The sequence below is a fragment of the Myodes glareolus genome, chromosome 9 (assembly GCF_982192425.1).
Source record: "Myodes glareolus chromosome 9, mMyoGla1.1, whole genome shotgun sequence".
NCBI lineage: Eukaryota > Metazoa > Chordata > Mammalia > Rodentia > Cricetidae > Myodes > Myodes glareolus.
In genome coordinates this window covers 87,996,842-89,073,577 of record NC_142034.1, presented here as the reverse complement: position 1 = coordinate 89,073,577, position 1,076,736 = coordinate 87,996,842, and the positions used below count along the sequence as shown (strand labels likewise).

General features: G+C 46.6%; 6 protein-coding genes, 5 long non-coding RNA genes, 1 other non-coding gene and 2 pseudogenes across 17 annotated transcripts in view; 4 read left to right on the top strand and 10 right to left on the bottom strand.

The window, feature by feature from the left end:
- The first annotated feature begins 103,476 nt into the window (after nt 1-103,476).
- Nucleotides 103,477-701,310, top strand: Slit3 (slit guidance ligand 3). The gene is made up of 36 exons (XM_087910713.1): nt 103,477-104,081; nt 153,737-153,808; nt 159,623-159,694; nt 212,805-212,876; nt 495,830-495,901; nt 533,753-533,824; nt 554,024-554,095; nt 559,711-559,874; nt 568,199-568,340; nt 578,737-578,808; nt 583,657-583,728; nt 587,722-587,793; nt 599,692-599,835; nt 601,052-601,215; nt 610,956-611,106; nt 612,445-612,519; nt 619,767-619,910; nt 620,939-621,082; nt 622,911-623,074; nt 623,934-624,066; nt 640,644-640,712; nt 642,758-642,829; nt 643,407-643,478; nt 653,470-653,541; nt 655,406-655,569; nt 657,150-657,274; nt 662,882-662,979; nt 668,355-668,494; nt 672,468-672,561; nt 678,326-678,463; nt 680,547-680,787; nt 682,998-683,128; nt 692,292-692,446; nt 694,191-694,476; nt 696,961-697,169; nt 700,837-701,310. The coding sequence occupies exons 1-36, from the start codon at nt 103,885-103,887 to the stop codon at nt 701,070-701,072; spliced, it is 4,572 nt and encodes a 1,523-aa protein (XP_087766839.1). The 5' UTR covers nt 103,477-103,884; the 3' UTR covers nt 701,073-701,310.
- On the bottom strand, nt 346,115-368,750 carry LOC125401672 (uncharacterized). The gene is made up of 3 exons (XR_007232425.3): nt 368,619-368,750; nt 348,808-348,969; nt 346,115-346,427 (listed from the first exon to the last, which is right to left on the bottom strand). It is a non-coding gene; the product is annotated as an uncharacterized LOC125401672 (long non-coding RNA).
- LOC125401673 (uncharacterized) lies at nt 368,793-371,631 on the top strand. Its single transcript, XR_007232426.3, has 3 exons — nt 368,793-369,058; nt 370,157-370,850; nt 371,096-371,631. It is a non-coding gene; the product is annotated as an uncharacterized LOC125401673 (long non-coding RNA).
- LOC125401674 (uncharacterized) lies at nt 417,320-444,017 on the bottom strand. 2 transcript variants are annotated; one of them, XR_015003542.2, is made up of 2 exons: nt 443,950-444,017; nt 417,320-418,767 (listed from the first exon to the last, which is right to left on the bottom strand). It is a non-coding gene; the product is annotated as an uncharacterized LOC125401674 (long non-coding RNA). The 2 variants fall into 2 exon arrangements; XR_015003543.2 differs by lacking the exon at nt 443,950-444,017 and adding an exon at nt 418,897-419,193.
- Nucleotides 543,740-550,963, bottom strand: LOC146892878 (uncharacterized). The gene is made up of 4 exons (XR_015003545.2): nt 550,873-550,963; nt 549,638-549,955; nt 544,520-546,778; nt 543,740-544,293 (listed from the first exon to the last, which is right to left on the bottom strand). It is a non-coding gene; the product is annotated as an uncharacterized LOC146892878 (long non-coding RNA).
- On the bottom strand, nt 552,653-561,958 carry LOC148121014 (uncharacterized). Its single transcript, XR_015738895.1, has 3 exons — nt 561,876-561,958; nt 552,966-553,431; nt 552,653-552,723 (listed from the first exon to the last, which is right to left on the bottom strand). It is a non-coding gene; the product is annotated as an uncharacterized LOC148121014 (long non-coding RNA).
- On the bottom strand, nt 628,780-628,861 carry Trnas-uga (transfer RNA serine (anticodon UGA)). Its single transcript has one exon. It is a non-coding gene; the product is annotated as a tRNA-Ser (tRNA).
- A 21,310-nt stretch (nt 701,311-722,620) lies between the features above and the next one.
- LOC125401566 (NADH dehydrogenase [ubiquinone] iron-sulfur protein 6, mitochondrial pseudogene) lies at nt 722,621-723,064 on the bottom strand (annotated as a pseudogene).
- Nucleotides 723,065-781,347: 58,283 nt separating this feature from the next.
- Pank3 (pantothenate kinase 3) lies at nt 781,348-802,319 on the top strand. The gene is made up of 7 exons (XM_048436008.3): nt 781,348-781,506; nt 786,909-787,261; nt 788,663-788,916; nt 790,961-791,137; nt 792,630-792,753; nt 794,325-794,450; nt 796,316-802,319. Exons 1-7 carry the CDS (start codon nt 781,479-781,481, stop codon nt 796,364-796,366), a joined length of 1,113 nt encoding a protein of 370 aa, XP_048291965.1. The 5' UTR covers nt 781,348-781,478; the 3' UTR covers nt 796,367-802,319.
- Nucleotides 802,320-810,082: 7,763 nt separating this feature from the next.
- On the bottom strand, nt 810,083-811,411 carry Fbll1 (fibrillarin like rRNA 2'-O-methyltransferase 1). Its single transcript, XM_048435835.3, has one exon. The coding sequence runs from the start codon at nt 811,152-811,154 to the stop codon at nt 810,198-810,200; it is 957 nt and encodes a 318-aa protein (XP_048291792.2). The 5' UTR covers nt 811,155-811,411; the 3' UTR covers nt 810,083-810,197.
- Nucleotides 811,412-834,754: 23,343 nt separating this feature from the next.
- Rars1 (arginyl-tRNA synthetase 1) lies at nt 834,755-861,757 on the bottom strand. Its single transcript, XM_048436007.3, has 15 exons — nt 861,618-861,757; nt 860,284-860,418; nt 855,451-855,642; nt 853,568-853,676; nt 852,797-852,897; nt 852,325-852,446; nt 850,727-850,847; nt 848,190-848,319; nt 845,515-845,619; nt 841,842-842,020; nt 840,677-840,786; nt 839,497-839,602; nt 835,726-835,898; nt 835,238-835,485; nt 834,755-834,937 (listed from the first exon to the last, which is right to left on the bottom strand). The coding sequence occupies exons 1-15, from the start codon at nt 861,660-861,662 to the stop codon at nt 834,828-834,830; spliced, it is 1,986 nt and encodes a 661-aa protein (XP_048291964.3). The 5' UTR covers nt 861,663-861,757; the 3' UTR covers nt 834,755-834,827.
- A 16,147-nt stretch (nt 861,758-877,904) lies between these two features.
- Nucleotides 877,905-1,031,577, bottom strand: Wwc1 (WW and C2 domain containing 1). 2 transcript variants are annotated; one of them, XM_048436005.3, is made up of 23 exons: nt 1,031,071-1,031,577; nt 956,546-956,655; nt 949,694-949,897; nt 938,239-938,315; nt 937,006-937,085; nt 929,762-929,891; nt 927,498-927,644; nt 926,268-926,341; nt 921,483-921,725; nt 914,789-914,878; nt 913,245-913,780; nt 908,955-909,063; nt 908,443-908,523; nt 907,127-907,213; nt 905,812-906,004; nt 900,059-900,199; nt 898,312-898,481; nt 891,119-891,251; nt 889,722-889,886; nt 882,095-882,187; nt 880,994-881,227; nt 879,851-879,972; nt 877,905-878,726 (listed from the first exon to the last, which is right to left on the bottom strand). In XM_048436005.3, the coding sequence occupies exons 1-23, from the start codon at nt 1,031,187-1,031,189 to the stop codon at nt 878,660-878,662; spliced, it is 3,405 nt and encodes a 1,134-aa protein (XP_048291962.1). In that variant the 5' UTR covers nt 1,031,190-1,031,577; the 3' UTR covers nt 877,905-878,659. The 2 variants fall into 2 exon arrangements, with proteins under 2 accessions (XP_048291962.1, XP_048291963.1); XM_048436006.3 differs by having other exon boundaries at nt 898,312-898,403; nt 1,031,071-1,031,574.
- A 14,875-nt stretch (nt 1,031,578-1,046,452) lies between these two features.
- Nucleotides 1,046,453-1,047,356, top strand: LOC125401516 (actin, cytoplasmic type 5-like; annotated as a pseudogene).
- A 10,653-nt stretch (nt 1,047,357-1,058,009) lies between these two features.
- Nucleotides 1,058,010-1,076,736, bottom strand: part of Tenm2 (teneurin transmembrane protein 2) — a 1,241,175-nt gene continuing 1,222,448 nt past the window's right edge. For all 4 annotated transcript variants that reach the window (XM_085694277.2, XM_085694278.2, XM_085694281.2 and 1 more), the window contains 3 exons: nt 1,074,750-1,076,364; nt 1,061,732-1,061,862; nt 1,058,010-1,060,158 (listed from right to left, as the gene is read on the bottom strand). In XM_085694277.2, the coding sequence (XP_085550403.1) occupies nt 1,059,397-1,060,158; nt 1,061,732-1,061,862; nt 1,074,750-1,076,364 (2,508 nt within the window). In that variant the 3' untranslated portion in view covers nt 1,058,010-1,059,396. The remainder of the gene's footprint in view (nt 1,060,159-1,061,731; nt 1,061,863-1,074,749; nt 1,076,365-1,076,736) is intronic.

Below are 1,076,736 nucleotides of genomic sequence, written 5' to 3'. Positions count from 1 at the left end.
GTGCATGAGAAGCACTACTGCTCTCTAGCCCGGCCATGCTTCCGACTTGCTAAGGGGTCAGGCCTGCTACTGCCGTACAGCTAGAGGACTTCCATTAACCATGGAAGAATTTTGACTCTGGTAAAACTAGATCGTTGTCTTCAGAGCAGAGGAGAACTTGAAGACTAGCCCGGAGGAAGCACAGTTGGGGTGAGTAAAGGTATTTGCATACAGACTTTAAGCACAAGGTTAAGAAAAACAGCGGCTCAGAAAAGAAGACGACTGGGCTCCAGAGCATGAGGGTGGGCTTCTCAAAGAAGGATTGAACTTCTTTATAGTAAAATGATCTGGGGTATTTTTCTGTTTTGTATTTTAAAAGTAAATGTACGTCTGGGCAGGAGTACAGGTGCCTGCAGAGGTCAAAAGTGTCAGATCCCTACAGGCAGTTGTGAGATGCCCAACATGGACCTATATTCCAATCCTCCAGTCCTCAGTACATGCTCTGAACCACTGAGCCATGCTCCAGCCCCCTAAAGTTACTTTACTACAGACTTTAAGCGTGAGAGTTAAGAGAAGTGTGTGGGTGAGAGTATGCTCAGGAAGAAAGAAGCTGCGTGCAAGAGTGTGGGTACGGGCTTCTCGAAGACAGTCGTACTTAGCAACTTATTGAGAGCGTACTGTCTCTACAGTAGTCACATACAGGATTTGGATGTATCTTGAAGCTATCATCTTCAAAGCATTGCTAAGAAACCTAAATGAAGTCACAGAACGGCTCCCGAGAGGCCTCTTCGGGATGCCAATTGATAAGATAAAGATTAGGCTACAAGGATGCAGAAAAGTGGAGGATCTTTATGTAAACAAAGCTAACAGTCCTGTTTGACAGTCCCAGGAAATGTCTGGGAACAGGAAGGAGGCCGTACTCACAGCCACTATGAGGCTTGAAACTGGTTCCTCGCTGCTTTATCATAAGGCATCTAGATATGAAAGGAATGCCATCTCCACGTTGACAACCTTCAGAGCAAACGTTCACTGCAACAGAACTCTGATTCTCAGCTGTCCAGAGCCATTAACCAGACTCGGGAGTGAGGCACCCCGACTTTTCCCTGTCTTCCTAATCTACTTTACAGCATCCACCTTCAACTCTTAGCCATATCAACGGGTGATAGAAATTTTCGCTTTGATTGTAGTTTGTCTTTCCCTGACCCCTGGTTCATGAGGAGTTTTCTGTGTGCTTGGGGGTGTTTATGAGTTTCCTTTTACAGAGGACCTGTTAACGTCTTTTCTCTATTTGTCTTTTCTACTTCGTTTGTGTTTCCTACGTTGCTCAGCTGGAATGCACGTCTTGCTTTAGCTGTCCTGTGGCAAGCCTTGCCATTCGCTTCACGGTGCCGTTTAAGGAAATGAAGCTGCTCCTTGTAACGTGGTCTAGTGCATCAACCTAGTGCCTTTTATGTCATCATTACAAACTTTTATTTTACACCAATGTCATAATCCCCTGTAATAGATCTGAAAGCGATATTGCTTGCTTTTACCACTTAGACACATCGTCTTTCCAGAACTGATTTGTTGTTGTTACTGTTTACAGTACTAAAATCGGAAGTAAACAGTTCCACAGTGCACACACCGAACTTTCTCTGTGACGCTCTTTACCAACACTGCTGGTGTAAACCAACATCCCGACAGTGTGTGGATGTCCTTACACTTCAGAGTCCTCTGTCTACTGTCACGTTTCAATAAATCTTGGTGCCTCGCTGAGCAAGTCTATCCACCTCGTTTTCTTTCTTTATACTCTCTTTTTTGAATTTCTGGTTTTCAATGAACCCGGAATTTCCACAGAAGGTATTTGGAGAATTTTTTTAAAGGTAAAATTGATCTGTCTTTGTGTTGTATGTCCATTTCCTCCTAGTTGAAATATTCCCTCAAGACGGGGGTGGAGGAGTGCTCATGAGACTCAAACTTAACAAGATTCAGAAAGCCCCTCCCCAAGGTTATGGAAGCAGCAAAGACCTACTAGGAGGGAAGAGTCTGGCCTGCTGAGCTGCTGAGGGAGATTCTGAGACCTAAGAGATACCTGCCCGTCACAGAGAGAGAGCACTCAGAGTTGAGCTTTAGTGAGACATCATCTGCGCTTTGGAGGAGGGCATTCCAGCCACCCCAGTCCTGAGAGTCACTCCTTACCCATACTCCTGTAATCAACCCAATAAAAACTCCCTGGTTACCGAGTTGGGTTTGTTAGAATCCTTACTTTGGTCTGTTGTGAGTAGACCTGGGGGTGTCCCTTCTCCCCAGGAAAAGTCTCATACAATACACTGCAGTAAGGAAATCCCTAATTCATTAGCAAGCCATATCCATGTCTTTAGAAATTAAAAAATACTCTGAATAGATCTTGACAACTTTCTGAAGGTGGAGGGTTGGTTTGCACAAATTTCATTAGATTCTGCGTTAGCAACTTGATAAATAAGATCTATCCCGAGTGACATCTTTTCCTAAAAGTCGTTTTTCAAGCTGTCGCCTTGATTTGGACAAGTAATTGATTTCTACATTCGACCTCATTAGTTTTCCTTTGGTTCCCACTGCTCTCAGGTCGTTCACACACTGGCCATCATTCCTCCTTGTTTCTTCTTGCTCTCATTTTCTTCCTCTCGGAAGAGCATCCTTTCCCACTGCTTTTCACACAGGTCCACTGCAGCAGGGTCTGTGTTTCTGTGGGTGTGAAAATGCCTGTATTTCATCCTCCTGCTCCCTCAGTCTGTCTGTTTGAATGAGGGGTCCGCTGAAGTCTGCACATGGCAATGATAAATTGTTAGTTAGTCGTGTTTTTAATTCTCCTGACCTATAGCTTTGCAATTGTATCTTCTTCTATTGTTAGAATTACTTTCACATCTGCCGTCGGTTGTCCTCTGGAGCAGGACAGAAACTTAGTCCTTTGGATGGCATCTCTAGTGTGTTAGCAAACACCACTCCCTCTTCAAGTTGCACATGTTGGTAGTGGAGTCATTGGATGCAGATTCAGTTCTTGGTAGATAATTCAGACACGGTAAACGGGACGAAGTTCTTCCATCAGAAGACACGTTCTGGCAGTTTCTAGTCTCCCCTCTGACAGCAGTTATGATCGGCTCTCTTATTTTGATATCAGTTACTCTCGACTCATAATTAGTTGTGTGAAATCTTTAATCTAGCACATCATTGTCCATGGTTTGACTTCTACATCCTTGAAAGACAATTTCCCAAATAAACCGCGCACACTCTCCTCCCTGGGAAATTTTTGTTACATCATAGTCTCTTTGAATAAAGCATAGCTGTTAAAATTTATATAACGATATGCTAATTTCATTGTCAGTGACTTGTTAACTTTGTCTGGGTGGCCAAAGAAGACTTTCAATTTCAAAAGACTTCTATTGTTACTCTGAAATACGTTGTTATTAGCTGTTCAATTTGATTTTCTTGAGCACTTTGTTTTTTCAAAATATGTTTTCATGTCTTGGGTTGTTTTCAGTTTACATACAGCTGTGTGTGTGCATTTTCATATTTGTGTAATAATTACTCTTTTATTTTACATTTATTTTGCTAAATTTTCTTTGTACAGGGAATCTTACTATACACCTACAGTCCTTTGCTTATCTCCTATATCTTTTATTTTTCTCTCAAACAATTTTGATTTGATATAATTTGAATATTTGATATTTGAATATTATCTGATATTTGAAAGTATCGATTTGATGTTTTCCCCTTTCACCATCCATCTACTTTGGATACTTTGATGTTCCTTTGGGTCTTTTATTTCGAAACAGATTTGTTTTCCTTTTCTTTTTCATTCTCAAATTTTAACAGTTCATTTCCTAATTTTTCCATTTCTGATGTATGTCATTCTTAAATAAATCTCTTTTTTCCTGTTTTGTTTTGTTTTCTATATTAAGACAGAATCAGTATGTGCTTATGTGTTTTTCTGGTGCAGTTTTAGTGGCTAAAGGTATATTTTATTTACATTGTTTTTACTTTTATAAATCATTACTCTATATGGATAAGGACCTCTCCTGTCTGCCTTCTTTTTTATGCTGTGAGAGAATGTATGTACCACACAGAACACATTAGGATGGTTCTTCTGCCTTTGTTTTTTAAAAACTCCTTTTGTCATTTTGTGAAAAGTTTTTTTTTTTTTTAATGGTCCTGTGCTTTCTAAGACCTCTTGGCTTTTACCTCGTCTTCTTTTTTACATGACTTTTCTTTTTATATCTCAGAGCTCTGTCCTATATTTGATTCGAATATATGTCCTAGCAACTTCTGTCCAGTGGATATTTTGCCCCAGACAGCAATGAGCTGGGTAACTTTGAGGATCTGGAGGGCCCAAGCTCATTTAGTAAGTCACACCACATCCCGATGCCTTGCCCTAGCCTAGCCTTCTTGTGAGAAATCTCCATCTTCTGAAACTCTGAAGCCTCAAACTTTCCAGAGAACATCTACTAAGGACTTTTGCTCCCTTTTCAGGACAGCACATACACCATAGCTTCCCTCCGCTTTTCCCAGCATGCACTTGCAAACCTGTCCAGGCCTTGCGACCATTTATCCGAAACACCTGTGGCTTGAATCAAGGGGCAACCTCTTCTATTTTCCTATTAGACACCGTTCTTGGTTTCTTGGTCACCAACCTTGTTCTGCGTGTGTTTCCTGAGTGGTTTAGAGAGACGTATAGTCATCTTCTACACCACTACAGTTGTCCCCAAGATTTCTCTCACCCCTACTCCTGTAGAATATTTCTGCTACATAGAAATTCCTTTGATGATATTTGCTTTATTAAAGCAAATAAAAAGCTGTTATTCTTCCAGTGTTATTGATCTGTCACCTGTATTGCACTCTTGTGAGCATGCGTGTGTGCATGTGGTGTGTGTGTGTGTGTGTGTGTGTGTGTGTGTGTGTACACCTGTGCCTCCATGTATGGAAGCCAAAGGTGGGTATCAGGTATCTTCCTCTATTGCTCTCCGTCTTATTTTTTGAAACCGTCTCCCATTGATCTCAGACTTTACCCATATGGCCACTTACAGACGTAGATCACACATGGTCCCCATGATTACGCAGCAAGCATTTTCCACTGAGCCATCTCCTCAGGTCTTATTGATTCTCTTCTGAGGATTGTAAGTGTCTTTTCCTTTGGATAGTTTTAAAAAAACCCAATTTTGTTATAATCATTCAGTATTTGTTTCAGACTTACATCCTTAGGATTTGTTGGTATACATCAAGTTTGTAGATAATATTTTCATCAGTTTGAAACACTACTTAACCAAAATGCCTCCTTCTAATTATCTGGCTTTTATTTGAAATCTTTCTGAATTTTCAGCTACAGGCATTTTATTTTATTTACAACGCTACTGCTGTATCCTCTGGGTTCCCGATTGTCCCTAATTATGTGCCTCTTTACTCCACGCTAGTTGAAAGCAGTTTCTCCCAAGCTTTCTTCCAGTTTTCTCATTCTGTCTTCACATTAATTATGTGCCGTATTTAACACATCATTGAAACCAACTATGGGGTCCTTTTTGAAAATTCTGTCTTGTCTCCTGTTTGCCCATCTGAAACCCATTTATAATTCTTAGTTCCTCACTAAGAACATTAAGTTCGACTTTTATGCTCAGAAAGATAGAGGGCTGATGGCTTTTGCTATCTATGCCTGATTATCACACCAAGTAGTTTTAATCCCTACCATTTGTTGGTGTTTTTTTTTTAAATATTCTCTCATGTCTTCTCTGTAGTCCTAATACTCCTCTTGGAAGTTATCCTTGTGTGTTGGGCATCATATGTTGGAATGAATCCTAAAATATAAGTCAATGGCTAGTGTGCTGCTGTTCTAGTTATTCTAAGGGACTTTCATTCGCTTTCTCCAGGTTCCTGGGGTACTAGGAGTTTGGGAGAATCTGAATCAGATGCTAGAGGTTGCGATTTTTCTGGGCCACAGAGATGAGATCAAACAAAGCTGTGCTGCTCTTGCCTCACCGTCACATGCAAGCAACGACCAGGACCTCCTTCTGCTGGCTTCTGAAGGTTGGTGTCGCGTGTTTTCTTAGGATCCCAAGTTTGGCAAGACCTAGACATAAATTTTCTCTCCCTAAACCTATAGGATGCTGTGATATGTGCTGCTGAGCATCTTAGCCATTGCTGCTCCATTGCTAAATCCCTCTGGATAGAAAGAAAGAAATAGGAAGGCTTATTCTGCTTGAGCCTATGTTTCCTAGATATTTGCTAGTAACTCCACGTTAGCTTTGTTGTTCTTTCTTGCAGTTGTGTGTTGCATAATCCTTTTAGAATTGTGAAAATGTTTCTAGCAGGAAAAATCACCCAATCTACCAGAATGCAATTATCTGTTTCTTCACTGGTAAAGGTAAGGTCTAAAAATTTTGATCTTGTGGAGATTTGGTGTTTTCTTTTTTAAAAAAAATTTTGTTGTTTGGGTTTTTAAGACAAAGTCTCAGACTGTAGCACAGGCTAGGCCAAAATGTACTTCATCACCCATATGATTCTCAAACTTTCAGCAATCCTCCTGCCTCAACCTCCTGAGTTTTGGTATTATAGGTTATGCCTCTATGTCCAGCTGATTTTGTGTTGTGTTGTGTGATAACTATTAACCCTCCCAGAAGGATAAAACATATCTACCTACTGATATTCTCAGCACCTCGCTGAGAATTTACAGGCATATAAATGAAAATAAACATTTTTCCAGTTAGGCTTTCCTGTAACTAAAACAATCAGAAAAGGTTGGGGGAATAGTGAAGAGTAGTAAGAATCCTTCTTAAATGCTTTAACCAATGGTCTATTAACCACGGGAATATCCATTCCTAGTTTTAACTATTGCTTATCTTCTATTGTATTTATCAGACTGTGGCTAGTATATTTCATTTTCTTCATATTTCTAGAAGATAAACATTCTTGTACTTTGTGGCCTCTAGCTACTCTACACTCTTCCTGTCACACACTCTCCCTGCAGCAGAGGAAATAAAACACATCAGATCTCCCCAAATTTCTAATGAACCAAAGCTCACCAAGCTCACGGAAGCTTTACTCTTCCTCTGTCTGTTTGTAGAGACATTCCTAACGGCAGGACTGACCACCACGTTTACTAACGCTTGAGATGAGATCACATCACCTTAAAGGTTTAGATACCTGTCTTCTCAGATCCTGTGATTTCATGTGCTAAACAAATAAAAGACAGGACACGGAGCTCGCTACACTGCACAACCTGCCCCATTCTGCGCAAAGCTAACGCCTTTTGAAGACATCACATTCCATACTGAATGCCGTCAGCAGTGGCAGCGATAACAGTATGGCTACCCACACTGAAATACCAACAACATTACCTGCTTTAATTCTGCGGTCAACATAAAAAATATTCTATACTTTTGATGTTATTTTTGTAGCAGTGAAGAAATGAAAGCCAAGAGAGTTAATCATCCAAATTCATACGTTTAGTCAGCACCTACTAACCTTTGTAACTTTGAATTTCCCACTTGCAATATGGTAAATAGCAATTAGTTTTAATGAGATAATTGGATTCCTTAATTATGTAATATACCAGCCATGTCATAGCCAACCAATATTGTTGGTCACCTACACAGACACAGACATATTATAGGATTATGGAATCCTCTAGACTGTGTCTTCCTTGTTTGGGATATTTTGATCATGTAGCATCTAGTGTCCACCATAGGTGAAGTATTGGCATTACCAAAATGTATAAACCGAATCTTCACTTTAAATAAGAACTTTAGAATTCTGTGATCCAACCTAGTTTAGCAAAACATATTTTTTTTCCAGAAGATTCCAAAGAGGGAGAGAGAGAAATGTGTCATGTTCATAACAATCAATCCCATTAAAGAAACTTGATCTTAGAAAATCCTTCCTGCAAGCCAGTGCCACGCCATTTTGTAAAAGCCTCCATTTTGGTTGAATTGTGACAATTCCGGGAACTCCATAACTTAGATTCTAGAACTGATCTGTTTTCTATGTTCTTACTCTCCCCACCCTCATGGCTGATTCACAGACAGTGTGACAGCAAACATGTATTGAAGGATGCCAGTCCTGTGACAGAGAATCTCCTTCTGCCTCACGAGCCTCTGAGAAGTTTAGAGACTCTCTTCCCTTCCCTTCCCTTCCCTTCCCTTCCCTTCCCTTCCCTTCCCTTCCCTTCCCTTCCCTTCCCTTCCCTTCCCTTCCCTTCCCTTCCCTTCCCCTCCCTTCCCCTCCCTTCCGTTCCCTTCCGTTCCCTTCCCTTCCCTTCCCTTCCCTTCCCTTCCCTTCCCTTCCCTTCCCTTCCCTTCCCTTCCCTTCCCTTCCCTTCCCTTCTCTTCTCTTCTCTTCCCTTCTTTTCTCTCTCCCTCCCTCCCTCTCTCCCTCCCTCCTTCCCTCCCTCCCTCCCACCTCAGAGCATCCACCAAGCTGTTGACTATCTCTGGAACTGATGACACTTCCAATAAGAAGAACAGTTCTGTGTCCCTCAGAAGCCCCAAACTTGAAATGACCGGTATACTGAGAGTATTAGCTCTGATTCTGCCCTCTGGAAGTGCATGGAATAAACTTCTTGTTTTATTTAATTGTTTTCCCCAAATCTTCCTCCGGATACTGCACTACAGATCATAGATCCACCTGGTCCCTTCCTTCCAGGCCAGATATGTGTGGCAATGTTCAGTGTGCCCCACAGGTCAACTGAGGACACTCCGTCCCTTTGAGATTTAAATAAAGCTGGCTAGAACCTCTGATGCCACATCCTGTGGGAATTTGACAGCTCAACCCTGGGTTTCGGCGAATTCTTAGGGCTTTGCTTTTAAGGTGAGGTTTGGATGGATCACTAACTTTGTAGAACTCTGTCTCACTCACGCTTTTCCGTCTTCTCAGCTCTCCATCTGGTCGTCTTCACACAGAACTCACTTCCTCGAATCCTCTATACCACACATGGGTACCATTTGGATGTGTGGCAGAGTTGACCCACAGCAGCAACTGACAATTTCCACTGCCAAACAGACAACTGGGAAGTAAAATATTTAGCGCTGTGGTTTTTTAAAATTCCACATCCATCTATTCTTCCACTAGGAACTTTTTAGTGGTCATCTTTCTCCTTGGACTATTAAATTTTGCATGCTGTCCCAGCTGTTTTTTCCTGTCTGTTTCTTGAGACAATGTCTTGCTTTGTAATTTGAGTTGGTATGAAGCTGACTAACATACAGTCCTGATTGCCTCAAATTCTCAACCCTTTGCCTACCCTCTCCCCACCTACCCCCTCACCCCCACCCCCACCCCCATCTCCAGTACTGGGATTACAGCTGTAATTCCTCTCTCTCTTTCTCTTATACTCACAACACATACATTCCGACCCCTCATTTTCACGGAGCTCTCTCTTTTGACACTGGGTCCTAGCTTTTGTGCCAAATCTCTTTATCAAAATATTTTCTTAAGCAACAAAATTACCTGCTTAATAAGCCCTCTGCCACATACTTACCACATGATTTCAACTCTTCTCACTCATTAAACATTTTGATGCTGTTGCTAATGCCTCTTTTGGCATTCATTTCCCAGAAGGAACACAGTGAGGTCTTCAGGAGAAACAAACATTTTGCTAATATAAAGAAAAATCTACCTTTATGATTCCAAAATGGTGCTTGGATAGGACCCTTTGTGGAATATTAATGACTAGTATGGATCATTGTACCTCTTATTTCTTTTCCCTGAAGATGTTTCAGGCAGTCAGGCTTTTAATTTACAAATGTAAATTAAGTAACACCAATAGACTATATAGTTGTGAAGCCAAAGAATATTTCATACGAGAGATAGGATGGAGACACCTTGGATACCTAACTCTCATTCGGAATGATCAGCATGTTTTCTTCATCTTCTGGGACAATCTAGCAAAGATGAATGCATATATTTTAATCTGAACTTGGTTTTTTACAGTTGTCAAATGTAACTTGGACTTTTAAAAGCGTCAGAGAGTAATTAGAGAGCGTTAGAATGATGATTACTACTTGAGAAAACCCCATTTTGAGCTCATGATGGTTGTAGACAACTTTGGAGTAACCCAGAATGTTAAATTAAGCTTATATGGTGTTCATAACTGTCTACTGGAAAGATAAAGCCACCTGAGACACATTTTAGGTATGGTAGTATCTATTTCCTCAGTACTCATTTTGTTCTTTTTTTTTTTTTTTTTTGGTTTTTCGAGACAGGGTTTCTCTGTAGCTTTGGTGCCTGTCCTGGAACTAGCTCTTGTAGACCAGGCTAGCCTCGAACTCACAAAGATCCGCCCGCCTCTGCCTCCCGAGTGCTGGGATTAAAGGCGTGCGCCACCACCGCCCGGCCTCAGTACTCATTTTAAACCAGATATTATGTTAATGCATTCTATGCATTAGGTCATTTCCTCCTTTCTAAATAGAGCTCGAAGCTACAGAAAACATTATTCTCCTTATCTTATAGGTGAGGAAACTGGGGTGTGAAGCGAGGAAGCAATAGGCTCAAGGTGCCTTGACTATGACTTAGAGCAGCAGGAGACTGAACCGATGCTGGCCTGGAAGCTTCAGTGTCCTTCCACCCTGCCCACCCAGAGAAGGAACGGAAATAGATCATACGGAACATTCCTCCCCATGGCGGCAGCATTCTTCCTCATAAATGCCATATTTATTTTTATTTTTGCAGGGTGCCTCAACAGCTCCCCCTTGAGTCTCTAATATGCTTTCATTGGCAAAAGCCAAACCAGGTAGGTGGTCAATATTTTGAAGGAAGCCAGTAAAGGGAATGCTTTTTTCCTGCTCTCTCCCTTGTGGGAGCCAGGGCTGTACAAGGAGTAAGGAGAGAGTTTGCTGAATCTTAAAGAGGAGAGAGGCCATGGTTCACAGGGACACGAAGAGGTTACCAGGGAGACCTCAGAGATCACAGCTATCAGAGAAAAACCCAGACTCCATCTTGGTCTCTGAGGGGAAAAAAAAAGTCAGTCCTTTTCAAAGAGCATAATTTTGCATCTTGATTAAAGTGTCTCGGGAAATGAACCTCATTAAATAAAACCAATGGGTTGAAAGTATGTAATTAAGCTAATCCATTTTGCTTTTCTTAATGCCTTAAATACCTGTTTGTGTGGAAGCCTGAACATCATGAAACTTCCTCAGGTAAAAGACAGTGTGAGCCATGGGCGACTGAGAGTCCTAGCATTTCTTCAGGGGCTCAGTTTTCCTTGAGTGCTCTACTTCCGCAACACCACCAAAACAAACATATCCACAGATATTCAGCAATACGGCTTCATATTTCATATTTCACACACTTCATTAATGACGTTGTCTTAGTTCGGGTTTCTATTGCTGTGATAAAACACTATGACCACAAAGCGAGTTGGGGAGGAAAGGGCTTATTTTGTGTCTTAGGGCTTTTATGGGTGGGAAGAGACACCACGATCACGGCAACTCTTCATGAAAGAAAGCATTTAATTGAGGTAACAGGTTACAGTTCCAGAGGTTCTGTCCATTATCATCATGGTAGAGAACATGGTGGCTGGGAGGGTGGCTGCATGCAGGCAAACATGGTGCTGGAGAGTTCTACATCTTGGTCCAAATCAGGAAGTGAACTGTCTCACTGGTCTTGAGCATATATGAGCTCTCAAAGCCCACACCTCCACTGTAATACTCCAACAAGGTCACACCTCCTCATAGTGTTACTCCCTTTGGGGGTCATTTCTTTCAAACCACCACATTTTGCTTATACTGTCACATCACAGCCCATCATTCAATGAAATCATCGAGGGAACTCAAAGCAGGAACTGAAACACAGGTCCTGGAACAGCACTGTCTACTGGCTTGATTCCACAAGGCTTGCTCAGTCTGCTTTCTTTTACGCCCCACGACCACCCACCCAGGTGTGGCACCCTCTGCAATGGGCTATGCCCTCCCACATCAATCACTAATTAAGAAAATGTGCCACATATTTGCCCGTAGGCCAGTCTGATGAGGCATCTCCCCAATTGATTTCCAAATGTCTTCCCAAATCACTAGCTTGTGTCAAGTTGACATAAACCTACCCAGCACTGATTGATCCATTTATTTGCATTCAATATTTAGTGTAGGAGGAAGGCTGTTTGTTTGTTTCCCGGCCGCCTGGCAGCTCAGACCCAAAATAACTGCACAGAAACTGTATTAATTAAATCACTGCTTGGCCCATTAGCTCTAGCTTCTTATTGGCTAACACTTATATCTTAATTTAACCCATTTCTATTCATCCGTGTATCGCCACGTGACTGTGGTTTACTGGCTAAAGTTCTGGCGTCTCTAGCGTGGGACTACATGGCTTCTCTCTGACTCTTCCTTCCTTCTCCCAGCATTCAGTTTAGTCTTCCCCGTCTATCTCTATTCCCTGCTCAGGCCCAAGACAGTTTCTTTATTCATTAATGGTATTCACAGCATACGGAGGGGAATCCCACATCAATTTAGTAGACATCTATCACGTGTCAAGCTGTAGAAGTGTCTGCCCTTGGGGAGTTCACAATGTGTAGGAATCAGAGTGGATGTTCTTCAGTAATGTGATCTTTAATTCCTTTGCTTTTCTGCTAGTATGCTAGTTTTCCTTCATAGTCTTGTGTAGGCGACCCTTGCTATCCTTACAGATTCACACCACGTCTATAAAGATTGATTGGCAACTATGTGTTACCTATCTACACTTATTTTTTGGAACACCATATCCGTATGTTCATCTTTGTGTTTTCTGAACATAAATTAGTCACACAAATCTACAAGTCTATATATCCAAATCTTAGCCCTCAACTGTTCTCCCAAATCTGAATAAATCTTAATAAGAAATTACTAAGAAATCTAGATCATAAGCTTGGGAGTTGTGTAAAGCTTCACATTCTTTCTCATGAACCCACAAGTTCTCCTCCACAGTCACAATATCTCTTTGTAACTATTAAACACCTATTTGTCTTTGGTTCACCTCCATTTCTTGGCACACTAATTAGCAAGAGTGTACTATGTCAACAATATAGATGTCAACAATTTAGATGAACACACTTGTGTCTTTTCACCAGGTCAGAATTTATTAGCAAATTATAAATGTATTAACAAATTATAAATTCATGTAGCACAGTAGTTTCGTTGTCAGTAGTTTGCCAGATAGTCCCACTTCGTTGTTAGTCCTGGACAAAGCAAACATGGATTCTTTTATCCTAATCTCAATTACTGATATTAACTCTCAGTCCATACATTACACATCACACGGTAAATAGATCTCTGTCTGTCTGTCTGTCTATGTTATAGAATGGCTACAGCAAATGGCTAACAGGAACAGAGTTTCAAGGAGTTTCTAAGATGAATGGCTTTTCCAGGTAAGCTGGAACACTGGTAGAAATGTCAGGGTCTGTGGGGATGAGATAATGAACCAGGAGGAGGTCTGTTAAGAGCCACGAATTTGAGCAGAGCTGCACAGTTAAGTTCAGCTGCAGAAGTGAAAGAGGAGGACCAGGTCTAGACAGACAAATGGGCAGAAGTGAATAGAGGGATCGGCAGCTCAAGTAGTTTGCATCAACAACAGGGACCTAGCTGAACTGAAGCTCCTGGGATAGCTGGGAGCCCTCAGCCTGTTGGTCCTTTGATGTGTAAATTAGGCGGCCAGATGATGGTTCAGCAGGGCCACAGTCTTCATGGTGCTAGGGGTCTCCTTTTTATGGGGTCTAGGTGAGAGTGTTACATACTTTCCTTGGTCTGTTGTGTCTAATAAGTTTTTGACTCTAGTTTTACTAATAATGATTTTAATACAACAATGTGATTCTACAGCCCCAATTCACTCTAATAAATGCACAGGGTGGGACCTTATCACTTACAGGAACAAATCATTTACTAGTCTGGGCTACGTGGTCTTGTGAAAACATGCTATTCATATATCCACACAAGGCTGACAGCAGTGGTGGGGGTGGGAAGGATCTGAAGGTTTAGTTGCTCATCGATGGGAAGTCATAGAGATTCCTGAAGGGTTCCTCACACAAGCAGAGCATAGAAGTTCCATGCTATACCCTGCTCTTTGCCTTCCTTCTTCCACGGTTCAACAGTATCCTTATGAATATTTTTTCTAATAAACCAGAATACATAGGTAAACATTGCCCTGAATTCAGTAAGTGACTCTAACAAATTCATCCAACCTGAGAAAAGGTGTGTGAGCACCCCTATCTTGTGCCTATCGGATGCACAAGATGACATCAGGATTGGTTTAAATGGAAGAATGTCCTTCATCACATTTTTTCCTTGTTTACTGGTAAGCAGAAATCTCCAGAGCATCCCATTGCTGAGTATAAAAGAGAATCTGAGTTTAGTCTCTCCTGCAAGGCCTATTATAAACATCTGTCATCTTTTACCAGTACAAAGCTTTTACACAGTCTCTTGCTCTCATTCTTATTGACCTCCGAGCCTGCTCTTCACACATCTCTCACGGTGATCAGCCAGGAAAGAGAAATTAGACTGGGTCTCTTGCTTGTACGAATTAACCAAGTCCACAGCAATTCAAGTGATGTAATCAAATTTGTCTCAGATTCTGATATCCAACTTCATAGGCATCTCAATCCTCACAGGATGGTTGCTGATGTGGGATTCCCCTCTGTATTCTGTGAATATGTTTTACTACCACTGGTTAATAAAAGAAGCTGCTTTGGCCTATAGCAGGGCAGAAGATAGCCAGGCTGGAAGAGATACATATAGAGAGAGAGTCGGTGGCGTCAAGGAGAAGCCATGTAGCCACCACAGGAGACAGACGCTGGATGCCACACGGAACGTTACCAGTGGGCCACAACCACGTGGCAAAACACAGATGAATAGAAATGGCTTAATTTAAGATGTAAGAACTGGCCAATAAAAAGCGTGAACTAATAGGCTAAGCGGTATTGTAATAATACAGTTTCTGTGTGATTATTTCAGATCTGGGCAGCTGGGAAACAAACAAGCAGTCTCTGCTACAGGTTGCCTTGATATTATGCAGCAGTGGGGAGAATATGTACAAGTCCCTATGATATTAGCTATGATGTACCCGCTCTGTACTGCATAGTTATAATTATAGACTTTCTTATCTCAGACCACACCTTCCTTCAAAGGAAGCATTAATGAGACAGGAGACAAGCAGATCCTACAATAGGCAGATAGAAAGGGACAATGGAGTCCCACAGGGGAGTGGTAGCAAGCAATCATCTAGCGGGACGGCATGAGCTGAAATTTCACCAGTTAACTAGCTTGAACACTACAGCTACCTCCTTTCACAACACGTCCACCTTCCTGCTTAAAATGGGTGTTCCAGACCTTGGTTTCTAAATGGCCCACTAGGACTAAAGCCAGACTTCATTATTCAATGGAGGGTCTTCAAGTTTTTAGCCTCACTACTATATAAAGTCTGGTCTGTTCTCCTTTCTCAAAGCACATATAACCTCTAAACAAGGCCCTCTGCTGGCAACCCCTTTAGGTCCCTCCCCCACTAGCGAGGGGGTGTCTCTTTCACCCTTTTTCCTTAATAAAAATCTACCCTGCTTTGCTTACCCTGTGGTCCATGTGCCTCATTCCTCGTGGTCACGAGACAAGAGCTTGAGAAAGAGGAAGAATCTGCAACATTAATGGACCCACTCTGTAGTGTGGAGACAGAGGTGTGAGCTCCTACTGGGAATGACTGAACCTAGCTGGAAGGTATCAGTAACTCTTTGAAGGAGAATTTCAACCCAGGACTCCAAAGCCTTGACTTTTCTCCTATTACTGTCATATGGCCGTGCCTCTTCTCCTAGCAAGTCTTTTTCAGTAGCCATAAAGTTATGGGAATAGTAAATTCTGGCTATACAGAAGAATTTGTATACGCATAATTGACTATTTTGACCTAGGCATCATAAAAGAGTCCTGCAGATGTAGGTAATTTTTATAAATGGTGGTAAGGCACTACCCCCTGGGAATCTGATTACAGAATTACACATGGTGCAGCCTGAGTTCCAGGTGTTGGTTTGGTCTCTCTCTCTCTCTCTCTCTCTCTCTCTCTCTCTCTCTCTCTCTCTCTCTCTCTCTCTCTCTCTCTGTGTGTGTGTGTGTGTGTGTGTGTGTGTGTGTGTGTGTGTGTTTTAATGTTTACTGTGCAATTCTAACTTGTAGCCAGACTTGGAAGATGCCCTGTTCCAAATCAAGATGACCTTTTATGAACTTTTCTTTCTGAAATCTACTAGCCAGGTAAGCAGGTGGCTCCAGAACTGACCGTTATTTGGACAGCACTCTAGGACAAGTGTCTTGAGAGGTGACTGTCGTCCTCAGTGGCTTCTGGAGGCTAATTTCTTATGCAGGGTTATGTGAACAAGAATTTCGAGCCCGCTCAAAGGATTTGTTTCTGGCTGCGCATCCCTGTGCAAATGTCGTCTACATCGTTCCTGGCGATCCTTCAGCAGTTTACTGTATGGTCAGAGACGTCCTGAAGGTGGAGCCCTCATTCATAACTGGGGTTGTGTGACAACTGAGTTTGAGGGAAGAATGAGAAATGAAGAGCAAGAACTGGTTAGGAGAAGGGATAGCGCACACTCATCTGCCTAGTCTACTGAGGCACCTACCCTTTGTATAGAGTTCAGATGGTCCTTCAGCACTTGAGCTGTGAACTGAAACATACTGCTTTTAATTTTTAAATTACTATCAAAAACAACTGAGCTATGTAAAATATTACTGTGGAGGGTCTGCGGGGGTGTGGATGAGTGTGTGGGTGAGGTGTGAAATGGCACGTGCTTGTGAGCACACAGGTGAAGGCACCCGCACTTGTAAAGGCAGAAGCATAATCTCCTCTGTCAATCACCACCTTGTTGCTGTGAGACAGGGTTTCTCACTAAACCAGAAGCTTGTCATTTTGGCTAGGCTAGCTGGCCAGTGGGATCTTGGACTCCTCCTGCCAATGTTGGGGTTATGGTCATCCACAGCCATGCCTGGCCTTTTAAATGTGGATGTTGGGGATTCAAATTCAGGTCTTCATGCTTGCAAACACTCTTAGTCCTGGAGCTATCATCCAGCCGCTCTGAGTCTTACCTTGTGGTGTAAAGATTACCTGGACAATGGGCACTATCCTCTCCTTTGTTGTGTCACCCCGGTCACTTTTATTAGGATTGAATGATCAGTTCCTTCCTTATGGTGGAAGAACTGAATGGTTAGGCATCTGGGTGCTGGACGCTGATTTTATGGCTCTTGGGAATCTACTCCTTAAGAACAGAAGAACTCTGCATAAGTAAACTTGCTTCAGTCTCTCCACCTGTAAAATGGCCATTCTAATCCTACAGGGTTGTTAGGTAAAGTAATTAATGGGTACGGGAGTCTCAGTCATTCCTGGGATTTAACAAAGACTATGAATAATATTTGCTTTAAATTTTCATAGCGTATATAGAAACTCATCACCAAATGGATCATCTGCCTTCTTAGCAAGCTTCCAAGTCAAATCCAGAAAGAAGTTCAGCCTTTGAATCTTGCAGTATCTGCCATGCACATAGTCTATAATGTCGTGGATAGTGAAGGCATGTGCTCTGGGCGCTCAGTGTCGTCTTGGTTCCTCCAACAGGCCTGGGAAACCAGGTATCAGTCCCTGAGGTTCTTCTGTGGCACCTGCGGTGTGTGTGTCTACACATATTCCTTCCTAATTATAACCTGCGGATACTCTACACCAAGTCCTGGATACTCCCTCATGTCTCTGCCCCAACATGTTCTTAACCACTACAATTCCTTTATTTCCCCTGCATTCTGTTCATCACACCCAAACAAGACTGTGCTGAATCATTTGCTCCTGGCCCCTAGAATTTGTCGTTTAGACAACTCAATTACTGCCAACAAGGCTTAAAGGTAAGAGGCTAGATCTTGAGAAGAGAGGATACTGTTACCATGGTTTCACTATGGGGGGGTGTCTCTAAATGACAAGGAACCTTTCATCCAACTTCAAGCCTTGATGGTGTCTGCTCTATTTGGTGTTGAGCTAAAGGCTTGTCTCTCTCGCTTATTTTTCTGGTTTATTGTGTGATATATCATCTTTCCAGCTTTCGTTGAAGGTAAATCTATTCTACCACAAAATCCTAAGAATTTAGAGTTGTTGGGCACCTACTGTGTGTCACTGTGTTATTATATTAATACCGTATATCCCAGGACTCGTCAAAAATACACAGATGTTATCCTTCTAATTTAAATTAAATTTGAATCTTATTTTTCAATATTTCTTTTACTTTTAAGATTATAATTAGATCATTTTTCCTTCCCTTTCCTCCTTCCACACCCTCCTATATACCCCCTTGCTCTTTCAAGTTCACCTCTTTGTTCATTAATTGTTGTTACATGCATGTATACATATGTGTTTTCATATATATTCCTAATGATAACCTACTCAGTCTAAATAATGTTGTTCACATGCATGTTTTGGGCTGACAATTTGGTATTGTATATCCACTTGGTGTCCTCTTGCATTGGGAAGACTATTTCTCCTGCTTGCCGTGTTCTTTAGTTGCCTGTAGTTCTTTATGAAAGGCTGAGGTTTTGCTTATCAACTTAAGCAGATCTATTGTTGCTGTCTTTGTTCGGCTTATTGATTCATTTTTGCAATGCTGAAATTACACCCCAGACAAGTGTTCTATCACTGATCTACATTCCAAATTCAGGATCAGAAGAGATTCCTTACTCCATGTAATGTCATTTTTTTCCCCAAGATACTTTAAATGAATCATGTGCCCCCAGGGAGTGGAGAGATGGCTCAGTAGTTAAGAGCCCTAGGCTGCTCTTCCAAAGGACTGGGATTTGATTCTCAGCACCCACATGGCAGTTCACAGCTGCCTATAACTCCAGTCCCAGGAGATCTATTGCCCAGGAGGTCTTCAGGCTGATGCACAGACATACATAAATAAATCTATTTTTAAATTTAAAGGAAAAAGACACATTTATTTTATGCTAGAGAGATGGTTCAGTGGTTAAGAATACTGACTACTCTTCTAAAGGACCAAAGTTCAATTCTGGGCCCATATGGCTGCTCAAAACTATCTGCGACTCCTCTGGCCTCTTCTGGGCACTAGGCATGCACATGGTACACAGATGAAGAAAAATACCACAACAGAAATAAATAATTTTTTAAGACTCACAAATTAAATTATTTTAAACTATAATTGAAAACTGCATTAACCACATTTTACATTTTTTAAATGAAGCATTATTTTCCCCTTTTAAATAAAGATATAAAACTCAGAGAATTTAAAAGGCATACCTCATATGACATAGCAGGTACAAACCTGAGGTCAAAATCCATTTAAATATTCTCCATTATGCTGTGGTTTTCTTAGTATAATATGGGAGAGTGGTATGCATGTGGTGATTATCCAATATTTCATGAATGAGTGAATGTAAAGCTAAAGGTGATCTTTAATCCTTTGTCTGGGTACTATTCAGAGAACACACTGTGTCTTCCTGATATATTGCTACAATATGTTCTCCAACCCGTGAGAAGCATGCTTTCACTAGCAACTCACAAAGCACTCCTAGAGAAAATTTGGTTTGGGCATTTTTACTTTCATGAAGAGGAAGATAAAGGTGAAGAAGAAGAGGAAGGGGAAGGGGAAGAAGAAGAAGAAGAAGAAGAAGAAGAAGAAGAAGAAGAAGAAGAAGAAGAAGAAGAAGAAGAAGAAGAAGAAGAAGAAGAAGGCCTTGAAGAACCCAAGTCTTACAGAGCTTCCTAAGTGAGGAATCTGAAAGTCTGTATCTGCTGTCTCTGACTCCTAAGGTGAGGGTCACACTTGCGGAATCCTCCTGCCTCCTCACAAAGTTGACAATGACTGCCAAGAGTTTATGCTTTTACTCACCCCTCCCAGATGACATTTGCCTTTTAATAAGGTCCTTCCACACTTTTTAGCTCAGTGCTTCTCAGAGTCCAGTCCCTGGGCCTCTGGGACCCAGAGAACCTTTCAGGAGGTCTACGGAGTCAAAACTATTTTCATAATAATTCTCAGATGTTATTTGCCATTTTCACTAAGTTAACGTTTGGACTGACGGTGCAGTGGTGGCTCTAACTGCCAATGCTTCTAAATAAATCAAGACATTAGTCCTCAACTGTCACTGCCTGCTTTGACACCACACTCAAGCAGGGGGAAAGCTTATTTCCTTAATATTTATGAGGAGGCAGTAGTAGTGTGAATTTTATTAAATCTGGACCCTTGAGGACACATACATTTAAAACATTTTATGTGACAAAATGGGATACACACATAAAATGTAGCATCTTGCATTCCTAAGCAAAAGCACTTGTGCAGCCGTTTGAGCTGTGAGTTGAACTAGTCACTTTTTAGTGGAACAATATTTTTTTTCTTGAAGAAATGACTGACAGGCACACCAGTTGTTAAGTCTTGGCAGGCACTTTCTTTGAAAAAAAAAATGAACAAAGCAAGCCTGTCACTTCAAGGAAAACAACTGACAGGGCTTGATGTCAATGATAAAATTTGAGTGTTGAAGCAAAAATTAGAATTTTGAAAAATTTGTATCTGCTACTTAGGAGCTTGGCAATTCCCCAATACTTCAAAATTCTTTTGATCAGATTGGTGGTGATATTAGTGGATATGATTTCCTTCATATTGTACAATGGGATATGTCAACATCTAGGAGATCTGCATAACTCAGAAAAAAAGTCAATATTTTCCAAATGATCAAGTATGATGTTAGAAAATTGTGGCTGGGTAAAAAGACTCACTGAAAGTTCGTGTCAGATCTAAGGATTTCAATAAGGAAGCGTGTGAGAAGTTCACAGATATGTGTGGAGCTCTGTAGTACAACTAACATGCTTTGACATAATATAATAATTAATCATAATAATAAAATAACAGTCTTGTGGTTATCTAAAAAGGCTATAAAATGCCTCTCCTTTACCCACAGTTTCACCCAATCGACATACCACAGCAGACTGAGAGCAGGGGCGGTTACAACCTACCTTCCTCCTGGATATTTTTTTCCTTTGTCTCATTTTGTTTTCATGGACATATATATATATATATATATATATATATATATATATATATATATATATTACATTAGAGATGGGGAAGAAAGAAGAGTGAATAATATAAAGAAATAGGAGCCTTGTAGACAGTAGCCAGTAGACAACTCTTCAACTGGTTGCTGTCTATAAGGCTCTGAGTGACCACCATATCTATCTGGAAGGCGCATTGCTGAAGCCAAACTTGGTCACCCCAGGCCATGCTTGTACCCAGAAATTTTCCAATGAGGAGATTGTCATGGCAACTGTCACAGCACTTCGTTGCACAGTGCCCCCTGCTGTCCCTGGAGTCACTTTCCTGTCTGGAGGAGAGAGGGAGGAAGAGGCATCCATCAACCTCAATGCTATCAACAAGTGCCCGCTGCTGAAGCCATCAGCCTTGACTTTCTCTTATGGCTGAGCCCTGCAGGCCTCTGCTCTGAAGGCCTGGGAAGAAGGAGAACCTGAAGGCTGCCCAGGAAGAATACATCAACTGAGCCCTGGAAAACAGCCTCACTTCTCAAGGAAAGTACGCCCCAAGTGGTCAGTCTGGAGCCGCAGCCAGTGAATCTCTCTTCATCTCTAACCATGCCTACTAAGCAGAGGTGATCTAAGGATGCCCCATCAATACTCCGGGCCCCTGCCTAGCCAGTTGTTTTTGAAGAGGGAGCCTTCAGGGTCTTTACCATTAGTCTTGCTGCCCTCGTGGTTTGTGTGGTGTTGTCTGTGAATGTTAATTCTGCCACCCCTTCCAGCCCACTGACAATAAACAACTCTCTAGGTGGGGGGATGGGAGAAATAGGAGAATAAGAGCCACAGAAGGCAGGGTGGAGAATGGCATTTGAGGCTTAACATAGTGTCTGTAAAAGACTGGAGGTGTCTCCTCTGCTTCAGAGGAAGCAGCCCTCACCTTCTCAGTAGGGTTCTACACTCACATGTCCAAAATGGGGAGAGGCCGTCACCCTACTGTCACCTGGGCCACCTTCTTTCTTTGCTTAGCAAAGGGTGCTACAAGGCTCTGCTGGCAGAGATTTGCCTATGTGGGTTAAAGTCAATATTCCTAGTGGTCCTGTTATGCCTGAGTCGTCTTCAGCCAAACATCAAAAGGATATTTTTTTGTTTTTAAGTGTAGACCAATGTCAGTGTTCTCACTAAGTATTTTTTGTTTGGTAAACTATCTTTCCAGAAAAAAAAATCTGTTCAGACATAGTGGCGGATAATTTTTTTTAAAAAAATTAATAATTTACATTTTCTTGAGTTTAATCTCAGAGGTGATAACTACTGAGGAGAACTCACACATCTACCAAGGTGCTTTAGAGACTTAATTATTCTTACCCGCGTGAAGGGAATTTCAGAACAAAATTAGAGGAGTCACTGCTCTACCAGAAGGAAGAGACTGGTGTTGCCCCCCACCAGACAGTGGGGGCCGGGAAAGAACGTTTTTATGCTCCCTCCCAAAACCCAAATGGGCACTCTGAGCACACCTGACCCCAGAACCCCCATCAGACTCGGGTCCTGTAATCTCCCTGTACCTCCGCTTTCACCACACCATCAATCCCCAACTCAGACAAGACCACAGCGAATCAGGCATCTGATTCCAGTTCTTTCATGGATCATGACCCTCAAGACTACGGGACTGGGCAAAGGCAGAGGTCTTTATACAACTCTGCAAGAAGGGCAGGTCTAGCAACCAATGCGAGACCCAGGCCAATAGTACTTCTTGGCAGGGACTGAGAATACGTGTCTGTTAATCACCTTGCCAGGGACTTGGGATAGCCCTTTGGGCAGGAAGGGAGAGGCCTGGGAGGCAGAGAAGAGACAACATCATCGTCCAAATCAAGACTGAGGTCAGCTGTCCAGCCTTTTCTTGTGGCTGTAGTTCCTGTGGCTACTGCCCACGGCTTCCCCTACTTCATCTCACTGTCCCTTGAAGGTGCTTCCTGCCCTGTCCTTCCTATGCCAGCAGTCAGCCCAGTGCTGTGGGTTGAACTCTAATTACTAGCTGTGCTGGGCAACCCGCCCCTTCTAATTCAGCTTTGACACAAATAGCTGGAAAGCTTGATTGCAGAGTCAGAATTCCCTCCGCAGTGCACCAAGTTGGTTCCCTTCTAGAAAGTGATCTCTTGCTCATTCAAGTCAATGGCTGTTACCAATCATCTAGCAGATGCTGAACAGTTCCTGTGAACGATGATTTCCAGAAATTTCATTTCCAGAACCACAGAGCCTTGGAAGTTCCAAGCATCTCAACCTACAGCTTCTTCCATGAGGGTCCCAGCCACTACTTGGGCCACTATAATAATTCCCAGCTAATTGTCTCCCAAGGCATCTCTAAAACCTTTTTGTTATTAGAAAAAAAAATGGTTCCTTTTCTCTGAAAGAGGTGGCATAGCACAACGGTCAAGCCACGCAGTCCTGGGTTTTAATCTGTTACACATATTTTGAACAGGCTGTTTTCTTTCTTTGTCTTAGTTCCTTGCCTAAACTCATCACAGACCATTGCTCTGTGACGAGATTGTGTGCCTCTGACATGTATTATTGTCTGTGTCCTGGCACAGATTTAATGCTGATGAAGTATGGTACCACACATAGCCTCCTATGGCCTTGGGGAAATCTGGTGGCTTGGAGCTGTTTTGTAAATAAAATGATGCCTACATAACAAGTTGTGAGGATGCACCTCTGCCCAGAAACTTACTACTTTGAACTGGATGTGCTATTTGAATTTTTCTGAGCATCAAGTTTCTTCTGTCTCTGGATGAGAGTGAACAATGGTTCTGGCTTAAGGGACTATTGTAAGGAAGTGTGTAAGATACATAAAAGCTGGGCCCTGTGTCACATTTGACACATTGTAGACTTTATTGACTGTTTTCCTTTGGAAATGTCTTACCTATTTTTTAGATCTCTACAAAGTCAAATCTTCCTTCCAGGTAGATCCTTAATTATAAGGCTCTCTAGTAATCCCCCCTCTAGTGTAGACTTATTCCACACAACAAAGGCGGTTCTCAGATACAGTTTCAAAGACCACTTGCCATGTTGAGAAGGCTCCCCAGATGACCTCCAGCTTTTCAATGTTCCCTTCAAAATGTGACAAGTCAGATTGAAATGTGCAAATTGACCATGTGCAAATTACTCAGCCCAAAGAACTTCGAGACCATCACCTTCATCGCGTGTGACACTGAGCTCCTTTGAATTGCAACAAAAGACCAAGCAATAAGCAGGCCATATTGTCATTCATCTTGTCTTAGAACCACCTTCAGTCCCAAGTCACCTACACACTTACTGCTGGTAAACTGGTCTCCATGGTGCCACACTCAAGAAATGGAATGTTTTTAGTCCTATACATAAGACTTTCTCTATGATTTCTTTTTCTTTTCAGCATACTAGAGTATAACTGGCAATTAAGAGTTGAATATGCTTAAAATATACAACATAATGTACTGAGATGCACACACGGAGATGATCGTCACCTCAGAGCTCATGAATATATCCATCTCCTGCATCTTCACCCATGTTCCCTTAGCCAAGGATGAGTATGTAACCCAGGGCTCTTACCATAGTCACTGTGTGTATTTTATTCTTCTTAGTTAAACCCTGACAAAAATATATCCATTATTTTTGATCCATTTTCTTGTCTAGTTCCTTAAAAATAAACCTGCATTTTGATATTCATCATGTCTCTTACCTATTACTGTTGCTAGTCACAGAGCTCAGCTTAGTTATTAGATGCCTGACAAGGACAGAGAAAACCAGAGCTCCGTGGATGAAATGGAGGCCCGGCTATCACAACCCAAGTGAACAAAAATTCTGGTTCTCACAAACCCATTGTATGATGTACGGGGGAGAATACTTAAATTTCTCATCTATTTGCTAAATACAAAAAGAAGACAACATGTATACATCCCTTGTCACTTATTGAATGAAATTATCTTCTATTTGTGCATATGATTTAAAGGTAAACAAATGGAGAAGACACTCAAAGAAGGATCTTGGTACCAAGCATAAAAGACCTTTATCTCTCCAGGATGCTGTTATTTCTTTGCTGGACTGATGTGTTTGAAAGGGTCTGTGCATTATGACATTTCTGATGGACGTGAATTGTTATTGTTCCATTGGCTGGTTGGAAATAAGGCTGAGAAAGAAATCATGGTCATCTGCTGTGCTTTGTTCTCCGCGAATCCCCAGCACTCTTGGAAAGCTGCACGTTTCCTTTCCTTTAATATGCTTACCGGTCAACTTTCAGTCATTAGTTGCTTTACTTTATGTACAATGCGAAGTTTATAAATTCTGTATTTATGTCTTCTTAAGAAAAACAGAATATTTATTCTTCCCCAGTGTTGTGGTTGGATAGTGAAATGTCCGCCATAGGCTCCTGTGTTTGAACTCTTGGTCCCTAGATGGGGTGTTAGTTGGGAAGGTTATGGAAGCTTACGAGGTGGGCTCTCACTGAAGTCTCTAGGGGTAGGTCTTGTATTGTTGTATCCCACCCCACCATCTTTTGGCTCTTTGCCTCCTGACTACAGGATGATGTGGCCAGCTGCTTCTCCATCACAATGGGGTATAACTCCCTTAACTCTAAGCCGAAATAAGCACTTCTGTTAATTGCTTCTTGGCAGATATTTGGTCACAAAAACAAGAAAAGTAACTAATACATTCTAATATGTGGCACCTTTCCCATCAAGAAATATGGGTTAGTTGGTTTTTTCTTGCACACAAGATTATTGGCACAAATCTGAGAGAAGGAAAACAGAAAGTAGCGAATTACATAAAATGTAGCCTTGAAAAAAATGAAGGATAGACACTGAGAAGTGTGCTTGGTGGCTAGAAATTGATTGGCATGGGTTCCAGCATTGACAGATTTCTTAGAGCAAGGATTGGAACTCTAAAAGCTAAGAGATCCGCATCTGTTTGTGACTTCTCCATAATCACACAAGGAATCCTCTTCATACTGTGTGCTGGCCAAGGGACCAGCCTTTACCCTCCCACATTCTCCCATGCTCCCGTTTGTCTCTAGCAGGGTCCAGCAGCGGAGATGACCCTAGGGGCCATGTGGTTTACTCTTTTCTGGCTGTGGTCAGTACACTGAGACACACTGAGCCGAGAGAAACAACCAGGGAAGTCTGTGGGGAATTACATAATGATGGAGAAATAGAGGGGCTGCCGCTGCCCAGAGTCTCTGCAAACTGTGGCAGCAATCCACCTGGGCACTTTCGCCCAAAGTCCTGACTGTGGGATTTCAATTTATGTACATTCTGAACACAGATTGAGCTCATATTTCACACCAGGCACTAAGCTAAGTTCTGGAGTCATGCAATCAAGTTACATGCATTCCCTAGGAAATATTTGAGGAGAGATAGTGTTTGGGTTGAATTTTCAAGAGGTACCAGATATTGGTTGGGAGAAAAAGACCGATGAGAAGGAGAAAAGCAATCCAGACAGTGAGAATAGCTGAGGAAAAGAGGGCTCAAGAGCAGGAAATAGCCTGTCAAATTTCATAAACTGTAAATACCTCCGGAGGATCATATAATAAACTGTCTGTGGGACAGGGCGGGACATGGCTAGAGAGGTTAAGTTAGCAGCCAGATAGCCAGGCACGAAATTAATGGTTACTTGAACTCATTGTAAAAACCATAGTGATTTCTACAAAGACTCATCATCAATGAGAAATCAACCCAACTGTGTTTTCGAAAGAACTCTCCGGAGTTGTGAGAATAAATCTGCAAAGGAGCCTTCCAAAAACCCAAAGAGACCAATAGGAAGGTTGTGGCTGGGGTAAAGGTTGGCAGGGGCGGAGCCTGGCAGGGGCGGAGCCTGACTAAAGCAGGGGTCGGTTGTGGAAGCCGAACAAAAGGGACAGAACCCACTGATGTGAAAGAAAGCCACAGTAGGAAATGATACGAGAGTGACTCGGGTGGCAGAGGGATGAGATGGTAAGAACGAGGTTTCGGTGGAGGGAAGAGTCTAGGGCCATTCTCACATTTTGTCAGTTCCTTCACCACAGACAAGGAACCGAGAGGAGGAGCCAAGCTTACGGAGTGAGATGATGAGCTCAGCCTCTGACATGTTGAGAATTGGTTCTTCAGGGTTTTTAAGTGGATTCTTGCTGTTGGCAGTTTTATACGAGGACCCGAGGCTCATTTTAAAGGTGTGGGTGGATGGCTGGGTGCAGGCTCATCGCAGTGTGCAAAAAAAAAAAAAAAAAAAAAATAGGTTTGAAGTCGTAAATTACATGAAGAAGTAGATATCATAACTGATGTTCTGTCACGTTTTCCTCACTAACCTATATACTTCTCAAAGGATATTCATCTGGCCCATGGGTAGACAAGCGTGTATGGGTATGGCCTGCCATGCTGTCTGGTCTAACGTCCATAGTTAAGTGGTTCAAATGGAACCAATCAGGTAACAGCCACGAAATTTAATTCTGAAATCTTTGTACATTATTTCTAATACTTTTTACCAGGGGGATGTAAAGTCAGGGGGTGTGAGGTAGCTGTGTTTGGCTACGAAATGACTAGACAAGGTGAGAGGAATGAGCAAGTGGGGGAGGGGAGGGAGCCTAGACTTCCACGCAGCCCTTGAGATTCTGATAGCCGTCGTGCCATGAAAGTTTTGAGATAATTAGGGAAATGTATTTACTGATTGCTCAGATTGATCCGCGGGTTCAATGCAATCACCATTAAAATGCTAGATTGCGTCTTTTCAGAAGTTGACAAGCTGGTTCTAAAATTCTTGCAGGAGCATAAAGAAACCGGAGTCACCAGAACTATAGTAAGAAAGAAAATTGTTGGAGGGCTTAGACTCTCTGATATTAAAACCTAATATAATTTTACAGTCATGATATTCAAAATTAATTTCAAAAGGCCAGAGCCCTGGCACAGAGGTCTATAGTAGAAAAGAAGAGAATTGAGACTCCAAAAAGAAAACTCACGTTGATGAGCCAATCGATTTTCAGCATTTTCAGCAGGGTGTTTTGGAATTTAGCTTCCAAAGAAGAATATCATGTGACTCACAGGACCGGGCTCTTTGTAATAAACAATCTAAAAAAAGCAGAACCAGCCTCAAGCAGGGCAAGAAAGGGAAATACATGGGTGCTGGGCTGAAGATGGCCAGATGGCCCAAGTTAATTTGGGGCTTTAAGGTAGGCCATGCTAGAAAAAAAGCTACAATCTCACCCACACGTAAAAGAGGCCATGATAATAAGAACATGCTGAGAGAAATGAAAAACAGAGGAGAAACCCACAACAACTGTGCAACAAGGATGACAAAGACCAGTGTTCCTGTCACGTTCGCTAGAGGCTGGACGCATTTCTAAATGTTTTGAGTGTATTAATTTGCTCAGTACTCACCGAAGTGTAGTAAGCACCGGCATTAAACAAGGGGGGTTGGGGGGATTGAAGACAAAGTTTCCCACAGCCAGGGAGTTGGCAGTGTTGAGGAAGCGGGTTCTGGGCTTCAACTGCACATCAGAATCACCCCCAGGAACCTGTAAAACACACCGTGTTCAGCCAGCCGCTCACCCCAATTAAATCAGACTCAGTGATGATGTTTTAAACCTTCCCAGGTGCTTCCAAGGTGCAGTCAAGGCTGCGAAGCATTGTATTAAGGCGCAGAAAAAAAATTTCCCTCAATGAACAGCAGGAGAAGCCTGGGCTCGCTTGGCATTATTGCATCCGCTGGGCACCGAGACAATGTATTTCAGAAGCTGGCCTTGAGAACTTCAAAACAAAAATTCTTAGGCCTCAAGCCAAGCCTTGGATCCTTCAGAAACCCTTAGGTAGAGGCTTGTTGTTCATGGGGAGATGGTTTCCGCTTTATTTTTTATTTATTTTTGTTTTTTATTTTTTTTTTTAAATCAGGGTTTCGTTGTGTAGCTGAGGCTAGCATGGAGCTGTCGATTCTCCCGCCCCTGCCTCCCAGTTGCTAGGTTAGATTACAGGTGTATACCACACCAAGCCCAGCTTGCCATCTACCTAACGGTTTAGCAGACTGATTCAAATCCTGGGTTACTAGGCTCTCTCTGGGTATAAAGCCTTGCTCTGTATTTTCCTATTTAACCTTGGGAAAGTTTCTTTATCTATGTGAGCTCAGTCTTCGTTGTATCATTATATCCTTCTTACCTATGTACCAGGCTTATCATGCAGGATGGAAAAGGGAAAGGCATCAACACACACACACACACACACACACACACACACACACACACACACAGCATTTTCTCATTTAATGCAGTAACCATTACCATAATAGTCACTTGCCTTGACCTTTCAGTCAACAGTGGGCTGCACAGCAGACAGCGGCCCTAGGAGATTGCATCACCTAACACTGGTGGTTATCTCGGTGTATGTGTGCTCCCTCTGTGGTTGTCACAGAATGATGACACAGCCTAAGGACACTTTCCTCAGAATATGTCCCCTTCACTTAGCAACGTATGACTATCTGCTAGGCTGTCTCACTGGATATTGGCCCAAAATTTAAATTCCAGGCTTGCTCCCAAGTTGGGACACTCTCAAAGGCATATATACATGACGTGGAAAGTTTTGGAAACAGAAGAGAGGGGGCTAGCAGAGAAATGGGGCAGTGAAGAGACTGTGTAACAAGAATGAAATCCCAGGTCCAGTATGTCATAGCTGGGAGGAACCACACTACGTTCTAGAAGAACCCTCCATCTGTGTAGCGCTGAGACACAAAGGGCAGCTTAGGGTAGAGACTTGTCGTGGGAAGCAACCATTTGTGAAACAGTGAGAGGTTTCTAAATGGATGTGATTAGGGCTGGGTGTCTCCAGAGAGCTTCAGCCTACAAACGGGCTGGCCACTGGTGATTAGACTGGGGATTCTTAAGCTTTTCCCAGCCGTAACCCCTTTCATGCTCTAACACGGTCCAATCCAAAGATACACTCCCCTGGTACTCACATGCTGAGAGATGACGGTGGAGACATACTGAAGTCTGTTTTCTGTACTTGAAGCATGATTTTTCTTTAAGAGCAGACCTCAGGTATGTAAAGTATATAAAATGGATATACATCAAACATTTGTTGATGATGAATCATAATATAGTATATTTTAAAAGAATTATTTGATATTTATGTGTGTATGAAATGTTACCACTCATTAAGGACTAGAATTAATTTGTATATGAATGAGATGAATGTCTTTATTTTCACATAAGGAATTAAGCCTTGGATGAATATTTCATATCACAGGATAGGATTTAGCCTACGTAGAGCATCTTGAATGTTTTGTTTCCTAGAATTAATTGACATTTTGACTTTTTTGATTATCAATGCTGAAAATGCTTCTTCATATAATTTAAATTTTGTTAGAAATCCTGTCCTAATCTCGGGAAAAATTCATTCAGTGATGTTTTTCTTAAAATAAAGCTCAAATTAGCAACTCAATTAAAAAAATCTATGTGTATGTGTGCATACATGAGGGCACATATTCATGTATGCAAGCATACACATGCACACATGCCATTGCATGTGGAGGCCAGGGGACAAGCTACAGGATTAAGTAAGTTCCAGGAATTGACCTCAGGTTTGGTGGCAAACACCTTTCCTCCCCGAGCTATTTTGTTGGCCCTTAATAACTTTAAGAATCAAACATTCTAAACCTACCCAATCCAAAGACCCACTAATTTGTTGCTCGGATACTGAGGATGATGATAGGAAACTATTTCAAGCCTGGATTCTATAATTAAAACATTATGTTTCTATAAGAGCAGAAAACTTTATGTGAAGCAGAAACACTAATTCACAGCGTAGAATCGTCTGGAATCGGAATGGAGCCATTTGCAAAAATTTGATTGGTGTTGTCAGGTGTGCGGATGTGCAGTGAAAGGCGTTCTGGATGCGTGCTTAGAGCCAAGGCTGCAGTGAAGTGGCTCTTAACTCCTGAGCCATCTCCAACCTCAGTCAGGGCCGGTCCAAAGAGAGGAAGGATGCCAAGTAGCATTGAGACCCAGTTAATGGTGTTTGGAGGGCAGAAGAAGGCACCTGGAGAGCTGGAAAGGGATACCAGATTCTCCGGCACAGAGCAGCAAGCAGCAACTGTCCGGTGCAGACAGCAGATGTGGGGCACGGTTGGATCGAGGATCCTGCCCTTTTAACAATTTCTCATGTTTCCGACTCCTGGTCGTGATGATCTGTTATTCTCTCAGAAGCAGGGGAGGATTAGAAGGAAGCAGTTGTCCAGGTAGCAGCGTATGCTGGTGGAAGGCACAGCATCATAGCACGATGGGACGCAGAAACAAAAATGCTACACACTGGGCACAGAAATTCACGGTCTCCCATTTCTGATGTCTAGAAGCCCATATTGAGGCATCAGCAGGGTTGAATCCCTCAGAGGCCTGTGAAAACAAGATGTTCCAAGCTTCTCTGGAAGCTTCTTGGGGCCTTAGGCTATCCAAAGTTTACAGAAAATATTTCCTCCTCTTATGTCTGTCTCTATGTCCAAAATCCCCCTTTTCCAACAGCACACTGTAGTGGGGCCCACCCAAAGCATGTCATTTTAGCTTCATTGAAAAGATTTTGTTTTAATTATTCATAGTATGTTGATCAGGTTGTTCTGGCTCAAATGATCCTTCTGCCTCAGTTTCCCAAGTAGCTGGGACTACAGGTGCACACCACCTTTTTCAGATAACGCTCCCCTCCTTTTTTTTTTTTTTTTTTTAAAAAATCTGTTCCCATGTGCACATACATGTGTGTGTTCATGTGTGGGCGTGCCAGCGGATGTGTCTTCCACCTTGTTTGGGTCTGTTCTTCCGTTGTTTACCAGACTATACCAGGATGGCTGGGCCGGAGCTCCAGGGATCTGGACATCTCTACTTCTCATCTCGCCATAGCTTGGGGATGACACATGTGTGCTACCCCATCTGGCCTTATCTGGTTTCTACGGGTTCAAATCCAGGTTCACATGCTGTGCAGCGCTAGCATTTTACCTGCTCAGTCATCTCTCTGGGCCTAAAGACTTCTTCCTAAATCAGGTCTGATTCACAGTTTCCTGGGTGCTTTCTTCTTGTTTTCTCGTTGTTGCGCCTGAACGCCTGACAACTTAAAACAGAAAGGGTTTACTCTGGCTTACAGTGTGAGCTGACAGAGCTCCTTGGAGTGGAGAAGGCATGGGAAGTGACTGGTCATGTTGTCTCTGGAGTCAGGAAGCTGAGGGTGAATAGAAACTAGGGCCTGGCTATCAACCCTCCATGCCCCCCCCCCACCCAGTAATATACTTACTCCAGCAAGAGTCCATGTCTTAAAGGTCCCACTCCTTCCAAAATAGTACAACCATTGGGAATCAAATGTCCAAACACATGAACCCATGGGGGACATTTCACATTCAAAGCATAACACAGCCCTTGCCTCATTCTCTCTTAGCGTTGAACCCACACAAACTGTCACTCACTTGTAGATTTTCTTCGGACCTCATTTTGTTCAAATTCAGGGCTGTGTGACTTCAAAGCACATTCTCTACTGCCTTCCACCTGGAGAATAACAGTGGAACCCCATATCACTCTACCAGGAGGTCATTCTGAGGAACCTCTCCAGGGCCTCAAAGACATCTTGCTAGACCCATTGGTAGGAGCTGTTACAGAAAGAAGATACAAGGCCAAGAAGAACTTCAGTGATCACATCACCACTTACCCAAGGGATGGGACCAGGGACCCCAAATTAACTTATTCCTGTCTCCAGGTACATAGTAGAACCAATAGATGAGCTGGATCTCATGGAGTCTACTGCTTTTCTCACTGTGTTTATGAAAAGCACTGCACCAGATGCTGTAAGAATATCAAAGGAGCCGGGCGGTGGTGGCGCACGCCTTTAATCCCAGGACTCGGGAGGCAGAGGCAGGCGAATCTCTGTGAGTTCGAGGCCAGCCTGGTCTACAAGAGCTAGGACAGGCTCCAAAGACAGAGAAACCCTGTCTCAAAAAACCAAAAAAAAAAAAAGAATATCAAAGGAGGGGGCTAGAGAGATGGCTCAGTGATTAAGAGCACCGCTTGCTCTTCCAAAGGTCCTGAGTTCAATTCCCAGCAACCACATGGTGGCTCACAACCATCTGTAATGAGATCTGGTGCCTTCTTCTGGCCTGCAGGCAGAGTACTTGAGAATACTGTATACATAATAAATAAATAAATCTTTAAAAAAGAATATCAAAGGAATATAATATCCCATCAGGTTAGTAAGCACATCCTTTCACACTGTTGAATCTCTGGATTAGGGATACTACTTAGCATTCGTGGCAGGTCCAGTTGGCAGCATTTTCCCTTTTGTAGCGGAATTTAACAATAGGCATACATTTTACCCTAAGAGTCTTAAACCCAATAAAATTGAGTTTAAGAATCAGCCCAAGGAATCACCCATCTAGTTTGGAAGAGGAGACATTTGTCATTTGGTGTCACGATAAACATCACATGATAGACGCTAACGATGAAGCTCAAACTAATCACTTTGACACCACAGACGAAAAAAAGAGTGGGTAGGAATTGGACCTGTCTTGGAACTCTCAGTCGTATTCTGAATACTTCCAGAGGCGTCGCCTTGCTTTTCAGGTTAAAGCAAAATTCCCTCCAAGATCAGACTTCCTCTTTCTTCTCGGTCTCCACCCTCGTGTTGCACCACACTCCTGGCTCTCCCCACAGGAGTCCCCTCTCAATCCCTCAGCACCATAGGCTTCTCCCGCCACAGCCATTCTGCCATCCTGTTCCCCCAACAGGAGTGCCCTTCAACCTAATGTCACTTGCTCGGAGAAAGAGTTAAGAATTCTCTGACGAGGTCAGATCCATCCCTTAAGTTGTTTCAAAGCACTGTGATTTTTTTTTTCTTTGTAGCCTTTGCTCTCAGGATCCGGTTCTAGATTTGTTCCATCATTTGGTTACTGTCCATTTTCTCCGTTAGACCAGAAGCTCCTTGAGAATAGATCCCTGCCTGGTTTCGTCCTCATTGTACCACAGCTAGCACAGAGCCCCATACATAGATGACAATTAATCCTTGCTGAATGAATAAATGATGGATGTGTTTAGAGAAGAATTCATGGTGGCTGTACGATTTGATACACATCTTGAAAAATAGTAAGCCGTCAGTCGGCATAGCTACTGAATCACACAAACATGACGTCAAGGGTCCTGCCTTTTGAGGATCTATTGGAATAATTCATAAAGCGCATTGAAGTGTTTGAGCTACATGTATCTCCTATCTCTTAATAGTGCATGTGTTCCTCCTTAATAGGAATCTCAGGTTTGGAATCACCATTGATAGTGTTTTTGTGTATTCAAAGGGCCTTGCTGCACAAGAAGGTCCACATATGCCCATTGACTGCATTTGACCAGCAGTGATTCTAAGCAACTCTACTGAGATGATTGAGTTTGCTTTGTGTCTGAACTCACATCTAACTAGGAACCACAAAGGTCACCTTTGTGTCTTTCAGCAAACTTATGGATGGCAGGGAATCATTCAAATGGGTAATCTAAGTAACCCAGTTTCCCTTCCTATCTACTTTCCCCACACAATCTCTCTATTTCTACATGGTATTTAGGGATGTCAAGAGTCCATGGTTTCAATATGGAAAGGTCTCCAAAACAAGTGTCAGAAAGGGTGTTTTCATCAATGCCACTGACCAGTGCATTGCCACTGTGTTCCCCGGGGTTGCTTTCAAGACTCTCCTGGGCTACCTCACAGGGCCATCCTTTTTATAGCCATCCTTATATAGAAAACCTTGACACAACGTGTTCAAGAATCAATTTCCTTCATTCTGCCTAAACTTTAGCAACTCTTTTCAATCCATGAATATCGGCATTTTTCCCCACACAGAAGCACTCTAATCTCTTCTCACCTTTGATCATCACATCTAGTCAATTTAATAACACCATTTCTGTGTTCGGTGTGAGCCCCTATTCTCCTGTCGCTCCTTCCCGCTTTGTGTTCCTATGGCTTTGCTCTTGTTATCCTAACTGAACTTTTCATTTGCAGTCAGTGTAGATGCAGGCACAGCTGTAAGGCGCAGTAGAGAGATCCTGTGTGTATCCTACTTGGTTTTCTCCTGTGGCACTATCTTGTAAAAAAGGAAAATAGGGTACAACTTCACAAGCCGAATATTGAGCCTTGCATAGCCCACCAATCTTACTTCAATTTCCCAGTTCAACTCATCGGACATCTGTGCCATTTAGTGTGAGTGTGTGCTTAGTTTTGTGTAATTTACTTGCGTCCATTGGTCTGTGTACGCAACACAGTCAAGACGCACAATTCTGTCCCTGCAAAGGCTCCTTGTGACGTCTTTTTAGCAGCCACACCCATCTCCCGCTCACCCCACACCTCTCTTTTTTTTTTTCCCATGCACCAATCTAACATTTCGTGACTTTACTGCCGATTTGCTCTTCTGCAAGACGAATTCTGTTCTTCACCACCTCTGAATTGAAAGTATACTCGTTTTAATTAATTAATTAACAAGTTAATTAATTTTTTCAGCCTGATCACATGACTGACAGAAAAGGTCAATGAAATGATTCCTAATGATATTCAGCTGTACTCATAACTAGCCCAGCCGTCAGAGAAGGGGTTTCATCCTGCAACCTAAGGAAACAGGTGCAGAGATCAATCGCCAAACATTAGGCGGACCTCGACAAATCCTGTGGAAAATGGAAAAGAAGGATTGTGGGAATCAGAGAGGCCAAGGACACCACAAGAAAACGCACAGAATTAACTAACCTGAACTCAGATTTGGGGCTCACAGAGACTGAACCACCAACCAGAGAGCCTGCATGGAACTGACCTAGGCTCTCTGCACATATGTTACAGTTATGGAAAGCGAGCATGCTGCTGTACTTTGGTTACTCCAGCCTCAGATGCCACTTGTCAAACATCATGGCTCGTGGAACTCTGGGCAGGTAGAACTAGTCAATTGGACAGGGTTTACGAAACAAACCAATGGCCATTGTAATCTTTTACTGACCTTCATTTTGCACATGGATAGACTAAGGGCAGCTGTCAGAGACCCTGCAGTGGAGACAGACCAGGGACAACTGTTAGAGAACCTGCAGTGGAGACAGACCGAGGACAGCTGTTAGAGAACCTGCAGTGGAGGCAGACCAGGGACAGCTGTTAGAGAACCTGCAGTGGAGACAGACCGAGGACAGCTGTTAGAGAACCTGCAGTGGAGACAGACCGAGGACAGCTGTTAGAGAACCTGCAGTGCAGACACACTGGGGACAGCTGTTAGAGAACCTGCAGTGGAGACAGACCGAGGACAGCTGTTAGAGAACCTGCAGTGGAGGCAGACCAGGGACAGCTGTTCGAGAACCTGCAGTGGAGACAGACCAGGGACAGCTGTTAGAGAACCTGCAGTGCAGACACACTGGGGACAGCTGTTAGAGAACCTGCAGTGGAGACAGACCGGGGACAGCTATTAGAGAACCTGCAGTGGAGACAGACCAGGGACAGCTGTTAGAGAACCTGCAGTGCAGACACACTGGGGACAGCTGTTAGAGAACCTGCAGTGGAGACAGACCGAGGACAGCTGTTAGAGAACCTGCAGTGCAGACACACTGGGGACAGCTGTGAGAGAACCTGCAGTGGAGACAGACCGGGGACAGCTGTTAGAGAACCTGCAGTGGAGACAGACCGGGGACAGCTGTTAGAGAACCTGCAGTGGAGACACACTGGGGACAGCTGTTAGAGAACCTGCAGTAGAGACACACTGGGGACAGCTGTTAGAGAACCTGCAGTGGAGACAGACCGGGGACAGCTGTTAGAGAACCTGCAGTGGAGACAGACCGAGGACAGCGTTAGAACATCTACTGCGTACCAACTATGTAAGTAAATTGTTAAACTCAAGAATGTCCTACAAAGGTGACAAGAGAAAACACCCCGCACCCCGGTAGTTTTGTGGCTGCAGGAATGTGTTGTGTCTGGGCTGGATTTGTGAGCTTCTAGAAGGCAGAGAGCTCTCAAGAGGGATCTGCTACTACAGCAGGGTTTATAAAAAACAGCTCTTTTCTTGAAGAATTCCCTGCATCAATAAGGGAGAATAAAGACAAAGGACCTCCACCTCCAAGGTTTTATTCATATGATTGAAGAGTTCCCTCCACTGCCTTTCTGTTTTTTTAACAGTCAAACCATGCTTTAACCATGACTAGAATTTAATCAGGCTACATAGGATTGAAAATACAAGTAGCCCTGGAGAGAACTTATATTCCTTAACACAGAGGGGGCTGTTGTATACTTGGACCTCACCTGAAAAGGGGCAGTGACATCAGCTGTTAGAGCCATAGGCACTTGGTCCAGCTGCACTAGTTCGGAGCATTATTAAATGTGCCAGCTATGTGACCCAAGTTACTCGACCTGTCTGCGCATCAATTCTTGTATCTATATAACAGGAATTTTAACATCAGCATCTTCTTTTCAATAGTGTTGTGAGGATATAAGCACAGCATTTGAAACACTCAAGCATGTTATGACATTTATATTGGCACCGGTCTTTTTGCACTATGTTTCAGGCATACACAATTCACAGAGCGATTTTATGAAGCAGATAGTAGGTTTCTCAGGGAGTAAACAAAGACTCGGAGAGTTATATAACAACAATAAATTGGCTAATTTAGAATAGAGATGAGAAGGCTGATCCTTCCAGCCTGGGGAAGCTGTGGAAGGTCTGTTGGAAGAGCAACCTGATGCATGCAGGAGGAAGGGAGGGGCATCCGTAACATAACAGATAAGGAAAAGAGCAAAGCATTCCAGGAAGTGTTCAGAGCTCCAGGTTCCAAAGAACACCATTTAAAGATAGGTTTATTAGATGTAAAGATATGCATTAGATATTAGATGTAAAGCAAAGGATATCCAGGCTACAATCCACAGCCCTGGAGAAACTAGGTAATAAGAAGAACACTAAGAGGGATGCATGGACTGCCCTGGGAAGAGGAAGTCGATGAGATCTCCTGGGTAAACTGGGGGTAGAGGGTAGATGGGATGGGGGATGGGAACATGAGGGATTGGGAAGGGATGGAGGGGGAGAGCAACAAAAAAATCTTGATAGAGGGGGCATTATAGGCTAGGGACAAACCTGGTGTCAGGAAAACTCCCAGGAATCCACAAAGATGACCCCAGCTAAGACTCCTAGCAATAGTGGAGAGGGTGCCTGAACTGGCCTTCTCCTGCAATCAGATTGATGAATATCCTAATTGTCATCATAGAACCTTCAACCTATAACTGAGGGAAGCAAGTGCAGACATCCACAGCCAAGCATTGGGCCGAGCTTGAGAGTCCAATCAAAGAGAGGCAGGAGGAATTATATGAGCAAGGGGGCAGGGTCAAGAGCATGACAGGAAAACCCACAGAGACAGCTGATCCAAGCTCCTGGAAGCTCACAAACTCTAGGCCAACAGCTAGGGAGCCTGAATGGGACCGACCTAGACCCTCTACATACGGGTGACAGTTGTGTAGCTTGGTCTGTTTGTGGGGCCCCTAGCAGTGCGACCAGTATCTGTCCCTGGTGCATGAGCTGGCTTTTTGGAACCCATTCCCTAAGGTAGGATGCCTCGCTCAGCCTTGAAGCAGGGGAGAGGAGCTTGGTCCTGCCTCAGCTTGATATGCGATGCTTTGTTGACTCCCATGGGAGTCCTTACCCTTTCTGAGGAGTGGATTAGCATGGGAGTGAAAATGAGAAGAGAGGGGGGAAGGGAAACTGTGGTTGGTATGTAAAATAAATTTTAAAAATGCAATAAAATATTTTTTAAAAAAATTAGGTTTGGAGCAGCAACATCATTCCACTCATTCTGCCTGGGTTGAGCAATGCGTTCTAGTGTCTGACCATGACGGGAAACAAGGAAAGCAGCAACTGTCTTCCCGGCCTCAACTCATCTTTTATGCATTCTGCCAAGAAGGGAAGAAAAGTGGATGGTGGTTGATGCTTTCTTAAGTTTCTCTTTCTTTCTTTCTTTCTTTCTTTCTTTCTTTCTTTCTTTCTTTCTTTCTTTCTTTTTTTCTTTCTTTCTTTCTTTTTCTCTTTCTTTTCTTTTGGTTTTTTTTTAGACAGGGTTTCTCTGTAGTTTTGGAGTCTGTCACGGAACTAACACTTATAGACAAGGCTGGCCTCGAACTCACAGAGATCCACCTGCTGAGATTAAAGGTTTGCGCCACCACTGCCTGTTTTTTTTTTTTTAATGCCTTCTTATCACATGATATTGTAAAGAATCCTTGGGCATCGAGGAGATGAAATTTGCCAGGGATCAGATCTTAAGGTCCAGCCTTCCGTTCCTGAAATCTCTCATCAGACTGTATATCCTTTAGCATAGCTCCTGCATTAGGATTGCAGACTCAGATGCCAGCAGGGGTCAAAGTTCAATCAACCAAAACAACCCAGGTAAGGGATACCAGTATGTAAAACAGTTGGGCCACATTGGAACCTGGGGTATACAGCTTGTATTAGGAACTCCTGTTCTTAACTTGTAACAGACTACTGGCAGATCTTCCCAGTCTTTAACAGGATCCAGAAATGGAGAATTTGATGCAAAAGTTCCTTGCATTTAAATATTGCATCCGATGTTATAAATAAAATGAGGTGTGCCAAATAAAAATGTTGGAATGTCACTTTTCAGCTCTTGCTACCAGCTGGCAAGAAATGGCAGGCGGTGGATGCAGTCGTTTCTGGCTCCTTGGGAAAGCTCAGAGTCCCCGCTTCTACCCTGGGTCGGAGAGTCACCCATTCCATTCCTCACTCCCACTGGCTCCCCCGACAACAAACTGGGCCATTTGAACCCGGAGTCTTCCTGCCAAGGTATTGTTGCTGAGTTTTCGAGTTTCAAGTCCCTTGTTATGAATGAGTCATCTCCAACTCCATTAGCGGAGAGCTCCTCTGGGTTCGGTCACCAGAGGCAGAGTGGGGATGACTCAGACAGAGGAGCATGCAAAGACTAATGGGTCCAGCATGTGGGGGCCTTTGAGATGTTGAAGCTGGTGTTCACAGTGTCCAGGGAGAGCACAGAGGAGAGCTGGATGTTGTAATGTGCTCCCAGCGAAATTCGCTGCTCGCTCTTTTGCACTCCGAAGAATTTGAAATATTTGCCTCTGACCTCAAACACAAAGTGGTCTCGCACCTCAAGGAGATGGTTTATGATGAATCCCTTATGACTGCTCCAGCCTTCTTCCCTCTTCAAGCCCGACTGGAACGTCTGGGTTTAGGTATTTGCCAAACTGTTTGCAGTTCCTCCGTTCTCTCTTGCTCTCATGCCTTTGTGCGTGCCATTTTGTTCGGCTGGGATATCTTCGTATGCCTCTGGACAATTCCTAGTTTTGCTTTAAAACGCAAAACAGACTTCACTACTTCAAGGGAGGTATTTCTGACGCCCCTCTCCCTGCTCCTTGGAGTTAAATGTGTGCCCTTCATTTGTGCATGTATAACCTGAAGTGGCCTTTTTATATTGTGTGACCCTGACTTGCTTATCTGCCTGTCTGCCTTTTTGAGGAGAGCCTCTGGAGGCAGGAAGCTTGTAATCTTCTTCCTTATATTCCACAGGCATTATACACAGCATGCAGTCAATAAAAGTTTATATGACTATGTGGGATTGAATCTCTGAGGGGACTGTCATGTGACCAGTCTTACTCTTGTAACTGACCTAAGGATCTTACCTCAGCCTTTGCCATCTGGGCCTCGCTGCATTCCCTGCAATCACAGGCAGAGTGGCTGTGGCAGAGAAAGTAAGGGTGGACAGATAATCCCAAAGTCAATATCTCTGTCCAAGTCCCGTTATTCACTCAAATTCAGTAAATACCTACTGAAAAATACTCTGCACTCTTCGAATCCTTATATTTGGGAGACATGAACAATAGACACACAGGGTTCAAGGTCAACAATGAGGTGCAGGGAACATTTATTGGATATTTATAGTGTACCAAACACAAAACTGATATGAATAGGTGCTGTCATCTCTATCCAACAGAGAAATTGAGACTCAGACAAACTTTCCTAAGGCCTCCTTAGTTGCAGAATTATAAGGTTAAGACTTGAGTGAGTCTAATGGAAGGTCATTATCCAGTGTTATCAGGTAAGTGCTGGAGGATTTGATGAGAAACAGGACACCAGATCTGGGTGGTAAGCAAACTGAATATAATTGAGTAAGCTGCCAGAACAGGCATGGGATTTGGGGATCCAGAGAAGAGCCAGAAATGAACCAGAATCACAATATTGAGTTGACATCAAATTACTGCAGGCTTTTGTATGAATTTCTTTTTTATGGTAAGAGCCACACTGAGTCTGGCTACCTTGAAGCTTACCAATAAGAAGACAGAGCTATTGCCTGGTTTATAGAAACCTTCAGTGGGTATGGGCAAGGTGAGTTCCTTCTCACACCTTCCATGATCTCTTTTGAAAAGGTATTTCTCAACTCATGAGAGCTTTTGAATAGTTTGTCTCTCTGGGTCCAAGCCAACATTGAGTGAGCCGGGTTTCTGGGTAGGAGGCTCTGGCATCAGTACAACCGGAAGTTATCCATAGCTGATGAGCAGCGAGGATGGAAACTTTAGTCTTAAGACAAAGGAGCTTTGTTTGTTTTCCTTTTATCTGAGAGCAGAGTTGTGAAGCCACATGCTTTGAAGGGGCAGGGAAGGTGTGTGAAGGTTTCTGGGGCTAAGAATTGGAAAACTGAGTTTTTCTCTTTTGAAGGGAAATACAGATGGGAATCACCATGTAACCTCACCAAAGGTGAGACATTCAGAGGTAGCTTTTCACCCCGTATTTTAATGAGGAAACTTCTCGTGATTAACTTTTATGTTGTCAAAATAAAGACTTACTGTAAAGATAGAGGGTGTTCACATTAAACATTCTCTCTCAAAGCTCTTTTCACTGTGGTATCTCATATTTGGCTGATATACTTGTGGTTGAGGTCAACCATGTTTTGATTCTCAGTCCTGTGACTCTGAGGACAAAGTGGCTGTTGGTTTTGAGCACGGTTGCTTGCTGAGTCATAGGGCAGCTAGAGTTGAGTTTCAGGCCTCAGCAGGCTGCCTTCATCAACTCGTGTGCCAATTAAGATGGTCTCCTAAATATTGTGGGGTTCTGAGGGGACCCCCACTTGGTGTGCCCAGCTTACCCCAGCCTCAAAGTGGCTATTGAATGTTTATTGGTAGCTGTATTTCTCAAACTCCCTTGCATCCAGGAGTCTGCATTTGTATTACAATCCACCAGTTAGATGTAAGGTGAGGGGTGTGTTTAACCTCTGACCTGGTGTTGATGGAAAAACTCTGACCATGATGCTCTCTCAAGCCCAGCTCTATGGGTTGTCTATCTTTCCTCCATTGGACACATCTTCTCTTAGGAGACAGCTTATTTATATAAGGGACATCTAGTTCATGTCTTGTCTTCTGAAATGCAATGTACCTTTGCTATATCCCACTGAATTAGAAATGAAGTGGGCAAGCTGACGGGGACTTCCAGGACAAATGGATCCCACCTAATATTATTTCCCGACGTATCTATGTCTTGGGAGTTATTGCAGCCCTTTTGATCTCTAGCCCCATCTGTCGTGGTTGGAATGGGAATGACCCCCATAGACTCTTGTATTTGAATGCTTTGCCCCCAGTTGCTAGAACCGTTTGGGAACCATTAGGAGGTGTAGGCTTGTTGGAGGAGGTGTGTCACAGGGGTGGGCTTTGAGGTTTCAAAAGCCCACTCTTTCTCAGTTAGTGCCCCCCCTTCTTTCAGCATCATCCTTGTGGGTCAGATATAAGCTTTCAGCTCCTCATCCAGCACCATGCCTGCCTGCCTGGCTTTCCTCCTGATGGTCATAGACTCTAACCCTCTGGAGGTGGGAGTCCCAAATTAAGTTCTTTCTCTTCAAGTTGCCTTGGTCATGGCATCTCTTCATAGCAATAGGATAGTAACTAAGCCACCATATCTCTTATTGGAAGGGTAGTTAGTGGAGATGGAGAAAGCAAGGGCAGGAATCTGTTTCTACCAGCATTTCCCAAACACAAGGCCTGCACACTTCAAGATGTGGCTAGATGTCGTATTTTATTAATTAAATTTATTCATTTATTTTGCAATACTTCTGAAGCTCCTCCTCCCTCTTCTCCTCACGTTCTCTCCCCCTAACTCCTTTCTGCCCCCCCATTCTCCTACTCCTTGATTTCTGTTCAGAAAGTGGCAGGCCTCCCATGGGTATCAACAAAGTATGGTATATCAGTGAGCTCCTCCCATTGTATTAAGGCTGGGCAAGGAAACCCAGGAGGAGGAAAAGGTTCCCAAAAGCGAATCAAAGCATTAGGGGCAGCCCTTGCTCCTGCTGCTAGGAATTGCTCAAGTAGGCCAAATGACACGATTGTCACGCATGGGCAGTGTTCCTAGGTCAGTCCCATGTAGACGTTCTGGCTGCCACTTTCTTTCAAAAGAAGCACTGTTCTCCAATTAATTTGAGGTAGGTTCAGAAAAAAAAAAGTTAAGTATGTTTTGCTGTTGTTGTTGAAAGAATATTTTATTAAATATTATCCATACAAGAGGGTGGGGCTAGGCAGGAACTAGAGTGCCACCGACAGCTAGATGTGCTCATTTACTACAATGTACCCCAAGGACTCCTATATACATGCGGATACCCAGTTCCCCATATTTGGAATTGGGTAAAAACCTCATCAATGCTCATTGTTACCAAAAAAGAAATCTGGGTCCAGAGAGATAAAATAACTCGCCTCACGTCGAACAAGTTATCAGCACCCTTGAATAATAAAGAGCTCTGAGGTTCTTCTGAACGCAGACTAGTGATTTTTAGAGATTTAGGACGGGCATCTGGGTGATGGGTTGAGTCTGACCCGTGCACACATATGTGTGAGAACATAACACTGTAGTACATTAATACATACAACTAATATATCTTAGTCAAAAGTAAAAATACACATCTTCTAAGGGGTTGGTAAAATATTATGAAGCAGGAAGGCAGGTAAGAAATCTGCAAGGGGAAACAGACAGAAGGTGAGAGAAACTAGAAACTCCAAGGAAGGCTGTGTGTTACGTCTCTGTCAGTGACTGGAGGTGGGGGAACAGAAATGCTTCAGAGGGGAAATTTTGTTCCCCTCTGAAGAGATGGGAGTCCCTCAATGCCTTTTCCACGTGTGCCTGGAACACCATGGTGGTTTGACCTCTGTCAGTTGCATGTTGTGTTTATAATGAACCAGACTCCAGCACTTTCTAAACAGTTAGGAGAGACTCTGTCTTCTGGGCTTTGCCCCATTAAATATCTATTCTTCTCCCTAGATGTATTGTACAGATGCCCTGGCCTTCTGACTCAAATCTTCAGGGTGGGAACATGGTGTCCTTCCTTCTTTGGTCCCTGCCAGTGTTGGCACCTTGGGAAGTTGCTTGGGTTTGTCAAGGAGTTGGGAGGACTTTTCGTCTGGGCGGTCATTCTCCCTACATGGAGCACTCAGAAAAGGGAAAGGAAAATACTGTCTTCAGCATTTACACCTTCGGCGGTCACATTTCTCTCAGCAGATCTCACTCCTGGTAGTCATTTTTCATCGTGTAGGTGTGGGGAAAGTGTGAGGAAGGAAGGGAGGGAAGAGGGGAAGAACAGAAATAGAAAGGAAGGAAAGAGAGAGAGACGTTGATCTGGTACAGATCAACCGTGTTACATGCACAAATGCAGAAAGCCCACAGTCATTCTGAAACGATACTTCAGGCTGAACATAGCAAGCCTGTTAAAGCTGCCTGGGCATTCTGGGTCTATAACAGTGCAGATCCGGCCTTGCTGTTGTGCACAGGGCACCTGAGATTTCGGGTTATAGACTAGACTTCCCGCCACGGTCAGCAAGGCTGAAAGGATGTACCATTCCCCAGCCTCACGGTGCTTCCTTCTAGGATAGTCTTGAGATTATATTCAAATTCTTCCGGAACTGGGAAACGTGACACGTTATGAAGCATCGCATCCGTGACTCTTTGAATGCAAATCCCCTTCAAACTGCTACCCCAAAGGTGGTTTAAGGACCACCTAAAGAATAAAGGAATACTATACTTCCTAGAGTCCTTTCTATGTGACTGGTCCTCAGGTAAAAATTCCCCATGTCATGTCCTGTCCAAGCTGACATCCTCATAGCTCTAGGTTCAGCAAGAAGTGAGAGTCTAACCTCTCATGCTCAAAAATATCCTAGGATGAGTCTCACTGGATACTCTTCAACCACATCCTTATTCCCATGCCAACCTCTATGGCCAGGATCTACTCAGACATCTGGCTGCCAAGGCCTGGGTCACTTCATTTCTGGATCTAGAGACAAGAAAATGTTAGTAGCAATAGATGCTTGTCGCACATATAAAGCTACTCTCACACTCAGCTCATTGATTTTTTTTCTTTCATCCTCTCTGCAGAGATAAATAAGGATGCACTTTGTAGAAACCTGATAGAATCCCAGTAAATGTCTACTTAGCTTTCATGCCAGAGCTCAGGATCCATCGTGCACTGATGGGTCCCTCATTGCTGTCTTCTCAGCAGTTAGTTCCTTCTCCTTGACGTCCCTCCTGTTGCCAAGAAATTGGCACACAACATTCCGTCTATGTTGACATCTCCTCATCCTTCTCTCTCAATTTCTGTTAACTCCAGAGGACAGAAATAATTTCTTATTTACTTTTGGTCTCTCTAGGTATGAATAGCAGGCACAAAACCCTCAAAAGGAATTTTGAGGAAGAAATATAGGAACGATGAACTATTTATTTTATTTAAAAAAATCAATGCATTTGCTCCTAGTTCATGGGGGGGAGGGAGACTTGGCAAACTGTCAAGGGCAATAAACCCACAAAGAAGTAGAACATAGTGAGAAGAATAAATCCATTGCTACAGAAAGGGTAGGAATTAGAGAGGAATATGTGCTCAGTCCTGGAAGGGAAACACCGAAGCATCTCTGAGGTCATACTTCTTTCATATTCACTGCTATCTCCTATGACTCCCACCCTCATACTCTCAGTTCTTGTGCCCTTGAACAGCATTAAATAAGTGTTCCTATTGTTTTATCATCCTGGATAATTATCCACAACACATAAGAGGCTGAAAAATCTTTCTGAAAAGAATTTGTTACGTTTTCTTAACTACTAGCAGTATCAGTAGAGTGAGTGGACGTGACTTATTCTACTCTCAGGATTTTCCCAGATAACGCCCCATCCTGAAAGCTAAAATGTAATACTTTCCTGGAGACAGTCACCTATGTCTGAATGTCTCTATCCCTATAGTCTGAATGAAAGTGGGGATTGTATTTGCTTTGAGGTAAAATGCAATAAATGATGCTTGTTCTCCTGACTAATGTGGAGTAGCCACGCTGGTGGAGTAGCTGAGCTAGTGGACAGATAACACTGCTGACCTAGGACCCAGGAGTCACAAGACTAAACATCGTTGCTTCCATTGTTTGTGTTTGTGTTGAGTTTGATTCTAGGCAAAATGGAATCAAAGTCGCTCTCTGTCTCATCCTCCCTGCCGATCACTCTCCTCCTCTCCCTCCTCTCATGTGCATCCCTAGGTTGTACCTGCGCTGAGAATTCATGGTAGCTATGAAAATGCACCAGTGACATCCCGCGGCAGCAGGGAGACCTTAATGGATCGAGAGCAGCAGCTTGCCTGGAGTCCACAGCATCCTACTGCTGCTTTCCTATGGCTGCTCTCACTAATCACGGAGCCCAAGAGGGAAGCTAAGGCAGGCCACCCCTGCAAGAAACTGAACAAGTGGGCTCTAGAACCTCTCCATCAGCCTAAGTGAGACCATGCTGAAACCTGGATCTCTGCCTGGTTTCCTCCTCCTCTCTCCTCCGCAGGTCAGTCCTTCATTGCAGCTGACTTTCTTGTAGCCTCTTCTCATCCTTCCCCTGTTCTCACAGATTGTGTGTGTGTGTGTGTTTTTTAACACATCTAGAAACTGTCTGACCTCATTTTAATCTCTGTTTCTTGGAGGACCAAGAATGTCTTGGAGTTTCTATTACTGTGATAAAACACCATGACCAAAAGCGACTTGAAAGGGTTTATTTTAGCTTTTAACTTTTAGGTAATACTCCATCACTGAGGGAAGTCAGGGCAGGAATTCAAGGCAGAAATCTGGAGGCAAAAACAGAAGCAGAGGCCATGGAAGAGTACTACTCACTGCCTTGCTCCTCCTAGATTCCCCACTTATACATATAAGACCTACTGCTTAGGGGTGACATCATCCACAATGGGGGGGCTGCCTACCCTCCTATATCAATCATTAATCAAGAAAATACCTCTTTGAGGTCAGCGTGGTTTACAAGAATTAGTTTCAGGACAGACTCCAAAGCTGCAGCAAAAACCCTGAATTGAAAAACCAAAAATAAAAAAGGAAATATATCTCACAGACTTGCCTAGAGGCCATGCTGGTGGGGGAATTTGTCACTGAGGTTCTCACTTCTCAGATTACACTAGCACGTGTAAGACTGACGAACAAACAAACAACAACCAAGACCAAACAAAATATGAACCAGGACAAGGAGCAATGCCATTTAAACCCCACATGGGAAGCATACAGGTGAGAGACTTCTCTAACCCCAGCGATAGGTAGGGATTTTCCTCTTTGGGATGAGGGAAAGAGTTATAACCAGTGAATGGAGAAAAGACGCCTTGGAGCAGGAGGGTTCGGACTTTCCAAGGTCATGACAAAGATCCAAGATTCTCACAGAACCATTTGACATCCCATCTTTCTCAGTCCTTCAAGATCAGGTGCATGCTCTGCTGGACTTGTTTCCTGAGCTATATTTCAAACTGTTCCATGTTTTGTTTTGCTTCATTTCCAAATGGAGTTACTTTGAAGATTCTTTTTGGTCTGATTTTACATGGGAATAATGAGAAGAGAAAACCCCAGAAAGACTCTCAGTACCGTTTCACTGAGTTCTGCCCTCCATCTCACAAGCAGCTTGACCAGGCAGCCACGTACCTGGTGGGAGTCCTTGCACACTATAATTCTTTCCGTGTCTGCTCAACATTTAAGTAGAAATGGAAAAATCATAAAATTATATGTTTTATGCTCAAAATAAAGATTTATTTCCCATGAACATATTAGATGTGACTTTTTTGAACAGGAAAATTTCTTGAGAGGCATATCAAAATATTTTAATGCAGACACTCCACTAAATCACTTCCAATAAAGAGCAGACAGCAATGTGAATTTTTCAGTTGCAGGGTAGCTTGTAACCGGGAACCCTCGATGGGCCAGTCTGGGAGTTAGTGGTCAGGCCATATATACACCAGGTTAACTGCATATATTTAACACAAAAATTCCAGCAGACGTAGGCTGGCAGCAGGATGGAGAGTCTTACTGAAGCCAAGCCTATTTAGGCTCACTGGTTTTGCCAGCATGTACAGAGCTAAATTGGCTCCCTACTCTAATTTTATCCCGTGACATTTTAGTTTCCTCTCCATCTTGGTAGTCTATATAACCCTCAGTGGCTTGTCTATTAATCTGATCTGTGTCGTCATTAGCCTGTGGTGTGGAATGAGCATAGTCCATTCACGTGATGTCCTTCAGTCAGTTTGGACGCCAGCTGGTTGGAGGAAAAGCTAGAGATGAAAGTGCCCAGAGGAGACAAACGAGGGGGAGTAGCGTTGATCGATGCACCAGAGAAACTGAGGGAACCTATAGACAGAAACCACCTGCTGGGCTGGAAGAGCCAGGAAGGCCAGTGAAAGGAACACCTACCTTCCCAGGTTGGGTGTCTGACTTACCCAGGGAGAACTTCACCAGAGGAGGAATCCATCAAGTGAAAGAGGCTGTCTGGACGACCATGGGTAGAAGACAGATGTGTTCAATTAGGGACCACTTCCAGGGAAGCAGATCCTTATAAGCAATTGCCTCCAAGTAGGGATGTAGTTAGTGGTGGCACACGCCTTTAATCCTATCACTAGGGAGGCAGAGGCAGATGGACCTCTGTTCCAGGACAGCTAAGGGCACACAGAAAAACCCTATCTTGAAAGGAAGGAAAAAAGGAAGAAATAAAGGAAGGTAGAAAGGAAGGAAGGAAGGAAGGAAGGAAGGAAGGAAGGAAGGAAGGAAGGAAGGAAGAGACGTATTATGCAATATGGTTGTGTTCCATTGTATATCTATTACTTCCACAGGTCACCTGTCTGTCTTCCTTTATATCTAACTCTCTATTAATGCATACGAAACAATACACAAATTGAGCAACTTAAAACTTTTAATATGTCACATGATTCTTAGGTTGGCTTTTCTGAGTGTCCATCCTCTCTTGGATTTCCTATGTGTGGTTGTAGTCAGTGCTCTTGGCTGCAACCATCTTATACTTGACGATCTTAGATGTGTTATAGTTATTGTTGGCTGCTGCTATGGGGCTCAGCTGAGGATGTCTCCTGAAACCTATATATGTGTCCTCTTCATATGCAAAACATGACAGCCAGCTTCAGAGACAGGAGAGCCCTCTGTAGCCCAGCCTCAGAAATCCCAGGTTTGGGGCTGGAAATGAACTTCAGCGGAAGAACAGTTGCCCAGTCTTGCAAGGCTTAATTTGATTCCTACTTCTGCCAAAACCAAACCAACCCCAACTTCCCCAAACAAACAAACCAACCAATTAAGTGAAAACAAAGCCTATAGAGAAATCCCATCTTTTGGATGATTAAGGCAAAATCTCTGAAGTCAGCCCGACCTCAAAGGGAGGAAAGCCTGATTCCTCCCACTAACACAAGGAGTTACATATAGGTCTATGGGGAAGGCAGCGGGGGCGGGTGTTGGTGGATGACATTTTTGACTCCTCACCACTTCCCACATTTGGGTGACACCCTTTGTACCTCTAACTGCTTCCCAGACAAAAACAGCCTAGTACAGAGCTATATCAAGTTGGTGATGGGCATAAAAGGTAACATTCAAGAGTCTGAACACTTAGACACAGGAAGACCTACCTGACTTGGAGTGTGGACTTCCCCACTGAACTGCCCTGGATCTCAGAAAAGTTGCTTCATCTGTCTGAGTATTAGCTTGAGTATTTATAAAAGAGCAGTGGCGCGCGTGTGTGTGTGTGTGTGTGTGTGTGTGTGTGTGTGTGTTGCAATTTTAATGTTGCCAGTCACTTGGTAACAGAAATGGAAAAGAACTGTTCTTTGCTTCTCCAGCATCCTTTGTTTAACCTAGCCGGCCATTGAGAGGCATTCAAGGTGTAGATTGCCACAAGGGAGCTAATGTTTAATGAAAAGGTCCTATGGACCACAGTCAGAAAAAGGAGTCAGGCTCTAGCACTAGGCGTTGCCAGCATAGCTTTTAGGGGACTTAGAGAAGGAAGAACTCTGTCCTGGAGAAGAAAAACGAAGGGTGTAATCCAGACCGGGGATACCGACATAGCACTGAGTATGATTCAGAAAGCCCTCTGCCTCCGGCTCAAGCACCTTTTCTTTCCTGAGGTTTAGTTATTCAACAACAAGGGGTGAGTATGATTTCAAGGCTGCCAGCTTCTTTGTAGTCTTGCTCAAATAACATCATCTTAGAAACCCCTGAATCAGCCCAAGTCTTTAACTGCCACAGCTCTCTGGCTTAGGCTACGGTTCGTGATGGTTCTCTCCATTCTGCGGAAGACTTTGCAAGGCCCCTGCTCTTAAGCCTTGGTTCTCTACAGAGCATCAGAACCAAGGTCTGTTTTGTAACACAAACGTGGTCAATGGCTCCCGGGCATGATAGTGTTTTCTGCTGGTGTTTCTTCACTTACCACGTCTACCCACTCTCGCTGCTTGGGAAGAAGAGTTACTGAGCTTAACGGAATCCTCTGGCTTTCTGACTTCTCTTTGGGTTCAGCCAATCAAAAGACTCAGCGGGAAACAGGAGGCTGTGGGTGGTGAGAACATGAGCTATTTGTTCTTTGTTGAATGAGCATTGTGGTTGTCACTGGTTGTGATTTCCCAAGACCGTGGCTACTTTACCACCCCCCCAACTCCAACTCTCCCTTTGCTCTCTGGCTTCTCCAGGTTAAGGGGTGATAGTGGCTTAGCAGGGTTCTTTATGTGGGTGCCTCCACATCCTTCCCTAGTCCCTTTAGTCTCATTCTCATATCAATGAAAATAATTTCTTTATCCAAAGCATGAAGAATAGTGGGAGGAAGGGACAGAGAGGTGGCTCAACAGCTCAGAGCACATACCATTCTTGCAAAGAACCCAAGTTCAGTTCCCAGTACCCACATCAGGAAGCTTACAGCTTCTTGTAACTCCAACTCTGGAGGAATACAACATCTCTGGCCTCCATAGGCATCTGCACTTGTGTGTGTGTTTGTGTGAGTGTGTGTAATTATACACATAACTAAAATTTAAATTAAATAGAGGGTAGGTGTGGTGGTTTGAAAGAAAATGGTCCCCAAAGGGAGCGTCACTATTAGGAGGTGTGGCTTTCATGGAGTAAGTATGGCCTTGTTTGAGGAAGCGTGTTGCTGTGGTGGACTATACCTCTGAAAACGTTAGCCACTCCAAATAAATGTTTCTCGTTTATAAGAGTTGCAGTGGTCATGGTGTCTCTTCACAGCAGTAGAAACCTTAACTAAGACAATAGGGGACCCGGATGATGGCTCGGCAATTGAGAGCACTTACTGTGCTGGAGTTTGGTTCCTAGCCTGGCCCATGTCAGGCAGCTTACAATGCCTGTAACTCCAGCTCCTGGAATCTAGCCCTTCTTCTGGCCTTTATGGGTAACTACATTCATATATGCCTATCCACTCATAGACACACATAATTAAAACTAAAACATGTATTTTCATTTTAAAAATATTTTAGTGTAAGGAACCCAGAAGTTTCCTTCTAAGGTCCCAACCGCTGCAGCCTTTAGGGGTTTCTTAGAGGTTTCATGGTGGAAACCAGGTTCCTCTTTTCCGGCCACCAGAGCTGTTAGATGACAACCAGCTCAATACCCTCTCCAGCCTCATTCTGCCTGTGAGTATCCAGCACCTCACCAGGCACCCTGGCCTCCCTTCTCTTCTCCCAGTACAGGGAGCTCCTTTCCACCTCCCAGTCTTTGCATTTGCCTTCCTGTATTCTGGAAGATCTCCTCCTAAGTCCCAGCCTTCCCCTGCTGAGCAAACCCACTGTGTCTTTATCTAAAGGCTGCTTGGGGAAGTCTTTTTGATTCACGAGATTAGATATTTCATTAGTTCCTTAGCTAGCTCTTCACATCCCAGCCCATAACCAAAGTAGTTATAGATGATCCCTGGGTTTATCAAAAGGTGACCATCAGGAAGTCAAAGAAACACGCAATGAACTATCCTACCCAACACCGTAACCTACCTAATCCATCTTCAATGTGCTCAGAACACTGTAACCTGCTTGATCCATCTTCCAAGTGCTTGGAACATTTACATTAGCAAGAAAGTCATGCAATTAATCGTCCATTTTATGTTAAAGCTTTGAACTCCTCGTGTGAATGTGGTGGCAAAAGCAGAACAAAAAAAAAATAGAATTGCTCTGTGACATTATCCCAAGAAAAGACCAAAATTCATAACCTAAAGACAGTTTTTTCTCAACGTGCATCATTTTTACACCGTTGTAAAGTCGGAAAGCTGTGAGTAAACCCACTTAAGTCAGGGGCATGTGCATCTAATTACCCTGTCTCCTACTAGACTCCAGAAACAAGGGAGCAGACACAAGTCGATTTTGTCTCATTTTTTATATCCTCAGTATATTCGTGGCATCCTAGTACACTGTAGGCCATTGCTAGAGAATTTTTGAGTAATAAATATATTCCAAAATCCCCAATAAACAGAGCTCCAAAACATATGTTTTCAATAAATATATCTTCAACAAATCTATGAAGACATATATACAATCCTCAACAAAATGTAAGACTATATTTTCAATAAATATGATTTATAAGCCCATGCTTTATTTCTGAGGTCAAAGAACAGGTCAGTGTTTCTAAGACCATGTTTTAAAAACAGAGGCTGTGATGAGGGCTTGACTCATCAGATTTTATACAACTTAATTCGTCCCCTGCACCTTCAGTTCCTTTTGGATATTTTTAGAATTTCTGTATTCAAACAAAACTCTGGGAGGAAAATTTATACTCCCACCACCACCACGTGTGTGGTGTGCAGTGAAGCAGAAAAGCAATCAGACATACCCTCGACGGAGGAGAAAACGGCAGAATGAGCGTCCCTGGGCAAAGCATCCTGAGGGAGCCAGCCCATCAACTGCTTGCCTTGGAAACGACTGTTTTATATTTGTGGTAGGCCAGCAACAACAAAGAGTCTACAGCCTCTAATCTAGTGCAAAGGACTTAGGAAAATATTCTTAATAGATAATTCAGCTGAGTGTCTCAGGGCCTTAGAAAGCCCAGTAGGGGAGCCTCAGAATTGGTTTCCTTTGATCTGACAAATCCACCCAGATCAGCGGGATCTCATACCATTTCTCTGCACAAATTTCATAGTCTCACACTCAGGGAGACCCTACCAAAGAGTCCCCAAACTGTGAGGACAAAAGCTCCACCAAATATTTAGCCATCAGCATCTCCACTGACTTCTTGGGAAATAACCCCTAAGCCTTTGGTTGCTCCAAGCTTTGGGAAATGAAGGACGAGCTCCAAAAGTATCACTTCCTACTTTCCTGCCTGCCTAATTTGATGGGTGTAACATGGCAAAAGAAAAATATCGTTTTCCACGTTCCATTCTGGAAAAGCCATACCCGTCTGTGGGGACACGGAACTGGCATGGTGGCTACAGTCAGGGGTGGTATCAGCCTGACAGGGTCTGTGAGGGCTTAGATTTTCTAAGGGGTTAGATGGAAGAAAGGGAAGTGGATTCAAGGGAAAACAACGTTCTCTGCAGAACTGTCACATAAGAGAGAAGACCCCAGTAATCTAGCCCAACAGAGGTCAAGAGGAAAGAGGTACAATAGAACACCATGCTCTTTCTAGACCGACAGTGCCCTTCCGGCCTCTCTCTGTGAGCCTGGGCATTCCTGCTGCCTAGAAATGCCCACTGGAAGCCAGGACTCAGTCTCACATGGGTTAGTCTTCTGGACACGTTGGTCACTCCCGAACGACACGTTCTTCAAGGCCTGCCTGTGTTTCAGGCCCTTTGTCTCTCTTGGACCTGATGAAGACAATCCTTCTGCAAGAAAACACAGACCATTTGAGTTGTCAGTGGATGTTGACTGGAAGGAACTCCTGCTTTTGAGCACAAGTCATACCTAGTACGACTGCTTCACTACCCCTGCTCCTGCGTTCACTGTCCTGTCCCATGTCACCCTCTTTCTCCTTTAGTTAAGAACTTAAGAACTCAGGATCAAGGAATTAAAGGTAGAAGGTATTCTTTGAAGAAGACTTTTTATTTTTGTTCTTTTGTGTATGTGTGATTTGTTGCTGATGCTGCTGTTGCTGTTGCTTATTGTGGGATATCGATCTGTACACTGTGAGAAGATATATTGTTGTGATTGGTGTCTTAAAAAGCTGAACAGCCAATAACTAGGCAGGAGAGATAGGCAGGATTTCCGGGGAGAGAAAGGAAGAGGAGGAGTCACCAGGAGACACAGAGAGGAAACAAGGAGGGGGCAAAATGGAAGAGAAGTAACTCCACATAATAGAATGTAGATTAATATAAAGTTTTAAGAGCTAGTTAGGAATAAGCCTAAGTTATAGGCTAATAATTAATTAACAATTAATTATTCATAATTAATAAGACATCTCTGTACCATTATTTGGGAGCTGGCTGGTAGGGCAGAAAAGATTCTTTAGAGTCACTGTTGTTGCTGCTATTGCTATGTGGGAGAAAGTCTTGCTATGTAGCCCTGGCAGGCCTGGAACTTGTTTTTGTAGACCAGACTGGACTCTAAGACTCACAGAGATCTGTCTGCCTCTGCCTCCCAAATGCTGGAATCAAATTGTGCACCACTGTGATGTCTGTTCTTGGTTGTCATTGACTATATCTGGAATGAACTATAATCCAGAAATGGATGGCACACTTGTGATCCAGAGCTTGAGGCTGGAAGGCACATCTTTAATCTGAGCCAGACCTTCTGCTGGAAGTCTGTCTAAGGACAAAGGAAGAAGGAATGGGGTGTATTTGTTCTTTGCCTGCTTACCCTCACTTTGTCAGAACATCTGTTTCTTCACTGGCAATGAAACCTACTTCTTTGGGATTCCAACATACACAGGAGACCAACTAAGACACCCAGCCCATGGGACTGAGCAGCTACTAGATTCTTGGACTTTCCATTCACAACTAGCCTTTATTAGACTACATGCAGTCTGTAAGTCATTCCATTAATGAGAGAGAGAGACAGAGATTTATTCCATAAGTTTGTGACTCTAGAAAATCCTCACTAATACAACCACCATGCCCGACCCACTTAGGAAGGTATTTGACTGTTCAGAAATTTGCTGGTCTTAAAGATAAAATGTGAATAACAGTAATGGTTACTTCACAGAATATGAAGCATCACTGTCAGCTGTGAGGTGTATCACTGATGTTCACACAGCAAATGGTCAGCACACTCTCTGTTAGCTGGAACTGGGGCAGAGGTCATGGAGGCATGGAGGGGTGCTGCTTACTGGCTTGTTCCTTGTGGCTTGCTCAACCTGCTTTCTTATACACCCCAGGACCATCAGCCCAGGGTTGGCACCAGACAATGGGTCAGACTCTCCTTCGTCAGTCACCAATTAAGAAAATCCCACACAGGCATGACTAAAGGCCAATAATAAAGGAATTTTCTTAATTGAGATTCCCTCTTGCCAAATCATTTTAGCTTGTGTCAAGTTGCAAAACAACAACAACAACAACAACAACAAACAAGCCAGCACAAAGGGAGGGCTTAGAACTGTGCCCGCAGGCCCAGTGGAGAATTCTTCATTACAGAGCTCTGGCACCCAAGTCTGAGAATCACAGCTAAGAGGAGCGTTCCTAGTGATAGAAATCGGGACTCAAAGTGACGACACGTTTATATCAGAGGAAGGTGGGAGGGCAAAATAGTAAGCGGCAAAGCTTTTTCTCTAGTTTCATCTACAGAGAGAATGAAGTGGTGAGGGAAGAAGATCTTTGCCTAAGGTTGCAAGAGCATTTGTCTGAGCATCTCCAATGCCTCTTAAGGTAACAACCAGGAGGCAGCAAGAAGTCTCATGGTGTGGGCATGAAGATTAAAAAGGTCTGTGTTTATTGAAGGGTTAATTAAAGGAAGGCAGGTGTGTGGGAGGTAACAGTGAGTAAGGAATTCTTATGAAGATGACTGTGGATGTTCTCGGAGACAGTGCTAAGGAATTGGATTCCACCCTGCAGGTGGTGAATAACCACTGAGGCCCAGGATATTGATTTTATATTAAATAAAAGAGTTGGTGAAGACACTAGGGGTTCAGTGTGCTGATCTGAGAGGAGAACAAAAACAACAGTAAACCATAGCAACATCATACATACGGTGTCCTAGTACCACTATCTCCCTCCTCCTCCCTCCCCCAGTCTCTGTGATATTCCTTCAAAACGAAACTTTCACACTGGGCCAGAAACTGAGTCTCATGCTTTCATTGCTGGTGAGTTTTCTGTGTCAAATAAAAAGCTGCCCCTTCAGTGGTCCTGAATCCAGGCACCGTCTACAGAACGTAAACGCTTAGAAGAAATCTTTCTCCAGGCTGCTAATGAGCGGCTGCCCCTGTTGTGAATTCCCCATTTCTGAGGCATCCAGCAGATTTTTTTTTCCTCTCACATTGATGATATGTGGGGGGGGGGAGACAGTCTCCAAAAATCTAGGGTGGCCAGTGCCTGCTTGGATCCTGTTGGCAGTCAGGAGTTCCAGAGATAAAAGTTAGGGAGCTGCAAATGCAGGGTCTTCATGGATTCCAGAAGAGCGCGGAAAGACCACTTGACCCCATGCAACACACGACACCCTGTAGCGGAGCAGAGAAACAATAAAGAACAAAGCCACCGGAAAACATACTCCAGATATCTGGACCACGGAAGGATTTTACCAGAACTCTACAAAATGGCGGGGGGTGGGATTAACACTTACAATTCACAGCGTTGACAAAGACTACATCAAGTATCCAACTTCCTCATAAATCCGGGAAAGAAAGATCAAGTCTCAGGGGCAGACAAGGTAATTCACAGAAGAAACTCAAAAAGCCAACAACCGTGAAAAAAACTTATCCTCACTCAACCTATGACTGGAAGCGAAATAAGAGAACAGGAGTGGGCGATATTGTACTTGCTTGCAATCCCAGCATTTGGGAAGTCTGAGATAGGAAGGTGGCTACAAGAAGGTCACAGTCAGCGTGGCCTATGTGGTGTGATGGAGGTTGTCAACTCAGCAGAACTGGGATTCACCTAGAGGTGAGCCTTTAGGTGTGCCCTTGAGAGTGTTAATTGAAGTGAGAAGATCTGCCTGCTAAGGAGCCGTTATTCCCTGGCAGGAATCCTGGCCTATAGCAGCTAAGCAAGAGAGCTGAGCGGTAGCAGCCTGCATTCATCCACATCTGTTTCGTGATTGGGGGTGTGATACCAACTGCTTCAAGACTTCACTGCCTGTTGCCTTTTCTCCCCTGCCGTGGGAGACTGTGTCCTCGAACCGTGGGCAGAAATCAGCCCTTTCTCCCTGGAGTTCCTTTGGTCAGTGTATTTTATCTCAGCCACAGGAAGCGAAGCTAGAACATGGGGACAACCCATCTCAAAATGAAAAAAAAGTCACAATGGAAAGATGTTGCGTCTTCGTACATCAGAACATTTTGAAGGTCAAGAAAAGTTGAGTATTGACATAAGTTCTTACGAGACAATGTAACGGTCTCTATCAACACCATAGTGCTCTCAAACAGCACAGCTCCCTAGGACAGCATGTTTCCAAGGCTTAATAGAAAGTAAAGATGCCCACACTGTGCGGTTGCACAGTTCAACAATGAAAACACAGCCTGGGCACATGTTCACAGGTGTGTGCAAGGAGTCAGCACGTAGCTGAAGTGCAACAGTGAAAGCTACAAACAAAACTTATGTTCATCATTAGAAGAGTTAGAAAAGGACTATCTATTTTATTTACTGTTATTATCATGATTATGATTATTATTAATAGGTTTTTGAGACAGGGTTTCTTTGGTAGCCTTGACAATCTTAGAACTAGTTCCGTAGATCAGGCTGGCCTTAAATTCTCTGGGATCCACCAGCCTCTTCCTCCTGAGTGCTGGGATTAAAAATGCTTGCCACCACAAGCCTGTCAAAAGGACTCTTAAAAATGGGGAAATACAAAGTACTTAAAGTGAATGAGTAGACTCTACTTATTAGCGTTTACACTATGTTTACGTAGAAAAAGTTATAAAAAACAGTATTCTGCCACTGATAAAAATCTTGAGCTACAGAGCAACGCCACATGATGTTTTTAGGCAGATCCATAAATAGTAAACATATAAATGTATAGATAGGCAGCCGATGAGTCATCTTCTTCCTGATCTAACTTCTGGGGAGGAAGGTTGGGAAATGAGACTAGTAAGAACAGAAAAGAGACATTAACCGAATGCCCTGTAGCTCAGAGCAGTCTGAAAATTCCAGCGAGAAATTAAATCCCCAGCTTGTGCTTGGGGGAGTTCGAGAACAAATTTATAGCACTTGCATGGCATAGAAATCTCCAACTGCGAAAGTGGTGTTTAAAGAGAAAACAGCTCCCGAGGCTGATGAATCTACCGAGGCACTCTGCAGACCAACAGTCACGGGGTGGAGGGTGTGCACTAACATTCACATGGCCATCCTACTGATGACCAGCTCTCCGCCAAAATGTACAGAATGCGTAAGAAAGTCGGCCACCGTGAGCAGGAGGTCGGCAGAGATGACTCACTGGGGAACTAAGGAAGACCTGGTATTCTGGATCATTTCTAAAGAAAATCTTTAAATAATCAAGGAGTTCCTATTTGAAATGCTGGGACCTTCACACTATTAGCTCAATGACCCTTCTGTGTTGCTAATGATCAATGATTGTTGTGTGCTTGCCCTCACCTTTTCTGAATGGAAGCATTCATTGATAGGGTCTTGTTTCTACCTACCGGTGTGGTGAGCAGAGGGGCAGGCCTCTGTGTTTGCAGGAAGAAGCAGAGAGCTTTTGTTTTTTTGTGGAACTCAAGGCAGGGAGGCGCCACGACAGGATCTGATGGAGTTGGAACCGGAGTCAACGTTGAATGGATGTCCAGGTTGTGTCCCTTGGGGGAGAGAGAGAGCTTGAATGTGGTCTATAAATGGGAAGGAGGGGACAAAAGGACTTTTGATTACCAGTGTCCTTGCATTCCCTCACTCTTCTGGCCAGTGAGATTAGCCAGGACCATGTGATTATTTCTGGACAGTGGACAGGGCAGGGCGTGATCCCCATCACTACTGGACTGAAGCTTAGAAGAAAAGTTTAAGGATCGGCTTTCCCTTTTTATCCCTCAGGGACATTGGCAGCTACATCTCGGGGTGATAGTTCAGCCACTAGATGGAAACAGCTGGATTGCAGAATCTCTGCCTGGAAAACAACTGCAGACTTTGCATGAGAGAAAAATGAACTTTAACACGCTAAGCCAAAATGAATATTGTGTGTGACTTTTTGCATAGAGAGAGAGGGAGAGGGAAAGAGAGAAAGAGAGAGACATACAGAGACAGAGAGGCACAGAGACAGATGGAGACAGACAGACAATAATAACGCTCCTTAAAAATAAGTCCACACTGAAGAATTAAAACCATGTGCTGTGAGAAGAACAACACACTCAGAAATAGTAGCTTAGGATCCTGAAATCATGGAAGTAGATACTGACCCTACGTTTAAAAGAATATTTAAGTGCCAGATGCACAGTGTAGCTTTTGAGAATTACAAAGAAAACTATCATTAAAAAAAATTAATAGGTCCTTGACAAGATAGCATTTCACGCAGAAACGCTAGTGGAACACACGTGTACTTGTCTTTTGTGAAAGTCTGAAATGCAAATGAAGTAACACGTATTTCCAAAAGTATTAATTTCTTATGCACTATACTCGTGGGAGGAAATTGAATTTTGATTCATATTTAACATTGTTTAAAAATTGTATGATAGAAATATAAAAATTAAAATTGTAGAGGAAAACACAGAAGACCACCTTGAGGATATAAAGCAGGAGGAAATACTTGCACTACATATATTTAGACAAAAATTAACATTCTCCATACCTAATGAACCCAAACCAGGTAACAAGAAAAATGCAGAGATAGATACAGAGATAGAGATGCTCTCTCTCTCTCTCTCTCTCTCTCTCTCTCTCTCACACACACACACACACACACACACACACACACGCACGCACACACACACGCACACACACACACATATGTACGTGCACACACATTGAGGGAGAGGACACAGAAGATCTAAATACCCACTTCTTAAAAGAAACTTTCTCAAGATAATAAGTTGGTATCATTCCTTAGAAAAATATAAATTAAAATGTCATTTCAGTACTAGAAAGATACCACTGCAATTAAAAAAAAAATAAGGTAAAATAAGCCTTAGCAGAAATGTCAAGACACTGGACTGTACTGTGCTGGTGCATGGGTTGGAATTAGAAGAACCACTTGAGAAAACTGTTACACAGGGAAATCAAGCTGAGCATGAAGTTACTCTCAAAAGACGTCTTAATATCAGAATTGTTGACCGTGCTAGGTGATGTGGGGGAAAGGATTAGGTTGTAGGTGGAACTGGGGCTGATAACCTTTGATGAAATTAAATTTGAGAGATTGTCCTGCTGCATGATCTGTGTGGGTCCAACAGGATGACAAGTGTCCTCAGAAGTGGGAAGATGGATCAGAACCGAAAGAGTGAGAAGAATTTGGACCAATGTTGCTAGAGCGTGGGGGCACAAACCAAGGGAAGCAGCACTGGGGCAGGAAAGACAAGGACAAAGACTCTCCAAGAACCTCCAGACAGCACAGCCCTGCTTACACCTTAGCCTTAGCGCAAGGAAACTCACGCAGGAACTCCAGTCTATACAACTGGGATACATTAAATTTGTGTTGGTTTAAACTACTCTCTGTGTGGCAATTTGACACAGCGGCAATAGAGAATTAATATATCCCTTGACTCAGCATTTATACTCTCAGATATATGTCCAACTGGAAATCAGAGACACATGCTCCAAAAGACAGGAACAGAATGCACATACAGTGCCTTGTACGGGAAAGCCCTGATTTCCATACATGTACAATAAGTAATTTGTATCCTTTTAGCATAAAGAAACACTAAGCCAGCCAGTCAGCCATACTGAGGAATTTACATACAACAGTATTGTGTCTCTTATAAAGAGAAGGTTGGAAAAAAGAATTTCAGTTTAAATTTTTATTTATGAACTGGGGATGTTGCTCACTGGCTCACTGGTAGGGCTCTTGCTTAGCACTGATCCCCAGTACTGAAACAAAAAACAAATAATAGAAAGCAGGGAGAAAAGAAAGAAAGGAAGAAAGAAAGAAAGAAAGAAAGAAAGAAAGAAAGAAAGAAAGAGAAAGAAGGGAGGGAGGGGAAGGGAGAAAGAAAGAGAAGATAGAGATAGATGATAGCTAGATGGTGGATGGATGGATAGATAGATAGATAGATAGATAGATAGATAGATAGATAGATAGGCAGATAGATAGATGCAGACAGATGGTACATAAATGATTGATAGATAAAGATAGAGATGGATGATAGGTAGACAGGTAGATGATAAATAGATGAATAATTGATAGATGATAGATAGATAGATAGATAGATAGATAGATAGATAGATAGATAGATAGATAGATAGATAGTGTCTGGGCCCAGTTCTTGCCCGGGTCATAAATTATTTCTCTAGACCAGACCCCAACATAAACTCTCTCTCTCTTGTCCAGCGTGGAGGAGACAGAAATAAAGACACAACTCACATGGCTTAATTGGGAGGGAGATTCTCAGTGATCCCTCATGAAGTCCTGAGTTCACATCCTGAAGAATTCCTCTCATTTATTCTCCAAACAGCTTTTATACCAACACATAAACTGAGCGGGAAAATACACCAGACCTGTCTCCTAGGTAACCAGGCGAATGGCGTTTTGTCACATCTGCATCTACCTGTCTGCTGTGTATGCTAGCTGTAACATAGGCTTGAATCGGCATCTCTAAAAGGCATACTCCAAATTACAAAGAAAGGAGCAACAACATCCTGACCTTTTGCTGGGGCAGTGAGAGCCTGTCTGCAGGGCTACATGACCACCTCAGGTGGGGCCCATGACTTCAGAGCCTGGCTGCCAGACCACATAGAAATATGGGCCAGATAGATATATATATATATATAGATAGATAGATAGATAGATAGATAGATAGATAGATAGATAGACAGACAGACAGACAGATAGACAGCTGAGATTGATTTTACTTATATTATACTCAAAGACCAGTAAAATTCACCTTTATTTTAGAACCAGGAGACCTGCTTGGTAGGATTTGCTGACTGACACATGCCAGTTGGAGTCCCCAATCTTTCCACGCCTTGACTCAGGAGTCACTTGCACTACAGCTGTCAATTATGTTCTGTACATATTTGTGTACATGCTACATTTGAATGTAAGTGTTGACTTAAAAAGGCAATGCGCTGATTTGAAAGGAGACTAGACATAGCATGGCACAGATCGAGAAAGGAATCTGATGAGATTCTAAAGAGCAAGGCTAAGAGATAAAATGATTGAAGATTTTAAAGAGAGAAGGATCATCACCATTTATACCAGGTGCTCTCATAAGAGACAGTTGGGAACTTGTGAGATGAAATATTGAGCATGTTGTAGTTAACTTCTCATGAGGTTAAGATCGTGAGTTTCAGGTCAACGTGAGCAGCCTAACAGGGCCCCCACCTCTACAAGCGAAGAAGCCCCTCTAACTGAAGGTCCTCCTGAAGTCCATTAATTGGTGGTTTGTTTACCAGTGATGGCAAAGGAAAATGCTGTACCTTGAGGTCATGAGGTCTAGAGGGCTACCCCTGGATTATTGTATGTGTGCCCCCAAAAGGGATCATGAGACTCTGGCCTGTCCTCTGCCTCCTGGCCTTCTGACTCATGTGTAAGCCTGTCTCACCACGTTCTTCCTGTGTTGTGACAGCATTGCCAGTTGCCCAAAGCAACAGCCTGCCTGGTCATGACTGGAACCCCAGAACTCTGAGCCCAAGAAACCTTCATTTTCAGAAGTGTGGCTGACACCATGGTAGAAATCTGGCCAACAGAAATAAAAGGATCTCATTGAAATTGTTCTTGACCTAATCTTAAAAAAAAATAAAACACTACTTATATTTGGAGAACAGAATAAGCAAAAATGTAAATAAATACCTGCCATGATTGATACAGTTGTAGTGGAACCATTATTAACAACCAAAGGTGGCTGAAGACATTGGAACAATAATGACACAGCCTCAACCTTGGCAGATTTTGTGTGGTTTTATAGAAACTGACAATAGAACATCATGTAGCCTCCTCCACAGTCAAGCTACATTATAGTTCCATGACATAGAAAACATCTCCCCAACCACACTGTGGTTGGCCCTTTCTCCCACTCCGGTCCATGGCAACCACCGATCTGTTTTCTGTCCCTGCAATTGTCGTTTCCCAGAACACCATGTAATTGAAATCGCACAGATTTTGGCCTTTTCAGATGGGTTCATTTCATTTAATAGAATGTGTTTGAGATGAGATTGCTACAGCACAGATCTGCTGCTCATTCTTATTGCTCACTAGTATTCTTCCAAGTTGATACAACACAGTGAGCTTAGATGTCCACCAAGTGAAAGGTATTTGGCGTGTTTCCAGTACTCGGTGTCTACGCGTGAAGTTGCTGCCAACAATTGCCATGGGGCTTTGTGGAAACATATTCTCAGTTCTGTTGGGTAAAGAATGGAACTGCTGGGTTTTCTGCTGAATACACTCTTGCATTATTCAATGATGGAGACACATTCTGCAGTATGATTGGCTGAGACATCATTGTTTAGCATGCACTGCTGACCCAAACATTGTTGCGCCAAGCACGGCTGTGTGAGTTTTATAAGGAACCTGTGATTGTGCCAACTGTGGCTGTCTCACTTCCTTTCTGTCAGTCAGGTGAGAGCACGGGCTGCCCCACCCCTCACCAGTTCATTCCTTTCCATGCTGCTTGCTGTGGGCAGACTCTTTTGGCGCCTGTGATCAGGTAGTTGCTGACTGTAGTTTGGTTGTTCACTTTTGGTTTTCAATTGTTTCAACTGCACTTTGAAGAACAGAAACTTGAAATTCAGATGAAGCCTAATGTATCACTTCTTTTTTTTTTTGCTACTACAATGTTTATTTATTTATTTATAATTTTATTTTACATTCAGGAGGCCTTACCCTTTGGAAAGACTGGATGGGGGTGGGCTGGGGGCGTGGAGACCCGTGGTTGGAATGTATCACCTCTTTTTGACAGGGTCTCACCATGTAGCCTTGCCTAGCCTGGAACTCACAGAGATCCTCCTGCCTCTGCCTCCTGAACCCTGGGATTAAAGTTGTGTACCACCACTTCCAGACCCTGGGCATCACTTTTTAAAAGTAGGACATTGTTAGGGTCATCACTAAGACTTCTTGACCCAATCCCAATCAAAGGCTCAGGGCTCTTTTGGTGCATTTTCTTTCAGCAGTTTTGACCTCAGTCTACTTTTTCCATGGTTGTAGTACTAAGTTGGAAGGACATTCGTCTTTTGACTTTTTTCTTTCATATAGATATACAAGCGTTTCAACACAGCTTATTGAAGGGACTGTCTTTTTCTACTTAATTACTTTCATGCCTTTGTGAAAATCGAGGGTGTGTGTCTGATTTTAGACTTTTTAATTATATGCTGTGCTGGTTTAATGACTGCAGCTTTCTAGTAACCTAGAAATCCAGTGATACACCTCCCAAACTTTGCTGTTGTCCTCGCTTAAATTTAGACTCCTTAAGTTCTTCTGCCTTTTCACACAGAATACAAACTGTTAATCTTTACCAGCGTGCTGATTATTGCAGTATATTTATGTGTTTTGGGTTTGTTTTTGGTTTTGTTTTGTTTTTGATGTAGTCTCATTGTGTAGCTCTCTCTGACCTGGAACTCACTATATATACCAGGATGGCCTCAGACTCAGAGAGATCCACCAGCCTCTGTCTCCTGAGTGCTTGTATCAAAGGCGTGAGCCATCATACACAGAATATTTACGTTCAAGTTTAGGGATGAATTAAACCTTTGGAACACTTCCTTGCCACTTCATAAATTTGCCTTATCTCTATCTTTCAAATATTGCCCCATTTCTATCTTTCAAAGATTGTTTTTGGTATTTTCTCTCATTCTAATCATTATAAAATATCTTCTGGTTTGCACCTTCTTCCATGGACAACCTCTCTTACTTACTGGCCTCTTGTGAGTGGACATTGCATCTTGAGCGCCTTCCTACACACACGGTGTAGTTTGAAAGACCCTCCTACAGAATTTTGGTATCTCAACTCTGAGATGAAAATAAAAAGAGACATTTTCAGAGCACATTTGCAAAGTGAAAGGGAGTTTTTTTAAAAATATGCTTCAATTAATGGTTTCCTCTGAGCATGTAAGTAACTCGCCGTGGCCAGACTTGGTGAGAAAGGCTTGGCTTGACATCAGGTGGACTCACTGCTGCCATCACTACGTGAATATATGCAATGAGCTCGTTGGTTACTTAATGACACTGACTGAATTCTACCTGTATGTCAGGTTCTGTTTGGGGTAATGTGACATTTCAGCAGTCAAAAAAAAGTAAGTAAGTAAATAAATAAATAAAAATAAAAAAATAAAAAGGATCCTTCTGCCTGGAAGCTTCGATTATAGCACCACAGGTCATCAATAAATCATAAACTTGAAAAGTCAATGTCATGTGTGGTGAAAAATGCATAAGTACCCGACAAAAGGCAAAAAATAAACCAGAGGAGGAAGGGATTGGGAGAAGACATGCGTGGCAGTGGAGAGATACTATGTGAAGCGACCGTTCCAGTCATCGCTTAATGATTATTGAAACACCATTGAAGAGTCAAATATGTGCAAGTACTTCAAGGAGGAAAATGAACCAAATAAGCGTCTAGGGGAAATTTCATCCAGATTGGAAAAAAAGATCAAGCAAGGCCCTGACCATAGAGGTTTCTAGGATGTAGAGCAAACAAGCAACAAGCCATATGGGGTTGGAGTTGGGATAAAAAGGAAGGAGGCCACAGATAAGAGATGTGCTGTCCTATTATGCAGGGGTTACTAACGGCACAGGGCTGTAGACTGGCTCTTTTATAACCACAGTGGGACTGTATTTGGAGGACCAACACTATAAGGAAGCAATCACGGTAAATTAAAAAAAAGGTCCCGAGATAGTATCCTTAGGAAAACAGTCAAAAGAGCCTCCCTCTCTTTTTCCCCATCCCTCCACTTCCAAAGATATCACACAAGCATAGGGCAAGATGGCAGCCAACCTATGTAACCCAGGAATAGAGGTCTCACCAGAAAAATTGCTTTGCTGGCTTCCTGGTCTCAGAGTTTTAGCCTCTGCATTTTCAAGACAGTAACTGGATATTTAGTTACCTAGCATACAGTGCACACAGGCGCGAATTCTAAGCAAAGAAAGGAGCAATTTGATCCACTATAGACAAAGAAGGAGGAGAAGCAAAGCTATGGGAAACTGTTGCGGTTGGGGGTTGCTAGGAGAATGTGGAGGTGTGTGGTAAGGCCAGGATCTGAGCACACCTGGCAGGACTCCTGCTGTGTTAGAAGTAGAGGTGAGGAATGGAGAGATGGATCCCAGTTTTGTAGCTGGGAGAAGGGAAGGAGTTGCCACCAGCTGGCAAGAAGAAGGCGGCAAACAAATTTTTAAATTTTAGCTTCAAATTTGCTGCATCTGAAATCTTCAATTAGGTATCCCAGCGGTAATGTTAAGTGGATAGCTGAAGACACAAATCTGGTTTCTGGAACAGACGGAGATATTAATTTGAGAGAAATCAGTATGTAGATGGTGTCCAAAGTCCCTGAGACCAGACATGCTCCCTGGGGAAATTGGTGAAGGCACAGGAGAGCAGAAGTACAAGAACTAAGCCCTGGAGCATAGTGAACAGGACGTTAGGAAGCTGGCCAAGAAGGCATGCCCAAGCTGAGCATTCAGCAAGAAAAAACGCCCATCAGGGTACGCGGAATGAAGTGGGTTGAGAGTTGCAAGGATAGAAACAGAGAGGAATTTAGTGCCAGGTGGGGGGCAGGAAAAGTACAGTATCTCTCTGCCTGTCATTCATGGCTTAGGTAGGCCCACCTTCCTAGGGGTGGTCCCTTGGCCAAATGACTGACCAGGCTTGCCTGGCATGGTAGGTCCAGGGATTCTAGAGGGGCACAGGGCTAATTCCAACGTGAGAAGACAATCTGTGGATGGAGATCCTAGCGAAGGGCTAGACATGGGATGGAGTGGGTAGAAGGAGATCCTTCCCTATTGTCACAGATATCTTTTCAATTCTAGCTGTATTAGAGACAAAAATTCATAAGCTACATTTAGTCAACATCAAAATTTCCAAACACCAACGTTCCAAACTCATTGCTTGCAGCTTTTTCCTGATATCCTCTCTCTCTCTCTCTCTCTCTCTCTCTCTCTCTCTCTCTCTCTCTCTCTCTCTCTCTCTGTGTGTGTGTGTGTGTGTGTGTGTGTTCTCATCCAGGTTCTAAGTCCTCTGAGCATGTGAATCCCATCATGATATCATCCTCAGATGCCATCTAAGAAAATGTGAAGTTAATTTGATTTACTGATTTTTTTAAGTCATAAGAAATTATAATGATCCATCTCATCCTAGTCAGAATGGCTGTCAACCAGAAAACACGTGGACAGCCAATACTGGCGAGGACGCAGGGAGAGGTAACAGTAAAGGCCGCTCAGTGGGACAGTAAACCGCTCAGCCGCTATGGCAATTAGCCGGGCGTTTTCTTTAAAAACTAGAACTTTCACGCGATCCGTAAAACTGCTTGGCGTATACTTGAGGGATTCTAAGTTAAGGTACCTCCAGGAGATCCCTACGTGTCCGTGTTTGACACATGATGAGATTTTTATTCAGTGGTTAAGAAAATTGAAATCAAGACCTGTCCAGGAGAAAGGACAGAACGGGAGATCACCCTATGACGTGAAATAAACCAGATTCGGAAAGACAACGCTGCATGGTTTCGCTCAAATGTGGAATCTGTATTTAAATTTATAAATACGAGCATGCCTGAAAGGAAGAAAGGAATCGTCGGAGAAGGAAAAGTCTAAGGGGGGGTGGGGGGGTTGGGGGACAAACGAGCGAAATGTGACACGAAAGCGGAAGGAACCAGTGGGGGTGGGAAGACAAGGGATAGCAGTGTGGGGCTGGGGCGGTGAGATGGGAACAAAAGTGGTGGGGTTTTTTTTCTCTTTTTTTCTTCTTGGTTTCTTGAAACAGGGTTTTCTCTATGTAACAGCCCTAGTTACTCTGGAACTAGCTCAGGTAGACCAGGCTGGCCTCGAACTCCTAGAGATTCTCCCGGCAGGACAAAGTGATGTTAAGGTAGGAAAGCTTCTGAGCCGGGCCATGGCAACACAGGCCTTTAATCCCAGCACTCGGGTAGCAGAGGCAGGTGGATCACTGAGTTTGATAGCAGCTGGCCTTGAACTGACAAAAACCTACCTGCCGCCTCTGCTTCCTGAGTGCTGGGATTAAAGGCGTGCACCACCGCCGCCCAACATGTCTTAATAAATCTTAATATCCAGCTTGATTTATTTTAGAATTATGTGGTTGTCAACTTCGTAATGCTGAGACCCTTTAATACAGTTCCTCATGTTGTGATGACTTTCAACCATAAAATTATTTTTGTTGCTACTTCATAACTGGAATTTTGCCACTATTATGAATTGTAATATAAATATCTGGTACACAACCCCTATGAGAGGGTTGCTCAACCTCTAAATGGGTTGTGGCCCACAGGTTGAGAACCACTGCTCTAGTGTACTATTGTGGAGACTGTTGAGGCCCCTTGTCCCATTTCCCTCTCCTTCCCCCATAAGCCATCACTACCCAGAATTTCAGTTTTACATTTCTATTTCCTAGTGGTTTTCTTCATATGTCGGTGTCAATAGAGAAATAAGGTGTTCAACCTATTTTAGGATTTTTATGAATTCCATAATACTATACATATTTGAACTTAATTTTCCCTAAATGGTGTCTTAAGGGTGTTTTTATACTGACAGACTGTGCCCTCTTATTTAAATAGGTACATAGCTTTCAACTGCAGGCATTGTATCAGCTCACCTGTCATTCCGATGAACATTCCGATTTCTCCCATCGTTTGCTTTAGTAAGCAGCTTTTGTTGGTGGCCTTTGAAAATTATTTATTTTTTGAGATTATAATTACATAATTTCCCCCTTCTCTTTCCTCCTTCCAGACCACTCCCCATATACCATTCCCTTCTCTCGTTCAAATTTATGACCTCTATTTTTCATTATTTATTGTTACATACATGTATGTATAATACACACACACATATATATATATATATATTCCTAAATACATACATATAGCCAGCTTATCTGTATGATGCTACCTATATTTGTGTTTTCAGGGCTGACTATTTGGTATTGGATAAGCAATGGTGTGCTCTCCCCTGAGGGAAAGAGCTGCTTGTCTTTGTGTAGATCTGAGGCCTCCCAGCCTTTCCCATATCCACTTTGGCATGCTATGGCGGGCGTTTTTCAGCTCACGTTTGGGCAGCCATGATGGGGAGACTTTATGGGTTGCAGCTCCTGACATGACTAGAAGACACACTTTCATAGGAAACTCACTGATCCCCTGGCTCTAACAACCTTTCCACCCTGCTCTTCCACAATGACCCCTGAATCTTAGGTGTAGAAATACATCTGTTGGGACTAGACTCCACAACTCTGCATTTTCATTGGTTGTGGTTTTCTGTAGTGCCCTCTGATTGTCTCAAAGAGAAGTTTTACTGAAAAGGGGTGAGGAGTATGCTTATCTGTGGGCATAAGAACAAAGGCCGAGAATGTTGGTTGGGACTATGCCAGTTTAATAATGGTAGTTGTATGCTCTCCGCAAAGACCCACGGCTTCATTAGCCCTGGGTAGTTGCCTAGGTATCTCATACAATGCTTACTGCCCCTCCTGTTGAGCGGGTCTTAAGTCCAATTAGAGAGAAGCTGGCTGCTCTCAAGGCATGTGTGCCCCAATTGCACCTTTAGGGTTATTGTGCTTTGCCGGTCCTTTTTGTGGTCCATAGTTATTAAAGCTAAGTAGGACTGTTGGTTGTTTTTCTACATTAGAAGCTTGCATAGTACCTTTTGATACCATGAAATCTAGTCCTCAGGGAGGAGGCTGTAGTGGTTTGAAAGAAAATTACCTCCAAAGGGAGTAACACTATTTGGAGGCATGGCCTCGTTGGAGGAAGTCTGTCACTGTGACTATTACACCTCAAAGTGTGTTGCTTTGAGGTCTCTTTTGCTCAAGTTTCCCTCAGTGTGACTGTTAGATGACTTCCTGTTGCCTGCCTATCAAGACGGAAGGACTCTCAGATCCTGCGGCACGTCTGCTTGCACGCTGCCATGATGATGGTGGACTGAACCTCTAAAACTGTGAGTGAACCACCACATTAAATGTTTCCCTTTAGAAGAGTTGCTGTGGTCATGGTGTCTCTTCACAGCAATAGAAATCCTAACTAAGACAGGGGCTTTCAGGTCAGTTACAGCTCAGGTCGTCTAGACCCTGCATCTGAAGTTTATGGTGTCTTCAAAAATAGGGACTTACCTTCCACTTCTGGGAGGCAACAGCAACAGTCTGGGTAATGTTTTGGGAGTCTCTGGGACAACTCTGGACAACAGCTTGAACAACTTGATAGAGGAGTTTAGGACTTTGCTGTATGATCTTTGACTCTTGGAGGTGGCATTGCCAGTCCAGATGAGAAAAGTTCATTTAAGCCATATATATTTACATAGAGACTTGCAGATGTGTATTACAGGGTTTTTTGTTGTTGGTTTTTTGGTGAGAGGTTTTTTTTTTGGTAGAGAGTTAATTGATTCCTTATGACCTTTCAGATAATCCTCACTGTTATTCCATTCCCCTCACCCTCTCCGTCCTCCTCCCCATTTAGAGTTCCCTATTCTTCCCCATTTCCCAGGATCAGATAAGTTGTTTCCTGCTCTTCCCCACTTCTATTGCTTGCCCTGTTGATGTCCTTTTACACACTACTTTGGTGCATGTGTGAGCATTTGTCTATATGAAGTTCTTTTGGAAACATAGTTAGATGTGAAGTTACTTCGTCTAGAATGGTATTTGGGAATCTGCGTGATAGAAAGGCTCCTCCTGGCATGATTCTATTCTGCAGCCAAGGCTCAGAAGTACTGCTCTAGACTGTATATTTCCGTACATTGAATTCTTGCCTGCCACATCACTGTCTATCTTTCTATTGTTGTGATAAAGACCATGGCCAAAAGCAACGTGGAGAAGAAAGGTTTTATTTGGCTTACAGGTTACTGTCCATTATCAGGAGAAACCAAGGCAGGAACCTGGGAGGTAAGAGGTAAAGCCGAGGCCATAGAAGGATGTTGCTTACTGGCTTGCTTCTCTCGACTTGCTCAGTTGACCACCTGACGGCAGTGGCGAGTACCTTCACATTAATCATCAGTTTAAAAAGAACAAAACAACCCTGAAAGTTCTTGCCTAGAGGCTAATCTGATAGGGAGCATTTTTTTCCGTTGTTGCTCCCTCAGTCGACTCTAGCTTGTGCCAAGTTGACAGAAAATGTAAAAGTAAATGCGCACAATGCTGAAGAAGTCGCCCTTGGTGCTCTAGGGTTGACAGATGTGACAACAACTGCACAGTGGCCTCTGGGGTGAGACCCACAAGGACCAGTCACTGGGTGACACTCTCCAAAACGTTCCTGTCATCTTTAGCGTTGGCCTCACCTGCGGATGGGGAGCGCGAAAGCATAAGACAAACAAGCTCAGCACAGCTAGAAATGACCATGGTTTAGCCATCAATGGTGATCAGCTGCTGGAGATGCCTCAGTGGAATGAAGAAATGACTCCGAAGCCATCTAAGAGCTTGGTGGCTGAGGCCATGGCTAATGATGTCTAGTATAGCTTAGAGAATGATAAGGGTCACATAGCTGCCAAATCCTTGGGGTGCCACCTAAGTCTATCTGTCACCAGTCAGCAGGGAAGAGCAGTTGTCTGGGGACTTGACGTGGTGGGAAAGAAAACTGTCATCTCTGTCCCTTTCTAAAACCTTGTCCTGTGTTAGTTTGCTGGACCAACATGTCCTGGCTCATCAGTAGGGTGAGCTCTTGGTTCTTCTCAGTCAGAAAAGAAGGTGAGTTCGAGCTCAGACCTCTCTTTCCCTGGATTCATGGTGTGAGCAAAGCCTCTGAGACCATGGAGCTTGGATCCCTCGTGATAAGAACGCAGATGATATTTGTGCCTTGTGCTGGTATGAGGAGCAGGTGGAGCCGCTGTCTTAAGCCCAGCTACCAAAGCAGGGGGATGGTTGTTGCTGTGTTATCATTATTACAATTAGAAAGTGAAGTAGTTATCATTGTGGTTCAGTCCGTGTTAGGTATGGTTTAGACAATCCCTCCAGGAGTAGATTTAGAAAATCTATCTCAAACTGAAATAAGTAGAGATTTGGGCAGTATGCTGGCTAGTTCTCTGCTGACACAAGGTGAAGCCATCCGAGAGGTGGGAAATTCGAGAAAATGCCTCCATAAGATGGGGCTATAGTAGCCAGATGGTTGTGGCATATGCCTTTAATCCCCGCACTAGGGAGGCACAGGCAGGAGAATCTCTGTGAGTTCGAAGCCATCTTTAGAGTGAGTTCCAGGATAACCAGGGCTACACAGAGAAACCCTATCTTCAGACAGCAGTAACAAAATAAACACACAAAAAGATGGGGCTATAGGCAAGCCTGCGGGGTATTTTCTTAACAAGTGATTGATATGGGAGAGCCCAGACCATTGTGTTTTGGACCAACCCTGGGTTGGTGGTCCTGAGTTCTATAAGAAAGCAGGCTGAGCAAGCCAGTAAGAAACACTCTTCTGCGGCCTCTGCAATGGCTCCTGCCTCTGGGTGAGTTCCTCTGCCTTGGCTTCCATTCCATGCATTGTGACTCAGGGCATGTCAGTCAGCTAAACCCTTGCCTCCACAACTTGCTTTTGGTCAGTGGTGTTTCATTCCAGCAATAGTAACCCTGACTAGGCCAGGCAGAGATGATGGGGCACCCAGGTCATTTGGGGCAATGATATTTCTGAGGATCTTGGGCACTAAGTGTCAGCCCATGGGAGTTTACTGTTGGATTAGTGTCGTGAGCTCTACTGAGTGGGCCTTCTGGCCTTACTTAGAGGTCTCTAGTAACGACACTCAGGATAGCAGTTCTCTGCTTTGTCCGAACTGCATTTATTGTATAGGCACTTCAAGATCTTACAACCGTTCTGGCACAGCTAAGTATCATCATCACAAGCAAGGATAGAATATCACACGAGCAATATCACACAAGCACATATATATTTCTAAATCCTAGGCAGGCATTACTATATTCTATCTAATAAGGCACTGGGGTGTACAACCTGATGATGGTTCGTGGCTCTCGACGTAGACCTCTGGATCAGCAAGTCTTGATCCGCAGGCAAGAGCTGGTTCTCTGGCTCTTGGAGGATCTCTGGTCCAATGTCTCGTTGATTGATTGATTGATTGATTGATTGATTGATTCTCGATGCTGTAGAGTTTTCCTGGCGCCTCTCCGACAGAGTCTCTAGCAGATCATCTTGAGAATGCCTTCTTGTCTTTTTGCCTCAGTTTATATACTATTCCTCAGCCTTACCTCCTCTTCCTTGCGTCACACTCCAGATTAACACTCCTGTCTGCCTATACGTCACTCTTATCATCACAGCACACATTTTCTGCTAGTGCCGTTTCTCCTGGACTTGCCCCAGACTTGTCTTTACAGACTCATCTAGGTTTTGTCCTTACAGACTCCTAACAATTAGGAATAGTGTATAAACACGGGCAAGGGTGTAACATGACTTAATATTTAATAGAGAAATCTGTCGAGTTGATCTCAAACATACACCTACTTGGTTTTGTGCTATAAGAGACTGTAACATGAGGGTCAGCTTGTTGGGGTATCTGTTCCGCCCGGTACCCCACAACCGGCAAATCCCAAAGAAAATCACACACAAGACTCCATAAGATTATAAACTGATTGACCCATTAGGTCAGGCTACTTATTAGTTCTTATGACTTATCTTAACCCATTATTCTAATCTATGTTAGCCATACGGCTCCGTACCTTTCTCAGTTGGGCAAGTTACATGCTGCCTCTTTGGTGGTCTGCGCAGGAGTGACAGAGGGAGCTTCTGCTTCTAGAATACTCCCAGTCTCTTTACTCCACCCCTACTTCCTGTCTGGCTTTCCTGCCTATACTACCTGCCTGGCCGGTCAGCGTTTTATTAAAATATGATTGACAGAATACAGACAATTCTCCCACACCACAAGGGAGTGAGCCCTCACCAGAGGCAAGAAAATGGAAGAAAGAAATAACTAGATAGACTCAGTTACTAGGAGTGTAATTGTGTCAGCTATGAGCACGCATTTACAATTCACAGCGCTGGGTGTCAGAACCTTGATGCCACCTAGGCCGTGAGAAATAAACAGGGATATTTTTGGGACTTCTTCTTTCAGCCCAATCAACAAACATTCCGTTGCCAATGAAGAAAAGAGGGCAGGGCCGAATTCCAAAGCAAATTGTGCTCACTGTGGTCTGGAGTCTGGCATCGGCTTGGATTCTGAAAAGATGGCTGGGTCTTTTTTGCTTCTTTTCTTAAATATCATACTTTTTTTCAGAGCTGTGCAACTTCCCAGATGTAGAAGCGTAATAATAGATGCTTGTCCTCGGCGCCCTGTATCTTTATTTATCAACAACACATACTGGTGAGAGCAAGTCAAAGCAAGGACTTCGGACTCTTGCCAAGATAACGTTACTGTGGAAAGCATGCGTCACAGTAGCTACGACTTTATAAACAAGGGAACTGGGTTTCGGGAAGGTGTCTTTGTCTTGTTTGAAGAAGGGTGGTTTTTTGTTTTGTTTTGCTTTGCCTAAGTATTTCTAAATAGTTTCAGGTAGGGAATTTGCCTTTTAAAGGACTCTAGTGTGGTGAGTTTTGACAAATGTTCGCAGTCGTGAAACTGAAATCTTAATTGAGATAAGATATAGAAGGCTTTCAACACCGAGGAAAGTTCCCCTGAGGTTTTCCTAGGCCCGTGTGGTCCTCTCAGGCCCAGTCCTCAGCTCTCTGCGATCTGGTTTCTGACTATTCATTGTCTTTTAGAAAGTCATATACTCTTGTCAGGGAGTGTGTAGTTCTGTGGTTTTTATCCACTCAGGTAGTGCTTCTGAGAGCCGTCGATTTTCGTAGCCCATGTGGAAGCTTTGATGTGATCTTTCAGTTCTGTTTCCTATTAAATTGGCTGTCCATTTTCCAATCGGTAAACACTGGAATTGTTCCCTTGCATTCACTTACCATAAATAAAACTTTCCAAACTCGGCTATGGTGCTGAGTTCTCCCTCGGCTTGGTTATAATACCAGACCAGGGGGTTGTCAGTCATAGAACACGGCTTCGTGAGGACCTACTGCAGGTTCAAGTCTGCTTCCCCTGGGATCTACACAAGTTTCCAGTCACTCTGTGTCCCCACTAGCCACTTTTCATCTTAGCCATCCTATGGAACCAGGGGTGGTATCCTCTGGGAATCTAATTTGCATTTTCCTAACGACAGTTGCATTTAGTTTCTACTCATTGGTTTGTTTGCCACCTACATCTGTTCCTTGGCCAAAAAAAAAATCTATTCAAATTTTGCTCACTTTAAAAATTGAGCTGTTTACCTCATCTTTCAGGTGTTTTATTTCGATTAAATCCAATTTTTCTCTCTTTCCCTTGTTACAGTCTGTGCTTTCTTTATCAGAGATAACGAATCTCAAGCGTAAAGATATTTTTCTCTTGTATTTTCTTCTATGATTTTCATCCATTTAGCCCTTACGCTTATTCACAGATCACTTCCGGTGATTGTTTACATAGTGCAGAAAAGGCAACGGGTTATCTCTAGCCAATTGTCCTGGCACATTCTGCTGAAAAGCTGACACACGAGCCATTGGATTACATTAGCACGTTAGCTGAAAATCAATACATGTGCATGTGGAAACATGGTTTTATTCTGTCTGCATAGCTGATTGTTTAAAGTTCCACAAATAATTGAGATCACGCAATATTTTCCTTTCCGTGTCTGGTTTATTCCACTTAACAGAATGTCTTCCAGATGCAGTCCTGCTGTGGAAAAAGGCAGGGTCTCCTTTTTAAAGCCCAAATAATATTCCACTGTATATCGTGGCCAGTTTCCCTCTCTATTCTCCCATGGGTGGATGCTTAAGTTTTTTTCGGTACCTTGGTTGTTGGGCAAGATGCTGCAGCGAGAGTGGGCCTGTGTGGGTGATGTGTTCTCCTTTGTGTATACACCTAATGGAGGCATGAGAGTCATATGGTAGCTGTATTTCCAATTTCCTCAGGAAACTCCTGGCTGTCCTCTAGTATGACTGTAACAATGGGCATTGCCACCAAAAGCTTACAAGGATTCTTTTTTCTCTATACCCATCAATTTGGGGAGTTATCGTTTGATATTTTCTTATTATTTTGGCAGTGGGGGGACTGAACCAAGGTCTTATGCATCCTAGGCAGGTGAATCTACTAAGTCGCAGGGTCAGTTTCCTTGACTGTTTTGATAGCTGCTGTCTTACTGAGTCTGAGGCAATATGTTGTAACGGTTTTGAGCTGCCTTTCTGGATGACTGAAAAATGTCCAGTGCTCTTTGGTCAGATGTGTCTTCTCTAGGAAAAATGTCTTACCTACTCTTTCATCAATTTTTTTTTGTTTAAGATTTATTTTTATTATTTTTAACTAGGTATTTATGTGTCTCTCCATGTAGGGATATCTGTTCATGAATGCAGTGCTCATAGGGGCCAGAAGAGGGCATCAGATCCCCTTTGGATATGGAGTTACAGGTTGTCATCAGCTACTTAGCCTGGGTCCTGAGTTCACACTTGAGTTCTCTGCAAGAGCAGTGTGTTCTCTTAACCACTGAGCCATCGCTCCAGTTCCTTTCCCTATTCCTTAGCTTGGTCGTTTTCCTACCACTGGGTTGTATGATTCATTACATACTTTGAACATTAATTTCCTACTAGATAGACAGTTTGGAAATATTACCCCCAGTCTTTTAGCTGTTGTTTCATCAATACTGTTTCCTTAGTCTATGTGAGCCTTCTCTTAGCAAATACTAAATGATTGTGATGGCTCTGGCCTTATAGGAAGTTTCAAACTGGGTAATGCAGCTCCTGCAGCTTCATTCTTCTTGTGCAAAACTGTAACAATTTTAGATCATAGCATGTAAATCTTGAGGCCTGCTGATGTGACCTCTCCAGGTTAATTTTTATTTTTACTTTATACTCATGAGTATTTGTCTGCATGTATGTATGTACCCATAGAAGCCAGAAGAGGGTGTCTGGTCCCCTAGAACTGGAGTTACAGATAGCCAGCATATGGGATCTGAGACTCAAACCTTGGGCCTCTCAAGAGCAGCCAATGCTCTTAATCACTGAGATGTCTCTCCAGTCCCTGTTTTTATTATTCAAAATGACCTATTGTACCTATTTTAGGCCCTTCATTTGTTTATATAAATTACAGAATTATCTTGTCAGTTTCTTTTTGAAATCATTTCTGATTTTTATTGGGATTGTATTGAGTGTATTGAGGAAAACTGACATCATAACCAATTGAGTCTTCCAATTCATAAGCACATGCATAGCTCTCTCTTTTCATAAGGTCTTCTTGGCCACTTTCATTAACATTTGATCAGTTAGTTTTGTCCCTGAGTCACATTTTTATGTAACTGGGAAGGATTCTGTCTTGTTATTTCAATTCTAGCTATTTACTGCCAGTTTTTAAGAACTTCGATTTCCTGTGATAATCTTCAATCCTAAATCTTAACTAACTCTCTTACTCAGTTGTTTAGGATTTCCAGTTGGTAGTCACACTGTCTACAGTCAGAAGTTCATATTTCTTCAAGTTTGTATGTCTTCATGTTTTTCTCACACCATTACACAGAATAGGCCCTCCAGAGTGGTGCTGAAATGGGTGGTAAGTTCAGCTCTTCCCAAGTTTAAGAAGAAAGTGTTGATTCTCTCATTATGTCTACCAGATGTGGAGGGCTGTTTGTAGACATCCTTCACCAAAGCTGAGAATGTTACTCTTTCCCCAAGATTTCTGGAATACATGTGAAATTTTGTTAAATGCTTTCTCTATAGTCATTCAGATGATACTTCTGTATTATAATTAACATATTAAAAGACATCGATTAATTTTCCACTGTTTAACCAACTTTCTATACCTTAGATGAACTGCTCTTGGCTGTGTTTAAGTGACTTTAAAATACAACTCAATCCATTCTGACAATTTAAAAACAGTTTTAATGATAGATGTTGATATACAATTTTTCTGTGGTTTTTGACTGATTTAGCAATGGGGTAAATGAATTGGAAAGAGTTCTATCTCTTTCTGTTGTGCAGAAAACTTTGTACGAATTGGTTCTTTTGCCACTGAAAGCATCTGGGTGTAAAATCTCTTTGTGTTAAGACTGCTAAACTATGAATTCAGTTCTTTAGTGGCTGTGAGACTAATTCAGTTATTTATCTCTTCATGAGGAAGTTTTTGTAGTTTATGACTTCAAAAGGCATTTTTTTCTGCTTTATTTAGTCATCAAATGTTGGCATAAAGTTTTTCATATTTCTTTATTACTCTTTGGATGTTAAGAATATTTCCTGTGTTATTCCAAATATTGATAATTCTCTCCCTTTTGTAACTATTATGGCTAGAGTTTTACAAACTCTATCTTTTCAGAGAAGCAATTTTATTTCATTGTTTTTTTCAGCTGCAGAAAAGTAACAACTTCTGCTCTTTATTCTTATTTCCCTCTGTTGTTTTAGGCCTGGCCTGCTCTTCCTTTCCTGGGCTTCAAGGTGGAAGCTTAGGCTGTACTGATTCTAAACCTTTCTTCTGTTCTACAGTAAGCACGGAGTACCCTAAAGTTCTTTCTATATCCTCATTTTGCTACATTAATTATATACTGTATTCTAGTTTTATTTAACTAAAGTATTTTCTAATTTCTTTTGTGAGTTTTCTTCGAATATAGTTTATGAGATTCAGTTAATTTTCAAAAAGTTTGATGTTTTCTATAATCTCTGTATTGGTGGAAGTTTCTGTCCTGCCAGCAGCTCCCAAATAAACACACTAAAATTTATATTCATTGTAAATGCTCAGCTGATACCTCAGGCTTGTTACTGCCTAACTTGTACATTTAAATCAACTCACATTTCTTATCCTAGCTTTGTTGTATGACTCATGGCTTGTTACCTCATTTTCTACAAGTCCTGTTTCCTTGGTGACTGGCTGGCATCTCCTCTGATTCTGCCCTTCTTCCTATCATTCTCAGTTTGGTTCTTTCACCTAGCTATCCTGCTGAGCTATTGGCCAGTCAATTTCTTTACTAAATCAATCAAAATATACATATTTACAGTGTAGAGAAGAATTACTCCACAATACTTTACCCCTTCCTTGTCTAATTAAAAAGAAAAATTTTAACTTTAACATAATAAAACTATATATATATATATATATATATATATATAACACAAAAACAGTTACCACATAAGAATTACAGTTAAAATATCTAGTCCATTTGTATTTCACAAAATTAAAGAAAATATTCTATTATCTATCTTATCTTGGTGAGTCTAAAGTTTCACATGTAATTTATCTTTTCATCATAATTAAATAAAATTATAACTATCTTGTTTTCCATTCCATTAAAGACCCCCAGAAGGATATAATACTACCTAATGACAGTGACATCTTGCTGTCTGTAGAATCATCCAACATTCTTCTGTAACATTGGAGCATCCATCTTTGGCCCACAGGCCTAATATATCTGACAGACATTTCTGAGAAGCAGGGAATTTTGAAGGACTGTCCTATCTTGTTTTGACAAAGCTCAGCAGTCACCTTTCTTGCATCCTGCTGGCACAGTGAAGACAGTAACTGACAGCAATTAAGACAAGGGAAGTTTCTTAGTCGACATGGGCAACATTTGCCACAAAGAAAGCAAACTTTATACAGACTTTCCTAGATTCCCCTCATCTTCTCTGAAGTAGACTGCTGCTGCCAGAGCAGGCTGGTCTCATTGTCATAAAAAAACTTAGGTTATTAAACATATTAAATGTCATATTAATATATTAAAAGTCTGTGAAGTGTTTGAAGACCATCTTCCTATCTAAATATATCTGTGTATGGCCTTGAAAACCTACCTAACATGACTGTAAGTTTGACTGTTATAGATGACTACTAATCTGTATTTTTAAATTATACATTACATTTTAAATGAGCTGCACAAACACAATACCTTAAACAAGAGTAGAAACATACATACAATATACCAAAATTAACTTAAATTTGTGTCAATATGCCAAAATACATAACAATGTGAAATATGTAAGACCAGTACTTGCTTTTATGTTTTAAAAGTAGATTCAATAAACTACCCTTTCATCTCATCATTTCTATATACCTCTTTTTCATTACAGAAAGAGATCCCTGAATCTAATCTCCTTTGTTTAGTTTCTTTCCCTGATCATTACCAATAACAACATGTAACCAACTCTCCCTTAAATGATAATAAATATCCATAACCCATCTTATGGCAATGTGGGTATAGTTCTCCAGACTGCTTCTTGGTGTTTGAGGGTGCTGGCATCTTTAAGAGACTGAGAAAATTTAAAACAATACTTAAGTCTTGACTGGAGTAGTCTGTGAGGCTGGATCATCTCAGCCAGTAGCCTTGAAGCTGTTCTTAATGCAGAACTCTGAAGAAACTGTAAGAGAGGCATTCTGAGATGTTGGATTACCTAGGTCACCTGTTTTGCTCTGAAACACACAAATGTTTAAAGGTAACATACATATCTATATTAGTTCAAGTACAAATAGCACTGTACACAAGTAAACCAAAGATGATTTTTGGTTATGTGTTTGAGCAGGTAAAATATATACCACATGTCCAATAGTTCTTTTAGGTTTATGTCTTTATGTTTGTAGTCAGGATTTCAGGAGGTCTTTCTTGATCAAACCCATTTTTTTAAATATGCAATGAATCCACAGTCTTTCATTTTTGCTGTGAAAACAAAAGCATAATCTCTTCTCCAAAGCAATATATCTTTTGACTTAAATTTTAAAGTCAAGACATTTTCAAAATACATAGGTTGGTTTAATCTAGCAGCATTTATAATCCAGTGTGTCTTAGTGTCAAAAAATTCAAAGACAACGCATTAACACGTCGTGTGATATTTTGATTATGTTCAGACAAATGAAGTTTGCTTAGAGTCAGAGTGCAAAGCTAGCCACTAGCTAACCAAAATTAACTATAGAGATTTGAATGACTGTAGACAGAGAGGAGACAAGAAGAAATAAGTCAGGCCTGAGAGAGGATCTTGGTCCTTTTGGATGGAGGAACAGAAGAGGTAAGAAGTGACTGGTTGCTGCTCCCTATTTCTCTGACTCCAAGCAAGCTCCATCATATAACAATAACATGCAGGATCAGACTCTCTTTGTATGTTTCATCTTTATGTGACTTTTTAAAATATTACTTTACTCCCTCTTTAAGGACTATAGCATATTATCTTTAAACTAATTTTTATATACCTTTTTTCTTTTCTTCCAAACCTATGTAAATTTTCAAACACACTGTGACCAATTTAGAGGGGTTTTCTCCCCATTGAATCTGTCTTTACTGCATATGTGTTACCTTTTCTGTCTGCTTGAGCAAAAACCCTAAACATGCCATACAGCATGCTGGCAGAGCTACCAAACCCACAGGCAGTATCTGGGAGAAGCCCTTCTGCACTGTGGCCCATGCCACTTAGCTCATGGTATTTGGCAGCTGGCTCCATCTCGCAGGCACCTGTTGGGGAACATATCTTTGCCTTGCGCCTGGCGTGAGACTGTGAGATTAGTAATGTAGTGGTATTTCATTTGTATGTTAATAAATAAAGCTTGCCTGATGATCAGAGAGTAAGACAGTTGTACTGGCCGGTTTTACAGGCCAGGCAGCGGGGAGACACACCTTTAATCCCAGTAGCCACATTAGTTTGCCATAGAAACTGGACAGTAGTGGCACACGCCTTTCATCCCAGAACTAGAGAGGAATATAATAAAGCAGGAGGAGACAGCTCTCACACAGTTTCATTATGAGGATTCCTGGAGGCAGGAACACCATTTCGGACTGAGGTAGAGGTAACAGACAGTGACTGGCTGTGTTGTTTTTCTGCCCTTCAGGTTGAACCAATATCTGTCTCTGGGTTCTTATTAGTCATGCTAAATTTGGCGCACAGTGTTTGGGATATGAATTCACAAAAAAAAAAAAGCTGTTTGCCAGAGGCTTTTAGGCCTAGGCACAGACCAGAGCTAGACCCAAACCTAGCCACCTGGGTTTGGGAGAAAAACTAGTGCACCTCCTCCCCCCCAGTTTAGTTCCATAATCTTAAGCCCCATCTCCCTGCAGCTTCCCGTGGCACATGGTTTGCTGTCACCCATGTGGCACCCACACAGCTTCCTGAGCCCCGCATCCTGTGGTTTGCCATCAACCCCACATGCAGCTCTCACATGTAGCTACCATGGCTTTCTGTGGCTCCTACAGCCCCCACACACCCATTGCATGGCTTCCCTTCGCTTTTGTTAAAATGTTTCTTTAACAAAAATCTGTTCAGCTTGCTTTTGAGTTCTGCTTGATAATCCACATTATCAATGTCACTATTGTTAGCAATATTGGAACAAGTAAGACCAGAGCTCCAGCATCTCTGGACTGCTCTAGTGGTATAATTGTGTCACCGTCTGGCCCACATTATTATTATACCTTAAAATTCTCATCAGAACCAGGATTTTAATGGAGATAAGTCATCTGATAATTACAGAATATATTACCATCTAGGAATTTAAAAACCTTTTCATTTCTACTATGGAGGGAATTCTAGAGGAGGCATTTGACCTACCTGGGATGTATACATTCTTAGCCATAGCTGTTATTAGTTTGATACTTCATATGCTATTATTTTTTGTTGTTGCTTTTTTGTTTTTGTGTTTTCAAGACAGGGTTTCTCTGTGTATCTCTGGTTGTCCTGTAACTCACTCTATAGACCAGGCTGGCCTTGAACTCACAGAGATCCACTTGTTTCTGCCTCCCTGTGTGCTAGGATTAAAGCTGTGTACCACCACCACCTGGCTCATATTATATTCTTAAAGAAATGGTTTGATAACAGAGTCAAGAATGAGAAACTTTTAGGATTGATACAGATTTTACAGACTAGTAATGAGAAGTTAGATGAAAGAATTCATACCGTTGAAAATGATAACCATAATTTGACAGACAAAATTCACACCATGTAAATGGGTTATGAAACTTGCAGAATGATAATGAGAGATTATCTGAAGGATTCATACTGTTGAAATTGACAATCAAAATCTGTTAGAAAGTTATGAGACGCTAACAGATAGAACATCCCTCCTGGAAGGCAATCTACATGCCATCCAAATAATCTCTAAGGATGAGAAGATATCATTAATGAAAAATTTTAAGTACTTGGAGTCATATGTACTTGAAGAGAACCAGAAAGTAAATTAATAGGTTTGATGAAATCTTTGAAAATATTCACAAGTCAAGAAATTCAAACCTTACAAAAGGCAGTGATACAAAGATTTGAAACCATTAAAGAACTTTTCAGAACTGATAAGCAAGGAGATGAGGTACAGACAAATGAAAATATTGAAGACTTATATCACCAGTACCTCTCAGAGTCAGAGATGACTTACCAAGAGCTTTAGCTACTTATCCTGTTACTATTTCTGAGAAGCCAGAAAATAATAAATAGCCAAAAGAATATACAGAATGTAAATGGGAGCTTATAAGTATGACAGCGCTAAAAGATATTAAGCAAGCAGTAGTGTCTCATGGCATGCATTCACCTTATGTGAGGCAGTTGGTAAGTCATGGGCTTCAAGAAATAAGATTACTCCACATGATTGGCTTCAATTAGTGTCAGCTGTTTTAGACTATGGTCCACGGATACAGTGAAAGTCTGTTGGATATGGGTAGGCCTGTAGGCTGAAGATAGATGCCCCAATATTACAGAGGAATTGGGTAACTGTCCAGGCAGCCTGCTGTTTCTGTCATTTCTCAGATTTGTTGGAGGTTGCTTGCTTTCACTTCCTGCTTACTCAGTTAATATTATTTCCTTCTTGGGTTTCTGAGAGAATTGAAGACTATAGTTATAGTTTTCCTTATTTACCTGAAAGCAGAAAGGAAGTTATGATAGAAAGTAAGTTAGGTGGGGGGCTGGAGAGATGACTCAGAGGTTAAGAGCACTGTCTGCTCTTCCAAAGGTCCTGAGTTCAATTCCCAACAACCACATAGTTGCTCACAACCATCTGTAATGGGGTCTGGTGCCCTCTTCTGGCCTGCAGGCATATACACAGAAAGAATATTGTATACATAATAAATAAATAAATAAACATTTTTTAAAAAAGAAAGTAAATTAGGTACAAGATTTTAGACTCACTAAGATAGGGTAGATATGGAGTATTTTCTCTGAATTTGTCAAATGCAAATGGACTAGACATTGTTGATGTATTTATTGCATGTTTATATTGTATGTAGTCATTGTACTTATTGTATATAGTTTTCTTATATTAATTATAGCCTTCTTTTTCCCATTTTTTGTGTGTTTAGAATTTTTTTAAAGCTTTTTTTAGGTATTATGTGGATTTGCGCTGTGAGTGCCATTTGTAGGCAGAGTTGTCCTGTCCTGTAGTCACTCTCAAATAATCAGAGACTTAATATAAATTACAAATGCTCAGCTGATAGTTCAGGATTGTTACTACCTAACTCTTACATTTAAATTAACCCATATTTCTTATCTATGTTCTGCCACATGGCTCAGGGCTTGTTATCTAATTTTTTTTTTTTTTACATGTCTGGCATCTCCTTTGACTCCTCCCTTCTTCTTCCTACCGTTCTCAGTTTGGCTCTCCTTCCTAACTCTATTCTGTTCAGTCATTGGCCAGTCAGTTTCTTTATTAAACCAATCAAAGTAATACATGTTCACAGTATACAGAAATATTATTCCACAGCATCTCTATGATTTTGATTTCTAGTTTAATTCTGTTTTGGACAAAGAATATTTTATATTATTCAATCCTTTTAAAATTGTTGAACCTTGATCCATGGCTTATATTGTATTGCTCTGTGACTGTCCCAGATTGATTAACATAATATTGTAATTTCTGCTGCTATTGGATGTCAGTTGGGCTTCTGTGGCTGTTTATGTTTATCAAGTTTCTCATACAGGTTCTTTCAGATTCTTGTCTGCTTGGTCTGGTAATTAGTGCGGTAGGCAAGAGGCTGATACCCCCTTTTACGGATGTTTCTCCTTATTTCAGTCTTCACATGTCTTAAAGTTCTGTTGGGCGCATACACATTGGGGGTTGCTAAGTCCTCATGATGAAAGAGACCAACTTTTTATGTTTATGAAATGTTTCCTCCGCATCTGAGATTTCACTGGTCTTAAAATCAGCTTTGCATTCTTGTAGCTATAGCTCTGAGACTAGAGTTTGCATGGCATATCCTGCGACTTGAAATATGTATGTGGACTTTTTTATGGCTATCCACATGAGTCTTGCTTTTTGATATTGTCTGACAAACCACTGGTTTTAGAAAGATTTGTTTAGAACATTTATATTTAATGTAATTAATCACTGTATAAGTTTGAACCTGTGGTCTTGAAGTTTGTTTTCTATTTATCCTATCTGCTCTCTTCTTCATCTTATTATTTCAGTATATTACATTTTATTATTTTATTATTCCTATCAGTATAATAAATAGATAAAGCTATATAATTTTAAAATTATTATTTGATTTTAAAAAGTTTTTGAGCCAGGTGGTAGGTGGCACACACCTTTAATCCCAGCACTAGGGAGGCAGGCAGATCTCCGAGAGTTTGACGCCAGCCTGGTCTACAAGAGCTAGTTCCAGGAGAGCCAGGGTGACACAGAGGAATCCTAACTCAAAAAAACAAAAAAGAAAAAGAAAGTTTCTGAGACAGGATTTCATATAGGCTATATTGTCTTCAAATTTTCTAAATTAAAGGAAGATAACCTTGAATTTCTGACACCCCCTCTCCAACACCCACTTCTTACCTGGTATGGTCATAGGCATGTATTACTACAGCCAGTATGTGCTATTGGGCAATGAGCCCCGGGCTTGATGCATGCTAGGCAAGCATTCTATAACCTGAGCTACATCACCAGCCCTTTGTTTTATATTCTGAAGATTCAGCGAAGTTCTATAGCCTATGTCTTTGACTTATCGTTTTCCTTCAAATATTATATATTTGCCATTAAAATAACCTTAATGCAGTGTGCTTGGCCACCTCCCTTCAGATATTCTTCCTATTATTATCACACATTTTATTTAAACCTCCATCAAGAGTCCCGAAATACATTATTGGTTTTCTTTAAGCAATTACCTGTTGAAAGCATCATTATGGTAAATTTTTTTCTTATAATGAACCTAACCCTTTGAAGTCCAGTTTGGCAGGTTTTAGTAAATAGACATACATTTGGCAAGCTGGCATCTATCTGATGACTATTATGCTGATACTGCTATGAATACCCAAACATGAGACTTCAGGCTGACAACCGTTTTCCTGAGTTTTGTTTGTGTTTAATCCTGAGTGCTGGGATTAAAGGCATGTGCCACCACTGCCCAGCTCAAAACCTTTTAAAATGAAGTGAAGATATAAAACTAAAAACTGCTAGTAATTATAAAATAATAAAATGCAAAATATTCAAATAATAATAAATGACTAGAATACATGTGGCTTCACAAACTCTATGGGAAACTGCCAAATTGTTCTAAGTTATTGTTTTTATTGGCAATAAATGGAGGTTCCCCTGTCTCTACTTCTTTACCAAAGTTTGGTTATTTCAGTCTTTGATGTTGGTCATTCTCGTGATCCTGTAGCGGAATCTCATTCTGATGCAAATTTGTATCTCTCTAATCTAGTGAATAATTCTTTTGAGTATCTTTCTATGTCTTCAGATATTATTTCTATTTCTTCATGTATTTTAATGAAGTATTTCCCCAGTTCTCCATTTGATTTTGGACTTTTAATTATTGAAATGTTAACGAAAATGTTTCCTTTTTTTTTTAAAACGAGACAGAAATTTCTGCCCATTTACCTGCTGTTAATACTTAAAGAGTAGTTTCATTGTATACATTGTATCCGATACCTCTAAAAGTCCTGTTTGAGTCTGGTTTTCATCGTCATATACAAACAAACACACGGTGTGGCAGGTACATTGCTGTATGAGTGTAGTCTAACTACTCAGGAGGCTGAAGCAGGGGGATTCATTCATTCGGTACAGGAGTCTGTGATCAGCCTGGGCAATATAGTGAAACCTCAGCTCCCAAACAAGATCACATGGCATGACTTTTTAAATGGACCCTGTAGTACATTTGGCCGAGAAGTGTAATTGCTTCCTACGCATGCATTGTTGAGCAGCAGATTCTAGAACCTTTCCATCTTGCATGTTTGAAACACTGTCTATCAGACAGAAAGCTCCGCTCTTCCCTTGCCTTGGCGGTCACGCTGTTACGCTCTGCTTTGCTGAGTTTGACTAGTTTAGAGCCCCTTATAAATGGCGCCATGTGGTGTAAGTCCTTCTGCGTCTGTTCTATCACACTTAGCATCATGTCTCCAGGGTCCTTTCATGTTATAACGTATCACCAGGGTACATTTGGTTCTTTTTTTTTTTTTTTGAATCTCCTTTCTTCTTGCCTCTAAAGTATTTTTATAGTAAGTGCTTAGCATCCTTGTCTAGAGAGTATATCATCTTTGCCATCTCTGGGTCTGTTTCTATTTTATTTTTCCTTTCTATAAATCATATTTTCGTGTTTTTAGTCTTCTTTTAAGGTTCTTTTAGAGTCTAAGGTGTTATTAGTTCCACTGAAGGTTAATCTTTCTCTGAGGTTTCTATCTTGTGCCTTAGGTTTTACGAGGTCTCCTCACTGTGGCTGACCCACGTGTATTGACTCTGGGCAGGCCTCAGTCTTCTGGTGTTTGGGGTTTCCTTTCCCATCATTACATACTTTGCGCCCACAAACACTCAGTCCTGGCTCCAGGGAAACCGCTTGCAGGTCTCTGGAACTCTCCTGTCCAGGCCTCACTTCTCAGGTAGGGAAGTTTACAACCTTAGACACACTGGCCACTCAGCTCTCTGTCTGCTCAATTTAGGGAGAATTCTGACCTCTTCCCATCCTGCAACTTGGAAATAATCTCTTGCCAGTAAGATGGCAGAATCATGGCTCACTTCATTTGTTTGTCATGGCAAGGAGCATAGTGACAAGCTTCCAACTTTTCAATATTTGAAAACCACTTTCTTAGCAGAGTTTTTTTTCTTGCTCATGATGGAGTAAATCTAATTCCCACAGCTCCATCACAGCCAAACACAGAACTCTCCAGAAGTGTTGGCTGAGAAGTGTAATGCAATCCAATATATATTTTAACATGACAAGACTTCTGGGTTGAACATTGACTGTGGCAGGTAAGGGATGATGGGGCAAGGAGCTAGGAGTCAATTGCTATAATCCAGGACAAAACCACTTGTGGTAACAGTGATAGACAGGAAAGGAAATAGTTGGATTCTAGACTTGGAGAAAAAAAATAAACAGGATTTGCTGATTGTTTGGATGCTGAGCAAGAACAGAAAGGGGAGTTGTATGATGCTGTGAGAGTTTCGGCCCAGGTGATCCGAAGGATGGGAGGTCATTGGAAAGAACTGTTTTCAGCAGAGTGTTGTGCAATAGTGGAAGAAGGTGTCCAAGAACAAATATTAAGAGACTCTTAGACACAGTGAGGACAGATAATTCTCTCAAGGAGTTCAGTAAATCCTCCTAATCTGCATGATTTCTCTACCCTGTGCTCTCTGGTGCCAACCTCTCTGGTGCCATCTTATTGTTTTCTACTCTCTCTTCTCTCACGCTGTCTCCTTCTCACGCTATGCTCTAGCCCCTGCTGACTCCACTACGCTCTCCCACCTCCCTAGCCCTGGCCATGCTCAGTCTGCTTCTTTTCTCTCTGCTTGACATCTTTTTTCTTTCTCTTTACCTACAATAAAAACCTTGCCCCTATTGGAGTGGTCATGTTGGCAGTTTCTTTAACTCGCCCCTTGCACACAAAATTCATTTCTTAAGGAATTCACAGTCCAGGTAAAGTCAGGTAGAAAGACCATCTTATAAATACATAGTAGAGGCTTCCAGAGTTACTGGTCAATGAGAGAATGTAACATGAGGGCCAGCTTGTTGGGGTTTCTATCCCGCCCGGTTCCCCTCAGCCGGCAAGTTCCAAAGAAAATCAATCACACAGAGATCTCTATAAGTTATAAAGCTGATTGGCCCATTAGGTCAGGCTACTTATTAGTTCTTATGACTTATCTTAACCCATTATTCTGATCTATATTAGCCATATGGCTTGGTACCTTTTTCAGCTGGGCAAGTTACATGCTGCCTCTTCAGTGGTCTGTGCAGGAGTGGCTGAGGAACCTTCCTGCTTCCCAGAATTCTCCTGTTCTCATTGCATCACCTCTACTTCCTGTCTGGTTTTCCTGCCTATACTTCCTGCCTGGCCAATCAGCGTTTTATTAAAATACATGATTGATAGAATACAGATAATTCTCCTGCATCATTTCCCTCTTTTTTTTTTTAAACAAATGAAAATACCCATAGTCCATTTGTTGGGAATGTGGGCGTAGTATTTCAGGCTACTTCCTGCTGGTTGGGGGTGCTGATAATCTTATGGGGACCTAAAGAAAATTTAGAATTATAATCAAGTCCTGACTGGAGTATCCTGTGAGTCTTGATCATCTCGGGCAGCAGTCTTGAATCTGTTCTGGTTGAAGAACTCAGACATCTGGGCCATCTGTTCCTGTCAGAGATTTCTCAGGTGGCCTTCCTTGATCATACTGGATTTTTCTTAACTCAGGATGAATCCACAACCTCTCATTTTCTGTGGAAACAAAAGCAAAATCTCTTCTCCAAAGTAACAAACCTTTTGACTTCAGTTTTGAAGCCAAGGTATTTTCAAAATACCTATCTTGGGTTAGTTCAGCAGTATTTATAAACAAAAGTCTTTTAGCAGCTATTGCTCCTTCCTCAGCATTCAAACAATTCAAAGAGAGCATAATAACACACAGTATCAAGATTCTCTGTGTATTTTCCATCTTTATGTGGCTTTATTTCAACCTCTATTTCTTTTATTTTTACTTTTAACTTTTGGCTTTTGAGACAGGTTCTCTGTATATATCTTTGTCCTGGAATAACTCTGTAGACCAGGCTGTCCTTGAACTCACAGAGATCCTTCTGTCTCTGCCTCCCCAGTGCTGGGCTTAAAGGTGTATGCTACCACACCTTGAACTCACAGAGATCTGTCTCTGCCTCCCAGGCATTGGGATTAAAGGTGCAAACTACCACACCTTGAAGTCATAGAGGTCAATCTACCTCTACCCCTTGAAGTCACAGAGGTCAATATGCCTCTGCCTCCAGGGCATTGGGATTAAAGGTGTGTACCACCACACCCTATATCTCTCTTTCTTTCTTTTTTATTTTTAATGACTTTAACCTTTTAGCCTGCATATATTTTTAACACACTGTAAGCCATTTAGAGGTTTTCTTTGTCTTTGAATCTCTCTTTACTGCATATCTCTCTTTTTCTGACCACATGAGTCTTTAATAGGTAGGACTAAAGCCGTGACTTTGACAGTTAGATCCAGCCCATTTCTTAGCTTTTCAGCCTCACGGCTGAGATACCAGCCAGAGCTGTGTTCACTGCCACAACTCTATGGCGTTTCAAGGTCCTTGCCAACAAGCAAACTGCAACATTCTGCTCACCGACCACACTCAGTCGGACTGCCTGCCTCAAAGAGTCAGAGTTTGCCCTGGCAGGACAGCCCAGAAAGCCGGCATTTTAAAACAGCGCAGCTTTTTTCCTGCTACGGCTGAAAACCGAAAAGCATGTGTTCAGCTTTTGATCAACACCGTTTAAATATTTCGTGGCAGGACCTCTTTTTAATGAGCTGCAGGGTTTTGCAGCTAAAGCTGAATCAGGAAGCCTCTCTTAGCTGAGAGCCTTGCTTGCCTCTAGCAAGCAAAGTAGACCTGAGAAATTGCTGCTACCAAGAAAATATGCTTTACCCTATTCTTTCCCAAGCTTTCTCAGGCTTTCTGTGGATTCAGTTATCCACATCTGGGCGCCATATGTAATATGACGGGCCGGCATGTTGGGGTATCTGTCCCACCGGTACCTGACAACCGGCAAGCCCAAAGAAAAATAACACACTGGACTCCATAAGGTTATAAACTGATTGGCCCATTTGGTCAGGCTTCTTGTTAACTCTTGTAACATATATTACCCCATTATCGTTATCTATGTTAGACACACGGGCTCAGTACCTTTCTCAGTGTGACAGCTTACATGTTGCCTCTTCGGTGGTCTGCGCAGGAGTGACTGAGGAACCTTCCTGCTTCTCAGAATTCTCCTGTTCTCATTGCATCACCTCTACTTCCTGTCTGGTTTTCCCGCCTATACTTCCTGCCTGGCCAATCAGCATTTTATTAAAATACATGATTGACAGAATACAGATAATTATCCTGCATCAAGAGAAGGCTTTAGTACAGGGCAGGGGTTGGGGTGAAAGTGGGGTGAGGAATAACAGAGCTAGAAAATGCTTCACTTGTGTGGTGGTTTGAATAAGAATGGCCCTCATAGGCTCATATATTTGAATGCTTAGTCACCAGGGAGTATACTATTTGAGGATTAGGAATTGAGGCCTTGTTAGAGTGGGTGTGGCCTTGTTGGCAGAAGTGTGTCACAAGAGGCAGGCTTTGAGGTTTCAAAAGCCCACGCCAGACTCAGTTCTCTCTCCCTGTTGCTTGTAGATCAGAATGTAGCTCTCAGGTGCTTTTCCAAAACCGTGTCTACCTGTGTGCTTCCAAACTCTCTGCCATGATGATAATGAACCGAGCCTCAGAAACTGTAAACAAACCCCCAAGTAAATGCTTTCTTTTATAAGAGTTGCCTTGGTCACGGGGTCTCTTCATAGCAATAGAACACTAAGACAACCTGGGTCCCAGCAATGCTGAGGCTTTATGGCTAAGAACCAGGGCAGTTACCCCAGAAGGAAGAGGCTGAGAAAGGTATGTTGCAGGGTGTAGAGAGAAGAGGGTAGAGTAAATTCTCAGAAGGCAAACACCTCAGTGTTTTTAGGGACCTTGACTGGGTCTCTCTGGCTCCATGGAAGGTGAGTGAGGATTGCTGAAGAAGCAAAGCTGAGATAGAGAGGGACAGTAACCACAAAGGTCCTCCCGTGCCGTGTACATTCTTCAGGCTTTCTCCTACAAAGAAAGGCTCTGAACTACACGCCAGCAGGGCATCTAGTTAAAGTCACAGGAGAGTGATGAAGGAGGTTTGAAGAAGGTGAGATGTGGTCAAGCACTGGGTAAGTAGGAGCCACAGAGCCGGAATTGAAAGGTCATTATTGTTAGGTCCAAAGTCCACCCCCACACCTTCCACCACTGCCACACACAAATAGTGTTGCTGGTGACCTTGTCCTAAACAAAAGGACTTTGGCTGGGTAAACCGCACTTTCTGTTTACTAAAAAGGTTGTTCTTCTAAGGCAGGTTCCCCCTTTCCCATTAGTCACCCCTAATCCTCCAAGAACCTCCATTAACCTTACCCTGAAGGTCAACCACCTCTGGCAAGGGCACCTGGTTTTTGGGTGGTGGAAAGCTGGCAGCAGCTCAGATCCCCACCCTGTGGACTGTCAGATAAAACGTGAGCGCTTTTCAGCCATTTTGTTCCCCTCTCCGGGAGATGGCCTTGGTAGTTGGAGCCCCAATAAATCTTTGTTTCTACTCAGGGAGTGGTCTAGTTCAGCAGTTTCTCTGTGCCATCCCTCAAAGAGGAACAAACAAAAGCACCAAGAGTTTAAAATGGCATTTAGGTGACTTTGCCTGGCCCACTCAGCTGATTATGATGCCATTAAGTCCACTTGGACATTTGTACAGTAAAATGCCCTACAGAAATGTGTATGTCTTCAACGGGGTCATGTCTCCAAGGCTTGAGTTAGAGATGTTTTCGTCACCAATCCTGGCGTTTTCCATGAACTGTATTTCATATTTCCCATCACGAAAACAAACAAACAGAACGTGTCGAAGCAGAGCTGGGGAGTGTTAATCCCACTGGATGAGAATAAGACCACGACCACAATTTTGGGCCAAGTTTGAAGCAAGCTTTAAATCAATACTGGCCAGGATGATGGATGCTGGCCAGGTCCATTCTGGAATCCCTAGAAAAAGGTGATGCGCCACATCTTGCAGAGGCTTATAAGGCAAATCCATAAGACTGTTTATTTTCCATCAGGTCCAATTGGGGACAGGCAGATATCCAGATGTACTTCCTGCCTGCGTACCTCCAGCCTACATCCAATCAGAAGCAAGCATACATCCTGATGGACTTTCTGCTTATGGACCTCCCATCTACACGTGATCAAGCACACCCCCACGCAGTCGGGCCAAACAGACTTATTTACAGGGGTGAAACACGTGGTTTGCTATCTCACATAAATAGTCTCCATCATTTCAGGAAGTATCTGTCCTTGGGCAAGGAGCTTACAGGTTAGATGTATTTTTATTTTATGGATCTCTTAGGCATAGTAATTAAAACTTAAAACGTAACTTTGACTCTTGCAAGAGATGGCTCTACAGTTAAGAGCCCTTGCTGCTCTTTCAGAGGCTCTGAGTTCAATTCCCAGCACTCTCGTTGGGAGGCTCAGGATCACCTCATTGGGCGGCTCCAACCACCTCTTTGGCCTCTGAGAGCGTATACACACGTGGCACATATTCATACAGAGATACACAAATACATGTAAATAAAAATATGTCTTTAAAACCTATTTAAGTTATAGAAAACATGATGCTGCCTTTCCTGGACAGCCATAATAGAAATTCCCTAACCGGCTTGTCTTTGGTCAGACTCTGGCAAACAAGGATCTCTGAAATGACAGTAGACTCAAAGTCAGAGGTATAAAAAAATGTATCCTTATTTTCACACACACAAAGTAGACCGCCACTCATAAAAGAGCTTCACATAGCACTAGAGCTAATGCAAAAGTCAAGGGGGAATAACTCCCTGCCCAGGTTTCCATCCCTTTCTAGACCTGGCTACCAAGCCTGTCTTTGTGTTCCTCCATCTAACCAGGGGGAATTTCAGGCTTTAGCACTGTCATTTTTCTCTCCTAAAAGACTGACCTGTTCTACATCACACCTCATTATCTCACAGTTGGGTTCCTCTTGTTCTTTGAGCATCCTTTCCTGATCATTGTTGAAACTCTGCTAGCCTCCATTTTTATCCCATCATCCTGCTATGATTTGAGTCTAGAGAATCTTCCAAAGGCCCAAGTGGTCAAATCTTGGTCTCTGGGTTGATGCTATTTGTTAGATGGTGAAACCATTGAGAGATGGGGCTGAATGGAAAGTTTTACGTTGGGCCGTTGAAGGCATGACCTTGATCGTGAACTCCAAGCTCCTTCTGCCTCTGTCTCTGCTTCCTGGACACTAGGAGTTTAGCAGTTTTGGTCTCTGCTTCCTACCATGATGTGTGGACTCAGGCCCAGGTGATGGGCCAATGAATGAGTCATGAAGTAGAATTTCCAAAACCTTCAGTCAAAGTTAACCTCTTCTTTTTATTAGAAATGGAATGCACACACCTTCTAGATAGTTTATAGTTTGTGATTATATTTAAGTCTCTTGTTTAATTCTTTTGTATCTGTTGCCCAAACAAGACTATGAAAATAGAAACCATGCTTTCTTTGTCTGCAGCATACCATCACCAGTACCTAGACAGCATTCAGTATTCAGGGAATAAATATTGAAGAGCAGAATAAGAAATAAGTCAAGAGGGAGAGTCGTGGAGACGGCTCAGTCAGTAAAGTGTCTGCCAAGCAAGCCTAAGGACCTGAGTTTGAATCCTCAGAACCCACGAGAATGGCTGAGCATGGTGCCTGTAACCTCAGCCTCAAATAAGAGATTGGCAGAGAAAGGGGGATCCCTGGAGACCACTGGGCAGCTACCCCAGCTGAACGGAAGTGCTGCAGGTTTGGTGAGAGATCCTGTCTCAAAAACTAAAGGTGAAGAGCAGAAGACATCTGATATTGACCTGGGACCTCCACACACTTGCACATGTTTGTGCATGCTCGCAGGCATAGCACCTGCACACACTGCACACACTCTCCCATACAACCCACAAACATACAAAATCTGTAAAGGGAAGACAGTCAGGGCTTTTTACTTACGATGACCTGGGTCCTGTACCCGCACAACTTCTCACGACCGTTTGTAACTCCAATCCCACGGAATCCAATGCTTTTTTTCTGGCCTTTGCAGCCATCGGGCACACATGTGATACACACATATGCATGTCAAAAACCACTCTTACACATAAAAGTTTTAAGAAATCAAGAAAAAAGAAATGAGGTTTTAAAAAAAAAATTGGGTACCTTATAAGTAATGGTAACCTTTCCCCTTAAATTTAGTTCCATGCGATTTGGGGACCATAACTGTCAAAATTGCATTCTTGTATTGACCCAGATTAGTTAGTGTTGATGGAGGTAATACTGAACTTCCAAACCTTATTTTTTTTAATTTTATTTAATTTTTTTTCAAATTTATTTATTTATTTGTTTATAAAAATTTCCACTTCCTCCCCTTCTCCCCATACCCTCCCATTCCCCCCACTCCCTCTCCTACCCCCCCGACTCCCTCTCCTCCTCCCTCTCCAGTCCTAAGAGCAGTCAGGGTTTTCTGCCCTGTGGGAAGTTCAAGTTCCTCCCCTCTCCCTCCAGGTCTAGAAAGGTGAGCATCCAAACAGACTAGGATCCCAAAAAGTCAGTACATGCAGACAAAACAAGACCCAGTGCCATTGTCAATGGCTTCTCAGTCAGCCCCCATGTCAGCCACATTCAGAGACTCCGGTTTGATCACATGCTCATTCAGTCCCAGTCCAGCTGGCCTTGGTGAGCTCTCATTCGATCAGTCCTCTTGTATCAGAGAGTGAACGCACCCCTCGCGGTCCTGATTTCCTTTTTCATGGTCTCCCTCCTTCTGCTCCTCATTTGGACCTTGGGGGCTCAGTCCAGTGCTCCAATGTGGGTCTCCGTCTCAGAGGGGTTCCCAGGCCCAAGGAGAGGTCCCCAGATTGTTCCCTGGGCAGGAGAGAAGAGGGTGCCTGAACTAGCCTTGGCCCATAACCATACTGATGAATATTTTGCATATCACCATAGAAACTTCATCTGGTGATGGATGGAGATAGAGACAGAGACACATATTGGAACACTGGACTTAACTCCCTAGGTCCAAATGAGAAGCAGAAGGAGGGAGAACGTGAGCAAGAAAGGCAGGACCAAAGGGAACCTTCATCTGACAAATCTTATTAGAATATAAAAGTTTTTTTTTTTAAAGGAAGAAGAAGATTTAAGGATTTTTTGTTTTGTTTTTCTACTAGTGTCATTGCCTTTTACACATGATTCTAGCTCCTTTGTTCATATATCTCCATCATATTTGCAGGATACCCCAGGACCCTCCCCTGAATTCTTTCTATATACCCAAGCCAACAGGCTAAGGGACAGGGCTTGGGTTTTCACATAAGAGATTTCAGAGATAACTTTTAAGTAGTAGTTCTCATTTATGCCCATATTCCATTGGTCAGAATAAGGCATGCACCCTCTATCTAACTTCAGAACAGGTTGAGAAATGTAGCTTTCCTGTGTGCCCGGAAGAAGAAATTAGGTCTGTGAGCGACAAGTGAGCCTCAGCCACAACAGAGGATTTTACTGACCCTTGTGAGGATTAGACCATTGATGCATGCAGAATATTCAGAGCCGTGCCCAGCACTCTCAGAGACGTCCATGTTTCCAACTGGATTGCAGGAAGCTATCCTCTGAGTCTGCTGTAAGTTCCACTGGCTGAACAAGGCTGCTGTCCCAAGGCTTCTGTCAAGCCCAACAGCTGGCTAGAGCTGCAGCGAGCTCCCATTGTCCAAGATCAGCAAGGTACACAGATGCCACCACCAATCCGAGCGGCACACCCTCCGCTTTGTTTACTATGGTTCCCTGGGTGGGACAAGTCCTGTGCACAGGTGTTTTGGTTAATTAGGTGATTGATACTCTTCAGTCTGGTGCACCATTCCCCCTGTGACAGACCTTCCTTTGTTTAGATTTGAGATAAATCATCATCCGGTCTCTAAGAGGCTTGGGGTGTCACTCATTTCTGCAGCTCTCGGATCTACACCATGGCCTTGAGGACCAAGAGTCTGACGCTACACTAGCTGGGTTGCTTCTCGATGCTCAACTTTAGGGAAATAGGATCAGTCTGGGGGAAAGACACTTTGGGGACGTCTCTTGTTTCTTCTGGGGGATTTCAGTCTAAATCACCTCTCAAGTGCAAGGTCATGGTCTTTGTACAGAGTCTCCCGTTACTAAGGTGAGACAGCAAGGGCACAGTCAAAGACACATCAGAGAGCAGAGTTCTTTTCCTGACTTTCAAGCCAATATAAAAGACCCCACACTCTCTTGTTTTCCATCTTCCCCAAATTCTTTTTCTTTTGCCCTCCACTACTCTACGCCTGCAGCCTTACCTTTCTTCCTTCAATGAGAGCCGTTCTCTATATGCCCCTCAAAGCCAGACCATATGTTCTCAGTCCTTTCAATCCAGCTTGAAGTGGTTCCCTCTCAGAATTTGTGGAGCACTTATCTAAACTACACCCACATCGGCGACATTTATTACATCCCACGTTTTTTTTTTTTAATTTTTGTGTATCTTACTTTTTCCTTCTCAACTGGAGTTTGGACAGCTGGGTCTGTGTCTTCTTGAAAAATCTGAGTTCTCAATAAATACTTGCTTTCAAGTATGAAATGAATTCAAGTGACTGCTACTCAGACTGGGCAAATGGGTAAACTAATTTTTTGTTATATCACCTTGAACTATGCAGAAACAAGGCCACTGGCTTCTGCTTTTTCACGTGTCCCAGCTTGACAACCACAGGGGACTGGATTGTTCTCTCCAGTTCAAGTTGGAAAAATCCTGAGCAAGGAATAAGATGAGAACATGACAGTCCCCAAAATGCTGGAGGTAGATCATATGAGAAGAAGAAAATTCCGAGTCATAGCCACACTATGGAGTGGAATGTTATCTGATGCAGGTAAGCCGGGGTTTTTAATCAGTCCCCTTTTTTTCTTCTCTAGGAGAATTTATTTTTAAATAGTATACTCATTCACCAAAAATCTAGTCAATGTAGATCTTGTCTTTGGATTGTGTCAATAGAGTCGCTATAAACCTTCAGTACTCTTTCTTTTTCTGGAGAGACAAACATCTTTGACATAATAATAACAATATTTATAACATTCATGATGATGATGATGGTGATGATGGTGATGATGATGATGATAGTGATGATGATGATGATGATAATGAAAGTGCCCTTCCAGGTTCAACTGATAGAGCCTTTCTCTCAATCCTATATATTCTATAAAGGATCTAAAACTTATATACATGAATTATTCTCTCTTCTAGTAAGATTTAACACGGACCAACATCTCAACACAAGTTGGGGACTTTATCTTCTCCCCGACTCCTTGTTCCCTGACACCATAAAGATCTGTGGGTAGCTCTGTGAGGGACTGTCAGCTTCAGGGTCCCTCGTGGTAAATGGATAAATCGACATGAAGCAGCAGAAGAGAGTCAGTTTAGAGACTGTAGGGAAAGAGGAGGCAGGAATCAGGAATCAGCCACAGATGGGAAGCATTCGAGGTTTAGTAATGATAGCAAACCATTTCTAACGCCTACCTCCTATAGGAGATAGAAGATGAAACTGGTTACCAAGGAGACAGGTAGATAGAGGAGAGCGATGCTGGACACAAGTTTCCCTCATTAGTAGAAGACAGGCAAGGCCAGACTCTAGCTCTTTTAGCAGAAGGCCTAAGCTCTCTCCTCCAGCTCTCGGAGCAAGTTCTGCACGTGGCCAGACCTGAGGAAGTGCAGGTGATAGATAGATCAGCTTCCTAGCAATATAACTACCTCTGACAGGGGACAGAGGACGGATCTGAGGAATCCATCAGACCATCACCAGCACAGATGATTAGCCACGCTGAAGAGAAGTAAATATATCAGGGTGGAAGGAGAGGAGAATGGATACGTTCTGCCAGAGAACCGAAAGAATGGAGCCCCCACTTCCCCTAAAAGAGTAAGTCATGTTGGTCACCATAAGTAAACCCGTCACAGGATGCCAAATAAACTAGCTGATTGGGACAATTGTTGACACAATTGGTCACTTAGCAGTCATCAAAGGTTTGCTTAGACCTGTAGGCAATGAACATTCAAAAGTTGATTCAGCATATCTCTCGGTATGCTTGGCATTTAAAAAAACGATGTTGGAAGCAATGGATTAGGCAGGGTCACCGTCCTCAAGAATCTGTTAGTCCAAGCAGGACGGTGGTGGTACATGCTTTTAATTCCAGCATTCGAGAGGTAGAGCCAGGTGGATCTCTGAGTTTGAACCCTGCCTGGTCTACAAAGGGAGTTCCAGGACAGCCAGGACTACACAGAGAAACCCTGTCTCAAAAAAAAAACAAAAACAACAACAACAACAACAACAAAAAACCAAACCCAAAAGAATCTAAAATCTAGCAGTCTGGATCATCTAGGCTTCCTGGGGGGATTGATAGACAAGGTGAACCTGGGCCAGAGATAAAAAAAAAAACAGAGCAGAAAATGATGTCTTGGGGAACTACTGAGTGGGAATGATAGAGAGAGAGAGAGAGAGAGAGAGAGAGAGAGAGAGAGAGAGAGAGAGAGAGAGAAGGAGGAAGATGGGCGGGTAGAGCAGATCCCAGTTTCCCAGCTCATAACTGCATCTTAGAAAGACTCTTGGATCTTCAGGACAAAATACGGATTCACAGAGCCAAAGCAATTAAGCAATGAAGTAACATTTGTAGGAGCCAAAAAGAGCAACAGCCACACCTGAATCTAGGGTCCACATTCCTACAGGAGGACCAGAGATGAGCAGGGGCCCAATGCGAGACCGGACAGGAGTGACTGTGTGCTGTGGGACCGAGGAGGTGCTTCCCAGGCATGCTGCCTTTTCACACCTCTGCCACCTCTGCAGCTAACAACCTCACCATGCCTGTTTTCCATCGACAAAGGAGCTCCTTCCTCCCTGCCAGCCAAGTGGACTTGACAGGGAAGTGGTACCAGCTGCTTTTTGTCTTCTCTAGGGAGAAGAGCGATCACATGACCAGTCCAAACTAGTCCACACCTTGAATCGTACTAGGAATTTGGAAGTCTTATGACATCTCACTTTGGTTCTAGGCTTCTTTGAAGTCCTTTTCAGTTCTTTCCTTAAGAGTCCTTGTGCTACCAAGGCTTTCCTTATCCAAGCATAATGTCTTTTATGATCTTGATGTTCTACTGTTGTTTTATATTGTTCGCAACCAGAACACCTCATCTGACTATGGTGGCCTGGTAGGGAAACAAAATAGGTGAAGAAGAGGCCTGAAACGAATTTTCTTGGAGGATGGACGGGTGTCTGGAAAAGAAAGGGGAAATTTAAAAAAAAAAAAAAAAAAGCTGGCTCAAAAGGCTTTTGTAGAACTCTGAAAATCATACCACAGAGTGAAAGTTATCTTTGGCATATATATGGGCATAGAAAGTTTTACCCAGCAGCCTGACCTCCTAATGATTTACCCAGACTTCTCCAACGGGGCTGGCTAATTCTTCCAGGAGGAGATTGACATATTGTGAAGATGCCCCAGAGGTAGGCAGAGGAGGGAACAGAGTCCTGGGTCCTAGTCCAAAGCCTTTCACTGATTCGCTGGGTGACTTTGCACAGATGCCCACGTCTCCGAGATTCACTTTCCTTCTGAGTATAAGACAAGACTTGCATTACATTTGAGATTCTGAGCTTATATTCCAAGGGAGTTTTATGTCAACACCAAAGGAGGTTAACTGGAAAACTAGTCAGCGAACCTACAGAAAATCTCCAAGAAGGGGTAGAGTGAGCGCTACTTTTATCTTTGCTGTGGAAATCTTTTCCCCTAAGAAGAAACATGCGGCGCAGCTATTGCCAGAAGACGGAGAGGTGTAGAACTGACCAATTAGGTGATTTAAGGCCTCTGCACACCGTGGTATTCTGTTTGTCTGTGTCTTTTCCACTTGCTCCTTCCTTAAAGATGACTGACTGACTCTGAAGGACCCATGTGGTCTATTTTAAGGGGCTTCTCCCAGGAAGTAGCACATTTGAATGCCTATGAAGTCATTTAAAGATCTAGTAGGCTCTCAAACCCTCCAGCAGCTTAAATAGAAACACACAGGCTTCCCACTGTGCTAAGAGCACCCACCCAGACCCAGCCTGCAGGGCTGCAAACCATGCGTTAGCACACACGCATTTCAGAAAACAAAGACAACTCTACCCTTCGCTGCTCCAGACAGTCTGAGATGCTTTTGTGCCCTTGGGTCCTTGCCTGGTCCTCTCATCTGCCACAGTCCTGGTACTAAATTGGTTCAAGGTTTGTAGGAAAGCTTCAGAGGAAGGAGGCAAAGGCATGTTTGGAGTTCTTAAATGCTGAAGTCACCCGGAGACGCAGAGTCTAGCTCCCTTCTGACCACCAGAGGGCGATGGCAGCGGCATCTGGGCCGAGACTTATTACCAAAAATAATAGCAACAAACGGCACCTCCTGTTCTTATGAACGACGCTGGAGTTGGGGTATGAGTGTATGAGTGTGTGTGAGAGTGAGAAGCGGGGGGAGGTATGCAACTGAGTGCCTGGAGCAAAGACTCCAAAAATCTGCGAAGTATAATACAATAAAATTTGCACCTCTGCTATATATTTATACTATGGAGTCAAGCAGCTGAAAGTTTCCTTTAAGGAAAACGAAGACAACAGAATAGCATTCATATGAAAGAAAAGAGAATTCCCAGAAACACAGTTGTTAGTAGGAAGCTAGAACTTCCATGTTCTCCTGTGTATGTGAGTGCACCTTGTGTGTGTGTGAGTGTGTGTGTGTGTGTGTGTGAAAGTATATGTGACTGTATATAGTTAAGAGTATAGGCTATGTGTGTGCACGCGCATGCATGCGTGTGTATGTGTGCGTGTGCATGTGTGTGAATGTAAGCAAGGCTCTTTCAGACCTTTCCAGTATGAAGGACCTCAAAGAAGTCTGGGCAATACTTCCTTCTCTTCCTGCCTCTTCCCTTCAAACAAACAAACAAAATCATTCCTACAAGCATTTATGGAGCTTCTAACACAGTCCTTCCCCACCAGCATCTGGAAAAGCTCAGACCAGCCAATTTAGAGCAGGCACTGGCAGAACGAAGGCAAGGCTGGGGGGGGGGGGGGGGATAGAAGGAGTGATGGGTGCCTTGCAGGCTAAGGCAAAAATCATTTTCTTTTCTTTGATGCGCAGAGGTCAGACAGGACGATGGCACCTTTATTTGAGGAGACAAAGGCTCACAGGTGACACGATTGCCCCAGAGTCATCCAAACAGGAAGTAGGTGATCGAGACTCTGAAGTGGTGTTGTCAATACAGGGGTACAAGTTCCTGCCTTTATGAGAATCAGCCACATTTAGCAGGCATTGTTTGGCAAAGCTGAACTGGATTTCTCCTGGTAGAATATACCAGCAGTGACCTTCGACACACACACACACACACACACACACACACACACACACACACAGAGAGAGAGAGAGAGAGAGAGAGAGAGAGAGAGAGAGAGAGAGAGAGCAAGCGCCGAGTGGCTGTGGAGTGTATTCCTACCGCTAAGCCCTATAGGAAGTACTTGTTGATCTTGTTGATCTTAGTGACTACTAGACAGGGTAGGGACAAAGTTTCCGTGGATAAATGTGCCAGGGCACAGCATACCTAGAAGCTGTGGGACTTCGGGTAAGTACTCCACTTAATTCAACCTTTTTTTTTTTTTAAACCTAAAAAAACCAGGCCTCTTTTCTGATGCTCCCGTGTTGGGACTGAGAAGACAGCTCAGTGCGGAATTTAAAAAAAAATAAAAATAAACAAACCACAAGCTTTATCAGTCCTTTACTCCCAAGAATGAGTGAATTTCCATGTTTCGTTCCTAGGGTCCGAATGACCAAGTTCCTTTCCTTCCCAGCTGGGTCCCTCTACCTCCCCTGTCGCCTCCTCCCTCCAGGCTCTTGGTTGCTCCAGCAAAGTTCCCAACTTAGTCGACGTGACACGCAGCGCAGCCAATGGGAGGCGGAGCTGGTGTTTTGGGAGGGAGGGGCGGGAGGGCCGGGCCCCGCGTCTCCGGTGTCTGCTCTGCTCAGTGAATGGAGAGAGCGCGAGCGCCGGACAGCTCTCGCGGCCACCCCGTGCCCTGGTCGCCACTGTGCTCCGGAGCCCAGCCTTGAGCCGGACTTCCCGGGGCACCGTGTTCCTCGGCACTCAGCCCAGGACCCAGTCTGAGCTCGCACCTCTGCCGGCGAACCAGAGGGACCCGGGGGCGCTCGGTACCTGGGCACCGTGAGTGATGCGCAGCGGGGCAGCGCCAGCCCCACGGATGGAGCTGCTGCCGCCGCCGCCCGGCGCGCCCCGCTCCGCCCGCACCCCGTGCGCCTGAACGCCGCGCCCGCCCCTCCTCCGCGCCAACTCCGCCGCCCGCCCCCCAGGCCGCCCGCGCGCCTTCTCGGGCTCCTCGTGTCCCGCCGCGCCAGGCAGCCTCCTCTGGGCGCGGGCGCTTGCACACCATGGCCCCGGGGCGGACCTGGGCTGGCGCCGCCGTGCGCGCCCGCCTGGCGCTGGCCTTGGCGCTGGTGAGCGTCCTGAGCGGACCCCCCGCTGCCGCCTGCCCCACCAAGTGTACCTGCTCCGCCGCTAGCGTGGACTGCCACGGGCTGGGCCTGCGAGCCGTTCCCCGGGGCATCCCCCGCAACGCAGAGCGCCTGTAAGTACCCACCCCGCCCGCGCAGGCCACCCACCCCGCTCCTACGGAGTCGCCCTCGGGGCGCCAGGTCCTTTCCTCCTCTCCCGCGCGCTAGGGACGACCTCAGTTTTCCCCTCCGCCATCAGACACTCTAGCTAAGTTGGGGGTGGCGTGGCTTTGGGCAGGTGTGGAGAGAAGAGTCTGAGTTCCCTGGCGTTGGGGACCGGGGAGTGCCTCTCTGGGTTAGGGCTCTAGGAGCTCATTTACTGACAGCTCCGGAGAAGAAAGCTGGTAGAAGGCAAGGGGTGGGGGAGCGTGGTGGTCTCAAGGTTTGAGGTTGTGTGCAAGAGGTCCAGGCTCCTTGCTTCTTAAAGAGAGGGCGAGGGAGCAAGCTAGACGACGATGAGGAGTCGCGATTGCAGAGATCCAAGAGAACTACACTCCCCCCCCCCCAAAAAAAAGCCTTGACCCGCTTGGAGATCAGAATGAGCCAGCTGCTGTGTGGCTGTCCTTGCAAGGAAAGTTGAGAGTGTACATGAAGGTCTTAACTTCTGTAGAACCGGACGAATTCTGAGTGGGTGCTCTCAACACCCTCCCTGCCTGGAGCGCAGCTTTGGAGATGCCAAGTTGCAGCCCGGGTGAATTTTTTATGGCTGGGTTATAAATGCCTCCCCAAACGGGCCGGAGAATGGAAATGCTGACAGCCCTTTAAATGAGACCTAGCGCTATAATCTTACAAACCGCACTCAGCCTCGGATCCTGGGGTTGGCAGCTAGCGGAGAGGCTCTTGGAGAGTGGGGTGGATTGACCCTCGTTTTAACCCCAATTGTGCAACCAAATATTTACTTTTCTTATGTCAGCGTTTTGGGAAGATTTATCATTTTGATCCTCAAGACCAAATTCAAAGTTTGGACTTCGGGGGTGGGCTCCGTTTAGTCCACAGTTGGGGGCGGGGTGAGGGAGCAGGGAGCCCTGGTTGAAGGGAGCTGGAGCCTAGGAGTGGGTGCATTAGTCAGAATTCCAGCCATTGCACGGTCCAGTTGCTCTCTTCCCAGCCTGTTTTGGGGATAGACACACCGGTCTCCCTCAGTCTTTCCTCCTTCAGGTAAAGAGAAGCGTGGAAGGAGCTGAATTCCCTGGCCACCCACCCCTTCTCACCTCACCTCCTGTCTTCTCTTCCCCTTCCTCTTCGTGGCTGTCTAGGCAGAGACTTCTTAGAAACGCCTTCCTTATGTTTTCTTTTGTTGTTTTCAAAGTGCAGTGATTGTTCTGTTGCTTGAGTTGTAGAATCCTGGAGGGCTGGGCCTGCTTCTTCTTTAACATCAGGAAATTAGGATCAGAAATGCAAACTAACCTGCTCAAGAAAACAGGGTCAGTAAGTGAGAGTAAAGGCCCGAATCCGGGCTCCGCACCTTCACTCAGGTTTTGTATTAGACCATAGTAGTGAAAAGTCTCATTTCAATGGTATTTTTAGGTATGTATTAACTAAGGTTCCCCTTCTCACGTGAGTGGTACAGATGAGTTAGTGAGACGGAAGCTGTTCAAATGTTTCGTGGACGCTTCCCCCTGTGACATTTTGTGTATACCTAGTACCGCTTTGAAGCTCCCCAGCGGTCCGGTTCCCTACATAAGCAAAGCTCCTTACTCTGCCTTGTTCCATCTTGCCATGTATTCTCGGTCATGTAAGCTGTTAAGTGTTTGAATCGCAGCCTGCCAGGCTTCTAAGCCCAAGTCTTTCACCACTCGGCAGACTCTTTGGAACCAGTCAGTTTGGGCCAGATCTCTAGACAGACAGTGCTGGGAAGGAGAAGGTCTAGCTGGGCTGCGTCTCAGGGCCGGACCCAGTTGCCTCTGCTTTTGGTATAGAGTGCCATCATTCATTTTTCTCTAAGCATCAGCTCTCTTTCTTGAGGGTCACGAAACTATTTCCCAGAGTCAGGATCATGTTGTCGGTTTGGGAAGGTCGGGGCAGCGGGCCTCTCTCTTCTGGCTAGTCAGAAGTTTTCAAGAACTATTTTGTGGGCCACCAGTCACTTCCCCCAGAGACCCTGGTGACTTAGAATGTCTCATCTGCCCTACAGCCGGAGGCAGTCGATAAAGACCTTGATGAAGGGCATTCCCACGGGTGTTCTTACTGTAGTCATGGTCACCGCCAGGCATGGGCAGAGGAGGTGCCACTCTGACGTGTCTGTGGTTATCTGGCGCAGCTTTGGTCACTGGTGAGGTTTTGGCTTTAAGTGCGTGGATATGACAGAGCTGCTTCTGGTGACCTCGTATCTCCTCTCTAAGATGGGAGGTAGCCTTTTAGAGCGAGCAGGGCTGGGCCACTTCAGGTTCAAGGGCAGCTCAGCAGCAGCCCCTCACCACCCATCCTGACTCTCAGGGACTCAGATGGAACATCATAGTACCATGCAGCCACACCATGTTAAGGATTTCAAATTTATCACACACACATTCTGTCTGTCTGTCTGTCTGTCTCTCAATAAACATTGCTTGAAGCTTCTATAGCATTCCTGTCCCTGTCCACAAAATCATTGGATACACAGAAGAAAACCAAAACTTCAGCTTAAAGGATGTGGGCAAGAGTTGGAAGTGGGAACCTTTCTTGAAAGACCCCTTTAAGTCCCCTAGGGGGTACTTCTGTCATGAGACACTGATTTTTATCGGCAGAGCCATTCTCCCATGTGGTGAAATTGTGTTTTAAAACAAAGAAGCAGTACTTTCCTCCATAAAGCCTCTTGTGAAGGAGAGAGAGAGAGAGAGAGAGAGAGAGAGAGAGAGAGAGAGAGAGAGAGAGGAGAGTTTTCCCTAGTCATATGACATTAAGGACAGTCCGAGTGAGAAGGATGTAGTAGTTGCCATTTGGACTTGACTTCGGGCTAGGAATGGGGTCTGAATTGTTCATCATTAAGTCTCTATCAGGATTGGGGGATTGTCTGTGTTCCAAGTTCTCCCTCATAATGTCAGCGCATCACACAGAAAAGGAAACCCTCTGTCTTTTATAAACTACTGACAGTTTTCCCCCTCCTGGAGGAGGAGGTAACACCCACAAGTAAGCTAAATAAACGGAGGGGAGAATTCGGTGTCAATTATTATCCAAGCAGCAAAGACAGAGGCCCTGGGAGGAGAGGAAGTCAATGGCGGTGCTTGAGACAAAACATTTACCAGGGAGTGCAGGGTAAACAGATGTTGCGTTTGCCCTTCTGAGTACAAAAGGAACCCACAGATGTAATTCTTCTCCAACCACAGCCTCAGCCTGCATGAAAATGAACCCTCATGTGGGGCCCCTTCTCCCGGTCCTGCCCTGAGGCAGGCCTAGGCCCACCTCTCACCCACAGCTAGGTGGTGGCAGTGGGAGCAAGAGTGGACATCTTTGCTTTTTCCACTTGGCTCCAGAACATGCTGGAAACTGCTGTATTTAAATAAACATTTCCTGTTTGCGAAGGAGAGCGGGCGAGAGTCTGAAACGTGAGAATGTGGTAACTTAATTTTCTCCATCTCTCCAGATGACAGCAAGCTTTGCCGGTGGTTGGGTCCAATAAAAACCGACACCGTGTCGTAGGCTTTCCCCCACTTGACCACAGAGGTCCAGAGGTCAAGTGGGAGACTTTCCAAGATGTTCAACAGCCAAACCCTGCCTTCTGGTACTCCCAACCCTCAGGGCCAGCTCAGAGGACCAGGGACAGTCTGTCAAGTTATGTGGCCTCTTTGGACCAACCATGGTGATGTGGCCTTTCAGAGAGGCACAGAGCTCTCCTGGATAGCCTATAGAACAGGGAGGGCACCTTCCTCCAGGGTGCCGGACAACTCTGTGGATTGCTGTACCTCTTAACAGTAGGATTCTGGTGTAGTCTTTGTGGTTTCCTTATGTAATACACAGTTCACCTGTGAGCTGCCACACTCCTCCTCTGTACCTAGGCTGATGCCTGGCACTTAAGAAGTTTCTAACAACTATATGTTGAATAAAAAGCTCATGAGCCTCCAAAACACAAGGGTAAGATGAGCTATTACAGATTTGCATTTTGATGGGAGCCCAAGGGCTACCTCCTAGTAATCTATTACATGAGATACTGCTATCTAAAATTTGAATTTCATGAACTAGAATTATTGCGTTGGTAGAGTGGTCCCCCCCCCCCAAAGACTCTTACTGCATGATCCACTCTGAAGTCTGGTTGCCAGGCGTTGCTTAGCAACATCGCAACACTCCTACTGTGCACATGCCAGTGGAATGAGCCAGGGATCCTGACTACTTCTGCCACAGGACTTTCTAATCAGGAACTCATCAGTGGCATCCTGAGCTCTCTGTGGTTTTTGATTGCTGCTCTTCTGGCATTAATTGATGTGTATTTGTAGGGTCATTATTAAGTTTTGTTTCTGCGAGTTGTCTGGGTTTTCTATTCTGCCCCCATTTTCATTGTTATTTTGCTTCTCTGTCTATTGTCTGAATTCACACCCTCCATCCACACCACACTCAGGAAAGTGAAAAGGGTGGGTGGGAACAGTGGAATCTTTTGCCTAAATTGGTGGACAGGAAGGCAAGGATTTAGACCCTCCACACAGCGTTTTGGGCGTGGGCTCTGGCAGCTTTGGACTGGAAGCTTAGGTTTGGAGTCCTATTCTGTTTCATGCATGCTTACTATTGCACTTCTGCTGCTGCTGTGCTGCTCTGGACTGCAGTCTCTTTAATCCCTTTTGTACCTCATTCCCACACCTGCAACGCAGGGATTATAGTCACGTGGGGATGTGAACACAGACCGAGGCATCCACATACGGAGCTCTGCATGGTGTCTGCCATATTGCTCACTCTTCATTGTGGCTGTGATTATTTACCCAACTGCAGCTTATCCGGCTGTAAAGCATGCATAATACCCATTCCCTTTTGGAAGGATTAAGATGATTGTGTCTAGGAAGTGCTATGCAATACCTGGCACATAGGAGGCCTCCACAGTCTTATAACAGTAAGGCTATGGCTGTGACCATTTGCTCATCTCAGCCTCTGTCCAGCTGGATGGCTTAAGATGCTCGCTCTAAATTTTGTTCCAACACTAAGCCCCGTGGAGGCAGGCTCATCACCTGCACATGGGCTGTGGGCTATGCCTAATACACTCTTGCTTGGTTTCCTCTCTACTTCTGTCTCTCCATCCTAACCCAGCAGCTGAACCCAGGTTGGCCTCCGTTCCATGCAGGAGGGATTACGGTTGAAACAGTTTTTTTTTTTTTTATCTTTTTCATTGATATACTGCTTTGTGTTCTCTTTAAATAGAGAATGTATTTTACTTCTTTATTTAGAGGAGGGGTAGGCTAGAGCCTCATGAGGAATCTGTGGTCCAGACTTGGTGTTTAGTGTCCTTCCGTCTTTCTCTAAACACCCCTTTTACCGGCTCCTGGTGTCTGCCTCCCATACTGCTTTTACAGGAAACAGCTGTATTTACTAGCACGTGGCGTTCTCACTGTGTAAGATGGTTTTAACCATGCTTTTTTTTTCCCCTAAAGAAATGCTGAGAAAAAGAAAAAGTAAGAAAGAATCTCACATCGATGATGCAAGGGAAGGGTGCATCGGTGCCCTGTGGGTTCCCTGGGCCGATTTCTAAGGCTCTCTCCTCCATTCACTGTGGAATTCAGCCTTGCTCAGGGAGAGGCTTGTGGCAGGGTGTTTCTGCTCTGTGTCCTACAGACCAGGACTGTCTTTTGTAACTGTTGCTGCTGGCTGCCAGGCTGCCGTACGTCTCCCCCATCGTGTGGCACTTTCTGTGTTTGATATGGTGATCCCCACGAGGAATTGGTCAAGGGGTGTGATTGAGAATCCTCAACAGTGAGCAGATGGGAGGTGGGAAAAGCTTATGGGTAAAGATGTGAACTCCAGAGCCAGACAAAACTAGGTCTTGGCTTTCCCACTGAAGACATATACCTTCTGGGTTGTAATGGGATTGTTGTTCCTTTCTGTTGAGATAGGTTCTCAGTGTGTAGCCCTGGTTGGTCTGGAACTGATTATGTAGACCAGACTGGCCTCCAGCTCACAGAGATCGTCCTATCTCTGCCTCCTGCATGCTGGAATTCAACTCATGTACCACCAGGCCCTGCTTTAGAACCCTCTTTCTTTATAAGGTGCTGGGAGTACTGGATTAACTCACATACACATCCTGGAGTATGGCAACTCACAGACACATCCTGGGATATGGACCACCCATCATAACATTCCTGTCATTATTTCTGTAATTCTTGCGGACTCTACTCCTTCCTGAGAATGCTCGCTAGACGCCTGCTCTGGGAAAGTCATGATTGGCAGGGTTGCCTGGGGTTCCCTGTTCAAGTTCCCACCATGTCCTCCATCAGCATTGCCCAGGGGAAAACCAACCCCCATCTCTGGCTCCCTACATCCTGTGATGAGGAACTCAGTTTTTCTTAAACTAGTCCCAGCAGGACCTTTGCCTTCACGTGGGGTCGAGCGTAGCCCACACAGACTGTCAGACTGTCCTTACACAGATGCAGGGGACATCCTTTGTCTGAGCGGCAGGTCTTCATACTTCGATTGCCATTGTGTCTCTCCCCAGTTACTTGGGCTTCTGTTTCTTTCCATAAACCTTTGTGATTACTCCAAGGGTTTTGTATGTGTTGCTGCTTTGGCATAGGCCCTGCTCCCACCCCCAGCTCTTGACCTCTGGGGATTCTCTTTGACTGTATAAGTTGAGCCGCCCTCTTTCAAAATGCTTGGGATCAGAAGTGGTTCTGATTTTTTGACTTTTTTTTCAGGTTTTAAGATATTTGCATATATATTGAGAGAGGAGACAGAGGAAGAGACAGAGATGGGGAGGGAGGGAGAGAGGGAGAGAGAGAAGACTGTCTTAGAGATGGTACTCAGATAAAACCACAAAGTACATTTGTGTCTTATGTACACATTGTACATGGACCTTGAAGGCCACTTGAAACAGTGTGTTTGCTCCTAAAGTCTATGGTTGGGATTTTTTAGTTATGGGATTGGATCGTGCCTGTACTTAGAAAGTTTTGGATTTTGAAGCATTCTGTATTTTGAATTTTCAGTTTGTGGAAGACTTTTGGCATTCTGATTGTTATCTTAATTAACTTCCGTCAGTGGTTCTTTTGTTTGCTTTCTGACAGTGTTCCCAGCTGGCCTTGAACTCATTATCTTTCTGCCACCATCGTCAGACTTGCAGGATTCCAAGCAGGAGCCACCATGCGCCATTCTGCCAATGCATTTGAGTTTGTGGGAGTGTGTGTGTATGTCTACGTGCACATAGGTGCATGTGGAGGCCAGGGGTGGACAGCAGTTCCTTCCAGAGGATGCTTTTCTTTTTTGATGAAGCAGGATCTCTTACTGAACCGGAAGCTCACTTATGGAGCTATATTAGCTGGCCATCAAACCCCAAGGTTTCTCTTGTGTCCTCCTTCCCTGCAGGCTGGGGTTACAGGCACACACTGCCACAATGGACTTTTTATGTGAGTGCTGGGGATCTGAACTCAGATCCTTACATTTGCAGAGAGCCCAGCCATACCCCCAGTCTTCAGTGCAGTTAAGCCCTGGATGGCTTATTCCGACTGGGCTTATGTCTGCCTCCTTCATAGCTCCCCAGCCTTCCCTGATGCTTTCTTACTATTAGCTATCTAGATTTGAGTATTCGGCCCCCAACCCTTGCTTTTCACCACGTAGCTCAAGGTAGACTCAAAATCCTCTTGCCTCCGCTTCCTGAATGCTGGGACCATAGGCAGGCACTTTCGTGTTGAACTTTTCAGTTAGTTTTTAGATATCTAAGAGCAACACTGTGCATTATCCTAATTAAATTCTGGCAAATGATTTCATTTCATTAGGTTTTTCAGGAACATTTTCTATTTTGAGCTACTCCTTTGCAGATCAGCCGCTTGGGTTACCCTCTCCTCGCCTACTCCTTTTGGAAATTTCAGTGAGCATGCCCATGGGTCTGACTTGTCTTTAGAGTCAGCGGACGCATTAGTTTCTGCAAGCCTCTTAACGGATTTATTCTATGTGCTTGTAAGTTCAGGTGCCCTTGGAGTCCAGAAGAGGGCACCTGAGCCTCTAGAGCTAGATTTGGGAGTGATTATGAGCCACTTTATGTGAATGTTGGGAATCAAACCCAAGTTCTCTACAAGGGCAGTGTGTGTGCTCTTAACCTCTGAGCCCACTCTCCAACCCTTTGGAAAGTGTCTGGGTTGTAGGATCACAGACATGGCCTGTTCTTTCTGTCTAAGGTGGATAAAAACACTGAAGTCTCCATGGTGTGATAGCCTGCACTTTTAATTCCAGCACTTGGTAGTTAGAGGCAGGAGAACTGTGAGTTCAAGGCCAGCTTCAGAAATCTAGCAAGTTCAAAACCAGTCAAAACAAAGTACGTTCCAGACCAGTTTGGCCTTCACAAGACCCTGCCTCAAAACAAAAACAAAAACCAAACAAACAAAAACACAACAACAAAAAACCCCACCCCCATTAAAACTGAGGTCTTAATATCCTAAAATAATTTCTAACTAATGCTTTCTTGATTTGCTGAGTTTCCTCTAAATTTGTGAAGTAGACTTATTATCACTGTGACCCAGTACCTGAGGAGTTTGTCTTTTTGAAGTAAGATTAACTTGGCTCCTGGTCTCAGAGGACTCAGGACTTCATGCAGGAAAGGCATGGTGGAGCCTCTCACATCATGGTGGACAGCAAGCAGAGAGGTGATACAGGACGGGCCAGAGCAAGATACAGCTCCAGTGATTTTCTTTCAGCTGGGTACCACCTATTAAAGCTTCTAGAATCTGTCAGAATAGTGCTGTGTGACAGCTGGGAACCAGCTTTTCAGAAGGTATGACTTTTAGCAAAGTCATCTGTAAGAGCCGTAGTTCTCCTGGTTTCTCAAGGGACTGTCTGCCATGACTTTATCTGTATCCTCTTCTTTTTAGACTGGTACCAGAACCCCTACCAGCATGGGGCGTGAAGGGTGTGTGCGTATACGCACGCACACGTGCATGCCCACGCCTATGCTGACTTCTCCTGGTAAATATTTTGGCCTGAGGACTCAGTCCCTTTTACCAATAGGAAAACTCAGTTTGCTTCAGCTTTTTAAACACAACGATTTCATTGTTCAGCCTTGCCTGCCCTTTGACATGGGCATGTTCACCTGTGTAGCTCTTGAAATAAATGGGATGGAGGAGAGATCAAGGAGAACTCAGTAAGTAACAATAAACACCCTCAGAACTAGTTGCCATTGAGCCCTGGCCTCACACTTTTACTTGCATGAACTAACTTACCATTCTAATAGTTACCCCAGGGATGTAGAGGTACTCCCCCACCTCACAGATGAGAAAACTATGTTTGGGAGCAATATCCCCGGTTACAAACAAGAGAGGTGGGGTGGTCAGGGACTGCAGGGTAACCAGTGGCCCTGCTGTTTCTTCCCCGACCCTGAATGGTCCCTGTATTTCTTTACTCACTTTTGAAAAAATAACTCGGAGGAAGGCAATGAGGAGGTAGCAGAGGAGGAGAAGGAAGGAGAGGAGGAGGTGGCAGTGGTGGCAGCAACAGTATCAGTCTTGACTCACTGAACACGTTTTGATGCATGATATGTATGACTTGGATGTCTTGTGGGAAAGAGCCATCATGTGTAGTTTCAGGAAGAATGTGACATTTGAATCACAGCTTGAAAGATAAATAGGGTTTCCTTGCGTAGAAAGGGAGAGTGGTACAGACTCTCAGGGGTTCACAGTTGATGGCCTGAGCCCACTTGAGAATGTGTGGGTTCTTCCTGGGGATTTTTTTCTATGTTTCGGGGATCTTAGCCTCGAAGCTATTAAGCAAATCTTAGGAGGGATATCAATATAGTATTTGTCAATACAACTAGAAAATCCCCAGAAAGTGAGGAAGGCAGTTTAAGACTTTAAAATAAAAGTTTGGATTCCAATTTTCCGTCACTGTAGCACGCAGATGAGGTCAGTGATATATAAAGAAAAGACATGAATTTAGCTCATGGGTCTAGAAACTCAAAGTTAAAGCAGCACACTTCTGGCTACGGTGAGGGCCCAGTAGGCTGGGTCACACTGTGGTGAGAGACAGTGTGACAAGGGATGTGTGTAAAAGGGAGTGACCACGTGGCAAAGTCAGAAAGCAAACCGCGGAGAGGCCACGATTGCTTTCTTATGAAAGTCCATTTTCATGGGAACTAGCCAGGTCCCTGAGAGCTACATTAATCTCCTTCAAAGACAGTACCCTGAGATTTGACTGGCACATACTGTGACCCACCACCTTGAAGTCCATCCCATCCCATCCCAGTATTGCCACGCTCTGAAGTGAACTTCTGACCCAGGAACCTTTGGAGAATGCACTCAAATCTATCTGCATGACAGCAGGGGCGTAAAACTCCAAGAAGAGTCTGAAGAACCTTGTTGACTTGTGTTTTCATGCCCAATTATTTATTCAGATTTTAGCAGAGTTTGTGTTTCTTCCTAGTTACACGCGCCACTTTGGCATTTATTTATTTTAGTGTGTGTGTGTGTGTGTGTGTGTGTGAGAGAGAGAGAGAGAGAGAGAGAGAGAGAGAGAGAGAGAGAGAGAAGATAACTTGGGTGTGTCAGCTCTCTCCTTCCAGTGTGTGGATTCCAAGAATTGAACATGGGTTTCTGGACCAGGCAGCCAGGGTCTTTCCCCACTGATCTGTCCTGCTAGCCTGCTACTTACCTTCTTCCGGCTGTGTTCCCTGGGCTGCCTGTTGATAGCAGATCCCGCCAGAACAGCATGGACATGAGACACCTCCTGGCTGGAGTAGAAAGTGACTTCATCTGTGTAAGCCTCGTCCCTGTTTATGCAGGCTCGGGCTCCTCGTCTCTCATCTGAAACATCATCCCAGGTTACTGACTCTTGGTTCTTCCCACACTTTGGCAGCAGTGTGTCTTATGGGTCCTGAAAGTCTGCCAACATGTTTAGCCACCCACCCTGTCTCCCATTAAACATTTTCAGCCGCTGAGCTCCCGTCGGCTACCAGATGTATCTACTCTGTGCTCCCTTGACCTCTAGAATGAGTGTATGCCCTTACTGTGTCTACAGGGCGTGGAGGCCAGGCCAGATGTGCTGTCTATGTCTTGACCACGGAGTCTTCCCTGACCTGTTCCTGGTCCTGCCTTAACCTTTCCAGCTTGGCTTCTTGACCCTGATCGCCCCCCACACCGCTCCCTACTGCTGCCTCTGGAGATCCAGGTCCTGAGATTAGGTTTTGGGAGGATCTTTGTGATTTTAGCCTTTGCTAGAGACCGAAGGTTTTCGGTGAACTCATGGCTTTGTTCTGGAAAGAACCTCACACTTCATCTGCATGACCATCTGCAGGTCTGGATCATGCCGCAGCCGTGGGTAAGGGTGCTGCAGAGCTGAGCTCTGTAAGGGATGAATTATTAGGATATTTTCCTGAGCTCCCTCACTCTAAGCAGGGAATGGAGCAGAATAATCTGTCATTGAGAATCATGTCAATGATGGTTTGTGTGGAGAGCTGTTCTCGGAAGAGTTATTGGAGAGGTTTCTAGACTATCTAATACTCTGGTTTTGTGTGTGTGTGTGTGTGTGTGTGTGTGTGTGTGTGTGTGTGTTCGTTCCTCTTCTGCCCACTTCTGCGATATGGGTAGAAACCATTTCACATAGGTGTTTTTCTGAGTGATGCTAATGAGAAACTAGCAGGGAATACCCTTTAGATGTAACACTAAGTAAGTAGAAAGATCTAGATGGGATCGCAGTTTGCTTCAGTATCTACCTGCAGATGCACCTTTCTGCATCTCTATTACCTAATCTGTCACTTAAGGAATGGTAGGGAGAGGGCTTATCTGATGGAGCCAACCCAAGGTCTGTATGAGACCAGATTGCTGCAGAAGTCTCTTACATTCAATCCTGTGCTTTGAACCAGGGCATCCTGTATCTGGAGGGTGATGGGGTCTACTTTAGAATCTTTGCTCATTAGGTGAGGAAATTCAGAAAACTTAAAAACTTTCCTTGGAGTCCCCAGTGTCTTCCAGTTCAGCTCCAGATTCTTTCCCACTTAACCAAAGACATCTTCTACAAATGCAAATAGTCTCTCTCCCACAGCAACTCCCCTGAATGAGTGCGGAGAACTCTCAGCCTTAACCTGTGATATCTAAGTGGTGGTGTTCAGGATGATGGGATCAGACTAGGGGATGCATCAGGCAGGTTCTTCTCACCCCCATTACCAGACGCCTGACATTGGTGCACAGTTCCAGAGCGTTCAGTTTATCCTGGTATTTCTGATCTTGGGCTGAGGAAGAACACGGTAGTAAGAACATGTCAGGGAGGAGGCTCTTCGTCTGGTGATGGACAGGAAGAGAGGAAGGCACCAGGGATGACATTCCAAACTGTGGGGACTGGACCTTAGTGAACCTACTTCCTTCCTCCCAGCTGAGACTCATCTCCTGAAGTTTCCAGACCCTACCAGAATAGCAATGCTAGCTGTGGCCAAAGCCCTAAGCTATAAATTTTTTGTGGGACACACATGAAGGGTAAAGCCAGATGAACGGTAGTCTATATGATTGCTACCAAAATGCCTAAGGTAACTGAACCATTCTCTCAGGGCACTTCAGGATAGTAGGAAAATAAAGCTCCATGCTAGTTCAGGTGGGGGAACTGGGATGGGAGAGGTACAGGATTGTTGAAGGATGTTGCCGTAAGTCATCCAGAATCATCGGTGAACAAAGCAAGTCCCACTTGTCTCCGTTAGTATACATGAGATGTAGAAAACCACTCGCATTATTAAAAAAAAAGTACTAGTGGAATTAAAAAGAAGGGTTATGGGGAAAATATTAAATCTGAGGACAATCCTACCCAATAAAGTACTGAAGATCGTCTCTGTGGTTAGCTGGCAAACAGTGCAGATGCTGTAATTTAAAAAACACAGCAAAGAGAAGTTACGCCCTGCAACAAGGCCCACGTAGGAGGTTTATTGGAAGAGGAGAGAAAAGGGCCAGAGAAGGGGGCAGAGATGGGTCCTTGGAGACAAGAGTGGCAGAAGAGAAAGAGATGGGGAGGGACGGGGTAGAAGAGACGGGAGGCGGGCAAAGCCCACCTTTAAAAAGGGACCATGCCAAGTGTGCACAGAGGGTGCTCTTAGCGGCTGCAACTGAGGATGGATCCTGTCAGGACCTCAAGGGCAGGCCAGTGCAGATGCCTGAATATTAACAGCAGGTTCTGCATTTTATTAGCACTAACTGCATAGAACACTGACCTTATTTGAGAGGTATTTCCATAAACACTGACACACAGTGCAGTCCCATTTGAGGCCATGAGCAGATACAGCCACCTTCCCCACATGGAACTAAACCACTGGACACTGTTTCAAGGTGACAGTCCCCCCCCCCCGCCCCTTTATGTGATTTTCCCTAAGCAATGGGACTTTTTCCTGGGGAGGGCAGGAGAGTGGGCTTTGGACTGAAATGGGTTCTTTGGGCAGGTTGGTTAGGAGCTAGATAGACTATGGGAAAGGCAGGACTTAAGGGGAACAGGAGCTGAGAACCTACATGTAAACAGTTTCTCTATGGAGTCCTTCCTTGTGCACTAGGCTTGTGTCTGAGGGCAGGTCTCATGAGTGCTTACCAGTCCTTTTAGGATAAAAGAATGACCAGGTATGGCTGCACTGGCCTGAGTCCCAACACTTGGGAGACTGGGGCGGGGCAGTCTTGAGTTCCAGACTTGTCTGGGCCCCATAGTGAGGCCCTGTCTCAAAATAAAGTAAATAAATAATAATAATAAATCCCAGTTTTTATTTTCACGAAGCGGGATGGATGAATCCTGGTTTGTAGTCACTGTGAGCAATGTCCACTCCTTTCCTCCTGCTTGAAGCTGGCACTTTTTGCCCGTCTGATACCAGCTTATGAGCTCCAAATTTCTGACAGAGAACTGGGTTCTATTCCTTCAGTAACCCTTTTCTTCCCTCAATAAGGAGATTTTTCAAGCCTTGGGAGACTCTTAGGATCATCTGGTCTACCCTCTCCCTGTCAAACTCAATCCACCTTGAAGGATAAATGTCTCTGGGAGGTAACAGAAGGACACCCGCGCTGTTCCTGGAATCTGCCAGCACAAGGCATTTCCCTGTTTCCGTGTCAATCTTTGGGCCTTAGACAAGATCACCCAGAACCACAAGACACCTCTTGCAGTCTGGGAAACTGAGGAGACAGTGAAAGAACCACGTTTATTCCAGAGAATAGGAACTGGTCCAGAAACAGTGGAAGAAGCCCCTGTGAAAGTGTGGGCTTGTTATACAGTGTGGCTATCAGCATCAAAGCTCTGGCTGGCTCAGGTTCTAGAAGGGGAAGATCCTAGATGAGGAAAAGGTCAAGGAAGAAAATTGTGGGAGTAAGGCCAGGAGCAGGAATCCAAACTGGGAAGGGCGGTTGCTCCATGGACGCGCTTACTCATTCCAGTCCCTCCAAGTCCAGCTCATTGCTTCCACCACAAGACAGTGACCAATCTGCAATGGTTAGGTTGAAGCATGCATTTTTATCTGTCCTGAATATTTCCCCAAGCTTCTCCCTGCCCTGTGCCCTTCCGGTACATTCTAGGCATGCTGCAAAGAGCTAAGTCTCTTCGGGGTTCTTTCCCAACTGGAGCTGTATGCTGATTGGAGTCACATTTAGACAGGAAGCCCTCTTCCTGTCTGTAAAACAAGAAACATCTTCCAAGAAGACTGTGCTACAGTTTTCTTTGTGTGTTGCTAAAGAACCAAGAGGCCCCATTGCAAACTAGCATTTCACAAGTAGAGCAGGGCTGGTAGCGCCTCCTGCCAAATGTGGCTGTGCGTAGTGGTGTGTAGGGGAAGCAGCTTTGTCAAGAGGAGGGAGGGCTGAGGGAGGTGCATCTGCAGAATTTTTAGCAACAGCAGAATGGTGGAGTAGAAGGAATGCTTGCCTGGGAATTTGGAGACCTATCCGTGCCTCTGACACACAGTGTGACCTTGGATAAGTCCCTTCACCTCTCCGGGCCTCAGTTTCCTCTTCACAAGTGATGAGAGAGGTAGGCTGGACGAACTCCAGAGATTCTTCCAGCCCTATGCGTCTTTGCATCTGAGAGCTGGGAGTTGGGATTTAGTTCTGTGCCAATAGCCAATGAACCCCTGGGACTTTCTAGAGGCAAGAGAGAGGCCAGGGCAGCTGCTTCAGGGAGTGGCTGGTCCTTGATTAAGGCTCAAATAATTAGCTCAGCTCCACAGTAAGCCTTCTGAAATTAAGAAAGAAAAAGATGTCTAGTTTCAAAAATAGCAGTTGATGTTGCTTTAAACTGATTGGCTAGGGGTTTTGTAGGTTTTTATACAAAGACATCATTTTTCCTCCTCTGTGGCACAGCGGCTCCAAGTCCCGATGCTGGAGTTCGTGTTACCCTCACGAACTCACGAATGCTCTCACTAGCTATGCGTTCTTGAGCCTCCTCTTTACCAGTGATCCACTCCACTGTGTTGTTCGAGGTCCAGATGCGATAGCCCATATCCATCTTAGCGGACAGGGCTGACCTTGAATAGCCAGTTAAGAAACCGGCCTCCTGGAGATTGAGCACATGAACAATGACCATTTTCTTGTGCTCTGCGAGCCTCCGTGGAGATGGTTCATCTGCGATCTGTGCTTCCAGCTCGAGGTTCTGGAATGGCTGGGGGACGCTTGGAAGGTGATATTCAATTGCCCTGAGCCTCAGTTTCCTCGTCTTTAAAGGGACAAGAGGAGTAGAATGGTGCTGAGCGTTGAAAACTCGGGTCTGCACCTCAACTGGGATGACTGAGGCTGGACTTGGCTCCAGCTAAGTACCAGAGTGGTCTGAGTGTCCAGCACAGCATGGCATGACGTCTTAAGGGCAAGCTCATTTCTTACCTAGTGGAATCCCAAGAAGGGACTACAACTTAGACACTCGCCTTGAGGATATCATTCCAGATTCAGGCTTCCACGGATCCTAGAATTCAGGGATTTCTGTTATTGTTATTTGGCCACAGGAACTAGTCTAGATTCATGGGCCGGGCCAGGAGATTCCTTTTTTCCAAGAAAGAAATTATAGCATGTATGTTTAAAAACCTTTACATCCATATATTAATATTCATTACTGGTGCTGTTTGTTCCGGGGAACCCAATCTCTTAACTAGATTATAAGTTTCTTGAGGGCAGGGGCTGTGCATTTCTCTGTAGAATGCTTGTGAAAATAGACCAAAGCTAATACCTGCTTTCAAAAAATCAAATTAACTTGCACGGGCATCAAGTATGGTAGAAAAGACCCCAGGCTTTGGAGGCACTGTAATCTGAATTCAAAATGCGCCCTTTGACAAATTACCTGTCTTTCTCATCAACACAAATAAACAATGAATGGATACAGCCATGCCTGTTGGAAGACTTAGGGCTAACATATGGGAAATGCATAGCTGGTGTTCTAATATTTGGTTCCTGAATCTGTGGCATTATGGCATGTGCATAAGTGTTCAAGTTCATGTGAACCTAGATCCAAGTCTCATCACTTCTGTGTGGCTAGAGACAGACCCTTTCATCTCTTCGGGTGATTCTCATCGGTAACGTCGATCTCCTAGGAGTCCAGATCATCCTTGATATATACTGAGGGCTTAATGCATATAGCCTATAAATTGAATAACCGGGGCAACTCGTTTGTGTATTGATTTGTCCACAGAATGCATGCAACAGGCAACCAGTGCATTAGTCCATTAGTCCCAATAGTCTCATTGGTCAAGTCCCTGGATGCTGGAGACTGTGGATGCCTGGACCAGGGATGATGTCCTCACAGGATGGAAAACTAGCCCTTTAGAGAGGAGCGCAGGGTCCTGGTTAAGCCTTCCAAGACAGTAGTCTATTGTAACACATCTGTGACTGAATTTTAGTGGTTCTAGGTGCCACTTGTCTCCATAGGATGCCTGGTCCCTGCCAGTTGTACCACCTTTTTCTCAGATAGCCATGTGTCTACTTCCCAAACATTCCTGTGCCTTACGACTATGTCACTGCAAGGAAACATGGAACACGTGACTTGTCGTGTCTTTTTTTTTTTTCCACCCTGCATTGTGTTTGGCAAAGTATACTAATCCGCCTGCTAATGGACCAAGTTAGGACACTGGGTTTCATTTTGCTGGATAGCTCCTGGTACCTGTGTTCATTTCACTTTAAAGACAGAGACTCTCTACATATTTCTGGCTGCCTTGGAACTCTCTGTGTAGAATGGGCTGACCTTGAATTCGCAGAGATCCCCCTGTCTCTCCTTCCAGGGTGGAGCACTGCGGTGAAAAGCGTAGGCCACTGTGCCAGGCAGGGCCACGAACTTCTCTTTAGGAAAGATTGCCTGTGAACTTCCTACGTCTTTTAGTTGATCTCTCAGGAGCTCTGATCTTGCCTTTTTTCCCCCTTTCTTTCAGTCTAGATAATCTGATTCTTTTCTAAACATGAAAATGAACATGACTTTAGAAAAAAAAATGCACAAAGCAACATTTTCCAAATGATTTTGAGGTCATTCGGTGCAGCCTTGCGTGTGTACTGTTTCTGCAGAGTCAACATCTTTCCCTCCTGGCTTAGGTGACAAGGACAACTGGATTTTGTTTTTCTCTGTCTCTTCCTGCTTTTATAAGTCATTGCATCTCCCCGGAGCAGTCGATGTGTGCTGGGTTTTGGCTATCCAGGCTCCGTCCATTCAGTTTCCCTGGTGGCAGCCTCCCCAGTATCAGTTGAAACATCATCCTCTACACCCGCTGGGTACCACGGCTCTGTGATGTGATGTCTTCTTCTCTCCTCTTCTAAGAATTAGCTCTTGACCCGTGTCATGGTTGATTGACAGCTTCTTTCCAGGAACTGGAATCTTGACCAGTGGGACAGAAAGCCTGAACACAATGACTGTCCATTTCATCTTTGAACTTGCAGAAGGACAGGGCGTGCCTGCCTTCTTGTCTCCAGACCTGTTCTTAAGATTCCCATGAAGTCCACAAGTCTCCGATAGCCTTCAAGAGAATTCCCCTTTCCTCAGGCTCTCAGAACTGTGACCAGATAACCCTATATCAGGGAGGGGGCCATGGTTAACTTATTCCTGTGTGAGTGACATAATTCCCTGTGGGCTTTGGACAGGGCCAGACCTCCCTTCTAGCCACAGGCGTGTGGTTCACCAGCTGGTTGCCCTTAGACAAGTTCATTTTTCTCTGAGGATGTCACATCATATTAAATAGCAGCAACGAGTCTTGAAGCCTGACTCCTAGGCTTGCCAGTACTTTGGAATCACCTAGTGATATTTAAAATGACCAAATGCCTGGACTCCATCCTCCCGAGACCCCAATTTAATGATTTTGGGGTGCATTCTAGATGTTGGGGTTTTGTAACGTGCACAGGTATTTCTGGTGAGTGGCAGTGTTTGAGAAAATTGAGGTAGAGAAATTCTTCAAATTGTAGGGAAGAACAAATGGATAAGTTAAATGCTACGTGTAAGATACGGATTGACAAGAGTCACCCTGCTTTCCTTAGTAAGGTCAACACAACTCATTGCTTTTGCTTCTGACACCGTTTCTTTGTTTGGGGGTAGCCATAGCGATGCATGGCAGCCAATCTGCATTGTAACCTCGCTTATTTATCCCATTGGAGGTGAAGGGCAATCGTGAATGTAGCCAGAATCAGAGAACATACAAAAATGTGATTACTTTCACATCCGTGGAGGGGAAAACTAGGGCGAGTTCAACAATGCTTTGTGAGAACATTCTATGGAGTAACTGCTTTAATGGATAGACAAAATTGATTTATAATTACCATGGCAACCGTAAAAATGGAATGATGTCTTTCTGAGGGATGTAGACTGGGACTGAGGCGAATTCTGTTTCACTTTGGCCCTGCAGCTTGCTGGGTGACCTTGGCCCCTTCAAGCAGGTCATCTCTGGAGTCCTTGGTTTCCAATCTGTGAAGTCTTCAGTTGAGTCTTCAAGGAAGTGCACTGATATGGCGGTAGTTCAGACAGTGAGGAGAGGATGCTGTAGGAGACAGAGTGAAAGAAGGACATTGAGCCTAATACAGGGGTGAATCACAGATGCCGTTTGCCCACCAGCTAGCTTCCTCATAGTCCACGAAACCTGTCTTCTGTCTTCATAAAGCCCTGTAAGTAAACAGAGCGTCACATGGAAAGCTCCCATCCAGCCCAGTACTCCTTCCCCGCAGTCCTGTTGACATGTTGAGTTTGCTTTTGTTGCTATCATTGGGTGGGGCTGCTCTGCTTATTATAAATTATTTACCAATGTCCAAGACTTTTACCTATTAGCTCCCAATAGAACTCTTTGTGACAAGAAGAAAGCATCTCCAGACGTTGTCAGGTGTTCCCTCCAGTTAAAAAGCCCTGCCTAGCTCCACTGCCACGAAGTCGGCTTGCTTTAGTCAAGCAGCTCCAGTGTTTGTGGATGCACAGTAGTTAATATCTGCGCTGTCCCCAGAGGCTCTTCCAGCTGTTCCCGACCCAGACAGCTGTTAGGAATCCCCGTGTCCAGTGTCACCCATGGGGGTTCTGTGCTCACACAGCTCATGGTAATAATAAGAGTGCCGGCTGCCATTTATTGAGTGTTTACTATGTGCTGTGCACATGGATGAGTGTTTTCTATATTCCATTGTCTCCATTAATTAACAACATCGACAGAGTTTGCAGATTGGTGGCTGGTGGGGCAGATCCAGGTCTTTGGTATGATGCATTTGATTCACAGAATGTGTGTATGTGTGTGTGTGTGTGTGTGTATGTATGCATGCATGCATGCATGCATGCATGTATGTGTGTGTATGGAGACTGGAGGCCTACTTTAGGTGTCATTCCTCAGGGGATGAGATAAGGTCTCACTGAAACCTGGGACGTACCCACGAGATTAGGCTGACTGCCCAGTGAGCTCCAAGTATCCTGTCCCCACTTCCTCAGCTCCAGGATTACAAGTGTATGCCTCTGTGGCCAGCGTTTTTGGTGTCAGTCGTGGCTGGGAATCCCACTCAGCACCAAATCCTCATGTGGCAAGCACTGTCCTGAGTGAGCCGTTTCCCTAGCCCCTCACACACGATTGTTCTAATGTTAATTTCTTATGAGCATTTGCAGAATGGGTATAATAATATATAAATCTATTTCTAGTGTCTTTTAAAAAGTTTGACAAGTCTGACAACAGACAGTCTGGTTCTTGCAGCCACCGACTAGCTTTTAGATGAGGCACAGGTCCATTTGACCCCATCCCTACCACTCCCTAGGGCAACACACAGTTCTGGTGTGTGTCAGCTGCCATTTAACACCCTGTTGATCATTTTGTAAAAATCTAACTTGATCTATTAGTCTCATGGGTTAGCTCCTTTGAGCTGCTATATTCCGCCTTACACATCACTGTGTGCTGTTCTCGCTTTAAAAATGGGGAAATTGGGCTCAGTAAAAGCAACCCTCTTGCCCAAAGTCAAATAGCGAAACTTCAATCGGCAAAGCAATTGCAAAGCAAAGATCCTTGCTGTCCCTCCTTAATAACCATGCCTGGCAGCGAGTGCTTGGAGGATGCTCGGCAAGCATGTTCCTACATCTGAGAAACCTTGGCCGCATCGTCTGCAATGCGATCTTAGAATCTTAGAGTTTCTTTGGAGAACCAACTCCCACTGTCCCTTTTGCTCACCAGGAACCACATGTGGCCGGACTATGAAGAGTGTCTTTTGACTATAGTTCCCCAGGCTGTGTTTTTCTGTGTCTGTACCACTTTTGGACTGTGTCCAAGGGCTGCTCACACACTCCTTCGTAGCCGAGGGGCCAGCTGGTGTGTGTGTGTGTGTGTGTGTGTGTGTGTGTGTGTGTGTGTTTCTGCCTGAGACGAGGCTGCTTGCCTGTGGGGAGGATGTGATTGCTTTAGGAAATTAAGTGGGAGTGATTAATTAGGAAATGTACTGAGGACTCTGGCAAGAAATAGAAGCTGGAAAAAAAATGGAACCCCTAAATACAGACTACTTCTGGCCACATGGTTAAGGAGGCTGTGCTCTGAGGGAGTGAAAACATTTCATCATGCCGCTCCTGAAGCTGTTGCTGCAACATCACCTTGCATGGGGATGCTGGAAGGGACCCCAAGACCAGATGGTCCAGCCTCTCTGTGCTCTGAATGGACTCGAAGGCACGGGAAACCCTGAGGAGGCTGAGCAGGAAGGAGGAGGTAGATTATAGGAAACAGTAGGACTTGGGACTCAGAAGAACTGGGTCTCGATCCTGGAGACTTTCCTGCTCATGTGCACCAGACCAGTCTCTGTCAGACTTCTTCCTGCCCAGTGAAGTGGTTCTCAAAGAGTAGATGAGCAAACGCCTACGTAATGACCGCTGCTGAGTAGTATGAGTGCTAGGCAGTGTTCTAGAACTTCCTTTGTGTTCTCTAAATCCCTGTGACCATCCCCTGAGGTTGGTAGGAGTACTAGCTCATTTTAGAGAAGAGAAACAAAGGCTTTTGGATACACTATTTATGTAATGCTCCAACTCTGCCAAGTGGCCAAAGCCACGCTTCACATGCAGGTTGACTCAGGAGTCCCATGTTCTCAACCTCTAAGTGTCCTGCCTCTGAAACATAGTACATAGCTTACAGATAACATTAATAATCAGTGTGAAAAAGGACACATATACTTTATATATAATTGGTTCAATATAAAGAAACTGATGTTAGGATTTGTGAGACTGAACTCTGAGGAGTTGGCCTTTTTGTTCCTAAGAAAGGTTAGCCGGGTAGTGGTGGTACTCTCCTTTAAAATCCCAGCACTCGGGGGCAGAGGAAGGCAGATTCAAGAGGCTGAGTTCAAGACCAGCCTGACCTACAGAGTGAGTTCCAGTACAGTCAGAGCTGTTACACAGAGAAACCTGTCTCAAACAAAACAAAACAAAAAAGAGTGGATGTCGTAATTTCATAGACGTTATTGTCTTACAAGTCGTTTGCTCGTCTGTGATCCAAACCTCCAAACCCCGAGCTGTCCCCAAATCTTATTGAGAGCCAATATGATGCCTCAAGTGGAAGATCCCATAATAGCCCTAATGGTATGAGTTGTAGTCAAAATGCGGGTGCATAGAACAATGTGTTTTAAGGGTCAGCGTTTCTATCACAGTGACAAAACACCATGACAGAAGCAACTTGAGAAAAGGGTTTAATTGGCTTACACTTCCACATCACTGTTCATCACTGAAGGAAGTCAGGACAGGAATGCAAACAGACCAGGGACCTGGAGGTAGGAGCCGGTGCAGAGGCCCTGGAGGGGTGCTGCTTACTGGCTTCTTCTTCCTGGCTTACTCAACCTGCCTTCTTATAGAACCCAGGGCCTTCAGCCCAGGGATGGCCCTACCCACAATGGGCTGGACCCTCCCTTATAGGTCACTAGTTAAGAAAATGTCTTACTGACTTGCCTACAACCCCATCTTATGCAGGCATTTTCTTAACTGAGGTTCCCTCCTCTCACATGACTTCAACTTGTGTCAAGTGGACACGAGACTGCCCAGCACACTACGTATGAAATGATACATAGGTTGTGTGTATGAAGTGCACATGAAGCAGGAACGACCATCATGCTTAAAACCTGTAGTTAATATATGTAACATGGAACCATTCTAAGATGTGGGGGGTGAGGGCTCCCCTGTGATACCTAAAACACAGAAGTCACAGCAAGTTCGAGACTGTTTCTTCTTCCATAACACTGTCTCATCCCTTTATTGTTATCCCATGACCAAAAGACAGAACATGTATGTTGGGGGTGGGGAGAGAATGCATGGGACTCGAACCAGGATGTTGATATCGGGCCCCAGCCGCCCCACCTCCACCTGTGAGTCCTGCCATGTGAAACTCCACCTTCCCTTCCCCAGCATGGCTTTGCATTTGGGGGTCTCAGTGTCCAATAAAACCTTTCAGTTACATACAGGTGAAACATGGTCCTGGGAGCTCTTTATTATTCTACGAGACTTTGGCAATTTTAATATGCTGTAGTCTAGTACAAAGCTTCCAGTCGGGCTCAGTTGAATGCTGTTGCCTTTGCCCCCGTACATAAGAATTACGGTGCCGCCAGCATGGAATGCTTTTTGCCCCTGGCCTCTTACTTAGCTCACTCCTGTGGCTTTCTCTCGGGGGTACTAGCAGGGCAGCCCCTTGTTCCTCTCACTGAATTTTTGGCTTGTTTGCTTACCGTCATTTTGGAAACTCTTCAACCCCAGTGCCATTGTGGATTGTAGTGCATTGGAAGCTCTCTCTTGGCTGCTTGGGGTAGGGGTTCTAGGGCTTTGCAGGAGACCACGAGGGTTCCTGGCACTATTATCCTTCAATCCTCTGGTCAGAATAAGGTAGGAGATGCTAGTGGTCCAAAAAGAAGAAGAAACAGACCCATTCCCTCATGGGAGACCCTAGATGTGCCACTGGATGCATATTCTCCATCCCTTCTGCCGGCCTGGAAGACTAGTAGGAAGTCTAAGCAATGAGTCTGCTCATCCTGGAGGAGTCGTTGCTCCTTCCCAGAGTGCTGGTGTTGTGAGCAATTAGCCAAAGGCAGGCTTCGGTTTGGGCCTGTGCGTCAACATTGGAGTTCGTAGTAGCGGTGAGAGATAACTTTTATGGAGAGCTTATGTTGTGCCAGGCACCATGCTAAGTGCTTTTAATGTTCCATTTTACTGCACACGGGACTTGGCTTGGATCCGACCTGAGGCGCAGGGGGATAAATGGGACACATACCTGGCATACAGCTGTGATTGAGGGCAGCCCATTCAGCCCACTGCTTTGGTTTTGTAACCGTGCCTCTGTAGCTTATGGTCTTCTTAATTCTCCTGATGCTTAAGCAGCAGGTTTCATCGACTCCTGGGTATAACAACGATGCCGATAAACTGCCAGTGGTCCCTGCATGGAAACCTTGATACCTGCCACTTAGTGGCTGCTTGCATCTTGCTAGCGGAGCTGGGTTTGCTGGTGCAGGTTTCAGATCCTATCAATAAAGGAGTGGGGAGAAGCTGAGTAGGAATCAGACTTAAGAAAGGAATGTAATTATTTAAGCAGGAGAGCCCATTCATACATTCATTTGTTCATTCGTCAGACAAAAGTCTATGCAGTGTGCCTGTGTGCACCTGTGATGCGGTGGAACCATGATCAAGCAGTATGGCCTCGCCACTTTGCTCGCAGAGAATCACTTCCCCATAGCTACTATCGTGGCTGTAATAACAGCGAGGCAAAGCAAAGCGAAACAAAGAGCACACTCGAGAAAACTTAGGGAGGACGTGGAGAGCTGATACTAATCTCCATTGCTGGTAGGAATGCCCAATGATAGCTCCTCAAAAGCTTAAACATGGAATTACCACGCGACTCATCAGTGCCGTTCGAAGTCGCTACCCCAAAGATTTAAAAGCGGAGTCTCAAAAATAGATGAGTGTGGACCAGCGTTCACCGCAGCGTTCTTCGCAGTAGCTCAAGGAAGAAACAACCCAAGTGTCTATCGACAGATGAATGGTGAGCAGAATGTGTTTATGCACAATGGGAGCTAATTCGCCCTCCACAGCCAGTGGAGTTCTGATACGCACTGCAGTGTGAATGGACCTTGAAAGCATCACACACACAAAAGAACAAAGCCCACGTAATGATATGAAACACCCATAGCAGGCGAGTTTGTAGGTAGCAGGAGCATTAGAAGTTGTCAGGGGATGGTGGGTAAAGGTGATGGTGGTAAAGGCTGATGGCTCCGAGGGTAAAGGTGCTTGCTGCCAACACCGATGACCTGAGTTCTGTCCCTGCCCTGACTTTGGTCCTTGGAACTCGCAGGGTGGAGGGGGAGAAGCGACTCCCATAAGTTGTCCTGACCTCTATACATGGGCAGTGGGGCGCGCATACCACGAACCCACACACACGAAATAAAAAATAGGTTTCAGGAGCTGGGAGGGGTTGGAGAGTAGGTGCCTCGTGGGGTGGCGAAAATGTTCTGGGCATAGAGATGGGTGAGAGCCGCACAGTGTCGAGAACATCCTTAATGTCTCTAGACAGTGCACTTAAATGTTTAATTGTATTAAAAATTTAAAAATTAAACTAAAAATGTTTAACATAATAAAATGCCTATCACTTCTTGATTGTCTAAGATTAAATCAAATTTGCAGGCACAATAAATATAACCATCATCATTATAATGGCAAAAATCGTGTTCTATACACTTTACCACATTAAAAATCAAATCTCATCACAGAGTGGTATATGGTGGAAAGCCTACTTAGTGCAGAAGGAACAGAAACCTCTTTCTTGCTCAGCACAGCACCCAGGCCTTCTGCCGAGCACAGGGCTTGGCCTACAGTACAGACATATTTCTTTTTCTGCAGAGCCAAACTGGGAACACAATAATTCTATTTGTAGTCGAAAATGGCAGTGAGGCTGTTGAGTGTAAATTTTACTACCATGGCAACCGTGGAACACAAAGATGATAAAAATGAAAATGCAGGAATATTTTTGGCAGGTGGGGTCAGCTGGAGGTAATGTGGTTCCTTGCAGGTAACTGCAGGATTTGAAGGAGAGCGAATTGTTAATAATTGTTTTTAAAAACTCTGAATTCCAACGAGGCTGTCTCTTCTGTGTTCCGGATGAGGGCATCCAGACTGCTCTTTGGACCAACTGAACCAAAACAGAAAGGATGAAGTTCAAGTCGGTAATGAACTCTAGGAATCTTCGTTAGAAGTTTTCACGGGAAGACAGGAGGCCAACCACTCTTGTCTGCATCGAATCCCAACCTAGTTCAGCGCCTGGGAAAATGTACCATTGGCCTTAGGATCTCCCAGCGTGCTCCCAGAAACTGCAGCTGCCATCTGGGGATGTGGCTGGGGAGAGAGGAAAGAAGACCAGAATTTGTCCTTTAAGGAAAGGTATTTTGGGAGGCAATCCAGGGAATGCACCTTTCTGCGTTGTTTCCCAGGCCAGAACGCCTCCCTTCCGAAGAAGAAATGGCTGTGGAAAGCCGCCGTAGCTGCCATGTCTTCCACCTAGCTCCCTCTGTGTTTAGGCTTAGCTCACAACTTTGAACTGAACAGAAAAAGCTTTGCTCCACCCCCACTCCTGTAACCCACAAACTGGGAGCCGTTTTGGAACTCAGAGCCTGATTTTTCCACATGGTCCCTTCCTGTCCTTAGTCTGCCTGTGATGTCTCTATCTAGACTCGGTTCTGAGCTGCATCCTTTTCAGTGTTTTCTTTGACACAGTGACTGGCTGAGTGTACCACGTTTGGAAGACTTTTGGCAGCCTCTGAGGGAACGTGGGGTGATCTTTATGGCAGTTGAGTTACTATGATATTCACTATGAGGGTTGAAGAGGTATCTCCTTGGACACATGATAAATGTATAACTCAAGGCATAAACACCAGTGTTATTGCGGTCTATGAGATGGATTTGGTGATACCTCAATTCCTGGGGTCATGATATGTCATGTATCACATGTGGGTGATATAATCACCTATACTCCACGAGTTCACGGTACTTGGTAGCTACTGTGATTATGGGACCAAGTAGTCATTTTGTGGTTTGACATTTGAGTGAACCGATGCTGCTTAGAGTGTAGCAGTGTAAGATGGTCCTCGGCCACATGGGCACACAACACCCAGGGACAGCATCTCTAGGTCACTCCCTGCCTTCATACCTCTCAGCTACCTGGTTTATACATACTGTGTTCTCACCTCACAGCAACTCTGTGATGTTAGCATCATTATTTTTCCCGGCTTCCAGAAGAAAACCGAAGCTTAATTTCCTTAAACGATTTATCTAAGATCACCCAGCTATGAAGTACTAGAACCTACAGCCCAGATGCTTACCCAGTATTTTGGGTACTGATGTGTGGGGTGTGTGTATGCTTCATTGAAGTTTATTTAAAAGCTGGACCAGAAAAATGGCTGCCTCAAGTCCAGAGGCTTATGTTGTGATCATTCATTCCAAGAAGCCCTTGTCCAATCATGGGCATGTCTCCCTGTGCCGCAGGATGCTGCTTTTCCAGGCTTGCCACATCTAGTCCTCATCAGTCATGCAGTAATTAGCTCATTCTTTCCTTCCTTCATCCTGTCAACACTCACTTGTAGAACAGCATCGCCGCACTGCGACTGCTAGGTTTGAGGTCATCTAATGGGGTGCCCCGGGCGCTGTGCTGGTGAGGTTCACACGTTATCTAATGCACTCTGCATGGGAGGCCTCATGACTTCCTAGTGCGTATCACTTCTTCACGGTGGATAAGATGAGTGAAGAAGACATTAAACAGGGGGCTGGAGAGATGGCTCAGCAGTTAAGCGTGCGTGCTGCTTTTGTAGAGGATTGGAGCTCAAACCCAGCACCCATGGCAGCTGGGCAGCGCACAGCTACCTGTGACTCCAGCTCCTAGTGGGGGATCTGATACCCCTGGCCTCTGTGGGCACCTGCACTCCCATGTGACTGTACAGACAAGCACAAAGCAATTTTAAGACATTAAAGTTAATTGTGTCAGAGCCAAGATTCAGATTCTTCCAAGCTTTATAATTTCATCTCTTCAGCACCCAGAGTTTGAGTCATCTAGGTAGAGTCCCCAACTGCAGTGGACACCAGAATACCTTGGAGGGCTTAAAATGCAACCTGATGGTCTCCTACCTTCCCAGACATCCCACTTCAACAGGCTGGGTGGGGCCTGCCTGGTGGTGCGCCTTCATGGCTGGTTCTCTGAGGAATGCCGCTGTGGTTGGTCTGCGGAGCACACTTTGGGGTGGGGGGGGGCGGTCACGGCTCCTGCCTGAGGATCCCAAATTTATTACTCCCCTAGAATTACAGAATACCTTGTATACAGCAGTCACCCAACATATATTTGTTTAGTTTGAATTGTTCAGGTGTAGATCCTTTTCTCCTTTCTCTATTATGTTATTTATCTATTATGTTATTTTGACCTCTCTGTGTGAACAATTCTTAAGCTTTGCCCTTTCGGGTTTCAGAACGTTCCACGGGGTCAGACCCCTTTATGGATGGTGCAGGGTCTTGTATATATGGTATGCTTGATAAATACTAGCTTGCTTGGTTGGTTTAGAGATGAATCTCACTAAGACCTGAGCTGAAAATGGTATGACACCTAAGACATTAGGTCTTGAGATGGTCCCCAGATTCTTACAGGAACGCCTGTGCCATAGTTGATGTTCGGGTGTGTTTGTTGAATTCCTGGCATTGTGGTAGCTTTGTGGTCAACAGCCTGGGTATTTACCTGCTACCCCTAGCCTGATTCCAGTTTGGGAAGTCAGCCTCCGAACTAAAGTTGGTAGATGGAATTTTCCAGCAAGTACTGTCAACCCTGTCCATACATTGAAATCACATGGGGACTTTAACATGATGTGATTGGTACCCCCATTTGCACCCACCCCCAGACTCTGCTTTGGTGACTCTGGAGTGTGGCTGAAGCAGTAAGACCTCTAATGCCCCCTTGGGTGATTTCGTGTGCAGCCAAGGTTGGGGACCTCCCTGAGTAGTTGGCTTGCTGATTTGTCTTTGGATGTTTACAGAAGGCTGTGCATGTTGTGTGTATATGTAATGCATATATGAGTATACATTAGAGAAATGGGACACCGTGTCTTCCTCTTGAGTGGTCCATCTCTCATACTCTAAAATGAGGACGCAAGGACTGCAAGTCCAGGCTCAGAAACTTGGCAAAGTCACATGGCCACCTGAGCGACAAGGATGCCAGCCACCATCTCCCGTGGCTGTCTTTGGGCTGCCACATTTCATGATGAGGGGGCTCTGTTTTTTTCCAGGCTGGAGTGGGAATAGGGATGAATGCAGGTGGTATGGCCGTTGCAAGGCCCCTTTGTTCTCTCTCGGTTCAGAAAGGGTCATTCTGCCAGGGGCCGAGGTGTGGGGTTTAGCATTTGCCTTAGTGTCGAGCTTATTCTTGGGTTTCTTGGTGGAAACACACCCGGCTATGTGAGCCCACAAGATGGCTGAGAGTAATGAGAAAGGTCATGCTGGGGCCTCCATTCCAGCAGGTCTCTTGACTCAGCACAATCCTGGTGTAATTAAGCATGGCAAGAAGAAAAAGGGGCACGGGCTGGTGCTTACCCATATGCACTCGGCCCAGGCCCCAGGGGGCCTGGGTATTCAGAAGTGCCAGCTGCTCTCGATTTATGGGAGCCAGGGTTTGGCTCGCCAAGGCCACATCCTTGTCTGGGACTCTGCTTCAGAAACCAGTAGGATTGACTCTCCTAGTGGTATGACTGAGTGAGCAGCTCTCGTTCTTCCTGGACCCTAGTCTCTTCTGTGCCATTTCAAGCTGAGAGTGAGACCCGTGATTACAGCAATACTTTCAAATCGCCACCGTTGTTTGAGCATAGCACCTGGCAAGGAGCTATGCTGGATACCAGAGTGGGAGATAACTCTTAAACTTGGCTTCTTTTGGTAGACGGGAAAGCACTGTACAGTCTGAAATTCAGTTTCCCACCTGGGCCAGGCAGGTGATATCAGTGAGTAACTTGGGTGCCTGCGAAGTCATAGGAAGCCCTTTGTGAGCAGCGAGTTTGGTTTCACGTGTCCAGTCAGGCGCTGTGGCACACGCCTGAGGGTTTCATGTGCTGTAGCCCCCATGGTGGTGGTACAAGGTTGGTGAGATTTAAGAGGTAAGGCCTAGGGCATGGTAATTAGGTCATAAGGACACCGTCCTCGCGAAGATTAAGGTCATTCTCGTCCGATTCCAGCTAGGGTTGTTCTGAAGGAGACCACTGACCTTGCGCTCTCCGGCTGTCTGACTGCCCATTTGATCTCTCCTGCATGGTGCTCCCTCCGTGGTGCCTTCTGCATAAAGCCCTCCACCAGAGAGAGCTGGACAGATGGGGTTCCCCTCCTCTCAACCTCAGACGTAAATACAAAGTGTTTTGCTTTAACAATAGAAAGTGGACCACCAGGGTATTTTCAAAAGCTCTTTTTACCAATTAAATTATAACAGCAATCCACGTGGTGGGACATGACGAGGAACAGCCAGTATGAAACCCACTTTTGGCCTCTGTGGGCAGTGCGTTCTCAGCTGGGAATTAACCCAGGGTATTGGTCAGGGTAGAGGTGTCATCAGGATGCGAATGGGGTCGGGAAGAGACTGCAGGGACTCTGTCCTCTAAGTATGCCCTCTCCAGAAGCGGAGAATTGAGGGTCCTAGAGAAGGGACAGAATGGGGTCTCGAGGACCCTTGGTACAACACCTAGAGCTGAGTTGGCCTCTGTCCTGCACCAGCCTGGTTCTGCTGGTCTCCTTCCCATCCTGCACTGTAACCGCCCTGCCTGTCGCTCGTCGGTACCCACTTCTCCCCACAGGGAGGGGGATCTGCAGACTTTGTCAGTGGCCCCAGCCAGTTGTACATTACGATGTCTGTAATGAGACGGTCTATGAGATGGGTTCTAGGATCAGAGACCGGAGTCAGCCCAAGGGTTCTTCCTCTAAGAAGCAAAAGAGGAAGCAGCAGACTTAGGCTTAGGCAGTGACATTGGTAAGTCCTTTCCTCTGAGGTTTGAAGCCCTACATAAAACTTCTAGGGCTCTCTCGGTTCTGATGTGCTGCTATTTTTAGCTCCCATCTCCAGAATATAGGGCTCTCCCACTGTTTTATTTGTCCATCTCCGTACCCCTGGCTTATGTTTTCCGTGGAGAAAACGCTGCGGTGGAAGTTGCCTTCTTGCTTAAACAATTTGATCCCATGCGGTGCCCCATGCACCGGCACCGGGCCCCAAGCCACGTCAGAGTCAACAAACCACAGCCTGAAATTGCAGCCCTCCAAGGCAGAGGAGTCTTTAATTTGACCTTAAAATAGCCCACAGCCTGAGAATCTTGTGGAAACCAAGAGCAAGGTGTAGGATTGGGTGCTGGGGGCCTATCTCAGGAGCCAAGGCCACGAGCTGTGGGCAAGACATGGGGAGGGATTGGGTGCCTCAGTTGGAGGTCCCTCAGCTCATCTGAGGTTGCCTCTTGAGTCTCTTTTATAATATGAGGGGAACAAGTGTGGTGGTAAATTACACAGGGCCTGTCCCCTCCATTTGGAAAGCCTCCACTTTCTTCAAGTCTCTGTCCATTGTAATATTAGCTATCATCAGTACCACCATGATTATGATCTCTTGGATTACCTTCCAATTACATGCTCCCTCTTGGGTACCACTGGCCGTGTTTACTGTTGGACAGCGCCCCCTGGAGTTGTGAAGGCAGCAGCACCAGAGCGAAGAGATAGCGAGCGCATCGGAGCAGGGGCTGTTCTAGCCAGTTGGTGTGTATAAACGTAATTCTCAATCCAACAAAAGGAGCAAGGATGGTACCCATGTTAGAGGTACGACAGGAAGTGGAGACACAAAACTTTGCAAAAATGCCCCCCAAATTTTCCAGTACTTCTGTCCATCCAGGACTGAGGGAGTTTTAGCTTGATGGTGGCACCCACAAAGCCAGCCACTCTCTTTTCCCCCAGAGCCATTGTGGTGAGGTTTATCCTTGTCACCCATGCTGTCTGCCATTTTCTTGATTTTTTTGACCTTGCTGGAGTATAGAGGCTTCTCGATCAAGGGTCAGCAAACATCTTCCACTAAAGCTGCAAGTAATTATTTAGTTTCTGGGGATCATATAGCCTTGGTGGGATGACAAGGCTCAGTTCTGTGCACGTAGAGCAAACCCAGCCATAAGTACTATGTAAGTTGGTGATTGTGGGCCGTGTTCCAAGAAAATCGTATTTATGGCTATCAAAATTTGAATTTCATGTAATTTTATGTGTCAAGAAATAGTATACTTTTAACTTTTCTTCCTAACCAGTTAAAAAACGTAAAATCTATTCTTAGCTCCCAGGCCATAGAACAAGCAGTGGACTTGATTTGGCTTGTGGCCTGCAGCTTGCTGTCCCCTATCACAGGGACTGGGTTTGGAGTTTATTGTCATTTCTGCTTCCACGCTGAATGAATTACTGGAGGTAGGCTTTATCAGCTACTTGGAATGACTTGGGGATACTGCTGATTTTAGGGGATGAGTAAATGTTTCCCTTCTAAAAGCAGAGGATGGAAAGCCAGTTCTGGCGCAAAGACTGGAGAAAGGGCAGGTGGGAGCCTCTTTGCTTAGCCCTCATGGGTGTGTGTAGGAGGGTAAGGAGAGAAGTTTTTTTCTCCACGTGAATTGTAGAGATTCATTCTTCACAAATAGACCTATGAATAGAACGTGATTCATAATGGGAAACAGATTTCTTCCCCCTCAAGATAAATGGAATGTCCCCACCTCCCAAACCGAGAAGAGAATTGTTTCCTCTTTACAAAGGAAACAAATTGGATTCCCCAAGGAATAATCAGGGAGGTTTTTCAAATTGTCATAATAAGCAAGATATGGTTTCATGGCTGATGAAAGGAGACTTGCCTTCCCTGAGTCTGGACACGAAGGATGGGTTGGACAATCAGACAGGCCCTTCTCCCTCCCTGTCTTGTTCCTGTCCCTTGACATTTTATCAGTGCCAGATGGCAAGGAGTGACTCCCGCCTCAGCAGAGTTGGTGGGCCTGCCCCAGACCTAGTGTCTCACTGTGGAGACATTCTCTTCCTTTCCAGCTCTTCGGTCTACTGAAAGGGGTCGCCTTTCCTCAGCCAAGCTTCTTGACATCTTCAGTTCATTGTGATCTTGAGAAGAAGGCCCTGCAGATGGGAGACTAGCCTGGGCAAAGGCATGGTGTCTGGAATGAGCCTGGTGGCTACAGAGGACCCGCCTGTCAGATGAGCCATTTGGGTTGTGTTTCTAGACAGTTGCGGTATTGGACTGAGGCCCTTTACCTTGCAGAAGGTGGAGAGCCAAGGAGGACTGAGGGATGGGGCCTTTGAACTTGTAGAAGTGCCAGCATGTCTCAGTGTGGTTCTACACAAATGGCAAGGGTTAGTCTACAAACAGGTGGTTAGGGAGGGGAACGAACTGCCATCACCCGATTACCTTCCTAGTCCTGCCCTGGTTGCTGGAGACCTGGGAGAGACTCCAGGCAGCCCTTGACCTCATTGCTCGCAGGCTAATAAACGGATGTCTTTAGTTTCTTGAGAACTTAGAAGCAGAGAACAGGAGACGAGACATCTAGCTCTGCCCATTAGAACCATTGCTCTGTGGGCAGTGCTTCTGAATGTGTCTGAACTGGGGCACGCTACTTAACCTCTGTGGACCTTACTTGCCTACAAAATGGCAGAATAATGATAAGATTATTATGGGGTTGCTAGGAGGACTTGAACAGAAATGAACAGAACTTGATATATTATGAAAACGGTACACAGAAAAAATGGCATTAGCCATCATTTTTGCACTTTTTCAGCAGTATTGGTTCCTAATTTATTCAAGCCTTTTAAAATTTATCAAATCCTTTTTTCCTCCCACGTGATCTCATTTGGTTTTCTAACAAGACCTCTGAGGATCAGCAAGGGCTACTAGGCCATTCTGTAGACAACAAGGATGGTTTTCCAAAAGCACATGATTAGCATGTTATAAGATGGGCTCTATGCCTCTAAGCTACGCACCTATCTACTTATTCCTGACTCCATGCCACCATGCCATCGTACAGGGGTTCAGAGCAGCGTCTGGCTTGTGGATGCCTCGGTAAGTGGCAAGCATTCTCTTTTCTCAAGGAGCTTTGGGTGTCATCAAAAAGCGGGAGCTTTGTTCTACAAAGTCGAGAGACCTGTGTGCCAATGGAAGGCACCCATCCTGTCTCCAGATAGAGAAGAGTGACTGGAAATGGGCCAGCCAGGAGACTCACATGATGCCATCCGACGACACCCTGTGCTGAACCTGCAGAGACCTGCCTCTGGTTTCCTGCGTGTCACTTGGCAGATTCCCTCCATGTGTGAAAGGAGAAGAGAAGCCAGCCTTCTGGTGGATAGTGTTAGCTCCAAGTTGCATCACTTCACCCCGCCCCCTTCGCAACAGACCTTAACATTATTCTGTGATTACTTAGCATCATCCTTCCCAAATGTGCATCAAATTAAAGAGTTATTAGGGCATGGCAGGACATGTTTATGGGGGAAGAATTTCCTTTAAAGTCACAGCTCAGCCTAAACTCACTTTATTAGTGTTTATACAAAGCATGCAGCCAGTTCCAGTGCAACCCATGTTTATATTCTTGCAGCAATCACTGAATTCCTTGGGCTGATCCATCTTCTTTTCTTAAAGTGACCAGTGCACCCATGCTATAAGTTAGTTCATCACACGTGTGCTGTGTTCCTGGTTAGCCTTGGAGGTTTGCCCCATTCAGAAGTACAAACATAGCATGTCTCACAAAGAGCTGCAGACTTGGAAATGGCCAGAGAACCCAAGCGGACTGGATGGTGGTGTGCCCTTGTAATTCCAGCAATAGGGAGGCTGAGGCAGGAGGATCACCACAAGTTTGAGACCAGCCTGAACTACATGGTGCATTTAGAGACCTTATGGGTGACATAAAAGAACCCTGTCTCAAAAATCGAACAGTCACAACAAAAGAACAAAGACATAATGAGCAACTATGCTCCTTGTGACACCTTTGACACTGGTGCTACCAAGAGTATTTGTGGCTCTAGCTAGGAGACTGATTTTAGTGACTTGCCTTAGGCAGTCCCAATATTTACTCATCTAACTCATAAATATTAGTGGCATCCCTGTTGACTTACAAAAATATTCAACTCAGAGAATGAACACACTACGTTTCAAGACATCTTCAAGTATAACTCAATTAAAATGCTTGTTGTCAGGACTAGGAGAGATGGCTTAGCAGCTAAGAGCAGTTGCTGCTCTTCCAAGGGGACCTAAGTTCAGTTCTCAGCACCCATGTTGGGTGACTCATAACCACCTATAACCCTAGGCCCAAGGCATCTGGCACCCTCTTCTGAACCCCTGGACACCTGCAGACATGTGGCATTCACTTTCTTCCATATACACATAAATAAAAACAATAAAAATAAATCTTTAAAACATTAAAGATTTAAACATTAAAGATTTAAAGATTAAAAAGTAGTTAATTAAAGAGCTCAAGTTCAAGGGACTCCACCACTTTTGATGTTTGTCTGTTGGTTGTTTATGACTTTTAGGTGCCAGATGTTGTGCTGAACCCTGAGAACTGAGATATAACCAAAGTATGGTCCTTATCCCAAGAAGGTGGAGTTTATCCGTCTAGCGAAAGTGATGGGATATTACTAAAGTTTCCTGAGTAGACACTTCCATTTGTGTGTCACGCCTCAGGACGTCATGCTTCAGCTACTTTGTTGTTAGGCATCTGGTACTCCGACCACCTGGGTGTAAATGGCGGCTATGTTACTTGCCAGCTTGTGACCCTAGACAAGTGCTTTAATCTCCCTGCACCGCCATTCATAGAATGGGAACACCTCATTGACTTCATATGCTGGAAAGTCAGTACACATTGTCTCTTCCATAATAAGCACCCATTTAGTAGAAATTTACCTAGGTCCCCATGTAACTGCCTGCAGCATTCGTATCTCTGTTGGCTGGGGTTATATAACCTTTCAAGAATAAAATCTTGTTGAAGAAAAGAGCGCCATCCAAGGGGAGAAACTTTTCCAAATTCATGTCAAGAGTTAGAGAGGAAGAAGGATCATGGATACCTAAGTTTCAGCCTGCCTTTGCTTGGTTGGTGTCCTTCCAGGTGTCAGTCAACATAGAGTAAGCTGTGCTGCAGGAGCAAAATCATTCCAAAGGTATCGGTAGCAGAATGGGAAACTATACTGCTGCTGCTATTGCCAGAGCGTAGTTCACTTGGTCTAGGCATGTACGGGGGTGTGGCTCATATTCCAACAGTCACTCAGGGTCTCGGGCTCCTTCCATCTTGGGGAACCACCATTTTTGCGCATTGTCTCTGTTAAAGGGGAAGACAGGGTAATGCCGTTCATGGTGTTTTATGACCTTGCCTGTAAGTGGCATACATTGCTTCCATTCCGATTCCTTTAATCAGTCAGGTGGTCCCACTTAGATGCAAAGGGCGTGGGAAGTTTCTTCTTGGGAATTGCTGATGGGGGGGGATGAAGCAGTTAGGGGAACTTATAGCAGTGTCTGCCGTAGCATGCTCCCTTTAGGGTTTTGTATTTTGCTGATTTCCCAAAGTCAGGCTCCTCACTTCTGGGGTTTGGAGTTGCTGCTTCCCATCATTTGAAGAATCATTTTGTCCCAAGCTCCCACAAGCAGTGTGGTGATAGGTTCTGAGAAAAGACCTGCTGGGGAGACTTTCGGAGGGCCGGAGACTTCTTGTCATGACAGCGGGACATACCAAGTGAACACTTTGGGCTGGGGGTCATCAGCGCCCCCAAGATGAATGCTCAGAAAAGAGTAAGTTGCCTTAGTCATGTTCAGGCGGCTTCGGGAAAGATTGCTTTTCTGAGATGGAAACATCCGGAATGCCCTGGATTTGTGACAGAGAAGGAGAACTCTTTCTATAGGCTGTGCCTGGGATGGGCCAGGGAGGGCGACATCAGGGCTGCAGGTGAGATGAGGTGTCTCCTCAGTGTTAATGAGGTGCCAAGGACGGTCTTATCATCACCTTCTGCCTTTTACGTGTGCTCAGGGTGTGCCCGGAGAGGTCCCACAAGTTGTTCTCTGACTTGTGCATGCTCTCCTCCACCCGCTCCCCCCCACCTCATACACACACATACACACACACACACACACACACACACACACATACACACACACACACACATACACACACACACACATACACACACACACACACACACACATACACACACACACATACACACACACACACATACACACACACACACACACACATACACACACACACATACACACACACACACATACACACACACACACACACACATACACACACACACATACACACACACACACACACATACACACACACACATACACACACACACACATACACACACACACACACACACACACACACACACACACACACATCAAATTAAACAACAAAAGTTTCTGCATGGGTAGTCTAAGTAATTTGCCCGAAGCCGCCTTACCATTTGGTGAGATCGCCCTTCCAAGGCCTTTCTGTGGGAGGTCAGGCTCGAATGCCCGTAAAAACCGAGCGTCTAACCCAGGTGAGGAAAGTTCATGAGGTGGACCGATGCGCTGTGGGCTTCTGACAGTTCGGCCCAGCTTGAGTCACCATCAGATTTGCCTGAAAGCCATGTCCGCGGGGCATTTCCTTCACTGCTGATTGATGGAGGAGGGTTCAGTTCACCTTGGGTATCGTCATTCCTAGGCAAATGGGCCTGGGCTGGAGAGGGAAGGGGCTGAACAAGCTCGTCAGGAGTTTTCCTCGGTGGTTCCTGCCCTCACCTGCCTCAACACTGGCAGACTGGACTCCTGTCTGGAAGAAGAAGCCAAAGAACAACCCCTCCAGTGGATTTTGTCACGGTGTCTCGGTGTCTTGTCACAGCACCGGTAAACAAATAGGACAACTGGTGCATGTCAGGCTGCCGCTCTTCTCAGTGTGTCTCTTCTGCTAGCTTGTGGTGGCTACAAAAGTCCAGCTATCTGGTCATCTGATTTTGGAAGGGCGGTAGAGGCAAGACAGACGAGGCAATTCTAGAATTGTCCAAAATGTTGAAAATTGACAGTTAATTTATGCATGTGAAAATCACAAGGAGACTTAGGTCTGTAGGTCAGGATTCCCTCGGGGGCTAGAGCCTGCAACTTCCACTTCTGTCCCTCAGCCCAGTGATGGCTGAATCCCCATGTTTTTCTGCGCCCTATAGAATGAAACTAAAAAAGGCAGGGGATGCTCCTGCTGCAAAGAAGGAGAGCCGAGAGCTCTTGCCTGCCCCACCGCCTTGCAGAGCCTCCCCGTAACCCCAGCCAGACGCCCAGGTTACCCCTTCTGTTTGGCTGGTTCTTCCCCCTGCAGGGAGCTGTGTGCACAGGGTTGGCTGCAGGCGTTTGCAGGTGTAAAATTAGATATTCTAGGGCGCTGCCAAATCAGAGATGTAGCCCAGGGAGGCTCAGTTCCCCAACAACTGTGGTAGTGTGAAGCCAGGTTTTTTTTTTAAAAAAAATCAAATTCAGCCATTTCTTCTTTCCTGTATGTGTGTGTATGTTTTTAAACTTGGGTTTGGTTATGTAAGGGTTGAGAATGAAGTGCAGAATTCAGAGAACACTTGAACAATGCCTCCTGGTGGGTGTCAGGGGAGCAGAGTGTGTGGGGAGCTCTATGAGGCCTCCACGGGGAAGCACAGCTGCCTGGGCCCTGGTAAGATGGGATTCGGGTGGTTCGGGAACACAGGCTGGCTCTTCTCCACCATCAGGCCAGGAAAGCAGATAGCATCAAGTCCTTGGGCTGACAGACGAAACAAAGACACGGGTGCAGGACAATCTGACTAGCCCCCCCCCCCCCCCCCCCGAGAACGGCAATTGCGCTCGTCACATGTCTAGGGCAGATGGCCCAATGTGCACCTTGAAAGGCTTCGGTCTACCTTTTACTTTAGCTAGGGCTAGGTAGGGTTTTAGGTCAGGTGAATTTCTTTTGTTGATAAGTTTTTGGATGGGCATGGGAAATTGTCTCTATTAGAGGTGCCTGTGACCATGTCTGTAGGATACAATATAGGCACAGGGAATAAAAATGGGGCCCAAGTTATCTTCCTCAGGGCCATCTTAAGATGACTAATTTACTCTTTTCTGAGCATTAATCTTGAGGACAGTGATCCACCATCCCACATGTGTAATTCATAATCATCACAGAAAACACCAAAATACCAAGACGCAAACTATGAAATTTTTTTTTAAATCATCACCAGCAAAATATCCTGCCTCATGCCCGTGAGGTGACAAGTCCAGTATACATTTCCCTCACTGTCCCCAAGGGGCCTTACTTCATCTGAGGTGTCCAAGACGAAGTGTGGGGAGTATCCCCTTTGGTCCTTTGGGAGTGTAGTCAGGAGCACAGGAAGCAGGCAGCAGCCGTGAGGGAGGAGAAAAGAATGAAATGTGAGGAAAGACCCAAATGAGCTGCACAGAGGCTGGGCCATCCAGTTCAGAGGGATTGGGAGTATCAGTTTTATTGGGCTTTTGTGGCAGACACCTGGGTGCCTAAAAATCTTTCAGTTTGTGGAAAACAGAAATTGGAAATGGGGGTGCTGGCAGGCCATACTTGAGTGAGTGAGTCTCTCTCTCTCTCTCTCTCTCTCTCTGTGTGTGTGTCTGTCTGTCTGTCTGTCTGTCTGTCTGTCTGTCTCTGCCTCCTCCTGGCTTCGGACAGGACTTGACTATCCTTGGTGCTCCGTGTCCGGTGGCTGCTCGGCTCTCCTTCATGCGACATCATTCCTGTGTCTCTGCTCCTTCGTCTTCTAAGGACACTAATCACACTGGCTTAGAGCCCATCCTGATGAACTCTCTTGAACCTGATTGCATCTACGAAGAGTTTCAAATAGGACCGCATTCACATTAGTGGGGGTCAGGGCTTCAACATAGACTTGTGGGTATATAATTCCACCCATAACACAGCTGTGGTGTTGGGGTGGTGAGCAGACACAACAGCTTTCGAGACTGGGAACTAACAGAAACGTGTATAGGAGCAGAGTGCCTCGCATGGTGGCGGGGTCTAGTGGGTTCCCAGAAAATGTCTGCAGGTCAGAGAAAGGAAGAGTCCAGTGAGGTAAGCTGTGGACACACTAGCACACATCTGTGGGAAGTTAATTGTGTTGTATGGGGCAGCGTCCCTCTGAGGGAAGATGGCTTGTGGCTGCTATCTCAGTCTCTTTCCTGCTGACCACTTTTGTGGTCCTGATAGTGCAAGGCCTAAGTCAGCCTATGGGATGCCGTCTTCCCTTTTGTTCTGTCCGGCTCTTTCTGCTCCTAGCATCCCTCTGGTCTGTTTGTTTATATTCTTCTACCTGGAACCTTCTCCCTTCAGCACCTCCTCCCCTCAGCTGACTCCCTTTCCTCTGGTCTCAGACATAATATCTCTATTCAAGAGAGGTTCCCACACCTGCCCCAGACAAGGCAGAGCCCCAACTTCCTTGCACCCCCACCTTTTTATTCTCCATGCCATCTCTAGAGCTATTGTCTGGTTACCTACCTATCATAATCCCTGGTCCTGTTGTTTGTTTACGTTGTGTGTGTGTGTGGTCTCCGATGGCATTTGCCTCCTCTTGCTGCCAAGCAATCTTACCACAAAGGTGGCCGCTTCAAACTGTACCAGTAGGTACCTCAGAGACGGCTGGGCCTCTGCCTCCGCATGTGACAGGGCTTTAGTCACGATGCTGCTCGAGGCTGTGGACTCTTTCCATTTCCGTGGGCTCATGGGTGGAGGATGGCATCCTTTGAGGTCTGTTAGACTGAAGGCTTCAGGTTGTTTTCGCTGTTGTCAGTTCCCCTACCCCACTGCGTGATGTTGAGGCCGACCTGAGTTCTTGCCGTGCGAACATGGCCACGTGCTTCATCACAGCTGAAAAGAGGCCCTGAGCAAGATGAGCCCAAAGCGGCATAAAATACATCAAAAGAGCATCCTTTCCGCCTTCCCTGTGCTAGCTGTTTGGATGCAAGTTCAAGGTTGTGCCCACCTGAAGGAAAAGGGAAGGGGGCGTCCTTAGCCACAAGCTTCGGATCTGTCTTCCACACTCACCACGAATTCAAGCTTCTTTAAAGGGAATTTGTTGTTTAGTCTTCTTCCCTTAACCACAATGGCGTGCCGAGCCCAGAGCGGTGATTAGTAAAGACTGGTTGTAGGGATGGATGGAGGGAGGAAGCGAGGCAGCAGTAGAGGGAGATGGGAGTTGGGCGGGAAGAATGGAGAAAGGAAGGAAGAAGTTGGGGGCGGGCATATGCTCTCTTTTGCCTCCTGTTTGAAGAGTAAAAAAATGTCTGCTTGCTTTTACCCTGAGGCAGTGCCTCTGGGCTGCTATATTTGTTATTTCTTCTTTCCAAATCCTTTTATTCTCCCTCACGTATTCCCATACCAACCTGACTGTGCCCAGCTCATTTTTGAGGTCTCAGTTAAAATGCCACCCTTCCCTGGAATCCACCCTCTACCTACAGGGCCACCACCCTCCAACCATACTCCATCATAGGGTTTGTTTATGCCTCTGGCATAGGAGAGAGCAGGGGTCTATGAGCTATGGTCCCAGGGATAATTTTGTCTCTTTTTTTCTTTTTCTTCCTTCACCCCTGCTCCCCCAGACAGAGTTTCTCTGTGTAACGGTTCTGGCTGTCCGGGAACTTGGTTTTTAGACTAGGCTGGGCTTGAACTCACTGAGATCTGCCTGCCTCTGCCTTCCAAGTGCTGAAATTAAAGGTGTGCGCCACTACCGCCTGACTCAACTTAGCCTCTTTGACCACGTTTTCCTAATAGTTTTATTTGCATACAGGTATAGTTTGCCCTCTACTCATTCCTTTAAGTCTGTGGCGATTTTCACACTGCAGAATAGAGGTTGGAGAGATGGCTCAGCAGTTAAAAACACTGGCTGCTACAGCAGAGGTCAGCGTTTGATTCTCAGCACCCAGATGGCATCTCACAAGCATCTGTAACTCCAATCCAAGGGCGTCCGACAACCTCTCCTGGCCTTAACCATCACCAGGCAAACATGTGGTGCATAGACATGTATGCAGTCAAAGTACCTTTATGAATAAAAAAGACACACACACACACACACACAGAGAGAGAGAGAGAGAGAGAGAGAGAGAGAGAGAGAGAGAGAGAGAGAAAGAGAACATGAAAGGGAAAGAAAGAAACATGACAGGCAAGAAAAAAACAACAGGCCTTTGTTGTCTGGTCCTTCTAAGATGAATGTATGAATTTGTGGCATAGATATTACCACACTTTCTGGCAACCGCTTCTTTAATTGTTCCCCGTGAACCGCTCTCTTTAAGGCCAAAGGCCACACCACTATTATTTCCTAGCACATGTTATAGCCCAGCAGTTGGAGGGGAAGACCTGTTTGTTGAATAAATACATGAGCAAGTGAGTGTGTGAATGATATATCAGGAAGAAACAGAAACCAGACGGAAAACTCAGCGGAGAGTTAGCCCTGGCGGATGCAGTTACTGTGAACAATTTCAGGGTATAGGTGTAGCTCAGGGAACCACAGAGGCCCTGTGGAACCCGGGACATAAAACAGTGGAGGAGTTCCCATCTCTAAGGCGGAAGGGGGGAGAGGAAGCTAAGTGCTTGTGAGGCCGGCATGGGCATAGTCCCTAGAAGGAGCTGTGACCCTTGGCAGGAAAGTGTGCTGAACTGGCTGAGCTCCCTGGGAAGTCCCCAGGAGAATGGCTTCCTTGCCTTCCCCCTGCTGCTGCTTCCCACCTCCACGCACATTACTGGAAGATGGGAGAGCTCCCAAGGCAGCCCAGTGTGAGCAATTGGGTCTTCTCCCTGGATGCAAGGGTGGAGTAGGTGACTGACACCCAGGCCAAGGCCCTTTGCCCCCTTTTACCTTGATTGCAAATGGGGTCTGTGATGCACCTTGATCCTGGCCCCTTTTATTCAGTTTCTGGACAGGAGTCCCAAAGCCATGCTATCAGATCCTGTGGTGTATTGCTCCAACGTGCGAAGACATTAAGAGCTTCCTGACTGGCTGTAGTCCTTCCTTCCTTTGTAATTCCTACCCCTGTCCCTGCTGTCATCTGGTCTTTCCCATCCTGTCCTCCCTTGCCCTCTATTCCAAGGTTTTCTGTGAGTTTCCGCTCAAGCGTTGTTGCTCTCGACACCTCTCTTTATCTGCCCATTCGCCACGGAATGTAGAACCATCTCCTGACATTGCATTTTGCATATTTTCCGAGTATCTTATGATTTAGTTGATCTCTGCTCTTTCTCTGCCCCACTCACTGTGGAATGTAGACTCCCATCTCCCAACATTTCTCTTGGCATATTTTCCAAGTGTCTTAGGACTTAGTTTATTTCAGCTCCAAGGTGCTGAGAACAAGGATCAAGCTACGTTCTGAATTTTTAAAAGCCAGCTTGGTTATAGATCCCAGATTATCTCCATCCTAGATCTGAAAGCTGACAGGACGATCCAGCCTCCTCGCTTCACAGTACCCTATAGACTTCATCCCAATATGAGTTAACTTTCACTCTTGGCCTGTGTAGCCCGGGCAATGTCTTTGCTGTGTGCAGTTCCTAGATTGAGACTCTGTCTTCCGTTCTGCAGTGCAGAAGGTGGCTCTTTGTAGAGTTGTGCAAGGGGCAGGCAGATATAATAGTCCAGTCTCTGTGTGTGGTATATTCTCTGTATGGAGTTGCTTCTGACTATGATGATGTGAGTTATATCTCATTGTACCAAAGATCAGACATAGTGTACCTCCCCTGCCCTCTGGACAGTCTAGCTTAACCAGTCTACTTTCACCAACACAAAGTCGGCAAGATCTTCTAACCCAGGATCAGCCTTACAACAATCTGTTGAGCATCTCATCTGATATATTAAAATTGGTGATCTCGTTGCCCAAGTACAGTCATCTAGTGGGGAAATTGTAATCTGAACCCCAGTGAGGTGGGGGCCATTTGGGTGCTTCTCCATCCCAGACAAACGTCTCTCAACTGCATCCCAGCCCACACCACCATCCTCTCCCTCCAGTCTCCCATCTGTTCCATGGCTTCTTCCAAGACCACTTGTCACATGCTTTCTGCTTGAGCCTCCAGGTAGCCCCGTGGAGCTGACATTTGGGGTCCTAGCATCAGTTGTCATATCTGGGTCTGAGTGAAGTTGTGTCTTTGCTAACGCCACCCAGCTGGGTAGTGAGGGAGCTGGGATTCAAACCCATAGCCTCTGGCTTTTCCACGGATGTCTCTTTTTCTCCCTGCTGTGCTGTTTCACTGGGGGTAGATCTTTATACTTCTCCTTCCCAGATGCGCTATGACTCAGAAAGATCTGTAGGAATGCTGCGGAGTGAAGGAGAAAAGGGGTCCGTGTGTGCATGTGCCAAGACAGAGACAAGAGCCTGGCCCAGACCGTGTTATTTTTGTTTCTTTTTTTGTTCCAGCGTTGCTCTGAATTCTTCTTCCTCCCCACTCCACCCAAGGTGTCAAACAGATGTGAAAATACCACAGAACTCAAACCTCAACCGTGGTTTATGATTCATTTGTTGGGATGGGGAAACCGGTGCAGGAGATTGCTATGGTGACGGCTGTTTACAGAGGCAGCATGGGAGATAACCAGTCATGGGCAAAGATTGGAGAGCATCCTTGGGCTTGCAGAGAGGCTCAGTGTTGCTACTGTCCAGCCTCGGTGGGAGAGAGGACAGAAAGTGTACGATTTTGGCTGGAACTGGGGGCATTCAAGCCTATAGGTGCATTCCTTTGTTTCCATCAGAGTAAAGAGATGAGAAACTGTGTTCTCTTATTCTATTTGTTTTTGTGCTTTCTGTCCCTTCCCACCCATCCAGTAGATGACTTTACACAATGTGAAAATACTTAGACTCGTGATAGATGGGTATCAGGATCCGATGGCTGTAGTATGAGGGGCCGGCTTGTTGGGGTATCTGTCCTGCCCAGTACCCCACAACCGGCAAGCCCAAAGAAAATCACACACAAGACTCCATAAGATTATAAACTGACTGGCCCATTAGGTCAGGCTACTTATTAGCTCTTATAACTTATGTTACCCCATTATCCTTATCTACATTAGCCACATGGCTCCATACCTTTCTCAGCTGGGCAAGTTACATGCTGCCTCTTCAGTGGTCTGCACAGGAGTGGCGGAGGGAATTTCCTCCTCCCTAGCCTTATCCTATTCTCATTGTTCCGCCTCTACTTCCTGTCTGGTTGTCCCGCCTATACCTCCTGCCTGGCCAATCAGCGTTTTATTAAAATACATGATTGACAGAATACAGACAATTCTCCCACACCAAATGGCTAAAGATGGCCTGGCCTATAGGGTCATTTTTATAAGGGTTGGGGAGCTGGATCACTGGGTAAAGGGCTTGCTGTGCAAACGTGAGGCCCTGAATCGTGATCCCCTTGCACTCACGCAAAAATTCAGGCATCATGGTGTTTGCCTGCAATTCCAGGACCCAGATGAGGAGGCAGAGGATACTAGGTGCTCACATCTAACATGGTTAGACAGTCTAACCAATTGGTGAGCTCCAGACTCTGCCACAACAACAAAATAAGGTAGAGAACAAAGGAAGACACTTGACATTGACTTCTGCCCTCACAGGAGCATCTGTGGGCATGTCTCCTTGTGCGCACACGCACGCACGCACACACCTGGCCTCTGCATTCAGACAGTCTGGGTTCTAGTGCTATTTTACTTACTGGCATGTGACCTCATGTCCAAGGTTCCTCTGGGTGACTCTGAAGAGCAGAGGAGGAGACCAAGTCTCCTTGTGTGGAAAGTGAGATAATAAACAATGGCTTATAGATTCGAGAGGTACACAGAGCGTCAGCAAAGGACTCGGCGCCTAGGGTAGGCTCGGCAGAGAGATGCTCTTAGGGAGGTTCACCTACAGACATTCATCTGTTGATGGAAATAATAATACCTATTGTTCAGACGTGTTATGAAGACAAGATGTAAACCAAAAAGGATAGAAAGTGAAGACATTGAACCTGACAGGACAGACTTCTGTGACAAACAGCTCCTGGGTTTGGGTGGCTTTGAAACTATTTCTGGAATGTGTCTGAATCTGATATGTACAGATCAGGAGGCAAGGAAGGCATCTCAGTCCCAGGCAGTCACTCAGGGACATGAGCTCTGACCATGTGCCACCTTGGGAGTCCTCCATTATTTTCGGAATCCAGCCCAAAATACAGGTCAAGGAAGAGTGTGAAGCTTTGGGCAGGGATTTTCACAGCTCTTCCCTGAAAGCAGCATGTATTATTTTGACCCATTGACCCATTGTGCAGTGCTGTGAACTTGGTCACATGGTCACAGTCAAGGATATCTTGGAAATGCAGTCTGTTGTGTTCACAAAGATGCTTTGATGGACAGCTGACTAGCCTGCAAGTGTTCAGTGAATGGAGTCGAGTCAGGCCATAGTGATTCCCGTGCTTCCGTTAACTCCACCTGAATGGGTGGACATCCTCACTTAAGCAGTGTTTATTGGGCCAAGGATGAGCGCGCGACCACTTCTTACCTCATCTCCAGAAGACATAAACGCCTTCATTCCTTGAGCCATCCTTGACTCTAATGACAGGACTGAGGGTCTCAAAGCAGCAACCATGGAGAACCACCTTTCCCATGGAGAGCCATGGGGATCCATTTTACTCATCGTGGTGAATTAAATATTCAGTAGTTGTCTTTTTCTCCCTCTTTGTTCCACATCCTCACTGTTATGAGACAGATCACCCCAAAGTCAATGACTTAAGACACAGGAATGGGGTACCTGGTTTGTTTCGGTGAACTAAAATTTCTCCGCGTTATGTAGGTAGGTAGGGGAGTGTATTTCAACTAGTTAGAGTAATCCCAAAGACTAAAACCAAGAATTTAGTGATGGGTAAGCCCTATGAGTATAGCATCATCATTTAACCTTCAAAAAAAAAATAAGCTCTTGAGGTCGTGTGTGTCATTTTGATTCTTAGTCACGGGCCACTCAGGAGGTGGCTGGGCAAGGGGTTCAGCTCCGGGACTCTATGTGAGGACCCTCACAGTATATCCCACACCACCATGTCCTCAGCGCCTCTGTGGCACACTGCCTCCAATCTCATAATGAATATTAATTGAAAATATCAGTGCAGCAGCTGGCAGCAGGAGCTGCCGCAGTGCCACACTGTGTCCTGGTAATTAAATCCTCAACTGCTTTGTCATTTTCCCAGTTATCAAGGTCCCCACACTTCCATCCGGACTCTGGCGGTGGGGGGGGGAGCAGAGAAGAGTGCTCACCATGCTACCATGCTAGAGTTGTTACTGGATCCCAGCTATCTCTCCACTGCTGGGCTATCCTGGCATCCGTGTGTGCCTTGGGTCCTTTCCTCACTAACACCCTGCATAGGTAGCGGAAGTGAAGTGGGGTGGTCCTCAATCACAAACTAAGAAACAGTTTGGATGGCTGGTCTAGGAGGGGGAAGCCGAGGAAAGAGAAGTGGAGTCTAGGTGAGGTTACCCAAGGCCGTTCTTGAGGTTTAATCTCACTGTAATTTCTCATATCAGCAAATCAGTGAAGTTATCTCTCCTCAGACTCAATTGCTTCTCACACAAAGTGCAGAAATTGGAAACCTCTCTCCTCGTCTGATGCAACAGTTCTCAACCTGTGGGTCACAACCCCTTGGGGGTCATGTATCAGATATCCTGCATAGCAGAGATTTATAATATGATGTATAACAATAGCAAACTTACAGTTAGGAAATAGAATCATTTTATGGTTGAGGGGGTCACCACAACATGAGGTCCTGTATTAAAGAGCTGAAAACCATTGCTCTAATGCAAGCCTATAACTCACAGGTCTTCCTGGAGACCTGTTGTTGGACAGGTGACTCTCGGTAATCCAGGGAGACTCTCCTGATGTTTTGGCTGTGACAGCAGACACATAATAACACTGCTCCCATAATATTAACCACTGTGTGACATCATAGCTGATAAATCTGTGTGTGTGTGTGTGTGTGTGTGTGTGTGTGTGTGTGCTCTAATGTTTATGCCATGGAAGCAGGCTGCTGCAACTGGAGGCTTCTCATCTGCCCACCAGTTCCTGAATAATCACTTTGAGGCTTAATATTAATTACAAACTGTTTGGCATATTAGCTCAGGCTTATTTTTAACTAGCTCTTGCAACTTAAATTATCCCATTTCTATTATCCTATATTTTACCACAAAGCTCATGGCTTGTTACCTCACATCTTGCTTCCCCGCCGGCTGCTGGCATCTCCCCGACTCTGCCTTCTTTCTCTCTGTGTCTTTGTTTGGATTTCCCACCTGACCATATTTTGCCTGACTGTTGACCAAATCATCTTCTTTATTAATCAATGCTAATAAAACATATTTACAGAGGGACACCCCACATGAGGCAACACACATTTTTTCAAAGCAGATTCTGTACATGGAGTGACTTATGACAGTATATAAACTCAATTTACAAACACCCTTGAAGAAACTCCACAGGCTCAAACCCTGAAAACTTTTCTTCTCATCAGGAGGGCACAATATGAATGGATTCATTCTTCAGCTTCCAGTGTTAAAAACTGTAATATTTTTATGTCTCCTTCTTGTAGCAGTAGTAAGTTCTTTGGACTCTTTTGCGGGGCCCACCACCTTGATCCCAAATGAATCACACACGGAGTCTTACTCTTATTTAGAAATGTCAGGCCTTAGCTTGGCTTGTTTCTTACCCACTTTTCTTAATTTATATTATTCCCTCTGCCTTTTGCCTCTGGGCTTCTTCTTTTCTCTTATTTTTATAAATCTCCCTTTTACTCCAGTGATTCTGTGTAGCTGGATGGCTGGCCCCTGATGTCCTCCTCCTTCTCGGGCTATTCCTCCGAACCCCTGCTCCCAGATTTCTCCTTCTGTATATCCTCGCTGCCTGCCAGCCCTGCCTGTCCTTTCTCCTGCCTCACTGTTGGCCGTTAGATCTTTATTAGACCATCAGGTGTTCTAGACAGGCAAACTATCCCAGCTTCACAGAGTTAAACAAATGCAACACAGACAAAAGTAAATTAAAAATTAAAATATTCCCAATGCCCCCTCCCTTTTTCATCTAGGGCCCATAGGTGATTTTAGGAAACACAGAATGTTTATCCAGTTGTTCACAGGTTTGGTTTTAACTTCAGCTCCCTTTTAGCCTTGGCTTCCTACCACCCACGATGCCTCCTTCATCTTTACCCCAGTAACTGTCATGCCGAGCTTTCAGCTCCCCCATGACAAATGCGCCTAAGCTTCCAAGTTGAGGCGGAACTCATCCAGGCAGCTGCCTTTGCCTACTCTGTAGAATTAGCTTTTACTACCTGCTACGCACAGGCTCCACGGTGTTGGCACCTGTTAGAAACTAAACTCGGGAAGTTTACCAACTAGTTAGAAACTAGACAAGTTTTGTTTGGCTTACTAGACAAGGTTGTGTTGTCTATTTATACCTACCTAGTAGTGGTACCAAAGCCAGTGACCATTCTTTTCGATTCCAAGGAATAGAAGTAAAATGGCTGTTTTCATCATCTTGGTCTGGAACACTGTCCTTTAGTGGAGGCAGGATGGCTTCTGGGAACGCTGAGCTGATTTAAACCAAAATGAAAATAAAATGGAATAGATTGACTCACAGAATGCTAAAATATGGAAGTATCTGGCTTCAAGCATAAGCAGATCCAAACCTCTAACAAAACAGCATGAAGAGCGTCTCTCTGTCATCTGGGTCTGTTACAGTGTTACACTGCCCTTTAGTGATACAAGATGGCTGCTGGGAACTTTGACCTGCTTTGTTACCCCAGTGGATAGAAAGTTGTTCTTTGAATCATGCATGCATTCCTGAGGCAATGGAAGGGATTGAAGGTACTTAAAAGCCTGGCCTGGGTCAACTGCTCCTCCCTGGAACCCCTGGAATTTTGAGGAGGCCTCAGTTCTACTTGCATAAATTAATCTGAAAATTGGGGGGGGCTGGAGACACTGAGGGATACGTTTGTTACTTGAAGAAAGGACTACAGAAGACAGGCAGTTAAGTGTAACTGGGTTACTACGTACATAATGAATGGCTTATTCCATACAATTTCCTTAAGGTTAGTTGGGCATGCTCAAGGGATATCATTAATCATCAGAACTGCCTACCCCCTGACAGGCAGCGTCCCCCCCAGTCTAAGCCAGTCTGCACTGAATAGACTGTAAGTGTAACCTGCAAATATCTGACCTGAGTTTTTTTGTTCCCTTGCAGTGACCTGGACAGAAATAACATCACCAGAATCACCAAGATGGACTTCGCTGGACTGAAGAATCTCCGAGTCTTGTAAGTAGCAGATGGTGTGCCGACGGGTTTTCATTTTCAGCTCTTCAGCCTGTGAAAATGGTGCGCTGCCCTGACATCCCATTCCCAAGCTCCGGGCCCCAGGAATCCGTGCTTCTGCTGCAGAAAGCCCTTCAGTGCTGTACCAAGTGTTCACAGATACCAAATTGTATGGCTGGACGCTGCTGGCTGGGCGAGATCGATAGGAAAACCGGGTTCTAGTGACAGGAAAAACAGAAGGCAATAAATGAATGAAGTCAACATGCCCTGCTTCCTGGATGACAGCAATGTCATGCTGACTAACCATGCCTTCCCTTCCAGAGAGATTATAATTTCTTCCCCAGCTTGTGCATTAGAAGAGCAATTGGGACAGATGTTATTTATCTTCCTGCTTAATGGAGAGGAGGGGAGGAGAGACGGAGAGGGCCAGGCAAGGGCAGAATCCTTGCTAGCCATTCACAGTTGTGCAGACAGGTTGCAGAATTTGAGGTAGGCGTTGATGGAATAGGGAGACAAGGAATAGCGGGTTTCCTTTCTGAATATTGTAGCGTTTTACCTATCCCTAGGTTTGGGTTTCGTAAGGAGATGCCTATCTACTATTCACCGAAAAGCTCAATGCTCAGAAATACGACAGCGGAGCAGTTGGGTTCTCTTTCTTTTCTTCCTTCCTAATTGCTGATTTTTACCCATCATGCGGCCCATGCCCAAGAGTACAGTCTGGGAAGTTTGATCCCCGCTTTGATGTTGTTTGTGTCATGGAATCTTGGCTGGTGCATCTTTATTGGCAGTTGCGGCTCACTCATTGCTACCAGATTCCTCCTCTCTTAACACACATGTTTTTTTTAAAGATTTATTTCATTTTGTATATATGAATGCTTTGCTTGCATGCATGCATGCATGTCCACCATATGTGTGCCTGGTGCCCTCAAAGGTCAGAAGAGGGCATCAGATCCTCTGGAACTTGAGTTACTGTTGGTTGTGAGCGGCCCTGTCGGTGCTGGGAATTGAACCCGTGTCTTCTACAAGAGCAACAAGTACTCTGAACTACTGATCCATCTCTCCAGCCTCTCAGCCCCCTGTTTCCACTCACAGCTGTTCAGAACAGAATGGTTTTGTTCTTGGGACAAGAAGTGCCAGATTCTGGTTTGATTTGGGATTCATTGCTCATGCAACTTTGGGGAAATCCTGTACCCCCTTGGATTTCAGTTTTTCCTTCAGCAGCATAGTGAGTGAATGCTTCAAAATCCTCTCAATTCTAGTTATACACAGAGTGCTTCAGGGCTTTGACATTTTCCCAAGCAGCGTTTGATTACTGCCTGTCACTTGTGAAGCAGAACTTCGGTCATGTCGATCTCTTGTTTGAGAAGCGTTAGTAGTATTGCTTAGGCTGATGGTGACCAGCATTTTCTTGGTTACTTACCGTGGACATGGTGCCTAGTCATAGAACAGAGCATAGGAGGTTGGTGTTATTATGGCCCCCTCTTTGCAGGAGAGGGAACAGCGGAAATCTCAGCTCCACGTAGTGAGCGACAGAGCAGTTGGAACTAGAATGCATGCAGTACTTCTGTGCTCCCACAGGAGGAGGATGGGGTGGAGGAAGGAGAGGGAAGGAAGTATGACTCCAGTGCATGGGGTCTTGAGGAGGGAGAGGGCAAGGGCATGCATCTCTGGTGTGCAGAGTGTGGCCTAAGTGGTATTCAGGGCCAGTGCACAGGAATGCGGGAACTGCTGCAGGGCCTCCAGCTACCAGATGCTCCCCCATGGACCTCTTCTCTCGCCATCTTCAGAGTGAAGACCGACCATGAGCTAAGCCTGTCCTGTGCTCTGAGCACCTGTGTGTAGGTCAAGCAAGTAACTGCTCTCATAAGGTCTACGCCCATCAGAAGGGGAGTTGGCATAGGTACAGGGGGATCCCTTGGTTCAGTTTTAGGGTATTTTGTATTAAAAGGCAAGGCAGGAGACTGATGCTTCTAGGTCCTTTGCTGGCTTAAAAGGCAAAACTGTGTTTAGGCATTTTTTTCTTTGTGTCTTTTTGCCCCATTTCTTCCACTTGTGCCTGTAAAGAGATGTTTTTTTCATACAAGTCAAAATTCACCTAATGCTTCATTTTTTTAACCAAGTCAAAAATAACCCTTTGATTTTCTTACTGCTGCAACAGAGAGACTAATAAAAATTCTAATTTCCATATCTGCTCTCTGCAAATAGAAAGTTTAAAATAATCACAAAAGATGACATTAATGTCTTCCGCAGAGTCTACAACCCTCCTTTGACTGCAGTTTATCTTTTGAGTTAATTGGTGCATTCTTCTATTTTGATAAGCAATACCAAAATGCCTTTTACTCCTTTTTTTTATCGACTGTTAATAGATCTGTTTCATTATCTCCCTTATCAGCTCATAGACAGTTCCTTTCAAGTGGCCCTTTAATTCAGTGAAAGAAATCTGCTAGGTGGAATAGCGGAGAAGCCTTCTAACACCGATCAAATATCCAAACATTTTAATCGTATTTCCCCTCCATCCATTCTTCTCAGCTGAGTAACCTGGAGAACTCTTTTTTTTTTTAAATTTTCTTTTGAAAAGCTTTCATCACATGCTGGCATATTCTCCATGTCTGTTTCTTATTTACAGTTTATGGTGAAGCAATAAAAGCCTCGATCATCGTGAATAATTCGAGCTTGCCCCCCATTTCCATGCAGAACGTCTTCTGTCTGCTAATATGGTGCAGGTGAATGGGTAGACAGAAGAGAGGCTGGTGAACTTCCGCCCCATCCCCGGGTGATTTTCCCTAAGTGGAGCAGAGATGTAGGAGTTGCCTGCAACCGTCATCTCTCCCACAGGTTGAGAGCAGGGAAAAGTCTCTTCTGTTGGTATCAATTATATCCCTTTTCTGAGTAATCCATTTAAGGGCTTGCTGTGTTCGCAATGTGGGAGCCAGCTTTATCCCGAATGGGGTTAATAAAAAGAGTTTAAACTCCGCCCCGGCCGTCATCACAGGAGGGCCATTTCCGATTCTAATCTAGTGGAGAGAAAAGGAAAAAGCCAAAAAGTGCCAAAGAACTGAAATGAACACAGTCTGTGTCCCCCTAACTCAGAACAGACACCAGCCTTGGACAGCTCTTGTGGGAACCAAAAACCTAGCCTGACCGTGATCCCACGTCCTCCTGCGTCTGGCTGGTAAACCAGGACCTGGATCAAGAGCTTTCTTACACGCCCTTCGCTTGCAGTGTTGCTTGCTGTCTCTGTGCAGATTTCGTGGCTCACGTAGCCACTGACAGATGCTATTATTTGTCGAGTGGTATTTCCTGGGCCTTTCAGTGCCCAGCACGAGGCTGTACTTGGGTGGGTTTAGGAAGTCGGTCTGAAAAGGACCCTGGATACCTTTCCAATGGGAACCAAAGGATGCTGCAGGGGGCAGGTGAGGAGAGTTAACGTTGACAGAGGTGTGGGTGGGATGAGATGGTACAGTTCCTCAGGCTAGCAAGAACAGAGCCACAGCTACCACGAGGCATTGGGGAGCAATGGAAGCAACTTGATCTTCAAGCCCAACAAAAGCAGCTGTGTCTTAAGTAGAGGGACGCAGTCACCCTGGAGTGGTTTGATCGAAGGGCAAATTCCCTGACCCCCGCCTGTCCTTCCACTGTTCCCAACTCCTTCTAGTAAAACCCAGTGCCTGAAGCCCACAGTAAGTGGAGGCCAAGACGTTCTTTGGAAAAGCCGTTGCAAGCCAACTTCCCAGGGCCTGAGCGAGGTAGAGCAGGGAGAGAAGGCTCGCACGCAGATATCACCCATCTCTGTTTCTGTTAGCGTAAGGAATACGAAGCTGACAGATGCGTTCTAGGAGGGCAGAGCGAAGCCTCTCCATATGGCCAGAGGTTGACACTCAGCTACTCTAGAGCTAGTCCCTGTTCTAATTGGAGAAGAATGACAGTGAGTGCTGGTTGATTGATTGATTATAAAAGTCTGGCCGATCAACCCCCTCGTCACTAGCATTGAACCGACACCCTGTATAGTAAATGTGCTAATAAAAGTCTGTTAGCTTCCCAGGGCCTCCTTGCCATAAGGCAGGATGGAGATGAGGAGGGAAGGAGAGGGGAGGGGAGGAACATTTATTAAAAATTACAGATTATTACTTCAAACACTGGGCTTCATGATCTATTTAATCCATTTTTATTCTTCTAAGTGCTTCTGTGGTGTCCTATTTTCTGTATTTTACAAATGAGGAAACCAAGTGTTAAGGGTGATGGCTAGTGTGTTCATTACAACACCACCATCTAGTAAGAAGGAAGGCAGCGATCCTAAACTATACTGGGGACTCGGAAGTCCTCTCCTCAGCTGTGTGGTTCCCCACGGGCAAGTCTCTTAGCTGCCCTGTTCTTACCTATTAAGGGAATGGCCTGGAAGGAAGTGGCCTGTCAAGGACAGAAGTTACATAAATGGGAAGGCTTGAGAGGTTGAGGATTCCGACGAACAGGCAGACCCTCCTGGCCCATTAATATTTGCACACACCAATGTGTTGCGTATTTGAACCTAACGACCTACCCTTGCATGCCCTGATAGAAATCTCACCTTGTCCTTTATGGAGAAGCCAGTGTGTGTTGGCCCCAAGAGTTGTGGTTTTCATTCAGTAGGCTGACAGGTAGGCCATGGTGCTGGGTTGGGAGTGGGCCACCGTGCTGGTCTTGGGGGGTATGAGGAAGTAAGATTCTCTTCTTTAATCTTTGAAAAGAAAGGATTTCCTCTAGTGAAGCACAAAGGTTGAACCTTAAGCCTAAACCATGCTGGAGGTTAGGCTATCCCAAGGGGTGGGGTCATCGTAGAAGGTCTGTTCTGGAATGAAGATAGACCCTTCCCAGGTCAAGCTTTCTAGCCCAAAAGGTGGGGTCATCATAGAAGGTCTGTTCTGGAATGAAGATAGACCCTCCCCAGGCCATGCTTCTGCCATTCCAGAGGAAACTGGGGCTCTGCCTTCAATCGCAGCTGCATGTCCCCCCAAATCTCACGCAGCCGCCGAATGCAGTCCCTGTCATTTCTTGGCCCATTTCCCACCCAGAACCCATGCATCATCCTTGTGTCCCCTGCCTGTTCAACTAAACCTAATTTAAACTCTTTTTTCCCAACTTGGTAAACTGCGGAAACAAATGTTTCTTTGTATGGTCAACTTTGAGGGCGAACCCTGTGCGTGGATCAAACTCACTTAGGCAGAGTGACTGGGACTTTTAATCACCTGCTGGGAGAACATAGAGGTGCGGCACAGCCTGTCCCCAGGCATAGGGACGGCTTCTGTGAGGTCGCTATCTTGAGGAGGTTGGGATGAACCTGGCCCTGCTTAAGGGACTCTCTGGGTCCTGGCTAGCTGTCTTCAGCACAGAGCTGTTTCTCTGTGACTCTGTCCTTTCTGTGAAGTTGAGCAGGGAAGGAAGGCCCTTTTCAATGAAATATTTTTGAATCCCTGGAGGAGGGAGCTCCAAGGGAAGGGGTGTTGAATGTACGTGGTTTCTCCAAAGAGCAGCTTTACCTCTTCCATTTCTGTGCAACGTTCTGCAGTTCTCTGGTGGGGGGTGGGGGGGACACATTTGCTGGGAACGTTCTTAAAATAGAGACATGGAAGCCAATCTGTCAGGTAGACGTGTGCAGGCGGCGAAACTCTGGTTACCGTGACACCACACTGGGATGCAGTGATTTTGTCCCAACAGAGTGATTACGATTGGGAGGACCCGGGGTCCTAGGAGGGGCTACGTGATACAGCTGCACAGCCCAAGGCCTCTGATGAGGCCCCTGACGACTTCAGTCCCTGACCCTGGGTGCCTTTCTGATTCCAGGCATCTGGAAGACAATCAGGTGAGCGTCATCGAGAGAGGCGCCTTCCAGGATCTGAAGCAGCTGGAGCGATTGTAAGTAAAAACACAGCCTTGGATCCTTAAAAAAAAAAAACAAAAAAACAAAAAAACAAAAAAAACTGCGTTTATTTTGTTTTGTTTTTGTAAATTGGTCTTGTGACCTTGGTTAAAAACAAGTCTTTCGTGTTCCATGGAATGTTTTCTACTCTATTTAAGGTTGCTTTAAAGCATGTTACAGAGGCACCGAGATCCATATCAATTGTTCTAGAAAGAACACAGTGGCCTACATTGCATAGGGGGCTAGAATTCTTCTTCCTGGGCTAGAGGTAGCCTTTGGTTTTCTCACATGGGGCTGCTTGCAGCCAGACCTCACCTCCTCCTTTCCCATAGGAGTGCGCTAATGTCATGGAAAGCCATCAGCAGGTCCTCTACTGCTTAGACTTATCCCCCTGGGTCTTCTCCTGGCATTCTTGTGGGAGAGGAAGGATGGACGAGTGGGCGCAGCCTTCCGCGTGCCTGCCTTTCTGAGCGCCAGCCTGTCTCAGGAAACCCACACGTTTCCACGAGAGAACACATTGCCACTGGTTTAAAATAGGCCGCTGTTCTGACTTGATCAGAGGGTGGGCAGCAAAAGAAGTGGGGCTGGGAGTTGGATGGAGCCTCCATTTATTTTGCCCGTGAACGCTTTTGCAGAGAACTCTGGGGTCGTTGTGATGAGGAAGGTTGCTCAGATGGTTAAGTGGGCAGCTTCACCTTTCCTCAGTTAATCATAGCTGACAGCTCAGAACATCTGGAGATTTGCTTTCTGCCCTCTGAGTGGGGATTGTCCCTAAGAGCACTTAGTCATGCCGGTGGGCGGCTCTCATCGATGCCTCCCCCTGCAGCCCCATTGCCCTGACATTTCAGCTTCGTTCTGTACTGGGGGGCTGGGACTGCAACAGTTCACGGCTCTGCCAGCTTACCTGGCAGGGGGGGGGGGGACAAAAACACGGCTCTGCTTGTCCGACCTGTTGCCAAAGCTCGCTTGCTTGGAGACGAGTCTCTTCTTTTTAGAGCCTTGCTTGACTGAAATGGATTGCCTGACCCAACTTTCTTTCTTGTGTAATGTGCCTTCCTTTCTCCCAGTCATTATATCCAGGGCCACATGGCAGCAGGGAAGGTCCTTGTCTCGTGGGGATTAATATATCCCAGAAAAACGCTTTTCTCTCCACTGCTGTGTGGACCCTCTCATCCGTTGTTTTCTTCTGGATCAAACTCCAGCATGGATTTGGCTGTCACTAGTTTGAAAATATGACATTTATTTCTAGTAAGAGAAAAAAAAGGTATTTAAAAGCTTACGTTATCTTTGTTTATGTTTTGATTTTCAAGTTTCCTAAAATTTAAGTTCTTTTTTCGGACCAAAGAAAACGTAAAAGTGTTTGTTAAACCTTGTTCCTCTTTGTAAAATAACCAACATTTACATAGAAAAATAAACATATGGTCCGGTGTGGAAAAGCCTCCTCTTGCTTAGTTTTGTGATTAGAAGGGTAAATAAATTCTTAATTTGTTAATTTCATGGTTGTTGGGAGGGAATTAACGAGGGCTTTGGAGACACCAGGGACTCTGTGTGTGTTTCACATGCGATCCGTTCTTTTATTCTACCCCCTTGCCAAATTACAAGCAACGATGAGGTGTCGTTGCCCTCATTTTACAGACGAAGAACCAAAAGCCCAGTGAGAGTAAGCCAAGGAATTGTCAGGGCTGGGGAGGAATCCAAGTCACATCTGTCTGACATCAAAGCCCGCGTCCTTTCATATCCCTGTGTTGCAGACACTAGATGAAGTGTGAGCTTTAACCGTGGCCCTGCAAATAGCCTCTCACGTACCCATTCAACTCCAGGGAGGCTCAGGGAAATATTCTGGCAAAGGTCTCTTTGCTTCAGAGTGGTGAGCAAGGCCAAAATACCATGCGTGCCTGGGGACCGGAAGGGATTACAATTGCTGAGCAAACCGGGCTCTTTGTCTGTTTTGGTATATGAGGTGGGTAATGCTAGCTGCAATGCTACATAAACCCTCAAATCTCAGTGACTTAACACAGTGGAAATTTGCTTCTAATTTCTACAAACTCAGTATGGGCATTCCTGTTAGGGCCTCTCTCTCTCCAAAGTACAGACTCAGGGACAGGAACCTTTCATGCCTTGATTCTGCCATCTTAATATCTTGGTTTGCAGTGTACAAATGGATCAAGTCAGAGAGTGGGGAAAATGGCATGGAGCACTGGGCACTGAACGTCTCCGTGTGAGCACGGGAAGAAGTCTACCATATCCATTCTTACGTCCTGTGAACTAACCATACAGCTGTAGTTAAACTGCAGGAAATACTGTCAGAAGTGACCCAGTTCTATGACAGGAGGCAGGAGCAAGGTTGGTGGGAAGGTAGCCTGCCTAACTTCTGTTGCAAGGAAGCTGGAGAGGTACTTGGGCAGGAAGATGGAAAGTCTCTGCTATTTGATAGGCATCAGGGTCAGCAAGAAGGTAGGGTTGTGTGTGTGAGAGGTGGGGAGAGAAGGAGAGTGTGTGTGAGATAGATAGATAAATAGGGTGTGTGTGTGTGTGTGTGTGTGAGAGAGAGAGAGAGAGAGGAATCCTTACTCGTGTAAATCTGCTTTCTATTCAGCAGTCTGCTTTGAGTCACACTGTGCGACATGAACTAAGAAAATGCCACATATTTACTATTAGCCTCTGGAGAAGTAGATGGTGGCTGTGCGCTGTGCCATCTGTAGCACGCGCCAGGGTCTCCTTACCCATGTCTCTGTGTTGCATAATAGAATATTTTTATTGGTTCCATTCTAAAACACAGCCTAAAAAGTAAATGGATTGGGATAATTTCCATTCTGAGTGTTTTATTCTTGGCTTATTCTCTTGGGGATTCACTGGGAAAGAGAAGCGGGGGGGGGGGGGGTTGTTAAATTTCAAGTCTTAACTTGGAAGTCTTTTTCTCCATGAAAGGACCCCCAGACTATGTTAGGTACCCTTCTCTGGTAGGTCATTTCCTATTGCAATTACAGATCACCGAGGCTGGGTGCTTTATAAAGAAAAGTTGATTTAATTAATAATTTGGGGGGCTAACAACATAAAGTTGGGTGACCCCACCCATAGGGCCTCTGGTGAGGGCTTCATTAGCTGTGCTGTATCATGGTGGATGCATCATGGTGGGAGCTTACCTGAGAAGGAGAGATTGATTATTTAGGGAGGTAAGAAGCCAGGGAGTAGGAGGGCACAGGCTTGCTCTTATTTTTTCTTTCTTTCTTTCTTTCTTTCTTTCTTTCTTTCTTTCTTTCTTTCTTTCTTTCTTTCTTTCTTTCTTTTTTTGTTTTAAAAAAGCTTTTGCTTAGAAGCCGGGCGGTACAAGCTTTTAATCTCAGCAGTCAGGAGGCAGAAGCAGGTGGATCTCTGTGAGTTCGAGGCCAGCCTGGTCTACAGAGTGAGTTCTAGGACAGCCAGGGCTGTTACATGGAGAAATCCTATCTCAATAAACCAACCAAGCAACCAACCAAGCAAACAAACAAAACCCATGTTGATCTCAGGAGAAAAACAAACTTACTTTCCATGCCGGTATCAGTGTCTTACAGAAGTCATCCGTGTCCTCTCCACCCCCCCGCCCATCATGGCACTATCACCCCCCACTTGGCCCTGCCTCCTAAAGGTTCCATGGTTGTGTCTTGTTTTACTCTTTCGTCTTATAAGGGGCCCGCCACTCAGCTCCCAAGTAAATCACTGAAAGAGGCTTGTTCTTAGTTATGAATGCCTGGCCTTGTTTCTTGCCAGCTTTTCTTAAATTATCCTGACTACCTTTTGCCTCTGAGCTTTCCTCTTTCTCTATTTCTGTATACCTTTCTTTCGACTTGTCTTTTCGTGGCTAACTGTGTACCCTGGTGACCCTGCCTATCCCTGCTCCTGCCTTGCTATTGGCCGCTCGACTCTTTGTTGGACCATCAGGTGTTTTAGACAGGCAACGAATCACAGCTTCACGGAATTGAACAAATGCCGCATAAATAAAAGTCACACACCTTAAGATAATACCCCCCCCCACGGCCTGTTAATCCCGCCACGTTTCTGATGAGGCTGCCCGCATTATCTCCCTCACACGCCTTCCTGTGGTAGTGACGCATCGTGTTATTATACTTTCCTATTGTAGTGTCGGACACCATGCCTTCACTTCCTCTTTCCATGTTGTTTCTCTCCCAAGCAGTGATTCTGGTGTGGGTAGAATTATGGCTCATTTAGCTCCTCCTAGTTTTAGAGCCCTGAACAAGAAATAAGTGTAGATACTGAAGGGGTGTTTACTAAGAATACTTGATGTTTTATTTTATACCGGTAGATCTGAGCAGAAACTGAAATTCCTCCTCCCCCAAGAGGATTCTTGGTGATGTCTGGAGGCATTTTTGAGTTCTACAATTGGGGGTAAAGGCCAGTAGTCAGTCTGACAGATCTTGAAGTTCTTAGGACATCCCCCAAGAAGGAATTCTCCAGCCCCAGATCTCACTGGTGCCAATGTGGAGGAGTCCTCATGATGGGAGAGGTGGCCTGCCAGACACTTCACAGCGTGACCTTGGTGTGATGAAATATAAATCTCAGACCACTGCTGTGAACGATCGCTCCTAGTATTTTTATGCCAAATCTGCCTTAGCTAGATCCCACTTCTCCTTTCCAGAACATTCCAAGAGGATGGAGCTTAGTGAAACCGGGGGAAACAAATAGACAAGCCCTTCCCTGAAGTAACCTCTCTAGTCTCATCAAAGAGTCTGTGTCATGAAAGATGAGGCCATGCCGTTGATTTGTCTAATTTAAGCAGCCCAGGATAGCAAGAACAACACCACAGTTGGGAGAATTAAGATCATCGGAGCTCCTTTAATTATCTACAAAGTGATGATGCTGTTAATGTTTATTGCCTTATTAAACTCGAGGATGGTTGCTAGAATCAGCGGGACAGCCTCTTAAAAGCATAGCATAGAATGCAATATCCAAAGGGAGGGGGAGGTGTGTGACAAACCCTATCGCTAATTCAAATGAAGGATAAAAGGAAAGAAAAATTACTGGGGAACAAATGGGGCAGGTAGACTGTAGACAACAGTCAGGTACTGTGTGTAAATGCAGGTGCAAGATCAGTTATATGTAGATGGCTAAGCCAGCAGCTAAAACACTCTGAGTGGTAAACTTAAGAATATACAATACTTCATATGCTTTTTTAAACATTTATTATTTTTAATTGTGTGTGTGTGTGTGTGTGTGTGAGTGCAAGTGTTAGGGTGTCCCCTGAAGCTAGAGTTATAGGCTGTTGAGAGCCATCTGATGTAGATGCTGGGAATTGACCTCTGGTCTCCTGGAAAAGCAGCACTAATTCTTAATCACTGAGCTGTCTCCCCTGCACCCCAATACTTACATAATTTTCTAAAAATAAATTAAACATAAAGATGGGGAAAGGTTGGAAAATAGGAATTTAGGAAGTAGTATTTAGAAAACACCAAAAGAGTGTACTGAATAAAAGAGTCTTCTTGTAATACAGAAACATTATTGGGTCTAAAGCAGGATATTTCATACTGATAAATACAGTTAATAAATACAGTGAGTTTATGTATGTGGCTAAAACCATAGCCTGAAAAAATGCAAGGCAAATATTGATAGCACTAAAAGAATTAACAGGTTCATTATTATATTTACTTCTCATTAACTAAGAAACAAAACAGGCACAATTATTAACAAACAAATATTTTAATAACAAATTTTGCAACCCTGCTCTAATTGATGTGTAGACAACACTGCAGGAACAACTCTAAAATAGTCTCTGCAAGCACATAGGAAACTATTACCTACTTGATTAGAATGCAGGGCTCAGCTGGAGATGTAAATCATTGGTACAGTGCTTCCCTAGCATATGCAAGGCCCTGCGTTCAGTCCTGTGTGAGGGGGAGAAGGGAGAGAGGGAGGGAAGGAAGGACCGGGATAAGATAAAGGGGGGAAAGAAGAAGGGATGAGGGAGAGGGCAAGAATGGGGAGGCAGGCTCAGCAAGTACCAGAGGACTGAAATCATGTGGACCGCGGTCTCTGACAACAGAAAATATTAAAAATAAGTAAGGGATCTGTAAGCAGACTGTTTCAAAATGATTGTAACGGAGTCATATATTTAAATAACTTCTGACCCAGAAAGCATGTTCCAATGGGATTAGGACATGCATTTCTTGAATGCTAATAAAGACGTGATATGGTATTGGATATAAATTGCAGCCAGAATTCCAAGGTTATTATTATTATTATTATTATTATTATTATTATTATTATTATTGCTTTGCTCTGTCAGGTCCTCCCTGTCACATGGACTGACACCTCTGAAACCATAAGCCAAGTAACTAACTCCATAGATTGTCATAGGATATATAGTCACAGCTACACAAAGAGTCAGGGACACAGTGGTGAATCTGAGAAAATTGCTCCAAACTATATTTCCATTTGCCCCTTCATAACAACTGCAGAGGAATTGTGATGAGGGATAAAGACATGGTATACTCTGGTTCCTTTAAACTCTTCAAGCTCCTGAAAACAAGGCTTTCAACCCCACTTCAGGAAAGGCTTGTTATCAATATCATAGTTTCCAAAATGTTAGATAAGCAGAGAAGGAAGGAGAGCTTAGAAAGTTCCAGAAGCTACCAGAGGAACCAGAACTCGAAAACCCCAAGATTGTATTTTTCGTTGTTTTGTTTTGTTTTATAATGAAATAGGGCTTAACTTGAGAGATTTAAAAGTGTGAGATATCTTTTCCTTGCCCTTCTTTCTATAATTTCAAGGAAATTTATATTACTTAAGAAATGAACAAACAAGCCAGATGTATGGCTCCACACCTTTAATCCCAGCACCTGGGAGACAAAGAGTCAGAACTCTGTAAGTTCAAGGCTAGTCTGCTCTGCATAATGAATTCCAGGCCAGCAAAGGCTGCATCGTAGAGGGGAGGGGATGGGAAAGGAAGAGAGAAGATTAATACTGAAGATTGTGCAAAGTTGTTTTAATTAGAAAAATAAAAAGAATATGGGGCATAATCACCTCCCTAGAAACAATGAAGACAAAAATAACCTATAGCGAACATAACATTTACAATTGAACAGCTGTCAAAACTAGCTATACGAATGAAGATCCTAAAAAATGATTAAATAATATAATCAGAATTTTGTAACTCAGAAACGGCATGACTGGAGAACCGCAAGATTTTAAAGGAGGGGTAAAGAACCCTAAAAGGAATTTAGAAAATGAAAGACGCATTTCAAAATGAATATTGCCAATAGTGTCTGAAGAAGAACAGCTGTCAGGTGACACTGCCCAGCCCCATGTCTTACTACAAAGCTACAGTAATCAAGACAAGATGAGATGGGGAAACAGTGTAACACAAGTCAATGGAGTATCCCAGACACACACACACATGAGTAGGATCAATTGATTCTTTTTTAAATAAATGACATTTCAAAGTTCAGTAGAGAGAGAAGTCTTTTTAACAAACAGTGCTGGGAAAATAAAAATATCCATATGCAAAGGAATAAAACACTGCAACCCTTTGCGTCTTACACCGAAGGATTTGGTGTTTTTTTTCTGTTGTATTTTCTTGTTTTGGTCTGGTCTGCTCTTTTATGCCTCCGCTCCTCTCTTTCAGAATGGAAATGGTTGTTGTCACTGTGTGTACTGGTATTGTGTACGTGTTTTTATTTTATTCTTTTATTTTATATGGGCTAACAACTATATTGCTTGAGTCTGAGGAAAGATTCTGAACTTTGAAGTAGTTTTGCTACTATTACAGACTGCAGAAACATTTGAAGTTGGACCGAAGTTGCATTGGGAAATGGCTATGAGCCTTGGGGTTAGAGTTTGGGTGGGGATTGTTCCCCATATGCTCCTGTGTTTGAACACTTGGTTCCCAGTGGTGTCACTGTTTTGGGAAGCTGTGAAACCTTTACAAGAAGTGGTTGAATGGCAAAGGTGTAGGTCTTAGCGGTTATAGCCTACTCTACCCTAAGCCTATCTCCTGCTGGGTTTGACCTGCTGCAACTTGAACAAGCATATCCTTTATGGCACAATATATGTCATGCTCCAGTCCATGCTCCATGAATCCAGGTTTTGACCTGCTGCGACTTGAACAAGCAGCTTCATGCTCTTGCCGCCACAGCCGAAGCCACTTCCCTTTCTCTTCCTTCTTCACCACTACTGACCGTACCCTCAAACTGTGAGTGGAAACAACTCCTTTGGCCCCTAAAAATCTAGTAAGGAAAGAAACAGTTGTCCCCCTCTACCCCCCAAAAAAGACATGGACAAAAGAGTCAAGCAAGTCTTTCTCAAAGACAATGTTTAATGTATTCCCACTTTGGAAGATGGTTTAGTGTTCCTTACAAAGATGAACGCTGTCTTATTATAACAGAGTTGAGTTCCTGGAGACTCAGGAAAGAAGTGGAGGCTTGTGAATATGATGAGGACGAGGGCTGGCTGTGTGGAGGGTTGCCCTGCGACTCTGACGCGGTGACTCTGGAGCAATGTGCCTTTGTCAGAGCCCATAAACTGTAGAGAACCAGGAATGAGGTTTAATGGATGCCAATTTAAAAATATCACTGTGGAAAGTGACTGCAGGCTTGATGAATGGATGTATCAATCACGCTGAGAGTGATAGACTAAGATTCTGATGTAGGTAGCTCTGACATGAATGAAATCCACAAGATGGAAGCCAAAAGGTGCCCCACAAAAGGGCTGTACTTTAGTTGATAAATTTGTTTCCCATGGGGCATGGATGAATAATTTACAAACCACTAGGCATGTGTGCTGTGATTGAATGATGCATGTCAGATGGTGGGACACACATCTCATTGTGGAAATTGATGGTTTGAGACAAACTCTGGAGAATATTAGAATGAACCTTTGGTAATGGAATAGAGCTGGGGACATAGGTCTGAACTCATGATTAACGTAATGTATGGGCTTTCAGCTAATGTAACTGAATTTAGACAGAAGTAGCCATTAAAATGTGTACATACAGGAGTTCATATATAAGATTTTTATCAATAAGGAAATATAATAGCAACAGCAAAACAGGATCAATGAGTAGCCCTAGCTCTTGGATCTTGGTGTGTGATGCTATTCTTAAAAGGGTTAATGTGCCCTGGGGGAAATGGTTTATTCTAGGACTGGAGCATGAATATTGTGCCGTAAGGGATATGCTTGAGACAAAAAAGTAAAGAGGACAACAATGGATTGAATTGATTATTTTGAAATACCTAGTAGAAAGGAATTTAAGTATTCCCAACACAAATGTCTGAGGTAATGAATGTGAAACCACTTATTTGCTCTGTGTTATATTTATGTGCCAGTGAGCATCAAACTATACTGAAAAATGCATAACTTCTATGTATAAATTAATATATATTCTAGATAGATAGATTATGTATATACACACATATACACACACATATAAACACACACACACACACACACACACACACACACACAGAAGGATCTCTTAAGTACCAAATCTTGGATTACTAGAACAGCAGAATAAATGAATTAATATTAAACACTAACCTAATTCTAAAAGAAACTCCTGAATTGCTCAAATATAGGTAAGTTGAAGAATGGTTCAGATATAGATAAGTAGAAGAGAAACCTATACCAAGTTCTACATTGCATTGCAGATTCTCTACCCTGTATGAGGTTGACCAGATCTCTGCATTCCCCAGCTGTGGGGTGCAGTGACTTTCATTAAATGAACAACACATGGAGGGGTATACAGTAACTTAACAGCGTGGAAATCTGAGACACCCTGTCTCATTCCAGTGATCAAGATCGACTTCAGCAGCGACAAGTTTATATCTTTGATATGGAGTGAAAAAATAATACTGTATTTGTGATCTCCTTAAAAATGTATTATCTTAATTTAAAAATGGAGAAATCCATCAAAATTTAACTGAAAGACTTTACAAACACTCAAGTAGACATTGCTATGTTTGGATAAGTGTTCCAAAAGAGCCTGTATTAAGCTTTGCCTCCCCTGACTTCCCTACTGGGAGATGGTGATAAGAGGCCTTTGGAACCTCCGGGGTGTGCCTGGGGAGGAGTTTTTGGACCCCAGTTGCTCTCATTTTCTCCTCACTCCCTGACTCAGGAGGCGAGTGGCCTGCTCTTCTGCAGTGTCCCACCCTTGTCAGAAACCTAACGTGGTGGGACCACGCCATCCTGGAATGTGAACTCCACACTGTGATGCAGTGTAGCCCTTTCTGTTCCTCATTATTTATCTCAGGCATTTTGCTATAGTGATAGCAATCCAGTAGAGCCCTCTTCAAAACTGTTACAGTTATCAAAAAGACGGGAAGAGAATTTGTCACAGCCAAAGGTGGCTCAGAGACAAGAGAACTAAATGAGTGTGGTATCCCAGACAGGAACCTGAAGCAATCATAATAAAAGGGCACAAGTAAAAACTATGAACATGTGAGAAAAAAAACTGTGACATTAGTTAATAGTGTATTAATAGTGTTTAATGATGATAAATGTACTACTCTAATTTCTCCTGTTAACATTATTAATATATTATTTTTACTAGGAGAAATTAGATATGTATTGCATGGGACTCTTGGTACAATTTCCCAACATAAATACAAATCCACACCTATTTTCATAACTAAAATTTATTTTTTAAAAACCATCCCTACTAAACTATACTTTTATTGTATAAGTGTGAGCAAAAGGTATTAGGTATGAATGTGGGGACTGCAGTCAGGGTCTCTTGCCTACTAAGTGAACACTACCACGGAACTGCGTTCCAAACCCAAAACAAATGCCTTTTAAAATTGAAACATGCATCTAGATGGAATCCAAGAAAAGATAATTGTAATGGATGGTGCTTCAGAAGATATGGGAAGATGGAAAGTGCTTTTAAATCCACAGGCCATCATTGTAGGTAGAACTTAAAAGGCAAGGACAACCAATAGAGCTAGACGTTGGGCAGAGTTCTGCTAACAGTTACAGTATGAATCTGAGGGAGAGAACTAGAATAATGATCCAAAACTAATAGTGTAGCGAGCTACTGTTACTCAAAAGAAGATTTCTGTAAATAACAAATGGCTTGAAAGTCCGTCCTAAAAGGACCCTGAATGCCTTAGAAGTAAAACCCAAACACAGTCCAATAAAATTAATGCATTTAAAGGAGGGCTTCTTTACACATTCAGCCACTTAGAGACTTATAGTGGAAAGAAAGCCAGATTTCCAGCACCTTTTCTGATGCCAAAATATTTTTGCCAGAATATTATTTAACAATTTTATTTAAAGAAATGAACTGTGAACCATGGCCTGACTGCCCAGCTGTATTGACGTTCAAGTCCAGTGACTGCAGGCTAGCATGAAAATTCCAGACCCTGGGTACGAGTCTCCCATGCAGTCTCAGAGAGGACAAGGTTCATTCATCCAGAGCCCAAGGAAGACAGAGAGACCAAGCCTGCGTACACAGTGGAGTGAGGACTGAGGAAGGCAGCTGTGTTGCATGGATGACTTAGATGCTGTCTTTGTGGTTCTGGGTGTTCACTCCCTTTCCCTGAGTTGTGTTATCTCCAAATGCCCGAGGTTATCAACTTAAAGAAAAGAAGAGTTTAATTTGACTCACTGTTTGGGAAATTCCAGTCCCGGGTTGACTGATTTTGTTCATGGGTCCATAGCAAGGCCACATACCATATAGCAGGAGCGTGTGGCAGACCAGAGCTTCTCAGCACATGGGTAGGAAACATAAAGTAAAGCAGGTGGGGATATGGGGGGTAGGTCTATGGGGGGGATAGTTCTATAGGAGGGGGGATAGGTATATGGGGGTAGGTCTATGGGAGGGGTTATAGGTCTATAGGAGAGGGGTTAGGTCTATGGGAGAGGGGTAGGCCTCACAATTATTTTCTAGAGCAATTCTGAATGACCTCAACACCTAGCACTAGACCCTATTGCAAAGGTTCTGCCCCCTTCAGTAATGACACCCTGGAGATCCAGAATTAACATACAGGACTTGGTCAGACAACCAATGTCCATACTGTAGTACTGGCTAACCTGACAGCATTCTAGAAACCTAACGTGTTTAGAGTCACTAAATGGAAGCAATCGGGCCTCTCATCATACACATGAGGCTGATGACATGAACAACACATCAACTTTTACTGTTTCAGAACTAACACTATAATTCATCATATTTACAGAATAAATGAGAGACGTCATTTCATTTTCTTAGATAAAGAAAACCTTTTAATTTAGTTCAGAATTGATCTGTGACTTAAAAGCATTTGATGCATAAGGACAAAGCAGAACTTTGAAAAGGACAAAGCTCGTGGCTAAGGAGGAGACATTGTAAGCCTGCTTTCTAGGTGAAGCAAACAGCTACCATAATGATCTCTATTCTTGGTCCCAGCTATCAAAAAGGAAGAAAATCAAATAGGTGATAAAAAGGAAGACAGGGGGAAAGGAGTGAAGAGAAAACGTGGAGGAGACGGCATAACCAAAGAAAATAAGTGAATGTCATGCCCAAATAACATGACCGAGTACACGGAACATACAAAATAATCTGCAAGACAATTTTCAGAATCTCAGTCGGTTCAGAAGCTCACAGGACACAAAGTTAATGTCTTAGAAAAAATCAGCATAGTGCTCTGTGTTTCACCAACAGAGAATTAGAGGCTTTAATGAAATTTTTACAATAGCATTAGAAATATTAACTCTCTAAGAACAGGTCTAAGGGAAGATGTGCAGCAACTTCGCACTCACTGACCAATTAAAGGTGGCTGCACTGTCACAGGTCTGGGGGAAAAACAGATGTGGCAGTTCTCGCCATACAGCTAGCTAGGTGGATCAGCATGGCCTGCCTCCAAATACCAGAGGTGACTGTGCGAATTCTTGAGATCATCCTAAAGTTCGTCTTGAAGATGAGCTGCTCTTGAAGACTCAGGTGTAGAACGACACTGGATTTGGAAAAGATGGTGACTATATGAAGCGGTTAGGGGGTGGTTTGCATAATATGTTGTGCTAGGGGAAATGGATTTCCATATGGAAAACTGTCTTGACAACCTGTCTCATGCCAGTCCCCAAATCAGTTGTGAGTGGACTGTAGATTTAGAGGCTAGGATACGCACACCTCTGGAATACAACAAGATGTCTTCATCACCTTGGAGCAGTGGATATTTTCTAACTAAAGCATAGAGGGCCCCAAGCTACAAGAATGAAGTAAATAATTGACTTACATTAAAGCAAGTAACATTTGTTCATCTGGACACATTATTTATAAAGCCAGAAAAAACACGTCACAGTATAAGTGAAGGTATTGGTTATTGACAGAGAAATTATATTGACAATGTGTAAGAATGCCTACAAATCAATAAGAAGACAATCAACCTAGTAAAGAAAGGGGCTAAACTTTGAAAATCCATCTGGAGGTTTCTCGGGAAGCTAGAAATAACACTACCGTATGACTCAGCTGTGGCACTCCTGGGCATGTACCCAAAAGACTGTATCCTCTGTCGCAGGGATACCTGCTCATCCATATTCATGACTGCTCTGTTCACAAGAGCTAGGATAAGGAGACAGGCTAGATACCCAACAACCCATGACTGGGGAATGAAGATGTGGCCCATAAATACAATGGGATATTACTCAGATGTAAAGAAAAATGAAAACAGCCAAAAAATGGATGGAATTGGAATAACTAAGTGAGGTAAACCAGGCCCCAAAGAACAAGTGTTGCATTTTCTCTTTCACGTAAGGATCCTAACTTCAGTATTGTAGTATAGTGGCGTATCTGTGCAAGGCAGGAAGTAAGGAAGGGAATAGAGTCAGGGGAGAGGCTACTTAAAGGAAAGGGGAGCATATAATATAGGTTTTTTTTTTAAAAAGGTAAGTTGGGGAATACTGTGGATTGAATGATTAGTCAGGGAGGGATGTGGGGTGTGGGAAGTTGAAGGTGCAGGGTGAGAGGAGGATTGACTCTGATAAAGGGAGAATTATGAAACCACTTGGAGAGCAAGATATACCCACTGTGAAACAGCAGCTAGACTCTTGGGGAGGGTGAGTAGCTCCCTTCTGAGTAGATTTAAGACCCACTCTACATGGGGGTGTGGAGTGAACCAATGAGAGGGAAAAGAGAGAGAGAGAGAGAGAGAGAGAGAGAGAGAGAGAGAGAGAGAGAACACACGATGCAGTGACTAAGATTTTTGAATTGGCGGTTCACACAAACATGTCCAAATGGTCAACCATGATGCATAAAGTTGCTTCGTCTTTAGGGGGTTGTGGAATAAACCACAGTGTGTGACACACTCCTGGGACGGTTGCAGTATTAGTTGTTGATGAGTGAAATGATCACACTTGTTATATCCAACTGTGGATTGATACAGTTACTCTGGAACACTGCCACTGCCAAGTGAATCTGAATGTATACATAGTCCAAGATCCTGCGGTTCCTGGGTGTGTACCCCACCATGTGGCATATACAAATATGAACATATTACCATTGTCTATGATAGCCCCAACCTGGAAACCAACCAAGTGCCCCCCAGCTGTAGAGTAAACAGAACCTCTGGTACGATTTGATTTCTTTAGTGGAATCAACTAAGAAAATAGGAAAATGACACCCAGAACAACTACCGCTACCGTTCATGACCCGATGCATCTTAGAAACGTAGTGACTGACAAAGTTAGGCATGGAAGCTATGTAGAAAGTGATTTCATTTATGTCAATTTAGAAACAGGTAAAAACTGGCCAATGGTTTGAAGTCAGACAGTGGAGAGCGGTAAGTCGAAGTGGGCATGAGGGTTTGGTTGTGTGTGTCTTCACTCAGTTAAAGTGGAGAGTTTGTGGGCCTTTAGTGGATGAAAATGCCTCAGGCAGAACAGTTTTGATTGGTGGATTATTCTTCAACATAATTTCAAAGGAAATAAGAGCTAGAATAATCAAGCTGAATGGATGGTTCACAGTGGAAGGACTGTCCAAAATAAACCTAGAGAGAGACACAAACCATGGAGTGTTAACGGTGTTAGGAAATTACCATTGTTTTAAAGTGTGAAAACGGGACTCTAGGTCCTTAGGAGAGCCTCCTTAACTTTTTAAAAGGAATACTGTACTCCTTAGGGACCGCTGTCCCAGTGTCTCTAGTTTGCATTAAAATCTTTCAATAAAAGTAGAAATAAATGATGAAATGGAAATCATTATTGAAAATCTAAGTGATGGATGTGTAAATACTGATAATAGTTTAAAGCATTGTATCTTCAAATCTTTCTTTTAATTATCACATCCTTTGTACAGAGAGAAAAAACTCTGGAGATCAGAAAGTTAAAATAACTTGCCATGTGGGATTTGAATCCATGACTATTCTGGATCCATGTGCTGGGAAAAGAAAGCACAGCCTTCAGGAGCTGGAAGGAGATTGAGATACTGTATTATCCAATTTCCTCCTTTTACAGAAAAGGAAGCAGGCTGGAGAGGAATTTGACTTGCATGAAATTTTAATGCAGCGTGCAGGGTTTGAAAATTTGAGTTGCCTTGGATTTTGATGTTTTTCCAAGAGCCGAGAAACCGTGGTGTCTTTAACCCTAACCAGAGTTCACAGTCACTCTTTAATTAGTTGTGATACAAATAGATTATGTATATTTAAATGCATGTGGGTGACAAATATATTCTGTCATTGAATGGTTGCGGTTCTCTTCCTCCCCGTGGTGAGGAGCCTGCTTGCCCCGCCCATGCCAGTTTGTGTGATACTTCTCCATTGACCACTCAGAAGGCAGACACCCAGCAGCCCATGAATGTGGCCTCTCCCTCATTAGTGCCATGATCAGAACCTGTCCATTGTCCTTAAGTCAGAATCATTCACAGGCTTTTCTTTGTAAAATTTATCACCTGTGGTGTCCACACTTAAATTACCCCAAGGTTATATTCCCTTTGGGTGCAGTTTGTAAGGCACACACCGCTGTTGGTGGATGCCTTTCAGTTGTGTTATTTTATTAGTCTTTATTTTGAAAAAAAAATTCTAGTTTTGGGATTTATTTTCTTTTCAGCCCTCAAGAATTTTAAATCAGAAGGGAAGCCATAAAACTGGGAAAATATGAACATAAATATTAAATGTAAGTGTGGTGATTGTAGTTAGGAGAATCGCCTCCGTTTGGGGGATGATTGTCATTTCCGGGCATCAAGTGTTTTGATGTCTAAAAACCATTTCGCATGATTCAGTAAAGAAAACAAACGCAACAAAGGGAAAACACTTGCTAATTCTAATGTACGCAGTAAGATAGTTAGCGTCTGGGGGGCAAGGATGATGGGGCATCAGGAAGGCCCAGGAGGAGGACAGGCCCCTGCTAAAACTGCCCTGTGGGAATCCTTCCTACATATATCCCTTGAGGGAATTAGGATGGTAAAGAAGAGGTTGTTGGAAGCCTTCAGCCTGTGAAGCCTCCAGATATCATCCAGTAGCTGTCTGTCTCCCTCCAGAACGAGTTAGAATATACGGGCCAGGTTGTGGGGGGATTTTAAGCATCTGGGGAGGAAGAAAGTCCGGCGGGACAGTGGAAGCCCAGGTCCTGGAGTCCCCAGCCCATGCTCCCTGGCTGATTGACTTCAGGCAAATTAACGGACCTTTCTGAACCTTAGTGTCTTGTCTATAAAACACCCATCTCTCTCTATCATGTAGTTGAGAGAACTAGATGGCATCCATGGAAAAGCATTTAGGAGGTGTCTGGCTCATAGTAAATGCTTAAAAGCATTTTGCTGCAGCCTCTGAGGCAGGACTCAAAAAAAAAAAAGACTGATTATATGTTTCTGAGAAATTGTAAGACAGAGATCTTCATCTAAGGGCATTTTCAAAGCTTTTCCCAGAAATTTCCTCTCTTAAGACAAAACCCACAGCCGCTCATCGGCCGCTAGAAAGGGGGCAACGCGGTCGTCCTGGGTATTAAGGCAATTCACTTGCATTAACCAAGCGGCCGCTGCCCATTAAGTACTCTGTTAGCACTTGAGAAGACCCTGGAACCTTTCTTAAAGGATCCTACAGTCCACTAGGAAGGCGACTATATAGTCACATACCTGTCACCCTGGCAGAGAGTGTAGAGTAGGTGAAACTGTCCATGGTGAGGGTACGTTGGGGACAGAGACGGTGGAGGGGGTACAGGATTAGACACAGACAGACAGGAAGGCTGCAGCAGCGTTTGAATTGTGTCTTCAGAGTTAGGAACACGCGGTTGCCACCATCATATCAAAGATAATGCCTGTGAGGACTTTCAGTAAGGAAAGGGCAAACACACCAACAGCTCTTCTCTAGAAGTTTCTGGAGGCCGCAAGACGTGCTGATTTGGTTGGGGACTTAGTGGGTACTGTCTTGACGTTTCAAAACGAACACAGACTCTAGAGTTTTGGAGGCATCCTCCTCTCAAACTAAATAAAGCTACTTACTGCACTTAGCCTCTGTGAACTATCAGGGGAGTGTGTCAGTGGCCCGGAGACATACCTAGGGAGTCATCATTGACTAGAATGGCCTTGTTGTTGTTGTCTGGTTTTTCTAAAGATTTACGTTTCTCATTTCATATTTATGAATGCTTTGTCTGTATGTGTGTGTGCTGTGCCCATAGAGGCCAGAGGACCGCATCAGATCCACAGGAGCTAGAATGACATGACTGTGAGACACCCTGTGGGTGCTAGGAACCAAACCCAGCTCATCTGCAAGAGCAGCCGGTGCTCTTAACTGGCGGACCATCTCGACAGGCCCTAGAATGGGCTTTTAAGTCGTTCTGGTTCTGAAGCTTCCACGGAAGAGAGGCATGAAAAATAGCCACCTGGACTGATGGTTGTGTCTCCATAAACAAGGCCAGCTGTGGAAAAACGCCTCCAACCGCTGGAACCAGGTCCTGTTAAGTGCTTACTGTCTCTACACACAGCACTTGAGGGTGTGAGATCACGGAAAGGGCACGGTCCTGTCTGTCATCTCAAGGTCATTTGTGGGCTCGGGTTCTTTGTAATTAATGACTGTAGGGGCCTCGACATCCTCACTCTCTTACGGTCTCTCGCTTCATTTCCTCCCTCCTTTTAATGTTTGCTGAGTGCAAATTGGTAAATACTCCATTAACCCATTTTTAGGGGCCCTTAGAAGATTATTCGTGGGCAGTACCCAGAGTGATTGGCACATATCCCTCCAGGAATTTGCCTCCATTCCCTTCATCCTCACAGGCCAAGAGTGATGAATAAGGAGAAAGAAAGAAATGTATTTGGCTAAGAGGACCAGATGACTGCATTTTTTGTTCATTTACTTTTTTTTTCCCGTCTCCAAGGCCAGTACCTCATGCCAGATACATACCAACTTGGCATTGTTGCCTTGTTCTTTCATCAAAAGTTGCTGAAACACATAATTCTCATCTGGAAAAACAAAGTCTATTTTTTTCTCTGATAGGAGTGAAGGTGTTTTCAGAAAGCGCCCATCTGTTCAGCAACTGCAAGAGGGGATTAGATGGTATTCACTGTCATTTTTGTCTTTCTCACTGTCCCCTTGTGTAAGGTCACATGGCCTGATAAGGCTGTGTAAGACTGGCCTCCATCTCCCTTCCCCTCAATGTCTTCAATATGAAGATAAGTTTAATCTCATTGGTTGCGTGCCTTTATATATCCTGTTTTTTTCCCTAGGGGTAAAAAGTATCTGAAGGATTAGTCTTCATGTTTTACAGTAGAATGGTTGTTAAGAGTGGGTACATATCTGCTAAGATTTGAATTTCAAATGTTATCCTTTGTACCGTGTGCGTGTGCGTGCGTGTGTGTGTGTGTGTGTGTGTGTGGTGTGCATTCTCTAAAATGTGAATGTTTGGAATAAAAATGGTAATTGACCTTTAGCAAGGGAACTGAGAGAATCGCTTCTGTATATTATATGGCTGTGAGCTGGATTTTAAATGTTTGATTAAGTTATTAGAGTGTTTTGCTTTGGCATAATGTACTGCAATTCACGACTGCTGGCCAAAACAGTTAGTCAGTGGAGAAGAATAAATTGTTTTGAGAGGTGCTGCTTCAAAACCTGGGTTTTATTCTCTTGGAAAGATGGGGCTTTAAATAAATCACATAATACAAATGAGAATTTCCATAATTAAGATTCTAACTAGGGGGCTTGCTGAAAGCTTTCAGAAGAAGAAAATGAAGAAAGACACTCCAGGCCGCTTTAATATTCTTTCCCTTCTTTAATTTATATGTTGAGTGTTCTACTTTGTTTTGGGGTGCTTAGAAATCAAATAGCATGAGACAAGGACACAGGAAGTATATATTGTCAGAGGCTAGTCTCTGAGATGTGAAGGCTCTGGGAGACAGATATGCTAAACAGATGGCTTCAGACAAGCCCAGGACAGCTCTTGCTTCAGGGATCTTTGTCTGTCTGTCTGTCTGTCTGTCTCTGTCTCTCTCTCCTGCCTCTTTCACTCCCTCCCTCCCCCTTTCTTCCTTTCTGTGCTTGTGTCTGCCCTCCCCCATCTCCCTCCTCTGTCACCTTCCCCATTCCCTTTTCCCCTGTCTCTCTTCTCCCCTGCCTCCTTCTCTCCATCCTTCCTCTCCATTTCCTCCTTTCTCTCTGGGGTTTCATTCTTGCCAGGCACTCACTCTGCCCCTGACCCACTCCCCACCCCCCATACTCACAGTTCCTGCCTGGTTGTCCTCACTCTTTGTCACCTTGAATAACTTTGGTATTTTCCGTGTGTATGCCCTGGCCTGGTGTCTTCAGGAAATCTTTGTTAAATGACAAGGTCCCTCTTTGGGAGAAATGTTTCTGGCCTCCATCTTCCTCCCTAGGATTCTTCTAGCAGTTTCCTCAAAGTCCAACAACATCTTCCCAGTACTGCCAGGCTCATCTCCCGGGAGCTCCTAAATAAATAAAATATAATTAAATTTGTGTGATTAGCCCTGGTACTGCTCTATTTATTTGATAGATGTACACGCTGGAGAACTTTATACAGCAGTGTAGAAATGTACCATTTATAATGGGTTAAGTAGGGCAGCTGTGGTCACTGTTAGAAAGAACATGCCGTCAGGCCCTCCCCTGGGAACCTGGGCACTTCCTCAGATGCGATTCTAGAGGATCAAACAAGACAAAATTGGGACTGATGTCCTTGGCAGAAGATCACAGAGGGCTACCCACTAATACAGTAGCATGCTAGTTTTCGTTGGAGATTATCGCAGTGAATAGAAATAGGCTGAGTCCTCGGGTAACCTCCGCTGAATTTCAGGTCGCCTACTGGCCAAGTGGGCAGCCCAGGCCAGCATCCTCATCCTTTCGTCTTCACCGATGCAGTCCCAGTATCCAGAAGAGCCCAGGACCCACGTCTTGTAATACTCAACACGTAAATTACACTATCATTCTGATGATCAGACTTAAGTGGTGTAATTTAGTGGAGGAAGTCTCTGCCAAAAATGTAAGCGTGTACACATTAAGAAGGAGCGAGCGGTTCAGCTGTCCCCTAGCTCACGAATACTCAGATCCATGCATCTTACGTGTGTCAGTGACCACCGAGATATGGCTCTCCTCATCTCTTGGCCCAGAAGCACTCATTTGTTGCCTGTGCCCTCCAAACCTCCCATTTATCCATGGTTTTATACATTTACTAATGTCTGGGACAACTGTTTCCAAGTGAGTTCCCTCTTCTAGCAAGACTTCCCGCATCAGGATTGAAGCAGTCAAAGGAAGTAGGAATTCAGGAGAAACCACTGCTGGTCTATTGCCAACCCAGGCTTAGCATACAAGGACTTCAGCATCCATTGGGGCTTGGTTCCAGGATCTCTTGGATGCTAAGATCTACCTATGCTCAGGGTCCTGAGATATGTGTATGTTAGAGAACTTTATACAGCAGTGTAGAAGCAGACCATTTGTAATGGGTTAAGGAGGGCTGTTGTCACTGCTAGAAAGAACATGCCATCAGGCCCTGCCCTGGGAACCTGAGCTAAACTGGTGTAGTATTCAACTGGGCTGATGCACATCTTCTGATATGTTAGATCTTTTCTAGATTACTTACAATGCCAAAATGGCAGAAATGCCGCGGAAGAAGACTCTGTATTATACAGTTCAGTATACTCAGCTTCCTTATAGAAGTGTCTGTATAGCTTTCAGCAAAATCACACCTTTCACTGGAAATTTTGCTCTAACTTTCCTTGAGTGTTCCTGAAGTGGAACTCGTGGATACGGAAGACTGACTGCATCTTGTTCGGCATCCGCTGGCTGCAGCATGTAAAATGCCCTTCCTCCAGCATCTCCTGTGAGCTGTTCGAGGAAATCTAAGTCTAGATTATAGCCAAAAGATAAAGTAAATCTGATTCAAGACTTTAACTATCCTGAGACCTACCACTGCCTGCCCTGTGACAGGGTGAGAAGTGGGAGCGTAGATAACATGGCTTCCACCTGGTCCTCAGAATGGACGAGTCACATTGATAATGAGATACCTCGTCCATTTCTCCATTTCCCTTCAGAAAAGAGCAGGCCTCCCAAGGATATAAACCAAACATGGCATATCATGTTGCAATAAGATGGGGCGCATCTTCTCATATTAAGACTGGATAAGGGGGCTGGAGAGGTGGCTCAGAGGTTAAGAGCATTGCCTGCTCTTCCAAAGGTCCTGAGTTCAATTCCCAGCAACCACATGGTGGCTCACAACCATCTGTAATGGGGTCTGGTGCCCTCTTCTGGCCTGCAGGCATACACACAGACAGAATATTGTATACAAAGTAAATAAATAAATATTAAAAAAAAAAGACTGGATAAGGCAACCCAGTAGGAGGAAAAGAGTCCAAAAAGCATAAAAAAGTCAGAGACAGCCCCTACTTCCACTGTTAGGAGTTCCACAAAAAGACTGGGTTACACAATATATGCACATATACGCAGAAGACCTAGGTCAGTTCCGTGCAGGCTCCCTGGTCGTCGGTTCAGTCTCTGTGAGCCCCTGTGAGCCCAGGTTAGTTGATTCTCTGGATTTTCTTGTGGCGTCCTTGACCCCTCTGGCTCCTACAATTCTTCCTCCCCCTCTTCTGCAGGATCCCCCAAGCTCCTCCTAATGTTTGACTGTGGGTAGCTGTATCTGTTTCCATCAGTTGTTAGGTGGAGCCTCTCTGATGACGCTAGTGCTAGGCCTCTGTCTATGAGTATAGCAGAATAACATTAGAAATCATTCCATTTACTTTTTTTCCTCCCCTGGTGTGTTTGATTTTATTTCTCAAGGCAAGCATCGTTACCATCATTGTACAGAAGAGGAAACAACAAGGAAAGAGGAATTATGTGCCTCCAGCTCCACAGAGCAGAGAGCACCCTGAGAGTCTGGGCTCTCCTCCTTCAGGGCCTCCTAGGTCTACAGGGTGCCCCAGATCTACAGGGTGCCTGTGCTTAAGAAAAGGAAAGTGCTTTAAACCCACTGTGTTCTATCTTGAAAGTAGGGAAGAGTTAAACCCACTGTGTTCTATCTTGAAAGTAGGGAAGAGTTCAGCTTCCTGTCTTGCCAAACCTGTCCTGCCGCTCAAAGGCAGGAGACCCTCCCCTGCAGATGCCTGCTCCTTCCCCTTTGCTCACCACTGAGCTCTCTCTGGTTTGCACAGACCTGCACTCCCAAGGCTCCCGGGTGGGAGTGATGTGTGGGAAGACAGTGGGAATTTGGAGTACCCCGGGCTGGAGGAAACTGGTTTCAGAACCATGGGTGGGGGCCTCCTGCTCCCTCTGGCCTCTCGTGTGGCTCCTTGTGTCCATCCTCTGACCTCATCTCTCATCATCTCATGCTTGGGCGGTAGCAGACCTCTCTTCCATGACTGCTTCCACTCTGGCTTATGGACCGTGTTCTCCATACTGGAGTCATTAGAGTCAACATCTCAAACCCAGACTGTTTGAATTCCGTCCTCAGTTTCCCTAGGCTGGCAGAGTAGCTGAGTCAAGCTTCCCTTTCTTGCTATGTGCTCAGGACTTGGAGGGCTCTGGCTCTTGCCACCTTCCCCAGCATTACTGTTCCCTCTCTCTGACTTTCTGTCTGCCAGAAGCTCTCGTCTACTGTCCTCCCTTGGTAGGTAGCATCGTCTGTCTTTCAGTACCTAGCAGCTGACTTACCTCAGGGAGCCCTTCCCTGGCCAAATGCTTGCTTGTGTTCCTCTCACACATCCTTCTGGGATGGCCGGCCTTGGTGCGGTTCAGTTGCCCCTGCTCCCCATTAGTGAAATTGGATTGGAACTTCCTCATGACAGTGTTGACATCCCTGTACCTGTCTAGAAGCTGCATGCATTAATGCTGCAGGATGTGAGCAGTGTCCTGCCTTGGAGTCCCAGTGAGGGCATTAACCAGTTCGGCTAGACATCCAGGCCCTGTTGTTGCCCAACACTATTGTTCTCATATTTCCATATTAGAAAAGATTTGCTTTCTTATTCTTTAGCATGCCTCTTCCCACCTACCTCTGAATGAGAATGGCCAGGCCTACCAGGTTCTTCCTTATGAAGCCATTCTATCACAGTGAGAAACCCTCTGCTAAAGCATCTCTTTAGGATAGCCTTGATGGCTTTCAGGCTGTGGTTTAAAACATAGGCATGTGAATTTTTAGCTGGAGGAGATGCCCAACAACATATCATCTAAAACATCCATTTAAGCAGAATTTCTTATTGAGGTATTAGTTATCCCAAATATAATAAATGGATTGTAAGTGTTATTTTGTATTTCAGTATATACATTTTATTTTTAAAAAAATGAGTAAACCAGCCGGGCGGTGGTGGCGCACACCTTTAATCCCGGTACTCGGGAGGCAGAGGCAGACAGATCTCTGTGAGTTCGAGGCCAGCCTGGTCTACAAGAGCTAGTTCCAGGATAGGCTCCAAAGTTATAGAGAAACCCTTTCTCAAAACAACAACAACAACAGCAAAAAAAGATTAAACCATTTTAGCTCTGAGGAATAAATACAGCATGGCAAATACAGTGTGTGCTTATTTTATATAATAAACTGGGCAATCTCTGTTTTTCTACATTATTTTATTGGTTCTTTGAGAAGTTAATACAATATATCTTGATCATTTTCACTCCACCCAGATTCAGCCCCACCTTCTCACCCCTCCCAACTTCTCTCTCTCTCTGTCTCTCTCTGTCTCTCTCTTTCTCTCTCTTTTAGTGACTCCCTGAGTCCAGTTTATGGCACCCATGTACTCCTGGGTGTAGAGCCGCCAACTGGAGTGTGGTCGGCCACAGTCTTAAAGAAAACTGACTCCCTCTCTCTCTCCCAGAAGCAATTGACTATCAGTAGCTCTTCAATCAAAGGAGGAAGATTTGAGCTCCTCATCCCTGGGCAGTGTCTTATCACAGGAATTTTCTACCATCTGAATTTCGATAGTGGCTTTTTATGATGCATTTGCTTGCATGTCCATATTTTACCCTTACTGTAATTGCATGGAGTATGTCTTCATATCCTCCCATTTTGCTCATAAGAAAACCAAGATCCAAAATCTCCTTGAAGTGGGCAGTAGACTCTAGATTTGAAAGCAACTCTCTTTCCCTTCAAGTGACTGACCATGCCATCATCCTCCCCCAGTGTCTTCTTGTGAGGACACTCTAGGTGAGGTATGGTTACAAAGTCAAAAGCCCACCTGTTCTTTCTACTTTGTAGATGGGCTCTGAAGGCAGAGCCAAAGATGAAGGCCCCACTTCATCCCTCCCCGTCTTCTGCGGTCTCCTCCTTCCCCCCTGTGATGCCGCCACAGATGATCCGGAAGAAAGATTCGCAGGCTTCCCTGCAGAAACAGATCTCTGAGCCAGCCCTTGGGAACAAAGCAAAATCTTTGCAGGATTTGTTTTTCTTGGTTGATTTATTTGACAAGGACCCATTTTGTACATCATTTTTAGAGTCTCCAAACACTTTTCATCCGCAAAGGTCTCTCTTCAAAGCCCAAGGAGAAATAGAAGAGAGCCTATGTATGTGATCTGCAATGCTTTCTGGTCCCTGAGCTCTGCCCTTCTCTTTATCTTCTGACCCTGATGTCACACGGGCTGAGGATCAAGGTCTGAAGCTGTGCTAAATACCATCAGGTAGGAGTCGATTTGCACTGATCCCGAAAGGCACAACCCTGCCACGTTTATTTGACTTGGTAGGACACCTACCTGCTAAACCCATCTAACAAGAGTCCATGAATTATTCACTCTCTGACAAGACTTTTTTGGTAAGATGAGGTGCTGCAACCAGCCAACAAAAGGAAGTGTTCTGCTCTGGCTGACTGCCCAGTCAGTTACTGTATAGTTCTTCTGAAGACACCCTATTCCAAGGCATCCTTTCTGCAGATTTTGGGCAACAAGTCAGTCCTGGAAGCATCCTTCCTTGTGGCACATAGCTTTTCAGATGCAATCAAAACGGGCACCAAGCTCCCTGGGAACTCTCTCTGTTTTCACATGTGTTTCGGCTATGGGAAAGGCACATGCATAAAACATTCAGGCTGAATATACAATTGCTTTTAATAACCCATGCAGCTAAATTTATTAGATCACACTGCCCCTTTGAACTGGGCTCTGGAATTTTCCATGTAGCTCAGTATCTCCGGTGAGAGTTAGACCTTCTCTTTTGGGGTTGTTTGTCTCATCTGTGCATGAATTCCCAGGCTTTGGCTGTTGTGTTAAGAAGTGCTTGTGATCAGGTTGGCTGGAGGCTCTCCATCACCATTCTTGGTGCTTCTGTCGGGGTGATGGGGGCTGCGATGCTAACCCTTGTACCAGTCCTCTGACTGTAGGGCTCCAGATTGCTTCCGGAGATATTAAAGCAGAATCCCTTCATCATTTTTTGACTATTCTGCTCTCTTGTTTTTCTAAAAGTTAAGTTGTGGCTCAACTTTGTCCATTTCCTCGCACCCTGGTGCTTCACTCAAGAAGCTCAGGGCAGAAACATTTTACGTGGTAGCTTCCAAGTCTCTAGGCCTAGAGATAAGGGAAGTGGTTTGCATAGATCCCACCCCGCCTGCCCATTCATCGCAATTCTGACAAATAATTGTCACCAGAGATCAGATCAGTAATCAGCAAATTGATTCTGAGCATCTGCTGAGCACAGCTTTCTTGTTGGCAACCGTGGAAGAGAAAAAGTCACAGCGTTCTGTCAACCTCTGTGATAGTGTTTTTCTTCCAAGTGCTTTGAGGTGTAGCACGCTACACAAGCACACGGTATTTTCATTCGTATGGATGGCTGTTGTGGGTGCGTTTGACCTGTGTGGTAAATAAAGACCTCTTTTAAGGGCATGGTCTGATAGAGACATTTACTTAGAATGAGGGTGCCCTCGGTGTTTAAGTGAAAACTCCAAACTACAAGTTAATTTGTTTATGTGTATGTTTTATTTATTTGTCTATTAAATAATTTAGATGATAATGAGGAATGACAGCCAAATGGTATCTGCACGATTAAAAAAACTCCCTGACACCGCCATCCTAAGTGTCCTTAAAAACATACATCCTCTGGGAAGCAGTTTGTTATTCAGGGAGGTAAGCCAAGAGCCTTTGAGTATTTGACAATACCTGGTCATTAGCTTGCATGGCTCACCACACAGCCAAGCCATAATGGACTTTTAATGAAATTGCTCTCACACACATCCTTGTGTTCTGCTCGTAGTCCACACGGTAGTAACACTGAGACATAACCCACGCCCCTACAACCTTGCCTCTCTGGGTGAGCAGATGATACAGAGAAAGAAGTAGCCTCCCATTCAACTGTACACATCCCATTCTTGATTATCCTTGAGAGGGGGACACCAGAGATGTGACAAAATGCAGATGTGTCACTGGGAGCTGGTAGGTGGAGGTCAAAGAAGCAGCAGAGCTATGGCATCTGGGGGCATGGGGACTGCTGATTTAATATGCCGCAGCCCGAGAGGGGAGTTCGTGGCCACCAGCGCCTGCAACCGAAACGGCGATCAGATTCCCCCATGCGCCCCTCTGTGGAGCGTTAAGCCCATTCAGATGTGTAATACTGTTGAGTGCAGTGAATAGCCAAACATGGTCTTGGCATCTCTGTGGTGACTAATTTGTGGGCTCCCTGATTTTTCTCCGAGTTAAGTGGCCTTTCTGCTCCAGTTCTGGCAACACTACACAGTGCTATATTGTGTCCACGATTCCGCCTGGCTTATTGACGCTCGCATAATGACAGCCTGTTGAATGGCAAGAAATAGTGGATAAACAAAACAGCCCGAGCAGAGGGGAAGCACTCATTTTTCTGAGCCATATTTACCCCGAGTCATCATATTTTTTTCCGAGGGTGTGGACCAGGCTTCTGAACCTGGTGCGAGTGTTTCACTTTTGCCCTTAAGATCTTACAGGAGCTTAGGTTTGATTACACAAGGAAGCCAGCAGCCAGCACATGGGGACCTGGGTGCAAAGGGGGAAAGTACTGACTGAAATCCAGCCCCTTGCAGTGCCTCAGGCAAGGGCACTAGCTTTGGGATTACAATGATCTTTTCTAAGGATAAACCTAATAGGGTGTGTACTGGGGGCAAAGTGTGCTCTCCCTAGAAGCCAGATCAGTGTCTAATGCAAGACTGAGGGGTGGCCACAGGGGGTGACAAAGGGTCAGACAGCAGAAGTGAGCAGATGGGTGTAGTAGAATGGAGGAAGGGACACTATGTTTGTCCGAAAGGGCGCTGTCACCTGTTATTTGATATCTGCGCCATGCTTTGGGGAATCAAATTGATTTGATAGGCCAGTTTGGAGTAGGGATGTAGCAAGTCATATTTCTCTCCCCGAGCACACGTGGCTTTTATTGTCTCTGTTGACTACTGTGAAAGTTGAAAAGGGAGGGTGTTGTCTGCTGGTGGTGCAAGGCTGGCAAGGATTAGAAGTCAGTAAAAGGCACAAAACTACCACTCACTTCTCTGGGTCCTGGTTCTCCTTCCAACATTACACACACTAGCTACTTTATTTTTATGTGCTTTGCGAAGCCATTTTCTTACATAACGCGGAGAAAGGAGAAAAAGAGGAGGAGAGAGGCAGGAAGAAAGAGAGGGAGCAAAGAAAGGGAAGGGGGAGTGAGCAAGTGAGCAAAGAAAGGACGGAGAAGAGACGATGCGGAGGTCGTGCGACATTCAGGGGCAGCTTCATCTGTAGGTGTAGAGCATAATCAATATTTTGTCAAAAAGTCCCATAGCTCTATAAACAAATCCCCAGTGCTTGTCTAGGATCCAGGATACTGTAAACCATTTGAGAATATTCTTTGAGTGTGGTTTTTTTCTTTCTCTCAATCTCCAATTTAAGACTCTTCTTGCCTTTGTTTAGGACCCCTCATTTAGTTTGTAATGAAGAAGACTTGTTTGCACTGGGCTGATTTTTAGTATCATCACTCCTTCCCCACTTCCCCCCATGGGACTATTGCCCACACAAGGCACTGGAGTATCCAGAACAGTGGCCAGGGACTGAGTGTCCAGGTCGGGAGAGGTGCAGCGTGGATGAGGACACGGATGACGCAGGCTGGGTGAAGCACCCTGGGTGAGGTCCTGGCAGGGCATTTGCTTGGGTCCACCTGGTGAGTGAGTGAGTAGACTTGGATTGAAGATGCTTCTTGGAGCAGTTGCTCACGGCATCCAGGACCGAACCTGAAGCACTTGGAACAGTAGACTGCGGGAAGACAGCTAGGGACAGGTCAGGATCTCAGAAGACCCTCCGGGTGTAAGAGGTGGAGGCACACAGTGAGCGCTATGCTCCCACAGCGTTCTGTTGTTGGCCAATACCTGTCTGGAGTTACCGTTGTAAACTGCCATCCTATGAGTGGGCCCAGGAATCCTAGGATGGAAGCTCATCCCCACCCAACCTTCTCTGTGCAGCACAGGTGACCCTCACACAGAAGCCAGCCAGCCAACAGGAGATCCTTGATCATCACAACATAGACATGGGGAGAAGCTCTGTGTGTGCCACTAATACGTGATGCGACTTGTGGTCAGATGTCCTCGGCTCTCCCAGCCTTGGTTTTTCTCAGCTATTCATGAGACTGATGGGGTCTGGACCTTGTGTGGAGGCTGGGAGGATTATAGTGGTTAAAAGTTATAAAGCAGGGAGCTCCCCAAGAATGACTTGCCGCCCCTGCTTCTGGGTCTCTGCAGTGTGACAGGCCAGTGCTACCCCCTCTGCTGGAGGTTCCAAGCTCTGGGGTGGTCTGCCCTGATTTTCCTGGTTTGGAGCCTCTGCCTGGCTGGGCCATAGAGTCACTCTTTTAACCACCCCCCCCCCCAACGAGGGATTGAGCCCCAAGGCTGCAGCCCTCAGTGTTTGCTGATCTTATCAGAAGAGTTATTGGAGCCTGTTTCACTATTGATGTTGGCTCTGGGCCTGATCTTACTGTCCTGAACTACAAGTTCAAGAGGGTGGACTAGATTGAGTTCCAGTGCTCTAAGGGCTGGAGCATCCAAAGCCCTCAGAGTTCAATCCTTGTACCTGGTAATTGATCTTGCATTGGTGGAAGCTTCCTCCCATCTTAATTTTACCAATCTCATCGCTTCACGAATAGCTTGTTACCCAGAGTAGCCAAGTGGGCTGTTATTCTGCCTCTGGCCTTGAGCGCCACACAATCAATAATCATCGCTAGCGTTAACCCAACACTTAACAGCTGCACGGCTGTGTTAACCCCTTCCATCTGCACGGGGAAACCTCGCAACTGCCCAGCACACTAGCTCCTTTGCCTCCCATTTGCCCAGATGAGGAGTAGAGACCTAGAGCAGTTCAGTCATTGCCCCGAGGTCAGAGATCCAGCAAGTGTGCAGCCGGAGCTAAACAGTCTGTCTGCAGCACTCGAGAGCCTGACTGTTCACATGAGTCACCTGGAGATGTGGTTGACAGACGGAGGACAGATTCGGTGCTTCTGATATATAGCTTCTGATCCATTCTGATGTTTGTGTATTTGTGCGTGTGTATGCATGGAGAATGGAGGACAACTCCATGGGCTCCCCCGCCACGCAGACACGCACACATATACACTGAAACACACATACATACACCTTTCCTTCCTTCCTTCCTTCCTTCCTTCCTTCCTTCCTTCCTTCCTTCCTTCCTTCCTCCCTCCCTCCCTCCCTCCTTCCCTCCCTCCTCCCTCCTTCCCTCCCTCCTCCCTCCCTCCCTCCCTCCCTCCCTCCCTCCCTCCTCCCTCCCTCCCTCCCTCCCTTCTTTCCTTCCTTCCACTTTACCTCACAAGATGTCTTACTGACTTGGAGCTTGCCGTGTAGAGCTCACCATACAAGCTAGATTAGGCTAGTCCCTCAAGCCAGTGAATCCTGTGGATCCGCTTGCTCCGCCTCTCAGCCCTGGAGCTACAAACACATGCCACCGTGCCAGCCCCACCCCATTTTACACGTATTCTGGGGGTGGATTTCAGATCCTTATGCTTGCAAGACAAGGACTTGACTGATAGCGCTGTCTCTCCAGTCCACCGTTGCCCTTCCCACAAGCTCCTGGATGCTGCTGATGCTGCTGGTCTCCAGTTCATGTCACTGTATACCAGGATACTGACCAGCTCCGGCTGGCTTGGTTAGTTAGCTGTCTACCCGTTTGGCTGGGTCTAAGGTGTGACCTCCCGCCATGCACAACCACATACATGGCACACATGCCACATGGGCTTCTTGGTAGGTGGAGAGTTGAACCGTGGGTAGCTCTGAGGTAGCAGGCACTCTATTCTGTGGTTGGTCTGGCATTGGAAGTTTTTGCAGCACAGCCCCCTCAGTTTTTGACTGGAAAGAATTCTCTTCAGTCTTCAGCCTTCTCAGTCTTCATGGTCCCAGCTGGCCTTCTAGGCTGAGAATTCAATGAAAGTCACTTGACCTTGATTTGTGTCAGCTAAACAAGTCTCTGTACCTAAACATCAGTCTCTGCACCTCCCATCCTCGATTACAGTAGTTTACCTTTCCCCACCTTCCAAACCTTCCCAAGGAACCTTTCTTCCTTTCTTAGCTTCCTTACAATGTCAAATCCTAACAATTCAGACTTATAGAGTATCTCTGTCCTCTGGGCCTCCCAAAACCTAGAGAAAGAGGCTGGCCAAGTTTAACAGCTTCTTAGTAACCTCCATTAGTCCTTCTCTGGTAGCTGTTATGAGAGTTATCTACTTCCTTAGTCCCTCACTACTGTTCAGCAAAGGACTGTTGTTGACGTTGGTCAGCCATTGCACACAGAGCTCCAAGACACTGGTTCAGAGTGCACTTTGGCTCCCTTCTCAGCCCTGCTCACTTCTGGCCCCCCACAATGCTGCCCCTCTTCTTTTCTTTCATCTTCTCTGCAGCTCAAGGCATTCCCCCAAAGCAAATACTGATCCAGTGCCTACTTTTTGTAGCTGCAACCCAAGCTGAGGACGGGACCGTGTTCTGTTTGCATTCAGAGCTCCCTGTTCGTGACCACAGCAGTTACCACTGCTCAGCCTCGTGGCTCTGTGGTGGCGTACTCAGCTCCCTTGACCCCACACAACTCACAGAAACCTGTGTTTTTATTTATAGATGAGGATCACCGTAGGAGTCACACCGCAGGGATGTTGTGTGTGGGAGGAGGTGTCTAGTCACGTCAACCAACAGCAGGTGCACCATAATCTCACCTGACGTTGCAGGCGGGTTAAATCCAGCTGCCTGAGTGTGGCATTCTGTACATTTACACAGCACTCAGGATGAAGCATTGTTTATCCTCAGACATGACAGTTGTGATGGTTGGTTCTGATTGTCAACTTGACACAATCTAGAGGCACCTGGGAAGTCATTCTCAATGAGGCAGTGTTTAGATTAGGCCTAAGGGCAAGTGTAGGGAGGTGGTTATTGTCTTGATTTTACTAGCTGATGTTGGAAGATGCAATCCCCTTGGGTGGCACCATTCTCTAGCATTGTCCCCTAGACTGTGTAAGAATAGGAAGGCAGCTGAACAGGAAGCACACATGTATCCTCTCTTTGCTCTTGAATCTCAGTTTGGCTTCGGGTTCCTGCCTTAACTTCCACCCACGATAGACGATAGCCTGGGTTTGAAAGCCAACTAGACACTTTGTCCATTAAAGCTGTCTTTGCCAGGGTATTCTGTGAGAGCGGTGACTGTGCAGCTAGGACCGCATTCTCTGCTGCAGCCATGGCGCCCCTCAGCCGCCATTTTGTTTTTGACACCATTGTCCTCTGCTGCCAAACTCCTAAGTCTTCAAAGCCCAACGTAAACATTGCATCTTCCCCTCAGCTTTTACAAGTCTCGCGTATTAAGATAGTTCTGTTCTAGGAGTTCATGTATAAAGATAGTTCTGTTCTAGGAGCTCGTGTATAAAGATAGTTCTGTTCTCGGAGACTCTTGCGTAGCACCGACTGATGTTGCCTTGCTCACCTTAGTCAGTCTTCCTCCGTCGCTGAGCCATTAGGTCCCCAGTTTTCTTGTTTGTCTGTCTTGTTTTCCCAGTGTGCAACACTTTCCAACAGAACCTTCCACAGTTGGGGTTGGCGGTGTCCAGTAGAATTGCCGCTTGCCGTGCAGAGCTATTGAGGACTTAAGATGTGGCCAGTATAGCCAAGGGCTGGATTAGAGATTTTATTTCATTTCAGTTAAGTAGCCACACGTGGTCAGTGGATAGTGTGTTGGACAGCTCAGAGAGCTGTTGATCAAAGAGTCCCGAGGAATGGATGGAAAATAACAATTGTAACAAGCACCATGTGGGAGTGCATTGTTGCCAAAAAGGCATCCTGGGTTTGATTTGATGTGGGAAGGCCGGTCAGGGAGAGCATTCCTGAGGGAGTGATGGCGGAGGAGGGGTCTGACGTAAAAGCGTGAGGGTGTAAGTAAGCACATAGCCCATGCAAATGGCCTGTGGTCAAAAGGAGCGTGGCTTGCGAGCAGACCTCCAAGACAGTCCAGGGGCAAACATGGCTCCCCCGCCCCGCCTGTAGTCACTGAAACGTCAAAAGTGTTTCCCATTCCGCTGTACATTTGGCAGGTTTGGAGTGAAGTTTGGGGTTTGGCTGAGACACTTCCTTTACAAAATGCTTTTCCGAAGAACCAGGAAACTGGAATATTGGTTCCTTCCATCTCCAGGAAGGAATCTTGGAATTTTTGTTTTAAGCATCCTTTCTTGCCATGTGACTTGACTGGTGTGATCTTCCCTGTTTTAGGACTGTGGGTGCTGTTCTGGGTATATTCTGAAAGAGCTGTGCCCTCAGGCAGATGCTGGCCCCTCCCTTCAGACCATGTTCTGTGCACAAGGTCCAACCATTCAGCCAACTTGTATAGTGCCCTCAGCAAGCAGAGGCAGTGTGGGATGTGGTCATTCAGTAGAGAAAAAAGCTGTACTGCCCCTGGCTTTGGGGAACTTGCACAGAGTTCTCAGGCTGGACTTCTAGTTCTTCTCCACCTCAGCTCTGGTGTTGAAGGTCTGGTGTCTTGTTCTCCTGGACCCCTGCAAAATTCAAACATGAGTTTTCCAAGTCACCCGATACTGATGTCCCAACTTCTCTGCCTCAGAGTTGAGCCCAGAGTTGCCAAGTTGAACCTGGAGTTGCCAAATACTCTTGTTATGAGCCATCCGTAGCTTCGTGTATTCTCTCAAGGAACTTCTTCCCCCTACTCATAAGTGGGGAGCATGTGCATTCTTCAGAGAGCCAAGGTCCTTTAATAAAAAGAAATACATATCTTCTTGTTTACAACGAGCTTGCCCCATACCAGTTCCCCTTACACCCTGGGCTCACAAAAGAACTCAAGCAAGGTTTAGTTCCCCCAAATCTGGCAGAATGGTAAGAACCCCAATTAAAACAAAACAAAACAAATAAACAAAAAACTACTCAAGTTCTCATCCAAACAAGCTGTCACTAAAGAATGAAAGCCAGATGTTATTTTTAGTGGGGAATAACTCTGCGGCCATACTGTAGATTGAACCTGGGGTCTCCTCAGATGGCTTCCACGTGCTACGGTAGCTGGACTCCCAGGTAATGGTGGTGCACATTTCTGTTTCCTTAGATGGTTAAGGAACAGTTAATGTCCAAGCCACACCCCTTGTCACAGCTGTCCTCCTGACAGTAAATCAGATGTAGACCATTGCAGTGAGCTGCAGTAGGCTGTGAGTTCAGGGTGGGAGGCACAAACCATTGTCGGAAAAGGGAAAGGAGAGATCCCGAGTGAGCTGCCTCCAGCTCCTCAGTGAGGGATCTGCTTTTGTTGGGAGCCCTCCCATCCTCCCAGTAGCTTACTTCAGATAACCATCTACGAATTAAAGATGAAATCCGGCCTTGGAGTGAAGAGTGGCCCTTTGGGGGTTAGCATTACAGCCTGCTCTACCCCAAGGCTGATTCAATGGCAAGCTTTTGGGCCAAAGGAAGTGTTTTCTCTAATTGGCTAAATCTCCATAGGAAGGCCACTGAGCCTGCTACTGCTTCAGTCAGGGCGGTTCTCGGCTCTCGGATTTTTCTCACACTTTTCAAGTTTTGGATACAATCCATTGTTCACTGGCCTTTGAAACATAGCATGCTGGTATCAGAACTTCCTTAGAGAGCAGAGAAAAATGAGAGAAGAGACAGGTGATGGAACTTAAAGGGTCAGTAGGGACCAAAGCAGAGATGAACCCAGTGGGCAGAGGCAGCAGTGTCGTCCTGGAGATGGGGTGGATCTCAAGAGTGAGTCGGGCAGGTTTGCACAGGTGTTCTGCCCCAGGCTGGGGACCTGGCTTACAGGAAAAGTTGGACAAGACTAACCATGAAGATCCTAGGGGAACAGCCCAGCCAGGACCTCATTCCAAGCACTTGAAATGCCTCTAGCTTAAGGTCTAAACACACCTATGAGGAAGGAAGGTGAGGTTCCCTCCGGTGGAAACTGAGGACAATAATAGTAGATCCTTTCCCCCTCATTTATTTAATCAATGGCTCTCAATCTATGGGTCGTGACCCCGGGAGGGGTGGACTGACCCTTCCTCAGGGGTCACCCTAGACCATCAGAAAACGCAGATATTTTTACTGTGAATTGTAACTATAACAACATTGCAGATATGATGTATCAATGAAAATGATTTCTGGGTGGCGGTCAGCACAACATGAGGAGTTGTATTAAAGGGTTACAGCATTAAGAAGGTTGTGAACCACTGGTACACACACACGTATGTACACACATGTTCCACACTTGAGAGAGAACATGCAATGTGGAGATTTTTCTTTCTCTGATTGTGTGACTGATTAATTTTATACATTCCATGTCAGTCCATTTTAAAGATGAAATAGGTTCATGATTATAACACTAAAAGACTAGTGCTCAGCACATATGATTATTATGTTTATTATTTAGACATGGAGAAACAAGAAAAGACAGTTCCCTGTCCGTGAATATGAACTTAGAGATCTTAAACAAGAGGAGCTTGGCGTTTGCACCATTCATCAATTCACACTCATTGCCTTCTTTATTCAAACACCATTGGTGGACAAGGCACTCTTCCATGCCCAAAGATGATGCAGAGCTGGAAATGGCAAACTGCAGCCTGGGAAACAAACCCAGCCGTGTTGTCTGTTGTTTCAATAAAGTTTTATTCAAACTCAGGCGTGCTTATTCATATACGGCTGCTTTCACGCTTCATGGTCAAAGCTGAGTAGTTGTGACTGACAAGCATAGAGCCTGCAAAGCCGGAAGCGATTCCTGTCTGGCTCTTTATGGAAAATGTTTGCTGGCAACAGCAATAAGCTTTAGGGTGGGGGAAGAGTACTGCGAGCCAAGAGAAATGTCTGGTGCCCATTTTACACAAGGTGCCCTTTCAGCCAAGCCCTAACTAGTGTACAGGAGTGGATGAAGAAGAGGAGAGGAGAATGTTCCAGACAGAGAGAACAATATTTGTAAACTCAAAGAAGTGTTAAGACAGGAAGTTCAAGAGCAGAGGACAGATGGCGTAGAACTTAGTGAATTCTAGGTTTTAAGGGAGCGACTGAAGGAGTTTCAGGAGGAAATGAGCATAATTAGATGTAAATTATAGGGGGCTATCAATATAGAATTGAAAGTATGACTTTAAGAGTTGAGAGAGAGGCTGAGAAGTGGATTGGAGGCGAGGAGACCAGTGGAGTCCATTTCCGCAATACAGAAGCAGCGGGGAACAGGTGTGACAGTCGAATTAGGAGAAAGGGATGGTTTGGGGACGTGGCAAGAGGCTATGCTCCAAGCACCTGTCAGTGGGGCTCATGGGAATGTCACATAGAACGGAGTGGAGCCTTCTGCTGATGTGGAAGAACTGATGATAGAGGAGGTGATCATGCCCATCCTGATGTAGGGTGGAGTAATCACAAGGATAAGTCTGGTTGGATGTTTTCCCAGCTGCATGTTCCCCCATTCCACTACTTTAATACCGTTGAGCTTCCTTATTAAATGTTGGGTGCTACATAGGCTCTTAAGCCCATCCACTTACCCCACCCCATCCTGACTTCACAGAAATTGGCTCCCTTTTCCCCATTGGATTCCATTGCTCTTCTCGGGCTCCTGTGATCTCACAAGTCTCTCCTCAGCTTCCCAGTCTAGCTAGGCTGTTCTTACTTTCTCCTTGGGGATTCCTGGATTCTCTTCTTCATAACTCTAACCACTTTCAGGCTCTGGACGAAACTTTTCTAATCACTGCCTCCAAGAGTACCTACCTAGGACCAGTCATTGGGCACCCACTGTCTCCTGCATAACTGGGGAGAATCTACATTCTCTATCTCCTCCCCTTGATGGATGCTCCATGTGTTGACAGATGCCACTTCCTTTGGTAAATGTTTGTGGGGTTTTTTCCTCTTTAACTGATGATGAGACAGACTTGATGACTTTACTCAGTTAACCCCGAGTGGTACAGGGCAGACTGTGTGTCCCTGACTTAGTTCCCGATACTGGCTTGACAAAGTCTTCTGGAACCTTCTTCTTCACCTTTTGCTTGCCTTTTTGTTATCTTACTGTTATGCCTACTGTCCTATGATAGGAATCTAATGCACCACAGGTTCATTTAATTATCAGATCTGTGTTATGCTATGCTCTGGTCACTATTCTTGGTGCTGAAGATGATAGAATAGAGCATATCTTACCCACATGAACCTTACAGTCTACTGGAACATGAGAAATAGTACATGTCATAACTGGGTAGCCAGTGAAGCAGGGGAATGGGTCAAAGATGGCAGGGATGAATCTGTAGTTACAATGAGTGGAAAAGGAAGGTTCCTGGAAGAAAAGGAAGTTTGAGCAGATTTCTGAACGAGGTGATGATGTCATCTATTGTAATATCAGAGGGAAGTTGTTGACCTGGAAGAGAAAGCAGGAAAGTTACCCAAAGGAGGTGCAGAGAGTCACAGCATGTGAGAAGATGCAAGAGTGGTGAGATAAATTAGGGAGGGTTCTGGAATGGGAGATGGATAGATCATATAGGCATGGATGCCTGGTAGAAATTTTGATCCTTACTCCAAGTGAACTGAGAGTCACTCGGGATTTTGAGCAAAGTAATAATATGTTTAACATTCTTTTGGGGACAGTTGCTGTAGCAACTCATGGGAAATGGGATGTAGGAGATAAGAATAGAAGAGAAATCCATAAGACAGCTATTGACCCCGCCTCCCATTTCTCTTCTATACTAGAATTGATCCAGTCTTCCTTCTCACCAGGCATCCTCCAAGCTTCAGTGGCTCATGAAATGCGTGTTCTTTTTCCTTGTATTTGGGTCATGGGTTGGTTGGGTATGGCTGGTCCCAGTTGGCCTCACAAGGTTCAAGTTGTAGATTAGGTCTAGAAAGGAGAATGTTCTGATGTCCACGAGAAGAGATCATGTCAAGTTATACAAACGAATTTGAAATCTCTCTCACATCAGTCTTCTATTGACCAAGTCAAGTTCTATGACAGATCTCGGCATCACCGAGGCAAGGATATGTGTATGCGAAAGACACATAGAAAAAAAAAAACCCTTGAGTGCACAATTTCACGTCATTGTTTTGTGTCTGTGTTCTCATTTCAGGTTCTACCACATCCTGTCTTATCTCGTATTTCTCTTCGTCCATCCTTGGCTCAGGTCCTCTTGACTCACATCCTAACTCACATCTCTCACACTGACGTCCGTCTGTCTGCCCTTTATAAACTTGAACTTTTTTGGTTGCCCCACTTCCCAGCACATCCCAACAGGTTTCTTTTTACCATGCGACTTGTTCATCTCACATATGTCTGGGAAGCTTCAGTGCCCAGCCAATTTTGTAAATGTCACTGTTTTCTGTGCCTTCTTCATTGACAGTGCCGATGTGTGTGACACGCGACTGTTGCTAAACTTGACTTTAAGTCAGCTTCATTTTTCATCCTTTGATAAAGATATGCATTTTCAAACACATAAGCACAAATAAGTGTGTGTGCCTTCCTTGCTTTCTGAAATCTTCAGGGTTATGACCACTGCATTTTGGGACCCTGGCTTCTCACCTTCTTCCCACCATTTAGTCTTCCTCTTGTATTAGTCAGGGTTCTCTAAAGAAATAGAACAGATCGAATTAGTAGTAAACATCCATAAACGCACTCACGGAGAGAGTTCATTCACACACAGACACACACAGAGAGAATTTATTGGAGTGACTTTCAGGCTGTGGCCTGGCTAGTCTATCTATGGCTGTCTCTCAAAGGAAAGGCTAAGAATCCAGTAGTTTTTCGTTCCATGTGGCTGGATGTCTCAGCTGGCCTTTAGTCTACACTGGAATCCTGAGTAATAGGTTCTAATGCCAGCAAAGGAATGTCTACGGCAGCAGGCTAGATGAACTTGGCATTAAGAGTGAGGGCAAGCAGAGAGAAAGCAAGAACTCCTTCTTCTATATCCTTTTATGTGCGCTACCACTGGAAAGGATGGCCTAGATTTAGGGTGGGTCTTCCAATTGCAGATGATCCAATGAAGAACACTCACAGGCATGTCTAGCTCCTTGGCTTTTAGTTAATACCAGATGGAGTCATGCTAGCAAGCAATGCTAGGCATCACACATCTGGTCTCTTCAGATCATGGTAGGCCTCTCTCTATGTGTATATGGTCATCAGAAATCATTTCAGTGTGGCTTTATCCCCATCGTCCTCTGAGCCGGGAAGACTCTACCATTGGTTCCTTTTCCTGTCCTTTAACAATAGCCTCCTTTCTGAGTCCCTTCACTTCCAGTTAGCCTTGCCTTGTTTCTTGGCTTTTACAGTACAAACCATTGCCTGATTTTACAGTTTGCCTTGTAATCTGTATTTGTTGATCTTTTCATTCTGGGTCTCAGGTACTCCAAGATCCTCCTCATCCAGCCCATAAGTGTCCTTTGACTTTCTTTCCCTCTGTAAATAAAAGTGTCTTCTTTACAGGTAATTACATCTTAATGTTTTTGGTAACATACTTCTCCTATATTTCTCCATTTTCTATTCCTTATTTTATCTCTTCTTTCCTTTCCAGATGTTACTCAAATATTGCCTCCTCCATGAAGTCATCAGGAATTCCCAGTCTTTTTGGACAACATGAAGTTGTCATCTATATTATTGGGTCTCATCGATACCTATCTTGGCATGCATGGGGCCTGTGGCCCATAGATGGGACATTTCTCCTCTCAGTTTTCTGGATTCCCTTCTTAACCAAACTGCAAGTCCCTTTAGAAAGCGATATTGCTGGATTTGGTGTCTCAGAGCATGACACTGAATAGGTACTCAGTAAACACTGTTTCTTATTTGGTATACAATTGAGTGATTTGAGCTTTACTGTTTCAACAGGGGTATAGGTTCTCTGAGGGTAGATCTTGTCATCTCTCTCTTTTACTTCCCTCATGTTTGTTAGATGAAACACAGGCACTTGATACATTTCCAGCAAAATGTGTTACATAGCTTCTTAGCCCTTCGGAGAGGACTGTAATAGAATCCCACGATCTGAGTGACTTATAAACCACAGAAGGTTCTTTCTCATTATTCTGCAGGCTAGGCAGCAGGTTAGTGTACTGGAGAGGACATGCTCTCTGTTCATGAATGGTGACATCTAGTTGCATCCTCAAATGGTAGGAAAAAAGGTGGGTGCTTGTGGTCTGGATCTTTTTGTTTTGTTTGTTTTTTGTTTTGTTTTGCTTTTTCGAGACAGGGTTTCTCTGTGTAGCTTTGAAGTCTTTTTTGGCACTAGCTCTGTAGACCAGGCTGTCTCTGCCTCCCCAGTGCTGGCATTATAGGCATGTGTCACCGCTGCCAGACTGGTCAGTTTTAATAAGGACACAAATTCCAATCATGAGTGCTTTACCCTCATGAAGAACAACCGCTCAGAGAACCCTCCATCTAATACCCTCACCTTGGGAAGATAGGGTTTCAATGTGTGAATTTGGAGGGACACAGACATTCACATTATACCAAGTAGCAAACCCAGGGGGTGGCTATGGAGAACAATGCCAAGTGCTGCCAATTAGACAGGCTAGTCCTTTTAAACCCTTACGGGTCTTGAACACCACAAAACACATCATGATTTTGAAGACTGAAGGCAAATAACATTATTTTTAGAACCCTTTCCCTCTATCCATAACTGAAAAGACGTATTTATGTGAGACAGCTAGCTATGCCCATTACACACCAGCCTTCCCTCTCGGGGGTGGTGCTGAGTTATCTTCTGGCACCTCAATAGTTTATGGTGGTGGTGGTGGTGGTGGTGGTGGTGGCGGCGGCGGTGGCATGGTATATAAAACAGAGCAGGAGAGACAGTGGTCCAGAGGCCAACACACCTGGAATCTATTTATGAGGATCACTGGTACAGGCCGCAGTTTGGGTCATTCATTTCTTTCTCACTAAGTGAACATCTGGGATTCAGTTTGGGACGCCAACAAGTTTGGATGGGAACTTGAAGCTGTGGTTGGGATGTGGACTGCTCAGGAGAGGGGTGGTGGTGAGGAGGGTGAGCCAGGCTCTTCAGCTGTTCAAATGGAACGGCCAGCGGGTTGAGAAACCCTTCACACACTGGGAAAACAGGACAAAGGGAGGGGTGTAGTGTCAGGAAGACTCAGTTGCATCAACGCAACCATGCAATCGGGAAAATGCCCCTTTCCCCTTCTCAGCCGGCTCCCTTCCCATCCTGTGCTTCTAATAATATCCAGGTATTTCCCTTTTCTAGGAATAAAATAATAAGAGAAATTCTTGGACTTGACCCAGGGAGGAAACGCTGCGAGAGAGTAAAGCTCTAATTAGTTATAGATGAGATTTGGTCCCAGATAATTACTCCGCATTCTTGGGCTCGTGCCTTAGAGGCCTTAAGATCTTTATTTTTCCCCGTTGCTAGGTTTGTAGATATCTCTCTAAACGCCTGGCTAAACACAGGGCCTTACTCCATAATTAACAGATCTGCGAGGGCGAGAGTGTTTGGAGGTAAAAACGAAAGAGAAGTTTGTCATTCACAAGCGAGGAGTGTTGGAATCTTGGCTGTCAGGGCTTTCCCCGGCACACTGCCCCACTCCCACCCCCGTTTCTAACTTTGAACTTATTCAGAACAAAAGGAAGAGGCCAGTGGGTTCAATCGGAATCATTTGAAGCAGTACAGTTCGGGAAATTTTCTGCTGAGTTGCACCTGCCCTCCCTGACATCAGCCAGCTATAGTATTTCTCTTTCAATTTACATCTGTCAGTTTCCTACCTGTGTGGGTTGAAGGGGTTTGAGGCCCCGAGAAAGGGCCTAGAAGAACCCAGAGAGGATGTGGAGCCTGTGGCAGCCCGTGCACATGTCTTCATGTGTAGAACCAGCTTTCTTGTGTTCTTTGAAGGATTTTTCAGTACAAAAACATTCCTCGAACTGCCCAAAGTGTTTCCCTCTTAATTTCTAGTAGAAATGACTTGACATTAACCACAGGCTGGCCGTGGCTCCCTTAGGTCTCAGTGTAGTAAACCTTCTGCAGAGCAGTGCTAAGGTCCAACGTTTGTCTCCCTCTGCTGCCCCCAACACGATGCTTCTGTATTTATGGTCAGGCAGCACATGTACACGCATGCACACGTGAGCACACACACACACACACACACACACACACACACACACACACACACACGAGGCCTCTGTGGGTTGTCTGACACTTCCCTCTTGCATCTCTCACTGTTTGCTGTTTAGAAACCTCTCCCTAGCGATGTCTTACCTGGTGCAGAGACCTAAACCCACCCCCCAACCCAATTCCTGTTCAAGCGCTGACCTCAGCCATACAGTTCAAAAGATATAACCTTATCTCCAAACTCTCAATGTGCTTTTGCCAGCATGACATTGAGTGTTTCACCTGTCTTTTGAGTGTGACCCTCTGGTGACTTGGTTGTGGCTAGGATGGCCGGCCAGTGAGCCCTAGGGATCTACCTGTCTTTCCCTCACTAGCACTGATATTACAGACATGTGCCAGCCTTGCTTGGCTTTTATGAGGGTTCTGGGACTCCAGACACATGTCCTCCTGTTTGCACACCAAGGACTTTACTGACTGAGTCATCTCCCCAGCCCTGACATCAACATCATTACTCCCACCAGCCAGCTAACTGACTGACCAGCCAGCAAGCATGCATCGAGCACCTGCTAGTTGCTAGAACTCATTCCCTGTCCAAAATAAACAATCCCTGCTCTCGTAGCATTTAACATTTGATAGCAGGGGTCATGATTCCTGTTCTTTAATAGACAAAGGCATGGGGAGGTTAAATTGTAAGCTTGGCTTAGAATCCAAGTGCCGCCTTTTTCAGATCTGTTTGTTTGTTGCTTTTTATTCAAGACAGACTTTCCCTGCATAGCCCTGGCTGCTCTGGAACTTGCTCTGTAGACCAGGTTGACCTCAGCTCCAGAGATCTGACTGCCTCTGCCTCCTGAGTGCTGGGATCAAAGGGGCACAGCACCACTTTGGGCTCCCTCATCCCCATCCTAGACTGAGGATGGTAAGAGCAGTCTTAGGAGGCATGCAATTGATGATTCTGTTGATGGAGGAGAGGCCAAGGGTGGAGCTGAGCTATCTGCTACAGCTCTTCCAAGCCTGGCCTCATGCTCACGGTGCCCTGCGAGGGCCCGCATGATTCACAGGCTCTGATCTTGTCCCTGTGCTGCCTCTCCCTCTTCCGTCACCCAGCCCTGGTTTCATGGCTGTCACTACTGTCATTTGAACTACCTTCCAATCCCTGTCCCTCTGTCTTCCTCTATCATCCTCACTTGGAAAAACCTGAACCCCGGCTGAATCCAATCTGCTGCTGTTTGTACTCTTTCAGAAATGGGACTTTCATGCGACTGAGCTAAAACATCTACGTGGACAGATGGCAGCGATTCCATCGCTGGCCACAGTGGCCATTTGCTGCTGCCCGCCCGTCTCCCGCCCCTTCCTAGACAGCTGTTTCTCACTTTCTCTTCTCAGTCATCAAACACCTCCTTCCCCTCCTCCATCTCTGCTCGGAATCTGGTTAGGAGAAAACAGAAGTGGCTGCAAGAGACTTCCAGAGGCTCCTGAGCCTCTGCTTGTTATTGTATCTCTCTCTCTCTCTCTCTCTCTCTCTCTCTCTCTCTCTCTCTCTCTTTCTCTCCTGCTAGTGTGCCATGTGACCCATCTGTCACAGTCCAGGGCCTTCCCTTTTGCACTGAGTTGTCCTCATTACCTACATAGAAGTCTCCCTTTCTCCCCACGCAGCAAGGGGTGGTGCTGTGTGTCTGTAATCTCGGCACTCAGAAATGAGGCGCAAGTGTCATGAGTGCGAAGCTAGCACAGCTCCGAGAAAGTCCCCGCCACTTCTGTATCAGTGACTCTCCAACTTCCTAATCCTGTGACTCTGTATTAGTTCCTCATATTGTGGTAACCCCAACCATAAAATTATTCCATTGCTACTTTATCACTGTAATTTTACTTTGGTTATGAATCATAATGCAGATATCTGATATGCATGCTATGCGATATGTGACCCCCTCCAAGGGTGTCATGACCCACAGGTTGAGAACCCCTGCTCTGTTAGCATCAGCTCACCATTTCTTTGGGTGTAAATGTGTCACAGTTTCCTCCATCCGAAAAGAGAGTAAAACAGTCAAACCTCTTTCTTGGTTCTCTGTCACCTCCTATCAACCGTTTTTTGTTTCCCCGCCACAGAAAATGTCTTAATGTTATTTTGTTTCTTTATTTTCCCCTCCCACTCCTTTCTTGAGCCTTTCCAGCTCAGAGCGCACGGCCATCTCTGGGCCAAGCCTTGATCTCAAGCCTCCAGTGAGCTCCGTTACTGTAAGACCAGTGCTCTCCTCCATTCTCTCTAGACCTCCCCTTTCTGTCCTTCCTTCCTTGGAACTCTGTCTTCAGTTGGCCCTACTGCCCTGCGTGTTTCTCCCCACAACACACAGGGGTCTGTTTCCTTATCATCCAGTCCCTGAGGGATGGTGGAGCCCAGATTTCTGCCATCTTACCATCCTCGACCATGGAGACCAAATCCAGATTCATGACCTTAAATGCCACTCTATCTCTGAATCTTAGCTCCCAAACCCAGATCTGCATATGTGGTTATCTATGCAGCATTTATGCTAGGGCAGGCACAGGCAGATGTAACTGAGCACATTGAAATCTGCTCCCTGCCTCCACCCTTCTCTCCTCGCCATCTTCCCCAGTTGGGCAATGGGAGTTCCAAAGTATCTGATGTCCTGCCGTCATCTCTCTTCTGATGACCTCTGCTCCATCAGTGTGTCTTGTCTCCTCCCCCATTTGATAATTTCTCGAGCTTGGCCACTTACTGTCTCCACAGCTGCCATCCTAGGATCAGGGAGAAGAGCATTCCAAAGAGCGGAGCGGCCTGCTCAGTACCGCGAGGCGGGGCAAGCTGCACCTCGGTAGTTTCTCAGAAGGGATTCAGAGGAGAGACCTGAGCCCAGGGAAGCCACTTAGTGCATTGGCCCCTTGTGAGATGTGGGCCTCAGAAGTCACTGGGAAGATCTGAGGGCCATGTACCACGTGACCTGACTGCCTAGAATTTAGCTCCTTGTGTATGTGTGTGTGTGGGGGGGGTGTCTGTGTGTGTGTCTTCATAAGAATATATATGTGCTCTCTCTACCTGTGTTTTTCTGGAGTCTGAACCCTCTGGGGCTTCCAGAGAGTCCAGTGATCTCTTCTATCCCTTTTTAAATGTGTGTGTGTGTGTCTGTGTGTCTGTGTGCGCATGCACGCATGTGCCTTGCATGTACATGTGAAAACCAGAGATCGATGTCAACTGCCTCCCTCTATCTTTCATTACCTTATGTTTGGAAAAGGTGAAGTGATGCCATTTTGTTGTTTTTGAGGCAGGATCTCACAATAGCCCGCAGCCTACTCCTCAGCTAGACTGGCTGACTAGTGCCCCTGGGATCTGCCATTCTCTGCAGCCCCAGTGTGGGGTCACAGACATCTACCACAATGCTTGCCTTGTTACATGGATGCTGCAGATCTGAATTCAGGTCTTTGTGCTTATAAAACATTTTCCCTACTGAGCCGTCTCCTCAGACCCACGGTGCTCTTGGCTTTGGTCATTGATATAGCCTCCTGCTGAATGTAGCCTCGGTTTCATCTGCATTGTTTTATCTGCATTTGTCTGAAAGGCAGCATGCTGCAGCCACGGGTTTCTGGGTGCCCATCTCATTCTCTGAAAGCCTATGGGTCTCTACTGCAGCCGCATAGACAGAAACCAGGCCTTTGTCATCTCCTGGCCCTCTTTTCTTCCAGAAATGAGTCTTCTGCGTGCATAGGCAGCTGTACCTTGCTGCTGGTTCCCTTTGGGGATCATTGAAGCAGCCTCCTATTACCCAAGCAACAAAATCTTGAACGCAGAATGGCAGAGGGTTCAAGCCACAGACTTGAGTGTCAGAGAGTCCTCTGCTTAAGCCTCATTTATGAATTGCGGGATTTTGGTTGCATGAATTTACCCAGTGAGTCAGTGCTAAAGAGTTGCTTAAAAGACTAAGTGAACCATCTGTATAAAGTGTCTGGCATAGTAAACACCCTATATTAACATTTCTTTTAAAGGAAGGAACTAATGAATGAGTTAACAAAGAAAGAAGACAAAGTAATGATGGTTATTATGATTAAGTCCTGGTATTCATAGTTTCCTGGAGGTTCCCAGCTTCCTTTGCAATGAAGTTTGGGTCATGTGATTAGTCACGGCCAATAGGCTAGCAACAGAAGGTTTATGCGTCACTACAGGGTCAGAGGATTATGAGTTGGTGTCCTCTCTCCTCCTTTAGGTCCTTCCTCCCTCTCTTGACCCAGGAGTGTTGATAACCATATTTTCACTGTGACATCACAGAAGAGGAAAGGCGCGCTTGCAAGTGCAAAAAAAGTGTACAATGTTAGTGTGGTAAGATAGTGGGGTACATTTGTTACTGACTTGCTGACCAATACATTCATCTATGATGGAAAAATCAGTTTGTATTTCTGAGCTCTTGATGATAATGATAACAAGAGTAGCTGTAACTGCTACCCTTTATTGAGCCCTAGAGAGACTGCAAAGCTGTTTGCAGCTAGCCCTCTCAGGTATCATGTTAGGGACATGGTTTGCTATTACACAATAACTGTATTCTTTTTTAAATTGTGTTTTTAAAATAATCTCTTTTAAGTTCTCATAAACAACTTCAATGATGAAAAGAGTGCTTGGGGGCAAGAAATTTAGTCTACAACAGAGTTAATTCTCTTCAGAAATCTGAAAAACAAGGTTTTCTTTTCTTTTTAATTGCTCTTAGGTTACTTGAGAATTGCAAACTAAAAATAACTTAATCTTAAAAATTGGCAGAAGCCAACCCAAATGTCAATGATCACATGCTGAACACGGTGGATGCCAGTGGTTAGTTAACTTCCTTCTAAACCAGGGCAGTCAATTTTGAATTGGTTCATAATTGCTATTACTAGGAAGAGCCCTCGTCCATCACTAAAGCTGTCTACTGCCACTACCATTAAAAAGAGAGCCCAGCAGTCTCTCAACTCAAGTGACCCTGTGAGTAGAGGCTGTTGACCAACAGATTCTCAGCTCCCCCCACCACAGGGTTGGTCCAGAATGTGAGTGGCAGAAACCCTAACCAATCAAAAGTCAGGCTACATCAGGGCAGTTTGCATCAGGAAACTCCATGGAGCAGGATAATAGACTGAATTTGCTGTGTGTGACAGGTGTCAAATCATCTGTGCTACAGCAAGCAGCTGGTGGAAGCCGCCCCTAATCTAGACTCCCCAAAGTTTCATCTTTGCTCCAACTTAGAATGACGCCTATGAGCTTGGGGTGGGGGTGGGGGCGCTGGTACCAGTGTGAGGCTGAGGTCTGAGGCTTCTCCGGTGGGTTTTTGTCTTTGCCCTGAAGGTTTCTGTTATCCTTACGGCTTTCCAGCCTGGGTCCTGCTCATCTCTCTGTCTTGGAGAACAAAGTAGCGTTGGTGCTTTCTGAAAGTGTCATTGGACAGAGAATAAGCACAGCCTGCTGTGACTAAAGCAAGCAGTCCTGGTGACCTTTTGGGGTCAGCACACACACAGACAGGCTTGCTCCCTCCAGGGTCTAGCCCAAGGCACCTGGACATTCCACTACCCCCTTCGTAAAGAATGGGGCCTGCTGGCACGTGGGTGGTCCTAGAGGTCACCTACCCTGTTCTTTCCCCAGGGAGGTGAATTGGTGAGCCTAACCCCTTCTCACCTTGTACAGCTGAGTCTGGAAGCTGAGGCTCTGGAAGCATTTTCTCCTCTCAACATGCTCCCCCATACCTAGCTGAGGGAGGCATCCACTTCCTCAGACTCCCCCAAGTGGCCACTCCTGACAGTTGGTTTATGCATCAAATTGAACAAGCCCTTATTAAGGGTCCCTTGTGAGCCTGCTGCTTTTTGTCCTTAGGACACAAAGAATATGTTAAACATATTTCCCACCCTGTGAAGATGAGACTTATATATTAGGCATTGAACCAAGACAGTGTATAATGAAGGGCTAAGTTGCCACCATTAGCTACAGGTTTAGCATCAGGCATCTGCTTTCAGATCCCATATCAGCAGGTTGGCTGTTTGGCTACGGGCAAGGGCCTGATCCTTCTTAAACCATTGTATTCCCCGCTTCACCAAGAGTTGTGGCCTCCAGGCATTTCTATGGGAATTCAGAGAGAGAATGTGTGCTTCCGATGGAGGTTGGCTCGTGGTTTTAGTGTTAGCACCAGGTTTAAGCGGATGAAGAGCCATTGTATGAGAGCCATCAACAGCACAGAGGTTCTGAACTGCAGCACATCCCCCTCTGTACTCTGCCCCTCCCTCCCTTTTCTCCTCCCGACATTAGCAGTTGGTGAGTTCGAATGGTCAGCTACCCAAGTTTGATCTCAGGAGGCCCCTTTTACTCCCTCCATTGCTGCCAGTCCTTCAACCTGTTCACATCATTCCTTCACAAACCCCTATTGATTACACCTGCCATCTGGCTCCGCATCAGTTCTTGATTATTGCTAATTAAGCCCGTGCTTCACTCCAGAACCCTCCTCATTGCCTCCCCTTAACTGCAGTGTCACCTCCTTCTAACCAGATGACCACTTCCTTGCTCAGCTCTTCAGTGACTAATTATCTTACACGAGTCACCCCCAACTTCCTCACAAAAATCAGTACAACGTCCCACAGACTCCTGGCATCTAAAGGAACGCACATCCACACCTAGAATTCTTTGTTCATGGCTCCTGAAGAGTTCCATTCATCCTTCCAGTTAGAACTCAAACTCGATTTGTTTAGATCCCTTCCTTTAACCGGGACTGGACTAGATGCCCCTTCTCCATGCTCCTTTAACACCTATGCTACAAGATCATAGAGTAATTTTGTTTCATATCTGTCTCCCCTAACAGCATATGGTCATCTTGGAGACGGGACTGCATCTTACTCGTCTTTTCATGATCTTATTCAAAAAGAACTGGAAGCTGGGCAGTAGTGGTGCCTGCCTTTAATCCTAGCACTTGGGAGGCAGTGCTCTGAGTTTGAGGCCAGTCGGGTCTACAGAGGGAGTTCCTGGACAGCCAGGACTACTGAGGGAAACCCTATCTCAGAAATATGAAACCAAAACTAAACAAAACAAAACCCCATGCAGAAAAAGATATAAAAGAAGAACTGGAGAGATGAGGGAGCATAGGAAACGAAGGGTAGATGATGATGATGATGATGGTGATGGTGATGATGATGGTGATGATGATGATGGTGGTGGTGGTGATGATGGTGATGATGATGATGATGATGGTGATGATGATGGTGGTGATGATGATGATGGTGATGATGATGATGGTGGTAATGATGATAGTGGTGATGATAATAAAGATGATGGTGATGATGATAATGATGTTGATGAAAGAGTAGTTGGATAGATGGATAGTTAAATGGACAGATAGATGGATGGGTATGTGGCTTACTGAAATGGATCAGTTCAACAGGGGTCAAAACTTCTGATCATATGTTACATGCCCAGCTAAATGCAGCAAGTTCTTCAACAACCACACAAAACCAAGACTGTGTTTCTTAAAGATTCACAGTTGATGTCAAAACTGTGACTGCAACTCAGCAACCGTGGGCTTTTGGCTTTGATCCATAGGGAAGTTTAGAGGTGCTTCTGATCATAGAAGAAAAGGGGACTTATGCATGTGCCCTATGCTAGCTTGACCTGGCAGCCTCCTGCTGCCCTCCTGTATCCTTGTTGGTCGTGTCGGGTCCATTGAGCTCCATGTTCAGACCATAATTCATTTTAACTCTAAATGTGACTAGAGATTGCCACCTCCAGTGCCAGAGTCACATCGAAGCAAGTGGCATCAAAGCGTCAAGGCCAACAGCCACCATCTGCAACTCTCTGGAGAACAGCTTGTTTCTCTCCCTTCGATACTCAAGAAGTCTGATAAGTGGCCTCCTTGCTTGAAGTTTCCCTTTCATTAGAACCAAGCTATCATTCCTACAGAGAGCTTTTAGAGGAAGACCTTTGGTCCATTGTTTTACCAAGGAAAACTGAATAAGTCATAGAGTGACCTGGAGGTATAATATTATGCTCCTGTTATGGAGAACTGGCGTGTGACCCAATCAAGTAGCAGTGGAAAGGCCTTGGGACTACTGGGATTGGAGCCCAGCCTGGCCGCCAGGAATCCTCATTCAGGGGTTGAGAAGCAGCCGGGAGAGCACAATTGGCTAAATTTGGTTGTGTTTTTATTTTTGCCCAGCCGTAAATACCGGCAGAGAAATGAAAACTATTCCTTCCCATTTGGGAGCCTCGGAGCCAAACTGGCTTTATTTTTAGCTATAGCTCTGGGCTCTGTCTAGGGCTTTTAGCACACTGTACACCCTGCTCACCGCTGTAAGAGGCAGTGGACTGGAGTTTAGGGGTTTTGCCTAGACCTGAGTGCTGGGTGTCGATGGAATTCTTACCTGACTTCATGTGGCTGTCACAACAAGGGTGGTTCCAGACAGACCCAAAGAAAGACCCAGTTCTTGCCTGAAGGGTCACCAAGAGATTCCTTTTCAGGCAGGGCTGTGTACTCTGAGCAGATCAGTGTCTGGTGAGGGTGGAGGAAGTGGCCATGCCATCCTGGATGAAAAAAATAAAAGCAGAATGAAAAGAGAAGCAAGGGAAAGGGCCAGGACACTCTTGTTCTGTAGAGGCTTTGAGCGCTGTGGTTCAGGACCTGAAGCCAGCTGACTGTCCAGATCCTGCTACGGCACCCCTGAGAGATGCTGTGGCCTCCGCCCGGCCTGCATCACTGGCTTTGAATCCATTATGTAAGAGACGGGGACAATAACAACCTAGGCCTTAAGCTCCGCGGTGAGATTCTGCCAGGGCAGCCTGAAGCACAGCGCTTGGTATGCAGGGCAGCAGGTGGGATCAGCCATTCTCGATTGTGCCATCATGTGACATCCAGCCCTTCCACGTATAGTAGGCTAGCTCTCTCTCTGGAAGCCAGGGGAGTAGAGTTGTTTTGCAGCTGGAAAACCAAGGGTCAAAGGATTCGGTAACTTGTCCTCATATCTACAATGAGAATATAATCTATCAAACCTGAACCCAGCACTGGTCAGCCCCAGTCCTAACACCAGGCCTTCTACGGGACCCGTGACGTCTGTACCTTATGAAAGGACTTATCACTAACCACATAGGAACTACTTACTCTAAGCAGGGGGTTGGTTTTCTCGGCCTTGGGCTCCCCAGTTTCATGGCAGGAGTGTGCGAAGAAGATACCAGAAGTGATTTTTTTTTTTTAAAGCAGAAACCAAACTCATGGAGACAGGCTGTAGAATGGTGTCTATCAGAGCCTGTTAAAAGGGAAAACTGGGGAGTTGTTTAATGGATAGACTCAGCTGTGTGTGGCGGACGCGTCCCGGAGATTAGTCGTACAACCAGAAGGATCCAGCCCACACTGCTGTGCCTCATGCCTCTGAACTGTGTGCTTAGAAACGTAGAAGACAGCTAATCTCATGTTGTGTGATTTTAGCATCATTTTTGAACAGTTAGAAATAAAGATCACAGGTATTGGAGTAAGACCACTGTAGAGGTAGGCCGTGGGTGAGAGCGTTTCTTGTCCACCTTCCCAACCTTTTTGTTCCATCTTCACACTGAGCAGAAGCCTCCTCAGCAGTATCCCTGGTCCCACCCACGTGGCACCAACTTTGTCAGCGCCCATTTGCGTGCTTTTTGAAAGACACTTATTAGGCAACACTGTAAATGCTTTTCTTCTTCGTGCTTGGTTCTTTCTGACCCCCTTCCAGTCCCTGGTTCCCCTGCAGCATTTGTCTATAGGATGGGAGAAGGGAGTAGTAGGCAAGTCTCCCTTACAGAGTCATGTTGTCTTGGAGTATGTGTAGGGGAAGGATCGGGCTTAGACTTCACTGCTGAGAAGTCGGGTGCAGATCCTGGCTTTCTCCTCCGTTTGCCTAGCTCTACCATGGGGGTAAGTTGTCCCCTGCAACTGCCTTCCGCCTCTGTGAGTAGATGTAATGCAGACCAGCATGGAAATTGCTAGGGGCCGAGTCCCCTCTGGCTTGATTGCCTCAAGAAAGCAGCCCTCATCAATATCACAACAGAGGCTTAGTAACCTTTGGGAACCTCTGCAGTGGTGTTCAGGAGACACCGGACTGCTTTCTGTGTTCATCAGTTTTGAGCCACTGTGACCACAATTCCTGACTTAGATAAGGAAGGAAAGGTTTTTTTCTCTCTCTTTCTTTCAGTGAGTTTCAATTCGTCATGGCAGGAAAGGCATGAAGGAGAAGCTCACTCAGTGGTAGGAGGGAGGAATGTGTGGCTGGTGGACCAGAGAGCAGGGAGAATATTGGAACCTCCAGAGGCTCTTTCCTAAATGACCTATTTCTGCCAGCCAGACCCCAACCCTCTAAAGGTTCTACATAATCTCCAACTAACCCTGACACCTGGAGAGCCAAGCACGAGCCTGTCAGGTTCAGATCATAAAAGCTATGTTGGCCGTTGCCCAGTATAGACATCTCTACATGACTGAGTTTAACTGCAAGCCATACTTTTTGCCCAGAGTTTGGGCCCCTATTTGGGGCCAGTTTCTCGATTAGCTGCAGTGATGAAAACCCACCATGCTGTCACATCCCATAAATATATCTTAATTGCTTTTAGCTTTGAAGAAAATAAACTTTTAGGTTGAAATAAATGCCTTCTAGTAAATGTATAACATTCGTATTTTTACACTTGGACAGATATAATACGTAAAAATGTCTTATGGATAAAGCAGCCTGGAAAAGGCCAAAGGGTCAAAGACCCTTGAATGTCACGGTGCAGCCCTGCTGTGCCCCCCATGGCAGAGATTGGTTTTGGGTCCATCAACCCATACTGATCCGACTTGCCCTCTTTTCTGTTCCTATGGCAACTGCCATCTGCTCCATCCCCACTATTATTTAAGACTTGGTACATTTTCTCTGCTATTTAATTCATGCTACGAAAAGCTCAAAAGTGTTGCCTGGAGTCCACAGGAAAGAAGGTTGTCACCAATGAGTGATGTCTGTCCTAGACTCGCGACTGGGGAGGGGAGGCACAGCCAGTGTGCTCGGTTTGCACCCATGGCTGGCATGGATTTCTATCTCCAGCCTGAATACAAACTCTGTTATAATGGCATGTATGCCTTATGTGTGTCGAGCATACCATGCTGAAAGATCTAGAAAGTCTCTTCTTGGGGATGGCTCGATTGATGAAAGCAATGTCTGTGTGTGTGTGTGTGTGTGTGTGTGTGTGTGTGTTTGTGTGTGTGTGTGTGTGTGTGTGTGGTGTGTGCTCTGTACTCTGTGCTCAACACCCCTTTGACATCTTTTCATTCATCTTTTCCTCCCCAGACGCCTGAACAAGAACAAGCTCCAGGTCCTTCCAGAATTGCTCTTCCAGAGCACACCAAAGCTCACCAGACTGTGAGTAGCGTTCATGTGTATCCTCTACCTTGCGTCTCACCTGGCTTCGGTCTCATGGACACTGTGGTTGTTGCGGTGTATGTCACCTGTGCCGTGTGGAGCTTCAGAGCGGAGTCTGCCTTCTAGCTCCTTTTGTCAGAGCCGGGTGGCTTTATTGACCAGTGGAGGCTAGCAGTGTGTGATGGTGGATTTTCTTTTCCCTGGCACGGAGGGAGGAAGGTCTTCCATTGGGTCTGAACTTACTGCATAGAATTTCCCTGAGAGGGGTTCATCAGAAGCTGCCTGTGTGTGTTCTTAGTATCAATCTGGACTAAACTCACTGCCTTCCTGACTGCAACAGTCCCTGCCCATGGCTTACTTCTTGCCATTGACAGTCCAGGAACTCTGGGTCTTCAGGTTTATGGTTTGATGGAAAAATAAAGAAGATTTGATTTTCATATTATTTTCCAGAATCATTTGGGTGCATATATTCATTGTGACAGCCTAGAAGCTTGGGAGCTTGAGGTGCAGACTGTGGTAGAGACCGTGACTCATGACTTATGGTGTTCTTTGCAAGTGCTAGTTATTGACAGCGAACTTGAAATCCTGCTGGCTTGGATGACAGGTGAACTATGCCGCCCAAGGGTGCTCTGAATGGAACAGCACAGTGTCTGACAGGCAGAGTCACAGCCCGACTGAGAAGACACTAACATGACTGGGGCGGCTCCCATGTTATAGCCACCAGTCTCCTTCCCCATGGCTGGGTTTAATGCCTACTTATGCAATCAAACCGTGCCTGTAGACTGGAATAAGCTGGAAAATAGGAAACACATGTCACTGTGTGCACTTAAGCCCTGAATTAGAAATACATACTTATGTGTGTGCGTGCGTATAAACATATGCACACACACTCCCCCTATGCATATAAATACATTTGCAAAGAGCCAGAGGAATGGGCCTGGGCTGGCATTGAGAAGAACAGGGTCCTGTTGGATTTCTTCAGGACAGATCTGTACTTGTCAGCGGCCTCTTCTTTGAGTGCACCCCCTGTCTTTGGTTCTCTTGTTCACCTAGTTACTTTGCTAAAAGTAAGAAAGCAAATGACCTCCCTTTCCCTACCTCCTATCTATATCTGCCTGGATGGGCACACAGCCCAAGGAAACACATAGCCTGGCCGCCTAACCAAACTCAACAAGCAGTGGATCCACCACAAACCATCCTGATTTTTAACAAACTGTTCCCTGTACCGTCCTCACTCAGTATCCTTGGAACATTGATCCGCAGACTGACAGGTAACTAAATTCTTAGCTGCTTGTGTCTTTATGTAAAATTAGGAGATATTTGTATCTGAATATCTATGCGCACCTTCCCCTATACCTTAAGTCATTTCTTAGACTTGTCATTCTTAACCAAATGGAAATACTATGTAAATAGTGGATGTTGTAACCGGAGGTTTCTCCCTGCTCCCTTGCCAGTCCCTGAATAACCACTCTGAGGCTTAATATTAATTATAAACTGTTTGGCATATTATCTCAGGTTTATTATTGACTAGCTCTTATAACTTAAATTAGCCCCCTTCTGTTATTCTGTATTTTACTACAACACTCATGGCTTGTTACTTCACATCCTGCTTCTTTGGCAGCTGCTGAAGTCTCCCTGACTCTGCCTTCTTTTTCTCTGTATCTTTGCTTGGATTTCCCTCCTATCTCTATTCTTCCTGACTGTGGACCAAATCATCTTCTTTATTAGCCAATGGTAATAAAACATATTCACAGCATACAGAAGGGCATGCCACATCAGGATGTATTATATGTGTTAGGAATTCTGACCAAGAAGCTTTGTGCATGCTCAGTGAAGGTAGTTTTCTCTCTAGAATTTCTCATCTAGAGGAGGAACTAGCAGAGACTCACTCCGTGTGCCCTGAGTAGCCATGTGTCCCCCCAACGACTTCATTGCTGTTTATCACCTCACTCTTGCCAAATAATGCAGGCATATGCTGTTCTCCTGGGAACTCAGCATGGGTGTCTGGGTGGAAGAAGGCTCTGGCAGCTGCAGCTGCTGAGGACTCTGACAGAGTGGGATCGGGATCGGAGAACTCTATTGGTTTAAGTTCAGCTAGGTAGTTTTCCTATTCACAGATGTCTCCCTAAAGCCACCAGGTAATGCCCATTTTGTGCCAAGAGTCCTGAGCCAGGCAGAGAAGTTTCAGGTGTTACTAACCAGTGTCTGGGATGCTGACTGTAAGACCTGGAGCTGGAACTCACTGGCTTTGTCCTAATGGCCCTTTCCTAAGAGAGAGTTTGGAGAGCCCCTTTCCTGTGCCTGTTTTCATTAGTAAACAGAACTGCCTCTCCTCCCTTCTCCCAGCCGCTCAGGGGAACCGCGAACACCCAGTGGGATAATGGTGTAACCGTGTGCTTTCTAGGGTTGAGCGGACTGGGAAAGGTGAAGGACCAACTTACCTAGAGCTGCCTCTCCAGTTGTTGTCTTTACAACCTCAGCTTCGGGAGCAGGGGAGGATTAAAGTTGCAGTGGGCATTGAGATAGGTTATACCAAGCATTTGCCTCCCAACAGAGAGTTGCAGCTGTGAAGGCAGGCACAATGTTCCACTCAGTTTTTGATCATCCTCCTGGGAGTCCTTGGTCAGGCACAAAGACCGGCACAGGCACTGAGACAGTGATGGGTAGGTGGGTAGGTAGACGCATGAGTGATATGGGTCCAAGGATACAAGAAGGTCTCTCTGAGAGGTTTGACTCTTTCATTTATCATTCTTTCTCTCTCTCTCTCTCTCTCTCTCTCTCTCTCTCTCTCTCTCTCTCTCTCTCTCAGTGTACCTTCTTTGGTTGCCTGTTACAGCCTATCCTTTTTGCTCTGAGGACTGAGCAGAAGATGGGAAGGATATTTAGCTCGCTCTTTGCCGACTCCTGACACATTCTGACTGACTGCCAAAGGCCGAGAGCTAAATATATATAAATATATATTTAAATCGAAGCAACTATATTAACCCAGGTTGGAGTGCTAATCAGCCATCGCTTTTTCTCTTTGGGCTTGATCTTTGATTTTTTTCTTAATGGCCCCATTATGTCTCTGTCTTATTTTGTCAGCCACTCCAGGGCCTTTTTGGAAGTAAGCAGGGTACAAATGAGAAAATCAATAAATGTGCAATCATGGGTGTGTATACATATGCCGTCAGCCCTGTTAGAAAAGAGCTCTGCCTCCCAGGAGACCCCGCACGTCAGTTCCCTGGGGAGGCAGGCTTGGCATGGACCGTGCAGCTAACCCATCTGTAGCAGGATGTACAAGATAGCAACACTTCTGGACTTCGCTCTTGGTATTGTCTTCATGGCCAGTGTTTATCCTGAGGATATTTTTATACATTCTTTGAGAATTTCATACATGCCTCCACTATGTTTGACCATACTCAGCAACTGTTCCTCTTAGCTCCTCCCAGATCCACCCAACTCTCCAACCTCAAGTCTTTGATTTTTTTTTTTAGTAGGTTGAACTTTCTTGTCCCTATGACTAAATACCTGACAAGATGCAACTTAAAGGAAAAGGTTTCTTTTGACTTACAATTTAAAGGGACACGCTCCATCATGATGCGGGAAGGAACAAGGGGCTGCTGGTCCCGTGGCATCCATAGTTCCAAAGTAGGCAGCAGACAGGAAAGCAGGCTGTGCTGTCAAAACCTCAGTTCCTGCCCCACCCCAGGGACTCTCTTCCTCCAGAGAAGCCCCACCTCCTAAAGGTTCCAGGGTCTTCTGAAACAGCATCACCAGTTGAGACTAAGTGTTTAAACCTCCATGCCTATGGAGGACATTTCACGTTCAAACCATAACATGTATCTTCTGGAAAGGCCGTGGTGGTATAGGAAGACAGATTTGAAGTGCAGATGACAAAGAGAAGCAATAGCTATCTATGGCCTGTGCTCTATTAACGATACTTCTAACTAATGAGGTCCGGAAGTGAGAACAGAGTCATCTGAACCCAGAGGAAATCTATCAGTCCGTGTAACTGGGAAGTCCAGTGGTAGTAAAGACCGGGTAGTAAAGACTAGCTGGAGGCAGGGCCTAGGCTGTACCATGAGGACTTCATGTTGCGTCCCTTGGAACACTGGGCGCTATGTCAAAGCAGAAAACCCACAGTTACGCCGACTTTGCAGCCCCAGGGAGCCCTGTGAAGAGTCTGGTGGGAAAGGACTGAGGGGAGTTTGGCTCTGCAGCTCGCTCTCAGGAATTGTCTAAGCTGATGATCAGTGCTCATGGGACGGTGTCCTCTGATCAAACCAAGTGTGGTCGCACGTCCAACCCATTTGTTTGGACAACAGGCTCCCCACAGAAGGTGGTGGTGTGAGGAGACGGCAGTGAGGAATGCCAGTCTTTAACAATAGGTGTCAACAAGTTTATTGCGCATCTGCCCCACACAGTGCTTTCAGTGAGTGCTTCAGATTCTTGCAGTGATGCTTTAGGACACGCTGGGTGCCAGGTGCTGTTCTGCGCACTTGGCATCTGTGAAATCATTCGGTTGTCCTGACAACTCTGCAGGGTAGGTGTGGGGATTCATACCGTGGTTAGTGCTGTTCCGTGAGAGTGAAGCAGAGGCTCAGAGGGGTTGATGAGCTTGCCCGACAAGGTTCGGGCGGAATCCAGAGCTAACTCTGGATAGCTCCAATCCAGAGGCTGCTGTTCTCCATCTCCGTGAGTGTGTGTTCCTAAGCCCACTGCTCTCCCCCATTTCATGGGAAAGTAAAGCACAGCGAGGTCAGATTACTGCTTCATAAATCCCGTAGATCTAAGGGGCAGCCCCTCCTGAGAGCTTGGCCTCGGTGCTCAGCTTCAGTCTTCACACCAGTATTGCCCACAAACCAACGTCAAATCTGCTTCTAAACCCCAGAAAGTGGAAAGTATGCTAGGTTTCCATCCCTGTGGCGACAGATTGGCATCACTAACTTAGAGAAGAAGGTCTCTTGAAGCTCAGCTTTGGAGGTTCTAATCCGGGACAGAGCGGCCTCATTGTTTTTGACCTGTGAGGGGTCAGGGAGCCCTGTGTGGAGCACGTGGAGGAGCACAACTGTGCTTACCGTGAGGAGTCAAAGAACGAGGAAGAGCAGCGGAATGGGGTCCGTGCCGGATAGTTTTACGTCAACTTGACTCAAGCTGGAGCGACTTAAAACGAGGGACTCTCCATGAGAAAAATGCCTCCAAAGATCCCGCTGAATGCCATTTTCTTCATTAGTGATTGATCGGGAGGGCCCAGCCCACTCTGGGTGGTGCCAGTCCTGGGCTGGTGGTCCTGGGTCCTGTTAGAAATCAGGCTGAACAAGTCACGGGGAGCAAGCCAGGAAGCAACACCCCTGCATGGTCTCTGCATCAGCTCCTGCCTCCAGCCTCCTGCCCTGCTTGAGTTTCTGTCCTGATTTCCTTCGTTGATAAACAGTGATAGGGCAGCATAAGCTGACTAAACCCTTTCCTCTTGAACTTGCTTTTGTTCATGGTGTTTCATTATAGCAATAATAACGCTGACCAGGCCAGAGTCTCAGGGCACATACGTGATTCCGCCAAGTCCTTATCATACATTTTCCACCATCCCACATTACCCTGCCATCTGTGGAGTGGAAGGTATTCTCCGTTGTGTCTCAGGGCTACGACGGACCTGTCACAAGTCCTAGTGTTTCTCCCAGGCCTTTGCTGGTCACTGTCCCCTTTCTGCTCTCAGATGTAGTGCCCTCTGATCGGGGTGCACCCTCTCGAAGTTTGTGTCCCCCAGGTCTGCTCTCAAGTATAATGGGCATGTCCCAGGTATCCCCCACTGCTGCCGTGTGCACAATGCCAGCAAGGTCTGAGCTCTTTGCATCCTAACAGAAGGGTAACTGTGCTTCTGCTTTTTCTGGGGTTCCCAGCAAGCTGAGGCTAGGAGGTGGTGAGGGAAAAGAGCTAAAGGTGGTCCGTATGCACTTAGAGAGCAATTGCTTCCCCCTGTCAGTCTTAGGTCATCGTCAGAAAGGCAGATAGTAATTAACCTATGTCTCTGGGAGTGTTGTGAGGATAAATGGATACCAGAAGTATTGAATCCAGCACATAGTAATTGCTCAGTAAAGACTGCAGTCAGCTCTCGTCAGCGAGTGAATGTTCAGTGTGCATGCTGTGCTTTGGGTTCTGTGGTGTGAGCTCCGCAGCATCTAGTAAACAGTCCAGACTCCAGCATAGGCGAGGGCTGGATAAGCAATACGCTTGGCTTGGGAAGACCCAACTCCTATTGGCTGTGCTGCTCACAAATTGTGCGTCCCTAGCCATGCTACTTTGCCTCCCTGCTCATATTTCTGTTATGCAGAGGGCCGGATGGCCCGTGGCTTGTTTTATTACCTGGAAGCTATTGATTTCTCACCCCCACCTGCACTTTCAGCCTTTGCTTTTAGCTACACACAGGCAAGGCGGGGTAGACTTTGGGGCTATGAAGTGCTGAAGAGGTAATATTGCCCTAAATTCTTTCGGAGGAGTGGAAAGCAGGGCGAAAACGGTGCTTAAAAGAGCTGAATTTTCCCAGATGGCACAGCATTGGACAAGCTGAGGGGTTGGCCTTGCCCCTGGAGGTTGAGCAGGGCTGTTAGAGCACGGCTGGGTCACCTGGCCTGGAGGACTAGGTAAGGGGTAGCCACATTAGCCACTGTGCTGGCGTGACAGGGAATCTGATTATTCTCCTCTTCCTTCAGTGAGGTGTTTGACAGCTTTGAAAACATGACACCAGGGTTAAGCCCATTGTCACTCACTTGGAGCAATGGAATTGCAAGAGGCTTGGAAAGTTAATCCCCAGGCAGCCGAAGACAGTCCGAAAGTGGCCAGTGAACCACTCTCTGAGTCCCCGGGCTTCTGCTGTGGTTAAGTGACATGGCTGTCTGCGAGAAAGGCCAGGAGGCATCCATTTCCAGGATCTTCCTGTGCTGAAGCGCCTCTGGGGTGTTCCTCTGCTGGGGCTCTGTTTGTGTTCTGTTTCATCGTCTGTCTTGTTTAGATCGCTCTAGATCCCCACACTAACCAGGAGGCTGCCTTCCGCAATGTGTTCTGTCTCTTCCAGGCAGCTCAGCTACCAGAGGAAAGAAGAGGGCCCTAGGGCCTTCCAGACCTAGCTTTGAATCCCACCTTCTGATGACTTTTAATGAGTGACTTCCTACATCTCAGATGTCAGCTTCACACCGGGGTTCGCCATGCTCAGTCTTCTGGGCCTGCATAGCAAGTGCAGCAGACCAAGTGGCTTAAGCTGCAGAAACCATGTTGTTCTGGAGTCTGAAACTCAAGGTGGTAGGCAGGCTCTGTCTTTGGTCGCAGAAGGTCATCCTCATGCTCCTCTATGTATGCATGTCCTCGTCTTTACGAGGACATCGGTCTTCTTGTCCTTATCAGGCAGGACATGAGTCACACTGAATGCAAGCTCTACCCAAATGGCTTCATTTTCAGTAAAAATCTAGAGTCTATACACAGCTGCACTCTGAGGTCCTGGGCCTTGGAGCATCGTTCAGCACGTGAACTTGGGAGGTGGAGGGCACAGGTCAACCCGCTGTGGTATTAAGGGAGTTTTTGCAAAGACAGTAGGTCAGAGGTTCTTTCTAGATTTCACCTTGAAGAGATAGACACACCAGTGACACATTTTAGAGGTAAACAAACAGCTTCTTGTGTCATGATGCCAATAGCTTTCAAATCCAGCATGCAAACCCAAGCTTCATTCATTTCCAAACTGTCCTTTGGAGAGGTTAGTAAGGGAGACGCCAGATGCCTGAGTCATTCAGAGGCTCTACCTGAGCCCTGCCTTGCTGTCTGCCTGGAGCCTTGCACCTCAGCAGTACCCCCTGCAGCTCACGGAGCCCTCTGCAACCACCCTGCTCTTCCGATTTCTCATTTGGCTTTCAAACATAACTGCATGCAGTATGTGCCTCTGTAAAACTCCGCAGCGACGTGAAACAGCGCTGTAAAAGCAAAAACCCACTGGAGAAAACAAAAGCCACGCTAGCCAGCTTTCCAGCGGGCTTGCTGTCTGATGTGGTAAAATGACAGTATGATGGTGGGAAGCCAACCCGTGGGGATGATGAGGCTGCAGGCATCGGCGCCTGCCTGGAGCCAGGAGCGCAGAGACCTGGGTGGTCCTCGCTGCTGCGTTTCCTCTCTGGGATGCAGGGTCGTGCCTAGATAGGGTCTTTGATATGTCCTATGGGCTTTTGAGGTGAGAGTTGCAGGGCATAAGGTCATGTTCTCTGAGATCATGGCCAAGCAGAACTCAAGGAACATGGACACGAAAGTCCACCAAGCCACCCATTGTAGGAAGTAGGGTCATCTGTTTGGTTTGTGAAATGCCTGGACACATGCTTGCAGACATGTTTCCCTTCAGTCTATGTGTGGATAGGTCGTGATGAACAGTGGGTATCACATCACTCTTGGTGTTTCTGTTTTGTAAGCATTGACCCCACTTCCACCCCTATCTCTGTCTGGTTCTCAGTCTGTGTCTTACTTTAATCCAGAACCAGAAGAGTAGACATGGAAAACGTAAAGTTCCCTTTCTCCCATCAGGAATTTGCATAGCAGAGCATAGAAACCTTTGGACGTCATCATAGAGTTGGTTAGAAGGCTAATATTTGAATTGTCCTGTAAACTCCTATAACACATGATACTAGAACCAGGAGTAAACACTGTTTAGACCAGTAGTTTTAGCCTTTCTTTTAGTACAATTCCTCACATTGTGGTAATCCCAACATAGTTTCGTTGCTACTTCCTAACTGTAATTTTGCTACTGTTATGAATTATAAATATCTATGTTTTCTATTGGTCTTAAGCGATCCCTTAAAGGGGTAGTTTGAGTCCCCTCTTCCTTCCCAAAGGGATTTCACAGTCTTCAAGTTGAGAACCGCTGGTCTAGTCTCTGCTTCTTGAACTTACCTGGGCATCTAAATTCCTGGGGGTCTTGTTCAAAGTTGGTCTCTAGCACCATAGATCTGAAATGGCACCTGTGAATCTGCATTCAAACAGCGTGCCAGGTGATAGCCGCTGGCCCAGAGCCATGTATTCTGCTTGTCAAGAGTAGGCTCTAGTTCTTAGCAGTCAGGAAAGACAACCCTCAGTGCTGACTCCTGCACTGTGCACCCAGGGTATCTAGCTTGTTAGATCTGGAATGGAGCTGGGTATTTGACTTTGTAAATAGGCATGCGAAGCGATATGTCACCTTTGAGAGTGCCTTTGGAGACACCCATCCAAGATAATCCCTGTTATTTTATGGAATTTGGAGGAAAAAGGGAACCAACCAGCTGTTGAGTACCTACTCTTTGCCATGCACCAAATGCATGTTCCAGTCCCTCAAAAGAATCCTGCAATGGACCCTATTGTTATGCCCATTACACAGAAGTGAAACAGGCCTTAAGCATTTAATCATAAGGAGTAAACCCGGCGTATACTTTATTTCTCCACCCTATCATGTAGCTCCCATGTTGAGACATGCTTTAAAGGGCATGTGAAAGACAGAGAAAAAAAGTACATATTGGTGAAATTTTTACGATTCCGTGCTTGGAGTATGCACACTTACTTATGTAAACATATACGAACACATGCTTGTTAGCAGAGATTTCAGATATGAAGACTTGAAATATTAAAAGAGAAAAATCTGGAGACTTAATGCTAGCAAGTAGGCCTTTGTAGATTCCCTGAGATTTATCAGAGGTAGGAATTGGGTTTTGCATGTTTAGTCCCTTCAGCCCTTTGGGCGAACAGAAGAGATCTCTAACATGATCAGGCGAGAGAACATTCTGGCAACTTGGAAATTGTTTTGAATTTTTTTTTTCTAAGAGGCAAAGAAAAGTGAGCTGTGAGCGTACAGTGCTTTGGAACTGCAGAATATGCTTGTAATTTTTACAATTCTGCACAGACTGCTCTGCCACATCTGGTTGATATTACCGGCGGGGATATATGGGGGAATAAACCATGGGTTGGAATGTGAAACATCCCACAAAATGAGTTTCTTATAGGTCGCTGCATGAAACGTTTTGAGTCTCCCTTGCTTTGGAAGGGTGGCTTAAGTGATTTCGTGGATTTGGTATTTTCTTTGGTTGGAAGGTAAGGGGTTCTGTTGGTTTGCCGGGTGGGGGTTCCAAGATGGTTTTCTGAGAGTGTAGGTGTCACTCTTGAGTCGTGCCATGGGTTCCAGTGAGAGAAATCATCCCACAGGGAAGCCAGAGAAACCGTGGTTAGACAGCACTGGCCAGGGGTGGTCCCATTGAGAGCGAACCGTTGGGGGCAACCGAATCACCGCAGGGAAAGGAGGGTTGTGCAGAAGGGGCTACCTGTGTGAGGGCTTCAGAAAAGATCCTGAATCCTGGATGGTGATGCTGAACAGCTGGTGGCAGGAGCGGCTGGCTCCCTGGTTCACACAGGCGAGAGCCTTTGTGATCCAATACATTCTCTTTGCTGTATATGTAAACAAGTGAGATGGTGTTACCCCCATTGGAAGAAAAAAATAGATACCAAGCCATACTCAGGACTGTCAGGTCCTCGTGACATCCAGTCCCCAGGAACAAGACTGTGTGACCAGGGACACCTCGAATCTTCTGGATACCCGCTGGATGTGTGCGTTGCTCCACTGTGTTGGGGTGTTGAGTTTAGAGCCCAGAATTGTCCAATCCGCCCAGAGGGTGTGACTATGGGCTTCTTGCCACCTGGCTCCTTCCCTGGCTTCCTTGGCTGAGACCCACCTTCGGAGTTGGAACCCTGACAGCTGAGCTCCGACTGCACAATACCACGGCTGCTCTCAGCACCCTGCGGCATGTGGCAGAGTTGGCCAACTTAGGCAGGGATTTGTGGCCATCCCAAGAATGCGCAGATAAAGAGTGTAGTATTTGTTACAAATGAGAGCCCAAAGCCAACTTTCACGCACGTCATGGCATCCTTGCGCGCCGTAAGAGGTGGACACTGTCTTAGAAACTGAACATTTGGGTGCGACTGTAGTGTACATCGAAAAATACCCTTTGCAGGTGGGTAGACCCCAAGCACCCTTCCTTGTATTATCTGAATCATACAGATATATATCCATATCGAATAATATCGAAATAGTGTTCTCAAACTACGTTCTGTAACAACAGAAACATTTCCAAAGAACTGAATCATCTCTCATTTTCAACCAATGTTTAGGGGTCTCCTTCAGGAACAAATAGAGTTCTAATTCGATGATCCAGATTCTAGAATAATTTTAAACTATAAACACACGTGTACGCATGCACGCGTGCGCACACACACACACACACACACACACACCTGTAACTTTCCTTTCTCCTGACTTTCCTAGGGACTTAAAGTACTAAATTTGAACATTAAATCCATTTGTAAGGTTTACAGTTCATTTACAAGTCTTGGAGATTGAGGCCCAGAATGAAAGTGTTGACATAATATTAACAACAGCAAAACTGTGATAACACAGCAGTGTCCAAACCAAACAGAAATGGAGACATTTAAGTAAATTTCACATTCCTTGCCTGGATTTGGTGTGCAGGGCCGGTGATTTTGATTCATGGTTTAGAATAATATTTTAATGTTTAATTCGCGGTGTGGTGTTCTTCTCATCAACGCTCTGTAAGTCTTCCTTACCTTGTGCATGCCGAGGAAGTCTGCTTCGAAGCATGGCTTCCCTTGATTGACACGGCCTGTTATGGAGCCAAGGACCCTCTCCCTGGATGTCAGTCAAGGTGGGAAATCCTGCCAGGGAACCAATGGTTTGGCTTCTGGTGTATCTAGAGCTCTCGGCTTGAAGTTTTACTTGACAAGTCAGCTTTTGATTGAAATAGACATAAATTCCTACCAACATTCCCCTGAGCATGGAAACACCTCAATTCCAGAAGATTATGTAGCCACTATGAGAAAAAACTGATGTCTAGGAAGTGACCTAGGACTGGTCCCCCTCATCTCAGTTAGGTGCTATAGAAACAACACACTGTGGACCAAAGTGTTCAAGGAAATCTAACTTCAGTGAGTGTTTAAAGCTGAAGAGGACCTGTGTTATCCATATGGAAATACTGGACTATAACTTCTGTTTTTTTTTAATTACACAGTTATCATGCTGTTAAACTCTATGCTGCCTGCTCTTTTCAGAAATGCATGGGCAGGTCCAGAGAAATGGCTCAATAGTTAGAAGCACTAGGGGCTCTTCCAGAGGACCTGGATTCAGTTCCCAGCACCTACAGGCAGCTCATAGCCATCTATAAATCCAGTTCTGGGGGATTTAACAGCATCTTCTGGCTTCTGAAGCTTTCTGCTTGCACATAGTACACATTTGTACATGCAGGTAAAACATTCATATACATTAAATGAAAGAAAATAAATCTTTAAAAATTCATGTGTGTCTAACATGTATACATATAGCACCATACTTATACATATAATATGCCATACCATTCATATACATATACATGTCACACCTCACCACATACATATTCATATCCCACCACACACATAATCATACTACATCACATGCATAGCAAACATCACTACATGCCATACCACACATACCCCTCATTTGAGCATGCTCACATACACATTGCGCCATACTCATACATTATAGCACACCACACACATACATGCATCGTGCCGTGCCCATTCATGAAGCATAACACATACGCAGGAAATACCACATACCTATATACATGCTAGAGAACATAGTATGTATATCAGACCACACTGTTTCCATATAAATGTCATCTCATACCATACACAGGCATGTATTATTCCTTACCAGATACAGACAGAAAAAAGGAAAAGAAAAACCCTGTCTCTGCTGGAGAGCTGCCGATGGATAAATGACATTCCTTTCTAGACTCTGAACCAAAGCATAGGTGTTATTTCAGTTTAGTGAAGGGTCCTGGTAAGGCGGCTCCAATTACTGAGCAATGCTGTGCTGAGATCTTGGGGTTGGGAAGGCAGCAGCCAGCTGGTTGAGGGGCACCCTTTGTCTCATCGGCTTATAATTGGTACTTGTGGTGCATAGATGTTGCCGTGGTAGGTCTGTGTCAGAGACGGTGAAATGTTACTGTGGTTGTTTCTAGTCTCTGAAGAGTGCCTCCCTCTTTCCTGCGGGAGACGTGCATGGGTCACACCTCTGTCTAAGACCTTCAGGGACTTCCACACGATTTTAGACCTCAGGACAAAGCACTGTCAGGCACCAGATGCTAAGGGCTCATGCACTGAACCAAATTGTCTTAGGAAATGGTCATTATGGCTTTCGTTGCTAATGGTGCTCTCTGCAGACCCTCTTCCCTTTGCAAGGCACTTCCTTTATTGAAATGAGAATGAAGGATGGGAGATCATTAGGTCTAATGAGACCGGAAAGCAGCAGACGGAGATGGGGCTTCCCCGGGAGCACATGACTCTGCTCTCCCTGTGGACTGGCACTGGTGTGAAGGGGTAGGGTCAGAGGGACTGTCAGCACTGCAACACCACCTAGGAGCAGCCTTGCCCTTTCTCCAGGAGGTGCTTACGAAGGCATCTTCAGTAGCTATCCTGTTTCTTCTCATGCTTCTCTGCCATCTTCTCCGTCCAACAGCGACCATCATTGTTTTAAGACAAATCAGACTTCTTCATGCACACACATTAAACCTTCAAGCGACTGACTGGGCCTGCCAGCTCCAATACCCTACCTTCTAGCTGGTTCCGGCCAACTCCAATACCCTATTATACAGACCCTGCCCCTCTTTGTGGTGGCACCTCAGACCACTCCCCACCTACTGTGCTCCCATGGGCCTTCCTCCTGTTGTTACAGTGGCTCTGATCTCCTCTTGGCAGCCTGTTCCTTCTTGGAACATACAGATTCCAGATGTCAGCACGGCTCAGTCCTTGAAATTCAGGTCCTCGCTCCAACTTTCCTTCCTCAAAAATCCCTTCTGGCCCCCTGTGTGTGGTAGGTGGTGATCTCCTTCCTTACTGGGCACTGTTTGTAAGTGGACCCTGTTTTGGTTTCTTTAGAGCCCTTCCTGCTACCTGGATTCGTTGGCTCATTTGTTTGATGATGTGTTTGCTCTCTGCTCTGTCACCTGTAATAGCATGTAAGCATCTTGGGAGCAGGGATGCTGTCCGTCAGTAACTGCATCTTCCACCCTGGCATCTAGCACTCACTCGGTGGGTGTCGGATGAAAATACTAGGAAACGAGATAATGAGAAAAGGAACTCCGTCTCTTGGAATTTGACTTTTTCTTCTCATTGTGTGGTCAAAGGGACTTTCTGTTGAAAGTCAGAGCTCTTTCTTCCTTGCTCTGAACAGCCCCAAATGACTCATTAAGAGCGTACGTGTATGTGCATGCCTACTGCATGCACACACATACACAGAGCCATGTCTTGCATGCTGGAAAGCACACACATCGTGGGGAGGCTAAAGGAACGGCAGGCAGGATTTCACAATTGGCAGTGGATCGTCCCTGCAGAGAGAAATAGCTTATGGTAGGATCCCACTCTAGGAGATGTGAGCCAGTGCCCAACGCTGTGAGCTAAGGAGAGGAATACTGGTTTTGATGATTATTTCAAAGGTCTGGGAATAATATTCTCTGATAAAATGAAATGAAAAGATAAACTGTTGGCTTCATCTCTAGGCCTCATTGATTTTTGACTTCTAATGGGCAGTGAAAGGCATTGTCTAGTTATTGGAAGCCTCCACTTAGTGAAGGTTTTAAAAAAAAGACCAAGGCAGGGGGTGGGGGGTGGGGTTCAAACTAAAACCAAACCCAATTTTGAAGGGAGAGAGAGAGAGAAGGCTAGATCACACTAATTTACTGAACACTAGCCTAAAGCTCCAAATTGCTTTTCTCTTGATCTGGGATCTAAACCAGAGGTTGTTTGAAAGACATCTGGTGAATGAGTCCAAAGCTGAAATGAACCATGTCTTCTAAAATGATTGAACCAGAACCACTCTGGGACATCAAAATATTAATGTTTTCCAAACCAGCCCTCTCTGAGACTCGGCAGCGGTGCCGTATAAACGGAAACTCTAACCTATTATTTGCCGCCCTTCTCCCCATCTGCCCTACCCGTCTGCTCTTTCTCCTTCCAGGAGACCCACCGCCGTTCATCATCTCCCATACTGCACTGCAGGATGTGGGCTCTTGGGACTCCCTTCGTGTTCCCATGTCAGTGATAGGGGCTGTTGTTGGGGATGACCTGATGTCATCTTTAAGTTCATGTCGTGAGGAAGAGGGAAATGGCTAAAAGAACTAGGGACAGGGGCAAAGGAAGAGACTTTGGAGGGAAGCCAAGGGAAGAGAGAGAGAGAGAGAGAGAGAGAGAGATGGAGTGAGGGAGGAAGGTCATAATGGGGATGCTAAAGAAAGAGCCACAACACCCAGGCAACACAGAGGAAAACAGATTTCATCTTTTGGTGGATGCTCCCAAGGCAAATGGAAGAATCTCTGATCACCCCGGGGGCTCAATTCTGTATTAAGTTTTACACGGGCCCTCGTCTCCTCCACCGCTCCACACAGCCACCCTCGTCGAATGCCAGAACCGAACGCACCCTTCTCTCACTTTAGACCAGTGTTCTCATTTTACTGTTGGAGAAACAGTAACTGAAACAGCAGTAGGGGACCCCAGATCTCCAGCTTTCAGGGTTCTGCTCCTGAGGTGCAGGCTCAGCACCAACACACTTGCTTACCTTAGCCATGGCATCTCAGTAAGTAATGGGGAACCCGTAGGAGAAGAATGTTAGCCTAGATGTGTGGCCTAGAAGACTTACCTGACCTGAGTTGGCTAGAGTAGTGGCTATCTTTCAAGGAAAGGAAGACAGATATAGGCACCAAATCTGCCAGTCCCTGGATCTTATACTTCTTGGTCACCATACCCATAAGAAATACGTTTGTGATCTTTTTTTTTTAAAGTTCGTTTGTGATCTTTATGAATCAATTACCTGTGAATATAAATGGGTTCATCATTCTTACCCATAACAGGCTTCTCGGGGGAGGGGGGAAAGGGGGTTCTATGGGAGCCTGTTGGTCATGTCATGAACTTGAGGCAGGGCACAGAGAGGATAAAGCTCACTGGAGAGCCGAATCAAGAAGGGCATCTGCAAGTTAGGGGATGAGAAGGAAGGTCTAGAGACTGACTCCCCTGGGCTGCTGACTTTATATTGGGAGAATGTTGGGGGCCGTCCAAAGACATGGTCAGACCACCCGTGATGGGAAGGATAGCAGTTCTCTTAGGGTAGAGAGGGAGAGGAGACCCCTTCCCAGAACTCATAGCTTCCAGGCCTGAACACCTGGGAAAAGGCAGCCCCAGGGATCTCTAGGGTGTTACCTCGCAAATTGAGTTAGCACCAGAAGCATATCCTTCTTGCCCTGCCTCCTTGTTTCTCCTTTTCCAGAACGGTGTTCATCTAAGAAAAAGTTCCCAGCCTGTGACGATCGAGGTGCTGACCAGGCTTTCCTGGTGGACAAGCTCACTGGTGTGCCCGCTCACCTGCCATATATAACCCACTTACTTACCTGCAGCTAATTAGCTGGCCTCAGTGTGGAGTCCCAAATTGCTGTGTTAATGATGGCAGCCCTCCCTCCCCCAGCTGTGCTGATTTCCCCTCTCAGCGTGGGGGGACTTCAATAAGATCTCTTTCCAATGATATAATTTGATTCCTCCATGGGAAACTGCTTTGGTCCTAGCTCACTTAGCACTAAATCTCTCCATAGATACTCTCATTACTTAATCTTTTCAGGCCCCAGACCAGCCCAGGCCTCTTATTTATTTATCTGGGGCCCTGTTTACTTCCCCGTTGTAAATTACTTCTGGCTCCTGGCGGTCTGATTGCCTCAGTGATAGACTAATAGCGGGGGGAACTTCTGCACATGCCTTGTGTGATGAGGCAAATAATACACTTAGCTTCTGGGAGGGAAAGACACCCTCTATTTACTTCAGTGGGGGGATAGTACTCAGAGGAAAGGGTCAAATCATTTACCTCATAGCTGCCAGTGGAAGTCCGTGTAATTACTGACAGAATTATGTGAAGCAAATTGTCAGGCCTATAAATCAGATTCCCTGGTTCTCCAAGGCAGAGGGGAATTCTGTTGGTTTGAAGGGGCTCTACCTCTCACATGGGGTAGGCTCTTAAGAGAGTGTCAGTAGACAGAAGAGCCATGCCCTTCAGTGACTCTGAACCCTTGCTGAAAGCAGGCAGATACAGTCCGCAGGCCTATCTAGCCCCTATCACCTGAGATTGAAAATGAAGTCTTATTGGAGCATGGCCATGTTTGTGGTGGCCTGTCTGTGAGACGTGATGCAGTTCTGACAGAAACTGTTTAGCCACCAAAGCTGCAAATGGTTCCATTCCAGCCCTTTATGGGAGAGTTGCTGGACCTTACTCTACCAGTAAGCCCTTTGTAGGTCTTTGATATCAAGATGGAGGGATTAATCTGATGGAGGGATTAATCACTCTTCTGGTCTTTGCTTTACCAGAAGATTCAATCCCTTGGCAAAGACTTTGGAAAGGTGCTAGACTGGTTGTCCCTCCATCTTAATTCTTTAGTATCTCTTTATCGTGGTGTCTCTCAACCACCTGCCTGGTGGCTTCGTGGGCACCGTGAACCCATTTTACAGAAGAGAAAGTGGAAGCCCTGAAAGGTGAAGCATTTTGCTCCACCTTACTCGTTGAGAACTGGGATTCACCCCGTACTTGTCTAGCTTTGAATTCTTATTCTGGTGGAATCTTCTGTTTCCCTGGGAAAACGAGAGCTGGCTTCGGTAGTGGGGGAAAGTTGATCTGTGCTTGGCCTCTCTCAGCAGGAGAGCTGCTGAAAGGGGGTTTGTGAGCAGCCAAGTCAGAGGAGGCACGAGCGAGAGGAGATGTGAAGGGTTCTCATTTTATCCAATGCACACTCACTCTGGGGTGGGGAGTGGCGCCGGCCCAAGAGTATGCTATCATGTTGGGCAACACAGCAAGAACTCAGTCACGCAACAAGGCAAGACCAGAGAAGGCCTGGATGGTAGCGAGCTTATTCACGGCCTCCACAGCCTGTGTGGTGTGGTCTGTTGGTGCAAGAACGTGGTTCACCTCACTTCCTTACGAGTTCTTTGTGTCTGGACCGGAAGGCGGACCCTGGCTCCTTCACCCTTAGAGACACCTCTCTAGGCTTAGGTGAGGGGGGATGAAAAGGACTCTCTGAACTTCTGACAAGGGTATGGGCAATCTGGTAGGCCCACAAGCCTGTGGGAGTCACCTCCATGCCTATGGCGATAGTAAGTGCGTCAGGGGGAGGACAGGAATCAAATGCACCACAAGAGGAAATGGTAAAAATCATAGCAAAAACAACAAACAAAAACAAAGTGCAGCATCGCTAAGCACCAGGTGTTATTCTCAGCACCGTGGTCCGCAGGCTCCCCAGTGCCTACCGCCAGCTGCAAGGTGGTTATTTCTGCTTTGCTTCGTGGCACAGGGAGTGAGGTCCTGGAATGATAATTTGCTCAATGATCATTTGATGGAGCTGGGAAGCCAGTATGGCTGACTCCTCAGCCCTTTGCATGCTAGGGGCAGGAGGTGAGGGGAGGCACAGATGAGTGGCCAAACTACCATCTCTCAGCTCAGCTACCGGCGCCCAGGATTTGGCTTTTTTATTTATTTATTTATTTTGAGTCTCCATGGCCATTGTGTAAATGCAAATGGCATCAGAGAAGGGGAGACTTAATGGCGATGGCATAGTTAAGCTTCCCTGTTGTCTGGCTCACAGGAAGTCCCCAGCAAGCTCTGCTTAGTCCTCGCCTTTCTTGCCAGCAATGCTAAGTCACAAGCCCAGGCTTTTGCATCAGTCCTAGAACTGTTCTTTGTCCTTTGCTGAGCTGTGCTGAAACTGGGATGCTCCAGCCCAGCCTCGGCTGCTCTCCTGGAGCCACAGTTGTGGGCTGTGCAGAAGGCAGAGACTACCCAAGCCAAAGTGGGGAGAGAAGATTTGCTGCTGTCACATTCGTTTCCATGGGAATTGAATTCTACCAGGTCAAACTTCCCTCTGCGGACCCTTTACTTTGAGAGCCCTAGGCAAATCGGGGCTCCCGCTGCCTCTGGACACCAAGCGGTGGCACACCCTTGCCCTCTCCCCTCCCCTAGAAACACTCACACACTTTGTTCATGCCACTCCATGCTGTTACTGCTGACCACTCTCCCTGTCCGTGGTGTCCAGCCTTCTCTCCTAGACCTAGCCAGTCTGAGCAACAGTGCTGTGTGGTTTTGACAGAGCGAGCCTTGTCGGTGGTAGGGTTACGGCAGACCTGAAATGCAGTAATCCTTACAAAGCACTTGGCCTCGTGCCCTACACTCAGCAAATGTTAGCTGTACTTACACGGCTCTCAGGGCTCTAAACATCCCATTCAGAGAAGGCTTTGTGGCCACCTCACTCAACAGAGCCTCTCGCGTCCATCTGTCCATGGGATTCTTCGGTGCGGTCGTCAGAACCTCTCTGGTCATACCTTCTCAGTATTTCTGGCATTATTTCAGCGTGCTGCAATTCATCTTTGGTGTTCTTAAACATGATGTTTCCTGTGTTTCTGCGTTCTCCTTCCAAAAGCACGGTGCATAACCATGCTGTCTACTGGATAGGTTTTTCAGTGTAGCCAGTGAATTTACCAGCCTGTTTCAAGGAACCATCAGACTGGGTAAAATAAAGGGTTTATAGGAAATTGCTCACTTGTGTTTTTCTTCTGCTTTGTTATTGCACATGTATTTATTTGTTTTTCTTTTCAAGAGTATGTGTGTGTGGTGCATTGCATGTATGTTTATATGTTTGTATCTGTGTGGATGCATATGTGTACAGGTAGTCTCTGCATATGTGTGCATACATGTGTGCATGCATGGGTACGTGTGCATGCGTGCAAGCCTGTGGCTGATATCAAGCATCTTCCATCCATCTTCTACTTTTTTTGTTTTTTGGAAGCAGTGTGTCTCAGTCAAGGCCAGAGCCTACTGATACAGCCAGTCTCGCTAGCAAGATTGTTCTGGGAATCCTCTATCCATTGTTTCTAAGGCTGGAATTTCAGGTAGGCCTCTATGCTCACTTAAGTTCCGAAGATTTGAACTCCCATTCTCTTGCTTGCAGAGCAAGATTTTGAACCACTCAGCTGGTCCAAGCCCTTTCTTTTAAAGAGCTGATATGGGAACGGTCCCAAGGTGGAATCCTGCTTACAGAGGTATCGCATTTGACCTTCACAGTTTTTAAAGAAATGAGTTGACTATATTTAAAACTAGAGTTAATGGACAAGTTCAAGTTTCTAGTCCTACGCAGTGCCCCAGGGGTGACGTCACAGAGCGACATCCAGGCACTCTCTTACAGCAGTCCCCTAGCGTTCCTGCTGCCCACGAGACTCCTTGTTCACCTTGTAGCACTTAAGGCTACACTTTGCCAACACTCCCTTCTTCCTCCTCTAGTGATATCCACACACCAGGTCACAGCGCAGGGCCCTGGCTTCCCAGGATGAGAAGCAGGAGCCACGTGGGTTCTGATCCCCTGAGCTGGCTCTGAAAACCAAGAGTCTGATGGGCTTGGTCAGCGTCTGCTGTCCTTTCACCCTTGAATAGTAGGCAGGCATAATGGCCTCCCTCCTCCAGAACAATATACGTGCCGGAAGCAAGCGGAGCTCTGATGGAGTCTCCAAGCCATTGGATTAGAGGTGGAGGAAGCATGAATCATTCCCACCTGGGAGTCTGTGTGATCCTCTGACCTACACAGAACTTACTCCATCCATTCCTTCTCAGCCATACCCATCGTTAGGGTACAGGCAGGGAGACATAGAGAAGACTTCACTCCAGAATCCCCTGTGCACCCCAGAAAACCTCGTGCCTGGAGGAATGTACCCTGAGCACCCTACTCATATCATAAGGCCACCCTTACATGGAGACTGAATTTGCCTCATGGTCAAGGTCAGCCCTTGCCATCATCCCTCTGCCCACAGTCAATGGAGAAATGGCCAGGTCTGTTTTTACTGGAAGCATCTGCTCCATCTCAGGGTCTTACTTTGTGGCCCAGAAGCTTCTCTGGTCTCTAGATCCTAGCAAAATTATTGATTTGGGGTGTGCTAGCAGCTGACCCAACAGTGGTTCTCTGGCAGGGATCCATTTGTGGGACAGACCCCCTCCACTTGCCAGTGATCTCCGCTCTGATTGTCTAAACTGTAAGAATGTCTACCATTCTCTCTAGTTTGATGACTCAAGAGCCACTCGGCCCAAGACATTCTCTCATGGAACTATCGCAAGCAGCTAGCTAATTCCGTTTCCCTAGCTGTGTCTCAGAAAGCGATTCTGTTATTTATTTCACAAAAATGTGTATTTTCATGCAGTGTATACAGAGATGCCCCGCAGAATGATGCATGAATTTCAGAGTCCTTTGAGAGCGTCCAGCTTGGATTATGTAATGGTGCTCAGGGTAAAAATGTTGCAAGGGTTCTGAGGTCCAGCCAAGCCCACAGAGGCTTTGGGACATGGTAACCCGAGACCCATGGTAGCGAGTCCTTGATTCTGTCTCCTCTGTGCAGATGGCTTGACGGAAGATGATCTGGCCTGTAGGCTAAAGGCTATCAGAGCCGCACTTCTAACCCTCCTCACCATCTGTGGGACTTAGGAATCTGTCTTCATTGGGTTCCTACTTCTCTGGGACCCCAGAGCTTGAGAGAAATCTGAAGTTGCTAAGCAACCCCTAAGCAGAATCCTTGGTGGCGGCATGGTGAAGAAAAGGAGACAGGACAGAGTGGTCACTGACTTTCCATGGAGCAGAGTCTTGGGATGACGGCTCCAATCCAGGGATCAAGGAGCATATATAGTTAGCCTCTCTCTTTCCCATTGTTACTCCTGAGGGATCAGGCAGCCAGGATGGGTCCCTCAGGTGATAGTTGAAGACTTGGGCAGGATGGTATGACTATATGGCTTAAGATCTTCGGCTAGTGTGCTTTCTGGTGCGATCACAAAATACCTGAGACTGAGTCATTCTGAAAGGATAAAGGCTTGGTTAGCTCACAACTCTCAAGGTTGTGTGGTCCAGATGCATGATAAGGGGGCATGGGGTTTCCTCTGTCACCATAACCTTAGAGGATGTTACATGGCCAGACAGAGCAATATCTTTTTGTTACTTTTTGTTCCTGTGAAGAGATACCATGAGAAAGTTTACTAGAGGCTTGCGGTTTCAGAGGGTGAGTCCATGACCATCATGGCTGGGAGTATGGCAGCAGACGGACAGGCATAGCACTGGTGCAGTAGCTAAAAGATTACATCTTGAGACACAAGTGTGAGACAGAGAGAGGGAGACTTTTGAAACTTCAAAGCCCCGGTTCCAGTGGCACACTTCTTCCAAGGAGACCACACCTCCTCATCCTTCTCAAACACTTCCACCAACTGAGGACCAAGTATTCAAACGTGTAAGTCTGTGGTGGCCGTTCTCACTCACAGCACCGCAGCAAGAGTGCTAGCCAGGCACTGCCTTCCATTCCTTTCCTTGTTTACTATTTCTTTGTTTGGTTTGTTTGTCTGTTTTACTAACCCACCCAGAACTCACTCTGTAGTCCAAGCTGGCTCTGTATTCATGGCAATTCTCCTGTCTCAGACTACCAAGCGCCGAGGTTATAGATTTGCTTCACCATGCACTCTGATGAAGCCACTAATGCAGGGAGACTGGAGAGATGGCTCAGTGGTTAAGAGCACTGATTGCTCTTCCAGAGGACCTGAGTTTGATTCCTAGCACCCACATGGCGACCCACAACTGCCTATAATTCTGAAATCTGACACCCTCACACAGACGTACATGCAGGCACATAAAATAAAAAAATAAATAAATAAAAATAAGCCACTAATCCCTTGGGTCCCCCACCATTATGACCACAATTTAATCCTAATTACTACTTTTCTAAGGTCCTGCCTCCAAATAGCATCAGCTGGTCAAGCCGAGGATTATGTTTCTAGTACTTCAGGGTAAGGCATCGAAACCCATAGCAACAATGAGAAGCAGACCTGGGTTTGAATCTTGACCTGGCCACTTTAAGTCTTGGCCAACTTCCCAGAGGCTCTGTTTTCTCTGCTTGCTTTTGTTTTTCCAGAAGGATCCTAGCACCTGCTTCGTGGTGCTGCTGAGTGTGTAGAGCTCACGGCCCCGCGCAGCAGTTAATTAACACGGGCTCGGTAAACGCTTGCTATTTTTATCGACTGGCTGGTGGAGAGCAGTTTCCCCTGTCAGAATTCTCCAAGGCCCAGAAATTTAAAACCGAATTATTGAGCAGTCCCTGTGTGCTGGTAGTCCGCAGTCTTGAAACAATAGAAAGCCAGGCTGTCGAATAGTTATTATTTTCTAAGAAGTTATTTTTCACCTTATTAAAGATGATTTCAGCGTGCAGGTTTGGAAATGAGCGGCTGGTTATGGTTTCCAAAGGCATGTATGTAACTACTTTCCGAAGACTCCTTCTTTGGCCAGAGTTGTAGGAAGGGGGCCTGTGCTTGGAAGGAGAGGCCCAGGAAGACATGAGGGATTGAGTCCTCGGGATCTGGGGGCAAAGGTTCTCTGCTTGAGAGGATGGAGGAACCCCCGTGGGATACTGTTGTCATGCTGGACTTGGTTACTGAAACCCAGAACAGAACACTGCAGCTCAGTCTCCACGGTGTGAGGCCAGGAAATAGTGTTCCAGGTGTGTTGAGTGCTCCCCGAGGTCCTCGCCAGACCACCTCCTGGAGTCCACCACCTTCTGCCATTTCTCCTCCTTGCTGATCTCTAAGTGTACAGCTACAGAGCTACTGGAGAGGGGAGCAAGACAAAGGACCAGAAGTCAGCCTGCCCGCGTTCAAGTTCTCTCCTGCTTGGGCAGATTATTCAGCCTTCGAGGCCATGCTGTTTGCACCTGTGTAATGGGTACACTGGTAACTGGGACACTCTGGTCCTGCCTGTAGTGTATGACAGCACAGTCTGGAACCAAGCAAGCCTTGGGCAATGCTTACCAATAGCTGTCTTCTTAACATGGGGGTGTGGGGAATGTTCCCGGTTCTCCGTGTGACATGGAGCACACAGAGACCTTCTTGAAGAGGAAGACTCCCCACTTTTTCTTTTTTTTTTTTTACACACTTTCCTGAGATTTCAGTAGTTATGGAATAAACCAGAAACTGGGAACAAGTTCAATAAGGCCAGGGAGCCACTGGTGGGAGGTCAAGGGAGATGCCTGAGTCTCCCTGGGCCCCTGCTAAGTGCTGCCGGGTGCTGTTCTCCCCCTGCCGGTGAGGGGGCTGCCAGGAGAGAGGGGCTTTGTCAACACCTATCTCTGCGCCATTGCTCAGTGCCAGGTCCTCGGACACCATTGCAATCTGGGTGTGCAGGATGTGGATGGGTGAATCAGAGCAAATGGCCTGCCTTGTGAGAGTCTTAATCTGTGTGTGAGAAACAGTGAACCATGAGGTAGCAAGAATATGTACGCATGGACATGCTCTGCGGGAAGATCCTGAGCAGAAGGAGGTTTGGGTAGTGGGAGAGGGTGGTTGGTTTTAGGTAATGTGGTTAAGGAAGGCCTCACAAGACAGTAACTGAGCCTGGGGAAGCTGAGGATGAGAACCAAGTTGGCAGCTAAGGAAGGAGCGATATGTATGAATGGATGGATGAATGAGTAGATCAATGAGTCAGTGAAAAAATAGGGCTATTGTCTAGATGGCGTGTGATCGAAATAAGTATTTCGGATCAAGCCTGATGCAGAGTCTGTCCTCAAGCAATGCCAGGTTTCTTTAGATTTCGCAGAGTGAGTAATGAAGTTGCTGTCGCTTTCTGTTTCCTGAAGTCACTTTCTTTTCCTCCCTCCCTCTCTCTCCCTCTGTCCATCCTTCACTCTCTCCAACACTGCACTCCTGGAAACGGAGCCTAGGGCTTTGCTCACTCTAGGTAGGTGCCCCCTGAGCTGTGTCTCCAGTCTCAGGCAACCCTCAGAGGGTTTGGAAGCTTTGGTATTCTGCATGGTTTGCTGCTGCCACCAGCCCTGTGGAGCTGGCAAGGCAGGTCCTCCTAGCTCACACCTCCCCTTGGAGAAGGCCAACGGGTCAGGCGTTTCCTGAAAGGCTACCCTCTACCAGCGCACGAATCCACTCGCTGCTCTACAGGTAGGTACCACCTTCTGTAATCCTCACTGAGTCCCAAAGGAAGGGCTTGATCATACCTGTTTGAAAGATGGCAGAAGTGAGTGTAACTAGGATGGCAGCCAGCCCAGAGTGGCCCAGCAGGCGGCTTGCTGGGTGGGGCCTTGGAGGTGAGGGTGCAGTATCTGCTGTAGCATGCACACTAAGTCCCACATCAAACCTTGGGGTGCCATGTCAAAGGGGTGCCCGTGCATGGGAATGCTGGAGACAGAGCCTGTAGCTGGTTTTGTAGTTCAACTGAAGTGGAAAGCTAGCCACTGAGCCAGGATCTGCTATTCCTGACCAGGGCTTGCTGGAGATGAAGGCAGCATGGGCCCTGAGAACAATAGCCACATTCCAACAGGGAAGGGGACTGTCATCACCCCCCCAACCCAAACAACTGCTTTTTATCCAGCAAAAGGCTGGAGGGACTGACTGGGGACAGCCCAGAACAAGGCTGAGTCATAGGGCTGACAGAGAAGCTCAGAGAGAATGGGGAGACGCCAGGGTTACCTAGGGTTACCTTGGGACTAGGGAGGAGAGTACCCCAGGGTCTTGAGGGGAGTTGACACTTCAAACAGCTGGGCAGAATGGGACAAAGGGTGGTGCCACTCCTGTGGGTGAAGATGCCATGGCTCCCTGCCGTGCCCTGAGTCTTGAATCTAGGAGGAAAGCTTGCTTCGTCTAAGGGAGTTGACTCCAACAGAGCTGTTTCCATCCGGTCTTCCTCTTCTACTGCCTCATAGTTACTAGTCTCGGTGGGGAGTCTGAGGGTGGCATTTAGAGGCCTTCCACAGAAATTCTAAAACAATAGGCTAGACACACAAATATGTGGTCTGTTTAGATGTCTGGGGTTGCTTTCCCTCGCTTGATAGAGAACATCCCAGACATCTTGATTTGCTAAAAATCTTTCTAGAGAGTAAATCACCAGGCCACGGGTGGCCTTGGGGCTGACAGAGTTCACCGGAAGATGGCTTTAGTGCCTTCTCCCATGATCCCTTGTGATCTCCCTTTAGTGCCCTGTCAACTGGGTCCCCAGGCATTGCTTCTGTTCCAGGGAGAATTAACAGGGCAAAGATCTCAGGCTCTATGAGAAAACTAGCCTGAAAGTGACAAAACCATAAGATGACACAAGTGACCGTGTCCCTCCGTGGCTCAGGAGGCTGATACTACTTAGCAGTCCCCTTTATAGATAAGGATAAAGTAACATCCAACCTTTCCACCCAGCTCTGGGCCAATGGTCCATGCTATTGTACGCTGGACTGATAGCTCACATTTCTATCTGTGCATTTACTTTGATGCGGTTCTGGGCCTCCAGAGCAGCGGGAGACTGTGGGAAAATCTTAAGATCAATATTGTTCAGCTGTTTCCCCCAGCACCTGAGTGCTATCTTACCTATTCTTCTCGAAGGGGGGCGGTTGAGCAGAACCTTGCACAGGAAGCCTACCTCTGGGACGGGGGTAGATCCTGGCTGTTGGGTTTCCTAGTTTAAGGCCAGGCTTTGTACATTTGAGGCTGTGTGTGCAATGTACAAGTGGAGTTGATTTGGTTTGATAACATCAGCCAGGAATACCTGGTGATTTCCTTTTCTTATGATCTGTAGCAACGTTTTCTTTTCTTCTTTCCTGTCCACCCTCTGAGAATTTTACTGTGTTCAAGTCTTGTAACTTCCTCCTCAGAGCCATCTCCCACATCATGAAATGAATCATGCATCACTTGGTAGTAGACATTCATGCTGACCCTAGCCACCAAACCCTCTACCTACAAAACAGTGGCTCTGACTTGATTTTGTCCTTCGAGCTCTTCATCTCACTAGGCTCATTGAAATTAAGTAGCTTTACTAGTTCCACGGAGTAGAGGTTGGGATCTGACTTGCTTTGACCCAAAGCCTCTGGCTCCTAGTGTGCTGACTTCCAGGGTGGTCTGTGTCTTAGGTAACGGCACATCCATGCTTGTTCTACACAATTCGGGGCTGTGGTCCTCCCATGTAGACGTTCCCATGACATCTAGCAGAGTACAGCATATCCAGATCCCCCTAAACCCGCTGCGGCCCTGCGGCGGTGTATGGTCAAGTTGCTTGATGACCCTGGAGCAGGAAGGAAGGGACCTTATTTCTCCTGCTCAAAGGGGAACATCGTAATCTAGGGCACATCTTAAACATCCTACATCCCATTCTCTTGGAGGGCTTGTTATAACAAATGCTGGATTTCCTCCCAGAATGGCTGAGTCAGGAGGTCTGGGTGGAGCTGGGGAACTTGAATTTCTTTCTACGTTCCAACACACTCAGAGGCGCCAGGGTGAGAACCATGATGGTAGCGGTAGGTACGAAGCAACATCGAATCCCGCCTTGGCAGCTAACTGCCGGACCGTGGGAAACTTTGCAAGTCCTGCAAAGAGTTGGGAACATCCCTGGTAAAGAATACAGAGTAATGCTACCAAGTCAGAAAACCTGACGGAATATGCCATTTACATATCTGTGCTGAGCGTCGCGTTCAGAGCACCGATAGAGCACTATTTGTGTACTAGATGTTGGTTTGCAAATATACACAGTTCCCCTACAAGCCTGGTTGGTAGTCCCTTCCCTGTATTGCCTTCATTGTGCAGAAACAGAGACCAAGCCCAGAGGCATTATATAATTTGCCTGGATTCACCTGACTAGAAAGTGTGTGCAACTGGGGTGATAACCCAAGCAGTCTGGCTCCTGGTGGCCATATTCAGTCTCTGTGCAGTGTGTGGTACCTGGCTTATCATCGGCAAGTCGTCCCCCTTCCCAGGTAAGTTAAGAATTGCCTGCCGAAGGGCCACGAAACCCTTCCCTTTCTAGTTCCTTGGCCGATTACCCGTAAATGACAAAGAGGCTTGTTTTATGAACACCAGTTGGAAATCCTACAATTGGCCTCCCCTCTGATACCAGTGTGGTTGGCCCAGAGTGGCTGTTTTCTCTTTCCACCCCCTGGCATTGAAGTTTATCATTGCTCAAGAGGAGGGTGCTTGAAAGGGGCCTGTTGGCTGGAGGAGTATCGGAGGTGGGTTGCGGGTCAGTAATAAAAGCACCGAGACATTCGTTGCTCTCCCATCCAGGACCATGGGAGTCTGTCCAGCGGGTGGTAAGGAGGCTGGCCTGAGGAAGGGCAGTGATAGACAGGGTGGGAGGAGGGCAAATAGTTTCAGCCTGGCCGAGTAACTGAAGCTAAGAGGGCAGGCAATGGGAGAATTCCAGCTATGTCATGGGAAATGGCTATGGCCAGGGCTCTGATTAGCTACCGACCACAAATCCCCTGGGATCCTGCCAGGGGTCAGGAGACTGGGGCACCTCTCGAATGCCAAACGGCTTGCCTTATTTCATTGTCAGGGAAGAAGGAGGCAGTTTTGTGTGTTATCCCCGTATGTACGCACTGGCACTGCCAGGAGCTGAGGGATGGGTGGGGGTGCAGGAGGGAGAGGGAAGCTAGAAAAATCCACTTTTAAATTCCAGGGAACGTAGAGGCAAAACCAGTCCATGCCGCTGGGGCTTGGCACAGTCTCAAAGCTGTTTTAGTCACCACCTCAGAGGCAGTCTGTCCTTTCCTCGCTTTCTGCAAGGTGACACATCAAAGCCTCCACCCCGTGAAAGCCCTAAAAGGGGAAACATTGACCTGGATCCCTCACAGTTGAGGTGGCATGGAACAGTGGGGCTTCAGGAGAATGGATGTCACAGGTGAGTCCCCCGTGGTTTGCTTGCTTGACATCTTGGGCCTGGAACTGAGCAATGGAATGTGGATAAATCAACGGTGACAGTAAGTGAGCCCAATGCTGTCCCACACCGGGGCTCCTGGGAGGAAGAAGGTGGCATCACTTCAAACCGTTGCTCTAGCTTAAGCCTTTAGAAATGCTTCATTGAGGAAATAAATGGACAGATTGTCTGTTTGATTAATTGTGTCTACAAAGATGAAAAAAAAACACCAAATCTCTGAAAACTCTTCAGGACTATTTGGTGAATAAGTCTTTATCTGGGCTATTCGCGTTTCCTTGTTAGAGTGGAAAGAAATTTTCTGCTAGTTTAGTGGTCACAAGGGTTAGCAGTGCAGGCTGTAGAGTTAGATGAGTCAGTCATGCAGTAGGTAGGTGAAATGTATGACTTGGGACAGATCGTTTCTCTAAGTAGTCGTTTTCTTATCATTACACAATAAGGATAATGTTAGTGTCCTTCCCTTCGGATCATTCATATAACCCCTGTGAAGTGTTAGCACAGTGATAGACATCCTAAAGGGGTGTAATTTTCTGGGGCCAGTGATGTTTAGTTTCCACCACAAAGAATAGAAGACCCTGCAGAAACAGAATGTATACAAGGTGGATGTATTTTCTATGAACTAAGCACCCGCAGATAGGAAGACTGGAGCACATAGACAGATGCTCCAAGCTGATTAAGCTTTTTGTTCTAATGCTGCTATGCTTTGAGCTTATCTCAGTTATCTAAGTTCAGTTGGAAACCATCACATACATTTTTCAAGGGCACATGGAAGAAAGAGTAAAGGGGAAGGTCATGTGACAGTAGCATTTCAAGGAAGGTAGCCACATAATGTTCTGCTTATTTCACATTAGCTTGGGGTTTGTGCTGCTTTTTCTAAGCTACAATCTCTGCCTTTTAATTGGTGTATTTAGATCATTTACATTTAATGTAATTATAGGTATGTTAAGTCTGTCATTTTAGTTTTCATTTTCTGCTATTTTTCCTATGGTTTCCTTTTCTTTGTCTTCTTGTGGGTTACATGAACATATTTTATCATTCCATTTTGATTCATTTATAGTGTTTGGAACACCTCTTTACACAGCATGTTTAGTGGTCTCTCTAGCCATTACCTTGTGTGTGCTTCATATTCTCGACGTCTACAATTTACTAGTTCAAGAGAAAGTTAGAGACCAAGCTTTTCCTTTACAGTCTTTTTCTCTCTTCCACTTGAATGCAGTCTTAAATACTTCCTGCAAATACTCCAAGAACCATACCCATTTTATTGTTTCTGATTCAAGTGCCAAACATAATTGGGATAATTTAATAAGGAGCTATGTTTACTCATATTTGTATTCTGTCCGTTGTTCTTTTGTGTCTATTCTAAACTTCTTTTATTTTTTGTTTTAGAGACTTTGTCTTTTTAGGACATTTCTTAACTGTGACAAATTCTCTTAGTTTTCTTTCATCTCAGAATTTCTTGATCCCCGACTTTATTCTACAAGATATTTTGGGGTGTATATTCTGAGCTAACAAATCTTTTCCCCAGCTCCCCAAAATAAAATAAAGTAAAATAAAATAAAAATATTTATGTACTGATTTATGGTCTTTCATGGTCTCTGATGAGAAACCTGAAGTTATTTGAATTATTTTCCCTCTATAGGTATGTGAGTGAAATGTATTTCCTTCCTCCTGTTTTTAAGATTTTTAAATTTTATTTTTCAGTTTTCAGAAATTTGACTATGACATTTCTTGCTCTGGATTTCTCTTGGTTTATCTTTTTTCTTATCAGTTTACCTTTTCAATCTGTAGAGTTATATCTTTTCCCATTTGGAAAATTTTTATCACTTAGTCTTTCTGAGCCCCTCCCTCTTTTTCTTCCCTCTACTGATATCCATTGACATGGATGCAGGATCTCTGAGATTCTGCTCATTTATTTTCATTCAATTTTTTTTTTTTTTTACTTTATACAGATTGAGTGACTTCTGCTATTCTATCCTTCATCCCACTGTGGAGTCTATTTACTGCATCCTTAATTTTGGCTTTATATTTCAGTTCTCAGATTCCCATTTTGGCACCCTTTTGAGTTCTGTTTCTTTGCTAAGACTCTAGTGTTTCAGTTGTAGCGAATATGTTTTTAGGACTGGAGAACTGGCTCGGTGGTTATGAGCAATAACTGCTCTTACAGAGGACCCAGGTTCAGTTCCCAAACTGTCTGTAACTCGAGTTCCAAGGGATCTAATGCCCTTTTCTAGCCTCCAGGGGCCCATGAATGTATATGGGGAGCATAATTCAAGCAAGCAAACACACATTCACATAAAAATAAACAAACAGGACATACTCCTTACTGTTCACAGAAGCCTTTGGCATGTCTCCTTGAAGATCCCCATTTGATTGCCTTTACAGATTTGGGGTTTTTTTTCTTGTTTACATTAGGATGAGTGTTTTTTTTTATTATTATTAAAATTGAACATTTCGGGTATTACGCTGTTTAACTCTTAAGGATTCTGTTGACTTCTAACCCTGTTCTGGTCCCCACTGATCCCTGAGAGAGAAGGGCTCTCCATTATCACTAAGTAAGTGGGAATCTCAGTTCTCTGTTGACATTGCACCGATAGTGATGGCTTATGATACTGCCCATGTCGCCTCTTTAGGAAGGAAGCTGCTTCTTCTCTGTCACTGGTGGCTTTCCCTTTTCCTGACTCTTCCCAAAAGGAGATTATGTATTGGGAGGGAGATACCTGATCACCTCCTGAGACTAAGCTGCCCACATGGTCTTCATGACATGGTGTCAAGGAGATTGTTACTGTCTAGCAGGGATACATGCTCTCCCCTAACCTGGTCTTCTGTGGTTTTTGCTCAGTGGGCACTTGAGTATGTTATCCCAGCATGCGAGGGTAGGAGTCAGGGCTTCTTGTTTACTCAGTTCTGATAAAATTGTAGTTGTATGAGTGTTTGTAGGGTTTTGCCAGTGCCTATCACCAGGACGTACTGCTTTCCTCGGCTGCCTCTCTCCCTATTCTTTTGATAACAGCAGTGAACTTCCCCTGTGCCTCTGCCCATGCCCATTGCGTCTGCAGACTGCTGGTGTTCCCAGTTCTTCTCTAGAGGATGCGATGCAAAAAGAATGCCACGAAACAACCATGCGTTGCCTCGGGCCCCCAGTCTGAGTCAGCTTGCCTTCTTCTCTCTCCTGTTAGTCTTCTGATACTCATTTCATGTAACCCCAGGGCTTTGAAAGGAACTCAGTAAAATGAGCGAGCTAAAATGTGTCTCTGTCATCTGCCTTGAAATGGAAGTCATCTAAGATGGCTTTGTGAGCATGTCCCCGGGTACCTTGATTGCTCTGACGAAGCAGATGAGTCCCCAGATGCTTTGCATATTTACGTCCACCTGCTGAGTGTTCTTAATGAGCCTACTGAAACTCGGCGTTCTGTGTGCTCTCACTAGTGGAGTGTGAGATGCTCTCTATCACACGATTGATGAAATTTACAACAAATGGAAGCTACCAACCCAAGACAGGGTGGAAGGTGGGGACAGAGCCACCACCACAATCAGGGAACTCTCTTCTGCAGACATCAGGGACCGTACTGCGGGGGCAGGAAGATTATGTATAGGATGAGATTATGTCAGTTAGCTATTGGAAAGGGGACTTAATCAAAACCATTGGATGGAATCTCTCTCTCTCTTTCTCGTGTGTGTGCGTGTGTGCGTGTGCGTGTGTTTTATGAGTGTATGCACACGTGTACATAGGCGAGCAAGTATACTTTCAGGTACAGTGTGGCTTTCTATACACTCTCTGTCTTATAGGATGTTTTGTTTCCAGGAGTTTCCCTTTATCACCAGCCATACTGATTTGTGGGTCGGAATCAGATGGAATGAGAGCCACTGGCTTTCCTCTAGCAGTCAGCCTATGACCTGGGCAGCTCATAACATTGAGCCTGACATTCCCTTTACCAAGTATCCTGAAACTTCTGTAGGCTAATAAATTAGTAAGATCCATGGTTAAAGATGCACAAAAACACAGCTACTTTGTGAGACTATCCTAGAATCTTTGCAGAGCCTGGATACCCCGTGTTAGGAATGTTGCTCGCCTCTGGTGTCTTTAAGGGACACTTAGTGGGAAACATGGCTGTGGACGAGATTGAACATTTCACGACTTTTAAGGGGAGGATCCTTGGAACCAAGCTTTGGCACTTTCTGTTCCCACCATGCCTACTTCTGAATTTCAGGAAGTCTGCGCAACTTTGTGTCACTGTCATAGACTCGTGGCCCCACAAGGCTTATTTTAAATGGAGGAAGTCTTAGAATGCCACCTTCAGTGCTCTGCAAATAGGTTTCTGCAAAAACCAAATAGCCCTGGCTTCCCAGAGGCACAAGCTTATAGCGGTCGTGGAAGAGTCAGTATCTTCTCCCTGCCTTCATCCCAGCCCTTTCCATATTAACACAGAGATTGCTGCCCTTTTCGGGATTGTTCACATCGAGCTGATGCTGCCCGGGATGGAGGTATGGGTGTTTGCCAGCCCGTGGAGCATTGGCTATGGCAGTCAGTTTGTTTTAGAACCAAATTGCTGGTGTCTTTGCACTCTTGCACTCTGTGAACGTGACTCGGGCCGGAGAAAGGCTCCGATGGCTATCAGTTGCAGACACTGTGGTGTTTGACAGCGGTGGGAACAGCCTTGCTTTGTTTGAGCAGGAATGCAACTTCTGAAAGCCGACTGTGTTGACTTGAACACATTATCCTTTTGTGGAAGCAGTGTGTGGATGTGTTTGGTAAATGGACCTTTATCTGTCTCGGAGACTCGGGGCTGCTCTGTCGAATACCGCGGATGCTAGCTCCCGACAACTGCAGCCTCTGTGCGTGTTGTCATTCTTCTAGCCAGTTGTTGAGCTGGAAGGCCACCGTGACTGCCTTTAATTTTGTCACCTTAGAGCTGATTCTTAGAGGACTTCTTTGTGACTGCTCCAATGGAAGCTTCCGTTTCCCATGAAATGTGGCCAAGAGCACTGTCGCTGATGGGGAGCCCTAGCAAGGAAGACAGAGATGCCATCAGCCTCTCAGCCTGGGCCTCGTCAACCCACATGCTGATGCAGGACAAGTTCCCAGAGCAGTCTACAAGCAGTCTGTCCCTAGCATCTGGCATGCTCGAGGCCCAAGGAGAAAACTTAGGGCTGGGTATTAAAAATTAAGTCAGGTGTCCAAATAGCGTGTTGCAGTCTGTCAGTGAAGGAAGGAGAGTGTTGTGGTTGGGGTTTATGATAGTCACCCCTGTACTCGTTACCATAGAACACTATCTGCTGACACACACTACAGACTATGTCAAGACCCTGGGGACTCTGCAAAGGGACACACAAAATAGATACTAGAATTCCATGGTTTTAGAAAGACTCAAAGTTGGGTATTTGGGGTTGGGGTCGGCAGGAATTATTTTGGGACAGGAAATCACTTTTGTCCATTGGCCAAATGTTCCAAGTAAAGTAGCAGAGAAAAGGGTGTTGGGGGGGGGCTCCTTACCCCCACTCTGGGCCCCAGATGAAATGAGGGATGAACAGAGAACCTGCTTTGAAGTAACTTGTCAACATCTCACTGTGGGTTTTACCCTGACCTTTGTCAGCAGGAGTGACAACCCTTCCATACACGCCCCAGGAAGTAGAGCCGGGCCGGAGTCAGAGCAGAGGTGGCTGTGGTTTTCCGCAGGTATTTTTGGAATGCTTTTAATCTGAACAAGGGACACTGCCATCTGTCCTGGGACTGTGCGCTGGGAATGGCTCACAGCAAACCCATGCTAACATGTAGCTGGGAATGGCCCTCTTTGACTCCTCTCTGGGGTTGGCGAGGGTATCTTTTTATGTTCTGACAATGTAGCATGTAAAGGACCAAGGCAGATGTGGCTTCCCACTCTCTCCCTTAATCCTGAGGCACTCACAATATCAGAGGCAGAAATGATAATTGAACTTTATGTTTGTGAATATGACTTTAGAAGTACATGGACAGTTGATATTTAAAAAACAAAAACAGCCCTGAATGTATCGGTAAGGCCTGCTGGACCACTGTTTGGATGAGGAGCGTGGGAGTCAAGGTGACATGTCCACACAGCCGTATAGTACACCCTCAACTCCTGCACTGAGACCCTCAGCTCATCCCCTCAGCTGACACAAGACAGAGAATTATATATTTGACTGTCTAGTCAAAAAACACCCCCTATACACACCAAATGCAGGGCCATTCCCCAAGAGCTGTGTCCAGAGAAGAGCAGGCTTTACAGAGTGTCTTCAGTAGATATTCTTCACAGCAGTCAACTCGCGTTCAAAAACCAGCCTCCCTCCCTCCCTCCCTCCCTCCCTCCCTCCCTCCCTCCCTCCCTCCCTCCCTCCCTCTCTCCCTCCCTCCCTCCCTCCCTCTCTCCCTCCATCCCTCCCTCCCTCCTTCCTTCCCCTCCTTGTCTTGACCATCAGCCTCCTGAGGTGCGCATGGGTGAGGAGCCTGTGGGAGCTGAGGTGGTCTCATGTGTTGACAGGCTGAGCGTCCCTCTTCACGCTCACCGGGCGTTTGCTCTCCGAGTCATGAGGCGAGCAGCTGTTGCGTGTGTCAGTATGCTCCTCCTTTGAGTTACAAATGTACAATCCTGGCTTCCCGTGACTGCAAGATACGAGCAGGCATTGGTGTGAGGTGCCTTTCTCCCGGAACCATGTGGCCTTCCTGGTGCTGCCAAGGCTGACCTGTGGTCGGGATAAACATGGCAGCAGCCCGTGGGAACTGACAGCCCATCTTCAGTAAACTCTGTGCATGCTTTTTCTCTGTTTTTCTTAAAACCCCATCTGGAGAGCTGGGTGAAGTGGTACTTGTTTCTCATCTCAACCCTTAGAAGGCCGAGGCAGGAAGATTGACATGAATTTTGAGGGAGCCTTATCTACATGGTGAGTCCTAAATGTGCCTGAGCTATGTAGCATGATCCTGTCTCAGAAGCAAAAACAGCAACCAAACTGTGAGCATGTATGTCCTCTGATAGTCTCCATTATGGGATGAGGAAACTGAATCATACAAACATTGAACAAGGCAGGGACATGATGTGAGTCCAGAGCTAGGTACCTACAATCTGTCTTTTTTTTTAATTAAACACAATCTTTTCTTATTTTACATACCAATCCCAGTTCCCTCTCCCTCCCATCCTCCTGCTCCCCCACCTTCCCCCCACCCCATCATCCATCCACTTCTCAGAAAGGGTAAGGTTTCCCATGGGGAGTCAACAAAGTCTAGCACATCACTTTGGGGCAGGACCAAAGCCCTCCCCCTTATATCTAGGCTGAGTCAGGTATCCCTCCAAAGAGAATGGGCTCCAAAAAGCCAGTTCAAGCACTAGGGATAAATCCTGGTCCCACTGCCAGTGGCCCCATAGACTGCCCAAGCCTCACAACACTCACCCCATTCAGAGGGCCTAGTTTGGTCTTATGTAGGTTCCCTGCTGTCAGTCTGGAGTCAGTGAGTTCCCACTAGCTCAGGTCAGCTGTTTCTATGGGCATCCCCATCGTGATCTTGACCCCTTTGCTCATATTATTTCTCATCCCTCTCTTCAACTGGACTTTGGGAGCTCGGCCCAGTGCTTCACTGTGAATCTCTGCATGGCTGGATGAAGGTTCTATGGTGACAATTAATGTAGTCATCATTTTGATTACAGGGGAAGGCTAGTTCAGGTATCCTCTCCACTGTTGCTTAGGGTCTTAGCTGGGGTCATCCTTGTGGGTTCCTGGGAATTTCCCTATTGCCATGTTTCTTGTAAACCCCATAATGGCTCCCTCAATCAAGATATCTCTTTCCTTGCTCTTCCTCTCTGTCTTTCACCCATCTTGATTATCCTGTTCTCCTCCCCGCTCCCCTTTTCTCCTCCTCCACTTCTGCCCCCCACTATGCCCCCAATTTTCTCATGAGATCTTTTCTTTTCCCTCTTAGCCACTTTCCCCCATCAGCCGTTTCCCGAGCAGGGCTTACTGTGATAGGAAGAGCAGTTCCCTAAAGTTCCCTAACACCTAGCAGAACAGCCCTAGGACAACCTGAGCCCCTTCTCATTTTGCTCCTGAATCTGGGAAGTGAGGGGCAAATGGCCCTGCCATCTCGCAAAATAAAGTTCCCAAGGAAGTGGCACTGATGTCAGGGGAGGGCACAGCCAGCAATGACAGGGTGCTCAGATTCTGGGCATGGAACTCGCACGGATCATTTGGATTCCTGACAGGGGGGTCGACTCAGTATTTATTTTCCTCCTGCCAGAGCTGTTACTCCAGGCTGGCCTTGAAAGCAGTTGGCTCTCTGGGCTCGTGTGCTCTTAGAGAGGTCGGCCATCAGAACCGTCTTCACAATGCTCAGAAGCTCAGGGATGGCACAGCGAGGAGAGCAGGGAGATGCTCCCTGAGAGAGGAGAAATGGGAACCATGCAGGCTCGAGGGAGGCACACTCCAGACTGTGAGGGGCTGCAGAGGATGCAGTTAATGGCTGTCGGGTGAGAAAGTCAAGGCCAAGAGGGGAGCCTTGCTAGTGAAAAGCAAGGGGTGTTTGCTGCTTCTGTCTAAACATTGACCCTAGTGTCCTTCACACTAAGCCTCCCTCCCTTGCTCCCAGCTTCGATTTCTGACGTGCCAACTGGCTTCCAAGCCCAGAGTTTTGGTGTTGTGTGGGGAGGGTGTTTTCATGGCCTGGATCTCTCTGATTCCAAATGTCCAGCTGCAGAGAGTTTAGGATTCTCTCTTGGGGACGGGAAAGGGTTGAGTTTTGTTCTTCCTAGATTGCTAAAGTGTTCGTCTCGGTGATGTTTCCAGCACCTGGGGTATGAGTTTGATCTTGGGTTCCCAAAGGTATTTGTTAAGTAGTCCTTTAAATCACGAGCCGTTGCTAGAGACCCTTCCCCATCCTCTTGCGATTTGCAGATGGCAGTGGGACCCATCCTGGAGATCGGATCTGTTCTTCAAGGTCAGGGTGCTTGAGTATTGACACAGAACAGGAGCCAGGTTACCTGATCACTGGTCAGCTCTTTGTTTCACTCCCTGCATCCCTGTGGTTCCACAGGTAAAGGGGAGCTGGATGATGGGGAGGAACGCTGCTGTTCCGTTCCAGGTCTCATCATCCCTCTGCGAGGCAGCGGGAGAAAGAGGAAGACAGAGATATAACAAGTATGTGTGCCTAATGAAGAATGCTCTGTGTGTGTGTGTGTGTGTGTGTGTGTGTGTGTGTGTGTGTGTGTGTGTACTCTCACGCACGTATGCGCAGCCGGATGGGGAACTGGTTCCCTTTCGTTGCTGAGTCCATTTTCTCTTCCTTATTTAGAACTTTGTTTAGACCCAAGTGTCATCTGCTTGTCCACCAAGAACCTGCACAGCCTCACAGCTTTGTCCTTATCTTATTTTTATGTTTAACCTCATTAGCTATTTGTGGGCCCAGCCTGGACCAGATCCTCATGGCAGGCTCACAAGGAGGGGAAAGTCTGATGTTTATCTCTGCTGTGGAGTGTCTGGAATAGTAATTAACTTTGAGGTTCTGGATACAACAGGATATGGGGGGGCGGGGCACGGAAGTCAGAAGAAAAAAAGGGGGGGGCTAATTTGCAGAAATCTTCCTGAAGTCAAAATCAACAGTTTGTCTATTTGTGTTTGCTCATAGACCCCCCTCATGTCTGAACATCTGCATGTAGTTCATCTGCAGATGTGGCACAGCAAGGCGTTTATTTTGTCAAGGAACTGAGTAACCTGGGGCAAGTTGTGCTATCAGTTAAGAGTTTCTTTGTTTACAAAATCGGGGCGGGAGGGGGGGTGAAACGAGAGACGTGATTACAGCCCTTAGCGTGTTCTCTGCTGTGTAGGTAGAGGTGTCAACCAACGGAAGGTCGTCTAGCCGGCTGTAGCAAGTTGGTGCTGGACCACATCCATTACGCTCACTGCTCAGATTCTTGGGGAGTCAGAGCTACCTAACTTTGGTCATTCCTGACTACGGAGGAAAGAATGAGTTGGAATTTGATTGTTACGGACGTTTTCCCAGACTGCCCTAGTTCATGACAGTAGCCTCTAAAGGGCTTTGGAAAGCTGGTTGACACAACCTGTGCTCTTGACCTCTCAAGTCTCCCAGCATCACACACCTTGTCCCTCTCGGATCGCATAGTCACCCACGAAAGTAGGTGAGTGATTGCCCCTTTCAGCACCTCATTTCTTTTATAGCCACTAGAGGGTGCACCAGGGGTCTTTGGGGTCTGGGTCTTTTGGTGACAGCTTTAGACAGTTCCAAGCCATCCTTGTAGCTCCCTCTGAGGTCAAGTTCCTGACTGCAATGCAATGCAGATCATGCAGATGACAGGGACAGGATTTGGGAGCTGGAATTAATCAAGGAGACTTAGCTCAGGACGACGAAAGCCCGTGGTGTATTCTTCCGTTAGGGCAGACTGGTTACTTTTTGTCTAACAAGAGCGTGTATAATTGTTTTGCCCCCAAACAATCACTGCCTACAAGATGCTTTTCTATAAGCAATCAAATAAAATTTGTTAGTATCATTTCCTCTTAATTTGTCATGCAATTAGCATGTGATTAGAATCTCCCCGGCTGTGTTTCTTTTGTGTTGGGCAGCAGAGCAGCTGGGAGTCATGAACTTTATGGTGAGAAAGGTCTGCCTTCCAGCCCTGCTTCCTCTGGCCACCTCCATCGCTTTGGACAAGTCACCTCTGTGACTTGCAGTTTTCTCCACTGTGGAAGGGGACGGATGTTACTGCTCCTTTGCAGGACGTCTGTGAAGATTTGCTACACGCTGAGCATCAGGGCCAGAGATAATAATGGTTTTTCAACAAACGGACGATGTTGTGATTATTTTGATTTTTATTTTGAATGAAATTGCTAGTCACATATGCCATTACTCCTTCTTAGAGACCGGCTTCTGACTTCCAGGTTATAATTAAATATGTCAGCTCCAGCGTTGCCGTGCTCTAAATTTCATCCACCACGACTCCTTGTTAAACATTTATTAGACTATTTCACAAATACGCGTTTTATAGAGAGCATCAATGCCAAATCACAATTACGAACCATTTTTATACCACACATAACTAAGGTCAGGGCCTATGTATATGAAATGACAACACCTTCCCAAGCAATATGCAGTACAAATGTGGTGCCTTCCTGGCCACTCTTCACATTTCAAACCAAGGTAAGGTATTGCATTTAATTAATCTCTAGAAGGTTTCATCTCAGGCTTATTAAGTGCATTATTTTGTGAAAGCAAACAAGCAGCCCCTGCGAGCAGCGCCAAGCATGTTTATTCCAAATAGTTAATTAAATTGTGTCAGTTCCTGCCCTGGAGCTTTCAGGCTATTCTGTTTTTCTACCCATGTGGACGTTTTGTCATCATTCATTTTTATTTCCTCTCCGGCCTTTTAAAGAGCGGCGCTGAGCAGCGGCCCAAGCATGTGCGTCGCTGGAGCGTTTTGCAAAGTTAAATTGGTTAAATACGACAGAGCTCTGCTCCTGGAGCTGGCTCCATTTTTTTTTCTACAATCCACTGGGGCTTTTCAGCATCAAAACAAACCTGAAGGGTTCTGACCCTAAATGTGAACAATAGCGATCCCGGGGCGTTTGACACCCCCGCCCCTTGCTTGAAGCCATGTGGCAGGGCAGTGTAGCCGGAGCCTGGGTGTGTGGAGATGTGCTTTCTTAAGTTGTACTCCCTTGGCCTGCATGGCGACGTGGAAGTATTTAAGGAGGCTGTTTCTCCAAGAAGCATGGGGCACTTCATTTTAGCTTTAGAGGTACCTGTCCTGCAGGAGACAACAAGGGACTGGCGCACAGGAAATACATTCAATTCTATACTAATAAGAGAGTAGGTATATGATGTGTTAAAGACGGGTGGACTCCAGGTCTTAGACACCCAAGGGTCAGGAATGCTGAACATGTGGGACAGGTTATACGAGACCCCCTCTTTCTAGTAGCAAGAGGCTCAGCCCTCATCCTGGTGCTGCTAAAGCCAGCTTAGAGAGAAAGGTGAAGGGGACAGGGGCTCAGACCACACTTGTAGTGGGTGTCAGTAATACTAAGCCATTAATAACACTGTCTAGCTGTGGTAACAACACAATGTGTGAATTGCTATTAAATGTCTACTTAGGCATTAATGCTTTGCTGGTCACAAGCCTCTTGTATACCAAACGCTTAGCAAGAGGCCTTTTTGCTCACAGGTTTGTCTTTACCTCTGATATGGCCATAAGCTAGGCCATCTGAGGAGCTTGTAGATACATGGTGTAGCTGGCTTCTCGAAACTTTAGTGTGTCCGGTAATAACAGTTGGCATTTATTGAATAGGTCCTCTGAGTCAGACACTAAGCCTGGTGATTTTCTATATTCACTGCATGTGGCTCTCGAGAGTAGGTACAATCTTGTCCATTTCACAGACCAGGAAACCGAGACACAAAGAAGCCAAGCCATGGGTCCAGAGTCACCAGCTAGTAAAGGGAAGCGCCAAGGTTCTGCTGTATGGAAAGGTAATGAATGAAGTCAGGTGTGTCGGCACACACCTTTAATCCCAGCACTCGGGAAGCAGAGGCAGGTGAATCGCTGTGAGTTCGAGGCCAGCCTGGTCTACAAAACAAGTTCCAGGACAGCCAGGACTACACAGAGAAACCCTGTCTCGATAAACCAAAGAAAAAGAAAAAAGGTGATGTTAACTCCTAGTATTACACTTGGGTCCTCGTGCTTGTAAGTGGGGTGTGGTAGTTACATGTTTGTAATGCAGTCCTGAGTGAGAAAGACAGGAGAATTCATGGGGTTCACTGGCCAGGCAGCCCAGCCTAAGTGATGAGCCCCAGATCCCAGTGAGAGACTTTGTGTCAGAAAACAAGGTGGATAGCCGTGAGGCCCAATATCTGTGGTTGTCCTCTGGCCTCCATATGTATACACACACACACTCTACCAGTGCTGTGGGTATATATGTTAATAGTCACTTGGTTAATCCCTGAGCCAGAGAGATCTTGAAAAAGACCAGTACTCTAGACTAGAGTGTGGGGAGAAGGGAAGTGATTTGGGATCCGAGTTGGATACCAAAGGTGACATACACCCAGAAAGTTGTGCCAGTTGGGTCTGAAGTCCTGTATGTAGAAGTGGGGCAAACGTCCTGGCGTCAAAAGATGTGCAGGTGGCAGTGCAAGCCAGAGGTGCCAGATGATCCGATCAGGTGAGGGCAGCAAAGAAGGGCATTTAGGAGGCAGGGGTGACAGGTATGGCCAGCTGGCTAGTCGACAGCCTTGAACTTCAAGTTACCACCATCAAATCAATCTGAGGGAGTATGAGGTGCTATAGCCCTGTGTGTTATAGCCCTGTAGCTAATGGAATCCTGAAAGATGGTGGTCTCCCTGGGGGTGGTAGAACACCTCCTTCCAAAGAGAGGAACTGCCACTAGTCAGCAGGTTTCTGGCCCAAGCAGTGTGCCGCTGTTATTTGGCGGCATCCATAGATGCAGGAGAGGGACGATATTTATGATCAAGAGCAAATGCTCTGCAGACTGCCTGGTCTTGCGTTCTGGTTCTCTTGTTAGCTGTGTGTTTTTAGAGAAATGAGGCAATCTCTCCATGCCTCGGTTTCTTCTGTGCTATAAAATGGAATGGTGTGTTCCTTGCGAAGATAATTCACTAAGTGTGAGCGGTTGTTATTGTTGTAGTTTCTGTAAGGCAGGACATTATTCTAGAACCCCAAAGCTGAGAGGGACAGGTAATCTAAGAATAAGACGCTCCGTCCCCATACTGTATTGTCTTCTGCTCCTCAGTCATCTCAGGCCGTTAGCTTTGTGAAAGGGTGGCTAGGCAGCACCCCATGGGTGGAGGCAGACCCTTGGCCAGGAAGGACTTAATTGCAGTTACATTACTAGAAGGCTGGTAACATAGGTGGGCTTCCTTTAACACAGAGAGCCTCATTAAGCTGGGGTCTCGGGGTCTTGCCTGCAGCTTTAGCCTTCCCTAGCTGCTGCACATCTGTACCCTGTGGATACATCTGTGCATCAAGGAATAGAATTGGCCAGGTGAGAGGTTAGTTGTTGTGCCCTTGTCCTCAGTGGACCTGGGGGACACAGAGCCGTAATAAGCTGCACTTCCTCTCCAGTCCAGGAGACAGGAAGCTCCAAATTGGCCTCTAATTAACTCTGAGGGAACAATGGTTTTCTCCAGAGTCTGGCTGCTCTGACCAGGTCTAAGGAGGTGTCACGCAGCCTTGGAAAATAATTACAACCCAAAGGATGCCTCCGAAGCCTGGCTCCTGATGGTACACCTCCAATAAATGTGTTTCTCTTTCTTCACAAGGTTCACTGCCCTTAATTGCCACCCTGCTTCATTAAGGGGCAATTAATTTTGCGACTGGGTTTTAAGGTGGAAATTGTAAGTGAGGACAGAAAGCCCACGGTTAAACAGAATCAGGCTGGATGTGAACGGTGCTCCCCCCCCCCCCCAAAGATGAAAGAAGCCAGGAGGCTGCATCCCAGGCATACTCCTTCACCCAAATTTCACCACCCTACCCCCCTTGATTTTTTTCAATTCACATGAGCTTCTACTGTGGTAGTGGGGAGCCCATTTCTTTCTGCCCAGGTTGCAGGGCTTTAGTTTAGGGATCTTGGCCAGTAGCCATCTTCCTGCCATAGTAGTCATCCTGAAAGACAAGATTGTGCCCAGCAATCTGGGGCCTTGAGATGTTTTTAGGATATGGCTTCCAAAGAGACCATCCTCACACAGTCCACCAGACTCCACGTGTTAGGGGCATGCCGTAGCTTTCTGTCATTCTAGATCCACATGGATTCTCCTGACATTCACTGAGTGCTAACTGAGAGTGTCCTAGGCTTGGTGTTAAGTGCCTCTTGAGGTGAAACTTGGGTGAAGGAGTATGTTCTATGCTTTTAGGTGTTTGTAGTCAAGAGAGCTGGATGCTGAAGAAACAGGAACCTCAGTTAGTCGTGGGGATTGACAAAAGGCGCAGCTTCCCAGGAAGGGACAGTGCAAGAAAAAACAGGGCCACCAGAAAGGTCAAAGAGGATGCCCTAAAAAGGGGCTTCCGAACTGAGGGGAGAAGGGGATCTGTTACCAGGTCACTGTGAGAAGGAGGGGGTACTCCGGTCCTAGGGAAGAACACATGCAAGGGTTCTGAGTCACATGACACCACCAGACAATGGAAAATGAAGGTGACATTTCATTTTCATTGTGACGTTCACAATGCAGGGTGAATGTCACGGGATAGAGTGGCCACCCAATAGTGCAGTGGACCTCAGTGCTTCCATCCCTAAAATCAAGATGGCCGTCCCTTACCTGGTCCCCACCAGGGAGAGACAGTGGAGATGAGACGCAACACAGCTCTGTGTATCTTTGATCCCCTCATGAGGTTTACGGAATTATCCCACACGCTTGTTGTCCCCCCTGGCCATGACTGTGGTGGTTTGAAAGAAAATGGCCCCAAAGGGAATGGCCCTCTTAGGAGGTGTGGCCTTGTTGGAGGAAGTGTGTCACTGTGGGGGCGGGCTTTGAGGTCTGTTTGGCTCCAGCATCCCTCAGTGTGACCTTTAGTTGACTTCCTGCTTGCCTGCAGGATGTAGGGCTCTCAGCTCCTCCTCCAGCACCACATCTGCCTTCATGCCGCCCATGTTCCCCACCATGATGGTAATGAACTGAACTTTTGAAACTGTCAGCCAGCCCCCTCAATTAAATGTTTCACGTGTAAGAGTTGCCGTGGTCATGATGTCTCTTCACAGCAATAGAAAACCCTAAGGCAGTGACCATCCAAGGCTGGAACTTCATGGCACTGATTTTGAGCAGTTTGAGACACAGGGCCTTCTCCTTTGAGCTTTCTGTCGTCTGTTCCCCCCCCTTTTAAGCAAGTTTCCAAATGAGTCTCCCTCCTGTAAACTAACTTGCTTATTGACTGCCCCCCCTTCTCTCTTACACACACAGACACACACACACAGACATACACATCCTTGCACATTCAACTGCTGACGTAGACAAAATGGAAATAGAGCTACAGTAAATAACGTAGTGTGGGTTTGAGCCTGGACCATGGTGTCAGACTGAGCTTTCATCCGAACTATAAAAGTTGCTAGCCACATAACCTTAGTTTCTAGCTACATAATCTTGACAGAGGTCCTTAATTTCTTTAAGCCTTTGACCCTCCCAAATGCTTAGTATACATTCTCTATAACAAAGCACCGGCATTTCACACTGTTGGTGCTGTGGCCGACACTTACTTGGTGTCTTGATAACTAATTTTGTAGCTACTGGTGTCCTGCCATCAAGGAAGACTCTAGATCAAAGAGGCAAGTAGGCAGCTCACAGAGAAATGAGGACTGCTGGCCACTCCGCTTGGGTTTTTCTCCTCTTCGCTAACCTTTGTGTATCTCCAGTTTCTTTCCTGAGCTAGATGGGCTGCTAGCCAGAGTGAGAAAGGTGGCCCTGGGCGCCTGCAAGATGAGTCCTTCATCCCCCCCAAGCAACTTAGAAAGGTCCGCCACTTCCAGCTGTAAAGTGAACATCCGCCCCGGGGACACCCTGTGATTCTGCAGACACACAGTTCCTGTGTTTTCAGTACAGGAACTGATTGCTGTGACCTCTGGTCCGAGCTGGCGTGATAGGCAGCGCTTGTCTCGTGACGGGAGGTGAGGGCAATGTTAGGAGAGCAGAGATAGTTGTCCCATGGCAGATGGGGTTGAGGACAGATGTGGACCCTGGGGAGAACTCCTTCACGAAGGCCCCTTGCTGTTGAGCCTTCTGCAGCCATCTGTAAGGCCTGTGCATACCACGTTTTCCTCCAGAGCCTAGACAGTCAGGATTCCTGGTTTACACTCAGTCTGAGCCCTAATGAACCGCTCTCCTATCTCTCTGTCTCGGGCTGAGTCCAGTGGGCAGTGACCCAACACCACCGTGATTTGTGGCTCTGCAGGAGGAGGGGAGAGGATGATTATGGAGGCAGCAATTACTCTGCCCAGGCCCCTGCCTGGCAGGGCCTTATCTTTATTTATAGCTGGCTCAGACGCTCAGGCCCAATTTTTGCCCTTGAGTGACTAGTGCACTGCAGTTTTAGTTCATAAAACACTGTTTGTTTATAATCCTTAACGGATTCTGTTTTATTAAAAGAGAAAGCTCCATGCAGGGTATAAATAAAGTAACCGGTTAAGGCTGAGTTTGTGTTCACAGCGAATGTGCAATGGATGGGAGCCCATGGCAGAATAATACACACTCATGACCTGAATTCATTTGAAAAAGTCTTTTTTTTTCCTCAAGGTCCTTGAGGTTGGGGCTGAACCATTTCCAAGAAGCATAATAAGCGGAGGCAGAAATAAGACCTCCCAAGGTGCTTTGCTGGAGTGGCGCCCTTTAAAGTTGACGGGTATTTCCGTTTGCAAGGTATTTGTGACAGGCAGAATGTCGTCTGTGTTCAGCTCCATGATTCAGAGGAAGAGGGTGTGATGGAGGCAGATCTAGAGCTATGGCAGTGAAAGGCAGGGAGCCGACCTCCTGAGAGGCAGAGGAGGCCTTTTGGAGCAGGTGGCATGAAGGATAGACAGAATTCTGACCAAGAAGGAAGCTTAGAGTGGGACCAACTGTCAGATCAAGAGAGGCAGAACTGTGGGGGACAGGTTTGTACAGAACATGGAAATGGCTCAAGAGACTAGGGTAGGGGTCGTATCCTCCTGCCAGGGAGATTTGGAGACAGAGGGGAACCTCTGGGGAAAGAGAGAGGGAGAAGAGGGGGGGAGGAAGGAGACAGAGGGAGGGAGAGAATATTAATATTAATGAATATGTTGGGCCATGACTGGAGGCACCGCTGGACCACCTGATTCCTGCTATCTGCCAGTTTTCACTTGTCTAGTACCAACCCCCAGAACCCTCTTTCCTCCCGGAAGTAATGTCTGAGCCCCAGAAAAATGCCCCACGGTGCCTTGCTCCTAGCTGCCATCTCCTGCTCCTCCCTTTGTGGTCCCTGCAGTCTCAGGTGATAGCCTCTGCAGGAAATGTTGCGCCTGGCATTTTGAAGTCTCCGTGATGGCAGAAAGCTACATGCCTTATCCAAAACCTACCATGTGCTTCTGTGGCATCTGCGGGTGGGAAAGGTCTGTGGTGGCCCTCCTGCAGCCATCTTACAGAGGTTTCTTGTAGCGGTGGCGAAGGCTTTAAGACAGCAAGCCTCCAGGAGCTACCAGCACTGCCTCGCTCCATTTCTCTCTTCCTACCAGTGCATCCAGTAGGTGCCTGTCAGGCTGTGCACGTTCACAGAATAGCCTGTTTTTCCTTGCAATACTCTACAAAGAGACTACATGGGGAAAGAAAAGATCCCAGAGTCAAGCAGCATCTGCAGCATTAGCCATAACCATCCATAAAAGACCACCAAGTGACTGGCATATTTGTGGGTACTCCTCCTGTATGCCCGTGACTGGCACCATAAATCATTCGCAGAACCCTTAGACCATGGAGTCCAGAAGACGCCTCAGAATCGTTCTTGTCCTGGTCAGTCCGTCCTAGTAAGATTCGACTGCAGTTCCTGCTTGTCTGGTGTCTTGACACCCTTACTGCATACAACCTGAGCATGTGACCTTCACACTAGACTGTCCAACATGCTATGGTTTCACATGTATACAACCCATCTACCAGCCTCGCTTCCCTCATATTTATACCCAGCTCTCATTTTCTGTACTCACTCAAAGGTCACAGCCAGACTAACCACAACTCAAAGCTGACTTTGACACATGACAGCAGGAGGCAATAGTAAGGCTATAAGGATCAATGCCACAGGACACAAGATGGTCCATGCCTGACTTGTGGTTTATTATCTGGGACCTTGGCAGATTAGCCAACCTTCCTGGGACTGTCTCCTCATCATTAAAACAGAGATTTGGGTTAAATAATCATGCTGAGTCTCTTCCCGCCCTGCCATCTTCTGATGTAATTAATAAACGGTAACACTTTTAAATGTACAGAACTCAGTTCCATTCTTTTATTTCGGGGTAGAGAGACTACAGTGAGACAAAGAGATGATGCAGTTCTGGCTTTCATTACCCTGTAAATATAAACAAGAGCTCCGTCATCATAGCAGGGCTGGACCCGACTCTGGGTCTCCATTAGTCTGTCAGCATCATTACCAGGGCCCCAGAGCCCCTCATTCCCCAGGTCTTTGCTCCTGGCCTAATTGCACAGCTCTGCAGCTTGCACAGGGAGAGGGGTGGTGGTCCCCAGAGCTCTTTATGAACAGACCTTGGTTTCATTTCCAACCTCCTGTACCACTTACCCATCATCGGGATTTTTTTTAGTATCCCCTGGGCTCATATCCTCCAGATAGCTTCGGTTCAAAGGCCCTGTAGAGATTCCTCCACTGGGAAGAACAGCCCGTTTCTACCTCTGGGCTGTAGGGAGGTGACCACAGGCCAGCCAACCCGCTCCATGCCGAGTGTGTTTGCTGCTCTTATGGTGTTTGAGCTGCGGTTAATATATCAATATTTGCTCTGGAGGGTGTCTGGCACAGAGCAGGTCCCTGGGACACTGACAGATAGATTGCCTTCTCCCGAAGCAGTCTTCATTTGAGGGGGGCAGGGGTGGAGGGGCTATAGCTGTTGACAAGCAACATGGAAAAGGATCCCCTGCTTTTCCCAGAAGAGCCGCAGCCTCACAATCTGGCACTGTCTGATCTTGTCACTCTCTCCCGTGTCTCCATCACGAACTTCTTCCCAGTGGGTTTCCCTCATTCCAGCCTCACAGCCACATTTGACTTGATTGGAAGCCCCAGGGGTCTGACCAGTGCTTGATGGAATAGAGTTACGTAGTTGTGGACGTGAAGCCGGGATCAGATCGCTGGGGATGAATCCTGTTCTCACCAGCTAGCCGTGTGTATTGGACAAGCTCACTCACCTCCCGTGGTCTCAGATTCCTTCCGAGACATGAGGATCTTGAGAACAAGATAGCTGTAAGGAACAGAGAGCATCATGCATGCAAAATAATTTGCAGAACATCTTCTGCTTAGTAAATGTTGGATCTTGTTCATCACCCTTCTCATTCAGGACATGGTGACTCATGGGTCCTTTTACCTATTGTAAGTGTCCCAAGGATAAAACCCTCTGTGCTTCTATATCACCTGTTTCTCTTTCAGTAGCTTAGCACTAGGTATCCGGAAAAGGTTGCCCACAGTTTTAAGGTTTTAATGGAATTCACCTACACCAAGGCCAGCATCTAGGAAAACAGACAAGTGAAAAGGACTTGTGTTCAGTCTCGGGAAGTTTGTTGGTGCAAAGCGAAAAGAGGGAAAGTCTGTTTATAGTTTCATTGAACAAAAAGTCTGGCGTAGGAAAGGTGTCCATGGATTACTGGAGCGGCTGTCCACTGTGACCAGCTGTGAGGAATGTACTGCTCAGACCCCCGCCCCCCCCATCAAGCTCGTCAGTTGTTCTAAAGCAGAATGAAATTCTCTGGAATACTGTCGCTGGTGCCATTTTCATTCTGAAGCAGTTTCTTGACATGCCCATCAAATACTGTAACAGCTGGGCTACCCAGAATGCACTGTGCCCCTGGGTGCATTGTATAAAAGAGCATGAGATATCAAGAATGGGAGCAGGGCAGGATGGGGGGCACAGTTCCATAGGACAAACTGAGTCCCGGAAGTTGGGAAGCACCAGTCACACTGTGTGGGAACTCACTGTGTGCTGGGCTGATGTGAACAGTGTATGTTTGCTGTCTCGTTTAATTGGTCCAGCACCCGCCCTAGAAATAACATTCAACCCAAGGATGCTGGTGCTGGTGACGCGACGTGATACAGTGTTTGGAGTAGGAAGCTCCATGAATGCTGAAGAAAAGAAGAAGGAAGAAGACCTATAGCAGGAAGACCTGCATGCCCCGGGCTTGCACTGTGAACACCTCACAGGTCTGCCTTCCCCTGAGACAAGTGGACCTGAGTTTTTATATCCATCCATCCTGTAGGCCTGTAATCGCACCTCCTGGGAGAGGGTGGAGCCTGACCTTCCGTGTGTTTCTGGTTGTGCTGCCTCCCGGTAGCCAGACCTCACAGAAGGGAGGGGAAGAATTTACTGACCTCGTAAAGAGAAGCTCATAGCATCTACTACTGAAGGCACAAGGCAGAGCCCATTTTCCAGATGAGGAAATTGGAGCCTAGAATGTTTGCCCTTGACCCTCACGGACCTGGAACGATGAATCACACCAAAGTATCCATCTTCAGAGACTGCCCTTGTTCTCCGCCTCTGTTAAATCAAGGTTGGAGTTGGGGTTGTTATCACGTGACCATCCTGCTGCGCCAAGAACGTTCTCAGCTCTGACACTGGAATTCCCAAATCTTTAGAAGGTCCTTAATGTGGACAGAGGCGGGCAGTTGGTGGGAGGGAGGAAGAGGGAGAGAGGAGTCAGTGTGACACCAGGCAGTGTGACCCAGCGAGGCAGTTCAAGAGAAGCAGCTCTGTGAATCTTTCTGCCCTAGAAGTCACATTCTCTTCAGCCAGTGACTGCTTAGGAGATGTGGGTGAGGGGTACTGAGCCAGGCAAAGCCCAGGCAGGAGAGCATCCTGTAGGGGGCCCGTGCAGGCAGGGTGGTCTGAGATCCAGGGTGGGCATAGAGAGGCAAGGCTTGTTCTGATGGCTGATCGGAGGAGGCGAGTAAGTTACCAGCCCCCTGAGGCCTCCTCAGGGAGCTTGCCAGAAATAGATACCCTTCTCCTGCCTCCCGCTTTGAAGCAAGCTGTTTTGCTATGTGTGCCTGTGAGTGGGAGGGTGTGAGGGGAAGGGGGAGGGGTGTGGATTGATGGAGAGCAAGGAAAGGATGTAAGCCAGGACTGATCCAATGAGAAAATGTCCTTTCAGGTTCTTGCTGCAGTCATAGGGTGGGCAAGGTGAGATAGGCCACTGAGCTTCTGAGGGCCTGGTCACCTGAACCAGAGGAAGCCCTGCACAATCGTGCCCCCTTGGTGAAGTTTTCTGGTCAGGATCCAGGTGAAATGTGAGAACCGAAGTCCAGAGGCCTCTGAGCAAAAGAGGATGCCAGGTACCAGGGCAGGGCCTTGGGCTGGAATGGCACAACTCTTATTTTTATGTGTACATACACATATATTTATAAACACACACACACATCATCTCTTTCTAGGTAGAATAATTGACACATATTTTCCTAACGGGAAAACTGAATTCAGTCCTACACCCTGGGACTGGCTCTTTAGGAATTGAAAGGAAGACCGAAGCTCACTGTAGAGGATCAGATTAGCAGTTAACCCTCGTAGCATTGGTATCGAGTACTCTAGTCCGATTGCCAGGTGGGTTAGCATTACCTGCCATTCCAAGACTGAGGATGGCCAAGGCAACATCCAAGGTCACAGGACTGTTTATGTTGAAGTTCTGGCCAGCTTCACTCCAGTCAAATGCCTTGGTGGCATTGGACCTGTGTAAGGGAGCAGTCAGGACTGGGTATGCGACTGGGAGACTATGTTGGGAAACATACAAGCCTTTTGTTTGGTTAAAACTCAGTCCCAGAAAGCAATAGCTCCTGACCCTTTTGCTTAAGAATTCCAAGGCTTGCCACTGAAGTCACCTCCAATATTTTCCAATCCAGGTGGCCCACTATGAGGCCTGCTTGTAGAGAGAAGGCACCACACTTCTGGACAGACTGCGTTCTGATTGTGGTGCCATCTTCTCTCCCTGAGCGCCCCTTTGATCAGAAGGGTGAGTGTCAGCTTCCCTTTCATTCTCCCTTCATTCTCTCACAGCCTGCTCCCAAGGGTTTCAGGAAACTGTCCCTAGAATGATCCAGGCCGAGAAAGGACAGTTTCTCTTTCCTTGACTGGGCTACATGAATAGAGGGTGACAGTCTTTCTCATGACCCAAGGCAGTTGCCTAACATCTCTTCCTCAGCTCCAGACGGGATAGTGCCTCCTCCACTCAGGTCTGCCTCTCAATGGCCTAGTTGTGAGGGGGCAGCAGGGAGAGTGCCAAGGCTGGGACCAAGCATAAACCTTAGAGATTGCCTATTTATATCATTTTCCAGATTGTGTGTGTGTGTGTGCTAGCCAGAGGACATCACACCCACATCAGTGTTTCTATGTAGGTGCTAGAGATCTGAACTAAGATCCTTTTTCTTGTGAAACAAGCAGTCTAACCCATGATCCATTTGCCCTGCCTCGACTTCCATATTTTTAAAACTTTCCAACATCTTGTGTTTGTGCTTCCTTGACAGAGAGAAATGTCAGAGCTTTGTGTCATGACCGGGAAGCAAATGCATGTATACATTCTGACAGAGAGTATCATGAAACAGTGCTTACCCTTGGTCCCTATGATAAGAGAGTGATTGTTATTTCTATGTTTCTGGTCGTTTCTTGGGCATTTCATGTCTTGGAATTATTATTAGTCTTGACAGTCGTCGAATTGATCCAATGAACCCAAGAAGAGGGGACAATCCATGGGTTAGGGAAATATTGACCCAGTCCACTCTTATTTTGTAGAGGAGAAAAATTGACAGACGGTAAAGGGACACCGTTTACTGCCATCCCACAGCAGAACACATGTGTGTGTATCCCTTACAATCTTCCAGGAATAGCCTGGGATACATAGCGGTGGGTGAACCCTTTCCTCGCCAGGTTTGTAGACTGTGGGTACAGCAGACGCTAAGCCAACTGTGAAAAGTACGATACACGCTATGGAAGGAATGAGCCAAGAGCTGTAGTATAATTAAGTCCAGAAAGGTAGGGATGCTTTTCTTATTAGGGTCATCAGGAAAAGTATCCCTGAGAATGTAAAGTCTAAGGCAAGTCCCATGGAGAGTATGAGGGGCTCTAGAGGAAGGAGGAGAAGAATTTGTGAGCATAGGGGAGGTGTACTCGGGGACAGGGAGCAGTGAATACAAAGTCTTAGGTCATTTAAAGAAGAACCGAAGTTGGAGAAAGCCTGGCACGTAATGGGAAGAGGTGTCAGGTGGTTGCAGAGAGACTGTGGCACCCTCTCCTTCTAGGCTGTCTGCACTTGGTTCTTGTGGATGAGTAGCCGCTGAGAAGGCCGAAAACCAGCATGACATCAGTTTCTACTGTCATCTTCAGTCTAGACTCACCTGAGAAGAGGGTCTCAGTGAGGATTGTCTACACTAGGTTGGCTTGTCCAGGGGATTCTCGTATTAAGCTAACCAATGCGGAAAGACACATCTCATTGAGGGCTACAGCATTTCTGAGGCAGGGGGTCCTGAAATGTCTTAGGATGGAGAAGCGGAGCTGAGCGCAAGCAAGCAAGGAAAGGAGCATTCACTTTGCTCTGCTCTCTTGATTGTGGAGCGTGATGGGACCAGCTAGCTTGTTTATGTTCTCACCGGCTTCACTTTCCCGCATGATGGACCGTCGTCACCAGGAACTGTGAGCCAAGGAAGCCCTTTCTCCCGTACGTTGCTTTCGTCAGGGTGTTTTGTCGAGGCAGCAGAAATCAACTAAGATGGCAAGTGTGTGGCATGGACAAATGGATGGCTCTAAATGTACTGCTCTTCAGTGCTCAACAGACGGTGCATGCTCTCAGTCCTGTGCAGTTCTAAACAAGCTGATCTTATAGAGCCTGAGAGAAGAGTGGAGCTTGTCAATAGCTGGCACCGGAGGGCTTGGGCAGAGCGTACTGAGCTATCGTTGGAGCAGAGCAAAGTGATCGCACATGCTTTTGCACAGTTGGCTGACCACAGATAACAACGGCCTATTGTGTGCATTTCAGACAGTTACAAGAAAGAACTGATAGATGTCTGCAGAGGTCTGTTACCCGGAATTCATCATTACACAATAAACACACGTATTGAGCATCTCATGGTACACTATTCATACGCACAATTTTTATGTGGCTATTTCTAGAAAGCAGTAATACGAGTTCTTTTAAAACTGATAAAAGAGAGAAACAGCTTGTGAAATGATCTTTGTTACTAATGGTAATCTTAAAAAAGAAGAAGAAGAAGAAGCTTTAAATGTTTTAAATAAAACATCTGTTGGCTTGTCAGCTTTGGCGACTACATGGAGGAGAGGTGGGCGAGGCTCAGTGTGGCAGGATGCCCATCCGTGGACCAGTTGGTCCTTACGTACGGTCTCTAGAGGGAGGCCCGTGGGTCTGCCTGTGTGGTGGCCCAGAGCTTTGCACATTTAGAATGGCTGCATTATTAATGAAACATTTGCATCTTAGGAAATGATAAAACAGGCTGCTACATGTAAAAATTAAGTAACTCAATTTGTTTTAGCAGCTTGTGCTCTAGTACAGCAATTTGTTTTGGCATATACACAGGACTCCATCAGAACGGTAATTATGCCATGCTAATTATTTTACTGCATTGTGTACATCTGACATTTAATTACGGGAAAGTATGTGAGGGGAGATTGTCTTCCTCCCTCTGTCTGCCTGACAGGTAGTTTTGCTTCCTGTACCTTCTTTGCACCTACATTGTCTTTATGCCAAGTTGTCATCTGCGATGGAATCGCGTTTCCATGACAGCTGTGCTCAGCCCTGTTGCCTGCAAGTTTCAGACAATCACCAAAATAAACAGTTGACACAGATGTTATTCTTATCCTCCCCATTCCACAGCCCCCTCTTCCCTGATCTAGCGCCCACAACAAGGATTTTTCTTTTATCCTTCTCTCTCTTTGAGAAGGCACGGAATTCCTGTCAACGCCGCGCATCTTCTGATACATCAACAGACCTCTTGGTGTGGTTTCTCCTGTCACCTCTGCCCTTCTCCATGGAGACAGTTAGCATGCCCTCTTGCATCTCTGTTTGCAAAGAGGACTCAGCTCAGAACATACGGGCAATGGATCAGCAGCTTCCAGGTTGTGTTCCTAGGAAGGTGGAAACCGTGGACTCGCCACCCTAGACTATACCAGCTTAGCCCAAGGCGGGGGCAGCCTTTCTCAGGGTACACTGTCAAACACTCCAGAGCAAGCGGGTTGATGCCTGGGCTGTGCTCACAGAGGTGAATCTGGGAATGCAAAGAGGTACAAAGCTTCTGCCTATGGACAGGAATGCTACATCCGAGTTCAAACAAGAGGAGGTGAAGCAGTACAGAAAACGCAGGTACCTCTTACTGGTTCATCGTCTGAACTGGTATAGCAAGGCTTCCACCAATGGGAAAGGTTGTGGGCGCCTCTGTTGGGGGGGGCAGTAATTACAATGAGAAAAAGAAGGCTGGAGAGACAGCTCAGTAGTTAAGGGCACTGGCCGCTCTTGCAGAGGACTTGAGTTCTATTCCTGGCATTCACATGGCAGCTCACAACTGTAACTCCTGTTCTAGGGTCTCTGCTCCCTCTTCTGGCATCTGTTGACACTGCATACACATGGTACACCTACACACATGCAAGTAAAGCAGTCATACATATAAAATAAGAAATAAATCTTCTAAATTTTCTCTTTTAAGAGAAGAGACCCATAAAGACAGGGCAAAGAAGAAGGGAATAGTTTCAGAGTGAACAGCTCCCAGAATGGGGAAAAGAAACTGAAATGGAAAAAAAGGCTTGTTTCAGGACTTCGTGAAGTACAGCCACTGCTCCTGGAAGCACCCACACCACCCTGTTCCAAGTGTAGAAGTACAGAGATTAGAAACGGGGACCCTTCCCAGAGCTAACGCCAGAGGCATTCTTCCTTCTTTGTGTTCATTATGTTCCCTTCTGTGCTTGGTGTTGGCCAAGAAATTTGGTGCACCGTAGGGAAATAAAAGGAAGACACATAAAGACCTTCGGCTTGGTACATAGTGTACACTCCAGACAGTCCTGGTTCCCGCTTGGGCCAGGCGGTCTTAGATTTGTATCTTTTCGTTTGGGGTTTGCCTGGTCCAGACCTCAGAAAGCTTCAAGCCCTTCGGCCAGGAATTCGCAGTAGTCAGCATTCCGCACGAGAACCAGGCAGACCTCTGTTTGCGCAACAAGATGGTTTTGGGTGGCGCATGGGCCATTGAAAAATCTTAAATCATTGTGCGTTGGTTTTAATGTGCATTAAATATGCCTTAGCTGTGCCTCGAACCTGCGTTTTAATGGCTGTAATAAAGTTCCTTATGTACATGCAGGTTTGGCAAGCCTCCTTCTGCCTCCCTCCCCAGCATTTCCTCCTGTTATAAACTTGCTCAGAACTCACTCGGGCCCCCTCAGGATTCACCCTTGGCTGCCTTCAATGCTGTGATCTTCTCCACTTCTTCCTCTTCCTTCTCCCAGCCATCAGCTTCCGACATTCCTTCGGCCCACTGCGGCCCGGTGTGCTGGGGGTCCAGCAGGCTGGATCCGGTCCAACCCCAGTAGCAGGAAAGCTGACAGCAGGGGTTTCAAGACTTGAAGAAGGCAGAATGACGTGAGGAGCCCTTCCAAGAGGACCTCGAATCTCCGTTCCAGACCCTCCATTCTTACCGAGGGACTCTCAGCTTCCTGTTTACACAAATGTCACCTGGAAGGAGATTTCTCTGGACTGCGATTCATATTTAGGAAGCTCCACACGGAGCACTCTGCCCAGAATGCTTCCTACACACTAGTCTAGCGGCCATGGAAGTGGAGGTGAGCATGTTTCAGGTTTAAGCCTCTGTAATGGACAAAGTGAAGGAGAACCGAGTTATGGATGATTTGAGGGAAGCTAAGCCACAATCGACTAGAAGGGGCATCAGGGCATCGTGAGGAGCATAGACAGTCATCTCTGGCCGTACTTTCTCCAAGTGGGGAGAAAAGGGGATATATTAAAACTCTTGAAGTTGGCAGACTGCATAAACTTTGAGAGTTGGAAGTGAATTTGGACCTGGAACATAGTTAATGGAATGAAGAAATGAAATCAGAGCTAAAAGGGACCAAGTTAAGGCGAAGTAGAAAAGGACCCGCAGCTGCAACTCTGCGGGGCTTGTTAGAATATCATGGCCTGGTCCCATCTCGAGTTCAGCATTCAGCAGGCCTAAGGTGGCCTGAGAGTTGACATTTGCAAGTGCTTAGATGATTGTGCGGTTGCCAGTTCGTCTGAGGGACCCCACTTGGTCAGCCTCGGTGCTAATGAACTGCCAGCGTGCAATTTGCAACCAGCAGTCTGGTAACAGATTTTCCTAAATTATGCAGTTTTAATTTATCTTTCCTTGTGTGCTCTTTAACAGCTAAATAACAGAGTGGCAGACAATCAGTGTAGTGAGGGGACCAGGAAGGCTCAGGGAGTCTTCAGTGGCCTCACTTGGAAGCCAGAGAAGCCTTTGTACCTCTAACCTGGCCATGTCTCAGAGGAGACGGACAGGGCGTGTCCTCAGACACTGTGCTCTTCCCTGGGGACCACACAGGCTGAACCTCCCTGACCCACAGACCCAGAGTCAACAGTACACCAATGCCAGACACTTTCAGCACCAACAGGCCACCAGAAGTAGAAAGTCCCACTCTGTGAAAATGTGTTCTGTGCACAAAATTATTAAAAATATTGTATGAAATTGCTGTCAGGTTAATTTGGCAATAAATGTACACATTGTGCATAAAACATAAATGAAGTCCATGTTTATATTTAGGTCCTAGTCTCAAGATATCTCCCTCTGTATAAACAAATATTCCAGAAGAAAGACAAATCTGACATTCTCTGGTCTCGCATTTCAGGCGAGGCAGAACACCCTGCTGTGCTTCAGGGAACCTTTCTGGCTCATGCGTTTCATTTCTTAACCACGTTAATTATTCTGTCAAATGTTCATGGCAAGGTTTTACATATTTCCAAACATTTTCCCTAGCATCATACCCCGTGTATCCTTCTGCGATTGCGTCTCTCACCATTCAGTGGGCTCTGCCACACCAACACACATCTGCCGAGTTCATTTAACAACCCTATAGTATTTCACAATCGTGTACCAAAATGTATTGATACTTCTCCCCTTCTTTAGGTCACTTTCCATAGTACTTCTGGGGCTTTGATAGTGTTGTCGGCAGCCAGAGGGTGCCAGTCAGAGCAGCTGCGTGCGTATATTCACCCATGTAGCAAAGACTTACCTGGTCTGAGCCAGTACTGACTTAGGAATAGAGATTCAGCAAACAACGGGTAACCCTGTCTTGCCCCTCCTCCTTCCTGGTGCCCACTCAAAAGACATTTGCAACAACAGGTGGTGGTGGTCACATCTTGGGGACCAAGAAATGGAACTCCTGTGAAATCAAGTGACTTAACTGGACTCTCAGTGAAGAGAGGGAATTTAGAATCCAACCGGCCATCCAGGCCCAACTTCCTTTCTACTGTTCCACCAAGCACCAAGTTTTCTGATGAGCCACATAATTTTTAATATTATCTTCTTAATTCTTTCTAGAGGCCTTAATCTTTTTCAAAATAGACATTTTCGTTTGAAAAAAATTCTAGCAAAAAGCTTCAGAGATAGCACGGAGAGTGCCCAGTGTATATCTAGCCCAGTTTCCCTGTGACTAGTGTGTGTGTGTGTGTGTGCGCGCGCGCAGATGTTTGCAGGTGGAAGTGTCGTCCTTAGGAACACCATCCACCTCCTTTGAGATAAGGTCTCTTGCTGACCTGGAGCTGTTCTCTTTAGACTAGACAGGCAGGCAGTAAGGCCCCCGAGAACCTCGTCTGCTTCCCTAACACAGGGATTCTAACATGCCCCAGTGGCCTGGTATTTTTATGTGGGCTTGGGGAACTGAACCAAGATTCTGACATTTGCAAACCAAGCACTTTACCAACCAAGTTATTCCCCTGCCAAGTTGTCTCCATACCCCAATATTTTATATTATTGTGGTATACTTGTCATTAAACTATAGCACTGATACTTATATATTAACACCCATACTTAATTAACACTGACATTTGTATATTAACTGAAGAGCAAAAAAGATATCCAACCCATTAATTTTTCCATTAATGTCCTGTCCGTGTGCCCAGAGTGTCACTATTGCCTTGTCTTGTTGGTGTCCTCTGGTTCACAACTTTCTTCATCTTTCTTATTTCTTATGACTTTAATGCCATTATTTTCACCTTATTCTAAATGCTTAATAAGATACAAACAAAGATGGAGATAATTGTGCCCATCTATTGGAGGGCTGGGATTCAGTCATTGTCTTCATATTAGCAAGGACACTTTTCTTCACTACTACATAGATGCCAGGGTAACAGATAAGGGAGTGACATGGATCCTGTGGATAAAAGGCCAGGTACCCATGAAGTAGAAAGAGTCGTAGGTTTCAACTAATAGGAAGCTTCATAAGAAATGGTATTTAACTTAACTACTGATGTCTCAACCTAGTGGCAAGTGTCCTGCCCATGCTGTGCCCTTCCCTATGAGTATGTTGTACCTCTCAAAATCAGTCCTGGAGCCAAGAAGATATCTCTGTGGTAAGGGATTTGCCAAGCAAGTCTAATGGACTGAGTTTGATCCCCAGAACCCGTGTAAAAACAGAAAGAGAGAACTGTTTCCACCAAGTTGTGTACACTCACAGACACACACACACACACACACACACACACACACACCACATTTATTCCTTTTGTAAAGGCTTCAGCATGGCATATTATTTAAAAGTCTTTCATTCCCATGACCCCAAGTACAACTCTCTCTTCATTCAGTAGGGACCGACATGAACTGCCGTCTCCGGGCCCTGCGGCACTGCCAGGAGGCAGTGTTAACCATGACATTTTCCAGCCCTACTTATGTGAGTTGTCTGACAACACTGAGGGATCAGAGAACGCTTTGAAATAATGTCCAAGTTGTCGATCGAACGAATTAATGGGCTATAGGATGCAAATTCTTGGAGAGAATTCAGTCTTTGAACTCTGTAAATAGCGGCCTGCTTACGCCCTTGCCCCAACCTCCATCTTCCACCACACAGTCTTCACTGCAGGAATTACAGAAAATCATATATGTAAGGGTATGTCCCCGACCCACTTCCCAAAGCTGGTTACTGTGGGTAGCTCACCTGTCCTTTTAGAACATATGGTCTAGCATCATTTTGTACGATGTCATTGTGAACATTGTTCCTGTTTCTTCAAGTAACTGTTCAGTGATTCCACAACAGTGCCTCGTTTACATCATTTTGCTCACTTAATTATTCTGTGGCACATTCGATTAAAATTTCAATGCTTGTTAGAATATTTTTGGAAGTAGGGTGTTTTTGCCCTCATTCGTTAGATTATTTCTATAAAACAGTTTCCTACAGTGGGATTACTGGGTTAAAGATTAAATTATTTTAAGGTTTTTCCATGTACTTTGTGGTCTCAGGAAAGCCAGTTTATGAGAGAACTGAAGGCACCAAGTGATAGTGTTAAGTTATAGATGCTTTCTTGCTTAAATGAGCTTAGGCTTGACCCAGAAAGCAGATTCACCCATTCAAAGTTCATCCATTCATGTAAGTCTGGCATCAGACCCTGCTGAGTATGGAACACATTTGGAGCCCCACTTCCCTGTCTAGAAGTGGACTTAGGAGGTCCCTTATTGGTCAAGAGGAAGGTATCAGATATTCTGCCCACCCCCCACAACTCCCTGGACCAGAGAACTGGTGACTTGGTTCACTGAATTCTTGTTTTTTCTAAAGGGAGCTGTCACATTATGAGAAAGATGTCCCCTTCACACTCCATTTGGAGTCATTCAAAGCCCAGGAAACAGAAAACATTTCCCCCACGCCAGGGCAAATCCTTCTGTTGAACGTGGAAAGGACCACCACCGCTGGCCCCATCAAATAACCGAGAAGCACTTGTATTCCTGAGAATTGAAAATGTGATCTGTGGTTTTTGCAGTGGTTTGGAGGCAGCACCTGGGTGCTGTCTCCGCAGCTTGGCTGTGATTGGTCCAGATGAGTTCATGTGCTGGAAGCTTAGTTCCCACTGTGGTGATAGCATTGAGCCCTTAAGAGGTAGGGCCTAGGAGGAGAATTTTAGGCCATTGCAGGTATGCCCTCAGAGTTCCTTCGGAGACTCCAGTGAATCCCAGGAGTTTCTCTGTGGCTTCTGGCTTCTCATGTGATCTCTCATACACCTTTCCTCATTGATGTTGTGGCCTCATCGTCTTCCAAGAAAACTGTCACCCAGAGACCAAACTGAAGGAGCTGCGTCCTTTGTTTAGCCTCCAAAGCGATGGGCTTCTCAAGCCTCTTCCCTTTATAAGGTCACCATCCTCAGGTATTTTGTTACAACAGCAAAAGGAAGCAGACTAACACTGTTCCCTGCGTGGGAAAGTATCGCCCTTGGTTTTATGACTGTCCTTCTAGCCTTTTGCCTGGTCTTCTGCCTTAGGCCAAGCCTGGTGATAAATCTGCTTTTCATGATGGTAAGTGGGTGTGAGAGGCACCATCTTGAAATGGGTTCACCACAGGAAAGGAAGACCGAGCTAACTGCTTCTTCACACCCTGTTACTGAGACCAGCATAGACCTGCTGCAAATGAAGCTACCATACGGTTTCTGGGGAACGTTCTCTAAGTGTCTAAATCGCTTGGATCCCTGAAGTGAGTGTAGGTCTTTCACTGTGATATGTGACTCGTGGAGAGCTGATGAGTCCCGGTGGACCGCAGTCAGGAGTGACAAATGGGTCACAGACTCATTTGGTTAAATTGGGGAGAATGATCGGGGCCACCAAGGGCAAGTGTGAGATGAGCCCCATCTGTGGCCGAGCGTCTTGCAAATGCTGGCTGTCCCTGTCATCTGTCATCGGGGCTATGAGTCACCTGGTCTGCATCCCCAGCATGATTAGAAAGGACCACAGACAGTCTGGCAGGGCTCACACATCTTCTGCTTGGCCCCTGGTGCCCCCACGCCTCCATTGGTCGATATTGTTGTGTCAGGGGAGCAGAGCCTGTGTCTGAGAGCGAGGCCGATGATGGAGTGCCTTGAAAGGCACCGTCTGTGTCGGCCATGATGTCACCACAAAGGTCACCCGCCCACATTGTGCTTTGCATGATGTCACCGCTAGAGTCACTTGGCCCTGAATCAGAGTTACTCATGTTACGCCGCTCTACTTAATTAGCACAATGAGAGGGAGAGGGTTCTGGGGATTAGAGAGTATTTTTCCCTTTACGGCCTGGTGCTGTAAACAGTGAGACCGTGGTTTCCACACACCACCCTCCACTTTCTTTGTTTGAAATTTCTCAGTGTGCTTGTTTCCTGAAAGCATTAAGAAAATGGACGAAGCGTATGATTCTTAGAGCAAAAACGTTGTCTTGGCATAGAAAGGTGTTCCTTGCGGACCTGGGAGTTCTAACAGTGGCCCCTGGCATGCTGGGAGTCCTCTCTTGCTGGGACTCCTTGAGTCCCTCTCCCTGGTGAGGGGATCTCAGTGCAATCATGCCATCCTGAGCTGTGCTGAAAATGCAAGTTTTCCAAAATGAAGTCCTCGCCGCCCACGACCTCTGGATACCAGTTGTGAACCTCTTACCCGAGACAAGGAGTGTATTTCATCTTTTACCAGCGGGTTTCATCTATACCTGAGGCAAGATAAAGAATTCTGCTCGGGAAATGTGAGCCGCTGTCCCCAGACCTCTCTCCTCCCCAGCTGATAGACAGGCATGGAAGGAATGTGTTTGTTGGCAGAAATTCGACAGTGTCTGGGCACAGATGGAGCCCTATTCTTATCCCCATGCTCCCCCTGTTTGATGTGGTATGTGGGGTGTGCTCTTTGGGGAGATAGGTGCCCAGCAAGTTGTCAGCTGCTGCTTAGCAATGGATCCCAGCGGTGGGTTATGGGGAAAGCGGATTGGGCATTGGAGATGAACCAGGAACAAACTCCTTGAGTAAATTTTCCCAAAAGAATGCTTTTCTGCCTTGTTTCCTTTTTGTGTCCCAGCTCTGCCCTCACTGTGACGTTTAGGGGGTCCCTTGCTTCTCTTGCTTTCATGGCAAGTACAGTAGTAAGGTAGAACTTGCAAAATGCAGCCAATCAGAGCCCAACTCATGGGATTCTATGCGCTGTGATCCAAGAGGGTTCTGGGACGCTGTCCCTGGGGTCTCTCAGGTGATCCATGGAAATGGGTGTGATAAAGATGCCTTGAGAGCACTGACTTTGAAGCCTGATATGTCTGACCATCATGGTGACTATACCCACTCATGCAGCGGTATAAGTTCAGGCAAGTTTGTACCTGCCTAACTTTGGCCTTCCCATGGTTAAGTGGGGAAAGTGGAGTATGTTCTGTATAATGAGTAGCTGAGAAATGTAAAAGCGATCCCCCTTGGAAGTCCCTATAGATGGAGGCTGGGATTCTAACAGGCTCTTAACATTGGTCCTGGCAAAATATGAGGGTGAGAGCCGATTGTAGGAGGACCGAGAAGGATGCTGGGATGTGGGCGTGGCAGGCAGATTATCCAACTCTCACATATAGAACAGAGGCTTTCTTCTACCTATGGTGAGCACGTAGAAGATTCAAGTAGGTGTGGACACAGGGTGGGGTCCTGGATCAAGGGCTCTCTCAGGTTCTTACTGCCGGTGAAACACATCATTATACATCCACATGTACATCGTACTGACACAAACAGTAGCTTAGAATTTTGCAGTTTAGAATCGGAAATGGACGGCTGCCGCCACCATTTTGGCGGGGCCACACTCCTAAATGACGAGAGAATCTGGGTCCTTGCCTTCTTCTTACCGAGGGGCCACCTACTTTTGATTCATTGACTTTTGATCTCCATCTTCAAGCAGCTTCTTCGCCTTCACTCTCTGCTCCCCTCTTAGACCATGAAATGCCGCTGCATGGCACCAAGCAGAAATCTCAGTCACACTGATAGGGATCTCCAGAGCAATTACCCCCGAGCTACTTGGAGGAAGATAGAGAGAGCTGAGAAAATCGGGTCCCTCTTTTTTCTCCGGATTGATGTCATCCCTCTTGAGCTGAGCTCTCACTCTACGGAGGCCAGCGGTGCTTTCTGAAAGATCAAATTAAGTCTAATTTTACATGGGCCGAACGATAGCTCTGTCTTTACAGTCCCTTAAGTAGATAACATCCTTGCCTCTGCTCTGGCTCCTCCTTTACATGGAAGAGGCATTTAAACAGGTTTTGAAAGCCGAGGAACCACGCTCTGAGGACTTTGTGATGAAAGGGCTTTTATTGGCCTCCTGTCAGCCCCCCTTCCCTTGTTCTTTAAATGATATGACAAATGAGCGTCTGATACCGTCGTCTTTAGTGTGGTTTCATGAGTTGACATAATTAAGAGCCATTTTTACTTGGCAGGGCTTGGGGAAAGCCATCCATGTCAGATGCACCAGGAAATTCATTACCTAACAGCTCAGGTGAGCGCTTGCTCTGGAGACAGATATTAAGACGGAAGGAGAGATGGGAGACCACAGAGGGAGCAGAGCTGGGTTTGGTGGCTCAGCCGGAGACAGGCGTCTCTGCCCCTTTCCTCCTGCCCCCACAGTTTTCAAGAATGTACACCTGAAATCAGATATGAACCAGCTCCCAACTGCAGCTGCCCACCTGCTGGACAGAAAACACCAATGTCAAGGAAAAATGATTGTGTCGTTGATTCCCTCCAGTTCTCATGAAATAAACATCACCTGGCAGTTCCTCCCAGAGTGATTAGGCATTATTTCATTGCCTTTGGTCCTTCCTGCTGGGTTAATCATTGTTCTGAACAATGACTGCATTAATCAGCATGCTAACAGTCTCTAGTCATTAACAGCATAATAGGTTCAGTGCCTAGAGAGAGGCCCCTCTATCAAACCACCAGGAAGCTCAGAGCTCAATCTATGGTGGGTGCTGTTTCCTAGGAGAGCCACCAGTGCCCGAGCTACTGAGAGTTTCCTTTGGGCAATTTAATATTGGATAGATTCCAGGGGTCATGTGCAAGGCCAGGCCCGAGAACTCTGTTTGGGTGGAATTCCAAGACTTTGGCTCAGGGTCAGCAGCGCCTTTGACTTCTGTGCGTTTCAACTTTGCTGCTTTTCAAAGCTGCCAAGACAGTCTGTGCATCATGGTTAAGAACACAGGCTTTGGGGCCGACGCAGCAGACAAGCCATTTATAAGACGTTCGGATGAATTGAATACTTGGGAGTAAGTCTTGTTGACTGTATCGAATTCATTTTTCAAAGTCAATTACTGGGGGCAGGGGGATGGACATCTGAGGATGTCGCTCAGTTGACAGAGTTGCTTCTCTAGCTTGCATGAAGTCATGGGTCGGATCCACAGCATGGCATAATACTGGGTGTGGTGGCACTTGCCTGTGCTCTCCGCACTTGGGAGGTGGAGGCAGGAGAAGCAGAAATTCCAAGTCATCGGCTGCATAGAAAACTCTAGGCCAAGCTCAGGCTACACGAAACCCTGGGTGTTTGTTTGTTTATCTTTCTTCAATTAAAAAATGAGAATTAAAAGTTTTAAATAAGTATCCTCTTAAAATATCACTGGAATATTTTTTCTAATTGTGAAGCTCCATCCTATCTTCTGAGGTTTAGCAGATTGGGAATACCGTGAGAGAAAAACTAAAAATGCCACAAATGCCACTCTGGTTGAAAGGTGACCAGTGTGCTCCCTGCTCTGAGTCACTCTTAGAGTGACAGATACAGAGATGACAGGTTTCTGCAAACTCAGATGACAAACCTGCCTTTAACGGCTGCCAAATTCTGAACTCCCCCCTCCCCAGACATGTACAATAGACCCAAATGCCTGGCTCACCTCAGCCCAGCTTAGCTCTGTTCCTCAGGCCCCCTCCTTCTGAGTCGTGGCTGGTCATGGCCTGGCTCAGTCTTAGATTTAAAGGTCAACAGAATTGAGCCATCAACTCCAATTTTCCCTTCCCCATCTTGGTCTCACCTCTCAAAAGCCAAGGAACATTCTGAGATTAAAAGGGCACCTCCAGGGGGTTGGAGAGATGGCTCAGAGGTTAAGTGCACTTCTTGCTCTTGTAGAAGGTAGGTTGTACTCCCCGCACCTGCATGATAGCTCATCTATAACTCCAGTCTTAGGGGATTGGATGCCCTCTTCTTACCTCAGCCTCGGTGGGCACCAGGCACATATGTGGCACACAAACCTACATGCAAGCAAAACAGTCATAAACACAAAGTAACAAAATAAATAATTTTTTTTTAAAAAAAAATTAAAGGGCATCTCCAGCCATTGTGATAGGGGAGCCAGATTCAAGAAGAAGATCAATGCAAAAGGCTTCTTCTTAGCACATGCCTGCCTCCTGTCATATATACCTGTCCAATACTGGGGACATAACCACTCTTACCACACACTATGGAAAGGTGGGCATTCTGTGTATCAAGAATATCTGTGTGGAAAAGCCAAGAATCTCATTGTCACTGGGCCCAGCAGAGCGGCAACCACTGGGTTCTGTCAGTTTGGTCTTCATGTGCCAACTCACGCATGGGAATCCCTGTGACATGTGAAGGGCTCAGGACAGAGCCCAGAGTTTCCATTTAATCTCTTCTGTCTTCCCTGGCAGCATTCAGAGCTCATCTTGCACAGGGCCACAGGATTCTTCTCTTTTGGGGAGAACACAATACTCTCTGGGTGGTGAGGCAGAAAATGGATAAGGTATTCCCATGGAATAGAGGGCCCTGGCTGCTGGCTCAATGAGTCTTTTAAACATTCAGAATTCCATTTAACACCTTCTCCCAGTCCCTAGAAATCTTCATCCCTCCTCCCCACATTAAGTTTGGGGTAAAGTTGGGACTGGCAGCCGCTAGCATGGCCACTGTGTCCAAATGCCACTATTTCTGTCCTGCATTTGATTTTCCTGACAGACTTGGGTCAATTCCCAATGAAATATATCCGCAGGCTTTCAAAATTATAGGCAAAATCCGGCTGGCAAGAGGAACTGTTGGGGGTGGGTAGAGACTGAGAAAAAAGGACCACAGTAATTACTGCAAAAGGTCCAGTGTGGTGGATCTGCCCAGAGGAAGTCATTTCATGTGGGCTCTGCTTCCTTACTTCCGGTTTGGCTCTCCTGGTTCCCCAAGGCTGGCACTGAGCCTCACTTTTTATGGGACTGAAAGTCCATTGTCAAGTTCCGTATGCTAGTGGTTTGAGAAGTCTTGTTTTTTTATTTTTTTTTATGGATGCGCTAGGATGGTGCAGGCGTAGGGCGTTGTAGGTACCTTCCCTTTATGCAGTATTGTGATTAATTAAAATGTATGACTGCCCCAGCCCGTTTTAAGAGATTCGCTAACTGTATACGGCCAAGGCAGCCTCTGATTTGATGTGTGTTCCTCGATGAGAACATCGCTTGGGCAATTAGCCCCATCCTAGACATCGAGGAATGAGGACAGAGCCCTTTCTGAAGGATTATGCACATCTGGAAGTCTCTCTGGACTTTGAGGCAGGCCCAGGGAAACCTCAACAGATCAATTGCCCCTGGCTTATTAGCGGATCCTCTCTGCAATTTGACTGGGTTTGCTGTGGGAACCGGAGGACTGGAGGAAGCATCGCCTTAGGACTTCCCCAGCTCTGGCTTGAAGCAGTTGAAGCCTTTTCTCAGAAGACAGCCTCAAGGGGCCTGGTTCTCCCTTGGACCTCAGACCTCTGTTGAGGGGAAGACTTACAGGTGGCAGAAGGAAGTGAGAATAATTATCAGAAAGCTCATGCACTTGGATCGTCTTCAGAATGACAGCCATGATTGATGCGGCGTTCTCATTCGCCACCAGGTTCTGCCAGCTTGGCTTTCGTACGCTTCTACCTCTCCAGGATCATTTGGGATTCCAGTCTTTCCTCTATTCCACCCTGAACACTAGCACCACATTGCTCTCCCTAGAGCAGTGATTCTCAACCTGTGGGTCTCAACCCCTTTAGAGTCGAACAATCTGTTCACAGGGCTCACCTAAGACCATTGGAAAACATAGGTATTTAAATTACAATTCATGACAGTTGCAAAATTGCAGTTTTGAAGTAGCAATGAAAATAATTTTTCTGGTTGGGGTCCCTACAACATAAAGATCATGTATCAAAGGGTCGCAGCTCTAGGAAGGTTGAGAACCACTGTCCTAGAGCTGTATCTTGGCACCTCGGCCTCAAATATTCACTAACTCCCAATTCCTTTGCATCATCGCTTCCGGGTCTCTATATACTGTGATTTCCACAGTTGATCATTGGCTCCTGTCCAGTTCTTCAGTGAGGAGCACACCAGCGAGCCCTTGGATTCACTTGCTGTCTCTTATCTGTCTTTGCTTTATGATGATAAGTCAATCAAATTCTCTTCTTTCTTGGAGAATCCTTGACAGCTCCAAGCATGCACACAGGCTGGCTGGTGCGCTCTGTTACTCTTGCATGTGTGCGCTCGCTCTCTTTATCTCTGTGTGTGTCTGTCTATCTGTCTGTCTGCATCTCTCCCGTGTGTGTGTGTGTGTGTGTGTGTGTGTCTCCATCTTCCCCGTGTATGTGTGTTTCTGTCTTCATCTCCCCCATGTATGTGTGTCTGTCTGTCTGTTGGTCCCCATCTCCCCCATGTGTGCTTGTGCATCCTCATCTCCATCTTTGTCTCTCTCATTTTCCAGCATTGCATTATATAACTGGTTCACATGATATATGAAATATGAACCCTGTAAACAGGCCCCCTCTCTAGCCCTGGGAGGGCCCATATGCTGTTGTGCAGATGGACCTTGTCCCCAGCACACGCTGACCTCTGTAGTGGTCTGTAACACTAGCCCAGGCAGGGATTTGGTCCCGTCACACTGTACAGCCATAAGCAGGTTCTGTCATCCACATCCCTCTCTTCTTCACTGACAATATGGGATGAGATGACTCCTATTTTGCAGGAATCACTGTAAGGATCAGACATTCTGGGTTAGACCCTTGGCACAGTGCTCCGTGTCTTATCTTTATCATTGAATAGATGTGCGTTGATGACTTGGAATTCTGGGAGTGGGATCCAGGCCGCTTCTAAGGCCTGTGTCTTTGGATATCTCCATTCTTGGCTTTTGTACATCTGTCTTTTTATTCTCCTGTGAAAACTGGGTGGAGTGGGGGACCCACTTCCCTGGATGGTTATAGGAAGTACATTGTCGGTAGATGTGGAATGCCTACACAGAGGGAAGAACCGCTCTGTAAAGTGAAAATCCATGGGCCCCTGCTCTGAACAAAGGGTCAGCGTTATCACCCACACCACATCGTGACTTTCCTTCGTGGCCTTACTTTCCCAGTCTTTACTTGCCATCTAGTTGAGGTGACAAAGAGACCCTGCCGATTCTGACTTCATCACTCTGCAATCAGACTCCTGTCTGCCCTCTCAGCGCAGACCTGGCACACCGGTCTCGTTTTCCTAATGAGACCTTTCAGGTGACTAAGGTGAATTCAGTCACCTATCTGTTCCCCAGAAGAACCTTCTCCTTGAACTCAGAACTTCTCTCCCCACCCCAAATGTGCTCACTTGGCTGAAAGCTGCAATTCCGAGCTATTAGCCTTTTCCTCCTCCAGCCCTCCCCCTCCATTTCATCAGCATTATCCTGGGGTGGATAATGTTTCTCTAACTGCCTAATTGGGAGAATTTAGCTGGAAAATTGCCATGATGTTCTTTTAAAGGGTGCCAGGCGCCGGAGGCTGCAAGCTGTAGTGTCAGCGGGTAATCCTGGCTTTGCCGCTGTGGAGCCAGGGAGACCCACCATTCCCTGTCTCCTCCTCAGGTGATTTGGGCAGACCTTGGCTCTGAGAAGAAAAGACACCAATGCATCACAGAGGTGGCCAAGAAAGAAGCATTTAGTGTAGTCTCTCTCCTCTCCCTTTGGTCCCTCTCTCTAGCCTGTACCCGTGGGGGATACTCTGCAGCAATGGGGAGACAACCCAAAGTGTCTCTGTGGTACAGCCATTAGCTCTGCACAAACTGCAGCAACATGAGTTTAGGCTGGGGCGCTTAGGGAAGGGCAGAACTAATTGCCAAGGCTTATTTATCACTTTAAGGGGTAGCGTAGTCTTTAGAAGAGTCAGCTTTCAGGGCCGACTTCTGTCTTGGGTCCCTATCTAGCCTCTGCCGCTTCTTGGGGAAGTTAGCAGCTCTCCTAACTTCGTCATCTATAAGAGAAGTTGGAAACACTGACCTCTGGACCACATGTAGAAAGTCCCAAGCTGATGAGCTTCGACTGCTGCTGCCGTTACAGCAAGGCAGCCAGGATCACCCTGTACAGTGCCCACCGACTTGGAGAAGGTTGCAGACTTGCATGGGGCCAGTGTGTCTGGCTGAGCTTATAGGATTGCTTCCCGCCTTATCAGGTTTACATTTATGTTCCAGAGTGCCACTACTTGGTGCCAGTCTAACAAGGCAAAGCAGTTAGTTTAGCTGGGGCTAAACATCATGTTAAGATGCAGAGGGATCCCTCCTCAGTCTGCCACACCGAGAAGCCTTCCTGTCACCATAGATAATGCGTATGGAGCACTCACCGGCCTCAGACGCTGACAATGAATTGTGTTAACTCAGTTATTACTCAGCATGACACAGGGATACGGGTATATATTATGGATCATGGGGGCCACATGGAATATTCAGAAGGAGGAGAGGGTCTGAGGGCGTTTGGATTAACATGTGTACAGCAGGCCAGCTCGCGGATGAGCAGACAGCCAAAATGTTGAAGAGAAATACAAAACGCTATTCTTTGGTCCTCAGATGGAGGGAAATTGTGGCACTGTGACCACATGGATGAGTCTTAAGGGCAGTATATGCCATTCACAAGAGCATAAATACTTTATAATCCTAGGTACATGAGTGGGTTACCTAGAAGAGAAAATTCACAGGCCGGAATGTGGAATGGCGGTTGATTGAGGCTGGGGGCAGGGACAGAAAATGAGGAATTATGGCTTAGAGGATACAAAGTTTCAGTTTTACCAGGTGAAGTAGGTCCAGGGGATGAGTAATAGTGGGATTGTGAATGTATTTCATGCCACCACAAGGAATGTTTAAGGATAGTTCAAGTGGTGAGTTTTTTAGCGCTCACCACGAGATCGCAGACCATTTGAAACAGGGTTTCAGGAAGAAAATGTTTACAAAGATTCAAATGTGTTATAGGTGTGTCTAGGTGATGATAGAGCCCCAAGGGAGAAGCAACCACAGGAGGCTCCACCCACCACCAGGTGAGCAGAGAGAGCTGGGAGTTTAGGTATAGCAAGCCAACCCTTCCAACAGCAGCCCAGAGGGAAGAGGGACATGCATGAGGCCTGACTCCTGCCCTCTTGACCTCTCGTGTCCTACCTGTGGCTCCAGTGGTTACAGCCAGCTGGAAGCCAGAGGTCATAGGAAGCTGGTGGTGTAGTCTGAAGAAGTCAACCTCTTTAGGGCTCTGGGAAGGGGTAGGGGATGAAGAGCGGACCTACATGAGGAGAAAATACCCATATAGCTACTGTTCTCCCCGTCCTATGGATTGGGAAGTGGAGGGGGGAGGGTACAGTAACACTCTAGGTCAGTTAATAATCCTGTTGGTCTAGCACAGTGGTTCTCAACCTTCTTAATGCCTCAACCCTTTAATACAGTTCCTCATGTATGGTGACCCTTAACCGTAAAATTATCTTTGTTGCTACTTCATAACTGTACTTCTGCTGCGGTTATGAATCGTGATGTAAATATCTGATATGCAGGCTGTCTGATATGTGACCCCTGTAAAAGGGTCATTCGAGTCCCAAAAGGACTCGAGTCCCAAAAGACCCACCGCTTGAGAGGAAGAGGGAGACAGGAAAATGTGACAAAGGTCCATGCTGTCGTAGCCATTGGGTGTTCTCTTTTCTGTAGTGACAGAGAGCTTCATTAAGTAACTCGACCAAGGTCATGCGGCGGAGAGACAGCAGGCCCAGGATTTTAGACTCCAATCCCGAGCTCTTTCCACTGACTATGTGACCTTCAGCCTGAAAGTCCCTCCCTGTCACCACCATTATCACCAGCATCAGGAGGCCGCACCGAGGAAGTGTTGGTCTTTGCTGTGTGTTCGGACAAAGGGAGCTACTATGAAGAAACCCAGTGTTTCCCCACCCCCTCTGAACCTTCAGCCCGGGGCACAGAGACACAAAAACTCTGCCTCTCCGTTTCCCACCAGTAGACACCAAATGCTAGGGCTGAAAAGGACATCTGAACCCTTCTGCCAAGCCTCCCTTTGCCTGAACCAGAATGCCCTAGTAAACTGCGGGCTCAGACACAGCGCCCACTTGAAGCTAGAACAAGGCAACTGCTTCCCCTGGGATCTCACACACCATCTCTTCTTCCCATATGCACTACTGATTCCTAAAACTAGGCTCCCAAAGCTGTGGTCCTTGACCAAACCCAGCCTGTTGCTCCAGGAACTAGGCCTTTGATACCAGGACATCACCTCTGTTTGTGTTCTTCCTGTCTTCGATGGCTTTCACAAAGGGCCATGAACTCAGTGCCATACAAAATCTATTGCCTTTGTAGTCCTAGGGGTAGTACAAAATCAAGATCTAGACATGGGAGAGTTCTCCTGAGGGCTTCTGGGCAGGGATTCCAGGGGTCTCTCCTAACCTTTGTCCATTGCAGCCCTGTCAGACTTCCTTCAGCTCCAGAGCCTTCCCCACACACCATTCCCCACTCTTTACTGATGCCTCGGTGTGATCTGACTCCTGCCTAGCTAGTCCTTCATTTGACCTCCATTTGAAACGGGCATTTGACCTCCATTCGAAACGGGCTCCTCTCAAGGAGACCTTAATCTCCTTCCAGGCGTTGACCCACAGCCCCACTGCTCTAGGGGTGTAGATGACTTGGATTGGAATGTTGGCCATCACATTAGAGTCTCCATGAGGACAGGAACATGTTGCCTCCGTTTCCAGGAAGCTGGTACACAGTGCCTTACCATCTGGAAGCTCTCCAGAACCATCCGCTAAAGGCAATGCAAAGGACAGAGACAACAGAAAGACAGTTGAGGCCTCGTGATTGAAGAACTCCGGGTCTAGTAAGTGGAATCCTTGTGGACATAGACAAAATCCATAGTGTCCTCTCAGAGCAGATGAGGACTTGGGGTGGGCAGGGAATTACACAGATGTGGACCACCGAAGGCAGGAACAGAAGCAAACAACTGAGTCTTAGAGGTGGTGGTACATAAACTTAGTCTCCTGAGTGTCCCTTGGCTCTTCTCTTCCACACAAACGTAGCAAGGATTCGAGACCTGGAGGCTGCATTTGTTTGCTTTGTAGCAAATTGCAACTAACTTCAAAGCTTTCCCTGTACTACCTCACAGTTTTCCTTATACTTCCAGGCTTTCCCTATACTTCAAAGCTTTCCCTGTACTGCCTCACGGTTTGTGTGGGGCGGGGCCTGGGCACAGTTCATCAGACTTCTCTGCTCAGTGTCCCACAGTCTGCAGTCAAGGCATTGGATGGACCGCGTTTTCAGCTAGAGGCTTGACTGGGGAAGATCTCTCAAAGTATATAAATATATTCTTTTCTTTGGCTATATGACTAAAGGTCATGCATTTTGCTGTCTGTTGTCTAGATGCCGCTCTTGTGTCCTGGCAGCCTAAGCCTCCCTTGCTAAGTGGTTTTTTTCAATATACCTTGCTTTTATCTACTAGCAAGGAGATCCCCCCTGCCCCAGTCTTTGAACACAGTCCGAAGCAAACAAACAAACCCATGGGGTGACAATCTATCATTTGCTGTATGATAGATAGTCATTCATAGGAATGACTGACACACTTTTGCTAACTACCGAATAAGGGGAAAGACATTTGGTCACCTTGCCACATTATTTTAGATCTTAGGCTCACTCAAGTCAGATGCCAGTGGGCAGAGAAGTATGATGGTCACCTTCCATAGACCTGAAAAAGTATATGCGTGAGGATGTTAATACTCCTTTTGCTACGCAGCGCTCCGCTGTACTAGAAGCTGTAGTTGATACTGGGACATAGGAGAGAACAAATCAGATGAGCTGCAGTGAGAGGGAGCTCACTGGGGTACCCTGAGAGTATCTCCCTCTGAGAACCTGACACAGAGAAGGCCTTCCATCACCAGATCCTGCCCTCTCTTATGTAGGCACAAGGAAAGGTCACTAAGCCCTTGCTCTGGTCCTTTATGAGGAAGTGGAGATTCTGATCTGCCTCTGGTGTTTAGAGTAGGGGCCTTTGCAAAGTTACTAGGTTTAGACAAGACCATCAGCATGGAGTCCTGCTGATTGAGTTCTGGTAGTTTTATAGGGACAGAAACCAGACATGTAGACATAGACACCTATACTCTTTTTTAAAAATTGTTTTTATTGAGCTATATTTTTTCTCCAATCCCCTCCCTTTCTCTCCCCTCCCCTTCTATCCTCTCCCATGGTACCCTTGCTTCCAACTTATTCAGGAGATCTTGTTCTTTTCTATTTCCCATGTCGATTAGATCCATGTATGTCTCTCTTAGGATCCTCTTTGTTGTCTAGGTTCTCTGGGATTATGAACTGTAGGCTGGTTTTTCTTTGCTTTATGTCTAAAAGTCACTTAGGAGTGCGTCCATATTATATTTGTCTTTCTGGATCTGGGTTACCTCACTCAATATAATGTTTTCTAGATCCATCCATTAGCCCACAGATTTCAAGATGTCATTTTTTTCTGCTGTATAGTACTCCATTGTGTAAATGTACCACATTTTCCTGATTCATTCTTTGGTTGAGGAGTATTTATTTCCAGGTTCTGGCTATGACAAATAATGCTGTTATAAACATAGTTGAGCACATGTCCTTGTGGTATGATTGAGCATCCTTTGGGTGGTATTGCTAGGTCTTGAGGTAGGTTGTTTCCTAATTTTCTGAGAAATTGCCATACTGATACCGAAAGCAGCTGTCCCAGGTTGCGCTCCCACCAGCAATGGAGGATACCTACTCTCTTTATCTCCTGCCGTAGGATGCTTATGTACTTGTGACATGAGAACTACCAACCAGAAGACAAAATGAGACCCTTAGACCTCAAATCTCAGAACTGTGAGCCCTCTTTTCTCTATAATCTGCCTTGAGTATTTTGTTAGGGCAATGAAAAATGGACTAATTCTCCATGCCTCGAGACATGTTAACAACTATATGTTACAAACATAGAGTTGAAGATGCCATTTTTCAGTCTTATAATAAATGAACTAACCCATCTTGGTCTTTTCCCCTCTTCCCTCTCCGTCACACCCCCATCCTGGCATCTTCCCTAGCCTGAAGGAATAACTTGGAAAAATCCCTGTGGACTCCCCACCAGAGACGGCCTACGCAGACTGGCATAGCCCAAGCTGCCTGACTATGAAGGCTCTTGTCTTCCACTGTAGCCTGCCGTCTGAGCGTACACCTCTCTTGCCCTCTGTCTAGAGAACTTTTCTCGCTTGTTCCCCAAAGACTCTCTGCATGGTTGCTTGGTACTGCTCGCTATGGTAAAGAAACATCATAGCCATAGAGAGTGCAGTGGGAGAGCCAGCTACCATGAGTGGAAACTGCAGCTGGTACGTGGTGGTGGGAGAGCCCGGAGCTGTCTTCGGGGTGGCCAGGGAGGACAGGGAAGACTCCCCAGAAGCGGGAATCCATGAGCTGAAATGAGGAGGAAAGGGAAGCTGGCTAAGACCACCCTGGGGGGTATCTGGCACAGCCATCCAGGCAGAGGACACGGTGTGAGCCAAGCCTTGAAGTAGGAGAGAGTTGGGAGGAATTAAAATCTCATTGACTGAAGGGATGAGAGCCAGGTGGTTATTTTTCCTGCATCTGTAACCAGACCCAAACAGAGAAGAAGGCTCTAATCTCATTCTCTTCCCAGGCTCCTGTGATGTTGACTGGGGTCCGAGTTTGTCATCCTGAGGAGTCCTTCCTGGGGCTGCCATCCCAAGGGAAAGGTTTTCACCACACAGAAATCTAAGCAATGCCCTCGCCATAGTCAAGGCCCACAGCTTAGAATAATAAGAGTTCGCTCTGGGGCTTCCGAAATGTCAAGCCTAAGTCTCCATCGACTTGGAATGAAAGACCAGGGTTATGGCGCTAAGTAACAGGAAAATGTGCCAGCCATAGCTCTTATGGATTTCAGTAAAGTTGAGAAGTGCAGCTAGGTTAGTAAACTGTGGATGGGTGGCTGGATTTTCTGCTCTGTCCTTTTCCAACAGTCTTAGATTCCAGAGAACAGTTGCCCTTAGTGTACACGGAAACAGGCTGTGAAGACTGCTCTTTAATTGGTGGATATCAGAATCGGTGTATTCTCAAGTCTTTTGTAGAAAGTGGCAAGCCATTTTTGTTTAACTTACATGTGTTCTCTCATATACCCTAAATAGAAATATATTTATATAAATATATACAAAGCATGTAAATTATCTCTAGGCTACATACAAAACACAACACTCTATAACTAGTCACCATATATCACATTGTTTAGGGAAATCATGACCAAAAGAAAAAGAAAGAGGCCGGGCATATTGGGTGGAGATGCAATCATATGGTGACTGTTTCCAGTCCAAGGCTAGTTGATTCCGTGGTGCGGAGCCCATGGGCATACAAGGCAGATTGTGAGGGAAATGAACCGCATGGCCGATCTGTGAAAAAGAGCAAGGAGACAGACAGCCTCACTCATCTCCTCTGCCAGCCGTGAGGGGCAGGGTCCAGCCATATGGGCAGCCAAGAGGAGGCAGGGACGGTGGGGCTTGCTCAGCACTAATTAGGAGCAAACCAGGGCCTGGCTGGAGTTGGCTGCAAGGACACCCAGCAGGGACCATTTCCTGCGCAGGGCAGGCAGCCCTGGATTAGGGGCGACAGGTGCTGCCTCCTCTGACACTTTTGGCAACTTCTCCCCCATTCCTATGGCTTGTCCCTAGATGCAGGTGACCTTGGAAATAAATGCTCAGGGAAGCGGAGCCTGGCTGCAGATTCTAGAGAAAACTGCCTTTCCTGGCCCCCTTTGTGGAGCAAGCAAGAGCTGGAGGACTTCTGCTTCCACGGAACTTCAGCACAGGGTCAAGTGGCCTAGCGGTCAAGTCAGCAAACGGTCCGTGTTTACCGGGACGCCTAGAAGATACCATACTGTGAGGAGGCGGAAGGGGTCTGGGGATGCGGACAGCAGCATTGGGAATGGGGACACTCAAGACAAAAGACCAGGAGAAGGCCAAGAGTCAGGGGTACACAATGACTGTGTTCAGTGCTGATGAGGTTTTTGTTTTCTTTTGAGTACTGCATGTGTCTGTTGATCCCATAATTTTGAGATCAGAATGACTGTGGTCCAGTAATGTTGAGATCAGAATGACTGTCCACTTGGCTTCCTCTCAATGACCCACTTTTCACTGGAGGTACGGAAGGAGCTCCTGTCAGACGGAAGTCTCCACAGAACAGCTTCTCTCTCCTCCCGTTTCGTGGCAGTCATAGTCCCATAGCCTTCCCTGCACCCAAGCGCTCCGCCATCTGTCCTCCATTCCGTGGCGGCATCTACATCCTAATACAAACAGGAGGCCGCCGACCACGGTCTCTGGATCCTGGTCTTTCTACTTCTCTTTGCTCTGAAGCTTGTTGGTTTATGCAAGGATGCCCTGCAAATAAGCCCTTTTCCCTCCCATTCCCTGATATCATGTAATGCGCAAGGCGGGCTAACTGTAAACAAAGAAGAGGTTTATTCAGTTCGGACTCCGAGATGTTGAAAATCCAAACATGGTTTTGCAGGATCTGGCATGTCACTTTATGGTAGATAGTAATGGCAGGGGGGGAGGTCACACATTGTGAAACAGGTCGCCAGGGACTGGTCTTGCATTCCCTACCAAGAGCGTGCCCTAAATGACTTTAGGTCACTCTACCAGCTCCACTCTTCAGGGATCTCATCAGTTCCCGAATCACCCCACTGAAAACCAAGCTTTGCATGAACTTTGTGGGGACCCCTTTACAGTGTAGCCAATGTATCATAATACTCTTGAAGGCATCTCTGACATTGAGAACGCTGCTGTTTGGGGGCAAGTGTTTTCCACATAGGCAGGCATAGCCCCTCTGCCTGCCTCTGCCCTTGTCATAGAAACAGGCCAGGAAGTTGGACCCTGACTACTTCTTGGTTTAAAAAGAAAAAATGGGAGCCTTCTTAATCAGTGTGAGCATGTACATATATGTGCATTAGAACCATTAATGGCTCTTTGGAGAGAGGTTAAATTTATGTGCGGTTTAACCAAATGATGCGTCTCTGGGGGAGGGAGAGAGGGAAGCCGTCTCCCACTCCCATTAAACAGTATTTGTGACTCATGGAAAAAAAATAAAAGAAACCCTGAACTCCACTAGCGTGAGAAAACAAAGGGGAAATCGGAATTGCAGATCTGCCAGAAACCTGCCATTCACAGAACCCACAAATCGCAGGAAAACAAAGAGAAATGGAAAGATTTGGTATTAAAAACCCATTCTCCCCTGAACCCGTGCCAGCACCCATAAAACAATTACATGCGATCATACTCCAGGCTTCTCTGAGACACTAATTCTTCTCTTGACAGTCAAATGTTGTGCTTGTTTCTTTCAAAATGTTGTGCCCCATAAAGAAGGGCACATGATTAGAAGGGCGGACCCAGAAGACTGGGCAGGTCAGCTTTGCCTCTAAACCTGGGAATCTCTCTAGATTTCTTCCTACTTAATTCTTTCGGTTTTTGTTTGAGCTGCAGGCTTTTGACTGGGCTATGACAACCTTGTATGGCTTCCAGATGGATTTCGTTGTTGTCGCCAAGAAACCAGACAGGGAGGTGGGGTAGCTCTGCCAAGTAGACCCCTCCAAACTAAGAGAAAAGCTCTCTGGAGCTCCCGACCAGAGGTAGATGGTAAGGACAGAAGCTGGGCCCAGAGTGAGGTGAATGCGTGCAGTAAGCTCCCGGGAAAGCCAATCCTCTCATCCGTTTGTGGATTGGAAGTTCGTCAGCTCATTCAGTGGTTCTTTGACTTACGATTAAAGAAGACCACTATGTGAAGTTAGCTGTTGGGTTTTAGAGCCTTTGAGTTTTGACAGGTGAAACCCTCATCAGAATTACCCTATGCTGGGCTGTCAGGGAAAATATACAAGAGGAAATTGGAAAATATGATTGAGCCCGAGTGTGAGCTTCCTCTACCACAGGACTCTCCAGGGCTCGCTTGTTTCCTACTGTTTGTCCTTGGGATGCTTTCCCTCGCTGAAGGTTGTATGTCGAGGCTCACAAAAGGCAGGTGACTTTGTAGACACTGGTTCCTTGTGACCACAGCTTCGTGGGTGCACCTTGTACAGGTCAAAGGGAAGGTTCTTCATAACAGGGCTGAGAGGGGTGGAGCCCAGAGGAGAAGCGGCCAGAAGAAAAATAGGCGAGTTAAGTGAGAAGCATGTTACAGGCCAATTTAATCAGGCCTAATATATCAAGCCTGGTATTGTTTTTGGAACTGGACTGGAGAGTAACAGGATCCCTGACAAGTTGTGGCCAGCCCCAGTAATGGATGTCTCTAGGGTTCACAGACCTGCCTGGAGAAAACTCCACCACAGAACAGCAAGTGGCAGGTCCACTCTGGTGACAGGGCCAGGCACAGGGCCAGCCAGGGCTCATTCTGTCCCTGGCCTCACTGCCTTTCCCATTGGGTGCCACAGTTTCAGAGAATCCTGCCTGGTCTCCCATAGCATGGAGGGGAGAGGGATAACAGCCCTCGTCTTCAGAAGACCTCTGTGTCTCAGGCCACAAGCAGCTCGTCTTGGGCTTGGAAGATGTGTGGTTCAGACCCACACATCTCACATCTCACAGCAAAGATCCCAGACTTGGAGACTTGTTAGCGTCATCCCTACATTTTTTTGCAAACAGACGGGAACTCCCTGGAATGAGAAAGGACCTAGCGGCCCAAGGGAATGATTCTCCAGACTACTTGCTTTCAAAACTCAGCATAAAGCATCAACTTTGCGTCACCCTGGAATGTGGAGCCTCGGGGTGCTTTCCCACACACGTTGAGGTTCCCCCAGGTCACAGCTTTGCAAGCCTGTTTTCCAAAGCTACAATTTCAGGTTCGAGGAAGGTGCCCGGGCCTTTGCCGGGCCTTTGACGCTCATCGCGCCTCATGCTTGTGGCCAGGTTCTGTCCTGTGAAAGATGCCATCAAGGACTCTTGTGTGTGATCTTGGTGTGACATCCTGAGCTGTTCTGGATTAACTTTTGTACAGTCCACCAAAGGTCTCATTGCTCCCTGGTGTCCATGTCCACGACTTTTTCTTATATGGTGACAAGTTTTCCTCTACTCCTTAAAGGAAAACACTACCTTTAAAGATCTACGGGATTCAGGGTGAGTCCAAGTCATGGATATTAAGTTGCCATTTGTCAAAACAAACATAACTCAAAACCAGTTAGCCAGGATGAGCCAGGGAAAGCAGGGTTCCTTTGTTCAGCCTTCTTTCTGGCTCCCGCAGGCACGGGGGCAATTGGAGAGACATCAGGTCGCATTTTCCTGCCAGCAGGGGTCATTGGCAAATGGCATTCACCACGTCAGCTTGTTACATCAGTGAGCACCCTTGCTCACTGATGCGTCCTGATGAGTTAAGCTCTCCTCACACCACCTTCAGTAGCAATTGTGGGACTTGGAACTGATCACAGGACCAGTTGAAGTAGCGTTGCTCATCTTGAGGGTGGATACTAGGGCAGGCGGTTGGGATGCAGGCTGCAGATGCTGGGTCGAGTATGCTGTCCCCATCTTTCTGTCCTCGGCGTCTGACCAGATGACTGACCAGATGGGAAGGGAGGGACCCTCACATCATCTTCTCTGCTGGGCCTCTAGTTTCTCTCCTCTGCCTAGTGAGAACATGGGTGACACCCTTCACTCGGTCCCATGTTAGGACCCCCTTTCCTGCTCTCTTTGCATTACCATTGGCACTCTTTGTTTTGTGTCCAGAGGAACCTGCGCCAAGGGTACTATTTTCTTCATTTGACTAACATTCTAAGTAAGGCTCATCCAGTGTCTGGGGGTGTTTCTGTTGTCATTGCTGAACACCAAGGCCTGGTTAGTTTATAAAGAACAAAAGTTACATACTGCTCATCTTTGGGGCCAGAGAAGCCCAAGGGCATGGTTCTGGCATCTGGTGAGAGTTGCTTGCTGCATCACTGCATGGCCTACCTAGAGCATCGCTTGGTGGGACAGAGCAACCTGCTAGTTCAACTTTCTCTTCCCATTGTCAAGTCGCGAATAACCTAATAGCGCCCCCCCCAGCCCAATAGCTCATCCAGCTTTTCTTATCTTCCTAGGGCTCCATCTCCAGAGGTGATTAAAATACTACATTTGAGAGCAAGTCTTTAACACGGGTACTTCAAGGGGGACAGATTCAAACTATAGCATCTAGTTTGAAGGGCCTGATTTCCCACAACTCTCCTCTCACGGTGCCAGAACCGAAGCTGACTGTCAAGCCAGCAATTTCCACACCCTGTCCTCGCTGTCCAGCTCCCGATGCTCCGTCGCCGACTTCGCAGGCTCAGAGGCTGGGCACGCATTCTTCTTCCTTGCCTCCCCTGGAACTGGATGAGGTCGCTGCTGCTATCGATGCAGACCAGCATCATCTGTTCGGCGATTTCTAGGTTAGCAGGGTTGGTGTGTCCAAGGGAGGCTGTCCAGGTGACGCAGTAGGTGAAGATGAAGGAGAGCAGGTGACAAGGTCAAAGGCTAGTGATCTTTTTGACATTTGCTCGGCAGGGAAGAGGCTCCTTCTCAAGCCTAGTGGGCAGACCCGGCCCCTCCTTTATCAGGTGGCAGGTGTCTCCCTTCCCTTTGTGGCTGACCTTCCATGCCATCTCCTCCTTGTGGCATTTCTCCCCTTCCTTGTCCTTTGGCAGGAAAGCTGTCCCCCGCCCCCCGCCCACCCGTCCAACACACGTACCTCTCCAGTTCTCCTTGTCACACTGTCACACAGCCTTGCTCGGCACACAACACACACACTGAGATGGAACCTGGTGTTCCGTGGTAGGCCTCTGCTATGGTTAGGCCTAGGATGGACAGATATGAAGTCAGACTGCCTGGGTTTCAACCCAGCCCGGCACTAAAGAGTTGCGTGGCCGTGGGGGAGGCTCAAGTGTTCCACCTGTCAGACATGGCCCAGAATCATTTCCAGTTCAAAGATTATGATGCAGGTGAAAGGATGAAAGCCAGACACCGCTGAGCACTTCAGAGAGCACAGTGGAGATGCTCAGCCATTACTCTGCTTGCATCCACAGTGTCCGTGTCTGGTAGGTGCACATAGAAGAGGGTAAGAACAGTGGTCCTCAACCTGTGGGCCATGACTTTTTCACAGGGATTCATATATCAGGTATGCCGTGTCCGATACTTCCATTACAAATCTATAACAGTAGCCGAATTAGGGTTACAAAGTAGCAAGGAAAATACTTTCATGGTTGGAGGGATCACCACAACATGCAGAGCTGTACTAAAGGGTCACAGAATTAGGAAGGTTGGGAACCACTGTGTTAGCGGGAGAAGGACACCGGCGGAAGCAGGCGTTGATGGAAGGTAGCAACGATGAATTATTACATAGCTCATGTACAGGCGAACAGATCATGCAAACACGAAGCTCAGAACCGGCCCCAGAAGTACCCCAAGTAATTTTGCCTGTAACTTGACTTTACCGGTTCTTTTCTTGGGGCTGGGGGTATCTGTGCCTATAAACGGCCTATTTCGTGCAAATGCAAGCAGTGATTTAGAGGTGTACTCCACATGGAAGGTTCCATTTCCTTAGGCAGATTCGTCCTCTTAGGAATAAGGTCGGTAGGTCAGATGACAACGGGATGGCAGAGAAATCAGGAGAAGATGTGGGGTTGGGAAGAGGCTTGCTTCATGCTCCACGCCTCCTTCAGAAGGCCGAGCAACAGTAGCAGGTTTTTGATACGGGTCACGGGCCTCCAAGAACAGCCTGAGAATCCGTGCTGCTAATAGGGCAGGTATCTGCCATCTGACCTTGGAGCACACTACACTACGTCCCCGGCAGCCCAGGTGTGTGACCCTCCTACCCCCTGGAATGTGGCCCCGCTGGAGATACAATCAGCAGAATTCCTTTGGCTTCTCAAGAAATGCCCCTTTGGGAGAGAAAAGTCCAAACAAGCTGGAAAAATGTGAACTGGGCTGCTTCGGCCCGAACAATTGTCCCATTGTTATGACCGTGTCCAGTAAGAGGCTCGAGTGATCAAGTGACAGATTTCCAGAAGCCATTGTGCTTAACCTTCACGTTGTTGGGCACGTCTGAGGTGGGCCTGTCAGCAATCCCAACTCCAGCTCCGTGGACTCTTGTGCCTATTTGTTGTACTATGTCACATCTAGTAAACGGTACCCAACATGTCCCTTGCTAGAACTGTCAGGGTTGAAAATCTGCACCTGGGATCACGCAGTGTGCGGAATAGGTAGAGAACCTGCCGACGAAATGGAATCCTCTGTGCACACCAGGATTTATTCAGCCTCTGGTTCAGTGCTGTAAAAACATCTCCCCTACGCCTGGGCTCAGGAATGAAATCCTGCCTCTACTAGGAGAAAAGACTTCAAGCATCTATTAGGAAAGGATTCACACTGGGGCCAAAAATACACTTCATTGTGTGCAGGGTGTGGGCGCCCACACACATTTGTGGTTTGGGCAGAAGGTCCCCCCGATTCAAAAAGATGAGGTGCCTTGTACACAGAGAGAAACCTAGCCACTTGGCTCTATGGACGTTCTTCCTAGAGTAATTTGTGACGGAATAATGACCCAAAGCGTGGTGCACCGTGGAGAGCTTGAGAAGTTAGCTCTCCAAAACAAAGCCAAGCCAGGCCCCTGGCACTCCCCAAAGAATGTGAGGGCAGCCGGCAGTGTCCTCTTTCATTGGGGTCGTTCCTCTGAAGGTTTGTCCCAAATGAGGAGAAAGTACCTGTCAAGTATATTTTTCTAAAAAAAAAAAAAATTAAAAAAAAAGACTGAAGAACGTTTGTGAATGACCCTAGCTCAGGCCCCTGGGGGTCCCACTTCCATTTTGTAAATGCTCTGACCTTGGCAGCCCCTGGCTTTCCAGCTGCCATGAAGCAGAATGAAAAATATCCTTGATTATCCAGATTGTGACTGGGGGAAAAGTTTGGACTTAGCAAAGTGCAGCTGAGGAATAGTATTTGGGGGACATTGGGGGTTCCAAGCATTCTATAAAGTGCCATTGTTAACCTGACAGTCACCCCCGATGCCAACTGTCCCACTACTACTCAAAATGATCTCCATCCCTTCAAAGATTAATACATGTCTAATGAATAAAAAAAATGCAGTACATTTCCCAGCGGAATTTTCCTCCTCCTTCCCGTGTCATCATTTCTTCTTTCTTTTCCTCTTGCCTGCTTTCTTTTCTTTGTCCCCCTCCTTTTCTTCTGTCTACCCGTGCATCCAGCCATTCATCTCTCCATTACTTTGTTCCTTAGTGGATGAACTGCTCACACCCTAATGGCTCATCTCGAAGGGCTGGACCAAGCGAGGGGCAAAAGTGAAGACAGAGGGTTAGGAGTCAGTTCCTTGGCCTGATGCACAGGGCACAGGTGTGTGTGTTAGGAAGAGAAGCTAAGTGATTGTATTTCAGCATTGGTTCTAGGTGCTGAGCCACAGTGGCCTTTATGGAAGTGATCTCAGTTCTGTCAACCGTGTAGCAGGGCATACCCCCAGGGAGGTGGTTCACCAGAACCATCAGATTCATGGGGCGTGAATGATCGGCTGCCTCTCTCTCACCTGTCTGCACTCTGACTCTTCCTCCCCTTCACAGTTGGACAGCACTGTAGAGTCATGGTTAAAAACAGCCAACACACAAAAACAAAAAACAAACCACAGGTTTGGCGCCCTGTTCAAACTCCATGTGAGTTCCAGCTCTTAGGAGAGCACGGCTTCAGTAGACACCACGGAGATGCTGGTCCTGCGGCTTCACTGAAGTATGGAAGAGATAAGTGAACTAATAATGTAAGCTGGTGTGGAGCAGCGGGTGTGGCACAGCTCTGTAAATGTTTATAATCCTCCTGCTGTGGTATGAAGCCTAGAAATATTCTGGAAGCAATGCTGCCTGGAAGGTACAGGTACCAAGGGATAGTAGACTGTGACTTCAAACAAAACTCTGCCCAGTGCCTCTCTTTGTAAATCTTTATTTACATCTGTAGCAGGTCCTAGCCACACCCACTCATTTACATATCTGTGCTGCTTTCCAGCCAATAGGGCACAGCTAGGTAGTAGTGACTGACCCTCCACTTGCTGGCCTGTAAACCTTAAAATGTGTACTCTCAGCTCTTCCCGAGGAAAGCGTTCACCATTCCCTGATCTAGACAATTAGAAAACAAAGTAACATATCACACACACCGGAGAAAGACACTGCATTAGGAGGCATGCTTACGATAGTTATTACATCGTTATTTGACTCTCCAATAGCTGGAAACCATCTAAATATCCATCACCAGGGGAATGATCTACTTCCGCTATGGCAGTTGCAAAGAATGCGTCCTGTCTACAGGGATTAATGAGGAAAAATCTCCAGTAGGCATTGTTGAGTGGGAGAAAAAGCAAGGATGTTCCCATTTTTGTAAAATGTGTAAAACATACTATGTATCTCCGACCAGGCCATGGGTAAATATGTAAAAGCAAAGAAAGGACTCGGGGGTGGAAAAATGTGCTCAACAGATAGATAACAATGCTTGCCTTAGGGGAAGGAGCTCAGAGGACTTTTGGAGTAGATAGTGTCCAGTCCTATCTGTACTGCATTTACAGCTTGCATTATGACCAGGATAATATATTTGTGTATGCCTTGCTTCATCAAGACTGGTTAGAAAAACATTGTGTATAAAACATAGGATACCCGGACAGACTCTTGAAGGACAGACACAGTTCTAACGGTTGGGAGGCGGGAGGAAGGGGTGTGGTGGATGTATGTGCTGGGAAGATGGAAGTATCCCAGAACAAGGAAGACACAGATGAATGGAGTCAGAGGGAGGAGCCAATGGGGGCAGGCATGTAATAGTCACAGTGGGAAGTCACTGTCACAGTGGAGAGTGCTAGGAGAAACTAGTGTTACACATGATGTCACCGTGGTCCAGGCAGGTGGAGAGGCCACACTCATTCAGGCTGGGAGAACTGGAGTCCATCTGCCTGGGCAGACTTGAGTAGGGGGATTGTTCTTATTCTTTACAGTTTCTCTGGCCTTTAATATTTTAATTTCTTCTGTTATGCCCAGAAGATGCTTGCCTCTCATGGCTTCCAAAGCAGTCGGATTCAGTTTTAGACTTGTTTTCTGTCAGCGAGGGACATGCCTGTTTTTAAGCTCACTGCCACTTCACGGAAGAGTGCCGGTCGGATGTGGTTTGTGGTGATATAAGTCAGCATTCATATTTTTAACATTAGGAAGTCAACTGGAAGACAAATGTACTTCCTAGTGTGATCTGCAGTTCTACAATGAAAACAAAGAAGTAGTAGGGTACTGTTTGAGGTGAATGGGCCCTAGGTGTGAACACTCATCACAGAAACAGGAAGTGGAGGATGGTGGTAAAGGCTAGCCTGGGTTAGTGAGTAAGCCCCAGGCCACCTTGCCTACACCCTGTCTCAGAGGGGGGCGGGGGCTGGTGGTTTAGGCAAGTCCAGCTATTACAGAGGCTGAAGCAGGGAGATCACAAGTTTAAGACCACCTAGGCCATAGAGTGAGCTCAAGGCCAGCCTGAGCAACTTAACGAAGACCTGGTCTCAAAAATGCAAAATATAAAATGCACTGGTAGATAGAGGTCAGTAGTTAAATGTGTGCTTAGCATATTCAGGGCCCTACTTCAATCTCTATATTACAGAGTCAAGGTTGAAGCTGCAGAGAGTGGTTCTCCTATCTTCATCTCTGTATAGAAGGCAGCTTCCTCGCTTCTGCCCCACCCCAGGGTGATCCCTGTGTCTTAAATGATATGACTAAGTCATTCGACCCCTGGGTTCAGCGGTCTGCTGGCAAGCTATTGGCACGATGTACCAGAGAGTAAACATCTTAGCCTTTTCAGGACATGTGGTCTCTGCCCTTACTCCTATTCTGCTGTGGGTATACAAACCTAGTCAACATGGCACGGGAGGCCCTCTGTATCCACGTCCCAAGTGTATGGATTCACCCACCTATGGATTGAAAGTCTTAAAATTAAAAACCCAAGCATTTCCAAAAGGCAAAACTTGCATTTGCCGTGTACCAGGCTCTGTGTATATTCCCGTGAATGAAATGACATGTGGGGGGCCTGCCTCTGTCATACCAAGTACCCTCAGTCTTTCTGGAGCTCCTTACCTGATCCGTGGTCCCACCATCTAGTCCATGTGTGGTGTGGTCAGCCGTGCAGTACCTACGTACTGAGCCAGTCCAGACTTCTTCTTGCCCTCATCCTGTAGCAGTGTAAGACAACTGTTTCCAAAGCGTTGAAACTGTATTTATTAGCCGTTACCACAGAGATGGTCTGAAGTAAACGGGAGGCTGTTTGTGGGTTGTAGGGGTCAAGCACCCTTACATTTCAGTGTCTCCAGGAGTCCTACGTGTGAAATGAGTAGACACGACTCCATGCTGGGAAAACAATGCCAGGCTGGTCTTGACCCCACAGGTCATAGTTTGAACACTTCTGTCCTAAAAGCAACGATTCTGTTGACCACAGTGTGTAGCCTCTTTTTGTCTCTGGATCTGCCGCGTTTGAGGTGGTCTAGTGAATGGTTAATGGCTTTGAAGAACAGTTTGGGTGTGGATTCTGGCACAAAGCTACGCTCTGGTACCATGCACAAGTGATTTCATTTCACGAGCCTCAACACCTTTGTTTGTCCAGCAAGAGCTCAAGAGAGAAAGTGGAGATGAGGGGGTTCCCAACACAGGGTTCAGGTCCTGAGCACAGAAAGCTTGCCCTGGCTCTGTTGCCTCAGAGGAAAATGTGCTGGCATCCATCTCTCCCCAAAGTCTCCGTGCTGCCTGGCACTGATTTGCCAACACTGAGGCTGATGTGTCTGATTGACTGAGCCTAGGTCAAATGTCTGTTCCCAGCCGCAAAGGCTAGAAAGGTTCCCATTTAGATTTTAATGTTTAAATTTAAAAAGAAATTAAACTCTGTGTGTGTGTGTGTGTGTGTGTGTGTGTGTGTGTGTGTGTGTGTGTGTAAGTCTATACACATGTCCACAGGTAGCCAGAGGGGCCAGAGGCATTAAATTCTTCTGGAGCTGGAGTTACAGGCAGTATTGAGCTGTCCAACATAGGTGTTGGGACCCGAACTTACATCTTCTATAAGAGCCAATCTCCCTGACCCCATTTTGGCTTATTCTCTGACACCCAATAAATATGATAAAAATGAGACGGGACAGGACAAGGCTGGATGGCCTATCTGGATGTCCTGCAAATGATGCCATTCCTCATGACTACTTACTCAATTCCCCTGACCTTAGCAACTGCCGCGGTTACCGACCCCGCCCACTTTTGAGTCACTTTTCTGGATTAGTGAACTCACTGGAGCGTGTTTCCAACCTGGGCTCTCAGCTCAGGCTTTGTGCGTTCCAGTAGGGCCCTCAGCCTGTCCCACACCATCTGCAAGCAGCCTTCCCATCCAGTGCGAGCACCGAGCGATAACTAATTATCAGGCTGAGCCAGCCGTGCCTTAGGCGTGGCACACGTCTGCTCTGCCCCGTGGAGAAGAGAACCGGGCAAGGCACAGTGCTGCATGGGAGCCACTGCCCCCCATCCAGCTGGCCCTCTTTGTCGTTCCCCTGTGGTCACCCTGGAAACTAATCCCATCCCTCTTGACCAGGCTGCCTGCGTCTGTGATTGTCAAGGTAGCTTATCCCCTCGTTAATTAACTGCTCGGGAAAATGCTGTAAGGACACTCTGCTGTTTAGCTTCCAGCTTGTTAACACGGGGGACTACGGAGGAACTTTGACCTGGCTGGCCCATGGCTGCGAGTTGTGTGACTCGAGAGAAAAGCCAGATGGAAGAGGCCCTTTTGTTTTCCGTGGCTTACCATTATTTCTAAAGGTCACAGGCTAAATGGATGGGAAGAGCGGGACCAGAAATGCCACTGGGAGGCGGTGCAGAGAACACTTGTCCTTTGCAGAGGCTTGGAGAAGAGGCTGGTTTATAGGAGAGAGGTGTGCAGGGTTAAGGTAAATGACTGAAAACATTATAATTTGGTAGCATGTTTTAAAAAGATTTTATATTTATGTGTGTGTGTGTGTGTGTGTGTGTGAATATGTATATGCATACATGGATGTCTGCACCAAGGCCCGTACAGGGCAATGGGTCTCCTGGAGCAGGAGTTACAGGTGCATGTGAGCTGCTACTGTGGGTGACAAGGCCCAAACTCTGATCTTCTGCAAGAGCAATAAACACTCAACTGCTGAGCCCTTTCTCCAGCCTTTTATTTGGACTTCTAAAATAAGAGATAAGCTATGTGCTGGTGGCTCTGCTGTGATATGAGGCATTGTGTCCCCAAGATGCAGTCCTGCCCTCAAGGAGACCAGCAATGGGACAGATAAGATAATACCATGCATGCTTTGCCTTAGCATTAAGGGACAGTGGCCCAATAGGGGATCACAGTGGAGGGTGCTGAAAAGTTTTTGCACCCCGATAAACTTCTCCGCCGACGTGTGTTCTTGCTTCATGTCACCTTTTCACACGTGCACCTCTCTAGTGAGAACACATCCAACAGCACTTAGTGTTGACACACGAACTCAGGGAGACGTGTCTCCTCTCAAACCTCTATGCCAGTAATTCTCAACCTGTGGGCTGCGACCCTCACAGGACCAAATACTGGATATTTACATTACAATTCAGAACAGTAACACAACCATAGTTATGAAGTAGCAACAAAATGATTGTATGGTTGGGGGGTCACCAAAACATGAAGCACTGTATTCAAGGGTCACAACATTGGGAAGATGAGAACCACTGCCACAAGCTAATCACACCTTTAGAACCTAAGATAACCTTTACTTTTTGGTCAAGTAAGGTCATAGTCAGAGGTTCTGAAGATTACAGGATGCATACAACTTTGGGGGGGGGGGTCTTTTCTACCTGCAGAGGTCCCCTGTTTGGTCTGAAAGTGCAGACAGGGAGACTTCCTGGTGCTTAGCTTACCTTCAAGCCCGTCATCTGCTCATTGGCTGTTCCTCTGTGCCTAGGCAACTCACCACCCAAGCAGATCCGGGTCATCCCGCAATGGAAATGTTTCTTTCGATGGCCCTCCCCGAAGATGTAACCTGTGAGGTGATGTGAGGGGTGAAGTAGGAGATCTGTCTGCTGAGGCATTCAAGAGACAGCTTGTAGCATGTACAGGAGTCCTGGTGCAGGCTGCAGCTCTCAAGGGGGTACAGGGTGAGTGGGCACCATAACCCAGAGAGAAGAGCTTACCAGCAGGGCGGACAGTGAAGGGAGAGGGGCTGTGCAGGACTGGGTATTGGAAAAGAGTCGAAGGCTATTGTTTGCTTGGAGCAGTAGGGAATGTAACATGTCTTAGCATACCTTATCCGGACCACAGGAGAGCAGAGACAAAGACCCACACTCAGCCCTCCCAGCCCTGTGGGAAGCAAAAGCAAGTCTTCTCGGAAAATGAAGACGCACACAACACGTAGATGGTATGTGAGAGAACTGGAGATGGTTTCTGTGAGTTTCTAGACATTTCCAACACATAGGGTTGGTTCATCACCTTTCCTTCCTAATGACCTTGAACCCAGAGCTGGGAGAAAGGTAGAGGAGACTCAGGCTGTGTATGGAAATTGGCAACACACTTCTTTAGCCCTTAAGTTAGAGCCGAAATATAAAGTTGACTGAGTCACAACCTAGACAAGTGTGTTCCAAATACTGACCCTGGCTTCTCCACGGAGATTCCCTCAGCTGCTGGTATCAGAGTCCTCAAAGCTCCCTGGAGATGCCGATGCACGGGCAGGTGGAGCAGGCTGGGGGTGGGGTGGGGGTGGGGACACACCGACCAGATTCTTTGAAAGGAGCCTGGGTTTTGATGTGCTTATTGTCCCTCCCCACTGCTGCGTCCCTCTGCCGGGTCTTGCTTACTCTTGAGTGAGCCCAAAATTCCCAGTTCAGAAATGCTGTTGCCATGGAAAGGGTTTTGTGCTATGATTTTTTTTTTGTCTTCATCTTTTGGTTTTATTATTACTGCTGCTGTTGTGTCGAAGAATAACCTCTCCTAAGAATAAACTTTGGAGAATAGGGAACGTTACAGCCGTTTGCCAGTACCCTGATGGGTCCTTGATTGCACATGTCACACTGTAGCTTCCTAGAACCCCCATTGTGCCACAGCCTCCTGGCAAAGATGGGCAGGCTTATCTTACCTTTCATGGCAGCCACTGTCTGCCCCAAACCCAGCACCTCACAGACTGGTCCCTGCCCACAAGACAGCAATGTGGTGTTCCCCAGGGACACAGTCACTAGTGTTGTCTTCCAGGGGTGCCCTGGCCCTCTGACCTCCCAACTCCCACCTTTCCAAAGCAAGCAAAGCCCTGTCCTACGTGTGTTGTCTACAGAAGAGAGTAGGAAGACAGAGAAGGTGGAGGCATTGGGAGAGGATGTCTAGTTACAACTCAGCGTATTGGTCTAGGGAAACAGCTTTTTTTTCCTTATTCATAGGATTAAATTCTCCTTGACTGTCAAAGGTGTATTATCCTCCCTGTAAAATTTTGAAAAATGCAGAAAGCATAAAAGAAGCTAAAAAAAATGACTCATGTCATCATCAATCATTATCCATATTTTGGCCCATTTCTTTTCGGTACGAACTGTTATTAATTGTATTACAGATACCTTTGTTGGTGTGTGTGTGTGTGTGTGTGTGTGTGTGTGTGTGTGTGTGTGTGTTTGTGTTCCAACAAAATTATACCAGAACCATGGTGACATATCACTTAAAGTGTTTCAAAAGTAGTATGAGGGCTCTCATGGTACTTACTGGGGTGACCATGGTTTACCTAACACTGCCTCCTACTGGCCTGGCAGATAGAGCCTGAATGCACAAGGCCTCGATGCTTCCTGAATGCACAGAGTCCCAGAGCAGGCACAGTATAGACCTCTGGTCCCTTCCCTGCACCCCCACAGGTGGTTCAGCTCCGGAGAACAGTGGCAGATATGAGCGATTGGCCCCCAACTCTCTAGCCCATACCCACCTAGGAAGGGAGGGCCACTCTTGCAACCAGACCTCGAACTGTGCTAAGGAATCATCTGTTCCTCTCTTCAGTCATGTTTGGGCCGTTATTGTCATTTCTTTCTGGCTCATGCTTCTCCCCCGACCCCACCCCAGCCAATCCACTTAGGAGCTGTTTCTCAAACTGTGGGAAAAGGGCCGTGTGTTTGGGTTTTGTTTTCGCGAAAGACAAATAACATGCTTAGAGGGCATCGAGTGTCAAACTTGTACACATTTGCTCAGTTGCCCAGCTGCTGACTCTCACTGCTGGCTGAGAGCAACCCGGTCCAGCCTCAGCTCTGGTCCGCAGACCACATTCTGAGTGTGCTGACCCGTGGAGCTTCCCAGGTGCTGAATGGTCTCTCCCTCTACTGTCTTGTCCATCTACCCGCCCACCAGTCAGACTCTTCCTGCGGACACGTAGAGAGCAGTGATGGGGTGTTGGCGGTGCGGGTCGGCACCCTCATCTAAAAGTCTGAAATGGGAAACTTCTCAAGCATCAATAGGACACTCGAAAAGTTCTGATTGTTGGAACATTCTCCTATTTTTGGATTAAAGATGCTCTGCTGCTGACGTCTTTGCGAAGACTGTAAAATGTGAAACCCTTCAGTCTGGCGCACCTCGGGTTCCAAGCACTCCTCGTCAGGGGTGGTCAGCCTTCGCTAATAGTGAGAAAATAAGCATGTGGGCCTTGACCTTTGCCCTTACTTCTGATCAGAATAGACGTCCAGAAAGCAAATTAAGAATAAAGGACTTAAAGACAAGATCTCCTGAGCAAATTGGGAGCATAGGGACCATGGGAGAGGGTTGAAGGGGAGGGGAGAGAAAGAGAGGAGAGCAGAAGAGAAAAAGAAAAGAAAGAATAAAGGGCTTGGCCAGGCAGTGGTGGTGCACACCTCTAATGCCAGCACTCGGGAGGTAAAGGCACGTAGGTCTGAGTCGAGGCCTTGGGGAACAAAAAGGAGCAAGAATGAAGGGCTTGGCTATTGTCAGGTCCTTGATGCTGTTATCAACCTCCTTTCTGAAAGCTGGTACCGGTTTTGATTCTCACCAGCAGGCATTGCGAGGTCCAGCTTTATTGGGCGCTCTGCTAGTATTGACAGCTATGTAATGATTTTTGTATTCTATCCTTGCTCTGTGGGCAGTCAAAAAGAAATACCGTCTCTGTGTGTTTCTCATTTGCATTTCCAGTCAGGCCGAGCCTATTTCATATGTTCATTTTGTAAATGGATTTTCAGGCTCAGTAGTTAACCAGTAAGACCTAGAGGGAAGCCCGTCACTGGTGCTTCATTCCAGAGCTGGTCCCTTCCTGGCCCTGTGGCCAGGGAGACTGCTGACCATTGTCAGGGCCTTTCTGAGAGCCACCCGAGCAGCAGACTCTTCAGGAGGTGTCTAGAGCTTCACCCCATGGCTACCCTCTCTGTTCCTTGCCATCTGTCTGCTGCAAGTTGGTCGAATTTTCTTCTTTTCATTTCTTGGGTATTTTTTTAAAATATACTTTTTCTTTGTAAATTGATTTATTTGTGTCTGTGTCTCTGTATGCCCATGTGCATGCCCCTGTGCACATATGGAGGCCAGAAGAGGGTGTCAGTCCGTCCTAGCTGGTGCCCCAGGGTTTTGTTGCAGGGTATCTGGCTTCTGACATGCTGGTGTCAGAACTCTGTTTCTCAGGTTTATGCAAAAGTGCTCTTTCCCATTGAGCCTTCTCTCCAGACCCTTTTTTTTGTTTTGTTTGCTTAGTTGGTGTGATTGTTGTTTATTGATAGAATGTTTTAGTCCTTAGACCAGGTGGACCTTGAACTTGGGGCAATCCTCCTGCCTCTGTCTCTCAAACGCTGATATTACAAATATGACCTGCCACATCCAGCTTCATTCATGTTTTCTTTGTAGCAAAATGAGGTGGTTGGCCAGTGTAAGCTCCGAGATTTTCCTCCGTGGCATTATCCTGGAAGAAAAAATATTGATGCTAGCACAGACCCCAACTTCAGAAGGACCTTGTGTCTGGGAGCATAAGTGTCGTTGGTATCAGAAGAGGGTTAGCACCTTTGTCAAGGAATCCAACCTCTGAGGAATGTTTTCGGGTTCTCCCCAGAATGAAGGTCTTGCTTGGGAGCTTTCAGGAGAGGTGATGGCGCTGAGGTAGCTGGAGGTCAAAATCACCATGAGGCTGCCCAGAACACCCAGGCCGTTTCTGCCTGTCCTTTGAACCCTGCCTCTATTCGCTGTGTCTTCGCTGAAGGGACTTTCTGCTCAGCCACCCCAAAGTCCAAGGAGATGGTCCCACATTGGGACTGGCTGGACACTGCCTCGTGCTCTCAGACACCATTAAGGTTGCCATTGCCTTGCCGGGGTGGTGCGGTCAGGATGGGTTTGAAGCCAGGCAGATCCGAGGTAGAGCGCTAGCACCCTTATTTCTGTCTCATTAGTTTTCACTTAGGCTTCAACAGCCACTCGTGTGACCTGGATTGGAGGAATTGGAGTGGATCTAGACAATTAAAAGACCTTTACACCTTACAGGCTATCGCTCAGTAGCGGAAGACTAGAGAAGCCAAGGGGGAGCCTTTTGCCCTGTTTATTGCTGATAGTTGCAGGGATGATTTCAGGAGGGAGTAATTGGCCATTGCAATCATTTGCATTTATGGCCTAGGTCTGCCCATTGGGTGAGACGATGTTAAGGTACCAGCCCTGGGGTTGCCAGCAACCTCAAAGACAGTGAGCTTGCTCCGCAGAGATGCTGGACTAGGAAGCTCTTTTATCACCCAGCCACGTGTGTTTCCAGGTGACCTGCTCCAGCTCCAAGTGACAGTTTGGTGTTCCCGTAGGGTCCCAGGAAACCTGGATAGAAGTGGGAGTGAAGAAATCAAAGAATTGGGGTCTGGGGAGAACTGGCTGCCCAGGAGACTGGGTCTCTGAAGCCAGGAGAAATCCGATCTATGGATTGAGCTTGCTAAGAGCTCACAGTGGCGAAATGTTGCTTCTAGAGGTTAGGTGCTTCTGCGGGGCACGCCAGTAACACAAGTAGGTGCGGCTGGGCAGGGGGCAGTGGAGGGAACTGGGCTCCTCCAGCCAACAGGGAGTCTTTGTAAAGGCAAAGAAAAGGGGCCTTTCCACTCAGGGGAGGTCAGCTTAGCTGGCTTTCATCCCAGTCCTTTGTGCCTTTCACAGGGAGAACCCTAAAGAGAGCAGATTCAGTGCCTTGGGCCCTGAGATGGGGCAGCCCTGCTCAGCCCAGGACAACTTGATCACGCAAGGGTGGAGGCCCAGTGATAATGCAGCTTCCGCTAAGTTTGTAGAAGTCGTGTGTGTGTGTGTGTGTGTGTGTGTGTGTGTGTGTGTGTTCTTTCATTCCCCATTCTAAAATGGAAGCTCGGACCCACATTTTTGTTTCCCATGAATATCACCAGTGTCATCCCAAAGGCTTGAGTGAGCAAGGCTATGAGTTTGTAGACACTGGGATATAAAGGTGTTTTCCTGCATCCCTCACCCCCACTTGAAACAGGGATTGAGGGGCCCACGGCTCTTTTCTTCACTCTTGTAGTCCCACGAGTACATTTCAGAGAAGTACCAAATCTGGGAGAAGTGAGGTGCAGGGCCTGTGAACGAGCTGTTCTGAAATAAGGAAGAGCTAACCACGAGGGATGATTTTGCTCCAAGTGGATATTTTAAATAGTCAGTCACAAGCCTTCCCTACTTAATTGCCTACCAGACATGAAGATTCTGGGTCAGTTGGCCCCTGGGTGTCAGTGCCGAGGAAGGAGAGGAATAGTTGCTGAAGAGCTGTGGCGATCCACACCCAGGGGCAGGTTCTATCCAGAGGCTTGTGGTAGCTGCGGCCTCAGACAGTGTTTGGGCTTCCCTGCTGAGCCTGGATTGAGTGCATATAGATGGCTCATTAAACCCTGAACTGACAAACACGCAGCCTGCAGAGGGGCCCTTTGAAGAGCTGGAGATCACAGGGATGATTTCCTGTTTGCCAGTTTGTGGCTTCAGATCTCATCTTTTCCGATCCTGTTAAGTTTTACTGAGGCTTGCTGATGGTACTCAGCACCCAGCACCTTTTGCTACAAGCGCTAATCCTTCATAGATGGCATTTCCGTTTTCTCAGCTACTTGTCTTGCAGGTGTGTATGCTTAGTGTGGGAGGGACATGGTAGGTAGTAAAGGATTTTTTTTTGGTTGTTGTTGTTGTTTTGCTGCGGGGGTGGGGGAGTGCCAGCTCTCCCAGAATCCTTCCTGTGGTTCTGTTCTATGAGGGTACTGGGCTATCCTTTGCTCCTGCATATGCGCTGCATATTAGTCCAAATTGCCAAGAGTATTTGACTGGTAAATGCAGATACACCTAAAGCTGGCCCTTCATGTCCTTGGGTCCTCCACGGACATATTCAATATTCAACCAACGATGGGTTGTAGATATTGAGGGAAAAAAATCATGTCTCTACTGAACATGTTCATATTTTTCTCATCACTATTTTCTGAACATGCAGCATTCAATTGTTACTGTATTAGATATCATAATTCATATAGAGATCATTTAAAGTCTCCAGTAAGATGTCTGTCGGTTTCAAACACTGTACTGTTTCACAGAAGGGATGTGAGCATCTGCAGATGGGGTGTCTAGAACCAGTCACCTATGGTACCAAGGCAAGACTTGGAGTAGTGAATGGAGTCAATTATTTTGTTGGTTTGAAAACTTTATGTGTCCTCTTGCTCAAACTGGGTGACCAGTTGGGACCCAAATAACAATGAGAGGCAGTACTTCTCACAAACAATTTAGGGACCCAAGCTTCCACTTCGGGTGTTATATAGGACAAGCATTTAACACAATCAGTATCTGACTCTGTAGTCCCTTTCTTTGTTTTGGACCCATAAGAAAAAATTGCTTAATTCTGCTTGTGCCTTTGCCCTGTTTCTGGCTCTGGTGGGAGGTGGGTGTGGGGGAAACTTCACTAGCAAGAGGGTCACTCGCCTATAGTTGTGCTGTAAGGTACTAGCATAATGGAAAAGCATTAAACTCCATTATATCGCTCTCACTATTACTCTTTTATTTCATTTTTTTTTTTTTGGTTTATATACCGGACAAGTAAGTGGCAAATTTGAGTAACGCTGATTCTCTTAGTCCTGTCGTTTTTTTTTCCATTTTGTACAAGGTTTTTGGTAGACAGATAGATAGACAGATGAGTGTTGGGAGGGTGGGTGGGGTAGAGGACGAGTAACCAAACACTCTGAAGGCTTTTGCAGTTTAGTCAGTCGAGAGAGGCGACTTCGCAGTTCTTCACTGAACCTCCTCAGAGCTCGCTGACACATAAGTGAGGTGCACAGTGCTAAAAACAGGTTCCTGTGTGGAGGAAGAGATGGGTTACTGGTGAAGGGCGCGTGCTGGTTGGAGCCTGACTCAGCGCTGGTGTTGGCTCATAGCCCCCTGTAACCCCAGCTCAGAAGGATCTAGTGCCCTCTTGTGGCCTTTGGGAACACACACACACACACACACACACACACACACACACACGCACACACGCGCACACACACAAATGAGTCTTCCAAAAAAAGAGAACACTTCAACATCTTTTTAATTGGATGTTTAACCGAAACTTAAACTGTAAAGAACAAAGGAAAACAGAAAACTCGAAGGTTTCAGACTGACATAGGAAATGCTGGTTTGTTTAGTTGTCATGGTAACAAGCTGTGGCCCGTAGTGAAGGACACTTACTGTGCTACCGAGTACACATCCCTTTGCTGCTCCTAGCTTTGTTTCTCTCCTCGGCAAAATGAGTGCTGTTTGTGTTAAAGGGGTCATGGGTGTCTGCTTCCTGTACAGTTCCGTCAGTGGTACAATGTGTGGGACCCTGGGCTCACGCGTTGTGTAAATGCTGCTTGGTGACTGTGTGACCCTGGGAAAATCATCCAGCTCCCCGAAGCTTTATTTATTTTTTTTTTAAATAAATTGATGCTTCCTTGTTGTTATGAAGACCAAAGCAGTGCATGACAAAGAGAAAAGCACGTGATCTGTCCCCAGATGAAGACATGCTAAACTTGGGGCATTCTTACCTGCCTTAAACTTTGTCCCACTTAGAGTCCTGTTTTGTCGCGTTCGCAGCACCCCGGACTTCTGACACCTTACCTGCCGGTGAGTGTGGTGAGTAGGTCATTTAAAGACTCGTGCCTTTCTAGAGCAGGACCTGGGTGCCAGGTCCTTCTCCTCATAGAAGATCCACATGTATGAATGTCCCCAAGCTCTCGGCTGCTCCAAAACATGACACAAAACCTCCATGGCACAGACCAAGTTAGCCATGGTGCAAGGCACATGAAACACACTAGGACCCGAGTTGGCACAAAGGGCCAGAGTTTCCTACCAGTTCCCCAGGGCATGGTAGGTATTCTGAATTGTGAAGCTAAGGGTCCTTGTCAGTCATGCTGGCCTAGCCTAGGAGTAGAGACCCTGCAAACCCCCTGCCTTCACTATCTGAAGCCCCACTTCTCTCCCTCTCAGGAACCTCCAGGCCTCTTGCCCTTCACCCTCATGAAAGAGAAAAATGTAACACCCTACTCTGAAGACCCCAGAGCAAGAAGCAGAGTTCAGCCTTAGAAATTTCCTTCTTTATAAGTGGCCTGTTTCACAGAGTCTCCGATGCCCTTTGTTCTCCCAGGCCATACACAAGGCTCCCAGACCAGAAGGAGGGGAACAAAGGGAAGAGGGGGCTTCAGCAGCCCCAGAGCTGTCTGCATTTGCTCCACCAGAAACTCCAGGTGGAGACTAACCCAGCAGCTCCTCCAGGGTAGCTGAGTTTTTTCTGGTGTTTTCTTCTTCTCTCCGCACCCCCTAAAATCCATGAAATCTGATAAATGGCTGTTCAGAAAAGCCCAGTGCAGACACTCGCTATGGTGATGATGCTTCATTAGCTAGCATGTTTGCAACTCACCCTTGGTTCTGAGCGTACCAGCAATGTCCTACAATCCAGAGGTGATGTTTAGAGACAGCTCGACATACCCAAAGCTTGAAGGATGGATGACAGACACTAAGGAGATCTTGGCTACAAAGAAGGGTAAACTAGCCAAGAGATCGGAGAAGAGGGAAGGTTGTTGAAAATAGCTTCCATAGATGTGTCTTTTGTGTGGTTTTTGCTCGTTTGTTTATTTTTGTTTTTGAAGAAGAGGAAATAATGCTCCCTAGCTTGCACCTTATAGCTTTCCCCTGGAAGGAAGCTGGAGGGTGTGCAGCTTTGGACCCTGATGTAAGGGACCCACTCTCCAACTACCTGAGACCTTGGGTACCTTTTCTCCTGGGTAGAATCATTAGTCACCTCTGCAATGGTGCTGCCTGGTGAGAGGTACCTCCCTTAAAGCATTATTTTATTACAGGCTAAATGCTCAACATGTCAAAGAGCCCAGTTGAGTGACTGACATTTGTACACTAAGTTAACCTGACTGGACACAGACTCGCTGGCTCCTTAATCAGACTGCTGTCAGACCCTTCTTGGTCTCTGTGCTTGCCTGGGTTCAGCTTCTTCACGAATCCTAGTGAGTTTGGCTAGTAGGTACCTGGATCCCTGAGACTTGATGTCTTTATGTTTTGTCTTAGTAATTCTCCATCCACGGAACCCCCCCCCCACATCCACATACCTTCTCCATGTCCATAGAGCCCCACGTGTTATATGTGGGTAGTGCCATGGAGGTACAGAAATCATCAGCCTCCTCTTCTTCCTCCTCCTTTCTCTTCCTAGTCTTCCTTTCGTTTTTTTTCTTCCTTGCTTTCCTCTTCTTTTTCAGCACTCAAAATCTTATCTCTGACTCCTCCACTGTGGCCTGGGCAGCTAGAGTCTTCCTTTTAACTGAATACATAGAATTGTTGTCTGCCTAGGGACTAAAGGTGGAAGGTAGAGCCTTCTCTGTTGAGCTCAAGACTGTGAAACCTCAAAACCAAACAAGCAGGCATAAAATAGAGCTGAAAGGAGGCAGGTGTGAAACATGCAGGGTCCCTGTCTCTCTCTGGTGTATACAACCATCCAAGTAAACACAGCTGAACACCTTGGGATCCAGGCAGCCTTTTCTTCCAAGGGGGAGAGGGGAGGGATTCTGGAGTCTTCAGCCTTGTTAGACTCAGGCTGAGGGGCCTCTCTGTTCTTTCTCTATCCTGGTGTATTCTTTTTTGTTTAAGAGGGTAAATGGGGAATGTTTTCATTGTTATTTCCCGACCCCGCCCAAGTCCCGTGCTATGGGAAGCTTGTTCTGGAGTCAGAAAGGGTTGAGGGTGTGATGCCAGAGAGCCTCATCTTTGAATCCTGGTCTTCTCTCTCCTGGGCTTGCCCATGAATTTTCACACTGCCCCGCCCCAGGTTAGGTATACAGATTCTGGAAACTTCTTCCCCAGTTATACATACTCCATACAAAGAGCTTTTAGCAAACAAGAAGGACACATAGAGAACGAGAGCAGGGGAAACCAAGGGAGAGTAGAAAAACTGAAGCAAAGACCGCATGGTACAGTCTGTTGTCCTGCTGTAACCAAACACTTGAGAGTAAGTGGTTTATAAAGACCAGATTCGTTTTCTGGTGGTTCTGGAGGCTCTGGAAGCTGGAAATCATGATGGAGTCTGGTGTCGGCTTCTTTCACATGGCAGAAGGTAGAAGGGCAGAGAGAGCAACCCCTCCCATGATCTCTTTCATAACAGCATTAAGCACTGTCCTGAAGGTTGAGCCCTCCTGTTCCAATCACCTCCTGAAGCTTTCAATTCCTCTGAAGGAGAGATGCATTTTATTTTTAGTTAGGTGTATGTGTGCATCGCATGTGTGGATATGCGCACGTGAGTGCAGGTGCCTGCAGAGGCCAGAGGTATTTGCGTCCCTGGAGCTGGGGTGGTTGTGAGCCACCTGTTTTAGAGGCTGGAACCAAATTGAAGCTCTCTGCAAGAGCAGTCAGTGCCCTTCACTGCTGAGCTGCCCTTTCCACTCCCAGGTTTCAGCACACCATATCATTGCTGGTCAATTAGATTTCACCATGAACTTGGAAGGGAAGAGGCTTCCAAACTGCACTGCAGTGGAAGGACGCAGGCAGAGCCACAGGAGAAAGGCCGTGTCATTTTCCTGACGTCAAAGCTTGCAGAAGGCACTTGTCCGACTACTTATTGTGGAATGCTTGTCATGTGCTAGGCTCTGGTTAATCATCACATTCTACAGAATAAATTCTGATCTCTTGTAAATCTAAAGAAAAATCCCTTAATGCCCCTGGCCTTTGATAAGACTCCTCATAAACTACTGGGGAAATGCAAGGCTTCTTTTTTCCCATGGCCTCTCAGCAGCACTCGGGCCAGGGGCAACCCACCCCAGCACAAGTGCTGGTAGCGTCTATTGTACGAAACTTCCTAGGGCTCCTTTTGTGGGTAGTCATCCAAGGAGCAGGGGCTTAGCTTTATTAAAGGATGCTAACCTCTCACATAGCAGCCTCTTAAAGAAATTGGGTGTTCCCATCTTGACCCTATTCTAAGATGTAGGACCTCCCCCCAACACATACATAAACCCCACTGTTGAGATTTGTGGCATTATAAAGCTTTAGGCAGACACCACAGATCTAATCATTAGTCCATAGCCAGTCTCTCTAGGAGTGGAGCTGGAGAAAGAACAAGCCGAAATCTGAGAGAAGACGCAGAGCAAAGCCAGATCTTTAAGGCTCTGGAACGCCAAAGCCACTATGGAGGTAAATGATGCTTGCAGTACCTCTCTCCTAACACATCAGAAGCGGAGTCTTTTTGTTTCTGCCTTAAACAAACCAGGGTCCGTTAACACACCACAGATTTTCAGCCCAGAGAGCTCTCGAAGGGCCCCACTCTGACCGAGCTGAAGTGTGGATGAGTTCTTTCCAGACCCTGGAGTTTTAGACAACAGTCCTTGTCGAAACGCCTCCAACATCCCCAGATTTTAGGAGAAGCTCTTAATGTTTCCTAGCATTGGCACACACATATGCCAGCAGCACCAAGGCCACACCTACAGAGAGAAGTCTGGCTTGACATTTATGGTACAGAAAGGCATGTTCTCTTCGGTATTTGTGTGTTGTCACTGGTTCAAGAAAACTGCTCAGAAATCCTGGCATCAACAGGTCCCACTCTTGTCCCCCTCAGGTATCCAGAGATGCCTTAGATTTTCTCATGGAGTGAGAAATGATGATGGCAATATCAAACCCAGCTACCACCCCCACGTATCTGGTCCAAAATGAGAACAAGGCGACTATCGATCACTCCCAGGTGGCCGATGGTGACCCAACCATAAGCAGAGTCTCTGGGTGATGAATTATGTTCATATCTCAACTCTCTTCTCTGACAGTTGGCCTTCTGCAATGAGTTTCCCGAGTTAGAAAACCACTCCAGATGCGAGAGCAACTCAGGATTCCAGGCTCTCAGCCTAATTAATTCAATCACAGGGTGGCGATTAAAGTGGTCAGTGGTGACATTTCCAGAGAGCACCTTGTGCCTTCCCGGCGGCTAGCTTGTCCTAGGGCTGCAGTTCTCAGCGGTTCTGGCAATGGGGGTGGCGTGGGGGGTGGCCACAGGTACTTGAGCCCCTCTTCCAGCTGTTTGTATCAGTGACAGACAAGGCCCAAGCCACAGTTCGATCACCCTGGGATAATCATCACCTGCACATCAGAAGGCTTTCCAGTGGCAGAAATGTTGTCACCCCTGCGGTAACCCCAGGGTTATGGCTGTTCTTTTCATCCCCTGCTGAAGCCTGCTTCTTAGGAGAAGGGGCCTTCGGAAAATTGTTTCTCAGAGCTTCTACTTCCACAAGCTGTAAAATCCGGTTGCCAGAGGAACTGCTTCACATGTTTGAGGAGTAAGTGAGCTTTGCATGTGGATAACGTTTTGGATAGTGCCTGGGATGGGAGACACTCAGTAGATGTTCATCTCTGACATCTCCATTAGTGTTGTATGGAGAGACCAGAAGTATGTCTCTCGGAATTCCTAGTTGGAGACCACAGAACCAGAGTGTAAGTAATTTAAGCAGAGAAGAAACATATTTTTAAAAATTGATATTGAGTATCCTATAGAATTACTTAAAAACCAAGCAAATACCATGTAGGAATCGCACTTGGCTCACAGTACCCAGCATCACCCATGTGTCTTGCCCTGTGAGGAAAGGACTGACTCCTCATCTAGCTCAGGAGACTGTAGAGTGCTTGTCAGACATCTTCAGAAGGGAATGGCGTGCAGCTCTCTCTAGCCCCCATTGCCTTAGAGCTAGACCTTTATCAGTTGTCTTTAGAGATGATTCTTCCAAATTCTTGCCTCTTTGAGGGATACCCCTCATTCTTGGCTGATACATTATTACTGTTGTTGCTGTGAGAGTCTGGAAAAACACTTACCTACCATTAGCCAGGTTTCTAAGATAACCAGGTTTCTCCCGCCTAAAAGCCAATGAGAAGAGGATTAAACATTAAAAGGAGGGGGAACAATGACAAAACAAGAGAAAGGATGACCAAAGGGAGAGGTCTTATGGGGATGAGGACACATTTCAAGGTTGGACTTGTCCATGGTAGCGGATGTCCTGTATATAAGACTGGCCTGTGGTCAACCCGAAACCAGATTCTAAACATGGACTCTGATGTCTCTTTCATCCCAATGAGTGGATACCTGTGAAGAGTGAAGAGAGGGAGGTCTCCTTCCTCCCAGAGGACCTAGTGATAAGAGGGGCTAGGGGCAGGGAGCTAGCCCCCAAAGGATGAATAGGAAGAATTCAACCGAAGCAGAACAACGGGGTGGCAGGAATCCGGTCTGAGGGATAGTGCCCCATTATTTTCATGCTCCCCGTGCTGTGTGAGCACTTGCCAATAAATATTAAACGGATGGCTATCGTCACTGGATCAGCCTCTTGTCACCTTAGCTACCCGTGGGCTTGTGGGTAGGCTTTGGAGGAGGGCAACATCTCAGTTGGTAGCAAGAGTCCTTCACTGGAGCCCGTGGAACTCCTGCAGGAGAAACTGTTGCAAGATCTCTAGATCAGAAGAAAGAGCATTAGAGGCAGAAGAGAAAATGAATAACAAGCAAAGCAGCCCTGACACTTGGACCAGAATGGACAGAAAAATGCCCAAGGGACCACTCCATCCAGTGGCACAGCTGCGTGTGGGGGTGACGGGCAGTGGATTTTTATCATCTGTGGCTGGGGCCCCACTGCTACCAGCTGACCCCTGCCATCTGGAGTCAAGAAACATTCCCAAACCTCTCCGTGGGTGGTGATGTCAGGCTCATAAAACTGCTCCAGACAGGCGTAACCTGCCACTTGCGTGGTGGCTCTGTTTGATCCATCGGAGACTCTTAGCCTTGAACAGTAAGTTCTATCTCCATCTGTGCTCACCTTTCACCAGGGTCCCCTCAGAACAGGAAAGAATTGACGTGAATAATGAGGCCACTGGCCCCGTTGGGAGTCCTTGGTGCCTAAGCTTTTCGGTCCTCACAGCCCTCCAGGGAAGACCAGCAACTCTTGACACGCCTCATTTGATCGATGAGGCATTGAGGCTTCAGGAGGCTTCTATGGCTTCTCCAAGGTCACACGGCAACAACTAGAAGACGGATCTGAGTCTTCTCGCTTAGTCCAGGGATGCTGCAGTTGTCACTGCCCTTGGTGACTTCCGTGCCCCCAGGAGACACCATCCGGTGGGAAGTAGGTGGCAGGATTAAAAAACAAAGGCCTGGCGTTTTCTTTGCCCAGAGCTGGGCAGAAAGAGCTCTCCGTGTGACTAGTTCTTGCTGTTCATGTCAGGCTTCTAAATGTGCAGAACCCTCAGCAAGCCCGCCTTAATGTAGCGCGTCCCTTCTATCTTGATAGAGTGCCCTCACCTGCAGGCAATACTTCCTCTCCCCCCTCCTGAGCTCTGGAATGAGATTTTGGTCATTACCGTACATCTTCATAAAGGACCCTTTTGGCTATTGGGGAATAAGAACTGAGCTATTCTAGTCCTAATTCAGCCCAACTTAGACCCACATAACATCAAAGAGAGCTTTTATTGCCTTCTAGGGTTTCGGTGATACTCCAAGATCCTTGCACCTGTCTTTTCTCCGCCTTCCTCCTTTAACCATACTGACCCAGTACCTCTCCCCTGCCTGCCCCATTCCCACCCTCCCAACCCCACAGAGCAGTTGAGAAAGCAAGACTGTTTCCTAAACGAGACGCCAAGTAAGTCCTACTGGTAACTCAAGAATACAAGGTCTACACGGGAAGGCAGATCGGGCAGAATTTCAATCCCCATGGTGATCCTGGATTCTAGGCTTACACAGCGCAAAGATTCCATGTCAAAGGGCTGCTGCCGAAACCTCCCCTAAAGTCGAGGCTGATGTTATTAGGAGGAAATGCAGAGCACCGAGAATCCCAGCCCTGTACAACTTCATTAGAAGGGCTGAGCCCAAGTAAACAAAGCGTCCAGTATGAGAAAAGGCCTCGTCTACTATGCTTTCCTACTGTAGACATTGATCATGTGGTGTGCCCTGGACACGGTAATCGGTGTTTTATGAACTGTCTTTCCCTCAAAGGCTTTTTTTTCTTCTTCCTTCACTTTGCTCAAAATAAGAATTTAATTAAACTCTGAGGTTTTTCCCGCCGCTACCTCTTAGAACAGTGAAATAGTGTTAGCAGTTCAAGGCTGTGCAGAAATGAGTTCGTGTGGTGCTTCAGAGACACTGTTCGGCGTGAGTTACAATGGCCCCTCTTAGGGACAGACGCTAACACAGCAGCGTCTGGAGGACTCAGTGTAGCAAAGGCTTTGACAGCAATAACCGCACAAATCAATTAGTCTTAAGACTCACTGTGTGCTTGTTTCATAACTAAGACCACAATCAGTCTCTTAATTATTTCTTATATAACATACTTTACACATGGGAAAACTAAGGCTTGAGGCAATTTAAGCACCTTGTTCTGGGTAGGAAGGAAGGAAGCCAGAGTCCATGCCCAGTCTCTGTCTCTAAATGCTAAGTACCTACTGCTGTGGCCTCTGCCTTTTAAGGATGAAAGTTGATTGACGATGGTCAAAGCAACACAGGAGTCTAAAAAGCTTTTAAGGTCAGTTTGAAGGTTGATGCTCCGGGCTCCTCTGTAGAGGAAAAAGTAGAGGAAGAGTCTAGGCATCCGTTGGTAGACAGGACTCTGGCATTCAGCCGATGGATTGGGGAACTCGGGTGATGAATCTGGCCTTTGCATCCTTAAATACCTCGGAAGGTCAGCTGGGCACAGAAACCCTGACGCTGCACGGAGAGCTCGATCCTCCCCGTTGGCAAATATTAGCTGGTTGAAATACTTGCTGATGGAAATACCGATAGCACACTGACAAAAGTTCAGACCCCTTTCGAAAGGTCACCTCGACTGACCAAGCAAGTAGTTCAAGTTTGCCTCCTGTTTTTCTCTGGCGAGAGTTTTCGCTGTGGCCTCCAACTTTTTAGTCCCCTTTCAGCGCTTGATCAAGTGACTCGAGATAACTTGAGATTGCCAAACAGGGTGTGCGCTGATTAGAAACTTCCCTTTCACCTGGGCCGGGACTACAGCAGATGTCTGCCTACACAGCAGCAGCCCCCTCAGAGGGAACTGACACATTATTGGGATGCCACATGAATCAGGTACTTCCTGGGCACACCCCTGAGTGAATGGTATGGCAAAGCCTATACAGTGTTCGTCTGTTGAAGGACCCACATGCCCCTCAGTCCATCACCCGCCCACTTAAAACCCTAGAAATTAGCTTCAGACCTTCATTTCCCCCCCACCAAGTTTGATGAGATTGGTTCGGCTTCTCAATCCCCTTTTGTCTTCTCGTTTGTCTCTATTCTGCTGTTGCTCCTCAGTTCCATCCTATCGCCTGACTCCTAACCTTTGCCAATGGTCACATCTTCCACACTTCAGGAGAGCAGCCTTCCTCACATCTTCTGATCCTGGTCCGACCCCACCTGTAGTCTTCCTTGTGGGGTCACTGCCACCTTCAGATTAAGAAGGGTGCCCCTTCTTCTGTGGTCTGGGTCTGGTTCTAGATGGCCCTTTGTCACCCTGTACGTAGTCACTATTGCTTCATTCTTCACAGCCCTTCTCTGCACCTTCTCTCTTTCTTTTCCTTTGTTTCTCATCTGCTATCTTGGTACTCCCAGACTGGGGTCCTGTAGCCCGATACCTCCGTACTATCTTCTCTACCAGGAACCTCACAGTACAGAAGACCGGCTCGCAGGCATCCACAGAAGTCAGACGCCTTCCAGAGCCCCAGACGGATGCTCCTTGGGGATGCTGTGCGCAGGACTGAGTTCCTGCACATCCGTAGGCTAGTGGGCCCTCTCTCTAGTTATCTGCGCAGTCCGTGGGCCAGATGGAGATTGACAGCGTACGCGAGGCTACTGCTCGCCCCACTGGCTCTGACCCATGGCGAATGACTGGGAGTATCCTAGCACAGCTCTCTGGGGCCCTTCATGAGCTGTGCCTTATCCACGCTGTCCACCAGCTGGCCACTCTTCCCTTTCTCGTTACATGGAAGCGTCCCATTCTGCCACGAACGGGTTGTTCTTCATACGTTTTTGTTTTTCTTATAGGAATCTACACCTGGGAAATCTTTTTGGAAAATGGCAGGATATAAATGTTATTCTTAACATCAACCCCCCTCCCCAGCTTCTTCCTTCCCTCATTGTCTGTCTTCTTAAAACATAACAAGAGTTCCCTTAAAGCAGGATTTATTGTACTTTTACAGCCGAAAAGGGAATACCGCTTACCAGCGTGACTGGCGGAAAATTTCCAAGCGGTACAGTTCACTGGTTTATATTACCTAATAGAGAGATAAATAAGTCATGATTCTTCTTAAGGACTGGCTTTTAATTAGATTTTTAATGGATACTCTTTGACTTCCCCAAGCATAAGTACTGCTGTATTAGTTCATTATTGTGATTAAAAGCAGCCAATAATGATCATAGCTAAATAATTTTCCTCAAGTGTTCTTGCTCAGTGTGATACCCTGAATGCTGGCAGCAGCTGGCCTGAGCAGGATTTTTTTTTTTTTTCTCATTGGTTTCACTTCAGAGCTCCTGGTGAGAGTCCGAGGCTGGGAAGCCTGCAGGTGTAAAATGTGCCAGCCTCAGCCCTCGGAGCCAAGCTGTGTGTTTGTGTGATGCTAATTAAAACACGGCCCACTTCTTTTTTCTCTGAAGTCTGAGGTTACTAGAAAGCTTAACCCAGTTGGAATAGTTCCGGAAGTGTGGTTACTTCACTGGCTGGAAAGTGAGTTGGAAAGCTCACAAACCTAAATGTCTGTGAACTTGCCCCCTCCCTCTGGCTGGCTGGGAGGCTCACTGGTTTGAGGTAGAACCTGTGCCCCCCTTTCTGTCTCCTGAGACTTGGGGTTTAAAGGTGGATGGCTTCTTCCGGGAGGTCTATGACTGATATGGGGTTATAATCTTTGCTTTTTTTTCTTATGTTCATATGCATGTGTTTGTGTATGTACAAGTTCACATATGTGTATGGCTGCACGTACAAGTAGAAGGCAGAAGTCAACTTAAGGTGTAGATTCCCAAGTGCATCCCTCGTTTCATTTGAGACAGAGTCTCTCAGTGGCCTGGACTTGTTTACTGGGCTATGATGGCTGACCAGCCAGCTCCAAGAATCTTCCCATCTATACTTCTCCAGCACTGGGATTGCAGTTATGTATTGCTGTGTCTGGCCTTTTAACAACATGGTGGGACTGACCTCGGGTCCTCAGGCTTGTATGGCAAGCACTTGGGGACTGCTTCCCTGGCCAATGATCGTTTCTGTTCTTTGTCTTAGCTATCTCCCCTCTGTCTATTTGGATAAACTGTATTTCACATGTGTATTCACTGAAAGGATAAAGTGTAAGATGCACATCTTTATGAAGATCTATCCCAAAGGAAGAAAACCACACTCATAATTACTATTGATGTTGACTTTATTTATTTATTCTGTCTTTTTTTTTTTAGGCATGGACTTTTATCTCTGCTATTCTTTTCAAAAATGGCATGTTGTTGTCATAGTAATATATCATGGGTGCTTTCCCATGCCATTAAATCATCTTCTACAAAATGCTTTTTGAGATCTGCCAAGGATGCCATTACATAAATGCAACCATAATTCATTAATTTCTGCCTTTTAATGGACATATGGATGATGTTAAGGCTTATATTATTATTGGCAACTTATTAATATATATAAAAGTTTTGGTCATACTGTGATTATTTCCTTGGGTGAACATTTTAGGTACTCGTCAAAGGGAGTGGAAACTGTCGGTCCTAGGCACTGCCACATTGTCTTAAAGAGACGGAACAAATGAGCAGTTTAGACTAGAAAAGGAGTGGTCTTTCTCCGTGTGTTTTCCAGCATGTAGGATTATTATTTTTAATTTTTTTGGAAGTTTCAAGCCTTGGAGATTGGTAGTTGTTTTGATTTTGAATTTCTTAGCTTGAACACTGCCTCTGTTTGTACTTCACCCACCTTGGGATGCTAATCTTGATGCCAGGTATCTTTTGAAGGATTCAGTTCTACTTTGCCAAAAGGCACATCTCCCCTTGACTGCCTCTGTCACTTCATGCTGAAGAGAAGAAGTCAACTCGGGATTCAGAATTGCAGAATAAGACAGTACCACAACAGTGGAGTCTACCCTAAACAGTCAGAGTCACCTAGTGAGTTTTATGGGGAGCCTGGCTTTTATTTGTTTTAGTATAGTCAGACAGAGTTTAAATCCTGAGTCTACTGTTCGCTAGCTTTGTGAGCTTCAGCTAGGTTCACTTCTCTGGACCTCAGTTTCCCCATCTGTCCAATGATAATGACAGTTATCCCACCCAAATGGTGGCAGACATCAGAAGATGCTACAGTTGTCATCTAAGAGACTGCAGAAGTCAACGGTCGCCATTCCCTGCTCTACCATGTCACTTTATAGTTGCTTTGTTTTGATGTAACTAGCAGCCCCCCCACTCTCTCTCACTCTGTATATGTGTGGGTATGTGGGTGTGACTTCTTTGTTTATGTCTCTCTCTCTCTCTCTCTCTCTCTCTCTCTCTGTGTGTGTGTGTGTGTGTGTGTGTGTGTGTCTCTATCTCTGCTTCTCTGGGTGTGTCTCATCTCTCTTCCTCTTTTTCTCTCTTTGTGTCTCTCCTCTTTGACCGTCTCTCTCTGTCTCTTTGTGCCTCCTGTCTCTCTGTTGCTCTCTGTGTTTCCTTGTCCATCTGTCTGTCACCACCCTCTGTGTTTGTGTGTGTGCAGCACACTCACCCTGTCTCTGCCTCTCCTGTCATTCTACATCTTCCTCTCCCTCTGTATCTCCCTCCCTCCCTGCTTCCCTCTCTCCCTTCTGAAGGGACAGAGGGAAAAAGATACTTGGTGTTTTTAGGAAAAGATCTGCCGGCTCCTGTGGAGCTCTTGGGAGATTGATAGTCTTCACCTCCATGCTGGCCCAGGGCCATGGAAGCAGAACTGTTCCCAGGAACCAAAGATGCCTTGGCCAGGCCAGCTTGGCCTCCACATTCCCTAGCAGCAAGCAGGGTGTGTCTGATGTGACTGAGTGCAAGGTCAAGGGAAAGGTCAAGTTTAAAAGAGAGTGGTTTGGATGACTGGGCCCCACTCAAAAGTATTCCCAAAAGATGCTGTCTTAGAGCCTCTGGGAACACCAGGATACTGGCAGAAATATCAGATAGACTGCTCAAGAGGAGGAAAATGAGGAATAGGCTCTGTGTGATGGATTCCACATTATCCCTTGAGTTGAGGACATCTCTTCTGTGCATGTTGAGTCTAGCACTTTAGGATGTAGAGTAAAATTATGAGAACATGTTTGGAACTGGTGTGGAAGATTCTTACTTCTTCTTACGAATACTTACAACTCTGGAATCCTCTCAGCGTTGCAAGTGGCCAAAACATGAATCTTTCTGCCAATGTTATATAGGACCATTTGCGATGTGAGCCGTTCTCCTCTGGATTCTGATTCTTTAAGGAGCATATTACTATTTCTCACACCTCTCCCAAGCAAAAGTGTGAAGGATAAAGTGAAATAGTAACCACAAGTGATAAAATTCATAGTGTCAAGTCAAGCAAGTAGACTGGGTTCTCTATATTGCCAAATGCTGGAGAAAATCTAAAAAGTCCTTATTTCCCTTTTGCTAAAACAAGGAGGTAGGATGAACAATTCCCTTCTCTGCCTTAAAGCCATGCAATTGTGGAGATCTCTGTGCAGTGTCCAGTCTGTATATCCCTAGAACCTAGCTGCTGTGCCTAGAATGAATCAGTATTAAAAGAAATTCTCTCTCCTGGGACCCAAGATTTAAGGGGGGAGTGCATCAGGCTGCTATAGCTGCAGGCAGGCATGAGGAACAGTAACCATTGAATCAAAACCTATTAAACCTGACAAGATGTAGTTTAAACTTTGTCTTAGCCTCTTTCCAACCACGTAACCAGAATCAGAGCGCTCACCTTCCTGGCCTCTGTTGCATCTCCCTTCTAAAGAGAAAATCCTAATGCTGGCTCTTTTGAGTAGCAAATGAGATCACATATCAAAAGATATCCACATGCCATAGGCCTGCTGCATACTGGGCATTCACCAAGAGGATCATGATTGCTGTTATTGGACTAAAACTGCAGAGAGTAAGTTTCCATTTCAGCCACCCAAAGAGTCAAGATGCGGTTTCTCAGAGCCAAGAAGTATCTGGCAGGCAAAGTTCTTTCTTCTAATCTCCCTTCTACTTCAGTAAGCGTCCCTTCAGGAAACCAGAGGTGTGTTCCAGGAGCTGAGTCTGACTTGTAAATATAAGAAGATGTGTCTGCTTATTAAGAGACAGTACCAGAATGCCATCTGTGGCACCATGCAGAATGAAAGGTGTGCATTACCAATGGGCCGGTGCAACTTAGGCTCTCCTCTTCCGAAAATAATTTACCCTGCTAAGCACAACACATTAGCCCATATGCTATCCCAGGATAAAGAACTGCTTTTCTAAATCATTCCATAAACTAAAAGCAGCACTCACTGATACCATGATTTCGTGGATAAATCCAGAGTGTGTGTTGTCAGAATTTCTGTTGCGAGGAAACAGAGGAAATGTATCCTTGAAGAAATATTTTGCAGTCATTGTTAGCACCTTCCCTCCTTCTGCTCACGGCTGCTAGTACCTTAATATAAACGTGCGAGCTGTTAGCGTGAGATGCACATTCCGGAGCTTCGGGGGCCGCCTGCCTGTGTGGCTGGCTTGTTATTTAAATTCCCTTTGCATTTCACAGATTTAAATACTGCCAGGGCCCTGATTTATGGCGTTCACATTGCACGTATAAAACTTTCATGACGATCTCCCTGTTTCCCATGCGCACAAAGGAGGAAGTCAAATATCGTCATAGGTGGAATGGCTCCTGGAGCCGAGAGTCCCTGGTAGGGTATAAAGACAGAGGCGGGGTATTCGAGAAACTCTTGGAATGTCCCAGTGTTTAAGAGCCTCAGTTCTGAGAAAATCGCCCCTATTCTTCTGGTCAGTCAGCTGTGAGGAGACAGGAGGACCTGAGAAAGAATGAAGACGTAAAGCAGGTGAGGGGGGAATTACTAAAAGATGCTGTCTGCTCCTGGGAGGGATCAATGTGCCCTCCTTTCTGAGATGCTTTAATGTGAGGCAGAAGAGCCATGCTGTACAGGGCAGTCAGACCCACATGACCCCGGAGGATGCAGAAGTGACTGTCAAGGTCCTACCTCTGGTGTGGGCAGTTAGAGTCCTATGTGCACAGCTGGTAATTGGGCCTGACTGGCATTTAGCATGACCGGGTCCTCTCCCGTGGGTATTTTCAGTCACTGGAACACTAGTTGGTGTAGGTTTTATATCTGAGTTTGGGACAGGCCGGCAAATAGAGCAAATGCAATAATAAGTGCACTCTAAAAACAGTTCAAACAAGTATCTGTTCCAAAATCTAGTTTCTAGTTAGAAAAAATTTCATTCTGAGCAAGTTTACACACACACACGCACACGCACACACACACACACACACAGATACACATGCACACACACACACATACATGCACATGCGCACGTGAAGGCCTATGTATCAAATTAACTGTATGGGATTCTTTCTAGCATGACAGAGACTCAGACTCTGCTCAAGGCAGGACAACCTTTGCTTGTCCGGGCAGTTTTCTGCCCAGAGAGCACAAGTGGGGACAGGGAATGATTTGCTCCTCACAGTTCTTATCTCTCTCCCAACTTGAGGGGTGCATGGATGTCTCTTCAGGGATAAATCGTGACCTTAGATTAATGGTGATCTAGTGCTGGGAGCATCCCACTGATGTCACTTCGAAGTCTTCACGGCCAAGCACAAACGAATCCTGTGTGCACCGTGAAAGACTGGTATCCTGTGTGGGGATTGACAGTACAGTCAGTTAGAGACAGTGAAAGATCTAACACTACAAGGAGGCTGTCTCCACAGAGCTTCAGTTCATGTGGCTAACAGACTGTGGCTACAATCACAACTATTACATAGTGGACCATGGAGGATGGCCTTGGTGGTGGGTGAGCCTCCATATAAATTCAATGGCATTTCTCATTCTGACTAAAGGAAGAATTAAGCAGAAAAATGCAGGCCCAAGATGTGAGCAGACCTCAGCCGGTCCCAGCTCGAGTTCCAGGTTGGCGCACAACATTTTCTAGGACATAGAAAGTAATAGGTCCAGAGATGTCTCTTCCTGCAGCAGTGGACCAAACTGCTGGGGAGGCCCCAGTGCCGCCATTATGACGGCAATTGTAACATTCTTCTCCCTGGCGATGCTGAAAATCCTTAGTAAGCCAAGAAGGAGACCTTTATGAGAAAATAAGAGTGGCTTACATCTACTGAAAGGTGATCCTTGAACCATGCTAGCAGATGACCTCATTGAACCCCGCAGCAACCCCACAAGGTAGATCTTGTTACTTGGCACGTGAGAAAACTGGAACATTGAGAAGTGAGAGTTACTTAGAGAGCATCTTGAGTCCAAGTGTCTCTGACCCACGGCAGTTGGACGCCACGCAGTTCCCGTTAGTATAAGCAGGAAAGGAAGGTGGTGTGCTTCCCCCAGAGATGTTCAGGCAGTCATTCATCCTTCTAACCTGACTCTGAATAGATGGACTGAAACCCAGGGTGAGCACTGCCCCCCCCCACACACACACCCTGAAAGGCACACTTTCAACTTCTGGTCCACAACTCTTCCTTTGCACATACCAAACCCCTGACAAGCCTCGAGCTGGATTCTCGTGGAAGAGCAGGAACCAAGGTTGTGCCTTGTGGTGTGGCAGACCTAAAGCCTGGAAGAGAACTTACACAGTTCCTCGGGAGATGCCCAGAAATATTATTCATCAGTCAGTTGTAGCTTTTTCTCCAAGGAAGTGGGGGCAGAAGTAACTTGGGACCCAGAGAACCCTCTCTGGGGCTAGACAGGTTAGCATGGTTAGGCTCTGATAAGGGTCTGTTCCCGGGTGAAGACTGTCAGCTTATTAATGTAAACTCACATGGTGGAAAGCAAGTGCCTGTTGGGGCACTCAGACACACACATACACAGACATTCACTCATGCATGCACACGCGTGGTGCGCGCACACACACCTTTTAAAAAGATTTATTATATGGGTATATATTGTGCACTTCATGTGTGCATGGTCCCTGTGGACCATTAAAGGGCAGCAGAGCTCTTGGAGCTAGAGCTACAGGTGGTTATGAGCTGCCTGGTGTGGGTGTTGGAAACTGAACCTGGGCTTTCTGGAAGAGCAACAGGTGCTCTTAACCTCTGTGCCGTCACGCTTGTCCCTGTCTGGGCCCTTTATACGGGCTCTAATCGCATCAGGAAGCTCTCTTCGACCTCCTCATGCTAATATGTTTCGGTGGAGTTGAGCACAAGCATGCGAATCACACCTGCTGAGCGGAGAACTGGTCCCTCAGTGGAGGGGGCAACTGCCCGTCAGTGCCCACCTGGTGGACGCTGGGGCAGAGTGGAGCTGAAATACTCAGGGATATATATTTTTTTAAACAATCAAGCCAGAAATTTAGTTGTTTTTTTTTTAAAGTGAAATTCCAGATCTTTCAAATGTTGAAGACTAATTAAACATGGTAATGTAGACTAGGCATGCTGATTGCATCTGTGGGCTGCCGGAAACATGTTTGAGACTTCTGCAGTCTAACTGTAGATACGAACAAGGGCTTTGCTACACGCAGCGCCAGATTCTAATTCTTACTCCTCTTTGCAGCAGTGCTCCTTAAACACGTGACTCAGCGCCCTCAGAGTGGTGACTCTAGGGCCGCCTTGCCAGTCTGCTGCAGTGTTGAGCAGATAACACTTGCAGAATGCCTTGTATGGTGTCTGGCCCAGCAGGAAGTGCACAGTACCAGAGATCTCCTTGTCTCTGTTCTCAGTGCACAGGGAGGATGAGCTGCCTCGCTGCCTGGCTTTGCTCCTGGTTAGCAGGAAGAACCTTTATGACAATAGCATGCTCCATAGGTTCTCTGTGGTCCAGTGCCCCAGAAATTGCAGCCTTCTCTACGTCAGAAGGATTCTGACAGCGACTCTTTACCAAGACGGTCAAGGTTGTCATGAGTTTGTGATCAGCTTTTCTGGCCCAGCTCAAGGACGATAAGAGTTCTGGGGGCTTATGACTCACTTATGAGAACCTCCACTTTGCCAGCTCGTCTCACTCCCTGGGCAAACTTTCCCGGAGCCCTTGTACTCCTTGGTTGCAGTGTCGCAGCCTCCATACCTTGTTTGCCGTGAGATAGTAACTTCATGGCCTGCGGTATTCTGGGAGCTCTTTTTATCGCTGCCTACTGCAGAGGAGCATTTTTCTACCTTGAGTCACCTCCCTCCACCTTCTGGTCTCAGCCAGTTGTCCAAATCTCAGCATAGAGTCAATCCAAAACAGGAAACCGGAGCCAGACTGCCCATAGCCTGTGCCGGTACAGCAAAGCATTCATACCGGACTGCAGCCGGGCCTTCAGAGGGTTGCTGCAGACGCAAGGATGCCAACTTGGTCTTCAGAACCAACTGTACCTCTAAGTTCCCAGTGCAGTATGCTGCTCCCGACTCCCTGCTGAGTGCCTAGGTTCTCTTGTCTCACGCACAAGGCATCCGTCTTCCGCTTCTCTGCATCTAGTCTATCAAATGTACGAGCAGCTTCTCTGACCTTTATACTTTTAAGACGGTGTGGTCTTTCTATCACATTTGCCGGCATTACCCAGCCTACCTTCCTGGATTCTCCCTAGCATGACAAAGCACCACCTTCCAAGCAAGCGGGCAGGCTCATATATGAACAGTGGCCGGGGACTAGAATGGGAACACATATGTACTAGTATCTGACCCATCGCATTCCTACAGAGGTTTCACAAGGCGCAGGGAAAGGTAATTTGATGGGTAGCTCTTTTGATAGGCAGAAAATATTTGGGGGGCGGGGATATTCAGAGGAAGCCTTTGCAAGAACACAGCAGTCCCAGCACCTGCAGTAATGCATGTCTCATTTGGACAGACTGTGGATACACCTTACACAGAATGAGTCTGCTCAGTTCTTCCCATAACTAACCTCATCTCGTCAACCTCTATACCAATGAAAAACACAGAGAAATCCCCAGTCTTCCTTATTAAAACCCAGCCATCTCTGTTTGCTTACTCTTCTTTCCAGTTACACATTCTCTTTGGGATGAACTCTTGAGTATTTCAAGGCAGCTTCTTACTTTCCTAACGGAGAAGGCATAGAGAGAAACCCACACAGTGCCCAAGGTCAGGTGAAGTAGCATCCTTAGCTCCATGCTCTGGCCCCTTCCCTCTCGTTGGTTGCCAATCATGTTGAAACTGTGGCTGGTGGAACTTACCTCCTTTCTTATCCGAGATTTATCTTCCCGGAGCAAGTTCTGCACCTGACTCTACTTCCTTTTCACAGGTTCTCTGAAGCATTTTCTAAAAGAACCATAGCCTAGTGCCCACTCTGCTTCTCCTTAGGACTACTCTCTGCCTGACATTGGAGTCTTATGGTCGACCCACAGGCTTTGCTCTAATCCCTTCTACATACTCTGCTAGAAGCTTGTGAGCCTTCCTGCCTCTGTGTATTATATGGGCTTTACATGTGAACCATTAAACCTCAGTGTGGTCTCTGGAGCAGACAGGGCGTACAGAGGCAATCCTGCTTACCAAAATGTACCATGAATTATCTTCAAAGTCCTAATATCATTTCACTTGCTCCATGCCATCTTTTGTTACTGTGGCACCAGAGAAGGCCAATATTTTATTTTATTATATCTATTTTATTTATTATTTAAATAAAATAATAAATTTTATTTATTATTAAATAATAATTAATATTATTAATATTATTAAATTTTATTTATTAATAAATAAATTAAATAATAAATTTTATTATTTATTTATTATATTTGCTTTATTTAAAATGTTTTCTTTTACAGTTGGAAAAAAAAACCTGAGGCTTCAAGAGGTAAAGAAACTTAGCATGGTCATACATCTTGTATGTGGCGGGGATAACGGGCAGACAGGAAGAACCAAAGGTGCTTTGACTCTGGGTAGGGCATTCCTTCTGTGACACCAGGCCACCTCTCCTGCAAGGGTGCCCTCTTTTCTCCCTAGGACTGTGAAGTCAGCCGTGGGGCACCATCAGCCCCACCAATCTGCTCCCTTGTCTCTTAAAGTGATTATGAAGTAGAAACCATTAAATCCGCAACAGGAGGAGTGGCAGGAATTCTGCCTGAAATAGGCGCACATCCTGGAAGCCAGCAGCTAATGCTGAAGTCACTGGGAGCCTTGCTTCGTCTTTCTTTTTCTTTTCTTTATTTCTTCTTATTTTTTTTAAAGGACTGCTAGCTATGAATGCCTGGGAGGTAGCCAATGACCCATTGCATGCACTAAATAATTTGTAAGTCAAGCCTCCCTATTGATGGCAATGTGATGTCAAAATCACTCAGTTTAACAGCGCATGTTGAAAGGACAAATCAGTTATGCCCGGCCTCTCCAAAGGTGGTTTGGGAAGGTGGCACGTGGAGATGTGAATATGGATAAACACACATGTTTAATGGAATGCAGAAGGGTTGAAAACTGGCATAGGAATTGAGGAATCTTTTAGGCTCTCCTCTTTGCTGGGAAGCCTGCCCAGCCAATAATCCACAGCCCAGTCCTCATGCACTGGGTTGATGAAAAAGCGAGGCTTGGCAAGGGATGTGGCTCAGAGATAAGAAGGCAGTGTGTGCCTATGAGGACCTGGGTGGTTAATGCGCACTGAAGGAAAGGAGAGAGGGAAGGGAGGAGAGAAAGGAAGAAATAGGAGCCTCCAGCTGCTCATAACAAACCTCTGAATCCCAAGCAGACCATGTCTTCATCTTGCTCTTTACCTGAAAAGGTCAAATACCCCATTCCATTGCTCCCTCCAAGCCTGTGCAGCACCTGCCTGGGCTTAGGAAGACTGCCCGAGTGACCTCCAGGACTCCACTGTGTTCCTCTGCCATCATATCTGAGGACAAGCCAGTCCATGACATGCCTGTCTGCCCAAGCCTGTCTCCCTGATTTCCTATCCTATGCAGAATCAGCTCCAACTTCATGCTGTTGCTGACGGAGCCCTTCACACTTGGACCATTACCTCCTTTTTTGATTTTCTCTCTTACCTTGAAACTTCTGCCTCTCCTGGTATTCTTCTGACTTGAAAAGATCAAAATATTCCTGCCTCAGTGCCATGGTTTGAACTTCACCCAGGTGTCCTTCTTTTGACCTTAGTCTAGTCTAATCTGCTGTCACCTTCTCAGAGAGAGGACTTTCCAGCCAGTTACTGTTACGTTGCTGTGTTCTGTTTCTCTTAGAACACATCACTACCTGAAATTTATTTGATTATTTATCTTCCCATATACAATGGAAGGTTCCAGAGAGCAAGGACTTCATTGTGTTCACATGTATGCCCACAATACTTACAATGCTACTTGACTTATGTTTAATACACTTACCAAAGTTCTTGACTACTCCTCTCTCTCTCTCTCTCTCTCTCTCTCTCTCTCTCTCTCTCTCTCACACACACACACACACACACACACACACACACACACACACACACAGAGAGAGAGAGAGAGAGAGAGAGAGAGAATGAGGCCAGGACAGTCAAGGATACATAGAGAGACCTTGTCCACAAACAAACAAAACAAAACAACAAAACTCAGACACAACTGGTGTCTCCCTTTTGGAGGAAAAGGAAGAAAACCTGTTTTCCCCACTGACTCTCTGGCTACTCCATTCATTCTAGACCTGGGTTGAAATAGAGTCTTCTTGGGTTGGGAACCTAAGAAAAGGGTGACCAGCTCCAGGAGCAGAGCTTATTCTAGAACATTGGCACGATGTGGAAATCACTCTACAGTTATAACACTGCCTCCCTCAGTGCTGGTCGTACGGGGTCCTGTTCTTACAGGACTCTTCTGGTACATACTGCTTTGATATCCAGACCTAATGCAAGCTGCTCCCCCGTGGGCATAGGTAACTTTTTAACATGTTTATCTGAGGGAGGGGGTGTCTGTATCATGGTTCCCCACAGCACCCGCCTTTGCTTTGAAACAGAGCACAGCTGTTATGGGATGGCGGGGGCGGGGGGCGTTGTCATGAAAGGACCCATTGAATTTGTGGGTACCAGACAGGGTGATGATACTGTGTTTCAGCAGTGGTTTGAGCGGAAGTGTAGGTGGTGTGGAAGGAAGTTCACTCTCCTTCCACTCAGAACCCACTTCAGTCGGGAAAGACCGGGAGGTAAGATGGCTTATTTGGGCCGAGACCTCACCAAGGCCAAGGCCAAGGAGCATGTGACCTTCCATATGTGACTCGTCATTGACAGATGTCTTTATTGATGCTCACACTCTTGGTTCTTCTTGACAATTTCAGCCCTCCTCCTTCTGACAGTTGGAAAGCCTTGTGTGACTTAGCCCCTGCCTTGGCAAGCCTGGTGCTGCCTGAGGGGTCTAGGGGGGTAACCACCTCTGTTCTTGATCTGACCTGGCTAATTGGCCCCAGGGAAGTAAATTATATAGAAAGAAGAGCTGCCTCTGGACCCTGACTGCAGTCATCCCTAAGTATAGGAGACACGCAGAATGACCACAGTCGCCTTATAAATCTGTTATGGCCTCTTGGCCTCTGAGCAATAATAAATAGAATCCTCACAGGCTGTCCTGAAGATATGAAGACGTTTTGTGAGAACATCTGGCATTCATTGACTCAGGAAGAGGAAGAAAAAAAAATCGTGAGCCTTGGGACAGAATTTCATTTTCTTTTCATGTTGCCATGTGGGTGAAGGAGCTCTCTCCATCTTGAGGCAAACGCCGGGCAGGGTATGCGGGCTCCCTTTCAAGTTTTAAAGGGGACGTAAAAATGCACGTGAATTTCTGTGAAGCAGCTCCCTGGCGGGGGCATCTTTTTGAAGGAGGCTGGGGATGTCCTATTATCATAACTTGCTGTCAGTGTGTCTTCTTCCCCTCCGGTCCTGTGAAGTTTGCTGTGCTCTACCCTCTGGGGACAAAGGGGGTCACGGAGGCTGCATTCTGCAGGTTGGCTACTCCAACAGCAGGGAGTGTCAGCCTAGAGTCTTAGTTTTGTGCAATTGTTCGCTCCCTTTGCTCTTTCCAGTTCTGTAGAACAGCCTGGCTCATAGCCCTAACACCCTTGAATTTGGATTCCCCTAGGCATGTCATGGATGGGTCCCTTCGGAAGGGTGAATTTTCTCCATTCCCATGGGGTGAGCAGAGACCGTTCTTTGATCATTGGGTTTGAATCAGAACAAGACTTAGGTGGCCAAGGTGGCTTAAAATGTTAGCAAACAGTGGGATCCCTTTTAATTTTTAAAGGGGACTCGCATTCTACTCTTTATGGCTTGCTTAATTATCCCAGGCCCCTGAATGGCTGTCTATTGATTCCAATTAACATGATTGACACCTCATGTGGAAGGTGAAAGCTAATCAGAGGCAGGACCCCCACGGAGATTCATTTCCTCCTTGGAGTCTATCCTGGGCTGGAGGAAACTTAAGCAGGGAGCTGACATGACGCACCCAGAGCTCCATTTACTCTTTCCTATGTGGCCCAGCAGTGGCTTGGGGAAGCCGGGAGCCTAGGCGCTTTTTCAGTGCCATTATTTTTAAAACCAAATTGCAACGGATTCTGTTGGTTTTCTTTTTCCTTTCTTATTTTATTTTCTCTCTATATTCTGTACATCTGAGTGGTTCCCTTGAATGTGTAAACTCCCACCCCCCTTTCTGGTTCTGAAAGGGACCTTGAAAGTCGACTTTTTATTATGTCTGACACCACATTTAGAAGTGGACGTGAACTTCCAAAAACAGTCAACTTTCAGTTTCTTCTTCTTTTTTTAATGATTCAAATGCAGATCTTGTCTAGTTTCTAAGAACACATTCAGAAGAATCCAGGCCTAGTAAGAGATGATAGATTGGAGGCCACGCTCAGTAGGAGAGCGGAGCCCTGGGATGACGCTGAATCAAAATGCACAACATAAAAGAAATAAAGCCAACAAAATGGGCCAGGAATGGCTATGCCTCATGTCAGGTGCATGAAACCTTCTGAAAGGGGTAGATGTGATCTGGGGGACACCTATGGCATCGCTGCCTTTTAAGTCCATTCTTCCTGGTCACAGAGGAAATCTCACACTACAGTTGGCAGTCAAAGCAATAAAAGCAGTATGATGCGGTTACCAAAAACAAAAGATACCATAATGGGCTGCGTAGTATCCAGTTCAAAGGGGGCAGTGGTTAGGTAAACCCTCATGTTAATTGGCATTTTATTTGACTGTGAATTTCATAAGGAAAGGCATGATGTTGATTCTCTAATTGCTTCGTTCCCATAGCCACCAACAGTGCTCTTTGCCTGTGGGAGATACAGGGTGGATGCTTGTCGAACAGATTCTCCCTGTTCAGATCCTGTAGTGGTAAAGAAACACTGAAATACTGGTTGTGGTCTGTGAATTGGTTAGAAAAAATATAAAGAGAAAAGACGGATGGACAAGTGGATTGTTGGATGAATGGATGGATGTATACTTGCATGAATAGATGGATGAATGTATAGATGGATGGACAAGTGGATGGATGGATGGATGGATGGATGAATGGATGGATGGATGGATGGAAACATGGATGCATAGATGCATGCATGGATAGATAGATGAATGTGTAGATGGATGAACAAGTGGATCTATGGATTATGGATAGATGGATGGATGGATGGATGGATGGACGCATGGATGGATAGATGGATGAATGTGTAGATGGGTGGATGGTGGATGGATGGATGGATGGATTGATGGATGAATGGGTACATGGGTGGATGGATGGATGGATGGATACATGGATGGATGGATACATGGATGGATGAATGTTTAAATGCATGGATGGATGCATGGATGGCTAATATAAGGAGAAGCAAGATGTGACCCTATTTGGGCAAAGAACAAACATAATGGACAGACAGAACTCCATGCTCCCTGCCTAGAAGGAGTTGCTCCACTTTGGGTATTTGTGCACAAGGGAAACACTGCCTCCCCAACCCATGTGACTTCCTTTAGGTAGTTTGGGACATGAAGTGAGAAGAAAATATGACATTGACATTGGTCAGGATGGTCCAGCAAATTCCAGGTCACCTGATGGGTTTCTGCCATTGCTTGGCAGATTCAAGGAAATGTTAGCCCTTCCCTCACATATCTCCTCTTGGAGGTTTTCTGTTTACTTAGGGAAACAAATGGAGAGGAAAGGGGAACCAAAAGAGACCTACAGCTCAGGTATACTGGAAGCCATAGTCTAAGCTTGACATAGGAAGGCCGGCACCTCCGCTAGAAAGACCGCTTACTCGTGGCTGCTTTTCATGGTCAAGTTACTGCCAACAACAACAAATATAAACAATGCCACAAATCCCTAGCCTGGGAACTTCACAATCCATTTACTGTATCTTTTTAACCCATTTTTAAACTTAGGTTTATGTCTGACAGATTTAAGTGTGTTTGTTGCTTGTCACTTGTCAACCCCAAATGCCCGTTTCTATGCCTTCATGTCACTTGTTCTTACCACTATAGCAACTCTCCAGACAATTAGAGTCTTCCCAGCATCCTGCAGGGTGTGTGGGGACCTGACCTAGACTGTGTGGAGAGAAGCTAGGGAAAATATGACGCAGCCAGTTTGGTCTTTGGAAGCCCTGCCACGCTCTTTGCGGCTCATGCATCCTTTCCTGTCCCCCACTTTACTTGCCAGTTGGCCTGTGTATTTATATCACCCTTGAGGGGTGGGGAAGGGAATGACCCAGGAGAGGCTAATAACATAAGAGAAGAAAAGTCGAGAAAGGCATCTCTGAGCCCATAAACCTCTAGATTGATTTCTGTTACCTGCTGTGGTCATCCTAGGAACTATAAAAGCCCCGAGAACTCTATTTTATGTAAGGTTCCCTATCCCTTGCCGTTTCGCATTTAGTATATAACACTTGTGTCACTGTTTAGGTATCAGTATAGTACCTAGACGAAAATTTAAAGCTTTGTATTTTGACTTTGTCCTTGTATATTGAAGCCATTGGATTTCTATTCCAACTGTGAGCATTTTCATCTGACCCCAAAGGGCTCGTGTGACATGGGTATTGGGGAACATAGGAAATGACCCGCCTCACTGTACTCATTTCGGTGGCCTCTCATGGGTTGCTGGCCTTCCCGAGAAGGTTATCTAATCTGCTTAATTCAGTTTGTAGCGAACATTACTCGTGAATTTTCTAGACAGCTGAATTAGTGGGGCAAGGGATCCGGGTTCCCCCTTTCAGACTAGGAACCCTTCCATAAAAGCCCACTTCACCTACCGGGATGAGACACCATCACCGAATCTCTAAAACCTTAATATGGTTTTTATTAGCTAAGCAAAAATCCCCTGGTGTTTAATGCATCATGTTGAACTGGAGCTGAAGTCCAACATTGCATTTTATAGCCCAAGACTGAAATGCCTGCACCATTCTGGGTAGCACTTTTGAAAGAGTCTGTAGACAAACTGCTGTATAGACTGCCACAGTGATGGAGGTACCTAAATTCTGTTGTGTCTGGTTTGAGAACATCAATCTCTTTTTTTAATTGTTGCACCTGCTTCATTACCCTAATTAAATCTCCAGTTTCCATGCGCCAGAGATGGCCATGGCAACACCATCCTGGAGGAGCCAGCCAACCCAGTTAAAGGCATCGTCCTATCAGTGGAAAGAAGGGAACAAGACAGAAAGGCCAGACAAATGACCAGGAAGCTGGGAAGGCCCCTGGGGACTGCTCAACACAGTGTCTCCGGAAAGATGGGAGAGAATTGACAAGATAGCTCAGGCGTTAGAACACTTCCCACCAAATATGGTAACTTCAGTTCAGTCCCCCAAGACCCAGATGCTAGGAGAGAACCAGTTCCTTCCTTCAAGTTAGCTACTGTCCTCCACATGAAAGCTATGCAGCTCCTAAAAATCAAAGTTCAAAAATTTTCAAGGATAGAAGAGTAAGGGCCCGTTTCAGGAGATTGAACACCAATGATGGGCCACACATTTGATTCCAAAAACATTGGGGGATGGGGGGAGTTGGCCAAGGCCCACCTTTTTTTTTTTTTTTTCTTTGAGACAGGGTTTCTCTGTATCTTTGGAGCCTGTCCTGGAACTAGCTCTTGTAGACCAGGCTGGCCTCGAACTCACAGAGATCCGCCTACCTCTGCCTCCTGAGTGCGGGATTAAAGGCATGCACCACCACTGCCTGGCCGATTCAAAAGACAGACGTTTCGATGGCAAAAAATCAGTAGGCTTGGGGGGAGGGGACACCAGGGAGAATGGCATCTAAGGTCTACGCTGCTGCATTGTGGTAACTGAAGGAGATTGTTTGCCAGCCTGAGGAATGGAGGGCAAGAGCAGGGAACAGTGGCTTAAGGAGTGCCTAGAGGAGACAACGTGCAGTTTGGACCTGTTGAGTTGGGTGATCCTGTATACAGCACAGCCATGGAGGGAAACCATGTTGTTCCCCTATGCGTTGATGTGGGGGGTGGTTGTTGTTATTGTTGTTGTTTTGTTTTGTTTTCATATTTTTCTAATGTACAGATCAATTTGAATCCTTCTTAAGGAAGTAAAACAGCTGTAAAAAACAAAACAAAACAAACAAACAAACCAGATTTAGTGTGCCTTGTCTCTGGCTGAGGTGGCCTTCTCCCAGGGAGAACCAGAAGCAAGCAAGCAAATGGCGTGTGGGGTAGGTGCTGCAACTTCCAACTGCAAGTAGGAGTCTAGGCCTGGAGTAAGGGTCGGGGCAGAATGGGTTTGGAAGAGGGCAAGGGAGGGTTAAGACAGTTATCGCTAAAGAGATCACTTTTGTTTTTAATTTCACACACATGGGGTTCATAATATTTCCAAAAGCAGGGCTCAGCACTCGAGAAAGATGGAGAGATAAGGAGGAGCCTTCCTCTGCGAGAAACTGGGGGCACTGTTGCTTTCTGCCCAACAGATTCCCATGCCGAGATTACATTTTCCATGAGGGCCCAGTAGAGAGTGGCTTCCAACTGCAGCCATCTGGTGGCTCTCTCCCTGTTCCTAAGTGTGCAGTCTCTTACTCGGTCCTGATCTGCTCTGAAGTCAGGCAGAGCTGGTTGGTCCGGAGACGTTCCCAAAGTAGAAAGCAGGCTGTTGATCTCTGTGTGTCTGTTTGCACCATCTAACTCCTCCCTGACTTTTAAGCCAGTGTTCAATGGACACTGTTTCTTCTGCAGTGGATCTGATTCCGGGAACCTCACCTCCCTCCTTGTATTGATTTAGGAACGTTTCATTGCTGTAAAAATAGCGCTGTGATCTTTGGTTTTCTATGCATGCCTTTCATCCGGCACTCACAATGTGCTGTACAGATGTTGTCCTGCCAGACCCCAGTGCCCCCTAATTTGCTTTCTGATCCCTGGCTAGTGTGGTCCCTCTGGGCACTTTCACTCCTTCCACTGTAACTAGGCACACAGAGGATACCTAGGAGGTTGATACCCCTCAGTCACCTCCTCCTACGTCGTGGCCTTGCCCTTGCCCGCCAGATCCTCTTCATCCCCTGTCTTCTCCGTGCTGCCTTTGTAATTCTGATTAATGAAGCAAGTCATTCCTTCAGTCATGTTACTTCAGTAAGTAATAAGTTCCGTCATTAACTCGGTATGTCTGTATGGAGTGACAGATCTGTTCTGTTCGCATTGTGTCCCCGGAGAGAGTGCAGTGAGCAGCACTCAGCAGGTCTTGCATCCAAGAGCTCTCTTGATGGAAAACGAGAGTAAAACTTGAGCTGGTGGATGCCAAGGTGGGAGCAAGTGTGAGGTTTCATGGGGAACAAGAATAGAGACCTCTGGTACATCTTGCTTCCGCAGGGAATGCCTCCTGCAGGAGGTGAGAGCTTGCAAGGGGGTCTAGCCCTGGCTGCCCTGGTTACAAGCTGCTTTACCCCAGGCAAGCCACTTGGTGCAGACCTCAATGCCTTTCATGCCCGATAATTAAGGTGGAAGTTAGCAAAGCCTATAGTAAGTGCTGAGTCCACACTCACCCACCCGCTCCAGTCACTAAATCTCCACTTTGTACCTCTCAGTCCTCTCGAAGGTGTGGCCATGGGCACATTGGTCTCGGAAGATCCATATTTTTAAAGAAGTAAATGACAGTCATCCCAGCTGCTTTTCCTCTGCATGGGCTGTGCTTGGCAGTCTCTGTGTGTTGGAATCTCTTTTTGCTGCTGGGGGTGGGGGAGCACCAAGTAAGAGAACTTCACCATAGTGAAGAAAAACCAGGGAGTGTGGAAAAAAGCCAATGCGGCTGGCCCCAGCTTGATGAATTAGAGCTTAATTCTTATCTGAAATTCCGGCCCCCAGGAGCTACCCTCTTCCATAGCACTCCCGTGTCACACAGTGAGGTTTGCTTGGCACGAGGCAGTACGTGGCTGTGTGGACATCTTCTGATGGTGGTGTTTCTGGGGGTGGGGGTGGAAATGTAAATCTTCAAATTGTAGTCGCCCGCAACTGCTGAGTTCTCAGAGTTTTTATACATAAAATGCAGTGTTCCTATGAGCCTTGCTTAAGCTTCCCACTTATGTACCCAACTACAGTGGTTTCATGACCCCCGCCCTCCAACACACACACACACACACACACACACACACACACACACACACACACACACACACGGAAGGCACAGAATGACCAAGAGACTACTAGCCATGACCCAATGGAAACTTCAACATGACTCTGTCAACTGGGACTGCCTTGTTCCTAAAACACCTGTGCACCACAGAGATGACCTTCAGGGATGCGGTGGGCAGAAGGTTGCTTCTCTAGACCTAAGCTGGGGCAGTGGGTAGGTAATTGTAGGTGCCGCAAAGTCGCAACAGTCAGTGCTGTCCTGTGTCAGGCAGGGCCTGGGATCGTAACTGGAGAAGCATGGCTCTCTGAGGCTGTTCTTTAGAGCAAGGCCCCGGTCTTTTTTCTTTCTTAGTTGCCTTCTTTTCTTGAGATACAATGCAAAAGGTTCTCAGTCCACCACATTGAAATGCACACACCATTCAGGGCTTTGGGGTGTGCTTACTTCGTACACCAGTCACCACCGTCTAATTCCAAAGTGTTTCGGTCACTTCCTCAAGGAACCTGTTAACCATTAGAACTTCTCTCCCCATTTCTCCCTCGCCCCAGCCCCTGGCAACCACAAACCTACTTTGGGGGCTTTTTGGCTTTTCATATAAATAGCATTGTGTAATTTGTGGCCTTTGAGGCCTGACTGCTTCAGCATATGTGAAGAGTTTTCAAGGTTCATCTGGGTTGGAGCTGAAGTATGCAGCGTCATTGTATGTTATTGCATGCACTACATTCCACGTGTCTGTTCTTCAGTCAGTAGGCATTTGGGCGTTCATCCCCTTTCATTATTATGACTGTCGCTTTGAACATTTGTGTATAATTTTTTCTTTTGGCGGATGTGTAGTTTTGATTGCCTTGGACATATACCTAGGAGTGGGATTTACTGGGTCACTAGCAATTCTTTACTCGACTCTGAGGAATTGCCACGCCGTTCTCCACAGTGATCTCACCGTCGACATTCAAACCAGCGGTGTGTGAGGGTTCCAGTTTCCCCATGTGCCTGTCAGTGCTTGTTCCTATCTTCTCAACCTTGAGCGTAGACATCCGAGTGAGTGTGAAGTGGTTCATGTTCACATCTGTCATTGATTTGGTCAATCTCGGCGCTCCTCAGTTTTCTCTCTTGGGATCGGTTGTTTAGATCTAGGCTCCAAGGCTTTCCCTGTGGTGGAAAAAAGGAAGTAGTTCTTAGTAGAATGGATCTGCTGTGACTGTACCATCCTTAAGGCTGGCTTGGACAGGATGTGTGCCATCCCCATCTTCGCGCTCAGATGTCCCTTGTCCCTGTGTGTACTGAGACGGCTCCAATTTGCATAAAGGCATGTCCCCTCTCAAACCAGAGAGAAAAGAGGAGGAATGTGTTGCCTTCCCACACAGTGCCTTGATTCTCTTTATTTTTAAACCAAGAAGTTAATGAAAGATGCAAAGACCTCTCGTTTGGAAGAAATTAAAATTAGAATGCAGTCTCCTAGAGGTTTATTCTTCAGTCTTGATCCTTTAACCTAAGCTTATGTCGACTTTCCCCAAAGGAGAATTTGAAAGGCAAGTTATGCAGTTATGTTTAACGAATTTGAGGGAATAAAGTGTTTTCGTTAATTTTAGTTGCATGCTCTCATTTTCTTTATGCACTGGGGCCGTGGTTTATAATTATTCTTATCACTGAATCCAATCCTGAAGGAAAACCAGCAAAAAAAAAAAAAAAAGGCAAAATCACCCAATTTATTGTACGTACTTTGTGGGTAACCTGTGGATATTTTGTGATTCAGAATCTTCTAGGAAGATTCTAGCCCAAATGAATAGGGCTGTGGGTAGAGCCATCAAGTCCTCATCTGCCAAACCCAGAACTGAGGGGCGGGGTGCAAAGCAAGCCAAGCTTTGGCTTTGACTCCCTGCTGGGTGCTGGGTAGCTGTCCTCAACAAGCCAGTTTGCCTAGCATGCAATGAGGTTCTGCGAGGAAGACTTCAGGAGCTCTTTGGCAGGGTGAGGTTAGGAGGTGTCAGGATAGTGGCGTTGAGAGCGGGCATTCGACGGAAGGGTGCCATTGATAGTGGCACAGCCAATGCATCAACCCTTAAAGAACAAACGCATTGCAAGTTAAGCATTCGTTTTTTTTTGCGGAAAATTAAACTTGTTAACCAGAGGCTTGAGCGATGGCTCAGTGGCTAAATGCACCTGTTCTTGGGGAGGACCCTGGTCCTGTTGCCAGCACCCGCATGGCAGCTAACAGTTCTCTAGAACTTCAGTTTCAAGGGATCTGAGGCCCTCCCTGGGCTTTGCTGGGCACTGGGTATTCATGTGGCGCACACACTTATATTCAGGCCAAACACACATACTCATCAAAATATAAATAAATCTTATTTTTGTTTGTTTGTTTTTTGTTTCTTTTTTTAATTTATAAAAGTTTATTAATTTATAAAAGTTTCCATTTCGGCCCCTCCTCCCAACACCCTCCCATTCCCCCCACTCCCTCTCCTCCTCCCTCTCCATCCCGAAGAGCAGTCAGGGTTTCCTGCCCTGTGGGAAGTTCAAGTTCCTCCCCCTTCCCTAATAAATCTTTATATATAAAAGAAAACATGTTAAATAAACTAAGAAACTGGTTTTCCTGGAGCCACGTGGTAACTATTCCTTTGTAACTGGACCAGCCACTTCGTTGTGTATCATTTATCTTATTTTGAAACAGTAGCATTTCTTGAAATGGAGCATGCCTGTTTGGAATACCAAGTATTGCCATCCCCTCCCCTTAGCCCCCATCTTATGCCTCTGCTGGAACATACCTGTTTGCTTTTCCAGTTGCCAATCACTCATTACAAACCACAGAGGTAGCAGCAGCAAATTCTCCTGGGAGCCTAGAGCCTGAGCTAACAGGAGTACCAACGCCCAGGAGGAAACAGACTGATTCCAGATTTCACTCACCTCGTCCTCCCTTGGGCCTTTAACTGAAACCTCACAAGACACTTAGGTTCAAATGCAAGGGAGGCGTGCTCAAACCGTGATAAGAATCTCAGTTATAACCCTGGGAGAGCGGCCACGCACCAGATTTGATAGAGAAGAACCTCCGAGGACCTTTGTCTTTGGTAACATCTAATGCAAGGAGTGGGGAGCCTTTGAAATTAATTGGCCGGTACAAAGCAGTGCTTTTAACAATGCAGAGGAGAACTTTTTGTTATGTGGATCAGCCCTTAACCAGTGCTGACTTTGAGGAGTGGATTAATTTTTCATGAGTTCATAGCGCTCTGGGCTGCTGCTACAGCAGCTCCTGGGTTCCTCCCCAGCCTCCCTGATGCACTTCTGTATGAACGAAGAATTGTGGTGCTCTTTTTTTTTTTTTTTTTTCCTTTTGCCTTGGGTCATAATCTGGAAGAGTGATTCTGGGAACTTTGAGAATTCTCTGGTACATGCCTATGAGCTAGAGAGGCAATCTTATTTCGCTAGCAAATGTTGTGTCTCGGTCTTCCGTTTTCCGTGCATCTGTGTAGCTGCAGTATACACAGCGTCATGGAACCAGGAAGGCAAGTGGAAGGAAGCAAGCGTCCCTCCTACACAGACCTGCCTTCCCTTAAGCCCCAAGAGTTTATTTTAATGAGGGTTGAGATTGGTAGTTTATCTTCCACCACCCTTTATCACCAGGAAGGGATCCTGGAGACTCTCTGCCATTCTGTTGGCCTCTGAGTCTGGTTGTAGTCTCCTCCAAGGTAGGCGGAAGATACTAGCTGCATTGTTAGCCGGCAAGCTTGGTCTGGTTTTCTGGAGGAACTCCCTGTATGCCCACCCACACAGACTGCGTCCCCTCTCCAAACACCTGTCATCTGTAACTGTGGAAAGAAAATATACTAGAAACTTAACTTAACCTGCTTTTTCTTTCCTAACACTGCTTCATAAGTGAATGAATTGAGAAGTGTCTGACATATATTTATATAACAGTATTAGAGGGAGGGAGCGAGGGAGACAGGCAGAGAAGGAAGCAGGACAGACATGGCTGTTCTGTGGTCAAAAGATCTGGTCCAAGTGCTGAAGCAACTGTAAATGAAGCGCACAAGGAGGAAAGCTCTGAAAAGCCTTCTCCCGAGTTGAGGGACGTGACTCCTGCATTTCCCATGGGTCTTAGCACCTTCAGCAGTGACAACAGTCAGTGATTGCCTCTGCGTGTCTGGTACCCTGACTAGACTGACATCCATGAAATGCAAAGACCATGTCATGTCTATGCCTTGTGTTCAACATACTACCTAAGTACTTGGTACATAGTTGTTTAATGAAAGAGCCATGTAAATTAGTCAGGTTCTCCTCTCAAAAGAAATGCTACTAAAAAAAAAATAATTGGTGAATATCCTAGGTATGCACAATAGATTCATGGAATGGTGCTCTATGCCTTTACTAGTTTGGACACGTGGTACACGAGACATAGCAGAGAGTAACACTTAGAGATTATTAGTCCAATAAAGAAATTGTGGAACAGCTGAGCATTTTTTGCAACCTTCTTTACATATTGATCAACAGTACAACTATTAATCACCACTTGCCCCCGAGATCACCGGCTTCCTATTAATGCACCAACCGTTCTTTGCAGAGGGGTGAACAGAAGCAAGGAAGCCTGAGAATTTTTTAGCTCATTTTCAAGTTGGAATCAACAACAGCCTGGTGCCTGTTTGCAGGACATACCAGGTCGTGATATGTATGCACAGACCCCTTCTCTCCCTTTCATTAAGGGATAATTGATTGAGGTTAGAAGATTGGAGAGTCCTGGGAGATTTTTAATCCAGTGCCATCATGGAAAGCTCACTACATCAATATGAAGCTTCCATAGGGGAGTGCAGGAGTAATTGAGATGCTACACCAGCTGGATTCCAGATGAAGACACATTTGGAAGCTTAATCACAATCATGTTCTACACTAAATATTCATCCGTCTGTCTCCCAAAGAGGACAGGAAATTAAGCTGTCAAGGGCAGGAGGGATGAGGGCTTAGCTGAAGGAAGAAACCCACACCTTAGCCTTAATCTCGAAACAGGCAAGGGTGGCTTAGAAGGTGGAGGCAAAAGCCTCATCTGTGCAGTTTTATCTCCTAAGAAATTTGGAGCTGTTTATACACAGTTTACCAGCGCTACAGTTACCAAACGGAGCTGTTAAAACAACTCAGTCTCCTTGCTGTGGGAGAAATACAGATGGGCAGTGCCCTCTCAGCAGAAGAATGTTCTAGTGAGCCAGTATGGAGACATAGTAAAGTTTTGTAAACACTCAGGAGGAGCAGGGGAAATTCCAAAACAGCCGTGGGCTGCAACTGCATGGGCCTTGATGTGCAGTATCCCAGAAGTTAAACCTAAACCCTGCACGTAGCCAGAAGCAATTAACGTGACATGCTCTAGGCTTCCTTCTTGTTCCGTGTCTTAATGCAAATTCTCCAAGTTAAACTCTTTGTAATTCCATCTAAAATGGTCCCTAAATGTCATTTCAGAGAGCTATTTGGGCAATGTCTAGCTGCCCCAAATTAAATAATTGTCTCCTTTGAAATTCTGGCCAGTAGCGTGAATCAAGCATTGGCTTTTGCTCAGAGCTGGTGAAGCCCTGCAACGTGGTGTCTCTGTATTTGGAGGTCACATGAGGTAAGGTGCTTTGGTTGCAAGTATCAGAGCAGTTCCTGTTGGAATGAGGGGTAATAAGAGGCCTTCTCCTGTGGTCAGGGGTCAGGTAGGGGGAAGTTCGGTTCCCGTTCTGCCTCCTCGGTGTACTGGTCTCATGATCCATCTCTGTGTAGGATGGAGCAGAGACACAGGGAGAGCCTGTCTCTGTGCCTTTAATGGTTTTCCTAGACGCTTGTCCTCAGAACTTATCGTGTCCAACCCAACAAACAGCCCAATGAGTTTCTGTGCCTGTGCTATGAAATAAGACTGTGGGCTCTAGTTTTACAGGGAACGTTCAGGAATGGACGCATGGAAACCCAAGCTGGGTATTGCTCCGTTGTCATGATTGCTGATGTGGCTTGGAGCTGACTTGCTCGTGAGCTTGCAGCCTTTTTTCCTATATATAAGGAAAATACCACCTAGGCAAGAAAGCTTAGAAACCCATATTGTTTTGTCTAGCTCAGTATAAAGTGTAATTTAATTCATATGTACATAGAGCTATTTGTTGAAACGTATCATATACTTACATACATCGTATCTGTAAACGCACACACGCGCCCGCGTGCACACACACCCACCCAGCCGTCAGTCTCAGAGGAGATCTCCTATGCTGCCCATTGTTCCGGGAATTCTTAGTGTTCTGGTCTAGTGCTGTTGAGAGTGTCACTTACCAACTGATGCCAGTTGGCATCCTGTGTGTTCCTGGCTTGTGACAAGCCTGAAATGGAGGGTAAGCATCGATAGTAATCGGACACCTCCAAGACACTGAAGCTGACGGTCGTTTCTCTATTATTTTCATTGTATTAGATTCTGACACGTTGGCCATTTTATTATTATTATTTTAACCAACAATTCAAAACCTGGTCAACGGCAGCTGTCCCTTCACCGATGGGGTGAAGAGCCAGTCAGGATGGATGCCTACGGAAAGCACTCTGGCCTTTGCGAAGGTTTATTTGGCATGAGAGAGATGGTCACGCAGCATTGTTGAACAGCACCGTGAACAAAATGGTGTAGAATAATGTCATCAGGAAGTCATAGACGGCCATGTGCCACATGAAGGGCTGAGAGAACACTTGCCAGAGATCGCCACAGGACAACGAGGCCTCGGACTGGCAGTGGTAGGGAGAGTCTACCTTACGCAGGTAGATTTGTTTGGACTTCCCTTGCATCTTGGACGTCCTGTCCGAGCCTGCTCTGTCCCTCCTCACTGCAGCCTGCCGAGGTTAATCTCCTGGTGAGCGTGGGCCTGCAGAATGAAGCTGGATGGAGTTATATGTCAGACTGCAACAGACACGCACTAAATATCTCGCTCCATTATCCCAGACACGGCTTTGATGTTAGCATAAAACACGTCCGATTACACGGGACGTTATGTCATGTGTCAAATCTGTGTTGGGGCTCTGTCCTGACACTTTAATTAGTGCCGGGGAGGGGGAGAGGAGATTATTTTTCAATTTCAAGGCAAGTCCCTTAACTCCTGTTGGGAACTATTGGGCTGTTCGCTAGCCTAAAAGTAGCCTTCTCTTTAACCTTCTCTTTAACAGCCGTAGGGTAAACGGCCCTTGTATCATCTAAAGAAAGGAGCTTGCACCAGGAGGCAGAAAGCTTGTGAACCTCTAACCAATAGCGGCAGCTTGTGTGAGTGAGCCACCCTGAGTGTTCTCTTCTCCCATGACATCACTGTTTACTATTTTCCTTGAAGTTGTCAGCATTAAAAGGAGGCGTTTGAAACGTGTATGTCCCTCACAGGCACATGAGCTGCTACAGTGAGATCATCCCTGGATTTAGATGGAGTAGATGATGCTATGGGAATGGGTGGGAACAGGCAGAGGACCTTGACTTCTGAGAGCTTTCAGTTACTTGGAGTCCTGGCTTCACATTGTATTTAGCTTGTTGCCAGTGTTTCTCAGGTCTGCAGCTTGGGTTCAGCGTTACCCCGTACCCAGAAAAGTGTCTAAGGCATGACTCCAGCCCTTTGGCATTTGTGAACGTGGCCCCGCGTAATGAGAAACCTTTGCTTTGCTCTCTGCTCCCAGAAGAAGGTCATCCAACTTAATACCAAGTGAAGTCTCTGAGCGTCAATAAGCCGCATTCATTTTGACATCTAGACTCCTGTGTAATTAAGACCTAGGGTCTGGCGCTTGGCTTATCGGTGTGTGTCGATTCTCATTTACATAGACTTTGGTTTTTCCCACATCTCTGCAGAGCCAATGCTCCCCATCCTCAAATGCTATTAACAATGAAAGGGCTGAGGCTAGAGTTACCGCCCATCTTGTCTCTAATCCCTGCTTAACATTTCCCTTAAAAAGGAACATTGCTCAATTCGGAAATTAAACGCTATGTGTCTCGCTGTCCTTTAAGGCAGGAGAAAGGAGGTAGGTTTTCCAGCGCTTTCTTCTGAGTTTGGAAAACATCCGATTTCATGCCCTTTGTTCAGCTGTGAAGCAGAGGCTGCAGCGTGATCACAGGGTGGCTTTGTCATCTCTCTTTTATACATGGGAAAGACTGAAGCTCGTCCCACCTCCCTTGGTGCTGTGTGCTCCAAACCCAGGCGTGTGCTCCAAACCTTGGTATACTAATGATGTATGTGTGCAGGCTGAAGGCTGCCTGCTCTAACTGAATTCTAGAGGAAGAAGGTGACTTCGAGGGCTCCTGGGAACTGTCGTCCTACCCTCTGACCTGTCTCCCGGACAACAGCATTTGGGATCCAAACATTCTTAGAGAAGCATTCAAGACTGGGTACCTTGTATCCATTAGCCAGAGAACTGGCCTGGGTTCAATTCTCAGCACCCACATGGCGGCTCACAACCATCTGTAACTCCAGTTCCAGGGGAAGCAATGCCCTCTTCTCCCAGGGCATCAGGAATGCATGTGGTTTGTTTTTCCAACTGGAATGAGAAAACCCATATCCAGAAGACGTTAGAGCAGCTTCGTAAGGCCATACCTGCAGCGAGCTCTGTGGCCAGGGAATAAAGAACATGGCGTCTGTGGATCTTTGTTTTCTCATCTCAAAGAATTGTTCATCATAAAACTTAAGAGTAGGGAAAGAAGCCTAATACAAGGCTCGGAGAAAGATCCTGGGGTGAAGGAAGACTTTGGGAAAGCGCTCACGGGTGGCACGGTGGGATACGCACACTGTTCTACTCTCTGCACAGAGGACCGAAATGCAAAATAGGAGGACCGCTTGAGACTTGAGTTCAAGACCCGCCTGGACAATATAGTGAGACCCTTCCTCCTCCTCCAAAAAGATTGAGAGTTGCTTTCAAGGAAGCTAATGTTCTGCTTGTGTCTAGCACTACCCTTGAGAAAGCTTCTACAGCTTTCTGCTCCTGTTAGTTGATCATAGTTGATCTTAGATGTAAGTAATAGATAATTATATTGCTCACTTTGTAGGATTGCTGAAATATTATAACGTGTTTAACACAGTGTTTGACACTGACTCTCAGTTCATGTTGCCTGTTGGTTCTATCATCGCTACTGATGTTCTATCACTTACCAAGAAACCCATCCACTACTGGTTGAGACAGACTCAGTCTACCCAGGTCTCCTCGGTAGCTACCCTCAGTTCTAGGAATGGTCCTAGGAAGTTTAAAAGCAGCCAAGAGTCTAGGCCAGTGCCTCTCTACCTCAGTCCACCTAAGAATGGTCTCCGAGAACTTCAAACAATGTTCCTCTGCTCCGCTCCTGAGCAGAATTGTTGACTGAGTTCTTCTGAATTCAGATGCGAAGGGTTTGAAAAGCTCATTCGGTGCTTCCAATGTCAAGCGCCACTGTCCTGGTAGAACGACCTGTGAAGTTTGATATTGAAAAGAAAAGTGCTCATTGGTTCTTTTGTTGCCAGTGGTATTGATTACATTTCCTTAATGCTAAAGCCTGGGTGTGCCAAGTGTGGGGCTCTGAGTGGCAGTGTGTCTGGCTAGCTTGTACAAAGCCCGGGATTCAACCTTCAACACTACAACCAAAGCTATTAACTAAAGTATGGAGAGAAATACATATAAATTAGATGTAAATAAGCGCCAAGTTAAAAATGACATCTTTCTGGTAAATACTTATGTGAGGCCTGAGAAGCGTCCCGGAACCAAGTATGTTTATAAGGCAACCTCAGAATGGACGCACTCGTTAAGTTGGTGGGGTAAGAAAGTGGGGAGGATCAGGAAGGAGCTAGGGGAGAGGAAACCATAATCAAAATATAGTGTATGAAAGAATTTTAATTATCATGGAATAAGAGTAAAAATTCTGAGCTAAGAACAGAATTGGTCTCAACTTATTTTCTCTCCTCCTCCTTCTTCCCCCCCTCTCTCCCCCTTCCTTCCCTGTCTTCTCCTTCTCTCCTTTTCTCTCCTTCCCTCTCCTTTCTCTCTCTCTCTCTCTCTCTAGTTTTTTGAGACAAGGTCATACTATGTAGCTCTCACTATCCTGGAACTCACTGTGTAGATCACAGAGTTCAACCTGCTTCTGCCTCCCAAGTGCTGGGATTAAATGTGTGCACCACGAAGCCTGGCATCTAGTAACTTATTTTCAACCTAGATTTTAAAAGATATCATTCCATACTTATTCAAAAACTGTAATTTTATTTGCCTGGTAAATATCAACACAATTAATAATAACAGTATCCCACATTTTCCTTATGCTTTTCCATGGGCAAAGCTCTTTCAGGTACCAGTGGCAAAGCCCTTTTAAGTGGGCTTCCTAAGAACCCAGGGAAGCTGGACTTTTGCCCGCTTGGCACAGATGGGGAAACTGCAACCCAGAAAAGTGAGTTAAGTTGCCTGTCCCATTACACAGCCCATCATAGACATGCAGGATGGGAGCCAGACTGTCTGAATTTGGGGTGCTTTTATTTTCCCCTCTCCTGCTCCCTTGTCTACGCTGCCCGCTGTGCCTCTACATTAAATTATAAAATCCCTTAAGGGCACTTCTACGACAAAGGAAACCTACCCAACAGCCTCCTCTGATGTTTCTTCTTATATTTGTGAGCAGTCTCAGTCTTTGCCCAGGCCTTGGCCATTGTTATCCTGGTTATCAGGCAGTCGTGACCCTGCTTACTGAAATCCCTCCAATAGCCGCCCGGCTTGCTTTGCAGAAACTCACAGACCTGCTAGCTTGAGCCCTGCCGCTCTGCTCTTTCTCACCAGGCCCCTGGCAGCTGCATCTGCTCAGGATTCCTCAGCCAGGCCAGGCCCTCGACCCCTGCGCCTGTGCAGCCCCGTTTTCTGCAGCGAAGCGTGATTGCTCGTCTTTTTCCAGGAACTCCTATCTTCGCTGTTAAGTCCTCACACTGCAACCCAGCTTCCTCGCTGGGTGAGACCTTTCTTTACCTTTCCATTCCGTCAAACAGATATTCCCTTAGTCACTCTTGTTCTGATTTGTATTTATTGAGATGATGGGGGAGGGAGGGCCAGTTCTATCCCAAAGCATCGTCTCCCTCTTTTTTTCCTAATACTCTAGCATAGTGTTTAGCACACAGTAACTACTCAATGTGTATTGACTCAGTGAGACCATGACTAAGTGGATGGGTGGTTTATACATATTCTACTGAGGACTGGGGTACAGTTTCACTGCCTGTACCTGGTTCAAGCCAGAAGGTATGAGCACCTACAAGAAATTCAAGATTTTTCAGAGCTTCTGGCACTATATATCATCCCGAAGCTGCTGTTTACACTAGGTGCTCGATGATGTGTTTGCTTTTTGACTTACGCGTGTACGCTATTGTGAGTGCAGATGCCTGCAGAGTCCAGAAGAGGGCGTCATACCCCCCCCCGCCCTGGAGCTAGAGTTACCCGTGGTTGTAAACTACCCCTACATGGTTCTTAGGAACCTAACTCTCTGGTCCTCTGTAAGACTAGTCCATGTTATTAGCCACTGGGCCAGCCCTTATGCTGGTTATGCATGATGGGAACATCAAGCTGGAAGTAGCTTCCAAACTCAGGAGGGCATAGTTTAGTTAGCAAGGCGTCAGCAGAATGTCCAGAGCCCAGGCTGCTCTCCTCTCTTTTCTTCCCCAGTAGTTCCTTCTGATGGCAATTTCAAAACCACAGATCTCGTAGATAAACCCAACAGGAGAAATCGGCAATGTGTGTTGTATTCCCAGCGATGCCAGTTGTAGATAAACTGCTCTTGTTAGCTAAGTTTCAGTTTCTTTACCATGAAATTGGGTGTGATAGTTCATACCACACTTAATTCATTGCATCATTTTGTGGATGAAATAAGGTAAAAATGAAAATATTTTGAATAGGTAGACTTCCTTCACGTTATCCTTCAAGCTTGTGTTATATAGATGTGATTTAGTCTCCTTAAGAATTTTTAAATGAAAGAAGATGCATTGGTTTCCATAGATAAAAAAGACACCCCAAAGACAAATTGAGAGTTAAATGCATTTTTATTGGGCACCAAGAAATAAGGTGGGTGGGCTAAAGCGGCAGCAGTTTGTGACAGATCTCTGCCTGAGATCAGAATAGTGTTTTGTTTTCTTTATTATGTATACAACATTGCTTCCATGTATGCTTGCATGCCAGAAGAGGGCACCAGATCTCATTGTAGATGGCTGTGAGCCACCATGTGGTTGCTGGGAATTGAACTCAGGACCTTTGGAAGAACAGTCAGTGCTTTTAACCTCTGAGCCATCTCTCCAGCCCCAGGATGGTGTCTGTAAACTACCCTGTCACCCGTTTTCCTAGAAGCTTGAGTTGGTAGGTCACGTGAAATCTGGAAGCCAAAATGGGGCACTGTGTGTGGACTGCAGGGGGTTGGGAGGGTAAAAGTGGAGCGGTGGCCATGATGGTGGGTGGATGCCGAGCCCAGTAAAGAGACTTAGCAGTGGAAGTCACCCCCACCATCTTAGCAGTCAGCTGTTGAGCCATGCAGAAGGAAGATGTTGTCAGGCGAGGCTGCCCAGAAGAGCATGGAAGCGGCAAGAGGGACTTGAACCAAGTCAGGTAGCGGGCAGGTCTAGCAAGGTGGCTGGTGCTTACTTCTCTCCAGGGTGGGGCTCAGTAGAGGACTGATTTCCCAGAAGCTGCCTGGGTACAGCCAAAATAGTGGCTTCTCCCCTTTCCCAGGAGCGGAAGTGACTCCCACAAGCTCAGCATTAAAGGGGGGACAGCACTGGGGGTGCGGTGGGGAGAGAATAAAAAGACCTAAATACAGTCAAGGATGTTGGCTTTGGTTAGTATATAAAACCTAACCGGATTAATGGAGCCTCTGGATGGAGACTGTGTGGACACTAATTGCCCCTAAATTACAGTGGGTTCCATTGAAACTGAGAATTCTCAACAAACCAGCTCTGCCCTCCTTTCTGCCTCCCTCCCACACAATGCCTACGTGAATGTGTCCTTGTGCCGGGGATGAAAGGTTTTGAATTTATTTTCCACTTCCCTCCAAGATCTCTTGTTTGCAAAACACAGGAGGGTCGGGGCTACTAATCTAATTCCAGTTTTATTTCAAATTAAAAGGGGGGGGAACGGTTTTCTAGGGACTGTGTTTTCTAGAAGGCCGCTCCACGCCTCTAGCCCCTGCTTTGGTTTCTCCACCACACCAATGATTCCAATTAGTGGGTCTCAGAGTTGATTGTACCTCCGAGCCCTGTTAAGTTGGAGCCCACCCCAGAGTCTCCTCAGAGTAGGTCTGAAAGAGGGGGAGCCCCAATCTGCATGTCTAATGAGTAACCCTGCTTCACCACAGGGCTTTGCTTTGGAAACCACCACGAAACCAGGAAAATGTGAAAGCCCTGTAAGGGACCTGGCCTTGGGAAAGGAGTATGACTCCTGAAACCCTAAAGTTTTGTCTGCCGGGGAGGGGAGGTGGTGGGGTGGAGGAGTGAGGAAGACAGAAAATCATTGCTAAAATCAAGGGTGTGTGTATTTTCTAGGCTTTCTTCAGTCACATGGCTGTCATGGGATCAACACATCTTGCTAGATTGTATGGAAGATAGGAAGGGGCTGGGGTAGAACAGGCCCACCTAGGGCCTTGAAGTCCCGCCCCCCATTATCTGTTGATAGTTACCCTCAGAGAGAGCCCCTCTCCCACCCCATGTGTCATCATCCCCACCCCTCCCCCACAGTTCTCACACCTCCAGTCTGCTGTGTGTTCCTTTTGCCTTGAGGGCACCCATAGGTGTCCTTACCACCCCACTCACTTACAGGTCACTTCTGAGCAAGGCTGAGTAGCTCCAAGGCTGCTTTGGTTAATGTTTCCAACACTTTTTAAAACACTGGGCAGAAGTGTGTCAGCGGATTTGGGGTTTTAGTTCTGGCCTTGCCTCTGGCTTACTGTGTAGTCGTGAGAAAAGCATTGCAACCCCTGGGTAAGATCTTGCTCATCAATTAGAGGAGAGAGTTAGTCCAGGTAGCTTAGTGGTTATTCCCTTTGGGGGGAAATGAATATAAAATATATGGACCTCTCCCTTCCCCAAAATACACAGTGCACATAAATGCAGAATGTTGCCTATGGCTCAGTAATAATAAATAATAATAATAATAAGCAATAGCAATAGCTGGTTTTTTCAGCTAATTGCCAGGTACCCTATTGCCATACTCTGGCAACAATGCACCTTGAAGCTAAGCTACTAATGCCCATCACAATGTAAAAAACCATGGCAGGAATTCCACTCAGGTCACCGAGCTGGTAGTCAACAGAATGTGGTTGGAGGTAGCCTGTACTGTTCTGCAGGGGATCAGTTGCAGTTTGGGTGTTCGTGGGTCTGGGTTACTCTGGTTGATATTTCAGGTTCTGAAGTTTAGAAGACACACATTTATTTATGTATCATTTTTATTTATTTATTTGTTTTTGCCTCCAGCCCTAACAAACACCAGTAAAATGATCCGCGGTGTTCTTAAGGCTTTGATGTATCAAAGGTTGTCACAAAATTTAGAATTTAAAGTATATTTGGGGATCCAACTGAGCAAAGCAGACAGTCAGAGAGCCACACCTCCCTCCTTTGTATGTGTCTTTAAAAAAAATGAATGCTTTCTTATCATCGTTCCTGACCCAAGGCAGCTTCAAGGCTGGGGCAGCAGCCCATCTCTGCCTTGGCAGGTCAGTAATGTGACGAGATAAAGGGCAGGTCCTTAATGAAAACCACTCTGCCTCCTGCCAGCAAAGGAGTTTTCTTAGTGCATTTCAAGTCCTCTGACACCTCGTCCCAGATCAATGGCTTTTCATAAATGCACCAGGAGATCTTTGAACCACTAATGCTTCAGGGGCTGTTTAGGTTTGGAGTCAAACTGTTTAATATAACTCTCCTCCAAGTCTGGTTCTATTGAAAGGTCGCCGGCAATGTCTAAAAAGCAGAACCGCCACGGCCAAGGGACATCCCCCTGCCTTGGCCTCCTGTTTATATAAGCAAATTGGACCAGGCTGATTACATTCAGGATGGGGGAAGGAGGAATGGAATGGCATGTGGGTCCTGGTTAAAGAGCTGCGTGAAAAGGAATCGGATTAAAAGTGCCTTTTGATTAGAGTGTGGCAAGTCATTTGCCAAGGCAAGGGGGGGAAGGCTTTGATTGGCTTCGTCAACAGAGTAAGTCAGCAACAGATGATGCGCTTCCAAAAACCTGCCTCGTGCCAGAGAAGGCACAGCGGACTTCCCAGTGTTCTTGGGGTAAATGAGTGCCATTTAATTTCACTAGTAGCTTTAGCGTGGATGCCAGTTCAGGGAGGGTCTTTTCCAGCAAGCGGATGGCGAGCGGCGAGAGATGCCACGTGAAAGGGCAACCTTTCTTCTGCCCAACGCGGCTCCTGCACTGGTTTCCATGGAGCCTGTGGTGGGAACAATAGAGAGGAAAACAACACTAGGCATTTCCTAATGTGCCTGCGCGGGCCTGCACTATGGGCTGTAGCCCATCTGCTGTTATCACCTCCGCTATCAGATGAGAAAGCAGCCTCAGCACAGATGACCGAGTTGGCCCGTATCGCACTTCTCTGGGATGGTACACAATTATCGCCTACGCTTGCCCACCATGCCATGCGTATCGGCCCATGTGGATGTGATCCGCTGCCGTCTCTTAGATGACATAGGCCCCCCAGAGATCTGTGGCTTTGTTGTTCCATGTGGTCACACAGAATGTCCCCTTTATTTTGGAATTCTCATTTATGGAGCATATGGCCTTTTCAGTTTGCTTCTCACCCTAGTATGCAGCCTAGTAAGGTTTTTGTTTAAGGGGTGCTTTGGAGAGAGGGGTGTTAAATCCAGTGTTTCATATATGCTGAATAATTTTTCTTTTATTCTTAAAAAGTTGGTTTAAAAGCAGCATTGTGGCTTGATTTTTTTTTTTAACATTTATATTTTACGTGCCGGAGTGTTTTGCCTGTACGTGTGTTGTGTGCACTGTTTGTAATACCCGATGGAAGCCAGAAGAGGGCGCCAGAACCCTTGGAGCTAGAGTAACAGGTAGTTGAAAGTAGCCATGGCTGTGTGAGTGCTTGGAACCAAACTGAAGTCTTGCAAGAACCTCAAGCGCTCTTAACCACTGAGCCATCTTTCCGGCCCCGTGGTTTTTCTAAACTATAATTATTGTCATTGTTATTATTTTGTTCATATAAACTCATTGCATAAACTCCTGTCTTAGGCAACAAAATTAAATAAAGATAAGAAGAAGCAATCTTTAGTATCGTGGTTTGTAGTCCTCTACTTTTTTGCCTGTGTGCATCCACACAGCTCTTCTGCTAGCCCTACACAGTGGATGTCTTTCCGTGTCCACTGCTGTAGAACTTCTGTAGGTTCTGAGTAGTTGTATCATTGTTTACGCCATCTGTAGTTGATGAACTTGGTCCCTTTTCCTCGCTTGTCTCTACACAGATACCATAAGGGTCTCTGTACTCACAACTTGATGCTCATCTTCCTGTCCCTGTTTTTGACTCGGCTTTTTGGAAACCAAACCATTTATTTGAGTAATTTTTTTAAAAATGGCAGAACGTTTGTCTTTGTCTACTTCAGGGTGCCTCGAATTCCAACATTCAGATTTTTAATGTAAAAACTGAATTGAGGTGTTTGAGTGAGAACAACAAAGATTCCCAAGTCCTTGCTTTCTTTTCTCTTTCTAATATAACCCATCAGAATATTATAAAGCCGAGTGGTGGTGGTGCATGCCTTTAACCCAGGCACTTAGGAGGCAGAGGCAGGTCGATCTCTGAGTTTGAGGCCAGTCTGAACTCTGTCCCAGGGAATCAACACACCAGAGAGCATGGAGTTGTTTCCATAAATATCCCGTGTGTGGGAATGATGCATCTCAGAAGGCTTGGAGTCAAAACTTCAAGAGTGCCAGCCATAGGCCAGAGAGAGGGCACCGACTGAAGTTCCAGAAACTGAGCTGTAAGCAACTCGTCCTTTTAGGCTCATAGGGATCAGTGGTGGTTTGATCTGAGATATCTTAGGACCAAGCCAGCTACACAAGTAGAATCTGAGAGAATTCAGGCTGATTATGGTGGGTAAGATGGTAAATCCCCAGGACTCCTATTTATTATTTCCGATCAGCCAAATGAAGCAATTTTTAGATTTACATTTAGATTTTTTTTACTTGATGAGCTATCACCATGGAGATGGAATTGAAATGCCTGTTCTTGACAACGTTTCTGTGAAGCCATTTGTCTAATTATTTGCACACTGCGACTCTGGGAGACCCTGAGACGTCTGTGCTTCTCCCTCTACCAAGAAGGGCGTGATTTCAGCTCCTCTTGGGTTCTGCACAGCGGAGGCCTCCAGGTCTCCCATATGCCAGGGCTCTTTCCAGCAAGGAGATGAGACTCTTGCAGCTTCCCACAATCCATCTCAGAAAAGGCACTCACGAGTGGAAAAAATTCAGAGAATGGAATGAATGTTAAAGAACGCGTCTTCTGTTCTCCGGGAAGGGTTCTCCGTGTACCTTGTCTAGACCCAGCCGGTCTAGTCTTATCACGCAAGTGCACACAGAGGTGGAGCTGTTAGAGCCATGAGATGATCAGATCAGGCAAAATGCCTTTCCAAGGTGATCCGGGAACACAGGGCCCTAAGTTGTCCTTTGGTGGTGGTGGTTATTGTTGTGGTCATGGTTGTTCTAGAAGTCTTTGTGAATTTACCCGTCCTTCAAAGTAGCATCTTGGACTAACCATCTCAAAGACATTTCGACAGCTTCCAGAAAGTAAAAACACATACCCAGCTCACTGCCTGTTAAGAGGCTTTTGATTGACAGCCCTCTGTTTTAATGTTAGAATTTGTATCCACCTACACACAACATGGGGGCAGCATACTATATTAGAAGACATACTATTTAGAAGTCCCTGCTAAATGCCAGTTCTGCTGTTTACTAGACGAGTCACGTGGATGATACCCAGTAAATGCTGTTCTCAGATGCTTTCCAATGCCCACTACTCTGAGGGGGAGAACGACCATACTCACATTGCCTGGTTGCTAAATACTTCTGTTGTGTTCATGTTCTGTACCACACAATCCTTGGATTAAGTTGCTGGCCCAGGGAACTGCCAAATCCTTGGATTAAGTTGCTGGCCCAGGGAACTGCCAAATGGATAAATGCTTGTTCTTTCCTTTTGCATAATACCTTTGTCCCATTTTCTAATGGAGCAAAGCAGGGAGTTAAGCTGGGGTTGGGTGTCTTCTTTATTGCACTTAGATGCTGAAGCATCAAGCACATTCTGGTTTGCTTGGGTTTTGTTGTTGTTGTTGTTGTTGTTGTTTTGTTTTGTTTTGTTTTATTGGCTTGGCTCTTGTTCCCCTTGGGAAAGGTATCAAGGCCCATGCTAGAGTACCCTGCCATCTCTGTACATTCTCTCTTCTTGCATTTTTCCTGTCATCCCCAACCCAGCCTATCCAGTGATGGACTTGTAGATGGGGAAATTGAGATTGAGTTTCTTTGAGCTGTTGGTATTTCACTGTGTTCAGTCCTAAGAACATTTTCGTGCAAAGCCAATATGAGAAATATATAGTGGGCATAAACTCAGTCTGCACGCATCAGTCTCTGAGATAGGTGGCTTCGTTTCTAAAAATGTTTCCCTGACGTCCACTTTCCACAAAAACCGAACTGCAGGCATTTATGGGTCCCCTTTCCTTCTTCCCCAGTGGGTTTGTATGAGTTTCTAAGTGTTTGAGTGTTGTTCAGCGGAATCGAGGCAGAGGAGATGTGGTTCCGAGTTTGATGTCAGCTTGACACAAGCTAAAGTCATCTGTAGGATGGAAGCTCAGTTGAGAAAATTGGCTCCGTGAGATCTGGATGTAGGGCATTTTCTTAATTAGTGATGGAGGAAGGTCCAGCCCATTGTGGGTGGTGCTGTCCCTGAGCTGGTGGCTCTGTAAGAAAGCAGGCTGAGGAAGCTAGGATGAGCAAGCCAATATAGCAGCACTTTGCCCTGGCCTCTGTATGTTCTTCTGCCTCTGGGTTCCTGCTGTGTTTGAGCTCCAGCCCTGACTTCCCTAATGAACAGTGATGTGGAAGGCTAAGTCAGATAAACCCTTTCCTCCCACAGTTGTTTTGGCCATGTTTCACCACAGCCAAACAAGACAGAATGGTGGCATGATTGTGGCGTATGTCTGTCCGTGACAGATGTGACCATGTGTTTTAGGAAAGCTCGTGCAAGGACTTTGGAAATTTGGGCTGCAAACTTCACTGAGTGTTCAAAGCCCAGTGAGCCATTCTGTGGGAGCATGGAAGATAAGAATGCTGAGAGCCGTGTGGACTTTGGAGGTCTGGTTTGTGAAATTTCAGAGAGAAGTTTGAGGGTCCCTCCTTTAAGGGACACTCTCGGGGCCGCTTGCTGCTATTTTGAGTTAAGAATCTGTGGTTCTGTTGAGGTGGTTTAAGATGCGTCTGTGATGAACAAGATAGCCGAAGCGCCGGAATGAAAACCTTTGCTTTACTGGTGCCGTGGATGCTGTTTCACTGTAGCTGAGAGGTTGGCCGTGATTGAGAGGCCGGCATCACTGTGGGGAGCTCTCCTGGGAAGCGTTTCCTTCGGGTCAGCACACAGAGCAGAGGCTGTGTTCCAGAGGCCACCAAGGTTGCGCTTCCCGCTGGCAGCCAGACTTGGTAGTGTAAGAACCACACAGGTGGTAGCGGCTTTGAAAGCAGGAAGAGGTTATGAAGAGCAGCTGAGCCTTGGCCCTGGGTGGCAGGGCTGGAGTCTCTGAGGGGAGCTCGGGGGAGGCTTTCTCGGTCAAAGTGGAGCCCGGTTGCAGCAGAAGACCTCAGCCGTTTTGGAGATGCGGGTGCCGTAGAGTGAGTGCCAAGAACAGCAACAGATGTGGAGGAGAGCCTAGAAGACAAGCCGGTCCTGTTGCAGAGGTTCCCTGGGAGGAGCCCAGATTCGTTAGACAATGAAGTACTGAGACTGTTGGAGTTTGATTGGCTTTGTTCGGATGGTGACTCTGCCCCGGTTCTTCTGTTGCAGCAGTGTTTATTTTCTATTTTACAGGAGCCCACAGTTGATAGACTTGAACTTCTAAGGAAATTTAAAATTTTTAAGAGACTGACTGTTTCAAAGAGACTGGATTTTTAAATGTTTACGTTTTCGAAGACTGTGGAACTTTTAAATTTTGAATATATTTATTGCGATGTATGATGTATTAATGCGCGATCCTGGGGATGGGCAGGAAAGGAAAGGTTCTTGCTTAACAGTTTGTGTGTGAGGTCAGTTGTGTTGTCTGGTTTGATGTCAGCTTGACACAAGCTGGAGTCATCTGTAAGGCGGGAACCTCAGCTGAGGAGATCCCACTCTAAGATCTGACTTAGGCGTTTTCTTGATTAGCGGTTCACAGAGAGGGGGATGGTGCAGCTCTTTGTGGCTGGGGACACCTCTGGGCTGGTGACCCTCGATTCTATAAGAATGCAGGCGGAGCAAGCCTGAGGCTTTATGGCCTCTGCATCTGCTCCTGCCCCCAGGTCATGCCCTGTTTGGGTTCCTGCCACGGCTCTCCTCAGCGGTGGGCTGTGATATGTAAACCAAACTGACCTTTTCCTCCCCAACATCACAGCAATAGAAACCCTGAGATAAGAGGTAAACTATCTTATAAGACTATCTTATAAAAGACCACTATGGTCTGCTCCCTCCCTGTGCCTCTTCCCTTTAGCTCCTGCAGGCACAGCCATCTTCCTCCTGCTTACTTCTCTCAGAGGCACTTGGGGGGGGGGCTGCAGACTCTTTTGAGCCCCGCGGCTAATTGCCACCTGACTTCCCTGCTCTTTTCATGCTCCTGGACCAAGATAGAGAGCCAAGGGGGTTTTGAGAGGATTTTTCTGCCCTGAGTGGCCCCAGCTAGTAGAAGGACCGTGTCAGCTTCTGTCACCCCCTTGATCTGACCTGCCTCCAGTCCTGTGTCTGTCACACTGAGCTAAGAAAGAGGTCGCCTTGTGTGCTCATCCATGACTCTGGTGCCTTCACTACCTCTGTTGTCTTTCCCTGAGGAGGAGGAATCTTTGGAAGGATCCTAATTTTGATGGATCCAGTATACCTTGGGTACACTTGGTTCTGAGCAGCACTGTCTGGTACAACTGTCTGCGGTGATGGGCCTATTGTATATGTTCTCTTTCTAAGCCAACCTTGCGAGCAAAGCCACCTGAGCGATGAGACCGGGATCCTTGGCATGGTTTCACTTCTGTTCACTTCAATTCAAATAGTCTCATGTAGTTAGAAGCCACGTTTTCAGACAACATGGGTCTAGATTTTTAAAACTTAAAAGACCAAGAATTAGTGTCTTTGTTCTCTGCGTGGAACTGGTACAATCCATCCCCAAAGGTGGGCTTATATCCTGTCTTCCCAGGGACGAAGGAGTGTGTCTGTCTAAGAGTGAGTTTTGTGAAACATATCTGTTAACACGTCAAAGTAAAGTACCACATACATGAACATATTGAAAAGTGGTATTTCGCCGTTCAAACCAGTGAGCAAGGCAAAGCCCCAAACGTTGCCTAATCCGCTGAGGCACTTCTAATGGACCATAGGCATCCTGGCAACTTGATAAACAATTGTTCCATTTCTGCCTAAAGTCGAGTGTGCTGTGTTGAGATGTAGACTTCCATAGAAAATCATGACTTCAAAGAGGTGGGGACTCACTCTAAGGGATAGAGTTGGATGGTCTAAGACCAGGCCTGCCACATTGTGTCGAGAATTCATCCCTAATACTCCACTGGCTTCTATAGCGGTCTCAGTACAGGGCTAGACTGTTAGATCTGCCCTGGAAATGATTATCCCCTGGAGAAACGGCCACACCTCTTGCTCCTGCTGTGTGTGTGTGTGTGTGTGTGTGTGTGTGTGTGTGTGTGTGTGTGTGGCAGGGCAGCCCCTAGTCAGCAGGGGGATGACAAGCCCCCTAGGCCTTTGGAAGATGTGGGGAGAGACCCCAGGCAAAACAAGTGTCTACACCCCTACCCTCCCTGGTTCTCCCACCTCCTTCCTCATATCCAGAAGTAGCGGTCGGTCCCTACCCTCCTGGCTCATGGTTTTGGAGATGCTAGGGGTGTTCTGAATAAGGGAAAGACCCCACTCCTTAATTCTAACTTCTAGCCTAAAGGAGGAAGCTCAGTATTTAAATTAAATTAATCCAAGCTGCTGTAACAAATGGACTTAATATAACGCACAAAGACTCAAACTGATTGAGGCTGAGTTCTCTCTCATTTAAAAACCAAAATAGCTTTCCTAGTGGGTCAGCGCTTTGCCTCCAAGTAAGAAGGAAGAGACCAGAGTCCTGTCAGCAAGTAATGATTAAGAGTAGACATTATGAGCCCCACTACCTTCAGGGGACCTCCTGAGTCAGTGCTGGGCTTGTGTGCAAACATAGGGAAATTGTATGCAGGCTAGAATCTTACAGTTTTCTTACCCATCTGTTTGATCAGATTCAGCTATAGGTTCATGCCTCGCAGCAAGGAAGGCTGGGAAATGTAGTGTAGCTTTGGAGCCAGGAAGAGGAAGTGACCCTGTTTAAGGATTAGCCAGGCATTGCCACTCATTCAAAATAACAAATGGTAGATTTTTGTTATAAGAGGCCAGATGGTAAAATAAATATTTTAAGCATTGTAAGCCATGCCATCTCTGTCTCACTCACTTCTGTGACTACACTATGACCGTTATATAAAACATTAACAAAATGGCGGGGCTATTCCAGTACAGCTCCATTTCCTAGATTGACAATGGCCTGTTATGACCCCAAAACCATAGTGTGCCAGCAACAGTCATGTTCCAGGGTAAATGCTTTCCCAGCAAAGCACAAAACAAGGAGACTTCAGATTATTTGCAAAGAACTACAAAATGTGTTAGTGTTTCCTAGAACAGAACTGAAGGCGGTGAGGGCAAATGGATTAAGGGGCCAGAAGAGGAGTCTGAGAAAACATTTAATTAGGACATTATAGAAGAGATGGTTCCAGCTATGTTTCAAAGGAAAATAACGGTAGTTTCCAAAAAAAATGTTTATTAAGAAGTATAAGTTTCACGCCCGTGTTCAGTGTCTGTGGGGTGGGACCAAAGAATGTGTATTTTCAGCAGGAGATGCTATGGGTACTATGTAATCCATGACCTACGAAGCCATTACTGTCCCTGCCTCTGTCACTGAGCGTGTGCAGGACATAAATCTACGGCTTGTGCCTGAAACTGCACACCCAGGGGTGTCCAGCTTTCCTTTAGAGCAACTACCAAGACTCGACTCAAAAGAACAGACATGTCTTACAGATTTTTCTAATTTCTTTAAGTTTTCTTGGGACTCTGGTTTTGTGATGATCAGGCTCTGAGGTCGTTGGATATGTGAGTCGTAGGGAAGAGCCAAAACTTCGAAGCCAAGCTGGGCATGGTGGTGCACACCTTTAATCCCAGCACTCAGGAGGCAAAGGCAGGTGGACCTCTGTGAGTTTGAGGCCAGCCTGGTCTACACAGTGAGTTCCAGTACAGCCAAGGTTATGTAGAGAGACCCTGTCTCAAACACCACACACACACACACACACACACACACACACACACACAGCCTTACAAACCAAGCCGCTGTCCAGCAAGCACTTGGGTTTCATCTGCCTTTTTAAACACTTGCTTCCTTCTCACCCAGACCCTGGACAGGGACATTGCTTGTCCTTGTCCAAATGAACTGTCCCTACTGGAAGATTGGATTCTTAATTCCTAAAGCTTTGTGACCCCCGTCCCTTATCCCCCTGCCGGGATGCAGCTAAAAACTCTCCCTCCATCTTCTGAAAATTTTAGAGCTGCTATACAGGCTCCCTTCCTGTTGCCCAGCAACTAGCATGAAGGAGGCTAATTGGCCAGGAGAGTCGTGGCGTGGCTTCCTCAACACCCTGGTTTTCAGTGCAGGGTCCTAAAAGCACCCCATCAGGGAACTGTAAAACAGTGTGGGTGACCTTAAGAAGGTCACTTCTGGGGTGCCAGGAGAAGGCAGTCACATATGCTTGTCCATCTGCTCATGGCCCAAAGATGTGGGAACAGGAGGAAAAAGAAATCCACCTTCAGGACCCCCCACTTTCCTCTAGAAATAGCCAATTGCCTAGCTTCTGGATGGGTAGAAGTATTTGAGAGTCTCTGAGGAAGAAAATACAAAGCATTGAAGAGTAAATAGCAAGTCAATAAGTGTATGTCTGTAGTTCACCACATAACACATAGAGATAACAGGAAAAAAAAAACCCTGAACATTCTCCCCCACCCCGAGATTTCTTTAATGGTAAATTAAATGGTATGAGTGTTGTACTCAAGTCTATTTTCTGAGCATGAAAATTTTCCCTTAAATGACCAGATCTGCTCATTTCTCAAGTCCCCATCTCCTGTGAGTCCTGGCTGTGTGTTCTGTCTGCCTGGGGGATATGAAAGCCGAAGCCAAGCCCTGTCCTCAGCTCAGCAGCCTGGCAAGGTGTTGGCCCAGGATACGGTGCTGGCAGCTCCAAAGCTCCTTTTCTTGGCTTCGATTTTCACTATCCATTCCAGAAGCCTTCAGGTGAGTTTGGGAAGATGTGGGAAACTCAGCTTGGAGGGGCTCACACAAGCCTTGGTTCACTGCCCAAATGCAGATGTGGGCTGCCCAGTGGCCTCAGCTCTGAGGAGATTCACCTTGGGAAAAGTGTGGCTAAGGAATATGCCCTCTGCTCGGGATCCCAAGTCTGTGTGTACCGAGGTCTGAGAGCTTGCCTTCTCTAAGCTTCCCCATGCTTCTGATGCTGATGTGTAAGAGATGCAGGTCACACAGGGGCAGTAGGGTAAATAGGAAGTGTGGGAGAGGGAGACCAGAGTCATAAGTGGTTTTTTTTTGTTTGTTTGTTATTTATTCGTTTATTTATTTGAATCACAGCAGTCATGTGATCTTGCTCAGCCCTGGAATCTAGCAATCCTGGTAGCTTAGATTCAAAGCTCTCCCCCGCCCCCGCCACAGTACCCTATTTCATTAGAATTTCCTTCCTGCTAAAGTCCACTTCCCTCTCCTGTGAGTCTCAGTGGCCCTGGAAGAAGTCTCCAACTTCAATGCTTGACCACATTCTGGAATTAGGTTTTTGTGTCTTCTGCGGGCAGAATAAGTTTGTTTAATAAACTAAAACTTTATACATATTCCTCCTTATGGGTCTTATTCTTGGTATTTTTGCCCACCCTTCCCAGAGTTACTGCAGCCGCCCACACCTTTGGGATTGGGATTATCCATTTCTACAGCACAGTGGACAGTCTTGTATCCCCCATCATACACACAGGTACCCGGAATGTAAGGGGCAGGCTGCAGAGTGGGTACAGTGTGCCTGCTCTGCCAGGCTCTGCTGATGTGAGAGCTACCATGGATGCTATGAACCCTGCCCAAGCTGCCCAAGAGACAGCTGCCAGCATTTTCATGTCTCTACCTTGCCCTGTCCATTGCACACCCTTGCTTGTCTTGCTTGGACGTCCATTGCCCAATGAGAGTCAAGTCACTTGGAAAGGCGTGGTAGGGAGGCTTAGGCAGACATGGGGAGTCAAGTTTCTGGGACCACAGATAAAGCACAGAACAGCCTAGTTGGTCAACACCAGTGGAAACACTGTAGATGTATCTAATTCGGGCTACCTGTCTACGATGTAAATTTGCCTTTCATCTTCCCATGGCTCAATGATTTGAGGCACAGATCCATACAACTTGCAAAGGAAGCTTGCAGCACAAGTCGCAGGGACGCTACTGGTTCCCTTGAACCGCAATCACCATTGTCAGCATCGTTATTTCCACCAGCTGCATCCCTTTGCAGTGCAGAGAATGAAGCCAGATTCCCCCACGCGCATGCTAGGCCAGCCTTGACCATTCAACCACATCCAAAGTCCGTGTTAAATCTTTAAAGACATTTCCACCAAGAGAACTTTGGTATGCCGATGATAATTTACATCACACGCCTGACTCTGACAAACAGAGCAACATTCAAACTCCACAACAACACTTGCTTTGTTTCAGATCCATCCCTCATGTTCCCTAGGCAGAGCCCGTGTTCTGTGGAGGAAAAGTGATGCAGCAAGAAGTAATAGTCATAGGACATTTACTATATCATTACTGTTGTCGCAAATGCTTTCCTTAATTTTTTGATTGAAAAAAATCGCATAAAGCCTATGATGTATAAAGTACAATCTCTTTCCTTTCACAAATGACTAGGGCACAGAGAAATCAGATCCCGTGACTGAGAGAGAGCATGCTCCTTACATCAGTTCCCTGCTGTATGGCAGATCAGGTGACGGATTTCTAGAAGCTTGACACAGCAGCCAATGTTCAGTAGGTGCTCATTGAGATTATTATGTGTATTTAATGGACCAGTCCATCCCAAATGGAGTGATTTCTCAACTTATAGGGATAGAGTGCTAATGAAAAAATTACAGTTTTAATTAGTGGTTTTGCCAAGCTCGCACAAACAATGGCCCTATCCAAACAAGACTCTCTGGATCTGTTAAATCCCCTCCCGCGTCATTGGCATGATCCCTTAGTGGCAGCCATTCCAATTGTTAGCCTTGCTTTGATTTGTAGGGCAGAAATGTTGCATTCCTGCATGCATCTGGGCTTCTGGATCACCCCGTGCTTCTAGGTGTGGGAACTGTTTTTTAGTCTGGACCCCCAGGACCTTGTTAGATCACCTTTGCTTGCTGACTGCCCGGTTTTCTTACTAATCATTCAGCAAGAGACTTGGGATTTGTCTTAGAGCCTCAGAACTAGAGAGCTAGGTCAGCAGAGGTAGCAGCTGCTCCAGATCTGGGTTTATAGTTTCTGACTTGCTGGTATCTAGGGTTTGCTGCTGAGGCTTGTGAGGTTCACAAAGGAGTCTTGACAGAGAGAGGGGTCAAAATAAAAGCAGAGGAAAAAGAAAAGAAATGATCTAGAGAGAAATGACCTTTGTAGGTTGGAACAAAATTTTGAACTGGGAGATTATTTGGGGGTAGATATTTCAATGTCTGTCTTTCTTTCTTTCTTTCTTTCTTTCTTTCTTTCTTTCTTTCTTTCTTTCTTTCTTTCTTGTTTGTTTGTTTTTCAAGACAGGGTTTCTCTGTAGTTCTGTCCGTTCTGGAAGTCACTTTGTAGACCAGGCTGGTCTCGAATTCACATTCCTTTTTTTTCTTTACTGTGTTTTTATTTCTTTTTCCTTTTTTTTTTAAGTTGGAAAGTTTCTAAGGTGAATTGCACAAAGTTACACAGCTGTGCATTTTGATGTGACTTCTGGGAGAGGACACCAGAAACTTCTTCAGCACGTCCCTACCTGTGTGAAACTTCTGCATATCTGGGAGGACTCCATTATTGGCTGACTTTGGGAGTTCAGAATCCCAGCACCCCTGGGGCAGAGACTCACAGCCATCAGCATGCAATGCACTCCTGCCAGATGCAGGGTCACCAGAGACCATGCCCCAAACCTGACTTTGAAAGAGCACGTATGTCCTGACCCATGAGAGCAACCACCCAGGGGAGAGCGAGCAGGGATAAGGTGACAAGGGGCAGTTTTGTTCTTTCTAATACTTAGAAAGGTCACACGAGGCCCAGTAGCTTATAGAAGCGGCATCTCTTTTACTCAAGCTGTGCTTTTGCTTTGTTTTTATATGGTTGGAGAACCCTTGTCCAGACACTGTCTTTTCCTCATTGCAAGAGCTTCGCTGTGTTGCCAACCAAGTCACCTCCACCATCTGAGGTTGTCTCTTCTGCTCCTGCAAAAGGCAGCCACCCGCCTTCTCATGCTCTGCTTCTCTCCCCTCTCAGCGGCCCTCTTTGCAGAGTTTTTCCATACAGCGGATCCCTTGGAAGAGAGCGTGTTTGTCTGTATGAGGGAGGATAGCTTTGTATGCGCTTGGCCGGCTGCGGTTCCGTCTATCGGAGATTCAGCCCAAGGCAGCTCCAGGTTGTTTGCTTTTTCCTGGTGATATTTTTCTTCTTTGTCTGTCTTGCCATCTTCCCCGACCAGTCCTTTAGTTTCTTGACTCTCATCAAATTTATATTAAATCTCTACTCTAGGTACCTGGATCCAGACTCAGGGTTCTGAAAAATTTGCAAAGGCTAGGAAGAGAGGAGAGAAGTTTGAGAAGGAGGGAGAGAGGATGGCTTAGGCAAATGGCGGGGAGGCTGGGAGGGGTCAGAGATTTACAGAAGATCATACAAGCCACACTACCAGAAATGTCACCTCCTTGAGTCATTTAATCCTTGAGTATCGTGTTCTAGGGATCCCAGCCATTCTATGGCTGCATCATAAAGTTTGATTATCAAGATTAAAAGCATAACTGTGTCTCCTTCCTTCTCTCTTTCCCTATCCCGGCTCTCTCCTTCCCTCCCGCATTTCTTTCTTCCTTCAACAAAACCCACTCTGTAGTCCAAGTCCCACTGGCAGGCGGGCGGGAGGGCGGCGTCTTGGGTTTCCTCTGGTGTTTTGACTCTTTCCCCTTTTCCTTCATGCACTGACTCTAATGTTTGTGGAGAGCTGAGCTACCTTGTGAGCTGTACAGGCTGCCTTCTTGTCCTGAAGCCCACAGTCTAAGGGGCATCCATCAAGGAAGCCGGTGGGTTCCTGAGACACAGGGGTGAGTGCCAGAGAGAAAACAGGAAAGGGAAATGTGTCAGAGGTGAAGGCTTGTGACTTTGAATTGGGGGCTCCAAGAAGGTCTTCCTAAAGAGAAAATGTTCGAACGGAGTCCTGAACAAGAAGGAGTCCTGCTCCAGGTAGACTTATCCATGTAGGATCAATGCAGGCTCAGACTGCCCCAGCCTCCTATTCAGCCAGGGTTGAATTCCACCCTGTCTTTACCCCAAAACGGGTGTGAGAGGCAGAGGTCAAGAGGGCTGCTGAGCCTGGAGTGACCCAGTCCTGGGCACTTTAATGAGGATCCAGGTAACCCTTTGAAAGAGAAAACCCCCTGGTCAGGTCTCCCCCAACAGAGAGTCTCAGGTTTCAGATTTAATTATGGAACTGAGGAGATGGCCCAGCCTCCATCCTGTTCCGCTGGGGTTCAGCTTCCCTGGGAAGAGGCCTTCCTGTCTCCAGCCCTGCAGGCTCTCCAGGGTACTTACCTCAAGCAGATGCTGGCTGCCCCGAGTCAGTGCTCCCCATGGCTCACTCACAAGGCGGGTAGGAACAAGAGGTGCTGGAGAGAGCCTCGAAGCAGGACTGGCCTTAGGGGCTGCCAGCACTCAGAGCTGCAGCAGCTCCAATTATGATGTCACAGACAGACGGAACCGCTTTCAATGCCAGGACCACGAGCAGGTCTTTGCCCTCCTGTCCTCACAGTTAGGGTAGAGCAGTAGGAGCACTGAGTGACAACAGCAAAGCCCCTGCGAGTAGCTCCCAGTTAGGCACTTGATGGATGCTGGCCAGTAGTGTCTGAATCGTCTCGAAACCATTTATTCAACGCTCAGCGAAGGCTTGCATTCCCTTAGACGGTGTGCCTGGGATCAGACGTGGTCTAGCCTTGGAATGTTCCAGGCTTTGGAAGAGCTAACGTATCCATAATGTATGTAACTTTGGAATAGTTACACATCTGTCATCTCGAGAAAGAGGCAGAAGTGTAGACATAACGTTCAGTAATATGTTTTATGCACTGCATATGCATAGACTAAAAGCAGCTGTTTTACAGTATTTGCCTGGGACAGGGCAGGTGTAAGGGGTGTTTCCCTTGTGACCAGATGTGAATGCTCTTGAAGGTTATGCTTTAGGAAATCTTAGATTTTTGGGGTTTTTTTGGAGTAGGGATCACCAATCTGCAGTACTAATCCCTTTCCTTTCTCTCTCTCTCTCTCTCTCTCTCTCTCTCGCTCTCTCGCTCTCTCGCTCTCTCGCTCTCTCGCTCTCTCTGTCTCTCTCCAACCCTCCCTCCCTCCCTCCCTCCCTCCCTTCTTTCCTTCCTTCCATAATGAGACTTCAAGAAATTGTAATGTCCAAGGTTATCTAGGTATCAGGCAGCGGTCAGGGTCCATCCTCTGTTGACTTAAGAATCTGTGCACCTCACAGTTTGGCCTTGCCAAATTCTTCCTTTTGTAAAGGTTTATTTTTTTTAATTGTGTATGTGTGATGTGTGTATGTATCTGGTGTGGTATGTGTGGGGAGGTGGTGTTTGTGTGCACATGTACATGCGTGTATGGGAGCCTTAGGAAATGGATCCCCAAGAGCTGGAGTTAATGTGACCATGAGTCTTCCAACATGCCTGGGACTTGAACCTGCCCACAACAAAATACACTCTTTTAACCCCTCAGCCATCTCTCCAGCCCCTTGGTTTGCCAGTTCTTGTTTTTTATGGAACTGGGACTTGAACCCAGGACCCTATGCATGCTAGGCAAGCGCCGTACCATTGAGCTATACCCACCGCTTTTTGCTTGGCTGATGGATTGTACAGGCTCCAGCATGACATCATAAGACAAATTGAGGGAGGAGCCATCCCTTCCTGAAAGTGTGTTAGAAGTGATCTCTAGAGATAGTTGATATAGGCAGTTTTGCAGAATTAGCCCCGTTAATGGTTTCATGGCATCGAGGTTGGAGAGGAAAAGTGTAAAAAGAGATATCAGAGTGGAAAATAATTCCCAAGGCTGTGTGTGTTTGTTTGCTTTGACTCCAGTAAATGTGAACAATCCCTTCATCGAATCTCAGTACATAGGCTGTGAGAGGGCCTCCACTTTGACATGTCACCACCCGAGATGCAAGAAAGGACCTGTGGCCTCATAGCTCTTCCTCTGGTTTCGGGATCTGGGCGTGTGAGAAGAAGACAGACCATGAGTCCTAACACCGACCCGAGGACTTCCCTATATTCTCAGGGGTGGCCTCTTCCCAAGGACAGGGCTGAAGCTAGTAGTCAGCTGTGAGTGACATCCTGGAAGGGAGAAATCAGACAGGAGCCATACAGGCCAGCAGGACTCCTGCCGATTTGCTCCCAAATCACAAGGCCACGGATGTTCTTCTCCCATTTCACCCTTGAGAAGATGCCTTCCCTCAACTCCCTCCAAAAGGACTTCCACCAATCACAAGCAAGGTCGTTTGTATTCACAACTTAGTAGATAATAAATAATACTTACCCCAAGGTATTAGAAATGCGAACTGACAATAAAGCTGGTTCCCGTCTTCTCACACCTAATTCGAGAAAAAGAGCGCTGGAACATCAGCCTGTCCGAACATCCCTCACCAAGTGAAAGCCTGAAACATTTATCAAAGCGGGTAGTGAGTTTTCTTTATCCGACAGCCCAGGCAAGTGCTGGCTGTGGCCGTGGTGATGGTGAAGCTGGCTGAGGCCCATCGCCAGCAGCAGCCACATGCAGGTAACTTTCAAAGTGCAGTGGGTTTTTTCCCTTCCCTTTGACCTGATGTCCATCAGTAAAGCTTTCAGGACACGGGAAACTTTGAGCACTGGCAGAAGGTCCTCCCCCTACCCCCCACTCAGGCAAATGACTGTCTTGAGCATGCTTGCTGGTACATTCCTCAGCCTCATCTCCTCAGGGGCATCCCCAAAAATCTGACCTGACTCTTTGTATGTCTCTTCTCCATAAATCACCCTCCACTCCAGCTTCCTTGAGCTTTGGAGGACTATCTTCGAACAAAGTGTAACCTGGCTCAGAAGGTGAAGAACTGGAGACGTAGGTACAAGCCTGCTTTCGACCTGCAGGCGGTGGAGGTATGACTGGCTACCCCAGAAAAAAAATGTTCTCGGTTTGACTCCTCTGCAAGCTCAAGAGAGGTAGCCCAGAAGCACATGCACTTAGAATTTCACGGTGCCCACAAGTGTGGGGGAAACAGTTTGGAGCAGCTGAACTTGGTATCATTTCTGGGATGCCAGTTCCCAAGAGAGGCTGGTCAGAAACGAACCAGGGTCCCAGAGCCAACCTGAACTGGACTCCGTAGTGGGTCTGGTTACAGCTTTGGCCCACGTGAACTTGGAGGCTTCCGAGGGGCCTAGCTTCCCGGAGCCTGTTTCTTTTTCTGGAAATAATTAGAGTCGCATTTCTCATCTCGCCGGGTTGCTGGGAGAATCGAATGACACAGACTGGACGCAGGCACTTCCTCCACTCCAAGGTGCTCTAAAAATAAAAGGCATTATTTTCTAATGAGGATGAATCTCAGGTCACAAATTCAGTTTTACCGACGCAGGGATGGATTTCTGTCCACCCTGTATCATCTTTCTATTTCAAGCGCTCTATCTAGGGTTGCTGGATTTTAGCAAACAAAACTACCGAACATCTAGTGCAGAGTGCCCTGTGTTGTGTTTGACACCGTTACCTCCTCCGTCTAGGCCACTGGGAGTCTCTGGAAAGAATGACCCTTGTTCTAGGACACAGTTCTAGGGACTTTAGCAGTGTTAAACCAGTCACCAAAAATAGGTGGAAAACAAATACAAATTAATAGTTTTAAATATGTTCCAGCCATAATGAAAGTATTTTCTATTTACCACATACTTAAATATATCAGGTGTAGGGCTATCTCCCCCAGGCTTTATTCTACATTTGCAATGGGGGATGGGCACCTACTATTTCGTGTCTTACTGAAGACATTAAGTAAGACATGCATTTTCGTGTTGTTGTTTAGGTTCTGTTTTGTTTTTTTTTTTTTTTTTAAGCTAATTTTGTTGGCCTGGAGCCATTTAACCAAGTTTGAGGATTCTGCATGAGTCAGCTGCTTTTAGAAGAGAGGGGCTCTACTGTCAATAACTGAAGCTGAGCAAATGCTTCCTCCTTGCATTACTGTGGTTCCTTTGTTTTGCTGTGGGTTACGCTCCGCCGGAACAGTGACCTAGTGGAGCTGAGGAGCCTGGCCCAAAAAGTCCACCTGGAAAGGAACTGGAGGTTGCACACAGTGCTTGTTCTTTGGCAGACTGGGGGGGAAGAGTGTTTATAAACGTCCTCCCCATTGTGACATTTGGCGTCGTTTCCAACTAATGACATCTCTGCAAGAGCCCTGCCGAGCTTGTCTGCCGACTACCAAGTTACGATCACCCAGAGACCCAGCTTCGTGGGATCTGGAAAGTGAATTAGCAGGTTGCTGCTCTCTCTCCAAGGGTGCAGGGTGGGTGTGACGTTCAGGGAGAAGAAGGGAGAGCCCGCTCCTCTCGTACCTCACCAGGACCTTTCACACTTGCTATGCGCGCGCGCTCTCTCTCTCTCCTAATTAACCTTTCTGCTTTCTCTTTAACAGGGCGGTCATTTTCGCGCACATTGACATGCCGCCCTGAGTGTGGAAAGGTCAGTCGGCCTCTGTGCAAATCCCAGCTCGGCTCCTTCCCAGCTGCGTGACCTTCCACCAGTTACTTAATCTCTGAACTCCAGTTTCCTCATCAGTCCGGTGCAGATAATCACAGCACATAAATACATTCACCGCGAGGTGACCAGGAGGGTCCTGCGAGAAATACGCTCAGAGTGTTTCTGCAGCACCCGGCACATACAGACTCACGGAGCAAGTTGCTGGGGCTGTGCCTGAAATAAAATAACCGTGAGGCCAAGGAAAGGCGGAAATCTCTCCCGTTTGAAGAAGAAAACAGGCAGAGGGTTCCTGTGCTTGTCCACTCGGATTAGGAAGTCATAATCCATCTTCTAATCAAGAAATCCAGCCAGGATCTCTGGCTGGTCCCTGATCCATCTCAGTGACAATGTTGTGTATTCTAGCTTGTGGCATGTGCTAGCTCCTGCTGTGGTCATAGTCTCTTCCGTAAGGCTTAGAGCTCCCCTGCATAGCCAATACAATACATGTCACCTGGTGGCAGGAATGTAATTGCCTATGTGTCTGGGTGTGTGCACACACCCATGCTCATGCATGCACAGAATAAGCACAATGCAAAAGGCCATCTTCTGATTCGAAAGAATGCAGGGAGAGAAGCTACAGAGTGGGGGGGGGGAGATCTGCTTTGAGAAAGTCAAGGTTGTTACAACTTTAACAGAGCTGGCTGGGAAATACCAGTGAAGCAAATAGGTTCCAATATGCATTCCAAATCTTGCACCTTGAGGTTCACACACGTCCACAGGGGTCATGCAAACACATGTACAGTCTCACCTGTCCAGAGACACCTGCGCCAGTACTAACTAGGGACACATGTTAGAATCTATTACTTGGGGCTCAAAAACTGTGTAGAGTAATGCTGGAATGGAGGAGCAGTCTGATAGCTTATGAGCCAGGAAGGGAAATGGGCAGAAGAGAATGCCCCAGAATTCTGAGCTCTGGGGGGTGCACAGGTGGCTGTTGGGAGTAGTGAGGACATAGCTCCCTGACAGGAACAGCATGCCATAGCACAGACATGTGGTCCCTGCCTGAGGAGGCTGAAGGGGTCAGCCATAGTGTCCAGGAACTGGAGTTCACGGGTGAGAGACACTCAGATCCTAACCAACAAGCTTGCTCTTGGGGACTTTAGAAGGGAGGAATCAAATGGAGGTGACAAAATCTTCTCAGATTTTGAAATCTCGTTTCTAATAGTAACCAACAGATTGTTACCAGTTCTCTATGCTCAGAGATGTAGCAATAAGTGTGTGTGTGTGTGTGTGTGTCTGTGTGTGTGTGTGTGTGTGTGTGTGTGTGTGAGAGAGAGAGAGAGAGAGAGAGAGAGCTGGAGGGAGGAGTGGGGAGAAAGGCTGGCTTTAAATTTTAATTGGTTTGCAATGAAAGATTTAACTGTTTAAAAAACACAACGGTCTCAGTCCCAGACCACAGCTTATGTGCTGATGTGGGAGGTTGGGGCATAGTGAAGAAAGAAGTGAAGAGAGGCTGCTTCCTAATGGATCCCATGGGCAGTTGAGCCTTTGGGTTACTCAAGTAGGATTCAGGTCCAACTCTTTGTTTATCCCATGCATTCAGTGGGAAAGTTCATCCTTGCCCTCCTTATTGGAAAGATAATCCCGTAAACAAAATAGATGGTTAGAGAATAGAATGCCTTGGCTGAGAGTTGGCAGTTGCTTAGCTTTAAAACCCAGCTATTGAGGGCTCTGCTGTAAGTGCCAGGAAGACAGTAACGTGGAGATGCCCGGAGGCTCAGCCGTCACTTAGGAAGGGTGGCAGTCACTAGTCAGTCTGGCCTCTCACATATGTGACAGGCCTGGGTGAGGCTGGCACTGGGTCTGCCTTGGCCCTTGTGGCTCTCCCAGGTTCAGCACGGTACCTAATATTGAATGGAACTTAGGAAATACTGGTCAAATTTTCCATGAGCATTTTCAGGAAAACTATAGCTCATACGTTTCCACCGTCCTGAGGCATCTGTACGTTGTCACTTGAGTGTAACACTGAACTTGAGCAGTGGATTGGGCCTGAGCCCTGTGCACTGTGATCTCCAAAGCTGTCCACCCTGCCGTTGCTGCCCTAGCGGCAGCGCTCTCCTGGGGAATAAGAAATGTGTCTGCTTAGAGTTCACCTGTGATTCCGGAAGAGGCCTGGGAGCATAGAAATACAGTCAGTATTTGTTGGATGCCCGAATGAACGTTACACTTTGTCTTTTCTTTCATCCTGATTATCGAGTTCAAGATTAGAGGCAGGGGTTACAACATGAACGACCCCTGCCGATCCACCGGAAGCGGGGCTGAGCTGAGCTGCATGTAGTGTCTCTGTTCTCATTCCATTGTGGCCGAGGTCATGTGATGGTGCTAGTGGCAAGGGCGATGCTGACTGGAGCAACCACCGTGGCTGTCGTGTGCCCCGTTTAACTCCGTGTGCATCACCTTGACTCCTGCTAGCTAGTCTAATATTATAGTCTCCATTTTGTAGAAAGAAGACCAGAAATTGTCTTAGCTTGGTGCAGTATAAAGGAGTGGTATAGACCAGGTGCCTTGTGTGTGGGGGTGGGGGGAGAATATGCATGTGTGTACACACACACACTGTGCATGTGGGAGCTGGTGGTTGGCACTGGGTGTCTGTATCATTCTCGACATCATCATCATCATCATCATCATCATTATTTTACCTTACTTACCTTAGAGCTCACTGATTCAGCAAGACTACCTGGCCACCAAGCGACGGACTCACCCTCTCTCTACTCTCTCAGTACTGAGGCTGTAGGCATACACAACTCTGCCTGGATTTTTATGTGGTTGCCGGCTATCCGAACTCAGGTTCTCATGCTTCTGTGTCAAGTGCTTACCTGTGTCATCTCTTCAGGCCCTCAGTTATGTACAGTCTACGAGTATGTGCTTCCTACCCTTCTGAACGCTGTGGCAAGATCATGGGGTGTACCGCACAGCCCAGTCTGGTAAAGGACTCCTCGTGGCTTTTAGACCAGCCTGTTGTCCCACCATCTCCATAAGGTCTCTGGGCCCTTCTTAGGAGGCCCTGAAGACATCATGAGTGCTCTAGCCTCCTGACCTCATCTAATCACCAGAGGCCTCGCCCCTAAGTTTCATTCCATCAGACATCAGGGTTTCCGCCGTCTGATTTCTGTTGGGAACGCAAGCATTCGGTCCCTAGCTGAGGGGGAACCCATATGGCCAAGGCTACCTAGTGAAGCTGGCGTTAGGGTAGTATTTGACTCAGATCTATTTAACTGCCCCCACAGCCCCTCTCTTACCCGGTCCCCTGCTGGGAAGTATCAGACCAAGCACTGAGGGAGGCCCAGGGGGCCCATAAAAGCAGCCAAAGAGAACCAAATTATAGGGAGTCTATTATGGTTGATCTTAAAAGCCTCATAATGGCCTTATTTTCTCTGAGACTTTGAAAGCCAGTGATTTACCATGGCTCCCTGCACGGAGAGATGTCCAGCCAGCCAGTTCTCCCCTACCTGTGTCCTAGGCCCCCTGATCCTGACCAAGCAGAGATGCAGGAAAGGGTGGTCCCTGTTCCCTTTACTTCTCTGAGACATAAGAATATGAGTCTTTGGGGTTTTGCTTTTTTTTCCAGGTGGGGTCATGGGCTTCTAGCCAAAAATCCTTTCAATTAATGGTCTGGGAACAGCACCCATGAAGAAAATTAGAAGCAGATAAGGAAGGAGGGCCAGTGCGCTCAGCAGGCGCGTGGGGAATCGTTCTTGGATTGTGTTGCTGACTTCCCAGTGTTTTCCTAACGTGAGAATCAGTCAGCAGGGGCCTGGGTTTTTTATGAGGGAGGAACCTCTTCCAGACAGCTCTGTCCTCAACAGCCCCTGTAAATCCCCACACCCCCACTTCCAGCGCAAACAGTGCTCTCTCAAGAGTCACCGTGTCAAAGTCTGCTTAGCTGTTTCTTACTTATCAACCCCAACCCCAGCATTAGTTCATGCTTGGAATATGAAGCCATTTCATATTTATTCTTGTTATATCTGGCAGGGAGCCTTGGAAAAAATAAAAGAGTCCCGCGATGGTGCTGTTCAGTGCTTATATCTTTATGGTGTCTTGGATTGATTTGATTGACAGAGCAGTCACGGGCACGGGTGAGTCCAACTCTTCCCCCAGCAGCAGGCTGGGAAAGGACGGACACACAGCTCAGTTCTCCCGGGGTCTGCCCTGAGTGTGTGTGCGCCTACTTAGCTATTTTATGGAAACAAGACCATGCCTAGTAGCCCCATAGAGTTCCCTGAAGGCCGGTGCTGAGTGAGAGCCTCCAAAAGAGTAATGGCGGCTGCAGAGCCAAGAGGGATGGCTTCTTCTGTAGAACTCTCTAGAAGCTAAGTCTCCCCTTCCCCAGAGGGCACTGAAGACTCCTAATAGGACCTCCATAAGGTCACAGGTAGCTCTGAAGACATTTTCCCAGTAACATGGCCTGCCTAGAAGTCGAAGTTCATATCCTTAAATGCTCCTGATAGGTTGAAAGGGTTTTAATGAAAGGTCTGTCAACTTGAAATGATGTGCAGTGTTGCCCGTGCAGATACACATGGTTCCCTGGGACAGGATTTTAGAAGGTGAACCAATGGGTGTTTGAGTCCAGTCAGCTTAAGAGTGCGTGGACACGGCAGATTTCCCAAATGGACACCAGTCCCTTGGAAGTCTGAGGCAGTTTTAAGTGAGATTCAGACTGGTGTCTCATTTTCTAGCCAAGGCTGATTTGGGGGTGTTTCAGGCCTGCACGTAAGAGCTTCTTTTTCACAGGTATTCAGATGGAGATTCACCTAAGCCTCTGAGGAAAGTAAGTCAGGCTGCTTGTAGGTAGGATGCCTTAGGTGAGTGACACAACAGGTTCTGTGCCTGGGTAACGGAGTCCATGGTTCTGTCCCTGGGTGACGGAGTCCATGAATGATTTTTTTTTTTAAATGACTACTGTTAGAAAGAAAGCAACGAAGAATCTAGACCTCATCATCCTTTGCCCAGCTAGTATTTCTAAACTGGACCCTTGTTTCTTTCTCTCCTGCCTTCTACGAGTTATCTGTTGCACACTTCCCAGTCTCCGAGCATTTGGCTCCGCTACCCTAGCACACGCAGAGTTTCCTGTGGCCGGCGTATTCCGTCCACGCTCCTCCCAGCTGGCTTTCACGGCCTTCCACCTGACATCATCTCCACCATGTCCTAATTCTAAAGCTCCTCTCCCGCTAAGGCCTTCTTTCTAGCATTCTCTGTAACACTTCCCATTCCCTATGCTGCTCAGCCTCATTGCTTTTCCATGGCCTAACCCTGGACCCCTTGCTTCCTGTTCCTCTTCAACACCAGTTGAAGCTTCTCCACAGGCTAATAGTCTACTGTTTGCAGTTCCCACCCTTGTCTCTGTTCTCCAGAGTATTGCTATATTGCTGCCTTGCAATTCTGCGCGCCAGGAAAACGGGGAGGAGGGGCACTTTTGGTTAATCACTACTTCATTTGGCACCAGTAAGCCAAGGCCGACAGAGGAGCTACAGCCAGACATCCAAAACTTCCCTTTTGGCTTGTTGAAACTGTTGACGAAATTCGATAAGCTTGGGATTAATCTCTGAAAAACAAGTGAGATAAACTTCGAGGTTCCAGAGATTGTAACTCCTTGGTCCTCGTCCCAACATAGGTTATCAAAACCAAGATTTGTCAATTTTTCACAGTTTATGAGGTTTATCTCGGACCTGCCATGAGATGCTGACAGGAACATGAAATGGGTCTGTGTTGAGTCCATTTCGAGTTCCCGCTCCCACTCTTAGGACAAGTTGGAATGCTCCTCCGTAAACACTTGAGAGGAAAAAGCAAAGGCGAAAGCAACTCATTTCTGAACCTCTCAGTTACTTGGTGTTTTTATCTAATCTTTTTATTGGTGAGACTGGACTTGAAAGATGTCGGCTTATCTCTTCATTTCAAGCAAAAAGAAAAGTCGATTTTAAGTGGTTTAGCTGGGAAAGGTGTCTGCAGGCGAATACGTGGCGAAGGTTCCAGAGACTTACATTGTCTCAGAATAAAGTAAAGGAGGCAGGGGCTTGACAAAGCAAGTGACAGAAGTGATCGGATGTGAACAGGTTTCTCCTCTTCGGTCATCTGAGATTTTTTTTTCCCCATGTCTTTCTCATCATACAATCATGGGGGGGGGGACAGCCAAGCACTTGGCTAAATGCAACAGATGAAGTTCCACATGCTTGCAGGAGAGCATTTTTTCACCAGTTGAATGGGATTATTTACGTCCCTCTGACATATCACAACTAGCTAACAAATAAGACGACAGGGTAATGAACTTGTTATCAGTGTGGAATTCCCTAAAAGAAGGTTTCCGAAGCAACTCAAATGACAGATTGGCGGGAGACATTCCTCAAGTGTGGTTTAGAGCCTAAAGCTCCAACCAGAAATAAAGACTTGGTGTCAAGAGCAGATCCCTGCAGCTCGGTCTATCTGTGTTTGTCAGGTGCTTCTTGGTCGCTCAGGGTGGGGACCACAGGCCTCTCTGTTCGTGACTGTTTGTAGCTGGCGCTTCCCAGCCGTTCTAGTGGGTTCCGTGAGCATGCACGCTGGATGTTGTCGTATTCAACTCCAATCATCATAGCACTGATGATTTCTGATGCCGTTGAGTTTCTGTTACTGCTTCTTCCCTAAGTTTTTGTTGCAGTCTCTAGAATGGTGAACGTTTTCTGTGATTCCTTCATCGCTTTTCTCTTTGTGTGTGTCTGAACTGCAGGCAGAAGCATTTATGTGGGAGGAGAATATGCCAATTCAGCAATGGTCATAGGCAGAACTTGTATAGGTTTTGTGGGTTCTCGACTGATTTTCTGAAAGGCTAAGCCTAAAGTTGTTTCAGAATTCTTAGTTCTGGACCAGCCAGGTAGTGGAGCTGGCACTTCAGCAGCTAAGATAATGTGCCATTTACTCAGACCACCTAGATTTGACAGTTCCCTCTCCAATGGCTGTGTCACCTTTGGTCGCTTGCTTGCTGTCTGTGTCTCATTCTCCTCATCTGTAGAACTGAATACTACCGAAGTTCATGCTATGAGGATGAAATGGATTAGTACGTGCACTCCTGCATGCCTGGCCCCTTTGAGGCTCTCTCTCTGTAAGTTCTGCTGTTCCTACATGCTAAGAAGCACCCCATGTCATATTTCCTTTCCCAGAAAACTCGGGAGATACCCTTCTAACCTAGTATTAACCACTGCGTGTAGGAGGATCAGCGGGCTGCGTTCCCACCTGGATCCTGGCTAACTGACCCTCGAAATAACAACACACAAATTGTATTCATTTAAACACTGCCTGGCCCATTACCTCCAGCCTCTTATTGACTAACTCTCACATATTGATTCAACCCATTTCTAATCATCTGTATCTCACCATGAGGTCGTGGCTTACCGGGAAAGATTCAGCATGTCTGACCTGGCAGCTTCATGGCAGGCAGCTCTCTGACTCTGCTTCTTTCTCCCAGCATTCTGTTCTGTCTACTCCACCTATCTAACCTGCTGTCCTATCAAAGGCCAAGGCAATCTCTTTATTGACCAATGAAAGTAACACATAGACAGATGACCCTCCTACATCAACTGCGTCTATTGGACACTGTTTCTAGAGATGATCAAGACACATTCCATTTATTATTTCCAAAGAGAAATTGGGACAAGTGGGTGGCAAGAGGAAGAATCACGAGGGCCATCTCGGCTCTTTTGCTTCATTCTCTGTTGCTCCTGACTCCAAGTCATTAGCTACAAGGTTAAGTCCGTGAAACCTAGTGGGTCCCATGTTCCATGGATCTGTAAGCTCCCCGATGGATGTCCTCTTATGTCATCTGTAAACACAGAGCCTGCCCTTTGGGATGCAGCCAGGACTCCATTTGTGAGAGTCTGTAGATGCACACCCATTATCCACACTGCTGGGGTTTGATAGTGCCTCCTTTGCAGGAGCACCCTCCCCAACATGTATACATCAAGGACATTGTCCAAAGTTTGTGGGAGGCTGAATGAGGAAGTTCACTGGTGGGTGATGTGACTTATATGCCTCGGATGAGATTTATCAGCCATAACACCAACATTCTGGTCTACATCTGCCTGATAGCTCTTGGCCCAGAACTTGGAAAGGGATGAGAGTAAAATTATGTCTTATCTAGCACTCCTGAGGAATCCGTATCAGGCTCTTTGCTGGGAGGTCCCAGTTGGTACAAGTACTTTATGAAGGGGAGATGTTGTTGTTGTTGTTGTTGTTGATGATGATGATGATGATGATGATGAGTCACTAGCCCAGAAAACCAGACTGAAAAATGAAGGGTTTAGCAATAATGAGAAGTCTCTGCCTAAATCTAGAGCTAGAGGTCGCACATTCTTGCCAGGGTGCTCAAACAGGGAATCTTACCTAGGGTCTCCTCATTAAGTTCCCAGGTGTTGTTGATGCCTTGGGTCTAGCAGCCAACCCAGACCCACCCCATCCTCAAACTGCTCAATGGCTGTTTCAGTCACAGTCTTCAGAGCTCAGGAGCGGATTTGAGTAGTAACCAGTTCTGATGCAAAACATTAGAACTAGCAAGGAAACCTACTTGGACTATTCATTAAAATATTTACGGTCTTTCTTAAAAGAAAAATCTGCTCTTAGGTGTTGTGTAGGTATTGTCGCTGTTCTTGTCCTGAGACAAAAAGAGAACCAAGGAAAGGTTGACCTTCCTTGATGTGTCGTGTTAAGTGATGGAAAAATTTCCATCAAAGGTTTTCTGATAACCTTTTAGTCTAGAGCCAGTCTAGACGATTTTCTGTCACGTGACTCTGAGACCAGAAGTCACCCCTATGTCCTGAGTGGTCCCCACAATGAATTACCGAGAGCTTGTCCCTCTGCCTTATTGATTACATTGTCGTTCATTTCTGTGGATGGGTGTGTGGGAGGGTGTGCTTCGTGGTGCAGTTCGTGGCACAATTCGTGGTGCAGTTCGTGGCACAATTCGTGGTGCAGTTCGTGGCACAATTCGTGGTGCAGTTCGTGGCACAATTCGTGGTGCAGTTCGTGGCACAATTCGTGGTGCAGTTCGTGGCACAATTCGTGGGGCAGTTCGTGGCACAATTCGTGGGGCAGTTCGTGGTGCACAAGTAAAAGGCGAAGGACAACATTCAGGAGTCGGTTCTTTCTTTCCATCCTGTGGGTTTGGGGATACTGACGTCAGGTGCTCAGGCCTGCTCACAGGTGACATTCTGAGCCATCTTCCCAGCCCCTGCACCTGTGTTTAAGTATGAAGCGTCAGGCGTAAAAGAGAAAGAGTCAGGGAGAGAGAAGTTGGCTCCGACTCTGGAAAAGGTAATCGCGTGAAGACTGAAGCCCCTGCTCCCTTTAGAGTCAGTACCAGAGTTGGGCAGCAGTGGCTGCTCGGCCCTTAAAGGCTGGACTCACAACCGACGATAAAAGAATACCAACGTTAAGGCCAAAGAGGGTCTGAGTACTGAGGACAAGCCCAGGTGTCCAAGAAGTGTGACCCCCCCATGAATACCACTGTGACTGCGGGTTGGAATTTCACACCATGCTTCTGCAGGCCCTCTCTCTCACCAGGCCTTCCAGCGGAGCTAGGAGTTTGTGTGGGACCCAAACAGAGGGTAGATGGTTCTGGTCTCTGACCCAGGTCCACTGAGGTCTCTTGGAATGTGCCCACTCTACGTTCTCTAAGCTCCTCTGGGAAAAGGAGTGTGTGTGTGTGTGTGTGTGTGTGTGTGTGTGTGTGTGTGTGTGCGCGCGCGCGTGTGTGCATGCGCGTGTGTGTGCATGAGTGTATGTGTTATGTGTGCATGAGTACACATATGCATTTGGAGGCCAGAAGAGAACATCAGGTGTCATAGGAAAAGGATTTTTGAAAAGACATTTACAAGGCCACATAGTGTGACTGACTTTCTCAGGTGCCTCATGGGTCCATCCCCACCAGCATGCTAGTTGGGAGGTGGGGATCCTTTCCCAACGTCTTTTCCAGGCCATTCTTCATTTCCCTCAGAACCCCCCCTCCCCCTCCCCGCTTTCGCAGCAGGGCCTGGTTCCTACTAGCGCCGGAGTCCCAGACTCTCCCTCGGGAGTATCAAAAGCCTTGTCCACTGGAAAGAGTAATGTTAATGTCACCCTGGTTGTGAAATGGGAAAGAATAGTTGCCCTTTGGGTGCCCTGTTGACTGTAACCTAGAGAAATCCTATGTCTGTGGAGAGGGGTCAGCGGCTGGGCTCCGGAAGGCTGGGCTTGCAGAACTGCTGCCTTGTGTTTGCTCTCCGTCTGTCTGAGAGGGCAACGGCCTTCCTTTAGGAGAGGAGCCCACTGACAACAGACGTCTGGTCACGTGTGCCTCTGCCCCAGCTGCCACCAGCCACCCTGACTTCTGGGACTTTTGTAGAGCATCTTCTGGGGGCCTAGGCCGGGCCAGGTGCTCGGGGCATGCTCATTCGTGGACTCAGTATGGGATGTTTAACAGTCATCAGCTGGACAGTGTGGAGGGGAGGACACTGAGGTAACTCTGGGTCCATCCAAAGGAGCAAGAATGAACGGCAGTACGGTAGAACGAGGCTTCCACCACAGCCCGTCTCTGTACCCTCAAACTCCATGAGAGGAGGGAGGCACAGACGCCCAGCTAACTGCGGGACCTTGTATTGGAGCTGGGCCGGGTACAGAGATGGAAGGTGCCATCTTGGTGCTCCATTGCTCCATAAGCAATTAGTCCAGAATTGGGAGGGAGCAAGAGAAGGCACTGTTGAAGATCATGTGACGCAGTTTCACGGGAACCTTTCTCATCTGAGAATGAGAATCATTTATTTGCAAACGTGTCAAATGGATCCTCGCAGGAGAAGAGCTCTCTTGATAGTGATGATGAAGATTCCCTCCCTCACCTAGCACAGTTCACATCATTTTTTCCTTCATCACTCAGTCATGGAGAGCCCAGGGACGACACGCTAGGCTTTGTAGTCATTGTGCAAACCGTGACTACTATTAAAGTAGCTAGGGCATGTACATGTATATTAAAATCATGTCATTAACTATGTAATTTGATAGCAGAATCCAAATCATGTCTATCCTGCTAGATGATCTAAGTTTCTAATTTTTGCCAGTATTATTTTCCAGGGGCTTACACACACACACACACACACACACGCACACGCACACGCACACAGAACCTCAACAGCTCCTTTGTGTGTGACTTTCTGCTGTGAGTATAGGAAATCTCTGTTTGCTTTTCCTTTTTTTTTTTTTAAAAAAAAATGTCTTTTAGTTTTAAGATTATAATGAATTTCTCACTTTCCTTCCTCCAAACCCACCATTATACCCATATGTTTGCTATTTTTACTCTGTCAGCTTGCTTGATTGCATTGTGAAGACCTAGAGGCATAGGGTGCATGCTGGATGAATGGCAAGGGTAAAGAGGGACTCCTGAGTTAGATTGGCTTAAATCTTGCCTCTATTCCCTACTAATAATGTGACCTTAGGCAAGATACTAGATTTCTCTGTGCCTCAGTTTCCTGACAGAAATATAAGGCTAATAATAGCTTCTAATTTCATTGACTTTAAAAAGCTGGGTGGTGAAGGTACACACTTTTAATCCTGTACTTGGGAGGCAGACGCAGGTGGAGCTCTGAGTTCAAGGCCAGCCTGGTCTACCAAGTAAGTTCCAGGTCAGGCAGGGCTATAAAGAGAAGCCCTGCCTATAAAAACAAAAACAAACACACAAAAGCATTAAATAAGACTATCAAGTCCCTCCGTTCTCCATAGAAGCAATGTTTCAGAGACCACCAATGAATGACTGGAATTGCAGATCAGACTGAACTCTTGTGTAGTGGTTTTAGATCTCAGTTTTGGTTTTTGCACCTACAGTAAAGTTTCACTTTTAAATTGGGTATGGAACTGCTGGTGTAGATAAGTAGCGGAGAGACCTTGTGTTTGATCCTTATCACCACAAAACAATAATAGCAACAACCCCCCCCCCCGAGATTTTATAAATTAAGCACAATAAGATGAATTGCTCTAACTACTAAAATACAGAATAACTACAGCAACATATTGTAATAAAGTCATACAAGTATGACACCTCTGTGTGTCATAATCTCCTGTTCTATATAAGTTATTGTTGCATTGTTAGATTACTACATAAGGCTTACTTGAACTCAGCACTATGATCCCTATGGCAGCTAATCTTATATCCAAGAAGGCCGCTGATGGGCAGACAGCGTATACAGTCCAGATACACTGAACCAAGAGAGAACAGGCATCCTGGATGTGACAAAGCAGGATGGCGTGAGATTTTGTTGTGCTAATCAAGACATCATGCAGTTGAAAAGTTAGAAATTTTATCTTTCTGGAATTTTTCCACTTAGTATTTTCAGTTTGTGGTCAGCCGCAGACAACTGAAACTGTAATAAATACATCTGTGGGTAAAGAGGAGCTAATGAACTTGCCAAGAAGAATGCCTGATACAGGTGAGAGTTTCAACAGCATTAGGTTTATTTCTTCACAGTCATCCTTCAGTACCCGTGGGAGATTGGTTCCAAGACTCCCCATAGGTACTGAAGGTCACCAATGCTTGTATAAAATAGCATGGTAGTTGCAGCCAACTTATGCATGGTGCCCCTTATATTTTTAAATCCTCACTAGATCATGTAGAATACGAAGTACGACATAAAGGCATAAAAGTCATTGTTAAATTCTACTTTAGGCTATAATGACAAGAATAAAAATGTGGGGCTGGAGAGATGGCTCAGAGGTTAAGAGCATTGCCTGCTCTTTCAAAGGTCCTGAGTTCAATTCCCAGCAACCACATGGTGGCTCACAACCATCTGTAATGGGATCTGGTGCCCTCTTCTGGCCTTCAGGCATACACACGGACAGAATTATGTATACATAATAAATAAATAAATATTTTTAAAAAAAGAATAAAAATGTGTTTAAGTTTAGCCAAACTCTTTCTTCGAAGATTTCCCACCCAATTCATTGGTTACATGGTTGATGTGGAGGACCAAATGTATTCAAGTAATAGTCTTACTACTTTGGCATCTCTGTGCCTCCCTCAGGCCTCCCGAGAGGCTCTTATCCATCTATAGCAGTTCGCATTACCGCCTCCCCAACACCAAGGGTCCCATTTGCTCTTTGTTCTTCAAAGTCATGAGGTTTGAAATCCGTGGGTCCCATAGTCTTCAGAGAGTGCCCCAACCTTCCCACTTTTCTGGGACAAAAGTTTTTTTTAAAAAATTCTTAATGATTTATTTATCTTTTATTTTATGTGCATTGGTGTGAAGGTGTCAGGTCCCCTGGAACTGGATTTTCAGACAGTTGTGAGCTGCCATGTGGGTGCTGGGAACTGAACCTGGGTCCCCTGGAAGAACAGTCAGTGCTCTTAACGGCTGAGCCATTTCTCCAGCCCCCAAAATACTTATTAATTTATTATGTATATAATATTCTGTCTGTGTGTATGCCTGCAGGCCAGAAGAGGGCACCAGACCCCATTACAGATGGTTGTGAGCCACCATGTGCTTGCTGGGAATTGAACTCAGGACCTTTAGAAGAGCAGGCAATGCTCTTAACCTCTGAGCCATCTCTCCAGCCCCCCTAAAAGTTTTGTAAGTTACCTAGTAAGTCCTTCCCTTGCCATGGTCTGATCACAGCCAGAACCCTAGTCCCCAGTTTCTCCTCTGCATCCTCCCCAACCTCTGGGTGACCCATAGTTCTAACCGGCTCTAGAAACAATCGGTCGGTTGCTGCTAGAAACCGACGTGCTGTAAATCATCTGGGTTGCATCTATTTGTTGATGTTACAACAATGAGAGAAAGTCCACGGACTTTACCAGAATGGGGGAAAGGAGGGAAGGTGCCCAGGGGTCTCTGGGTCTCCGTTGTTGACACTGGAAACAGCTGCCTACGAATGGAATGATGGATTTCTGTGTAAGCGTCGCTTTTTTCCCCCGGTCCACCTTTCATGGTTAAATCAGGATATTTTAACTGGTTACTTAGCGAATGTATGGGCAAGCAAGGCCTCTTTTCACACTTCCTTATGAGGATGTCACTCACAGGAGAGTGAGGGCCCTTCAGCACAGGTGTAGGAGACGACTGAGCCCACAAAGAGACACTTTCAGTTTCCCGATGTCCAGTTCGCATCTGTGAAGGGTTCACAGATTAGGGGTGGGGGTGGGTCTCTGAAAAGCACCTCTATGACCCTCGAAAATGAGACCCCGTTCATGACCTGCAGATGTAAGGACAAATGTATCCGAGCTGTTCTTCCTACCCCAGGAGTCCAAAGCAAGAGACAGCGCCCCATTTGAACCCCCTTAACACCAACTTGTCAGTAGCTCACCCGGAGCCTGGCCACTCTGCTCTTGGTGGCCAGCGCTGGTCTCCTTAGCTTCTCAGATGGAGAAGAAAAGTGTGGTCTCAGTTCGAGAGGCAAGATAAGTCTCTTAACTGTCGCACTAAAATCAGAACTGTTTTCATCTAGGGCCTAAGAGAGCAGGCCAAGGATGTTTCCCAGCTCTCCAACACCCTCTTACCCAGGCCGGGAGCTGCACTGTGTCACCTCTCAATCAATACGGCTCTTTGAAGCTCATGCCCAGCTGCAGGGTCAAGGCTCTGCTTGAAAAGGGCCTTGGCTGGTAACCACTGGCATTTTCTGTACAAAAGGCCTGAACACAACAATACCGGTGCCCCTTCCTTGTTCAATAATCCTGGGAGGCAGACCACAAAATGGATTCTAAGGTTTGGCAGTTTGCTAAAGCAGCACTTTTTTTTTTTCAAACCATGTCCTTCAGAACCTTGATGTCCCACAGAACAGGTTAGTGATTGAGTAGGCAGTGGGGACAAAAGGAAAATAGGATGTACAGACAACAGACCCCTCATCATCTTGCCTCCACCGCTGCCGTCACCATTCTGGGAAGAAGGCCTCTGCGTGCTTGTTCTTGATGCTGTGGTTCCGCACAGTTCCTTGTTTAACAAAAGGTTTCATTGCTCCCACAATGAGTTTGAAGACCCTGACTGGTTTTGTGGCTCTAGCCTCATGATTCCAGCTATAATTATATTTACAGGGAAAAATAAATAAAAACCTATTTGCCCATCCAGCTAATTAGCCCTTGCAAGAAGCGAAAATGAACCTCCGGAGAATTCCACAGGAGTCTGCGTTATAGCCCCTCCCCCCCCCACTTCAGATGTAGCTGAGGATCCTTGAATCTGCCCCCAAGCCTTCTATTCCTAGCCCATAGAGGCGTCTTGCACTGCAAATGAACCCACAGCCCCACAACTCCCCACCCCTGAACTACTCCACGCCCCACTTCATTCCCCCATCTCTATGTCTGGAGCAGGAAGAAATGCATTTGTGGGCCCCAATAGGAGTGTCACAATAAAATGTAGGTGCTCTCTCTCTCTCTCTCTCTCTCTCTCTCTCTCTCTCTCCCTCCCTCCCTCAGTGTGTGTGTCTGTGTGTTTTCTGTAAGGAGCAACTCTTCAACCAAAGCATGGTAGCCCCGGAAGTGGGCAATGAGGTAAGCCCAATAGCAATTGCATTGGCTTGGAGCCAACAGGTCAAATGCGTGTTTTCAGGAAAATCTTTTTTTTTTTTTTTTTAAAAAAAAGCCTAAAAGGAGGCCCTGCTTGCACACAGAATTCTTCTATAGTCCCTTTTTATTGTACTTACCTTGCCTTTAAATGGAAATGCTAATAATATAGTAACAGCAACAAGAACAGAGTGCCTGCTTAGCAGCAGCTTCGGGCCCTGAAAGTCTTCAGTGTGTCACCCACGACCTCTATCCCTCAGGTTCCCGGGTCAGACACTGCTGGGATCGGCCGGTTCAGCGCCACCGGGCAGTGTCCAGGTTAGAGTAGCTACTTTCACATGGCTAAGGACAAGCGGAGGTCTGCTCTAAGAAAGGGGCTTTCTCCTGTAGGTCACGGAGCAACCCCTGGAAACAGACGGATTTTCACGAGACCCAAAGTAGAGCCCAGGAGAGAAGGCTAGCCTTTTCCTGCTTTCCCCAGAAGGCTCTCACTGCACCCCATTCCCCAGGACCAGCTGCCGGAAGAGAATGGCCATACTGGGCGACCACAGTTTCTGGTCCCAGTGACTCAGCATGAGCTCCTGGGGCAGGCGGGGGGCGGGGGGGGGGGGCTAGAATGAGCATAGCACTCACCGGAGGCAGGGGCACTGCTCCCTTGGTGACCAGGCCTGACTCCCTGTGTGCTTTGAGAGGGATGCCCATGGAGAATTCCAACTCTTCTCTCAGCACATCTGGCTCTTGAGCCTGGTACCCTTAACTCTAAGCTGGAGACGTATCTAGACTCTGTTTTGTACTCAAGTGGCCTTTATGAAACCCATGGTTTGGGTTGATCCTTGCACATAGTAACCATGCACAATTGTAGTTTATGTAGCTGTTCTTGTTAGGAAGCAACCCCACCCTGCCCGAGAGGATCTTACTGTGGCAGCGGCAGCTGTGTGGCATTGAAGCTTCCTGATCCCTTTTCACAGAATGAAGAGGGGGCAGATGGAGGGAAGGAACGTCCTTATGTGCTTCACCGGGGCTGATGCTCACTCCGTGAGACAGAGCAGCTGTGGACGTAGTTCTAGGCACTCTGCTGGGAGAGCCTCTGCCCCAAGGCCTCCTCAGAATGTGCCTCCACAGGCTGGTTTGATGGTCAGCTGGTAGACATCAGTATTGACCCACCCGACAGGGACAGGGTCTCCCTCCCTCTGCGTCTTCTTCACTCTTCCTTCCAATGACACTGTCTTGGCTCTTGCCTAGATGTAGAAGACAGCTGAGAATTGTCACCCCTCACAGTCCCCTCCTTAGTGTCCCAATGAGGGAGAAAAAACGTGACAACTCCCACTGGACACTCGCTGTGTGCTCCCTTTCTAGAAGGCCACTGCTCCTGAGTTGATAGGGATATCTGAGTTAAGTTTTAGTTCCCATTGTGTAACCAGAGCTGGCTAGGCAAAAACCCTGGGCTCCAACAGCCTTCGCAGGTTAACCTCAGCCATTCGGTCCTAATACTCTGATTAACGCAGGCATAATGATGAAAATCAAGAGGGAAATAGTTAGTCTGGGCTGAGAAGAGGAACAGGTAAGGAGGACCGGTGACCCCAAGTCTGGCTTTAGGTCACTGAAATGAGCTTTAAGTTGAGAAAGAACCTGGGGTAAGAGGTATGCATAATTCAGCAGTCCTGGTCAAGATGTGGTCCTGCCCACAGATCTTGGCCCCAGGAAGTCTTTATCATTGTCATTGTTTGATGGGATCCATCTAGTTTCTGCAGGATTCTTTCCGCTGCAGACTGTGGTCTCACCATCATGGGTGACTGCTCTCATCTTGAGACTGGGGAGTCTGACCTCTGTGAGTCTACTGTTCTGGGACTCTACCACGACTCGAGAGGAAAGGTGAAGGAAGACCAGTCAGTTTGCCATAGCTTTGGCTAACAGAGATAACACAAAATGGAGGCAGTGATGTCAGATTCTCACCTATTTTTCCTTACCTTCTGGGCCCAAGTACTCTTTTTTTGGGGGGGGGGGAGAGATAACTCTGAAGGGCCCATTTTATATACATTAATAAAATTGCTGTTTTTAGGACTGCAGGTAATGGTGGAAAGCAGGTGAATGAAGGATGAAGACCTCAGACAGAAAAGAAATCAAATCTAGAGAGCTTCCTAGAACTAAACCATTGAGAACAAGTCGGAAAGTACCTTGCATAAAAATAAAGGCTCTCCATAAAGATGTTAAGCTTAGGGCTGGAGACTTTTGCCCAGTCCCTTCCTTGAGCTCTTGCACTTGCGTTCCTAAGAGAGCAGAGGAGGGATTGTGCCCCAGATGTTTCTCAGGACTGCAACTGCAAGGTCACAGGACGAATGTCCTGATGCGCCTGAATCAGAAACCCGACTCCTGTGATCTGCTGGCCTGTGGTCAGCTTTAGCTGAGATCAGCGCCACTCCCATCTTCAGCAGAAGTGCGTCCAGGGTCCACCAGCTTGGTGTGACAACAGGACACTTACGAGAACCCTAAGATAGTGGGAGAGGTAGCATGGAGAGGTTCTGATGTGGGCGTACATCCCGTCTCCTCTCCTGGCCTGCTCAACTTAGCCTCCCCTGACTCTAACATGTCAGCTATGGGTTTATTCCTACAAGTATTGGATGCAAGGGAGCTCGGGACATCTCGCCTCTCATTTCTTAGGAAAAGAAGAACTTGAGCTTGGGGCAAGTATAGGGTTTGTTCAGAGTCTAGCTCTAGTTTCTGGCAGCCTTGGGCTCAGACTCCAGCTTTTACTGGTCGATCTTTCAGCCTACTTCTTATGTTTCTCCCATTTTCCTGTAGCTACAGGGACAGGAGCTGTGGTTTCCTTTGCTCATAATACTTTAAAGTCAGACCGAGTATCCCTTATCCATAATGCTTGAGACTAGAAGTGGTTTGGGATTTGTGATGGAGGCATATTTTGGAATTTTTGCATATGCATAATGAGATATCTTAAGTCAGGGCCTGAGTCTATAAAGATATAGCTCATTTATGGTTTTGGGGTTTTTTTTGTTTTGTTTTGTTTTTTTATGTAGCTTTGGAGCCTGTCCTGGAACTAGCTCTTGTAGACCAGGCTAGCCTCGAGCTCACAGAGATCCGCCTGCCTCTGGCTACCGAGTGCTGGGACTAAAGGTGTGCGCCACCACCGCCTGGCTCATTTATGCTTTGTATACACCTTATGCATGGAGGCTGAAGAAATTTCGCCTGCGTGCGTTTTGACCCCAGGCCATCACAGAAACTCTGGTGTGGGCTTTTCCACTGTGTCTGCCACACTGGCACTCAGTGCTTCCCAGATTGAGAGGTTTCAAGTCTGAGTTTAGGAGTTCAGTCTGAAGTGGATGGAAGTCCAGCTTTTTCTCTCTTTGCTTCTTCTCAGAGTCGCCCGGTTCTTTTAGAACGTAGCACCTCACACACAGAACGCCTGAAACTGGAGCAGAAGCAGAAAGATAGCTGAGAGTTGTCACCCCTCGGGGTCGCCCTCTTACTGTCCCAGGGAGGGGGGCGAGTGTGCAAAGGCCACTGAAGACTTGCTGGAAAGCCGGGCTACTGTCCTAGTGGAGTTGGTAATTCTGTCTGGTTCCAGAATGGCTTGGGCTGGTCCCTTCCTCTTGCAGTTATTTTTACTCCCCGTAGAGTTTGTTTTGGAAAGCCCATTTTTAAAAAGTTTTCCTTGCTAACAAGAGTTTTGTAAGTTTTTTTTTTAGACCAAAAACAACAACAACAAAAGATCATTTCTTAAAGATTCATACTTAGGTTATTCATTCATGCCTGGATTTGCTGGCTTCCCCTGGCTTTGTCAAAGGGCCATTCTTTCTCTCTGTTTTGCAAAGCTTTCCTGTTTGCAGGGGGAGCTTTCTCATAAAACCCCTGAATGCGGCGGTGTGTCTTGGCAGCCTCCTGGGGTCAGGGCTGCGGAGAAGTGAATGTCCGTTCCTTCGGAGAGCAGGAGTTTGCTCCAGCAGGATTCGTTCACCGAGAGAGTCGTGCAGAAAAGTTTGCTAAAGTGAAGGATGAGGGCAAACAGCTGGCAGTTGGAGGTGGGGAGAGGTACCGGAGAGGTTGCTGGAGAGGTCCCTGCTTTCTCTGGGAGGCCCATTCCAGAAAGGCCTCTCTGGTGCTGCTGCATTCTTGCTGGCCTTAAGGATTTCCCAGATGATTGTATTCTGGCCTGGCAAAGGATATGCCTGTGCAGCTTTCTATTCAGAGTCCTCATTCAGACAGTGTGTGGGCCGCAGAGCACCTTATTGTGCCTCTAAGTACGCGGTTGGAAGTTTGCTTCAAGTGAGATCTTCTCTCTCATCACAGCCTGCTCAAGGTCACTGTGTCCTTGGAGTCCTTTTCAGGGAATGCTCAGAAAGCCATGACACACCCTCCTTCTGGGACAAGGAGATAGGAAGTCCTGGGGAAGGGTTGTCAGTAAGACTCAAAGTTCTGGATCTTTCCCCACCAGCCCAGCATGATGGTCAAACCCATCCTGGTCACCCGACCCTTTGAAATCAGAATGCTGTCTGTGGTCCTTTCAAACAGAGAATTTGTGGGGCACATTGTGTGTCTTTGTCATTGAGAAAGGAAGGAGAGCCATACCCGCGGTGTTAGCTGGAGTATAGCAGCAATCTCCTAAGGTCCAAGTATCCATATTTGCTTAGGACTGGGAGATTGTCCAAGACACGGGGATTTTCATCCCCACTAAAGTTCCAGACAAAATGGTCACCTTAGGGACATCAGCATTCCTGACCCCTTAACACGGGCATCACCCGCAGTGGGCTTCCTGCTAGAGCCTGTTGGTTAGTGAGGGTAGACCATGTTCCTCAAAAGATAACACCTTGAAGCCCTGGGCTGATTCATTCTGCCTCAGCTCAATATGTACAGGAAGAAAACTCCCAGAAATAGAATCAGGAGCCTTTGGAAGAAAGATTTAACAAACCCCTACAATCACCACCAAAAAGGGAAAATTAAAAATAAGTATCTGGATATGGTATTTTAAGAAGAGAATCACCTTCATCTCTTTAGTCTGCAACTGGAAACTTCCTCCCTCTTGGATAGGCTGCCACCATGTGGCCGTGAGCAGGCATGTGGGACAAGGAAGAAAAGACAGAGATGAGAATCGCCTCTGGGCAACAATCAGTAGGGAAGGCAGTGAGCTCAGTGCTGCGGGAAGAAGACCAATCATATTAGCAAGGACCCGGCTTCCTCTGTAGACCAGGTTAGTGAATGTGCCCCTCTGCATGCCTCACCCCTACGGCATTCTCACCGTGAGCCCCAAACACTATGATTGCCCCAAGTTCCCAGATAAGGAATCAGGGACTAAGGCTGACTTCCTCTTTCACAACCACCTGGCACAGAGCTAAGGTTTCAAACCTGAGTTGGTTGACCCGAAAGCCCTTGGCCTCCAGGGGAACTCAGCACAAACAGAAAAAAGTCAAGTGGAGTGGCTGAGAGGAGCAAGTCATTCTTCAAGAAATAAGCCTGACGAATTTATAGATACATCAGGAGAGACTCCAGTACCCAAGGTGGTGGAGTCCAGAGCAGAGAGGGAGAGTTGGGGCCCTCCGCAGAAGTAGAGAGTAAGCCAGGAGACAGGTTGTGAACTAGCCAGTGAAGGATGAGGAGGAATCCAGAAACAACTGGGGACCCGTGGGTTAGTGGCCAATGGACAATGTGCTCACAGGGCCTTCACTTTGTGGCCATGTCTTCATTACACCGAGTACCACTATGATTATTGACTAAACTTTTTTTGGAGTGTTTGATCCACTTCTGATTCATTTGTAGAAGCCCTGTGAACTCTGTTCTGATGACCCCCCCCGTTTCATACACGAGGAAACAAATCACAGAGAGGTGGCCACCATAATAAAGGGAGAGTCACGGATTGAACCCATGTCTTTCCGACCACCCAATGCTTAATGCTTGAAAGAAACAGGATTGCTGTGGTGAGAAGATCCATTCAAAGCAGGTCGGCAAAAGTCCAACAAGCCATAAGGAAAGGTGTTTGCAGTTGGGGCAGAAAGACCGAGGGAAACAAGGGTCTTCACGTTGGTGATCCAGCTGGTATCTGTGTTGAAAGTGTTCTCCAACCAGGGATGTTGGCATCCTCCTGTAAGTAGAGAAATACAGGTAGAAACCAGAGGATAACAAATCCCAAGATGTGCCTTTAATACAGGGTGAGTTCAAGTTCAGCATGCACAGCATAGTGAGATCCTGTCTCAGAAACAAAAAGCACAGTGAGGTCTGGGATATAGCTAACTGGTCGAGTACTTGTCTAGCATGCGCGAGGCCCTAAACACTATCCACGGTATTAGAAAACACCACAAACAAAGGAAAGAGGGATGGACCAGAGAGACAGAGAGCATTTGTTGCTCCTGCAGGAGACCCAGCACCCACATGGTGGTTCAAGTCACCATAACTCTAATGTCAGAGAACCAGATGCCCTCTTCTGACCCTTAGGGCACCAGACACACATGCGGTACATGTGCACACATATAGGGAAAAGCATGTACATGCATGTGTATACATAAACTAGAATAAATATCTAAAAAGAAGAGAAGCTCTCCCTCCCCTTCCGGCTGTGTGGACTGGGAGCCAGCCTATAGTCTCCACAGAGAGGATTGGGATGGAGTTGAAAGGAACAGCCGCAGCACTCCAGGTATTTGCTTGCCCTTCTTCCAGCAGGGGATCCTTCCAAGATCCAGCCTCAGACAGATCAATTGTGCTCTCTCGCCCAGTTTCCTTACCTGTCACATGGAGTTTGTTTGTCTTTCTGTTTATCTCATACTATAGACCTGAACTGTGCGGTGTCTGGCACCATCAGAGGGTAGACTGGGGGAATCAAAAGGAAACAAGTGATACTGTGAAAAGGATTCCAATGATGGCCTGAACTGAGTGTGTCTCCTTTGAAAAAAACTCCTTGTCCACATCTTGAATGGAAATTAGTAAAACGTTTGCTTTGTGCGGCAGGGCATGCTATTCGAAAGGCTTGGCTCCAGCAGTCCGCTGTCCACGGCTTTGCTTTCTGTGGTTTCAGTAATGTGCTGGCAACAGGGAAAGCGTACTGTACAATATTCAGTGTGGGGGGGTGGTAGATCACATCCACACAGAGATACAATATTCTGTTAGAAATATTCCCTTTGTTACTGTGGCTGATCCCCTTCTGTGTTCAGTTGATGAATTCAACTTTATCATAGGCATGCATATAGAGGATTAAACAGCCTGGATAGAGTTTGGTACTACCCATGGCTTCAGGCATCCTCAGGGAGGATGTCTTGGAGCAGCAGATTCCTCATGAATAAAGGGGTACTTCTCTATCCTGTCTGGTCCAAAGTCCCAGGGAAGAGTAAACTCAAACTGACTTTTGAGAAAGAAGATAGGCCTACGCTCTGAAAAGCCTGCTGTGATCTAATCAGGCGTGATTAAGTTAGGACGTCAAACACTACACTTCCGGTCTCCCATTTGTACCCAGAGAGAGCCCTGGTAAGCATGCTCATCCCAGCAGCCTAGCAGCCCCACTCCCCATGAGCATCTTTGTTTCTTCATCCCATTGACACAGTCCTGTCCATTTTCTACAGTGATCATGTGACAGAGAATCAGATGTTCTGATTGGCCAAGCCCAAGGCCACATGCTTTTCCCACCTACAGTGATCATGTGACAGAGAATAAGATGTTCTGATTGGCCGTGCCCAAGGCCACATGCTTTTCCCACCTATGCACAGGAATGGAAATAGGGCAGACATGGGTTTGTAAACAAAAATGGTAGCACAGCCATAAAAGGGGGGGGGGGAGAACAGTGGGGAGGCAACCAACCAACCAGAAGTCAATTCCAGCCACCAGAATCTCCTTGCTCTAGGGTTCAGCCTTCACTTGCCAGAAACAGTGTCCCTACCTCAGGCTTGCTGTCCTGAGGGTTTGCTGTTGACAGTTTGTAGTTGCCTGAAGTCTGATCTCTTTGTGTTTCCTAAGACCGTGTGAAGTGGAGAAAAATGGGCAGAATGACTCTGGGAGCTGGGACAGCGCTTCCTGGCTCAACTCAGGGGAAAGCCTCGGACAGAAGTGGGTCCTCCCTCTAGGGCAGGTGGTTCACAAAGTTCAAGGCCATCTGAAGCCCAGCTTTAGTCTGCAGCCAAGAACTGGAGTTCCCACAAGTGCAGAAGCAGGGCGGCAGCAGAAACTGGTCTAGCCGGGAGGACTGCACTCAGTCAGGTGACGTCATTCTCTGCAATGACTTGGCTGTTTCCGAAGACTCCTGCTTTCCCAATGCTCTCCTCTTTATCCTCTCCTGTGTGTGGAGGTTCTAGAAAATTTCTGGAATTTAGTTTTTATAGCCACTCCTCAACTGTGCAGAGTTGGGAGGGTCTTATCAAGGACCTCACAGTTCAGAATGGGGGCAGACAGCTGTGTGGGATTTTTATGACGGCTTGGCAGAGCTAAGGTCTTCTGAGGAGAGGGAAAATGTCTCCATAAGATCAGGCTGCAGGTGAGCCTCTAGGGTGTTTTCTTAACTAGTGACTGATGGGGAAAGGCCCAGTCTTTTGTGGGTAGTGCTAACCCCAGGGCTGGTGGTCCTGGGTTCTATAAGAAAGCAGGCTGAGCAAGCCAGTAAGCAGCACCCCTCCATGACCTCTGAGTCTGCCCCTGCCTCCAGGTTCCTGCCCTGTTTGAGTTCCTTCCCTGACTTCCTTTGGTAATGATCTGTGCTGTGGAGCTCTGGTCAAGAGTAACTAAGATGACAGCAGAGGAACAATCAACCCTGAATTGATAAGTCCACTTAACTTTGTAAATTCCTCCCCCCTCCTTTCTCCCATCTCCCACCCTGACCTCCCAGCAAGAGGTGATTAGGCCCCAAAGCACATCTCACATTGGTATCTCCCTAGGGTTCCACAGGCTTTCTCCACAGGCTTTATCCTCTGCTGGGCCCTGCACAGCCAGGTTGCCTTCCCCAGCCACCATGGTGGTCCATGACGATAAAGGTGAAAAGCCAAAGTCGCCAAGAGAGGGAAAGTATTGTCAGGAAGCCTGCCAGGTGACTTAATTGAATTTGAGCAATTCTGAGGGGGTGGCTGGTTCTCATTTAGGAAATGCAGATTGAATAGCTAGTTCCCTTGTTAGGGAGAGGCATGCAATTTGAGGAGCTCTGCATGAGGCAAACCCGGCCGCCCCACACCACACTCGCAGCCCCTGCTCACAAGGACCTTGCATTCTCTTTTGTCATATTTTGTTTCAAAGTCAAGTAATAGTCGACTTTGTTAAAAGTGCATTTTACAATTTCTGCTCTTATTGTTACAGTATTTTCTCTGTCAACTTCTCAATTTCTTATTATTTTTTAAAGTGATGGGCTTTTTCTTATTTCTTTCATGGCCTTTTTAAAAAACGATGGCGCGTGCACACGTGTGTGTGTGTGTGTGTGTGTGTGTGTGTTGTGCAATCATAAATTCATGTGAGTACCCAGGAGGTCAGAAGAAAAAGTGTTGGGTCCCCTTGAGTTTCAATTACACCCAAGGTGAATGCTGGGACCTGAATTCCAGTCCTCTGGAAGGGTGGCAAGGGATGTTAACCATTGAGCCATCGCTCCAGGCTTTAATGTAGTTTCAATTCAATTCTAATTTAGAGAATTTGGTTTATTTGAGAAAGTAAAAAGTTGTCATGACTCTTTTTTTGTTTGTTTGTTTTCGTTTCTGCCTACATCACACACTTCAAAACACTTCTTGGAAATAGTTTATACCTCCTTAAGTAAACACTTAGAGCAGTGGACCTTTGCTTTGGTCCCAGCATGTAAATGCTTTATAATTTACCCCAGTCCCACTATGTAAATTTCATTTTGCAGACAGAGATGCGAACGCATGGAGCATGTGGGCTACACAGGCTTGCCCACAGCTAAGCGGTGGTGGAACAAGGAATGGGAATGATGTTTGCTCTTCTCCACCACCCTGGACCACCTCCCCTAAAAGATTTTAGCATCAGGGAATCCAGACATCAGAGTCCCATGAAGCACTCACAGCATTTCTGATGAAGGAGATATGTTATCATTCCTGAGGAAGGAATTGCAAGGATTAGGTGAAGAGAACTGCAGCACTAGCCAACTCTTGATTTATGGGAAAAGATAAATTGGCACCAGACAGGGAAATCCCCAGCTTTAGGTAATCTGGGAATGACTGTGTGATCTCTGCAAACCAAAGCACTTTATTGGACAGATAGTGGTATTTTGACGGCATTCTCTGGAGACAGTGGGCATCGGAAAATTCAGACAGACCTTTTGATTCTCAAATGCATCTCCAATGGGAATAGCAAGGTGGAGACTGCGGCATCCATTCACCAAGTCTGCAGGTCAGCAGTGAGGTTACTTCCAGCCCTTCAGATTTGTTTATTCCAAGAGTTACATAATAGGACTCACAATGTACATTATATCTTCTCAAAAGAAATGAGGCTAAAGGGCGGTCATATTCCCCACCCCGTCCTTTATACAAAGTTTCTTATAGCAGAGATGGTTTGAAATAAACTCTGAACGTTGATGGTTATAGTTACACAGGCCAACAAGTTGTGTACATTACAAACTGTAAAGGTACACTGTGGATGATTACTGTGTTTGACGTGATGAATATAGTTAAATATTAAACACTGGAGCTGGGAATCCCTTGGCACAAAATAATGAGATTACTGCCCTATGTCCTTCCAGTCCATTGATCTCCTTCCTGCTGAGTTCAGATAGATGCTCAGAAGGCTCAGATGATCCTCTGAAGGGTCACTCAACTGGAGCTTCAGTCCAAGACCAAAGCTAAACCCCTGTGCCAGCTCCCTTAGGATTAAGCCCAGAGCCGCAGGCCCAGACGTTCTAATGCCTCACACGTAATTAGGTAGATCATCCACTGCATCCCCCTCTCCCTCCCCCACTTCTTCTTAATTTATTTTTTAACATATGTAAAAATGGTATATGAAGTGTCATGTAATGTTCAATACATGTCTGTTGTATTACATGTGAACATGGTGTGACATTCAACATCAGGGTTAGACATATACTTGATCATTTGCCATTCCCTTATGGTGAAAGCACTCAAATTCCTTTCTGCTATTTCAGATTTATCTATGGTGTGTTCCTGTTATCATAGTCATCTTAGAATGCCCCACCGACAGATGAGAGACAGTCTATAGACATTTATAAGATACAATAAAGTAGTTTTGAAAGAGGAATGACATTAATAGAAACAAATTTCGAATAAGGAATCTACAGGCATAAAATTGTATTTGAAAAGTATTAGAGTGTATAGAATTAGACAAAAGGAAAAGAATCACAGAGCCATGTGGGTCACAGGAAGGGTATGCCTAGGTGATTAATATTATATTGGGGTGTGCCAGTGTCAGATTATGATAGAGATTTCTTTATCACTTACGCTCAACTTGCATGTTTATGTCCCCAGGGGGCCAGCAACACACATTTCATGGAGTGGGCAGTGGCTGGCACTCAAGAGCTAAGGGGCCTCAGTCTTTGCTCCAGCCTTGAGGGCCCTTAACTATCCAGGGTCTGAGAAGCATCCTTGAGAAGCAGATGTCTTTGATACAATAAGCCAGAGCCCTAAGAAGAATACGCCTGACATTGATTCAAACCATTTATCAGAGGAGTATGAGAACAGATGATGTATTTCAAGAATCCAGGCATGGAGTTATTGATCGCACGAGAAATTAAGACTTAAGGTTATTATAGTAAAGGGCAGGGAAGGGGAGTGGGCCCCAGTGCCTGCGGTCCCGGATAACCTGTTCAGCTTGCTGTACAGTAACTGAAGTCAGGAGTGCTGGTGAGATCAGCGCCTGCTGATTGTATCTGCTCTCAGTGCCTCTGGCGGAGCGTTTGTATTATTTCATTTTATTTATTTTGATGGGCGTGAGAAAGGTTCCGTGCATGCAACACGCATGCCCGCCTTGGCACACGCTGGGCACACTGCCTCTTCCTCTGATGCCTCTGACCTTGGCACAGTCCTGAAACGGTTGCCTCCTCCTTCCGTCTGCATCGCTTTTGTTCAGATCCTATCCCTGCCTGCCTTGACCCTTCCTAGTTACCAAAATCTGATCTCGTGTTAGACCCTGGCTAGATGCACCTCACTGTGTGCTCGTGGATAAGGAAGAAAAAACCCACTTTGCAGTTCAGATCATGTGTGTACTGATAAACATTTGCCAAGTAACTCATGCCCCATAGCAGTGTCTTTTTCATAATGACAAAAATTAGATATTGCGACAGCTTCTAAACAGTGCCCTGCACGCCACTGCTGAAAGTTGCTTTCTTTTGCCCCAGTGGCTCTCGACCTTCCTAGGGCTGCGGTCTTTTAATACAGTTTCTCGTGTTGTGGTGACCCCAGCCATAAGACTAGAAATTGTTGCTACTTCATAACTGTAATTTTGCTACTCTTACGAATCATAGTGTCAATATCTGATGTGCAGGATATTCGATATGAGAGCCCTGTGAAAGGGTCGGCTCACAGGTTGAGAGTCACTGTTTTAACAACTAATGTCTTTCTAGCAAAATAAAACATAATAAAATGAAGAAGCCCTTCTGTGTCCGTTTTTTCCCAGTTGGCTTTTTGCTTGGTTATTTGTTTCCTGGATTGTTCTCTCCTTTGCTTTGTTTTGAGATAGGGTCTCACCATAGTGAATCCCAGGATTTGAAAACTCCTGCTTTTCCTGTCTCTACCACCCAGATGCTGGAATTACAGAAGTGTCCCCCACACTCAGTTATAACCATTACTTTGGGCAAACTTTTAGGTTCATACTCATTTCTTTTGTGGCATCACAAACATTCCCCCATGCCAATAAATAGCCTCCTGGCCCAGCGTTTTCAATGACGGCAAAAAATCCACTGCATTTAAGTGGCCACTAACATGTTTGTTGGCTTGTTTTCTCTGAAGTCCTGCAGGCCTCAATAGGGTAACAAACGTATCTCTGCCTCCATGACGGTTCCTTTCAGTCCATGGCCTTGTAGCCCTGGATCAAAGGCTACAGAACATTTGGGGATCTTTTTTTTAAGCCTTTCTGCATTGCATCAGTCGGAAAGTACTGTAGGAGCCAGGAAGACAGTCCTTGGTCCTAATCCTCACTCTTTGGCCAATGACTTCGAGTCCCTAAACCTCAGTTTTTGTTGATAACATTCAGGGATGGAAGGAGAAGCTTTTGTTTCACAAGGCAGTTTGGAGGCCTTTGATGAAGTCATGCCTTCTGAGCCCTCAACTTGTTCCTAGTCTTGGGAGCAGCCTTCACCTCAGATGTGTTGGAACATGCATGAAAATTTAACTCATTTCTTAGCCTGCCATTTCCATCAATTTGTGCAAGTCTCCGAGCCTGGGCACCGCTCCATAGTACATTTTGAGTGAGGAGGAAGGAGTGTGGGGGCTGGAATGTGGAAGGCACGCAGAGCTGGTCTAGTTCTTCCTGACTGTATCAGAATAAAACCTCACCGAAATAAATGACTCCAAGAGAAAAAGCACTTGGATTAGAATCTTCTCAGGGTGGGGCCCATTCTCCACAGGGTGGAGCCTCACAGTTCTGTTGTTGCTTCTTGAACACACTGACATTATGTGGTTCTGAAATCCCAGGAGCTCGGGGAGACCTTCGGATCCTCCTTCTGCCTTTTTCAGGGCTCTTCAGGCTAGAGAGAGAAAATATGCCCGCTGACCCCCAGCAGAGCTGCGTGCACCTCCTTTCTTCTGCCTTGGTTGAATCCCACAAAGGTGGACATTGAGAAAGCCTGTTTGAGGGTGCGTGGCTTGTGGTGAGCTTTGTGTTGAGCCGGCCCTTGCTTTCACAGCAGCGGGCACATCTGTATGTTTGGATTTTCCAGGAGGGATAAATCACACAAACAGAGGGCCTCTGGATTCCTTGGGGGAGCCCAGCCCCCCTCGAATTGAACACATGCCCCATTCTGCAGGCTGTGCAGAGCGCGCTGCGTCCACGACGCTCATCTGAAGCGCGTTCTCTGCAAAACTCATTCTTGGAGAGAACTTTCTTTGTTGCCACAGTTCAGCCTTTTAGACTAAACAGACAAAGAGAAAATAGTGAGCTGAGGGCAGAAAGAGTTCCTCCTGTGCGACAGGAGGGAAGGAATTGCTTGGGCTTCGTGACCTCTGCTGTTGGGACTCCTGTTCCATGTTGACCGTGGTGCCCAAGCCAAGAAAGATGCTGAGAAATCGATCCTGTTGTTCATTGTGTCCTGATCCCTCTTTGTTTTTTTCTCTGCTTGGATGGTGCTGTGAGCTTGTCTGGCCTCCAAGCGCACATCTCGTCCTCTCTGGGCCCCAAGCAGGCCTTGTGGTATTTGGCCTGCCTAGCAGCTTTCCTTTCAAGTCAAAGCATTGAAGGTTGATCTGGTTTGAACACAAATCCAGAGCTTGGGGTTCTTTGGCATGTGAGCCCCTCGGGGGCTGAGTCCAAAAGACTACAGTTCTGTTTCCCCCACCATGAGCCTAAAGTGATGTTGAAGAATTGTGTCCTCTTTGATGCCTGGGAAACCAATGCCTGGCTAGTTTCCCCATCCTCCAATCCTGTCCATCCGGCAGTTGAGTTGCTCTGTGGTGCACACATCCTGTTTTTATTACAAGGTGCATTTTGCTGGCAGGCCCTTTTGTTCCAGCCACCCCCAGGTCCCTATTCCTGTTAGCTGTGACTCCCTCATTCTATTAACACTCTGACAGAGCCCGGAGTAGATGGCACTCACCCACCCCGCACCCACCCGGCCTCCAAGGTTAAGCTTTCAACCCAGGGAGAGAATCTTGGACCAGCAATTTCGGGAGACAGTTAAAAGATTAGATAGTAAATTTACTTAACAGAGACTAATCGCCTGGGACTGGGTTTCATATCCTGTTTTGAAATAATGTATTTTCTTTTGTGCTCTGGTCTGAATCTGTCATCCCTCTTCTAATAATGAGAGGCAGCGGATTTTTAATCTTTGACCCTCTTCCACATAATCTAATCACGGCGGTTTTCTGATCCTCCTCTCCTTATTTGGCAAAGTTCTGGAAAGAGAATCGTTTCTCGGGCATAGCTGAGCCATGTTCTACTTCTCACTAAGGATCTGAGTTGACAGGTAAAACTAGATTCTATCAGTTCGTGTCCATCTCTAGGCCTCACAGCTGGGGCCTGTTTGCGGCGGGGGGGGGCCCAAAATGCTGATGTCTGAGTCAGGAGAATGAAGGGGAGCCATTAGGTGACAGATGCTCTGTGCCAGGGTAGCGTGTGTGCCGTGAGTCCCACGTGGGAGCAGTCTGAGGCGCGGCACTTACTGATGAAGTTAGGAATGAGGTCCCATGTGATGCTCCAGCCATCCACACATGGAAACTTGCGCGTTTAGAGGAGTTTCTTCTCCGTCAAGCTGGGAGGTCTTTGGGAGTCTCGCCTTTCCTCTTAGGGTTTGGCTCATCGATGGGCGTTTGACCCCGGGCAGTAGTACATGCTGAGGTCTTCCTTTATGTGTGGCATCTCTTCAGACTGTCTGGCTTTGGGAGTTGCCTTGACAGGAATCTTGGAGGAAGCTGGGAGGTTAGGTTCAGCTCCAGCTGAAAATGGAGAGGAAGCAAGTCTACAGCGTGGCTCTCACCTTCCCAGCCCCCACCTATTCTCTCCTTTTAGGAGACTGTAACTATCGAAGGAGCTGTAGGCAAGATCTGACTGCAGCCCCTCCCTCTTTGCCTCAATGACAGAATAAAACCAAGACCTTTAGCTACTCAGCCGGGGCTGTCCAGCTGATAGTAACAAAACACTCCCACGTCTAATTCATTAAATAAAGAATTGTATTGAAAGCATGTGGGGCAGGGCGTGGAGACTGAAAGGGAAGGTGGAGAAGAAAGTCTTGTAGTCCCAAGGAGCCAGTCAACTTCTGAGTGTATTGAGAGTGGCTGGCTCAACTGTCACGCCCAGACAATAGTGCTGCTGAATGGGGGCTCCCCTTTATCCCCATTTCCTTCCCTTTGCCTTTGACTCATATGCCACAGAGGGAGACTTGTGGGGTTGGCTTGGCTTCTGTACTTGGCTGGGACAAGATAATGCATTTTGATTAAGGTTCTGCCAGACTGTGTCCAGAGAGCATCAGGAGATATTCCAGAGATACAGCAGCAAGCAGAACAGACCAAAGAAGGTTGCAACAACTATCGGCAAGGTTCCCCTCCCTTGACTGTGCGCCAACATCCTTACCTCTCCTGTTACTGCAGTAACCAACGTTTCCAGGAAGCTCAGGGTTTAGGTGGAGGTTATTTCATTCCTAGTGACTCTTCCGGATTCTACTTCTCACTTGCCTTCGTTAACTGCCCCCCAGGGTCCTTTGCTCCCCACTCAGATCTCACCCTCTCCCCTGTATTCTCAGCTGAGATAAAGAATTCATCGATACTAAATAGCCAACCCCCATCCCTAGCTCTGTGTAATTACCTCCCTGGGTGTGTCAGTGGCCCCCTCCCGGGAAATATGAGAAGGGAAATGGGTCCTTTTAGCCAGTGAATGGTGCTTTGTTATTTTGATGCATGAATGCAGAAGGAATAAGAGACAAAATAAAGTTAATAATACATTGCAGTGTAGATAATTCATCACTCCAATCAATAGGCACTGCAGGTCACTGAACTGGAACTGGTGTTGCTGTGATCCAAACACGGAATTAATAATTGAAACTACCCTGATCTGTCTTCCTGGAATGGGAAGATAGACAACCCCAGGGATAGATACATTCAGCACAGGAGGAACAAGGTGATGGAGACAGACAGCTGATTCATTTAGTGCCTACAGCTGTCACATACAGTAAATATGAAAATCTGCTTTCTATCTGGAATCCGCCTCATTTGGGAGTGAGGTTAGCTGAATTATATCCTCAACTCTGTGTTTATTTTTTTCATTTACTGCCGGAATTTCACATGATCGGTTAGCCCAGAATGCCTCATTCTCCAAGGTTAGGAAGGCTCTCTAGCAGTCATAGGCAGTGGTATGCACAACATGTGTGCCCTATTACCTCCCCCACAGCCTCCTGAAATCCATGGGGATGCTCGTCTTAGTCGGTTGGTCCTGTAGCCATACTAAAGACTGTCAAATCAGTAATGTGGAATTTACAAAAGACCAAGATAGAAAAGTCCCAGAGATGTCCTGGGAGGATCCTTGTTGTACAACTTGGGGCAAGTTCCGTGTCCCCTCTGAGCCTCAGTCCACCTCCCAGAAAGGAAGATAATGACAGCTCTCTCCTCAAAAGAGCGCTGGAGTCTGGGTGACATAATACGTGGAGAGTGTAGATCACAGGTGAGTACCCGGTGTCCAGCAGTGACTTTATCCCCAGAGGTGGTCATGGAGGTACCAGGCAAGGTGAAGGCAGTAGGAGTTGGTAGTGCCAGAGAGGCATTCGTTTTGGCCAGGATGAAATAAGAATGCCTCTTGGTTAAGGTTCTGCCGGATTTAGGAGTTTGGGCTTGTGAGGGACAGAGTCAGAGGTTAAAGCTAATTTCTATCCTACTCCCTTCGGTATGCAGAAGTCGGGGTGAGCATGAAATGAATAAGACCCCCAGCAGGGTGACTGCAGATCAATCTGGACTGGTCAGTGTAGGGAGTCTAGAGGTGGGATTAGGTAGAGTCAGCATGGCCTTTCTGATAATTTGAGGGGCATCTTCTAGCGGGCTGCTGGGGAGAGAGCAAAGGAGGGGATCCAAGCATGAATGCAAGCTGGAGCCTTTGCTAGGGAAGTAGCTGGAGTTTTAAAAATAGATGCTTAAGGGGCTGGAGAGATGGCTCAGAGGTTAAGAGCATTGGCTGCTCTTCCAGAGGTCCTGAGTTCAATTCCCAGCAACCACATGGTGGCTCACAGCCATCTATAATGAGATCTGGCGCCCTCTTCTGGCATGCAGGCATACATGGAAGAAATGTTGTATACATAATAAATAAATAAATCTTTAAAAAAAGAATAGATGCTTAAGAATTCATTTTTAAACCTCCCTTCTTTTAAGACTTATTTTTGTTTTCCTTAATTATGTGTCTGTGGGGCCATACCCCATTGATTATCCATGTGCGTGCAGGCGCCCTTGGAGACCAGACGCATCAAGAGGTTATGAGATGTCCAGCCTGGGGGCTGGGAAATGAACTCAGCTCCTCTGCAAGAAGATACACTCTCTTGACCATTGATCTATTTCTTCAGCCCAAGACTCTCTTCATAACCTTCCTAGGTGTGTCCACCTTATACACAATCTGTTTTTCCAGGAAGGGAGTTTATGTGTGTCCTTTCTGAGTCTGTCTGTGTGTGTCTATAAGTGGTCGTATGTCTTGGAAGATATATTCGTGTGTGTGTGTGTGTGTGTTACATTGTGAGCATGCATGTGCCTATGTGTCAGTCCAGGTGTCTGTGCATGTTTATGGGTATCATTGTGTGTTTGCGTGCAGAGAAATATCAGTGCAGATGCCAGGATATCTATGATTATATGTATGTGGATGGATTCTTTCTCTTTCTCTGTGTATGTATCTTATATACGTGCATGTCCTAAAGTAGGGGATAATCAAAGGACATGGCCTGTGAGACTGGCCATAGGGAGCCTGGGGACATGGAGCTTCTTGTGCCAGTCAGACAAGCCTTCTACCCACCTCGCCTGAAGAGACTAGGTGGGTTTTTGATAGCCAGCGTAGGCCAGTCACAGGGAGGCACTTAGTCCAGAAGTGTCTATCTGTGTACACCTGTATTTCTGCTCAAGAGAAAGATTTATATGACCCATGGCTTTTCCACCTAGCTGTAGCATCATCTGAGGTGCTTTGTTCATCCTGGAAAAGAGAATGGGGATAGACCAGTACCCTGAGCCCCTAAAGGAGGGCAGCACTGAGCATATTTCTAGACAGCAGACATTTAGGTCCTTCCCCATCCCCAGATGAGGGCGACCATGCAGAAGCCAAGAACCACCTTTCCCAGGACTCCCCGAATCCCTCGTGCATTTGAAGCACGAGAGTTGTAGCGTATGGTGGGGGGGAGATAAGGTTATCTGAGCCCTAGCATGCTGGACAGAAGGCTCAAGGCAGGTGAAAGCCATACCTAAGACCAGGGATAATCCTCTTTTTAAAGATGATTCCAAGGTCCAACAGGGCGTTCTAAAGGTGACTGTTTCGTGGGGGACAATTTATACCAGTAGCGGTGTAGACATCTGAACAGCAATAGTAACCTTGAAAATCCTCTGCATCTCTAGAATCCTGCCCCTTCAAGACTCAAAACCAAGAAACAGCTCCTCAACTTCTATCATCTGGGGGAGGGATCAGACCTTCTGGAATGGTAGAGGTGAAAGCAGTTTGAACTAGAAATGTGAGGAGGGGGTCTACGAAGGATGCTTCTTCCATCATTGCCAAAGGACAAAGAGAAGAATAGATAAGTAAGAAGAAAGACAGACCAGGTTGAATTTTTTTAAGTTATAATTTGTTTTAGTGCTTAGGAAATCAGGGTCTCACACATACTAAACACATATTCTACCATAGGGATGTGTTACCAGACCCTCACTTTTTTATTTTAAGAAATGTAATTGAAATGATTCCAAACATGAGGAGACCTATGACTGTGGCTGTATAGTTACCTATAATTGTCATGCGTGAAGGTGACATGAGGTCGAACTCAAGTGTCCCCACCTCAAGATTTCAGAAGTGGATTACCAGGGGCCAGAATTTACATACAAAGTACGAACGTCCCATTTTAGTATTGAAATCAGCTAATATTTGTGATGTCCTCCTTATCTACCTAGACAAGCGTCTTCCCCGCTCCATGTCTAGCACGCTGTGTCTTAGGGATACAGGAGGTAGACCAAGGCAAGGTCCTATGGGTCATGGGCTCCCCAGGTAGGGAACTATGGGGGATTTATAGTTGTTCTTAGAGGGTTCTACTACTTAGAACTTTGTTCATTTACTCTCTGAAGGCATTTACCTCTTAAGTGTGGAAACACACACATTGTGAGGGTCTGGGGCTGAAGTGGTGGTGGTGTAATTCTTTGGGGGCCCCTGGTGTCCTTTCGGGGTCACAGAGAAAGGGCAGGAAGAAAATTCTAGCTGTCAGACTTCCCATTCTCCTGGGCTCTTTCTTCAAGGAGACAGGCCTGGTTTTATCTGATTTATAACTTAAGGTTTTCAAGTCAGAATTCATTTAAAGTAAAGATCCGTGATGGGTTGAGGGAGGATACAGAAAGAGACAGATGATCTTTAAAATCTAAGCACTCCCATTTCTAAATCCTTGTGATGCTCAGAGACCCAGACAGAAATCTGAGTTTATGAGTTTGGGGCAGATGAGTCCTGAGCTATTAGCCGGCTCTCTGCTAGTTTCCAAATAAGGGGTGCATATTCTTTCACTTCACCCCAGTCATCCTGAAGTCCTTAAATCACAGAGCTGATTCTCATTCTTGCATTGACTGTGTGTTGGCCAGAATTCCACAAAGCCACCCTCAGCACCAAGTCAGTGAACACAGACGGCTTGCTACTTGGGGTGCCCATATGTAAAGTATGTACATTGCGCACACAGACAGCTAACCCTGGGAGATTCCCTTTATTTCACAAGAAAGAGAGGCTTAGAATTGCCAAGTGGCTTGTCTGAGGTTGCCACACCAAAGGTGTCAAGGACTCAGACATCATTAATGGTCTGGAAACTGAGCCTCTTGCCAGAGCCTTGCCCTTCACCCTCTGACATCTGCTCATCTTTAGGAGAGCTGAAACCAGTCAGCAGGACCTGAGTTTGGTGGACCGCAGCTCAAAAGCTGGAATCCAGCCTCTCAAGGATTTTGTTGTCCTGTACATGTCTTCAGTTACCACTAACATACTGGGAAGACTGTTGAGTATGGCAGATTAACTTTAGGGAAAAGAAGAAAGCAATAATAATAATAATGAGGATTATAATATAATAATTATATATAATAATAATTATAATAATTAAAATATAATAATGAGGATTCACTCTTTTATTTGACACCAGCCATGGATGCTGTAGGAGTCACCGCTAGGTGATTCTTTATTCTTCTGTTTTACTGTTCCAGTGCACAGTCCTCTTATGTATCCATTTGTGTCACGTGCTATTCGAGTATTCAGATGGTCAGATGACCCGGATGAGACCTTGAGTAAACTTACAGTTATCCTAGTCTTGCTAATTGAAAAAGATGAAGGGGGGAAATAAACGCACCGTAAGAAGAAATGTCGTCATCACCACAGGTTTTCTATGAGAAAGTGCTTTCTGATAGGATAGTGGTGCCGCGGCATCATAATGCAGCTGAAAAATGGCTGTCGTCTTGTTGGGGCTTCCAGTGTGTGGAGGAGTGATGTGTCGCCCAGGGGTTTGTGGGATGCTTGCCGCTCGTGTAAGCAAAGTCACCTGGACGTTTATGCACATGCAGTTATGGGGACTTTATTACACTTGATAACGATAGCCAAGGAATGTGCGAGGATGTGTATCCACTGTTGTCACCTGTTCGATGTGTAGCCTTTGTTCTTATTTCATAAGGTTTACTAGAAAATGCTACACTGTGTCGGGCCAGTAGAGCCTCACGCAGCTCATGTTTATTGCACCTCTTGACTGCATTATTTTCTTTTGTGTTTGTTTAAATCCTGTGCTGGTTTACCCTTTATAGCCCAAGGCCCAGTAGGCTACTATATTACCCATATCCAAAAGTCACTCGGGGATATGATCTTAGACCATACCCCTGTCAATAAGTAACGTGTGATCATATATGTGACAGTGACCTCTCTTCACCACCCCTCCTTCCTACGGCTCCAGCCTTCCCTGGCTCCTGCTCCATGCTCCATAAAAGTCAAATTCTTATCTTAGGCAGTGTAGTTTGTGTATGACTTGCTATATAGAATCTAATGAAAGACAGAACAAAGGACAGGAGAGTTGGTAGAAGTCAAGATGAGCTTAGGGTGCAAATACCTTGGCTGCAGTACCGACCCCAGTCTCCCTGAGATCTGCCCACGTGCAGAACAAAGAGCTGCTGTGGTCTTCCTGGAAGTGAGTGTAACGTAGGAGATTCAGGTAAAGACTGAATTCCCTTTAACTGTTTGTCAGGGTTTCTCTCATTCAGCTCCGTGTGGACACCAGGCCCCAGGGCTTTGTCAAGGTGCTAGGACAAACCTAAGAGTTGTCATCTACTGTTGCATGCGTGTCTTTGCCGTGGTGCTTTCCTGTCCTGAAGTCGGGTCATTAGGAACAAGGGGGAACTTGGGGTGCAAGTTCTGAAGAAGAGCGTCACCTTCTAGACCAGTGGATCTAAAATGGGGAGCATAAGGCTCACGGGTATGGGACCCTGCAGAAGCAAGTTTTCAGGGCCCGGTTTTATGTTTTTCATATTTGGTTCTGTTAAGACAAATATCCTTTAGAGTGATCCACATTTGCTTAGCAGGGCCAAATAGGAAAGGCATAGAGTATGCCTCTGTCCCCTGTCACTGGATTACGTCAGCCTTGGGTTCCTCCTCTGCAGAGAGCAAGCATCTCCAGCATCTGATGTCTGAGGATGCAGTGAGACAGACTTACCATGACTCCTAACGGTAAATGACAAGCACATGCTATGACCATTTTCCCTAGGGGAACATAGACAAAAGAACTACTCGCTCCAGATAGGACACCAGGGTCCGATGAAAAGAACCATTCTACCAGCGTCCAACTTGGCGAAGCAATGGGTCCGTTCACATTATGTATAGAGCACAAGTGAGGGGTGAGAGAAATATGGATGATTCAGGGCAGCTGAATTGTCAGAAAGCCTACCCTAACCCGGGTGACAGCCCAAAGGCTGCAACCCTGGAGTGCCCTGTACAACTGACAGGCGGCTGGGCCATCACCAAGTCTCGGCTCCTCAGCCATTCTGTTGCTTGTTTAGCCTTGGGGAGGGGCCTGGTGAATCTTGTGCACTTCAGCTCTCCGACACGTAAGTTTTGATCATCTCCTGAGTGTTATGAACCTCCCACCTAAAAGGAAGTTGATACAAAATCGCACTATAATTTGGTTGTTGTGACGATGGTTATTACTGTCTTATTGGGAAAAGTTACTCAAAGAAAAAAATGTAAATGATTTCTGAGGAAATGTGTGTGTGATGTCTGTGTGATGTTCATGGCAGCGTTATTCTCATCAGCCAGAAAGAGTGAACAGCGCCAACATCCGTCAGTGCTTGAATGGATAAACTTTTGTGATATGGTCATAGAAAGGAATTCAGCCATAAAAATGAACACAGTACTGATACATGCTACTACAGCATGTATCATGGATGGGCCTTAAAACACACCAGGTCAAAGAGACCAGGTCCCAGAGACCACATATTTTATGACTCTGCGTCAATGGATGATGAGAATGGAGAAATCTGTGAGCTGTGTACAGCAGATCAGTAGCTACAAAGGACTGGGTAGGTGAGCTGAGACGTAGACATTGATAGCTAAAAGCACTCTGAGTGAGGTTCCTTTCTCGGGTGACGGCACCTGTCAAACATTGGCCAACTTGGAAAGAGGCACGCGTACCTGGGAATGCGCTGAAGCTGGGGGCTCTGCAGTCGGAGGAGTGTGTCGTGTGTGAACCACATCTCAGGGAAGCTGTTTTGAAATCTTTATTGAAAAGGGAGTCATTTCAAGATGGTTTGCCTGGGAGGGCGGGACAGACGTGCACAGCGAAGAACTGTGGTTAAGTTCGGGAAGTGGTGGAGACAAGCCAGCCGGCAGCGTCCCGCCTGCTGATGAGCCCTGAAAGGAGAGCATCTTGAATTGAGGTGAAAGTGAAGATTAGTTTGCATCCTTAAGTTGGGAAGAAGTTCAAAGGTCATCTAAGGAGAGCATGCCCTGGTCGCTCTCAGCATTTCTGCTCAGCCAAACACTTCTTAATCTTTGCTTATACCAAGAACCTAAAAATGCACTTGGGGATGTTTGTGGCGTGGCTTTGGAGGAGACGGGACTTGGGAAAGAATGCGTTTGACCCCGGAGCGGGAGGAGAAAGGAGAGTGACAACAGCTGTCCCCAACTTGTGACTGAGATGCTGCATGCTCCTCATACCTAGTGTGAGGCCCAGGGCAAGCTCTGAGTTAAACCAGACCGTGTCAGGACCACAGAGCACAGCAAAAACAAGAGAAAGAAAGGGCCTGCTGGGTTTGGGTGCCCCACTGGGAATTCAGTCATACCTTGGGAGCTTCTCAAAGGCCAGCCCTTAACTCCCCGAAGCAGTGGTTCTCAACCACTTCGACCCTTGAAGACAGATCCTCACGTTGTAGTGATCTCTCCAACCACAAAGGGATTTCACTGCTACTCTTACCTGTAATTATCTACTATTCTGAGTCATAGTGTAAATATCTGATATGTGACCCCCGTGGGAGGCAGGACCCACAGATTGAGAAACTACTGTCCTACAGTCTTTCAGAAGGTCACGGAGCACCTGAACAAATAAGAAGACAGGATATAGCTTTCCAGAAGGTACTCAGTGGTTATGAGGAGAAATTGATCCCAGTCAGAGAATGAAGGTACCATCACCAAATGCACCTGGGAAAGGGCAGGGGTGACCGCCATAGTCTGACCAATAGATCCAGCCAGAATGCCAGAAGTCCTTCAGTCTCTGCTATGAAAACATAGAGACTGTGCTTCCTGCCCAACCCCCAGACTGGGTCAAGCTCCTTGCCTGGGTCCTCCCTGCCATGCATGTCTGGCTGTCCCCACCTTGCCCAGCCATCCTGTGCTCTATTGTGAGCTTCCTCCTCTCCAGATCCATATAAGCATGCCTATGGGTACCTCACCCCCCATGCTCCTCCATCCCCCCTCACTGCTGGATGCTGCTCTCTCTCCACACCTTACCTCAGCGGCCATCCTTCCCCAGAGAAGCCTTCCTAGCACCTCACCAAACGTGACCTCCCACCACGGCTTGCCGGCAGCCACTGTGATTGGTTCCTGTTTAACACTTCTCATTTTGGCCAAGTGTATCTTTGTAGCTTATATATAGCCTCACTTTGCTAGCTTTTCAACTATAAACGTGTGGAGGAGGAAGGCAGGAATTGAAATCTCTCATTTCCCCCAAATAGCCCAGGAACCTGGGATAGTGCCCTGCTCGTGGAAGATGCTGGAAGAGACAGCAGAAGGGCTTTGTCTTTAGAGAGAGAGCTGCATAGCAGGCATTTCTAAATTCATTATCACTGTCATTATTGCGTGTGTGTGTGTGTGTGTGTGTGTGTGTGTGCGCACATGTGCACATGTGCACGCATGCATATTGCAAAGCACCATGTACAGATCAAAGAACAACTTTGTGGAGTTGGTTTGCTCCTTCCACCTTTGGGTGGGTTCTGGCGGTTGAGAGCCTGCGGAGACATCTTGCTGACACCCAGAGCAGACATTTCTATACGCAGAGTGCCGGGATGCCTGCTTTCCTGTCTACTTGCTGTTAGCATCCGAATGCCTTTCCCATGGCTTTACTTCTACCAGTATTTATTGGACACATTTTATTGAAATGAAATCAGTTTCTCAGTGATTGAAAATAGATATCCTGGGACACAGGGATAATTGATGCTGAAGTTTACATCTCTGTGTCAGAGTTATAGTCTGCATTGTTGAGTTGGGGGCATTAAGGGGCTGGCAGTCTAGGAAAGAGACAAGTCTCATTGTTAGCTTTCACTAGGTACAGCCATTGCAGACGGGACCATAGTTTCTGCGTAGTGCCAACCACCTAGTGAGGCTGGCTTCAGGCTGGCTTCACCCACTTCCCACGTGTCTGCTGTAGCACAGAGCAAGAAAACCCCATTCCCATGGGTCGCAGCTGGGACCAGAGTGGAGATCTCAGATGCGCTCTGCATGGAAACATGGGGCTGATGCTAGCCAGAATGCACACCCTGGGCACATTTGCAGCGAGGCGTAATTCCTTGGTCTCGTTGAGTCTCATATCTCTGATTTCTGTACAGATGTACTCCACAGATAAGAAAAGGGCTTTTATTTTTGAATCACCAACACTCATAGTAATGTTTAACCTCAGAGGGAATCTAGTGGTGACCAGAGTGAGCAACTAAGGGGCTGGGTGGTAGTTAGCCTTTAGCATGCTGGGCATTAGAGGTGGGGCAGGTTTGACTGAATCACCCCTACTGAGTCAATGCCTGGTTAAAATAAACCCTCAATATGTATTTTCTGCCCCATTTGACAGATGAGGAAACTGAGCTCTAGGGATTGCATACATCTTGAAATTGTGTGTATGTTCAAGACCGCATAGCCAGTACATGGTGACAGTCCAGGCTTTTAATAGTGAGAGTCGGAAACCATATAAGGTAGGCTGTAGGCCAGGGTGCCCAGGTGAGTTTGCTCACCATGAAGCGATTTTCAGTGGTGGGATCTGAGGACAGAAAGCATCCCTAGGGAGGCTGGACTCCCACAATGCTTCTGCCTTGCTTTCTCCCATGATGCTTCACTTCAGAAGAACGCTTTGGTTTTTAGAGGGAAGGATGTTGAGGAAGCCCTGCTGGTACCTCTAATCATTCAGCATGGCTGGCTGTCTCTGGAACTTTAAAGGAACCCGGAGGGGGCTGGAGAGATGGCTCAGTAGTTAAGAGCATTGCCTGCTCTTCCAAAGGTCCTGAGTTCAATTCCCGGCAACCACATGGTGGCTCACAACCATCTGTAATGAGGTCTGGTGCCCTCTTCTGGCCTGCAGGCATCCACACAGATAGAATACATACATACATACATAATAAATAAATAGATAGATAGATAGATAAATAAATAAATAAATAAATAAATAAAAAATAAATAAATAAAGGAACCCTGAGCTAAGCATACTCTCTCCTCAGAAGAAGCCTGAGCTACTACAGGGAAAGAGAATGGGTTTGTGGATACTGCAAGGGCCACAGCAGGTCCAGGGAGTCGCCTTCGTTTTTGCAAGCCATCAGCCCCAGCCCTGTCGGGAACCCGCCTCAGGAGCATGGGTTTTGTTGATCTCTCTGTGACCCTCTTTACAGCGGCATGTGAGAGGCTGGGCCCTTGTGTCCTCACACCAACCCTGAATGAGTAAGCCCCAGTCATCCCTTCCATCTGGGGCTGTGGAGAATCAGTCCTGGTAGCCGCTGGCAGGTGCCACAGGAGCCTGCTAACGCCCCTGCCGTCCAGGCTCCTCACTGGAAAGAAGAAGGAAGCCTGAGGTGCAGTGCATCAGCTGAGGAGAAAGTGAGACTCCGAAACCCTCTGTCCAGTTCGTCCAGCACAACCCACAGTGGACAGGTGGGCCTACATTCCAGCTGTGACTCATTTAACATAGTCTCCAGCGTGCCTGTTTAAAGGGGGAGGTGTGGACAGGCCCAGGGTGTAAGGTCAACCCCGACCCCCAGACCCCAGCTACTCCCCCGGTCCCGTCACTTTGTTCCTCTCCGCTGGGCAAGCCAAGCCGGGAGGGTTTCTGCATCTGAATGATTATTTGTAGTCGTGTTTCAAGGTTGGCCACGCTTGGTCATGGGGGAGAGCGGTGCTCTGGATTTCTGAGAAAAAGCTCTTGATTAGGAAAGCAAAGCCCTAACTACAGATTCTACCTCAGGTTTCTCCTGCTTCTGAAGGCATTGCAAGCAGACATTATTGTCATTTTATAGGTGAAGACCAGAGAGTGTTAATGACTTAACCCTGCACCCCACAGCTAAGGGAAAAAGTGGGAGATAGAGCAGATCCGAGTCTGTCAGTCAAAGCCCGTGAGTTTCCTGTGGGAGACAGTGGTCAGGACAAAGACGTACAGAGATACCTGCCTGAGACACTGATGTAGCCAACAGGTACAGTTTAGTAGCATAGTTTCAGTTGCAGGGTGAGCTGGAAGCAGGATGCTGTTGAGTGAAAAGCTGAGGTTAGCATCATGTCTCTCTGGTGATGTTTATGCTCCTTGGAAACACGTGTTACCAAAGGGAACCCGACCGGATCTGCAAAGGATTCCCATTGCGGTACATGGTACAGGGTTGTACTGCCAGGGCTGTACACAAAGATGCCTTACAGTCAGCTGTGAGGAGTTGACACCTGCCAAGGTGGCGACAGGAACAGGATTCCTCTCTCTCTCTCCTGCTACCAAATGGTGGAGACAGGCGCTCCCTCCCCTGCCATATTTGGGAGCACCAATGAGGTGCTCACGTCACACGGGGAGTAATGGGTTCACAAGGGCACGGAGTAGGGGGAAGAGGAGTTGGGTGAGTGTTGATAGTCGTACTCCTGAGGTAGCGCGGCCCTGAAGACCTGGGAAAACAGAGGAGATAGCTCTGAGGGAAGGGATGTTTTGTTCAACAGGAGGCGGGGATAAATGATCCTCTTGTCTTTATGTATAGAGAGGAAGGTGATGAGAAATTTAAAAATCCCAGAATTTGGACACTTGCCAGAGCAGGTCACTGGAGCCTGAGAAGAGAAGCTGACAAGGGCCTGGGACCCCTAGCAGGAGGCGTGGTGTCTGATCCCTCCCTCTCAGGGCAGACCTCATCTTCCCTGCCAGCTTGCCACAATGCCTTACCTGTGGTTGCAGGCTGACCACACCAAATCACATCCCTACAGATATGGAAGATGCAGAGATGGTAGAGAGCACCCAACAGAGATTCAGATGGAAGCTACAGAGCCCAACCACATTAGGGGGAATGCACTTAAAGTCTGAGTGAGGGCCGTGACGGGAGCTGGGAGATCGGGGTTCAGCTCAGAGTATAGAATCAAGAGAAAACCGCTACCGTCCAGCTGACATTTCAAAGAAGAGCTCACTCAGGCAGTGGGGAAGATGGGGGAGCAGTCGCTGGTAGAACAGCAAAGGAAGTGCTGTGGCCACCTCCTTTGGTCCTCTTGGGGCCACCCAACACTTAATACCCTAGCCCAAGCTGTCCCCTCAGGGTCCGAGCAAGAGTTTTGCCTTTCTTCTAGAAAAAAAAAAATCACCCTGACTTGTAAATCTTTTTTAAAAAAAGAAAAAACCTCTTCAGTCTCTTCTAAGCAAGACTGAACTTCATCTGGATTCCACCTGAGAAGAGCAAGCATATAAACGTCTGGCATAAACGGCACGGGCAAGACTGAGAGCTCACCTGGAGAGACTTACAAGTGGTTCACATTCAAAGCCCGTGTCACTGACGCTAATCAGAGAAGCAGAGCTTTAGTCCTAGCATCTGGCACAAAACTCCTGCTTTTATGTCTCCCATTCTCCCCCCACCCCCTGGAAGGTAATAAAACCCACAATTGTATCGCGCAATCAATATGGCAGCTCTTCAGGCACTCCTGCACACGCTGCACGCCGGCGCCTCAGCCTGCCTCGGGTAGGAGACCCAGATGCCACTGCTTCGGCTTCCTTCTTGAGAGACTGGACTAGGCGGTCTCGCCACTGTGTGTCAGGGAAAGCAGCTCTGTTTCCCCTGAGCTACCGAGCAGGGTGAGCTAGAGAGAGGAGGCGCGGTGGGATTGACAGGGACAGAGGTAAAGCCATCACAGAGCAATCCAGCTGCAGTATTGAGCTGTTTACCTCAAAGCCAGAAGTGTCATCTCAGACTCAAGTGGAGGGTTTTGCTTCAGAGAGAGTGTGTGTCGGTCACCGGTGATACGTAAGGGAGACGAATTTAGTCTGTGCTCGGAGCGTCCGCGTGACAGCCGTGTGCAGCACTGGTGTGGGTGCTTTTGGAGGAAAGTCCGTTTTGAACGACCCACAAGATCTGCCGTAAGGGGTCCGTGCTCGAATAGGCCAAAGTCTTCATATTTTAACTCACTTAATACTGAATTAAATAAAATACAGTGAAAGTCACAGATATATATGTGGGGGCTCTCTGGGCAAGGTAATTTTTGTCTTTTATAGCTCAAGTTCCCGTAAGAGTGTAATAGAGAGAGAAGGTTCCGCTGACGCCTGCCACTTGGCTTTTTCTTCTTGATGGTTTAGAAATTCATCTTGCTGTTTTCACACCACCTGGAATGGTTCAGTAGCTTTCTTTGTGGACATGCAAAGAGTCTCACAGCGACTTAACCTGCTTATTTATTCATCTCCTAAATGTTACGAGTATGGGCTTGCAGCTCAATCTGGCTTCTGATAGTTTGTCTTCTAATAGTTGGAATCTTAAGAATTTTACTTTCCCCATATTTGAAGTGAAAGACATCATTTCTTCCTTCTGAGCACGGCACGCTAGGTTCAATTCCCAGAAAAACAAAGTCCAGGATAGACCCTAGTCAAGGATGAGATAAGCCAGGTGTTCAGAACATGCTGTTTAAGGGGGTCCTGGATCATAAGGATGCAGATGTGCAAAGCCAGCATCTGTGATTGGTATCTCCTTAAGTGGTATGCCCAGGTGTGCCCCCTCACCCTCCAGTCCAGTCCTGGTCCTCATTAGGATCTCCAGATTGTTTGGGATACATCAGCAATAGCTGGGTTTTCCAGCCTTCTCCTCTGGAAATTTATTAAGGGCCTGCTAGATGTCAGTGGGTGCAGGTGACTGAGAGCAGACATGGCTTATGGGGAAGGGACGCTGATCTCCAGGTGCCTTGGCGAGTTACAACACAGATGAATGCCGGGTCCTGTAAAGCCCTTCCGGCTTATGTCACATCTTTTCCTCCATTACATGTGGGCCAATAGATCTGAAACAAATATCTCTAGGTGACCAGAAAGCTCAAAGGTTGGCTGTGTTTAACGGGATTATTTTAAAATTCTCCATTTGTGTTTTATTTATAAGCAATAAAATCCGCTCCATCCACCCGGCTACTTACCTTTTGTCCGGCTTGAAAAATGAAATGAGTTTGTTCTGGGCACTGTGTATTCAGCAGGCTCCTAATCGCCCCCATACATCTTGCTGGCCAATAATATGTAAAGCCATGCCCCAGGCATGCTAGAGCCTGTATAAGTATCCGCTTCTCTCTCTTTCTCTCTCATCTCCCAGGTAGTAATTTATCCAGGAAATGTATTTCCAGTAGGTTAGGTATTAAGCTCTCTCCTCACATAAAATCTACGCTGGATATCTCTGATCAAATTATAATTTTCAAAGTATTCTATCACTGTGTCCAGTTAAATTGTTCCTAATGTTTTCCCATGACTGAGTGACTTTCAAAATCTTGACTGCTTTACAAAAGTGCCTTCTCAAATGCTTTTTTAAGACTGGCCCAAACAATCACCAGAAAGTGTTTGCCCACTTGGAAGAAAATCAAGCTAATGAAATTTTTTTTTTACTTATTATCTGTTTGTTTATTGCTTTTCTGGTTTTCTCTCCATTTGGGGGCTACCTTCTTTGAGCTGGCTATTGTAGCTACAGAGACAGCTCCCTGTGGTCTCATCACTCAGGCCTGCTGATATTTACTGCTTTGTTGCTCTTTTAAAATCCAGTCTGACGTTTCTCCACTCAAAACGTCGCCTCTTGTCACTGGTGGCTTTTTATAAGACGCCGTTATGAAAGTAAAATATCTTTCCCTGGGTTTTCACTCCAAACCAAGTGGAGGGAAAGCTGAACACAGGGAATCCGAAAAAGATGTAGGCAGGGTGTGGTGATTCAAAGTTCGTGTCACCCTCGGGATCACCGACGTCACGATCTCAGCTGGTGTTTTCAAGGGCTTAGCCCTCCCCAGATACTTCCCATCATCTCTTAACGGTGCCGACTCTGGACTAGGCACCATGAACACATCAGTGAACAAGACAAGCCCAGCCCCTGCTTCATGGAGTTTGCAACTGAATGCAGACATCCCTGAACTTGCTGTAACGGGTCAGATAGCAAAGATTTGCGGCTTAGAAAGTCACAAATGTCACAGCGACTGACCTTTGCCTTCTGTGGCAAGGCATCAGATAACCTAAAAGGGAGTGAAGCTTAGCACGGTACAACTTCACTTAGAAAAGCAGGCAATGAGTTGATCTTGGTACCCACCTGTGCCCTAGCGGTGTTGAAGCGGGAGGATTATCAGTTCAAGGCCTTGCACTGCACAGTCTATTTCAAGCCAGCCTGGGATACACAGCTAGACCCTTTCTCCAAAATAGGATGTGGATGAGGACTTGGGAGATGCCCCCGTTGGTAAAGTTATCTTACTGCAAGCAGGAGAGTCTGAGTCGGATTCCCGGCACCTACATGAAAAGGCTAGGTCCAGCAGGACATGCCTGTAATAGCTGTACTAGGGAGGCAGAGATGGGGTGGGTGAGAATCCCTGGGACTTGCTGGCCAGCCAATCTAGTTGAATAGGGAAGATCCAGGTTCAGAGACTTAATCCTAAGAACCAGGATGGAAGTAGTTGAGTAAGTCAGCTGATACTGACGTCTGGCCTCCACATGAACACATACACACATGTGCATATACTTTCACACGCAGAAACATCCCTACATATACATGCCTGAAAAATCAAAAGCAAGTCATGGTTGGATTTGACCTTGGCTCACTAGCCATAGTTTGCTGACCCCTGAACAGATAAAACATCGAAAATAAACATAACAAACACCACATGTGGTGATAGCCATGGAAGAAACACGGAGTGTAGGAGTGGGCGAGTCTGGGGAGCCTTCCTGCTCCAGAGAGACCCTGAATCCCCACAGAGGTGCTCAGTGGGAGGCAGCAGTGTAAAGAGAACTTGCTGGCCATAGGCCTCAAGAAGGCAAATGCCTGCTGAATGCGAGGCACCAATAGATGACTTTAGACCCCACTGCATCATCCCAGCTTTCTGTCCGTGAAGGCTGTTGTTCCTTTAAATCGTGAGAACCTGTTGACATCTCCCAAAATCTGACCAGGCTGCTCCAACTGTCCTGAGGGCCAGGCTCTTGTTCTGTTTCTTCAGGGACCTTTCACTAGCACGTGGGTTATAGAAAGTGTGCTAAGAATGTGTCAGGCTAAAATAAAACACATGGTATGCATGCTTAGAACGTGTCAGACTAAATAAATAAAGCGCCTGGTTGCATGCATGTTCCTAAAAGAGAATAAGGAAAAAAGCAGGAAGAGAGTACCTCCCGTCAATCATCCAGGGGAAAGGTCTCTGACAGATACCCAGGTCACCATTCATTGGCTATACATGTGTGTGCACACCCATGTACGTGTTGTTTGAGTCTAGAGTTTTACTGTCTGGAAAGCAGGATGCTGTGCTGTTGACATAAGACAGTGTCATCTGCATTTTGAACATCCACTTGAGAGATGCTCTGAGCCACAGGGAACTTTACACCTTACCATCCCTACGTGGGTACCAAAACTAACCAGGGATTACCAGGAAGGACAGGAGTGGAGCAGGTGGACAGCTGGGGATTCGGTCACCAGAACGCACAGCCCTGTGTAGCAGGAATGACCGAGCACTGCCTCTCTCAACCGCGAAGTCAGCCTTGGGACCCATTCACACCTCCGTCACTACCTCTCTCCAACTGTCCTCCCCATGTGGTGCAGGGTGTCCCCTGAGTTAGGCTCTGGGATGTTCTGCTTCTAGGCTCGTTTCTCACTTTTCTCCAACTACACCCAACTCTTTCCGTCCTGCCAGCCCATCCTGTTATTCCAGCCATAGAACCTTTGTCCAAGTTACTGGGGCATTACGGAATTATTTCCTGGGACCTCTGCATCTTGCTCTTAGTCCCCCTTGAATACATTCTCTCTTCTTTAAACTCCTATCACACTTGGCATTTCCTTTTTCGAAGCACTTATTGTTACATAGTTTTACGCTTGCTTGTATGATTTAATTAATGCTGATTAAATTTTTATAAAACCTGATTTTACTTCCCACTTTTTTCCCCTCCACGTCAGACGTCAGTTTTGAATTAAGAAAGAGGCCTGCTTTTGTGTTACAGCTTTTGGTACCAATAATTTTGTTTTTGTTTTGTTGTATTTGTTTGTCATTATTCTACAATGGTGCCTAGTTGAAACTATATACATATAAATGTATATATACATATATGTGTGTATGTACGTATATACATATACATATGTACACACATATATGTGTGTGTGTGTGTGTGTGTGTGTGTGTGTGTGTGTGTGAATCTCTATCTGTATTTAAGCCTGCATGTCAGAAGAGGGCATCAGATTCCATTATAGATAGTTGTGAGCCACCATGTGGTCGCTGGGGATTGAACTTAGGACCTCTGGAAGAGGAACCAGTGTTCTTAGTCACAGAGCCATCTCTCCATCCTGAAAACTAAATACTTTTTTTGTGTGTGAGTGAGTTTTCTGGCTGCTTCCTTCTGCAGTGAGCATTTAAGTAATCTTTGGGAATGATGGTCTATTTCCTGAGGTCCAGCCCGTGGGACTTACTCACTCAGTCAAAGATGCATGGGTCCCTGACTGATGTTTCAACAGTGAAGGGAGAGAGGGAGGTAAAAGATAAGAGTCCTTTTGTGGGGGGGGGGGATTTTCTGAACCAAAGAGGTGTTAGAGATTACTCGGTGACACCTCTTAAAAACTAGTGAAGAAATGGAGGTTTACAAGGCCCATGGCTTATGAGATTGCCAGCCATCTTTATGGCTGTAGTTCGGTTCTTAGAACATGGGCTTTCATAGGCTTCAGTGGGAGATCTTCCTTGAGTACAGGGCCATTTTGTTCTAAAAGCTAGGGTAACCCTCAGCAAACTCACAAAGTTCCAACCCCTCCTTCTTCACTTTTCTGGATTCCCCCCAATATATATATATATATATATATATATATATATATATATATCATATATATCAATGCTAGCTGATCACCTCACCAGACCTAGCCCCCCCCCCTTCCAAGGGTATCAGCATCTTCCAGAGAACCGTTCTTATGTGTACCTTATCATCCTTGGAATAGACCCACTGGTAATATTACAGGCTACACATACATTTATACTTTCCTGGGCTTGATTGCAGCTCCGTAAATACCACACTCTAACTCATGCCTAGAGCTGCAAAACAGAAGGACCGTTGGACGCGGTTGAAACTGTGTGGTCGAGTTTCACCCTGCCTGAGTGTTCAACCCTGTTCTGGGCAGAAAACGCAGCAGATTTCAAAGCCGAGGTTGGCCCCACTATGGCCAAGGTCACCTTTGTCGGAACTGAATTCATTTGCTTTCTCCATCAGCACGTAGAAGGTTAAGTCTCTAGGTGGATTTCCCCCACCTGATAGGACCATACGTCACTCAGGCCCACATTCAGCTTCTCATCTGCAGACAGAGAAAAGTTCCTGTGCCCTCTCATGCCATCTTGACTGCCTCCTTGGCAAACCTAAAACATGTTCTGCATCCTTAGTTCTAAATTCCCCCGGGGTAAGAGGATCTCCACCCACCAGCAGATTCTCACTGAAGGGGGCCCCAGATCAAGTGGACAGCGAGATTGTCTCTACTAGAGCACTTCTGCCGTTCCTGTGCTAGGTATTCACTGTGTGTGTGTGGCAGGAGTGGGAGGGATAAGACCTGCCCTCAGCTGCGTGACGGGGCTAAGCCAATCAGAAGAACCACATGCATCTGCCTTAAGACTCTTGGGTAGTTTGGGTTTAAACTACTACATGGAATACCAAATGACACATGACGACCCGGTCAACTCAAAGCTCATTGCTGGAAATTCATGCTTGATTCTGTTTCACTAGAATATAGTTGTGAGGCTTAGAACCACGCAGCCGCCATTTTGTCCCCACGAGGGAAGTCTGCTTATGGTGAGATCACTTTCTTAGCACAGAGAATGGAGAGGCAGAAAGAAATTGGGCTCTGGATGACCTAATTGAACCAACCTTGCCATCTAATCCGCCTCTAAGCCTTTGAAATCGGTTGGCTCGAGTTTTTATTTAGTTGTAACAGCATTCTTCCCCGAGGCCCCTTTGTCCAATATATACTATATAGAATTGCAAAGTCTATAGTTTTCAGATCTTTTTCCCCTAAGAAAGGTGGAAATGTGGATTTTTAGCTTACAGTTCGTTATTAAAGTAGCATGCGAGCCAAACAAAACACCTTTGTGTGTTCCTAGCCTCGTCTTCTCCATGCCCCAGGGTCTGGTTATAATATTCTCTAACTCTAGGACTGCAAATCTTCATTAGACCCCAGAGAGTTCCCCTCCAATAGTCACAGCCTTGCCGTGCTCGGTGGTAATTTGAAATCAAATAGACCTGAGTGTGAACTAGCTCTGCCATAGAAGCCTATATGATCTTGAGTGATTCTCTCTTGGAATCTTGGCATAACCCGGGGAAGCCGAGGGGGCGGTCATGAGTTCTTGTCATGGAACTGAGATGATATGAATGGCAAGAGGCTTTGAAGGATTCAAAAAAGTAAGGCAAGAAAGTCTAAGGCGTGCATGTCTGCCTTCCAATGGCTTTCCTAGTCACCGGCCCTTCTAGCTGACCAGGGAGAGTGGGTATGCCTGCTCTAGCCCTAGGGAGCCTCTACTACATTTCGTGGCCTTTAGTTTCCCCTCCTGAGTCGCATGCCGTTTGAACTGAGAAGATTTTAGCCTCCATTTGCCTGGAGCTCCCCATATGACACAAGATGGAAGCAGGGTCCAGGTGAGAAGAAACTTGCCTGAAACCACGTAACCTAACTTAGGAAAGGCACAAAAGGGTGTAAAACCACAACCTCTGCTATATACTCAATCTTAGATTGTCTACATCGGCTACTCTGTGCCTCCCTGTTGTCTCACAACAGAGAAGGTAGGTCAAAACCCAGAAAGATAGGTCATAATATTCTCTAACCCCGTGACTGCCATACTCCCACCCTAACGAGGCTTAACTAGGTCATCAAGGGCCCATGTCCATTCTTTGTGGTAAGAAACCAATTTGAACATAAGCCAGCTTCCCTCATAGAGGCAAAAATGGCAGCTGCATGGTTCTAGACTTGCTTCGCATCTACATTCTATTCTAATGAGATGGAGTCAAGCCTCGGGTGTGTCTGCATTTCCAGCAGTTTGCCACAGGTAACCTCCTGACCTGGATTGATGGTGGTGCTTGGCACTCAGTCTCAGTGGTGAGTTTTAGCTCCGCCATTTTAAACCTTCATAGTTTGATCTTGAGCAACGTACCGAGGATCCCAGTCCTTCAGTGTCCTCCATATGTAAAGGAGCTATGAAACTGTGCCCAGTTCTGGTTGTTATGACAACAAAAGAAGCCAATCATATCAAACCCTTAGCATAATACCTGCCTTTGTGCACACATTTGGTAAATACAGTCATCAGCCGTTTAGGACAGAGCTGCAGGCTCAGAGATGTGCCATTGGCTGTTTTTACCATTGCACGACATCTGAAGTGCTTGTACAGCACTGTTAAGTGATCTTAGGGACATCTGTGCTCCGTCACCGTCAGAGTATATATTTAACTCACTTCTTTTCAGAAAGTTTGCAGTTCAAAGGAAGAAGTATTAGCCTTTGAATGCTTACCTGTTAGGTTCTCTGGCAGGTTTTCTCAGCCTGTGGGTTGTGACCCCTCTGGATTCCATGGGGGTTGCCTTCAACCCTTGGAAAACACAGATATTTACATTATGATTCCTAACAGTAGCAAAAGTACAGTTATAAAGTAGCAATGCAAAAAATAATTTTATGGCTGGGGGGGGTCCCCTCAACATGAGGAACTGTACTAAAGGGCTGCAGTGTTAGAAAGACTGCAAATCACTGGTCTGTTGGATTATCAAGGTGTGTATAGACTCACCCAAAGTCTCACTAACACCTGCTTTTGATGCTATCTCTCTTGCCCGGTGTCATAGGTAGAGCAATAAACAATTTAGACCTGGCCTCTGCCTTCCTAGAGTTTGTAATCCAGCAGGGACAATAATAAAGTCTCTAGGATTCTCTGGGAGCACTAGTCAGGTTAAAGAAACCAGAAAATCAGACTAACGTCAAGGGCTTTGGAGTTCCACTGATGGCGTTCCCTGTTACTGTGTTACCTCCGATCAGTGACTCAACCTCCCTGTTCCTTTATTCAGTTCATTCTAAACTAATGATACTCACTACGTCGTGGATTGTCGAGAGGATCCAAGCTCGTGGCACTGGCTCGACACAGAGCACCCACTGAATGTCAGCCGCTGTGATGAAGGGCTGCACGGAGAGACTCAGACCTGCCTGTCTCTGCTCACCACACAGCTGCAGGCTCCCTCCCAGGCACAGAGAGAACAGCGGCCGAGAAGGACTGAGCAGCTAATGTCCGCAAGGCGGCAAATCCCACTTCCCGCATCACTTAGGATAGATTTTTGGCCCCTGCCCTTGAGGTTCCAATCCAAGGGGACCACCTGCCGCAGGCAGCCAGGAGGTGGGTCTTGTGCCAGCTTGTCTTTCTTAATTTGAACAAATGATTCTGTGTTTGCTTTGCTTTTTCTTCCACTTACAACTTTATCCAGCAAAGCTACAGACGAGGTGAAGAGCGGGCTCTCCAGGGTGGTTTTCGCATCTGCGGGTGTATTTTCTTACACAAGTCTGTTACATAGTTCTATTAACACACACGGGGCTTTGCTCTGCCTTGATGAGCTCCACTTGGCTTTGAGCGCCTGTCAGAGCCTAGGATGTTATTATTGGGAGAAACATTAAGTTCCCCAGGGCACAGAACACCCCCCCCCCCCTTCACTTACAAAGAAGTAAATCCTGCCTCTGGATGAGGCATAACTTGCACGGGGTCACAAACAAGTTCCTGTCCGAGTCACGGTAAAAACCCACATTTTCCCATTCCCAGACACCTGCGATTTCTAATTTGCCACAGTCCACATAAGACTTACTGGGAAAGAACTAATGCTTTCTTTCCATTTCTCAGCTTGAAAGAACTGACTGTGCCTGACTGGAGCCCTCTGCCAGCAAGGGTGCCAGGCTGCCTTCAGTCTCTTCGGGGAAAGCAGCTCTGATTGATTAGTGACGTCTGCCAGGTCTTGGCTGGCGGGGCCATGTATTGTACATATCTGTTATGTTTGGCTTAATGTGAGTCCAAAGAGACACAACCTGCTGCAGCGCAATTTCGTTATAAGCCTTGGGTGAGAGGGAAGCCAAGGGTGTTAGGTAATGCGATAGGGTATGTGTTTACAGAGTGTGGGAGAGAGGACATCATTGGACCTCCCCCCCGCCCCCGCATCCATACCCCCACGTTCATACCATATTGTCCCTTGCAGCCAACCATCTATCTCCTCCCCTCTAAACCTTCCTCCCTTCCTAAACACTATCCAAGAGTTGTCCTGAGTTATAGGTGAGAATGTGGAAACGTGGCTGTGCTGGTTAGAGTTGGGTCGTGTGTGTTTGTTTATCGACCTCAACTGATCAGTTGACTCCGTTAGATTGGCCTGTGCATGCGTCTTTGGGACATTTTCTTAATTGACAATTGATGTTAGAGGTTTCAGCCCACTGCAGGTGGTGCCATCCTTGGGCAGGTGGTCCTGGGAGTGTAAGAGGGGGAGCTGATTGTGCGCCTGGTGAGCAAGCCACCAGTAAGCATCAGTCCTCTGTGGCAGCTACTTCACTTGCTGTCTCCACGTTCCTGCCCTGCCTTTCCTCAATGAGGGGCTGTGTGGGGGATGGGTAAGCCAAACAAATCCTTTCCTGCCCCAGTTTTTGTTTTGGAATAGTAACAGAGAAGCAAACTAGATGGTAACAGTAGCGCTTAAGGACTTGGGAAGCTGTAGATTCCAATCATACCTTCTTTCTTGGTAGTTTCCCTGAGGAGTTTATCTGAGCCTCAGTTTCCTCATCTGTGCAGCCCGGATGATAATACCTGTCTTGCTGGAATTTTTGTGGGGATTTTGAAAAAAAGATAATTCATGTAAAACCCAAAGGACAATGCCTGACATATAATAAACTCTCTGAAAAATGGCAGCTGGACATGAATACAAAGCTCCACGCAGAGGTCCCTGGAGCCGTGAACTCCTAATCCACTGCCCTTCCAGTTGGAGAGCTGATGTTCATGCATAATGAGGTCCTCAGAGCCCAATTGCCAGAGGTTTTCTCAATCAACAGAAAAAAATTAAGAAAAAAAATGGTTTTTGCTGAGTGAGTTTTCTTATATTCTAATTTCTTAAAATATGTGTTAAGTAAATAATAGAGTAAACATGTGTGGTTCATCAGAATGTTCCATGTGTCAGACTGTTCTGTTCACTCAATATGCTGTGGCTAACTGGGCATGGTGGCACCCACCAGTAACCCCGAGATGCTGAAGTACAGACAAGTGGATCCCTGGGACTCACTGGCCGCCCAGCCTAGCTTACTTAGAGAACTCCAGGCCAAGGAGAGACTCTGCCTCGAAAACTGAAGCTGGGTGACACCTTGTAGAAGGTACTGGAGGTTGTCCTCTACCCTCTACATGTGACACATACGTGCATGCATGCCCATACCGACACATGACAACAAATATGTGCATACACGCCCATACCCACACATGCACACCACAAATATGAAGCACGGTGTGTGGACATGTGTCTATGTATGTGTCTGTGTCTGTGTGTGTGTGTGTGTGTGTGTGTGTGTATGTACATGTACAGGTCTGAAGTTAATTCTTCTCAATAGCTCCCCAAAAAGGTTTAAGAAAGAGTTGTGGGCAAGGGAAGAGACAGAAATGAAATGGTTTGGTGATAATTCTTGTTTCAAGTGGTTTCCAAAGCAGGACTTAATTAGCTCATCTAACTGGGTTGTTGTGATCTCAAGGATGACATTCAGGATGGTCAGGTGACTTGAGTAAGATCATACAGTGACAAAGGAATAGATGTCACTGATTCTTTGAACTTTCCATCCTACTTCCTACCCACCCCTCCCCAGTCTACTTCCCTTTCTTACCCCGGTTCCCCTCTCCCACCCATTCTACCCACTCCCCTCACCTCCCCCATCTCACTCCACACACATATTGAATGTGTAACAGAGTCACTGGAGTTGCTAGTTGAAACTACACACCTCACTTCCTGTCATCAGGACCCAGGGTACAAGCCCACGAACATGTGTGCCAGAAACAGCTGGTAGCAGGTCAGATAATAGCCATGATCAACAAACAGCCGTCAGCCCTGGCTACCCTGACCGAGGAGAGGCAGCTGGGCTTCCCCTGGGAGCTTGTTAGAAATGTGGCACCCTGGTGCCACCCCCAGACCCTCTGTAACAGAACTTGCATGTTCACAGTCCCCCATCTCCACCCCCAAAACTCAAGCGTAAGATTTATGTTTGCAAGAGCTGAACTACAACATCTTTTCCAGCCAGTTCTAAGGTCAAGACACTTTTCAAAGAGCCTGGGTTAACAAAAATATCTACTGAGCCGAGAAATGTACAGATCTGCGATAGAATGATGTCTTTGACCTTGTGGGCATCTCAGCAGTATTTTCAAAATCAATCTATTCAAAGAATGGCAGGGTTTCTGTTTGATAGTTTGTGGATCAGCTGGTTGAGACTCATCACGGGAGAGCCAAGATAAATGGATATGGTTTTAATATACTCCTTTATTCCTTCAAGTCCACTTCGGATCCTACCTCTCAGACATGTTTTTCCCAGGCCATCTTTGTCCCATACAGAGAACATTCAGCTGGACCTGACTTTCTTGCTCTTTGATTTCATGAAAACCCTTACAGCATTTTCTTAAACCCTTTGAACGGTTCTCAAGCATCGGTCAGACCTGTTGGGGGCAGCATATCGGATAGATATTTATATTTTATAGATATTTATATATTTATATTTATAGATATTCAATTATGATTCATAACAGTCACAAAATTACAGCTATTAAATAATTTTATGGTTCGGGAGGTCACCACATCATGAGGTGGGTATTAAAGGGTCGCCCTGTTAAGAAGGTTGAGGACCACTGGTTTAGGATAATGGATTCGTTTGAAGAGATGTCCCTTCTAGCCGTGGGCGTGAGTGAATGATCAACAACCTGACACCTGAAATGGGGTGTGGAGGAATTTGATTCCTGCCTAGGAAAGATCAGTGCTTCCTTTACGATTTCATGGGTGCCAATCGTCCATGCTTCTGCATGCACCTGCCGGGGCTGCAGATTGTATTGTGTTAGAATGGATGTCACTCAAAAGCTTGCCTGGTTGACCCCTCCTGGTGATGCTGATCCACTGTGAGAACAGAATCAGCTGCAGCCCTAAGGTCAAAGCTACTAATGGAGATGCCACATTGAGAGGGGGTGGAGCCAGCAAGGAGGGACATTCCATCAGTGGTCATGAAACAACAAGTGAACAGACTGGCCTTTCGAGAGCTCTTTCCTTTCGGCACTGTGCTGGGACTCATTCCTTCCACTGCCGGCCCCTCTCCCCAACTGCCCGTCCCTCTCCTCACTCCCCACCCCTCCCCTCCCCACTGCCACCTTTCTACACAGTCTTTCCCATTGGTGTTCCTAATAAAACCTTATGACAATAGGTCTAAGCCCGCTGACATTTCTGGGCCCCACAAAAGTGGAAAGTTGGTGCAGAGGTGACATACTCCTCACCCCTGACCCCTGCAGGTATAGTCCTGTTTGCCCTCATGATTTATTCTAGGATATACCTTACAGGATGTAGGCGAGTAAGCAACTCCTTTCCTGATACCTTCAAGGCCTTGACTAATAAAAGGGCCTAGAAGGCTGGTAAAATAGCTTAGCCGGTAAAGGCTTTTCAGCTTGACAACCAGAATTTGATCCCCAGAACCCACGTGGTGGATGGACTCCTAAAGTTGCCCTCTGACCTCTACACATGTGCTATGCCGCACATGCACACACGTGAGAGAGAAAGAAATATAAATGTTTTTTTTAAAAAATCGATTTGAAGAAATGTCCAGAATAGACCAGGCCCTTGAACTAGTAGGCAGATGTGAGCCTGCTGTTGGTGAGCACGGAGGGTACAACCTTGGAAAACGAGAAACCGTTTAGTCTCAGACATTAGGTATTGCCACTCACAAAAAGCAGCCACACAGAATTCCCCACGGGGGGCGGGGAGAAGGGGCTCCAGGGAGCATTACTGTCTAACCTGCAAAAATAGAAAAATAATTTTCTTTTCAAAAACACCACGCCACCCCGATTGATTTGCTAATGGGTTCTGGCAGCCTTTGTATTAGTCGGAGAAGCCATTCAGACCACCATTGACAATGTCAAACTTATAAATTGCTCTTGTTAAAATCTGCACATCAACGTTAAATAGGAAACACCTGGTGAACTGGGCCTGGCCGGCAGTACCATTTGGTGGTCTGAGCCTGGTGGGCAAGGGACTTGGCTTTTCTGTTACCCAAAGACACTCAAGTTTTCAGAAAAAGAATCAGATCACAGACAGGTCAAAGATAGGGTCATAGAAGGCTTTGAACTTGAGACCAGATATGACACACAGGGTTGTTTTCACTAATAAACATTCAGATTTTTCTTTCATTAACAGCTACCAGTCTCTAACCACACCCTCCTTTCTGCAGCTTCACCCGCGCCCAGCTGTGATTGTTGTACGAACTGGTACTTTCTACCTGGGTGGCTAAGATCTTAGGTTGAGAAGACAGAGAACCTTGGGTCTTGAGAGACCCTGAACAGTTACATCCTTGCCTCAAAGGATTGGCTTTCTTGTCTGTCCAGTGGTGGCCATGATGTCCTCTGAAGACCTCTGTTGGCCAACAGTTAGAGAGAGTGATTCTTTGCAGGATCCACTCTGGAATAAGCAAGCCAGCTCAGAACTGGAAATCTAACCGGTGCTAGAAATGAAGCACCTTGACTCTCAAAGATTCCTAGTGGTTTTGCCCTCCAAGCTTCTGCTAGTGTTTTTGATACGTGATTAAGGATGAAGATCGCTAACCTTGCTGGAGAGCCTTGTGAGTGCTGGCGATGTCTCTCACTATGTCTCCTGGCTGTGTTCCTCTCCTCTCTGCCTCACAAAGTTGGGGTTACTCCTAGTTCACTGGTGAGCAGTCAGGGCTCAGGAATTCAAGCAGCCTGGCTGAGGTTAACTTTTTCGGAGAAGCAAGCGAGCAACCAAACATTCCGCCGCCTTCTGTTACCTGTCTCTTCTTCCCTGTGCTTGATCATCAGGAATAAGGCAATTTCCAGTGACTTGTTAGGCTCTGGACTGACACCTGTTTCCCTGGAGCAGAAATGACACCTTTAAAGTAAAATTTTCTCAGCTCTCAACTCTGCAGGAAAAACCTATTTGGGGCCCCATTATGGCTGTATTCTAGAAACCGTCAACTCCGAGGCTTAAATATAGCATTTCTTCCCCTCTCAGCCGCCGGCAGCAGGAAAAACATTTTGAAGGGCAAATAAATATTTATGTATGAGGGCTCTGTGCACAGCAAATGTTTGATTCTGTTGCCCCAATTCCCTGGGCTAAGAGTCAGTGACAGAGCCCCCCAAGAGTGTGGGCGTGAATACGTTCAGCACCTATATTCATTCAGCAAGGCTGCGTTGAGCATCTACTACATACACGCCAAGCTCTGGGCTGTGGATGGTGTTTGGAGGTTCGGGGGTTCTTCTTTGAGCCTCCAGAACCACGAAAGCCTCTGCACTAATTATCTCACTTGAATTGCTAGGATGCTGGGAAAGGCTTATCGCTCGCTTCATTTTAAAGATGAGAGCCAGCTGAGCTCCGACTCTGACTGCTGTGTGCGTGTGTATAGAAAGAAAAGATTCTCATCTCCCCCACCCCTTTTCCCCACCAAACTGTGGTCTCCTGCAGAACTAACTGGATAATGACAGTCGCTAAGATGCTGTGAGGCCTCTCCGAGGGGACATGCCCTGGGCTGTTTCTTTGAGCCATCACAAAACTGCCTCTGTGACAAGGGTGTGACAAACTCAGAAATACCTGCTGAGTGGATGGCAGAAAGTTGAGCCAAGCTGCCCAGAGTCGGGACAGCGGGAGCAGGGGCCTCCATTCTCCTTCCACTGCCCAGGAGTCTCTCAATTCACCAGCTCTGAGCAGACTCCTCTAAATCCTCCACTTTCGGACTTCTGCGTTGTCTCTTCAAGGCCCACCTTGACAGGAATGCCGCCAAGTCGGGTTGCCCCAATCCCCTCCCCCACCTCAACACTGCTGGCCTTTGATAGCTTCTCCTCCATCGTCCTGAGAGAAGATGGCAGCTGACCACCCTGGCCCTGACTTCAGCAAAAATTCCCATTAAGTCAGTTTAGCTCAAACCTCCCCTTACCACTGATGTTTCTTTTTGCCTTAATAAAGGGATTATTTATTCTTTGTCCACCTGCTCCTTAGTTGTGAGTTTGTAGCCACTTTCTGTCTGTCTCCCCTGCAAAGCTCAGTTGCAGTGGTCCTACAGCTGCGGCCATGGTCCAAAATAAGTCCTGCCCTACGGTGTTTTGGCAACATTGTTACCAAGACCCCTGCCGCAGAGTCTGGCTCGAGGTCCAAACATTCACTCACATTCAAAGAAAGCAGTAGAGATATGTAAAGACATGGAAAAAGATAAATGAACTCGGGCTTGGGCAAAAGCTGGAGAGAAAGAAATGTCAAGTCAGTTTCCTCCTGCTCGTACGCATGTGTCCATTTAGTCAGGTGGCCGACCCCCACCTCCCATTACCTGACATGAGAAGCAAATCTCAGGCCATGGGCCAAGGCTCTTGGGGTGGCTGTTTTCACTCCCAGTGAGGTATTTCCATGGAATCTTCTCCCCACCCTTTACATGACCATGAATAATTTTTGTCTTAACACCTGAGTCTCAGGAGAAGGCTCATTGCTCTCCCTCACCTTCCCACTCTCTTTCCGTCTGTCTGTCTTTCCTCTTCGGAGTCCCCCCCTTACCCACCTCCCCTAACTCTGTTTCCATCCTTTCTCATACCCTGTTGGGATTTCCTCCTCCTCCTCCACAACTGCAGTCGCGTAGCCTCTGTGACAGCGAGGAAAAGGTTGGGAGGGGATTTCTGGGGGTTGAGGGAGCTGGGTGCAGAATGCTGCAACTTCGGGAAGTAATACCAGATGTGCCGATGGTGCCAACAATCAGCCTGAAATGTAAGCGCCAGTGGAGCCCCGGTCATAAAGCACTTACAGCTGGAGCATTGGGAATGCCAGGAGGAGGGGGAGGAGGCCCGACTTCTTCACTGGAGGGATCACAGTCCGGTCTTTGGGTGTATTTATGCCTCCAACATCCTTTTCTGCTTTTCCAGAGAGGTGATCCATCTTCCCCCAAGTTTATTAGAGGCGGTTTTCCAACACCACTTATAAAATATTGCAGGCGGCCCCATGATTCATGGCTTCATTTATAACCCACGGCACTTGGGAACTTTGGGGGAATATTTCTCATTAAAACTATTTCCCAACTCTTTTGCGCTGCCTCCTACTCCCCCCCCCCCCCCCCACAAGAAATGCCAGAAGATTCGAGATTGGTTTTGAGCAGTGGGCCAAGGTAGGCCTTGTGGGCGTTGAGTCTGGTTCTGGGCAGAGAGGAGTCTAGGTGGTCTTCCCACTACGTGTGTCCTTGGCTGTGTGGCGCATTCTCCCCTCCACAGCCCTGTGCAGCAGAGACTTCTAACTGTGGTTCTTGTCCTGCTAAAAGTTCTGCCTCCTTCTGCAGAGACCTCACTGCATAGGTAGGACAGTCTTGTAGGCATGGCAACAGGTGGGGCTGAACCTGGGTCAGCAGAATGCCTCTTCTAAAGGAGGCCTCTTCCTGTCAGGATGCCAGGAACTTCCTTCTCAGTCTTCCCTTCAGAATGGTACAGCTCCTTGTAGCCCGAAGCCATGTTCTCCTTACTAATAAACACTGCTAGCAGCTAGGAATCCATTGTTCCTTTAGCTAAGGTCTAAGTCCCTGCCTCAAATTTCCAGACCAAGCGTCACTGAGGTTTTCACAAGAACTCATGCCTTGGATCATGATAAAGAAAACAGTGATTCTATTCTCTTGCAGAACACTGACAGTAAAGATATCCCAGGTCCTTTCCCACACCACTGGCTGACCTTACCTAATTCTCTGCCCTGGGGCCTATGTTTCTCTTTGTGACTATTATCTCCTCAGAGAAAGGGACAGAATCTGCCCCTTAGGACATTTTCCCTTTTGTCAACTCTAGGTGAGTTGCACTCCCAAGCCCCGTGGTAACAGTATAACTCACTGAACTTAGAAAAAATAAGCAGCTAGGCTGGGTGTTTGTTTTTACATTTATAGATTTGATTGTGAAAGGTAATGTTCAACTCATATGGAATCCAAACTCTGTGTTCTGAACAGGGAGTGGCAGATGAATCATTTATTGCTATCTGTCAATGAATGCCCAGTTGAGCCCGAGTTGGGAAACTCAGACCTGCCCCTCACCTTTCTGCCCCTTCCTGCCTGGGGCATTTGGAGACGACAGTTATTATAAAATGGTTCTATCCTTTGTTTTTATGTTTCATAGCAGAGGTCAACAAACGATGGCCCTAGAAACAAGCCCCTGGGTCCGATCCATCCAATTACCTGTCGTTTGAAGCCAGGGGTTAGTAGAATATAGCCAGGCTCACTCATGAACCTGCTCCCTTAGCAGAACGGAGGCCTGGCAACAGAGGCTGTGCAGCCCATGAACTAAAACTGTGACCACCTTGAGAAAACATCTTCCTCCCTCTGTTTGGCTTACTGCCCTGGGGATGATGTGACAAAATAGCGTAGACTTGGTAACTTCGAAGGAGAGACATGTATTTCTCACAGCTCAGAAATCTGGGAGGTCCAAGATCAAGGCTCCCGATGACCCCATGTGTAGTGAAGGCCTGCCTGACCCCTGTTTTGTGGCCAACATCTTCTAAGCTGTCTTCTCACACAGTAAAAGGAACAGTGAAACGCTCCAGAGTCCTTGCTGTAAGGGCATCTATCTCCATCAGAAGGGGTCCATCACCCTGACAAAGGCTTCATTTCCAAATCCACGTACATCAGTGATTAGGTGTCAGCCTATGGATTTGGCGGGAGACATACATGTCCACAGCTCAACAGAAGCCACCCACGCTATATTTCCATGAGTAATTTGAGGGTAGTATTTGAGTTTGCCTTATTCTCTGGCCCCTTAGCAAAACCTAGAGATGGTTCATCCCTCTCTCTGGCACATTTGATTGTGTTGTGCTTACCAATTGGAGTCCATTTTGTGTCTAACATGTATGCAGCATGCCACAAGCCTCTGGAGGGACGGGAGTGTGCTGTTTCTCTGGATGATGGACTGGCTGTGATGAGTGAGACCGTCTCCTTGATGTGCTGCTGGGACCAGAGTGCGTGGGGCATCAGTGTGGGGCCCAGTATGGATATGGAACTTCGTGGATGCCCTTGTTCCTTTCGATTTCTTACGGAGCACTTCAGACCGTGTGACTTCCTGACCTTTCTGGGGACGCATTATTGAGAGGAAAACCTTCTCTTACCCAAACACAACCAGGTTGCTCAGGATTTGCAAGCAGAACCTGGGAGCATTTCAAGTGAAAGAAATCCCATGGTTCAAAATGTCCAGAGTAGGGGCTGGAGAAATGGCTCAGTGGTTAAGAGCATTGCTTGCTCTTCCAAAGGTTCTGAGTTCAATTCCCAGCAACCACATGGTGGCTCACAACCATCTGTAATGAGGTCTGGTGCCCTCTCTGGCCTGCAGGCATACAAGTAGGCAGATATTATATGCATAATAAATGAATATTTTTAAAAAAATGTCCAGAGTACCTGATACTGACCCTAAGCTTTCCCCAAAAATGCTTCTTGAGAAGCGAGAAGCTTGGGCTGGAGAGATGGCTCAGCAGGTAAGAGCACTGACTGCTCTTCCAGAGGACCCTGGTTCAATTCCCAGCAACCACATGGCAGCTCACAACCGTCTGTAACTCCAATTCCAGGAGATCTGATACCCTCATACAGACCTACAGGCAAAACGCCAACACCCACAAAAATAATCATAAAGTTTTAAAAGAAAGAAAATACAGAAGCCCTAGTGCTGTTGCCATGTGACCCCGATTTGGAGTGAAGGGTGTCTGTACTTTTGAATAAACTGCAGGAACCTTGAAGGACTGGCAGCTAGCGTGGTCTGTCTCTTCCCTTTGCAGTCCAGAAAGATAAATCCAAATTGATTCAGCGGGTGAAACCCGGCAGAACCAAACGCCAGGCCTTCCCCCTCAATCCCTGCAGTGGACCTTAAGTTTATTCAGCAGGGCCAGGCGCGTTCACAGGTACCTTTGAGACTACACCAGGAGAAAGAATGATCGCCCACGGGCCACTTAAGTAAGATCCCTAGCCTTCTCTATTCTGGACAAAACAGTCTTTTTAAGGTACAGTGTATGGATTAGGCTCAGTTAGGTGAGCCTGCAGGAGCAAAGTCTCCCGGTGGAGAAATAAAATGTCAGTTCTCAGCCTTGCTGGCTCTTGCTGCGAAGTCCTTCAGATTCTTTGCCCCAGATTTTCTTTTGCTTGAAAATATCCACAGAGGAAAGAACACCCCTCCACACATACACACCTGTTTCAGAAGGACCCACAAAGCGTGTCCAGAGCCATGATCTTGTCTTGGGTACTCAGAGGACAGTGTCCCCTGCCGCCTTACATCTATGCAGCTCCCACGGGATCCGGCTCTGCACTCAGCCTGCGCCTGGATCCCACCTGCTTATGCCCAGTGAAGCAACTCCTCCTCTAACTTTTCTTTGCATCCAGAGACGCACAGCTCACCTCAGGGGCTCCAATGCCCACCTTCACCATAGCTACAACTCAGTGATTGGCATCCACATTGTATCCGACTCTATGTCAGGGACCTGGGCCCAGCAATGTGACTTGCAGATGAGAAACACATCCAGTGGAGGATGGCTTGTGGTCATGTGGTCACTTTGCCCCTTGCCTCCTTTACCAAATTGATGGACAGCAGCTCTCAGGGCCGTCTCCCTCTGACCTCTCTCCCAGGAAAGACGTGGTCACTTCTCAGTTTCCTTTCCTATTGCTCAGCCCTCCAGGTTGCCATCCAGTCCCAAGCCCTAGCGAGAATCCCCCAAAAAACTAGCTTTATTTGAAACTCAGAACCCTGGAGCTAACTTCAGGACAGAGGTGACTCTTCGCACCAGGCAAAAATCATTAAGGCCCCAGTCAAATTTTCCTTCCATGCCTCCTCTTTGGTCCAGTCTTCTGCTTCTGCAGCATCTCCAGGCTGCCACCTCCTGGCCAGAGACAGGAATGAGCAGGGGCCTTTGGGAGTGGACTGCGGACACAGGGCTGTCAGCTGCAGCTCCAAAAGGACCCAGGGAGCACCCAGGACTGCAGTCGACTGAGAGGACCCTGCACACCTTGGCTCTGATGGGCAGCATTTGCCCCGAGTCTCCCCACCCAGAAGTGGCACCAACAGAGGCAAGGTTCTGTTTCCCCTCTTGTTGCGTTTCCCTTTCAACCTTTCCCTTTTTATTGTCCCTGGTTGGTGTTTAGATGTTCAAACAGTTGCATGTTTTGTGTGTACGTGCTTGAGGGCATAATTACCCTTGCTCTTTGCTTCTGTTCTGTGTCTTTACTCGTCATAATGTAGGTCAAAGCAAATGGAAGAGTAGGAAGCATGTAAGTTTGGAAATATTAGGACACGGATATGAAGAAAACTCCCCCACCCATGTGCTTTTAGCCATTTGCTTAAAAAAAATTATTTCTCTTTCAAGCAAGGAGGACACTCATTTTTAGTCCCAGCAACTTTTTCTCCACCTGATAAAAAGGCTCCGTGAATGAAGGTGTTGTGGGATCGGGGGAGCTGCTGGGGTGCAGTGTGGAGATGCTCACCCCAAGTCTTCAACTAGCCAAGCGGAAGGGTGGAGGTGAGAGTTGGGCTATGGAGAAGGCAGGTGGCCAGTGTAGAAAGATCTCAGCCAGTCATCAGTGGGTCATTGGCTCACAGGTCCCCAGATGCCTGCACCCTAATGATTCAAGGTTCGTGCGCTTATAAATCAGCCCCCGGATCTGTGGCCTGTCACGTTAGGCCTGCAGTCCCTGCCATCACCCAGCCTTTCCCCTGGATGTCACTGTTGTGCTGTGTGAGCAATGCCTGGGAACACTTCTGGGACCATGTAAAGCCCTCCCTAGGAGCTGCCACCCCTTGGGGCTAGAGAAGGCACCCAGGGAAGGGGAGGAGAAGCCTAGTCTGCAGGAATTTGGGGAGGTGGTCAGGACTCAAAGGCCCAGCCCAGTAGAATTGCCAGGGTTCCAGTCTGAAGGTGACACCAAGACTGTCTGATCCTGGGGCACACTGGTCTCTAGTACAAAGAGGCGATGGCCTAGAGAATTGGGATGGGTTGACCCCTCCTTTGTGGCTCATACACCCTCTTGGACAAAGGGTTCCAAACTGGCAGCAGGAGGAAGCCGCAGGCCAACACGCACAGTGTTCTGAACAAGGAGCCAGATCCCAACCCTACCCTCGCTATACACAAGCAAAGGAAACACAGGGAGGTTGTTTCACTACCCTAAAAATGTAGTGAGAACACTGCCTGAAAAGCTTACCACGTAGGACGCCACACCGTAATAACAAGGTCTCCCAAAGCAGACAGCCTTCCGAGTTTAGAGCCAGGGAGAGAGCTCTGCTCCCTAAGCCAGTCGTAAAAACAAACACCAGTCTGGAGATGTGAGTGAAACGGCAGAGATGGGGCTCAGACCCCGGGCAAGTCCTCTTCCTTTTCTTCCTGGCTTTGGGTTTCCATGAGACGTCGACTGCCTCCTCATGGTGTCATAGGTGTGTGCTTGGGTCCATGTGCAGGGAGGAAAGACCCAAGCTTAGCCTGAAAGCAGCGAGGGGACCCCTTTTTATGCTATCTCAGTGTTGATGGGTATGGAATAGCCAAGACAAACTTTGAACATATTAAAAGAAAAGCACGTGCTTAGGACTCCAGGTAGGCTCCTAGCACAAGGTAAGTCACACCTGAGTGAGGCCAGACCAGTGTGCCTGTGTCTCTCCAGCCTTGATAATGGATACCAGTCCAGAAACCTTCGGTCTCCCTTTGATTTTGTTCCCTGGGTGACATTTTTTGTGCCGTTAATTATTAAAGCAGTTCTCTGGTGGGACTCAGTGTGCTGTGACTAGGTAGCATCAGCTAATTTTGCCAGGGTCTCATTCTCCTACAAGTTGCTGGCTTTACCGATGTTTTATTATCCTTGCGGAGATGGTCTGAGCTGGAGAAGAACAGCCAGGGCCTCTCCTTCCCTCCAGCTCTCACCGGGCAGGGGTCTGATGCTCATCAGTCACCTGTGGGTGGATGGAGGTGCCAGGAAGTACCCTCTCAGTGCCCAAAGGGGTTCATTACAGGATGATTCTCTCTATGTAAACTAGGGGTTCCTAAAAGAGGCCTACTTGATATTAAAAAATCATTACAAAATAGTTCAGTGGGTGGTGAGGCCAAATCTTCCACAGACGATTAAAGCACACACAGAAAAGTAGAGCCCCCCCCCCACTAACACACACACACCTGAGTTCTGTTGTGGATTTGAGCTTTCTGGGAACACCGTGAGCACCACAATTCCATCATTGGTGTGCCTGCCCCATACTTCTTGCAGAGTGTGTCTAGGATGTTGTAAGTTGCTGCAGGGAGCGGGGAAGACAGAGGCAACTGTGGCATGCATGCTTCAGTCAGGGTGGGGAAAGGTAAATTGGAAAATGAGAAGGGAAGCAGCGCCTGAGCAGCTGCAAAATTGTTCAAAGCCATTTTCTCAACTGGGTTAATCATTCCTCCCCGCAGTGTGGGGACAACCACGCGTTCAGAAGTATGCGTTGCTTTATTGCAAGGAGCAGCCTATTAGGAGAGAAAGATTGTCTACCAGGAGTAGCCAACTCCCACTTCCTCCCATTCTCTGTCTCCTCCGGGCCTGCTAACACCCCAACCCCTCAAGATAGCTCCCCTAGCTCTCCTGCCTGGTGTCGGCTCTCCCATTGGGAAGGTTTGTCAGTGGTGGGAGGGGTGGGCAGATTCAAACCAGCCCAGCTTGAAGAGTAGGAATAATTACAAAATCTCAGGCCGTTATCCAATTACTTTGACATGTGGCCATTCTAGGGAGTTCTAACTGGATTAAGTTCATTATAAAAAGATTAGTCCTAGGATGGGGACTGTGCATAACGAAGTGAACCTTTGGAGTGTGCGCTGCTGGGCCACCAAAGACTTGGGGTGGGGGTGCACGGCATAGAGTGAATGGCTTTGTTTATTGAATTACCGCTTAGGGATTTGCTGAGGAGTTTTGCTCAGATGGAGTTTGTGGCTTAAAGCAATGCTCAGCCGTTTCCTGTTTTCCTTTCTCCACAACGTTCCTCAGTACCGCTGTAGTTATTGTCAAAGCAGTAATCCAAACTGCCCATCCCTAATGTTCTGTGTGTACATGGAGGTGAGATTATTTATCCAAATGAATCTGGGACACAGGAAGCTCATGTATTATTTATAGACAGTACATACAAATACGCACCCAGAGAGGACCAACACTCTTACAGGGCCTCCCATTTGCATAATGCTCCCTAGCTCTACAGCACCCTTCCACATAACATCATTTGACCTGCACAGCCGTGCTCTGGGATATAAGTCGGCATTATAGTAAAGACTGTGCCCATAATGAAATGGAGACTTAGAGGGGTTAATCCATGGTCATCCAGTCAGATAGTCAACCAAAACGGAGTAACTACTCAAATCTACCCTGCCCAGCCTGACATTCTAGAAGCACAGTTCTCAACCTGTGGGTCGAGACCTCCACAGGGGTCACATATCAGATATCCTGCATCTCAGATATTTGCATTACAACTCATAACAGTAGCAAAATTACAATTACGAAGTAGCAGCGGAATAATTTTATCCACACTATGAGGGATGGTATTAAAGGGTCACGGCGTCAGGAAGGTTGAGAACTACTGGTCTAGAAGTTCACCCAAACTCAGTGAGCACATGTATTTTAAACACAGAGCGAAAATTCATCTCTGGCTGTTGACAATTTGAATTAATCATACTGGCTGAAATCAGATTTTTTTTTTAATTTCCTTGAATTGCAGTAAGGATTTTTATCAGCTAGCAGTTTTGAGTAACCCGTTTACCTACTAAATATTGTCTTTTTCTTCTTGAGCTCGGAGCGATTTCTCCTGCAGGAAACTGTCACAGAACTCTTTGGGTTCCTTCACTAGGGTGTGTGCTGCTCTAAGAAAATGGGTCATTGTCACTCTCCAAAAATAAATGCCCAAGCTCCATTTGAGTATCCTGGGCGGGGCGGGGGGGGAATCAATATTAGGGTTGGTGGGAAGGTGTAAACTAATAATCAATCTCCTGCTTACTTAATTTGCTCTCTGGGACCTTAAACTCCCTCTGGGGAACAACTGAGTTTAAACTCTGAGCGCATAAATCTCTGCTCTTAGGTGTGACCAGGATGGGCAATGCCCCTCTGCTTCCTCCTCCCAAGCCCACCGTAGTATTGCTGATAGAACATGAAATCTTTTTCTACATAAACTGTTCTTGGCTGTCCCTTCTCAAAACAGGACACTAAACGGCTTCTCACAGGGACCAGAAATTGCCTAGCTAATGGTGTCTCTTTACCAGCCATCATAATTCTAGACGCTGGTGACCCAGTGACTCAAGAAGCCTCAAGAGGCACAACCAGAGCAGCCAATTGGCCTATGTCTGATGCCACCCTGATGGCTAGCAATTCAAGATACATAGAAGAGGCCAAGAAGAATGTGGAATAATTGAGAAGCATTAGGCTTGGAGAGAGAATATATTTAGAGTTACGATTACGGTAAAGGTTAAGGCAGACGCCAGTTGGCCAGAAAAGGAAGGGGAAGGGGAAGGTTGTGTGTAAGCAGAAAAGGAGATGACTGCAGCCCAGTGACCCCATCTAACCTGTCTTCTCTTAAATAAGAAACACAGACGCAATAATCTATGCCGTCTGTAACTCCCTAGCCCCCATCCAGTTTATAGACTATGTTTAAAAGCAAAATAGATTGTTGGAGATAGGATTCTCATTTGCAGAAAAGTAAAGCCATTAACTCAAAAAAAAAAAAAGAAACAGAAAAAGAAAAAGCAACTTTTACTGAAACTAAAAGTCTTGAGTCTTCAGGCCAAGAGCTTAGTCTGATGGCTTAAAAATATCCCTGAGACTTTAAATGGTGGCTTCCTGCGTCTTTCACTTCCTCTTCAGTAGGTGTATTAGTTTCTTTGTGATTACGGTTACCAAATTCCTGTCAGAATGGCTTTAAAAGAAGAAAGGGTTAGGGACTCAGGATATAGCTCAAGTGGTAGAATGTGTGACTAGCAACCATGATATCCTAGGATCAATGCCTCATGTGTGTGTATGGTGGCAGGGGTATTTGGGGTCCTGGTTTTTGGAAGATTTAAGTCTCTTGGCGCTGGAAAGTCGTGGTGAGTGGCTTTATCTGTGGTGGGAGGAGCCTGTGACAGCAGGCTGGAGTCTGGCTGTGGTGACAGGAGCTTGCAGCCACAGCTGTTTTTACATGGTGGTAATGCAGGAATCCAAGAAGTCTAGACCATGGAGAGTAAAACCTTCGAATGCCTGGTACCTACTTCCGTTATCTGAACTTTATCCCGAAGGCTCCCAGGCCCAAGGTTAGAGACCTAGCATTCAGACTATGAGTCCTTGAAGAAACCGACCCATTTAAAATCATAGCAGGAAAAAAAAAAAAAAAAGGAGTGTGGTCTCTTTTCATTATATGCCTGTAAAAGTTTTGGAATTTATTCTCACTGGGCCCTGCTTGATGATGTGCCCATATCTGAACCAATCATGGCTACTGGGTGATGGTTGATCCAGACTGGCCAGGTCTATGTCATGTAATGTCACTTGAGTCTAGCTTGGCCTGGCTCCACCTGTCCTGCTCCCTCACCCAAATGATACCAGGTTCGGTGGTCTGGAGGGTAGGTAGTAACTTTGGGATTTGTAACACGACAGCCAGCTTGATGGGATTTCTGTCCCGCCCGGTACCCCAACAAGCCAGCAAGCCCCAAGGAAAATCACACACAGGACTTCATAAGGTTATAAACTGATTGGCTCCTTAGGTCAGACTTCTTATTAGTCCTTGTAACTTATATTAATCCATTATCGTTATCTACGTTAGCACATGGCTCAGTACCTTTTTCAGCTGGGCAGGTTACATGCTGTCTCTTCAGTGGTCTGCGCAGGAGTAGAGGAAGGGCTTCCTTCTTCCCAGAAGAAATACTCCTGTTCTCATCGCCCCACCTCTACTTCCTGTCTGGTTAACCCGCCTATACTTCCTACCTGGCCAATCAGCATTTATTTAAAATACATGATTGACAGAATACAGATAAGTCTCCCACACCAGGGATTGACTGTTTGCTGGGCACCCTGCCCAATGCTAGATCCTAAAGGAAATGTTTAGATATTGGCCCAAAGTTTCATAGTTTTCAAACTCTTTTCATAATTACAATATTTGATCATCTCACATGCCACAAAGTCTTTATTTTTTCTAATACTTCAGTCCAGATGAGGAAGATTTCCCCATTGAAATAGACTTGACATTTGATCTTTGATTTATAACATTCCAAGTTCTGCGTCTTTCCCCTGAGGCTTTCATCAGGATTGGATGTTAATATGGGGACCATAAGGTCTTAATTCTTGAAAGAAGCAAGCCATAGATAGCATTTTGGCTTTTTCACTTTGGAATGAGTCTCGAACTCCATTTTAAAGCCAAGGATAATGCCATTGTGATGTGGGATTCCCTTCTGTATGCTATGCATATGCTTTATTATCATTGGTTGGCAAAGAAACTGCTTTGGCCTATAGCAGTGCAGAATATAGCCAGGCTGGAGGAAATAGAGAGGGAGTAGGCAGAGTCAGGAAGATGCCATGTAGCCGCTGCAGGAGACAGACCCCAGACAGAACCTTACCAATAGGCACAACCACATGGTGATACACAGATTAATAGAAATGGGTTAATATAAGATATAAGAGCTAGCCAGCACCGTTGGCCAATTAGACTTGATCAGCAAACTGAGAGGAGATGCAAGTGGGGAAAGACATCAGCTCCAAACTCCACTGAAAGGAAAACAATGACAAAGGAGTAAGCAGTTAGAACCAGAACACAGCACCATCTTTCAAATGGTAAAACTGATAAGGCTTTGGGTGACCGAGCCTCAGGGGTTCCTTTGCTTTCTTTGAAGGAATTATAGCTCACTGTCCCTATACTACCCCGGCAATGACATCAGTCCTGGACATCCTGGGCGACCCTGAGTGGCTCCATCTGAGATGCACAAGCACCACTTCACCGCCACACCCAGGTCCTTGACGCCCCACCCCCTTGCCACGCCAGCTGGCTGCAGGCTGGCCTTTGCACATCAGTTTCTGCTCTTCCGGGTGTGCATCTCATGACAGACCTGACAGCTTTCAATTTATTAGGCTTATTAGCAAATAAAACTGTCCCGAAAAGCGCAGATTTGATATCTGCAAGATTCATTTCAGGAATGATTTAATGGAACCTGCCTCGTAGTTTATTTCACATCTCTGGGTTGGAACTAAATCACCCTCGTCGTGTTGATGTCCTTAATGGGATGGTTGGTGTTTGTAAAATAAGGAAGCCGGAGAGTCTAGCTGCTTGCCATTTTTTTTTCTTTTAAACAGACATGATAAAAATACTTTACTTTATATATCTAGGAGATTCTGGGCTTTTTGTTTGGTTACTCTCAGTGATGTCATTAGAATGGAAATGGTGGGGAAGATATTTAAACCCGTGGCTCTTCTTAGCTGCTGATTTGTAGCAGCGGGAAATCACCCGCATACACTTGAGTCCCACTCTGCACAAAAGACTGGTGACATCTGGCATTCAATATGACAAACCTATAGAGGCCCCAGCCAGAACCAGTCCATCATTTAAGTCGTCTTGTTCTTAAACCCTGGGCTGCTATCATACTTCCTCAAGATGAAGACTTGAGCAGAGAAAACCTGTTATTACCAAACCAGCCAATGGCACTTACCAAGGGCTATTACTCTCTGTTAGCATTTATCACCCGCGTCTCATTTGACACTTATCATTTATTGCCTGACAGTTTTATTTATCTTTTATTTTATCCTCCCTGTTGGATTACCATCTGCTGAGAGCCTGGGCCTTACCGCTAGCCATTTCCCAGGCCTGTCTCTGCCGCTTCCTACCTGGGTGACAGGGGCTGTGTAAATTAACCCCTAACCTTCGTTTGTTCAGTTTCGAAACAGGGATAAAAACGGGACAATAGAAGAAAATGACAGAACATATGGGAAACCTTTTACACAGTGCTGAGCACACGGAAGGGGCTCCACCGACGGTAGCTATTGCTGATATGATGATGGTAGGGACACATCTGGCAGAATACACGCTCTTAGATCTTGGTTTCCGTCAGTGTATGTACCACGGTCCCTCGTGTACAAGTTTAAGATGCCTCTGAGATGTCTCAATTACAGAACATGTGTGAAATGTTCTATAAAACGCCACTTCCTTGCATTTTAAAGCAACGTATGGTCTTTCTGAAAGCGGAACTCTATACACGGACTCTGTGCATGTAATTAATATATATGCCTGAAAGTGAGTTGCGTCCGGTGAAGACATTTAAAGAGGCTTCTTTGATAGACAAACAGCGTCTGAGTTGTTGCATGCACTTCCTATGCTTGGGATTCCCAGCACCTTCCACTTCCCTCCATCTCTTTTGCACCGGTGCACGGTTGTCCAAGCCCTCCTTCAGAGAACATGCTCAAATCAGCCTAATGTGCAAAGGTGGAGATAAGAGTCTTCACCTCTCGGAGTATTATTTCTCATCTGTCCTTCACTCACCAGACAGCAGACTGAACTAGAATTCACGTCCAGGCGCACACACGTAGGCCTCCCTGTTACCCATCACAGTTCTGTGAGACAGGAGCTCAGTGATGTGCCCAGGCCCAGCAGCAGCAACCGAAGCCCTGTCATTCCATCTTCACCTGCAGCTGGGTAGATCCGCTGTCCAGGGACAGGTTGCTGTGTCTCCCTTGGGTCCTCCTTAATGCTGTGTTTCAGGCCCTTTGCGTGCTTCCTCCCATTCCTGCGCTACCTACAGGCTCTAGTAGCTGGTTTTGAACTTGTCCCATGTCGCTGGCCTACTGAAGATCTGTGCGTACAGCATGTCTAAGTACCTCTACCTTCTAAATTAGAATACACCGTTTTCTTCAGTGATTGTTGCATTGTAAAATGCTTAAAGAAGGGAGATTAAAAAGTCACATCACAGTGTCTAAATACCCTAGAAGTGTCCAGATCAATCGCAGGCTTCAGAGGTTTATTAGAAAATATGATGTCATCTTGAGTACCAGCATGGTCATTCAGCCAGGAGATTGCCACTTCCTAGGGATCAGGTGATGTGCTATGTCCTTTATATTGTTTCTTACCTATGTCCTAGCTAAATGTCCTCTCCTTGCAAATACTAATGTCTGGTATTAGAACAGAAGATTCTGCATAGAAGAGAACTATTGATACTGTTGAGGTGCACCCATGCAATAGTTATATATAGTTTGGATGCCCTAGGGGACGCCAGGGTGCTTATTTGCCTAGGACAAACTGAACATCCCTAATCCTAAATGCTTGGAACAAGAAGTGTTATGAGTTTGGGATTTCTCCTCCGGGGATTTTGAAGAATTTGTTTGTGTGTGTACCCTGTGAATGGGACCCCAGTCCAAGCCCTCAAATCATTTCTGTTTGCTATATGCCCTTTTCACATAGACTGAAAGTAACCCTGCTCGACGTTCTGAGTTCACCTGCATTGTCTGTTACACCAAAATATACTCCGTCTGCTAGGAAGTTGTTGTGATTTATTGTATGTTAAAAAAAAGAGTTCAGAGTGAGGAGGTGAGGGGGTGTATAACAAACACACAGGCCCCAGGTATGGGTCATGTGGATGAAACCTTCTGGATGTTGAGCTGCCTCGAGCACTTGTATTCTAGAAATCAGAGAAAGGCAGAAGTTTTAGTGTCAATCCAAAGACCTGCTTTGCAAAGTAATAATACTGGTGATGATAGCTGCTATCGTTAGCTGCAATGCTGGAAGTCAGGGTACATGGAGAACTGGGTGGCTGCTGTGGGACAATGGTCTTTATCCTGTCACTTGTATTATTTTTAATTAAATGCTGATTGGCCAGTAGCCAGGCAGGAAGTAGAGGTGGGATAATGAGAAGAGGAGAATTCTGGGAAGAGGAAAGACTCAAGCCTGCAGGTCATCATCCAGACACAGAAGAAGCAAGATGTGACCGCCTCACCAAAAGAGGTACCAAGCCACATGACTAAAACAGACAGGAATAATGAGTTAATGTAAGATGTAAGAATTAATTAATAAGAAGCCTGAGCTATTAAGCCAATCAGTTTGATAATTATTGTTGACTTCTGTGTGTTTTGTGGGGACTGGACAGCTGCGGGACCCAGTGTGACAGAAATCTCAGCCAACAGGTGACTCACCTAAGAACAGTTTGTTGGGGGAGTGGTCAGCCTGAAAGAGCCTCTTACCCATGTCTAGGAATTTCTTTGCCATCCCCAGGACACTGTTGGTGAATCCCAGACCCTCCCTTCAGCTCCACAGGTTGATGCCACCTAGATACAGCTTCCTCTCCTGCGGCGCGCATCCTAACCAGCAGGAATGAACGCCACTAAAAACGAGAATTCCTTCCCTGGTCACGTCTTTATTCGGAGCATTCCCTTGATTGAGGAAAATTGGGGGAAGGGAAGATAGAGCAGGGACAAGAGAAAGCTTAGAGAGAGCGGAAGCAGAGTCCAGAGGCAACTGCTTTTAAACGGTGGAGAGGCTTGAACGCTGTCCTGATTGGTTAATGCCATTCTGTTGGTCTGAGCATGTGCAAGCAAGGGTGCAGGCAAGGGTGCTCAGCCCCACGCGGCCAAGCCAGGTATACCTCCAAACTGCAGGACCACCTGTGCCTCCAGGTGGCTCCCAACACTCTCCCTCACCCAGACCTCAGTCTGATCCGCAGTTGATCTCTTCCCCCAACATGACCACTGCATCCTCATCTCCATCCCCATCTTCTTCTTCCCCTTTCCCCACTATATCTTCCCAAGCCAGACTGTTACACCTCTTCCTGGGCTTCTCGGGAACGTCTGTTCTCTCTCTCTCTCTCTCTCTCTCTCTCTCTCTCTCTCTCTCTCACACACACACACACACACACACACACACACTCCTTCCTGTTTACTTCATTCTCTATGAGGGTTGAGGAGATACGTCTGCATGCATGGCTGATCCCTCGCCGTCCTGTGTAGCACACTTTAACAAGGTTCCCTTTCTCTTAGGTAGACAGGTGTCCCATGTGCTGTGTCATCACTCGCTCCCCCGCACCCTGTCCTCTGCTTTGGACACAGTGGCCACTCCTCTGTGGCTCCAGTATGTTAGCCTTCTTTCCACACCATAGTATCATAACAGCTTTTCTCCCCGATGGACTTCTTCTTCATCAAACCCAGAAGTCTTCTCTGCCAGCGTCCTTACTCCTGTGCACGCTGCCATGTCTTGGCAGCGCACTCCTATCATACTACAAGCCCAGTTTCTGTTAAGGTCTGCTCGTGTGGTTTAATCTCTTGGGGCCATCCACCAAACTGGAAACTCCCAGAGGGCAGGGATTATCTTTCAGTTTCACCACAGCAACCCCAGTTCCTGGTATCAGAGAAGTACCCAGGAGATGCCCAATAAACAAGTAAATATATGTAGATTGAGTAAACAACCCCATGGTTCCGGTGTCCCTTCCCTTTAACTCCATACTGCACTATGTACATTGAGGGACATGACACCATGTCACCCAGCTTTAGGAGCTATCATGGGCTTCGGAAGGCTCTGAAACTTGTCCTAGCATAAAGTTTACTGTCCCTCAAATTTTTTCTGGGAGGTCTTTTAATGAACACCGGCCTTGAGCGGAAAAGCTATGGTCCAGGGAAGGCATGTGAAGAGCCTGGGTCAAAGTCAACTCTCAACCCCAGTGGCTGTTGATTTCCCATCTCCACTGGACAACTTTGGTTTGCGTCTGTACGCACATCACACTCATTGTTCATCCTTGTGAACCTCCCTAGTAGAGGAGACTGATTAGAAGGATAAAATTTCAGAGCCCTTATTTTATAGGCCGGCTTCACTTCATTGTTTGAAATTTGCTTTTTGTTTGTTGGTTTGGTTTTTGTTTCCAGGCAAATATAAACAGACTTATTTCTTTACTGTTCCCATCTTGAGAAGAATATTCTTTAAAGAAACCTCAGACACAGGCATAAGGCACGTTCCTCAAATCAGCTGTAGCATGCTGTGCAGAAATGGCTCTGAGTTTCCCCAGAGCCCTGGGATCCAGAACACAGTGTCGCAGTCTGTGTTGGAACTTGCTCCCTATGCCTCTCTTTGTAATCCTGCACACCCCGTTTCTCAAAACCCCCAGACGCTGCAGCTTCTTCAGACTCCCCTTGGCCAGGAGCTGCAGGCAATGTTGACCCAGCAGGCTTTCCCACTTAAAGATCTTCTGATTGTGTGATGCTGAGACAGAGAATGGTCGGTCAGAAAGTACACAGTGATGTGCTACAGGCGGATTAAAACAAAAGAAATTAAAACACACCTGAATAAGAGGGCAGCCTGCAGCCCTTAACTTTCGGCAAACTACATTTAGGTTGTGGTGATAACCTGGGACCCAAAGTTGCCTCCCCGGCCCTGCCCACCTGCCAGGCTTCCTGGAGGTGGTGTAGCCAGAGTGGCTGTTGGTGTACCTTGTGGTAGTTTCTGTTCAGGACCTGGAAGGGGATGAGTGTAATCTAGAGCATCATTGTGGTTGTGTGTGTGTGACCCTGAACTGGTTAGGTACCCTCTCAGAATCTCAGTCTCAATGTGCAAACTGAGGGCAATGTCTGCTTTTGAGAGCGGCTCCCTCCTGTTACGTTGTTTATAAAAACGACGATCTAAAACAAATAAAGCATTGAAAATGGTGCTAGGCCCACAGGAAACATTGAAGAATGATGAGCCATTATGTATGGTCACTGCTATTTGAATTCCCAGGCAGATTCCCTCCGCCACTAGACCTTAACAGGTTTTTCTGTCCTCCTGCAACAATCACCTTTTGTCCCAAAGGCTGGCTGCCTTTGCTCTCCAAGACAGACCTTCAGTGCTCTGAGAACTACGTAGTATCCCTATATATCCATGCAGCTTCTGAAGGATGTCCCTAAAGGATCCTTCCTATGTGTGGACCAGCCCTCCGTGAAGATGCTTCCTGAAGGCTAGGCCCACACTAGCTTTTCAGCCCGTAGACTATTGTGCCTTCTGCCAGCAGGGGTCACTCAGCCTGGCAATTAGATAGTCTGTAGAGACAGCAGAGCTGAATGCCTGGGGGAGGGGACCGCTGGGATGCAACCCAAATCCATCACCCCCTAAATGTCCCTACAGTTGGCTGTTTGTCACATTGTTGAGCTTACTTCCTTCTCCCTGGTAAAGCAGAACACATCTCTAAGTGAGAAGGAGAGCAGCAGCCAAGCAAACGCCTCAGCACCATGCCAGCAACCACTAGTGGAGTGAAAGAGAAGAGAGAGCCCCTCCCCGCCCTTTCCCTCCCTTCTTCCATTGAATTCAGCCCATCCTATCAGGGTCCTCCAACAAAGTCCTCTGTGGCCCTCTCAGGGGTCTACCCCAGATGGTCCTTGCTTTCTGTCCAGCACTTCTTCAACTTGAATGCCTTAGAGCCAAACACCCCAAGGTATTGGATTCAAGTCACAGACTTATAGAGTCTCTAAGCTAAGGAACTAGCTCTTTGGAGCTTCAGGTTCTTTCTCTCCAAAAGATGCGTGCGTGCGTGTGTGCGTGCGTGCGTGTGTGCGTGCGTGCATAGGCCAGAGGACAAGCTCAAGTATCATCCACCTTCGTTTTGAAACAGGGTCCCTTACTAGCCAGGAGCTCACCAAGTAGGTTAAACTGGCTGGCCAGTGATCCACCTGCCTCTACCTGGGATTGCAAGCATATGCCACCACACCTTGCCCTTCTTAATCTATGTCCTAGGGATCGAACTCAAGTTCTAATGTTTGCGAGGAAAATACTTGTCAGGTCCAAAGGAAGCTCCATTTCCCCAAATTCTGGTGGTTAGACAAAAGCCAGGCATTCCTCGGGAACTTGTGAAGTCAGTTCCCCTCTATTAAAAGAAATAATTTCCCTTATCACTGACAGAAGGGACAAATGGCTACCTGTGGTACAGTTAGCATACCCAGCACATGCTGAGCTCCAGGCTCCCTCAGTCTCACAAGTACTGGGTACACATTTCAGAGACCATGCTGGCATCCTGGCTCTTCTTTCTTGCTCTCCTCCCCTCAGCTCCCCAGCCGCTCATTTCTCCTTATAACCCTGCTATTTCAGCTCTGCTCTCTCTTTGCCTCCATCTCTCTCCACCCCCACCCCATCTCTCTAGCTCTCTGTTCTGCTCTTCCTTCCCACAAGGCCAGGCCCATCTGCTGGCCATGTTCAATTTACTACTTTCTCTCTCTGCTCTGGACTCTTCCTCTGGTTGTCCTCTCTGCCGTACGTACAATAAAAGCCTTCTCGTACCACGGAGCAGTGATGTCATCAGCTTATCAATGCTATACTGACTCAGGCATCTCTCCAACCCAGCGAACGTGATACTTCCGCTCTGGACCTCAAGAATTAGGAGGAAGATGGTTAGAAGCTCGTAGCGGACTAGCCAGGGCTTTCGTTCCGCACTCTTAGCCTCAGCGAGCTACGTTACTCGTGCACTCTCTGTGTGTCTTGTCTTGTGTCTGTGTTTATACCGTGTCCTCTCATGTTCTATGAGGTCTTCTTAACTCTCTGATAGCAATTACTGTTCCGGTGTGTGGCTGCCAGTGTTGCTTTGCTGGTATAGTAGTAACTGTCACGTAGGTGGACAATACAAGCGTTTGAGGACAGACACTGTGCTATGTCCTTGTAGCTGCTGCGGAATTAACTCCTCTGTGGGAAAGGCTACATCGTGAAGTCAGGCACAAGGCACCGCCTTGACCTCTGAGGGCTGCTGAAGCCTTATCAGTTCAGTGGGTCCAGCTGTGCGGGCGCTAGCTGCGATTAGCTGCCATTCCTTCATTCTCACAAGAGTCTTTTGGAATGGGCATTTCCATTTTGTGGTAGAGAACAGAATTTGAGAGTGCAGGAGCTTTCTTCAGACATTTAGATGGGATGTGGCCCTTTGGAGTCTTATTCTACAGTTCTTTCCAGATGCATCGGCTGCTGGATAACCTAGTTCGTGGGCGTGTCCCTGGGGAGGGGCCTTTCCTCCATCCACACTTTGCTGGATTGCCCGCGGTCATCACACCAGGGTCGTGCAGCCTGTGAGGTACTTGTCGACCAAGACAGCAGAGACTGCTGTGCTCTCTGTTCTTTCCGCCCGTTTGTAACAAAGAGGACAGAAAGGAGAGAAGTCGTGAGGGGGAAACCCATTAATGGTGTCTTTTCTTTTTCCTCTCCTTTTAAAACTTGTCCGGACCAGAGGAAAGATTTGACAATCTAAGGCACCTTCAGAAACAGAAAAGTGTTGTGGAATGGCAGAAAAAGTGGGATTTGGGGGTTCACAGGGCAAAATGATCCACATAAGTCCTGGCCACCTATCACGGAGGACCATACTGCTCTCGGCAGGCAGAACCTCTCACTGAGGAGACCTTGTGTCCCTCAGGGAGTGAGCAGTACTCTGCTCCTACTGAAATGCCTGCTCACCACCAACCCTGGTCACCATTACCCCTTCTAAGCCTTTGCCATGGGCAGGGCCTGACAAACAGGCAGCATTCGGACTCTCAGAGTGGAAGTTGTCGAGAAGAATTTTCAACTACCCTGGAGAGATGCCCAGGTAGGACTGCTGTGCCAAGGGTTTGCATTGATTGAGCACCTCCTGTATGCCAGACACGAGACTCAACCCTCTATGCTTTGCCTACCTAGAGTCCCTATCACCTCAAATGCAAGACGACACAGTTTACACCCGCAGTGGCTGGCCTCTTCATTGTCAGTTTGATTGGATTTGGTGACTCCTAAGAGACTTGGAGAGGTGCCCTTCTTGGTGTGTCTGTCAGGGGTTTCCAGACATGATTAACTGAAAGGGGAAGATGCATCCTGAATGAGGCTGAAGCCAAGGGTGGAATGGCAAAGGAAGAAAGCCCACTCGACACCTCGACTTCCGTTCTATGCCTCTTGTCCACCATGCTGGAAACTCTTCGGCCATGCTTTCTCCACATGATGGACTGAACTTTCTGAAGCCAGAATCTGAAATATGTAATTCCTCCTTGTCTCTGTCAGATATTTGGTGAATGGATGAAAATGGTAATTGATCTGCTGGCTTTGTGCAACTTGTTCGAAGTCACCCACAAAAGAAGGCTCCAGACTGGAACACAAATTGCCTGACCTCGGGGTCACAAACAATAGCTGAAGTGTCCGCCTGTGTCCCTAGTGTGTCAGCATGAAGGAAATTAGCAAGGACTCTGTCTCCTCCCCCACAGAACCTTTCCTCCTGCGGGCACTTCCACTTGCCAGTGTCTTTTCTCGGTGCCACCATTCTCAGCATTGCCATGAAGGACAGAGTCCCCTGCGGACACTGGGCGCTTCCTCGCTCCCAGAGGTGCTACTTGTCAGGGACGGTGCCCAAGAACTTGTCTTTCGTCGTTTCCTAGAGGGCTCTCCTGTCATTTCACACAACTGGGACCTCAGTTCTATCTCAGGAGAGCATTTGACTGGCCGAGGTCCCTCTAAACCTCTGTAAATGTGGACAGGCAAATATGTCCCTGGGGGTAAGGGACAACCCACAGAGTCAGCCGGATCTGAGCCTGACTTTGAGAAAAGCACGTGACATCAGGCCGGAGGAGGGTGGGGCAGAAAAGGGACATCTACTGCTACTGCTTTTTGTGCATCCCAAGAACTGGTGTGAACTAGTGGATCATCTCCCACTGTGACTCCCTTAACAATGAATGCTGCATTGAATTGGTTTTTGGAGGTCCAAATAGACTTCTCAGGTAGACCAGATGGATCATCTGCCAGTTAGAGACAACAGTTCCTTTAGAGGAACTAAGGAAGTTTGTATCCCACGAAGTCTTTCCAGGTACATTGTCCATGTTGCCTCTGATTCTGGACTTGCCTGGCTTTCTATACTGTTTAGGCTGCTGTGTAGTTGCCAGTAAAGCTTTGAATAGCTTGTAATTATGTGCATTTGGTGGTTTGGCATGCGTGCGCCTGCGCATGCGCACACGTGCATACATGCGTGTGTGTGTGTGTGTGTGTGTGTGTGTGTGTGTGTGTCTTATTTCATTTACCACCATGTCCTTGAGCCTCTGCCTATGTTGCAGCATATATCAGAATTCTGTTTCTTTTTAAAGCTGAATACTATTCCATTGTGCGCATCCCCACACGTCGTTTGTGCACTCATCCATCAGCGAAACTTGGGTTGCTTCTGCCTGTCAGATGTGTGGCTAATGCTGCCCTCGGTGTTCAGATACCTCTTTGAGGCTCTGCTTTTAAAATTCTGTGAGATATATACGCAGCAGTGAAATTGCCGATCATGTGCTGATTCTGGCTTTCGCCTTGTATGGAATGGCCATACTCTTTTCCCATAGCAACGGTACTGCTTTCCCTTCCTGTCAAGAACACTCGAGTGTTACTGCCTCTCCACGTCCTTGCCGGTTTCTTCCCCCTTCCTTTTTCCCATGTAGCCATTTTTCTGGGTACAACGTGATACCTCATTATGGTTTGATCAGCGTGACTCTCGGGATAGTGAGTGTGTCTTCATGTCTTTAAACTATCTGTGCCTTGTCTTTGGAGAGGGGTTTTTGTTCAGGTCATTGACCCGCCTCTTAGTTGGGTTTTGTAGCTGTCACTACTGTCGGACGGACTCCCTTTTAACTAGTGGTGAGCTGGAATGCTCGTAAGCAGGTTGTTAGCAATGTTAGAGTCAGACTAGAGAAATACCGGCGTGGAAGTCAGAAAGATGGATGAGATAGAAGCCGCAGCAAGCTCCCCGGGAGTTGGCTTTGCAGTGCTCTGCTAGAGAAATGATGAGGGCCAGAACCAAGGCAGTGAGGACGACTAACTGAATAATTAATAATTACTTTGTGCTCGCTCCTGCAAACGGCAGACCCCGCCACCGAAGATGCATGCTGTTGCCTCCTAGAGAAATGAACCCCTTCTGAGGACCTCACATCTGCTCCTCCCCCAACATTGGGTGCATAGACTCGTCCCTCCTGCACTTGGGGGACTACGACTTACAGACTTGTGGCTGTCCTGAATTCTGAGGTATTGCTCCCTAGAGAAAGGCACGATTGCTGCTGTGTGTGGTTGGACGAAAACAAGGCCTCGGTAGAGTGATCTCTGCATGAGAGAGGGGGGCGGAAAGGCTGGTGGGAATTCTAGTTTCTACCCGGCCAAGTTCATGGGCTGACCCTTGTCAGCTGCCTTTTTAATCCGTTTCCTAGCAGCAGCTTGAGCTCTGAAATGCATCATTTTGTCAGTAAAGGGACCAAGACCTCACTTGTTACTGCCTTTGGATATAACAAATGACAATCTTTTTCCCTTTATTTGAAAAAGCAATGGAGCTTGGAGTTAGCAAACCTGGTCTTGACTTCGGGATTGAGTGAGCACCTCACCCTCCCTCCCCATCCAGTTCCTGCATCTATAAAATAAAGGTTATGGCTCCTACAGGCTTTGTAAAGCCAGAACTACACATTGCCTGAGTCTGCATCTGTTCCAATGTCTTTATCTGGTCCTGCAGAGCTGGAAAAGCTAATCCCGGGCCTCCCTATAATTAATTTTCACTTCTGAAAGTGATTTCACATCCACCCTCCCTGGCGTTTCTAAAGCACTAGAACCCAGAACTGCGTTAGGTAATGTGAGAGGATGTCAGCCCAGATCCTCTCGGCTCGGCACGGCGGGATGTGTTTCCAGTTCTCCCCATGTCCCTCAGGGTGCTCTGATTCCGGAAGCAGCTGCTGGTGTGGCTGCTTTTGACTTCCCGGTGTGTGTGCGCGTGTGATTACAGCTGCCTCCATGAGTCCAATGTACGGCATTGTTCCAGAAAGTCACTGCAGAGGCTCCTCTGGCTCTGCCCTTCCGGCCACACCACTCACCTGTAAGCATCTAATCCCTTTGGCTAGAAAACTGGCCAATAATTATCACATTGTTGAACTTTTTGTTTAAACTCTGTCCTAGTTACCGTTATCTGCCACCCAGTCCAAACTGGTTGATAGGATTTAAGAAGCCCCAAAGAATCAACAAACAAAGCCTGTATCTGTTTTTGAAAATGTACTCTGTGAGTACTGGTCAACCCAAAACCTGAAGCTAGGGCTAATTGCCGCCGTATGAAGGAGACAGCTACTTATCTCTGGGTGGTATCTTAGGGCTATGTCATACTTTCCCCCAACCCTGCAAGCACCTTCTACACCTGCTCATGGGTAGCTGGTGGGTCTTCAGACGGGAAGAACTGCTCAGCTAGAAATGAGATTCAGAGGGCTGAGAGTGTAGCTCAGCGGCAGAGTGTTGCCTAGTCTGCATCAGAAGGGAGAGGGAGGGAGAGAGGAAGAACAGGAGGGAGGTTGAAAACTTCAGTGATCTTACAGTCCATCCCCTGGCGTGGGTTGAATGGAGGTACAGTGGACAGTTTGGGTTTCAGGGAGAATGAGTGAGAGAAATGGAAAACACTGGACTTTATTTTTACAAAAGAAAGAACAGAATACAGGACATTCTAACCTAGCAATGGAAGGGATAGGCATCCCTTTGGTTCCAAAAGTCTGCAACATAGAAGCACATAGAATCGGGGTGCTTTCCAAGCCATGTCAGCACAGAACACGTCGTCCTGTCCCCGAGGTCCCTGCGAAGTGCCAGAAGTTGACTAGTAAAATTCAAGTAAAAAAGATGGGGGGGGGTGGCGGCTTTGTGATAGGAAGGAGAAATAGGCACCGAAAGACCCCCAAGCCAGGACTTTTGTCTAGTCCTTCAGTTGGCAAACTTTGCTGGTAAAGCGCCAGGTGACAAGTGTTTTCAGCTTCGCTGGGCAGTTTTGTTGCAGCTGTCACTGTGTCTTCTGTCGCAGAGCAAAAGCGGCCAACAGTGGCCTGTAGCGAGTGGCGGCGGCCCCGTTCCAGTAAACTGGACTTCAGGCAGCGGGCTGGGCTTAGTTTACAGACCATAGTTAGCCAGGGCCTGGCCCAGCCTGAGAACACCGAGAAGCATCTAGGAGATCCAGAAAGGCCGCCTAAGCAGGCGGGCCTTTGTAAAAGTCCTCTGACTTCAGAATAGACGTCAGCAGAAAGCAGACAGATTTGAATGGCTCAGAAGAGGTCATGGTGACTTGAGTGAGGAAGGGGTGGGGGGTTGGGTACATGGGCGTTTGATGACTGGTCAGATATGAAGATTGTGGTAAGGGACTATCAGGATAGACACCCACAGATCTGACTTGTGGGGTTCAGCTTGGTTACTCTTCTGTTTTTGTTGTAGCAAGCCATTCCTCCTGCCCACAGTCTCAATGGTGACATAGGTCTTCCATGTTTGGCTCCATAGTCCTGGGCCTAGCCACAGAGCTCCAGGCTGTATCAACGTGGACTTACTTCCCAGCAGTCCACATACCCATCTGAATAACCACATGGCTGATGGCTCTGCCGCTTCAAACCTCACAGTGCATGCACCCAGGCTTTCCTCATCTACACAGTTCACCGAGTTCAAACAGTGAGACATTTGTACACACACAGGTATCAAGGGACTCTCAAATGTTTGCCCAATAAATGCAGATCCTTCATTTAGAAGAGAGAGAATTCCTTACCAACTAGCACCCATGGTTTTCAGCTCTCTCCAGTGCCCTGACCTAACCAGCCTATCTTTGTCCTAGGCCAGCCTGCCAGTGTATTTTGCTTGCCACTACTGCACATCCCTAGCCCTGTATTATCTGTCAAAATTCTGAAACTCCATGCAAAGCACTGTCTAAAACTTCCTGCTGGTTGTCACAACCCCTAAATAGATACTCCTGCCTCTTGTCCTTGCATGCCAGCATCTGCAGTAGCAACCTAGCTCCTCTCTCTCCCTCTTCTCCCCCACCCTGCCTCCAGGACCTCTTGACCTGGGTCAGTGTCCTCCCCAGAGATGCACCTGCACATACCTGTGCCTGCAAAGTTTTATTGGCATCGGTCCCCTCCCCCCACTAATTTATCCCATACAAGACTGGCTTGTCTATGGACAGTTCCTTGGCTCACAACCGAAGTGTGGGGTCACTTGCTTACCTTTGCAGAGCCTCACTTTTTCTCAACTGTAAAATGGGATTCCCTTGCATGTCGGATATGAGAAGTAACAGAGAAACCTCCCAGAATGCATTTCAAATGTGACAGATGCTCGGTAAATAAAGGTTCTCTTTCTCCACAGCCCACAAGAGTGATTTATACACTCAAGCACTTTTGTATATCCCATACTTAGAACAGCATGTGACATAGAGTACATGCTAAGATTAACCATGCTTTCATATTTAATTTGAAGAGGTGCAAGTCAGAATCTATAAACAAACCGTTCTTCCTTGGATTGTCATTCCGTCATCAGTTTGGGGAACTTGAAGATAAATGGTGTTACCTGAGGGAGCTGGGGAGGTGGCCAGCTAGGAGCTGGAACAGGAGGAGACACAGCAGGAGCCAGGAGGACGGCAATAAATGTGTGCACTTCCCAAAATCAACTTTGCCTCATTTTTAATTTCGCTAATGGCTACTCTTCATTTGAGATGTCATCCTGAAATAACTCTTTTAATAAAGGAGAATGAATGCACTCATTTCCCCCTTCCTTCCTCTGCATCAGCAAGGCCTTGGTGCAGTGATGTATATCACCCTTTTATTTTAATTAAGCATATAGCTCTGAGAGGCTTGTAAAAATGTTGCCAACAGAGAAATGCTTTAACGGATGTGAACTTGAGGTTGCCTTGTCCCATATATCTTTACAACATAAAATTGCCCTCCTCATCTCGCACGTGAGGCGAATGGATGAACCCTGGTGCGCCTCTGAGTGGTAGTGTTTCGGGAAGAGGGATGTTTGGGGACGAAAAGAATAGGAAATGGTGTGTTTGAGAAGGTTGGGGAGAGCGAAGTAAGGAAGGGAAGAATGTCTTTCTGTCTATGCAGGAGATTGTCGTTAGCGATAGTTTCTGTCACGTGTCCTTCCACATGTCAGGTGACAGGTGATGTCTAATGACACGGGTTTTTGAAAGAAGTTGGGGAAAGCATTTTAAATCACGGACCTCAAATTTAAGCTTACGCAGAATGACTCCGGAGCCTCTGGTCTCTCAGTAACTTAGAGGCTAAGCCCCTCGCCGCCCACACACTCACTGCAGGAGCAGAGCAGTGTGTCCTGCGGATGACACTGCAGACAGTTATTTCACCAGATAGAAGCCAATCAGTGAGCAAGGCACTGTGGGTATTTACACACTGGCTTATCTCCTAGTGCAATGTGGAGGGCTTAGTGTGATGTGTCAAATTCTTGTTTTCCAAAGAGGGACACTCTGTTGGAACAAGGAGCCTCTCTCTCTCTCTCTCTCTCTCTCTCTGTGTGTGTGTGTGTGTGTGTGTGTGTGTGTGTGTGTGTGTGTGTGTGTAACTTTAGTGGCCAAAACAGAGATTAACTTGGATCAAAGAGGACTTAAAGAGAAACCCCCCAAGGCCCAGAGAAGTGAACTTGAACTAAAGACAGGGAAGATATTTGAGAATGAATCAGGAACTCCTGAGATGGGAAGGCCTCGTTGACCAGGGCTGGAAAGATGCACTGGTTGGTACTGCATGCAGCGGCTGGGCAGTCCAGCCTCATGGCTCCGTATCTGTATTCCCTCCACCTGCCCACAATTATCTTGCCGGCGAGTGATGAATCCTGACATTATCCTCCCTGCTTCTAGTTTTAACTTTAACTGTTGCTCTTGCTCTCTGCAAAACTGGCCCAGGTATGTGAAATTGGAGTGATTCCTTATGTCCGATGTGTCATGAGGATGGATGTTAGCTCCATCAGAAAGACTGTAGGTAAAGACCTCCCATGTAGAGGGATTGTAGCCAGGAAGGACCACATCAGATGAGCTCATAGCCTCAGTGGGGCAGCGGGCGGGGGGAGGGGGAACAGGGCGGTGGAGGATACTGATTTTGTAGCCTTCTGTTGCCATCTTCTAGATCTATGCCTCTAGGGAAACCATATACTCCCAAAACCTATATTCCATAACCAAGGTCATTGTTACAGAGTTTGGTGTTTGAGTAACTCAAGGTTCTAGATGTTTCCTCTTTTAAAAAAAAATCAGATAAATAACAGCCACTTCCATACTAGAAACCAAGCCCTCCACTTGATTTAACCTCTCTAAGTATCTTAGTCCATGCTAAATATTGACCGTTATTCTCCTCTAAGAAGTGCGTATTGAACGATATCAGATTGACTGAAAATCATCTGAATTCGGCACAGAAAAGGTACTTGGATCTTAGCACTTTTTAATCAATGAAGTTGTAACTTTAGGTGACAAGTGTATAGAACTCAAACCATAGTTTTCCATTATTGCTGATAGTAATATAAGGGAAAGAAATAAAGGCCTGTGGTATTTGATATGAGGGAAAATGAAGAATAGATTTGCACTTCATCTTCCTTAGGCATGGGACTTTCAGTTTTTACTGGAAAAAAAAGATTGTTCTTTGTTCCTTCTGGAAAAAAAATCACATATAATCTAATTTTGCAATATGAAATATCTATACTTCTGATATTACACTACATGACAATAACAGTTACTGAAGGTTTTTGGTATATTTATAGGAAGGTCTCATGCATAATAAAATCAGAGTGTATGCCATCATTTTAAAGTTTTCTATTTTCCTTCTCAGTATGTCATGGCCGAGTCTCTAGGACAGAATGTAATTCTTTCTTCTGTAACTGCATGTTGTACCAGATGTACCGGGACTCAGTTTGAAACTAACTTGGCAATCACAGAAAACGATTCAGATCGTTTCTAGTGTTGCTGGGTTAGTACCACAATGGATGGCCTCACAAACTTATCTCTGCACAATGCTGTGAGTGTATCTTTAGAACAAAATTTTAATAGTGGAATATCTGGGGCAAAAGGAATGAATATTTTGTACCTTTACATTTCGTAACAAATGGGCCTAGTAGATTTATAGGTGTTGCTTTTGCTTTAACTTAAATTAAATATAGAAAAATCTAAATTTTTACATTAACGTTGTTTGACTTTGAATAAAAAACAAACATGTCTGCAGAATAATTTTTAACATAATATTTTAATTCTTTGACAGTGTGATACATACATACATTGTATTTTGATAACATTAACCACCTTACTCCCACAAATTCTTCCCAGATCTACCCTACACATGGTTTCCAACATCATATTCTCCATCCCTCCCCCACCTTATTAATAACCCATCAAGTCCAGTGTGTGCAGCCCATATACTAATAGATGTGGGGGCCATCCACTAGAGCAGTGGTTCTCAATCTGTGGGTTTTGAGTGACGCTTTTATAGAGGTCACCTAAGACCAGAAAACACAGATATTTACGTTGCAGTTTATAACGGCAGCAACCTTACAGTTATGAAATAGTAGTGAGAATAACGTCATGGCTGTAGGTCCACCACAACAGGAGGGACAATATTAAAGGATTGCAGCACTAGGGAGGTAGAGAAACCATTGCTCTTGAGCATGGTTGAACGAGACACACCCTTCAAGAAAGCTGGTTTACCCTCCCCCCAAAAAATACATCATCAACTGACATAGTTCCATGACTCTTGGTGAGGACTTTGAACTGAGGCATCGACACATCCTTGGGGGTCATAGCTCTTCCCACCTAAAAGAGCCAGCCCTGGTCCTGACCCAGATGCTGCACTGTCAAGTTTGTCCTCAGGGAGGCTGGAGCCCAGGGCTTTTCACAGGTCACACCGTAGAGAGCTGGATTCCTTCATGGGAGTGTATAATTAATTGTAGGAGCAAGGAAGTTGTTGGAAATGCAAATCTACTTCCCAAACCTTTTATAAAACATCATCACCCTCACCTGTACAGACCTTGCTAGCTGGGCTGGAGCCCTAGTGACAACAGCCATTCCAATTTCCCTACCCCAAGTTCTTCTGGCCCCAGAGTTCCTTTAAATTCCATTTTATTTCTCTCTTGCTCAAGGCAGAGCACCGGGAGAGGCGTATGAATGTAGGGCACGGTTGAAATTCCCCCTGCTAGGAGCCTCTCCACACCTTGAATTTTGGACTCTCAAACTGTTTTTAACTGCAGCTTCATTTTTCTTCCCTGTCATTACCTGATTTCATCTGAAAAATCTCAGCATGTGGTTCTCTTTTCCCTTAATTCATTAGATTTGGCATTGCTGTTTACTATATCAACTTGACATCTGTCTAATAGAACATCTTTGAAGCGCCAGGATGTTTAAAAAAAAAAAAAACCAAGGGGAGAGGGGGGGATTGAACTCTCCAGGGTTAACCGGAGACTTTAAATTTATAGAGGTGACTTGAGCCCTTTGTAGATCTTTCTCTAGATAGAAATATATTTGTAATCAAAATGATAACCCATATTCCCTCGTTCTTCAGTGGAGATGAAGAGAGAAAGACTTGGGGGAAAGCCCAGCTATTTACTTGAAGGTTGTTTCAAGTCCTTGTTAGTCTGTCTTGGGAAAGAAGATTGCATTAGCTTGATAAAGCTAACCCTTTCAGCCGGGCTGGAAAAAAAAATTGCACAATGCCCCTGTGAAGGTTTCCTTGGCTTCTGTAAAGAGGAATTCGATTTTAACACGCCAAAACCTTCCAGATTGGAGGGTATGCGTCTAGAGATGATACGGACATAAAAGCAATACTGAATTTTTTCTTTTTGATGGGCAACAAGAATCGTTGCAACAGACCGTAGGCTTTAGAAAGAAAGCTAACAGGGAGCTCCCAGAAACAGGGATGTGTATAGGGGAGGAAAATGGCCATCTCTCTTCAATACAAATAGTCTCATACAAAAAAAAATGTCATCTGCCTCAGGACGATGCTTCCTGATTGGAGTTCTGAAAGTTGGAAGTCTTTGGTATGAAGTCTCAATAAGGAATAAATAAATCGAAAGTCTCTGTGGAGATTTTTGTTCAGGGACTGATTCTTTACTTCCCCACTGATCCCAAAGCAAGGGAAACAAAGCAAGAGAAGGGACAAAGCTTGACACATACAACAGGAGGGGACGGAGCCTAGAAAAGCCTTCTCATGGCTTTCTCAAAGTGTGATAAGGCTGGGATTCAGCTGGGAACTGCTGTTGACCTTGCCCCGGAACATAAGCTCACTGTGTCCGTGACTGAAGGTAGGGTGCTGATTTCAGATCCTTATTCAAGTCTCTGAGACCCTAGATCCCATGGCAACTATGCAGTCATGCCCCAGGCTATCTGTTTCTAGGTACACATCCCACCTGAGGGATGGAGAAGCGCATCCTTAACGATCCCCTCATTTGTTTCCGTCTCCTTTGTGGCTCTGGAGCTGAACGTATTAGTCATGTTGTATGACAAGGATCGCAGAGATGTTTCCAGCTGTTCTGGAGAGGTGCAGAATGACAGGCCAAGACGCTGCTATCAATAATCCTGCAGCCCCACAGGTGAGGTGCCTGGCATTGCGGTGCTGTCAGTGGCCTCACCAGACTACGTGGGTCTCCTCGTGTGAGGCTTCACCCATGCAGCTGAGTGAAAAGTTCCCTCGAGAAAAAGGCAAGGAGGGGGAAAGGTGGAGGAAGAAGGTGGGGGTGGGAAGAAGAAGAAGGAAAGAAAGGGAAGGAAGCGGGAAAGAAGGGAAGCCACGTAAGACCGTAAAATACATTATTTTTTAAATTGCCAATCCTTTTTGTTGAGCTAAGTGGAAGCAAGTTATGATCTAAATCAATAGAATTGATAATGTTTTCATCTTGAAAGGTTAACTGTATTTTTGACACTCTCCTATCTCCCAAGCAACTTGGCTTTTAAGAAAAAAAAAAAAAACAAGAGAGAGAGAGAGAGAGAGGAAAAAATATTCCCCTGGGCAAGAAGCCTCAGATACACTTAATTTAAGGCTAATGTTTATGACTGGTTGTTGACCTTGAAATTCCATTAGCACTAATGAAGGACAAGACTGGACTCTACAGCCTCAAATCCCGTAAGTGATACACTCGGTGCCAGGATCACCCTGTCTCCATGTCTCTACACTGGGGTGGGCCCTGCCGTCACTGGGTTCTAGTGCTTAAGCCAGAGCTCCCTTGATTTTGGAGAGCAAAGATGGACCCCCTCACCTCAGGTTCTCCAGAGGAGATGGAGAAGCATCATTAGAGGAGGGTTCGCTACTGGCTGATTCTGCATCTCCCCTCTTAGGACATTGTAATCCACAGGCATTTTATACCTGACGTCTTAAACATTATAGCCTCTTAACTCATTATCTTCCTATACCCACCACCTAGACTTAATGGTTATGAATGTTTTGCTGTGGGGAGAGAGACAAATTTCCCGAAGTTTATTAAGTGACAATGCGGCACTTTACCCCTGGATATTGCAGTATGCCTCATTAAAATGTAAAAATGTATTCTTATAGGTCTATAGCACTATTATCACACCTAACGTAACAAATAATAATCCCCAAGAATCATTCAGGATCCAATCCCTATTAAAGAGCCCTTGAGTTCTCCTAAAATGGTTTTCAACAGTGCATTTGTGTAAAGTGCAATTTGAACATGGTCTGTCATTGTGTTTAATAATGCGGCTCAGTCAAGAGCTATGCTGTTCGGTATGGTAGCCTCACTGGTCCAAATGAAGATGTGCTGTGAGTGCAAGGTGCATTCTGGAACTCAAGCCCAGTACCAAAAAAAAATGAGGGCACGATATCTCAGGGATAGTTTTCTACTAGTTTTGGGTTGAAATGATTATATGCTAGACAAACATATAACACAATTCATTACTAAGCACCTCTTTGGAGCTAGAGAGATGGCTCAGGGCACTGTGAGAGCTCCTGCTGCTCTTGCTGCTCTTGCTGCTCTTGCAGGGAGTTGGGTTCCCAGCACTCACATCAGACAGTTTATAACTCTAGCTCCAGGGGAATCTCACGCCCTCTTCTGGCCTCTGTGGATACGTGCACTCGTGCGCACATGCACATATTTTAAAAAGAAAATAAAGGATTGGAGAGAAGAAAGGAAAGGGGAAATGATGTAATGATTATAATTTCAAAAAATTATTATAGAAAAGAAGTATTTTAAGTAAGCACATTTCTTCTTACTTTATTTAAGTGCAGCGATCAGAACATTTCAACTTATATAGGTGGCTCATATTGTATTGCCATTGAAAAGTATCTGTCTGAGACACTGTTCTCTGAATTCTAGACCATTTTCTTCCTCCTTTTTGATTTGCCACTTGACCGGAAGCCAGGTCAGCTGCCTAAAATGTTTCTAAAGGTATCTTATGATAAGTTTAAATTGTTTACACACTCTCTCTCTCTCTCTCTCTCTCTCTCTCTCTCTCACACACACACACACACACACACACACACACACACACACACCTTGTTTCCCCTACTATTTGTCTAAATAAAGACTTCTTCAGATTTAAGGTTAATTTTTAGGTGAGAATCCTTAATAACTGAGACTATTCGTGTGTGGGGGGAGTGATCCTAGGATGTGCCTAACACTGTTTGGCTCTCTCCTCTCATGCGGAGATTGTTCAGCCCTCTGCTGCAAAATTGCGTTTCTAGCTTCTTGGTCAGCAATATCCTGTGAGTGCTCATTGGGGACCTCAAAAATCCACCTCTCACCCCAGAGGTTTCAGCATTTAGTTGATGACTGTCTTCTGGGTAGCTTATTTAATTAGAAATTGTACGATGATTTTTTTTCTTCCACTCTACTTACATGTATTACTTAGAGTTAATTCATATATGAAAAAAAAGAAAAGAAAAGAAAGCTGGACTCTTTGAATACCTTGAAATAGACTTCCTATGGGAAAAGTTGGATGCTTGATGTGTTCCCTTTAACCACTGGTTTACAGAAAGTCACGCTGGAATAAGAGCTCTCTCTCCTGATAAAGGACGTATATTTTCTCTTTTTGAATGTTAAAAACTCATTGATTTTGTTTTTTACATATTAAGCATCTTCTAGAATTTTTTTTTAATTTTTCTGTTAGTTTGTAACATTAACAAATCTATAAAAAGGATCTGAAATTTTGCAGAAAATTTCCATTTCTTGATTCCCATGGAACACTGAGTGCTCTCACCGTGGGTGTGGGTGTGAGTGGGTGGGTGCAGGCCTCCCACCCCCACACCGCCCCCCAGCCCACTGCAGTAGAGTTCATTGGTAGGCCAATTAAGTAGTCCCTGCCTTGTCCTTGAGTCTGAGTTTATGACCCCCAAGTTCAAACACCTAGGTTATAAATATGGAAATGAAAGCACGGGGAGAGGGCTGCCTGTGGGTGGAAGAACCAAATGAATGGCAGAATTGGAACTAAAATCTAGGTTCCTCTCTCCCAGGAGGACCAGTGTTCTCATCTGCAGTTACCAAGGGGATGCTCCCAGACCGTCCACAGAGCATCTCTGCAGCAACTGGAAGATGCCAGAGAGCAGACGCTGCGCTTTCCGTATGCAAATGAGAGCCGAGCGCTGCTGTCACTGGGGCTCTCTCTGAGCATGATTTAATTTTTCCCAAACCGTGGGCAGATTCTACCCACTGCCTTAGTTCTACCCCAGCCCTCCTTTGGGACTGTGGTCAATGGAGTCAGCTTCAATGCCAAGTAAATGGGATGAATGCAGCCACTTTGAGGCCCCCTGAGGGCAATATTTATCAAATTTAAGTACACATACCCCTTTTGACCCAGCAGTTCCACTCCTAGGAATTTGTAGTAGATATATTCACAAAATATTCCAAGACTTTACATCCCTTGAAGTTCCTTGCCTCACAGAAAATGGGATGCAGCCTTCAGTGGATACAGGTTACTAGCCCATCATGTAAATAAAACAGGAGATGCCTATTTAAGATGTAGAGTTACAGAACTAATATTGGAAGATCTGCCCAAAGGATGCACAGTTAAATTACTGAAGTAAAAAAATTGCAGGGTGTCATGTATATTTATTCCTGCCAATTTTAAATTGTATATATAAATATATCACCATGTGTATAAACGCTCCGAAGAAAGATGCACAAGGAAATATTAACATCTTTAGAGAAAAAGACCAGAGGTCGGAGTGGGAAGAAATTGGTTTTATAGTCATTCAATAGCTGACTTTATGAGATTTAAAACAATATTATGGATTTATTTTGCTTTTTAATGTTAAGCTCAGAAATACAATTGGATGTTCAGATAACACAGCTGGGTTGAGTAAATTAATGGTACAGTGTTTTCATTTGTTCTGTCACCGAGCAAGATACCCTTTGAGAGTGCTTTTTCAGTCCAGCCAAGTGTGTTACTCTGGGAATCTACTGTGCCTCAGGCCCCGGATGTAAGTGCTAAGCCCTAGCTCTGTGTAGTGAGAAATTCAGACAAGTGATAAGGAACATGTGGCCAAGTTAGGGAGAGAGGGGATAACGGACCCTAAGTGTCTCAGAGCAGGCAGTCTGAAATCAATGTTGACAGTGGCTTCACGACTCTGGTACTTTGGAATACAAAGAGAATCTCCTACCAGGAGACTGATGGGGTGCGAATAGAATGCCCACGCTGAATGAGCTGTAATAGAAGAATCCAGGCTGGGTAGACACCACAAGAACGAAGAGCAATTTGGAGGGAAATGATGAGTGGGGCCGGAGCTTGGGAAATGAGAACGGCTGAGTCTAAGGGTAGACTGAAGGAAGTTCAGTGTCGTGTGACTTTGGAAAGAGATGATGTTATTGTGGAGACCTGCTGTTTGTTGAGGGGCTCTGGGCAAAGGCTAGCTTCCTCATTTAAAAAAAAAATTCTCTAGACTGTCACACAGATATTTTAAAGATTCAAGAGTGGAATGCAGATTCTGTGGTCACTTTGGTTTCAGTACCCACCCAGCTGTGCTAGCTCTTACACAAGTGTGTGAGGGAAGAGAAAAAAACTGGAAAGTGCCCCGAGACCGTCTGTGGTAAGGAGCACCGTCGTCGGCACGGCCATGTCTGCCTTTCGTCTGAGACTCTCCGGCTTCCGGCTGTGTGGCAAGAGGTGCCCCTGTTCTTTTGAGACCTTGATTTCCTTCTCTGTGAAGGGAAAGAAAGGTTAAAAACAAAAGATTTAAAGAAAACAAAAAGAAAGATTAAAAACCAAAAGTACCTTTAAAGTATATATATATATATATATATATATATATATATATATATATATATATACACACACACACACACTACGTATTTACACGTGCAGGGCAGCTATAATCTACAGGTAATCCCACATTTTAAAATGAAAAGAGTTTGAAGGTTTCCAACACATAAAAATGATCATATCGGAGGAGTTAGAAATGCTGCTTGTCTTGATTTGATCGTTAAATAGGACATATGTGTATGAAATTATAATAGCCCATAAAATACAAATACTGCTTGTCTTCAGCCACACTGAAGAAGGTCTTCCATGGCCAGCATTTATCCGGGCCATCCAGGTTTTCGGTAGTTTCAAATGTTATCATTAAGTCTTTTCCAAGACTCTTAAAATATGTGAGATGAGAAAGCAAGGACACAGGAGGGAAAAGTCTCCCTAAAACATTATATAACTCAGATTTGAACCTGGATCTGCTGGGCTCTGACTGTCTTACTGGCTGATATATATATATATATCCCCACTACGTATTCCGATGCCCAAGCTGTGATCTCATGTACTCCGTTCTGAAACCAGAGGCTGGGAAATTTTTACAAAGATGTCTGGCTATATGATGGCCGCTTCGTATTGTTGGAGAATGTGTATAAATTTCAGTGTGTTAACAAGACCTATGTGCTATGAGACCATCTCAAGAAAAAAAAAACATCTTGAGCATTGCATTTAATTTAGATTTTGCAAAACCCAGTGTTTAATCAGAAATTCTTCATTAAAAGTATATTCACTAGAGCCTACAATAAGTCATAGAAAATAAGTTTAAGTCCACAGCGCAGCTGTTCTCCTGGGTATCCTTAGTTCAGAGGCTACAAAAAGGGGGGGGATGTACAGCTTCCTACAGGAAGCTAGCGCAGCTCAGGTCCCCCATGAATTATTCAAAACTTACACACTTGTGGTCCACCGTGCACATATCTGTTTCGTCATAATTATTCCTTCAGAAGTGCTTTAATAATCATTTGGTATTTAATTAACATGCCCTATTTGTCTTCAGAAGTGAGAGTAAGCAGGCTAAAATGAAAATCCAGGCTAGAGAAGGGCCTGGTGCGTCTCAGTCCCGGGGAAAGCTGTTGGGCTTTAGCTGAGCTTTTTCTGCTTTTGTTCTTAACCTGCTGCCAAACGCCGGGCTCCAGTCCCCATTGCCAGGGTGCTGGGATTTGCCTTGCTATCACCTTTCACAAGGAAGCACGAAAGCTGTGGCTTCCCTCAGCTTCCTAGGTGAAGGTCCAGTGTGCTTCGTGAGGAGAAAAAACATGAACGGGGCTTTGAAGGAGGTGACACTTGCAGAAGTCACGCCGATCAAGGTCAGCGTGCTCTTGTGACGATGTAGGTCTACCTCAGCAGTGCACTACGATGGTGTGCTCCACCCATCTCTGTGGCAGGACCAAAGCGTACACGCTGACGTATAGCGTATGCGCTGACGTATAAACAGACGCGTGCGTGAGTGCTTGTAATGAGTGCGGGCTGCTGTGGAAGCGTGCATATGTGCACAGATGTTTAGACAGGCATGTGTGTAAGTTCGGGAATCAAAGTATCCTTTAAGCATCTGGAGTGAACTAGTACAGTAGAAATTGTACTCCTTGGGATGCTTGCTATTCTTGAAGGTGGTTGATCTGTGACAGCAGACAGTAGTCGCCTTGAGCCTTTGGCTCCCCTCATCCTGTCAGTAAAAAGAGCTAATCTACATAGCCAGACTGACTGACCAAAGGGCTAAATATTCTCCCGTGGTCCATCACGAAAGGGTCCTTTAAGAAGGCCCTCATCAGCGCAGGTGATTTGGTTCTGGGCAGAGTCACCGGCTAAAGTACCTTCTCCTGCTACGAATTCACACACCTCTGTGCATGTTTAACAAGAAGAGGGACACAGCACATTTGCAACAAATGAGGTGGATGAAAATGCAATAGATTTAAAGCAGATGGCTATATAAAAGGGAAGCGGAGTTCCTTAGAGAAACGCCTGGAAATTGAGACCAGGCGAGGTAAGCCAGTCCTAGCTGGCGAGTTGGGGGACTGCCTCGGAGGACAGGAAAGTGGGAAGCAGCGTTTTGTTCTCTGTGTTTCTTACCATTTACAATACCTAAATAAATCTCCAGGACATACTCTCTAAACTCTAGGCCAGGGATTACAACTCAAATGCCTTCAAGTAAAGTAATTGAGTGAAGTGGGCAGGCATAATAAAATCACTTCTCTGCAATTCGGAAACAACAATGCAGGCTCGATGATGAATGGCAGTGGGCGCAGAAGCCTCTGTGGTGGGAGGCAATGGGGACAGTCACAGACATTGCTAAACTTGAAATACAAATAGCCTGCACCTCCTACAGGGGATGATTACTACCAAGCTTTGTGTCATGGGAGAGGGGGCTCAACTGGGAGCATTCAGGGTTATCAAAAAAAAAAAAAAAGCCACAACTCCAGAGTTTATGTGAATTTTCCGATTCTAAAATATTTCTCTTGGATTTTTCTGTTAAGGCTGTGGAAATCACACTTAATGCCAGTTTGCTGCATGCTGTGGGCATACCCGGAACGTCGGGCTCTATGAGAACAACGCAGGGCCCTCAGCCTCACTCTTTGGTTACATATCCTCCTAGGCGTGACGAATATGTGACCAGAGACATAGGTCCGTGGGTCTGAGTGGGTTTGCGTCGAAACGCCCTTGAGGGGATGAAGAGAAAAGGCAAGAATACTTGATGGGACCCCTGCAGTTATGTTCAGGTCAGTCTCACGGCTAGGAAGGAGGTCATGAGGAGTCACAGGCGGAAATGAGTCATGGGGGTGTCTTTGGGGAGCCTCCTGCCCGAGGCACAGAAAGTGTGTGCTTGTCTGTAAGAAATGTCTACACTTTCTCCGTGGGTCCTGCGTGGGAAACATTTTCAGTGACGCTAGACATTGGTCACCTCTACTTCTTAATGCATGATGTGGCTGGTTGAGGCAGGAAGAACCGCACTGTGCTGTGGTGTCTTATGAAGAAACTCTTTAATAATCAGTGCTCCCCAGTCTTCAAAAGTCCCCTCCTCGCCATTCTTCCTCGCGAATTTTGACACCCTGGTTGTAGATGTTTCAAGTTCTTTGCTGTGAGAGCCAAGAGAAGTCCCTGGAGCCACCTTGTCGCAGCCATCACTCCGGAGCACTGTGTCCCTTCTCATTGCCACTCAGTCCAGGACACCTGGGACTTGGAGATACTGTTAATTCAGGCTCTCCGGAGTCTCTTGTCCTTCTGTGTGGCTCATCCTTCCTGACACCGGGATTCATTCCCATTGGGTGACATCATCTCAGCTGGACGTCTGCCCTCCCTCCTCCACAGATGGGCAGGAGTCGGGGGGGGGGGACGACTCCATGTTATTTAGACAAATGAGAAAAAGCTGGACAAGGGTGTAAGAAGGTCAGTTGAGGGCCCTAAGGGACTTGTCTGTCACTGAAGTATCTCTGATGTGGTCACTGTCCCTTCGGGAATGTTTGCAGGGAATATAATGCAGCCGTTTAAAAAGACAGGCAGACAAATGAAATGTGGGAAAAATAGTTAATGCAATATCGGTTGTATTCTGGTCCAGTCTCAAAATAGGTCAAGCTGGGTGTGTTGGTAAAAACAGTGCTTCAGAGACTGAGGCAAGAAGATTGTGAGCTGCAAGCAACTCTGAGCTTTATAGTGAGACCTTATCTAAAACCCAAGTAATATATCCGTAAATAAATCAAAGAGATGATACATTGAAATGATTTAAATTTTTAAAAAAAAACTACAAAAGGTTATTCAGGGAAATGGCATTTTGCCTCTGCTATGCACCTTTTGTGATAGAATGCTAGTGGAAACAAAATGTGAAACAAAGTCTTCCTTTCTATCTCCCTCTCTATATGTGTGTCTGTGTGTTTGCTTATACATATCTATAAGTGTAAACAACATAACCAAAAAGGACTGAAATGAATAAGCCGAATATTTATAATTGTTATTTTTCACTGAAAATTAGGGGTAATCGTTTCCTCCTATGTTTTCTGAAACTTCTTTATACTATTCATTTAGCTTTAAGGAAATAGTGAATACATTTCTGTTTTGTGTGTGCGATGTAAAGTCACTGAAGTGACAAAACAAAAGCAGAGTTAACCAGCCAAAAAAAGGAGAATCTTAAGTTACTCATCTTCCCGCAAGTCCAGGACTTGCCGTCAGCGGCAATGAATATTTCTGCACGCTTTCTTCCGTACCTTCTTTTTGTACCTGGTCATACGTAAACTACGGAGTGACCTGCCTTCTGATGAGCAAACTGGTGAGGCCGTTTTGTAATTGAAAACTGAATTTCACAGGCAGGAGCTCGGACAGGCGAGCGTGCACATGCTGAAGGAAGACACAAAGGGTTTCCACTGTGCCAACATGGGTGCTCCTGTCCTGATTGGCCAGCAGCAGAGAGGAGGGAGGGGACCAGAGGGAAGCCACCCTCCCCAACTGCATTAGAGGGTGAGGCTTTGGAGCTGAGGCCTCCCTCCCAGTCGACCCCCAGCTGTGCTTCTTGTAAGGGGTTAGGTATCACAGAGCAAGAGCTTGCTCTTCAGTCCTGCAGCATAGTGATATAAAACACTTAGGAAGTTTAAGTCCCAAGGACAAAGGGAACTCTGAGCAATCCTCCCCAGCAATTTCAGCTTCCAAGCATATGCGACAACCTACAGACACTTGCTTGCAAAATCACTACAGTTACAAAGCATATGACTTCAGTCATATATTTTTCTTTTTCTCTATTTTGGAGGGGAAAAAAGTAGAGTATTCTCCCCAGATCCTCTCCTCCCACGCTTATTTCCAAAGGGGAGGTGACCACCGTGGCAGATTGGAATCTGCACAGACTCTCTTAGGCACACTTGCATCCAAACACGTAGTCACGCACAGACTAATGAATGCATACTTTTTTTTTCTAAGCAGAGCACTAACTCTTAGGTTTTTTTTATCCCCTGGGCTCTAAATCTCACTTATTCTAAACTCTTTTCCAGAGTAATAATGTTTCCACGTATGAGTCACCAAATGCTAAATGTGCTCTTCTCGGCAAATGCGATTCGTTTGAGAATAACTCCCAACAAATTGCCTGCGATATTTCCCTATTGCTGGAGACAGTGCCGATGCCGGGGTGGCGGAGAGCAGCACAAAACCTGCCATTAGTTTTAATCCTTCCAGTATTTTTCATTATAGCGGTGAGCGTGACGTGTAATGATTCCTCTTTCGCTTCCTCTCTTGAGCATGGAAATACAGGAATAGGATGAGAAGGGCAAAGTGATGTTTTCCTTTTGAGAAGTCATGACTCACCCTGTTTCTGCAGACTCTCAAGGTTATGGGCAGGAAATGGGGGCTTGCTGGGGATAAGGGTTCAGGGTTTACTGTTGCTGGTGGTCCCAGCAGAGTCCTCAGAAGACCCTGTGTTTCTTTAGCGCTCTCCCGCTTACTCAACAAGGGCCGGGGGGCTAGGGCAATGGCTCAGTGCTTAAAACCCTTGCTGTATAAGTGTGAGGACTAGACTTTGGCTCCCTAGAACATAAGTAAATTCCTGGGAGGATGTGGCTGCCCGCCTGTAATTCCAGCCTTGGAGAAATGGAGACAGGATCTTTAGACGAAGCTGGCTAGCTAGACTAGAAATGTCTGCAAGCTCTGGGTTTGATTGAGAGACCCTGCCTCAGGTCCTAAGGTGGAAGAAAACAGATCAAGAATAATTCCCAACATCAACCTCTGGGCCTCCATATGCACACGGAGAACCAAGCATAACTGAGCCCACACATGTGAAACATGGGCGCGCGCGCACACACACACACACACACACACACACACACACACACACCACACGCACACAAACCACAGATTGGAAAAGAATTTAGTGAACAGAAAATAGTTTCAATACACATGTTTATGTTACATGTACATGGGGTATCTGTTAAGATCTTCTCCAAAGATTGTTTCCACCTTCTTTGGTGTGCCCAGTATATCATTAATTCTAAAGCTTTAGCAAGACACAAGTAGATGAAATTAATTGAAATAAATTGCTCTTTAACTCCAGAGTTATTTGGCAATATTTAAGCAGGCAGACACCATCTTTTCTCCAAGGCCAAAAAGTCTAGACATTGTCTGTGTGTCCGTGGGCACTGAGGTCTGTCCTTTCTAACTGGGTAACGGTGAGAAGGGGTGGGAATGCCAGTAAGCAGGAAGACACTTCTGTGGGTCGCTGGTTTAACGAGGGTATAGCAAGGTTCAGACAGCCAACCCAGCCCCGGTGCCTCTTTACTCTGTGCAGTTGGGCCCTCAATCAGTATGAACTGTAGTGCCTTCAAATGTAAGGTCAGAGCGGTGCTGCCTGCTCTAGAATGTTCCTGAAGCCGAAACGAGTGCATCTGAGGTATATTAGTTAACTATCCATCACTATAACAAAGTACCTGATTACCCTCTAAGGAGAAAGGGTTTAATTCTCCGCATAGTTTGTAGGTTCTGGTCTATGCTCCAGTAGCCCCATTACTTTGACATCCACTGTAGTAAAACTGGTGATATCACAAACCGTGAAGCAAAGGAGAGAAAAGGAGTCAAGGTCCCATAATCCCCTTCAGGTACAGTGCTCCTGAAGTATTTAAAGATGGTCTCATTTGGTTCTGTTTTTTGTTTTTTTGTTTTTTGTTTTTTTTTAAATTTCTATCACATCCCAATAATGCACCCTGAAAATCAGAGCTTTATCAACACACAGACCTTTGAGACACCAAGATCCAGATGATAGCAGCAGATGTTTATGCTGTGTCCACCTGACTGCGGGTGCCGGCCCACGCTGGGGCTTTTCAGACTGCCTGCTGCAAAATGGATGTAGGACCTGCCAGTGAGCATGCTTTGGAAACCTCCGTCTTTTTAAGAAAGTTGCATAATACTGTAACACTGAGGAGCCCAGGATTCTGTAAAATAACATTGTCAGCCCAGCGCACCTTCTACTACCAAAATGATGGCCCCATTGGCCCACCCTTCCCCCGCAAACCAGCAGGCCCCTTCGGCGTGATCACTTTTATTTATATACATGTGCCATTCAGAACTGTACCATTTCCATGGCTATTTGTCTTCCTGTTCCTTGCCCCACTCTCAGAGCTGGGACTGAGAGTCACAGTGAAGTCTGGGAGTTTGTCCGTATTGAAGCCTGGGCCAAAGAGCTGGAGAGATTCTAGTATGTGCTGGGTGTTGTCTGATTGATTGTGTGAGGGGTTGTGACCATTATTGCTAAATAGGCTTTTCTGGATCCTCTTCACAGAGGCCAGACATCAAAAGTCTATGGCTTCCTTTCTTTGGGGCTCTGGCTTTTGGCTGTGGGTAGCCTCCAGCTGGTGATAAAGACCGTAGACCTGGGCGCTGAGGGTCGGTCTTCTCACACCTCTTAGCTGTTTCCACCCAACACAGCTTAGCCAGAAAGGGCAGGGGAGGGGCATGAACTCCCCGAGTCCATGATCTTGGATGGCAAGTGACAGTGAAACTCAGCTGGGAGCCCTCACTGAGTAGGTCTCCTGCCCAGTTATCTCTCTAAGCATAAGATAGCCAGAATAGGGTAAAGGTCCATGGCTTCCATTGTCACTTGGCTGAGTCCTGCCAATGAGACGCCGACCACTGTGTCTATTTCCTCGGTAAGTAAGTGGAAGGAATTAGGATGGCTCAGAATGGGTAGAGTCCCCTAACTAATGGTATCGCAGGTCCACGCCAGGCTTCCCTATTGCACCCCGCCCCCATCACTTCCACTTCCATAGGAGAAGTCCAGTGACATCTACTCAATGCACCAGGGCTCTTTGAAACCATTCACTTAATAAAACAGTTCCATGTGAGCCTCTGGTCTAGGTGCTGGAGGAAACCTCATGATTCCCTGATAGTTGCAGAAGCAGGGAAATAAACGAAGAAGAGGTGGAAGAGGAAGAGAGGAGGAAGAAGAAGAAGAGGAGGAGGAGGAGGAGGAGGAGGAGGAGGAGAAGGACGAGAGTTTGAGCGTGGGGCAGGAGCAGTGGCAGCAGGAGAGGCACCAGATAAGCGGAGGCTAAGGAGTGTCAGTGAAGAGGCCCGTTGCTCTAACCTTCCCTACACAGCAGTGACTCCTTCCACAATACCCCATCACCCTAACCTCATACACAGTGCCTTCTTTTCTTCAAGGTGACTAGAACAAAGTGAGGGATTTGCTGGTCCAGCCTGGACTTTCTGGAAACTGAGTCACAGGCAAAGCTTTCCTTCTGGTCTATAGAATGGGACCTAACTCCTTCCTCTTGCAGAATGTTGAGACAGGGAAATACGAATGCAACAAGATCATTGGGCTTCGGGGACACCGGGCTTACACACCCAGGGTTCCTGGCTGCTCTGGAAGTCACTGTCCCTCCCGTGTGAGGAGTGAGGAGGCTCGGGGCTTATTCCTCGGCGGAGAACTGGATGAAGAATGGGCACATGGTGAAAGAGTGACAGTCTGTGGCTTTTTAAATGAAAATGTGTATGCAAATGTGCATTAAAGTATCAGTTAGTTTTTAACTGGCATCCCAAATCAGCACGAGTAAGAGCTGTGCTTGCCTTTCTGCTGGTCTAGGGAGGAGAGCCTCAGCAGCGCTCAGTGAACAACTGTGCTCTCCTTCTTCAGAGCTCTTCCATGTCCCTCCTGTCCTCAGACCACGCCCAGACATGACCCCACGGACCCATCACCTCCACTCTTCTCCAGCGCATTGTGCTTTGCCGTGCCCAGCTGTTCTGTTCTACAGCCTCCCTTTATCCCTTGTTATCCACACTTACTTCAGTCTCCTTCTCAAAGGTGTGCGGACTGCGTGCTAAGCTGTCTCGGCTTTTACTGTGGTGTTCCTAGTACAGCGCATGCTTTGTGTCAGGGACTCTCAAACCTCAATGTGCATGACCTTCACAGGTGATGGTGATCTTCACAGGTGGTGGTGGTGGTGACCATCACAGGTGGTGGTGGTGACCCTCACAGGTGGTGGTGGTGACCCTCACAGGTGGTGGTGGTGGTGACCCTCACAGGTGGTGGTGGTGGTGACCCTCACAGGTGGTGGTGGTGACCCTCACAGGTGGTGGTGGTGGTGACCCTCACAGGTGGTGGTGGCGGCTGCTATTTAAGACACAGGTGGTGGGCCAGGCACGGTGACACACACCTCTGACCCCGACGCTTCAAAGACTGAGACAGGAAGATCATGACTTGGAGGCTAGCTTGCGCTACTTTGCAAATGGTTGCATCTCCCATCCCAGCTCCTAGTTTAGATGGTCTGGGATCAGATCTGAGTGTTTCCACTTCTTAAAGTTCCCCAGATGGTGTCACGTTTCTGATTCAGAGACCAATTTTGACGACCTCTGTGCCATCCTCCTATTCTTAACTGACATTCGCTCCACAATTCCTCTTCCTGCCCCATGAGTCTATTAGTGCTTCCCTTCCTCCTGCCGCCTAGTGTAGACTGAGCTCATCCGCCCCTCATGCTACCCTCACTTAGTGTCTTGTGAATCTCTTAGCTCCTTGCAAACTAAAAACACTCGTTTGTGGAGTTGCTTACCTGAGTCTGGTGTCTGCAGAGTTCTATAAGCTCCAAGAACAAAGATCTGTAACATTCCACCCTTACTCCTGGTCCTAGCAACGTCTCACTGTGAGTAAGCGCTGCAGGCATGCTCAGAGACGTCAAACGGTAGTAAACGACTACCGTTTACAGTGATTTATAGTGCGTTTCAAGACTGCCAGACCAAAGGGTTTAAAATAGCCCCCACACAATGAAATGATAAATTTTGAGGTGATCAATATGCTAATTTCCATAATTTAATCATTGCACACTGTATACATGCATCAAAAATCATATTTGTGTGGACAATTATTACATGTCAATTTTAAATTCAATTTAAATTCAAAGGAAGAAAAATGAGCCATTCTAAATGTGGGCAGAGCTTTAGAAGGACTGTTCATCCACATGGCACAGGTACATTGCAGAGCACTGGCCAAGGGGGGAGGGCATCTGTCTAGTTAACCAGATCAGCCAGGTATGTCTTGGCAGCCAGATAAATGACAGACACTAAGTTAGCCCTCCCTCACATCCTTGCCCTGCCCTGTTTGTACAAAACTGCGTTCCACAGACCCCCAGGCCTGCTTCTTGTCCCAGACTCAGCGACTGTGGCAAGTCCTTCCTCTCTGGGGCCTCAGTTTCCCTATCTATGAAGCACAAAGATCAGACTTCATCTGTAAAATTTGTTGAAGACCACAGTTCTGAGTGACAATGCTTTATTTTAATTAGGTTTGATAATGATTAGAGTGTTTGGGATTTTCTTTTTACCTTGGCCAAGATGGTTGCAAAAGGAGTCGGTCGAACAGGAAGGGTGGGCTGAGCTCTGGAGTTAAGGGTGGAGACTTTTGATCCTCTCAAGGGTGTCTGCTTGGAACCATCCTTCCCTAGTAAATGGGAAGGAGGTATCTATGGAAATTCAGATTCTCAAGGAGAATCATGGAGCAAAAAGAAGAAGAGGTGCCCACAGCCTGTTTCCTGATCCCTCTCTAGAGGCAGCATCCACCCAACTGCTTGGATAAGGTTTGGGGACTAGAAAATGCAAGCTTTGAAGTGTGCATGGGTCTTTGTTGGAGTGCCCCAGAATAATGTGTCCCTTCTGTCATTCCCTCTTTAGCTTCTTCCAGTTTCGATTGTAGCCCGGAACCTGTGGGCTAGTACTCACAGCCTGCCCCCGGTTCACAAAACAGAAACCAGAGCAAGAGCGGCGCAGATAAACACCCAGCATGGTTTTAAAGCCTTTTCTTCACTGTTTGCATCTTTAAGTTTGTACCTGGAACAAGTTCTTATCAGTTTTCATTCTTAGAGAAATACATTGGTTTTTATACAAAATTAGATTTAGAACAAATTAGAAGAAAAAAAGGATGAAAGAAGGAAGAGCCTTCACTTCCCTTGGTATACCATTTGGTTAAAAAATAGTTTGAGGGCGATCTTTTACATAACAGATTAGGAATATTTTTATCGATATGTGTTGGTGCACGCCTTTAATCCCAGCACTGAGGCGCCAGAGGCAGGCGAATCTCTGTGAGTTCAATGCTAGCCTGGTCTACAGAGCCAGTTCCAGGACAGCCAGGACTGTTACAGAGAAACCCTAACTCAGAAAAACAAACAAACAAATAAAAACCCTTAAAACCACAAACCTTTTATCTGTATCTCTTATTACCATGTGTGGGGTCAAACACAGAGCCTTGCATACTGTCAGGCTGTGCTCTCCCCCGGTATCTGGAGTCACCTCATCGCCCTCTCTTAAGGTGTCTCGCAAACCGTGTGTCATTTTGTTTGTGGTTGTATTTACCAGGACCCATGGCTGTGTTTTCCTCCCGTGGGTGCAGCAGAGAATTCAAGGCATTAAAGAACAAGCTCAGGTGCGGGTGGAGGCTTTGCAGGCTCAGCGGTGTGAGCCTTAGAGAAGTTGATAAGAAGAATTAGAATTGAAGGATTAAAAGAGTCTTAAAAAGCCAAGCCATTATAAGGCCCATTACTTTCCATACATTCTGTAAAATCACATGAATGCGGAGAAAGAGACGGAGGGAGGAAAGAAACTGGCTTCGGTTCAGAACGTCAATTATGTCTCTCTTTTTTTTTTTAAATTCCTTTTCACAATTTATTTGACATTTTGAACAGTGGCCAAAAAAGCTATTATAACTATAAAACATATTCATTGGGATAAATCTCATTAGTTGAAAGATTTAATTAAAGTATTGACATGCTTAATTGATACGTGTAAGCCAAGACCATTTTCGTGTCTCATTTCCATATGCTTTCTGCTTTAAGAGATGCAAGGAGCTGTATCTTAAAAAGAAAGGAAGAAGAAAAAAAAACTCCCTCCATAAAATTGCTATAGATTCATCTGCTCCTGCCGTCCTGCCGTCCCCGGGGACCACTTCCTGCCACTCTCCTTGATTCCCAGCCAGCTACTCCTCTAAGTGGCACGGCTGAGAATGAAGGTGATGTACATCCAGCGTGAGTGCCTGCCAGGTCCTCTTATGATCAATAGGAGAATATTTATATTAATAAAGCAGTGAGTTAATTAAATAAAACGGTCCTCTGGGTAAACTTAAGATACTAGAGGATGGGTAGAGATCAATACATTCAAGCATTTGAACATTAAGTATGTGCCTTGAAATTTTATGGGGCTTTTAAAAAACTTGCTTTGTAATGTAAAAAGTTTGAAGCCTCCACAAGTTATCCCTTCCCCACCCCCTTTCAAACCTTGTATCTGTCTGGCTTCTAGAGCTCAGACAGACAGGACAGGGGAGCCAGGAGATCGGTACACACTCAAAACGGCCCCGCAGACCTCCCCTGTCCTGAGAGCACCCCTCCTGGGTAGGGGAGTTATTTGGGGGGACAAAGGCTGGGCTGTGGTGTGGAGACCCAAGCTCAGCACAGCTCCTGCCTAAGAGAGAGCACTTCATTGTCCCCAGGGCAGCTTCAGTGAAAGCTGTAGACTTCCTGTTCCCCGTGATAGGTGTTTTGGGAGAGCCTTTGTTGGGTGGTCTCATGTATTCCTTCAACCTACGGGTTTCCTCTGCTCCTTGACCTCTTGCTCCGTCTACCCTGGTGTCCTATATGGAGCAGGATGCTGGGGAGGAAGTGCACATATCTCTCCGTCCTAATTCCTGCCACCCTTTCAGGCTCTCATTCCCGTCCCTGACTTTGCTTGTTCTCTGTTTTTATTGTTTCTGCTTCCCAGCGCTGATCTCTCGGCTTCTGTATCTGCCTTTTTGTGTCTCTCTACCTGTCTGTCTGTCTCTCATGTCCCCCCGTCTGTCTCCGTCTCCCCCTTTCTGTCTGTCCTTTGTCTCTTTAAAAAGGGATCACTGGTTCACCGACTGAGCAGCCCACACTGCTGTCCCCTTTTGTTGTCCCTATGGCCTGTGTCTTCTCATAGTCCTGTCTTTGGCCCCAGTACCCAACTCTCAGGGTGTGCTGTCGTCACCCTAGTAATGATGATCTTCACTGAAATATAAACCTTGCAGAAGTTGGAAAAGAACAATAAAGATTCCCTTCTCCATGGAAGAAATTGGCGTTACGAGCAACAAATTTCAATTCTCATCGCTACCTTGAGGGACCTCTGTCTTTCCCGTCATAGCCCAATGCAAGCTGACCGTCATCTCCAGCTTCCTCCCAGCACAGAAAATACTTCGTCCCTGAGTTGTTCTGGGGTGACCTCCTCTTTTCTGCTCTCAGCCCAGATCTGCATTTTGTTCAGAGCTGCTCCTGATCCCTGTCAGGGCTTTAGTCTCGCAGCTACCCTCATGGTCCTCCCAGGGGCCCTCGGGTTTGCCTGTCTTTCCTTTCTCCTGTGGTGTCTCCTACAGCTTCACCAGTCACTGCATCATTGCCCCGCCTCAGCTTCCCGGGTGCTGGGGAGCTGGGTTGCTCCAGCCTAGGTTCCCATCGTCTGTGAACCCTCACTAGTCTAGAGATTGGCCAGATACATGAAGAAGAGTCTTCTTGAAGGACTGTTGGAAGTATTGTACAGAAGACTGAGTGGTACCCAATCCTATCATGTTGAACTTGACCTGGAATTGCTGCTTCCCAGTGTTAGAGCCCCGTGTGCACTGGATAATTTCTCATCACGATAACCAAATAGCTGAGATAGTCGACTTAGTAAGAGAAAAGGTTTTGCATACAGTTTTAGGGGTTCCAAGTAGTGGTCTACCATTGCATCTGGCCCTGTGATGATACGATACATGGCCATGAAGCAAAATGAAGAGAGGAAGGATCTGAGTCCTTCCCTCAACAGCTACTGCAATGACCTATGTACCTTTCAGTAGACCCCCCAGTTCTCTAAGGTCCCCTATTTCCCACTACCTTGAGACAGCGCCTTCTGGGAGACCTTTGAGGTCTAATCCATGCACCGTGTTAGCCTGTGGGGAAAGAAGGCAGAACTCAGCAGTCTGCTAGCTTATTTGAATTTTGACTTCCACAGGTTCAAATCCTGTTAGCATTTAGTACGTGTTTACACGCACCAGGGAACAAATTGTGAGCTCTGAATCCATTCACCATCTTACAGGAATGCTCTGACATCGGACATTTCATGGTCCCTGTATAACAGATGAGGAAACCCCGATTTGGACAGTGCAGCCAAGACATCAGGCCACTCCCCTAGCAGACGCTGGAGATCATGGTAGAATCTCCCAGATACTGAGCTGAGTTCAAGGAAGAATTTCTGAAGAAGTCTTACCTTTATCCCTTTAGACTTTGTTAGAGTCTCTAGAACTTACTGCGTTCAGTGCCAGACTAGTGGGTCACATTCACCACTGACTGATTTTGGTTTTGCAATTCTCTGGATCCGCCTAGTGCTCATGTCCTTCACCCCAAACTTTTCAAGTTAAACGGCCCGAAGCTGGCCTGGAATTAAACACATTAGTGTCAAGTTCAAACGAGGTGTCAATCTGTTGACCTGCGTCCGTCTTTACCTAAGCAAGAGAACAGTGTCTCTCTTTTACTCGGACATCCAGAGTGTGAATCATTAGCCATAACTAAAATCGCTTTGCATAGAATGATAAATGGTGCCAGGGATCGTGACAAGAGATGTATACTATTAACACAAGGTGATGACTTAAGCGCCTGACTACATCATCCAGAGCTGGGCTTCCAGAAGCCAGCCTTGTAATTCGCAGTGTTGGGTTCTTGCTGAATGACTTTCCTTCTTTGGTAGGAGATAATTTTGAGCCTTTCTGAAGCTCTATCAATTTTATCGGTAGATGGCCCAGGGATAGCATCTCACCTTCACCATGGAGGTTTTGCTTGTTTAATAGGGTTCTGAAAAGCCACAAGAAAGAACAGGTGTATACAAGTCACGTTTTCTTGAACTGCAGCCCTGCATCCAAGTTCCGGCCCCTGAGCAGCTATACCCAAGGCACAGTACCCTCCATACCATCCCCAGCACACTCATGCCCTTCAAGGAAAATAAATAAAATAAAAGGACCACATGGGGTAACTTCAACACTGTCTCCCTAGAGAGGGGAAGCGCTAAGAGCACACTGCCCAGAAAGTCTCAGGATGAGGTAGGAGGGAAGCTGAAGCTCAGAGTAGCTTTTCCCCATAGACAGCCTGGGTTGTAAAGGTTGCAGTGTAGCCCAAACTAGGGATGGGCTCCAATTTGCCAGCTCTCATGAAGGCTTAGCTATTCTAGCTTCCTTTCTTCACGTTTCTTCTGTCCCTTCATCCTCAATATTGGGAGGGTTTTCGGGTCTTTCGGCAGCTTAGAATGGAAGAGTCAAGTCCCAGAGAGAGTCAGAACCTCAGCAATGCCTAGATTCCACTTTCTGCTCCTCTGGTAGTGTATGCTAGAAACACCCTGGAGTGTTGACTTACATTGTCACCCGGGGCCCAGCAAGTACCAGGCTTCAGAAAGGGGCCAAGGAGACCTTCTTGGTGAAGAAGCATTGTCAGGCAGAGAACTCTTCTTTTCATTATTGAATTCATTTTCTAAACTGTTGTATTCCTTCAGACCAGGCCTCAGCTTTCTTCAGAGAAACCAGGTGGCCCATGTGCCTAGCCTGCCTTCCTGGTACGCTCATTCCCACCCTTCAGCTCAGCTCATTGAACCTCTCAGTGAGGGCTTGCCTGCGCGTCTTCTTTGCGAGTCTCACCAAGTAATATTCCCAACAAAGAGTGGCAACAGACTGACAAGGAGGGGGGCAAGATCTCTTTATAGTCTGAAGGGACAAACTGAATGTGGGAGATAAAATGATTCAAAGTTTGAGATGTGGTCTGGTTCCTCCACAAACCAAACAATGGCATGTAGTCATTTTTACTTAAAGGTTTTTGTTTTGTTTTGAGGCAGGGTTTCTCTGTATATCCCGAGCTCTTTTGTAACTCGCTCTGTAGCCCAGGCTAGTCTCAAATTTAAGAGCTCCACCTGCCTCTGCCTCCAGAGTGCTGGGATTAAAGGCATACGCCACCCCTGCCTGTCAAGATTTTTTTAATCCATCCAACAAATATATTTTAAGATATATAGAGAACATAACAGCAAAAGCTACATGAAGCTGAGTTATGGGGAGGGCAGTAGAAAGACTGTACAGCTACTGAAGTTACCTCAGTATGTGTGTAAGCTGAATGACAGCTAATCCCTCTAGATTCGAACTTCCTTCGGCCAGGACCCAGGTGACTAATTTGCCTCTGGCTTTTTGGGGAAGTCAAATTTAGCAGGAGCTTGAGACCAGGACTTAGTTAAAAGGACCGTATTGGAGACGATTCTCCATTTTGCTTAAGCTCTCTTTTGTAGGAAAGGTTAAAAAGACATGAAAGAAAGACTGAATCATTTATATCCTCACCTCTCTTCCCTGACATGGCGAGAAATGGACTCAAGTTCTAACTGAAAATATCAATTTACTAAAAACAAAATCATTAAGAACAGAGTTTCCCTCCTCTCGGTTTTTGCTAATCATGTCTAAATAGATCTCACCTCTGAGACAGTCGGCCTCTGAACCTAGGCTATCAGTCGTCAGACTCAGAGGCAAAAGAGGGGGACCAGGTAGCAATTAATCACCAAGTAGGCCAAATGCACACGCTTCGGTTCGGAACAATTCCGTAAGACCCCCTCCCTCCCCTTCCCCACCATTACCTCCCCCTCTCTCTCAAGGCTTCGTCTTCTAATTGTAAAAGCTTTTTGGCATGGGAATGTCTTTGTGAAGAAGAGAGGACTCAATTTGGGTCATCTCTCCAAAGAAGACGTGGGGACAAGGACACTTCTCCAATTAATCAGCAAATGCCTGGCTCCAGCATTCGGGCCAAAGGATCGATTTACATAAAGCTACTTCTCGAGATGAATTTGCCTCCCCCCGCCCTCAGCCTCATGCCTTCCCCCTTGTCCAGCCAGCATTAGATATGCTGCTGGATTTCAGATTGACGGTGTCAGCTACGACAATCAAATTAGGGATGAAAGCCTCAGAAGGCTGCCAAGAAAGAGGCACAGGGGGGAAGGGGGTGGGGAACGGAATAATATGTCAAGCTCAGGGGAAGGTAGATTGCATAGAAGTGAGCCCTGTTTCCCCAACCCCAAGAGGCAGACACATCACCTCAAACAAAGAGAAAATACAGAATGCACGCCACCATTCTTTTGGACCAAGTGAACCCTTCTCCTCCACAAGGTTGATAAACCAAAGATCCCCTCGAGCTTAAGGCTTGGCGTGCCGCTATCTCAGGTCCAAAATCAGAGATTCGCAATCAGATTTTCAGCATCCAATTCCAGCACATCCAAAGCCTGTTTGTGACGCTGATAGGTGCCTAGTGACAAGTGTATGTGGTGGCTCTGGCAGGTGCATAGTGATGTGTGCACACAGGGAGCCTAATGGGTACAAAGTGACATACATGGGGACCCTAATGGGTACATAGTGACACCCGCAGGGACTCTGGTGGGTACCCAGTGATATGCACACACAGAGGCTCTGGCAGGTACGTGATGATGTACATATGGAGGCACTGGCAGGTTGTGATTGTTGTACATACACAGGCTCCTCATTGGTACCTAGTGACATACACGCCCAGGGACTCTGACAGCGACATGGTGATGTATATATGCAGACTCGGACAGTTGCCTAGAGATGGACCTGTACACTGACTCTGGAGGACCTCCATTGCTGTTGGAATCTTGCCGGTGCTTCCTGGACCCCTTAGTGGTATGAGCAAGGTATAATTGGGCTGCTCATAAGAGCTCCCCAATCCCATCTAATGCAACTGCCTTGTCGCTAAATTGTGATAATCCTAGGGATTAGTGGGCTGTGGAGGAGCTCAGGCTCTGCATCCTTTGCTGGAGATGATCAGTCAATTATCATGCTGTTTCATTAACAAAGAGAGCATTCGTTGGAGTTGCGGGGAATAATTTAATGAAGAAAGTTTCTGTTTGGACTGGAAGCATTCCATTCGTTAACCCTGCCAGCCCTGGAAGAGTGATAGACTGAACAGTTGGAAAACTTGGGTGACTGGAGGGAGGTCCTCAGGGGGAATGTCTTAGTGATTGCAATGCTTCCAGCTGTGCTTTGCTTCCCTGCATCCGTGAGTTTCAACCCTACCCGCTGTCTTCCACTTCTGTGACCACACCCGGACTCCCAAGTCCCACATTGGGCTCCTCCAAAGGTTTGCCCCTCTGGACTGTGAGAGGCCATGAAGTAGCATGTCCTAGACTGTCACGCTGCAGGAAGTAACTACATGTGGCCATTGACCATTTAGGATGTCCCTGGTCCGGTTTGGGGTGTACATGAAACACACATCCAGTTTAAAGGACTCACTATGAGAAACGAACTCAGTAGGTTTTTAAACCAATTGTAGCTAAGTGACGATACTTTGAATGTAATGTTTGTAAGTGCCTTACTCAAATTAATAATCACCTTTTGAGTTTTGTACATTTGTTTATCATACAACACACACACACACTTCTACGTGGGGGCCCACAAAGGCCATGGTATACACATGGAAGTCAGAAGGTATCTGGGAGTCTGTCCTTCTACCATATAGATCCTGGGATCAAACTCAGGTTGTCAGGTTTGGTGGCAAATACCTTTACCTGCTGAGCCATCTTGCTGGGGCTTCAGCCATTTCTTTTTCCCATTTTGAATGCTGCGTCTTGGCTCACATTACACCTCTGTGGGTCAGTGCCATTCTGTAGTTAGCAGCTTATACCAAAGGGTATAAGCCAAAATTCGACGGCAAATGAAACCCAGGCCTGGAATGTCCTGCCGGCGGATAAGAAACACTTGCTCTTCATTTTCTGTGGTGCCTAGTCTAAAATCTGTAAGTACAGCTTGGAGCCGAGAGCATTGAGTCGATATCCTGAAAGAGATACACAGCCTGTTTAACTGCAAAATGGGGACCTGTAGTCAGCACCTACCATAGTGCCTGTGATTCAAGGGTTGGACTCCAGGGCCCCTCAGGTGTCTGGTGCAGTAACTCTGGGGTGGCTTCCAGGAACCCACATTAACTGTTTATAAGAAATTCGTGCATGTTTCGAAGTAAAGTGTAAGCAACGAGTGAATCTTTTTCTGAACGCTCAGCCCCCCCAAAACTTCCGGCCAGCCTTATTTCTTCAGCATCTCAATCCATTCCCCTCTTCTGTATTATATTGAAGTTAAAATCTAGACACAGTCGCTAGATCCTGAATGGCCTCCATGTGTCTCAGAAACCAAGGTGAAGTGAACAGAATGTTATCATTCTCATTCCTGATTTTAAACACCCGACAGAATATCTGCCTGTTCGCAGCACAACCTCTAAATTCCGACTGACCATCTGAGAAGGGCTGTCCTGTGCGCTGTCCATACTCAGTCACATCTTCACCCCATCGTGATTTTTCCGTAGGTCTCTCTGACAGACGAGGCCTAATCTGATGACGTCAGACTGAGTTCCCAAAAGTCCTGGGAGTTCAGGCTAGCATCTTTCTCTCAAGATCTCTGAACTCAAAATAATTTGGGATCCTGAGCAAAAGTCAAATTCATCAAAGCAGCGTGCATTTAGAGACAGGCTTTCGTCTTGTTGAAAATCAAGCAGCATTACAACTATTGCTCTCGTTTCTGGAGGTGTGCAGAGCATGTTTTACATTTGTCAGTGTCGAGGAGTCTGCACCTCTGTGTCAAGGTTAACTAAGAGTGCGGGTTCCAGGACCAGCGGTCGGCCCCGTTTGCTTCTGTGTGTAACACATAGGCGCTTAATTCGTCTTTTCTGAAGGAAGCATCATGTCAACTGGCATTCAGTCCACCGCTATTAAACACCCGATTAATAAAGGAAGTTTCTGGTGAGTGTATAAGGAAAGGCGGGACACAAGCTGCCTTATTGATACCTTGCATTCACTTTCTCATGTCAAGGTAGGAGGTAATGTAGACTCGGGTAGTGAAAGCCAGCAACACAGCAGGAATGCTGGGAAGTGATTGTGGGTCATTCCCTCGCCCTCCCCCCAGAGGCGTACTTTGATTCTCTGTGTCCCCGAGATGGGTGGCAGTTCTTGAGGGAATGATTCCATTACACTATTGTCATCTCCCTGCGACAAAGGATACCATTGACTAGACATCCCCAGCTGGAGGGAGCCAGGCTTCTTAGACGAGACATACGCTCGCTGGTTGCTCATTTGATTTTGACAGTGACCCAACTGCAAATATATAATCTTGCTTATTAAGATAAATTGCCCGCAGAAGAGATTTACCTATTAAGATAAATCTTCCCTGAAGTCCACACAGTAAAATCCCCAGGGAATAATTTTGCCTCCAAGTCTGTCCCTCCTGCCGCATAGCATCAAGTAAGGGAAAACAATGTTTTCCCTTTAATTCTCAGAGCAAAGTGGTTGGTCACAGGAATATCATACATTAGGAGTTGGGACTTCGGGGAGGGGAAGCCAGGGTTAGTTTTATATAAGGAGCCGTGTTGAGAATATGAGAAATGTTAGATCTGTGGCTTGTTTGTCAGAAATCTTTAAACCCCTAAATGGGCTTTGATTGATATGTTCAGTGCACCAATGGGAAAATTCCCTCCTACTAGGCAGAGAATGTGAAGGTAATTTTAACATATATTCGGGCCAAAGAGAATCAGAGTGGTAATCCACCACCCTGATCCTAAATTCAATAACTGGTCCAAATATAAACGCTTTTTATAGACGCTCTCCTTTAGTTTGGCTAATCGAGAGCTGATGGATTTTTTTTAAAGCTACTGCAAAGGCACCATTGAGTAGTCTCCTGCGCAAGGGATGGAGGCATCGAACAAAGGAGTTATAAATCTCACTGACTGCTTCTTGTGTGGGCTCTTAAGTCCTATTTGGGCAGTGATGGTTCAGCCTGCGACCAGCTTCCTGATGGAGAATTGTCTTTGAAGCTGCCTTATCAATGGGTTTAGCCCGCTAGGTTGTCTCTTCTAGCACTGGCTTCTCTTCCCAGGAGCTTTTGACTTAGCTGATAAGTCTCATAGCTAGGAACTTTCCGGCAATTTGCTAGTGCCACTCACCCTTACATTAAGGAGGGCAGCAGAGGCCGGATGGTCGAATTCTCTTGGGTGGTCCCTACCCAAGGATTTTCGGGAGCCTGGCTACAAAGGCCAGCCCCCTTGCTTGAAGAAAGGCGCTCCCGGCTCCTCCTTTTTCTCTCAGGTCCAAGACCTAAGGCTAAGTGGGACCTCAATTAAGTTGTTCTTTATTTCCTTCTGTGTGCTCATTCCCTGGCATCGTGTTATCCGCACTGAAGTTCTGAAGGACTCTGTCCATCCGCTGTTTAACCTTGGAGTCGTGGTTTCTCAGCCAATTCAACCTTTGTCTCTTCCTTTCTTTTTTTTTCCTCTTGTATTGAAAATAGATTTTTTTCCATACAATATATTCTGATTATGGCTTCCCCTCCCCCTACTCCTCCTAGATCCTCTTCACCTCTCCTCCCCTCTGTATCCACACTCTTTCTGTCTCTTCTTAGGGGGAGGGGAAAAAAACAGGCATCTAGAGAATGATAATAAAACAAAATAAACAAGATAAAACAAAAACAAATGAGAATGAGGGGAAAAAAACAGAAGAAAAAGCGCCAAAGAAAAGCACAAGAAGCACAGAGACACACACTCGGAAATCTCACTCAAAACACAAAGCCAGAGGCCATAATGTATGCACAAAGACCTGTGAGATTTAAAAAAAAAAAAAAGATAGCCTGACCCAACATTATGAGGCAAAGAATCTCCAAAGATGCTGTTGAGTTTGGTTTGTGTTGGCATATACTCCTGGGCATGCCATCCACCCGTGAGAGTGGTTTATTTCCCCAGTGAGATTCCCTTGGAGACAACTTTTTATTTGCAAGTGGTTATTAAGTGGAGCTAGCTCCTGAGTTAGAGAGGGAGGCCCCGTGTGTCCATGTCTCCTCTCAGCTCAAGGACCCCATCTGATGCAGACCCGTGGAGGCCCAGTGCCTGCTGTCACAGTCTCTCTTAGTTTAGATGTGTGTCAGTCCTGCTGTCTTTAGGTCTTGTTTCCTTGGTGTCCTTCAGCCCCTCTGGCTCAAACACTCTTTCTACCTCCTCTCTGGCTGAGTCCCCATGAGTCCTGAGAGGAGGGATTTAATGGAGCTATCCCATTTAGGGATGAGTATTCCAAGGTTTGTCTCACTCTGTATTTTCTTGCTATGTGTCTGTCTATTCGTTCCCACCTGCTGCAGGAGGAAGCTTCTCTGATGATGGCTGAGCCAGGCACTCATCTGCTTCCCTGGAGGGTCTCAGCCTTTTTCTTGAACCAGCCTCTATTGTTTCAACCAGAATGAGGTGATCTGGAATCAAATATGGAGAGTCCTTTCTAGATTCTAGACAAGGGAAGCGTTCATGGTCTCCCCTCAGATTTTATAGAAGGAATATAAGTAACACTAGTGTGTTTTATTCTGTGCCCAGTTTTAAGTTCGTGTCCAGTAGGTGATGACTGGGGACACTTTTAGCTACACAAACCCAAACCTAGAGGAGGAAGAAGCTCAGGAAGTAAAAGCCCCATTTGCAGAATGTCCCCCGTGCGCCGAGTGCACAAAGTGCATTCATTACATGTGCCCACAGTTTGCCCCCAGAATTGAGGAAGCTGGTAAACCAGCAACCCCCATCTGAAAGATGAGGGAACTAAATCAGAGTATCGAACCAACTTGAATGATCATACAACTTAGAAGTCGTGCTGTGGACTTCTGAAGCAAGCATTCACGATGTTTCTGGAAGTTCCCACCCGTCTTACAAGTTTATAATCATTGGGTTCGAAACCTCAAAGCCTACCTCCCATCCCCCACCCCCATCCCCACATCTAAACTACCATTTAATCCAGGCAAGTTGGAATAAACGTACTCGGGACCAGTATACCCGCCGGAGTGTTTTCAGCTCAAATCCTACAGGGGTAGGGATGGAAGCAAGGACCGTCATTCACTGCTGCTCTGAGAACAAAGCATGCCTGACATTGCGGGGAGAGCCCCCCGGAAGCATTTCAAAGGCTTCTCTGCAACTAGACAACCTTTCAATCCATTTATCAAAGTGTCCGCGGTTCCTGTTTCAAGGTAGATGAAGCAATAATAAATTTGCCAAGAAAGTTAATCTGTGTCCAAAGCATTTTAGTAAATTAAAAGGGTTACGGGAGGGCTGGCTGGATGTGGGATATGTCCATTCTTGCCAACTCCTATTTGACTTGCTGTCTCCTTAGTAAGTCCTCTTTGGTCCTGTGTTTTGGGACGGAATAATCAGGCGGTTAATCATTTTCCGGAAGCTGGGAACTGCACTTTAGCTAATGCAGCTCTTCTTAGCTTTCAGAGGCCTAATTATTTAAAAAGGCATCCTGATCCATAGCCCACTTCCCAACCAAGAAAGCCTTCCCGACCTGCCATCTTTCTTCCTGGCACCCTGAAAAGCCCAGCACCCTTTGCCCAGCTCAGCCTTTCTGCCCTTGCTTCCCTTCTGTTTGGGGGACCTTTCTTTAACCTGTGCCTTCCTTCTGTTTGGGGGAGCAGGGATGCCATTCTGGTCACTTCTGCATGGTTCTTTCTCATAGACACTAAAACCCGAACAAGCAATTGACGAGAACTAGGCTCTCATGCATCATGGATAGATTTTGTTATTTTTATTTAATTGTCAGCCAAAATGGTGGCTCTTGTCTCCTTGGAGGATCGGACTCGGCAATAGCTCTGTGCTCAGACATCACACTGAGATAAACACACTATTAGGAAACCTCACAAAGGCCCTGCGATAATTGTAAAGGGATGGTTACCGAACATGAAGCACCCAGCCCTGAGCCCTCCTCCACGCCCCATCAGTAACACCATTAAATCTGTCAGTTTGTCAGCTCACTGGAGGTATTTATGAAATCAATATACAATCCCGCAGATGCCTGGCTGCGGCATTGTTAGCCATAGAAGAGAGGTTCAGTAGAAAATAAAATTAATAAAATTTACAAGCGGATTGTCACGGGGAGCAGATAAATTCCCTGACTGCTGTTTTACTCCGTCTGGACAGGGCAAATACAGTGGCCAGGAGACGGGAAAGAAAACTGTGCCTCAGCTGGGTTCTCTAAAGTCTAAAGAAAGCTGGACACACGTATAGGAAGGATGTGGGACCAGAAAAACCAAAGCAGCTGTTTAACCCAAATACAGGCTTTTACCCGAGGGCCAGCCTATGAGAACGGGCTCCCCTCAGTACACCATCTCGCTCTGTTTAGGTCCCATGTTCCTTTCTTCATCACCCCACTCTCAGGCAGAACTTCTGCACAACCATACTTCCCCAGAATATTTCAGTGCATGTCCAAATAGGTAACGCCCTCTCTGGAATAGGTGCCACCTCTCCCGGCTTCCAGCAGTGGTTAAAGCAGCCAGTTCTAAACCTTCTTTCTATTGAATTTCTTCCCCCCTTTCCCTGACTTTTCTCATTTATCAGCCATGTGGCCAGACCTCCTCTCCCTAGCAGCCAAGGATAACAGCAAAAGCTGAGAGGGGATTAAACAGGGAGCTCGTGGTCCGGAGACCAGCAGGCCTCGGCAGGAAAGACTGGGCCCATTGTGGCCACGGGAGCCTCCACGGCCGCCCAGATGCCTGGTGGAAATTGCATTAGTCGGATGACAGGACCTGGGCCCCTCTGTAGAGGCTGATGGAGAGCAGCCGAGTGGCCTGGGTGACACTGCCTGACCTCTGCCTGTCATCGTGGGCTTTGTTCAGTGCCCTGACTCCAGGCTGGAGCCCTGCTCATTGAATCAGGCCTGGCTGGGGGAGCCTGCAACAGAGCTCATTATGCACCAGAATTTACTTACGTCGGTGGTAGAAAGGGGAAACTGAATTTGAGATGGGGAAGCACCCTGCTAGGCAGCCCCAGAGGTGTCTGGGACTCACAGGGACACCCTACCCCAACAGTAAGCCTGTGGAACCTCAAAGTAGCCAAAGCTAGCCCAGCTATCCTGAAGTTCAGCCAGCTGCTCAAAGCATGTGTCATTTATCAGCAGGTGACAGAAGAAAAAAAAAAAACAGATGATGTCTCTCTTCTGCTTTCTTATTTCCCCTCCTCCGTTTTTGCAAAACGTCCCTGTAGATTGCCCGAGTTTCCGCAGACCGTGGCTATCTGCCATTTACTTCCATGTATGTTTGAAGTCCTCAGTAGCCTATGAGGAGGTGGTCTCAAAAACCAGCTTGTGAGCATCCATCCCTCACAAATCTCTCTGCAGGTGAACTCGACAAGGATGGGCTTAACCTGCTGCCAGCAAGGTCTCGTTGTAGGACCTCGTGCCGAGCGAGTTCCTGAGACGTGTCCCCAAGGGTGTCAATGGAGAAACGTGGCCTGGGGTTTCTGTTTTTAAAGAATTCTTTTCACATCTTGTGTGTGAGCTCATGATGTGTGTGCATACACATGCTATGGCACATGTGTGAAGGTCAGAGGGTAGATTGTAGGAATTAGTTCACTTCTCCTTCCATGTGGGTTCCAGAGATGAAATTCAGGATGTTGGATCTGGTAGTAAGTTCCTTACCTGCTAAGCCATCTTGCCCATCTCATGTTTCTTTATGTGGCAGAAGAGGAGCCAATACCCGCTTAAAAATCACAGTCATACAATGCACCATACAATTAGATACTATGCTGCCATTAAAAATGTTGGCATTGATGCACTTGGTAGAGACATAGACAGATGTTCTCAATAGAGCATGTGAAAAATGGTTTAGAATAGACCTTATACTAGGAGGTCATGTCAGTAAAAATATACGTGCTCTGTGCATAATTGTTAGCAGTGTTTACAGTCTATGGTTGAATTTTCCCCCTCATTATTTTTTGGGGGGTTTCTTTTCAAACTACCAGGCATGTATATTTGTGTATATGTGGTATATACCTTTCATATCTAAAAAGAAGCACAGAGAGGCGGCAGTCGGACAGTCCCATCTTCACCCATGCGTCCCCTTTCCCCTGCCCTCCTTGCAGATGCTCCTGCAGCGTGTGGCTGCACAGAAATAGCCTTGCCACTTGCAGTGTTTGGCGGAGCTGCCTCAGGCGCCTGGGGCTCAGATGGGTCTTTACGGATTGATTGCTCGCTGAGATCCAAGCAGGCTTGAGGTCTGAATGAAAACAAATGCACGTGTTTGCTCTAGCAAAAAAATAAAAATGAAACCAGAGAACAAAACAAACCAAAAAGGCCTGCAGGGAAGGGAAGGAAATCGAGGCTCTGGAAGATACTTAAATCCTTGGAGAAGATTTGGGTTGGAGCCAGTCACACGCCATACTCCGCATATCCACTTCGAAGCAGCCAGCGTGTTGGCATTCCTCAGTGCAGAATGAGGGGCGAGACCCCCATTTTGGATGGACTGTGTGGAAATGCAGAAGAGGTCCTCTTTCCCTATCAGAAAACCCAGTGACCAGGCTCAGTTCCAATCCCAAATGCTAAGAGCAGGGAACTTGGGCAAAAGGACTTCCTGAGAAATGGAAGATAGAGTGGTGTTGACCTTGAGTTGGGAGGAATGTCTTGGGGGGCGGGGAGTAAGGGTCTTCTCTTTTCTCTGGGAAGTGCCAAAACTGAATGGGGTGTGGTGTGTGTAACAAATAACCTGGAGTCTTGGCTGTGGCCTGGAGGTGTGAGACCACCCACAGTGCCTCCCCCCCACACACACACACAGGCAAGCTGTTCCCAGCCTAGTAACCTTTTCTGCTAAAGTTCTCACTTGCAGAACAATGCACAGGCTTGTAACAGCCAGGGGCCTGAGACTAAACAGCCCCTCAAACACTTCTGGTGGGCAGCACCAGCAACCTCCAAGGGTTTTGTTATCGTAATGAGATGCAGAGAATGCGATCTCCGTCTAACTGGTTTGCCTCTTCTCTTCTTGTTTAGAGATTTGAGCGAGAACCAGATCCAGGGCATCCCGAGGAAGGCGTTCCGCGGCATCACAGACGTGAAGAACCTGTAAGTGCTGTGTTTGTGGCTTAGGCGCAGATAGAGCTCACTGGGGTTTCTGGCCAATGTGGGAGTGAGGAACAAGAGGGCACATCAGCTGGCTGGGAAGGTGGCGAGCTCCACAAAGCCCTGTTTGTTCTTCCTGGGTCAGAGCCGGTGTGCACCAAAACTGCCTGATTGTGCTGCCAGCTAGCTTCTCCCAGGGCCCTCTGTGGCATGAGAGTCTGGTACAGGTGTTGTATGCAATGAGGAAAGTGAAAGGGAGGGAGGGGGAGAAAGAAGGAAACGTCTCATTCACAGTATTCAACAAATTCTAGCACTGATGATGATGGTGGTAGTGACGGTGGCGATGATGGTGATGACGTCATTATTCTAAACGGGCTGGTCTCCAACCTCTTATGAAATAGCTTTAGAACTTATGTCCCAGGACCTTGGGGACATGAGTCCAAGGCCATTCCCACCGCACTTGGCTTTCATTTGTCTGCTCTACACATTTTATTTTAACGTCACTATTGCTTGACAAGATGTCAAGAAATCGTAGACAAGTCCCCTGTACCAGTCCCCTAGCAGTAACATTCTACGTCACCCTAGTCCCCTAGCAACACCAGGAAGTTGACTTCAGTGGAGTCTATGGACCTGAGCCTTCAGACTTTAATTTCCTTTGCACAGAGCAAGAGCAAGTGTGAACAGCTCTGCATAGTTTTTTTGCTGTTGTTGTTGTTTTGTTTTTTACCGTGGTCACACCCACACACTGTCACCGTAGTTCAGAAGCAGACTTGTTCCAACGCTCCGTATTTGAACTGGCCTAATCGCTGTGATCCTTTCCTAAGCGACGGCCACAGTTCCTGGGCCCCTGCCTTTAGGAGGGGTGTGCTTTCTGAGTCTCCACCCACAAAGCTATTCCTCGGGTTCAAAGTAGTTTTGGCGACAGTCACAGATACCACCTGAGTGGGCCGAGCAAGCCTGTCTGCCTACCAGCCTCCTTCATTAGCTTCAATTCCATTCCAGGCGGTCCTGTAAGAGACTAAAAGGGGAGGAAACAAAAATGTACAGCTGTCACTTTCCCCTGTAACAAATGGCGGGGGGGGGTAGTTTGCTAACATAGCCGGGGAGCTGGTGATGGCTTCCGGATGTAGGCCATCTGCCTACCCCACCCCTCACCCTGGGGGCTGGGGCTCTGTGAAACCTTTGGTGTTTAACATGCCAGGCACGCAAAGGGCATGGACATCTTTGAAAGGTGAGGGACTGGGAGGTAGAGGTGACTTTGGGGGACCTCTGGGACAAGGAGGCTGGCTGCTGCTTCCTCTGGGAGCAGGAAAGAGGGAGGTGGCACGGGTGCGGCCGGAGCATGTGAAGGCCTCTGTAGACAGGTGTGGGCCTTACAGAAGACAGAGCTTCTGGGATGGAGATGGCAGGAAGCAGCAGAGCCCACTAGCAGACCTGTGTCTTACCCAGGGATGGCACCTGCAGCTTTTCTAGCATTTTGTTTCTTGGATTCTAGAAACTTAGGACTGCCATGAATTCAGACCAACACATCGTCTTAATTGATATCCCAGAATGTCAGGACAAGCGAAAAACGGAGGGAGAGAGAGAGAGAGAGAGAGAGAGAGAGAGAGAGAGAGAGAGGATGACTACTAACCTGATGTCTACCAGCTTCCTGATGACTGAGCCCCAAGTTAACATTTTTCCATATACAGAATGATCTGTGTGGTCCCGCGGTGGTAATTTCACATGGATCAGTTAGCAGACATACCGTAGTCATGTATAAACAGGGCTGTGTGACTGCATTTATCATCCTCAGGAAAGTAATGCGGCCCCACAGTGGTTCCTAGGAGAGGAGTTGGGAGAACTTTAACTTCCCCTTGGAATATCTGCAACCGTGCAAAAGCCTCAGGAGTAAAAGCTTCCAAATGCCCACGTGAGCCCAGCAATGCTGCCGGGCCTGTCTCTAGACAGAGCATGTGCAAATACAGAACCAAACCAGCGTTCTTTATCTGAAAAGGCTTGGGGCCAGAAGTGTTCAGAGTTTCAGGTTTTGTGGGTTTTGAAATGTTTATATAAGAGACATTGTAGATGAGGGAAACAAATTCAAACACAGAATTCATCTGTGTTTCATATGTATCCTGCATGCACTGCCTGAAGGCCATTTGCATACAGTAGGTGGGTTTTTAAAAAAAAAATAAAATTAAAAAGTGGTGCATAAAACCATTTTTTAGTATGTGATTTTCATGTGTAGTGCCCCAAGGACACACAGAAAGGTTCTCTGCCTGGTTAGAAGATTCAGGTCCTGAATGCAGTCTTCTCCTCTCGTTGGGGTACATTCCTTACCTCCCTGCCGTCCTGGGAGGGGAACACACTCAAGGAAGAGTTCTTAAAAAAAAAATAAAAGCAAACTAACGGCAGGTGGAGTCCTTTAGTCTCCTGTTCCGTGAGCAGTGTACACATGGGGCGAAACCTTTAAGGGCCCAGAAATGTAATTCCTGTTCTCATGGCTTACTGTGTGACCGGGGACAAGAAAGATGCTCACCGAAGAAGAGGAAGCTAAGTAAAATGCTGATAACACAAAAACTCGCAAATGAGAGTCTGAGCCAAGCGAGGGGCTGGAGGAGGAGGAAAATAGCCTTAAGGCAACACAGCCTAGAGGTTAGGAACCTGGCTTGGCTGTCTGATAGAATTACATATGAATTCCATCTGTTTGGGTCCTGGATCTGTGACCTTTGGTAAATGCCTTGACACCTCTGAGCGTGGGTTTCTGCTTCTGTAACACGATGCTAATCATTGGTCTTACTTCATAGGGATTTTGTGAAGGTTGATAAAATAATGTACGAGTCGCTCTGTGCAGTGCTTGGCACGAGATGGCGTTTCCAGCCTGCTGCCTCCTGCCGCCACTGCATTCCTTCATGGTTGTCATAGAGGCGCAGGCTGTACTTGCCTGCCTTCAGGTCCCGAGTCTTACAGCCAGGTAGAGCGCTCCTAATCGGAACCTTTCTGTCTAAGTGAGGCTTAGAATTCACAGGGTAAACTAGGTAGGCAGGGCAAACAAAATATAGGGCAAAATTGGATAGGGGAGTGTGTCCAGGGTCAGATACAGAGACCCCTTCTGAGACTTTGTATCCTGAAAGAATATCGAGAGGAGACGGTGGAAGAAGGAAATGCCGGGAGTAAGAGATGAAGTTCTCTCTGGTCCAAGGAGATAAGGGATGGAGCTTGGGAGGGGAGTAGAGAGATGAGGAACCCAAAGGAGGAGCCAGTAGGGACCACACCAATAGAACTTAAGTGTTTGGTGCGTCCTTAGAGGCTGGGGAAAGAAGTGTGAGTTGAGGAGATCCAGGCTCAGACAATACAGTGACAGCCAATTCTCGTAGTCACTCCTCCAGGCATATGTCAGCAGGATAAAATGTTAGCCCCTGATGAATCCCATTTGGGGGCAAGCAGCAAAGAGTCATGTATGTGGGTCTGTGAACTCCATCTTCTCAGGGCTTCTGTTTCACAGAGACTGAAAATTCAGGAGGCGGATCTTGGAGGATCACGACTTGGGTCGTCACCATATGGTTGTGTATGGATATCCTGTCTTCCATGAACGGTGCTAACAGCACCTCACCTGTTCGCTAGAAAGTGGGGGAGTCTGACTTCCTGTTTTATCCTTTCTGATTGAGGGAATTTGGCAGAGCCACACTATACTTCCTCTCTGGACTTTCTTGATTTCCGTGTGAGGGAGGTAGATCAAAGGATCCTCTAATCCCAAGGGAAAATGCTATGCCATGTGGGTAATTGGAGGTCCAGGACGGGAGCTGGCAGCGCACCAAGGGCTGGCATCTGGGCAGAGGTGGTAATGAAGTAGAGCATTTAATTATGCATCTGGGGGCAGAGGGTGCAGCTCAGTGGCAGAGTACATGATTCACATGTGCAAGGCCTAGGCTCCTTTCCCATCACCCCTCCGAGGAGGAGGAAGGGAAGGGAGCATGGGCTCATGGCGATAGGAAACACTCTTCAGAAGTGAAGCTTGCAGAAGACCCGTTAAAGAAGCTCTTCTGTTATACCCAGATCACCTACACGGAGCTTGTTGACCTTGTGAATCATAACTAGCCAAGTTTCAGGCTCGTTGACTAGCGGCCTTGGCCTCAGTCTGTGTAAGAGCACGTTCTGAACCCCACGAACCATGCCGTGTGGCTTAGGAAACACACTGCTGTTGATCTATTATCTTGTGTAACGTGACCCGAAGACGAACCTACTGGAGTGTGGTACAAATGATATGGGAAATGACATCTGACTGAACCTGTCTGTGACCCTGTATGCTGCATTATGAGAAGATTTTAAAAAGTCAAAGACCGGCTGGGGTTTTTAAAAAAGAAAGTTCTGTAATGTTGAGATGAATTCACTTTGTCGACCCTCGTGTACCTTTCAAAATGGAAAAAAAAAACAAAAAACCTTGTGACAACCCCATTTTCCAGATGATAAAACTAACTTCCCTCCAGCGTGTGTATGATTTGGTAACAGCTGGCAGACAAAATTAAGGCTAAGACTTTGCAGCCAGACTACACAGGTAGTACTCTGAATAGCTGTCCTTGAACTCCAGACAGGCTCTTAGATTTACCCTTGTTCCTCCCCTTGCAGACATCCCAGCAACAGAAAGAATGCAGGGTAGCCAAATAAGCTACTCCGGAGGGCACCCGGGCAAGGAGGAAAGCATGCGACTTTCGTGGATCTCAGAACAAAGGCAACAGTGTCTGAACCTATGGGGCTGGGGAGCAACTTGCTGAGGGACTTGCTACCCTGCCCCTCCCCCACCAGCAAAGGGAAACCCCTAACCTGGTCCTCTAGAGAAGACAGTCATTAGTCAGAGACTCCACCCCATGCAGCCGCTGCATGCTGGATGTACGGTCTAGTCCCATGTTCCACAGGGTGTGCGGAAGGATAGGAGCTGCTAAACTGGGGGAAAACCCAAAACAAACGGTTGCTCAGTCAAACTGATCTGGAGGAAAGCGCAAGGAGAAAGCCACCTGTGTGCTGTCATTCACGGGGCCAGTATTAAATACCTACTACCTACCCGCAAGCCCTGTGCCGGGCTCTAAATAAAGATGCAGCGAGAAAGCAAGAGAAATCAGGAAGACACAGAGCCAAGGTAGAGAGAGAGAGACTGGGGACTGAGATGACAAGACACTGTCCAGTGGTGAGAAGACCCAGCCCCCCCACCCCACCCCTCGACAAATTGTCTTAAAAAGAAACGTCCCCTGGCCCCATCTTTCTCAGCAGTCATGTTTTCCTCTGTTTTTCAGTTTCTATTTGCGAGGACTCTGTAGGACACGCATTCCAGAAGGGAAAATCAATAGCCCTGTCTCTGCCAGCGAGCAGAATTTGGAATTGACGGCTTGAAAACAAAGCCAAGCAGGCGATCTTTGTGTTCTCTAGTTAGACCGTGCTACAGCACAGCCTCCACCAGAGATTAATGAGAGCTGTCTCCGCCCCACAAGAGCGGTGAGGGGGGAGCAGGGAGGGACACTAGCCCCCATTCCTTGCTGGCATCCGTGTTAGCAGATCATTCTGTCACTGTTCCCGGGCCAGCATCGGTGCACCTGATCACCCCCAACCCAGAGTTCTACATGATCTAGGTCCCTCAACTCACTTCACACAGCCCCGCCTGTCCATTTCCAACCCTTGGTCACCACAGTAGCATCCCTGCCTCGGGACCAATTGCACAGGATGCTGTGTTCTGGGACTCTTACACATCCACTCCTGATCCTTCGGGTCCAGCGCACAGCTGCCTTCGCCAGACCCACCTGAGGCAGCTCTCCACCCTACTGCCCTCCATGTCTATCCCAGTACCCAGCATGTTTCTTCAGAGCCCCTCTCAACCCCTGGAATTACCTTGCTCACTTGTCAACTTGTTTCCGCACGTCTCGCAGAACCAGCCTCTATAGACACATTCTGCCTGTCTCCCTCACCGAGATGTTCACAGTGGCCGGGTGGTTCATGGCAGAGGGTCAAGTTGATCGAAACCATCAAAGGCACAAACAGGTTTATTGTCCTACTAGTAGTACCTGTGGATAGATATTACCTCCCAGAGTCCATCACACAAGTATTTCAGTGGTGAATACAAAACTGTTACAGGAGGAGTAAGACCACCCTTGTACTTAAGAGTTCGCAGCTTAACATGAGGGTTAACATGGGGACTAGCATGTGTAGGACATGGCCAAGGGCTCTGTCACATTTAGCTTCAGTTGCCCACTCGACACATCTATGACAAGGGAAACCTCAACTGAGTTGGCAGGTAGGCATGTCTGTGGGGCATTTGCTATAGGAGGGTCCAGCCCACTGTGGGTGGCGCCATCCCTAGCCAGCTGTGTCCTGGCTGTATAAGAGATAGCCGTTTGTTAGCCTGGAAACATGCTAGTGAGCAGCTTTTCCTCATGGCTCCTGCCTCTGTTCATTCCTTAATCCCTTCTTTGGCGTCCCTCACTGATGTACTCTGTAAGCCAGATACACCCTTCCCTTCTCAAGTTGACTTTGGTCAGTTTTGTTGTTGTTGTTGTTGTTGTTGTTGTTGTTGTTGTTGTGTTTTTAGCACAGCAGCACAAACTCTGACAGGTTTCACTGGGCGTAAGGGAAAGGATGTGGAGAGGCAGGAAAGCAGTTGGGTTCTGTCTCCACTTCAGAAGTGGCATGTATTCAGCTTTGAAGGATGAGTAGGAATTCACTCAAGACCAGGGTAGTCCCAGCAGAAGAAACAAGGTGTGAAAAATCACCGAGCATGTGGCAGGGTGTGGGAGAATCAATGCTTGTCAGAGAGGTGCGCCTGGAGCACACCCAGCAAGAAAGGAAGGAGATAAGGAGATAAGGTTAGAGCAGGTAGCTGAAAGCTGGAGTAGCTGGTACAGAGATTTAGACAGTGATCCAGAAGTTGTGGGCACCTGGTGGGGAAAGCGGGTGTGGGGGCTTCCGGAGTTGACTTTAAGTGGAAGCTGAGGTGGACTTTGTGCAAGTGGCCTCCACAGATGCTGACCTGTGGGAACAATGCCTGTCCCTCCGGGGGCCGGGGGGAGGGCGCTTTGTCTGAAGAGGGCGCTTTGTTTGAGATTTACTGGGAAGGACAAGGTAATACTTCCTAAAGACTTAAAGAATGGATCATCAGCTTTTTCTGCTGTGTGTTCCCTGGCGAGTGTGCTGGCTTCAGCTCTGCTGCAGGAACCCACCTGCCTGCTCTCCTTCCCTCTCTCCCTCCTTACTTCCCTCCCTCCCTCCTTCTTTCCATCTCTTTCTCCCTCCTTTCTTCCCTCCCTCCTTCCCTTTTTCCCTCCTCCCATCCTTCTGTTCCTCCCTTCCTCCTTCCCTTTCTCCCTCCCTCTGTCCCTCCCTCCCTTCTTCCGTCCTTCTTTCTGTCCATCCTTTTGCCTTTCTTTTTTCCCTCCTTCCTTCCAGCTGTCCTTCCTTCCCCTTGTTTCTTCCTTTCTCCCTTCCCTTCCATTTTTTTCCCATCTTCCTGTCGCAGTCCTCACTGTGCCCTTCCTCTTGCTAGGCTCTTTCCAGGCTCAAAGTCAGTCCTAGAAATTAAACAGTGTTTTGTGCCTGCTCTGTAGCATTTCTGTCTGTGGAAGGAGATGGTGGCACAAAGAGTGGGTCAGTGTGATAGGTGCCTCTAGCACCACCTATGTCTGTCCTGTGCCCAGCAGCATGAGCGGCCCTTAAACACTGGTTGACAAGAGAAGAGATAGTTAATTAGACTGGATCGGTCTGGAAAACACGTGGTCCCGCATGTCCCACAGGCAGTGGGGGTCAATACCCCCCAAACTCTGCATAGAAGTTGCATGAAATCACAGCACAGCTTTGTGTACTTTATTGGCATTCTCTGTTGGCCTCTGTGTTTCCTCTTCTTTTCCTCCTCCTCTATCTCCTCCTCTTCTTCTCCTTCTTCCTTCTCCTCCTCCTCTTCTCCTTCTTCTTTCTTCTCCTCCTCTTCTCCTTCTTCCTCCTCCTCTTCTCCTTCTTCCTTCTCCTCCTCCTCTTCTTCTCCTTCTTCCTTCTTCTCCTCCTCTTCTCCTTCTCCTCCTCCTCCTCTTCTCCTTCCTCCTTCTTCTCCTCCTCCTCCTCTTCTTCTCCTTCTTCCTTCCTCTCCTCCTCCTCCTCCTCCTCTTCTTCTTCCTTCCTCTCCTCCTCCTCCTCTTCTTCTCCTTCTTCCTTCCTTCCTCCTTCTTTTCTCATACATTGCATCCTGATTGCAATTACCTCTCCCCTCCCCCACACCTCCGCTCTTACCCATATCCACTTCCCCTCCATCTCCCCTCGGAAAAGAGCAGGCCTCCGAGGGACATCACTCTGCATTTCTACTAACACCCTGTCCTAAGTTACGATCGTGTACATGACCGTCCTCCCGTGGTCTGCATGGTATATGATATCAGATCAAGCCTAGCTTTCCTGAAGTGGCTCTTTGCTTGCACATAGTAGGTGCACAGCAGACAGTGACTACTGGGTGAAAGAACGACTTTCCGCAGAGCCTCTGATGTAAGGAGAACAGCCCTTACTGGGAAAGCATGATTATGTCTTAGAAGCAAAGAATCAAACGAAGGCAGCAAGAAGAAGCCCAGAGAAGCCTTTGTGGTTTTCAGGATAATGGAGACCATTATTCTTGATCCAGCATTAAAATTTATTATCCAGGACAATTTTCTGTGGGCCAAGTTTAAAAAAAAAAAAAACTTGCACAGATATTTAACCCCCTTAAGCACAAAGTCCACAGGAAGCAAGGGGTTTTAAACAGAGATCCAGGATGTAGTCCTGTCTCCCCCCTTCTCCACCTTGCCAAGGAAGCATGGGGCCTGCGGGCCTCTAGGCTTGGACCCAGGGGTCTTATGAGAATTTTGCTGTTGGACTGAGCCCCAGCCTGGAGGTTTTTAGATTGAATGTGAAATGGAAAGGGCTTAAGAAGAGATGAGTATTCCTATGGACCTCACACTTAGAGTCTGGTAACTATGGACGCTCGGAGCCCTAGTCTTGTTGGTGTGAATTGAGTATACTGATTAAAAAGAGGATTTTTAGAGCAAAAAAAAAAATTCCAATTCTAGATTTTTCTTGCTGTTCGTGTACTTCGGGCAAGTTTATTAACGATTCTGAGCATGTGTCTTCTGCTGTGTAAAACATTTTAAAAGAACTGGTGCAGAGTCAAGCCAGGCGGCTGCACACCTCTCCTTTGTGAAATCCCTTACGGTCTACACAGCATCTTTGCATCGTCTTGTTCAGTGGTAGTCACAGTCTGACAAATGGGAACTTGGTTTTCCTTTGGACAGAGATGGAAATGGGCCCTGAGGGCTGTTTCCAGGCAAGAGAGCTGGTTCTGACAAGACTCGCAAAGACTCCCAGGGTAGCGTGGGCACGGTTAACGCAGGACTGGGAAAGCTCTCGGTCCAGTGGGATGGATGGAGTCAGTCTCGAAAGAAACACTGGATCCCAATCATCTGGAAAAACTATCTTTATTGTCATTTATTTATCCTTTTATTAACGTATTATTTATTAAGTTAATTAATAATTTGGTATTTATTTATTATTTTATCAATTTATGATTTGTTTTATTAATAGACTATGTAATTCATACTTTATTCTTCCACCCACCCCTCATTCATTTTTATTATTTTTTATTTATATATTTATTGGGGATTTTTTTTGAGATAGGGTTTCTCTATTGAGCCCTGGCTATCCTGGAACTCTCTCTGTAGACCAGGCTAAACTTGAACTCAGAGATCCACCTGCCTCTGCCTCCTGAGATCTGGTATTAAAACGCCTGGGTGCCACCTCGCCTGGTGGGGGTTATGTCATTCTTGAGAACACCCTCAGGTGTCTATAGAAAGACAGCAGAATATGTGAAGAATTTCCCAATCCTTGCATTCCCCACTGCCCCGAATGCACAAGGTGATTGCAGACTTGGTTACTAAGATCACTGTTTTCTAGTGGGGTTCACTTCATATTGTGAATCTCACTTCTGGAGGTGTGGACAGGTGTGTAGCAGCCGTCAGTATCAAGCAAGAGTGCATTCAATGCTCTAAAAACTTTCCATTTCTCACACTCATCCATCTTTCCATTTCAGAACCCCAGAATGGGTGTTTTCACAGCCCTTCACAGTTAATATATACATACATATATATATATATATATATACACATACATATATATCTTATATAGTTATATACATAACTATTATGTATAGTTATATATTCGGTTTTTCAGATGGTTAAAACAGGAGTCTTAGGAGCTGGAACCTTTGCTCAGGCATAGAGCAGGTCCCTAGCATCCATGGAGCCTGAGCATTCAGAGTGAATCACCAGGAGAGCCAGGACTAGACCCAGTCTGAGTCACTGGCATTGAAATCTGTCTTTCAGTGATGACTAGTGATCTAAAGAACCTGCCAGGACAGGGATGGAATTCCGTTTCCACTGAGATGGGCAGATGACAGGTGAGAGCCATGCTTGCATTCAAACCCTGACTCTTGCAGCCATGTGATAAGCCTGCTGTACAACTCTCCCTTTGCACCAGCCTCTAGGTGTTAACTGGAAATAATTCACACTCCTGGCGATCTTATGGAGAATGATCAGTTTTTCTGCTTTTATCTCATTTTTAGAGAATTAATTTAGCTCAGATTATTCCATCTAATGGCGGGATATTCCCTGCCCAGATGAATACATACCAAAGAAAGCCATATCTACAGAGCGTTGACCCCAAGACAGCCCTATCTTTAAAAACAGCTTTTTCTCCTCCCTCTCATTTCTTTTAGGGCACGTGTCTCGTCCAGACCTATGACTTGTGATGGGTCAAAGGAAAAGACAGCCTGTTTCCTCATCCACCCAGGCCTTTTCCCTGTCACCATTGTGACATAGAAAATGCTGGGCAGTGGTGGCACATACCTTTAATCCCAGCACTCAGGAAGCAGAGCAGGTAGATCTCTGTGAGTTCAAGGCCAGGCTGGTGGTCTACAGAGTGAGTTCCAGGACAGCCAGGGCAACATAGAGAAACCCTGTCTCAAAAAAAAAGGGGCAGGGGAGATGTCAGAAGAACTAGGGAGTAATAAGCCTAGTGCAAATTGTGCCAGAGTGAGTCATACACACACACACACACAAATACACACACACACATATACACACACCAAAACTGTCCACATCCTGATCTCTGGGTAAATGAGGTTTTGTATATGGGATTAAATTCAGCATCTTGAAGTAAATATATATTATCCAGAATTGTTAATGTGGGCTCAGTGTAATGGGAAGGATCTTTTGAAGAGAAAAGGCGTGTTCCAGAAGTGAGAGAAAAGGCCAAATGCCCAGGATGAGTACAGTCTAGATCTTAGATAGTCCCTCTTTGCAAGGATTGTCCCCAAGACCCTCCAGAAGGAACGTGGTGCTGTCCACCCCTAGATACTAGCCCACTGAACTTCACATAGCAATTCTGAACTCCAGAACTGAGAAACTCAGGTTGTGTAAAGGCCCTGATACTAATGTTGTCCTTCACTTGCCATTGACCCTTTGCCTCAGTTTCCTTATCTGTTAAACTGTTGGCATATGGCCAACAAATTGTAAGCTTTGGTTTTAACACTTCAAAGATCCACATATGACAGTCATTTTGCCGTGATTAGACATTAGAGGTCAACGTGAGATTTTTGTTGTACAAAGAGTGTGGGGGCAGGGTAAATCACAGATTTACATTCAGGCCTGTTTAGATGGTTAAGTCTGATGGTTTTTTTAAAAAACTATCTTCCACTGTGGAGAGACAGGCTTTGTCACTGACGTAAACCAAGCAGCAAAGTTGCCAGGTAGTAGAAAAGAGAAATGGGTTGTCCCAGGACTCTGGCCACCTTGCTGGGCTTTTTGTTTGTCACTCAACTCCAGGGTTGAGGAAGGAGAAAGAGACAAGCTGAACACTGATGAGCTGGTGACGTTTCTGGAAAGAACCAAGGACTTTACCCATCTCAGGCACTAGTTCGAGATCTGCAGCTTAGTTAAGTGTAGGCCACTGGCCTGCCCTCCCCCCATCACTTCCAGCATTAGTCCTGGATAAACCACTGCATCTTGGGAAAAATGGCTGCTCCTTCACAGATCTGCCAAAGAAAACTTGGCCGGCCGGGATCAAACTGCTCTTGCTGAGTGAATGAAGGAGCTGTGGCCTGTGCAGCCTACCACACATCAGCTTTTAGAAACTCTGATCTGGGTACAGGCATTGCCCAGGGGGCACATGATTCCCCTCCCTCTCTGGGAGCTGCTGTTTCGCAGCAGACTTGGTAGCAAAAGCGACACAACCATATGCAGGGCCCTGCCATGCCAGAGTGAAGCCCCTTGGATCTGTAGCAAGTGTGCAGCCGTAAATGAATGTTGTGGGCCTGTTCGTTTCCGTCCACAGCAAGCATTTGTGATTGTTAGCGGTCTCCTAGAACCAGTCCTCAGGCACAGGTGCCCAAACCTCAATTACTTTTAACTGCAGATGGTGAGTCCTGCTGCCAAGGAAGCCACCTAGCCAAACCTTTAAGTGCCAGTGGCTAAGATTTGGTGTACATGGTGTGCAGTTGGTTCAGTGACGCATCTAAGAAGCTGCATCTGATTAGCATTCTGTTTTGGAAGCTGCGATCTCTTTGTTCTCATAGAGAGGATATTTGGGGGGCTGGGGATGAAGTATTTGAGGTTCCTATGAAAGCTCATAACTTAACCCCAACTATTTCTCTCTCTCTCTCTCTCTCTCTCTCTCTCTCTCTCTCTGCCTACCCTCCACATAGAATCAACAAAGGCAGCCTAAGAAAGGGCAGTTCAGGTCAAACAGAATGATTCAGTCTTCTGGGTCAGTCGTGGGTTCTTATAGAGCTCTGCTGATTCTTTTTAACATCCCCCCAGTTAATCCTCATGACAACCTTGTGACCATTACCAGCTGACCTAAACCTATAAGCTGATAAACCTATAAGGCATAGAAAGCAAAGCAATGTGTCCAGAGCCACAAAATTGGCCAAGCTGGGGTTTGAACTCAAAGCTTAAGTTTAGACTCTGTAACTGCAGCTGCCATGTGTAATAAGAAGGCTGCTTGGTCATTCCTGCCGCTTGGCAGGCAGCTCAGACCCGAAATAACCACACAGAAACTGTATTAATTAAATCACTGCTTGGCCTATTAGCTCTGGCTTCATGTTGGCTAGTTCTTACATATTAATTTAACCCATTTTCATTAATCTGTGCATCACCACGAGGTCGAGGCCTACCAGCAAAGTTTCAGCACTTCTGTCTCCGCCGGCAACTTTGTGGCATCTCCCTACCTCTGCGTCCTTTCTTCCAGCATTCAGTTTAGTTTTCCCTGCCTATCTAAGTTCTTCCTTACTATAGGCCAAGCCAGTTTCTTTATTAGCCAATGGTATTCACAGCATACAGAGGGGAATCCCACACCAACTGTGCTACACTACTAAAGAACTCAAGGCATTCAGACACTGTGGACCAAACCCCACTTCTAACAAAATTGTATTTCTTTCTTGTGGAGTTTAAAACATCATTAGGACTGGGCATATAGCTCAGAGATAGAGCAATGTCTTAGCACCCATAAGACCCTGGATTTGATACTCAGCGTGTGTGTGTGTGTGTGTGTGTGTGTGTGTGTGTGTGTGTGTAGGATGACCTTGTCCTATGTGGAATCAATAAACTAGAACAGAGTGGCAGGTTCTCTGTTACTTTCCCTACAAATTTCTAGACTGGCCTGCTCATATAGACACCCTTAAAGCAAGAGCCTCCAGCCCACCTGCCCCGAGGCCTCTGATAGGGTCGCTGGGACTTCTCTGTGCTTGCTAGCTGCTGGCTCTTGGGCCCTCTAATCTTCCTCCCAGCACCTTTGTCTCCCCTAAGAAATAAGGCTGATTAGCCCTTGCCCAGGCCACAGTTCTCTCTGTAATTGAATGAGATGATGAATGGCAGGAACTTAGCCCAGAACATGGCACCATGAAATGCTGAATGAATACGAAAGCTCTGCACCCTGCTCCCCATTCACCCACTTCCCCAGTGGGAAGCTCTGCACCCTGCTCCCCATTCACCCACTTCCCCAGTGGGAATCTCTGCACCCTGTTCCCCATTCACCCACTTCCCCAGATAGAAAGCACATCATCCCATGGTTGAGCCGTTGACGTCTGGGCTTGGGATTTGGTTTTGGGCACCTTCTCTGAAGTGATGTGTCAAAGTTAAGCCCTTCAGTGAAGGATTTTAAACTCCAATACTGCCAGTTGTCACATGTCACACAGCTGCAGCTTGAGTGCTGTCTGAGGAGTAACTGGCTGACTGGAGATGTGGGTTCTGTGACCGTTCCAGCCACTCATTAGCAGCAGGTACGTGTGGGCTTCGTGTTTAACAATTTGCACTTTCTTTTCTGAAAGAAGTAAAACAACTTTCTATATTAATCGTCTGGTTTTGAATATCTGCTCCTAAGACAGACTTCTTTTAAAATTTATTTGCTTATTTTTGTAATACCAGAGATTAAACGGGACTTTGTGTATTCAAGGAAAGACTACCAACCAAACCACATCTCCGACCACAAACCCAAACACTGAGCATGAGGCGAAGGGGTATAGAACACCTACCTGCATTTGAGAGACTCCAAGTATGCTCTTCAGCATGGAGGGGGGAGAGAGGGAGGGAGAGAGAGGAGGAAGGAGAGAGGGAACCTGAATACTAAGTGCCTATGCCATGGAGGTGAAACCAAACCACCAGTGATGAGATCCAGCCACAGCTGGCTAGGATTGCCTCCTCCTTTCAGAGCCAACCGCCTGCAGACAGAGGAAGTACCTAGAAGTTTTTAGCTGTCTGCCTTATGGTCAGCCCCAGGCGTTGGTAATCCGATCCCCACTAATTTGTTGGCAAGCCACTATGCCATAAGTGCTTGTATCCCAAGAGTGACACGGGTGGTGGCTGTCGTGACTGGGAGAGCACTTGTCAATCCTAGCCACTTGTCAATCATCCTCCCCAGCCCCAGTGACTCTGGAACTGAACTCTCTGGACCAGGAACCGAGTTTGTGGCGTTAAGATACAGACCTGTCCCATTGCTGAAGTGAGGGATTTTGTCCCTGCTTCCTTCTACGTCACATGGCAATGACTGCTGTCACTGAAGCACCCCCAGGCTCTTTCAATCCCAAAGGAACAAAACATGTTCTTCACCTCCACTCATTATTTCCAGAATTTGTTGCTCCGAAGGAACTCACTTGTATGGCTGTATTGTCACCTGCATCACCGCATCCTGGTACCAGCTGCCCCTTTCTTTGCAAACAGTGGAGACTTGAGAACTCAACTCAGAAGTCCTCTGCACACCTTCCTTTATCCCCACCTCCTCTAGAATGGCTCTGTATGTTTTTGTTGGCTTGTTTTGGAAATGGGCATCAGTTAGCTCAGGCTGGCCTTGAACTCACTATGTAACGGAGGTAGTCATCAGTGCCTGATCCTCTTGTCTCTAGTTTCCCAAGTACTGGGACTGCAAGTTTTATCAGCACTGTTGGCCACACGTGTGTACGATTCCTGCAATGTGTTTTGAAAATCATCTGGTCCAGAATCTTCTGCACCCTGTTAGAGATGCATTTCCTGGGCTCTGTGGATGGAGGAAGGAGTGACAGCTTCCGCGGGAGGGCCAGGAATCCGCACTTTCGCAGTCTACGGACTGCTATTTATCATCCTCAGTATAGGTGATTTGGGACTTGGATTTTCTCCACCAGGAACTGGGTTGGTGACTTTAGGGTATGGAGCTGTTCTCCCTCTGGCTGTACAGTCTTTGGAGCTGAAATGGAGAAGGACCTGAGTTTTGGGAAAGCATTTGATATCTCGATGCCTTTTTTTTTTTTTTTTTTAGAGTACTCAAGATTGCAGCCGAATGTTTGTCTGGGCCGTAGTTAGACGGTGACACCGCATTTCAAATGCAGACTCTTGTTCTTTGACCAAGTATTGTAACAAGCCAGTGGGGCTGGCAGGATTACCGCTCTTGAAGATGAGGAAATTTAGTCTCAGCAAGGTTTGGTGCTCGGTCAAGAGTCATGCAACAGAGTGGAAATATAATCCACATTGATGTTACCCAAATCGTCAGTGATGCTTAAAACACTGGTGGAAATCCATCCAGAATTAACACAAGCAGGAAGCGACCTGAAGGAGTGCGAGCAGACCCCACACACTGGGAAGTGCTGAGTGTGGCTGAGGCAGGCAGGCAGGATGGCTAAGACTCCCACTGACTCCTCTGCGCTCATTCCACAGCTTCTGTTGCTCCGAATTTGTCGTCCTCCCCCCCCCCATGCTGTCAGGGGAGGTCCCACTCCTGATGATGGATTCTGGGCTGTTGAGGGGTTGCTAGTATAGAATGCCGTCACAACACAATGGCTTCTTTCGAGGACTCAGAGGGTTTCGTTCCCCTCGAACGGTGGAGGTTGGAGGACCTCTGCTTTTCTCAGGAGTCCGTTGGAGTTCCTCCCCATGAGCACCCACCTGCTGTGAATAGAGTCTACTCCTGTGTTCAGTGGGTGCCAGAACCATAGCTACACCTTGGGAAAAAAATCCTGGCAGGCTGCGAGTGGCTGCCATCAGACTGAGGCCACACTAAACCACGTATCTCACAGAGAAAAGGCAAGGAGCCTTTTAAAAAGTCTCTTCAGGGCTGCTGTGATCATTCATGGTGACACACACCCATTATCTCAGTGCATGGATAACTGAGGCAGGAGGATTGCCTCAAGTTTTGGGCTAACCTGAACTACATAATAAGACAGTGGAGGGAGGACTGTCTTTCTCATTTTCTGTTACTCTGCGAGGACTGCTTTACACTTGGGGCAGAAAGGCAGAGAAACCCTTGTTCTTACTAGGACTGAGAAAGTATTTGCTAGGGAATAAAGCCATTCAGAATGCAAAATAAGAGATTTTTAAGTTAATTAATTTATTTTTTTTAAAAAAAAAAACTGTCTTCTAATTTTACACACCAATCCCAGTTCCTACTTCCTCCCCCCCGCCCAATTCCCTCCACATTCCCCCACACACACACCTCCCATCCACTCCTCGGAGAGGGTAAGTCTTCCCATTGAGAATCAACAAAGTCTAGACATTGCTTTGAGGCAGAACCAAGTCTCCCCCACCCCACTATATCTAGGCTGAGCAAGGTATCCCTCCAAAAAGGATGGGTCCAAAAAACCAGCACAAGCAGTAGGGATAAATCCTGGTCTCACTGCCGGTGACCCCACAGTCTGCTCCAGCCATACAGCTGTCACCCACATTCAGAGGGTCTAGTTTGATCCTATGCTGGTTCCTTTTCTGTCAGACCAAGTTGGTGGGCTCCCTTTAGCTCAGGTAAGCTGTTTCAGTGGGTGTCCCCATCATGGTCTTGACCTTCTTGCTCATATTCTCATTCCTCCCACTCTTCGACTGGACTTTGGGAGCTCAGCCCAGGGCTCCACTGTGGATCTCTGACACTGTTTCCATCAGTTGCTGGATGAAGGTTCTGTGGTGACATTTAAGATAGTGATCAATCTGACAGGGCAAGGCCAGTTCAGGCACCCTCTCCACTATTGCTTAGGGTCTTAGCTGGGGCCATCCTTGTGGATTTCTGGGAATTGCTCTAGTGCCAGGTTTCTTGCTAGCCCCATAATGGCTCCCTCAATCAAGATGTCTCTTTTCTTGCTCTCCGTCTCTGTCCTTCCCCCATCTCGACCATTCTGTTCCCTCAAGTTCTCCTCTCCCTCCCCTCTTCCCTTTCTCCTCCCTTTCTGCTCTCTCTTCTCCCCCACACCCCCATGCTCCCAATTTTCTCAGGAGATCTTTTCTATTTCCCCTTCCCAGGGGAATCTATATATGTTTCTCTTAGGGTTCTCTTGTTACTTAGCTTCTCGGGGTTCATGGACTATGGGCACATTAACCTTTGCTTTACAGCTAATACCCATTTGTGAGTGAGTACATAACATGCTTGTCTTTCTGGGTCTGGGTTACCTCACTCAGGATGGTTTTTTTCTAGTTCCATCCATTTGCATGTAAATTTCGAGATGTTATTGTTTTTTTTAACCACTGAGTAATACTTCATACTCATAAAATCCATAAGATGAAGTCTCAATTCTGAACATCTATGTCCCAAATACAAATTTTATTTTTTAAGTGAACAAAATGCAAGCGCCCACTTGATGAAAATGAAATAGAATCAAACAAAAAAAGTGCATCTAAAAGCTTGAAGATCATTTGCATACACCCTGGCGTGGCGGAAAGGCCAGAAGGATAGAGAGCTAGCCGTTATTATCAGTACACTGTGGATATGACGTGGCTTTGTTTTGTGATCAAATTCATTAAGTCATGGCCCACTTTTGACTTAAAAAATGCACCCATTTTTGCCATGCTCCTTAAAGTATTTCACAAACGGATCATCCTGAAGATACCAATTTTCAAAATACGAATTTTCTCTGAACTGCCACACAGCCCTCCCCCCCATGCAGGGGCCCTGCCGCTGCATCCATTCACGAGATTTTTGCCCGCAGAAACTCCTTCCATTAAGAGAATCATTATCATCTTGACTAGTTCACTTCTTACACTTAGTATAATATTTTTCAAATTTGCCTTATGTCATCTGCCAGCCTTGTTTTTCTGGCTGAGTAGTATTCCATTGTATGGGGCTGTTCCTGTGGGGCTCATGCCTTCCCCTGTTGATAGGCATTTCGGCTGTTCCTAAGTTTGGGTTGTCATGAATAAAGCCGCTGTCAGCACAGGACAATGTACGACTTTGTGTGGCCGTGCTTGCACTTCTCTAGGGTAAACGCCCCCACCCCCTTTTTCTTTCCTTTAGTTTCTTTAATGTTTCCTCAATAAACATTTAGCAATGACAACAAATATCAAGAGTAAGGAAGACCGGGGCCGTGTCTCAGAGTTTTAACCTAAGTTGGCAAAGAAAGCCTTAATCTATATATGTTAGTCATGGCTGCCTTGAATCCAGACAGCACATCCAACTTGTGCTTGGTAAGAATTTCCAGCACACTGAGCTGAGAAAGTGGAAGGCGACCTTCGACTTTGGCACCAGGAACAGCAACCTCGTGTAACTCCCTTGACAGGTCAGCTAGTGGCAGCATCCGGCGCACCTGGACCCTGCAAGCCATCCACTTAGTTTTCATAAAGCAATATTCCCATGAAGGCCCCAGGAATGTACAGGTCAGTGTCGTTTGTAGAGAAAATGTCTTGGGACATACCAAAATCCCCGCCCATGGGACTCTAGGTAAATGGGTTGTGGTATGGGCATTCGTTCACTGGACTATTATAAGGTATTTAAAAGGGAAAGATGGATCTTGACGCGAGAACAGGGTGTGAAGTGGTCTGAGCAGACCTATGAATCTTGTGTCGGTGGGACCTACATCATCCAAATCTACAATTATGCATTGAAAATATATAGGGGAAATTGTGTCCTACTAAACATGTATTGAATTTTTCCTTCTTATCCTCCCAAGCACTCCAGCAAGGACTTACATGGTATTTACATGTATTGCGTACCGTGAACAATTAGAGGTGGTTTTAAATGAGGATTGAGTGGATTTATGTTAATACAGCTCCATTTTATGTAAAATGCTTGAACACTGCAGGTTTGGGCAGGAATCAGTGGAGCTGTATTTGTTCTTTATATATGTGAAATATCTGTGGACAGTTTCCCTGTAACCTTCCGGAATGCCTTCGGGAAAGGTAAACTTTGGAACTGGAAGATGGGCAAGCCATGCTGCTTTCTCCCCCGAACCGCCTTGACACACTCCCAAACGTTCTTTATCACACATATCTGTTTGTGTGTCAAATAATTTTATTTATTTCAGCCCAAAGGAAGGGAACATTCCTGTTTAACCCACTTTGCTGTCATCAATGCCATGAATATTCTTTTCCCAGCCAGAGCTCACAGGCCTCTGAACTGGCGAAACCTAAGCCACCCAGCTACCACTGACCTCTGTAACTGGAGACTGTGATCCTTGTCATCTGCATAAACATAGCCACAGCCAAGGTGTGGCTCCTTGTGTCCATCGAAGGGGATTATTTGTATTCTACAGGCCTCTCTGACTGTGGCCTTGACCAACCCTAAAATATCTTTCAACAACGAATCACCAGCAGCCAACCCCCATGACCTTTGGAAAATGAATTTGCTTGCCGTTGGGCCGGCCCCAGCTCTATTGCCCAACTAAAATGTCAATTAGATCACCGCTGGATATCGCTTTGTCTGCTTAAGTATATTCGGCTCACAGACCCGTAAATGGTAAATGTTTGCTTGTATCTTTCTGAAAAAAGAAACCACACCAAAGTTCTGCAGATGTCCCTGGCTCTGTGTGGCTCTTGGGGGCAGGTGGAATCAGCTCACTGACTTCTGGGGAATTACACACACTGAGCCATCAGGCATCTTCATCATAGCAGGCTGAATAGATGTGGGCCTGAAGGCTGCTGGCTGGCAGGATGTCTCCTCAACTCATAGCCCGCTTTCATACCAAAGCAGGACAATGAAGGGGGGTATGACTTCCTTTTAGGAGATCTTAGGGCGTTGTAGACAAAGGAAAAAGGCCAGTGTGAGAGAGGTGTAGCCAAGTGGTGGACTTCCAGCTTACAGCACTAACACTATAAAGAGGCCAACACTGCATGCTGACTTCTTAGCTGATTCTGACCAGCGTATAGCATTTTGTGTACTCAGATTTTAGGACAGGGGTTGGAACACAAAGAGTTTTCTAAGATTTTCTTTAAGCTGAAGCCTCCATTCCTTTAATCTGCCCTTTCTCTCCTGTGCCCTATTTTAAATATCCTGAGGAGCCCTTTACCCCATGTCAGACATGGGCATGTTGTCCAAGCAGTGAGAAATAATAGAGCACAGAACCCAAATTCACTCCTGCAGCTTCACTGGGTGGGAAGTGGAGTAGGAATCTCTTCGAGGTCTGTCTCCCATCTTGCTGCTCACCAAGACACCCATGCTCCTGGTCCAGGGGTTCTCACTTTGTTAAGAGACTAATTCACCATGCGCCTGGAGCCTGGATGGCTTCCACTAGACTTCCTTGGACAGACTAGTTATACCCTATGTCATCTTAAATGGCGGCTGCCACTCAACTTCTCTTTGGGTTCTTTGTGTAGTTGCTTCACAGTGTTGGTACAGTTCCAGCAATTAGAATAGCCCTTGGTGTAGCAGCCAAGGATGTAACACCATGGTAGATCCCCAGCATTGTGAGAGAGAGAAAAATCAGGTTAGAAGTGTGGCTCAATGGTAGAGCACCTACCTAGCTGGATATAAGGCCTTAGCTTTGATCCCCAGCATCTTTCTCTCTCTCTCTCTCTCTCTCTCTCTTCTTCCCTCCCTCCCTCCCTCCCTCCCTCTCTCTCTCTCCTTCCCTCCTTCTTCCCTCCCTCCCTCTCTCCCCCTTCCTCCCTCCCTCCCTCCCTCCGTCCCTCCGTCCCTCCCTCCCTCCCTCTCTCTCTCTCTCCCCCCCTACTCTCATATACACACACACATAAAGATGGAACCTGCATTAAGAAGTACAGCGGAGATGTACTGCGCAGATTTTCTTAGTTGCCCTGCAGAAGACGAATCATCCTGGTGAGCTACCAATCCAAGACCCTTTTCTGGAATTAGTTCCTTAATGCAATTAGATTTCCAAAAATGATTTTCTTCCTTTGCCGTTTTACTGCTGAAGTGGGCATGGGAAGAGCTTTTATGCTAAGTGACTTGGCAGGCCCACGGTTTCTTTACTGCCGCCAGCCCTTCTGCCTGCTGCATTGTGGGGCTTGGAACTCACCTCCCTCTACTGATTCATAGACCTAACAAGCTAGAAAGGGGCTTAAGAAATGAACCACATGATCTAAATTTCTCCTTTTACAAGCTGGAGATTAAATTTGCCCAGGACTATTCGGACAGTCAGCAAGAACCGTGCCAAACTGAGGCTTCGTTTGTTTCCTCGTCTTAACTCATAAAAGTGGGGGACCAGTGACACAGGGAGGCCAATGGCCTTGAGAGAAACCTTAGTTATTACTGAGAGCCTCACAGAAGTGAATAGCCTGGAATGCCGTGCAGGGAGATGGCGGGAAGCTTCAGGAGTCGCCAGGGGAGCAGTTTGGTGTGGGGAGAGTGGGTCACGACTTTTATTGGGGTTTTCCCTGAAAAACTAAGCCAGGCAGGGAAATAGCCCAGAACTGTATAGTTTGGATAATTTCGGTAGGGATGGCGATGTGGGGCTGGCTCTAGCTGTATAATACCTGGCCCAGGGCTGATTTGGAAAAGAGGAGGTACTGGCTTTTGTGTGAGTACTGATTGTGAGCATAGGCTCACAATTGGTTGCTTGGTTTATGAACAGTGGCCTCCCCTCGGCTGTTTTACTGCCCGTAGGAATTAACTAGCTCCACGAGGGGCATTCTCCCTGCCAGCAAGCCTCCACTTTGTGAAATGAAGCCATCATAAGACACAAGAAATAAAAACCATATTATCATCTCATTAAGTTCCTGGGAGTCCTCGATTCCTACCCTCTGAGCCCCTGCATCTGGCCATATTGAAGCCCAAATTAAAGTGAAAAAGCCAAGCATACCCGAATTCTATGGCATTTCCGACTTGATGTTACCGGTTATCACCATATACAGCCTTATTTTTTTCCCCCACAGTTTATCACATGCCACACCCCCTCTTCCCCTAGATAGTCTGATTAGAGATTAAGAACCCCGGCCTGACTTCCCTATTGAATGCCATCTTAAGATTTTTAAATAGTCTGTCCCTTCTTTTGAGCCGCACTTTTCCTTCGGAAATACTGGACTCAGAATCAATCTGGTTGCACCCAACACCATTATACTGAGTCTGCTGCCCCAGTCACCCACAGGGCTGGAGTCTTCTTTAGCAGTATTGAAGTCTGTATTAATGGAAGGTGAGTTGTTTTTCTAGTTAGTCCTCCATCAGTGTGCAGAGGACCCGAGGCACGTAACTCACAAAGAGAAAATGTTTATTCTAGCTGGTGGTTCCAGCACTTTCTTCTCAAGATGGAGTAGTTCCATTACTTTAGGCCTCTCGTGAAGGCAACACATTGTGGTAGGAACAGGGCAAAGCAAACTACTTTCCTCTCAAGCCAGGAAGTGGGAAAAACACTGGAGAAAGAGTTCGGGGCCCCTCAAGTCCCTTTGAGGGACTGCCCTCAGCAACCCACGGGCCACCACCCACTAGGCCCTACCTCCTAAAGTTTCCGTCACCTCCCAACGGTGTCACCCTGGAAACCAAGATTAAACACATGGATAGATGTTTGTGGAGTTCTCATCCAGACCCTGTAATGACCTAAAAGCAGACAGGTAAGTGGGTAGCTAGGCAGGGATGTTTCCTAAGAAATCTCCCCATTGTAGGTGAGACCTAGGCTCGGGAAGTAAACCCGAGAACAGTCAGTCCTTAGGAAAAATAAACATAAAAATCCTGTCCCATCTCCTCCTACCTTAAACCCCCTCCAAAACCAAAAATACCATCACCTGCACACCTTCCGGATTCCTTTGGGAATGTGTTAGCCAAGTCAGATGACCGGAGCAGTCAGATCTCAAGTGGGCAAATACAGAGACAGCACCTTCGGTCTCCCTGAAAAGTAGTTGTCAGAAATCTGCCATTCATTCGGGGTCTCTGAGAGCCCTGTCAAGCTTTAACTTGATTAAAATTGAAAACCACATTGCTTGAAAACCAAACGTGAAATCGAAATCTCTTTACTCGGCGCTCTTACGTTCCAAAGCCCAGGCTTATGGATTATCCTCAGTTAATTTATGCCATCTTTGCGCCATACATTAATTTTGAATATATTTGTTGAAAATTTCCTGTAGCTTGCATTTATGGTTGTCAAAGGGGCTTTTATCTTGAAAAAAATGGTGCTGGTTTTAATTACAATTCTAAATAGCTTCATAACCATCGTGAACCCCGGATTTACATCATCTCCGTGACAGCCGCGCAATTCCCGCTTTATTGATTTTGTCATTTGCTTCATTACAGTTAATGCAGGCCCTTTGTACAGAGACAATTCTGGGCTGCTCTCTTCTTGGAGGGGTTGGGATAGAACATCTTGATGGACACAGGCCCCATCCCCCACCCACCGCCTCCACCACAATGCTGACCCAAGGGAAAAAAATCAGGACGGGAGACGTTTCCAAAGTGGTTATCTATCACGGGCAAAGGAAATGTTAGCTCTGATTATCCAACCCTTTCCTCTGATCCGTTTGTAACTGGGGGTACCTTCAGCCTCATTTACTATCTGTTTAGGGAGAACCCACAGTCGTGATCACCCCCTTGCTCCTGGCCCAGACAGGGCCTAGAAACCAGTGCAAGTGAGGGCAGGAGACTAATCTCAGTATGTAAATGCCCAGGAAAGCAAGTGAGTTGGTCAGGGTGGAAATGGAAGCCTCAGGCAATGAACTTGAACAAGAAGGAAACCGAATCGGGGACATTGAGTATAAGAAGAAACTGCATGTCTGTTTGGCGCCATCACTCGTGAGTTTCTGAATGCCAGGAACAGTTAAGGGCACAAAGAGCTTCTGGGAACCCAGTAAATAAGGGAAACCCCTTGAGGGATACCAAGGCTGGGGTGCTGTATAACGTAACTTCTCCTTTTGATCCAGAAATGAGGATTTTCTTTCCCAGTTTCTTCTTGAAACAGCCTGTTCTTCCCTTATGAAGATTCGTAAAGGAGCTCACCTCTGGCTAGGGTGTGAAAGGGGAGTGAACTTGGCAGGAAGCAGTGTGAGTCTGCATCCTCTTCAGATGAGGGGCGGAGGAATCCCATCTCAGGTGAACTTGAGGGACAAATGTCAAGTTTGATGACTTTTTCTTGTGGCATCTCTAGAACTTTTCAGTGGATCAGTGGGCTTGAGGTTGTCGCCTGAACTGGCTTTCTCTCTCTCACAATCTTTTCTTTCCATCTGATGGATGGAGTCCGGCCTCAGCTTCCTAAAACATGCTAACATGCATGGCATTCCAGCTATGGCTGCTCTTCTGAAGCCTTCCCTATGTCTCATGGGAGGAAGAAACACTGCTCCTGAGACATGGGGGAGCGGGACAGGGAGGCTTTTCAAGGACGAGAATAGAGGAGCTGCAGTGGCCTCGCGACTTGGTCAGAACCCCCAGAAGCACACAGAAGCGTGAAAGCTGCTCTCGTCCTCCCCAGAATTCCAACAGGTGCTGTGGACGCTTCCAGGCTGTGTCCTTTTCCCAGAGAGCAGTTTGGAAAACCTTAATACCACATCCGTTCATGCTTCTGTTCTCATCCAACCTACTGTTCAGTCCTCCAAGACACCGAAGCACCCTCGGCTTCGCTGTTCCAAACAGGAGGAGGCGCACACTTTCATTCTCGACACACTGCATTCAGAATAAGATCTAGCTCATCATACCCAATAGCAGAGTTAAAAACACCTTCCCGTGCACACTGGGGCTTGGGTGAGACTTCGGCGTCCCAGAACGTTACATCTGCAGGGACCCCAGAAGTCATCCCTCTCATGCCTTTGCTTACTGAGAAGTAAAGCCAAAAGCCAGCAAGGCAAAAGATCCTGGTCACCTGATTCTTCAGCAAAGTGCCTGCTTGTAGGCTGGTTTTTTTTTTTTTTTTCCAGTAACCACTATCATTTTAGCAACTCAAGTGTTGGCGCTGCACCCTCCCGGGCAGTACCTTCTTGCTCCCAGTTCTTAAACGCCTGCAATGGTCTCCTTGCCCTTTTCTAGACTGGTAACTCCTTCAGTCCTGCCGTGGCTTCAAGGAAAACTCTAATCATAGCCACATGTAGAATCAGCCTCACTGGAGTGAGGGTCCCCAAGAAGGAACCATCTCATATAGCATATTGCCAGTTCCTTCTCCTCTTTATTTCTCTTCCCCTTCCTTCTATTTCAACATAAAAAAAAAAATCTCTCAGCTCAGTGACACTATTGTGGCTGTTCCTGAATCCTGGAGAACATTGGTGACAGACAGCCTGAAGGGAGGGACCTGTCACTTTCCCTCAGCCTGTATGCCATCTCTTCCTCGGTAGTCACGCTCACAAGCTCCTAGTCACTCAGACCAAGGGCTAGGCAGAGAAGGATTTCTGGGCCTTGGTGCTTCTCCCTCTGACCCATAGTCACCACCTCCAGGCTGCTGTCCGGCTTCTCTGAGGAAGGAAGCAAAGAGCCAGTCTGTGCAAGCAGAGCAGCTGCTTCTGAAATGCAGATGCAATCTGCTGAGCTCTCTCTGGCTGGACTCTGCTGGCTGGAGGGATAGAGCGGGGAGGTAGCTGTGTGGAAAGTTCCAGGCAGTAGCTGGTCCACACACTTGATGTTAGACTGCGGAGTCTAGCAGGCAGTCTTCTGCCCTCCCTTCAAGTCCCCCCACCCTGCATTCTCTCTGTGTATACAGTTCTCTCCTGACTGCAGAGTGACTGACAGTGTCCCCAGAACAACTAGGAAGGAGGCAGTTTAAAAATAGCTTATAAATAAACCCCCGAAGTAGGTAGATTAAATCCCCTCCCCGTATTTCTCTCCTGGTGTGCTAACATAATTTCTCTGATCTTGTGTGCTAACATAATTCTGTTCACACCCAGGCAGAGAGGGTTTGCTGTCTTATCACACCCAGTCAAAGGCCTGCCCCAGGCTCCCCACCATCTCCATACGATATTGTCACAGGGAAATGACCCTTGCATAGTGTGATGTTTTAACAGCACTCCTCCTTGCCGTGGAAAGAGTGAGCTTCTCTCTTTTTCGGTTGCTGTCTCTTTTCTCCCAGAACAAGGTAAAATTTACACATACATAGAATTAAACTACACACACACACACACACACACACACACACACACACGAAAGTTTACTGTATGCCTGAGGCATGGGATATTAGCTTATAAATTAACCACTTAGGAGTGTACAACTCGGGCTGGTGAGATGGCTCAGCAGGCATAGGTTCTTGTCATAAAGCCTGATGACCCGAGTGTGGGTCCCAGGATCCAGACGGTGGAAGGAGAGAACCCATTTTCACGTTGTCCTCTGACACCCACAGCACACACACTGACTAAATAAGTCAATACATAAATAAGGAAACGAATCCACATTTAGCAAGTGTAAAACACCGTATATTTTTATTTAGTATATTTACAAATAATATACAATCATCACCTCCCTCTCATTCCAAACACGTCCATCTCCTTGAAGTGAAACCCTCGACCTTTCACTTCCCATCTCGTTAGTATTGCCCTAGCTTCTGAATCTTGCTCATCTGCTTTCTGATTCTTTGGGTTTGCCCAGTTCTAGGCACGTCATGTTAGTGGGACCAAACGATACAGTTTCCATGTCTGACTATTTGTCTTCTGTAGATTATCTTCCAGGTTCACCCATGCTGCAGCATGCACTCCTGCCTTAGCCCTGTTTTAAATGGTTCACTACTACGCAGTGGTGTGCATGCCACAGGGTGTTTCTCCATCCATCTCTTGGCGGAGGTGTGGTCTGTTTCTGCCTTCTGGGTGTCGTGCTGCAGTGCACAGGTTTTTGATTGAACACCTGTTTTCCCTTCTTTTGGCTGGGGATAGACTCTCTGGGTCAGGTGGCAGTGGATTGCTCTCTTTAGAAAGCCACCATACTGTTCCCAGCGCAGCTGCACCGTTCTGCTTTCCCACCCGCAGCATAACTGGGTTCCCGTGTCTCCACATCCTGGCTAAGCACTCGCGGCTCCCCCCTGTGCTTTCACGATAGCGGTCTTAGTGGTGGGAAGTAGCATCTCCCGTGAACCCCAAGATTTGCGCCAAGCCCCTGACTTAGGCCAGCCACTATAACTCTGCTACAGGTAGGACAGGCGCTGTTGCCAAGGGATCTAAACATTATTCCTTAAAGGTAATAGTAAATAAAACGAAGCGGGCCTTTTCCTGGAGTGTTTCAGTTCACACATTAGCTTGATTGAATGTAGTTATCAGCGCCTCCCACATGGCTGAGTTTCCACGACACTTTTTCCACAGTTAATTACAGAGGCCCTGATGTCCCCTTACACCGAGCTTACAAGACATACTTTAATTGGCTTCTGCTGCCACAAAGATACCTCTGAGTGATGCCTTGCTAATGGTCACTGGCCCCCCAACATCCTAGTACACGATGTAGCGAGAGCTGTTTGGCAATTTCAGTGCCTGTGGCTCGTGCATCTTAGGAAGACAAATGTGCAGTCCCCCTCAGGGAGGGCATGCTCAGAAAATGCTGATTGGAATCTTAGCAATTTACAACTTGCCATGTGACGGGGGGTTCTCTGAGTGTGTCATGCGCCCCCCCAAGAAAATGCTCAGCTTTCCCGGGCTGGCTGGAAAGTTACTGCCTGTTGGGTCCCAGCAGGCCACCTCGCCTGGAATTGCAGCTTAGCACTGTCCTGATCCTCTGAATTCAGAGCTAAGGCAGTGGCTCCCAGCAAAACTCAAAGTTAAGTTGCTATCCAGGGATCTAACTAAGGGACCCAAAAGGCTAAGTGGGAGGATACTGCTGGGGCGGGGGTCCTCCCTCTTGTACCATCTTTTGGATAATGGTGCTTGTAGGCCAGTGAAAGTAACTGGGTTCCAGTGACAAAAGACAGACCTGACTTTTCCCATCCGTCTCTTCTCGGCCTTCATTAACAGAAGCCCATATAGTCATAATAAAGCCTCCCAAACTTTGCACTTTGAACACTGCAGGTGATGTGGAATGGCATGGTAGGTAAAGCCCGAGACTCGTGGATCAGGAAGGCCAGGTTGTGCTCCTTAATGCTGCTGCATAGCACCCTGGATCCTCATTTTGCCTGTGTGTTCACAAGTCGCCCCACTGCTGTAAAATCAACCTTTGAATGAAGGGCTGAAAGGATCATAGGACTAAGGTTTATTTTGCCTTGGTTTGTATACAGTTTTATAGAGGACGTTTTTGATGGACATTTCACAAACAGAGGAGGCCACAAGGACCAGCATAAGCTAGGCACAAAAATGTGAAGGTGTGTGGTGTGCTCAGACAGCGCACGAGGGAGAGAGCAGTGTGTGTGACAGACTCGACACTTGTGTCCAGGTTAACAGCTCACGTCTAGTCTTCAGGAGTATGGACACACTTGGGTCCAAGAGCAAGTTCAGAGACATTTCCCTCAATTCCTTTTCTGTAGAACAGGGATTGCTATGATCTGTCTAAGATGCTTAGGTTAGTGCTTGATTCTTAAGAAAGGCTATATGCCATTACCGTGATTGTAGTGGCCGTACAGTATATAATGTGGGTTACAGAGAGTCACAGTGTACAGACTAAAGAATACTAAGACTAAGAAATGAAATACGTGGGCTGGAGCAGTGGCTTAGCAGTTAATTGCACTTGATGCTAATTCGGAAGGCATGGGTTAGGCTTACACATCAGGCGGCTTCCAACCACATGTAGCAATGACTCCAGGGGTTCTGACACCATCTTCTCACTTCCAGCCTCCCACCATGCACATGGTGCATGTACAGACAAACAGGCATGCACACACACACACACACACACACACACACACACACACGTATACATAAATAAAAGGGAGAAAACTACATACCGTCGATGGTGTGACCTTGGACTGCTCTGGGTGCTCAGTATATTAGTTGATTGATAATTAATTAGAAATAACCATTAACAAATGAGATTAAACTTTGCAATTGCCCTCCTCTGGAAGATCTCCCTGATGGGATTCTAAATATGTCACCATGTTGGGATCATTTTCTTGTGAGGAAAAATGTGCATTTTCTTTGATGTAAGTTTTTAGGCTTCTTGAATTTCAATCTCCTAGTGGCTGGAGAAGTTAGAAGAACTCGTGGGTCTGAACTGCTGCCCTTGTTCCAGAAAGGATATATTGAATATCTCAAATAATAGATTCTTTAGGCTGGCACGGGAAAGGAAGGGATAAACGGATATGCTGAATGGCAAAGGAGACTGAGTAAAATGAACAGGATTTTCCCCTTAAGAACTCATAAGAAATCAATCTCCAGACACACAGCTTCAGAGCAGAAAGAGACCTTGGAGATTATGCAAGAAAAAAATGGATTCTTTTATTTAATAACATTAGTTTAAAAGCAAATAAAATTAAATAGCTTCAGAAATATATTTCCAGCGTATGCACATTTCATTACTTTAATTCTCACGATGGCCTTTTGGCTGAACACTGTTGTCTCCAACTCTCAGAAACTGAAATTGGAGGACACTAATGACAATCACTTAGTTTCCACAACTAGAAGTCACATGAACTCTGGCCTTGCATTATATGTGTGTGTGTGTGTGTGTGTGTGTGTATGAGTGTGTGTGTGTGTGTGTGTGTGTGTGTGTGTGTGTGATCAAACATTGATAACTCACAAAGGATTTGTTAGGATGCGTTAGTAAACTCAGATTTTCTAGATGAGCAGTCCGTGTAATTTTCTTAAGCACTCTCTGAGGGTCTAAGGATGTGGTACAAACTCAAAGCGCTGTCAGGGACAGATTCTCAAGCTGTGGTGACACCTGCCTTCAACCCCGAGTTATGACACCTACGATCTAACCTCTCCTGTGGACACCCAGGGAGAAAGAAATACCTCCATGCTGGCTTCAGCTTTTTGGCTATAGTCATGGGCTGTATCTGTTCTCTGGTGTCCAAAATGAAATTTTCTGAAACCCCCGTGGGATGAAAAACACATTCCGACTGTCTCACTAGAGTTTCTGCTGGTCGCTTTAGAAGGAGTGAAGACAGTGTAAACATCTAGTATTCTGTGAGCAGGTATAACTTCATGCCTTTCGTCTTCCCGTTTCTCACTCCTCCCTCTGTCCTGCGCCTTTGCTGAGGACGAACCACAGATGGTTATCCCTCAGGAGTGTAACTAGGGAAACCACAGACCTGCCCCGATCGCTATGGAGACAGCCATTTATTTGTCCAACCTCTGAGTATTCATGACATCAGCAAGGCCAGTGAGTAAAACACAGATACATACGTCTTACCAAGAAATTCAAATTCCCAGCAAGGCTGAGAGTGCACAGTGGAACAAATCGTATACTTTCAGGTGCCCATAAACCTCATCAATCAGTTTTAGCTGTATAAAGCTCACTTTGCATATAACAGGGAGTGAGGAGCCTCTTAGGGTCAGTGTAACCAGAAGCAACCTTGTAAATCCAAAAACATCTGAAGCTTTAGACCCAAGCGAGAGTATGATGCCCTGGAAATTAATCCCCTTCTGATGGACTCCGCCCCAGAACACAAAGGGATGGATAGTCATCGCCTGGATGCCTACAAAGTGTCTTCATAGTTTGCCTTAGGATGATGAGTTTTCCCAGAAAGGGACAGATAAAGTCATAGGGAAACCGTGATGCCACAGTGGCTTGGTCAACTTCGGTCCTGATACAAAAGTGGCCCCAGGATCTGGAGCTGACTTGAAACATGAGCCTTAAAACATTTGTAAACAGTAACCGAGTTTTGTTTGGTCCCTTGATCTAAACAATCAAATGAAGCGCTCTCATTGTAAGCATGGGTCATTTTATATGGTGGACTTTCTGTGTATTTTATTGTTGTTTCTTATTTGCCTAGAGATGCCAAGATTTGTTTAGACATCAAATATAATATGCCCAAATGAAATGGGAGCTCTGCCGCTTCCCCTAGTGCCTCCCTGGTGCTACATTGGTTTGCAGGATCCTCCACTTGGATATTTCAATGTAAATGTGCTTGTCAAAACACTCCCGTACGAGAAGGTTCCAAACACCGAAGTGGAGTTTTTGATATTTCCGAGCGATGTGTGAGACCCTCTTTATTCTCCAAGGCCAGGTGTGCCTCTTTGTTGCTAATCCACCAGCAGTGTTTGCATTATTGCAGAGCTTGCTTGTGGAAGCATCACCTCAGCGGACGCAGATATTCTCCTGCTGAGAAGTTGCATGTGTTGAACAGCAACATGATAGATACTGAGCAAGAGGTACCATGCTTGCTGTGTGGCAAAGTATGCCTTAACGGCGCTTGTTAAAATAGATTTCTGTTCAATTTTCCACTGTGTTCCAGGCAGGCTGTTGTGATCAGAAGCTTAATTAACCCGACTCTGTTTCTCCCTTACAAAGTCGGTTTGGTTGGTTGAAGTCACTGGAATGATAGCAGTCAGTTTTATAAATAATTTTGTTAAGTATATTCACGTTAAATGTCAGAGGTCCAATATCACTTTGACTGTTTTGTAAGGTACGCGTTCATTTACATGTGTTCTGTGAATGAGATCTTACACCTGTCCGTGCGTATGTAGGAGATGCAGGCATAGAGTTGTCAGCTGTACAGACAGAGATCTTTGCAGATCCTTAAATAATTCATGGATGGGTAAACATATCTCTATGCATGTATTCCTGGGTCCAGTGGACAAGTGTACTAAATGTGCAAGAATAATAGGTTCCCCTCCTTTTGCGCGTGTGAGATGTCATCTTAATGTGGAATGGCCGTAGCTCCTTAATGGTGAGAAGTAGTGACAATTCATTAACAGATTGTGGCTAAGATCAAGTGTTTGATTTGCCTACAAAGTGTGACCAGTACTTAATTATATCAAGTGTATGCTTTTCTTTTGAGCACATTTTTCCTCTTGCCAGTTAAAATAATCTTGAGCTTTATATTATGTTTTGAAAGAGCAGCAGACAAAGGTCCCTACATTTTGTTCTTCAATGATGATTTTTCTGTTAAGATGTCATTTAAGAAAAAAAAAACAGTGCTGCTTTATTTCTTGTTTTCTACTTAAAGAACAAATAGGTAACACCAAGAAGACAAACAGTGTGTCAAGATTCTTCCTGTCTGGTCCCCAGCCTTGGTTTATGAAAGCAGGATTTCCACATTTTTTGTTAGTTGTAGTATTTTCTCTTCAGTCAAAAAAAAAGTACACTTGGAAGATATGCATCTACATTCACACACACATATGAAAACAAATTCAAACTCATTTAGATTCTTAGAAAGATGGTTGGTTAGCATACAAAAACCACAAATAAGGTAACCATCTTTCTGTTTGCAAAGGCTCTCTTACACTTTATTCTGCATCCTGGGTACTGAATGAAGTGTGCATTTCTGTTAATGCGCTGTGACTATTCTAGGTTACTCTAGTCCGTGACCGTGGACTTGTTTGGCTGTCTACTAGGGTATCCCTTGTGTATTTTGTACAGAAGTCCTTTGCTGATTTTATATATTTTGTGAAGATAGTTTTGTTCAGTAAATAGCAAATGGTTCAATCCAGAGAATGCTCAGCCTCCGCTGCTTCTTGCACTTCACACAAGGAGGACTATAGCGACCCTAGCTGTAGTTCTGAAGCAGAACATTGCTCCTGCTCCTGCTGCTGCTGCTGTTTGGGGGCCCTGGAGCAACGATGCCTTCCGGCTAAGTTCCATCAGCCATTTGATGAGATGCTGGGACACCCTCCATCCCAACAGCGGGATGAGCCCAGGTGTGCAGACGTTATGTGTGCATAGGGAATTCTGTTGGAAATGCTACTCTTATCACAAATAGCCAAAGCCTGTTTCAGGAGATTCCTATTTCCCAGGTATTTCTCATGGGAACTCACTTGCATCATTGAAGTCTTGGAATTTTCTTACTCTTTTTTTTTTAAATCTTACTCTTTGTGATAGTTGATGTAGGGTGGATTGGTGTTAATGTTGTAGAGCAGCTTTTTCTAGCTCTCACCTCTTTTAAGGATTTACACAAGCTTTGTAAAAATGTTTGAACTGCAAGAAAAGTGTTTCTCTCCTGCTTCAGTTATGAAAATTGAAGCTGCAAGCAAAAGAGACGAACTGGGATAATTCGGAGTATATTACGCTTAGGGTCAGGAATTCTCACAGAAGTGCTGTCGCTGAGTCTGCTGTACAAAGAGATTACCTTAAGTCCCTATTCATGCTGGCTTTCCTTCCTGACTTGTTTATTTTCTCGGACTATGACAGCATAGTAGTCAGAGTACTGCTCTCAGGGAGTCTGCACTTAGTTCTTGTCTGAGGATTTCTTTCTAAATGGGCTCTGGGATCATGTTAGCAGGCATATTGTTTGCTGAAATCGAAGCTTCCCGGGGAAATTAGGGTGGTTAATTTAATATCATGAAATGTTTTGGGGCTTCTCAACTTATTCAGAGACCAAGGAGTGCAAATCAAATTATGCTGTATAAAGTAGAGGACAATAAGTTACCTCCAAAACGAAAAAGAAAGAGGGCGGCTTTCGCTCTCCCATCCACTGCCTTCCTAGACTTCCTAAGAAGAGCATAGAAATCTCATAGCATCTCCTTCTGGGGATCCCTGCTGGGGGACACACCATGCCTCAGGGAGCCAGGAGGTGCTGAGCCCTCTATGGGCTCAGAGGGAAATAATACTTAGGCGTTTTCTCTTGTCATAACAAGGGCCACAGGGCAGCAGCCAGGACTCTGTGACAAATGGCCCAGCACTGTCTTCCATGGACCTGTGCTAAGCACAAGGAGACACGACTTAGCGTCGATGAGAAATACACTTCCTGCCATCCAGGAAGAGCAGGGGCAAAGCATGTCATGCCCAGTTGCTGGGCTCCTTCTGCTCACATTTTCAGAGTTCTTTTTGCCCATGTCCCCTGAGTGATGGTGTGCGCAATGCGCTTTTCTCATTCGTCTTGAAGAGGGTCTTTGAGTGGACATTTTTCAATGGCGTGATACAGACCTTTGACCCGAGCACTTAAAATACACATCAACAGCCTCCAGCATACCGAACTCTCTGAAGCAAGCTGCTAAATCAAATGCTTTGGCTTCAGCCACCAGAAGGTTCTCTGTGTGTTTATTAGTGCTCTGTTCCAACTCCGACAAAGAAAGGCTGAGCTTGCTTTTTTGTTGTGGTTTTTGTTGTCTTGTTTTGTTTCCCCTTCCCTCTTACGTGCTTTCAGACTTGGATGTCTCTGTGTTGTTATTCTGGGGAGAAAAGGCCATCTGGGAACTGCAAGATGGTTCTTTGGCTAAAGATGCTTGCCACCAACCCTGATGACCAAAGTTCAGTCCCTGGAGCTCACATATTTGGAAGGAGAGATCAGAGTCACTCAGTTTGTCCTCTGACCTCCACACCCACTCCCTTGAATAAATAAATAAGTGTAAAAGAAAAGGCATCTGCCTGAAGCAGGCGACTGCTCATTTTGTTTGGGGACCGAGTGTTTACACGAAACAGGAGTGACTGTGAACTGTTAATTGGGCTTTTTTGTGAATCCTCTGCTGCTCGGCTCTACAAAGCTGTACTGTCGGGGAGGTGGAGTCAGCCCTGGTTTCCATTTGCCTGGCGAACCCCATAGGCATGTAGCACCCATGTAGACTTCCTAACAGTGCACCTTGGGCTTGGCCCTTTGACTAGCTAGGTGGGGATAGATACAGGTCCTGTTTGGTTTCTGTACGGTTAAGGCGAAAGGACACCATCTCCATTACAATAAACGTCTCCTGGGCAAGCACGCTTCAGCATAAATATTTTAAATTTTGATACATTTCGTATGTGCTAAAGTAAGCTATGAAATACAGCCGCAGAGATGCTTACATTCCGTCTCCGTCTTTCCTCTGATGAATAAACAAATAGGTGTCATTGTGTGCTTCCCGCTGAAAATACTTAAACATCGCACAATTAATAATGTATTTGACCTCTCTGGTTTTACCTTAACAGATCATGGTCCTCTTGTCCACATCATTTTGTGACCTGGGCTTCAGGAGTCTCATGTAACATTGAGTGCAGATTTTTATAAACCATTAAACTCCCCCCCCCCCCAGGCTTTCTTTCTCTTCCCAGCACTCTGCGATAGGATTTCTTCCACTCTTATTTCTACAAATTTTTCTTTTCTCCTGAAGATTCCATTTTTCCCCCCATGGCGGAGGGGGAAGGATCTGTATGCTTGGAATCTCCTCTTTGGTTACTGATGCCCTCAAAAAAAGAATGAAAAACACTCCACAAACCCATCTGCTTGCAGTGTGCTAGCATTACAAAGCCATCTCTGGGCTGCGCACACACACTTGAGTGGGTTCACCACAAACGACCCTCTTCCCACACCCCAGACAATCTGATGATTTAGATACTTTTCTACTTAGGCGAATGGTGCGTTTTTGCCGAATTCAGCATGTTCGTTGAACAATTTCTTGGAGCCCAAAGCCAGCCCCGCCGAGTTTCTGCTTGGTAAGGTTTGGTGGCCTTGACGTGGAGCAGAGCTTGTTGATTCATCGGTCTTTAAATTGATGATAAATCTGGGCGCTGGGCAGCAAGATTAGACTTCCCGGATAGAACCACTGCCCAGAAAGTGGCTGCCCCAGTACAGATCCAAAGAAATCAGCAAAATCGTGTCAAGAACAACTCCAGAAAGCTCGGGGACTGAAGAACCCTGTAAGTCCATGTACGCCAACGTTAGCCAGGACTTGGAACACTAGGTGTAGAACTGGTCAACCTCAAGGATGCTTCTGCTTTCGGAGACCTGTGTCTTGGTTACTTTCAATTCTGAACATAATCGATTTTAAACCTTGCCCCGTGATGACTGTCTGTTTGGGTAATGCAGCTTCATAATGCCGTACAGGACCTGAGACAGCACAGGAACTTCCATATGCTTCCAGGCTCATATCCATATACTTCTGCAATCATCATAATATTCTATCTTCCTTCGGTAAAAAAAAAAAAATGAATAAAACCCTCTGTGAGAGTTACCAAATGTTACTTTGGCGTGTTTCATGGAGAGCTGATTTGGAGTATATGAATGGAAGTTACAAATCAAAATACCAGCCATAGGAAATGATCTACCTAAAAAGGACTCGCTTTTTTTCTCATTTCATTTGAGTGTCCATGAACAAAATTTTAAGTACAGCTACACCTTTAGCTTGCCCCGCTGTTGGGCAAAGGACAGTAGACTATTGGGTGCTAACCGTCATTTTCTGTACGACGTTCTTTCTGTACATTGACGTTTTAGGAATTAAATGTATGATATATAGTATAAGTTGGGTGTGGTCGTGGTAATATAGACCCTGATTTACTATTTAACAAATAATAAACGTTTTGGGATGTCTGTTTGAAATGGTATCTGTTGTGTATTACTTCTCGACTAAAATCCCTCCGTCCTCAACTGGGATGTCTATTAGTCAAGGCATCTTTTAGAAACGCATTATTTTCCTGCATTTAGGATGGGAAAGGGGAATTAAAAAGGAATCCTAAAAATAGGTGCATTTAATTCACCCCAATTTAAATGTAAGTGGCGCATCTTTTAGGCAATAATGCTGTCCTTTTTCCTTCTCCATCACAAACACTGCCATCAATGAATTTCTTTACTATTGGTGATAGTTAGTGCAGTTTGAGGGAATCTGTATTTATTCAGAAAATGTTCCCATAGAATGACCTACCAGATGGGCCCCATAACAATGCACAGAGACAACAAACCACCACAGACATTTGGTGCTTAGAATAATAAAAAGACTATAAAATTAGATTAGTTGAGTCTAATTTGGAATCGGTATATTCCCCATGCACCCTCACCGCTCTTGGGCAGATAAAGCCTTGAGATTTAGCGCTGTGTCAAAGCAAAGACTGTAACTTCCAGTAAAAGGGAGACGAGGGAGAGGGGGGGAAAAAGCATTCTGGGAGGTCGCGGAGGGCAGAGCAGTGACCTCCAATGATTTACAGGCCTTTAGCTTAATGAAATTGTTTCAGTGACATGACGGTAAGAGCTCGTAATGGATTGGATGCCCTAATGTAATGAAATTACTCCCTTCTGCCTAAAAAAAAAAAATGCGCAATTAATATTTACTGAGACCTGACAGCCTTTGGTGCGCTCGCCTGTGTAGTTCCCTCAGACAGTCAGAGAGAAGAGACAGAGCAGCGTGGCAGACAGGCTGGCTCTGCAGGAGCTCCTGGCAGGGACAAGCAGAGCCTGCAATGGGTGGAGGGACAGGCGCTTAGTGGCCAGGGATGCCGGCTAGCCGCCCAGCCCCTCGCCGCTGCCCCTGCTCTGCCTTCATGATCTCCCTTGCTTTCCCACAGGCAACTGGACAATAACCACATCAGCTGCATTGAAGATGGAGCCTTCCGAGCGCTGCGCGATTTGGAGATCCTGTGAGTTAATTTTGCGATTGCTGCCTTGTGTGTGTGTGAGAGAGAGAGTGTGTATACATTGTGCGGGAGAGAAGAGAGGGGGAGCATGTGCGCAGGGGGGTCCTTGTGGGTGCGTTTCTGGGTCTTCTGCTGCAATGCTATTAAAATCGGGCACCGGGAGATCCCTCTGGCTTACCTTGGCCAAAGTGTTTGCTGGCTGCAAAGTGTGATTTCTCACCTCCCACAAACTGGGGTTCCTCAGTCGAGCCGTTTCTCTTATGCTCCCACTGTATTTGTTGGAGCAGATGGCCAGAATAGCCCCCCCAGCATCTGTCTGTGGATTCAGGGAGCGGCTGTCTGAGTGTGGGCAAGACAGGGAGGCAGGTTACAGGTCTGTGGCCAGTGACAGAGGGGTTATCACCAGAAGGTGAGTCGGAATTAGCCAGAAGCAGGGAGGGACCTTGGCACAGGACAAGGGGGAATGACAGACAGACTGGTGAGGTCCAGTTATTGCTTCTGCTCCTGAGATCTTATCTCAGGCTTAAATTCAAACTTTAAATAGTCACCTTAAAGTAGTGGGAATGAAAAGATGAGGGGAAATGATTCCTCCTTGAAATCCCACCATGTATACCTTATATAGAAACACACCACACACATACAAGGTTGTCCTCCTGTGTCTTGGATGTTCACAGGCTCTAACTAAAGAAACCTGCTTTCTGGAGAAAAGTCACTGAGAGGGTCATGCTGGGGTCATTTCACTAAAGTTAGATTGTGTTAGAAAACAGTTTGATTGTTTTCCCCAGCAGGTACACTGCTCGCTGCCCTTGATGTGGGGAAGCCTGGAGAGGAAGCAATAAAGCATGGTAGAACTTAGGTCAGGGGCTGTGCAATTCAGTTCTTACCCAGCCACTAATTAGCCATGTGACCTTGGGCAAGTCCCTTTGCTCTCAGAGCCTCAGTGTTCTCGTTCATAAAAGAAAGGAGTTTATTGCTCTCACTTGAGAGTGACTTGCCTTCTCTAAAATCTGCAAAAATTATTACGTGGGAGCAGTTCTAGCTTCAGAGTGGTGAGAGACTAGGGTGAGTTGAGCATCCTTGGGGGTGAAATTACATAGTTAGAGATTTCCTGTGTTGCTTGCAGTGGAAGAATGAATGGTTGGCTAAATGAATGAATATGTCAGACTATCCCTTTGTACATAAAGGAAGGTGCATAGTCTGCCTTTTCGCCTGGAAGACACCAGCAGTGGGTTGAAAGATCCCCCCCCCCCCCACCTTGCGAGAGAGGAAGGTGATTCTAGGAGAAATCACGGGAAAAAGAGGGGATGCCGATGCTGCAAGCTACTTGAAACTGCTTGCAAGCTGAGGGTTCTTGGCATAGAAAAGAAGGGACCCACAGACAGGAGAGGTCAGATTGTCAGTCCTGAGATGGATGGGCTCTCCTCACCCAAACTCTGACCCCGGAACCGGCAACAATTGCATGTCTGTGGGAGAGTGTGCCAGCTCGAATTTAGCAGCCCAAGACTTCTCTTCCCTGGGAAACTGGAGTTGAGAAGGGGAGGCGTGATTTTTCCCTACCTTCGAAAAAGCCTCTGTAGGAAGGTCTGTTAGGAACCTCTCTCCTTTTACTCCTTGCAGGGGAGAATGAGAAAGATGAGAAAATGCCTTCTGAAGAAACAAAAGTCATAGTTGTCACCCAACAGCTGTGATGACCTGTCAGTTCCTTGGTTAGCACTCTGCCAGTGTCGTCTGAGGGAGTCTTTGGGGGAAAAGAAGAGTTTAGGATAGGCTCACATGGGTGGGAACTAGGAAGCCATGGACTTGGGTCAAGCTTTGTGACCTGTCACCTCTGAGAAGGGACCACACAGGAGGTCCTGTCAGTGTTGTCCTTCCTACATCTTTCGCCCTACTGCGCCTTCGTCCAGGTCAAAATTCTTGTCCGGGACATATTTGAACAATTCCTCCATTCTCAGATTTTTACAGGGGGAAAAAGTGTTATCCAGACATATCAGTTGTTGAAAAGTTAAAAATCTAGAAATCCATGGCTAAAATAATAATAACAGCAATAAAAACTTCTCATTCCTCATCATTGCAGAAGGCCTGCAGGATCTGATTCGTTTATCTTCTCAATTCCAAACAAAGACAGATCAATAGCTTTGTTTTAAAGATGCTCATTTGGCTTCACATGGCTAAGCATTTAAAATTAATCACAATCAGTTATTCCGTGGCTTTTTTTAATTTCCAGCAGAGGCACGGAGCTTTGAGAACATCCATCTTAATGGTGAGCCATTCTGAAATTGGCTGGAGTTGACATCTCCATTTAAGGAGCCTCTCCTCCCCACCCTAGACCTTCCAAAACATCATCTACACATTGACATTTTATATCATATCTCTGTGACCAAAAGTTAGGCACCATAAGGAATCTTGTCAATGAAACAATGAACAGAAACCAAGTGGAGGTATTGCATATTAATAATTTTTTCAGCTATAAATATGTTCGAAATACATTAGCCCTAGAAAGGTTAATTATAGAATCCTGAAAAATAATTGTTTGTGTATTGAAAAAACTGTCATGGTTCAGATGTACTGTGACATTATGTAGTGTGTGGTAGGAAACGAGGAGTGGGGTGTGTTTGTCTTGTGGAAAGTTCCAGAGATTATTTGTCTTATGGAAAATCTGAGATGTCAACCCCTCAGGGAATATTTCACACTAGTAATGTGCTTTTCCCGTCTTTCTTGTAGTTGGAAATGCCATAACTTTTCCTTTGCATTGAAAAGTTGGTTTTGTTCATTACATTGAACGTAAACGCAAAACATGGCTCTGAGCAGGAACCACAGACAGTTAGGAGATCATGGGGCCAGGGTAGGAAAGAGCGAAAGGCACAGTGTCCCCTCCATGTTGGCTGTGCCCTGTGGGGACTGTTCAGCTCAAGGTCTAGTGAGCAAGGAAAGGCAATGTCCCCCTGTTTTTTAGTCAACAGGAAGGGGAGTAAGAAGAATGATAGTGCAATTTCTTAAGTCTGGCACGTCCTCACAGCGGAGGAAGGATGGTGAAGTAGGCAGAGCTGGCAGTTCATCCCGCCCACCACCACAGCCAGCGCGCCCACCACCCAGCACTCCCTCACATTGGCTATCTGCCTGCCCTCAGCCCCCCTAAGCAGCTTTCCCATCACCCTCCTTTCACAGTAGTTTTGCAATAGCCAGCAAACTACTAAGCAATAGGCAGGCCAGCCTCTGTGGCCACCACACCAAGCCGCCTCACTTGCCCATGTCGCCAAAGCTTGCGATGTTAGGCTCGCACAAGCACTGTGTGCTGCAGGGTGATGTGGCCTGTTTTCCAAGAGCTGAGCTAGGCAAGCTGTCAATGCCTCTCGTCAGAACTTCCCGCGGGCTCCCAAAACTGCCCTCCGTGTTCCCTTTACCCAGCTAACCAACCCCTCAAAGTGCAAGGTGCCTCCTAGCGCAAAGCCCCTCCAAGAGTAAGATAAATCAAACTCATGGGGGAAAGTAAAAGCAAACAAAAAAAATCTTTCTTTTCACGAATTAACGCTGTAACTGGAGGGATGATTTAGTCTCACTTCTGTTGTTTCTGGCACACAACAGTTTGGGGCTTTGTTTTCCAGACACTATGCGCGCGCGCACACACACACACACACACACACACACACACTTCCAGATGTGATTTTGTGTCATGTAAAGTTTTGGGGAACACAGACCTCCCCTCGTCACTCCAGTGACCCGTTCACTTCCGCCTGCCCTGTGCATTTTGCAGCTCGGCATTCTCTTTCACCAGGTAAGTTGAGTCGCGCGGCGGCTGCATGTGTTGAACCTGCAGGCTGAGCTTCCTGTGCTCAGGATGTTATAACCTAGGTTTGCAGCCCTTGTCAGCTAAGATGAAAATGGCCAGGGAGTTCTCAGTTAGACCAGGCGCATCCCTGCTCAGCATGTTTGTGTGAATGATACGCAGTAGCAAAGAGTTCAACTTGGATAAAAATTGAGAGGACAGAAAGGTGAAGCACAGTGGGGCCATGAAGCTGACTCAGGAGGTGAAATACTTGCTTTTCAGCATGAAGGCTTGAGTTTGAACCCCAGAACTTGAGTTTTAAAAAGCTGGGCCTTGAGGCATCCACTTGTAATCCCAGCATGGGAGCGGGGACAAAGATAGGTACTTCGGGCTTGCTGGCCAGCCAGCCTAGCCTACTTGGAGTGCCCAAGCCAGAGACTCCATTTCAATGACTGTCACTTGCGGAACAACACCGGAAGTTGTCATTTGATCTCGTTTGTGTGTACGCACACAGGTGCAGCCACACACACAATGAGAAAGCCTATTAATAAAATATGTAGTTTTTTTTTATCTTCACGTAAGCTTTATTTATCAGAATACAAACAAAATATCAGGCAGTGAACTTTGTAGTTTAATTTTTCTCAATGCTTCAATGTTACCATATATGACTATAACAATTTTTTTATTTGTTTGTTTATAAAAATATGTAGTTTTTTTTTCAGGAGTTTATAAGAGATGAAAAGATAGTTTTAGACATCTCTGGAGTAAATGTAGCAAATAAGAATTTCAGAAGGTATTTATCAGAAAATAGGTAACAAAAAAAAGCCAGACTATAGGTGTCAGGAAAACAGATCCAGGTACCAGCTCGATAGCATGGAGATCCCGTGGTCTGTAGGTAATGAGTGTGTGCAGGTTTCAAGGTTTTGTTCCTACTTACGCCATTTGCCAACTTGGGAAATTCAGTGACTTCACTATAGTTGACACTGGCAGGGCCTTTAGGTGTCTCCAAAATGACCAACTACAGCTCAGAGTGTAGAGAAAGGCTGGGACTAGAGGGAGAGCCATACCTCCTAACCTTCTGCAGCCTGGGTACCTCCCTGGGGTCACCTAGTCCCGGTGTACTGAAGGTCAACAGTAAATTGTATTTAGTAGAGAGATTAGAACTTGGGGTTCAGGCTTCGCGGTCTGTGCTCTTTTTCTTCTTTGGGTTCTGTGTGCAATACAGCTGTTCAAAGGGGACCCCTAGAAGGGTTTGGGAAGCGAAGCACAGTTTGTCCACCTACCATTAGAGTTTGATAATGAATGATAAGGAGGTTGAGGGAGTGCACAAACATCTGTGACGGAATCAAAGGCCAATCTGGCATTCTCCTCTCTTCTACACCAGAGGTGGTGTGCTAGAGACCACAAACCATATTGCATAGACAAAAGAAAACTTTTTATTCTGTAATATATATGATTAACATTTCACATTTTAAAATTGGGATCACTTACATAAAACTCCAAGTTTTCAGCTTCTCCCAAAAATCCAGACACATTTGGCAACCCTGAGACCACAGTTCTGCACGGCTGTGGCCATCTGTGGATGAGGAACGTCCTCCCGGCTTACACTCTTGCTTTGCCGCTCACTCTCTCCTTTATGTTCCCTGTCAACCCCCATTTTAACCCACCCAGGAGGCATGAGCACACTGTGTCAGCAGAGTGTCAGGCGAAATGTTGCAGGCCAGAGCTTGCCAGAAGTGTTGAATGGCCGTAGAAAGAGACCTGAGCAACATAGAGTCTAGGACTCCCCAAACTGAGCAAGGACACCCCGGAAACAGCCAGGACTGTCTTATGACTCATCTGCTAGGAGTTCCTCTCAAGGTTAAGCTAGCCTCCGAATTCATTGTGGTTTTAAAGCGGTAGTCATTGAGCTCACACGTCTGAAGATGACGACAAAGGGCAAATCCAAGTGACAACAGCTTCCCAGACTCCTCGTGCCGTTCTGATTCAGCCACATTCAGGCAGGAGAGCATGTGCCGAACATTGTGCCTCATGCATAGACAGAGAAGGGCAAATGGGAAGGAGTTCTTTCTGACAATGGTCTTGATACTCTTGTAGCATGGGGATGGTGTTGTGGCTTAGGGGTGAGGGACACTGGTTTGGGGGATGGTCAGGGACGGTCCAGGTCAGAAGAACCTGGAGCTCAGTACAGTGAGCTGTCCTCCGCTTCACCTGAGCTGCCTCTGTCCTGGTTAACAATGACGACATAGTGGTAGGGTATTGCATAGCCAGTGATGTCAGATAGGAATTATTCGTGAGGAATATTGGTATTTCCTCCATGTGTGAACATTGTCTTCCTTTTCTAGCATGTTTCAGATAACAAGCTAAGACTTTAGAGGCCAACGACTTGTGTGTGGGCCATAACTTTACAGAGAGGACTTTGTTAATCCAGCTCAGCCAGTAAGGAGTCTGAGGCTCGGCAGATGTAAATCATTTCCCAGACTGAGACTGGCCAGACCCAGGGACCTTTATTCCAGGGCATAGATTCATTTCTGCACAAAACCTAAGCCCTCGTACTTAAATACTCTACCGCAACAACGATATTAAAAATTATTAAAGATAGACTGTGATGCTGAAACTATACAAACAAGAATATGCATCAGTAAGGCCAGTGGCGATTCTCATTGTGGGGAAAAATGCAAGAACCATGGTTTTTCTCTTTTAAAAGCTGATCTATAGGTTTGTCAGATCAACACTCAAACCCAGCTTAATCACCGTCACATAAGGGTCCACAGAACTGCCCCCAGACAAAGAGGAAGGAAGCCAGGGTTGAGCATGGGGCTGATGGGAACTGTCAATGAACTGGAGGCCAGTCCACTGTCACCAAACTAGACGGAAGAGGTTCGGTCCTCACTGGACAGTAAGGACAGCTGTCCATAGCCCTTAGAGCCCTTGTGTAAAGGCGATGTCACTGGTGTGTGCCTAACAAATTTGTGAAAACTGAAGTTGGTGGATACTTGGTACTGCTTCGCTGCCACACACAGTAGGTCGTCAGCTAAAGTACAAGGCCCCAAGTTAGGGGGAAACCAATAAACTAAATAGAGACTCACCACACCACAATTCCCCTGCCGAGTGCTAGTGCATTCTGGCCCAGAGCGAAATCAAGGTTATGACTATCGTAGTCACGTTAAAGGCTGAACGAGGTATTTGACAGGAGCTGCCCCATTTCTCACTTCACCTCTAATTTCATATTTCTCCCGCTGAATGGTGACGCCCCCCCCTTACTTTTAATCATGAACAAAATCAGAGCTACAGTGAAAATTGGTGCATTCTAATAGATGAGATTGGTTTTCATTTATTTACAAAATGCTTCACCTGGATCTCTCTGGGGGCTGCACATTTAACAGTCCTGGAAGACAGTGTTTACTTATGACATAGTTTTGAATTTAGAACTGTCATTACTTAATGAAACTCTTAAAATATCCCTGAATATGAGTTTTTGACACCATGCTGCAAATTGCAATGTACCCAGACTATCAGGATTAAATTGCAGTTTGTGATTTCCATTCAGTCCTCAGCATACTAGGACAGATACCGGCTTCTCCCTAAGCACTCCTGTGCTATGTAACACACACGCCTCTTCCAGAGGCCCTCCGTCTCCATGTTTGATGATGGCCATGTGTTTAAAATAAATAGCTTTTAAGAACTCCAGCTTAAGCAAAAGTGAAAATTAATTTGAAGTCTAAAGTTACTTTTACAATCAGATAACCAACATCTTCGGTCTTTAAAGGATCTACAGTCTGAGGTATCTTATGATTTCATTCCCCTGCTAATTAAGAGCCGGTATTTGGAAATGGCACTGGCGTATATTCCTGGGTAAAGAGGATGTGCCGAAGCTCGCTGAATTGTTCTTCACCAACAAAGGATTTTGAAGCAAATCCTCCTGTTAGCGCCGATTTTTGGTGATTGACACTTGGGTGTAAGGTCTGGAATTCTTTTTGCATTTTGTGCATGTAATCTCAGAACTCAGGAGGTTGAGGCAAGGAGTTGGAGTCCATCCTGGGCTCCGTAGTTAGTTCCAATCCCCTTGAGCCGCTTGGTGAAACTGAGTCAAAAAGAAAACTGGAATCCAATCCTGGCATTTAAAATCCAATTGATTTTACATAGAAGACTGTATTTTCTACTTCTATTGACTATCTGGAGCCCTGACAATACTGGGCTCATGCGTGGCTATAGTCATGTTCAGCAGTTCCGTGAAGGAAATATTTGGATGGACATGGTAGCTACAAGCCAGGCATGACTCCTGAGTGCATTCCCCCGAGAATGAATTATTTCACTACATCTCACTTCAACTAGTAGAAATTAAAATTTCCACAGTTAGCGTGTAATGGGACAATGCCTGTTCAGGGCTATTGGGAAGTCTGTGTGTTGTTTGACCTGGGCCTGCTCAGTGGTTCCAGAGTTCTTCCCGGGCCTGTGTCCCCAAGCCTCTTTTGCCTGTATATCATAAAGCATTATCTAGTAGTAAATACGTCATATATTTATAGTAAATACACTGTCTTCTCCACTCTGTCAACTCTGTCCTTCCTCTACCTTAATTTAAACATCTAGGTCTTATACCCACAAAAAAAAAAAAAAAATTCTCAAAAACCGTAGATGACTACAGTTGAATCCCACCAAAGTCAGACCTCTGCAAGAAGTAGCTCCCATGGCCAGTGTTCACCTCTCTCAGTCTTGTGAAGGACTTCTGCTTACTGGGTACTCAACTGAGTGGCAAGCTCACTCCCCTTGTCTGTTCCCGTCTGTGTCCAGACGTAAATGGGTAATACAGCATCCAGTTAGGGAAAGAAGCCTGTTGACCACACAGAAGCTGAAGCAGGTGTCTGTAGAAAGAGAGAGGAAGCCTTATTTGCAGCTGTGGTCACGTGTCGCTGTTTGTAACTGTCGTCACATACCGGGTAATGGAAGTGACTCGCAGAGACTAGCCAGGTGTCTTGTCCTTGTGCCCAGCTGGGAATCCATGGTCACATGTCGTTGTGTTTCGACATCGACTCAAAATCCAGCAGTGCCATTTTAAAGTCAGCAGCCACCACCCTCCTGGAATCAAAGAAATTGAGGCATAGAAAGACCCTGGAGGGTAGGGGCTCACTTCATTTTAAAAGAAAAAGAAATCCCTCTAGAAAGGTTAAGTAAAGTGTCTGTAGCTGTAGGAAAATTTCATGGCAGAACCAGACCAGAAAACAGCCCTTTTGGCTCCTTATCCGATGCTTTTTATTGCCGTCTGCTTCTCTGTATTACCAGACAGGAAACAAAAATTAGTGAAGCCAGACTCTGCGTCCTGTCTGTGCCATCGTCCCTTGATCCCCGGGCTTGCCAGAGGGAACATTTTGCATGCTGCATGAGGACAACACCCTGCCTTCCTAGCCCCTTCCAGGCATGTGACCACTGCTGAGGGAGCAGCCACCCCAGTGTCTCTGCCTAGTCCGAAGGTAGCCTGGGAGAGCATCCAATTCCACCTCATTCCTCAGCTACCAGTGATGGCTGGAGGCTCGATTCGTAAGTCCTGGAGACCCCTACTTGTTTTGTGAACCCAGGCAAAGTGTGAATGGCACCCAGCTTTCTGATGGAGCCCCCTCCCCATTACAAATTTCAGAGATCTCTGCCTCTCAGCCTGAGAACAAAGCCCCAAGCGCCCTGTGTAGTTTCTCTGAAGTGGCTCCATTACAGACCGTATGCAGGCAGTGGCTCAATGTGTAGACGCAGAACTGATGAATGGAACCATGGACCAGGCAGGGACACACCTGCTGGGAGGAGCAGTCTTTCCCCAAGAACAGAAACTGCGGGGATGTTTGTCACCAGGTAGTAACTGTGGAGTCGAGGACACCGTCGCCTCAGGCTGGGTTGTTTAGAGACAGGAAATCTGAGTTGGTTTTCTGGGAGCACCTCTCAGTGGACAGCTGCCCTTCAGGAGATGGCATGGAGAAGAAAATTTTAACCACAGCTCACATGTGCCACCAAGAGGTCGTGTGTGTGTGTGTGTGTGTGTGTGTGTGTGTGTGTGTGTGTGTGTGTGTATCCCAGCTCAAAATGTTCATTATATGATTCAGCACAAAACCTGGTCCCTGGTCCACCTCCCAGGTTCACTTAATAGATTTTGTTTCTAAAGGTGACTGGGTGCCAATCTTAAAAATCCAGAAGATTTCCCCTGAGGGTCCTGCATGTTTCACATTTATCTTTAAAAAAATCAAAGGAAATCCCGGAAACACTGCACCCACACCCCAGCTTAACGCGGGTGCTGGAAATTCGAAGTGACAATCCACTTTGGAAGGCTGTGATTACTGCGGTCCCTCTGCAGCCCATCCATGTAGATAATTGAGTTGTCCCCTGGATTATCACAGAAGGCTATTCAGAGTGGACATTTATTTGTATCCAAAGATGCCCGAAACACCAACCTGCTTATCTTTAAGCAAACCACCTATCAGATAAATGTTTGCTGATTCTTCCTGTGTGCCAAACATGCTGCCAGGTCCTACTGATACAGTGCAGCACAAAACAGTCTTTCTACAGGCTGGAGAATTGGCTCAGTGGTTAAGAGCACTGGCTGTTCTTTCAAAGGATCCCGGTTCAATTCCCAGCACCCATATAACATTGCTGTCTGTAACTCTGGTTCCAGGAGGTCCGACACCCTCTTCTGTTCTCTGAGGACACCAGAGACAATGCACATATGTACCTGCAGACAAAATAGTCATAGACATAAAATAGTAAATAAATCTTTAAAGGAAAAAGGAAAAACTAAAACAGCCTTGCTGTCTTCATCAAGACAATGTGCACATCCCATCTTAGAGTATTTAATCATTGCCCCCTTCTTCCTCTCTTACTAGGCTAGACACCCAGTACAGCTGAGAATTTTTTTTAAAAAAAATATTTATTTCTTCTCTTCTTGATTCCAAACTCACCTGCCCAGCTCTAGAAGTTGGAGGTCACTCTTCCATCCTTGGCCCACTGCAGATACCTTAGCATAGCAACAGTTGCCTAACTCCTAAATAGAGAGACAGTGTTGGAGCTAAGATTCCATCCTATAGCCAAGGAAAGAGAGTAGGAAGGCTACTGCTTCCTCGTTCACATTTTGGTCTAAGGAACATTGTTCCCGGTTAACCAAGCTGGGCGGCGGTTGAGCCATTCAGACCCACCACTGGTATCCAGGATCAGCTCCCCGAATGAGTTCTCCAGCATGCACTCTCCAGAAACACTAGCGCGTGGCAAATACCAACACAGTCAGGCATCTGGCTGAGTGATGGCAGCCTGGGAGGGCTCGTCTTTCTCTTTTGCTCTACCGCCTTCTATACTTTTCAAAGACTCCTCTCCTTTCTCTCTCAACACCGGCGCTCTGCTGAGTGGATGGAGGTGGATCTCTGCTTGTCAGAATCGGAATCCATAATGAAGGAAGGAACCAAAGACAAGCCCTTTTGTTCGGGAATCCGCATCATCAAAGACCCAAATTGGCAGCTGATTGTTTTTATTTATTTCTGTAGGTTTTACATGACACCTGGAGACCATTTAAAATGTTACTTGGCGGTGAGCTCTGTGTGTTTAAAAATAACGCTCGCCCAGTGCCAAATCACTTTAGAGTCGGGTACAAATATTGAGACAAAAACCCCAGCTGTTATTGCTTTGGCTGCTAATTTGAGGTGTCAGATGAGAGCCCGGCTGCTATACGTCAGTGAATAAGGCCCCTTGTGAGATCATTATGTTTTCTAACAGTTGAGAGTAATGGTCTAATCAGTGCAGCATCAGTTGCTTTCATTATATGCCCACACAATGGTTATGAGCTGTAATTTAAACGGTCCGCAGGGAGATCAGGGAACTCGGTATTACGCGGCACCCAGGATAACTAACTGAGAGCAGGTAGTGGAGGTGTGGCGGCCACCCGTCATCCTTCTCCCATCTCCTCTGACCTCGGAGACTATTTCCTGATCCAGTTAGGAGGAAGACGGGCTTTCGTTAACCGGCTCTTGGTTCTGTGGTGTATTCGTAAGATTCCACTCAACCCACACAACACCAAGGGCCGTGGTGACTTTTGGTAATATTTTCACCTAGAGACCAAGTCTTTTCCTTAAAAGGCATCGAGACACAACTGTCTCCTCTCCCATGTAGCCTCAATGGCTCCCCACATTGGCGTAGCTGAACTCTTCCTCTTCATAGTACAGGAACTGGGCTATTGCCTTTGAGTAGCCTCGGCAGTGAGCCTGGTCCCTGACTTATCAGACACAGTGAAAAGAGTCCAGCACTAATCACATGACCCACCTCCACCTTGGGAAGGCATGGAGTTGGACAGTGGCTCCTGTCTGCAGGCAGTTTTGGGAGTGGCAGTCTTATGTAATGTTGACAACTGCAGGTCCTGGTGACACACCTGGCTGTGAATATCGTCTCCACAGCACAATAGTGTGTGACCTGGGCACAGTCCATTCATCTTGCTTGGGGTAACAAATGGGCGTAAGGTCTGGATTTCAGAACATTAGGAGAAGTAAATGAGACAGTGTGTGCACAGTGCCCAGGCTGCAGGCAGAGCGTCAGCATCGTTACCACCATCATGGCTGTCTAGCATTATGGTTATCTTCAGTGGGAAGTCCAGGCAACGCTACCTCAAAACACTACTCTTTACAGACAAGCCGTGCTCAGCAGCAGAAATGAGGGAGTTACATATAGCATTCAGTTTCTCAAAGGATGCACCACTCCCTCCTTCCTGATTTCTAGAGTTTACCTGAGCATCTAGACAAACCAGAGTAGTTCAGAGGTAGGGAGGAAGGCAAGCCACACTTTACTTTAAGAGAAACAGTAGAAAGGGCTTTATCCACTGGGGGATGCTGAGGGTGGCCCACTGTCCAGCTTCGTCCACCAGGGATGCTGAGGGTGGTCCGCCATCCAGATTTATCCACCAGGGATGCTGAAGGTGGCTCGCTGTCCAACTTCATCCACCGAGGATGCTGAGGGTGGCCTGCCATCCCAGAGAAGCTGATTTAGGGTCGAGTTCACTGCGTCCAGGGGGCATTAGCGTGTGCTCTTCTAGGAACCGAGTTTGCAGAGACAAGTCGCAGACACGCGTGCTGATAAGAGCTGAGTGGGCAAATGCTCACTTCAAGATTCCATCCACAGGCTCTGGAAGAGTGTAAGGACTCAGACACCAGGGACAGGTTCTGACTCCTGAGGCATGGTGACTGCTGGGCAAGAAGAAAAGCGGCCATTTAAGAAGGGAACCAGCAATTTAGGGACAGCCCCAGAGACTTGAGCTTCATTCCCCCTGCCCTTCCTGAGTGAAGCAAGAAGGAAAGGAAACTGTGGTGTCCCAGCCCCGCCCCTTGAAGTTCACAGGCTGCCAGAACCCCACTGTGCTTTGCACCAGCCCTTTGGATGCTTCCCACAGGGTCTACCCCAGTGTTTACACTCAGCTGCTGTTCAGAAAACGGCTCTGCATCCACTTCTATGAACCCAACAGAAGCACTTGTTGGAGGTAGTTATAGCTTTCAGGCATGGCGCATTGGTCCTGTCCAGACTCACTTTAAATAAAAGATATCCCATTGCCATTGGCTGGTGATGATTCATCAAGGGGACCATTAAGGAAGGAACCACCTCTCTTATCTGGGCTTAGGGAGGAAGTCTGCTTGGAGGCAGGGAATGAATGGGCCAGACTCACTACCAAGTGAGTCCATCAGACCCAAGGAGTCTGGGTGTCTGGAAAGGGTACGTATTGGAGGGGTTCTCAGAACCCAGGAAACTTGGCCCAGTGGGAGGCTGCAATTGCACTCACTGCGGACGCCTGCTTTTGCAATTATGTGATACATGCGCGCAGATAATATTGGTGCATTAGAGCCAATTACATGGTGTTATGGACACACAACATGCAGATTACACCCAGAGCCAAGAAAGCTCCGAGTGATAAAGCGACGGCCTAATCGGAGGAGACAGAGGGAAATGTCAGCCTTATTAAGGTTGCCAGGGTGGAGTGGATGTAGCTGGTCAGAACTTCTTAGATCAAAGATGGCTATCTTGAATGATGCAAGAGAGAACTATACTTTAGCACCCAGCAGAGACCAGTAGAGCACTTTGGGGTGAGGGGGTGCAGAGGGCACTTCAGAGCTCTCCGGTGGTGATCACAGTTCCCTCTTCCCAATTGGAAAGACATCATGCCTACCGTAAAAAAGGTCTTAGGTCCTGGAGCAGCAAGTAGACATCCCTGTACGCTGGCAGGCAGGAGGGATTCTGTTCTGTAGCCCCCTCCTTGTTCAGTGGTTTTTCATATGCAGATGTGGCTGCACACACCTCTAATCCCAGCTACCTGGAGACTGAGGTGGGAGCAATGCCAATTCCAGGGCTACTGGGGAAGTAGTTCAGTAATATGTTGTCTTGCACGCCTGCAACCCTGTTTTTGGGCCCTGATACCAGGATAAATAAAAAAGTGAGGTTGCATGGGTTTGTTAAAATGTACAACACAGGGCCCACCCTGAGGTTTCTACTCAAGAGGCCTGAGTGGACCGAGAAGCATGGTTAATATTCTTGGGTGATGTTGCCTGCCTGGAGCTATCCTCTGGGAATCATCGCCCAGAGCCATTCCCTGGCTAGCCCAGTTTGGCTGTCTCTTGTCCCCACACAGCATTACAAGGGTCGTTTTGCAAAGTGGGAGCATGATGTGCTGGCTAGATGGTTTAGCTGTCTGCTTTTGGATCTGCTAGTTACCACGGTTAGGTTCCTAAAAACATTTGGGCCTTTGTTTCTTTCTTGATTTCTTTCTTTCTTTCTAAGTTCTAAATGCCTTTGACCTAATCCCCTCGTAGCTCTGATTTACCAGCGCGCCTTCTCTGGCAGACGGGATCAGAATGGCAGAGCCTGATAGTAAATATTTTAGGCTTCATGGGCCACATGGTCCGTGTCGTAACTCCTCAGCCATTATCACACAAAAGCACTCGCAGACAGCACAAAAATAAACGAGTGAAACTTTATTGACACAAGCAAGCTGATGGGATGGATTTGGCCTGTTTCCAGAATCTGGGGCTAACTGTCAGTGCATGCTACTCCCTCAGGAATCTGTCATTGTGGGGGAGCCTCTGTCCTACTACAGTACCCCAGCATCTGACTTATAAACAGCAGGGTGCCCGTGTTCTGTGTATGTAGCATGGTAAAGAGAGTAAACTTGCTGATTCTTTGTGGCTTGAAAAGGTAATTAATTAATTATAATTACTTATTTATATGTGTATGAATGTTTTTACTCTATGTATTCCCAGTACCTGCAGCAGCCAGAGAGGGCGTCAGGTCCCCTAGAACTGGAGTTACAGGGAGTTATGAACCTTATGTATCTGCTGGGAATCGAACCCCTGCCCTCTAGAAAAGCAGCCAGTGCTCCTAATCACTGAGCAGTGTGTTCAGCCTCTGGAGTGAAAAATTGAACAGACCCTTCCTAGTGCTCACAGTCGTGAGACCCGCAAGCAAATGTGACATCGTCACCTTTTATTAGACAGTTGTGCTCCTGGTATGAAAGAATCTCAGGGCCACTGGACTGGTATTCAGGTCAGCTCACCTCAGTATTGAAGACAGTATTTATAATGTGGCAAGGATTTAAGAGGAGAGATTCAGACTGTCATTTCAACACTGTGAGGAAGGAAGATGTCCCCAAAAGGGTTCAAATTGAAGTGTCCTTCCAGAATCAAGTGTCCTTTGGGGTGGCTGGAAAATGGGGCAGGCCAGATATTCCTGAAGTTAGCCAAATATTGTCAAAAACGATATGAGTGCTGACTGCTTTACCAGAGGATCTGGGTTCAATTCCCAGGAACCGCATGGTGGCTCACGACCCACTCTAACTGCAGTTCCAGGGACCCCAACACCTTCTTCTTGTCTCCACAGGCACCAGGCATGCAAGTGACACAGAGACTTTACATACAGGCAGAACAGCCCCACACACACATAAAATTTAAATTAAAAAAGAAATGAACAGAATTGAATGTAATCCCAGATTTGAGCTTGAAACCTAAAGGAAAATGCTGAATTCATAGTATTTCCTGTAGGGGCAAAACCTCCAGTCTTACCTGGATAATTTGGGAGAAGCACCTTTCCTCCACATAGCTTCAGAAGAGCAAGGCGAGGGGACTGAAGGTAGACCCGGAACCAGCATGGCTTCTCCAGGGGTTGGAGGTAAATACATGAAGTTGACAAGGTCGCTGCTGCAGCACAGGCAGGCTAACCACTGTAGGGAACAGGACAGTGGCACTGGCAGAGGGAGCCTTTTGTTTTCTGCTGCTAAGGCTTATAAAACAAGGGATGACAGGAGGCTTATGCAGATTTCCTAGCTTCGGGTCCAGAGGAGATGTGACAAGATAGGAGCTGTATTGCAGAGGCCACCTTGCCTAAAAGCAAAAGGCAGCGGGTGAGTCAGGGAAATGAGATGGGAAGAAAGAACAGCCAGTTCAGAATTCACCAGCAGCCAGCGTGCTGCCCCTGTAGGACCCCCGGCCTCTCCCGGCCTCTGACTGCTCATCTCTAGAATTAGGGTAATAATCCTGACCTCCAAGTGCTAACTTTCTTAGGTGAGACTCTGGGAAGCCACAGAAGAAAGGGCTAGTCACAGACAACAGTGACAGTTATTGAAAGTCAGTTCAGAACCTGATCCATTCTAGGTGCTTTATATACCTTGTTTCAAGGAATTGGTGGTTGGTCAGGTCATGGCTCTTAAAGATCCCTACATCCTTAACCCAGGAGGCTGTGGATGTCACACTAAGTGATCCAAGAGGCCTTTAAAAATAGGACCACATTAATGATCCTGTGAGCAGATACATTCTGTAATCACAAGGTTCCTTAAAAGGGATAGTAGGCAGTCATCGTGAGATCCTTAGAGGTTGGAGTGCCGCAGGGAAGGGGGCATGGATCAAGGAATGTAGACAACCCCTTCAAGCTACAGTAGGGAGGAAACAAAGCTCCACCCCCCAAAGACTCCTGAGAAGTACATTCCCGTGAAGCCATTTTAGATTTGGGACCTCTGAACTGTTGGAGAAAAAAAATCATGCCACCAAAGAGTCATGGTCATCTGCTATAGGAGCAAGAGGAGCCTATACAGGTCTCATTCCTGAGGTCACACTTGCTTGGATTCAAGTCTTGACCCCACCCCTTGCTTCCGTAGGGTTATTGGAAGAATTGATGTGAGTACTGGGTGTCACTCTCAGGTTCTCACGGTTGCAGGGCCAACACTTTACCCACTGAGTCACCTTTCCACCCCTTAATGAGAAAGATTGAATGGTAGGATACAGAGCCATAACCCAGAGCCTACCTCAGTATAAGGACCTCATGATTAATATCGGGGATGGATGTCATCTTGGTTAGTCGCTGCCCGAACTCTGTGAGATCATTATGATTACCCCTGTGTTGCAAAGGAGAAAGGTAATGAGATTCAGAAAGCTACCCACAGTGACGTGGGCTATAACCGACAGAGCCAGACTCTAACGAGGGCTCTGCCTTTGCGGCCCATGCCCACCAGGGCTGCCCCCTCTGCACTGGGAACCTCCTGCCAACTCTCTCATTGAATGCCAGATGCTTAGGCAGGACCTAAAAGCCAAACAGAGTGCGGTGTTCCCTCCCTGAGCCAAAGCTGCCAAGACGAGAAATCAAGCGAATCTGTGTTTCTTCGCAAAACAGCCACTGCAGCTTCCAGGGCAATCAGTGTCTGAGAGGTTAGCAACCTTCTGACATCCCCGGGCCAGGCAACCCCAAGCAGCAAATCATGAGACTGTGGATACTGTGTTTAGCCATTCGGGTTCTGGAATAATTGCTATTATCGTAAATGTTTTATAGCTCTCATTACGGCTCACATTTAAATATCAGTGTAGTAATATGTTAATAAGTCATTGCTGCTGGGCCACTGCTGGATACAGTTCCAGCTGAAGCCTGAGTGTTAGCTACCCTGTATCTGCAGCCAAGTGAGGGCTGGCTGTGAACTCGTGGGATCTGAACCAAGCGCTCGGTTGCTCCCTTCCTGGCTTCATACGTTGTATATGGCCTTGCACGTAATGCCGTCCCCCAAGTGTGGGGTGGAATTCTGAGATGAGGGGAGAAGTGACAGCATTGCTTCTGTCCTGGACGCTTTCCTGATGCAGTGGAACTCAGCCTAATGGGCTGAACTCCTTCTTGGTATTGCCCGATAAAACACTCCAAAGGCTTCCCGGGTGGACAGAGACAGGATACACACACGTGCACACACAAAAACAAATTAGTGAGGGGAGAACTACACAAAAGAGCCAAAAAGGTTTCCGCTTCTGAACTGGTGCAGCTGCTTGAGGCACACAAACACATGTGGTTATAGATGGCTGTGCTTGTCTCTACTGCATACCTGACACCGTGCCAGACCCACGGTGGGTATACAGTGGCTAGCAGAGGGTGCGGGAACAAGAACCAGGCTCTTTTCCTCTGTGTGTCCCCTACCTTCCTCCTGTTGGTCAAGCAAGCAGTGGAGAGACTAGGGCATTGGAGGAGTAGATTTGAATGGCAGGTGTGATCACTGGAACCCTGCTTGGGGCTAAGGTCACAAGGGCTGAATAAGTAATCAGCATGGAGTGACAATGTTTGGGTGAGTGCTCTTTCCCTTTAGAAGGCTGGAGTGGGGGCTGGACCACTGCAGGACAAGCCAAGGCTAGATTCTCTCCAACACAGTCGGGAAATTGATCGACTCTGTTTACTGAGCGCTTACTCTATGCCCTGAGTCTGTAGCTCACAGAGAAGACACTTGGAGAGAAAGGTGGGCCTCTGAGTTTGAAGTCAGCTTGGTATACAGAGTGAGTTCCAGGAAAGCCGGGCTACATGTTCTTTAACCAGGCAGTGGTGGTGGATGTCTTTAATTATAGCCCGAGGGTGAGGGGGCAGAGGCAGGTGAATTTCTGAGTTTGAGGAAAGCCAGCTCTACAGATCAAGTTCCAGGACTGCCAGGGCTACACAGAAAACCCCTGTCTCAAAAAACAACAAAGAGAAAGAAGGAAAGAGGGAGGGAGGGAGGGAGGAGAGAGAGAGAGAGAGAGAGAGAGAGAGAGAGAGAGAGAGAGAGAGAGAGAATATATTTACCAAGAGTCCACAGCACAGTCTTTTTACCTAACAGCAGCTCCTCCTTGAGCTGCTACAGACCAGTTGTGGCCTAGAGGAGAGTGGGAGAAACAGGGTGAGAAGAGACAGGAGAGTAAGGATCTGGCATTCTCTGGAAAGACCAGAGAAAAGAAAGCCCCAGGAACAAGCCAGCAGAGCAGGAAGGAGCAGACCAAAGGTTGGATCCAGTTCTTGCTTTTTGGAATGCAAAGCAAAGAAAGTGTGGGCTCGGAACTGGAGATCCAGGCTTGTCCTTCCCAGTCCAAGCCACCTCCCTAGTGTGTAGTCACCCACCTGAACTGCAGAAGCCCCTGCAGAGATTTCCCTCACTGCCACATCCTCCTGGGCTTCATAATGGGCGTGTCTAGTGGGTAAACCAAGGCAGGACTTCCTTAGACCCTGATTCCAGTTCTTCAGCAGCTGCATTTTCTTAGCTCCGTTTGTCCAGCTCACATCTTTCTCTGTGTTTTTCCCTGCCGAAGGGACTAGCCGGTGCTAACATTGCCTCGTGGGAACTCCACCCATGGTCAAGGGGAGCACGGGGAATAGAGTTGGTCCCTCTTGGGATAAGTTAAGATACTCTTGAAGGACCAGAAGACTCCTGGGAAAAACAGATGAGCCTATCAAGATAGCATCATGTCCAAGGCCATGTGTGCAGGGAACAAAACGAGAATGGGGTTGGTCCGAACCCACCTGCAGAGCTGAGCAGCAATGGCGAAGCTGGAAAGTTGCCTTCCTGGCTGCAGCTCAGCCTCTTCATCTGTAACAAGAGTGTAACATCTCCTTTGAGGGTTTTGCACTACCAGTCAAAAGGGGTACATCTTCCCCCTCCCTAAAAGAACAGTAGCTAGCATGTACTGACTTATCCCAGTAAGAATTAAAGACGCTGGAGCTGGAGTGATGGCTCAGCCACTCTTTGTATGTATTGCTCTTGATGAGAACTCAAGTTCCTCTCACAGCACCCATGCCAGCCAGCTCCAGGGCTATCTGATGCCTCTGTGGGCACTAGCGCTCATGTGCACATACCCACACACATATACTTATGCATATGCAAAATACAAGGAATCTATCAAAACAAAAAGACTGAAAGGTACTATAATGAGGATCTCATCGCATAGCAAGATGAAGTCAGGGGTTTATTGCTCGTGGATGGTGGGGAAATGGACATGAATCAGGACTGTAGATCACACACACACCCATTGTCTGGAGAGTTTCCTCTTGTCTCTAGACACTTGGGTGCTCTGGTTCTTAGTTGTTGACTTTTTGTTTTACAGCCATACCCATTCCTCCCCAATGCTTATGAACATCGCAGTGCCCCTCGTTCATAGCTTCCTTTTCCTCTCTCTCCACAGCACCCTCAACAACAACAACATTAGCCGCATCCTGGTCACCAGCTTCAACCACATGCCGAAGATTCGGACTTTGTGAGTAAAGACTCTGCTTCCTCCCCACCTGTCTCCTACCTTAAGCATCCCCAGGCACTGCTGTCTCTGCCTGTAAAATCTACCAGACTGTGAATGGGCACATGGCTCCCATATCCAAAGTCATAAAGCAAGGGGGGACTTTAGTGAGTGCAGGCAGGTGCAGGGCAGGGTCATGGTGCAGCCTGGCTTCCTAGCTGCCATTCTGTGCTGGGAAAACTCATTTCTTCTCACCCCGGACTGTGAGAAGCCTTCCTGCACTGTGTTTGCTGTGTTTGGTAGAAAATGTGTTAGTTTTATGTTACCCAGCCTACTTATTTAAAAACAGAAAACTTATACAGTGACATACACACACACACACATTTGTACGTGCACACACGTCTGCCATTGATTTTACTCATGCCGTATCTCATTGGAGGTTCTGTCATAATGTGACTTTCCCTTCTGGGAATGGAAAAGGAATCTTTCTTTGTCCTTTGTCTGCCCCACCAAGGTGCCACCTGCTCCATGCTCCTGCTCTCTGGACAACATTTGGATATTAGAATGCACTAACCTAGTGCCTCATCTTTTAATGCCTTGGAGAAGAGTAAGCCTTCAGGTTGGGTGCTCCAGAAGCATGCCCATGACTCGTATTATCTGGGGCACTCTACATTCAGCCAGTAACCCATCTGTAAGTTTTCTGAAGTAGAACTCTTGGCTTTTCTAAAGAGATTCCTGCTGGATGTTCTTCCCTTCCAGAGTGTCTGCATCACAGTAGAAAATGAGAGCCAGCCCCAGGCAGCTTAGCCAAGTCCATTTAGGGCCAAAGCAAAGAACTGCAATGCCCTCTGGCCTTAACTGGCTCTCTGACCGCTTTTCCTTCTTCTATAAATATGGCTGGTGGTGAAGAGTGTTTGGAACTAACCATGCAGTGCCCAGCACCCGGCAGGTAATAGATAGCATTATATGTTATCATCACACAATTATCTAGAAATCTGGACTGACCATTGCAAGCTCCTCTGTGCTCCTCGGGCAACATAAAATCCTGTAAGCAGTTCTCCCCAGACCAGCAGCTCAGAACCATCTGGAACTTTTCCAGAAACACAAGTCCCAGGACCAACCCCAGGCCTATGGGGCAGAGACCTCTTGGGGTCTTGCCCATACATCTCTTGGCTGTAAGCTTCGTGCTGTTATAGTTTGAAAACCACTGAACTCCTCGGTGAGAGTAAACAAAAACCAAGATAGGGACATACACGAAAGCAACGCAGAGCATTTGGAGCGGGCAGATCTGAGTTTAGATGCAGGTGCCACCACTCACTGAGGACACACCTTCATCTTTCTGTGCTTTGGTCAGGGACTTAGTAATACATGCTCACATTGGAGTCGCTGTGAGGGCGCACTATGATATGTGATGTGGGAAGTGCCTCTTGTGGGGTGCACACCGCAGTGTTAATTATTACCAATAATTGTCGCCCCAGACCCGTCTCTTATCTCTGCTCCCAGATTCCTGTTGGACACCCTCAGATGACAGCACATGGAGGAAAATAAGTCATCTTCCCTCCCTCTGAAAATGGAGTGCTACATTAATAGAATTTTAAGGAGACACCATTTTGTCTTCTGAGCACCCAGCAGACCATAATTAAGCTGAAGAAGCCTGGAGCCCAGGTTCCAAAACAGGAAGTCAAAAGTGAGCTTCAGGGTGCTGGGTCTGGTCTCCTAAAGGAATGGGTACCCAGAAGTTCTCCCTGTGGAACCCAGCCTTGCAGTACCTCCTGACATTTCCCCTGTGGCAGGCTTCCCCTGTGACTGAGGGAGAATAGGTCCGCAAGAGCTGAGGGAGGTGGCTAGCGTAGGCTCTTGGGTACCCTCTTGGGACACGTAGAGGAGGAGAAGTGGGTAAGTTTTATCTCATTTCGCTTGTGATTTTTCTCGATGGTACCAAATATCCGTCTAATGAGTTCAGATCAATCAATCAATGTCGTCTGTCCCTTTGCTCTCTGCCGGCTGCCATTTTCTCTTTGGTTTAATTCAGAGATGGCTCAGTACAGAACTCCCAGGGGACAAGCTGACTAATCCCCCTTCACTGTAATTAAAGCGTTAGGGGTGGGCAACCAGTGTGGGAGAAGGAGGGAGGAGGAGAGAGGAAGGAAGTGCTAAATGGGATTTCCAAAGGCAGGCTCTTCCATAGAATTCAGAAGGCCACATTTGATGGAAAATGAACACTGACCCTCTCTAAAAGGATTTGCTGGAAATTTAATTTGGCATCTGTGGCTAAAAGGCACCTTTTGTAAATTGGCATTTGTATTCATTCGCCTCCTGCTCCGCAGAGGTGGTCTCATCTGTGTGGAATATGGTGTGTCCACCCTCAAAAGATCATAGAACAGCACGCAGGACCCCAGCCACCTGGAAGCACTCACATATCTAAGCAGCTGCAGCCACAGGCAGGCACGGCCATTGTTTGGGAAGAGACTCAAATCCACCGTACAGCCAGTATTTCCGCATGGTCCTACCATATGCCAGGCCTTGTGTGAAGCACTCCCCGTGAGTTAGTTCAACCCGCAGAATGGTCCTGCCCATTTTATAGCTGGCAGCACTGAGGCTTAGAATGAAATCACTGCTCCAAAATCAAAGTCAGAAAGCTGGAACCAGTGCCAGGATTAGATCATTTGGCCTCTGAGCCGGAGCTCACATCACCCAGAGGGGTGAAAAGCAGAAGACCATGGGGTCAGATGAGCAGAGCAAGGAGAGACCAGAGCTTCCACATGGTGCGGGAACTGTGTCATTACCCTCACAACTTAAAACGATAGAACGTGATTAAATAATTTCCCTCCTCAGTCAGAGGATTTGAACCATTCTTAGCAATTTCCACGCCAAATCTGATGATGTTCGTGGTTATTTTTTAAAAACGGTACTTAGAAAGCCAGCGTGATAGTCCGCACTGGCCTGTAATTTCTGGTGCTCCGAGGGTAAGATGGAAGGTAGAGACAGGAGAGCTCCTAGAAGCTCACGAGCCGGCTAACCTGCCTTACACAGTGGCAGGCAAGGAGACTGTCTCCGACACAAAGGAAGGCAAGGACTGACGCCTAGGTTGTCCTCTGACCTGACCTGACTGTGCACACCCACAGTCACACACTCATATGCACACACACACCACACACTCATGCATGATCCACACAGACACACATACAAACGAAAAGTGTGGTTAGTATCTGGAGCAGCTGCCCCATTTTATCTTCCAAGCAGGGTATGAAAGATGACTTTAAAGAATCTATCTAGCTTGACCCTGCTGTCATTTCTGATAAATAATATCCCGAACAGAGGGGGGGCCGAGCCTGTCCCCTGCCCAGGGCTTTCTGGATGAAGGCTCCATGTGGCTGCTGTATCAGTTGAGGTCACTACTTTTCTGTGACCCCACTTAGGAAGGGAGAAGGTCTCAGAAAGATGTTCAGAGGGAGAGAAACATCTGTAGCAAGATGGAGAAGAGCGGTCATTTGGGGCTGGCCCCTTGGGGCTGAGAAAAACTCAACACAATCTTCAAAAGGGAAGCCTCCAACTTTTTGATTAACCCAGAAGTGAAGCATCTGACGTAAACCTGGACGTGCCTAAACTCCATTCTTGTCCTCTTAAACTCTTATCCTCAATTGGAACTGATGGGAATGTGCTCTGATTTAGCCCCTTCCGAGACCCATGCTCGAAGTCATCCCTGTTGTGTTAACATCATTGTATTACTACCAGACAGGGCACAGAAAGGGCAAGCTGGTTAGCTGGCTGAGTCTCCTGGCACGAATAGAATCCCCTCCCCTCAGCCCACTCTACAGGGCAGCCTGCCCCGTGCTCCCCCTACCCCTCACAGAACCACTATGCAATTTGCCCAGGCACCTCTGCTACCTGGCAGGGGCTGGCAGGAAAATCCGTCGTCTCCTCCAGCTGTTTAGGAAATGATAAGAAATCTTCCCTTTGTTCTTGGCACAAAGTGATCATGCTCATTAGCAGAGGTCTTGCTAATACCTCATCCGATTGAGGTATTTCTCTCTGGCTTGGGACTTGAACCACAGTGCCCTTTCTGGATTCAGAATCCAGGCTTAGGAGAGGCCATGCTTGCATTAGCTTGGAGGGTTTGGACTTGGAAACTAAAGGGGAAAACCTTATAGTTTCTGTGTCTAGGGCCTTGGAGTTTCTGAAGGTGTATCTGGCTTAATCTGAAATTCAAAAAGTACTTAATATCTACAGATATTTTTAGCAAAAAATAAAGTTAATTTGGGGTTCATTTAATCCACCTGAAATGCTCGGATTTGGGGTAGCCAAGCCCCAGTGGACTTGGCCAGCTGAGGTTCTGTGCCCACTGCACAGAAGCCTCATCCAGCGCACAGCCTGAGTTAGCTGCACTTGGCTGGTGTTTGGCAATGTTGACCTTGGGATAAGTGGGACATAGTCAAGGGCCCTCCAGTTCTCTCATTATAGTGCAGACATGATCCAAGCCGCTCCTTTGGGCTGCCACGCTGTATTAATGGGCCCGACACGGGGCTCTCCACAGCCCCAAGGGAACAGCTGGCTCATTAGCGTGTTCAGGATTACCTATTGGAAACCGACAACGAAACCTGGGGTCTAACGCTCCTGAAACTCATGCGGCGCCAGTTCCAACAACTGCTGGGAATGTGGAAGTTGGAGACACATGGCTTGTAGTCCTTACGGAGGGCCCTCCAGAAGTTCCTGGGTGTCCTCAGTTTGCCTCCTGGCGCATAGGAGGAAGTTCAAATCACTGAGCCAGAGGAGATTCCCCTCAGAAGTGGAACAGGCAGACCCGTCTAGGGACTCTTGTCCACTCTTCGACAAGAAACTGATCTGGAATCCCAGCTCCCAATGAAGAATCGTAGTCTAGAAGACTACTTCTTCCCAGAGGCATCTAGGTCACTGAGAGTGGGAAACCACCAGGTAAAGCCGATCTTGACACGGAGAAGGCAGGGCTATGGAGAGAGTGTGAGGGATTCCAAGACCCTGCTCAGAAGGACACCTTCTTTAACAGGAGGGTAGAGAGGAAGAATGTCCTCCAGAGAGCCTCTTCTCTCTGTGCCCCCTCACCCTGCCCTGGGTGCACAGTTGGCACTGGCTTAGAGCTCCCCAGTTGTCCTGCTGTGGGATCACAAAGGACACTTAAGAGGTGATGCAGGAGAGGCAGAGAAAGCTGTGGCAGATCTCAGCCACAGGACCCAACAGAACCGGAGGGGAAGCAGAACTCGTCTAGGCCAGCTGTCATTCTTACACTCCCGTGTGGCAGAGTCACCCTCTCTGACTCACACCAGGGTGGGTGGGGTCCTTCTCTGTCATCACACTGTGGTGATGTCATCCTCCCTCTCCTCTGGAAAGGAAAAGAGCACAATTACTATTATATCATTGAAATTGCTCCAAACCTCCAGGACCAGAACGATTGACTGCTACCTACCCTTGAAAGATATTAGTGGTTTCTGATTTTCTTCCTGTGCATAGGGGTCAGGAATGCTGCTCTGGGCTCAGGTAAATTATCATGCTGGGGCCAGGGACACCAGAGGTCTCACCCACTCTCTTCTCTGTGTGATGGCCTCTCTCTCTCTCTCTCTCTCTCTCTCTCTCTCTCTCTCTCTCTCTCTCTCTCTCTTTCCCAGGCGTCTCCACTCCAACCATCTGTACTGTGATTGCCATTTGGCCTGGCTGTCAGATTGGCTGCGACAGCGGCGGACGGTTGGCCAGTTCACCCTCTGCATGGCTCCTGTGCACCTGAGAGGCTTCAATGTGGCAGATGTGCAGAAGAAAGAGTATGTGTGTCCAGGTGAGCCTGCCTTGCCTGCTGTCCCCTCCTAGGCTAAGAGCGGCATGCCCATCAGGAACCTGATCCTGAGCATACCCCTCCCAGGGGTTGGTATGGAAGGAACCCCCTAGTCAGCGGAGAGGAGCTTGCATTCTGCAAGAGGTTCAGAGAGAATCTGTTGACCTCTGAAACAGGAGAGGCTGAAAGAACTCCTGAATCACTCTCTGTGAGCCCCATAGACCCCTGGTGCTAGGAAACCTCAAATTTGATGGGCAGCATATCATCAGGATGCAGGTATAATGAGGTGGTTTTTGCGTTGACTCTACACCTCTGCCACCTAAATGCCTATAGAAATGGGGAGATGCAGGGCCTGGACGAAGCCAGTCTAGGTAGAAGTCCTAGTCCTGATGTGTGATTTTTGGCAAGTTATCCCTCACCTGACATAGAAATAATGCTAGAATACAGCTCAAAGAATGAGTGGGAAGATTAGGGAAAATACTGAGTATAAAACACTTAGCATAATGCTTGTTAAGGAGCGAGGTAAGTGAAGTTTGATGATTACAGCTTAGTGCGCCCACAGGATGTGCGGAGCAAACATAAGGGCTTGATCTGTGGGTGATTGGGGTGTAATAGAGGCCCAGACTACCTACATAGCACTCGGAACTGACGCATACAGGCACAGAAGTCAGATCTCCAAAAAACGGCAAGTGACTGAGTGACCCAAGATCTTCCCAGAGGGCACAGCTTTTAAGCCAGACCCCAGTTTTTTGTTTGTTTCTGTTTACTTTTACCAATTCTTCTGGTGGCAAAGAAGTAGAGACGAGTCCTGGGTTGGGGGGGGGGGGAGCGAGGGGAAGCACACACACACAACGATTCCCTGAGAGTCATATTGGTTTCCAGGAAGCCAGCCCTGGATTGCAGTCCCGTGACTTCTAAAGGGCTGAGTCAGTGCACACAAGGAGCCGACAATGCATTTCTTTCTCCCCTCCGCTATTACCCACTTTCAATGCTGTCCTCGGATGCTTTCTTCTGCTGTGCTAAAACATCGGGCAGAAGCAGCTTGAGGAGGAATGGATTTAGTTCATCTTACAGCTTGCAGTCCATCACTGAGAGAAGATAGGACAGGAACTCAAGGCAGGAACGGAAGCAGACGCCGTGGAGGAGCGCTGCTCACTGACTTGCTCCCCATGGCTTGCTCGGCCAGCTTTCTTATGCAACCCAGGACCACCTGCCTATCAATCATGAATTAAGAAAATGCCCCACTGACCTCCTTATAGGCCAATCGAATGAAGGCATTTTCTCAGTTGAGTGTCCTTCTTCTCAGATAACTCTAGTTTATGTCAAATTGACCAAAATACACATACACACACACACACACACGCATATGCACTCACACACACACACACACACACACACATGCATACGCACTCAAACACACACATGCATATGCACTCACATGCGCGCACACACACACAAACCAATTAACCACCATGGTACTTAGGGCTTAACAAACTCAATTAACAAACATCCAGGCCCCAGGATGCCCAGACTATAGACTTTGTGGGTGAACCATTCAGTTCCTGAATTCCGGGTGCCCCTCCTCTCTCTCCCCTGCTCCTTCCCACCCCCTCACCTTGTACTTCATCGCGTTCTTTAGTCTTCGAAAACATTTTAACACATCCCTAAGTAGTACCTCAATAACTTCCGATGGACGCCCACTTAGAAATCGCTTCCCATCAAACACATATAATAAAACCGTTTATCACACAGGCACTGGATTCAAACATAGTGACTATAATTACAGTAATTATCAGGCAAAGGGTGCAATATCGGCATAAGTGCCAGTGAAAGAAATAATTACAGAGTGCAGGAGCCATCCAAGAGCTACTGAGGAAAACTAATTAGAGAGAATGTGAAAACACTACATGACAGGTAGGTGCCAGGGAAGTGGCATATGACCATGGATCACGTCCCTGTCATGAGAGCTGCCTCCCGCCAACACACTGCCCAGGCCCTGCTTACCCAACAGCAGTCAGAACCCAAGCCCCAGGAGAAGAAAGTCGCCTGGCCGCAGTCCTAGAAACGCTAGTGCCTGAGCCCTCGCCCTTTGAAAAGCTTAGGTCTAGCAGCAGCCTCCATGACTAAATGTAGGAAGAGAACAGCCTTATCTCATCCCTGCTTACGGCAGCCACGCCCACTTCACATGATGGTCCTTGTCATTTCTGTCATGAAGCCAGATGTCTTTTGAGGACATGAGAACAGCCTCCCCCTCCTCAATCTCTAGACATTCATAAGCTATGAATCTCGCCCTGTCTCCGGTAGTACCAACTTAGGGCAGTAATTCAGAGGGACTCCCCCTATGTGCAAAGGGTTATTTCGGTGGCTCGTCGGGTACCCGAGGGTTAAAACATAGACTGTTCTGAGCTTTAAAAAAGGTCACAGTTAGTCACAGTGCTTGGGGGATCTGGCGTATTGAACCCCCGTGAGGAATGGACACTGCCGTTTCTGACAAGTGAGAAATGAGAGGTACGGGCACCACATAAGTGTCGCCTCGTCTGTATGATAGGCAGTTTATAAGACTCTGATAAAGGATGCTAGAGAAAGCAGTATGGAACAAGGCAAGTTAGACAGCGGTGACCAGTCTGGGAGGCCCTGAGAGGAAGGTCACAGAGAAGGACTGTCCTAGATCCTTGCCACCCTTGCTTGCACCACCGTGGAGGGTATAGACCCACCCACCTCAGGGCAGAGCCCGACAAGGCATCCGAGTGAGGCAGCCCGGTGTGGAGCTGGCGGTGATTGCCTAACATTGCCCAACCACAAATCGAACAGCTCACTTAGGGCACGAAAACTTCTGAATGACGCAGGTCGTCACTCAGGAGCAACAAGCACATGGGACATCAGTTACGTCTCCTGTACCTGTAGCTCCAACCCCAGAGCGCCCTGTCAAAGCAGCAGGAGAAAAACTCCCTGAGTCCTTTCATGGTGGCTGAACCTTCCCCGAAACACAGCTCCAGAGATAGGCCAGACCTTATCTCACTTAGCTGGGAGGCCCTGCCTGCCCAAGTCCCTGATAGCGCCCTTGAATTAAATCCAGCCATCCTGAGCCTGGCCTCTCCTCACCCCCCCCCCCCAGAAGCCTTGGGGACGGACACATTATCTCTCCAGCTAACCAGAACCCTGGCGGCAGCACACTTAACAAAATGCATCTCCTGTCAGCTGTACCCTTCCAGTCTAAGACATTTATTTCCTCCCTCTGGGGAGGCAGTTGGGATTTTTTTTTTTTTTTTTTTTTTAGCCAGGGTGAAGGGAATGCATCTCTATTTTATCTTTTATCAGAGTATCTTCTGTGTGGAACAGCCTGCCCTTCTGGGCCGCCTTCAGTGACTACTAAAGGATTTCTCTGTCAGCATCTTTTGTTTCTAGAGCCCGAGGGCTTTAAGGACCCACAGGCCATGTTTCATCTGCTTGTCCCTTGGAACATATCAGAATTTTATCAAAGTGTGTAATACATTAGAAAGGGGTTCATGTTATATGATTTGTAAGGTTTTTTTCCCATCTTCATTTTATGGTCTTATTTGGGACTTCATATTCTTAAGATTTATTTTTCCAGGTGTTTCTTTCCTGATATCTTAATCTCAGAGAATTCCTACCTGTCATTATTCATAATTTATGGCTATTTGTTAACTATTTGACCTCCTGAATCAATTATCTCTTTCCTTTGAATGTCTTTGAGCCCATTGATTTGTCTATGCACTTCAGACCTGTGGCCTTGAATATGAAATATCTTTTCATAAAGATATCAATCTTATCTTCCTGTAGTAAAGGACAAATCTCATTTTTTTTCCCAGGTGCCCCTAAACAATGCTGAATCCCAACAGCCTCTCCATAAATTTCCTCTTTTACCATTCAAAAATAAAATACACTTATCTCCCTGGAAACAGTAACTTTCTTTCATTCTCTTTTTCTTTCTTCCTATTTGTGACTAGTTACTAAGTATAAAGATAATTAAGGTAGGCTGTGTCTTGCCACCCCTCTCCTTAGGAGGTTTTAATTAAAATGCCATAATTGAACATTGCAGGAATGAGATTATTAGGTTTATTTAGCCATTTCCAAAATGATCATGCCTCTGGTATTTAAATCATGTTCATTTATATTCTCATCGTAATTGCTGGAGTTCCTTTGTCACTGAAGTCTGGTGTTGGCTTTTGAAAGGCCAGAGGCCAGTTGGGAAGCTTAATTTGAATACTGGAATTAATTTATTTCAACATACTCACAAGGCCATTGGATATTTTTACTCTGTACTCTACTGGGTGATTTTTTTTTTTTAATCAGAAGAAAAGAAACAAGAGAGTGTTCGCCCCCGCTAGTGTAGCTTACACGAACCATGTCTTGGTCCCTCCTCCTACCTCCTGAGGTTCCCAGACTCCATGGATTTTCAATTCTGTAGCTATAAAGAGCAGCATTTTAGGTGGGGTTATTTTTCCCCCTCAGAAGAGACAGAACAGTGCTCATTCACACGTGAGAATCGGCTCTCTGATCTTAGGTAGTTTCTTTAACCTTTACACTCTGCGGGTCCTTCATCAGTGTGATGGGAATGACAGAGGTAGAGTTTGGCTCACAGGTCCACTGAGGATCAAGTGGTATCATATATCCAGAGCCCTGAATGCTGCGTAGTCTTCATCTCTTGGGTGCTGGCTGCTGTTACGAGAGAGGTGATCATTCTTGGCATCTCCATGGGCTCATCTGAGACCAACGGCACCACTCTTTGTCCATCATCTGGGCAGACGAGTATGGGCCTTGCAATTTTAGACCCTCCTCTTTTGCCAGTTAGGAGGAGAGCAAAGATGGAGTGGTATCTGAGCAGGGGCTATCTTCTAGTCATAGGGTCCCATTTCCTTCTCTCTGGGCTCTAGGGGAAGACCTGTATGGTCAGCTCAGGCCAGATCACTAATACACAACTGTGCCTGTGCCCACAGCCACGACCACCTTCCTGAGGAGAGGTTTAGTTGGGGACCGTGCCTGCCCCATGCTCCCCATCCTCATGCTCCCTGGTCTGGGAAACCCTGAAGTTTGCATCGTGTGAGGAAGGGCTGGTACCGCCATTGTCCCGTGCACTGCTCTCCTGCGCCTCAAGACACCAGACCATGCGCTGGGAAATGGGCTTTGCTAGCACTGAACCATAGTAGAAAGAGTGAACCTCCCAACTTCCACGGCCACTCCATCTCCTACTTAACATCCAAACCCACCTCCCAGAGCCAGGGGACACTCAGAACTCAGGGAGCCTTCCTCGGGGGCACCCAGCAGTAACTCCCACCTCTGTAGCTTGGGGACATTACCACCCCCACCTTTTCCAGGCCCCTAAGTCAGTTCATTCATGTGCCCATCCTCATTATCCAGAATGCGGCTATTAAGTTCATTCTGTACTGAGACCTGTGTTAGGCAGTGAGAATATAACAGTAAGACTTAAAAAGGTCATTGCCTTATAGAGTTCACATTCTCAGCCTGCACAGAGACAGCAAAGGGCTGGGACTTCTGCCATCACTTACGGACACCCAGGCCTTTAGGGCACTGGACCTGGTTCTTCAGTCCCTCATCAGAGGACTGTGCTTGCCAGGGAGGGAATCTGTCTTTCAATCATATTGAAACCTAAAGTGTTTAAACAAGGGGTATTGGCCCTCCCACCGGAGGGTGGTGAATGCCTCCCTGGGGAGCTGCCAGCCCAGGGTGCTGACAGAGGCTATAATTACCACCATTTTCTCTGTGTAATTAAAGGTGTTGTTAGTGACCTGGTTAAGGAATCCTTTTTAAAGCTTTCTTTTTTTTTCTTTTTGCCTTGACAACTTGCCTTGAAACATAGTGTGTACCGCTATCGGACTCAGAACCACCCAGGGAAGACCCCAGCCGGTTCCCAGGGGATTGCTACCTGAGTCTGGTTTAGAATTCATTCGTTGTGACATGAAGTGAGAGGGAACCTTTATAAAACTCCATGTCGCAAGCTCCTATTGCCAACAGGAACCCTTGAATTTGATCCCTCTCCCTATTGTAGCTTTTCTGATGCATACTCTGCAAGTAATATTTTGCCTGATCAAAAGAGGGGCGCTCCTCAGATCCACCTGCCTGAATGGGTGGAGTTACTAGACTCAGACCAGCATATCCCCCTAGAGGAAGATATCCAGGGTACGGTAGTTCCCCTAGCCCAGTCAAGTTCCTTTTCTCCTTGATGTAGAAGGCCTGGCCTGGCAGTTTTCCTGAGGGGAAGAAAGTCATCTACACTTCAAAAGCCCTGGCATGGGAGGCCAGCTGTTTGTTCCCAGGCTTCCTCCACACTGGACCCTTTGTGTGCTTTGTGAGAAGAAAATGAGAATAAAACACCCTTCGAGGTGTCCCTCGCCCACAGCATCCATTGTTCTGAAGGGCAGGTGGCTTCCCAGTCCCACCAAGGACCTCAGAATTCATGCCTTCGCGGCGTCTCATCTCCGGAAATGGGAGCAGAAAAACTCAGCTCTGCCAGTTGCCCGAGAACTCTCAGACAATTGGAGGCAGCGAAAGCCCCACCAGCAATGACCCCGACTCTAGGAAGCCCTTGCCCTGTCAGACCTACCAACTGCCTCTGCTTCACAGCAAAGCCATGTTGTGGGTTAGGTACAGTGATTCCCCCCCCCCCCATTTTACAAAGGAGGGAAACTGAGAAACAAGCACAAATGAAGAAAGAAGATTAAGGTCCAAATCTAGTCCATGGTACTCCACCACTGCCTGCCACAGCCACACACTTGATGGCTCCTGGCCCCTGGCTTCTCCAGGTTGGCTTTCTGCTTTAACACTTTCTGAAAAATAGAAAGACTTATCTCAGTTTGCAATGAAGCCCGATTCTCTCCTCTCTAAGAGAATGTTTGAGTTTGGGTATTAGTATAAGTCATGAGCTGTGTGACCTGTTCTATGGTCCACTTTGAATCCTCGAGCATGTCACCCATTTCTCTGAAGTCCTCGTTGTCTAGACATTTTGTCAAACATCTTGGTTAAGACGCTCTCTTTAAGATTTTTATTTTTCGTGATGGTGTGAAGTACTAGACAGTAAGAATCTTGGGTTATTGGGTTGGCATTTTCTGGAAAGAAGAACGTTCTAGAATGAGCTTTGGGCACAATTTGAGCTTCTACAGAAGGGAGGCCCTGGGCACTCCTGAATGTGGGGTGTGGGATTCTCCACTTAGAACCTTGGTGTCCAGATGAAGGCTTGCCCCAGACTCAGCTGATCGCTTCCCTCAGCCACTCTGACAAGATTACTCAGGACTCGGGTTTCCCCAGTGAGCACAGGCCAAACCAAAAGTCATTTTCCCCTGCAGATTTTTCCAATCTTACCCTTAGGTTCCATGTTTGAGCCGTGAGTGGTGTGCAGAGTTCATCTGCACTTGCTTCACTCAGAAAGAGATACAGAAAGACATTGAGATGCCAGTTGGTAGCTGCATCCAAAGAGCACAGGCTAAGGACCCAGGATGCCACTGGTCTGGGTCCACATGTGAAAACAAGCCACATATTTGAGATTCTTACCTCACTGGGAGGTAGGTGGTGATGAAAGCAGGAAAATTTTGTCAGTGTCCTTAAAACATTTCCATGTGTTTCTTACATTTAGGGCTTAACATGACCACCAAAGGAAGTCATGAGCGATCTTGAGGATTCTTTGAATCCTGAATTGAGTTAGTAGCAAAATCTATCTCTGTACGGTCTTCAGACTAAACTCCTGACTCAGACTAAAGCTTGGGCTTTTAATCACATTTAAAGGTACACTGATTCTCAGCTCAAACAGAATGAAAAACTGAATCCGAAATATGTAGTGACTTATTCACCTCTTACCTAGTGAGTTTAATTTGACTTTTCTCTGGACACCAAAGCCAGCTTGATATGGCTTGGGTGTCACTTCTGGTAAAAGTACTGATATTTTTGACAAGGTCAATGTTGCAGTTGGGAAAATTCTGCCACTTTTTAGCCTCCTACTTGGTTGTGACACCAGTGGCTTTCAGCCCTAGCATGGATGTTGTGTCTGCCATCAGCATCCCAGCATCAGATGTAAACAAAAACTCCAAGGTATCATTCAGATGTGCTGACCATAGTTCCGTGTGTGCTGCATGCTCAGAACTCCTCTGTCTATAGAAGCAGCAGCATTATGGGATAACAAAGCAGATGAGGTGATCCCCAAATAGTGGGGTTAAGGTCAAACACCTCTCTTTTGTCTCCCAGAAGAGGGAGATGCCCACTGATGGTAATTCATCCTTGAGAAGCTATTTAGGAAACTCAATGCCAGGAAGCTACTAACACTGGCACAAGTTGACCATTATGTTCTGACTTCCCAGGTCCCCACTCTGAGGCTCCGTCCTGCAATGCCAACTCCCTGTCCTGCCCTTCTTCTTGCACATGCAGTAATAACATCGTGGACTGCCGAGGGAAGGGACTGACAGAGATCCCTGCCAACCTGCCAGAGGGCATCGTGGAAATGTAAGTGTCCATTTGCCGTTCCTCCATCCCTAGTCAGCTCACTCCTCTGATTCATCCAGGGCCCTCAGTGGACTGTCAGAAATGTTGGGCTGTTAAGTATGGCCGTGAAAAACACTTGGGAACCTCTTCTCTAGGGCTCTAGGTTTTCATCGGTATAATGACTCAGTGGTCAAGAACATGGACTCAATAATAGTGTTATCCAACTACAGCCTATAGGCTCTATGTTACAAATAAAGTTTAATGGAGACACATGCATTCCTGTTTGTTTACACTGTCTTTGGCTAGTCTCTTGGGGCAATATGGAGTAAGTAGTTATGACCAAATATCATACAGTGCACACAGCCTAAAATGTGTTCTATCTGGTCCTCCTCAGCAAGCTGTCAGTCCCTGCCTGGGGTCGGATGGAGTCTATACCCCCTGGATCTCCTGCATACTGTCTGGCTGGGTAGCATTTGGTGAACTAGTTCTCTGTGTTTTCTTACCGCTGATTTTCAAGCCCTGCTAAGTGTAGTATTAAGTGTCAGGGATCTCGGTGAAAAACAAGGTGAAGTACTGTGTGTGAGCGCTTAGTGAAGGCCTCCGGATGGGGCAGGGGACTAGGAAGGAAAATGCTGAGCTGCATTCATAGCTGTTTATCGTTCCTGTGAGACCTTTGTCCTTTAGATTAGCTCTTCAGGTAAAGAGACGAGATGGTGCATGTCTATGTGTGTCTATGCATGTGTACAAATGTGAGACTCCGTGGTAAGATGTGTCCGTATGACTCAGCCTTGTTTATGTTCCCTCGAGAGTTAGAACTCAGCCATTGGCTCAGTTCTAGGATGGGTAGAGTATTGGTTCAGCGTTGGCCTCAAGCCGACTGTTAGAGGGCCAGAGCTACTTTCGTGTTCTGCCTTTACCATTGGCACTTGATGGAGGCTTCCAAACAACATGGGATGAAATCCCTCCAAGTGAAAGTCCTAGAGTCCCTTGCCTCTCGGCTGCACAATTGCCTCCTGCTCTGTCTCTGCCTCCACCTCCTCTGTTCAGATACTTCTGTTCCCAACTCCTTCCAATCCGGGGTCCATTCACGGCTTCGTCTGTCTGTGTGTTTGCACGGCAGTTGGTCTGTGCTCCAAGAGAGGGCGGCAAACAATGCAGACAAGATGTCTGCCATTGTGGCCCGTGTGTTCTAGAGAGACCAAACAGGAAAGGAATTCAAACATGTCCAAAAGTGGCTGGTGTGTCGAGAAAAGTGAAGCCAGGAAAAGAGCTGAAGCAAACGGAGGGGGTGGCAAAAGTGACTTCTGGCGTAAGATTGCAGGGGTAGCGGGAAGGTTGTGTGCAAAGGCCCTGAAGTGCAGGTGTGTCTGGCACAGCAGGAGGCCATGGTGACCGACCGAAGCAGAGGAAACAAGGGGGAGGTAGAGGAGCTAAGGCCAGAGGGGAAATGGGGGCCAGATCACGGGGCGGTTTATGGACTTTGGTTGCAGCCTGGTCGAGATGAGAGGCACGTGGCCCACACCAGTGGAGTCCTGGTTTGCTCTTTCATCTGCTTCACCAGCGCTCCTCTGAGTCTCTGCCCCAGCCCCAGAGGGCACAGGTTTGTCTGTGCTGCTTACCAGGGTGGGAGCTAAGGAGTGGGGAGGCTTTTGCTGTCCACACTCTGTGAGGTCATCACACGTGCCCACTGCCTTCCAGCAGTCAGGGTCCGCCGACGTCACTGTCCACAGTGCTGTGTCCTCAACCTGGAGAGAGCCCTCTCCTGGAGTGTACAGAGCCCTGGCCCACCTCGCCGTTTCTAGCTTCTTCCTCTTGTCCATCTCTTCCCGCTTTTCTCTTCCTGTGCCACGTCTCCTTCATCGCTAGCTCTCTTCTTGGTTCATTTCCCTATTTCTCTCCCTCCCCATGATGTCCCACATCTCTCCCACGGCTCTATCTTCCTTTGCCTTGTTAACTCTGCGCCCTTCTTCCTCAGAGGCCTCTGCCCACGTCAGGTGGGACTTTGGCCCTCTCGAGATGGGTGTTCTGGTGAGAACACCTGCCCACCCCCACATCCTTGCAGATTCCCATGGCACAGCCCCCATCTTCTTCGGGTCTTCTCTCCTTCCACCTGCCAGGTTTTGTATCTTGTTCTTTGGCACCCGGAGAACTTCCTCTTGGCCACGACACTAACTCAGCCTAAAGGAAGAAGCCAAGGTAAACTGTCAAGCTGTATCCAGGGACGCTGCCCCATCTCTGTCTGTATCCTGTTCTTTCCAGATTCCCATATGTCCCCAAGTGTGGACTTTACAGGACAACTCAGGTCTCCAAAAGCTCAAAACTGCAGCTGCCTACATTAAAAGTGTCCCCTATACTGGCCAGATCACACCCGGGTAATTGGACTGGTTTGGACACTGACTATTAAAACAAACGCTGACAAACTAGGATCTTAATATGGGATAATTCCAGGCTACCTTCATTTTGCTGCTATCAAAAATGCCATTTATTTTACAAAATGTTGGGCACTGCAGACAGAGTATGTGTATGCATTATATAATACTCATACATAAAGATTGCCTTTTCTTGATAATTTATAAAAAAAAAATCTTTAGTGACCTAGTAAATCAGAAAGTCCAGGAATGGACAGCCTAGGTTTTTCCAAAGATGAACAACAACCACGTGGTGATTGTGATGGTATGGTCCATCAGACCCCACAGCAACCACGTGGAGGTTAAGGTGGTATGCTCCATCAGACCCCACAGCAACCACGTGGAGGTTAAGGTGGTATGGTCCATCAGACCCCACAGCAACCACGTGGAGGTTAAGGTGGTATGCTCCATCAGACCCCACAGCAACTATGTGGAGGTTAAGGTGGTATGCTTCAGCAGACCCCACAGCAACCAAAGGGAGGTTAAGGTGGTATGCTCCAGCAGACCCCACAGCAACCAAGGGGAGGTTAAGGTGGTATGCTCCAGCAGACCCCACAGCAACCACATGGGGGTTAAGGTGGTATGCTCCAGCAGACCCCACCACAACCACATAGAGGTTAAGGTAGTATGCTCCAGCAGACCCCCATGCCACCTCTGACCTTGCCTTGTAGCCACTGGCACATAACTTTTCTGAGTCTTTCTTCTCTCACCTGAGAACTGCAGGGGCTGGTGGCACTTCCTCGGGGCTTCATAAATGGCATGTCGTGCAAGAAGCTTGGCATTGTGTGCAGCACAGCAGAGATGCTGTTGGCGACCACCATTATGTCACAGCCACAGCTACTGCAGTAGTGCCACCACCTTCATTCTTCATGGTGACAAGAGTCAGAATAGCGTATCCCAGGAGGCACCCACTGAACAGGGGCCTCTGTGAAGACTAGTCGGTTCTTCAAAGAGTTATGGGCGCGAGGATTGATGGTAGGCAGAAGCTAGCCCCATACGGCTTGAACTTGAGAATAGCTCATCTTCATGCAAATATATGCAGACATGGTAATAAGGTTGCCCCTGCTTATTGGGCACCCACCGTCTACCAGATGGATCACATAGGACTTCTCTCGCTGTGCTTGCCTCTTTCTCCTCTGTCATGAAACGCAGCTGAGAGATTAAAGCGGATGAATTAAGTCCCTGTGGTTCGGGGTAGTAGTTTGAACGGTGATCTGTAAGAGAGAGTGTGCCATAGGAAGCTCCAGCAGTGCCCGGGCTTGGGGACCTGTGTGCTAGCCCAGAGTCTCCCAGGCAGCTAAAGTATGTCCTTGTAGTGGCGCTAACACACCAGCCGGTGAGCGGTGAGAGGGAGGGAAGAGGAGCCAAGTTGCATCAGCAGGATGCAGCTTGGCAGAAAAGGTGTGTTTGATTTTTCAGCCCAGCGACGTCGGAACGTAGCCTTCTCTTTAATAATATCAAGAATTAAACCTCTTGCCCATGGCCACCTAGAACCCATATTTCCATCTCTCCACTTAGAAATGCTTGGCAGGGTACCAGACTCTCCGCTTCCTTTCCTCAGTCCGTAGCCATTTCAGATTCTTTTAAATCGTCTTAACCTTGGGAACAGTCCACAGTCCCGACATTTGGAAGGAATGCCTATCTCTCATGCAAAGCAACCTGGCAGGCTCTCTTAGATTTTTTTTCCTTCAGAGAAGTGTGTGCTGGTCTCCTCGCATGCCAGAGCCAATTTCTCTAAAAATAGCTTTCTTCCAGAAAACCCACAGTGAGAGGGTTCGCTGTAGATTTTCCTCGAAACTCGGCTTCCGTCAAGGGCACTGTTCACGTAGCTCCCTGGTGTTTCTCTGAACTGGCTCCAGCATCCAGCAGGGAAGATTCAAGGAAGAACCAGAGGTCCACACACATTCCTGTCCTCAGTCCCCAGACTCTCTCCTGGGCCTTCAAATGCTCTAGAGGGACCATCTGTATGAAGGGTACCTTCTGATTCTCAGCTCCATTTCCTCCACACTTGCTCTGAATCCCCATGTGGTGTCCTCTAGGGTCTCCTGTCCTTTGCTATAGAAGGAAATCGGGTTTGATAGGAAAAGACTGTAGGTGGGCTTCAGCGTGAAGCTGTAAGTGGACATCTGGAAGGAACACACAGCCCCAACATCAACCTCACAGTCAGCTGGCATGAGGAGACCCTGGCTTAGCTAGACTTGAGGCTTACAAAAGTTGTGCAATTAAAAACAAAGTGACCAGTCAACCATACGAATAGTCAGAACACTCTAGAAATCAGACATCTAGGACACCTAACTATTTACGAGCACCAGATTTCTGAAGCACTGGCCTGGATGGGGGTGGGGATAGGATATGGGGATGGGAGCAGATGCTGGCAATATGGAGCAAGTGATCCAGACACAGATGGCTCAGAGCCTTGGGGTCAACAGTCTTTCACTTGTATCCTGCTTTTGTCTCTGACTTCAGGCACATTTCTTCATATCTCGTGTCTGATTCGGGAGCCCCTTTGGTAAATAAAAGTTACCGTCACTCCCTAAAGGCTTCTTATGGGGATTGAGTGGTATAACCTGGAAGGTTAGCACAGCATTTGGAAATTACTAAATCTGAAACGTGAAAAGCAAAACCCTGTTCACCTATGTGCCTCGATAGCATGATTTAGTCTCAAACTCCTACACTGCCCATTTTTTTTTCTTAAGATTAAAGAAAGCCCTCCATGGGCATCCACACACGTCTGCACACACACCTCATAGGAAGAGCAAGTCTGGCACTGTGCCTGCACCTACGTTTCTGGTCCATAGGCAATGCCAGGTGTTTTGCAGCCAGTCTATTAGAGATGGCATATGCCAGATTTGCCTCCATTTCCTCCTCTTTGCTGTAGACCCAGCATCTGAATTAAGCAGAGGAGACTGCGCTTCACTGCTCAGAACAAAAGTAAAGAAAGGGATTACCAAGGCTGGGCTCAGGGTGCACCGTGAGAGGGGTCATCTTCGGCCCTAGTCTAGGCTTAGTTGGGTGTCAAGAATTGAGCTTCTGGACATACAAGAATTGAGTTCTTGTATGGTCTCCAAGCAGATGTCTCAGGATGACTTGAAAAGCAATTAATTTGGGATTTCCTCCCTTCCCCCGGATCTGGATATCTTCCCAAGAGTTCCCAAGTCCAAGTGCCCAGGACATGACTCGGTCCATAAGTGGCCTGCTCCTCAAGCATGAGGATCCGAGTTCAGATCCTCACAGGCCACATAAAAAGTAGGGCATGGGGCATGGCCGTGTGTGCCTATAACCCCGGCCTCAGGGATCAACCAAAATAGGCAGATCCCTGGAGCTCATTGACCAGTCAGCCTAGTTGAATGAATGGGCTTTAGGTTCAGTGAGGGACTGTATCCAAAAATAAAGGGGGAGCTCAATGGAGGAAGAGACCCAACATCAACCTCCAAATGCATGTGCACACATAACATGTGTATGTGTATGAGAGAGAGAAAGAGAGAGAGAGAGAGTGAGAGAGAGAGAGAGAGAGAGAGAGAGGAGTTATTGAGCCAGGAGGAGCTAAGAACAGTGACATGTAAGAAGTTCCTTAACTGGCAAGGACTAAAAGAATGAAGTTTCTTTGTTTCCCAACACTGAGATAGTAGAGCCTAGAGTTAAGGAGCCAGGTACTTGGGTCACAGCAGTAATCTGTATTCCGTTCTTTAGCTACTGATATCAGGCATAATGGCTTCTTGGACCACTCCTATAACACAGTAGAACAGTACTGCATGCTTCATGGCACCGTAGAAAGGAATAGGTGAGCCAGTGTATGAAGGGCACCCTGTCTGACATTCACATCTCTTGATAAATGTTAGATGTTCATCATACCATCACTGCTGCTGGTCCTGCCGGCATTTCAGCATGGCCTCAGAATCTCCTTTATAGGGCAACTTATAGGCACACCCCCCCCCATTCTGGACATAACCCTGCATGCTTTCTGCCATCCCGGTGACTTACGCATTGCCAGAAGTATATCGTGTTCAGTCACGTGTTTGCAAATGACATATCATTAAGGGAGCACCTGAGGAGCTAGGGCAAATCAATACGGCACGCAAATGGCTGAGATTCCCCCATCAGATGTTCCCGTTGTTTTTTGCTGGTGCAGGGAGATGTTTGGATGTTTGATTTGTATGTTTGTTTTTATGCTAGCTCTATTAATTCTGTTTGCCGCCTGAAGAATGTTTGCCAGACAAAGCAAGACACATGCGCCAGTTACGAGGGCCCTAAAACAGCTGTTGGCTTCAGACGACGCCTGAAATGTGACAGCTTTTGCTAATGCTCGGGCTTTTTGTTCTTTACAATGGAACGTTTTCACTGGGTAATGAGATCATTGTTTCCTTGTGGCAAGCTGCAGGACAGGTGACATGCTCAGCCTCCTTAAGGTCCTAGCTCTGTTGGACTCTTTGCCCACGTGCACCCCCATGTACACCCTCCCATTCCCCTGGCAGACGGGCCATTCTCCCTGCAGATGAGCTGGCAAGGACTGGGAGAATTACGGTTCAATAAAACTCAGTAGTTGAGAGTCAGGGCTTTGGAATCAGATAAACTTGAATTGAAACCCCTGCTCTAGCTCCTCCTAATTTTGGACTAATGTCTTTGCCTCTGTGCGCCTCCGTCCTCTCGTGTTTAAAGTAGGATTAGGGAATTGCGGCGCGGTGGTGCATGCCTATAATCCTAGCATGTGAAAGACTATAGCAAGAAGAGCTATGTCCTACTCTTGCCTGGGCTATATAAGGAGATTGTGTTGGAAAAGGAGGAAGGAGGGAGAGAAGGGAGGTGGTAAGAACTTAGAGACACACCTCACCGATGTGTAAATAAGAAGTTTGACGTGCCATGTAAGGCTCGGTGTGCAACGACTGACCCCTATACACTGTGAGCTCTTAATGTTCTTATCCTTCCCTAGCCTTTTTTATTTAAGGGACACAGGCAATTCACAACTACCCCACCACCACCACCAAACGGGTCTCACTGCCTCCTGAGCATGTCACGCCTTTGACACTCCATTAAGGGCTCAGTGAGAGGCCTAGAAATACAGAGAACGCCCATTCTCCGAGTCAGAAAATCTGAGGATTGCAGGATGCAAGCCAAGGTTTCTACTGCAGTTGATCGACTAAGCTTGGAGTTCTTAGTCCTTTATCCAAACCTCACTCCCTTGAACTCCATATGAGTATTTTATATGCATGGGTGGGGTACTTCCAGGAGCCCCACGGAACTCCTAGTCCTCAGGTGTTCAAATCCATTATATAAGATGGATATAAACTATGACCACTTTCCTGTATACTGTAAGTCCTCTCTCAACTACTTATGGTACCTAACAGTGCCAATACTGTGTAAGTAGACTGTGTTGTTTAGGAAATAATGGTCAGAAAGGCTACCCATGTTGGATAACATGTCTTTTTGTGATTTTCTTTTAAAAAAAATACAGTTGATTGACTCTGTAAATGTGGAGCCCATAGATCCAGAGCTGGTGTGTATTCACATCTCTGGTCTGTCTTCCCTCAGTTCCGACAGAGAACTTTCCACTGAGAATCTACATCCACGTTATCAGTGGGGTCCTAATGCCTCAGGCTTTCCCGTGACTTTGGGGGAAGCCTCTGTTTACCCATTTTCATAAATAGGGGCAAGCAGTGGGACCAATGGATAGGAACAGGATTCAGCAATTCCACCACTAACTAGCTTTGTTCTTTCTGACAAGCTTTGGATCCCTCGAGGGTTCCTTTGCCTTGTCTACAAATGGGCCAGGACAGCTTGTCTCGTAAGTGTAAGGGTTCACAGAAAGAATAGCCGTCAACAACACAACTCCAGAAGTGCTGGTTCGCCTTGATTATATGGTAGCAGTGAAATTCAGTTCTGTGACGGGCCTTCTTGGTTTCGACTCTGTCACCAGATTCTTCAAGGTCCTTGAGGTTCAGTGCCACATCCTGCTCATTGGAGCACCCCTCCCTTAGTACTTGCCAAAGTGGAGGCTGGCCGATTATAAATTGCACAGATAGATAGCCGAACCTGTACCCAACGTTGCTTCACACACATAGGCCTCTAGCTATAGCAAAGAGCCATGAATTCCCCTGCAACAAAATGAAAGGGTCACCACCCTTGTAGACAGTGGTTCTCTCCGAAGGCAGCAAACCATGGAATCCCTTTCCTGAGTGGCAGGTGACTCACAGGATGCCTGGAGAGCTCGCGTTGCCCCAGAGATCCACGGAGCTGTTGCCTTGGCTGAGAAATCCCTGCTGAACTCTCTACTCAGTTGGAAAATGAGGATGTCCTTGGAAAGTCTGTCAAGACAGCCTCCGTGGGTGGCTGCATCCAGTAGCCCATGGTCTCTGAGTCCCCCTGGCAAGCTTTGGTGACTCACCAGCAGCCAGTCAGCCAACCAGGCCCCTGTCCAACCTGCCGCTGACTGCAGTCCCAGGAAAGTGCCCTCCCCACCCCCTCCAGCAGGGCACAAAGACATTGCTAACAGAGCGTGGCAGTCTCGTTTGGAAACTGTGTTCATCCAGCAGCCAAGAATGATCTGTCCTGGTGCTCGCTCTCCTCTCACCCGCCCTTCCTGTCTGGGCTCCCACTCGTTCCCCCTTCCTTTTGCCTAGAGAGTGATTTGTCTGTGTTATGGGTAGGCCTGACAAACCATTCCACATTAGCAGCTGAGATGTTGTTTGAAATGGGAAAATTGCTGGCAAACTGCTCCATTAGCGGTTCCAGTAACAAATACTCCGTTCCCCCAATGAAGATGAGATCGTGGAGGCACAAATTAATACGACTGTCTCCCCTACTCTGCAGTGGGGATTACTCTTCAAGATGAATGGGTCCTCCTTGCCAGAAGTGTGCAGCCACTAGACGTAGCCTCTGAGGGAGCTGGCCCCTCCCCTCTCTCCCTTTGGCACCCCATACATCCCCTTCCAAACATATTCACATTCTCTCTCTTCTCTCTCTCTCGCTCTCTCTCTGTCTCTCTCTCTCTCTCTCTCTCTCTCTCTCTCTGTGTGTGTGTGTGTGTGTGTGTGTGTGTGTGTGTGTGTATGTGTGTTTGTGTCTTCCCAGCTGAGGGTTTGGGGAGCAGCCGTGCCAAATGAGGAGCTGATGAAAAGATCGGCACCTTAGGGAGAAGGGAGATGGATGGGGATGAGGTCCTGAGTCCTCAGCCTGGGCTCGGGTGTCATTTATCATCTGTAATAGAGTGTCCCACCTGCCGCTCATGCCTGTTTCCCACTACACCGGTTCTTAGTGGTGGGTAGGCATTTGAGAGATGAAATAATAAGACTGGAAAGGCTCACTTACTCCCCCACGGCCCCTTCTCTTCCCAGTAAGTTCTGGGCTGCAGGCCTGCAACATCTCCTGTTCCTCCCAGAGTCCTACACGTAAAAGCATTTGAGAGAATTCATATGACGTATATGGTACATAGTCCAGCAGCAACTCCCGGGTCCAGCCTGGGTCCTGAGGCTTGCAGGCTCTCAGGGAGCCAGTCTGAGAAGTGTCGTGCTGAAAGCCTGAAGATTTTCAGACTCTTTCCACCACAGTATTAAAACTGCCGAAATGAAGTCAGCTGCTGACAGTTCTGCCCATTAGCTCTGGTTGAGATGTCAACTAAATAGCGACATGGTTCCATGGCCTCTCTCTTTCTTCCTTCTCTCTGTGACGTCGGCTTTTTCAACACTTTGCTTGGTTCCTGCAACATTCTCTGAAGAACACGGCTGCCTCCAAAGGCAACTGCTAACAAGCAAGCTTCGAAGCTCCTGGACCCCTCTTTCAACTTTTTCCCGACATCTCTTGGGCCCTTGGATGGAGCTCTATGGACCAACAGCTGAATGCTGTGACCATTGCAGCGTCTGTCCTGTCTCCCACAACCGGGACCCATGGCTTGTCCCCTTGTGCATTGTACTGAGAGACACCATCCTGTCCTCAAGGCCATAGGATGTAGTCACCCCTCAGCGGTCCCTTGGTGGTAAGTGGTTGCTTAATTGTCTGTTTTCTGCTCTGTTCTCCAGACGCCTAGAACAGAACTCCATCAAGTCCATTCCTGCAGGAGCCTTCACCCAGTACAAGAAACTGAAGCGGATGTGAGTCTCCCTTTGTCGGCATGTTTCTGTGGGAGGGTGGATGGGAGGGCTTTCCAGGGTGTGGTAGGCATCCCATCTAGGCTGTTCTGAGATTGCGAGGAGGGGTCACGTATACATGGTAAGGTTCGCGAGCTTCCGTATGTAGAGCTAAGAGCCTCTCTGACAGGAGAGGAGTGAAATGATCCTTGTGAGAGAAGCAGGTGAGCCGCCCCACCCCCAGACCCATGTTGGCCACGTTAAATTCCCCTGGCTTTAGTGATACCAACAGCAATATGCCAGTGGCTTCATATCTGCCTATACTGCCATCATTCACATTCCTACGAACATGCATACACTCATATACTTAATACTTACATGAGTGTCTGCTACAGAGTCTGGCTGGAGCCATCAATAACAAGAAAACTACGCTCATGGAGGCTCCACTTCAGTTGGGAGAGCACAGAAAAATGAGGCAATAAGTATCAAGGTTCAGTAGGCTCTCCTAGGCAACAGTCAGGGCAAATGGAAGGCATGGGAGTCGTGCATGCTAGTTCATATCCAGGGAAGAGGAGTAAGCAAGGGAGGGGTGGGGGTGGGGATCGTTGAGAGGTACAGGTAGAGGCTAGGTCACATGAGCACTTGAGACCACAGTAAAGGCGTTCTCTTCTGAGTGACATGTGTTAACCCTGGAGGTTCTGCCCAACATTTGGGCCTGTGGTTTAAGATTGTAGTCATATGAATTGACCATGGTCAAATCCAGCATCCCTAGAACCATAGTTACTGATACCACATCATCACACGGCAGCAGCCTGAGACTGCATTCCTGTATCATCCCCGCCATGGGGGGGGACAGTATCAGTCACTTGGTGACCTTAAACTTTAACTGTGAGTTACACAGCCCGGAAGCATTTGAAGAGACAAAAATGGGATTCAGAAATGACCCATCACAGAGATTAAGATTCTACAGGAAAGGGCTGGAGATATGGCTCAGCGGTTAAGAACACGGGCCGCTCTTCCAGAGGACCCGGGTTCGATTCCCGTCACTCACATGGCAGCTCACAACTGTCTGTAACTCCCGTTCCAGGGAATTGAACACCCTCACGCAGACACATATGCAGGCATAAAATACAAATAAATAAGTTTTTCCTTAAAAGATTCGAAAGGGGTACCCCCACTTCCCTCTTCCACGTTGAGAATCTGTTAGCCAAGCCTGGTGTTGAGCATGCTGTTTTCATTCGCTGCAGAAAGAAAACTATGCACGGACTCCATCCTGGGTCCCCTTGCATGCGAGGCCTGTCCACTGATTTCTCATGAAGGTGGCGGAGGCAGGGGGGCTGTGTCAACAAGGCCTACTGATTCCTTTCATGTTAAAAATAAATATGCCCACGAAACAGTGGCATTAGTAGGCTTACCCTCCAATCTCAGGAAGCCAACTTCCCATCTCCCTGGAAAGCCAGAGCTAACAAAAGCAAACAAGATCTTCTAGTGCAATTCCAAAAGTGGAAGCCAACATAATGAGCCAGCTCCAAGCCCAGGCTTCTCCCTCGCTTTGGCAGCATCCTTTCTGGAAGAGCTGTATCAATATAGGCCTTAATATTTAAAACCTTGAGTCATTAATCTCCCGGTATCCCTGCTTCTCCAGCTCACTTCTCCATGCGTCCCCCAAATTCATTTTTAAAGCCTAGCTTGATTATGCACCCAGATAGTAATTTGGGTGAAAAATGACAAGTCCAGTGACTGCCCCCAACCCATAGCTCCTGCATGATTTAAGTTACTGTTCTAATTTTTTTGTGGAGTCCAGGTAATTTAGAGCTTGGTTTTACTGTCCTTTCTCCAGCCCATTGGAGTTGCCACGATTGGCACATTCAAAATTCATAAGACCTTATCAGTCATGACCTGGCGAGTGAATTTAATTTTTGATCACCTCTGATGCCACTGGTATTTATTATGATGCCCCATAAAGGGGTGAAAGGAGGAAAAAGAGTCCGCTTAAACTTTTTTGACTGATAGAATTTCAGAAATATAGACTGTTGTTTAATGGTGTAGGCTCAGATAAGTCTCAGATGCGACTGGATTTGAGACCCTAGCCATGATTTCCTTGACCATGAATAGTTTATACATAATATTTAACAGGAAGAAATCTCCCCTCAGCTGTGACTGAACACATCCTGGTTACTCTTTAAAAAATAGAATTAATCATGAATCATTGATGCCACGCCTACCTATTTCTAATGATCACCCCAATATTAAAATAAATACTGGTAGGTAAAAACCCATATGAGTAAAGAGATGGGGTGCTGGAGATCATTTTTCTGGTTTTATAAAGTTGATGTGTGATCAGCCCTAACACTGAAGGCAAGCCTGTGCCCTTCTGCCAGAATGGTGCTAGGAGGGTTCTCTGAAGCCAGATGTGGTGGTACAGGTGCCATCCCAACTCAGGAGGTTGAGGCATGAGGGTGGTGAGTTGGAGGCCAACCTGAACAACATAGCCAGACCATGTCTCAAAAACAAAACAAGTTCTTTTCATTTGAATGCATGGGGTAGAACAAAAACCTTCCACGGGTTGTAAGATTTCCTAGTATCTTAGTCTTTTATTCTCCGCTTATCCCTTCTACGGACTGAATTTGCTGTTCCAGCCTGGAAAAGCCAGTCTCTCCATTCAGTTTATGGCTGCAGGGTACTGAGGAGGTCGCAGCCTGACAAGATTCTCAAACATGTAGTATGACCTAGGGATCTCCTATACCATGCTGACTATGGTTAATAGCAGCGTATTGTCTACTTGAAAATTTCCAAGGGTAGGTTGTAAGTGTCCTTACAAGTACTAATAGGGTAACTTCCTAGGGTTGGGATGCGCAAAACAGATTGATTTAGCTAATCCACAGTGAGCACATATTCTGAAACATCACACTGCAAATATATAAATGTATACAATAAAAAAAAATTAGGGGAAAAGGGGGCTAAGTGACTACCAGTGTCTCTTCCCACCAAACCATCACTTTTCCATTTCCCATCATCCTTCACTTCCAAACTAGAAGATGACCTCACCTCGTGTTCTAGCCCAAGGATAGTTGATCCCTGAAGTTCTCATTGTGAACTAAAACCCCAGTCTGTCCCCACATAGCTGAGTCAGGGATCTTCCTCAGTGGCCGGGTAACTTCCTGCATGCTAGGGGTCTGGACCCTCTGCATGGACATCCCATGAGGGGGAGAACATCAAAATGGGCCTCCTCTCTGATGTGGGCAGACCCTGTGTGCCGCTCTAAATTGCTCACCTGAGGGTGAGCAAGATTAGGATAATCCAGGGTTAATCCAGGCTTGTTAAGACCCTTATACAAAAATGGGGCGCCGGAGAAAAGCCCAGCGTAAGCTGACAGTTTGCGAACACAATCTGGATTTGTTTGAGGCGATCTCGCCAGCTAAAGGGATAAGCCAGACAGCTGTGCCAGAGGGGCCTTAACCTGGGAGATATCTTGCAACTTACAGGCTTTGGAAGTAGGACGTAAGGGAGCAGAGGTCTAGGTAAGAGTTGTTGCATGGCCTTTTCCTAGGCTGTGAGATGAAAGGGGGAGACAGGAGAAAGGTACTCCTTTTGTGTGCGGTTAAGAGGCTGGGCGGCTGGGCGGCTGGGCGACTGGGTGACTGGCCCTACCGGAGACTGTCATTTGCGAGTCTTCTCAGATGTGCTTTCTTCTCAATATCTACTTGTCTCCTCCTGTTGGCCTGCGAAGACCTCAGCCCTCCCTCTTCTGCACAAAAGCAGGGACCCATTGATTTATTTAGTTGAACAGGACAATTTTCTTGTCGCGGGAAATTGGTGCATCTCCCCAGCCAGTGACAGGAACCCAAAGGCCAACCCTGAGCTAATAATTCTGAGGAAAAGAAATCCCCCTCCACAGGGGCCATTAGCAAGAACCTGTGGCCCAGTTGTCGCTGGAACTCTAAAAGTATACAGCAGAGGGCTCCCTGGCCCTGCACCTTCAAGGCCAGGCTAGCCACCATGTATACTGTGTTTGGAAGATCCTTCTAGTCTCTTAAAGCTTGGATGTGTCAGACGGACTCTTTCCCAAATGAGGAACATTCCCAGCCAGTGACACACGCCTGTCTCAAAGGCCTGCTTTGAGAGGCTTGTGATTTGCTCATCTCCCACAGCTAAGAGAGTGTATCACCCATGCTCAGAGACTCCTTCAGAGATGAGAAGTGACTGAGGAAGTGAAATACCACAGATGGTTCAAGATAGTAATTACTACTGGGGTACCAGACAAGAGAACAATGTGTAAAGGAGCCTGGCCTGACCTTTGGTTGGGTGGGGCCCGTGTTGCCTTGTCTTCACTGTTAAATACTTGATAATGGCACCTGAGACCAAGGCTCGCTTGAAGTTGGTTTTTGTTTGAGGTTCAGGTTTTTTTGTTTGGGGGGATTTGTTGTTTGTTTTTGTTGGTTGATTGGTTGGATTTTGGTTTGGTTTTGTTTTATTGAGATTGGGTGTCGCTATGGCTGGCCTCCAACTCCCAATCCTCCTCAGTCTCCAAAGTGCTGGGATCACAGGGTATCAGCATGCCCAGCATGCATGGCTTCTGGAGGTGGCTTCCCCACACCCAAACAGTAATGACCTACATATTCATAGCCTTTTATGCCAGACAAGACTTAAGTGGGCATTCCTTAGCACCCGAGACAACATGCGAAGGTATACTTTACCCCGAGGCAGTGGGAGATGTGTTCTTTAGGCATTGCCTCTTGTGCCGGGAATAAATAAATCGCTTGATCAGTTAATCGGTACTGGGTTTGAATGGCTGAACTGCTGGGTGCATACTTCAGGAAGAGCGTTATCACACCTGTGAGCCGTGTTCTCAGTTCCCATTAATGTTTTCAGAGACATCAGCAAGAATCAGATATCGGACATAGCTGCGGATGCCTTCCAGGGCCTGAAATCACTCACATCACTGTAAGTGGGGCCGGGGTGGGAGGCATGTCCGCATTTTTCAGGAGGTGGTTTATCACGGCTTTATGTTCCTTACACACTTGTGGCAATCTGGTAAAAGAAACAAATATTTCTTCAGGGGGACATTGATCTCGGGGAATATTTCTACAACTCACATGCATTATTTTTATTGATTAAGTGCCCAGCGGCTTTCCCAGTTATTGGCTTCTAATTCGAATGCATCTTTGACTCTCAACCTCGCTCCCCCTCCCACCTCACGCTGCACAGCGCTGTCTCGGGGGAGACCAGGCTATCGGGTGGAGAGAATGGTAATGGATGTCTGACATGAGGCCATGGCTCACCACCCTTCCTCCCACGGTCTGTAGCCTTGTCGAGGAGGGCAGTACTTCCTTTGCTGATTTCCAGGCTCTTCCAACCTTGTAGTTAGTGTTCAGAAAAGATCCATCCCATCCCATCACCCTTCCATCTGTGGCTTTTTAAAGCCCTTATTTGGCCCAGTGGTGAGATTCAAAGCCCCACCCACCTAGGGCCACTGGACTCCCAGGCTCAGAAGGTGTGGGGTTGGCCCTTATTCCCTCAGCAGCTCACTCGGGGCATAGGCAGTCCTTCAGCCTTCTCTGCATGTTTCCTCAGACGGAGTGGAGAGAGTGATCCTTCCTTGTCTAACACACTGTGTGATTGATATATTATACCAATAACAATAATTGACAGCATGTATCAAGCACTGATTGTGACCAGGTCCTCTCCGCAGAGTCTTACGGGCTCAATCCTCCCAAAAACATAAACGGTGGAGTGGAGTCTTCTACCATGTAGCTCAGTTCCTTAACTGTTTCTGTGCCCATCTGTAACCCTGCTACCTAAGACTGAACCTCGTACCTAGTGATAAAAGAAAAGGTTCGGGGCTGGGGAGATGACAGTGCGTGCATTACCTGCTGCTGAAGTTTTAGGACACCCATACAAGCAGGGCACAGTGGTATATAGCTGTAACCCAGCCCTGCGGGTGGGGGCAGAGGAGAGTGGATCTCGGGAGCTCACTGCTCAGTCCCTCAGCTCACCGAGTGGAAAGCAATGGAGGAAAACACCCAACATCACTTCTGGCCTCCACACATACACACAAGTGAGCAACACGCCATGTCTATCTACACACATAGTGGCATACATCACAGAGAGGGAGAAGGGATGAAGGAGGAAGAGACAGAGCATGTTAAATAAGTGGAAAACACTTTTGTAAAAACACACTAATGGGTCTGAGAGGTAGGGTTGAGCCCAGCATGTTTGGTCTAGGATTCCACTCCTGATCACCGTACTGTGCAGCCCATTCAACATACTGCGTACATAGTGATGGTTTCATAAGTTCGTACATTTATATCATCTAGTGCCTTGTTCCCTTCGACACCCCAAACAATCAAAAGGGTGTTCACAGGCGTGCGATCTGTGTTCTGCCCCTTCACAATGCGTTTGCCTAGTTTATGAGCATGCAGGTAACAAGATGCACATGTCCTCCCATCCCACTGGGCAGGGACCGAGGACAGGAAGTCCCTGATTCAGCTGGTGTCTGCTGCCTGCCGAGTAAATTAGTTTCATTTATCGAACAGAACATCTGGCTGGGATATCAAAGACGGGGCCGTGTGTGAGATTAGTGTCCGCTTATTGTGATGAGTGTCACAGAGAGGAAGAGACAGAGAGGCCCCTGCCACCAGGATCCCATCTTAACCTTCCCCTTCCCCTTGTCTGGTCTCCCTTAGCTGATATTTGGGGACAGTCTCAAGATAGTGGGACGATTCCTGTCTTGCAGAAGAAATTCAAAATCTGGTTGCCAGACAGGAAATTGGCACACCTGTAGTGAACTCGGAGGTGCGTGCCGAGCATTCAGTGAAGGGCCTCTTGGCTTTTGTTTATTTGTTCCTCCACTTAGCAGATGCTTGCTGTGTGATGAGTGGTTTGAGAGGCACTAAGAATTTGACCAGCAACCGAACAGAGACGCCCCAGGGCTCATGAAGCTGACCATGTAGGGTAACGGAATGGAGAACGTTTACCCCAGACCTGTTCATCCATTCATACATTCATTCCGTGGGTGTTTATTATACTAGATCTTGCTCTTTTTCCACTCTAGAGCTCCAGCCATGAGCGTGCCCTATAACATCATCACATTCAGGAAAGTTAAAGGAAGAACATAAAAACTAAGCCTAAAGGGGCTGGAGAGATAGATGGCTCAGCAGTTAGGAGCACTGGCTGCTCTTCTAGAGGACCTGGGTTCAATTCCCCGCACCTACATGGCAGCTCACAACCAACTGAAACTCCAGTCTCGGGGGATCTGACATCCTCTTCTGGCCTCTTCCAGCCAGTCACATCCAAGGTGAACCGACCTACAAACAGGCAAACCACCCAGACATACAAAATACTAAAAATGATAATAATAAACTAAGCCTAAATAAATGTGTAAATAGTGTGAGTTAACATAAGGGTAAATGCTGGAGAGAAGCAAAATAAGATAATAGAGGGTAGAAAATCTTAGCTCAACCATTTAGGAGACTTCTGCAGAGGGAGAGATGCTTGGGCTCAAGCATGAAAGGCTAGTGAAGGTGATCCCTCAGGCGGGAAGCCACACAGATCCGCAGACCAGCATCCTCAAGGCTGACGCATAGGCAGGTGACCCACTAGGTTTGAGGATGCTCCATACCAAGGCGTGAAGGGCTGCCTGCGGACCCCTTCCCCAGCATCCCTACACCCGCCTCCACCGCCAGCAGCTTGTGCCTCTCTAGAAGCCCTGGCGTCCACCGAGACGAACAGGCAGTGGCATTACTACATTTGCCACAGTGAGCCGTGGGACATTAATATGAATTACAAATGTGAGCCCGCGCCGTCATGCTGACTTCTGTTTAGTCATTAATTTGTTGAAGCATTAATGAAACACACCCGCAGGCTGATGGAGAACTCACTCTTCACTCCCAGTGGCTTCGGGAAACGGGCGGCAGTGGGGGAGAGGGGGCCAACTTCACACTCTTTCGCCATTTCTTCCTCCTAATATTTGCCTCCTCAAATGACCGTCAGCCCAGAGTCTTGATTTGAGGGGGAATTAAATAATTGCATAACCCGTGTCCTCAGACCCGAGAAGGGGTTTTAACAGATGCAAACCAAGCCCTCTTTAGCTCTGTTTCCTGATCGAAGAGGAGGCTCGACCCCATGGACAGCAAAGTCTGTCAGGAGATGAAGCAGAAAGAGGTCCTGGGAGTCTCAGTTCTAGGTTTCCAGACCTGCTCGGGGCTGGGTTTGAAAGGTGAACCCATATTCCTTTCCCAGGCTTCTTAACTCAGCAGACATGGGGCCTCGAAATAGCAGGGGGGGAGCACTGTGGACCTCAAAGATGAAATGAAAAAAAAAATCTGAGTTCCTTTCTTCTTAGATCTGAGAGAATGAGACAGGCGGATATAGAGAGTGGAAGCTGCCATCATTTGAGACAGCGAAACTCCTCAGCCTCCCCATTGAGCCAGGGCACACAACTCAGCAATGCTTGCACCATCTGGAGTTGCCCCCGCATCCCTGTAGCCCCCGCTGTCTAGATGGGTGATTAAAGAACTCAGCTCAGGAATTCCTAGGATGCAGTGGGATATTAAAAGGAAACATTCTATAGGCTAGCTCGGCCTGATCAATACCCATTGAAGACACAGGATTGCCTCCCACACTGCTTATTTACTGTGGGGCGTGAGTCACGTTAGCCGCTCAGGAGGTACCACAAAGGGCCCGCTTCTTCCTTGTCGGGGTGATGTGCCAGACTGGGCTGGAGTGCAGCAGGATGGCGCCTGCCTTAGCTCACCTCCAGGACAGCACCTCCACCCACATAGGATGAACTGCCTGCCTGCCTCTGGCTCCCTGATAAGAGATGGGATGGATGTGGCGGCCCAGGGCGCCAGGTGACCGGAGATCTGGCACCCAGAACTGGCAGAGGTGATGACCTCCCTTACATCCTGCTGATTGCTGTCATTTGCTTTCTTCCAGGGTGCTCTATGGGAACAAGATTACAGAGATTCCCAAGGGACTGTTTGATGGGCTGGTGTCCCTGCAGCTGCTGTGAGTAGAAACTGGCTACTTTTTACATCTTTGTGGCCGTTTTTTTTTTTCTTTTTTTTTTTTTTTGCAGACAAAAATGTTTAAGCCATGCTCAGAAGCGTTCTTTTGACTCACTCGATGCCTATCATACTGGCACCAAAGCCTCTGTGCACCCTGTCTCCCCTCCCCAAGGTTTGTTTGTGTGGCCCAAGAGGCAAAGAGTTGACAAAGAACGCCAAGGCTAGTGTACGTAAGCCTAGATGATACAATCCAGAACCCTGGCCCTAGTGTGTGTCAGGAATGGATTCAGGACTTGAAAGTGAGAAAGGAATCAAATTCTGCGAGAGGAAATGTCTTACAGAGGTGTAGGAAGAATCTAGGGAACTACAACCTTCCCAAGGCAAACGCCAAGACGAAAGCTAAAACAGCTGCCCGGCCCATAGGCATGTGACCTTGCGAGGGGTGTGGGTGAGGAGAAGCCAGCAGTGTGACTGTCTGGTCAGGGAGGCTGGGGGCAAGTGTTTATTTCATGTAAAGGAAGATTGTTGCCTCGGGTTTTAAGCTTTGGGTTTATTTATTTGTTTATTTTATTCTGGTCATTTGGGCTTAAATGTTTGAAGAAGATAATTGAACTCCGATGTGGAGAAATAAAGAAAGGAATTCAGCTTGTTTTAGAAGACTTGATGATGAGCAAGAATCATCCCCAGATTATGATTAGGTGGTGGCTACAGTGGCACTACGCGTGCATGTGAGCCTGTATGTGTGTGCATGCGTGCATATGTGTGTGTGTGTGTGTGTTTGTGTGTGCGCGCGCAAAGGAGTATATGACTGTCATAATTCCTGTTGGTATTAAGAATTGACCTTGAGTACCCTATGAGCATTGGAGAATGCCTAGTCTCAGAGAGGTAAATGACTTGCCCTGTGTCGCACAGCAAAGTAAGCATAGAAATTGAGTACTCTCGTGGTCACATGTTTCTAAAGGCTTCAGCTCCCTCGATAGCGCATGACAGGATTTCACAGGCCTTCATCTGAGTACAAACAGATTTGTGTGTAATTTTTTTAATTGCCTGTCTTCAGACAAACAAACAAACAAAAAATCCCCTCTAAGTCAGGCAAGGTATTGTGTACCTTTAATTTCAGGGCTTTCAGAAACTGACACAAAAGGGTCATGAGTGTAAGGCCAGGCTGGGCCACGTTTGGTCCATGAGGGAGGAAAGGAGAAAGATGGGTCACCTTCAGTTCCCAGGGAAGAAGAGGCTCCAGACTCCCTGCCTCCCTTGTACAGTTAGAAGGTGCCAAAATCTAAGTTTACGGGCCAGGTGGACCAGCCAGATCTCTGAAAGAGGAGAAGGCGCAGAACCAAAGACTCTAAGTGGTAAGGTGGACACAGGTAGTTTTGGCTTGCAAGGACACTTCTAGAAAGAAGTGAAGACTTCCTCTGACCCTCCCATCTCATACCTTCACGCACCCTAAGCTCCCAAGTCCCTGGGCAGATTGCCCCTAGGCTATATACCAAGCGAATAGTGTTGGAATGAAATGGCCATCAAGATTCTGGGCTGTGGATCCAGCATCGCAACCATCCGCTGAAAAGCAGCGTGAAAAAGCTCTCTGTCCCCCGCATCTTCCTGCTTCTTCCTCCACTTCTCTCTCATTCTGCCTGGCTGGAGGCGAGCAGATCTGTGTTCAAAATTCCCCAGCCCTTCCCTGGTCTTTGAGGCTGTTTTGTAGAATGGCATGCCGGGGCTAGCAAGGATCTGGGTGTTTAACAGATGGCGTTCTTTGCTCCTAGCAGAGAAACTAAGTTACCACTGGTTAACTGGAGCCATTAATCCACAGAATAACAATAGCAACTGCCTGGAGGTGGGGGTATGGGAGGGGCGTGCTTTGGCGGGCCAGGCTGGTGTGAATGGCCTTTGATGATAGACGCTGAAAGGAACAGGTCATGTCTATCTCCACTAAGGAGAGACGGACTGGACATCAAAGTGCCGAGCACTGTGAACGGTGTGTATCGAAAACTCTAGACCAGCATATTTTTAAACAAAGGGAATGTGTCCCTGCTACAAGCTGACAGCAGTCAGGAGGTTGCAAGCCCGCCCCCCCCCCTCCCAGGTTTGAAAGACAGGCCAGCTGAACAGCACCACTTTGAGCAGATGGAATTGACTAGCTAGGGGGTAAAGACAATGCTTCTCCCTCTGTGGAGACCAGGAGTTGACACAAGTCAGGCTGGCTTGCTTTCCAGAAAGAACCTGCAGGCAGAGACGGAGTGCGTCATCTCTGGTTCTGGCCTGCTGTTGAGCAGTTGGAAAGCAGGTCCCCATTAGATCGAATTTAGGGTTCAGCGGGCTGTAGATTGGATTTCTCCTCATTTGGCTGCAGATAGTCTGATAAGAAGGCTCTGATTAGAATACCCTGGATGGCTGGGTAATTGCATCTGCTTTGACTCCGAGGCGGTCACTGGGAGTTTTGTCTCCCCCACCCCCTCCTCCCTCTCTCTTGAGTGATTGGTTCATCTCAAAGTGGAAATGTCCCTTCCGTGCCTAGAGGACCTGGATATTTTCTTTCTGGCACTTACTGTGACACTAACAAGGACCAAGTGAATGTTTGTGCTTGGTTATTCTGTGCCCCCTTCCCTTCCTGCTTGCTCTGGACTTAGCTGCCATCCTTCCAACTGTGCCCAGTTCAGGATATACCCAGCCAGGCTACCTTGGCATTCTGCTTACCATGTTCCTTTGGACAGGTGATCAACACTAATAACACTATCCTAGGCATTCTGGGAGACTTCTCCAGGCAAGCTTTAGCTGTCCTGGAGTTGACCCTGAACTTGATATGTTGTTCTCTGAATCTTCCCGAGGGTTACATCCTTAGTTTAACATCCAAGATCTCAGATCAAATGAGCCTCAGGGCTATCCACCCACACTCTCATGCACACACATACACACCCACGCGAGCGCACACAAACATACATGCATGCACACCCACATGAGCACAGCTCTCATGCACACACATACACACCCACGCAAGCGCACACATGCATACATGCATGCACACCCACATGAACACAGCTGTCATGCACACACATACACACCCACGCAAGCGCACACATACATACATGCATGCACACCCCCATGAGCACACACGTGCACGCACACATACATACATTAGAGAGTCCCAAACCATAACACATGCGTATAGATGTGCCGGCTGGTGCCGCAGTCCCACCATGGTTTTTCTGACAAATCTGCCTGTCTTCCCCTTCGCTGATGGCTTCTGCGATTAAGTTCTCGCTGCACAGTTGGAAGTTGGAAAGCTCATTCTTAAACTGAACCTCAACCCTCATTTCTAAGAAACTCAGAAGTCTGTTTTCATTGCCTTCAGATGTTTTCTAGTAGCTGGCGGACCTCCGTGTAATTAATCCTCAACGGGTCCGGTCCCAGCAGCCATTCCCTGTGTTCAGGATGGGAGATAGTCTCTCAGCTTCCTTGTTCAGCCTGCCTGCCGGAAGTTTGGGTGAACCCAGGGAGGCACCTGAGAAGCCAAGGTTAGAGCAGGAAGTGTCACCTGCATGTAATCCTAAGTGCTTTCCCTCCATCCCCCTGAGCGCTTAGGACATCTGAGATGATGGGCATCTGGTCCTGTGTGGGCAGCCAGCAGGTAGGCATGCCCTAAGAGGCTGCACTTTGTAGCTTAGAGGCCCATCATCTGCAAGGCAGAGAAAGCAGTCAGTGTGTCACGAGGGCTGTCATTTCCTTCTCTGATGGGCGGCTGCAAGCTGTGCTGTCCCGGCCTTCCCTGGGGAAAGAAGAGCTTTCACTTAACACTCATTGATTATGTGGCATGCCTCGGGAAGTCACTGGAGTTGCAAGGGGGATGTATGTGCACAGTGACATCAGAGATGGAGTCTTTTCAACCTGCTCCAGGAGGTTTTAAACCAAACCAGAATGCCTTCAGCCTAAGTTATGGCACCTGTTGTTCCGTTTTCTTGGAAGGCAGACAGAACCATTTGAGGCTCTTGAAGTTTGCCAATTAGAGAGCAGTGAACCCAGCTTCACTCCACGTAGATAACATCCCCTCACAAGCAGCTTCACGTGCACTGCCTGCTGCTGCTGCTTCCGCTGCTACTGCCCAGAGCACCTAACAGTGATTGAGTAGTTATGATGCCTGGGACCGGTGCTAAGCAACGGCGGATGCATAGTCTTGTTTAATCTTCTCAACAATGCTATGAGGAAGTATTTTGATCGAGGCCCATCTTACAGATGGGGAACTGAGGGTTAGTTAACTTGGCCTTGATTGCTCATATATAAGTTATAAGACCAGGACTCTAGGAGCTCACATTTCCAGAGACACAGAAATGATGCTGGGTGGGAAGAAAGGGGTCTTCTCCTGCAGCAAAGACAGCTCAACTCAGCGGTGCATTTTTTAAGGAGAGAATTCCTCCCTTTCTTGTGAATCTGGCGTTTCCTCAGGAAAGCCTTGAGTTCTGGAGTGTTCCGTGTAAACGGTTCTCTCTTCTTAAAGGCCTAATTAGTCACCAGGTGGCTATCATAGGGAGGTGATCACCCCAATACCTATGTGACAGGGGGCAGACCAAGTAGAGCTAGGCAGGGTCACTTGATTGCCCAGCAGCTGGGTCATAGCCCCCCCCCTCTAGGCGCTGGGTCGCAGCTCTCCTCTGATTTCTCTTAGGAAAACCTTACCTGTTCTCAGTCCTTCCTCTGTCACTGGAGTGGACAGATTGGCTGGCGTGTTTCTCAGACAGGCCACCGGATGGCGATGCTGTATGCTGCATGCTTTTGTTTCAGTTCCATCTGGAATCACCATGACAACCCAAGGCCTGTGACAACAGCGTAGCCATTAACGGGAGAGAAGGAAAGAGTCACCTCTGCCACCTTGCGAGTTGGAGAGTTCCTCCCATGCCCATTCACGAGCACCAGGAGGAGTCTGGTCATGGCCGGAGTGCCTCTGTCCCGTGGCACTAGAAATCATTCAGGTCTTCCTCAATCTGGCGTCAGCAAGTTGCTGAAGGTCAAAATTAGCTCCCCATATTTCATAGGAGAGAGGGACGTGAAAAGAGATTAGTCCTGCTACACTTAGTGGATAAAGAAACGCAGGGCGACAGAGGGTTAATTCTAATGACATCGAAGAGCAGACAGGCATATTAATGAGAGAAAGATGCCTGGAGATCCCCCAGCTTAGTCAGGGGTCCGTAATAGCTCCCTTAATTGGTATCCGTACTAATACTTGATGCCCATGTGTAATAGCAAATACCTCTCTCGAGACACATAGAACATTTTAATAGCAGAGAGCCTTTATAATGCTTTCTTTAAAAAGTATTCTCCCCTGAAGGAGCCAAAGAAAAGGTCATGCCAGGGGCTGTTGGTACCATCTTTCTCCTCCCATGAATCCGCAGTGTGCACGTGTTTGTGAAACAGAAACTGATGCACAGGTTCAGGAAAAGGAAGTCCGTGATACTGCTGTTCTGGCTGGGCTCATTCCTGTCTCCCAGGGGGCGGGGGTTCCTGAAAGAGCTTCAGCCCTTCTCTTGGAAAGCCCGCTGCACTCTCTCTTGACACTGGTTTTCTGGGAAGACATTGCACTCTATGGAGTCTGGAATCTGGTCTTGGCATCTGTGGCAAACACCCCATAAAAAGGAGGAGTAAGGTGACCACCTCTTTCCACAGACCTGGGGGCAGGTGTCGAGAAGATAAATACAACCCAGACTGATCGCTCTGGGCCGCTGAACCAACATGTGGCTGGCTGGAGTTGCCAGGGTGATTTTAATGCAATTTATCACGAAACCCAACTCCAGATGTTAGTGTTTTCCAAACCCTGCAGTAAAGGCCCGTGAGAATAGGAGATAAGCAAGGGTAGTGGCTATCGGTGGGGCTTCAGCCGCCTTTGGAGAGCGACCGCACTCTTCTCCACAGATCTCAAGGGGCCCATCTTCTCCCCCACGCCCCACCCCCCACTACCACTTGAATCCTGAACAAATGAGGCTGCAAGCCGCTACTAGCAGTGAGATTGTCTTAGTCTTTTCTGATAGGCCAGGCCAGTCCCCTAGCAGGGCATGAGTTATAAGAACTGCTTCCATACCTGACTTGGGGTATTTCCTTCCCCACTAAGCTCTGGCTTTGTGTCTCCGACCCTGCTTCTCCCAGAGGCGACTGTTTCTGGAGAGGATTCTCTCCCAGCAGCGTCTTTCTGTTGGGTAGTCAATGGGGGGGGGGGGGGAGAACTAATGCCTCTTGATATAAAACATATGTGCAAGCCCAAAGTGCTCCAACGAGCAGGGGGTGGAAGCAAGTCTCAGGGCTAACGTGCAAATCTGGTGCGCCGCTCTCCTCTCGGCCCTCCAATGGGAACATAGCTCTTCTTGTTTTACGTTATTGTGAAATCATCACTAAGTTTGATGGGGAAGTCTGCCTCTGCCTCCTGCTAGCCTTTGGTGACTCCTGCTTCGTCTTAGTGAGGGGGTGGGTAGCAGAGTGGTCAGACTGACGGACCGTCCGCAGGTCAGGGAACGCTACTCCGTTGTTTTATGCCTTTGAGACCTCATAGTGTCATCTGGAAAGTGGAGACAGCAGTTACGATGGAGGGCTGTGGAGGATTAGATGGTTGTGAGGTGTCAGTATGAGGGCTTAGTGTGAACTGAGATGTCAGGTACCTATTCGCATCGCCTCGTCAGCCCCTCAATATGCACATGGTTCCTGAGGTTCCTTGAGTAGGTTGGCCCGGAAGCCCCAGAGTTAGTTCTGCTCTGAGGACACTTGTGCACAGTTGGGGGGGAGGGGTGTCAGTGTTTGCAGCTGGGAAAGAGGCCTCTGGAATGAGGTAAGTGAACATCCCAGGTGTAGAGGATGCTGTTGTCTCTTGGTCATCCCAGAATGCAGGAAAGCTTCCTAGGTAGGAGAATAAAGAGCCACGTACACATCTCCCTCACCGGCCACTTAGCTATCCCTGAGCATGGAACCCCAGCCTCACAAAACTATAAGATACAGAAACTGCCATCTTCTATCAGTTACACGAGGGTGAATATGCCAAGCTGAGAGGCCTCCCTACTCCCAAGAAACAAACAGGGTCTCCTAGACCCAGCCAGGCCTCTGTCTACCTAAAGTGTACCCCATACACCTCAAGACTAGCAAAGCTAGGCATACACCAGAGATAAGCAGTACAGATAAGAGAAAATGCTTGTAGATTTCAGGCAGAGGACGGGAGGCGAGCTGCGCAGTCTCACAGGCTGAGGTTTTACTCACTGGTGCGGAACTTGACCAAGCCTGTCGTCATTCTGACCCTCAGTTTCCTTGTCAGAAAGATGAAGGTGATCGCAACGCTGTTGTGTGGGAAATATTTGGCCCATGGGTGTGGCCACCACAGACGACGCAGCCTTCTTGCCATCATTTCTAAAACTATTTGCATTACTGATCCTCAAAGGAGGATGAACCAACTCGGATCAAATATTGTAGAGGTCTTTACTCCAAAGAAAGAGGTTTAAAACTAGCCCATGTCCAGCCTCTAATGGCTAAAGTCCATTGCAGGTACAGTTTGAGCATTCCTAATTCAAAAAGCCTCAACACTCCGAAATCTGAACCTTTCTGATCACCTGTATGACACCACAGGCAGAAAAGTCCACACTTAACCTCACATGACAGATCACACAGTCGAAAACAAAACAAAAAGCATGCAAAACCATTATAGAAAAGGTTCTGCAGGCCTTATATATAAGGTGTGTATGAAACATAAATAAAGACCGATTTGGGTCCCCTCCCTCAACTCTCTCATTATTCATCCACAAATATTCCACAGTCTGAAAGTCCAAATACTTCTGGTCCTAGGTGTTTTAGGTAAGGGTTGCTGAGTCTATAGTCTTTCTTCTTCTTCTTCTTCTTCTTCTTCTTCTTCTTCTTCTTCTTCTTCTTCTTCTTCTTCTTCTTCTTCTTCTTCTTCTTCCTCTTCCTCTTCCTCCTCCTCCTCCTCCTCCTCCTCCTCCTCCTCCTCCTCCTCCTCCTCCGGTGCTTTTCAAATGCCCTCATCTCTTGCCCATGACCAGATAACTCAGAGCTCCTTTTATGGCAGCCCCAGACTGGGTTGAGTAGCTGCCAGTCTTTTGACCCCCAAAGAGAAAGAGCAGAGGCAGGCAGCTCGATCTTGCCGGTGCTGAAGTTCAGAAGGCCATCCGCAGCGTCTAATTCTCCATAAGCAGCTTAATTTTTATCTCTCCCGACACCTCCTCATCGTGCCTGGGGGAGCCAAGCAGCTGGTAGAGGATGACTGTCCAAGAGACTGTGCCCTTCTCTGTCTTCTTCTGCCCCTTGTTTCGTGAGCGCTGCCCCTTGGGTTCAGTTTCCTAGTAATTCGGCCAGCCTGAGTTATTTCAATGTTTCACCTCTTGGCAAGAACATCTCATGCTGAGAGATGTAGGAGCAACAGGAGACAAAGGAGCACCCAGGGGAGCCAAGGAAGCCAAGCGGGACCTGGTGAATAAGTATTGCCAAGATCCGCACAGTCTAGATAGACTCTAAATGTGAGGCAGGGTTGTTACTTCTCTGTCCACAGAGCCGTCTTCCTTGTCTGAATCAAATACTTCTCAGAGCCAAGTATTGCTGTTGGACTCGTGAATCTGGACTAGGGTGTCAAGCCCAAAAGCCTTCTCAAGCAAGGAAGCTTCAGGGGAAGAGGGTACACAGTAGGGAGGCATGAAGACTGTGGCAGAGAACATACATCCTGCCTGTGAATGTGTCCACTGCACAGCTACCAACACCAGAATCATTGTCAGAGGTTTTTGAGATTTGTTTTCCAAGAAAAAGCAAAGTTCTAATGTATGTGTGAGTGAGTATATGTGTGTGTGTCTGTGTGTGTAGTATGTGTGAGTGTGTGTGTGTGTGTGTGTAGTGTGCATGTATAGTATGTGTAAGTATATGTGTGTGTAATATGTGTAGTGTGTGTATAGTATGTATGAGTGAGTCATGTGTGTGTGTGGTGTGTGTGTGGTATGTGTGAGTGTATATATGTGTGGTGTGTGTAGTGTGTGTGTAGTATGTGTGAGTGTATGTGTGTGTAGTGTGTGTAGTATATGTGAGTGTATGTGTGTGTAGTGTGTGTATAGTATGTATGAGTGAGTGTATGTGTGTGCGTTGTGTAACATTCCTAACTTCTAACACATAGAGAGGTCTTACTGTAAAATGGTAGGAAAGATGGGATTCTCAGGCCATTGGCTAAGCCATCCTGGTATCTTTTTGGAATAGTTTCACATTTCTGGCAAGATGGTGCTCTCAGAGGCCTTGAATATAAATATTTAGAACAAATTATTTACAATTACTTAAAAAATAAAATACCCAAGCATACTGGCACAAGCCTTTAATCCCAGCCCTCGGGAGGCAGAGGCAGGCGAATCTCTTTGAGTTCACAGCCAGCCTGGTCTACATAGAGAGTTCTAAGACAGCCAGAGCTACATAATGAGGCCCTGTCTCTCCCCCCCCAAAATTCATTCATTAATTAACTAATTAAAAAATTTTAAAGTAAAATAAAAGCTTGTACATGACAGATCTATTTCTGACCGGGTGGCTAGGCTGTTTTCTGCTCATATCTGCCTCCTTCAAATGTCCCCACCTAGATTGACCTTGACCACAGTTTAATACAGAAATCACAGGAAATTGGGAGTGGGGGTTACAGAGGAGATGGGCAGATGGGCGGAGTAGATAAGGCATCCATAAAGAAGCTCCCAGCATGCACTCAGAAACTCGCCTGTCCTGACCTTGAGCCAAGCCCTCAGTCTCTGCTTCCGTTTCTTCGCCTGTAACTGTGAGGTGGTGCTGCCCATCTGCCCGGGTTACAGCGAGAATAACAGGGGGTCGGGAAAGCACTCTGGAAAACAAAGAGTATTCTAGCAACGTGAGCTCTTTTCCCCCACTCTGAGGCAGGAGGACATCTGTGTGGACCCCAGGGACCTTGCCTGTGATTAGCCAGATTAAACAGGCAGTTCTTCTTCTGCTTGTCATGGCCACAGCTGCCTGCCAGCAGCTGGAGCGCTCAGGAGACTGCAAGGGAGGTGGGCTTCCAGCAGGGGAGGGGAGGTTGGCACCCAGGGGCGGCTCTACCGGCACTAGCTCTGGTCCCTGTGGGCTGTGATACATAGACACCCCTGAAACAAATGGGTCTGTTCTGAATCCCAGGTTCTGTTCTGAATCCCGGGTCAGTCACCACCGAGGGAGCTAGCTCTAAGTCTGCCTTGAGAATTGATATTTAAAATCTCAACCTTTTTACTCTTTGGTTTCTTTCCCTCTCATTCAAGAAGGAATGAGAAAGGATTTCACCATAGTTTTAAGGGCACAACCAGTCAGTCTAGAGTTATAAGGGAAATGCTCAACACCTAAATTTGTCCAACTTAGCAGCTCTGCAACCTGAAACTTGTCTGTGACACTCAGAACATCTGCTGGACAGGTGTCTCGCCCACTTCCTGTGTCGTTCTGTGAAGGAGGGGACAGCACCAAGAGCTATAGCAGAAAGGGTCCCTTTGTGGGTAGGAAAGCTGAACCCAGATCAGAGCTGCCTTCAAGGAGAGACACCCCTGATGGTGCAGATAAAGTTGGGTTAGGCGCCCTAATAAAAGATAAACATTAGTAATGAAGGGGGAAATCGAAGAGATTACTTTTGTGTTAACGCAGATCACACACAGGGCAAACAAGAAAACTAACCAATATCCTCAAGTCACAGACTGAGGTGAGTCGCAGGAAGGAATTGTATAGGGCTGTGAGAGGCAAAACCAGGATTTCAGGGTTCTGCTGAGGGTGAAGGGGTTCAGGGCAGGCCTCCCTGAGGAGGGAGAGAGGGTCAGGACAGGCCTCCCTGAGGAGGGAAAGAGGCTCAGGGCAGGCCTCCCTGTGGGTGAGGGGGTTGGGGCAAGTCTCCCTGAGGGATGTCATTTGAGCTGTGAGTCCAGCCTTTCCCAAAAGAGGTATAGAAAGGACTCAGAGGGCCAACCATAGAGTGCCTGAGGGACAGCAGGTGTCCAGTGGGGCTGGGGGGGGTAACAGATGAACATAGAAGTCTTCTTGGACCGCCAGCCCCCAAATCACAACACAGAGACTTATTATTAATTATGACTGCTCAGCCTTAGCTTTAGACTTGTTTCTAGCTAGCTTTTTTTTTTCTTCAGCTTTTAATGAGACGGATCAGATGTGTTAGGCAAGCAAGGTGAAACAATAACATATCTTTACATAGTTAAACAAATGCAGCATAAACCAAAGCAACACACCTTTTTACATTGTTCAACAGTTATTCACAACACAAACAAATGTACCACATCTTGACTTAAACAAGTATTCTATTCCACAACAGATGAAGGTATGAGGTTAGATAAAGGCAAGAAAGGTGTGTGTGTGTGTGTGTGTGTGTGTGTGTGTGTGTGTGTGTGTGTGGTGTGTGTGTGTGTGTGTGTCTACGCAGGGACACATTTCCTCCCTGAGAGGATGGCCTGTAACTTTCATCAGACTTCCGATGAAGTCAGTGATCCAAATAAGCTCCAAGGAATTCTCTGAATCAAAAATTGTCTAGACTCCATCTACTAAAGCCTTATAATAATTGTACCAAATGATTTTTTTTTTGCCCTTTCTGATTCCTGGAAGTGCTGAATTCTAAAGCAGAAAAAAAAAATGCAGTGCTGGGCTCTACTCCCAGCTTTTCTCCAAGGCTGCAGGACAAGGCCAGGGGCAGGTGTGGTGGTTGGACATGTGGCACAGCATCCATGGTGATGGGGGCAAAGTGAGGAGGGTCTAGGAAGCCTCCAGAAGTGGCCTCTCTTTCTCTGGGCTGTGGCAGAAACGCAAGGCCACGGGGATGCGGGATGGCCACTTTCCAGCGGTCCCGGCAGGTGCAGCCAGCCCTAGCTCCACTGGCAATGACCAGAGGCCTCTCTTCTGCCTGCAGCCTCCTCAATGCCAACAAGATCAACTGCCTGCGGGTGAACACCTTCCAGGACCTGCAGAACCTCAACCTGCTCTCTCTGTATGACAACAAGCTGCAGACGATCAGCAAGGGGCTCTTCGCTCCTCTGCAGTCGGTCCAGACCCTGTGAGTACACTGCCCTGGCAGTGGCAGACCCCTACCGCCAAGACGAGGGTGGCCTGAGGCTCTGTGGGAGGATTCTAGCATGTGCAGCAGGGATGGGAGATGGAGCTCAAAGCTCTTACCTGTATGGGGCATCCCAGCAGGGCCTAGCCGGGCTGGGGGTTGATCTCGCTTTCGGACATGTAGCCTCACAGCAACCCAGGAGGATGCCACCGTCATCCCCAGATTCTATGTGAGGAATCCAAAAAGAGTGAGGTGCTGCTTACTCAAGGTCACAGATAGTACAAAGCAGGATCCCAAGGTGGTAGAACTTGCGAAGCTATGCTCATAAGCATGGTAGCCATGGTAGTGTCCTAAGCAGTCTCCATATCCGTGAGACTCCATCCCCTCCTTCCGGAAGCTTCCTGCACCCTGCGAAGCCAAGCCTCTGATAGAGGCTTTCTGGGCATACCTCACGCACGCAGAACTCAACTCCCAAGGGTTGCTGGTGTGTGTAAATACCACAGGTAAACAGATGAGTACAGATCTCAGTCTGTGGTCTTGGCAGTTCCAACCTCAGATTTCAGCCCCAGCTCCAGGCCCGCAGTGAGCCCAGGGGTCTCCTGGGGCCCCTGGACGTCATCCGGCCCTTAGTTCCTAGTAGCGAGAGGCAGGAACCAATATAAAATGGGACCAGCTGCTTGTTATTGATTGCCGACCACGTGTGAAGCTCCGTGCTTAGGGCTGTGGAGGTTTCCTTGGTGCTCAGAAGAGCCCGACGCCCATGGCACTCCCGTGATTCTAAGGCAACAATACTCACTCTTATATATGGAACAACCGCCATTCGCCAGTTGCTATGCTAGCTGCCTTATGTGCCTGGTATCACCAAGCTTGGAGAAATAAGATGCATGTTACTCGGCATGTAAACTCTGAAGCTCTCACCTGGCATTGCCCCTCAGAGTTGGCATGGGTGAAGTGGAGCCAGTCAGCAGTAGGTCCTGCCCCGAGAGGGGAGAGCAGGGAGGCTGATTGCCCAGACCAGATGTTGGCTGCATCTGTGCTGCGTTTGGCAGACAGCTGGCCGCAGACCACCCCCCCCCCCTTTGAGTCCTCTCCGAGAGCAGAACCTCAGTACCGGTTTGCTAGCAACACTAGTTCGCTAGGGCGCAGCCCAAGGCAGGGTGGTGGTGAAGCAAGGTGCCGCAGGTCACCCCGATTAACAGCCCTGTCCCTCTTTCAGCCACTTAGCTCAAAACCCATTTGTTTGCGACTGCCACTTGAAGTGGCTGGCTGACTACCTTCAGGACAACCCCATTGAGACAAGTGGGGCCCGCTGCAGCAGCCCACGCCGGCTGGCCAACAAGCGCATCAGCCAGATCAAAAGCAAGAAGTTCCGCTGCTCAGGTAATCAGGTTACTGGAGTGGGGCCCCACTTTCTGACTCAGAATACAGCAGCCCCAGAGAGGCCAATAATCCAATCTGGAGGACAGCGAGCGCTGTAATGGCTCCTGGGGAGCATCTTTGCAAATTAAATTGGGGAAATTCAGTTAGCCCTACAGAAAACCAATTACCTTATGGATTTAAAATAAAACACACTCACACAATAAAAGCGTGGGGGAGGGGCGGGCGGCTTGGGAGAAACAGAACCCAGGCGCGGTCCAGGAGGAGCTTGCTAGAAGCTTGAAGACTGGGCAGCCTTCACTCACACCCGTGGACTTGAGAGGAGGCCAAGATTTATTTTGTCGTCTCTGAAGTCCATTCCCCAAATGGCACAGAAATATACAGCCCAGGCAGGGCTGCAGCCAGACTTTCATACAGCCCTCAGCCATAATGGGTTGGGTTACAGGTTTCACAAACACCTTCCCTATCTCCTTGAAGCAGATGGCTGTTCTCTGATGATACGGGACACAGCAGGCTTGTGGGGAGAAGCAAAGCCCTGTGTTCCCATGCCCAGCTCTGTCTAGAGACTGTCTCCCTCCCTCCCCCACCCAGGAAGGACAGGGAGACGAATGGCGAGCGAATTCGCAGCCCACCTTGGAAAGGAAGGTGGTCTCCTTGACCAGTGACTGCTTGAGCAAGCAGTTAGATGTCATTTCATTTTTCTCTTTTTCTACCGGAAAAGATCTGTGCACTGTGACTGATAAACCCACAGCAGGAGGTCCTGAGATAGGGTGAGCCGACCCTGACAGTGTGTATCTCAGCCAGAATTGCGCTCCCATCTATCCCAGAGAGTGCTCAGCCAGTGTGTTCTCCCAGGAACAGTGCCAGCATGCGGACTGGCCATCAGCAGACCAGCAGGCAGATTTTGGCTTCTTTGTATCATGTTCTTTGTGCTTTAAGTCAGATTCTGTCGTATGTTTCACTGGGATGGCAAACCTGAGCCTTTTGTCTTATTTTATTTGCAGAGGCAAATACCCGGAGGGGGTCTAGAGAGATGCAGGGACTTTGTGGCAGTCAGGGCCTTGTCTTATTTGCCTTCCCCAACATGGTGACTAGAGCGACAATTTCCTGTGCGGAGCACTGTGCTAAGTGATCTGCTTTGATTTGCGGTTTCTGATAGCTGCTTAAGGTCAGCAGAGGGAGCTGAGGGCTCCAAGGTGAAGGTCACCCACACACCACAACCTCAACCAGTAGGGTCAGGACCAGGCTCCTCATCGCTCTCTCCTTGACACTGTTAATATCTAGGAGGGAGGCCGCAGCCCACGTGGCTGAGCGGTTAAGCGCTGCACACTCCACTGCAGGGATCCGTGTTCGAATCCCCGGTCTGGAGGTCCAACAAACACTCCATCTTTTGGTGATAACGATAATCGATAATAAATCGTTATCAATAAGTAGGGGGGAAAAAGTTAGCAGCTTGAGCTGTGGCTCAGCGGCTAGGTGCGCCTAACGCTCTGCTCTAGTGCCAGGGGACGCGGGTTTGATTCCTGCCTGGTGATAGCGATAATCAATAATAAATCGTTATCAATAAATTGGAAAAAAATATCTAGGAGGGAGGCTGTCCAACTGCTTGAGTTGCTTTCTTCCTAGTCTCGTGGATTCACTTCTTACCCCCAAACACTTTCTTTAGATTCCTCCTTAAGTCTGGTAGCATCTCTAGGTAGAAAGTCTCCCTCCAGCAGCAAGAATCCTCTGTAGCAGACCAGCCGTTCCCAAGGCTTTCCTCATGACTACCCCCAGGGTTCTTTCCTCTTTTGTCTTTGCCTACTCAGGTCTGAATTAATTAGCCTGGCCAGTTAGTCGTTCCCATTAAAAGGGTCTCTGAAATCAGAGGAAGGCAGGAAGCCACCTGCCGTCCTCGACCCTCAGTCTCAGGAGTGTCTTGCCCACGCCCCAAGACCTCAAGCTGAGCCTAAACCTTGGGTGACAGTACAGGGTTATGGGTGACGTTGGATCCAGTGACCAGTGCCCTATAATATTAGTCATGGCAGTGACCTAGCGTTAACCGAGGCTGGGACAGGTAGCAAGGTATGGGTGATGCGTACAGAAAGAACAGAGTGGGGAACGAGAAACAGACATTGGAACTGGGAAACAGTGAAGCTAGATTTGAAATCCAGCTGTGCCAATGTCTACCCATCTCCCTTGGTGTTGACAGGATCCTGGCTTCCTGTGAGGGGCAGAAATGGGGGGCAAGGATAAAGAGATGGGGAGAAGAGGGCAGAACTCTTGAGCTGAGTTTGTCGAAAATATCATTTTAAGAAATACTAAGTGGAAAGCCTATTCCTGTAGAGGTAGTGGTGTTCAGAGTCCAAATGAGCTTTGGCTTAGAACATTTGGTCTGCTTTCATGTAGCCATGGGGGAGGAGCAGCAAGATTACCACCGAGCTCCAAAAGCCTTGGCTTTTGAGAAACACCAGGACCCATACCTCGGCTTTGGGGAATACAGAACCCTTAGGCTTGAAGATTTGTGTTTCCATAAAGCTCCAGAGAGGGGAGGGGAAGGGGTGGCAGATGACAGGGACTGGAGCTGACAGATAATCATTCTGTGTTTTACTTTCCCCTAAAAGCAGCCCCCTTGAAAAGACCGCTGATGTGATTAGGAGCCCATTTGAGGACCGTTCTGCCGTGCACACAGCCTCTCCCTGGGTAGAGCATCTGGCTTCCTAGCCGGTTTGCTCTGCCTCTATCAGCTGCAACTATCGCCCTGTACTGAGATCTGTTCAGGGGTGGATGCTGCCTGCCCACCAGGGGTGATCTAGCAGCCAGTTAAGTCCTTCAGCGCAGGCCCACCTGGGGAGCACTTGGCAGCTGCAGGACACTGCCTGTCTTCTGTCAGGCTGTCCCCTTTAGGGAGAAGCCGTTCTTATGGAAAGGACAGGACTCTTTGGGTTTAGCTCAGGGTCACTTTAGAGACCTCAGAGTTCATCCAGTCCACTCTCGAGACAAAATTGAGAACCACAGCAGAAAAAAGGGGAAAAAAAGTCCAGGCAGTGATTTTCTGGACACAACCTGAAATACTATAATGATTTTAGCATACTAGAAAGATTCCAGACCATTTGCCTCTGGGACCTTCTGTGTCCTTTTAGAAAAGCAAAGCAAGAAGAAGACCCAGAAGGAACTTTATAAATTACATTTTACTTGGGGAGGGGGGGAGAGAGAGAGAGAGAGAGAGAGAGAGAGAGAGAGAGGGCGCGCAACAAGGAATAGCAGAAGTATGGAGATCATAGGACAACCTTCAGGAGTCTGTTCTTCTGTTATCTGGAGCTTGGAGATCAAACTCACGTCACCAGGCTTGGTAGCACATGTCACATACTGGCCCATCTTACCAGCCACACAAGGAGGCTCTAAAATTTGTGAAATGTGACCTACTCATACTGAGGTACTGATCAGACTCACAGGAGAAATCTTAGAAGCAGAGTGTTTAACAGCCCTGCGGTCACAGGTGTCAAGCTGCAGCAGAGCCCACGTTACCATTATTGTAGCCTGTGAGATCTGGACGAGGAGAGAGAGATGAAAGGCGCTAGGCAGGGACACGGGCGTATACTGTCTCGCTGGACCATCACTGCAGACAACAATCCACAGAGTGCTGAGATGCTGAGAATGAGAGCATCTTGTCACCCGACCAGTCCTCCAAACATATGGTAGCGGAGAGTGACCCGTCCTGCCTGTCAGAGGTCAGGTGTCACCTGGCTATGGCTCTCTTTCTTTGAGATATGCACAGCTCGAGCCTGACGCCAAGTAGAAAGAACCAATCAAAGACGGCAGATACAGATTGGGTCCGTGGCACATAAGACCACCAGACTGGGTCTACCTCATCCTCTCCCATGATTCCCAGCCAGAGAAGGGATGTGGAAATCAGAGGAGCCTAAAGTTAGATATCTTTATCCTCCAGCGAATCTGTTGGTTCTCTTGACTTTTCCTTCTTTCTCTTACTCTGACAAAGACCCCTTTTCAGAAGCCAGCCCCTAACTACCGTCCATGCACTAGCCCGACTTTTGTGACCGTGTTCTCGGACCATGGTGACTGCCGGTGTCTCGTTCCCAAACCTGAGGCTCCACTGAGTCCCCCTTCTGTGTCCGGCTGAGAATGTGTGGTTTTAATTCTACGCTCCCCCTCTACCCTTCAAACCATCTGGGGGTGAACTGGCTATCACCCCAAGGGGTCCGAGGACCCTGCAAGGTACTCAGGAACCTCTGAGTTGTGGGATGCTAAAGGCCATAGGCTGCCACGAGGCCACTCAGCTGCGGGGTCATCCCTGTGTCACAAAGCGAGAGAAGATGCATTGCTGACTTTCCTGTCCTGTCAAATCACACGGTGGGAAGGGGTAGGCTTCGCAGGCTCAATCCGGGATCGATATGTCATTGGTGTGTTGTCTGCCAGGATGCTCCTGGCTGTGAGTGTCTGATGGCTTCCCGCCTGTCCCTCTGTCCTACTGAGGCTCCCCGGGGCAGGGCACAGGGAGGTGGGGCCCCTGTCTTCGGCAGGATCCAGTGGACCGCACTGCTGATACTAATCCCGCCCAGTGGAGGCCTGCTCTGGCTCCTGCTTCTCCACGCTGCTTCCTCTGAGCTCCTGTCCTCTCTCTGATGCCTGCTTCCTGACCTTGACTCTGACCAGTTGCCGCGGGGCTTTCCTTTGTGCTTGATCTAACCATGTGGTGGAACGATGGAAACGGAACATGGTTCTGTCAAGCACCGCGGAAAGCACCGTTCTCTCCTGCAGCATGGCCGCCGCCACCGCCACCACCGCTGGACTCTTCTCTGCTCTGGATCACCACACCTGCCAGACCCTCCTCTCCCAGTCTTGACTCACAGAGCGATGGGGGTGGGAATCTTGAAGGAGTCAGGGATATGCTGACAGGGTTTATAAGAAACCCGTTGGGACCACAAGTCCTATGCAAATAAAGTCACTATGCCCTCCAAAATCTGGTCTCAAGTGACTCCAGGAGTGACAGTTAGGTTCCAACTCCCAATTTGAGGAAGATGAGTGTACCTACGGCATAGGCCCCATTGTTTCGTGGGAACTCCCGGCACAAGGTTACTGAGTGGTAGCTAATGCAAAGGATGAGTCATCCTGCTCATAACTTTGACCAGCACCTCTCTTGGCATGCACTTCATTTGAAACGAATGTAAGCATGGGAACAGATAGAACCAACACGGGCCTGAGACCTTGAACTTGAACCCGGTCTCCTTCTGACCCCAGCTTTCACTCCTCATGAGTGCTTAGACATAGATCCTGCTGGAACCCGGTGTCCAACATGTTTTCTTAACCTTGGAGCACAATTAATGTGGAGGTGTGGGACTCTTCATCTGGTGCCCTTTCAGAGGCCAGGAGAGGTCTGTGCAGACAATGGCTGTCTCTGACCACAGAGAGAGGGATCTTGGCACCTTCTCTTTAATTCGTCTCTTGATAAATCCTGGGCCTGGTGTAACCAGAAGACTTTGTCGTGGTTTCTTGCTGAAGTCTGTGTCTTACTCCATGAGTAAGAACTAAGGTGGAAATAAACCCTTATGTAACCGTAGGAGCCAAATTCTGCGTTGCCACCAAGCTGTATGGTTCTAACTATCTCCTCTCTCTGATGGAGACTCAGAGAAGGGCCCCAGCCACTGATGAGTAGTAATGGGTTTCCTATTAGTCTCGCTGACCTTTTGATCATACAGAGAGTTCTTACTATTGGTCAGGCTCTGGATGCTTGACACCGTAACCCTCATTTTACAGATAAAGGTGTTAAGACAGGCTCTTAACTACCTGACCCAGGGTAATCTAGCTCCCAACTGGCTGTGCTCTGCCTGAGTGCTGTCAAGCCCTTTTTCTTCTGGACACTCTGCCTGTAAAGAAATTTTTTTTTTTGGCAACTTTGACCTGCATGGATAGGGAGTTGGAGATGTTTTTCACATTCTCTTTCCAGCTTACATCTGCTCTCAGAAATGACTTGAGTAAAAAGGAAAGACAGCATTGTCCAAGTGGCCCTTCTTTTACAACAGGAGCATGCAAGATACCATGGGTACAAGCAAACCGTCCTACATAGAGAAGCATCCTTCCCCTTCTTGCAGAGGAGACATTCTTGGCACTGCCCACATCATGTGAGGGCCAGACCTTGGGGAGTGAGTCCGTGATAGCGCCCTTCCTTAGTGTCTCCACGATGCTTTGGCAGTAGGCGTGTGTCTGTACCAGGGGGCTTTCCCTCTGTTTTCAGGCAGGTGACTGAGATACAGGGACAGCTTCATGCCCAAATGGTAGGCAAACACCTAGTGTTTTCTCAACTACAGGTGTCTGGTTCCCCCAGCATGGCCTCGGAATGGGTGTCTGTATCGTCTGTATGTGTGCAATGCCCTTGTTCCATTCACACTCACGACTTGTCCCTTTTCTGTCCATGCCACTGTCTTTCCAAGCTGATAAGCCCTGACAGACCTTTGAACACCCCCACCCCAGCTCCTCTTTCTAAGGTTCTTCCTCATCTCTCACCCATCCGGGGGAGGCTTGGGATAGAGGAGGAGGACTCTGGACACATGCGCTGGCTTCCCCTGCTGGCCAGATAACAATGGACTTGAGATGCTTCCCACTCCCCTCCCAGACACAGATGGAGAACAAGGCTATATAATAAAATAAGATTAAAGATGGCTGTCGACTTTCACCTTTCACCCAACCTCTGCCTATTAAAGTTTGTCTATGACTGTGTACCACGTGTCGTCGTTCTGAGATGTCCGCAAGTGGGGATGAGGCCTCCAAGGGCAGAGGCAGGTAAAAGCTAGGTGATGTCAGCTCCTCCAGCTGGGATTGACCTCTATGGCCTGTCTCCAAAACCTATGAGATCCCTCCCATCTGAGCTCACCCCAAGGAGGAGGAGCTTCAACCCATTTCAGTTGGTCCTCTCCTCCAAGTATTTCTGGCAGTGACAAATATGCATTGAGATTGAAATTGACTTTTAAAGCTCTGGAAAAGTTAAAAATACTTTTGGGTAGTTATGAGCATTAGGCATAACAAATGGCTCCGAGGAACCCTGGGTAGCTTCCGTAATGAAAAATATGAAGTGACGGAGGTGGCATTTCGGGCTGGCTCTGACTGGGAAATGAACTTTTTCGGTTATGTACATACGCTGTTATTAACATTTCTGGTTCCCACTCATATAAAATATCACTTTCCGACCCCCTCGTTATTACAAACCAGGGCAATAACAAAAACAGCAGGGGGGGGAATGCTGGAGAGAACACATTAGTCCATCGAATCTAATTGCAAAATCATTTCATTAAAATGGGTCAGCAGCTCCACTGCCGAGGTCTGCCAGTTATAACCTAACGATACTACTGAGAGCGATTCCTGCTAACTACAGACTGCTCTCACCTTGATTAAAACGAAAATGCATTTAATAGGCGGCTGTCCCCAGCCAGTGCACGTCTGCAGGCTCACAGCGAAGCGCAGACTGGGCTCCCTCCTGTCTTTCTGCCTTTGCTCGGTCGTCAGGGTTCCTCTGTTTTGCGAGTATCCAGTGACCGACCTGTTTTGAAGGAAAACATAATCGTGCACGTGCCAAATGCCCCCCTATACCATCACCATGTGTCTCCACTGACAAGACCAGAATGGGCTTTCATCTGGCAGGAGCTGCAGAATAACCTAGTGTTCTGAGATGTCTAAAGAGAAAGGATGCAGGTTTTTTTCAGTGGGTGATGCGTGCAGGCCAGGAATAAAAAGATTTATGTAAAACGTTGGACCAGGAAGCTGCTGTAAAATTGTGAAACATATGCATAGGTTCTGTTTATGCAAGTCTAGGGGTGCTAAGGGGACGAAGGAAGTGGGTGGGAAGAAAGTAGAGGAACGAAAAGGAAACACCCAGACTTCTGACTCCAGGTTTCGGCTAGAGAGTGTCTTTTGAGAATGCGAGGCCCACCAGTTTTGTTCCCGATCAGCAGTGACCACAGGAAGACAAATGAGAGCAGAGAGTACAAGAGCAAGGGAGGCGGGCGTTTGCCCGCCTCATCGTCCCAGCTCCCTGGAGGAGAAACCCATTCTCTCTGCCTCCACCACATCGGACTTGGTGGCTGTTGCTAGAGATGTGGGGAATAAAGGTTCGGTCACAAAGCACACTAGTCTACCTAGCAAGAGTATTAGTCACATGGATCTCTGAAAGCTAGCCCTAGTCCATTCTCCATGTTCCGAGAGCCCCGTAGACCTTAGAGTCTTCATCTACAACGTGACGTTCTAACCTCAGGGGTTAAGAGGAACCACCCATTTGAAGTCTGGAGAAAAGCAGCCAGCTGCTGGTTCAAGTGCGGTTAGCTGTCAGCTGCTGCCTTCAGCTCCGGTGAAGTGTCTCTGACCTTTAACTACCACATGTTCTGTCATGATCTAGGAAGCACACATGTCCATACTGTGCTTGCCTGTTCCTGGAGACTCGGCCTCTGGTATAATATCCATCTTCACCCAACCCCTAGGAAATAGGAGGTAGGCAGTTGCAAAACCTGACCAAATGCACCCTACAACATGGGGACTGCACGTACTCCATGTCGCCCTGCACACTCCAAGCCATTCGCCAAACACGTAATATTCCCACACTCCAAACAGTTCGGAAATACACACGGGATCCTCGGGTGCTGGTGGCATTCCGCTTGTGCCTTGAAAATTGTGAAGCGAGCTCGCACTGTATGCCTGGCAATGCGCTGTTGAAATGTGGGTGCGAGAGCGTGAATAACCCCTGCACAACACGCTCACGTCAGGAGAGCTGCGTGCCCTTCCCCGTTGCCACTAGCATAATTCATGTGCTCACAGAGGTCTGTCTGACTGGCCCCAAGGGCATGTCTCAGAGACGTCAGTCTGTCAGGCCTGTTGCCATCACCAAATGACCTTGGAAGAAATGAAATTTTGAAAAGAATAAATCTTAACTCCAACTTCTAGCTCGTGGGAACTGGCCTTTTACTGGCATTAAAGAGAACTTCCTCTCTGCGGAAGTCGGGTCTGACTCCGGCTCCATTTTGTCTTCACTGTGTTTAAGAATTGGATTCATTGCCAGTGTATTTGAAATATCTGGCTTCTCCTAAGACAACACAACAAATCTCAGGCAGCTGTAAGCCAGATTCCCAAAGCATCAGCGTTGTGGGCTCCGGATACCCTGGTGCTCCACCCTCATTAAAGTCAGAATCAGGTAGGATGCTGGTGGCTGTTTAGCACTCATTGCCTGAAAGACCAGGAAGACCTCTAAGTATGTGACCCCTTCTCGTTCCTTAGTCCTACCCTCCAGTGGCCCCCCACAAAAGTCTGATCTTAGTCTCCAGTCTGTAGATGGCAAGCGTCATAGAACCAAGGACCTCCTACAACTGTAGGTTGAATTCTGTGAAGGCGCCTTGTGGTATTTCTCCGAACAGAGCATATGTAACATTAATCAACTTCTCAAAAGGTCCTTGACCCATAAACGCATAAGAGAGCCCGCAGATCTGAAGACAGAAAGTGATGGAAGACAAAAGACTGTGTGGGAAACATGTAGATGTGAGGTGTGGAGAGAGGCCAAATGGTCGTCAGTGCCGCCTGTACCTTATAAACTGTTTCTCGCAAACCTGCATTCCCGCATGCGCATGCGTGCACGCCGTGTGCACGCACACATCTCTACCTCCCAGCTCACCCAGCCACCTCACTCCCCACCTCTACTCCCGACAACCATAGACCCCGTGCCAGGAAACCCAAATGATGATGACGACCCCCTTTTTGGCCCCACATAGGCTCTGAGGATTATCGCAACAGATTCAGCAGTGAGTGTTTCATGGACCTCGTGTGCCCGGAGAAGTGCCGCTGCGAGGGCACCATTGTGGACTGCTCCAACCAGAAGCTGGCCCGCATCCCGAGCCACCTCCCCGAGTATACCACTGACCTGTAAGTCCCACCCCACTGTAGCCTGCCTACATCTCTTTACCCATACCTAAGTCACTTTGAGTGAACTCGAATGGGGTTCTCTGAGTACTTGGCTGAGAAAGACACCCAGGCATGCATGGGCAGGTTGCTTGCAAGTAAAGACCATTTGTTGGTTCTGAACACTCCTTGTAAACCAGGTTCTGCTCTAGGCTTGCATTCCTCCAGTGAACAAAGCAAATGGCACCTGCTGGCCCTTAGGTACTTAACAGTATTGCCAGAAAACTAGATATTAAATAAAAATTATGACTAGGCAGAAATACAACTAAGATGATTAAATGTATCTAAACCACCGAATAACCAGGCTCGAAAGGTACATTGGTTTATCCAAAACTGGGCAATCTGGCTGCAACATCCATCATCCTAGTGATCATAAGGGTTGATTCTGCCAATCTGGCCAGCTAGGTGGGTGTCCCCACCCTCCTTCACTACTCCATATGTGTACCCCCAGAAGTGTCACACTCGGCTACAGAGGATGACCTGCCCTGATAGACCCTCCAAACAATCCTTCAAGGTCTAAAAAGGGAAAAGGGAAAACTTGAAGCATGGTAGAGGATAAGGGATGGCCTGTGAAGCTAACCAGACCTGCCATTTGCCTCTCCTCTTCCTCAGCCTCCCTGAGACCAGCCATGCTGCCTCTCAGATCTGAAACCCAGGTTCCCAGCTGTGATCGCTGGGGGGGAGTGGAGAGCTGGGTGGGGCGGATAACGTCTCCCTCTACACTTCAGAAGGTCTAGAAGGAGGACACAAGCCTAATAATATTTCTCTTGACTCTTGGCACAGAGCGAGCCCTGGATACACAGTGGCAGACTTGTGGCTCTGGTTGCTTTCTGTGACCGTTCTTGTCACTGGACGGCACAGTAGGCTCTGAGCACAGAGGTGCTGGGTGCGGGGACCCTGGGCCCCCTCGGACGATAAAAGTCGTCAGGAAGAGATGTGCTTGGGCTCAGGAGATCCTGAGGAACTTCCCTGGGAGTTTGGGTTGCCATTGGTAGCCCCATAAAATGGAGCCAGAAACTTGGTATCTGACTGCGTGTTTAAAGTACAGCGTGTGTCTATGTGAAGTGTGTAAGAAGCCACAGTCCCATGAAGGAGGCATGGGAAGGCTCAGACTTAGTGTCTTCCCGCCCTTTCCCATCCACCTCTCCCTGTCGAGCCCCTCACCTCATACTGGAGTTTTTCATGATTCCATTGAACTCTACTGAATGTGAAGTTCAGGGAGAGCTCAGCCAAAGCCGTGTGAGGAAGAGTGGCAGGCGAGCAGCTTAGACTGAGCCCTGCTTCTTCTGCCTTCCCCTGTAGGCGACTGAATGACAACGACATCTCCGTCCTGGAAGCCACTGGGATCTTCAAGAAGTTGCCCAACCTGCGAAAAATGTAAGTCAAGATGGGGTGCACAAGCCACCTCAGCTCCCTGGGCCCTCACCCTTCACTCCTGCCCCTGCGCCTCCTCCTGTCCCCTGCTGGGTCCTGGCCTGGAAACCAGAGACATGGTGCAGAACGACATAGAACTTGACCGTCATCAAGATGTCGGCCATCAGGTGGATCTTACGCTCCACACCTCCTTATCTCCTTTCCTTTGTCCCCTCTACTTGTCGCTGCCCCTAGTCCACATTCAGCACCTACTTTAGAAGGTGGAGGGGGTACTTGGATCTGGGATGACAACAGAATAGGGGTGCCTGGGACCCTATAGTAGTTGGCATTTGGGTGAGGTGTGCATGGAACGGGCACATCAGAAAGGAATCTCCAGCTCTTCTCAATAAGTTTGGTCACAGAGTCCCCTGGTCCAAGTAGAGACTGGGCTTAGGCAAAGGACCCGTATGCTGTTACTGGCTTCCGCAGTGCATGGCTCCTTGTCGTCCCGACCCTCTGTCTCCCTCCCTAGGAGCCGGGGCCATGTCATGAAGACAGCAAGAAGGATGCTGTCCCCTGAGATAGCCCTTGTCCTTAGCCAGGACTGCATGCCTGCCTCACGGGTACCCATTTCTTTAGTTTTCCTTCACCCATCCTGTGCTGGCTTCGTGCTCTGTGCTGGGCAGGTGAGGAGCAGTTCAATGGCCTCCCTAAGGCCACCTACTGACCACATGTCAAAACTGGCTCTCAGAGTGGGTCCCCCTCAGTCCTACCAGGGTGGTCAGGCTCACTCCCCTCCTCACCCCTTCTGGTGTCTCGGCAGAAGTGCCAACATGGAGAGGACCGGCTTCTCGCCATCTGACTCCCAGGGCACACTTTTCTTTAACCATTCTTCCTACCCCACCCCATATCCCATCTCTCCCGGCCTCACAGAGGCAGCGTCTGTTTCTTCAACAAGTTTAACGCAGTCCATCACTACTTACCAATTCCATACTTACTAACTCATCTCTGCACGAAAATTCACAGAGCTTTAAAATCACAGCTTTTGAAGCTGTTTGTGTCATTTCCACACATATGGTCGTGAAAGCCCTACTCACCCCAACATGCGTCCCTTAACTGGGACACGCATTCCCAGCTGGGGCTGAACACGGTGGCGATGCTCTGCCTTCCGGGTTCAGCTTCAAGCTGTAAGCGAGCATCCACTTTACTGTTTATCCAGTGGCCTGGGCTTCACAGTTTTGTGCTTTTTAGTGCCAGCTTTGGCCCAAGCACAGTGCTGGCACACTGTCTAGATACCCAAAGCCTGAGAGGGCTGCGCTGTGCCTCATTGAGGGCACATGCACTGTGGAGACGCTTCGTGCATTTGTCCAGGCGTGAGCCCAGCACTGCCGGCCATGTGTGCCATGTTGATGGATCAATAGTACAGTAAATACAGTGTCTGAGCAGAAAGCCTTCACAGAACAAGCTTATTATTGATCGGTTGATGGAAATGCCATGACCAGGGGCTCACAGGAACCTCGTCTAGTTTCCCCGGGAGCAGCGATTCAGTGTGTGCTCGTTCAGCGTTCCTGGTGATAGAGAATTTAACAGTCATGAATCACGAGGATTATCTGTAACTCCTCCTTTCCTGTTCATCGTATTTCTCCTCATCAGTTCCTTGCAGCCAAGGGAACAGACGCCTTCTAGGCCCTGTGCAGCTGCTCTCTCGGTGGCACCACACGTGTGTCCCTGCTGACTACAGCCACTGCCTTGGGCCACAGGCCCCTGTAAACAGGAGATGAGCTAGCTCTCTGAGGGGATGGCAGAGACCAGGGCACATGTCAGGTTGGTAAGGCTGGCACTGTGGCCCAGCACCCCTGAGCTGCTGGCACCCAGCACAATTAGCAACCACTTAGATGTGTCCTTCCCATTTCTAACCAGAGAAAGATGTGCTTTGATTTCAACCTCAAGACAGATGTGGCGGTTAAAATGGGCCAGAGGAAGGTATTGAAGTGAATCGGGCTGCACCAGTACCGATTTGCCTCGCAAACAGGATCCCAGGAGTCTTCACTTCTACAAAGAAGACCCCATACACGCCTTTTCGGTGAAAGTCACACAAATTGTGTTCCCACTTGCGATGGGGATGTGAACGCAGAGAAACCGCGCTGCCGGCTGAGGGAAACAAGAATACGAATGTGTTACAGGAGGCAGCTGGTCCCCATCCTCAGCCACATGCAACCTGAGCGTGGCCAAACGCAAGCCCAGATCCCAACCAAAGGAACAGATGCCACTCAGCTAGTCCCTTTCTTTGCCACGCAGGAGTGGAAGTTGGAGCTGCCAAATATCCCCCTCTGCTCCAGGCCAGCTAAACATTCAGGTGTGGGGCAGAACCTGCAGGCTGGCCTGCACTGACCCAAGCTCAGCTTTGTCCTTGTCCACTATGTGGTTCTAGGAGACCCTTTGGGGGCGGAGCCTTAGTTTCATCATTTGCATAATGTGAATAAATTTGCTCTTCTTGTGAGCAAGGCACTGCTCAGAGAACTAGCGCCTGCCTCATACGCACAAGACCCCGGTTCAATTCCCAGTACTGCACAAACCAAAGTAGACAAATAGGAAGAAATAAGGCTGGTAGGTATCAGCAAGAGAAGATGCCAGAATCCAGTGCCAGTGGGTCAAGTAGCCTAAAGTATCCAGTTACGTATGTAGACAGTTCTGCACAGAAAGTTTGGGGAGTCTGAGGAGTAGGGCAAAGGTGAGACAAGGCTCTGGTGACCATGATAGAACCAACATTAGCTAGCAGTCAATACTTACTGTCTGCTCTGTGCCAGAAAGTTCTAGTGTTTGTTTAATGTTACCCTCACGGAGCAAAACCAAGGGCTTTGGGATTGCTTCGTTCCACACCCGAGGGCACTGAGACAGAATGTTTGGTGACTTGTTCGAGTTTAAAACTTAAGCAGGGAGCAGAGCCAGGAGCCAGTGGCAGCCTTGAAGTGGGCTGGGGGAAGATCACTCCATGGAAGACAGTAATTGTGTATGTCCTTGCACACATGTGTGTGTATGTGTATATGCATCCATGTGTTTGTATATGCCCACGTGTACATCTGTGTATGTGCATATCTATGTGTTTGAGTGTGTCCATCCGTGTATGTGTTTGTGTCTGTATGTCTATGAGTGTATCCAAGTGATGTGTCCATGTGTATGTGTATCCATCTGTGTGTGTGTACATGTCTGTGTGTGTATGTGTGTCCATGTGTGGCGTGTACGTATGTGTGCATATGTGCATGTGTATCCATGCACTAATCAGTACCAATCACCTGACTAAGATCCCACAGGATGAATCCAGTCCCAGGCCCCCGGCTGCAGCCACTTGCCTAGCATGCCTGAAATCCTGAGTTCCATCCCTAGTTCAGCGAGATTTGGGAAGGGAATAGAAAGACAGGAGGGAGGGAAGGGGGAAGGAAAAGAGAAAAAGAGTTGTGGATTTCCTTGCAGTGACTTCAGCCCAGTTATGATGCTGAGGAGACACACCCATACATAGCCTAAAAACCAGACAGCCTCTAGCAAGCCATGGGCACATGGCTGGATTTGTTGCTACTTTGCTATGCTGTTTTTTAAATAAGAGTTAGTTTCCCACTTTTAAAACCAAGGAGCTTTCACAGAAGCCATAAGATCTTGTTTTCTGGTACCTGTGGGCTATCAGATACCCTGGCAGAACTGGCCCCATAATCTCAGGTTGGCCCAGCAGAGTCAAACAGAACAGCAACTACTGCCTTAGATGGACATGAGGTCCTGGTCACCTTTGTTTCCAAGGGCCCTGCTTCTCATAACCATTAAATCACCTGCCTGGAGCCCGTGAATACCTAAGCCTGTAGTAGTCCTTCAGGGAGGGACAGGCTCATGGTCCGTGGACAGAACCACCTCATCCTGGCAGTGTGCCCGAACATGTGCTTAGGCTTGGCCCGTTGTCCTAAGTCTCCAGAAAGGACACTTGGCTCTCTGATGCATTCCTCCTGGGACTGAGCTTCAAACAGGACTATAGCTGTGTCCCCACTGTAGGAGGAGCTGGCTGACCCTGTAACTCCAGGGAATAGTGAGTGGCCTAGGAGAGCCTGGCCTCCTCTGCCTGGGCTCAGGCTGGGAGCTGTATTAATCCTCTTGTGTGTGCCTCTGTGTTCTTCGGGGAGAATGGAGTCGGGCACACAGCAGCCTGCAGAGGCAGTACACGTGAGGCCTCTGAACCACCACTAGCCCAGCATGCATTTCTGTGTCTGGACTGTAGTCAGAGCCACAAGAAAGCACCTTTGTCATTTATTTATTTTTTTTTTTAAAGTTTGCAAGACCTTTATTTTTTAGATTGATTTATTTATTATCTATACAGTGTTCTGTCTGTCTGTATGGTTGCCGGCCAGAAGCTGGCACCAGATCTCATTACAGATGGCTGTGAGCCACCATGTGGTTGCTGGGAATTGAACTCAGGACCTCTGGAAGAGCAGTCAGTGCTCTTAACCTCTGAGCCATCTCTCCAGCCCCAAAAGCACCTTTCTCTAGATAGGTCTGTAGAGACAAAGGGAGAGAGCCCACTAACTGACTGCATCTGTGTTCTGAGGCTTCCTGGGAGCAGAAGCATCACAGGGAGACACTACATTGCAACCTCATCCGAGCTCTTAGAAAATCCAGACACACTCGTTTTCCAGAATATTTGCTCTAAGCTACACTCTGTTCCCCACCCTCCAATCCAGACTTCAGGGGTAAGCCCAGCTTCGACGGATAGAGAGGGAACAGCAGTACTTCTGGAAAGCCCTATAACTACACCCCCACCCCACTTCTGTTTCTCATTCTCCCCGACTAAGGAAATGCAATTCGCAAACCTTACAGCAATGGGATGCTAATTTTGCTCTGTTGAAGAAACAGATGTCAGGGAATGGCCCTCCCACCCCCACTGCTCTGTCTTCCAGTCCTCCTGCATGCTCATCCCCAATCAGCCTCCCACCCCAGAAGCTAACCCTGTTAGGAAAACCTTGACCTCAGTTCCTACGTCTAGCTTGGGGGTCCTATGCTGTGTCCCCCATGCACTCCCTCCATTCCTGGCTTGTCCCTGACCAGGACTATCAGAACTGATAAGGAGACAGGCTGAGTACTAAGTTATCACAGAAATGGTTTCCGGTTCCGGAGTGCTCCAGCTAACAGGCCTTAGGGGAGGGGCTTCGGGGGGCTTAAGCAGGAGAGGAAGGGGTTGGGGAGCAGAGAAAGAACAAAGAGAAGATGCTTTAAAAGATGGAACAGCTGGAGTTTGTCGCCTCTATAGCTGTCTACTGGGGTTGGCACTGCTGTTCCCTAGGTGCCCAGGCCACCCATGGGAAAGGCAGGTGTCCAACATTGGACCCTTGGGTATCATTATTTTACCATGTGCTGCAAGTTGGTCACCTGTCCATCTGGAAGGCTTCATTCCTGTGCTCTGTGAAAGGGTTTGTATGGCCCTATATTCATTCAAGGCTCTGGCATGAAGCAGTTTCCACCCTTACCAAGAGGTCTGGGCATATGGCCAGTGTCTGCAAGCCCAGCAGTTCAGCCAAACTCACATGCTCAGTGAGTCAGCAACATCCTCAGAGTTTCCTGTCCACAGTAGGAACATCATCAGGTTTTTACTTCTACCCAGAAAACTATGCGTGCCTTCAGCCTGGACCACAGGATGGTCCATGGACTCCCTACTTCTGACTCCTGAAAGAACTCTGAGAACTAGAATTTTCCATGGCTGTGCAGGATCTGCCTGCTGTCCCTGTCCTAGTATGGTCTCCCATGCTCTGGACCCCAGGTTTCAGAGAAAAGGGTCTGCTCTCAGATCAGGGCATACTCAGGGATGGCAGCACTAGGGCTGGGGAAGAACCGGGGTGCTGTGAGAAAACCAAGATCCCAGTACTGGGGAGATGAGTCAGTTGGTGGAGTGCTTACTGCACACTCATGAAGATCTGTTGGATCCTCAACATCCATGTATATCCAAGGGCAGCAGCATATGCCTATAATCCTAGAACTGGGGAGGAAGAGACAGGAGGATCCCTGGGGCTCACTAGCCAGTCATTCTACCTGAGCCAGGCAAGCTCCAGATTCAGCGAGAGACCATGTGTCAGAAAATAAGGCAAAGAACAACTGAGAAAGATGCCTGACATTGACCTTTGGCCTTAGCACATACACATGTACACATTTGTATGCGAGTGTGTATGTACACACACACACACACACACACACACACACACACACACACACAATCAAAGCCTCCCAACTTGAATTCTGCAACTCAATTATGTTGACTGAGTTTTCTGTCCTGCCCAGTTCCCGCAGTCATTAAGTCCCAAAGAAATCACACAGAGGTCTACATTAACTATAAACTAATTGGCTCATTAGCTCAGGCTTTGTATTAACTCTTATAATGTATATTAGCCCATTATTCTTATCTTTGTTAGCCACGTAGCTCAGTACCTTTTTCAGCGAGGCAGTCACATCTTGCTTCTTCTGTGGCTGGTCAGGACTGCAGAGGAATGGGCTTCCTTCTTCCCAGAGTTCTCCTGTTCTCATTGACCCACCTCCACTTCCTGTCTGGTTGTCCCTCCCCCATACTTCCTGTCTGGCTACTGGCCAATCAGCGTTTATTTAAAATATAATTGACAGAATACAGACCATTCTCCCACACCACAATTATATAAAGCTGTCCTCGCACCTCCAGAGAAATAATGGCGTAGGAAAGGGAGGGGTCGTTTCTTCTATCTTATGCTCCTCCTGTCGCAGAAAGTTCAGCTTCGTAATCCAGCGCTTTCGGCTGTGCAAGTTTGGGAATGTTATGCAATTTTCCTGGAACCCAGCCTCCTCAGCCATAAAATCAGACAGTCATATTCGTCTGTTGGATGTTGTTTGAGGGGCTGATGAGGTTACGGTGGTTGGCCTCTCCTAAGTAAGAAGTATCTGCTTGTGAGGGGCTTCTGCTGAGAGACCTCCAAGCCCCTCACATGAGTTCGCCCCCACTGGGGGGCTGCTTTTTGTTTTTCTCCATCCCTCCTTCAAGGACCACTGCTCAGTGAGAGCCCTGATTGAAGAGAAGAAATAATAGTGAATCTCCCAGAACATCCAATAAGTGATTACACTAAATACCCCTTAAGCCTTGGGCTGTGTGTGTTACTCCACCCGTTAAGATGAGTGCCTCCCTGTCCCAGAGCACAGATGCTGAGGACCCAGCGTCAGGGAGCTGGAGGCTGAGAAACCTCCACCTACCTGATTCTCCTGCTTCTACCCCTTCCTTCTAGAAACCTGAGCAACAATAGGATCAAGGAGGTGCGAGAGGGTGCCTTCGATGGAGCAGCAGGCGTGCAGGAGCTGATGCTGACGGGGAACCAGCTGGAGACCATGCATGGACACATGTTCCGGGGCCTCAGTGGCCTCAAGACACTGTGAGTACCCAAACCTGGGCTCAGGCCCAGAGCGGGGAAGCAGGAGGGGGGGAGTGAGGGCTGGACTGTGAAGGCTGTGGACATGGAACCAAGTCAGGTCCATCCTGGCCTTGTGGGTCCCTTCCTCTCTACCGCATCAGACTTTCCCACCTTTAATGCAAGGAAGCTGGCATGTGAGCCTACCAGCATGCCCACACACCTGAGCGCATCCCACTCAGAGCCACCCTAATGCACTCATGTGCATATTCCTACCAGAAACATAGTGAGGGATGCGCACAGACACTCATGCGCCCATTACTCATTAACACAGAAACACGTGATATATTCCTAAATACATCTGCAAGCAAGCATCCACGTTCAAGCACATATACATACACTGAACTCACATGTGGGTCCTCTTCCTCCTGGAAGTACATGCGTGCACACTGCCAGCCATACCATCTGTACAGGTGCATGTGGATAGCCTTGGTTTGTGTTGATGATGTGTCTCAGTTACTTTTCTATGACTGAGAAGAGGCACCATGACCAAGGCAACTTATAAAAGAAAACATTTAATTGGGGCTGGCTTAGAGTTTCAGAGGGTGAGTCCCATGACCATCGTGGCTGGGAGTGTGAAAGCAGCAGGTAGATAGGGATGGAGCTGGAGCAGTAGCTGAGAGCTTACATCTGATCCACAAGTGTGAGGCAGAAAGACAGAGCCAACTGGAATGGCATGGACTTCGGAAACCTCAAAGCCCACCCCCAGTGACACACCTCCAAGATGGCCGCCCTCCTGATCCTTCCCAAACAGTTCCACCAATTGGGAACCAAGCATTCAAACATAGGAGCCTATGGGGACCATTCTCACTCAAACCGCCACACAGTGAGTGAAATACAAATTCATATACATTGGCGTTGGTCCCAGTGAGGGTCCAGGCCCCTGCTCATCATCAGCCAAGCCTGAACAGTGACTGACTGAGCCAAGAGATGGCTGTTTACCTTTTGAGAGGTGAGAACACTACCCATGACCCTTTCCCGTCCTCTTCTAGGATGCTGAGGAGCAACCTGATCAGCTGTGTGAGCAATGACACCTTCGCAGGCCTCAGCTCTGTGAGACTGCTGTCGCTCTATGACAATCGGATCACCACCATCACCCCTGGAGCCTTCACCACACTCGTCTCCCTGTCCACCATGTGAGTGCCCCCAGGTGTGCTGCCCATTTCCTCTGGGCCCCTCCCTGCAGAACTTCCTGCTATCTCAGCTCCCCAGACTGGGGCCAAGGTCACCTGCCCATCTGTTTATTTAATCGACATCTTCAGGCTCCCCATATGTGCCGGATACCGTCTAAGTACTAAGGGTTACAGACCTGGCTCCTTCTCCGTGGGGCTGGCAGCACAGTGAATTGTCCCCATGATGAGAACGTCCAACATGAGCTTTGTGGATTAGTTTGTTGAAGAAAGGGAGGGAATGCATTTCCTTTAGCAGGGACAGTCGTGCCAAGGCCCTGTGGTTGGTTGGAGCAGAATAAATCTGCGGAGCCCAGCAAGGCCATTGGGCTGAATATGCTGTGTAAGATGGGACCAGAGAGGAGGCCAGGGTCAAACTGCATGGCCACAGGGATGCTTTAGTCTTCAGAGCACACCACCAACATGGACGCTTTGCCATAGAAGCTTTACTATGGTCTGATCAACAGTGGCTTTTAAAGGGTGATGCTGTCTACGCGGGTGTTTGTCAAAACCAGAGTTGGAACCCGTCTTTCTGGGCCTGTGAGTGAGCACTCTGCCCGAGAAGTCCCCTGTAAGGAGCACTCTGCAGGAGTCCTCCCGAGGACGGGGGCATAATAGGACAGTGGTCGTTGACTGTAAGGCCATGTTTCCCAGGTTCAAATCCTAGCTTCCATAATAATAGGACAGTGGTTGACTGTAAGGCCATGTTTCCCAGGTTCAAATCCTAGCTTCCTCTCCTTGGCTGTGGCATCTTGAGACTGCTTCTTTATCTCAGTGTATCCGATCCCTCCCAGCACTGCCCACCTCCCGTGTCCTGCTGACAGTGTGATCTGCATGGGCAGGCCTCAGGACAGACAGTTCTCAAAGGGCGTTTGCTTCACGGTTGCGGGCGATGTTGCCTGTACCTCCCCTGTCCTTAGCGAGCAGTTACCTGTCCCATCTCCTTTACTCATAAATGAGTAAATAAACTCTTGCACCCCCTGTCACTGTCCCCCTGAGACAGAAGTAGAGCTGCAGAGCGGCTTGGGACCAGTCGTCCGGTGTCGCCCAGTTAGTGAGCCCCTCTGCCCTGCTGCCAAGTCCCCCCCCCCCCCCGACCTCATGCTTCACACCCTGTCCGAGGACTCTGCAGTGGCAACTCCTGGATTCCACAGCCTAGGAACCCCCCTTTCATCCTCTCTCCTCTCCCTTCTTGGGTCACGTGGCCTGCCCCTCCCCTGCCCACCCTCTGCCTCAGTGGCATGGTGCCAGGCCTGGAGCAAGCACTCAGAGTGACAGCTGCTACCACCCTCGTCCCTTCCCCCATCAGTCTGTCATGCCGCGGCATAGACAGTACTAAATCACCTGTGGTGCACAGGCTGGCTTCTGGATCCGGAGAGGCCAGCAGAGATGCCAGCCTCACAGAACTCAGTCAGTGGGCAGCTGATGACAGTCACAGAAATAACCATCTCAGCAGCCCCAGGTCAGGGACACTGACAGTCCAGCCCCACAAACTGCAGGCATTTCCTGGGGGAAGGAGGACAGAGACACTAGCCTCAAGTAGAGGAAATTGTCCCAGAGACCTCGCCAGCTTTGCCCAAGTGGGGCTGGATGGACAGAGGAGGCCAAGGCTGGAGGTCACAACACAGCTGTTAGCGTGGGCTCTGGTGAGGAGACCAACAGACATCCCACTGTGTTTAGAGAAAAATTCTGCATCCTCCAAGAAGATATGTCAAGGCCTCATCACTGGCCAGGGAAAGCTAGCCTGGGCTACAGGAGGGGACCCTAGTGACCATTCGGGCTATCTCTCCCTCAGAAATCTCCTGTCTAACCCTTTCAACTGCAACTGCCACCTGGCCTGGCTCGGCCGGTGGCTGAGGAAACGCCGCATCGTCAGTGGGAACCCCAGATGCCAGAAGCCCTTTTTCCTCAAGGAGATTCCCATCCAAGACGTGGCCATCCAGGACTTCACCTGCGAAGGTAAGAGGGCGTGAATCAGGAAGGCAAGGCAGGCAGCTGAGACCCCAGACACTATCCTCTGTAGGAATGCCTTTGTACCGGCCATGTCACCTGCTGTGCCCACAGTGGGCTTGGTGCCCCTTAGATGATATACCACTCTATAATGTACACAGCCTACGCAACAGGGCAGGGAGCTCTTCCTGTCTATGTTACGATGAGAGTCAGAATATGTAATAATGGGAAACAGACTACATGAAAATTCCTGTCATTTGATTATGAGATATGAACCCACAAATCTGAGACTTTGGGTCTCAAGACCCCAGAAGGCATATTTGATTGCATGAATTCAAGCCAGTATGATTCTTTACTTGATGATTCTTTCTGTTGCCTTAGAACAGAAGGATTTGTTCGAAGATTAATTGAGGTGTATTATAACGAGGCTGGTGACAAGCTTGCCACCCTATAGGGTCTATAATATAGTGGTGGGCAGAGAGGAGAAAGTAAAAAGAGAGGAGAAGGACTGGGCTCTGCCTCTGCCTGGCTGCTTCTTTCGATGCCATGGCTTATTCCCCGTGTGACAGACAGGAGCCCCTTTCCTATCTGTGGCCATGCATCTGGGTTATCACCTTGACGGGTCTTCATTTCCCACAGAGTACAGTAAATGGCAGTATACCTCCCCGTGCTCCCAGGCACTCGACCTTCCCCTCTGGCAGCGGAAGAAACCAGTAGCTACCTTTCCTTCTGGCTCAGGCTCACTGCTGGGACTAGTCAGAGCTGGCCCTTGCTGCGAACAGTCTGGTCCTGTCAGTCAGCTTTGCCCAGTTGTTCTCCTGGCGGGGCTCATCTTCTACCCGGCTCACGCTGTGTGGGTTCTCCACAGGCAACGAGGAGAGCAGCTGCCAACTGAGCCCACGCTGCCCCGAGCAGTGCACCTGTGTGGAGACTGTGGTGCGATGCAGCAACAGGGGGCTCCGTGCCCTCCCCAAAGGCATGCCGAAGGACGTGACTGAACTGTAGGTATCACCCCCAACCCCTGAGGCCTCACCCTTCCCGCTGTACCCCAGCATCTCAACTGAGGGTGTGGGGACATGCCTGACTTCGCTGGATCCCAGCAGAGCTTTTCTCGGTGGTTGGGAGCTTTGAGTGGTGTTGGGGGATGGGGTTGAAGAGGAAGAGGGAGGCCAACTCTAAACCATCTCTTCCTGGTAAGAGGAATGCCTGACCCACCACTCTCTAAAGATACTCCAGAGTGCAAATGGGCTGCCGTATTTCTTGCGCCCTCCAAAAACCCCTATGCCGTACCCTGCCTTTCTGGACCCCATGAAGCTTGTCTAACCTTAGTTATAGCACAGGGTATTATGAGAGCCTCTTGTTGTACATTGGAGGTCCCACATACAATGTGATCCTATCTCTCCTTTGAGCAATTCAGTCAAGCAGGTGATGTGTCAGCGCTGAGTCACACCCGCTCTAGAACTTCTTCCCAGCTCAGACTCCTCACAGTCTCTTCCCCAGATCTTGTTCCTGGACCAGAAGCTCCAAGTTACACGAAACAGGTGGCATGTTCTCCCTTTGGGGGAAGCGGCAGCCTGTCTGCTTCTGTGGTAGATAGGCCTAGCTCTCAGTCAGACATAGGCGCTGGCCACCTGGTGCAGAACATCGCAGGCTCGCACTGCCTGCCCGTGCTCTCTCACGCTGTCCTCTCTTCTGCCATCATCCCCTGGGGATGAGGTGCCTCATACGTCAGGCTCGATGCCAGCGTGGAGAGATGACACCTAGCGAAACAGGTGGGCCCGGCACTCATGAGGCCCGTGGTCTCTCGGGGGAAAGAAGACATTTGGCCTGTCATCTCTGGAGCTCACAGGACTGTGAAGCTAGCAGGGGGCTGCGAAGGAGAGGTTTACCTAGTTGTACCATTCAGAGAAAGCTTCTCTGGGATGTGACGCTGTGATCAAAAGTGCCACACAGGAGCAGGGACTAGCAGGGCGGATGAAGTGGGACAAGCAGAAGTTGTTACGCCAGTGGAGACCCTGAAATGCGAACTGGAAGAGCCAGGTGAGGGGACCGACAGAAGGTGATGGTTTCCAGACAACAAGATTCACACCACCACTCACACCCACCCTGTCACACTTGTGTGTCAGAACTCCATCCCAGACCCCAGGTCCACTCCTTCTGCTGGGGCCATCTTTGCTTGCATCCTCAGACATAACTGACAGAATGTGACGTGACCCAGATTCCTTCTGGGGAATCTATTACTTCCCAGGCCAGTGCCTCCTAGGTCGGCTGTGAGCATGGCAGCCTCTTAGAATGCAAACAGATCTTAGGTGGGACTGTCACTTCTGGCATTCCCGGATGCTCAGACAGGTTGTCACGGGTACTGGCAGCCCCAGGGAAGGAAAGGAGGTCTGACAGTCACTAAAAGGACCCTGTCAGGATGGGTAAAGGCTGAGGCTGAGCCCTCGAAAGTCTGGGTGAGCAAATGCAATGTCGTGTGGTGAACAGTGTCCAGGCAGAGGAACAGCAAAAAAAAAAAAAAAAAAAAAAAAAAAAGGGCAGTGAAATGTGCTCCTTCCTGGCCAGATGGGTGCCAAGTGGCATGTCAAAATACAGAAGTGTCGTGAAGACAGCTCGTGAGTGCTTTTCTCTAAGGCACAGGACTCGGAGACTGAAATAACAGAAATAATTGGGGCTCCGTGCCTTTAGAGGACCTCTCGTCATTTTCTGTGGAGGAGATGATGTCTCCCAGCCAAGCACGGCTTCTCGTGCACTCCAAGGAACTCAATTCTGGTGCTGAGCCATCTCCGGGACCAAGTGGGGAGGGGGAGGCAGGAAAATGAGTGTTCAAGAAAATGAGAGCCAGTAGGCCTGGCACACGGTGCCGTGGGTCCCCAGATTGGGACTTTTTTTTTTTTTTTGGCTTTTACAGCACTCCAAGAACACGTGCCTGTCAGGTACACTATGATACTCGACACCTAGAAGCTAACACGGACCATTTTGAAACAGCTATTTCTTATTCTGTCTAAAAATAATTCCATACCCACCACATATTTATATAAGAAGTGTGTTGTTGACACAAACCAGCCACTGGCGTGAGAAGGGTGATGCTGCCTACTTTGTGCAGATCTTTCTTGTCTGGCTTTGTGACGACCCTGGTTTCTGTTCTGTATCCCCTGTCTCGTGATCGTTGTTCGGGTGAAGCTGAAGGAGAAAGGCCAGTTTAATGTAGACGTGGCTGGAACAGGAAGGATCATTTTAAGAGTCCGTTCCAGTATTGGTGGACTTTCATCACTGATCATACACCAAGACAGTGGGACCTTCTGAAAGGGTAGCTGCCGTGTGAAATCCGCATCCATCTCTGTGAACTTGCCTGTTGTGTTACCCTAAACTACACTGGTCTGCGGACTTTGGGTAGCACTGTCTCCCAGCTGGGATCTACACCATCATACACTGGTCACTTAGATCAGCTCGCTGACCTGTTCAGGTCTTCCAGGTCGTGATGCGTTCCGTTGTCCAGCAGATAAAACTTCATGTCACTGGCATGACCACCAGTCAGTTTCCCATCAGAGAAGTCTTCAGGAAGAGGGCGCTGTCCCTGGGCAGTGATGGCGCACGCCTTTAATCCCAGCTCTTAGCAGTCAGAGGCCGGCGGATCTCTGTGAGTTCTAGGCCAGCCTGGTCTACAAAGCGAGTTCCAGGACAGCCAGGGCTACACAGAGAAACCCTGCCTCAATAGATAGATAGATAGATAGATAGATAGATAGATAGATAGATAGATAGATAGATAGATAGATAGATAGATAGATAGATAGATAGATAGATGGATGGATGAAACTTAAAGGGGCCGGTGGAGCTGTTGAGTTCAATCCAAGTTTACAAAAATATTAATATTCATGTGAAAGCCCCAATTCAATCACTGGCAAAAAATACCATCTGTGCCTTGCCCTGTGCCCCACTCTTTTTGTTTTTTTTTCCAAAATCTCCCCAGCAAATGCCCCTGACTTAGAAGACTCTGCCAGTCATTCTTGTAAGTAGAAATAGCGTTCCATGGGAGAATCCCAAAGCGGCTAGTTCAGCGAGCAAGGACTTCACCGAGCGTTTCACGGGCTGCAGAAACGCTGCATCTGCACTGTTCACCCCGTCACACAGTTTCTAAAGGAACAAGCGCTCAGGGGTCCGCGGCTGTTACTGTTGATGGTGTTTACTGCCTTCTCAAGGGCAGTCTGAAATGGGGCTTGCTGTTGTTACCGTTCGCTTTGTTACTTTATGTGCAAATGCACACGTAAGTGACGGCACAGTGACTTAGGCCCAGTAGTCTGTCTTAAGCCAATGTCCCTTAAGCTGGTGTCCTCTGTTGGTTTTGTGCCACCAGTGCAAAGGTGAGATGCGTACAAAACAGAGGAGGCTGGTCTTTTTCTTTAAGACTTTATTTTACTTTTAATGATATTTATATGTAGGTTGGGATGCATGTGCTTGCAGGTGCCCACAGAGATCACGAGCAGAAGGGGCTATCAGATCCCCTGAAGCTGAAATGATGGGCAGTTCCGAGTGACTCGGTGTGAATGCTGGGAACCAGTCTTGGGTCCTCTGCAAGAGTGGTATGTGCTCATAATCTCTGAGCCATCTCTCCTGCAGTAAGAACAATGCTTGTAGATCATTACAAAAATAATTTGGACCTCAGACTTCTGAAAGTTTCTCGGGGACCCTTAGGTATGGGTGACACATGAAGAACCACAGCAGTCACGACAGCCGCCAGCAAGGAGTGGAGGGGGACACCAGCAGCAGGCAGCATCCAGTTCCTGATTGAAAAGGGGGACTGTGGTGGTTTGAAAGAAATGGCCGCCAAGGGGAGTGGCACTATTAGGAGGTGTGGCTTTGTTGGAGGACATGTGTCACTCTGGGGGTAGCTGTGAGTTCTCCTATCCTCAAGCTACTCCCAGTGTCACAGACCACTTCCTGTTGCTGCAAGATATGGGACTCTCAGCTCCTTCTACAGCACCGTGTCTGCCTGCACACCACCATGTCCCACCTTGATGATAATGGACCAAACCTCAGAAACTGTAAGCGAGCCACCGCAGTTAAATCTTGCCCTTTATAAGAGTTGCCGTGGTCATGGTGTCTCTTCACAGCAATAGAAATCCTAAGACAGGGACCTACAGGCTCTTCTCGAAATCAGGACAAAGCGTGTCAGTCCCCCCCCCCCCAGTCACTGAGAAACTGACAAAGCAGTGTCTCCCCACTAACAGGAAGGACAGTTATTGCCCTGCAAATATCTTTTTGTCGTTGAGCCTGCCTCGTTATTCCAAAGTAACCAAAGCCTGAAAATCTGTTTGCTTTCATTCGCTGGACTGTTGACAGACATGGGAGTCAAAACTCCATCTCCTTTGAGGCCTAGAGAGGAGTTGAGACTCTGACGCTGGGGAAATCTCATCCACAGCTCAGTCCTTGTTTATGTCATACCTGGGCCATTTGGGTTCTGACTTTGGTCTGAAAACCATGACCATGAATTTGTCTTTTTTTTTTAAATATATTTATTTATTTATTTATTTATTTAGTGTACAATATTCTGTCTGTGTGTATGTCTGCAGACCAGAAGAGAGCACCAGACCTGATTACAGATGGTTGTGAGCCACCATGTGGTTGCTGGGAATTGAACTCAGGACCTTTGGAAGAGCAGGCAATGCTCTTAACCACTGAGCCATCTCTCCAGCCCCAACTGAAGCACCCGCTTCCGCAGCGAGCAGGGTTCGAACCTGCGCGGGGAGACCCCATTGGATTTCAAGTCCAACGCCTTAACCACTCGGCCATCGCTGCTACTTGTCTTTTCAGTTATATCCCCAAAAGAAAAGGATATATGATTGTCCCCACACCAGACACAGTCGTTGTACCGTAGACACCCAAAGCCTGATAGACGACAGAAAGGGGGCAGGGAGGGCAGACACGGGGCTGGCACACATCTTTGAGAATTATCGTGGTGAGAGATGATGCCAAGGATGCACTGGGGAGAGGAGAGAACCTGGTACCGCTCTCTCCGACAGGTTCAGGATGGGAGTTAGGATTCCAGAAAGCAGCCCGATGGATATGTCTCCCCAGCTGTTGGTTACTAGGGTGTGGACATGCAGTCAGAAAAGGGCAGAACAAGGGTAGACAGTCGCAAACACTGAGACACAGCCCACTCAGAGACGAGGGTGAATCCAGGGAACTCTGCCTGCACTGGCCTTTGGGAGAGGGAGGGAGGAAGTGTGGTCCACGCTACAAACCTGCATTGTGCTGGAGCACGTGTCTGTGTGTCAGATGCAGGTGTTTAAAAACAGGAGGCCTCGTCTGCTCCTGCCAGGCACACTCCCGAGCAAGCACCGCCGTTCCCATTTGTATTTATTTATTGGGGGTGCCTGTGCTGCAGAGTGCATTGTGGAGGTCAGGGGACAACGTGTGGGAACGAGTCCCCTCCCTCTACCGTGCGAGTTCTGCTGGGGATTTGAACTCAGATTGTCAGAATCAGCAGCAAGCACCTGCTGAGCCATTTTGCCGACCCTCATCATTCTGATCTTACCCATCAGATTGCCAAGGCTTAGGGAAGTTGGATAGCTATGTAAACTTTTTTTTTCATTTTGTTTTTTGTTCACAGAATGATGAAACTTACTTATGGGATACAGTGCAACATTTAAATATGTGTAAACAACACATAATGATCAGGGCAGAGTAATCGTGGTGCCTAGTCCCGCACGCATGCCATTGGTGTGTGTTGAAGACCTCCAGAGTCCTCCCGCCGGCTGGACTGAGGGTGCAGCTAATCATTGCCACAGCTTCTGTTAGGCTGAAGAGCAGTGGTTCTCAACCTTCCTGATGCTGTGGCCCTTTAACACAGTCCCTTGTGTTGTGATGATCCCCAACCATAAACTATTTTGTTGCTGCTTCAAGACTGTAGTTTTGCTACTGTTATGAATTGAATGTAAATATCTGATATGCAGAATCGCTGATATTTGACCCCAGTAGGGGTTGCGACCCACAGGTTGAGAACTACGGATATAGCGTGTTCTAGTTTTCTCTTCCTGCCCACTTGCTCCTTCATTTCCCTCACTTTGCCGGCCTGGGAACGCCATTGCTCCTTCTGCTCCCACGGGGCCAGCTATTTAACGTCCTCATTCACGTGCAAACGCGGAGCGTTGGACTTTCAGAGCCTGCTTCTAGCGACCTGCCCAACAGCTGCAGAGAACAAACTCAAACCCTTCCTGTCTGCCCCACCACAGGGTCACTAACACACTCCTTCCTGGTGCACAGGCCCATGCCCCTTTCTGCCGGGTGACCAGTTTCCTGGGGTTTTGCAATATCTAGCCATGTCTGTCCACCTGCATTGGTAGAAAGAGACAGACCAGGAGCCCTGCCGTCATTGTTTGGGGGGCACTGTCTGTGTTCTGGCCAATTCATGCTGACAGCTGAACTTCTCCAGCCATGCAGCTGCTGCCAGCAGAGAGACTGCTTCTTCATGCCCTATTCTGGGCATACTTTCCCTGCATTGGATAGATTCACAGCTTAGCCTGCCTGTATTTCTCCACGCTTCGGGTTTCTATTGCTGCGATGGAATGCCACGGCCAAAAAGCAAGTTGTGAAGTAAAGGATTTATTTGTCTTATACTTCAGTATCACTTCATCATCAAAGGCAGTGGGGGCAGGAACTCAGACAGGGCAGAAACCTAGAGACAGGAAATGATGCCGAGGCCATGGAAGGGTGCTGCCTACTGGCTTGCTCCACGTGGCTTGCTCAGCCTGCTTTCTTACAGAACCTAGGACCACTAGCCCAGGGATGGCACCGACCACAGTGGGCTGCCACCCCTCCCAGCCCCGCTCCCTGTCAATCACCAAACAAGAAAATGACTTACAGGCCTGCCTACAACCTAATCTTCTGGAGGCATTTTCTTAATTGGGGTTCCTTCCTCTCAGATGACTTTAGGTTGTGTCAAGTTGACATATCCGGCACACCCTGACACAGGGAAAGCCAGAGGGTACCCCTAGCCAGGTACAGGGTTCACCCCAGCTTTGGAGAGAGGCTTCCTTTGTGCACGGTAGGGTCCTAGTATGGGCCTGACCCGGAGAGACTCAGCAGGCAGCCTTAGAAGAGGATGCTTCTCGGTGCTCTTGGGAGATTGAGGGGACTGAGGAGAACTGGTCCCTAGTAGAGCTGGGACTCTAGTCAATACTGGGAACTCATGCCTGGCATGAGGATGATGGGGGCTGAGAGCAAGACGCTCCCCCGCTCATCCATGCCATCAGCTGGTGTGCTTCAGGAGACGCGGCCACTGGGGGGTGGAGAAGAGTGGTCAGGATCACAGTCCTGTCCCTGATCCTGGAGACTTAGAAGAAAGAGAAGGCAGCGTGAACTAGCCTGTGGCTGAGTCATCTTCCCCAGGAACATTCAGGAAGAAAGCACGTGTCTGCAGAAGCCCCTCCTGGCAGGAAGGTCTGTTCCAGCACCTGGATCCCTAAGGTGGCAGGCAGCCTAAGAAAGAAGGTGCATGTGCTGGGAGCTTGAGGAGGCCTACCAGAGGAGGGCAGTGTCCACATGTAGGGACACACCAGAGCCAAGCAAGCATTGCCATCAGCAGCATGGCTTAGTGCCATGCTCAGCACAGCGACACTTGTGGAAGCAGAAGAGGAAATGAAATCTTCTGGTAATCATGTATATAGTGATCTAGGTGGAGAGGTTGTGTGTGTCTACATGGATATATATACACACATATATATGCATATATGTGTATTTGAATATAGTTTCAAAAACTATTCAACACGAGTATGTTGGATGCTATCCATAGCGACCCTCATAATACTTCATGGTAATGATTATCGCTAGCTCCATTTTACAGCTATGTGAATGCAAGACCAGAGAGGTGAAGTAATTTGCCTACAAACACACAGCTACTAGTTAGCCAATTCTGGCTAACTGAGCTGCCCCCACTTTACCCAGGTCTCTGGCAGAAATCCTGGCCTGGAGTTGGGTCTCCTGGAAGGTGGCCGCCCTCTCCCTCTCCTGCTGTTCTTGGACTTCTTTGTGAGAACCTGTCTGCTCTGCAAAGCTTAAAATGGGAGCAGAAAGCGGGGAGTGCTCGTGCGAGGCAATCTGTGTGGATTTTCATGCAAGGCAGGTGTGTTCTCGGGAGTGAGGGCTGAAAGAGAGCATTTAAATTCAGGTCAACGCAAAGGTTGACCTGCCAGAAAAGCTGCTGCCGTTCTGAGGCCAGGGGCAGAGGGCAGGCTTCTGAACGGTCCCTCCGGGCCCCCGCTCCAGCTATAGGCAACTTTGGAGTTGAGAGCGTTCATCAAGGGCTTCCTACAAAGGCAGCGTCCCTCAACACTGCATCTGCATTTCTGAAGCAGAGCCTTTTGATTCTGTGTCTTTCCAAACCGTGGTGCCAGGGCACTGGGACACCCTGGACCGAAAGCAGCTCCCCCTCGCTCCGTAGTGCCAAATGCAGCTCCCTCGGAAAGTTCTGTGATTTTCATTGGCCAGGTGACATTTCCGGAGCCTAGCTGTTGCCAGTCAGTGTGTAGGAAGGCCACTGTGAGTGTTGTGACGCGACTCCACGGACAGACTCACACTGAAGATGCCACCAGGAGCTGAAACACTCATAAATGTCACCTGTGGGTGGGGGAGCTGAAATGTGGGAGGCAGGCTAGAGCTAAGGGCTGAAGTCGCAGGAGGAAACTTGACAAGGAGGCGGAGGCAGGACCAGGGCAGACAGAGACCTGACCACCCTCTCTTCGGGCGTTCAGGGAAGGACAAGACCAGCGCAATGGCAACCAGAGGTCATCAGAGGGTCAGACATGAGATGAACCAGAAAAGGGATGCACATGTAATTTCCTGTCTGGACTTGGCTAGGTTGTAGTGCCAATTATCCCGGTGAAATGCTTGCTCTAGCTGTTTCTGTGAATGCATTTGATAGGCGCCGCTAGCATCTGCAGTTGGTAGACATTGCAAGCAATGGAGATTCTGACAGCCGGCAGGGAGCAAAAAGCAGGCGGTTCACTTTGCTTCCAGAGGAGACAGGAAGACTTTCAGAGCAGCGAACGCCGAGCTGCTCAGTTCATTCAGTCTTACTGTATACGAAGACTGAAGCAGAGACCACGTCCCGCGCATGTCATGGAGACTGTTTGGGAAACTTGGTGGCCCCCCTTGCCATAGACTCACGTGTTTGAATGCTTTGTCCCGATTAGGAGGTATGGCCTTGTTGGAGGAAGTGGGTCACTGTGGAGGCGGGCTTTGAAGTCTCATTATATGCTCAAGCCACGCCCAGTGTCACAGACACTTCTGCTGCCTACAGATCAAGATGTAGAACTCAGCTCCTTCTCCAGCACCATGTCTGCCTGCATACCGCCGTGTTTCCCGCCATGAATGATAATAAGCCAAAGCTCTGAAACTATAAGCCAGCTCCAATTAAATGCTTTCCTTTATAAGAGCTGCCATGGTCATAGTGTCCCTTCACAGCAATAGAAACCCTAAGACAAAAGCCACACGCTAGCAACTCATTACCCCGAATTAGGTCTTAGTGGGCGTATTAGTAATGCAACTTCTTCAATCCTACCCAGACCGTCCGGGTCAGAACCGGCTTTGTTCATGTGATCCTGGGCTATTTACACACGTGTTAAAGCTTGAGAAACACTGAGGCAGCGGAGGAGTGGCCTCGGGGAACTGAAGACAGGCACCGGGCAGGCAGATGGCAGTGACAGGATACCGCAGGATGCCAAGATGGTCTGGAAAGTCTCCTTAGCAAATCTTCCCTTGTGTCCTAAGCAACAGCTTGCCTGGGGACAAGGACTTAGACTGGACGGGCAAATAAACTGGCCTGGGCCCCCTCCCGAGGGTGGGCATCACAGGGGCGGCTGTCTTTGTAATTTATGACCACATAATTCAACTGAGGCTGCTTCCTTCTGTGAGACTTAAATCTGCAGAGTTCGTGGCACCCTAGTTGAGCGAGTCTCTGCAGGAGCCTGGGGTCCGGGCAGGTCACTGCTTGTCTGAAAGAGTTCCTGTCTGTTAGGGACCTTCATCCTGCAGCTTGGTCCCTATTGTCGTGTACCCCCTTGTAACACAGACATACCCCTCTTTCCTTATTTCCAAATAAGACATCCGAGATCCTCAGCTTTGAATTCCAGTTCATTTTTTAAATGTTTTTTGTTGGGGCTAGAAAGATGACTTAGTGGTTAAGAGCACTGGCTGTTCCTCCCGACAACCCGGGTTCAATTCCCAGGACTCCCATGGTGGTTCACAGCCATCTGTAACTTCAGTTCCTGAGGAACCAATGCCCTCTGTGGGCCCCAGGTACACACATGGTACACAGACATTCATGCAGGCAAACCACTCATACAGATAAATATTTTTTAAAAAATAAATAAATGTTTTTGTCATTTATTAATTATACACAACAATAACTTTCATTTCGTTTTGACCTTTTCATACATGGTATTTTTCAATGCTATTGTGCAATCACATGTACCTCCATGCATTCTTTCATATTTAATATAATGTCTGGGTGGATTACAGGTATCAGATTTCCTTATGACTTTGCCATGCATCATTAGTTTGGACACACACACACACACACACACCCCTACTTTTCCTACTCCCATCTCCCTGTCTCCCCCATTTAAACCTTTTCTGTTTCCCCTTCCACGTATACCACTTGTGCCCTATGACTTTCCCTTACCTTAAAGAATCTCTTCCCTCCTCTCCCATTGGCCCCTTTCTAGTTTCCTGAGCTCTACCCACATTCTTCCCCACACAAGTGCATTTATATAAAAATTAGACACTGGGCTCTGTGTGAGGGAGGGGGTGTCCCGCGTTTGTGTTTCCAACCTAGGCTGCCGCGTTCAGTCTCCTGTTTCCAGTGCCGTCCGTTTTCCTGCACGTTTTGTAATTTCTTTTTATGGCTGAATAAAACTCCATGTGTACATGTGCCACATTCTCATTATCTGTTCCTCGGCTGATGGACGTCTAGGCTGGATCCATTTCCTAGCTGTTGTGAGTCGAGCCTCGGTGAGCGAGGATGAACGAGTGATTCTGTGGTGGGATGGAAAGTCTTCTGGGTACACACCAAGGAGTGCTGTAGCTGGGTCATGTGGAAGTTCTAATTTTAGCTTTGAAAGACCCCCCCCCCCAGACAGATGTCCATGCTGGCTGTGCCGTTTACATGCCCATTGACAGTGAACAACAGCTCGTGTTTCCACATTTCCTGGACAGCATTTGTTGCCGTTTGGTTTTTCCATAATAACCATTCCGACTGGGGGTGAGATGGAATTTTAAAGTAGCTTTAATTTACATTTCCCTGATGGCCGAGGATGTTGAGCTCATTTTAAAATATTTATCGGCCATTCATATTAGTTCTTTTGAGAATTCTCTGTTAAAATCCTTGGCCTATTTTTTCACTGAGTTTTTGTTTGTTTGTTTAGTTTTTTTTTTAGTTGTTGGTATATTTCAGATATTAATCAGCTGTGAGATATATCCATGGCAAACATTTTTCTCCCCTTCTGTAGACTGTCTCCTCTAATAACTGGGTTGTTGTGGGGAGGTTTGGGGGTTTGTTTGTTTGTTTGTGGCATGCAGAATCTTTTTAATTGCATGAGGTTGCCTTTGTCCATAGCTAACCTTACTTCCCGAGTTACTGGAGTCAGGGGAAGAAAATCCTTAGCTGTGCCTGGGCCTCGATCCTCTAGCAACTTCGGAGTCTCAGATCTTACATTCAGGTCTTCAGCCTCAGAGTTGGCTTCTGTGCATGGTTAGAGAAAGGAGCCAGCTGTGTCCCTCTGCTAGAGGTACCCAGTTTCCCTAGCGCCACCTGGTAAGGAGGCTGTCTTTTCTCCAGTGCGCATGGGTGTGGGTTTTGGTGTGGCTATTGTTGGTGGTTTAGTTTGGTCTTTGCCACTTGGAATGGAAATCAACTGCAGCTGCCTGGCTTGTTTCTTAGCTCTCACTTCTCCGTCGTTGACTCGAGTCTGGTTTTGTGCCCATCCCTTGCTGTTTCAGTCACTGCTGTTCTGTACCATAACTTGAAATCACATGCACTGGTAACTACCACACTGTTCTTTTTCTTCAGGGTTGCTATGGCTATCTGGGGTCCTTTGTGTTTCCGTATGAGTTTTAATGTTGTTGTTGTTGTTTTCTGTTTCTCTAAAGAATGACGCTGGTATTTTAATGGACATTGCATTGAATCTATAGATTACTTTTGGTAGGCCAGCCATTTTAACAGGGTTACGTCTTCCGATCCATGAGCGTGAAAAAGTGCTTCTATCATCTAGGGTCTCCCTCAGCTTCCTTCTTCCTTGTTTGAACGTTTTCTTTGTATATGTCTTTTTGCTTCACTTGTTAAATGTTTTTCTGTATTTTTGAATGTGTTGTGAATAAGATAATTTCCGTCACTTCTTTCAGATCTTAATTATTTATTTACATTGTTAGTATATAGGAAGGGTGCTGATTTTTGTGTGTTTAATTTTGTACCACCTTACTGGGACCTTAGTATTTATTGACTCTCAGAATTTTGTGGTGAGGTCTTTTATATGTATATATACTTTATGTGTATAAGTGCTTTGCATGACAGAGAGGGCATCAGAACCCATTACCAATGGTTGTGAGCCACCATGTGGTTGCTGAGATTTGAACTCAGGACTTCTGAAAGAGTAGACAATGCTCTTAACCACTGAGCCATCTCTCCAGCCCTCCTGGTGGAGTCTTTAGGGTTTCTCACATATTAAATCATAGAATATACACATGGAAATTTAACTCCCTCCTTTTCTCTTTGTTTTTTTTTTTTTATTTCCTTCTCTTGCTGCTCTGGGTAGGATTTCAATCACCATATCAAATAGATGGCAATGAACACCTTTATATTGTTCCTGATTTTAATGGAACTACTTTCTCTCCATTTAGCATGATGTTGGCTTTACTTCATGGTAGATACCTTTGTTATGTTTCCTCCTTTCCTAGCCTCTTGGGGGTTTTATCATGAAAGGGTATTGGGTTTTGACAAAGGCCTTTATCTGTATGTATTGAGTTGATTCCATGATTTCTGTCCTTGAGTCCATTGGGTGATGTATTACATTTATTGATTTGCTTAAATGATCCCTGTTTCTCTGTAATGAAGCCAACTTGCTTATGGTGAGTGATCATCTTGGTTTGTCTTTGAATTCAGGTAACAAATATTTTGTTGAGATTTTTATTTATTTGGCATCTAAGTTCATCAGGGAGATTGGTCTACAGTTTTCTATTTTGTTGTGTTTTTGTTTGACTTGGGTACCAGGATAATGGTGGTTTCATGTGTGAATGTGGAGTTCAGAGGATGACTTTAGATGTTGGTTCTTTCCTTCCACCTAGTGTATGTCTGTTGGGGGAGGCTGCTTGTTTGTTTCTGGCCACTCAGACTGGAAATAACCACATAGAAACTATATTGATTAAACTGCTTAGCCAATAGCTTAAGCATATTCCTGGCTAACTCATATCTTAAATTAACCCATTCCTATTAATCTGTGTATCACCAAGTGGCAATGACTTACCAGCAAGGTTCCGGTGCATCTGTCTCCTGTGGGTGGCTACATGACTTCTCTCTGATTCTGCCTACTCTCTCTCTCTCTCTCTCTCTCTCTCTCTCTCTCCATATATATATATATATATATATATATATATATATATATATATCTCTTTCAGCCTGGCTTTACTCTGTTAAGACATTGGCTGAAAGCAGCTTCGCTATTAACCAGTGGCAATAAAACATATTCACAGTATACCTCACCTCCCACATCATATGTCTGCCAACCAACTCAGGTTACCGGGCTTGAAAGAAAATACTTTTGCCCCCTGAGCCATCTCGCCAGCCCAGGTTAGGTTTATTCTTGTTTTGTTAGGCCCAGAGGAACATCAATTAATTGTTTATTTGTTGTCATTCTGATTTTTAATGTAGGTGCTTACAACTGTGGGTCTCCCTCCTTAGGACTGCTTCCATTATATCATATAGGTTAATGTATGATCAATCTGTGTTTATTCAATTGTTAGACTTTTTTCCTTCTTGGTTTCTTCAATGACCATTCATCCATTCATCATTTTATAGTGTGTTGTTTAATATCCATGAGTAGGCAAATTTTCTATACTTTCTGTTTCTCTTGATGTCTAACTGTATTCCACTGTGATCAGACAGAATACAAGATGTTATTTCAGTTGTCCTGTATTTGCTTAGACTTGTTTTATGTCCCAGTATATGATCAGTCTTAGAGAAAATTCCTTGGACTACTGAAAAAATATGCAGTGTTTGGGTGAAACATTTTGTAAATGTCTGTTAAGTACTTTTGATCTGTGTTGCCACTTAATTCTACTTTCTTTCTTTTTTTCCCTTTCTTTCTGGTCTGGATAAACTATCTATTGGTAGGAATGGGGCATGTTACTGTGTCGGGATTACTCTATGACTTTATATCCAGCAGAAAGATTACCTACATTTTAAAAAAAATTGACCAATGATCTAACTCTTGATGTACAAATCCCAACACACACACACACACACACACACACACACACACAAATAAATAAATAAATAAATAAATAAATAAATAAATAAATAAAACAACCTGCCTCTTTCAAAAACTACCAGTCCCAGAGAAGTGGCCCCCAGGGCAAGTGACTTGAACAAAACACCACACAATTCAAGAGCATGATTATCATTACATCCAAAGAAATGAAAGAGGACATGAACACACTCCTGTGTGGATCCAGAGAACATGCACTGCAGTACCAGTGATTAATATTGAGATGATAAAGAAAAGGTAGAGGAGAGACCTGAAGGTACAAAAAAGGAGGAGGGAAGTGGGTTTCAGGATAAAGGTCTGCTAAAAGAGAAAATTGAAGATGTTCTATCTGATATTGTAGAACAGTCCCATCTCTTGGGGAGCTGAGCACAGAGGCCCTGCAAATCAGACCAGATTACATTGTTTGGGAGAGGAAGAAGGAAAAGGAAAAAGGCTAGGAGTGGGTCAAGAACAGAATGAAGCCACTGGCCTACTAAAATGGCATTGGGTAGCCGGGCAGTGGTGGTACTCAGGAGGCAGAGGCAGGCCGATCTCTGTGAGTTCAAGGTCGGCCTGGTCTACAAGAGCTAGTTCCAGGACAGCCAGGGCTGTTATGCAAAGAAACAAACAAACAAACAAACAAACAAACAAAAATGTCATTGGGTATTAAATAAAGATAGGTTAGATGCTGAAGGATAGAAATCTGCGTGAAAATAGAGAATATGAAAACCTGGTGAGCCGATTGCTCCGTTCCATCTAGACTCTTGTGTACCTTCCCAGCTCTTAGAGCTCTGCTTAGCTCCTGGGCTTCCTCTGCTGTGGACGCTCCCGTTCTTCCTTCTGAGCCCTCCTGTGTCTGATCAGATGACAAATGCTGTCCTGGACAGCGCTTCTCAGGTGCAGTCTCAGGAGCTGGTCCTACTCTGTCATTTCCTGCAGGCCCTGTGCAGCTCTTGGTGTCCTGTGTGCTGCTTGGAGTCAGCATGAAAGTTCTTGGGGACACTTTGGTTCCCTCTAGGCTTTCTGTTGCCTGAGTGCTCTACCCCCTGACTCGGGGTTTCTTTTCCAATGTCACAATGTCCTCTTTGTCAGGTTTGTCAGAAGATAGTCTTATAGTAAGTACTTGGTCAGGTTTGTCAGAAAGTAATAGTACTTGGTGGGTATTTCTCAAGTGTGGTTCAGGAGGGTCTTGGGCTGCCAGTACTGAGCACCAAACACCAAGGGAGGAAGGCTTCCCACAGCGCCCCCTGCTGATGCTTCTGCCCTGGGTGTGGCTCTCCCCCACCCCCACCCCAGCTGTTCAGTGTTTCTTTTGTGATTGCTACTTTTCAACTTCCCCCAATTAATTCCCTTCAGTTTCTAGAAGACTCTCCCTGAGTATCATCTGCCACTTAGCATCTCCCTCAGTTTACATTTGAGTCCTTAAGACAAATGATGGCTAAGTTCCCCCAACCACCCTCCCAGGAGCTGAGTAAAAGCTGTGTGGAATTGTCAACCTTCCTAACGCTTCAACCCTTCAATACATTTCCTCAGGTTGTGGTGACCCCCAACCATAATATTATTTGTTACTTCATAACTGTAGATTTGCTACTGTTATGAATCGTAATGTGAATTATCTGATTTGCAGGAAGTCTGATACGCAACCCCCAGAGGAGTCGTGACCCACAGGTTGAGAACCACTAACCCACGGCTTAGCCTCTAGATCAACTAATGGTTTCTGTGTAGCCTGGAGTAAGTGGCTCCTCAGCTGTGTGCTGCTGCTGCTCAAATATTGTGATAGGTCAGCATTAAGTGAGTGCTTCACTTATTAATATTAAATAGATCTGCGCCGAGTGTGTATCAGCAGTGTAAAGAGCCCTGCTAGAATACAGTGGAGGGCAGTTTTAGCAAGAACTCTGCTGCCACCGTGAAACTTAGTCTAGTGGAGAAAAATATCACTGGCTGAGTGATCTCAGGATTACACAATGATGACAGATGTCGGGGGGTGACTCAGGGAGGCTTCTCGGGGTGTGCCTAGCGTGCAGTACCCTTCCCGGGACTACCACGCTGCACCTCTCTTTCAGATACCTGGAAGGAAACCATTTGACGGCGGTGCCCAAAGAGTTGTCCTCGCTCCGACAGCTGACGCTTATGTAAGAAGCCTGCATTTGTTTCTCCTCCCTGAGGTGGTGTGGTACAGGACTTTGGGGAGTAAGAGAGAAGGGTGCTGTGGCAAATGCAGCCGTTCTCAGCCTGCATGGCGCAGGGAGAAGCGGCAGGGAGGAAACAGAGCAGGCTGATGTGGGAGGATTTGCCAGCGAGGCAAGTGTGCAGAAATGGCCACAGAATATCATCATGGGCTCCAAACCACCTTCCTATTGGCTTGCCTCTGACCTTCCAGACTCCAAGCTAGATTCCCGAGTCTTCTGGAATTCCAGTTCCTTGTGAACTGTGACCACACTTAGATCTGCCAGGAGCCTAAGCAGGCATCCCTTCTTCCTTCTCTGGTTTCCCAGAAAATGTCCCAAGTAGATGGTTTCAACCAAGGGCCTTCAATAATGCCTGCTACAAACTTCAAGCCTGAAAACTCTTGAATGGGAAACGGAGAACCTGGGCATGGAAGAGGCCTGTGAGCTCTGTCCCTCAGCAGCATCTCTGCCTTCCCTTGGTGGGACCCAAAGGGGTGAAATTATTCCTTAGGCAAGTGGTAATTGAAAGATGCCCATGTCTGCTTGAGAGGAGTAGGAGCCAGTCCACAAGAGACAAGAATGGTTCTTTCACAATGAATATCAGAGGCGCAGTAATAAAAGGTTACAGAAAGCCGCCATTTAGTCCCTATTCCTGTTCTCCAGAAACCAGTGTCTGTATGAACAGTTCTCAAACTCAGAGCAATGGGCATCTGAAACTGGATAATTATTGGTTACAGGAGTTTTCATGATTATCATGAGAACCTAGGCAGTGGCCTTGGCCTCTGTTAGAAGCCAGTAGCATTTCCCAGTATCGACAGCCTAAAGAAAAGTCTGCAGACATTACCAAATGCCAGGGTAGAACAAAAGTGCCCCATTGAGAACCGCTGTTCTGTAGCAGTGGTCGCGGACATCTGCTGTGGGGAATCGCCCAGGGAGGAGCTGTTCAGGCTGTTGTGGAATACGGTTGCCACGCCCACGTACAGCATTTTAACAGGCAGGGAACCCTGGCTTCAGGAGATTTAAAAACTCCCGGGTGGTTCCAGTGTACAGCTAATAATCATCCTGTTCTTCTGGGAATCCGCCTCTGAGGAAGCCAGAGGATGTAGTGGATAGAGGTCTCTTCTCCCACAAATTTGTCGCTCCTAAGAGATGAAGCATGGAACAAATAAATGACATAAAGGGACTGGTGATAAGAACTGATCAGGGGCCGGTTGTGCTGGTGCATGCTGGCAGGATTTGCTGGAGGAGATGGAAGCAGGAAGATCACAAGTTCGAGGCCAGCCTGGACCACAAGCCTGTGGTGGTTTTTTTAGTCCGGCAGTGGTGGTTGATGTCGTTAATCCCAGCTCTCAAGGGGTGGAGGGGCAGGCAAATCTATTGAGTTCTAGGCCAGTCTGGTCTACAGATCAAGTTCCAGGATAGCCAGAGCTACACAGAGAAGCCCTGTCTCAAAAAAAAAAAAAATTAAAAAAAAAACAACAAGAAACAACAGCAAAGGAAAGAAAGAAAAGAATTGTTCAGAAGAAGAAATATACTAGAATAAGGAGAAATTGTTTTCTTTATGGTTATGTTTTGTTAGAATGAAATGGATGACTAGGCGTGTAATTGAGTGATTTCATCATTGAATGGGTAAATAAATGGATGCATGGGTGGGCAAGGACAAAGGGAATGGGAAACTAACATTTGAATCAATGGATGAGTGGGTGAAAGGATGGGTGTGAGGGGGATAAATGGACCAATGAGAAAGCGAGTGGATAAATATGAGGATGAGTAGGCATTCAGAGGGACAAATGGAGGTAAGTGGATGTAGATCCAGGCAAGTCATCAAATGCGCGTGGGAATAATAGGTGAGTGGGTCAATGGACAGATGAATGAGTGCATGGACAGGTGGATGGGTGGGTGCATGCGTGGTAGTGAATGGATTGATTGACAGGTAGTAATAGTAGGTTGTAGGCTCCCTCAGGTGCGGCTAACAGTAACTCGTGGCTTTTCGGTTTTACCTTCTCTAGTGACCTGAGCAACAACAGCATCGGCATGCTGACCAATTACACCTTCAGCAACATGTCCCACCTCTCCACACTGTGAGTATGGTGTCAGCCATGTTTAACATCCATGGGCATGGCCATGAGTCTTGTCACCCCTCATTCTTTAGGGGCCCTGCTGTCGTGGTCCTCGGGGCTTTAGCTGCCCCCAGTGAAAGGCAGGCTTTAGTCACCAGAAGATGCAAAAGGGAGAGGTAGGGGCCTGGCAGATGGAGGAACTGGAAGCTAATTACCTCTGAAGAAGGCTGTCTTCTGAATGCCTTCTGGGATGCATGCATGTTCTTTCCCAGTGGAGGATTTCCTACACAATTATATTTTGCTCAGACCCATTTATTTCCCATTAGCTCCGCACGTTGTAAGCACACACCATTTGACAGTGGAGGGAGGGGGTAGGAAATCTGATTAGAGAGCCAGTCTGCTGTGGAACATGGGGGCGGGGGAGCAGCTTAGGAGCTTCCTGGAGTGGTCAGAAGCTTCTCTCCGCTCTGGATTGCGGTCCCCTTGACGATACATTAAACCAGGGAAATCAGAGGAAACATTTGCTCTGCCCAGTCCGCAGTGTAAACAGTGCACCCACGAGAGCAGGAGTAGCAGGCTCCCATTTCTCTTTCCACAGGATCCTGAGCTACAACCGGCTGAGATGCATCCCCGTCCATGCCTTCAACGGGCTGCGGTCACTCCGAGTGCTGTGAGTCACAGGGCCTTGGGTTACTTACATGGTACTGGCTAATAACATGAGACATAGAGAGCTCTCGCCTTCCACTGTCCGATGAGCAAAGCCCATTCATTGCCACCCGACAACCTTATTTACTCAGTGGGGTAAAGAGAATGCACTCTATGAGTCGGCCATTCCACACTGCCACACATAAGCCTTTAGCCAGTCACTCACCCCCTCAAGTCTGTACTTTGCTGAATATTCGATGGGTCATCCCATGCCACAATTAGGCTACACGAATGTGTCCTCCCTCTCATGAGCACAGAGTGGGGAATGAAGCCACACTGAGATGTGCGGGCTTCTCACAGGTGCTCACTATGGTTTCAGAAGGGTGATGCAGCACCCTCTGTGGGAACCAGAGATGACAGGATGGAAGGCCAGGTGCTGTCCTAGCTCAGAAGGTTGGCTTGACAAGGACCTTTGTCAAAGACCGAAAGTTTTAGGTCTGGATACGGTGACACGTATGTGTAATCCCAGTCCTTAGGGAGGCTGAGGCAGGAAGAACATGAGTTCTAACCCAGTGTTGGAGGGAGGCTGCTTGTTCGTCCTGGCCGCCCAGAACCTAAATAATCACACAGAAACCATGTTATTTAAATCACTGCTTGGACTATTTAGTGACTTTGAGTCTAACCTGGGCCACTTTAACAAGATGCTGTCTCAAAAAAGGAAGGAAGGAAGGAAGGAAGGAAGGAAGGAAGGAAGGAAGGAAGGAAGGAAGGAAGGAAGGAAGGAAAAAGTCCAAGTTTTAAGACGTCGCCAACATTTATAGCCGACAAATCCTGACGTCCCCTTCTCTTGGGGAATCAAGAGTCCTCACTGTACCTGAGTTCCTCCTCTGCATTTCTGCAGACAGGATTGCACAGACTGTAGCCTCCCCACTCGTACACCCCCCTGCCTGCCTGGTTCTGTCCTGAGTTTAAGACAACTCTGCTGAGACAGAGGAGCTGCACAGGAAGGCTCGGGGGCTCCAGAACGCTTCTGGTCCCCAAACATCTCTGTCCCTCCATCCCTCCCTCTGTGTTTTTTCACCCATAAAAATCTGATAATGATGGTAATTGCGTCTCTGAGTCTTAGGAGGATTGAGTTAGATGCTGTATCAAAAGCACACGTCAAGCTCTGGCTACTGTGACTGTGGAATAACTACTCATCTGTTGTTCTGGTCTCATGGGGGCTTGCTGGAGTAGGGGGACACTGCTCTAGGTTAGACCCAACTCTAGGTCCAGCTTTCTACCCTGCACTATTTGAGAAAGAAAGATGTTGTGTCTTTTTCCGCTGTCACTTTTAAGGTGCCTCCTCATGACGGTAGAGGTGTCATCCTGCTCTTAAACCTCTCACCTGTATTTTCTAGTCCATCGTTATTCTAAGAACGACCAACCTCCATATTTGAAAAAGTTAGGTCTGGCCATTCCTTCTCCCGATCCTTTGCAATAGTACCGTCAGCTTGAGAAGATGATGCCCATTTTACAGATGGGGAAAACCAAGCCCTGACCGATGAAGGAACTGGCCAAGTGTGCTTGAGTACAGCCTCCTGCCTCAGTGCCGTCCACAAACAGCACCCAGCAACCTTGTCTTTTCCGAGACTCTGGGCTGGTGTGATGTATTAAGACCTGCAAAACACCCATGTTGGCGACAGCTCCTGCCCCATGTCATCCGCACCGTTATTAAACATCAATTCCCCGGGGGACAAAGAAGTGCCCGTGCTGACAGTGTGCAATCTGTTATTGTCACTTACTTATTATCCGCTTTCTCCAGGGAGTGTGGGAATGGAAACATCAGCGAAACCATTTCCTTGTTTCCAGCCGAATGCAGGAGTGGATAGGTCTCATTCGTCTGGACCAAAGCCAGACCAGCTGCCCCTTCCACTGCCTGCAGGACCCTGTCTATCCCAGCCTCCAGCCTGCTCTCCAGGCAGTCTAGCGTTGCTGGGGATGCGTTGGAGGGTAGAGGAGAGAGACCTTGCGGTTTTAACTGGATCTCCGTGCGTGGGTCCAAAAACTTGGAGTCAATCTGATGGCGATAATTCACAGATTCGGAGTGAGAGAAATAGGTTTTCCCCGTTCATCTGTCTGTTCACTAGGGTGATGATGTGAGCATCACAGCCTGCCAGGAGTTTCTCCTTCCTCAGGTCCTTGTGTGTCCTACCCCAGCCCCGCTACCATCATGAGGTCCCAGAAAGGCATGCCTACTTTTAGAATGAGGGAGCTTGCTGCTGGAGTTACGAGTCAGCAGGCTTCAGCACCGTCATCCTAAAAACAGTGGATCCTGGGCATAAAATCCGATCTCCGAGCCTCTCACTCCATTCAAGTACCTCAGTGGGGAACAACCGTTTTCTGCATAAGGACCAATTCAGGAAAAATAACAGCGTTTATGGGCTACATTTTTATGATATTTGTATCCTTTCTTCTGGTAATTGCACATGTAGGAATTCCCACTCTAGAAAAAACCCAAAACAAGGGAAAGGTTCTATAAATCTGAGTCTTTGCTACATTGTTATTTTTTAACCTAGATTTTAAATATTACCTATCGGGACCACAATGGGGAAATGTATAGAGAGATTATGACAGAACTAGTCAATGAAACGCAGTTATTAAAAGAGATAAAGATGAAAACGAGACACCGTGTGGGAAAGGGCCGGCTATTAGCTATTGTGTGGGAAAGGAAACTTAATTATATCTTGTAAACATTGACACTAGTGAACAGAGACTAAAGAGAACAAGAGAAAGAATGCTTGTGGCTGCTCCCAGTGCTGACTGAGCAGGAATGGAGACTCTTACATGGTGGCAGGTTAGGGAGTGGGGCAAAAGATGGCGTGGTTTTGTTTGTTTTGTTTTTTTTTTTTTTTTTAGTGTGTGCTGGGTTGAGATCATGTGTAGGTACACATGTGCTGCAGCATGCATGTGGAGGTCAGAGGACACCTCAGGTGTTGCTCCTCAACTTGGGACAGAGCCTCTTGTTGTTAATTGCTGTGTTCGCCAATCTCGCAGGCCCTGGGGTTTTCTGGGATTTTCTTGTCTCTGCCCTCCCATCTCGCTAGAGGAGAGCTGGGATGTCAGACAAACACTACTGCAGGCTTTAGATGGGTTTAAGGTATCTGGACTCAGGTCCCCACACTTTTATACAAGTGGCTTGCCCGCTGAGCCACCTCCCTAGCCCCAGGTAGGTTTTTTTTTTTTTAACAGGAATTGCATTATCTGTAATGGCCTGAATGCATACATGTGTGCACATGTGTGTTTGTGTCTGTGTAACTGTCTATGTCTGTCTCTGTATATGTCCATAGGTAGTGCATCTATATATGCGTATCTACTTAGCTGTCTGTCTCTTTCTCTGTGTGTCCATTTGTGTGTGTGTGTGTGTGTGTGTGTGTGTGTGTGTGTGTGTCTGCTTAACTGACTGGCTATCTCTCTGTCTCTGTCTGTGTGTCTGTCTGCCTATGTGTGTTTATGTGTCTTTCTGTGTGTCTGTCTCTGTGTTTGTGTGTGTGTATGTATGTGTATGTATGTGTATGGCTGTGTATATCTGCTTGGCTGTTTGTCTGTCTCTATTTTTCTCTCCTTCCCTCTTCCCCCTCCCTCCCCTCCCCCTCTCTACCTCCCCCTCTTTCTCTGTCTCTGTCTCTCTCTCTCTCTCTTTCTGTTTTTGTGAGTGAAACTAAGTACATTTCAGAGAACAAGACAGGAGTGGTCTGGAATCCAAGTGCAAACCATTGTGTGAGGGAAAAAAATATATTTTCTCTACTTCCCTTGTGATGTAAAATAGCTCGTGAGAACATTCTTGTGAGCATTCTTGTCCTTCTTTGGGGATCTGTGCACTCTTAGGGATCTTTGCCCCACACAGAGTCACATGCTTTGTGCGTGTGTGGTCCTCAATGTCACTCCCCAGCCCCTCACAAGGGCACCTGGAATCAGTTAGGACAGGGAGGGCCGCCCCAACATGCACAGAGGGAGAGACTGAAGCTGTCATTCATCGTCCTGCGGATTTGTAGCTTCTCATCCACGAAGGAGGACCAGACTGCTGATACCCACAAGGAGCTAAGGACAGCACGAAGCCCTCCTACAACATCCCCAGTAAGGGCTCCAGATGCTCTTTGTTTGGTTACCTTCCCAAGAGGGACCTCACTGCCTCATCAGAGACCTGGCCCACCTCTGACAGCCTGGTGGTAAATGCTGGTGGTGAGCTGAAAGGTGGGGCTGGTGGACTCCAGTCATGGTGCAGGCTCATTCCTTGAAATCAGAGTCAAAGTTGAAGATTAAATTTAGCAGTAACTTCACAAAGAAGAATAAGTCTTAGACATATTCCTGGCTAAACTTGTCTCTTTGGAGATAGGGACGGAAAAGTTTAGAGACTTGCTCTTGGTCATTCCCTTTCCTAATGCCTTCAGTGGACAAGCTGCCATGCTGGTCTGGTAGGTGGGCACGGACAGTAAGGGAGACACTGTCAAGCTGAGAGAAGCATTTGCAGCCCAGGGTGACAGCTGAAAGAAGAGCCACAGGCCACAGTGACGGCATCACTGCATCCTGCCCATCTTAAAGCCATCTGAAGGAACAACCCTTTCTGGAATGTATTCATCGGTGTCTGTTAAGCCTTCCCTCTGCACTGCCCAGGGATAAGAGTTTCTGTGACATTATCATGTTCTCCACCTTTTGAGGAACATGCCTCTGTTAGCCCCATCTCACGTATGAGTAAACTCAGACTGAGCCAGAATAAGTGACTAGCTTAAGATAATGCAGTTGGGACTTGAACCCAAGACTGCTTTCTTTCCAAGTCAGTCCTTCAGTTTCTAAGGCTGAGATGCAGCCAATGAGACCCACCTAAGTAGAGAAAGTAGTGAAGAACATTCTAGAAGGTGGTAATATGGCTACCCGGTACAGAGACCTTAAGATCAAGGACAGGTATGGAGTGTTGGCTCCGTAGGTAAGAAGAGCACCTGCTGCTCTCCCAGAGGACTGGAGCTCAGTTCCCAGCTCCCACATCAGGTGACTCACAGCAGCCTGCATCTGCAGCTCCAGAGCTTCAACCCCCTCTCCTGGTCCCCGTGAGCGCACACACACACACACACACACACACACACACACACACACACGAAATGGTTTCTTTGAAAGGACAATGTGGAGGGCTCACAGGAACTTGCAAGTATGGCCACAAAGCAGATTTTATGTTAGATACAAAAGAGTATGGCCAAATCACCATTCCTATAGACAGAACCAAAGCTGAACTCTTGTCTCTGGGCTCCTAATGCCCAGAGGAGGTCTCCGGACCTCCCTCCTTGCCTAGCTGATACCTGCCTTTAGTCTCCTGTAGCTCATCCTCAAAGATTTGAGCATTGCTGATTGACAACTGGTGTGTTTTCATCCTTACCCAGAGAAGTTTCTCATCAGAACTAAAGGGTTGTGGTTTGGACTTGGTGGGAGGATCTGGGATGAGTTGGGAGAAAGGGAAAAAAAATACCTCATCAAAATATATTGCATGAAACTTTTTTTAATTTAAAAAAAAAAGGTGAAGTAGAATAGAGGACTTGGGACCGTACTACCAATGTTCACTATGTCTTGGCTCCAGTCCAGAAATGGAGTCATGGGGCTCACAGGCTTCTAATTTATATAAGTGTTGCCTTGAGGGGGCCTCAAAATAAATCCAAGAAAAAAGTGACCATGTACTGGGTCCTAACATCTGGGGCCTTAAAGGCTTTGCACCTTTTCCCTCAACACTCACAGCTGGCTGGCTTATTAAAAACGTAGTATTGTAATTGGCCCTTCCTGACCAATGGAGAGGAGACCAGCTCAAACTACCTAAGGGGAGGTGGGGGATATATCCTTTGAACAACTGAACAGTCCAGGGTAGGCAGTGGCTCTGGGACTCGGGAAGACATACCAGAGATGAGTGCGGCTGTCTTGCCCCTCGGCCCTGTTTCATGTGTGGGCTTCCCTCACAGGTGGGGCACATTCATCTCCTCATTCTGACCTGTGTAGCATCCTGACGGGCTGGAGGTTTCGCTCTAGTGGCTTAGTCGCCTGCAAAATGAAACTCCTCCTCCTCCTCCACCTCACGTCTGAGTCCCAGTGGGAGGCTCGGGGTTGTCTCTCACTGGCCCTGTACGGGACCTAACTCCTCCTGTCCCTCTAAAGGTGTGAGTGCACATGTGCTGGAGTGATTGGATCATGGAGAGATGGCGTTCAAAACCGTGGGCATGCGCGCATACGCAGGAGCTACGCAAAATGCAAAGATGCAGGAGGCAAGAGGGCTGAAGCTTACACTCTTCGATGAACAGGGCGTAGGCAGTAGAGTTCTCTAAGCAATCTCACGGGGGTAACAAATAAACTTTAGGAGAGACAGTGAACCCAGAGATCAGACTTTGGGTGTGATGTTGGGTTTTCGGTCTCCTCTGAGATGGGAGTGTTATTTTCCTGAGTGGCAAAATGTTACTAAAAAGCTTAGTGATGATCGTGGGTCTCCTTGATGGATGGGGGCCACAGTCCACATGGGAACTCCAGGGACATTCCCATCCTCTGCTTCAGGAGGGAAAGGAGAGCAAGAGCAGCAGGGTGGGGGATGGGAACAGGTCAGCCTGGACCAACATGAGGAAGCACAATACGTAAAACTGTGAGTCAGAGGCAGGCTGATCTCTTAAGTTTGAGGCCAGCCTGATCTACAAAGCGAGTCCCAGGACATCCAGCGCTACAGAGAGAAACTGTCTTAAAAAAAAACAGACTGTGAGTTTGCTGAGGTCTCCCAAGGAGCCTCATACTGGTCTTTGTGACTCTGATTGCCCAGACCCGGCAAGAGCTCAGATAGGGTCTGCCATCTCTAGGCAGACAATGAGCACCTGGGCATTCAGAGGTCCCAAGGTTCAGACAGCCCGGGGGGTAACGAGGGACCGGTAAGTTTCACGCTGCTCAATGATTCCATCATCTGCAGATTGCCTTCAGCATCCTCTGGAACGGTGGTCCTCAACCTTCCTAATGCTGGGACCCTTTACTATAGTTCCTCCTGTGGTGGTGACCCCCAGCCATCAAATTATTTCGTTGCTACTTCATAACCGTAATTTTGCTACTGCTCTGAATCATAATCTAAATATTTTTGGAGATTGAGGTTTGTCAAGGAGGTCACAGCCCACAGGTTGAGAACCTCTGGTCTAGAGGGAGTCTGCCCACTCAGCACGTGCAAGGTCCTGGGTATTTTACAGAAGGGAAGCTAAGTACTAGGAGAAACCCCCTTGCCCTTCCCCATGAACTGTGGTCCCAAGACCGACAACATCAGTGCAATTGGATGGAACCTTCAGGATTTCGGGTCCCACCCCAGACCCCGAAGATGTAGCTCAGACACCGAAATCTAAATTTTTACGTCTTTATTAGCATATGTTAATCACACATAATAGTTTTCATTGTGACATTTTCAAGCATGTATATAACGTATTTTAATCATATTCATAACCCCATTTTCTTCTCTTGTCTCCTTCCCACTCTCATGGAGCACCTTCCTCTTCCTTGTCAACTAATCCCCCTTCTAATTTAACAGTTCTTTTGTTGTTTATGTGATACAATGAGTTTCCTTGGAGTTACTGACAGGAGCATAGCCCTAACCCTAAACCTGAAACCCCAAATCCTAATAAGGGTGTTTTTTTACATACTTATCCATTTTTACTCACTCATATTATGTGCATTGGTGTTTTGCTCGCCTATATGTCTAGACACCACATATGTGAGTTACGGACAGTTGGGAGCCACCATGTGGGTTTTGAGAATCAAACCTGGCTTCTCTGGAAGAGCAGTAGGTGCTCTTAACCGCCAAGCCATCTCTCCAGCCACTAAAGCTGAGGAGTTTTTCCACAGGAGCATGAGCACTCTCCCAGTGACTACACTGCTATAGAAAATGTTTCTCCCTCTCTCGGCAACCTATCGATCACCAGGGAGGAGTGGAGTCCCATAAACCCTTCCTTCCTCACAGCCATTAACTGCATACACATCCTCAAGGAGGGTGAGCCCCATGGCCCCTCCTACCCATCTAGACAGAATGGTGATGGGCCCAGTCAGGCTTGTGCGGGTCTTATACAAGTAATCACAGCTGCTTTGAAGCCAAGAATGCATCAGCCGTATCTTGTCTGGAAGTCAGCCTTCCACACCACTCCCCCCAACTCCCTCCAGTTCTTAGGAATTTTCTGCCCTCCCTTTCACAGTTTTCTTTAAGCCTCAGAAGGGGTCATACCTTCTCCCTCAACAGTCGCTTCCTCTCGGCACTTTGGTGGTTATGTCTCTGCCATTGCCACTGGCCGCTACAAAAAGAAGTTTCTCTGACCAGATCTAACAGCAGCACTGAACTAAACTATAAGCATAGTTACCTGGAAGGCACTTGAATGGGAACATCATGTCCACTTAGAAAAAAAAAAGTGGTAAGTTTCCCCATGACCTCTTCTACCTCAGGATTTTGGCCAGGTGATACCAGACTTGAACTCCAGTGGGGACCAAGCCTCTCTAAGCAGAGTTACCTATCTCCCCCTACCCAGAAGTGACTTGTTACTATAGCGCCATTGAGCACTTGTGGCCTGGCCAGTCGGACCTATACAACACAAGGCCCACAATTATCTCCCAGTAGCCTACACGGCACTGTCTGGCTCTGTGAGAGCAAGCCCCTGGGGAAGAAGCTTCCAGCTCAATTCCAACTTAATCTCTCACTACCCTGAGATTAGAGTATGTGGCGCCTTCATAATAAGATCTTCTTGCCTAATTCTAGTGGACAATGAGAACTCTTGCAGATACCTGTGTTATTTTAGGGTCCTTAGGGACAGCCAGCCCACCATAGCCCTGGGATTTTCACATACCAATCTGTGGCTTCCGGAAGCACCATTATCCACCTATACATGGTACTTCCATTCGAACTCTTTTTTTGTTGTTGTTGTTTTAAAGTAGTAAATATGAGGTTTTCTTGTGACTTTTTCATACATGTCTAGTTTTGGTTTATCCTCCCACTGTAGGCAGAGACCGCTCGTTCATTTCCCAGCCGCCCAGACCTGAATAATAACACAGAAACTATATTAATTGTGGCACTGTTTGGTCAATAGCTTAGGCATAGTTCTAGCTAACTCTTACATCTTAAATTAACCCATTTCTATTAATCTGTGTAACACCTCAAGGCTGTGGCCTACCAGTAAAGGTTCCAGGGTGTCTGTCTCCTTTGGCAACTACATGGTGTCGGTCTGACTCCACCTACTTTCTCTCTCTATCTCTGTTCGGATTTCCCGCCTGGCTCTCTTTACTAAGCCACTGGCCGAAACAGCTCCTTTAATAACCAGTGGTAATAAAACATATTCATAGCATACAGAGGGGAGTCCCACATCATCCCACCATCGTTTTCTCTCTGTCATTCATTAGTTAGCACTTAGAAAATACTAGATTCTTTCTACGTTGTCTAACATATGCACCGGAGCTTCGTATGACAGTTTGACTGCGGTCATTCTCATTTGACAATCAGAAACCGAGGCTCAGGAGAAAATAAGCCATTTTGCCCAAAGCCATACAGCTGGTAAGTGGCAGAGACGGAGTCTGAAAGCAAGCAGCCTGACTCTGGAATCGATGGCACTGGGCACAGTTAATCAAGCACAGAACATCGTATCTGAAACGAATGGCTCCATTAGGTAGATGCGGCCCTCGGCTTTTCAGGTGTACAATCTGAGGCCAGAGAAGTCGTTTATCCTACCAATACTTTACTACCCAAAAGAACTGGTTTCTGGTTTCTGATTCTCGCTCAGGTTTATAGAGTTTGAAAGTACATTCTCTTCCTCCCCGAGCCCTCAGCCCCTCCACCCCTCCTGCTGCTGCTGTAGAGAACCATGTCCATGGCCCCACAGCAATAGCAGTAGCAACTAATATCACTAGCTGTGGGGCTCTGGGGACCCTAAACGTGAGACTGGGCTGGGTGATGGGTGAGCATGTTGGGTTCAGTGGGGTCACTTGCTAACCCGTGTCGTTTGCTTCAGAACCCTCCATGGCAATGACATTTCCAGTGTTCCTGAGGGCTCCTTCAATGACCTGGCGTCCCTCTCCCACCTGTAAGTAACCTCTTTCTTAGCTCAAAACAGAAAATGGTGATGGTGACAGCTAGTGTCATGTTGTCGTCACGTCATATATTTCCTTATATTAGGCAGATGTCCCGCCATGTGCACAGGGGAATGGCTCACGGAGTCCCAAGATCCCACAGATGCTCGAGTCACTTACGTACAGTGAGATACAGGAGCATGCCACACAGCCTCCTATATACTTGACATAGTCTCTGGACTCTTTAAAATGCCTACTGCAATGTAAACACTTTATAAATAATCACTGTACCATACTGATTATAGAATAAGGACTCAACTAAAGTCTGGGTTTATATGTGTTCGTTATAGATGAAACTTGTAGAAATTATCTTTGACCCATAATTGGTTAGACCTGCAAATAGGAAACCTGACATTCAGAAGGCCAACGGGAGCTTAGTTTGAGATACTGTAATCAGACTGTACACAATGTCTTGTTTCAGAAGCCTTCAATCAATTCTTGCAAACGATGTGGTGTTTGAACCCTTACCATACCCTAAACACATTCGATAAATTATCCTATGTATAATCTCCTCTTTGGGAGAGGTGGGTCGAGACAGGGTTTCTCTGGAGCTTTGGAGCCTGTCCTGGAAATTGCGCTGTAGACCAGGCTGGCCTCCAGCTCTCAGAGATTCGCCTGTCTCTGCCTCCTGAATGCTGGGGATCAAAGGTGTGCGCTACCACCGCCCAGCTGAATGTATTTCTTTTTTTTTTCAGTTTAATTTTTTTATTGTTTTTATTGAGCTGTATTTTTTTCTCTGCTCCCTTCCCATCCTCCCCCTCCCTTTCTGCCCTCTCCCATGATTCCCACGTTCCCAATTTACTCATCTTGTCTTTTTCTACTTCCCATGTAGATTAGCACCGTGTATTTCCTAGAACATTAAGTCACTTCCCCCCCCCTTTTTTTACTTTTTTTTTTTTTTACTTTATTGCCTTTTATGTGATGAACTTGAGACTTGGGAAAATTTACGAAATTCATTCTGAGGCGACCTAGCCAGCTAGTAACAGACCACAGTCCAGCTCCATGTTTGCCTGGACCCCAACGGGCGTATTCTCAAGGCTTCTGTTTCCATCCTTATTCTGCTGAAGGAACTCGAGGCGATCAATCACAGCTGGCTACCTGAGAGTTACCCATCAAGCCAGTGAGACTTCCGGGTAGAGTTCAGTTTCCTTGACCCCCAGGTCAGTCCGCCCCTAGCTAGCACGCTCAGGTAGTGCTGTCTTCTGGGTACCATCTCTGTTGGTCGATGCATAAGATTGTATTCCTCCTCTGTAAATATTTTAATTATTTTCCTGTTGTGCGCACAGGCTACAATAATGACATGTATGCATTCTATAGATCAAAAAAAGAAATGCTAAAGAATAGGATCTTTTTTTTAATTGAGTCATGGTGTTTTCTTCCCAATCTCTTTGGAGACGTTTGGGTTCAACGGTGACTCTCTCTTCCATATCTTCAATCTCACTAGATTGAAGCGGCTTTGTAAAGCTGGGTCTCAGAACCTTCTTTGAAGGGCACGTCTTCTAACAGACCCTGTACGTGAGAGCTACATGAGAAGGGGGCCAGAGGTCCAGAATGAGTGCCAGGATTGGAGTAGAGCAAAGGACAGAATTTTCCAGAGAAATGAGAACAAATCCATGAAGAGGGGTGTCATCTAGGCAGGGATGGAGCATCTACTGGATTGGAAATAGACTCCGGAAACTTTGATTTTGCTTGGTGGTCATGTCTTCTAGTCTGCACACCAGACTCCTCTAATTTATTTCAAAACCTTGAGTTTTGAGGGAGTCACAGACGGGGAGCCTGGGGGCCAGGCAGGGCCTAACTTCCTCTTCTGCCTTCTAGGGCCCTGGGCACCAACCCCCTCCACTGTGATTGCAGTCTGCGTTGGTTGTCAGAGTGGGTAAAGGCTGGATACAAGGAACCTGGCATTGCCAGATGCAGTAGCCCCGAGTCCATGGCGGACAGACTCCTGCTCACCACTCCCACCCACCGGTTCCAGTGCAAAGGTAGGGGCTGCCAGCCCACCACATCACTGCCCTCACAGGATCTGCTGTGTTTTCAACATCTGAGCACATGTGGATTGTAAAACCACAGCCTATCTCGGGCACATAACCTAGGTAACATAGGTATATTATTTCTCTGTTTCATAGTATATCCTTAGGTAAGTTTCAAAGACTCAAATAGGCGATCCTCAAATAGTTTGCAGAATTGCTTTCCCGTAAAGGTGATGAAAAAGTTGGGCTCTCATTAGCACCCTCTGTGTATCTAGAGAACCAGGTTCTTTTGTCTTACGTTATATACATCAGGGCCTCTCCTTTATTTTATCTGCCTTTAATTTTGAGCCATCCTGAGTTTAGTTTTGGAATTTATTTTCCATTTGCATTGAGCATGTGTCTGTTGATTTCGCTTCACTCATCTCCTAGCATGTTAATGTTCAGTTTTTATTTTCCCTTTCAAACTTTGTTGTACCCCATGTATGTAACAGCTGAAACCAGAGAAACATTCCATAGACTTAAAGGCAATTTTAACTTTCTGCTTTCTGCTTTTGAGACATCTGATCTGATACTAGAGGGACTCAGATAGCCCTGGGACAGTGTCACTCAATCTGGACAGGAGTCCCCTGAAGAACTTTAAAAACCAAGGGTAGAGGTTGTATCTGGATGGCACTGCCTGACATATGTAAGGTCGGGTTGGATCCCCACAGCTTGCAGAATAACATTGGTTCTGAGTCCCACAGTCTCGGCTTTGATTAAACTGGTGTGAGTTACAGCCTGGGCATGGGATGTAGGCTAGTTCTGACTTGTCCTTGTGTGTCCAGAGAAATCTCCATAGGCCGGGACCCCCCTTAGTCAGAGGCAAGCATGGGCAGATGGCTCTGCACATTCTCATGTAAGCCCAAGCTATAACTGTCGGTCTCAGAGCTCCCTGGGACCCTTGTGTTCAACTGCCTACAAATGATCACTCACCAGAGTGAATCTCAACCCATGTCCAGGTGGGTACCATGATGTCCTTAAACACATACACACACACACACACACACACACACACACACACACACACACACACAGGAAATGGTTGCAGCTTCCATGGGTGAAAAAAGCAGTGTCCTTGTCCGCATCTTTTTGTGTAGCCTCATTACCCCTAAGGTCTTGCAGGAAGGACTCTCTGTGTGTGCCTTTGGCCTTGGCATCCCTCCTTGGCTATTCTATGGGAAAGGGCTTGACAGGGGGAAAAAAAAGAAGGGGAAGGTCAAAACAGAGCCTGTGCCCAGAACTTCCTGGAATAGAGGATACGCAGGAGGGTTCTAATTATGGTGCACTATTTGCAGATTAGCACCCAAATCGGATCAGGCTAATTACCGTAATTGATTTGACTGCAGAAGTGCTTCTGTATGCTGTCCCACTGTGATTCTTACTCACTGGACAGTGGCTGAATTAATGGGACGCTCGCCAGATTGGATGTACAGCCTCAAGAGAGCCAGCTGCCCTCTGGGCCTAGAGATGGGAGGGAGCCCGAGCTGAGGGGAAGAGGGGGTGAGTTAGCCTTCTCAGAGAACTGCCATCCACACTCTGGCTTTGCTACCCAGGGCCAGTGGACATTAACATCGTGGCCAAGTGCAACGCCTGCCTTTCCAGCCCGTGCAAGAACAACGGCACATGCAGTCAGGACCCCGTGGAACAGTACCGCTGCACCTGCCCCTACAGCTACAAGGTAAGGCGGGAGGCTCTGCCACCACTCCTGCCCAGGCTCTTCCTTTGTCCCGGCTGCAGGGGGAGACCCCATGCAGCTGGTGCTACTCAGAGTAGCCTGGGTAACTCTATGACACATGTGGCACACTCCCTAAGTGACATTAGCCAACAATGTCACTGTTCTGCATATGGGCTAAGGCTAAGGCCCCTCTCCGATGGACCCGTGGAATATTTACAAGGATGCTTTGAGATGAGAAGGAAATGCTACCTCTGCATTTTCTTCATGAGTCACAGGGAGACTGCAACCCAGAGAGGTAAAAGGGTCCTTTTGTAAAGGCATCCGTTAAACCCAGTATCCCGACTGCCATTCCAGGGACTGAGGGGATGAGGGACTCGAGGACTCAATGGCCTGGGGCTTCCAAGCCCACCTTCATAGTTGACAAGTCTAACAAAAGAATTGAGACTTCCTGATCTCCCTTCCATCCTACCAGAAATCCAGGCTGCTTCCAAGACAACCTTCTCCCCCATTCTTCTTACCCAGCACAACACAGAACAAGTTACACCGTCTCCCTACTAAATGTACGGAGTATGTGCCATGCCCTCTGCTTGGCATTTGGTTCACCCTTCCTCCCAGCAAACCTATGCAGAAAGCCTATTATACAGATATAAAAAAAACAGGCTTCAGTAGGCTTGGGATTAAAGTTCAAGGTTCTATGGTCCCAAAGCCAAAGTTCTTTCACCTGAAGAGGTTCCTGAGTAGCCACGCCCCTCTCAGTCCCTCACTGGGATCAGCAAACCTATGGCTCAGTGCTCTTCCATGGGACACTCCAGACCCCAACTTTCCAGGTACCATCTGAATGGACTGGGCAAACCACGAGCCCAGGGCAGCCCACAGCCCGTCGTGTGCATCCTCTGCACAGGCTGAGTGATGGGAACACAGTGTCCGCATCCTCGAGGAACTGTGTATGTACAGTAACAGGCTTGAAAGGCAGTTTCTGGGGAACTGGTGGCTTTCTCAATGCCACCCTGGCTGCTAGCAGACAGTGTCAGAGTGCCACCTATGGGTCTGGAACAAGAAAACCCAGGGGTTTGTTTTAAAGCTGTTCCTGAATCCTTAAATTTAACACAGAGTCCCCAGAACGGAGATCGAGAATAGCATCACTCAGGCATGGATCCACTGAGACCTCTGCATATGTGTTCAGTGTAGGGGGAGGGGTCTCAGGCTCTAGAATTACAGAGAAGCGTGTGAGGAGTGTACTTTGGCCGTGTGCTGGCTGTCTACCAATGACCAGTGACGTCACTTCAGTCGTCTCTGGACACTGGAACGCATCCCACGGGTTGTGAGGAACAGATACACAGTCATGTGTAGAGTACACCTAGGAAAGGGCCTGGGGTATGGGAAGTACTTGATAAGTTATCACATTGCCACCTTCCCTTTTGCGTACCAGCCACCCTCATACTGTCGTGGGAGATTGGCCATCAGTAGCCTATGGCCGCTGCTGCTTCCATTTGCGTTTCAGTCCACAACAAAGTGTTAAGGACTTTTCACACACGCTGCTGCATTGCCTTGGGAAACTGGAGCTTTCTAAGGATGCATAGCCATTGCCGTTAGTCTCCTGTAAGGCCAGGCCTTAATGAAGCCGTTGGAGCGCATTATCTCCCAAAGCACGCTTTATTTATCATCTTAGAGTTCTTATCCTCATTTGAGCAATGAGCCAAGATTTGTAAATACAAAGAACTCTCCCAGGCTCCACTACCTACAATGCCCGGATGCTAGTCTTCCCTAATAACTGGCTCTCCTCTTATCTCACCCTCCCACCTGAGAGGGGGAACTGTCACAGTCTCCAGCAAAGCTGTAACGGTTAAAAACACATCCCGTGTGTGCCTCGCCTACCTTGGTGCCAGGTTCAGAGAAATTCCACACAACCTAACAGTCTTGCCACTATTCCAGGATTTTGAGAAATAAAATACTGATTTTTTTTTCCCAACCACTTAGCTTCATGCACATAGGTTTGGTGCCTCAGAGTGGTACTTCCCCAGCCTTTGTGTGCCCAAGAATCTTATTAAAATTTAGATTCTGATTCACCAGAGCTGGGGTCAGGCCTGATATGGTGTATATTTAACAAGCTCCCCAGGGCTGCCCAATCCAGGGACCACACTTTGAGTAGCAAGGTCTCTGAGCAGTTCCCCAGCCCCCTCTTACCATAGATTAAAATGAGGGAGCTGTTCCTAGATTCTTAAAGAAAGCCAGTAGCCTAGATCCTGTCAGAGAGGGGAGACAAGGCGGACCAGAGGACAGAAGGAAGACAATTGAGGAGCATCCCGATTCCCATAGATCTGAGCAAGCTGCAATGGAAGAGAATTGAATTGGGCTAATTAGGCAGACGTTCGAAATGGTGATTATTTTCAAGGACACATAAGCGACAGAAATCTCCACCTCTAGCCCCAATTACTGTGTTTTCAAGCACCAGGAGATGCCTCCTAGATTTCTGTGCTCTGCCTAAAGGTCTAAAAGAGATCCTGCGTGCCTCACCATGCTTTAGAGGGGATTCTGCCTGGGCCAAGTGGTACTCATATACCTACCCACCCTCAGGGGGGCGGGGTCGGCCTGGACCAAGGAGTACTTGCAAGATCCCTGGAGTATCAGGTCAGATTTCGGACAGGGCTGGGAGGACCCTTTTTGAGGTCCTCTTATCCTGCCCTTCATACTTCTCTCTCCAATACCACTACCACCCATGCAAGCATCCCTAAACTTTTGCACATACTCAGCCCTGCCTCAGAGCTGAGGCATCGTCATCACTGCTGCTATTTACAGGGCTATGTCACTCACGAGGTCCCTTGCAGGTATTGTGATTCTGCAATGGCGGTTCATTCCCCAGGTAGTCCAGGTAGAAACTGAGCATCCCTTAAATCAGGGATCCTCACCCTTCCTAATGCCGTGGCCCTTTATGAACCCCAACCATAAAATTATTTTTGTTGCCACATCATAACTGTAATGTTGCTGTCATGTATCGTAATGCAAATCTCTGGTATTTCCAATGGGTGACCCACAGGTTGAGAGCCACCACCTACTATGAAATGCTTGAGACCAGAAGCATCTCAGATTTCAGGTGTTTCTGGATTTTATAATACTTAAATATGCATCTTGATTGGTACTGTGGATCCGTGTATGAGTCTCAGAGCACATGTAAAAAGCTAGACATTAACATGCTATAAGAGTCGTCTCAGAACTGGAGGTCAGGGACAGGCATAGTCAGAGGGCTTGCTGACCAGCCAGCCTAGACAAGCTGTCAAGACTCGGGTTCCAGTAAGAGACAGGCCATGGCGTTAGCTCAGTGGGGAAAGGTACTTTCCACACAAGCCTAGTGACTTGACTTGGATTTCCAGAGCCCATGTAAAGTGGAAGGAAAGAGCCAGCTACCAGCTCCACAAAGTTATCCACTGGCCTCACATGCACTGTAGCCCATACTGTGTGCATGCTTGCACACACGTGTGTGCATGGGCACTCATGTGTGCATGTGTAAACACACACACACACACACACACACACACACACACACTAAGATATCTGGAAGATAGAACCAAGACTAAGAATGAAATTAGCCCGTTTCATATATACACATAACCTGTACTTGTAGGTATTTTTACTATACCTGCATTTTGACCATGACCCATCTCCTGAGGTCAAAGGTAGAATTTTCCACTTGGAGTAGAATTTCCCACCTCTGATGACCTGTCAGCACTCAGATGTTTGATGTTTTCATGTACTTTGAATTTCTAGATTAGGCGTACACCATTCCACCTCACTCCCATTTCACGGAACATAAAAACAAGATCAAAGAGAATTAATCATTTCCTTCGGCCATCTAGCAGCCTGCCTAGACTTGGCTCCAATCCACAGCACTCCAGAGCCCAGGTTTTCAGAGGAAGAGAATAAATGGTCCGGCATAGAGGGGCCTGGTGCTGAATTTGGACTCCGCTGTCTGGGTTCATCTGTTGGCCGCCTGTTTCGCTAACTGCTGTGTAGTCTCAGACCTATTGCTTTCTTTTCCAAGTCTGTCTTCCCTATCTGTAAAAGGGAATGTTCTGACAATTGTACCGATCTCATAGGCTTCTTGGGGACATTATATGCGATCATGGCTATAAAACACTTAGTGTGAGGCCAGGAATGGAAAATGTGCTCAATAACGTGAGTGAGAATTCCTATCACACTTTCTATTCCAGACGCTGGCTTTCAGATGGGGGCCCTGAGTCACGGTGGCTTAGGGGTAAAGCCAGATTGCTCCAGAAAGAGCACTTTTCTTCTCACTCCCCCTCTGAGAAACCTCTGTGTGCGGCAAGGGCTCACATAAAGAACCAGACAGACAAGGACAGTGCCTTCCAGCTACTGGAGAGGGGCCCGGGGCTCCAGTGTGCAGGAGAGTGGGAGGATGCATCTGGGCCCCCAGTGGAGGCTATCCTGGCCCAGTGCCTCAGCTCGGTTGGCAGTAACCACACAGCCAGGAAGCCCCAGTCCCATGCCATCACAGGCACTGGCAGCAACAGAAGATGGGACAGGCTCTTCTCAGGCAGATGGTGAGCAGGTGGTGATGGCAGTGGGAGAGCTCCCATGATCACCCTGGCCTGGCGTGCACCCAAGTCCCTGAACCCACGGCTCAGAAATATGCACAGTAGACACCTCCCCGGGTCTGGTGCTACGAGGTCCTGCAAAGGGCAACCTGGGGATCTCAAGAAAGTGCAAGATCCATGTCTGAAGTATAGGATCCTAGTCCCAAGAGAGAAGCGGGAACCATGGGGCCAAGAGGACCCCTGGGCTGTTAGGTCTGTGTCTCGGGATTACCTGCTCAGAGCCTTTGACCTCGTTTTTTGCTTTTATCTGGCATGATTATCCCCACCTGCCAGACACTGGCTCCTTCTCAAGTCATACCTATCCTGAAGAGGAACCTGGTCCAGAGAAACTCTGTCTCACGCCAAGGCATTGCAATTCTCAGCCTGGCCTGGCCTGGCCTTGGACTTGGGAGCAAATGGCAAGCACCTAAGCTCTGCTGCAGACCAGCCAATCAAGGAGGAACTGGGGCGGGATGTCACCTCACAGACCATGGGTCTCTAGGTTATACCTTAGGCCCCCTGCTCAGGTTACCGATTATATTTAAACCTCAGTGAAACAAACAGCAATACCACCTGTTGGCTTTTACAGAAGGCCGACTGTGTGCCAAGGATGCTACATCATGCACAGTGCTTCCCTCCGTGAAAGCTCCCATGTCATTCTCATAATCACCCCATCACAGGTTAAAGGGCTCAGGCCCACCGTCAGTCAGAAAGAGGTGGAGCTGAAAACTATACTCACCTGGATCCCCAACCTATACTCCTGCCCCACAGTTTAGGACAGAGAAGCCTGTGAGCTCTGGGTATTGGTCCTGCTGGAACCTGAACTCTGTGCTCTCAACACCCCTCCCCTTCTCATGAACAGCCACCAGAGGCAATGACTCCCTTTGTCTTGTACTGACCTTCTCACTTCCGTCTTGGTTTCATCCCAGAGGCTGCTGGGAAGTCCCTGGGGTCTCCTGGGTCATAGCGGCCGTCAGAGGCCACACTCACCAGATACTTTTCCCCCCCATCTGTTCCTCAGGGCAAGGACTGCACCGTGCCCATCAACACTTGCATCCAGAACCCCTGTCAGCACGGAGGTACTTGCCACCTGAGTGAGAGCCACAAAGATGGGTTCAGGTAATACACAGCCCTGACCTTCTGTCTTCTCAGAGAGCTTCCGGGTCACACTCCTGTACGGGAATGTCAGCGGGGAAAGCGTTATCTCCTGCTCTACACAGGAAGAAACGGAGGCATCAAAGGATAAACTCTCCCCCAGAGATGCAGAGTATGGGTGCAGGGATTCGAATCTAAGTGCCAGCCTCCACTCTCTGAGTCTGGAGGTCTCCAAGGGAGGCTGCGGATGCTGCTATAATCAGAGAAAGGAACCCTGGCCAAGAAACTCACCCAGTGGTCCCTCCTCTTTCTGTGTCACAAATAACAAGGACTACTGCTGTCACCTTCTGTGTGCCGGGTGACAACTGCACTTCCACCATCTCTCCTAAACCTTCTCACACCTCGGTTGGGGGAGGGGGAGTTCGGTCTGCATTGAGCAGAAAGGAAACTGAGGCACAAAGGCTAATGGTCACGTGCCCTGATCTTCTAATCATGCTTCTAGTCCTTTCTTGCTAGACGGTAACTCCTAGGAACGTCGGGATGGGACGGTGCCTCTGGCCCATCTGTCCCCCACCAGCTCCCAGGTGCTGCAGTTTCCCCAGCAGTCACCCCAGCAGAAGCAGATCCCTGGGAAGGGGCTCCCCCAGCACAGCGGTTTGAGCAGCAGTCCCCTCACAATAAAGATGAGGCCCCCGATGCCAGGCAGGCTCTGGGCAGACCTCAAATTGCACATAATGAACTATCAAAAGCCCTCCAGCCGAGGCTGCTGTGTGGTCTGGGGAAGAAATCTCCAGAGAACCCAGTTGGCCTGTGCATTCGCCTGCCAAGTGAGTCCCACCCAATCATGACTCCTGAAAAGTGGGACTTGGGTACTCTTCCTGTTCCTGCCTGGAGTCAGCCAAACCACCCACTTCCTGTTCACCAAGAAAAGAAGAGATGAACATGGTGGCCCTAGTCAGGAAGTGTACATCCAGGGCTGAAAGTGGGTTCTGCCCCATTCGGGCCTGGGACAGGGTCCTGTGTTGGGGGCAGGTTCCCAGAGGGTGATTGTTCATCAAGGTCTCACTTTGCCCTAGGTCTTGGACAATTTTCATATAAATCGGAAACTTAACTATGAAAGACTATAATGTCCAGATCTACGGGACTTGGGGACTGGGGCCAAAGGTTTGGGCAGAGGCAGGTGTAGGGGGTGGCCTGTCTGTGTGCTCCCAGGAGGATCCACCTTCTGCTGCAGTATTGCACTGGGACAGGCAGACAGGCGGAGACACAGTAGGGAGGGGCTTATAAAGAATAGCTCCATAGCACCTCTTCAATTCTAGAATCAGTGCCTAGGACTTCCCAGCTGCCCAGGGAGGCTTAAAGCAATGGGAACAGGCTCTATAGTTGGAGGACTTGAGTGTGTACAGGACGCAGCTCTTCCTAAAACCAGTGGGAGCGGGCATCCTAGATTCTGCTTGACTGGAAAATCTTGGGCAGTTCTTGGCTTATAGCTGCCCCATTCCAGCTTCATTCCCCATGGTCACCGGGCACCAGGGCTATGCCTGTCTCCCTGTAGCTGTCCTCTCTCGAGGATTAGGGACTCCTTTGACTGTAACCCTCATAGCTGCATCAGCCCCATTTCCAGCAAAGGTCACATCTGAGGCCCGGAGGGTTAGTACTTCAGCCTACCACTTTTAGAGGACCACAGTCCTCTGAACACCTCCAGAGTGTCCGAAATCCAGAAGCATCGCCTGCCCTCTCCACTCAGGTGCTACTGTGCCTTACTACATTGCCCGCTCGCCAAATGAGGAGAGGCCAGGGCTGGCTGATGGTATAGCTCAGCTGCAGAGCACTTCTGCAAAAATCATAAAATAAACAAGCCAGTAGATAGATGGATGATAGATAGATAGATAGATAGATAGATAGATAGATAGATAGATAGATAGACAGACAGACAGACAAAAGGCCACAGGGCTAACAATACAGAAGAACCAAAAGGAAGATGAGACCTCAAAATCTGAACAAAGTCTCCCTGATAGCTAGCTAACTGCTCCTGGAGTTGCCCTGGCCAGGGCCTCTCAAATTATTTACACTCATGACCCCTTTTGGCCCTGAATATTTTTATTCAGCCCTAGCTATAAAAGTATATGAACAGTCAGGGCTAGACGAATGGCTTAGTGATTATGCTACTGGCTACTCTTGCAGAGGACCTAGGTTTGATCCCCAGCACTCTTACGGTAGCTCACAACAGTCTGCAACTCCAGTTCCAGTAGTCTGATGCCCTCTTCAGGTATCTATGGGTACTGCATGCACATGGTGCACAAACATATATACAAGTAAAACAGCCATACACATAAAATATTTTAATGTAAAGTATATGAAAAAGTTATATACTTTTATACTCAGGATATAAAAAATTATAAATTTATTTTTTAAACAATTCCTTGGTGTGTATATTATATATTATTAATAATTATATTATTAATTATCTATTAAAATATATTTACTATTTATTAAAGGCAAAGTCAAATTTATATACTAATAAGATTAAATGTTGGCTAAACATTTGAGATTGTAGGACATAGAGCACCTTCAATGTTCTTTTAAAATAGATAGATACTTTTATTTTAAAATCACCAATTCTTTGAATGGCACTTTGCATAAAGACATAGTACAAAATTGCAGAAGTATAGTTAGGACTATTTCAGAAATTGTTGGAAATTCTATACTCAACCCAAGCCAAAATCCATTTAACAACTTTTTATGACGCTCGGCAGCAACTCCAGTGGCATTTTTAAAGTATTATTCTTTCCTTGACAGTTTTGTACATGTGTACAATGTCTCTCGATCACAGCCAACCCAAATAACCCCCTCCCGCTCTGCCCAGATCTCTACTAATACCTCTGCCTTCCTACCTTCAAGTCCCGTTTGGCCCAATTAGTACCACCTGCCTGTGCATGGGTGTGGGGCCATCCACCAGGGGCCGGGCAGCCTACCAACAGCTATACAGAAAAAAATGACCCTGCTCCCCTTATCCATCAGTCGCCCATAGCTCCTCAGGTAGGAATGTATCCTCTCCCACCCGTGCCAGGATGATGGCCGGCCTGCTCTTGTGCAGATCGTGTGTGGGTGACCACAGAACTGCTGTGAGTTTGTGAGCACCACAGCCCTGTCATCCCGGAAGGACTGTTTCGCAGCAGCACTTCCTGCCTTCCTCCGGCTCTTATGTTCTTTCCACCGCCCTTCCTTGACGTTCCCTGATGAGCCTCAGGGACAGCTGATGTCAATGTCCCATTTGGGGCCAAATACTCAACTATCCCTTATCCTCGGCACTTTGACTGCCCAAGTTTGCAAATCGCTCTAATCTAGGGGTCTAGACGTCAGTATCTGGAGGCCTTTGAAGACATGTCCGCTTAGTGAAACAACAGCAGTAGGTTCCCATCTTGAGCCTGTGACCCCCTGAGCCATGGGCTTTGACATTCTAATCCAATCCAATCCAGAGATGCACCAAATTGATGAGGGGTGGTGGTAGGGAAATATTTTTAAAATCCTTGCTATTTCGGTTTTAAAATTGTATTGCTAGTCACATTTTCTGCACTCAGACTGCATGTGTGCGGTTAAAACACTGCGGTTCCTAGCACACAGGAGTCTCCAGTCTGAGCAGAGGTGTTTGCAGCACTGTGGTGTGACAGCATGTGTGGGGCAGAGTGCACAAAAGCGGATGCGCAGAAGCAAAGCTGCAGAGACGTCACGTGATGCGGCACCAGCCAGCGCTGCCACAAACACCTGGGATTCATTATGCGTGTGATTTTTAATTAAATTTTGGACCGCGTTCGTTCAGAAACCTTTCACTGTTGCCAGAATTTTCACAATCCCTACGTTCAGTTATAGGATCCCATATGGGGTCACAATCCGCCGTGTAAAAAGCTTCAGCTTGAAGAACCCCTTCAAGGAACCCGATAAGGACAGACTTTGACATGCCCGCACCCTCTCTCCAACATTAGCAACATCTACTCTGTTGACCAGCTGTCATGTCCTTTGTCCCTGCCAGGCGATCCCAAGACCCCAGAAAGTCCAAGAAATTGTTTCAGGGTGGGCGAGGGGAGGAACTAACAGTTATTGCTCGTTTAGCATCGTGGAGTCCCTGCCCCTGTGTGACTGTAAAGAACTGGCCCTTTTCACGATACCCTGGGTCTATAACAGAAAGGGAGAATAAGGATCATTTTGTTGCACTGTTATTCATTAGCTCAACCCTCAAACGTCCTTGGACTTTTGCAGAAAATGTGATACGATTTTCAGATTGTAAGGAAATGGATAAAGTAGAGAAATTTGTTTTCTCTTAGCTTAGTTTACTTTTTTTAATCTATATCCCAAATCAGAGCAGTCTCGGAATAGAGGCCTGGACTTCAGATCTAAAGCCTGAGCCACTTCCGGGGATGACCATAGCTCCTTGACCCGAACTTCGGCCCGGAAAGAGGGAACCTCACAGCAGCCCTTCATCAGACACTAGCTCCCTCCCACCCCTCCACACTTCCTAACCTGTGGCTTCTTTGCTGCTGCCCAGGCTTGATGTGTTCTCATTTAACCTCATATGCCCACTCCTATGAGCAGGGTTTGGCAGGGATGGAGCAGGGAGGAAATCTCAAACAGATGTTCTGCAGCAGAGGCGGATGAAAGAAGCGCACCTGCCGATTGGTGTCCTTTGAGATGCACTCACAAAGGGTCCTTGGTCTTGGCAAGAGAGGAGTCCTCCCACTCCAGCTCCTCAGAGGCTGGGGTGGTGGGACAGGGCAAACATAGCAGTAAGGGAGATGGTTCTGGTGGGTTTTGTCTATAGCTAAGTATACCGAGTGCCTTCTCTGTGACTGTCTGTGTGTTTCAATTGCACATAGAACATCATTAGGTCTTATCAATGCTCAAGGTCAGACATCTGGAAAGGGCCAGGCCAGAATGCATTCCCTGCAGACCTAGCTGCAGAGCTGTGACCTTGGCCAAGATGCCCAATCTACCCCTCGATATGGAAAGTTTGCTTTAGAATGAAACACTATGGGGAGTGTTTTTTCTCCGCTTGCTGTCCACTCCACAGAGAAGCCAAGGAAAGGAGAATTCAAATACAGCTGCAGGGACTTAAGCCGTTTCCAGGAAACCACTTCCAGCTGTGGAGAGGTGGAGGGGCTTTGCTGGTATAAAGCAAGGTAGGGGACCAGAACACTGCCTGGAAATAAGTCTAGATAGACAAAATGACCTTGTAGGTTCCTAGGTGTCTTCCTAGTCGGGTCTCCAAGCCCTCAGCGTCCATTGTGCTGTGTGAGACCTCCAGCCAGCAGAGAGACCTGATGATTGTGTTTTCTGTCCCCTGCCCTTCCTGCCTTCCTCTCTGACCCTGGAATCCCCTCCGCTCTACACACACCCCCCTGAAGCTGCTCCTGCCCGCTGGGCTTTGAGGGACAACGGTGTGAGATCAACCCGGATGACTGTGAGGACAACGACTGTGAAAACAATGCCACCTGTGTGGATGGGATCAACAACTACGCGTGCGTGTGCCCACCTAATTACACAGGTAACCATCGAGGGGGACGCGCTCATGCCGGTGTGTTTGTGGGGCAGGGTGGGGCTGAGGATGTCACTAAGAGAACACGGTTTTCTTAGTGATATCCTGGAAGGAGGAGGGAGACAGAGAGAGGTCCCCCCCCAGTACCCTCTCTGTTGTTTGTCCTGTTCCTGCTCCTCCCACTTTGGAACATACTGAGGCTCTCCCACCTGCCTGTGCAGCGCTTATGGCCACCCCTTCCTGCATGTTGGAGGCTGGGCAGAGAGGTGTGGTCACAGTTGGGGCTTTGTTTAGTTCTAGAAATCTGTTCCCCACGTGCTCTTCTTGGAGCTGGGAAGGCAAAACTGAGCAAAACCCAGTTCCTTCTCAGAAGAGGCTTAGGGTCAGGTCGAGAAACATGAGCTTGCGTGGGAGGAAAAGTCGGGGGCAGGAGGGTTGTGAGACCACAGCGGAGAACTTACCCGGCAGGCGGATACACAGAAGGCTCCATGGGAAGAGTTCCTCTGGAATGTCTTCCCACCCACCCACCACCAGAACCCAACACCTCTGTTTCCTACATCCACAAGCCCTCATGAGGATATTTAAATACTCCTTTTGCTTGGGAAGCAAAATGTCACCAACTGATGCAAGCGGCATATCCCAGACTACGCGCCCATGAATTCTTTGAAAAATGAACCCATAGAATTTAACTCCGAGGTTTTAGAAAACAGTAATAATTATAAAGTCTGAAAAACACTGCATGTAAGGATAGCCGTCTTCTTGGAGCTGTGACTCTAAGAGACACGGTGGTGTTGTGAACTTTCCTGCTTTAGGGGGTGCTGTGTGTGTCTCTTCCCAATGTACTTGGTCTCCAAGACTTCTTGCGCCACCCCGCAGCACCGTTACAGACCTAGACATGTTGTGTTCTAAGTAATGTCATTTGGAAATGCAAACCAAAGACAAAGGGGAAAATGTGATGGTACTATTGGGGGCTCCCTTGTACTCGTCCATGGAGCCCAGCTGTTCTCTGAAGCAGAGCAGGCAGGGAGTGGGGGTGTCCAGGTTGTCATGGCTGCAGAGGTAGGAGCACAGAAACTCCCTTTGCCCCTCCTGAGACTTAACTGTCAAACCCTCAGCTCAAGAGCCAGGGATTCCCAAGACTAAGGCCAGTGAAAAAGACCATCTTCTCTACTCGCTCTGAGCTTCCTGGTGCAGACAAGCACGTGCAGGGGAATGCCCATATGCCCTTCCTCTCACCCTCTGCTGAGAGCATGGTAATAACCAAGAATTGGTATTGGCAACCAGCAACCATTACTGGGGGCACTATATGCAGAACGCTGACATTAAGTCTATGGCATGACTCAGGGCTTCTGCCTACCTAAGATAAGAGAGAGCCCTGTGCTACATCAAATCTTTGCTATGCTCAGTGCCAGAATAGAATCATGATGCCAGCAGCTAAGGGATAAGTAGAGAGGCATAATTGACTCTGTAGCAGAGGTGGACTTTTAAAAAAATCCCAGCATGCCAGGCTGTGGTGGCACATGCCTTTAATCCCAGCACTTGGGAGGCTGAGGCAGGCTGGTGCAGGAGAATTGTCTGTATTCTGTCAATCATGTTTTAAATAAACGCTGATTGGCCAGGCAGGAAGTATAGGTGGGTCAACCAGACAGGAAGTAGAGGCGGGGCGATGAGAACAGGAGAAGGCTAGGAAGGAGCCCATTCCTTCATTCCTGCCCAGACTACAGAGAAGCAAGATGTAACCTGCCCCGCTGGGAAAGGTACTGAGCCACATGACTAACACAGACAAGAATTATGGGTTACCCTAAGATGTAAGAATTAGTTAATAAGAAGACTGAGCTAATGGGCCAATCAGTTTTATAACTTATGGAGATCTTTGTGTGATTTTCTTTGGGGCTTGCCAGCTTTGGGGTACTGGGCGGGACAGAAACCCCAACAAGCCGGCCCTTATGTTACAAATGGCGCCCAATGTGGGGCCCTTCATGTTACAGCAGGCAGATCTCTGAGTTCCAGGCTAGCCTGATCTATAAAGCAGGTTCCACAACAGTCTCCAAAGCTACACAGAGAAACCCTGTCTTGGGAAGAAAAAAAATTCCAGCAAGCAGATGGGCATGGAGGGAGGGAGCTGAGGTGAGCCCTCTGCCCAGGGCAGCCCTGCCTGATCTGCAAGTGACCAGGCTGCTGCATGTGTGTTGCAGCTTACTCCTGAGGGGGAGCTGTTTTAGGGTTGGCTACTGCTGTGAAGAGACATTATGATAAAGGAAACATTTAGCTGAGGTGGGGCCTTACAGTTCAGAGGTCCGGTCAATTATCATCATGGATCATCATGGCCTTTAGCTTGGTGGCGTGTTGACAGACATGGTACTGGCTACTTCTTGGTCAGAGGGCAACAGAAAGTGAACTGACTGTCACGCTAAGGGAAGCTTGAGGCAAAGAGACCTCAAAGCCCACCCTTACAGTGACACTTCTTCCAACAAGGCCACACCTCCGAATAGCACCACACCCTTTGGGAGCTATTTTCTTTCAGACCACCGCAGGAGCATTGTGGTTTCTCTGTTGTAAGAAGCATCCACATCCTACCCAGACATGTGTCTATGGCCCCGAGTCTCTGCAGGGCACTAGGACGAGGAGAAGGCCTCCCAAGAACACAGGGCCTCTTCCCGGGCAGATATGAGTGGTACAGTTTAGGTCTAACTCAGGGCAGGGTGGGGCTCAGCCTGTCCCCACCGCAGCAAGGGCTAGACTCTGAGGTGGTATCAAGCCATCACCCACCAGCCACCTTCATACTTCCTGTCCCTGTTAGTCTCCTATTTGCTCCTGACCCCAACCAACCCCCTGGCCTTCTGAAAAGAGCTTCCAGGGTTAGAAATTTTTCCATCTTAGATCACCTTCTCCTAGGCTTTTGGCTGATCTTTCAGAGGACTTGGGTTCAAATCCCAGCACCCACATGGGGGCTCACAACTGTCTCTAATACCAGTCCTGCGGGATCTGATGCCCTCTACTGGCCTCCACAGGTACCAGGCATGCACGTCGACACAGACATACATTCCAGGCAAAACACCTGAATAAAAACAAAAACACATAAAAATAAAAACAAAAATCCTGGCTTTAAACTCATGCACTATTCTATGATACAGTCCTTCCTCCTCCCCCTATAACTGCATTCCTAACACAGATCATTCAGGTGATGCGGGCTTATCAGATTTATCCACGCTCACCATCCCTGGGTACTTAGGACACGTTTGGCATTTTGCAAGCGCTGTAAACTTCAGAGGTAGTATATCCAGAGATCAGAACTACAATTCTCCTCCATTTCTTTCTCTGAAACATTCAGCTGGCTTTCTTGACTGTGGCGGCTATCACATGCCTGGTCCATTTTTTCCAGGAAGCTTCTCCTGGCCCCCTGAGCAAGGCTGTGGGTCCCCGTCTTTGTGTCCACGGTTCACTGTCATGGTGGTGTTCACACCTGTGGGTGGTCACTGCCTGCCTGTTTGCAGACTATTCCCACTAAACAGTCGGAGAGGATAAAACTAGTCAGTGCCGTGTTCCCAGCACCTGGTACCATGCCTTGCGTGTAGAAGATACTCAATAAATAGATGGCAAATAGAAAAAATATCAATATGAATAAGCATAGGCCTAGGTCAGGGTATGACCTGTGGCTTCAGCTGCAACGGCTCCAGAAATGTCAAGAAAATCAGCCAGACGGTGCTGAGTTTCCAGGAGAGACCCCAGGGACCTCCTCACTGTCACTCAGGTATCTGAGTGTGTCTTCCCATATGGTGTCTTTTATCTTTTCCTTTTTCTTTCTTTCTGAGTCAGGGAAACTGAATCAGGAGTCCAGTAGAGATGATATTATCAAGAGAAGAATGTAGGGCTCCTGGTATCTGTGACCTATGGCCTCGAGTGGGACAAGTGGGGACCTTGTGGCCTTGGTGACCCCCGGATTCCTTCCAGATGCCTAATTTCTCTTCCCCGTGATCTCTAGGGGAGCTGTGTGATGAGGTGATCGACTACTGTGTGCCTGAGCTGAACCTCTGTCAGCACGAAGCCAAGTGCATCTCCCTGGACAAAGGATTCAGGTAAGGCCGGCCTCATGTCCTGGCATGGAGCCCTGAGGAGTTTGGCTCCAACAGCCTGGGTTTGAGGTTCTGAGTCAGGTAGTGTCTGTCTTCCCCTGCACAGCCTGTCACCCCATCTTCCTCTCCCACTGTACTCATATGCATCTCTGTCTGACCCAGGCCTGGTCGTACTTCCACAAGTTACCTTTATCTTTTATAGTTTTTTCCTTTCTGTATTCTTCTAATGATAGAAACAGATAAAGAGATGGATACGTTCCCTCTTCCTCTCCCCTTCCCTTTTCCTTCTCCTCCCTTAGCGCCTCTCTCCTTCCCAGAGCTGAACAGGAGGGACCATCCACAGAAGGAACCATCTGAAAGGTGTCTGCTCACCTACCCAATGTGTAGCCCTTGTGGCGGGCCGCCTTCATGGTCCTGCTTCCCCCTGGCCACGGAAAGTTTGCTAAGTGTGTGGGAGGGAGGTGGGGGAACCAGGAGTTCTGATTAGGTTCAAGAGTTACTGTCGTTGGTGGAATATTCTCTATCTCCAGTGGCAGAGCCAACTAGGGGTGCCCATGAGGAACTTGTAGAGTTAGGAAGAGGCAGAGAAGCCCACCCAGTGCTTGAACCTGAGTGTATCTTCCCATATGGTGTCTTGTTTTCTCCTCTCTCTCTCTCTCTCTCTCTCTCTCTCTCTCTCTCTCTCTCTCTCTCTCTGTGTGTGTGTGTGTGTGTGTGTGTGTGTGTGTGTGTGTGTGTGTTATGCATGTAAGTGGATGCTCTCACCACCATGACATGTGTTTATACCACAGGTTGCTGTGGAATATTAAAGGGGGATCACTTTCTAAGCCTGAAATTTGCAGTGCCATGACTGACTTTAGTGGGGGATCTGGGGGGTCTAAACCTGGGTTCTCAGGCTAGCACAGCAAGCCTTTTACCCCCTGAGCCCACCTCCCCAGATCTCTATTATCCTTTTCTGTTGCAAAACCCTGGGCCTGTTGTTCATCTCCAGGGCAATTGGAAGAGGTGTGAGGCCTCTGTATGCCACCCTGAGCTAGTCCACCCGGCTGCTCATGCCCCTCTGACATATCTGACATATGCCACCCTGAGCTAGTCCACCAGGCTGCTCATGCCCCTCTGACATATGCCACCCTGAGCTAGTCCACCAGGCTGCTCATGCCCCTCTGACATATGCCACCCTGAGCTAGTCCACCCGGCTGCTCATGCCCTCTGACATATGCTAGGAAGGAGTTTCAGGAGCGGCGGGTCACCCGAGGGCAACCCCCAGGCTCCTCCCAACCCCAGGAGCCAACATCAACTGAGAGCCTCTGTTTCCTAAATACCAGGCTGTGTTCTGCAAGTGGACAGAACTGTGTGAAGTGCAACCTGGAGATAAGAAACATGCCAAATTCACATTTGGTTCCAAATCAGAGGCGCCCATACTGTCAGACGAAGGGCTGCGGGAGTGCCAGGAAGGGGAAGGAGTAGTGACTGGCCCTCAGTTACACCGAATGAGGAGAAGAATATCATCCAAGGTCAAGGAGACAGGCAGCAGACTTAGAGGGCATGGACTTTGAAAGAACACACCAGGCCATGGAAACTGGTCAGGGGTGGGTGTGGACACTGAGAGTTGGAGCTGCCATAGAGTTTTCATGAGCCTCTGATGTGTGTTCGGAAAACCTTACCGTCTGCTATAGCCAAGGGCCCTTGAGTCTGGGACAGTACAGGAAAAGAGACACTAGCCAAGCTTCCCTTGAGTCATCTTATTTCTATGTCCTGGCATGTCTCCTAGGAGACAGTGTCTCGGAAAGTCTGTATAAACCAACACGGTAGTGCTAGTTTTTATATTAAAATGCACTTAAACAATAATCCATTCTCCCAGTGAGGCATTTTATTATTGTGTCCCCCTCCCCTCCCATCATCAAACGTTTGATATCCCACAGCAGCCTAGCAGGACATTACTGAGAGAGGGGGACGTGCTTGGGACAGCCTTCGCTTATCTTTAGAGACACTTTAATGAGATCTCAATGTCAGGCAGATCTGCGCAGAGACCCTGAAAATAGCAAAGATCCCATTGACTCGTGTACACTGAAAACTCCATGCAGTACCTGGTCTTATGAACCCCTCGTGTTTTCAGTGGAGAAAAACCGGGGCCCCCACAGCCCAAAGCCAGTGACACAGACCCAGCTGCCTAGGAGCTAAGAGAGAAGAGGGGCTGCAGGTCAACCCAGGTCTGTCTGACTTCTCGGCTAGACCCAGATACTCCAGGTGTCCTTGGCCCCATGGTCACTAGACTGCATTATCAGCGTGGAAGATAAAATGTTTGGAAACAAAAGGAGCTGAAGTGGCGTCACCTGCTGCTTCTGCAATCTGAGAAGTATTATGTAGTCCCTCCCTGCTGTGAGCGAGGTGCTCAGACCAGTACCTCGTAGAAATGTGTTCGGAATGTAGTGCTCCCTGTAGCTGCACTGTGGGGTGTGTGTGTGTGTGGTGTGTGTGTGTGTGTGTGTGTGTGTGTGTGTGTGTGTGTGTGTGTGTGGTGTGTGTGATTGAAGATGGAGTTTCTCTGTGTAGCCCTGGCTATTCTAGAACTCGCTCAGTAGACCAGGCTGCCCTCAAACTCATAGATCCTCCCACCTCTGCCCTCCAAGTGCTGGGCTTAAAGGTGTGCACCACCACTGCCCAGGGCTTTGTTTTTAATGGCAAAATCCTTAGGTGTTTCCTTTGCTCATTAATGTCTAAGAAGGCCGTGCCAACAGAAGTCTGTAGATACTCTCGCCTCTAGGCCTCCACCACTGACTTTAGAAGTGGAAGTAGCTTCTCTCCTCATTGGTTGCCTTGGACTTCGTGTTTTAAAGGTTGATTTTTATCCTGTTAAATGTTGAGGAGCTGCTTTTTGAGCCTTGGGCCTGTTCGTTTCAGCTGCTCTCCGGGGCTCTTTTGGATCCAAGTAACAAAACTCAAATGCCTGCCAAGGCTGGGGTTTGGTTTGGGTTTTAATCTTTTTTAGCTAGTTTGCAAAATAATGGGCTTCATTTTGACATTCTCATACACATGTCCATCCTTGTGCCTTGTTCATATTGTCCTTCCCACCCTTTTCCAGCCCTCCTCCAGGCCCAGCTTTACCAGCAGCTGAAGCACTGAAGCAGAATCTCAATGCATTTCTAGTTTGTTTCCTTAGAAAACTGGCTGAGCCGGTTTTGGTGGCAGATGTTTCTTTAAAATTTTTTAAAGATTTATTTTTACTTCATGTGTACAGATAAAATAGCAATCAGTGCCTGGGGCCTATGAAGGCCAGAAGGAAGCATCAGATACCCTGAAAGCAGAGGTGTAGACTGTTGAGAACTTCCATGTGGGTGCCAAGAACAGAACCTGGATGCTCTGCAAAAGCAATCAATGAACCATGCCTCTAAGTCTGCCCCCCTGGCCTTTGTTTTTTTAAAAATTTTTGTGTATGTGTGTATGCATGTGTGTGCAAATTCCTGCAGAGGCCAGAAGAGGGTGTCGGATCCTACTGGAACTATAGTTGCAGGTGTTGGTGAGCTGCCTGATGTGGGTTCTGGGAACTGAACTTGGGACCTATGTGAGAGCAGCAAGGGTTCTTAACTGGTGAACTATCTCTCCAGCCCTGATGGCAGATACTTTAACACCAGGACTTAGAGACCCGCATAGAAGTGTCCAGAGTTTGAGGTCAGCCTAGGGAGTTTGAGGCTAACCTGGCTTTGTCACAAGACATTATCTTTAAAAAAAAAATTTTTTTTTAAAAAGCCTGAGGGAGGGAGAAAGGGGAGAGGGAGGGAGGGAGGGAAGGAGAGAGAGAGAGAGAGAGAGAGAGAGAGAGAGAAGAAAGGAGGGAAGAAGAAAGAGAAGGAAGGAAGGAAGAGAGAGAGAGAGAGAGAGAGAGAGAGAGAGAGAGAAAACACTTTGGCAGACCACGTCCTTAAAATATACTCTGATGTAGCAATAGGTTGCACATCTTGAATTTGCCAGCCAAGTCCATTAAAGGTGAACCGATCGGATACTAGTAAAATTCACCAGATCTGAACACACACAGGTCTACCCAGTCAGTCAGTCTTCAGATTCTGGAACTGTTTCTACAGGGCCACCATGTACCTTCAGAATCTTACCTAGCTCTAGTGTGATGCTGGGATTCTGCCCCACTCTATACCTAAGGGAAGGAGTACAGAGAGGCAGGGAGGAGAAGAAGCCTCTCTCTCTCTCTCTCTCTCTCTCTCTCTCTCTCTCTCTCTCTCTCTCTCTCTCTCTCTCAGAGTCAGGTCCTGAGGGTACAAGCTAAGAATTCAGAGCTCTTGCTTGCCCTGCACCTCCTGCCTGTGCCGCCTCTCCCTTTGCCTTGGAGAGATGGCATTTTGATTTTTTTTTTTACTCTGCCCGGAAGAACTGAGCTGATACACACAGGCCTTTCAGGAGAGAGAGAGAGACAAGTGGACACTGTGTCGATGTGTTATTTGTAGGGCTGCCTCAGGCCTAGGTACTCTCATGTCTATTTCTAGGCAGGGATTTTGGTTTTGTGTGACCTCAAACAAATGAGCCACAGACACATGGGTCTGGCCACATACAGGCTTAGTTTGGGTGCTAGAGAATTATGGTAGGGCTGTGGACCCACCACTCTCTGGGGAAGGCTGGACCAGTTGAACTGGGGCCTTCTCAAGGGCAGCTGCTTCCATCCTGTCCTCTGGGAAAGAAGAGCTTTTAATCCTTCCCTAGTTTGCCTGTCTGAACAAGCCATGAAACAAAGGCAAGGGTAGTACAGTTGCCATCACAGCCATCCTTGGTCATCGTCTCTGTACTGCAGCATCACAACACTGTGACAGTCAGTGTTCACTGCACTCCAAAGTAGTAGAGCTTAACAAGGAGCAGTGACTTTGAGAGAACATGCAAGATAGAGAGGTTGCCATGAGCGGTCAGGACACCTAGATAGCATCTGTCACAGTAAATGTAGCTGTCACTCGAGGTGGCTTTGGGGGGGTGGCTTGAGTGTTCTCTGAAGGCTGCTTTGGATAGGGCCTCCCCTGCAGGCCCCTGGGGATCTGATGAGATGCCCCTTGAAGGTGCTCAGTCAGATGTCTGACACGAAGGGAGAAGGAACCAGATATGACCCAGATCTGTTGTGACGCCTCCCGTGTTCCCAGCCCAGTTCTGAAAACAAAACGTGTCCGCTCCACGCAACAGATAGACCTTGACTCTGAGAGCAAAGGCCACGCACCATGAGTGGAGCCCAGTAGCAGAGGCGGGCCTGGTGAACCCTTCAGGAACTATGTAACATGAAGGGGACTGCTTGTTGGGGTTTCTGTCCCGCCCGGTACCCCACAACCGGCATGCCCCACACATGGACTCCATAATCACACAGAGGACTCCATAAGATTATAAACTGATTGGCCCATTAGCTCAGGCTATTTATTAGCTCTTATAACTTACGTTAGCCCATTATTTTTATCTTATGTTAGCCACACGGCTCAGTACCTTTCTCAGCATGGCAACTTACATCTTTCCTCTCTGGTGGTCTGGGCGTAACTGCGGAGGGAGCTTCCTGCTTCCCAGAATACTCCTGTTCTCTTTGCTCCACCTCTACTTCCTGTCTGATTTTCCTGCCTATACTTCCTGCCTGGCCAATCAGCATTTATTTAAAACATGATTGACAGAATGCAGACAATTCTCCCACACCAGAACTAGAATACAGAGAGAGAGGTTTGGCAAGGGGAGGCACCAGAGCACCTGCCGGCAAGTTGGCAGACCCTGAGTAAGCATCTCTCTGCCTGTGTTCCAGGTGTGAATGTGTCCCTGGTTACAGTGGGAAGCTGTGTGAGACAGACAATGACGACTGTACAGCTCACAAGTGCCGCCATGGAGCCCAGTGCGTGGATGCAGTCAATGGCTACTCATGCATCTGCCCCCAAGGCTTCAGGTATGACAGAGGAGCACCTCAGAAGGAAGGTAGCCTGGCAGAAGGCAGCAGGGATACAGGGCTCCCTGCAGCGAACCAGGGCAACTCCATGTAGAAGTTAAGACTTGAGTCCACGCTCACATTGTCGCATATGTGTGATGCTACCTAACTGAAGATGCCAACCATCTTGGAGCCCAGCTCCCAGTGGGGTAGCTGGAAACCAAAAACATTTGTAGCATCTTAATGGCAGAAAAAGATGTGAGGGCTGAGGGTGGAACTTAACGCTCATCGTGCAATGTGAGGCCAGGTCCAATCCCTAGCACCAAATGATAAAAGACAATGAAAAGATGTGGTAATTCAGTAGAGTGTTTGGGGTCCACCTCTGGAACTAGTGCTAGAAGAAAATGTCAAGTAAAAGACATTGGTCAGGTGGTTAGATGTCTGTGGAATGTGTAGAAAAAGAAGCCAGGGCTCCAGGTCCCCCTCATCCTGGACTGGAAGGGTTAATCATAGGGTTGCAGGAAACTAGGGAGCAGAGACTGTTATTCTTTTAAAGATGGGGGGAGGTAGGTCCCACAAGGTCCCACAGTAGGTCACCTGAGGTCTCAGCAGGGTAGTGGTGGGTCTCAATGCTCGGTGGTTCGGCAGGTGGGAGACCACAGCGGGTGAGAGACTGATAGATACGCCATGCAGAGAGAGAGTTTGGGTATAGAGTTTATTTAGTGAGTTATAGAAAGGAAAGGAGAAGAAAGGGAAAAGGGAGGGAGGGAGGGAGGGAGGGAGGGAGGGAGGGATGAGAAGAGAGGAAAGGGGGTCACAGGCAGCAGTCAGGAAAGAGAGAGAACAGAGAGCAGGCTGAAGGAGGGGAGCAGAGAGATCCACTTGCCTAGGTGGAAGGGGTGGAGTGTTGGGAATGGGCGGGGCTTGTCTCTTAAAGGGACAGGGTACCCAGGTGACAGGCCAGCAGATCATAACAGAGACTGAAATCAGACTGGGTAGCATGAATACAAAATATACCGATGAACTTTGACACAGACAGTGAGCCAAGAAGGGGCTGTGCGTTCTCCCCAGCCCTCATCTGAACCTCGGGAGACAGTTCAGTGGTGTTAAAGATAGTCAAATTTGGACAGGAAACAGAGCTCACTGCTCTTCCAGAGGACCCAAGTTGGGTTCCCAGCACCCACGTCAAACAGTTCACAACCACTTATATCTCCAGCTCTGGAAGGATCCAACCGCTCTGACCTCTGGGCAGACACTCGCATGCACATAGACACACACAGACACGTACACATAATTCAAATTAATTTGTTTAAATAAATCATTTTAATAAAATATTCACCCTAGCTCAGCTGCAGTGTTGATCTCCATCTCCAAAGCTTTCTACCCCGGCCCCATCAACAAATCCCCATTCTCCCCCTGTAACACTAACAACCTCACTCCAAGTTCTGTTGCTATGAGCCCGACTGCTTGGACAGTCAGGTGGTGCTGGTCTTTATGGCTGGCTCCTTTCACTTAGCTCAGCACTCTCAAGGCCCATCTCTGGTCACTGTGTCAGAACGCCTTCCTTTGTGAGGCAGAATGTCCCTACTGGCTGGCTGTGCCATACTCTGTTAATTCACGCAGTCTGTGCCCTTTACACACTCACCCCAGTCCGTTCTGATGACTCCAAAATCTTCAACCTGACCTGATTCAGTTACTTTTTAAAATTTTATGTTTATTTATTGTGTGTGTATGCACACACACACACACACACAGAGAGAGAGAGAGAGAGAGAGAGAGAGAGAGAGAGAGAGAGAGAGGCACGCACGCACACATGCACGCAAACGCACATACACTTATAGCTATCAAAGGGCAATCTGTGAAAGTCAATCAGTTCTCTCTTCTACCATGGGTCCCAGGAATTGAACCCACGTCATCAGGCTTGGCAGCAAGCACTTTTACCCACTGGGCTGGGCTATTTTGCCTGCACTGAGTCAGCTTTTGAAAAAAGAGAGAGAAACTGAAACATAGAGGATCCGCTCCAGCTAGAGGCAAGAATGGAACTTCCCACTTCAGCTCTCCCCTTAACTATGGTTGTCTCCTCTCTCCCCTGCCCCCCTTCCAGTGGGCTCTTCTGTGAGCACCCGCCACCCATGGTTCTGCTCCAGACCAGTCCCTGCGACCAGTATGAGTGTCAGAACGGGGCGCAGTGCATTGTGGTGCAGCAGGAGCCCACTTGCCGCTGTCCCCCGGGCTTCGCTGGGCCCAGGTGTGAGAAGCTCATCACTGTGAACTTCGTAGGCAAGGACTCCTACGTGGAACTGGCCTCTGCCAAGGTCAGGCCGCAGGCCAACATCTCCCTGCAGGTATGTTCTTCCCCTCCCATCTACCATCCTAGGAAGGACCCCAGTGTGACACCCCTTAGAGTAAAGCTGGCGTTTCCCAGATCCCTTAGCAAGCCTGCCCCTTCTCCCAGAACATCAAAGACAATGCTCGGTTTTGCAGGGGCTGGACCAGCCTAGAGCAGTCTGTAAGAAACCTCCTGGTGAGTCTCATAGCAGGCAGCAGCTCCTTGTTATCCCCTCGTTCATTCATTAAAAGTCACTTGTACAACTGTCCTGTGCTGGACAATGGGGACCAGGATGACTGAGAAAGAGAAGCTGGGAGCTAAGGGAGCACCGAGGAGGACATGCTCCTGGCCTATAGGGAGGAATCAGGCCGGAAGAGCTAAGTGGTTCTGGAGCTTATGTGACACTTTCCCTAAATTCTGGGGAGAGGGATAAGGACCGGAGTGACCCAGTAAAGAACAAAGGCTGGGGAGGAGCCGGCTGAGAGAGCTGCCTTTGCAAAGACCTAGAGGCACAGGCAAGCAGGACACATTCAGGGAATGGAAAAGAGAATGAACCAAGTGGTTTTGTCACCACCTTAGCCCCAGGGGTGCAATTGGACATTGCAGGCCAATTCGTAGCCCAGACACTGCTGGGTGCTGCCGCCCAGCTCTGTGACCTTCACCAAGGTTTAATCTGGAGCTTCCGCATGAAGCTCACTCAGCACCGATCTGATCTCTGCAGCCCTACACACAGCAGGGTCTGCTCCAGACTGTGGACCTGAAGGATACAAAAGAAGATACTCTCCCTGCAGAGCCTGTCCGAGGGGCAGGACTGTACCTTTGGTATCCTTGCTAGCACAAATTGTGAGCTCTAACTTCCCCCACCCTCCTGCTTCCTTCCTTCACTCCTCCCCACCAGAACAGCCTTCAGTGCTCCAGACACCCAAATGAGCTGTCAGATGTACCTGCTCCACGTCCAGGCCTGTGGAGACTCAGCCAGCAGCCAGCTGACCAGCAGTGCGGCTTCTCCCGGTGCCTGTGTTCACCCAGGTGCCTCAGCAGGACCTGTGCGGAGCTCTTAAACTTAGGTTTGCCCACAAAGACTCACGCTACCTGGCTCAGGTGTGAAGCCCAGAAAATGGTATCATTAACATCCCCAGCCAGTTCTGAACACATCGCTGTCTGCTTCATGGGATACACTGAGTGAAGCTCTGGTCTTTAGCCTTTGTTTACAACATTAGTAGATGAAGTTCCATGCAGAGAGACAAGCTTCAAGGGGCAGGTATTTTGTTGGTTCACACTGTATACCACTAGTAGGAGAGGCAGGTTAGAGTTGGGGCCTCCTGGTGTGCAGGTACAGCCAGCCCAGTTTCCACCCCTGCACCCTCAACCAGGCACAGATCAAAAACATTGTAAAGACATTTGCCACTGTCTTGAACATGTAGAGACACACTTAGCTTCTGCCAAGTATGTCCAGCCCACAGCCCTCAGGCCATGTGTAGCTAAGGACAGCTATGAATATGAGCCAGAGAAAATCGGAAACTTACTTAAAACATTATGAGATGTTATTATTTGCGATTCTTTCTCAAGACGGTTTTTTTTCTGTGTAACAGAATTCCGGGTGTTCTGGAATTTGCTCCGTAGACCAGGCTGGCCCCAAACTCACAGAGCTCTACCTGCCTCTGCCTCCCAAGTGCTAGGATTAAAGGTGTGTGCCACCACCACCCGGCTATTTGTGAACTTTTTTATACGTCTGTTGCACAGTTCTCCGGCATGAATTAATAGATGATAGGGTTACATCACAATCTCAAAAGGTGGAGCGTGACGGTAACCCCTACATGTGCATTACAGCTATTACCATAGCATTTTCCCTGGGTCAGGTATTGTCATGCATCTAGAGAGGGTAGAAATCAAGTGGAAGGGGTGCATGGATTCAGTGCAGATACCCTTTTATATAAGGGACTTGAGCATCCTTGAGCGGTCAGTGACTTTGACGTCTTGGTTTCTTGGCACGTAGTACATGCTCAATGCATATTTGTTGAAGCAGTTTGCTCAGCTAACATAGGCGGTATAAGCTTATCTCTTGCCTCCTGGAATAGACAGGCCAGATGGGGAAAGAGATATGGATCTGAATTCCAATCTGGTCTCAGCTCTGAGACAACCACCTGAAGAGGGTGCTGGGAGTTAATCAGGAGAGACTGGAACTGGGGTAGGTCCTAACTCACACAGGCTGGTTGCTCTCCGCAGGTGGCCACTGACAAGGACAACGGCATCCTCCTTTACAAGGGAGACAATGACCCCTTGGCGCTGGAGCTATACCAGGGCCATGTGAGGCTGGTGTATGACAGCCCGAGCGCCCCTCCAACCACCGTGTACAGGTAAAAGACGCCGCGCCCAGCCCCAGGATGCGTTCCTTCAGAGTAGACCCTAGGTGACTCTGAGGCCGCTGTCCCACACAGACGCGCATACTGCTCACAGAGTGGCAGGTGGGAGGGAGAAATGGGCTGCTGGAGGCAGAAGCAGGACCGGAAGGCAGGCCCGTGTACGGGGATGACATCTCATTACCATAAGATAAATGGCCAGCTGGCTACTATGCTTGGAGCCAGGTGCTCCAATGGAGATGAGGCTGCTTAATGAGGTGCCCTTTTCAAAATGTCATCCTAATCTTTTATTAGTTTAAGAAAGGAAGCAGGGCGATTAGCATGCAATTCAAGAAGAGGAAATTCGGGAGCACCCAGGGAACGGGGCTGTGTTCAAGTGACTTTCAAACCGTTCTGAAAGACAGTGTTTCCTAGACTTGAAATCTTTTTAACAGTCACCCTGTAGTTGGGCAGCTTGCTGTAGCTGTGACAAAATGCCAGAGATGATCAACTTATAAAGAGAGAAGGTTTCTCTTGGCTCACAGTTTTAAGAGATTTCAGTCTGTGGTCATGTGGCTTCACCACTTTGACTCTCCCATCATGGTGGAAGCAGGTATTGGAGCAAGCTGCTCACCTCCTGGCAGCTGAAATGCACAGAGAGAAGAGGGGACCAAAATCCCATGATTCCCCTCAGGCTGTGCCCCTCAGTGAACAGAGGACTTCCCACATAGGTCCTACTTCTTGAAGGTTCCACTACCTCTCAGGAGCACCACAGACTCTGGGCCAAGCCTGCAACGCATACACCTTTGGGGGACACCTTAGCTGCAGGATGCACCCCCAGTTTTCTGCATAGCTGCTGTGCAACGGTTGCCCCGTGTGCCACCTTCAGCCCACACTCAGCCTCCTCACGCCCCTCGGCTGTACCTAAGTGACATCTCACGCAGACACGCCCATTCACGCTTCATGTTTTCTGCCCTTTCGTGAAGAACAGAGTGAGCAACCTCATCTGAAATAATTCTCCAGAATTATCCGATGATGCTCAAAAGCTTTCCCTTGATAAAGCATCTTAAATGGAGGGCAGTCGTCAGTCCCTAACTGTGTGCATTTTAGATGGAGGACAGTCAGTTCATAAGCTATATGCGAATTGAAAAACTAGTTTTGGTCGCGATCACTGCAGGTAATGGACATTCAAACCTCCACCAAATACTGATTAAAAGTTGGTTATATTTTATGATATTTTTAAATAACCACCAGGCCTTTCAATGCCCGTCTGAGTTGCCCTGGAGTCACATAAAACCAACAGCAGAAAGAGCCTAACTCGAAGGCTGTGCACAAAGGAGGCCACGCTCCCCCGGGGGACTTAAGAGCTTCTCCAGTTAACTAAATCTTTTCTTCAGCTGAAACTTTGTATTGAACTTAAGACTGTTAGTACACAGGGGTGGAACTGCCCTGCAGAGCTGGGAGGCACAGGCTTCTGGTTCTCCTCCAGCACACCCAATTTGAAAACCCTTGTTATAGCCAGCATGTGTGAGCTGGTCGTGGTAGCAAGTGCCTTTAACTCCAGTGCGCCAGAGGCCAAAGAGCATGTGTGGATCTTTGTGAGTTCACGGTCAGCCTGGTCTACATAGTGAGTTCCAGGACAGCAAGGGCTACCCTGCCTCAAAAAAATAAATAAACAACAGTTTTGGTTGGAGGGTATAACTCAGTAGAAGGGTGTTTATTGAACACGCAGTCCCTGAGTTAAGTCTTTCTCTCTCTCTCTCTCTCTCTCTCTCTCTCTCTCTCACACACACACACACACACACACACACACACACACACACACTGTGGAGTCAGAGATGGAAGACAGAAAGCAATGGAAGAGGCAACAGTGACTCTCAGAGCAGAGTGTGGTCCCTGAGGTGGCAACACCTAGTGACATGGTTTAAAATACAGAAATATTCATCTCCAATCCTTACCCCAGAAGTAATGGATATAAAATCTATGTTTAAAGAATCTTTCAGGTGACTTTCAAGAATAAAAAAAAAAAATCTTTTTTGAAACAAGAGCCTGCTATATCACCCCAGCTGACCTGAAACTCACTGTGGAGACCAGTCTAGCCTCAAATTCCCTGCCTGCCTCTGCCACGGAGTGCTGGGATTAAAGGTGCACACCATATCCAGCTTGATGCAGCAATTTCAGAAGCAGAGGTGAATGTGTAAAAAGTCCCTAGAGAAGGAGCCATTTGAGTGGGATGGTGAAGGGAGAAGCGTGTATGTGCAGAGAAGACAAGTGGGTGGACTGGGTTGGGACAGACAGTGGCAAGGACACCAGCCAGAGCAGAAGGCTCACAGTGGAGGATGAAGAGAGACAAGGCCAGCCTCAGACCGTAGGACACAGCAGATACTGGGTCTCCTAACATCTTTGTTTCTGAAACTGGTGACCTTAGACAAGTGGGAAAGACAGAGAGTAGGGAGACAGGGCCAGAAGCAGCCTGACAAACTATATGCCTGAGAGAAGGCGCTTGGTGTCACTTAGAGGGGAAAGAAATGGCCTCCCTCTCCTTCCCTGTCCGCCTTCCTGTGGCACTGATGGGTGTTTCCTAGGGTGCTGCTGGTGAGCGTGAAACAGTACTTGGCAAATGAGCCGTGGTGTGGACTGTACAGGACAAGGTTAAAGACAGGCCTCCGGAAGCAGCTGGGCTCTGTGCAGAGTGAGGAGCCCTCTGGAAACACTGTGCCAAGGCACCTCCTAAAGCTGTCACCAGGGAGTTGTATGCATTTATCAAGCCCACTAGGGAGATGGCATGCCCTTGGAAAGCACCAAATGATGGACGCTCAAGCAGATGATTTGGGTTCTCATGCCAACCCTGGTGACAGAGTGTCATTGTCCTTCTGCTCATAATCATAAGGGGCCGCGGGCTCTAGAAATGTCAAATTAGAAATGTTTTATGGGGCAGTTAATGTATATTTATATGCATATCGTCCACATAGTCTAAGGGCAATTTTAGAGAACATACAGTATTCTTAATAATGTATGTTTTGATTACAACCCATCACGTGAGGTCATGTGTGGAATTTTCCGCTTGTGACATCATGTTAGTGCTCAAATTTTTCATGTTTTGGAAGTCTTTTGCTTTTCCTGATCTAGGAATGTTCAACCTATGGTGTTATCTTTCACTCACTGTCTTGATAAACACTTATCAGTTTCCTGAACCAAATGTAGGGGACGGGAGATCAAATACCCCACACAGAGAAGAAGGCACACATGTTGACAGACAGTGGCTACACAGACAGGATGTAGCAGGCCTCCCTGGAGGCTCCCTCGCCTTCTGTGGGGACACTTCTGAAGAAGGAGTAAATTATTCCTACTTGGAAGATAATGGAGGGCTCCCAGGGGAAGGAGCCTAACTTACCACTAAGAGGCGTCTGATGCCCTCTGTGAATGCCATGCTGGCAGGGACTGTCATTCACGACTGGTTCTGTGTGAACTGACAGGGGCTGAGGAAGCAGCTCCTCAGAGTCATCGCAGTGACTTCTCGCCACCTGGAAGCTATGTCAGCCTTGAATAAAAGCCAAGAAACCAAACCAAAGCTGGCCTAGCAGAGGAGTTGGCAGTCTACAAATTTCTCTCCCTAAGGTCCCCACGAACAAGCCTCAAGGAAATGTGGGCTGCCGGGGCCACTGCAGACTTTCCGCTCCTGGAGCAGGTGGATTCCAGGGCCTCCCGTCTGCCCATCCCTGGTTCAGCTCAGGTCCCTAGCAGTCATGGGACGTAAAGAAGCATGTCAAGATTCTACTGCAGGCCACAGGGCAAGCATGCAGCGAGCCCACCCAGGGCTTTCCTTCCCCAGAATAGGCCAGGCCTTCGGTATGGAGACTTGCCATAGTCTCTTGCCCACAGGGCCAGGGACCTGTGGGAAGGGTCAGCTAACTGAAACTCCAGTGGGCACTTGTGAGGAAAGGGCTGCAGATTACCAAGAGAAACTGAATATTCAGGTTGTGGGGGGCATGTCTTGGTTTTTGTTTTTTAAGGCCTGCCCTTTAGAACACCATGCATGAGTCAGCTTTGCCAGGCAGAGCACACACCCCCTCACAGTGTGCATGCATCATTCACGGCCAGGGTCTTTGTCCCATTTGTTCCTGAACCACTGGACAGCATCTCTCCTGTCTGAGGGATGGGAAGCCTGGTTGCTTAGAGGGAGCCCAGGATGGGAAGAGCTTGGCCCTAGACACAGGCAGGTTTCCATCAAATCCACCCTCCCGTTGTGGCGGCTGCAGGCCACTGTATAAGGGTGCAGGAGTCAGTTGCTAGAGAGGGGTCTGTAGACCCAGCAGCTTGCCTAAAGAAATAGCAAGCCTTTGTTCCTGCAGGGCTCTGCCGCCACCTATTGGTCACTCTTGGCATCCACGAGAAATGACCACCTGGTGATCTTTTTCCCACAGTGGCCCAGAGTCCCATAGCTGGGAGACAGAAACTTAAGCCCTGACTTCACTATTTCCACTTGAGGCACCAAGGCGATAAGTCTCCTGTTCCTGAATGAGGAAAGACGTGCCTGCCTGTGGTCTTGTTAGGGGTAAATGAAGGTTTTCAGCTTCTGCCCTTACCCATAGCCCACCCGCTGCCACTATTAAAAGCAAAAGAGAGGGTCAAGAGCATTTGCTGCTCCTGCGGAAGACCCAGATTCAGCTCCCAGCGCCCATATCATGCAGCTCACAGCCACCTGTAACTCTGGTTCTAGGACAGTCGTTCTCAACCTCTGGGTCACGACCCCTTTGGGGGAGTCGAACGGCCCTTTCACAGGGGTCACCTAAGACCATCCTGCGTATCAGATATTTACATTACAGTTCATAACAGTAGCAAAATGGCAGTTGTGAAGTAGCAATGAAATAGTTTTATGGGGGTCACTGCGTGAGGAACCGTATTAAAGGGTCACAGCGTTGGGAAGGTTGAGGACCCCTGCTCTAGGAAATCCAGCATCCTCTTCCGGCTTCTGGAAGCTCCAGGTATGCACGTGGCACACATGCCGGCACTCACATGTGCACATAAAATAGAACAACATCTTCACACATAACCGAGAACTCTGTGGGCCCCTCTGGCAATACCTATAGCCATAGCAGCATTAGACAGGCGCCCTCCGGTCAGAAACCTCAGTACTGCTACCACTTGGGGTTGTGTGACCCCAGTGAACAATAAGGAAGACTTTCAGGTCCCTTGTCGCCCCTGGAATCCCTAATGATCTCTCCAGGAGCCTGATCACCAGGGTTTGCCGGTGCAGCATGGCCATTTCCCTTGGAGCAAACAGAGGCTGGGATCTGGGTTTTGACTTTTACCCTCTTCTTGTTATTGTTGTCGTCGTTATTGTTGTTGGCAGCAGTGTAGCCTATAGCAGTGCTCGCTGCTAATATTTTGATTGGAAGACCAGCGTTTACAACTTTGAAAAGATCTTGTGTGCATATGTGATTGTGAGAGCAGGCATGTGCCTGTGGAGGTCAGAGGACAACCCCTGTGTCAGTCTTCATCTTCCACGTTGTTAGGTACCGGTTCTCTTGTGTATTGACGGGAATACCAGGCCTGTGAATCTGTGAACTTCAGGGATTCTCCTGTCCCCACCCCCATTCCCGTTCTCCCTGCAGCTTTGAAGTGACAGGTGCACACTACTGTGCCTGGCTTCACGGTGGCGGGGGGTGGGGGGATTCTGGGATCTGAACTTGGGTCTTCATTGTTACACAGCAAACTCTTTGCCCACTGAGTTATCTCTCCAGCCCCTAGTACATTTGTTAAAAGGTGTGCAAAGCAAGCAGACAAAGCTGTGCACGCAGCCAGGGATGGGGGGCAGCACTGCCTGTGGCAGAGACTTACAACTGCAGCCTGTCCTTACCCCCAAGCTCCAGCCTGCTGGCTCTCAACCGTACTCCAAGACCTCAGCTGGCCCAAGAGAGCTTAGGAAGGGACAAGGAAATGGGCTTAACAGCCCAGAAGGAACCAGCAGTGTTTCTTGCTGTCCCTGGATACATCCAGAACTGGAAAATAGCTGCCCAAACTCCCTTGACCTTTACTTAGTTCTAGAAGGAAAGGAAGAGACAGTAGCATACCACACTACCCTGGCATCATAGCTGCCCTTGACAGAGGCTGCCCTCACACACCCAAGCATGAGTCTGCTTGCTAGCGTTTGGGTCTTTAAGATCTTCTAGAGGCTCTTGTGCTGAAGGCTGTGGTGCTATTAGGAAGTGGAGCATTGGAAGAGGAAGTGAGGTCACTAGGTGGGTGTGTCCTTAAAGGGAATATCGGGACCTAGCCCCTTTCTCTTTGCTTCCTGGCCATCAAGAAGTAAACGAACCTCTGCCAAAAACTGGCCTGAAAACAGCTACGGACTACAACCTTTGAAAATAGGCCCCCGCCCCTCGTCTCAGTTATCAGGACAGCAGCAGCTCTAGGGTGGTAGGGGACACAGCTGCACATTTTTTGCACATGGTTAGAAAACTGAGTGCGGACTCCGCCCTCTTTCTCTAACCCTCACACATCAACTTGTCTGGGAGAGGACAGCCTCTGCCTCTTGTGACTCAGAGCAGGAAGAGATGCCTCTAACACCTTCATCCAACTTCTCAACTCCTCATCCCTGAACCAGACCCCCCCAGAGGTCTCTCGGCTCCTGCTCTACCCTCATTTTCCTGCTTCTTGGCTAGACCTTATGCTCAAAAGTCAGCCGTTTGATTTAGAGGAAGTGTTGTGAGAGCAGAGTGTGAACTTGAGCTTGGTGACTTGCTACTGATCCCAAGCTCCTAAGACAGTGTGTCCCAGAGCATCAGTAGAAGGATGGATGGATGGATGGATGGATGGATGGATGGATGGATGGATGGATAGATGGATGGATGGAGAGGAAGGAGTAAGAGTGGGTACATCCATGGGCAGGAGGAGAAAAGAAGGGAGGGAGAAATGAATAGGTAGACAAATAGCTATGAAAGTTGTTTTGGGGTTTGTTTGTTAGTTAGTTTTTGAGGACTTGGGTGCATCCCAGGCTCCTACATGTTCCCCTCCATCACCACTTTCTCCCAGAATCAGAGCTACAGTAGCTACAGTAGGGATCCCCAGGGCACAGGCTGTGGTGGGTTCTTGTGAATGCTGTGTGTATATGTGCACGTGGAGGCCAGAGGAAGAGCCCAGTATGGCCCCTGGGGTGCCATCCACGTCCTTTTGGCAGGGTCTCTCACTGGCCTGAACTGACCCCCCAGTGCTGGGATGGCCAGTGTGCAGCACCACACCTGACTTTTTCTGTGGGTTCTAGGGGACCAGACTAGCACTTCGCTGACCCAGCCCCCCATTAACAGTATAAATATCACCAACAATTGTACATCCTCCCAGTAATTGATCACTTAATGACTGTGGCAGGTTATTCTCCCTTTCGAGGACACTGAGACGGGATTCTGTGATAGGCCATTGTCCTGGCCAGCAAAGAGAGGATGGAGAATGGCTATCTCTGGTTACACAGCCAACCTGTCCTCTGCCTACCATTTCCCTCACCTCTTGTGAAATGCCACAGTCATTGACACTGTCCCTGCTACCTATAAAATCAGTGGGAATCCCAAGAATATTTCAAGGAGAGCAAGAATCTCCTGTCTGCCAACCACACGTGAACCATGAAGACAGGTCTAGCAACTCCGCAGTGAGCCCCGTTTTTCATGTCTCCAAACTCCTGTCACCTCCCACTGTTCCCTCCCAGCCCCTGCCAAGGATGGAGTCCTGGAAGGAACAGAACTTTGGAATCAGAAGTTTTGCCTATAATCCCTGTCTCTGGCATGTATTAGCTGGATGACCTCAGACAGGTCACTTAACTCGCTAGGACTGAGTGTCGTTATTTGCAAAGTGGGTTATCTAATACCCACTCCGCAGAATTATCAAATAATATAAGTGAGTGATACATGACTCATCATAAGTCCCTGCTCTAACACATATTGTTGGGGGAGGGGAGTAGACAGTTCCGTTTCCCTAAGCTTTCAGGTCTGTCGTTCTGGAACAAGGATAGACTCGCGTGGCATAACATGAGAGCCTCTTTCCTCGGATGTGGCCTGCTCTGATCTGGTGGCCATACAACAGATTTAGGTAGAACAAAGACAAATTACCGGTATCTTAACCAAGAGAGAGTTTGTTTCATACATGCTAGGGGGGAAAAAATCACACCATACTGGAATATTTTCTCCCAGATGTTTCCCAGAGCAAAGCTAACTCCTCAGTGAGGTTGACGGAGGAAACGGGGCTTTTGAAGGGACCGCATCTTCAGTGAGCAAGTGTCCAGGTGGTGTGCAGGTAGCACCAGCCAGAGGTGATGGGCTAGGGATAGCTTTGCCCCTCTGTGAAAAGACCAGAGCAGGACCTGGGTATCTACTGCAGTGCCTCTAGGCCGGCTTGGTGCGGGAGCAGACCTGCTACAAGGGCCGTCACTGGGACCACTGCTCAGCTGAACACAGAAAGAGTTGGCATGAACGTTCACTGCTCACTCAGGACTCTGTGCTTATGTGAGGAAACAGCCCTGTTTTCAGGAGACACACCTGAGGGATCTAGAGGTCAGGGATCATGACATGCATCTCTTACCCTTACATTGCTCAGAGAAAGAGTGGAGGTGGGGGCCAAATGCAAGTAATTGAAGAGCCTGGGCAAAAAGATCTTTTCTGTGTTAAAGGAGCAGCGGGCTGCGTTCTTGCCCAGATCCTGGCTAGCTTACCCCTGAAATAATTACATGGAAACTGTATTCATTTAAACACTGCCTGGCCCATTGTCTCCAGCCCCTTATTGGCCAAAACTCACACATTAATGAACCCATTTCTAATAATCTGTATATCACCACAAGGTCGTGGCTTACCGGGAAGATTATAACCCGCATCCATCTCAGAAAGGAGAGCCATGGCGTCTGCCTGACTCTGTTTCTTTCTCCCAGCATTCTGTTCTGTCTACTACACCTGTCTATATTCTGACCTATCAAACCAAGGCAGTTTCTTTATTAACCAATGAAAGTAACACAATAGGCAGATGACCCTCCTACATCATTTCTGTTTTGTTTTTGTTTTTGTTTTTGTTTTTGCAACTTGCAGTTGTTTCCAAATGGAGACTAGAGCAGAATGCACGCAGTGCCAATCCAAACTGCAGCCCTGTGCCTGGCCGCGGAATGCGCCTCACCTCTGGCTCTTTCCCTTTCTCTCCTGTGCAGTGTGGAGACGGTGAACGATGGTCAGTTTCACAGTGTGGAGCTGGTGATGCTAAACCAGACCTTGAACCTGGTGGTAGACAAAGGAGCCCCCAAGAGCCTGGGGAAGCTTCAGAAGCAGCCAGCAGTGGGCATCAACAGCCCCCTCTATCTTGGAGGTAACTCTCCCCCACCCTCCATCACCACCTTGCCCCACCCTTCCCACCTTCCCGACTTCCTGCTTCTGCACCAACACCCAGAGCTGATGCCAGGGGTCTCCCTGATGTCTTCTTGCCCCCTACTGCCAAGGTCAGTCAGAGGAGTCTTCCTGGAGGAAGTGATAGCAAAACTGGTTGCTGAAAGGGTGGCCAGGCGCTAGCCCAGCCATGGGGACAGACTCTGGACATATGCTGGCGAAGGGAAAAGGGTGGGCCTCTGTGGGAATAGCAGGGGTGCAGGGAGGGGAGAGGAGGGAAGGAGGAGATGAAAGGGTGTCCGGGCTCTGCTACAGTTTAAGCTTCAGGGCAGTACCCCCTCTGGGCTGCCACCTCTTGGACGTGATGAGAAGCCCCACCACACTGAGGTCAAGCTTGTACCAGGGCCAAACTGGCAAACCACCACAAGCTGCCTAGACCAGAAATGAAGCCCCTAGGGTGGTGGGTCATGAAGAATTATATGTAGAAAAGAAAAACCAACATCAGAGCAGGCGCGGGGGTTCAGATTGGGACACGGGTAGAATGCTACCCTAGTGAGGGTGAGCGACACCCTGGGTTGTACCCAGAGACACGTATGTTCACACAGCCACTGACGCGGTTTGTTCAAGGCTGAGTCCTAAGACTCGGGTGTCCCCTGCCACGGGCTGGCCTTGGCCCAGGGACTTGCACTGTGAGCAGGCCATCTAGATGCAGGAGACACAGAGTACTCCTGGCCCAGACCCATCTCAGGACACAGATTCTCCACAAGGAAGACCCTCCCTCCTCTGCACCTGCTCCGCTGTGGCCTCAAAACTGGGCACTTTCCCCAGCCAACATCGGGCCTAGAGATAGGAATTAGCATGGAAGGGGAAGAGTAAAAGCTTTATTTTATTTTAATATTTTATTTTATTTTATTTTAGAGACAGGGTCTCACGTAGCCCAGGCTGACCTCAAACTTCATCTGTAACCAAGGATAACTTGAACTTCTAATACACCCACCTCTACCTGCTGAGTACTGGGATTACAGGCATGTGCTGCTGTGCCCAGTATATGCAGTGCTGGGCATTGAACCCCAGGGCTGTGTGTACGCTAAGCATTCACAGCAGCTAAACCATAGGCCCAATAGTAAGAGGAGAGGGAAAATACAGACCAGACATCACCAAAAACAGAGTCAGGCCTTTACCAGTGGTCTGACTCAAAGGGTAGCGAATATCCTGGAAACCTTGAACCCCGGAGCTTCACTGATGCAAGCTGCTCCCCTACTCACATCTTCTCTCCCGAAATACAGCTCCTTTTCTGTGGGCTTTCAAACAAGAACGAGAGTAAGGGGGGGCACCTCAACCCAGTGGGGACAGCAGGGTGGCCAAGTGTTCCTCCACCCACACCATACCTAAGGGATGGGCCTCGGTTAAGCCAATGGGACTGTGTGGCAGTCAGTGATAGTTCCTCTCATTTCTCCTCTGAAAGTTCACAACACAGACTTCCGGGGGACTTTTTTTCTGAGATTAAATACTGGTGATAAGTGGACTTTTAACAACATTAGAGCAAGGACTCATCCCTGTGAGGAGAAGACCCAGTCTCTGACCCGTTAGTTCAGTTTGAACAGCAGAGGCCCAGAGCTGTGAACGCTAACTATGAACACATTGCAGTGTGTGTTCTCACTGGGAAGACCAAGGGGGTGGGGAAGGCCAAGGGGGTGTCTTCAGGCTGTGCCCATTTCCTCCCGCAGGCATCCCCACCTCCACGGGCCTCTCAGCCTTGCGCCAGGGTGCAGACAGGCCGCTGGGCGGCTTCCACGGCTGTATCCACGAAGTGCGCATCAACAACGAACTGCAGGATTTCAAGGCCCTCCCACCTCAGTCCCTTGGGGTCTCTCCTGGCTGCAAGTCCTGCACTGTGTGTCGACACGGCCTGTGTCGCTCTGTGGAGAAGGACAATGTCGTGTGTGAGTGCCACCCGGGATGGACCGGCCCACTGTGTGATCAGGAAGCGCGTGACCCCTGCCTTGGTCACAGGTGAGTGTCCTAAGAGCACTAGGTTCTCGGCTCACAAGCTGCCCTGCCCACATGGAAGGACTGAGCACTGGTGGATGCTGGGAGAATTGTGATCTTATTGTGGCTAGCACAACTGCTTAAAATGCCCAGAAGCGAGGTTCCTACATCCAAGCAGCAGGCCCGGCTTCAAAGCATGAACATGAGGGGGACTTTCTCAAAATATCTGTCTCTACCAGGCAGCCCGTAGGACCTGCTAGACTCTGCACTGCCCCTGTGTAATCAAAAAAGCCTCTCAGAAGGGACATAAAGCCCCAAACACAGCCCAGAAAATAGAAGACGTACGGATTCCAGTTCCTGAGTCTGCATAAGTGCACATCTGAATCATGTTTAATGGTTCAGCCCTTCATTATTCATTCCACACGTGTTTATTGAGGGCCTACTATGCGCAGGGCCTTGTACTCAGTGCAAGAGACCCCAGTATTCTAGAAACTGCCATTGACAAGATATAAGACCAGGCTTGAGAATGGTAATTTGGCTGGCTGGACAAGTTGAGGAATAATAGTCTTGATCAAGAAGGAAGGTGTGCTGTAGAGGCCTAAACTTCCCGTTACTCTTGATGTGTGTGCCTGGCCCTGGAATTAGTATGAATCCTGACCTGAATGTCATCAGTAGACTCAGCAATGTGTCATGATTGAAAATGCAGGCTTTGAGAGCTGGAGAGGTGGCTTAACAGGCAAAGGCTCTTGCCTCCCAGCCTGATGACCTGAGTTTAATCCCCAAGACCCACACAGCAGAAGGCAAGATCCAACTCCTACGAGTTGTCTCCTGACCCCCACAACCATGCTGTGGCATATGCACACACGGAGAAATAAACAGACAAATAAGTCAAAGCAATATTTTAAAAAGAAAGAGCTGGGAGCTCGAGAGATGACTCCATGGTTCTTCCCAAGGACCCAGGTTCAAGTTCCAGAACCCACGTGACAGTTCACAGCCATCTGTAACTCCTGTTTCAAAGGATCTGACACTGTTTTCTGACCTTTGTGGGTGCTAGGCACACATGTGGTACACATATATGCATGCAAACAAAATACCCACATACATTAAAAATAAATAAATCTTTTTAACTTTTCGAAGAAGAAAAAAGAGATGGCTTAGTGGCTAAGAGCACTTGCTGCTCTTGCAGAGAACCTGGGTTCACCCAGGCACCTACCTGGTGACTCACAACCATCTGTAACTCCAGTTCCAGAAGGTTCAATGCCCTCTTCTGGTGTCCACAGGCACCAGGCACATACATGGTGCACATACACATGTGTAGGCAAAACTATCATATACATAAAATAAACAACTCAAAAAATTTAATTACGAAATGCAGACTTTACCATTCATCCATCCTTCTCTCTGGGAAATGGACAGCAGGCTAGTTCATGGGAGGGGCTATCACAGAGTGAGGAGTGACGCGCTTCACACAGTACCTGGTACATGGTGCATGTCATCTGCTAACATGTTAAGTGTCTCTTGTCCAAAATGCCTGACACTAGAAATGTTTCACACTTGGGGTATCTTTTCACATTTTACAATGATGCACATCTACCTCTGAGATATTTGGGGGATGAGAACCAAGTGCATATACAGAGTTCATTTATATTTCATAGACCCCCTCATACACAAGGCCTAATAGTTCTGTATGATCTGTTCGATGTGTCTGTGTTTTATCAGCAGCCACTGATGGAGATCAGGTGTAGGATTACTCCTCTGGACTCCATGCTGATGGTTAAAATGTTTTAGATTTGGGGGCATTCTGAGTGAGGGTTGTTCAACCTCTAGTAGTAGAAATAGTAATAAGAGCATTTGCTCTTTAAATTGAGGGAGGTTTAGAATACTGACAGAGACCAACAAAGTGACTCAGTAGGTAGAGGAGCTTGCTGCTAAGCCACCTGAGTTCAAACCCAAGGACCCACATGGTAGAAGAGAACCTACTGTAACAAGTTGTTCTCTGACCTCTAGATGTGTGCCCACATGCCCACTGGTGTTTGCACGCATACACACAATCAATAACGTGCAATATTTAAAATTGTCTTTGCCATATGTGGTGATGCATGTCTTTAATCCCAGCACTTGGGAGGCAAAAACAGGCGGGTTTCTGTGAATTTGAGACCAGCCTGGCCTACACAATGAGACCCTGTTTCAAAAAACATAAAAGTAATTATTTCTTAGTGTCAACGGAAAGCTCAAAGTCTGTTGGGTTATGAATTGACGCGGAAGACGTCGTCTCTGTAGGGAACAGAAGCAGATCGGCATCTGTCTGCTCAGAGCTGGTGGTGGATATTCGCTAGGGCACATGGGCTTCCAGTTACTTGGGATTTGCATGAAAAGAGGTGCTTAGACCCTGGACTGAAGGAGGACCGTGCCCAGCACAAGGTCCCATATCTCTGTCCTCTGGGAGGAAGGACAGAGGAAGCCGCTAGCAACACTGACTCTGGTCTCGGCCTCTCCCTCTGCCCCCAGCTGCAGCCACGGGAAATGTGTGGCAACCGGCAGCACATACATGTGCCAGTGTGCAGAGGGCTATGGGGGAGCCTTGTGTGACCACAAGAACGACTCTGCCAACGACTGCTCAGCCTTCAAGTGCCACCATGGGCAATGCCACATCTCAGATCGAGGGGAGCCTTACTGCCTGTGCCAGCCTGGCTTCAGTGGCAATCACTGTGAGCAAGGTGAGTCTGTGGTCCTTGTGGGATGGAGGGCGTGCAAAAGAAACAGGGTCGAAGGAGCTGATTTTTCTCCAGAATAGACCATCAGATAGCGAGGAGGAAGCCATGCATGGTGGCTTAAACGACCTGCCCAGAGAAGTAACTTGTACTGCCATTTCCAGGTCATTAAATCAGTTACACTGCCGAGGTACATTCATCAAAGAAGGCTACTGCATAGAAGATGTAGCAGGTGACAGGGTCATTATGGACACTGACTGACTGTCCTGCCACCTTGCAGGGTTTCTCAGAGGAATATACGCCATGTAGAGTGGTACCTAGGGATGTGCTCAGAGCTGAAATGTATGACTTAACTTTGTAAAACATCTAAGTAGGATTTTTTTAAAGATTTATTTTTATTATTTTTCTATCTGTGTGTGTGTGTGTCTGTGTGTGTATGCCATGTGTGTGCATTTCCCACGGAGGCCAGAAGAGGGCATCCGATCCCCTAGAACTGGACTTGCAAGTGGTTGTGAGCCACCCAGGTGCTGAGAACTGAGCTTGAGTTCTCAAGTCCTCTAGAAGAGCTGTAAGCACTCTGAACTGCTGGACCATCTTTATGGCCCCACGTTAGGACTCTTAAAAGTCAGAAGCAGCACTGTTGTCATGAGATAAAATTCTGTGTGTCCTTGAGCCGGACAGTCCTCTCTGGGTTGTAATTCCCCACCCAAAACAACGGCACTCATTTATTGAAAACACTAAGTAATACTGTGATGGATGAGAATTCAACATTGATTCTTGAGTGAGATCCCCGAAGTGGCTAATAAGCCACCTAGAGTGGCCAGCACAGGCAAAATGGCCCAACAAGAAATACCAACAACGTTTTTCCTAAACTGTCTAATGGAGAATGCCTGAGTACAGAGGGAGGGGAGCACCCTCATGCTACCCCATCTCCTTGATTGGCACTGACTCGGAGCTAAGAGAGAGTTTGTCTTCACAGGCAGAAGTAGGCAGTAGTCTCTTGGCGCACTACAGAACCCTGGGCTGGGCACCTGTCGTGTTGGCTGCTGGGCAGTCTCCATCCTCTCAGGCTCTGAGCCCACTTGAGGAGATGCCTGCAGTTTACATGGCTGTACTGTACAGAAAAGGAGCCCAGATTCTGACCCTTCACCCTGCCATGACCCAGGCTTCTAGAGCAAATCCCCAGAGCTGCTGCTGCTGCAGTGTGTTCCACTCCAGGGGCAGCAGATGCCACACCTCCCCATCCCAAGGTGTCACCAACACTCTACCGTACTCACTTGCACGGCCGCAATGTCACACCAGCACCCTGAACCATAACGCAGCAGATTAGGCTGTAGCCCATACCACACCGTACCCATCAGGGACCAACAGGAAGCTGAGCGTGATCTGCAGTTGGGTCTTTAGAAGATCAACAAAATTGACAGATCTGTAGGTAGGCTACGGAAGGCAGAGAGAAGATACAAAATCAGAGATGACAAAAGAGACATTACAAGAAACTGAATTAGTGATGAGCCTTCCATCGTCAGGACTGGAGTGATGACTGAGCAGTTACGAGCACTTCTGACTCCTCAAGAGGACCCAAGTTTGATTCCTCATGCCCACATCCACCCGAGGCCCACAACTACCTATAACTTCAGTTACAGGGAACCCGATGGCCATTTAGGGCTTCTTAAGGCAAGAACACATACAGTGTACACACCCATATTCATAAATAAAAGGTTTTTATATTTTAAAAAAGTCTTCCATCATTAAATGAAAAGGTGCCTATAAGCCCTAAACGTGAGAGGAAGGGGACCAGAAATCCAGGGTCGTCCAGAGACCAGCTTAAGCTGCATGAGACTGCAGAGAGAGAGAGAGAGAGAGAGAGAGAGAGAGAGAGAGAGAGAGAGAGAGGAGAAGGACAAGAAGGAGGGGGAAGAGGAGGAGGAGGAGGAGGAGAAAGAAAAAAGGAAAGGCATGGGGGAGGGGGAGGGGAGAAAGAGGGGAAGAAGTCTTCAATCAAAATTCCAGGACCCCATGAGCTTGCTAATGCTTTCTATCATACGTTTAAAGAAGCGTCATACAGTTCTTCCCAAACCAGTTCAGAAAACTGAAGAGCACAGCGTACTTCCCACTCATTCTGCTGAATTCACATTACCCTTACAGCCAGACAGAGAAACGTGTGTGGGAGAAGAGGGGACAAGGGAAGAGAAGGAGATGGGGTTGGGGAAAACCAAACACCTAGGGGTCAATGTCCCTGACAAACCCAGAAGCCAAAGTCCTTGGCTTGAAACTATCACTTTGGGGGTTTTCTTCTACATAATCACTGGCACCAGCTTCCAAGCCACACCCTGTCACTCAGGGACTCTTGCGTCTCACGTCTGTACAGGGCACCTTTAACTAAACCTGTTTGTGTTTTAAATCTGAAGTAATTTTCGCCTCGGGCCCGTATCAGGATGGCATGCGCACCGCTCATATCCCCTTCACCCCATTGTTAGTGCTGCCATACCTGTGCTCCCACGTTCCACACGCATGCATGCCCACATGCCCTTCATCTCTCTGCTCTTTCCGAGTCCTTTTAAAGCCCTTCCCAGTTTGAAAGAGTTTTGGAAGGTGAATTGTACGCCTGTGCATTGTACTGAAACACATAATCCTTTAAAACGCTCTGATGCTTTTTCTTCCGTCGCCTCTGCGGCTCACAAATGGGTATGGATCGTTGAGGGTGGTGGGTATAGGTGTCATGGTTCTCCAGGCAGATAGTCTCTAAAGCTGAGGCGCGGGAAGACAAGGGATGATGCTATGATTCTGCTTCCCTTTCCCAGATGTTCTGTCAGTGTTGGGAGGAAGTGAAGGCAAAGAACAGGGGTCAGAGGTGAACATCCCAGCACACACGGGAGTCCTCTTTACTGCTCTCCCGTAGTTTCTAGGACTACCAGAAACATCCTGAAGGGCTGTTACCTCATCAGCATCTTTTCCAGATCTCATCTGTGTGGTCACTTCCCCAAAAGCCTCCCGGCCCCTGGACCAAGTCAACTGCCTTTCATGTGCTCTTATAGAAACATGCCCCTTCATAGCTTCTCTCTGCCTTGGTTTCTCATTACAAATAGATCCACTTCGGGGTCGATAGATTGAGTGTCCAGGCTCTAGATCAAGGGGGACGGACTAAGGGAGTGGTAGGGCCAGTCTGGGACCAGTTGGAGCTCTGCTGCCCCATCCAGAGCTCTTAGCATGTTCCCCCGTGGCAACATGGGGAACAGGCTGGCCTCCACAGACCTCCTAGTTTCAAAGAACCCAGCAATCCAGATTCTTAAGTGAATCCAGATGTTTTCCATTTTAGTATCTAAGCGGCTGCCTAGTAACACGATTTAGCCACTCTTTACCAGTTGCTGGTCCCTTGGAGGCTGGAGGGGACCAAGTTCACTCCTGTCACCAGAATATTTTGGAGGAATAATTGTCCTTGTGTAGAGCCTGGCGCAGTAAAAGTTCTCCATTATACATGGAGGGAGGGACAGACAGAGGAAGAATGGAAGAAAGAGTGGGTAAGTGGGGGGGGGGGGGAGGGGACGAGCTAGTGAATAAGTACGTGCGGCTTCAGATCACGTGTCCCCTGATAGCCAATCAGGGAGCCGCCCCATGGTCATACCAGACCCTCTTCACCATCAGTGCCCTAACGTTACATCTCTGCCCTCTTTAGAGAATCCATGTTTGGGGGAGATAGTCCGTGAAGCCATCCGCCGTCAGAAAGATTACGCCTCCTGTGCCACAGCCTCCAAGGTGCCTATCATGGAATGCCGCGGCGGGTGCGGGAGCCAGTGCTGCCAGCCAATCCGCAGCAAGCGGCGGAAATACGTCTTCCAGTGCACCGACGGCTCCTCATTCGTGGAAGAGGTGGAGAGACACTTGGAATGTGGCTGCCGCGCGTGTTCCTGAGCCCTCTGCCACCTTCCCACCCGTCACCTCTCAGACTCCAGCTCACTGGGCTGGGGACAGCCACACGGAACCTCCTTGAGATTCGGGATGAAGGAAAGAAAGCTGGAGAGGAAGAGGCAAAAGAGAGAATATTAAGTATATTGTAAAATAAACAAAAAATAGAACTTATTTTTATTATGGAAAGTGAATATTTTCATCTTTTATTATATAAATATATCACACGGTCTGAGTATATGTACTATATAGTGTGTTATTTTTACCGAGTTTTGTTTTGTGTTGTGTATTTGTTGTGTTTTATAAACAGCTGTTTAAAATTTTAAGACAAAATAAGACTAATAAAAATGTTTTAAACAAAAGGATAAGAATAGAGAAACGGTAGCCTGTCTGAGGAAGGAAGAGGGAATTTTATGTGTACGTAGCCACCATCTCATTGCCTAGGAACAGCACCATCCAGCACGTGTCTGAACCCCACTTCATCCAACCTTGACTTCTCTGGTACAATGAACCCCATTTCTTAACTAACGACACCCAGGCCCGCTTTGGGCTCCGTTGCTTGCCTTACACCATCATCTGATAGGTAGAGGAGCATGGGCTGGGCGTAGACTCAAACTCCAGATTCCTCCAGAAGGAGTGGATACAGGAGACAGGCAGCGGAAAAGACCCATTGGCAAAAAGAAAGCAGGTGTGTTTCCAGCTGCCTTTTCTCTTTGCTCTTTGTTCAGTTTTTCCTTCTGCTTCATTCGTGTCTAGGGAAATTCTAGAGGCAGGGCCTCAGGCATCCAGGAAGCTCTTATTACCATTAGCAAGCACGGTTGTCCAGCTTCAGAATCAGCTCCTGAAGGCCTTTCCTCATCTCCCACATCTTCCCCCACCCCCTCTCCCCCCTTCACAGCCCTTCAGCGTCTGAGCCGCTCACACCAACCCCCTGGTTCTGCCCATCTATCCTCCTTTCTCTAGAGCCTCTGCTGCTGGAGCCTCAGGAAGGAGAGCATAGGACCTTTCTGCTCGGAGGGTCCCCTGAGAACTCAGCTACTCCGTGAGGACCGATGGTCGGCCCAAAACTAAAAGTGAAGAAGGGAGAGAGAAAAAGAGGAAGGTAGAGGGACGGACACAAGGCAAGTGGAAGACAGGGAAGGAGGGCGAAGGGATATGATAGAGAATTCACTTTTGGACAAGCATAGGCGTGTGCATTGCGTTCCAGGGTACCTTATGATGGGTGTGTTGAAAATGCTCATAGTTAGTTTAGGTAGTGCTCGGTACAACACACTCAGATGCCACTGCAGTTGCAGCCCATGTATTTATTTATTTATATGCCTATAGTCATTTAATTCTCAAAACAGTTCTATGTAAAGCCATTACTAACCTACTTTATGGTTGAGTAAGCCGAGATAGAGAAACTAAGGATCTTACCTAAAGGTCGATTACTAGTAAGTTCTAGAAGCAAAGGCTTGAGCCCAGGCTGTCAGAATCCAGAATTTCCTCGCTTAACCACTATATCACACTACTTCTTGTAGGAAAGAAACACACTGTGCCTTTAAGGATCCTACAATCTGGGGCAGGAACAGTGGTTAAGTGGACAGTTGCTTTGTTGTGATATACTGGTCTTAGCCAAAAGGTCAAAGAGCAATAACTGCCTGAGATATATATACCTTAATGACAGAATAATGAGGGCCATGCAGAGGGGGGTATTTCCAGTCCTCTGTATCAGTCAGGAAAGGAGTTTGGTAGCACAGGAAATGACCCACTAAAAAGCAGTAAAAAGGGAAAAGTCTGGAATGTTTGGTGAGCAGCCAGAGGCCCGTGGTGGCAACAATGTGAAATGTCCCCCGTGGGACCACAAGAAATGGGGAATGTGAAGGCATAGTCCTACCAAAAAAAAAAAAAAAAAAAAAAAAAAAAAAGTCACATGGCAAGGCCACAGGGAACCAGAGACTCAGCAAGGGTGGGGCAGTAGCAAGATAGTTTGTGGAGTAGAATGGGGAGATAGAGACACAGCGGAATGAGAAAGCAGGCGTGTAGGCTTTATTATTCAAAATGGCCTCGGGGCTCATAGTAGTTCAGTTTGTGGCCGGCATACACTAATCTCAGAGTGAATCTCAAAGTCTCCACGATAGCTCAGGAATTCAGTTCTGGAAGAGGTGTCCTAGGATGTGCCCAATGTTCCCTCCCAACCGTCCTGTCCCACCCCCAGCCCAACAAATGGACCTGATTATTCCATCACTAACCCCCCTCCAACTCTGGGAGGAGACACTGGGCTGGAAGCTTTCTCTCTGCGGCCACAGAACCCTGCCGCCTCCCTCTTCCACTCGCCCTGTGTTCGTCTCTGAATCCAGTCACAGTCAGCCAAGGACGGAAGGGCCAGGTTTTGTTTCCAAGTATGGCTTTGACAGGCCTGACCATACAAGATGTCAAACACAAAGACCGTCCATAAAATCATCCCCAGAATGAAGTTTCTCTAAAACTGAAACTTAAAAAGTTTATTCTTGAGAGTAGCCAGATTCTAAGACCAGAACCATTCCATGCACAGGAAGAGGTCGGGCAGTTTGCACTCTGAGGGGTGTGGTTTAATGTGTGCATGTGTGTGTGGGGGGGTGCTTATATAGAAGAATCCATCTGCTCTCTTACCCCCTGAGGCGGGTCAGGATATAGCAGACCCCTTTGGGATTCATCAAAGCAGGGTGGGAGGGGTGTGTGTGCCCCAGATGGTTGATGAAATGATACATCTCAGAGCAATGTACGTACAGAGCAAAGCCCTGAAATGTACAATGTCATTAATACTGTTGTCGTTGATGTTATGGACATGCCAAACAGCCATTTTTAAAAGAAAACCTTGCCTATTCATCTCATGGCAAGGAGTCTGATGCTTCAGAAAATGAAAGGGGGAGGGGAGAAGACTTCCCAGGGTCAGCAAAAGAAAGGAGAAATGCTCCCAGGGGATCCTCAGGAACCCATGAATGACCAGACTGAGACTGAGCCAGCCTTGCATTCCCCAGAGAAGCAGTCACCCACTGTCTCTGCTTGGAGCAGGAACCCTTAGCAACAGATGAGATACCCTTCAAAGAGTCACAGGATCCCAGGTAGCAGAGGTGGGGGGACCCTTGGGATTGCTGTGGGTCAGAAAACAAGGATTCGAGATATGAGATGAGAACTTCCACAAATCAAAGTTACGCAGCTGGTTCATACCTAAAGGCAGCAAGGGCTCCAAGGGGTCCATACAGCCAGTTGCTCTTGCTATACCACAATGAGGATCAAGGCAGAGAACAGCCTGAGACTGAACACATAAGCAGAAGTACGTCCGCCACCTTCCCACAGCCACCTCCCCAGGTACTCATAGATGGCCAGACAGCTGGGACCATGGACAGCTTGGGCCTCACTCACCCGTATTGTCAACTGGGAATATAAACAGCACCATGGGAAACACTGGGACAAAGCTAATCATACATGGGAGACAGTGTAACCGTTAGTCAAGGCAGAGTTGGCATTTGGCAAAACTTACTTCTCTAACTTAATGGATTCTAATAAGAAAAATGTTCCTTTTAAATAAACTTAACACTGTTACAATGCCACTTCCTCAGTATGGAATAAAGAATATGCATTTCTTGTTTCAACATCTGCCATCTTCTGATGTCATTCAAATAAATAGATGTGTCACAGGGGAGTCCACGGTGCTCTTGTGAATGCATAACTCGGTCTTGCTCTCTAGGGTGTGTTTTGTTTTTGCCCCTGACTTTTATACCCTATAGGTATAATATAAAATGTAGTATAGGTACTACATTCGTGGGGTTTGGGTAAATCTGTGTTGAAAGAAACTAATTTCTTAGACTATTAAGTAAGAAAAAACACAACCAGAATTCTCACATACATTCCCTAAGGCCCACATATATGGCTTAGGCTCCAGGGCCTATAAAAGATGTGGCTTGGGGCTGGAGAGATGGCTCAGTGGTTAAGAGCATCGTTGCCTGCTCTTCCAAAGGTCCTGAGTTCAATTCTCAGCAACCACATGGTGGCTCACAACCATCTGTAATGAGGTCTGGTTCCCTCTTCTGGGCTACAGGCATACACACAGACAGAATATTGTATACATAATAAATAAATAAATATTAAAAAAAAGAAAACGCTAAAAAAAAAGATGTGGCTTGAATAGGGTTCAGTCACAGACTGTACGCTAAGGGTTGTGGTGAAGGAAGCCTCTCATCTTCAGAATGAAGAAGACACATAAACAGAAGGTGAGTCCTCCAGGCTCATCCCCTACTTGTATTTTTTGTTTGCTTTGTTTGTTTCATTTGTTTGTTTGTTTGTTGAGACAGGGTTTCTCTGTGTAGCCCTGCCTGTCCTGGAAATCACTCTGTAGACCAGGCCGGTCTTGAACTCACAGAGATCCGCCTGCCTCTGCCTCCTGAGTGCTGGGATTAAAGGCATGCGCCACAAACGTCCAGCTCCTCTACTGGTTCTTTCACCAAGCATCTACTGCGCATCTATTACATGCCAGGTATCATTCTAAGCAATAAAGATCCCAAAGATAATGAAGACCAAGTCTTGTTTTGGAGTGTAGGTGTTAATTGACAGGGTGCCAATCGACACCTAGAGATACTGGTAACAGCTATCCATAATCGCTTAAGAAAACAAAGGAGAGGAAATGTGACAGGATTATAGGTGGGTGCTTTACTAAGAGAGAGCAAGGCAGCCTCTATGGTGGACTGAAAAGCAGGATACCAAGAAACTAAAAGACAAGGAGAGTGACAGTCCCACTCTTGCCAGTCACCTCCTCTCATGTGGTTACTTTCATGGGCAATGATGATCCAAACATTTTACAGGCCAGAGAAGATGATACAAGGAAATCCACCCACCTCTCTGCCCTGGGCACACTTGAGAGGCTATGAACTCACCCAATGAGGACCGCTGTGCATATGGAAGCTGTCAGAGGCCAGTTGAATTTTATATCCTTGGAGAAAGGCCCTACTTTCCCCAAGGAAACGGCCCTTGTTGAGATGCCAGCAAGAATAAGACACTGGCAGCAGCATACGTCCCAGTGCTAAGATCAGGAAACCCTGCGTAGGCTTATCAGAGCCTTCTCTGAGTACCTAGATAGATACATGTACCAAAGAAGAAGAGTTGGGATACAGAAGAAGCATCCTATAGAGCTCCTTGAAATGACTTGCTGGGAACGCATGGCAGCTGGTGTTCTGTTCTTGGGTTTGGAACACTGTTATCAATAGGACGCCGGGACAAGGGCATTCTGGACAGAAGGAAATGCCACCATCCTGCTGTCATCCTGTGTCCCTACTATATAACCAGTCCAAATGGATACAGAGCAAGAGTCTAGATTTACTATCTTTAGGTGGCATCTGAAATATGGTGGAGTAGGTGATGGTCAACTCCAGACTCACTTTCTTTAATGCTCCTGTGGGATTCCCCTCTGTATGCTGTGAATATGTCTTATTACCACCAGTTAATAAAGAAGTTTCTTTGGGCCTATGAAAGGGCAGAATAAAGCCAGGCAGGAAATCCAAACAGAGAGAAAGTAGGCAGAATCAAGGAGACGCCATGTAGCTGCCAAAGGAGAAAGACGCCTACCCGGGAACCTTACCAATAAACCACGAGCCGCATGGTAAAATACAAAATAATAGGAATAGGTTAATTTAAGATGTAAGAGTTAGTTAATAAGAGGCCTGAGCTATTAGGCCAAGCAGTGTTTCAATTAATACAGTTTCTGAGTGATTATTTCCAGTCTGGGCAGCCAGGAAACAAACAAGTAGCCTCTGCTCCCAGAGTGACACTATTAGAAGAAACTGTATTTGTTACTTTCTTGTTGGTGTGGCATTTTATTTTGGTGGCTTTAAGGGGTTATAGCTCACCATGAAGAGAAAGGCACAGCAGCAGGAGCAGCCGATGACAGTGGCAGTGGGAGTATGAAGCTGCTTGTTCACATTTGGACCGATCAAGAAGCAAAGAGAGACAAATGTTGGTACTCAATAGGCTCCCTTCCTTATATTCTTTTATCCAATCCAGGCTTGTAGACCATGGGATGCTGCCTCACGCCTTAGGATGAGTCTGCACTCGGTTAAATCTCTCTGGAGATACTCTCACACACATGCCAAGGGGTGTGTCTTCTAGCTGATTCTTATGACAAGGAAGAGTAACCAAGAACATGCATGAGTGAAAGAAAGGTCTCTAACAAACCGCTGGGGAAACTGGATATGCATCGGTACCTATTCCTAACCAGCTCCTGAAATGCACTGGTAAAGGTCAATGAGTCAGTGTGAGACATGGATCTATTAAACTACCAGAACATAGAGAAAATGCTTCTGGACATGGATGTGGGCAAAGAGGATCCTGAGACCTTAGGCATCCGAAGTAAACAGGTGGGACTCCAGAGCTTCTGCAGAGCAAAGGGAAAGGTTCACAGAGTAAAGAGTGACCCACGGCCATGGGAAATACGTGTGTTAAGAGGTTGACAACTAGAATGTATGAGGAAAATAAAGGGAGCCAATAAAAAGACAGAATCTGGTTTAACAATGGGAAAAAGACCTGAATGAACTATTCTAAGAAGATACACAACCACCAAAAGCCTTGTAAGAAAATGCTCCAAAGTGCTGGGAGAAATGCAGTTCAAGACCACATTGAGATTATCACTCATTTCAGCAAGAATGGTTGTCAAAAGCATGACAGACAACAAGTACTGGTAAGGATGTAGAAGGGAACCCCCTGCACACTATAGGGGAGGATGTAAATTACTACTGCTCTTGTGGGAAGCAGTTTGGTGTTCCTCAGAACAGCATCCTTGTTTTGTTTTGTTTTGTTTTGTGAGACAGGGTTTCTTTGTGTAACTCTGGCTGTTCTGGAACTCACTCTGTAGACCATGCTGGCCTAGAATTCAGAGATCCGCCTGACTCTGCCTCCTGAGTGCTGGGATTAAAGGTGTGGGCCACCACTAACCCAGCTGATCCAGCATTCTTTCCACAGAGAATATTTACATGTTTTCTATTTACATGCTGAAAAGCTACCTGCTTGTCCATATTTATTGCTGCATTGTTCACAACAGCCAAGACTCAAACCTAGAAGTCTATCAATAGACAAAATTAAAATTAATGTGGTACATATCCATAAAAATGGAATACTATTGGTTGGTTCATATAAAAGGATGCTGTTCGGGGCAGGAGAGAGAGCTCAATGGTTAAGAGCACTTGTTGCTTTTGTAGAAGACCTGGGTTCAATCCCCAACACCCACACTAAGTGGCTCATAACTGTCTGTTATTCTAGTCCTAGGACTTTGTGGCACTATATTTTGGTGCATAGACATTCTTGCAGGTAACACACCCATGCTCATAAATAAAATAAAATGAAAAATAGAAATATGGAATTCTGACAACTGCAACTTGCTACACCTAGAGATCACTGTGTTAAATGAAATAGACTGCAGTAGGATAAATACAGCATGATCTCACTCATGTGGAGTCTAATTGAAAAAGTCTCTTAGAACCTTTGGTACACGCACCAAGTATTCAAATGCCAGAGACTGGGGGTGGGGGCATTTATCAATCAAACCATCACACTGTCTAACCAATGAGGGAGAGATCTGAATCATACAGAGGGAGGATGGGATCCAGGACTCTGCAGTGCCCTGTCCATTGTAACATCCTGATGTGTATGCAGCAAACCCCTGGTGAATGTCTGCGATCAGATGTTTTCCCACACAGAGTATCTTGAGAAAGATACTCAGCTCATCAGATTATGGAAAGAAGACCACACTAATCAAGAGACTGAAACCATCCCCCTTACCTTGGAGCAAAGCTTAGCTGGCTAGATTTATGTCAACTTGACCCAAGTTAGAGCCATCTGAGAGGAGGGGACCTCAATTGAGAAAATGCTTCCAGAAGATCCAATCTGCATGTAAACAAACCTGTAGGGCATTTTTCTTAATTAGTGATGGTTGGGGGAGGACCCAACCCATGGGTGGGGAAACTTCTGGGCAGGTGGTGGTCCTGGGTTCTAAAAGCAAGCAATCTGAGCAAGCCATAAGGAGCAAGTCAGTAAGCAACACTCCTCCATGACCTTTGCATCAGCTTCTGCCTCCAGGTTCCTGCTATGTTTGAGTTCCAGCCCTGACTTCCTTCAGTGATGGACTACAATATGGAAGTGTAAGTCAAATAAACCCTTTTCTCTCCAACTCGCTTTTGATCGTGGTGTTTCATCATAGTGATAGTAACTGATATGAAAGTCAATACAACGCCTGGGAAATGACGGAAGCAGCCCCCTTTTACAGTGACTGTCCCGAGTCCAATCATTTATCATACCCTCCCACAATCCTCAAAAACACAGCAAGGTCAGAATTGTTACTCCACGTTATGAAGCTCTGGAATTGTATCCAATGTGGCCACGGCCTAGGGTTCAATGGGTAGAAAGTCACAGGGCTGTCCCAGCTATTGCTTTTGTCTTCTTTATTTCTTCCTATCCCTAGTCCTGCCACTAGAATCTCACCATTCAGAAGATATCAACTGGATATCTGGAGAGAGCCCAGGACAGAACAAGACCGATTCTACAGTGATGCATCCCTTGTCTTCAGAACCTTGGCATGTCCCTCGGCACTTCAGCTCAGGACTCAAGCCTTGAATCCCAAAGGAAAGAAAGCTCTGCCTTTTCAACACATCACCTCAATCTTGGGCTTTGCTTCTCTAGTATATGAAGGGTGTTCGTTTTGAAACAGGCTCTCTCTATGTAGCCCTAAGCTGGCCGTGAAGTCACAGAGATCCACCTGCCTCTGCCTCTCAAGTGCTGGGGCTAGCAGTGTGTGCCACCACATCCAGCCAGATCAGGAGTTTAAAGAGGGGAAGCACTGCCTACTTGGGGAGAAGGAAATAACCAATGTGTAATGGAGCACGGCAGTGAGAAGACTATTTCTTAAAGTTAGTATTCTTCGGGATTCAAGCCTAGGCATCAGGGTTGCCACAAGTTGAAAGCTACCCCGGGCTACATAATGAGTATCAGGCCAGACTTAGGTACAAAACAAGACCCTCTCTCCAGAAATAAAAACAGAAATTAAATGAAGAAATTTTGAATTCTCAGCCTATTGTTCAGTGGTGCAAAAAAAGAAAATATATATATATATACATATATATATTTGTATATATATTACATATACATATATATTTGTGTATATATATACATATACATATATATATACACTTTGCTTTATATTGTTCAGGAATTCCTGGAGGGAACACCTACCTGCTGCCGAACAAAGTCCTCCTCCTTTCAGCCTTTCCCTCTACTGCTGCCTTTTCCAGGGTCGCAGCTCCATTCTAGACAACTCCAGTCTTCTGAGGATGCCTGCTCCTTGCTGTCCCTTGTGTTTACGCCAGATAATGGACTAGCCCATGACTCCAATGGACCATCTCATCTGCCTGCCTCTGCCTCTGCCTTCATCTTGTCTCTCCGAATGTCCTCTCCCTTTCTCCAGCCCACCATTCTACTGTCCATAAACATGTAGGAATGTTTGGCAAGTCCTGTGCCATACTGTTACCATAAGAATGAGGCGGAGGCCAGATGGTTGTTAGAACTCGGCGTCTGTACTACGTGCTATACGGTACTATGCTTGTAGCTCCCATGTCACTACAGGACCAGTTGTGCGAGCCGGGAACTGGGCTGAAAATTTAAAAACACACTCACAGAGAGACACAGAGAGACAGGGCCATGGGTCACTCTTGATACAAGAGTGCCAACTTTATTGAGCTCGGGGGAAGCTTTATACAGGGATCCTTAACTGCTAGGCACGCCCCAGCTTTCGGGTTCTTTCAGCGGCAGATCCATCTGAACCCTCTCCCCTGCCATCAGGGTCTCGTACTCAGAGCAGCTGCAGCCGGCTCAGAGCAGAGGAAAACAAGTTGTTTTGCTCAGAGCAGCTGCAAACACAGTAAAAACAAGCTGCTCACAGGGAATTCAGGGTCCAGGGATCCACAGCCCTCAATAGCTCCCAACAGATGGTGGTGGCGCACGCCTTTAATCCCAGCACTCGGGGAGGCAGAGGCACGCAGATCTCCATGAGTTCGAGGCCATCCTGATCTACAGAGCTAGTTCCAGGACAGCTAGGGTTGTTACACAGAGAAAATCTGTCCGGGGGGAAAAAAAAAATGAGGGTGGAGCCATGACTATTCAACAACTGGCTTACGGCTCTTAGAGTCTCGCTAAGTCACTCTCCTGCCCCAAAGGATACCAGGTATTGGGACTTGGCACCTCGAGGCAAAGCTGCGTACTGAAGCAGGGACTTTACCTCTGCTGTCAGGCCTGATTGCGGCAGAGGAAAGGAGCTGGGAGTTGCTTCCTTTTCCACATCCCGCCAACAAAATGAGCCCAGGTGTTCTCCACTCTTGCCATCTCTAAAACGGAATTCAGAGCAGTCTCTGTCCACAGCTAGGGCAGAAACGGTTAGGTAGACAAACGAAGGCAGTCCTCCCCAGCAGAATCTCCCTGGCATTCTCTGTAGAAGGTGGTACAAACAGAAACAGTGGCACAGAAGTGTGTCCCTGCACCTTTAATCCCAGCCCTGGGAAGGCAGAGGCAGGTGGATCTCTGTGAGTTTCTGTGCAGTCTGGTCTACATAGTGAGTTCCAGACCAGCCAGGGCTACACAGAGAGACACTGTCAAAAAAAAAAAAATTAAAAATTAAATAAATAAATAAAAGCGCCACTGTATCCCAGCCTGACCTGCACCCAACACCTTCCCCTTTATGCCATCAAGGCTCCCTGATCTCTATAGAAAATAAATCTCCATGAAGGAGTTAACTTGGGTCAGAGATGGAGCTGTTCAATTCTCACTGTAATGCGAGGCACCCACACACCAGAGAGCAAACCAATGGGGCTGCCCCATTTTGAAGCTTGAACCTCTAAAACCGTAAACTAAACAGACCTCTTCTCTTTCTTAAAAGACAAAGAAGAGACTTGGAGAAGTTTTTTTTAAGGCACAAAAGTGTATGAAAATGCACAAGAAACAGGCAAAACTTGAAAACATGTTAAGTGAAAGAAGCTCAGTACAAAAATCCCATGATTCTGTTGTTATGAAATGTCCCCAATAGGATCACGACCACTGAAACAGAAAGTATATCTGTCATGGCCAGGGACTAAAAGAGGACGAACAGAGAACTGTTCAGCAGGGACAAAGTTTGTTTTCAGGACAAAGAAGAATGCTCTGGAATTGGGTGGTGGTGATGGTTTTACAACACTGTAACTGTCCCAAAAGTGACTGCATTGCATGCTTTATAATGGTTTTCTACAATAACTTCAATATTGTGTAAATTTTGCTTTCATTCTAAACACTAGCTATATGAGGGTTGGTAAGACTTTATAGTGAGGCTATATATATATTAGAAGGAAGGAGACAGAGGACATTGGGGGGAGTAGCTGTGTTCACCAAAAGATAAGCTCAAGCTCAAGAATATTTATTTCCGGGCATTTTGTGGATTGAGCTCGGGTTTGGTCTTTTAGAGCATATCCATCACAAAACTCAAGAATTCAACTGCAGTGCATTCACACAGTGGAAGGTAACGGTGAGAACAGACAATAAGCAGCTACATGCAAGATCATAACTGTGTCCCCTTGACACTCTGTTGAGCTGAGAAAGACAAATCCAAAACCAGTACACATCCTTGATTTCATTTCTATGAAATCCAAAAATAGGCAAAAATTACTAAGAATGTAGCAGTCAAATATGACTCTCTCAGAGCCAAGGCCTGAAAGGGAATAACAGAAACAGGGGAAAGCTTTTGGTATGTTTTATATGGTGTATATGTTTTTAAAATGTTTTGGCATTTTATTTTCATTTTCTGCTTATGAGTTTTGTCCAAATGTATGTCTGCGCATGTGCACACAGTACCTGCAAAGGCCAGAAGAGGGTGTGAGGTCCCCTGGGAATGGAGTTACAGACAATTTTTGAGACACCATATAGGAGCTGGAAATTGAACCCAGGTCCTCTGGAAGAACAGCCAATGCTCTTAATCACTGAGCCATCACTCTAACCCCTAATGTGATTCACACACAGACACACACACACACACACACACACAGACACACACACACACACACAGACAGACAGACAGACAGACACACACACATATCTTGATGTGGGTGGCAGTTAAATGAGAGTGTTCATATATTAAAAATTCATCAAGCCCCTACACTAGGACTTGGGTACTTTACCAAATATATGTTATACCTCAATGCAAACATAGTTAAAATTGTGTTTGTTAAGACTATCCCACACAACATGTCAACTACGATGTCTCAAATGCCTTACCATACATAACGTTTGAAAATCTAACCTATTTCACATCGCAATACTTCTATGTGAATCAGGCCAGCAATCAGTCTATTTGACAATTGTTAATACTAATGCTGGTTCCAGCTCACTAAGTAGATTCCAAACCCCACTAATAAACCACGGTGAGCTTTTTGAAAACCATAGCTGATGACAGTAGGGAGTCCCTGGATGGTGCGAACAGAGAAGCGTTTTAAAAGTTCTCCCTGAAGCAGCAGATGTGTGTGAGCCTGGAGCCAGGTGGTCAGGAAAAGGAGGCCATTAGCCTTGGAGATAGTGCTAGAAGGCAGGATCAGAGCCGGAGCCTTAAGATGAGGGGTTTTGTCTACCCCTTTGGGTCTCTGGACTGTCCTGCCATTTTCATCAGCTCTGGTGCCTGCCTGGAGTCACCCCACTGGTTCTGAGACCTTGATATTCCCCCACTGAGGTGGCTGGGGGAGAGGGATGCCCCTTCTCTTCCCACCGACGTTGGGGGGCAGAAACCTTCCTTTCATGACTCTTCCTAGCATGCAGTGTTTCTTTCAGAGCATTTAGAGTCTGGGGCCCAGAGAAGAACCAATAAAGAAAGAGAGATCTGTGGGATGCCAGTTCCTGGCACCATGAAATCCCTTTATCTACATATTATCTCGGTGCTACGACAGTCTTTTATTATTAATAATTTTAAGCCAGCATATAAAGCAATGAGTTTCATTACAGAATTTTCATTAACTGTTCGAATAGTCAGGACTCCTTACTTTAAGATCAGCAGCTAAAGAATGAACCAGCTCTGCCTGATGAAAGTCCTAAGTGCTTTCTCAAGAGGAACTCTTGACTCAAGATGCTGGCCTGCTTCACGCTTGTCCCCATGGACTTGGTGAACTTGTCCAGAGAGCGGCTTGCAAGAGGCTGTCTTCTGTCTGGGCAGGACTAAAATTTCATACACTGTGTTTGGAGTGGAGTAACTTATGACTCTTCCTCCACAATGGAAGCCAGCCTGGTCTATGGCACCAGGACCTGGCACTGGTTGAGTTGGGCAATTACTTCTCTTACTCCATCTTTCTGGCCAGAATAACAGGATACAGAACTGATGATAGCAGGTATTCTGAGGTTGAGATAGGTAGAGGAGAGAAGGCTAGCATGGGTGGGGGATAGAGGAGAGACAGTTAACATAGATGGGATCTGGCGCCCTCTTTTGGCCTGCAGGCATACATGCAGACAGAACACTATACATAATAAATAAATCTTTAAAAAAAAAAGAGGAAAATTTGGATTCAATTTTCCTTTCTTCTTTTCAAAGCGTATAGTGGTTCACTGTCTTCAGTAGAGGCAGAAGCAGTAGGAACCCCTCATTCTGCCTGATCTTGGAATTTGAACTCCCAAATCCCAGAGCCTTGAGCTTTACCTCTGAATATTTCCTCATTATTTTTCCATTCTTTAAATTTGTTTTTATTTTTTACTGTGCTCAGGATCCAATATAGGACCTTACATATTCTAGACAAGCAATATGTCATGTATCTCCTCCTCCCTGGATAAATTGGAATGTCTTCAGTGTTTAGCTAATACACTTTATCTTCTCTTTCTCTTTTTAGGTATTTATGTGCATGCACACTGTGCATGCAAGCCTGGTGCCATCAGACATCAGAAGAGAGTGTCAGAACCTCTGGAAAAGAAGTTGAAGGTTGTGACCACTATGTGGGTGCTGGGAAACGAACCCAGGTCCTCTGCAAGAACAGCCAGGGTTTTTTCCAACCTCTGAGCCATCCCTCCGGCACCTATTTTCTCTTTTTCTTTCACTGGTCACCCCTGGATACCAGGGCTGCTTGCTAAGCCACCTCCATTCCGCTCTCTGTCACTCAGGGAGTAACACTCCAAGCTCCTGTCCCAAGAGAACACCAGCTGCCCACTAGTGATGGCCAGACCGTGTCTCAGTAGCATGATAGGGGCACTTCCGTTCACAAATCGCTGCGTGTGAAGAGAAACTGGGAGACGAATTGATAAAGGAAACTACACTTGTTTACAGTTTGATCAAAGAAAGAAGAGAAAGACACTTGGTCACTGCTTTCCTTTTCTGTAGCAAAATTTCAGTTTTTTGCCGGGGGACGGGGCGGCGGAGGGGGGGGGGGGCGTGCGGAGTGGCGGGGCGGGGGGGGGGATGAAGTCCTGTATGTGCTTGCTTAAATTGTCAGGACCGTGGGAAACTTACTCCTGAGAGGCAGAAACAACCCCCCATGCCTTGCACCAGCACTTTAGCCTTTCCCTACCCCCACCACGGGATTCCTGGTCACAAGGTAATCTTTGGATTCATTGTTTCACTAGTGTGATAGTTGACGGGAGAGGTACAGTGCCTTTCTTCCGAGCGGCCCTGACCCCTCTGGGGCCGCAGCATTAGGAAGGTTGAGAACCACTGCTTTAGAGAATCTTCTGTCCTATCAGGATGATCACAGCAACAATAGACTCTCTGCTTTCATAATGTGAAGACACTTGTGTCCCTAAGTCCCACACAGAGAATGAAAACAGGGCCACTGTCACGTCATCCTTCTGCCCTTTTCTAGTTATCGGCTAAGAGCATTTGTTCTTGCAGAGGACCTGAGTTCAGCTCCCAGCAGCCACACAGTGGTCGCAATCACCAACTCCAGTTCCAGGGAATGTGACACCCTCTTCTGATGTCTGATGACACCAGACATGAATGTATGGCGCGCATACACATGAAATAAAATAAATGTTTTTATTTATTTTTCCTTTTATTTAAAATAGATTTTCCCTTAATTACAGTTTCCCCTCTTTCTGCTCCTCCCATTTCCTCCCCACCTTCCCCCCCCCATCCAGATCTAGACCCTTTCTGTCTCTAATTAGAAAACAAACAGACTTCTAAGGGATAATAATAAAATATAACAAAGTAAAATGCAATGTGATAAAAACTATCACATCAGAGTCAGACAAGACAACAGAAGGAAAAGAGCCCAAGAGAAAGAAGGCACAAGAATCACATTATTCACACACTCAAGAATCCCATTAAAAACACTAAACTCTGGATGTGTGTGTATGTATATATATATATATATACATATATATATATGTATGTATGTATATATATATGTATGTATGTATATACACAGAGAGAGAGAGAGAGAGAGAGAGAGAGAGAGAGAGAGAACCTGGTGCAGACTCACACAGGCCTGTGCATGCCGCCTGTTCACTCAGTCTCTGTGAGTCCATTTGAACTTCCGTCATGTTGGTTTAGAGGGTCTTGTTCTCTTGGTCCCTCCATCCCCTCTGGCTCTTACACTCTTTCTGCCTCGTTTTCTTCAGGGTTCCCTGAGTCCTGAGGTGAAAAATTAGATAGAGACATTCCATTTAGAGCTGAGTGTTCTGATCTCTTTCTCTCTCTTTCGCTCTCTTTCTCTTTCTCTCTCTCTCTCTCTCTCTCTCTCTCTCTCTCTCTCTCTCTCTCTCTCTGCATGATGTCAGGCTATGGGTCCCATCTGCTGCTAGGAGAAAGCTTCTCTGATAGTGGCTGAGCAGGGAGGGCATTGATCTATGAGTATAGCAGAATTAAGAGTCATTCTATTGCTACTGGATTTGTGTTTTTTGGTTTTGGGGTTTGTTTTTGTTTTTGTTTTGTTTTGTTTTTTTGAGACGGGCTTTCTCTGTATAACAGAGTTGTATATTTGTCCTAGTTGTCCTGGAACTCACTCTGTAGACCAGGCTGGCCTTAAACTCACAGAGATCCGCCTACCTCTGCCTCCTGAGTGCTGGGACTAAAGGTGTGTGCACCACCACCACCCAGCTACTACTGTTGTTTTTTTTTTTAATGTGTTTGTTTTGTTTTGTGACCAGTAGTATTTGGTTTTGCCCTAGGTCTTTGGTGCAGGACTATCTAGTCTCCCAAACAGTTTCAGGTATGGGTTCTATCTTGTGGAGCAGGGCTTAAGTCAAATCAGATGCTGGTTGGTGACTCCCACAAGCTTTGATGGTTAGTGATGACTGTGCTAACGTATCTTGCAGATAGGACACATTGTAGACCAAAGAGTGTGTGGCTGGCTTGGTATGTGCCTTTGTCTTTTGGCAGCATCCAGAGTGCCTTCCTGTGCCAAAGACATTAGAACATAGGAGTGAAGGCTCTGTGTAGGCAGCAGTTTGACTTTTCCATGTACTTTTTCTTTTTTTTTTTTCCTCTTTTTATGCCCTGCCCTGCCCCACCCCTGCTGACTTTTCCATGTTCAATGAGTTGTGTAGGTATTGACTTCAGCAGTGGGGACTTGCTGTCAATTTGTGGAGAGCAACTATAGTCTTGGCAACAGTCTGGGTAGTTTGGGGATTCCATGTGATCTTTGGCCAACAATTCAATTAGATATAACCCAATCCCACTACTAGAAGCTCCATTTGGTAACAAGAAATGGTCAGTGGGGGCTCTGTCTCCCCCATTATTTGGCTTTTTCATTTAGATCGCCTTCATATATATATACACACACACATACATATTTTAGGAAGCTTCTACTGTATTAAGGTCCCATTTGACCCTCAAATGACCCTAAATTTTAGCTGTCTCTCCATGTATTCCTTCCTTTGTCCCCTTCTCCCCTCTCTGCTCACTTGATCCTCCCATTCCACACATTTTCCTTTTCTAACAATCTGTACCCCCAATCCCTTAAGCTATACTTACTTCTGTGGGTTCTATGAATTGTAGCTTGGTTATTGTTGTCATAATAGCTAAAATCCACATATAAGCAAATACATACCATATTTGTATTTTTGAGCCTGGATAACCTCAATAAGAATGATTTTTTTCTAGTTTCATTTACCTGAAAATTTATGTCATTTTCTTTCAACATCTGAGTAATATTCCATTGTGTAAATGTACCACACTGTCTTTATCCATTCTTCTATTGAGGAACATCCAGGTTGTTTCCAATTTCTGGCAATTATGAATAGAGCAGCAATGAACATGGTTAAGCAAATGTCTCTGTGGTGTATGCTCAAGTGGTATAGCTGTATCTTGAGATAGATTGATTCTTATCTTCCTAAGGAATCACCACACTCCTACTGACAATGGATGGGTATTCCCCTTAATCCACATCCTCACTAGCATAAGCTGTCACTTGGTTTATTAATCTTAGCAATTATGATGGTTGTAAGATAAAATCTCAAAGTATTTTTGGTTTGTATTTCCCTAATGGCTAAAGATGTTGAACATTTAAGTATTGCTCAGCCATTTCAGTTTCTTCTATTGAGAATTTCTATTTAGATCTGTACCCCATCTCTTAAAATTGGGTTATTTGTTTTCTTACTATATAGTTTTTTGAGTTCTTTATATATTTTGGATTTTAGACCTCTATCAAATACAGAGTTGGTAAAAAGAAAATCTTTTTTTCCATTCTGTAAGCTACCACCTCTTCTGAATAATGATATTCTTTGCCTTGCAGAAGCTTCAGTTTCCAAGGTCTCATTTACTAATTGTTATCTTAGTGTCTGTCCTAATTAGTGTTCTGTTCAAAAAGTTATCTCTTGTGCCCAAGAGTTCAAGGCTCTTTCCCACTTTCTCTTGTATCAGACTCAGTGTATCTTATTTTATGTTGAAGTCTTTGATAAAACATTTAGACTTGAGTTTTCTGCAGAGTGATAAATATGGATCTATTTGAATTTTTATACATGCATCTAGTTTGACCAGCACGATTTGATGAAGATGCTGTTATTTTTCCAGTGTGTTTCTGGTTTCTTTATCAAAAAATCAGGCATCCATGGGTATATGGATTTATGTCTCAGTGTTCAATTTGATTGCATCGATCAATCCATTTGGTTTTGAGTCAATATCATGCTATTTGTTGTACAACTTGAAATTGGGCATAGTGATACCTCCTGTAGGCCAGGCTGCTTGTTCGTTCCCGGCTGCCCAGTCCACAAAATAATCACTCAGAAACTATATTATTTGCAATACTGTTTGGTCAATAGCTTAAACATATTTCTGGCTAACTCTAATATCCTAAACTAACCCATTTCCATTAATCTGTGTACCACCACATGGCTGTGGCTTACCAGGTAAAGTTCCGTCCCCCCATGTCTGTCTCTGGCAGGGCTACATGGTGTCTCTCTTACTCTGCCTACTCTCTCTATAAATATCTCTTTTAGCCTGACTTTACTCTGTTAAGCCATTGGCCAAAAGCAGTTTCTTTATTAACCAGCGAAAGCAACACACAGACAGGAGGACTTCCCACACCATTTCCCTTTTTATGTTTAAATAAAAAGAAAAGTTTTAACTTTAACATAGTAAAATTGCATATAACAAAATAGGTACCAAGCAAAAATTACAGTTGCAATATTATATCTACTTTATCTTTTATAATAACTAAGGAAAACTATATCTAATCTTCAACTCCATCAAATACTCCAAAAGGATATAATATTACCTAAGTTAACAAGAAGTACATTGTAAGCAACTTCCAAAACTCTAGAATTGATAGAGACATCTTGCTTCCTGGACAGTCACCCAAAGTTTTTTTGTAACATGGGGACATCCAATCTTCAGCCTACAGGCCCATAGTATCCAGCACACTTTTCTATGAATTAGGAAGTCCGAAGATCTGTTCTGCCTTGTAATGGCAAAGTCTATCTATCACAGTTGCTTTCTTCTGTGTCCTGCAGAATGTCTGGCAGACTGTTTCATGAAGCAGGAATCCCAAAGAACTGTCTCACCTTTAGGTAATTTCAGTAGTCATTTTTCTATGGGTCCTCCATGTCCAGTTCGTATATCATACCATCAGGCAATCTAGGCAAGAGCAGTTTCTTTCCCAAATGGCTAACAAACTCCATGAGGAGCTTCTTTGATGCTCATCATCCTCTTGAAGTAGATTGCCAAGAGCAGATGTGTCTCACTGTCATTAAAAGTCCTAAGTTCTTAAAACACTTTTAAATGCCATATTCTGAAGGTTTCTAAAAGATCTGAAGAATACCTATCCATCTGAAATATATCTCTGTACATCTAGAAAACCTAACATGACCAGAAATTTGACTATTATAGATGATTATTTATTAACCTATATTTCTTAATTATACATTACAGTTTTAAATGAACTTCACAAACATAATACCTTAATCAAGAGTAGATATATATATATATATATAAACAAAATTGATCTAAAATTTTTATCAATAGACCAAGATCCATACCAATGCAAATTATTCAACTCTATAGCATATCCCCCTTTAAATGTAAACAGACATTTATAAATAATCATTTAGAGAATTTAGGTGTAGTTCTCTCCAAACTGCTTCCTGCTTTTTGTTGGGCAAAGTATTTGGGAATTCGTGGAGACCTTTCAGGGATTCTTGATCCGTTAAACCAAATTAGTCTGGAAGGATTTCACAGGTTCTCATCCTCTGTAGAAACAAAAGAATAATCCCTTTTCCAACGCAACAAATCCTTAGACCCAAAGATTGAAGTCATAATACTTTTAAATATATATGTTGGTTTAGCTTAGCAGCCCATACAATAAAATGTCTCTCTGTACTTAGCTCATTCATAGTCAAAAAATTAAAAGAAAACACAATAATATACATAATCCAGATTCTCTGTGTATATACCATCTTTATGTGGCTTATTTTTTTACTCTATTACTTTTTCTACATGTTTAATATTTATTTATTATCTTTACTCCTTTAATCTATGACTGTCTGTATTCTTTTATATTACATTTACTGTCTCTTTACTCTTTTTCTTCTTTCTCGCAAGCCTACAAACATGTTTTAAACACACTGTGTCTCATTTAGAGGTACAACAAAAAGCAGAACACAGAACTGGTGTGGAGGGCCAGTGAGCTCTTCCCAGCAGGCCTGAGAATGATTGGGAATCAGGGGGCTTTGGGGCTTGGGTGGAGATCAGGTTTGCCCACTGTCTTGAGAAAAACGCTCCAGTGAGGAATCCTGATCTCTCGCCCCCAATTCAGCCAGGTGGCCACCATGGTCCATTCCTTGGAATGTCACCCTTGCGATTGTAGCTTGGGTTGCTTTTAAATGGGGATTGTTTTGAGGAAGGTCTCCAGTCTCCATCAGGAAGATGGGTCAGCTCCCAGTGGGGAAGAGAAATAAAATTTCCTTCAGGTTTTTACTAAACCTGAAAGAAAAAAAAAAAGAAAAGAAAAAAGAAATTTAGGGATTGGATCTGAAGGAGAAGAGGGAGACATGAAGATCTGTAGTCAGCCTACCTGCTTCCCTGGCAAGAGTCATAAATAGTTTTTAAAAGAAGGAAAAAGAAGAAGATATAGACACGGAGATATGAAGAGTGTCTTACTTCGGCTTACTATCACTGAGATGAAACTCCATGACCAAAAGACCCTTGGGAAGCAAAGGGTTTACTTCTCTTACAGTTCCACGTCACAGTTCATGAACAAACCCAGTGAGAGCAGGAACTCACGGAGAACAGGATCCTGGAAGCAGGAACTGACGCAAATGCCTTGGAGGAAAGCTGCTTACAGGCTTGCTCCCCATGGCTTGCTCAGTTTGCACGCTTATAGAATTCAGGACCACCCAGTCCAGGGATGGCCCCACCCACAATGGACTAGGCCCTCCCCATCAATCACTAATTAAGAAAAGTCTCTACAACCTGATCTACAACCTGATCTTATGGAGACATTTTCATTTTCTTTTGTTATTGTTTTGTTGTTGTTTCAATACAGGGTTTCTCTGTGTAGCTCTGACTGTCCTGGAATTCACTCTGTAGATCAGGCTGGCCTCCAACTCAGAGATCAGTCTATCTCTGCCTCCCGAGTACCAGGACTAAAGGCATGCGCCACTATCGCCAAGTTGGAGGCATTTTCTTAATTGAAGTTCCCTTCACTCAGATGACTTTAGCTTGTGTCAAGTTAATATAAAACTAGCCAGCACAGAGAGAAAGTATGTATTAGGTTCTTATTAAAGCAAAGCGCTGACAGCATTCTGATTCTTGCTGAAAGTAAGCCTATCTGCTTCTCATTCTGTGAACTGGGTTTTTCTGGTTTGGGCTTTTATATAAACAGATGCACATTTGTCATGAGTGTGCTCTGCCAGAACCATAGACAGGTTTATGTCTTCTGAAATGTCAATCGTTACTAATAACAATACATTCTCTAGCTACATAGGCGCTGTTGGGTGCATTTTGCCAAGAGGTCCCAATGTCCCCTGACAGCTGGCTATTGAGAACACAGGTTACAGATGCAGGTTCTTTTATTCCATTCTTTTTTTTTTCCATGATGGTAGCATCTTTTATTCATAAGAAGGGACACAGTTCACAGAGTAGTGACCTCACACCTAAACACCTAACGTGGAGACAGATGTTGCACAGGTGACAGAGGACCAGGACACAGCCCACACTAATGATGGTGCTGCTTGAATTGCAGGCCACAGTAGCCACACGTCCCCGTTTTTGTTTCTTTGTCCAAATTTATGTACACCTTGGGGTGGCCCAGGGCACCACCACCGCCATCGCAGGCTATGATCTGATGGTCCACCTCATTCACAGGCTGCTCTGCTATCAAATCGATGGCAAGGTTCTCATTCACCTCTTTCTGACGATCTACAAACCGAATCGTCCTGTCGTCTTTTTCATCATAAACCTGGCTGGTGTGCGTGATCTTCTCCCAGCTCGATGATACTCGCACCCAGAAACCCCGCGCAGCCCTGGGGAGAGCCAGCAGCTGGGGGAAGGTCAACGCCGCCGCCATCTTCCCGGTGACCCCTGACCCCGCGCAGCGTCCTCTTATTCCAAGGTATTCTTAATTACTAGTCATGTTACAGGGTGGCAACAGAACTGTTACAGAGGACGCAGAGTCTGAAGAGTTTACAAGGTCTTACTAGAGCCAGAGGGCTGATAGAGATGCAGAGAGAGTGACCGCGGAGGGGTGGTGCTCAGGAGCTGCTCAGGGAATTCAGGTCCACTTGAGACCCAGGCTTGAGTTGAGCCGCAGATGTTCTGGACCACGAAGGTGAGATACAGACCTGGACCGGGCTGGATGATGGGTAAATGGATGGGTGACTGACAACTTGAATAGGCCATGTCAGGCAGTCTCCAAAGGCAGTCTAGAGGTTTCCCCTGTTGGTTCTTTGACACATGCTGGGTGGTCAGATGGCAGGTCATTGGGGTCATCACCATCATGGTGTTAGGTGTCTTCCTGACGAGGTGCTGTCCACGCCCTCTGTCTAGTAAGTCTGATGGGTTCTCCATTCCATTCTTGTAAATATGGTTCTAGTCTGTCCATGTGCTCACACGTTCTGTGATGGTCCTCTTGATTGCCAACTTGTTGGGATTTAGAATCTCCAAGGAAACACATCTCTGGGCATGTCTTCAAGGGATTCTCTAGTCATGTTAACTAAGGTGGGAAGACCCATCTAAATGTGCTCAGTACCGTTCCTGAGTTGGGATCCTGAAATAAATAAAAAAAAAGGAGCTAGTGGACTCAGTACTAGCCTTCATCACTCTGCTTCTTGCTACGGATGAAACATAACCAGCGGACTCTGGCTCCTGCCGCCACGCCCCTTCTACCATGATGAATTGAATATGTCTGAATTCATCCTGTGAGCATGTAGGTGATACCTTTTCCTTTGGGGAGAAAAAGTTCCCAGTCTGTGCCTCACAGGTAGGGTTGGACCAACGTAATATCTTACATGCACAAAGAGTTTGAACTCAAATTGAGGCAAATGTTGCTTATAATATGGAGTCACCATAAACAAGGTACAACCTGAAAGTCACATTTCATACAATATAGCATAATTTAATACACTCTTCACACATTGCACAAATTATTCTTTTTGTACCTGGCATCCTTTGCTTGGCATTGTGGAGTGTGAGGTTCATATGCAACAATCCAGCATTTTTTTCCCAATTGCAGGATTTCCCAATCTCAGCACTATTGATATTCTAGGATAGGTGCTGTTGCCTGCACAGGGTAGGTGTATGGATTCTTTGACATGACTTTTGCCATCTTGCATTATAATCGTCATGACTGCCCAGAGTCCCTGATTAGTTTTTCCAGCATGGTTTCCCAGTCAAATATAAAGAGAAGAAACCATTAGAGTGGCCTGTGTGGCTGTGCAACTGGTCATTGGCTCTGAGAACTGTGCTTGGGGAGGTGGGGCTAGAGGGTGGGTGCACGTGCAGGTGCACATGTACCCCGACATGTGGAGGTCAGAAAATCACTCTCAGGACTCGGTTCTTTTTTGCTTCCTTGTGACATCGATGCTTGAGCCCAAGTTGTCAGGCCTGTGGACTAGCACTTCAATCCACTGACCCATCTCACTGGCCCACGGCCTGGCTTGTTGATGTTAGGCTGAGGTAAACCAGGTACACTCAAGCTTGGACAAAGTTGATCTTCTCCTGACCGCTTGACAAGACCCTGTCTTTTGACTCAGCCTTTGGAATACACATGGTATTGCTACCCAGAACCACACTTCTGTTTCAAGTCCCCAGGAACTTGCACTCCACACACCCCCTTTATCTCAAGGCACATTGGGGTCAATTCCCACACACTGGGACCTGGTTACTGAAGGACCATAGAGTGTTTATCAGCATCCTAATTCCTGCCGGTCAGATGCCAACATCAGTTCTTCCCACCCATAAGTTGGCATAGTCACAAAATCCCATAGGCATTACCAAATGTTTCCTGGGTAGAAATCAACCACAATTTAAGCTCTCTTTATATAATATTCTATTACATGATTATATCAAAGTATTTGTCCTACTATTAATAGATATTTATGTTGTTTCTAATTTGAGGTTATTGTGAGTGATAATATCATGAAGAAAAAAACAGTATTTTCAAGTTACAGAGGAAAAGAACAGAAAATCAGGAGAGAGAGAGAGAGAGAGAGAGAGAGAGAGAGAGACTGTGTGTGTCTGTGTGGATCAGTGTGGATCAGTTTAACCACAGATCCTCCTTTAAAATACTTTGGCAGGTAATAGTCTAGCAAGATGAAAATTTTGTAGTAACTCTGAAGCCATACAGCAAATGAATGGAACAAAATATCACGGCAAAGTATACTATTATCAAAAATATTAGGACAGCCAATCCTGTCACTGCAGGCCTGGGATCCCAGCTCTCAGGAGGGCAGCTGAAGCGGGAGGATCACAAATGCCAAACCTGACTGAGCTACAAAAGACAAACCTAGGCAACATAATGATGCCTCACACTTAAAAAAGTAAAGAAAGAAACAAGAGAAAGAGAAGGGGTGGAGAATTTTTAAAAAGTAAAACGAGGGCATGAATAGAGCATTGCCTAGCTTCCACAAGGCTTCAGCTTCAATCCCCACAGACATAATTTTTTTTTTGAAACAGCATTTCTCTGTAGCTTTGGAGCCTGTCCTGGAGCTGGCTCTTGTAGACCAGGCTGGCCTCAAACTCACAGAGATCTACCTGCCTCTGCCTCCGAGTGCTGGCTGGGATTAAAGGCATGTGCCACCACCACCTGGCTCCCACAGCCATAATTAACCACGCAGCTAACTAATTAAAATAATCAGCACAGCTGGGCAGTGGTGTCGCACGCCTTTTATCCCAGGACTCGGGAGGCAGAGGTAGGTGGGTCTCATGAGTTCGAGGCCAGCCTAGTCTACAAAGCAAATTCCAGGACAGCCAGTACTGTTAAACAGAGAAACCCTGTCTCGAAAAACCAATAATACTAATACTAATCAGCACAAAGTTTTCTGAGTGCAGTGGAAGCATTGTCCTGACATCAACTTAAAGACCTGGAGAGATTGCACAAAATGCTTTTCTAAGTCTGTGGAAGGGGCACTGAGGCAATGCAGCCCGGACAAGCCAAAGCTCTGAAACAAGGGGAGAGTTGAAAGGAGAGCTGAGGCTGCAGCTGTGTTTTCCCCTGGGCGCATCTAGGATATGTGAGCAGGGACTGAGCACTGGGACTAACCCTGGCAGGTGCACATCTTAGAAACCACAAATGTTTTCTGGGGTTGCCTGAAGCACAATTAATAAAAGCTCAGAGACAGATATTGGGGTTCAACCTGAAGACCAGAAAAGCAAAGCACCCAGCCACTAGCTCTTACCTCGACTTCAGTTCAAAAATGGTGATCCTGCCTCCAGGTGATCCTGCATCCAGGAAACCTCAGAATCTGACTGAGACTGAGAGCTGTCTCCTCCCATTTTATAATCCTCTCTAATTCTGGGATTAGGGGTATGTATCACTACCACCTGGTTTCTATGGCAAGCTAGTGTGGCTACTGGGATTAAAGGTGTATGTCATTGCTGCTTGGTCTGTACGGCTGGCCAGTGTGGCTGTTTTACTTTTCTGATCCTCAGGCAAGCTTTATTTATTAAAATACAAATGAAATGTGACTACAGTTACCCTGAGCTGAAGAGACACAATTAGGAATGAAATGAGAGTCAAGAACACCTTCATTAGATGTTTGCAGAACATACAGGGGGCAAATGGGCTCAGCTAAGAGCTCTTTAGAGTCTGAATCCAATGAAGATACTCGGATCATAAAATATTGTGGGAGGGGGCCTTCTGAAACTCATTAAAATTGAAAAGATGTTTAACTGTCTCCATGAACATTCACCCATCTACCTTTCAAAGGTAATGCTTGGTAAATGTGAAAGACTAAAATTAGGGCCAGGGAGAGGACTCAGTGGGCAGAAGTGCTCACCCTGAAAGTCTGAAGACTGGGGTACAGATCCCGAGCCCCCATGGAAATGTCGGGGAGGGCATGGTGCTTGCCTGTAATCACAGCATGTGGGGGACAAAAACATGGGATTCCAGAGCAGACTGTTTAGCTAGACTAGACAAATCTTGCCTACACAAGTGCATGCACACCCATACACACATACACACCAACACACCTGTGAACACACATATATACATATACAAAAGCGAAGGGCTAAAATCATACAACGCATGTCCCCAGCCACCATGGACATGAATCAGAAATCCACAACAAACAGTGGTATTGGAACCCCTTGAGTGTTTAAAAGTTAAGCAATGGATTTTCAAATAACCAATCGGTCAAAGAGAAGCCACAGAAGACATTAGGAAATATCCTGTGCCTAGTTAAAAGGTCAGATTAGAAGGTATGGGCTACCGCTGGAGCAGGGCCTGGAGGGCAATGGCTACTCGGAAACACTTGTGTAAGTAAAAGGACAGGACCCAAGCATTAAACTGTAACCAAGAAACAATTCTACAATCAATAAAAAAAAAAAATCGAAAGATCTGTGGAAGAGATAGTCAGAGCTACGGGTCTAGCTCAGGGGTAGAGAGCTTGCCCAGTATGCTCAAGGGCCCTGATTTTGATTTTTATCATAAAAAAAGATATTCAATATCTAGTAAACGTTATGAAATGCACTTGACTTTCCCAGCCCTCAGGAGCACGCAAACAGAAAACACCTGACACAAACCCATCAGACCCAGAAAGGCCAACGGGTTTGTGCTGGCTACTGTCATGTCGACTTGACCCAAACTGAAGTCACTGGAGAGGAGGGAGCCTCGATAGTAATGCTTCCTCATCAGGACCACCATCCCACAAATAATGACACAGGAGCTAATTACTAATCATGAAATCTTTGCCTCAGCTTAGACTTTATCCCAACTACCTTTTATAACTTAACTGTACCTGTCTCTGTTGATCTACATTCTGTCATGTGGCTCAGTTACCTCTGCTCTGTACCATATATCCGACTTCTTCAGAGTCTCCTGGCAAATCTGCTCTTCTTCTTCCCAGAGTCCTCCACTGCTCAGAAGTGCCGCCTATATCTCCTGCCTAGCTATTGGCCGTTCAGCTTTTTAATACACCAATCACATCAATACATCTTCACACAGTATACAAATAACCCACAACAAGCCTCAATTGAGAAAATGCCTCCAAAAGAGCTGATTGTAAGCAAGCCTATGGGCATTTTTTATTTAGTGATTGATGTGGGAGGGTCATGCCATTGTGGGTGGTCCTGGGTACTATAAGAAAGCAGGCTGAGCAGGTCATGAGGAACAAGCCAGTAAGCTACCGTCCTCCATGGCCTCCACATCAGCTTCTGCCTCCAGGTTCCTGCCCTCTTTGACCTCCTGTCTTGACTTCCATTGATGGTGAACAGAGATGAGGAAATGGAAGCCCACTAAACTCTCTCCTCCCCAGGTTGCTTTCGTCATGGTATTTCATCCCAGCAATGGTAGCACTAAGACAGGGCTCACGGTCTCACGCATGTACATTTCATAGGAATCTATGGAGACAAACTCACAGAAGCAGAAAGCATGACAGTGGTTGCCAGGGCCTTCCTTAACATTTACAAAGGCAGTAGATCTTAAGTGTTCTCTCTCAGAGATATACGATGGGCGTATGATGGAAACCGTGTGGTGATGGAAGTGTTAATCTGAGAATGAGTATCACTTACAGCTGATGTGTATAGCAAATCATCACATTGTCTATCTTGAACGCATAAAATTTTAAACTATCAATTATATTTCCTTTCTCGTTTTTGTTTTTTGCCTATTTGAGACAGGGTTTCTCTGTGTAGCTTTGGAGTCTGTCCTAGAACAGGCTGACCTTGAACTCACAGAGATCCACCTGCCTCTGCCTCCCGAGTGTCGGGATTAACGGCATGCGCCACCACCGCCTGGCCTGCCAGTTATATTTTGCTGAAGTTGGAAAAGGAAAGAATGTGTGGGTGAGTAAAATACTCCTCTCCAAACATGCTTCTCTGGCATCTTTAGAGTCAGCCGTTCAAAGAAACTGCAAGCCTGGCATCAGCTCTGAAAAGCCCGTCTAGGATAGTAAACAGCAGGTGCCGACCAAGGTGGTTCTCAGCTGATCTCGTCTTCTTGCCTCAGAAATCTCGCAGGAGTTGGAGATGGCTCAGGGGTTAAGGGCACTCGTTCTTGCAAAGAACCTGGGTTTGGTTCCCAGTACCCACATGATGGCTCACAACCTTCTGTAACTCCAGTTCTAGAGGATCTAATCAGAAATGTTTTCTGATTTCCACAGGCATCAGGCATGCACTTGTGCACAGGCACACATGTAGGCAAAACATCTATACGCATAAAATAATAAAATACAAATTTTACTAAGATTATAAATAGCTATTTGCATGTGATCACCCTCCTAAGGAAGACTACACGTCTACCTTCTAAGAGAGGAGACTTGTCTTGCCAGCTTTTCGCTTTATCCACAGGAGCCATATAGCATGTATTTTTTTTTTTGCATGGTGCATTTTCACGCATGGCTCCAGGTGAACAAAGGTAGGCAGCTCTGATGAACATATAACTAGGGAAGAAACCAGGTGATCCCAGGTACATCTTTCAGCTTTGGTTAATACTGACACAGAGGCTGGAGAGATGGCTCAGCATTTAAGAGCACTGACTGCTCTTCCAGAAGACCCAGGTCCAATTCCCAGCACCCACATGGCAGTTCACCACTATCTGTAACTCCAAGATCGAACACCCTCACACAGACATGTATGCAGACAAAACACCAATGCACATAAAATATAGTAATCCTGACGCAGGTTTCCATGGTAGTGGCAGCATCTTCCTTGCCCATCTCCAACATGAGAGTACTGCTGTCCTGCACACCTACCCCTCACACACAAAATACCTGCCATACTTCTAATTTTAGCGATTGTTGTTTAATCGGAAGGTTTTTAATTTACTGTTTCCCCTCTGAAGTTTGATTATTTTAATCTATGAGATAAACTGACCCTAGTAGACTTCAGAGGAACCAAATCTATACTATGTCTAATAGACATGAGAATCTGAGAGTCAAAGTGGGAAAGCGGGAAGATAACAGACCCTTATACAGAGCTCAACAAAGAGACGGTGGCCTGGGGAAGGATGGGGAAGGGGGTGGTGCTGGCAGTGGTCAACTGAGGAGGATGTGTGCAGGAGCCAGAGATGTCTTGTCACAGTCTCCTTGGTAACAGTCACATAGACTCATCTCTGTCTGAGTGACTTTGATCCCTAGAACCTATGTGCCATAGTATGCATGCACATGCGCGCGCACACACACACACACACACACACCAATAATAAATTTAATTTACAAAAAGGTTTTAAAAGAGCAGCGGATATACACAACACATACACATGTGGAATTCTGAAAAATGAAGTGTGGATGGCCCATAGGAAACAAGATTATACACATATTAGGAAACAATGAAATGCCAACTATCATTAGACATGTGTATTGAGAAAACAAAAATTAAAGTTCAGAAAGTCAGACCAGCAGGATGGCTCAGTGGCTAAGGAGGCTTGCTGTGCAAACTTAGTGACCTGAGTTCAATCCCTGGAACCCACATAAAGGTGTAAAAAAAAAATGTGCACTCCAGGGGGCTGGAGAGATGGCTCAGAGGTTAAGAGCATTGCCTGCTCTTCCAAAGGTCCTGAGTTCAATTCCCAGCAACCACATGGTGGCTCACAACCATCTGTAATGAGGTCTGGTGCCCTCTTCTGGCCTGCAGGCATACACACAGACAAAATATTGTATACATAATAAATAAATAAATAATTTAAAAAAAATGTGCACTCCACAAAGTTGTCTTCTTACCTCCAAATACACACTGTAGCACATACACACACACACACACACACACACACACACACACACACACACACTAATAATTTTTCAATTTAAAATTCAAATAATGCCAATGTTGCTGGGCATGCCTTTGATTCCAGCACTCAGGAGGTAGAGGCAGGTGAATCCTCAAGTTCAAGGTCAGCCTGGTCTACGGAGCAAGTTCCAGGACAGCCAGAGCTTCACAGAGAAACTCTGTCTCGGGAAGAAAAAAAAAAAGTAAGGATGGAAATGTACCAGTGTTCACAAGGAGAGAGCTAAGTGCCAGTCAATCCTCTCACACTGGGTGGAGGGAAGATCGGAGCAGCTACACTGTAACACAATCTAGCAAAATTTTCATACTTCCCCAATTCTGAAGCACATCTTTTAAATTTAAGCTATTAAATTTCAACATTTAAATTGATATTTCTTTTATGTATGTGAGTGGTTTTGTTCTCACTGTATGCCTGTGCACATGCCTGGTACCCATGGGGGTCAGAAGAGGACGTGGGAGCTCCTAGAATTGGAATAATAATCAGCACCATGTAGGTGCTGGGAATGGAACTGAGGTCCTCTACAAGAACAAGTGCACCTAATCATCAAGCAATCTCTCCAGCCCCCTGAAACATGCATTTCTGAAAGAGACAAACAAGCCAGGTCTGTTCATCCAGATGCCCGCTGGCACGTGGTTCCTCGTTTTCTAAATTGAACTCATCAGCTTGCCCTGGTCAACTACTCTGCCCCCACTGTTTTTCCACCTCTGTTCCCTTCGAGGTTTGTGGTACCATCGAGTGCACAGTCACGTAGGAAGACAGTGAGAGTCAGCGTGCTGTGTTCCGCTCCCTCCCCGTTGCTCCTCAGTTACCCCACTGAATGAGTCATCTTTCAAAGTGAGTCTAAATCCCTTCACCTCCTTCTTTTGTGGCTACGAATGACACCCATTTAATATAAAATCTGCCATGCATTTAATATAAGATCTCTTTTCCACGGCTCCCCCTGCTCTCTTCTATTCACACGGCACCATTGGTGTCATTGCCGGCCGTACTTGGCAACTTTCCAGCTCACGTTTCAAAGGTCAAGGCCTGTGAGCTGGCACATCTCCTTGTCTAGCCTCTGCCTCCACCTCTTGCTCTTTGTGCTCCCCCATCCAGCCTTTGATCTTGAAATACCAGCCTGGTATTTCAATGCTCATCTCTGCCCCGGAAGATGCAAGGTCAGCCAGTTGCGAAAACATGAGATTATCTAACCATTAACCATAGTGAATTATCAAAATAGTCACTTTAAACATTTTTATGCGGGCTTCAATCCCAGCACTCAGGAGGAAGAGGCAGGCAGATCTCTGTGAGTTTGAGACCAGTCTGATCTACAAAGCAATTTCCAGAACAGCCAGGGCTATTTACACAGAGAAATCCTGTCTTAAAAAACAAAAACAAACAAAAAAGACATTTTTATAATTTGGGATTTTATATCAAGGCAATCTTACAGAAATATTATTTGAATAAGACAAAAAAAACCCTGTGCATTCCTTTCTAGAATTGTTTATATTTAGTACCACTTGGCTGTTTTTCTATATAAATATAGATAAATCGGTTTTGTTCTAAATTCTGACATCATATCCACTCAATATTTGAGTGTTTTTTGTAACAGCTAGAACATTCTCCTTCATAATCATATATCATGGTCAAAATCAGAACATTTAACATTAATATAACACTATTTATTATCCAATCCATACTGCAATTTTATCAATTTTCCTTAAAAGAATTTTGTTATCCCCAAAATGTCCTTCTGGCGGTGCATGATGCCAGTTCGATCCAGTTTGGGTGAGGCCAGCATGGATGAAAGCAGCAAGTTTCTCCACTTGTTTTTACCTTGAAGCACTGGGTGTGCGCTTGCTCACTGGTGTTTTCTCTTCAGGCCTTTCTCAGTATGACTTTAACTGGGTCTTCTAACCATCTCCAATGTATCGACGTATCTGTTTAAGATTTTTCGTTTCTTTTCTTGCTTCTTCAAGGTCTCTCTACACAGACCTGGCTGTTCCGGAACTCACTCTGTAGACCAGGCTGGCCTTGAACTCATAGAGATCCTCTTGCCTCTGCCTCCCGAGTGCTGGGATTAAAGGTGTGCGCCACCATGCCTCTCCGGGTTTCTTTAAGTTTCTTTAAGGAAAAGCTAGAGCAGAAAGCTACTTCCAAAGCAATCTGAACTGTGAGCTATTCGGGAATTCTCGCTTTCTCAGTCCTTTGCACGAGCAATTTGCCTTTACCAGTTTGGTCCCTATGTTACCAACCAGTTTTCAACACGGAGAATGGAGGGTGTAGTGATTTGACCACACCATTAAGAGAGAAGAGGTAGTTCCATCCAGAGGGCTTTCGGAGTGGTGAGTGGATTCGGGTCCCCACGGGCCCAGCGAGGGGGAGCTAGGACTCTCCCCGACCCCATAGACTCCCAGGTCAGCCTGCTCTGCTGGCTCCACCCTGCTAGCTTCCCCGCCAGCCATCCCAGCTTCCATCCAGAGGGCCTTCGGAGTGGTGAGTTGATTCGGGTCCCCGCGGGCCCAGCGAGGGGGAGCTAGGACTCTCCCCGACCCCATAGACTCCCAGGTCAGCCTGCTCTGCTGGCTCCACCCTGCTAGCTTCCCCGCCAGCCATCCCAGCTTCTATCCAGAGGGCCTTCGGAGTGGTGAGTTGATTCGGGTCCCCGCGGGCCCAGCGAGGGGGAGCTAGGACTCTCCCCGACCCCATAGACTCCCAGGTCAGCCTGCTCTGCTGGCTCCACCCTGCTAGCTTCCCCGCCAGCCATCCCAGCTTCTATCCAGAGGGCCTTCGGAGTGGTGAGTTGATTCGGGTCCCCGCGGGCCCAGCGAGGGGGAGCTAGGACTCTCCCTGACCCCATAGACTCCCAGGTCAGCCTGCTCTGCTGGCTCCACCCTGCTAGCTTCCCCGCCAGCCATCCCAGCTTCCATCCAGAGGGCCTTCGGAGTGGTGAGTAGATTCGGGCCCACGACAGGGGCCCAGCGAGGGGGAGCTAGGACTCTCCCCGACCCCATAGACTCCCAGGTCAGCCTGCAGTGCTGTTTCCACCCTGCTAGGCTCTCCCACCTGCCATCCCAGCTTCCATCCAGGTACAAATTTCTATATTTCTCCCCTCCCACTGAGCCCATAAAATTTCCCCAGCTCAGCTGCCTTGCACACTGGGCCTGCTCTATAGGGGCATCCCGGACAGAGGCAGTGCCTGTGGTTCAATACCCTGCTTGGGGAAAGGTAGGCATTCTATCAGTGAACTCCCTGCCCAACAAGGGAACCTGACCCGATACCAGAAGTTCCAATAGAGAGCATTTGATCGAAGAGATGGGCAGACGCCAAGGCAAGACCTCCTCCAACAATCTGAAAAACAACATGAAAATATCAGATCCCAATGACCCTACAACAGAAGGATTTGAACACTCTAACCCAGATGAAGTGGAAAAAAGTGCCATTATGAAAGCAATAGAGTCCCTTAAACAGGATATGAATAACTCCCTTAAGGAACTGGTCGAGAAGTATAACAAAAAGTTTGAAGAAATGAGTATAGAAATGGATGAGAAATATAACAAAAAGTTTGAAGAAATAAGTAAATCCGTGAGTGATACCCTGAGAAACCAAGAAAAAACAATCAAACAAGTAAAGGAAACAGTCCAAGAATTGAAAACTGAAATGGAAGCAATGAAGAAAACACAAAACGAGAACCGGCTGGATATGGAAAACCTAGGTAAACGAGTGGAGACTACAGAATCAAGCATAACCAATAGAATACAAGAGATAGAAGAACGAATCTCAGATTCTGAAGATACCATAGAGAAAATAAATGCTCTGGTCAGAGAAAACGGCAAATCCAACAAATTCTCTTCACAAAACATTCAGGAAATCTGGGACACAATAAAAAAACCAAATCTAAGAATAATAGGGATTGAAGAAGGAGAAGAACTGCAGATCAAAGGCCCAGAAAATATATTCAACAAAATTATAGAAGAAAACTTTCCCAATCTAAAGACCGATATTCCTATGAAGGTTCAAGAAGCATACAGAACACCGAATAGATTGGATCAGAAAAAAACATCCCCGCGCCATATAATAATCAAAACACAAAACATAAATATTAAAGAAAAAATTTTAAGAGCTGCAAAGGAAAAAGGTCAAGTAACTTATAAAGGTAAACCTATCAGGCTTACACCGGATTTCTCTATGGAAACCATGAAAGCCAGAAGATCCTGGATAGAGGTACTGCAGAAACTAAGAGACCATGGATGCAAACCCAGACTACTATACCCAGCCAAGCTATTGTTCACTATCAACGGAGAAAACAAAATATTCCAGGATAAAAACAAATTTAAACAATACGTAGCTACTAATCCAGCCTTACAGAGAATATTAGAAGGAAAATCACTACCGAAGGAATCCAACATTCCCAACACGATCTACAATAACTCGAACATCTAGCGACCATTCACAAGCACAAATCAAAGAAGAAAAACACATACACTCTATTACTTAAAAAAAAAAAATGACCGGAGTCAACAACCACTGGTCATTAATATCACTTAATATCAATGGACTCAATTCACCTATAAAGAGGCACAGACTTAGAGATTGGATACGAAAACAGGATCCAACATTCTGCTGTTTACAAGAAACACACCTCAACCACAAAGACAGACACTTACTCAGAGTAAAGGGTTGGGAAAAGGTTTTCCAAGCAAATGGACCTAAGAAACAAGCGGGCGTGGCCATTCTAATATCTAACAAAATCGACTTCAAACTAAAATCAATCAGAAGAAATGGAGATGGACATTTCATACTCATAACTGGAACAATTCATCAGGAGGAAGTCTCAATCCTGAATATCTATGCTCCTAATATAAAGGCACCCACATATGTAAAAGAAACTCTTCTAGAACTCAAGGCGGTCATCAAACCACACACACTAATAGTAGGAGACTTCAACACTCCTCTCTCACCAATGGACAGGTCAATCAGACAGAAACCAAACAGAGAATTGAGAGACCTATTGGAGGTATTGAATCAAATGGACTTAACAGACATCTATAGAACACTCCACCCAAATAGGAAAGAATATACCTTTTTCTCTGCAGCTCATGGAACCTTCTCGAAAATTGACCACATACTCGGTAACAAAGCAAACTTCCACAGATACAGAAAAATATTAGTAACTACCTGTGTCTTGTCAGATCACCATGGACTAAAATTAGAATTCAACAACAATGCTCCCCCCAGGAAGCCAACAAACTCATGGAAACTGAACAGTCAACTACTAAATCACCCCTGGGTCAAGGAAGAAATAAAGAAAGAAATTAATCTCTTCCTTGAAGTTAATGAAAACAAAGACACAACATACTCAAACCTATGGGACACTATGAAAGCAGTGCTAAGAGGAAAGTTCATAGCACTAAGTGCCCAATTAAAGAAAGCGGAGAAAGCACACATTGGAGACTTAACAGCACACTTGAAAGATCTAGAAAAAAAAGAAGCTGATTCACCCAGGAGGTCTAGAAGACTGGAAATAATCAAACTGAGGGCTGAAATCAACAAAATAGAAACAGAGAAAACAATCCAAAGAATCAATGAATCAAAAAGCTGGTTCTTGGAGAAAATCAACAAGATTGACAAACCCCTATTCAAGTTAATCAAACGGCAGAGAGAGAACATGCAAATTAATAAGATCAGAAATGAAAAGGGGGACATAACCACAGACACAGAGGAAATTCAGAGAATCATTAGATCTTACTATGAAAGTTTATATGCCACAAAGTTGGAAAATGTAAAAGAAATGGACTTTTTTTAGATAAATACCATATACCAAAGTTGAACCAAGAACAGGTGAACAATCTAAATAGACCTGTTAGTCGCGAAGAGTTAGAAGCTGTTATCAAAAATCTCCCTACCAAAAAAAGCCCAGGACCAGATGGTTTCAATGCAGAATTCTACCAGAACTTCCAGGAAGAGCTAATACCTATACTCCTTAACGTATTCCACAATATAGAAACAGAAGAGTCACTGCCTAACTCCTTTTATGAAGCTACAGTTACCCTAATACCAAAACCACACAAAGACACAACCAAGAAAGAGAATTACAGGCCAATCTCACTCATGAACATCGACGCGAAAATTCTCAATAAAATCCTGGCAAACCGAATCCAAGAGCACATTAGAAAAATTATCCATTATGATCAAGTCGGCTTCATTCCAGAGATGCAGGGCTGGTTCAACATACGCAAATCTATCAATGTAATCCATCATATAAATAAACTGAAAGAAAAAAACCATATGATCATCTCACTAGATGCTGAAAAAGCAGTTGACAAAATTCAACACCCATTTATGATAAAGGTGTTGGAGAGACTGGGGATACAAGGATCATACCTAAATATAATAAAAGCAATATACACCAAGCCGACAGCTAACATCAAACTGAATGGAGAGAAACTCAAAGCCTTTCCACTAAAATCAGGAACGCGACAAGGCTGTCCACTCTCTCCATACCTCTTCAATATAGTGCTTGAAGTTCTAGCAATAGCAATAAGACAACATAAGGGGATCACGGGGATTCGAATTGGAAAGGATGAAGTTAAACTTTCGTTATTTGCTGACGATATGATAGTGTACATAAGCGACCCCAAAAACTCTACCAAAGAACTCCTACAGCTGATAAACACCTTTAGTAACGTGGCAGGATACAAGATCAACTCCAAAAAATCAGTGGCCCTCCTATACACAAAGGATAAAGAAGCAGAGAGGGAAATCAGAGAAGCATCACCTTTCATGATAGCCACAAATAGCATAAAATATCTTGGGGTTACTCTAACCAAGGAAGTGAAAGACCTATTTGACAAGAACTTTAAGTCTTTGAAGAAAGAAATTGAGGAGGATACCAGAAAGTGGAAAGACCTCCCCTGCTCTTGGATTGGGAGAATCAACATAGTAAAAATGGCAATTCTACCAAAAGCAATCTATAGATTCAATGCAATCCCCATCAAAATCCCATCAAACTTCTTCACAGACCTTGAGAGAACAATAATCAAGTTTATATGGCAAAACAAAAAACCCAGGATAGCCAAAACAATCTTATACAATAAAAGAACTTCTGGAGGCATTACCATCCCTGACTTCAAACTCTATTATAGAGCTACAGTATTGAAAACAGCTTGGTATTGCCATAAGAACAGAGAAGTCGACCTATGGAATCGAATAGAAGACCCAGATATTAACCCACAATCTTATGAACACCTAATTTTCGACAAGGGAGCTAAAGGTATACAATGGAAGAAGGAAAGCATCTTTAACAAATGGTGCTGGCATAACTGGATGTCAACCTGTAAAAAAATGAAAGTAGATCCATATCTATCACCATGCACAAAACTCAAGTCCAAATGGATTAAAGACATCAACATTAATCCGTCCACTTTGAACCTGATAGAAGAGAAAGTGGGAAGTAGTCTACAAGATTTAGGCACAGGAGGCCTCTTCCTAAGTAGGACCCCAGCAGCACAGACAATAAGAGAAACAATGAATAAATGGGATCTACTGAAACTGGGAAGCTTCTGTAAAGCAAAGGACACTGTCAGTAGGACAAAAAGGCTGCCTTCTGACTGGGAGAAGATCTTCACCAACCCCTCATCAGACAAAGGTCTGATCTCCAAAATATACAAAGAACTCAAGAAACTAGGCACTAAAACTCTAATTAACCCAATTAAAAAATGGGGTACTGAACTTAACAGAGAATTCACAACAGATGAAATTCGAATGGCCAGAAGACACTTAAGGTCATGCTCAACCTCCTTAGCGATCAGGGAAATGCAAATTAAAACCACTTTGAGATACCATCTTACACCTGTCAGAATAGCTAAAGTCAAAAACACCAACGATAGCCTATGCTGGAGAGGATGTGGGGTGAGGGGAACACTCATCCATTGTTGGTGGGAATGCAAACTCGTGCAGCCACTGTGGAAATCAGTGTGGCGGTTTCTCAGGAAACTGGGAGTCAACCTCCCTCAGGACCCAGCAATACCACTCTTGGGAATATACCCTAAAGATTCTCTAACATACTACAAAAGCATTTGTTCAACTATGTTCATAGCTGCACTATTTGTAATAGCCAGAACATGGAAACAACCTAGGTGCCCCTCAATAGAAGAATGGTTAAAAAAGGTGTGGAACATATATACATTAGAGTTTTACTCGGCAGTTAAAAACAATGACATCTTGAATTTTGCATGCAAATGGATGGAAATAGAAAACGCTTTACTGAGTGAGGTAAGCCAGACCCAAAAAGAGGAACACGGTATGTATTCACTCATAAGTGGATTCTAACCATAATTAAAGGTCTTTGAGCCTATTATTTGTGATCCTAGAGAAGCTAAATAAGAAGATGAACCTGATGAAGATTATTTAGCTATCCTCCAGGAGGTAGGAAATAGACAAGAGTCCCAGGTAACCTCGGGTGCATGGGGGGGTGGGAGGGTCGATGGAGGGGGAGAGGGCTAGAGAGAAGGGAGTAGGGGAGGAACGGGGAAAGCTTGGTGGCCGGGGATGGGGGGGGGGAGGGAGGTAGGATGAATATGGGATCAGGGAGCAATATATTTCAACTAAGGGAGCCATTTTAGGGTTTACAGGAGACTTGATTATATATGGGATCCCAGGTCCAAAGATAAATCACCCAGATTGTTCTCTGGACAGAGGAGAGGGTGCCTGAATCGGCCGTGGCCCATGACCATACTGATGTATATTTTGCTTATCACCATAGATCCTTCGTCTGGCGAAGGACAGCTATGCAGTCGGAGGCCCACATTGGAGCAACGGATTGAGCCCCCCGAGGTCCGGAGGGGGAGCGGAAGGAGGAGGAACATGAAAGACGAAATCAGTACTGCGAGGGATGCTATCACCCACTGATACAAGGGAACGGATCTGATGAGAATTTACCAGGGCCAGTTGGACTGGGACTGAACGAGGACGTGATCTAGCCAGATTCTCGGAATTTGGCCGGATTCTCTGACTGTGGCTGGCCTGGGGTCTTTCTGAAATGCCATTGACTATGACACTGGGACCTGTTTCCTCTGCATATGCTGGATTTTGGGGATCCAGTCTGTTTGGACGCTCGCCTTCCTGGACCTGGAGGGAGGGGGAGGGAGCTGCAGCTTCCCACAGGGCAGGAAACCCTGACTGCCCTGGGGGACGGAGGGGAAGGAGGGGGGGAGTGGGGGGAGTGGGAGGGTGTTGGGAGGGGGGGCGGAAATGGAAACTTTTATAATTTAATAAAATTTACTAAAAAAAAAAAAAAAAAAAGAGAGAGAGAGAAGAGGTAGCAGAAATACTCTGTAAATTAAACTTTCCAGAAGCGAGAGACACAAGCTTTCAGACTGAAAAAGTCTCACTCCAGCGAGACCCACTCCAGAGCCTCGTCACCATGACAGATCACTTTAGCATGCGTGAGTATGTCTGTGGGACCAGGGAACCAGAAAAGGGCCCAGGAGAGGGAAAAGGAGTCAGGGATGAGGGGAGTAGAATGCATGTAATACAAAAGAGGAAGTGGGGATACTGGGGATGGAAAATGAGCCAGATGGATGAGGATTGGGTCTCTAGAATTGTGTGTGTGTGTGTATATATGTATATGTATGTATATATATATGTGTATATATATACCATAAGAAAACCTGATATTTGATAAGTTTGTGTGTGTGTGTGTGTGTGAGAGAGAGAGAGAGAGAGAGAGAGAGAGAGAGAGAGAGAGAGAGAATGTGAATGTGTAATAACCCATATGGGTTTATAAAGCTGCTTCTAAAAGTTATAGTTCATTAAGTGAAAAATCTCCCAGAAGTACACTTTCTCCTACAAGTTGTTGGTCATAGAGACCCCTGGTCCCCCTAAAGCATTACAGGTTATTGCTACTGATTCTGGTTATCCCTAAGATTGTAATACCCCCTGGCTGAAGATACCATATGCCTTGGCTACAAGGCCTAGAGAAATCAAGCTAGAACTGGACTGGAAGCTGCTTCCCTGCTACATAGCCCTCACCATGCCGGAAGATGTTCTGCAGACTGCCAGAAGATCACTGACATCAACAGGCTTATTCAGCCCATGGGCCTTGCATGCAACCATGCCAACCAGCCAGACACAGAGTTAGTGGCTCAACTGTGGCAACTATGATTGAGGTCAACATTTCTTGCATGGACTTGAGGCCCCTGTCACTGGAGGGAATTCACATTTGGTATGAAAACCTGGTTAAACATCAGTGGCTGGTGAGGTCACCGTGAGGAAGCTACTGCTGTGGTTTGGCTGAATGGACACGATGTGCCCACCTAATCAGTTTCTACTTAACTCTGTCCATGTGGGCGCTGTTATCAGCTTTGGTCTAGAAGCTTCAGTTTGCAATGGTCAGCAGTGACTGCAGAGACTCATAAAGGGTCAAAGTACTAAGACTAGATGACTGTCAACTACCCAGCCGTACAGGGGACGTCTGTATCCTACTCCACCCCCTAAGGCTCTGGGAAGGAAAGGTGGAAAGAATGGAAGAGTCTAAAGGAGGAGGGAGAGTGGTGTTGAATGCTGGCTCCAGGCACGAGACCTTGAACTCACAGACTTGAAATCCCACAGACCTGAACAAGGCTGGGCCCACCAGTCCCTTGTCACGGAAGGAAAGAGGTTCATGGGGTCCCACCCCTCTGGAATCTATAGGCTGTTAATGTGGCTGGGGGAAGGGAAGACATTTTCTCCAGTGGTGTAGACACTGGTAAGGTGCCCACCACCCTGTGAGAAACTCTGATGAGACTCACTGGATCACACAGAAGAAAAGGACATAGAAGGAGATGGGTCTGGGTAGGAAGAAGTAGGAGATTAGCAGGCGTGAGGGGGAAACTGAAGAGAGTAATGGGAAGGAGAGTGTGATTGAAATGTATCCATGGGTAAAAATGTCTTGATGAAAGCCATTATGTATAGATAGTGCATGCAAATAACATTTGTGAAAGAATTATAGCTGTTATAAAAACACCTCAGAGTCACTGCTTCTCTAGGACTTCTCCTGCAGGGCTCTAGAGTTTCTTTTGCAAGTCTGATGAACACAGTGGGTGCTGCTTGTGACCTTGGGTTTGCACTCCTAGACTCCGATTCCTAGCTTCCTCCTCTGCGGCTCCCTTTCCATAATCTGTAGAAATGGGGATAACTGTACCTCCTCATAGAGTTATTAACAAGATGACAAGAAGACAGCATGTCGAGTGTGGAATATCTCTGAGCTGAATCCTCCTTTCCTTTCCATCATCATTGAAGCCAAGGATTAAGAAGAGCTGTCAGGGGCCTAAGAGTTGGCTTAGTGAATAAACAGCGTTTACTGCTGGTACAGAAGACCCAGATTTGGTTCCCAGAATTCACATGGCAGCTCACAACTGTTAATATTCCTTAAAAAATGTTGGTGTGACCCCGGCAGGCTCTCAGAGCAGCCGCTAGTCCGGCAAGGACAGCTGTGGGTCCCTGCAAGATCCCCAGGGGCCATGTGAACAGGCCTGCAAGCTCACAGAGCAGGCGGGAGCGCGTCCCAGGCAGGCTGGTCCTGCCATGCGGCCGGGAGAGCAGGCAGCAGATAAAAGGCTTACAAGATATAGTAAATAGACATAAAGCTGAACATAAAGCTGAACATTGATTACTTAAAGGAGAGAGAGAGACAGAAAGACAGAGACAGAGAGAAAGAGAGAGAAAGACAGAGACACACGTGCACACACCAAGAGAGGGAACAGAAAGAGGCCAAGATGGTGAGAGAGGTCAGAAGTCTCTGGGAGTGGGCGTGGCTTGCCCCTTAAAGGGACCAGAGACTAAAAGGAATAACAACTGTAACTTCAGATCCAGGGGGATCTAGCACCCTCTTCTGGCCTCCACGGGCACTGTATGAACACGGTGCACATACATACACCCAGGTAAACACACACATATATACACACACATAGCACACACATACATACATACATACATACATGCATATTTACTAAAAATTTAAGAAGAACTCTCAGGGAAGGGGTGTGGCTCAGTGGCAGAGGCAGGTTTAACGAGCACAAAACCCTGTATGGATTGCTCTCTAGGAACAAAGAAAATGAAAAAGAGCTGATTGCGAGGACTGGTCTCCTCTCCTGCCGCAGAGATAGCAGCCCTGAGTTTGCTATCTTTGCTGTCTGAGCCTGTCTCTTCCCTGAGCCAATGAATACTTAACTTCTTGGAATGCAGGAACATTCTGCCTTGAAAAGCCAGGGTATGACCACTGTTCCTCCTGTCCTTGGGAACCTTTCGGAGGCCAGTTGCCAGCTTGGATTTTAATCCCCATGTGAGAGATAAAGGCAGGCTGACTACTGCATTGTAAAATGAGAAGAGAGAACTGGCATTCTCTGGGTGCCAACTGTGGGCCACGACCTGAGCTGAGCAGAATTCTGCAATAACCGTATATGACTCCTTCATGGTAGATGAGGACAGCTGGGTCCAGAAAGAAGGAAGTGGTCCGCAGTCACCTCGCCAGGGAGTGGTAGGGTCAGCAAACCATTCTCTCAGACTGCAAAGTCCTGGCTGCTTCTAAAATACCTGCTTTCCCTCTCCTGTTGATCCTACACTTTTACCAATAGTTTGTGTCTTCTCAGTGGGCAGTAGATAACGAGTTTTCTGTGGATTATCTCACCCAACCCTCATAGCAACCTACAATGAAAATAAACCATCTCTTCTGTTTAACAGACGAAGAAACTGAGGCTTAAGAAGTGTCATTTGAAGCCAGGCGGTGGTGACGCACGTCTTTAATCCCAGCACTCGGGAGGCAGAGGCAGGTGGATCTCTAGGAGTTCGAGGCTAGCCTGGTCTACAAGAGCTAGTTCCAGGATAGACTCCAAAGCTACAGAGAAACCATGTCTCGAAAAACCAAAACAAAACAAAAAAGAAGTATCATTTGCCCAGGGTCATGCTCTCATGAAGGGTCATTTCAGGGATTCGAATCCAAATTTGTCTGATATCTAGGAGTAGGCGCTGAGCTTCCCCCCACTCTTCTCCTCCCTCCCCATCACTCAGGCCCGCCCAAAGCATCTGGGTGAAAACCTAACCTGAGTCCTTCCACCCCGAGTCCTCCATCTTTCAGGTTGATTCTCTGACTGTGCCCAGAGCTGCTGACACATGGAATTCAGACAGTCACAGACCTCTGAGTGCCCACGCCCCAGGATCACTGTCCTTGTGCCAACTGCAGTCCCAGTGGGCTGGAATCTGAATTAAGTGGATCAAAATTTCTTCAGGCATTTATAGTAAATTAAAATGTCTCTCAGCCCGAATTATTCTTTCCCAAGAAACTGGGCCAAAGGCCAGCCTTGTCTCTGAGCCTGTCCCCTGAGGCTGTAGGCTGCCTTTCCTCCTAAGACAGTTTCTCAGAAGGATGAAGAAACAAGCCAGGCTGTGTACCCTGCACCCGGAGAGGTCTGTGCCCAACAGATGTAGGGGCGTGTAAAAGGCGGGCCCCTTCCCTAAGGTCCTTCTGGTGATTCCCTTTGTGAGTCTCTGAGATCCAGCTCAAACCAGACTTTGAGATACATTCTTACTTGGCTTTCTTCTAACTTTATCTTGCTTTGTTAACTCTTGTTTAAAAAAAAAATCCATGGAGTATCAATTCCATTCAGTCTGTATGTTTCCAGGGAGCTAACTCCAGAGGTGCTCTTACAATAGGCACTTAGAAACTGCTTTTGCTAGACCCCATTGAGGAGTTGTGAGATGGCTCAGCAGACAGACATGCTTGTTCAACAATCTGAGTTAAGTAGATCTCCAGAATCCACGTGGAAGAGAAAACTGATTCCTGAAAGCTGTCCTCCATCTCCTCTGACTTCCATATGTGCCCTGTCGTGTGTGCTCTTGCACACACATACACACACACACACAGAGAGAGAGAGAGAGAGAGAGAGAGAGAGAGAGAGAGAGAGAGAGAGAGATCTGCAAAGTAACTAAAAGCAAGATAAAATCCCTTGTTTATTTGTTTGTTTGAGATAAGGTCTCACTCTGTAGCCCTGGCCTGGTCTGGAACTTGACATGCAAATCAGTCTGGCCTCGAGTTCAGAGATGCCCCCGCCTCTGCCTCCGATTAACGGCAGATCTCACCCCACCTGGCTTTTGCCTTTCACACCTGTCTCCTTTATATTAGGTTACCTTTTTACTACCTCTATACTACGTATAGGCATATAAATCATTCAAAGAGTCAGGCAAGGTTGTCCAAGCCTTTAATCTCAGTGCTTGGGAAACAGAAGCAAGTGGATTTCTGTGAGTTCAAGACTGATCCAGTCTATATTGTGAGTTCCAAAACAGCCAAAACTATATAGAGACCATGCCTCAAAAATAAACAAACAAGCCATTCAAAGATTGTCTTTCTGGAAACTGATAATATCTAACCTATCACAACTCCTCCTGAGGTTAAAGGCACAGAGATAAGAGAAATTGAGGTGTCTGGCTATAGAAACGCACCTAAACCTGGAGTCACCTTGGGTCAGAGAAACAGCCAAGCCTCTCAGAGCAGACCACACCGAGACACAACTGTCTACTGACAGCCAGACTGTACCCTGGAATGGGGTGATCATCTTTCAGGAATCAGATTATCTCACTCAGGCAACAAGGGCTTCTTCAGATCACCTTGCTGAACCAGAACTGAGACAATGATCAACCAGACCCCACCTTGACCAGAATTGCTTGATTCGTTCAACACCCCCCTCTCAATTCTTCCTCCGTCTAAACTTCTTCACACTTACTATCTCTTTAATTGGCATATTGAGATGACTGGCCAAATCTAGCAGCCAAGCTTTGTGATTCCCAGAGCCAGAGTTCTATCTGAAAACTGGATTATAGCAACAGAAGTGTTCCTAGACAGCCCTCTCCTTGGTCAGGTCACTCTCCAACAGAACAAGGAACTAAATGGGTGTGAAGCCTCCAGTAGATAGTGAGTTAGCTTTCCATGACTGTGACAACAGCCTGAGGCAGTCAGCCTAAAAGAAAGCCTTTGCTTCAGCTTCTGGTTTCAGGAGTTTCTGTCTATGACCACTTAGGCCTGTCACTTTGAGCAGATGTCACGGAAGAGTCCAAGAATAAGAAAATAAAAATGTAGATTCCAGAAATAGGAATGTAAAAAAGAAAGAAATATAAAGTTACAAGTCTAGGAGAATGAGAACAGACTATCAGCAGATTAAGGATCATTCATTCACAGTGAGCTATTTTCTCAGATGCTTGGAAAGCCTCCATCAGCCTAGGTCATTTCATTTTACAACTAACTGTTCGATTTACAAGGCCAGAGCTTCTCTCTGCAAACTGAGAGTAGTGTCCTGGCCGTTCTTAATAAACGGCAGATATAAATTAAGTTAACCTCTAGGAGACAGAGATACGTGACCTCTGGGTTAGGCACTCACTGTCTCTGTTATGGGAAACTGGCACCATTAAAGGGGAGGCATGGGACTTCAGTATACACTGCCTGGAGGTATCAGGAGACACACTGGACAAGGTAGAAACAGGGGCTTGACTAATGAGCTCTGATAATGGAAGTTGTAAAGTATGGCAGTCTGTATCTGAGTTTTACCTTGAGATAGTGTGAAAAGCTTTCTGCTATCTTCTAAGTTCTCAGGCTGAGAACCAATTAATTCTAATTTACTAACCTTCTAGTGTTACTAGCAGTCCCTTTTCTGACTAATTGCTAAAGACAACTGTTTTCTAGGAATTAGTGACTTTCGCTGTAATCTACTCTAAAACATATTTCATGATAGCTCTCTAGTTACCCATTGATGTTAGAACTCACTCACCTCCTTAGGGTCTACAATGACTGACCCACGGGTCAGGGTAAGATCATAAAAATTCCTTTGTTCAGACCTAATGCTTCGTGCCCTAACTATAAAAGATGGATTCAGGGGCTGGAGAGATGGCTCAGCGGTTAAGAGCACTGACTGTTCTTCCAGCGGTCCTGAGTTCAATTCCCAGCAACCACATAGTGGCTGACAACTATCTTTGACGAGATCTAATGCCCTCTTCTGGCCTGCAGGCACACATGCAGGCAGAATACTGTATTCATAATAAACTTTTAAAAATGTAGGAACCTGGTCAAACTGCACAGCGTTTAGATGGGAAACTTGGCGGTGTAGGGATGTAGCTCAGTAGTAGAGTGTTTGCCTCGCATGTAAGAGTTCCTGGTTTCAAGCCCCAGGGGGAAAACAGCAATAACAACATTTAAAACTGTAGCTGAGGATATGAAGTCTGTTGGAAGTGCTTGTGATCTGAGGGAGGCATTGGAGTGAAGAATTCCTGGTAGCTTAAAGGCAAGGTACTGAGCCACATACACGTGGGCAAATACGAGCATGCTTCCTAGCTTACCATGCCAGGCTCCGCACACCTCAGACTCTTCTAGCACCAAAGCCTTCACCAAATGAGGCCATCAGATGTACCTTCGAAGAATGGACAAAATTAATTTCCTTCCCCCCCCCTTCTCCAACACCCCCCATTCTGCCTACCTCTCTCTCTCCCTGCCCTGTCCAGTGGCAGCCGCTGCCCTTCTCCCTTGGCAGCAGCCAGTATGTGAGCACAAGGGAGTTGAGGGGGTCAAGGGTGGGTATGGCCATTCCTCAGGACACGCAGTTGGTGAGTGGTGAGTGCCCCTGGCAAGCAGGAGCAGGGCACATTTGGCTGACTTTGTGATAGGAAGAAGCCTTTCCCCACCCAAGTCCTGTGTCCAGACAACCAGCAACAGAGGCTGCAATCATCCCAAGTTTACCCTCTCCTGTGGGTTGGAGCAGCTGACTCAGGCAGGGAACCCTCAGCATGGTGGAGCTCAGCATATCCTCCTGCCCGGGGGACCCTCTCTTCCACCCTTCCAGAGCCTGGCTTACGCTCATATCTTTTGGCAAGCTTGAGGCACCTTCTGGGAGTGAGACACAATAATTCCAATTGTATAATTTTGACTCCACATCCCCGTTAAAGGCTTTGATATTTGCGGCTCAAACTGGCAGGGCAGGAGATAAAGATGAACAGAGAGCTTCATCCTGATTTAAAATTTTAATTTACCCTTATTTAGAACCACATGAAATAGCAAATAAATACCACGGCAAGTTGAAAGCGTGTGCGGGGGAGAAAGAGAAAGTTTTCATAACCTCGTGTCTTCAAGAGAACCTCTTCCCTCTTTATATTTTCCCTGAATTGAGCTTGTTTTGAACAAAGAGGTTAAGTTAAAAAGCCATAGCCTGACGGACAGTGGTGGTGCCTGCCTTTAGCCCCAGCACTCTGTGAGTTCAAGACCAGCCTAGTTGATAGAGTGAGTTCCAGGACAGAGAAATCCTGTCGTGGCGGGGAAGGAGGGGTGCACGACATGCTTCATTCTTTCCTCTTCCCGTACTTCTACTTTCTTCCTAGCTGGGCAGTCGTGGGAACGAGGCAGGACCTCCAGCATTTGTGTCTCCAGCCCAGTTTTGCATACAAGGCTCCCGCGTCTACTTTGGCCAAGGCCTTTGCAAATGAGCTAGGCCAAACGTAAGCCCGCCAGCTCCGCTACTGAGGGTGTTGTTCTTGTCCTCCATGGTCAGCTCACTGCCCTGTATGTGTGTGCCTATGTGTGGTGGCATATGCATGCCAGGGCACGTGTGTGGAGGTCTGGGGACAATGTGTGGGAGTCAGGCCTCTCTTTCTATTATACGGGTCCTGGGAATCAATTGTAGATGGTTATATTTTCATGTAATTGCTCCTCATTTGTAGTTTTCAAACATTTAACATGGAATCAAGGGGAGAGAGAGATGACTCAGTGGTTAAGAGCAATGACTACTCTTCCAGAGGGCCAGGGTTCAATTCCCAGAACCCACATGCAGCTCACAGCTGTCTGTCTCTCCAGTTCCAGAGGATCCGATACTCTCAAACAGACATACATGCAGGCAAAATACCAGTGCACTTAAAAATAAAAAATAAATTATTAGAAACCTTCAACTTAGCCTAGAGGAGTGGAGCATACCATTAATCCTCACACTCAGGAGCCAGAGGCAGGAGGATCTCTGTGAGTTTGAGTCCAGCCTGGTCTACAGAGTGAGTTCCGGAACAGCCAGGGCTGTTACACAGAAAAAAAAACCCTGTCTTGAAAAGAAAAAAAAGAGAAAAAGCAGAATTAAGTTTTCAAAATAGAAAAAGAATGAAAAGTGGGTAGAGTGATTTAAATGAGAAATGTCCCCTAGGCTCGGAAATCTGAACACTTGGCCCCTGGTTGATGTGACTGGGGAGGCTTAGGAGGTTAAGCCTTACAAAAGGAAGTTTGTCACTGAAGGTGGACTGAGGATTTAAAGCCTTGAGCCACTCCCAGTGGACCCTCCCCGTGTCACGCTTGTGGTAATGATGTGTTCCTTCAGCTCCCTGTTCTTTCCAACCAGCTGCCACTGAGCCTCCCCACCTTGATGGACTCAGCTCTCTGTAGCCTTGAGCCAAAATAAACTCTACACGTCGTTTCAGGCCATTGTGTCTCGATCAAAGCAACAGAAAAGTGTCAGAATAATCAGTCCCTCCCTTTAAGTTGTCTGTGTCAGGTTTTACTGTCTCAGAGACAAAACCATGACTAAAACGTGGTCAGTTCATCTGCCGCCATTCCCAGGGATGCAGCAAATCTATCCAGGCAAGTCCGTCTTCCACCAACAGCTCATGTTGGGGCTGCCAGGACCACCTAGGAGTTCTCCTCTTCTTCCTCCAGTAATCATTAGCAAAAATGGCCTTAGCATATTTCTCTGACCGCCTCTCTTTGGTCTATATCTGCCTCCTAGAGCAACCTGAGCAGACCAAAGGGGTGCCTAATGACAGCCTGTCCAGACAGGAAATCTCTTCAGACTTCACACTGTGAGGCAGAGGATGGTTCCTTGTAACACGAAGGGGCCGGCTTGTTGGGGTTTCTGTCCCTCCTGGTACCCCACAACCAGCAATTCCCAAAGAAAATAATACAGAGTCTGCATTAGGTTATAAACTGATTCCCAAAGAAATCACACAGACTCCTTAAGATTATAAACTGATTGGCCCTTAGCTCTGGCTACTTATTAGCTCTTATAACATATATTACCTCATTATCCTGATCTATGTTAGCCACACGGCTCAGTACCTTTTTCAGCTGGGCAGGTTACATGATGTCTCTTCGGTGGTCTGGGCAGAACTGGCAGAGGGAGCTTCCTAGAATACTCCCGGTCTCTTTGCTCCACCTCTACTTCCTGTCTGGCTTTCCTGCCTATACTGCCTGCCTGGCCAATCAGCGTTTTATTAAAATATGATTGACAGAATACAGACAATTCTCCCACACCAGTTCCTGCCAGGACAGGGTTTGAGACCCCTGATCTCATGACACCCATCACCCCCAATCCTAGCAGCCTTCGTCTTTCACTCTAGTTTCAGAAAGTTAGATCTGTAACTCGGAATTCTCTTGGTTTTACATGTCGTGTGTGCGTGTATGTGTGATGTGTGTGTGTGTGTGTGTGTGTGTGTGTGTGTGTATCTCCCGAAGGTGGAGGCTGGAGGATCAGAAATTTAAGGTCATCCTTGAGTATGAATTTGAGGTTAGTAGCCTGGGCTGCGTGAAACCCTGTTTAAAATGGAAGAAGGGAGGAAAGGAGGGAGGGAGGGTGGAGGCTGAAGAAACGTCTCAGGTGGTTATGAGTACTGGTTGCTCTTCCAAAGGACCCAGGTTTGATTCCCAGGGTGCACACTGTGACTCACAACCTTTGTAACTCCTATTCCAGTGGATTCTATGTCCTCTTCTCCCGTCTACCAGTACATGAAGACGCAGTGCAATCGGTAATGAAAGGTCCCCAGACTATCTTACATAAGATACAGCTTTAATAAAACAGAAGGAAAAACTTACACAGAATCCCACCCGTCCGGAACGCTGGATTCAGGCCAGAGAAAGGGTGGGGAAGCGCACCCACCAGGTTTATAGGTAAACTTTTGCCTTAGGGCAACACGCCCCACGAACAGAATGTGATTGGCTAAACTCCCCTATCATCTCCCCCTTTTTTCAAAAATAAGACAGAACAAAATCAAATACAACTATACAATAGAAACAAATAATAAATATAAAGTTACAAACAACAAACAATATTAAGCAAGAAACATATAACAAAAGTTTTACTAAACATTCTATTTCAAGGAGTCTAAATAATGTAGATGGTAACTACAACTATCTAATCTTCAACTCCATCAAAGATCTGAGAAGGGAAATAATTTTACTCAAGCAGCCCAGAAGTACAAGCGGGAAACTTCCGAAATGTGCAACAAATGGAAGAGACAACTGAATACCTGGGCAATCACCCAAAGTCTCGTTTGCAATGTTGAGTCAACCAACTTTGTCTAAGGCCTGATGTAACTGACATGCCATTTTTCAAAGGCAAGAAACCTTTTAGAACTCTCTCACCCTGTCTTGGCAAGATAAGACAATCCTGCTTTTTATCCATTTACGGATATCCTGTAATTCTGTCAGTGGTTGAGGTATGGGCTTTTTCTTTGCCCAAAGGCCAGTTCTGCCAGGAAGAAGACAAGCTCCATGTGGAGTGTCTTTGGTGCTCAGCGTTCTCTTGGGAGTAGAGCGGTGATGCCAGGAGTGATTGTGTCTCACTACTATAGAACTATGAGTTAGATTAAAGGCCATTTTCTACAGCTCTTCAAAGAGGTTGAAGATTATACTATCTATACTAAGTATGATCTCTATGCACCTAAATAACCTGATTAGCCTAAATATAAATATAACAAACATATATGACTATTGATTTTTATCTATCTAACTTGAAGACTAAGAGAATGAACAACTGTGCAATGAGTGAGGACAATGACCTCCAAATGTAAACAATGTGTATCATTACTTAAATATCTTAATCAGAGGTAGAAATGTAAATATATGTATATATATATCAATATAAACAGAGGTAGAAGCATACTCACATACAATATTCAATATATCAATGTACAAGAATCAACACCAATACAATTTTCTAAAAACAATTACTCACAAATACCAATATAAAAGATACAGCTTTAATAAAACAGAAGGAAAAACTTACACAGAATCCCACCCGTCCGGAACGCGAGAGAGGGCAGGGAAGTGCACCCTCCAGGTTTATAGGTAAACTTTTGCCTTAGGGCAACACGCCCCACGAACAGAATGTGACTGGCTGAACTCCCATATCAGGTACATAATGCACATACATACATACATACATAAAAGGCACACGTACACATAAAATAAAAATGCAAAAACCTTTAAAAAAACAAAAGGAGGGAAAAAAGCCTTTGAATTATAGTAAGAATGTGGGCCTTTTTTTTTAACTGTGTGTGTGTGTGTGTGTGTGTGTGTGTCCACCCCACACACATGCATGTGCCATGTTGCATGAAAGGAGATCAAAGATAGCTTTCAGTAGTCAGTTCTCTCCTTCCACCATGTGTCCTGGGGTCAAATTCAGGCTATGAGAGCTTTTACTTACTAAGCTATGTTGCCAGCTCAAACACATGGGTCTCTTGTCATGTTTTCATCTTGATGATACCTGTTGAAGGCACACTCAGGCATTATGACATGACATTGTCATGTCAAAGTTCACACATAAGAATTGTGCACTTGAGTTACAAGGAAAAAAATCACACACAGAGAGAGATTTTGTTTTGTTGGCTTGTTTTGTTTTCAAGAGTAACAACTCTGGCTGTCCTGGAACTCTCTTTGTAGACCAGGCTGGCCTCGAACTAACAGAGATCAGCCTGCCTCTGCCTCTCAAGTGCTGGGATTAAAGATGTGCACCACCACCATCCTGCCCAAAAACAAACAAACAAACAAAAAACTCATAATGTTTTAAGTTGTGATTTTGTGTTGGGTCACACTCATAGCTATCTAGACTGTAGGTCGGACATGCCTTGGAGTAACAAAGTGAAAGGCGGTATTGGGAGATGAGAAAGTCCCCTACAAGTTCATGGATTGGAACACTTGGTCCCTAGTTAGTGCACACTTTGTGGTCCATAGGAGGTAGAGTTCTGACGGAGGAAATACACCATTGATGCGGGCTTTGATGGTTTATATCCTCACACTCCCACCTCTCCCTGCTTCTTCTGTGGGTGTGAAAAGGTGACCAACTGGCTTCCTGATCCTGCCACGCCAGGCCTTCCCTGCTGTCATGGATTCTATCCCTCTGGAACCGTGAACCCTTTTCCTTCCTAAGTTGCTTTGGTAATGGTGTTAGTCAGGGCAAAGGAAAGTAACTGGTGAGATGGTTCAGTGGGTAAAGGTGCCTGCCACCGAGCCTGATGACCTGGTTTCATTCCCAAGGCCCCCATAGAGAAAGAACCAACCCCCACAGGTTGTCCTCTGACCGCTACAAGCTCACTGTGGTGCATGCGCTCTCTCTCTCGCTCTCTCTCTCTCTCTCTCTCTCACACACACACACACAAAGAGAATGAATGAATGAATGAATGAATAAACAAACAAACAAACAAATAAATAAATGTGAAAACTTAAAAGTGAAGGGCCGGGCAGTGGTGGCTCACACCTTTAATCCTGGTACTCGGGAGGTAGAGTCAGATGGATCTCTGAATTCATGGCCAACCTGGTCTACATAGTGAGTTTAAGCACAGCCAAAGCTACCCAGAGAAACCCTGTCTTAAAAAACAGAAACGAAAAGAAAGACAAAATTAAGGAGATTACACTTCCAGAGCTGACCATCTCCGGGGCAAGGTGAACCAACAAGCCTAAGTTTCGGCTCCTACCACTGTCCTCAGCCAATCATGTAGACAGAAGAAGGAAATTTCCTGGTTACACGCTTCTGTGGACCGTAGGGGTCAGTTGTTAATTGATTTATCATTACTACAGCAGAACACCTGAGAAAGGCTACTTTATAAATGAAAGAGGTTTGTTTAGGTCAGGGCTCTTGAGATCCAAGGTGCAAAGGTCTCAGCCAGTGAGTGATGTCATTCTTCGTGACAGTCTTGAGGTAGCAAAAGACAGGCGCTCACGCCTCTGTGTCTATGCATGTCTGATCTCTTAATCCCTTCTCTTTTTTTTTTGTTTGTTTCTCAAGACAGGGTTTCTCTGTAGCTTTGGAGCCTATCCAGGGTAGAATATGGTGAAACAGGGGGTCAGAGAGCCACACAGTACTGTCTCAGGCCTGTTAGGGGAATGCCATGAGAAAGTTCCCCTGCCCCTATGCAGTTATTAGCATTTGATCACTAGCATTCCATTTAAACCAGCGGAATCCAGTGTGGAAACGTTTGCCTACCTCACGGATACTCAGGAGGCTGAGGTAGGAGGATGGTTTATGCTAAGAAAGCCAAGCCTTCCTGGGCAGTGTCATAGATAAACTTCAGCTGTCAACCTGACCCCATTTAGGAAGAACAATTTCAGCTGAGAATCGCCTCTAGCAGATTGTCCCGTTGGCGTGTCTAAGGGGCATTTTCTTGAATGCTGACTGATGTAGGGGAGCCCAGCCCACTGTGGGTGGAGTCATTCCCAGGCAGATGGGTCTAGGTTACCTTAAAAAGATAGCTGAACGCGCGTGCGCGAGCTCGAGAGCACCTAGTAAGCAGTGTTCCTTCATAGTCTTTGCTACATTCCTGCCTCTAGGTTCCTAACGTGAGTTTCTGCCCTGCCTTTCCTCCACGGTGAACTGTAACCCAGAAGCCGGTTAAGCCCTTTCTTCCGAGGCAAGTAGGTTTGGGCCAGTGTTTTATCCCAGTCACAGAAAGCAAAATAGAACAGGCAGCATGGTGTGACTTGGAAAAAAAAAAGTTTTCTCAGTATTGCATACAGCATAAATGATGTCCATTGAGAGAACTAAGGCATTTTTATAGTTCTGTATCACATCTAAGGTTAAGATTCTTGCCACGCAGACTCAACTTCTACTCAAGTGAGATGGCAAGGCCCGTCCCTATCCACTCCCGTAGTCTCCTAGACAGAAGCCTCTCAATCAGAACACCCCTCTCTCTCAAGCACCAACTACCTAGCTAGTGGCCGCAGCTAAGCACTACCAAGCCATGACCTTCAGCCTACAAGTGTGGCCCCCCAGCAGAAGGAACACGGGAAAGAACTTTGCACTAATCAAAGCTGGCTAAGCCTGTTGCTTTTTAAGCCAGCGTGGCTCAATGGACCTGCTCAACTGAACTCATTGGAGGTAATTAAGAGGGTGTGGCAGGACTTGGCCTCCAGAAGGAAGGAGGGCGGGAACTGTACAGATTGTCCTTTGCGCAATTCTTGCGTTGCAAAATTGGCACTGGTCTCCACTTTCCTCCCCATGCCATGTAGCTTCAGGAATAAAAACCTAGTGGGAAGTCAGGCGTGGTGCCTCCTGACTGTGATCCCAGTACTCAGGACTTGGAAGCTGGCCGATCTGGAGTTCAAGGCCATTCTTAATGATAGCCGTGTCTGGACTTCGAGACTGTCCTAAAAGCCACAACAACAACAGAGGAGCAGATATGTGGGCAAGCGAGTGCGAGCTAAGTGTTAAGTCTGCAATTGAAGGCAGGATTTTCTGCCCTTTTATCTAAATTGGTGATTCCCACAAGCTCGAGGCCTTTTTCATATACGTAGAATCATTTTTTTTTTTCATTTGTCACAACTCTGAGTGGGGGAGGGCAGTGTTATTGCTATCTAGTGGGTACAAGTCAGGGTGTTCTAAACATCTTACAAAGCACGGGACAGCTCCCCAGCAGAGCATCCCACAACTCCAAATCCTAATTCCTGCTGAAAACAGGAAAGAGGTGGGAGAAATGACTCAGTGGGTAAAAGCACTTCCTATGCAAGACCTGAGTGTGAACTCCCAGAACCCCATGAAGCAAGGTGCCGGAGTGCTCTCTGCAATCCCATCGAGAGGTGGGAGGCAGAGACGGGCAAATCTCCACACACTTGTGAGCCTGCTGGCCTGGTGTGAGCAGAAAATAACAATGAAGAGACTGTGGTGCTATAGGAAGACCGGCAGCTTGTGATTACCCGCCTACTGGGGCATGGAACCGGTCAAGCAGAGGATTCTGATTTGTGAGTTTACCCCCAAATAAATATCCATTTCTCATTTCTGAGCTAGTGTGGGATTTCTTTCAAGCGTCCGTTCATCACTTGGTTTGTTCCACACTGTGCTGAATTGGTGGAAGGTGAAGCAACACCCAAGGTTGTCCTTTGACGTCCGCACGTGTGCCCACGTTCACACACGTGAAATTGAGAGTGTGGACACATGCATGCACATACACATTCACAAGAAAACAGGGAAAAGAAATTCAAGTAATTAAGGCTCTTTCATGTGCCATGTGACACACACATATAGGCATGCACGCGCACGCACGCACATGAGTACCATTCAATCATCTCTCCAACTCTGAAAAATGATATTTCCCAACCGGACAGTAGTGGCGCACGCCTTTAATCCCAGCACTCGGGAGGCAGTTGCAAGCGGACCTTTGTGAGTTCGAGGTCAGCCTGGTCTACAAGAGCTAGTTCCAGGACAGGCACCAAAGCTACAGAGAAACCTTGTCTTGAAAAAAAAATGATATTTCCCAGATGAAAAACAAAGCCCCAATTAAGTAAGGTCTTCATTCAACTAGTAACTGAGTCTAGCTGGTTGGTAAGCTATATGATGACAAGAACCCATAAGTTCAACCACTCCCATTTGCCTTATTCATCACAGAAGTTACAGCCTAAAGAACTGTGCCAGATACATTTGAATTAATCATGGGTTAATAAGTGACCAAGAGCCACTATCCCTGACATCCACACTTGTTTCTCCCATGACACCTCCAGAATATAAAAATCCTCCTAACTTCCTTCAAGGGTTGAATCAAGGCAACGTAGCATGGTAGGAACAGAGTCTCCTCAGGCCAACTTGAGTGAAAATAGGACTTTATGGTGATGCAGAGTTATTCTAGAAACCAACGGGCTTGAAAGGCCACTTAGCAAGCATCCGAGTGACATATGATCTAAACAGATCTCAACTGTCCTTTTCCCTCCTAACATCTTACTCAGGGCCTAGGATAGCAGCCCGGGCTTCATTTAGAGTCTGAGGCTGTATGGCCTCTCACCTGTGTGCCTCTTAGCGAACTAAGTCTCAATCTTAGTACATTCTTTATTAGCATAACAGAGTAACCGAGCCTGGGGAGATTTACGAAGAGTAGAGACATATGTAGCTTATGGTTCTCGAGGCTTGAAGTCCAGCATGGGGTGGCTCTATCTGGGCTCTATCTGTTCAAGACCTCACTCTGCATCCAAACGCAATTGGAAAGAACCATCAGTGGGTCTTGTTGGATGGAAAAGCCAGACAAGAGGACAACAATGCTTTGTGACCACCGATTCTTCAGTAACTGATGCTGTGAGAATTAACCCAGGCCCAGGAGAAAGCCATTAACCCTATTAATGATCTGACTACCTCTAGAAGATTCTTGTTACACTGGGACAAACTTAGAATGTAAATCTCAGAGAGGCCAACCCACGATCAAACCACAGCAATCTGTCAATATCCAGATGGTAACTTCCATTTGACTATAAAAATAGAAAAAAAACATCTGAAAATGAATTTCTTTCAGCCCAAAACGGTGATGCCACCCTGCAACCCCAAGCTCAGGTCATAGAAGAGTCTGTTCAAGGTCATCTTTGACTACATAGCAAGTTCAAGGTCAGCCTCTGCTTTATAAGTTGAAAGAAAAGAGAGTCAGGGAGGGGTGAGGAGGGAGATTTTAAAGTAGTGTTCCATCTTTTCTATTTTTACATCATTTATTTCTGACAGCACATGTGTGGAAGTCAAAGGCAACTTCTGGAGTTCCGTTCTCTCCTTCTACCATTGGGTCCCAAGAGTTTAAATTTAGAGCCAGGCAGTAGTGGTGCACACTTTTAATTTCAGCACTCGGGAGGCAGAGGCACGCGGATCTCTGTGAGTTCAAGGCCAGCTTGGTCTACAAGAGCTAGTTCCAGGACAGCCAGGACTACACAGAAAAACTTAGTCTCAAAAAAACAAAACAAAACAAAAAAAGTAAATAAATAAATAAAAAATAATTTAAACTTAGGTCATCAACTTTGGTAGCGGGTGCCTTTACCTGCTGAGCTATCCTGCCAATTCAAACAGGATTCCTTTTCTTGCTTTTTTTCGGGGGGGGCATTGAAACAGGGTTGCTCTATGTAGTTCTGGCTGTCCTAGAGCTCACTATGCAGACCAGGCTGTCCTCGAACTTTCAGAGATCCACCAACTTCTGTCTCCTGAGTCCTGGGACTAAAGACAAGTGCCACCATGCATAGTTAGGATTCCTTTCTGGATTCTGAAACTTCAGGATGATAATTATGACATTTCATTTTCACTTCATTTTCTAAAGTTCAGGGTTATCTCAGGACATGTTCAGTGTGCAGTGTCAGCCCTCTGTCTAAACTTTCACTGTTCAGAGCATCAAGGAAGACTTTGTGGAACAGGGTCAGGGGTTGGGTATATTACCTGTTTTTTAAAATAATAAAGCTTGCCTGAAGATCAGAGGGCAAAGCAGCCACACTAATCAGCCACATAGGCAAGAAAATGAAGGCACACACCTTTAGACAGAAGGATCTCTGTGAGTTCAAGGACACACTGGAGTCTGTCTAAAAGAAACAAGAGCTCACGTGTTCCCAGCACTTGGGATCACACACCTTTAATCCCAACACTGGGGAGGTGGAGACGGGAGCAATATAGCTGGGCAGAGAGAAGAATATAAAGGGGAAGAGACAGGAACTCATCGGAGTGTGGAGCTTAAGGATTCATGGAGACAGGATCTTGCCCCTTTGGTCTGAAGATTTGGTAGAGGTGAAAGGTCTCTCTAGTGGTTGATTGCTTTGCTTTTCTGATCTTCAAGTTGAATCCCAATATCTGTCTCTGGGTTTTTATTATTCACGTTACATGGTGGGGGTGGAGCGATAGCTCAGCACTTAAGAATACTTCTTTCTCTTGCAGAGGACCTGGGTTCATTTCCCAGCACCCATATGGTAAATCAGCACCGTCTACAGATCCAACTTCAGGAGATCCAACAGGCACAAATGTGGTGTACATGTATGCAGCTAAAACATCCATACATGCCAAACAGAGTGAAACAAGTTCATGGGGTTTCATGGTGGCTTTTGGAGTTTGGTTGCTCATCTGGGGAGGAAGTTTGAAAGTTGTGCTATTATTGTTTGTTCACTTCTGCCCTGAAACTCCATGACTACGAAAAGGGCTTCTCTGTGTAGCTTTGGAGCCTGTCCTGGAACTAGCTCTTGTAGACCTGGCTGGCCTCGAACTCACAGAGATCCGCCTGCCTCTGCCTACCAAGTGCTAGGATTAAAGGTGTGCGCCACCACCGCCTGACTGAAAAGTATCATTTTAAAAGCTGAATAGTGTTACCTCACTCAGGATGATTTTTTTTTCCAGTTCCATCCACTTGCCTGAAAATTTCAAGATGTCATTGTTTTTTTTATCACAGAGTAGTACTCCATTGTGTAAATGTACCACATTTTCTTTATCCATTCTTCGGTTGAGGAGCATCTAGGTTGTTTCCAGGTTCTATTACAAATAATGTTACTATGAACATAGCTGAGCACATGTCCTTGTGGTATGATTGAGCATGCTTTGGGTACATGCCCAAGAATGGTATTGTTGGGTCTTGAGGTAGATTGATTCCCAACAGTTCTGAAAAATCGTCATATTGATTTCCAAGGTGACTGAACAAGTTTGCACTCCCCCCAGCAATGGAGGAGTGTCCCCCTTACTCCATATCCTCTCCAACATAAACTGTCATCAGTGTTTTTGATCTTAGCCATACTGACTGGTGTAAGATGGTATCTCAGAGTCGTTTTGATTTACATTTCCCTGATGACCAAGAATGCTGAGCAGTTCCTTCAGTGTCTTTTGATCATTTGGTTCTTTTGTTGAAAATTCTCTGTTTACACTGTACCCCATTTTTTAATTGGATTATTTGGTATTTTGATGTCTAGTTTCTTGAGTTCTATATATATTTTGGAGATCAGCCCTCTGTCAGATGTGGGGTTGGTGAAGATCTTTTCCCATTCTTAGACTGTCGTTTTGTCTTAGTGACAGTGTCCTTTGCCTTACAGAAGCTTCTCAGTTTCGGGAGGTCCCATTTATTAATTGTTGCTTTCAGTGTCTGTGCTGCTGGAGTTGTATTTAGGAAGTGGTCTCCTGTGCTAGTACACTCAAGGCTACTTCCCTCTTTCTCTTCTATGGAAACAGATGTAGAAATCCACAGCCAAGCACTGGGCCAAGCTCCTGAAGTCCAGAAGAAGAGAGGAAGGAAGGATCATATGAGCAAGGGGATGGGGGCAAAGATCATGTTGGGGAAACCGACAGAAACAGAAACTGACCTGAGCTAGTGGGAGCTCATGGACTCTGGACTGACAGCTAGGGGCCCTGCATGATAACAAACTAGGCCATCTGCAAGTGGGTGACAGTTGTGTGACTTGGTCTGTTTGCGGGACTCCTGGCAGTGGGACCAGGACCTATCCCTGGTGCATGAATTGACTCTTCGGAACCTATTCCCTATGGTGAGATGCCTTGCTCAGCCTTGATGCAGTGGGGAGGAACTTGGTCCTGCCTCAACTGGATGTGCCAGGCTTAGTTAACTCCCCATGGGAGGCCATACCCTCTCTGAGGAGTGAATTGGTTGTGGTGGAGGGAGGTGGGGACAACGGGAGGAGGGGAGGGAGGAGGAACTGTGGTTAGTATGTAAAATGAATTTTTAAAAAAAGCTGAATTGTGTTTGGCCTGGAAAAAGAGGCAACATTAAATTAGAAAAAGAGATGGCCAGGGAAGAGGAAGGGCTCTAGGAGGCATGGGGAATGGAGAGTAATGGGGGTGAATAGGTTTAAAGTATGGAGCACACATTAAGAAACAGTCACAGTGAAATCTGCTGTTTTGTGTAATTAACAAGCACTAATAAAAGCACTGCAAACGAGCACATTGGGTCTGACTTTATCCCTTTAATCCCTGGACTGTGGAGACAGAGGCAGGTGGATCTCTGTGAGCTGGCGGACAGTCTGGCCTTTAAAGCAAGCTCCAGGCCAGTAAAGGGGTACAGAGTGAGGTCCTGCCTCAAAACTAAAATAATAAATCGGATAAAATTAAGAGGATAACTTGGGTTTGGAGAGATGGTTCAAAAGTCAAGAGCACTCACTGCTTTAGCAGAGACCTGAGTTTGGTCTCCAGAACCCACATGGCCACTGACAGCCACTTGCGACTGCACTTTCAGGGGCTCTGGTCTCTCCAGGCTCCTGCATGCATGTGGAACACATAAACTCACACAAGCAAAACACACAGAACATACATCAAATGATAAATAAAAGAAAAAACCTATGGCACATAGTCACAGAAGGCTAAAATTAGAGAATGCATGTAAGACGCTCAGCCCTGTACCCAACATATAGTATACAGTAGGTGCTCATTAAATTCCTCTCATCATTGTTAGTTGATCTTTGATATTGATACAGTCGGAAGTGACTGGCAGGGTCTCAGATAATGAACAGGTCAGCCCCTGTGGAAGAGGAATAAGGCTATTTGGCAGACTAGTACACCTTGTGCAAGAGTCTTTGGGTAATTCTGATAGTAGAAATTCCCAACGGGGCTTAGCCATTTGTTCGGTTCCAGATAGGAATCACTCCAAGTCTGTTGGAAATTCATTCATGTGGAGCACCAGCAGGCATGAAGGTAAAAAGCTAAAAAGCAAACAAGATTAGGAAGCCACAGGTCCACACCAGGGCAGCACTGTGGGTGGACAGTCTAGTTTGCATTTAAGCTGGTCAATTTGCTAGTTAAATGTTAATTGGAAGCAAACTTACACCAACGCCTAATGTCTGTGCTGAAGACGTCACCTAGGGAGGTGATGGGAGCTCCTTAATAAGGAAGTTGGCCATGGCTACTGAGGTTAATGCAATCGTTCTTACTTCATTTGGTAATTCCATCACTACCATGTCTTCTCTCTACTTGGCTCTGATCCTCACTGCTGCCAAGCTGCTGTCTTTACCATACCCAGAGCAAGCTTTCCTGCAATGCACTTTTAATCCCAACATCCTTTGAAATATTTGCTGGGTGGCTGTTCCTTGGACAAAGTCCAAAGTCTTTTTATATGGCTTATACACGCCTTCACAGTCCACTTGAAACCCTCCAGTGGCTTTGAATTGCTTTTACAATGGAATCTAAGGTCTGCTTGGTAGCCTCCTAGGCCCTGCGTGAGCTGGATCCCACCAGCCTCTCTGACTCATCTCCCCTTACTCCCTCCACTCAAGCACACAGGCTAGCTTCCCATCTCTCCCAGCATGCCTCAGGGCCTTGGCCCTTGCTCTCCCTCCCAGAAAGATTCTGCTGTGCCCTTTCCTCAGTTCTCTCAAACTTCCCAAGTCACTCCCCCTCCCCGTCTCTCTACCATGCTGACTTTCTTACCAGCTTTTATCATAAACTACAACCATCTGCCTTTTCTGCAGGGCTCTTTGAAGCAGAAATCCTACCAGTTCCTAAGCTCACACAATAGCACCTGGCAAATGATAGGTCCGTACTCATAGGCAAAAAGACAAATAAAGGCTCAGTAGATAAGAGAGCACACTACTCTTTCAGAGGACCTGAGTTATGACGTTCCTGGCACCCATGTAAGGTGGTTCACACACACCTGTGACTCCAGCTTCATGAAGTCCAACACCCTTCTGGCCTTTGCAGGCACCTGAACTCATGTTTGTTCACACACACACACACACACACACACACACACACACACACACACACAATTAGATAGACAGACAGACAGACAGGTCGAATCGGAATTCCCCTTTGCTAGATTTGGATTGCAAAGCCCAGGGACTTATTTAAGTAGGAGAGCCCAAAGCCCAGACTCTCAGTGTTACTGAGAGAGATATGCCAGCCAACCACTTGTTATGGGCCCAGGCCTGGGGCTGTGACATCCTGGGTCAAAATGTCAATTGATACAAAGTTGCAGTCAATCGAGGAAATCTTGGTCTTAACAGTACCAGCTGCGCTAGAACCAGTTAGCCTAGAGATGGAGTTGCTAGTTGTCCTGACTGGAACAGCAGCTGTCAGTGATCCAGTAATTCCTGTGTCCCCCACACTGATCAGTGTCATTCTAGCTGACCGGCATGCTGCCCACTCCTCTACTCAGCTGACAACCTCCTGAGGGGCCCAGACTTCAGTTCTGGTCCTTTCCTGACTGGCAGGCATAGGTTTCTGCCGAGGAAGTAGCAGACAGTTGGTGCCGTAGTTGGAAAGAATTTTGAAAAGGTGTTTTTTTTTTCTTTTTAATATCCTGCTTTAAAAAATAAAAAAAAGGGGGGCTGGAGAGATGGCTCAGAGGTTAAAAGCACCTGCCTGCTCTTCCAAAGGTCCTGAGTTCAATTCCCAGCACCCACATGGTGGCTCACAACCATCTGTAATGAGGTCTGGTGCCCTCTTCTGGCCTGTAGACATACACACAGACAGAATATTGTATACATAATAAATAAATAAATTATTTTTAAAAAAATAAAAAAGGAAGAAAAGAAAAGAAAAGAAAAAGAAAGGAAAGGAAAGAAACGGAAAGGAAAGAAGGGGGGGACGTTTCAGAGTCTTCACAAGGCTCTATGCCCCAGAAAGCAATTCTTGCTGACTGGCTGGTTGACACAGCTTGCTTTTGCTTTCCAAAGCAGAACTGTGTAAACTATTCCCATTAGACCTCCCGACCTCAAGGCCCCTACAATATTCTCATCTGCTCTCAATTCTTCCTTATCCTCGGGCAGCACGCCCTACCAGCGCCCTGCTCCATCACTGTCTTCCAGCTGTTCACATCTGGCATCCCCGAGCAAATCCCAGAGCACGTATGCACAGGGACACATGCACACAAAACTCGCACATGTCAGCAAGCGTGCACACACGAGCACACCATGTTCAGCTCTCTGGTGCTGGTGGAGTTGGGAAAGCTTTGCTGGCTCCTCCATTAATTCTTGCACACATAATTAAGATTGAGTTATATGTGTATCAGGAACTACACTGAGAATCAAAGATACCAATGGGGAAGAATAAAGAACAGAGTCTTCAGCTTTTTTCTGTTTTGTTTGTTGTCTGCTTTGTTTAACATATGTCCTGAAACTTGCTCCTGTTGACCAGGCTGGACTCGAACTCACAGAGATCCACCTGCCTCTGTCTCTGGGATTAAAGGCATGCATCATCACTGCCCGGCTGGGAACTTTCTAAACTGAGGAAAGAAGTCAGACTGAGGCAGGTTAGGAAGACAGGGAAATTGTGAAGGCATGGGAAGGAAAAGGCATCTCACGGACGCTATTCCCAGCCAAGAAACAAGGATTTGCTGTAAAGGCTGGCACAGCAAGATAATATTTCTTCCACACACAGATTTTTTTTAATATTTATTTATTTATTATGTATACAATATTCTGTCTGTGTGTATGTCTGCAGGCCAGAAGAGGGCACCAGACCTCATTACAGATGGTTGTGAGCCACCGTGTGGTTGCCGGGAATTGAACTCAGGACCTTTGGAAGAGCGGGCAATGCTCTTAACCACTGAGCCATCTCTCCAGCCCCCCATACACAGATTTTTTATGTTAAAATTTTTATGTCAAAATAATAATAAATCACAGATTCAACGCAATGCCCATCAAAATCCCAGCAAAATTCTTCAAAGACCTCAAAAGAACGGTTCTCAACTTCATATAGAAAAGCAAAAAATCCAGGATAGCCAAAACAATCCTGTACAATAAAAGGACTTCTGGAGGCATCACAATCCTTGACTTCAAACTCTACTACAGAGCTCCAGTACTGAAAACAGCCTGGTATTGGCATAAGAACAGACAGGAGGACCAAAGGAACTGAATAGAAGACCTGGATATCAATCCACACATCTTCAAACACCTGATATTTGACAAGGAAGCAAAAAATTTCAAATGGAAAAAGAAAACATATTTAACAAGTGATGCTGGCCTAACTGGATATCAACATGTAGAAAAATGAAAATAGACCCATATCTATCACCATGCACACAACTCAAGTCCAAATGGATCAAAGACCTCAATATAAAGTCAGCCACACTGAACCTTATAGAAGAGAAAGTGAAAAGTACACTTGAACACATTGGCACAGGGAACCACTTCCTAAATATAACCCCAGCAGCACAGACACTGAAAGAAACAATTAATAAATGGGACCTCCTGAAACTGAAAAGCTTCTGTAAAGCAAAGGACACAGTCAACAAGACAAAAGCAACAGCCTACAGAATGGGAAAAGATCTTCACTAACCCCACATGGTCTGATCTCCAAAATATACAAAAAACTCAAGAAATTGGAGTATAGACCTAAACAGAGAACTCTCAACAGAGGAATCTAAAATGACTGAAAGACACTTAAGGAAATGTTCAACATCCTTAGTTATCAAAGAAATGTAAATCAAAACAACTCTGAGATTCCATCTTACACCTGTAAGAATGGCCAAGATCAAAAACACTGATGATAACTTATGCTGGAGAGGTTGTGGGGGGAAAGGGACCACTTCTGCATTGCTGGTGGGAATGCAAGCTGGTCCAATCCCTTTGGATGTCAGTGTGACGATTTCTCAGAAAATTAGGAAGCAACCTTCCTCAAGACCCAGTAATACCCTTTTGGGTATATATCCAAAAGATGCTCAATCGTGTCACAAGGACATGTGCTCAACTATGTTCATAGCAGCTTTGTTTGTCATAGCCAGAACCTGGAAACAACCTAAATGCCCCTCGATCAAAGAATGGATAAGGAAAATGTGGTACATTTACACAATGGAGTACTACACAGCAGAAAAAAGTAACGACAGCTTGAATTTTGCAGAAAAAAATGGATAGAACTATAAAACATTATTTTGAGTGAGGTAATCCAGACACAGAAAGACAATTATCACATGTACTCACTCACAGGTGGTTTTTAAACATAAAGCAAAGAAATCCAGTCTACAAACCACAATCCCAGAGAACTTAGACAACAATGAGGACACTAAGAGAGACTTACATAGATCTAATCTACATGGGAAGTAGAAAGTAGAAAAAGACAACTGAGTAAATTGGGAGCATGGGGACCTTGGGGAAGGGCTGAAGGAGGGAGGGGAGAGGCAGGAAGGGGAGCAGAGAAAATGTAGAACTCAATAAATATCAAAAACAACAACAACAACAACAACAAAAATAATAACAATAACAATAAATCAAGATTAATCAACCTGAATGGATATGACATTGGACATCTTGGGTATTTTCTGGTGCATCAAGCAAGACTGTTAACATGTTTACAGTGAAGTTATCCTGCTTTCCTAACCCTCACGATCTTATCAGCCACTGAGGAACTACTCTGATCTCAAGTTTCTTTGTTTGTTTTAGTTTTTCCAGACAGTGTGCTGGGATTAAGGGTGTGTGCTATCACATCTGACTACTGCCTTCTTCCTCCCTCCTTCTCTCTCTTACTCCCTTTCTCCCCCCCCCCCTCTTTGGTTTTTTGAAATAGGGTTTCCTCTGTGTGTGTAGGCCTGATTGTCCTGGAACTCACTGTGTAGACCAGGCTGGATTCAAACTCAGAGATCTGCCTTCCTCTGCCTCCCAAGTGCTGGGATTACGGTGTTCTACCGCCACTACCAGTTTTGATATCAGGTTTCATAGCAACTCTTTAAATATAATTCAAAATCTACCAAAATCCTCTATAAGATTATTGTACTGACAATGACATATGACTCTCAGAATAACTCACACCCATGCTCTTGGGTGTGTGTGTGTCTTTTTCCCCAAGCACCTCTCATTCTCCTAATCCTTGGTCTTAAAATCTAGGCTAAACTGGGTGGAGTGGTGTACACCTTTAATCCCAGCATTCTGGAGGTGGAGACAGGAACTCTGAGTTCCAGGCCAACCAGGACTATAGTGAAACTTTGTCTCCAAAAACAAACAAACAGAAAAACAATCTATGTTAAAATATCGAACTCCAAATTGGCTTAATATTGCTTATTCTGAAATTCCTTTTTGCATTGAAGTCAAGAATGAATTTGGATTTATTGGGAATTCCTTGGGCTGCGTGTGGTCTATGCCTCTGTCCCTATCATTACTCACAAGGCTGAAAATACTGCAATGAGTGCTACAGATAGAACTATTGAAGTCCTTAGAGATCAAGTAGACACCGTGGGTAATCCGACCTGCTTTTGTGTGGTAGTGCGGTAGAATTGATATCTAAATTGAGGACTGAACACCAGCATGAAAGCTAGGTCTGATGCCACAGGCCATTAACCCCAGCACTCAGAGGCAGAGGCAGGAGGATCTCTGTGACTCTGAGGCCAGCCCAGAGGATATAGAGAGCTCCAGGACAGCCAGGACTACAAAGAGACCCTTCTCATTTTTCTCCCTTGCCCCCTAAAATATATATTTAAGAAAGAAAGAAAGAAAGAAAGAAAGAAAGAAGAAAGGAGAGAAAGAAAGAGAGAAAGAAAGAAAAGAGAGAGAGAAAGAAAGAAAGAAAGAAAGAAAGAAAGAAAGAAAGAAAGAAAGAAAGAAAAAAATATCAACATGAATGCCTTGCCTCCTTCGTTACCACAAAAGCCACCCTTACATTCCCAGTGGTGCCAGGTCAAGGTTAAGCATTTACATGCAAGGAGTCATTTCATACATACACATAAACACACACACACACACACACACACACACACACACACACACACTGGCCATTTTATGCCCACTTTATAGATGAAGAAAGTGAAACACAGAAAGACAAACTTCCCACTCCAAAACTTCACAGTCCATAAGAAATTGCAAGCTAACACTGCCTCTTCATGTCTAATTCCAAACCATCTTGCTCTACTCGAACTTAGAGGAAGCCTTGACAAACACAAGATGAGGATGAGGCAGCCCAGGCCCAGGAAGAGGGTCAATTGTAATTAGAGTTGCCTGTGATCCGACATGATAGGAGGTACCGGATAAGCCGGGTCGCACCCCCTTCAATACCACCCTCGTAAAGCAAAGTGACTCACTGAGATCCGAGGGGCTAACCTGCTTTGGTTGTCCCTAATCACTGGTTTCCACAAGCTTTTACAAGGATGAGAGTTCCCAGGTGGCATCTAAGAGACTTGTGCTAAACCTGTTCCACTTCATGACTTGCGAGTCTCTACTCTAGGCTAGACCCTATTTGAGGCGTGAAGGCAAACAGAATAAATTACAGTCCCAACCTGGTAGTGAAGGTGACAGACAAGTAAACAGGTCACCGTCAGGCAGTGAGCGAGAAGAGACAGACTCATCATGTTCAGAGAGGCAGAAAGTTAACATACACATTAGAGAGGAAGTTCGAGAAAGCACAAGGGGGTGGGGGAGCTCTAGGTTGGATTTTTAAGTAGAAGCAAGAGAACCCCCTCTTTTTGCTTGTTGGTTTCCTGGGGGTTTTCTCTGTTTAGCCCTGGTGGTCCTAGAACTTGCTCTGTAGACCAGGCTTGCTCCAAACTCATGTACATCCACCTCCCTCTGCCTTCCGAGTGCTGGGATTAAAGACAGGGACCATCATTGCCTGGTCTTTTACCAGGCTCTTTTTTAGAAAGCCTTCTACTACAAACGGGGTAAGAGTACCCCACGGCAGCACGCACCTGTGTGCTAGAAACGATTCCTGCCCCAGTGGGGCATAGTATATAGGCTAAGTAAAAACAAGCAAAACAGTTCTGGTTACCCACAGACATCACTCACGGTTGGTTTTAGAGCCTAGCTAAGGGCTTGGATTTCTGTTGAAAACATTGTAGCAGGGAGAGATAAGGTCCTGGAAAGAATCCTTTGAGTTGTTTTTGGGAAAGTTCTCCAGCATTAGGGAGTGTGGCTCAGAGAGGCAGGAAAGGCCTTGGGGGGGTATGAATGAGAGAGGTGTTGGCTGGCGCTGTGCTGATAGGATGAGATTGGACAGTGAGGTTGGAGGGGTGGAGAGACAGATGTGCGAATGTCAGCAAGAGGACTTCGGGCCTGGGTGAGTGTGCACTGTGAGGAGCCGGAAGAGTACAGGTTGGCTCCCAACCTCCTGTCTTAGGGCTCAGTGGCAGCGAGAACCACTGGTGAGAAACGGCTTTTAGGACCAAGTAGGTATTAGGGTGGTGGGACCAGATTTGCTGAGATTGGAGAATCAGGAGGGAGGTGAGACCTGGAGAGAGATTCTTCCCTGTCACATAAGGGAGTATTTCATACCCGAGTGTGTCACCAGGCTAGAGGCCTGTGAGGTGTTGGAGCAAGTTCACATCCACAGCAAAACACGATGGCATATCCAACTTGAGGGAAATAGTGACGCTGGGGTTCAACAGGGACAGCGGGAGCCCTGGATTTCCCACCTTGCTTCCACCCAAAACCCAAACCCAAACCCTAAACCTGCCCTTCATGCCTCCCTCCCTTTCCTGTCTGTCTCATCTAGTTCATCTTCTGCAGTCATTTGGCATCAGCATAGGCCTGGTCATTCCTAACCTTCCACTTTTCTTGTTTTCATGGCCCTCCACACAGTGTGAAGCAAGGCTAGAGACATGTATACTTGTTGCCCGTCTTCTTTGGAACATAAGCTGCAGGAGGGCAAGCCTGTGCGCTGTGCATGACCACTTCCTTACCCCTGGCATCTTAGGAACTCAGTAGCACTGGCTCAATGATGATCTTGGGCTGGAGAGATGGCTCAGTGGTTAAGAGTACTGACTGCTCTTCCAGAGGACCGGGGTTCAACTCCCAGCACCCACATGGCAGCTCACAACTGTCTGAAGATCTAGTTCCAGGGGATATGACACCTTCACATCAATGCACATAAAATAAAGTTAAATAAACCATAAAAATATTTTTTAAAAAAATGATGATCTTGACCAAAATGCTTCCTTACCAGATGAGGCTGCCACTGGTTCAAGACCCTACATAGTTGGCTGTGCTTCCCGGCCCCCAGCCGTGGTGACTAGTTCCATACAAACCAGGATAGTGCAGGGACATCCAGATACAAATAGTCTTTCCTTTTCCAGTCATGGCTCTTCTCCAATCCACATTCTTTACAAAGGAGCAACATTGTCCCCATGCTTGAAACCCTTCAGTGACCTTCCAGGCCCTGCTTGCTCAGCTGTCTGAATTCACCTTCCACCATTTTGTCCCTTACCCTACACTCCCTGCACACCGATTCCTCTTCTAGTACCAGGCACATGCTTCCCCAGCATGTTTCATGGATCCCAGTTGAAACCCCACAGCCCCAGACACTCTCCGGCACACACGGGGTTCCCTTCATGTTATTTATTACCGTCCGTTCTTGTTTGTCGATTTGTTAGCTTGGTTGTTGTTTCTCTTTCTTTAATTTTTTTTTTCCCCTGAGGAAACACCCTACAGTGGCACATGGTCAAAGCTTGATTAACGTTTGGCACCGGAAATGTCTGTGCTTTCACTATCAAGATGGCTGGAGAGATGGCTCAGTGGTAAAAAGCCTTGGATGCTTTTCTAGAGGTCCCACGTGGGATTCCCAGCACCCACATCAGGGCTCACAACTCCAGTTCCAGGGGATCTGATTCTCCCTTCTGGCCTCGGTGGACACCAGACACTGCACTGGTACACAGACATACATGCAAAGCACCCACACCACAAAATACATTTTTAAAAATAGTGACACTTGATAGCTCTTACACTACGATGATGATTTGAGTTTATGCCTCCAAAGGCTGACTGCAGTATGCTCTTGACCTCAATTTGATCTAGGCCACCTTGAAGTGTGTGTGTGTGTGTGTGTGTGGTGTATGAGTGTGGTGTGTGTGTGTGGTGTATGTGTGTGGTGTGTGTGTGGTATATGAGTGTGGTGTGTGTGTGTGGTATGTGTGTGGTGTGTGTGTGGTGTATGTGGGTGTGTGTGTGGTGTGTGTGGTGTATGAGTGTGGTGTGTGTGTGTGGTGTATGTGTGTGGTGTGATGTGTGTGTGTGTGTGGTGTGTGTGAGTGTGGTGTGTGTGTGGTGTATGTGTGTGGTGTGTGTGGTGTGTGTGTGTGGTGTGTGTGGTATGTGTGTGTGTGTGTGTGTGTGGTGTGTGTGTGGTGTATGAGTGTGGTGTGTGTGTGTGTGGTGTATGTGTGTGGTGTGTGTGTGTGTGTGGTGTGTGTGTGTGTGTGTGTGTATGTGTGTTTGGTATGTGATGACTTCATAGTCATCAAAAGTCCAATCCACTGCCTATAAATACCCACTCAGCAGAAGCAAAATGAGGATGTACCATACTTCCTCTCTCTTTCTGCTAGATGGACTAGATTTATTATGATTCCTAGACAAGAAGCATTGAGACAGGAAAACAATCTCTTGGTCCGTTTAGGTGGACCCACACTCAATCTGCTGGCAAGAGTTTTGAGGCCATGTTGAAAAAGAGAAGATGCAACTCATCAGACACTGCTGTGGGGAGGGGAGGCATGGGGGCTGAGAAAGGACAGAGAACCCAAAACCTAGATGACGAGTCAGATTCAATTGCACTAGTGACATTTTACTTCTTTCATCTTTGAGATTATAATAGAGTTACATCATTCACCCCTTGCCTCTCCTCCCATCAAATTCTTCTGTATACCTCTCCTTGCTCTTTTTTCAAATTCATTGCCCCTTTTGCCATGAATTGCTATTACATGGATATACATATACACATATATATTCCTAATATAACCTGGCCTGTCTGGATAATGTTACTAGCATGTCCATTTTCAGGGCTGAACATTTTGCGTTAGCGAACCAATTGGTGTGCTTTCCCTGAGGGAAAGACTATTTCTCCTGCTTTCAGCATTCCTTAGTTGCCTGCAGTTCTTCACTAGTTGAGGTCTTGTGAACTTTTCTCCTGTCCACTTTGTGTGTCCATCGTTGTCCTTGTTCAGGTCGTGTTAGGCCTTCGTGGTGGTGAGACTTCATGGGTGTAGCATCTGACACTCCCAGGAGCGCTGGTAAAACCTTAAAGACTGGCCTGATTGAATATGTATCACACTGCAAAAGTGAAGCCGGGGCATGGTGGTGCACACCATTAATCCCAACACACTTAGGCAGAGGTAGGCGGATCTCTGTCTGTTCAAGGCAAGCCTTGTCTACAAGAGCTAATTCCAGGACAGCTAGGGCTGTTACACAGAGAGACCCTGTCTCAAAAAACAAACAAAAAAAAGAAAGAAAAAACCTTAACCCCTCATTCTGCCCATGGATAATTTTAAACCCAGAGACAAGAAAGGACTTTCCGGGGGCCTTATAGCAATTCCATGACTGATCTAAGACGAGAACTCTCAATATTCAAAGATCAGTACTTCTATGGCACAGAGCAGAGCCTATCTGGTCATCCCTTATTTGAACTGAGGACTAGGATTTCACATGGTACGTGGTTCAAACCTTTAATTATGAAGTTATGGGAGCCACAGGCCCACTGTGTCTGGTCACAGGAGCTGGCACTGCTTCTGTCCCGAAGTTGCCCAGGTTCCCTTGGATTTTTGTTCCTAACTTTTTCTCTTTCCTCATGATCCATGGCCATCCTATCACAAGGCTTGTGTATCCTCACTTACCCCTTGGCTGCCAGGCTGATACTATCAAAGAGGCAGCTGGTCACAGCCCAAAGACTCAGATGGGTAGAGAGTCTGTGACTCAGAAAACCAGCCGGGGAATCCTCTTAGATGATGGTATCCTTTGGAGAATGCCAGACCAGAGATCTTGGCTCTCACTCAATAAAATGGCATAGTCCATCTAGTGTTGTGTGGGGGCTGGGGTACCAAGAGAATACAGAAGAGAAAGAAAAGGTTCTGCCTACCATTCAAGGTTCTAAGTTGCCAGTTTTACACCTAGAGGCTTAGGAACCTGATCCCCTCCCCACCGCATAAGTAATAAAACTGTATTGAAAATCCATTCTGAGGGTGGTAGCTACAACATAGGAAATCTCTGAGAAATGCAAACTGTCCTACTCCCCCAGGGCCAATCAGGTAGTAAGGGAAAAGCCATTCCCTTCAGAAAGCTTGGTCTTCAGTATATTAGAAAAAAAAAGTTTCTATAAAAATGTAAATAATTTGATCTAGAGATCATATGCAGAATCTCAGGTGAAAATTATTTTAAAGAGAACCTTTTGGAGTGGGGTCCCCTCAAATAGATGCTTTGGACAAGCAGTCTAAATCAGTGGCTCTCGTCTTTCCAAATGCTGACCCTTTAATACAGTTCCTCATCTTGTCGGGATCCCCAACACAAAGCTATTTTCGTTGCTACGTCACAACTGTAATTTATTACTGCCATGAATCATACTGTAAATATCTGATATGTGAGATATTTGACCCAAACAGGTCATGACCCGAAGGTCGAGAGTCATTGGTCTAAATACTTCAGCTTCCCTCCTTATCATTGCAGTAAGCATAGCAATAGAACAAGCAGCAGAAGCACGTACCGATCACTATCTACCTGTTCTCCTTCAATCCCATCTCAACCCCAGGAAGCATGAGCTCTGTTCTTCTCAACGAGAATCAGATACAAAGCAATCAGCCCATATTTATTACTGTAGAACATGAGGACATGACCACTCCATGGTAGAGGAAGGTTTTGTCGCAGATACGAGAGAGAGAGAGAGAGAGAGAGAGAGAGAGAGAGAGAGAGAGAGAGAGAGAGAGAACAGCCAGGAGCACCTGGAAGAGTCCAGAGCAGAGCAAGAAAGTGGACCGAACATGGCTAGCAGACCAGACAACGCCAGGGCTACCGGTGAGAGAGGGGAGCAGAGAGAGCGGGGGAAGTAGGAAGAAAAGAGAGAAAATGAAGAGAGAATGGCAAGAACATGGGGAAGAGTGAGAAGGGCTGGGTTGTAAGTAGAGTTGGAGTGAAAGAAGGGCCAGGAGACTGGCCTGTGCTGGGGGGAGGGGGGACACTGAAACTATAAACAAGTACTTGTAAGTAGGGACTGAGCGAGCCTGGAGGCTAGCATGAACCTTGACATGCTGCTAGGCGCCACAGGTGTGTGTTAGTTGAGAGCCACATGTCCCTTTGCCCTAGGTAAGAGAAATGACTCCTTTTGGTAGACAGAACTGGCCTCACGAGTTCCCGAGGAATGCTGGCTTTTATCTAACTGCCAGACATCCTCCTACGGTCCAGGCTGAGCTCATTTCTGGATATTTGGACTGACTTTTGGAGTTTGGGGGAATTTGAGTTTCCTTTGGACCTGACAATTACCAAGTGATGGGAACAAGATTTGAATTCAAGTTAGGGCATCATTGCGCGCGTGTAGGTTTGCTTGGGTGGTAGATGGACACAGATGTCATGGATTCTCTCCCTTCCTGTGAGACAAGACCTGGGTGAGGCTGGAGGTCAGCAACAGGCACGCTCCTCTGTTCATCCCTCCTTCAACCGCCTGAAGCTATCAGCCCTAAAGGGTTGCTAAGAAACTTAAGGGCGATCACAAAATTGTGCAGATGTTTTGCTGTTTCTTCCTCTCTTCAGTTCTTGTCTGAAACAGGCTTTCACAGTGTAGCCTAAGATGGCGAGATCACACCAATCTACCAGCCTCTGCCTTTAGAGGTCTGGGATTAGAGGCACGGATCACCATGCCTGGGTCCTCGGAGGTGCTCTGGAGGCTGTGAAGAAGTTTAATTCTCAAGAAGGACTTCTTGAGTTCCTCTGGGCAGGGTATAAAAGACATTTATCTATTCTGGGAAGGACAAGCAAACATCAGAAAGCATCCTCCACAGAGGAATATTTGAGTCAAATCTAATGGGCCATCGTTTCCTTGGAATGTGCTTGTCCTTCACACTAGGTTCAGGAATGGTGGTGGCTTAATTTTATCTCCTGAGTTATTACGGAGCCTGAGCAGGCCTTTGCTCTTTAGATTCTGAACTCTTTAGGTTCTGAACTTTATAGTCCTTTCTGCCCCCCTCCAAAGACACAAATGACTAGAGTAACTGGCATTGGTGGGTTTCCCCAGGCGACATGACTCATGAAGGTTCTTTAATTAAAACACAAAAAACTTGCACGTATTTACTTATTAGCTTTGCGTTGGTGTTTGCTGGGGAGAGCTGTGTGTGTCACAGTGGGACAACCTGGGGGAGTCAGTTCTCTCCTTCTACCTCGTGGGGCCCTGGGAGTTAAACTTAGGTCATCAGGCCTGACCTTCCTGCCACTGAGTCATCTCACTGGTCCTCTTGAAGGTGCTTAATAATCTAACTTTCAAAGAAATTTTTTTATTTGGGACAACAGAATCTATACGCTCATTAAGTGGTCCATTTCTTCCTGATTTTTGTATAAGATGGGTTTACACTGGAAAAGAGGTTTCGGAACTAAGTCTGTAGCCTCCAGGCTGCACAACTGCAAGCTATTACTACGTCTAAGCATCCTGGCTATCACAGTCTGGGAGTGAGTTGGGCAGTGGTAGTACATGCCTTTAATCCCAGCACTTGGAAGGCAGAGGCAGGTGGATCTCTAGGAGTTCAAGGTCAGCCTGGTCTACAGAGTGAGTTCCAGGATAGGCTCCAAAGCTACACAGAGAAACCCTTGATGGAGGAGGGTTATCTGTCTATTGTGTTATTTTCATTGGTTAATAAAGAGACTACCTTGGCCCTCTGATAGGACAGAAAATTAGGTAGGCGGAGTAAACAGAACAGAATGCTGGGAAGAGGGCAATGGGGCAGACGCCATGGAGCCAGCCACCAGGTCAGACATGCTGAATCTTTTCCAGTAAGCTACCACCTCGTGGTGCTACACAGATTATTAGAAATGGGTTAATATCAAGACATGAGAGTTAGTCAGTAACTAACTCTCTAGAGATAATGGGCCAGGCAGTGCTTAAATGAATACAATTTGTGTGTTGTTATTTCCAGGGCTAAGTTAGCTGTGCGAGAGCCAGGCAGGATGAAAAGCAGGCCTGCCCGCAGCTCCATCACTACATATGGCGCCCACATAGATAAGTGCATCCACAGAAAGCCTGAGAAAGTTTGGGAAAGAATAAAATAAAGCATGTTTTCTTGGTGGCAGCGGTGGGATGACTTCAAGGGGTAGAGGTAGACAGACCTCTGTGACTTCAAGGTGTGGTAGCACCAGGGAGGCAGAGACAACAGATCTCTGAGAGTTCAAGGTGTTGTATAGCACACACCTTTAATCCTAGCACTGGGGAGGCAGAGACAAGTGAGTTCTCTGTGAGTTCAAGGACAGCCTGGTCTACAGAGTTATTCCAGGACAAAGATATACAGAGAACCTGTGTCAAAAAGTAAAAGTAAAAATAAAAGAAATAGAGGTTAAAATAAAGCCACATAAAGATGGAAAATACACAGAGAATCTTCATACTGTATGCTATTATGCTCCCTTTGAATTGTTTGAATGCTGAGGAAGGAGCAACAGCTGCTAAAAGACTTTTGTTTATAAATGCTGCTGAATTAATCCAAGATAGATACTTTGAAAATACCTTGACTTCAGAATTTGGATCTAAGGATATGATACTTTGGAAAGGAGGTTCTTCTTTTGTTTTCACAGAGGATGAGACCCTGTGGATTGCTTCTATCCCAATATGGTATGATTGACCCCGTCCTCCTGAAAGGTTGCTATGAACACCCTCAAGAAATTACTTTGCTCAACTGCCGACTGAGATGAATCTAGCACACAGTTTATACCATGGAAGACCTGATTAACAGCGCCCCTATACAGCAGGAAGAAGTTTGGAGAGAAATAACTACATCCATATTCCCAAATATTGTTTATAAATGTTCTTTTACATTTAAAGGGGGATATGATATAGATATGAATAATTTGCATTGGTATGGATTTTAAGGTCAATTTTGTTATATGTATATATATTTCTGATCTTGATTGAGGTATTGTGATTGTGTAGTTCATTTAAAAATGCAATGTATAATTAAAAATATAGGTTGTTAATGGATAATCATTGATAATAGTCAAGCTTGTAGTAATGTTAGTTTGATTTTCTAGATGTGCATAGATATATTTAAGATAGGCATTCTTCATATCTTTCAAAGACTACAGAACATGGCATTTAACGTTTTAATAACTTAGGGCTTTTCATGACAATGAGACACATCTGCTCCTGGCAGCATCAATCTACTTCAAGAGGAAGATGGGCATCAAAGAGGCTCCTTATGGAGTTGGTTAGCCATTTGGGCAAGAAACTGCTCTTGCCTGGACTGTTGTATAAACTGGACACAGAGAACCTGCAGAGAGAGGACTGCTGAACTTGCCTAAAGGTGAGATGATCTTTCAGGGTTCCTGATTTATGAAAGAGTCTGCGAGACATTCTGCAAGACACAGCAGATAGTGACTGAACTGCCTTTGAAATTTCCTGCTTCATGGAAATGTCTGCTGGGTACGATGGGCCTGAAGGCCAAAAATGGATGCCCCAATGATACAAAGAAACTTTGGGTGACTGTCCAGGCAGCGAGATGTCTCTGTCATTTCTAGAGTTTTGGAAGATACTTACTTCTTGTTTACTTAGGTAATATTATATCCTTCTGGAGTCTTTGATGGAGTTGAAGAATGGTTAGTTATAGTTTTCCATTATTATGATAAAGATAAAATAGATATAAATATTTTAACTGTAATTCTTACTTGATAACTGTTTTGTTATATGTAATTTTACTATGTTAAAATGAAAGCCTTTCTTTTTTGTTTAAACAGAAAAAGGGGAAATGATGGAGGAGGGTTATATGTCTATTGTGTTATTTTCATTGGTCAATAAAGAGACTGCCTTGGCCCTCTGATAGGACAGAAAATTAGGTAGGCGGAGTAAACAGAACAGAATGCTGGGAAGAGGGCAATGGGCAGACGCCATGGAGCCAGCCACCAGGTCAGACATGCTGAATCTTTTCCGGTAAGCCACCACCTCGTGGTGCTACACAGATTATTAGAAATGGGTTAATATCAAGACATGAGAGTTAGTCAGTAACTAACTCTCTAGAGATAATGGGGCCAGGCAGTGCTTAAATGAATACAATTTGTGTGTTGTTATTTCCAGGGCTAAGCTAGCTGTGTGGGAGCCGGGCGGGATGAAAAGCAGGCCTGCCCGCAGCTCCATCACTACAAACCCTGTCTTGAAAAACAAAACAAAACAAAAATGCAAAATATATGCAAAGCACAGTCTAGGTGTGTCTTTCGGCTAAAGACTCCCAGTATTGCTGGGTGTTTATGGCACAAACCTTTAATCCCAGCAGTAAGGAAACAGAGGCAGTCAGACCTCTTTAAGTTTGAGGAATAGACTCTACAGAGCTAGTGCAAAGGTATAGAGCTGTTCCAAAGGATAGTCGGGGATACACAGAGAAACCTTGTCATAAAAACAAACAACAAAACACAGGCTGGAGAGATGGCTCAGTGGTTAAGAGCACTGGCTGCTCTTCCAGAGAACCTTGGTTCAGTTCCCAGCTCCCACATGGCAGCTCACAACTGTCTGTAGTTTCAGATCCAGGGGATCTGGCACCCTCACACAACCATACAAATAAGCAAAATATCAATAAAATAAATAAATGATAATAAAAAAAGAAGAAATCATCCCAGTATTGTGTCTTACTGTTACATATAAAGCAAAACTTTTAGTTGTTTGTTTGACACTCAACTCTCTACACAGCCCTGGCTATTCTGGAACTCACTGTGTAGACCAGGTTGGTCTCACAGACATCTGCCTGCCTCTACCTTCCAAACGCTAGGATTAAAGGCATGCACCACCATATCGAGCAAGCAAAGTTTTGTTTTGTTTCGTTTTAGTCAGTCATTTCCAGGGCTAAGGGTAAACCATAGCTTTTCTGGTGAGGTTGTATTCCCACCAAAACTGGGTACCACACAAATTTATTAAAAAAAAAAAAAAAAACAGTCCTGAGGTATGAACAAAGGCAGAAAACAAGTATTCTTTCTTTCTTTTTTTTTTTTTTAATTAAACTGCCAGGCAGTGGTGGTACATGTTTTTAATCCCTGCAAAGTAGAGGTACAGGAATCTCTGAGTTTGAGGCCAGCCTGGTCTACAGAGCGAGTTCCAGGATAGTCAGGGCTACACAGGGAAACCCTATCTCAAAAAAAAAAAAATGTTTCCTTATTTGTTTGAACGCATTATGTCAAGAGGAACTGGAGGCACCAAAGCCTCTTGAGTGGGGCTTAAATTCAGCAGGGCCTCTTGGGCAGCTTCTTTAAGGACAGGTACCAATGGAGTTAAAGGCCCATCCACCAAAGTGCATTTTCCCCTCGGCAAAGGGGCAGAGTCCTGTGTCTTAGAAACCCCACTGCAGAGGGGTTTCCAAGTGCTGGTTTCCCCTAGTTGTGGGAAGCACTAAAAACGTTAAAAGCCCAGGACTTCAAGTTTGAGTTTATATATATTGGTTTTTTGAGACAGGGCTTTTCTGGGTAGCCCTGGCTGCTGTTCTGAAACTCCCTCTGTAGACCAGACTGCCTTTGAACTCACAGAGACCCACTTATCTCTGCCTCTCAAGGGCCAGGATCCCTGTTCTTGCTCTCTCTCTCTCTCTATTTATTTATTTTACTACCCTTGCTTTTATCAACTGTTTCAATCTGCTTTGTGTTGCTCATATCAAAATATTTGAGATTTGGTATGGTGTGTGTGTTTGTGGTTGGGGGGTAGCATACAGCTTAGGAGTCAGGGATGTTCTGACAAAACTTCATGGTAGGTGAAACCCATGGAAGAAGAACAAGGGAGGGAATGTGAAGAACCCCAGAGCTGGCTTTTATATCCGCCAGTTCTCAGTCATGAAACCAGACCTGCCAGACCCAAGTCACTCCCGTGAGATCTAACCCAGTCCCGTGAGGTGAAATGCAGTTTCTAGAGAAAGGCACTAATCCATTCCTCGGGGTTGGTGTCGCCATTACTCAATCACTTCCCGAAGACCCCACCTGCTTACACTACTGCATTGAGAAACGAAGGGTTAATGCGAGCTGTGGCTTAGAGCAACAGAACCCAAACCATAGCAATCCGCAGAGACTGGACAATAGAACTCACCCATTTAAAAAGCTGCTTGGGGGCTGGAGAGATGGCTCAGTGGTTAAGAGCATTGGCTGCTCTGCCAGACAACCCTGATTCAATTTCCAGCACCCACATGGCAGCTCACGACTATAACTCCAGTTCCAGCAGATCCAATATCTTCACAACAATACACCAATGCTCATAAAATAAAATCAAATAATTTTTTTTTAAAAAAAAAGTTGTTTGGAATGCTGTCTTCCAGGGCCAGCTCCCGGCAAGCACTCTGAAGTACACAACTCCAGCCATTTCAATGCCTACTCTCAAACCAAACCCTATCTTTGTCGATCACTGAATTCCCTGCCATCTAATAGATAAGAGGGGAGGAGAGCCCAGGTCCTCGATGATACCATCTCTTCCCTTTCTCAGACCATAGGAGGCACAGAGAAAAGGGTGTTCTGGGTTATTCTAAGAACTGGTGCATCTAATTCTCTTCTCAGAAAGTCTCTTTCCTCTCTGTAATGAGTGAACTAGAGAGACCCCGCGAGGAACGTGGAACGTGGGCAAAGAGCATGAACTTTCCAAGTTCTGTTTTTTTCTTTTCTTTTCTTTATTTTTTTTTTTTTTCCGAGATAGGATTTCTCTGTGTAGCCTTAGCTGTCCTGGAATTCGCTTTGTAGACCAGGTTAACCTGGAACTTACAGAGCTCTACCTGCCTCTGCCTCCCTGAGAGCTGGGAGTAGGGGCGAGTGCCACCATCGCCCTGCAACTTTCAAGTGTTTCGGCTGCCCCGTTCCTGGTGTAACTTCACAATATATAAAAATTGCATATGGCTCAGAAGGCTGCTAGACTACAGTAAATAATACTCGTGTAGTAAATGTCACGATCATAACGACATCATCCCAACCCCAATATTCAAAGTGTTCCTTCAGTGGGTTCCCTCGTAAATGACTTTAAGTCATCAAACGCACTCAGTGGTTTGGACCTTTGAATTTTGGCACAATAACCCTCAGGGAGAAAAATCGGAGACTGAGTGACAGCCATGACAGCGCCTACAGAGTTCACAGCCCCTCTCTTCAGAGACCAGAGCCCGGGAACTGCCCGGACCGCCCACGGCTACCACCATTGGCAGCCTTCTTGCTGGCGTGACTAAAGCCCCGCCTCCTTCCCGCTGGGACCACTCTGAGGCGATCTCCGGAAGCGGAGGGGGTCTAGAAAAGGGGGTCGCGAGGCATCCTGGGCTTTGTAGTCTGCCTGCGCATCTGCCGCAGGAGAGTAGAGCCTCACGCTGCAGAGAACTACAACTCCTAGCAGCCTCGCGGAGAGTGAGGCGAGGGGACTTGAGTCACGTGGGCGCTGGGCCTGGGCGGGCTATTTCTTAGTACGGCGGCGGCGGTGGCGGCGGTGCTGGTGGCGGTGGCGGCGGCGGCGGCGGCGGCTCGGGGGACCGGGGCCTTTTGTTTGGAGCGGCTGCGGGGGGCCACGGAGCGGAGAGGCCCGCGGCCTTCCCCAGCTCGCTCGGTCCCGGCCGCCCCTTGCGGGGTTGCGGGGCCGCCCCGTGGGCCGCCCGTCGCCTCAGGCGCCGCCGCCCCGCCCTAGGCCCGCCCCGCCCGGCCTGAGGGGAGGAACCGGTCGGCCGGGCCTCGCCGCGCGGCCCGACCTGCTCCGTCTCCGGAGTGTTCCCTGCTCTTCGCTGCGCTTCGCACCCGAGGCTACTCCTCGCGCCTTAGGCCGACGCCATGAAGATCAAGGATGCCAAAAAACCCTGTAAGATGGGAGCCGGGACCCGCGGGTTGGGAAGGCGGCCCTGGGAGCCTCGGACGGAACGGCCTGCTTTGATCTGGGGGTTGTTCGCTGGCGCCCGCCTTGGAGGGAAGGGAGGGATCGCAGCAGCCCCAGGTTGCAGGCGGCGCGCTTCCCTACCCCCCCATGCACGCACGCCCGGCGAGCTTCTGCCGCCCCCAGCCCTCTGCTCCCACTTGCTCCTGGAGAGGATCTGGGAGGTGCACGGGAGATTTTTTGACTCGGGTTTTACCAAACGGGATTGCATACCGGTCCCGTCTTGGAGTCAGGGCGGAAAGGTGGTCGGGGCTCCCAGCTAGGGGTTGCTACCTCCCCATTTCCCCCCCTGATTTCTGCGCGTGTCCTTGAAGTCCAGGTGGGTTCCTGGGAGTTGTCTTCTGTTGCCAGTGGACCTGTTCAACGCCTGTGCGTGTGGTCTGCCAATAGGTAAATTACCTTGGCAAGTTAGAATAGCAGTTGGTTTGTGTTTTCGAAAGCAGATAAATAAAAAGACTTTAAAAAAAACCCTATATTTCAACTACTCAGTTCGAACGAAGCACATTAATGTCGTGGTAAATACCTTGAGCCTTTTCTGTAATCGTGCATGCATAGACTGCGAAGGCTCTAACCGTGCTGTCAGCACCTCAAGTTTCACAAGCTGCCTTTTAAAAGCCTTTAATTTCTGCAGTTGGTTTATTCATTGGTTCGGTCCTTGTGACTGTTGCTCCTTCGTTCTCTGCAAGCTAGGGGTGTGGGGATCCGTGCTCTGTCTTAGCCCGAAGTTTCATGGTTTCTAGTGTTCCAGGCTATCCTCCCGACTGCTCCCCAAGGTCAAGTTAGAAAGGGGGCTCTGAACACCTTCCCTGCCTGCTCCCATTGAGGGGTCCTGTAAACCTCAAGGAAGCAGCTTCCAAAGCAGTCTAGAAACAGTTACTGAAATGTGAATTTTTATTGTTTAAAGATGAGGGAGACTGAACTTCGCCTCAGTAACTTTCAGCACTCTCCGCGGAGTCGCTCAAAGTGCAGAGTCGTTTCTATCCCACCTACAGGGCATAGTCTAAATCTTAAATACGTGGGAAACACAAGTTTATTGTTGTTGTCTTAATTTTAGATTATCTACCCATGAAATACATTAACAATTTTTTAAAAAAATTTTGTGTTCAAGGGACCTGTGATTCTCTAGAGTTCTGAGTCCAGCCAGCCTGGTTTACAAAACGAGTTCCAGGCCAGCTGGAGTTACATGATGAGACCCTGTCTCAAAAAAACAAGAACAGAAAAAGCAAAAAGAAAGCCAGTGAAACATTGAAGGTTTAGGTTTACATTTTCCCGATTAAACTAATGAGCCCTAGGCTAGCATGGAAAAGCACATTTGTCTTCTCAGTTCTTGTATAGCAAGAGACCCTGCTCCAAATAACTCACACAGAAAACTAGTGCATCTGGGAACACCTGACATTTTTCAGCAAACTCATTTTCTCTGCTTTTCTAGTGGTTGCCAGGCAGTGGTGGCTCATGCCTTTATTAATCCCAGCACATGGGAGGCAGAGGCAGACAGATCTCTGTGAGTTCGAGGCCAGCCTGGTCTGCAGAACCAGTTCCAAGACAGCCGGGGCTACACAGAGAAACCCTATCTCAAAAAAAAAAAATAAAAATAAATTAAAAAAAAACAAAAATAAATCACTTTGATCCACCTCTTTAAATTATGTCCTGGAACTAGCTTTTGTAGACCAGACTGGCCTCGAACTCACAGAGATCCTCCTGCCTCTGCCTCCTGAGTGCTGGGATTAAAGGCATGCACCTCTAACACCTGGCTCATAGGTAGGTATTGAAAGTAACCAAAAATCTTTATTCTATGTATCAGAATAATTGGTATATGGTTGGTCCCTCCTCTATACCTTACAGCTTTGTTTATTTGAACTCTGAAGTACAAGAAAAAAAAGTTGTAACTACCATTAAAATAACCCAACCTCTAAAAAGGCCAAAAGACAATTTTTAAAACCATGAAGTGCAGAAGAATTTGTTCAAGATAATAAATGTCTACTGTCAGTATATTGCTTTGGAAGCGTTAGTGGAGATGGGGCAGGAAAATGACCTGTAACTTTATATATTACTTCCCCCTTTAAGCAAGGCTCTTTAGACCATGAATGAATCTCTTAAAGAAGAAATTCTAGATTTTCTGAACTGAAAGCAGCTCTTAGTGATACCACATTCTTTTTACCTAGAGGTGCTACTGTATGACTTATAAATGGTCTACCATTTTGTCTTGTATTTTTCTGTGACTTTCTTGTGGCCCACTTTTCCAATACTAGTAAGTTCAGTTTCCTGATGTGTTTTTGGTTTGGTTTGGTTTGGTTTTTGGTTTTTCCAGACAGGGTTTCTCTGTATAGCTTTGGAGCCACTACTGACACTAGCTCTGTAGACCAGGCTGACTCAGAGATCTGCCTGCCTCTGTCTCCTGTGTGCTGGAATTAAAGGCATGTGTCACCACTGCCTGGCAGAAATTTTTTTCTTTTTCTACCCCCCATTCTTTTTTTTGAGACAGTGTTTCCATATGTAACCCTGGGTACCTGGAACTTCTTGTATACACCAGACTGGCCTCTGCCTTTGAAATGCTAGGATCAAAGGTGTATGCCATTCTGTCTGGCCATGAACTATTTCTATAGAAGAAAGTAATGAGAAGAATTCTTTCACTTATTCAATTGCATTCAGGGGTTTGGGGGAGAGACTGACTGACTTTCTGATTCTGGTCTCAAGTAACCCAGACTGGCTTTGAACTCATTGTGTTGTCAAGGATGACAAACCTCTGACCCTTTTGCTTCTACCTACAGAGTACTGGGATCGCAGGTGTGCAACTAGCCAATGCTTTATGCAGCTCTGCCAACTGAGCTGCATTGGGCAGCCTACATGTACCATATACATAAATGGTGCCTATAGGCCAGAAGCAGGTGTCATATTCCCTGCAGCTAGAGTTACTGGCACTTCTGAACCACCTGGAATGGGTACTGAGAACTGAACTGAGTCATTTGGAAGAGTAGCATAGCGAACACTCCTAATTGCTGAACCATCTCAGCCCAACACTTTGGAGTGATAGCCCAGAAATCTGTAATTTTCAAATAATACCTAGTTGGTTTTGATTTTCTACTTGCCAGGCACCTTTAGTTAAGTGTGGTTTTTTGTTTGTTTGTTTGTTTTTTTTCTCTCTCTCTTTTGAGATAAGGTTTCTTTGTGAAGCCCTGGCTGTCCTAGAATTTGTCCTTAGACCAGGCAGGCCTTGAACTCAGATCCACCTGCTTATTCTGTTTTGTTTTTATTGTTTCTCGAGACAGGGTTTCTTTGTGTAGCTCTGGCTGTCTTGTAGATCAGGCTGGCCTCACAGAGTTCTGCCTGCCTCTGTCTCCCAACTGCTAGGATTAAAGACATGGGCCATCACTGCCCTGCTAGTAAGCGCCTCTTAAACTCTATATGTTCTGTATATTCCTACTTTATAAAGCTTTCTGATGTTCAGCCAAACTGTGTACTTTCTTGTGACTAAAATAAATGGTGCCTGAAATTGTCTATAGATTCAAGAGTAGATTTCTTTCCTTATCATGCAGGTCTTTTGTGCTTGACTATTTTCTCAGCTTAATTCTTTCTCATAGTTTCCTAACTATATATATTAGGACTTTGCCTTTGGGTAGCTAATTTTTGGTTTTTTTAGCATTCTCTGCATTGAAAGCAGCATCACATTTTTCCCCCAGAGCCACATAGCCCAGTTAGTTGAAGTCCTAAACCTCTTAGCACAAATGTGCTTGTCTTTATATAGGCAATCCAGTATGGTTAATGATATGTAGCAAAGAAAATTAACATGCTGAATGAGTGAAGAAAAATTTCATTTTATTAATGTGTGCGTGTGTGTGTGTGCATGCATGTGTGTGTGTGTATACAGTGTTGAGTCTCATGGAACTGGTTTTATAGGTGACTGTGAGCTTCAGAACTCGGATCCTCTGGAAAAGTAACAAGTGCTAATCACTGCGCCATCTCTCTATTCCCCCCAAAGTTTCAATTTAAGGAGATAGTTTTTCCATTGGTTACCTGATGTGATTGTAGGCCAGTTTTTCTGTGGTGTTTATATTTATTTATTTATTTTTTGGAGACAAGGTTCTCTATGTAGCTTTACCCACTTGGGTTTTTGTGTGTGTGTGTAAGTAAGTATGTGTACATTTGTGTTGTATGAATGTAGGCAAGCATACATGGTCATGTAATGCTAGTCCTTTTGCCTTTCCACTTTCTACCTTACTTTGAGACATGTACTTTTCTTTGGTTTTTTCTTTTTTTTTTTTTTTTTTTTTTTTTTTTGGTTTGGTTTGGTTTGGTTTGGTTTGGTTTTGGTTTTTCGAGACAAGGTTTCTCGGTAGCCTTAGAACCTGTTAGAGCCTGTCCTGGAATGGAACTCTTGTAGACTGAGTTGAACTCACAGAGATCCACCTGCCTCTGCCTCCCAAGTGCTGGGCTTAAAGGCGTGCGCCACTACGGCCCAGCAAGACTTGTACTTTTCCTATCTCCCTTTGGCACTGGTCTCACAGGTGCTCAGTCGATGTGCTGTGTCCTGTCTTTTACATCCGTTTTGGAAGTTCTGACATCCTTCTGTTTTGTAGCAAGATCTTTTGACCACTGTAGCCCTCTCCTTGGCCCCTAGTTTTATTACATTAAAATCTTTATAGAGGGACTGCGCAGGACCCAGTTTCAATTTCCAGCACCCATATGACAGCTCACAACCATCTATCTGTACTAGATGCCCTCTTCTGACTTTCTTGGGTACCAACCACGTACAAGCACAAAGGCAAAACACTCATACACATAAAATAAATAACTTTTAAAAACAGAACAATAATTTTCAAATCCTAGTGATAACTGTTGGGTTTAAATTCTTCTCACCTGAGTCATATGATAAGTAAGCATATAATGGGTGAATAGGAGTGCCTACCGGATAAAAAATTTAAAAGTCTTGGGCAATGTCTCAATATCGTGTAAGTTTTTAGAAAGTATACAAATAGCTGGGCAGTGATGGTGGCGAACACCTTTAATCCCAGCACTCAGGAGGCAGTGACAGATGAATCTCTGTGAGTTTGAAGCCAGCCTGGTGTACAGACCTAGTTCCAGTACAGGCTCCAAAGCTACAGAGAAACCCTGTCTCAAAAAAAACAAAAAAGAAGAAAGAAAAGAAAAAATCCAAGGGGAACAAAAGTGTACAAGTACAACTGAAGGAAAAATGAGTTATATGTAGTAGGTAAGTCTTAGCCATTAAGGTTACTACTTGAAGAGTAAATGAAGTTTGTGGCTAATTAACCATTCTAGTTTCCCCACAATCAATATATATGTGTGTGTCTTTTTTTTTTTCTTTTAATTCACAGCTTTCCCATGGTTTGGCATGGACATTGGGGGAACTCTAGTGAAGCTCTCATATTTTGAGCCTATCGATATCACAGCAGAGGAAGAACAAGAGGAAGTTGAGAGTTTAAAAAGCATTCGGAAATATTTGACTTCTAACGTAGCATATGGATCTACTGGCATTCGGGATGTACACCTTGAACTGAAGGACTTAACACTTTTTGGACGAAGAGGGAACTTGCACTTTATCAGATTTCCAACCCAGGACCTGCCTACTTTTATCCAAATGGGGAGAGATAAAAACTTCTCAACCTTACAAACGGTGCTGAGTGCTACAGGAGGCGGTGCTTACAAGTTTGAGAAAGATTTTCGCACAGTAGGTGTCTATTACTTGAAAACCAAAATTTAATGAGAATATTCAATTTTAAATATAATTCTGGGCTTCTAAACAGTGTTTCTCAACCTTCTCAATGCTGAAACCCTTTAGTACAGTTTCTCATGCTGTGGTGAACCCCAACCATAAAATTATTTCAGTTGTTACTTCATAACTGTAATTTTCCTACTGTTACAATTTATGATATAAATATCTGATATGCAGCATATCTGATTCAGTCCTTGAAAAAGGATTCTTTGACCCCTCCCATAAAGGATCGGGACCCCACAGGTTGAGAACTGCTGATCTAGGGTGTTCCTTAATTTCATTTTCCCTAAAGCTTATGTGCATGACTAGATTTTGACTTGGAACATTTTTAACAACTTGATGGGCTGTCTACATTCCCTAAATTTTAGTATGGAATGTGGTACATGAGAAAAGCCCAGTGAATCTGGCAGTTTTACTTTTACTGTTTTACATTTGTTTTCCTTTTGTTGTTGGTAGTGGGGCATGGGGTGGGGGGCTGGTTTTATTGGTTTTGGGAGACAGGATCTCTCAGTGTAGATCAGGCTGACCTCGAACTCCACCCAGTGTTTTTGGTTTTGTATTCATATTAACTATCTCTATTAGCCATCTCCTATAATAAGTTATATTAGTATGCATCTCTTGTCCTTGAGGTTATAGTATATATGGCAAGAGAACTATTGAAAGGATGTTGTGTTTCCGTATTTGGAGTTTTATCACATGTAATTCACCTGTAATTCAGTATTTTGGAATGTTGACCTAGCAAATTAACATATACATTAAAACTATGAGCAATACTTCATGTTTGTGTGCATTGATAGGTAAAATTAATGTGTGTCAGAATAGTCAAAAGTAACCCAGTGGTGAGGTGATTTTTGAAGTTTGCACAACTATCCTGTGCATAACAAATGTCTACCATTCCATAACCCTGTCCACTAATTTTTTTTCTTTTTTTAATTTTGTGGTGGTTTGTTTTTATTTTATGTACATGGGTGTTTTGCCTGCATGTAAGTCCATATACCATGTGCATGTCTAGTGACCAAGGTGACCAGAAAAAAGTATCAGAGTCCCTGGAACTGGAGTTGCCATGTGGGTCCTGGAGTTGAACTCTGGTCATCTAGAAAAGTAGTCAGTGTGTCTCTTTCACTCATGCCTCCACTTCATCCACTGAAATCTAAAATACCCACGTGATGCTGCCTTCACTGAGAACTAGTGGATTAAGTAAAATCCTTGCTAGATTTTTGAACCTAAATAAAGAAAAGCTGCAGTACCTTAAATAATACTGAAGTTTTATAAAATCTATGAAAACTATCCAATATAATTAAACCAAGTATATTTGTTTGATATTTTTAAAATTCTGATTTTTGTTTTTTCTTCCAGATTGGAAACCTCCACCTGCACAAACTGGATGAACTTGACTGCCTTGTAAAGGGCTTACTGTATATAGATTCTGTCAGTTTCAATGGACAAGCAGAATGCTATTATTTTGCTAATGCCTCAGAACCTGAGCGATGCCAAAAGATGCCTTTTAACCTGGATGATCCTTATCCACTGCTGGTAGTGAATATTGGCTCAGGAGTCAGTATTTTAGCAGTTCATTCCAAAGACAACTATAAAAGAGTGACTGGAACAAGGTAGTAATCTTTTTGGTCTGATTACATTCTTCGTCATGTTTTATGCATAAAGTTCTGGGGTGTATTTTGTTTTTTTTATCTGTCCGTCTGTCTATTTATTTTTGGTGCTAGAACTCAAACATAGGCCCTTGTATTGTTGCTAGGCAAGTATGCTACACTGAATTGGGCCCCCAGATGTATCAGGATATGGCTAGTTCCTTCGTTTTACCAGGAAAATAATAAATACATCTTTGTGCAGCAGCAAAATATATAGGGAGCTGGAGAGATAGCTCAGCAGTTAGGAGTCCTTGCTATTGCAGAAGACTCAGGTTCAGTTTCAACACCCACATGGCAGCTCACAGCCTTTTTTAACTCCAGTTCCAGAGGTTGTAACCTTGGCTGGCACTAGCCATACACATGGTGCAGAACATGTATGCAAGCAAAACACTGAAACACATAAAAGTAATGTCTTTAAAAAGATGTGTAAATTAAAATGCTGCAGATCTCTTTTTTGTAAGAGTTACTTTTGTTTTTTTGTGTTGCTTTGTTTATTTTGAGACAGGGTTTCTCTGTAGTTTTGGAGCCTGTCCTGGAACTCACTCCATAGACAAGGCTGGCCTTGAACTCACAGAGATCTATCTGCCTTTGCCTTCTGAATGCTGGGATTAAAGGCATCTGCCACCATGTTTTTTCCTAAGTTTAATAGAACTAGCAGTGGTAGTCAGCATTCTGTTGACTTCAAAATTACATTATTTTTATATTTTGCTTAAATTCTATAGCATTTTTCTTTTTTTTAATTTTTTCAATTTTTATATTTAAGCATAAAACTTGTACTATATAGTTTTGCATTTAAACTACAATGTCAGATAGTGGGGTAGCTAATTATTTTGTATTTATTTTTATTTATGTGTGTGTGAATTTACTGTGCATTTGTCTATAGAGGCCAGAGGTGTCAGACCCCTGGAACTGGGGTACAGGAAGTTGTGAGCTGTCCGAAAGGGATGGTGGGAACTGAGTCCAGGTCCTCTGCAAGACCTCCTCTTGAGCCCTGTAGTTAATTTTTAGGATGAATTTAATGTGAACTCCTTATAGAATAAATTGTTCTGGAGTAGACCATAACTTTTTAATAATCTGAAATATGAATGTGAAGGGTTTTATAAGACTTTTTATGTATTTCATTAACTTTTGAGAATAGGTGGCAATGCCTGTTTAACTATGCGAGCAAAAATTTTGAGATATTTTAGATGATTTATAAAGGGGGGTTAATTTTAAAGCAGTAGTGCCATTGAAATATTTAAGCGCATTACTATTCACTCTAATAGTGATTAGTCCTTTAAAAGTCCACTTTTGTGCTGTCGTTAACCAGTAATTGTACAAAACATTTCTTGTTTTTGTTAACTGCAAAAAATAGAAATTTAGGTGAGTCTAGCAAGCAAAGATTTTGCGTTTAAAGACTAGAACTGCACAATTACATTTCGTGGGCATATCCAAAATGATATGGGAATAATACCGAATAAATTTATCATTATTGTGATTATCATCTGGATATATACTTTCTCTCTAAGTATTTGGTTCATGTTAGACTAGCTGAATTGATTTCAGCCTAATTGGGCAACTAAATAAACCTTCACAGAGTCATTTCTTGAGAATTTAAAGCACAGATTTCCCTCTTTGTGTGATCTTTTTTTAAGTCTTTCTGTGTTGGACAGGCTGACCCAGAACTCCAGCTCTTGTCTCAGCTTCTTTAGTGCTGACAATTGTAGCATGCATTATCTCACCAGCCTATTATTAGTATTTCTTTTAATGCACACACAGTAGTATATTTTTAGCAATTACAAAGCCATTAGATTCCAGGTGGAGTTTTTCTTCCCAGCAGACTTAGCCTTTGAGGTGACAGGTTGGTTTTCCTAAGTAGTTTTTCTTGTCTTTTATTATGTTTATATTTAGTAATTACCATGTTTTCCATCTGTGTTTATTCACTAAATGAATGTTATCTTTTTACTTTGGAAAAGAAAGTAACATGTAAATGGAATTTAACAAGATTATCTTATTATGCTTTATTTAGCCTTGGAGGGGGTACCTTTCTTGGTTTATGCAGTTTATTGACTGGCTGTGAAAGTTTTGAGGAGGCTCTTGAAATGGCATCCAAAGGTGACAGCACCCAAGCTGATAGGCTGGTCCGAGATATTTATGGAGGAGATTATGAAAGATTTGGTCTGCCAGGTTGGGCTGTGGCATCTAGGTAAGTTATTCACGTTGTCTATTTAGTTTTTGTAAAATAGTATGTCGTGGGGTTTAAGGGTGATTTCTTTGTATAGAGCCCAAGTTTTCAACATTGAAGTAGTTTAAAAATAAAAGACTCAAGCCAGGCAATAGTGTTGCATGCATTAATCCCAGCACTTCAGAGACAGGTGGATCCTTGAGTTTGAGGTCAGCCTCATGGTATACAGAGTAAGTTCCAGGACATTGAGCACTACACAGAGAAACCCTGTCTTGAAAACAAATAGTTGGGTGATGGTTGCACATGCCTTTAATCCCAGCACTCAGGAAGCAAGGCCAGCCTGATCTACAAGAGCTAGTTCCAGGACAGGCTCCAAAGCTACAGAGAAACCCTGTCTCAAAAAACCAACCAAACAAATAAACTCATTATGAAGTTTACCCTGTGTGCACCCTTTAAAAAAACTTTCTTGTGCTGGTGATATTTCTCAGTGGAGGAGCATTTGCCTAGTATGCCCAAGTCAGGGTTTGATTCCCTAAACTGCAGAACAAAAAGAAACTTCTCATCTGACCATGGTGGCACATGTTGTTAATCCCATCATTTAGGAGGCAGAGGCAGGTGAAACTCTGGAGTTCGAGGCCAATCAAGTTCTACAAAAGGTCTTCCAGGCCAGTCAGGGCCACACCATGAGACACTTTCAAAAAACCAAAAACAGGAAGAGAAAACTTCTTACTAATTCTGAAACATCTTTAACAAAGCTTTGTTAACTTAGGGCAGTGACATCCTTGGGCCAATAAGATTGCTCAGTGGGTAAGGGTGCCCCCTGCCGTGCCTGTCTACCTTAGATTGAGCCCCAGAACCTGCATAGTAAAAGTAGAGAACTAACTCCCTGCAAGTTTTCTTCTAGTCTGAGTGTGTGTGCACATACAGGGAGAGAATAAATAATGATTGAAAAATGATACTTTATGATGTTGCAACTTTCTGTTAGAAAACTTACCTGTTTAAGGCATTTTTGTGCTTTTCAGACATTTAAGAAGTTATACACATGTTTTTATTGTACGGTGCTGACCTAAGCAATATACTTCTTGAAGTACCTTTCGTGTCTAGCATAATGCTTGGTATGTCGTAAATACTTGTGTTATTGAATGAAAAGGATTTGACATTAGAGCTGAAATCATCTTTAACAATATTTTGACTTTAAAAGCAAGTCAATGCACTTTTTTCTGGCTTCCTAAAATGATTATAATTTTCTTGTGTATATTGGTCTTAATATATAGATGTAATGAAAGTCAATGATTCATAGTAACAAGGAAGTCTGCTTTTTTTTTAACTTTTAGTTCTTTTTAAAATGTTGCTTATTCCTCATGGATTTTTGTTTTGAGCTGTTCCATATGTGCTCATGCTCTTTTGACCCTAACTGTATAGAGCTATCATAGATACGGAAGTTAACGTGTGAATTATTAATTGTTTATCAATAGATTTGACTTGTCTGTTCCTCTCTTTTGTTTTTTAACAGTTTTGGAAATATGATTTATAAGGAGAAACGGGAAACTGTTAGTAAAGAGGATCTGGCTAGAGCTACCTTAGTTACTATCACCAATAACATTGGTTCTGTGGCAAGAATGTGTGCTGTTAATGAGGTAAGGAGGTATCCAAGATCTTCTAATTTTATTAAAAAAAAAATCTTGGGCATAGTGGTGTATGCCTTTAATCACAGCACTCAGGAGGTGGCAGAACTCTGAGTTTGGGGCTCATTCACATAGTTAGTTCAGGCCACTGGGGTTAGAGAGACCTTGATTTTTTGTTTTATTTTCAAATAAAAATAAATTGATTCCTGTGCATCTAACAGAAGTCCTTATTTTCCAGGAAGGCCTCTCAGATTGAGATACATTTCTTTACACTCTCAGGTGGATAAAATATCTTGTTTATCTAGTTTACCTAAGGTTTGTTTACTCAGGAGGCAGAACCAGGTAGATCTCTTTGCGTTCAAAGGCAACCTGATCTACAAAGAGAGTTCCTGGCCAGCCAAGGCTACACAGTCAGCTTTTGCTTCAAAATAACCATTAAAAAGAAAGAAAGAACTATGTCAAATAGCACAAGTCCCTTATTGTTCAGTCCCCAGCCCTGCAAGACAAAAAGAAGCCAACTTGGGACCAGATATAGGACAAATAAGTACTTATTCTCAAATGAATACACAGTCTGAATCTAAATGGGAGTTAAACATGGGTATAAAACATTTTGAGATAGCTATTGAAAAAAGCAGATTCTTGTTTATAATTAATGGAGTATTCAATTACTGAGATACTTGAAAGTTTTCTTACTGCCCTCGGCTTCTTTACAGTGCTGCCTTGTTGCATATGGATCAAGCAGCATTGTACAGGGCTATGAAGGCATTGAGACTTGTTCTTCACATGCTGTCTGAGGGACCTGGGTTGCTTGCCTTAAGAAAAATATGGAGGGTTGAGGATATGACTCAGTGAGTACTGTGCAGAGGACCTGAATTTGAATCCCTAGCACCCGTGTAAGAAGTCAGGTGTGACTTTGGGCCTATAACCCCAGCAGGTGTGGATGGGGGGACAGGAGGGTCCCTGGGGCTTGCCATCAGTAGCAAATACTCTAACCGCTGAGCCAGCTCTCCAGCCTAACCTTTTTTTTTTTTTTTAATTTATGTGTATGGGTATTTTCCCTGCACACGTGTATCTGCACCATTTACGTGCTATGTTTTAGTTGGTTTATGCCTCTTGTTCCTTTGCCCCACATTTTCCTCCTCTTGAGCATCTTTTATGTTACTTACCTTCAGATTCCTCTTCCTCAATCATTCCTACTGTCCAACTCTGGAAGGCCAGGTTGCATTGCATGGTGCCTGGTTACAACAACTAGATAGTACTTTTTAGATCAATGTTAGGTTTGCAATAAAACTGAAATAGGGAAATATAGGCTGTCACCACACCTTCCATACGTCTGTGAAGCCTCCCTCACTCGGAATACGCTGGATCTTGGTATATTTGGTTGTAATCCAAGAACATGTAGGACGTGACATCAGCACTAAAGTCCAGAGTTCACATTTGACATTAGAATTCACTCTTTAGTTATCTAATTCATGAATAATCAGAAGTGTAGAACTGTATGCCATGTAAGTACTAATGAATGACACTAACATTCTTATATAAATATTTTAATGCCTTAAAAGTCATTTTTCTTTTTTTTCCAGAAAATAAATAGAGTTGTCTTCGTTGGAAACTTTTTACGTGTCAATACTCTCTCTATGAAACTTCTGGCATATGCTTTGGATTACTGGTCAAAAGGTCAATTGAAAGCATTGTTTCTAGAACATGAGGTATGAAAACATCTGGACTTATAAAGATACACCTGACGTTTTTATTTACATTGGTTTAGGGAATCAAGCTTAGTTCCTTGTATTTAGTAATTGATTTATTTTCCAAGGCCTGGGCTGTGTGTTGTAACAAAGAGATTATTTTTAATTCCCTCAATGTATTATAACACATCCCACCCTGAGAAGTAACTATTGTAAATTCTTGAAATCTGTAAGTATAAAAGGAGCGGAGGGTTGTGGCCCGCCACCTGGCTGCCGGCTAGCTTTATCCGAAATAATTACACGGAAACTGTATTCTTTTAAACATTGCTTGGCCCATTATCTGTAGCCTCTTATTAGCTAACTCTTACATATTGATCTAACCTATTTCTAATAATCTGTTTAACACCACGAGGTGGTGGCTTACCAGGAGGATTCTAACCTGCAGCTGTCTCAGAGAGGAGAATCATGGCGACTGACTCATTGCCTTCTTCCAGCATTCTGTTCTGTCTACTCCACCTATCTAAGCTGCTGTCCTATCAAAAGCCAAGGCAGTTTCTTTATTAACCAATGAAAGTAACACATAGACAGTTAACCCTCCTCCATCATGTAAGATTTGTTTTTCTAGTTCAGCTAACTAACACTAGTGTTAATACTAACACTATAGGAGTCAGGAAGCAGAGGCAAGATGTTTTTGCCTAGGTTTGAAGCCAGTCTACTCCCCAGCTAGCCAGGATTACATGTCAAGACCCTGTGTTCAAACAAACAAATAAAACCAAACAGCTCACCTCCCAGTCTTTTTTTCCCTAATTATAATACCCAGTTAAATTCCAATCTGTGCGGTTAATCAGTCTCATACAGTGAAATCTAATGCTTATATTATTTTGGATTAATAACATTCAAAGTATTGCTACAATAAGTTTCCCTATCTCATTGTCGCGGCTCTCTGTACAAATTAGAGTGGAATGTTCTCACCCTTCTACAGGGCACACACTAAGAGTGTCAAAGGAGTTTTTTGTTTATTGATTAAAGGGAGGGAGAGGATACAGGTTTGCTATATTAGTTGTGTAAATGTTAATATCTAAAAGCCATAGTTTAAAGATACTTATTTCAAAAGTATATTGAATGCAGCTTAAAGTTTTTTATTGGAGTCTTAGTAATGACAACTTCTGACCTAATTTTTTAATTTATGTCTTTATCAGATTGACTCAAGTTTGTTAATCTTACTGATTTTTTCAAAGAACCAGCTCTTTGGTTGGTTTTATTATTATTATTGTTGTTGTTATTTAAATCCCAATTTCATTTCTTTTCTGATATGATTTCTTGCTGTCTGCTCTGTTTAATATTGGCTGTTTTTCAAGAGCCTTGGAGGTGCATCATTAAATTGTTTATTTGATATCTCTCAGATTTGTTTGTTTGTTTTCTCTATGACAGAGTTTCTCTGTTTAGCCCTAGCTGTCCTGGAACTTGATCTGTGTACCAGACTGGCCTCAGACTCAGAAATTACTTGCCTCTACATCTGCCCCTTCCCAGTGCTGGGATTAAAAATATGTCTTAACACACCTGGCTAGTTCTTTTTATTTAATTCAGGCCGTTAGTTTGTATCTTTTTAGTGATGAGTTGGGGCCATTTACATTTAAGGTTGTTAATTAGCAAAGAGAGGGAGTTGCTGCTATTTTCAGAAACCTAAGTGCTGTTTTAATAGATGATTGTTCTCCTTTCCTTCTGTATTAGTTTTGATGTTTCTCTGGGTTCTGTTGAACTTGATGCTTCTTTTCCTGGGTCTAGTTTGTTTTGTGGAATGTATTCTTTGATGTATTCATGTGAAGAAGGGTATATAAATGTGTGTTCTTAACAAGTTCATTTAAAAGCTACATTGCCTTATGCAGGGATACTTTGGAGCCGTTGGTGCACTTCTTGGACTGCCAAATTTCAGCTAAAACATCAGATATTTACCAAGAAACGTCATCCGAGAGGAACTGGTCCAGAAACTGCATTCATTATTTGTCACTGGGAACCAAAGGGTAAAAGAGCTACGCTGTATGTGTTGATTTTAAATGTCAGAACGGTGAGCTCATGAGCTTTGCTGCCTGGAAAGACCTCTGTAACGGGAAGTATTCCTCATTGATTGTCCCCTTGTGTGTATATATAGCCAGCGGTCCATCTTAAATGCAATACAGCCTTTTGATTGTTGAACTTTTCTCAAAAAATGATTTTGTATTTATTTGATGTAGCCAACATTGTAGTACTGTATGCTCAAACACAAATCTTTAAATCTCAGAAATGTTTGCTAATGCAAAATAATTGATACTAAATATTTGTTTGAAGTCTGTTTTATGTATGTTTGATTACTAGTGAACAGGAAGTAACATCCTCTATCATAATTTATTGTACTGGCAATCAAAGATGATCATTTTCTGTGACTTTAGAAATGTTAAGGCAATATTAAGTATTAACTGTGGTAGTAGTTTTATAACATATCCTCCTCAAAAAAGCATGTGTCTATGACTTTTTTTCCCCATAAGTACAGTTTTCCCTCAGTTGATGAGTGGAAATACTGTGTTTAAACATGAACCTGAATTTTTCTTTTGAATCTCTGAAATTTTTGCACATATTTGGTGGTGTTACTTTTTTTATTTCATGCATTAATCAGTATGTGTTAAGATGTTTTAAAATTGAGGGTATAATCGCCTACTTTGGAATCTGTCTAATTAAGTCCTTGGACTATTCAAAAGGAATACAGTTAGAGTGAGTGACGTTCTGTTCTTTTTCTCCCGTGTGTATCTCAGGCCCAGACATACATACTTCTTTCTTCTCATTAAATCTGAACTGTGAAAACTGATTTTATCCTACAAACCATAGTGATGGGCAGAATCAGATGTTGTCTAAAAGATGTTGTAAAACTGGGACTCTGAGACAGTATTACTGAGTTACAAATGGATCAATACTCATATTTTTTGATCATAAAAGCATTGAGGACCCAAAATTGATGTTTCCTTCTGCCTTGAAATTCTTGATTTTGAATTTCTGATTTTATAAAGTTAAATCTCTCAGATTTTACATTTGCAGTAACATTTTGGAGGCCAGTAGTTCCATAAAGTTGAGTCTATAAAGGAATTGGCCCTGTATTAATTACCAATATCTCTGGAAATAGCCTTAAAGAGGTTAGAGATTGTTTACATTTCAAAAAATATTTCAGTATGGTTTCTGAGACCCCAGTGTTGAGTAGTGAGAGGTTTCTACCAGATTGTCAAGAGGTGCTTGATAAGACAAGTTCTCCATGTAGTGTTCAAATTTTATGTGGAGGTATTTAAAGATATGAACATACAAATAGTATCTGCAGAGGGAAGCATATGAAGATAGTGTTTGCCCAGTAGACTGCTTGGAACTTGGAAATGAGCCCACTCGGTAGATGCCTCTACGACGTTGTCTTTGTCAGTGTTTGTGTAGAAGTGGCCGGTTCCAGCTGGAATGCCAGTGACTGCTTCCTTTGTTTAAATGGTTTTGACTCAAGTGTTCATGCAGATAAGAAAATAAATGATAGAAACTGCAGATGTTCTACCTGTGGAAATTCTATAAATCCAACTATAGGTTTAGGGCTGTCTTTAAGAAAAGAATAGTGTTCATATTCACTTGATCACTATACTTTGGTTAAAGTAGAACTAACATTTTATCATTTGGAACTGAAATTACCTACTAAGATCCATGTAACATGAACCAACTAGCTCATCGGTTTACCTTTTTTCAAGTGTAATCTGTAATTATGAATTAATAACACAGAATCATGATTGATAAAGGCTGCCAAGATTCTAATCTGCTTTACATTGCTCTTGAGAAATTCACTGTAAACATGTTATAAATAGGTTTGCTTCTAATAATAGCCTGATTGAAGATCTGTGGTTTGGGTTTTGTTGCTTGTTTGGGTGTTTGGTTTTTTGTGTTTGGTTTTTTGGTTTTTTTTTTTATAGTTGTGTTTTTTTGTTTATTGGTTTTTGTTTTTCAAGACAGGGTTTTTTGTGTAACTAACAGTCCTAGCTGTCCTGGAACTCACTATGTAAACCACGCTGGCCTCAAACTCAGATCCACCTGAGTACTGGGATTTGTGTGCCACCACCACCACCCAACTAAGGTCTGTGTTCTTAAGCAGTGCTATTTAATAGAAATAAAATGTAAACCATGTATAATTTTATATTTTTCAGTAACATTAAAAACTAAGAAGAAATAGATTACAGTCATTTTAGAACATGTGGGTTTTATGTCCTTTTTTTTTTTTGAACCAATATATCTAATGTGTTATTTCAGTGTGAAATCAGTGCAAAAAGTATACTGGGAGAGATATTTTGCCCTTGTTTATTTTTGTTTTTAGTTATTTAGTCTTCAGTCGATGTACATTTTAAATGGCACATCTCAATTTGGACTGACTACATTTAAGATTTCATAACCAAATATATAAATAGTGCCCACTGTGTTGGTGTTTTTCTAGAGCTTCTGTTTTTGTTTTTGAGACAGAGTCTCAACTGTCTAGCCCTGACTGGCCTGGAACTGGCTGTGTAGACCAGGTAAACCTTGAACTCAAGAAATCCACCTGCCTCCTGGCTACTGAGATTAAAGGTGTGCTAAAATTACTTAGAAGACTATTATATGTCCATGAGAACTTTATTAATATGAGTTTTTTAAAGAATGAGATGGGGGGCTTTTTTAAATATAAAGAAGATCATTTCTTTGAGCCAGTTTATTTTGCACAGACAAGCTGTTACTGACTATTCCAGAAATACTATATGTTGGCATTATGTCATCTCTTGTATGGGATTTTTCTAATATCTGATACTGATAAAACTGCCTGTGATAACCTAATAGTTAGCAATCTCCTAATGGATTTCCTTCATGGAAGCAAAATTAATTTCAGGGACTTAGTTTCTAAAGTTTCTGAGTTTTGTGCAGTCAATTTTGAAGGATTACCCAGAAACACTTTTTAAGTCATTGCTATCTTTTATATGTACAGAGAATCTTTATAAAAATTCGGATTAACTTCAAATGCTAAGAGCATTGTCAGCCATGGTTTTGGTGGTAAAATACACACACAGATCTAAAGCACCACCACTCCTCCAGAATGTTACCTTTTAACTAGCCGAATCCCAGGCTTCTAATACACAAGTCACATAGGTTAGCACAGCATTTCCCTCTGTTACTCTAAGTAGGTGGGGAAGTAGTGGGTCCCTCTTTTGGATAAAGTCATTGTTGAGGTCAGTAATGTGCATGATAATTGAAATCCAGCCTCTCAAGAGGTTCTATTTATTTGCAAAACTTGGACTCTTCAAAAACTCTAAATTGTTGTCCCTGAGAATGCATATGTTTGTTGTGTTTGAGGAACCCATTCCTAAAAGGTAATACTGTTTGGGGGCTACATCCTTGGGTGAAAAGCTTGGCCTGGCCATAGTTTCCCAATATCCCCCATAAAACCACTTTGTTAGAAACAAAGTTCTTTCATAGTTTATTTGTGTCTTCTTTCTTTTGTTGAGCACTTTATCTTTGTTAGTGTGTTGCATTTGCGAATATAATTCAGAAATTCTAAGTTATGTTAAAAATTGATGAAGCTTAATGAAAATGAATGTCCATTACTTTGCATTCAACTTTTGTGCTATATGTAAACAAAATAATCAAAATATATTTTTTGAAAATACTCTGATTTTAAGATGATTGCTTCAAAATGTCAATGTTTTCTTTTCCCAGCCAAGCTCCTGTTCACTGGGTGTGTTATGTTCTGGCAGTGATGCAGATAGGCTAACTTCATTTGTGTCATCAGATAATCTTTGGTTTAGTTTTTCTGGGTTGTGGGTTTTTTGGGGTTTTGTTGTTGTTGTTGTTACTAGTTTTTGTTTTGTTTTGCTTTCTGAGACAGTTTCTTTGTGTAACAGTCCTGGCTGTCCTGGAACTCATTTTGTAGGTCATACTGGCCTGGACCTCACTGAGATCCGCCTGCTCTGCCTCCCGAGTGCTGAAATCAAAGGTGTGCACCACCACTGTCAGCTGTCTTTTGCTTTTTGAGACAGGGTCTCTCTATGTAGTTCTGTCTGTCCTGAAACTTGCTAAGTAGGCCAGGCTCGTCTAAAACTCACAAGAGATCCTGTCTCTGCCCCCCAGGTGCTGGTAAGAAAGGCATATGCAACCACATCTGGCCTGCATCCCATAATCTTACAAAATTACTTTTTGTCTGCTGTTTGTAACAAGAATTATCTTTTCTGTTGAGTCTCATAATGTCATTTTCTTCTTTCAAGATTGTGATAGCTGATTTAAAACATCAGCGTGAAAAGATATTGTCCCAGGTTTTCTGCTGTCTTATTTCCACTTAACAAAAGGTTAAACTGTTTTGGACAGCACTCCTTATTGACTACACTGTGCTGTCTTGTATGTATATTCAATACATGTGGAATTGAGATTTGGTAATGTTTTATGGTGTGCTGGTCATTGGCCCAGCTACTTTGAATGTTACTATCTTTATTTGTAAACTGGGCAACTGTGGAAATGACATAGTTGTCAGGAGCCTGAGAACAACTGCTTCATTCCTGGCAGTGCTTTTTTCTGGCGTTTATTAGTATGTGCTAATAATAAGTACTTACAAAACCAGAAAAATACTATTCTCCCCGATTACCGTCTATGATAGCTGTTGGAAAGTATGTGCATACATTCATCTATGAAGTATCTTGAATTTTTTTTTTACAGTTAACCTAAAAATTATGTAGGAATTATTAGTACTTTTCATTTGTACAAGAAGAAACTACACCTTTAAATTCAGAGAGTTAAAGCCCGTTTGAAAGTTTTGTATATGTCCAATGCACAGTTCCCAGCCACATTTACAAAACGAAAATGGAATTACATGCAAGTAAGTTGAGATGGGTGAACCTAATGAGGCAGACAGAACACCTTAAAATCTCTTTACTGATCTTAGTGGGACAGACCTGTGCCCGACAGCAATGTCCTTACTTCTAAAAGTCAGTGTGAGTTAATGCTGGAATTTTGCTGCTGTCTTCCAGCTCTGTGCTTGGGAATCTGATCTTTATTCACAAACTAGTTTGGGTTTTGGGGGGGTGTTTGGTTGGTTGGTTGGTTGGTTTGGTTTTTCAAGACTGGGAATAAAGGTGTGTGTCACCACTGCCCGTCTACTGATTTGTTCTCCAAACAAAGGTTTTGGTTTTGCATAGCTGAGTGTCATGGTCCTAATCGTGCATGTCAATCAATCCTGCAGTAAGTGAGGTTCAGGTACATGGTCGCTCGTGCCTACTGTTTGAGCTAAGCGCATTTCTGTCATTTTAGCTGAAGTCGAAAGGCATTCTTTTCAGTTCTGCCCAGTTCGGATGAAATCAATCCTAGGTATTTTCTGTCCCGTTTTTGAGCATCTTTTAAATTGGTGATTATTTTACTTACACATGTCACTTCAGTGTAAGCTGCCTTACTATATTGGTGGCATTATTTTTGTTAGCCCAAGCTTTGTTATGTTTAGATTCTTCTAATATTAAATCTTATGTAAAAATGTATGATGTGCTACAAACTTTATGCATAATAAAACTAAGTTATAGCCTATTGTAACCTATAAAACATTTCTTGTAAATTATCTAATTTATTTTTCCATTTATGTACAGTTTCTTAATGTAAAATTTTAAAATATTTGTTGTGGCCTGCTCTGTAAACATTCCCACACTTTTTCCTTTAATGCTTATTTGCATGATAGAATTTTGGGTTCTGCTTGTCTGTCCCGTGTGGCCAGCCATTAAGCCAGCTTCAGGGTGTCTACGTTTTCTGAAGTTTCTAACTTTTTCTAATTTGTTAATATTCTAAATAAGTGTTAGAATCATGCCTTTTATACACTACTTTCCAAATAAATTCTCTTATTTACTACATGTGTCTCTTGATTGCTTCATCTTGTAGTACTGAGCAGCTGCGTCTCCACTCTGATTCAGCATAAGGTTTGATCTCATGGTGGTTAACTGATAGAGCGTAAACTCCATGGGAATAAGAACATTGTAAAGATTTGTTCACTCCTGTATCTCCAATATCTGGTACTTAGAAAGTAACCAATAAATGATATGTTTAATGAACTGACTGTAAAGTGTTCTTGTGTATCTAGACTGCTTGAGTAAGGTAGTAATACCTTCAAAGACTCACAAAACTAAACTTTCCTTATTCTGGAATGAGACCATTTTTCTATGTCGTGTGTGGTCTGGTACCTAAGTAGGCCAGAAGAGGGTTGGATCCTCTGGGGCTGGGAGTTGCAGTCCATTGTGGGCTACCATGTGGGAACAAAGAGTCAAACCAGGACCTTCTGAAAGAGCAGCAGTTCATAGCTGCTGAGCCATCTCTCCGGCCCCACAGTTTTTTGCCTGAGCCTCTCCTAACTCTGTACCACCTTCCGCTGTTTAGACTAATTTCCAGTCTTTCAGAAGAAGGCCAGATTATCTAGTCCCTTTGAAACATTTTCAAAGTGCAGTTTTTAGGGATACTGGTAGGAAAGCCGTCTGTGCTTGACAAAATAGGTAATTTGGCAGGTATGTACACACGTAGCCTTGAGGGAACTATTGTGATAAAACACCAAGGCCAAAGGCCAGCTGGGGCGGAAGGAGTGTATTTTACTTAGCTTTTCATGTCATTGTTTATCATGGAAAGAAGTCCAGGTAGGAACTTGGAGGCAGAAACTGATACAGAGGCCATGACTTATAGGCTTGCACAACCTGTTTTAGCGCCCACACCAAACCTAGAAATGACACCAACCACAATGGGGGATGGGCTCTCAATCAATTACTTGTTAAGAAAATGCCCCCACAGGCCTGTATACCTACAGCCAACAGCCAGTACCCCACATCTCCCACGTGCACATGCGCACTTTGAACTCAGATTTGCCTGCCTCTGCCTCCCAAGTGCTGGGATTAAGGGAAGCACCACCATGCCCAGGAAGCCCCTTTTTAATGAAGGTGATTCTTTTCAGTTGTTCCCTCTCAAATGACTCTAGCTTGTCTCAATTTGACATAAAACTGTCCAGGACAGTGACCCAAGTGGATTCTCTCCACAGAGATCATGAAGGTGGGCTTATGCTTGAGATTGCTCATGAATTTCAGAACACACAGCAGGAATGAGGGCTCTAGATTCCACAAAACCAGTGTAGATACTAAAATGTACAAGATAGGCTATTCTTCCACAGACGGCATTGGCATGTGGAGGGAAGTGGAAGCCAATGTGCAGTTACACCCAAGGGTGTGACTAAATCACAGTTCAGAATGAGATGGAAGTGAGGCCAGAACAAGCAGAAGGCCTACAGCTGGGCCTCCAACCATCTTTGCACTGCTTAAGATGGTTCCCAGCAACGTGTCCCAAGACTGGGGATGAGAAAGCAAGATGCGTGTAAATTCCGGGACCCCTCCCACTGGGTGAGATAGCTCCTGAGTCATCTGCTTGCGAAATAACTATCCAAACTATGACCCTTAGTAGCCAGCCTCTTCCCTTAGCCTCTAGGCAACAACCTGGAGCTTTTGAGTCCAAATAGCTACACTTAGGTGACCTGCTGTCAAACCTTTTTTAAGACTACAGCATTTCACTAACTTCATACATGCAATGTATTTTGATCATACCTCACGCTTCTCTCCCAACTCCGGTATCCACCACCTCTTGCTGTCTGTTGTCTTGATGTGAGTTATAGTCTACACTACTGTTTCACTTCAAAAGTTTTCTCCCTGCTTTGCAGTCTAGGGTTTTCATTCTTTTTAAAAAAAAAAATATTTATTTTATTATGTATACAGTGTTCTGTCTGTGTGTATGCTTGCAGGTCAGAAGAGGGCACCAGATCTCACTACAGATGGTTGTGAGCCACTATGTGGTTGCTGGGAATCGAACTCAGGACCTTTGGAAGAGCAGGCAATGCTCCCAACCTCTGAGCCATCTCTCCAGCCCCCTAGGGTTTTCATTCTTGAATGATGTCAAGAACCTGAAAACTCCCAGTCTAGACTCCAGCCCCCAAGAGCCGCAAAACCGGGGCTGGGCGTGTTCTTGCTTTGAGCTATAAAGCACTAGGCGTGTCTGTGAACCTTGTTTTCATTGTGTAGCAATCCATCAAGTTCAGTGTTGAGTTTCAGCATTTAAAATTTTTAATTTAAAAATCATACTTTCAAAATTCAAGTAGCAGGGTGAGGGTGATAAAGTACCTTAATCTCAGGACTGGGGAGGCAGAGGCAGGACTGGTCTACATAGTGGGTTCCAGGACAATTAGGACTGGAAAATAAAATTCGAGTTAATGCTTTACTTCATTTCTGAGACATAACAAGCATCATGCAAAGAATTTATGGAGGTGTCTAAAGTATTCACCAGCGTTCTGATGAGCTCAGGACTGGAGAGGACTTTGTGGACTGTGGTTTCTTGTAGGCTTTTTCATGACACACAGGCAAGGGAAATGTCATGTCCATTGTCATTACAGTGATGGTAAGGGCATGTGCAGAGCCTTCATTGTTTTGCTTTTTCTTTTGGTGCACAGTCCACCTTGTGAGACCCTGTGAGCCGCAGCCTCCAGCCCCCCTCTGCTGCTTGGCACACGCTGGTACCTGGACTGGCTCTTCTGTGGCTGTTGGTCGAACAGCTGACTTTGAAACTTAGCAAGTTCTGTCTAGTCCAGCGTGGACCAGAGTCTATGGAAACCATGCTAAAAAGTTCCCCTACACGCCGAGGCAATCCCTGACACTGAGTTCTCAATATTCTGTCTTGGACCTTACTGGGTAGAACAGACTGGCCTCGAACTCAGAGATCCACCTGCTTCTGCCTCCCAAGTGCTGGGATTAAAGGTGTGCGCCACCACCCAGCCTTTTGAGCTCTGCTGCTTGTCTGCCTTGTTGATCTCATCTGACAGCAGGATGAAAAGATAAAGGCACCGTGCACACAGCACCAAGCATGCCCGCAGTTCCTCGACGGACTTTGTGCCCTCAGCCAATTCTCACAGTGCAGTAAGGATGTCATTTTAGCTTAATGTTCTTTTTTTAAAAAATATTTATTTATTTACTTATTATGTATACAATATTCTGTCTGCAGACCAGAAGAGGGCACCAGACCTCGTTACAGATGGTTATGAGCCATCATGTGGTTTCCAGGAATTGAACTCAGGACCTTTGGGAGAACAGGCAATGCTCTTAACCGCTGAGCCATCTCTCCAGACCCCTTAGCTTAATGTTCTTGCCCATTTCTAGCATTACACACTAAAATGTGTCCCTCCAAGTCTGCAAGACGGCCTGGCTCCCAGTGCAGCTCTCAATGGGCAAGAACCTCAGGGAGGCAATAACAAACGGATCAAGAAGTCATGAGGGTGGGGCTCTAATTCTGTAAGAACAGGGAGAAATACCAAAAAGCTCTCTTTCTGTGAGAAACAGTAAGAAGGTGGACCACTCTTAGTGGAGTAGAACCTCCCCAGAAGCCAAATTTGACACACGGTGCACCTGGATTTGTAGCCTCTGGAACTGATACAATAAGGACCTAACTGTTTAAGCCGCCAGGTCTGTGTGTTATTGCAGACAAAGCTTGTATTCATGACTTTCCTGTAGCTGCGATAAGAACACCATGACCAAAAGTGGCTACATGGAAGGGTTTATTTTGGCTAACAGTTCCAGAGGGAGAGTTCCCATGGGACAGGGGGTGGGGATGGAGGGAGGGAGAGGTAGCAGAGAGTCAAGAGGTCACATCCTTAGTCAGGCAGTAGTGGCTGCACACCTTTAATCTGCACTCAGGAGACACAGGCAGGCGGATCTCTGTGAGTTCAAGGTCAGCCTGGTCTACAAGAGCTAGTTCCAGGACAGGCTCCAAAGCTACAGAGAAACTCTGTCTCGAAAAACCAAAACAAATAAAAATAAAAGTAAAGAAGAAAAAGTCACATCCCCAGCCACAAACACCCAGCACAGAGGATGATCTCTGTGGAAGGAGGAACTCTCAAGACCTGTCCCCAGTGACAAGATTGGAACAGCTCCCCAGACAGTACTGCCAACTGGGGACCAAGCATTTAAATACTATGCGTGCATTTCTCATCTAAAGCACAACGGTATCTCCCACTTAGACCCCCAAAACCAGAGGTCAGGCAGTTCGTCAGAAACACTGACCCATCCTAACAAATCTCCCGCTTGGTGTTAAGGAGAGGGAAAAAAAGAACCTACAGAAACTCTCTCCCTTCACCACTCCTAATTGTCCTCAAACTGATCAAATTGAAGGGAGGGGAGGAGATGGCTCAGTGGTTAAGTTTGTCCCGCTCTTGCAAGGGATCCTAGTTCAATTCACAGCATCCTTGGCAAGTACCTCCCAACCTCCTGCAACCCCAGCTCTAAAGGGGCCCAGCTCCTCGGACTCCTGTGAGCCCCTGCACTCATGTGCATATAGCTATATACAGAGACACACATACGCATGAGTTTTTACATAGCTTCTCCCTCCCCTGTGTGGGTTATGATAACAATAACTGGGCTGTCTTTTATGGACTCTGGGTGACTTTTGCAGGAAACATGAACTCTTCACCTGGGCTGGCAGGTGTCTACTGGGGTTGGCTGAGAAGGGTTGTCACCTGTCCTCATACTCTGTCTGTCCCTTTGCTGCCCTAAGCTTTGTGCTACAGTCTGCTCAGCTCTTTATGTGGAGGTGTTGATCATTTGGGAAACCCTACCTTGGCATAGACTTGTCTTGTCCTCACCCCCCTCCTTTGTTTTTCTCCCTCCTCTTCTTCCTCCCTACCCCGCAGTCCCATCGAAGCTAAATACACCCACAGCTACTAAGACTCAGGACCAGACCGTGACAAGAGTGAAGAGGTGTCTTACAAGTTCCTGAGTGATCCCTGCCCGTTCCCAAGGAGTGATGAATGGTTACCTCTTTCCTGCCCATGTCTCCCCATTACTTCTACCCTGTATCTGGAGTTCTCCAACGCTGGGAGGGAGACGCTTGTTTGTGAGCAGAATCTGGCCACCAAATAAAGCCTTTTTTTTTTATCCCCGACATTCATTTCTTTAATGCTGGTTGTCCTAGGCCTGGGTCTTGTGAGTTGAGGTATTTTGTCACTATGGCTTGAGTAGAAAAATACACTGAGGGACCCAAACATGACTTTTCTGGGAAAGCAAGTGGATGTAGCTCTGAGTAAATCTGGTACCCAGAGTCTCTGTTACCTCTAGGATGCCTCAGGATTACCTCCCACTGGAGTGAGTCTCATCTTGTTCCTGCTCTCCTCCCAAATCAGGCTTCACCCTCCTGCGGCCCTCTGTCCTTTTTCCTGCGTGTCTCATGGTTCTTACTATGCCCTTCCTTTGAATCACAATCCCTCTGAACCTTGTGAGGATTGCTTTCTTTTCTTTTTAGAGATAGTGTCTCCCTCTGTTACCCAAGCTGACCTTGAACTCCTAGATACAAGTCATTCTCCTGCCTCAGCTTTCAGAATAACAGGCTACTGGAGCAAGCACCCCCCCCCAAATCTGGATTCAAAGGGATCCTTGAGAAGATGGTTGCCATGCTCTTCTGTCTTAATGGGCTCCATTTTAGCGTCTTCAGATGTAGCCCACATAATGGTTTGTCTGGAGTAAGGAAGAACCCACTGTCAGGATGGCAGCTGAGTCCCTGCTCTGTTATGCCCTGTTCTGGGGGAAATGCATGCCCTGTAAGGAACAATCCAGAGTTTATTAGCCGGACTGGAATGGCTCTTTTTTTCCGTCCATCTTCCCTGATGCCCTGAGATTCCATTCCCAGCCTCCACACCTTACCCCAGCTACTTATTCCTTGTGGTGGGACTGGAGATGGGGCTTTGCAAAGCCACAGGATCTGCATAGACCTTAGCGGAAATGACATTGATTTTGGAGTCAAGACTGCTAGGGTTTGATTTCAGGCTGTGAGTCTTTTGGGGGGAGGGTATGAGATGTCTTGAGTGAGACTTCTCACCTGGAACTTCAGCTCTCTCAGCTGATAAGGAGAGGACTAGCCCTGTGAGTGTCTCCAGGCATTAGTGCAGGGATGAGGATGTGATGCTCTATCCTTTTGTTGGTCAGGGAGTTGCACCCTGGAGCAGAGCACACCAAGCCAGGTTTCTCCCTGAGGATATATTTAACAGTGTCTTTTTTAAGTTCCATTTTAAATTTTGCTGTATATGTGCATGCATGCACATGTACCATGCACGCACGTGGAGATCAGAGAGCAATCTGGGGGAGTTGGTTCATGGCTTCTCCCATAGGGGTTCTGGAGACTGATCTCATCATCAGGGCAAGCAGCAAGCCCTTTATCTGCTGAGCTATTTTGCCAGCCCCAGCCTGGGCACACCATTAAGAAGCCAAACCTTCTCTCCAAATGTTGCCTCCCCAGATGACACACTGATGACTTTGCCAGTTGACAGTGGGGCTTGGGGTGTAGATGATAGCAGTGAAAGTCTGCTTGGGGCTTGGGGATAGGGTACTAGGTTTTAGGAACTCCTGAGCTCTGCCATTGCTCATTCTCCTGCTTCTCTGTATTGTCTTTATCTTTGACAAATCTTACTGTGGAGCCCAGGTTAGCCTTAAACTCGGTCTTTCTGCTTAGGCCTCCCAAGGCTAGGATGGGTTAGTTCTGAGAGCCAGAATCCAATGTGCTGAGTCCAGCGTTACCTTCTGAGAGGAATAGTTCCCGAAACTGTCTTTGCTGGCTGTTCTGTAGACCTTTGGTGATGTCACCTTGGGTGTGTCAGACCCAGCACCCTATCTGCTTCCCTGCCTTCTTCTGCTACTGTGAAACCTTAGAGAGGGCTAGCCCAAGGTCATGGTGAGAGGACAGCACGGTGGATGCCAAAAGTGGCATCGAGATCCTCCCACCTGTGTAAGTTTGGGCACTTGGTATTCACCTCTGAAAGCCCCACTGCGTCACATGGACCATGGCATGGAAACAAAGCCAACAAAGCTGCGGGAGATGAGGAAACGCCACCGTACTGGAAACAGAGTGGGAAAAAAAGTACCGCTAAAATTCTGTGTTTGGGTTGGGTTTCGTGGTACACTTCTGTAATTCCCATTTACTCAAAAAGCAGAGGCAGGAGGATTGAAGTGCAAGCTCAGCCAGGGTTACAAAAGAAGACTGTGTTTCAGAAAACAAAACACAGCTGGGCCTTTTAATCCCAGCACTCAGGAGGCAGAGGCCGGTGGATCTTTGAGTTTGAGGCCAGCGTGGTCTACAGAGCGAATTCTAGAAAAGCCAGGAATATACAGAGAAACCCTGTCTCGAAGAGAGAGAAGGGGGAGGCAACAGAAGGAGGGAGGGAGGGAAGGAGGGAGGAAGGGAAGAAGAGAGTATGCTCACGGGAAGAGTCTGGGTTTGAGTCAGACAGCTTGAATAGGTAGGTGAGCATCCAGTACCCTTCCACTGAATCAGCCTTGGTCATGTGCCCTGGCCAGTGGGAACAGACAGTGCCCCCTCATTTCCCCAGGAAATATTTCAAAGATCATCAGCAACCCCAGGCTCTCTTTTTCCTGTTCCTGTGATTAGAAGATGCGTGTATGAAAATAGGACCCCCATGGAGCCAAGGCCTGCCGTTATTAGAACAGACACCACTCCCAAGTTTTTCCTTGAAGGGGCCTGTACCATCCAGATTAGTCCACCAAGACTGGAGAGTGAATTAATGTGCAGCTGCAAACCTCAGCCTGGTCTCACAGTAGTACACTTGGGAATTGTTTTATTTCATTTAATAGAAAAACAACACACCAGGACAGGCACAAAGACACAACTCAGTCTCGTGGCAGTGCAGGGCACCTTCCCTGTCTTCTGTTGCTGCTACTTGCTGCTGCTCTTGGGAGGGGGCCGGTAGACCCCGACGACCACAGCGTGATCCCTCTCATAGGGCTCCAGGGTTAGCTGCTCCTGAGGCTTCAAGTTCTCCTGTTGCAGCTTCTTCACCTCGGAAGCAAACACAGCCTCCGCGGAAGCTGTGGAGTCGATGCAGTTGGCCTTGATGGAAATGAGAAAGTGGCCTCCGTTGCGCAGAAAGGTGTGGGCGTTCAGCGCCACGATGCGGGACTGGTCCGGCTGGGCCACGTCGGCAAAGATCACGTCTACCATTCCGATGAGCATGCGGTACTTGAGCGGGTGCCGGGCATCTTCCAGTACCGGGATGATGTTGGTGCGTTTCTTGGCCACGTTGACCAGATCTCGGCCGGCGCGGTGGGAAAATTCAACCGCATAGACCAGGCCGTCTGGGCCTATGATGTCGGAGACATGAGAGACAGTGGTTCCCGAAGCGGCGCCCAGATACAGTACTTTGGACTTCGGCTTGATGTGAATCTGGTCCACGCCACCCAGGATGGCAGCGGCCAGTTTGGAGCGGAAAGGATTCCAAGTGCGGTACTCCTGCTTCTCGCCATTCTCCACCACGGTGACGCGCTTCTCTCCGTACACCGAGACTCCGGGCACCATGTTCAGGGTGACCAGCGCGTCCTCCGCGCCGCGGTAAATGAACACGCCCTCGTGCCTGTGTGGCTCCACCGACACGGTGATGCATTTCCTGCGGCGGTTCTTGTTCTTGGCCTGCCCGCCGCGCCGCTGTCCGCCGCCACCGCGGTCCCTGCTGTCGCCTCCGCCGCCGCCGCCGCGCCCCCGGCCCCGGCCGCCGCCGGAGAAGCCGCGCGTGCGCCCCCCAAAGCCTCCTTTGCCCCCTGAGCCAGAATCACCTCCCTTGCTGCCTCCCTTGCCGCCACCCCAGCCCCAGCCGCCGCGGCCGCCCGCCGGTGTCATGGCCCCGGCAGATCTCGGAAATTGCCGCGGTGGTCGGGGATCGCCGGGGACCCTGGGCGGTTGCTGCGGAGGCGGGACAAGTGGGTGGCGGCGGCCGCCCTCAGGATTAACCGCAGCTGGATGCAGGGGTCTGGGGTGCGCGCATCCTGGGATCCACGCGTTGACGCGGTGACTTGCGTGATTGCATCACAGCCGTTTTGTCGACCCTGTAGCCCCGGAAGCCCCCCTGTTCCACCTGTGCGCAGACGCAGCCTGCTCACTTGTAACCCCTTGCCTTCTGTCTCTGCCTGGGCTCTCGGCTCTCCTGGGGACTCTGGGTTCTTCTCCCGAGCCCCTCCCCCATACCTCCCACCCCTGTCAGAGTCTCTGTGGCAGGAGAGGGGAAGCTTGCATTTGATCACTCCTTGTGTCCCTTGCTTGCCCGCCTATGTGGTTGCAGGAAATTTATCTGGCTCTGAGGATTTGTTTGAATTGGCAAGTTTCTTGAACGGTTTGAACTTTGTCATCCCATCTGTAAAAATAGAACCCACCTGTATAGTTCCTCATTCACTTACAGTTTGGCACAGTCTTGGCGCTCCTTCATAGACTTAACTTGTTTCCAATTTTATATTGCTCTTGATTAACCTTTATAACTGGTATAAATGCATTAGCTTTTGGTCTCTTTAAAATAAAAGCACTACACTGGGCGGTGGTGGCACACTCCTTTAATCCCAGCATTCGAGAGACAGAGTTGGATCTCTGAGTTTGAGGCCAGCCTGGTCTACAGAGTGACTTCCAGGACAGTCAGGGCTGTTACATAGAGAAACCCTGTCTCGAAAAAGCAATAAACAAACAAACAAGCAAGTAAGCAAACAAAATAAAAATAAAAGCATTGCTCTTGAATGTCTGCTTTCTGAGATGGCACAGATCTCCACGCTGGTAATAGATTATGACAAGGCATTTAAACAGCATACCTGTATTCTGGCATAATTGTTATATGCCAGAATTATTTCTCTTTGAACAATATCCCAGAGACACACACACACACACACACACACACACACACACACACACACACACATATATATATATATATATATATATATATATATATATATATATATATATATATATATATTGGTTTTTCGAGACAGGGTTTCTTTGTAGCTTTGGAGCCTGTCCTGGAACTAGCTCTTGTAGACCAGTCTGGTATCAAACTCACAAAGATCCATCTGCCTCTGCCTCCCAAGTGCTGGGATTAAAGGTGTGCGCCACCATTGCCTGGCGAGACATAATTCTTGCAAGACACAATGACAATTGGGCACATAGGATGAAATCGATGACGATGGCCTTTATGATCACTGTGAAAGTCCTGAAGGAGGTGAGGAGTGGACCAACCCAAGAGATAAATAGAAAACAGAATTCAAAGGAATTGCTAATGGCTATGGGAAATTAGGAGGAGAGAATTTTCTGATTGTTATTAATTATCGTTGTGCTGTGTGACTAACCTGAGGCCTTTTGAAAGCTAAGCAAGAACTTTCCCTGAACCACACCTCCAACCTGAGAAAAATTTCTATTCTGAGATTGCCGAAGCATCATCCCTTCCTTGCTGGCTAAGTGCCGGCAAGTGCAAGCTCCAGTCGTTACCTGCTTAGTTTTTCTCTATCAACTGTGCTAAATTTCTTGCACAAGAAAGTGAGTGCTCAGTGTGAATGGGGGCACACAGACCAGTAACCTAAACCCTATAACACTCCAGGGCAAAAGAAACGGCGTGTTTACCCTTCGTCTTTGCTTCAAAAATCCACTCTTTCAATCAAACCTTGAGGAAAGAGAAACACCAACGGGCAGCACCAAGGACAGAAACATGCGCGTTGGCACAGGGTTTAGGTTCCAGTCAGCACCAGGGACAGCGATCGCAAAGCCAGGAGCTTCTGACCGCGCTACTGGTGTTTTTGGGGGCACCCCTAAACTGGATTACAGTGTAGGATGTAAACACTCATCTGGCCTCTTGGTTAGTGGAATTAAACGTCAGGTCCAGAGAAGTGGAGTGCACCTGAGGATCAGAACATGAGTCAGGGAGAGGGTGTTGAATCTCCAGACGTGCACACCATCAAAGTTTGTCCTTCATCCCCTCCCGTCCCGTCTCACAACCACAGACAGCAATGGCAGGGCTGGTTTGTCCTGAGGGTTATTAGCCTTTTTGATGGGAACCACAAGTCTACATTAGAATGCAGACAAGGTGGCAGAGGGAGAAATACACAATTTCTGGTTCACGGAAAACACTCTTATTACAAAGTGGAGAATGTTCTCCAAAATGAGCAACTACATTTGCTGTATTGGTGTGTTTTCTCCAATCAGACCTTGTGATAATTAATTTCTGTGTCTACTTGACTTGGTCATGGGGTACTCAAATACTCCAGTAATATTAGTCAAATATTATTCTGGGTGTTTCTGAGCAGTTTTTGGATGAGGTTAACATTAACATTGGTTGCATAAAACAGTTGTCCTGCATTGTGTGGGTGAGTTTCATTTAATCAGATGAAGGCCTGAATAAAATAAAAAGCTGACTCTTCCCAAGGAAGAGAGAGAATTATGCTACCAACTAGCCTTTGACCTGGAATATGAGTTCTTCTTATTCAACAACTTTTGAAGAAGGATGTTAATTTTGAAGATTTAGGATTTTTCCAGAACCCATAATTGCATGAAAAATATATTCATGCATGCATGCACATTCGTGTGTGTGAATGTGCAGGCATGCACTTGTGTGTTTGTGTGTGTGTGCATGCACATGTGTGTGTGTGTGTGTGATCATTTCCCTACAGATTCTGTTTTTCAGAAAAATGTATAGATCCTGAGTGGAAGACTTGAGTCCACATGGTCCAAATGGGGGTGATGCCGAGGGCACACACAGAGCCAGGAGAAAGAAGACAGGGCAGCTAGGAAGGACATACTGATAAGCAGATAAACACTGTGGGTGGCTGAGGTCAACTGGTCCTCTTAGGAATGGTGTGGAAAGCATCCATAGAAATGATGTACTGCAGGCTGGGAGGTTAATCCACCATTTTCCCCTTCCTCTCATTGGGAATGGGTTTGGGGCCTTATTTACTACCCTTCAGATTGATCTCATAGTCTCTGCCTATAAAACTACAATGTGCCTTAGGCCACTGTCCACCTTGTTTCTCTAAAACTCACTGCTTAGGGTAGGTCGACTGGCTACTCAGCTCTGAGTCTCTAATAATCTTCATCTCCTCAGTCATGGCATTACAAGCGTGCACACCACACCTGGCTCTTTAGTATGGGCTTGGGTCCTACTGCTTGCATGACAAGTCTTCATGTCTTCTACTCTAGAAGACTGCAGTCATGCTGTCTTGTCACCATGGCTCTGTAATATAATTTGAGTTTGGGTTTTACACACACCCTCAGCATTGCTCCTTAGGCTGAGGACTGCTTTAGATATTCAGAGACTTCTTTTTCTTTGCACTAATTTTAGAATTGGTTTTTCTAGTTACATGAAGAACAACATCGGGAGTTTAGTGAGGACTGCATTGACTCTGAAGGTTATTTTTACAATACTAACATCACTTTCCCAAAACTAGGTCTCCCGATTTGTGAGCATGGGAGATCATTCTAGTGTCATCTCCAACTTCTCTCTTCGGTGTCTTAAAGTTGTCACAGTAGAGCTCGTCCACCACATTGATTAGCTAACCCTAGGGTATTTGTTGTTTGTTTGGTTTGTTTTGGGGGACAGGGTTTCTCTGTGTCCTGGTTGTCCTAGAACTTGCTCTGTAGACCATACTGGCCTGGAACGCACAGAGATCTGCCTGCCTTTAGCTCCTGAGTGCTTGGTTATATATAATTGTTATCTTCACTCCTTCCTATGATCCTCTCTTGTCCCCCTCGCGCTATGGCTAATCCTCTTCCCAATTAGAACCCCATCCTACTTTCATGTGCCTTTTGTGTGTGACTCAAAGGGTTTCATTATGGTGTTTGCAGGAGCGTGGGCAAGAGGTAATTTACAGAAACGTCAGTAAGGGGTGGTTTGCAGGAGTACAGACATCTTACCAATAGCTACATCGCTGAAAAAAAAAAAAGGTCCGCTGTTCATAGCTGGCACCACCTCCTTCTCTGCAGAGAGGTGGTGAGGACAAGGTAAAGATGCTCTCCTCCTTGCCCCTACCTCTAGCTGATAAGGGAGCTGACCCCTTTACCAGCAACACTCAGGAAATTAAGCCCGCCCTTCATCTGTGCAGCACAGCAGAGCGGACCCCGTTGACAAGGACACAAGTGAACCAACTCAGAGAACATGAGCGTAGGCCTAGACCCACCCTTCATGTGCCATATGGCAGCATGGAGTGGTGAGAAATGACCCCCCTCTTGCCCATCACCACCTAAGGCAAGTGGGAGAGTGGACCCTGGGGTAACAAGAGTGGGAGAACAGTCCCTGCCCACCATGGGGTGCAACCCTTGGGAGAGCAGGCCCTGTACCTCACCAAGTCAGCTCAATAGAGCCAACCATGTTAGCAGAGGTAGGGGGAGCCGCCCCTGAAGCTGTGAGCATAGAAGAGCTGTCCCCATGACTCATCTGTCTTGTGGCAGCATGGGTGAGTGGAAAGATGCCCTCCCTACCCATCAATACCCAAGGCGGGTGGGACAACTGGCCCCGAGGTCATCAGAGCAGAAGAACAGGGCCCTGCACCCGTCCTGGACAGCACAATAGCGTCAATCCTCTAAGTGCAGGTGGTGAGTCAGCTCTGTAGTTGTGTGGTGCGGGAGAATTGTCTGTATTCTGTCAATCATGTATTTTAATAAAACGCTGATTGGCCAGGTAGGAAGTATAGGCGGGTCAACCAGACAGGAAGTAGAGGTGGGGCAATGAGAACAGGAGTATTTCTTCTGGGAAGAAGGAAGCTCTTCCACCACTCCTGCGCAGATCACTGAAGAAGCAACATGTAAGCTGTCACACTGGAAAAGGTACTGAGCCATGCTAACGTAGATAAGGATAATGGGGTAACATAAGTTATAAGAGCTAATAAGTAGCCTGACCAAATGGGCCAATCAGTTTATAACCTTATGGAGTCCTGTGTGTAATTTCTCTTTGGGATTTGCCGGCTGTTGGGGTACTGGGCGGGACGGAAACCCCAACAAGCCGGCCCTCATACTACAGTTGTGAGCATGGGAGAGCTGTCTCCATCACCCATCTGTCTTGTGGCAGCAGGGACAGGGCCCTCCCCTTCCTGCCACCAATGCCTTGAGGCAAGGGGGACAACTGGCCCTGAGGCCACAAGAGTGGGAGAGCTGTCCCTGACCCCCACCAGCCCTCACCATTCAGGAGAGCAGGCCCTGCATCTCACCTGGACAACATAATAGGGCCAACCCTGTTAGCAGAGGTGTGGGCCAGCCAGCCCTGAAGCTGAGAGTGTGGAAGAGCTGTCCCCATTACTCACCTGTCATGCAGCATGCAGGATAATCTCCCCATATCCGCCACTTACCACCTGCAGCCCAGAAGAGAGCTGACCCTCCCCCTTGCCAGCTGCAGCACTCAGGAAAGCAGGTCCTCCTCTTGGCCTGGGCAGCACAGCAGAGCTGACCCTTTTTGCAGAGGTGAGGGTGACCCAGCCCTGATGTTTTGAGCAAGGGAGAGCTGTCCCCATTACTCATCTAACATGTGTCAATGTGGGCTGAGGAGAGATGCTCTTCCACCCCATCCCCTGCCCATTAATACCTGAGACAGGTGAGAGAGCTTGCCCTGGGGTCACCCTCGCCATGCCTGGGTAACACACTAGAGCTGGCCCTGATGGTGTAGATGGGGGAGAGCTGCCCCTGAGGGTGTGAAGGCAGGAGAACTGGCCCTGCCCTTTACTCGTTGCTGCACAGGTGAATTAGCCAGGGCAATGCTGGAGAGCTCACCCTCATGGTGAGGACAGGGGAGAACTGGAGGGCTGACCAACCTTGCAGTTATGAATTGACCCATTTCAACATCTATCCCATCTATGGTTTCCTGGAGCATGTGAATGAGCCTGACCCACAGACCCAAAACCGTAGGATCTCCATGACACAGGGTAACAACAACATATCTGAGAGGAGTTAAGTTAAGGCTCAGCATTAATAGTGTGGCAGAAACTAGAGGCCTTGAACCAGACCAATGACTCTTTGCAATAAACACTTGCAAGTAAAGATATATGGACAAAGGGGTTTACTGTGTGACTCACTGTGTCACATTGCAGCTTCCATGATGAGAGGTTTATTTTTTCCTTTTTTATTTTTTTTAATTTTGTTTTATTTATTATTGATTAATAGTGTTGTATATAGGCCTTTACTGCACTGATTGAGATGATTGTATGTTTTCTGTCCTTAAGTCTGTTTGTGTAGTGAAATACACATGGATTTGCATATGTTAAACCAACTTTGCATCCCTGGAATGAAATAAACTTGGTTGTGTATATGTTCTTCCTAATATATTTCTGAATTGAATTTATTACTTTTTTTCCAAGCTAGGTTTTCATGTGTCACCTGACTGTCTTGGAACTTGTTCTGTAGACCAGGCTGGCCTCAGAGGTCTACCTGGCTGCCTCGAAAGTGCCAGGATTAAAGGCTTACACCACCACCCAACAAATTGGTAAGATTTACTGGGAATTTTTCCTACTGTTTTCACCCCGAGAATTGGTATATAATTGCACTGGATAGTTTTATGTCTACTCAACTCAAACGAGCATCATCTCAAGAAGGAAATTTCAGTTGAGAAATTTTTCTCTGTAAGATCAGGTTGTAGGCAAGCTTGTGAAGTATTTTCTTAATTAGTGGTTGATGTGGGTGGGCACCACCCATTGTGGGTGGTGCCCACCCTGAACTTGTGGTCCTGGGTGCTATAAGAAACCAGGCTGAGCAAGCTATGAGGAGCAAGCCAGTAAGCAGCACTTGGCCTCCACATCAGCTCCTGTCTTCAGGTTCCTGCTGTGTTTGAGTTCCTGCCCTGACTCCCTTTGGTGATAGACTATAATGTGGAAGGGGAAGTATAAACCCTTTCCTCTTCTGCTTGTTTCTGTCACAGTGTTTCACTAACTAGGACAGAGATCCAGCTGCCTCTGTCTCCCAAGTGCTGGAATGAAAGGTCTGCAGGCCACCTTTCCTGACTTTAATTATTTTTAAATTTATTTTTAATTTTATCTTTTAATGAGTACTAATGTTTTGTTTCATACTGGTTTGCCTGGTGTCCATGGAGGCCAGAAGAGGCCATTGGATCTCAGAGAACTGGAGTTACAAACAGTAGTGATCTGGTGGAACTTGAATCCAGACCCTCTGGAAGAGCAGCCTGTGCTCTTAACCACTGAGATTTAGTCTCATTGCTTGTTGGGAATGCTTGTTACTTTAATCTTCTTGATTTTAGGGGTAAGGTATCTAAAAGTTTACCCATTTCTACTAGATTGTCCAGGTTTTTGGAATTTAAGTTCTCAAACTACTCTGTAATGATTCTCTGTAGCCATTGGAATAGGATGCAGTGCTTCCCTGCTTCCCACACTTTTCTTTATCTTATTTATTTATTTATTTATTTGTTTGTTTGTTTGTTTGTTTAAGAATAGGTTTCTCTGTAGCCTTGAAGCTTGTCCTGGGAACTCACTCTGTAGACCAGGACGGCCTCGAACTCAGAGATCCACCTGTCTCTGCCTCCTGAGTGCTGGGATTAAAGGTGTGCACCACCACCGCCTGACTATCCCACACTTTTCACATCTAATTTTATTCATTTTGATCTTAAGTTATTTTAAGTTATTTAATCTTTTGATCTTAAGTTATTTTAATCTTTTAGTTATTTTGGCTAGGAATTGTCAATCTTGTTCATTTCATCCAAGAGCCAAACTTTGATTGATATCTATGTGTTATTATGTATTATTCTTTTATTCTCTAGTTCATTCATTTCTACCCTGGTTTTTATTATTTCCTGCCATTTGCTGCTCTGGAGTTGCTTTTCAGGACCTTGAAGTGCGTCATGGCTGCAAACCTTTCTCTTAGAACGATTTTATCCTTAGCCCAAAGGTTCCTGTAGGTCATGCTTGCATTTTTGTCCAATTCTAGGAACTTTTATATCTCCCCCAACCTGCCCCTGGTTTTTGTGAACCACACGGCATCAGACCATATTGTTTAGGCTCTGTGTTTGTGTAGTTCCTGTAGGGTTGGTTTATTTATTTTTTTTATTGATTTCCATCTATGTTATGGTCTCATAAGATAGATGAGATCATTTCCATTTTTTTTCCCTCTGAGGCAGGGTTTTCTTGGATACCCTTGGCTATCCTGGAACTCACTATGTAGTCCATGCTGGCCTTGAACTCACAAACATCTGCCTGCCTCTGCCTGCCTCTGCCTCCCCAGTGCTGGGATTAAAGGTGTGTGTCACCACGGCCTGGCCCCAGCTTCAATTCTTTTATACTTGGTAAGACTTAATTTGTAGCCTAGAATATGACTTGTTTTAGAGAAGATTTCCATGGTCTTTTGCCCATTCAGCAACAACATCAAAGCCTACAAGATGTGGACATGCACTGAGAATCAGTGATAGCCCTTGATATGTCACCATGGATGACACAACCAAGAACAACCAAACTGTTGAGGAATGAACTATGAACTTAAAAATTACTTAGGTTCCATATGAAAATAGTAAATGAGTGAGATAATGGAAGAAGGCAGGCAAAGAGGAGGAGGAGGTGGAGCAGAGACATGAGGAGGAAGGATGGGGCTGGATGAGAAGGTAGAGGAGCAAGAGACTAGAAAGCAGAACTAAAAGAAACCAACAAAAAGAAAATATAAGATATGTAAGCCGGTCAGACATGGTGGCATACACCTTTAACATCAGCACTCTCGGGAGGCAGAGGCAGGCGGTTCTTTGTGAACTCAAGGCCAACCTGGACTACCGAGAGGTACCAGGGCGGCCAGGGCTACACAGTGAAACCCTGTCCTGATAAAACGTTAACTGAATAATGCAGAGTAAGCACACCGCTAACACTGTGGAGTGACATGGAGGAGACATGGAGGCAAAAGGGACTTGAGGAAAAACCATTACCCCTTGCACACAGGATTACAACCATCACACTCGAAGAGTGCATGAAAGGGAACAACAAAAACGTTTATGAATTTTAAGAGCCACAGTGATTAGGTGCTAGAAAAACTTCTTCCTGGATCCCCCAAACTTGCAGATTGCTGGTTGCATGCATGAAGCAGGAGGAACTAGTTGACCTTGTGGAGCCTTCTTAGTGGACGCTGATGCTGAATCCGCAGTCGGCAGCTGTCCGATTCTTCCAGGCCTGGCTTCACAGGGCTCTCTTTTGTTCTCTGCACATCGAGGGCCTCTCCTGGGCACCCTTGATATTTGTATTGTGTGGTGCGGGCAGACTCTCACTCTGCAGAGACTCCTTGAGCATACCCCTTGGGGTGGCCACTTTCGCTGTGGGCTGTCTCTCAAGTGCTGGGAGTGTGGGAAGCGATCGCTGTAGAGAGATTAGTAACATGAAGACCATGAAGACCTCTCTTCCTGTCTTCCCGAGTCTCCTGAGGACTAGTCCCCCTGCTGGAGGGATGCTGCTGTGGGTGCCAAGGGCACCTCTAGCTCTCAGGGTTATCAGGTTCTGCAGCAATGAAAGGCAGCTCGGCTGTCCCAGGGTCTGACCCATGCTCCATCTCGGGCTTTGAGCTCCCAGACATGTTTCCGGCCACTGAAAGTGAAGTCATATGTTATGCTCTCATCAGCCTGAGCTAGGTTCTTGTTGGCTGCACTCTTGAGCTCACCAAGGTCCAGCCTTCCTGCTTTCCACAACCACTTCTCTGGGCCTTCCATCACCAAGGGGCTATGGCAGGCCAAACTGAGGCTCCCCAGCCCGGGAATGTCCCCTTGTCTCATCCTCCTGTGGCAGTTTAGAGTTTGGTTTTATTTTCAAGTTTTTGCCTTGCTTACAGAGTAACAAGTTTCTTAGAGTCCATACTTATTGGTTTAATTGACCTTTCCTCACCCCTCCCCTCGCATCTCCCCATTTCCTCCCCACCCCACTTAAACCCTTCCTCTTCCAATGTTCCTCCCTCTACTTTCATGTGATATGTGTTCTGTGTTCTTTTCTACTCCATTTTCTGAAAGTTTCCCTCCCCCAGCCCCATGGGCCCCTCTCTAGTTTCCTGGCCATTTCACACACCCACTCCTTCATAAACACACATAACCAAAGTTAGACTCTAGGATCCTCATATGAGACAGAATATGTAGTTTTCGTCTCTCTGAGTCTGGATTACCTTGTTACAATAGCTTCCAGTCCCATTCATTTTCCTGCAGGTTTTATTTTTCTTTATGAATAAGTAAAATTCGAAATGTGTCTAGCCACATTTCCATTTTCCATTCAACATCTGGGCTGGTTCTGTTTACTTGTACTTGCAGCACTAAACATGGACGAGCAAGTGTGTCTGCGGCAGAATGAGGTCCTCTGGGCATCTGGCCTGGACCCCTGGTGACAAGAGATGCTCTTTCACCATGGTGTCTTGTTTCTACTGTCCAAGTGATGCAGTGTGATAAGATGGGATTTCTCGATACCACTAACCTGTCCTTTAGAGACTGTCTCAGCAAAACCTGACACTGGATTTGAGGCTCATGAGGGCTATAACTTGTTCTGAGGATAGGACTGCCCAGGTTTCCTGGGGGCTTCCTATTGATTTATTTTATATATATATATATATATATATATATATATATATATATATATATATATATAATTTTTTTGAGACAGGGATTCTCTATGTAACCCTAGCTGTCCTGGAACTAGCTCTGTAGACCAGGTTGGCCTCAAACTCCAGAGATTCACCTGCCTCTGCCTCCCAAGTGCTGGGATTAAAGATGTACACCATCACCGCTCAACTTGCTTATGGTTTTTACATCCCCGACCCTACTGAGAACTGTTGGTCTGAGACTGTGCTTGGCTTCCTACTATGTGTGGTGATGCCTCTTTCCTGTTCTTTCCAATATTCTTCTTCCTTCATGGTTTTCTGGGGACTTCCTTCTGCTTTTTTATTTTTTAAAAACAATTTTTTTGGGGGGTAAGATTTTACTTTTACGAGTGTGTTTGCCTGCATGCCATGTACCATGTGCATGCAGTGCTTGCTCGAGGAGGCCAGAAGGTGTCAGGGCCCTTTGAACCGAAGTTATGGAGTGCTGTAGGAAGATTTACAGCTTGTAATTACCCGCCTACTGGAGTGTGGCCTCTTATGCTATATACGTGGACGCTGAACTTATTTCCATCCCTTTTTTCTCCTCCCCCTTGCTCCTTTTCGCCAATTGCTCCTTTGGATTGTTTGGATTCAATCTCCATCCATCATTCAAGAAGAGAATCTTGATACGTGAGTTTACCCCTAAATAAATAACTATCTTTCAGTTCTGAGCTAGTGTGGGATCTCTTTTAAGTGTCCGTTCACTGCTTCATCTGGCGGGATTGCCATGACACTTGGCGCCCACGTGGATTTAAGCTCCATGCCTCGACTGAAGAATGGATAAGGAAAATGTGGTATATTTACACAATGGAGTACTACACAGCAGAAAAAAATAATGACAGCTTGAATTTGCAGGAAAATGGTTGGAGCTAGAAAATATTATTTTGAGTGAGGTAACCCAGACACAGAAAGACAATTATCACACGTACTCACTCATAGGTGGTTTTTAACCATAAAGCAAAGAAAGTCGGCCTACAAACCACAACCCCAGAGAACTTAGACAATAATGCAGACACTAAGAGAGACTGACATAGATCTAATCTACATGGGAAGAAGAAAGTGTAAAAAGACAAGATCTCCTGAGTAAATTGGAAGCATGGTGACCTTGGGGGAGGATTGAAGCGGGAGGGGAGCATAGAAAAATGTAGAGCTCAATAAATATCAATAAAATAAAATAAAAAAGAAAAGAAATCTGTCAAATGGAGAATGGTTGCTGTGGGACATTGGTCTTTATTCTGTCAATTATATTTTAAATAAATGCTGATTGGCCAGTAGCCGGGCAGAATGTATAGGCAGGATAACTAGATAGGAAGTAGAGATGGGTCAATGAGAACAGGAAAATTCTGGGAAGAGGATTCTGCTTTCCGCATTCCTGGCCCAGCCACAGAAGAAGCAAGATGTGACTGCCTCACTGAAAAAGGTACCGAGCCATGTGGCTAACACAGATAAGAATAATGGGCTAATATAAGTTGTAAGAGTTAATAAGAAGGGCTGGAGAGATGGCTCAGAGGTTAAGAGCATTGCCTGCTCTTCCAAAGGTCCTGAGTTCACTTCCTAGCAACCACATGGTGGCTCACAACCATTTGTAATGGGGTCTGGTGCCCTCTTCTGGCCTGCAGGCATACACACAGACAGAATATTGTATACATAATAAATAAAACAAATATTTTTTTAAAAAGAGTTAATAAGAAGCCTGAGATACTAGGTCAATCAGTTTATGATTAATGTAGACCTCTGTGTGATTTCTTTGGGACTTAACAATTGTGGGAACTGGGCAGAAAAGAAACCTCAGACAACAAATGGTGACAGATCTAAGAGCTATCAATAAGGTTATTAAACCTATGGGCCCTCTACAGTCTGGAATCCCTTTACTTCTCTATTACCAAAAGGATGGCCTCTTATAGTTATTGATTTGAAAAATTGCTTCTTCACTATACCTTTACAAGAAAAGGATAGAGAAAAATTTGCCTTCACAGTGCCTACTTATAATAATTCTCCGCCTACTAGGAGATGTTAATGGACTATCCTCCCACAGGGAATGCTCAATATCCCCACCTTGTACCAATACTTTGTAATTCAGCCACCATTGGAAATAATATGTAAGCAATTTCTTAAGTCTATAATTTAGCATTACATGGATGACATTTTACTATCTGATTCAAGCATGGGTACTTTAGAAAGAATGTTGAGTAAAGAAAGTTTTACCTAAATGGGGACTGCAGATTGCTCCTGAAATGCAAAACAAGGCCCCAAGCACTCTGGCCTGTGCGGCAGCATCAAAGGATTTGTATACCTCCAGGCTGTAGGACCGCTGGCACTATCTCGCCAAGGCGACATCCTGGCGGCTCCTTACACAAGGTAATACAGAAATTGATCAATTATTGATTGAAAGTGTGTTACAGACCTCAGAATTTCATAAAAAACATCACATCAATAGCAAAGGTTTAAAGAAAGAGTCTTTTTATTGCATGGCAACAAGCTAAGGGGATTATAAAGAGATGCTCTACTTGCTCTTTCTATAACCAAACACCACTATCTGCAGGGACTGACCCAAAGGGTACTCAAAGGAACGAAATCTGGCAGATGGATGTGTTCCACTTTGCAGAATTTGTAAAATTAAAATATGTACACCACACCATTGACACTTATTCAGGATTTCAGTGGGCAACTGCTTTAAGTTCAGAAAAGGCCGATTCAGTAATCACACATCTATCAGAAGTTATGGCCATCATGGGTATACCTGCACACATAAAGACAGATAATGGTCCAGCATATATCTCTAGGAAAATGAAACGGTTTTTTGCTTATTATAATATTAAGCATGTCGCAGGTATAACACACAATCCTACAGGCCAAGCAGTTATAGAAAGATCAAATAGAACTATAAAGGATATGTTAAATAAACAAAAAATGGTGGGAAATACCCCCAGAAATAGATTACATAATGCTTTATTAACCTTGAATTTTCTTAACGCTAATGAGAAGGGAACAACAGCAGCAGAAAGACATTGGATAATGGAAAAGTCTGCTGAATTAAATCAACCGGTTTATTTCAAGGATGTGCTGACCTCACAGTGGAAGCCAGGAGAGGTGCTGTATTGGGGAAGTGGTTTTGTTCTTGTTTTCACAGAAGAAGAAAAATAATGGATACCACCAAAATTAATAAAGATTCGGTTTGAAGAGGAGAAACCTCTTAAAAAGGAGAAATGACAGCTCATCCACAATGATAATAACCATACAGGAAAAGGAAAGCATATAGGATGGTGGCAGGGTTCTGTTCTTGTCTTTTCAGGAAAATACTCATCTTCAAAAATTCAAGAGATCCTGGATGTCTGAATACTGACAGATGGAAAAATAATTACCCAATAAGGATCATCAAGAAAATCAAATATGATCCATAAGAACAAACATTAAAAAATATACGTTTATATATGTATGTATGTATTTATATTCATGAATATATAGAGCTGATTTTGGAGTTGTACAACGGGTCCATCCTTCTTTAAATTCAAGCATGTTGTTAAAAGAAAAATCTAGAGTTTCTGTTTCATGCCAAGAGTCATCTGGCATGGGACAGAAGAAAAAAGAATTTAGAAAAAATTTTACTTTTCTTCATATTTATTTTTGTCTTTATCGTACCTTTCATTGAATATATATGTCTGTATATGTCTATATAGATAATGTTTCAGTTTTCCACAATGAACAATGAATTTTCCTGCAGGAATCTTTGAAGTTTCCAGAAAGAAGATGGGGCCTCACAACAACAACTCCACCTGCTTGATATGATGTCATGATGCTGATAGTGCTACTACAGGACCTGTTTTGGGTACCAGCTGCACAAAATGGTTACAACTTGGTTAGATGAAATGGTACACATTTTTACAATGTTCTGGCCAGACCTCCACAAAATATTCAGAGACTATTTGCAATCATACCAGACATTAATTTTGAAACTTAACCATTATTTTACTTTCACAGGATCCCGTAGAATGAACGTCACCCCCATGACTGCTGGAAGTAATTTTAGAAAATGACATTCCCCTTCCCAACAAAGTTTGTCCTCAGGGTTAGGAATATCATTTAGGGTTTGATTATGACTGGTATAGGGTTGGGGGTTGGGGAAAAATTTTATAAGCTCAGGGATCTTTCTAGGGAAAAAAAAAGGAAAATTGGATGGGACAATAGATTAATGTGAGCTTACTCACACTAATAATAATAGTGAGTAATAGAGCGAATACTTGTAAGTTACTATTTATAGATAATTACATTGGTATAGGTTCTTGCATATTGATACAAAGTTAAATTTTATTGAATATTGTATGCACACATATTTCTACCTCTGTTTAAAACATTTTTATAATATTTATTCATTTATTATGTATACAGTATTTGGCCTGCATGTATGCCTGCATGTAAGGCCAGAAAAGGGCACCAGATCTCATTACAGATGGTTGTGGGCCACCATGTGGTTGCTGGGAATTGAACTTAGGATCTCTGGAAAAGCAGCCAGTGCTCTTAACCACTGAGCCATTTCTTCAGCCCCTAAAACATTTTTTATATATTGATATATATTTACCATATTGCAGTGTACATTTCTACCTCTGATCAAGATACTTATACACTGTTTATGTTTGGTGGTCATTTTTCTCATTTATTGTAGAGTTGTTTATTGTCTTAGTCTTTAAGTTATAGAGGTATTAAGAAGTATAGATCAATAGTCATCTATGTTTGTCATACTTACAGTTAGACTAATCAGGTTCTTTAGATACATAGAGATTATATTCTGCATAGATAGATAATCTTCAACCACTTTAAAGAGCTGTAGAAAATGGCATTTAAGTAACTTAGAGCTTTAGTGCTCCTGGCAGCACTGTTCTATTCCTGAGAGAATGTTGAGACTCCACTTGGAGCTTGTTTCCTTCTGCAAAAACTGGCCTTTGGGCAAAGAAATGCCCATGCCTCAACCACTGACAAGATACACAGTATCCAGAAATGGATAAACAGGACTGTCAAATCTTGCCAAGCCAGGGTAAGACAGTTTTGAAAAATTTCTTGCCTTTGAAAATGGTCTGTCAGTTATTCTAGGCCTTAGCCAAAGTTGGTTAAGTTGTAATGTAACAACATTACAAATGAGACTTTGGGTGATTGCCCAGGTAGCCAGTTGTCTCTGTCATTTGTTGCACATTTTGGAAGTTGCTTGATTGCACTTCCTACTTACTCAAGTAATATTATTGCCCTTCTCAAATCTTCCATGGGGTTGAAGACTAGATAAATGTAGTTACTTTCCTTTCATGACTTGGCCAAGTTATTTATTCTACAAGACTTAAGCTAGTTAGAATAGTTTATTTGTTCTTATCATATATAATTTTGTATCAGGCTTAGAACTCTCTTATTTAAACAAAAGGGGGATGTGCTGTAGGAAGATTTACAACTTGTAATTACCCGCCTACTGGGACATGGCCTCTAATACTATATACACAGATGCCGAACTTGCGTCCATCCCTTTTTTCTCCTCCCCCTTGCTCCTTTTCACCCATTGCTCATTCGGATTGTTTGGATTCGATCTCCATCCATCATTCAAGCAGAGAATCCTGATTTGTGAGTTTACCCCTAAATAAATAACTATCTGTCTCTCAGTTCTGAGCTAGTGTGGGATTTTTTTTTAAGCGTCCGTTCACCACTTCCTCTGACGGGATCACTGCAACAATGGAGGGTTGGTGGCTGCCATGTAAGTGCTGGGACTTGAAATGCTGTGCTCTGAAGATCAGCCAGTGCTCTTAACTACTGAACCATCTCACCAGCCTTTTTGTTGTAGTATGGAGACAAGGTCTCACTTTGTAGCCCTGGCTAGCCTGAGACTCCCTATGCAAACCAGCCTTGCTCTGAACTCGAGGCCTGCCTGCCTCTGCTAGTCATGGGATTAAAGGCATCTACCACCGCATGTTTTTCCCTTGTGTCTATTTTTTCCTTAATATTTCTGTCACAAAATCTCACAAAAGTAGCCTCTATTCTGCATCTGATACCGCTAATCAATGTCTAGCGAAGAACCTGCATACGCAAAGAGATCCAGACTATGTATTGACCAGCTAATGAAAATGAGGCTCATAGGGATGTGACCTTGTAGTTCATCATGGCGAATTATTAAAACATCCATTAGCTGGGCATTCATAATGACCTTATGGACTCGTAGCTATGTGGCTGACGACGAACAGCTTTGCAAACAGTTAATGAACTTCTCTAAGTCTGCTACACCCTCAAAATACACAAAGCAAAGCTGCCCACAGCTAAACGGAGAACAGCCAAACTTGAGAAGCACAGTGAGAAAACTTGATGCGTTTCTTCCACCACCTGGATCAAAGTTGGACAGAACAGGGTGGGACATGCAAGAATCGAAAAACTACTGAAGGTCAGTGAAAAATTCCTGCAGTGGACAATTGGCTCATTGCTTGCTCATTGTGGGTAGGGCAGCTGTGGTCGGGTGCTCTGGGCTCTCCCCCTCCCGACTTAGGCTTGTTCATCTATTTGCAGCGCGGTGTGACACCTGTGACTACCATCTCAGTGCCTGTGAGAAGGCATTCCCATCTCCACTCCAGCTGCCCTACCGTCTTTCCTTGTGTTTATTGGCAATACCTGCATCTTGTCTGGAAAAGTTATTGTTCAAGCCCTTTGTGTATTGGGGGCTGGAGGATGAAGGGGTGGGGTTCAGGTTCCAAAGAGGAATGTGTGTAGTGGGGGAGAGGGGAAGGAGATGGACGAGATGGACAAACTGAGGGTGAATTGGGGTGACTGCCAGCAGCTTTTTTTTATTAATTAATTTATTTATTATGTATACAATATTCTTTCTGTGTGTATGCCTGCAGGCCAGAAGAGGGCACCAGACATCATTACAGATGGTTGTGAGCCACCATGTGGTTGCTGGGAATTGAACTCAGGACCTTTGGAAGAACAGGCAATGCTCTTAACCTCTGAGCCATCTCTCCAGCCCCCTGCCAGCAACTTTTAATTGAGAAAAGATTACCTTTTATACTGTATAGCTGCACATTGGATTAAATGTGAACTAGGGTGTGGCTTGAGATTCGGGATTGAGGGGAAGCTAGCTAGCCTTGACTGTGACAATAGGCACCAGTCCCTCTTGCTAGGGGTGAGAATGGCTGCTTGATAAAGCAGGGACTTTCCCCAAACCCACGATGGCCTGGAGACCCGAATCCAAATGCCTGACCTTGGGAAAAGGACTTCTGGGGAGCAGATGCTATGTTATAGTTTCTTAATCTTACAATTGGCCTGTTCCCCTCACATGCTCCTAAAAGGGAAGGTCCTGATGTCTTACTCTTTTCCCATTATACTGGACCATTCTGATTTCTCTGTATTTACTAACTGAACTGTAGCCCTTAATGACTTCAGGCTGTGGGTCTGATTTGTAGGCATTTCATCCTTCGGGTCAGACATGTCTGGTAAATCTAACTTTCCAGTTCTTGGTGTAGTTAGGAGGGTACAATGGAATTCCTGGTTTCACACTGCTGGGGTTTCCCCCCCCCAAAGAATGATTTTGTTTAGAGAGGCTACCAATGTACACATTTTCATTCTTTACCAAAGCCACAGCCGAGGCAGGCAGATCTTCCTTCCAGTTTGCAGCCTGAACCTTTTCCTTTCTGTCTCTCTCCCAATAGGTAGCTGCTGTCGTGGCTTCTCTCCTCTCCCCCCTCCTCATCCCATTTTTCCTTCCCTCTCCCCTTTCCCCTTCTATTTCATAACCCACTAAAAAAATATCCAACCTCACTCTGCATGGCACGCCTATCCGTCTTGGTCTCTCAGCTGCCACATGGCTCCCTGCCTGGGACTCACAGCGCTCGTTGCCTGGGACTTGCTGCTCCTTGTGGCCCGCTGCCCACTGCCACCACTCGGGGAACTGTACCCACCATGCGGATGCAGCTCCCTGCCTAGGGCCCACTGGTCCTCATGGTCTGCAGGCCACTTGGGGGCTCCCTAGATGGAAGGGTTGCCTTTGTGACCCATCATGGTCTTGTGCCCCCTGGCCACTGCTGCCACTCGGGGACCTGTGGCGTTTTACTTTTACCACTACTCATACAAATTTTCTCAAAAGGAAAGGCACTAATATTGAGAATCATTAAAAATGAAAGTAACAAGGTGCTGGAGGACTGTGGTCTGCAATGTGGAAATACTGCAACTTTGTCAAGCAGCAATGGTCGCCACGCAGGTCACACAATATATCAAAGATTCACACTTAAATTTCTCTTTTATGTTTCAAACTTTTAGATTTTTTTTCTTTCTTCAATACAGGGTCTCATCATACAGCTCTGGCTGTCCTGGAACTTGCTCTGTAGACCAAGCTGGCTTCGAACTTACAGAGATTCCCCCTTCTTTTGCCTCCTGAGTGCCAAATGCATTTCGAAAGATCCAACTTCAACCTCAGAGATCCTTCTCAATCTAGTCTGTGGTTGAGGCTTCCAACTCTATTTTTGATTTACTGAGGTCTTCTTGTAATTGTGTGCGCATGCACCGAGCATGCGTGGGTATGATTATGTGCACATCTGGAGGTCACATCTATCGCTGCCTTAATGCCTCGAGAGTCAGTCTCTCACGGAATACTTGTCATTTCAGCTGGGCTGTGATGCAGATGCTAGGAAGCCCCTAAGCTAAGCTTCTTGACTGTTGCTAAGTCACCAGATCTGTGATGATGGCCTTGCTAAGTACCCTCTGTTATACTGGGAGGCACCGTGGCCAGGGAGCCAAGGTCACAGTTGTGCTTTTCTCTGCTCCTTGTTCCACATCTTCAGTGTTCATGGTTTTAGCAGGCACGTGATTTCCAGAAGACAGTGTTTCCCAGAACACCTCCATATCCTAGACTCTGAACTCTTAATGACACTCCTCTGAGAAGCTCCCTGTGTATTGATGGGGTATATTGATTCTTTTCTGTTTTGGTGCTTCAGGCTTTAATATCAGGGAACTAACGGGCTTCAGAAGTGAATTGTTAAATAATCTGCCTGAAGTATGTGTGTGCTGGGGATTGAACCAAGGGATCTATGCCAATGAGCCATGTCAATGAGGCTACTTCTTAAAAGCTAAGGAAGCCATCAGGGAATTCATTTAATTCTGGATATATTCCTTATGAATTCCTGCTGCAAAAAGGTTGTGAGCTTTTTTGAGCAATAATTCAATTCTTTGTTATGTAGATCAGTTTTGGTAGCTTTTGTGTTTCTAGAAATTTGTTCACTTGTTCTAGAAAGTCATTTTTGTCAACATTTGTTTAGGCTATTTCTGAAAAGTCCCCACTTTTTCAGTCTTCTCCCTTCATAGCTTAAGCATTTGTCAATTAGATCTTTTTAGGGAAAGAACTTTAGTTTGATTTTTAATGTTATATAGCCTGTACTTCACTCATATCACAACTTTTATTCCCTTTTGTTAAACAGGTAGTATTTGAGTGTGCACACTTGGGGTTTTAGAACAATGGATTTTAAATGAGCAATGGGCTCAACCTTAAGTCACCAGTCATGTTACCCCTAACAAGAATTAGTCTTGTCTTTTGAAAACATTGCTGACCTTCTTCTGCAATGGAACACTAAGGCTATTTCTTTTTTTCTTTCTTTTTTTTTTTTTTACTATTTATTTATTTATTTATTATGTATACAATTATTCTGTCTGCAGGCCAGAAGAGGGCAGCAGACCTCATTACAGATGGTTGTGAGCCACCATGTGGTTGCTGGGAATTGAACTCAGGACCTTTGGAAGAGCAGGCAATGCTCTTAACCACTGAGCCATCTCTTCAGCCCCTAAGGCTATTTCTTTATACTAAATATATTTCCTTGCATCTGTTTACCTGATCCCTTGAAGGTCAGAAGACTGTATCAAACACCCTGAGACTAGAGTCACAGTTGATTGTGAGCTGCCATGTGGGTGCTTGGAATCGAACCCTGGCCCTTTGGAAGATCAGTCAGTGCTCTTAACTATCTCTCAGTCCCTAAAGCAAAACAAAAACAAACTGCATGGTTGACTGGGCATTGTGGTGCATGCCTGTCCCAGCACTTGGGAAGTACAGGCAGGAAGAAAAGGAGGCAGAGCCACCTTTGGCTACATGAAACCGTTGAAGAGGATGTACTGTGTGAAACTGGCCTCCTTATAGTTCTCCACAGATCCCTATGCTGTGGATTCATTCTTAAGAAAAACAAGGTTTGATAGAGGAAGATCCCCTGGAAAATCTCCAATGGGAACGGACGGCCCAGATGATCCAAATTTTCAGAGCACCTCTGTTGCAGTTTCTGAGTCTTGCATCCACAACAGCTTCAAGACTGCTGGCTGAGATGATCAAGCCTCACAGAATACTCTAGTCAGAACTCGATCATAATCCTAAATTTTCGTTGGCTGTCCTGAATCTCACTGTGTAGACCAGGATGGCCTTGAATTCAGAGATCTGCCTGCCTTTGCCTTCCAAGTGCTGGGATTTAAGATGTGCACCACTACGCAACACTCGGATAGTTGACTGTTTTTGCATAACTTCAAAAATACTGTACTAGCATCACATTTTCATGGAATTAAGGGGGATCTGGCTTGTACTGGGCTTTGTCTTGGTACAGCTAGGTTGGACCTTTACACATAATAATGGGGTTATTGGCTTCCTCTCCATTTGTGTTCAATGGCATTAGCGCTTTTAGTTTCCAACTCTTCCTTTGCATTTAAAACATGGCTGCCTGGAATAAATCATGTGGGCCTACCTTGGTTTCCAATATGCTTTTTCTCACCAAGTGTAAGCATTTTCAGGTACTGCTTAAAGTGAGACATGCAACAATCCCTTCCCCTTAAGAGCCACTGTAGACTATTAGCTGTCTTAATGTCAATTCTGTTCAGGGAATAGTGATGCCCAAAGAGTTCTCACAGATGGGCAATAGCTGGTCTGTTGGTGGGGATGTCAGAACACAGGCTGATCACCCAAGTCTTTTATAGCACATGGGCATGGGTGTGGTACCCCAATTACAACTATCAATACTAAAGATGACTGATACCATCACAGATTATGAAAAAATGAAGTCTCATGTCTGAATACTTAATTCCCAGTTGGTGGGACTGTTAGGGAAGGACTAGGTGTGTATTTGGAGGTTTCCCTGTGGTGGGCTCTGAGGCTGCAAGACTTGTGCCCTTCCCAGCAGTCTCATTCCCATCAGCCTACTTTCCGTCTACTTCCTGGCCTGTGTGTGGACCAGGACGTCAGCTCCATCTCTTGAGTCCAAGGCCCAGTCTATACAGTGAGTTCTAGGACAGCCAAAGATACAGGGGGAAAAAAAAGTCTTGAAAAACAGAAAAAAGATGTGTTCTGTCTACCATCATAGATGCTAACCCTCTGGAGACATAAGCCCAATTAAGTCCTTTCTTGTATAAGTTGTCTTGACCTTGGTGTCATTCACTTATTTATTATATATACAGTGTTTTGCAAGCATGTGTGCCTACAGGCCAGAAGAGAGCACCAGATCTCATTACGGATGGTTGTGAGCCACCATATGGTTGCTGGGGATTGAACTCAGGACCTCTGGAAAAAGAGTCGGTGCTCTTAACCACTGAGCCATCTCTCCAGTCCCAATCATGGTGTCTTATCACTAATAGAAAAGAAACTAATATACAAGTATTTATTACGAGAACTACCAAAAGGTGACAGGCAGAAGCACAAACACAACATGATATTTATCTTTAATGAATGTTGCAAAAGAGGGGGTGGGATGGGAGCGAATCACATATGAAGTGTCCTGAAGTATGTGATACCTGTACTATAACCACCTATAAAGCAGAGGTTAAGCTTAGTGTCACAGAGATAATTTTGTTAGGATTCATGGGATTTCTTTTTCTGTTATCCAATGAGGATAAAATCACACAGTAGCCTTTATGTTTAAATGTTAAGGGGTTTTTGAAAGCAAATTGGTACTGTTGTCTCCAAGACTAGTTAGTGCACTAAAAACAGGCTAGCTCGAGTTTTACTGCTTAAGGAAAATCATGTGAACTGATGTTTGCTTTCTCTAAGCTGTGCTACAGTATCTAGCAAAGCTGAACATAGTTATGTTTGGGAAATGCAAAGATTAGCCTGCATCTAAAGTCACTATGCTGGCTAAATCCACACTGTTCCCCTGACATGCCACTGAATGAAGACCTGAGGTCTGCACTTGAGGGCGAGAATGGCTGTGCATCAGCATACTAGAGAAAACTGCAAGGCTGCCCCACGGTTCCTGGAGAAAGAGCTGCTGTCTCCATCATAAAGTTCTCCTGAACTTGAAACTCTTCGTCTGGACAGTAACATTTACCAAGCCTTGGCATGTCACTGGCTCACATGTCATGGCTGTGACCCCTCCTGACTGTCCTCCTTGCCACCACTACCAGTCTCTACTTGCTTTGCTAAAAGAACTTCAATGTTACTCTGTAGAAAATAATGCTGAGCCCAAGGACAACTTTTTCTTACAATGAAGACTAGACAAATGGGGCACATGGAGTTAATCTGGGGCCGACTGTTTTCTTTTCACCTTAACCAAGATCTGTTGTACCAATGCCATCGTTTACTAACACGGAATTTGAGAATGAGCCATACATAATGTTGTTCCAGAACAATCTGAACAACTTACTGACCTCTGTGGAGCCTCAGTTTTGTAACATGTAAAATTGGGGAAAATGTCAATCAAAGAAGAGTGGGAGCAGACAGGATACGTTCTGGGGGCTCAGGAAATTGGGATTCCTTGTCTAACGAAAATTATTGAAAACACATCTCTGCCAAACCACTTTCTCTCCAATTCTGGTACCTGACGGTTTCTACCCCATTTTAGTTTAATGCTCAAACAAAATTTATCCAAGTAATTTCCTTTTTAGAATCAATTCTGTTAGAGACAAAGAAACTCAGTTTGTATAGATAATTGTGAAAATTTCTTTACTGTGAAGTTGTGTTCACATGATTGGTAGGTAAACAGTCTCCAAACCTAAGGATTACATCCTTTGGACAGCTTTTATTCCCAGTATCTCGAACCCCTTGGCCATGACAGCAGCTACTGCTTCACACAGGAGCATCCGCCACATGTTCACCTTCACTACTTTCCCTGAGAAAGAAAAGACAGCACAGATAAAACCTGACAATTCTCAGTGCTTCCCTAAGCCCCCATGAAGTAATTACACACCATAGTCGGGAGGGACACCACCCCACCGATTCTGTCTCAGGCTTGACTCAATGATACTGGCGGTTTCCAATACCAACACGACTTAGACTCATTTTCTGCTTTGATTGGCCCCATCTCAAACTGTTACATATGCCACAGCTTGCTGTGAGATTTTAGTTTCTGTGCACAGGTCCTGGCGGCACTATTTCCCCAAGATGGACAGCGGATGGATGAGACACTTACCCGTCTGCCGATCTTTCTCCACACAGTAACAGCTATCGTAAAACTCTGTGAAAGTCGTTGCCAGCTCATATATATAATCGCAGAGAGTATGGAGAAATAAGTCATCTAAAATCTTCTGTAAAATCTCAGGGAATCGTAAGATGCACCGGCCAAGTTTCCATTCCTTCTCATGGTCTAAAACAATCTTGGTTTCCCGAGCAGCTTTCTGAAGCATCTCATCATCAATACTGGCCAGACGTGCAATAGACCTGAAACACAGGTAAGTAACCACCTTTAGATCAGGCACAGGCTCTTTCACAAAAGAACATAATCTAGTACGACCAGGGTAAATTAGAAAACACCAGCAATTAAAACAGATTCTTGGCCCCAGTGCTGTAGAGCCGACCTGTAGCCTCAGCACTTGAGAGGCAGACGGTCTGAAGCTAGCCTGGGACACGGACACATACACCACGTGATCCAGATCAATTCTGAACAGTCTGAGTAGTCACCTGATCCTAGTGAAGGCATACAGTAAGTAGGCAGCCGTGTTTCCTCTGTCATCCAGCATCTTGTCAAAGGAGAAGATGTAGTCATTCAACCGGTTATGGGACAGGTCGGCGTACTTGATGCAACCATATGCGACGGATCTCTGAGCAGCTGTCAGCTCCTCCTTGGTTAAGACCTTTGGGAAAACAAACACTTCAGAGCTTGCTCACCACTGTTTCAGCCCCATGGCCTCATAGGTAGGAGGCTGAATCCAAAGCACCCATGGGATTATCGTTTTCTGTTTTTCAAGACAGGGTTTCTCTGTATAGCCCTGGATGCTATGAAACTTCATCTGTAGGTCAGTCAGGCTGGCCTTGAACTCAGAGATCCGCCCACCTCTACCTCCTGAGTTCTGGGCATTTTATTTTATAAAAAAATAATTCTGAACACTACCTAATCATAACTGATTGACAGGAAATACCTAAAAATAAATTAGGTAATATGCCACTTTTATAATTGTTTGAACAGGACTTTAAGTAACTCAGGTTTCTTCCAGAGTCATGTGACCTTGAACTCATCCTACTGCTACTTCACAGTGACTAAATGCTGGGGGCCGCAGGGATGTGCCATGTGGTATTGGGGATCACACCCAGGGATTCACTCATGCTAGACAAGCAATCTAGTGACAGAATCAGATCTCAAGAATTTTCTTTAAACAGTGTGTCTAAGGAAGGAATAAAAACCGGTGAGAAGAAGCTAGTGTGAGAAAGGATTTCGTGTGGTAGAAACAAATTATTGGAAAGTTTGACAATGTGAAGAAAGAAAGAGCAAAGCTAAACGCTTGAGCAAGCTACAAAGGACCTGAATAAATCGAATAAGGCACAGAAAGGATGTCTGTTCCCCTCCCATCTTTTGAGATAAGCTATGTATGCAGACCTGGTGGGATGGAACTCAAGATGCTAACCAGACCAGTCTTCAATTGCTGTAATCCTCTTGCATCCCACAATTACAGGCAATGTCCCACCATGACTGACTGATCCTAAGAAAGATCTATCATCAAGGAAGGAATAACTGAAATGCTGGTAGATTTTTGAGACAGAATCATCCTATGGAGCTCAGGCTAGCCTTGAAATCAAGGTCCTCAGGCTACTTAATGTTAGACTGACAGATGTAGGCTCCCATGCCCAGCCTGAGATGTTCTTTACCTCTGCTGCACAATCACAAGCTGGAGTCCAGGTTACCCAAACAGCCCTCCTTTTCATAAGGAACGTGCCTACTGAAATGCATGCCTTTATTTGGTTTAAATTACTTAGGAACAGACTTCAAAGACTTAGAAAGCAAAATGTTTTAAAAATAAAATCTTGCAGTTGCTTCTAACTCGGCCTAACAGATGACTATTACTTCTCAACGGTTGGTCGATGATCAGATTTTAATCAAGTATTTTAAGCCTTTTATATGGCAAGCTTATTCAAAAGAATCCCTTTTCTTGTACAAGTAAGAGCCTAATAAAGTTGAGTTCAATTCCCAGCAACCTCCTAGTGGCTCACAACCACCCATAATGAGATCTGGTGCCCTCTTCTAGCCTGCAGGTATATATGCAGGCAGAACACTGTATACATAATACCTAAATAAATATTTAAAAAAAAAGAATTTTGATGTGTCTTTAACTCTTAAAAGAATAGAATATCCTGCTTGTTGCTGAAATCTCATCAAAATTTGAAGCAAGTCTCATATTTCTTAATCAATGGAAGTAAATTTGCAGATTTTTTATTCCACAGTTAATAGCAATTTGGTATATTCTTCCCACATTAAAACCCATGGAACTGCAGTTCAGGTGGTGCTTGTCTAGTGCACACAGAGCCGTGGGTTTTATCACTATAGCACTGGATAAACTGGGAGTGGAGGCATAGGACTATTGAGGATGAGGAGTTTGCAGCCAGCCTAGGTCACATAAAAGGCTACCTCAGTTTTTGTTTTGTTTCTTTGGATATGGCCTTATTATGTAAGTTAGGCTGGCTTCCAACCTGTGCTCTGCTGCCTCAGCCTCCTGAGCAAGTGCTGGGGATTATAGGCCTATGCATGGATACTTCACTAAAAACAGTAATACTACTGTTCACACACTGAGCAGGATCCTGACTTCTTTAACAGTCTATGCTCATACACACTGAGTTCATAGCCTGTTTGGGCTACAGAGCAGGCTTCTGCTTCAGAAGACAAGCTATGCGTGGGATGCCTGCTTTACAGTGACATTAGCTACAGCTGCAAGAAAGATTATGTAGCAGTCACTGTCCCATTGCTCTTACACTATACAAACAAGCTAGTATAACTCAAACACAACCCATTTATATGATGAGTCATGCCTGGACCCTTCAGAGTTCAAGGCCTGACTAGGTTACAGTGAGCCCCATCTCACCTTCCCCAACAAACAAAACCCTGAACTACATACACTATGTGTGTGGAGAAGGGTCTCATCATTGCCTAGATTGATTCTGAACTCGTACACCAACTCTATTACTTCTACCTCCTGAGCATTGGTATTACAGGTGTACATATCACATCTTGCTTTGCTTACTGTTTTATCTACCAGTACCACATCCTAAATTCTTCTGTGTTCATCCAATCCAAAGTTTCACAGTAAACAATAAACGTTTAAGTTGGACAACACAATAAAGATCTACTTAAAGAGACAAGTCTCATGGCACCTTGAGGGGCAACCCAGGACATTCAAACTGCAAGGCAACCGTAAGACACCAGAGTCACACTGCAAACCCACACGAGCCTCATGTCAGAGCAGCATTCTACATCGTAAGACTCATGCCATAGCCTTCCACAATGTACCTTAATTTTAAAGGAGTTGTGGGATGGAAAATGCTAACCACTATAATAAACATGTTTTTGCTAACATAAGATCAATTGTCAGTGAAGCTATGATGAATGCAGACATTGCTAGCTCACAAAATTCCCAAAGACTTAGAGCTAGCTGCCTCAAGTCTGCCCCTCAGCATTGCCTTCACACCAACACTCAAGACCCCTGCACTGCCTTGTGCAGAACCTCCGACAGAATTCACATTCTACAGGGGCTCAACCTAATTATCTGAAACCACTTACACAGAAGAGTCACAAAAACAAGCCTAAGGATGATCACATGAAGAAGTAAAAGGGTGGCTGTAGCAGTTAACGCCACCAGGAAAGTAGATTAGTAGTTCAAAGTTAGCCTCAGATACAGGTTAACAAAACTACAAATGCAAAGGTCTTCAGCGACACAAGTGCTTCCTGACATGCCAAAGCTGACACACTGATGAATGAAACCAAAAGATATTGTATGTTTACAGATTATGACAAAAGGCCCATTGTAGCCAGAGTAGCATACACCGATAAAGCCAGTACTTAGGAAACAGGCTGAACAGGAGTTCAGGGTCAATCTTGGCTAACAAGGGAGAACCTGCTGCAAAACCTCAACAAACCCACACTACGCATAGACTGTTTGGAAAGCAGAGCAGGAGGAAGTGGTGGAGAGAGGGCCTCAAAAACTGAGTGTTGGACATTACTTTATAAATAGGATCTTGATAAGGTCTTGAACACTGTGAGATATTCTTAACACATAGCACGAAAACATAACGTGGGAGCTAGGCATAGTGGTACACACAATCCAGCATTTGGGAGGCAGGAGCAGGAACAACAGGAGTTGGCTACATGAGACCTTACCTCACAAGTCACATGGCTTCTGTACTTTCACAAAAGCAGAGCCACATGCGACATTACACAAAGAGGGAACCTAAGAACTCCTGTCCTACCTTGTCTCTCTCCTTCTCCTTTAACTTGTCCATGGACCGTTTCAGTCCTTCTTCTAGCAGGTCCACAAGGCGCACAGTTTCACCTGAACGTGTTTTAAACTTCTTCCTAAAAGACATTTAAAGCCCTATAAAAAATTCTGAATTAGATTGTTCAATTTAAAAATCCTTGAAAGTGAAGGTTTGAGGGGTCCAGTCACATATGGCGACCTATGCCAAGGTAACACAGCCATAGTCCAGCTGGCTACAAGGGATGAGCGCCAAAGAAACAGTTTTCCTGTGTCTCTCAACTCAACACATTTTTGTTCGTAAGCCCCTGGAACTCTATCCTTTCTACACTTTAATAGTGAAATAAAGAACGGCATCTACAGGGCTGGAGAGTCGCCTCACATTAATGAGCACTGGCTGCTCTTTCAGAATTCGGTTCCCAGCACTCATGTTGGGCAGCACACAATTACCCGTAGCCACAGCTCCACCCTATTCTGGACTTCACAGGTACCTGAACGTACAAAACAAAAAAATCTAATAAACTCACTTTCCTAGAATCCAAGATGCTGTTTAAATGTTTTGTCCTTTCAGAAAAATTACTAAATCGAAAAATTCACTGCACTTGCTTCTACATTGGACTTACATAATAAAATACTTACTACCTGACAGGAAGAAAGCCAACCACATTAAGTCCAAGTTGGCAAGTACCGAATATAAACATCCCATTATATTTACCTTTTGTCTCAAAGACTGAGCAGAACAGAGGGAGATAATGGGGAAACAGAAAAAGTGAAAGCACGGACACCATTAATTTAGAATTGATAAGCTTCATACTTTGTACAACAATGAAAGGAGTGAATCATTGGACTCTCAAGGACTCACACTTTTTCAAGATTGTAACCTTTGGTAAATGCACCAAGGGCTTTGAGTATGCTGCCAAGCACGCTGTGAAATGGGCACAGTCTAGATGGGGAAGCGCGAAGGCAGTCTAGTGCTCTTTCCACAGCACACACGCATCCTTAGGCTGCATCCTCTGCAAGAGCTAATTCACGGGAGAAGCGGCTTTGCTGAGTTTCCATGACAGCGTAGTAGACTCTCAATTTCTCAGTGCTACTGGGGGACTCAGGAACAGGAAGCCTTTTCTGAAGCTCTGGGGACCGGGGCCATCAATGCCGGCTCCTGCCTATCCACTTACTTGTCTTCTCCTAGCACCACACCGAATCCAACATGTGTCACTTGAGTTACTTTAGGGTCATACCAGCCAATCATTCGAGCAGCAGCAAAAATTGTCTGGAAATGAATAGCCTACGAAGAGCAGAAACAGAACAGTGCTTGTTAGTTTTCTAATACTAATTTAAAAAGACACAACTGAGCTGGTCAGTAGTGGTGCATGCCTTTAATCCCAACACTTGGGAGGCAGAGGCCAGCCTGATTTACAAGATGCTAGCTTCATGCTCAGAGATCTCATGACAGTCTTGTTAGGCAAACATTATTGTAAAGTTCTTCTATTCTCCAGATGCGATCACCAAAACAAACAAACAAACAAATAAACAAACAAAGCAAGCAAGCAAGACTACAGTGACATTTTCTACACTCAAGTCTTAAAAGAGGCCAGGCAGTTGATGCATGCCTACGATCTCAGTGCTTCAGAGCTGGAGAGTTGGGAGTTAAGGACATATTCAGCTGTGCAGCCAGTGTTGAGACCAACAAGTCTCATAAAACAAAACACGTTTAAAGAGCAACGGAGGGAGTGGACACTGCTCAGTATCCCAGCACTCGCTATACCACATACAGAGCACAGGCTCTGATCCTCACCACAGCAAAAACAAAGTGACTAAGGACAAATTCACAAAATGGTTTCTTCCAACTAAATTTTAAGTTTTCATTCAGAAAGGTAGGATATCAAGTTTGAGGACAAATGGGTTGAGACTTTAGCCCACAACAAAAGTCACATGACTTTTCCATTTCCACAAAGTAAAATTTCTATGTGTCTATATATTAAAATTAATTTTAAATAAAAGCAGAGTCACAATGCCACATTAATAAAGGGGAAACCTATGACTTCTCTTAATAACAAAAAATAGAATATTACACAGAAGGACCTGTTTGAAAAAACAAAACCAAATGTTGAGCTGCACCACCATCACCCTGTATAGTCCGGGCTGTCCTGAATTTGGAATCTACCTGCCTCTGCCTCCCCAGGCTAGGAATAATCTACATGTTCAGAAAGTGGCTACAAAGCAGGCTCCAACTCCGTTCTTTCTCCAGTGATGCACCAGTGTTCTGAACTGTATGTTTCTAGTAAATTTTTAAAAGTCTTTAAGTGCCAAAAGCAAGCAGGCCCAGCAAATTCAACTTACTTGTCCATTGTCCACCACATAGATAAGCTTATCTGCTTTCTCCTCAAATAGTCTCTGTTTGATAGCAGCTAAGTCAGATGTATCATACGTAAAGCCCCCATCTGACTTCACTATGGTTAAAGGTATGGAACACCCAGGCACAAAGACAATTTTTCTGCCATCATCCACTTGCACAAATCCTACCAAAAAAGGAGAAAAAAAAAACACATAAAAATAAAATTAAAAAAAAAAAACCTTCATTATTGATGTGGGAGTCTCCTCTGTTATGATGTGAATATGTTTTATTACCATTGGTTAATAAAGAAGCTTCTTTGGCCTATGGCAGGGCAGAATATAGCAAGGTGGGGAATTCAAGCAGAGATAGGGGAGGAAAGAAGGCGGAGTCAGGGAGATGCCACATGTAGCAAGAGGTAACAAACCACAAGCCTTGTGGTAAAATATAAAATAACAGAAATAGGTTAATTCAAGATGTAAGAGTTAGTTGATAAGAAGCCTGAGCTAATAGGCCAAACAATGTAATTAATATAGTTTCTGTGTGATTATTCGAGTCTGGGTGGTTGGGCATGAAAAAGCAGTCTCTGTTTACACATTACCAAAGCTAAAAGAGCCCTCCTGAAACCAGAACCCTAGTTTATTCTAGGACCACATAAATACTTGGCCATCTATGGACATTTTGTTATTTAAAGAAGTAAGCTTATATTTTTTGCGTGTCAGAAAATGAGGGTGGGACATGTACTACAGTGTGACTGTGGAGGTCAGAAGGTACCTTCTGGGAACTGGTGCCCTCCTCCTACTATGTGGGTCTCAGGGATTAAACTCAGGACACCAGGCTTGGCAGCAATTTCTCTATCTGCAGAGCTTTCTCACCAGCCCTGAGTATTTTAAAAGGTGATTAAAGAGCTGAGGAATGATTACTCCCACATGACCTACTGCTGAGACTGATTTCAGGGTGCAGAGTCAACATGATGGCAAGGCTCTGCACCCACAGCACACCTGGTCAAACTGTAGGTAAAATATAAACATTTGTGCTTTCTTTTCTGGTGGAATCATGTCCTTCCTCTGAATATGTTCAAACACAGCAAGATTTAGTATCTGGAATAAGGAGCGGGAAGAAATAAAACTTCTCACATGCTTATAATGAAAAAGCAATGTTCTTAGACCCAAGAAGAGAGAGGAATGAACTTCCTAACAGCTGTATTTGATTTATGTCACTTATAATATTGAAACCCAAATTTAATAGCTACAGTCACCATGCAGATTATGTTACCATACTACTTACAGTTTAGGAAACAGACTCAGAGGTAGTGGTTAAAACTATAGCCTGTGAAGGAAGACCGCCTGTGTGTAAATTTCAGGTTCGTTGTCTATGGGCCCTGACTTCTCTGTGCTGATCAGGGCTGGGCACAGAGCTAGGAGTTATGTATGACAGCATATCTAAGACCCTCTGTTCAATCTTCAGATCCACAATGCCAACAAAACCCCACGAATATTGTTTTATTATCTTCAAAGTCTGGTTCCCAGTCTCCACTTCCACATTCAGGCTTCAGGGCTGAAGGATGGCTCAGTTAAGTTAGGAACACTTGTTCTCTTGCAGAAGACTGACCTGGGCTTAGTTACTAACGGCCACAGGACAAACAACTCACAACTGACTCTAACCCTAGTTCCAGGGAACCTGATGCCCTCTTCTGGTCTCCATGGGTGTGCACATGGTGTGTACTCTCGCTCACAATCACATGCAGGTAAACACACTCATGCATATAAAATAAAGCTATATACATTTTTTATTTATCAAGACAGGGTTTTTTTTGTGTCCTGCCTGTCTCCCAAGTGTTGGGATTAAAGGTCAGCACCATTATGCCTGGCAAGATATATAAGCCTTTAAAGAAAAGATCATGAACCATGGTAAATTTGAGACCAGACTAGAGTATGCAGTGAAACCCTATCACAAACTCTGAAAGCATGGGGCAAACTTTTGCACAGAATTCCAGAGGGAATGATAACATACAACCAGTCACAGTCATCAACAGCTACTGAAACTACAGGGCAAAGTGTGACAGATGTACAGTTGACCTAAACCCACTAACCATACATAGTATCTCACAAAAAGATAACTAGACATTGCTTGTATTGAAAATCAAAGCAAACCAGACTGAATGAATCCTCTTTAAAAATGCAGGCAGATGCTGGGTGGTGGTGCGCCATGCCTTTAATCTCAGGCAGAAGAGAGGAGGATATGAGTTCGAGGCCAGACTGATCTACAGAGCAAGTTCCAGAACAGCCAGGACTGTTACACAGAGAAATACCATCTCAAATAACAAACAAACAAACAAACAAACAAAACCTCAGATAGAACCAGGCATTGTGGTTCATACCTGTAATCCCAGCATTTAGGAAGCTGAGGCAAGAGAATCATTAAGTTTGAGGCCAGCCTGGTGTCCAAAGTGAGATTGTTATGCCAGCAGGATGAATTCTATAAGCCTTCTTTCTTTAACAATAAAAGAAATACATCCAGGCATGGTACTGCAAGGCCTGTGATCCCAGTACTCTGGAGGCAGGAAGGGGAGGAGTGCCACAAATTTGAGGTCAGCATGGCCTACAAAGCAAGTTCCAGCCTAGCCAGGGTTCCTTAAAGCAAGAAAAAAATGTATGCAGGAAAAAGAGGGCTACTATGTATTAACAGACCACAAATAAATGTAATATTCAGACTCTGAGAAAAAAAACCCTATGATTAAAAAATTATAAAGCTGGACATAGTTCAAACATACATTTGGGAAGCTGAGGCAGAAGGAAAGTAAATTCTAAGCCAGAGAGACACTGTATTTGAATAACAAATTAAAATAAGTCCCATTGAGACATCTGAATTGTCTACTGATTAAGACATTACTGCCGGGCGGTGGTGGCATACGCCTTTAATCCCAGCACTCGGGAGGCAGAGGCAGGTGGATCTCTGTGAGTTCGAGGTCAGCCTAGTCTACAAGAGCTAATTCCAGGAGAGGTTCCAAAGCTACAGAAAAAGCCTGTCTTGAAAAAAAAAAAAAAGAGAGAGAGAGAGAGACATTCTTGCCATTCTTGTTCAGGCTGATAGCACAGCAGCACATGCTTGCCTAGCATGTACATGTCTTTGGGTTCCATCAGAATGGGGATGAGAAATTATTACCAAACATGAAGGTTTACACTTGTCATCTCAGTGTGAGACAGGGGCAGAACAATTTCTGAGTTCAAGGTCATCGAGGTCTACATATTTAATTTGAAGCCAGCCAGGGTTACATAGCAAGACCCTACTTCTATCACACAGAGAAAGACATCTAGGGAGATGACGACACCAGAGTTTTCAGAGGAGCAGACACAAAGCACACGTCCTTTCAGGGACAGAGCGGAAGATGGAACGGTGTAAAAGTGTGTGGCTAGAACAGGGGTGGTCTAGTTTTACGATTTATAACTGTTGACACTGTGTGATGAGTTTGTCTTCAGCAATAATAAATTTCATTCTATTTTTATCTGCTTGCAAGTTTCAGTGATAATAAAGGACCCAGGATCGATATCCAGCATCCACGATGATTAGCAAACACCCATAGTTCCAGTACTAAAAATCCAGTTGCTCTCTTCTGACCTTTGCTCATATACACATGCACACAAAACACAAATCTAAAATGTAAAAGGATGTAATGCCTACCTTTATCTTCAAATTCCTTCACAATATCATTCATTCTATCTTGATAGAAGGATTCTCCTCTCTCTATTAAAGTGATGTCCAATGCATCATAGATTTTCTGAAACTCTAGAAAATATCAAATATAGTAAATGAATAAACATTTAAACAAAGGGGGGAAAAAAACCACACCATTTAGAAAGCTTTATAACTGGATGTAACACAAATAGAAATTAGTAACATTGAATATGTACAATACAGAACAGTATATGTGTGTGCCACCATTGGGAAAGAGAATAGGGTGCCATATATGAAAACACTAGTCTGTAGGATACAGCCCAGAGGCTTAGCACGGGCTTAGCCAGCATGAGATCCTGGGTTTGATATGTAGCAGCCCCTCCCCAAAACATCATTACTATTTTTTTTTTTTGTCTACCTATAAGAAAAACACCCTGGGGGCTGGAGAGATGGCTCAGCGGTTAAGAGCACTGCCTGCTCTTCCAAAGGTCCTGAGTTCAATTCCCAGCAACCACATGGTGGCTCACAACCATCTGTAATAAGGTCTGGTGCCCTCTTCTGGCCTGTAGGCACACATGTAGACAGAATATTGTATACATAATAAATAAATAAAAAAATAAAAAAAAAAAAAGAAAAACACCCAATTTCAAATCTAAGTGAGGGTTGCAGGTGCAGCATTTATGGGGCTCTGGTTCAGTCTTCAGCACCAAATAAAGTAGCGCGCTTATGCATGCCCATGATCCTAGCCCAGGTAAAGGGAGAAAGAAGACCAGAGCACCCATTATGAAATAGGCTGGACTACATGAGAACACTTCTCTAAATAGATATGAACTCAAATATGGTATTCTGAATTTCCAGCCCAACTAAGGAAATCTAGCAGAGGAGGGATGTTTTCAGGCCAGGAATTCAAGATTATCTTTGACAAACCAAGATGACTCTATTTCAAAATCAACCTGGACACAGTAGAATACTCTCATAATTCTAGCATTAAGCAGGAGGACGGTGAGCTCAAGGTTAGCTTAGGCTATACAGAAAATACCTACTCAGAAGCAAAAGACGACAATATTATATATTTAAAAAAGGAAAAACCAGGCTACACATGGTGGCGCAAGTCTTTAATCCCAGCACTCAGGAGAAGAGGCAGGCTGATCTCTGAGTTCAAGGTCAACCTGGTAGTGAGTTCCAGGACAGTCAGGGTTATGCAGAGAGAAGATCTCAAAACAAACATCACCTAGCTGATGAGGAAAACATTTACTCAGCTTTCTGTGTGGTACCCCTGACTAGCTGGTGAGGAAAACATTTATTCAGCTTTCTGTTTGATATCCTGCCTTGTTTCTCACTTACCAGCAACACAGCATTTCACAAGTGCAACACTTTCATACCTTAAAATCTAGGTTACAAAGCAATCATCAATAATCTTTGTAAAAGGTCCGATGGCGATATTCATTCATTTACCAGTCAAAGAGATCTTTCAAATTAATTTTGCGAAACCAAACATGGTGGCAAATACCTGCCAGTACATGAGAGGCAGAGGCACTGTGAATTCAAAGCCAGCCTGGGACTGAATTGAGACAAAGACATAGACAAAGACTGCCATTTGATTTTGATCTTTGGAACCCATGTGATGGAGAAGCTTTGTCAGCCAATTATCTTTAAGAGGTGGGTCCAAGTTAAGGCGTGGCTTTCGGGGACAGGAGAGGGGAGGGGGACACACACCGTGCACACCAGGCGCACTCTCTGTGATTTCTGCGGGGCACAGCTGAGCTTGGACTTCTCGTTCCTGTTTCATGAGTTTCCCCTTATAATAAATAAAATTTAATTGTTTTATCCTTTAGGTAGCCTGGTTATTTCCCGAATTGAGTTAGTTTCTACACTCATGTAAAAACATGGATGTATGGGCTGAGATGACTTAGCCACTAAGAGCACAGACTGCTTTTGTAGGACCTAAGCTCAGTTCCCAACACCCATGTCAGTGATTTACAATGACCTGTAACCCCAGTTACCAGGGATCCAACACCTTCTTCTGGTTACTACAGCCACCAACACTAATGAGCACAAACACATGCATAATTTAAAATAAAATAAATTGTATGCTGGGAATGGCGGCACATGCTTTTAATTCTAGCATTCTAGAGGCAGAGGAAGATGGGTCTTTGAGTTTGAGGCCAGCGGGTGTATACAGTAAATTCTTTGATGCGGTGGTATGCATCTATAATCCCAGTATCCTATAATGAGACGGATTTGGGTTTGTTTTTCAGGGTTTCTCTATATAATGCCCTGGATGTCCTGGAACTCATTTTGTAGACCAAATTGGCCTGGAATACAGAGCTCTACCCGCCTCTGCCTCCCAAGTAATGGAATTAAAGGCATGCACCACTACCGCCTGGCTTGCTACAATGACATAGGGTAACTGAGGCCACGATAGCCTGGAATATAGCATGGAGCACAGCAGAAACAACACAATAGAGATCCTGCCCCTGTAAGGAATAAGGAGAACAGATTCCCCAAAGTAGCCCTGTCCTCTGATCGTCAGGTGGGCTATGTCTCAAAGCACACACCTGAGTTCACACAATTAATTCTGAAAAGTATATGGGAGGTTTGAAGAAACAGGCAAACAAACAAAAACACACAAAGACCCTAATTACAAAAACCTAATATCAATCCTGAATAAAAACACTCACCAGCACGGGAGACATCACAGATGAGGTTCCAGGCCTTTATGAAATCTGGGTTTTTACTCTGCAGTGAAACTACACATTGATAGGCTCGCTTCTTAAATTCCTCCTCAGTATCAAACCTCTTCTTCGATTCCTGTTAAGAGATTTGTAAGATCCAATCACGTTGCTCTAGATAAAGAATGTACTCATTTCTGTACATATGCACCATAAGAAATAGACAATTGAGAATATAAGTGCTCTACATCAAAGACAAGAATATGAGTTCCTAAAAACAAATACAAAAACCAAAATAAACCAGAGTGGCCAGGTGTGGTGGAGCACTTTTAATCCTAGCACTAGGAGGGAAGAGGCAGCTGGACCCCTATGCAGTAAGTTCCAGAGAGGTAGGGGCACACAGTTGTTCTCTAAAACAAAACACCCAAGCCAACCAACAGAAAAGGACATCCTGCAAGAGTTCAAGACTTGGTGACAGCTGAACTGGGAAGATAGTTCAATAGATATGAAGTGTCCGCCCTAACCTCGAGAGAACAATAGTTCTGTCTCCAGAATCTAAGTACAGCTGTGCCGTCTTGACAGCACCTATAATTCTGGCAGGGATTGGTGTGTGTGGGGGGGGGGGGGGTAAATAGACTAGACAGAACTCAAGAGATCCCGATCTTACTAAAAAGCGATCAAGAAAGATACCAGATGTTAACTCAAGCCCACACACACTCGAGTGTGCGTAACAAACAGCCTTTTTTTAAACAATGAAATTATTTTTTTCTTAAATATACAAAACTCAGCTGAGCATGTGGCTCCTGCTTGTAACCCTAACATTCAGGAGGCAGCCAGAACACCAACTTTACAGGCCAGTGTAGTCTCAAACCGTCTCAAAATCAAGCCCACAAAAGCCTTCGATGTTTTATTTTTATTTTGGTAGCACAGGCTTTCTCACTTTACGGTATGCTTCCTAGTGTCTCTCTGCAAATACATCGTTCAAGAATAACTGGGGCTAGTAAGCTGGTTTAGTTAGTAAAGGCGCTTGCTGCCCAGCCTAAGTATGCGAATTCAATTCCCAGGACCCACATGGTAGGAGAAAACTGAGTCTCACGAGCTGTCTTCTGGCTTCAGTGCTCACTCTAGACATTCAAACAAAACAAAAACAAAAACAAACTGAGAAACACTAGAAAACTGATTCATTACCAAATCAGTAAATTTTAGTAATGTACTGCAAAACCACTTATATTAGCAAATCTGTTCCATTATATTCAAAAGCAATTTAACATGATTATTTTCAAATTTTCACTAGAAAACATCAAAACTCAAGTGTTTACTTTTTAATCCACTAATTTAATTCTTGGTTCATTTATCACAAGAAAAATGATTTTGAAAATACAAGACTGTATGTACAATACTGCTTTATGGGGAAGAGTCACAGAAAACTTTCAGTAGATGAATAAAAACTGCAGTGTGCCAATTCAGAACGCTGGCCAAAGTCACCACACAATTAAGATAGGGCTGGACTCACTATTCCAGCTGAGGTTAACTCTGAACTCAAGATCCTCTGGCTACCACCTCCCCGGGGCGGAGATTACAGGCATTTGCCCCCACACCAGGCATATGTTTGTCTTCTAAACACTGCTCTGGAAGATGGCACAGTGGATCAAGGTGCTTGGCTGATGAGCCAGACCATCAAGAGATCAAGCCTACGACCCACAGGGTGAGAACTGATTCTTACAGGGTGTGCCTGGACCTCCACACACTGACAATGACGTACAACCTACCCCTAAGATACAAGCATAACAAAATCAAAATATTTAAAAACACTACCACCACTTGGTTTCAGCCAGGTGTAGTGGCTCAAGTATAAACAGAGCTCCTGAGAGGCTGAGGCAGGAAACTGCCACGAGTTTAAGGGGGTGAGAGTGTCAGGTCCCTGGGAGAACTGCCGAGCCATCTCTCCAGCCCATCAATTTTTTAATATAGATCAATAAATGAAGCGAAGACATGCGATGGGGTGTAGGACAACTATTTCTATGATTACACCCAGAAGTAAATGGACACCAGTGTGACGGTTTCCAAGCACACAAGTTATCTATGAGTGAAAAATGAATCCAGGTTTACAAGTAAGTGAACTTTGTGAATCAGCTTTTACTTTCACCCAGGCAATGCAACATTACCACAGTAGCCACTGTATGTGGAAAATATTATTGCTAAGCATTTGTCTTTTCTTTAGATTTTATTTGAAATTATGTATATATGTTTTCCTGTGTGGGGGTTGTGCACCTGAGGGCAGTGCCACTGGAAGCCACTGGAAGCCACTGGAAGCCACCAGATCCCCACAGCTAGAGTCAGAGAAGCAATTCTGAGCCACCTGTTGCTGGTGCTGGGAACAGATCTCAGGTCTAAACTCGGAACCATCTCTCCAGCCCCGTTTGTTAAATAACATTTGACCAGGTTCCACCTTATTCTTTTCAGTACACAGTGACTTTCAACTATGGTTTGAACTTCCTTTGGGAAAAAGGTGGCAGACATACAATTATACAACAATCGTGCCAAACCTTATAAAAGGCCTGAAGATCCCCAATAGGAGGTGAAACTGTCAGATAATCTGGAAACTGATCCTGTAGGTGAGCGATGAGCATGCCAAACTGGGTCCCCCAATCTCCTACATGGTTTATCCTAATACCAACCAGAAAACAAGGAGTTAAAAAACAACAACAAACAACTAGCAATGAAATGAAAAGTATGCCCATTAGAAGTCATTAGCACCTAAGTGTCAGTGTGCTACTCTGGCAGAAGTGGTTTGTGTAGCTGTTTCCTCAATGGGGCTGCTAACTGCCAATTGTGGACCCAGGAACAGCTGAATAGGGCGAGAACTTAAGATTTACTGATTTCTAACTAATGGCTATAGACTGTGTATTAAGCAGCTAGCTAGAACATTACAGCCAAGGCTAGTCACTGCCACTTAAGGAGGCAACCAACTCCCATAAGTTGCTTGCTGACCTTTTTAAGTATCATTCCCCCCAAAAGAAAAGTGTAATAAAAGAAAAAAAAGGAAGAAAATGTAACTTTCAATCAATTACTGTAGGGAACTTAAAATAAATGGCTCCAAAATGCCAATGGGTAACATCCTTCCATTTCTGCCTTTAGCGACTGCTCAATCAGGTTTCCTTACTTACCTGCTTCTTTACTACCGCCAGAGCAATCTTTGGAATCACATGGTTCTAGTTAGAACAGAATCCCAGTTTCCTACCATGGCCTACAGCGCCCAACACATATACTTCTTGAGTAGGCCTTCTGGACCACCACAAGGTGAGTTCTTGTTATATACGAGGCACTCAAGAAGTACCTGGGAAGGCTGGAGAGATGGCTCGGCAGTTCAGAGCACCCACTGCTCTTGCAGAGGACCTGGTTTGGTTCCCAGCACGGCAGTTCACAGCTGCCTTTTTCTATAGTGCCAGGTAAATACAATGCCCTCTTCTGGCCTCTATAGGTTCTACATGCACATGCAAACTAATGCAGGGACATAGACATAAATTTTTTAAAAAAATAATTTCTTATTTTATATGTATTTGTGTTCTGCCTGTGTATGTCTGTATGACAGTATCAGATCTTGAAGTTACAGACAGTGGTGAGTTGCCATGAGTGTGCCAGAAATTGAACCCAGGTTCAATTATAAATTTTATTAAAATTATAAATTTTAAATAAATAAATAACAAAATCTGTGGAATAAATACATATACCCTTGGTTCCATAGGAAGTCTACAAAAAGGATGTAAAAAGTTCAGATACGGGATAGGGACCAGGATATTTATAAGATTAAGATGTAATTTTATTTATGTATATGATATTGAGTCTGTACATACACAGGCAAGCCCCGTGAAAGCCAGAAAAAACATTGGATCCCTGGTGCAGGAGTTACAGGCAATTGTGAGCCACATGATATAGACATTAGGAACTCAGCTTGGGTTCGCAGGAAGAGGAATGTCTCTCAGAAAGAGCCGTCTCCCCTGCCCCCAGGATATATTTTTAAAAGATTACTTGGCAAGTGAGTACAAAACAGAACTGAGCTTTTAAGGCTAGGTGTTGAAGATACTTCAAAAATAAGATGTGTCATTTTTAATAGAAATTTCCGAACAAAAGCAAGAGAACACACCTTAGCACATCGTATCCAGCAAATTCAAAGAGTCGGCACGTACTTTCGCCTATGATAGTTGACCTGAGGTGGCCAACGTGCATCTCTTTAGCTATGTTAGGAGATGAAAAGTCAACAATAACCTGGAACACAAACAAAATTTTAAAAGTGGGCACAAGTATTTTATCATGCTACCATCTAAAATTAAGTCTTAAATATTAGTCTAGATTCTAATTCATGCGTATTTGATTGTCTTGTGGCTCTAATTGCATATTAACTGATAAAGAATCTAATTAATTTATAAAAATTACTATTCAACAATACTATATTCAACAATAGTTGCATTAAGTACCAGTTATAAATCTTACTACAGAATGAGATTAAACAATTATAAAACACCAGAAACCTACTTTCCAATTACACGCATGATCTCAATATAAAGTGATGGCATTCACCACACACGTCTAAAATACCGAAGTATTAGCGCACATACCTTTTTTCTCTCTCCAAGAACAGGTAGTTGAACTCCATTTATTAGGAGATTGGTCAATTGTTCTGACACAAAATCCTTTCTCAAGTGGACATTAATGAAACCTAAAAGAGTAGTAAAAAATGATCAACCTTCCATTTTGGACGACCGTGTACTCTGAAGGGTTTTCTCCATTTCACTTATGCTGGCTCCAGAAAGAGAGCTGTGGCAAAACTCTTCGGAGTCTAACAGCAGTTAAGACAATCACCCAAGCCCTGAAAACACCCGTCTCGGCATCTACTTCCAACCATCACCCCCTTGTCCCCCAAAACTGCTGCGTATTACTCCATTTCACAAATGGTTGGATCATCTGAGCAAACAGAAAAGGCCCTTCTGCTGCAGACTTAGCCGTTCCTTAGCCCTTTGCTGAGGAAAACTTGACTCAGTGGAAGGCAAAGAAACTCAACCAAGACAGTCACCAAAATGGTATAATTTACAATCCAGGTCATTTTTAACCGGCTGGCTCACAACGTAACAAATGCCGGGAATGGCCTGTACATAACATGCTCCCTCTTGAGTAGATGTGATCACAGGCATGTGCCACCACGCCTGACAATTTTTTTTTCCAATTTTGGTGGCCACACTAAGATAAAAACTCAAAGATCTTGTTATACACGTTAGGAAAGCACTTTACTGCTGACTTACACCCCCAGACCCAGCGTTCAAACTCTAAACCTTTTTAAATTTCAAAAAGCACTCATCAATACAGTAATTAAGAAAGCTAGCATATCATACCAGGACCCGCAATTTCAACTTTGTCAATATAGTCATTGTTCGGCAGGTGTTTGGTAATGTTTTCTGCAATTTCTCTAGGATTTACTTTCTGCTCCTTTGCTTTGAGCATCTACAACACAATGTGAGACAATTCATTAGCACCATGGAGCAAGTTCCTAGGGACTGTGCTGACCAAGCATGAGCTACATTTGTAAAACTCAGGAAGCAGAAGCAAAGCCCAATCACCCGTGAATGGATAAACCAGAGGATCACCAGTGCCCAGAGGAATCAACATGCCCAAACTATACGTCTGTACTAAACCAGCTCACAGAGCCTGAGCCAGCACATCTACACCCTTTCCTTCCTTCCTTCCTTCCTTTTCCTTCCCCTTCCCTTTGTTTTTTCGAGACAGGGTTTTTCTGTAGTTTTGGAGCCTGTCCTGGAACTAGCTCTTGTAGAGTAGGCTGGCCTCAAACTCACAGAGATCCGCCTGCCTCTGCATCCCGAGTGCTGGCATTAAAAGCATGCACCATCACTGCTTGGCTACATCTACACTCTTAATTCCAAGTCATAAAATTGTCCACTATTGGTGTGAGAGGTCCTTCTGTCTATGTGTTACTTGTATTGGTTAATGAATAAACAAAATGCCTTGGCCTGATAGGGCAGAACTTAGGTAGGCAGGGAAAACTGGACTGAATGCTGGGAGGAAGAAGGAGTCAGAGGACGCCATAGATCTGCCACTGGAGATAGACATGCTGGACCTTTGCTGGTAGGTCACAACCTCATAGTAATACAAAGATTAATGGAGATGGGTTAAATTAATATGTAAGAGTTAGCCAATAAGAAGTTAGAGCTAATGGGCCAAGCAGTGTTTTAATTAATACAGCTTCTGTGTGATTATTTCGGTTCTGGGTGGCCGGGACAAACAAGCAGCTCCTTCCCTTGCAACACACTATTCATAAGCAGCACTCTTGGGCTGAGTTGCTGTGGACTCTCTGGGTTGGAAGCCCAGCATCAAAAAGAAAAGCCAGTAAAAAGCTCACAGGAGTATTACAGAAAAATGTCTGCTCAAGAGACAGACAATCAACACAGAAAGTGAAGGAGACAGACTTAGGTCACATGTAGTCAGATAATGTAGCTATTGCAGATAAAGAACTCCTCCGCTTAAAAGTGAAATGCGGCTGTTTGGAGCGGCACATGCCAGAAATCCCAGTACCTTAGGACTGAGGCAGGAGACCTGGCAAAGTGACCATGTCGCAAGAAACCAAAACAGAAAAGGAAGCCAGGTGGTGGTGGTGCACACCTTTATTCCCAGCACTTGGGAGGCAGAGGCAGGTGGATCTTTGTGAGGTTGAGGCCAGCCTGGTCTAGAAAGCAAGTTCCAGGACAGCCAAAGTGACAAAGAGAAAATATGCTTCAAAAAACAAAACAAACAAACAAAACAGTCTATAAAGTCTGCTTCAAAACATTCTAGCTCTAACAAGTAATTGATGTTGGTGACCTTCAACCATATGCTTCTTTAAAAACAAACAAACAAACAAACAAACAAACAAAAAAACCCCAGGGTCATCTGTGAAACCTAGACTGCCCTTTACTTGTGGCAATTCTCCTGCCCCAGCCCCTGGAATGCTGAGATCACAGGCATCTGTCACCATGCCTAGCAATAATGTGCTAACTTTATTTCACTTTCCAAATGTCATTAGCCACACACACCAATCCAGAACACAGCAAAAACACCAAAACAATGCAAATATGGATCTCTCTGAGTCACACCCTGGTCCCATGTGGAAAGTGTCCCCTTTCTTGAAGATACAAGAGTTTACTGTTATTTATGTTCATAGGAGTGATGATGATACGTAAGAGAATCCAGTCAGCCAAGGCCAGGCACAACAATGACACTTCACCTGAGAAATACCCATCGCGCTATTGCATTGATAGTCTCCAAACTTGGGCTGCTGACTCGGGGTTACGATTAGAGGAGGGTTGTCCAGGTCTGGATATGCAGCCTTAATGGCATAGCCAAAGACATCCTGCAGGCAGCTATTGATGTTAATCATATTTTTAGTTGGTTTTCTTTTCCTTTCTGACTGAAGACTCTGCAAACAAAGAACAGCACTGTCTTAATGAAGTAGTATAACATCACGCCAAACTCCGAAAATGTTAAGAAGAGCCAGGACGGGAATGCTCAGACTGGAAGAGGGTTCTAAGAAATTTCATGAGAATCAAGGCTATTCATTGTATATGCCTTAACAGAGCACAAGCAATAAAAAGCAGTAATTGAATACAGAAGAGAAGTGAGGCCCAGCATCGGAAGGCAGAGACAGGCAGACCTCTGTGAGTTGAGGCAAACCTGGTCTACACAGTGAGTTCCAGGACAGTCAGGGCTCGGCAGAGAGACTCTTGTCCAAAGAAAAAGAAAACAGAAGTGAGTCATAAGCTGCCTCACCCCAAGCACTGGTAGGGGAAACTCAATGGGCAAAACAACTGCCAGATCTCCATAAACGACCTTTCAGGACAAGAGAGGAACCCAGAGTGACAGCTTTGCCCACTATAAATAACCCCTGGGTCAAGCCCTACTTGTTATTTCTCAACAGCTTTTAAGTGGGGTGTATTCATTTAAGATAGACTATAATTACTCCTCTCATCACTCATTACACCTCCACAGAATTGTCTACCACGAGACTGCTGAATGCAGAGAAGTTCTTCGACCATAGTGCTATCCGGTATGCCCACATCACACCCGCCATGTAAGATGTTATCAAAACAGATGACAGAACAGACTCCAGAAAGTCAGAGGCCAGCTTGATCTACATATTAATCACCAGGCCAACTAGGGATACACAATGAAACCTCATCTCAAGAAAGGGAAAAGGGTGGGCTGTGACCTGTCAGCAGAGCACTGGCCTAGCAGAGGCCTGGATTGGACCTCTAGAGGCCTCTCCACAGGAGTGGGTAAACATGCTTTCGGTGGAGCATAACGAAAACGCTTTCTGTGTTCTAAGACGTGAACCTAGGGCCTCAAGTGTTCTACCACTGAGCCACTCATAGTCCAACTATAACTTACAGTAATCAGCCAGACAGTGGTGGTGGAGCACCTGTTTAATCCCAGCACTTGGGAGGCAGAGGCAGGCGGATCTGTGAGTTCATGGCCAGCTTGGACTACAGAGCGTGTTCCAGGACAGGCTCCGTAGCTACTGAGAAACCTTTTCTCGAAAAAACAAAACAAAACAAAAATCAAAGCGAGGCCCAGAAGACCACATCTAAAATCCCAGCAGTTAGACAGGAGAAGCAGTCAGCTTGGGCTACACAGTAATAACCTGTCACAAAATAACAAAGGAAAGACCAACAGTGTAAATATTAACGGCAACGGTAGCATGTAAGTAGTGCTAAACTCTGTACTAAGTGTTTTGTATGCATGCTTTTCTTCTTACTTTACATATCAAAAGTGAGTTGTCACTATTATCATTACTGTCACATGGATTAGTGATTGACAGATTACAAAGTAGGTGGACAGAAATGTAGAGGCCAAATCCTACCCTCCTCATGACTGCTACAAAATGAAAAATTTCACACACACACACTTTTTCTTTCTTTTTGAGAAAGGGTCACTTTGTAGCCCAGGTAGCTTCAAACTTGAAACAATCTTCCTCCTGCAGTCTACCAAGTTATATTCCCCACCACCACCAGAACTCTTTGTTGACCAGGTTATTCTTGAATTCAGATCTGTCTCTTCCTCCACAGTGATAGGATTAAAGTTGTGAAAAACCACACCTGGCAATGTTATATTCTTAAATTCACCAAAAAGTTCTTTTTGTTTTTTTTAAAGATTTTATTATGTGTACAGTATTCTGTCTGAATGTATGCCTGCAGGCCAGAAGAGGGCACCAGATCTCATTACAGATGGTTGTGAGCCACCATGTGGTTGCTGGGAATTGAACTCAGGACCTTTGGAAGAGCAGGCAGTGCTCTTAACCACTGAGCCATCTCTCCAGCCCCACCAAAAAGTTTTTGATAAATTGGGTGGTGGTGGCACACACCTTTAATCCCAGCACTAAGAAGGCAGAGGCAGGTATATCTCTGAGTTCCAGGAAAGCCAGTACTAAGACTACACAGAGAAATTTTGCCAAAATGTTAGGTCAAACACTGCAAAGGGGAAGGAATGACTGATTATGCCTGAGATAAACTGCAGCTGTGTTCTGGACTTGCAACATCCCAATCTCTTCCCAAAAGTCTCATCAGTCAATCAGCCTTGTGGTTCTTTCTGGGAACATTTGTTCTCAATAGTATAATTCCAGCCATGTTTACAAAAACATTGCTAACATACACAGAGGCAAAACAATTTCATAAAAATAAAGCTTGTACTTTGGCTGACATCTTCCATACTAAAAAATTAAAAATATCAACTCAGGAAACAAATAAGAGCTGGTTTAAGGCTCTTCCCTTCTTTGGTTTGTTGTAACAGAGTCAGGCTGCTGAAGCTGGCCTAGAAATCCTGATCCTCCAACTTCAAGTGCTGGGATAGAGACATCAGCTCCCAAACTAGACCAACTTTAAGTTTTTACAAATAATCTTAGGTCCCAAAAATCAGTAACTAACTTTTTTTAAACTAAAGATAATGGTATGTATCTTTTGTAGTAAGCATTTACACATACACACAGAATTCGCTGTACTTGATCTCATCCAAATTAATACGTACGTATAATCAATTTTAACACTTTCACTTCCTCTTCCCTGATCCTTCTGCCTCCACTACTATCAAGTGCTGGAATTATGGGAATGCACCCAATTTTATCCGGTGCCAGGGACTGAATGCAGGGCCTTGACCTGTACCAAGCAGTCTACCATTGAGCCTCACAGCCCTTTTTTGGTTTTGAGGCAGGGTCTTGTTCTGTAGCACAAGCTGACCTTGAACTCAGGTGTACTGCCACAAGTCTGAGGGAGATGGGCTGCACACCACAAACGAGGACAGTCAGGACTATATAGACCAAGACGCTGAATCAAATAAAATCAAAAGAAACACATATCTTAGTACAATCACCTTTACTGTAGCTTGATTGTATGCATTTTGTAAAACCTCATATTATGCAAATTAGTAAAAATAACAGCTCGAGAAAATTAAGATTACAAGATTTCTGAAAGTCTATGGGATTCTCTAATAGCAGCACTATCATAATAGTAATCTTAAAACCGCCACTGTGAAACTCTTTCTATGAATACCTAATTAGTCAGCACTAAGTAGCCAGACTCTGGAGGTGGGGGCAGAGAATTCAAGACCAGCTTAGTCTACATAGAGACTTTATTTAAAAAAAAAAAAAAGTACTAAGTAATTAGGTTTTGTCTCTAAAATACATAGACAGTTTTAATGAAAAGGAATAAGAGAAAACTGAGGCTGCCATGCTCATGAGAACAAGGGTACAATTCCTTGCAGCCAGAAGCATCTGGTATGTGCTTTCAAGTTGGGAGTATGTAGCCCCCAAAAGAGGAAACAGGCAGGGTGAATGGCTACTGTACGCAATACTTTATTCCTGTGGTTTCCCTCTCTTCTCTCTTTTTTTTCCCCCAAGATAGGGTTTCTCTGTGTAGCCCTGATTGTACTGAGACTGGCTTTGTAGACCAGGCTGGACTCAACTCAGATCTGCCTTCCTCTGCCTCCCAAGTGCTGGGATTAGAAGCACCACCCCCATGGTGCCCCTTGTTAGTCTTTGTGTTATCTCCCTCACTGCCCTTAGCAGCATGGAAGCATTGAAAAATGAATTTGAATTTACAAAAGTAATCACAACAGAGAATTCAGTATAGATAAAAGCAGACCAAATGCACTTAACAAACCAAACTGTATTTCTTTAGTGAGGCATCCACGAAAAAGGAATTCTGGTTTAGAAGATGTAAAGCCAAGTAATTTAAGAACAGCTGATCCCAAACAGGTAATAAAAACTTCAAGGGAATGGCTCACGTGGCCTAAGGAGTCAATGAAGTACTGCTGGGCAATCCAAAGAGTAACACACACCGTGGAGAACAGCTATGAATGAGAATGATGTAATACTCTGGGCTGTGTCATCAGCAAACCTGAAAGGCAGGCCAAAAGACTGAAGGTAAGCGCTTTCTCTCTTACACTGATAACCATCGCTGGACTATACGGCCATTAAAATGGGGGCATGGCAGTAAAGCCATCACTAGAGAGACAGAAGCAGAAAGACACTGCAAGATGGAGGTGAGCCTGTCTGGGTTGTAGTGAGACACTTTAGAGAATAAGGAGATGGATGGATAGAGACAGAAATTTTGCAACATTAAATGAAAAGAAAGCTAAGAGATGCTATAAAACATAACAAAATTGTGGAATAGCCAACTCAATAGCATAGAAGTTATGTATGAGTGCGTCTATTTTAAAACATCCCCCTTAGTTTGTTCCTAGACTTCAGTACCAAACTAAATAAATGAAATCTTTTTTTTCTGATAGTGGTAATGATTCTTCAAAAACCATTTCTTTGAAAGCACGGGCATAACCCACTGAAGAAATCTCAACTCCCAAGTCAGTCTTTAAGCCTGCGTGATGAACCACTGCCAAGGACTCTGGAAGTCTAGGCCTCACCAATTTCTCCACCATGTGTTGAGTGAGTCTTAATTTGCCTTAGGCAGGAAAACAGATTTTTAAGTAAACTCCTCTTTCCGGTTTCTGTAGTGCATACTTTTAGAATCTTCAATAACAAAACATTTTATTTGAAGATACCCAGAGTACTCACCCTTTGAAGAATATTCAGTCTGTACTTCAGTTTTAAATTTTCTTCTCGTAACTGTTCCAAACTTGGAGAATCCTCTAAGTGACCACAGTTCTTCAGGCGGTCGATCTCAGCAGTCAGAGACTTGATCTCCTTTTCCTGTAAAGGGAAGCCCACTTTCCCAGTCAGTTCAAAGGAACGCTCCCAAGATAATGGCAAACGGGACCGGAGACTCACTTCCTCATTTCAGTTCTCCACAATATGTGGCCCCTAATGGTGAGAACGGGCTTTGCTTTTGATAGCAGTGGTTTTACTAATATCGGCAATTATCCGTTATAAAGTAAAAGTGTGTCTACAGAGGAGTGCTGGGAACGACGGGCAGCAACGCTGAGAAAATAACCTGAAAGTGTGCACTGCAGCACGCACCAATAATCCCTAGCACTTGTGAGGCTGAAGCAGGAGGGCTGAAAGTTTGGGACCAGTCTACTACTGATATAGCAAGGCCCTTTCTCAAACACAGAAGTTTCTTCCTCAGCTCAACAATGCACCCTGACATCGTCAGAGTACAGGGTTCTGGTTTTACAAATCGCCTATGCGCCTAAATTTTACGACTAGGACTACAAAAAAGCCAAACACAAATTTAAAAGAACAAAAAACAAAGCAGAGAGGGCTGGGGGAAACTACCTCAGCGGTGTTTGCCTAGCTGACGTACGGCTCTGGGTTAGATGCCCAGGGGGACCAAAGGAGACAGTATCCATATTCAAATCACTCAAGTGTCTTTGCTTTTTCTAGGTCAAAGTAAAATTCCCACATATTTCCCCCTATCTCCAGTATCCTATACTATAAACAGGGCTCTCAGCAGTAAAGCGCTTGCCCCTTTAACTTGTACCTTGGTGCTGCGGATTTGCACAAAGCAGTTGCCGTTCTGGGCAGGTTTCGGCAAACGGTGTCCCTATCACTCTCAGATAGGCCGGAAAAGTTGGTCCCACTTTCGCTTTCTAAAGTTGTGACATTGTCCCGGACCAACGCTGGCGGCTTCCTGGGAAGTTTCTGGCCGGGGTCTGCGCCGCACACATCTGCCCCACCTGGCCTTGGCCGCAGCCTGCACACGTGCGCGGGCGACAGGGTGCGCCTCGCTATCCACACGCTAGGCCCTGCGACACCCTCTCATCTCTGTGTGACAGTCGCACCACCCAGCCAATGATGGCATTTTCCTCTCGCAGCTAAGAGAAAACGGGCGCCAGGGAAGCGTGAGCCTCGCAAGCCCCTGGGGACGTCGCCACCGCTTACGGAAGCCACTGTTGACCCGGCACCGCTTCCGCCGGGTCCGAGCCCTCCGGCCCACCCAGAGGACTAACCTGCTGCAGCAGCCTCGCTGAGCACTGAGCAACCAGCCCGTCCATCCTCAAGTCCACGACTCACACGCCAAGTATCCGGAAGCGGAAGCGGCTAGTTATGGCCGGAAACGGAAATTCCTACCCGGCTACCTTACTATTTCCAGTCCTTCAGAGTGCGCCCTCCGCTGCCCCCTGGCGGGATCCAGGAGGCACTGCGAGAAAGGCGGGGGCTGTGCGCTCCATAGCTAGCTAGGCTAGCCAGGGAGGATGGATTAGAGGAGCCTGCATTAGTCAGGGTTCTCCAGAGACACCGAATTTACAGAATGAATCTCTCTCTCTCTCTCTCTCTCTCTCTCTCTCTCTCTCTCTCTCTCTCTCTCTCTCTCTGTCTCTCTCTCTGTCTCTCTCTCTGTCTCTCTCTCTCTCTCCACACCACCCCCCCATTTATTGGAATGATTTACAGACTACAGTCCAACAATGACTAGTTGTGAATGGAAAGTCCAAGAATCTAGTAGCTGCTTGGTCCCACGAGGATGGATGTGTCAGCTGGAATGAATGTGCTGCTTGCAAGGCAAGAGCAAACAGATGACAAACACTTCCTTCTTCCATTATCCTTATATAGCCTTCCTCTAGGAGGTGTGGCCTTCTTTTCATCTAAAAGTGTGCCTTCCTGGCTCAAGGTCTGGATTGAAGGCATGTGTATTCCTGTAGCAGGAGGCTGCTAGTTCATTCCTGGCCGCTTAGCCCCGAAATAATCACATAGAAACTGTATTAATTAAATCACTGCTTGGCCCATTAGCTCTAGCTTCTTCTTGGCTAACTCTTACATATTAATTTAATCTATTTCTAGTAATCTGTGTATTGCCACAAGGCTGTAAAGCTCCGGCATCTGTCTCTGGTGGGGCTACATGGCATCTCTCTGACCCCACCTCCTTTCTCTCAGCATTCACTTTAGTTTTCCCTGCCTAGTTCTGTTCTTTTGCCCTATCACAGGCCAAGGCGGTTTCTTTATTCATTAATAGTATTTACAACATACAGAGGGAAATTCCCCATCATATTCCAGCCTTAAGATCCAGATCAAAGGTGTGTTTACACGCCTCAAGATCTGGTTTACAATTATGCCCTCTATTTCTGAATCATAGTTCATTTCAGATATAATCAAGTTGACAACCAAGAATAGCCATCACAATGCCTTAAGCCAAAGCTACCCTGTGCTTGGACCGATGTAGAGGCATGTGTATAGATTCTGTCTCTCAAGGCACATTCCTGGGCACAGAACCCATAAAGCCACCCCTCTGATAAACAAGCTTGTTGATGTTGTTATTCACATCAGTGTGTTAGACACGATATCCAGGATGTGTGGATGTGAAGAATGCATGACAGAAAAGGTCCTCAAACTTAGGGAGACTGTGTCTGAAAGGGGAGAGGCAAAATAAACAACAGTTTTCATTGGGTATATGTGTGTGTGTGTGTATTGAGACAATATTTTGTAGGGCATTCCATCCTGCTGTTTCAGTCACCTTAGCACAATGATTACAGGTATGTATTGCCATACTATACTAACAATCTGTCTTAACTACCTTGGGCCAGGCAGCCTCCTGAAGCATCTCTCAGGCCCTACTATTGTTTGAAAGAGGTAACCCAGGATAGGTAGCTTTGCACTGTGTAGAGGAGGCTCTTTTTTTTTTTGTTTTCAGGACAGGGTTTCTCCATGTAACCGCTCTAGCAGTCCTGGAACTTGCTCTGTAGACCAAACTCACAGAGATCCGCCTGCCTCTGCCTCCCAAGTGCTGTGATTAAAGGTGGGCACCAACATTGCCCCACCACAAGGGATGGTCTTGAACTTCTGATCTTTCTTCTCCCACCTCCAAGGACTGAGATCACATGCATTTGCCACCAAGATAGGCTTAATTTACCTTAAAATTTACTCATTCTCATCCTAAACAATAATATTTATGAATCCATGGTCTTAGTGTGTTGGTTACAGATGCTATACACTAACTAAATATATTGTAGGCCTGGAGAGAAGGTTGAGAAGTTCAGAGCCCTGCTGCTTTTCCAGAAGATTCGTGTTTGATTCCCAGCACCCACATGGCAGTTCACAAGCATCTATAAATATAAATTCCCAGGGATGCTCTCTTTTGATATGCAGTTATACATGCAGAAAAAGCACCCATATGCACAAACACACAGATCTCTAAAGATTAATAAATATATTGTTATAAATAATAAAGAGTACAGTCATATCTACCTATGTTTTACTTTTGCTAACTAGAGCAGGCTGTCCTAGAACTCAGGACTTTTCTGTGTTCTGGGATTATATCAGTGTGTCACCTCTCCTGGCCTACAGTTTGCTACAGTGTCACCAATGGTATCTATATCCATTTGGATACATGCATCCTGCATTATCACAACAACCACTAAAAAAGGCAAAAAAAAAAAACCAAAACCGTGAGGCATAGTGGATCATAACTGTAACCCACTACCTGGAATGCTGAGGCAGGAGGATTTAACCTAGCCTCAGCCTGGGTTAAGTGAGTTTTAGGGCAACATGGGCTGTAGAGTAACGCACTGTCTCCAGGTAAGGGGGGGGGGGGAATGGTCACAAACCACTGAGAAAGGTCTCCACCGTTACATAACAGGACCAGAAGGACTTTTGCTTTCAGTTCAGCAAGCCACTAAGTAGTTGTTTAAGTATCTGTCACGTGTTAGGGACTACTCTGGCTCAGGGACTGAAGTAGTAGTGAACGAGGTGTCTGGTGTATGAGACATGAAATTAGGGAATTGGATACATACAAGTAGTTAGCAAGAATTTCTATAATGTCAAACCTATAAGCTGCTCTTTCAAATTAGCTTCATTTACCCACTATCCCATGGTCGATAGTAAATTGATGATTGTTCTTACCATAGTCTCATTAATGCATTTATTTAGTCCAAAGTGCTCTTGGAATGGCTGCACTAATGGTAAAGCCAAAGATATGAACATGGGTTATCCCTACCAAGTAGAATATAAACTTCACTACTGTGGCTTAACATGGTGAAAATACAGCAAGAGAGCGGATCTCAGCATTTAGGTCTACAACAGTAGAGAGTGGATCTCAGTAATTTGGTCAGAACAGTAGACAGTGGATAAACAATGCAGGGCTTTAGTTTCCAAAGTCTTGTCTTCTTATGTTGCTTTTCACGTACTGGGGATGATGAACATGCAGGGAGTAACTGTCTGGGTGGTACGTTTTTAGTTTATATGGAACTCTGATTGTGCATTTAAAAACTGTGTGCAGTAATTGGTTCACACAGCTTCAGCCAACATGTAAGAAAGGATGGACAGGGAAAGGAAGAATTGGGCAGGACTTATTTTCAATTTTATTAATCTTCTGAGACTGGCTGGTCTGGAACTCACTTACATAACACATGCTGGCCTTGAATTTATGACTTGGTAAGTAGTGGGGTTATAACCATGCTCAGCTTTGGCAGTGCACACATAAGTAAGCAATGACCTGGATGTGGAAAGATAATACATTGCAATCCTAACATTTGGGAGGTGGAAGCAGGAGCATCAAGAGTTCAGGATCATCATTGATGAATATGGTAACCCTTGCCTGAAATCTCAGAACTTGAGAAGCAAAGGCAGGAGAATCAGGAGTTCAAGGTCAGCCTTGACTACATAGTGAATTAGAAAGTAGCCTGGAGTACATGAAAATGGGTCTTTATTTCCAGTTCTGAGATTGAACCCAGGGCTTTGTGCCTCTCTTTTGGGTGGTGGCGAGGCTAGGTTTCATTATGTAGCTCTGGAACTTGCTATTTAGAACAGGTTGGCCCCAAACTCACAGGGGTTCATCTCACTCTGCTTCTTGAGTGCTGGGATTAAAAGTGTGTGCCAGTATGCCTGGCTAAGACCAGCCTCCTTTTCTTTTTTATTTTCTTTTCAGACAGGGTTTTTCTGTGTAAGAGCTTTGTCCTAGAACTTGATTTATAGACCAGGTTGGCCTTGAGCTCACAGAGATCCACCTGCCTCTGCCTCCCAAGTGCTTAGATTAAAGGAATGGGCCACTACTACCCATTTTTTTGGTTGTTTCTGTTGTTTTTTGAGATAGGGTTTCACTGTGTAACTACCTTGGCTGTTCTGGATCTATTGCTATAGACCAGTCTGGCCTCAAAATCACAGAGATCCACCTGTCTCTGCCTCCCAAGTCCTGGGATTAAAGGTGTGTGCCACCACAGGTGGCTGAGAAAGACCCTTTCTTTAAATAAAACAAGACCAAGAGAGATGGCTTTATAGTTAAGAGCACTGACGTTATAGCACACACCTTTAAATCCAGCATGTAGGAGGCAGAGACGGGTGGATCTCTGTGATTTTGAGGTCATCCTGGTCTGACACTCATGTCAGATGGCCCACAACCCTCTGTAACTCTAGCTTCAGGGGATCAACAACAATATGGGCCACCATGGGCTACTGCAGACACACATAGACATAAAAGAAATCTTTAGAAACAAAAAACAAGGCCATCCTAGATTACAAAGTAAGTTTGAGATCAAACTGGGATACATAAAAGGACCTAGTGTCAATATACAACCAAATAAAAAAGTCCATTGAAGTGCTGGAGTGATGGCTCAGAGGTTAAGAGCACTACTTCACAGGGCGGTGGCCACCCAGAATCCCAGCACCTGGGAGGCAGAGACAGGCAGATCTCTGTTAGTTCAAGGCCAGCCTTGTCTACAGAGCAAGTTTCAGGGCAGCCAAAGCTACACAGAATAACCCACCCTGTCTTAAAAAACAAAACAAAACTAAACTAAAGCAAGCAAACAAAAAAAGAGCCCCGACTTATTTCAGAAGACCTGGGTTCAGTTTCCACCATTCACATGGTGGCTAACAAGTGTTTGTAACTCTAGTTCCAAGAAAATCCAACGCCCTCTTCTGGTGTCTATAGGCACAGCACCCACAAATAAATCTCTCCACATGTAATATATATATATATATATATGTATATATGTATATATGTGTGTGTGTGTGTACATACATACACACACACACACACACACACACACATATATATTTCACACTGAGCAGGATGTTGGTGGCACACACTTTTAATCCCAGCACTTGGGAGGCAGAGGCAGGTGGATCTCAGTGAGTGTGAGGCCAACCTGGTCTACACAGTGACTTTCAGTATCGTGAGGACTGTTACACAGAGAAACCCTGTATCAGAAAAAAAAACAACAAAAAAACCAACCAAGCAAGCAAACAAGCAAACAAAGGCACAGTGAAGTCAGGCTAATAATCCCAGAGAGACTTAAGCAAGAAAGTTGTTCTGAGTTTGAGGTCAGTTTGACCTACATAGTGAGACCCTGACTCAAAGCATAACCCCAAATCATAAAATAGAGATGACTCCAATAGTATCATCTGGATAGGATATTGTAAAGATTAACCAGCCAAAAATAAACTTTTAAATAGTGCCTAGAAGAAATTACCTGGCACAAGTGAGAAGGAAACATGGAAGATGCAACAAACCCGCTTAGGAGTTTATTAGAAGGGGCGTGTACCGGGCTGGGGAAGTAGTGTGCAGAGAGAGAAAGAGAGAGGAAGATGGCGTGTCCAGCTTTTAAAGGCTGCCTAGCGCACGCACACAGGGGTTTGACATGGCTATGTCATACACAGATGACGGGGCTCACACATATGTGCAAGGGCTTAGCTGAGTCATACGTGGATGATGTAATCCATGCTGCATGTGGGTCACGTGGGACCCTTTATCATCCCTGGGGGCTATTAGGCACTTCTGCCTGAGGGGTTGTCTGCACATGCATGACCCCTGGAACCCAGAAGTATCAGCTTTATTGTGGCTGAAACCATTACATTCCACCCTTTCGTTTATTACAAAAATTTGGGGAGTTTGGGGTCTTTAATGGGTAGGAATGGGGCATTGTAAGGCCTCTTGTGACTGCTTCCTGCTGATTTTGTGGGCTTTGGAGAGTTGAGATGCTTGACCACGTCCGGGGCTGGCTGATTACTTTTGTGTTTTTTCCGGTCTCTGTGGAACTGGCTGGCTGGCAGCTTGGACCTCGTAAGATGCTGGAAAAGCAGAAATTTGTGTCTGGAAAAAATTTTAGATCCCAGTGATTAAGGGAGGAGAGTTCCAAGATGGAAGATAGAGATTTTTTGCGGGGGGGGGGGGGGGTGGAAGAGGAAATTTCTCAGGGGTGCCCGAGACCAAAAACGATAGGGGAAGAATTAAATGATACTTATTCTGGGCGAGTTTGGTCCATTTAGATAGGTCCAATTGGCTCCCTGGAGCTTATGTTTTTGGTTGTGAGCCTAGCCTTTACTGGCTGAGCCATCTCTCTAGCTCTCCCTGGAGCTTATGAAACAAATGTTTGAAAAGAAATAAATTTTAGACATATTAAAAGCTTATGATTGCGATGATGTGGTGTGGGGGGAGGGAGGAATTGAAGGGGGAATTATTAGAAAGGGGAATTATTAGATCCCTCAATGTTTTACCCAATGCAAATCTTAAGGCACTTGTTCTGTCTAGCATCATGGTATTACCTTAACGGCCAGGAGACACTACTGTAGTCAGTGATAAACCTGTTATGTTAAAGTCTGTTTTGTGAGTTTTTGGAGTTTGGGGCTGTGAATGTCCCCAGACTCGTTATTGTTTCTTACCACCTGGGCTTTTGGCAATCCTTGCATCCCCAGTTCTATGTTTAATGATGGTCTTTGTAATAACAGCTGAGTGGTTAACTGGAAATTTAAGTATGACATTGGAGATACAGAGAAGTTGGTAAAGCAGATAGGAGAAAGAGGAAGAGGGGGAGTATATGAAGTTTTTGGTACAGGAGAGTTGAGTTCGGTGATGAGACTTTTATTTTTCTGGAACTGGAGAAAGAGTGGCTGATCTTTGGAACTTAAGGGAGCAGGGCCCTGTTTGAGTTACTGTATATGAGTGAGTATCTTGAGCTGGAAGAGTAAAAGGTTTAAGGTGGGACAGGTGGATCTAATCAGGAAGTCCCTTGAGCTTGGCAGCTGGGGGAGTTACAAGACTTACTTTAAAGGGGTCCTGCCATATAGGGGAAAGGGGTGAAGGGCATTGATCTGGGGGAGAGAATAGACCTGATCTCCTATTTTAATCAGCAGTGGACATGAATTGACACATGGATGAGGTAATGAGTAGTCGGTAAAATCCCATAATAGGAAGCAAAGATGGGATAGCAGCAGAGTAAGCAGGTGATCAGGAAGGGGAGAAGTTTTAGGTAAGAGGTCGGGGTTTAAAACTGGCTGCCCACACATGAGTTCAAAGGGTGAGATGGAAAGGGGGCTTTTGGGGAGATCTCTAAGCCTAAGAAGAACCAGAGGCAAAAGTTTTACCCAGTCGAGGTGAAGCTCCTGTGACATCTTAACAAGAACATTTTTTTAAGGAACGGTTAGGTCACTCTACCTTCCCTGAAGACTGAGGGTGGTATGGGATATGAAAATTCCTTAAGAACCTTAGACAAAGTTCGAGGAATCTGGGAAGTAAACTCTGGGCCACTATCCGACTGAGGAGAGATTGGGATTTCAAACTGAGGAATGATTTCTCGGAAAAGAACAACGGAAACTGTCTGGGCCCTCTAGTTAGTGGTGGGAAACACTTCAATCCACCCAGACATGGTGCCCACCAAAACCAGGAGATATTTAACTCATCTGACTGTGGGCATATGAGTAAAATCAAGCTGCCTGGCAGTTCCTGGAAGGGAGCCCCTGGCCTGGTGAGTGGGAAAAGGGAAGCTACAATATTTAGTCTTGGGATCTGACTTTTGACAGGTTTTACAAGAGTCAGTGATAGCTTTTAAGAACTCTAACTCCTCAGGGGTGGGTTGGAGGTGAGCCTTGACAAAATGAAACATAGCTTTGCTATTAGGATGAAAGAGCTGAAGTAGGTAGGACGGAACTTGCCAGGTGTCAGGGGGTGTCTGTGAGAATGTGGGCTGTACTGTATGAACCCCCTGAGGTGATTGAGGTAGATTTGGGCTCTGAAATGCTGCTGTTCTAGCTGCTTGGTCAGCCCAGTGAAGGCAAAGATATGTTGATATTGAGAGCTGAGAGGAATAGAGAAAAAAGCATCCTTGAGATCTAGAACGGAGAAGTAGGAGGTTCCTGAAGGGAGAGTGGAAAGAAATGTGTAAGGGTTAGGCACTACAGGATGAAGAGGTGGTGTGGGAGAATTATCTGTATTTTGTCAATCATGCTTTAAATAAACGCTGATTGGCCAGGCAGGAGGTGTAGGCGGGGAAACCAGACAGGAAGTGGAAATGATGCAAGGAGAGCAGGAGAATTCTGGGGAGGAGGAAGTTGATTCCTCCCACTCCTGCCCAGACCACTGAAGCAGCAGGATGTGAGCTGCCCCATTGAAAAAGGTACTGAGCCACATGGCTAACATAGATCAGAAAAATGGGTTAATCAAGGTGTGAGAGTTAGCCAGTAAGAAGCCTGACCTAACGGGCCAAACAGCATTATAACTTATAGAGATCTCTTGTGTGATTTTACTTTGGGACTAAACAGCTGGGGGCCGGGCAGGACAGAAAACACGAACAAGCCAGCCCCCATCATGTTACAAAGAGGGACCACTGAGGAGTTAATGAGCCAGAAGTCTTAAACCAGGTGATAGGTTCTGTTAGGTTATTTTTTTTTTAACAACTAGTATAGGGGTGTTAAAGGGAGAAGAGGTGGGGTGAAGTAGCTTTTTTTCTTAGAAGGTCAGAGATAATAGGCTTAAGTCCCCTAAGGTTCTGGAGAGAGGGGGGTACTGAGCTTGGGTAATATACTTAGTAGGATCTTGTAATTGGACAATGGTGGGGGAATGGTGTTTAGCAACAGAGGGGTTTTGGGTGTCCCAGACTTGGGGGTCCACCTGAGAGGCTGGTAGAGGAAGAGACACCTTGGAGCTGGGAGGTTGGGAGGCTAGAAGGAGGAGGGGAGCTGCTGGCAAGTTTGAGGTGAATGGAAGAAGCAAATGAAATGGAAACTTCTACTTTTGCTATTAAAAAAGATCTCTTCCCATAAGAGGTACTGGGCAGGTCAGCACGACTAAAAATGAATGAGTGAGATAAATACAGTTTATTTAAACTTAAAAACACAGTTAACTGGTGGGATCTGCTGAGGTAGATAAGGATGTCCCCCTACCCTGACAATAGGGAAACTAGAAGGAGAGGTAGGCCTCCAGTACCGAGTATGTGGCTCTGGTGTCCAAGAGAAAGGAGGTGACCCGTTCTGATACTGTGATGTTTACTCATGGCTCCCTGTTACAGATGACAATTGTGGCCAGTTCAAAGGAGCCCAGGCAGCCTCACTCGTCCATGGCCAGACCTAGAAGGTCAACTTGGGAGTTTTCTGGGTTTGAGGTCTCCATGCCACTAAGTGCACGAGGACAATCAATTGCCCAATGGCCTTCCCTATAGCATCTTGGACATGGTCTCGCGGGACCACGATGAGGAGTAGGGCAGGCTCGGGCCCAGTGACCAGCTCTGCCACATTTGAAACATGAGCCTGGAGGTTCTTGAGCCCCAGGAAACAAGGGAGCATCACGGACAGCACAGATCGAGCAGTGTGTCACCTCAGCCAGTCAGAGGGCCATGGCTAGCCCGTGACATTCCTCACATGGTACACCTTAAAAGCCAACTCTAAGACTTCTGCCTGCAGGGTCAAGGGGCCTTTCTCCAAATGTCCAAGTTTAGCCTTAATGTCAGGGTAGTACTGAGAAAAAAAAAATGAGTCATGAGTCACTGTCTGCCTTTCGTGGTTTCTGGATCTAAGTTAGTATACTGTAACCGAGCATTAGTGAGGCGTTCCAAACATGCAGAAGGATTTTCCTTTATATCTCGAATGACCTCTGAGAGCTTATTATAGTTCACTGGCTTGAGAGCAGCTTTAAGGAGACTTGTGAGGAGGCAAGTCAAAAATTGGTCCCTAGCTAAAATTCCACCTGGAGTGTTATAGTCCCAGTGAGGTTCCTGCTCAGGGACCACCTCTGTCCCCGGAAGGTGTGTTACATGTGTTTGGTGAATATCGTCTGCATGTCGTCTGGCCTGCTCCCAAACTTGCCTGCGTTCTTCAGGTCGGATCATATAGATATCATGAAGGTGAGATTATAAGACTGGGATGTAGAGCTTAGATAGTAAAAGGCTTGGATATAAGGAAAATCCTTCCATTTGTCTGACAGTAAAATGTTGGGATCAAACGTGCCATTAGGTGTGGGACAATACTATACAGGCCACGTATTTTTGCATCATATGGCAGCAAGGCTCTCCAGCCAGAGTTGCACCTGAGGTGGTCATAGTAGCATTTACAGACTGTCTGCCTCCTGGGTCAGGATATGATAATGTTCTTTTGCTCCCTTTCCTGTAATTATGGAGATCGCACGGGAAGAGGTGTTAATCCAAGCTAGTGACAGAGCAGCCATAGTTGTGGACATGACTTTAGCCCTACTACCCTGGAAACATAACACTAATGAACTTTCCCCTCAGTTTACCTTTGGAGATAAAAGCTGTTTGGAGAATAAACGCGGGTGATCTTTAGGATTTGGGTGGACCCTGAGACTCCCTTCCGATCTTGCTGTGTGAACTGTGTCTCAATTATTCCTGTGCCTCCACGCCGGTCCAGAGAGATAATTTATGTTGGGGTTGGACCCCGACAGTCAGGCGGCACGTTAAACTGTTATCTAAATCATAACGAGGCTATTTTTTTGAACAAAGATGGACAAGTGTGGGAACCTGTAAGTAGGGCATTAAGGCCTGGGGTTTTAGGGGGAGGCTGGATTGATGGTCTTGGATAGCTTGCTGCCCATAGCTGAAAACTGAAAAACAGCAACACCACAAGGCTTATAGGAGGACGTCTCCTCTCTATAGGTGAGGCATAAAACAGTGGCGAATACCACAGGGCTTGTAGGAAAGCGTCCTCTACCTACAGGCTGAGTTAAAACCTGACTGCCTCTGGTCGGGGAGGCTCATTAGCCAGGGAGGCCATGGCGGGAACCACTGATGAGTGGTCCAAGAGAAAAGAAAAAGAAAAGAAAAAAAAGGAGAAAGAAAAATCTGAGGGACCCTGGGCTCCCAGTTGCAGGAGGACTGACCCTGGGTTGTCCAATCGCGATTTTGGGTAAGGGAAGCAATCCAGAGATAAATGTCAGCGAAGGACTCAACTGTATCCATAAAGGTCATGGTTGGGGGCTGTTCCCCCATTTCTAGGACTACCAGAAGATTTCCGGGAGCTCAATGGTCAATTCCTTGGGTTCAGAGAAACGGTTAAGCTGACCGGAATGGGGGAAACTCACTAGTTGAAGCCAGTGGTGTATAAATCGTGCTCTGGCAGATGGACCACGTGGTTGTTGTGGAAAAAAATATCTGGTTCCTGATCCTGATCCTGGGAGAGGGCCTTGGGGCAGGAGAGTCTCACAACACCAATGAAATTACCTGGCGTGCGTAAGAAGGAAACATGGAACATGCGACAAACCTGCTTAGGAGTTTATTAGAGGGGGCGTGTACAGGCCTGGGGAAGTCAGTGTGCAGAGAGAGAGAGAGAGAGAGAGAGAGGAAGATGGCGCATCCAGCTTTTAAAAGCTGCCTAGCGCATGTGCACAGGGAGTTGACGTGACTACATCATATGAAGATGACGGGGCTGAGACCTTATTTAAGGTATTCTACAGGGAGACCTCGACCCTCTAAGTTAAATCCTTAAAGGGGAAAGTGATCCAAATTCCAATAGACAGCTTTCAGAAGCTGCCAGGCAGATACTCTCCCAGGTAGAGCATGCTGTACAAAAACAGCAGATACATTATATAAATTATGAGAAACCATGGCAAGCATGTATATTACCTAAAAAACTTGCCCCTACAGTGGTTTTTTGGCAAAACGAGCCACTCTTATGGATGTATCTTCCCGTATTGCAGCTAAGGTATTAAATCCTTACTTTGAAGCAGTAGCTTGCTTAGCACAGAAGAGCAGGATAGAATCTAGGAGGTATTTTGGCAAGGAACCAGCTATGTTCAATGGTCCTTACACTAAGCAACAAATTGAATGGTTATTCCAAAATAGTGATTCTTGGGTAATTGCGTTTGCTCGATTTCAAGGCCAGATTAATAATCTTTTTCCAGCTGACCTGTTGCTGCAGTTTACACAACTGCATTCCTTCATTTCCCCTAAAACTGTAGCAAAAGATCCTTTAAAGGGTGCTTTGTTAATTTTCACTGATGGCTCTTCTAATAGGAGGGCTGCATATGTGGTTAATGGTAAGGGACCTGCAGTGCAGACAGAACCAGCCTCGGCTCAGATAGTTGAGCCGCAAGTTGTGGCAATAGTGTTTCAACACTTTGCACATGAGGCTTTTAATCTATATACTGACAGCTGATATATTTTGAATGCTCTTCAGGTCCTAGAGACCATCCTTTATATCAGGACTAGCAATAAACAAGTTAAGATGCTATTCCAGCAGATTCAAAATGCCATACGACAAAGAAAGTTACCATATTTTGTGAGACATATCAGAGCACATCCAAACCTTTCCGGTCCGTTAGCTGAAGGTAATGCTTTGGTTGATAAACTTAGAACAATAATTGTTCTATCACAGGTTGAACTTGCTCAGCAGTCACATGCTTTGCACCATCAAAAATAGTCTAAGTTTACGAAAGTAATTTAAATTAACAAGAGAAGCTGCTTGCCAAATTGTTAAGCAATGTGAGCATATGCCCACAATATTTACTTGGACCTCATTTGGGTTAAATCCCCAAGGACTACTTCCTAATCACATATGGCAAATGGATGTTACTCATGTCTCAGAGCTTGGAAAATTGAGGTATGTGCATGTGACAATTGATACATATTCAGGATTCTTGATGGCCACTACACAAACTGGGGAAGCCACCAAGCATGTAATAACTCATTGGTTAAAATGCTTCTTAGGTATGGGATTCCCAAAAATAATAAAGACGAATAATGGATCTGGATATGTTAATAAAGTGTTTCAACAATTTTGTGTCCAATGGAGTATCAAATATTTGACTGGTATTCCTTATAATCCTCAAGGGCAAGGAATTGTGGAGCGGCTCATAGTTCCTTGAAGACACAACTTCAAAAGATAAAAACAGGAGAATTATATCCTCAAATGCCACATAATGCCTTAAATTATGAGCTGTTTATGCTAAACTTCTTGAATATGGATGTCAGTGAGTGATGAGTGATAGACAGATTATGTCATAATGGCATAAAAGTGACCTTTGCTAAACCAAAGTGAAGAGACCCTTGCACTGGAAAATGGAAAGGTCTCAACCCTGTATTAATTTGGGGTTGAGGATATGTCTGTGTTTTTTCACAGGATGAGGACCAAGCAAGATGGCTTCCACATGCCCGGTTCGATGTGTCCAGCAGAAGAGCACCAGACCCAATGACATCATAGCTGCTATTGTCCCATGGAGGAGTCAGAGTGAAAGTCCATGTTCCCACCTTCCCTGACCCTACGGAGAGGAGTGCCTGATCCACGGGACCTGCTGCCACCATTCTGCACAGCGGACCCCATCCTACACTGCAGGATGCGAGGCTGCTTCCAGACACTAGGGACCCGCACAGCCAGTGAGACGTTGCTGCAAAGGCTGCGATAATCACAACTTGCTACAGTGTGAATCTTGTTTACTTTGGAACCAGACGAGAAACACAGAACTCAGATTGCCAATGAAGTATTCAGTTGGTTGTTAAAATGTTAAGAGAACTTGAGAACTGAGATATCAATTTATGCCTTAGGGGAAAAAGCCCTCTTCATTTATGAAGAGGATAACCTAAGGTTTTTTGGTTTTTTTTTTTTTTTTTCCTGACTGGGACAGTTGCTTAAAAGCAGCATTGCATTTGGACTCTTACCCATTACAAAAATCTTTTCTTGTCTTCTGGTTAGAATGGATTTAAAAGGATCATGATTTGTTAAGTTGTGTTATGGTATTGATCTGTTGATTTAGTTCACTATAAGCTGTTAATGATTAGAAAATGATTGAAACTTGTCTAAGAAAAGTTTGACACTAGCAATGAATTATTGAATTTTATGTTTGATAGGACAGATTTAGAGTTTGATACAGCTGAATACTCTAGACCAATTCACATGTGGGCATTCCTAACCATGGTGATCCTCCATTTTCCTTTCTTTTTTCTTTCTTTCTTTCTTTCTTTCTTTCTTTCTTTCTTTCTTTCTTTCTTTCTTTCCTTTCTTTCTCTCTCTCTCTCTCTCTCTCTCTCTCTCTCTCTCTCTTTCTTTTTTTTTGTGTTTCAAGACAGGGTCTCTCTGTAGCTTTAGAGCCTGTCCCAGAACTATCTCTTGTAGACCAGGCTGGCCTCGAACTCACAGAGATCCGCCTGCCTCTGCTTCTCAAGTGCTGGGATTAAAAGCATGCACTACCACCACCCAGCGAGTCTCCATTTCTTTAATTAGGATAAATTATAGCCATAGAAGTATGCATAGCACAAAGTATTATCTGCTAATTGCTAATGAACTCTCTCTTGACAGAAACCTGGCTGGAAGACACACAGCCCAGCACTTTCTCCTTAACCCTTTGTTTACAGAAGTCAGCAGTCAAGGATGGGTTTTGATCCTTTCTCCCCAGGCGCCTAAGACATGGACTTGCATGACTTAGAATGTGTGTTCCAAAGACAGGTAAGACTGGGAAACGGGAAAGTGTTCATCCCAAGGCAGACGCTATCTGTCCTGTTGCAGAAGCACGGGCTTTATAAAAATTAATAAAAAAGGGAGGAATTGTTGAGGCCCACAGAGGCCAAAGGTCAGAGAGTTTGGGACTTGTTTCTTGTTCATTCAAGGTTATTGTGCTTCTAATTCAAACAAAGGTCCCACCTAGTAGTAAATCAGAGTTCTGCTCTCTCAAGGCTGTTGTCAGCAGGTGTGGCTAGTTGCCAGACCTCGTACTCTGGGATAGGGAAGTAGGGGGATCCTGCCTAAAACAAAGGTCTAAGGATCCAACTAAGCTCTAGTTCCCTTTATGAAAATAGGGGATTCCACCCAGGGAGTGGTTTGCCTGCGTTTGGTCTATGTACTCTGTGACTTTCAATTTGTATGTTAATGCAGTCTTTTGTTTTACTCCGACCTTTTGAGGTTAGGGGTATAGTAAACACAGGCGAATTTTAGACACTCACTGAAAAATTCCCTCCCAATACTATCCTATATGTTTCTGCATTTTATTATTTTTGTTCATGCCTTCGTATTCTTTACTATATTTCTAAATTCCCATGCCTCTACTCTGGAGAAAGGTATTTTTGTCGAGGCTGGCCCCTGACAGTTCACCAGTCTTCAGTCTTCTGTGAAGAGCAGCAAGCATTCCTAACTGCTGGGCCATCTCTCCAGTCCCATTAGTCATTTATTTATTTTAGGTGTATGGGTGTTGTGGGTGCTTGTATGTCTGTGCACCATATACATGCTTGGTATGCCTAGAGACCAGAAGAGGGTGTCAAATCCCTGGTACTGGAGTTACATATAGTTGTGAGCCACCATGGGGGTGCTGGGAATCAAACACTGGTCACCTGGAAGAGCAGCCAGTGCCTTTAACCACTGAGCTACCTCTCCAATCTCAGTTTTTTTTTTTTTAAAGACAGGTTTTTCATGTTGCTGAGATGGTCTTGAACTTCTGCCTCTATTCCTCAGGTGCTGGGAGCACAGGCATCTACCACCAGACCTTAGGTTCCCAAAGTGCTGAGCAGCCCCATTAATCTAGTGGAGAAATGAGTGGAAATGAAAGACCTGGATAAATCCAGACCCCTCCAGCAGGAAAAATAGATCCAAAAAAATCTAATCTAGGTTAGCTAGTTCAGTGACTCTGCTTCAGGAACTAGCTGAAGACAAAGTTAGATTATAATCTTGAGAATAATCTTGAGAAACAGGAGTTACCTCCTTGTGATTATCACTGGTATTTTCGGGATTTTTCAATGATGACACCCTCCCTACCTCCTTTGGATTACTGGGTTGTGGTTTCTTCCTTGAAATACCCCTTCTCCCAGCTACTCGGGGTTGAACTCTACCCCTGCGTGGGAAATGAGTTTTGGCCCCAGTGCACTGGCCCTGTCCTGTCAATAAACCTTGTGTGATTGCAGCAAGGATGGTCTCTTGTGAGTTCCGGGGTGGGGGTGGGGGGCTGCAGTCGTGTTATCCTGAGACTTGAGTGAGAATCTCCCGGCTCCGGAGGTCTTTGAAAACAAGCAAAATAAAAGGAAAAGGAAAACAAACTCTGCAGGATTGGGATATGAGTGAAACCAGAGAAATACACGTGAAGGATGCCAGGGAAGCAAGGGACAAGGAGCTCTTCAAAGGCCACTTTATTGATAGAGACGAATCCAAAGGTCGATCTCCGCAGCCCTCCCCTCACTCTGTTAGCGGCTTCACTGGGCGTCTGAGTTGGGTGTAGCCTGTCACTGGTTTGGGCTGGCCTTACACAGCCAGCTTCACGCCGCCTGCTTCAGGTCAGGCGGCCACATTCAAAAACACATCACAGCTCACAAAGATCCGTGGACAATCTTGGAATCCCCCCGACAGTTTCTGTACATCCTCCTCTTTGTAATATTGTACAAAATACGTTAACTAGGACAGGTTAGCTGCGCTGTGCCGGCTGCAGCACTTCTTCTTGAGGATCACCATTCCTCAAACACGACCTTTTATTGCAGGGAAATCTCTAAAAGTTGTTGCTGTACAAAAAGAAAACTCTAGACAATTTGAAGAAGAGCAGCCACTTAACACTGCTTCAGTTCATTTAAATTTTCTTTCCCAAAAATACATTCCTAAATATACAAACTATACAATCTTGTCATTTTAATGCTGGTTTTTTTTTGTGTGTGTGTTTGTTTGGTTGGTTTTGTTGTTGTTGTTGTTGTTATGGTTGCTTTGTCATTGTTTAAATATAACAAGAAAACCTGAACTAAAAAGTCTGTCAGTCTTCAAACCAACAAGAGCGCTCGGGGACTTGTGACTGGGTACCTTCATATACTGCCTCATAAATAACTTTAGCCACAGTCAACCTTCACAGCATGGTCCGTGCAACAAAGAAATACTTTTCTGGTGGTCAGACGTCGTCTGCAGAGAGAGCTGGGATGTTCATCCGGGGCCGGGTGAAAAATGCCATCTTCTCTCTGTGATGGAGAACAGGTATCTCACGCTCACTTGGAATATACATGGACAAGAGACTTTCTGTTTTGGGTCTGAAACTCAGAGCATCATATATGCCAAGCATACAGTCTGCCGCTGAGCCACATCCCCATCCCTGGGCTCGGCCCTTCTTTGTTTATATACTGTAGAATATTTAGTGACAGCCCTGACTACTAGTAAACGCTCTTAGCATGTCTGAACTCTGGCTGTGAAATCTGAAACCCAGCACTTGGGAGGCAGAGACAGGTGAATCTCTGTGACTTCAAGGCCAGCCTGGTCTACAGAGCGAGTTCTAGGACAGGCTCCAAAAAACTATAGAGAAAGTCAAAACAAAAACAAACAAACAAAAAAACCCAAAAAACAAAAACAAAATGAAAAACAAAACAAAACAAAACAAATGAATACATAAATAAATGACTCAATCAATCAATATCAATTAATCAAAAATCTGTGGACTCTTAAGCATGGTGGTACATGCCTCTGGTCCTAGAACCATGAGAGGCTGATGGAGAAACATATCTTGAGTTCATGATTTTGAGGCCTTAGCCACATAGACCCATCTTTAAAAAAAAGTATCAACATTGCCAAAACACCCAGGTTGGCCTTGAACTCATAATATGGTGGATGGAGAGCGACTCTCAACGCCTTTGTTTTGGGAGGCCCAGGCCAGATGGCATTTGTGACCTTCCTCTGACATGTGTAGGCCCAGCAAGGCAAGGACACAGCAGTGATCCTCTCAGGCAGGCAGGCAAAGTCAGGAAATTAGGTGAGCAAGCATAGCACCCCGCTCTCCCCGCCTGCTTTATCACCAGGCAGGCCTCTGCAATTACCAGGACTGGAAAGGCTAAGAGGAAAAGATGAAGCAGGTGGCTCATTCATTAAACAACAGGATCTCACAAATTGGGCTGAGTTGTGCGGGGACCGGTAATGGCAGCACAGTGGTCGCAGCACTAAGGGAGCCTGGCCGAGACGGAACAGCTGTTCCGGCACAGGCAACAGCTCTACTAGCAACAGAGGCGTGCCCGGGAACAGGGTGTGGGCAGGGCGAGGCCCGCAAAGACAGGCTGGCTGGGGAGCGGAAGCCATCAGTCTGGGATCGCCGGCTCACCTGAAAGACTGCACTTCCGGTGGCTCCTTGCAGCTCTGGCCGCGAAGCCTGCGCACGTCCTTGGCGGCCGCCCTCATCATCTTGTCTGTTTGCAGCTCGCTCTTGTGCTCTGCACGATCCACCTGTGAGGCAAAGCAAACGAGGGTTGGGCACGGGAGAGAGTCCTCTGCTCTGTAGGGCTTCCGACCAGCCAATAGAGACAGAAGGATAACGGGCTGGGCTCACATTATCTGCCTATGAGGCCTGATATGGGGCCAGGAAACAGAGTCCCGTGTGTGCCTGCAGGAAATGAGACGAGAGATGTCCAGTGTAGTGTACTTTGGCACCCGCTCCTCAGGCGTCTGGAAGGGGAGATTTTACCGTTGTTTCAGTTTTACAGACCAAGACTCCAATTGGGTTGCTTGTCTCGGAGACAGGGTTTCACTTTAGCTTAGTCTAGACTAGAACTCACTATATGGTCTAGGCAGGTGTTGAGCTCCTGGTCATTTTCCTCCTGCTTCAGCCTTCTGTTAAGTGCATGGATTACCTGGATGAGGTTCTTGCAACATCCGATGAAGGATTAATGGTGAGGGGCACTGAATCATAAGCACTCACACAAAAACATCAGTGATAGGGCTGGAGAGATGGCTAAGTGGTTAGGAGCGCCGGGCTGCTCTTCCAGAGGGCCTGAGTTCGATTCCCAGCACTCACATGTCACATGGCAGCTCTCAGCTGTCTGTAACTTACGGTTCAAAGGGATCCGGCACCCTCACACAGACAAAACACCAATGCACGTAAAGTAAAATCAATCAATCAATCAATCAATCAATCTTTTCCCTTTAATATTTATTTATTTATTATGTATACAATATTCTGTCTGTGTGTCTGCCTGCAGCCCAGAAGAAGGCACCAGACCCCATTACAGATGGTTGTGAGCCACCATGTGGTTGCTGGGAATTGAACTCAGGACCTCTGGAAGAGCAGGCAATGCTCTTAACCTCTGAGCCATCTCTCCAGCCCCCCCCCCATAAATAAATCTTAAAAAAACAAACAAACCATCAAGGATACACACCTGTAGCGCCAAGTCAAGGGCTTCCTGGTTCCCTGAATACCCTCTGGGGGCCTGCAGGGGCACCACAGGGCTGTGTAAAGGCAGCCACTTACCCTCTTCTCCAGCATCCTCAGCAGCAGGCGGAAGCGTTCATCTCCCCGCAGCCACTGCGGCAGCTCCTTCTCCCCGTGGTTCTTGGCTTGCTCCAAGTGCTCCTTCAGCTCCTTCAGCACTGAGATCTCCTGAGTCAGCTGGCTGTGCCAGGTCCTCGTCGCCTGTAGGTCTAGTTCCAGGTCCAGCGAGGTGCGGATCAGGCGCTCCGTGCGCACGGACTTGACCGACGAAGGCTGCAGGGGTGGAGACGATGCCCACGTCCACCAGAGGGCTCAGCGCAGAAATCCCAAAGATCCTCGCCCCCTGGACCCCAAGACCCACCTTCCTTTGTGTGAAGGCACCCCCTTCTTACAGAACATACTCTCACTGTCAAAGAGCGTGCGTCTGATGTACAAGGCACGTGACCTCAGTTACCCCGTTTCACAGCAGCCCTCTGAGGGCCCAGCTGTCACTGTCTGCTCTTACCTACTGAGTCATTTCCCCAGCCCCACCCCCCCAAGCAGAAAATAGTTGAATAAAGAAGTTCTAGAAATAACTATCCATGCTTGGAAGAATCAAGCACAATGTCATCTTCTATCCGGTTCACAACCCAAGCAGAAAACATTGGTAAAGCCAAGTGGATCAGCCGTTTTTTTTTAAGTGAAGTGATGCAATGAACGGGGTGGGGAAATTTTGGGTTAAGTTCGTGGATAATGAAGGTAAAAATCATTTCTGTTAAAAATGATCTCAATATCTGGAGAGGATGGTGAGTTAAAAAAAAAAAGTTCTAGAATATTCTTCCAGATCGAACACCTGTCTACCTGTCTTGCTATCATCATGCATGTGCAGGCACACCCAGGAATGCATGTATGTGTACACATGGCGCACATGTAGAGGTGAAAGGACAATTTTGTGAAGTTGGTTTTCTCCTTAGACGTTTGCACGGGTTCCCAGGATTGAGCTCGGTCATCAGGGTCGTGCTGCAAGCCCCTTCACAGGCAGACCCATTCCGCCCACCCTGTCCCGCGCCCTCTCCTTTTCCCCTGACACGCCCGTGGCTATCCACAGGCTCTCCAGAACCGAAGAGCACCAGGCACACAGAGCTCCCAGGTGAATCTTACCCGCTTCATCCGGACGCTCCGACGCTCCAGGGAGTTCCGAACAAACGGTGGCTTCTTGGACAGAGTGGAACTATCACTGTCACTTCGATTCAGCTGCAAGAGAGAAACCAAACCAGGCGTGGTAACAGGGCGCTCTGGACGGTTCAGCGGGAGCAGGAAGGGGATCACCTTCTTGAACTCGAGCCGGTCATTGAGCTTCCTATTCCAGGCTATGATTTGAGCTTCCCAACCTTTGAAAGTGGCCGGTCACTAAACACGCACTAGGTTTGGAGTGTGCTCACAGTTCTCGCCACATGGTGCTAAACGAGATGGGGCATCTTGTTGCACCCTCATAGCGCCGTGTGGGGACTCTCCCCATGTTCCATACAGGGCACAGATCACGAGCCACGGAACCCACCCAAAGCTGTTAAGGAGCTGCTTAGCAGGGTTTGAGGACGAGAGTACCACCAAAGGATATGCTGGCCCTCTGTCCTACCATGCGAAGGGATACTCACAGCCTCTACTCCTTGTCACCCAGAGAGCCTACCTTTAGTGTCTCAAATAGAACCACTTTTGAGACAGGTACTCGGGCCAGAGATGTAGCTCAGTGGTACAGCACATATTTATCATATGCCAGGTCTCTAGTACTGCAAGTGAAGGGATGCAGGGGGAGAAAGAGGATGCTCCAAGGCCAAGGAGCCACATCTTTACAGAGAAGGCACGTATAGGCTTGGCAAGCGTTGAGCTCAGCCGTTCTCCCCATTCAAATCCCTCTATGGGCTCAGTTTTCAAATTTCCCCAGAGGACCCCATTCTTATCTATGACAGTCTTTCTTTCTCCATCTGGTGAGGACAGGGTGATTTCTTGATTGAGACTTATTTCCAAAAGGGGCAAGGTTGACATGGGCCCCAGCACTGCACTGGCCTGGCAGCTGTCAGTTCACCGTGGTGGGACTCTACCGAGAAGCTATTAGTGTCATTATTTTCGTGACTATTTATCATGATTAAAGATAATGACATTAACGGTCCCGTGCCAGGCAGAGACTGAACCATAGCAGAAATAGGGGGACAGTGATGCAAACGGTGACCACATGGGTGGAGCCCCTGCCTCCATGTTTGGCGCCTCAGTGATAGTTTTATTCAAACATTTCAGAGAGACAAAGATGGTTTCGCAGTTCACAAGCAGAGATCCCAGATGGAAACTTCAAGGCCCAGTGTGTTACTACAGGCCCAGGCTGTGCATTGTACTCTGAAATTAATGTAGAGGAACCTATTGGTGGCAGGAGGGGCCAGAAGAGGGCCTCACACTTTATTGTTTCAACTAAAGGTGACTTTTAAAAAAAAAGAAAAAGAAAAAGAAAAATTGTTCCAGTCCTACCCCCACCCCAGTTATCAGAACAATTGATCCTTAAGATCTGGATGTTTTTCTGTTATTAGATAGCAGGAGACACTACATTCTTGAACTTCACTTTTTGTCTGTTTTTATTTTTGCAGATGGTCTCATGCAGCCCAGGTTGGCCCTGAACCCTCTCTGCAGCTGAAGCTGGGCTTGAATCTCCTACCTCTGCCTCCTAAGTGCTGGGATCACATGACTACACTACCAAACCAGTCTTGACACCACTTCCTCCTATTTCCCAACATCCCAATAGGTTTAACCTCACACACGGAAGAGAATCATTATTTTGTTACTGCTTCTATTTAACAAACTAGAAGAAAGGAGGCAGAGAGCATAGCAATTTCAAGTCCCAGGAAACACCAGACTCAGTGGTAGCAAGCTGATAATTCCAGATAGCCAGAAGGTTGAGACAAACGGATTACGAAGTCTGTGTTAGCCTGAGCTGTAGAGTAGGCTCAAGGCTAGCCTGGGCTACAGAATAAAACCCTGCCTCAAAATGAAAGGTAAAAGAGACTGCGGATACAGCTCGGTGGTAGCACACTTGCCTACCATAAATGAAGGCCCTGGGTTTAATTATTTTATGCTGTAAAACAATAATAGTTAATAAATAAAATTAAGGTCACAAGAAAAGACTCCATCCACTAGATCAGAATCAAAATTAACAATAACAAATGGCACAGTGTTGCTGATACTACACAGGTGCTGTGGAACGTTGCAGGAAATAGAATCACTGTCCCTGTCTCAGCCTTAGAAATCCGTGGGGACCCCGCAACAGGGCAACTAAGCAAGTGACACGAAGCAAGGATTCAAGGAGGCCGCAGGTAGGAAGTGAGGTTGACTGGCAGAAAGTAGCAAGATTCAGAGATAGTAACCAGCATTGCACTTAGGGGCCCTGTGCCCTGAAGTCACGTAGGTGGGCTTCCGGAGACCCAGTTTTTTCATCTGCGAAATGGGTACAAATGCAATGGGCCTTGTAGTGTAGTTTGTAAGAAAACATTTTGGGGCAGTGGAGACGGTGTAGTGGGCAACAGAATTTGTTACCTAAAGCCAGGAGTGGTCACATGTGTCCCTGTAAGCCTGGGGCTCTAGGATGTAGAGACAGGAGAATCACTGCGAGCCTCGCTATAGGTTCAGTCAGAGACCTTGTCTTAAGGGAATGGGGTGAAGAGTGATAGAACGGGACACTGAATGTCCTCCTCTGGCCTTTACATGCATGCGCGGAAGCATGGTGTGTGCTATGCACACACACAGGTGCATCCGCATCCCAACCATACACACATACGTTCACGCACTCACAAACATATCAAATCCCAACCACACACACAGTTCACGCACTCACAAACACATCATATTCCAACCACACACATGCACATCCACTCACTCACACACCGAAAAATAAAAATAAAGAAAATTATAAAAAAAAACCCAAAAACCTCAAGAATAAAAAACCCCCAAAACCAAAAAACCATTTCCTTTCGTTGTAGCTGAAGATGCAAGCTCACCACAGCACAGAAAAACCCCACTTTGTAATACTTGGTTAGAAACAATGCCCATCTCCTGGTATGGAAGCTGATGGGCCTTGTGTCTTATTTTCCTGGCCTCCCTTACAGCTAGCGTCAGGTCATCAGGTCAGGACTAGGCCGTCAATTGCTTGCGATTGTCCTAGGCTTTGAATCCCAATATAACTCAGCTTTCTACTAATATGCCTTCACATTCAGGCCTGCTAGTCCCTGTGCTGCACTCATGGACCACATTTGCCCATAGCTCAGAGAGAAGCTATCAATGAACGGTAAGCGGAGAGAATGGCAGTAGCAAACAGACTTTATATGGCCAATGGTGGCATGAAGCTGTCAGAGGCACCAGTGTAGCAGTGCCCTTGCAAGACACAGCTCCACATGGCATCAGATGCCTGAAGCCACAGATGGCACCTACCCGAGTTTACGAGTTTCCCCATGCATGCATATAAAATAATGTTTTGAGTCATAAAATAAACACAATGAGAGACTGACAATAACTTCCTATAGATCTCAGCATATGATAGGTTTTCACATATTATAGGTTTTCTTTCCTCAAGTCCGAACATTTGCCTTTTCACCGAGGAAAGACTCACAGCTTCTGGAATGCATCTCAATGACAGGGTTCCCTACTCTTGTTCTTTGCGTCACTATTAAGTAAACTAAGGATTACTGAACATAAGCATTTTCATAGCATGAAAGTCAGTCTGATAACAGATGGCTTTTGTGCCTGGACGGATGGGTCAGTGGTTAAAAGCAATTGCTGTTCTTGCAGAAGACCCAAGTTCGGTTCCCAGCACCCACAGTAGGGAGCTCACGGCCACAGCTCACCCCTGTAACTCCAGCTCCAGGAGATCCAATAGCCCGTCTGGCTTCCGCAGACACCTGCACTCACGTGGCATATACTCACACGGATACGTACACGTTCATTAAAGGAGAGCTGGCTACTAAATGACTGCTGGTCTGGCTGCATGGATGAATAACACCGCTCTGATGTGCTGATGCGCTCCATCTTACCAAAATCACAACTGTATTCTAATCCTGATGGAAAATGAGTCAAACATTCATTTCCCCTGCCGTAGCCAGCCACTGATTTCCCTCGGTGTAACTTCTGATGAGTGGCATCCATTGATTTGTATTTGCTTTTCACTGCACGTTCATATCAGTCTGCAAGAACTGAGGTCTTAGCCGTTACCCTAAAGCCTTCTCTAAATCGTTCACAGCCCTCCTGATTGAAGCTCTGGTTGGGTTTGCCTCTCTACAGTCGTGAGCGGACTTAACTGTAGCAACCTTCAGTGGAAGGCAGGGTCCCCCACATCAGTATCCTGTGACTTCAGGAAACCCCACATCTCCTACAAGCTTTGCAACCCATATGAGCTTGGCCTGCATTACTCCCACAGATGTTGATCCGCTTGAGACATTAACCCAGAAGAGAAAGAAGGTCTCCATTTTCACTGGGAAGGGCTTTGGGAAGGTTTTCCGGGGGAACAAAACTGAGAGGCACCCAATGAATTGAATTTGTGTGGTTTGAGATAATGAAAAGATGAGCTTCTCTCATTCGGTCGCCTAAGTTTAGGCCTTGGAGATGGACTTCTGGGACCCCGAGAAATTCCCTTTCTTCCTCCACAACAATAGCTAGGGTAAGTGACAAAACCAGAGTGTGGTGGCTTCTCAATTAGAAGAGTAGGCAGGAAGGCTGTGTTTACTGATCCTCATGACTCAGTGGGTCTGCAAGGTTCCAGACAGGGGAAGGAATTGCAAGCATTACTTCAGCGAAGGCATGCACTTGTCTTAGACATGCTACCCTCATGGCTAGATGGGAGCAGCCGCTGGTTCCAGAGCCCAAGCAACCAGAATGACCCCTGGGACTTGGTAGGTGCTCAGACCCTCCATGCACAGCAGCATGAAAGAAGGTAGGCTGGTCCAGACAGGGTTCAAGGAGTTGGATAATCAGGAAAGAGGTGAGAACTCCATCACAGGGTGGCAACCGGAAGAGAGAGAGAGAGAGAGGGAGAGAGAGAGAGAGAGAGAGAGAGAGAGAGAGAGAGAGAGAGAGAGATATGGGGGAAGTGACCTGCAGAGCCCAGCCCTAGAGAACGTGTGGCCTGAGGGTCCCACAGAGTCCCTTCTTCCACTTTTTTCACCGCCACCAAAGAACTGGAATTTAATGTCAAAGTTTATTACTTTTTAATTTTTTAAACTAAACTGTTAACAAGCGGCTCAATAGCAGCCCGAAACTGGACTGAAGTAGAGCGGCTGCCTAGCATGGGAGCGGCCTAGCTTCAGCCTCAGTAACTCAAAAGCAACAAGCCAGCACCCACCATAACAGCCAGTGGTCAAGCACCTGGCTAGGTCTGTGCGGGGCTATTAGAATGTCTGAAGGTCAGAGAGATGCTCACTGGTCATTCCACAGAGAAGACTCCTGAGCTCAGCAAGGGGCCATTCCGAAGGAAGGGCAGGGTATGAACCACGAGGAAGGGAGCTCACAGGAAGTAGAGAAAGGTTGATTACAGGACTGTTTACCAAGTCTTTTCTGTTTTTACCCCCAGGACAGAGCATCAAGCGCAAGGCCTTGCATGCACTAGACTGCTAGGGAAGCAGTCTGCCATAGGTGAAATCTCCAGTCCTTGCTTATCTTTTTTGAGGGGTGCGTATGGGGAGAAGTATGGGGATGGGAAGAGGGGTGGTGGTGGGGCTTTGCAGCCCCGTCTGGTCTTGAATTACTGATATCCCTGCCCCATCAGCAATCCAAATCCTTAGGTTATAGGTAGGTGTGTAATATCACCAAACCCGTCCCTGGCTTCTGAGACAGGGTTTGCTATATATGCCAGCTAGGCCTTAAACTCAGGAGTGTCTTGCCTCAGTCTTTCTGACTCCTGGTGTCATGGTTTGTGCCACCACATCTAGCTGACTTTCTTATTCTCTACCTAAAATAGTTTTTCCTTCATAGAAACACTTGAATTCCTTTCGAGGTGGGGTTTTATGTGCCCTAGGCTGGTCTTAAAATTGCTAGGTAGAGCCCAAGCAACTGGGCCAAAGATGACTTAGAATTCCTGATTCTTCTGCCTGTCCCTCCCAGGAGCTGGGATGGTAGGCTCATGGTACCACATCTGGAAGGGCCTACAACTTTTACAGGTGTGGGCCATCACACGCAGTCAGACACTTGTGTTCTGTCATGTTCTGTGGGACACAGAGTCGCAAAACAGTTCTGGTGCAATGCAATTAAAAATCAAAGCGGCCAGTAGCACCCTGCTGCGGCGTACACTTGTGCACACGCACGTGCACACACAGGGCCTTTTCCATCTCTGCACAAGAAGAGGAAGAGGAAGCAGTTGGCTAAAGAACATTCTGGGGCAGACAAGAACAGTTTTCCATTTCTAGACATGGCTGGATCCATCACCCCAAGTGAACCTCTTCACGGTTTTAGTCTCTGGTCATTCTCATTGTCTTGGCTCCTGAGATTCTAAAGTGCTGGCATTTTAACTCCTATGGGCTGCAGAAATGGTTCAGTGGTTAGGAGCATGAGCTGTTCTTACAGAGGACCCAGGTGACACCCAACACCCTTCTGACAGCTCACAACTGTCTCTGACTCCAGTCCCAGACGATCTGACACCTTCTTCTGGCCTCTTTAGGCCCCAGACACGCATGTGATGTATAGACACACAGGCAGGCAAAACACCCATAGATGTTAGATTAAAAGCAAAACAAAACAATCAAAAAATGAAAAACATCCTTCTAGGACCTTTGTTTTTTTTTTTTTTTTTTAAAAATCGGGCCGGGTGGTGGTGGTGCACGCCTTTAATCCCAGCACTCAGGAGGCAGAGGCAGGTGGATCTCTGTGAGTTCGAGGTCAGTCTGGTCTACAAGAGCTAGTTCTAGGACAGGCTCCAAAGCTACAGAGAAACCCTGTCTCGAAAAACAAAAACAAAAACAAAAATCCCATTAAAAAATCTATACTAAAGAATATTGGACAACCAAAAGTGGAGGAAATCCTGCACATATCTTGATAAAGTTGTTTCTAGTGTTTGCTTTTACACAGTTTCTCTAGGTAAGCCCAGGCTGACCTTGAACTCTCAAACTCTGGGCTCTCCTGCCCTAGCCACCCAGATAATGAGATCACAGCTGTGCTGGGTTGTGATCTTTAAATCATAATGCTCTTCCTTTTGACTGCAACTACATTGTCTCACGGCATCGTCTTTTTTTCTTTAAGAAGCTTACTTTCTATGTGTGTAGTATTGAGTATGTGCACACAGAGGCTAGAGGAGTATACACGGTGTCTTCCTTTACCACCCTGTGTTTTATTCCCTTGAGATAAGCTCTTTTCATTCAACCCAAAGCTTTGGCTAGGTTGACTGGTATCGAGGTCCTGGAATCCACGTGTTTCCGGGCCCTAAAGCTGAGGCGGTAGGCCCATGTGTCCATGTCTGGCTTTCACAAAGATGCTAGGGGATTCTAACTCCAGTTCACAAGCCTGTCCAGTAAGGGTTCGGACCCACTGAGCCCCATGTGCCAGCTTCGTTTCTTACATCACTCAATCAATCAAGAGTAAACTAGCCTATGAAGTGGGTCCATGTGCTCCACATGAGGGAAAGTGAGGTCCACGGAGTTAAACCTATCAGAGATGCCCAAGGCACACTGTGAGAGTCAGGCAGGCTATGAGAGGGACACCGATTTGTATCCGGAGCTGGATCGGAGCCCCGCTGCTCTGAGGGGAGGGGAAGGCACCATCGCTTACTTACCCGGCACACGTACTGGCTCTGGGGTCCAGGTGAGAAGGTCTTGGAGCGGATGATGGTGTTCCCTCGAAGAAATGGCCCTGTGGAAGGGGCACCCACCCGCCGGTCCTTGGGCCGCACCACTGTGGGGGATGGGGCCACGCTCTCAGTATTGGTCTCTCTGTCCACCTGAGGAAGAAGTCAGTCTTGACACGAGCGTCCACCGAGTCTCTGGGCCCTCTCTTGGTCTACTTGGCAACTCCCACTTCTGGTGCCTCACGTTTGGCCACAAGCATAGATGAACTTCTTGGGCTCTCACCATGCTGACTTAGTCAGCTGAACCTACCAGAATGGGAACCCAGGCCAGAGCTCCCGTTCCGTTCCCACTCTTCTACAGCATGTACTGCTGGGAGCTTGAGAAAGCACCAGCTCCTGTGAGCCATGGTGGCACTCAGGTTCTGGTGTGTTGACCAGGCATGCTGACCATCCTCCCCACGTACTGAAGCACCAGCTATAAACAAGACCTTCAAGGTCCCAGTCATAACTCGAATGTTTTCTTCTGAAATCATGGAGGCAACTAGCAAACCTCTTTTTAGTTATAAGACTACGATAATCAAGCCAAACATGGTAGTACATGCTAACAATCCCTGCACTAAGAAAACTGAGTTCAAGGCCAGCCTAGGTGACATAGTGGGACCCCCATCACTAATCAAAAAAGTAAAAGAGCAAAGTAACACTACCACCACCCCAGACCATCATATTCTCTACCAGCACACAGCAGTCACCAGCAAAAGACGGACATAGATGCTTACTTAGTCCAGAAACTATATTAGCAGGAACTGTCTCAGTACCTGCTTGAGTGTGACAAGAGCGCCCCCTGGTGCGAGAGACTGCAGAGACACTCCTTGGTGTATAAAAGGCAGAAAAAAAAGCCCTTGGGTTTTGCTCTAGGACCCCCTCCTTAGCCAGGAGAATCTGTCCCAGGGCTCTGTTCAAGAACACCACGTGTCTTAGCCGCAGCATCCTGTGAGCTCTGAGAAAAGAGATCTCCATTCCAGGCCTATGAGCAAGGCTCGTGTTCCCATGTGAATTTAAAGATGAAGAAATGGAGGCTGGGTGGGAATTAAGTCATCCACCCAAGACTACACAGGGAGGGGCAGAGCCGGGCTCTGAACTAAGACCATGTGACTGCAAAGCTTGAGATCTGGCTAGAGAGATAGGGAAGCCTCAGAGGGCAGAGGAAAGATAAAGACCCATCAGTCCCTTCTGGTGCACCGTGTCTCCAAATACGACTCGAGGTGCAGGGACAGCCACTTCTGGGCACACTGTCCACTTAGAGGGCTAACCCTGACGCTGAGAGCCTTTTCCGACGACCCAGACATTGTGATGAAATATTATCTCCCCAGACCAGTTCTGTTTACCTTTAGTGCTGGGTACTCCTCTGCCTCCGGGGAGACCTTTTCAGCGAAGACATCTTCCTCTCCCTCCTCTTCCTCTCTCTCTTCCTCCTCCTCAGCTACTGCTTCATTCTCGCTGGTCTCTTCCTCATACGTCCTATGGTGACATGATGTTGTGGTTAATTCCCCAGACACCGTTCCACCTCCACTTGCCTGCTCCTGAGTGCATCCAGACAGGATTCCTAAGACTTAGGATGGTAAGGGTATTTAACAAAAGGACCTTCAGTATAGGGCTGGGCTGTGGCTCAGAAGCACAGTATATTCCTGGAGTGTCCGATGCCCCAGATTCCACCTCTAGAACCCCAACAAAACCAATCTTTCCTTCCTTCCTTCCTTCCTTCCTTCCTTCCTTCCTTCCTTCCTTCCTTCCTTCCTTCCTTCCTTCCTTCCTGCCTTCCTTTCTTCCTTCGTGTGTCTGAATGTGTATCATAAGGGTGGAAGTCCCCATGGAAGCCAGAATATTCTACACCTGAAAGGGGCCCTTCCAGCTACCCTTTCCACTCAGTACCCCCGCTGTTCCCTGGTGGCTACCAGTGAAGCTTCCCGGTGTTACAGACCAAATTTGATTTCTCTCGAGTTTCATATAAGCAGTCAAACAGTACATGCTCCTGCATCCTCGGCTTCTGTTAGTACGCCTCTGAAGTTCATCCAGGTCCTACAAACAGCAGTAGCTCACTTCCTTTTTATTACTGAGTAACATTCCCCAGGATGTAGTGTGGTTAACACTTCGTCCGTCTGTGAGCACCAAACTGAAACCATCTCTCAGTCACCGTGACTGAAGTTTCTAGGAGCCCAGGGGGCAAGTCTTTGCTACGGAGCCAGGGGGTCACTTCTGTTAGATACTGTGTTGCTGGTTAAGGCCGCCAAAGTGAAACACCACAGAACTATATTTCCCACAGCTCTGGAGGCTAGCGTCCAAGAGCGAGGTTCTAGTACATAGTTTTCTCCTGAGGCCCCTGTCCTTGGCTTGCAGATGGCTCCTTGCTGCTGTCCGTGCTTTCCCATACTCGCAAGTGCTTGTGTGTGCCACAATTCTCTCTTTTTATAAAGATACCTATCAGGCTGGACCAGGTCCGCCCTACTTTAATTGCCTCTGCAAGGCCCCATCTCCAGAGGCAGTCACAGTCTGAGGTACAGGCACTCAGGACGGTTTCACCATAGGTATTTGGAGGGGGCTGGAGAGATGGCTCGGCAGGTAAAAGCACTGATTGCTCTTTCAGAGGTCCTGAGTTCAAGTCTCAGCCACCACATGGTGGCTCACAACCATCTGTAGGAAGATCTGGCGCCCTCTTCTGGCCTGCAGGCATACATGCAGACAGAACACCGTATACATAATTACATAATAAATCTTTTTTTTTTTTTAAAGAATTTGGAGGGGTGTACGATTCAGCTCATAGAATTCAGTGATTTACTGAATTAACGAATATACATTTGCCTTTTAACAGAACCGGCAGACTGAGTCTCCGGAGTCATTCCGTCACTTACAGTTCCAGCAGCGACACGGCACACAAGCGTACCAGCTCCCTGGCGACACTCGCGACTGGCAGCCATTCCATTGGGAACAGCCTTGCATCTTATCGCGGATCTTTTTTAATTATCATTTTTGAGACAGGGCTTCATGTAGCTGAGGCTGCTCTGAACTCCTGGTTGACGCCTGCCTTATTCCATCTCTAGTTTGGGCTTTTTGTGGCCCAGGAAGCCTTTGTAAAACATTTCCTGTACACTTATTTATTATGTATTTGTTCATGGCTCTACTGGGGATCGAACTCAGGACCTTATGCACACTTGGGCAACCGCTCTCCGACCGAGCTGCGTCACAGCTAAAAGAATCTCCTATATTCTCGGCTAAAGCTTTTTCGTTTCAGTTTTGATGTTTTTAGCTCTACGATGCAAAGCAGATTCATTTCTGATTGAAGGGAAATAAGAATAAAAATTAATTTTCCCATATGTATAGCTAACTGTCCCAGCACCATTTCCTGAACAGCCTCTGCCATGTTGCTTTCTGAACCCTGGGCTCCAGGGCTGGAAGGATTCGTGAGGCTAATGGACTACACATGTTGGGTGTAATCTCCATCTTGACTTCTCAAAGACGTACACTGCTGCCAGGCCAAGGCCCGTGTGAAACACTGTCACCATGCTGAGCCACCAGAATCCCTGCCAAAGCAGATCATGTGACACAGGGTCTTCTGTGAGGCTCACTGTGGGGGAAACGCAGCGTCTCCCTGAGGGTTCCCCAATGGGGAGAGACAACCCCCATCTCTCTTCACAGCCCTGCAATGGAGGCTCCTCTTCACTGCGAGGGAGCTGGCGATAAGGGGAGTCTTGTTCTCCTCTGTAGCCCCAGACACACAGACCCACAGTTAGCGTGAACACAGAGCAATCTGTAGGATTCACTCACCAGCCCTTCCCGGCTGCAGTACTGAGGGAGGGCGTGGACACCCCGCAGGTTCAGTGTGAGGCACCCAGGCTGATAGCCTCATCCATTATCACAGAGGAGCTAGGTGGCTTAGCCTGACAGAGCACTGAACCGCGGGCCAGCCTCTGTTCTTTCACTGTAAGTCTGATCAAAATGTCCCAGGACAGGAGAAAAGACCCCACTCGATCTCAACGGTGCAGAGAAACAAAACACACTGGCCTCCTTCACCCAGTGCAGCGCAAACAAAGTAACCAATCCAAAATGCCAGCTGATGCTATCCCGTGTTGATGAAGCAGACATGAAAATGTTGATGAAGCAGTCTGGAAAGCAGACATGTCCCTGTGCAGAGCGAGGATGTGAGCAAGCGATGCTCGCTTCGCATGCAAGCCGGTTAGTAGTAGTATCTGTCAGATCATAAACAGGGACTTCATCTAGTTTCTATTTTAGCCGTGCTGGAGACGGAACTCTGGACCTCTTTCATGCTAGGCAAGCACTATATCCCCAGCCCTAAATGTACATATTCTAGGTCAGTATAGTAGTTCAGTGAAGTGTTGGAGAGTAAGTTTAGTTTTAGGGTATTTTAGTCACTGTTGGTGGCAGTGTTTCCGGGCCAACACTTCTACCCAAGAAGCACTTTGCCTTGTGTGTTCAGGTGACATGCTCAGGCTCAGGGACCCAACAGTGCCACCTGTGGCCATCACCCCAGACAGACACACATCAGGGCCTCTCACTCTCCCAAGGTTGGAGGCCATCTTTTCCTGGGTTTTCTTTCTAGTTCACTATTGCGTGTATATGGTGAATGCAGGTGAGTGAGGGCGTGAGCAGGCCATGGCATACACATGGGGGTCAGAGGACAACTTTCGGGAGCTGGTTCTCTCCCTCTACTGTGTGAGTCCTGGGGATTGAACTCAAGTCTTCGGGCTTGGTGGCAAGTGTCTTTGCACACTGAGATAGTTCACTGGCTCGCCTATGTTTCCTAACAACCAGGGTCTTGTTTTGCTCGTGACTCTTCAGCGGAACGAATGCAGTTTTCTCCTGAGGTGCGGAGGTCCTCTGCGCTTGGGAGGCAGAGGACGCTGAGAATTTGAGGCCAGTGCTGCTACAGAACAGACCAAGAGAGAGAACTGTTCCTCTGATACTTGCAGTAAAGGCATCAAAATAGGTTTTTTTTTTTTTTTAAAAGGGGAGGGCAGCTGAGATCCACTGGGCCTTAATACTGTAGGTCAGTGTCCGAGTGCTGGGGGCTGGTCTCTGGGAGACCTCCACTGGGCTCCGAAGCTGAGCAGGTGCGCCGAAGCTAGTGACTGCCCGGCGATCAAAAGCCACCTTCAGGCCTGGGGGAAGGGGCTGCAGATGGAGCCACCCCACCAAAGCAGCTCTGAGAGGCCTGGTCCTCTTTGTAAGCTGGCATCTGGGAAGTGTGAATGGCAGGGGGTGGGGAGAGAGGGGGCCACAAGGGGAGCAAGAACAGAGGTGGTTGCTAGGAGACGGCTTGAAAAGTTTCAGCCCTAGCTTGGAATTCAGTAGCAGGCACTGATCTCATGCCAGGCTGTGGGGAGAGGGGACCTGGGCTGATTCTGGCATCAGACCTGAGCCTGGGTGACTGTCAGCACCAGGGTTGCCAGGGACAGGGAGAGGGAGATAGACACTGTGACCAACTGAGAAACAAAGGAATACAGAATTCCAGGGGCCTGGTAGGTTCTTCATCACACGGGAAGATGGTTAAAGACGAGTATGCGTCAGCAGCTATCGCCAGCGGGCCCCATCCAGCCTGCTGCCTTGTTTCTTTTTGGTGGTTGTGGTTTGTTTTGTTTTTGTTTTTCTTCCCCTGGGCATTTTAAGCTGAGAATTTGCTTTTACATTTATATTTATTTTCGTGTGGAGACAGGGTCTCAAAGTATCCCAGGCTAGCCTTGCACTCATTAAGTGGCCAGCTGGAAATCTGATTCCCCTGCCTCCACCTCCAGAGTACAATGACTGGAAACGCAGGTAAAGTGGCATCGCAGTCGGTTTAGGGAGTGCTGGGGAACTGAACCCAGGACTTTGTGCACGCTAGGCAAGTAGGTACCAATTGAACCACACCCCCCAGCCCATTTTTAAATGACTGAAAAATAAATAAATAAACAAGGCGGTGATCATTGTGGCAGGTACAAATGCTAAGAAGTGTCGATTCCAGTGTCCACACATGGAGTGTCAGGGGAACACAGACGTAGCCACCGGTTACTCATGGCCCACGCTGCTTCCATACTGCAGAGGCAACTTGAGGAGACACAGCGGAAGCGGTGTGGCCACAGCAGATGGTATTTGCCATCTGTTCCTGACCAGGAGACATATGGTGACCCCTGGAGTCAAAGGCTGTAACGGAAGGCTCCCTCCAAGAGCAATTACAGAATTTGGGACGACAACAATGGTAACACAAAAGAGTTATTGACCGTGTCCTCTAGGTTGGTGACTGCAATCGAAAGGCCGGTCTCTCTCTGTGCACAGCAGTTCCGTTCCCAGCAGCCAAGGTATGGGGGGAGCCAAGCGTCCACCAGCAATCATGGTCCTGTATATGGAACGCGAGTCAGCCATAGTAGCTGTCACCTGTGGCAACACGGAAGGACCTGAAGGACGTTAGGCTAAGGGAAAGGAGACAGGCGCAGAAAGACACACACTGTCCATTCTCCCTTAGGTATGGAATAAAAACGTTGGCCTCACGGAGATGGGTGGAGAATGGCAGTCCCAAGAGGCTGGAGTCAGGAGGGGAAGAAAGGTCACGCGGTGAGTACCACGTGACTCAGAGAGGAGAACACGTTCTGCCTCGCTACCGAACACTTTGGCTCCAGTTCAGAGCAGGTTGCGTGAAAGAATGGCTGAAAGAAACTGGGCCTAGTGCAGGCTGGGGCTAGAGGATTACGCACGAATTTGAGGCTAGCCTGGTCTGCATGGTGGCTGTCAGGCTAGCCAGGGCTCCGTGGTCAGACCCCATCTGGAACAAAACAACAGAACTAGCCAACAGAATGGTAGAAGAGCAGAATCTACGTGGTGCTCTTCGGCAGTGGCTCTCGGCCTTCCCAGCACTGTGACCCTTTGGTACAGTTCCTCATCTTGGGGTGGCCCCCAACCACACAGTCCTTTTCATTACTACTTCATAACTGTAATTTTGCTACTGTTATGGATTGTAATATAAATATCTGTGCTTTCTGAGGGTCTTAGGTGACCCCTATGAAGTGGACATTTGACCTCTAAAGGAGCCACAACCCACAGATTCAAAACATACTGGTCTATGAAGTAGATATGTCAGCCATTAGCATCTGTGACCATGACACACTGCACAGTTACCTACATATGATACTGTCACCTGTATGGGTACAATTAACTATGCGTCAATTTTTTAAAAAAGTAAAAGCGCATGGCACACCTTTAATCCCAGCACTCTGAAGGCCAGAGGCAGGTGGATCTCTGGGAGTTCAAGGCCAGCCTTTTCTATAGAATGAGATCCAGGGGAACAAGTGAGACCCTGTCTCAAACAGCAACAAACAGCAAACTACCTTGCTGAGGGATGTACAGAGACAGGACTGACACCCTAGCAGAGTGTGTACTGCTGAAGTGTGTACTGCTATCTTGTCCACGGGAAAGAATCCAGCCGCATCAAACCACACAGTGCAACGCTGTGTCCCAAGCTCTTGTCTAGACATTCTGATTTACTCAGCAAGAAAGCCTCCCTCCCTGTCTGGAGTAAGTTTTCAGCATTGCTGGACAGTTCTGTCTTCCCTTTCAAACATGGGGAACCGGCAGGCTGAGCGAGCAGTTGTGATGCTCGCTCCCTCCGAGGCAGAGCAAGTTCACCTGCCTCAGATCCATTCCGGCCTCTTGGCTTCAGAGGCAGAAACTTGATTTTTTTTCCAGCTAAGCAACAGTGCTCGCCTCTCAAGCTCCCTCGCAGTGGAGTGGGATAGCCAAGGAGGAGCAAGGGGAAGCTGCTGGATGCGACTTGAAGAAGAATTCTGGGCTGTGAGATACACAAGCATATTCATCTCTAATCCTTCCGGGTGGACGATTGCCTCAATGGTGGGGTCTCAGTAAAGACAGCAAACCAGAGAAAGAGAAGGAGCATGAGCTTCCAGCAACACCAGAGGGCTTGGAGCTTGGATTGTTTCCTCCTGTTCTTCAGCAACACAGGGACAACTTCAACAATTTCCTCTTCCTCCTTCTCATCATGCAGGGAATTGAACTTAGGACCTTACATGTGCTTGGCAAACATTTTACCAGGGAGCCACATTCCCAGACCAGGACTTTCTCATTTCTATCATTTCTTCCGCCTCTTCCTAGTAACCAAGTGTAATTCTTACTGTACAATACACAATTTATAGCAAATGATTCAAATTTAAAATCTATAGTAGGGTTTAAATTTTTTTTTCTCTGTAACCTAGACTTCCCTCGAACTCACAGTAGTCTTTCTAATTAGCATCCCAAGCGCTGGGATCACAGATGTGAGCCACCATGCCTAGTTTTAATTTTTTTTTTAGCCCAAATACATGTCAGCACACCAAAACAAACAATAACATCAGGCAGGAACAATCATGGGAGATTTACGGAACATAAACTGTGAAAGGGTTTTAGGTACCACTGTGCCAAGCGAGCCTTGTTGCCTTCAGAGACTGTAAGTACAGGCCCATGATGCTCCCAGGGGGCCTTCCCCTTGGCTGCCCCGAGGTCAGGGATCTCCGTACTAAACCCCGAGGGTGCATCCACTTACCAGCTGCCCTCCAGTGTCTGGGAGCCGCTTCTCCCCTCCTGCCTCTTCTCCAGCTCCACAGCCGTCTGTTCCAGCAGGGCAGACACAGTATCCTGAGAGACAGAGGCCGCCAGATCAGCAGGGGCTCCGGGTGCCACCTTACCTACCAGCGTCTCAGACAGGTACCCCTCCTAGAGAACACAGGGTAAAGCCCGAAGGTTGGAGCAGCCAAGCATCTGGCCCATGGGAACTACTGTTTTGGTTTTCACTGGCCAGTCTGCGTCTCTCTATGTGTGTGGATCTACTTAGCAGAATTGGCTTAGCAGCGAAGGGAAAGCATTAGGGTTCTGATTGGAGGAGATCAGAGAGTTGTCTGTCAGAGTCTCTGTGTCCTACGAATCATCAATGACACAGCAGTGCAGTAAGGGTCTAGAGAGAGGCAAGCACTCTCTAGTGCTTGTGTGTCTGGGGACAAGGACCCAGTGACAAGTGGGAGACTGAATACGTGGAGGGCTTCCCGGAAAAGGACCTGAGTGGCGCCATTACTGAGGAGGGAGGTGTGACCAGAGAGAATTATTGAATCTCTCCGACCCTCATTTTCTCCCAACAAGCACAGGAAAGTCTTCATGGAGATTATTTCTGATGATCTGGGCGCTGATGAGTGGCCTAGCAAACAGTATTCAGTAGACAGCCCCTGACATCTGAGCAAAGACAAGCTGTGGCTTTCTGATCACGTGGTTAATTTACCACCATCCTCAGCCAGGGGTCGGGGTGGGGGTCGCAAGGCTAGGAAACTCCTGAGGAGTGCTTTGGAGAAGGAAAGAAAGAGCTAAAGGTAAGCAAGGACCATGGCAGGTGGTTTGCTCACATAGAGCAGCTCACTGAACCACACAGCCATCACGTTCTGCAGAGAGAAGCCAGGAGCTGGGGGTGGCTTTTTGGATGCATGTCTTTTTTGGCTTTGGTTTAGAGACAGGGTCTCTTTGCATAACCCTGGTTGGCCTAGAACCTGCTTTGTAGAGCAGGCTGGCCTCAAACTTTCAATCCTCCTGTTTCTGCCTCCTCATGCCAGAGATGGTGTAGGGATGTTTTCAATGATTAGCGCTAAAACATATTGTCAAACCAAAGCAAGGAAAACGCTTTCAAGTAACTCAAAACAGCCCAGCTGCCATTTACCCAGCTCTTGCAAGAAGCACTCGCTAGATCCATTTCTTGGAAGTTTCTCAGCAACCTTATCTCAAACTTTCCTTACCAGACACGGAAAACCAAAACAGACAAATAACATGGAGGCTCAGAGAGGTGACGTGCTATCGCCCAGCCGGAAAGAGCCAATTCTGAACAGTCTTTCCTTAAACTTCCTCCAGTCTCAGGTTCTCCAGAAAGAACTATGGTCTCAATCTCCCAGGTTTCTCCTTCCTTCTGTACTTCTTTTATCCCGGATCTCACTTGTGTTAGCCTGGCCTCATCACTGAACCACAAACTACTCATATAGCCCTCAACATCACTTTGGAAAAACTTCAATATTATTATTATTATTATAATAATCAGAGAAGCGATATAAGGCACAGAAGAATATAGAAGCATAAAATAAAAACCCTCAAGAAGCTGGGTCTTGACCATTCAGGGAAGACCGTTCCTGGATGACCCTCTCCTGCCCCATTTCTGTTTCCTCCTACCCCAGGCTCCTCTCCTCCACCATTGCAAGCTGGGATCTGGTTCATCAGGTGCTGCAGGGGTGGGGCTGGAGGTGCCCACTTAGCCCACTCACCTTGTGGTCAGGCCCTGTAGCTCCCGCTGGTTGGGGTTCCCTGCACTGTTTCTTCAAGTATTTGTAGCTCAGGAGGTTGTACCAGCGTGTTGACCTCTCCCCAGACCGGCAGACCTCAGCCAGGCTGATCTGGGCGCCTCCCTGTTAGGGACAAACAATGAGAAACATATAAATATGCCAGCTAATGGAGACAACACGGAAGACAGCAGTCCCCATGAGATAGGGGCGGAGCTTCCTAATAGGGTTTCAGCCCTGTCTGGTCTCGTGTGAACTTAAACCCCTCACATAGCTGGGACTAGCACATATAATGCTATTTATACACCCCATCCCCTCCCTTTTTAAGAGACCTTGAACTCACTTCATCACCTACCCTAGTCCTGAACTCAGCCTCTTGAGTGCTAATTTTACAGCCATTATGCCACCAAGTTCAGCTTCTATGAATGTATATATCTAATGTCTTCTGGCACACTCTTCATGTGGCCGAGGCAAGCCTCAAACTTGCTGTACAGCTCAAGATGACTTTGAACTTCTGATCCTTCTGTCTCCACCTCCCTAGAGTTGGGACTATGGGTATGTGCTACCAGACTCACACGTGGCCCATTTTTTTTAAAAAAAGATTTATTTATTTATGTATACAGTGTTCTGTCTGTGTGTATGCTTGCAGGTCAGAAGAGGGCACCAGACCCCATTACAGATGGTTGTGAGCCACCATGTGGTTGCTGGGAATTGAACTCAGGACCTTTGGAAGAGCAGGCAGTGCTCTTAACCACTGAGCCATCTCTCTAGCCCCACGTGGCCCAGTTTTAAAAAACTGGCTATTTGAATTTTGATTGTTGATACTTCTCCTGCGCTGAGCTGGGTTAGGTTCTGGGTTGAATACTAAAGATGACGAGGGTCCCTACACAGCCCCATTTCCTAGCAGTTAAGAGTCCCAAGGAGCAAAACACTGAACAGGCAATTACAAAAGAGGTTGTTTTACATTCCTTAGGGGAGGAATTTGCCAGCATCTCGCAAAATATGGATACATTTTACCCCGTGGCTTGGGAATTACACGTGTAGGCATCTATCACGTACAAAACGACCCATGAACAGGAACCTTCATTTTGGCTTTCTTTGTGATAGTACAAGAAGTTGCTATGTAGTTGAGACTGGCCTTGAATTACTAATCCTCCTGACCCCAACTTTCTGGGATTATAGGTGCACACACAGATGCAAAACCAACCACACACACACACACACACACACACACACACACACAGAGAGAGAGAGAGAGAGAGAGAGAGAGAGAGAGAGAGAGAGAGAGAGAGATTTGCACTATGTCTGAGGTACAAAAGGTCAGATGATCATGTGTTTAATAAGAAATAGCAAGCATCTAAGGAATAGCAAATCTAAATGGCTACCGATAGAAGGTACATGGTAAGATGGGGTTGGAGACAAAGAGTGGTAGCTTTTCCTGAACCCTTCTTTGAAACATACAAATGCACTCCTTAGGTTAAAAATGTAAAGCCGTACACTGACCTACCTCACCAATAAGGAACCTATTCAAGTACAGCACCCTCCGATCCAACCCCAATCGGAAGCCCTGCAGGCTAACCATATTCTTCCTTAGGCGTTTAAGAGTTCTACCCAGTCCTTTTCTGAAGAACTCAGGACAGGTTTGGGGTTCAGCTCACCCCAAACCTTTCCCTTTTGTCTTCACATAGCAGTGGCTGGGTCAACGGATGGCAGGTGTACCAGAAGCCAGCTTGTAAAGCCGGCCTCTAGTGGAGCGCGAGCTCCCTGACCTGGGGACTCTTTAACCCACCTGAGAGCCCATTTCTCCCTCTACAGGATGGGCAGTTCTAATGCCAACCTGAGCGCAAAGACTGTTTGAGCATCAATGGGATGTCACAAGTACAAAATGCATGCCATACTTTTTTCTCATGCACAAAGTTACTTAAAATATTCTATAATACCTTCAGGCTAGGAATACAAGGTGTATCTGAAACAAATTTCCTATCTAGACTTGAATTCCAGCTCCAGCGTATCTCATTATATATGCAAATATTCTAAACCAGTAAAACAACAACAACAACAAAAACCCAAAACAAACAAACAACCTCCCCCTGAAATATGAAACAGTTCTGGTCATGTGTTTCTGACAGGGATATTCAACCTAAAAAAAAGGAGGAACCAAATCATGGAGCGGACTGCTAAGGCTGGGTGACTAATAGCAATTTCTGGGAGAAGAGTGTTGCGTAGGGAGAGGAAGTCAGCATGCACTGACACTTTGCTATTTTGACATCAGTTTCCTCAGTAGGGGAACGAGGAGAATCGCTGCTCTATGCATGGCTCGGGGGCGGTGGGTTATTGTCATTTCAGGAATTAAGTAGCTGGCACGCTCCAGGCACCAGAATAAACGTAAGTCTATACAAGAATATGTATATTACTCCTTTATTCATTCAACAAGTATTCCCTGCAGCCAGAGAAGCGTCGAGAACACGATTCCTCCCCAAGGGATGACAGTTTCCTGGGGAGACACACAAACATGCTGGATATTGCAATCCGGAACATGACAGGCTGTGTCGGAGGGCCAAGCTGGGGAGGGATGATGGGAACGGCTTGGAAGCATGACGCCTTCATCGGGTTATTCTTAACGACAACGAGATGCACTGCCTGCCGGCACAGGCTCACCGGCACGAACATCCCTCGCCTTCCCAAGCTGGAAGCCTTCGGAGCGCATTTACACACTCATGGGCTCAACAGACACGATTTACTGAATAGCCTGTAAGCGTTGGCGTTTGCAAACCCTCCAAGCAGCCAGAGTGTGGGGGTAAGGGGCGCTCAGGGTTGGAGGGAAACCAGTGATGAGCGGTAACGTCCAAGGATGCCACAGGGCACAGCTTCGGTGTATTCTCTGTCCAGTTGCACAGGTTGGGGGTGGGGTTGACATCGGCAGGGGTAGGCTTTGCCAGGTGAGTGACACCAAGTGAAAAAGGAACCAGGACTCTATTGTAATGGCCACACAGTGGGGTCTGCCCTGGCAGGACCCGAGCTGAGGGACACTGGCCTTAGTGGCTGGGTGGAGGCAGTGTGATGCCACACTAACACAGGTGGTTGCATTACTGATGACAATCTTAGGGAAGGCAGGCTATGTGTTTCCCTAAACCTGGGGTCCGTGGAGGTGGGAGTCTTTAGTCACCCTGCAATGTAACTCGGTGTGTGATAGGAATACATAAAGAAGGTGAACGTGTTCAAATTCATGCCGGTCCTCCGTCATTTCACCGGATGAAGAGGGCAGGTAACTTAGTCTTTTGGGGCCTTGCTCATTCCCTAAAATGAAGATCACCCGGATACCTCTTCCTGGGGCTGTGCTGAAGGTGAAATAAGGGATTCTTGGCCCAATGGTGAACTCGCAGATGCTGCTTGTAAGAGTGACTGAAGAACTGAACACAGGCTGGCGTTTCCGCAGCCCCAGAAAAGACAGAAAAACACCGAGTAGAGCAGAGGAGCTCTTTCCCCCTCCTGACTCATGACTTGTCCTCCTCAGCCACCCAAACCAACACTTCATGTTCCCAAAGTAGCAAGGAGGCTTCCCATTGGTCCTGGGCAGCAACAAGCCACTGTAAGATCAGCGAGGGTTTTTTTTTTTGGCTGTTGCCATAGCAACCAGCCATGGCCAGACTTCAATTAGGAAGGTAGAATAAAAGGCACCCACTTAGGAGAAGAAAACAGGATTTAGTTTCTTCCCAGGGCTGAGGGAAAGACTCGCCAGAGGAGCCTGGGTCTGGAAATGCTTCTCAGTATCCACTATGTTCCTGAAACCATTTTTGCCACCATTTGTGGTCTTCAGAGAGCCCCGAGCTAGCTAAGAAAGGACACTGAAGGGCTCACATGTACACCCTGCAGAGAAGGGGCCCAAATACACTCTGCTACTGTGTTAACTGTGTGACCCAAAGCAAGATCTTCACCTCCGTGACTCAGTTTCCCACTGGTGCAAATGACCTATTTTATAAGACAAATGAAATCAATGGGGAGAATGCTTGTCAGGGACCTAATTTGGTGTCTGTCAGAAAATGTCACCCAACTGACATTCACTGCTGCATTTGTGTCCATGGTAACATCATCATAAGAGGTGTGTGTGTGTGGGTGTGTGTGTGTTTTAAAGATTTATTTATTTATTTATTTATTTATTTATTTATTTTTTACAGTATTCTGTCTGCATGTATGCCTGCAGACCAGAAGAGGGTACCAGATTTCATTAAAGATGGTTGCGAGTCACCATGTGGTTGCTGGGAATTGAACTCTAGGCCTCTGGAAGAACAACCAGTGCTCTTAACCTCTGAGCCATCTCTCCAGCCCCAAGAGGTGTGGTTTCTGCCGTGGGCAGCGTAGGAAAATGGCTGACGCTCACGTCCACTGAGTACTTAGCAGGTTCCCAAATTTGCTGACTCTCCATCTGCATTTGGACCAGAGCACCAGGTGACGCAACACTTGCCACGGGCACTGAGAGGGGGCAGCACCGCAGGGATGCTTCATCGGATACGAGACCAGATGGGATGGTTGGCAGTGAGGGCCACATTACAGATTTGGGAACTGAGCCTGGCATTGGAGACTCTCGGGTGGTGGGGCTGGGAAGGAAGGGCTAGCCGGGTGACTTGTCCTTATATCCTGAGGGTGCAGTCCCCAAATTCCCCAGCACAAAGGATTCTCCACCACAAGCGGATCCAAATGAAGCTGGATAGCTAAGAGTCCCCCACTCTGGGCAAAGACCCACGGCTACCATCAGGAGAAAGAGTAGCCTGCAGGGGAGGTAGCAACTGCCACCGTTACTTTCTCAGCTTCCAGACGTGGATGCTCAGTGCCATGGACAAATCCCTGGCCTGTCCTCTACACAAGTTTCACGTTTTCTTTTGTCACTTGAATCCATCTACTCCCAAAACAGCCCGCACCACAGTTCGTCTGTGTGTTAGCTGCCTTGTGTAGGGGGCTCTCTCACCAGATCTCCAGTGCCCAACACAGGCGCCAGAGCCTAATAGGCTCCCAGCAGAGACCAGGGCGAGCAGAGCTCTCTTTTAACTCTAAAGCCCACACTGATTTAAAGACGCTGGAGCTGTCATTTAAACACTCAGAAACGGCACCAGAGTTAAGAAAGCCTTTCATTTGGTTCAGTTCATTTTATCCCAGAAGCCCCGGGGGAGGGGTTATTCAAGGTTGAACAACCTTACTCTGCCTGTATTTAAGTGCATGGCTTTCACAGGGCCGTAGCATCTCCAGCCCCGGCTCCTGTCAGTGCAGAGAGGGGGAGGAAGCTGGAGGAGCAGAGAGGGCCCATTAACTGAGAACCTGTGTCAGACTCATTGGTAGGTGCTTTGTATGCACGCTTGCAAACCTCAAGACGCTCCCCAGTGTGCAATCAGGGGGCACTTTGTAGACAAAGAAAGTGAAAAGTGGAGGTGTTTAGGAACTTGCCCATGATCCCTCAGCTCAGGGGGTAAAGGTGGGATTTGAACATCAGGTTGTTTTTACGACTCTGTGCTTCTTGTCTGATCTCCATGCTGCACGGAGAAGCTGAGGCCGACGGCATGCACATCCAGGTCCTTTCAGGCCCACTACTCCTCTCACAGCAAGGGGCTCTCTTGTGATGACAAGACTGAGACTACTCTTCTCTGGGGAGGCTTCTCTGCCTGAAATCCAGGCCGAATATGACACATACCCAACCTGTTATGACCAGGTCAGGTGGACAGACAGACAGAGACAGACTCAGCTCTCACCAGGCACTCTTCTGCATGGCTCCTGTCTGTGGTACAGACATCTACACGTAAGGTCTTCTGGTGAAGGGCTGGGTAGGACATAGACACCCAGAATGCCTCATTGAACACGAGGGTATCTGCAGAGTCTAGAGGCCGGGTTCGGAACAGGCAGGTGCTGCTTTCAGAGCAAGGCAGGATGGCTACACGGATGTTCCTGGGGGAGGGGGGGACAGAACCGTCAGAGAGCTGGGTCAGCTGTGTGGGGTGACGTACTGCAGAAATCCCCAGAGAGACAGTTGTGAAGGAGAGAGAGCAGAATGTCTTATGCGAGGGATTCAGGAAGGGGCTCTGGGGTACCAACTGCTCTTCCTGCCATGGGTTTCCAAATTCCTAAGGGTCCCAAAGGCTGTGGAAGCAGCAATTCATCAGAACTGAGCAAGGGTGGGAACAGAGCCGCCCACGCACCGAAGGCAGATGCTCTAATCTCTGCAGGCAGGAGTCGACCATTCTGTTTTGTGTGTGCATGCGAGTCGAGGCCAGAGGTCAACCTTGTGTGTCAGTCCTCACATGCCTTTTAGTTTGTCTTTTAAAACAGAATCTCTCATTGGCTTGGAGCTTGCCAAATAGGCTAGGCTGGCTGGCTACCAATCTCCAGGGATTTGCCTATCTATGACTCCCCATTTCTGGCCCTGGCATTGTCTGAGGGGCAGAAACGAGACAATCTAGAGCTCTGGTCTGGCCTTCTGTGGGTTTTGCTAGATTTCTCTTCTCCCCCCACATCCTATCCCAGGACACTGGCTGAATACAGTAACCGCTGTCCGCAGGCCTTGTGGTCTAGTTACGGGAGGAAATGTCTAGGTCGATGAATGCATTGTAACACACACCCAGACTACAGCAAGAATGCATGTAGACAGCGCAGGTGCCTGCTGTCCTTGCAACCTCTAAGGTAACACGTGAATCATGCACACCCTTCCTAGAGAACCAGAGAGTCGTTTCTGCACAGAGAGGATAATAGGGACCCGACTGTTCTCATGAGGTCACAGACCAGGAGATTTCCAAGCAGGAAGGACCAGCTTGCTCAGCAGTCCTTGAGCAGTGGGTGGTGGATGCATCCAGGCTGCATCAGGAAGTGGGGGAAGCTGTCTACTGTGCCAGTCTCCAAAGCTAGTAAGTGTACCAGTGTGTGTGTGTGCATGCACGCGCGCGTGTGTGTGTGGACGCAGGCAGCACTAGTGTGCTCGCTTGCATTAAATGCCTGCGGTGGTATCTGGAGTTAGAGCTTTCCCAGGGAGAGCGCAGGTGAGAGAGACGCACAAATGCAGGGTTCTGTACTCACACTTTCTGCTCTTGCTGCAGTAACAGAGCGGAGAGGTTACTCAGCTGGATTACTAATATTGCAAATTGTCTATTCTTCTCATCATACCTGAAATGAAGGGGTGGATAAAACAACGATCAGCAAATCATTTATTTCCTCTCCTTCTCCTTTCTACTTCCCCCTCCCATCTTTCAAACAGGGTCTCGCTGTATAGTCCTGGCTAGACTATGTAGACCAGACCGGCCTTGAACTCACAGAAACCCTTCTGCTTCCCCAATGTCAGGATTAAGGGTGTGTGCCACTATGCCCAACATTTTCTTTCTTTCTTTCCATTAATTAATTATACAATATTCTGAAGGCCAGAAGAGGGCACCAGACCTCATTACAGGTGGTTGTGAGCCATCATGTGGTTGCTGGGAATTGAACTCAGGACCTTTGGAAGAGCAGGCAATGCTCTTAACCACTGAGCCATCTCTCCAGCCCCAACATTTTCTTTCTTAAGATTCATCAGTCAGTGCTGCTGGCTGCTCTGTCCAGTGTGGTGAGCTGAACAGTACCCACCTTCAGCTTTGCTGCCACGACCAGATACAGGTCCAGAACTGGCAGCCATCTGAATTTTTATTTGTTTGTTTGTTATTAAACAAAGTCTTACTATATAGCCTGGAACTTGATATGTAGACCAGCCTGGTCTCCAACTCAGAGAGATCCACCTGCCTCTGCCTCCTGAGTGCTGGGATTAAAGACGTGCACCGCCGTGCCTGGATCTGGGGATTGAACCCGGGTTTCTGTGGTGTCTTTACTGGGTAAGCCATCCAACTGGTCCACTCATTTCAATTTTACTCAGATCCTGAAATCACCCGCTTTTATTTTTCCATGGTTTTTATACCCAACATAAACTGGGGTATGAAATTTTCCGTTATTAACATTTTTGTGTAAGAATACGTGGAAGTCATCCCCCCAGGAAGAGAAGGCACCAGCAACAGCAGTGCACACGTCAGAGCTGGGCTGTGCTCTCCAGGGTCAACAATCCTGAGTTAGGATCGTTGGAACCTGGAAGGGGATGCAAAGGCAACCACCACCAGAGCAGATACTCAGCAAGCAGAAAGCCTGTGTGCTCAGCCGCTGTCCAGATCTACACCAGTCACAAGAAACTTGGCATTCCTCATCTGTGGTGAAGGGGCCAGTACTCAGGAGACCACCAAGGCTGGTGGGTCCTGCTTCTTCCGTGGATAGCCATGAAGGTATGAAGGTACAATATTGTCAATGAAGAAGAGGCCCTATATAAACCCTTCCTCTGTCCTTGTCCTCTCTCCCCCGCCCCCCCCCCCATCACTTACTTCAGGGCAATTTGAACCTGGGTGGCTCCCATGGCTTCTGATTCTTCACTGTCGAATGTAGCAGCTTCAGAAGTGCCCAGTCTATTATAAGACACCAGGGGAAGGGGTTAGTGTCCCCAAAGCTGCCCACGAACAAAAGCCTTTTCCGGACTCAGGGTTCCTGCCTGCTGTGAGCCTAGATTGCTAGCTGCGTGCTCAGTGTGTCCCTGGATCCTCATTTTCCAGGGTGCTTAGGACCCTTCTTTAGAATATACTCCATTTCTCTAGCATCTATTCCCCTGGCACACACTTTACAGTTGTCACCCCAGAACCCACATTTGCCCTGGGAGCCATGGATACCACCTGCATCTCTGCTGCCTGCATGTTGGGCATGGCTCCAAAGAGAGCTGCCTGGGGAAAGGCTAGGGCACCCAAAATACCCTTCTGCAGCCCCACCACATCCTTTGGAGCGTGGGCTTGAACATCCAGGGCTCCCACACTCCCCAGGAACGGAACACCAGCCAGGGACCCACCTCTGCGCAGAAGGCTCGTACACACCACTGTCCCCAGCCACGGACTCGTCAGACACTGCAGCAGACACACAGGCCACTTTCAGGCCACACCCTGGGGCCACACCTGCCGCTGGATGAGAGAAGGGAAAGACGAAAGAAAGTCAAGTTCCGAAATCACACAGTTCTGACCCGCTCTCCTAAGGGTTCCAGTGAACTCGAATACACCTCTGAACACTCTAGTCAGGTCCTTCTTGACTTGGGACAAGGGAAGGGGTCATATGTGATTTCATGGCTGTGATGGCTGTTCTTGCTTATCAACTTGAGCACATGTAGAATTAATTAAAACCCAAATAGCTGGGCACATATGTGAGGGATTTTTTTCCTTAATTAAATTATTTGACATGAAAGATCCACTTTAAATCCAGATATTTGGGATGGACAGATCAACCTTTAATCTGGACTATACCTTCTGTTGGAAGCCTATATAAGGACACAGAAGAAGAAAACTCTCTCTTTCTTTGCCTGTTTGTTTTGCCTTTGCTGGCAAGTTCATTCCTCACCCCTGGCATTAGAGCCTACTTATTTGGGATTCTGGGGCGCACTGAAGACCAGCTGAGACATCCAGTCTCGTGGAGAGAACAACTGCTGGATTTTAGAACCCTCTGGTAATAGGCAACCATATTGGATTAGTTGGACCACAGCTTGTAAGTCATTCTAATAAATCCTCTCTCTCTCTCGCTACACACACACACACACACACACACACACACACACACACACACACACCACAAACACATTCAGGGGATCTGCTTTCCTCTTCTGACTTTTAAAGGTATGGGCACAAATGTGGTGCATATAAGTGCAAGCATGCTAAACACTCATTCACATAAAATATAAAACTGCCTGGTTTCAAACATGGCTCTGCCATAGGCTGCTTTTTGACCATGGGACACTGACTGAACCTAAGTAAGTCCCAGGTTTCCCCTTCGTGAGGTGAAGATAACAACACTTACTTTAGGGGACTGAATGGGGGAAAGTCCACAGTATGGAGACTTCAATTCCTCTGTGAGGTTCAGGGTGTGTGTGTGTGTGTGTGCGTGCATGTGTGCACACACAAGTGTATAGGTGCTTGTGCGATGTATACATACATGTTCAGTCCAGAGGTCAACTCAAGTGCTGTTCCTCGGGAACCACACCCCTTGTTTCTTTGAGACAGGGTCTCCCATATCTTAGAACCATATCTCTAAGGCTCACCATTAAGATAGAGTAGTTGGCCAGCAAGCCCCAGGGATCCACATCTCGGCCTTCTAGTGCTAGGATTAGATGCACACACTACCAATACTGGCTTCTTATCACCTTTTAAACGCGGATTCTGGGAGTTTCACTCAGGCCCTCATGTTTGTGAAGCAAACACTTGACTAGCTCTCCAGACCTGACAGGTTTGGGTTTTTAAGACTGGATTATAGGGTGTATCCAAGATGAGCTTCAAACTCCTGATCTTTCCGCCTAAACCTCCTCGGTGCTGGGATTACAAGACAGAGTCATCCTGCGCAGAGAGTAGTACTGTTTTCTAGGTCTTCCCTACACACCCGGGACAAATTAACAGCCCTTTGCCTATTAAAGGAAAGCAAGGGAGGATGCAGCCATAGTCAGCTCCTCCTTCTCTCCCCCCTCTCTTCCCTTAGCAGAAGTCTCTGGCTGGGGTCATAACTGGGCTCGTTGCATGTGGTCCACGTTTCCTCCATGCCCAAATAATGGCACGCAGGACCCACTGCCAGACCCTGAGCTACAGATGGGAAGAAATCACATCTTGCTGTCCATGAAGGCTAGCTCCAGGTATTTCACCCTACAGCCAAACACTCCTATAAGCACTGTGCAAGCCCAGTTCTGGGGTAGACGGAGACGACCCAGGGGCTGGATGTATGGTGGCACACTGAGATGGGGGTTTTAGCAGGCTGGGGAAACAGGCCATTTTGGTGAGGAGAGCCTGGGATACATCTGGTGCCGGAGATGCAGGAAAAAGGCTTTCCCAGCCCTGTGCCACACCTGCTGAGCCCTGGGGGAGACTTCCCACCTTCAGCCCTGCTCTCTCTCCGCTCTCCACTAAACCACTTAAGGAGATTAATTTGTCTGCTGACTGAACGGCAGCACTAATCGCATAACCTGCTTAGTGGCTGAGCCCTGCCTGGCATAGCTCACAGCAGGGCAAGGTTGCTGGAGATGGCGTGAAAGAAACAGGTTGTCACCTTGCTGTCTTTAGCCCAGGAGTTCGGAGACCACTGTTGGAAGGGGAGATGGGGGGGGGGGGGGAGGGGGACCAGGAGGGCCTCTTTCCAGGACCAGGTTGGAGTCTGAATGTCCTGATGTGGCCCTGGATTCTGAACAAAGACCTCTTAAGCCAAGGAAGAGCTTTTACCCACACCCCCTTCTCCCTGGGGATCAATTTCCTGAGGCTTGCCACCTGCCATAAGAGGAGGCTTGTTTTTATTTTTGTTCGGGAGAACTCAGCGAGATTCCCTTCCTGATGAGGGAACCCCAGGGATCTCTCAGTCCCTCTTTAAAGAAATGGCTGACACCAGGAGCCTTTAGTTAACTGTGAAACTTCACTCCCGCGCTACTGACTCCTATGCACAGACTGGCAGTTCCAGGCACAGCAGCCACGCTACTGCCCATTCTAAAAAAGACAATGCACACTTCGCAGAGGGATGAGGCTTAAATGGATAGACACATGCTCCAGGACCTGAGTGAACCTTGGATGCCTCGACCCAAGCACAAAAACCAATACTGTGGTTGCTAGGGCACTGTGGGTGCAAGGTGGGGGCCATAGATGAGCTTGCTGGGCACTCTGCTACATCATGTCCAGGTGGGGCGAGCAAGTGCCAAGAGAGTCACACATTTGTGGGACACTGAACCCATCCAGGGATTGGGCTCTGAGATCAGAAAGACCTAGCTTCCTCATTTGCTGCGAGGACAAGCCTGGCCAGTAGATGTGACCTCTTTGAACCTCAGCCTTCTCATCTATGAAATGGGAAGAGAAGAAACAATCCATTTTCCTTCTTCCCTCCCTCCCCCTCCTTCCCTTCTCTGTCTCTGTCTCTGTCTCTCTCTCTCTCCAGTACATCTCAATCTCAGATAAGAGAACTGCATTGCATTCTGTGGCAGCGGCTATGGTTTTTTTTTTTTTCCATAAACCTAGGCAATCAATTTCACCAGCAGCATCTAATCTGAAGATTCCCATCTGACTCCTAACCAGAATGCTCTCTTTGATTTCATGAAGAAATGCAAGCCATTCCTAGGGTTCCCAAGGTCCTTGCTACAATTAGTATATAATCCACACCCCACTACCAGGTCCTGTATGACCAGGACGCTGCCACTGACCCATAGCTTTCCTTGGTCCCAAGTCACAACCACTGCTATGGCCCCATACACTCACTCCCTTCCTTCCTCTCATTGTGTGTATTTATGTGCATGTGTGCACACAAGCGTGCCATGGCGCGCATACGGAGGTCAGAGGACAACTTTTGGGAGTCAGCGCTCCTTTTCACCGTGGGTTCAGGGTATTGAACTCAGCTGTCAAGTTTGTGCAGCCAGCACCTCTACCCATTGCTTTTGTGTTTTGAGATACAATTTCAAAACTCCCAACCAAAGAGGCTGCATAGTGGAAGATGACTTCGACCTCCTAACCCTCACACCCCTTCCTCCTAAATGCTGGGATTATAGTTGAATGCTACCACACCTTCTTATACCCAGGCCCCCAACCAAGCCCTTCTCATCATTTAAACCTCTATCCATTCTCAAAGAGCCACCTCACCCACATTCAAAGGCTCTCACACATGCCCTGCTGGATTTACTTCACATGCTTTTGTCTGGTATGTATCTAGTGCACGTGGCTCCAGAGGAACCTATGCTTTTTAAGAGCGGTGTCTGTCATCTACACGGGTCCTTAGCAACCAAGTTTGCCATTTGACATGTCTGTGGAAAGCTTAGCTAATCCATGTACACTCAACTGCACGGGTCCTTAGCAACTAAATTTGCCATATGACATGTCTGTGGAAAGCTTAGCAGAATTAATCCATGTATATTCAATGAGCCCAGGATCTGGGATTCATTTTGGTAGGTGCTGAGTAGCTATTGAATGAAATCTACCACAACAAAGCAAAACCCTAGCCCAGGACCTAGCACATTCTGCATTTGTCAGGATCTACTGAATAAATAACCAGCCACGTAAAGACTCAGCCATCGACAGTAGTCAGGAATTATCACAGGAACCCCCTGCCTCCTGGTTCCAAATAAGGACCCCAGGCTCCATACCTTGGCCCAGTGGCTTGCCCTCAGGTCCTGATTCCTCTAGCTGGTATCTTTCCCGGGTGCTGCTGCCGAGGCTCAGCTCACAGAGAGCAGTACTCAGCTCTGTGTCTTCAAACTCCAGTGGGGTCAGAAAGGCATCTCCAGACAGGAGGGGATCAGCGATGAGAGGGGAGCAGGGAGGGGACGGGGAGGAGAGAGAGGAGCGTGGCGACAGGGAAGTCATGGATTTTGGAGTGCCAGACAGGGAGCGTAAGGCCTGCAGGCGGCTGCCTCCCTCTGCCTTCTGTGTCTTGGCCACCTCATCCTCGTGGATGGTGGTGATGCAGCCCGAGGGCCGGAAGCCTGTGCCGCCCTCCAGGAAGAGCAGTTCCACCTTGCTCTGGAGCTCCGGGTCTAGCTGCTCGAACGGGTCATAATAGAGGTCAGTGAAGCTGGCTGAGGTGGAGGAGTCCAGGCTGGAGGCAGCCAGGGAGCCCCGGCTGGATGTGAGTGACCCAGGGCTGCTGCCTGAAGACAGGGACTGCATGCTACTTGAGAGGCTGGGGACAGGGAGAGGAAGAGAAAGAGAGAGAGGACAATGCAGTGAGCCGGCTTCAGGGAACTCCACCAGGTCTGGAAAACGCTAAGGGTACTGGGTATGTATCTGTCTTCCTAGCCTACTTGACAGCCTAAGCTGGGCTAGGGACCCGATTCCACTCAGGAGAAAATAAGAGATCCTGAGAAGGTCATGTACCCAAAGTAGCAGAGCTGGGCTGTGGGCCCAAGTTCAGTCCTCTTGCTTTGTAGGTCAGGCTGGCTTCAAACTTTTGATGCCCTTGTTTGAAGCTCTGAGTGCTGGGATGAGAGTCGGAAGCCACACACCTGGCTTCCAGTTTCCTTCTGCCCCTGTTTCCTATTGCTCACATTGCAACTTTATTGAAATACTTTTGCTTGTTTATTTTCTTTTATTTATTGGCTGATTGAGATGGAGGTCTCACTGTGTAGCCCTGGCAGGCCTAAAATTTGCTATGTAGACCAGGCTGGCCTCAGAGATCCAACGGCTGTACCTCCCGGGTGCTGGGATTAAAGGCGCGGGACACCATGCCCAGTCCCAGCTTTTTAATATGTTAAAATATTTAAGTTAAAAGGAGACCTTACATCATAAATGTCAACTGACAGGCAGTTTCTATTGCTATAAACAGGAAGAAACCACTTTTGCTGGGGACTAGGAAGGGAGAGAAACGTAACAAAACGCTACTATGATGATCCAGTAATATACTTCAGCCTGAGTTAAGTATGTTAAGGCTTGAGCTTATGGAAGCCTACTGTGTGCTATAGAAGTGGGCTAGCAGGCGGAAGTGACAGGATTTCACACACATGGGCATCTTCCTGGGGCCATCTCTGTGTGTATAGTCCCAAGGGATGAAGGACCACCCTGGCCAAGCCCATATCTGGTAGAATAACCTCCTTCTCTGCGTCTCATAGTCAAGGGGGATCGGTGAAGGGCATCATGGAGCTGGACCACCTCCCGGCCATCGCTCTGGGGACAGCCACCACCCACCACTCACCTTTTCAGCTGCGAGTGCAGAGAGGCCACCTGCCGAGTGGCTTCCTCCAGTTCTCTCACCAGCTGGTTCCTCTTGCTGTTTAACTTCAACCTGAAGGAAGAGAAGGCATGATGCCGCTGCCCCAAAGGGATGCCGTGCTCCAGGTCCCCTTTGGATCTCCGAGAAGGAAAACGAGGTCTGTGCCCTGAGAGATGGACACGGCAACCGAGGGACACGTGCACAGGGGCTACCGTAAAAACATCTCACTAGGGTGTGGTGAAGACATACAGTCAATTCATACACAAATTCTGTAGTAATCGTGTTGCTACCTGCCACACCTTACGGACTAGGTTACTATACCAGGAACCTAAACATAGTGCATGGATTTATTTTATGATGATATGTGCACGTGAAGATTGATTTTTAATCATTTTACAGATGAGGAAATTGAGGCTCTTGGTTACATAATTTACTCAAAACTGTGAATGGCGTGGGAGAATTAGGATTCCACCAAAGCGCCCTTCCCTCCCTCTCTTCCTTCCCTCCTTCTTTCCATCAACCACGATTTATTGAGTACCCAGGTCACACTAGATGCTGTCCCTGGGAAAGAGAACTCGCTGACACTCTTACAGAGCATGGAGGGTGGAGGACAACAGGCATCTAATTAGAGGAGGGTGTGGCAAGGTCCGGAAGAATAGAAAAGAGCAGAGGATGGGATCCCTAATTTAGACTTTGGGCAAATGGCTTTGCGGCCAGATTTCTGGCACCCGCTCTTGCCTGTGTCCTGGGTTCCCAGGCTCTCTTACGGCTGGCTGAGGCACTTGAACAACCTCTAGACAATGGGATCTGAGCAGGCAGCACGTGTATCAGCCTGAAGTGTTTAAGGAAGTGTCTTCCTCAGATCCTTGTGGCCTTAAAGGAGAGATAGAAGGGCTGTGGGCTCTTCAATGACAAGGGGGGCTGGCAGTTACTGGGAATATTAAGATATTACATGGGCAAGACTCAAACTTCAAGAGTGTTTATGCACGAGATCTGGGATTATTTATTACAGTCCATGATCCCCTACTAATAGGGAAATTTAAGCGGCTCTGTAGACAGGAGGTGGGGAGGAAAGGGTCATTCTTTTCCTGGTGAAGCGGGCGAGTTCATTCACTCTACTGTGGGGTCTGGATGATACATTCTCACGTCAAGGTGAACCATTGTTCCTCCCTGCCAGTCTGCTGGAGAAGGGGCTTGACTGGCCCTTGCTCTCTGGACCCAGGAAGGCACCAAGAGCTCAGTCAGCCCCGCCTGGCGCCTGAGGACAAGGGCTGGTTTTCACACAAAATCAAACCAAGCCAGGCCATCTCTCCACCACAACAGCCAGGCCTCTAGCTCATGAGAACGGAGGTGGCCCTTGACACAAGTGTGCAGAGGGCACGCCGTGCTTGCTCCTGGGCAAGAGAACCTGTGAAATCCCTGACAAGACAGAACAGGATGCCACCGGTAGGCTGACTGGCCTTGGCATGAGTCTTGGCCAGCTCAATTTCCAGAGCTTTCCTCCCAGATTCTTGCCTGACCTGATGGGGACAGAGAAGAGGCTGGCAGATGGGGCCTTGAGTGAACAAATCCCAGATTTCTCAAGGGAATGGACGAGGCCGTGCAATATCCCATCCCTCTCTAAGAGGAAAGCTCACAGCGGAGGATACGTCTGAGGTCGAGAAGTGGAGCTCGTGGTTTCTATAGCGCACGCCTGAGTATGCCGGGAGCAAATGCAGGCCCCCACTGGAGCCTGGGCAGGACAGCGAGGGAACTGTCCTCAGGCTGACTTGATTTCCTGAGCAGGCAAGGACAGCCACAGACAGTTACACGCAGGTGCTGCGGTCCCCTTCCAGCGACAACAGGCTTAGCAGGCCAGATGGCGTGTGAGTGATGTGCCGGGCACATGCTGGGAGGCCGTGAATGCAAAAACTGTGGAAACAGGCAGAAGATCCAGGGGGTGGGGGCCTGAATGCCCACAAGCTGTAGCTAGGCACCTGGGGTGCTGGTTAAAAATGCAATCGCCTGGGCTGCATCTCAGGCCTGAAGAACTGGTCCCCGGGGTGGGGCTGTGGTGCCCATGATCTAACAAGCATCCTGTGTGACGGTACACCAGCTCTGATGTGTGGTTCACAGAGAGAGTGAATCACAGGGAATGCAAAGAATGTGAAGACAGACCTGAAGGAGAAAGAAAGGGGGGGGTGGAATGCAAAAAGGGCATGGGGTGCTAAAGGGAAGAGAACAGAGACAAAGGGACACAGAGGGGGAAGGGAGGGAGGGAGAGACTTACAGAAAAAGAAAGCGGGAATCTAGAGCCCCCCCCCCCCCCGCACTGAATATAGACAACAGGGATCAGAATCAAGTGGCCTGAGATCCATCAGCACCGTCCCCGCCATTCCTTTGGCTTCTCTCTTCAGACCCCTCTTAGGGCACAAGTGGCATCTTGCCCTGTGCCCACGGCCTTCCTGACTGCTGCATGCGCCCAGGGACCTTGTCCCCCAGAACCCTCGTGTGGCCCGATCAGTGGAGGAGTGGAGAGTCTTGATTCCCTAGACCGGCCGTGTGGATTCACTGTTCCACCGGGGCTCCTGGGCCTTCGAAAGATGGGGTAGAAAGCAATACTGAAAGGCCTTCTGAGCGGGCAGCTGCCTAAATGGAGTAGGCGCTAGAATCTAGAGGCTTCTAATCCCAGCTCTGTCACTGGGTGATGTCAAGCGAGCCTTCATTTCCTCATCTGTACAGCAAGCTGTCAAGTTACTAGACAAACGATAGGGTCTGGCCCGTGACCAGGGCACCTTCAGGGTGCCTGAAGGATCTTCTCGTTCTAACTTCAGGAAACGAAGTTAGAATATCTCCGTTCACAATCTGGCCCAAAATGCCTGCCCATAGACTTCCGGTACTTGGTGCCTTTGCCTTCTTCTTTTTTCTCTGTGAGGCAAATGAAGCCCATACTGGTCACTAGCTTAGTCAGGGTTAACAGGCATAAGGTACCTCTTTTGACCCAGCAAGAATCAAGTAGGGCTGTGGTCAGTGTGTCCTCTCCAGCTTCTGGCAGAGAAGGGGATGGACGACCAACAACTCCCAGGGACAGTCACTGGGTCTAGTCACAGGTGAAAGTCCAGGCACGGGCACAAACGTTCACTAAGCACCTGCCCAGGCCTCCCATCCACTTTTACTTTCTAAAGGTACAGGCATACAGACAGAACCCTTATCCCCAAAGGGTATGGCTCCGGGAAAACCAGCATGGTGCCTTCAGGCAAGTGCCGGTGTGGGCTGTAAAACACCAGTTATTTAAGGTCTGCTGTTCTCCTTATACGAAAATTGCTGACGGGTCAGAGCTGGCCAGCCATTCCTGCCAGTGGAGGATAGAAGGGAAGGCGAGAGACTTTGGATGTCTCCGTTAGTAGTTCTGAATGTGCCTGGTTGGAAAGATTGGTCCAGTCAGCAATCATGGGATTCTTGAAGGCCCCAGGGTCAGGGCAAGCATCAGATGCTAGTGAAAACGGAGCTTACTCAGTAGCTAGGATGCTGCTGCGAGCTGGGTGTTTTAGAGATTAAGGGCCATGGGCCGTGTATATGCAGAACACATACAGGCGCCCGGCCTTTCCAGACTGCTCCCCATGAGGTGCATGCATGTTCCCCTGCTTTACAAACTAGACTTATGCCTGACATTGCTGGGAAAATGAATCCCCTCGCTTATTCCTGCTCCTGAACAATTATGCACATTTGAAAATCACAGTGTGGTTGCGTGGGTGTGTATCTGCTTGTACAAATATTATTAAATCATAAAAAAAAAGAATGAAATACTGTCATTTGGAGTAAGATAGATGGGTCTGGAAGACGTTTCGTTAAATGAAATAAACCGGGTACAGATAAATGCTTCATGTTCTCATTTTTAGAAGCTACAGAAATCAATCTCATAGGAGCAGAGAAGAACCATGGTGACTGGGAAGGCTAGAGGGAGGTCGGATAATGAGTTCCGAAATACATTCTCATGGGAGAAATTAGTTCTGAGGCTCCGTGCTGTGGTCACATAGCTGCAGTGGACAGGTTATTTCAAAACAGCAAGAAGATTCTGAAAGCTCCGAAAACAGAAATGAGAAATATTGACAATGGGAATGCCAATTATCCTGGTGTCGTAATTATTCAAGGTGGACATGTGCTGAAATAGCGTCCTGCTTTGTAAATATTTACAAGCACTGTTTATGTTAATATAAAGAAATTAGAATGAAAAATCACTAGCTTCGATTCTGCACGCCTTAAGTGGTAGGCGGGGAGATGCTGCTCAAAATCTGCTACGGACAGAATGAAAATAGCCAGAAGAGACTTGTAGGTTTTTAGAAAAACGCTGCCACTCTTCCGTGTTGTGTTCTCATTCTCTCTTGCTTTGTGTCTCTCACACACATACACACTCTCCTGCATTATACAATCCTAGAAACTGGGAGGCCTGAGGTCCTGTTTCCAGCAGATCTGGTTGCTATGGAGGAATTCCTTTGGTACGGGGGCAGCTTGTATGAGAGTGTCCTCCATAGGTTCATCTACCTGGACATTTGGTTCCCAACTGGTAGAGCTATTTGGGGACATTTAGGAGGTATGGCCTCACTAGAGGAAGTATGTCACCGGGGACAGGATTTGAGAGCTTCAGGCCTTGCCCTATTTGTAGTTGGCTTTCTCTCTCTCTCTCCACTCTCTGCTTGTGTTTAAGATATGACCCCTCAGTTTGCTGCTCCGTTGCTTGCTGCCATGGTCCCTGCCAGGATGAACTCCAACCCTCTTGGACCATAAGCCAAAATAAACTCTTCTTCTCGAAGTTGCCTTGGTCACACTGCTTCTTCACAGTAACAGAGAGTAACCAACACACTGATTCACCGACAGCAGGCTTCTCACTTTGACCTCAGATAACAGTCCTCTTAACTTCTGAATGCTCCAGATTGCTACACAGACAGATGTCATGCTACAGGTCAGCCTTTGCAGACTGAATGATGGTGGGTATGAACGAGTGAGTGAATGGATGTCGGGTGAATGTCTGGGGACTAAAAGGCCTCCTTTAAGCATAATTCTCTATTGTTTTTGTTTCGCTTTTCAAGACAGGGTTTCTCTGTGTTGCTTTGGAGCCCGTCCTGGAACTAGCTCTTGTAGACCAGGCTGGCCTCGAACTCACAGAGATCCACCTGCCTCTGCCTCCTGAGTGCTCGGATTAAAGGCATGTGTCACCACCGTTCAGCAATAATTTTCTATTTTGTAATTTGGGAGAAGAGGTCGCAAGGAGCACCAAAGGAAGTACTGAGTCTGAAACAGGTCTCAATGTCACACACGAGGCTGGCTCACAGTCTTTACAGTTTACATTAATTGTCAGTATTTGAAAATTAAAAATCCAATTGATAACCTTTTGAAGTTCCACTCTGGTGTACAGCTCAGTAGTGGAGCACTTGCCAGCATGTGTGAGGCCCTGGGTTGCAGGCCTAAGAACTACAAAAAAGAAATATAAGGACCACGGGCCACACAGAGCCCTAGAGCCTGCTCGCTGGATCTAGGAGGCAGCATCCACATTAAACAAGCAGGGTCAGTGCCCCCCAGATGGACGGGTCTACAGTTAGGTGCGCCTCCAGCATTTCCATCACATGCTTGGCCTGTAAGCATTTTAGTCTGCAACCCCTAGGCCACTGGCCGTCAGACGTCAGCCCTTGGGGACGAGCTGAAATCAGTGCAGTGGGTCGTGAAGAAGAAAAAGAAAATAACGGCATATTCTGGGTACGACTCCAAATATTCCTGTTGATAACAAAGCATTCAGATGTTTAAGACTGCCTATATCTAAAACCGTGTCTGTATACATATCATCCTGTATGATTTATTATTATTTTAGTGTGTGTGTATGTGTGTGTCTCTGTGTACGCTTGTGAGCAGCTTTTCCTCTCCTTCCCCTTTGTAGATCCTAGGAATTAAACTCAGGTTGTCAGGCTAGGTGGCAACCACCTTTACCTATTAAGCCATCCCACCTGCCCTCCTGTATGCTTTAAAGCATCTCTATACAGGGCATCCCAACACAATGTAAGTGCCATAATTGAGTTGTTAAGATAATGCATTGAATATTTGTATTTTTTTATATATTAATTTTTAATCTACTCTTCAAACATATTCAATCTGTGATTGATTTCCAGGATCAGGAACCCAAGAGTACCAAGGACTTTCTTTTTAACAGAAGAGAGGAAACTTCAGAGTACATCCCCTGCCCCAAACTCCCACACAGGGAATGCAAAGGTGTGTATGTGTTTGGGAACAGAAATAAGCAAGGGGAATCATTTCCCCGGCAACAACAGGTACAAGCCTAGTTGGTAAAGCAGAGAAATGTTCACTCTGTGAAACCTGTGAATTTCCCGTCACCTAAGAGACTGAGAGTCACCGTTACAACCCTGGAAAACCACTATCCCAGTTGATCAGGTGCTGTGGGGCTTATTTCAGGGAGCAGACACCCTCCTGAGAGCCTCCTGTGTGAAGTACTAGGGTCCTGGTGCACAGGAACGTAAGCCATAACTTCTGATGTGCCACTCTGGAAGGCTAACAACTCTAAATGAGAGTGCTCACCGGTCTGCTCAGGCATCCCCACTATGACCCTGACTCCTGGCTCCAGCAGGGCTATCAGGTCAGATTGGCATGTTTTCTTTTTCCCCTAGGCCCCACCTGCTCAGCCCAGACCCACCTCTCAGTCAGTGCCTTGCTCTGGGTGTCCCGGGCTGCCTGCAGGTCCTTCTCCAGTCGCCTCCGGGCCATCTCTAGCTGTTCCACCTCTCCCTGGGTCCACTTCCGGGGGCTGATAAAGCGCATCTCCTTCAGCAGTTCCTCCTTCTCGTTGATGAGGATCAGCCGGTCCCTCTCTGAGTCTAGCACCCCAGGCCAGGCCTCACTGTCAAGTTTGGCCAGCTGGATTTTGAGGTTGGCGATCCTGGGGGGTTGAGAAAGTGAGCGTGATAGATGAACAATGACGTTATAGGAACTGGAAGATGGGTGGTTCTTCTAAGGACATGAAGTACCAGGATCCAGGATGTCCTCAGAGCAGACAACTACTGTTTCCTTTTTGCTCAGCTCCTGGGCCATTGCAGTAGAGATTGGACACCATGGCAGGCAACAGTTTCTTACCAGGAGCTCTGGGACCCTGGGTGAGGTGCTCACATCTCTGAAGGGAATTATAAGATCTCCTTCCCAGGGTGGTGGCACATGCATGCACACACATAGACACACTCAAAGCATAGTATTTGGCATATAGTAAGCCCTCCATAAATGTTTCTATGCTACTTCCATCACTGGTTGGACCACTGATACTAGTTATGTAACACTGGGAAGATGTCCTGAGCCTTGGAGCTGAGACAAGCAATAACTTATGTCCAGAGTGGGTATGAAAGCCAGGCATGACGTACGCAGTGTGCTGTGTATGAATGGGGCTGAGCCATCGGCAAGGGGAAATCACTGGGCCGTGGCTACCTGTGTGCTCTCAGTTCTTTCTGAGTGTAGTAATGGTACTGTGAGAACAGTCATGAGACATGTGAGACAGTCTCAGTCAGAGACCCTGAGTTAGGAGTTCTGGCCTTGACTTTTATGATGGAAAGAATCGTCTCCTGGGGAAAAATCATCTGAGGGGCTGGGAACATTGGGGGCCTCTGTGCTTTCACACACACGAGGCCTTGGGTTCGGTTCCCAGAAGAAACAATGAAAATCGTTTCGGTATCAGAGCTTCTAGTACAACGCCTGGTCAATTGTAGGCAGTTATTGAATACTAAGGAAAGCAGCCAGTAGCCCTGAATCTTAACTTTTCTAAGACTTAGAATCCTCAACTGTAAGGTAGGGACAACGATGGTAACCAAAGAGACAGCCCATGAGCACCACATGGAAAATTTGCAACAAGAACTCTACATATTGTCAGGCGTTCTGCAGACAATGGCAATTATTCCCATGCTACTTAAAGAGTATTGTCATAAACCCCCAAGAGCGAGCACACCACTGTCTTTTAGGATCTGGTCTCTGCAAAGTGCTCTGGGGTCTTGGGCTCTAGTGTTACTGCATCGCTAAGGGGCAGACACAAAAGACTCACTGATCTCATCGGACAGGCACTTTAGGGCTCACTTGAGATCAAAAATCATCACACATGGCCAGTCTTTGTAGTGAGCCCAGTCCTATGGACTTGACGTTTCAGCTCACTTATATGAAATGTGACCAAACTTTCTTTACCAAATACTGTTGGATTTGAGATGCCTTGTGGTATGCAGCCAAGGTTCTATATAGACAAATCCATCTAGCTTGTTCTCCAACCAAGAGTCCTCGCAGGAGTTCTAAGTTAATTATTTGATTTTGTATTCATGTACACAGCAATGGACGACTATGCCTGTGGTTGCTGACTCCCAGTGCTCAAAGGCTAGAATGGTACAATAGTGCTGGTGGGACTCAGCTACAGCAGGACACTGAAAAGTGACTGATGCATTCCTGTGTGTACTTTCCAGGGTGGCTTTCCCAGGCCACTATATTTTAAACTTTAGGTCGTCCATCCTTTGGAGAATCAGATGTAACTACTAGTCCTTCTCTCAGATGCACAGGGGACAAAACCTGGAAGGCGCCGGCCAAGGGAGATCTCCATGAATTACTGCTCCATCTCTCCCCTTCTTTAAGACCTGCGCCCTCTGTTTCCCCATCCCATAAAGGGCTGTCTTCTCTCTCAAATTCAGCTTTCGGTGGTAGTGAGACATTTAATGTCTCAGTCCCGGGGGGGACAGTTCACTCCTTCAGTCTCTCTAGGACTGGTTATCTAAGATATACATTGCCACCCACAGGTTGGAAGACATCAGAAGGTCAAGGATGGGAGGCACAAATATACAACTGTTGCAGTCTTGCTAAGCCCCTAGGGGGAGCTGAAACAGTGCACACGAAAGAAAACTCTTCCCACCGGAGCGTCATCCAATTCCTTCCTTGTTATTAGCCCAGCTTCTCCTGAGGAAATGATAGGTCCTCAGGTCACTTGGTGCGCTGACCTCAATCCTCATCCCAGCATGAGCACAAGACCCGTGCTTGGATCTTCTGGGAGTGGTAATTCCCCCTATCCTCTACTGGCCCTGCAACAACGACAGGCCATTCAAAACCTACCAGTGACTCTCTCTCAGACCCAGTATTTATCAAACCTATTAGGAACACGGCTTGGGAGGACAATGATATCGGGACCAACCTGGGAGTCGTAGCAAGACCCTGTCTCAAAAAACCGAGAACACAGTTATACTCCAACCCCCAAATCAGACAAACAAGAGTCCCTAGTAAAAGATCCATCTGTGGGGAAAGAGGTGGCCTTTCTGAGGAGGCTGGAAACCTGGAGGTAGGTAAGCATAACACACCTGCTGGATGTCCATCTTGCTGTTTTGATGAGGAAAGCCTACTTGGGGATGAAGCCAACACAGAGGGCGAGTCAACAAGCAGGGCAGAGAGGATGAAACTAAATTTTAGCTGTACCATCCGAACCCTGGATCTAGCGGAGCCTGATGCCAAAAGTCCCCCTGCTGGGGGAGGGGTGGGTTAGCCTGCGGAATTCCGTTTTCTTTCATTCCTTTGGTTTCTACTCAGTTTCTGATGCTAGTGCCAGGAGCTGTGCTGCCCAATGGGAATGGGCAGAGCCTCAGGCTGGGCAACATCCTAGCTGGCTCCATGGAGATGCTTCACAGACCGCCAATTGGTCTAGAAAACAATGCATGCCACTAAGTTTAGCCACCACCAAAATGGCCAGTTAGCTCTTTCCCAATAACGCTAGTGCATCATGTAGAAAGAATACCATGAACTCAAAGCCGGAACATCCAGGGTTCAAATACTAACTGTGCTACCTGGGAGAGCCACGGAACATCCTGGTCAAACTTTTCTCCCCTCTAACAGATAGATAGCAAGATAGGAACTCTGTCCTTCCTTCCTTCCTTCCTTCCTTCCTTCCTTCCTTCCTTCCTTCCTTCTTTCCTTCCTTCCTTCCTTCCTTTCTTCCTCCTTCCTTCTTCCTTCCTTTTTGGTTTTATGAGCCAGGGTTTCTCTGTGTAGCTTTGGAGCCTGTCCTGAAACTCGCTTTGTAGACCAGGTTGGCCTTTAAGTCCATCCATCTCTTCCTTCTGAGTGCTGGAATGGAAGACGTGCACCACCACAACTCTGGCTTTTTATTTTCTTAAGGTATCACATTTTGCTTGTCTGTTTATGCAGGTGTGTAGGGCTGCATGCTATGCTACATGCCACATGTGTACGGAGGTCAGAGAATAACTTGCCGGAGTCACTTCTCCCTCCTGCGTGGATCCCTGGGATTGAACTCTGATAGGCTCATTAGCAATCGCCCTTACCCAGTAAGCCATCTCCTCAGCTCTGCGGGAAGTTTTTAAAACTGGATAAGCCGGTCGGTGCACAACTCTTTTTAGTACAACACGCAATCTTCCTATGCTTTTCCACAAATGCAGTAGAAACAATGGCTTTATGATGCTATCATTGTAGTGGTGAAACCCAGCTGCTTACGAGTCTATGCAGCCACAGAACATCCGAATCCCCGGAGCCCAAGCTGCTGGAAAGCACCAGCTATTGAAGCAGGGAGGTGTTACATCAGGATTTTAAGACTGATTTCATAATTACGTTCATTTTCATTCACAAGGACATCTGTGGGGCTGGTGGGATGACTCAGCAGGTAAAGGCAATTGCCACTCAGGGATCTGAATTCAATCCCCAGAACCCACCTAAGTATGGAAGGAGTAAAGAGACTCCACAAAGTTGTCTTCGGACGTGTGCACAGTAACATGTGTGCATCCCAACACTGTCCCTGCACACACATCATACATGCATAATAACAAGAAGTCAGGTGGGAATCCTGGCTCATTGGTAGAATATAAGTGCCTTCCATGGGCAAGGCCCTGGATTCAATCCCCAGGACCCCACCCTGACCCCCAAAAGCTTAAAAAGCCTGAACTACAGATCAGCCGGCCTAGATAACATGGGGGAAACCTTGTCTAAAAACAAACAAGCAACATATCTAGAGAAACAACTGGAGATGCGGTTGTTGCACCTGCTTGGCACGCACAGGGCCCTGGGTTCAATCCCCGTTACAAAAAACACAAATAACATTTTTTTGGGGGGTGTGTGAAGCGAGAAATGTCTGTAGTCTTCTTTCACCTGTTACTGGGCCAAATCAAACAAATCTACTGCTCCTTCAAACCAAACTAATTCCAAGAACATCAGAAAGCGTTAACTTTCAAATCCAAGCCAGGTAAATAGAAAAATTACTAGGCTCTGAGGTTAAACAGACCTGGGTTCAAACATAGTTCAGCTCTGTCTAGCACAGCGTCCTGGGCCAGTCATCTCCTCTCCAAAACATAAAAGGATGCTTACACCGTACCTTGATAATCTATGTGAAGATTAAGCAGGAGGTGTGTCCACAGGGGCCTCACCACAGGAGTTACAAATATGACCTTCCCCAGCTCCGGCCCCGACTTACCTTCTCTTAGCCTCTTCATACCGCAGGCGCAGTCTGACCTTCTCTGCCAACTGGTTGCTGCTGCTGGTGCCGAACTGGAGGACAGGATAAGAACAGAGACAGGAATTACGTGGTTACCGCAGCGAGGCCAGTGTCGAGCGAGGTTTCAATAGCTCATGCGAGACCTGACAGCTTCCGTGGGCAGAGCCAAGAATAGCTCCCAGTCACTGGGCTGGCTGTGTAGACTGCGGAGGAAGATAGCTAAAGAAAGACACTTTTCTTCCTTCGGGCCATAAGAATGGTCTCAAACTTAAGCACTTTGGGAAAAGAAACAAAAGTCCGCCCCCCTATTCCATCTTACAGGAAAAAAAAAATCAGTCAAGGGCCAAAGCAGATAAAAAGCAGAGACTGCGGATGAGAGGGGTAGGAGCAGGTAACATACAAGAACCAACTTGGGGATAGCCGAAAACTCGGGGAGGCTACAGTGAGATCAGAAGCCCTGCAGAGTCAGAAAAAAGTCCAGAAAGCAGCAAGCACACCTAGTCTGGCTCTCCGGGGGCCTGTGGCTGGGTGAATGGCTGGGACAGGGAAGGGGGAATAGCCTGTTTCTACACTTGCCTATCGAAAACGTAACTGCAGGCTCACGGAATCACACTTGGACAGAGTGTCCCCTCATTAGAGGGGAAAGAGCTACCAAACTCAGTCGGGGACAGCATTTAACCAGTGGAGGCTAGGAGGCGGTCACCCAGTGTCCTGTGCTCCCGGAGAGGAGAGCAAAGGCTCTCTGAAGACCACACTCACTGTGGGCTGGTCCTACTTGGCCATTTTCATGACTGGCAGCATTTTCACCACCCACGACTGGGACCAGACTGAACCTTGGCACCAAGGGTCAGCAGCTGTCTGAGAGCTGTAAGCATTGTGTGTGGAATAATGAGACAAATGCACTCTGCTTTCCAGATGGAAAGAGATCCAGAATGGAGCTACAAAACAGTATGAAAGAAACGAGAGGAAGGCGCTTCACCCATTAAAAACACATTGCACGCAGGGCCTACAGGCATAAGCTCTTGGCCAGGCAGTAGTTAGGACGGTGGAAGCCAACACTAGGATTTTTTTCGTATCATCATTCCACTTTTGGGGTTCACTGAGCTCCACCTGGCTGAGTTAACATTCACAGATCAGCTCCTCCAGTGATGAAGGACAAGTAGTTGCCCTGCTAGGGCGGCCTCCCAGGTACCACCCCGGGCTACTCACACTCCCAGAGATGTCCGTCTGTGAGCTCACGTCCAGGAACTGCTTTGGCATGGGGAAGCTGGAACTCTCCAGAGAGCTGCTGCTGGACCATAGGTCAGAGTGAGAACCTCTGTCTGTGCGGAAGCCATCCTTCAGCATGGCAAGGCTCTGCAGTATAGGGAGGGGGCGGGGAGCAGTGAGTGTTGTGGCTCCTTGGCAGTGCCCTCAGTCTCCAGAGAAGGACATCGAATCCCCTGCTACTGGAGATGCCGGTGATAATGAGCCACCACGTGAGTGCTGGGAATTGAACCCAGAACCTCGGGAGAAGAGTCAGTGCTCTTAACAGCTAAGCCATCTCTCCAGGCCCCTCAGGTGGAACTCTTGCTGTTTCTTTATCACTGCATGATCTGAGATAGCTGATTACCTCCCTATGCGTCTACCTACTTTTCTGTGAAGTGGGAAAATTCCAGTTCTTACTGTGTTGGCTAGTTTTGTGTGTCAACTTGACACAAGCTAGAATCATCTGACAGGAGGGAACCTCAACAGAGACACCACCTCCAGAAGGCAAGCCTATAGGGCTTTCCTTAATAGGAGATTGATTGGGGAGGGCCCAGCCAGGGTCCACCCACTGAGGGTGGTGCCACTCTTGGGCGGGTGGTCCTGGGTTCTCTAAGAAAGCAGGCTGAGGATGGCACGAGGACCTAGCCAGTAAGCAGCACCCCTCCATGGCCTCTGCATCAGCTCCTGCCTCCAGGTTCCTGCCCCGTTTGAGTTCCTGCCTGACTTCCTTCAGTGGAGGACTTGAGGTAGTAACGCAGGCAGAAGAAACCCTTTCCTCTCCAGTTTGCTTTTGGTAATGCTGTTTCGTCATATCGACTGTAACCCCAAGACAATTACTTTACAGGCGTGTCAATTAGAGGTGTAGTCCATTAAAAGACAATGCAACGTGATGCCAACACTCAGCATCACTGCAAATTTACTGCACCAAACAGGTTCTCTGAGAAATCTTTCGATCATCTTCACTGTACCGATGAGAAGCTGGAAGTGACAGCTCGGGGCTCTCAACCACTAATCATAAGCAGGAGTATCCTTTGCTATCCACGCACGCCCTTGTGATCACTGGACCACAGCTCTCTTGTTAACCAACGTTTCCTCCCGAAGCCGGCAGTGGCAGTTCTCAGTCTTGGCCTCCTGAAGTGTCAGTGAAGCAAGGGGAAGGTGTCTTCAGGGTTAGGTGACTCTGGGCGGGGATTACATTCAGGAGTGAAGCAATGGGCTTGTGAATCACGTATTCTAGGGTCTGACTGATGGCTCTGCCACTTACTGCCTGAGTCTGACTGTCCTTATCTATAGAGTGGAGATAACCTGAGCCGCGTGTGCAGAGCCCTTAGCCCCATCACCACGTTGTGGAATTGATCTCCGTGGTTCAGTTCCCAGCACAGAGAACACAGGAGAGTGACTCAAAGACATTGTGATGTTCAGAGTGAAATGGCTCCACCAGTTGGTCCATTCAAAAACAAGCTGGAGGGGGCTGGAGAGATGGCTCAGGGGTTAAGAGCACTGGCCGCCTTCCAGAGGTCCTGAGTTCAATTCCCAGCAACCACATGGTGGCTCACAACCGCCTATAATGAGATCTGGCGCCCTCTTCTATTGTGCAGGCAGAACACTTAATGAATAATAAATAAATCTTTTTAAAAAACCAATCAAACAAGCAGAAAAACAACAAACCAAGATGTGTGGTAAGAGCTAGTGGTCGGGAGCTAGCTGTGCTAGTACAGTAGACAAAGCTTCCATTCTAGCTTTGCCGCCGGCAGAGACCATATGGCCTTAGGCAAGTAACTCAGTGCTTCTAAGCTTCCATTCTCTCCTTTATAAAGCGGGGGAGGGTAGGCAATCTCAAGAAGCCTGCTAGAGGGTAAATTTACCTCATTCTAAATGCCTGCGATTCTTTCTTTCTAATTTTGGTCTATTGGCACTACATACTAAATTATGCTAGGGATGGGACCAAAGTCTAAATGCAAAATTGATGCTTCATGCACATACATAGCCAAAAGGTACCTTGATATTTTCGATGCACACATATTGGGTCTGTGTCTGTGCCTGCCATGCAAAGTCAGGTATACAATTTTCCATGGAATTACCATGTGAATGTTCAAAAAATATTTGGACTCAGGAAACTCATCCGGTCATGAGAACTGAGAGGTCCCTATGGTGTGTAAAAGTAGCCGGTGTGAAGGGTCCTTATACAGGGTACCAGGGGCTCGCATTCCTGAGGCCCTCATCACCTTGATCAGGTCTTGCTTCTCCTTTTCTCCGCAAGTGATGGCTTTCTTGATTGCTTTGGTTTCCCTCAACACAGCCTGGGCCTCATCCAGTTTGTAGCCACCCTGAGCATCGGACATTTTCTTGTCAATCCTAGGGGTCAGGAAACGAGAGCAATCAGACACGAGAAGACGGGGAAAGCACAGGCGCTCTCAAGTCTTGCCTCTTCATCCTGCACAGCCGTGCCCAGGCTCTGCTGGGGTGGGGGTGGGGTGGGCACAGAAGGACCGTGTCAAGCTGCAGATGTGTATGACTGCAGAATGGAGAAGCACGGGCTCTTCTAAGTATGACCTCTTAGTGAAAATCTGCCCTGATTCCCTTCTGAGTCCGCCAGGCTGGGGAGGGGGTCCCCTGCAACATGTTTCCAAGAGATGAGCAACTTGGCTTGTGCTGTGACAGTAACTTAGACTCCAACTGTGGTATCCTGGGGAACAGAGCTGAACATGAATGGCATTAGAATCTGGCATAGACTCCTCGGGGGCGAGGAGATGGTGTGTCTCCTGTCCTGTATGTCACAGGCTGCTTAGCAGTGTCCCCGACACTGATCCACAAATTGTTAATAATACCCCAGTCTTGAGTTGTGACCACTTCCTGCCAGGTGTGATGGCCTGCTTTAAATCCAATGCTTTAAATCCCAATGCTTTAAATCCCAGCATTGGGAGGCAGAGGCAGGCAGATCTCTGTGAGTTCCAGGTTGCTAAGGCTACACAGTCTCAAAAAAAAAAAAGTTTCCATATATTGTCCAAATAGATGGTACCAAATCACCCTTGATGGAGAAACACTGGGTCTAACTTTGTGGAGTGCCCCCTTTTTTTAATCTTTCTGTGGGTTCTGGGGGTTGAACTCAGGTTGTACCTTGCAAGCATGACAAGCACTTTTACCTGGTGAGCCATCTCACTGCCTGAGATTCCTGTCGGCAATAAACACGTGTAGAATTACAGGACTCGATGAGGGCAAGGTGAGAAGGACAAAAGACTCTCAGCTGTCACAGTGATCTACTGTGTAGCCTTGGACACGGCTCACAACCACACACATCCTCGGTGTTCTAACAAAGCCTAGATCGTGGTATTTGCCTGGCCCTGTTCAGGGCTGTTCTCACCGTCAAATGGGATAAAGAACTTAAACCCTATGGCGAACTAGGAAGTAGTGTCTAACTGTAAGGGATTAAACACCACTAGCCTGGAGATGATTGGCTTATCCAGGCCCTATGTATAGGTCTGTTTTGATGAAAAGAAAGGTTGAAGGAGAAAAGCAGAGTGTCTCCCTGCTCGTTTCATAAGTGCTGACATCACATCAGGGCTGTACCCACGGGTGGTAAGCGCTCTGCCACTGAGCTATGACTTAACCAGAGACGGCTGAGGGGTGGGGACCCTTAGAGGACTAGGCTGTGGAGGAGGTTCTGAGAGTCGATACACTTAAAACTCCATCCTTTCATCAAAGGCTGGCCTGAGGCATCCATGGAGGGTGGAAAAAGGGGAGTTTAACAGTCAAGGGAACACCACAAACCCATTATTCCAGCACAGAAACCCTCACAGGCATTCCTCTCTGGCTTCCTGCTACAGCCCAAACTGTCCCGTGCTAAATCACTTGGAAAGGAGGAAAGGGGAAATAGGAGCAGGTTCCCACCCTGCCCTGGCTCCGGAGAAGGAGAAAGGACAGGAGGGAGGGGTCCCCACGCTGCTGACCCCTGCAGTTACTTCAGCTTCCGTGGAGACAAAACAAAGCCCCATTTGTGTTTCCACTAAAAATAGCCCGTCTATCCTTTTGAGGACTTAGGCCTGGGCAAGCCTGCCAGGTTGGCTATTATCTATCTCAGAGTTAGTCTGAAAACGTTCGCATCGCTCCACATAGTTCTGTGGGTGATATTCCAGAGAAACATCCCCAGAGTTCGGGTAGGATGGAAGGTCCCCCCCAGGCCAAACTATGGGGAGCTGTATGCCTCAACAGGTCTGAAGGCTGGGCAGCACTCTCCTCTGCCAACAGGGCAAGAATGGTTTTATATCCCCAGAAGGGTGGACAGAGCTGTTTGTGTGCTGGGCTGCAAAGAGCTTTTGCCTGATTTCTCCAGGCCCTTAGCGACCTGGGCTCCGGAATTGGGCTGCAGAGAGTAGCTCAGAGCGGACACTTGGAACACAGCTGGATGGAGCAAGAGGGGTTGGGGAGAGCAAAGGGTCGCCATTGTGTACTCAGTAAAAGAGTCTTTCGGGGTGGGGGTGGGGGTAAAAGGAAAGAAACATATGTGTTGGGCAGTGGAGAGATGTGTTGTAGGATTTCCAAATTATGCCTGTCCTTTCTGGCATGTCTTTGGGGACTCAGAAGCTAGGCATAGCCTCTGATAGTAGCTGGTTCATCCCGTCTTGTCTAGACAATTCTAGCACAGGGGCTTTTTCTTTCTGTGGAGTGCAGAAAGAGCGCCTGCCATGCCCTTCCCCTGACAAAGCAACAGCCTAAGTCTCAGCTCCCTCCGCTCACAAGGGGTCAAGCCGCAGGCCAACACTCTGGTTTTGATTTTTCTTTTTCCTTGTCCTTGAAAGGTTTCCTTTCGTCTTCATCTACCTTCCTCTTTCCTTTTCTTTCTAATTTAAACAAAACAGAACAGAAACTCTTGTTGCTGACTATGAACCAAACTCATGGGTTCTTAGACATAGCTGCTCAACAACTCTTGGCTGGTATCATGGAGGCAAGCACGTAAGCTCTTGGGAAGCAGAAGAACTTTATGTCGGTCTCTAACAGTGATCCTGATATGTCATCAAAGTTCCTCTGGAAACTCCCTAAATTATTCCTAAAGAATGAGGTTCCCTGGGCTGGAGAGATGGCTCAGCGGTTAAGAGCATTGCCTGCTCTCCCAAAGGTCCTGAGTTCAATTCCCATCATCCACATGGTGGCTCACAACCATCTGTAATGAGGTCTGGTGCCCTCTTCTGGCCTGTAGGCATACACGCAGACAGAATATTGTGTACATAATAAATAAATAATTATTTTTTTAAAGAAAAGAATGAGGTTCCCAGGCTCTGCAAACACGGGAGGCTGCAGGAAGGCTTGAGTTGTCTCCCACTACACAAAACAATTCCAAGGGAGCTTGAAGGGGGCAGTATACTTTTTGGGTATGGGGAGAGGGTTATCTGGGTGGTGTCCAGAGAGGACTAAGATGTGAACTTCAAAATCCTGTAAGTCTCCAAGCATCTCAATAATAATAATAATAATTGATAGTAACCCCACAGTTCTAGACTGGAAGTGTAGTGGAACAGACTGTGTGCTTACTATTGGTGGGGTTCAATTCTTGGGTACCACCCCCAAAACAAGCAAGCAAGCAAACAAACAAACAAACAAAAAATGAAAAGCAAGGAACAAGACAGAGGCTAGATGTCTCTCACTGGCCAGAACACATGTCCGGCGTGTGGAAGGTCCTTGGGTTTCCATCCCTAGTCCCCAAACAACAAATAAGTAAATAATAGAAATGAACATTGTTAGGTCCCAGGTAGTCCATCTCTCTAGAAATGAGCCCAAGCTGGACCATAGGAGGATTGCTGATAGATAAAACCAGCCTTCCCCAGGCACTTGTGAAACCAATTCTCATCTGCCAAAAGGAGTCATTTCCCTTCCCTGTTGCAGAAGGGACATACGTTACCCCTGGGGTCTACCAGCATATCGAAGCTCACACCACTGCTGGCCTCCAGGCTTCCTCAGTACCACAAGTACCTGCTACATATCAAGTCCCTTCATCTCCCCCAGCAATGGAAGCCCCTTACAGTCCACATGATTTGTCTCCCACTTTGTCTCTCTCTAGTTATCCTCTCTCACTATTTCTTGCACCCTGTCTGTCTGTCTACTCTATAATTCTGACTATCTATCCTCTTTCTGTTTTACCATCTCTTGCTATCTTACTATCTCAACTATCCTCCCCCAGTTTCTGGTTTCCCTAGCCCTAGCTGTGTCCACGCTTTTCTTTCTCATTACTCTCAACTCTTCCAGGTGCTTCAGGATGCTCTCCGGGGAAAACACACACACACACACACACACACACACACACACACACACAAAAACAAAACAAAACAAAACAAAACAAAACCTTCCCCTAAGAATGGAGAGGTCATGTCAGCAGTTTCTTTCCTTGTCCCCTTGCATACAAATACGAAGCCCTAAAAGTTCTTGGATTCCAGTCCCAGTTCTGATCCTTGCTGGTTGGGTGGTTTTGGACTTTTTATTTTCCCCTGTGTTTTCATTAACAACATGGGGCACACAAAAAAACTCTTCTTAATGAGGTAAGGAGCATGGCAAGAGGCAGCTGATATAACAGGCTCTCTAGCAAGCTGCAAGCTCGGTTTAGATGGAGAGTCTCTCTTCCCAAAACAAAGAGGATAACTAACTAATAGCCCGCTCCCACCCTCCTCACTGAGCGCCTGATCTGTACCGGGCTCTGTTACATCCCAGACAGAGACTTTTCTAGCTCAGCCTTGACAACCATGGACCTTTTAGACGAAGACATCAAAACTTAGAAGGGTTAGGTTATTTTTTCCAGGGTCCCAGGTTCGCCGTCTTGTGAAGTTACATTCCTAACCCTCTCTGTGTGTTAGGGTTGATATCTTTCTTCACCCTGGTCTACTTCTAACTGAGGACTGTGAGAGCCAGGGCTGCAAAGGAATCTCATCTGGGCCAGCTATCAACCTGGGAGGAAGGGGGAGGGAGGGCAGGGTTGTCTTAGGGTTTCATTGTCAGTTCGCCAAAGGACAAGGATTTTCAATGCTGCTACAGGGTGACAATGTGGTAAAACAGGTTTGTGGAGGCCCTGAGAATAATGGGAAGCATTTTAAGTCTAGCTCTTGAGGTGGGGGATAAGCCTTAAGCCATGCTTCAAAGCTTCTGGAGCCCCATGCAGAGAATGGGGCTTTCATGGGTCAAATAAGGAATGTCTGCGCTCACACTAGTGCTTGGAATTATCTCTGATGTTCACTAAAAATTACCAAGGAGCATAGAGTACAACCCCTAGAAGATAGAATCTGGTTTGAAAGATATGATTGACATATACACATGTGCAAATTATGTAAATTATACATATAGACATATAAAAAAGATATAAAAGCCAAAATTTTAAATTAAAAAAGAAAAACATTCCACACAATCTAACACAGGGCTGTATTTCTAAATCCCCCCACCCCACGACTAAGGCTGAATTTAAGGCAGTGGTTCTCAGACTTCCTTGTGCTGCGACCCTATAATACAGTTCTTCATGGTGTGGTGACCCCCAACCATAAAATTATTTTTCTCGTCACTTCATAAATGCAATTTTGCTACTGTTATGAATGGTAATGTGAATACATCTGATGTGTAGATGGTCTTGGGGGACCCCAAAGGGGTGGAGACCCACAGCATGAGAACTGCTGACTCAGACCTTGTAGATGCTAGGAGGCACTCCCCATTGAGCTACACCCTCAGGTGGGTTATGTTTTCTTCTGTTGTTGTCTGATTTTGAGACAGGTCTTGCTATGTAGCCCAGCCTGGCTTTGAACGCTTCACCTTCCCGTCTCAGTCTAGCAGGTGTTGGGATTACAGGTGTGTGCCACCATCTGCAGCTCGCACTTGCTCAGATCATGTGCTGTGCTGGATTCCTGGAGGCTCCCTCAGGTGGTGATGGCTTGTGGGATAAAGGCTGGTAGAGGAGAACCAACTTCCAGGCATGGTGATACAAGCCTTTAATCCCAGCACTGGGGAGGCAGAAGTAGGTGGGTCTCTGTGAGTTCTGGGCCAGCCTGGTCTGCATAATGAGTTCCAGGACAGTCAGAGGTATACAATAGAGAAACTTTCAATGAAGAAAAAGAAGAGGAGAAGGAGCAGGAGCAACAACCATCACCAACTGGCTCTCAACTAGGAGTTACATACATAACTATGTTACATACATAACGCTTTGAACTATAGTTACAACAGAACTCGCTGATATGTCCCAGGGCAGGATTCGGTACTCAGCCAATGATGAAGATAGACTTTAGGCTTTCGGGTGTGTGTGTGTGTGGGGGGGGTGGTGACGGATAATGAAATGGCATGGGGTGGGGCTGGGGGTGGGGAGATAACGCAAATGACTATCAGAACAGCTGTTCGTACATGCACAGCCTCCTCAAGGCTGAAAGTCTCTTGAAGCAAGGAATCCTGGTAACCTGCCTGGTGTTTCTGTGAGGGTTGCTAGGTTACCTATGTAATGCTCACCATGGAAGACACCAGATAGGCTGAACACAACTTAGTAAACAAGGAGCCGTAGTAACCCATCTAATTCCAGTGCTCGAGAGTCTCAGGTAGGAGGATGGTTATGAGTCTGAGGCCAACAGGAGCTAAAGAATGAGACCCTATTTCAAAAACAAAGCAAACAACCACCCCAAGCATGACAAAAGCCTGTTACATGTGTGTAACAATAGGCAGATATTTACTGAGCATTTAGTCTATGACTCGGTTTCCTCAACTATATAATGGTGTTATGGCTAAAGACAAAGCAGAACAGACCATTCTTTTGGGATTGCCACAAGGACCAGATGAACACCCTCATGCAGAAACACTTGAAGGCGTTTCCCGGCACACGGCAAAAGCTCTCCAAATCTTCATGGCCACAGTCAACATGACAACCGTAAACACAGTGTAACACATTGCATAGGGAAAAAAGAAGCCGTATCCCTTACTTAGCTGAAAGCCCACTTCTGCACAGCGAAATGACATCTATCTGTTTGTTGTGGAAGCTCTCTGTGCCACCCCCAGAGAACTCCGCACACAGTCCAGTGCGTGATTCACTAGGAATGTGCTCAACGCTGGACGAGACTGTTAGCTCCGCAGTGGGGTAGCCGTGAAGCGGCAGCTTACTTTAGGGGCCATAGGGCTAAAGGGTTCGCTTGGTCTGTGACTGACAGTCTAGCTGTCAATTAGCGAAGCCGAGGTGTGCATAAGAATGCTTGACACTTGCTTCTAGGACTGCGGAGTAAGACTCTGCGGACCTGAACGGGCTTATAGGTTCAGAGCCCGACAACAGCTCCATGGTTTGAAATGACTCTGTTTATCTCCACCCCTGGCTGATGGCATCGTCAGTGAGTGACAGGGGGAAAGAAATTAAGTAGAATTGTGAGATGCATCTTGAGAAGGGAGGAAAAGGACTAATGGAGAGAGGAGCAGAGAGAGTAGATGGGACCCATGGTTAGAGACTGCCCCTTGCCCTCCACTGCGGGATACTTACTTCTTCAGGGTCTGAAAGCCACGCTCTTTGAACTGCAGTTCATGCTGCAGGTGGACCATCTCTCTCTTCAACTTGTTGACCTGAATGGCAGAAGACCACACAGAAGACGGGATCAGAGGGGGATGTGGAGGTGTAGGCTGGGAAGGGGAGCCCAGAAGCCCCTGACGATACTGCTGTTGCCTAAAAGGCCACCTGCATCCCTTGGGCATCTTACGTCACAGCACCCTCCCTTCACCAGCGCAGTCTGGGAGTCAGCCTCCCAGGGAGTGTCCCTGTCGGTCCTGCCAGGCAGCCTCTACACCGGGGAAACAGGGAGAAATCAGACACTGACTGGGATAGTCAGGCCTCCCCATTGCTTTGCTATGGGATCCCTCTTGCAGGACCCCGTCTCACCTCTTCTTGCCTGTTGTGATGAGTGGGGGTGATAACAATTACCTGGGCCACACACCGCTTAGAGCTGGGGTTGATCTGAGAGCAATTTGCACGGAGGTGGCGGCAAGACACCACCAAAACCTAGATCCTCCTTAGGTCTGCAGAGTTCTGGCAGCCTTTCAGCGAGAACTTCTGATTAAGTTCTAAGAGACTTCATGCATGAAACCCGGATGTACAGCTCTTCCCAAAAATACCTGACATCTAAAAACACGGGGCTCACCTTCCAGTATGGGTGCAGGGTTTTCGAGCTACACTTTAGCCACTCAGACAAGGTACATCAGACTATTAGCCCAGCATTCATCCTACCTCAGTCCACTTCCCCTTTTATGTTTTCGTATGTGGAAATCATTCAGATCTAAATGAAACCCGTGTTCAAAAGACCCAGCATACTGTGAACAAGCCGCTTAACTACTCTGCCTTAGTTTCCTACAGTAAAATGGGGGTAACAACACTGTCCTTCTAAAGGTCATCACGAATGAAGGTGATGCAAAGTGGGGGGCAGCTAGGAGGAGGGAGAGGACACCAAACTCCAGTGAGGACTCTGGTTTCCTAGGCAAGGGTCTTGGTCTCTGCTCACTCATCTTTAAAGTGCAGATTCAAGGGGTGAAGCAATGGCACGAGATGAAGAACCCAATACTATGGCAGGTACAAGGCGAACGCCTCTGAATGGCAACTGTGGTACCATCGTTAATACAACAACCAACCACAGCTACTATTATGTCGGGGCCTTGCTAGCCCCGGCTGCCACGGCCTGGAGGGTTGGCCAGTAAGTGGCAGAGAGGACGCCGTGAAGATCCTTACCCGGGATTTCGCAGTGGCGATTTCAGCTTTCAGGATCTCAGGGTCATACTTGGAGCTGGACGACGACCCAGAGACCACTGCAGGGAAGAAAGAAGAGAATCTCAGCCGAGGAAACACAGCAAAGGTGGCTTATTACAAACCCAGAGGGAAAGGACTAAAAACAGGAACAATCTGCAAGTCCAACAAAGGGGGATTTGTTAAATAGATACGGTACACGGAAAATGAAGATGCTGTTGTTAGGTCTCCAGCTCCACAGGGCGGTGCATGTGTGCAGAAACAACAGTCTTGGCTCCGCTCATATTGGACCAAAGATGCTAGTGGATGCTTACAGCTTTCCTCAGGAACCTGTGAAATGGTAAGGCCCACTTCCCTCCCTTCCCTTCTTTTGGTATCTGGCTCCATCTCTACACATTCCTATGGCGTACACCAAGCCAACACTAGCCTCCTGACTCCTTCCCATCATCATTTACTCATTCTGCATCTCAAAGCCCTCGCTAGCCTCCTGGTCCTCCTCACTTCCTCCACTAGCTTCCAGGTGGTTCCAGATTGCAGCTCACTTCCCACTCTCTTTATAACAGCAAGGTTTTCCCCTTGCCCTTCCTATTCTCTCTCTTGCTGTTCTCACTTCTCTTCTAGAAAACCCTGGCGGTGTCCAGTCTAGTTCTTTTTATTTCCTGGACTCTTTCAGATGCTTCTGGATATTCTCTCTCTCTTATCTACAATAAAAACCTTCCTCCCCACTCACGGAGTGTTCATCTTTCTGGTTTCTTTACCGCACCCTTGCATACAGATACAACTTGCGTGATTTTAAAACCATGATGTAGAAAACCGCAGAGGGAAATGAGAAAATGTCTGACACCTACGGTTTCATGACACCCAGCTGAGAAAATGTACAGAAAAGCTAAACGAGGGAAATGTAGTTTGTAAACTGATACACACACGTGCCTCTACAAAGACTGGATGCTGGGGACATAGGTCAGCTGCTTGCCTGGCCTGGGTGAGACCCTCGGTTAACACTGCTGTCTAGAGGGGTGAGTGATAAATGAAACTAATTTTCACCTTTGCACGTTTTGGTCTTTTTCATATTTCCTTACATGAACATCGACTTTCCTAATAAGGATGCTAAAAAGTTCATTTTTTATACTAATGTGCATTTGAGAAGAAAATAAAGTACCCACAGCTATACCACCCGAGAACAACTATCTTTGTCCTAAGTCATCTCCTACTGCGTAGCTATAGCTCTTTCACGTTAAAATTTCATTGCCTTTTAATAGCATGTACGCCGCTGTGGCTTATGGACATGAACACAATACAGTGTGAAATATTTCAAGGAAGAAAACGAGACAAAGGGAAACCAGCACCAGCCACAGGCTCCCAAGCTCAACCAGAGTCACCACTGACCTGGCTCTGAGCATCCAGGCTGAGGAGGCGAAAAGGGAAATGTGTCTAGATATGAGACTCAATCATGTCCTCAATCAACACTCCCTGCCATCGTTGAACAGGCTTTCGTGGTAAGGAAGGTATTTCTCCAGTGTCCTGACTCATCCTGGATGGGTCAACTCATCTTCCCTCCCACTCCTGGTGGTCTGAACACTGCGGTGAGAACCAAAGCCACCATCAGGTTTGCCCGGAAGACGTCAACGGTACTGCTGCTAATCTCCAGCATCTGACCGTGACATAGGGAGAAGCTGCTGTTTGGACTTAGTTAAAATAGTTTGGCGGGCTTTGAATTATGCACGAAGAAGGTTCAAGTTTGGGGAATGAGGAAAACTACTCCATATAATTACAGATGAGACACCATGGGCAGCAGAGTACTTCCGCAAAGCTCAGGATGATGACCAGGGTGACGAGGTCTGGGCTTTACCAGAAGAGACAAGCAGGGTCAGAGTGGGGACAAGAGGGCTTCACAGCCTTTGTCTGGGGCATGGGACAAGGACTCAGGTGCTCAGGGTGTTTCACTGACAGTGTGAGGTTGTCAACTCCGGCCTTCTAATTCTTCTAGTCATCAGTAGGATGAACGTCTGTGGGATAAACCTGGCTGGATACAGAGCTGGAACATGGCTTAAGCGTATTCTACAAAGAGGTACTTCCGGGCATTTTAAAGTGGTTCACAGGGTCTGTTACCCATGGTGGATGGTAAGACCTCGATGAGAAGCCTAGAGAAGTTGTCAGTGTGGGAGATAAAATGGAGATGTGGAAAGGTCACCAGAGGGGGCTGCCTAATCCAAACACCATCTCCTGTCACTCCCTGCCTTACACAGATCATGGACTAGAGTTGCTTGGGACAGCACTTCCCTATGGGGGAGACACTAGGGAGAGTGGTAATGGTCTTCAGACCTGTCAGAAGTGGCAATTCCTAACCCAGGCTGGGTAAAGATGATTCTGGGGTAAGTTCTTGTGAAATGCATTAGCACTCCTTGGGCATGCTCAGAAGTTCTGGAAGCAAAGGAAGCCAGAAAAAGAACATATTCCTATCAATGGGGCTGTCAGAGACTTGAATTCTTACTCATTGGAGAATTCTTATGAAATGCACAATTTATACACAAAGCTGCTGAAATAGAACACAGCCGGGTACATATTTTTATGGTAAACTTTTTACTGAAGTTTTTAAATTTTTAAAAAATTTTTTCTAAAGTTTATTTTTATTTTATTTGCATTGGTGTTTTGCCAGCCCGATGTCTTCATGAGGGTGTCAGATCTTAGAGTTACAGACAGCTGTGAGCTGCCATGTGGGTGCTGAGAACTCAACCCAGGTCCTCTGGAAGAGCAGTTAGTGTTCTTAACCACTGAGCCATCTCTCCACCCCCTGAAGTTTTTTTTTCCCTTTTTTTTCTTTTTAAGAGAAATTTTTAGGTGAACTCCAAGGGAGCAGGAGCGCATCCTGACCAGGGACATTTGCGGAGGCAGGACTGAGCCAGTGACCTAGGCCAGAACTGGCCCGAGACAGTGAACACCGCATGAGTGGGAGCAGAAAATTAAGAAACAATCTAACTCAGAACCCAGTAATGCCACTTGGGCATATATCCAAAGGATGCTCAATTGTGCCACAAGGACATGTGCTCAACTATGTTCATAGCAACATTGTTTGTCATAGCCAGAACCTGGAAACAACCTAAATGCCCCTTGACCAAAGAATGGATAAGGAAAATGTGGTACATTTACACAATGGAGCACTACACAGTAGAAAAAATAGCGACATTTTGAAATTTGCAGACAAATGGATGGAGCTAGAAAACACCATATATTGAGTGAGGTAACCCAGACCCAGAAAGACAATTATCATATGTACTCACTCATAAGTGTTTTAAAAACATAATGCAAAGAAAACCAGTCTAGAAATCACAATCCCAGAGAACCTAGACAACAATGAGGGCCCTAAGACAGACTTACATAGATCTAATCTACATGGGACATAGAAAAAAGACAAGATTTCCTGAGTAAATTAGAAGCATGGGGACCTTGGGAGAGAATTGAAAGGGAGGAGAGAGGCAGGGAGGGAAGCAGAGAAAAATGTAGAGCTCAATAAAATCAATAAAAAAAACACCAGGAAGTAAAAAAAGAAAAGAAACTTCTATAAACCGGGTATGATTTAAAAAAAAAAGCCCTATATAATCTCAGCACTCAGGAGGCTGAGGCAAGAGAACTTGAGAGTTCAGGGCGATTCTGAGCTACATTCTGCATTATTCAATCCCTTTGCTCAGAGTGCAGGAACTATACCTTCTGCCAGTAAGCAATTCTCCTTCCTTGGGACCTGGGAGGGGGTGTGCACAGTCAGCACCCGCTTCATGCTTCTCCAGCCCTCCTCGCCTCGTTCCTCTCTCCCTCACTTCAGGTCTTTCTGCGCCACCCCCATTATGTTGCTAGAACTTCACTTCTAGTGGCTTCCAGGGAAAGGAGACGGGAAGGAAGCAAAAGTTTTGAAATCCCACATGTCTCAGAATATCTTTATTCTACACTATACTTAAAGATAACTTCACAGTGATGTAGCTTTAGGTCGGAACTGACTTTTCGGAGAAAAAAAGACATTGTGCCGGTCTAGTTCTGTGCGACCGGCGACAAGTCTGGAGTACGCAGAGTCCTGACCATTTCCACGTGACCTGGTCTTGTTCTCTGAATGCCTGTAGGATGCTGCCTTGGCCCCAGGGTTTGAAACTTCCCAATGATGGATACATGTATGTTGACGTTTATTCACCACGTTGAGCACTTGGTGAAGCTTTACAGTGTAAACCCCTCCCCTGCCCTCCGGTTCTGGGAAACTCTGCTGAGATTCTTCACGGAGCCTTCTTCCTCTGTTTCCTCAGTTTCCTCGCTCTGTTTTGATCTGGAAGAGGCTGCCTGCACCATTGCTCTATTTTCCCCTCTCCTTGCCAATCTCACTGTATTTTGGCTCTGCTTCCTAGAAGGTTTCCCTGGTTATATTTTCCAATCTTCTAATATAACTGTTATTTCACATGTTTTGATTTCTGAAACATCACGTGGTGGCTTGGAAGTCTCCCTGGATTGGCATCTAGCTTGCTAGGCTTGTCTCGTGGCTGTGTAGCCTCTGCCGAGATTTTCTTCTCATGAGTACTTTCAACCCCCAAGCCTCTCCCTGTGGGGCCAGTCTCTCTTACAGGATACCCGGAGTCTCAGTGGCTGTGTGTGCAAAGAATAGAAGCCAATCCACTTGCTTGTGACCTGCGAGGTCTGTGATTTTATTGGCTGTCTCACTCAGGAGCCCTCAATGTCTGTGTCTTTTAATTTTTTTCTTTTCACTTCTGCCCAGGTCTCCCAGAGTACTATTCAGCCTGGTGGGTGATGGCCTGCCACCAAATGAAACATGAGAGTTGAATTCTCCAAAACCTGTTCCCATGTTCAATTAATAATTATGCTTTAGCAGGGCATGTCCTGGCTTTGAACTTGCCTGGTATCTCTAATCTTCCGGTCCTGAGACTCAGGCACAGATCTTTAGTCTTTTGCCAGGTTAGAGATGGGTAATCATTTTGCTGGACCAATATGGGATGTGGTCTGGTCTGCCTGGGATAATACTTTGAGATCCTCTTCTCTTCATTTTCAGAGAAAGCAGCTGCTGTGCCAAAGCTATAACCAACCTAAGTGTAGAGCTACCAGGTTCCTCATTTTCTGTCCATTTTCTCTTTTCTGAGGCTGTCCAAGTAGGTGTCCATTTGCCTTGTAGCTTCCAGATCTTATTGTGGCAGTTACAAAATGAACCAAAACAAAACCAAAACAAAATCTACCATGACGGAGAAACCTGGGGAAGAAAACACTTGCTTCCTCTCACAATTTATAAGGCATTCAGCAAAGTCAGGACTGGAGCGCAAGGGCTGATACAGAGGCCACAGAGGAAGGATCCTCACTGCCTTGCTCCTCATGGCTTGCTCAGCCTGCTTTCTTATAGAACCTGAGACCACCAGCCCAGGATGGCACTAATCACTCATTAGGGAAATGCCCTACAGGCTTGCCTGCAGCCCGATCTTAAGGAGGCAAAGTGAGGCTCCCTCCTCTCAGATGACTCTAGCTCGTGTCAGGTTGACATAAAACTACCCAGCACACTCAGACTGTTAAGCACAGCAGCAGGTACTTTTACATGCTGAGGCATCTCAGCCCTCCTGCTGTGATTCTTCTTTAAACTACAGGGTGCCAATGATTTTACTTTTCAGTTGGGACATCAAAGTCTGGAGAGGGGATGGAGCATAGCAAGGCTCCAAAGGACCCAGATCTTCCGAGTCTTCACCTGTTTCAAGCTGGGAGAAACCGGATATAGGCCAGGAACTTTGACATGTGACTTGTCAACTTGGAGTCAATGAAGGGAATAAAGGTTTTGAGATCAGAGCTACCTGGGTATCAAGGCACCTGCTACTTTTCAGGGGTGGGACTCTGGAGGAGGCCTCTTGCCCTCCTGGGAACTTGGATTCCTTGCCTGCAGAACAGTAAGAACACTGTCTTGTGAGAGGGTGTGGGTAAGTGGGAGGGAAGTTAACTGCTATAGAGGGGCCAGCTTACTGCTCGCTAGGCATACAGTAGGCGCACATTAAATGTTGGTTTCTTTCTCCTTCCCATGGGATGAAAGACTATATCAGAGAGTTGACGTTAAAGTCTATCCCAGGGTACAGCCCCACCTGAGACTGGCACTCACGACAGTCAAGGTCAAATGATGAAATCCTCACAAGCCCCAGTAGGCCATCTGAGCTAGAGGGCAGGCATGTGGCCTCGCCACTCTGTCACCCAAGAAAAGTTGACTTGGAGAGCACGCTTGGCTCCTCCCACCGAAAAGAAGATCAAGAGGAGGCCTTAGCCACACCCCCTTTACCTGGGATTCTGGATCTCAATTCTAATTGCCTGAATGACCCCATGGGGGTGGCCTGAGGCTGGTGCAGCTCCTGGGGGCTGGTGAAAGCTGCATTAATGGGCTGAAGAGTTGCACGGCTTAGCTCCCGTCCTTTGCTGAGTATTTACGGACAGAGCATTCCTATTTGAAATGTGTGGTGCTGGCTCGGTTTCAGGTTTCGGGATTTTCGAATTTTGAAATGCTTGCATATACATAATGAGGTATCTTGGGGATAGGGCTCAAGGCAAAAAATAGGAAATTTATTCATGTTTGATATGAACTGAAAGTAACTTCATTTATTTACCTATTTTGAGTTAGAGTCTCACTATGTAACCCAGGCTGACCTGGAGTTCACTATGTGGACCAGGCTGACCTTAAACCCACAGAGATGCACCTGCCTCTGCCTATGTATGTGCTAGGACTGAAGACATGTGCCATCACTCCGTGCTTGAAAGTAACGTGGACAATATTTTAACTACCTGTGTGCATGCCACAAAGTCCATGATACGGTACCTCTCACTTGTGGTATCACAGTGCCACTTAAACAATTCTAGATTTTGGAACATTTTAGATTCTGGTTTTATAGATTAGGGAAGCTCAGCTTATATTCTTGGTGCCAGGGATCTGTTAAAATTCTCTTAAAATACCAATAAATACTAATAATTTTACTGATAGATGAACAATGTGATATGTATCATTCCATGCCCTCATTGACCAGTTTAAATCTCATAAAGTCCCACAAAAGGCAGATTTAGTGCTATTGTTAGATCAATTCTGTACACACAAAAATATAAAACCAAGAAGTTATAAGGTTACATAGCTGGCAGACCACATATCGTGCATTTGAAGCCGGCACCGACTCTGAAAACATTATATGGGCTCACGCCTTTAATCCTAGCAGAAACAGGTATATCTCTGTGAGTCGGAGATCAGCCTGGTCTACATAGTGAGTCCCAGGCTAGCCAGGGCTACATAGTGACAGCATGCCTTTAAACACATATAAAACACATTTCATAAAATAGGTGTGCATATAATAGGCTAGACATCCCTTGGGCTGGAGAGATGGCTCAGCAGTTAAGAGAACTGGCTGTTCTCCTAGAGGACCCAAGTTCAATTCCCAGCATCCACATGGCAGCTCACAACTATCTGTATCTTTAAGATCTGACACCCTCACACAGACATACATGTATACCAATGCACATAAAAATAAAAATCAATAAATTATTTTAAAAAATAATAAGCTAGGGGCTGGAGAGATGGCTCAGAGGTTAAGAGCACTGGCTGCTCTCCCAAAAGTCCTGAGTTCAATTCCCAGCAACGACATGGTGGCTCAGAACAAACTAAAATGAGATCTCTTGCCATCTTCTGGCCTGCAGGCAGAATACCGTATACATAATAAATAAATAAATAAATAAATAAATCTTTAAAAAAATAAACTAGCCAGCCCACAAATGTCTGTAACTCCAGCTCTGAGGTATCTAAAGCCCTCTTCTGGCCTCTGCACACACAGACATACCCCTTCCCCAGTTCACACACATGCATACACTTTCATGGACACATACACACAAATCAATTGGCTTTTAAAAAAAAATGCTAGCCATCTGGGCAGATAAAATGGCCTGGCAGGTAAAGACACTTGCTGTCAAGACTGTTGAGCTGTTCTTTGGCCCTCAGGGTATCCAAACTTCACATGTGCATAAATAAATAAGTAAATCTTCTCAAACTAGGTTGGGACTTCAAGTGAAGTCTCATTTTAACTATGGAGTTCTATGTCAACGAGGATATTTACTTATCCATTAACATGTTTCTAATGAAATTGTGCTAGGTGCTTTCCCTAGCACTTTTGGCTTTTGACTGGAGCCAATTTTGCCTTCTGTGGCACCCTGAAATGTCTGGAAATGTTTCTGTTTGTTATAGCTTGCAGGGAAGGGACACTAATGGTACCAGCTGAATGGAGACCAGAAAGATGCGGAATATCTTTTCATATGCAGGGCATCCTCGGTGCTTCTCCGAATGTCAATGGCCCTGCGGCTAAAGGTCTTGATGTGGACCATCAGAAAAATGCACTGTTAACTTCTTCACAGTGAGACGTAAGAATCTGAGTCTGGTCTCACATGGTCAGTGTTGTGACAACAGGTATGCACCCAGGCCTTCTGAGAGCAGCTTCCCACGGCTGCCATCACCACGCAGTTTTTCTCACGAGACCCTTTAGTCTTACTGCATTTGACTCTTTTTCCCATATGACCTTTAATTTTGTCAAGCTTCTATCCACAAATTCAAGAATGAGGCGACAGATATTGATACGCCCTTTACCTGTATCACCCAGGGTTTTGTCTATTTTGTGGTATTGGGGATGGAATCCAGGACTCAGACGTTAGACAAGCACTCTTTCAATGACTGCTTTGTATCCATACTCCTCCTTTAAAATTTAGTTCTGGGGCTGGAGATATGGCTCAGTGGATAAGAGCACTGGCTCCTCTACCAGAGGTCCTGAGTTCAATTCCCAGCACCCACATGGTGGCTCACAACCATCTATGATAGGATCTGAAGCCCTCTCCTGGCCTGCAGGTATATATGCAGAGTACAGATACTTAAAATATAAATAAATAAAAATTAGTTCTAAGAAAGAAATAAAAGAAAGAAGGAAGGAAGGAAGGACAGAAGAAAGGAAGGAAGAAAAGAAAGAAAGAAAGAAAGAAAGAAAGAAAGAAAGAAAGAAAGAAAGAAAGAAAGGAAAGAAAGAAGTCATTATTTGAGGCCCAGATCAGCCTCAAACTTGCAATCCCTGGCTTAGCCTTTGGAGTAGCTAGGGTCCTGGGCATGCTCCGCCATCTGTGACTAAATCCTCCAGCTCCTAACACTTCCTTACTCGTTTATTACTCCTTCTGCCTGCTTATGAGTGTCCTTGGTTTACAGGACACTCATGTGTCTAGAGTACACGTGGACTGAGGTTTGATCTCCAGTACCCCTCAACCCCACTCCCACTCCCCTAAAAGACAGCAAAAAAGAATTCAACAAATGATGTTTAGAAACACTAGCAAAAGCTGAAACACACACACACACACACACGTGCGCGCGCACACACACGCACGCACATACACACGTGCACGCACACCAATGTCATCAATAGCTATTGACAGTCCGCTTGACACCATAGTTTTTTCCATGCCTTCTTGCCCACTCCAAGCAGCTTCTTTGACCTTTTAAAATCTGGACCAATTACCTTGCAGACTAGTCTACATTATAGACCTATCTGGCTGTGTTCAGGATTAGCGAGATCTGGATGAAATATTATTGTGCAGGAACCTCTATGAAGCACCCACCTCATAGAGCTTTTGAGGCAAACTGGCTATTTATTGGTGATGTTAATTCCATCTCATATAGAAAGGCCTCAAAGATCTCCAATAAAAAGGATCATTTGACAGTCTAAAATTACCAAGTGATTTGTGGGTTATTATTCTGGTACCATATAAGCATCCTACCCCGCCCCCCAAAGAGAAAAGTATATTTGCCATCTTTCAAACTATGAAGCTTTAGAGAGAGGAAAAACATCCACTTCACCTTTTCCAGCCTGAGTTCCACTAGCAGCAATAGTATCTCCATTTCAGTACTGTGGCAATGATAGTACCAAACCCCCAAATTCCTATATAAAGCTCCAACCTACAAAATGATGGGGGTCTGGAGGCAGGGCCTTTGGAAGGTCAGCAGGCTTAAGTGAGGTCCTGAGAACTGGGCTGCTGGGCTGGGATTAGTGACGCCAGAGACAAGACACCAGCCTCTCTCTGCCGTGTGTAAGTCAAGAGCGCTCGCACTGGCACCCACCTGTGCCAGCACTTCATCTCCAATGTCCAGCCTCCACAACTGTGGAAGTACACGGTGGAGGAAGCTATCCAGTCTGTGGTACTACGTTGGCTCCCACTGACTAAATCAGACTCGGGGCTAGAAGTTCCTTTAAAAGATTCTAGTACGTCATTGGGTCCATAGATAGTAGAGATCCCGGGGGAGCTCCTGAGTGGCTAACGAGGACAGGACTGGGACACTAGGTGGTCCAGCTGGACTGACTCCAGCCTTCTAGATGAATGAACCTCAGAATCAAAGGGCATCACAACCAAGCCACAGATGCCCAGACACCATGGTCACATGCTTATTCCCACTGCCTAGCCCATACTCAAAAGTGGCAGAGACGACAGATGGGTTTGCATGTTACAATTGTCTCTCACCAGCTATAAGACCGTGGGCACATACATTATTGACCCTGAAATTTGGTTTCCTTATCTGTTAAGGTGGCTATTAACAGTTGAGTTGAACAGAAGTGTCATGGGGATTGTTGGGAATACCATATAAAAATTGTAGGAACATTTAATAAACACAGGGAAGCTTTGGTTAAGTATAAAGGAGTGGAATACCAGATGTGACATCATATGTCTATAATTCCAGGAATTAGGAGGTAGAAGCAGGAGGACTCCAGTTCCAGACTAGCTTAGACTTTATCCCTACCTTCTGATAGGACAGCAGCTTAGATAGGTGGAGTAGACAGAACAGAATGCTGGGAGAAAGAAGGCAGAGGCAGAGAGCCGCCATGAAGTCGCCAGAGTCAGACATGCTAAATCTTTCCCCGTAAGCCACGACCCCGTGGTGATACATAGATTACTAGATATGGGTTAAACTAATATGTGAGAGTTAGCCAATAAGAGGCTAGATATAATGGGCCAGGCAGTGTTTAAATGAATACAATTTGTGTGTTGTTATTTCGGGTGTAAAGCTAGCTGGGCAGCGGGAACGCAGCCTGCCGCTCCTTTTACAACATGAGAGACCCTGTCTCAAGGGAATAAAGAGATGAGTGACAGAGCAGGATACCCAGCATCCTCCTCTGGCCTCCGCACCTATGCATGGGCACAAGCATCAGTGCACACAAGGGCACACAATGCACACATGGGCACACACGTAGAGAACCAAAGGAAGAAAAAAATAACAGGAAGGAAAACAGAGAGTATGGTGGTTTGTACAAGGAACGGAGGGGGAGAGAGGACAGATTTAAGCACTGAAGTTACGGTTGCACTCAGTGGACAGTCCCTGCTGTACCAGCGGGGGATGCTGGCAACAGCCCCAGCAGTGGGAGGTACTCACAGCTGACCTGGGAGCCCAGCTTATGCTCCCAGACGGCGTGTAACTGCTGATACTCCTGCTGTGCCAGCTCCAGGCGCTGCTGCTTCACCTGGTAGATCTCCTTTTGTGCACTGAGAGCCTCCTGGGCCACCACCAGGTAATCCTTCAGCATGTGCTCTTGCTCCCGCCGCCATTGCACCCTCGGATCCTCGATCTGAGTGGTTTCTGAAACAGATCCCAAGGCAGTATGTCAGCACTCTGCAGGTACTTACTGGCTCGGTTGGTGGACTACGGTCTCCACCACTGGGAATCAAAAGGACAGCGTGCAGAACTCCTATAAATGTAAATGGGTTAAACTTACGACATGGCAATGCAGCGCCACCTGGATTAGTCACACAACCAAAAAATACATCAAGAGCAGGTTTTAACTGAACCTCAAGTTCTGCCTGATAACAACCAAGAAGGAATTGGTTAAGGACATAATAGAGGTTCAAGGTCATCTGCTATGACTCAGTATAATCAGATTTTTAATATTTATTTATTTATTATGTATACAATATTCTGTCTGCGTGTATGTCTGCAGGCCAGAAGAGGGCACCGGACCTCATTACAGATGGTTGTGAGCCACCTTGTGGTTGCTGGGAATTGAACTTAGGATTTTTGGAAGAGCAGGCAATGCTCTTAACCACTGAGCCATCTCTCCAGCTCCCAGTATAATCAGTTTTAAAGCATATGAATAGGTACCCTGTACTGTTTGCAAGGTAGACTACAATAGTATAATAATATAAATTAGAAGGAGCCTTAAAATATTAATACCCATGACCAATAGACCAATAGTTCCTCCTATAGTAATTTATCATGAAAGTAATATTTATAATTCAGGGGAAGATAGATTACACAAAAACACGATAAAGAGCAGGTAAATATTAAATGTTTATTCTGAGCCAATAGCTGCTCTAGGTACTTTATACGCACTCAATTCTTCAGCGTTTGCATTAACTTTACACAGTAGACTCTGATCTTACTTCCATTGTGCATAATACAGAATTAAGACACAGAAAGGTTAAACAACTGCTTCAAGGTCACACAGGAAGTTTTATGCCTGAAAATAATATGCATTTAAATCCATATTTAATCCATAGTCTCATCTGCTGGGCTTTTAAAGATTTATTTTTAGTGACTCATATGTGTGTATATCTATGCGTGGGTCCGTGCACATTAGTGTGAAAATCTGCACAGATCAGAGGTGTGAGATCCCCTGAAGCTGGAGTTATAAGTAATCATGAGTCACCAGGTTCATAATGAGTGCTGGAAACTAAGCTTAGGTTCTCTGCTAGAGCAGAACATGCTCTTAGCGGCTCAGCCACCTCTCTAGCAATTGTTGGGCTTCTTGGGTAAGAGTCCTTGATACATTCTGGATGTGGGTGCTGTGCAAGTATTTTCTCCTTTTCTCTGGTGTGTGTGTTTCAAAATCTTTCAGATTTTCTCCCACTTCATTTCTCCTCCCTTTCTCCCCAACCCTGCAATTGGTCTTGAGTTCCTGGTCTCAAGCGAGTCCCTGTCTAGTCTCTCTAGTGTGAAACTCACACTTGAGTTAAGATCACGCAGAGTGTCTAGTGCTCAGACCAGACGTCTGCTTTCAAGCCAGGCTCGGGGGTTTTGCCTGTGTTTCCTTTTAGGTGTTTTCTAATTTTAGCTTTTAGGTTCAGGGCTGTGACCCATTTAGAATTTGCTTCCCCATATCGGGTGTAGTAAGGATAGAGGTAAAGAGTGCTTTCCCTTACCACATTTCCATATGGAAAGCAATTGTACCAGCAGCTCTTGAGGTCTACTCTTGGTGGCACCAGGGTCTCAGAAGATTCCTTGAGGGAATCATGTTAAACGTTGTTGGTTCTGAACTGGTCACTCTGTACAGTGACTTTCCCACAGCCCAGGCCTCCTGCTGCCATGGCTGTGTCTCATAATGCTGTCCTCCTGGGGCAGGCTCTGCAAGATCATCTTGGCTGGCTAATTTTCTCAGTTCTTGTTTTCACTAAAGTTAGACATGTTGATGACATGTGTACAGTTATGACACAGTTGGACAGTTAAGCATGCTACAGTCTGTGCAACTGAAAACACCAACCCCTGTCCTCTCTTCCACACACATCTCCCCACAGGAAGGCAGCCACCTCAACAATCTTTCAGTACGTCGCAGTCATCTTGAGAACCCCTCACTCCCACTGCGCCACGTTCCAGATCTCTATCTATAAACACATTCTCCATGCAAGGGTATACAACTACTGCACTCAGGAGCTTTGTATGACCTCTTCTCCCCTCGCCTCCCTACTTTTAATTTTGGGCAGATTCGCAGTCTGCGCCCACCATTGACCTTGAACTCACTTTGCAAATCAGGCTAGCCTGGAACACAGAGATTCTCCCGCCTCTGACTCCAGAGTGGTCGGACCTAAGGTGTGCTCTGCCACACTCATTCTCCCTGTTGTCATGTGTTATGGAGGGAACGGCAAAGGGAAAGCCACGCCATTCATTATGGATACAATCTTCTCCGAATATTTTCAACTTGAGGTGGGCTGAATCCATGGTTGTAGGATTCATGGGTACAGTGCTGATGTCAATAAGACACAGGTACCTTTAGAAAATTATCACAGAGAAAAGCAAATAATGAGCCTCTCTCTGTGTACAATACAAACAAGTAGGGGGAAAGCCCAAAGGGTTAGCAACAGGGGCATTGCGATACCTTTGTCTTACGTGTTAAGATGTATTATATATCGTCATAGAATGCACTGGTGTATTTTAAATGGTCAGTATGAGCATCCTTCAAACATTCAGGAGAGACTGAAGAGGAAACATCAAAGACTGTAACTTGATCCCAGATTCTAATCGCCTAGGCAGGATGTACACAGTCAGAGGGAAACCCAGTGCTGACACAAAACAATGTGGGTCGTGTTTTGGAGTTCTTTGCTCTTATGTTCAATTTCTCCATCTTCTTTCAGACTAAATCTAGTCAGGCTTTTGTCCCCAGTTCTTGTCCAAAGTTGCTCTCCAGGGTCAAGGTCACCTGTAACACCTGAATAGCCAAATCTGTCGGCCAATTCCCAGTTCTCTTTGTGTGACACCACCGGGGGCTTTTTCCACAAGCTGTCTTCCCAGACTTCTCTTGGTTTTCCCTCCCACCTTGTGGCCACTCCCCAGTCAATCCCGATTATTCTCTCCCCACCCTGCAGCCTGCAGCCCCCATGTCGTTCTGTGGTCCTCTCCTTTCACGATCTCATCCGTCCTCATGCCTTTGCCCACAATCTATATGCTGACATCTCCCAAATGGTCATCTTTATCTTCAGCCCATGTCCTTTTCCTAGAGTGCAGGTTGCGACACTAAACTGCCGAGCCACCTACTCCAGGCGTGCGAAGGTGCCTGAGGCTCAATATTTCCAAATAAAGCCTTTTCTGCCCTTCTAAGCTGACTCCACCTTGCCGTCCCCGCAGTCAGTGGATGACAACTGTATCCCTTCCTGGCTCAGGTCCGAGGAGGGTCTTTCCGACCTTTTTCTTTCCTACTCTATATGTAAGCAATCAGGAAGTTCTGACTACTTCCTATTATCTCTGCCCTGGTTTGGAGCTCTGGTTTGTTCCAAGCACTTCCACGGGGCTCTCCACTTTGATGCTTGCTTCAGGAAGCTCTGTTTTCTTAGAGCAGTCAGATTGGCTCTAGATGATGTAAGTCACCTCAAGCAGGTCCCATGTTGACAGCTCCGATGGCTCCCACCTCAAGGGTCAGCTTTTCAGTCACACCTGCCTCCCGCTGTTCCCCACACCCCTTCCCTTCCTCATTCTTTGTGCTCTGGGCATTCCCAGAGCTTTGCCACCCCCTCCCCCACCTGGAACAAATGAAACAAATGTGATCAGGCCTCGAAGCTTTTGTGCTCTCTGCCCTCTGAAACAGTTCCTTCCCATCCTAGATCAAATCTTATGTTGCCCACAAGATGGCCTTCCCTGAAGACCGGCCTTATGACAGTCATCATTGCTGTCCTTCCCTCACTCCCTGAGATCTGTCCCAGCATGCCTCAGTTCCCAAAGTCTGCTCTTCCCCACATGGGACAGAAACATTTTCTCACATACAACATCATCTACCAACGATGTTTATTTTCTGTCTCTCTTGCCTGCATGAAATTTCCGTTAAGGGCAAAGAGCTCAGTCAGTTTGCACTCTTGTGTTTCCTTAGCTCCCAGAACAGGCAGTCGATAAATGTTTCTGAAGGATGCAAGCTGAATTGTGAATGATGAACAATCTGCTCACCTATATGGAGTCTATAATTCTTTGTTGTTGTCTTTTGCTTGTTGGAGACAGGGTCTTTGTATGTATTGCTGGCTGGCTTCGGCCCCGAGACCCTCCTGTCTCAGCTTCCCTTGTCTGGGCTTACAGGCATGTAGCATTATATCAGTCTCACGACTTTGCGTTGGTTTGGTTTTTGACACCTTAACACAGACTGTAGTCATCTGGGAAGAGAGAACCTCATTTGAGGAACTGCTTCCATAGATTAACCTATGGGAACGTCTATGGTGGGCATTTTCTTGATAAAGGATTGATGTGTAAGGGTCCAAGTCACTGTGAGTGGTACCATCCCTGGACAGGTGGTCCTAGGTTGTATAAGCAATTCTCGGAACGAGCCATGGGAAACAAACCAGTAAACAGTATTCCTTCATGGTCTTTGCCTCAGGTTTCTGCCTTGAGTTCCTTTTCTGGTTTCACTTCATGAGGGACTTATAGGCTATCAGCTGAAATACCCTCTGCCCTGCAAGTTGGTTTCAGTAGTGGTATTTGTTACAATAACAGTAAGCAAACTAAGACAGACTTGGAGAAGAACTTTGCCCAAGAATGACATATACAAGCAAATTTACTCCCATTCCACGGCTCTGAATGGTTAAGCCTCAATAGTCACCCGCCACCCTCATATTTGTCTCGATTTTGCCTTCTACAAATAGGGTATCTTCCATTCAACAAGACTACTTCCAAACCAAAGGGAAACCCATAGTCTGTCAGCTGGTTGAATGCTCAGATAACATTCTTCCTGCTTGGTTCCCTTTTATTACCCTTTGTACGTGTGCATGTGCGCACACACATATATAACCACACACCACTTCTGCCATCATCCCCTGGAGAATTAAGTCTGCCACAGCCTGCTAGTCCCTCCTCCCTTCTGTTCTTCCAGCAGCTCCCAGAAGAAGCACCTTAAAAACCCCACTCCTGCCATGAGATTTTAATGAGGGGGACGCTCTCAGCAATTAGAAACAGGAAAGGACTGATTAGGGCTCCAGCACATTGCCGTTTAACCCAGCATCTGATACAGCCCTCCAAGCATTAACCTCATTCCCCATACACACTCAATTAGGCATATTTACTTCTCATTATCCAGTGCGCAATCATGAGTGCTAATAAAAACCTTTGCTATCCCCAACAACGCCATTAATGCCATTAGCCGTCTCTCGGATGCTCTCCTACGCTTTGTTGCCAACAACAGGCTGTTCATTCATCCAGCTACTCACGCGTTCACGCACAAACACACCCTTCTCTACTTAGCAAGGGTTAAGTGCACACCTACGGCGTACCTCAGTGGGCAAAGGCTTGGAACTAGATAGAATTAGACACAGGAACTTCCCCAGAAGACATAGCAGTAACAGGCAAAGAACATTTAGAAGAGGAAATGGATGGACAGAGGTACGACTCCATCCTTCGGTATCAGTTCAAATCCCAGCTCAACCGTGTTTACTCCTTTCCCCCTTGCTTGAGATGGGTCCAAGGCTGTCCTGGAAAAAAAATCACTGTGTAGTCCAATTGGCCTCAAATCCACAATCTTCTTGCTCACCCTCCCTAGTGCTGGGATTAGAGGCATGCAGCATCATGCTCGCCTTTGGCCCTGTTTCATCTCTAAGTACTGAGCCTCCAATTGCTATCTCTACATCTCAATGAGATGACGGTAGTCACCGTAATACCCCACAGGGTTTCAGGGGCACTGAATATAGGACACGGACTATTGAGCATCTGCCACAGCACATGGAGCAACCAAACCACAGGGGCAGTTAGGAGTTGCTGCCCCCTTCTCAGTCTCCAGAGGTTGCCAGGCATATCCCAATCCCTGTCATCTTCCTCCGGTCTGAAAGGATAAAGAGGATCTTACAGTTCTAAAGACATACTAAGAGGAAAGCCTTGTCCCTCTGCACACCATTTCAGAGGACAGAGATTGTCTTGGCTAAGAGAGCACACACGCCACTGTGCTGTGTGCGTCTCTTGTCTTCGTCCACTTGATAGACAACATGCTTCTTCCCAAGTAGTTCCTCTATCACGGTCCCAGAAGGAGAGAGCAGCAGTAGGTATATTCATCTTGGATCAGAATACTGTGGTCACAGGAAACGAGAGTGGGCTAATCTACTAAGAACATATGTGCGTCTACATTGCTAGAGGCGCGGTAGGGTTTCAGATGCTTGAATATGACAATGTGCATTTATTTTTTAACGGGAAGACAGCCATCCATGAACATACACACATGAAAAAAATGTGCATACAGACACACATGCGAAAACATGATTGGAAATATTTGAAATGACACAGAAGGAATCGTCAGCAATATTGCCTCTAAAATCAGGGAGCTGGATCATGACAGAAGTGTCGGATTCTATTAAAAACCCTCCCGAACTGTTGTTTTCACATGAGCATACATTATCTATCTATAACCACACTGACATCTCTAAGTCTACATGAAACAAAACACAATCTGCCTTCAAGACTCTGCTGGGGCTTCTTCCAGATTGTGGAGGCAGGAGATAGGAAGGGGAGAGTCACAGGGGTGGGGTCTGGGGACGGGAAGAGCAACAAAGAACTTACTGGTATTGTGGTCTATGAAGTAATCGCCAACCTGTGGGTCATATGCTTCTTCCCATCCTAGCGGCAACTCATCGCTAATGCAGTCAGCAAAGGTAAGTGGTTTGGTGTACCTGGTAAGGAAGACAAGAAACACATTCTGTCAGCCTACAGTCCCCAACACTCCTGCAATGTGCCGTTTCTTGTGGACTCCTGACTGTTCAACAGGTCCGACCATTTTACACTATAGCATTACATCTGCGGGGCCCCGAGCCCCTGGGAAGGTGAAGGCATTCTGCAGTAGCATCCATGTGAGGCTACCCCAGGAGGGAGGCAGAGAACGTATTCTGGTCCTAACGCTTTGCGCCTAGCTTGTTACTGACTTCAGAAAGTCATCTCTCTGTCTGGGCCTTGGGTTTCTGCATCTCCAACTGATAGTTGCCACAACAGCTCTAAGGCCAAGCCTTGGCTTCATGACTTGGATTCCAGCCCCCTCTGGCTTTTCCACCTGCGGTTGGCAGGCCCACCCCACTCTGGTCTTTGTCCTGGCTCTGTCTTGTATTTGTCATGCCCATTTGCCCTTCGAAAAGCTGGCCTCCTGCGGGCTCTAGAGGAACAGACGCCCCAGCCCCAGGAGTCTGGCCAGCGAGCCATATTTATTTGCTGATTGAGTTGGTTCCCAAACGCCTGTACCCACTGCTGGCTCTTCCCAGCCCGTCCTGGCCAAACTGATTATTTGGCAATAATAACCCCCTAAGGCCCCATCTCGCAGGGTGTGAACTGGCGGTAATCACCGAGTCTTAGTGGCTAAATCAGACAGATAAACAAATCATGCAACTGAAGTAGCAAAGGCTTGTCAAGGCTGGAAAACTGCACATACACCATTTGTCCAGGGTTTCATCCGGAGAAGAGGAAGCCAGGAAACCAACACGTGGGGCCAGTGGTTCCCCCAAGACAGCCACTTCCAAGTAGTCCCATTGCTGCCTTTGTCGAGGATAACCACACGCTATCATGCCCGTGTGGAGGTCAGAGGACAACTTTTGGGTGTCGGTTCTAGTCTAAGACAGGATCTTCCTTGTTTTCTGCTACTGTGTGATCCTCCTGTCTCTGCCTCCCAACTTGCAGTAGGGGGTTGCAGATTTGTGCCACTCCTGGACCCCGGAGAAAGAACTCAGGCCATTGATGTACAGCTAGCAATTTTATCCACGGAGCCATCTTTCTGACCTTTAGACACTCATTCTAATATTCCTTTGTTGGAGAATATTACTTTAAGGTGCGTGACTTTTGTTCTTGCTGCACTTGTTCAACTCTGTGAAGCTGTGATTCTTTGCCTGTCTAAAACACCTGATGGTCCTAATAAAGAGCTGAACGGCCAATAGTGAGGCAGGAGCAAGGATAGGCAGGGCCGGCAGACGAGAGTTCAAATAGAAGGAGAAACAAGGAGAAAAGGAGCAACGAGAGAACAAGGGGAGGAGGATGTCCCCGGCCAGCCATCCAGCCAGCCACAGGTTAAGAAGAAGGCAGTCAACCTGGCAAGAAACAAGCCAAGCTAAGGCCGGGCACGCATAACTAAGAATAAGCCTCCGTGTGCGATCCATCTGGGAGCTGGGTGGCAGGCCCCCAAAGAGTAAAGAAAAAAAACAAACAACAGCATTCCTTTGTTCTGTCTTTTTTCCTTATTCCAGTTCTGGGGGTCCAGGAGACTCTGCTTCACACCCTTTCAACAGATTAGCAGACCGGGTACAGTGGAACAGGAAGGGTGACGACTCCTTAACCTCCTAATCTCTTCCTTAACCTGATGATTGCTCACTTCTCGAACCCTGGATGTAGGACTGCGTCGGAGGCTTCGCTCCTGGCCAGGTGCTATGGGAATCGATGGAACCCTTAGGAATTGAGACTTAGTGAGAGGTCATTCGTCACTAGAAGTGTGCCCTGGAAAGGGAGAAGGGTGGGACCCTAGCCTTTTCTCCCCATCTCTTGCTTTCTGGTCTCAAAGTGAGCAGTTTTGCTCTGACTCATGCTCCTGTCAAGATCCATTACTCAAGGCAAGAAAGTCACAGCTATCGATGGAAGTCCCTAAAATGGTGCTCTATAACGAACGCTTTCTCTTTGTAAGCTTCTCACTGGAGGCCTTTGACAGAGCAACGGAAAGCTGACTAGCAGCCCAATCTAAACCAGACTTAAAACAATATGGCGACAAAGAGACACTGAGACATTGGGAAAGCTCCTGGCTGTCAACACAGTGATGTGCTCACCTGCCCGCTTCATACTCAAGGCTTCAGAGGCTGTGAACTGCATCTACATTGGCTTTGGTTAATAATTCACTGCTGCATTGTGGGAGACTGTGGTTCCGTGAGACCGGGGCCAGGGGTATGTTTTTATACGCAACAAACTAAGAACTAGCAAAGAAGAATCCAATAAGCATTGTTCTTTAGTTGAGTGGGCTGGACAAGAACTTAATCTCCCGGAGCCTCAGAATTTTTCATCTGTGAAGTAGAGTCTAATATAACTCTTCGGGATGTTGGATAGATTAAACATGATCACGTTTGGAGCTAAAATATGTAGTACGATGGCTTCGGGGGAGGGCAGCACAGCAGTTAAAGCATTTGCAAGATGATCAGAGTTTAGCTAACCAGAACCCACAAAATGCAAGGTGGGGGTGGCAGCCTACTAATAATTTCAGCTTTGGAAGGCGGAGGCAGGGGATTCCTGGAGCTAGACAGCTAGTGAGACATTTATACTGGCCAGTTTGGGATTTGATTGACAGTCTCTCTCAAAGAATAAGAAAGAAGAGTGATCGAGGACAAGTCCTGATATCAATCAGCCTTGGATGGGTGTACACATGTTCCTATACACATGTGAACACACAGAAGAGGACAGGGTTTAAAAGGTTATACTTGTCTCTTCTTCATTGTTTGTTTGTGTGTTTTGACGCGGGTTTCACTATGGCCTCAAACTCTTGGTATTTCTGCCCCCAGCTAGGATTATAGATTTAAAACAGTACACCTGGTTAAAAGGCTATAATAATCTCAAGAGAGCTGGAAAGGAAGAGGAAGAGAGAAGGGGGAAGGGAAGTGGGGTAGTTTGAATGTACTCGGTCCTCATAATCTCAGGGATTGACACTATTAGGAGGTGTGGCTTTGTTGGAGTGGGTATGACCTTGCTGGAGAAAGTGAGTCCCTGTGGGGGCAGGCTTTGAGGTTTTCTATGCTCAGGATATCAGTGTATCAATCAACTTCCTGTTCTTTGCAAGCCAAGATGCAGCCAACACCATGTCCGCCTGCACACCGCCATGCTCTCTGCCATGACGATAATGGACTGAACCTCTGAAACTACCCCAATTAAATGTTTAATTTAAGGAATTATTAAGGCTTAAGGAAGCCACCCCAATTAAATGTTTTCCTTTGTAAGAGTTGCTGTGGTCATAGTGTCTTGTCACAGCAATAAAAACCCTAATTGAGCCAGGAAGGAAGAGAAGAAGAGGAGAGGAGAGAAGAGGAGAGAGAAGAAACTGAAAGATATGAGTGAAAATATCTTGAGGTTAGGGATTTAACTTGGTAGGCAGAGTACTTGCGAAGTAGGCTTAAAGCCCTAAGTCTGACCCCTAGCACCACATAAAAATGAGTCTGGGTGCACACAGTTGTAATTCCAGAAGTGGAGGCAGGAAGAGCTAAAGTTCAAGGTCAACCATGGCTATTCTGCAAGTTGGAAGCTAGCCTAGGCCACATGAGACTAGACTTATAAAAAAAAATCTAGTCAGGTGTGGTAGCATATGCCTTTAATGCCAGCACTCAGGAGGCAGAGGCAGAGCTCTGTAGGTTTGAGGCCAACCTGGTCTACATTGTAAGTTCCAGGCCAGCCATGGCTACATCGTCGTGATCTAGCTTAAAACAAATAAAAACTAGGTATACAAACTTGAATATGGTGTCAGTTTTCTTTTTCTTTTATTTTAAACTAAGCTTGCTGTAACAGGTCTATAGTAAGCATAATTAAATATTGAACAATGATCCTATCTAGGCCTACGACGTGTACTAAGAAAATCATGTTCCCTCTCTGGGTAGTAGGTGTTCTTGTTCGATTTTACAAATGAAAGCACATTCTTAACAATGCATAGTTAATACACCAGAGGCTCAGTCTCCTGAGGCTCCCAGGGCTAGATCCCACAGCCGAAGCTTTAGCAATGAAAATTAACAAGACCCAGCGGGTCCCAGAACAATCTGGAGCTGAACTAGGAGTTCGGGAGAGGAGACTGAATGCGGAGGTGCAGTGCAGACAAGAGGCACTGGGGTTTCACGGGCTGACTGCTTTCGGTCACTGGGATCTTGGTACCAAACTGCTCATTAACCCTAGAAAGTCTGCGGCTCCTACACACAGGAAGATTAAATGTTTCCAAGCCACAAGCACAAATTGGGGCTCTCAAGGTAACGGCGATGGGAATATAGGAGAATAGGACCCAAACTTCATGAAGTTTCCAGAAACTCATGAACTCCACATACTACTCCAGCCTTGCATTAAGAAGGTGAAGCTCTCTGGTTATTAGCTGTAGCATCAATGATGTGATGGACAAGAGAGAAAAGATGCTGATTCCTACGGGCAGTGACTGCAGACATCACCAGGAAGAAATGCACAGCAAGAGGGCTCATCCAAAACAGCGGCCAGAAGAGGAAAGAAAGGCTTTGGGTTTTGTATTTGGGTTCCCCCTGGATGCAGCCATGGGGGAACAGCCAGCTGATGCTCAGTGTGCTTCTATGGGAAGCAGGGAAGTTGCTATGGGGAGGAACTATACGACTTACAGAAATCTGGACAGAAAAGTTCTCTTTGGCACAAATGCCAAGAGGGAGATGAATTATTCAGTGTGCAGAGAGGTGTCATTCAGAGAATCAGTATGAAGAGAAGTGTTTCAGCCTTGCAGGCACACACACACACACACACACACACACACACACACACACACACACACACACACCCCTAGTGACAGGCAGAGCTATCTGTGGACCCTATCCATCCCCAGGAGCTGGGTGCTCCCCTGGCCTTCCATGTTCACCTTAGGAAGGGGTGTCTGCTTTCACATGAGGCCAGGATCTGGAACTCCCAGCCACAACCCCTCCAGCCCCCGTGTCTTGGGCTGCCTGAAACCCCCAGTCACCCAGTCAAATGATCCGGCTGCCGGAGGAGCAGGAGGGAAGCAGGGCGAGGTGGCAGGCAAGAGCCAGTTCTGCCCCCTTTTAATTACAAATCGCTGAATGAGCGCAGACATTCCTGAATGTTTCACAACTGGCCTTCCTGGAAAAGCAACCCGGATGTGTTGCCGTGGAGACAGGTAAAGTTCTGCCAGGTGCACTCTACCAGGGGGGCATGGGCACACCTGTCAAGAAACATGGCAAGCAGCTCGAGAGCACCAACAGGTCCCTCACTTTCCTCACACAGCGAGCTGTAGCTTTCCTAGAGGATGAGGTCCCGGGGGCACATGGCCAAAGCCACACTGGGTATTCCGTGTCTTTTCTAGGGAGGCAGGAAGCAGGGGGAACAGGCAACCTTTTGTCAAGTGTAACACTGGGTTGTGATTCTCTGGGGACGAAATTCAGAATGGGGAAGTCATCTTCCACGTTCCCTGTGACGCCTGAGCAAGGCCAAGCTTCCGTCTCCACGACTATCCAGGCAAACACTGCCCTCTCCACCCTGGCTCCCTCCTTCCGAGGGCTAGCGGGAGGGGACACAGTCTAGAGCTCCTATCCTTGCCCCAATCCAAGAACAACCCATCCTCAGCAGTAGCTCTCTCCTCTCCACCCCAGCACAATGGCCAGGCTGGTTTTTCCTGCCCTGGGCCATTTCACGTACATAGTACATAGTTTCCGTAGTTTAGACAGCTAGGCTCCCGACAACACTCTCCCCTCTAGCCAGTTTCTCAGCAGGCTCTGCCCTCAACTTCGAAAATCTTCTTCCCCACTTCCCTTAATTTGGTTCAGTGCTGACACCTTTACTGATTTCCCTAAGAAACACAGGGATGATAAAAAAAATAGCCATTTCACAAAACCCGCTAAGAGGGCTAAGTGTGGCTTTTGGGAAGGCACTGTCCTAGAGTACGGTAGACGACACTCCAATAATTGTAAGCAAATGTCTCAGAGACGAACGGCATTCAGAAAAAAAATCAAGATGCTGGTCTATAGAGTAAAGAGCCGCTGATGGCCACAGGAAGCCTCTGAGAAGGTGACCTTCTCAGGAGCTCAGGGGTAGGAAGCAGCAGAGGTAGCCAGAATCTGGGAAAGGCATAGGAATAGCAGACTTGGAAGGCCGTGGGTCAGGATGGTGCTGGTGCATTGAGGAACACCAGAGCCCACTGCGGGGCTCTGGGCTGCTGGTGGGGACATCGGCTCACACCCCTCTGCTCTCCGCCTGTGCGCTAAGCTCCCCCTCTCATTGCAGCAACTCCCCTCAAGCAAGAGGGGGCCCCAACAGTCCAGTGCCAGTGGCGAGGCAGAATGAAGAAGGCTTGTTTCTGTTCTCCAGAGCATTGTGTGGCTATGGAGACAGACAGGGTTTACACCTCAAACGGGAGCCGATCCCCTGTGACATTCCACAACAGGCCATGTGGCTGCAATGCTCCCTGAAGCAGTGAACCCCAGGTAATCAAAGGATGTGGGGATACAGGGCAAGGTGAGCCAGAAAGGTGTGAGAAGCCAAGCAGTTGGGGGACAGACAGTAAGAGGGTGTGAATGGGAGGAGCGGGGCAGAGGACCACGTAGAGAAAGGGAAAGGACAGAGATGGGCAGCCTCATGGTCTAGGAGGATTCAAGGTAGGTGTCACCCACAGAGGGTCAAGAATTAACCCTCTGGCCTGAACCCAGGTTCCACCCTGCTAAAGCTGCAGTGGTGTTAGGAAACCTTGTGAGAAGGTATTTCCTTTTTGCAACACATGACAAGCCCTTGGAAGCATGGTGTGGCCGTCCAATAAGACAACCCGGAGAAAAAGTGCTGGGCATAGGCTTTGCTGGTAACAGGCCCTAGGTCGTGTGCATGGCTGCTGCGATCCCTAGAGACCTGTGCATGGTGGGAATCATGTCACCCTGAAACTTACATCCTTCACACACGGGCCTCCACCATCACCGCCCCACCGCCATTCTTCATTCCTTCCCTGGGTGTTCTGCAACAACACTTACAACCCCGACAACAGCCGCCCGGGTTCCACACCGGTCTGCACAGGCGCCGACTCTCACCCCCTGACTTTGCTTCCTTCTGCATGAGGGGAGGCTGCTCAGAGCAGTGATCTCTTTAGAGAAGGCTGTGTCTCACACACGACTGCTATCAGCTGCTGTGTGTTGGCTTATATATCCTGATTTCCACTATGGCAAAAACGACTGCTCAGGCTTCCACGGCTATAAGAAGCCTCGTAGCGCACCCCAGTGCCTTCCTTCTTGGGGGTTGCGGACTGAAGGGTCTCCTCGATCCCCTTCATTAAAAGGGCTAGGGAAACCGTGCAGCGGGCACAAGCACTTGCACACAGTTCTGATGACCCGAGATGGATTCCTGGATCCCACAAGGTGGCAGGAGAGAACCGACTCTTGGGAATCACACTCTGACCTCCGCACACTGCGGGATGCATATGTGCCGTCTCCCCCCACCTCAACCACCCGTCCCAAAGAAATGAAAGCAGAGGAGATGGGAGTTGGTAGGTGTTCAGACTCGGCGCTCTGCATTTGCTCTCTGAAGGTGATGACATTTGCTCTGGGACGGCTGGGGGTCCCTGCTCCTCTGAAACACCCCTCTCCCTTTCTCCTGCTCTCTGCTCTCCAAACACCTGTGTCCACATTTGTCTTCCCACACCCCAGAGTCTCCCAGGGGTCCTGCTTTGGTTTGGCTGGTTTCTCCAGGCGCCTCTTGGTTCCGTCACTCCCACACCTGAAGTTCTTTACAAGGATAGCAAGAGGAAAAGGAGCTCCGGATTCCAGGCTGTCCCTTCCACCATCCTCCCTCTGACTTCAGACTGGATCCCGCAAACCAGTGGCTCACCTCCTGCCAAATCAACCCCACTCTGCCCAGCCTAGTTCCCTGAGTCCCACGGCCATTCCCTTCCTTCTCTGTCATGTCCATGTTAATACGGCTGCGTTCCTTACTGGGTGCCCTACCAAGCGACAGGTGAAGCTGGGCCTGGGTCCTTTCTGTGTATCCCCTGCTGTAACTTCAAACTATAGTTGTGGCAATCAGGAGTGACAACAGGCACGGACCACCTGGCCGCCTAATTCCACCTGCAGGTATGACTTTACTATGGTTCTGTGTCTTAAATGTGGGAGCAGCGTGCTGTGGGGGGCAGGTACTTCTGCGGTCCTCGGTCCCCCTCGCTGTTCTTTAACGCATTGCTCAAGCATCTTAACATAATAAGAAACATGGTATAAAGTCAGCTAAGAACACAGGACTCTGAACCCGTACCCCCAGGGTTTGAATCCCCAGGCTGTCATTTTCTAGCTCTCTGACCGTGGGCAAAACACGTAGAAGCATATCTGCAGTGTAAGAAAGAAAATGCATTTATCGAGCCCTTGCTGTGCACCAGCAGTTGCTAAGCACTTCACAGGCACTTCCTCATTTCCATAACGACCCTTGTAGGTAAGTGCCATTCAGAACTACACAGGGGGTCTTCATGGGCCAAACAGACAGCGAATCCAACAGCATTTGAGTGCACAGTGAGTGGTCAATAAATGTGAGTTATTTGCTATTTATTTACCCCACTGATGGCTAAGTTAGGTCACTGAAGTAGCCTTATTAGAGAAAGTTAGAACTGAAATGGTTTTGACAGATGAATGGCTCAGCTTTTACTAAAAACCTGGGAGAGAGAGAGAGAGAGAGAGAGAGAGAGAGAGAGAGAGAGAGAGCAAGCTCCCCAGAGCCACCCAAAGGTCCAGAGGCAGAACTGAAATTAAAACACGAAGAACCAGGGCCATACCACACTCATCACACCCATGACACGAAGAGACCAAATCAGCGTGGTGCTGGCTTCGGCTTCAGCACAGTTTCCAGCAAATGGTGCGAGCAGGATTTTCCTAGTCACTTTGACACGTACACAGAGGGAAGACCTGTGGCTGGCTGGGAACCAAAAGGAAATTTTAGCCGAATCTCTTTGGGGACTCGCCTCCTGAAGGCCACACCGACACCAAAGCAGACTGTGATCCTGACATCCTTGCCCTGCTGGCCCTCACAGCTGGATCCTCATCCTCGGATGGGGAGTTAAGGTGCTAGAAGTTCTGTACAAAACCACCCAGGCTCGTCATTCCCTGCTGTGTAATCTCGGCCCAGTCCGTCCCCACCTTGGAGCCTCAGTAACCCCAAAGGTATATAGATCCATCTAGAAAACTTGCTTCTCATAATAATTTTGCTCCCGGATATGACTCACCAGAGCAGCTGATGTTACAGCCCCCAGCACGACCTGCCATCACCTTTCTTTTCTGAACAAAAAAAGTTCAAGGACACTCGGCTCCCGGTTTTGATGATTTGGGTGCCATGAACTCAGTTCCTAAGGATCCAGTTCCAGATTCCCCCCACCCCCACCGCAAGCAGTACGAGCAGAGCCCCCTGCCCTCCATTATTCCCCGAAATAGAGCCACCCCAGAATCTTATCAGATTGCTAACTCACTCTAGCATCACCACCTGGGAAACAGATCCTCTAAGAAGAAAACTGGCCCCTGGTTCCCTCCCTGGGACCCATCTGCCCAGGGCCTCTCTCATGCTGGCGTGATTCAGATGGAGCCCTGGGAGAGGAGGGACATCTGAGTCTGAATCCTCTGCCTTTAGTCAAACACCCACTTCTTCCGGGCAGTGAGGAAGCTGGAATGTGACATCTCTACGGCCCTCTTTGTGGGCATTGGCTCTGACGCTAGTAACTGCCTCTCCCAAAGGTCGGGGGCATTGTGAGACCGAAATGGAGAAAGCTATAATCAAAACATTTTCAAGCCTGGGGTGATGGTGCATTCCTGTAGTTCCAGTATTTGGGAGGTTGAGGCAGGAGGACTGACATAAATTCCAGGCCAACATGTGCTGCACAGTGAGACCCGACTTCCAAACTGAGAACAAGGGCTGGAGAGATGGTCGCATGGGGAAGAGCGAGCATGAGAACCCGAGTGTGTATCCCCATGGCTCATGGAGCTGCACAGGCCTGTAACCTCAGTGCTGAGGGAGAGGGCAAACAGAAAGGGCTATTGCTGGGACTTGGGGCTGGGTGGCTGCCAGCCTAGCTGTGAAATGGTTAGCTCCAGGTGAGGCGAGAGATGCTAGCTAGCTCAGGAGAAAAAGACAGCAAGCAATAGAGGGGATCTTTTATCCCTCTTCCATCGGGAGCTCATACCTGCACATGCACTTGCACACACATGCACCCCCCACCCCCACCCCCCCCCCGCCACCACCACAAAGTATTCTCAAGGCCAATTAAGTCCAAACATTGGACTGTATACAGTGTACAGAAAGCAAATCATGTCCTTCATCTTCACAGTGATTTGATGACCCAGACACCCGCCCCCTTCATATTAGCCAATGGGAAAGCCGTGAAAATAAGAGCTGAATTTCATAAAGTTCCTAAAGGACCAGGCCTTGCCCATGGTCCGTCCACAGCCTTCCATGTCATCGACCCCGAGGCGCCCGTGTTAAAGCACACTCAGCGTCTTTGGAACTGCGTATGACTAACGCTGGCACCGCGCCACCACTGTCATCCAGGCTGCATCCCCAAAGAAACACCCGCCCGTGTGAGCACAGGCACCATGACACCAGCGTGGACCCTGGTGGAATGGATGTCACAGGCTTGGGATAATATGCCACAGGTAAGAGTGGAGCTCTTTCAACTCTGAGGAGGAGGAGCCGCATGCTCAGGAGAGAGAGGGTGGAGGAGGCAGTGAGCAGACCTGTTCAGCAACATTCCTAACGCTGGCCTGAAAGTAGGTTAACACTCCACAAGTGCCAAGCAGCCACTGGAACCCAGCAGCCGGGAGCTCAAGTTCCTGTAAGGGGCCAGATAACAAGGCCGTGCCAGTACCACAAAGAACAAGGTCAAAAACACAGATATCAGCAGCTCAGTGAAACGATCAGCCAAAGGAATCGGTTCTGAACACGTCTTAGGGACACGGGAGCTGGATTTCACACATGTGTTCCTTTGTGTTTCTCTACAGATTGGTGTGTTAATTAAAACAAACACCTCCGTTTAACGCCACACAGCGGCACAAACCTGTAACCCCAGTCCTTAGGAGGCTATCCTCAACTACACAGTGAGTTCAAGGCTAGCTAGCCTGGAGTACATGAGACCCTACACTCCCCTCAAATAATAAATATACAAGTTTGAAAGGTTTCTTTCTTCTTCGCCTTCTTTTAACAAGTATGATACAAACAGGGTGATTAATTTAAAAAAAAAAAACAGTGTTTCATAGCTTTATGGTTGCAATGTAAGTACTGCCTTATGTACTCTATACTGTACTGTGTATTCTGTGTGTAAATACCAAGTTCCCAATAGGACTCATAAGCATCTGTCCTTTGTCTTTTCCTGTTGCTATGGTAATTTATCCCAACGAAAGCAACTTAAAGGAGAAAGAGCTTCTGTAGCTCCTAACTCCAGGTTCCTGTGCATCATGGTAGCAGAATCACAGTGGCAGAAGCTTGAGAGAGCTGATCATGTGACACCCTCAGAGCAGACAGCTGTGCGTTGAAGCATGCTTGCTGGTACTCAGCTGGCTCGGCCTTCATGTAGTCTAGCCACCAGCCTAGTGGCGCTGCCCATGTTCAGGGCGGGTCTTTTCACTTCATGAAGAGAATTAAGAAAATGGCGGCTGGAGAACAGCTCAGAGGTAAAGAGCACACATCTCGCTCTTCCAGAGGACCCAGGTTTTATTCCTGGCACCCATATTCGACAGCTCAAAACCACCTGTAACTCCAGCTCCATGGAGATCCAATACCTCTGGCCTCTCAGGGTACCTGTACTCATGTGCACACACCCACCCCTTACCCCATAAACTCACATAATTACAAATAATAAAAAAAAATGTTTTGATAAAAGGGAATTCCTCATAAAAGCACCCATACAGGACAACTTAATTTAAACAATTCCTCACTGAGACGCTCTTCTCAGGAGTGTCAGTACACAGTGTCAAGCTGACAATTAAAACTATTTAATTGGTGATGGTGGTGCTGGTGACATGTTGCCGCTCCCGATGATACTACGACAATTGAAGAGGTGTTGGAAAGAGGGAGGAGAGAGATAACTTTTTTTGTTTAGTTTTTAATTAATTTTTGCAGGGGCATGCTGCCCAAGATGAGAAGAGGGTATGGAGGGGCTGGGAGGTGAGCAGGATTGAGGTGCAAGATAAGAAATTCCCCCCAAAAAATCAATAAAGAATTCTGTAAAAAAGAAAGAAAAACCAAAAACAAACAAAAACTAGCTATCACAACTCCATCCTTTGCCAACTTGACCTCAAACCCATCAATTTAAAGCCATAGCCTTCTGTCCATTGTCCCCAAAGTCTCATGTTTATCTCCTAACATAAACTACAATCCAACTTTAAAACTCCCCAAATCCATTGACCGTTCTGACTTTAAAAGGGCAAAGTCTCTTAACTGTGAACCATAAAACCTATAAAATCAGAACCAAGTGACACACTTCTAACATACAATGGCGCAGAGTAAGCATTCCTAACCCAAAAGGGAAGGATGGGGTATGCAATAATCACACAGTTCTGTTTGCTTCTTTGTTGCTATGATCAAACACTGACCAAAAGTAACTTGAAGATGGGTTCATTTGGCTTACACTTCCAGGTCACAAGTCATCAACAATGAAAGTGAGAACAGGAACTCAATGTAGAAACCTAGCAGCAGGAGCCATTGGAGGAACCCTCCTTACAGGCTCGCTCACTGATGTATGTTCAGCCTGCTTTCTTATATATCCCAGACCCACCTGCCTAAGGATGGCGACACCCACAATGGGCTGGGCCAACCCACACCAATCAAGCTAATCTTTCACAGACATGGTTACAGACCAATCTGATCTGGGCAATTCTTCAACTGAGGTTCCCTCTTCTCATGAGACTCTAGGTTGTGTTAAACTGACAATAAAACCTAGCCAGCACATACTAAAGCAAAACCGAAGTCCATCAGGGAAACATCAAACCCTGCAGTACCATGTCTGGCATCTGGAGCTTGTAATGTAATCCACTGGGCTCCCAAAGGCTTAGATAGCCCCATTCTCCTAGCTCTGCCACTTACAGCACACATGGCTCCTCTCATGGGCTTGAGCCAGCTACAGTGGAAAAAACCAGTAGTCTGTAGATTCCCAAGTGTTTGCTGACCACACCACAGAGCATAGGCTGATGGAGACCAGGAAATCTATATGACCTACCCATCCAATTTCTTATTTAATTTTTAGGACCATAGAGGTCAATGAGAACTGGTTAAAGAGGAGATCAACAGAAAAATTGAAAAGAAAATGGTTTTCCCTTCTAAAAAGTATGATTTTCTTTAATTCCCCCATCATTTCTTTCTAAAGAAGAAAATGAATAGAAGGTTACTTCCGAAGGGAAGCCCGATCAACCATTAAGTCACCATGAAACACCAAAATGTTCTGAGCTGAGGGCAACTCCATTAAAGTCAGCAGCGCAACACATGAACAATTAAAATGGCTATTTTGGGAAGCCCTGGAAAGAGGTAGATACAGTATGAATTATTCATTCTCACTGCAAGGATGACTTTAGGGCATTGTCCTCTCTGTGGGTGCTTGCTCTTTCTTGTTCATTCAGCCGCTCAAGCGCAGACAGGGAACACAATACCCTGGCCTGTGCACTCATGAGTGCACGTACACACACACACACAAACACACACACACACACACGTGCACACTACCACAAGGAAGGCAGAATGCCACTCCAGATGGTGAGCCCCAAGAAAAGAAGACCTGCACACGGTTGGCAGACTCGTGTAGCTCCAGTGCCAGGAGAGAATGTCTGCATTTCCAATTGGCCTAGGAAGAGTAGGGGGAAGAAAGAGGGAGACTACACAATGGTGGTGGAGATCTCGAATACACAGGAGAGACCACGTGGTAATTCTGATATTCCATGAGCTTCCAGCTGGGATTCATTTGGGTAGGACACAGAACAGCTGACCCCAGTGTCTCCTCTGAGATCTCCTGAGCATGGCAGAGGCAACATGGCGCCATTTGTGAGCCTACCTAGGGTCTGGGCGTGATAGGGGATGTCTGGCAGCCTTGATACAGGCATGCTATCCCAAGTCTCAAACACTGCCCTTTACTAACTAATGATGAGAGTGGCATTGTGATGTGATCTCTTGTCTTCACCTAGGAGACCTTGGTCCAGTCCTCCCCCCAGAACAGGGATTCTTGGTGGCCTTTAGTCATATGCAATCACGGAGAGTTGGCTTCCGTGTTTTTTACCCCTTGGGGACAGATGCAGCACTAACAGTTGCTCAGGACTTTATATGTACTGTGCTGTGAGGTTCTTGCGACAGTCTTGTCACACGGTTCCTTTTACAGTCCCCCGGTACAGATGGCCTTCCTGAAGCCGTGTTAGGCTGATTGAGGTCACTTGGCTATTTAGGGGCAGAACGCAGATTTGAATTTGGGTCTTCACTGATGCTCAGAAAGTGAACGGAACAGCTGATTGGATAAAACTGGGTGATCAGAAGGAGGGGGTTTGTAAAATACCATGCAATTAGGAAAAATTTTAGAAGGGACCTCCCTTTATAATGTCTGGAAAGGAGGAAAAATTAAGGGTTGATTTTTGCAGAGAATGTAGCTGGCTGAGGGAGACTAGAAAGCAGGAAAAGTACATTAACTAACTAGGAGACGCTCGGTCTCAAAAGCCAACCTAGGAGTAGCACTTACTACTGATGACCAATAAAAGAAAATTCAGAGAAGGATCTAGAAAGGATGGGTTCTAAAGAACTTCACTTGCATTAGTGACTTGCTCTTGAGATATGAGATACTTGCTCAGGGATAGAACCCCTGCCTAGCATGCATGAGGTCCTGGGTTCAAATCATAATTATACATTCTCCCCCCTCCCTATCTACTTACCTACCTACCTACTTAGGTAGAAAGATTTATACAGAAAAAAATTCAACACAGCATTGCTTATCATAGGAACAGTGTCTGGGGATACAGCTCAGTGGTAGAGAATTGCCTGGCATGGGTGAGGCCCAAGATTCAGTTCCAGCTGCAAACCTGCCCCTGCCCCCAAGCCTTACATTTTTATCATGGGGAGATAACGAAACCAGCCTCAATATTTAGAGAACGTAGGGTTGATAATGGCTATTATCAGACATTTGACTGTTTAGAATAAGGTTTACTGAGTGGCATAAGAAACCCTTACAGTATAGAATTTTACAAGAAACTTTTAAGAACCAGGAGACAAATGATCAGAAAAATGACCATAAGAAAAAATGCCCCAAATGCTGACTGTTTAGAAGAAAGAAATGCCAAAATGCTGATCAGATTTGCTTTTCAGTGAGTGGGGATAAGATTTAGGGGTCTTGTTTGTTTGCTTTTGTGTATGTGTGTTTATAACCAGAATTACGAAAAATAAGTAAACCTGAAAAGGTTGAAAATAGTTTTCTACCCAATTTTAGCCCTTCTATTCAGAATCTCTTACTGTGCTCTCTTCATACAAAAGAAATCACTCCAGGGGCTGAAGAGGTGGCTCAGTTAAGAGCACTGGCTGCTCTAGCAAAGATCTGAGTTCAGTTCCCAGCACCCACACCAGGCAGCTCAACCCCCTGAAAATCTAATTTAAGGGTATATGATATCTTCTATTGTCTCGTACAAGTACCTTCAGACATGTGGCACACGTAAACACACACACAAACACACACACACAAGCAAAATTTTAAAATTCATTCCAATTTCTTTTTTCACAAAAGTCCACTCATAATTGAGAGGTTGGAAAGAAACCAAAATCTGTAGCTATTTTTTTTTCTTTTTTCCACCAAAACAGGGGCTTGCTATCATAGCCCAGGCTATCCTTGGAACTCTCTATTGTCTTGCCTCAGTCTCCCAGGCTATCCTTGGAACTCTCTATTGTCTTGCCTCAGTCTCCCCAGTGCTGGGATCACAGGTGTGTGCCACTGCACCTGGCTGAAACTTGGTGACCATCAACATGAAACCAAACATTGAAAAATCTACTCCCAACCTTATGTGGCAGGTTGGGGTCTAAAGGAGTTATGTTAAAAGTACTAAGCAAAGCTATGCTCTACCTGGACATATAAAGTGCATGAGGAACAAATAAATTGTATATTTAGGCTTCTTCTAAGTTGAAAATCCCTGTTCCTCAGTGGTGCTGGAGAATTGTCTGTATTCTGTAGATCATATTTTAAATAAACACTGATTGGCCAGGCAGAAAGTATTGGCGGGTAAACCAGACAGGAAGTAGAACAGGAGAATGCTGGGAAGGAGGAAGCCCAGTCCTCAGCACTCCCAAGCAGACCACCAAAGAGGCAAGATGTGAGCTGCCCCGCTGAGAAAGGTACCGAGCCATGTGGCTAACATAGATAAGAATAATGGGTTAATATAAGCTACAAGAGCTAATAAGTAGCCTGAGCTAATGGGCCAATCAATTTTATAACTTATGGAGATCTCTGTGTGATTTTCTCTGGGACTAAACGGCTGGGGGACCGGGCAGGACAGAAACCCCAACAAGTCCAGCCTTCGTGTTACACCTCAGGCTGTTCATTAATGTGTACACAAGTATTTACAAATCCACAAAAATCTAAAATTTGGAACACTTCTGGTATCAAATATTTTAGGGAAACACTACTCAACATAAGTAGGAAAATAGAAACAGCAGAACTACTGTGGCGGTTTGAATAGGAAATATTCCCTAGAGGCTCAAGTACTTGACTCCCAGCTGATTGAACTGTTTGGGGTCCTTGCTGGAGGAAGCACATCACTGAGGGGTGGCCTTTGGGGGTTTACAGCCTGACCCCACTTCCGGTTTTGCTCTCTGCTTCCTGTTTGCGGCCGAGACGGGATGCTCGCTTCCCGCTCCATGTGCCTGTTCTTACACTGCCCCTGCCATTATGGATTCTCCCTCTGGAACCATAAACCAAAATAAACCTTATCCTCTATAAGTTGCTTTCGCTTGTGGTGTTTATTACAGAAGAAAAAAAACCCACCAAAACAGTAACTAATTCAACTATGGTAAGAATAAACTTTTATTTCAGAGAAAGAAATACGCCCTGAACGTTACTTGGCCATGCCCAGAAGGGTCACCAGGAAGCGGGAACCCTGGTTTAGCTCCTGCTCTCCTATCCTGCAGCATGCCTGGCCTGATGGGAGAGGAAACCTGGGAATCATTTCTGCATGCTTTTCCTTGGACACCTGCAGGTAAAGAACATAGAAAATAGACAAGGAAAGCAAAGTCCCCAGATCACAAACGGTCTGACTCTGCTGGGAGAGTGCTGGGGAGGGAAGCACAGTGGAAGCAGCCTGTCTGACTGTGTGTCAAACAGCTGACGAAGATCTGCTCAGCCCGTGACAGTAATAATTAGTGAGGCCACAGCTAGGAATATGTGCTATTAGGGACAATTACACACAATCCCATGAACCACTCAGCCCTTCAAATAATGGTGACTCAGGACAGCTCAAATTTATCCTGATGCTCTTTTTACCCAGATACCCTTTCTTTCCCTGCCTGAACACCTGTTTACTTGGGTTTGGAAATTCTTCTTCTTCTTCTTCTTCTTCTTCTTCTTCTTCTTCTTCTTCTTCTTCTTCTTCTTCTTCTTCTTCTTCTTCTTTTTCTTTTCTCCTCCTCCTCTTCCTCCTCCTCCTTCTTCTATATTTCATTTATTTTCTTCTTTTTTTGGGGGGGGGATTCGAAACAGGGTTTCTCTGTGTAACAGTCCTGGCTGTCCTGGAACTCACTTTGTAGACCAGACTGGCCTAGAACTCACAGAGATCCACCTGCCTCTGCCTCCTGAGTGCTGAGATTAAAGGTGTGTGCCACCATGGCCCAGCTGAATATTTATTTTCTCGATGTTTAGATTTTTGTTCTTTTCTCCTACATTACGCCCTGAAGCCTCCCCTCCCTCTACTCTCCCCATTCTTTCTGGTCCTCTCCACACCTCACCTCTTCCCCAGATCCATTCTTCTTCTGTTTCTCTTCAAAGAAAGGAAGAAAGGAAGAGAAGAGAAGAGAAGAGAAGAGAAGAGAAGAGAAGAGAAGAGAAGAGAAGAGAAGAGAAGAGACGAGACGAGACGAGACGAGACGAGACGAGACGAGACGAGAAGAGAAGAGAGAAGAGAAGAGCAGGCCTCCCAGGAATATGAACCAATCAGAGTATAACAAGTTATAATAAGACTAGGCAAAACCCATCATATCAAAGCTGGATAAGACAACCCAGTAGGAGGAAAAGGGTCCCAAGAACAGGCAAAAGAGTCAGACACCACCCAAACTCCCACTGTTAAAAGTCCCACAAAATCACCCAGCTACACAACCATAACATATATGCATAGACCTATGTCAGACCCATACAGGGTCTGTGGTGGTTGTTTTTTCAGAGAGGTGTCCTTCAGCAACTGATGGGAGCAGATGCAGAGACCCACAGCCAAATGCCAGGAGGAGCCAGGGGAACCATGTAGAAAAGGGGTGGGGAAGGATGGCAGGAACCAGAGGATCAAGGACACCAGGAGAACACTGCTCACAGAATCAACTAAGCAGGACTCAGCGGGTCTCAGAGACTAAAGAAAAGTGATTTCTTTATAATACATTGCTTTGCTTTTACTGTCTGCCCATATGTTTTCAACTCCAGAAGATTCTCACTGACACAACCTAAGTATCTGAGCATCCACTGAGAGAATAGGTAAATTCTTAAAGAAAGTAAGAGACATTTCATTGAAACTCTGAGCGAAGATCTCAGGTCCTAACAAAGGCAAGTCTGTGGCCAAAGAAACACCACGAGGCTCCAAGTGTGTCTGCCTTTTATCATTATCTGATTCTCAAATAACCATCATGGCAGTCACATTGTGACCCTCATTATCACCCCTTCATCTTACAGACAGCCAAGGGACATCCAGAGCCCCTCCTACGGGACAAGGCACCTGGCTGCCTGTTTTGTGCCAGAGTTGGATGTGGGTCGCTTGAACTCTGGCCCTACTGCTCAGTCTCCTCCCAGCCCCTTCCCCCATGAATTATCCCCAAGGGCCTCTCCCTCTTTCCCAGCTGGTAACTAGAGAAGCATGCTTCCCCTAGGAGCCGCTAGCCCCTAGGGAGCTTACATAGCTTCTGTCTGTCCTCCTGTTTCAATTACATCAGTGAAATCATCCTCGGGCAGAAGTAACAAACCCATCTTGGCACCTGCTTCTCTAGCTCTTGGATGGCTGTGTCCAAGCGTCTTGAGGGAAGAAGGAGCGGGATGTGGAAAGGATCCTGGAGATTGAATGTAGGTGTCAATTACATTGGAGTCAAGGCTGATTCTGTCCCCACATGGGATCCTTGGATTGGCTTAGGGTGTGGGGCAGGGAGCTCTTGCAGCCTGGTTGACTTGGGTGACCCTCATCTGACACTGATGTCCCTAGCTCCTCTCCTGGACACCCACAACACACAAGAGCCCAGAGGCCAGGGGAGCAAGTGTGGGTTTTGGAACCACAGGGCCCTGCTTCCCCAGCTTGGGTCAGGCCCGTTGCTTACACAGCACGTCCCTGCAAAGAGCAGCCCTGGCTCAAGCAGTGTGCACAGCGTTCTCTCCGGGAAGCCTCCGATAAAGATGCTCTCGGCTACGTAACAGGCCTAAGGTAGAGCACACATGCAAGATTTCATGGTGGAAAAGGAGAAATCTGATATAGTGCCAGTGTATGTGTCCACCGTCTTCCTCTGCTCCTGCTCCTTCTGCCCTGCTCCCCTCCTCGCACCCCTTCATCCTACAGGGGTGCGGGACCAATCCTTGTGCTCCCTTTTCTAGACTTCACCTGACTGTCACCTAGTGGATTTTCAAAAGCACCCTAGATTGTCTTCACAGGTTCCTTCCCCCAAGAGCACCTTTGACACCTGTCTCCCCAGCACACTCTCCCTCCTGCCCCTGGATGTTGAATTTTTTTTTCCAGATCTTCCACTCCAACCGTCCTGTTCGCTCCCTCTGCCCTCTCTATGATAAAGAAAACCAGGCAAGTACTCTATCATGGCATCATCTCGCTCTCGACCCTTCGATGTCTTCCCGCCCAGACTAGATGAGACTCAGAATCCTTGCTTGGGTGTGTGCGGTCTCCCTGACTAAGCCTTTGCTCCCCTCCTAGGACATGCCCCTCACTTCTCAGAGCACAGTAAGAACACTCCTAACTCTGAGCTTTCACTCACACAGGTCCCCACGCACTGGGTGCTGCTGTGGCCTGTCCACGTAGTCATCCACCTCTTACAAGAGCCTCTCCTTCTGCCCGTTAGCTCCCAGCAGAAACGCCTCTTCCTACAAGGCCTTCTGTAGGCAGCCCTAAGTGGGCCTCCCCTTTCCTTTGGCTGTCATCGTGTTTATTGCTATATAGACTGTCTATCAGAGCCACACCTATATTTCACCTATATTTCACAGTCTTAGTGTGGTCCAGCCCAAGTCCTGGCATGGAGTTTGCCCACTGATAGGCACAAGCAGAGACACAGCAGAAGACATGTGTGTACCCCTCTCCAAGAGGGAAATCTTAGGCTTCAGGGGCTTTGCTTTCTCTTTTTTGCTTCTCAAATATGAGTCTCACGCTTGTAGAATCATTCCTACAGAGAGTTCCTGAGACACGAAAGATACAGCTTCACTCCTGGGCCTGCTGCAGGCCATATAATGGTTCATTCTGGAAGCTCATTGCGCTCAATGTCCCCCAGCAAACTGGAAAACACCCGCCCTTTGCAAAGGATATCAGGGGCAGGGTGGCAGCCAATGGAGTAAGGCTGATCCAGGGGCACAGTCCTGCAGCAGCCTGACCCAGGGGCAGGGCTGTGGGCTGTTGTTTGTTCATAGGGGAGTCTTGTTTCTTTACTCAGGAACCTTCACTTGCAAAGGACAAGAATTACCTCAGGGTCACGGGGTCTCTCAGAAAACATGTAAGTGTGCGTGTATGTGTGCGCGTGTGTGCGTGTGTGGTCTGGGAGGTCAAGGATAAGAAGCCGCTGCATGAAAAGTATGTCCTGGGTCCCTGGACAGGGTCTCAGAACCATGGAGGCTGCCAATAGAAAGAACATAAGCTTCGGGACACGGAGGTCTGGCTTCAAGTTTCAGTTTGCCCAATTGCTTGTGAGATGGTGGCTTCACTTGACCTGTCAGATGGTGACAGCAAAGCTGCCTCCTGTACGGCATCACCAAGTGCTACTATACATCCTGACTCATGTTCACCAGCATCCCTGTGAAAAGACACCAGCCTGCATCCTAACTCATATAGCTCACGAGCATCCCTATGAGAAGACACGGGCCTGCATCCTAACTCATGTAGCTCACTAGCATCCCTGTGAAAAGACACCAGTCAGCATGACTAAACATCATCCACATTGGTAGGTCACAGGGCACTCCGACTGGAACAGGGCAGAGCTGGGGTGGACATCCGTCAGGTAGCTTCTGAAACACTGTGTGTGGGTCACATAGTGAAACAGGAATCAGTGCAAATACATTCCAAGACCCCAGGGGATGCCTAAAACCACCAACAGTAAAGAACCCCACATATGCTGCTACTACACACGCGCGTGTGTGCGTGCACACACACACACAAACACACACACACAATGTAGTCTAGGATGACTTCGAACTCCTGATCCTCCTGTCTCAGCTCCTGAGAAGTGAGTCTCTGAAATCTGGACCCAAACCTGCCTGACTCCAGAACTCCAGTTCCTTCTTCCACAGTCGCCTCTGTGGAAGTCACTCACTGCACAGAGTGTGGGAGCTCGGCAGGGTGTCTCAAGGGCCAGGCCAGGTCACTGCGCACATTTACCGAACAGCAGTAGTAAGATTCAGGTATACATAGGATAGGCAGAAACAATGCAGATGCCTTGCATGGTGGGGTGCAGAGAAACAGAACGCTGCTTAAAAAGTTGTGAAAAGAGACCTCTTTTTGCTCTTTCCTTGAATCCCAGAAGACTACATAGACAAGGTGAACCGGTACATCAGCAGGCAGAGAGAAGAGAGATGTCTCCTAGGCTTGTCCAGGGTGTGAGCCAATATACTCCGCTAGCATTTAATATCCACCTTGGCTGAGGCTCGTGTATGAGATTTCAGAGGAAGGACCTGGAGCTTGGGTGGTGAATCAGGTGGCGGAGAGATGACATCTGGGGGGCCCAGGAAGGTATGTCTGTCTGGATCAGCATCCTGTCTGCTGGACAAAAGACTACTTTGAGGAGACCAAGGGCTACCAAGGAGGCTGCTGATGGCCACAGACTTGGGGCTGATGGTCCAGGCTAACTTTTGCAAAAATAAAAAGCAGAAGTGAAGTCCGCCTCTAGCCTTGCTCTTCTTCCTTCCTGAAGACACAGCAAAATGGCATGAAATGGGCCGATGAGATGGCTCAGTGGAAATGTCTGATCTGCCACACGCACAAGACGACCTGAGTTCGGATTCCCAGGGCACATACAGCTACGCCTGGGCCTGGAAGTCCCTGAGCTGGCAAATGAGCTGGCCTGATACCAGCAACCAGAAACTGTTAGCTATCTGGTCTCAAACAAGGGAGAAGGTGCGTACTGAAACCTGACGTTGCCCACTGACCTGCACGTGTGTGCAATAGCATGCTCACATTCACAGTCTAATCTGACACATGTACACACACACACACACACACACACACACACACACACACACACACACGGCGGGGGGGGGGAGAAGGGATTGAGACAAAGAGACTGAGATTCAAATAAAAAGAGCTGAGTCAGGGTCCTGAAAAGGAAGCAGACTAGGTAGAAGCCTCAGCCTGGTACCCTCGCTCACAGTGTGTCCTTGGGCAATCCTTGCCAGGTGGTAAGAACTATAAGCGTTACTAAGGCGCTCGGGAAGGACTGAGTTCAAGGAGAGGCCAAGGCTGTGTGGCCAGCTGCTGGGATGCAGTTGTGAGAACCTAGTACTGACAAGGCTTTTAGAAATAAGTGGCAATCATCTCACTGTGGACGGCCCCAGCAAGAACAACTCTAGAGCCTTGGGCGTATCAGTAAATCTCGCTTTGCTTCATTTTCTTCTAGGTAGAATGGGAACACTAACAGAGAGGCAGAGAGGTATAGGACGGCATGCAGTACCAGCCAGGACAGCTGGCACATGAAGCACTCCAGGTAGATTAGCAGGGCATTGTCACACCACTCAGCAATTTCATCTCAGGGAGAGAAAATCCTTCACGTTTCCCCCAAGCAAAAGATTCAGACCACAGTTTTGGGGGCTTGATACCTTAAGCCTCGCCCCACCCGAATTCCTGCTGGGCCACATTCAGGAAGAGCTTTCCTGGGTTGATCATTTTCCCCTTTGTGTTTCTCCAGCGGACCCTGACCAGACAACAACACTTCGATCCTCCTCATCCCCAGCCCTCCGGATGGAGCCTTTGTATTTCCTCCTTGGAAATGTTTGTGATGGCCATCACCCCCAGCTGGCAAGATGTGTAGGTCTTGTCTGGCCTGCTGAAGTGGCATAATGGCTGGCCTGTGTTTGCAGCCAAGCTCCCGCCCCACCCCGGAACTTCTTGAGAGGTGTGCTTCAGTGAAAGGGACAATGATGTGTGGCCCTTCTCTCTGCCAGCAGCAGTCCCCATCCGGCTGTGGATTAAAGAAGCCTGGGTAACTGCCCAGGCGGAATAAGCCTGCAAACATCCTGGGGATGTGCCCCTCGCTGGGAGGAAGACAGGAGAGGGTGTTAGGGTGATGGCCTTGGTCTATGAGCTTTTGCTACCCAGTCTTATATCCATACACACACACACACACTCACATGCACGTGCGTGCACACACACACATATGTCATGTCCCAAACACAGATGCCAGGGCTGCCACTTGTCAGTTGTGTGTCCTGTGTACGGCAGTGTACTGTGGAGGAGTGACCTCTGGGAAGGGAAGAATATGACAGACAGTTCAAGACTCTCAGGGATTTGCGTAGCATTTGGATGAAGTGGTATTCAGTGCTCCGTTACGTGGTAGATAGATATGATAAACAATTAAAGGGCTGTTCACCTGAGCAAGACACCTCTACTCATCCAGATCCAGTTAGGACTCATGTTCGTATGCCCACAGCCCCTCTGGCTGTGTTCCGAGCGTCTCACCATGCCTTACAGTCTTTCCCTGGGGATGATGACCTCTGTAAAGGCAGAGATTAAGACCAGCCCACTGCCGTGTCCACAGTGGCCAGTGGCCAGAATTATTCTTGATCTACAATAAGGATCACAAGTACATACAGTGTGGTGGTACATGCCTGTCATCGCAGCACTAGAAGGTTGACGTTGGAACGAGCAAATTCCAGGTCAGTCTGATCTACAGGGTGAGACTCTGTTTCAGAGAATGAAAAAACGCTTAGAACAAACGTCACCAGATATCTCCAGGCTGGTAACGAAACAGCCCTGACACCAAAAGCTGCAGAGGGAAAAGAGAATGCTCACGGGGCATGAGATGCCTGAATGGTAAAGGAGGGATGTGGTGCTACTTCAGTGGGAGACCCAAAGACAGGTCCCAAGGGAAGGAGCAAACCTCACTCTCGATGGCATATCGGAGGAGGTGCAAGAAGATGCTGGGGTTGCCAAGCTCCATCTTGCAGTGTGGTTGAGTGGAGCGTGGGCAACACTGGGGTATGGGCCTCTCCTATTCTGTTGGGTGAACTGAGGAGCAGCCCCAGAGGAGCTCTGTACTACTTTCCATATTTCCACAACAAAATACTCTGACAAAAGCAACAAGGGAGAAAGGGTTTACTTTGCTTTACATCTGGAGGGGTCATCATGGTAAGAGAGGCATGGTGGCAGGAGCAGAAGGTTAGCTAGTGGCATTGCATTCGTGGGCAGGAAGTCAGTAGTGTTCAACTTGCTTTCACTTTTTATTTAGTCCAGGGCCCCAGTTAAGGAGGGTCTCCCATCTCAATGAACCCATTCTCAATAAGTCATCGCAGGTACAGAGGCGTGTATCCTAGGCGATCCTAAATTCTGTCAAGCTGATATTAACTATCACAAAAGCCCTCCCTTCTGGGGTTGGCCCAGGAGGGCCAGTGATCTTACTCCACTAAGTCAAGAGCTCCAGCTGTCTACAACGGCACAGCTGCAGCACACCGTCAGTGTAGCTGACCTGGACAGACCTTGACCTTGGCCTCCAGGGAGGATCTGGTGCTCAGTGGGTAGGGGTTGGCCAATGGTTGGAGGTGGTTTCCAAGGACCGCACCCCGAACTCCCATGCCAGAAGAAGGAGATAGAGTCCAGACTGTATGTAAATCCAGTGTCAAAGACTTAGATTAACTTTGTGGGGACAAGGGAAACTATGACTGTCAAAGGAGAACCTATAGCCTTCTGCTTTACTCCGCTCTTCCTACCTGCCTGGCCCCTGAGACTGAAATTATCTCTAAAATGTCTGCCTGGTGCTCCCGTGTCCAAGAGCAAGAACCCTGGGAGAGGGCTGGAGAGATGGTTCAGAGGTTAAGAGCACTGGCTGCTCTTCCAGAGGTCCTAAGTTCAATTCCCAGCAACCACATGGTGGCTCACAGCCATCTGTAATGAGATCTGGTGCCCTCTTCTGGCCTGCAGGCATACACGGAGGCAGAATGTTGTATACATAATAAATAAATTTTAAAAAAAAAGAACCTTGGGAGATTAGATGAAACACAGGGCCTGGCTCAAGCCAAGTGGCGCACCTCAAATACATAGAACCAAATGCCTGTGTCAACTTAAAAAAGCACAGCCGACAGTCACTTCTAAGCTGCCACCCACTTATGAAACCATCTCACCGGGACAGCATACCAAACTTGAGCCCTGGGAGGTCACTAGTTTTTACTTTTTAACTAATGCTAATTCTTTGGAGAGGTTTCTCCACAGTGACTTGTTGGAATTCCTCAGCTCAGAGCCAAACAGGATATTCAGACACATCAGGCATCTGCCATTTGTTTGATCTCCAGGTAAGAATTTCAGGGGAACCTACTAAGTGTGTGCAAGTATCACGTTACCATGTTTTTCTACCTGCAAAATTCAGATTCTTAGCCTAGCACATCTGAAGGAGCCTGCCCCTCCCACATCTTCCCCTTTGTCCTTTTTATATCAGACACAGGGTACTAATACAGGAGCAGTGGCTACAGGTGGCAAGATTGCCAGGACCGTGGCATTCCCAACAAACCTGCAGGCTAGCTCACCATTCATCTGGTTGCCATGAGATAGGGTTATCATTCCTCCCTGCCCAGCGGGTCCTGGAGAGACAGGGCCTCTCAACACACAGTACTCTAGTCATGGCTGAAGTATGATCTTCAATCCCTTCAACCTGCTGTACAAATCTTGGTCTACAAAGTACTACAGAATTCATGAACTGCAGGACCACAGAAAAACTGGTCCACAAATACATCTTTTTTTGTTTTGTTTTAATTAGGAATGACCATATTCAGCCTTTGTGGGAAGTGTCCATGAAGACCAGGTGAAATTCATTGCAACTACTTCATAGCCCCTTTATGGAAATTCCCTACATTAGTGGACAACACTGTTCCCTTTATTCTGGGGAGTAATTGAAGCTATCTTATCAAGAGCTACTGATATCATGTAAATAGAGGCTTAGGTTCAAATCTAGACTGTTCTCATCATGAGGAATTTGGAAACGGGTTATTTCGGTTTTGTTATTGTTATTGTTGTTGTTTGTTTTATCCCCATACTTAGATTACTTGGTAAAGCAATAGTCATCAAAATATGAAAGTTTGACCCATAAAATGTGAGCTTATGAAACCAGTGCCTGCTTAAGCATTGTTCCTTCTCTAATAACAGTGTCTGGACCATCAGCAGTGGCAGCCGAAGCCCGCACGGGCTAGTCAGACGTCTAAGCAATGTAAATACAGTGTACATCACTGGTACTCGAAGAGCCAGGGTTTCACAAAGTTGCTGAAAGTGACATTGAGGAACTACTCAAACCATATCCAAGGAGAGAGGTGGTTAACAGTTAAGGAGATGAAGCCACCACGCTGAGATAACAGGTCTGTGTGAATGGAAGAATATCAGTGACTCTAAAGGGTTAAAAGAGGCTACCAGGAAAACGGAGTGGTCCTTCTAATATTTCATAAAAGAAAACAGTCTTCCCTATGAGCTATTGAAAAGTCAAATGAGAAGAGCTGTCAGGTTTTGCTCTTGTGTCAAAATACTTATGCAGTAAATAAACACCGCCGTGGCCCATACTAATAGTCAGGTCATAGCTGCAACCGCCACCTCAGCTCTGTTCAATATAGTCATGGGCCGTGTGGCATCGCTACAGTCAGCGAGGGGCTGGACCCATTCCCACACAGACGGCCTTGCAGCCATCCCACACAGCCGTGTAACGCACCCCTCAGGTGTCTGTGGGCTACAATATTTGGTCGTGCCAATAAGCAACTCTGGCCGGATTACGAGCTGACCACACTGCAGTACTGTATTTATAGAGCTTACACATTCTTTCTTTTGAATAAGAAAGTTTACTGTAAAGCAGCAGACCACGTCACAAAGGCAGCAGTCCCATCTCACTGTTTACTGTGTCTCTTGGACACAAGAGGCCATGTCAAGTGACCGCCTTGGGCTGTCTACAGAAGAGCATACTGTGACATTCATACAATGATGACGTTGACCCACAATGCATTTTTCGTAACGTATCCCACCATGAAGGAAACACCTGCTATATCACTCTGACCCATAGGCCGATTGTGCAGGACAAAAGTCATCTTTATAATTTACAGATGAGAAAATCAAAGTTCAGGTAATGTAGCCCAGCAAGGTTTCTTAACCCACCACTGAACACTTTAGGCATAGAACCTAGAATTTTTCCCCTACCTACAGTTTCCTTCCTTTGGGATTTTACTTGACATATGGTAATTGTACAAACTCACTGGGTACCATGTGAAATCAATTCATGTATAGGATACAGTGTAATGTAAATAACACAAGACCAGAGTGATTGGCATGCCTCTTGCTTTATGTATATTGCCCCTTTGTTGAACCCAGACTTTGTTGTTTGCTAAGAAACAAGGTCTTGGGATGAAGCCAAGTTGGTCTTGAACTTGAGACCTTCCCACCCAAGCATCTGGAATGCTGGTATTATAGACAGGATCCCGTTTAAACCAACGATTCTGCCCCTTGGGATACCCACCTCTCTCAAGATTGGGGAAGACAACTCATAAGTCTTGCAGACTGGTAGCATATTTTCAGGCCGATGCATTCTTTTTAAAAAAAGTTAGATGTAAAGCTACCTTCAGATATTCAACACATCTCCTTCGCTGACACAGAAAACTCAAGAGAGAGACAATGAGAACATTGTCACCACTGCCCCATTGCGGTCACTCTAGGTGGACAGTAAGTCTAGGAAGAGCTCTGTTTAAACAATCAGAAGGACAGGCCTCACGAGCTGTCCTTTGCTGGGTTGTGTAAGAGCCAGAAGTTAGTTACAGGGAGTGGGGGTGGGGGACCAGACCGAGCAGGGTTCTTTAATGCCTAGCTGGGCAAGGAAGCAGAGCATGAACTATTAAGAAATTCCATCCATGAATGACTGGGTGGGGGGAGAGCTTCTAAGAGACTAAGTCCCTGAGAACCAGGAAGTAATGCCAGTGGAAGCAAGCATTCAACCCTTGAAGTGTAAGTCAGGACTCCTTTGCCGTGTACATTGCCGCTGGCAAGCAGGGGAGGGTGGTGGAGGAAGAGGTATTCTAGAGTCAGGGGGTCCTGCACTCTGTGACCCTGTGAAGTTACCCCCTCTTGGTGGGGCTCAGTGTTCCTCATCTGTAAAATGGGTGATGACCGTGCTTGTTATGAAAGTATATAGGGAAATGGGGGCACAGCACAAAGCCTGTTTCATGGTTAACACTCGAATCAGCAGGGGTGTCACGAATCTTCAAGGGCAGACATGTGGTAACATCCAATCAAGATGAGGTCCCTTCATTCCGCTCCTGAAACAAGGGACCTCACGACTTTCAAAACAATGACTATCGTCAGTGGAAAGGAAAGGAAAGTTGGGTAAATTCTAGGTAGGGGGCTCAATCTGTACAATGAAAATAAATGCTGAACCCTGGGGTCTTAGGGTTGGGGTAGTAGTCCCAGGGTTGAACCCCAAGCTTTCAGTAGTCTAAGCGTTTTGGGAAGATAATTGCAGAAAGAACGCCCCTTGCTCGCTGCTGGTGCTGACATCGGCACTGGCGGTGGACATGTGGTCAAGCCCCACTGCCCCATGAGTGGAAATGCCCAAAGGCTTTACCCAGGGCCCTCAGTCATGTCCAGTATGAGCCTCCAGTACTTTCTTATGCTCGATTTTTACTCAGGAATCTGTGAAGAGGGACTGGAGAGATGGCTCAGTGGTTTAGAGGGCTTGTTATCTTGCAGAAGACCCAGGTTGGATTCCCAGTAGACACATGATGGCCCACAATCACCTATAGCTCCAGTTCTGGGAGATTGATGGCCTCTTCTGACTCTCAAGGATGCCAGAAACACATATAGTGCACATACTTTCATGTACGCAGACATTCATATACATAAAATAAAAATAAATAAACCCTTTAAAAGAAAGAATGAATCCAGGATGGTTTTCTTCACTGAACCTCTCAGGCTCTTCCTCCTTCACTCTTTGGGGATTCTCTCTCCGCAGGAACCCCATCTGTCATGTAGTGTGTCCCGTCTACTTACTGTGTCTCTCTCCACCTTCATATGTCTACGAGTGTCTTCTGAAAGCATTTAACCTACTCCGAATTGGTCCATTTTGCTTTTCTTGGCCCTAGGATGCACTCTGTTTGACTTTTGCTGGTGTGCATTCAATCCAATGTCACCCCTTACAGCTCCCGGGGATGCTTCCCTGAGCGAACTCCTAGGTGGGGCGCGTGTCCCATAATTCCTTTAATACATCCACAGCATGCCACACATAACATAACCTGGATCTTCTATCGGCCCTCCTCTGTTTGGCTCCATCGGCTTCTAGAGTTTCCAATGACCCGGGGCTGTGTGTCTCTCCTCCACCTTCCTGTCTGCACACAACTCAGAATCAAAGGTGTTAGCTGCTCAGGAGCTGGGGAGAATCTTCCCCACACCTGGAAAACAGGTCCAGAAGTCTCAGCACCTCTCCGCATCCATCCACACTGGGGTTCCCCACCACGGAACATCTCATTGTCTGCTGAAGCAATCTACCCCAGTATCCTACACCATCGCACCCCACACTGTGGCCCTGGAGTTGATGGGGCGCAAGAACAGCAAGAGCCTAGGCCTTAGAGTCTAAGGGGGCAGGTGATCCCAGTATCTCTGTCCCTAATGCGGACCTGCTCCAGGATGAGGATGGCTTTTACGGCTGGTAGCAAGCGCTTCCTTCTACTGACCTTCAGTGAGCCACCAGGTCCTCTGTCTGGCTCAGAAGGCGATAAGGAAGGGCCGTTAGCCAAAACAGCAGGCAGTTTTGCATCTGGTGACTGAAACCTTTACTTTTTCCCAAATTCATTTAAAAAAAAAAAAAACCAGCAAAAGACACCCACAATCCCTCTGAAGTGCAGCGGATCTTCCTCGCCATTTGAAAGGCCAAGTGCCCAGAGGGCAGGAGATGAAAAGCGCCGGCCCGGTTCTGATCTGAAGCACGCCAGCCTTTTGATCTTAAAGATGAGAAGAAGGATCAAAACCCGTGTTTTTCTGACAGAAAGTGGCAATGCCCGACAGTCAGATATGTTCCTGCCTGGAGCCTCAACCGGAGAGACTTTTCTCAGGCAGCCTGTGCCCGAGAAGGGGGCTGAGGAAGTGCTTGGCTTCTCAGGACAGAGGCCATCCAGCCCTTCTCCCAAGGGCTTGAGCCCCACTGAGGGGGCTGTTTTCCCTCACTTCATCTCTGCCTGGGTAACAGGACTCCTGAAGATCTTCTCCCCTGGAAGCCCCACAAACCCCATCTCCCGGTCTTATCTGTTGATAACAAGCTCCAGACCCCACCTGTTGTATCTTGGAACACTGCACTGTCCTCGCCCTTCATACAGTGGTCTTTGATTACTGCATATTGTCATCCTAGATGCTTAGCCAGGCAGGGGCATGTCTGCCCTGACTTCCCTGGTCTGTCTGGCTCCCGGCATGATAACTGCTAGGTAGAAAGTGCCCAGGAGGGCACACAGAAGAAGGGTGCGTGCAGAGTAGTGTGTTCCTATAAGCTCAGTAATACAGGATAGAATATGGAAGGATCTTGGGCTCTGCCTGGCCCGACAGTCTAACCAATGGGGGAGCTCTAGGTCAGTAAGAGACCCTGTCTTAAAATGTAAGGTCAGCAGGACCTGGAGCAATATCTCACTTGCCGTTCTTGCAAAGGGACCAAGGTTCAGCACCCAGCACCTACACTATGACTCCACATTGACCCATAACTCCAGGTCTAGGGGAATCTAGCATCTTCTTCTGAGTTCACAGGCACCGGACATCCATGCGGGCAAAGTCGTACCCATAGAAGAAGTGAATATTTCTCACAAGGCCATTGAGATGGCTCAGAATGGAAAGGTGCTTGCCGCACAACCCTGAATGTCTAAATTCAATCCCCAGAAGCTACACAGGGAGAAAAGTGACTCCCACAATTTGTCCTTTGACTTGTACATGTGTGCCACGGCATGTGCATTCCTACACACACACATACACACACACACACACACACACACACACACAGATCTAAAAAAGTTAAATTGGAAAGAATTAGGGGAAGACTCTCTAGCCTCTTCATGTACACACAAACACACATATGCACACACACATGCACACACAAACACATATATATACCATACTCCAAAACATGAAATACAACAAAAAACAAACCAGAAATGTATATGAATGAGCTTTTAGAAAGGAAGAAGAAAAGAAGTTCAGAAAAGGAAATGTCCAGTAGCAGACAGTGGGTCATCACTTGCCCACAGCTAGGCAGGAGAACCTAGAGATGAAAACTAAGGAATGCAGACTTCCAAAGGTAAGTGTCAAGATGGTTGTAGCATGCTGTGAACATACTAAAAGTCACTGGACTATGAGTTTGAAGTGGATGAATTAACAATACCGATGACTAGAAACAGAAAGACTCCAGGGTGGGCATATAGCCCTATGACACACACTGGCTGTTTTAGTTTGGGTATCTATTGCAGTGAAGAGACACCATGACTACCGCAACTCTTATAAAAGAAAAACATTTAATTGGGGTGGCTTACAGTTTCAGAGGTTTAGTCCATTATCATCATGGTGGGAAACATGGTGGCATGCAGGCAGACAAGGTGCTGGAGAAGGAGCTGAGAGTTCTACTTCTTGATCCACAGGCAGCAGAAGGACCCTGACTGTGTGCCACACTGGCTGTGGCTTGAACATTCGAGATCTCAAAGCCTGCAACAAGGCTACACCTACTCCAACCAGCCACACCTCCTGACAGCGCCACTCCCTGTGGATCAAACATTCAAACACGCGAGTCTATAGGGGCCATCCCTATTCAAAGCTCCACACTGACCTAGTATGGGCAAGGCCTCAGTTCCATGTCCAGCACAGGAAAAAAAGAAAGTCCTTCGTAGAGATGTTTAAGAATTCAGTTAAACATACTAGCGTCTATTACCTAGGCTAACTACACCATGAGGTATGCCCCATGTTCCTGATGGATAACTCGAAATAGCATCCCCAACACAAAATGGGATTCTATTTTTCCCACTCTATAGATGAAGAAGCTAAGGTGACATGCATTCCCTAGGGTGACATAGCTAATAAGTGGCAGAAGCGGCAAGTCACTAGCTGCCCTGAGCCTTCACAGCCACAGAACAAGGTCTCCAACACAGAGGACCCAGGACTTGAAGTAGGAACTACTTAGCAAAACCACAAACCAAGTAACAGTCTCTTGAACCTCAAGTGACCTCCTCACCCAGGTCCTCCAAACTGTCTGCCTACTTTCTCTCTTCCTATGCAGCTGGCAGTGCAGCAGCTCCCCCCTTTCCCCTCCCCGCCTCAGGATGCCCCCACAGACAGAGATTGTAACTGGCTTTCATGAAGAACACAGCTGACAAGTTCTAGTTTTATCATTCTAGCTGTCCCCACACCTTCAAAGGAGCCAGTGGTTTCCCTGGTGCTCAAATGTCTAGGCCTGGTTTCCTAACACCTCCTAGCATGCCCTCCCTCCTTTTTTGGTTGTTGTTTGAGACAGAGTCTCACTACATAGCCTTTAGTGTTCTGGAACTTGCTATGTAGACCAGGCTGGCCTCAAACTCACAGAAATCTGCCGGCTTCTGCTTCCCAATGTCTGACTTTATGCCAGCCCCCTGCCACCACCGAAATGGGGTTTCTCTGTGTAACATAGCCTTTGCTGTCCTAAAGCTCACTTTGTAGGCCAGGCTGGTTTCGAACTCACAGAGATCCACCTGCCTCTGGAGCGCTGGGATTAAAGGTGTGTGCCACCACTGTCTGGTTATCCTAGTATTTTCAATATTGTAAAATCCCTTCTAATTCATAATATCTTTGTCTCTGCTTCCCCAGTCCGTGTGTGTGTGTGTGTGTGTGCATGTGCTCTCTGTTTTTCTTTGAAATTGGGCTACTATGTAGCCCACGCTGTTCCCAAACTCGGCACCATCCTGCCTGTCTCTGAAGTACTGCGATTAGAGGCGAGCACCACCACACACCCTCCTCCCTCTTTCTCTCTAGCCTGGTTAACTCCAGAGCTCTGGGATCCCAGGTTAAGGGTCACGTTCTTATCTGAATGAGCCATCTTAATTGGTCCCTAGTTCCTTCCCACTATGACATCATTTACTTCCTTCATGAACTTGTGACAATTGGCAATTGTTATTTCTTTGTTTCCCTGAACGTGTAATTCACTTAAGTATTCATCACGCCCTCTAGACCTCACAAGATCCACACAAGCCAAGTCTACTCCCTTCATCACTGCGTCTGCACTGAGGGTGCTCGGTATGTATCTCAGGGCTTTTTGAACTTGGTCTTCACCATGAAACATTACTGACTATAGACCTGGATCTATTTGTTGTGGGGGGTTGCCCTATGCACAGTAGGACTGCCCTATGCACAGTAGGGTGTTTATTCTCATTCCTTGCCTTTAATCATCAAAGCTAACCATCTGGTTATGACAACAACAACAACAAAAAATTGTTTCCAGACAATGCCACATGTGCCGGATGGAGGAGGGGCACGGGGGAGAAAATGGCAGTTTCTTTAGATAAAAGACACTGAGGATGATTGTTCAAAGGTTGAGTTGAAGAGTTCGTCCTGAGGTCCCTCACAGCCTAAGAGGAAAGAAACACAGCGACATTTTTTCCTTCAACTGTGGGGCTGGGCTCGGGAAACCAGGATCGCGTGGGAAGTGTTGTCCATCAGCAGTGGGTGAAGAAGGCTGAGCAGCCAGAGGGAGGAACATGAGGCCACCTTCCTACCTTAGGAGGCCCCTCTAGTTACTCTGTGTAACCCAGGGCTGGTCAACTCAGTGTCCTTTTCCAGCTGTGGCTGAATGTGAGAAACCACAGGTTCTCCACCAAGATTAACACAAGGATTCTTGTACTGTGAAATTCTTGAGACCAAAGGTGTTTCAGATTTCACAACGATCTTAGGGAATGAAACCAGGTCTAAGCTTAAAATGAATCTTATGTTTCACAGAAAAAAAAAAATCCTCTATTCAGTCAGTGATGCGGCTCAGCAGGTAAAGGTGTTTGTGGTATAAACCTGGTGGCCTCAGTTTGATCTCCAGAACCTAAATAAAGATACAAAGAGAAAACTAACTCTGTAGGGTTTTAGATTCTGACCTCCATATGTGTGTCCCTACATTATGCACACACATACACCAATAAATAAATAAGTCTGTCTCATGCATACCTTCTACATGTAGGTTACAGGTAGTTTTATATAATATTTCTAGTGCCTGTGTTTCTGCTATTACCCTCTTTGTCACATGAGGTCTGTAAAATTTTCAACCTGTGGGTCATGTATTGGTGTTTAAAAATTTTTGGATTTTGTATCATTCTGGATTTCAGATGCTATTGATATCTGTAGCAGTTTTATCTATTGCTTTTTGTGCACAGCCCTTATTATATAGCCCCAGCTGACCCCAGAGTTGATATTCTTCTGCCTCAACCTCCCACATACTGAGATGACTGACCGGTGCCTTAACGAGGTTGGTGGAAAGAGTAGAAGAGCTAGTATTGGGGGCTGGAGAATTGCTCCCAGTTAACAAGTACTGACTGCTCTTGCAAAGGACCCGGATTTCAGTTCCCTACACCCTTGTCAGGCAGTTCAGAACTGCCTGTAACTCCAGCTCCAGGGGATCCACACCCTCTTCCTGGTTTCCTTGGGGGTTGCACTCACATGTGCACATAAGTGTCCACATGTACTCAGATACACACCTAAACATGTAAATAAATAATGAAACAACGTTTTTTCTTAATAGCTAGTATCTTTCTAGTTGAAACCTGGGGTCTGGAGCTGGAGAAATGGCTCAGTAGTCAAGAGCACTGGTTGCTCTTCCAGAGGACCTGGGTTCAATTCCCAGCAACCACATGGCAGCTCACAAATGTCTGTCACTCCATTTCCAGGGGATCTGACGCCCTCATAGAGACCTACAGGCAAGCAGGTCAAGCAAAACAGCCAATGCACATAAAAGAAAAAAAATAAGTCATTAAAGAAAAGTTCTTTGAAAAAAAAAGAAAGAAAGCGGGGGTCTGAGGTAGTTATTACTACTCTTCCCACATGTGAGAAACAAAGGCACAGCCAGGCTGGGTTTCCCGCCCAGCTATAGGCTGCAGAGCCAAGGAGCAGAGATGTGAACAGTGAGGCTTAGCAGTAGCTCTGCTCCACCAACTACTAACTCCTAGAGATATCCCGTACATCAGAATACCAACGTGAGTTCTGCACGTGTGAAAAGATGAGTCCCTTCCGGGTTCAGGCAGTATCCACACACAAGAAGCTTGGATCCTTTTGTTGGGGTCCTGAGGAGGCCAGAGTTCACCAGATCCTGTGTTTTGCTGTTGTCGATGTTTTGTGGGGGTAATGATTTTGTTGAAATAATGCCCCCCTCATTGAGCCCAGGTTTGCTTGTAATTCTCTATGGCACTTAAGCTAGCCTTAACTTTCCAGTGATCCTACTGCCCTGGCCTCAGGTATCACGCATGGGGTTACAGATGTGCGTGACCACACACGGCTAGTGCTGTGCTTAAAAGTGACAAACACACACCCCGCTTGGCTCCTTCGCTGGACCGAGAAAACAAAGAAACAAAAAGAGCCGCTTCGGAGGCCAATCTTCTTCATCGGTTTGACTGAATGTAGAGATACCGTGGAAACATTCCTTTTCCCAAGGCTTTGGTGGTATTTTCAGAAAGACTTAATTTTGGTGGTCAGACCTAGCCTGGGTGTGAGTGGTGTCATTCCCTGGGCTGGGGTCTTAGACTAAATAAAAAGGACAGGACAAAGAGCACTCATGTCTGTCTGTCTGACTGTCTGTCTGCTTCTTGAATGCAGATACAGTGTGACCAGCCACCATATGCTCCTAACCCCGTGCCTTCCTTGCCTACTACGAGTCCCACTGTGAGCCAAATAAACACACCTTTCCTTCCTTAAGTTGTTTTTAATCACGTATTCTGTCAGACAAGCCACCGATACAGCTGCTCACACTGGGCAGGCTTTTGAAAGTCACAGACAGCTGAGATGCACATATGGGATCCACCCACTTCCCACTCAGGTGGGCAGCTGGGACCAGGAATCAGGAGCGTGGCTGGCATGCCGCGTTTAGTGCAGACCCATCTGAAGACACAGCTCTGAACCCATCCGCGTGTCAGCGCCTTCATTCAACAGACAAGGAAACAGAGGGGCAGAGAGGAAAGCGATCGGTCCCGTGCCACACAGGCTTCCCTCTTCCCAGAGGCAGGAAAGCTGAAGCCTGCAGGTAGACGGAGCTGTGGCTGAACTCAGTCCTGCCGTTAGATGAGTTGCTCCAAACATCCGTCACTCATCAGCAAGAACCAGACTAGCCCTATCTTCCTCGACAAGCTTTACGTGGGCCAATGAGCATGAGGTCCAGAAAGACAAAAATAACTGTGCTGCTTGGCCAGGTAGGGAGTACAGATGGGGAAGGAGGCCTAGTGGTTAGAGCTGAGGCTTGGGTGTTGTGCGAGGGATCCCTGTTCAAACACCAGCACTTCCACCCCGAGCCACGTGACAGCAATTCTTTGAGCTCTAATTCCCCCTTTGTCTAACGGCATAATAATTCCTTGTATACAAGGGTGCTGGGAGGTCCCGGAATGTCTGTGACTAGTGAAGAGGACAGTTAACACTCAGAGCCATCTTCTAGCAATCTCATTACAGGACCTGTCTGGGAAGGCTCCCGCAAGAGCTTCGGAAGCATCCACCAGGAACCTCAGCATCTCCTTGGAGGTCAGAGACAAAGTGGCTTGAGGCTGCTGGCCTGCACCAGCAAGAGGAGGACCTGGATGACAGTGAAGTGTGGCTGGGACCCAGTTGCTAGACCGCCCCGCCCACCCCCCCATCTCCCCCCCCCCCCCCCCCCCCCCCGCCACTCAAAGAATGTGTTGCGCCTGATTGTACCCTTTATCTTGATTTTTTTTTTCTTTTCAAGTGGGGGTGGAGAATAAAGGCGAGAACTTCAAGGTCAGGTTCACTTCCCTTTAGCCTCCTTCAAGGCTGCAGGGAAATTTCAAGAATGCAGCCTCTCGGCCCAGTTTACATTCCCACCCTCTCGGTATCCAGGATACCAGAGGGACCCGCGGCATTCCATCTTGCCAATCAGCCTCCTTGCTGGTCTGGTGGTCTGGGTCTCAGAAGCTCTCAACGCCATCCAAAGCCGCCCTCCTACAGAGTAGGGTCTGCCCCTGGTTCGTGGGAAAAGCAGCAGTGCTTGCCAGGAGGGTCATTCATTCATTCACCGGCCCAACACACAGGCTCAGGGCTTCCTGACGCAAAGCATGCTGGTAACCAGCTGGACCGCCCAGTACACTGGGGGAAACGGACACCACAGTAAGCCGAGTGAGGCTGTGAAGTGGCAGCGCGCAGTGGCATGGTGAGGGGGTGGGTATGTTCAAGATCAAGGACGGCTTTCCCCTGAAAGAGACTGCTAAACTCGGATTGAAGGACTGGGTAGGCAGACACAGGTGGAGGGGACAGGGAAGAAGATTCGAGATGGAGGGACCAGCATTTGCAAGGCTCTCTATATTGCAAAGGTTGCCACGCCGGTGCCTTGGCAGACCCCTGGCCAGCCTGGAGTAGACTGGAGACAGGAGCAGAGATAGGCTTCCGTGAGAATCCTGTGCACACGGGCATGATCGTCATTATACCAGGAGCCACAGCAGAGGGTTGGAAGCATTGTATGCAAAGGGACTATTTCTGTAAGAATTTCCGAATAATGGAGAGGTGGCTCAGTGGTTAAGAGTGCTTGCTTCTCTCACAGGGGATGCAAATTCTGTTCCTAGCACCCACATCAGGTAGCTCACAACTGCCTGTAACTTCAGCTCCAGGGCATCCGATGCTGTCTTCTAGCCTCTCTAAACACTTGCACACTTGTGCGGGTGCATACAACACACACACACACAGAGATAGAGAGATCAAGCATACATTCATACACTCACTAAGAAGGCACCACATACGCAGTACATTATATGCAACTAAGAAAGGCAACATTGCAGCACTCTATAAACTCAATGATTTAAAACACGCACACACACACGCTCTTTTGCTACAAGTTTATTTGTATTTAGTGTGTGTGTATACCAGGGTCTATTGTAGAATTCACAGAACGACTTGCAGAACTCAGTTCTCTCCTTCCACCATGCAGGTCCCAGGCATCAAACTCAGGTCAGGCAGGGAGTGAGAGCTTTACCTACTGGGCCATCTTGTCACTCCCTCGATGCTTTCTTTACTTTATGATACTGTATTTTTGTGTACTCAAAAGATAAAGACACAAAACAAGCAAGCTAAAGTACTGATCTCTGTGTCACAGAGGTAAAGTGCCACACTAGCACCTGCAAAGCCCTGGGGTCCATCCTCAGCTCTGGACAAAGTCCCCAGCCACCAGAGGCTGTGCGGTTCGGCGTCAGTCTCTGTGCCACTGAATCCTGAAGCACTTCTTTTTCTCTTTGTCTCTCTTTTGTTTGTTTGTTTGTTTGTTTTTGGAGATAGGATCTCTAAGGCCAAAGAGATGGTCTAGCGGTTGAGAGCACATGCCGCCCTTCTTACAGAGGGCCTGAGTTCAATTCCCAGCACCTCCACATCAGGCAGCTCACAAGTGCCTGCCTGTAATGCCTTTTCAGGGCATTACCTGGGAAAAAGTCTCTAGCCTACTTTCTCCCAAGCCACTGAAAACTACTTTGAACTTGAATTCAGGAGTTTGATTTTATTAGGAAATACAGAAGAACTATTACTCCGCCCTAAGCCCCTCCCCAAGTACTTGCTCTAGTGGAGGTTGCCTTATACATGATACCTACGCCTTCTACCACTGATCTACATTCTGATCCCTTAAATAAATAAATAATAATAACAAACATTTATTTTAGGAAAAGTCTCATTAAGCTGTTCATGCTGGTCTTCAATCTGCAATCCTCCTGCCTCCGTTTCTTGGGGAGCTGGCACTACAGGGCCACCAGGCCCAGGAGAAAGATATTCCAACAAGAGGTTTGTCTGCAGTGATCTTGAAGTGAATCTTCCCCTAAAAGGGAGACAGGCTACAGCTCTCTGGATTCATCACAAGCACAGCAGAATTCATCCACGTGAAGTTAATAACGACGGCCAATGGCTTTCGTGAGATTCACCCTGATACAGAGACGTTCACGGGCTAGAAGAAAAGCTAACCTTGAGATTGACGGACGGCACCATGGTGCACATACACTCTTCCTGGCTGCAGATATAGCTCAGTTGGTAGGAGTTGCCTGCCTAAGGTTAGATAGAGCTCTGCTTTCAGTCAGAAGTTCAAGGTCATCCTTGGCTACACACCAAGTTTGAGGCCAGTCCAGGATACATGAAATCTTGTCTCCAAACAAACACAAAACTCCAGAGTCTCGGCTGATTTAGGGTGCAAATCCAGATCCCGGCATGAGCCAAGGAAGCAGAGTGCAGTAGCAGAGCAGGCTATGCTGATCAGGACCCGCGCTGGGTCATGCTGGGCCAGCAGCACCGTGGGCCAAGCATTACTGTGAACTTGCTAAGTCTTTAGAGTTCTAGCAGGGCTCTCTCTCTCTCTCTCTCTCTCTCTCTCTCTCTCTCTCTCTCTCTCTCTTCTCCCCCCACCCTCAGAGCATTTTAAAATTTCTTTCCTTTAGCTTGAAGCATACTATTCTCAGGCCTGCCAGGCTAGCCTGAAATCTATCCTCCTGCCACTGCTTCCTGAAGGTCATTGTATGCACACACCAGGCTCAGCTCGCCCACTCTTGTCAATGTCCCTTCAAACCTCCACAGCACATTCTCACGCAACCTCTCAGCCTCCAGTGGGAGAGGTGTGGGCTGACTGCTGGCTTTTCTACTATCAAATGCTGCGGTAGCAAGAAAGCTGTAGTTCTGACTCCCGTACTCCCATGGAGGGACAGGGTGCACGCTGTGATGGCCCCAAACTGGAGAAAGGCTGGAGTCACCCAGCTACTTCTTGGCACCCTGTGTCATGAGTGAGGCCTTAGGAGAGGTGAGGAGGGAGGGATGGCTGTTACCCATAGGAGATAGCGACAGTGAAGGGGGACTAACTCCTCCACAGTCTCCTAAACATAGAGCCTTAGAACCCCCAAATCCTGCTGCTCCTGACAATGGCCCTAGACAACTACATTGCACCCCTTCGTTTGTACCCTCTCACTTCCCCTCTCTGCCTCCCCAGCACTTTCCAGGTGAACAGAGAAAAGAGAAAAGTCAGAGAGGCTTCTGTGAAGGGGGGGGGGGGGGGAGCGGCGGCGGGGCAGAAGACGGGCTTAGTGTTTATCCCAGGGTCACTTCCTAGGCTCTCATCCTCTGGCACATCCCATGCTGGGTGCCACAGGGTGGGACCAACAACACTGACCTCATAAACAATCGCCGAACTCTGTGTCAAGTGAACACCAGAAATAACGCTAATTTCTGAAGGTGCTGGTGTTCACTCCGGTTTATTAATGAGAAACCTGAGCCGTGGAGAAGGTCAAGGGTACAGCCTGTCAGTGGCCTCCCTCCAAAGAATGTCTGACTTGCTCTTGGATTCTTTCCAAGGTGGTGTTTTTCAGGCCCTCTTCTGAAGTTCACCGTATTTCTTTCTGCAAGCCTGGGCCTTGAGCAGTCGCCGGGGTCCTCTACTCCCCGGGCCGTCCAGGGCCATTCTGAGAGTGCCGCGCGCGGGCCTGGATCCTTTCTTGCACCCCTCCTTCAGAAAATGGACATTTTCGGCGGAGCCCAGGCTTGTGATCGGAGCCGGTTACATCATTTCACTTTTTCTTTGTTTACCTTTCCACCCTTTTAACGACAGGCGGGCTCTGGTCCTCCCACTTTCCACGGACTGACTTCCCCGCCGAGGGAGGAAGCAAAGGGGGCTTCCTAAGCTTGCTTCTCCAGGGGCCCAAGAAGCCGGAGAGCATGCTGGGAAGATCCAACTCCAGGTGCATTGGCTGAGTTATAAACACCCTGCGCTCCTCCTCCCGGCCCTCTCCCCAAACACCCAAACAGCAGATTAAGTTTTAACTCTGGCTGACAGAACACCTGCTTTTGAAATCTCTCCTCCCCACCCCTACCCTCGGAGGGTTTACAACACGCAGGTAAACATTGACACTGGTTAAGAGTTACTGAAAGGAACCAGGGCCTGGAATGCTGCTGGCTCTGAAGGCCCTATCCAAAGAGGTGAGAGCCCTCTCCAAACACCCAGACCGAGAAAACAAGGGCCGCAGAGAGCCCTAGCAGAGGACCGGGACCAGGCAGGTGGTTCATAAACACCTGTAACTCCAGCTCCAGGGGATCTAAAGCCTAAACAGTCACACAAACACATGTGGACAGACACACACACACACGCACGCACACACACACACACACACACACACACACACAAATAATAAAATAAAATAGAGAATGAAAAGAAGCTTGGGGTGGAAGAGGAGACTTCTTAGGCTTCTTGGTGATGCTCGGCCAGGTTCAGCATAATCAAGGCTTTTAGGCCAGTGGGCGGGAAACCGAAGACCTCTGCCCCAGGTAAATAGGGTTATCCGTCAACAGTGCATTCAAAGAACCTCCTGGAAACTCTTACAGAGAACTTTTTTCTTGGTTGAGATCCTCCCGAGGGAGGGAGGCCGGAGCATGCTACAAAGGGGACCCAAAGCGTCAGACCCACTCACTCAATGCCCGGTATCTGTCCACCTGCTGGCGCCAGACAAAGCTGGTTCTCTCAACAGCAAGGCATGGGTGTTTGAGTAGCAGTGACGTGGTGGGGGCACACCAGCCCCTGGTGTACATTGGCTGACATCACAGAGTGACAGATGTCGTGCAGATGGAGTCACCATCTGAGGCTGTGCCAGCGCTTTACTACGGGAAGAAGAAAGGAGGGGTGAAAGGTGACTATCAGCAAGCGCTCTACTGAGAGCCTTGTTCAGGTGGGCTGAGTGAAGGATGGGCTTAGAGCTAGAAGGACTCCCAGGAAACAGGGTCGCTTCCAGCCAACCTCGTTCTGGGTCCCTGCTGACTGCTGTGTGGATAGTTGGTACACCTGCCGCGGGAGGAGCTGGGTGAGGGAGATTAACCCGGCCGAAGCCTAGGCTCTTCCCACCACCCCTTCCAGATGAAGATGCTCATCATGTCTGTGGCTCCAAGCGCTGGAGCTGAGGTCTCTTATCGTGAGACCCAGCTCAGTGTTGAGACACCAAGTCACACCGAGCAAATCATTTCGCCCTCTGCAGGGGCTCTGATCCTACTTCTGACTTCGGCAGCTGGGCCTCAAGGACTGCCCACTGTGGGAAGTCCTCTGAGTCCACCCATTTGCTCTGACTTCAAGGGCAGTTGAACATCCTGGGCCGGATCAGCCTGACCGCAGCGTGTTTTGATTGGAGCTTCCCTACTTCCTGGGTTCTTTAGAAAGTGACAGGCATCTTCATCATAACCTGGCAGAATCATTACACACTCTGGAGCCGGAAAGGCTGCCAACTTACGGCTACCCCGGCATCATGTTTACACTTAGGGCCAGGCCCTGTTTTCTTTATGCAAATATCTAAGGCTTGGGCTGTTCATTCTTCAGCCAATTCCAGGCTCCTAAGCCATCCCTCTCATTGATAAAAAAGAAGCAGCAGATGCCCTGAACATTGATCCATGCCCCCTCTAGCTCCCTGAGATCTCAGAGAAACTGCTTTGGAATTCAACAGAAGGACAAAATCACAAACCTATTTCTCTGAAGTTCTGAAGTGCAGTTCTCTAACTTGTCAGCCGGGGATAGGAGGATTCAACCTGCTAGGATTTGGGTAGCAATGAGGAGAGCCTAGATGGAGGAGTCAGGAGTGAGCCTTCCTTATGCCCCGGGCCCTGCAGTACAGAGCTGGTATGAAACACGCATGTCAGAGTGGATTCAAACACATGGGACCAGGGGAAGCAAGTGATAAAACTGCAGAGTGAAGGCACGGGCTGAAGGGGCAGGGAGGGGTCTGGAAGGCCAATGGCCACTCTGAGTTATGTGACCATCTACTAGGGCTTTCTATGGATACCGGAGAATAAGGTTTTTCTGGGTAGGGTGGCAACTTGCTCTTGAATTTCTGGAAGAAAATTCCAAAAGTAGTAGCTCATTTGGTAGAGCGTTTGCCTAGCCTGTTCAAAGCCCCGGGTTCGATTCCCAGCACTACATAAATAAGGTGTGGTGGGACACACCTGTAATCCCAGCACTCAGAGGATGGAAGCAGGAGGCTATCCTCGGCTATATAGTAAATAAACTCAGGTCATCCTCGGCTACATAGTAAACTTGACATCAGTCTTGGATTAGGTAGTGAGACCATCTCAAGGAAGAAAATTCCAGAAGCAGTATGCTCACCATGCCGGCTAATGATCACCACAGCGGAAACAGCAAATGACAGCCCAGCCAGTGACCATGGTCAGAAAGTGAATCGGGTCAAAAGACGGCAACATGTCTGTCAGTCCGTATCCTTAGAACTGCAGACGCACAAAGGTAAACTTGACCAGTAAGCTGCTATTGTATCAACAAACATGACGTAAAACCGTCACACCCCAGCAACCTAAACACTAATTCCCGTCTCATTGAAAGGACAAAAGAAAGAAAATCATCTGCCCACATCATGATCATATTATACCAGCATTGATTGCCATAGTCAAAAGATGGAAGTAACCCAAGTGTCCATCAATAGATGAATGGAAAACCACAGTGGACTCTGACTGTCCCCTAGAAGTACAGTCAGCCTTAAAACGGAAGGAAATTCTGACACAAGCTGAACCCTAAGGACACGGTGCGAAGTGAAGTAAGCCAGTCACAGGAGAGATGCATGTGCTGCAATTCCGCCCTGCACCTCACGCTGTCGGGTTTGAGAAAGCTGGAAAGCAGAGTGGTTGTGGTTACAAACGGGGAGGGGATGAAGAGCAGGGAGTTGACGATCTGGTAGGTACAGTGTTTTGGTGTCCCCAGAGGACTAGAGACAGATGGCAGGGTGGTGGCCATAGGTGCACAATGTGAAGGTACCTGATGCCCCTGGAATAACTAAAAACGGCCAAAATTAATAAACCCTATTATTATATGTAATTAAATAAAAATAGTTAAAATGCAAATAGTTAAAATGGTTAAGTTACACCTCCAGTTCCATTGCTGGGACAAAGCACTTTGACCAATAGCAGCTAAGGGAGGGAAAGGGTTTATTTGGCATACACTTTCGAGGTTCCAGTCCATCTCAGGGCAGGAAGCTAAGCAGGAACATGAAGCTCACGCTTGACTTGCCTTCTTATACAGCCCAAAGGAATGGTGCCACCCAGGGTGAGCTAGACCCTCCTACATCAACCCCCAAAGACATCCTAGAGGTCCAGCTGATCCCAGCACTTCCTCAACGAAGACTCACTGCTCAGCCAACTCTGGCTATGTCAAGCTGACAGTGAGAGCTAATTAGTGCATGTGCTGTGCATCGCTACCCTCATTTTGCTTTAAGGGAGGAAAGGGGGGAATAAAGAGAGGGAGGACAGGAAGGAAGAAGAAGAAGTAAAAAGGAGAGAGGGAGGGGAAGAAGGGCAGGTAGGCAGGTGGGCACACAGACTTGGCCAGCATGGCTCACAGGGCTTGTGGGCACACCGGGTTGCCTGCAGCACAGTGCTCTCTGCCAGGCACACTTTCTCCCTGGGAAGCTCCGCTTCCTCTTCCGGCAGCTCTTCATTATTACTGAGAAGTCACCCTTACCTGCTCTTACTCTACCTAGGCTCCCTTCAACATCTTAAATACGAAAAACCAGGGTGGCCATCACTTCCCTCTCTGATGGTGTAGGTCCTCCACCCAGAGTTCCTAATGGCCATGGCCTTATCTGCCACTCCAGCACCCCTTCTAGCTTTCTCCAACACCAGCAAATATGGCCCCAGGTCCCGGCTGGCATCCCATGGGAGCTTGGAAGTTTCCAACAAACTGTTCATGGCAAGAAAGGCTAGGGGTGAAATATCCTTTGGTTATTATTTAAGGCAAGCCTCCTATTGGGGCCTATTTGTTACAAAACAGCTGGTCTTAATGCTGAGCACAGAATGAAGCCTCTGAGTTCGGCTCTTCTACCCACGTCTGTCCTTTTCATGGCTCACGAAGTCCATGATTGGAATGAGGAAGTGGATCCACGGGTCCATCTTCTGCTCAGAGCCACAAAACTTGCTCTACCGGATCCCTCTTCGTGCATTTGAACTCAGCTATCAGGTATTTGAACAAGTGGCCCTGCCTTGTCTTCTTGATGGATCTGCCTGTAATTAGTAAAACTCCATTTGGAGCCCTCCGATGGCCGATCTAGCTAGTCTTGTAACTGTGATATAGCATTTCCATCCTCTGACTTTTAGCCTGCCACTGACCTGAGTTAGAGTGAATCTCCCTTCGGCAGCCTATATAGCTGAGTCCTACCTTTCTCCCCAACCTGATAGTTATTTCCCTTTGTTTTCTTTCGTTTTTATTACAGTGCTGGAGATCGAAGTAGGGCATTTATGCATCTTAGGCAAGTCCTCTAACACTGAGCTATAGCCCCAGTCCAAGAGCCACTTTTAAATGGAAGTGATCCATCTATCAGTTGATTGATTGTTTGAGACAGGGTCTTACTACGTAGACCAGGTTGGCCTTGAACTCAGAGATGCACCTGCCTCTGCCTCAGAGTGCCAGGGTTCAAGGTGTACACCACTATGTTTATGCAGTCCATTTTTAAATTTTTACTTATTTTTATTTGTTAGTTTGTTTTTTTTGCGACAGGGTCTCTCTGTGTAGCCCAGACTGTCCTGGAACTCACTCGGCTGGCCTCAGACTCAGAAATCTGTCTGCCTCTGCCTCCGGACACTGGGATAAAAGGCGTGAGTTACCACCTCCTGGGCAAGACCATTTATTTTTAATGAATTAATGACATGGTTAGCTTTAAGTCAAATGTCTTCCCCTTTGTTTTGTATTTTTCCTATCTCTGCCTTGATTTCTTGTACCTACTTTTCAGTTTTTAAGGACGTTATCCACAATGCATCATTATGATGTCTGCTTTAGTTTAAATAGTTAAATCTCTTAAAGAAATAAAGAAAAAAATTAAGTCTTTTAAAGCTGGGCAGGATGGTGCCAATGGGGGAAACTGAGGCAGGAGGTGGGAAGACTGCAAGTTCAAGGCCAGTCTAGACTGCAATGTGAGACTTAAAACCAAAACCAAACAACCCTCCTTGTGTTTCTGGTGCCCTTAATCTCTTGTACAGAGCCAAGCTTGTCTGCTAAGAATTTAACATCTTTTGTTACACAGCTCTACTGGTGGTAGAGCGTATACTTAACCTAATATTTCCTTTGAAAATGTCTGCATTTTTGGCTCATTTCTAAAAGGACATCATTCCATAGGTCACAGAAGTATAGGCTGGCACACCTTGCCTGTTTCGGTGCCTTCAGAAAACTCCATCATCCGCTGACTAGGATTGCCCCATCTAGATGTCAGCAGCATTTCCTATTGTTCTCCACTGATCAAGCCTTCTTGTTTTCCTGCACGTTATTCTCCAGAATCTATCAGATTCTCACCTGCTTTCCCGTCTCCCTCAGTTCAAATCAATGTATCTAGATGTGTTTATGCCCATGTGTCTAGATGTGACTGCCCATGCCGCCTGGACTCTGATGTGTTTTTTGGATCTGTGGATTGGTATTTTTATCAATTCTGGAAGCTTTTGGTCTTTATGCCCCACAAACAATCGTCTACATTTCCTTTATGAATCCCAATACACATTTCTTTTTAAAGATTTATTTATTTTTTTATTTATGTCTATATACGTATGTATAGGTGTGTGTTGTGCTTGGGTAGGGATGGGGGTACTCTCCTAGACCAGAAGAAGGTGTCAGATCTCCAGGAGCCAAACAGAGTTACAAAAGTAGTTGTGAGCTGCCTGGCCTAGATGCTAGGAACCAAACTCTAGTCCATTGCCAAGGAGCCAGGGTTCTTAACCACGGAACCATCCCTCCAGCCCCTAGAAACAAGTTCTCTTTCTTTTATTTACGTTTTTTGAGACAGGGTCTATGTAGCTTTGCCTGGTCATGTTCAGCAAATGCACATTTCTTGAACTGCTTTAAACTGCCCAATATACCACTAAGGTTCTAACCTCGCCACACACTCCAGCTTTCTTCTTTTTCCAGTCTAGTCTGACACTTTCCTAGTTCTCATTCATGCTCCCTAGTCTTCTCGCTACAATATCCAGGTTAGCAGAGTTAAATTCATCTAGCACGTTTCCTGTCGTGGAATATTAATTAAAAATGTGTTACATTTGTTTATGCTGTGGAATAGTTGTTTTATTGGTGCAAGGATGTGTTGAATTCTTTTGTGTCGCAATTGTTTAACTCTGTGAAGCGATGTCACTTTGCCTGTCTACATTACCTGGTTTAATAAGGAGTTGAATGGCCAATAGCTAGGCAGGAGAAAGGGGTAGCTGGGGTGGGAGGACAGAGAGAATAAACAGGAGGAGAAATCTGAGAGGAGAGGATCTAGGAGTGAGAGGAGGAGGACTCCAGAGGCCAGCCACACAACTACCCAGCAAGCTACAGAGTAAGAAGTAAAGAAAGGTATACAGATACAGGGTAAAGATAAAAGTCCAGAGGTAAAAGGTAGACAGGATAATTTAAGAAAAGCTGGCTAGAAACAAGCCAAGCTGAGACCAGGCATTTATAAGAAAGAATAAGACTGAATGTGATTTATTTGGGAGCTGGGTAGCGGGTCCCCAACGAACAAATGAGCAAAGAGTGAAAAAAACAACCAACAATTTCCCATTTCAGATACAGTAGTTTCCTACCGGACCTTTCACGGATTTCATCTATCTTGACTTCCTGTCCTCTGAAACGTCAGGCCTACCTCTAACAATTGTTTTTAAAGTCATTTCCAGCTAATTTGGCCATGTCTGGCATCTCTGCTTCAATTGCCATCCTTGCAAACCGACTGCTTGCGGATTATACATTGCATACGAGGAATGCCCAGTTGGACTTTAAAGAGGGTCGCTTTGTTCTGGTGCGTGGTTGATCGACTAACTAGTCAGTGAGGCTTGTTGTCAAACGAAGGGGTAAGTTGACGGATTTAAAAGAATGACGACATAGAGTAGGCAGCTTGGGTCTCTAACACAGGGCCAGTTTCCCAGCCCTAATTGGCTGAGGGTCATGGGGAAGGGGGGGAAGATTACAAAAAGGTGTCGTGTAGCTCTGGCTGCCCTTGATCTTCAGATCCCCCTGCTGCAAGGTGCTACAACTACAGGGACAGTCTATCCTCTTCATCTTTCTTTTGACAGCGAGACACTATTTGACCTATACCATGAGCAACTAAGCCACAGTTTCTACTGAAATTATTGGCATTCACTAAGTAAACGACAGACAGGGCTCCCGCTCTCTTCAGAAATCGGGTGGCAAAGCCATCACCTGCAGGCCAAATCTGCCATTATCCAATCCCCAAAAGCTATCGCTGAGACACAACCCTGCCTCTTTATTCACACCCTGCCTTTAGCTGCTCTGAGGCTTCACGACTAAATATTTAAGACAAAGATGGTGCTGTACACAAAGCATAACAGATTGACAGTCTGGGGTTTCTATTGAAAGACTCCTCCCAGCCCGCACCAAATACAACAGCTCTTGAACCTTCTGGTCTCAGGACCCCTTTACATTCTTCACTGAAGGCCCCAAGAACTGTTGCTCATGAAGATTTTTACTAATAGTGGTTATCACATCAGAAATGAGGGCTGAAGGCTACAGCGGTAGCTCCACAGTGAAGAGCACTTCCTACTCTCCCAGAGGACGTGAGTTCGGTTCCCAGCACCCACAATGGTTGGCTCACAACCCACCTGTCACTCCAGTTCCAGAGGATCTGGCGTCCTTGTCTGGTATCCACACATGTGTTGCATACACTCACTCACAGATATGCACACAAAAATAAATCAATCTTAAAACAAACGAACAAAAGTCCCCCAAACTGGAACCATTTAAATCTGTTCCCTGGGCTGCAAGATGGCATAGTGGAAAAGGACACGTACAGCTAAAGCGTACGACCTGAGTTCAGTCCCTGGGACCCGTATACTGGAAGAGAACAGTCTGCTGAAGGCATGACTTCATGCCTGACTACATGCATGCTCGCGCAAGCACATATGCCTATCTACACACACATACACACACACACAAACACACATACACAAACACACATACACAAATAAATGTCATTAAACAAAACAAAATAAAACCAAAAACAGAGTAGGGTAGTGGTGGCATATGCCTTTAATCCCAGCACTCCGGAGGCAAAGGCAGGTGGATCTCTGTGAGTTCGAGGCCAGTCTGGTCTACAGAGTGAGTTCAGGACAGCCAAGGCTACACAGAAAAACCCTGTCTCAAAAAAAAAAAAAAAAAAAAAAAAAAAAAACAAAAAACAAAATAAAAAAACAGGACATGACAAAGAAACAACATGAGCTATCAATGAGTTGCAAGTAAATACCTGATACAGAGGGGAAACGGGGAAATACTGTCACTGAGAGCATGTCTCTCCGACCATGATTCTATTGGGAAGCTCCCGTGCAAGTGACTTTTAAACTGGGCCATGAGAAGGAAAGGCAAAGGCGGGGAGGGCTTCTGTTCTCCCTTTAGTACATCTATCCTCTAGGCCTTGCTAAGGGTGTTAAGTTCAGCATTAAAGAGGAGGCGGGCATCACTGTCTCCCGTGTCATCTTCTCCGGGGGGGAAGGATCAGGTTAGACAGCTGCCCCATGACATAGAAGAAGCTGTAACCAGGGTCCCTCTGAAGCTCTGAGTTGCAACACCACCCAGCCCCGCCCCGTGCTGGGACATCAGATGGGCACTATAAGGAGAGACTCAGGAGGCGTGGCATGTGGCCAGGGTCACAGTACCCAATGAAAACACGCTGCTTTTCATATCCGTGAGCACCAACTCCCTAGCTGGCCATTTGTTGAAGTGTTCCTGTCTGGAAGGACACGGCAGCTAGTGTCCCACTTCTCAGACGTTCTGCAGCTGCCAGCTCTACACACGCTCGCTCAGGCACCGCCCCATCCAGGAGGCCCCCAGGATTCTCCCCCTGGTGTGCTCACCCTACCAGGTTCTAGCTATCCTCTCGTTCCAAGCGAGGCCTTTCCCGCCCTTGAAAAAGACAAGGTGGAGAAGAAAGCATGCCCAGGAGGTGGAAGGCAGCTGTTGACGCTCTGTTCAGGCCCAGCACTCAGACAACACATGTGATGTTGTACGGCAGGCTCTCTTAACCTTCTGCTCGCTGAGGCTGTGGAAATGACTCAGCCACTAAAAATGCATGCTGTAGGGGGCTGGAGAGATGGCTCAGAGGTTAAGAGCACTGATTGTTCTAACAGAGGTCCTGAGTTCAATTCCCAGCATCCACGTGGTAGCTCACAACCATCTGTAATGAAATCTGATGCCCCCTTCTGGCCTGCAAGCATACATGCAGACAGGGTTTCTCTGTGTATCCCTGGCTGTCCTGGAACTCACTCTGCAGACCATGCTGACCTCGAACTCCCAGAGATCCACCTGCCTCTGTCTCCCAACTACAGTATGCGGTTTTTTTAGATTTATTTATTTATTTTGTTTACAGTGTTCTGTCTGCATGTATGCGGCGGCGGGGAAGCATATTGTTCTTGCAGAGGATCTGAGCTCATCTCCCAACATCCACGTCACACAACTCACAGCTCCAGGGGAGTCTCATGCACTCACAAACGTGTGTGCATACCTACATAATGATACACACCTACATATAATAAAAATAAGTCTAATGGCTCATGCCTTTAATCCCATCACTTGGGAGGCTAAGGCAGGAGAATCTGTGAGCTTGTGTCCAGCCTGGTCTACAAAGCGCGTTCCAGGACAGTCAGGGGTACACAGAGAAACCCTGAGCTGAAAAACCAAACAACAACAATTTTTTTCCACTTACAGTCCCTTTTTGCTTTATAAAGTTTTCTAAGACCATGGGCATATAAGTAGTAGACATATAAAACCAAACGCTTTTTGATAATAAATCACAAAAAAAATTATTTTAGGTATGGAGAGGTGGCTTCAGCAGGTAAGAGCAATTGCTGCTCTTGCAGAGAACCAGGATTCAGTTCTCAGCACCCACACGACTACGCCTTTTCCTACAGTTTACTATGTAGCCTATTTCACAGATGGGAAGGTAGAGAGAGCGGCAAATGACTCAGCAGAGAATAGCAGAGAACAAAGTGAGGAACGGGGCCGGGATGAACACCGGACATCGTGGCTAAGAGTCTACCACCCGAACATTTTCACAAAACATCTCTTTCATCATTATAGACAAATTCAAGTCAAAACCACAAGAAGACACCACCTTACACCCATCAGGATGGCTGCTGAAACCTCAGGGCGTAAGTGCTGGCAGGGTCCTGAAGAAACCGGGTCCTGATGGTGACTGCTGGCAGGAGCACGAAATGACGCAGACCCTGGGGGAAAGCCCCCCAAAAAGCAAACATAAAGTGAACATGGGGGTCCCTGCTTCTACTTCCGAGTCCATGCCCACAGCAACCAACAGCACAGCCCAGGCAGGTATTTGAACACATGTGAGCAGCGGCATTAGTCATAATCACTAGAAGGTGAAAGCAACCTGGAGCCACAAACGAGTGCACAAACACAATGTGGTTGGCATACAGGTGAAAGGGAATCTGATACAGCCCACTAGCTGGGTGTATTTTGAGGGCAGTACGCTACGCGAAACAGCCGGGCGCCGAGACAGATGTTGTGTGCCCACTTACACGACATCTATCGAGAAAGTTCACAGAGGCAAACGGTGGAATGGTGGCTGCCACGGACGGCGGGGAGAGAAGGACAGGGATTGCCATTTAATAGGTTTAGGAGTTAGGGTGGTCAATCCTAGAACCTCCCTAGGGCTAAGTGGACACCCTGCCTCTGATCGTAGTTGTGCAATAGGGAGGGTGTCTTCATGCTACTCAGTTGTTCAACTTTAAATGGTTAAAATAGGGCCTGGAGGGATGGCACAGCGCTTGCCAGCACACGCTGCTCTTGCAGAGGTTCAGTTCTCAGTGCCCACGTCAGGTGGCTCACACAGGCCTGTAACTTCTGCTTCAAGGGATCCAATGCCTCTGCTGGCCTCCAAGGGCATACACACACGCATGCACACAAATATTTAAAAAACAAATCATAAAAATCATTAAAATGACAAACTTTCTATTATATCTATTTTTTTTCAACACAGGGTTTCTCTGTATTGTCCTGGCTATACTGGAACTCATTCTGTAGACCAGGCTGGCCTCGAACTCACAGAGATCCACCTGCCTCTGTTTCCTGAGTGCTGGGATTAAAAGTGTGCACCACCACTACCCAGTCTACCTATCTTTAAAGTAAAAGATAATTTAGTTTGAAGACTGGTGATGTAGCTCAGTTGGTAGGAATGCTTGCTAGAATGCAGGAGACACCACACACATCAGGCAAGGAAGTACAGGCCTGAAATCCCATCACTCAACCCTGAGAGGCAGGAGGACCAGAAATTCAAGGTCATTCTTGGCTATGCGGTGAGTCTGAGGTCAGCTAGTGAACCCTAAGACCTGGCTTTGCTTTCAATATGATAATAACCAAGTTTCCCTTAATGTAAACTATAAAAGCTTCTACATAATAAGGCTGAGGACCTTTATCCGTAATTATGGTCAGGATCATCCTGAGTAACAATCTAATAAAAAATATAATGGGCTGAGTCCTCTTCTGAACTTTGGGGACTGAGAAAACACTGCGAATGGATCAAGTACTGTGGACTTCTCAGGGTCTACAGGACAATCCAAAGCAGTGAAGAACAGCCAGTCTACTGACTCATTGACTCATTTGTTTGTTGGTCCATCCATCCATCCATCCATCCATCCATCCATCCATCCATCCATCCCTTTAAATTTTTTTTTTTTAAATTTGAGACAAGATCCTCAAGGCTGGCCTCAAACCTGCAGTAATCCTGCCTCTGCCTCCGAAGTGCTGGAATTAGGGTGTGAGTCAACAGGTCCATCTTAACCACAGATTTTTAATTGGATTCTAAAAACCATCTTTTGACAAAGGGAACAGGAACAAGGCTGGTCGGCCTAGGGGTTTTTCCATGAAAGCTGGCTTCCACAGAGCACAGGGCCTAAAGAGGCGTTTTCATGAGTGGGGAATTTTCTCACGTCACCTGGTCACCGCCTTGCAGAACGGCCTGTGAATGAAGATGGGGACATCTGAGAGGACCGCTTCCCTGAGCTGTTAGCAATGTCATCGGAGCTGTCAGCAGCACCGGCTTTCCCTCCCCAAGCATCCTGTCTCTCCAGGGAGCTGGGACCATAGGAAGCCAGGAAGGAGACTCTGCACACTTACTCATTCCCACAGAGCTACTGTCTGAGCAGATAGAAAGCACAAAGGCACTTGTGGCAAGTGGCCTGAACAGAAGAGGCCCAAGGTCCATCTCTGCCACCTGCTACACTCCTGCCTCTGGGCCCCTCTTGTCCTCAGAGCAGGATCTGTGGACTCCAGGAATGAGGAGTGTGAGAGCTGAATTCTCTGGTTAGAGCATGCGGAGGAAGGTTCTCTGAAATGGCAGCAAACTCACGCGCCAACAACCTTGAAGAGGCAATGTAGTGTGGGCAGGGACAGAAACCCCAGCGCTCTTGCCAACTTGCTGTGTGACTGTAGAAAGTTGCTACACCTCTCTGGACCTCAGTTGCCAGTCTGGCCTGCTCTAAAAGGTATAAATGATCCCAATAAATGGCACTCCTGCCAGCAGACAGTCGGGAAGGTTTATTTTTCCTTTGCTGTTTGTATGAATTTTTAAAGTCACTTATTTTCATGTACATTTGTGTTTTGCCTGCATGCATGTCTGTGTGAGGGTGTCAGATCCCCTGGAACAGGTGCTACAGACAGTTGTGAGCTGCCATGTGGATGCTGGGAATTAAATCCGGGTCCTCTGGAAAAACAGCCAGTGCTCTTAACTGCTAAGCCATCTCTCCAGCCCACTAGTATGATTGATATATTTTTAATATGAAATATTAAAACAAATATTAAACATACATATATATTAAATATGAAATCTTGACTCATCAGCTCCATATTTGAAGCATTCATTCCTGGGACCCTCAGTAACCCTGAGGCCCTTCAGCAAATTTTCTCTTCCTTTTCAAGACAGTTCTAAGCCTTTTACAGAGAGGGGCTCCTTCCCCCAACCTCCTGGCTGTGGTCAGCATGCAGAGCCTCCTAGGTCAGGCCTGCCCTTTCCAAGTCTCACTATCTACCATGAGCCAGCTCAGAGGAGGCGGGCACCAGGACTGGTAAGGCAGGTTTGGCTGGGGGGTGGGGGGTGGGTCAAGCATCAAAGAACAAGGAGAGAATTTTGTTTTTCAGGACTGGGTGGCAGACACCAATCTTGGATCCCAGGAACCTGGCTCTCCCCACAACCAACACAACAGAGACGGCCCGTCTAGGGCACAGGCAGCTTAGTCTGGTGTCTGTTGATTGGGTTAACAGTTATTGGATTGGGCCAATAGTAATGACGAACCTCTCAGACAGACCATGCCAGTGAGCTCTAAGGAAGCTGTGGGAAACTCTGAGTTTCATGAGTTTTCACTCCTCCCACCTAAAACAAAGGAGAGCAGGGTGCCCTGAGTACTGCAGCCAGGCAGTAGACTCTGGGCTGGCGCTAGAAAATGACAGGGTCTCCCCCACCCATCCCCACAAGCAGAAAGACTTTCAGACAACAGCATCTTCCTCAGATACAGACAGAAGAGCCAGGAGCGGTGGCAAACTTCTATAATATCAGCGTTTTGGAGACAGAAACAGGAAGATCAGGAGTTCAAGACCAGCCTCACTCATAAAGCAGTCTTAAAACACACACACACACACACACACACACACACACACACACACACAGGCTAGCCATGAAGTTCATCTGTTAGAGCGCTTACTAGCATGCATGAAGCCTTGTGTGGTGGTGGTGGTGGGGATCCCCAGCAGCAAGGCATAAACCCAGCATGGTGTGTATGCCTGTAATCCCTGCACCCCGCCCCGAGGGAGAGGTAGAAGGATCAGGAGTTTAAGGTCATCTTCAGTTACTCACTTCAAAGCAAGTTTGAGGCTCTGCTGGACTACATGAGATCCTGTCTCAAACACACACACACACACACACACACACACACACACACACACACACAAACACCACACGTGTGCATACATGCATGCACGTGCACACAACGCTGTGCTTCCCCAAGAATGCCTCGGTCCTCTCAGCTCCCAACAGGTAAGCAAGGCCTCCTACCAGTCTCATCTTGGACTCTCCTTGGCTCTAATGCTCTCAGGCCTTTGGCAGGAGGCAGAAGGCAGACAGGTTGTTGATAGGAAACAGTGCTCCAGGCCCCACTCTGCAGGGATCCCCAGCCTGCCAGCCCCTTCACAGGCATCCTCTCTCACTGAGGAATGCCAAACCTTAACCAAGCATGGGGAGACCCCGTAGGAATATTTCACCACTGAGTGGAGCAGTCAAGAGATAGTGGAAGCGATGGGGAAGGTTCTCAATAGAAGAACACAGGTGGGCGCCACACAAGCAGGTCAAACGGGGCACCTTCTAGGGAAAGACAGCCACACTGGACCTGAGAGTGATGTCTCAAGGCAGCCAGACTTGAACCAGCTAAGAAGCATATTGGAAATGCAGGTTCCTTGGTGGGGAAGGCCTGGGAGGAGTGGAGGGAGGGGAACTGTGGTCTGGATGTAATGTATGAGAGGAAGAAAGAAAGAAAGAAAGAAAGAAAGAAAGAAAGAAAGAAAGAAGGAAGGAAGGAAGGAAGGAAGGAAGGAAGGAAAGAAGGAAGGAAGGAAGAAGAGAAGAGAGAGGGGAAGAAATGTAGATCCCCAGGAATTCTGAGACTTTTTTTCTACTCAGCTCACACAGTTGTGTGGGGGTGGCTAACACAGCAGGTCTGGGGACCAGACTCTGAGAAATCCTGTTTGAAAGAATGGAAGGGGGAAAACTCTTTGCAGCTTTGACAGAATATTGGTTTATTTTCCTGGGATGTTCCTAAGAGGTCTCTGGACAGATTGCTAATAGCTTGTTCTTTGGTCACTGACACAGACACACATCAATGTGAAACACATTGGAAATGAACCCAGGAAGGATGTCAGCCTTTCTCCTGCAAACTACAGGATTTCTAGGGAGGTGGAGGGGAAGGCAGTGGCAGGGCCTTGGCATATTATCTCAGGAATGTGTGGGGCAAGGTCCTTGCTCACCCCGAAATACAGTTGACAGGTGAGCCCTACCAGGAAGGGCAGTGTCCCAATCTGGAATGGAGAAACTTCTGGAATCTGGCCACACTTCCTTGCCACCTTCATGCTAGAAGTCAACCAGCACTCCGCTGCCTGTGGCTAGTTCTCTACACTCTGGATGAAATCCCCAGAGTAGGAGCCAACCTGTGGAGCTCCAGACTCAGGGTTTACACGTAGAGCTCTGACTGGGTCAATCCAAGCCTTGGCCACCTTCATGTCTCCTTCCTGTTAGTCCCTTGTTCCCAGGAATCTGGCCCACATGTTCCTGCCTGGGAAGCTTGCTGGGAATCTCAATGCCTTCTCATCTGGCCCCTGCCCATGGTCTACAATCCTGCCTCTGTGATGTGTTAGGTATCTCACCATCTCCTCATACCGAGCAGCCAATAAACACAATGCTCCTGTGAGGATTACTGGCCCTGTGTTCCCCAGACACTGGCTTGGCCTGATTCACTCTAACCTTTGGCATCTAGCCCTGCCGGTCACTATTATGTGGCCTCATAACCTTGCATTTTCTTAGCAGGTGTGAACCCCTAATCAGGGTAGCCCCATCACCCTACCGCACCCTGCTTCGATACCTTATCCCATGTTGGGCTTTGAGAATAGCCAAGAAGTTCCTTTCTGACAGCACTTATAGCTGGCTATAAAAGCGACACCACACCGTGCAGCTTATCCCAGATCGGAGCTCACAGGAGGCTCCCGCTGCACCAAGGAAAGAGGCCACACAACCCGGAATGCTCAACACTCAAGACCCGTGCGTGCATCCCATGCACTGCTGGGACCTGCTAAAATTGCAGACTGTTCCACCGCACATGCATGCCACTGAAATCCCTCACTGTAGCAGTAAATAACATACAATGAGTATGTCACTTGAACATTTTTTTTTAATTAATGCAGATGTTGATTCAGTGGACGCCTATCAAAATCTCTGGGGTACTTGTCAAGAGCTGGCCTGGAGCTCATACTCTCAGGAAGAAGAGTGGAAGATACAGAAAAATAGGAGTCTGCCATGGGGGACGGTCTGGAATAAAACGAATACTCAGAGATAGCAGCCACCTGAGCCTGGACATTGCTGTGAGCTTTGGACAATTGCTCCTCTGGGAAGGACTACCTTCCAGATGCCCATGGCTGGTGACGACATGGCCCTAATGAATAGCCACTATGGTCAGTATATGATCATATACCATGAGACTTCAGTTCAAGGCCAGTCCCATAGCTCTTTAATCGGCATCTCTGGCTGCTTGGGTCTAGACTGAGGGCCTGAGGTTAGCCAGCGCCTCACACACCAGTTGGGTAACAAGCATAAGAACGCTGAGTTGAATATTAACTACAGGTATTTCTGAGTATTTAAGATTTCACCAATGTCACATTGGGCAAACGAGAGATTCATACATGGGGATTCAGGAAGGACAGAGGGAAGAGTAGGGGGACTATTGTACCTCAGTTGCTCCCAGTCTCTTGGGGTTCCCATCTGCCCCAGGTTATCTCTGGCTTCCTGAGAACCAACAGTCACCCGCCTTCCCCACCCCCACCACCCCAGTCCTTGTCCAGTTCTGGTTTTCCAGGCCTGGTCTTCATAGGCCACTGTGGTTTTGGACCAGAATGGACCTTTTGGTTCTTGGTTTTTGAGACAGGGTCTCATGGAGCACAGGCTGATTTTCAAGCTTATTGTGTATATGAAGATGACTGTGAACTTCTCTTCCTTCTGCCTCAACATCTAAATGCTGGAATGACAGGAACGCACCATCTAGCTTGCTCAACCTGGGTTATGCATGCTAGACAAGAACTATCCTAAGTGACCTAGAGTCTCCTTAACTAGAAGAGAACTTAACTCAGGCAAGAGCAGCAGAAGCGGGGGAAGGCGGGAAAGGCTGGGCTCAGGGACCAGTGTCTGGAAAGGCGGTGGGGAAGCCATGCAAGGGGAACAGTTGAGTGCAGGGTAAGCTTGGGACTGTCCTGATCCACATAAGTTAGAAGCAGAGGATCCGCGCTGAGAATTTGGTAACTCCATCTACTGAGTACTGGCCCTGTGAGGGTGGGGACAATTGGTAAAATTAAAAATTAAAAAGACTCCGACTTACCCTAAAAAAGATGGGTTTTCTGAATACAAAAAGTTGACCATTCCTAGCCCCCAACTGTTCCAAAATCCGAAAATTTTGATCATCAACATAACAGGCAAACGGAAAGTTCCACCCCAAAGATCCACGCCGCAGGAGCAACACCACTGAAAGGCGGAAAATAACCCTCGTCCTGCGCCTGCATGCAGGGTGTCCGGGAAACACCTGTGCAGATCGTGTTTGGACTAGGCCCCAGCTCCAAGGTGTTGTACGATGTGCATGCAAACACATCCAATCTGGAAGAAACTGGAAACACCTCTAGATCTCTGGTTGCAAGCATTTATACTTCATACAGAGCCTTTAAGCTGGATATTATGAGAGAGAGAGAGAGAGAGAGAACGCAAGGCAAGCTGACGTGCGAAACAGTAAATCAAGGTAAAGGAGGGAAGGGAATTTTGCAAAGAAGTTTTACAACTTTGCTATCTTTGCTATTTTTGGAATCGCCCCCAACACAAGATATCTAAGTATGTGTGAGAGCGCTGGGGAGTTTCGTGTGTTTCTTATTTTTGTGGCACTAAAGATAAACTATGAATGCCAAGCAAGTGCTCTACCCCTGAGCTATACACCTAGCCCACAAAGGGCTATTCATCTGCTTGTGTGTTTTGTGAGTATGACTGTGTATATGCATGTTTGTGTGGGGGAAGGGGGGAAGTCACACTGTGTGTGTGTAGGCCAGGGGCTCACATTGAGCATCTTCCTTAATCACTTTCCACCTTATAGAGTCTCTCAGTGGACCTGGAGCTCCCAATTCAGCTAGACCAGCAAACTCTTAGGGATACTTCTGTCTCCATTACCCACATCTGGCTTTTATGTTGGGTACTGAGGCTCAAACTCACCTACACAGCAAGTACTTTACCAAACAGAGCCATCTCGCCAGCCCAAAAAAGCTTTTAAAATGCTCTTTTTTTTTTAAGTGATAGTTCATAGCTGAGTGTGGAGGTGCACACCTTTAGTCCCAGCACTTGGGAGGCAGAGGCAGGCTGATCTCTGTGAGGCCAGCCTGGTTTACAGAGAGAGTTCCAGGAAAGCCAGAGCTACATAGTGATACCCTGCCTCAAAAAACCAACCAAACAAACAAACAAAAAAGTAATAGTCCATATTTTTAGTCTCAGCACTTGGAAGGCAAAGGTGGGAAGATTGCCAACAGTTTAAGGTCAGCCTGGGCTGTTAAGTCAGAACAGGTTTCAGAACACCACCAAAATAATAAAACGTCAACAATATATCTAGCACTACTATTATTGTTGTCGTAAAGTGAGGAAAATGAGGCTTAGAAAAGGGGCCCAGGCCAGCTTCCAAGGTGGGTAATCAGCACTGAATTCTGATACAGGAACTTCAAGCTGAGCACAGGCTGGCCAACAGAGAGTCCTCTCATTTGGTTTCTATTGTTACCTCGATCCCTGTAAGAACATAGGAGAAGGAATGAGGCATCAAAACCTAGGGGGAAAAAAGGACAGAATTTGGCAGCTTGGTGGAGGGAGGGGAGACTTGAGATGGATGCTTTTGGAAGTGGCAATTGCCTATGGGTAGGGGTGATGGGAACCAGGCAAAAGGAAGGCCCACATTGCACTGTATCCCACATGGACCTTTAGAATCTGAACAACCGGGGCTGGGGAGATGGCTCAGCGATTAAGAGCACTGGCTGCTCTTCCAGAAGACCCAAGTTCAATTCCCAGGACCCACATGGCAGCTCACAATGGTCTCTAATTCTAGTTCCAGGGGATCTGACACTCTCATACAGACATATACGCAGGCAAAACACCAATGTACATAAAAAAAGAATCTGAACAGCATGCTTCAACACATTTGAGACCAAGATGAGACCTGAAATTTACAGACAGCGCCTAGCCCAAGGGGCTCCTGAGAGGACGCCTAATGACTGGGAGACTTGGACAGGAGGGAGAATTCTCCACACTTCCCTGTCCGTGGAAGACCAGCGGTCACAGGCGAAGCACTGACAGATCCAGGAAGGGCAAGATCATACCTCTGCGCAGCCTCTCAGGATGCCACTGGAAGGATGCCGCTGGAACTTGGCTCCACCAGTAGCGGAAGAGAGGACAGACGCAAGTGCTGTGGCATGGGAAGTTGTAGGCGGAAGTCATAGACTTCTTCAGGTAAGCAGGGACGGGACAAGGTACACAGGCTGGAACCCTATTCTGGAATGGAGTCTGAGCAGACACAAGGATTGTCCAGGAAGCCTGAGAGAGAAAAGGGGGCCTCAGGCGAAAGAGTCAAGAAGGGATCGTGAGTTGTAGGGAAGGCTGAGAGTTCTCTTGGAATCTCTTCTGTGACATGCACAGATCTGTCCCCTTGGGGGGTTGTGAGTCACCTTAAGATTCCATCCTAAGGAGGTCTTTTTCCCAGCGTTGGGTCATCTCGAGATCTGGACTAGGTTGAATCGCTTTGGGAATCTGCATCTCACTCCCTCTCCAGAGTGACAGGCAGGTCAACAGATCATACTGCCTTGGGAGAGAGAAAGTTTCCTGGCTAAAGTCAGCAATACTATTTACTGCCATTATGGACTCGTGGTTGTGATGAAGAAAGGCTAAAGGGGTGCAGAGGTGGTCAATATAGAGGAGTTATTTAAACTAAAGGGAAAAAAAAAACCCTCAATTCCCCACCTAAGAAACTTTCCAACTGTTCACCTTTGACCTCGGGTGCCATTGACATGGCACACTATTTTCTAACGCGTGTGTTCTGTGTTCTGTTTTCTCATAGTCGGTCATTTTGTTTGATCACTGTGAGCACTGGCAGGATGTCTGTCTCTGTTGACTGCTGGACCTAGTCCTTACACCGTGCCCACCTGGAATATCACACACACACACACACACACACACACACACACACACACACACACACACCTCATGGAATTCCTTTTCTTTCTTTCCTTTTGTTTTGTTTTTCTTTTTAAGGCAGGGTCTCATGATCTAGCCCAAGCTGGCCTCAAACTTGTGACTCTCCTGTCTCAGCAGCCTCCCAAGCCCTGGAATTACAGGTGTGTGCCACCACACTTGGCTTAGATTTGTAGTGTCAGTTCTACCTGGTGAGTACAAGCGGAAGGTGATCCACGCATGGCCAGCCCCACTTCCTGCTTGGAAACCTAAGACTGAGATGACCCACTTGACTTCTACCGAACTCAAACAAACACCCTGAGGGATGTCCCAGTGGCTGAGCAAAAATGCTCCAGACCAAGCCCATTGGCTATCCTCGCCCCTAAAACCCCAGCAAGGCTTGGTTCTTGTCAAGCAAGGGTCATTGGTGCCAAATCACCTGACTGAGCTCCAATAAGCAGAATAGGGTCTCTAAGGAGGACGTCTACATCACGGATGAGTTCTTTGGCCAAGGAAACCACTACCAGGAAGGATGCTGACAAACTAAGTAGACTCAGAAGAGCCCACCCACCCTGCGGACTGAGAGGCACAGCTGCTAAACGCAGCAGTAGAGCAGGCAGAAAGTCCTAAGAGACTTCAAGTGGCGGTCTTGAAGGGGTCACAAGAAGCTGTGGAGGGAGCCGTGGTTGAAATAGCCTGACTCAGTATTGCTCTCCTTAACAGCTAGCTTAGCCTGACCTCCAGAATGGGGAAGAACATGAAGGGCACCAGTGAGGTGGTTCACATGACAACCTTGCCACTTATTAGCTTTGCAGCCAGAAGGCAAGTTTTCAGTTCCCGGTATCCCAGTTTCCCCATCAGCAGGCCGGAGATGGCAAGAGTTTGATACAATGTAAAGTCTTAATAAGGGTTAAATCGTATTAGTTCTGGTCAACAAGCTTTGGGGCAGAAGAGGGTGAACACCAGCACCCGCTCTCCAAGAGGCTGGTGGATGCAGGTGCATGGGTGGAAGCCAGAGCCAGTGCTGCTGGTGGAGATGGAGCTGAGCCTCGCTCTCAGGCTGACAGACAACATGGAATAGCTTAGAACAATTCATTTCAAAGCGTCACAAACACAACGGGAATGGAAGATTTTTGCATCCAGCCGAAAAGGAGCCTTTGATATTCTACACATCTGGAAAGCAACACCAAGATGGGTATAGAAGAGGGAAAATTGCGAAAAGCGAAGTACCTGATGTTCCCTAGATACCCACTTCTCCTCTGGCAACTATTTTTTTTTAACACTTCCTGAATCACCTCAGTTTTTCCAAGCAGAACTGTATAACGATGAGGTTTGCGACGATGCTCACTCTCGCACCATCTCATTCGAGTTTGACCAGAAAGCAGATATTTAACTATAGGTGTGATTCTCCAACCTAGACGAATCCCAGAGTCAACTGGGAATTTTCTGTTCTATTTTTCTTGTTGAGGCAGGGCCTTGCCATGCACTGAAGGCCGAACTGGAACTCACTGTGTAGCCCAGAATGACCTCAAACCCTCCATCCTCCTTTCTCTACTTTCTGAGTCAGCATTTCTCAACTTGTGCATGTTGGCCCCTCTGGGGTCAAACAACCCTTTCACAAGAGTCACCAAAGACCATCAGGAAAGCACAGGTACATTACAATTAATAACAGTAGCAAAATTACAGTTATAAAGTAGCAATGAAAATAATTCTACGGTTGGGAGTCACCACAACATGAGGGACTGTATTAAAGGGTCACAGCATTAGGAAGGTTGAGAGCCACTGTCCTGAGTGCTGAGGTTACAAGGGTGCACCACCACACCCTTTTCTCAATGGGAAATTTTCTAGAAATCCCAGTTAGGCTGTACCCCAGACCAACTAAGTCAAAATCTCCAGGAGCGGGCTGTGTGTGTAGATTTTGAATATTCCCATCAGTGATGGGTGGCTCTAATATGTAACATTAGGAGAAATTGCTGTCCTTTCTCTCTTGTTTCCCAGTTTCAAAAACATCCCCCCATTCTCTATTATGCAAAGAAATTAAAGGTCCTTGATTCCCTGTTGGGAAGTTATAGAGATCCAGTCACAAGAGCAACAGACTTGCTAAGAGGATGGATCAGAAACAGTACACTCTAGGTGGTGGTGGTGCGTGCCTTTAATCCCAGCACCCGGGAGGCAGAGGCAGGTGGATCTCTATGAGTCTGAGGCCAGCCTGGTCTACAGAATGAATTCTAGGACAGTCAAGGCTACCAAAGAAACCCTATTTCGAAAGAAGGGAGAAAGACACACACACACACACACACACACACACACACACACACACAGAGAGACAGAGACAGAGACAGAGACAGATGGACAGACAGACAGAGACACACACAGAGATAAATAGAACCCAATACTCTTGGTCCTGAAGCATGCACCTCCTGGCTCAAGTACTCCTGCTACATGCTAGCCACTGAACTATCCAATAACCAGAACTGAGAAGATCCAGGTGACCCTGCTCTGCTTATATAGCTCACAGGGTGCTACGGAACCAAGGCAAGGAAGGTGGGGAAGACTTTTCAATCCATCTGAGAGCTAGAGCAATGACAGTGGGGTGTTTAGAGAAGAGATTGAACAGTCAACGCTGGGATATGATATTAAAATGCTCATTCATTGATGAAGATCAATTCAACTGGCCACACAGAACTGCTCCAAAGACCATGCAGTACTGGCCAGTGCAGTGAAGAAGGTACGGTCTCCTAGAGGACTGTGTTGAGGACTCCATAGAAAGGGACATTGGCCTTCTCCCAACATGACACCCCTGCACTTTCTGGGGTGACAGTGAAGAGAGTTTCCAGGGGGTAAGGAAGCTCTGAGTTCCTCAGTGCACAGCTCAGCAGGGCGGGCAATCACGGACAGACAGATTCTATACAAAAGATTATACCTTCGGGCTTCTAGAACCTTCTCAGCTTGTATGCTTTGCTTCAACAGGTACAGGAAAGTCTTACAGGTCTAGGTATCTGGTTGTCATGGTACAGGCCTACAATCTCAGTACTCAGTATGTGGAAGCAGGAGGATCAGAAGTTCAAAGCCAGCCTGGGCTACATGGTTTAAAAAGTAAGCACATGATTCGGTTATTGAAACCGGAACAAGAATGCTCCAAACCATCCCGGAAGTGTAATGAAACTGCTTCCTTAGGCCCACTCGTGTATGGAGTGGCACCACTATTCATGACCTATCCTCATTTCACTCTTCGCTTATTGCCATGACTGGATGAGTCAAGACATCGGTTCTCAAGGTGTAGGGCACAGGCTAACAGCCTGACTGACCTGGTGGACACAAATATTCTCGAGCCAGAACCAGACACCACCTCCAGTTCTAAGACTTTTTAGTATCTTCTAGGACCTTCTGATCTCTTTTAAAGGTTGGCTGGCAATCAGTGCTCCAGAAGGCAAACCTCACGAGGGCAACAACAACAACAACAACAATGTTCGTAGTCATACTCAGGGCTGAATCACCAGTGTGGAATGCAGGCTGGCATATTCCAGGCGCACCGTCCAATAAATATTTGTTAAATGACTGGATGTGTCGAGATGAGACAGGGGAGATAGGAAATGGGCTCAAAGGGCCTGGCACCTCTAGCTGTATTTGCATAGTTTCGAGACGGCTTTGTCGCTCACCAACCTGTAGTAGATCCCACGAACTGGAGAATTTGCATTTCACAACTTAACTTTCCCAGCACTCAACCCGGCTAGCCACAGCAAGTTCTCAGTAACACCCTATGGCGGGCACAAAGGTCTCTAGTTTCCAAATCCAGATTCTTACCACCAGCATGGCCTGTCTGTTTTCCTCACGTGGGTAAAGGAATTCAAGAGAACCAAGTCTCAGGTCATAATGCAAGTCTCTGTTTAACCATTGGCTAGTCTTCCTCAACCAAGCGTCCACCCCACTGCAGTGGGACTTTGCTCTGATCCCCGGTACCGCAAGCACTCCATAAATACCTGTGAAGTGAATGGCCGACACCTGACTGGGTGGGACTGATAAACACCAGAGCCCTTCTTGCACCTCCAAAATGCCCAAATCTCCAGATTTCCCAGCAGCTAAAGGGAAAGATAGGGAGGGAAGTGACCCACTAACAGAGCAGTTAAGAGAGAATGCTATGTGAAGTCTTCTGAGCTCTGCCATGGCAAACACAATTCATTACTCCCAGCTTCACACACAGTCCTGGTGCCAGCTCACCCGCAAGTCACTCCACTCAAGAAATTCCAAAGAAGGGCTTGCCTCTCTGATAAGACCCGGGAGGAAAAGTTTATTGATTTATTCATATTATGAGTGCTGCCAAGCTGGTTGGCAGGCACTAATGCCAGCATGGCTCAGGCGAGCTATGGCCTTCAAGAGACTTCAGCTGGAAAGGAGGCAACGGTGGGGTTAGCGCCTCTACTGACGCACAGGTGGATTAAGTTAGTCTAACTGGTAGTGGCCTAACTTGTAGAGCATGTTATTAATAAATGTGTGCAGTGTGCTGTGATCTTGCACACTGATATCAATCATCTTATCCCCAATGAAACCTTTGGGGTAGGCATGGCCTATTTTACGTCTCCCTAGTTTACAGTTGAGGAGGAGGAGTTGGTTCAATGTCGCTTGCGAGAGGCAAGAGCGCTAGACCAGCCTTACTGCTCTCCAGCGATTTCAGTGACGTATAGGTCTAATGGGAGGGGTCATCCTTATGGTAAGCTACAACCGTGCACGTACTGTTCTCTACGGTGACATAGTACGTGCGCTGACAGCTACGTCTATTTCTTTTGCTGTAGTTTCCCTTTTTATCAGAACCCAAAGGGAGAGCCTGCAGGGATGGAAGGAGTTTAACACCCCTTGCGCCGACGTGACCTTGGAATTGTCGTCTGGCCTCTTTCTGCCTCGGTTTCCCTATTTGCAAAATGCCAGGAACGATGGTGCACAATAGAGCCTGGCGCAAGACAGATAGATGCTGGATAAACATCACTAAAAAGAATCATTTTTCTTGGGCATCTCTATCGTCCCAGTTATGGCTCTCAGTCCTGCTTCCTGACCCAAAGGCAAGGCACACACTCGCAGGCCATTCCTGGAGTACTCAGGGAAATGCTCAGAGACCTTGATAATATAGCACCTGCAGAGGCATGGTGGGAAGGCTGTCCCAGCCACCTCACTGGAGCAGACACCCGATGCCTGTATCTTGACATTTTATCCCTCCAAGTCAGTTGCCAATCTGTGAATCCCAGGGATCCCCCAGTGATGGCCCAAGAACAGGAGAAGCCAAGGTGTTGGGGGGGGGGATGGGGAGAATGCTACCAAACCAGGGAGAGACAACAGCAGGCAGCCGACTGGGGAAAGTCAGCAGCTGCCGCGGGCCTGGTGTCCCTGCTGCCAGGGAGTGATGAATGGAGACCAGGGAAAAGAAAAAGCCAACAAAGGTATCCCTAATCTTGATGCAGCTTCATTTCCCCGCTCCCTGGCTGACCATTGAGTGAGAATTTAAGCCTCCATCCCTTTTCTTCGGCAGACATTTGAAACTGAAAGATCCCGTTTCTTCCCAACTGGGAGATGTCATGGGTAGAAGCATCTGGGAGGTACTGGGGGTGGGGGGCAGGGGGAGCACGTGACCCCACACACTTATCCTTTTTGTTCTCTCCTCCTCATTCTCTCTGCCCATCTACTCTTCCCAGACCAACATTTTTACAGAATGTTCTCCTTGCCCAATCACAGTGAATGCCTATCTCATCCTCCCATCCCACTGCATTATTTTGGTAAGAGATTTGTCCGCCTCGGAGCTAGAGGCTTAAATGGCTTGGACGAAAAGGTTAATTAATAATAATAATAAAAAAATCTTAGTCTTCTCTCCCCCATCACATTCTGAAAGAAGGATTCGAGCCTGGGAGAGGCACAGTGTGATATTTTCATGGAGATTCAGCTCTGGTCCAGCTCTTGGTCCTAACCAAGTAGACATGTTCCCTCATCAAAGAGCCCTTTGCTGGTGACAGAAATGCTACTGAGGCCACTTGAAAGTGAAGTTGATTCCACTTATCTGGGCCCCTTGCTGAGACAGCGGGGTAGGGGAGAGCTGAGAAGCTGCCACATGTCTTGACACTCTCCATAGTCAGCCTCTGGCCATGAGGTTATCATTCCCGAAAAATGTCATCAAAATCCTGCCCATGGAGTCTCCCCGAAGCAACACGCTGGCCACCTCCCGCTCTCACACAGCCAAGTCCGTCTCTCCTTCCGTGCACCTGCATTTGACATGCCAGCCTTCCTGGTAACTAAGGCAACTTGATTCTCTCTCTCTTCAAAAAGAGTAGTGTTTCTCTCACGGCTACCTGGGACCCTAGGGGATTGGAAAACCAGGTCAGTTTGGCTAAGCCCTCTCCTAGAAGGGGGAGGGATGGGGACAGAGAAGAGCTGCCTTCTCCATCACTCATTCCCTGGATGGCAGCAGATTTGCCCAAGCGACTTGGAAACCACCCTGACCTCGGCTGCACAACTTTGCGTCTTTCAGAGTCTCTGCCTCCTTTTGTGGCCTCTCAACTACTGCTTCTGTGCCCAGAAGGGAGAATAGATTCTAAACAGTCTTCTAAGCTGCCACGGGGCCCCACTGGCTTCTCCTATCAAGGGACTTCAGCAGCATCTTCCCTTGAGACCAATGCCAGATTTGCTCATTCCGAGAGTATGTAGCAACGAAAAGCCTTTTCCAAAGGACTGGTTGTGGGCCCGACATGGGTGGACGAGCTGGAGTAGGGTATGGCTAATAGATAGGGGTATTGACTGAGAGGCCCACCTTGCTGGGTATTAATTACTTCTTACCCTTTTTAAGTTTCCCCAGCTGAAAACGGGAAGGGTAACGGTATTGACTGTGTACTGTGGAGAGGATTAAATGATACCCCACTACAAAAGCCAAACCCATGCTGCTCAGCATGAAAAAAAATCAACACATGACGTCACTTATCGCTTTAGACATTTGCGGGCTTCCACACCTCTCTGTTCTTCTTGTTTATCTCAAGTAGTGCTTGAAATTGACCCAAGATGTTCCCTTGCACAGTAGATGTCTATGGAACATGGAGGGATGTCACGTGATTATATAACCCAGGCTAGCCTCACACTCATTAGCCTTTCGCCTCAGCCTCCTGCGTGCAGGGAATGCAGGGGTATTTCGTCACGTCTGGCTAAACTCAAGCCTGAATACCGGCAGCAAACCTCTCAAGTAACCTGCACGCAGGTATCGGTGTTGCAAGTGTAAATGTAACGGGACATTAGGAGTGTGGGCAAATTCCCCAGCAGGCCCGGGACACTTGCCATGGAAGAGAGCAAGTCACCATGGAAACTTGGGAAGTGATGACAGTCGGACAGTGTCCTTAGATCCATTTGAACCAGTAAACACAGGAATTCTCATGGGACCACTGGCATTTTTCACGGCTCCACACTTTGCAGATTCCCGTGACGCAACACACAAATGACTTAACACGAACGAGACTTGCTTGTGTACCACGGCCCGAAACGCTAACGAAGAACAGCTAGTTCACCAAATCAATCACCACAGGTTAGGAGAACCTGGGGCTGGTGTTTAGGAGGGAAAGCTTCCCTAAGAGATGGAAGGAGATGACCTTTACTCAAGGCTGCAATCGATTTGCTGTGTGACCTTGGGTAAGTCTCTTGTCTGCGTTCCATCAGTGAAATCAGAAGCCTGGATTACATCATCAGCAGGGCCCATTCCAGCTGACTGGTTGGCTTAGGTGTTTCACGAGTCCTTTTCCTAGTGAAAGCTGAAGAACAGACACTCTCCTGGGCCTCTTCCACACCAGGCTTCATGCTGGCCGACCCACCTAACTGCTTCTGCTCATTCAAAGCGCAGGGCCTCCTTGGATGGTTTACGTGGAACTCTTCACGCAAACACACACAAACAAGCAAATAAAAAAAAAAAAAAAAGAGCAGGTAAAACCAAGATGCCGAGAAAATCGGTAAGCTTGCCAAGGTCACTAGAGGGCAAGTGGCAGAACCGAGATTCCAGGATTCAAAGGCTCGCCCCTCTTCCCATTATCCCTACACGCCTCCTGGTTGACCACGGCCACACCAAAATGGCCACAGGTAAGGGAAACCATTGCTGGTTCAGTTCTGTTTCCCAAGGCCAAATTCCTGCCGCGGTGGAGCAGAGGTCCTGAGTCAGCAACTTGGTGGGTGGGCGCTGGAGGCTGAACAGCTCTGTCATTAGAGACGAGATGGGGGCTCTACCACAATACCGCTAAATAAATAAATAAATAAATAAATGCGCAAAATAGAAAATGCAGGCTCTTTCTAGACTCAGTCTGTCTAACACTCGTACAGTTTTTTTAAAAAAAAAGTTGGGTGACTCCACCTGGGGGAGTAGCTCAGTGGTAGAGCATTTGCTTAGCAAGTCGGAGGCCTGAGGTCCAATCCCCAGTGCTCTGAAAATTAACAAGTAAGGAAAGTTGGTGTGGCTTCACTGCGTTTAGTCTCCCAGAACCTCAGATAATTCAAGTCCCGGGGCTGATGGGAGGATTTACCGAGCTAATGACCCATGTGAAGCTCTCAGCAGACCTCCTGAATACAGCGAAGGCTCAATCATTACCTGTTCTCCACCAAACAGAAAGTTGAGAGAGGGGCACAAGCTAGTCACTCTCAAGTTTGTCAACGGCAGGATTTGTGAACCTGGAGTTCACAGGGCCCAGGATTGTGTGCAGAAAACCTCGCTTGCGCAGGGCCAAGAACACGAAGGCCTTTAGCAACACAAGCCCTTTCAACAAAACTTATCTCTGAACACGTTGACAGCAGTTGGCGGTTTGGTGGCGGGAGAGATCGCCAAGTCCTGGTCTACCTGGGTCTGCAGGACTTGTTGCTCAAACACAGAAAATGCTGAGTTCTCAGGGAGCTCCTGCAAGATCTAAGCACAAAGCCTTCAGGAATCTCCTCTGTAGAGCCAGTCCCCATGAGCCACTCTTCCTCAGCCAACAGTTGGGGCATTTGTTTCCATATACCACGAAGCTGAACACATGCGGGAGGCCGGTCCTTGACTGGCAGCTTCCAGAAGCACCTATGTTCAACTGCAAAAGGCACCCAGCTCAAAGCGGGGGTTCAGGGATGGCCAGCTGCGGCACCTGGTTCTCCAGGGACCTGCCCCTCCCCTGATTGGCCTTGACTTGGGTAAAGCCTGGGTGCTACTGCAGCCTTTGGCCCAGTGGGCATGGTCCAAGCTGCCCACTGGACCCTCTCCCGTTGTTGGGACAACCGTCCTCAGGAATTCCAGCCTCCCGGTCTTCGCTGGGTGAAAAGGGGAGAGAGCTGGCAAAGCTGGCAGCTTGGCTGCTTCTCCACTCCCCTGGTGAAAGGGGGAACTGAAAACTGGATTCTCTACCCCCAGCAGCTCCACGGACAGCACACAAAACAGCTTAGTCCCAGAGGGTGGAATGTGCCAAGACATTCTTTAGGGTTGGTAACCGGAGACGCTATTTTGTCCTTGGTGGCTGAGAAATCCCTTTTCCAACTGAAGGACCATTTGACTGACTTCTTTGAAATTCGGGGGAATGGGTGGGCAAGGCTGTGATGTGTGCTCAGATACACACACTCTTAAGGAGTGGAATTTCCTTAAATGTGATTTCTCGCTTGTTTGTTTCCCACCATTAACTAGTTGTGGAGATGGAACTAACTACTCTGGGAGAATCTGCCTCCCCTCCCTAACCCCTCCTTCAAAACAAGGTTGGCTCTTTTCAGCCTTGTTCAGCTGCCCCCTGCTCATGCTACTAGACAATTCCCATCATAGCTCCTTCTCCTCACAATCAGCTAGGGTAGGAGAGACGGGAAGGCTGAAACCAAAGCTCTGGGCAGCCCATGGAGAACACTTAGCCAGCCTCTTCCATCACCCAGGGAGACTCAGACCTTACAGAGGGTAAGCAATGAGCCCATGCCCACACAGGCAGAGTTAAAAGGCAGAACCCCTAACCAGGTGTACAAGAGATTTCAAAGACAGAAAAGCAAACATCCTTTGCACAGCTCCATCCCAATACTCAAAGGGGCCCTGGAGAAACACAGTGCCGGCGGGATGAGCAGAGGGTATAAAAATAAAGAATAAAGAATGTGAGAATCTCCATCAAGCACCGGTCATGGGTGTGACTTCTCACCAAGCCAATCTGCCTAAAAGCAGAGGTTGTTTGGGCTCAGCCTGGTGCAGAAAGTAAGACATACCATCTAATCAAAGTAGGATTTTATTTTTTTAAAAGATTCTTTTCTGTTAATGACAATGTATATTAATAGTTCCTCATTTGTTAAAATGATACAAAAATTTTTAAGTGAGTTGGGGTAAAGCCAAGCATTAAGGCACAGTTCAGGTGGATATATCAAAAAGTTATGAATTTGGCACACAACTCTATAAACTGGGATATTATGTTCTAGCTAGTCAATTCTTGGGAAGCTGCTCCCTTGCCCTCTTCCAAGGCCAAAGAATTACTTGTGTTTTCTATGTTGTCTTATTCCGTCAGATGCACACTCATCACGGCTGGCAGGGTAGTCCTCACCCACAAACATGAAATCCTCCTGCTAGCAACACCCATGCTCAACCGCTGGGACTTACAGTGTAGGGCACACAAGTTTGAAGTTGTTTGTTCTAAAGAGAAGACAAGGGAAAGGGGTTGCCAAGCTCACCAACACAGCTCTAGAGCCCCTGGGATACCTTGACCTGAGAGGTATGGGGAAAAATGGAAGACACCAGTAGAGGTTACGAAGTCAGAGAATAACAACTTAGTAAACGTGGAAAGAGCCAAACAGTAGAGTAAATCACATCCCTGGGTTTCCGACTTTCTCTTGTGTTTAAAAATGGGAAAATGGGCTAGATGCAGTGGCATGAACTTTTAATCCCAGCCGTCTGGAGACAGAGACAGGCAGATCCCCTTGAGTTCCAGGCCAGTCAAGAATACACAGGAAGCTCTTATCCAAAAAAACAAAATGAACAAAAACAAAAACAAACAAAATATAATGGACGCTCACGCCTTTATTCCCAGCTTTCAAGAGGCAGAGGCAAGGTGGGTGGAGGCCAGCCTGGTCTACAGAGAGAGTTCCAGGACAGTCAGAACTGTTACACAGAGAAACCCTTTCTCAAAAAGAAAGAAAGAAAGAAAGAAAGAAAGAAAGAAAGAAAGAAAGAATAATTTAAAAAGTCCTCAGCCAACAACAACAAAAAACAAAACCCAAAACCCCACCAAAATAAAGAAATAATAAATAAATAAATAAATAAATAAATAAATAAATAAATAAATAAGGGAAAATAGGAGTTGGGAGTTGGCAAAATGGCTCAGAGGGAAAGGCATTTGCTCACGGGAGGTTGCCAGATGGAAGGAACAAACCTGACTCTTCCAAGTTGTCTACTGACCTCCACATGTGCACACACATGTATCCATCCATACACACCATTAGTAACCACTGAAAGAGCCAGAGGTGTTAAGTTGGGGGAGCATGGAGAGGAATTGGGCTTGCATTTTCTGTATCCTTTGCGACTTTGTGTTCTGATACAAGGTCTCACTCTGTAGCCCTGGTTGGCCTGTCTGTTTGAGTTCTCATTACTACTCCTTCCCTTCCAAGCCAACTATGAACCCAGACATAATGGGAAACTGAGGCCAAAAGATGAAAGCAGCCTGCCTAACATTCTGGAGCGTTAGATTTTTTTTTTCTTTTCCAAATTACACGAGGACCAGAGCTGAGCAAAGAGTAGCACTCATGAAATGCTGAATGAATGGATGGATGGACTCAAGAGAAACTGAATTCATGCTGGCTGGCTTTTTTATTTTTGTTTTTTTCTTTCATCTTGATATACCGGGTCCTTCATCTTCTGGTGCTTCACTGGCACCTAACCCCCAAGGTCACAGACCAGGTGAAAAGTCAACATTCCTGGGACAGTCGACCTGCCTCAGTCAAAACTACACCCAGCGAGGTGCCCACCAAGGTCAGGACTGGCTGAGGAGCCTCGGCCCCAGGAAGGAGAAAGGGAGGAAAGGAGGGTACCGGCAGGGCTTTGCCAGAGGCCTCTCACCTCCATCTGCATCCTGGCAGTTTTTAGCTTGCTGTGAGATTCCTGGAGAACCAGTCTCCCTCTCTCGCCCTCCCCCGCTCCCTTCTTCCCCTCCCACCTCCGGCTTCCCCAGACTTGTTCCAAAGCTCTTCTCAGCAGCCAACGAAGCACCTGTCAAAAAGCTGCTTTCGCCAAGCAGAATGTCCTTCCTCCAGGAGTCTCCTAGCGACCCTTGGGCTCCCTACCACCCCTCGATACCAGAACCACCTCCTCTCAGACAGGGGAGTCCCCAGGGAAGATTCGCTTCACCTGACTTGGTCTTTGCCTTCATCCTGGCCAGACCCTTCTTTGTAAAGGGGTCGGGGACGCCTCCAGAGCTTAAGGTCAAAACTCTGGGCAGGTGCCACTGGGGCCTAAGTCCTCCACCTGGTGCTGGCTGTGGGCGGCCCGCTTGGCGTCCACCCTTCTCTGCAGCTCTTAGGGCATAAGTGCAGCCCAAGAAGGGGTGAGGGTGTGGAGGGGGCAAACTAAGACCTTCTAAGTGGCACGCAGAGTTGCCCTGCACACCAAGGGCAGGTGCGGCCCAGGCGCGGTGCCGAGTCCGGATCGGAGCTCCCCGAGTCCTACCTGTCCCGTGGGTCGATCCAGCTGGTGGTGCGGTTCCTGTGGTCTATGTAGTAGACCTTGCCGTCGAAGTCGCGCGCCTCCTCCCAGCCCTCCGGCAGGGGTAACTCCGGCCGGGGCATCTTCCCGAGCGCGGCCCGCGCTCCCCCATGCAGCTCGCGGCCGCCGCGGGGCTCAGCGGCTCGGGCCGGCCGTTTTGGGTGCAGGCGGCCGCCGAGGCAGCATGATCGGGGGGTGGCGCCCGCGGATCGGGGGCCCTAACGGGGGCCGGCCGGAGTGGCGCCGCTGTCCATGCGGCCCTGCGGCCCCAGCCCCGCGCCGCCCGCCTCTCACGCTGCCATGTGCGCCCGCCGCGGCGCCCAGCCCGCCCGAGTGTGTGGCCAGCCGGCCGGGAGAGCGGCCCGAGCCGCCGCCTGTCGCCTGCCTCCGCCGCCGTGCGCCGCGCTCCACGCCGCCGCCTCCCGCAGTCGCTACCGGCGCCCCGCCGTGCGCCCCGAGACTTCTGCCTCCGCCAGGTGTGGCTCCGGCGGTGCAGGTAACTGCGCTGCCCCGGAAACGGGAGGCGGAGCGCCGGGCTCCGGGGTTCCCGGGTCTCCTCCCCGCGCCCAGCTCCGCGAGGGCGGGTCCTAGAGCCCCAGACGCGCCCCCTCGTGGGACAGTCCCAATCGCCGACCACCCCTGCGCTGCCCCAGGAGGCTAGGCTCTCTCCACGCCGAGTGGCCAGGCTCTTTGCACAGGTGCCCCCAAATCTCGACACACCCTGTTTTCTGTGACATAGAATCAGGAGTCAGGCAAGAAGTGGTTAAGTGAAAACATTCTTGCAAATCGGGGAACATAAGTTTTCCAGGATCTCTCGTCCCTTCCCCCAGCGCTCACACCATCTGTCTCCCTCCTATTCAATTCTCCCCACGTTGTTTCAACCCTCCCCTCCGTAATTTGCAAATGTAGCTGGCTTTCCTTAGGGTCCCTAAAATTAGGAATGCTATGGATCTGCCTAAGAGAATTTCCAGCGGATGGCAAGGGAGGAGAAGGAAGGACATACCTTGCCAGTCAGTTATAGTGAATTGCACCTGTCTCTCAGCTACACAAGAAGCTGAGGCAGAAGGATTGTTTGACTCCAAAAGTTCCAAGCTAAGTCAAAACAGCAAACACAGAAAAAAAGAAATGAAAAAAAAAAAACCAGCAAACCCTATAGCAAGAATAAATAAATGTCCTGAGAAACTAAAAAATACTGAATTAAATATAAAAAGAAGATGGAGTCTTCCAAGAAACCTCTGGCTTTGCCCTTGTCTCTTAGGTCTGGTGTTTCCCTAGTTTGAATTTAACTCTACCTGAGACAGGAAGCTGGACTGGAAGCATGAAGTCCAGTGCCTGGGTATCCCCTCGTCAGAATCCCTTCGTTTGGGGGGGATAGCCAGTCAATTCCCTGTACTGTATGGGAATCCCCTGTTTGGGCTTCAGCTCCTTTTGATAGACAAGGCTTTTCAGGGTGTGCGCCTCCCATCTAAATGTCCCGAGGCCTGGCCTAGGGGATTAATGGAGCCCTTCTCTTCCTCATTCTATAAACACTAAGCTTCAAAGTCAGGGATCTCAGACCTCAGTGTGTGTGTGGGGGGGTCCTCATCACCCAAAGGCTGGAGTTCTCCCTTCCTCTCCAGTGGCTCTGACGGGTCAAAGCCCTCACTATTATAAACTCTTTTAGTTGTTTTTGATTTGTGCGGTTGAGGACAAACCCATGGTGTCACACCCTGTCTCTGAATTGTAACCCCAGCAAAACCATCCAGTTTGTTTTGATTCTTTCGCCTTTTGAGACACAGTTCTGGGTGGCCTGGAATTCACTATATAGATCAAGCTGACTTTCCTATTTCTGCCTCCCAAATGTTGAGATTACAAACGTGAGCCATCATACCACGTCCAACACTTTCCAATTGTGGGTTAGAATAACAACCCCGAAATAAAGATGACACGGGGCTGTATGCTTTCATACACGATCTCAGTTAATCTTCACGAGAAAGCTTTGGAGAAGGTGGGTATATATTTGTACCCATTCTGGAGATGAGGAAACTAAGGCCTCAAGATGGCCAGGGATAGAGGTAAGAAAATATACATGCCTTTCTCATTCTAGCACCAGTTAAACTACCAGGCAAACATTCATCCTGCATGGTTTTTGTTTGAGTTTGGGGTGGTTTTTTTTTTTTCTTTTTTAGAGTCTTGTTGTTCAGCCCAGGGTAGCCTTGAACTCACCATCCTCCTGTCTCCACCTCTGAGAAATGTAGTAACTTAAGACTCCTTCCACTGGTTGGGATGAGCAAAATGACGTGAGAAAAACAAAAGCTTAAGCCATTACCCTAGAAATCTCCCGAGGGTCCATTTGGAGCACCCAGGCTGGTGACCAGCACATGTCTGTGAAGTGTGGGTCAACTGAACTACTTTCAGCTCAAAAAACCCTTGTCTTTTCCTTCCTGAAAAGTATGTGTGGCTGCTATGACAAGCCTAATCGGTGTGAGTGAGTGTGTGTGTATGTCACACACACACACACACACACACACACACACACACACACGCACTCGCGGCTTATTTTCCAAGCTTCCTCATTGGCTGTTCTGTATCCCAGATCTCCACAGTCTGACATTTTCGAGGGATTTGCTCCTCTGAGCCTTTACACCAGGCCTCAGGAGCACCTCAGGAGCAAGAATTGGTTCCTTAAAGACTAGGCCTTCCTGCCCCAACAAAAGGTTCCCAGGTTATCTTCCAGAAGCTGCAAACAGGGTGATGTCATCTACAGATGGTGGCCTGCTCCCCTGCAGTGCCTGGTGAATCATCTCCAGGCATTCAGAGGCCCAGGGCAAGCATGCAAGAGATTAAAGGTAAAACCTGCTGAGCCTTGTTATAGGTTGAATTGGTTGTTATTCTACAGGTGACTGAACCACAGGAATTCAAACTGAAGACAGCCCCAGCCTTCTTGGCCTTCCTCTGAGGACTCTTTCTGGCTTACAGTGTGCTGAGTTCAAGAGTCTGGATATCATAGCGTTGGGGCTGGGTAGAGGGGACTACCAGGGAGCCAAGACTGCCTTTACTTTCACAGGCTGGTGGCTCGTGGGAGATGACAACACAGATTGCTTTGGTTTCAAAGTCAGTGTTCACTTCAACAACAACAAAGACCATTTTCCAAACATGTCTTTTTTTAAAATTGATTTTATTGAGCTCTACATTTTTTCTCTGCTCCCCTCCCTTTCTCTCCCTTCCCCTTAACCCTCTCCAAGGGTCCCCATGCTCCCAATTTATTCAGGAGATCCTAACTTTTTCTACTTCCCATGTAGATTAGATCTATGTATGTCTCTCTTAGGGTCCTCATTGTTGTCTAGGTTCTCTGGGATTGTGATTTGTGGGCTGGTTTTCTTTGCTTTATGTTTAAAAACCACTTACGAGTGAGTACATGTGATACTTGCCTTTCTGGGTCTGGGTTACCTCACTCAATATGATGTTTTCTAGCTCCATCCATTTGCCTGCAAATTTCAAGATGTCGTTATTTTTTTCTGCTATGTAGTACTCCATTGTCTACACACATGTGTTAAGAGATTTCATGAGAATGAGGAGGGAAAATTAGGTACGAAAAGAAGAAAGGGGAAAGGAGAGGGAGGCTGAAGAGATACTCTCTGGGCAAGAGCACACATGCCTTTCTAACAGGACAGAGATTTGATTGCCAGCACCCATACCAGGCCGCTCATAACTGTACCTCCTGCTCCAGGGGATCGGACACACCTCTGGTCTGCAGGCACTAGCGATCACATGCACAACACAAAATAATAAAGTAAATCTTAGAGAAGGAGAGTGATGGAGAGACAGACAGAGGTGGGGGGGAGAGAGAAAGGCTATATCAGAGGTGGTTTCTGGGGCTGGTGAGATGGCTCCGTGGTTAAGAGCACTGACTACTTCTCCAGAGGACCCAGGTTCAGTTCCCAGCACCCACATGGCAGCTCGCAGCTGTCTGGAGCTCTAGTTCAAGAGAATCTGACATCATTATACCAAGGTGCACGAAATAAAGTTAAATAAAGTTAAAAAAAGAGAGAGGAATGGTTTCTGCTTTAAGGGGCTGAAGGCTTGGAGAACCTTCCCTAGAATTTGTCTCCCCACTCTCTGCCTCCCTACCTCATGCCCACTGTGGAGAAGAATGCCCACTGTGACATCCTGTGCCTGAGCCAAGTCCCCTTTTTTTTAGTCAAGCATTACTTGAGATTCATAATCATGCCCCGGATTGGTGGCTTGAATGATAAGAAAACACATCCTTAGCCAGAGAGAAAGTCTGGGTAGAGGAAACCTTGGCAACGGGAGAGTCCAGGCCGAGGACACTTCCAATTTACCTCTGGGTACTCAGGGCTTATGACAGTGCTGCGGAACAAATTGGGCCGAGTCTAAGATAGCCTCCTCCTCTTCCAGGGGATAAACCGTTTCTGTGGCTAATGAATTGAGCCCTTGTTCTTCCTGGTTCCACTCTATAGAACTGAACTGACACTCTGAAAGGCAAAACGACTTTCCTACAGTAACAGAGCCCAGATTCCAAAAGTGGCTTCCAGTGACATAAATATATAAATATATATATATATTTAAGATGGGATCTCATGTAGCCCAGGCTGGCTTCAAACTCACTTTGCAAGAGAGGAAGACGCTGAACTTCTTCTGATCCCCCTGCCTCTACACCCTGAATGCTGGGATCACGGGCGCATTCTACCACACTCAAGAAAGCAAAACTTCAGGGCCATGGTCTGGTTGGAAGGAGTAGGGTAGTGTTTTCAGCATAGACCACCCTTGAACTCCTGCTTTGAACTGGTTGTGGGACAATTTGGAGGGAGAGGAGAAAGCCCTGGAGATCTGGGAGGACAGCCAAAGTCAGACCATGGCAGAGCCTATGTGAGCAGAGGGCTCTGAATTCCAAGCTGAGGTTATACACACCTCCTCTACCACTTGCCCAGAGCTGTCATCAAAACCCACTTTAGGGGCAGAAAGGGCATTTAGTAAGTGGGAAAGCAGGGCATTTTCAGTCTGTGGTGCCCGCCTCCCTTCCCAGCTCCTTCCCTTCCGGCTTTATTCATTAACTGAACTGGATTTCTCCCACACCAGTGGCTATCCTGGAGCTGGCTGGACAGGTTGCATCCATCCTATTTCCAACTCTCTCATCAAAGAGTCCTCTGGGGCCTGGGAGCTGTTGTGTCTTTCACCCAGGAGGAAATGAATTATGCACTGTAGGAGGTGGAGATGAAATCGCGGTTTCAAGCGTGGGGGGTGTGCAAGGAGAAAGCAAGCCTGCGAGCAGAGGGCGGGAACCGGAGCACAGAGCGCAGGCGTGCTCTCCTCCACTCCTACCCCAGCAGCTCGAGCGGAGCCCTGGTGGGAAATGGGGGTGGCGCGCGAGCGCAATAACTACCGGGCTGGCTGCAAGTCCCCAGGGTATTTATAGCACTTCATCGCCATGGTACCCAGAAGCTTAAATTAAACTCTAGCCCAACCACTAGAGATGCGGAGGGTGGGATGCTCTTTACCTGTACACTGTGCAGGTCTGACCCCGAAGCCTCAGAAATTTAGTCACGTGAAGATGAGCAAAGCACGTGAATTTTATAAACCACCCGGCAAAGAGGGATGTAGGGGCGTGGCTTAAACCCAGATAACCTGCCTCCACTAGGTGGCTGGGTCGAGAAGGCAGGAAACAGCAAGCATGGCTGAAAGTTGCTTTTTTTTTTTTAATCTTGGTGGATGTGCAATTTGGTGTGTGACGCTGTGCCCCCCTGAACTTCAGTTTCCCCAAGAGTAAAAATGCACACTGGAACTCGTTATGCAGAACAAGCTAGACTCGAAGTCACAGAAACGCTGGTGCTTTTGGCTCCCAGGCGCTGAGATTAAAAGCGTGAGCCATTACTCCCGCCTGGCTTGCCTATGATCTGTGATAACTGAGTGAAACGATGCAACGATTGACTCTAATTGTCCACGAACTCTAGAACCACCCGGAAAGAGAGTCTCAAGGAGGAATCTTTTAGATCAGGTTGGGTTGTTTTGATCATCTTAGTTGAGGTGGGAAGGTCTGCCTACTGTGGGATGCAGCATTCCCTGGTGTTGGGTCCTGGAGGCGGAGGAGGTTAGCAGAGGTCACTTTTCTTGTTTTGTTTTCTGTTTTTCAAGATAGGGTTTCTCAGTAGTTATGGAGTCAGTTCTGGAACTCACTCTGTAGACCAGGTTGGTCTCGAACTCACAGAGATCCGCCTGCCTCTGCCTCCCAAGTGCTGGGATTAATGACGTGGGCCACCACCGCCTGTCTTCCCTCTACAGCAGTGTCAGTCCGTCACTTGGACTTTTAAGCAGGCAAATAAATCCTTTCCCCCTTAAAGTTGTTTTGTAGACGTATTTGTAGGTAGCAGTAATGAACCACGAATGGAAACAATTCTCAGCCCTGAGACTCGAAGTTCTTTGAAGGGCAGGAATTACAGTCTGGATATAAAGTATTCAAACGAGGTGTGATGGCACACATCTTTGATCCATGCACTTCCTAGGTGGAGGCTGGCGGATGCCAGTGAGTTGAAGGGCAGTCTGGTCTACACAGTGAGTTCCAGATGAGCCAGGGTCACACAGTGAGACCCTGTCTCCAGAATAAATAAATAATTGAGGCATTCCCCTCAAAGGCTTGGCCTGGACCTGGGGGTGCTGTCAAAGGAAACTGGAGCAAGACAGTGCTAGCTAACATCACCAGCGTTCATCCACTGATGAATTCATGTTAAATGTGCTTGGTTGGAAGAAATGGGTCACTTGGGGGTCAGTTGCCTTCAAAGGGTTTATCTTGTCCCAATTCCCTTTCTTTCTTTCCTCCTATGCTATGTGTCTGCCTCCACACAGACTTAAAAGCTGCTGAGCCAGTGCGCCAAACCATCTGAATCCACGAGCCAAAAGAAATTTCTGTCCCTGGCTTCCTCGGATATTTTGTCACCGTTATGAGAAACAGTTGTGCACAATCGGTCCCTTTGCCCTTTCAGCTCCGTGACTCCTTTACAACAAACCTTTTTTTGCAGGGGCTGGAGAGATGGCTCAGAGGTTAAGAGCAGCACTGACTGCTCTTCCAGAGGTCCTGAGTTCAATTCCCAGCAACCACATGGTGGCTCACAACCATCTGTCATGAGATCTGGTACATGCAGGCATACACGGAAGGAATGTTGTATACATAATAAATAAATAAATAAATAAATCTTAAACAAACAAACAAGCAAACAAACCTTTTTTGCTTGCTTCCCATGCGCCAGACAAGACGTTGTGGCGTAGAGCGGGTTTCATATGAGCTTGTGGAGCTCATAACGTAATAGGGGCGGGCCACATAATAAAGTCATAGGCAGCTGTAAGTTGTTGTTGATAACATGAAGGATGCAGAGAGCTCTGAAGGTTTTTGTAGGGTAGGGGTTGGCGAACATGGACATGAGACAGGACCAGACGGGGAGGACAGGGTGAAGAGGTGACGATGAAGCAGAGACCAGCAAGGGGAAAGCGTAGGAGCAGACATGCTAGTAGGCCAGCGCTTCTCAACCTTCCTGGTGCTGCGACCCTTTAATACGGCTCCTCCTGCTGTGGTGACCTCCAACCATAAAATTATTTTCATTGCTACTTCATAACTTCAGCAGTTTTGCTACTCTCATGAATCATAATGTGAGTATGTTTTTTGATGGTCTCAGTTGTCTCCAAAGGGGTCTGGACCCACAGGTTGAGAACCACTGTTCCCGAATAAGGGAACAAAGGCGCTAAGGAGCCAAAGATGTAGTTTGACCAGGGTGACAAAGAGCCCTGAAGGCCCTGCTCTGGAAACAGCTGCTGGGTGTTGTCCAGGACAGGCGGGCTCTCACATCTCTTAAGGCCTTTAAATTCCAGACCTCGTGAGGCAGAGGCAGGCAGATCTCTGAGTGGGAGGCCAGCCTGGTCTACAAAGTGAGTCCCATGACAGCCAGAGCTACAAAAAGAGAGGCCCTATCTTGAGACAAACAACAAACAAACCTGAAAGCCAAAAGTAAACATATAAAATTTAAAAATATTTTTAATTGTTTTATTTATGTATATGTTCGGGTACTTATGTGAATGCATGCCCCGTGTGTGCGGGTGCCTAAAGAGGCCGTGAAAGGGAAGGAAAGAGGACCTAAATAATTGCCGGAGGTCGTAAGCTACCCAGCGTGTGTATGCTGGGAACTGAGCTTGGATTACCTGAGAGAGCGGCAAGTGCTCTCAGCCACTGAACCATCTTCCCAGATCTCTCAGTTACAGGCCACCACTCCCTACATCTCTGAGAACCTCACAGCTGAGACGCTTCATCTGCGCTGAGACCGCCGTTCCGAAGCGGCCATCAGCTAAGCACCTTCCGTGCTATAGGTGAGGCGGCCTGGCCATCACAACTTTATGTGTCCTTCCCTCTCACCGTACTGTGAGGCTGTGTGTCCTTCATGCCGAGACTTCTCCAGCTTAGACGTGGCTTCCTGCTATGCCTCTCAAGGTTGGTCTGTAATCCCTTCTACCTTCAAGAAAACGTCCCTCCCGCACATCCTCTCCCGGACCACAAGCCTCAGCGAGGACGAATTTCTTGGCTCTTCAGTTTTTTTTTCCTACTTCCCCCATCTCCAATGCCCACGTCAGTCCCCCCACAGATAACCCCTGAGGACAGAATTATTGCTATTGAGCTGGGGGACTGTGCCCTGGTCAGGACCCAGGGCCTATTGTCACTACTTTTTTTTTGCCCATTTTTCCTGCTTGTAGGGAGCAGATGGCTTTAGTCTGTTGGAATAATTAGTAGCCCATATGCCCTTCAAAGAAATAATTTGCCCATCTGTAGTGAGGAATGAGAATTATGCAGTATCCAAGGGTCCTGCATGAAAGGAGTTTTGCCTTCAAGTCTGAGTCTGAAGTGTCTTCCACGGCTCTTTATCTTTCCAGAGCCTTTTGACTATGAAAATGTTAGAAAGAAACCAAAGAACAATACGGATCCACTGCTTCGCTAGGGATCCTGGATTACTTCACAAACAAACGAACACCCTTGCAGCAGCATTCTGGAGATTGCTGGAGAAATGGGGATGTGGCTTGCGTCTTGGGCAGCCGTCATCAGGTCCGTGTTAAGCATCTGGGGATTTACAGTGGTATGGTAGCTATGCAGGAGAATAATTCTTGCGCTTAGGCGCTCTCTGATGGCACATTTAGGAGTGCCAGGCCGTCTGTAATGTACCTTCAGATGTTCCAGTCACCACTAGACCATTTCATAGGGAAGGAGAGAGTGTAAATTGTGACCAAGATGTTAAAAGCTAGCAAATAGTCACAAAAGATTGTATTTGATATTTTATTCAACTCCTGCCTGGTTTCTCACAGTGTCTCGTATGGACTATTTCTCCATCAATACTGGCTGAACTGTAATAATTATAGTTACTAGGTTGTCTAAAAATGCGCTCTGAGTTGCTTAAGATGAACTACTGACTTCCTATCTATTAACTTTTGATTTGGAGCCGGGAGCGGCTTTCTAAACGATGAACCCAGCAAACCGCTATCACACGTCTGGTGAGCCATATGGCCTGAGTTCAAACTATATTTCACGGAGCTTTTCTTTCACAGATCTTAATATTTTTGTAGCAGATGCGTGGATAAAGAATAAGAAGGGTGGGGAGGAACTTGGGGTAGCCCAAACAAGTCAAATTAGTTCTGTGTGACTGTGACTACACGTCACAGGTCCTGGCCTGATGCTAAGAAGGATGGAGTCCTCGCCTGTCCATCTTCCTGGACAGATCCTTGTGTGACCCTGCAGTAGCTCGGCTGCAGGTGGCCGGTTTCTACTCCACCAGCCAGCATAAGGCCAAAATGTCTCTGAAGGTTGAAGGCACACATGTTCCTAAAATTAGGGATTTGTGAGCAGACAGACTCTTGGAGTTTGCATTTCCTTATAACTATGGGGAATCCCTACGTGTGGCCTAAATACAGAAGCTTTCATATCCTACAGCCCTCAAAGTGGAGTCTTAGACCTTCAGAAAAGGGCCTGCCCTGTGACATGGGCTGGGTACCTGATGGAGCAGACATTCAGTGGCCTTCAAAGTCTGTTAAGCAGGGGCTTCCTTGAGGTGCAGCACTGACCACAGCAACGAAGAAAGGTTAGGCCAACCGCCAGGCCATTCTGCACGTACCTGATCTCATCCGCTCTTCAAAACTAAGCAGAATGACTGAACACACACTCCGAACCAGGGGTGGATTTGTCACTTTTCACATCCCGACCGCATTCCAGCCTCCAGGCTGGGGCTCCAGACTCAGGCCTGCTCGGCATAAACATCTAGGATGCTAAGTATCTGGTGTCATTTAACCCTGGGCATGTAGAAGATTGCATCAGTCTGTGAGATCTTGCCCCTGAGAACTTGGTAAAGTTCTAGGTTAATCTGAGCAGGGATCTGCAGGCTGCTATTTTCAGAGTACGAGCCCTCCTCTGCAAGTTCTCACGCTCAGTTCTCAGGACCACCTCAGAAGAGAAGTTAATTTCCAGTCAGCAGGTGAACAGGTCATGAGGTCGCCCCAGGCGAGGGGTACTTTCATTAGAGCAGGGAAGAGCCTGGATCAGCAAGGAAGCCAATCTCACCTCCCCTTGGGACCACCTGGCGTGGACACAGCCACCGCCCCGAGAGTGTGCCGCAAAGGCCTCCCACCACCGCCCGGGAACTCCCTTCCTCCAGGTGGCGGGGGAAGCTGCCATCTGCGCCGCATCCTCTGGCGCTGAGGGAGCCAGGCTGGGTTTCGCTATTGGAGTTTCGTTGCCAGAAAGCTGGCAAAGGGGAGGCTGGTGTCTGTTGGGGCTGGAAGCCCACAAGTTCTTCCATCTAGGGCCCCATTTCAACCCTCTGGAACCCATAACAAGGTTGGGCTGAGCCAGAGGGAACTTGAGGTTAGAAGATAGGCTTCGTGAAGTCTGACTTAGCACAAGGAGTATGTGCCCTGATCTCCCCGGTGACCCTCTGATGAATGAACGTATGCAACTTGTGTGCTCTCAAGTATTCAATGTAGGTGAGTGGGAGAGACCAGATGAGATACTGACTCAGCAGTGTCTTTCCCACTGAAGACCAGCGGAGAAAGCTTCTTCCCACTCTCTGGTTCTTTTACAGCAGTGTGTTTCTGTAGTCCCCTCCACTCAGGATGCTGAGACAGGAGGATCTCTTGTTGCCAGGAGCTTTGGGTCAGCCTGAGAAACACAGTGAGAGACCTCATTTCAAAAATAAACGAACCAATCAGACAAACGAATGAACCCGTAATGTGGGTCGTGTGTGTTATTACAGTATGGTGTGCTTCTCTGGTTTGTTGCTGTTATTGTTAATTCCATTCTAATTAATCGTGTGTGTGTGTGTGTGTGTGTGTGTGTGTGTGTGTACATATGCCATGACACATGTGTGGAGGTCAGAGAATAACGTGTGGGAATCAACGATTACCTTCTGTCCTGTGGGTCCCAGGAGTCAAACTCATGTTATCAGATGAGCTGGCGGGTATCTTTACCTACTAAGCCGTCTTACTAGCCCGGATGTTAATTTTGTAGGGGACAAGATATCACTGTTCAGCCCAAGTTGACCTTACAGTCATAATCCTCCTGCCTCGATCCCCCAAATGTTGGGATCACATGAGTGAGTCAGCAGGCGCAGGACAGAGAGGGTGGCGGCGTCTTCATGCTCAGATCTCTGTGTGGGACACCAAGCTTGCCACCACACAGGTCCTAGGGAAAGCAAACTCCGTTTGTCTACCTCCTCTGGCTGCGCCAGTTTTGAGCACAAACACCAGCTTATGGGGCCATGCTCCCCATCTCTGAACTACCTACAGTAATGCCTGCAGCAGCAGCAGCAGCAGCAGCAGCAGCAGCAGCAGCAGCAGCGGCTGCTCTGAGACAGTGCCCTGCTGTGACTCCCTGCAGAGCCCCGGGATGGCATAACACATTTCCATGCTCCCACTGGTGGGGATGGGAGGAGGAGAAGAGCGCTTTCTGGACAGCCGTACCCATAATAGTTTCCAGCCTCTTTTCAGGACCGGTGATTTCAGCTCCCTGGGAGCCGGACTGTGGGCTCCTTTGTGCACAATAAATCTCCCTGTTCTCTCAAGAGTAATACTTGGGAGGGCACGAGGGAGACTGGGGCCTAGGGATGGGCAGAAGGGGCCTTGGCCTGGATGCTGATGCAGCTATGCCCTGGCTGATCCTGCTGGCGCTTGGGTAACACCAGAGGTGCTCTTCACTGCTTACAAAGGCAGCCATTCAGGCTTTTGCCCCGGCACTGGCCAATCCGGGCTTCCTCACTGTGACTGACAGCACAGTCAGCACCTGACCAGCCACCAGGTAAGTGAGCATCTGGGTTTTGAATTGGGATCTATAGCCACACTGTAAGGACAGACCATACTATGTAATGGTCCTACTGTGAGAAGGGGAAAACACCCCCCATCTCGTGGAAGACATTCTCTTCTTGTCCTTCCCCTGGGGGTAGTGTAACCAGGAGCATATGGGTAGGTACATGTGCACTTGTGTATGAACACATATGGAGGTCAGAAGGCCACCTCAGGATGTTATTTGTAATGATCCGTTCTGTCTCTTTAAGAGATAAGCCACACCGACTCCCTCCCTTGTCTGCTGAGGCAGGCTGATCTTCACCTTCCAGCCCGAGTCTTCTTTTTCCATCTGCCTCTCAAAGAGGCAGCTTCTGTCTCTCCCCACTTCTCCCCTTCCCCTTCTGTGTTTTTTTCCTCTCTCTCTGCTCTTTTCTCCTTCTCCCCCTCCATCGCTCACTAAATAAATATCCAACCTCACTCTGCATGACATGCCTATCCATCTGTCTCTCGCCGGCACCTGCCTCTCGAGATCTGCCGCCTTCAGAGATCTGTGGCGTGGTCTTGTGTGCGCTGTCCCTTCCTGGGGCTGGCTGCTCTGGGGTTGGCTGCCTGCTCCTGCTCGGGGACCTTTGGTGTGGTCTCTGCCGGCTGCAGCCACTAGGGATCTGCAGCATTTCTATTAATTCATTTCATTATTCCTTGGGTTACTGTTTTGCTGGGTTCTCCAGCAGATAGGGTTGAGGCAGAGCCGATCCAGCCCATCTCTCCCTGGGGCTGAGCAGGATGGTGAGTGTTGATGACCCACTCCTCCCCACTGGCCACTGGGGAGAAATACACATCATGCAGGGAGACTGTCCATGCAGAAACTCACTTTATTGCATCAGGGCAGGAACTTATATAGGACTGAGATAGTGGGCTGGAGTCTTGGGGTGGGGTGAGGTGGAGTGGGGAATAAGGACCAAAAATATCCTGCCACGTCAGCAATAGGTGGGCAGAGGCGGGCCTAGGTCAGACTGTGCTGAGTTGCTCTTCTCCAAACTCAAGTTAGGCTCTGAAAGCTACCCTGGGCCTTATGAAGCCCAACATTGTTTCTTTTGAGGCAGGGTCTCTCCCTGGTATGGAACTCTCTGAGTAGGTGAAGCTGGCCAGCCAGCCCCAGGTATCTGCTTTGTCCCTGTGTCCCAGCACTAAGATTACAAGCATTACCATGCCTAGCTGGGAACTTGGGATCAAACTCAGATCCTCATCTTGCAGATCATAATTTACCTGAAATACCCCCTCAGACTTTCTACAGTTTTATGTTCATTTTTTGTTTACTGGTGCCAGATCTTTCTTGACCCTTGACTGTCAAAGTGCCCACATCCTTGAAGTCAACAGAGAAAGCTCTCACCACGACCATCCTTTCTCTCCTTTTTGCAGCGGGATCTATTGTATTTATTCATTCTTGTATCCCTGCCTGCCCTGCCCATCTCGGGAGACTATGCCAGCTTCCCTAGTGTGGATGGTTCCATCAGTGACTTCAGAGTCCTAGTGTGATGTCGGTGATGAGCTGCATATGTGCCCTTTAAGCAGGTGCCAGCACATCTGAGTGTAGGCAGGTGTGAACATCAGCAGGGAACACGTGGTGAGCTTGTGTGTAGTCGGTGACACTTACGCTGGTTTCATGGAAGGTTTGCCTGCCTTCCACCCGTGTTTTGGGCCTGGGGTATTGAGTAGCTGCAACCATGTCTCTGTCCTGCTTGTCTCGAGCATTTGAGGACTTCTAGATATGAAGCTTGGGCTGGAGAGATGGCTCAGAGGTTAAGAGCACTGACTGCTCTTCCAGAGGACCTGCGTTCAATTTCCAGTAACTACATGTTGGTTCACAACCATTTGTAGTGAGATCTGGTGCCCTCTTCTGGCCTGCAGGCATGTGTGCAGACAGACTACTGTATACATAGTAAATATATAAAATTTAAATTTTGTTTTCTGAGGCAGGGTCTCACTATGTAGCTCTGGCTGGCCTGAAATTCACTATGTAGACCAGGTTGGCCTTGAACTCATAGAGATCCACTTGATTCTGTCTCCTGAGTGCTGGGATTAAAGGTGTGTGCCACCACATTAGGCCCCTGAACCACATTTCTTGCTGTGCTGACCCTCAGTTTCTCCCTTCTGCCAGATTCCCTGCGGGCTAACGCCAGGGTTTCAACAGAGGACTTACAAAGATGGGACATAGAATTGTCCCAGCAAGTAGTCCGCATTCTGGGTAAGACAGTTGGGCCTGGAAGAGCCTGCTTCTTTGTCTACAGGAATCTCAGATGACCCTGAAAGATGTGTTTCTTGTCCTTAGGCTAATCAGAACTCACCCTGGGGAGTGCGCCCCTGGAGGAGGTGCTTTGCCATTGCACCTTGTTCAGCTTTCATAACTTCCACAGTAGGTGGGAAGGTTTCCCGTCTTTTCATTTTGATAAGTAAACCTGTTTATGGGAGTTGTCAGATTTTCTCAAGGTTTGTAACAAGTATGATCAAACACGGTTCAAACTCAAATCATTGATCCCCAGGGCTGTGGAGAGATGGCACAGTGGTTAGAAGCACTGGCTGCTCTTTCAGAGGACATAGGTTCAGTTCCCAGCACCCACATTAGTTTACAGTCATCTATAACTTCAGTTTTAGGGGATCAAAAGTCCTCTCCTGACCTCTGAGGATACCAGGCACACGTGGTACACAGACATACGCACACAAGCAAAACGCTTACACACATATTTTGTACATCTTGTATAAAATAAAGGGAGGCTCTCTCTTCCCACCATGAGTCTACTCTGCACATCTTTTCACTGTGCTGTTGCCTGGTCTTCCGCTCATCACAATGGGAGAATAAATTGCAGAGACCATCATTGACAATGGCTATGGCATGTGCAATGCTGGCTTTGCTGGCAACAATCCGTCTCCCCCACCCCCGCCATGGCCATGTTCCTTTGCGTCATCAGATGCCCCCTACACCAGGGCTACTATGGTGGGCATAAGCCAGAAGAACTTCTGTGTGGGGGACAAGGATTAGCACAAGAACAGTATGCTGGTCCTGAAGTACCCTATTAGGTACAGCATTGTCACCAACTGGAATGACATGGAGGTGATCAGGCATTACACCTTCTACGGCGAACTGTGCACGATCCCTGAGGAGCACCTGGTACTTTTGACCAAGGCCCCATGAACCCCAAGGCTCTCAGAGAGAAGATGACCCAGGTAGCGTTTGAAGCCTCCAACACCCCAGCCAAGTTCGTGGCCCTTCAGGTGGCACTGTCTCTGTATGCCCCTGGGTGCATCGGCAGCACTGTTAACGGGCCCTGGTAACAGCATCACTCGTGTGGTATCCATTGATGAGGGCTATGCCCTTCCCGAAGCCGTCTTGCATCTAGACCTGACCTGATAGGTTACTTTATGAAGACCCTGACTGTGTGGAGCTTCACCACTGTGACTGACTGGGAGATCGTGGGTAACTTTAAGGAGAATCTATGTTATGTTGCCCTTGATTTTGTGCAAGAAATGGCCATTGTTGCATTCTCCTTTTCCTTGGAGAAGAGCTAGGAAATGCCTGATGGGCAGGCAATCACCATCAACAATGAGTAAATCTGGTATCAGGGGTGTTCTTCCGTGGAATCCTGTGGCATCTGTGAAAACATCTTTACCACCATCATAAAATATGATGCAGGCATCCCCAAGGACCTGTGTGCCAACACAGTGCTGTCTGGTGGTACTGCTATGTACCCAAACATTGGTGACAGAATACAGAAGGAGATCACAGCCAAGGCACGCAGCGTAACAAATATCACGGTCATTGCTCCCCTCCGCTCAAGTTCTCAGATTGGATTGGTGGCTCTATCCTGTCCTCAACATCCACCTTCCAGCAGACGCGGATCAGCAAGCAGGAGGATGGCCAGTCGGGCCCCTCCGTCGTTCTCTGCAAATGCTTGTAGGTGGACCGCGCAGGTGCCAGGCATCTGCTGCAGGAGGCAGATTCTGAAGTAGCAGTTTGCCCTGGCAAATGTACACACTTCAGGCTAGCCTCCTGAAACTGGAAGAAGCCCTTTACCGGAATGAGCCATTGAAACGGAATTTGTCCTTGAAGCTTGCGTAGTTCTCAGCACTCTGCTAGCACTCTTAGATCAGAGGACTCTGCTGGTTTTTGACCTTGGATTCAAGCTAACTGTTTCTTTGGTAGGCATTTAACACCCTGCACCTATCTTATCTTGATTCCAGGCACAATCACCTGGTGGCTGAGGAGAGCAAGCTAAGGAAGAGAAATTCCCGGCCTGGCAGATCTGTGTGAGCTCCATGCATTGATCTGAGCAGGGCATTAACCAGCACCACAGTGCCCCAGGATTTCTGGCAAGGGCTCCTGAACCAGTTACCACTACCCTCCTGCTGTCTAATAGAGAAAGCAAAGCCCAAGCCTTAGGACCAGGTTTTCATTCTGGTGTTTGCCCTCCTGACTGACCACTGTGGGTTGTTACGTGCCTTGTGTTGGGAACATCTGAATTGACACCTGTGACTTTATTCATCCTTTTAATTTATGTATTTTTTTTCTTTTTGATTTTTGAGACAGGGTTTCTCTGTAGTTTTTGGTGCCTGTCCTGGAACTAGCTCTTGTAGACCAGGCTGGCCTCGAACTCACAGAGATCCGCCTGCCTCTGCCTCCCGAGTGCTGGGATTAAAGGCGTGCGCCACCACCGCCTGGCCTTGTAAGTTTGTTTTTTATATTCAGTTATTTCAGAAGTGAACAATTTTAGTTTTCTATGGTCCAGTGATAATATTAGGTCCCAGCAATGTGTCATATGGTAAAGAAAAATAAAATTGCTACCGTAACCAGCAAAATAAAATAAAAAATAAAAAGAAAAACAGTTAAAATCATTGAGGGGCTGGAGAGATGACTCAGAGGTTAAGAGCACTGGCTGCTCTTCCAGAGGTCCTGAGTTCAATTCCCAGCAACCACATGGTGGCTCACAACCATCTATAGTGGGATTTGATGCCCTCTTCGGCACACAGGCATGCATGCAGATAGAACCTCATATACATAAAATAAAGAAATTAATTTTAAAAAATCATTGATTCTAAAACTAAATTTCACCATATTTCCACTGGGAACAGGTCTGGCCTTACCTGAAAGAAGCAGGAAGAAGAAAGAGGCGCAGTAGGCTTCCCTTTTCTTTCTCTCTCTCTCTCTCTCTCTCTCTCTCTCTCTCTCTTTTTCTTTCTTTTTTTCCTTGATTTTTTTTGATACAGGGTTTCTCTGCATAGCTCTGGCTGCCCTGGAATTTGTTTTGTAGACCAGGCCAGGTTGGCCTTGAACTCACAGAGCTCTGCCTGTCTCGACCTCCCGAGTGCTGGAATTATAGGTGTGCACCACCACTGCCTGGCCTCCCTTTTTCACTCTTACGTGTGTGCAGAAGCCTTGTGCATCCTACTCCAACTTCCTGTCTGCTCTTGGTGCAGAAAGACATGTGTCCAAACTTCAGAGAATGATAGGACCCCCCCTTGCCTCACTTGGCGTGCGCTGCACCCTTGTACACCCTTGTTGTACACATTCCCTTAGTTACCCACCATGAACTCCCTCCAACTCCCGTGTGTCTCTCCTCATACTCGGGTACACTCCCAATTGCACCTGGAGGCTTTGTGCCTGCACTCATCCCCCCAAACCTGTGTTACACATTCCCCCTCGTGCTTGCAATGTGTCACTCGAACACACACAGGTGTTCTTCCTCCACGCTGCCTACACTCTGAATCACGCATGGACATGCACACAGGCACAGATGCAAGTTGAGGTTCCCTGGGCATTCAACATATGTTACCATGCACATGGGCAGGCACACAATGTATGCTGGAATTCTCTGGTGCTAGAAGGATGTTGCCCCTGCTGTCAGCCCCAGTAGGCACACGCTGCCCTGTACAATGACGTCTGCATTCCTTTCCTGAGTCCACTTAGCAGGCCAGACTGTCTGCTGGATCATTCTTTTCTCAATAGCATTGGAATTGGAATGGTTACCCCACCTCGCCTCACAGGCTGCAAGGACCAAGACACACTGAGGCAGGTCGTGGGAAGGAGGGAAAGTGATGTGACAGACCTGTGGTCCTGAGACTGTCATCTCAAGGCAGTGCCCTGAAGACTTACCAGTTGGGGGACTAGTGGACGCCAACTCCCAGTTTCTCTGGAAGTGTGATGACTGCATCTATGACTACATCTTCAGGTCTTGCCCAGAGAACATTATTGGAGCATCATCGACATATCATTACAGCCAGGTGGTGGTGGTGCATGCCTTTAGTCCCAACATTCAGGAGACAGAGGCAGGTGGATCTCTGGGAGTTCAAAACCAGCCTGGTCTACAAAGTGAGTTCCAGGACAGCTAGGGTTGTTACACAGAGAAACCTGTCTTGAAAAAAACCAACCAACCAACCAACCAACCAACCAACCAACCAACCAACCAACCAGAAAAACGTACCACTACATGGAACTCTATTTGGCTGTATGGTCCTTGGCATGGGACATGACAGGATGGAGAAATGAAACACTGCCTATCACCCCAGGCCCAACAACCCGTTGTCTGCTTCTGGGCCAAGGTGCATTAAAAACCTTGGGTTCCTCCTTCCTGGCCATCTTCTCATGTCTGTTGCTCTGGTAACCAGCAGTGCAACACACTCATGGGGGCTATACCTGGCTGTAGACAGAGTCCAGCCACCCTGGCTGGCTTCAGCGCATTTGGTTCTGCCCACTCTACATTGGACATAACCCCTGAGGCCAGCTGTTGGTGGAGGAGGAGCTGGGGAGCACCAGTAGCTTTTCCTTCCTCAATGGGATAGTCAGCCACTGAAGGTCCTGGAGCCCTATAATCCCAGTACCTGAAGGGCCTAGATCCTCTAATCCAAGTGCTTGTGAGGCCGAGGCAGGAGGATTGCTATTGTTCAAGGCTAGCTTGGGCTACATAGTGAGATTTAGGCCAGCCTGAGGTATAATGTGAGACTCTGCTGTCTCAAACATAAATAGATAGATGAGCTCCTGGGTGTTGTATCTTAGAGAGGGAAATTGGGGAAAGTTCCAGAACATGGAGGAGTATGGCCTATATGATCAGAGGACTGAGGCTTATCCCTTCTGACATCTGAACCTTGCAAGAATGAGAGAATGGAAAGGGGGCGGGAATAGAATGCAAGGGGCAAGAGTTCTCCAGTGGGGAAGACCGTACCATCCCAGGGGACATTTGGCAGTGTCAGAAGGGCTGCCACAGCAGGGAGGGGTGTAGGTTGTTACTGGCATGTAGTAGATGGAGGCCAGGGATGCTGCCCCCCCCCACGCCGTGTGTGTATGTGTGTGTGTTAGAAGTGTTAAATCTCTTACCAGTCACATGACAGTCCCCCACAAATGAAAAGCCACCTGACCCCACTGAGAAAGATTACTCTAGAATATAGGACGGACCAATGAGCAGAATCTCCACCGACAGCTGCCCATAGTGACGGCAGAGTATGCCCCCCAGGAGTGGGAAGGAGAACAAGATTCAGAGCAAAAGAATGGAGGTATTCTTGAACCACCAAGATGTCGTGGTCCTCGTCCAGGGGACAAACTCCCCTGGCTAGTGATGAGTGCGGACTTCCTGCCTTTCCAGAGGGCGAGGAGGAAAGGCTAAGGGTGTGTGGGTTGAACTTTGCTGCAAAGTTCTGCCAGGTACCTCTTGGGCTCTTCCCTTTTGGTGCAACTTATGCCCGATCCCTCTCTTTCTCAGTCTAGGCCCAGCAAGGCAGAGCCAGTGTCCTGTCTTTTTTTTCTTAGCACCCCCATTATTGTGCAGGCTGTTGGCAGTGCCCCGTTCTCAAATGGCTGGTTTATTTGTGTTCTCCCCTCCCCACAGCACTCAACTTCCTTTCCTGAGCACCCCAAATGTGCCCAGCCCTATTAGGGACAGAATAGACAAAGGTGTATTTCTGGGGCTCCTTCCACTTCTCACCGCTCATAGTGTTACAATGAAAGTTCTTCTGAGCAAAAAGGGAGGAGCTGGGTCTCTCTGCTGTTGCCATGGTTGCTACAAGGACACAGGCTTGGGCTGCAAGCAGCAAACCTCTCAGGAGAAAGGCCATATCCCAAGGGAAGTGGAACTGAGTGTTGGAATCAAGGGCACCTTATGGACATCCTTTAAGCCATTGGATCTAGCTTGTGGGTTCTCAGTGTTGCTTTATTTATTTTTTATTTTATGTTCATGGGTGTTTTGCCTACATGTATGTCTGTGTGAGGCTGCTGGGTTCCCTGGAGTTATAGACAGGTGTGAGTTGCCACGAGGGTGCTGGGAATTGAACCTCGTTCCTCTGGAAAAGCAGCCAGTGTTCTTAACCTCTGAGCCGTCTCTCCAGCCTCTCCCAGGGTTGCTTTAAATTTGGATTCAGTCACTGATGAGGACAAATCTCTTGGTTATTAGCGTGGTGCTTTCTGGGGTCAGGAGCTGGTCTGTTCCTCTCCTTCCCCCTCTTTCCAAAGTAGGCTGACCTTTCACAACACAGGTGTGCTGGGTCAACATTTCTGTGCCTGTCAACAGGACAGATTCCTTCAGGTCAGCGGCTCTCACTGCAGAACAAAGCTGCATGCTTTTGGTGAAGAGGAGGCTGAGATAAGGGCTTGTAGAGAGAGTGACCAACCCTGGGATCAGAGGTAGTTACTGACTTCAGGAAGACACTGTCCAGCCACCTCAAAGGGGCCTACTCTGCTGTGGGACTTGATCTATGTGGCCTCCCTCGGCCTGTTTCCCCATCTGTCTCCTGTGTGTGTGAGGTTCAGGTGAGGTCAACTCTTTCGAACGACAGGGTCTATGTCGGCATGAGATTGCTTTTGCTTCCCCTGGGTTTGGGCTCAGAGGGAGAGGAGGCTGGAGTGGAAGATGAGCCGAAGGTTAGAAGAGGAGGGGAGGGCGGAGGTTGGAGACAGCATCTCACATACTCTAAGGTGAGGGGTGGATCACGGACGCTTTTGTTGAAGACTGAAAAAGTCCTACTACTGACTAGGAAGCAGTCGTCAGTGGCCTACCCTGCGCATGCTTATTATACCAGCTGGGGGACGGGGGTTGTTCTCATGCCCACTTCAGAGAGAGGAGGTCAGGGAAAGTGCTCAGACTTAGCAGGAAACCCGGTGCAGTAGGGATTTCAACTGAAATTTTCTTTTGAGACTATGTCACATAGCCCAGGTAGGACTTGAACTTCCGGCCTCTTGATCTTCTACCTCTAAGTGCTGTTTCTAGTCTTCTTTTAGGAAAGTCACGACTAGAGACTGAAGGACGTCTGGAAATGCACCCGGGTCGTGCATGAGGAGCTGCAATGAGACTGGGTCTGTCTGCTCGCAAGGCTGCTCTGCAATTGGGCGTCTTGGTAATCTACCGTCTCCAGGGCCAGGTTCCGGTAGCCCGCTGGAGACACAAAACCGCTTCGCGCCAGACACAGAGCCTAGCAAGATTTACAGGGAAAGGCTGCCACCTGGTGGCCAAAGGGCAAGCGGTACCCTCTGGGAGGAGACCAAGGCTTGGGAAAGGGGGGCTTTGGAGAATAGATGGCATAGGGTGGAGGAGGGTGAGGGGTTGTACAGTCCTGTTTTTGAAGAGCGGCCCCGCAGAGTGTCAGTGGAGTGCGGGTGGGACGGAACAGGGCTGCCTGCCTAGCTGTCTCAGGACTCGGCATGGGGCCTGGATGTGCGCGCGCGTGCGGCGGGGGGGGGGGGTTGGGGGGGGTGGGGAGGTGGGCAGAGCAGAACCGCATAGTTGCTCCCTCTCTCCCCCTCCTGTCGTCCCCCCCCCCCCCCCCGTAGTGTAGTGTCATTTTGCCCGAGGGCTGGAGGAGGTGAAGCACCTGGAGCAAGGCCTTGGCCAGATTCCTGCTTTAATTCAATCCAATCAGAGACTGTGACCAACCCCAAGAAGTTACAGACTCTTCCTCCCTTGAGCAGGCTGGGGGCCCCAGGAGGCCCTGCCTCTCCAGCCCTTTCGACCCTCTTCTTTCTCTCTTCTGATAGTACCCCTCCGCTCTCATTTCTACGCACTGATAAGAACACTACACACACACACCTCACAACCGTGAACAAAGACGGTTACGCTCCCCTGGCTGAGTCCCAGGCTTGTCCTTTCGGCCCGCAGGTGGGGAGGGGCTCATCTCAGGCCACGCCCCTCCTGCCTGAAATTGCTTTCAGGAGCAGCCAGCAAGTGAAGACGCCCGGGGACCTCAACACCTGGCTCCTAATTTAGCTCACTTTCTAGGAGAGGTCCTGATTGAATGGGCTTGCGGCTTCTGCGGAGAAGGCTCCATCTCGATCTCTAGTGATGGGGTGAAACTCAGTAGGGCCTTTGCGCTTGACAAGCAAGACTCCATCTCTAAGTTACATTACCCTTATTCACCAGGCAACACCCCCCCCCCCCCCGCCCGCCCGCCCCGCTCCCCTGCAGCCTTCTCACCTCCTCATGGTCTGCACATGAACTCTGGCTCTGCTTAGCACCAGACCATTCCCTGGCCCTTCTTGCCTGCTGGTGTCCAGCTTAGACGTTCATGGAAACAGCAGGGTCTTCTCCTTGCTTCCTGTTCTAGTTTATCAGCCGGCACCAGCTCTGACCTCACTGTGTGAGCCTCACACTGACCGGCTGGAGAGGGTTCTGAGCAGGTTTTGGTCGCCTTTGCTTGCACTGCCCACTTTTGACAGTGCCAGGGACGGACTGTGCCTGGTGACTAGAAATGTTGATACAGGGATGAATGCTCTAAGGGAGGTCCCACTCAGACAGCCAGACTTCATGTTGCCGAGACCCTCAACCTTCAAACGTCACTCCTTCTGACAATCCCTTAAGGCCATGAACAAGGGTGGGGTGTTGAAGGCGCTTGCTGGAGTTCCGTGAACCAGAGAGGGTGGGTGGGAACCAACTCTTGACAAAGTGACGTCACTGTCACCTAGCTGCCTGATGAGAAACCCCCCTCCCAATGATCTCTTAAAAACAAACAAATAAACAAAGCAACAACAAACCAAACCTGTGCTTGGAACAAAAGTTTAAACATGACAGAAAGCAGGTAATATTAAGCCCTTATCATGTCTCGTTTAATTATCACCTGGCTTACCCTGAGACACAGCACACTACTGTATAAGTGAAACGGGCTTTCTGAGGAGATGTTATTTTGTGTTGAGTTTATCTTTTTAAGTAACCAATCGTTTTTTTTTGTTCAATTGTTATGTGTAACTTCTAGTTTCCACAATTTTAAGTTTTAATTTTGTGTGGATGGGCGTTTTGCCCATGTCTGTGGGCACAGTGTGCATGCAGTCCCAGCAGAGGCCAGAAGAGGGCAACGCAACCCCTGGAATTAGAATTACAGCCTGTTGTGAGTTGCCATGTAGATGCTAGGAATTGAACCTGGGTTCTCTGGAAGAGCTGTCAGTGTTCTCTAACCACTGAGCCATCCTTCCAGGCCTCGCTCACACTTTTTTTGTTGTTGTTGTTTTTAAATGATATAGTCTCACCATGTAGCCCTGGTTGACCTGGAACTTGCTATATAGAGCAGGCTGGACTTGAGCTCAGAGATTTGCCTGCCTCTGCTTCTGGAATGCTGGGATTAAGGGTGTGTTACCTTCCAGCATTTTTGTTTCTTTTTGCATGCTGGGGACGGAGCCCAGGCCCCATTCCCCCCATTCAGTGGGTAGCGGAGTCAGAACTGGTTCCCAGACGTCGGCCAGTGGTGGCGCACGCCTTCAACCCCAGCACTCAGGAGGCAGAGGCAGGTGCATCTCTGTGAGTTCGAGGTCAGTCTGGTCTACACAGCGAGTTCCAGGACAGCCAGGAGTGTTACACAGAGAAACCCTGTCTCGAAAAACAAAAAGAAAACAGACAAACACACAAAGAGAACTGGTTCTCGGGCGTGCTGTTAGAGTGCACATTCTTAAAGAATTCTTTCGAGAACTCTCCACCTGTCGTTGTCCTAGCTAGAGGAGAGCTGAGGGGTTCTTCAGCCAAAGCTGTTTTCCTGCTATAGTTGATCTCTGTGGGGTACCATGTGGGGTTGGATCGGCTGGGATAGAACAGGGACATTCCAAAGATCGCGAACCCCAAAGAGGAGATGCTCTCCTGCGTGTCAAATCCTTCTCTCATGTGCTGACCAGAAGTCCTCAAGAGGCTGCAGGTGCACAGAAGTCTTGGACTGAATGAGTGTCCTCTGGCCCCTTGCCTGGGGCCAACTCCCTGAATTGCTTTCTCGGGTACAGCTACCTGGTGAGACATCACCCTGTCTCATCCCACTGAATGTCCTACCACCGGCACGAAGGCTGTGATCGTGTCTCCAGGTCCCAAAGCCCGCAGAAGGAGCCATCTCGATCTGCCTCTGCCTGAGGATGACAGCCCCATCTCCGTATATTCCCCATCTGTGGAATCAGGTCACTTGCACAGAGAGGGGTGCTCCTGGGGCCATGGTCCTTTTCGGGCTTGCCTTCTTAATCACAGCCTGTTCTGCCGGTAGCTCCTGAGGTCTGGTTTAAGCCAGGCTAACTGAAGTCAGGCCAACCCCGCCTCCCTTTTTTTCTGTTTGTGGAGCCCTCTTGACAACTGCCTGGATGACCCGCAAGGCAGAGGGCTGCAGATCTCAGGAGGGTCTCAGGGAGACAGGCCCATCAGTCAGATTTCCAGGAGCTTTGAGTCTGGTTTCTCCACATACCAGATAGAAACTGTCCAGTCGCATTTTCCCACCCAGCAAAGTGGATGACTCGGGAGATCAGTCTTGAATTCTGCCTGCTCGGCGTACCTCCAGAGTCTCCTCTGGAGTGGTGTGTTGCCTCTGCCTTAGGTTGACGGTGCCCTCAGCCTTCTCCTCCCTTGTGAGACTACATCAGCTGCTTCTCCCTGTGCTGTCCGCCATCTCCACGGCATTGGCTTATGCCACTGAAATGAATGTCTTCCTGTTGTTACCGAACTTTCTGTTCCTGCCGTTGCTTCTCCGTCTTCTTTTTCAGCGCTGACACATCCTGCCATTTTCATGTCGAGAGCCATTCTTGGTCTACTGTCTCTCCCCATTCGTCTGCCTGGAAGTTTTATGGGGTGTGAGCTCCTGGTTGTATCTACTTCTCTTCTGCACCCCAACCCTCAGCCTGGCCACTGTGATGAGTTCTCTATAAGATGCTGTCCAGTGAATGGAAAGACTGCATGGCAGAGCCCTCGGGATTGAGAACGGCAACTCAGGAAGCACAGGTTCATGCTGGCTGTTGGTGCTATTTTAACTGTAGAAGTGGTATGAAATAAAAGTAAATTAAAACCCAAAAGGGCTCTTGTCACTTGATTTGCCCAAAGTGTTTAAGTCTGGGGGCAAGTTGATCTAGCTGGGAAGAATATGTGAGCACACAAACAGTGTGCAAGCTTCCAAAGGGAGTGAGTGTGGTCACCCTGGGTTTTCTGCTATTGATTTTCTTAGCTAGAAAGTGGTGACAGAAGCCGGGCGGTGGTGGTGCATGCCTTTAGTCTCAGCACTCAGGAGGCAGTGGCAGGCGGATCTCAAGGCCAGTCTGGTCTACAGAGTGAGTTCCAGGACACAACCAGGATTATTACACAGAGAAACCCTGTCTCAACACACACACACACACACACACACACACACACACACACAATCACAAAGTTGTGACAGAAAGGGATCCAAGTGTCCCAGGAGGCCTTGAGGCAGGCCTGAAAGTTCTCATGGCCACATATATCCTGACCACTACAAGGATCTGCAGATACAGGTAGAGAAGTCTCAGAGCCACCAGAGCACTTTGGGGGTGCACACTAAGATAGTCCAGAGCTGGGTGAGAGGCCACACATCTGTCATTCCAGCACTTGTGTGGTGGAGGTAGGAGAACCAGACGTTCAAAGTCAACACTGACTACAACATAGCAAGTTTGAGGTGAGTTTAGATTACATGGGACCCTGCCTCAGTGTCCCCTATCCCTCACCATAAAACAAGACACAAACACAAACGGAAGGATCCCTTCCTCCCAAGTAAAACCCCACCCAAACCACAATAAAACAAAAGGTTTTCCCATGTGGTCAAGTCCCTCATCCAAACACCTCACATCTAAAGTTGTTGAACACAGATCCAAGGCCACAGCTAGAGGATTCCTAACTATGAAACTCTGGTGCAGGCACCACATTATTAAAAAAAAAAAACAAACCATGTTGCCAGGTGTGATGGCACATTCCTTTAATCCCAGCATTTGGGGGGAAAGGCAGGCAGAGCTTGGCAAGTCTGAGCGTGATCTCCATAGTGAGTTCCTCCAGGACAGCTGGGGCTGGGTAGGAGCCTCTGTCCTAAAGCAAAACAAGAGGCTAAACACTGTATAGAGGTGGTCCGGCTCTGTGTATAGTGTATATGAACCATAAGTGAATTTCATCTTTTTCTAAAATCTGAAAAAAGGAAGAAAGTAAGGAAGGAAGGAAGGAAGAAAGGAAGGAAGAAAGGAAGAAAGAAAAGAAATTCCAAACCCTTAGCTTTCTAGGTTCCAAGCTTTTGGGATAAGAGCTCCTGGATCCGGACAAGCTTAGGCATTGAGAATCCATCCCAGCTGCCCCCGTTCCTCCGGCCTCTACCGCAGTATAAAACATTTCCACAGAAGACCAGTGTCCACAGGAGTTTTAGAGACTTTATTTATGTATAAACAATTTAAACACTTTGCCATAAATTATCTTTGCCTGTCCCTAGTCTTTGCTTAGCAGCAAATTAAAATTAATATAAAAACTCGATGAACAATTCATACATGTATATTACAAAAAAGTTCCTGTACCAAAGTTCTTATTAGACTTTTTTTTGTGTGTTTTTTTTTTAACCTTTTAAAATTTTTTTTTTGTTTTTATTTTATTTACGTTTTTATTTTCTCTCCTCGTGGTGACTGTCATGTGATTGTCTCAGTTTCTGGACCAAACAAACACACTAATAGTTGAAAGTCTGAAACAGTGATTGCGCCTGGCGGCGTCATGTATGTACAGGGCGATCGGAAGTGGTACCGTTAGCAACAGAGTCACACATGTCGCACCTCTACCGCAACTGATACCCACGAACTACGGAATCTAAACAGACTACACCCTGTAACTGCAGATTACTGTCCACAATGGAAATCTCCAAAGACAAAAAGAGTATGAGATTTATGTGTAGTGAGTATAGCCACCATTTTGAATTACATTTTACACTCTGCCCTCAAATAAATTAGCTCAGGCCCGACTACATAGAGACCTGAGAGTTAAGTGCCGGACGGAAATTGTTTCGCTTTGACTGCCGATATTAATTTCTTTTCTTTCTCTCTCTCTTTTTTTTTCTTGCGTTTTTCTTTTTCTTTAAAAAGTATTTCCAGTGCTCGCTCCTCCACTTTTGTGCCCCCCCTCCCCAGGCGCTACACACAAATCACCCCCAAAGTCGTGTGGTTTTTTTTTTTTTTTAAATGCACCTGTATTTGCTTAAACGAAAACGTCGGAAGTGTTTGTCCAACCATCAGTCTGAGTCGTCCTCAGCTGGTCTGGCGACGGCGGCCCTTGTGAATGTCTCTGTGTTGCTCACGTGTGAATGAGTGAGGTATTAGGATGTGAGGCCTTCTCGTCTTCATTTCTTCGTTGGTACGGTCGGTGTGTTTCGTCTTTGTTGGTCTGTTTGCTTGTCTTGTTTGCTGTTTTCGGTTCCTTTCCTTTTGGCTGTTCTGCGTCTCTTTTCTGCGTTAGACCCGGAACAAGTGGGTCGTATTTGAGGGGAACTTGAAACATTTTGTGTGTTTGTTCATTCGTTCATCCTTTCGCTTTGTTTTCCTCAGAATTTGTGGCTGAGTTCTAGTCTACTTCAGGATGAGGGACTTTGCGCTTGGACAGTAGCATTGGAACTCAAAAAATGTGAGCTTTCTTGCCACTTGGGATCCTAAAGCAGCCTGGCCTCAGTGCCCCTGTTAGGTCTTCGTCTCCTTAGGAGAGGAGGTCACAGTTGCTCCTGCTGAGCCACCCAGAGAAGAGGTGGCAGCAGATTATTTTGTTACCTCTTTCCCATCTCATTCTGTCTTAAGAACTGGATGTTGCTGCTACTGTCTGCCAGCTCTGGGTACTGTTCCACCGGAAGCACGTAATAGCCCTCATAACCTTGCACCCGTCCTGTGCTTAGGAGTTGCTGCTTCTCGCCCTCCGTCCACAGGCGGCTGCCCTCTCTCCCGTCCCTGGCTTTCTGCTGCTCCTTGGCCCAGGCAGTGCCCAGTGCCCTCTGTCTCGCTTGGTCCAGGACTCGGGCCTTCTCTTCGTCCAGCGTGTCAGGGGTGAGGCCGTAGCGGATGCTGAGCAGCAGTGTGGAGTACTGGAACTCAATGTTGGTGAACCTTCGAGTCCTGCCATTCACCAGCAGCGTGGGCTGTGACACGGTCACATTCACCCCGCTCTCCAGCACCTTGCGCCCAATGGTGGTGCCCAGCGTGACCAGGTCACCATCCGCTGCCCCGATCTTCACAAAGTAGTGCGTGTCCTTGCCCTCGATGCTGTAGTGCATCTTGTCCAAGTAGTAGGCGTTGTTCAACACAGACGCCACCTTGCGGCTATCCTCGCTGGCGATGCTGGATACACCTGTGGTCACCCGCCCTTCTTTGATGGCAAACATGATGCCTTTGCCGATGATGGGCGTGGTGGTAGCAAACCAGTGGCCTGCTTTCTCTCGGATGCTGGCATGGAGCTTTTTGGAGATGACCTGTCCTTCTAGAGCCAGGAAGGCCTGGTTATGCCTCTCTGTGGTCTGCTGGACACCCGTAATGAGCTGTGGGTGCAAGACAAAAGGGAAAGGTCAGAAGGTAGCCTAGGCAGTGAGTGAAGCAAGAACTGGAGAGACGAGTGATGAACACTCCTCTGCCAGGATTGATAGACTGTCCTAAAACATACCAATACATCCCTACCTTTGGTAACTAGGGCAGTCTGGCTGGTTCCCAGTCCCCTAAGGCGGGGCTCTGACCATCTTGCCACCATGGCACTCAATAAAACATGGCGAAGGAGGTCCTCCACCTTGCCCAAGTCTGTACCCAGGTTGTGCACCCCAACTGTGGGAGCCAAGAGATATTTTGTGCTTGTGGTGCTGCAGATGCCTGGTACCTTTAGACCCAGGGATATCCTGATGTGGGGATCAGGTATCTGAGTGGCTGGCAGCCTTGATGCTGTAACTTGCCCTGCTCCAAAACTAGTGACTTGGGGATTCACTACCTCTACTCCAAGTGAGAGCAGCCACAGATGGCTATCTGGGACTGACTGCCCTGTTAGTAAAGCCATTCTCAGGCCACCAAGCCGAGGCTGTATTCCAGCCAGGTACTCTAGGTGATTTGTGTGCATATTCATATCCGAGGGCTTGAGGCTAAGAGACCCAGGCTGTGAGGGCCAGAGGGAATACCCCTCCTTCCCACGTGGAGTCCACTGCTTTGGATCTCAGCCCTAGTTCTGCAGAGGAATGAAATCGCCATTATCTCCTTGGCCTTGAGTTCTCCCCTCACAAATGACAACTTGTCTCAATTGGTGGTTGGGGGACAGGCTGGAATAATGGAAGAGGCTGTGTTTGGGAGGTAGCGGCACTTATATAAATGAGAGAAATGATGGCCATTCATCCACTGAGTGGTCCCCGAGGGGCAGGATGGAGAGGAGGCTGTTCTCAATTACCCAGCAGCTCCTCCTTGCCTCTCTATAGTCACACAATCTGGATGACTATTCAGAGCAGCTGAGACCTTCCAGACTTCCACAGAGCAGAGCCCCCATCTCTGTATCGGGGGTCAGCTCAATGCAGCTCCCACGCTGCCCATCTGCTAGTGGCTGAGGTCTCAGCTGCACCCAAATTGAAACTGACCACCCTTCGGCCATCAAAGAGAGACCCAGGCACAAATTATGTTCTAAAAACTCAATCTGTATGCATTTGGGCCATAACACGCTGAGGTTTTATGTAGGGCATAAAAATGTTCTTTAATGGGACAGAAACTGCAAACCACAATTTTATTGCCTCCCATAAAAGCTGAAAGGGTTATGATCTTACAGCAGTGCAGATGGCAGGGTGCCACTGGATTTCTCTGGGCTATTGTTAATCAAGAAGTGACCGGAGGGTAGATACTGAATAGATAATGATACCACAATTAAGGTAATCATTGCGGTTGGGAAGAAATATGGGCCACACTAGAAAGGATGGCAGTGGCGTTCTCTTGGCCTGGGAAGTCTCTGCGCTTTCATTGCTTTTATACCCAGCCTCGGTGTCCCCTTCCCAGCAGGCCCCCATCTCCCACGTGGCGCTGTCTACGACAGGGAACGAAGACAGTTGTTGGGATTCTCGTCAAGAGTCTTCTGCCGATCTTGTCACTTACCTGTCCATTTTCACTTGCTTGACTCTCTGACAATTCATAGGGTGGAGGCACAAAATACATTTTGGCTCTTGGGAATCCGGGAATGATGTTGCTGAGCTGAAATCCGAACATTACAAGCCAGCTTTTCACATCTGCAGCAGAAGCAAACACAAAGACTTCTGAAACCACGGGTGTGGGAGGGAGGCCGCAGTGGAGAACAAAATAAAGTGGGTGGTTGAGTGTGAGATCTAAGAGAAGAGGGTGACAACACCTCTCCGCTAGTTCTGGGAACAGGGACCAGAGATTTTTAAAGAAACATTTTATCTACTTTTGTCCTATGTGTATTAGTGTTCTGCTTAATGCATAGCACCCACAGAGGCCAGAGGAGGGCATCAGATCCCCTGGAACTGGAGTTTTAGATGGTTGTGAGCCACCACATGGGGAACAAACCTGAGTCCTCTGCAAGGACAGCAAGTGCACTTAACTTCTAAGCCATCTCTCCAGCCCAGCTCAGAGATTCCTTATGTGCATCCAAAGAAGATGTCCCTCCATGTGTGGCCGTTGATAATCACCATGTCGTGATTACACAGGCCAATTGTAGAATGGACAGATCTGACTTCAAGTCCCCTTGCTGTGTGACCTTGGCTAGGTCTTTTTGTCCCTCTGTTAACCTCGGGTCCTTCAGTTTTGAATTAGGACAATCATTGTTCTTAACTCATTGGTTTGACGTGAAGACCAGAGGATGAAACAGATACAAAAAACTCACAACAGAGAGTCCATGGGCAACTCAAGTAAGATGAGTTTCATTTGAAGCAGAGCACACGAACTATATTTTAAAAGACTTATTATTTATGTACTTTATGTTTATGGGTGTTTTGTCTCGTGTACGAACACACACCAGAGGGGATCGAATCCCATGGGTGGTTGTGTGTCACCATGTGGGTGCTGGGGATTGAACTCAGGACCTCTGGAAGAGCAGCCAGTGCTCTTAACCCCTGAGCCATCTCTCCAGCCCCTCCTATACACTTTTACAGGCCAGGTGGTGTGAAGCTGGAGGCACCGACCAATCAGGGGGACGGGCGCTGACTGTCATCCAGGGCTGGGTCTCTGCACTGAGACTGGCTCACTAGGGAACGTCTTCAGAGCGGGACATGATGATCAGACTCTCAGTCCCCGAGGCCATTTCTCTAGACCTATCCTTCAAAGGGAGCTCAAGAGATGAGCCCTAGTGCAGGTGTACATCCCAGCCACTGCATTTGGGCTGTTGTCACGTGTCTCATGGAGAGTTCTGGTTTTCTGAGTAAGACAGCTTCCCTTCAGGTCTCCTGACCTCCCTCCACCACGATCCAGAGAGCCCTATACTCATCCTCCACTGCATTTCCGTGTTCATCAGAACCATTAGGAGCCCAGAAGGACAGAGCTCCTTGTGCTCCTCATTTCTATTTACAAAGGTACCCTGAGATCTGACCTCACATCCTGGGCTTGCCTCTTTCCTGGTACCCTGAGATCCAGCCTCACATTCTGAGCTTGCCTCTTTTCTGGTACCCTGAGATCTGACCTCACATCCTGGGCTTGCCTCTTTCCTGGTACCCTGAGATCCAGCCTCACATTCTGAGCTTGCCTCTTTTCTGGTACCCTGAGATCTGACCTCACATCCTGGGCTTGCCTCTTTCCTGGTACCCTGAGATCTGACCTCACATCCTGGGCTTGCCTCTTTCCTGCTCCCTTTCCACCTCCCCTAAGTTCTGAAATATTCCACGGGACCCTCGGAGTTCAAACCTGCCTTTAGGAAAGCTTGCTATGTCTTCAGATTTTTTAATAGCTCTTTTCTCTTCTTGCCACAATTCAAACTATCTCTTCCCACAGAGCATGAGTCTCCTGCCCTTTCCTATAGCCTCTGGATCACGGCTGACCTTGGGCCACTCACCTAAATTCTGTGGATTGTACTGCCTCTGTTTTTGACTCTGAATTAATTCTTAGTGATTTCATTAGACAAGTAGTTGCTCCTTCTAACAACTACTGTGGCCCCTTAGCTCCCTGACCTCCTCTCACATCTCAGCTTCAGACTTGGTCCCTGATTGTTCTGATCCTCCTGTACATCAGTTTCATACACACAGCCCTCTGGCCACAGCCTCAACTCTCTGGTTTATTATCCAACACCAAGGGCCTTCCATCCATCCATCCCAAACTCCTTTTTCTCAGTCCCTCTTCTTCCTGCTCCCATTTCTCTCCTAATCTGGCACATATTACCTAACCAACCTCTGGACTCGATCCTTGAGGTGTACTTGAAGGACCACTGTCTGCTCTCACTTCATCACGCCTGCTTGGTGAAGTCATAGTACTTAAATCCAAGCTGCCATCCATTCCTTTTTGCACCTGTGCAGTTGAACGATGGTCAGATGTCACTGAAAATCCCTGACCATGAATCTCCAGGGTCTCGTCCAGCTGCCTGCAATCCTCCTGCCTTCCTTTATTCCTTCTAGCTGTACACTTTCTCTCTTGCATTGTCTCTGTAACTATCTTATCTCATTCCATCTATCCATCAATCTCTCCATCATTAATCCATCCATCATCCATCTATCCATCCATCCCATCCATCACCCATCCATCCATCCATCATCATCTATCCATCCATCCATCCATCCATCCATCAATCCATCACCCATCCATCCTCCATCCATCCATCCATCCATCTATCCATCCATCCATCACCCATCCATCCATCCATCTATCACCCATCCATCCATCCATTCATCCTCCATTCATCCATCCATCCATCCATCATCCATCCATCCATCCATCATCCATCCATCCATCACCCATCCATCCATCCATCCTCCATCCATCCATCCATCATCCATCCATCCATCCATCATCCATCCATCACCCATCCATCCATCCATCATCCATCCATCATCCATCCATCCAACCATCCATCCATCCAACCATCCATCCATCCATCCATCCATCCATCCATCCATCCATCCATCACCCATCCATCCATCCTCCATCCATCCAACTATTACCCATCCAGCCATTCACTATCTATCCTTTATTATTTTTTCCAAGACAAGGTTTCTTTGGAGCCTGTCCTGAAAATAGTTTTGTAGACCAGGTTGGCCTTGAACTCATAGAGACCCACCTGTCTCTGCCTCTCGAGTGCTGGGATTAAAGGTGGTCGCCACGACCACCTGGCTTATCTATTTTTTGAGACATGGTCTCATATGCAGACCAGGCTGGACTGGAACTTGTGACAATCCTCCTGCTTCTACCTCCTAAGGGGCATGAACCAAGACACTTGGCTCTTTCCTCCGCTCCTGTACATATTTAATTTTCTTTGCCCATTTCTCCCTAAACCTCTATTATCTGCTTTCCCTCCCTTCCAACAACAGTCAACCTGATTTTCTACTTTTCTGCAGAAACTGAGGCAGCCAGAGAAAGAAGGATTTCCTCCAGTGCTAACTCCTGTTTGCCTATGGCACTGTGGCGCAGGCTCTGCACCCTGGAGTCTGTGTTTTTCCTATTCTGCCACATGAGCTGTGAATGCTGAGCCCTCCTCTGTTCATGTGGTCACACAACTTTTCTTGCCAACTCAAGGCTGTCATGTCAGAGATCTTTCTTTGTCTCCCAGTGGTGAGACACTCCCTCTTCTGATGGATTTACCCTACCAGCACACCAAGACACTATTAGATGCCCTTCCCAAAACACTTATTTTATTCCCACTTCCCCTTTCATATCCATCTTTACAAAACCTCTCAAGCTCATACTAACCCCCTGTACTCATTGCTCCCCATTCTTGTTTTCTTCTGGCTCCTGCTACTGTGCAGAAATCTCATCAAGGCCTTGAGAGATCCCTCCATGGTCAAGCCCCATGCTGACATGTTCTTTTTATGTCTGAACCTATCTGACAAGAGGGAAACTATCCCCCCAGCCCCAGTTACTATTACTATGTGTTGGAGATGAAACACACATGCCGTAGTAGGCATGTGGACATCAAACAACAAATTTTCAGATTGTATTTTTCCCACTTTCTGTCTTGCATGGATTTCTGGGATTGAACTGTCCAGCCTTGACTGGCAAGCTCTTTTACCCACAGTGGCATCTCCCCAGCTGTGGTCATCTAGCCTTGGGGGTTCAGTGCTGCTGCTAGGGCTGATGCTGACTCCCAAAGTACAGCCCTACCTGACCTTCTAAGGTCAGTACTGTGCCTCTTAGTCATTTCCAGCTCGATATGTTACTGAATTCTTGTTCTGTCCCTTGCGTATCTTTCCCCCTCCAAACATTCATACCACCTCCCCCTATTCCTTTCTTTCCTCACTCCCCACATCCAATCTATCAGGAAACCCTCCCCACCTTTATTTTTTTAACATTGGGGTAAATTTTATATAACCCAAATCTCACCATTGTTAGTTGCCTACCCAAGGTGTGGTCCCTGGGATAGTCAAAACGTTGGCAGGCATTGTCATTATCTAAGTCCATGACGCTCGGATCCCACAAAGAGCAGTCGTTCTGTATGCCCCTTCCCACAGCCCCTAACTTTCAGCCTTCAGATCTGCTGTGGTTCCGGACATTTCATACAAATGGTTCATCACTGTGGGGCTCGACAAGTGGTACATTTTTATTCTTTTTCTTTTCTTTTATTTTTTCAAGACAGGGCTTCTCTGTGTAACAGTTCTGGATGTACTGGAACTCCCTCTGTAGACCAGGCTGGCCTTGAATTTACATAGATCCACTTGCCTCCGCCTCCCAAGCACTGGGATTAAAGGCGTGCACCACTACCACCACCTGGCACATTTCTTTCCTCTTTGTAGCAGAATGCTATCCCACTGTATGACTAGTCCAAGTTTTATCTATCCACTTATCCAGTGATGGATATTTGACCGGTTCATACTTTTTAAAAATAATGCTGCTATGAACTTTCATGTGTGAAGTTTGCTTTGAATACCTATTGCTATGGTTTGTTTTCCCCACTCTGTTAAAGTCCCCAGGGGGTGTTACTGGGTGGTAGTGGCATCTTTTTAAGTTTGGCCTTGTGCTAGGTTCATAGGTCATTTGGGGTATGAAGCAGTTTTTGTGTGGCTCTTTGGGTTTTGTTATTTTACCCCCTTCTTTGAAGCAGGGTCTCAGGCATGCCCAGTCTGATCTTGCACTCCCTACGTAGTTGAGAATGACTTTAAACTTCTGATCCTTTTGTCTCTGCTTCTGGTGGTGCTGAGGTTACAGTCACATGCCACCTCATCTGCTTTATGTGATGCTGAGCATGACTGTGGGGTGTCAGGTACGCTAGGCAAGCACTGTAGCTACTCAGAGCATCCCCAACCCACCCTTAGAGGTCTTGAGTGGACTGTTAGTAAAGCGTCCAGCCTGCCCCTCTTCTGTCCTCTGAGATGTGACCATGCTCACACAAGCGATTCTACTCTTGACATCAGCCACGCTGTGATGTAGCCCTCTCAGGAACAGAACTGTCTGTCTGTCACCATGCTCTTCTCGACCTTCCGAATTGTGAGTTAAATGAACCCTTTTCACTTTTCAAGCCTTAGGTGGTTCATTACAGCTGACAAAAACTCTCTGGTTCCCTTGTTTCTAAAATTATCTTGGTGTGGATTTTTTTCTGCTTCATTTCTATTACATTTATTTTAAAACAAGAGGAATATGTGTTGACTTCTTGCCACTTCTGCCACCTCTACTCTCCTGGCTCATTATACCACACTGCCTGGACTTGTAGACTTAGCTTCTCTGCTTCATGTCTTTGAGCCACTTATCATTACAGTAACCAAATGACTCCCCAAATATGGAGCAGATGAGGCCATTTCCTTAGAAGACATCTCTCAGTGGCAAAGCCAAGGTCATTAGAATGACCTTGAAGGATCCATGGACCTGCCTCATGATCTCTCTGCTGTAGCCTCCATTTTTCTCTGGTGTTTTGAGGCAGGGTCTCTCTCTTTAGTCTTAAACTTATTGTCCTCTTGTCTCAGCCTCCTCAGTGCTGGTATTACAGGTCAGTACTGTCTTGCCTAGCTGTGCTCCTTCTCAGGCTTGATAGGTGCACACCTATCTCTGGATCATCAGGATAGCAAGCCCCTCTGCCTAGCACCCTCTTTCCTAATAGCATTTTCTGACTCTTCTTTCCTCCTACTTCTTTCAAGTTTAACTCAAGTGTAACTGAAGCCAATGCCACCCATCATGCTGAAGATGCATCCCTATCCAACCTCCGATATCCCAGGGCCCCTCACTGTGTTCAAGCCTCCTTCTGAATCAGTAATCACGTTCTCACATGCAATGCTTTCTGGGAAATATTTATTCTTCGTTGTGCACTCACTTGCCATGTGTGATCTACCACAGAGGGAATTTAAACATTTATTTATTTATTTGTTTGTTTTTTGATATAGGGTCTCTGTATGTAGTCCCAAATGTCTCAGAACTCTCTATGTAGACTAGAATGGCCTCCAACTCACAGTGTTCCTCTTGCCTCTGCCTCCTGAACAGTGGGATTCAAGGCGTGTTCTATCACAGTCAGCCCCTAAAAATTTATTTTATTCTCTGATGTCTCCTACACAATGATGCTTGATACAAACAGATACTCAGTGAGTACCCATGAAATGAATGAAGGAACTAGAACCCTCCTGGTAAAATCGACCCTATAGAGCAAAATGCAACAGAGGATTCCTCCATACCTGCCCAAGAAACATGTCTGTTGGGGGTCAGGCGTAACTCCTTATCCTGGGACTTTTATGGGACACTAATGTTGCTATTGACATGGAATAAAGGCATAGAATAGCCCTCTCTGGGAAGCAATCTGACAGCTATGGTCCACCTGTTATCTATGGGAGCACATTCAGTCTTTGAATGACATGGGAACTCACACGGCTGAGGACACAGCTCTGGGTCATGTGAGGGCCTGTAGCTCAGTGGCAGAGCATTGGTCTAGAATACATTGCCCGCGTTCCAGTCCCAACATCACAAAGACAAAACAACACGAAAGTCCTTTAAGGGTGTTATTCTGCCTGGTGTGGCGGCACACCATTTTAACCCCAGCATCTGAGAGGCAGAGGCGGGTGGTCCTCTGTGGCTCCACCTGCCTGCATGATGAGTTCCAGACCACGCAGGGCTGCTGTATAGTGAGACCCTGACCAAAAAAAAAATGCCATTCACAATAGCTAAGAAATGGGACCAGCCTAGATGTCTGCTAACAAATGAATGGATAAGAAAATGTGGTCTTTGTACACAAAATGATTTTATTTAGTTGTAAAGAAAAGTGGAATCATGCCATTTGCAGGAAAATGGATAGAAATTCTCATGCTAAGTAAAATAAGCTGGACTCTGGCAAATGACATGTTTCCTGTCGTATGGGAATCCTATTCTCTCTCTCTCTCTCTCTCTCTCTCTCTCTCTCTCTCTCTCTCTCTCTCTCGTTTCTTGAGACAGGGTTTCTCTGTGTAGCTTGGAGCCTGTCCTGGAACTTGCTCTGTAGACCAGACTGGCCTCGAACTCACAGAGATCCACCTGCCTCTGCCTCCTGAGTTCTTGGATTAAAGGTGTGCACCACCACTGCCTGGCTGGGAATCCTATTGTTATATGTGTGTACGTGTGTGTTTCAAGTAGAATTATGGCGTTCATATTGCTTTTCAGAGAAGTTCTTCCATGTCTCTGAGTCTAGTGTCAAAGTCAAGCCTGACCATGAGAAAGAAGGAAGAAATCCTGAGAGAGAGAGAGAGAGAGAGAGAGAGAGAGAGAGAGAGAGAAACTAAACAGATATGATATAAAGCCAGAAGGGGGGATGATGTGGGGAAGGGAGGGACAATGGTTCTTCGGAATGTAGTATAGTTGGGGGTATATAAGAAAAAAGTATGTATGGAAATGCCATAATGAAACCCATTGATTTGTATTTTAAAATACCAAATAAATAAATAAACAAAGAAATAAAAATAAAAGGAAATACAGGTTTGACATTACTTTGAAAAGCACATTGGAGGCCTGGGGAGACGGCCCAGACAGTAAGTGCTTCCTTTGTAAGCATGAGGACCTGAGCTCAGATCTCCAGCACCCACACACAGTCCTGGGTATGGCAGACATGCCTGTAATCCTAGAGCTGAGGAGTCAGATGCAGGCAGGTCCCCAGGGCTTGCTCCAAGCCCAGCAGGAGGCGGTGAGAGACTGGGAAAGATACATTGCTCCACACACATACATATACATGCACAACACACACACATACCCACACACACAAACACACACACTACACTGAAAGAGAGAGAGAGAGAGAGAGAGAGAGAGAGAGAGAGAGAGAGAGAGAGAAAGCAAGCATAAATGATAAATGCCTGGCTTTAGTTTAGCAGCAGCACACACAGCATGCTCACTGTGGCCAGGTGGGTGGACAGGACACTGGTTTCCATCTTGGGATATTTATGGCCACTTGTCATAACATTTTATACCACTTCCAGGTGTCACCTGCACTATTATTTATTTACTAATCTAAAAAACAAATGTGACCCCCCTTTTTTTTAAACTCAGGAAGATACATTTAGAAAAGGACCTCCCCACTGTTGCCACACAAACCAAAAACTAACTGTAAAACTGAAAAAGAGGAGACGAAGCCACACGCTTTCCTGAAAACCCCATTGAGGTCTCTCTCTGCCAGAGAGTGAGCCCTAGACCAGTTCTCTTGGCTGAAAGATGTTCAAGGGGGGTTGTTACATGCCAGCACTAAGTGATAGAGCACCGAGACCCTGAGAAGTGACCACCCCCACCCCCGGTGCTCATGGCACTGAACCCCTCGTTTGTGTACCATGTAAACCTGCCCAAATTTCACCAGAGACAGACAGGACTTGTGGGGAATGTCAGGAAAAGCATGTGAAGTCCTTGTCCTCACCAGCCTCCTTCAAACGAGGAGCTCCTGCCCTACCCCATGCTCTCCTCAGTGAGCACATCTCTGAGCAGAAAAGTTGTTGCTTTAAAGCAAACTTATTTATCTGGGGAGAGGAGTTCCTGCCACAGCCTAGTGTAGGTCAGAGGACAACTTGTGAGGATTGGTTCTCTCCCTCCACCATGTGGGTCCCGGGGATTGAGCTCAGGTTGCCAGACTTGTCAGCAAACGCCTCTACCCACTGAACCATCTTGTCTGCCCAAGACCAGGGATTTTAAAGAGCACTCCTGCGAACGGGACCTCTTAGGTTAGCTCCTTTTTCCTTCTTCTCCTTTTCCTTGTCGGTATCGGCCTCGTTCCTTCTCTTCCTCTTCCTTCTCCTGTTTGTTCTTTTAACTTTCCTTGCTTGCTTTCTTCCTTCCTTCATGTGTTTCCTCCTTCCTTCCTTCACTTCTTTCGCTCCTTCCTTCCTTCAGTCCTTCCTCACTCCTAAGCTGATAAGTTTCTGATAAACTTTGTTTCTCATGGCAAACCTGTGAAGCCTCTGTTTAAGACATGCATCATATCCTGGCCCCTTCAGGGGCAGTTCAGGTCCTTCTAGTCCCTTTGGAATGGCAAGTGTGATGGAAGACAGGTCCCCTAAACAAGCCATCTGTCCAGAGGTGTGATGATGAGGTGGGTGCTAGCAATACAGCCACTCCTCATAGCTACCTTTTCTTTCTCCTCCTCTCCACAGCACGGGACCACGTTGCCACGGCTGCCACCACCACCACTGTACTCTCTCTGACAATGGTCGCAGCACCTTCCAGCGTTGAGGGTAAATATGCAAAGAAGGTGACATGAAATGGGTGTGGCTCTCAGAGAGATTAAGGACAGTCCCATTCAGCTGTAGCATGCCTTTGGCTTGTGCATTCAAGACTCTTCAGGAAGGAAGGGTAAAAGGGAACATGGCTCACTACACTCCTTCTAAAATGTTTATTTACCTCCAGTGTCTGGGGCTTATCCCTTACTAAAGGGATACATTAGCTCAGTCTGAAAGTGCCTCTGGAGGTTTCTCCCAGATTCCCAGAACAGTATGCTAGCATGTCTCCACTCCACTGCCGCTCTGGTTAATGAACGTGAGATCATCCCTCACTGTGTGCCTGGCTGCGTCACCGTTGGCACACTCCGAGAGCTGAGTGTAATTGTTACCATCATTTTGCAGTTGAGAAGACTAAGGCTCAGAAAGCTTGAGATGTTCGTGTAAGTCACACAGCAAGCGAATGGAGTGGTAAGGCCAGAATCGGCGCTGGGGAATGTACCCAGACTCTGACGTCAGAAGGACGTGGTGATAGTGTTCCGGCTGGCACTGGTCCACTGTGTCCAAGATTGAGAAGTTTCCTCTGTGCGATTTCCCCTGCACCAGGGTTCTTGGATGGACTTGGAGCATTTCCTACATCAGCAACAGTCACTTTCTTCCAGAGAGCTGTTTCCAAACAGCACGGGTTCTTCTGGATTCCAGAGAGAAAGCGACAGCCCGTTCTTTGCGTTCCTCCTTACTACGTCTTTTTTAATTTTGCGATTTGAGACAGAATCTTTCTGTGTTGGCCTGGCTGTCCTGTCCTGACTACATCTTAATTGCCTCTTCTACTTAGGTTGTGAGTAGCAGGTCCAACCACTCTGCGAGTCTCCTAAGTGGCAAATGAAGGCTGATTGAGGCAGGGCGTGCGGGTGAGCCAGCGCCAGAACCGCTCATCTTTGCTGAGCCCATTCTCCAAGGGTCAGCTGGTGGGAGCAGGAGGCTGCAGGTGTGGTCCTGCCTGCCCTGGCTGCTCTCCCGGCTCCCGTTCTCAGCTGCCACTGCAGCTTCTGCGAATCCGCCCTTTATTTTAGACTCTCTCTAATTGTTTCTGGATTCAATTTGGCTGGACTTGGTTCAAATTGATTTGATTCCCACTTATCCAGTCTCCATGAAGCCCTGAGATTAGGAAAGCCATCTTGCTGTTCAGAAAACCTTGATAATCACATTTTTCTTTTTCTTTTTTCTTTTTTTTTCCCCCCCAGAGAAGTAGGAACAGGGCTGAGGGTCTTGGTGAGTCTGTGAAAGGTTTCGTTTGGGCCTTGGGAGCAGCAGGTAGCTATGTGTCCCCTTCTGTGGGCTTCTCTTCGCCCACTTCTGGCTGAGTCATTTCTAGGAAGGCCAGTGTTAAACAAGGCAGTGTGAGGCATATTTGTGCGGGGCAGGATTTGGTCCTTCGTTCCCCAAGCTGAGACGGATGTACTCTGCCTCCACCGTCACTGGGTGTCTTCTCAGATACGCTTCTCTTCCCTCCTCCAACTCAAAAAGGTCTCTACAGAAATGTCACCTGCACAGCCAGGCTTTCTAAATAAAGGGGCTCTTCCTTCCACTCTTCAGGTAACCCCCCTGTCCTGTTTTGTTTGTCTTCATAGCACTTACCATTGCACACATGCGTGCATGTGTGTGCGCGCGCGTGTGTGTATGTGTGTGCATGTGTGTGTAAGGCTTTCCTAGAGATATTTTAATTGAAAATGGTAGAGAGTTGGGGACAAAGTCCTGCCAAACAATGGAGGAGAGAGGAAGGCTTGGCAGGGCGTCAGAGCTGGCAGCTTCCGATGAAACATAGGGAGGAGCCAGCTTTAGCCACAGGCTCCAGCTGCTTTGCTTGACTGGAGATACTGGTTTCGGTTCCTAAAGGTGTGCAAACTGCCACAGTTGATCCCAGAAGTGAATAACTGTTGTGAGAGGCACCAAGGCAGCCCTGGGCTTCAAGCAGCTCTGGCTTCCTTTCCCATTCTGAGGGATGGACAGGTCATCTCCTGAGAGTGGGTACGGCTATGGTCTCCTGGAATTTGGGAAGCCCTGTCTTGGGTTTTCTTCATTCTTCTTCTGTGGCACGCACAGCCAGACGAGCTCACCTTTGCCTGCTTGCTGGAAGTTGGCCCTGCTCGACCCGATCTGTCCAATACTGCATCCATCTACACATCCCCATTTCTTTGTCTTCTATCTTCCCTGAGGACAAGCACTTTGTCCTGTTCCCGACTGCCTTACACCTACTACACCGAATATCTCCAGCATCTCTTCTGGATGGGTGGATGAGTAGAGGGATGGATGAACAGAGGAGTGGGCAGGGAACCTCATTTCACCAACTTCTCGCTTATCTTATGAAGTAGATCATCTTTCCCCCACAGTGCCTCCTTACGTGACCATGTGCAAGCTTCTTGTGTCCTGTTGACTTTTGTTTATAGCCTTCTTTCAGCCTTCAGTCAGCATTGCTCACACTCTTTCTTCAGGCTCAGTTTGACACAGGCCCTTCTATATTGTGCCATGTTTTCATGTGTATTCAAAAATACACACACACAGACTCTCACACACAGACACAAATGCCAGCATACACACACAGACTCTCTCTCTCTCTCTCCAACTCTTTCTTTCTCTCTCTCACACAGTATACACACTTACTTGAGTGTAAGTAAGTGTGTTAATTATCCACTGCTGTATCCTAAGAATCTCCCATGGTACTACTCTATGGATACATTTTGGGTAAATAATTGAGCAGACATCTTTGGGAACAGACTTCCTTCTATCTATGATAATACTTGCTTTTCATATGTGTTTCACCGGGGACACCTCTGAAGGTCAGGAGCAGGGGCTTAGGCATCTGTGCTAACTCACTGCTTTGCTAGTAGTGATAACATTGACATGAGAGAAGTCAGGCCAGGGCTTTACCTAGAAGAAGTTCTTACTATTCTTCTATAGGGTGCCCTTCCCAGAGAAGGAAACTCCCTACAGAGACTGGGTCACTAGCACTAGGCCTTTTGGTTTACTAATGAGAGAGAGAGAGAGAGAGAGAGAGAGAGAGAGAGAGAGAGAGGAAAGAGAGAGAGAATTTGAACTGTGCATTTCTGCTATAGACCACTCTGCCAGCTGAGTCCTGCTGGACTAGGAAGGGCTCTCAGAAAAGTTATTTCAACAGAACAGATGTGAAGTGGTCAGAAAATGCCCCCAGAACACCTGCTTCACGGTCCTTTCATCTTCCTGGACATGATCCCGCAGTGCCCTGGGTCGCCAGCACTAGAGTTTGGCCAGCCAGGGTAAGACCCTCCCCCAGACGGCCAGCAGTCTGCCAGGACAGCCACCTCCCAGGGAGTTACTGCTGTCCGCCGGCAGCCAAGCCTTACCTGTCACGTAGTTCTTCAAATCCAGCTCATTGCTGAGTGGATTGTTGTTCTTGAACATGTACAGGTTGAAGGGGGCCGGCTCTTTGCCCACATTCCTCCACATGGTATAGTCAGGGGATGTCCACCGCCCCGCCAGCACGTCATAATCACGCTGAGTAAAGTGGACAAGCTTGGTGAGGGGGTCGTAGAGGCCTCCGTGGAAGCCAATGACCATCTGGAAGTCAGGGTTGGAGTCATAGTAGATCTCCCCGTAGGCTGTGTACTGCAGCTGCTTGATCATGAGGCCATTGATGCTGAACACAGCCAGAGGGGTCCCGGTGTTATCTGAGGCAACATAGTACTCCTCCCCGCTGCTGCTCTCCATGGCAAAGAGGTGGCCCTGGAGGTCATAGTAGAGCGAGGTGATCTCGGAGTTGGAATGGTTGTAGACATGGGTGATACGCGTGGGGTTGTGGAGGTCGGAGTAGAAGTACTGCAGGTGGTGGCCCAGGTTGGTCTTGTAGGAAGCCCGTCGGCCCACGCCGTCGTAGCGGTACTGCACGCTCCACCCGCTGGCCTTGTTGTATGCTCTCGTTAGAAGGCCCTTGGAATTGTACTCGAAGATGTCCGACCCTCGCTGGCACAGATAGCCGTCATCATCGATTTTGTATTGCACGTCTCCCAGCCTGGTTATCCGGTCACGGAGGTCATAGCGCAAGGGCATGAGGCGGGCACTGTTTCCCGGGTTTAGCAGGTGCAGGTTCCCATTGAGGTCATAGCTATAGCGCCAGGTAGGTCGGTCGTTGACTGCCACACTCTGGAGCTGGCCATCCCCGTCATAGTCGTAGGTGTACTTTGTGGTGTTGGCGTAGGGCCCTAATTTCAGTTCCCGCTTGATGACCCTGCCCATGCTGTCGTATTGCACGGTCATCCAGTACATGAGGGACCGGAACATCTCATACTGCACTTCCTTGATGCGCCCATGCGTGTCAAAATGCTTGCTGAGCGTCATGACGGCGGTGGTGATGATCTGGTTGATGTCATAGTAGATGACCCCAAACTTGCCAAAGTGTTCCACCTTGCCGGAAATCTCGTCGTAGCGGTAGAGGTCAACCGGAAGGGGCGTCTCACTGATGACGGGCTTGATGCTGGCGATGCGGAAGCTGTTGTCGTGATAGGTGTAGTCGAACCTGGCGTTGATCATGCCTTCCTCAGAGAACCTGTAAATCTGCTTGTCCACAAGGGGCCCCACTTTCCGGTACCTGATGGTACAGGAGAAGCCCCCGCTTTGGAGATTGACCATCTTCAGCACGCCGGTTGTCTCGTCGTAGCCGAAGGTAACAGCTGTGCTGTCGTAGACGATCTCCGATAACTTGGAGAGCTTCCCGTACTTGTAAAACACCTGGCGCCCGGTGCCCAAGAAAGATGTCTTTAGGATGCGGCCATCGTCGCTGTAGTCAAAGATGACGGACGCGTTGCTTTCAGGCGGGTTGTAAATGTTTCGGATGTAGCCGATGGAGGTGTGTGTGGACATGCTGTGCCGGGCCACACTGGGCATGGTGACGGCGTGGAGGCGGTCAGACGAGTCATACTCGAATATGTACTGACGTTGGCTCTGCAGCAGGAGGACCATGGACTGGGGAGGAAATAGGAACAGAAGAGCTGAACTTTTTTGACCAAGCACCCAAGTATTAGAATTAACCCCATTTCCCTGTGTGTCAGTCCAAAAGTCATAGAGGGTAGGGAACTTCTTCCCTTTCTTTTTTCCTTTTGTTCTTTCTTTTCTTTTCTTTCATTTTCTTTTCCTTCCCTTCCTCTCTCCCTCCCTTCTTCCTTCCCTCCTTCCCTCCCTCCCTCCCTTCTGAGACAAAATTTTTACTTAGACCAGGCTGACCACAGAAATTCACCTGCCTCCCAAGCACTGGGATTTTAGGTGTGCACCTCCACACTTGACTGTGTGTGGAGATTTGTTCAAAGACTAAATGGGTCCATGTGGTACTAATGGTTC

Bases quoted from the DNA above. Each gene is read 5' to 3' on its own strand.
- Slit3 (XM_087910713.1), top strand. From the start codon at position 103,885: ATGGCCCCGGGGCGGACCTGGGCTGGCGCCGCCGTGCGCGCCCGCCTG. The intron at 599,836-601,051 runs GTGAGTACACTG...TCCCTCTTTCAG, and splicing joins CTGCAGTCGGTCCAGACCCT to CCACTTAGCTCAAAACCCAT. The intron at 642,830-643,406 runs GTGAGTATGGTG...CTCTTTCCACAG, and splicing joins ATGTCCCACCTCTCCACACT to GATCCTGAGCTACAACCGGC.
- Pank3 (XM_048436008.3), top strand. From the start codon at position 781,479: ATGAAGATCAAGGATGCCAAAAAACCCT. The intron at 781,507-786,908 runs GTAAGATGGGAG...TTTAATTCACAG, and splicing joins CAAGGATGCCAAAAAACCCT to CTTTCCCATGGTTTGGCATG. The intron at 791,138-792,629 runs GTAAGTTATTCA...GTTTTTTAACAG, and splicing joins GGTTGGGCTGTGGCATCTAG to TTTTGGAAATATGATTTATA.
- Fbll1 (XM_048435835.3), bottom strand. From the start codon at position 811,154: ATGACACCGGCGGGCGGCCGCGGCGGCTGGGGCTGGGGTGGCGGCAAG.
- Rars1 (XM_048436007.3), bottom strand. From the start codon at position 861,662: ATGGACGGGCTGGTTGCTCAGTGCTCAGCGAGGCTGCTGCAGCAG. The intron at 850,848-852,324 runs GTGTGTTCTCTT...GGTTGGTATTAG, and splicing joins GCTGGATACGATGTGCTAAG to GATAAACCATGTAGGAGATT. The intron at 845,620-848,189 runs GTGAGTGTTTTT...GATATTTTCTAG, and splicing joins CTGTGATGTCTCCCGTGCTG to AGTTTCAGAAAATCTATGAT.
- Wwc1 (XM_048436005.3), bottom strand. From the start codon at position 1,031,189: ATGCCCCGGCCGGAGTTACCCCTGCCGGAGGGCTGGGAGGAGGCGCGC. The intron at 927,645-929,761 runs GTGATGAGGGCC...CCTATACTGCAG, and splicing joins AGAAGCAAGACCTGATCAAG to AGCCTTGCCATGCTGAAGGA. The intron at 906,005-907,126 runs GTGAGTACAGAA...CCCCTCCCCCAG, and splicing joins CTGCAGCAAGAGCAGAAAGT to GAACATCCGTGTAGCCATCC.